The following is a 1,153,433-nucleotide window of genomic DNA, read 5'->3' on the forward strand; positions in this document are numbered from 1 at the left end:
GGCTGGGTCATTGAATATCTTCAAGGCTGAGTTAGACAGATTTTTGATCTAAAAGGGAGGCGAGGGTCATGGGGAGCCGGCAGATAAGAGGAGTTGAGGCCACGATCAGATCATTCATGATCTTATTGAATGGTGGAGCAGGCTCGAGGGGCTGAATGGCCTACTCCTACTCCTGCTCCTATTTCTTATGCTCTTATGTTCTAACATGATGTTGCGAGTTAGTACAAGGAAAACATCTTTGTTGTCACGCAAGCTCAGACTGCACTCATGCACGTTCCACTTGCTGCAGTTAAGGCTCAGACTGCTGCCAGCATAACTGTGGATACCAGTGTTCAAAGGGACTTGCAGGGTGTCACAGCAGTGCAGCAATCTGTCCTCCAACACATTGCTAGGATTGCTGAGGCGCCATCCCAGGTGTGGAGCTGTGACACTGTAGAGCACGAATCTGATGTCCTCAAAGGATGACAGCAATCGCCCTCCCACCCCTGCCACTCCAACATTGCCCTTGGTGCTGCCTGTCAGTCAGCCAGCCCGCCCAGACCTCTCTTGCCCATGTCGAGATGGTGCAGTCCGAAGCTGTGCCTTCTAGAGCTGTTCGAGATCATTCTGCAAGGCCATCTGCAGTCTCCCCCACTGAAAGTCAGCAGCCTTTCACCAGCCATGCTGCAGCCACTGGGGTAGCTCTGTGTAGAACGTCTAGGACAAGCAAAGGCATATGGAAGACAGGCAGTGGATGAATGTACAAGACTAATTAGTTTGCATGCAGTATGGTGATGTTTGATTTATAAATTTGGATTGGAATGTTCGTTTTGTGGTTTTTATTTTATTTTTTATTTTGGCATTGTGGCCAAGGGATGCTGTTATGGTCAGGAACAGAGTGAAGGTAAGGTGAGGAAGTGTTGGTGAATGGGGAATTGGTATCGCAGTCGGATGAGTTGATCACGGACAACAGGGCCTGAAAAGAGCTGTCTTGGTTAGCTCCTGCCTTCCATCTCCTCCTCCACTTCTCCCTCCTCCACTTCCTCTCCCTCCTCTTCCTCCTCCTCGTCAGCTGGCCACCTTATAGCTGGTGACAAGGGCTGTGCCCTTATCATGGTGCAGTTTGCAGCAGAAACCATGAATTGGTGCATGCTCCAGTGACTACTGCAGGGCTTCTTCAGAGTGGTTCAGGTAGAGAAAGCATTGCTAAAACACCCCAATGGCCTACTCAATCACAATTCGTGAGGCAGTGCATTTTTCATTATATGCATGCTGCCCACGTGTATGTGGGTTGCATATTGAAGTCATGAGCCATGTAGTCAGCAGATATCCCATGTCACCCAGTTGCCACCCTTTGGTTTGTCATGATGGCTGGCACAATGGACTGCCATAGAATGAAGGCATCATGACTGCTGCCAGGATATTGGGCATTGTCCTGCATGGTTTGTTGTGTGTTGTCGCTGGATGTTGAGGGAGTGGAATCCTTCTGGTTGCCGGACAACTCAGAGATGACATGCGGTGCTCGCAAAACGACGTACATGCAGTCAATGGCACCCTGCACCATGGTGGAGACTGCAATGCACATGAAGTTGACCACTTGCTCCGCATGCTTTTCTGTGGTAGGAGTAAATGAAATGTATTCAGTTCTCTTGGAATACAAAGCCTTAGTGACGTACCTTGTGCAACAGTGGACAGCAAAATGGGGGATGTTGCAAATATCACCTGCTGCACCTTGGAAGGAGCCAGAAGCACAAAAGTTCACGGCCACAGCTAACTGCAACTGTCATCTATCCTTGCCCTGCTCTGAGGCTGCAGTTGTGGCTGCAGCAGGTGGCAGATTTCACTGAGGACCTTCTTAATGAATCGGAGGCATCTGACACATTGTCCCTCACTGACATTCAGATAAATGAATTGCTCCCTGAGCATCGCTGAGAGCCCTTCTCCTCCTGCTGCTTGTCTCTCCTCCAGCAGCTTCTCTGGCTCTGTGCCACCTCTGCTTATTCTTCCTGTCCTGCTGTATTCCAAGGGGAATGCAAATGACTGCCCCCATGCTGGGAGCAAGTGATTTGTGCAGAATCCTTGAAGTTAGGATAAAATCCTTCAGTACATGCCACACCGCCACCACCACTTCAGCGACTTTAAACAACTCTGGAAACCAGAAAACACTTCCATGATCACAGCAAAAGCTAGTAGCTTTCAGTAACTAACCTGAAAGTAATTGCGGTTCCTTCTTGCTGCTGAACACATGCTCAGCTGTGTGAGGTTAAGAATGGGCATTAGCTGGAGTGTTAAACTCCACAGTTACAGCGCTGACAGACATCACAAGCTAGCTACTCTGCATGCGTCTGGCGGATCTTCCCCGTGAACGTGCTGACGCCTTCAGCAAAATTCCATCCAGTATGACCAGCATCAGGAATGTGCGCGTGCCCCGCAGACACCATTTGGCAGACAAAACGGCAACCATAGCAGTGAAAAAAATGGGCATGATGCAACCAAATTTGGCAGCCCGGGTATTTGCGTCTGTAATTTAATTTGATTATTTTTAACCCACATGAAGGTAGTTTAGCAAGTGATATTTTCTGTCATGTGAGACTGATGACATAGTGGAAATCTACTGCGATCAGGATTAATTGCTAGAGTTAGGCTACATTTTCTAGCAAGGCAGACAATGAGAAATTCCACATCATGAGATGCAATTCATTGACAGAATTTGCCATCAGATAATTTGATTTAAAAAATGAACTTTGAATAACACAACCTGCAGCAATTGGTTTACCTTTAATATGGTATTGAGTGTTTTTCCCCTTTTCGTTTCAAGTAACTTTTCCTAATCAAGAGCTCATGGTGGCTTAGAGAGGTTACTGAGCTTGGTTTTATGAGGAAACTTAATTAACATCAGCAAGTAGATTCACTGTTCCGGTTATTTTATTATTTCATATCCGTATATTTATTCTGCTCAGTTCACTCATACTGTCTTGCTCAATAACACATCCCAATTCTCCTGATATAATCAGCACTCAGCACACAGATAAAGAGTATTCAGAAATCTAATGAAATAGGCATGTAAAAATAAAATAATCATATTTTTTTGACAATATGATGTTTAAAGGGGATACTGAGGGCGAGACTCCTTTGAAAGAGCATTTGTTGGGAGTTATTATCAGCAGAAGAGACAATTAATGTAGTGAGTTCACTGGTAACAATCTACAAATGTGTTCGACAACTTGAAAAAAACAACAGAAAGTGCACAACGTTTCTCATCTGCCAGGATCGGCATGTTTGATATAGGCTGTTTCTGCAGCTGTGCACTTCCACCCAACTGCACTCTGACCCTGTTACCTGGGCAACAGATTGTGCAGGGACAGACGTGTTTAGGCTCAATATTGTATCTGTCACTGTACCTGATTTGGGAATGTTATTAGATTGGCAGGACTGAATGAACTTCTGATGAGCTTCTTTTAATACAGTATTTTTTTTAAAGAAAAGTAGCTTTCTTATGGTATGAAGGTATCTGCTAGTTTTACATTAAATAAGACTAAAAATTGTTTCATATAAAAGTACTTTGCTACACCACAGTGCAAATCCAGTCTCAGCAATTATACCAGATTTGTAATTTGCATCTGAGGCTGGCAGGCATCCAATGGGTACCTGTTCTATGTGGACATTTTTCCCAGTGGGAGTAAGAATGCATTTAAATTCTTGATGCTGTATTTTTGACTGTCTAATATGCTGACAGGAAATAAAAAGGCTGTTTGGTGGCCTGGCGTCCTAGAGGTTGATAAAGCAATGCATTTTTCAATTCTAATGTCCTGCTTTAGTGTTTTGGTTGGAGATACTGCAGACTTTAAAAGAACAGAAAGGATATATATATAATGGCCCAGATTTTGCAGTTAGTGGCGAAGAAACTGCGCCTAAAAGAAAGCTTCTCACCAAGATCTAGCGACCTCAGTGGCGTGATTTTCCCCTTTTCCGGCAGCAGTTGAAATCTGGTGCCAAGTCAACGGGATCTCAAGGCTTCCAGCAAGCAGGGTAAACAGCCAATCACGTTGAAGTATGTACACAAACAGCAAGCTAGGAAGCTAAATATAGCTTTTTCGTTCGCTTTTAATTTGAATTTTCAGATAGCAAAACAAATGATTCTGATTGGATTAAAATAGAAGCTAAAACGAAGGTAAACAAACCTTAAACAAATTATCAGTTTAAAAATATGTGGAATCTTTTACCAGAATGGAGAAAGTTGGTATTCCACAAATATAAAATTAGCTTTTTACAGAATTGTTACAGTGCAGAAGGAGGCCATTCGGCCCATTGTTTCTGCAACGTCTCTCCGAATGAGCTAGTCACCGAATGCCATTCCCCACCTTCTCCCTGTAACCCTGCACATTCCTCCTTTTCAGATAACATTCTAATTCCCTTTCGAATGCCTCGATTGAACCTGCTTCCATTTAGGCCCAATGAAGGTGTTTAGCAGTAATTATGAAGTTAGTCACCATTAAAAATCCAGTTACACCTCATTCAACAAGATGTAACTTTTTCCAGGGTTTTCACAACGAGAATAACAGCATAAAAGAGGACGTTCTTAATTCATAGGTTTCCCAATTGATTGCAATCTGGGCAGGATTTTAACAGCGTACCCTCTGGAGAAGCGTAGAATCACTGACAGTATCTTCTGGATTTTCGCATTTAACTACAAAGTGGGGATTCCAGAAGTTGCTGTCAGTTTCAGAGGAGTAATGATAGAGAATGCTGAAGTTTTGCTGTTACTACCACCACAAATTCCAGGCCTTTTGTATAATGTTTCTTCATATACTAGTAGTGGTCTCCTTGTGTCGATGTTGCCTCTGGTGAGACTGGTCAGCCATTAATTTTAGGTTTTGATCAGCTTAGACCTGTATTGGTGTTGCTGCTGGTGGCTCATCAAACCCAGTTAAGATTTACGAGTCCTTCTACAGATATCAGAGCATTACCTGATGTGAAAACATGGTCTGTTTTCCTAGACCTCTCATTGGATCTTGCTTTGACAATTCTGATCTTTTTGAGTTGTTGTATTTCCCATTCTGTCCTTAAATGTGACTTCCCAGCAAGCAAGCTGAACTCCGCAATGTTTGAGGTTGTGCTTCAAGTTTTCTTTGAAGCATTTTCTTGGCTATCCAGGGAGTTTCTTTCCCTCTTCCAGCTCTGACAACAGCAAAGTTTTGGAGTGGAGGGTGCGTGGGGTGAGGAGAGAGGGGCTGTGGTCTGACATTGTCATCGCATGCCTGATATTATCCGATTGTTCTTTATCAGCAGAGCCGGTTGCCCAGTTCCTGCACTGGCATTTTATGTGGAATTTTCCTCGCGTTTTAAGCATGTATTAGACCATTTAAATTTGTAGAATAGGCATGTCTGCTTGAAGCATGGTAAACATTGGTACAAGCCTGCAGTTTGGTAGCATGTATGTCAGCTTGGCTCAAGTGGTAGCACTGGCCCCTTTGAGTCAGAGGTGGTGAGTTTAAATCCTGCATCAAGATTTGAGGTTATAACCTAAGCACCATTCCAGTATATTGTGAGGCAGAGTTGCACTGTTGGAGGCATTGTCCTTTGAATGAGCAGCTAAACACCCGATAAAAGTGGATGATAAAGATCCTATGTATTGTTCAAAGAAGGACTCTTCTATTGGCTTATCCTGTAGGCTGCTATTTATGGGTGAAAGCTTTCATTAACATCATTATTTTTATGGATTGCTCCTTAAATGACATATGCAAATTAATCAATGGAACAGCTGACCATCATAGACAATTGAAGGTTTTTGATGATTGTGCACAGTAATATAATATTCACTTGAATGTGAAGACTAAAGACAAGCTGGGATTGACCAAAGAATCAATAGAGCTGCTTCACCTCCATTCTGAGCACATTAGTGGTAAGAGCTCAACTATATATGTGGGGAATATAAAAAAAATGATTTTGTTTGTTTTAAAATTTTGATTACTCTCCATTTCTACATTTCAGACTTTAGGTACAAGTGGGTTCTATCATTCTACTTGAGTCCTATTCCATTGTGGCACAGTGGCGCAGTGGTTAGCACCGCAGCCTCACAGCTCCAGGGACCCGGGTTCGATTCCGGGTACTGCCTGTGTGGAGTTTGCAAGTTCTCCCTGTGTCTGCGTGGGTTTTCTCCGGGTGCCCCGGTTTCCTCCCACAAGCCTAAAGACTTGCAGGTTGATAGGTAAATTGGCCATTATAAATTGTCACTAGTATAGGTAGGTGGTAGGGAAATATAGGGACAGGTGGGGATGTTTGGTAGGAATATGGGATTAATGTAGGATTAGTATAAATGGGTGGTTGATGTTCGGCACAGACTCGGTGGGCCGAAGGGCCTGTTTCAGTGCTGTATCTCTAATCTAATCTAATCTAATTGTGTATACAAACGAGCTGATCCAGGAAACTGTGATGTAGATACCACTCCTGACCGCCAGCGATCACAAATATCTTTGGCTTAAATGCGGCGCAGTTCCTGGAAATTCGCCGCACGCCACCACGCACCCTCCCCCCACAACCAATGTACAGTATGAAATATGAAATTCTATTCTATGCAGTAATGACTATTAACTCCTTTTATGCAGCTTGTTTTTTAGCTATTGCCAAGTATAATGAAACCACGATACCCTAACCCTAACCCTAACGAGTGTAAATTAGCTCTGGATTACCACTACTACCATAATTCTGCTATATTTAGATGCCTTGCTGGAGGAGTACTGAGTTTATTGTTAACATTATGGAACTGAAGCAATGTGAATGGCTTTTTTATTTCATTCAGTGCCAAAGAAAGCATCAGTGTAAATGAAAAGATGAAGGAGAATTGCTGGTCCAGATCTAATCTAAGGTTTCTAACAGGTGTCAAAAATCGATGGAGAATTATAATAGCAATTATCTGTAGAAGTCACAGTCCTATTCACTGAGCGAGTCATCCTTCTTCCCCCTTTACAGAAACTTAGCTAAACCTTTTGTCAGTCAAGAGTGTTATATAGTATAATATGCAAATTCTATCCAATGCACTACACAACAATATCATATATAATTACTCCATCTAATTACTATTTCCTGTTTTACACTGTCTTGCCTTTTATTTTCAACCTTGGTAATGTCCTGGACTATGACTCTTTGGACTTTCATCATTGCCTTTTAATTTAAAGCAACAAGCTTAAGTTTAACTCAAGCTCCGATTTGAAGTCATGAGTGCAGTGTGGGGGTAGGAACAAGCAACAAGCTTGTACTGCGTCCCAGAGTGAGGGCTAGGTCATTTTTACATCTCTATTGCCACCTTAGCTGAGATAAGCCTACTCAGACCAGATCGAAACTGGGGACTCTGAAGATATATTTCAAAGTTTTTACTTGAAACAAATGACAAGGATATTTGAAAGTGTTAAATGTCTCTTTGTATTTATTAGTGTTTTTTTTAACTGTGACTGTACCTCTTACTCTAGTCTGCTCCAGAGCAACATGTCATAGAGACTCTAATCAACAGGGATCTTATTGATTGCAAACAGGCCTCTCACAATGGGGAAGGTTTATTTTGGTTTGAAATTGTTGCGCATTTCTTTGAAGTTTAGCTTGGTGGCATTTGACTTTGAAAGTAATTTATTAATCTTCAAACACTTCTCATCTGCTTTCTTCTGCCTTTTTTTCATGTTTCGGTGGCCATAATTCTGAGTCTATGCAGCACACATCTCTATCCAGGTACTGAGGCCTTTTTGATGAGGAAATAACAAGTGAAAGGATGGAAAGAAATCAAAGCCAGAAACCAACCCAAACAACTTAAAGCAAGTTCTAGTGATTTATATTGGAGAACAGTTCTTCAGTAACAGCTTCCAGCCACGCTACTGTAAAAAAACACCCTTTTAATATAAAAGCAGGATGCTTTCTTTGGCAGTCAGATTAATTTTAAAACAACTGTACATGCACAACTGTTATTTATCTCATAGCAATCATAATATGACAGAGTTCAATGTAGTGTTTGAAAGGGAGAAACACAAAACAGCTACTAAGATTCTAGATTTAGGTAAGGCTGACTTCAATGGGATCAAACAGAGACTGTCCACAGTAAACTGGGCAAATCTGTTAATGGGTAAAATAACAGAAGGTTAGTGGGAGGTATTCAAAAAAGAATTTAATGTGATACAGAACCAGTTTATATTAAAGCCTGGCTACCCTACATGAACCCGACCAAACCTGACTACATGTGTCGGGTTCGGGTCAGGTCGGGTCTGTATTCTGTGTCCAGCAATCGGGCTTGGGTCGGGTTGAGCTGGACTATACGGTTTTGTTTCGTATTGTTTTTGTTTTAATCTATTTTTTTCTGTTTCAATAATATGTTTGCTATTTTCGGGTCGGATCGGGCATGAAAAAAAATTAAAGGACTTGGGCCGGGGTCAGGTTCGGGTTGGCTGTTGTCGTGTCGGGTTTTAATCTTATACCTGAGCCAGGCTTTAGTTTATATCCCAAAAGGGCCAGAGCTCTACTTGCCAAAAAGTCAACCATGGAAAACTACAGGGGCAAGAGACAACATAAAACTAAAAGCATACAAATGTGCAAAAAAAAGCACAGTTTCTGGCAAATAGGAAAGATACGAAACACAGCAAAGGGTGACAAAGCAGACAGTAAGAGCTGCAAAAAGGAAGTATGAAAAGAAACTTGCAAAGGATATCAAAATCAAGACAAAATTTTTTACAATTAGATTAGGAAAAAGAGGGTGGTCAGAAGCAATGTGGGCCCCTTGAAAACTGATAACGGTGATGTTGTCATTGAAAATAAGAAAATTGCGAACATGCGGAATAATTACTTCGCATCAATATTTACAGTATAGCAAGAGGTCAGCATACTAGACATTCAAAGGAAACTATTATTGGATCTGGGACAGGGTCTCTACAAAATTAACATAAGCAAGATAACAGTAATGGAGAAAATAATGGCACTAAAGAGCGACAAATCCCCAGGACCAGATGTTTTCCATCCCAGGATTTTAAAAGAAGTGTTGTGTGGCTCTACCACTGTGCTAAATGGGATCGATTTAGAACAAATCTAGCAACTCAAAACTGGGCATCCATGAGGCGCTGTGGGCCATCAGCAGCAGCAGAATTATATTCAGCCACAATCTGTAAGCTCATGGCCTGGCATATCCCCCACTCTATCATTACCAACAAGCCGGGGGACCAACTCTGATTCAATGAAGAGTGCAGGAGGGCATGACAGGAACAGCACCAGGGATACCTAAAAATGAGATGTCAGCCTGGCAAAGCTACAACACAGGACTACTTGCATGCCAAACAGCGGAAGCAGCATGTGACAGACAGGGCGAAGTGATCCCACAACCAACGGATCAGATCTAATCTCTGCAGTCCTGCCACATCCAGTCATGAATGGTGGTGGACAATTAAACAACTAGATTAAATTAATTAAACAACTAACAGGAGGAGGAGGCTCCATGGATATCCCCATCCTCAACGATGGGGGAGCCCAACACATCAGTGCAAAAGACCAGGCTGAAGCATTTGCATCCATCTTCAGCCAGAAGTGCCGAGTGGATGATATGTCTCGGCCTCCTCCTGAGGTTCCCAGCATCATAGATGCCAGTCTTCAGCCAAACCGATTCACTCCATGTTATATCAAGAAATGGCTGAAGGCACTGGATACTGCAAAGGCTATGGGCCCTGACAACACTCTGGCAATAGTACTGAAGACTTGTGCTCCAGAACTAGCCACTTTCCTAGCCAAGCTGTTCCAGTACAGCTACAACACTAGAATCTACCTGGCAATGTGGAAAATTGCCCAAGTACGTCATGTACACAAAAAGCAGCATAAATCCAACCCAACCAATTACTGCCCTATCAGTCTACTCTCAATCATCAGCAAATTGATGGAAGGGGTCATCGACACTGCTATCAAGCAGCAATTGCACAGCAATAACCTGCTCAATAACGCTCAGTTTGGGTTCCGCCAGGGCACTTAACTCCTGACCTCATTACAGCCTTTGTCCAAACATGGACAAAAAAGCTGAACTCCAGAGTTCAGGTGAGAGTGATTGCTATTGACATCGAGGCACCATTGACCGAGTATGGCATCAAGGAGTCCTAGCAAAACTGGAGTCAATGGGAATTAGGGGGGAAACTCTTTGCTGGCTGGAGTCATACCTAGCTCAAAGGATGATGGATGTGGTTGTTGGAGATCAATCATCTCAGTCTAAGGAGATCACTGCAGGAGTTCCTCAGGGTAGTGTCCAAGGTCCAAGCATCTTCAGCTGCTTCATCAATGGCCTTCCATCCATCATAAGGTCAGAGTGTGGATGTTTGCTGATGATTGCACAATGTTCAGCACCATTCTTGACTCCTCAGATAATAAAGTTCACGCCACATAAGTGCCAGACAATGACCATCTCCAACAAAAGAGAATCTAACCATCTCCCCTTGATGTTCAATGGCATTACCATTGCTGAATCTCCCACGATCAACATCCTGGGGGTTACCTTTGACCAGAAACTGAACTGGACCAGCTACATAAATGGCATAGTGACAAGAGCAGGTCACAGGCTGGGAATTGTGTGGTGAGTAACTCACCTCCTGATTGTCCCATGCCTGTTCACCATCTACAAGGCACAAGTCAGGAGTGTGATGGAATACTCTCCACTTGCCTGGATGTGTGCAGCTTCAACAACACTCAAGAAGCTCGACACCATTCAGGACAAAGCAGCCCGCTTGATTGGCACCCCACCCACCGCCTTCAACATTCACTCCCTTCACCACCGACGCACAGTGGCAGCAGTGTGTACCATCTACAAGATGAACTGCAGCAACTCACCAAGACTCCTTCAACAGCACCTTCCAAGCCCGTGACCTCTACCACCTGGAAGGACAAGGGCAGCAGATACATGGGAACACCACCACCTGCAAGTTCCCCTCCAGGCCACTCACCATCCTGACTTGGAACTATATCGCCATTCCTTCACTGTCGCCTGGCCAAAATCCTGGAACTCCCTTCCTAACAGCACCATGGGTGTACCTACACCCCAAGGACTGCTGAGATTCAAGAAGGCAGCTCACCACCATCTTCTCAATGGTAATTAAGGATTGGCAATAAACGCTGGCCTAGCCAGCGACACCCACATTCCATGAACAAATAAAAAAAAGGTGGGAACATTGCAGATGCCCTAACTGTAATCTCCCAAAGTTCTCATGATTTGGGAAACATTCACTTAGATTGCAAAATCGTGCATGTGACTTTGCGATTGGAGAAAGGTGAAAGAGAGAAACTAGGGAATTATAGACCTGCTAGCCTAACATCTGTTGTTGTGAAATTGCTGGAGTCTAAACACAAGGATAGGGTAACTGAACACCTTGAAAATTTTCAGCTGATCAGAGAGAGCCAGCATGGATTTGTAAAGAGTAGGTCATGCCTGACAAATCAGACTGAATTTTTGAAGAGGTGACTAAAGTAGTGGGTAGGGGAATGTCTATGGATATTATTTATATGGACTTCCAGAGGCATTTGTTAAAGTCCCTAATAAGTGTATTAGCTAAAGTTGAAGCTCATGGAATTGAAGGCAAATGAGCAAAACTGTGGCAAATGGATTTTAATGTAGGCAAATGTGAGGTCATCCACTTTGAACTTAAAACAGAAAGAACAGGGTACTTTCTAAATGGTGAAAAGCCAGAAACAGTGGAGATCGAAAGAGACTTGGCAGTGCAGGTACATAGATCATTAAAATGCCATGAACAGTGTTATGGCATGACTGAGCAGGTCGAAGCCCCCAATCAAAATATATCATTCTGACTGCGGTGGGAGCAATGCACTACAATTCAGTCCCGCTGCCCCACAGGACGCATAACATATATCTTTAAGCTTTCCAAATCAAAGAAAGCAGCAGCCGAATTAATCCATCTAGTAACCCCTGAATGAGGTATACGGCATGCTTGCCTTCATCGGTCGGGGCATAGAGTATAAAAATTGGCAAGTCATGTTGCAGCTGTACAGAACCTTAATTAGACCACACTTAGAATATTGCGTGCAATTCTGGTCACTACACTACCAGAAGGATGTGGAGGCTTTGGAGAGGGTACAGAGGAGGTTTACCCGGATGTTGCCTGGTCCGGAGGGCATTAGCTATGAGGAGAGGTTGGAAAAACACGGATTGTTTTCACTGGAACGACGGAGGTGGAGGGGCGACATGATAGAGGTTTACAAAGTTATGAGCGGCATGGACAGAGTGGATAGTCAGAAGCTTTTTCCCAGGGTGGAAGAGTCAGTTACTAGGGGACATAGGTTTAAGGTGCGAGGGGCAAAGTTTAGAGGGGATGTGCGAGGCAAGTTTTTTACACAGAGGGTGGTGAGTGCCTGAAACTTGCTGCCAGGGGAGGTGGTGGAAGCAGATACGATAGCGAAGTTTAAGAGACATCTTGACAAATACATGAACAGGAAGGGAATAGAGGGATATTGGCCCCGGAAGTGCTGAAGGTTTTAATTTAGGCAGGCATCAAGATCGGCGCAGGCTTGGAGGGCCGAATGGCCTGTTCCTGTGCTGTACTGTTCTTTGTTCTTTGAGGTGAACCAAACCAGGTATCTTTAGATATCAACAAATTAACTGCTTATTAAAAAAACTAACATCTTAAACACTACTAAGATAAACCAATATCTAAGGACCTTATAACTTATTTAAAAATCTAACTCCCACATTCGCAAACATATACCTGAACTATCAGAAGTTTGGTGTTTAATTAGCTGCCTGAAAAAAAATAGAATAACAATAAAGTCTTTGCAGACATACGGTCCTGATGAAGTGGAATCTTCGAATGTGGAACAGTCCGAGGTTCCTTGAAGTCTTCTAAGGCCTGATGAATCCGACGATAGGAGTTCAGCAATTATAATTCAGCAGTTGAAGCATCAAACTCTTCTTTTTTCCAGTGATGAATACGTGGATCAACAAATAGCTTTTTGTTAAGAAATAATTAATCTGGCTTGACTTTTCAGAATTCTGCGAGAGAATAATAAATAGGGTTTAAATAGACCGAGAGAGAGCTCTCCTCTTTCCTTCATGTGCCAGACCAATCTGTGTCCCAACTGTCTCTGAACAAACAGTTTTCAAAGTCAAACGGCAACATTGTATGTCCTGTTGTCCCTCTCTGTATGGTTGTATCCAGGCAATCAAGATGCACCTTCACTTGGTAACTTCTGAACTGACTGCCTTAAGGAAGTACTGAGCTCTTACAGCCTTGAAGGCACACTACTTATTTCCCAAGGATAAAAAAAAACGGGATCGTGACAACAGACACAGAAAATAATTTTTAAAAATCGTGGATTGCTGGTCTTTATACCTCGAGGAATACAAGGGGGTAGACGCCATGTTTCAGCTATACAAAGCCCTGGTTAGACCACACATGGAGTACTGTGAGCAGGTCTAGGCATCACACCTTAGGGAGGATATATTGGTCTTGGAGGGATTGCAGAATGATACCTGGATTCCAAGGGTTAAGTTACGAGGAGAGATTAAAGAAAACTAGGGTGGCATTCCCTAAAACTGAGAATATTAAGGGGTTATTTGATCAAAGTTTTCAATATATTAAGGGGAACAGATAGGGTAGATTGGGAGAAACTATTTCTGCTAGAGGAGGAGTCTAAGAATAGGGGGCATAGTCAATAAATTAAAGCCAAAATTTTCAGGATTGAAATTAGGAAACACATCTTCAGGCAAAAGGTTTTAAGGATTTGAATTCTTCAAATGGCAGTTGGTGCTAGATCAGTTATTAATTTTAGAAATAGATTTTTGTTAGCTAAAGGTATTAAGGGATATGGGGCAGTGGTGGGTATATGGAGTTAGGTGGAAGATCAGCCATGATCTCATTGAATGGCAGAACAGGCTCGAGTGGCTATGAACCACTCCTGTTCCTATGTTCCCATGTTCCATTAAACCTGAACATTCCATTATTCCATCCAACCATTTTTTTTTGCCTTCTTTATTATCATCAGTTTTTTCCAGTCTGTTTGATCACAAAATCTCTGAAAACCCAGCCCTGTGAATAAATGATCCAATAAGGATCTGTGAGGGGCAACTACCAGCTTCATAAAATATAAACAACTGTACATGTATATTTAACTGCATTTCTCCCGCAATTGTCTTTTTTGTTATCACTTTCCTCTTGATTTCTTGCAGAAATGTAAATCTATGTTGGTTTGAATAGACGAATGGAGCAAATTTCAAAAACACAAAAATAGAAATATGCTAATGTTTTTTGGGAGGTACAAGTTCCACCATAGGCACCATAAATTAAGAGCACATTAATTTTTCATTTTTGCCCAGTATTGTAGAAATCATTCTAGTTTGCACAGATTTCCCTGTAGGGAATATTTTTTTCAAAGGTCTTTCGTTAGTTGCATATTTATAAGGGAAATGCAATTAACCTAGAGGAAGAGTGGAATAGTACAATTTCCTGTACCCTTTACCACTATTTGTGTGCTGTAAATGGGTATTTGAAAGTTAAATTTCAGAACTTGGAGGGGTATTCCAAAGTAAACATAACATAGGGTAGACACACTTTGGGGCCTAAATTTCTTAGCAACTCAAACCAGGCCTGATTATGGCAGCGTGCAACAATGGTGCGCTGAAAGCAAGAGGATCTCAGGCATCACCCGAATAAATTGGGTGATGTGCAGACGAGATGAGGCATCTTGATGCAGCTCAACTGTTGGAGGCTTACAAATTTCAGCCTGCACTGAGGCCTAGAGTTAAGTCTGGAGAATGGGGGGAAGTGATTGGAAAATTGGGAAGGGGGTGAGGGTGATTACATAGCATCTGCAGTTGTTTTGTGGAGCCAGGAGATGCACTTGAGCACCTTTTTTGAGCTGCCGCAAGACCTAAAATGCCAGTCAGAACTTGCACATCGTAACTGCCAACTAGGGCAAATGAGCCCAGACCTGAAATGAGTGCAGGAACCTGAATTCAATAATGAATGAGCCCAGTGCTTACTTCAGGTAGTGAACAAAGCCACCTAAAAAGAAATACTGGCTAATTTAGCAGAGATCCAAACCTCTTTGCAGATCAACCTGCTAAATTGGTTATCATTGTGCCTGTTTTAGGCCCATAAATTTAGAAACGTTTCTCTCTAAATTCTGTGGGATGCATTTGATAATAGATGCAGATGTAAGATTCCAATATGCAGTTTTGAAATAATCTCTTGTTAGTTTAGATGCTTCCCTTCCCCGCACACTCCCCCGAAGACCTGCACTTCTTCCTCAGTTACAGTTTCAGGGCTGTTGATTACCCACCAGCAGCTTGCCTAAGTGGGAATTATTCATGTGCTGGGCAGTATCGGTAGGCTGTTGAACCACACACAACATCACAGTCATGCCGAATCCTGCCCTCACTCAACATTGGCATGGAGTTATGCAGGCCCCCACTTGCCAAGAATGAGACACATTAATTTCGCCACAACAACATTGATTTTTAAACTGTGACTGGAGTAAAGAAAGAACTTGTTTCTTAAAGAAAAACACCAGACCCTTGACTGGAAAGATACTTGCATAGTAACAGACAGTACTTGGAAAGGACGAAGGGGTCACTCCCTGCTCCAATTTAATCCACGGTGGACTTTTGATTACCAGACGTTGAAGGTGGAGAAGCTAGCATTCCAGGTTAACCTTTAAGATGGCCGAATACGCAAACAGGCGTGGTCAGACCAGTTTAGTCACATGACTAACTGGCTGTTGGAGTTTTTGAATTTGAACTTGCCACAGAGTTTTAAAACTCAGAAAGCTGTTTGTTCCTGGACTGGAAAAGACCTCTCTCATGTCTGCTCTCATCTCGTTCTCACCACCTTCTGAATCCATTGAAGACATATGAACTCCAAGAGAGAAAAGTCTGCAACAGTGAACAAGGTTTAAGAAAAATACTGGGCCCCAGTGAAAAGCAAAATCTACCTACAAGCAAGGACTACAGTGAGCTTGAAGCACAGGAACAAAAACCCCTCTTCAGAGATTGCCTCAAACCGCTCCATTTTATTTTTTCTTCTGTTATTTTCTGTCTCTATTTGCATGTGCATATCGTGTATGCATGCTAGCGTGGTGTGCGACATGTATCCATAGGGGTTAACCGAATTAGAGTAAGTTTTAACAAATTTCACTTTTCTTCTTTAAACCTAAGAAGGCCTGTTTGTGCTCATTTCTTTGCCTTATAATTGGAAAGTGGTGAACAAGGATTCACCAAGGGGAGCTCAAAACACGGTGTGTTTAAAAAATTAAACCCTGTTACAATAAGACCAGGTGAAGGTTGAGAAAGACCCCTAGACACCTTTCTTACCTGGTCGTAACAATGGTCACTTTGTTACGAGTGAGGTGGGAGGAGTGCACTGTTTATTCCAGTTCCACTTTTCCACGGGTCACAACATATATTAAAACTTTTTTCCCACTTACCGAAATGTTCAGTCATAGACTCTATTTTTATCCCAGAATAAAACACACCAACCAGATTTCTTTAATAAACAACAAAATGATCAGAATATTATAAAACAAGTCTTAACCAGTAATGAAATAAAGCATAAACACACAGATTGAAATATTAAAGGTCCCTATTTACCTTAGCCCTTCACACTCATACACCGGTTAACTGGAAAAATAAAGGGATTTTTATTTTTAGAGCTCTATTACAGACAAAAACACTTGGGCTGAATACTTGCTCATTCTTAAAGAAACAGCAGATGAGATACATTGTGTTCCAAAACTGGCATACAGTTTGGCCTCTGAGTGCATGTAGACGGGTGACTGGGAACTTTTAAAACAGTTCTTTTCAGACGGCTTTGAGAATTAATTTAGCAGGCTTATCTTCAAAGACAGGAGACATGATGAGTTGACACAGTGGACTTCTCAGGGTATTTTAGAGATGTGCTGGAAAGATGAGCTGGGTTGTGGTCTTCTCTCCTTCCTTGGGAATTCACTTCTCTCCTTGGAAGTTCTCTTCTTTCTTTGGAAGTTTTCTCCCTTTTTATACAGTTCAACCCCAACTCAAAACAATTCAGAAGTGTAACTGACAACAGGAGGTCAACCTTTTGACCTCCATCAATCTTGACCTGTCACTTCTTTTTAAACAACTTCTCCAGCTGTCCAAAGTTCTCTGTTGTTTATTGAGTTAGAAGTCAGGTGGTTTCCCAGAAAGGCTTGTTGTTGTTATTGCTGGTAGTCAGGCGGTTTCCCAGAAAGGCTTGTTTTCCTCACAAGACTTCTTAGTGTCCCTTTTAAAAAACATTTCCAGGGTCTGTTTTTCAAAGTCAAGTGGCCTTTACATGACCCCTTTGAAAACCCCGAAGTTTAACATTTCTTCAATCTTTCATAAATGAATCCTCAAAAAATATTTAACAAAACACAGAGGCACTTTCATAACAACGTGCAAGGCCAGGGAGTGGGGGGGGGGGGGGGTGCAGCTGGGGGGTGTCACTGTATAATAATTAGGAGTGGGAAATCTGTTGCATTTTCATTTCCATAACCAGTCAATTGTAACAACTTTAATGCTGGCTCGTCTATGATCAGTTAACACCCTACAAACTGGGACCTTCTTAAACTCTTTAGTTAAACAAGGTGAGCCACTGGGGGAGCCAATGTATACTTCTGCATGGTAATTCAGTTTTAGCCTTACGTCATTAAGCCTTACGATATTACATAGTATCGTTAATGCACTTTATGTATGCAGATCATTGCAGTTGAGATGTGGGCACCCCCTAGCTGCAACAAGTAAGGGAACACTTTCTATTAAATTGTGGCTGCTGGGTTGGCTTTACCATCAACTCCACTGAAACCAACCATTACAATAAGCCACACAAACTTGATATATTTACAAACATGCAGTAAAAGACCAGCCATTCCATCAAGCTTGCACCACACTCTTGATGCCTGCAGCATTATGACCAGGCATTTCCTAACCATTCATAGCTATGCCATCTCCTGAGCTAAGCAAAAAAAAGCAAAAAAAGCCAGGGCCAATAAGGAGGGGGGAAAAAAACTTGAAAACTCAACTTTAGCTGCTAGGATTGGTTGCCCGATTTTCTTTTCCTGACTTACAGTGGCAATGTGGTACTGTGAGGGAAGATGTCTGGCTGGAAATTTCCTGGCCTTCCTGTTAAATTCAAAATTACGTTTTGTTTCAACTACTGTGTGGTAGTCCCCTTGTGTACCTTCCCTAACTGAGAACATGTTTTTGAGGCGTAGGCCCAGCTATCTGCCAATATTGTTGTCTAACAGACGACAAGGTGTGATTCATGAGCTGTCCAGCATGATTTACTCTCCGATCCTTCCTCTCTTCCTAAGGGGAAGCACTTGACCCTGATGCTATGTCATAACTCTGATGGCACACCTAAGATTGAAAAACTCACCATATGAAGAGTCACCATTGTGACCTTGATTCCTGTATAGGCGTTCCAACATGCCAACGTGCTACCAATCTGAAGCTTTTCTTTTTGTTAACAAGTTTTTTTTGCTGTCTGGGATAGGACGTGTCCTTGATAAATGTGTTGCACCAAGTTTATGGGGTGTCAGCTGGTTTCCAGGTCTGGCATTTGTTCTTCCAATCTGATTAGCACAGATACATGGGAAGACTTATTCAATTTTGTTTCTCTGTCCATGATACACAGGAGATCAGGACATAAAGAAACAGCAGCCATATCTGGGTATATAGATACACTGCAGATACTGGAAATCTGAAATAAAAACAAGAAATGCTGGAAATATTTAGCAGGTCTGGCAGCATCTGTGTAGAGAGAAGCAGAGTTAACATTTCAGGTCAGTGACCCTTCACCAGAACTGGTAAATATTAGAAATGTAATAGGTTTTAAGCAAATAAAGCGGGGGTGGGGCAAGAGATAACCAAAGAGAAGGTGTTGATAGGACAAGGTCACAGAGAATAACTGACCAGAAGGTCATGGAGCAAAGGCAAATGGTATGTTAATGGTGTGGTGAAAGACAAAACGTTAATGCAGAGAGAGTGTTAATTGACAGAAAAATGAACAGCCTGGCCCTAAGCACAAACATGAAAAAAGGTGGGTAGGCACGATAAAAACAAACTAAACTAAAATAAACAAATAAAAATAAAAAATAAAAAATAACTAAAAATAAAAATAAAAAGGGGGGCCCATCATGCTCTGAAACTATTGAACTCAATGTTCAGTCCGGCAGGCTGTAGCATGCCTAAGCAGTAAATGAAATGCTATTCCTCAAGCTTACGTTGATCTTCACTGGAACACTGCAGCAATCTCAGGACAGAGATGTGGGCATGAGAGCAGGAGGCATGAGTTGAAATGGCTAGCAACCGGAAGCTCGGGGTCGTGCTTTTGGACTGAGCAGAGGTGTTCTGCAAAGCGGTCATCCAATCTACGTTTAGTCTCCCCAATGTAGGGGAGACCACATTGTGAGCAGCGAATACAGTATATTACATTGAAAGAAGTACAAGTAAATTGCTGCTTCACCTGAAAGGAGTGTTTGGGGTCTTGGATAGTGAGGAGATAGGAGGTAAATGGGCAGGTATTACACCTCCTTTGATTGCATGGGAAGGTGCCGTGGAAAGGGGACAAGGTTGTGGGGGTAATGGAGGAGTGGACTAGGGTGTCACGGAGGGAATGATCCCTTTGGAATGCTGACAGAGGAGGGGAGGGGAAGATGCGTTTGGTAGTGGCATCACGCTGGAGGTGGCAGAAATGGTGGAGGATGATCCTTTGGATATGGAGGCTGGTGGGGTGGAAAGTGAGGACAAGGGGAACCCTGTCGCAGTTTCGGGAGAGAGGGAAGGGGTGAGAGTAGAGGTGCGGGAAATGGGCCGGATGGGGGGGGGGCGAATTCTAGGTTGAGGAAAAAGGAAGACAAATCAGAAGTGCTGTCGTGGAAGGTTGCAACATCAGAGAAGATGTGTCGGAGACAGAGAAACTGGGAGAATGGAATGGAGTCCTTACAGGAGGCAGGGTGTGAAGAATTGTAGTCGAGGTGGCTGTGGGAGTTGGTGGGCTTATAATGTATATTAGTCAACAGCCTATCCCCAAAGATGGAGACAGAGAAGTCGAGGAAGGTAAGGGAAGTGTCGGAGATGGACCATGTAAAGGTGAGAGAAGGGTGGAAATTAGAAGCAAAGTTGACAAAGTTTTCGTGTTCGGTGTGGGAGCAGGAAACGGCACCGATACAGTCATCAATGTACCGGAAAAAGAGTTGGAGGAGGGGGCCTGAGTAGGACTGGAACAAAGAACGTTCGACATTTCCCACAAAAAGACAGGCATAACTGGGACCCATGCGGGTACCCATAGCAACACCTTTTACTTGAAGGAAGTGAGTGGAGTTGAAGGAGAAGTTGTTCAATGTGACAACAAGTTCAGCCAGGTGGAGGGTGGTAGTGGTGGATGGGGACTGGTTGGGCCACTGCTCAAGGAAAAAGCGGACAGCCCTCAGACCGTCCTGGTGGGGGACCTCTACACCTCCATCCCCCACTCTCAAGGCCCCAAACGCTCCTTTCAGGTGAAGCAGTGATTTACTTGCACTTCTTTCAATTTAGTATACTGTATCCACTGCTCACACCGTGGTCTCCTCTACATTGGGGAGACCAAACGCAGATTGGGTGAGCGCTTTGCAAAACACCTCCGCTCAGTCCGAAAGTATAACCGCAAGCTTCCAGTTGCTGGCCATTTCAACACATGCCCCACATCTCTGTCCTGGGATTGCTGCAGTGTTCCAGTGAACATCAACGCAAGCTCATTTACCGATTAGGCACGCTACAGCCTGCCAGACTGAACATCGAGCTCAATAATATCAAAGCATGATGGGCCCCCCCTTTTATTTTTATTTTTAGTTACTTTTTGTTTTTTGTTTTTATTTTATTTGTTTATTTTATTTTAGTTTGTTTAGTTTGTTTCTACTGTGCCTACCCACAGTTTTTTTTTCATGTTTGTGCTTGGGGCCAGGCTGTTCATTTTTCTGTCAATTAACACCCTCGCTGCACTAACGCTTTGTCTTTCACCACACCATTAACATACCATTTGCCTTTACTCCATGACCTTCTGGTCAGTTACTCTCTGTGACCTTGTCCTATCAGCACCGTCTCTTTTTTTATCTCTTGCTCCACCCCCACTTTATTTGCTTAAAACCTATTACATTTCTAATATTTGCCAGTTCTGATGAAGGGTCACTGACCTGAAATGTTAACTCTGCTTCTCTCTCCACAGATGCTGCCAGACCAGCTGAGTATTTCCAGCATTTCTTGTTTTTATTTCTGGGTATTTACAAATAGGAAAGACTGTATCAGAACTAATGAGGACTAATCAAAAATGCTTATCTCCAGATCCATCAAAATTGGAGAAATGCTAGAGACCTTTATAATGCAAAAGGGTGCTACAAATCACAAACTGATCTAAACATTTGGACTTGTGTTTATTTCTGGGAGTAAGGTATGTCAAAATAGATGACATTTTTAAACCGAAGTGAGTGCAACTTGACAGGCGTGTGAAGAATTTGTCTCCTGCAGATTTGCAGGTAAGTGGAATTGACAGTTTCTTGATTGTTACAAGAGAGCTGGGATATGTAAAAGCCCTGCATATGTAATGTGTAGAATTGCTTTTTATAATTTTTCTATGAAAGCTGATCTGGGTCAGCAAAGCAAAATAATATGCAGATGTGCCACAGACACAACAGTTGCCAAGCACACAGAGCAACCTGTATTTAAAAAAAAAGGATATTCCTTGTTATTCAAAGTTATCATTGTGAATTTAAAAGCTGTCATTTCTAATTGAAATTCACATTGCATTGAACTATAACTTAGCCCGTATGCCATGGATTAAACTGATGTCAGAGACTTGCTGAGATCTCTAGTTCTTCATCCAGCTATCATTATTCCGTTATCACAGAGCTATCACCATGCCATCTGCTCCAATATCTGAAGCTGTCAGAGATTTTTCTAAAGGTTAGGTCTGGTCCGTTGACCATCGACTGTTGCTGTGGCATGTGAAGTGCAGCTAAACCTTCTGATAGGGCACATGACTAATTTACCAGAACATATTTTAGTTGCATCCCGAATATAATCCCACATAATCAAAATGACCAGATTTGCAATGATTCTGCCTCAGTTTATTTAGTTATTCATTCTGTAATTAAGTCTGAATTAAGGCAACACTAAACACATTGTCTCTCGAGATAAGGAGGCCCAAAAGAAAGAAAGCTATTTGTTGCTAATACTGTAGAATGAGGTGTCATTCTGTGTGCTCAAGGGGATATTGCCTTTAAATTAAGCTTATCACAAGCGTTCCATTGCGTGGAGTGTATTATTTTTAAATAGGGTGTCTCAACATCAGTACTTTTCAAATGAAACTGTTACAAGAACTAATGATGACATTTATCACACCTTTGGGTCTACAGATCATTCCTATAGATTTTTTTAGATTAGAGATACAGCACTGAAACAGGCCCTTCGGCCCACCGAGTCTGTGCCGAACATCAACCACCCATTTATACTAATCCTACACTAATCCCATATTCCTACCAAACATCCCCACCTGTCCCTACATTTCCCTACCACCTACCTATACTAGTGACAATTTATAATGGCCAATTTACCTATCAACCTGCAAGTCTTTTGGCTTGTGGGAGGAAACCGGAGCACCCGGAGAAAACCCACGCAGACACAGGGAGGACTTGCAAACTCCACACGGGCAGTACCCGGAATCGAACCCGGGTCCCTGGAGCTGTGAGGCTGCGGTGCTAACCACTGCGCCACTATGGAGAACTTTTCTTCAAGCAATGAATGCTGATATCACAGGCAGACGTGTAAGGGAAGTGTTATTGATCAAACGATGTGAGGGACTTGAACTAATCAGTATAGTTAAAATGAAATGGCTGCTGATGTGTTCATGATTGTATTTATACTGATGAGGTTCAGCTTCATTATACTGTCAGACCCAGTAGCTCCGCCTGGCCAGTTCCCCTAATTATATCAACTGGGCTCACTTTGCAAATAAAACAATTTCAAATCTCAACAGAAATAAACAGTCAGAGCATAAAAGTGATCCTATTTTTTGGGGAATTACTTGGTAAAGATGTACTGATGGTGAGCATCCCTCTTTAAGAGCTACTATTGCTCAAAGTTTAGAGGATTGTGGAAGAGTTTTATGAGTTTTATAAGGACTGCACAGTGTGTCCTATAGTTATAGTTCAGAACCTGCTGCCACCAGTTGCAGGTTCTTCCGGGTTGTGTGAAATTACCTCTGATTCCTTGGGAAGTTTATTATTTTTTCTTTCCTGTTGTTGAAGTGTCATCTGATTTTACTTACCCATGTGCTAGAGGTTTCTAATGATGATAAACTTCTGTTTGTTCTTATTGTTCAACTTCCTGAATTCCTAATATGGTTATTTGTAATACTTGATGTACAGATAATTTTTTCAAAATAAAATCAATGAAACAAAAGTATTTTCATGCAAGTAAAAGTTTCTAATTCTCTATTATCTTTACAAGATTTATTTCAGTGTTGTCGTGGGACCTTGCTGTGGGTAAATTGGCTGCTGCATTTCCGACATTATAATTTCAAAAATACTTCATTGGCTGTAAAGAACTTTGGGACGTTCTGAGATCGTGAAATGTGCTATATAAATGCAAGTTCTTTCAGTGCATTGTGTAAGTCAAACTTATACCTTTAGTATACAAAAATAAAAATTGCCCCATCAGAAAATATTAAACCAATGTTATGACTATCCTTATTTAATTAGTATCCATCCATCTCAATTAATCTATGCATATAAAAACTAAGCTGATCATGGTATCATGCAGTTCTTAATTACACACCAAAGAAATGAGTTTATGGAGATACTAGGGCTTAAGCATTACTGGGCTATAGAACACATCATTATGGTTGTCATGGCTATCATAATAAGGGATATAAGAAGATGTGTGAAAGAAGCTGCTCTGTGTTTTAGACCTATATCCTGGTATCAGGCTATTGTTGCTGATGATTTGAAAGAGATTTAACTGAACTGTTTTAAGGTAGTGAAATAATATGGTCTACAATGCACTAATTTTACCAAATAAAGTCTCACTAAATTAGTGGCATCATTATGATAACAGTACTGAATCAGGTAATTTCACAAGACCTGTCTGGCAGAACTCCTTTGGTACTTTTTTGTGATATAGGAGAAGGTTACAAGTTAACTTTCTTCTTCACTTAGAGTTGGGTGGGGAGAAAAATTTTAAAATAACAGTTATTTATATTTGAAAGACTTTAAAATTAAAAAAAAGCATTTAATTTGTCCCACTTGGCTGTATTTCTGTCAAGTTATAATATGACTAAAATTACAGTTTTGCACCTTGCCGGTGTTGGCCTGGGGAAGCTATTCCAATGCAGCTGGACTGCAGGGAAATGTGCTGGGGGCCTGAGCCCTGGCCCCTGCTGCCCATTACACGGTGGTAAATACAGGTCATTCGGTGAGGTGGTGGTAGGCCTCACCGCCTGCAGTCTTTCTCATTCTCTCCCATATTATGCTAATCATGGAGGAGACTCCAACCCAAGATGTCTCAACCCTGCCCCACCATCATACATGAACCAAAAACTCACACCAACAGCCAATGCTGCACAAATGTGACATTTCCATTTCTCATACCAGCTATCCTTGTGGCCGAGGTGAGATGGTCAATTTCATGTTAATTGGTGTGGCATATATCAGCTGTTTTGAATTGTGAGGTTGCACCCACTAGAGACTGGAATGAGAATGCTGAAACTGATTGCCTTTAGCATCCTCAGAGCCAAATGAGAAGGCACTTGCAGCTTGCTGTGCCAGTCTGGCTTGCACTGGAATCCATCTGGCCCTCAAGACTCATGATCTGTACCATGAGTAATAAAGCTTTTTGAGTGAAAAAAACTGATATTTCAATGATCTTGACAGGAAAGGAAGGCTTAGGCCAGCTGGGGGGTGCGTGTGGGATGGGTGAGCAGGGGTCAGCTGGATTGGAGGGGGGCAGGGTTTCTATCGGAAAACATGTATGTTCCAGATTTAACTCCAAAGCAGGTGTATTTGTTTTCCGCAGGTTCCCCCACCCCTGGAAATCAGCCTGATTGACAGGTTTGCCTCCCAGTTGGATAGGAACACTCTGCAGCAGGCCGCAGAAGCAGTTAGGGAACCCACAGCTGCTACTGTGGTATGGGGAGATCTGCTCCCTGACCTCAGGGGAAGATCCATTCTCCAACCCCGGGCAATTGGCGTGTCAGTTCTCAGGGTGGTCCAATCCCCAACTCCAGGAGGATCCAAACCCAAGCAGTGTCTAAACCCCAATCTTGGGAGAGCCTTTGTATGGGAGAGGGGTCTGATATGGAGGAAAATTGGGGGACCAGTGGAAAGTACTCCTGCACATCCTGGCTCACAAGTAAAGGCATTATCTTCTCCCTGAAGCTGCCCTCACCGCCCTTCAACTGCTGGGTTTCTCAAGGCCTGGAAAACCTAGGTGGCAAGGGTTAAATCTGAGGCTGTCAGCCTCACTAAAATATTTGATTTGACAACAAACCTCCAGGTTGATTGCCCATCCCTTGACTTGCCTCCATTAAACCCAGAAGTGGACAGGTTGGAAGCAGGTTGCAGTCTGGTTTGATATTTTTAAAGTCATAACATCTCACTTGACTCCAACCCAGACAATTTTGACCATTAATATTCAGTCCAATGTTTCAGAGGGAACATACATTTCTCTTTTGAATATCACAATGCTACTTTGATGTTAACACAGTTTCCTATTTGCAAGATTATGATTTATGAGGTCATCCTTAGTAAAATATAAATAAGATCAATTTTATAACTTCTAGGGAGATCAGGACTTCGAACTGGCAATGCGGAGTCCTGAAGCTTTGTTACTTTGAAAATCTGGTGTTTATCACAGCCTCTACAAATTTACCACACCAAATTCATAAAGAACTTTGATTCATTGGAATTACAATTAATTGGAAACTGTGAATAGAAAATGCAAAGAAGATTAGAGTGAAACAGCCTCTACCCACCCATTATTAAGAGTGCGAAGCATCCCTTGTTTCTCAAATTTTTATAAAATATTATTCTTCCTTTCTATCAGCATCTGTACAATGCTCATTTCAAATTATTTTTCATGATTTCGGACAAAGCCACTTTCACAAGGAAAAACGTTTTTCACAAAGAATATTTATTAGATATAGAACAGCGAAGTACAGCATATGTAGGAGATCATAACAACAGAAAGAAAGAATCTGCTTAAAATCGATTGCTGTAAAACATTTACTTTTTTGTCAGCAACTGAGTTATCTTATCTTCCCAGTGTTAGAAAACAATGCTTTTTTGTTATCAAAATTCAAAATTCATATTTACTTTGGCTGAAATAAAATTACGCAATGAAGAAGATAATGAAATGTTGCAAAAGTGTATAAATGTGACACAGAGCGTGCTAATCTCACTTTTAAACATTTCGATGTGACATACATTCAATGAATTTCTTTGGACAAGTGTTTTTTATTAGTTCATGTGACGTCAGCATCACTGAAAAGGCCAACAGTTATTGCCCATCTCTCACTGCCACCTTCTCAAACCACTGAAGTCCACGTGGTGTAGGTATTCCCACAGTGTTTCATTTTCTGATGAACACGTGCAGGGATATCCTGGGGCTGGAATGATTGGCTCCCAACAACCACAACAATCTTCCTTTGTGCTAGGTCTGATTCGAGCCAGTGAAAGAGTTTTCCCCCGATTCCCAGCGATTTCAATTTTACTAGGGTTCCTTGACACTCGGTCAAATGCTGCCTTGATGTCAAGGGCAGTTACTCTCACCTCACCTCTGAAAGTCAACTCTTTTGTCCATATTGGACCGAGGCTGTAATGAGGTCTGGAGCCAAGTGGTCCTGGTAGACCCCAAACTGAGCATCAGTGAGCAGATTATTACTGAGTAAGTGTCGCTTGATAACACCTTCCATCAGTTTGCTGTAGATTAAGAGTAGACTGATGGGGTGGTAGGTAATTGGCTGGTTTGAATTTATCTCAGTTTTTGTGGGCAGGACATACCTGGGCAATTTTCACTTTGTTGGGTAGATGCCAGTGTTGTACTGGAACAACTTGGTTAGAGGCACAGCTATTTCTTGAGCACTATTCTTCAGCTGTATAGCCGGGATATTGTCGGGGCCTTACTCCTTTTCTGCAGCCAGAGTTCAGCCATTTCCTGATATAACATGAAGCAAGTAGAATTGGCTGAAAACATCCATCTGTAATGGCGGGGATCTCAGGAGGAGGCTGAGATGGATCATCCGCTTGGCATGCTGGCTGAAGATGGTTGCAAATTCTTCAGCCTTTTCTTTCACACTGACGTGCTGGGCTCCACCTTTATTTTGGATGAGGATGCTCATGGAGCCTCCTCCTCCTGCCAGTTGTTTAATTGTCCACCATCATTCACAACTGGATGTGGCAGGACTGCAGAACTTTGATCTGATCTGTTGGTTGTGGAGCCTGTTAAAAGAAGGCAATTCAGGCATCCCATGTTTTAAAGTCAGCATCTTGTAGCCTTTTCTTTTCTGGAGTCATATTGTTGTTTGTTGGCACTGCAATGAATGACTGGCACAAGAATCAATGGATCTCTCCCTGGATATTTCAACAGTTGTGAAAATTTTGTTTAAAAAATCCACCAATATTTATTGAACAATCTATCACAAAACCATATTCAGTAATCAAGAATTGAGGGAAGAATATCAGAATGAGTTTTTAAGTTTGTGATTTCTTATACAGTTTTAATTGTAACTCAACTGCTCCATGATGTATATGGCTACATAACGTAAGTGTTTTTAGTTTGCTATGATTGAATTGTCTTTGAATATGTTAGGCAGGCAGTGTTTGTTTTATATGCCTCTGCATAGTCTGATATATTATCTGTTACAACTACTAACTCTCATTGGAAGCATCCTCACATTGACAAGTCAATTTGGCAATCTTCCATTGGATTTAAGTAATAAAATAGGTTCCGCTAAGTGTTCCTTACTGCCACTGTTTCAAATTATTGTTTGCAATTTATGTTGTGAACAAGCCTCCCTACACTCTGTTTGTGTACTATTGTGATTTCATCCAAATGCTGGTTATGTTTAAAAAGATTTAGATTGACTTGGACGGATGATGTACGAATGTGGGGATAAATTGGATAGTCCCAGAAAACAGATGCAGGGATCACAATGCAATGTTACCCCACAACTGCTCAATGTAACGCAGGCAGCACACTATCTTGAGTGATTGCTGGGCTGAATTTAGTGGAGCTGGCGGGGGTCCTGATGCTGGGCTGCAAGAGTGAGGGAACAAAAGTGAGGGAACTCCATCTCGGCCTTTTGGAGCCCTGCCAGTGCAATTCGACAGCACTCAGGTAATTAACTGCCCAGCGCTGGGGTGCCCATCCCTTTAAGGACAGGGATCCCGCCTCCCACAGCTGCTGGCCAATCAGAGGGCTGGAAGCTCAGGACTATTGGCAGCGTCACCGGGAACAATGGCCACTGCCGATACTATACAAGGCATGGGACCAGGTCCTTTGCTGGAGCCCCGGACCCCAGGGGAGTGTCGAGGGGTCACCAGACCAGTCCGGCAGGCCCCGCCAATGTGGGACGGGGGGTTCATTGAGAGTGGGGGGGGGGGGGGGGTATTCACGGAGGGGCGGCCTTTGCTGCTGGGGGCTCTCCATGGGCCATAGATTGCCCATGGAGGAGGCACCCCCCCAACCACGCAGGGAGGCTACATTGTTTTACTGGGAACCCCCCCTGCAAGGCAGAGGCACCCCCCGCCTGTGGTAGAATTCCAGCGGCAGCGGGAAGAGCCCCTTAAGTGGCGAGTGATTGGCCACTTAAGGGCAACGATTGGCGACTAGGTGGGAAGGCTGTCTTCGGCCTTTCCCGCCCCTGACTTAATTGCAGAGCGATGGGAACGTGAAAGGCCCTCCCCCACATCTTCTGTCGCTATTCTATGGGGCCCCCACTTCCCTGCCTGTCTCCCAGGGGCCCATTAAATTCTGCATGCTGCATGGAGTGTACGCTAACTGCACTATTCATTGGCTGAACACATCAGCAGGAGGCACAAAATCATACCTTGCTAGCACCAGTTAAAGCTAACCTGCACCTCTTAAAGGAGAGATGCATTGTGGCTGGAGCAGAGGCTGGCAGTCGTGCAGGACATGAATTTGACCTGGAAACAGTGAAGAATGACACGACATGGAAGAAAGTGGGCTCCAAGGTTTTTGGATGCTGTAGTGGATGTCTTGGAGGGGGTGGAAAGTAGGAGAGATGTCCAGTATCTGCACGGGGCCAGGAGGCCCTCCAGCCACAAGTTCAAAATGCAGCACGAGCAGATAGCCAACTAAACAACCATGATAACCATATTAGCCAAACAGATTGCATGATACTCACTGATACACTTCCCTCCCTCTTGCAGAACAAGGTGGCACACAATTTGAGACAGCAGGAGGCACGCCTGTGTGTCCTAACCCGGGGAAGGGATGGTGTTGGCCATTATTGGGACACCTACTGCTGAGGCCGTGGCCGCAACCATTGAAGATGACAATACACTCATACCTAATCCACCTTTTGTCATCCCACTTCCCTCTTACCCCCACTCTCTTCTGATTTACAAGCTGTAGATGTTGTAAGCATGCACCTCTTACATTCCTCCACTCCCCACACCACAACTTAACCTTTGTACCTTTTTTCTTTCAGTTAATCAGGAGGTACAAGCTGGCCAGGCAGTGGAGGAACAGCAAGAAGAAAGGGATGATGAAGATATAGCATTGCCGATTTATTACACACTCACAGCCACCAGCTCACATACTGACACTGTGTGTATCTTATATTAAAGGCAAGATTTGCACATGGTGAGACACTGGGCACAAGTGGGCTGCAGCAAGGGCTGGAGGCAAGGATAGTAATGGTGCCAGTTCACCAGAGGGCATGGTCGCACACAAGTTCTGCTGCAGAGACTCATATCAGGACTTTGATGGGGCAGCCCACAGAAGAACGCTGATGGGTATGTGCACAGAAAGGCTTGGTGCATTGGCAGGCCTGCCAGTAAGCTTACTGTCACTGTCAAGGAGCATGGAGGGTTCCAGCACCAACTTGGCACAGGGCTTTAATGCAGAGCTTGGAGCCCATCCTTTCCAGCATGGTAGCAGTTGCTCCATGGAGCAAAGACCTGCTGTTCTCTTTCAGGATGACAGCTTTTGTCCTCCCACCCCACTACTCCGCCAGTATCCTTGCTGAGCCCAGTAAGCCCAGACTGCTGCTACCCACATTGAGATGGTACAATCCACAGTTGGGCCTTCTCGGCCCAGAGCTGCTCGATGTTGTCCTTCAAAGCCATCTGCAGTGTCCTTCACTGAAAGTCAGCAGCTTTTCATCAGCTATACTGCAGTCATTGGGGTAGCATTGTGTAAGAGCACTAGGATGGGAAAGACACATAGAAGACAGTGCACAAGGATGATTGGTTGCCTCCTGTATGTAATATGGCAGGAATTCATTTATAAATTTGGTTTGGAATGTTTATTTTGTGGTGGCTTTTATTTTTGCATTGTGGCGAAGAGGATGCTGTAGTGGTCAGTGACAGAGGGGGAAGTTAAGGTATGGCATTGTTGGTGAAGGGGGAATTGCAGTTGCAGTTGCTCGTATCACACTTGGATGGGGTCTTCACGCACAGCTGGGCAAACAAGGGCTGCCTAGGTTGTCTCTTCTTTCTCCTCCTCCATATGTTCCTATTCCTCAGCTGCTTGCCGTAGAGCTGCTGGCAAGGCATGACCCATCATGATGATGAGGTTGTGCAGCATGCAGCAGTTTGCAATGATTCTTGACACCCACTCTGCTGAGTACTGCTGGGCTCCTCCAGAGCCGTCCAGGCAGTGGAAGCATTGTTTCAGCATGCCAATGGTCTGCTCTATCACGTTTCATGTGACCACATGGCTTTCAATGTATGCATGTTTCGCACATGAGTTGCACACCAGCGTCATCAGCCATGTGGTCAGCGGATAGCCCTTGTCGTCCAGTAGCCACCCTTGGGTTTGTCATGGTGGCTCAAATGCAGCTGACATAGCAGACTGCTACAAAATGAAGGCATTGTGACTGCTGCATGATTCGCTCCCTATAGTCACATACCAGCTGGGCATTGAGTGAGCAGAATCGCTTTTGCTTCCAGTATATGGTAGAGTTGACATGTGGTGCCTGGCAAATGATGCGTGTACAGTCAATGACATCCTGCACCAAGCCATGTACTTGTCTCATCTGCTGGTCTCTGGTAAGAGAGAATGAAATGTAGTTAGTGCTCTTTGAAAGAGAGCCTCTGTGACATTCCTTATGCAACAGTGGATAGCAAACTGCGAGATATTGCAAGTATATCCAGCTCCAACCCAGAAGGAGCCAAATGCATAAAAGTTCATCACCATGGTCACCTTCACAGCCACTGGCAATGCTCTCCTAACCCTGCTGTGAGGCTGCAGTTGTGTCTATAGCAGGTGGCAGATTTCAGTGAGGACGTCCTTACTGAATACTTGGGCGGATATGGTATCCTGATGACAGCCCTCTCCCCTCTTTCCCCTTCCAGTAGCTTGTCCTGCTTTGCCTGGCCTCTGTTCATTCTCCAAGTAACTCTTTATTCCAAGGGGAATGCCATACACGTTTGGGAGCAAAAGGTTTATGCAGAAGCCTTGAAGTCAGCAAAAAGTTCTTCCACGCTTGCCACACCACTCTCTGTAGTCTTTTCCAATTTGAAACAACTCTAGTAAGCACCAAACACTTGTAGATTCATAGCAACAGCCAGAAGAAATCAACCAGCAGCTAACCTGTAAGTAGTCAATGGTCCCTTTAAATGATACTGGTGGAGGGTCCCTGTTGCTGTTGAACATGTATTCAGCTGTGTGAGATTAAGAGAGGGCATTAGCTGGAGCATTGAGCACCAAAATGGCACCACCGGCATCAAATCAGCATTGACTTCATGATCTGCCTGCTCTGTATACTTCTGGTGGACGTTCATTGAGCACACACTAACACCCTCACCAATATGGCATCCAATGCAATTGGCCCCACAAGTGTGCATATGCACCACGGACATCATTTTGGAGTTCTAGTGCCCAAAAAATGGGCGCTAACAAGCCCAATTTCTTGCCTTGTGTCTTTACATACCCTCTGATAGCACAGTAACACTACAACATGGTGCAAATAGGATGATTTTTTATGCAGTGTGTGTTGCCATATTTTATAATGGAATATAATGCTGGCACTATTTGCTATTTGAATATACTCTGTTACCACAGTGCAGTGTGTGTACATGTAATTTATTTGTGGTTGTATCTTTTGCAACTGAAATGGTAATTTGAAGGCTTTTTTTCCCTTCCATTTTCTTTACTCCTCTCCTGAAGAAGCTGACGCAAGATGGGGCACGGCTCTAGAGAGACACGCATTCCTCCCAAATGACCATTTTTTGTGTGTGAGTTTGGATAATGATTACCAGCCACTCAATTATAGTGGTGATCACAACCAGCATCCACTTTCCAGCAGGGGTACTTGGCTGATTGTTTTTCACTTCCTCCCTAGTCCAGTGACTCTGGAGCTAACTGTAAAACCAGTGTTGTCCCAGCTAGTTTAAATTTTAATTTAGAGGATAAAGGCAGTAATCAGAACAGTGTTAATAAAATCCTTGCAGACTGGAAAGGTGTTTTTTTAATAATATACCTAGAGCATAATTTATCGCAAGATTACTGAAAGTTCCTTCATCACAGAGCGCGCACGGATAAAAAGTGTATTCCTCCAGGATTGATAGATGGTCAATTTTTTTCTTATGGATTGGTTCAAGTTTATTGCTTCCAGCATGTTGGAGCTTTTAAGCAAATGTGCTAAGACCTGAGCAAGATGTTGAAAGAGGATTAGGAGTGTCAGGCTGCCAGGGGTTTTGCTTTACCCATGCCATTGAGGGTACCAGCAGCATTCACCTAGAGTGCCACTGGCACATTTCAAAGCACAGCTACAGCCACTACAGGCATCAGTTATCCCTCAATGCTAAAGTAAGAATAGGATGCTTCATTACTTTCAACTCCTGAAGAGCAACCAAAGACAAATTGGAACATTTGTCGCAATGCTGGTTGTCCAACATTTAGGGAGCTACTGTTTCCACCAATATGCCCCTTCTGGGCACTGGAAATGTTGTAACTTGATAAAGAGCATGAGCTTTTGCTTGAAAATGTGAATAGGTCGAGCCCTTCTATGTAGACATCAAACGCAAAGAACTAAATATATGAGTTGGAGTTTTCTTCATTCTTAATTAACAAAGAAAGAGTTACAGCTCACAAACAGGAGATAGCTTCTGGAATGGTTCAGTGTTCTTCAGTCTTTTGTGAAGACACTGTCATAACTCCAGATACGGTGTAATGAATGGAAGGTGAAATGAAGGAGACAAACCTGTTTTCATAGCAAAGCGTTTTGAATGTTTCCCCTATTAACGGAGCCTATCGGGTTCTGTGAACCTTCACAAATTGTATCTACACTCTTACTTTGTAGGTGCATAAAGTCATGTTCAAGATGGATTGATATCAATGCAGCTGGGCTGACAGCTACTTCAGAGAGGAGTCCATCACTGCTGAAATCTCAGCTATTGGGCAGGTTGCCATAATGGTTGAGTGGTGTTTCTGCAATTGGACAGCTGCTCCTTGGCACAGATGTAACCCCAAAAGCAAGACAAAAAGAGACAGCATCCCATGTATTGTGGACAGTTGTTACATTTCCAATATTTGAATAACATATTTCGATTAATGTTAACAAGCTAACACTAAAGCAAACTGCTGGAGATGCTGGAAACCTGAAATAAAAACAGAAAATTCTGGAAGTACTCAGCAGATCAGGCAGTATCTACAGAGAGAGAAACAGAGTTAACGTTTCAGGTTGACGACAGTGCATTCGAACTGGAAAAAATTTGAAAATTCACAAGTTTTGAACAAGTACAGAGGCAGGGAAAGGGGGAGGGGAGGAGAGGAAATAAGACAATGGCCAGAATCTTACCAGATCCCAGGTTTTCCCACCTCCCGGATCGAAAATGGGTCTTAAGCCCACGCGGACGGATGGCAAGACCCACAGCGGGATTTTATGGGCGGTGGCCAATTAAGAGGCCTCCTCTGGAAGTGCCGTTGAATTGAGCATGGCAGCCCACCTCTCAGAGCTGCCGGTGTAATCAGAGGGCTGGCAGCTTAGCAGCCTCAGCAGTGCTGCTGATAGAGGTGGCCGCTGCTGAAACTGCAGGGAGAGGAAGAGGGTGCCTCCATGTTGAGGTGCCCTTGAAGGCCAGGTAATTTTTTTTACTGTGCCGTGGGCCATGGAGCGGCCATTAAGGAAGGCCTCCCCCACCCCAGGAACCTGCTGGAAGGCAGCCACATTTTACCTGGTGGTCTACCCACATGGTGGGGGCCCATCCTGATGCCAGTAAAATGCCGGTGGGGTGGATGGTGGCCGGTAATTGGCCATTTAATTGGTTTAATTGGCCACTTCCAGTATGCAGGCAGCTGTGCCATTGATGTTCCCACCATTGAGAATATCCTGTGGCTCCCCTCCCTTTCATCACCATTTTACAAGGCCTCCTGCCTCCCCACCCATCTCCAGAGGGCTAGTAAAATTCAGCCCAATAGAGTGGAAGACAGGAGAGATTAAATGGCAAAAAGAATGATGGTGCAGGGCAAAAGGGTTTGGTAATGATCCACATGGTTGTAAAGTGCCTAATCAATAGGTGAGGTGCTGTGCCTCGAGCTTTCATTGAATTCATTGGAACAGTTTAAGACAGAGAGGTTAGAGTGGGAGTGGGAAGGAGAATTCAAATGGTAAGTAAGCTCAGGATCATGCATGCAGACTGAACAGAGGTGTTCAACAAAGTGATCACCCAGTCTGCATTTGATCTTTCCAATGCAGACGAGTCCGCATCGTGAATAGCAGGGGCTCTGGACGGTGGGAAGGAAGCTGGCGAAAGGGTCGATGTTGCATCTCCTGTGCTTGCATGGGAAGGTGCCCTGGGAGGGGAATGGATGTTTTGGGTAATGGAAGAGTGGACTAGGATGTTGCTGAAGGAATGGTTCCTTCGAAATGCTGAAAGGGGAGGGAAGGGGCAGAAGTGGTTGGCGGTGGCATCATGCTGCAAGTGGCTTAAATGGCTGAAGGTGATCTGTTGAATGTGAAGGTTGTTGGGTTGGGAGGTGAGGACAAGGGGAGTCCTATACTGGTTCTGGTAGGAAATGGAATGGGTAAGAGTAGAAATGCAGGAAATGGGATGGTGGAGACCCTGTCTACCAGTCTGGAGGGGAATACTTGATTGAGGAGAAAGGAAGACATATCGGAACACTAATGTGGAAGGTGGCATCGTCAGAACAGATATGTTGGGGACGGAGAAACTGGGAAATTGGCATGGAGTCCTTATAGGAAGTGGGGTGGGAGGAAGTGTAAACAAGGTAGTTGTCTGTTGCTACATGGTAACTCCACATGCACTTCTGAGTTTCTGCAGATATATGTAGTTTTGATTGTGATACAATTATTGACCAGACTTAAGCTGACTTAATTTGAATGAGATGGTCCAGACATAGTCCAAAATTCGCATTTTTAACATCCTCCTCTTTGAGACGTTGACCTCATGGTTAGACAAATGCTTCTTTCTCGGCTTTATCTCTCACTCCTAGTTACCATTCTTTTTGTTGAATTTTGATGATTTTCAGTTCTAATGCTTTGCTTAAGACTTAATTTGCCTACAGATTGTGTATAGAAGATAATGCCAAAATGTGACCTTTGGATTGCTTGTCTCCAGCTATCATTCAGACCACTCAAGTATCGGAGTTCCGAAGAAGGGTCACTGACCCGAAACTTTAAGTCTGCTTCTCTTTCCACAGATGCTGCCAGACCTGCTGAGTGGTTCCAGCATTTCTTGTTTTTATTTCAGATCTCCAGCATCCGCAGTATTTTGCTTTTATATCACTCAAGTATCAGCTTGGCTCTGTGATAGTGTTCTTTCCACTGAGTTAGAAGATTTTTAGGCTAAAGTTAAGCTCCCGGACTTGTTGCGTTGTCAAAGGTGTTGTGTTTCAGAAGAGATGTTAAACTATGCAGATGGATGTAAATGATCCCATGGCACATTTTGAAGAAGAGCAGGGGATTCTGCCGATGTCCTGGTCATCATTCATCCCTGAACCAACGCCATCAAAAGAGATTAACTGCTCATTCATCTCACTGCTGGGTGTGGGACCTTGCTGTACTGGTATGTTTGCCTATAAAGCCAGTGGCGACATTTCAAAAAGTAGTTAATTGGTTGTGAAGCACTTTTGGATGTCCTGAGGATGTGAAAGGTGATATGTAAATACAAATATTTCTTTCCACCTTAATGTTGTTTGGAGGTAGGCACTGGGGATACAACAAAGACTTTTGACTTCTCAAATTTGAACTATATTAGAATTTCATTGGCTCGGATTTTGTGCTGGTAATGACGGCAAAACTGTCAGAATTCACTGTCATTACTCCTCTAAAACTGACAGCAACATCTGGAGTCCACACATGCGCAATTAATGTGGAAATCCAGAAGCTGCTGTCAGTGATTCTACACTTCTCCAGAAGATGTACTTTTGTGCCCCCACCCCCCGCCCCCGAAAACAATCATTTAGAAATCATTGAACTGACAAGAACTTTCACTCTTAGGCTTTGACTCTTGCTGTAAAAACCCTGAAAAAAGTGAGGTCTTGTTGAATGAGGTGTATCATGTTTTTTAACTGTGTATTAAGTTAATAATTACTGCAAAATACCCTCACTGGCCCTGAGACAGTAATTTTATATTTGTCCAATGTCAAATTTCTCCATTAGGATAAGAAATCCCACATAGTTTTAAAACATTAATCTATAGGGGAGATGGTGGCGTAGTAGAAATATCACTGAACTAGTAATCTAGAGGCCCATGCTAATGCCCTGGGGACATGGGTTCAAATCCCACCGTGGCAACTGGTGGAATTTAAATTCAATTAATTAATAAAAATCGAAATTGAAAGCTATTCTCAGTAATGGTGCGAAGAAACTAGCATCAATTGTCATGAAAACCCATCTGGTTCACGAATGTCCTTTAGGGAAGGAAACCTGTCATCCTTACCCAATCTGGCCTATATGTGACTCCAGACCCACAGAAATGTGGTTGACTCTTAACTGCCCTCTGAAATGGCCTAGTAAGCCACTCAGTTGTCAAGGGCAATTTGTGATGGGCAACAAATGTTGGCCCTGCGAGTGACACCCACATCCCATGAAAGAATAAAAAAAAATTCTTTCAGAATTTTGTTTATGATGTTTAGCTTCAACCTTAATCCCATGTATATGTCCCAATCATTTAATTTTCTATCTGTAAAATTTAAAAATTAAAAGTGAAGGGATTCAATGGTTTTTACTTCCCGGTTTACTGTCTGTGAAAATACTTCAATGTGTTTGGCTGCTTACTCTATTTGGTGACAACACTCCTGCTGGACACTAGGAGAACCCCCTGACTTGGTGCCAGATTCAAACTGACATCAGTGAAGGGGAAATCCGTGCCACAGAGATTACTAGCTCTTTGAAGGTAGCTTTCTTCGAGGTCAGTGGCATGCTCTGTGCCACTGACCATAAAATCCAGCCATTAAGTCTGCGAACACAAAGTAGGTAACTAATCTTTTATAATGGGTGCCTGTGATCAATTTTAAGATAGTCTTCTAACTAAACCAGGGTTCCTAATTATGTCATCGAACATGGAAGCATCTATTAGTTTTTAAGATTTTGAACTCTGAAATTAGATTCAAAGGCTTCAAATCACTGTTACTTTTATTTTAAATGCAAAGTTTTTGGTTGGCTTTATTCAATTTTCAGAATGATTTTCCATTTCGCTCATGGCTCATGGTGCAGATGTTTGTGCTGGTCCTCTCCATATTATTGATGTGTGATACCATGCATGCTAAAGGAGTAGTAATCATCATTGCTTATTAATTCATTCAATGAGAAGTAATTTGTCATTTGTCAAGATCTAATATGGTCAGCATATATATTCATGTCACTTTTTTTCAGTTATTTGCCTCTTTTACAAAGAAACTGTACTGATTATTTTTGGCACTTAGTCTCAGCACTTAAATTTAAATTTTTCATTACATTTTACAGCTTTCCAAGTTATACTGTGCAGTTCTCAGTTTGGCTGCTCTTACCCTGGATGCACTGTCATTCGTGATCAGGTGCAGCGATTGATAAAATAGCAAGACTATCACATCTATGATAAGCATTGCTATTTAACAGTTAGCCGTGCATGGTTCAGTAGTAGTGCTCTTGCCTCTTAGATTAGCTCAAGTCCCACTCCAGACCGCAAAATCTAGGCTGACACGCCAGTATTGAGGGAATACTGCAGTATCAGAAGTGCCATCTTTTGGATGAGACGATAAACCTAGGCCTTGTCTGTCCTCTCAGGTGGACATAAAAGATCCAGTGACACTATTACGGAGAAGAGCCGGGGATTGCTCAATGGTGTCCTGGCCAATATTTATCCCTCAACCAACATCACGAATAAATGTCATCTAGTTATTATCTCATTGCTGTTTGTGGGACTTCGCTGTGCACAAATTGCTTGCTGAATTTCCTACATTACAACAGTGGCTACACTTCAAAAGTACTTCATTGGCAGTAAAGTGCTTTGGGGCAACCTAATGTTGTGAATGGTGGTATATAAATGCAAGTCTTCCTTTCTGGAAATGGGGTCGGTCTGCAGGGGGCAGAAATATGCAACTGCAGTTGTTTGGCTGGCAGGGACCCAAAATGATGGGCCTATTGGAGATACACAGCTTTTATAAAAAATTATTTATTCTCTGTTCGCACCGTACATGTCAACTGGGGATGGTGGGCATGGCACATGATAAACCCTTTGGTGAGTAAGCAACTATCTGAAAAATTTTCAGGGTAAATTCTTCCGAGATGCCTGGAGCTGGAACAGATGCTGGATTGGCCTGGGTCTTATGAAGCTGCTCACTAATGCCATCTGTATCTGATATCAGCTGAACATCTCCCTAATGATCTTGGAGATCTAAAATGACAGATCTCTACAGAGCTGGGGAAATAAGTATTGCATCTAAAATAGCTCTCACAGAGACAGTTTATTTTACTTTGCTGGAAAAAAGATCATTTCATTTTAAAAGTGCCCTCTGCTTTAAGCAATGTTCTTATTTTAGAAGTATGTTTTAAAGAGTGATTACGATAGAATCCGTTGTTATCAATTCCACTATTAACTGTTCCATCCTACCAGGCTGACTTCTTTTAAATTAGGTGCTACTAGTAATCAATGTTATGCTAATCATTGCTATATTCCAGAAAGCCAGGTGGCGAAGGATCCAACTGGATGTCACGGAATCTGCAGTCTGCAGGACTCATGGGGGAGCATGTGCAAGCTGTTGTCTGAACAGATGACTTGTTGAATGTTATGAACATACAAATTAGGAGCAGGAGTAGGCCACTTGGCCCCTCGAGCCCATTTCACTATTTAATAAGATCATCCTGATCTGATTGTGACCTCAACTCCACATTCCCATCTACCCCCAATAACCTCCCCCCCCTTGCATATCAAGAATCTATCTACCTCTGCCTTAAAAATATTCAAAGACTCTGCTTCCACTGCCTTTTGAGGAAGAGAGTTCCAAAGACTCACGACCCTCTGAGAGAAAAAATTTCTCCTCATCTCTGTTTTAAATGGGCAACTCCTTATTTTTAAACAGTGACCCCTAGCTCTAGATTCTCCCACAAGGGGAATCATCCTTTCCACATCCCATGAATGAATAAAAAAAAGCCTAGTCTGTCCAACCTTTCCTCATAAGTCAACCTGCCCATTCCAGGTATTAGCCTAGTAAACCTTCTCTGAATTGCTTCCAACGCATTTACATCCTTCCTTAAATAAGGAGAGCAATACTGTACACAGTGCTCCAGATGTGATCTCACCAATGCCTGTATAACTGAAGCATAACCTCCCTACTTCTGTATTCAATTCCCCTTGCAATAAACGATAACATTCTATTAGCTTTCCTAATTACTTGCTGAACCTGCATATTAACCTTTTGCAATTCATGCACTAGGACACCCAGATCCCTCTGCATCTCAGAGCTCTGCAATCTCTCACTATTTAGATAATATGCTTCTTTTTTATTCTTTCTGCCAAAATGGACAATTTCACATTTTCCCACATTATACTCCATTTGCCAGCTCTTTGCCCACTCACTTAACCTATCTATATCCCTATCCTTCACAACTTACTTTCCTACTTATCTTTGTATCATCAGCAAATTTAGCAACCATACCTTCGATCCCTTCATCCCAGTCATTTATATAAATTGTAAAAAGTTGAGGCCCCAGCGCTGATCCCTGTAGCACACCATTCGTTACATCTTGCCAACCAGAAAATTACCCATTTATGCCTACTCTCTTTTTCATGTTAGCTAGTCAATCTTTTATCCATGCCAATATGTTATCCCCTACAACATGAGCTTTTATTTTCTGCAATAATCTTTGATGTGGCACCTTATCAAATGCCTTCTGGAGATCTAGAGTCAGACCATCCACCAGTTCTCCTTTATCCACAGCACATGTTACTTCTTCAAAGAACTCCAATAAATTGGTTAAACATGATTTCCCTTTCACAAAACCATGTTGACTCTGCTGATTACCATTAATTTTTCTAAGTGCCCTGCTATAATGCCTTCAATAATAGCTTCTAACATTTCCCTAAGACAAATGTTAAGCTAACTGGCCTGTAGTTTCCTGCTTTCTGTCTCCCTCCCTTTTTGAATAAAGGGGTTACATTCATTATTTTCCAATCTAATGGAACCTTCCCCGAATCTAGGGAATTTTGGAAAATTAAAACCAACGCATCAACTATCTCACTAGCCACATCAATTATGACCCTAGGATAAAGTCCACCAGGATCCAGGGACTTGTCAGCCCGCAGCTTCAACAATTTTCTCAGTACCACTTCACTGGTGATTGTAATTTTCTTGAGTGCCTCCCTCCCTTCCATTTCCTGATTTACAGCTATTTCTGGGATGTTATTTGTATCCTCGAGAGTGAAGACCACTACAAAAAACCTGCTCAATTCATCTGCTATCTCCTTATTTTTCCTTATTAATTCCCCAGACACATTTTATATATAGGAATAACACTCACTTTGTTAACTCTTTCCTTTTTAAAATATCTATAGAAACTCTTACTATCTGATTTTATATTTCTATCTAGCTTTCTCTTGTACTCTATTTTTCCCCTCCTTATCAATCTTTTAGTCACTCTTTGCTGTTCTTTATATTCTGTCCAATTTTCTGATCTGCCACCCATCTTTGCGCAATTATCGACTTTTCATTAAGTTTGATACCATCTTTAACTTTTTTTAGTTAACTACGGATAGTGGGTCCTCCCTTTGGAATTTTTCTTTTTCTTTGGAATGTATCTATGCAGTGCATCATGAAACATCCCCTTAAATGTCTGCCACTGCATCTCTATTGACCTGTCCCTTAACCTAATTTTTCAGTTCACTAGCTATCCCTGCTTTCATGGCCTCATAATTGCCCTTATTTAAGTTTAAAATGCTAGTCTTGGGCCCATTCTTCTTCCCCTCAAACTGAATGTAAAATGTAATCATATTATGATCGCTGCTACCTAGGGATGCCTTCACTATGAGGCCATCAATTAATACTATCTCGTTGCACAATATAAGGTCTAGTATAGCCTGCTCTCTGATTGGCTCCAGAATGTGCCGTTCTAAAAAAACTATCCCCAAAACATTCTATGAACTCCTCATCTAGGCTACCTTTGCCCATCTGATTTTTCCAGTCTATATGTAGATTAAACACCCCCATGATTATCGCCATACCTTTCTGACAAGCTCCCATTATTTTGTATTTTATACTCTGTCCTACCATGTGGTTACTGTTAGGGTGCCTGTACACCATTCCCATAAGTGACTTCTTGCCTTTATCATTTCTTTTCTCTACAAAAACTGCTTCTACATCCTGGTTTCCTGACTTAGGTCATCCCTTTCTAATGTGCTAATACCATCATTGATTAACAGAGCCACCCCTCCACCTTTTTCTAGCTTCGTGCCCTTTCTAAATGTCGTGTACCTTTCAATATTCAGGTCCCAATCAACGTCATCCTGCAGCCGTGTCTCTGTAATGGCTATTAGATCTTATTTATTTCTATCTGTGTTATCAGTTCATCAGTTTTGTTATGACTGCTACGTGCATTCAAATACAGAGCTTTGTCCTTTTATTATTTCTGTTTGGTGCACTGACCCTGTCTTGTTTCACTTTTTGAGATGGACTGTGAGGTACTGGGACAGGCTGTGAGGAACTTGGACTGACTGTCTTAACAGAAACTGAAACAAAAACTTCAGATTTCTGGGGAAACTGAAACTGGTTGGAACCAGATAAAAATAACACAGAGACATCAGAGCTCAGATAGCAGGAGGGTGCACTGCTGGCATGTTGAGGAAAGTGAAGGCTGCATCCAGGTGCTGTTTCTCTTACTGAGAGTAATTGATTAACCAGACCCGGCCATACAGTGCATAGGGTTGTCACTGAAGGGCTGGGATAAAGGTAGTTCTGGTAGATCCACACCTTCATGCCTGTTGTGAGCAGATCTGAGAAGGTTCTGGAGAAGTGTGCCATTTTGGGTGAAGCCGGTACCCGTAGAGTTCGGGATTGAAGGGGAACCACTGTCAGATGAGAATCGGTGGCTGCATCTTGGAAGAAAGGAGCTGGAGATCTACCTGAAGAAGTTCAGAGCTTTGAAGAACTTTGTGGCTGTAATTGGTGTCATATATACTGAGTGGACTGCCCAGTAAATCCGTGAGATCTATCTTTGTTGTATCGGATAGTTACTATGCAATTTGTAATACGTATGATTTGTCTGTTAATTCCTGCTTAATTTATATTGATTTTGGTTTGATTGTGAAAGTAAAAGTTATAAAAGTGAAATCTTGACTTTTTTTAATATTTGGAGTCATCCAGCAAAATTGGTTCTTTTGGTTAACATAGAAACATAGAAAATAGGAGCAGGAATAGGCCATTCGGCTCTTCGAGCCTGCTCCGCCATTCATCATGATCATGGCTGATCATCCAACTCGGTAGCCTGTTCCCGCTTTCACCCCATACCCTTTGATCCCTTTAAACCCAAGATCTATATCTAACTCCTTCTTGAAAACATACAATGTTTTGGCCTAAACTGCTTTCTGTGCTAGCAAATTCCACAGGCTCACCACTCTCTGGGTGAAGAAATTTCTCCTCATCTCAGTCCTGAAACGTTTACTCCGTATCCTTAGACTATGACCCCTGGTTCTGGACTCCCCCACCATCGGGAACATCCTTCCTGCATCTACCCTGTCAAATCCTGTTAGGATTTTATAGCTTTCTATGAGATCCCCCCTCGCTCTTCTGAACTCCAGCAAATATAATCCTAACTGACTCAATCTCTCCTCATACGTCAGTCCCACCATCCCAGGAATCAGTCTGGTAAACCTTCGCTGCACTCCCTCTATAGCAAGAGCATCCTTCCTCAGATAAGGAGACCAAAACTGCACACAATATTCCAGGTATGGCCTCACCAAGGCCCTATATAATTGCAGCAAGACATTCCTGCTCCTATACTCGAATCCTCTCGCTATGAAGGCCAACATACCATTTGCCTTTTTTACTGCCTGTTGCACCTGCATGCTTACCTTCAGCGACTGGTATACGAGAACACCCAGGTCTCGCTGCATATTCCCCTCTCTCAGTTTATAGCCGTTCAGTTAATAATCTGCCTTCTGTTTTTGCTACCAAAGTGGATAACCTCACATTTATCCACATTATACTGCATCTGCCATGCATTAGCCCACTCACTCGACTTGTCCAAATCACCTGAAGCCTCTCTGCATCCTCCTCACAAGTCACCCTCCCACCCAGTTTTGTGTCATCTGCAAATTTGGAGATATTATATTTAATTCCCTCATCTAAATCATTAATGTATATTGTGACTAGCTGGGGTCCTAGCACTGATCCCTGCGGTACCCCACTAGTCACTGCCTGCCATTCGAAAAAAGACCCATTTATCCCTAATCTTTGTTTCCTGTCCACCAACCAATTTTCTATCCATCTCAATACACTACCCCCAATCCCATGCGCTTTAATTGTACACGCTAATCTCTTATGTGGGACTTTGTCAAAAGCCTTCTGAACGTCCAAATAAACCACATCCACTGGCTCCCCTTCATCAACCCTACTAGTGACATCCTCAAAGAATTCTAGTAGAATTCTAGTAGTGGTTTGTTGATCTCCACGGGAAGCATAACATTGAGCCAATCTTTACACACTTTTATAAGCATTTATTTACAAGAGATACACATTTTAAACATGCACCTCCTAACCCAACAACCACAGTTTCAGTCTGCTCCGGTACATAGGAGCACCAGTGAATCCCCACTTAATTCCCACTATCTGTTTACAATTAAATACAATTAACCATCACGACTAAAATTAACCAAATTGCTCAATAAAATAAACTATCCATTTCAAGGAAAAATATAAATTATTTTTCCATTTTTAATGTACTCGTGCTAGTCACTTCTAAGGACGGTACAGTGGCACAGTGGTTAGCACCGCAGCCTCACAGCTCCAGCGACCCGGGTCAATTCTGGGTACTGCCTGTGTGGAGTTTGCAAGTTCTCCCTGTGTCTGTGTGGCTTTCCTCCGGGTGCTCCGGTTTCCTCCCACAAGCCAAAAGACTTGCAGGTTGGTAGGTAAATTGGCCGTTATAAATTGCCCCTAGTATAGGTAGGTGGTCGGGAAATATAGGGACAGGTGGGGATGTGGTAGGAATATGGGATTAGTGTAAGATTAGTATAAATGGGTGGTTGATGGTCGGCGCAGACTTGGTGGGCCGAAGGGCCTGTTTCAGTGCTGTATCTCTAAACTAAACTAAATTATTAAGAACTGGTACACATCTCATCAGATTGGTAATATAGTACTCCATTTTCCAGAATCAGCCTATTTATTTGGATTTGGCTGGGTGCAGGAATGTGGAACTGGAAACTTGTGTATAGGTGAAATTTAAAGGGATGTAGCTAATTAAAGGGAAGTGGCAAAACAGGAAGACAAAACATAAAAAAGTGTGAAATATGAGCAGGTGTAGGCCCTAATGCCCATCGAACCTGCTCTACCATTCAATAAGATCATGACTGAACTTTTACATTAACTGGAACTTCCCATCCTATCCCCATATCCCTTGATTCCCTTAGTGCCCAAAATCTATCTCTGTCTTGAATATACTTATCAACTGAGCATCCACAGCACTCTGGTGTACAGAATTCCAAAGATTCAGTCCTAAATGGCTGACCCCTTATCCTGAAACTATATCCCCTAGTTCTAGATCCTCCAGCCAGGGGAAACAACCTCACAGCATCAAACCTGTCAAGCCCTCTAAGGACTTTATGCATTGCAATGCAGTCACTTCCCATTCTTTTAATTTCCAGAGAATAGAGGCCCTCTCTGCTCAATCTCTCCTCATAGGACAACCCTCTCATCCCAGGAATCAATTCAGTGAACCTTTGTTGCACACTCTCTAAGGTAAGTATATCCTTCCTTAGGTAAGGAGACCTAAACTATACACATTACTCTAGGTGTGGTCTCACCAAAGCCCTATATAATTGCAGACTTCCTTACTCTTATAATCCAACCCCCTTGCAGTAAAGGCTAACTACCATTTGCCTTCCTAATTTCTTGCTGTACTTGCACATTAACCTTCTGTAATTCAGGTACAAGAACCCCTAAATTATTCTGATTACCAACAATTGCTAGTCTCTCACCTTCTAAAAATATTCTGTTTTTCCGTTCATCCTACCAAAGGGGATAATTTCACATTTCCCCACATTAACTCCATCTGCCACCTTCTTGCTCAATCAATTAACCGCTCTACAGCCTCTTTGCATTGTCCTCACAGCTTATGTTCCCACCTAGCTTTGTATCACCAGCAAACTTGAAGACATTACATTCAGTCCCCTCATCTAAGTCATTGATATAGATTGTAAATAGCTCTGGGCCAAGCACTGATCCTTGTGGTACTCCACTAGTCACACCCTGCTATCCTGAAAATGATCCATTTATTCCTACTCTCTTTTTTCTCCATTAACCAATTGTCAATCACTGCTAATATGTTAACCTCAATCCCATAAACCCTAATCTCGTGTAACAACCTATTGTGTAGCACCTTATCAAATGCCTTTTGAAAATCCAAATATACAAAACGCTGGTTCTCCCTTATCTACTCTGCTAGTTACACCCTCAAAAAACTCTAATAAATTTGACACACATGGTTTCTAGCTAATTCTGGAAGATCACAAGCAATGCATCCATTATCTCTGCAGCCCAGTCTTTTAAAATCCTAGGATGTAGGCCATCAGCTCCGAGGGATTTGTTGTTTTTATTTTCATTAATTTTTCCAGTACTTTTTCTTTACTAATATTAATTACTTTAAGTTCCTCACTCTCACTAGACCCTTGGTTCCCCACAATTTCCAAAATTATTTGTGTCTTCTATTGGAAAGACAGCTATGAAATACTTGTTTAATATCTCTGCTATTTCCTTACTCCCCATAACAATTTCTCCTGTCTTTGCATCTAAGGATCCCACATTTACTTTTGCTAATCTCCTCCTTTTTACACACTTGTAAAAGATCTACAATCTGCTTTTACATTTCTTACTGGTTTACTCTCAGAGTATACTTCCTCTCTCTTTATCAATTTCTTGGTTATGTTTTGATGATTTTTAAAACTGTCCCTATCCTCAAGTTTACGACTCTTTTTAGCAGCATTGCAAGCCTTTTTTTGTCCCTAACTATCCTTAACTTCTCTAGTTAGTCATGGTTGTACCACTTTTCCAGTGGAATTTTTTACTCCTCAAGGGAATGTATATTCATTGAAAATTATTAATTAATTCCTTAACTGTTTGCCAGTGCTTATCTACCATCATGTCTTTTATCTAATTTCCTAATTCCAAGCCCTTGCAGCTTTTGGAAATACTTAAAAGACTGTAGTGAGAGAGGGCTAAGATGTGTCTGGAAGAGAAAACTCAACATACAAGAAACACAACTCAGAAATGGCCTGACAATTGTCCACTCAGTCTTTGTATTGAGCTCTTAAAATGTATTTCCCTATAAGCTCAGTGTCTAGCAACCCTGGGCACTTATATAGGGAAATAACAAAGATTTTTTTTTGTTTGTGGGTGTTGCTGACTAGGCCAACATCTGTTGCCCATTCCTAATTGCCCTTGAACTGCGTGGTTTGCTAGGCCATTTCAAAGGGCATTTTAAGAGTCAACCACATTGCGTGGGTCTGGAGTCACTTGCAGGCCAAACTAGGTAAGGATGGTAGATTTCCTTTTCTGAGTGAACCAGATGTGTTTTTATAACAACTGACAATGGTTTCATGATTATCATTAGACTAGCTTTCAATTCCAGATTTATTAATTGAATTCACCATCTGCTGTGGTGGGTTTTGAACCCGTATCCTAGTCTAATAACATTACCACTACGCCACTGCTCCCCCCCACTTCCCCTGCACAATGAATGCTGGAATGTCATTAAATTAGGTGCACATCTAAATAACATTACCCGACCTTAATTTAAATATCACGATGAGGGTCTCACCTGTTTCAGGTGGAAATTTCAGTTAAATGCAGACATAAAAGGAGTCCAAACTCAGCAGCAATCTGGCAGAGCAAATATCTGCTGAATTTTCCATTCCATTACAGACCACAAAGCATTTAACATGGGGTGTAGAGGAGACTAATATCAGCGCCATTGACTCCCATTTCATTTCAAATGCTTTCAAACTTGTCTGTACGCAAGAAACTCTTCCAAATACTGGCATACACTCAGGGGTGAGGGGGGGGGGGTGGGGTGCGGTGGGGGTGGGGCCAAAGTAGGGTGGGTGCTTGGGGAGAAGGAAAGTATGACAGAGTGGCCTGCCATCATTTCCAAAATACAGTAACAACTACACAAAGTAAAACTGTGGTACCATTTCAGAAAAATTGTTTTATTTCATATATAGCCAAAGAAATAATGCACTGGTGAGTCAAGATATACAGAAAAATACAATAATCTGATGAGCTGGTGTACCTCCAGAGTAAAGGCCGGCTATCCGACGGGACCCGAAGATGTGTCGGGTTCAGGTCGTGCGGGTCGCAGGTCCGGGACCGGCATTTGGGCTTGGGCCCAGTCGGGCTGGGTCGGACATGCTCTATCATCACCTCCGGTAAGTGGCTCCAATGTTAAGATGGTTTTGTTGACAGTTATTTTAAGCTTGTGCAGACAAGCAATAAAGTGAAAAACGGAAGGTAGGTTAACTGATGGTCGTGTCGGGTCAGGTCGGGTGTGGGAAAAAATGAAAGGACTCGGACGGGTCAGGCTCAGGGTCGGGTGTGGTTCTGTCGGGCTTGGGTCGGATTTCATTTGCAGACCCGAGCCGGCCTTTACTCCAGAGATCTCCTCACAGATTATCAACAAGCTAGGGATCTCTATTTGAAAACCTGTGGTTTAAGCAAAGTAAGCTTGGAGAGTGACAAATGTGACACTCCTATTCAAGAAAGAGTGTAAGGACAGGCCGAGTAACTAGAGACCAGTTAGTATAACATCAGTGGTGGGTAACGTTTTAGAAGCAATAAACAGGGAAAAAAATCAACATGTACTTGGAGAGGTTTGAGTTAATTAAGGATAACCAATAAGGATTTGTAAAAGGCAGATCATGCTTGACTAATTGAATTTTTTGATGAAGCAACAGAGATGGTTGATGAAGGGAATGCAGTGAATATTGTCTATATGGATTTTAAGAAAGCGTTTGATAAAGTACCACGTAAATGGCTGGTTAACAAAATTGAGGCTCATGGAAGAGGAGGGTCATTGTCCAATTGGATAAAACATTGGCTTAAGGACAGAAAACAGCAAGTCATGGTAAATGGTTATTTTTCAGACTGGAGGATGGAATACAGTGGTGTTCCCCAAGGGTCAGTGCTAGGACCACTGCTTTTTTTGCTATATATAAATGACTTGGAACATGGAATACAGTGTGGAATTTTAAAATTTGCCGATGATACCAAACTTGGAGGAATGGCGAACAGTGAGGATGATACAAATTGCCTGCAACAGGACATAGATAAGCTAGCAGAATGGGCAGATGGAATTTAATATAGAAAAGTGTGAGGTGATGCATTCTGGCAGAAGGGATAAGGTAAGGCAATATATACTTAATGGCGCAGTTGTAAAGAGTGTGCAGAAATAGAGGAACCTGGGGGGGGGGGGCATGTACATCGATCTTTGAAGGTAGCAGGACATATTGAGAGAGTGGTTAGCAAAGCATATGGGATCTTGGACTTCATAAACAGAGGCACTGAGTACAAAAGCAGGGAAGTTATGCTGGACCATTATAAAGCTCTGGTTAGGCCCCAACTAGAGTAATGTGTCCAGTTCGGGTCACCACACTTTAGGAAGGATGTGAGGGTCCTTGAGAGAGTGGAGAGGAGAGTTACCAGAATGGTTCCGGGGATGGGGATTTTAGCTGCAAGGTTAGGATGAAAAATCTGGGGTTGTTCTCCTTGGAGCAAAGGAGATTGAGGGAGATTTGTTAGAGGTATACAAGATTATGACAGTCTTAGATAAGGTAGACAAGGAAAAACTGTTCCCATTAGCTGATGCTACCAGAACCAAAGCCAGAGATTGAAGGCTTTCGGCAAGAGATGCAGAGAGAATGTGAGGATGAACATTTTTACATAGCGAGTGGTAATGACCTGGAACTCGCTGCCCATGAGGATGGTGGATGTGGAGGCAATCAATAATTTTAATAGGAAATTGGATGGGCATTTGAAGGAAATAAACTTGCAGGACTACAGGAATCGAGTTTTAGTTTTTTAGTTTTAGAGATACAGCACTGAAACAGGCCCTTCGGCCCACCGAGTCTGTGCCGACCATCAACCACCCATTTATACTAATCTTACACTAATTCCATATTCCTACCTGTCCCCACATTTCCCTACCACCTACCTATACTAGGGGCAATTTATAATGGCCAATTAACCTTTCAACCAGCAAGTCTTTGGCATGTGGGAGGAAACCGGAGCACCCGGAGGAAACCCACGCAGACACAGGGAGAACTTGCAAACTCCACACAGGCAGTACCCAGAATTGAACCCGGGTCGCTGGAGCTGTGAGGCTGTGGTGCTAACCACTGCGCCACTGTGCGGGAAGTGGGACTGATTTGATTGCTCTGAGGACAGCTGGCACGGACTCGATCTTTAAAGCATTTTAAACTCAAAAAAGCGAAATGATGGAGGTATTTCTAGTCAACTTTCTATGTATTTTCTTGGATATAAAAAAAAGGGAAGGTCTGTACTGTTTCCTCTGTGCCATAAATAACTCTATGACTCTAAGCCATTTGAAACTAAACTGGTGAATTCAATTATAGTAAACATGACTGTGTTAATTATTACTTATACCAAAAGTCCAAGTGCTGTTATGATATAGAGTCAATTATGATAGGCAAGCAGTGGCCAAAGGGAATTGGAATTTATTTATTTCCATGTGCAAAGATTTTATAAAATGTATCTTTGGCTGCAGCATGCTTAAAATAAAACAGTTTCATGGGGTTCCCTGAAGTCACAGGCAGTCAGAGTCTCTAACTGTCAGATAACTGCTCAGTCTTGTAAACCCTGCCTACAGAAACATGATGATGTGGGCGAGCTCCTTTTTAATAGTGCCAGAAAAGCCAATGTTTCCGTATATTCAGGCAGGGATGCCTTTCTAAGATAGGCACTGTGCACTTCTCAGAAATCCATATATAAAGTAGGGTGGGATGTTAAATGAGGTGAAATGATCCATTGTACTTTCCACTAGAATATAGAATTCTGCAAATTACAAAAAAAGATATAACTAATACTTCCCCGAAAATAGGAGACATCCGTGTGACATCTCTCCAAAACCTCTTTAATGCAGCAAAGTATATTTCAACATTATCCCAATATGTAGTTTACCATTGAATCCTACAGGATTAAAAAAAAAATTTTCCCCACATAATCAAGCCCCTTTCAAAACGTATCTGTATTTATATATTTCTTGTTGGTAACAACCTCATATTGCCTGCAGGAACTTTACTTCTATACATGTCTTTGAATGCTATTTGTTTGCACTACACAGTCATCTAATCATACAGGGCTGAATTTCAGCATACAAAATCATGTGGATTAGGTTCCGGTCAGATGATAAAATTTTTAATATCTATGCCCCAACCCGCCTCCAACATGCCCACTTCTGGATTTTAATTGCGAGGGACAGGGGCTGGCAGCCAACATGCTCCCATAATTTAAATAATTTAATGAGGCTTGTAGTCTCTGATTTAACCTGCTCTGCAGATTGTACAGCGGCCAGCTGGGTTTCCAAGGCCCAGGCAGTTGAAATGAGGCAAGAAGAGCTTCAGGGAGAAGGTGAGTGCCTTCACAGCACTGCTTGTGTGCCAGGAGGAGCAAGACTGCTTCCATCCCCCCAGTACCCCACCACCAGCTGCCAGCTCCGTTGGCATCAGACCCTCCCTCCATACAAAGACCCTGGGTTTGGGGGACCAACCTCTCCACAGGATTGTGAATTGGACCCACTATGTGGGATCGGACAGCTCTGGGGGTCAGGGATTGAATTACTGCCTCAGATTTGACTTCTCTCCTGGGATCTGGGATCGGACAGACCCCAGGATTGGAAACCCACCACCCCCCTCGCCAAACCCCCTCACCCTGGGATTGGACAGCACCCCCGAGATGGGGAATCGGACCTACTGGGTCCTGCAGCCTACTTCATAGATTTCCCCACCCAATTTGAAGCTAAGCCTGTCAAGCTCCCCCGACATCAGACACCCCACCCCTTCCCTTCCAGGGAGGGAAGCTTTCAGGGCCAAAAGATGCATGCAGTAGCCCGTCCAAAACTCCATTCCCCCGTCTACGTAACCTTCCCCTGTTCATATCGAAGCCATAGTTTGCTTTTGTAGGCAACTTTTACAATATCACCAGAAGTGTCTCTCCCAAATCAACAGGGAACTCAGAACACTGGAAATGACTCGACACTTTCTTCCCTGATCCTACTCTGCCAAATTGACCTTCTCCTTTTGCTGACAATATAGTTTAGAAACCAACCAGCTGGGATTTGCCACGAAAAGTTTGCAAAAGACTCTTCATCACCTACTTTTTGAAAATACAATTGGTTGCATATTAAGACTCCGCCACCAAAGTAGGAAGCGCATGTAAAAAAAATGCGGCCCGCACGAACAGGGTCCACATCACAGAGCTGTTGTGATTTCAAACGCAGCGGCTCATTTTCATGGCCGTGGCACCCGCCTCTCGCAATGACGTGGAGCGGGCGGGCGGGCGAGCCGTCCCCGGCCACGGCATCCGGTGCCAATGCGCAGATGCCGGCGCCATTTTTAAAGAGCTTACAGCCCTCAATGTACATTTTAAAATGAAAGGGCCTGGTAATGTCAAGTTTCATAAAGCTGAATAAAATAACCTAACCATGCACTCTCCCAGCCCCCCAATGGCATATTGCAACATTCCTGTCCTTTTCCTCTCCAGAATACAGATATTGAAAATTTTCCTCCCGCCTGACAAAGTTCAGCACCTTTAGGAGCATAGGAACATAGCAGCAGGAGTAGGCCATTCAGCCCACTGAGCCTGCTCCGCCATTCAACACGATCATGGCTGATCATCCACTTCAATGCCTTTTTCTCACATGATCCTCATATCCCCTTTTGTCATTTGTATTTAGAAATCTGTCAATCTCTGCTTTAAACATACTCGATGACTGAGCTTCCACAGCCCTCTGGGGTAGAGAATTCCAAAGATTCACAACCCTCTGAGTAAAGAAATTTCTCCTCATCTCTGTCCTAAGTGGCTTCCCCCTTATTTTGAAATTGTGTCCCCTGGTTCTAGAATCCCCAACCAGGGGAAACATCTTACCTGCATCTACCCTGTCTATCCCTTTGAAGTATTTTGTAGATTTCAATGAGATCACTTCTCATTCTTCAAAACTTGAGAGAATACAGGTCCAGTTTCCCCAATCTCTCTTCATAGGACAGTCCCGCCATCCCGGAAACAAGTCTGGTGAACTTTCATTGCACTCCCTCTATGGCAATAATATCCTTCCTAAGGTAAGGGGACCAAAACTGCACACAGTACTCCGGGTGCGGTCTAACCAAGGTTCTATGCAATTGAAGCAAGACTTCACTACTCCTGTACTCAAATCCTCTTGCGATAAAGGCTAATATCATTAGCCTTCTAAATTGCTTGTTGCACCCGCCTGTTAGCTTTCAGTGACTTATTGACAAGGACACCCAGGTTCCTTTGTACATCTGCACTTTCTAATCTCTTACCATTAAAGAAATACTCTTCACATCTGTTCCTCCTACCAAAGTGGATAACCTCACATTTTTCCATTGTATTCCATCTGCCACATTCCTGCCCGCTCACTAAGTCCGTGTGTGTCAAGCCTGTGTCCTCAGTACCTTGCTCTATGGCAGCGAGGCCTGGACAACGTATGTCAGCCAAGAGCGACATCTCAATTCATTCTATCTTCGCTGCCTCCGGAGAATCCTTGGCATCAGGTGGCAGGACCGTATCTCCAACACAGAAGTCCTCGAGGCAGCCAACATCCCCAGCATATACACCCTACTGAGTCAGCGGTGCTTGAGATGGCTTGGCCATGTGAGCCACATGGAAGATGGCAGGATTCCCAAGGACACATTGTACAGCGAGCTCGCCACTGGCATCAGACCCACCGGCCGTCCATGTCTCCGCTTTAAAGACGTCTGCAAACGCGACATGAAGTCCTGTGACATTGATCACAAGTCGTGGGAGTCAGTTGCCAGCGATCGCCAGAGCTGGCGGGCAGCCATAAAAGCGGGGCTAAAGTGTGGCAAGTCGAAGAGACTTAGCAGTTGGCAGGAAAAAAGACAGAAGCGCAAGGGGAGAACCAATTGTGTAACAGCCCCGACAAACAATTTCTTCTGCAGCACCTGTGGAAGAGTCTGTCACTCTAATATTGGCCTTTATAGCCACTCCAGGAGCTGCTCCACAAACCACTGACCACCTCCAGGCGCTTACCCATTGTCTCTCGAGACAAGGCCAAAGAAGATATTCCATCTGCCATATTCTTGCCCACTCACTAAGTCTGTCCAAATCCCCTTGAAGCCGCTTTGCATCTTCCTCACAACACACATTCCCACCTAGTTTTGTGTCATCCGCGAACTTGGGAATACTACATTTGGGCCCCACATCCAAATCATTGATATATATTGTGAACAGCTGGGGCCCAAGCACTGATCCCTGTAGTACCCCACTAGTCACAGCCTGCCAACGTGAGAATGACCAGTTTATTCCTACTGTCTGCTTTCTGCCTGTTAACCAATCCTTAATCAATGCCAGTATATTACCTCCAGTCCCATGTGCTTTAATTTCGCTAACCAACCTCCTGTGGGGGACTTTATCAAAAGCTTTTTGAAAATCCAAGTATACCACGTCCATTGACTCCCATTTATCAACTCTGTTAGTAACATCCTCAAACAATTCCAACAGGTTTGTCAAACATGATTTCCTGTTCATAAATCCATGTTGACAATGTCCAATCAGAGTATTATTATCCAAGTGTCCATTTATCACATCCTTTAGAATAGATTCTAGCATTTTCACAACGACTGATGTAAGGCTAACAGGTCTGTAATTCCCTGTTTTCTCTCTCCCTCCGTTCTTAAATAGTGGGGTGACATTTGTGGCCTTCCAATCTGCAGGAACCGCTCCAGAATTTATATAATTTTGGAAGATGATCACCAATGCATCCATTATATCCATAGCTACCTCTTGCAACACTCTGGGATGTAGAATATCAGGTCCTGGGGATTTATCAACCTTCAGCCCCATTAATTTCTCCAATACAACCTTCTTACTAATACTAATTTCCTTCAAGTCCTCATTCCCCCTAATCCCTTGGATCTCTAATTCTGGGAGAGTTCTTGTATCTTCCTCAGTGAAGACAGACACAAAGTAATCATTTAGCTTCTCTGCCATTTCTCTATTCTCCATTATAAATTCTCCTGACTCTGCCTGTAATGGACGCATATTAGCTAAACATTTCCTTTTTACATACCTATAGAAGCTTTTACAGTCCATTTTTATATTTTTTGCTAGCTTACATTCCTATGCTATTCTCCCTTTCTTTATCAGTTTCTTGGCCCTCCTTTGCTGTATTCTAAAATCTTCCCAATCTTCAGGTTTACTACTATTTCTGGCAACTTTATAGGCCTTTTCATTTAATCTTATACAATCCTTAACTTCCTTTGTTATCCACAGTTGACTGCCTTTACTTTTGGGGTTTTTGTGCCTTGAAGGAATGTATAGTTGTTGTAAACTATGTAATATTTCTTTAAAGACTATCCATTGCCTATGTACTGTCAGACCTTTTAATGTATTTTCCCAAACAACCTCAGCCAATTTGCCCCTCATACCTTTGTTCAAATTTAACACCCTGGTTTCAGATTGAACTTTCAACAGAATGTAAAATTCTATCATATTATGGTCAATCATCCCTAAAGGTTCTTTTACAACAAGATTATTAATTAGCCCTTTCTCATTACATAATATTAGATCTAAAATAGCCTGTTCTCTCGTCAGTTCCTCAACATACTGCTCTAGAAAACCATCCCTATCACACTCCAGAAACTCCTCCTCCACAGCATTCGTGCTCATTAGGTTTACCCAGTCTATATGCAGATTGAAATCACCCATGATTACTGTACGTTCCATGCTACATACTTCTCTAATCTTCTGATTAATGTCCTCTACCCTTTCCCATCACACCCACCGACCAATCCACAGTGTTGTAACCCTCCTTCCCCCTCCCCCCCCCGTAGAGAGAAAAGAGGCTCCTTCCCCCCTCCCCACAGGTGTCGTGCCTCATTACCCCGAACGGGGGGATACGAAGGGATGGCATTGTCGGCCGCCCGAATGAAGATCGGTACGGCAATAAAGGAGGTGACGGGACCTTCATGAATTCAGGTATGTAAATTTATTTCCATATGGAAATCGTGGTCCCATCACTGAGCGGTGGGACGGCCACGACGAGGCCTCGCCACCACCAAGATCGGTATGGGGCCTGCTGCAGTTCAGGTTGGTGGCGGGCCTCCGCCGTACTGATCTTCATTGCCCTCCTGCCACTGTTCCCGACAGCGGGTTGGCTTTAAAATCCAGCCCAATATATTATACACCAGATGGTCCTCATCAGTTATATATAGTTTATGTTACTAACTCAAGTATCCAATACTCTAAGTGTGTTGCTTTCTAAGCTTTCCGATACTGGCAGATATCCTCAAATTTTCTGATTTTCAATTTTTTTTAAATTTATTTATTCACGGGATGTGAGCATCACTGGCAAGGCCAGCATTTATTTCCCCTTCCTAGTTGCCCTAGGAAAATAGTAGTAAGCTATCTCCTTGAATTGCTTCAGTCCAAGTGATGAAGGTGCTCCCACCGTGGTGTTAGGTCGGGAGCTCCAGGATTTTGACCCAGTTACAATGCAGGAATGGTGATATATGTCCAAGTCAGGACATATATCAGTGAATTGGAGGGGTACTTGGAGGTGGTGGGGTTCCCATGCATCTGCTGCCCTTGTCCTTCTAGATTGTAGAGGTCGCAGATTTAGAAGCCTTGTTGACTTTCTGCAGTGCATCTTATAGATGGTACCTACTGCTGCCACTGTGCAGCAGTAGTGGAGGGAGTGAATGTTTAAGATGGTGGATGAGGTACCAGTCAAGTGGGCTGCTTTGTCCTGGATGTCTTGAGTTTCTTAAGTGAGCTTGGAGATGCACTCATCCAGGCAAGTGCAGAGTATTCCATCACACTTGTGCCTTGTAGATGGTGGAAAAGCTTTGGGAAGTCAGGAAGTGTGTTACTTACTGCAGAATACCTGGCCTCTAATCAGCTCTTGTAGCCACGGTATTTATGTAGCTGTTTCAGTTAAGTTTTTGGTCAATGATAATCCCCAGGATGTTAATAGTGGGGGATTCAGCAATGGTAATTTTGTTGAATATTAAGGGGACGTGGTTAGAATCTCTTTTGTTAGAGATGGTCATTGCTTGGCACTTGTGTGGCATGAATGTTACTTGCCACTTAACAGTCCAAGCCTGAATGTTGTCCTGGTTTTGTGACATGCAGCATAGAATGCATTGTTATCTGATGAATTCGAATAGTGTGGAACATTGTGCAATCATCAACGAACATCCCTATTTCTGGAGGGAAGGTCATTGATGAAGCAGCTGAAGATGGTAGGGCCTAGGACACTACCCTGAGGAATTCTTGCAGTGATGTCCTGGGCTGAGATTTTTGGCTTCCAACAACCACAACCATCTTCCTTTGTGCTAGATATGACTCCAGCCAGTGGAGAGTTTTCCCCAATCCCCATTGTTTTACTAGAGCTCCTTAATGCCACACTTGATCAAATGCTACCTTGGTGCCAAGGGCAGTCACTCTCACCCTACTTCTGGAATTCAACTGATTTGACCATACTTGGACCAAGGCTGCAATGAGAGCTGGAACTTAGTAGTCCTGGCAGATCCTAAGCTGAGCATCAGTGAGCAGATTATCGACTAGTAGGTGCTGTTTGATAGCACCGTCGACGACACCATCCATCACTTTGCTGATGACAGATTATGCTAGTGGAGCGGTAATTGGTAGAATTGGATTTGACCTGCATTTTGTAGACAGGACGCAACTGGTCAAGGTGCCATTGTTTTAGCTGTACTGGAGCAGCTTGGCTAGAGGTATGGCTAGTTCTGGAGTTATTCAGAACTACAACTGGATGTTGTCAGGGACCATAGTCTTTGCCATATGCATTGCACTCAGCCATTTCTTGATGTCGTATGAAGTGAATCGAATTGGCTGAAGACTGTCGTCTGTGATGGTGAGGACCTCAGGAGGAGGTTGAGATGGATCATCCAGGTGTCACGTTTGGTTGGAGATGGTTGCAAATGCTTCAGCCTCGTCTTTTGCACTCATGGGGAGACGGTGATGTAGTGGTGTTGTCACTGGGCTACCGACCCAGAGTATTGTTCTGGGGACGTGGGTTCGAATCCCACTGTGGTAAAATTTGAATTTAATTAATAAATCTGGAATTGAAAGCTAGCCCAGTGGTAATCATAAAACCATTATTGATTGTTGCAAAAAGCCATCTGGTCCACTAATGCCCTTTAGGGAAGGAAATCTGCTGTCCTTACCTGGTCCAGACCCCTAGCAATGTGATTGACTCTTAAATGCTCTCTGAAATGGCCTAGAAAGCCACTCAGTTGTATTGAACTGCTACTCATGTCCTGGGCTGCTCTATTGTTGAAGATGGGGATGTTCATGGAGCCTCCTCCTACAAGTAGTTGTTTAATTGTACACCACCATTCACAACTGGATGTGGCAAGACTACAGAGCTCAGATTTGATCTGTTGGTTGTGGAATCGCTTAGCTCTGTCTATAGCATGCTGCTTCCGCTGTTTGGCATGTATGATGTTCTGTGTTGTAACTTCACCAAGTTGGCATCTCATTTTAAGGTATGCCTGGTGCTGCTCCCACACTCCTCATTGAGCTAGGGTTGGTCTCCTGGCTTGATGATAATGGTAGAGTGAGGGATATGCTCAGCCATGAGGCTACACATTGTGGCGGAAGGCTCACAGATATTCTCCTTTCCAGCTTATGTGATCACACAATAGGGGAATATTTCCTGAAAAGCACAGTTTTTGGGTTGGCCTTGTTAATAGCTCAGAATGGAGTTGAAGATACATTTGTTATAGAAGTTGTTATGACCAGGTGAGAAAGGCATCTAAGGATCCCTTTCAGCCTTCACCTGATCTTACTGTGACAGGATTTCATTTTTTAAACACACCGTACTTTGAGCTCAACCTGGTGAATCCTTGTTCACTGCTTTCCAATTATAAGGCAAAGACAGAAACGAGCAGAAGAAAAATAAAGGGAAAAAGTATGAGGCAGTCTCTGAAGGGGGTTTGTTACTGTACTTTGAGCTTGCTGTAGAGTCCTTGATTGTAGGTAGTCTTGCTTTCCGTTGGGACCCAGTATTCTTCTTAAACCTTGTTCACTGTAGGAGACTTGACTCTCTTGGGGTTCATATGTCTTCAGTGGTTCTTCAGTTTCGTGAGAAAGAGATGGAAGCAGACAGGAGAGAGATGTTGCCAATCCAGGAGTCAGGAGCTTTCTGAGTTCAAATTCTCTGTGGCAAGTTCAAATTCAAAAAAACTCCAACAGCCAGTTAGTCATGTGACTAGACTGGTCTGACCACGTCTGTTTGTGTATTCGGCCATCTTAGCAGTTAACCTGGAATACTAGCCTCTCCACATTCAATGTCTGGTAATCAAAAGTCCATTGTGGATTAAATTGGAGCAGGGAGTGGCCCCTTAGTCCTTTCCAAGCACTGTCTGTTACTATGCAATTATATTTCCAGTCAGGGGCTTGGCAATCCCTTATAATAGGCCTTCTTTTCTTCCCAGCAACAATTTTAAAATTTGATGTCCATGTGGCAAAATATCTGTGCCCCATTCTTAGCAGGTGGGGGCTTGCATGACAAAGTATTATGGCACAAGCTCATATTCTATTATGGCACAAGCTCATATTCTATTACCTCACTTGGGATTGTAATTAGGTTAAATCTATATGCAAGAAAAACAGTATTTAAATTATTGGTGGAATACATTAAATTATGCTCACCCTAGATGCTCGAGTTATTAGATTGTTCGATTCTTAAATATCCTTTTGGCATGACATCAGTTTATTAGCCTAAAGGGTTGAAGTGATTGGAAAATGTTTTTTGGGTATATCAACCTGGAAAATGCTCTCCTGTTTATCACATTATGCATTTGAGGGCACCTTTATCCTGATCCTTATTTGGGCTTTTTTTCATTGGATTAGCAATTTTTCATTGGGCTTGGAGCTGTTTCAGGCACTACTCCTGAGGAAAGAAAATCTTCTATTCTAACTAAAAGGTTAATTGGAGGAGCAGGTACATCTTATAAGTAATGCCAGAATGTGGGCCCTGGAGGTTGTCTGTCATTTTAGTCTGTGATTGAGAAATGCTGCCAGACAGGAAACTGGCTGATATCAGTATGCGGATCACCTAGGAATACTTACTGAGTTACTGGAAATGCAATATGGTATTACAATAGTGATAATGAATCCTTGGAAATGATTTTCTACAACCACTATTGGCTCAAGCAATTGCATATTCAGCCCATTACCTAGTTCTATTTAAAGAAAACACCAACAATAACAATAGTCCATTGGCATAATTAATCTAAAACATTCACATTTAACAGTATGGATGAATTGTTATAACTGTCAAAGATGCAACATAACTTTCCACAGTCTGTTTGTATTTGAAAGGTCTAAATCAGAAGCTCCCCTCCCTCTTCATCTGCAATGTACATCAGATGTGCAACATCAAGTGACTCCAGGCTTTGATCAATCCAGCTATTTAATTTGCATACCAGCTTTGGGATGTTGCTGAATTAGGATATATTTAGGAACATGAAACAAGAGTAGGTCATTCAACCCCTCGAATCTGTTCTATCATTAAATAAGACCATGGCTGCACTCCATCCACCTGCCCCAGCTTCCTATCCCTTTATACCCTCAGCCAGCAAAAATCTATCAACCTCAGATTTAAAATAATTAATTGAGCTAGCATCCACTGCTTTTTGTGGGAGAGAGTTCCGCACTTCTACTGTCCTTTGTGTGAAGACATGTTTCCTGACTTCCTTCCTGAATGGTTTGGCTCTGATTTTAAGGTTATATCCCCTTGTTTTAGACTCCACCAGTGGAAAAAGTTTCTCTCTATCTGTAGTATAAGGACACATCAGGGTTAATGTTGGAAACAGTGAGAGCAATCCCTCCCACTGTCAGGGTAATGATGTAACAGTCACATGGGACCAGGCTTGGGGAAGAAGAGGTAGCAACACAAAGGATGCTAGCTAAGGAGGTTTAAGGAGAGTGTAAATAGTAATGTGTATATATAATAGAGTTGTTAGTTGACCTACTATAGACACCTAGACTTTATCTACAATGCCCTAGATATGCTACAACACACAACACTACCTATCTACCTTAAATATTCCTTTCAAAATCCTAAAAATCTCAATCAAATCACTCTTTAAACTCTACATTCCAGGCAATACAAGCCTAGTTTTTATAATCTCTCCTCATAATCTAACGGTTGGATTATATTCTGATGAATCTGCACTGCATTCCTTCCAAGGCCAATTTTACGTTTCTAAGATGCGGTGTCCAGAACTCTACACAGTACTCCAGATGTGGTCTAACCAGGGTTTTGTAAGCTGTAGCAAAACTTCCTCTCCTTTAAATTCTAGTCTTCTAGTTATAAAGGCTAACATCCCATTCACCTTTTAATTATTTTTGTACCTGACCTGTAAGTGAGAGAGGGACATATTGAGGTTGTCACCTTCAACAAACAGTTCGTGAGTAATCCTGGGCTTGGATAATCTCAGTCATGGGCTTATCCTTAGCTGTTCTATTTATAGGAGATACACGTTTGCTGGAAAGAACTAAATCTATTTTTCTTTTCCTTCCCTGAGCGGGAGTGCAATGTGAGCTTAATCACTCCAATGAAAATCAACAAAACTCACCCAGGGAGAGTAGTCAGACTCAAATGTCATTTCAGGCTGGTATTCAAGACCTTGTGATCTAGTTATCTCGAGTGCCCAGGGTTGCTCCATTATTCTCTTTTCTCTTTCCTCCTTAATGCATTATCTCTTTAACACTCTGCCCAACAATTTTCCAAAAAGCCTTTCATTTCTCATAGCATGCAATAATATCCTATTCAGCCTCTTCGTATCAACTGATATAAATTGTAATGTCTAGTTTTAAATGAAATAAAATTTCACAATTATAATTTTCCTGAAAATTCAAAGCTTTTTTCTCTCCTCCTTAATGGAAACCTCTTCTTGTCTCGATATTCCACAGTAAATTATAACCAAATTAAGACTGAAAAATAACATTGAGGTTATTTTGTGAGGTGTCTTATGAATATACAACATAATTTGCAATTAGAACCATCACTGCATCACTTTTTTGACATCTGTGTAATGTATGTATTGTGTATTTATCCTGCCTATATTGTTTTTCTACAGCCCACGATTTTCTCCGATGTCAGCTGCTAATTGGCTGGAGGGCAGGTTTTTGGCATCCAATTAGCGGCGTTGGGTACGGGATGGAGGCAGGATTTGTAAAATTCAGGCCCAATTTAAAGGCATGAGTGCAGTCACTACTGTGGCAACCATTTTGTAGCAGCATGCAATCTCCAGGAAGAGCGGCAGAGACCTGGCACCTGGGGAAGGGCTGCCCCACACATCACTGATGCAGCCCTTGAGGTGCTGTTGGAGTCTGTGAGAGGGAGGAGGGAGGTCCTATTTCCAGAGAGTGGCAGGAGCAGGCCACCCAGCCAGACAAAGCAGGCCTGGCTGGAGGTCACAGAGTGTGAGCAGCAGAAGTGTCATGTGGAGGAACTGGGTGCAGTGCCACAAGAGGTTTATTGACCCTCATTGCTCTGGCGAGGCAAGTGCAACACAAGACCCTGTTGACAGGCCTTCAGATCTGCAGCCACCAGCAGCCACACCAGCTGGGCAGCCTAAGGCCGCATGGTGCTCCTTAACATGGGAGAAATGTGCCCAGGGTACTTGCTGACCCCTCAGCAATGCTCAGAGCCCTAGTGTTATTGAGGACCTGGCAACATTGATACATGCTGCTTCTTATGTAAATGGGCCACTGGCATTGGTCAAAGACCAGCATTACCTTATCTCTCTCTGTTTTGTCCTGGCAGCAAAAGAGGGCACATAATGTGTGGGACAGGGCTTGCACAGGAGGAGGAGTGCCCCAGCTCGCCATCCTCACTGCTATGGAGGAAACAGTGATGGAAATCGCCAGGGTGACCCAGCTGGAACATCTGGGCGATGGAAAGATGGGAATAACTGGAAGAGGGGGTGAAAAGATATCAAGATCTGTAAATGAAGGGGGTGGAGTGCACGCTTCCTCTTTTGACAGCGTATCAAAGATTCAGCTGTACTGGAAAGCCTCAGCACTGCAGAGGCTACTGCTGTCACAGGCTAGTTTTCATGATTGCCTTCTTGTGTCTCCCACAGGGTCAGTCGTGAAGGGTGAGTGCCAAAGTACAGTCGCATGACCAAGGCATCTCAAGCTTCCAAGACAGCATAGCCAACACCATCACAACATACAAGTCTAGATATACTCACAGCGATGCGTCCTCGTAAGCAGTTAGAAAGGGTGGTACTGGGTGAAGCGCACGGCACTAGTGAGTAGGAGGGGGTGAAAGATGCAGAGGCAGCTGTGGGCAGTCCCCCTCAGAGAATGGAAGACAGACACATGTTCAGCTGGCTGCAGATGCAGGGCCTCAGGAGTCACAAGAAAGGAGGCTCTACCTTGACCCACATGTCAGAGTTTGCTGTGGTCATGGGCTGAGAATGAAGGAGTCCATCCAGCTCATGGCTCAGGACTTTGAACGCATGAGCTCCTGCGTTGAGAAAGTGTCCATCCTCATAGAGAACCATATGCGGCAGCGCTCTTGAGCAGATACAGGAGCAACACACTGACATGCATGTATGTGGCACTCTGTAGTGGTGCTGATAGTGCGAAGATGCATGGAGTGGATGGCAGTTGCGCCCCAGCTAGTGGTCCCCACCAGCGATCCAGAATACCATCCAAGGGCTGCAGCAGTCACCAAGGAGGATGAAAGTGCCACCCCTCATGGGCTGCCATCATCATCATCGACCTCCTTGCCTCCTCTGTCTGAGGGACCATCTATGCAGCAGGGCCCTGTGATGGAGGCTCCTCCTGCATTGATGCCGGTGCAGCAGCCTCTGGAGGTCCCCAGCTGGAACCTCCATGATGGGGACAACTGCCATGGGCATCTGAGCTGCAAGCAGGCACAAGAGAGCAGGCTGCCTCCACCCCATCACAGAGGGAGCACTGCGTAAAAGTGGCTGAGAGCAGAGGTCACCGCAGCAGCTGAGTGGTTCACTGGGGTTTATTTCACTTGTGAATGTACACTTTGTTACTTTTTGCTAACAATGTAAATCTTGACATGTGACTCCAGACCTGCAAGCTTCCATTCTTTGATGGCAAAACTCGAAAAGAGGAATGAAGTGCTGAAGAGGAGCAATGGTCTTTGAAAGGGACGTTGAGACTGCTGGACAGATGAGCATCATTCATTGGTGGTAATGGTGGATCAATTCAAGGCTGTGTCTTCAATGGAAGTGTTCTCACAGGCAACTCAAAGTGAGTTCCAGAGCATGCAGTCCTGCTAGGTTTGAAGTGCTGAGGTGAAATGTGCCTAAATCAGATGCTCCCTGATGAGATCTTCGAGTCTGACGCCAGGCCCGGCCCGGCCACCTCTTTGCATAGTCTGAGTATCTCTCTGCTCTGCATCGTACTCTTCCTCCTCTTCATCCTCTTCCACCTCCTGCTCCTCCTCTTCTTCCAATGGTTTGTGTCCTTCCAGGTCCACTCCTGCTGGATAGCCATGTTATGGAGAGTGTAGCAGAACACCACAATGTGTGAGACCCGTGCAGGATTGTACTGCAGGGCGCCACCCAACTGTTTCAGGCACCGGAACCACATTTTCAGAATCCCAATGGCCTGCTCGATTGTGGTCCTTGTGAGCAGGTGGCTTTGGTTGTAATGCTTCTGTGGTACCATCTTGTCTCCTAAAGGGATGAGTAGCCATCACTTTAAGGGATATCTCTTGTCCCCTAGAATTCATCCACAAAGTTTGGGTGATGGCATGAAGAACTGCAGCACCCTAGATTGCTGATGGATGAAGACATCGTGGCAGCTAACAGGATAGTGAATGCATGCATGCAGGAAGCTCTTGTTGTGGTCACAGACCAGTTGAACATTGAGGGAGTGGAAGCCTTTCCTACTGAGGAATCTCATTGGCCGCTCACTCAGTGCCTTCATGGCCATTGCAATCAATGATGCCCTGCACCTGTGAGAATCCAGCGATGGAGGTGAATCCCACTGCCCTTTGTGCTTGCAAGGCCCCATCTGTTTGAAATTGTATGTACTGCCCTGGTCTCACAACTAGGGCATCAGTTACCTGCGAGATATAATGGTGTGCTACCACTTACGTGATCCACTGCTGATCCTTGGAAGGAGCCAGAGGCAAAGAACTTCAAGGCCACAGTGACTTCGACGGCACAATCTTTGAGGGCACAAATCTCAGAGACCAGCTGCCTAGATAGGCGCAACCCATCATCGACTTCAATGTGTCAGCTCTGCCATCAGCCGACTGAGGAAGAGGGCATTCGAGGACCAGGACCTCAAACCTGGGACGAAGGTCATAGTGTACAGGGCAGCAGTGATCCCTGTGCTCCTATACGCTTCAGAGACTTGGACAATCTACAGCAGGCAATTCAAGGCATTGGAGAAATACCGCCAATGCTGTCTCCACAAAATCCTTCACATTTGTTGGCAGGATGGGGGAGTCTAATGTCAGCATCCTCTCTCAAGCCAACATTCCCAGCATAGTCCAGGTGCAAAACCAGCTTTGCTGGGCGGGCCACATCATTCGCATGCCTGACACAAGGTTCCTGAAGCAACTACTCTACTCTGAGCTGCGCTGGGGCAAAAGGCTCCCAGGAGGACAGAAGAATCATTTTAGGGACATTCTCAAAGCATCCCTGAAGAAATCCAACATATCCGCCAACTCGTAGGAGTCCCTGTCCCTCGACCGCTCAAAATGGGGAAGGTGCTGAGCACCTCCTAAGATTTCAATGGGAGCACGAGGAGTCCAAGTCCAGGCAGTGGAAGGAATACACAGCACCCCCAAAGTAACTCACCTATCCAACTCTTCACACATCACCTGCCCCACAGGTGGTAGAATCTGCAGTTCATGCATTGGATTTGTTAGCCATGTTAGAATTCACTGAACCCGGGTGGAAGCAACTCATCCTTGGTCCCGAGAGACTGCCTAAGAAGAAGAAGGTTCTCCAACATATCCATGTAGTTACTTCTTTGGCGATACACGCAATGCTGTACGTATTTCCTCCGTTGCCTTCCTACCCCTTGTTCCTCTCCTCTGCCCTCCTCATGCCCGAGGCTCTGCATCTGCTGCTGGGGATGTTGATCCTCATCGCTAAAAAAAAGGTCACAAAATAAAGGATGCAAGATTAGATATTAATGTTGGTGAATTGTTTTAGGCTCCAAATTTCAACAAGGATTCTACCGATCTCCTGTTGTAATTTTGTCAGGAGAGTGACAGATCCTCCAAGAAAACAGGGCACACAGAGTTATGTGAGGTCTTACTTCTAACTTATACTTGACAGAGCTTGGGGGTTAATTTTGATATGGAGCGTCAATAGGGTAGAGGTGGGCAAAGCATGAACCGTGCCCAAAGGAAGTAGCATCACGGGCTGGTGCCATTTTCATGGTCCTCATCTGAATTAAACCAACAAGCTATGTTAAAGTTAAACCAAACTAAACATAAACGTAGGATGCCTTAAAAATTTCAAATAAAGTTTCTTGCAGTTAGGATATGTTCCATTTTCTGCCTGCTGCATTCAGCTCCTAAAGGTGCGAAACAATCTTAAAACGGCATTTCCGGTCCCTCTCGCAAAGAAAATCTTAACTTCTTAATTTACCGGTCAAACAAGTCATCAGCTCTGCAGCCTGACCTGTGTGTGACCCCACCTTTCACTTCAGATCTTGCAGTCCTCAAGTAACAAGCACCAACACCTGATTTTTCTGCAGGGATTCTCCTGATCTTGGCCAAACATCCAAGAAATGGCATAAGTGGCTAAACATCACCATTTACACTATTTTTCCAGGGTTTCCATTGAAGATATGGTAGTAGATCAAGAGAATCTTTTCCCCTGACACTTTAGCAGCAGAATAATGCAATGTACAGTATGTGGCGTAATGTTTCTGTCCTTATAACTATGCCTCATCTGTCCTACTGTGAGCAGCAAGGCAGCAAGCCCACAAGTATTACAAAAATTGAATTAATAAAACTATTTTTAAAAACTATACTAGGCTCACTGAAGTGAGAGGTATCAGTGCTAGGAAACGAAACATTTTTGCCACCCAGCACTCGATTCATGCTCCTTTTGAGAGCAACTCCCCACTGGCAGCACAAGATAGGAGAACTCACTCCAATGTTTTAACCTGTTTAAACCAGACAACAAAGCTGAAGCTAATAAATAACGTTGACATTTCTAAAAATATGTTGAATGGAAATTTGTGTTTATCGCAAAACATTTATTGTAAAAAATACTTATTGTTGAATGATAAAAATCATAGGCTCTACCAAAGGTCCAGGAGAATGATAAGTGTAAGCCAGGTGATAAACAAGGATGCTGAATCTCTATCAGGAGCTCAAGGACAGTTATGTGATGGGCAATGTGTCTCTCACTTTGCTTGGGCTGAATTTTATGCCCCCGGTGGGGTTCCCGACACCCCACCAAAAGGCAGGGAGTGCCCTCTAACACGATTCTACGGTACGGGCTCCGGGATCCCTGTCCCTTTAACGGTAAGGACCCTGCCTCCAAGAGCTGCTGGCCAATCACAGGGCCGGCATCTCAGCAGTATTGCCAGTGCCATCAGGAGCAGTGGTCACTGTCGGTACTACAGAGGCCTTGGACACAGGCCTAGCACTGGAAACACAGACCTCAGGTAAGTGAGGTGGGGTTGCCGGGGCCAGTCCAGAAGGCCCCGGCAATGGGGTGGGGGAGGGCGGGCATTTGGTACAGGGGGAGAGGGGTTCAGGGAGGTGGATGGTTTCCCAATGGGGGCCCTCCATGGACCACAGATTGCCTACAGAGGAGCCACCCCCTCCCCCCAAAGCCAGCAGGGAGGTTGACTCGTTTTACTGGGTGACCTTCCCATCTGGTGGAGGCCCCACCCCCGCCACTGTTTAAATCCCAGTGGTAGTAGTTAGAGGTCCTTATTCGGGTGTTAATAGGCCACTTAAGGGCCTCAAGGGCCTATCCTGCCCCATCTGCCCCACATCTCCCATCGCAGTTCTATAGACCACCCCACCTCTGAACCCATCTCCTGGGGGCCCATGAAATTTAACCCAAGCTGTTTCAAATGATCAACGGTCTTGTCAGAAAGAGCAAATCTGTTTTGTTTTCACAATCCAGGAGTGAAAGCAAATCAAACATCAGTTCTACTAATTTGCAGCTTTTCCCAAAGTCCCTGTGTTTCTTCCTCAAAGGTTATCCTTTGAAATGGGATATGATTTCATACCATATGTGATCTATAATGCTAAGTGTAAACCTAGTCCTACAATACTTCATGACTGTGGGTGTATGACCTGTAGTACTCTGTTGGGTATGTCTTCTCCGATGTCTGCATTGATTGGTCTGAACTCACCCTTTCCTCATGTGTAATTTCATATCAGCCATTTTTTCTTGCTATTTATGAGAGACCGCTTTTCCTTTCAGATCACAGCAGTTTTGTGTGACATTTCCTGTCAAGCATGACTGTATGACCTAAGGTGAGTGAGTCAGAGATGGTGGTTAGTCACTGCTATTAAGGGCATCAAACTCCTCAGAGAGCTGCCACTTTGTTTTTTTCTTCCTTTGCTTTGTTGAACCATCATCCATTAGGTTGATTTCCACGGCATCTATTTGAATAGAAGCCTTTAGATGTGAACAGATGGAGATTTTGCAAGTTCTTATGGGCACGAGTATGTGCTTTGTACATAATTATATATTCAAATTTACAGCATGTGCTTAATGAATGATAAACTTGCTGTTGCCTGCAAAATCTCCACAAACAGCAAGTCTGGCAAAATAATGGTACACAACAAAGATTTTGTTGCATTTTCAGGCTTATATTTTAAAATCTACCTGACAGTTTAGATATTAATATCCTTTATTCCTGTTTGCAGAAGGTTCAGTTTAGTTTCACAAGTGAAAATTTAAATCTGGCTCCATTTAAACAATGGCAGCAATTAATGTTCAGTAAATAACTAGGCAAATGCTTATCAATCATTAGTGGCGCAGTGGTTAGCACCGCAGCCTCACAGCTCCAGCAACCCGGGTTCAGTTCTGGATACTGCCTGTGCGGAGTTTGCAAGTTCTCCCTGTGTCTGCGTGGGTTTCCGCCGGGTGCTCCGGTTTCCTCCCACAGCCAAAGACTTACAAGTTGATAGGTAAATTGGCCATTGTAAATTGCCCCTAGTGTAGGTAGGTGGTAGGAGAATGGTGGGGATGTGGTAGAGAAAATGGGGTTAATGTAGGATTAGTATAAATGGGTGGTTGTTGGTCAGCACAGACTCGGTGGGCTGAAGGGCCTGTTTCAGTACTGTATCTCTAATAAATAAATTAGACGCCACATTCTTCAATTTACATGTTTTTTTCCAAATGTATTCTCACCAGGAATATCATCAGTAAGACAAATGTGGCAGCAATGTGATGGCATACAAATCAAAACCGATGATACGGTTGCTGTATAAGGTGTCAGTCAGTTCTTACTGGAGTATTACATGTACAGTTTTGCTTATGGTATTATTCTTTGGAAAGCTCAGTGGTGAGCAAGACAGAAGGGCCAAGAAATTGGTTTTGTGTTGGAAATTGGCTTGAAGTGGGTGCCTGGAACCCAAGCCTAATGATGTCAGCCTGAGTCTTGATCCAAACTAAGCCTCAGACCTTGGGCCTTATTCACATCACACCAGCCAGCTGTGACAATCAATTGGGTGCCCCAGTGCACTTCATGGTTTGGAGAATTCATGCATATCCAGTGCTGAGTTGGGCCAGCAGAAATGTCCTGACGAGGGAGGCGAACAGGAGGGGGAAAGCCCGAGTTGGCAGGGGATCGCTGCATTGATGTAGAGCCAGGCAAAGCACTCCTGCTCTTTCTGACACTACAGTATCTTAACTAAATAAAATTTACCCATCTTTCTGACAGTGGCCTCCTGTGGTCCATTTAAGGACTGCTTGTTGGGCCACTGTAGACCCAGAAAAGCTATGCTGCAAATGTTCAGTCCAGTTTATGCCACATTTGGCAGCAAGGTCTAAAAGAGGTGATAGGTTTCTGATTGGAACATTCATGATGCATATAAAAATGTTTTAGGTGGACGCTCCAGACATTTAGAAGTTCCCGGCTGCATTTGGCAACTGATACACTTCCAGCGGAGATCAGGCACAGAAAATTATGCTAGGAAATTGGTCTCCCAACTCTAATCGTTCACTTAAAAAATAGAGTCTTGGCCAATATTTATCCCTCAATGAAAACCTAATACAGAATATTTGGTCATTATCGCATTGCTGTCAGTGGGATCTAGCTGTGCACAAATTGCCTGCTGTGTTTCCTATATTGCAAGAGTGACCACACTTCAAAAGTACTTCATTGGTTATAGTGTTTCTGGACAACCTGAGTTTGTGAAAGGCACGATAAAAATGCGAGTTCTTTTTCTTGTAATCTTAACACAATGTAATTATGCAAAACCCAGCTAATGCTGAGGTACACTTGAGTTACTATTGAGCTCATGATGATTTGGATTCATATTATTAACAGTTGGTGTGTGATGTGGAGGGAAATTTGCAAGTAGTAGTGTTCCTATGGGTTTTCTGCCCTCATCCTTATAGGCGGCAGAGGTCATGGGTTTGGGAGGTGGTATCGAAGAAACCTTGGTGAGTTGCTGCAGTGTATATTGTAGATGGTACACACTGTAGCCACGTTGCGCCAGTGAGAGGGGAGTGGATGTTTATGGTAGTAGATGGGGTGCCAATCAAGTGGACTGCTTTGCCTGGATAGTGTTGAGCTTGTTATAGCTCCAGGCAGGAGGAGAGTATTGAATCATACTCCAGTCTTGTGTCTTGTAAGTGGTGGACGGGCTTTGAGGAGTCAGCAGGTGAGTCACTGCCAAAGAATACTCAGCCTCTGACCTGCTCATGTAGCAGATGAAAGGTTATTGACCTGAAACTTTAACTCTGCTCTCTCTCCTCAGCTGCCTGACCTACTGAGTATTTCCAGCATTTTCTGTTCTAATTTCACACTTCCAGCATCTGCAGTATTTTGCTTTTGTATTTATGTGGCTGGTCCAGTTAAGTTTTGAGTCTGATTTTTCCCTGATCGCCAATAGCAATACTCCCCAATACCTAATTTTGTGATGGTATCAATTGTATTGTTTTTTTGTTCTCTGGAGGTGGTCAGTGCTTGAAAAGGTTACATTTATTACCCACCCATAATTACCCTGAGTATATTATAGTAAGCCACATTCTTGAACTTCTGCAGTCCTTGTGGTGATGATGTCCCCACAATGGTGTTGGACAGGGAGTTCTAGGATATTGACCCAGCATTGATGAAGGAATAGTGGACAATATAGGTCGAAGTCAGGATAGCATTTGACTTGGAAGTTAATGTGGAGGGAATGATATTCCCTTGACATTACTGCTGTTGTCTTTCTCTGTGGTAAAGAATGCAGGAGAGGAGGTGCTATTGAAGTACCTTTGGTGAGTTGCTGCAGTGCATCCCATAGATAGTACATATTGCAACCACAGTGCCTGAAGGATGGATATGTGTTATTGTAGGTCAATAAGCAGTGTTAGTTAATGCATCTTGATGTCCAACTTCAACTTTGATGCTGCTGGGAAGTAGGAGTTAATTACACTTCACTAAGTGTTATACAGCACTCCTGTTGTGATTGATTTGGCTTGGCTAGCAATCAATATAACTTTGACTGGGTTTGTGGGACATTCCAAAGACAATCAAGGTAATTTAAAATCCTTAGACATGAATAGTAGATTGCAAAAGCAAAATACTGCAGGTGCTGGAAATCTGAAACAAAAAGGTATCTCCGACATTTTCTGTCAGTGGTAGATTTAAGCAGGTTTTTCAATCTACATTTTAGGGAAGGGGGAGAGAGTCATCTGAAATCCTTAAATCAATTAGATTGCATATTTGAATTTTGGATACAGCATTTCTTGCACATTGTGTGGAGCTTAGAATTCTTAAGTAGATTCTTATGTAGAAGGTGTGTGCTGTGTATGGAAGTATCTTCTGTTGGCTGGTGTTCAGTGAAACACGAGGCAGTCAGTTCGTACTAAACAGAGTTGCCAATTGGCACTCACCATCTCTCCTTGCTCTTTTCCACCACTGGAATTGACAAACATTATGCACAGTGCTTAACCAGTGACCCATGATGAACTTGAAAATTCAGAGTTAGAAATTGCTGATCTGTTCTTACTAATTAGACTTGGTAGCCGAACTCTACGATAGCCTAAAGTGCAGCTTTCAATTGACTTGCGGAAGGCAGAATTCTCTCCATTGCATTGAGGTTTCCAATGTCTCATTCTATTTTTCGACTCTGTACAATCATGGAAAAGGGCATTTATTGGAACTATTTCTGGCATTTGGACATTGATTGGGTAGATGCAATCCATGTATAAAGGGAACATCAGGACCAAAACTGGGATTTGGAGAAGGGGCAGGAAAATGAGACTCTAATTATATTAAAATACTTGGGTGGGGTGGGGCGGGGGCACAGCCTGGGTGGGGGATGGTATGGGTGCATCTCCCTCAATCCTCAGTGATTGCGTCATTGGGTAAAATGCATCATTGTATAAGAGGATTAGAGAAATTCCCTATAGAACTGTTGAAATCTTCAGGAGTTTGCAAGTTCCTTAATGTAAAAAAAATTAATGCTTCACATACTGTTGTTGGCTAAATCATAAAGCTCTGCTGTGCAACCTGCTAAGGTGTCTTTGGAGGCCAGAAGTAGATAAATCAAAAAATATTATGATTCCTTATAACTATTACATTACGTTTAAGAAGTTCCTGAAATAAATCGTTCTAGTAAATCTTCATAGGAGTTTCAAATCTTCATAGGATATTTCGGCCAACTATTGGCTTTGTTTCTTCAATTTCTTCAATATGTTTGTAAAGTGTATTATTACTTCATTCCACTCACAGATCTTTCAGCAGAAATGTTGTTGTTCATTCTCATTTTCAGAGGAATTCACCCTGGTGTTTTTATTTGCTGCAGGGATTTGTGGTCATACTTTTGTTTCCTATGTGGATTTCCAATGACATCTTTTCCCTTGCAGGGAAAGCACACTGCGTTGGCACTTCCCAATGGGGATTTTTTCTGCCACTGTTTCATTCCTCACTGGAGATCAGCATGATACATACTCGCTTCTTGCAACAATTTGTCATGTGATTGTTGTCATAACACTGTCATTGGCATTCCAATTTTTTACATCAGCTGAACATGACAATTCTGTTTCTTGAAGCAATTCCGAAATATCACACAAAGGGTGCCCTGATTTACTGTGACATAATTGTTTCTTGCAGGGAGTGATAAATGTACTGTTGTTTTATACCACTGTAATTTGCTAAAGTATTCTGTTTGCTTGCTGGGAGTTAAAATAACTTAACTGTGATATTCTTCCTCCTTACAGTGAAGTGCTGCTATACTGTGTTTTCTCACTGCAAAAACACACTGTAATATTTGTGATGCTTGAATTGTGAACCTCTGTTTAGCTTGCAATTAATCTGCACAGGAATATGAGGGTCAAAAAAGTGCACACTAAAGAAAAGTAAGTTTTATTTTTGTACTTTTATATTTAGTCTTATCGAATGATGAACGGCATAATTTGGCTCTCGAGTAGTGAATTTCTTAATTGCCAAAATAATGCCTACCAGTAGTTTAAAAAGTATCTTCATAGTCACAATGGATGATTGAAGCTCTAATATTCAAGAATCTTGCAAGCTTTTTTTCCATGTGCAGTTCAGAACTTGATATCTATGGATGTTAAAGGCTGAAACAAATCTACTTTTAAAGCTATGGCAGCAATCAGTACTGTAAATAAATAAACATCTTTACAACAAGAAGATACTTAATATACACAGATTAGTGTATGTTGTTTGAATACTCTGGTTCCTGCTAACGTAGTCCAAGATGAACAATTAAAGTTCAGGATTAAATAATGACAGAGTTGTCTTTAATTGCCTTCATTGCAGCTTCAGAGAAGTGGAAGAAATTGACGAGCCTCTAGTGGGTTTATTAACTCCATTCTGCATTTCCTCTCTTAATGGCGTTCTTATTTAATTCTCTTCTTCTAAAATGATTAAATATTCTTGAAAAACATTACTTTGATGTCTTGTTGCCTCCAGTCTCCCAATTGGTGAAAAATGAAGCCTTTGAATATAAAGTAGCTGAATACTTTTCATCATTATTATTTTAGGGGACAGCCTTCAGTGAAATTATCATGACTATTTACGTAGATGAGAGATTCTAATGTGTATATTCTATTAGTCCAATACCATTTACTTTGTGGAGTGGATGTAGGTCAACTTTTAATGGTTAAAATGTCTGGGAAGTTTATACAGCAATGTTCCACTAATGAATTACAACTTAAGGCAATTTACGTAGTTAAGGTATCTAGGTTACCTGATCAAACACAAGAATATAAATTGAAACGTTCTAAGATTGGCAGAGCCCTAAGATTAATTAGCTTAACTCTCACATGCTACTTTGAGCATAATTTATATAAAATCATTTGACCTGTCATGGCTGCAGCAAGTATCCATGTTCTTGCCATCCCTCTAGTATGTATTTCTGGTCTCCATATCATAAAAAGGATATAGAGGCACTGGAGAAGGTGCAAAAAAGATTTACAAGGAAAATGCCAGTACTGAGATATGTCACGCACACTGGAAGTACAATGATACAACAATCATGGACTTACTCTCAAGCGTTTTGAAAAATGGACTTTGTCTTTAAAAAAAAATCTTTATTTTAAAAAGTGAACAATACTCCAAAATGGTCACTGAAGAAAAAGGGGATTGTCCTTTTGCATATTCAAACAGCCTGACAAAGGCAAAGGACAAATCTTCAAAGCTAAAAGATGTCAATGGAACCCATCCTACACCTATCCTAAAACATTCCAGATTTGAATGTCTTCTTCTGAAACAAAGGAAGTGTGAAGTAGCCATATCCTGGGCCATTGTGTGATCACCATGGGGAACAGATGAGAACCACTCCTACCAGGAGGTGAGAGGTGACACAGTTTTACCTTAAAAAAGAGAGCCAGAGAGACAGAGAGAGACCCACCCAGGATAGAAGCAACTTGTAACAGCTGGTGTTCCAGCAAACTAGAAAGCACATGCCCTGCTGAAAATATCTGACATCTATATTATACAGCAGTGAGAACTAGAAGTAACCCATCGTCTTCAACAGAACCTTCAATCAAGTGAAAAATCTACAATCATCTCATGCCTGCATCCATTTAGAACTTGATTCACGAGAGAATTCAACAGGTTTATCATAAACTTTCCCCCCACTGAAAATGCCTTCCTTTTTCCCTTCTCTTTCTGCCTCCTCATGTGTTGTATGTGTGTGAGTGAATGTGTGAGTGGATGCAGTTGCGACAACTTCGGGATAAGGCGTATTAATCAATAAACAATTTACTTTCTGTTTTTAAAACCTACAAGAAAACCTGTCGCTGTCTGGTTATTTGAAAAATAAAACACCAAGGGGCTAAATTCTAATACAAATACACTTGCTGCGATTAGGTGGGGAGTTGAACAGTGGGAATCACCCATGGCACACCATGTGGCCATAACAGAGGTTAAACAGGGTTCTCTTCTCTAGAAAAAAGAAGACTAAGGGGAGACCTGATAGAGATCTTCAAGATTCTGAAAGGGTTTAATAGGGTAGATGTAGAGCAGATGCTTCTACTTCTGGGGGAGATCAGAACTAGAATCATAGAATGGTTACAGCACAGATGGAGGCCATCTGGCCCATCATATCCATGCCAGCTCTCTGCAACAGCAATTAAGCTAGTCCCACCCTGCCAACCTTTCCCCATAGCCCTGCAAATTTTTTCTCTTCAGGTGCTTATCCAATTCCCTTTTGAAAGTCCCAATTGTATCTGCCTCACCACGCTCTCAAGCAGTGCATTCCAGATTGTAACCACTAGCTGCATAAAAAAGTTTTTCCTTGTGTCGCCGTTGGTTCTTTTGCCAACCACCTTAAACCGGTGTCCTCTGGTTCTCGACCCTTCCACCAACAGGAAGTTTCTCTCTACCTACTCTGTCCAGACCCCTCATGATTTTGAACACCTCTATCAAATCTCCTCTCAACCTTCTCTTCTCTAAGGAGAACAGCCCCAGCTTCTCCAATCTATCCACGTAACTGAAGTCCCTCATCCCTTGAAACATTCTTGTAAATCTTTTCTGCACCCTCTCTAATTCTTTCACATCCTTCCATAGTGAAGAGGAGGCGGTTGGGACCAGGAAACTGAAAATTGTCAAAATGACGTAGGGCATCAGAAGAGTCCCCACCTCAATGAATTTCGCGCTCGGCATGACGTTGAGCTCTTCTTCCGTCGCCTCCGCCTCCGGGCTCACCTCTTTGACCAGGAGTCCTCCCCCCGCCCAGCAGACCCATTTACCCGCCTCCAGCATTCTCCCTCTACCTGGACCCCTCTCCCTGGCCTCTTACCCGCTCTTGATCTCTTCATTGAAAACTGTCGGTGAGATATTGGTCATCTCAATTTCTCTGCCCCCCTCACTCACTCTAACCTGTCCCCCTCTGAACTTGAGGCACTCCGTTCTCTCAGGTCTAACCCCGACATGGTCATCAAACCGGCAGACAAGGGTGGTGTTGTTGTTGTATGGCGTACCGACCTCTATCTTGCAGAAGCTCAACGCCAACTCACAGACACTTCTTCCTACCTCCCTCTGGACCATGACCCCACCACCGAACATCAAGCCACTGTCCAAAGTACTGTCACTGACCTCATCTACTCTGGAGATCTTCCCTCCACAGCTTCCAACCTCATAGTCCCGCAACCACGGACAGCCCGCTTTTACCTCCTTCCCAAAATCCACAAACAGGACTGTCCTGGCAGACCCATTGTGTCAGCCTGCTCCTGCCCCACTGAACTTATTTCTTCCTATCTTGACTCTATCTTTTCTCCTCTGGTCCAGTCTTTTCCCACCTACATCCGTGACTCTTCTGATGCCCTACGTCATTTTGACAATTTTCAGTTTTCTGGTCCCAACTGCCTCCTCTTCACTATGGATGTCCATCGCTCTACACCTCCGTCCCCCACCAGGACGGTTTGAGGGCTCTCTGCTTCTTCCTTGAACAGAGGCCCAACCAGTCCCCAACCACCACCACCCTCCTCCACCTGGCTGAACTTGTTCTCACATTGAACAACTTCTCCTTCAACTCCACTCATTTCCTTCAAGTAAAAGGTGTTGCTATGGGTACCCGCATGGGTCCTAGTTATGCCTGTCTTTTTGTGGGATATGTCGAGCATTCTTTGTTCCAGTCCTACTCAGGCCCCCTCCCCCAACTCTTTTTCCGGTACATTGGGGCGGCGCAGTGGTTAGCACCGCAGCCTCACAGCTCCAGCGACCCGGGTTCAATTCTGGGTACTGCCTGTGTGGAGTTTGCAAGTTCTCCCTGTGTCTGCGTGGGTTTCCTCCGGGTGCTCCGGTTTCCTCCCACATGCCAAAGACTTGCAGGTTGATAGGTTAATTGGCCATTATAAATTGCCCCTAGTATAGGTAGGTGGTAGGGAAATATAGGGACAGGTGGGGATGTGGTAGGAATATGGAATTAGTGTAGGATTAGTATAAGTGGGTGGTTGATGGTCGGCACAGACTCGGTGGGCCGAAGGGCCTGTTTCAGTGCTGTATCTCTAAACTAAAACTAAATTGATGACTGTATCGGTGCCGTTTCCTGCTCCTGCCCCGAACTGGAAAACTTTATCAAATTTGCTTCCAATTTTCACCCTTCTCTCACCTTTACATGGTCCATCTCTGACACTTCCCTTCCCTTCCTTGACTTCTCTGTCTCCATCTCTGGGGATAGGTTGTCTACTAATATCCATTATAAGCCCACCGACTCCCACAGCTACCTTGACTACACTTCTTCACACCCTACCTCCTGTAAGGACTCCATTCCATTCTCCCAGTTTCTTCGTCTCCGACGCATCTGCTCTGATGATGCTACCTTCCATGACGGTGCTTCTGATATGACTTCCTTTTTCCTCAACCAAGGATTCCCCCCCACTGTTGTTGACAGGGCTCTCAACTGTGTCCAGCCCATTTCCCGCACCTCTACTCTCACTCATTCCCCTCCCTCCCAGAACCGTGACAGGGTTCCCCTTGTCCTCACTTTCCACCCATCAGCCTCCATATCCAAAGGATCATCCTCCACCATTTCCGCCACCTCCAGCGTGATGCCACTACCAAACGCATCTTCCCCTCCCTTCCCCTGTCAGCATTCCGAAGGGATAGTTCCCTCCACGACACCCTGGTCCACTCCTCCATTACCCCCACCACCTCGTCCCCTTCCCATGGCACCTTCCCCTGCAATCGCAGGAGGTGTAATACCTGCCCACTTTCCTCCTCTCTCCTCACTATCCCAGGCCCCAAACACTCCTTTCAGGTGAAGCAGCGATTTACTTGTAATTCTTTCAATGTAGTATACTGTATTCGCTGCTCACAATGTGGTCTCCTCTACATTGGGGAGACCAAACGCAGACTGGGTGACCACTTTGCGGAACACCTCCGCTCAGTCCGCAAGCAGGACCCTGAGCTTCCGGTTGCTTGCCATTTCAACACTCCCCTCTGCTCTCATGTTCACATCTCTATCCTGGGCTTGCTGCAGTGTTCCAGTGAACATCAACGCAAGCTCGAGGAACAGCATCTCATTTACCGATTAGGCACAGTACAGCCTGCCGGACTGAACATTGAGTTCAATAATTTCAGAGCATGACGGGCCCCCCATTTTACTTTTATTTTCAGTTATTTTTTCTTTTTAACATTTTTTACAATTTTTTTTGTATGTTTATTATATTTCATCTTAGTTTGTTCAGTTTGCTTACCCATTGTTTTTTTCATGTTTGTACTTGCTGCTGTTCAATCTTCAGTCCATTAACACCCTATCTGTACTAATGCTTTGTCTTTCAACACACCATTAACATATTGTTTGCCTTTGCTCCATGACCTTTTGGTCAGCTATGTGGCCTTGTCCAATCTACACCTTCTCCTTTGTTATCTCTTGCCCCACCCCCACCTCACTTGCTTATAACCTTAGACATTTCTAATATTTGTAGTTCCGAAGAAGGGTCACTAACCCAAAATGTTAACTCTGCTTCTCTTTCCACAGATGCTGCCAGACCTGCTGAGTATTTCCAGCATTTCTTGTTTTTATTTCAGGTTTCCAGCATCCGCAGTATTTTGCTTTTATACAAGTATAGAAATGGTTTGTAAATGAAAAAATTGAGTATTTGTTTATATGAACCATTCTCCAGAAGCAACATTGATTCTGTGTTCAATCTGCTGGTGCAGTACTATGAGTAGGATCTGGATTTTGAATGAAGGGAGCATTCAGCCATAATCTATGTGGGCAAAGTTGGATAGCCCCTGAAAATCGGCGCAGCGATCATGATGCATAATTAATTCACGCCCATTCCTTGCGATGCAGCCAGCACATAAACTTCATGCTGCCTGCAAATTAACAGGATTGTAGCGTCCAGCCAGCGCCAGACACCCTGTTGAGTGTCTGCATGTCTCAGTGGCAATTCCAAGTTCATGCAAGGCTACCATCACTTAAAGCTAACCTGCCTGCACCTCTTAATGGGGAGGTACATTCTGGCTGCAGTAGGTGCTGGAAGTAGCTATGGAAGTGTCTTTAAGAAAGACGAAGACTGAATAATGGCGCAATAGGGTAGCGAGTGAACTGCAAGGTTGTCCGACTGCAGCACTAGAGGCCTTGGTACAGGAGATGGACAAGGCAATAGAGGTCTTCCACCATAGGTGACCAGGAGGCCCTCCAGACAGATAGTTTTTTAGGCAGTGGGAGTAGATAGCCATCACGTTCAATGTCAGGAGTTTAGCCCCGAGGACCTGGGTGCAGTGCTGCAAGAAGTTCAATTACCTCACATGAGTGGTCAAGGTGAGTGAATGCATTTTCAAATGCCATATTTCTTACAAATGAACCATTAGCCTCACACACTGCTCAATTCACTAAACCCCTTCACTCACATACCAATAATCTCTAGCAAGCATTACTCAAACCTCACATTCATAGCTTCATCTCAGCCTCACATACTTCACACTGCTGCAAGCCTCACACCCATATCTCACACCTTGTACACATTGCCAGCTACTCAACCATGACAGACACATCAGCCAACACGGCTTTGCGCATAGTTTGGAGCCCATACTTTTCAGTATGGAAGTGTTGCTCAACTCCATCACCACACTTATGGACCCAACCATGATACAGCATCTGATGGCCAACGTCTCAGCTTCCATTGCAACTCAAGCAGCAGCTACACAACATTTGGGTGCTTAAAGTGAAAGCTCAGACTGAAGTCATGCAAGTTCAGCTGGATGCTATACAAGCCCGGAATGCTGTGATAATAGTTCCAGATGCCAATGTGCAAAGGAGCTTGGAGAGTCTCACAGCAGTCCAGCAATCTGTAAGGATTGCTGAGTTGTTGCCTGGGGGAGTGGCAGTGGTTCTGTGGAGAGTGAACCTGCTGTCCTCATTCAGGGTGACAGCATTCATCATCCAACCACAGTCATTCTGCCTGTCAGCTAGCCAGCCCAAACTGCTACTGCCCATGCCGAGATGGTGCAGTCCAAACCCAGGCCTTCTAGGCCCAGAGCTTTGCGAGTTCATCCTGTAAGGTCATCTGCAGTCTCCTCCACTGAAGATCAGCAGCCTTCCACCAGCCGTGCTGCAGCCACTGGGATAGCACTGCATACGCGCAGTAGGACAGGCAAAGGCACACAGAAGACAGGCACTACAGGAATGCACAAGGGAGATTAATTGACTTTTGTATGGTATATTGGATGGTTTGATTTATAAAGTTGGTTTGGAATGTTTGTTTTGTGGTGGCTTTTATTTCAGCATTGTGGCCATGAGGACACTGTGATAGTCTGTAACAGAGGAAAGGTTAGAAGTTGAATTTTGTGGTGCTGACAGGGGTCCCGGCATTGGGCCTAGAATGCGAGGGGAACTCCACCTCGGCCCTTTGGAGGACACCCCTCCAACCACCCTGGCTCCATTTGATGGGGCTCGAGGAATTAACTGCCCAGCGCCTTGGTTAATCTTGGATCCCACCTCCCTGAGTTGCCAGCCAATCAGAGGGCTGACAGCTCAGTCGTATCAGCAGCGCCACCGGGAGCGGTTGCCACTGCCAGTACTATGAGGCCCAGGACCAGGCCTATTTCCTGAGCCCGGCACCCCAATTATGTGTGGAGGGGCCAGTCCGGCGAGGGGGGAGGGAGTGGGGGGGATTATGGTTGTTGAGGGCAGGGAGGCTGTTCACACAGTGGCGGCCTTTGGTGCTGGGGGCCCTCTGTGTGCCGCACGTTACCCCCTAACTCAAGCCCTCAGGGTGGCCACCTTGTTTTACTGGGCGACCTCCCCATGTGCCAGAGGAACACCCCCCCCACCCCCCCACCGCCCCTGCCGCTGATAGAATAGCAGAGGTGGCCTCTGGATGGGAAGGCCATATTCAGCCTTTCCTGCCACCAACAAAGTCACATGGTGACAGCCACTCTAACCGCCACTTTTATGGGCCAACCCGTCTCCGTTCCCATCCCTAGGGGCTTCATAAAATTCCGGCCAAGGTGTGGGACTGTTGGTGAATGGGGAATTGTGTTTGTGTTGACTGGTACCGCAGTCGGTTGAGGTGATCACGGCCAGCCTGGCAGGAAAGGGGATGTGTTTATTGTCTCCTTTCTCCCTCCTCCTACTCCACCTCAGCTGCTAGCCATATACCTGGTGGCAACAGCTGTGCCCTCATGCTGGAGAGGTTGTGCAGGATGCAGTAGAACATGACAAATAACGGCACATGCTCTGCCGAGTGCTGCAGGACTCCTGCAGGGTGGTCCAGACAGTGGAAGCGTTGTTCTCATCAATGACATTTTGTTTGGCAGCATGGGCTCTCATCATATCCATGCTGCCCACATACAATCATAGAATAGTTACTGTCTGCTGTTATTCATTTCCATTGAAGTCAGTTTCCATATGTAAACTGATAATACCCAGTTCTACCCCTCCTCTACCACTCGTGACCTTACTCTGTCTCTAAATGTTTTCTTTTATCTGGTCTTGTGTTACGACCGACTGCTCCTGTCAAAGCCCCCAATCAAAATATATGATTCTGATTGTGGTGGGAGAAACGCACTGGTAACTCAATCCCGTTGCTCCACAGATCGTCTAACATATCATTTAAAACTTTCCAAATTAAAGAAAGACCCAGCCAAATGTTACCGTCTTTTAACCCCCCAAAAGAGGCTAACCAAACCAGGTGTCTTTAAATCAACAAATTAACTCTTTAATTAGAAGAACTAAATTCTTAAACACTGTGACGATATAAACAACATTTAAGATAAGAAAAATTAGAGTCCTTGCAAATTTGCAGTCCAATGTTGCTTGAAATCCTCACAGAATGTTGCTTGAAGTCCTCACAGAATGTTGCTTGAAGTCGTCACAGCCATCTGATGGGGAAAAAGGTTCTTCTATGTAGAACAGTCCATAGTCTAACTGTAGCAGTAGGTGATGCTTCCTTCCTCGACGATGAATTTCAACAATTAACAACTTGCAAACACTTTCGATAGAATCAATCTGACTTTAGAGTTTTTGAGGGATAAAAGATTGTCACAGCCTAACTTCCCTTCCTTTAGTTTAAATTATCAGAGATCTCCATTTTGGCTTGACCTCTTTTTTAGAATGGCAAAACAGAGATCTCTGGTAATTTAAACTGAAGGAAGGGAAGTTAGACTGTGACAATCTTTTATCCCTCAAAAACTCTAAAATCAGATTGATTCTATTGAAAGTGTTTGCAAGTTGTTAATTGTTGAAATTCGCTGGAGAAGGAAAGCATCACCTACTGTTGGAGGTAGACTATGGACAGTTCTACTGTGGAAGAACCTTTTTTTCCTGCATCGGATGGCTGTGAGGACTTCAAGCAACATTCTATGAGGACTTCAAGCAACACTGGACTGTAAATTTGCAAGGACTCTAATTCTTTCTATTTTAAATGTTGTTTATATCTTCATAGTGTTTAAGAATTTAGTTCTTCTAATTAAAGAGTTAGTTTTATGATTTAAAGACACCTGGTTTGGTTAGCCTCATTCGGGGGTTTAATAGACAGTACAATTTAGCTGGGTCTTTCTTTAATTTGGAAAGTTTTAAGTGATATGTTAGGCGATCTGTGGAGTGAAGGGATCGGATTAACAGTGCGTTTCTCCCACCATGATCAGAATCGTATATTTTGATTGGGGGCTTTGACAGGAGCGGTCGGTCATAACATGGGGCTGAGATGATTGGTTTGCAACAACCACAAGCATCTTCCTTTGTACTAGGTATGACACCAACCTTAGGAGAATTTTCCTCCTGATTGCCATTGACTTCAGTTTTGCGAGGGCTCCTTGATGTCACTCTTGGTCAAATGCTGCCTTGCTGTAAAATTGTCTCACTGCTTGTCTGATATCCAGTACTGGATGAGCAGAAATTACCCAGAATTAAATATTGGAAATTTTCTTTGGTCCACGTCCCAAATTCTGTTCCTTCACCACCAAATCTATCCCTCTCCCTTGCAACTGTCTGAGGCTGAACCAGACTCTTTGCAACCTTGATGTTTTTTGACCCCTAGATGGACTTCCTACCTCACATCTGGACCATCACTAAGACCACCTATTTCCACCTCCATAACATCGCCCGACTTTGACATTGCCTCAGCTCACCTGCTACTGAAGCTGTCATCCATGCCTTTGTTACCTCTAGAACTGACTCCTGTAATGCTACTTGAAAAACTATCCAATAATGCCAAATTGTGTTACTGAGCAGTAAACATATAAGGAATTGCAGCATCTCCACCCAATTTTCAGCTCTGCTTCTATAGATGATGCATTAAGGCAGCCACTAATGGATGATGAAATTTATCAATACATTGGGTTAGGTAGGAGTGTAACCGTGAGACCTGAAACATGGAGAAAAATGGAGTGGTCAATGTGTCAAAGCCAAAGAAGAGGCTAAGGATGGACAGTGGATCACAGTGACAGTAACACAAGGGTCCTGAAAGCTGGGGATGGTTGTCCCAGTCTCGTAATTAAATTTGATTGGGAGATTAGTTGAACCCTGAAAGAAAAAAGTAACAGCTGGAAATTTGATCCATTCTACTGGGGGTTGGGGGGTGGAGATCCACCATCTTTCTGCCAGAGTTATGGAATTCCAGGGCTAAAGTGACTTTAACCAGGCCAGTCTTAGTGCTGTGGGATGGCCAGCAACTGGATTAAAGTGACTAAAACAGGGAGTAGAGTGAGTGTATTCAGGACCTTGCACAGAATGGGCTAATAACAACTACAAATGCTGGAAATCTGAAATAAAAATGCTCAACAGGTAATCAGCATTTGAAAGATAGTGCAATGTTTCACGTGGGAGTACTGAAGGCCGGTTGTATTGATCAAGTATTTTATATTGTAATTTAAGGAAATAGAAATTGCAGATTTATTGGAATAAGATATAGAGCGAGTAGAGTCTGATGTGCTATTATTGCTTTTTGAAATGTGCATGACAGTCTTCACTTACACACAAGACACAATACGATTTTGACTCTCTAATGTTTGTGAACAGGTTGTGTTGTCTGTTTTCCTCAGTCTGCCATCTGGCATGTTACTGTAATGTGAAAGCTATTTAATCAATATGTCCTTCACAATGTAAGCAAAAAGGTTTTCTATGCGAGCAGGAGCCTGAGTAAAGGACAGTGAAGCATCAACCTGATGAGACATTCCCCAAAAGCAGGCTTACCTTATTTTGTTTGCAAGTTGAGAGTAATATAATAATTCATTCCTTTCTCTTGTGGTAGGATTTAAGTGCCAGCTTGTCTCAGTCGGTAATGCACTCAGCACTGAATCAGAACATTGTGTGATGGAACCCCATACTGGGGCTTGAGCACATAATGCAAGTTTAGGACTGAAGGAGTGCTGAATTCTCTGAGGTATCATTATTTGGCTGAAATGTTAAATCAAGGGCCTGTCCACCTGTTTCAGTGGTTAAAATGGATGTTAGGTGTTCCAGGACACTATTCAAAGAGACAGACAAGATTACATAGTACCTCGACATCTAGGCATCACCTTCTCAAGGGCAAGTAGGGATGGGCAACAAATACTGGTCTTGCCACTGCGCTCACAACTCCTGAAAGAATTTTAAAAATGAATAGATCCATATTCCTCCCGCTACAAAAAAATAGATTGGTCACTCATTGCATTGCATTTGTGGGATCTTGCTATGATCAAAATGGTTGTCGCATTTATGTACAAGGCAACAATCACTGAATTTTAAAGTGATTCATTGTGTGAAGCACTATGAGAAGTTTCTGAGAAAAGTAGCAAGGGTTGATATAAAATCAATCCTTTCTCTAAATAGGAAATTAAGTTAATAGCTTGTTAATGGAATGTGTCAGTATTTCTGTCTGGTTACAGTTACAATAGGGAATGGAGACACCTGGGCTTTTGCCAAAGCTACTCTTGAGCTGCATAATAGGCTTAATAGCTGGAGTGTCTGGTCCTCTGATTTTCCCTCCTGCCCAGGGTAAAGCACAAGACTCTGCTTGATGACCTTCCTTAGTGGCCCAGCTAAGATCAGAACCTCATCATGGAGGAAATTGTAGTGGCAAGCCTGAGTCCTACCAATCTGTGGCACTCTACCTTGCAACACTAACACAATGGGCCAGATTATCTTGGAGACCTGTGCCATTATAATAGCACAACTATGTCGTTACGACCCTCAAACGCCAGAACAGAAAGAGGAAATTATGCAGTAAGCAACTTATAGCTTCGCTTAAAGTGTTCCATGGCTTGCTGTGGACTATTGTGACATTATCCCATTTTTATAACAGTTAGAAACTAATTTGCACAGCTTTGTGCATCCCCCCCATCCGCTATTGAAAACGCTGTCTAGAGTCATAGAGTCATTACAGCACAGAAGGAGGCCATTCAGCCCATTGAGTCCTTGTTGGCTCCCTGTAGAGCAATCAATTCAGTCCCATTTCCCCAGTCTATCCCCATCGCCCTGCAAGTTTATTTCCCTCAAGTGCCTATCCAATTTCCTTTTGATATCATCGATCATTTCCACTTCCACCAGCCTTATAGACAGCGAGTTCCAGGTCATTACCACTTGCTGCGTAAAAATGTTCTTCCTCACATCCCTCTTGCATCTCTGACCAAAACTTTAAATCTGTATCCCCTAGTCCTTGTACCTTCAGTTAATGGGAATATCTATCTTTGTCTATCTTATTTAAACTTGTCATAATCTTGTATACCTCTATGAATTCTCCCCTCAATCTCCATTGCTTCAACATAACCTTGTAACTAAAATCCTTATCCCTGGAACCATTCTGATAAATCTCCTCCGCACCCTCTCAAGGACCTTCACAATCTTCCTAAAGTGGTGACCAGAAATGGACATAATACTCTAGTTGTGGCTTTATCAGAGCTTTATAAAGGTTCTCCAATTTTGTAAATACGTCTATTTATGAAAATCAAGATCCCATATGCTTTGCTAACTACTCTCTCAATATACCCTGCCACCTTCAAAGATCTATGCATGTGAACCCCCAGATCTCTTTATCCCTGCACACTCTTTAGAACTGTGCTACTTAGTCTATATTTCCTCTTCCTCTCCCTTCTGCCAAAATGCATCATGTCACACTTTTCTGTATTAAATTCCACCTGTCACTTGTCTGTCCTTTCTGGAAGCCTATCTATGTCCTGTTGCAGATGATTAGTATCATCTTCACTGTTTGCCGCACCTCCAAGTTTGATATCATTGGCAAATTTTGAATTCTGTACTCCAATATTTAAGTCATTTATATATATCATATATGTCCTAACATTGAACATTGGGGAAATCCACCGTCTACCAGCGTCCAGTCTGAAAAACAACCATCTACCATGACTTGCTGTTTTCTGTCCTCAAGCCAATTTTTATCCAAGTTGACACTGATCTTTCTATTTCATGAGCCTCAATTTTGTTAACCAGCCTTTCTTAAAATCCATATAGACAACATCCACTGCATTCCCTTCATCAACCTTCTCTGTTACTTCATCAAAAACTTCAATTATATTAGTCAAGCATGATCTGCCTTTTACAAATCCATGCTGGCTATCTTTAACTAACTGTAATCTCTCCAAATACCTGTTGATTTTTTCCCCCTGACTATTGTTTCTAAAAGCTTACCCACCACTGCTGTTAAACTGACCAGCTTGTAGTTACTAAGAATGTTGTTACACCCTTTCTTGATTACGAGTGTCACATTTGCCATTCTCCAATCCTCTGGCACCTCCCCCACATCTAGGGAAGATTGGAAGATTGCAGCAAGCCCTTCTGCTATCTCCACCCTGACTGCATTTAGAACCTGAGATGCAAGCCATCCAGACCAGGTGATTTATCCACTCTAAGCATAGCCATCCTTTTCAGTACATCCTTCCTATCAATTTTCACCTCATCCATTACCTCTATGATCTCCTCTTCGACTGAAATTTTGTCAGCATCCAGCCTTGCCCTGCAGCTCGAAGCATATATCCCCCTCTTTGTCCCTAATAGGACCGACCCTGCCTCTTACTACCAACTTACTATTTGCATGCCAGTAGAAGATTTTTGGGTTCCCTTATATGTTAACTTCCATTCTATTCTCATATTCTACATTTGCCAGTCTTATTTTCCTCTCTGATTCCCCTCTCAACATATTGTATTTGGCCTGGTTCTCACTTGAAGAATTCACCTGACATGTACCATACACCCTCTTTTTTGTTTCATCATATTCTCTATCTCCCTCATTATCCAAGGAGCCCTGGCTTTAGTAAGATCTACTTTAGATTGTTCCTTGCTCTTCTCCATTACCAGTCTAAACCTTATGCTATGATGACCAGTCTTACCCAAGTGTTCCCCCACAGACACTTGGTCCACTTGGCCCATCTCATTCCCAGCATCAGATCCAGAAATGTCTTCTTCCTAGGTGGGCGAAGAACATACTGGTCAAGGAAGTTCTCCTGAACACATTTCAGAAATTCATGTCCTCCTTACCCTTTACTCTAAAATTATCTCAATCCATACTTGGGCAATTTAAAGTCCCCCAATATCATCACTCTATAGTTCTTGCACATCTCTGTGATTTCCCTGCTGATTTGCTCCTGTATCTCTCTCTCTCACTATTTGGAGGCCAATAGAATACCCCCAGTAGCGTGATCATACCCTTTTTGTTTCTCAATTCTAACCAAATGGATTCTGTCCTTGCCCCCTCCAAGGACATCATCTCTTTCTAACACTACAATGTCTTCAGTACTGCTACCCCACCTCGCTTTTTCCCTTTCCTATCTTTTCTGAACACTTTGCATCCTTAAATATTAAGCTTCACCATTATTAAGCCACTTTTCTGTTATTGCCACTACATCATATTCCTACACAGCTATTTGTGCTTGTAGCTCACCAACCTTATTCACCACACTTTGTGCATTTACACACATGCACTGTAAACTGGTCTTTGTATTCCTTGAAGTCCTTCTTAGTCTGCTCTTATCTAATGGGTGGCACAGTGGCGCAGTGGTATGGGTGGCACAGTGGCGCAGTGGTTAACACTGCAGTCTCACAGCTCCAGCGACCCGGGTTCAATTCTGGGTACTGCCTGTGTGGAGTTTGCAAGTTCTCCCTGTGTCTGCGTGGGTTTTCTCCGGGTGCTCCAGTTTCCTCCCACAGCCAAAAAAGACTTGCAGGTTGGTAGGTAAATTGGCCATTATAAATTGTCCCTAGTATAGGTAGGTGGTAGGGAAATATAGGGACAGGTGGGGATGTGGTAGGAATATGGGATTAATGTAGGATTAGTATAAATGGGTGGTTGATGGTCGGCACAGACTCGGTGGGCCAAAGGGCCTGTTTCAGTGCTGTAATTCTAAATTTAAAAAAAATAAAAAAAGTATTGTACTATTTCCTCCTCTAGTACTATCCAACACTCTCACTCCTTTATGAACCTTATTTCTTTTTTCTACTCCTATATGCTAGTGCCTATCTCCCTGCCAATTTAGTTTAAATTCACCCCAACCACACTAGTGAACCTCTCCATGAGGATAATGGTCCAAGACCTGTTGAGGTGCAACCCATCCCTTTTGAATAGATGCTTCCTCCCCAGAACTGGTCCCAATGCCCCAAAAATCTGAAACCCTCCATCCTGCAGCATTCCTCAAGCCATGCACTGATCCTCCTTTCTTCTGATTTCAACACTCACCAGCGTGAGGCACTGGGAGTAATCCAGTGATTACTACCTCGAGATCATACTGTTTACCTTCCTCCCTAGTTCCTGATAGTCTGACCATAGGACCTCAATAGTTGCCCTCTCAAGTCATTGGTACCACAACTTCTGGCTCACTCCATTCTCCCTGCAGAATATTCTGCACCCTCTCCATGATGTCCTTTACCCTGGCACCAGGGAGGCAACACACAATGCAGGACTCACGATGACAGTTATAGAAACACCTGTTTGCCACCCTAACTATGAAATCTCCTAAAATGACTGCATTTCAACTCTTTGCTTTTCCCTCCTGTGAAATCCGCTGCCCATTTATGCCATGGTCTAGACTGTGCTCCTTCAAGGTGTCATCACTCCCAGCAGTCTCCAACGCTGAGTATTGGTTTGAGAGAAAGACGCACTCTGAAGACTCCTGTGCTTCCTGCCTCTTCCTAGTCTTCCAGATGGCCACTACATCTACTATCCTGAAGTCTCTCTGCCTGTTAGGTGGCCACTTCCTGGCGTGTACAACCTAAGAAACTCTCAGCCTCTCTGATGCTTCTTATGGACTGCAGCTGCCGCTCAAGCTTGGAAATCCTATGATCCGAAATTCCCGCATGGTGCAGGAATTTCAAACAACAGGTCTCAGCTGCCCATACATGATCTAAATAAATGACGATTTTGCAGGATTCTTGCCATTTTTCTCGCTGTTAACACTTAAACTTAAAAATAATGGCATTTTTTTGCAACGGCGACAGGGAGAGCGAGGTGGCAGCTGGGTAAGTGAGTTTACAACTTATATAAACTTACCTTTTTGTTTTGGCAGTTTCTTTTTGCAGCAGCGACAGGGAGAGCGAGGTGGCAGCTGGGTAAGTAAGTCCTATATATTTGGGCAGCGGCTGAACCCGAGACACTACACCTGTAGTGTCTCCCACCCGCCCTCCTCCTCTAACCAAAAAAAAAGGACTTGGTGGTGTGCAGATAAGGTAAGGCTTTTTCTATTTTTTTTTCGTGTGATTGGTAAAAACTTTTCATTCCTTTTTCATTTATGTAAGTTAAGACTAAGTTAAGCTTAAGATTAAAAATGGCAGGAGGTCTCAGACCCGTGTTATGCTCCTCTTGCTCAATGTGGGAGCTCAGGGACACGGCTGATGTCCCTGACTCCTTCACGTGCTGGAAGTGTGTCCAGCTGCAGCTCTTGTTAGACCGCATGACGGCTCTGGAGCTGCGGATGGACTCACTTTGGAGCATCCGCGATGCTGAGGAGGTCATGGATAGCACATTTAGCGAATTGGTCACACCGCAGATTAGGATTGCTGAGGGAGAAAGGGAATGGGTGACCAAAAGGCAGAGAAAGAGCAGGAAGGCAGTGCAGGTGTCCCCTGCGGTCATCTGCCTCCAAAACAGGTATACCGTTTTGGATACTGTTGAGGGAGATGGCTCACCAGGTGAAGGCAGCAGTAGCCAGGTTCATGGCACCGTGGCTGGCTCTGCTGTTCGGAAGGGCAGGAAAAAGAGTGGAAGGGTTATAGTCATAGGGGATTCGATTGTAAGGGGAGTAGATAGGCGGTTCTGTGGTCGAAAACGAGACTCCCGAATGGTATGTTGCCTCCCAGGTGCACGGGTCAGGGATGTCTCAGATCGGCTGCAGAACATTCTGAAAGGGGAGGGTGAACAGCCAGTTGTCGTTGTGCACATAGGCACCAATGATATAGGTAAAAAGCGGGATGAGGTCCTACAAGCAGAATTTAGGGAGTTAGGAGCCAAGTTAAAAAGTAGGACCTCAGAGGTAGTAATCTCAGGATTTCTACCAGTGCCACGTGATAGTCAGAGTAGAAATGAAAGAATAGTCAGGATGAATGCGTGGCTTGAGAGATGGTGCAGGAGGGAGGGGTTCAGAATTTTGGGACATTGGGACCAGTTCTGGGGGAGGTGAGACTATTACAAATTGGACGGTCTACACCTGGGCCGGACTGGAACCAATGTCCTTGGGGGTGCGTTTGCTAACGCTGTTGGGGAGGGTTTAAACTAATGTGGCAGGGGGATGGGAACCAAATGAGGAGGTCAGTGGACAGTAAGGAGGTAGTAACTAAAGCCTGTAAGGAACTAGATAATGAAGTCAGCGTGACTAAGGGAAAGAGTAGACAGGGAGCAGATGATGAACGCAAAGGGACTGGTGGTCTGAGGTGCATTTGTTTTAATGCAAGAAGTGTAGTAGGTAAGGCAGATGAACTTAAGGCTTGGATTAGTACCTGGGAGTATGATGTTATTTCTATTACTGAGACTTGGTTGAGGGAAGGGCATGATTGGCAACTAAATATCCCAGGATATCAATGCTTCAGGCGGGATAGAGAGGGAGGTAAAAGGGGTGGAGGAGTTGCATTACTGGTCAAAGAGGATATCACAGCTCTGCTGAAGGAGGGCACTATGGAGGACTCGAGCAGTGAGGCAATATGGGCAGAACTCAGAAATAGGAAGGGTGCGGTAACAATGTTTGGGCTGTACTACAGGCCTCCCAACAGTGAGCGTGAGATAGAGGTACAAATATGTAAACAGATTATGGAAAGATGTAGGAGCAACAGGGTGGTGGTGATAGGAGATTTTAATTTTCCCAACATTGACTGGGATTCACTTAGTGTTAGAGGTTTAGATGGAGCAGAATTTGTAAGGAGCATCCAGGAGGGTTTTCGAGAGCAGTTTGTAAATTGTCCAACTCGGGAAGGGGCCATACTGGACCTGGTGTTGGGGAATGAGCCCGGCCAGGTGGTTGAAGTTTCAGTAGGGGACTACTTTGGGAATAGTGATCACAATTCCGTAAGTTTTAGAATACTCATGGACAAAGACGAGAGTGGTCCCAAAGGAAGAGTGCTAAATTGGGGGAAGGCCAACTATACCAAAATTCGGCAGGAGCTAGGGAATGTAGATTGGGAGCAGCTGTTTGAAGGTAAATCCACATTTGATATGTGGGAGGCTTTTAAACAGAGGTTGATTAGCGTGCAGGAGAGACATGTTCCTGTGAAAATGAGGGATAGAAATGGCAAGATTAGGGAACCATGGATGACAGGTGAAATTGTGAAACTAGCTAAGAGGAAAAAGGAAGCATACATAAGGTCTAGGAGGCTGAAGAAAGACGAAGCTTTGAAAGAATATCGGGAATGTAGGACCAATCTGAAATGAGGAATTAAGAGGGCTAAAAGGGGTCATGAAATATCTTTAGCAAACAGGGTGAAGGAAAATCCCAAAGCCTTTTATTCATATATAAGGAGCAAGAGGGTAACTAGAGAAAGGATTGGCCCGCTCAAGGATAAAGGAGGAAAGTTATGCGTGGAGTCAGAGAAAATGGGTGAGATTCTAAACGAGTACTTTGCATCGGTATTCACCGAGGAGAGGGACATGACGGATGTTGAGGTTAGGGACGGATGTTTGATTACTCTAGGTCAAGTCGGCATAAGGAGGGAGGAAGTGTTGGGTATTCTAAAAGGCATTAAGGTGGACAAGTCCCCAGGTCCGGATGGGATCTATCCCAGGTTACTGAGGGAAGCGAGAGAGGAAATAGCTGGGGCCTTAACAGATATCTTTGCAGCATCCTTAAACACGGGTGAGGTTCCGGAGGACTGGAGAATTGCTAATGTTGTCCCCTTTTTTAAGAAGGGTAGCAGGGATAATCCAGGTAATTATAGACCGGTGAACCTGACGTCAGTGGTAGGCAAGCTGCTGGAGAAGATACTGAGGGATAGGATCTATTCCCATTTGGAAGAAAATGGGCTTATCAGTGATAGGCAACATGGTTTTGTGCAGGGAAGGTCATGTCTTACAAACTTAACAGAATTCTTTGAGGAAGTGACAAAGTTGATTGATGAGGGAAGGGCTGTAGATGTCATATACATGGACTTCAGTAAGGCGTTTGATAAGGTTCCCCATGGTAGGCTGATGGAGAAAGTGAAGTCGCATGGGGTCCAAGGTGTACTAGCTAGATGGATAAAGAACTGGCTGGGCAACAGGAGACAGAGAGTAGCAGTGGAAGGGAGTTTCTCAAAATGGAGATGTGTAACCAGTGGTGTTCCACAGGGATCCATGCTGGGACCACTGTTGTTTGTGATATACATAAATGATTTGGAGGAAAGTATAGGTGGTCTGATTAGCAAGTTTGCAGACGACACTAAGATTGGTGGAGTAGCAGATAGTGAAGGGGACTGTCAAAGAATACAGCAGAATTTAGATAGATTGGAGAGTTGGGCAGAGAAATGGCAGATGGAGTTCAATCAGGGCAAATGCGAGGTGATGCATTTTGGAAGATCCAATTCAAGAGTGAACTATACAGTAAATGGAAAAGTCCTGGGGAAAATTGATGTACAGAGAGATTTGGGTGTTCAGGTCCATTGTTCCCTGAAGGTGGCAACGCAGATCAATAGAGTGGTCAAGAAGGCATACGGCATGCTTTCCTTCATCGGACGGGGTATTGAGTACAAGGGTTGGCAGGTCATGTTACAGTTGTATAAGACTTTGGTTCGGCCACATTTGGAATACTGCGTGCAGTTCTGGTCGCCACATTACCAAAAGGATGTAGATGCTTTGGAGAGGGTGCAGAGGAGGTTCACCAGGATGTTGCCTGGTATGGAGGGTGCTAGCTATGAAGAGAGGTTGAGTAGATTAGGATTATTTTCATTAGAAAGACGGAGGTTGAGGGGAGACCTGATTGAGGTGTACAAAATCATGAGAGGTATGGACAGGGTGGATAGCAAGAAGCTTTTTCCCAGAGTGGGGGATTCAATTACTAGGGGTCACGAGTTCAAAGTGAGAGGGGAAAAGTTTAGGGGGGATATGCGTGGAAAGTTCTTTACGCAGAGGGTGGTGGGTGCCTGGAACGCGTTGCCAGCGGAGGTGGTAGACGCGGGCACGATAGCGTCTTTTAAGATGTATCTAGACAGATACATGAATGGGCAGGAAGCAAAGAGATACAGACCCTTAGAAAATAGGCGACATGTTTAGATAGAGGATCTGGATCGGCGCAGGCTTGGAGGGCCGAAGGGCCTGTTCCTGTGCTGTAATTTTCTTTGTTCTTGATGACCAGGCAGCTTTGTGTTCCATTACCCATAGAGATCGATTTTTAAAAAAATCACTCGAACAATTAATCCTTGTTGAGGCCAGGGAACAGGCTCAGCTCACCGGTGGAATCTCTGTGCTCAAATTCAAGATGTGCTTTAAATGGAAGCAGGCCAACCGTTTCCACCTTGAGGAAATTGGCCTGTTGGCTGTCGCGCTTTGGATAAGTGCCATAGTTAAACTTTGCATTAAAAGATGATTTTAGAACTTACAATTGCCACCAAGTGAATGTACTCGTTGTTACGACTGAAACGGGAGGAGTGCACCATCTTTCTCTAGTTCCACTTCTCCACAGGTCACAACATATATTTACATGTTTACCCAGTTAGCAATACGGCCAATTATATACTCTTATTTTTATTTCAGAATAAAATCCACCAACCAGGTTTCTTTAATAAACAACAAAATTATCAATGTATTATAAAACAAGACGTATTCAGTAAAGATGCAAAGCATTAACGCACAGATTAAAATATAAAAGTTCCTTTCTAACTTAGCCCAACACACACACACACTGGTTAAAGAAAAAATAAAGAAGTTTTCTCTGCCGAGATCTCTTTACAAAAAAGACAAAAAAAAACTTTGGCCAAATACTTGTTAATTCTTGAAGGAAAAGGAGAGGATATGGAATTATATCAGTTGTCCCTTTATTCTGGCATCCCAAATATGCATAGGTGGCTGTCAATGGGATCTTTTGGAGCAGTTCTCTTCAGGTGACATTAAGGATTAGTCTGGCAAGCTTTCCAGGAGAAATGCAGCATCAGAGCTTTCAGCTATCACTCTGGATTTTCAGGGTTTCTCAGAGAGGTGAAGAAAGGCTAAACTGGTGTCTTCTCTCTTAGCAGGCTGACACCCAACTGACTCAAAACAATATCCAAACGGAAAGCAACTCTTGACCACCATAAATGTTGACATGTCACTTCTCTGTAAACAACTCCCCCTCGTCACCAAGGCTCTTGCTGTTTACTTAGCTGAAGACATGTGACTTCCAGTAAGTGTGTTTCTAAACCAAGCCCCAAAGTCCCTCAAGTGACCTTTTTTAAAAAAAAATTCCAGCATCTATGTAATCTCTTCAGTCCTCCAAAGGAATCCATTGCCACACTTTTAAAACATGAGTCCTCACAAAATATTAAAAAATGGAAGTACTTTCATAACATTGTACATCCAGTACATTGTGCAGCATTTGCATTACATTATCTTATCAATAAGCTTCAACTTGAATTCCATTGATGTCCCCGGATCAGTCAGGGCCGATTCAGCTTCAGTAGAGCTGGTTTCCATTGAAAATATTGGCTGTTGATATGGCATTTGTTAAAACCAGAGGTTCATTATGAGCATGGTTCAACAGAGTGAAGTATACTGTCTAGCACTGCAAAATTAAAACCTGAACCAGTAATCCTTAAATTTGGCCTTCTGCCTTCTTTCTGCTGCCACAAGGAATGAGCGCTGAAGAGAGATTACTGGCACTGCTGCCTTTACTGTTACAGTGATTGTTCTCAGCGGCTCATTGGCAGATGCATACTGTTCCTTTTTCTTATACCTTTTCAAGTAGTTTCACATCATTAAATCATCATTTATAAATTGCTCATGTATTTTTGCTTTTTATAATTAATTTGTGTTGTATTGCCAATTAGGGTCCATGTAAAATGCAATCCTCAGGCACTGCTGAGTACAAATTGGCATCCCTTTCTGTTGAATTGTTGAACATAATGATCGACAGCATCGTTATAGACACATTCATTTAAGTTTCCCTCAATGCAGGAACATTTGTGACTCTGACTCTGTATTAATTCAAGTTTTTTTCCCTCAGTATTCAGTTTAAGAACAGTCCGTTGTAACATATGGAGTTTCTATCAAGTCCGTGAATGGAACAGGCCCACATGTTGGTGTGCAATTACTTTTCATGTCAGATGTGGCTCAGTGGATGGTGCTCTCACCTTTGAGTTAGACGGATATAGGTTCAAGTCCCACTCTAAGACTTGAACGCAGTAATCAAGCTGATGCTCCACTGCAGTACTGAGGGAGTGTGGCACTCTTGGAGGTGATGTCTTTTGATGCCCCGTCTGCCCTCTCTGGTGGGTGTAAAAGATACCGTGGCACTATTTTGAAGAAGAGCAGGGTAGTTATCACTGGTATAAAAGAAAATTACTGCAGATGCTGGAAATCCGAAATAAAAATGGGCGGCGCAGTGGTTAGCACCGCAGCCTCACAGCTCCAGCGACCCGGGTTCAATTCTGGGTACTGCCTGTGTGGAGTTTGCAAGTTCTCCCTGTGTCTGCGTGGGTTTTCGCCGGGTACTCCGGTTTCCTCCCACCAAGACTTGCTGGTTGATAGGTAAATTGGCCATTATAAATTGCCCCTAGTATAGGTAGGTGGTAGGGGAATAGAGGGACAGGTGGGGATGTGGTAGGAATATGGGATTAGTGTAGGATTAGTATAAATGGGTGGTTGACGGTCGGCACAGACTCGGTGGGCCGAAGGGCCTGTTTCAGTGCTGTATCTCTAAATAAATAAATAAAAACAGAAAGTGCTGGAAATACTCAGCAGGTCTGGTAGCATCTGTGGAGAGAGAAGCAGAGTTAACGTTTCAGGTCTGTGACCTTTCATCAGTTCTGAAACATTAACTCTGTTTCTCTCTCCACAGATGCTGCCAGACCTGCTGAGTATTTCCAGTACTTTCTGTTTTTATTTTATATTAGTTATCACCGGTGTCCTGGACAATAATTATCACTCAATCAACATCACAGAAACAGATTATCTGGTTGTTATCACATTGCTGTTTGAGGAACCTTGCTGTCCACAAATTTAGCTGCCGCGTTTTCTACATTACAAGTGGGTACACTTCAAAAGTACTACAAGTAAAGCATTTTGGGATGCCCGGATGTTGTGAAAGGCGCTATATAAATGCAAGTCTTCCTTTCTTTCTTTTCTCTTGTCTCACCTTGGATATTTGTGAATGAGTATATTTGACTGACAATTTGATTACTAAACCCTGTAAAGTTATTAAAGTTTACTAATATTGCAATACCAGTTGCTCAGATTGATAAGGCAAACAATCTCATGACTGTTTTCCCAAAACATATACCTGAACAGTACAATTTCTACAGATTGTGATGTAATTTGAAAACACTGTAATTTTGATATTTATTGGCAAGTGAACTGTAGGTTAAAAGCCAATTACTTTTCAAACTTTATTTGAAGGGCAATTGATAAGGTGGTTAGCATTACTTTGATTTTTTAAAACAAGTAAATAGGGTTATTTTGACACAAACAACCCACCTTTATGAACATGTCAAACAAAACAAAATTAAGGATGGTATACTTAAATTATGAAATATGGAACCAATTCTGAATTTCTTAAATCCTTTTGTTTATTTCTATATTCTTTTAAAGCGACCTATTTGTGTTTTCTTACTGGCATAGTGTCAAATAAACCAAAATCCAACAAAAATACATGGGCAAACACTTCTGTAAAGCACACACGGGGGAGGCGGTGGCGTACTGGTATTGTCACTGGACTAGTAACCCAGAGACCCATGTATTGCTCTGGGGACATGGGTTCGAATCCCACCACAGCAGAAGGTGGAATTTGAATTCAATTAATAAGTCTGGAATTAAAAGCTAGTCTAATGATGGCCATGAAACCATTGTCGATTGTTGTAAAAACCCATCTGGTTCACTAATGTCCTTTAGGGAAGGAAATCTGCTGTCCTTACCTGGTCTGGCCTACATGTGACTCCAGATCCAAAGCAATGTGGTTGACTCTTACAATCAATTTGTATTGGTAGGGCTGCAAAAATGAATGACATCTTGATTGACCCAATATTGTTGTTTTGTTTCAGTAGCTTCTAACAAAGGCTTAATATGCTCATATTTTTTGAGTTTTACTTTGAAGGCCTTATGATGGCTGAGTCACAGACATTCATAAATGTAAATCTTATAATTACTTGTAGCAAGCACTAGGACACAGTTGTGCTGTGCAGCAACACAAAGGGATGTCTACCAAAATGTGTTTTGAAAGATGTGCGGGCAGTAGGTGTTAGGAACTCATTTAATGTCCCAAAAATTATGCCACGAAACAATAGTGTGCCAGAAACAGTTACTTATTAAATGTTCTAGTAAAAATGTACTATACACAAGTAGTAATAAATAAACAAATGCAAACCAAAAACAAATGAAAAAGAAATTGACACCATGAGCTGGCTAATTGGGTATCGTGATGCATGATGTGAGCATTACTAATGCGCAATCCAATTATTACAGGAACCTGTGGTATGATTTGCAATGGCTAAATGGGATATGTTGGAAATAAATGAATATCTGCAATTTAATAATCTGTTTCCGTATGAATGACATTTGCAAATTGTGTTCCTACAAACTACATAACACTTATCCAGAGGGATAATGTTTTTTCAATGAAGTAGAGGTCTATAGAGAAGCAATGATAATAGTGGATGTATGAAGGATCTTGCATGGCTACTGATGCAACGTTCAATCTAATATACATTCAGCCAACCCCTGAGACATTTTGAGGAAGTGGCATCCCAATTGGACTGTGGAAGCTTGGTTCAGTACTAGAACTCTCAACTCTGAATCAGTCATAAATTCAAGCCTCACTGCAGTGACTTGAGCACAAATCTAGGTTGATACTTCAGTAACCTACTGAAGAAATGAAGAAGGGTCCGAAGAAGGGTCACTGACCCGAAACGTTAACTCTGCTTCTCTTTCCACAGATGCTGCCAGACCTGATGAGTGGTTCCAGCATCTCTTGTTTTTATTTGAGGAAATGATGCATTATCAGATTTTTTGATGTAACATAAGGCACCATCTACCTGTTGAATTGACAGAAAATATCCAATGATACTATTTGAAGAAAGAGCAGGGGAGTTCTCCAGGTGTCCTAGCCACTATTCATCCATCAACCAAAATTACCAAGGAAAGATATATTAATTGCTGTTTCTTGGAGGAAACCATGTTGTATGCAAGATAGGCTGAATTTAATGAGCCCGCCGCCAATCCCAGTGGTGGGCCTGGTATAGGGCACTGTTCCCATTCATCACATGGGTGCCCGCCCCACCACGATCACACAGCGGGTGGCCATTTTGCATAGAGGGGGCGTCGGTTCCCCCCACCCCCCCCAATCATGTAGTGGGTGAACGAGACGAGTCGTTGATTACGGCCTCAGATGACTCCAGAGCAGGTGCTGGCACCATATTTAAAGGCCTCCCTGCCCTGCATTCACTCCTGTCCTGGATACGTTGTCAACTTGGTGCAGCCTACAACCTTGTTCGCCTGGTTCCTGAATTCCCCATCCCCCGAGGAGGGCAGTAGATGATGTCTGAGGAAAGACACAGGGTGGCCCCACGGCAAAATCTCCTCCAGGCTCTAAGGGAAAGGTAGGAGGTTCTCTTCCCCAACATTGGTAAGAAGAGGTCCTCCTGCCCGACTAAGCAAGCCTGGGTGGAAATCGCAGAGGAGGCTAGCAGCCATGGGGTCACCCAGTGCAACTCATCAATGCAGGAAGAAGGTCAGTGAGCTCCTGCGTTCTGCTAAGATGAGTGCTCCACACCAATTGCCTTTCTGAGCATTGCATGTGCGTGACATGGGAGGGGAGCATCGCTGCGGCATCGGATAAGTGGCTAGGGTTCTGTCTCTTCCTGCCAGATGCATGGCTGTTTCTCGGCCACAGACCATCTTCCTTCCTAGCTCACCCCACTTTCCTCCCCTGACAGCAATTGTCAGCATGAGAGAAATCAGATTCGCCATTAAGGGACGAGGGGCTGAAATGAGCTGAATTGTCATGTTGATCTCTGTGACATTCTCGATCATCTCCATCCTTTCTCTTGCAGGACAAGAGGGCCCATCTAGGAGGGAGATGGGCTGGACAGGTGGAGGACCCCCAGATCTACGTCCACTCACCCCTGCCAGTGAAGAGGCTTTGGAGCTGGGGGGCACCCAGGGCAGCCGCTCAATTGCAGATGGGAAGTTTGGAGTTCCTGTGCAAGAGAGTGATGATTGCCTCCTGTTGGCATTCACATTAATGTTGGAGACCCACATAACGCTTGGTTGGCATCAGGAGATCCGCACTGGCTAACCGGTCTCAGGGATAGGCAGCCACAGGGGAACAGTCATCTACCACTGTGGAGGAGGACCACTCAAAGGTTGGACCATTCCATGACTCTCTTGCACCTTCCACCAGTGCAGATACTTTCACCTTGGTGGGTACACACTCGACTTTATAATCAGGGTCACAAGCTGGTGACAGCACCACACACGTGGCTGAGCAGCTGGCTGAGGCTGAGACAGCCGAGGCTTCCAACTGTCAGAGGGTTGTGGGTGTCCAGGCCCATGCTGAGCCCCAGGCTGATGACAAGCCTCTGGTGTCAACAGCACAGGGCATGCTGGAGTTGCAGAGAGGGATAGGGCAAAATCTGGCAGCGATACCAAAGGTCATGCACAACCATTAGTGGATAATGGAGGAGTCCATCCATGCCATGATGGCTGCCATGACTCAGGTCTATAAGAACTAGGAGCAGGAGTAGGCAATTCAGCCCCTCGAGCCTGCTCTGCCATTCAATATGATCATGGCTGATCTCACCACGGCCTCAACTCCACTTTCCTGCCCGTTCTCCATAATCTTTCAACCTTTTACTAATTAAAAATCTGTCTATCTCCTCCTTAAATTTACTCAATGTCCCGGCATCCACCGCACTCTGGGGTAGTGAATTCCACAGACTCACGACCCTTTGAGAGAAGTAATTTCTCCTCATCTCTGTTTTAAATCTGCTACTCCTTATCCTAAAACTATGACCTCTTGTTCTAGATTGGCCCACCAGAGGAAACGTCCTCTCTATGTCTACTTTGTCAATCCCCTTAATCATTAAGGTTGGCGACCCTCATGGAGAGTCAGATCCCACAGATGCACACAGACCTGCACACCATCACCTTGGCCATGAACTCAATGCAGCAGTGGCATGGTGAGAGAAAGAACAGGAGCCCGGAGGATTCTGCAGCTCCTAGTCCTTCTCTAGTGAGCAGGGAGGCTCAAGAGAACCTTCAAAGGGAGGAGAGGCTTCCAGCCACATCTGGGGGCTCCCCTCAGGGCACTCTGAACGTGGCCTCCAGCTCCTCAGCCCCTCCACCAGTGAATTCAGCTCCAGCAGCTGCAACATCTGAGGAGAGTCCTGCACCAGTTCAGGACACCCCCAGGCAGCCAGGGCCTTCCAGGCATCAGGCAGACAGAGGATGCCCTCCGAAGTCATCACAGGCCAAGGGACAGCCTTATCAGCAGCCTGCCTCCAACCCAGCTGCTGTCGCCCGAATCACATCACATAGAAGCACACGCAAACATATTAAGAATAGCCACACTTTGGGTTTCATGGGTGTACGATATACGTTTTGTGTTAAATAATTAAAAGATCCTTTGTTCAAATCATTAGGCTTCATTGTCTGAAAGCTATGTGCCATTATGCCTTAATTGTGAGATGCTGACCTCCCCCTTTCCCCCTTACTGCAATGCCAATGTGACCACAGCCTTCATTAATATGCCAATGTGATGAGAGCTCTTGTTAACATATGGTCTCCCATGGGTAGTAGCGTGCATTATGTCTGCTCGCAAGACAGAGACCACAATTGGCAAGGAAGCGACAGAGTTCAGGCATTAAGGTGAGCCTTTGTTTCACTATCAGGAAGGCTGCAAATGAGTCATTATGAGGTTGGCTCTTGCCTCCTTTGCACCTTGTTCTACCCGTTTAGCCTCCTGCCTTGGCACCTGACGATGTGCCAATTCTGTTGGCACAGTCACTGATGGACCTCAGAGTCCAACCTTGATGATGGCTCACCCTCTGTTCCAGCAGTGTGAGCAAACAGACCCATCACACAGCAGTTTGGCAAACCTATACTGACACCTCCCCCCCCAACAACACCCCACCCCCCACCCCAATCCCACAGTTAGGCCCCTTGCAGAGCCCCCGGTACACCAAACCCCCTTGCAGAGTGCACAGCAACCCCAGACCCATTTGCAGAGCATGCAGCAATGAGCTCCCACAATAGCCTCCACACCCCCATCTTCCCCTATGCAGCAATGCTCCAGGCTGCCTACCTGTTGCATCAATGTGCCCTCAAACACATGTAAATATGCATTTCAGCAAAGGTTCCCGTCATGTTGCGGTGACAATGCCACCTTTGTGCTTTCCCACCACTGACAAAATCCAGAACCAATGTCATGACGCCGGATTTCCAGGTGGACGGCTGTGTAGCAATTCTCCATCCCCCCGATGCCACCATATCCGTTCTCAACAGCCACACAAATTCTGCCTGTTGGCTTACATGTTTGCCGACATAACATGGACTACACTTCAGAATAACTTTGGGATGTCCTAGGGCATAATGCTAGTTCCTTCCTTCCTAATAACAGAGGGTTGACCAATGAAGGAAGACTGGAATAAGTTGAGCTCTTCAGCCTTGTAAGGAAGCAACTGAAAGATAATCTTATAGCAGCATATAAGCTAATATATGGTATAGAAAATGTCAATCTGGAGGATCACTTCAAGATACAAGGTTAAGAGGGTACAAGTTCAAAGTGGTAAAAGGAAAATTTTGCGCTGAGTTCTTCTTGATGGAAAGAGCGATTAATATTTGGAATTGACTTTGAGATAGGGTAATGGAGGCTATAACCTTGGAATAATTGAAGAAACAGTGCATGCTGTGAGGAGACTTCAGATTTTTCTGGATGGATGAGGTATGATCAGTTAAATGGGTTTCTTTGTGCAAGCTGATTATGATGTCTAAATGTGAAAAAGGAATCTTCCTTCAGTTTTATTGAAAAGTAAACTAATCGTTTCCTGGCTAGATAGCCATTTAAAATTTGCTTGTACGGCATGAATTCCATCTTCCCAAAGCAGGATATAGGTTCACTGCTCACAGATCTGCCAGTGTCACTCCTTAACAATGATAATCATTCATTTTGGTTTATAAATGTAAGCTGTTTTGATGACTGCCAATCCAGAAAATAAATGTATTTTCAAAGCTTTGAGTGAATTTGCAATCTCTATCACCTTTGTTGATGATAAATGTCACTCTTTACACTTCCTTCATGTTGTCAGCTGTCTATTGATATAGAAGTACTTTTGTTTGCGTACCAAATCTAAGATTGCATGTAAATTAGTTATTTTGTTGTGACTGGATCTGTACCTGTATCTATTAAAAATGCTGACCTAGATTCTGTCTGAGAAAAATGTATCGAATATAAGAAATTGCCAATTTTCATTTCTTTGGAGAGCTTGCAAGGGAACTAGAATTGTTTTTTGAATGGGTTCCTATAAAAACCCAGCAAGCTGATGGCTAACTCTCAGGGGGCTGAGAGCTGTTTGTTTGTGTGTTTCAATTTTCTATTGAATGTGCCCTCCTCTTCTGTTTCAGTGAGGATTCTGTGTAGATTGATATTCTTTTAGATACAATTTATCCACTTTTCTTTGTTTCTACAATTACTGGAAGATTCAGGGTTGATGCTGCGAGAGATTTTGTAAGATCATTGGTGGCTTTCCCATTGCTTTGGAAAGTTGGAGGATTAGAGAAAAGCGTGAAAATTGATTAGTTAGATAAACATATTGGGCAAATACTGAAATGGAAATTTCAGCCAAAATGTGTAAATTAAATAGGACTGGTTACTTAATGGCATGGGTTTGGTGAAAGAAATTTACATTAAATAAAAATAGTGGTAATTTGATGGTATTGGTTTTGGGATAGTTAGTGCATTAAGCAGGCATGAATTTATTAATCAAATAAATCTAGCTGCTATTTATTTGAAGATAATTGCTATAAATGGTTTGAATTAAATAAAATTTAAAAACAAAATACTGTCTGAACATATAAAGCCTGAACATTACTTAATTAAATAAATGGACCAGCGGTTTAACCAAAAAGAAATGCATTAAAACGTATTAATGAAATATATACAAGGAACAAACAGAATATGGTTGGGCAAGATATATTAATGAAACAAAATGAGCAAATATTATCAAATTAGTTATGAAGGTGCCAGGGTTAGCCAGGAATATTTAAGTATCTTTTCTTTTAAATATAATCACATCTGCAACTAAAATCAGTTTTTTAGTTCCTTGTTACTACAAGGTGGGTGCAGGACTGGAGGAGGAGGGGTAACAGCAAATTAGCTGTTGTCCATGTTGGCTTTTCTCTGTTAATATTACCTTTGGCTTCTTAATATTGTTGTCTGGTGCCTAACATTCCCCTTTGTTCTCATTCATAGTTGTAATATCTCCCCAGGGCTGCAGCTCACAATCATGCAACCCACTGGTCATTAATATCCCTCTCTGCTCGTCCAATATCTCCTTTATAGTGATTCCAAGGACCTGAATATGCCCCTCTGGTGTTTTGTTGCTCTTAATTTCCCCATAGTCTTGAATGTACAGTATTTCTGTTTCTGCTTACTCCCTATTATGTAACCCTTTCTCTATTGATGGTCTTCCTAAACTCTATGACTTATCCCTCAAATTTTACCCTAATTTGTATAATATGCCCTCTGATCCATAGTATCATTATCTATGAGCACCTGCCTACCTAATATAAGAATGTGTCCCTCTTGTGATCCTTTGCCCCATTAATATTCCCTTGTGGGCTTGCAATATCTCCCTCTACTCCTTGCTCCCTAACATCTCTCTCCTGTACTCAGTAACATCCTCTTCATTATCAGTCCCAAACTTCTCAGTCAGAGGTCAAGGATTGAAGTCCCACTCCAAAGACTTGAACCAATAATCCCGACTACTGCTTCCAGTGCAGTTTTGAGGGAGTGCTGCACTAAGGGAGGTGCCACTTTTTGGATGACATGCTAAACTGTATGTTCTCTCAGGTGGACGTAAATGATCCAATGGCACTATTCAAAGAAGAGCAGAGGAGATCTTCCCAGTACCTTGGTCAATATTCGTCCCTCAACCACATCACTAAAACAGATTATTTGATCATTATCACATTGTTTTTTGTGTGGCTACTTTCCTTGTTCATGTGAAATTTAAAGCACATAGGAAGAATCAACAATATTTTTATATGTGTAATGTTATTTTTATTTTTACTTTTGTGAAATGTCATTGTTCATAACAGAAAGCATAATAGTAGGTATATAGTAAAGAAATATGATCACTTTTTAAGTTTTCTACCAATAGTGATTAAAATCCTAAAACACCAACTATCATCACAGGATCCTATCATCATAGGATTATAGAATCATAGAATGATTACAGCACAGAAGGAGGCCGTTTGGACCGTTGTGTCCTTGCCAGTTCTCTGCAAGAGCAACTCAGCTACTCCCCCGCCTTTTCCCCATAGCCCTGCAAATTTCTTCTCTTTAGATAATTTTCCACTTCACTTTTGAAAACCATGATTGAATCTGCTTCCATCACACTCAGGCAGTGCACTCCCGATCCGAACCACTCGCTGCGTAAAAAAGTTTTTCCTCATGTCGCTGCTGCTTCATTTGCCATTCACTTTAAGTCGGAGTCCTCTGGTTCTGGATCCTTCCACCAATGGGAACAGTTTCTCCCTATCTGCTCTGTCCAGACCCCTCATGATTTTGAACATTTCTATCAAATCTCCTCTCAACCTTCTCTTCTCTAAGGAGAACAGCCCCAACCTCTGCAATCTGTTCTTGTAATTGAAGTCCCTCATCCCTGGAACCATTTTCATAAATCTTTTCTGCACCCTTGCTAATGCCTTCACATCCTTCCATAGTGTGGTGCCCAGAACTGAACTCAATACTGCAGAAGAGGCAGAATCAGTGTTTTATAAAGGTTCACCAAAACTTCCTCAGTCTATTTTATAAAGACCAGGTTCCAATATGCCTTTTTAACCACTTTTTCAACCTGCCCTGCACCTTCAATGACTTGTGCACATATACCTCCAGGTCTCTGTTCCTGCACTCCCTTTAAAATTGTACCCCATATTTTCTATTGCCTCTCCTCATTCTTTCTACCAAAATGTATCATTTCACTCTTCTCTGCATTAAGTTTCATCTGCCATGTGTCTGCCCATTCCACCAGCTTGTCTATGTCCTTTTGAAGTCTATCACTATCCTCCTCATAGTTCGCAATACCTCTAAGTTTTGTGTCTTCTACAAATTTTGCAATTGTGCCCTGCACACACAAGTCTAGGTCATTAATATAGATCAAGAAAAGTAGTAGTTCTAATACCGACCTCTGGGGAATCCTATTATAGACCTTTCACCAATCCGTCAAACAACTGTTCACCACTACTCTCTGTTTCCTGTCACTCATCCAACGTTGTATCCATGCTGCCACTGTCCCTTTTATTCCATGGGCTTCAACTTTGCTGACAAGACTGTTATGTGACACTGTATCAACCACCTTTTGAAGGTCCGTGTACACCACATCAACTGTGTAACCCTCATCGACCCTCTTTGTTACCTCATCAAAAAACTCAATCAAATTAGTCAAACATGATTTGCTTTTAAAAAATCCATGCGGGCTTTCTTTAATTAATCCATATTTGTCCAAGTGACTGTTAATTTTTTCTCAGTTTATCGTTTCTAAAAGCTTTCCCACCACCGAGGTTAAAGTGACTGACCTATAGTTGCTGGGATTATCCTTACACCCTTTTTTGAACAAGGTGTACATTTTCAATTCTCCAGTCGTCTGGCACTACCCTATGGGCTGAATTTTGTTCTGCCCTTGCAGGCAGGCACGCAGGTGGGAGGGAGCAAACAAAATGGCAGCGGGTGCCATTCCCAATGTTGCCCGGCCCCCCCTTTCATTTTGGCTGGGAGGAGAAGACTGGAGAGAGCCTTCCCGCCAAGGCCAATTGAGGCCCATTGGCCATTTAAGGGCCTCTTTCCGTACCTCAATTTTGATGAGGATGGAGGGGCCTGCTGCTGGGGTTCCTCCTATGGGGACAATCCCAGCTGTGATTGATGACCCCCCCACTGTGAAGACACCTCCCCCACCCTCACCAACATCCCCCCACCTCATTACTGGGGCCTGCTTGAATGGCCCCAGAGACCTCAACCTCATTTACCTCTCCTGGGGTCTTCCTCACTCTTCTCCTCTCTTCGTTACTGCAGGGCCTCCTGCATTACGGCAGTGACCACTGCTCCCAGTGGCGCTGCCAGTCCTGCAGAGCTGCCAGCCTTCCGATTGGCCGACAGCTCTGGAGGCAAGAGCTCATCCCTTAAAGGGACAGCCTCCACAACGGTGGGCAGTTAATTGGCTGCCCACCATTAAATAGCTACAGGGGTCCGACGGTAGGCCAAAACAGGTTCTCCCCACCACCACCCCCTGCCCTCCACCCCTACATCATCTGGCCCACCACAGGGACCTTCATCATCAGAATAAAATGTCACCCAATTGGAAGGTTATGCCAGTGCTTCCGCAATTTCTGCTCTTACGCCCCTTAGTAACCTCAGATGCATCTCATCCGGGCCTGCTAACTTATCAAATTTAATTACAGCCGGCCTTTCTAATACCTCCTCTTTATCAATTTTTAGTCCATTCAGTGTCTCAACTACCTCGTCTGAGCTGATGTGTTCCTGTGGGGAATGTTAGACCTTGATCTGTATCTTCCCTTCCCAGTCTAGGTGTAAGCAACAGTACAACCAAAGTCCTTTCCACTTTCACATTCTTGTCACATTCTTGCCTGTCATATTATGGAAATAAAAATCCTGCCACTCCATCGCCCTTTCATATTCCCTTCCTTATTCAAGACCTCCATACATCCACGGGCTTTCACGTCACAAAATGAGTGGCTGGGGGTGAAACTGATCTTGGGCATTAGCCCAAACTGGCCAATAGTGAATCAGCCGCCCATTTTAAACCCTGCCCAATTTTTCTTCCATTGGATTCAATAGAAAAATCAATCAAGCGGGTGTAAAATGGGCGGCCAATTCCCTATTGCTCTTTTTAAACTATCATCCAAGATCAGTTTTGCTTCTGCTGTGTCAAGCCACAGCACACATTCTACAAAATCAGAATATTATCTATTCTCCTCTATGCATTCAGCTTACTTATTTCATTGCAGCAGCTTTTTCGGGAGCAGCGAGTGAGCAGCTGGGAAGCAGCTTTTTCGGGAGCAGCGAGTGAGCAGCTGGGAAGCAGCTTTTTCGGGAGCAGCGAGTGAGCAGCTGGGAAGGTCAGTTTGAAAGTAAATTTAATTTCCTTTTGTTTTTCGGTGGAGGCCAGGGGGCTGCTGGGTAAGTAAAACACTATATATTTGGGCGGTTTCTGAACCCGAGACACCACACTTGTCGTGTCTCCCACCCGCCCTCCTCCTCTAACCAAAAAAAAAAGAACTCGGTGGGGTGTTTATAAGGTAAGGCTTTTTCGATTTCTCTGGTTTATTGTGATTGGTAAAAACTTTTCGTTCCTTTTTCATTTAACTAAGTTAAGCTTAAGATTGAAAATGGCAGGAGATCTCAGACCCGTGTCATGCTCCTCTTGCTCAATGTGGGAACTCAGGGACACGGCTGATGTCCCTGACTCCTTCACGTGCAGGAAGTGTGTCCAACTGCAGCTCTTGTTAGACCGCATGACGGCTCTCGAGCTGCGGATGGACTCACTTTGGAGCATGCGCGATGCTGAGGAGGTCGTGGATAGCACGTTTAGCGAATTGGTCACACCGCAGATTAGGATTGCTGAGGGAGAAAGGGAATGGGTGACCAAAAGGCAGAGAAAGAGCAGGAAGGCAGCGCAGGAGTCCCCTGCGGTCATCTCCCTCCAAAACAAGTATACCGTTTTGGATACTGTTGGGGGAGATGGCTCACCAGGGGAAGGCAGCAGTAGCCAGGTCCATGGCACCGTGGCTGGCTCTGCTGTTCAGAAGGGCGGGAAAAAGAGTGGAAGGGCTATAGTCGTAGGGGATTCGATTGTAAGGGGAGTAGATAGGCGGTTCTGTGGTCGAAAACGAGGCTCCCGAATGGTATGTTGCCTCCCAGGTGCACGGGTCAGGGATGTCTCAGATCGGCTGCAGAACATTCTAAAGGGGGAGGGTGAACAGCCAGTTGTCATTGTGCACATAGGCACTAATGATATAGGTAAAAAACGGGATGAGGTCCTACAAGCAGAGTTTAGGGAGTTAGGAGCCAAGTTAAAAAGTAGGACCTCAGAGGTAGTAATCTCAGGATTACTACCAGTGCCACGTGATAGTCAGAGTAAAAATGAAAGAATAGTCAGGATGAATGCGTGGCTTGAGAGATGGTGCAGGAGGGAGGGGTTCAGATTTTTGGGACATTGGGACCGGTTCTGGGGGAGGTGGGACTATTACAAATTGGACGGTCTACACCTGGGCCGGACTGGAACCAATGTCCTTGGAGGTGCGTTTGCTAACGCTGTTGGGGAGGGTTTAAACTAATGTGGCAGGGGGATGGGAACCAATTGAGGTCAGTTGACAGTAAGGAGGTAGTAACAAAAGCCTGTAAGGAACTAGATAATGAAGTCAGTGTGACTAAGGGGAAGAGCAGGCAGGGAGAAGATGATGAATATAAAGGGACTGGTGGTCTGAGGTGCATTTGTTTTAATGCAAGAAGTGTAGTAGGTAAGGCAGATGAACTTAGGGCTTGGATTAGTACCTGGGAGTATGATGTTATTGCTATTACTGAGACTTGGTTGAGGGAAGGGCATGATTGGCAACTAAATATCCCAGGATATCGATGCTTCAGGCGGGATAGAGAGGGAGGTAAAAGGGGTGGAGGAGTTGCATTACTGGTCAAAGAGGATATCACAGCTGTGCTGAAGGAGGGCACTATGGAGGACTCGAGCAGTGAGGCAATATGGACAGAACTCAGAAATAGGAAGGGTGCGGTAACAATGTTGGGGCTGTACTACAGGCCTCCCAACAGCGAGCGTGAGATAGAGGTACAAATATGTAAACAGATTATGGAAAGATGTAGGAGCAACAGGGTGGTGGTGATAGGAGATTTTAATTTTCCCAACATTGACTGGGATTCGCTTAGTGTTAGAGGTCCAGATGGAGCAGAATTTGTAAGGAGCATCCAGGAAGGTTTTCTAGAGCAGTATGTAAATAGTCCAACTCGGGAAGGGGCCATACTGGACCTGGTGTTGGGGAATGAGCCCGGCCAGGTTGTTGAAGTTTCAGTAGGGGACTACTTTGGGAATAGTGATCACAATTCCGTAAGCTTTAAAATACTCATGGACAAAGACGAGAGTGGTCCTAAAGGAAGAGTGCTAAATTGGGGGAAGGCCAACTATACCAAAATTCGGCAGGAGCTGGGAAATGTAGATTGGGAGCAGCTGTTTGAAGGTAAATCCACATGTGATATGTGGGAGGCTTTTAAAGAGAGGTTGATTAGCGTTCAGGAGAGACATGTTCCTGTGAAAATGAGGGATAGAAATGGCAAGATTAGGGAACCATGGATGACAGGTGAAATTGTGAGACTAGCTAAGAGGAAAAAGGAAGCATACATAAGGTGTAGGCGGCTGATGAAAGACGAAGCTTTGAAAGAATATCGGGAATGTAGGACCAATCTGAAACGAGGAATTAAGAGGGCTAAAAGGGGTCATGAAATATCTTTAGCAAACAGGGTTAAGGAAAATCCCAAAGCCTTTTATTCATATATAAGGAGAAAGAGGGTAACTAGAGAAAGGATTGGCCCACTAAAGGACAAAGGAGGAATGTTATGCTTGGACTCAGAGAAAACGGGTGAGATTCTAAACGAGTACTTTGCATCGGTATTCACCGAGGAGAGGGACATGACGGATGTTGAGGTTAGGAACAGATGTTTGATTACTCTAGGTCAAGTCGGCATAAGGAGGGAGGAAGTGTTGGGTATTCTAAAGGGCATTAAGGTGGACAAGTCCCCAGGTCCGGATGGGATTTATCCCAGGTTACTGAGGGAAGCGAGAGAGGAAATAGCTGGGGCCTTAACAGATATCTTTGCAGCATCCTTAAACACGGGTGAGGTCCCGGAGGACTGGAGAATTGCTAATGTTGTCCCCTTGTTTAAGAAGGGTAGCAGGGATAATCCAGGTAATTATAGACCGGTGAGCCTGACGTCAGTGGTAGGGAAGCTGCTGGAGAAGATACTGAGGGATAGGATCTATTCCCATTTGGAAGAAAATGGGCTCATCAGTGATAGGCAACATGGTTTTGTGCAGGGAAGGTCATGTCTTACCAACTTAATAGAATTCTTTGAGGAAGTGACAAAGTTGATTGATGAGGGAAGGGCTGTCGATGTCATATACATGGACTTCAGTAAGGCGTTTGATAAGGTTCCCCATGGCAGGCTGATGGAGAAAGTGAAGGCGCTTGGGGTCCAAGGTGTACTAGCTAGATGGATAAAGAACTGGCTGGGCAACAGGAGACAGAGAGTAGCAGTAGAGGGGAGTTTCTCAAAATGGAGACGTGTGACCAGTGGTGTTCCACAGGGATCCGTGCTGGGACCACTGTTGTTTGTGATATACATTAATGATTTGGAGGAAAGTATAGGTGGACTGATTAGCAAGTTTGCAGACGACACTAAGATTGGTGGAGTAGCAGATAGTGAAGGGGACTGTCAGAGAATACAGCAGAATATAGATAGATTAGAGAGTTGGGCAGAGAAATGGCAGATGGAGTTCAATCAGGGCAAATGCGAGGTGATGCATTTTGGAAGATCCAATTCAAGAGTGAACTATACAGTAAATGGACAAGTCCTGGGGAAAATTGATGTCCAGAGAGATTTGGGTGTTCAGGTCCACTGTTCCCTGAAGGTGGCAACGCAGGTAAATAGAGTGGTCAAGAAGGCATACGGCATGCTTTCCTTCATCGGACGGGGCATTGAGTACAACAGTTGGCAGGTCATGTTACAGTTGTATAGGACTTTGGTTCGGCCACATTTGGAATACTGCGTACAGTTCTGGTCGCCACATTATCAAAAGGATGTGGATGCTTTGGAGAGGGTGCAGAGGAGGTTCACCAGGATGTTGCCTGGTATGGAGGGCGCTAGCTATGAAGAGAGGTTGAGTAGATTAGGATTATTTTCATTAGAAAGACGGAGGTTGAGGGGGGACCTGATTGAGGTGTACAAAATCATGAGAGGTATAGACAGGGTGGACAGCAAGAGGCTTTTTCCCAGAGTGGGGGTTTCAATTACTAGAGGACACGAGTTCAAAGTGAAAGGGGAAATGTTTAGGGGGGATATGCGTGGAAAGTTCTTTACGCAGAGGGTGGTGGGCACCTGGAACGCGTTGCCAGCGGAGGTGGTAGACGCGGGCACGATGGAGTCTTTTAAGATGTATCTAGACAGATACATGAATGGGCAGGAAGAAAAGAGATACAGAACCTAAGAAAATAGGCGACATGTTTAGAGAGAGGATCTGGATCGGCGCAGGCTTGGAGGGCCGAAGGGCCTGTTCCTGTGCTGAAATTATCTTTGTTCTTTGTTCTTTTGTTCTATTTCCAGTAATTGCTGTATAAATCCATCATGAACTCATCCATGCATTTTGCCTACTTTGTCCATCATAACCCTGAGGGATCCCTTTGGCTGAGACTCCTCAGTGGATGGATTCTTCGTAAACCAGGCTGGGACCAGTGTCCTGTTGAATCGAAAACTAGGGTGATAGATGGGGCTTTAAACTAGTAAACATGATGAAGGATTAAGGTAAGGTTAAATCTATAAGTCTGAGGAGAAAAGTCAAGGCTGTACTGCAGAGATGCAGTTTGAGTAAAATCAGGAAGGGACAGAGACTTCAACAAGGGTAGAACATTATCAGCAAAGGCCACATGAAGAAAAAAGAAGTAAAATGTTAAAATATGAATGCAGAAAAGCATTTGTAGCAAGATGGATGAATCAGTGGCACAAATAGAAATGAATGGGTTTGATCTAATTACAAAAACATGGGGCAGATTTGGGTGGCCAAATGGGGGTGGGAACTGAGGCCTGCAGGTGCGTAATTTCCCGATGCCAGCCGTCGTGCCAGTTTCTTGACGCCATTCTGGCAGTCAGCGATTTTTGTGACGGGGGAAGATGCCAACCCGCCCGATTCTGAGGAATGACCAATTAAATCTGTTAACGAGCTTGTTGTCAGCTCGGTAAGGGCTAGTCTGCAATTTTTGTGGAAGGCACAGGATCCACACTGGATCTGGAACAGGCCAAGTTAAAGGAAACAGCAATGCAGTGGGGGATCAATCATGGCCCCGCCATTCAATGGGATGGGCTCATAAAAGGGTTCATAGCTGAGGTGTGGGAGGGGGATTCATCCATTGTCATCAGGTGAGCAAAGTTAGCAGAGAAAGTAGTCTGTGCACGCTCAGTCAGTTGAGGGGTTCATGACCCTCCAGGGATCGTGGGGTCTTAAGAGTGGGATACAGTAAGCATTGTGAGTGCAAGCAAGGCAACAGCTGGACATGAGAGCCCAGTTATGAGGAAGCAGAGGAGAGGAATGAGGGACAGGAAGGCAACGAAACCCAGACCCCCAGCATCGAGTGTACTGGCAAAGAAGATACGTGGAAATGTCAGAGAATCAGTGCCCCAGGAGACTGCGCCTCTCTAGGCAGATGGTCACTGAGGTCTGTGCCCTTGTTGAGGAAGACCTCAGACCTCACAGCACTGCTCGTCATGCCCTGGCAGTAGCCATCAAAGTCCCTGTGGCCTTGAACTTCTTTGCCTCTGGCTCCTTCCAAGGATCAGCAATGGACTGTGGTGGCGTTTCATAAGCGGCAGCACACCACTGCATCTCCCACGATACTGATGCCCTATTTGTGAAAGCAGGGCAGTACATACAATTTCAAACAGATGGGGCCTCGTAGGCAGTGGGATTCACCTCCACCGCTGGATTCCACCAGCTGCAGGGCATCATCGATTGCATCCATGTGGCCATCAAGATGCCAAGTGAGCAGCCAGTGAGATTCCTCAACAGGAAGGGCTTCCACTCCCTAAACGTTCAGCTGGTCTGCAACCACAACAAGTGCTTTATGCATGTATGCATTCGCTATCCTGGCAGCTGCCATGACACCTCCAGCCTCCAGAAGTTCAGGGTGCCGCTGCTCTTCATGTTACCACCAAAACTTCGTGGATGGCTTCTAGAGACAAGGGATGGCTACTCACACCTTTACGAGACTCCGAGATGGAGGCACAGAGGTGCTACAACCGAAGCTATCTGCTCACAAAGACTGAGCAGGCCATCGGGCTTCTGAAGATGCGGTTCCGGTGTGTGGACCAGTCAGGTGGCACCCAATAATCCACTCCTGCAAGGGTCTAACACATTGTGGTGGTCTGCACTCTCTATAACATGACCCTCCAGAGGGGAATGGGCCGTGAAGATGGTGAAGCGTTAGATCGACACAGTTCACCAGAGGAGGAGGAAGATGCAGAGCAGAATGGTGTCAATACTGTGCAGGGAGGTGGCCCAGGTCATTTCAGAAGTCAAAGCTCTCATCAGGATGGCGTGGATGCCAAGGCACATCTGATCCAGGCATGGTTCACCTCAGCGCTACTCATCCAGGAGGACTGCATGCTCTGATGCTCACTTTGCTGTCTGTGTGGGAGAACGCATTCATTAAACACTCAACTTTGAATAGTTCTATTCTTGACAATGCATGGTACACATCTCTCCAGTGGTCTCAGTTTTACCTTCCACTTGTATGTTTTGATAAAGCTTTTTTCTTTTGTCTGACAACAGTCTAGTGGCTCTTTAGAAGAAATCTCACTTCTGCTTTTCTTCTCTGGTATTGCAATGTTCATGTACAAAGTGATATAGTGTCCTAGTGCATGATTCGCAAAAGGTTAGTATGCAGGTACAGCAAGTAATTAGGAAAGCTAATAGAATGTTATTGTTTATTGTGAAGGGAATTGAATACAAAAGTAGAGAGGTTATGCTTCAGTTATACAGGGCTTTGGTGAGACCACATCTGAAGTATTGTGTACAGTATCGGTCTCCTTATTTGAGGAAGGATGTAAATGCATTGGAAGCAGTTCAGAGACGGTTTACTAGACAAATACCTGGAATGGGTGGGCTGTCTTACAAGGAAAGATTGGACAGGCTAGGCTAGTATCTGCTGGAGTCTAGAAGAGTAAGAGGTGACTTGATTGAAACATATAAGATCCTGAGGAGTCTTGACAGGGTAGGTCTGAAAGGGATGTTTCCTCTTGTGGGAGAATCTAGAACAAGGGGTCACTGTTTAAAAATAAGGGGTCGCCCGTTTAAGACAGAGATGAGGAGAATTTTTTTCTCTCAGAGGATCGTGAGTCTTTGGAATTCTCTTCCTCAAAAGGCAGTGGAAGCCGAGTCTTTGAATATTTTTAAGGCAGAGGTAGATAGATTCTTGATAAGCAAGGGGGTGAAAGGTTATTGGGGTCGAGGGGAATGTGAAGTTGAGGTTACAATAAGATCTGCCGTGACATGTTGAATGGGTGAGCAGGCTTGACGGGCCAAGTGGCCTACTCCTGCTCCTAATTTGTATTTTTGTATGATCACTTCTTTAAGCCTTTCTATCACAGGAACATATTATAACACAGTCATCATCATGGGGGAGTACTAAAATGGTAACTAAAAATTACAGCAGGTAATGAAGATTTAGTAAAAAAAACTTAGTCGTTTCGAAAGTCATTTGCATTCCACCTGTATATTCTGAGCCTGTACAGAAAAGAAAACAGAATAATTGTGTTGAAAGAAAGATCGAGTATGACTATGGGGATTCATTTTCAATGTGATTGAAGTGATTTAATTAAAACAATTATTGTTAAACTCTCCTAGAGGCTAAGTGGGTAAATCACTTCATGGTGTAGAACTGAGGAAGAAGGTCCTAGGTTCAATCCCTGATCTGTTTGAGTTAAGTAATATCAGCCAAAATGCTACAGCAGCTTTATTATCCCTGGTGCAGGGAAGGAAAAAATAGGCTTTATCCCTGCTCTGTACTGAATTAGCTGATCTTAGCTGGAGTCCATCCAACTCTCAACACTTCAATCTTTCACAGAAGAACTTAACACTGACTGTCGGGGGTAAACCCGCTTTGTGGATTGGTGCCTAATGTACAGCTCACCCCAATGTTATGCACTCTGCCCCATTGTTATACACTCTGCCCCATTGTTAAACATCCTGGCCCAATGTTATACACCTGCCCCATTATTATACACTCTACCCCATTGTTATATACCCTGCCCCAATGTTATACACCTGCCTCATTATTATACACTCTACCCCATTGTTATATACCCTGCCCCAATGCTATACACCTGCCTCATTATTATACACTCTACCCCATTGTTATATACCCTGCCCCAATGTTATACACCTGCCTCATTATTATACACTCTACCCCATTGTTATATACCCTGCCCCAATGTTATACACCTGCCGCATTGTTATACACTCTGCACGATTGTTATACACTCTACCTAATCGTTATACACCCGTCCCATTGTCACACACCCCACCACATTGTTATATACCCCATCTGATAGTTATACACACCGCCCCAATGTTATATATCCCACCGCATTTATATACACTCTGCCCCAATGTTATATACCCACCCCACTGTTATATACCCCACCCCATGGTTATATACCCTACCCCATAATTATATAGCCCACCCCAGGGTTATATAGCCTGCTCCATTGTTGTACACCCACCTCATAATTATATACCCCACCCACTGTTATACACTCCGCCCCATTGTTATACAGCCTGGTCCATTGTTATACACTGACTCCACTGTTATGTACCTGCCCCCTCGTTATACAGCTGCCCCACTTTTATACACCCACCCCATTGTTATACACCCCACCGCATTACCATACAACAAGCCCTGTTGTTATACACCCCGCTCCCCCCATTGTTACAACTCCCCCCCACCCCCCACCACTTGTCCTTTCTATGAAAGCCCATCCATAAAGCCATGGTACCTCTTGGTAAAATTTAACATTTACCCCACTGTCTTCTCCACTATGTCTGCCAGATCATCTGGGCAATCTTTCCTCTGTCTCCCCTCAGTTCACCTTGGCACTCTTCTCTCCTTTAAATCCATTTAAAGCAGTACTCTTCCTCTGCTCTCTTGGTCAAATCTGGCACTCTTGCCAGAAATGGATTTTCCAATCTGTGTTTGCTTCTCGCAACCAGGCTAGCAGTGAACAGTTTCCGAAAATATATCCCCTTTTGACATATCCCCTCTTCACTGAACTGTACAAAACATCTCCAGAACACATTCTTAATATAAGGTTTTCTGATATAGTAGAACCTCTGATGAAAGTGTATTATTGATGGCTCCCTTACTTACCAAGTCACCTTGCAAAACAATTTTGAAGATGGCTATGGTGAACCATTTGAAAGTAAATAAGAAGCCTTACTTTCACTTTTGACCAGTATCTATATTTCTTCTTTTACTTAGGGATGAATTTGCATGAGTTGGTTATTCATTTGGCCAGAGATGGAATATAAGCAAAAATTGGATGAATTGCCAAAAGTTCCTTCTTACATTGCTCAAGTTTGCCCCCTATCAACCTAATCAATGAATAGCACAGTCAAGATCTCTGGAAATGTCTCCAAACTAGAAAGCCTTGTAGCTGTCCAGAGAATGCATTAGTAAAGCGTAGTTTAAAAAATGGATCCATATCTCAGAAGATCGTGAATGAGTAAAGTTGGAACTGGATGCTGTCATGGTGTACACAGTTCAGTCATTTCTTTCTCTCTGATATCTTTAGGGCAAAATGTAAAGAAATGGTTTACCCCACTCACAAGTTCTCCACCTGTCTTCCACCAAGCCATCACAGAATTATCGCTAGTGTTCTCCAAACTCCCCACCTCCCCCATTTCGCACAACTTTGCTGATTTATGTGTGCCTGAATTTGTGGACTTCACACATGTGCCAACACCAACAAATTGCACAATGCCAGCTTGTCATGTTTGACTTGTGCGCAGATTGTACAGATTTATATAGGCACAATAACATTTCAGGGAAAAACTACAGAATGTTGTTTTGAGGCCTGTCACTGGACATGCTGATGGGGCTGTAGAAACATTTATGTTTGGTATTTATGCTCAAGTGTTTCAAGAGGTTAAGAATAATGTTATCGCACAACTATTACAAACTAAGTAGAAGTAGTTGGTACATTTCTTCAAGCCAATGATAACCAGCATTTTTGCAGATTCTAAATGAAATCTTGAATAATTCTGATTACCATTTCCATTTTAGCCTTTTATGGTCAGGGACTCTACCCTGTTAATGCAGATTTGAATTGATTTTGAATATTGGATACACCTTGCATTGTCCTTAATAGTACATTAACACCTTGATGTTGTCCCTGTTTGTTGCATTTTTCAATACAAGATACATTCTTTATTTCTTTGAACAGCACAGAAGTAAATGGATGCTGTTGACTGTTTCTGTTATTTTAGAGGATATTATGGACCCTTTCTGTCCATTTATACCCACACCTCTTTTGCCAGCAGTGACTTTCTGGGGTAAAGTCTGAAAACCCCTCTCATATCTCAGCAGAATTTCCATTTTCTATCTGTGAGAAAGTGTATGTCAGCAAACAGTTCCACTATAGGGGACATATTGCTAAGCCTCATCCAAATATTCTAGTAAGGGTCACTGGATAACTATTAGGAAAGGGAACTGTGGCTAATTTTTTTTATCTCTCCTCTCTTTGACAAGACCAATTGCAATGGTCCACCTACTGCTCTGGCTGAGCTGATCTAATTTAGTACAGAGCAGCAATTGAACCCATGACAGAGCTCAATATCCCACCATACTTAGCTTTCAGGAAAATGTTTGGACCATTATGGGCGGCACAGTGGCGCAGTGGTTAGCACCACAGCCTCACAGCTCCAGCGACCTGGGTTCAATACTGGGTACTGCCTGTGTGGAGTTTGCAAGTTCTCCCTGTGACTGCGTGGGTTTTCGTTGGGTGCTCTGGTTTCTTCCCACAGCCAAAAGACTTGCAGGTTGATAGATAAATTGGCCATTATAAATTGCCCCTAGTATAGGTAGGGGAATTGAGGGAAGGTGGGGATGTGGTAGGAATATGGGATTAATTTAGGATTAGTATGAATGGGTGGTTGATGGTTGGCACAGACTCGGTGGGCCGAAAGGCCTGTTTCAGTGCTGTATGTCTAAATAAAATAAAATTATGAAAGCTACAATCATATTAATTCATCTAAGAAGGAATTCCAGAACATGTCTGAAGTGATTTCATTTAGAATCTGCAAAAATGCTGGTTATTATTGGCTTGTCCAAATACTCTGTTTCTGTCTGAACATTTAACTACTGTAATTAACTGATCTCTTTCTGAAATTCTCATTAGATATGGCAGGGGTTTGTTAATATGCTATTTTTTAAAACTGTTTTTGTTGTGAGATGACCTTAAAAGGCTGTAGGTGAAGTTTACCAGCGGAAGTGATGTTGTTGCGGGTGTACCCTGACAGAGTAAGATATGTGTAGATGTGGCTCCTGTAGTAACTGTGTATATATCTGTTCTAGTTTAAGTTATAATAAAAACCCACATATTCTTTGGATATTACTTGGAGCCCTGTGAATCTTACAATAGTTTACATACCAAAGGAACAAATAATATTACAGTTTTATGGCAGACATAACTGACAGGAGAGGTGTCTGTATTGCATTTTATTTAATTTTAATTTGATCACACAGCAATTAACTATTTTCCTGAAAAGAAAGTCATTTTGCATAGGAGTATAATTATGTGAAATTATTATCACAGTTTCATTGACAAAAACACAGCTCAGAAGAAAAATGTTGACGGATAATCCATTGAAAATTTAGTTACAACTAAATCTACTGGAGAAAATACAGCTGTTTAATTAACATATTACCCTGATGTGCTAATTTATTGCAGACAAGCAATTGATTCGGGTTCTGGTATGCATAACTCAGTACCTCACATAGTTAATACATAGTTGTACTTGTTGCATCTTCTGTCAATAAGGTAATTTTAATTGGATAAGAACAATACATGTGCATTAAGGTAAACACTTTAAGGTGCGAAAAGATTCAATTGTGTCCATTAAATATGTAACTATGTATTTCCTGTAGTATGCGAAGGAGGAAGTTGGTACTGCATCCATTAGTACGGTGAGTAATCTAGACACTTGTAATTTGCATAAATTAATGTCGGAAGCTATCTAAAATCAGGCAGAAAACAACCTACAATCAGTTATTCTGTTTAAATTGTGATTGCTGATTATACACATTCAGGCAAAGACCGAGTAAATGACCCAACAGACAACAGACATAACAGTGAAAGTACCAGGCAGGTAGTGCATGGACAGTGATTGATTTTAATATTTAAAAGTTGAATATGACAAAATTATTAACATTTCACATACTGAAGAGTCTTTTCCATTCTCAAAATATGCCCTAACTTTTGGTATTTGCAAAAATGTTTTTTTGTGTAGTGTCACCTGTTTTATCATCATCCTCTTTAAATCTCTCCATGGCCTCAACCCTCCCTATCTCTATGATCTTCTCCTGTTCTCTGTCCCTGTGTGCACCCTCTAGTTCTCCAGCATCTATTGGTCCTTTGGCCATATTACCCACACCAATTGCAATACCCTCTTTCAGCATCACTTGTCATCTTCTTCCCTACTTGTTATATATTGGGAGGAATATTTGTAAAGAGAGACAGACACCAAGATGGGCAGATCACATATTTCATGACATCACACACTGGACATGCTTCTATCATAGGAATACATTACACTGCTTCACTCTTTTTAACAAAAAATAAACTATTTACAGGTACACTAGCCATGCAACTTCAAAAACAAACAAATCTTTGTGAATATGCACACTTGACAATATATTAATGGACACTTTTTCTTAAAATGATATCTATAATTCAAGTCTAACAACTGGTTTACAAAGTCTTCCTGATCTTCTCACAAGTTTTGTTGTAGAGTCAGGTTTTGGACTGTCTGGTTTCAGTTCAGGACTTACAGAAGATTTTGTTTCTTTTTGTGAAACTGGTACTTCAGACCTGAAGTCTGAACTGGATCACACGCTGGCGAAAGCACGCTATCAAGTGGATCATGCTCAAGTTTTGGATCATCCTCACTGGGATCATGTGATCTACGCTACGTGAACACTTTTCACTTTTCCACCAGTTTTAATGAAGAATGTCTTAGTACTACAAACTTCTACAACATTTCCCACATCCCACTTGTGTGACTTGTGAGGGGGTCTCAGAACAGTGTTCATTTCTCCTGAAATGACATTCTCTGTTGTTTGTGTCAAACTGAACTTTCTGACTGAACTGTTTTCATTCAACTTTAGCAGTCAAATTTGGTACACTAAACTCAAGCATGTTCTTAATCTTCACTTCATTAAGAGCTCAGCAGGTGTATACCCTATATTTGAGTGTGGAGTTGTTCTATACTTCAGCAGAAAATTAGCTGATCTCTGTTTCATGCTGCAACTTAAACATCCATGCAGCGCTTGCTTCTTGAGAGCTTCCTGGACTATTCTCACAGATCTTTCTGCTGCTCCATTTGACGACGGATGATAGGGAAAAGTGAGGGTGTGTTTTGAAATTAAGGACCATTATCTGAGACAAGCTTCTCCGGTAAGACATGACAAGCAAAAATAGACTGCAACTCGTCTATTGTCCTTTCAGCATTGGTGTTTTGACCCATATGCTTTACTTCGATCCACTTAGAGTGACTGTCAAGAAGCACCAAGAAATGTCATTTTCCTTTTCGCAAAAGTGTACATGCACTCTTTGAAAAGGATGAGTTGCCCATGATCTTGGTTGTTAAGGAGTTTTTGGTGGTTTATTCCTGCCGTTTTGACAAATTAATACATTTGCTAACCAATGATTCTAGATCACCATCTTCTTTCTTCTTTGGCCTCCTTGTCTCTAGAGACAATGGGTAAGCGCCTGGAGGCGGTCAGTGGTTTGTGAAGCAGCGCCTGGAGTGGCTATAAAGGCCAATTCTAGAGTGACAGACTCTTCCACAGGTGCTGCAGAAAAATTGGTTGTCGGGGCTGATAAACAGTTGGCTCTCTCCTTGCGCTTCTGTCTTTTTTCCTGCCAACTGCTAAGTCTCTTCGACTCGCCACGCTTTAGCCCCGCCTTTATGGTTGTCCGCCAGCTCTAGCGAACGCTGGCAACTGACTCCCACGATTTGTGATCAATGTCACAGGACTTCATGTCACGTTTGCAGACGTCTTTAAAGCGGAGACAAGGACGGCCGGTGGGTCTGATACGAGCTCGCTGTACAATGTGTCCTTGGGGATCCTGCCATCTTCCATGCGGCTCACATGGCCAAGCCATCTCAGGCACCACTGGCTTAGTAGGGTGTATATGCTGGGGATGTTGGCCGCCTCGAGGACTTCTGTGTTGGAGATACGGCCCTGCCACCTGATGCCAAGGATTCTCCGGAGGCAGCGAAGGTGGAATGAATTGAGACGTCGCTCTTGGCTGACGTACGTTGTCCAGGCCTCGCTGCCATAGAGCAAGGTACTGAGGACACAGGCCTGATACACTTGGACTTTTGTGTTCCGTGTCAGTGCGCCATTTTCCCACACTCTCTTGGCCAGTCTGGACATAGCAGAGGAAGCCTTTCCCATGCGCTTGTTGAATTCTGCATCGAGAGACAGGTTACTGGTGATAGTTGAGCCTAGGAAGGTGAACTCTTGAACCACTTCCAGACTGTGGTCGCCGATATTTATTTCTGACGTCCTGTCCCATGATGTTCGTTTTCTTGAGGTTGATGGTTAAGCCAAATTCGGTGCAGGCAGCTGCAATCCTGTCGATGAGTCTCTGCACTCTTTGTGTGTGAGATGTTAATGCAGCATCGTCAGCAAAGAGGAGTTCCCTGATGAGGACTTTCCGTACTTTGGTCTTCGCTCTTAGACGGGCAAGGTTGACCAACCTGCCACCTGATCTTGTGTGGAGGAAAATTCCTTCTTTTGAAGACTTGAATGCATGTGAGAGCAGCAGGGAGAAGAAGATCCCAAACAGTGTAGGTGCGAGAACACAGCCCTGTTTCATGCCACTCAGGATAGGAAAGGGGTCTGATGAGGCGCCGCTATGCTGAAATTGTGCCTTTCATATTGTCATGGAATGAGGTGATGATACTTAGTTTTGGTGGGCATCCAATCTTTTCTCGTCGTCTGAAGAGATCACGTCTGCTGACGAGGTCAAAGGCTCTGGTGAGATCAATGAAAGCAACGTAGCGGGGCATCTGTTGTTCACGGCATTTCTCCTGTAGCTGACGAAGGGAGAACAGCATGTCAATGGTGGATCTCTCTGCTCGAAAGCCACACTGTGCCTCAGGGTAGACATGCTCAGCCAGCTTCTAGAGCCTGTTTAAAGCGACTCGAGCGAAGACTTTCCCCACTATGCTGAGCAGGGAGATTCCACGGTAGTTGTTGCAGTCACCGCGGTCACCCTTGTTCTTATAGAGGGTGATGATATTGGCATTGCGCATGTCCTGTGGTACTGCTCCCTCGTCGCAGCACAGGCAAAGCAGTTCGTACAGTGCTGAAAGTATAGAAGGCTTGGCACTCTTGATGATTTCAGGGGTAATGCCGTCCTACCCAGGGGCTTTTCCGCTGGCTAGAGAATCAATGGCATCACTGTGTTCCGATTTTGTTGGCTGTGTGTCCAGCTCATCCATGACTGGCAGAGACTGGGCTGCATTGGGGGCGGTCTCAGTGACAACATTTTCCCTGGAGTACAGTTCCAGGTAGTGCTCCACCCAGCGGTCCATTTGCTTGTGTTGGTCAGTGATTGTGTCCCCTGATTTAGATTTGAGGGGGGCAATCTTCTTGATGGTTGGCCCAAAAGCTCTCTTAATGCCATCATACATTCCTCTGATGTTTCTGGTGTCTGAGGCCAGCTGAATATGACTGCATAGGTGTTGCCAGTAGTCATTTGCGCAGCGCCTGGCTGTTCTTTGTGCAGCGCTTCTGGCTGCTTTAAGTGCTACGGATGTTAACTCGCTGGGGGCTTTCTTGTAGTTCAGCAGTGCAATGCACTTAGCGGCTATGACAGGTTCCAGCTCTTCAATGTGAGATTGAAACCAGTCTGCATTCCGCTTCACATGTTTGCCATATGTGGTCACTGCTGAGTCATAGATGGAGTCTCTGATGTGGGCCCACTTGGTCTCTGCATCCCCTGTGGGAGTGTTTTGAAGGGCTTTTTCAAGTGAATTTAGAAACTTACGTAACAGCTGTGGATGAGAAATTCTGCTGGTGTTGATGCGCGGGCGGCCCTTCTGCTTGGAGTGATGCAGCTTCTTTGGTTTGAGGCTAACCTTGCTGCACACCAGGGAGTGGTCGGTGTCACAGTCCACACTGTGGAAGCTGCTTGTGATTTGAACGCTGTTTAAAGAGGCTCGCCTTGTGACGATGAGGTCCAGCTGGTGCCAACGACGTGATCTTGGGTGCCTCCAAAAAACCTGGTGACAGGGTTTAGTATGAAAGAATGAGTTGGTGATGCAGAGGTTATGATAGGTACACAACTCAAACAGTCTCTGTCCATTCTCATTCATCCTACCAATGCCATAGCACCCAAGGCAGGAGGGCCATGAGTCATGGTTGGCCCCAACCCTGGCATTAAAGTCCCCCAGCAGGAACAGGTGTTCGGTGTCGGGGATGCTACGAATGATATTATGGAGTGTCTCGTAGAACTGGTCTTTAGCTTCAGGTGGGGAGCAGAGTGTTGGAGCATAGATGCTGAGTAGGTGTACTGGACCAGAGGCAGTGAACAGTCGGATGGACAGTATGCCTTCTGAGCCATTTGAGAGTGGCTCCATCATGCTGAGCAAATAATTTCTGATGGCGAGGCCCACTCCATGCTGTCTTGGTTCCTCAGGATCCCTACCCTGCCAGAAGAGGGTGTAGTCTTGCTCTCTTAGAGATCCACTCGCAGGGAGGCGTGTCTCCTGAAGTGCTGCAATGTCCACATTGAGTCTACTGAGCTCGTTGTTAATGATGGCGGTCTTCCGAGAATCATTGATTTGTGTAAGGTCTTCCGACAAGCCAGGACACATAGTTCTGACATTCCAGCTTGCAAAACGTCGTGCTCTGCACTCCTTTGGACCCCACCAGGAAGGCCGAGAGGGGGGTTTTGATGCTTGGGCAACTCACAACCTCCATACATCCGCCCAGGCATGCGCCATGGAGAGGTCACTCCATAGTCACCTCACAGCGACCAAATCAATATGGAAGGCAGCAGTTACGGGTTATAAGTCCAGCTCAATTGGCGTGGAGATTGGGCGCCACGGGTTGCCTTTGTCGGTGGGAGAGGTCATCGCATCTCACTGGACAGCTACCGCCCGCCTCAAACCAGGCAGCCCCCGGTCAGTAAGGTTCTGTCCCGCCACAGTCCACCTGCTTCAATGGCTGCTTGGAGCTCAGGGTCATTGCCCGACAAGTGGACTGTAACACCGCACCAAACAGCATGACCAAAAAAGATCACCATCTAGACCAGGTCAATAAACAAATCTTCTGGCTACAGATTTCATGCTGACTATAAACATGTGTTCAGTGTGATGTTCTGACTGAATCTTGCCTCTTAAAGAACTAGGTATTACTACTCTGTGACCCCACTTAATGCATCCCTGTTCACATGACAACTCGTTACGTCAATTGTGGAACGGTTTCAGTTCATCACCTTTACACTGGTCAAACTCTGTCCAATCAATCAAAGTCTGTTCATAGACTCTGTTTAAAACTAGGTCTTTCTGAGTTTCAGCTGCAGTTTCAATTGCAGTGATTGGAAAGTCCTCATTCCAGCTCCTGTTGTGAAGATTGCACCTTCACAGCCTACTTTTGAGTCTTCATGCGGCAAACGCGACAGTGTGCCAGCTATAGCATTCTCCTTTGAACAACGATATTCAATGTTGTAGTCATACTGTGAGAGCAGGTACAGTCCACCACTGTATCCTTGATGCTGCCATCCTTAGTAATGCAGACTTTGGACCCAGAATCCCTGCTTTGGGTTTATGACCTGTAACTAGAGTAAAGTTTCTACCCAACAAAAACTGCTGAAACATTTTGATATCAAAGATGATTCCAAGCGCTTCCTTTCTATCTGTTCATAGTTAAGTTCACTCTTGGTCAGGGTACATGACGTGAATGCTATGGGTTTCTCTTGCCTATCATCCATGACATGACTGACCACTGCTCCAACTCCATAGTTTGAAGCATCGCACGCTAGCTTCAGGTTATGATTTGTGCCATTATGAATGAGTATTGCATCACTGGTTAAGCTTCCTGTACATGCATCAAAAACATTGTTGTGCTTTAGAACATTCCCATTTCACATCTTTCTTCAACAACTCATGTAGTGGAGCTCACACCGTTGCAAGCTCAAGCAAAAATCATGAGTAGTATTGGACCATGCTGTAAGATTAGATAAAATAGGGGTGGGAACAGACATGGCAGCACGAAGCTTGTTGTGAATTGGCTTTATTGAGATAAAGGTAAGGACAAGTTTATTAAGTTTTCAGATAAACCATAGTCACAAATTCAGGTAGTGATTAACAGTCTAACACAGATTATACTACCCGCATTAGAGACTGGACGGCAAAGCACTTGACTAGTTTCTTTTGCAGCTTTGGGGTCCTCAAGCTTTTTTGATGTCTGTCTCTCTCTCTCATAGTTTCTCTTGTTGTTTGAAGATTTTCGCAGTGATACAGGGACGTAGGCAAGGCTTCTTTTATCCTGGCTTCTTTCCAATTAACTCTCCCTTTCCCCAATCAGTGAATCGTCTTGTATTAAAGGTTGCCTTTCTTAACCAATCCAGGATAATTCTTTGGCTGTTGCTAACCTTTTGGATTTATGAGGGCAATATCCCTTTGTGTAGATTGCTTTATCTCAATGTTTTTACATTTCGTGGTCCATTATCTCATTACAAGACAAATCTACATTTTATTCTCACAGAAGCTGTTTTCACTGTCTGCTCTCAAGGTCTTACCATTTTACAGCAAGTAGGCATTTTAAAACTTGACAATCTCCCAGAATCCCTTGACCATGACATCTTGTTTATACTGTGACCTATTTTCTAAGTTTTCCCACTTTACAATACTACAAAGAATGGTTCTAATAAAGCTAAATGTTAGTTAATTATAATAACTTAGTTGTTAGTTTATAATAGCTAAATTTTAATAATTAGTATTCTGGTTAGTAACATTTTAGTAACTTAATAATCTTACAAAAATCTAAGCTCAGACACATCTTTTGGCTTTGGGCCATTGACTATTGCCACAATCTTCTCTTTCAATGGCTGAATTCCTTTTTCATTGATTTTCAGCCAAGGGACACTACCTCGGATTGCACAAAAGCACACTTGTTCCTTTTCAACTTCACATTGTGATCATTGAGCCTTTTTAACATTTCATCCAACACTTGAAGATTCTATTCCTCTGTTGCAGTCACGATCAACATATCCTAATTACACAAGCAATGTGGCTCTCCTTGCAAAATCATATTCATTGTAGCTTGGAAGATTTTTGGAGAAAACTTTACACCACAGGGCAACTTCATATAGGAGTATAATCACATGTGTGTTTATCGTGACTCTCTCGATCCACATTGGAACAAATCCAACGTCGTGAATGGCTTGGATCCCGCTAACAAATCTTGAGAAATCAGTAGTGGATACTGCTCGACATCCATTGCCTGGTTGATTGTGACATCGTAGTCCCTACATAGTCTTATGGCTTTTGTCTGACTTGGACACTGCTACAATTGGGTTGCTCAATCACTGTGATCAATTTTCACTGGCACACCATTCCTCTCTAGTTTTTATAGTTTCTCTTCAAACTGGGTTTTGAGAGCATGAGGAACTTACCTAGCCTTGCAATATACTGATGTTGCATCAGGCCTAATTCAAAGGAGTGCTTTCACACCGATTAAACATTCATAGCTATCCTCGAAAATGTTCCTGTAACTCTTCAATAGCTGATCAAGCTTCGTGGTTGTCTCAACTTGGAAAATATGCTTCCAGTCTAACTTCAGCTTGCAAAGTCAGTCTTTGCCCATTAACATTGGTTTGTTGACATATCTCGCTACAACAATGGGCAGCTTGAGGGACATTGCAATCCATTTGTTTGCACATTTCTAACACCTGACCAGAGTAGGTTTTCAACCGAACTGTGGTCTCAGTTAAGAGGTACATCACTAAATTTGCTCTCTTATGTGTCTCTAATCATAATGGAGAAAGCTGCAGCTGTATCGATGAACATGGTGATGTACTGTTGATTTACCAATACCTTTGTACAAAAGTCTCTGTCATTTGAGTGATTGCTAGTGACATAAATGCTGTATAACCCTAACTCCTCTTCGCTTAAGTACTATGGATTCACTTCAAGATTGTGAATTCCACCCTTGTTATGTTCCTGCTTTCCATTGCTAATAGAAAGGGTTCTCTTTCCTGCTTTGGCCTTCAATTAGCAAGCAGTTGCAATATGGCCTATCTTTTGGCAATTAAAGCATTTGGCATTTCTGTACTGACATGCCTGTGCTGTGTCGTTGCCATTACAGTGATAACAGGCCATTAAACTTTTATCAACAGCACTATTCTGATCAGGACTCCCCGCTTTAGACTTGGCAGAAGCCTTCTGACAGTGGACAGAAGCTGTCCTAGTCACTTGCATAGGATGAAATTTCCAAGCGTTCTTTGATGCATCTCTATAGAAAGAACAATCTAACGCACTAGTTCAAACATAAGATTTTGTGTGTTTAGTAACTTAGTAACTTCAACTAGTTTCTTTCCTCCACAAATCCACACACAAATCTGTCTCATCGGCGGCACAGTGGCGCAGTGGTTAGCACCGCAGCCTCACAGCTCCAGCGACCCGGGTTCAATTCTGGGTACTGCCTGTGTGGAGTTTGCAAGTTCTCCCTGTGACTGCGTGGGTTTCCTCCGGGTGCTCCGGTTTCCTCCCACATGCCAAAGGACTTGCAGGTTGATAGGTAAATTGGCCATTATAAATTGCTCCTAGTATAGGTAGGTGGTAGGGGAATATAGGGACAGATGGGGATGTGGTAGGAATATGGGATTAGTGTAGGATTAGTATAAATGGGTGGTTGATGGTCGGCACAGACCCAGTGGGCCGAAGGGCCTGTTTCAGTGCTGTATCTCTAACTAAAAAAAAATGCATGACCTAAGAATGTACCAAAATTTCAATGTAATGCTCAATTGTACATTGCCAGAATGTGGTCACCAACTGTTTCGCTACTTCTCTGTGTCTTTCCACTATCTCTATTGGCTTAGGATTAAAATGTTCCTCCAAATTGGTGATAATTATTTTGAATGGCACATCTTTTCCCTTGTCGGGGGCAAGAAGGTTTGTTAGCACAGCATAAGATTTCGGGCCAATCTCCATTAGCAAAATTGCTTTCTTGCGCTCAAGAATTGCCTTATTCTGAGTCTGGGCCTCTTCACTTTCACCCTCAAGTTCTAATATATTATTAGCTCTGAAGAACATGTCCATTCTCTCAACCTATGAACTGAATGGTTCTCAAGCTCTATCATACATTCCTACTCTTCCGATGTATCCTGTAGGCACAGCCATTTTGTCCCATTTTCAAATGTAACAGTGACCCAGTGGACACTTTACTGTGGCTGTCCACAGAAGCTAAGTCAGCCTAATCAGAACAAACACAACTAAGCCAGTGGAGTAGAGGTATGCAAAGGACACCCGACGCGAGCCCGAATTCCGGACCCGACACATGTCATCGGGACTCGTCGGGGTCGGGTCGGGTGGCAGGCCTTTACATCAGTACATGGGTACCTGCTACCTGACCTGACCCCGATGGGATCCGATGGCATGTCTTGGGTTCAAGTCGGGTCGGGTCAGGCTTCCGGGTCCAGCATTGGGACTTGGGTCGGGTTTCCTTTGCACACCTCTACAGTGGAGTCAGTCATTGAATCCAATAGACACTAGGACCCTGTAGAATCTATTCAACTGAGTGCAGCCACACATTTTCAGAAACAATGATGTTCAACATAATCTAGTTGAAAATCTTCACCATCCAAGCAGGTAGGTTGCTGGGAGCTATCTTATTTTGTTCATCATGGTCTCTACAGCTGCTTGCTGCAAATTATTCTGCACTTTAATCCCATTCTTGTTGTCAAATTCTGTTATATATTGGGAGGAGACAAACACCAACATGGTCAGATCACATGTTTAATGATGTCATCACACACTGGGCATGCTCATAACTTAGGAATACATTACATTGCTCTAAACAATCTTTTTGCTCAACTGTGCTTTTGTCCTCTCCTTCCCTTCTTCCCTTTAGCCCTCTACTAAGCCCATTCCCCTTTGGCTCTTTCTAGCCCTCTTCTGCTCCCCCCTGTTAATGTCCCCTCACTATCGCTGTTTTATTATGTAGTTGAGGATAAGATGATTGTGAATGTAATCATCACAAATAGTACAATGGCCCAAATTTTATGGTCAGTGGTGGCTATGGCTGCTGACCTCGAAGAAAGCTGCCTTAAAAGATCTATCAATCTCTGTGACGTGGGTTTTCCCTGTTCCCGATATTAATTTTATTCCAGTGTTAGCGACAGGGGATCTCCGGCATCCAGCAGCACTAATGTCATCAAGCAGCATAAGCAGCCAATCACATTGAAGAATGCTCACAGACAGCAAACCAAGAAGTAAAAAGCACTGAATATCTTTCATTTTTTATTCATTTTACAGAGAGTGAAATAAAGATTGGGTCTTACACATTGGATTGAGGTAGAAGCTGAAATATGATAAAACAGACTTGTAAAAAAATAATTTTTATTGTTTTATAAATCTATGAATTTTTTTATCATGATGGAGAAATTTGGCACAATTACACCATAAGTTTTTCAGGACAGAGAAGTTACTCAGCAGTAATTATTATGCCATTAAAAACCCAGTTACACCTCATTCAACCAGTTACAACTTTTTCAAGGGTTTTTACAGCGAGACTAACAGCGTAAAACGTGGAAGTTCATGTCAAATCAAGTGTTTTCTAAGATTTCCATCTGCAGGGTCTTCGACAGTGTAGCCTGTGGAGGAGCAAGGAATCAATAGCAACTTCTGGATTTGCACACTTAGCTGCGCATGTGTGAATGCCAAAAGTTGCTGTCAGTTTCACTGCTGTAATGACAGTGATCGTTGACAGCTTCGCCATTATTACAACAGCAAAAGCTTTTCCCAGTTCTGGTAAAAGGTCACCGACCTGAAAAGCTAACTTTTTTTCTCTCCACAGATACTGTCTGACCTGCTGAATATTTCCAGCATTTTCTGTTTTTATTACAACTGCAAAACCTGGGTCATTAATTTCTTTAGGAATAATAACATTACATTAATGGTGCTTGACTTAACATAGCATAACTCAGTTCTGAATTACAATATTGCAGCCTCAGCTGAATTCCATTGATTACAATATGTCAGCAATGTTCTGCTTAAACAATTACGTTACGTGCTTTGCAAAGCTATCCTTTTCAGTGTATATAGGAAAACATGGGTGGACCTTCAAGAGGCCCTGTGCCATGGCTGGACCTCACATGCATTGTGAATACTTTGCTGTGATTTTCCATCCATTGACATTAAAAAATTACCAGCTGCTTACAAGACCCAGCCGCTGACATTGAGTCTTAGAAAGCTCAGTCCTATGTCTTGTACAATGTTCATGCAAAACATGCATTAGCACCAAGTTTTTATCTTTTTATCTCTGTACATTATTTGAGAGTTTTCCAAGACCAATAAGGTCTCATCAAAGGCCTTATTGGCAAAATAGTTATGAAGAAATTATCCCTCCAGTGTTAAGTTAGGTACCATCTTTTCTTACGATCCAATGTAGCCATCCACCATAAGCTGTTATGCAATTAAACTTGAGACTGATTGCAAGCTATATGTGATCGTAATCATATTTAGCCTGACTTTATTGTAATAAGATCATGTCTATTGCATTTTGCCCTGATGGAACAAATCATCATAATATTGTACCACATGAAATATTCAATACCTGAAAGAAGAAAGGATTGCCTAGTAAGGAAAATGGTCCACTAGAATAAAGAAAAACGAAAAGGGAGAGAAAAGGGGCAGAGAGGGGAGAATGTATGCTGGGAAGGGCAACATTTTGGAGTAGATAATGTAAGAGGGGGGAGAGTGAGCCACTGCGCACAGTGGCGCAGTGGTTAGCACCGCAGCCTCACAGCTCCAGTGACCTGGGTTCAATTCTGGGTACTGCCTGTGTGGAGTTTGCAAGTTCTCCCTGTGTCTGCGTGGGTTTCCTCCGGGTGCTACGGTTTCCTCCCACAGCCAAAAGACTTGCAGGTTGATAGGTAAATTGGCCATTATAAATTGCCCCTAGTATAGGTAGGTGGTAGGGGAATATAGGGACAGGTGAGGATGTGGTAGGAATATGGGATTAGTGTAGGATTAGTATAAATGGGTGGTTAATGGTCGGCACAGACTCAGTGGGCCGAAGGGCTTGTTTCAGTGCTGTATCTAAAAATCTAAATCTAAATCTTTCTCACTATATGCATTTTGTTGCCCTAAATAGGTCTTGCAGCGCTAAAATTACTCTCTTCCTGACTCTCAGAGGCTCTGTCAGATAAAGCTCCAATTTTCCAAGTCCAATGCAAAAAACTTGGGCTGTCTATGTGGCAGGCTTGTCTGCAACAGTAGCTCAGGGAGAGAGCTGTGCTGAATTTTTTTGGATAATCCTTAAGTAATGTGATGTTTTGACTATGGAAAGGTAAGTATTGGAATGCTTGACAAGGTTAGCCATTCATAGCAGAACCACACAGGCCCTCTTTATCCCCCTGCTCTTTGTTCCAGTAATTAAGCTCTAACCATCCAGTGTGAGACAACCTGGATATTAAAGGATTAAATGTTAAAAGTCAAAATATCCCTATAAACTGATGTAAATAATTTAGTGATCTTGCCTCCCGAGCTTTGGCAAACAATCTGTGAGTTTTGGTAATTCTTGAAATATAAGATCAATAAAGAGTAATGATGATCAGAGAATTCATTAGTGTTTCTTCAGTTTTTGATTGTCTGGCTGACAATTATTAGCTCTGATTTAGACATTCCAATCAAAGATAGGGCTGAATTTTACCGGCCCCTCAACGCCGCGGGCTTTCGGTGGGGGCAGTTGGGGCTGCAGGGGCAGCCCTCCATGGGGCACAGGGTGCCTGTTCAGGAGCTCACCCACCCAGCCCGCAGAAAGGCCACGAGGTTGTACCTGGCAGCGTTCTGGAGGTCTGAGCTGGCAGTCTGCTGTGGGTAAAATACCAGCAACGGCGGGAGGAGGCCCTTAAGTGGCAGTTAATTGGCCACTAAAGGGCCTTGATTGGTTTGGGATGGGTAGGACATTTCCTGCCGCCGCTGCCCCGTGTAAAATTGCAGCAGGGTCAGGAGGCATCGGGAACGCCCGCCCCCCCCCCCACCCCACCCCCGCTTCTGGCTCAATTTTACGGCCCCGCCCTGCCACCAGCCCGCTCCTGTGGGGAGCCGTAAAATTCCGGCCAATATGTAAAAATAAATTCTAAATTCCAAACTGAAATCAGAAAGATTCAGAACAAAAAGATAATTATGCAAAGAACAAACTCAAAACTCTTTCCTGCCAATGGAAAAGAAACAGAATAAAATATATGTTAAATTCGTTCATCCTGATGGCTACTCTAAATGATTGAGTAGATGTCACATTTCAAGTGATTACAGCACTTGGCTGTTAGCTAATTCTTTTATCAGATATCTATTCCCTATCCCAGTGTAGAACCCTCTCTGTCATATTTTATAACCTGGCTACTGCATCAAATTTTAAAAAAATATAGGAGGAAAAATTAGATTGGGCCAGAAAACAGGTGGGGCAATCACAATGCGCCATTAACCTTTGCCCATTTGTAGTGATGAAGGCAGCATGCAAACTTGATGCTGTCTGCTAATTTAAATGATACCACCTGCAGCCCAGTGCTAAGCATGCTACTGAGTGGCTGCAGGCCTCAGCAGGGGGCTCAAGTTCATGTGTGGCCTGCACTACTTAAAAGCAGCCTGCACCTTTTAAAGGCAAGATGCATTCTGGCTGCAGCAGCTGTTTGAACTATTTGTGGAAAAGTCTCTGAGCAGAAAGAAGAATGGAAATGGTGCAACAGACCAGAGAGCGTGCTCCAAGGTACTCCGATGCAACACTGGAGGCCTTGGTGCAGGAAGTGGACAGGAGGAGAGAGGTCATCCTACCTCAAGGAGCCAAAAGGCCACCCAGACAGTCACTAATAGGGCAGTCGGAGCAGGTAGCCATTGCAGTCACTGCAAGCAGTCTAGCCCTGAAGATCTCATACAGTTCAGGGCGAAGTTCAATGACCTCACATGAGTAGTGAAGGTCAATGAATACCTCTTCAAATGCCATATCCTTACAAATGAACTACTAACTTCACACAGTGTTCAATTCACCCCACCCCCTTTACTCACCAAGCATAATTCAGATCTCACATTCATAGCACCTAACACTGCTGCAAGCTTCACACCCATATCTTTCATCTTGCACACACTGCCAGCTATTCAACTCTGACAGGCATATCATCCAAACACATTGGACCAAATTCACTGACACCCTTCTCTCTCTCTTGCAGGACAAAGTGGCACACATCCTGAAGCAGCAGAAGCTAACCAGTGGGGGCAGGGATGGCTGCACGACCTCATCCCCAATGGAGAAGATGGTGCTCACCACCACTGGTGCGGCCATGACAGAGGCTGTGGCCAAAAGCGTGGCTGAATCCATAGAAGATGATGCTGTGTTCCTATCTAAGCCTCTTTCTCACATCTCACTTCCCCCCTCATCCCTCATCTCTGTTGAGTTACAACCTGCAGATGGTGTAAGCAATCACTTCTTGCTTTCCCTCCCTTTCTTCATCCCAACAAGAACTTCCACCTGGTCAAGCCTTGGTGCGAGAGTGTGAAGCGAAAGAGGAGCAGGACAGTGATGAAGAAGAAACAATGTCAATGGATCTCACATTTGCAGCCACCAGCTCAGATACTGGCACTGCACGAACTTTAGAGTGTAGCATAAAAGTGGCATCTGCACGTGATGAGTCACCGAGCACAAGTGACCCGCAGCCAGGACAGGGGGAAAGGACAGCGCAGGTGCCCGCTTCCCGGAGGGTGAGGTTGCACAAAAGTTCTGCTGCCGGGAACATAGATGAGACCTTCGATGGGGCAGGGTACAGACAAAGGCTGATGGGTATGCACACAGAAATATTTGATGCATTGGCAGGCCTGCCAGAAAGCCTAATGTCTCTGTCAAGGAACATGGAGGAGTCCAGTTCTAACTTGGCACAGGTTTTTGTGTAGGGCTTGTAGCCCATTCTGTCCACGGTGGAAGTGGTGGCCAATTCCATGAGAACACTTGCGGACCCTGATGGCCCATGTCTCAGCTTCCATTGCCGCTCAAGCAGAAGTCACTCTGCTGCAGTGAAAGCTCAGCGTGAGGTCATGGAATCTCAGCTTGTTGTCATGCAAACCCAGCTTGGTTCTATGCAGGCTCAAATTGCTGCCTTCATGGCTATGGATATCAGTGCTCATAGGGGCCTGCAGGGTCTCCAGCAATCTGTGCTCCATGGGAGTGACAGTGACTCCATGGAGCACAGACCTGCTGTCCTCTCTCAGGATGACAGCAGTCTTGCTTCCATGACTGCCGCTCTGCCTGTGCCTCTGCTGTTGTCTGTCAGCCAGCCAGCCCAGACTACTGCCACCCACACCAAGGTGATGCAGTCCAAAGCTGGACCTTCCAGGGAAAGGTCATCTGCAGGTTGTCCCACTGAAAGTCAGCAGCCTTCCATTAGCTATAGCTCAGCCACTGAGATGACACTGTGTAGGAGTATTAGGCCAGGCAAAGGCAGATGCAAGACTGGCATTAAGGGAACTCAGAAGGGCGATTCATTGGCTTTTGTATAGAATACTGGATGGTTCATTTGATAAAGTTGGTTTGGAATGGTTGTTTTGTGGTGGTCAAGCGAATGCTGTGATGGACTGTAACCGTGGGTTGGTACATTGTGGCACTGTTGTATAATGGGCATTTGGGGTTGTGTTTAGTGCAACTGTAGTTGAATGAGGTGATCACAGACAGTCCAGCCAGAAAGGGGATCTGTTGGTTGCCTCCTCCCTTCCTCCTCCCTCTGCTCCTGAGCTGCTCACTGTATCCTTGGTGGCAAGGGCTGTGCCCTCATGATGGTCAGTTTGTGGAGGATGCAGCAGACCATTACAAATAGGTGCACGTGTTCTGGCAAATACTGCAGGTTCCTCCTGAGTAATCCAGGCAGTGGATCCATTGCTCGTGCACCCCAATGGTCTGCTGTCTGATGTTTCATGTGGCAGCATGACTCTCATTATATGCAAGCTTGGCCACTTGTGGTTGAGCTGTGGAAAGGAGTCATGAGCCAAGTGTTAAGCGGATAGCACTTGTCACCCAGCAGCCTCCCTCTGGTTTGACGTGGTGGCTCAGATACTGAGGAAGCAGCGGACTGGTGCAGAATGAAAGCATTATGACTGCTACCAGGATAGCAGGCATTCACGAACATGATACGCTGAGCATGGTCACACATTAATTGCGTATTCAGCGAATGGTAACCTTTGCAGTTGCGGTACATCTCAGCAGTGAGATGTGGCGTCTGCAATGCCACACGCATGCAGTCGATGGCACCCTGCACCATTGGAAGTCCACTACCCTGACAAAGCCACATGCACGCTGCATCTGCTTCTCTCTGTTCATAAAGAGCATCTGTCACTTCTCTGATGATGCAGTGAACTGCGGACTGGGAGATGGTGGATATGTCACCTGCTCCAGCTTGGAAAGATCCCATGCAAGGAAATTCAAGGGAATAGTCTCCTACACAGTCACTTGCAGTGCCATCTTTGCCCTGCTCTGTGGCTGCAGGTCTGCCTGCAAGAGGTGGCAGAGCTCTGTGAGTATCTCCTTCATAAAATGCAGATGATGCACACACTGCTCCTGGCTTAGGCTGAGGTTAGAGAAAGCTCCCAGAAGACCCTAGGTGGATAAGGCCTTCTGCTGAGAGCCCCTTTCCACCCTTCCTCCTCCTCCACTCTCTGTGAGCAACCTGTCCTCTGCTGTGCTGCCTCTGCCCAATCTTTCTCTCGTGCTGCAACCCAAGGGGGATGGTAACGATAGCACTCATGACTGATCCCTTTAAATAACGCTGATGGAGGTTCCTTCCTGCTGCTGAACACAGGTTCAGCTGTGCATGTTTGAGAGAGGGTGTTAGCTGGAGCAGTGAGGTCGAAAGTGGCAGCATTGGTGTCAAATCAGCAGTACACATTGACTGACATCGTGATCTGTCTCCTCTACTTACTTCCAGCGCACGCTCCTAATGCCCGCAATAATGCCCGCATCGAGATGCCGTTTGCCTTGAGCTGCACTGGTAGTGTGCTTGCGTGGTGCACCACAATTTTGCAATCAAAACGGCACTTGTAGTGCCAAAACTACAGGCACTACAGAGCACAATCTTTTGTCCACATTCTTAATAATGTTTAATGATCCACAGAAAGCTGTTTTTGATGAAGCAGTCTGAATTCAGGTAACATTTGTTTTATTTAACATGCTGCTGCTGATTATTATTTTATTGAATATCATCACCGATATTTTTTCTTGACAACTTCAGGCACTAACACAATCGCATAGTGTTCTGCAATTTAATGCTCAATTTAAAGCTAAAGTGGCAGAGGTTCAAATATCTTCTAGATCAGATTGTGACTAAAATATCAAACATGAACATGGGTTACCATCCATGTATTAGAAAGAACATTTGTTGAAAGTGTTGCTTCTGGTGTGTCCTGTTCAGTATCTGCCAAAATGAGAAATTGGATTAGATTCATTCCCTTTTTCTATGTCTTATACTCTCATTTCTTCGACAAATTAATATTGCCTTATGGTGTCCTATTTAACCCAGGACTGAGCTTCCAATCCCATATCGTCTCCATCACAATGCCACCTACTTCCACTGTTGTAGCATCACCCACCCCTGCCTCTACCTCAGTCCATTTCTGAAACAGTCACGCACGCCTTCATCACCTCATGACTTGTCTATTTCAATGATCTCCTAGGGTCAACCTCCCATCTTCCATCCCCCGTAAACTTCAGTTCATCCAAAACTCTGCTGCCTGTATCTTATCCTGCACCAAGTACCTTTCACCCATCATTCTTGTACTCGCTGAACTACATTGGCTTCTGCCGCTGCACCCCCCCTCCAGTGCCTGAAAGTTAAAATTGTCATCCTCATGTTTAAAACCCTTCCTCACTTTGCCATTCCTATCACTGTAACTTTCTGCAGCCTTAAACCCATCCATAAACTCTCTGTTGCTTTGACTTTGTCTTCTTATGCAATCCTCAGCTGCCAATTTACTCCCACCATTGGCATCGATGTCACCAGCTGCACTGGAACCATGCTTTGTAACTCCCTCCCCAAGCCCCTCTATTTCTCTAGCTCCTTCTCTTCCTTTAAGACCCTTTTTAACAGCCACCTCTTTTAGTCAATCCTCCTAAAATATTCCTCTTTGGCACCCTGTCCAAGGCAAGCATATCCTTCTTCAGGTAAGGAGACCAAAATGCTACACAGTACTCCAGGCATGGTGTCACCAAAGTCATGTACAATTGCAGCAAGACTGCCTTATTCTTGTACTCTAAAGCCCTTGCAATAATTGCTAACAGACCATTCGAGAAACTTTTAAATGTTGGTGTCCAAGAAACACAGAAAGTTAACATGCAGGTACAGCAAACAATTAAGAAGGGAAATGGTCTGTTAGCCTTTATTGCAAGGGGTTTAGAGTACAAGAGTAAGGAAGTCTTGCTGCAATTGTACACTGCTTTGGTGAGACCGCACCTGGAGTACTGTGTAGTTTTGGTCTCTTTACCTGAGGAAGGATACTTGCCTTAGACGTTGCAACAAAGGCTCACTGAATTGATTCCTGGGATGAGCCAGTTGTCTTTGAGGAGAGATTGAGCAGAATAGACCTATACTCTCTGGATTTTTGAAGAATGAAAGGTGATCCCATTGAAACATATAAAATTCTGAGAAGGCTTGATAGGGTGGATGCTGAGAGGCTGTTTCCACTGGCTGGAGGGTCTAGAACTAGGGACATAGTCTCAGAATAAATTGACAGCCATTTCGGACTGAGATGAGGAGAAATTTCTTCATACAAAGAATTGTGAATTTTAGTGATTCCCTATCCCAGAGGGCTGTGGATGCCCCGTCATTGAGTATATTCAAGACTAAGATCGATAGTTTTGGATTCTAAGGGAATCAAGGGATACAGCAATGGGGTAGGAAAGAGGAGTTGAGGTCAAAGAACAGATCTTACTGAATGGCAGAGCAGGTTCAAGTGGCCGAATGGCCTACTCCTGCTCCTATTTCTTATGTTCTTATTTATCAATGTTTTGGAAATTGCTTTTCCCATTTTTGCTCATTATGCTCAGACCTCATCCCTAACATTGTTTTACGCCATCCCTATAGGAAGAAGAAAGACTTGCATTGACGTAAACCAATGGGGGGGCTTTGTGCAAGGTGTAGTTGGTTCTTTTACAGAACTGCTTTGTATCAATGGGACTGTGGAAGGGGGAGGGCACAGGAAGAATGGCCATTGCATGTGCTTCTAACACCAATCCACTGGTGCATTCTAAGTCAACCTTACATTAATAAGGATATCCCTGGCATCCCAAGCCGCAACCTGAACAACTGTCCTCATCACCTTCCTCCGCTTAGTCTTCCTCTTCCTCAGGATCATCTGCGCTCTACACCTTGTTCCTCCTGCTGGTCCAAATCTCGCTGCTGCGCTATATTATACAGAGCACGCATAACAGAACCATTCTAGACACGCTGGCTGATGCACACTCAATGACGCCTTCAGATGTGTCCTGGTACCTGATGCACATTTTCAACATGCTGATGGCCTTTTCGATCACACATCTGGTGGCCAGATGGCATTAGTTGTAACATTGTTGGTCTTTCTTGGTTGGGTTTCTGACGAGTGTAATCAGTCAAATTTAAAGTGGGGTATCCCTTGGTCTCCTAGCATTCACCCCTTTAGTCTGCTTGCTGGTCCTAAGGTGCCAAGGAGCTTGCACTGCTGCAGGATGGAAGCATCATGGGCAACATCCAGGAATCTTGTGCACACCTGCAAAAATGTCCTTGTAATTTCACGCTGCTTGCACACAGATGGAGTGGAAGCCCTTGAGGTTCATGAATATTCCTGGTTAATCTGGAGGGTGTGAATTGCCACATGTGTGCAGGGATGACAGGAAGATACCCTGCACATGTGGGAAGCCACACAGAGTTTCAATCCAGAACATCTGCTCATTCTGATTGGCATTATTGCAGGCAAAGTTCAATAACTGTCGGCTCTGGCAAACAACCCAGCAGTTACGTTTTAAGCCATCTACCTGACTTACATATCGAAGTTTGCGGGCTGCCAACTGGAAGATCTTGGATATATTTCCAGCAGAACCCTCGGAGGATCCAGAGGCAAAAAGTTAAGGGTGGTGGTGACTTTGACAGGCATTGGCAATGCATGAGCACCAGGTCCAGCTGGAGGCAGGTCATCTTTCAGGAGGCTGCAGATGTCTGACACCGCCTGACGTGGGGCAAACCGAGCTTCCTAAAGCACTGCTATTCCAACATCTCAAGGAAACTCAGCCTCTGCCTGTACACCCTGTGTCATGGGTAGTGCTTCGTCTGAGTTGCACTTCTTCTCTGCTGCTCCGCCTGTAGGTCTCTCAACTGCAGGTTGCTGCTGCTGCTGGTCATATTACTGCTCCTCTGAAGTTCAATCTAACAGCCAAGGCACCACCCAGCCTGTTGTCATTCAAGAAACATCCAAAGTGTAGAAAGCAAACCCTCAGCAAAAGTACTGTGAACAAACCCTGTCCCACTAACAGGGAATTAAACAGCTGTGAATACTGAGTATTTATTGCAGTTTTTGCTTGAGTTTTAATCAGCCTCTCTCAACTGCTGTTGTGTTCCCATCTTGCTTTTACAAGCGAGTTTCAGGAAGCCCAGGAAACCTTTGGATGCGATGTTAACTTTAAAAGTGCATTGAAATATCACTCCAATTGAGTGATTGCCATATGTTAAAGTCTAACCAGTCTAACGCACTCAAGTGAAACACAGAAGTCAGCAGATTGGAGCTGACTTCCCAATACACACATATTTTTGCCTCTATTAACCCACTCCTCCATCTATGCACAAACTCACACATTCCTCCAGGTTAAGATCACCCCACTCCCGCATAATATCATTATTCATTTGCAGTGTGATGTGAAGAAACTGCAAATATTGTGTATACATGTGGATTAAAGTCAATTTTGCATAAATGTTTGTCATAAATTAATTGTGTGTTGCAACAGCACTGCTTCAATAATCAAATGTTATCATTGGGTACCATGGCATAGTGGTTATGTTAGTGGAGTAGTAATCCAGAGGCCCAGACTACTGATCTGGAGGCATTAGTTCACATTACAATAACTGGGGAATTTAAATTCAATTAATTAAATAAATCTGGAATTATTTAAAAAAATGCTTGTATCAGTAATGGTGACCATGGTTGTCATAATAACCCACCTATTTCACTGATGTCCTTTAGAGAAGGAAACTTTCAGTCCTTACCCAGTCTGGTCTATGTGTGACTCCAGACCCACCACAATGTGGTTGAATCTAAACTACCTCTGAAGTAAAACAAAAACAAGAAATGCTGGATTCACTCAGCAGGTCTGGCAGCATCTGTGGAAAGAGAAGCAGAGTTAACGTTTCGGGTCAGTGACCCTTCTTCGGAACTGACAAATATTAGAAAAGTCACAGATTATAAACAAGTGAGGTGGGGGTTGGGCAAGAGATAACAAAGGAGAAGGTGCAGATTGGACCAGGCCACATAGCTGACCAAAAGGTCACGGAGCAAAGGCAAACAATATGTTAATGGTGTGTTGAAAGACAAAGCATTAGTACAGATTAGGTGTGAATATACTGAATATTGAACATCAGCAAGTGCAAACCTGAAGAAAAACAACCTGAAAAAAACAGTGGGTGAGCAAACTGAACAAACTAAGATGAACTGAAATAAATACAAAAAAAGATTGTAAAAAATGTAAAAAGGAATGCCAAAAAAAAAAAGGAAGAAAAAATAACTAAAAATGACTAAAAATGAAAGTAAAGTGGGGGGCTGTCATGCTCTGAAATTATTGAACTCAATGTTCAGACCGGCAGGCTGTAGTGTGCCTAATCGGTAGATGAGATGCTGTTCCTCGAGCTTGCGTTGATGTTCACTGGAACACTGCAGCAATCCCAGGACAGAGATGTGAGCATGAGAGCAGGGGGGAGTGTTGAAATGGCAAGCAACCGGAAGCTCAGGGTCCTGCTTGCGGACTGTGAATCCAGCATTTCTTGTTTTTGTTTCAGATTTCCAGCATCCGCAGTATTTTGCTTTTACCTCTGAAGTAGCCTAGCAAGCCACTTGTAGTGGTTCAAGAAGGCAGCTCACCACCACTTTCTCAAGGGTAATTGGGGATGGGCAATAAATGCTGGCCTGGTTAGTGATGTCTACATCCTGTGAATGAATTTAAAAAACAGTTAAGGCTCATAAACAATGAAAACAATTGTCTTTCCACTCATTGTTTTGGATTCAGGAAATAAGAACAATGTATTTCATCTGTCAGATGGCAATGTGCTTTTACATTGTACCTGAATATATCTTATATCTACAATCATTGTCTCAGTTTCTAGTTTAAAGGAGGGCTTGTGAAAAATTAACTACATAATCCTTCTATTACAATATATTGTCTTGAAAAATTGAACCTCTGTAATAACCTGTTGCATGACGACTAAATATTTCCACACAAAAAAAAACTGCTGTCAATATACTGCGTCTGTTTTTCTAAGCTAGTTTCAAGCAGCAGAAGAGTGGGTGTCTCGAGTCTTATCTCATTCTGTTGATCCTGCTCCCTGGGGCATGCTTGTCAGTAGTGGATTATCTTAAGTTGTTCTCAGCACAGACCTGTCAGTGTTCTGTCACACGGCCATAAGCCAAACTGTGCTATTCAAGCTGCTGGAAAAGCAATATTTCTGCAAACATCCATTACAAAGGCCCAGTTTTCCACATAAAATGCAGTGATTTTTATTTCTTTGGTGGGAAGAATATTCAAATGAACCCCTGGTTTGCTGCAAGTTATTTTTGTTTTCCCTCTTTCTGCGCTCCTGACAATGTGTCATATTGTTCAGAACAATTGGCCATTCCACACCAACAAAATAGGATTTGCAAATATAATGTTTTGCATCATATTGTGTGTACAGTACCTTTCTGCAAAGGATCTCTCCGACTTTCACATTTTTATGATTGAGCGCAGTGTGTTCTGCTGCAGGGTACAGTAAACAAAATGTTTCAAGCCTGTCTGTCTTGAGAATGCAGCTCGCTGCATTTCCAGAATGAACTGAAGGGATAAAAGCGTGGTGGCACAGAAGATTAATGTACTAACAATCTGTGCTGTTGAGTTTTAGGGTATGACAGTGTGACAGTAATTGAAGACAGAAATCGGAGGGTAGGCTGCTCTTACGTAACTGTGGTTAAAGAGCAGCACCTGCTGAAAGGAGGTGAAAATAATTATTCAATTTCAAACTAGTCGTTTAAAAATGCAAAGCTGAGATTGCATTACTTGCAGGAGTAGCGTTACACCACCAACTGAAATGCTTGTCTGAGGCAATGCTTTTGACATTTAGGTTTAAGCCCAAAGAAGCTGGATGATGATTTCTTCCTATGGCTACATTCATAAATAAGCTGCATTGACAGAAATTTCATGATGCAAACACTACTGCAGCAAACTTCATTGATTCATCCCATACAAACGTGGTTGCAACCATCCACATTTAAATCATCCTTTTGGAAACAATAACTGACACTAGCAGGGAAATAAATGAAGCAGGGGAAAGGGACGCGTTCGTAGTTATTGTTGGCAGCACCACTGCTCGTAGCAAATATAAATGCTGCTCTATTATATAGGCCTACAATGTAGTATTCCCATTGCTGATGTAAATGGACCTTCTCCAGCCATTTGATAAAGTCCACTTGCTAATACTTACCATTAACTAATGTGCACCTGCTTTCTGCAGTTATTGCTGTAAGAATCTGCACCTTACAGTCACCTCAATTCGGGTAATGCTTTATAACTTAGACTGATACTCAAATTCAAGGCTTCACACACATTGTGTACATGGTAGCTTCTTCAAATATAGCTTACCAGCAATTTAAGTCTTAAATTGTAAATTAAAAGTTATTTAGCTCCAAAGGTGCTGAAGAACGGGTTTGCATTGAATACTGAGATGAAAATTTTCCCATATAAATTTCTAGCATGATTGACCACATAGTTTCTTAATCTTGTGTGAGGCTTGAAAAGTGCAGACAAATATCGACCAGGCAGTAATGAATCATTCTCAAACCTCCTTGGAGCAAAGTACTGAGCCTGGGATTCTTGATATTTTCCACATTTGATCTAATCTAAAATTGTATCAGCAAAAAGGTTATTTATTAATACAAATGATCAAATTGTCAAGAAACCCCGATATGCCAAATGAGAAATATTAATTTCATTGGTTGGAAACTTACTTTAGACTTTCAATGGAGAAAATCTTGCAGTTAACGTTTAAAAAAACTGGCAGCCAAGGTGGCCACCGCAATTTGCATCTGAAACACCATTTCATATTCAAAAGATCCACCAGAGGTTTGAGCAGCATGGACCCAGGACAATGGCTTGTGCTAAGTGATTGAATTACCTAAAATGGCTTCATTAACATAGTAGTCAAGGCAATCCTAACACCTTGATTTTGAAAGAGCAAAACTCCTCCAAGTGTAAATTGGAATCCTGGAACATGTGGAGCCAATTCCTTATCATAAATTTCATTAGAAGGTTCCAGAAAACCTGAAGCAGGACTGTCTGTCCATCTCAGGGGAATGCTTCCATTGGCAGAAGGGTCGAGAAACTGCTTCCATTGGCAGAAGGGTCGAGAAACGATTTTCCCTTGGACAAAGAGACAAGCAGTATCTCAGACTGTGCAGCAGGAAAAAGCTGCATGCCTCCTTTTCTCCCTCTCTCCTCAGATAACACAAGTTTGAAAACCATCTGCGACTGTGGACCCTCCAAGCTGACTGCTACAGCCAGAGACCAGGGGAAGAGGGCCACCTACCAGTCTGCCTTCAAGAAAACCTGAGCAAAGCAGGCCGACCACAAAGTGCACTTTGACCAGCCGAGGACTTTAAGAATACAACTTTAGCTGGAAGACTACCGGATCATCCACTTCACAGACTGTGTATATTTGAGTTCCATTTGTTAGTTGGACTCTAATCCAACCACCAAATCTGTTTTTCCCTCTGTAATCTATTTGTGTGTGTGTAATTCTCGTGTGTATGCATACATAACTGTGTAGCGTACTTTTATTATTTTTAAATCGGGGTTAAATTGCTAAGTATAATAAACTTACCTCTTTCTTGTTGAAACTCAAGAAAACCTGTCCGATTGGTTCTTTCACGATCACAGTAAAGGAAAAAGGTAAAATACTCAAAGAGGTGTTAAGCACAACCACAGTTAAAAAGGAATAAACCCTGTTGCAGTCAAATGAGAGGAAGGGCAAGAGGGAAGCCTGAGACCACCCCCCCCCCCCCCCCCTCCTCATATGGCCATAACAAAATTGAGGGGTTTTCATGTATTTGGTTAAAAAACATGTAGGATCCTAGGCTTTATAAATAGAAGCATAGAGTTCAAAAGCAAGGAAGTTATGATAAACCTTTATAACACTTTGGTTCGGCCTCAACCAGAGTATTGTGCCAAATTCTGGGCACGGTACTTTAGGAAGGATGTGAAGGCATTAGAGAAGGTGCAGCAAAGATTTACGAGAATGGTTCCAGGGGTGAGGAACTTAAGTTACCTGTATAGATCAGAGAAGCTCAAATTGTTCTGCTTAGAAAAGAGAAGATTGAGAGGAGATTTGATAGAGATGTTCAAAGTCATGAGGGGTCTCAACAGAGTAGGCAGAGAGAAACTGCTTCCATTGGCAGAGGGTTGAGAAACGATTTAAGGTTGTTGGCAAAAGAACCAACATGAGGAAAAACATTTTTATGCAACAAGTGGTTAGAATCTGGACTGCACTACCTGAGAATGTGGTGGAGGCGGATACAATTGGGGCCTTCAAAATTGAATGAAAGGAATTGGATAGGCACGTGAAGAGAAAAAATTTGCAGGGCTACAGGGAAAGGACAGGGGAGTGGAACTAGCTGAGTTGCAGAGAGCCGTTATGGATATGACAGGCCTCTTGGCCCCCGTCTGTGCTATAACCATTCTATGATTTTATTTGTAAATTAATAATAACCAACTTATAATCAGAAAATAACTTGTGCATCTGTATGTAACATTTAATGAAACATCAGCGTGATAAGATTACTTGCTGAAAAGGTAATAGATTTTTATGTGAATTATGTATTTTCTGAGTTCAGGGTATACATTCAAATAGCAATATTTATAAAATTTGCATAATGTAGTGTAGTATGAATATTAATGTAGGACTTCTTGTAAGACCAGTAAAATGTATGTCTTCTGCTTCACACTTGGACGGATTTTCTGATCCTTGTGCTGAAGTGGCAACACTGGATTAGAGCACAGCAAGCTTTGTGCTTATTGAAATCCTTATACAATTTCCTTAGATAGTTAAATATTCACAGCAAGTTCCTGGCCTGATTGGGAGTGAGGAAATAATGTCCCACATCAGCGGCGTAGGTATGGATGAGGCTGATTCATCTGAGGATATGATGTTCTGTTCCACATGTACACTGATGACACCCAGCTCTACCTCAACAGGCCCTTTCTCGACCCCTCCACTCCCTCTGCGTTGTCACGCTGCTTGTTCAACATCCAGTCCTGGATGAGCAAGCAATTTCCTAACAGTTAAACATTGGGCAGACCAAAGCCATCGTCTACAGGCCCTGCCACAAATACCATTCCCTAGCCATCAATTCCATCCCCCAATTGTCTGGCCTGTAATTAAACACAAACTATACAAAATATTACAGAATTAGTTTAGGCAAAGAGCAACATAACAAATAAACAGAATCTTCAAATGCAGTGCAGTGTCAGCCAGAATTTAAGTCAACATTAAGAGCTTTGAGGCAAACATAATAAATTGGTGAAAAAACTATAATACATTGTCTGGTTGAACATATATTGCTTATGGCACTCTCTCACTAGTAGATAAAACACGTATCTCAACAATAAACCTGCTCTGTGCTATAATATGCTTTTGGTATGGTTCCAAAATACATTGTAGAAAACAGTTACAGCAGTCATTTTAAAGAAATATGATTGTCAAGCTGTATGTTGTAGTCTTCTGTGCTGCCTTTTTATGTCATGCAGCTAAAACTATGAATCCTATATGATGGATAGCCAGATTGGTTTACAGCATCTAGAAGCTCAGCCTCAGCTCATTCAACCTCTAGGGTGTTAGAGTCCTTGCTGCTTTCTTTCTATTAACAGATGTGGGGTGCAAAAGTGGGATTGGTAGTGCTCATTGTTGGGTGCTATGGGGCACCATTTTGGGAATCAGAATGATATCCAATGCGCGTCAGCACACACTCCTGCCGCAAATCAGATGCCAGCTTGGTAAACAAGAGGAGTTCTTTACCCATGTCTGAAGCAGGCGTTGGTTCATCTGCATATGCAAATAAGGGGCCTAATGCTGTCTTCTGGTCCCTGCTGAAGCTTGGGTTTGCCCTGAGGCAGCTAGTGTTGATTGTCTCTAGAAAAGACACTAACACCATGTAAGTTAAAAAAAGGAAGTACTTACCATAATCGCAGCTGCTGCCAGGTTCCCAGACTGATTCATTCATGCCTTTGTTACCTCTAGACTTGACTATTCCAATGCTATGCTGGTTGCTCTCCCACATTCTACTCTCCATAAATTTGAGGTCATCCAAAACTCTGCTGCCCATGTCTCCTATCACGTTCTCCTATCACCCCTGTGCTCGCTGACCTACATTGGCTCCCGGTCAAGCAACATCTTGATTTTAAAATTTTCATCCTTGTTTTCAAATCCCTCCAATGCCTCGCCCCTCCAGCTGCACAACACTCTGAGATATCTAATTCTGGCCTCTTGTGCATTCCTGATTTTAATCGCTCCACCACTGATGGCCATGCCTTCAGTTGCCTGGGCCCCAAGCGCTGGAATACCGTTCCTACACCTCTTCACCTCGCTTTCCTCTTTTAAGACACTACTTAAAACCTACCTTTTGGTCATCTGACCTAATATCTACTTTTGTGGCTTGGTGTCATACTTTCCTTCATAATGCTCCTGTGAAGCACTGTGGGATGTTTCATTGTTGTTGCTGTTGATATTCAGGACCCCTCACTCGATCACTCCCTGGGTCTCCAGACAGCACTCCTACCCCGACAACAGTACTCCTGGGGTTTGTGGATCTTCCAACCCATCCCTCACTGAACCCCAATCATTGACTCTGAGGTTCACCAGTTCCTCCTCTAGATCCCCACAATCCTGTGCAACTTCCTATCACAACCTATGTTGTGGTATCTACCTTGTAATAAGAGCCAAGGCATGAACTACACAGCTCCTCGGACCCCCCACTTTAATACTGTGCAGGGAAGAGGCCAAAAATAGGTGCACCCAAATTTCTAGACCCTGGGGTTTTCAGCTAACAAAGGTATTTCTTATGGTTCAGGACTAAAGTACCCAGTAGGATTAGATAATTATTAACATCAAATGACACATTCAAAAAGGTATCAAAACTGTATTCTTGCTGTAATAACTCAACAATAACAAAACACTCTGTTTTTACATTGAGCCTATACTGTACTTTGACCATGTCACTGCAGTGTTTGGATCCAAACTGTTGACAGGTTGATGAGGACTAAGATGATCAAAATAAAAAGAAAGACTATTCATCACATCTAGCTTTCTTCACCAGTTAAGTCTGCATATGTCCCAACGTGGGATGGGGCCCGGATAATACCTGCAAGAGAGGCCCGTCACAGGCCTCGACGTCGGGAAGGTCGTGCCCCATATTATCGGCAGCGGCAAGGCCTCGTGGCACGCCCCCCCCCCACCCGCCACCCCACCCCCCACACCCCTCGGCCAGACCTGCTGAGTATTTGCAACATTTCTTGTTTTTTTTGTTCCAGCTACATGTTTCTCTAATCTTAATATTTCATTTTATACTATTGTCAGGTGGTTTGAAGACAACTCCCTGCAGAGTCTTGTATCCTTTGCTGTTCCTCTGTTCTACCCAGACTGTTTCCACTGCCTATCCACCCTCATTGAAATCCTTCCTTTCCACTTCTGTAATGTATCCTTTATCAATGTTACTATTCCTCTCCATGAGCCAGCTATTGATGAAGGCCAGCATGCATTTGATCGATTGCCACAATTGATGCTCATTGCAGGTAGCCACTCTTCCCATAGACAAGACAATGCAAAGGCCTACGACACCATAACACCCACAATTGAGATGAACTCCTCTAATCTCTCTGCAAGCTTGCAGAGTGCAGCTGGAAAACCTTCCAGTATATCGCACCAGCTGAACAGAGCTTGGAAAGTTCCTCAAAAGGCGGTGGAAGCAGAGTCTTTGAATATTTTTAAGGTAGAGGCAGAGAGATCTTGATAAGCAAGGGGGTAGAAGGTTGCGGGGGTAGGTTGAAATATAGAGTAATCAGTTCAGCCTTGAACTTACTGAATGGCGGAGCAGGCTCAAAGGGGCTAGTGGCCTACTCCTGCTCCTAATTCGTATGTTCGTATGTAAAGTCCTGCAGCCTCCGACACAGACTGTCCACTGCTGTCCCACCATCTCTTTCTCACGTGATAGAACATAGAAAAAGTACAGCACAGAAGGAGGCCATTCAGCCCATCGTGTCCACACCGGCTGAAAAAAACAGTCACCTAAACTAATCCCACTTTCCAGCACCTGATCCATAGTCCTGCAGGTTACAGGACTTCAGGTACATGTCCAGGCACCTTTTAAATGAGTTGAGGGTTTCTGCTTCCACCACCATTCCTGGCAGCGAATTCCAGACACCCACCACCCTCTGGGTGAAAACGTTTCCCCTCATGTCCCCTCTAATCTTTCTACCAATTTCCTTAAATCTGTGTCCCCTGGTTAACTGACCTCCCTGCCAGGGGAAACAGGTCCTTCCTGTCCTAGCCATCTAGGCCCCTCATAATTTTGTATGCCTAAATCAAGCCACCCCTCAGCCTCCTCAGTTCCAGGGAAAACAACCCTAGCCTATTCAATCTTTCTTCAAAGCTGCAACCTTCAAGCCCTGGCAACATTCTTGTAAATCTCCTCTGTACTCTCTCCAGAGCAATTGTGTCCTTTCTATAATGCGGTGACCAGAACTGCACGCAATACTCCAGCTATGGCCTAACCAACATTTTATACAGTTCCAGCATCACATCCCTACTTTTGTACTCTATACCTCAGCCGAAAATGGAAAGCAATCCATATGCCTTTTTTCACCATGCTATCCACTTGTCCTGCCACCTTCAGGGACCTGTGGACATGCACTCCAAGGTCTCGCACTTCTTCTACCCCTCTCAATATCCTCCTGTTTATTGTGTATCCCTTCGCTTTATTTGCCCTCCCCAAATGCAATACCTCACACTTGTCTGGATTGAATTCCATTTGCCACTTTTCCACCCACTCAACCAAACCATTGATATCATTCTGGAGTCTAAGGCTTTCCTCCTCACTATTAACTACAAGGCCAATTTTTGTGTCATCAGCAAATTTTCCAATTATGCCTTCCACATTTAAGTCCAAATCATGAATATATACCACAAACAGCAAGGGATTCAACACTGAGCCCTGTGAAACGCCACTGGAAACAGCTTTCCATTCGCAAAAACATCTCTTGACTACTACCCTTTGTTTCCTGCCCCTGAGCCAATTCTGGATCCAACCTGCCACCTTCCTTTGTATCCCATGGGCTTTCATTTTACTGACCAGTCTGACATGTGGGACCTTGTCAAATGCCTTACTAAAATCCATGTAAACCACATCCACTGCACTACCCTGATCAATCCTCCTTGTTACTTCCTAAAAAATCTCAATGAAGTTAGTAAGACATGACCTTCCCCTAACAAATCCATGATGTGAGAGTCACCAGGTGAAAACCCAACCATCTGCCTTTCCAGTCCTACTGAAGTGTGGGTATCTGAGCTGGTGCACGGTCTGCATGAGCTCCATGATGGTGCATGTTTAGAGTGAGTGATCTGCTCTGAGGAGTCATCATTATCCTGCATCACCTTCTGTGGGATGCTTGAAGACCCTGTGGGAGATTAAAATCACGTATTAGATCTGTCAAGGAAAGAATGTTTGACGTGTACATGATCATATTTCACTCACTGCTGAATTCAAGTCAAACATGAGTGTGTGCGGTATGCCATGTGGTTGTCTGATATTTAATTCTGTCACCAGGTAGCTGGGAGGTCCACATCTCCCTATCTCTGATGGACAGGCACGCTGAGATTCTGCTAACCTCCAGCACCTACCCCTCTGTAGATGTTAATAGCAAGATTGCTGGAGGGGCACCTCCAGTACTCCCCATGGTGTTCTGTGCTCACTTCTCCTGCAAGGAGGGCAAGAGACCTATGAGTGAGTGTAATGGAATGTGTTGAATGGATGGATGGAGAGCATTTGTTGAGGGTGACTGAGGGAGAGGTGTGACATTGCAGAAGGTTGAGGATGAGTTATCAGTGATGGATGGACAAATGGGAATGTGAGGAAGTGCATAGATAGAGAGGGATGGATGTACCTGCAAGTTAAGGTAGCATCAGGAGTGATGTGCTGGAGTAGGCTGGAGAAGGCAGAGTGAGGGGTGATGCACACATCAGGATGTTGGGAATATGTCACTGCACTCACCTTTCCTGCCCTGCTTAGGTCATAAAACTGCTTTCAGCACTGAAACCACAAGCTTGGCACCATATTCCTGCTGCTGACCTCATGGAAAATCTCCAGCCTTCTATGTTTCACCTACCGATTTCTTCCTCCCATCAGTAGTGCACAGTATCTCTTTGCGGACCCCCAGTATCACATACAGGGAGATGTCACTAAAATGAAGCACAGCCTTAGGGCACCTGGACTCTATTCTGCCAATTCTTTCTATTGTGTTCTCAACTCCAAACTCCAACAAATTGCATATTTGGAGTGTGCCTTTAAATACTGGAGTTCAAATCACCTCAGGCGGTCCACCATCCCACCCTCTGATGCTAATTTGTCAGGAAACCTGGAAATAATATGGTAATGCAGATGCTGGGTTAAAAAGCCCAACTGACAGATGCACTGCACTTACTTCCAGGTTCTGAGATGTATAGAAGCAATTGGTTAGAGGTTTGTTCTTAGGTTGCTCAGTGCTATGAGTCGCGAGGCCTAATACTACTTTGCAAAGTGCTTCCATTAACACATAACTTTTTTGGAAAATGTCACAGCTCCTTGTGTGCTATTACTAGCTATTTTATTTAAATGGGAATTCAATTATTTCTTGCGAAAATGCTTCTCCACCTCTCTTAAAAAATTATAAACTTGGTTTCTCCTGAATTCTCTATTCGATTTATTAGCCCCTATCTTACATTTATGGTCCCTAATTCTGATTTTACCCATGTAGAAAAATATTCTCTATGTCTACCATGTTGAACCCTTTCATAATTTTAAAGATCTCTATCAGGTCACCTCTTAGTCTTCTCTTTTCTAGAGAAAAATGTCCCAGCCTGTTCAATCTTTCCTGATAGGTATAATCTCTCAGCTCTGGTATCATCCTAGTAAATTTTTTTCTGCACCTTTTCTAGTGCCTCTATATCCTTGCATTTATATAGCACCTTTCATGATGTTAGGACATTGCAAAGTGCTTTTCATCCAATAAAGTACTTTTTGAGGTCTACTTCCTGTAACAATGTAGGAAACGTAGCAGCCAATTCACACACAGCAATGTCCCACAAACAGCAATGAGACAAATGACTGGATAATCTATTTTAATGATGTTAGTTGAGGGATAATTGTTGGCCAGGATACCAGGGAGAACTGTCCTCCGCTTCTTTGAATAATGCCATGGGATCTTTTACTTCCATCTGAAAGTGCAGATGGGGCCTCAGTTTAACATCTCCTCTGAAAGACAGTTTCTCAATACTGCAATGGACAGTCAGTGAGTCCCTGCTGGTCTGTTTTCTTTTAAGAAATGCCCTGTGTGATCCTGTTTGAACCCCTCACTTGCTGAATTTAGCAATACAAAAATATAACTTAAAAATGCAGTACAGACAAAAGGTGCACCCTACACCAATGACCCACTAAGCTGCATGGGTGAGCAGCCATGCCACAGCCTGAAAGGTACTGCACAGGCTGTGCTCTGTGGTAAACAATGTGTGCATGAAGCCGAGCAAAACAATTAGAGAGCAAGCACTGAAAAAAAAATGGATCATGACAGCAACTAAACTTTAAATGAAACTTTGCCCTTGACCAGCTGAGTGCATGGTAGGTGCTATTTTTTGTGGTCGTGTGACTCAATAAAGGAACAATTAGTTAATTTTGTGGATCTTCATATACCAATCTTCAGGGGTCATACACTTCCCAGACACTGTGACGGATAAAAAGCAAACACAACCCTTTTGAGTCACACATATCTCCACTGCTGCTTTCATAGTGTTACTGGATGAAGGCAACATGAGGTCACACAGGTATATTAGGAATGAAAATACAAAGGTAGTTCTACATTAAATGTTACCTTTCCTATACCAGGATAGGTGTGCACAAACTGACTGCCATTTCACAATGTTCCCTTCCTGACAACCACATCAGTTAATGAATCTGTTATATTCCCCCTTCGATTCACAACATTCTTTCAGCAATCCGAAACTTGCAAAAAAGCACAGAAAATGAAAGGCTCACATAAATGATTTGAGAAAAATGTGCAACTTACAGACAACAAGGCAAACAATGTAGGATAAATGTCTCCCCCTAAAAGTAAAGATAAAATAAGGCTAGAAATTTCCATGGAAGATTATTAATGATGAACGTTTAAAACATTCACATGATACTCTTCGATTCATTAATTTAATGGGTCCATTGAACCATATATTTAAATAGCTGATCATCACCATTAAACACACAGAAGAATGTCGTAGCAAATTTCATTCACTAATGTTACCAACAACCTAATCTGTAGTGTTTTAAAATACAACGCAAAACAACACATGATTGAGAACATTTGGCAACAGATTGTATTTGTGAGTAAATTACTAAAATGCAGAATTTTTGAATAGGATAAGGTATCTATCTCTTTAAGACTGGTAGCAAAACTACAGACGGAACCACTCACTGGCTGGAATTCGCAAATGTCGGTGCCGAACTCGCTTCCGCCCAGCCTGGGGATCTGTCCCATATTTTACAGATCCCCAGGCTTTAATTGGCATGAGGTGGGACTTTCACCCACTTGAGGGAGGAGGTCCCGCCTCAGTGAGCTGCTGGCCAATCAGCGGGCCGGCAGCTCTTAGCCCCAACGGTGACTACTGCTGGGACTGTAGCCCAGCCGACCGAGGAGGATACCAAGGAGCCAGGACTGAAGGTAGGTTTGGGCTGCCTCACCATGGGAATCGGTTGTGCCCTGGTGAGGCTAGGGTGGTCGTTTGGGGGGAGGGGGGGGCGTCTTGGATCCAGGGGTTGGGTTGGGAGCCGGGGCGGCCCTCAATCGGGCACCCTGTGCCCGATTGTCAGGCCCCCCCCGCCCCCCCGCCCCCCCGCGGGGTGTGCAAAGGCCGGCAGCTACAGCTGGGCGGCCTTTCACATCCCCGGCACACCCGCTTGCCATGGGTAAAATACCCGTGGAGGCGGGCGAGGACCCTTAAGTGGCCCTTAAGTGGCCGTTAATTGGCCATTGAAGGGTCTTGATTGGCCTCAGGTGGGCTGGCTGCTTCTCACCCCCCACCCCCCGCTGGACCTCTGTAAACTTGGTCAGAGGCGGAATTGGGGCGGTTAGGCCTCCTGGAGCCTGCTGCTCAATTTTACGCCGCCCCCATGCCACCATCCGACCCACTGGGGAGGCGTAAAATTCCGGCCACTGTGTTTCTTTCCTCATTTCCCCTTCCCCGTCCCAGTAATAAAGGCTTAGATATCTTCAGTGTGTATACGACAGGTACTGAATGGATAAAGCACTTTTAAGGCTCCCCTGATGTCTAAAAGCAGCATGTAGTTAATCCATCAGACCAGAAGATTCCAGGTTTGACTCCTGATTTGTACTGAAGGAGCTGATTTCAACACGATGACTTTAGGGACGCTGCAGTTGGTTTCAGCACCCCTGATTTGAAAGGAAAAAAATCAGCCAAGTTTTCCATTTCCATTGACTCCTGTTGAAAAGTGTTTGTCTGCATGTATATTTCAGGTAAGGTTAGCATATGGCTTGGCTGTTATGCCCTCCATCTCATGGATAATAGCTTGCCAGTACTAATTGTCCAGGCTCACACATGAAGAATGACCACTTGGAGGAAGTGCTAGAGGGTGGTCATATTCAATCAAGGGTCATAACTTCAGATGAAAAAGGACATGTTAAGCATTCAACCACTAATCATCTCCAACTATAATTCCTTGCCTTTTTTCATCCTTGTAGTGCAGAATCATTCAATTTAGAGTCATAGAGTGATACAGCACTGAAACAGGCCCTTCGGCCCACCAAGTCTGTGCTGACCATTAGCCACCCATTTATACTAATCCTACATTAATCCCATATTCCTTACCACATCCCCACCACCTACCTACACTAGGGGCAATTTACAATGGCCAATTTACCTATCAACCTGCTGTCTTTGGCTGTGGGAGAAAACCAGAGCACCCAACAGAAACCCACACAGTCACAGGGAGAACTTGCAAACTCCACACAGGCAGTACCCAGAACTGAACCCAGGTCACTGGAGTGGTGAGGCTGTGGTGCTAACCACTGCGCCACTGTGCCACCCTGTCTACTTTCATATTTTCCTATTATGCTTATTCTATAGAAATAGTGGTCTTACCATTATATGCGTTTTAGAAAGTCTGATATTTTCTTCTTCCCTTAAGTTTCCTTAGGTCAGACACAGCTGGATTGCAAGGCAGATAACCTGCTTCTAGGGTACAGTATTTATTAATAATGTCAACAGTAATTTCTAAATATACAGGCTTTAATGATGTTGTATGTAAAGTATGACACAGTTTGAACTGGTAGGCCTGAACTATAGCACCTGCCCTTAAATATTATGGCACAGCTGTGAACACAGTGTCCATGGATGGGAGGTTTACATTTCATTGAGTCCTGCCTCGTCTCTTCTAAGTTGGAATCATAAATTACTGATATTAGTTGCAAGCAGAGGAAAGCAAAATGAACAATAAATATATTTGTTTTAATTCCAAATGCTCCTGTCTGGTTTTGTACTGACTATAATTTCAGCAATTTGGTTTGTTTTTGGATCTATTACCAAATGCACAACATTTGTCATTCGAGCAATACCAGATTGTAAAGTAACACTTCTCATTTTTTAATCAGATTTATAAGTACCACAAGTAAGTAGATAGGAATGTATTTTATATCATAGATTTCATAATTAAGTTAGTGAACCATTCTTTTTTAACTCCACACTGATTAGCACAATAGGATACATTTTATGAATTTGCACTCCCTGCACAAGCTTCATGCATAGGGACTGCGATTCGATAATTTGAGTGTGCGGGTCAGGAAGCATTACAGGAAAAAGGTCCAAATTGCCAATATGTCCTCCCAGCAGGGAGTTTCATAGGCTAGAAGTGAGTAAAGCCTACCCTAATAATTCAGTCTCTGGGTTTTGCTGATATAACTAAACTGCTCAAGTTTGATTATTTGCTATTTGATGTGATATAAACTGCTTGATTGAATTGCTATCTCATAACTCAATACCAGCCATTAGTGATAACAGAAAAATCAGTAATCTGCCCATGTGTTGAGGGATATTTTTCTCATTTACTTCTATTTGTTTACAGGATGTGGGCGTTGCTGGCAAGGCCCATCCCTTGTTGCCTTGGGAAGGTGAGAAACACTGCGGCCATGGTGCACCTGTATTAGAAGGAGTAAATGTTTAAGGTGGTTGATTGGGTGCTGCATGCGGGCATGGACTGCTTTATTATCTGAGGAGTTGTGAATGGAGATGAACACTGTGCAATCTTCAGCAAACATTCCCATTTCTGATCTTATGTTGGAGGGAGGTCTTTGATGAAGTAGCTGAAGGTGGTTGTGTCTAGGACGCCGCCCTAAGGAACTCCTGCAGTGATGTCAGATGATTGGCCTCCAACAACCACAATCATCTTTCTGTGTGCTAGGTATGACTCCAGCCAGTGGAATGTGTTCCCCTAATTCCCATTAACTTCAATTTTATCAGAGTTCCTTGATACCACACTCAGTCAAATGCATCCTTGTTGTCCAGGGCAGTCACTCTCACCGCACCTCTGAAATTCAGTTATGTCCATGTTTGGACCAAGGCTGTAATGAGGTCTGGAGCTCAGTGTTCCTGATGGAACCCAAAGTGAGCAGGTTAGCATGTTATTGGTAAGTGCCACTTGATAGCACTGTCAACGATACCTTCCATCAGTTTGCTGATGATTGAGAGTAGGCTGATTGGATAGTAATTGGCTGTATTGGATTTATGCTGATTTTTGTGGGCAGGACATACCTGGGCAATTTTCCACTTTGACTGGTGGGTACCTGTGCTATAGCTGTACTGGAACAGCTTGGCCAGAGGTGTGGCTAGTTCTGGAGTACATGTCTTCAACACTGCAGCCAGTTTGTTGCTGGTGTACATGGAATTTACTGTATCCGGTGTACATAGAATTTACTGTATCCGGTGTACATAGAATTTACTGTATCCGGTGCACTCAGCTATTTCTTGATATCATGTGGAGTAAATCAAATTGCATTTATATAGTGCCTTTCATGACATCATGATGTCCCAAAGTGCTTTACAGCCAGGCACTTTTGAAATGTAGTCACTGTTGTAATGTAGGAAATGTGGCAGCCAATTTGTGGACCATCAGCTCCTATGAAAAGCAATGAAATAAATGGCCAAATCATCTGTTCTAGATGTTGGTTGAGAGATAAATGTTAGCCAGTACACTGGGTGAACTCCCCTGCCCTTCTTCAAATTGTGCCATGGGAACTTTTACATCCATCTGAGAAGGCAGATGGGGCCTTAGTTTGGTGTCTCATCTGAAAGATGGCACCCAGAACAATATAGCATCCTTCAGCACTGCACTGAACTGCCAGCTTAGAATATGTGCTCAAATCTCTGGAATGGGATTTGAACCCACAACTTTCTGAGGCGAGGGTACTACCACAGAGCCAAAGCTGATACTGAAAGATACAAGGTTAATTTTTGGTCCACGCACAGACGAAGAGGGCAGTAGGTGGAACATGTTTGGCATCTTCCAGACCTCATGAGAACTTGGGATCTGCTTCATTTTAATTAACAAACTCCCTTAATGGGCCTAGCACTGGAAGCTCACCAGAGGGAGGGCTGCTAACAAGGATTGGTGAGAAAATGTTAAGGGATGTAGCCATTTAAAGGTAAATGACCACCCAAATGTCACAGGCAAACTCAAGTGACCAGCACAATTAGGGTGGAGGCAGGAATTGGAGTCTGCGGACATGTGACAGACAACTCCCTGTTTGATGGCCTGGTAAATGAAGGTGCTGCTGCATGAGGGAGGTAGACCGCGTTTGCCACTCCAAGCAATCCTCTTCAAGGGTGAGAAATACAGCGCATCTCCCAGGAGTGGAAGCATTGGCTGGCCACTTGTAACCTTGTATGCCACAGGCAGTTTCAATCATATGGTGTAGGCTGGAAGCAGGTGTCTTTGCAGCAGAAACTGGCATCCTGCTGACATGAAATCTTTGGAGCAACTACCCCATGATCACTGCCAGGGCCGACAGATAAGGTTGATGGCTGCATGGCAAGAGCATCCAGTCTGGCAGCTGCCTTCTTTCATCCAGTAGCAATAATTGCATGAAATATTGTAAGTGGGGGGCTTCCAATGCATCCAACACTTGGCAAAAAGTGATTTGCCAAATGGCATTGCATGTGGTGCAGCTTGATGCCATGGTGCCCCTTTAGATAATTGTGACATGGTTGGAGACGCATCACAGATGCCATCTTCTTTAAGAATGATCTTGCTCTGGAGCTCTTCGAGACAGCTTTTACAGTCAGTTTCTCAGTGGCACTGGTAACAATGGGTGGAATTTAATTGGAAGGGGGGAAATCCTGACATCAGGTCCATATGCAGGTCCCAAGGCCGAATGGGTGGGCAGCGGGACAACATTGGCAACTTTCCTGGAGGCAGCCTCTTAATTGGCTGCTGCCAGGCCTGCTGTCCGATTAATGATTGTGGCCAAGCTGTTGATGCAGCCGACACAATCAGAGGAACCCCAGCAGCACCACCGGGAGATGTAGGTGCTGTTGAGGCAGGCAGACTGGAGAACATTTGAAGGTGCCCCCAAGGAAGTCATTTGAGTTGAAAAAATTAGCCAAAGGTGGTAGGCCATGCCGATCAGAGGGAAGACCCCTTCAGATGTGTCTTTGGGGCTGTGGGCACAGCCTTTCCTGCCCAAGGCCAAGGCGTGGAGCCTCGGGCTCCGACGCCCCCCCCCCTGCCCCCGCACCCCTCATGACTTGGCTGGGAGGCTGCCTCCATGCAGCTGGCGGCCTCCCCACATGGCGGGAGGCTTCTCCGCTGCAGGCAAAATGCCAGCAGCCCAAGAAAATAGGCCTTAATTGGGCCGTTAGTTATTCAGATTGGCCACTCACCTCCAGTCAGCGGTCAGCCGAGTCGCTGCCATTCCCGACACGGCCCACCCGCATTTTACCAGCCCACCCACCTCCCAGCCTGTCACCTCGGGGCCAGTAAAATCCCAACCAATCAATTTGCCACAGACCATAAGTATTCCCAAAATGATCCACTTCTGAAAATGCCAGGAATATTACTCGAAAAGAAACATTAACTTCATACACAGCAAAATAAATCACTTCTTAAATTTATGTAGGAAACGTTAGCTAAACAATAAGAAAGATTGGAAAAAAATATTGTTCCCTTCTGTCACAGGAGTGTTGTTGGCCAGGATTCCTCCCCCCAAAAAAGGACCTTGTTAGCATGCAGGGTGCATACTTAATTAGAACCCAGCAATAAATAAAGAACGCAGCAGAAAACCTGGCAGGACAACTTCCACAGCTGGTGGAAAATCGTCCTAATATTTAAAATACTATCTAACACCATTTTACAACATTTGTTTAAGATGTAAATGTCTTTCCTTATTCTTTCATGCCCAAAATCTCCTGGGACAAAATTTAATGGCAGGGCTTCGTATGACAAATATATACTTCTGGAACTGGAGCAGAGAGAGGTCAGTGTGACTGATTCACAGCCCTATCAATTTTCCATTCATTAGGAATAACAAGATAGAAAATTGCATGGGCTGTAAATTTGGCACGCATCCTATTTCTTATGTGCGCCTGAGATGTGAAGCTCTTTGCCAAGGCTGCTAAATCGTAAATAGTGGGGTGGGGTTTGGGGGGGAGCAGGTGAAAGGGAAGGGGAGTAATCATGCCAAGTGGCAGTGGTGGCCAAAGGAGGTAATGTCAGTGATCTGGTGGATGAAATTTGGGGTGTTTGTTGGTGATAGTTAGGCAGCAGTGCTGGCACACCTCCAGCTTGTAATGTGCATCCACCGTATCAGGAGACCATTTAGCCGTGAAAAACAGGACGACTTTCTAGGGAATTTTTCTGCCCTTTACTTGCTGAGGTGGATAGTGTTGTTGCTGAAGCTGTTGTTTGCAGCACTGCCCAAGAATATTGTTTGCATTGACCAGTCTCCAGTGACGGGCGAATGATTTGCAATAGCTCAGTCTGGTTGGCAGACTCCATTGGCAAAGACCATGACCAGCATCAAAGTGCTCATAAATATTCCCCTTTGGTCCTGGCACAAACTTCAGTTCTTCTCAGTGACATAACAGAAACCTAATCCCAAACAGCACTTTTAGCTTAGAATTTTTATTTTACTGATAAAACATTTGCTATTAGTAAATATTTTTCTTGGTTGTCACAATGTACTCTAGATATTCTAGTTCTTTAGGATCTGGGTGAAAACTATAACCCCATAATCTTTTTTTCTCTCACACATACGCACACACAATTTATTATCAGAACCTAGAAATATCTATTTAATCAAGGCCCTCAAGAAACTTCCAACACAATCCCCAGGCCCCAGATAAAATGGTAACATTTTTCATCAGCCAAACTCACTACTTGTGCACTGTTTTTAGTCCCACTGGCTCAGCACAGGAGCATTTAATTGGCCACATTGTCACATGGCAACAATTTTGAGCTTGACTTACAGGTGACAGGCCCACTGGCCCCTTTAATCTGCAGAAATTGCAATCTGGATGCCTTAAATTGATCAACAGTCAGTTAACAACTTCAGTTTTTCTGTTGTCAATGCCAGTCTGTATCTCAGAAACAGGTGTAAAAACTTGCAACTTTCCCCCCAACGACAAACATGGCAGTCTCAGGGGGTTACTGAATAGTTACATCATGTTTCAATTTTATAAAATTCCTCCCAGAAACAACTTTCAAAAATAAAACATGAAAACTTGAAATAATAATATCCGCCAATTTGATTTTAAAACCTGAAAACATTCACAAACATCCAAGAGGATTTGTTTAAAAAATATTTACTTGCTGATATTTAGTTCAGATAGGATTATTCAAAAGCAGAAAACCATCGTTAATATTTTCCATTTGCCCAGTATAAAGAGCCCAGGTTTTGTGGTAGGATTAATGGTGAGGCTCTCAATGCTCTCCCTTACTATGAATAAATCAAACAGTAACGTACAGCATCAGCACAAGTGCAGTTAATCCCAGAAATCAGGAAGTTGCTGTCCAATTTGCCTTCCTCCTCCGAGGTTTTGCTACCTGACCAAGAGACTCATCGTTGAAACACATGAAGGGCATAAAGTTGTGGTATTTACACACTAACTACCCACTAAACACACCAGAAAATATTAGGGCTTATCCATTTAAGTATAATTTAATTTTTAACAGGCTGCTATGTCCTAATTAATACCAAACAACCTCTCTGGCCCTGATAATTTGCTTTTACAAATGTGGAGTATCATTCCTTTTAATTATTGTTGGAGATCTTTTTTAATTAAAATAAAACTTTTTTACTTTCTCTCTATTTTATCTCTCTCTCTCTCAATACCATTTTTCTTTCTCTCTATTTTGCTTTCTGTACATGACTTTTCTAAGAATTATATACACTAACTTATATTTCCTGGTTTCGACTCTGGTATGCCTCAGCAAGGTTTCTTCAATCTGATTAGTTGGAGAGACACACTGCTCATACAGGTCCCATATCCTCTGTAGACGGTGCTGTGCTGTTTTGGCCTCTCAATGACTATAAGTTACCATGCAAAATATCACAAGATGTCTGTGTGTAACTGAACGTAATGAATGGTGAGTAATGTTCCTTTGTCATTGGCTGCAAAATTGGGGCCATTAATATGTTTTGTCAATAAATTGAATAGATGTTCTTGGTAATTTAGGATGGATGAATTAATCTTACATTAAGTAGCAACCATTTATTCCAGGTTAATTTCAAATACATATATGTAACTATCTGACTTAAGACATAATTCATCAATTATTTATCATGATTTGGGAGTATTGTAATTAGTTTTACCTAATATCATTAGTTTATAGCTCTCAGGTTTAATTTATTCCACAATTGTCTTTCTCTATAACAGTTACTGTTCACAATTAACAGACAAACTGGCCTGGCTGTGCTACTTTAAAAAAAAAAACTTTTCTTAAATCACTTTACCACTATGAGCAAGTCTGTCTAACTGCCAGCTCTACAGAAGGAATTAATAGCAGCATTGTGCAAATCCCTTAATTCAGTGATTTAAAACTTTGATTTATTTTTCTCCTAAATATTTTTACCCTCAACGTGTGTGTCTGGTAAGCATGCAAAGAATTTCAATCTGGTTAGAAGGTACAGAATCAGATTCATTCCACAACATATTTTTCCATGTGCATGTTTTTTAGGACTTCACTTTCTCACAAAATAGACACATAAAACAGGCTCATTGCAAAGGGCAATTCAAAACAATTTTGCAGTTTTTGGGTACTGCAAATTAGTAATTAATTAGTGCCAAAGCAGCAAGAATGAAATGTGAGTATTATCGTAGACATTTTTGCATTAAGCCATGCTTATTATCACTGAGGAAACAACCTTTTTCATTGTTGCAATAAATTCTAATAGACTGAGAGATTGTGCAAAAGGTGTTGGTACATGGGGATTGGGGTTACATTTTTGTCTATCTGCAAGGAAAGAAACTTCCTTTTCCCATATCTTGATAGCCAAAGGCAGACTATTTGACTCTCAGGATTTCACCAGAAGCAAGCAAATTCCGACATCAGGACCGAAAGTGAATGAGGTGGCCTCGTGGGTGGACAGTGGAGTTATGAATGCGATATTCTCAGGGCCAATCAATTAGTGGCTGGCAGGCGGGGTTACTGGCCAGTTAGGTGGCGCGGGAGGCTGGGATGTTCCAGCTTAGGCAATGCCGGCGCCATCTTTACAAGGCAGCCAATAGTACTTCTATATGCAGCAGCCCCAGAGGGAAGAGTGAGGGAGCCCTGGTGACTGCATAAATTGATGACTTGGCCAAAGGAAGATCAAGGGTTGTGCCACGATTCAATGATGCCTCCCTGGAGATACTACTGCAGGCTGTAAGGGCATGGAGGGAAGACCTGTTTCATTTGAATGGCAGGTGGAGACTGGCTTACCAACCAAGCAGGCCTGGATGGAAATAGCAGAGGCGGTCAGCAGCCTTGGGATTGGCCCCCATACCTGGCAGCAGTGGTGAATGAGGGTCAATGACCTGATGCATTCTGGCAAGGTGAGCAGAGCACATAATAAGCTTGCAGCCTAAAATGTGATAGAAGATGTGTATAAAACTGGAGAAAGGGTTGCCCACCCAGTCAATGGAGATGCCCAGCCATCAGCATTGGCTGTCAGCTGGACGTTAGTCTCTCTGTGCAGGACATCAGGATGTTGATGATGGGGGATTCAGCAATGATAATGCTGTTGAATGTCAAGGGAAGATGTTCATATTCTCTCTTATTGGAGATGGTAATTGTCTGACACTTGTATGGCACTTATCAGCCCAAGCCTGAATGTTGCCCAGGTCTTGCTGCATGCGAGCACAGACTGCGTCAGTATCTGAGGAGTTGCAAATGGGCAAATGGTACTGAACACTGTGCCGTCATCAGCAAACATCCCCACTTCTCATGTTACATTGGAGGAAAGGTCCATGATGAAGCAGCTGAAGATGGTCAGGCCTATTGGACACTACCCTGAGGAACTCCTGCAATAATGTCCTGGGGCTGAGATGTTTGGCCTCCAACAACCACAACCATCTTCTTTGTGCTTGCTAGGTATGACTCCGACCAGTGGAGAGTTTTCCCCCAATTCCCATTGACTTCAATTTTGCTAGGGCTCCTTGATGACACACTCGGTCACATGCTGCCTTGATGTCAAGGTCAATTACTCTCACCTCACCTTTGGAATTCAGCTCCTTTGTCCATACTTGGACCAAAGCTGTAATGAGGTCAGGAGCCGAGTGGCCCTGGTGGAACCCAAACTGAGCCATGGATGTGACAGGACTGCACAGCTTAAATCTGATCCGTTGGTTGTGGGATCGCTTAGCCCTGTCTATGGCATGCTGCTTCCGCTGTTTGGCATGCAAGTAGTTCTGCAGGCTGACACCTCATTTTTAAGTATACCTGGTGCTGCTCCTGGCATGCCCTCCTGCACTCTTTGTTGAACCAGGGTTGATCCCCCAACTTGATGGTAATGATAGAGTGGGGGATATGCAGGGCCATGAGGTTACAGATTGTGGTTGAATACAATCCTGTTGCTGCTGATAGCCCCCAGCACTCATGGATGCCCAGTTTGGAGTTGCTAGATCTGTTCTAAGTCTATCCCATTTAGCCCGGAGGAGTGCCATACAACACGTTGGAGGGTGTCCTCAGTGTGAAGATGGCACTTCGTCTCCACAGGACTGTGTGGTGGTCAATCCTACCAACACTTTCATGGACAGATGCATCCATAACAGGTAGACTGGTGAGAACAAGATCTAGCAGGTTTTTCCTCCTGTTGGTTCCCTCACACCTGCCGCTGGCCCAGTCTGGTAGAGATGTCCTTCAGGACTTGGTCAGCTTGGTCACTAGTGGTGCTACTGAGTCACTGTTAGTGATGGGCATTGAAGTCCTCCACCCAGAGTACATAATGTGCCCTTGCCACCCTCAGTGCTTCTTCCAAGTGGTGTTCAACATGGAGGAGTACTGATTCATTAGCTGAGGGAGGGCAGTAGGTGGTAATCAGGAAATTTTCTTCTCCATGTTTCACCTGATGCCATGAGAATTCAAAGTCAATGTTGAGGACTCCCAGGGCTACTTCCTTCTAACTGTAAACCACAGTGCCACCATCCCCAGTGCCAATGGGACAGAACATCCCCAGGAATGTTGATGGAGAAGTCTGGGACATTGGCTGTAAGGTATGATTTGGTGAGTATGACTACATCAGGCTGTTGCTTGACCAGTCTGTGGGACAGGTTTCCCAATTTTGGCGCAAGTCCCCAGATGTTAGTTTGGACAACTTTGCAGGGTCGGTCTTTGTTGTTTCCAGTGCATAGGTTAATTTCAGGAGGTTTGTCCCATTTTATTCTTATTTGATTGACTTTTCTTTAGCAGTTTGATACAACTGAGTGGCTTGCTAAGGCATTTCAGAGGGCAGTTAAGAGTCAATCACAATGGTGTGGGTCTGGAGTCACATTTCGGCCAGACCAAGTAAGGATGCAGTTTTCTTGCCCTGAAGGACATTAGTAAATCAGATGGATTTTTGTGACAATTTCATGACCATTATTCATGAGACAAACATTTTATTCCAGATTAATTAATTAATTAAACTTAATTTCCTCCAGCTGCCGTTATGGGACTTGAACTCATGTCTCTGGGCCATTAGTTTGGGCCTCTGGATCACTAGTCCAGTAACACTATTACTATGCTGCCATCGGCTCATTGGAATTATGCCACCCTACGCCAAGGTATAATGAATCAGAAATGACAGAACATATATATTATAAATAAAATTCTGCACAAACTGCTGACAACTGTGGGATTTATTTTGATCCATTGCTTGTCAACGAAGTAGCTTATAGGGAATCCAGGCTGACTATTTATTTATGGGAATGTTATGATAGAAAAAATTATGTCTACCTTGCAATTCAAGCCAAACAGATTTGAAGAGTGAAGGTATATGAAGGAATGGTAGAGAAATGCAGTTGAGGTACAGCTTATGACACGATCTGATTGAATTCCCAGGACATCATTGCAGGAGTTCCTCAGGGTAGGGTCCAAGGCCCAACCATCTTCAGCTGTTTCATCAATGACCTGCCCTCCGTCATAAGGTCAGAAGTGGGGATATTCGCTGATGATTGCACAATCTTCAGCACCATTCGTGACTCCTCAGATAATGAAGCAGCCCGGGTCCATATGCAGCAAGACCTGGACAACATCCAGGGTTGGCCGATAAGTGGGGAGTAATATTCGTGCCACACAATATGCCAGGCAATGACCATCTAAAAAAAGAGAGAATCTAACCATCTCCCCTTGATGTTCAATGGCATTACCATCACTGAATGCCCCACATCTTGGGGGTTACAACTGACCAGAAACTCAACTGGACCAGCCAGATAAATGCTGTGGCTACAAGAGCAGGTCAGAGGCTGGGAATTCTGTGGCGAGTAACTGACCTCCTGACTCCCCAAAGCCTGTCCACTATCTACCTGGCACTAGTCAGGAGTGTGATGGAATACTCTCCACTTGCCTGGATGGGTGCAGCTCCAACAAAACTCAAGAAGCTCGACACCATCCAGGACAAAGCAGCCCACTTGATTGGCACCCCATCCACCACCTTCAACATTCACTCCCTTCACCATCGATTCACAGTGATAGCAGTGTCTACCATCTACAAAATGCACTGCAGCAACTCACCAAGGCTCCTTCAACAGCACCTTCCAAACCCACAACCTCTACCACCTAAAAGGACAAGGGCAGCAGATGCATTGGAACCCCACTACCTACAAGTTCTCCTCCAATTCACACACCATCCTGACTTGGAACTATATCGCCGTATAAAATCCTGGAACTCCCTTCCTAATAGCACTGTGGGTGTACCTACAGCCCAAAGACTGCAGTGGTTCAAGAAGGAAGCTCACCACCAGCTTCTCAAGGGCAATTAGGGATGGGCAATAAATGCTGGCCTAGCCAGCAACGCCCACATCCCATGAACAAATCAAAATAAAATCTGATTGAATGCCTAAACAGGCTCAAGGGGCTGAATGGCCCACTCCTGTTCGTCTGTTCCTATGTTTCATCCATCAATTTCATAAAACGAAATAAATCAAATTGGGTAGAAGGAAACAAGTGCTAGAAATTACTAAAATAAAAGCAAAAAGCTGTGGATGCTGGAAATCCGAAATAAAAACAGAGAGTGCTGGAAATACTCAGCAGGTCTGGCAGCATCACTAACTGTTCTGATGAAGGGTCACCGACCCGAAACGTTAACTTTGCTTCTCTCTCCACAGATGCTGCCAGACCTGCTCAGTACTTCCAGCACTTTCTGTTTTCATTTTATGCTAGAAATGACTGTTGGTGATGTTATATGCTTACCATGCACAAAGGCCTTTTTAAGATAAGTATTCTTTCACCATTTTGTGCAATTTCTGAAGGCTCAGTTTCAGAAATGAATCAAATACAGTATTATTGGCTGTTGGGAAGAATTTTGGCAGAAGCTGATGCTGTATGTATTACATTGCGGACTTCTACAATGTCATTTTTCAATTTCTAGAAAGATATATACTAACAGATGTAATCTGCAGTGCAGTTCGATCACAGAACTAGTCATATCATTCTGTTTGCCCCTGTTTATAAAGATTGGTTCAGACAATAAAACTTTTCTAATAAGGATGGAAAAAAATAACTAATTTGAAACTATTCACGCAATTAATTCCACCTTTATGACAATAAATATGAGCTTGCCCTTAGGGTATTTAACAGCATTTAAATCTTTTAGTTCAAACATCTACATCAACAATAACAACTTATATTTATATAGCGCCTTGAACATAACAAAATGCTCCAAAGCACTGCACAGGTGTGTTATAAATTAAAATATGGCACCGAGCCACACAAGGAGATTATTAGATCAAATGACCAAAAGTCTAGCCAAAGTGATATGTTTTCAGGAGTGGCTGAAAGGAGGAAAGCGAGGTGGAGAGGTGTAGGGAGGGTTCCAGAGCTCAAGGCCCAGACAACTGAAGGCATGGCCACCGATGGTGGAGCAATTAAAATTGGAGACGCTCAGGGAAGAATTAGAGGAGCGCAGATATCTCGGAGGTTTGTGGGGCTGGAGGAGATTACAGAGATAAAGAGGATCGAGGCCATGGAGGGATTTGAAAACAAGGATGAGAATTTTAAGATCAAGATGTTGCTTCACCGGGAGCCCATGTAGGTCTGAGAGCACAGAGGTGATAGGCGAATAGGACCTGATGCAAGTTAGGACACAATAGCAGAGTTTTGGATGATCCCAAGTTTTCGGAGGGTAGAATATGGGAGACCAGCCAGAAATATGTTGGAATAGTCACGTCTAGATGTAACAAAGGCAACGATGAGGGTTTCAGCAGCAGATGAGCTGAGCCAAGGGAAAGAGTCAGGCGATGTTTCAAAGGTGGAAATAGGTGGTCTTAGTGATGGTGCGAATATGAGGTCGGAAGCTATCTCGGGTCAAATGTGACACCAAGCTTGTGAATAAACTGGTTTAATCTCAGACAATTGCCAGGGAGAGGGATGGAGTTGTTAACTAGGAAACAGAGTTTGGAGCGGGGACCAAAAACAATGGTTTCAGTCTTCTCAATATTTAATTGGAGGACATTTCTGCTCATCCAGTCCTGGATGTTGGATAAGCGGTCTGATATATTTAGCAACAGAGGACAAATCAAGAGAGCTGGTGGTGAGGTAGAGCTGGGTGTCGTCAGCATACATGTGAAAATTAGCACTGTGCTTTCAGATGATGTCACCAAGGAACAGCATTGAGATGAGAAATAGGAGGGGGCCAAGGATAGATCCTTGGGGGACACCAAAGGTAATGGTGCTGGAGCAGGAAGAGAAGCCATTGCAAGTTATACTCTGGACATGATAAGACAGATAAGAATAAAACCAGTTGAGAGAAATCCCACCCAGCTGGACAACAGTGGAGAGGTGTTGGAGAAGAATGGTGTAGTCAACCATTCTTCTACAGAAGGTCAAGAAGGAAAAGGAGAGAAGGTTAACCTTTGTTACAGTGACATATGATGTCATTTGTGACTTTGATAAGAGTCATTTCGATACTGTGGCAATGCGGAAACCTGATTGGAAGGATTCAAACCTAGAGTTCTGAGAGAGATAGGATTAGATTTTGGAGGTGACAACATATTCAAGGACTTTGGAGAGGAAAGGAGGTTGGAGATGGGATCGAAGTTTGCAAGGACAGTTGGGGGGGTCAAGGGCTGCTTTTTTGAGGAGAGGGGTGATGACAGCAGATTTGAAAGAAAGAGGGACAACACCTGAAGAGAGAGAACCATTCACAACATTGGTTAACGTAGGGACCAGGAGGGGAAGTTGGATGATCAGCAGTTTAATGGGAATAGGTCAAGGGAGCAGGAGGTGGGTCTCATGGATAAGACACATTGTCAAAATAAAAACTGCCTCTTGTGTCTGAAGAGAAGCTTGACTGCAGGTTTTGTAGTTATGGATGGGAACAATACAGCTCCAACTGTTTTCTTGGAGTCAGAGAAGATTCCATTTGGAGCCAAAATCGGTGCCACAACTTTACTCTTCTCTTCATAAACTCAGAGTAGATTTTAATTCTTTTGATCAATCTTATTAGAAAAGAGGTAATTTTTAAAAATTCCTTCTTGGAATATGGGTGTTGCTGGAAAAGGCTGGAATTTATTGTCCATACCTGGTTGGTCTGAGAAGGTGGTGGGCTTAATGCAATTGGGAGACTTGCTTGGGCTCTTCAGAGGGCAGTGAAGAATCAATCACATTGAATTGGAGTTACCTACAGGCAAGACTGGTTAAGGATGGCAGTTTCCTTCCTTAAAGGACATTAGTGAACTAGTTAGGTTTTTATAACAATCCAATAGCTTCAGTCTACTTAATAAAGGCAAAATACCGCAGATGCTGGAAAACTGAAATAAAAACAGAAAGTGCTGGAAATACACAGCAGGTCAGGCAGCATCTGTGGAGAGAGAAGCAGATGAAAGGTCACAGACCTGAAACATTAACTCTGTATTTCTCTCCACAGATGCTGCCTAGTTTCAGGTTACTGTTTACTAATAGCAACATTTGAAAAAAAAACCTGAATTCAAAATCTCAAACTGCCATGGTGGAATTGGAACTCAGCTACTCTGGTAGCTAAGTCTCTGAATTAATAGTCCAATATGTACAGTATGTCATGGAACTGTATTTTTTTCTCCTCTGTTTGAGACAGTGGGCCTTTAAGACTCTGTTAAAAACAGTGTACCTTTAAGACAGAGAGAGAAGCTTTTGGATTTGTGAGGCACAGTGTGCCAACTGCATTTTGTTACCTAGGTGACAGCAGGAGAGAGAGGTCACATAGAGTAATGTTTCAACTTAATTGTGTAGAAAAAACAGCAAAAAACATTTTTTGAGAGACACCAGCGATGCGTGCTACTAAAGAAATGAGCTATCTATTTCTCAGCAGAAATTCTACAAGGTGCTACAGGCTAAGTTAATTGCCTCATGAGGAAAAAAACCCTTTGAAGAGACCAATTGTATTGCTGGAGGTTGCAAAATTCCTTTTTTTAAACTTCCAATCTAAGAGTGTTTGCTTCAAGATTGACTCTCTCTTGATTGATTGTGTTTGCTGGAATTCACAGTAAAGTTTTGACTGAGAGACTGTTGGTTTTAAAATTCAAGTAGACCTATTGCTGTGCTCATCATTGGAAGAACTGTTTGACGCCTGCTGCAGCCGAATGCCAATCTACTAAGAGACTGTTTCAATAAAATTCACATAGAGACTTCGAGTGGCATCTAATTATTTTTACACTAGGATACCTCACCCATCAGGAACGTAACCCACAAAGACTCATAACCCAGTTACTTATTTATTCTTAAGGAACAGCTAATTTTTAAAACATCACTTTTTAAAAGAAACCGATTAACTGTGATTTTTGAGTGTATGTGTGTGAATGGGGGAGTTAGGTTAAAATAAGAAGTTATAAGGTCTTTAGACATAGGTTTATCTTAACAAAGTGATTGATGACAACGCTACGTCATCAGAATGCGCCGCGGTGCGCACATGCGCACACGGTCTCGGGCCCTCTGCGCATGCGCTGCGGTCCGGATTGCCAGGACCAGTTTGCGCATGCGCAGACGACGTCATCGCGTAACGTCATCTTCCTCGGGGAACACGCCAGGTTGGTCTTTGCGCATGTGCAAACTCTTATCTTAATAGTGTTTAAGATTTAATTTTTAATAAATAGTTAATTTGTTGTTGTCTAATGATACCTGGTTTGGTCTGTTTTATTCTGGGGGTTCCTAAAGGGTTTAATTTGGCTATTTTCCGGTTGGGTGGGAAAACTTTAATAATATGCTGTAACTTGTCGTGTGATGGGATTGGATTGACAGTGCCTTACTCCCGCCTCAGTTGTAACAAGTAGCATATTGGCAGATCGAATATAGCTCTGGCACAAGGACTATATGTTGGCTACAATATACTACATACTTTACAAACCTGCACGGAACTCCAGTCTTGCTCACGTTTTTCACCCTCATTTTGTTACCAATCTTCTCCAGTCCTTCTGTGCTGAAGATAAGAACTCTTTCATAGGAAACATTTCTTCCAAGTGTGTTAGTCGCACTCTGGTACCCCACCCCAAGTGCCCATTTTCCACATATGAGGACTAGATAGCAAGGTCCTGAAATTGAGTTGTGCTAGATTTGCGCTGATGAAGCTTCAGCTACTCCCTCCAATGCTATGCAGAGCTGAATTCTCCAGAATTTTGTAGGTCTGTTCATTTGCATATTCATTGGAGGCACCATTGGTGCAAATCCCGGGTAAAACAGTATTAATGTGCTGTAGGGCCAGGGTTGGAAATTAGAGAGAAGCCTCCAAAAAGCCAATTCTTGCTGAAGATTACAGCAGCAGATGGGAGAGCAGCAGGTGAATAGGAAAATGTTTGGATCACTCAGCTCACTGTCAGTTAGCTGCACTATATGATTCATCAGTGATTTTGTCCCACTTTTCAAGAATGTCTAACACTGCAGGATCTGGTGCTGGCAGCGACAGGAGGGACAAAGCATGACAAGGAGGAACAGAAGAAGAGATCACAGTTTATGTCACCACGACCTCAAAATCCTCCTGGATGAGATTGAATAAAGAAGAAGCAGACTGCCATGTACCCATGGCAGGAACCCACAGAAGAAAGTGCCATGTAGAGGGAGGTGGCACTGGTATTGAATGCCAATTCTCTCACCTTCAGAACTATAGGTTATTGGCAATGGCCTGACCAGACACTGGACCACCCTCTCTCTTTCGACACCCTGGGTACTGTCCACTCTTCTTCCTCTAAAATTAACACTGCCCAACTGACACCTCATACCACACTCTAGTTAAGGCTGGAATTAACTCAGGATCTTACATCTCCCCTAACAAAATTATGAAACCCCATCCTCCAAATTAATACGTTGATACTTCCACCCCTCTTATGTCAGCTATCCAATGCCACCTTGAAAACAATCCTTTAGCATTCATCTAATTCACCCAAACTTCTTACAGGATAAGTTTACACACAATGACAAAGGTAGGGCACCAGAGTGGTCGGACACACCTGACATCAAGAAACTTATCCCCACGAAGAACAGACCATGGAGCTAACACAAGGTCAGGAACATAGTGCCAGCACAAGGTTAATGCCTGTACAGGTATACAATTGCCACAATATCTGTGTAACGCACCATACAGGTCACAAGCTTTCACTCCCTTCTCTGCCTTCTTAATCCCAAGGCAGCAGTGCTCACCCTTGCTTAGCGTGTAAATTCCTTTCCTGCAGATATACCATAGCAATGGGAGGAGGGTGGGGAGGAGCAGACAATAAGGAAACAGGAGAAGATAATAACGAAAAAGAGGAGAAAGAAAAGGATGAGAGATAGGACTTCTTCCTCATGGAAAACAAAGGCAAGAAGGGTGGTGGATGAAGAAGGAAAGGACATTGAGGAGAAGTCCACTTCGGAGTTCTGCATCTACATCCTGCCCCATCTTCCTGTGCCTGAACCCCATTGACCTCATGATCTGTGTCATTTTCTTTCTGCACCAGTTCAGATATTTTTAGCCAGGGGCATTAATGTTAGTCAGGATGTGGCTACAGGTCATTCACAGAGCAAAAGGGAACCAGAGGAGTGGGAAGTGAGTGAAAATGTCCCAACAACCCAATGGAAGCTGATGAGGGAAGGCTGCCTATGGCTTCAGACTCTGCAGATTCACTGGAATCTGCAAGAGACTCCTACCTAAGAGGCAGTCAAGGACTAGTCAATATATCCAACTACACAGAAGCACAGACTGCTACCTTGATGACAATAAGGGAGAGAAGAGATAGAACCCTGCATAGCGGCTCCCAGAGGACAGGATGCAGGCTTCTGTCTCTCAGGCCTTTCAGAATCTGTAGCTACCGTTAGATCAGCCAGCCCACTCATCAGTGAATGCACAGATCCGGGGACCAGCGGAGTGGCAATGGTTAGAATCAAGTAGTGCGAGGCTGCTGTCACTCAGGATAGCGGGCCTCTCCTGGAAGAGTTTTCTGGGCCCCGCCGCCACAACCCCCGATGCCGGAGGACTCATAAAATTCAGCTCGATATGTCCTTTATACTATGTTATACACTAGCCTGATTCAATCTGGGTACTATGTTCCCATCACCCTTTTTGTTGTTTGATGACTCTTTTTTCCACCCTTTCACAGACTTTCCCTTTTGTTCTTTCCTCCCCTCAAACCTGCATCTTCTGTCCCTGCCTACTTATTTAAAAACATTTTTTATTCTATCATGGGCTGTGGGTGTCGCTGGCAAGACCAGCATTTGTTGCTCATCCCTAATTGCACTTGACAACTGAGTGGCTTGCTAGGCTATTTCAGAGGACATCACTGCAGGAGTTCCTCAGGGTAGTGTCCTGTGCCCAACCATCTTCATCTGCTTCATCATTGACCTTTCTTCAATCATAAGGTCAGAAGTGGGGATGTTCGCTGATGATTGCACAACGTTCAGCACCATTTGTGACTCCTCAGATACTGAAGCAGTCCGTGTAGAAATGCAGCAAGACCTGGACAATATCCAGGCTTGGGCTGATAAGTGGCAAGTAACATTTGCACCACACAAGTGCCAGGCAATGACCACCTCCAACAAGAGGGAATCTAACCATCTCCCCTTGACATTCAACGGCATTACCATCGCTGAATCCCCCACTATCAACATCCTAAGGGCTACCATTGACCAGAAACTGAACTGGAGTAACCATATAAATACCATGGCTACAAGAGCAGGTCAGAGGCTAGGAATCCTGAGCGAGTAACTCACCTCCTGACTCCCCAAAGCCTGTCCACCATCTACAAGGCACATGTCAGGAGTGTGATGGAATACTCTCCACTTGCCTGGATGGGTGCAGCTCCAACAACACTCAAGAAGGTCGACACCATCCAGGACAAAGCAGCCCGCTTGATTGGCACCCCATCTACAAACATTCAGTCCCTCCACCACCGACGCACAGTAGCAGCAGTGTGTACCATCTACAAGATGCACTGCAGCAATGCACCAAGGCTCCTTAGACAGCACCTTCCAAACCCGCGGCTTCTACCAACTAGAAGGACAAGCGCATCAAATACACGGGAACACCACCACCTGCAAGTTCCCCTCCAAGTCACACACCATCCTGACTTGGAACTGTATCGGCGTTCCTTCACTGTCACTGGGTCAAAATCCTGGAACTCTCTTCCTAACAGCACTGTGGGTCTACCTACCCCAAATGGACTGCAGCGGTTCAAGAAGGCAGCTCACCACCACTTTCTCAAGGGCAATTAGGGATGGGCAATAAATGCTGTCCTGGCCAGCGATGCCCACATCCCATGAATGAATAAAAGAAAAAAAAATTAAGAGTCACATGTAGCCAGTCCAGGTAAGGACAGCAGATTTCCTTCCCTAAAAGACATTAGTGAACCAATGGGTTTTTACGACAATCAACAATGTTTTCATGGTCATCATTACTGAGGCTAGCTTTTTAATTCCAGATTTATCAATTGAATTTAAATTCAATTTTGTTGAAAAAAGAGTCATCAAACAACAAATTCAGCTATCATGATGGCATTTGAACCCATGTCCCCAGAGTATTAGACTGGGTCTCTAGATTGCTAGTCCAGTGACATTACACGATGCCACCTCCTCCCCTGTTGCATCACTTCTTCCAGTTCTGAGAAAGGTCATCGATCTGAAACAATGGCCCAGATTTTGTGTTCAGCAGTGAAGGAAGGGCACTCTCCATCCACCTTGCTGAGAACAGCCCACATAGGCCGGGATCTTACGGGCCCCCGGAGGCGGGATCAGATAAGGGGGGTGGTGGCAGCACAGAGTATTGTGACAGGCGGTGGGGGTGGACAGCAGGTTGGAGGGCCCGTCACCTCCCCGTTGCCCAGTGATCTTCCTGGGGGCGGGATAGGCCGACGACGGCCTTCTTGCCCAGAGGCCAATTCAGGGCCTGTTCCCACTGCTGCTGGGATCTTACCAGCGGCAGGGGAGGGGGGCCTCTGCTGCACAGGGAGGATGCCTTGTAAAACGAGGTGCCCTGCCTATAGGCTTGGGGTGTTCCTCCTCTGTGGGAAAGTTGCGGCCCATGGAAGACCCCCACTGGAACAACTTTACTCCTTAGACCCCCCCCCCCCACTCCTCCTGACCTGAATGACCACCGCCCACCCCCCCTTGCCGGGGCATTCCAGATTGACTCCGGTTGCCCCGCCTCACCTACCTCTGTTCCAGGGTTCCACCACTGGGCCTGGATCTGAGGCCTCTGTAGTACTGGCAGTGGCCACCGCTCCCAGAGGCGCTGCCGATACTGCTGAGCTGCCGGCCCTCTGATTGACCAGCAGCTCTTGGAGGCAAGATCCCTGTCCTTTTAAAGTATTTAAAGGGACAGTGATGCCAATCCTAAAACTTTGAATCAAAAAGACCGGAGGATCGCTCTGCGGGGGGCACAAAAAAGCGCTCTCCTTGCTGCTGTTGCCCTATTGCCATGCCTGTCTTCTGTTTGTTTATGCCCTACTTTGACTTCTGGCTGCGTCTTTGGAGCCAGATTTCTTGCATACGTGGGTCCAGTGTCCTTTTGCATCGCACGCCTTTCACAGGTCTTGAAATGAAGAACAATGTCGCGGTGAGTGGGACAAACCACACTTACCACACAGCTTACATGCTCTTTTCAACCTGGTTATCATGCCATTACTGTTGGCGATACCTAGTGTTTGCAGATGCTGCTGTCCAGCTAAAATGGCTTTGCATTTCCTGCCATCTTCTAGCAGTGCATCAATGCGGTGAACTTTCTTTTTCCCCAAGAAGTCTTTCTGAAACGCTTCAATGGGTGACGAGACAATTACCAGCTCCATTAGTCACACTGACATCTCAGTTTCTGAGAAATCACATTCATTGCCCTTACTATGGCTACCGATAAACTGGTCTATTACTTCCTGTGGCTGTTGCCTGTAGAACATCAATTCCAGGCGGTGAATTCTAAAATTCATTCTTAATCAGAGCTGATCTTCTAGCACTTTCCATATGTTTGTGGGATCTTTCTGGTCCTCGTAAGATAAGCCAGAGATATTGATTCTGTGCAACCCCTCATTTCCAACTGTTATCAATATTTTCACAGCCTGTTTCTCTGGTTCTATGATTACTTGGTCTGTGAAGCATAACTGCATTCTTGGTTAAAAATGTTGGAAGGCGGATAGGATATCCATGGCCTTCCAGTTCATGCTGGGAAATTTGATATCAATCTTCCTGCTGTTCTTTTGCTTACAATTTGCTTTAAGTCTTGTTCTATGACTGTACTGTTTCTCCTTTAAGAAACTCCCTGTTATTTAGACTAGCTGCTTGGATTGAGAGAGGCAGGTGTTTGACAGTGCTTTGTGTTTACCTTGCTTGCAACATTCAAGCTTGTCTGTTAACACAGCTGTTCAATAAGCAGTTCAATTGCTTTTTTTAGAGTTTTTTTGCAGCACTTAAGCTTATCTGTTTACTCAGCTGTTCAATAAACAGTTCAATTTTTTTTACTAGTGTTTGTTTATGTTCTTCATGCTGTGGCTGTGTGAATGGAAACTTTTCTTCACAATCATGTGGTTTAGTGAGTTTTTAAAAAACTGTGGTTGTGTGAATGGAAGCTCTTCAGTGATTCCAGTTTTCCCGCACTTTTTGCAATTGGACACCTCCTTTAATGGCGCCGGCCTCAATAAGCCTGGGAGAGGAGTCGGATCTGCCCCCTTTTCTTTACAGAGTCTTTAGAAAAAAAATGAATCTTTTAAGCACTTCAAAGCTTGTGTTTTTAAACCAGTATCCCTCGAACGTCGGCACAACGACTCACCCAATTTACTTGCAGCCCGTCGTTCTATGCGCTGTCTTCTACAGCTGGAGATAAGTTCTGTTTTCTGTCCATTGTTTGGGCCAATATTTCTCTTGAACTTCCTCTCTAGTGGTTGTAGGAATGGTCATTTTCAGAGTTGTTTTACCCATGATCTTCAACTTAGACTTTGCCTTCTCACCACAGCTGCCACCATATAATGAGTTCTTTATGTTGTCTGATGCAACATAAATGAGATGCGTGGAGTCAGTTGGTTGAAGATCTATAACAGGTATATTACAGCTAAACTATTATATATAGTACAGAGCAAACTATTTACAGAACCTTCCTCTAGGTGTTACAGTTGCAGAATGACTCTGGCTTGTACACATGACTGCATTCTGGTACTTGGCGTATTAGCATACTAAGATCTTAAAGGGACATCATTCTTAAAGGCAATCACACAACACACCAGACCTAACCTGTTATGGTGACTTTAGTGGGGAAAGACTAGGCACATACCATAACTTCAGCCATGGCATTGATTTCAGTGCCGAGTCTATCAGCGAGGACTGTAACAGCACACCCTGTGAAGAAGCAGGGTACCTCTCACAGCAACTTCTGAAATTCCATGTTTAAATGTGCATTTGTGTATGCTAGAAGTTGCTGTCCTATTTACTCCATAATGAACTGAGTGTTGTTAGCCTGTTTTTAACGCGAAATCCAGGTCATTATCTCCATTTCCCCCTTCCTAAGATGCTACCTGACCTGCTGAGTATTTCCAGCATTTTTTGTTTTTATTTCAGATTTCCCACAGCCACAGTTCACTCCCAATCTGGCACTTTAGCCTAGCACACACACAAAACTATAAGGAAATCAGTGAAAACAGGTCTAACTAGAACCATCTCTTAAACTCCATTTGACAACAAGGCAGTTCAGATCTAAAAATGATGTGATGCAAGAGCTGTTGCTCCCAGCTGTTTGTTCTTTATTCTACAACATGGAGGAAGTGATAGATGGAGATTAACAAATGATGCATCTACAGGCAGTAGATAGCGTATGTTGCATATCAATTTTATCATTTCTCAGCTAAACACCCATGGAAATATTTCACATCAATCTGCTCAGGTAGTACTTTATTAACAAGGCGTAAGGTATCCACTGTAATGCCAGTAGCTCATGTACTGTGCTATCATTAAATATATCAATGTACACACAGGTGCTCCTATAATTGTTGTTTCTTGCGGAGGCTGGAATTTTTGACTGGATTACGAATGTCTGTACTAACGAATACAACACCCCTGCTCAGGTATGGGACAACCGGATGGACAGTCATTCTGTTTGCTCTGTACACTTCTCCCAACAAGATGCTTTCATCCAAATCTCAGAAGTCCATCCCTCTCCACTGCACTAGTTGAAATTCTCTATTTGCCACACTAGGTACACTTTGGATTTCTCATACTGACCCCAAACCAAACTGAGTTAGATTGTGGACAGTTTTATAATGCTCTCAAACCTGATAGGGATTGGCTTCAAGCTGCCAACACTCACTTTATTAAGAACTCTCCCAGTTGGGGTAAGAGACAGAGACAGAGAGATAAATTTTTGTTTTCAGCACATGGGTGGCAATCTGGCGGAGTGGAGTGCCGGTGGGTTATAGAACCCATCCAATTTTCATTCCATTGGGTAGTTCCCAGCTACCTTTATGCTCTCCATCACTCTCATGGGAATTCATGTCAGCTAAGCGCTGGTATTACTGTCACTGAGGGCCTTAAGAGGCCCTGGTACCTAAACAGGGGAAGGTAATCCATCCCAGAGCGGTTGATTATCTTCCCCAAGAGGTCCACTTGCTCTGTTGGGAGTGGGAGATGCCAAAAGCAGGATTTAATTTGGCCCTTTGCCAAGCCTCCTCTCTGCTTTTAGAACAGCTGTGACATTCTGGGGTTTAAGCTGTTCCCACTCCAGCCTCAAAAATGTCCCCTCTCTGGTATTTGGTGCGAGGTCTACAGCATGGGATAGGTAGATAGGATTCCATTTTGCCATATTTATGCCGATGGTGTAGCCCGCCAGGAATTTCGGAATCTGTATGTCCTTGGGTGAATAAAGTATTGGTGAATCCAGTGTCTGGTGTTGATGGACAGATTTAGTAACTGATTGTGCTCAATCCATTGGCACGTTTAGACATGCTATGAGATATTGGGGTAAAGCTTGATCTATTTTCGCCTGACAGGAGAATCCAATTTAGGACTGTCTTCCTCTCCAGCAGTGGCCTTCGGGTATGTTTCAGGAGGGGGTTGAAGCAGGCGATTGGGAAGAGGAGGGTGCTGATTGTGATGCCTACAAAGTCGAGGGAACACTCCAGCTCCTCCTGGCTCCGCAGGAAGGATATTTTTTTCAAGTTATCGACCTCGGGAATTTGCGCTGATCATCGAGAACTAATTTCTCCAAGGAGCTCTCAATAGGTATTAAACCCCTAATTGACATTTTGAAGGTGCCAAACAACTGTTTTAGGCTTCCACATGAGAAACCTAAAATAGGGCTTTCACAAGTTTAGCAGATTGGGCACTAGCCATTCTACTGCTAAACTGATACGCATGGCAGATGATTTATGCTTGCTAAATGGCTGCAAATGCATATCAATCTCTACGCCATATTATAGTAATCTTAAATAGGGAAAAACCGAATGCTGAATTGTTAGCACACAATTGTAAATATTAGCACTTTAAACATTTAATACACAGAGCATCAGGTATTCAGAGCATGGGTTTAGAGCTTCAGCAACACAGACTGATTAAAAAGATCTGCTCCCTGGGGTTAATCTCCATGCAATGCACAAATTTCACATTCCACAAGTCTAGCAGTATCAAAGGCTCTCATGCTGCCTTCACCACGAATGAGACCCATATTCATTCTGCTGATTCCTGGAAGTGAGTTTCATCCAGTTATTTTCAAGCCTGATGTAAAATTGGCAATACCAGCTGATCTTCGGTCTTTCATTTTACATTCAGCATCTAACTGTATGTAACTTCTGGGAGCTGTGGACTTCGTCCAACAAAGCTTCGAGTGCTGGATTCAGAGCTCTGCAAAGCCGACTGATGAAGTAGCTGAGAGCAGTTGAGTTAATCCCCATGTATTTCACACTTTGCACGCCAATCAACATTGAAGATTTATAGATTCTGCAAAGGCAGTTAATTAAGGAGCTGAAATCAATGGAATTAATTCCATGCATTTCACGCTTTGTAGATTTCACTTGCTTGTGCAAGGTGTGATATGCATGGGGATTGACAAACTGTAAATTGATGGGCATTCCAATATTGACACTACTTGGATTTGGAACATCAGGCATTTATTCCAATAAATTCTGGTGCACTTGGGGCTCTGAGCATATCTGACACTGCTTGTGTTCATTTGCACTGCGGTTAATAAGGAGTTATCACATAGTAGTGTCATGCAGCTCTTTCTTCCTGTCTTGGTCTCCTAGCTATCAACAAAGTATTGTCTATTTAGCAAACGGAAGCAAAGGTCTGCCTTTATCAGACTGGGTCACACTAGTGCCCAGCTCCTTTGAGCTGCCTGTATTCAGCAGGTAATATGCAATGGTTGGCAGCAATATGCGTTTATTGCTGCCAACATTAAATATCTATCCGACTATCTATATATAGTAAATCTCATGTGGTATTGCTCATGGTACTTTAAAAAGTTCAAAAACATGTTCCAAATATTGAGAAATTATGCTAACTGCAGCAGGACTCAGGAGAGGTTGAGAGGTGTCAGGAACTGAGAGATGTCAGGAGTAAACCCCAAACCTTTGGGAGTGGGACAAAGGAGCTGCTACAATGTCATTGCTGGTTGGAGGACTGTGTCATAGCAGCTCATCATTGATAAAGTTGTAGGGGAATTCCCAATACAAATGTTGACTTGAAATGTTGAGAACATTTGACCTAAAAGTGGTTCTCAAAAGCTATGACAATAAGAAGTTATGTTTTTTGAAACAAGAAATGTATGCGTCAAGATCACACACATGTATATTACACTCTTCAGAGTGGTCTTCAAGATTATGAAGGGTTATGATAAGGTAGGTAGTGATAGAATACTTCCAGTGGTTTGTCCTATTCCTATGCCCTATTCCCATACCCTTTTAATCTTGTCTTTATCAAATATTTGTGAACTGCCCTTTTAAAATTTACTATGAATTCTCCTTCTATAATTTTTTCCAATAGGCAATTCCATGAGCTAACAACACTATATATTTTTTAAAATTCTCCTAACTCTCTCCCTTTTTTGTTATAGATGGTCTTAAATTTACACCCACCTGTTATTGACTTATCATTTATCTTATCAAAATCCTTCATAATATTGATCATGATCCATTCTCCTCTTAAACTTCACTGCTGTAATGAAAAATGCCCCAATTTCCCTAGTCCACAGTTTGAAAGTAATTCTAGACACAAATCCACTTATCACCTAGTTAAGACACTCCAGTTGTCTCAAAAGACTCTTCACAGAACAGTAGACAGTTGTGTTAACTAATCCCATAACTGAGCTACCAATACTCTTAACAAATTTGCAATCAAAATGTACTAGCACACAAAAATGCAATGGTCTGGAGTTTCCACTCGATTGTGCTGGTTCCCTCAGCGCAATTCGTGCTGAAATAGGCATAACCGACGCAAAAGAGTCATGGACTTATTTGCCATTAGGCCAACTCTAATTTCTGCGATGTTTTGTACCCACAAAATTGACATGTGCCAGGGTGAATTAATCACCATTGGAAGTTTCCTCTAATTGCACTTATTTGCAGGCCTTCAGGGAGGCTTTAAAATTAAGCTGGTTCTTTTACGCACAAGGACACAAAAGCTATTTTTTAAAGTTTTTAAAAACTAACTAACGTAACCTAATATAACTAGAAAATTTCAGTAATTTAAAATTGGTTACTCAGAGCTCATGGGTTGACTGATAAAAACACTTGCTTTTTGTGATAAATCTATTTTCAACTATTTTATTCAAACTGCACCAAGTTGCAATTTTAAATATATGAATGATTTTTTTTAAATTACCTTTTAGCACACTGCCCAATTGGGCTGGTTCACAGAATCACAGAATCACAGAATAATACAGTGCAGAAGAGGCCCTTTGGGCCATCGAGTCTGCACTGATACATTAAAACACCTGTCCTGTCTACCTAATCCTATTTTCCAGCACTTGGCCCATAGCCTTGAATGTTATGACGTGTCAAGTGCTCATCCAGGTACTTTTAAAAGGATGTGAGGCAACCTGCCTCTATCACCCTCCCAGGCAGGGCATTCCAGATCGTCACCACCCTCTGGGTAAAAAAGTTCTTCCTCAAATCCCCCTTAAACCTCCCGCCCCTCACCTTAAACTTATGACCCCTCGTAACTGACCCTTCACTAAGGGGAACAGCTGCTCCCTATCCACCCTGTCCATGCCCCTCATAATCTTGTACACCTCGATCAGGTCACCTCTCAGTCTTCTCTGCTCCGGTGAAAACAACCCAAGCCTAGCCAACCTCTCTTCATAGCTTAAATGTTCCATCCCAGGCAACATCCTGGTGAATCGCCTCTGCACCCCCTCCAATGCAATCACATCCTTCCTATAATGTGGCGACCAGAATTGCACACAGTACTCCAGCTGTGGCCTTACCAAAGTTCTGTACAACTCCAACATGACCTCCCTGCTTTTGTAATGGCAGATTTGGTTCATGGCAGATTTTTTAAAATATTCTTTCACAGAATGTGGGTATCATTGGCTAGGCCAACGTTTATTGCCCATCCCTCATTGCCCTTGAGAAGGTGGTGCTGAGCCACCTTCTTGAACTGCTTCCATCCATAGGGTGTAGATACCCCCACAGTGCTGTTAGGAAGGAAGTTCCAGGATTTTGACCCAGCGACAGTGAAGGAGTGGTGATATAGTTCCAAGTCAGGATGGTGTGTGACTTCGAAGGGAACTTGCAGGTGGTGGTTTTCCCATGCATCTACTAGACCTTTCTCTAGCGGTTTTGGACAACTGAGTGGCTTGCTGGGCCACTTCAGAGGGCAGCAGATTGTTACGACAATCGACAATGGTTTCATTGTCACCATTACTGAGACTAGGATTTTTAAATTCCAGATTTACGAATTGAATTTAAATTCCTCCAGCTCCCATAGTGGGATTTGAACACATGTCCCCAAAGCCATTAACCTCTGCCTCTGGATTACTAGTCCAATGACATCACTACGCCACTGCCTCCCCTCCAAAGATATGCAAATGAGTTTGTGCAGAAAATCAAGCAAAAATACTTCACAAAACGAGTGGAATTGTGGGCACAATTTACACCGGAATCAGCAACTGTGCCCAAAGCAGAATCTTCACTGTCTCTGTAAAAGGTTCCTCCACAATAGCAAAACCAACCATCCATAAGGAATTGGATTCTGCTCCAATTCGACAGTAAAATAAATTTAAAGTGACCAGTCATACAACATCTAGGGATATTAAAAATGTAGAAACTTTATGATTTGAAATATGACAGAATTCCCCATCCATCACAGTTATTTGTAATAATTTCCCCTTTGAACTAATAGTTGAACTGAGCTCTTTGTGTGCAATGAATAAATCAAAATGTGTAGCATTTAATTTGTCTTCATTATGCAGCTTTTCTTTAGGGATTAAGACTAGCATATAAATACTGTGTATAAAATTGAAGCATGTATTGTTACAGACACTGTGTGTCCTTCGTCCACACATGCTGTATTGAAAAACTATTCACAAAAAACCTTCAGTATCTTTAAACAAATATTAGCCAGAAGGCATGACTGACGCCAAAGTTACAATTGCTACTAGTTTTCATTCTATGCTTTAATTTCTGGGAAGAAATGATGGGTGAAAAATTTAACCAAATTTGCCCAAAATAAGCAGCAAGTCAGCAAAATGATTACACTGCATGCCAGAAAGTGCCTGCCCAAGGCCCAAGCCAAATTCATCAGTGGGCCTCATTTGAATGGAAGCAGCGAGCTGTGGGTGCCAAACATCCCACCAAGCTGGCCCTAACGGGCTGGGGAGGAAGGAGAGGTAAAGCTCCATGGGCAAGTTTGAGCCAGTAGCTCCTGCTCTTTTGGCTCCACAAAAGAATATTACCTTGAAAAGGTTTTGTGGACATTCTGGAGGGAAAAATCATTCAGCTGAGACTAATACGTGAACGAACATAAAAATAACCGCTCCATTTTTGTATATGATGAAGAGATGTCCACTTGTAAATGTGGAAAAGACAAAGGATTTAAGTAAGTTATTTTCTGGAATTTTGTTTGATTAATCTTTGGGGAGGGGCAAGGGGAAACATGGTAGAATCTTTTCCTAGGAGATTAAGCAGAGGCTACGTGTAAGATTTGTGGAACATGAAAGCTTGATAAGCCACTGTTTCATACACTCTGACTTGTTCACTAATCTCTGCAATGAAAGTACTGATAATCAATTGGAGCTCTAAGAATAAAGAATCCCATATGACTGAAATAAGTCATTTATGGGAGACATGTAAAGCTGTAAATATTTTCATTTCAATAGTGGGGACCAGACTCAATACCAGCTCAGACTCATAGGAGGAACATATCATCTACCTAATGGATGTTTAAGCATCCATGAAATTAGTTTGTCTGTTTCAATGGACATGAATCCATAACATAGCTGGCAACTAATAGGACAATATCACACAAATATGGCATTAAAAAGCCTTGTCCATAAAATGGTCATATCCTCTTGACTGAGTGGAGAATGCTCTTTTTAATTAGGATTAGAAACTTATTAAATGAGCTCTACATTGTGTCTAACTTTAGCCATCTCTGATGCTCAATTCAAAAGTAAAAAAAAGGTTCCGTTTTCAGACCTATTGTCCCACACCATGACGAGCAACAAATTCACAAAAACAAGAAATGCAAACTTTACTAATTACAGCCTACAAAAGTGAGGTTATTTGTACTTTGGGTAATTATCATGATAATGATATCATTATGCATTAAATGATTAATCTCCTGATAAGCCTTAGAATAGATATTCTGCAAATCCATTAATATAGTGCAATTGTAGGTAAACATAATGACTTGACATTTCCTAGTGTAAACTTATGACATATAAATTTACTTTCTCCACTTACTATATCACTTTGGAAAAACTCAATTGTCTTGTTTCTTTTAGTAAAATAATAACCCTAATAGAACTTTTCCAGACGAGCAACAATAGGAATTTGGGCCACAACATTCTTTTCCAAGCAACTCCCTCTTGCATTCTCATCACGACAGTTTTATAACCTGTAGATTCTAAATTTCATTGGTGATTCACAAGATGGCCTTGTAAATTGGTGGGCTGATTGGGCAGAACAGCTTGAACAGACTCAATTTATCATTTGATTCTGCAGTTTGCATTGAATTACTGAAAATCCCAAGGTTGAATGCTCCATGGCAAACAGGTCTAAGTGACAAAATGTAAATGAGACAGGAGCAATAATTTATCAAGAAACACTCTTGTAATACGATTTCTACTGGTATAACTAAGTATACTCATCCTATGGCCATTTCAATTTAACAAGGCAATATTTAAGATAATAAATGATGGTGTTGAACAGAACATACAAAGTTACTATCACGTTCTTGCAGTTATAATTTGATATTGGAGATCAATCATTCCAATTAGTTTCAAAAGCTATACTTCAGGCTTGTGAATGTCTGGTCTACAGCCTTTATCCATTGCTATCCCTCAGAGTTCTGACCTTGGCCTACTTCTTTATATACTATACATAAATGATCTTCCTAATGTTTGTTTCATAGCCTTAGTCTTTTTGCATAGTTGCTAAAGATCGCTTCAATGCCATGCCTTTATCAGTTCAGTCTAGCATTTTCTCAAGTTTCTCAGTCATTGGCTCATTACCAACTTACATTTAACTGGAATAACTCACAAACTACAATTTGAAATAAAAGTTTTTTTCTGATTTAGGAGGGTTTCATGCTTGATGCATATCGTCCATAAAACATTTTTGAGTACTACTTGAAAATAATTCCCTGGATAATTTTGCAGGCATGGAAAAGCTTCAGAAAATCATTCAAAAAACGCTTGATTTTTCACTTACAGTTAAAGCAATGTTTAAATCACTGAACTTCAATTATCATCCTTAATTGGATAGTTTCGCTATAATTGCATTTTCTCATTTTTAAATTTTGATTGAATTTTGCATAAGAACGTAGGAAATAGGAAGAGTAGGCCATTTGGCTCTTCGAGCCTGCTCTGTCATTCAATAAGATCATGGCCGATCTTCTACCTCAGCTCCACCTTCCCACACTATTCCCATATCCCTTAATTCCCTTAGTACCCAAAAATCTATCCACCTCCATCTTGAATATACTCAACGACTAGCCCTCTGCAGCTCTCTGGGGTAGAGAATTCCAAACAACACTGAATGAAGAAATTTCTTCTCATCTCAGTCCTAAATGGCCAACCACTTATTCTGAGACTGTGGCCCCTTGCTCTAGATTCCCCAGCCAAGGGAAACATTTTTTCAGTATTTTTTCAATCCCTTAACAATTTGATATGTTTCATTTAGAGATGAAAACTTAAGAGTGTCTTAAGAGTGATGTCCCTTTAAGAACTCAGTGTGCTAATGAGCTAACTACCAGGGTGTAGTCATGTGACTACAAACCAGCGTCCCTCTGTAACTGTAGCACCCAGATGAAGGTTCTATAAATCGTTTGCTCTGTACTGTACATAATAGTTCAGCTGTTGATAAACCTGTTAGAGATCGTCAGCATAACTGGACTCCAAGCATCTCACTTCTGTTGCATTAGACAACATAAAGAGCTCATTACATGGTGGCAGTTGTGGTGAAAAGACAAAGTCTAAAGTTGAAGACCACAGGTAAAACAGCTTTGAAAACGATCTTTCCTACAGCCAAAAGAGAGAAAGTTCAAAAGAAATACTGGCCCAAACAGTGGAAAGAACAAAAAACTTACCTCCAGCTGTAAAAAAAAACACAGAACGACAGGCTGGAAGTAAATTCCTGCGATCGGGTGAGTCATTATGCTGACAGTAGAGGGATGCTGGTTTAAAAAAAAAGCTTTGAAGTGCTTAAAAATTGATTTTTTTTCCAGAGGCTCCATAAAAAACAAAATGGAGAAGACCTGATTCATCTCCGAGGCTGATCGAGGTCAGCGCCATTGCAGGAGGCGTCTGATAGCAAAAAAGTGCGGGAAGCCCCTGATCACTGCAAATTCTCCATTCACGCAAAAATCAATAAACCACTCAAGCATGAAGAAGAGTTTACATTCACTCAGCCACAGCTAAAGACCCATTAAACCACTCGAGCATGAAGAACATGAGCAAACTCGAGCAAAAATAAGTAATTGAACTACCTATTGAACAGCTGCGTAAACAGACAACTTAAGTGCTACAAACAAGGTAAACAGATACCACTACCAAACACCTGTTCCTCTTCATCAAAGTTAGTCTCAATAACAGGGAATTTCTTAAAGGAGAAACAGCAGATAGTGAAAGTTAAATATAGAGCAGAAAGCAAAAGAACAGCAGAAAGATGGATATCAAATTTTCCAGCCTGAACTGGAAGGCCATTGATATCCTATCCAAGTTCAAAGTTTTAAAACAAAGAATGAAGTTATGCTTCACAGACCAAGTGATTGTAGAATCAGAGAAGAAGTCTGCAAAAATACTAATAGCAGTTGGAAATGAGAGGTTATGCAGAATCAATACCTCTAGCTTATCTGAAGAGGATCAGAAAGATCCCGCAAAGATATGGAAAGTGCTAGAGGATCAGCTCCAATTTGGAGTGAATTTTAGAATTCACCACCTGGAATTGATGTCTTACAGGACATCAGTAAATGCCACAGTAAGGGCAACAAATGTGACTTCTCAGAAACTGAGCTGTCAAAGTGACTAATGGAGCTGGAAATGGTCTCAACGCCTATTGAAGGATTTCAGAAAGACCTCTTGGGGAAAAAGAAAGGTCATAGCATCGATACGCTGCTAGAAGATGGCAGGAAATACAAAGCCATGCAGCTGGACAGCAGCACCTGCAAGCACTAGGTGCAGACAACAGTATTGGCGTGATAACCAGGTTGAAAAGAGCAAGCAAGCTGTGTGGTAAGTGTGGTTTGTCCCACTCACCGCGAGGTTGTCCTGCATTTCAAAACCTGTGCAAGGTGTGTGGTACAAAAGGACACTGGGCCCACCTATGCAAGAAATCTGGCTCCAAAGATGCAGGCAGAAATCACTGAAGGACACAAACAAACAGAAGACAGGCACAGCAACAGGGCAGCAGCAGTAAGGCAAGCTGCAGAGACCTGCGTAAATGCAAGACAACACACAAAGTCAACAGTGAAACAGACCTGAGACAACATTCAGACAGAAGTGATTCTCAGACAGAAGAGGAGCAGGTGTTTCATATTGTGACCCTGACACATTGTGTTGATGAAGTCAAACAACTGGAAGCTTTTGCTACTATTAACATCATGTGCCCAAAGAAAGTTGGCAAATACACACTCAGGGTTAAGATTGACACTGCAGCTAGTGCAAATATCCTACCAGTTTGAATTCTGAAGGAGATGTACTGAAGTCTTTCGAAATTAATGATTCAACCGACAACTGCAAAGTTATCTGCATATAATTGGTCACCTATCCCTTGCAGTGGCACACTGACAATGCAATGCAGCTATGGCAAGTTGGCATGGAAATCACAAATATTTTACCTGGTAGACACGAGCGGACCAGCAGTGGCAGGACTACCAATGTGTAAGGACCTCAACATCGTAACTATCCACAAGATCACCAAGGTGCCTATTACAGCAGAAGAGACCAAGGGTGCCTGCATTGAGTCAGTCCAGGGCTCGCAACAAATACACCCAGACAGGTTCAACGCCATTGGAAACTTGGAGAGTATCAGCCCCTTCTCAAAAACACCACACCAAGGGGATGAAGGTCCAGATTCAACTGGTGAAAGTTTTTTGTCAATAGGCATTGTTTCTTTGCGCTCCAGCAACTCAGAAGAAGAGATTGATGTTGCAATCACTGAGAAGCAAAGGCTGGCAGTGGGGAGCATTCCCAAAGGGAAATCTCCAAGGACCAGAACATGCTCACAGACTCTGGCCAACATCAAACGGTGCAGTCTGGAAACCCAGCAACAGCACCACAATGCCACACCCTCACTTCTATTCTCTAGAGAACCGCCAGCACCGCAATGAGCCAGAATGGACAGGAACCTCCATGAGGCCAATATTCCTCCCCCAACAAGTCCTCAACCTTGAGCCCCAGACCTTCAGACATGGAGGATGAGGAGAGGTGAAGGACACACAATATTCTGAAGGGGCAGAGGAAGAATGAGTTGAAGCATTTTTGGCTCTTTGAGATGAGGTGCCGGAACTTTCCAAGAAAGACAAGGCCTCAAAAATGGTCATCTTGAGAAAAGCAACAGAGTATATTAGCAGGTGAAGGCAGAGCAACAGAGACTGAATGCAGAGGGGGGAAAACTACAGAAAAAAACAGCAACAGATGAGACACAAATTCCCCGAGCAAGAGTTGTCAAAGCACCAAAACGATATATGGATTCCTAAGTTTCTGTACTTTTAAATTTCATAATCGATATCCCCTACAACTAATTTTGATGTTATCTAATTTTATGTGTTTTTTACTTGTGGCATACCAGACTTACCTTTGGAAAAAAGGAGATGTTGGTGTGATCGCCTTAAGAGTGATGTCCCTTTAAGAACGCAGTATGCTAATGAGCGAAGTACCAGGATGTAGTCATGTGACCACAAGCTAGAGTCACTCTGCAGCTGTAACACACAGATGATGGTTCTGTAAATAGTTTGCTTTGTACTGTACGTAATAGTTTAGCTGTTAATGAATCTGTTAGAAATCTTCAGCATAACTGGACTCCACATATCTCACTTATATTGCATAAGAGAACAAAAAGAACTTATTACAAAAATCTGCTGTCAATTCAGGAAATCTCTGGGAAATTCCTCTCTTGTCCCTTAAGGCAGTAAAGCAAAGCTTGAGTATTATTCTAGCCCTTGATGCCAGTGATTCTGCTGTAATTTTCTGATGACTCTATAATGACAAGTAATGAGGCAGCGGCCACAGTCCTGGCCCTTTTATCTTTAAACCTACTAATCATTCTGTCATAATTAAACTTCAAAAATCATAGAAGAAAATGCATCAGGGAGGGGGAAAGTTACCTGGGCACTTTGGGCTGAATTTTACCAGCCCCTCAATGTTGGGAGTCGTGGCAGGGGGGCCCGTAAAATACTTGCAGGAGCGGCCCGCCACAGCCCCTGACGCCGAGAAGGCTCCACCGCATTTTACTGGCGGCAGCGAGGCCTCAGTGTGGCCCCCCGCCACTCGGCGGCGGGGCCTTCATTTAAATATTAAAATCAATGAAAAAACATGCAAATCAACTTACATTGTCCCGGCGACCGTTCCACGTCGATACTATGGCCGCCGGCTGCAACTCGCTCCATTCAGAGTTCCGAGGCATGACACTGGTGGGGAGGGGGGAGGAGTGAAAATTTCAGGCCGCGAGGGTTGGGGGGGAGTGGAAAAAACCTTTTTGATTGGTGGGGGGATGGTGGGAAGGGATCAAAGTATAAAGTCGTGAAAAGTTGGGATCTAACAGTAAAATAACTGAACTAAAGGTTCTGTATCTGAATGCCCGCAGCATTCACAATAAAGCAGATGAATTGTCAGCTCAAATTGAAATTCATATGTATGACTTGATAGCCATTGCAGAGATGTGACTACAAGGAAACCAAAGCTGGGACCTGAATATCCAAAGGTATGTGACATTCAGGAAGGACAGGAAGCTGGCAAAAGGTGGTGGGGTAGCTCTGCTAATTATAGAGAGTGTTAGTACTATAGTGTGAAATGACCTTAGTTTTAAAGATCAAGATGTAGAATCAGTTTGGGTGGAACCAAGAAACAGTTATGGGCAGAAAACATTGGTGGGAGTTGTTTATAGGCTGCCAAACAGCAGTGTTAATTTAAATCACAGTATAAATCAAGAAATTAGAGGTGCATGTAACAAGGGTAATACAGTAATCGTGGGGGGTTTCAATCTACATATAGAATAGGTAAACTTTATTAGTACTAATGTTGTGGAGGACAAATTCTTGGAATGTATTCGAGATGGTTTTCTAGAGCAGTACGTTGAGCAGCCAAATAGGAAATGGGCTATTTTAGATCTAGTATTGTGCAATGAAAAAGGGCTAATTAATAATCTTGTAAAGGAGCCTTTAGGAAAGAGTGACCATAATATGACAGAATTTTACATTAAGTTTGAAAGTGATGTAGTTCAATCAGAAACTAATGTCTTAAAACTAACCAAAGGAATCTATGAAGGTATGAGGGGAAAATTTGGCTATGGTAAATTGGGAAACTACATTAAAAGTTATGACGGTAGACAAGCAATGGCTAACATCTGAGGCACTAATACAGTTTACAACAAAAATATATTCTTTTAATGCACAAAAACCCAGCAAGGAAAGTGTTGCAACCGTGGCTAATGAAAGAAATCAAGAATTGTATTAGAGCAAAGGAAGAGGCGTATAAAGTTGCTAAAAAACAGGTAAGCCTGAGGATTGGGAGCATTTTAGAATTCTACAAAGGAGGATCAAGAAAAAGATTAAGAAAGGGGAAATAGAATATGAGAGTAATCTAGCAAGAAGCATAAAAACAGACTAAAATTTTCTATCGGTATGTAAAAAGGAAAGGATTAGCAAAAACAAATGTGGGTCCATTACAAGCGGAATCAAGAGAATTTATAATTGGGAATAAGGAAATGGCAGAAAAACTAAACAAATACTTCATGTCTGTCTTCACGGAGGAAAATACTAAACACCTCCCAGAAATAATGGAGAATCAAGGGACTAGTGTAAATGAGGAACTGCAAGATATTAATATTAGTTTAAAAAAGTACTAGAGAAATTAATAATATTTAAAGTAAATAAATTCCCTGGACCTGATGATCTACATTCCAGGGTGTTGAAAGAGGTGGCTGTAGAAATAGTAGATTGATGGTCATCTTTCAAAATTCTATAGACTCTGGAAAGCTTCCTGCAGGAAGCTTCCTTAAAAAAGGAGGGAAAGAGAAAATGGGGAACTACAGACCTCAAATCTAACATCAGTCGTAGAGAACATGCTAGAATCTATAATACAGGATGTGATAACAGGGCACATAGAAAATAATGGTAGCATTGGGCAGAGTCAACATCAATTTATGAAAGGAAAATCATGTTTATCAAACCTGTTGGAGTTTTTTGAGGATGTGACTTGCAGAATAGATAAGGGAGAACTGGTGGATGTGGTATATTTAGATTTTCAGAAGGCTTTTGATAAGGTTCCGCACAAGAGGTTAGTAAACAAATTAGAGCACATGGGATTGGGGGGAATATACTGGCATGGATTGAGAACTGGTTAACGAACAAAAAACAGTGTAGGAATAAATGGGTCATTTTCAGGTTGGCAGGCTGTGACTAGTGGGGTACCACAAGGATCAGTGCTTGGGCCTCAGCTATTCACAATCTATATTAATGATTTGGATGTGAGAATTAAATGCAATATTTCCAAGTTTGCAGATGACACAAAACTAGGTGGAAATGTGAGTTGTGAGGAGGATGCAAAGATGCTTCAAGGGGATTTGGAGCGGCTAAGCAAGTGGGCAAAAATTTGGCAGATGGAATACAATATGAAGAAATGTGAGGTTATCCACTTTGGCAGAAAAAAACTGAAATATAGAGTATTTCTTAAATGGTGAGAGGCTGGGAAGTGTTGAACTTCAAAGAGACTTGGGTGTCCTTGTTCATGAGTCACTGAAAGTTAACATGCAGGTACAACAAGCAATTAAGAAGGCAAGTGGTATGTTGGCCTTTATTACAAGGGGATTTGAGTATAGGAGTAACAATGTCTTACTGCAATTATATAGAGCTTTGGTGAGACCATCATGTTTTGGTCTCCTTACCAAAGGAAAGATATACTTGCCCTAGAGGGAGTGCAACAAAGATTCACAAAACTAATTTCTGGGATGGTGAGATTGCCCAAGAGGAAAGATTAAATGGAAGGGGCCTTTATTCTCTGGAGTTTCAAAGATTGAGAGGTGATCTCATTCAAACATACAAAGCTCAACAGAATAGATGTAGGAAGGATGTTTCCCTTGGCCGGGGAGTCTAGAACCAGGGATACAGTTTCAGAATAGGACAGGCCATTTAGAACTGAGAAGAGGAGAGTGGTGAATCCTTGGAATTCTCTGCCCCAGAGGACTGTGGAGGCTTAGTTGTTGTGTATGTTCAAGGCTGAGATCGACAGATTTCTACATATTAAAAACATCAAGGAATATGAAAACATCATGGGCAGCACAGTGGCGCAGTGGTTAGCACTGCAGCCTCACAGCTCCAGCAACCCGGGTTCGATTCTGGGTACTGCCTGTGCGGAGTTTGCAAGTTCTCCCTGTGACCGCGTGGGTTTTCGCCGGGTACTCCGGTTTCCTCCCACAGCCAAAGATTTGCAGGTTGATAGGTAAATTGGCCGTTATAAATTGGCCCTAGTATTGGTAGGGGAATTCTGGGGATGTGGTAGGAATATGGGATTAATGTAGGATTAGTATAAATGGGTGGTTGATGGTCAGCACAGACTCGGTGGGCCGAAGGGCCTGTTTCAGTGCTGTATCTCTAAATAAAAAAAATAAATATGACGATAGTACAGGAAAATAGTGCCGAAGTAGAAGATCAGCCATGATCTCATTGAATGGTAGAGCAGGCTCAAAGCCTGAATGGCCTACTCCTGCTCCTATTTCTTATGTTTAGTTTAGTTTAGAGATACAGCACTGAAACAGGCCCTTCGGCCCACCGAGTCTGTGCCGACCATCAACCACCCATTTATACTAATCCTACACTAATTCCATATTCTTACCACATCCCTACCTGTCCCTATATTTCCCTACCACCTACCTATACTAGGGGCAATTGCTAATGGCCAATTTACCTATCAACCTGCAAGTCTTTGGCATGTTCTTAAGAAATCATAGAAATTTACAGCAGGGAAAGAGGCCATTCGGCCCATTGTGTCCGTACCAGCTGAAAATTAGTCATCCAGCTTAATCCCACTTGCCAGCTTTTCCAGATTTCGGTGTGTAGCCTTGTAGGTTACAGTACTTCACGTGCATATCCAAGTATTTTTAAAATGTTATAGGGGTTTCTGCCTTTACCACCCTTTCAGGCAGTGAGTTCAAGACCCCACCACCCTCTGGATGAAAAAGTTTCCCCTCGATTCCCCTCTAAACCGCCTACCTCTTACCCTAAATCTATGCCTCCTGGTTATGGATCCCTCAACCAAAGGGAATAGGGCCTTCCTACCCATACCATCTGGACCCCTCATATTTTTATAGACTTATTAGGTCTCTCCTCAGCCTCCTCTGTTCCAAAGAAAACAGCCCTAGACTATCCAATCTTTCCTCATAACTAAAATTCTCCAGTCCAGGCAACATCCTCGTAAATCTCCTCTGTACCCTTTCTAGTGCAATAATATCTTTCCTATAGTGCGGTGACCAGAACGGCACGCAATACTCCAGCTGTCGCCGAACCAGTATTTTATACAGTTCCAGCATAACCACTCAACTGTTATATTCTATGCCTCGGCTAATAAAGCAAGTATCAGGTTTGCTAACTATTAATACCTTTATGCAAAACCATTACAGTCCTATTATATGCACTCTCATATAACAAGCTGCACTTTCTAAACTCAAAAATTCTTAGATAAAATACTGGACTGTTTCAAGAATTGACATGTAATAAATGGGCCTATATGTATAATACATTAACAAAGAAAACTTGCACGGACAATCCCATGATTTAAAATTGACTAAAGTGCTGGTCTTGGCGTCAGATTAATGCTTCAGCTCTTGTTCAAGCTGGCTGCCACTATAACTGTCACCAGAGCAGTGTTGACAGCTCTAAACAACAGGAGCTGTCTGCACTGCTTTTCACAGCTTCTCTTCCCTGAATTCCAGCAAGACTTGACTCAAGTGAAAGAAGTAACTCTGCATTTGCTGGACTATTTGTCCCTGGATGTTTCCCTCTGTCTTATGGACAAAGGGAATCTATACATAGCAATAGTGTATGATGATACAGTGAAATGCAGGACACATTAGCATAGAATGCCTGCCGTCTCTGTTCGGACATGGTACAAAGAACTATATTATTTTTGTTGACTGCATTTTCATCAACACAGAAGAAGATTCCATCAGCATCAGCAGCTTTTCAGTGCTAGTCCTAAGCGACATTATTGTGTGATTTTGGAGGACTATTTGACTGTAAGGGTTATCACAGCTGTGCCTGAACCAAATTGTGCCCTCACCTAACATTTCAGTGCTGTATCTCTAATCATACACATTTATAATTCAATCAGGGGTAATTATCAGGAATGGAAAGCCTCTCCAATATTTCTCTCTCTAACTCAAAGACACCAAGACCAATTTATAATGCCTCTGCCACAGCCCCAGTTGTAATCAGCTAAAAGTAGATTATCAGTTGAATTTGGGACCTTCTTGGTCTGCAAGGCTCATCTACTCATTGGCTAAACAGGCTGAACCATTAAAAGAAAGATTTTGTAAAAGGCCTTTGGATGAGAAATCTGTTATGCTCTAAGTTGAATGGGGAAATAGTATGAATGGACAGGGCCCTACCGAAATAACATGCATCGGAGGCCACAACAGTCTTTATGAAACTCTCGTTTTATGAGGTATACATAGAACCATAGAACTGTACAGCACAGAAGAGACCATTCAGCCCATAGAATCTGCACCAATTCTTTCAAACAGCAATCCAGTTACTCCCACTCTCCTCTTCTTCCCCATAGCCCTGCATTATTCACTTTCAAATGTTTGTTCAATTCCTTTTTGAAGGCTACTATTGAATCTGTATCCACCACACTATCAGGCAGTGAATTCAGGATCCTAACCACTTGTTGTGTTAAAAAGGTTTTTCCTCATGTCATCTTTGATTTTTTTTGACAATCACCTTCAATCTGTGCCCTCTCGTTATCAACCCTTCAGTTATTGGAAACAGTTTCTCTTTATTTACTCTTTCTAAACCCCTCATGATTTTAAATACAATACTATCGTTTTATTTACAATTTACAACAACACCAACTTACTGATTCTTATGTTCTTATCTTTACAGCACAGTGCCATCACATACCTGCAAAAGTGGGGAAGCCCACAGTTCAGACTAAAGATAAATAATTGCTGGAGGACCAACTTCAATAGAGTGAGAACAATTCTGGCCCAAGTAAGTTGGAAGAAGGTTGGCAGGCAAAACTGCAATTGAACGATGGGCTGCCTTTAAAGAGGAGATAGTTCAGGTATAGTCAAGGTACATTGCCACAAGGGGGAAGGTAAGGCAAACAAAGCCAGAGCTCCCAGGATGACAAAAGAGATAGAGAGTAAGATGAAACACAAAAAGGGTGCATATGACAGATGTCAGGTGGATAATACAATTGAGAACCAGGCTGAATATAGAAGGTTCAGAGGTGAAGTGAAAAACCAAGGAAGAGAAACATGGAGACAGTATGAGAAGAGACTTGTGGTGAACATAAAAGGGAATCTAAAAGTCTCTTACAGACAAATAAATAGTAAAATGATGGTAAAAGGAGGAGTGATTGTACTCTGCAGGGCCTCCTGCAGTACTGGTTGTGGCCACTGCTTCCTTAGGCACTTCCAATTGGCGGGCAGCTCTGGAGGTGGGAGTTGTTCCTTAAAGGGACAGCATCCCTGAATGCAGGCACTTAATCGCCTGCCCGCCATGAAATACCACCGGGTGTCCAACAGAGGGCCAACCTGCTGCCGATCCCCCGTTTCCAGAATAAAATTCGGCCCGACAAGTCGCCAGGACTGGATAGGATGCATCCAAGAATACCTAGGAACATAAGGGTAGAAATTGCGGAGGCACTGGCCATAATTTTCCAATCCTTCTTAGATACAGGTGTGGTGTCAGAGGAATGGAGAATTGCAAATTTTACATCCTTATTCAAAAAAGGGTGCAAACTCAAGCCTAGCAACTACAGGCCAGTCAGTTTAACTTCGATGGTGGGAAAGCTTTTAGAAATGATAATCTGGGACAAAATTAATAGTCACATGGACAAATGTGGATTAGTTGAGGAAAGTCAGCATGGATTTGTTGAGGGCAAATTCTGTTTAACTAACTTGCTTGAGTTTTATGAGGTAACAGAGAGGGTTGATGAGTGTAATGCAGTTGATGTGGTGTACATGGACTTCCAAAAGGCATCTGATAAAGTGCCACATAACAGGCTTGTCAGCAAAGTTATAGCCCATGGAATAAAAGGGATAGTAGCAGCTTGGATACAAAATTGGTTACGTTACAGGAGTAGTTGTGTTTTGTTGTAGTAGTTGTGAAAGTTTGTTTTTCGGACTGGGGGAAGGTATATTGTGGTGTTCCCCAGGGCTCAGTGTTAAGACCCCTGCTTTTCTTGATATATAGTAATGACCTAGACTTGGGTGTACAGGGCACAATTTCAAAATTTGCAGAGGATGCATAACTTTGAAGTATTATGAACTGTGAGGAGGATAGCGATAAACTTAAAGAGGACGTAGACAAGTTGGTGGAATGGGCAGACAAGTAGCAGATGAAATTTCATGTGGAAAAGTGTGAAGTGATTCATTTTGGTAGGAAGAACAAGGAGAGGCAATATAAATTAAAGGGTACAATTCTAAAGGGGCTGCAGGAGCGGCAGGACCTGGAGGTATAAGTGCACAAATCATTGAAGGTTGCAGGGCAGGTTGAGAAAGCGGTTAATAAAGCATATGGAATCCTGGGCTTCATAAATAGGGGCATAAAGTACAAGGACAAGGAAGTTATGATAAACCTGTATAAAATATTGGTTTGGCCTCAACTGGAGTATATGCCCAGTTCTGGGCACCACACTTTAGGAAGGATGTTAAGAGATTAGAGAGGGTGCAGAAAAGATGCACAAGATTGGTTCCAGGGATGAGGAACTTCAGTTACGTGGATAGGTTGGAGAAGCTGGGCTGCTGTACTTTGAGAAAAGAAGATTAAGAGGAGATTTGATAGAGATGTTCAAAATCATGAGGGGTCTGGATAGAGTAGATAGGGAGAAACTGTTCCCATTAGCAGGGATCCAGAACCAAAGGAAACCAATTTAAGGTGGTTGGCATAAGAGGCAACGGTGACATGAGGAAAAACTTTTTTATGCAGCAAGTGGTTAGGATCTGGAATGCACAGCCTGAAAGTGTGGTGGAAGCAGATTCAATCGAGGCCTTCAAAAGGGAACTAGATAATTATCTGAAGAGAAAAGAGTTTGCAGGGCTACGGGGAAAAGGCAGAGGAGTGGGAGTAGCTGAATGGGTCTTGTAGAGAGCGAGCACAGACACGACGGGCTGAATGGCCTCCTTCTGTGCTGTAACCATGCTATGATTCTTTGATAGCTGAGTGGATTTCCTAAGTTGGATTTGCACACTTGCGTAGAAACAGAAAGGTTTCATTAAGTATTTGGTGTATAGATGCCTCAGAATTTATCAGCAACTCATAGCCTAGGTTGGGGCCAGAACTAACATGTGAGACAGTGCACCAGAAAACAACATTGTCTGCTCCTATTAGAGTCAGTGGTATTATATAATTGGAGTCAGGAGAATTGCATTGAAGTCAATGTATTGGAGTCAGAGTACAAGGATGAGTGCTATAGTTATAATGCTGTACATTAAAGAAAGCTAGTTATCTTTTTATTACAATGTTAGTAACATTCTATGACTCCTTCCTAATTTTTCAATTATTATTTTCATTATTTCTCTTTTTTTTATTAAAGTTTCTAGGACCATGTAGCTCTTCCTGATAATAATTTGAAATTATCCAGAAACAGATGAAATGTCAATTTGATTAAATTGGCTGTTATACCAGATAGATGGAGCCTGGTTTCAGATAGACAGGATGATGCAGTGGCAGAAACCACCTTCCATCATTTAGATCCAAAATGTTTTGAGATTTCCTTCCCTTCACATTATGATCATGCTTAGGACTCAATTAATTTGAATTCAATCTCTATTAACAATTGCTCTTCTTGTATAAATTAACCAGTGCCTTTTTATTTACTGAAATAGCTAGGCTGGCTCTTTATCTATTCCTTGCAAGTAAACAGTTCAGCTTGACACTCACATTACCTACACACAGATAATCCAATTTGACAGAGAGCCTAATAGACAGTCAATGTATCTTTCTTGTTGACATGATATCAATTAGCACTTTGAGGGTGGTCCAATTTTCTTGCTCCTTTAGTTGGAAACAAACAGTTGTCTGAGTTCGATTGATCGACCTTTTAATTGTCTGAAAGAACCCATTGATTTATTGGGTACAGCTGAAAGTTAATGAGGACCAACTAGAAAAATAGAAATTGAACCCAGTGCAGCTCCAACACCTGTTTCCAGAGCTGTGTGTTGTTGAAATGTCATTCTTTTCGAAAGTTTTGCTTACTTACCCTCAAGCAGTAATTGTGAACCTTTCATTAAGAGCACTATGAAGGTGCTACTTTATCTTTGGTGTAAAGATGGGGAACTCTTTTTACCACATACTAAACATCATCAGACATTAGCCGATATGGAGCACTGCTACCTCTTATTCAAATCCAATAAAATATGTGTACTGCTGAGAGGCAGGATGCAAGATCACACAGCATTTTTCCTGCACAGTGGATATTTGATCCCCGCCATCATGACAACATCACACAGAGATCAAATTCTTCCCCACTAGAAGAGATGCAGTATTACAGCCTGAACCAACATGGCTCCCTCTTACATATCTTGTATTAGCTGACTACTGAACAACAAAGATAGATTCTGTTAGTGTGAATTTGGAACTAAGCAATGACCGAAACAAAAAAGAATTTTTAAAGATGGAAAGAATTGTAATGTACGGGTTATCAATTTCACTGTCACGTTCTATCTGATTTTTCATTCTGGAGGTGATTGACCAGTGTGCTCCATACTATCCAACCTTAGCCAGGTGATTGTACCAGGCCTTGAAGGCACACCTCCTCATTCCATCATACCATCTAACCACAATTTGTTTTTGCATGTCTCAATCTATTACGTCAACAGTTCCAGACAGTAACATCTTCAGTAATCTTCCCTGACTGCTGAATTATGCACCCACAGTCTATCATTTTGCTCAATAGCCTCATCATTTCTCTTGTACTATCTCAAGGACCCTCTCATTAGTCATTCTTGTCCGACACAATTTCAGCATTTGTCAGGAGCACCCGCATTCAAATGCCTTTATTCTAATTATTTCAGCATTCAGGGTCCAATTTTCACATCCATATAATATGAATTCCATGCACAGCTTCCAACAAGCATCGGTAGAGAGCTGTCAGGATGAGAAATCCTAGCAGGTTTTTCTCCTCCCCATCACTGGGGTCTTGAGGCCAATTGTAGCATCCTATTGCTGTCCTTCAGCTGAGAACAGTGAAATTAGCACCAATACAACACTGAACCTGAGATCTTCTATTCTGTGTGGTTCAATTTTAAGGAATACCAGGTTTACAGCTTGCTTTTGCATTTGTCGAAACATGATGGACGAATAAGCGTACATGATAATATATTTTGCTCAATGCATGTGATACTTAAGAATTCTATTTCTCAGCATCAATCTGATTACTTTGACCATCTGACGTTATTAGGTGATACAAGTATAAAATTTATCTACTTGCCCTATTTTCATTGTTAGCACCGGGTGAGGAAGGCACCCTTCTCTCACCTTTACTGGTTTGGCTGTAACAGGGTTTAACTTTTAAAAACACAGTGCTTTTAGCTTCTCCTCAGCGAATCCTTGCTCACTGCTCTCTAATTGTAATTGTAAAGGAACCAATCTGACAGGCTTTCTCAGGTTTAAAAAAGAAAAGTGTAAGTTTATTAACTTTAAAACTCTAACTCAGTTAAAACTACTAAAAATACACGGTGCAACCATGTTAGCATGCATACACAATAAACACACACACAAATAGATACAGAGGAGGAGAAAGAATTAAAGGGGGAAGGTCTGAAGTAGCTTATGGAATTCAGGTACTGTTTTTGGTTTTGCTGTGAAATCTTTGATCGAAATTAACTCTTACAGTTCTCGTTGTTGCCCATTGCACACTTTCAAACTTGGTTTGCTGGTACCAGTAGGCTGCAGGGGTCTTCTGTCTTGAGGCTTAAGTTACTTCCTGGAACTTTACATGAGAGAGAGCGAGACAGAGAGAGAGAGAGAGACCTTGCTTCTCTTTGGTCTTCAAAATTGCAGTCTGCCTCAAAACCATACTGTGATGCACAATTCAATCAATTCCCAGGTTGGTTAGTCAGCAGGTTAGTCATGTGACTAGCTCTTTGTTTGAAACAGCATCGCCTGCAAAGATTGTTAATTCTTCAAAGCTTACTAGACACACTCAGTGGGCGGGGGGGAGGAGGCGGGAGGGGGGGTTGTGGAGTGCTGGCTCTTACAAGAGACAATGACTCTCAATGTCTTTTGATCATCACTATTGACAAAACCCATCTAGTTAATTGAATCAGGGAACACTGAAAGTATTTAAAGAAGAGGTAGATAGATTTTTGAAATATCTAGGAGTTGAGGGCTATGAGGAGCTGGCACAAAAGAGGAGTTGATGTCTGGAGCAGATCAGCAATGATATTATTGAATGGCGGGGCAGGTTTGAGGGACCAAAAGGCCGACTCCTGCTCCTATTTCTTATGTTCTTATGTTCACAGGACATATAGCCATGCACCAGCATAAATACTCGCACTTTCATGGGTCCAGTTAAAGAGTTAGTTGGGTTTTCACCTGGTTATTCACAATTCACAAATAAGCACAAGTAGATGCTAGTGGCAGGGACAGCTGTGGAGAGTCTGTGTCAGGGACCACGAACGTCTCCAAGCTCTGCTCAGCTGCACACAGATGCTAAACTCCGGGCCATCATTGAGAAGAAGGATAGAGATACAAGAGCAACTTTGCGAGGTACTGACAGATGTACTACATACACTCTCCATAGCAGCAGAGAGGACGAAGGAGTCCAACTTGAGCAGTAGTGGACAGGTAACACAGGTAATGGTGATAATGCCTGTCATGGATAGGGTAGCCGCATCCATGGAGCTTCAAACACAGGTCTCAAATGAGTCTGTGCAGGCCATGAATGCAGCCATCAGGAGATGTCCCCCACCTTACACAGAATGATAGAGGTAGAGGTAAAGAATTCTAGACATTCACTACCGTCTGAGAGAAGAAATTCTTTCGCATCTCAGTTTTAAATGTGTGTCCCCTTATTCTGTTACTAGGTCCCTTAGTTCAAGATTCCCCCACTAGTCGAAACATCTTCTCAACATCCACACTGTCAAGCCCCCTCAGAATCTTGTATGTATCAATAAGATCACCCCTCATTCTTCTAAACTCTAATGAATAAAGGCCTAACCTGTTTAGCCGTTATTGATAAATCAACGCTTATCCCAGGAATCAGCCTAGTGTATCTCTTTTGAACTGCCTCCAATGCCAGTATATCGTTTCTTAAATGCGGGGACCAAAACTGTCCGCAGTACTCCAAGTGCAGCCTCACCAACACCCTGTACAGTTGTAACAAGACTTCCCTATTTTTAAACACCAACCCCCAAGCAATAAAGGCCAAAATTCCTTTGCTTTCTTAATTACTTGCTGCACCTGCATGCTAACTTTTTGTGTTTCATGCACAAGAACAGCCAGATCCCTCTGTGCTGCACTTTTTTGGAATCTCTCTCCATTTAAATAATAGTCTGCCTTTTGATTCTTCCTACCAAAGTGCATGACCTCACATTTTCCTACATTAAACTCCATCTGCCAAGTTTTTGCCCACTCTCTCAACCTATTTATATCCACTTGCAGATTCCTTATGTCCTCATCACAACATGCTCTCACACCTATTTTTGTATTGTCAGCAAATTTGGATATATTACACTCTGCCCCCTCCTCCAAGTCATTAATATAGATAGTAAATAATTGAGGCCCTAGGACTGATCCTTGTGGCACTCCACTAGTTACGTCTTTCCAACCAGAAAAAGGCCCATTAATCCCGACTCTCTGTCTTCTGTGAGTTAACCAATCCTCAATCCATGCTAATACATTACCCCCAATACCGTGAGCTCCTATCTTAAGCAATTATCTTTTATGTGCACCTTATCGAATGCCTTCTGTAAATCTAAATACACTACATCTACCGGTTCCCCTTTATCAACTCTGCTTGTTATATCCTCAAAGAACTCTAGCAAATTTGTCAAACATGATTTTCTTTTCACAAAACCATGTTGACTCTGTTTGATTGCGTTAAGCTTTTCTAAATGTCCTGCTATTTCTTCCGTAATAATGGACTCTAGCATTTTCCCAACGACCGATGTTAGGCTGACTGGCCTATAGTTTCCCGCTTTTTGTCTCCCTCCCTTCTTGAACAGGGGCGTCACATTAGCGGTTTTCCAATCCGCTGGGACCCTCCCAGAATCCAGTGAGTTCTGGAATATTTCGACTAATGCCTCCAATATCTGTGCAGCCACTTCCTTTAAAACCCTTGGATGCAGGCCATTAGGTCCTCACGACTAGTCTGCCTTTTTCCCATTAATTTGTCAAATACTTTGTCCCTCGTGATAGAGGCTGTTATGAGATCTTTCCTCCCATTAGCTCCTTGCTTATCTGATATCTGTGGGATGTTTATAGTGCCCTCCACCATGAAGCCCGATGCAAAATATTGGTTTAAATTATCTGCCATTTCCCTGTTCCCCGTTATCAATTCTCCAGTCGCATCCTCCAAGGGCCCCACGCTCACTTCAGCTGCTCTCTTTTTATATACCCGTAGAAGCTCTTGCTGTTTGTTTTTATATTTCTTGCCAATTTACATTCATAATCAATTTTCTCCCTCTTTATTAGCTTTTTAGTCATTCGCTGCTGGTTCCTAAAAAATTCCCAATCCTTTGGCCTACCACTAGGTTTTGCTGCTTTGTATGCCTTACTTTTTGATTGGATACTCTCCTTGACTGCCTTTGTTAACCACAGGTTGTTCATCCCTCTCATCGGGTCCTTTTTGACTGGGATAAATTTTTGCTGAACGTTATGAAATATCTGCTTAAATGTCTGCCACTGCTCATCCACTGACCTTTCCCTTAGTCTATTTTCCCAGCCCGCTTTCTTCATACCTCCGTAATTGTCCTTGTTTAAGTTGAGGACACTGGTTTGAGACCTGAGTTGCTCGCTCTCAAACCGAATTTGAAATTCTACCATGTTGTGATCGCTACCTCCTAGAGGATCCTTAACTACGATATCTCTTATTAATCCTACCTCATTACACATTACTAGATCTAAAATAGCTTGTTCCCTGGTAGGTTCTGCAATGTAATGCTCTAAGTAACAATCCCCGATGCACTCTATAAATTCATCTTCCATGTTACCTCTGCCAATCTGATTTGTCCAGTCAATATGCAGATTAAAATCACCCATGACAATTGTAGCAGCCTTCTTACACGCCTCCATTATTTCCCAATTTATACTTTATCCTATAGTAAGGCAACTGTTCGGGGTCTATAGACAATTCCCACCTGTGACTTCTTCCCCTTGCTATTCCTTATTTCCACCCAAACTGATTCCACATCACGATCTATTACACCTATATCACTACTCATCACCGCACTGGTACCTTCCTTTATTAACAAAGCTACCCCATCTCCTTTTCCTTTTTGCCTATTTTTCCAGAACGTTGAATACCCTTGAATGTTGAGTTCCCAGTCTTGGTCACCCTGCAACCACGCCTCTGTAATAACTATCAAGTCATATTCATTTATTTCTATGCCATCAACTTACCTATCTTGTTACAAGTGCTGCGTGCATTCAGATAAAGAGCCTTAAGTTTTGACTTTTTACCATTATTACTCATTCCGGTTCTAATTTCTGCTGCACTCTTCTGCTTATATTTTCTGCCCCTTCCTGTCACACTTTGATTATCGTTTCCCTCTTCACAACCCTGCACCTCTGCTCTCTCAATTCTTTTTGATTTTTTAAACTTCCCTTCAATTGAACCCCTCCCCCACTAATTAGTTTAAAGTCCTATCTACAACCCTAGCTATACGATTCACCAGGACACTGGTCCCAGCATGGTTAAGCCCATCCCAATGGAGCAGCTCTCTCCTTCCCCAGTGCCAGTGCCCCATGAATTGGAAGCCATTTCTCCCACACCAATCTTTGAGCCATGCGTTTACCTCTCTAATCTTATTTACTCTATGTCAATTTGCACATGGCTCAGGTAATAATCTGGAGGTTATTACCTTTGAGGTTCTGCTTTTTAATTTAGCCCCGAGCTGCTCATAGTCCCTCAGCTGAACCTCTTTCCTAGTCCTACCTATGTCATTGGTACCTACATGGACTATGACAACTGGATCCTTCCCCTCCCACTCCAAGTTCCTCTCCAGCCCAGAAGAGATGTCCTTAACCTTGGCACCAGGTAGGCAACACAGCCTTCAGGACTACCTGTCTTTGCTACAGAGAACAGTATCTATTCCCCTTACTATGCTATCCCCTATTACAACTACATTTCTCTTTTCTCCCCCCACTTGAATGGCACTCTGAACCACGGTGCTGTGGTCAGCTCACTCATCCCCCCTGCAGCCTGCACCCTCGTCCACACCGGGAGCACGAACCTCGTACCTATTGGATAAGGATAAGGGCACTGGCTGCAGCTCCTCCAAAGCTAAATTCTGGATCCCCATACCTGCCTCACTCGCATTCACACCCTCTTGTTCCTGACCATGGTCCAAATTTGATGTAATTAATCTAAGGGGTGTGACTGTCTCCTGAAGCACAGTGTCCAGGTAACTCTCCCCCTCCCTGATATGTCACAGTGTCCACAACTCGGACTCCAGCTCTTCAACTCTGAGCCGAAGGTCCTCAAGCAGCCAACACTTGCTGCAGATGTGGCCACTGTGGATCACACTGGCATCCACCAGCTCCCACATACTACAGCTGCAACACAGCGCCTGCCCAGCCATCTGTATGCTATTTAATTAATTCATTTGGATGTTCGATACTTGGATGTTTGATGCTGCGTTTGATTTAAATTAAGTTAAATTAAAAGTACATGTTTAAACAATCAATTGAATTAATACTTCTAGTCCTGCACAGTGTTTATACTCTTATTATAACACTTATTGTTACACTACCATGATTGAAAAATTTTTAATTACCCAGCTCCTAATGTGAACCAATATCCTCCCTGCTGGTCCCTCTCGCTCTATATATATATTATGATAAATTATAAAATCTGCCTTAGTTTTTAGTTTTTATACTAATGAATTGATCAAGTCTTATTTTATATTTGATTAACTTAGATTAAATTAAAAGCTTACTGGTATACTCACCCTGGCCTGCTTTCTGTTTCCCCGTGCTCTCTGTTCACGTTTCGATTTTTGATTTGCCTCCAAACCTCCCACTCCTCTCCCACTGCTTCTCTCCGAATCTCCGAGGTTCTGGCATCCGCTGAGGAATCATCCTCCTGCATCTCCAACAACTCATGCTCTATATGAAGGGCCTGGAAGACAAAAGAAAGATGTGAATTAGTTGTGGCAAAGTAGCAAACTTGACAATCACTATGCTCAGGCTTCTCATTTTTCAGTTATTGATGAAATAAAGTCAACATACGTGTGCCAGAGATAATTGTAATTTGGTCAAAAGTTATCTGCGAGCTTCCTATCCTTCCATCTCCAATTCAAAGAGGCATGGTGTGCCTTTTATTTCCATGGCCATGTCCTCTGCATCAGTAAGTTGCACAACTTATGGTGGGAAACTTACAGTCCTGTCACTCCACCTTGCTTTTAGTGCTCTCTTCTCCTACAAGGGTGAAAGAACAGACCTGTGAGTGATTGAGGGTCATGTAGTCACCCTATGGATGCAATTCATTCAGTGAGGGTGACTATCAGACAGATGCATCATATTGCATTAGGATTGGAGTCAATAGCAGTGGTGGATGTATAAATGGGGAAGTGAGGAAATGCATAGAAAGTGAAGAATGGGTGGTACTGAAACATAAGTGGGTGTGAGGAGTGATGTGATGGGATTAGAGAATGGAGCGGTGTTAAACAAATGAATTTATCTTTCCTTAACTTGTTTTTTTCCTGCGCTGAATTCAATACTGGGCACAATGCTCCTGCTGCTGACCTCCTCAGCCACCTCCAACAACACCTTCTTGGTGACAGCTGAAGGTTTCTTCCTTACATTGCTGGGGAAAATGAGGTCCCTCTTGCTCCTCACTGCACCCAGTAATAATTGTAGTGTAGTTTCATTGAATCAGGGTGACACCCTTGCTCTCTGTTCATTCGTTCGCAATCCCTTTTAGCTCCTCCAAATTCCATTGCTGCATGGGCCCTTTAAATAGTGGACATCAGATCACATCATACCCATTGTGCAGCTTGGAGTGGCAAAAATTGGAAGGAAAGATTTTTAATGACTAAATCAAGTTGAAATTGGAGAATCCAACCCACTAACTTTACTTCCAGGTTTCGCAAATGCAATTTCTCCACCCCATCTCTTGACATTTAATGGCATTATGATCACTGAATCCCCCACTATCAACATCCTGGGGGTTACCATTGACCAGAAACTGCACTGGAGTAGCCATATAAATACCGTGGCTACAAGAGCAGGTCAGAGACTAGGAGTTCTGCGGCAAGTAACTCACCTCCTGACTCCCCAAAGCCTGATCACCATCTACAAGGCACAAGTCAGGGGTGTGATGCGATTTTCTCCACTTGCCTGGATGGGTGCAGCTCCAACAACTCAAGAAGCTCGACATCATCCAGGACAAAGCAGCCCACTTGATTGGCATCCCGTCCCCAAACATTCACTCCCTCCAACATATCCTCACAACATTTAAGAAGTATTTAGATGAGCACTTGAAACACCATAGCATACAAGGCTACGGGCCAAGTGCTGGAAAATGGGATTAGAATAGATAGGTGCTTGATGGCCAGCACAAGCATGATGGGCTGAAGGGCCTGTTTCTGCGCTGTATAACTCTATCACTATGAATCCACCACCGACGCACAGTGGCAGCAGTGTGTACCATCTACAAGATGTACGGCAGCAATGCACCAAGGGTCCTTAGCCAGCACCTTCCAAACCTGCGACCTCTACTACCTAGAAGGACGGGGCAGCTGATGCATGGGAACACCACCACCTGCAAGTTCCCCTACAAGCCACGCACCATCCTGACTTGGAACTATATCGTCGTTCCGTCACTGTCGCTGGGTCAAAATCCTGGAACTCCTTTCCTACCCCACATGGACTGCAGCGGTTCAAGAAGGCAGCTCACCACACCTTCTTATGGGCAATTAGGGATTGGCAATAAATGCTGGCCTGGCCAGCGATGCCCACATCCCATGAAACGAATAAAAAAAAAATCCCACCTCACCTTATTTGCAACCTGCCTTCACATTAATATCGGGGCCAATATGGACAAACATCAGAATCAGTGTTTCAACATACCAGTTGTACGTTCTACCATAATTTGGGTAGAGGCAAGAGCTTTATAATATCTGCATCCATGTCTGTTCAAGGAGTCATTGCCCAAGACTACAGTTGGTATCCTTGGTTCCCTAGCAGCCCACTGTTCAATCTGCCTACTCCGTCAAATAATAGTTGCACGGTGGACTTACACAAAATGACGCTACCATGACTGCTCCCAGAGCATCTTATGTTTATTTGTATTATTCTGTTTCTGTGGTCCAACACAAGCTGCACGTTAATGGTGTGAAAAGTTTTTCAGTCCTGTATGCTGCGAGAATTTTACTGGGGATCCTGATGGCCACATGTGTACTATTAATGTGACCCTGCACTTTTGGAAAGCCTGCTATCTGCTCAATGTGCTGCAGCTGATGTTGTTGCCTCCTTTCCATGGGGGATGTGATGAAAGTGCTTCTCCGAGAAAACAAAGCTTTTTTCACTTGTCTTAGGCATCAGTGGACTGAAGATTGGCTGCTGCAGCAAATGTCACTTGTGGGTGGGATGGATTCAGTCATGTAACAATTTAATAGGGTAGTAATATTCACAGCCATGGACAGGGTTGTCCCTGTGGTAGAAGTTGTGTGCAGGTCAGACTCAAAATTAATCTCTCCTGAAATGTACTTGGGGAAGGCAGGTCTCTTCAGACAATCTTGAGTGTTTCCAGGTCGGAGGTCTTGGCTCTTGGGATGGGGCAGAGTGGATAACAGATGCTAAGGTGCAATCATACCTGCTTTTGTTCCCTCTGCACAAAGCCTCCTATCTCATCCAAATCCAGCACTGCCACTGGAATGCAATACAGTTCCTATGCTGAGTACTGCTTGCTGTCAATGAAGCAGCTGCTGTCAAAAACAGTTAGGTGGAGAACAAAATAAAACCACAAAGCTTTACCATAATATTAAAGTCAATCACACTTTTAAATGAAGAGCAGGAAATCCCAGTGACAGCTGCTTCAAATGTTGAGAAACATTTAAGGAGTCAGCAGATTGTTGATTTCAACATGGGACCAATTTTAAATTAATTGATGTAATGACGCTGGTGCTAGCTCTGTGCAAAACCTTCAGATATTGGGTAATTTTCCAGCTCACTGAATTTGGCATCCCAGGAATCAGGCATTTGGGCCTCATTTCCTAATTCAACACAGTTTGCTCCCGGAGTGAGTGGATATGTTATCTGACTGCATGATCATTGAGTCAGCTCTTATAAGCACAAATAGAACTGTGTTTCTGGGCTTTTAAACCAAGATTACCCAGCCATTGCTAGAGTTGCTCTGGTTGCAATTGGATCATTAGAGTGGAACCAAGCAAGGGTCCTCCCATGGAACAGGAGGGCACCGGAGAAGGATTGTGTGCTCAATTGTGTCTAATGCTGCAGAGAGATCAAGAAGGTCAAGGAGAAATAATGCAACATGATCACAGTCACAAAGAATGTTGGTTGTGACCTTAGTTAAGGCCACTTTGGGATTCAAATAGGGAGTTGTGGGAGTGGTGGATATATTTCTGGGAGGTCTAATTGTGACTTCTGTGGCCTGGCTAAATGGATCGCCTGTATAAAATGTAAGTCAGATTGAGTTAAAAGAGCTCCTTTGATTAACTGGTGAGATTTACTCACCGTGGAGGCACATTAAGCAGTTTAGTACATTTGGAGAGAAAGTGCTCAGCACCGAATGTTGCAGACTGGCACATTCCAAGGTCCAGGACTACGTGCTGAGGGACGCACTAAAGCTTGGGGCAGCCGCAGCAAAGGCTCAATGGGGAAAGACCACAGTGTAAGGTTCCCCCACCAAGCTGGACTGAGGGGCTGGATCCATGGGAAACCCCTCGAACTGTATCGTTAATATTCTGAATTGTTGTAAATGTAAAACTGTAATTGACATGACAATTGTGAAACGGAAGGGTTGGGAAGAAACTCATGACAGGATTGAAGGAAACTGATCTCCCTTGCAATGTTTGTATTTTTTGGTGCTGTTTGGAAACTGTTTGGCAATGTAATTTTTACAGATTTTTATGAATAAAGTATATTTTGGAAAAAAAAAATTGTCACAGAGGGCTGGATTTTGTTGTGCTGGTGGGGCTCCTGGTGCTGGGCCGAAAGGTGGGGAGAATCCTGTCTTGGCCATTTGGAGACCCCCCCCCCAGCACGATTCTATGTTGCCTGGGCAATTATCAGCCCGGCACCAGGATCCCCATCCCTTTAAAGAGGGGGATCCAGCCTTCAAGAGCTGCTGGACAATCAGGGCCAGCAGCTCAGTAGTAGCAGAAGCACCATTGAGAGTGGTGGCCACTGCCAGTACTGCAGGGGCTTTGGACCCAAGACCAGCACTGGAGCCCCGGACCTCAAGTAACTGGCCCCGGCAACGGTGGGGGAGAGTGGGCATTGAGTGCAAGGACAGTGAGTCTGGGGAGGTGGAGGTTTTTCCCTGTGGGTGGGCTCTGTTGGCCACAGCTTGCCCACGGAGGAGCTTCGCCTCCCCCACCCCCCAAGCCCACGAGAGGCCACCTTGTTTTACTGGGTGACCTCCCATGGTGGAGGCCCCCCCCCCATTCCCCCACTGCTGGTTAAATCCAAGCAGTGGCAAGAAGAGGCCCTTAAGTGGCCGGTACTGGCCACTTAAGGGACTAAAGTTTTTTTTAATTTCCAAAATATACTTTATTCATAAAAATCTGCAAAAATTACATTGCCAAACAATTTCAAACAGCACCAAAAAATACAAACATTGCAAGGGAGATCAGTTTCCTTCTATACTATCATGAGTTTCTTCACAACCCTTCCCTTTCACTATTGTCATGCCAATTACAGTTTTACATTTACAGCAAATGAAAATATCAACGATACAGTTCGAGGGGTTTCCCATGGATCCAGCCCCTCAGTTCAGCTTGGTGGGGGTCCTTACACTGTGGTCTTTCCCCATTGAGCCTTTGCTGCAGCTGCCCCAAGCTTTAATGCGTCCCTCAGCACGTAGTCCTGGACCTTGGAATGTGCCAGTCTGCAACATTTGGTGGTGGACAACTCTTTGCACTGGAAGGCCAGCAGGTTTCGGGCAGACCAAAGGGCATCTTTCACCGAATTGATAGTCCTCCAGCAGCAGTTGAGGTTTGTCTCGGTGTGCGTCCCTGGGAACAGCCCGTAGAGCACAGACTCCTGTGTTACAGAGCTGCTTGGGATGAACCTCGACAAAAACCACTGCATCTCTTTCCACACCTGCTTTGCAAAGACACATTCCAGGAGGAGGTGGGCGACCGTCTCTTCCCCACCACAGCCAACGCGGGGGCACTGTGCGGAGGGGGCGAGACTTCGGGTGTGCATGAAGGATCTGACGGGGAGGGCCCTTCTCACCACCAGCCAAGCTACGTCTTGGTGGCCTCTGGGTGGGAAGGCTTCGGTCTATCTCTGCAAATTGCTTTGCAAAGGGGAGACGACGGGCCCTCCGCGCCCCCACCTCTTCTCTGTGCCAATGCCATTTTTTTCTTGTGTGTCCATTTGTAATGGGAGCAAGGGACCATACATGGTCAAAGGAGCTGAAAAACTGTCTGCTTATTGCAGTGTGTGGTCCATCTTTTTAGCACTATTGTTTTGATCGGGGATTATTTACATATGTTCTTTTTATTAATGTTTTTGCAAAATAATTGAAAGCAACTTTTTAACATTTCTTCAAGTAAACTTGTTTTAAAAGTGTGCTAAATATGGTATTCCATGGTTGAGGCAATACAAAAGTAAAGGTGGCATGTCAGGGAGATACATGGTCCAAACAGAAACCACCCCCCCACCCTACTCCACCCCACCTGTTCCCATTATTTTGTCAGTCATCAAACATGGGATCTGTAACACTGGCACTCTGTCATTTGCCTACTGCTCTACTTTATGCCTCCAAGTTGGATTTTCTATCCATTCATTCCAGTCTCTTCTTCCCTCTGTAGACATAACGTAAGCATAAAAAATTTCCAAATCCTTTTGGAACCTTCAAAAATGCTCCAACAATATTTTATCCCAGTATTTGGCCACTTCCCTTAAGTGAGCACATCCCTTTAATTTGGAGCTGCAGTTCTTTCAGGTCAGCATGCTCAGAATATACTTCCCACAGTCCATTGTTACAGTGCAGTGTTTCTCTAAATATTTTCTCCTCTATGAATTTAATCAGTGCCTTCTACCGCTCACTGGATTATTGCCTCATTTTCGGCAATCAAATTGAATCAACATGAAACGTGCTGCTAAAACCCTCAGCAAATACCTTTGTTACCTCTAAATGTCATTATTCTAACGCACTCCTGGCTGGCCTTCCATGTTCTACTCTCTGTAAACTTGAAGTCACCCATAACTCTGCTGTCATCTCCTAACTTGCATCAAGTTCCATTCACCCATCGCCCCTGAGCTTGCTGACCTACATTGGCTCCTGGTTAAGCAACACCTCGATTTTTAAAATTTTCACTCTTGTTTTCAAGTCCCTCCATGGCCTTGCCCCTGCCTATCTTTGTAATTTCTTCCAGCCCCACAACCTTCTGAAATATCTGTGCTCATCTAATTGTGGTCCTTTGAGCATCCCCGATTTCAATCACTCCACCAAGAGTGTTTGTGCCTTTGGCTCCCAAGCCCCTAAGTTCTGGAATTCTCTTCCTAAACCTCTCCACCTCTCCTTCCTCCTTTTAAGATGCTCCTTAACACCTACCTCTTTAACAGAGCTTTTGGTTATCTGCCCTAATATCTCCTTATGTGGCTGGGTGTCAAATTTTGTTTCATAATGCTCCTGTGAAGCGCCTTGGGGCGTTTTATTATGTTAATGGTGCTATAAATACAAGTTATTGTTGGTATTAAATAACACTGAACGCTGAGTAGCAGCATTCTATAAAACAGGGTCCCAAACTCATACCAGAAGATGTATAACAATGGAATAAACAGAATTGTGTAACAGGAGTGATATATTCTACATACAACTCACTCATATTTATGGTACTTATGAATTATGGACGTTCTATGGCTGTGAAATAACTGCTATAATTCAGTCACTTGTGAGATATCCTCTTTCGCTCTCAGAAACGCTTTAAAATACCTGCTAGCTGCAATTCCATTGAGAATAGCTATTGGAAAATAACATTTTTATGATCAGATAAGAAAGACCCAGGGGCCTCGAAATCACATAAAAGAAATCAATCGTGCAGAGCACATTAACTTTACACAGTTTGCACTTCCACAGACATGGTCTGAAGCATTCCGATATCTATTCCATATAATTGCTCTTGGTGCTGCATAACCCTACTACTACAGATAAGTGCAAAATAAAAATTGCAGCATAGGTAATAGCCATATAGAATTAAAATATTATTTCCTAGGAACTCTACAGAGAATAGCACATTACACAATGTGTAGTTATTGTAAAGAAAAGGTTTTGCCCATGTGCGTGAAACAAGAATTTAAGAAGTATTGTAACTGACTGGAGTTGATTTGGTGAAAGCGTCATATTTGATGAATGAAAGAAAGCTTAGATAAACAGACTATACCGAGCAAATGTTTCTGTATTCCACATTGCAGTGCAATTGTCACTGGAAAGATCCGTCCTTAACAAAAGAAACAACAAGGTTGCAGGCCTACAAAAATAAGCTCTTAAAATGTTAAACTTCATAAAGAATTCAAGTTTGATATATTTGTGAAAACTACCAAGTATCCAATTTTTGGCTACTGGTAAGAGAAGAAAATAGCTGAAAGGTTGAATGACATAATGGAAAGAAAGGTGGCATCAACTTAGAATGTTTTTCATTCAGTGATTTTCTTTGCTCCTCTCCTAAAGGCAGTGACGTGGTGGACTGTGGTTTCACTGGCTACAGTACCTCATCGAAATGGCCATACCTCATGTGCAAAGCAAGACTATGAGCATTATTTGAATTTAGGAACCATGATTGTCAAGTCCAGACTTGTCCTCTTCCAACACCCACACATTCAAACCTTCTAACAGTGTTCGCCAGCCACTAGCACTGTGTCCACTTTGACAGAGTATGCATCTACAGAGTACTTAACACGGGAATTTGGTGAGTGAGGGAATTCCTCGCAGTGGAGGGAAGAGGTGCTGTTCTGGTCTTTTAAAAGAACAAGGAGTGGTCCAGGAGAGAGAGCAAGCTGAAATCTAGAGGCATTATTTGCGTGAGCAGTTAGGTGATTGATTGGTGAGTTTTACAGTCTTTTTTCTCTAAACTAGGACAGCATTTTAAACCAGGACTGGGGACATATGCATTAAATTTATAGCTTGACATAGCTACAAATAATATTCATTGAGTGACATTTCAACACTTGAAACCCTAATTAGTTAAATAAAAGACAATAGAGATGGCAGGGCAGGTGATGTGTTGCAGCTGTAACATGTGGGAGCTGGTGGACACCAGTGTGATCCATGACAGCCACATCTGCAGTAAGTGTCTGCAGCTTGAGGAACTTTGGCTTCGAGTTGATGAGCTGGATTCCGAGCTTCGGACACTGTGATGTATCAGGGAGACAGAAAGCTAGCTGGACACTTTATTCCAGGAGGCAGGCACACCCCTTAGGTTTACTTCAGATTTGGACCATGGTCGGGGACGGGAGGATGTGACTATGAGTGAAGCAGGTATGGGGATCCAGAAGATAACAATGGCAGAGCATCAGCCCTTAAACTTGTCCAACAGGTTTGAGGTTCTTGCAGCCAGTGTGGACGAGAGCAGGAACCAGAGACGATGAGCAAACTGACCACAGCACCATGGGAGCCATTCATGTTAGGGGAGTAAAAAGGAATGGAGTAGGAGTAGGGGACAGTATAGTTAGAGGGATAGATACTGTTCTGTGCAGCCAAGAGCATGCATCCCAAAAGCTGTGTTGCCTGCCAGGGTTAAGGACATTTCCTCAGGGCTGGAGAGGAACTTGGAGTGGGAGGGGAAGAATCCAGTTGTTATGGTCCACATAGGTACCAAGGACATAGGTAGGACTAAATGAGAGGTTCTGCTAAGGGAGTGCGAGCAGCTAAGGACTAAATTACAAAGCAAAACCACAAAGGTAATAATCTCTGGATTACTACCTGAGCCATGAGAAAATTGGCATAGGATAAATAAGATCAGAGAGTTGAATGTGTGGCTTAAAGATTGGTGTGAGAGAAATGGGCTTCGATTCATGGGGCATTGACACCAGGACTAGGGAAAGTGAGAGCTGTTCCATTGGGACGGGCTTCACTTGAACTGAGCTAGGACCAGTATCCTGGCGAATCGAATATCTAGGGCTGTAGAGAGGGTTTTAAATGAAATAGTGGAGGTGGGAGGGTTCAGGTGAGGGGAAATTTAGAAAGTTTAAGAGGCAATAGTGCAGGGTAGCAATATGGGTAATGATAACCAGATGGAATGTCATTGGGAAAATGTGAGATTTTACACTTTGGTAGGAAGAATAGAAAAGCAAAATATAATTTGAATGGAAAGAGATTATAGAATGCTGCAGTACAGAGGGATCTGGGTATCCTCATACATGAATCACAAAAAGTTAGCATGCAGTCACAGCATGCTAGGAAGGCAAATGGAATGTTGGCCTTTATTGCAAGGGGGATGGAGTATAAATGTAGGGAAGTCTTACTACAACTGTACAGGGCGTTGGTGAGAGCATACCTAGAGTACTGCATATAGTTTTGGTCTCCTTATTTAAGGAAGGATAAAGTTGCATTGGAGGCAGATCAGCAAAGGTTCACTAGGTTGATGCCTAAGATGAAAGGGTTCTCTTATGAGGAAGGTTGGGCAGGTTGGGCCTATAACCATTGGAGTTTAGAGGAATGAGAGGTGATCTTATTGAAACATATAAGATTTTGCGGGGGTTTGACAGGGTAGATGCTGAGATGATGTTTCCCCTTGTGGGGAAATGTAGAATTAGGGAGCACAGTTTCAGAATTTGGGGTTTTGGATTTAAGATGGAAATGAGGAGGAATTTCTTCTCTCAGAGGGTCATTAACCTTTGGAATTCTGTACCCCAGATAGCAGTGGAAGCTGGGTCTTTGAATGTATTCAAGGCTGAGTTGGACAGATTTTTGATCTACAAGGGAGTCAAGAGTTATGGGGGGCTGGCATGTAAGTGGAGTTAAGGCCACAATCAAATTAGCCATGATCTAACTGAATAGCGGAGCAGGCCTGAGGGGCCAAATGGCCTACTCCTGCTCCTACTTCTTATGTTCTTTTGTTCTTATCAGTTCGGTATATTGGCAAAGCACCACTGATGCCAACTCTAGTTTATCACTGAGCACTGCCATTAACTCAACATAGCTCAGTTATCAAACCTTGACCTTTCTCAGTATCGTCATCCACCTCTTTCATATAGTGCACTAACGTATGGGGAAACAATGTCAGAATATCTACATGAGAACACTTGAAAGGAGAAAGGGCCACTTTCACCATTAAGACCATACCTTCCTCAGATTATGTACAATCCTTTATAATCTATCCAAACTATAAAATCTCAAGAGGAAGTGTTTTATAAACTTGTCCCCTGCCCTCAAAAGGTAAATCAAGTAAAACTTTATACATAAAGCGAAATACTGTGGATGCTAGAACCCTGAAACAAAAACAGATGTTGCTGGAAACACTCAGCAGGTCAGGCAGCATCTGTGGAGAATGAAAAAATAGTTTTTTGCTGAGTTTTTCCAACATCTTCAATTTTTGTTCAAACTATTTTACATAATCATAACACAAATACGCTTTATTATGACAACTAGGCCACTGATATTCCTTGGCGTATAACTTCCATGGCTTAACAGCAGAAGAACCCTCATCTTTTGCAGTGTTAATTAAAGTTATCTGTAGTCATTATTCTAATCTTCAATATCACTCCTAATCAGATATTCACCTAGTTCTTTGCTAAAGCTGTTAATTAACACCACATTAACGGCTTTGTCTGGGCATCTATTTTATATATTCAACATTTTTGACAACAAGTCTTTATATCCTCGCATCTTACTTGGATCTTGCTAATTGTTCGTCACTTTAATTCTATGCTCACAGTCACACTTAAATAAAGTGCGTGCTTCATTCTTCTCCATATATATGCATTCTTTTTGCAACATTCTATTTTTTACTTCCATTGAAAACATGTCTGTGGGTACTTGGTGCCTTAAGTCTTATAGAATCATCCCAGTTGCCCATCCTTGAACTGTTTCCAGTGCAAAAGTGTTCAAAAAGCACATAAATTATTCTAAAGCTAGCATTGCACACCATGAATCAAGATCACATCTAGTTTCCAGATGAAATAGGGCTAGAAGGCAAGGGATAATTACCTGAGTATTTATTTTTAAAAAGAGTGGTAATTAGATCCAGGTGACTATGCCCATTAACCTAAAAAATAGGTATAATGGAAACTGCACTAAGTTATAAATTGGAAGAATATCTGTGGAGCAACAACTTAATAAGAAACAGGATGGCATGGATTTAGAATGAGAAGATTCTTCCTGACAACTCTCCTTGATTTCTTTGAGGATTCTCCTAGCTTCTATCTCCTCCTCCACATCCCAATCATCCTCCTCACCAAAGCATAGGAACATTGGAATTGAAGGAAATCCAGTATTTTCCTCAAATTAACTTAGCTTTTTAAATTCAGTGCAGAATTTAGAAACCCCATTAATGCCTTAGTTTTCAAGAGGATCAGTTATTGGCAGTCACTTCTAGGCTTTACTTCCTTACAGGATTACTAATAAGTGTGAACAAAGCCTCCCAATGTATTCTCATTTTTGGGACTTCATCCTGCTCTCAACACCATCACCATTATATAGTTGATGTTTCCCATGCGCAGGAACTTGGCAGAAAATGGCCAGATTGCTTGCCTTTATTTTTTATTTATTTATTTATTTAGAGATACAGCACTGAAACAGGCCCTTCGGCCCACCAAGTCTGTGCCGAACATCAACCACCCATTTATACTAATCCTACACTAATTCCATATTACTACCACATCCCCACCTGTCCCTATATTTCCCTACCACCTACCTATACTAGGGGAAATTTATAATGGCCAATTTACCTATCAACCTACAAGTCTTTGGCATGTGGGAGGAAACCGGAGCACCCGGAGGAAACCCACGCAGACACAGGGAGAACTTGCAAACTCCACACAGGCAGTACCCAGAATTGAACCCAGGTCGCTAGAGCTGTGAGGCTGCAGTGCTAACCACTGCGCCACTGTGCCGCCCATTTACATGCAGTCACATGGGCTTAGGGTAGGGAGAGGTGGTCACAGCGCGAAGCGATAAAAATTCTGATAGCCATATTTGTGGTAGACTTTGTGGTAAGCTGTAAGAGACAAATGGTGAATTAAAATTAATATTGGTAAGTGTAACATTTTTCAGAGTAGTCAAAAATGTTCATCGCAGATATTCAATAAGTGGAATCAGTTGGCAAAGGGCACTTTGAAAGGGGCCTAATTTAAATGGACAAAAGACGAGGTAGAATAGACTTATGATGCACTGATCAGCCATTCTGCACGTGAAGAGCCCAATCATGGAATTTTAAATTAGTGAAAGATATCAGAAATAACTTCTTTACTCAAGTGGTGATAGATATTTGGAATAATTGGTCAGACAAGGTAGTAGAGGCAAAAGTGTTAGTGATGTTCATGGTGTAGTTGGAGGTGTCAGCTTCAAAGGGCTTTTGGCCTTTTCTTGTTTGTAAACTTTCTTATGTTCCTAATGCAAGGGCAAGCAAAAAGACAATAGAAATAATAGGTCTCAGTTCTAAAGTATTTAATGTTGGCCTTAATATTAATAAAATAAGCAAGTCAGAACTCATTTGTCACATAACAGAGAGAATTAAAATATGTTGATTATAATGCAATTGTTAAAATACCAATAACATCTTATTGCAGAAATTAGAAAACTACATTGAAACACAATCTTAGAAGCTTTCATCTGCCCAGAAAACATCACTTTGTAACTTGTCAAGAAAACATGCTATGCTGAATGAGGTTTTTTAATTCATTGGTTGGAAACCTACATTAAACTTTTAAAAAGGAAGGCCAGAATCTTATATTTAACTTTTTAAAAACTGGCAGCTAAGATGGCCACCACAATTTGCATTGAAATACATCACATTCCAGGACATCAAATTGAAGACGCATGTTAACAAGGCTCCCATCCAGGACAATGGCTTGGATAGCTGAGTAGATTATCCACTATCACCCTGGTTAGCAGGACATTCAAAGCCATCTTGGAGCATTCATTTATGGAGACGTACCTCCAGGGTTTAAACATCGACACAATACAACCTGAGAGAGACTTGGGCTTTAGACTTTGGACCTCATCAAAAAAAGGTACTGAGAGAACCATGTGACAGTCTCCCCAGTCTGTGTAAAACTTGGAGTTTTTGTTACACACAACAGACAAGCTTTTGAGAGCCAACTTGTGTAAGACCCTGGTGAGGCTGTGTCTCTCTCCCTCTCTCTCTCTCCAGATATCATTGCAAGTTTCCAAACCTGTCTGAATCCAAGTATACCATTTCTACAGACAGAAATCCCAGGGGATAAAGCCACCTACATCTCTGTCTCCAAGAAAACCCTGAACCAAGTTGACCAGCTACAAGTGCACTTCTACCAGCCAGAGACTTCGGAACCACAAATTCAGCCAGAAGGCAATTGAATTACCAGACCACACAGACTAAATATTATTTTTACTTGTTCTGGACTCTAATCCAAACCAAACTATTCTTCATCACTCTGTAACCTATTTGTGTGTGTGCGATTCTCGTGTGAGTGTGAGAAAGTTGGAGTGTAGTTTTTTACTTAGATCAGGTTTAGATAGTAAGTAAAATAAACTAACCTCTTTCTTGTTTAAACTCATGAAAACCTGTTCTTTTAAGATCATAGCACATAAAGGGTTAAATACTCACTGAATTGATAAACACGTCCACTGTTTAAAAAGGAATAAAGCCTGTTGCAGTCAAACAAGGAGAGGGACAAGAGGGAGCCTTTCAACTGCTCCTCACCTGATTGTAACAAACTCTAAACATTATGAAGGCTGACTCACCTCTAATAATTGCCTGAGATCCAATTTCAAACGAAAGACATTTATTGGTGTAATGAATGCTATAGGTGATATGTGATCTTTGAAAGTAGCAGAACCTCAGAGAGTATGACTTTGACTGATTGGCCCATGACAGCTTGGCCCAGTGCCGAGTGGAAAGCTGAGACTGCTGTCAGAAAGAAGTATCATCATGATCTCTGGATTATGCATCATGGCCACATAAAGTTCTAAAACTTCAAGTGAAATATGAAGTGTGTTTTCAAGACTGAGTGCAAAGAATACAAATTGTTTAGTTTATATAATTAAGCAAAAAACAAAAAAGGTTTGTAAAAATATTGAAAATTAGATTTACAGATGCAGATACCAAGTTGCCAGGCATTAATGAAACAGGATTTTTATAAAATGATCTGCGGGATTTTGTAATATTTACTTAAAGATGTGTTATTCCACATCCATTGTAAACTAGTTAAATTTATTAACCAAAAAATAAGTTCTTTTTAAACGGTGTTGGCAGATTCTAGTTGCTAGATATTCAATATTTTGTAATAAAAACAGAAAATGCTAGAAATGCACAGCAGATCTGTCAGTGTCTAAAAAAAGACCGGCAATGTTTCAGATGTAGACGTTCCATCAGAACTGGAAACTTGGAGATAAACAAGCTCCTTTTATAGGACTGACACAGTGAAGACAAATGGGAGGGACTCTTGTCAGAAAGAGGCAATTAATGGATTTAATCACCTTCAAACAGGTTTTATTGGCTTTTGTTTCCCTGTCTAGCACATTTTGTTTGTTGTGAACAAGTATTATTTTTCTGGTTTTAGTGAATGCTGAAGACTTTTTAAAATTAGCAATATTTTGACATTTTTCAATAAATCTGATATTCTGAAAATCATTTTTGAATTCGTGTAAGCATGCTGAGTAACTGATTCCAATTAACAGAATAAGAATAAATTAATCACAAAAAGAATCCTGGCAATGATGATTTCATGCAAACTGGTCCATTATAATTCCTTCCTGATGAGTTAAATATTTTACATGAGGTGAAAATTACAGTTAAAATCCCACAGCATGGCATTAAATTTAATCTAACTTTTAAAATTGAGAGCCAAGAATCATACAACTGAGACTTTAAGTGAGGGTGGTAAATATATAATCAAATAAGTGCTAGGCCCTAACTGAGTGTCTATTTAAAAATTAATTGAATATATTTTACCTTATACTAGGTTTTACAAAAACAATCTCCATCTTCACTGAGATTAAAGATGTTTTCGGAATATTACCTTTTTTATATCTTTCACAACTTATTTTATTTGCTTTCATATCTAAAAGTGTTAACAGTGATCACTTGTGAAGCGGACACTCCCTTGCTGACACTTGGTCTGGTGTGAACCAGTTTCTTTAAAAATGCTTTCATTTTCATACCCTTACACATATTCTGGACAAGCCCTCAAGTTAAGTTTCTGAAAGGTAATTCTTAAAAGATAAAAGGGACAGTCGCTCCTGACCTGAATGCCAGTACACTATAAAGATAAATTGGATCAGTACTTTACAAGTCAAGTGATGTAAAGGATGAAGTGTCAAGTGTAACTCTAGTTGCCTGCAGTTCTGTATCCTGATGACAGCAGTAACTGCAGTTCACCTCCCCATCAATATTTTTTGCTTTATTCTTTTTTCTGAAGCAGACTTCAACTAATTATAAAACAAGGCTCCATATAATAAATGTTATAAAACAAGAGCTATTAACAAAACTAAGGGGTGCAGATTACATAAAACACAAAACCAAACTACATTTTTAATATTACATACAACAGACGCAAATTTATTAATATAAGTAGATTCATGTTCCACCAGTAACTTCCCAGTTTTGGAGCTGCCTGTGATAACTGATCAGTCATACCAGCAAGCATATATTAAAAATATTTATAATGTATTCAACTTCACATCACATGACTAACAGCTTATTGACTTTCAGTGAAACATCATTGTTTTTGCTTTCTTTTTGGGCTTGGCGTTTCATTTACACCTCTGTGAAGTGTCTTGGAACATTTTTTGTGCTAAAGATGCCATATAAATGCAAGTTGCTGCTGCTGTTAACTGAGGGGTTCTCACTGCCTCAGCCTGTTTACCAATCAATATGAAGATTAGAAGTTAGTCAGGAGGCCACCCAGATTCAGAAGTATCTGATGATTTCCAGGAGGACGAAAGGTAAATAGGTTCTCTCTCAGACTCTAAAGTGAGATGTCTAATTCAATTGATCAACCCTTGCTTTTATGAGCTTGTAAATAAAGCCAGTTAATTCCTTGCCTGTGCATTAGGTGACCACGAAAGCAACAGAGCTCTACCAATAGTGAATTTATCGGATGGTTCAAAGCTCACCTCTCTTGTTGACATTACGTCAGAGTTTTGTCACTTATATTTTAAAGTTTATAAATGGCAGAATGTATCTATCCTTTTGCAATTAGGGAACAACCTACTGGCCTGCATATTTCTTGTTTGGATGAGAACTGGGATTTTTCCATCACCTTCAAAGAGGTTATTCAAACTATTGAGTGTTTGCATTCTGGAAAAGCTGCAGTCCAGATGGCAGTCTGGCTGACTTCTAAAAATAGCTTCCTCCAAAATGATACTTCCTTCACTCAGTGTATTTCCAGGTTTTCAAGTTTTTGCAAGTTCTATTTCCAAGTTTTGTGTTATCCACAAATTATGAAATTGTACCCTGTACGCACAAGCCTTGGTCATTAATATATATCAAGAAAAGCAGGAGTCCCAGTAACAATCCCTGGGAACCTCACCTTCCTTCAGTCCGAAAAATAACTGTTCGCCACTACTCTTGGTTTCCTGTCACTCAGCCGACATTGTATGCACGTTGCCACTGACCCTTTTATTCCATGGGCTTCAACTTTGCTGGTGAGCCATTCTAACCCATGGTCCCTTTAATTAGAAATCCTTCCTTTGATAGAATGGATGCATCATCCCGCCCACCTTCCCTGATTAGCTGGGGAACCCAGAGATGGGATGAAAATGCCGTGACACAGTTAATGACCCTTGGCCAAGCCTGTTCCAGGTGTCAACATATTCCCAACCTGCTACTGGTCCCACTGTTTGGCCAGCGATTAAGTTGGGAAAATTCTGCCTCTTTTCTGAGCTGTGAGAGCAATAAATTGAAGATGACATAGACAGGCTGGTGGAGTGGGCAGACAAATGGCAGAAGAAATTTAATGCAGAAAAGTGCAAAGTGATTCATTTTGGTAGGAAGAAAGAGGAGAGGCAATATACATTAAAGGGTACAGTTCTAAAGGGGGTGCAGGAGCAAAGGGACCTGGAGGTATATGTGCACAAATCAGTGAAGGTTGCAGGGCAGGTTGAGAAAGTGGTTAATAAAGTATACGGGATCCTGGGATTTAAAAATAGGGGCATCAAGTATAAAAACAAGGACGTTATGATAAACCTGTATAAAACACTAGTTCTGCCTCAACTGGAGTATTGGGTCCAGTTCTGGGCACCACACTTTAGGAAGGATGTGAAGGCATTAGAGACGGTGCAGAAAAGATTCACGAGAATGGTTCCAGGGACGAGGAACTTCAGTTAAGTGGATAAGTTGGAGAACCTGGGGCTGTTCTCCTTGGAGAAGAGAAGATTAAGAGGAGATTTGGTAGAGTGTTCAAAATCATGAGGCGTCAGGACAGAGTAGATACAGAGAAACTGTTCCGATTGGCAGAAGGATCCAGGACCAGAGGACACCGATTTAAGGTGACTGGCAAAAGAATCAGAGGTGACATGGGGAAAAACTATTTTAGGCAGCGACTGGTTAGGATCTGGAATGCTCTGCCTGAAGGTGTATTGGAGGCAGATTCAATCGAGGCCTTCAAAAGAGAATTGGATAATTCGGTGAATAGAAAAAGTTTCCAGGCCTATGGGGAAAAGTCAGGGAGTGGGACTAGGTGAGCTGCTCTTACAGGGAGCCGGCACGGACACGGCCGGCTGAATGGCCTCCTTCCATGCTGTAGATATTCTATGATTTTGATTCTTTTTCTGAAGTTGGCATTGAAATTAGTTGAAACAATGTCAGTACCAAAATATGGAATCATTGGATAGAGAATGGTGTTACGACCAGGTGAGAAAGCGGTTTAGGGGTTCCCTCTCAGCCTTTGCCTGGTTTAACCATAACAGCGTTTAATTTTTAAAAACACTGTGTTTTCGCTCCCCCCTCAGTGAATCCTTGTTCACTGCTTTCCAATTGTAAAGCAAAGAAATTAATTAGATAGGTTTTCTTAGATTTAAACAAGAAAGGTGGTAGTTTATTAAGCTTAAACTCTAATCTGGTTAATGACTATGAATACGTGACGCTCCCACGCTAGCATGCATATGTGATAAACACACATGCAGATAGAGCCAGAAAAAGTAGAAAGAATAAATAGGAAAAGTTTGAGGCAATAGCTGGGTTGTAATTACAGTCCTTTGAGTTTGATGTGGGGTCTTTGGTTGCCGGTAAGTCTTGCCATTCGTTGGAGCGCAGTGCATGCATTAACTTGTTTCAATATAGGAGTCATTTCTCTCTTGAGGTTTAAGCAACTTCAGTGGGTCCGGAGGTTCGTGAGAAAGCAAGACAGAGCCAGCCAGGAGAGAGGCTCTCTTGTTCCAGGTTCAGTTGCAATCTGTCTTCAAACTGTCCTGTGAGCACAAGTCAAAACTCCAAGATGGCCAACAGGTTAGTCATGTGACTAACGCCTTATTTGGGGAAAAATGCTTCTGTGGTTTGTAGATTTCAAAGTTCTCAGTAGGGGTGTGCAGTACTATCTCTTACACCAACAAGATGTGGATCACTATTGTCCAGACCAATCTCTGTTAATTGAATCAGTGAGCAGTTCTTTTGTCTCTCTAAGCACTGTGTCTTAGTATGCAAATGTTCTCCAGCCAAATGCCTGGTGATTTCTTAAAACAGTCATTTCTTCACTCCAGCAATAGTTTAAAATTATTGTTCATATGACGAAATTAATATGCCTCATTCTTGGCAGGTGGGGGTCTTCATGACACCTCCACACCCAGCGGAATTAAATGCGATTTTTTTTTAAAAGAACATTTCATTAAAAGCGACGAGAGAGAAGATAAGTACAGGAAAACACACATGTATCTCTCTCATTCATTCAGAAATCCTAACAGTTGTTACAGCCTGTCTTTTCTTGGTAAAAGTGCTGCTCTAAACGGCCCTTTTTGGCATCCTAATAAACATGTGGTTTTTGGGGAAGTTTTTCAATTTGCACATTTCTATGACTGCCTAGGATGTCTTTGTTCTTGTTGAGGTCTGCAGTGGGAGGGTTAGATTTAACAAAGTGATTGATGACAACGCTACGTCATCAGGATGCGCCGCGGTGCGCACATGACGTCATCGCGCGTAACGTCATCTTCCTCGGGGAACACGCCAGGTTGGCCTCTGCGCATGCGCAAACTGGTCCTGGCAATCCGGACCGCAGCGCATGCACAGATGGCCGGAGCCCGTGTGCGTCAATCTTCCGAAAGCTTCGGCGCGAGTTTTTGAAAATGGAAGGAGAGGTTTCGTCGGGCATTTTATCTCGATTATTTTGGACATTTGCTTCATTTTTATTAGACAGAGGAGATTGTTCCAAGGTAAGTTGCTCTGAAAATATTTACATTGTCTGGGGCACCGCACCCAATTTCATCTTCCTGCCATGCGGACTTCATTTGGAAATTGATTTTGGAAATTCAGCTTTAGTTGTCTCTCCCATTTTCCTGCCAGTTTCTCTTACTCATTCACCTTTCTATTTTAGTGCGAATTTATCTTTCTAATACCATTTCAACAACTACCTGAGACAACTGTTGAAAATTACCAGCACTTCCAAATCTTTCCAGTTTAAAATAAAGATAATTTGCAGCCTATTTTGTACTAACATTTAGCATACTTGAATCATGACTATTACCAGTTGTTCTTCATTCTATCCTCATTCCAGTTTGTCCTGTAGAAAAGCTTGCTTACATTCCCTTTCCGATTTTGTTGAAGGATCTCCACTCGAAATGTGACTAATTGGTTTAGGTGCCAGTGGATCACCTGCATATTTCCAGAAGATTCTGTCTTTATTTCAGATTTTCAATACTTGCACCTTTACCTTTTTGTTTCTGAGGACATTGTTGGATCAGAGGAAAGGTGAAAGTTAACAATTCAAAAATAAATTGAAAAAAACTATCCAATATATAAGCGAGACTAGCTTCAGCAGAGCAATGAACCCAATGATACATTTAGCACACATCATCCTGCAGGCAGACCAGCAAGGCCTGCATTATCCTGCTGCATTGGAAGCTTAGACAATAACCAGCCCAAGCCATCACCAGCAACGCAGAGTAGAACTTATACCACACAACATGCAAGTAGGAATTGCATGGAGAGTGATAAATGAGGTCTTGATACCAAACTGTTTACAATCCTTTCTTTGTGTTGAAGTAGGAAGCTAGACGCAATAAGATTAAAGTTATGAAATAAGTGCTTTTACTACTGCAACTCCGTAAATGGTATACTTTTCAATATTCCTGAAGTTACAGAGATCTACCAATCAATACAAACTTTCTTTCTGTAGATGGAATATAACTGTGTGAAAATTTTGTTTCATGGTTATCAATTATACATAAAGAAGTTGACATGAAGCTAGACTTAAAGTTGTAATGTAAGATATGGGCCAGACTTTTTCCCTCGTCGGACGGGTGCCGTCCACCGACAGAAAAGTCGGTGGTGAACCCACCTCCACCAGGCCTGGGGATCCGGACCATATTTTGCGGTCCCCAGACCCTTTAATTGGTCTGAGGCAGGACTTCCACTTCAATGAGGCAGGAAGTCCCGCCTAATGGAGCTGTCAGCCAATCAGCAGCTCTTAATCCCAGCAGCGCCACCGGGAGTGGTGGCCGCTACAGGGACTGCAATCCAGCTGAAGATGTCGGGGTGCCCAGAGAACAGGTAAGATTTTGAGGCCTCGTCAGGGGCAATCAGTTGGGCCCTGGAGAGGCAAGGGTGGTCGATTGGGGGTATGGGGTCGTGTTGGGCATTGAGGGTGATTGGGGCTTCGGGGGCAGCCCTCCATCGGGCAAAGGGTGACTGTTCAGAAGGAACCCCCCTACCATCCCAGGCCATCGGAAAGCCGCCTACTTTTAACAGGCCTGGGTCGCCCACTAGCCAAGGGTAAAATCCCCCTGGCAGCGGGTGAGGGCCCTTAAGTGGCCGTTAACTGGCGGTGGAGGTGGCAGCGGGTCCGGAAAGCCCCCCCCCGAGCCTCCTGCTCCATTTTACGCCAACCCCCCCGTCCGCCACCATCCCGCTCTTTGGGGGGGGGGGGGGCCTAAAATTCCAGCCATGGAACTAAAGATCTGGTGAAAACGTTATCCTACTCTTAATCTTGGTTAACTTATTAAATTTCAATCACTTTGCAACTCTGATATGAGACTTCAGTCACCATTTCAACCCTAACTAGACACATTTATGTCAAATAACAAGCAGATATCATAGCCGCTAAGCGCATTGCACTTTTGAACTACAAGAAAGCCCCCAGCGATTTAACATCCGCAGCACTTAAAGCAGCCAGAAGTACTGCACAAAGAACAGCTAGGCGTTGCGCAAACGACTACTGGCAACACCTATGCAGTCATATTCAGCTGGCCTCAGACACCGGAAACATCAGAGGAATGTATGATGGCATGAAGAGAGCTCTTGGGCCAACCATCAAGAAGATCACCCCCCTCAAATCTAAATCGGGGGACATAATCACTGACCAACGCAAACAGATGGACCGCTGGGTTGAGCACTACCTAGAACTGTACTCCAGGGAGAATGCTGTCACTGAGACTGCCCTCAATGCAGCCCAGCCTCTACCAGTCATGGATGAGCTGGACATACAGCCAACCAAATCGGAACTCAGTGATGCCATTGATTCCCTAGCCAGCGGAAAAGCCCCTGGGAAGGACAGCATTACCCCTGAAATAATCAAGAGTGCCAAGCCTGCTATACTCTCAGCACTACATGAACTGCTATGCCTGTGCTGGGACGAGGGAGCAGTACCCCAGGACATGCGCGATGCCAACATCATCACCCTCTATAAAAACAAAGGTGACCGCGGTGACTGCAACAACTACCGTGGAATCTCCCTGCTCAGCATAGTGGGGAAAGTCTTTGCTCGAGTCGCTCTGAACAGGCTCCAGAAGCTGGCCGAGCGCGTCTACCCTGAGGCACAGTGTGGCTTTCGTGCAGAGAGATCGACTATTGACATGCTGTTCTCCCTTCGTCAGATACAGGAGAAATGCCGTGAACAACAGATGCCCCTCTACATTGCTTTCATTGATCTCACCAAAGCCTTTGACCTCGTCAGCAGACGTGGTCTCTTCAGACTACTAGAAAAGATCGGATGTCCACCAAAGCTACTAAGTATCATCACCTCATTCCATGACAATATGAAAGGCACAATTCAACATGGTGGCTCCTCATCAGAGCCCTTTCCTATCCTGAGTGGTGTGAAACAGGGCTGTGTTCTCGCACCCACACTTTTTGGGATTTTCTTCTCCCTGCTGCTTTCACATGCGTTCAAATCCTCTGAAGAAGGAATTTTCCTCCACACAAGATCAGGGGGCAGGTTGTTCAACCTTGCCCGTCTAAGAGCGAAGTCCAAAGTACGGAAAGTCCTCATCAGAGAACTCCTCTTTGCTGACGATGCTGCTTTAACATCTCACACTGAAGAATGCCTGCAGAGTCTCATCGACAGGTTTGCGTCTGCCTGCAATGAATTTGGCCTAACCATCAGCCTCAAGAAAACGAACATCATGGGGCAGGATGTCAGAAATGCTCCATCCATCAATATTGGCGACCACGCTCTGGAAGTGGTTCAAGAGTTCACCTACCTAGGCTCAACTATCACCAGTAACCTGTCTCTAGATGCAGAAATCAACAAGCGCATGGGTAAGGCTTCCACTGCTATGTTCAGACTGGCCAAGAGAGTGTGGGAAAATGGCGCACTGACACGGAACACAAAAGTCCGAGTGTATCAGGCCTGTGTCCTCAGTACCTTGCTCTACGGCAGCGAGGCCTGGACAACGTATGCCAGCCAAGAGCGACGTCTCAATTCATTCCATCTTCGCTGCCTTCGGAGAATACTTGGCATCAGGTGGCAGGACTATATCTCCAACACAGAAGTCCTTGAAGCGGCCAACATCCCCAGCTTATACACACTACTGAGTCAGCGGCGCTTGAGATGGCTTGGCCATGTGAGCCGCATGGAAGATGGCAGGATCCCCAAAGACACATTGTACAGCGAGCTCGCCACTGGTATCAGACCCACCGGCCGTCCATGTCTCCGTTATAAAGACGTCTGCAAACGCGACATGAAATCGTGTGACATTGATCACAAGTCGTGGGAGTCAGTTGCCAGCATTCGCCAGAGCTGGCGGGCAGCCATAAAGACAGGGCTAAATTGTGGCGAGTCGAAGAGACTTAGTAGTTGGCAGGAAAAAAGACAGAGGCGCAAGGGGAGAGCCAACTGTGCAACAGCCCCAACAAACAAATTTCTCTGCAGCACCTGTGGAAGAGCCTGTCACTCCAGAATTGGCCTTTATAGCCACTCCAGGCGCTGCTTCACAAACCACTGACCACCTCCAGGCGCGTATCCATTGTCTCTCGAGATAAGGAGGCCCAAAAGAAAATTCATGATAATATCTATTTTTAACATTTTAATATTGGTTCAATGACATGTACGGCAACCATTTTATTGTAAATTTACAAAAATGCATTTAAATGGAATGGAAAAAATTCTTACATTTTGAAAAAAAATGCATTCATTAAAAACAGTAACTGTGAAGACTTTTACAGCACTGTAGTAAGGACAGTAGGTGGGGGTTGTAAATTGGGTGCACTAAAAAATGGAATTAATTTTCTTAAGAAAATAATATTCTCAAAGTAAAATCAAGAGTGTAAAACTAAATGTGATTTATTTTTTCACTATCATTACTTTTCTTGAATTCAGATGCTACTATTTTTAGATTCACTCGAAGAATTTTGTAAATAAATGCAGACTTGTCAATTTTGTAAATACATGTCTTGAAGTATGATGCATGATATTCTGAAATAAATTATTTCAGTCACTCATGAGGCTACTGAAAGTCTGGATAGAATGCACCGTACAATTTTACAGAAATCATTTCATCGATGCCACAAAAACCACACATTGTACTATCGTACAATGAATTCCATATTTACATCTTCTGCAATCACACTATTTTCTTGAAACGCTTTCAGACTTTTCCTGTAGTATGTGCAGATAGGACATCATAAAGTAGGAATGCTTGTTCTCCCAATCTCTAGCTCCTTTTATTGTTACAAAAATTGGCTATAAGAAAAATCAAGATTTTTTAAATCATGTCCTTCAGATACATATAAAGATGACTTAAATCATCTACTCATGAGAAAATGGTCCTAGAGTCAATGAAAGCTTCGCAAAGTTTCAGGTACAATTGCTCTCAAAATAACATTTCCGAAAAGAAATTGTTTCAGAGAATCTTCCTTCAGTGACAATACACTGTGCAAGGCTGACATCGAATTTGCCCAATTTCTGGAGAACACCTTTCATTGTAGAGCACTGTAAACTGAATCTGTAATACAGCAATAAGTAAGCTATTTTGCCAATGTGACTTTGATCATAGTTACAAATTTATAAATAGGCAATTCTCAGCAATTTAAATACACTTTTGGGGCATATTTATCTTTCTACAGTTCAGATTAAATAACATTTTGGGACTCAACCTCTTAGAAAGCTTGGAGTTCAAATTGCAGAGCACAAGTATTTCCATATGCATTGTACACCAAAAGAATTAGACCTTTGAACATACAAAAGATCATTAGCTTGCTAAATGCTCAACCCTTCTTTCATACAAGAGCCAGTAAAAAATGGCAAGAAATCAGCTTTAAGTAAAAAGGTACTAAAGTTGAACATTTCCTCATTCGGAGCCTTCATGAAATTAACTAAAAATGCATCTGAATATTTTGGTTTTGGTTCAGAAATGCTACGGCAGTCTTCAAACAGTTACAAAACTGTCTCATTAATAAGGGATCATTTAAAAATAGCTTTGTTATCAATCAACTACCACATCTCAGTAGATTATCAAAGCACATTACATATGTCACCAAAAACCCACTTTAAAGTTGGCTTTGATAGGAAGCATCTGATCCAATGCTGTCTTCTGAATTAGCTAGTAAAATTTCTGCAATTGTCATGCCTGGCTTGAGACAGCAACAAATGCAAATAACATTTCATATATATGCAGGATGGTTTGCATGCTGTATTCTTCTGATTTGATGCACCCAACAGAGTATGATTGAGATTAAGACTTCAGCTGCAGCATATTGGCTGTGTTGCTCATAAATGTTTTTATATTTCATCTGCATAGCATAACACCCTCCAAACTCTACAGTAAAGTGATGGAAGGTGTCATTAACAGTGCCATCAAGCGGCACTTGCTTAGCAATAACCTGCTCAGTGACGCTCAATTTGGGCCACTCCCCTCCTGACCTCATCACAGCCTTGGCTTCATGGACAAAAGAGCTGAAATCAAGAGGAGAGGTGAGAGTGACTGCCCTTGACATCAAGGCAGCATTTGACCGAGTATGGCATCAAGGAGCCCTAGCAAAACTGAGGGTAATGGGAATCAGGGGGAAAACCTCCGCTGGCTGGAGTTATACCTAAAGCAAAGGAAGATGGTTGTGGTTGTTGGAGGTCAATCATCTGAGCTCCAGGATATCACTGCAGGAGTTCCTCAGTCCTAGGCCCAACCATCTTCAGCTGCTTCATCAATGACCTTCCTTCAATCATAAGGTCAGAGGTGGGGATGTTCGCTGATGATTGCACAATGTTCAGCACCATTCGTGACTCCTCAGATACTGAAGCAGTCCATGTTGAAATGCAGCAAGACCTGGACAATATCCAGGCTTGGGCTGATAAGTGGCAAGTAACATTCGTGCCACACAAGTGCCAGGCAATGACCATCTTCAACAAGAGAGAATCTAACCATCTCCCCTTAACATTCAATGGCATTACCATCGCTGAATCCCCCACTAGGGGCTATCATTGACCAGAAACTGAACTGGAGTAGCCATATAAATACTATGGCTACAAGAGCAGGTCAGAGGCTAGGAATCCTGAGGTGAGTAACTCACCTACTGACTCCCCAAAGCCTGTCCACCATTTACAAGGCACAAGTCAGGAGTGTGATGGAATACTCTCCACTTGCCTGGATGGGTGCAGCTCCAACAACACTCAAGAAGGTCGACACCATCCAGGACAAAGCAGCCCACTTGATTGGCACCCCATCTACAAACATTCACTCCCTCCACCACCGACGCACAGTAGCAGCAGTGTGTACCATCTACAAGATGCACTGCAGCAATGCACCACGGCTCCTTGGACAGCACCTTCCAAACCCGCAACTTCTATCAACTAGAAGGACAAGGGCAGCAAATACATGGGAACACCACCACCTACAAGTTCCCCTCCAAGTCACCCACCATCTTGACTTGGAACTATATCGCCGTTCCTTCACTGTCGCTGGGTCAAAAACCTGGAACTTCCTAACAGCACTGTGGGTCTACCTACCCCAAATGGACTGCAGAGGTTCAAGAAGGCAGCTCACCACCACCTTCTCAAGGGCAATTAGGGATGGGCAATAAATTCTGGCATAGCCAGTGACGCCCACATCCCATGAATGAATAAAAAAAAAGTGCAAATCAGCAGCAGATAAAAACAAGATCAGCATGCACATATAACATTTCAGTTATTTGTACACAACTGGTAATAATAGTGATGTCATACGGATGATATTAAGTGAATCAAATAAATACAGTGGAATTTATAACGCATATTTCGGGAAGACAGTAAACCATAATCTCTTTTTGGTCATTGCAAGTTTGTTTCCCCATGCATTAGTTTCATGCCCAAATGATCTTTCACATCTGAATCAGTGACTCCTGGGCAGACATAAGGCAACGAGATGTGTAGCATTAAACTACAATTCTTCAAAGAAGGCCACTCGGGATTTAGTATTTTGTAGATTAAGCTGTATGGAAGTAAAAATGCAATTAGAATTTAAAAAATGTAAAATGTGTACATTACACATAATAGTGGAATGATGCATTTTTACTAATAACCCATATTCACAGCCATCAATATCATGAACCAAATGCAAATTGGGTAACCGCTTTGTGGAACACCTCCACTCAGTCCACAAGCATGACCCCAAGCTTCCGGTTGCTTGCCGTTTTAATTCACCACCCTGCTGTCACTCCCCACATTTCAGTCCTTGGCTTGCTGCAGTGTTCCAGTGAAGCTCAACACAAGCTCAATAAACAGCACCTTATCTTCTGATTAGGCACTCTGGGCTCAACACTGAGTTCATCAACTTCAGAGCATGACTGCCATTTTAATTTTTTTTTTTACCATGTACCAGTCTTAAACCAGGCTTTCAGGTTTTTGCTTTTGGACAGAGCTGTTTATTATTCTGCCATTAACATTCTCTCTGGACTAATGCCTTGTCTTTAACTACGGCTATTACTACTCCCTTTGCCTTTTATTCCATGAATCGTTGTCATTTAATCTCTCCTGTCCTCCACCCTATTACAGGCCTTCCCTTTCGTTCTCCACCCACCCCACACCCTTTCACTTGCTCAAAGTCTATTACATTTCTAACCTTTGCCAGTTCTGATGAAAGGTCACAGACCTCAAACGTTGGCCTGAATTTTATAAACTCGCCACCATTCTTGAAAGAAGGCGCAGCGCACGTGCGACTGGTCTGCCACTGAGCCCTCGAAATGTTTCATGCGGGGGCTCATTTAAATGGATGGGGTGGAACGGCTGTCCCCAATGACGTAGAGGGGGTGGCCGCTCCATCCCTGACAATGGCATCCGGCACCAGCACGCAGGCGCAAACGCCATTTTTAAAGGGCTTCAAGCCCTGACTGCTAGCTTAAATTTATAAAGAGAACAGCACTTTTAATTTAAATAAAAACAGTCAAATAAATATCAAAGCCCCTCTTCCACCCCCACAATGATCAAACAAGATATTTATTTCCCTCTATCCCCCGAAAAACCATTTTTGCAGGTCCCAACCTTTCACTCCCAAACATTATAATCTTTGCCCTTCAACCCCTTCCCACCATCCCCTCAGCCAATGGAAACAGTTTTCCCCCCTCCCCTGCCCTGAAAATTTCTCTCCTCCCCACTCCCTACCAGTGTCACACCACGGATCTTCGAATGGAGATCCGAAGGCGTGGGAGTTCCGGACGGCAGTTGGAATATCGGCATGGGACACCATCGCCTGCAGGTAAGTCAGTATTCTTTAACTGTAATATCATTTGCATATTCAGATGAAGGCTCCACTGCCAAGTGGCAGGGGGCTGCACCAAAGCATCGCTGCCGCCGGTAAAATGCGGTGGGGCCTTCCCAGCGTCAGGGGTCGTGGCAGGCCTCTCCTGGAAGAATTTTCCAGGCCCCCCACCTTGACCCCCGATGTTGGACGGCTGGTAAAATTCAGCCCGTTAACTCTGTTTCTCTCTCCACAGATGCTGCCAGACCTGCTGTGTATTTCCAGCACTTTCTGTTTTTATTTCAGATTTCCAGCATCTGCAGTATTTTGCTTTTCTGGACTTTGTTTTGTTCCTCTCCATTTTTAGTTTTTAAATCCCTCTTCGTCAGTCCTCCCACGCCGTACATCACTGTAATTCGATAGGCCAAACAGGTCATAGGCATTTGTCAAAGTAGCTCTGTAACTTTCTGCTGAGAACTGTGTGATAGTCATTGAAATTTCCTGAGGAAACATCTCCTGACATCCTTCTGACTGAGGTTAGAAACTTACTATGTAGAGAATTGCAGTTTTGAGCCCATGTCATCCCATTGCATTCAACTATACATCACTGAGTCATATATTTCAAAAAGATGTAGTTGGAAGCTACTATTTATAAATGGGAGAGGATTACTTCCTTTCAGTACCTGGCTATGTATTTCCAAATTCAGACATTTAGACAGGGAATTGTGTATACTTAAAATCTACATTTCTGATCAAATTTTTCCATTGTAAATACCCGTGTTCACATTTGTATTAAAAACTACTCATGTCAGGTACTTCATAGTATCTTCCTCTCCCTCCCCTTTCCCTTGTGGAGGGGTTACAGTGCCCCGATCAACAGGAAGGCATAAGTGGTATTGTGACATAAGCAATTCACATTTTAAATGTGAACCCATCAGGTAAAATGACTTACAACATGACAGGATAAATTAGGCAATATAATAAGACAATCTTTCGATACCTTACTGCCAGGCCTGTGAAATATACCGGAGCTAATAAATATAAATGAACATAAATACGAATTGGATTAATACCAAACAGAAGACTGGCCCTCTTTGAGATACTGTATTTTCTTTCAAAGTCTATTTGGAGTTGTCATGATATATTTCATTTGCATAAATGAAGTATTATGAGTCCAATTACGCAAGTACCTTGCCAGTGATTGTTTTTATCAGGCTGCAAAAATTGAAAAGCTGAACTATTTTCAATCTGCATTGCATGCTACATCAAGCTTCATGTGGCTCTGCTAGGATTGTTTTATACCTTCCACCAAGTGCATCAACTGTTTCATGGTTTTTAGATTTTCAAACCATAAACATTTCTGCAGAAAAGCCCATTCAATGTGACCTTATGTTCTAAGGAGGTTCTTATGTCAATAAGCATAATTTTGCAGCAGCACGTTAGTCATTTAACATGGAGCTGACTGCGTCAATTACAAGGCTAGTTAATTGAAATCAACTTTCTGTCAGAAGGAAAGCACAGGAAATTATTCCCAAGTGATATGTTAATCAATAAAGTATTGTCTTAAAAATGGAGCAATCAAAGGACTAAGTACAATGACTTTTTCTTTATTGCAGATAGGAAACCAATTTCTGTTGTAGGATCCATGATGACCTAATAATTCTAGCTATGTATGTCAGTTTTCCATTGATTTATTCTGAAATAGTGTTAGTCAAAGAGATCATTATCCATTCGCATGCTACTCAGGGTTCGCTACTGTGTCTTCATATGGATTTTTAAGTTTTCAGTTGTGACCCTGTGGTTGGAATATTCCCCACCAACATAATACAATTGCACAAAGATTTGCTATATTGCATATTTTCACTCCAGAATTTTCATTAGCAAAGAAACAAAAAAGTGAAAAGAAGCTGAAAATAAAGGTAATTTCTTTCAAATTAATGTGCTATACATGTTAGGTTTTTTAGAAAACATACTTGGACATAGACGAATTAAAAATAAATGTGTTTTGCATTTCTTGATTGACAAAGCGGGATTATTAGAATATATAATACAACTCAGCACATCCCACGTGAGTACATCAAACACCATGACAGTGGCAAAGACAATGGCAGACCACCCGGGTGGGCCGCATGTCGCGGAACCACCGCAATATTCAGTGCAGAGGCTCATTGAAATAGCCAGGGCGGACCACCCACCCCGATGACGTGGAGGGAGCGGGCTGTCCGTCCCCGGCAATGGCGTCTGCTGCCTTTACGCAAGCGCATCGCCATTTTTAAAGGGGTTCGAGCACTACATTTCAATTTAAATATTTAAAGAGAGATTGAAGGAAAAAAAATTAAAAACCATTTATTTCGCCCCTCTTCCATCCTCTGCAATAATCATATGATTAATTACTTGCCTCTTTCCCCCCCCAAAACACTTACCTTGTCCAGCTGACCTTCACCCCCCCCCCAACAAAGTGCATAAACTTTACACTATAACCTTTCCCACCATTCCTTACACCAATAATATGACTTTGACCCCACTCCCCCCGCCATCCCCCACATTGAGAAACTTACCTGCTCCCCCTCCCCACCAGTGTTCCACCTCAGTTCCCCGGATGAGGATCCAAAGGAGCAGGAGTGCCGGCCACTGGCACGAAGATCACTCCGGGATAGACGGCGGGAGCGGGTAGGTAACTAATTTGTTTATTTTAATGAATTTAAATATTTAAATTGGGCTCCCGTCGCAGAGCAGCAGGGGGGCTGCCATGAGGCCTCTCCACCGCCGGTAATATTGGGCCGGGCCTTCCCGGCATTGAGGTCCATGGCGGGCCTCTCCCGGAGGCATTTTCTGGCCCATCCCCACCCTCCCGCCACAACTCCCGATGTTGGAGGGTGTGTAAAATTCAGCCCCATGTTGGTAAATTGCACATTGAAACAAAGCAGGCTATCCAGGGGACTATCAATCTTTTCTGCGACTGAAATGCAACATTACCTGAAACAGTTCCTTTCATCATAGTGGCTTGATACTAACTTTAGATCTCTCATTCCATTTAATGCTATATAAATAAAATTATTCAAACCTCTGTAAAAATGTTCAGGATCATTACATTCCCTTTACAGAGTTTTTTGTAAGGGGCAAATCAGGTCCTACACAGGTCCTACACAGGTGCTACACAGCCTTCTAATAGGGTCGAAAATAGGGTCAGAGATGAGTGTACAAGCTTCTAACAGGAAATGTAGCAGACACTATTTTGGTAAAGGGGACCTAACAACCACCGGCAGCAGGCACAGAAGGCACATTATGATGTCAATAAGTGTGCAACACTACATTTCAGCCTGTAGCCTGTCCTAACCTCTCACAGCTGAACACTGCACTGAAAAAAATGAAGGACCCCCATCAGTGCTATTTAAAGGGATAATGAAGTACTTCCAGATTATTTGCTGGATTATTTCTTCTGTCTGCTGGGGCAATTGTACACAATTTTGGAGCTTTCCTGTACTTGGTTAAAGTTTGAATTTAAAAGCTTCAGTTGAAACAAGTTGCTTCCAAACATGAGTGGCCTGGTAGGACTTCCTCTGGGAACTGAGCATGGCTGAGAGAACAAAGAGAGGTCATGCAGAGCAGGAGAAGATGCAAGAAGAGGGAAATAGAGGGGTGGGGGGGGGTGCAGGTGGCGGTGGAGAAGTGCTCCCAGCAGGTAGCTGTATCAGCTAAGTCTTTAGGGAACAATTGTTTTACCTTAACCTCAGCAAGGACCAATTCTTGACATATGTTCACTTCACAAAAGAGGTCATACTGAATACTGCCAACTTCTACTACCTTTCGCATGGGGGGGGGGAGGGGGCCACATTACAATTTTTGCCTTACATGGGGGTGGGGTGCGGTCCTCCCCCTCTCTCTCTGCCCCCCTCTCTCTCTCTCTGTTCCCCTCTCCATCTCTCTCAATCCCCCCTTTCCCTTTCTCTGTCTCTCTGTCCTCGTCTCTCTCTGCCCCCTCTCTCTCACTCCGTCCCCCTTTCCCTCTCTCACTCTCTCTGCCCCCCTTTCTCTCTCTCTCTCTCTCTCTCGCTGACAGTTACAGAGAGCAGGAACACTCAGCAGATGGTTGATCAGATTTTTTAAAAAATCTCAAGTCATTTTCACAGCTGACAGATCCTGACATCGGCAGCAGCAGTTTCTGAACTTCAGGCAGATTCAGGGTTTTCCAACAGCCTTTTAAAAAACTCTAAATCTGTTCAAAGTTCAGAAACTGCTGTTCCCGATGTAAGGATCTGTCAGCTGTGAAACTGACTTTGATCTTTTTTAAAAGCCGGTCTGACAATGCGGAATTTCTCTTCTCCAGTCACGGACCCCTGGGGAAGATGAAGAACGGCCCCGGGCACAGTTTACACTCACGGGCCGGATGGAAACCTTTGGTGGGCTGTATGTTGGTCAACCCTGTTTTACATGGATTGCAGGCTTTGGTGCAGAGTGCCATTGACTGCATACAAATTGCCTTGTGTGTGGTTCATGTGAACTCGGCCATTTTCATGAACTGAAAGGGATTCCATTCCCTCAATGTGCAGCTGGTGTGAGGAGTCCGCAGAAGGCCTTGGAGGGTGACCTCAAGCAGCCAAATAGCCCAGCTTCAGATTGCACATTCTCAGTCTGGGCTGCAGAAGTCTGGACTGGCCAGCTGACAGGCAACAGCAAGGGTAGTGGTGGACTGGAAGGGGTGGGAACAGGAACTTTGTCATCCTGAGAGAAGAATGCAGCTTTGTGCTGCATGGAGTCACTGCCACTCTGCTGTGACACCCTGGAAGCCCCTTTGAACAGTGGTAGCCTGAGCTTCCACTGCGACACTCAGACCTATGGTGGAGCTGTTTTGTTACAATGGAAGTTGTGACATCATGGTGGGTTTCACAAGTGTGTTGATGGAGGGGACCACCTGATCCATGTTAGAAACAATGGGCTCCAGGGTCTGTGCAAAGCCCTGTGCCAAGTTATCATCATAGAGATACAGCACTGAAACAGGCCCTTTGACCCACCGAGTCTGTGCTGACCAACAACCACCCATTTATACTAATCCTACATTAATCCCATATTCCCTACAACGTCCCCACCATTCTCCTACCTACAATAGGGGCAATTTACAATGGCCAATTTACCTATCAACCTGCAAGTCTTTGGCTGTGGGAGGAAACCGGAGCACGCGGCAGAAACCCAAGCGGTCACAGGGAGAACTTGCAAACTCTGCACAGGCAGTACCCAGAATCGATGGTCGCTGGAGCTGTGAGGTTGCGGTGCTAACCACGGCGCCACTGTGCTGCCCTGGTGCTGGACTCCTCCATCCTTCTTGGCATTGAAAGCAAGCTTTCTGGCAGGATTTCCAGTGCACAAAGCAATTGGTTATGTACATCAATCAGCCTTCTTCTGTAGTAAAACAGATGAAGATACAACCTTCCCCTAAGGTGAGCTGGCACCTGTGCTATCCTTTGTCCACCACCCGCACCCACCGCGCCGCCCCCCCCACCACTGCCCTAGTGCCTGCACACTTATACCAGGCGTCTCACTAAGTGCTGATGCCTCCTCTATCCTAGTGTCTGAGCTGCTAGCTGTGAGCGCAAGATCGATTGTCGGTATCTCTTCATCTTCACTCTCATCTTCCTCTTCCTTCACTAACTGGGGAGATTGCAGTTCTCAGTACCTGAAATGAAAAAGGGACTGGGGTTGGGTTGTGGTTAGGGGAGTGAAGAAAATAAGAAGTGCATGATTATACTATCAGCAGCTTCTGAGTCTGAAGAGATTTTGGGAGGAGCAAAAGAAGATGAGGTGTGCAAATACCTCTTCATCAATCTCTTCAGCCCTCCCAGTGGCCACAGCCTCAGTGATCCTTCTTCCCATGATAGCCGCACTGTCTTCTCCATGGGGGTTAAAACATGCAGACGTGCTTGTCCTTCTCCATTTCTTTATTGCTGCCTCTTGTCATGATAGAATAGCTGCCAGTGTGTGCAAGCTGATTTGTGGATGGGAGGCTTGCAACAGTGCTAAATGTCTGAGGGTGAGATAAAACATATCAATTGAAAGGTTGAGTACTGATTGATAGAGATTGTTGGTAGGTGGTGATGCGGGTGTAGAGAACTGAGCAGTGAATGAGGCTAGTGGTGCAGTGGTACGATATGGCATTTGAAGAAGAACTCAGTCACCTTGACAACTCGTGTCAGATTATTAAACTTCTTCCTCCACTACATCCATGAAGCAAAACCCATGGCATTTATCTCCACTGCTATTTGTTCACGCTGTTTCCCAAGCATATGTCTCAAGGACCACCTACACCCTTGCGGATACAGGACATCTCTCATTCTTTCCATCTCTTCCACCAAAACCTCCAGTGCATTGTCTGAAAACCTTGGTGCTTGCTGTCCTGCATGTTCAGTCATTGCCCAGATCACAGCCCAGATCGATTCTTGAAAAAAAATCTCCCAATGCTTCTTACAGCCACAATGTACCTCCCTTTAAAAGGTGCAGGCTGGCTTTAAGGAGTGCTAACCACATGTGATATCAGCCCTTTGCTGACATGTGCAGCCAATGAACAGTGTGCACACTGTTGGCTGCATGCAGCAATCATTTAAAAGAGCAGTCAGCACAAATTTAACGTGCCAGGTTAATCATGTACTGCAATCTTCAGGGATTAGTCAATTCCCCCCCACTATCTTTACCATTTGCTGCACATGCTTCTTACCAGTTAGTGGTTCAAAGTTGTCTACTCTCCCAGGATTCTTCTGTACTACAGTTGTCAATACTGCACAATATAAATCCAAGAACTGATCAGTGAATGCTTTTCAGTCTGTACAGCTGTCTAGAGTTATCCATTGCACTTGCTACTTTTCACTGCAGTAACTGGCTTTCCAAATCAATACGACACAAAAACATGGCACTATACAGGTGTCCATAATTGTTCAATAGGTCTATTCAAAACAGGACAAAAAGCTTTCATGTCTTCCTTTGCCCTGTGGAAATAAAGTCACTTGGTTTACTTGCAACAGAAAGCCTATGTGAAATGTATTGCCAAACTCTCTTTACTGCAAGATCGATTTGTTTTACTTGGATATGTAGTTTCATGAGGAACAAGTAGAGACTGAACCAGATATAGGAACCCAGCCAGTTTCTGTGTAACAGTGTAAGTGCTCATTTTAATCCTAAATAGATTTTCCTAATTTATATCTACAGTGACCAATTCTTGTTTTCACACAACTTCTTTTAATTAGCTACATTTAGTCACTTGTAATAATCCTGAAGGACTGGACTGTGAGAAGTTGAATTGTCTGGGAAGGAGAGAGGGAAATTAGGTATAAATGGCAAAACCCAGAAGGTTCTGTGGATGGACAGAGAGTGAAAGACAGAGAGAGACAGACAGACAGAGAGTGAAAAAGAGAGGCATTTCATCTTGAGATGAGAATGAGTGAAGGAGAAACAGAGATCGCTATATGCTTTCCGAATAAGCAGTAAAATGAGGTCGTTTGCAAGAACATTTGATGTGTTTCCCCAGCAAGAGATGAAAGAGCTCCAGAATGTCATGATGAACCCACAGCAGGAAATACCATAGCATACAAGGCTACGAACCAAGTGCTGGAAAATGGGATTAGAATAGTTAGGTGCTTGATGGCCAGCACAAACACGATGGGCCGAAGGGCCTGTTTCTGTGCTGTATAACTCTATGACTCTATGACCTCCCCTCCTACTTCTCTAATTCAGGGGCTGTCAGCTGTAGGCCTCTCCATCAAGGAACATTTCCTTCTTATAGGGGTTCAATGGTCTGACATTGCCTGATCCATCCTCTGTTGCCTGTCTGAATCACATATTATTGGCTGTATTCCTCTGAAACAAAAATATTGTAAAATAGCTGTTTTTCGGATACAGTGGAACCCAGATGTGAACAAGCAAAGCATGCAGATATGCTGACAGATGCTCATGTTAAAGTAGAAAATCCAAGATTTTCCATTCAAGGATGTGCATTTAAGTGAGGTTGTGAGTGAAGGCCCATTTTCAGGTGCAGGATGGGAGTGTATAGGTGCCAATGGACAATGCTGAACAGCAAGGAACCAGTGTGGCATGCCCAGCAAAGACATATTTAAGATAGGAACTTTATTCAATGTGGAATCTTTGTAATTGACTGCCAGGGACTGCTGATGGGTGAGGGATGGAGTGTGGTGCACTAAGTAGCACGACAGGTTGGTGGTGTAGTGGATGAGAGGCTGGTGGTGTAGTGGATGAGAGACTGGTGGTGTAGTGGATAGGAGTTGGTCTTTGAATATCACTGCCCTTGATTACCTGCCTGAGGTCATTGCACTTCTTCCGGAACTGCTTCCAGATCCTCGGGGCCAGACTCTGGGCAGGCAGTTAGCAGCAACTCTTTTTCACTGAGTGCAGCTCCCCATTAAGAAGCGGAATACCTTTAAGAGGAGCAGGCTGACTGCACCATGCGATATCAGTGCATGATGTTCGGCCCCTTGCAGAGCAGGCAGCCAGTAACATGGGTCCCACTTGGGCCAACACTACAATCCTGTAAACGAGGAGGCAGCACCATGTCTGCATACTGCCTGCCTCAATGGAAATGAGCAAATGGCGAATTGCAACCCCAATGCCTGACAAGGGGCTTTAATGAATTTTTAGCAAAAGTGGATTAAGCTATGGCAAATTCTAACCACTGACTATCCTTTACAATACTGCAATACAATTAGTGAACATTAATAGGAGTATTTGTGCTTGGCTCCATGGAAAATACACTAAAATAATTACAGGTTACTATTCACTGACTGATCTCTGCAAAGATCTGAACTTAAATGCTATATATAAAATAAGATTCAGCATGACTTATTGATAATTCATAACTAATTCACTGCTTGTAAGGACTGTTTGGTGTTCTTAATGATTACTGCATGACCAATTCATCAAGCTCAATGTCATGTAAGCTGGTCCTCCTACATTGGTGGTCTAAAGATTGTGCATTTGACAGAATTCATGTTTGAACAGTTTTACCATTTCTACAATAAAATTAACTTGGCAGAATTGTGCTTCAGGCTTTAACAATAGCGATTAAAGCGATTGAGAACTATTTGGGAAGGAATGCTTATTTAAAATATAGAATCCGAATCCTTCCATTATTTGATAATGTATATCAATACTGAATATTTAATTTGTTCTGGTGAAAGAAATCTTATCTATTAGCAATTTGAAGTGTGGAAGTTAAATGTCTGAAAATTATGGGAGTATTTCAGTATAAAAATGCAAAATGCAGCCAGTATTAAAATTTTAGCTTGTTCAGTGAATAATGTGAATGAAGACAACTTTGTGACTGCAGAGACTATCGGCCAAGAAGCCAGTCAGACGGCCATCTGCTTTGCTAATCTTCTACTCCATGGTGATAGCAACATGTCAAAACAATTAGAAGATGCCCTTCTGTTCACATTCAATATTCAGGGCACATGGGAAACCTTTCCACTGAATTTGTTTTAAATCTTCAAACTAATAGTGTTTAAATGATTGTTTTGGGTACTATTAAAGCCTCACTCTGAGTTTTCAAAAGGCTTATTTATGGATGCGGGCAATATTATTTTAACTCATTCAAGACATAGCGCCACTGTATGGTGTACTGCAAGCTTACAAAGGATACACTGTAAAGGTTACACTGGCAAAGAAAAAAAATTGTGTCTTCAGTGGTCTAAGGTTTAAGGCCAAAATCATCTCATTAGACCTTTTCAGAGTGTCGTACTTGTTGCCTGTTTCCATGTTCTCATTATGTTTGACATCCGGAGGCGTTTCCCACTCTTCTAGCTTTAGTGCTTCAATCTCGGTCTTCAGTTCATTCAACTGTTCCTGGAGATGTTTACTCTTCTCCATGTATTCAACCCTGTAAAAATGTTTTGAAAGGAGAAGTCAGTACCCAATGATAAGGTACCTTTATAAAGTAGCAATTCTACAGTAACACTTACACTAACAGCTGCAAGCAACAAATTCAATATATAATAACTATGTGATGATGCAACGGAAACAAAAGCAATCGCATATTGTAGCAACAGTATAACCTAGCAACTTGAAAAAAAAGCCTTGGGATTTGTAGCCATGGAGTGATACTGAGCTTTTCTCATATTAACATCCTGAAGTCTCAGTGAACAGTTTCAAGAAGTTTTATGACTGGAATATCTTGTAAAATGCTGGTCGACCTTAAAAGCAGTAACCTCTGGAGGTGTCAAAACTGCTGTGGAGTATATTGGTGTAAAAATGATGTTTTTTGGTTAGCATATAATAGCTTGATATTAATGATATGCGTAACATAATGACTGATAAAGATTTCAATATGTGTAAGCACTATTTCTTGTGAATGGAGGAATCTTGGTATTTCTGCCTTTTCCACTATGTATCCTGTCAATACTGTAGGAAAGAGTGGTATAACTTAGTTTTTAAATTAAGACAATTTAACATATTTCAATCTGTTGAAAGTTAAAACACGGAAGGCAATTGAAACTGGTTTCTTACATCATCAGAAAACTGCTGTGAAATCAGATATTGAATCATAAAATCATAGAAATAAAAAGTAAATCTGTAACTGCTGAAAATCTAAAATCCAAAGTGTTCCACCCAAAAGATTAACCTATTTTTGTTTTTTTTTCCTACAGTGCTGATAGCCCTGCTGTGCAATTGCAACATCCACTGTTTTGCATCACAAGATAATGTTATATTTTGAGCACCAGTAAAGTTTGAGAGAAGGAGGGATGCAGAATGAATTTCCCACTCCACTCAATTCCCAATCTTGGCCACTATGTTACGGGAAGGTGAAAAGATGGAGGGGTGGGGGTAAGAATTGAATGGAAAGGTATTTTCTGTCTGTGCAAACTAGGGACACAACTCATCCACCCATTCTTTTCTGTTGAAGGAGGTGAGTAGCTCAGCAAGACATAAGGAAAGAAACGACAAGCAAAGGGATTTCACACTGTTACGGGGAAAGCTATTGCATGCCTGCGACAGGAAAGCTGACAGAGATAAATATTACCAACAGTATCTGGAGAAGAGGTCAAGTGATTCAATACTTAGCCCTCTAAGGGGATTCGCAAAATCACAACTTTAATCACATTTGGAGCTTAAATGACATGATGGGGAGTATTAAACTAATCTCTGTTCTTGTAATAATTTTCAATAAAATCACTTACATTATTGTAAAATGAATTATTTTTTAAACACAATTATGCTGTTACCTTTTGTATAAGCCAAATGTAACAATGGAACATTCCATTTATTTTACTCATGAATTAAAAGGATGCAGACCCCTGACTTGTGAAATCAAATACATATTTTACTGTTCTCCACAGTGTATGTTACTTGTTTCACCCTTGTTCCAATTTATTCTATGGTTTAAATGTTTGCACATTCACAGTCAGACTTTATATATTGTGAATGGTACATTTCCAATTTTGCACATTCATATGAGAATTAAACCTTTCACAAGTTAGTTCTGATTAGATTAGATTAGAGATACAGCACTGAAACAGGCCCTTCGGCCCACCGAGTCTGTGCCGACCATCAACCACCCATTTATACTAATCCTACACTAATCCCATATTCCTACCAAACATCCCCACCTGTCCCTATATTTCCCTACCACCTACCTATACTAGTGACAATTTATAATGGCCAATTTACCTACCAACCTGCAAGTCTTTTGGCTTGTGGGATGAAACCGGAGCACCCGGAGAAAACCCACGCAGACACAGGGAGAACTTGCAAACTCCACACAGGCAGTACCCAGAATCGAACCCGGGTCCCTGGAGCTGTGAGGCTGCGGTGCTAACCACTGCGCCACTGTGCCGCCCTCATTTGGCAGAAGCTCTCAGAATGGCTCTCAGTTCACATTGTAAAAATATCCTTGCTGATTTTTGCAGGTAGACAATTAATAATCTTCCTTTTGTGTGTATTCTTATTTGAAATGCATCTATTTCATTCTCAGAAGATTATGTGGTCCTAAAATGGCAGTGTTCAAACAAAAAAAAGGATAGTGATGTAATCAATAATACAATATAATACCGGCACTACAAAACTAAGCATCATGCAGTCATCAGCATTGACAGATGTTCAAAATAAGAAAATTGTTTCCCACATTTATATAGGGATACAAACAAGTAACTGTTGAAGTCTAGCTATATTGATTAGGGTGTCTCTACAACTGAATGCTTTTTTGAATGGGTATAGGAAGAACAAAAGACGTTTATGAGAAATTGGAGCTAAGACTAATTCCCTACTTATCTCAATTTAGAAAACAATAGGCTCTTTTCTGAACAGCTGATTAGATCATCAGTGATCATATTGCAAATTAATCCAAACTATGAATAATTCTGTACACCAGCAATTTTCAACTTGTTTTACCTTTCCTGTATTTCAGATTCAATAAAATGTAGTTACTAGGCAGCCAAGTTGAAAATAATTTTCTATATGATTTAGATATATCTCACTAACCAGTGTTAAAATATTGATCAAAATTCAGAAATAAAACAAGGACACCGTTGATCCAGATCGAATGAACCCCGGCATTTCTGACATTTGCCCAGTCTGGGGACTTCAGTTAATGAATAGGATTTTTCCAACTTGCATCCTTCTGAAGTGGAATCAGAATGAACCTCTAACCTGAAGCATAAAATCCAAATGCTTTGGGCTACATGTCTATCTTAGAGGCTCAACCAAGATAAATGGTTTAAAATGTGGTATTCGTTTGGAATTCTGTGGAAGAGGAGGATTATTAGAGAATGCTAAAAAAATCTCCACAATAGTACTGCCGTGAAATAATGCTGAAATCTCGGAGAGCCAGACAAATGTATTACCTAAATTGCTAACTAGCCATACAGCTTCACTTACTTCTACAAGCTGTAAACACACACATGTACAGAAGATAGTACACATATAAGCTAATGTTAAAAAATTAATATTTGAAATCATTTGTGTTGTCAAACATATTTGGCACAGATTGTACTGTATATCTTTGGAGAATGCTCATTTTTTTGAAAGCCAGCGTGGATTTTCAGCACAGAACACTATTACATTCAAAGACATGGATATTAAAGTCTTTGATTTCTGGGTCAGATTTTAATCCATCCTATCATGGAGCAAATAACAACACAATATATCAAGGCAAAATGAAAGCAGAAGCCAATTGAAATGGCACAGGTTTATTTGTGGTAACAGAAGGATCTTTCAGGATTCAGATGTGTCGAACTTTCTTCACTAGTCGGATGCATACGGTTTTCACAGAATATAACAAAATGATGTTTGTGCCTTTTGTGTTGAGTTTATGGAGGACTCAGAGGGGGATAAATTAGGTCATGTGGTGCCGCGCATTTGGCATTACGCAGACTTGCAAATGGGGCCTGAGATGTGTGCGCACACTTCCAACAGGATGACTGGCAGCATGCAGGGCAGCAAGATGATGAGTGAATGAGTGCAACTCTGATTTGAAACCACAGCTGTCATTTTCCAATTCCTCACTCCAGCCAGTACCCTTATCTTAACCTCAAATAGCTGAACGCTACATTAAACAGAATGAAGGAACTCTGCCAGCACTATTTAAAAAGGATCATTAAATATTTAAAAGGATCATGAATTACTTACAGATTAGTTGCTGGATTATTTCTTCTTGCTGCTGGTGCAATTGCACATGTTTCTGGAGCTTTCTTATACTTGGTTAAAGTTTGACTATTCTATGTCCGGCTGGTATTGCAGTACTTTTATCCTCATAAAATATTGTGCTGCAAGAAGTTGCTTCCAGACGTGGGTTGGCCAGTGGGGTTTCTTCTGGGAATTGAGCATGGCTGGGAGAATGAAGAGAGGCCACGCGGAGCACAAGCTGCTGGAAGATGGAGGAGGAAGCAAAGTTCAAGAGGAAGCACAGGAAGAAAAGAAGGAAGGGAAGCTAAAACATGTCAACCCTTCTGTCCAGGTTCTACCTAATAAGATTTTTCATGAGTGATACCAGTAGGCTCAACTATACCTCTCCATTCATCAAGAGTCCCATGCTCCTCACCCTTCCTGTATCAATGAGCATCACATCATCCTCTTTCTGACAAAACATAAATAAAAGCCACCAGTAAATGCAAATTCAAATCCGATTGTATTAATTCACCCATTAAATAAGGCATACAAAGTGAAGCTAATCACCCTTGTGAATTCCTTTAGTTTCTGTCTTCCATGTGCCTTTGTCTGTCCTAGGGTTCCTACACAGTGCTACCCCAGTGGCTGCAGTATGGGAGATGGAAGGCTGCTGACCTTCAATTGAGGAGATAGTAGATGATCTTGGAGAACAATCTCAAGCTCCTCTGGGCCTAGAAGGCCCAGCTGCAGACTGCACCATCTTGGCTTGAACTGCAGTGGTCTGGGCTGGCTGGCTGACAGGCAACAGCATGGGCACTGGCGGATTGGCAGGGATGGGAGCAGGAGTACTGTCATTTTTTTCAGAGGAAAGCAGGTTCCCTTCCCATGGACACACTGCCACTTTCCTGTGATGCACCTCGGCAATCCTGGTGACCTGTTGGAGAACAGATTGCAGGACTGCTGTGAAGCCCTGGAAGCCCCTTTGAACAACAGTACCCGCAGCCATGATGGCAGCAGTCTGAGCTTGCAAGGCAGCAGTCAGATCTCTGATCGAAGTTGTTTGTGCTGCAATGGAAGCTGTGGCTTCAGCCATAAGAAGCTGCATCCTGATGGGTTCCACAAGTATGCTTATGGAGGTGATCACCCATTCCATGTTTGCAAGGATGGACTGCATAAAGTCCTGTGCCAAGTGCAGCTGGATTCCTCCATGCTCCTTGACTTTGTGAGCAGGATTTCTGTCAGGATTTTCAGTGCACCATGCAACTGGTATTGTACACCCATCAGCCTTCTTTTGTAGCCTGGCCCATCAAAGTCCTTATCTGAACCTCCACAGCGAGTGTGCGATCTCACCGTCTGGCAAGCTGGCACTTGAGGTATCCTTAACCCTTGCCCTGGCTCTGGTGCAATTATACCTGGTGCCTCATCACGTGCAGGTGCAGCCTTTAAAGTATGTGCAATGTCACGATCTGAGCTGGTGGCTCTGAATGCAAAATTGAGTTATGGTGTCTCTTCATATTCACTATCTTTTTCCATTTCCACCTCTAACTGGGAAGATTCCCGTTCTTAGGTATCTGAAATGAAAAAGGGACAAGGATTGAGCTGTGGTGCGGAAAGAGGAGAAAGTAAGAAGTGTCTGCTTACACCATCTACAACTTATCATTCAAAGATGATTATGGGATAAGGACAAAGTGCGAAGAGAGAAGGAACATTAGGTTATGCAGATACCTTCACCATCGATCCCTCTAGCGTCACCAGTGACCACGACCTCAGCAATGCTCCTACCCATGAGAGCCAGCAATGTCTCTTTCACTGAGATTAAAACATGCAGGTGCATTGGTCTTCCCCCAGTTCATTACTGCTCCCTCCTCTTTTGTGCCACATTTTCCTGCAAGAAAGAGGGAAGTGTGTCAGTGAGTGTCCTCCAATATGTTTGGGTGATGTGGCTGTTATGGTTGAATAGCTGCCAGTGTGAGTTGTGGGTGTGAGGCTCTCAAAGGTGCTACATGTGTGAGGGTGTGGTACACAGTATCAATTGAGTACTGATTGATGGTCATTATTGTAGGTAGGTGCTGTGAGTGTAGAGAATTGAGCAGTGAATGAGGCTAGTGGTACAGTTGATAGGATATACCAATTGAAGATTAAACTCACTCACCTTGACAACTCCTGTTAAATCATTAAACTTCTTCAGGCACAACATCCATATTCTTGGAATCATACTCTTGGCAATGACCACCACTGCTACTTCTTCCCATTGTCTCCTGTGGAGACAGGGATGATTCTCCTTCTCTCCACATCTTGCACCAATGCCTCCAGTGATTTGTTAGAAAGCATTGGTGCACACTCAATTGCAGGTTGATCCATCTTGACCAAATATTTCAAAATCAGATAACTTCCTGACACCACTTCCAGCAGCCACAATGTACCTCCCATTTAAAAGGTGCAGGCTACTTTTAAGTAGTGCTAGCCATTCATGATATCGGTCCCCTGATACTGCATACAGCCATCACTTTCTCCATGCCCTTGATTATCCCTTTTGATTCTAAATGAAATAGCAAATATAAGTGTTCCTTGGTGGTCTAGTGATTAGGATTAGGTACTCTCACTGCCACAGCCTGGGTTCAATTCCTGGTTAGGGAAATGTATTTTCAGGATGTTTTAGATGGGCTGGTATGATGGACAGAGCAGTGACAAATGGAATTTAATCCTGAGAAGTGTGAGGTGATGCATTTTGGGAGGACTAACAAGGCAAGGGAATATACAATGGGTGGTAGGACCCTAGGAAGTACAGAGGGACCTTGGTGTACTTGTCCATAGATCAATGAAGGGAGCAGCACAGGTAGATAAGGTGATTAGGAAGGCATATGGGATACTTGCCTTTATTAGCCGAGGCATAGAATATAAGAGCAGGGGGGTTATAATGGAACTGGATAAAATGCTAGTTAGGCCACAGCTGGAGTACTGTGTACAGTTCTGGTCACCACACTGTAGGAAGGATGTGATTGCACTGGAGAGGGTGCAGAGGTGATTCACCAGGATGTTGCCTGGGCTGGAGCATTTCAGCTTTGAAGAGAGACTGGATAGGCTAGGGTTGTTTTCCTTAGAGCAGAGAAGGCTGAGGGGACACCTGATAGAGGTATACAAAATTATGCGGGGCTTAGATAGGAAGAAACTTTTTCCCTTAGCGGAGGTGTCAGTAACCAGGGGGCATAGAATTAAGATAAGGGGCAGGAGGTTGAGAGGGGATTTGAGAAAGATTTTTTTCACCCAGAGGGTGGTTGTAATCTGGAATGTACTGCCGGAAGGGGTGGTAGAGGAAGGAACCCTCACAACATTTAAGAATTATTTAGATAAGCACTTGAAACACCATGGCATACAAGGCTATGGGCCAAGTGCTGGAAAATGGGATTAGAGTTAGGTGCTTGATGGCTGGCACGGACACGATGGGCCGAAGGGCCTGTTTCTGTGCTGTATAACTCTATGACAATAGGAGCACAGACTGATACTTGATTATTAGCTAAAACATTGAATTATTTGCCTCAGAATGTGTGCAATAGTGTTTACTTTTAATAAGCAGAGGGGGAGTATTGCCATTTTCCTTTTGGAAGGTGGCAGATTACCGGTGCCCAAAGGTGTTGCTCATGATTCCAATGCCAAATCCCCAAATTAAGGAGAAATATAATGAGACAAGAGAGGCATAGCATTCTTGTTTGGCATTTTGCAAATGAGAATTTGATCACAATAACTTTAGAGGCTGGAAATATTTTCTTTCCGCTTCAGCCTATGCAATACGGAAACAGTCTGTAATGTCAGAGGTCATCAACCTGCCAGAAGACCACAATGACCGTGGAGGTAAGGAAACAAAACTAAATGGGCAGAGTGATGGAGCTTACATGGCCATCATAATTACTTCCTTGTAATGGTCACTGGACACTATTACCAATATTACACAAAACAATTAACAGACTGAGAACGTTAGTATGCATGTGCATGGTCTTTTTGTGTACCTGCTGGGGACAAATCTCACTTTTGGGCATAGTATGACAACACATTTTAATCTCTTATTTAATCTTTGTAGTTACCTCATACATACATGGAAAATGTTGCACATAAACTCATACAATACAACATTCACTCAAAATATGCTGACGCACTAACTCATGTCAACATCCAAGCAAATTAAAAGATTACAATTTCATAAACCTGCACTGGGAAAGGGATATAATAGCTTTAATATCTACCAGGAAAAAATAAATAAAGGAATAATTTTTCTAGTCCTTGCAGTAATAACATATGCTAATTCATAAAACTGTGTTGCTGTTCTGAAAGTTTTTATACAGCTTGTTATATGTGCTGGCAGATAATTGGGACACATTTTAATAGTAGTTCCAATTAATGGCTAAGAGTGGGGCTAAATGAATACTGTTATCTGCTATAAGTAGTCATAGATTTCAACGTTTCCAAAGGTTAGCTATGTTAGGAACAGGGAATCACAGGGCTAAATTTCCCTCCCACTGCCAGGCTTGTGGCGAAGCAGGACTTCTGCCTGCCCAGGGGAATCTACTGCTAACCAGGTAAAGTTTTCTGCTCTGACCATCAATATTTATGCAGCACAGAATGTCAGCAGTAAATCCACAGCCTACTGGTTTACTGCAACCAGGAAGGAGAGATATTGAGTGGTGCTAAAATGCTGCAGTTGATTAAAGGAGTTCAGATTTTTGACATTGCACAGAATAGTTAGTAACGAGTGAGAAGAATCCTCAATTGGTAGATGAAGTCAGTAACAGGAAGGGCTCTCAGATTTACTTATGCTTTGGGGGATGTCCGAGCAGAAACAGGTCCAGAAGTGCAGGTTTCCTGGAGACTGAAGGCAGGAAGATCCATCAGAGGGTAGACCAAACTTCATGGAAGGAAGTGGAAGAGGCAGAGTGTGCACTCTCCATCACCTCACAAGCTGTCAAATGCTGCAGGAAGCAGTTTAAGGACCTCACAAGGTTGGACAAGTGAAGACACTTCTGCCCTGCACCTGAGGCGTGACATACATGCTTACCTTTGATGGCCTTTTGATCTCCTTGGATGATAGGAAACAATAACAAAGCATGTTAATTCCAAGCCACTGTGAGAATTCATGTTACCTGCCACAATTGGTTCGTTCATCTTAAAGGAGATTTAAGTGCAGAGTGCACTTGCAACCATGATAACATTCATGCTATCCAAGCTATTATTTGGGTAATAAATGTTCTTACCAGTCACATTCCTTTAACGCTGCATTTTCTCTTATTGCAAAGGAAAGGAACTGCTACTGGAAAGGAGTACCAATTGTGAAAATATTACATCCACATGAAGAAGCTCATAAAAAAACAAACAGGAGCAGCTGTATGAAATGGGGAAGTAGGAGGTGAGGTGCCTAGATTAGGTTAGTAAAGGCCAGGCAAGGGGTAGCACAGGTCATTTCAGATTTACATGGAGTATCAAAGTACAGCAGCAGCCATGCACTCAGTCACTATTTCTTGAAGGAGTCGCATAAGTGTTTACACAGCTAAATAAGCTTCTTTATTTTTGAAAACCTAGGATTTTTGAAGAAGTGGTCTGCCATTCTCTTGAACAGCCAGGACTTATCAAGAACCACAACTCTTGGTCCTTCATCTCCATCTCCATCATGGTATATCTGCCAATGCGCCAGCCTAGAGGCACTCACTGAGGACAACGCAGTTAGTGAGTCAAAGGGTTTTCACAGGGTGAAGTGTTGAGCACTATGCTTTAAGGAGCTGTGAATGTAAGAGGGTGAGAATGTTGTTCCTTCATGGATGGTGGAGAAATGATCACCTTGGCTGAGAAGCTCAGTCTTCAAAAAAAGGAATGATTCAGGAGCATAAATCTCATGGAGACAATGGAGACTGTTTTGAACATATGTATGTTCGATTGATTCCCTTGCCAAACAAGAATCTATCTACCCCCGCCTTAATATTATTCAATGACACTGCCTCCACCAGCTTCTGAGGCAGAGAGTTCCAAAGTCACACAATCCTCAGAGAAAAAATTCTCCTCATCTCTGTCCTAAAAGTGCGACCCCTAATTTTAAAACAGTGCCCCCTAGTTTTGGACTCGTCCACAAGAGGAAAAATCCTTTCCACATCCACCTTGTCAAGACCATTCAGGATCTTATATACTTCAATCAAGTCTCCCCTCACTCTTCTAAACTCCAGTGAAAACAAGCCCTGTCTACCCAACCTTTTGTCATAACACAACCTGCTCATTCCAGGTATCAATCTAGTAATCCTCCTCTGAACCGCCTCCAACGCATTCACATCTTCCTTCATAAGGAGACCAAAACTGCACACAGTATTCGAGATGTGGTCTCACCAATGCCCTGTATAACTGAAGCATAACATCCTTACTTTTATTTTCAATTCCTCTTGTAATAAAGGATAGCATTCCATTAGCCTTCTTTATTACTTGCTGTACCTGTATACTAACTTTTTGTGTCTCATGCACTAGGACACCTAGATCCCTCTACACCTCGGAGTTCTGCAGTCGTTCTTCATTTAAGTAATACTCTGCTTTTTTATTCTTCCTGCCAAAGTGAACAACTTCACATTTTCCCACATTATACTCCATCTGCCAGATTATTGCCCACTCACTCAACCTATCTATATCGGTCTGCAAGCTCCTTATGTCCTCTTAACATACTTTCCTACCTATCTTTGTGTCATCTGCAAATTTAGCTACCATGCCATCACTCCCCTCATCTAAATCATTGATATAAATTGTAAAAGGTTGAGGCCCCAGCACAGACTCCTGTAGGACTCCGCTCGTCACATCCTGCCAATCAGAAAAGGACCCATTTATGCATACTCTCTGTTTTCTGCCAGCCAGCCAATGTTCTATCCATGCTAATATGTTACCCACTACACCATGAGCTCCTAATTTGCGCAATAGCCTGTTATATGGCACCTTGTCAAATGCATTCTGGAAATCCAAGTACAGTACGTCAACGGGCTCCCCTTTATCCACGCCACATAGTACTCCTTCAAAGAACTCCAACAAATTGGCTAAACATGATCTCCCTTTCACAAAGCCATGCTGACTATTCCCGATTACCTTGAATTTTTCTAAGTTCCCAGCTATAGCCTCCTTAATAATCGATTCTAACACCTTCCCCATGGCCTGGCCTCTAGTTACCTGTTTTCTGTCTCCCCCCCATTCTTGAATAGAGGGGTTATATTTGCAACTTTCCAGTCTGATGGAACCTTTCCAGAATCTCGCAAATTTTGAAAATTTAACACCAACGCATCTACTACCTCATTAGCCACCTCTTTTAAGACACTAGGATGAAGCCCATCATGACCCAGGGACTTGTCAGCCCGCAGCCCCATCATTTTGGTCAGTACCGTTTGCCTGGCGATTGTAATTTCACCAAGTTCCTCTCTTCCTTCCACCTCCTGATTTACAGCTATTACTGGAATGTTTTTGTATCCTCTATAGTGAAGACAGAAGCAAAATATTTGTTCATTTCATCCGCCATTTCCTTATTATCTACTATTAACTCCCCATTCTCACTGTCTAGAGGACCAACACTCACATTACTTACTCTTTTCCTTTTTAAATACCTGTAGAAACTCTTGCTATCCTTTTTTACATTTCTAGCTAGCTTCCTCTCATACTCTAATTTCTTTCTCCTGATTAACCTTTTAGTCATTCTCTGCTGTTCTTTATATTCTGACCAATCATCTGACCTGCCACTTATCTTTGCGCAATTATATGCCTTTTCCTTAAGTTTGATGCATTCTTTAACTTCTTTAGTTAACCACAGATGGTGGGTCCTCCCCTTAGAAATTTTCTTTATAGCAGGAATATACTTATCCTGAGTATTCTGAAATATCCCCTCGAATGTCTGCCACTGCTTCTCTATTGATCTATTTCCTAGTCCAGTCACCCAGTTCACTTCAGCTTGCTCAGCTTTCATGCCCACATAGTTGCCGTTATTTAAGTTTAAAATACTAGTCTTAGGTCCACTCCTCTCTTTTTCAAACTGGATGCAAAATTCAATCATATTGTGGTCGCTGCTATCTAGAGATGCCTTTACTCTGAGGTCATTAATTAATCTTTTCACATTACACAATACCAAGTCTAATACAACCTGCTCTCTGGTTGGTTCCAGAATGTGCTGCTCCAAGAAACTAACTCGAAAGCATTCTATGAACCCCTCATCCAGGCTACTATTGCCAATCTGATTTTTCCAGTTTATACGTGGATTAAAATCACCCATGATTATTGCCATCCCTTTATCACAAGCACCCAATATTTCTTCTTGTATACTTCGTCCTACATTATGGTTACTGTTAGGGGGCCTGTAGACCACTCCCACTAGTGACTTCTTTCACCTACTATTCCTCATCTCCACCCAAACCAATTCTACATCCTGATCTCCTGAACCAAGGTCAACTCTAACTATTACACCAATGCCATCCTTGACTAAGAATGCTAGCTTCTTATTCTTCTTCTCAAATATCTCTCAATATTCAGGACCAAATTTTGTTTTACTCATTCATGGGATGTGGGCTTCACTGGCAAGGCCAGCATTTATTCCCCATCCCTAATTGCCCTTGAGAAGGTGGTGGTGAGCTGCCTTCTTGAACTGCGGCAGTCCATGTGGGATAGGTAATTTCACAATGCTGTTAGGAAGGGAGTTCCAGGATTTTAACCCAGTGACAGTGAAGCAATGGTGATATAGTTCCAAGTCAGTATGGTGTGCGGCTTGGAGGGGAACTTGCAGGTGCTGGTGTTCCCGTGCAGTTGATGCCCTTGTCCTTTGAGGTGATAGAGGTCACGGATTTGGAAGGTGCTGTCGAAGGAGCCTTGGTGCATTGCTGCAGTGCATCTTGTAGGTGGTGCACACTGTTGCCACAGTGCTTCAGTGGTGGAGGGAGTGAATGTTTGTGGATGGGGTGCCAATCAAGTGGGCTGCTCTGTCCTGGATGGTGACGAGCTACTTGAGTGTTGTTGGAGCTGCACCCATCCAGGCAAGTGGAGAGTAATCCATCATGCTCCTGATTTGTGCCTTGTCGATGATGGATAGGCTTTGGGGAGTCAGGAGGTGAGTTACTCGCCTCAGGATTCCTAGCCTCTGATCTGCTCTTGTAGCCACAGTATTTATATGGCTACTCCAGTTCAGTTTCTGCTCTGGTAACCCCCAGGATGCTGATAATGGGGGATTAGCAATCATAATGCCATTGAATGTCAAGGGGAGATCCTTGTCACCCTGCAGCCACGTCTCTGTAATGGCTATCAGATCATATTTATTTGCTTCAATGTGCGCTATCAGTTCGTCTACTTTGTTATGAATGCTACATGCACTCAGATACAGAGCCTTTAGTTTTGTCTTTTTGTTATCTTTGTAACATCTAGTCTTGACTGTTGGTGTGTTATTAGGTTTTTTCTCTCTGTCTCTTCCTGCCATTCTCTGACCTTTATTTCCCATCGTGCTATTCTGCTCTCCTGCCTTGACTCTACCCCTTGATTTTCTACATCCATTCAAGCTTGATCCCTCACTCACCTTGATTAGTTTAAAGCCCTCTCTACTTCCCTAGTTATACGGTTTGCTAGAACACTGGTCCCAGCATGGTTCAGGTGCAGATCGCCCCAACGGTACAGCCGCCACTTTCGGCAGTACTGGTGCCAGTGCCCCATGAATCGAAACCCACGTCTCCCACACCAGTCTTTGAGCCACATATTCATTTCACTAATCTTATGTGCCCTCTACCAATTGGCACATGGCTCAGGTAATAATCAAGGGATTATTATCCTTGAGGTTCTGCTCTTCAATTTGGTGCCTAGCTCCTCATACTGTCCAAGGTCCTAGTCCTAACTATGTCGTTGGTACTTACATGGACCACGACCACTGGATCCTCCCCCTCCACTCCAAGTTCCTGTCCAGCCCTGAACTGATGTCCCAAACCCTGGCCCTGGGTAGGCAACACAGCCTTCTGGACTCACGCTCTTGGCTGCACAGAACAGTGTCAATCCCCCTCACTATATTATCCCCTACTATCACTACATTCCTTTGTGCTCCCCCAACTTGAATGGCTTCCTGTACCATAGTGCAATGGCCAGTCTGCTCATCCACCTTGCACACCTCGTTTTCATCCACAGAGGTTGAAAGCACCTCAAACCTGTTTGACAATTGCAAAGTCTGAGGCTCCTCCACTACAGTCTGCTTGGTTCCTTTACCTGCCTCGCTCACTGTCACATCCTCCTGTCCCTCACGGCTGACCAAAACAGATGACCCTGTACTAAGTGGTGTGACCGACTTCTGGAACAAAATGTCCAGGTATTTCTCCCCCTCCCTTATGTTGTGCAGTGTTTACAGTTTGGCTTCCAGATCAACGATCCTGATCTGGAATTCCTCTAGCTCCTTACACTTTCTGAAGATGTGTTTGCCCTGGATTGCCTTGGCATCCAAAAGCTCCCACATACCACAGCTGCAACATAACACCTGTCCTGCCATTGTTACTTATGCTATTAGTTAATTTACTTTAATTATGTAATCACTTTCTTAATTAACTCTCACTGTCTCCCAATATAAGCTTAACTAGTATTACCAAATAAAAATCTTACAATTTCTAAAATTACCTGAGTTTTGAAAGATAAAAGATAAAACATCAACAACGAATCATCTACCTTGGAGTTAAAGGAAGAAGATTCACCAGCTGCTGGAGGCTAAAAAAGATCGGAAAAGGAGTCCCTCTTTCCCCCTCTGCACCATGTTCCCACATGCACCAATGTATACGGTCGAAAGAAGAACAGATAAAGAAGAAATATTTTATTCTGTATACGGTTGAAGTGATACTGAAATAAGGAGAATTCACTGCAAGCATCTGCAACACGGTGCAGGAGGTTTCTCAAGACATGCAGGACACTCTGTAGAGAGTGACAGTCAAGCAGACCTTTGGAGCAAAAAGGTACCAGGAAGAACTTCTAAGTATACTAGTGACTTCCAGAATGGTACCTATCATTGCTCAGATAGATGCTTTGATGATCAATCTGAACAAACTTTCATAGGGATTCCAAGACTTTACTGGGATTATTTCTAATGACAATGACTAATAGCATCAAACACTGTGCTATGGACAAGGGCTGCAAGGAGTGATAACTGATGTTGATGTTTTTCATGATAGTGACAATGTCCCTAAACCTTTAAGGTCTCCTCCAAAGCCATCCTCGAGGGAGCTTCAAGACTTCGGCCTAGCTCCGCTTGACAATGCAACAGAATGACAAATGGAAGCAAGTCACTCAGAACACCAGCTTCGCCAACAGGAGAGTCACCTTAACAAAGAAGACAGCTGCCAGAAAGGGCAGACATGGTGGTAAGAAATAGCTGCAGATAGAATGCAGGAAAGTATTGGAACCCGTTGTTGAATTTTAATGCCTGTTGTGGAAAGTAAAAATTATTTGACCTTATGGACATCAGAGTTTATTTCTGGGGATGTTTACGACTTAGTGAACTTGGATGATGACATTCAACTTCTATGAATGCAAGGTACAGAGACCTCTGAAAATGGATCTATTTTTCAGGTACTTGTGGATGCATGAGTAGGGAAGAAGAACAGATAAAGAAGAAATATTTTATTCTGTTTCTCAACTTGCATTTAGTGAAGGCACTCAGCTATAGGTTGCTTCCTTCTTAATGACTCTTGCTCCACTTCTTTTCCTTGCTTCACCTTTCTCCTTATGTGGGTAAAGACAGCCTTTCCCTCTTCTGAATCAGCATTATCTGTTTCAGATTCAGAAAATACTGGTTCTTTCTGCGTAGTGGTTTTATGCAGAATGCAGTCATCAAGTAACATTGGTTCTGGGAACTCTTGCTGGGTTGTATTGCAGAGCATCACTAGATTTATTCAGGCACCTAAACTGAGACCTCCAAATGGCTATGGCCTGCTCTATTCAAACCTTGCCCAGTCTGTGAATGCCTTATTGGAGTGAAAAGCCAAGACTAAAGAGATATCCTTGATCACCACAATAAAACGATCATGACAACTTTCTAGGCAGCAGGCATAGCATGCAGGATAAGGTGGCATCACACACTTTCTGGATGATTACTGAATTAAAACATTTCCTATCAATTAAATTGAGGGGATTGCCAATGTCACATGAATTACCCTTGCATCTGTGGGAACCCTGCCTAACTAAAGAACTGGACTGCTCACTCTCTGTTTTATAGGTCTGTAAATCTTGTGGAATAGGTAGCTATGTATGGGAAACAAATGGTTTCTGTGATTCCTCACTATAAGATCTTCCAAACTAGTGTCTCCCATTTATTCTTAAAACATAGGAATCATTGGGAAATCAATTTATCCCATCGAAAAGGAAAATGCTTTATCTCGTGTGTATTTGAAATGGTTGGAGAAGTCTTCTGAGAAGCTCCAGAGCAGCAAACAGCAAAAATCAATGTCCAGAAAAAGTTACATAAAGCTTTAGATATCAGAACCAAGGTAGCCTTCTCAATGCTACATCAACAACTTTTATTTACATAGCACCTTTAAGGTGGTAGATATGTCCCAATGCGTTTCACATGGGCAGATCCAACTCATGATGTGCTGCCACTACTGCCTCTAAACCAGCTTGGCGGTCTCAGAGGTTAGGTTTGGGACACTAACTGGGAAAAGTGCTGTAGCGATCAGTTAAAAGCAGTGGGGTGAGGTCAGAGTGAGCAGTACTGCAGAATGGTGGTTTTAGTTCAATAAAAGTTTGCTGGCCATTTTTTGAAGTGTAAAGTGGTAAGCTCTATCACCCACTTTACTTTGCATACAAGTAAACAGAAATCACAATAAACAGAAAGCAGGCCATGGAACCCAACCAATCTAAAGTGGTGTTTATCCTTCGCACAAGCATATGCCAAACCTGGTCCCATATCTCTTTATCTTCCTTTCCTCCCGTAACCAGCTAATACATTTTAAATGTAGACATGGCCTCTGCTTCAATCACTAACTCCAGATGTGCAGTCAGCAGCTTCCCATCCTTCATATAAAAATGGCTCTGCTGCTGTCTATCCTAAGTCTCTTACAGTTTCCCGTTTTTACTGTCCCAGCAATACCCAGAAATACATGGTAAAAGGAAGGAAAATCCAGCTATTAAAGTTTTATTGTTACATTTCACTCTAATTCATAGAATAATCTTGAAACAATCAAACATAAAGGTGAGAGGGTTCCTATTTTGGTTCTAAGCCGAAAACATTTCCCACAAGGATTGATTATGCCTCCATGTACATATGATTTGAATTTCTCTCGTGAGCCATCAAAATATTATACCAAGCATGTATTACTTCATCCTGAGTTTTTGTGATTATTATCTAGAGAAATAAGTTCAGAAGTAATTGGCTAAAGTACAGCCATAAATCTTCATCAATGCCTCCTCACTCACTGGAATAACCTTCAATCAGTCACCTTAGAGAGCAACCGTATTGAAGACATCACAAGACTTAAACACTTTTATTTCTGTTTTAATGCTTTGGTCTTCATCAAGGTGAAGTATTAAAGTACACTATTCTGCTTTTGGCATCCATTTTCATTAAGAGTATTCCTCTCTTTACTCTGGCCCAACAAAATCACCATAACCCCAGTCTCAGAAAAGCACCACTACTGCAGCAATGTGACATGCTCATTTCTCATGCAAACTCTCCTTATGGATAGTCTCAGGGAAATTGCCAACAACTGTCAAATGAATTTTATGCTGCAAGACAGGCACTGGAAATGAAAGGACAGTTTGCTAATCCACTGAGATATTGAGGCCCCTAGCTTTAAGTACTTTAAACAGAAACAGTAATCAAAATTTAATTTACATTCATTTAATAAAGCACTAATTTAGCTTTCTCATAAACAAATTAACTCGAGCCAGCACATTTGTTAGAGAAGATTTTGCATCTCCAATTTCTGCTTAGTTTAATGTTTTCATTATATGCAATATATGACAGATCATATACTGATCATAAGATCATAAGAACTAGCAGCAGGAGTAGGCCATCCGGCCCCTCGAGCCTGCTCCGCCATTCAATAAGATCATGGCTGATCTTTTCGTGGACTCAGATCCACTTACCCGCGCTCTCACCGTATCCCTTAATTCCTTTATTGTTCAAAAAGATATCTACCTTAGCTTTAAAAACATTTACTGAAGAAGCGTCAACTACTTCACTGGGCAAGGAATTCCATAGATTAACAACCCTCTGGGTGAAGAAGTTCCTTCTCAATTCAGTCCTAAATCTGCTCCCTCTAATCTTGAGGCTATGCCCTCTTGTCCTAGCTTCACCTGTCAGTGGAAACATCCTCTCTACTTGTATCTTACCTATTCCCTTCATAATTTTATATGTTTCTATAAGATCCCCCCTCAATCTTCTGAATTCCAATGAATATAATCCCAATCTACTCAGACTCTCCTCATAAGCCAACCCCCTCAACTCCAGAATCAACCTAGTGAACCTCCTCGGCACCCCCTCCAGTGCCAGTACATCCTTTCTCAAATAAGGAGACCAAAACTGCACACAGTACTCCAGGTGCGGCCTCACCAGTACCTTATACAGCTGCAACATAACCTCTCTGCTTTTAAACTCAATCCCTTTAGCAATGAAGGACAAAATTCCATTTGCCTTCCTAATTACTTGCTGTACCTGCAGACCAACCTTCTGTGATTCATGCACAAGGACACCCAGGTCCCTCTGCATAGCAGCATGCTGCAACTTTTTACCATTCAAGTAATAATCCTTTTTACTGTTACTCCTACCAAAATGAATGACTTCACATTTATTAACATTGATCAGATGATAGAGAATTGGGAAGAATGGGAAGAACAAGTATACTCTTGGTATGAAAATGGGATTAGAGAGTCAGTTAGGAAGAAGATATTAAACTATAATTTTGCATAAAAATTCAGATAAAAACTTTATTGAAAATTTCTATACAGGAAGATAAAGTCTACAAAATATATACTGGATCCTTCTCTAAAGGATGCACTTAACATGGGGTCACTCAAACAGTTGCTGATCTAGCATTCTCTCTTCTGCGAGTTGGAAAAGCAAGCCAAAGTAAGCCAAGGAAAAGACACTGCACTCGAAATTTCAGAAGTTCGCAACCCACATAATTCAGACCCCATTCTAACATAAAACAGTTATAGAACCTGTCATCATCTCCTCACCAATTGACCAATACCTCAATGGCCACATTTTACTGTCAGAAAACAGCTGGAATGTCTATCTGATGTGTTTTGTAATCCATATGTGTGTAACAATTTAGACACATACTTGAATCTTGTAAAGGCTAATAAAAAACTAACAAAAAACAAAAAGAAATTGCTGCTTTCATTGTTGTATTTTTACACAGGCAACTTCATGTTCCATTTAACTCCACAGGATAAATTCAGTCGATTTTACAGAACTGATAGCTCAGTTACACAAGGACATAAGAAACAGGAGCAGGAGTCGACCACACAGCCTGTGGAGCCTGCCCTGCCATTCAATATGATCATGGCTGATCTTGAGCTTCAACTCCACATTCCCGCCTGCTCCTCATATCCCTTGAATGGTGATAGACTGGGAAAGGGGAGGGGCAACGAGACCTGGGTGTCCTTGTACACCAGTCGCTGAAAGCAAGCATTCAGATGCAGCAAGCAATTAGGAAGGCAAATGGTATGTTGGCCTTCATTTGCAAGAGGATTTGAGTACAGGAGCAAGGATGTCTTACTGCAGTTATACAGGGCCTTGGTGAGACCACATCTGGAGTATTGTGTGCAGTTTTGGTCTCCTTATCTGCGGAAGGATGTTCTTGCCATGGAGGGAGTGCAAAGAAGATTTACTAGGCTGATTCCTGAGATGGCAGGATTGATGTATGAGGAAAGATTGAGTCAACTAGGCCTATATTCACTAGAGTTTAGAAGAATGAGAGGGGATCTCATAGAAACGTATAAAAGTCGAACAGGACTAGACAGGCTAGATGCAAGGAGGATGTTCCCAATGGCTGGGGAGTCCAGAACCAGGGGTTACAGTCTCAGGATAGGGGGTACGCCATTTAGAACCAAGATGAGGAGAAATTTCTTCACTCAGAGGGTGGTGAACCTGTGGAATTCTCTACCGCAGAAGGCAGTGGAGGCCAAATCATTAAATACATTCAAGAAGGAGATAAATATATTTCTTAATGCCAAAGGGATCGAGGGATATGGGGAGAAAGCGGGAACAGGGTACTGAATTAGACGATCTTTTTCGAATGGCGGAGCAGGCCCAAAGGGCCGAATGGCCTACTCCTGCTCCTATTTTCTATGTTTCTATGATTCCCTGAAACCCAAAAATCTGTCTATCCCAGCCTTAAATATATCCAACAATGGAGCCTCCACTATGCTCTGGAGTAGAGAATTCCAAAGATTCGCAACCCTTTGAGTGAAGAAATTTTTCGTCATCTCAGTCGTAAATGCTCAGCCCCTTATCTTGAGAGTGTGCCCCAGCGTTTTAGACTCCCAAGCCAGCAGAAACCACCTCTCAGTGTCTACTCTGTCAAATCCCTTCAGGATCTTGTAAGTTTCAATGAGATTATCTCTCATTCTTCTAAACTCCAGAGAGTATAGGCCCAATTTACTTAGCCTCTCATCATAGGACAACCCTCTCATCCCAGGGATGAGTGAACCTCAGTGAATACAATGAACCTTTGCTCTACTGTTTCTAATGCAAGTATATCATTCCTTAAATATGGAGACCAAAACTGCACACAGTATTCCAGGTGTGGTCTCACCAAAGCCCTGTACAATTGTAGCAACACCTCTTTATTCTTGTACTCCAATCCCCTTGCAATAAAAGCCAACATGCCATTTGCCTTCCTAATTGCTTGCTGTACCTGCATGCTAACTTGGTATACATTGTGCGAGCACACCCAAGTCTCTCTGAACATCAACATTTATGAGTTTCACGCCTTTTAAAAAAAAATTCTGCTCTTCTATTCTTACGACCAAAGTGAATAACCTCACACTTCCCCACATTATACTCCATCTGCCACCTTGTTATCCACTCACTTAACCTGTCTAAATCTCTTTGCAGCCTCTCTGTCCTCCTCCCAACTTGCATTTCCACCTACCTTTGTATCATCAGCAAACTTAGATACATTACTCTTTGTAAATAGCTGAGGCTAACTTTTGATAAAAATCGAAAGATTATTTAGAATAAAAAATCTTCATGAGCAAAGACATTTACTGTAAGTAGTTACATAGAACATAGAACAGTACAGCACAGTACAGGCCCTTTGGCCCACGATGTTGTGCCGAACCTTTAACCTACTCTAAGATCTAAGTAACGACCTACCCTTCATTCTACTATCATCCATGTACCTATCCAAGAGTCGCTTAAATGCCCCTAAAGTATCTGCTTCTACTACCACCGCTGGCAGCGCATTCCACGCACCCACCACTCTCTGTGTAAAGAACCTACCTCCGACATCTCCCCGAAACCTTCCTCCAATCACCCTAAAATTATGCCCCCTGGTGATAGTCTTTTCCACCCTGGGAAAAAGTCTCTGACTATCCATTCTATCTATGCCTCTCATCATCTTGTACCCCTCTATCAAGTCACCTCTCATCCTTCTTCGCTCCAATGAGAAAAGCCCTAGCTCCCTCAATCTTTCTTCGTAGGACATGCCCTCCAGTCCAGGCAGCATCCTGGTAAATCTCCTCTGCACCCTCTCTAAAGCTTCCACATCTTTCCTATAATGAGGCGACCAGAACTGAACACAATATTCCAAGTGTAGTCGAACCAGGGCCTTATGGGGCAGGATGTCAGAAATGCTCCATCCATCAATATTGGCGACCACACTCTGGAAGTGGTTCAAGAGTTCACCTACCTAGGCTCAACTATCACCAGTAACCTGTCTCTAGATGCAGAAATCAACAAGCGCATGGGAAAGGCTTCCACTGCTATGTCCAGACTGGACAAGAGAGTGTGGGAAAATGGCGCACTGACACGGAACACAAAAGTCCGAGTGTATCAGGCCTGTGTCCTCAGTACCTTGCTCTATGGCAGCGAGGCCTGGACAACGTATGTCAGCCAAGAGCGACGTCACAATTCATTCCAACTTCGCTGCCTCCGGAGAATACTTGGCATCAGGTGGCAGGACCGTATCTCCAACACAGAAGTCCTCGAGGCGGCCAACATCCCCAGCTTGTACACACTACTGAGTCAGCGGCGCTTGAGATGGCTTGGCCATGTGAGCCACATGGAAGATGGCAGGATCCCCAAAGACACTTTGTACAGCGAGCTCGCCACTGGTGTCAGACCCACCGGCCGTCCATGTCTCCGCTATAAAGACGTCTGCAAACACGACATGAAATCCTGTGACATTGATCACAAGTCGTGGGAGTCAGTTGCCAGCGTTCGCCAGAGCTGGCGGGCAGCCATAAAGACGGGGCTAAAATGTGGCGAGTCAAAGAGACTTAGTAGTTGGCAGGAAAAAAGACAGAGGCGCAAGGGGAGAGCCAACTGTGCAACAGCCCCAACAAACAAATTTCTCTGCAGCACCTGTGGAAGAGCCTGTCACTCTAGAATTGGCCTTTATAGCCATTCCAGGCGCTGCTTCACAAACCACTGACCACCTCCAGGCGCGTATCCATTGTCTCTCGAGATAAGGAGGCCCAAAAGAAAAAGAAAGGTCGAACCAGGGCCTTATAGAGCTGCAGCATAACCTTGCGGCTCTTAAACTCAATCCCCTTGTTAATGAAAGCCAACACACCATACGCCTTCTTAACAACCCAATCAACTTGGGTGGCAACTTTGAGCGATCTATGGACATGGACCCCAAGATCCCTCTGTTCCTCCACACTACCAAGAATCCTGTCTTTAAGCCTGTATTCTGCATTCAAATTCGACCTTCCAAAATGAATCACTTCACACTTTTCCAGGTTGAACTCCATCTGCCACTTCTCAGCCCAGCTCTGCATCCTGTCAATGTCCCGTTGCAACCTACAACAGCCTTCCACACGATCCACAACTCCAGCAACCTTCGTGTCATCAGCAAACATGCTAACCCAGCCTTCCACTTCCTCATCCAAGTCATTTATAAAAATCACAAAGAGCAGACGTCCCAGAACAGATCCTTGTGGAACACCACTGGTCACCGAGCTCCATGCTGAATACTTTCCATCTACTACCACCCTCTGTCTTTTATGGGCCAGCCAATTTTGTATCCAGACAGCCAACTTTCCCTGTATCCCATGCCTCCTTACTTTCTGAATGAGCCTTCCATAGGGAACCTTATCAAACGCCTTGCTAAAATCCATATACACCACATCCACTGCTCTTCCTTCATCAATGTGTTTTGTCACATCTTCAAAGAATTCAATAAGGCTTGTGAGGCATGACCTGCCCCTCACAAAGCCATGCTGACTGTCTCTAACCAAACCATGCTTTTCCAAATAATCATAAATCCTGTCTCTCAGAATCCTCTCCAATAATTTGCCCACTACCAACGTAAGACTGACTGGTCTATAATTCCCAGGGTTATCCCTATTACCTTTCTTGAACAAGGGAACAACATTTGCCACCCTCCAATCATCCGGTACTACTCCAGTGGACAGTGAAGACGCAAAGATCATCGCCAAAGGCGCGGCAATCTCTTCCCTCGCTTCCCGTAATATCCTTGGGTATATCCCGTCTGGCCCCGGGGACTTATCTGTCCTCATATCATTCAAAATTTCCAGCACATCCTCCCTCTTAACCTCAACCTGTTCAAGCATATCAGCCTGTTCCACGCTGTCCTCACAAACGACCAGGTTCCTCTCACTAGTGAATACTGAAGCAAAGTATTCATTTAGGACCTCCCCTACCTCCTCCGACTCCAGGCACAAGTTCCCTTCACTATCCCTGATCGGCCCTACCCTCACTCTGGCCATCCTCTTGTTCCTCACATAAGTGTAGAACGCCTTGGGATTTTCCTTAATCCTACCCGCCAAGACTTTTTCATGTCCCCTTCTAGCTCTCCTAAGTCCATTCTTCAGTTCCTTCCTGGCTACCTTGTAACCCTCTAGAGCCCTGTCTGATCCTTGCTTCCTCAACCTTAAGTAAGCTTCCTTCTTCCTCTTGACTAGCTGTTCCACATCTCTTGTCATCCAAGGTTCCTTCACCCGACCATCCCTTCCCTGCCTCATCGGGACAAACCTATCCAGCAGTCGCAGCAAGTGCTCCCTAAACAACCTCCACATTTCTGTCATGCATTTCCCTGAGAACATCTGTTCCCAATTTATGCGCCCCAGTTCCTGCCTAATAACATTGTAATTCCCCCTCCCCCAATTAAATATTTTCCCATCCCGTCTGCTCCTGTCCCTCTCCATGACTATAGTATACATTGCGTGCAGAGTACAGAAACTGGCTATTCAGCCCAAATAGTCTATGCTGGCGTTTATGCTCCACACAAGCCTCCTCCCACCTTACTCCATCTAGCCCGATCAGCATATCCTTCGATTTCTTCCTCTCTTATGTGTTTATCTAGCTTGCCCTTAAACGTGTCTGTGTTATTTGCCTCAACAGCTACTCGTGGCAGCATGTTTCACAATTCTTCTATTCTTTGGGTAAAGAAGTTTCTCCTGAATTCCATATTGGATTTATTAGTGACTATCTTATATTTATGACTTCTAGTTTTGCACTCCACTACAAGGGGGAAACATTTTTTTTATGTTTACCCTATCAAACCCTTTCATTATCTTAATGCCCTGAGCCTTTTCTTCTCTAGAGGAAAGAGCCCCAAGCACATTCAGCCTATCCTTTCTGGTGAATCTTTGTTACTGTTTCTCCAATATTCTTTTTATAATATGAGACCAAAGGCCAGATTTTCAAACCCCGCAGACAGCAGGAAGGGCAGCAAGCACAATTTGAAGATCACGTTCTCAGAGGTTGGCACTGGGTCCCGCTGCCTCCGGAACGTGATGCTATTTTTAAACTTCAGACGGCAGGGAGAGATCAGGTTGGGTGCCTCCACCCAATTAATTGCCTGTTGAGCCCAATGAAGAGCTCATTAGCAGGTTTGTCAGGAGCAGGGAGCTATTTTTAAATTCTGGGAATGGGGAAAACACCATGGGTGAAACACAACAGCATGATGAAGATGTAAGCATTGCAGAGGGACATGAGGGCTATGGGAAGAGCTGGCTGATTAAATTAAAGCAGAGGCAGCAAATACAGCTTAGCTGCCTCAGATGTGTCTTAGTGCTGATATTGTTGAAGCTGGAAGAGTTAAATGTTACATTGAAGAGTGCCATCAAATTGGATAGGGAAGTGAGCCCGTTGGAATCATAGTGGCAGTTAGGGTTGGCACGGGAAGGCCTGGTGAGCATTCAAAACCCAGCTGACAAAGGTTAAATGGGAACAGGCAACTCTTACATTGGACAGAGCAGCCAGGATGAGCTGCGGCTGATGAAACCTCCTGGACAGCAGGAGGCCAGAGGAGAGCAGCAGGGGACTGCAAGGGGAGGAAGGTGCTATCCAAGACATCGGGTCTACTGCCCAACAGTCAGCTACCTGCAAATGACAAAGTGCCAGTGATGTAGGAGGCATGTGCTTATCCAGGCAGATGGCCTTGGACCTGTGTGCTGTGATCCACAATGACCTGAGGCCTCACAGCCCCCACTGCAGCCCCTACCTGCAGCCGTCAAGGTCTGCATTGCCCTGAACTTCTATGCAGCCCGTCCGTTCCAGGGATCAGCTGTGGACCTCGGTGACATCTCACAGTCAGCATCATATTAGGCCATCAGGCAGGTCACAGATGCCCTTTTCAGAGGACAGGGACTACACTCATTTTGACACAGATGGGCTTGTGTTGGCACAGAGGACACTAGGGTTGAATGCCATCGATGGATTCCTTCAGGTGCAGGGCATCATCGATTGTATCCATGTGAATATCAAGGAATCCAGCGAACGGCCAGTGAGATCCATCAACAGGAAGGGCTTCTACTTCCTGAACATCCAACTGGTCTGTGACCACAACAAGAGTTTCCTCTGAGTATTTCCAGAATTTCTTGTTTTTATTTAAGAGTTTCCTCCATGTGTGTGCTCGCTTTCCTGGCAGCTGCCATGACTCCTTCATCCTCCACTAGTCCAGGATTCCTTGGTCCTTCACTCCATCCCCCAAAGTGCATAGCTGAATCCAAGGGGACAAGGGAAAATCCCTTGAAGAGATGGCTACAGACCTCTGTACAGGAGCCCCAGACAGAGGCACAGAGGTGAAACAACCAATACCACCTGCTCAGCAGGCCAACCATTGAGTAGGCCATTGGGTTTCGGAGGATGTGAATCTGGTGCCTGGATCGGTCAGGTGGCACACTCCAATACCCTCCTGCAATGATCAATTGAATTCAGGAAAAATATATTTTGCTAAAAAAAGAACAGTCTCGGTCATTGTGGTGATTTGCTGCGTTCTCCATAACATGTCTTTCCAGAGAGGTGTGGACTTTGAGGACAGTGAGGCCCTGGAAGGAGACAGCTCATCGGGGGAGAAGGAGGTAAGAGAGGAGGAGGAAGAGAGGCGGAGGGGGGATGACACGGGAAGGCCTGGTGAGCGTTCAAGGCCCAGCTAACGGAGGTCAGCTGGGAACAGGCGAATCTGACATTGGACAGAGCAGCCAGGTGAGCTGCGGCAGATGTACCCTCCTTGGCAGCAGGTGATCAGGGGAGCCCAGCAGGGGGCTGCAAGGGGAGGAAGGCACTACCCAAGATGCTGGGTGCACAGCCCAAGAGTCAGTTACCTGCAAATCATAGAACAATTATCTCCACCTTTCTATCTTAAATGCCTTTATATCTTCTTTGATCTTTGCTTCTAAAGTCATGTTCACCTTGTAGGTTTCCCTGGTAAATACTGTGGCAAAGTAACTATTCAATATTTCTGCCATTTTTCTGTGAGTTATTACCTGTGAGTTTGTCTTGTGCATCCATAAGTTGCCCTACCCCATCTTTATTTTCTTTTGTTATTTATGTATCTGTAGAATGTTTTACTATTACTTTATGCATTCCTCGATAATTTAATTTCGTATCTCCACTTTGCTCTCCTAATTGTTTTTTTTTAGTTTTTTCCCAATCTCTTCATATTCCCTTTTGTCATCCTCTCCTTTATTGTGTGCGTTTAGTCTATGCCTTTTTCTTTAGATTCAATTTTACCCTTATTTCTTTATTCATCCATTTTTTTTTATTCTTTCATAGGATGTGGGCATCACTGGTAAGGCCAGCATATGGTGTCCATTCTTAATTGCTTTTGACAACTGAGTGACTTGCTAGGCCATTTCAGAGGGCAGTTAAAAGTCAACCACATTGCTGTTGGTCTGGAGTCACATGTAGGCCAGACCAGGTAAGGATGACAGAGATCCGTCCCAAAAGGAAGTTAGTGAGCCAAATGGGTTTTTACGACAATCGATGATAGTTTCATGGCACCATTACAAAGACTAGCTTTCAATTCCTGATTTTTTTTACATTAATTAATTGAATTTAAATTCTGGCAGCTGCCATGGTGGGAATTGAGCCCATGTCCCCAGGGCATTAGCCAAGGCCTCTAGATTACTAGTTCAGTGACATTACCATTATGCCACTATCTCATACATGGTGAGTCTGTTCTTTTTTAGCAAAATATATTTTTCCTGAATTCAATTGATCATTGCTTTAAATATTTTCCACTGCTGTTCTATCCCTTTGTCCTTTTTTTCCTTTTTTCCCTCATCCTCTCAAAATTAGCTTTCTTTCCAATCTATTACTGAAGTCTTTCTTAATTATGCCTAGCTGAAACATTATTTAAATCTTATTCCGTTATGATTACAATTGCCTAGATATTCTCTTATGCTTACTTATCTGCTCGTGTTCATTTCCAGTTCTGGATCCGCTCTTGTTGGGTTTCTCACATTCAAGGTAAGGAAGAGTCCTGAACTCACTGTCAAAACTCCATTCCCTTTCCCCCTTTTTCCACCTCTTCTTGCCAATTTATTTGAGAATATTTGAAACCTCCCATGTTTATTATTTTATATCTTTCACAGATTTGCCTACATATCTTTTCCTTCATTTCCCTTCCACTATTAGGTAGTCCATAGATTACCCCCAGTAATCCCATTGATTCCTTCTTATCCTTTGTCACAATCCATTAGGATTCCATTAGGGTTAGGGTTAGGGTTAGGGTTAGGGTTAGGGTTAGGGTCAATCTTAATGTTGGTTATGAACCTTTTTCTACTGCCATATGTTATCTCTAATTAGTTCAGCTACCTGACAATCTTCTTCCCTATCCTTTCTCAATACATTATATCCTGCAATATTTAATTGCCAGTCTTGTTCTTTATGTAGCCATGTTTCAATTATATCCCAATGACATCTGGCTCCTTACTACAAATTATTGCTTCTAGTTCCCATTTTGGATACTTTGCACATTGCTGTACAGACAATTTGATTTGTTAAAAATAAAGTGAAGGGAATAAAAACAGTCATTTTATAATTATGTTTTGTAACTATATTAGTTAAATATAATTTGCAAGGCTACGGGAAAAGGCTGGGGGACTGAGACAAGCTGAATTGCTCTTGCAGAGGGCTGGCGCACTGGGCTGAATGGCCTTCTTCTGTGTTGTAACTATTCTATGATTCTATTCTATAACTCTATCTGTTCCCTGACTATCTGTGTTACCCTTCTCCTTTACCTTGGTCTGTGCTTTTACTCTCATTTTCTATTTCTTTTATCTTCAGGCTTATATTATTTTCATGGATCCCTCCCTCATCTTACTAGTTTGAAGTCCTATCCACAGTTCTATTTATCCTTTCCACTAGGACACTGGTTCCATTCTGGTTCAAGTGGAATCCATCCCAGCAGTACAGCTCCTTCTGTCCCAGTACTGGTGACAGTGTCCCATAAAATGGAACCCTTCCGTCCCACATCAACCTTTCCGCCATGCTGTTCTGTCTATCCCTACGCCAGGCAGCATATGGCTCAGGTAGTAATCTTGAGATTACCACCTGTGAAGTCCTTTTTTAAAAACATTTACTTACTAACTTCTTATATTCCTTTGCAGGGCCTCTTCCTTTTTCTTCCCTATGTCATTGGTCCCAACATGGACCACAACAACTATCCAGAAATTCCTCCCACTCCTTAATGTGTCAGAGTCTCTCTAACTCACATTCCAGCTCAATCACTCTGAGCTGGAGTTACTTAAGGCAGACATTTCCTGCAGATGTGGGAAAACGTGATAGTCTTGCTGTCCACAAACTCCCTGATACTGCAGTCCTGCGACATCACCTGTGCTGCCAGCTCCAATCTATTTATTTAATTAGCTGCAACTTATATCTAGAACTAATAGAATCACTTCAGATCTAGTATTAATTAGCTGACAGATTGGTTGGATTGATAATTATTTAGTAATTAATTATTCTGATTATTTATGTATAGCAGATACTTATTTAATGCAAATTGGATCTGTTTAGTATCGGTTTCCTCCACTTCGTTTATTTAGTCCCCTTAGATCTATTTAGGCTATTTAGCTTCTTAGGTCTATCTGTTTACCTAAAGGATATTATGCTCTTAATACTCACGATAAATTAATCGTGTGGCTGTAATCCCTCCATCCCTCACTCTGTGATGACTATGGTGTCACTTTTTGAACGTTTCCCTGTTTGGTATTAGCTGCTGCATTTCCGTCTCCGCTGCTTTTAAACTGTTTGGGCTCAAGATTTCTACTTTTTTTAAGTTATACTATGAATAGGCATATGCTATTCAGCCCCTCAGGCCAGTTCGGCCATTCATTCAGACCAAGGCTAATCAGTACCTCAACTCCATTTATCCAGCTTTGATTCATATACCTCAATATCGTTACCTGACAAAAATCTGTCTCGGTCTTCAAAATTTAAATTGGCACAACATTCGCAGCCTTTTTGGTGGGGGGAAAGAGTTCCAGATTTACATCATCCATTGTGTGAAAAAACAGATAGGTATGATTTTGGATTTTACTTATCTAATACACACATTTAGCAAAATATATTTGAAGGGCTGATTAGCGAAGTCCAGGATGTATGCATTTCTGTGTGAAGTGTTCTAAACAATGTACTTTTCTGGCCTTAGCCAAGAGGTACGCTTTGGAGTAAAGCTACTGCCCATATTTTAGTCAGTTTTCCAACTATGAAAGAGCTACCTTCATTTTTTTTTAAACACCATTTTCTTGTTTAAATCTAATATCTAATGCATTCAATATAGTGCAATTTAAAGAATTTGTGCCAACATCTATTCATGAAAAGGCAAAACTCTCTTCTCTTTTTCTATCTCCACCGTAAGTCGTTTCATGTCAGTGTCTTTTAAATCAAAAATGAAGCTTTTAGTCCCAAAGTTAAGACTTGGGATTTCTATTGGCAAGGAATTTGTGCTTGAACTCAAAGGCTGCAAATTAATTATAAATAAAAATGTAGTTAAACATGAATAAAATCATTTTTATTCTGTTCTGTACTTCAGTAAATCACAATGTTTTATGGTGTAATACATTTACAGAGCTTATGAAACAGGTGGTATTTGTTTAATAAGACAAGAATCAACTTATTGAAGCTGATGGAATTCAGTATTGGTAGAGTTCTGCTCTTGTTGCACTGCAGTAACATTTAAAAGCAGTATCTAATGAGAGAATGTTGTGTTCCAACAGCACCGAGTTATCCAAAGTCTCCACACACTGTCCTAAAATCAAGGAAAAGTAGAGCTGCACTCATTGTAGTTTGAATGCCACTGAAATTCTAATTGCTACTTTTTTAATGTGAATTTTGTAAGGTTCAGAGGACTGCTGGGAACTTTGAAATTTAAAATTAAAGCTTAACAAGTTGTCTTCCTACAATTTGCAGTTATACTACAACTAAGGTGAAGTTCCAATGGCAAAAAGCAAAGACCTGCATTTATATAGTGCCTATCGCCACCTGAAGATGTCTTGAAGCGCTTTACAGCCAATGAAGTCTTTTTGAAGTGCAGTCACTGTTGTAATGTAGAAAATGCAGCAGTTAATTTGTGTACCTATAATTACAGGGAATATTCAGCACAGAAACAGGCCATTCGACCCAACCAGTCCATGCTGCAATTTGGGCTCCACTCAAGCTTCCCTTCTGCTTCATTTGCTTATCTAGCTTCTGCTTAAATGCATCCAAATTATTCACGTCAACCACTCCATGTCAGCGAATTTCACATTCTCACCATTTTCTGGATAAAGGAGTTTCTTCTGAATTCCCTATTTGATTTCTTGGTGACTATCTTATATTAATTGACTGTAGTTTTGCTCTTCCCCACAAGTGGAAACACTCTCTGTGTTTACTCTGTCAAAATCTTTCATAATTTTAAAGGCCATTATTAGGTCACCCCTCAGCCTTCTCTTTTGAAAAGAAGAGACCCAGCCTGTTCATCCTTTCCTGATAGGTATAACCTCACAGTTCTGGTTCCATCCTTGTAAATCTTTTCTCACCCTATCCAGTGTCTCTATATCCTTTTTCTAATATAGCGACTGGAACTGTACACAGTACTCCCAAGTGTTATCTAACCAAGGTTTGATACAAGTTTAGCATGATTTCTCTACTTTTCGATTCTATCCCTCTAGATAAATACCCTCATGCTTGGTTTCTTTTGTTATGGCTAGTGACTTGTATCACAACTTTCAGTGACTTGTGTATTTGTACACCTGAATCACTTTGCTCCTTTACCATTTTAGATTCTTAGTTTGTAAGTAATATATGACCTCCTTACTTTTCTTACCAAAATGTAATACCTCACACTTATCTATGCTGAAATCCATTTGCTAATTAAACACCCATTCTGCAAGTTTACTCGTCTTCTTAATAACATGGTCCAACAAAAGCCAATGGGATTATGACTAGATAATCTGTTTTTAGTGATGTTGGTTAAGAAATAAATATGAACAGGACACTGGGAAAAACTTCCCTACTCTTCTTCGAAATAGTGCCATAGGATCTTTTACTTCCACCTGAAAAAGAAAGAGATTTAATGTCTCATCCAAAATATGGCACCTCTGACAATGCTGCATGCTCTCAGTACTACGCTGGAGTGTCAGCCCAGATTTTGTCTCTGGAGTTGAATCTACAACCTTCTGGCTCAAAGACAAGACACTGATTTGATTTTAGTTACACTGCCAGTTTTGTGGCAATGCAAAATACAATTAGCCAAAAGGAGTTAAAAGTTGTACGTCAATAAATTAAATTGTAAAGAGAGTACTGTGTATGAAGACTTGCTGGTGATCTCAGTAAGTTTTTGGTTGGCTTTTCGTTCAGACTCTTGTTCGTCCTGCAAATTCTGTTTCAATTGTTCAGTATCTTTTGCTCTGTATCGAAAGCAAAACAAAAGGCTTGAGATAAGCTATTCTTCAAATGTAATGCATCTTGATTTTAAGCATGCAATGGTATACCATATTGAGTATAAATTAACTAAAAATGGGAAAATATTAGAAGTAATAATAAAAGCAAAATACTGCGGATGCTGGAAATCTGAAATGAAAACAAGAAATGCTGGAAATACTCAGCAGGTCTGGCAGCAACTGTGGAGAGAGAAGCAGAGTTAGCATTTCGGGTCAGTGACCCTTCTTCAGAACTGGCAAATATTAGAAATGTCAAAGGTTATAAGCAAGTAAAGCGGGGGCGGGGCAAGAGATAACAAAGGAGAAGGTGTAGATTGGACAAGGCCACAAAATAGCTGACCAGAAGGTCATGAAGCAAAGGCAAACAATATGTTAATGGTGTGTTGAAAGACAAAGCATTAGTACAGATAGGGTGTTAACAGACTGAAAATTGAACAGCAGAAAGTATAGACATGAAAAAAACTGGGTAAGCAAACTGAACAAACTAAGATTAAATAAAATATACATACAAAAAAATGTAAAAAATGTAAAAAAGAAAAAGAAAAAAAAGAAAAATAACTAAAAATGAAAGTTAAATGGGGGGCCCATCATGCTCTGAAATTATTGAACTCAATGTTCAGTCCGGCAGGCTGTACTGCGCCTAATCGGTAAATGAGATGCTTGCGTTGATGTTCACTGGAACACTGCAACAATCCCAGGACAGGGATGTGAGCATGAGAGCAGGGGGGTGTGTCGGAAGCTCAGGGTCCTGCTTGTGGATGAGTGGAGGTGTTCCGCAAAGCGGTCATCCAGTCTGCGATTGGTCTCCCCAATGTAGAGGAGACCACACTGTGAGCAGCGAATACAGTATACTACATTGAAAGAAGTGCAAGTAAATCGCTGCTTCACCTGAAAGGAGTGTTTGGGGCCTGGGATAGTGAGGAGAGAGGAGGTAAATGGGCAGGTATTACACCTCCTGCGATTGCAGGGGAAGGTGCCATGGGAAGGGGACGAGGTGGTGGGGGTAATGGAGGAGTGGTCCAGGGTGTCGTGGAGGGAACGACCCCTTCGGAATGCTGACAGGGGAAGGGAGGGGAAGATACGTTTGGTAGTGGCATCACGCTGGAGGTGGCGGAAATGGCGGAGGATGGTCCTTTGGATATGGAGGCTGATGGGGTGGAAAGTGAGGACAAGGGGAACCCTGTCACGGTTCTGGGAGGGAGGGGAAGGGGTGAGGGTAGAGGTGCAGGAAATGGGTCGGACACGGTTGAGGGCCCTGTCAACCATAGTGGGGGGGATTCCTCAGTTGAGGAAAAAGGAAGACATATCAGAAGCGCTGTCATGGAAGGTAGCATCATCAGAGCAGATGCGTCGGAGATGGAGAAACTGGGAGAATGGAATGTAGTCCTTACAGGAGGCAGGGTGTGAAGAAGTGTAGTCAAGGTAGCTGTGGGAGTCGTTGGGCTAATAATGGATATTAGTAGACAACCTATCCCCAAAGATGGAGACAGAGAAGTCAAGGAAGGGAAGGGAAGTGTCAGAGATGGACCATGTAAAGGTGAGAAAAGGGTGGAAATTAGAAGCAAAGTTGATAAAGTTTTCCAGTTCGGGGCGGGAGCAGGAAACGGCACCGATACAGTCATCAATGTACCGGAAAAAGAGTTCGGGGAGTGGGCCTGAGTAGGACTGGAACAAAGAATGCTTGACATATCCCACAAAAAGACAGGCATATCTAGGACCCATGCGGGTACCCATAGCAACACCTTTTACTTGAAGGAAGTGAGTGGAGTTGAAGACAAGTTCACCCAGGCGGAGGAGGGTGGTGGTGGATGGGGACTGGTTGGGCTTCTGTTCAAGGAAGAAGCGGAGAGTCCTCAAACCGTCCTGGTGGGGGATGGAGGTGTAGAGCGTTTGGACGTCCATAGTGAAGAGGAGGCGGTTGGGGCCAGGAAACTGGAAATGGTCAAAATGACGTAGGGCGTCAGAAGAGTCACGGATGTAGGTGGGAAGAGACTGGACCAGCGGAGAAAAGATAGAGTCAAGATAGGAAGGAATAAGTTCAGTGGGGCAGGAGCAGGCTGACACAATGGGTCTGCCGGGACAGTCCTGTTTGTGGATTTTGGGAAGGAGGTAGAAGCGGGCTGTCTGGGGTTGTGGGACTATGAGATTGGAAGCTGTAGAGGGAAGATCTCCAGAGGAGATGAGGTCAGTGACAGTCCTGTGGACAGTAGCTTGATGTTTGGTGGTGGGGTCATGGTCCAGAGGAAAGTAGGAAGAAGTGTCTGAGAGTTGGCGCTGAGCCTCTGCAAAATATTATAAGTATTTGAAGGCAAGGTAAATATAAAAAGTATTTCATTAGCAATATTACATAATAATAACATAGCAGATATGCAAACCCAGATATATGCATTTTCATGGGCGGTGCAGTGGTTAGCACCGCAGCCTCACAGCTCCAGGGACCCGGGTTCGATTCTGGGTACTGCCTGTGCGGAGTTTGCAAGTTCTCCCCGTGTCTGCGTGGGTTTTCGCCGGGTGCTCCGGTTTCCTCCCACATTAAAGACTTGCAGGTAATAGGTAAATTGGTCGTTGTAAATTGTCCCTAGTGTAGGTAGGTGGTAGGGAATGTGGGATTACTGTAGGGTTAGTATAAATGGGTGGTTGTTGGTCGGCACAGACTCGGTGGGCCGAAGGGCCTGTTTCAGTGCTGTATCTCTAAATAAATAAATAAAATTAAAAATAAAATAAATAAATAAAAGTGCATCATCAGTACAACTTTACAGGTCTGGGGCTCAATTTCACCGGCCCCTCAACGGCGCAGGTCGCGACACGGGGGCCGGTAAATTGCATAATACCGGCGGCGGTGGGACCTTGGTGCAGCCCCCCATCGCATGGCGACGGCAGGACAATTATCATATGGTAAAGAGTACTTACCTTTGCTGATCATGCAGCCCGCCACCTCTCCACTGCCACTTCCGGATTTTTCGCTGAACAGGCGGCTGTCACGTGCCGTCCCGTTCACGATTCGAAAAGCCAGCGGGTCCTCAGAGGCAGAAGTTGTCACCAGCGAAGGTAAGTTCTGTTATTCAGGGGTCTCACTCTGCATTACAGAAGGGAGGAGGGAGGGGGATACTCAGGGGTCTAACGCTGCTTTCATAAAGGGAGGAGGGAGGGGGGTATTACAGGGTCTCACTCTGCATTCTTAAAGGGAGGAGGGAGGGGGGTATTACAGGGTCTCACTCTGCATTCTTAAAGGGAGGAGGGAGAGGAGGATACGCAGGGGTCTCACTCTGCAATCTTAAAGGGAGGAGGGAGAGGAGGATACGCAGGGGTCTCACTCTGCAATCTTAAAGGGAGGAGGGAGAGGAGGATACACAGGGGTCTCACTCTGCATTCTTAAAGGGAGGAGGGAGGGGATCATTACAGGGTTCTCACTCTGAATTCTTAAATGGAGGAGGGAGGGGGGTATTACAGGGTCTCACTCTGCATTCTCAAAGGGAGAAGGAATACACACGGGGTCTCACTCTGCATTCTTAAAGGGAGAAGGAATACACAGGGGGTCTCACTCTGCATTCTCAAAGGGAGAAGGAATACACAGGGGGTCTCACTCTGCATTCTTAAAGGGAGAAGGAATACACAGGGGGTCTCACTCTGCATTCTCAAAGGGAGAAGGAATACACAGGGGGTCTCACTCTGCATTCTTAAAGGGAGGGGGTCTGGGATTACTGGTGGGAAAGCTCTGCTGGCATGAAGGGAGGTATCGTGTACCATCCCTTCGTTACCAGTGTACGCTCTGTGTTTGTGAGCGGGCAATGGCACACTAGGCATCCTGTGTGTGGGGAGGGTGCCAGAAAGGGCAGGAGCATTAAGGTTGTATGGATGGTGGGGGAAATCAAGGATCTTGATGTGGTCATGTTGTGCCACTCTGAGTGTTGGTCAAGATGGGCAATGCCACGACATGCTACATAGTTGATCCAGGAAAGCAGCTGATGTACCCATCAACACCAATCCCTGCCCTGTTAGGAACCTTCAAATACATGAAGGTATCAAGTTTATGTATCACATGGAAATAGGTATGGCTCATCCTACATTGTGTGATCCTCTGCTCGTGAGGATCGGTATGCGACAGAGACAATATCAACGGGCAGGTATGATCCACATAGAGGTCCCTTGTCATGAGCTGCAGTCCCCAAGGTGAGCTCGCCATTACGTTTGCCGTGCATCTACAGGCCCCACATGACATGCCACCGGATGTCAAAGCACCAGTGTCAGAGGAGATTGCGCATATAGAAAGGGTGTTGACATGTCTCTATACCCTGCTCAAGGATGACCTGCAGTCCATGGGCTCTGATGGGCATGTCATGCCTTTGTTCCTCAGAGTGACAGCGGTTCTCAAGCCTAATGCCTCTGCAGCTTTTTAGGGGCCCACCAGAGACCTTTGTGGGGTCACACTGTCAGCAGTGCACCGCTGCATCAGGGAGGTTACTAATGCCTTGAGCCTGAGAGCCAGTGAGGATGTCCGCTTCAGGACTGACTCTCAGCCAGGCCCAGAGGGCCATTGGTTCTGGCACCATTGCCGGAGAACCATAGGTTGTAATGTTCATTGACTGAACTCAAGTGGCCATCAGGCCTACTGCCAGGCTACCACCTGCAGAGGTCACTATTAAAGGAGCCCTCTCAATCTAGGTGAAGGTGGCATGTGAACACCACAGATGCTTGTAGCAAATGTGTGACCACTTCTCAGGCAGCTGTCATGACACCTGGGGGTCTTGCGCCAGTTCCAGCTGCCACCACTGTTCACTGAACTGGTTCAGATGGAGGGGTGACTTCTTGGAGATAAGGGCTATCCTTTGCAGACATGGCTCCCAACATCAGTGAGAGACCCCACCATTGCTGCAGAGGAGAGATAGAACGCCAGCCACTGAGCTACATGAGCCACCACTGAGCAGGAGATCAGCATGCTGAAAGAGCACCTCCAATGCCTGTATGGATAGAATGATGCCCTGTACTACAGGCCGAAAAGGCCAACTCCTTTCTTTGTTGCTCTGCACAACTACGCACCCAATAGGGACCAGGCCTGGCCTTATGAGGACTATGAGGACGCTGAGGATCTCAACATGTAAGACCCATGGGAGGGCAGATGGCACCCAGGCTCTGCACGCAGGGCTAGCAGTGAGCTAGGGATGTACGGAAGTGGCTTATCAGACAAAGGCTCTCTGCTCCATAGGAACCGACATGAGCTCTGCAAGCCACACATCACCCTCGCTCACCTGCTGTGCACCACTCCACATCTGCAGCATCCCTGTGTAAACCATTAGAGACAGCAGCTGACTGAACCAATGTCCATGTCACTGCATCCATGGAGACGCTCATGAGTAATGGTGGCATGGCAATGATGTTATTGCATATGTCGGCTTTTCTGAAGGGCCAACGGTGCAAAGGGATGTAACATTGATGCTACATACTGGCACACATCATTCACACAGAGAAAAAGACACACACGTTGGTGAGGAACATTTAGTGAAAGACGTATTTACATTGCTGTAACACCCGTGCATTCCCATTTGTTTCAGTGTGTTCTCTGTAAACCTCTGTAATACCTTTTATGGTTTATTTAAGTCTCATGTCCTGGAATGTGCAAATGTACAATTATTCACCCAGGTGCGGCACGCCTACAAGAAGGAATGTTACACTTGAGTGGGAGAAGAGGATCTCAACTTCACAGGACACTGGGACACAGCAGGGTAAGTATGTGGTGGCAAAGCGGAAAGTGCTGGCATCACTCAGCAGGTCAGGCAGCATCTTGGAGAGAGAAGCAGAGTTAACTTTCAGGTCTGTGAATTTGGACAAGTTAACTCTGCTTCTCTCTCCACAGATGCTGCCTGACCTGCTAGGTTTCTGCAGCACTTTCTGCTTTGCTGCCAGATTGACAGCAGCCCCACTCTTCAGCAGTCAGGTAAGTATTTCTTTGACAGCTGTCAGGAAGCAGGTGCTGGGGTGCTGTCAAAGACTCTCTCACTGCGCCGAATGTCCCACCTCTCCCCACGTAATATGGAGGGGGTGGGGGGCACACAGCCTCTATGGAAATGAACCCTCGCGATTAATATTGCGGGGGCTCGGCGGCGGCCGGCGAATGCAGGCACACCATTGAGTTCAAAGGGCACTGCCGCAGAGCACGGTGCCCCCAATAAAATTCACCTCCTCGTGTGTAAAGATATCCTCACAGCTCACATGAACCTTCAACTAGTAGGATGAGCAGTCTAATCTTCAAACTTCTTCACAACAAATTTCAAATCCAACGTATGATTGGCTAAAAGAAAATCATTTTGGAGAAAAACAAGACAGACAATTACGCTAGTATTTTCAGGAAGGTGGGGATGGCGTGAGTGAGGCCAAAAATGGGCAAAGACTGAGGACGCTGAGATCCTGCCAACCTGCGTATCTCACCTAGCGGCTGGCCAAATGGGCAGCCTGGCCGAGTGATGGGAGGGAACATCAGTGGCACAAGGCCGCAGACTTGGAGACAGTTCCCAACAACTGTGAGGTTGGAGAGGCTCATGGTCAGGAGAAGGGAGGTCAACAATACGAAGGGTGGAGGCCAGGAATCGTGCGGGGTGGGGGAGGGATTGGTGAAGAGGGTGAAAAGAGGCCAGCGATCGAGACGGGAGGGTGGTAAGATAGGCAATCGGGAGGGGAGGGGTGACGAGGCCGTCAAACGGGAGGGTGAGAGGCATAATGTTTCCTTGAGAGATCTGTGGCAGAGCATGCCTGTTCCTCCTAGCCCACAAGGAGTGCTGAAGAAGCACTTACCTTGTGCAGCCAGAAACTCCCACCTCCCTTTCATTGCAGAGTTTTTTGACCCTGGGAAAATTGTTCAGGAATAGTGCATTTTAACTCTGCCTCCCAATTGCAATGTGGGTGAGCAATTTAAATATGTTAATGAGTGCCCTGCCTCTTCATGGGGACACTCAGATGCCACAATATCCGCCGCTGTACCCATCCACCCCACCGGCCCTCTCCTGCCTGCAGTGGGGAAGTTCATAGCAAAACCAATGTCTTTATTTTGGATATCAGCTAACAAATGCATCCCACTATGGAAGGAGGTTTTGAGACTCAAACCCACAAATAAGAAGTTGCTGATATAGTCACAAGGCAATCAGAAAATATTTATATCAGGTTTTTTCTCCTTAAGTGCATCTCTAATTTCCTAAAGGGCTGAAAAACACACTGCAGCTTTATTCATAACTACTGAAATCTCCATCAATTCACAAGACTAGGCTCTTGCCAACAGAGTGAGATATAAGGACTAACAGTTTCTTCCCTTTATGGGATGAACACCTCTAGCATCACAAGTGAAACAAATCAACTAGTTTGATGAACAGGGCAAGAATATTGGCCCCTGTTCAGGATGAATCTGCAGTTAAAGACTGACAGTCAACAATGTGTACTGTTGCTGAACACATTTCTGCCATTATATAATGACTGAAATGTTTACCGTCTCTCAGATTCTTTGGCCATTTTAGGCACCAACACTTCTGCCTCCAGCACTTTCTTCTCCATCAGTCTTTTTTCTTCCTCTGTTCTTAAAGCTGCAACTTTTAATCTGTGCATCTCTTGTTCATCCCCTGCTCCCTCCTGGGCCAATAATTTCACCTCCTCTGCTGCAATCTGGGATTTTCCTGCCAGTACGTCTGCAGTCTCTTCAAATCTCAGCTAATGACAGACAAATCCTCAGATTTAACTACTTACTCAGAATTCAAAATATCCAAGGCTTTTATCGACATTGGTGTCACTTTACAAGGCATCTTTAGGAATACTAATAATTTTGATTACCAAAGCCTCATTTGCCAACTTTGCCTCGTCCTGAAGCTCTAATAATCGGTGCTCCAGTTCATCCCCTGCTTTCTGCATCCTCCTTCAGCTGTTTCTCTTGTGCAAGGCTTTGACTTCCCATATACCAAATGGTAAGGAAAAGCAGTGCTTAATGCATCTGTCTATCAAGATCCATAATGGGCAGGTTAAGTAAAACCATATCCTTATTATTCAGAGAGGAAAAGAAAAAATATGTTGTGTTAATTCTTTTTAATTATTTGAGGCTTGGTTAAAATATGTTTAATCATATAGGTTTCCGTTCAGCTACAAACAACAACTTCAACAACAACTTGGACTTATATAGTACCTATGACATAATAAAACATCCCAAAGTTCTTTACAGGAGTTTTATAAAGCAACATTTGACAGAAAACCAAATAAAGCGATATTAGAGCAGATGACCCAAAGCTCAGTCAAAGAGTTTTAAGGAGCGTCTTTAAAAGAGGAAAGAGCAGTTGAGAGGTGGAGAGGTTTAGAGAGGGAATTCCAGAGCTTAGGGCCTAAGCAGAAGAAGGCATGACTACCAGTGGTGGAGCAATTAAAATCAGGGATGCTCAAGAGGCCAGAATTAGATGAGCATAGGTGTCTCGGTGGGTTGTGGGCGAGAGGAGATTCCAGAGATAGGGAGGGGCAAAACCACGGAGGGATTTGGAAACAAAGATGAGAATTTTAAAATCGAGGCGTTACTTAAACGGAAGCCAATGTAGGTCAGTGAGTACAGGGGTGATGAGAGAATTTGATGCGAGTTACAGGCATCAGAGTTTTGGATGACCTCAAGTTTACGGACAATAGAACGTGGGAGGCCTGCCAGGAATGCATTGGAATAGTCAAGTCTAGAGTAACATGGACATGGATGAGGGTCTGCAGGGGCACAGTCAGGCAATGTTACAGAGGTGGAAATGGCCAGTCTTAGTGCTGGCGCGATATGTAGTCAGAAGCTCAAATATGACACCAATGTTCTGAGCAGTCTGGTTCAACCTCAGACAGTGGCCAGAGAAGGGGATGGAGTCAGTCGCTAGGGAAGAGAGTTTTTAGTAGGGTCTGAAGACAATGATTTCAGTCTTCCCAATATTTAATTGTAGGAAATTTCTGCTTACAAAGTACTAGATGTCAAACAAGCAGTCTGACAATTTAGAGATTACTTCAAAAGAACGCTTCTATAATTTCTTAAATGTAATATTGATGTAATGAAGCCTTGACTTAACCGTTGCACAATGACCAAATAATCTACAGAGACTAAAACCGTCATTTTAAATTATTTTATACATTGCAAGTGCATATTTTATAGTCAAACATTTAAATCATTAAAGATTTGTGCTTTCACTGCGAAAACTTAACGATTTGGCATATTTTTACTCTTCATCTCTTCTGTTCAGTGTCAAAATTAACTTAAACTGCAATTTATCCATTAACAGCATTTGATTACAAAAAACTATTTTGTTAATTGATTTTAAAAGCTTAGTCTGTGATTTCTACTGCACTCACTAAATGAAGGTTTACAAAAGGCTTCAGAAGCAATCTGCAACTTGAGTTCTACCTGTCCTCCCCTCATCTTAGAATTGATTAAATCACCAAACATGGATTGTACACAATGTAGATCCAAGAAAAATTTAAGTAATGTAAGCATAATTCATCGCCAAAGAATAGACATCAAAATTGTCAGCGACAATCTCCACAATATCATACAACAATCTGGTCATTGAATTATTCCAGTTCCTGACAGGAATAAGAGTGAGTAAATAACAGTTATTACCATGAACAACTATTAAAGGACCCTCCAGATCACTGCTAGTCCCAGCACTAACCCCTGGCCCAAAGGTCTCAACCTCTGATCTCTCTCCTCCCCTGACCCTTAGATCCCCAAACTCCAGATTCACCGGAATAAAAAACAGGCCTGAAATGTAAACTGTGTTACTCTCTCCACAGATGCTGCCAGACCCCCTGAGTATTTCCAGCATTTTCTGTTTTTATTTCAGATTTCCAGCATACATAGTATTTTGTTTTTGTCCAGGCTCATTGGCTTTGACCCCTAATCATCCCTCCTCCTGGCCCCAATTTCACAAGACATTGCTTACTGATGCAAACCCCAGCCCTGGCCATCAGTTGTTGTCCCCTTCTGCAGGACCCACAACCTGCATGCACTCCCCATGCAATCGCCACCCCCCCCAACCACCTCACCTCCGGAGCCATTATTCACCTGTGAATCAATGAGGCACTAGCAGCGGCTCAATCTTCCACCACTCACCTTCTTGGGGCTGGATTTTGTGAAGGAGGCAGGTGTCCCGGCGCCGGGCCGAAAGGTCGGGGGCAACCCCGCCTCTGCATTTTTCAGGACCCTGGAGCGATCCTCCGGTCTTTGGCCGTCAACGTTGAAGGAGGCGGGATCCCTGTCCCTTTAAGCACTTAATAGGGGCAGGGATCCTGTCCCCAAGAGCTGCTGGCCAATCATAGAACCGACAGCTCAACAGTATCGGTAGCGCCACTGGGAGCAGTGGCCGCTGCCAGTACTGTAGAAGCCTCAGACCCAGGCCCAGCGTTGGAACCCCGGACCTGAGGTAGGTGAGGCAGGGTTGCCGAGGACAATCCAGAAGGCCCTGGTGGGGGGGGGGGGGGGTGGGGGTTGGGCGTTCATTCCAGGGTATGGTGGTCCTGGGGCGACAGGAGTCCTCCGTGGGCCATGAACTGTCCATGAAGGAGGGACCCCCCCCCCACCACCAACCCACAGGGAGGGCACCTCATTTTCCACGGTGCCCTCCTCGCGTGGCAGAGGACCCACCCAGCCACTGGTAAGATCCCAGTGGCAGTGGGACGAGGCCTTCATTGGCTGTCAATAGACCACTTAAAGGCCTCAATTGGCCTCTGGGCAGGAAGGCCGATGTTGGCCTATCTCACCCCAAGAAGATTGGGTCTGGCAATCCCAGTGTCGGGTTCCGTGACGGCCACTGCCATGCCGATTCTCCGCCCCCCTCCCCATCCCCACACCGACATGGAACCCGCCGTTGGGAGGACAACAAGACCCAGCCCTTGGTCTCTGCTCGCGGTGCCATTCCAATGCAAATGAAGGAAGGAAGGCAACAACAGGACTGCATAAAGGGAAGTCTTTATTGGTGAACCTACAAGTGGCAGTACGGATCAAAGGAAACGTGAGTACATTAAGGGCATCACGAGCTTCCCTTGCACGTCTCTCCTGTTGTCCCCTGGAGTCCTTCATCTGGCTTGGCCAGCTTCCTCCTCCACATCCTCATCGTCTGAGGAGGCGTCATGCTCCTCTCTACCTTCAATGTTCAACACCTCCCTCTTTTCTAGCACCAGGTTGTGCAGTGCACAGCAGACCACCACGATACATGAGACCCTCACTGGAGCTTACTGAAGGGCTTCACTGGGCTGATCTAGGCACCTAAATCTCATCTTGAATAGACCACTGGCCTGCTCAATAGTTGCTCATGTTGTCCCATGGCAGATGTTGAACCTCTCCTCTGCATCTGTGTGTGGGCTCCTCACAGACATTAGTAGCCGTGTCCTCAGTGGGTAGCCCTTGTCTCCAAGGATCGATCCCTGAAGGTGCAAAGGAGGCCGGAATAGCTCTGCCACCTGGCCTCAAAATGTAAGCATTGTGGCAACTTCCCGGGAAGCGTGCACAGACCTGCAGGATCCATTTACACTGGTCACAGACAAGTTGTACAATGAGGGAGTGGAAGCCCTCCCTGTTGATGAAGACCGTTGGTTGGTGTGCAGGAACCTTGGCCACATGCGTGCAGTCGATGACAACCTGCACCTAGAGCAATCCGGCAATGGCCCTGAAACAGATGGACCTCTTAGTTTGAGAGTTGGGATCCATGCGGAAGCGCACATAGTTGCCTGCCCTTCTGAAAAGGGCACTGGTGACCACTTTGATACACTGTTGGCCCGTGACTGTGAGATCCCACATGCTCTCAGTGGACCCCTGGAATGATTCAGAGGCATAGAAGGTCAGTGCCACAGTGACCTTCAGTGTCACTGGCATTGGATTTTCACCAAGTCCCCCGGGGCACAGCTCGTCCTGCATCATAGTGCATAGGTCAGTGACGGCCTCCCCGGAGAGATGGAGTCTTCATTGTTACTGCCTCTCAGACATCTGTAGGTAGTTAAGCCTCAACTGGTAGACCCGCTCTGGACGGTAGCTCCTTCTGCATGGGGGAGGCTTCTGGATTTCCCCTCTGCACCCTTCTCCACCATCTGGAGGTCAATGCTGACCCTCCTGTCGGCTCACAGGACGTTGCGGTACTTCTGCCAGTACCTGGACCTCCCTCCTACTCTGCAGCGCCTCCTCCTCAATGGGGTCTCCAAAGCTTGGATGAATGAGACCCATGATAGGTGACCTCTCCCTGTGTTCAAGGTCTTCACTCCCCTTCCTTCCCTCCACTTGTTATTTCTGATGAGGTGGCACTTGCCCATTGCCCACCTTGGTATGGCACCCCCAAAATGCTGGCACCTTTGCTACACTCCTCAAACAATGCCCGATGCCCGCCCTGGCAGTTGGTGCTGCCTCTCCTGATGGCCTCCCCTTATAGCCAACAAAGAGGTCTCGCCTCTATGTTGCCTCCGTCAACCAGGCAAGGCTCTGAAGCCCCTCAATTCCCGGGTACCGTAAATAAAATTTAAAAGTAAAATTAAAATCACTGCCAATAGACCTCTTAACTACCTTAATTGCCTGCCGGCCGCGTCAGTGTCGGCTCTCCACCCTCCATGTGTGCCACAATCCATAAAATCGGGATGGGACATCACGAAGTCAGATGATGTCTTCCGTCCTGATTTAATATCCTCCCCACCTCCGTTCCCATACCCAAAGCCCGCATAAATTTCTTCCCCTGGTCTTTCATAACCTATATCTCTGAGGAACCAATCTCCTTCTCTATCAAAGAACTGTATGCTTGATTACCTAAGAATGATACAAGAAAGCATATGGCATGCTTGCCTCCATTGGTCCCAAGAAGGCATACGGCATGCTTGCCTTCATCGGTCGGGGCATAGAGTATAAAAATTGGCAAGTCATGCTGCAGCTGTACAGAACCTTAGTTAGGCCACACTCAGAATATTGCGTGCAATTCTGGTCGCCACACTACCAGAAGGACATGGAGGCTTTGGAGAAGGTACAGAAGAGGTTTACCAGGATGTTGCCTGGTCTGGAGGGTATTAGCTATGAGGAGAGGTTGGATAAACTTGGATTGTTTTCACTGGAACGACGGAGGTGGAGGGGCGACATGATAGAGGTTTACAAAGTTATGAGTGGCATGGACAGAGTGGATAGTCAGAAGCTTTTTCCTAGGGTGGAAGGGACATAGGTTTAAGGTGTGAGGGGCAAAGTTTAGAGGGGATGTGTGAGGACAGTTCTTTACACAGAGGGTGGTGAGTGCCTGGAACTTGCTGCCAGGAGAGGTGGTGGAAGCAGGTACGATAATGACATTTAAGAGGCATCTTGACAAATACATGAATAGGATGGGAATAGAGGGATACGGTCCCCGGAAGTGCAGAAGGTTTTAGTTTAGGCAGGCATCAAGATCGGCGCAGGCTTGGAGGGCCGATTGGCCTGTTCCTGTGCTGTACTGTTCTTTGTTCTTTGATACTTCATGCATATTTTTCAAGAAGCAGGCATTCACATACATCATTTTTTGACTATTCTGTTCATACTATTTGCACATCAATGAAATAATAGTCCTTTCTATTTAGGTTGTTAAGCGATAAGCTTCCTATGCCACTATTGGTCCCAGGTCATCTTCTCCTCCCGCTAAACTAAGATATTTCCAATGTTTTCAATGGCTGAAGGGTTGATAATGAGAGGACACAGATTTAAGGTGACTGGCAAAAGTACCAGAGGCAACATGCGGAAAAACCTTTTTACACAATGAGTGCTTAAGGTTTGGAATGGGTGGTGGATACAAATTCAATAGTAGCCTTCAAAAAGGAATTGGATAAATATTTGAAGGAGATAAAATTGCATGGATAGAGGGTAAGAGCAGGAGAGTGGGACTAACTGAAAGAGCCTGCACAGACTCAGTGGGCCAAATAGCCTCCTATTGTGCCGTACGATTCTTACATGATTCTACGTGGCAGCAGCCAATGCGCCATGGTGTACACTAAAAAAGCACCAAAAACAAAGCTCCTGAATGTCCTATGACGAAAAGTATAGCTAGCAAACAAAATATTGCAGCCACAATAAAATGCCAGAATAATTTAGGAATGATTGGTGTCCTCAAGGAACGAAGGGAAGTGATTTAGTAACCTTGGACAGCCTGGTGAAATGGGCAGACACCTGGCAGATGAAATTTAATGCCAAGAAGTGTGAAATGATGAGAAATATGATGAGAGGCAGTGTAACTCAATGGTACAATTCTAAAGGTGATGCAGGAACAGAGAGGCCTGAGGGTTCACATACACAAATCTTTGAAAGTGGCAGGATAAGCTGATAAAGCTGTTAAAAAAAAAATCTGTGGCTTTGTAAATAGAAGCATAGAATACAAAAGCAAAAAGATATGTTAAAACTTTATAAATCATTGATTAGACCTCAGCTAGAGTATTCTGTCCAATTCTAGACACCACAATTTAGAAAGGGTGTCAAGGTCTTGGAGAGGGTACAGAGGAGATTTACTGGAATGGTATCAGGGATGAGGGATTTCAGTTATCTGGGGAGAATAAGGAAGTTGTGATAGTTCTCCTTAGAGCAGAGAAAGTTATGGGGAGATTTAACAGAGGTGTTCAAATTATGAGGTGTTTTGATAGACTAGATATTTCCACTGGCAGCGGGGTCAGTAACCAGAGGACACAGATTTAAAATAATTGGCAAAAGAAACCAAGGGGGGCGGATGAGGAGAATTTCTATTGCGTGGGGAGCTGTGATGATCTGAAATACACTGCCTGAGAGGCTGGTGAAAGCAGATGCAATAGTAACTTTCAAAGGAAATCGGATCTTTACTTAAAAAGGTAACATTTGCAGGGCTATGAGGAAAGAGCAGGGGAGTGAGACCAATTTGTAGCTCAGAGAGCTGACGTATGCTCAATGGGTGAAATGGCCTCCTTCTAAACTGTATGATTCGAAATGGTGATAGCTGTTTGAATGTGAATAATGATGAAAATACAGCACTGCAGAACAACACAAGAGTCTCACACACGACCTGTTAGACTCAATGATGTAAGAGCAATTGTGCATTGGGTAATAAATTATGAGGACCTGGGATACTGTGGAAGGCCATGGAACTAAGAAACATCTGCAACTAAGATAGAAAAATGAATCAATATTTTTAGACCTTGCCCCAACTTACTCAATTAAAAAATAGGCTCAAACTACTCTCCCCTGCCTCCTCCACCCTTACCTACAACAGCATGCGAGAAGGTCATGTACTTTGTCATTAAGACTGCGACTGTCCATTCAACTGCCTCTGCCGCTTCCCTCCCTTCCCCCAGCCACCAGGCCAAACATCCCCTAAGTTTCCCCCCTACCCTAGCCCTGAACTCGCATCTATCTCCAGTTTCTCTCCTATCCCTCCCATGCCCTCCCTGAGTTTATCTTGCCCACGAGACCCACCTCTTGCTCCCTCAACCCTATTCCCACCAAACTGCTGAGCACTCAACCTCCTTTCCTGGACTCCATGTTAGTTGATATTGTTAACAGTTCTCTCACCTCAAATAGTGTGGCCCTCCTCTTCAAATCTCCCGCCAACACCCCTCTCCTAAAAATAAAACACCCTTGAGCCCTCTGTCTTTGTAAACTACCTCCCCACCTCTGACTTCCTTTTCTAATGTCCCTGAATAAGTTGTCGCCTCAAAAATCCAAGCCCATTTTTACCACAACTCCATGTTTGAATTCCTCCAATCAGGTTTGCGGCCCTGCAACAATACTGGAAAGGCTCTTATCAAAGTCACAAACAGACTTTCTTATGACTGTTCTACATGAGGCTGCCAACTTTCTGTCTTCAGAACATAGGAACAAAGGAGAAGGAGTAGGCCATTCAGTCCATCGAGCCTGCCCTGCCATTCAATACGATCATGGCTGATCATTCACTTCAATGCCTTTTTCCCACACTATTCTCATATCCCCTTATGTCATTTGTATTTAGAAATCTGTCAATCTCTGCTTTAAACTTACTCAATGACTGAGCTTCCACAGCCTACTGGGGTAGAGAATTCCAAAGATTCACAACTCCCTGAGTAAAGAAATTTCTCCTCATCTCTGTCCTAAGTGGCTTCCCCCTTATTTTGAAATTGAGTCCCCTGGTTCTAGACTCCCCAACCAGGGGAACATCTTAGCTACATCTACCTTGTCTACCCCTTTAAGTATTTTGTAGGTTTCAATGAGATCACCTCTCATTCTTCAAAACTCTAGACAATACAGGCCCAGTTTCCCCAATCTCTCTTCATAGGACAGTCCTGTCATCCCAGGAACAAGTCTGGTGAACCTTCATTGCACTCCCTCTATGGCAATAATATCCTTCCTAAGGTAAGGGGACCAAAACTGCACACAGTACTCCAAGTGCGGTCTAAACAAGGTTGTATATAATTGAAGCAAGACTTCACTACTCCTGTGCTCAAATCCTTTTGCGATAAAGGCTAACATACCATTAGCCTTCCTGATTGCTTGCTGCACCTACATGTTAGCTTTCAGTGACTTATTGACAAGGACACCCAGGTCCCTTTGTACATCTGCACTTGCTAATCTCTTACCATTTAAGAAATACTCTGCACATCTATTCCTCCTACCAAAGTGGATAATCTCACATTTTTCCACAGTATATTCTATCTGTCACATTCTTGCCCACTCACAAAGTCTATCCAAATCCCCTTGAAGCCGCTTTGCATATTCCTCACAACACACATTCCCACCTAGTTTTGTGTCATCTGCAAACTTGGAAATACTACGTTTGGTCCCCACATCCAAATCATTGATATATATTGTGAACAGCTGGGGCCCAAGCACTGATCCTTGTGGTACCCGACTAGTCACAGCCTGCCAATGCGAGAATGACCCATTTATTCCTACTCTCTGCCTTTCTGCCTGTTGATCAATCCTTAATCCATGCCAGTATATTACCTCCTATCCCATGTGCTTTAATTTTGCTAACCAACCTCCTGTGGGGGACTTTATCAAAAGTCTTCCAAAATTCCAAGTATACTACGTCCATCAACTCTCCTTTATCAATTCTGTCAGTAACATCCTCAAAAAACTACAACAGGTTCGTCAAACATGATTTCCCATTCATAAATCCATGTTGACTATGCCCAATCAGATCATAATTATCCAAGTGTCCATTTATCACATCCTTTATAATAGAGTCTAGCATTTTCCCAATGACTGATGTAAGGCTAACAGGTCTGTAATTCCCTGTTTTCTCTCTCCCTTCCTTCTTAAATAGTGGGGTGACATTTGCGACCTTCCAATCTGCAGGAACTGCTCCAGAATCTATAGAATTTTGGAAGACGATCACCAATGCATCCACTATCTCGATAGCTACCTCTTTCAACACTCTGGGATGTAGAATATCAGGTCCTGGGGATTTATCAACCTTCAGCCCCCTTAATTTCTCCAATGCAACCTTCTTACTAATACTAATTTCCTTCAATTTCTCATTCTTATGCCAAAATCATGGTGTGAGGGTCCATATTTGCTCGCAACTAGTTTAAGAATTTCACATTGGGCTCCTGCAGCCAGCAACAAAAGCAGACATTCGTCTGATCAGCTTGCAGTGACTTTGAATTCTGATCCCACTAGTTAAAGAAAAATTGCAATACCAAATAGCTTTGACAAAAAAATTTTCAACTCCAGTTGCATGAAACATTGTAAATAAATTGTATTATTATACACATATCAGGCTGATGTTGAGCAACTCAAACCAAGCCTGACAGGTCACAGAAGACAGATCAGATTACACCTATGCTGCAGAAATTGCAATCCAGGCCAAACTGAAAATCCACCTTCCAAAGAGCTCTCGTTTTTTTCTCAATCAGACTTTTAATATTACACATTGCTACTTTTTTAATCCAGTCTAATTTATTGCCTACCTGTTTCCTAACCTTCTCTTCCCTTGCCTGGGTTTTCATTTGTTGGACCTCCAAAGAGTCCACTCTTCGCCTTTGCATGAACAAGTCATGCGGCTGAATTTTACCCTGGTCGGACGGGAGCTGTCCACCGACCGAAAAGTTGGTGGCGATCCTGCCTCTGCCTGGCCTGGGGAACCAGTCCCGATTTTATGGTCGCCAGGCCCCTCATAGGTCCATCTCATTGAGGCAGGAAGTCCCGCCTAATGGAGCTGTCAGCCAATCAGCAGGCTGGCAGCTCTTAGCCCCCAGCAGCACCACCGGGGGCGCTGGCCATTGCTCAGACTGCAACCCAGCTTTGCAAAGAAGAGGAATGATCTCACTGGGGGTGATCGGTCCGGCCCCGGCAAGGTAAAGGTGGTCGGTTGTGGGGGGAGGGGGAAAATCAAGGGGCGTTCTGGATCTTGGGGGTGGTTGGGGCATCGGGGGTAGCCCTCCATTGGGCACAGGGTGCCTGACCAGGAGGGCCCCCCAGCCCCAGGTCATCAGAGAGCCGCCTGCTTTTGTCAGGCAGCTTTTGTCAGGCCTGGACCACCCAACCAGCCAAGGGTACAATCCCCGTGGTGGCGGGAAAAGGCCCTTAAGTGGCCGTCAATTGGCCACTTAAGGGCCTTGATTGGCCTGGGGTGGGTGGGCCATTTCCCGCCGTCACCACCTCAATAAAAACGGCGGCGGAGGCGGGAGTGGATCGGGAAGGGCCGCCCGAGCCTCCCACTCCATTTTATGCACCCCCCACCACCCGTAACCAGGGAGGACGTAAAATTCCGGCCATGGCTTCCAATACAAAGATGCAAAACCTAAAGTATGTGAGGAATATTATTTTAAATCAGTATCTGAAAGTTACAGACAATTCTGGAAATACTCAGCAGTTCAGCCAGCATCTGTGAAGAGATAAACAAAGTTAACATTTTAGACCGATGACCTTTCATCTAAACATATGAAAGGTCATCAACCTGAAGCTTTCTCTCTCCACAGATGCTGCCTGACCTGCTGAGTATTTCCAGCACTTTTGTTTTTTATTTCAGATATCCAGCATCTTGAGTATTTTGCTTTTGTCTGAATGTTTACCTCTGATTGAGAAAATTATCAAATCTTTATCATTCTAAAATCTCTAGTTGTTGCTCCATAAGCATTTTTCAGCATCAGCTGTGATTCAGCATTGATAAATAATATATAATATAAAAATGTTGACATGATACCTTTTCTACCCATTACTCAAGCATTTCCCAAAACAATAAGTGCTGCCAATTGTCAAAATACTAAAATCTAAATAACAGATCTTTGAAAATTGAACAATTAGAGGAATAATTACTTGCCATTGTTGACCTCGTCAGCAGACGTGGTCTCTTCAGAATACTAGAAAAGATTGGATGTCCACCAAAGCTACTAAGTATCATCACCTCATTCCACGACAATATGAAAGGCACAATTCAACATAACGGCATCTCATCAGACCCCTTTCCTATCCTGAGTGGCGTGAAACAGGGCTGTGCTCTCGCACCCACACTTTTTGGGATTTTTTTCTCCCTGCTGCTCTCACATGCGTTCAAGTCTTCAGAAGAAGGAATTGTCCTCCACACAAGATCAGGTGGCAGGTTGTTCAACCTTGCCTGTCTAAGAGCGAAGTCCAAAGTACGGAAAGTCCTCATCAGGGAACTCCTCTTTGCTGACGATGCTGCTTTAACATCTCACAGTGAAGAGTGTCTGCAGAGTCTCATCGACAGGTTTGCGGCTGCCTGCAATGAATTTGGCCTAACCATCAGCCTCAAGAAAACGAACATCATGGGACAGGACGTCAGAAATGCTCCATCCATCAATATTGGCGACCACGCTCTGGAAGCGGTTCAAGAGTTCACCTACCTAGGCTCAACTATCACCAGTAACCTGTCTCTAGATGCAGAAATCAACAAGCGCATGGGAAAGGCTTCCACTGCTATGTCCAGACTGGCCAAGAGAGTGTGGGAAAATGGCGCACTGACACGGAACACAAAAGTCCGAGTGTATCAAGCCTGTGTCCTCAGTACCTTGCTCTATGGCAGCGAGGCCTGGACAACGTATGTCAGCCAAGAGCGACGTCTCAATTCATTCCATCTTCGCTGCCTCCGGAGAATACTTGGCATCAGGTGGCAGGACCGTATCTCCAACACAGAAGTCCTCGAGGCAGCCAACATCCCCAGCTTATACACACTACTGAGTCAGCGGCGCTGGAGATGGCTTGGCCATGTGAGCCGCATGGAAGATGGCAGGATCCCCAAAGACACATTGTACAGCAAGCTCGCCATTGGTATCAGACCCACCGGCCGTCCATGTCTCCGCTTTAAAGACGTCTGCAAACGCGACATAAAGTCCTGTGACATTGATCACAAGTCGTGGGAGTCAGTTGCCCGTGTTCGCCAGAGCTGGCGGGCAGCCATAAAGGTGGGGCTGAAGTGTGGCGAGTCGAAGAGACTTAGCAGTTGGCAGGAAAAAAGACAGAAGCGCAAGGGGAGAGCCAACTGTGTAACAGCCCCGACAAACAAATTTTTCTGCAGCACCTGTGGAAGAGCCTGTCACTCTAGAATTGGCCTCTATAGCCACTCCAGGCGCTGCTCCACACACCACTGACCACCTCCAGGCGCTTACCCATTGTCTCTCAAGATAAGGAGGCCAAATTGCTTTTCCATTATGAAAAGTTTTCCACACATATAGAAATGAAATTACTCAAACAATGTATAACCTCTCCTGTATATATTAAACCCAGGACCAAGAGGCAGTTCTTACTGCATGTGAAGCAAATTCCTCCCAAAAAGGGAAATTAGATAAAGTTTGCCACAATTGTGGAAGCAGACAACCCAGCCAGAAGCTAATATCTGTTTGCTGAGATCGGGGGCTGAATTTTAAGAGCCCTCCAATGTCAGGGGTTATGGCGGGGGGGCGGGGGGGACCTGGAAAATTATTCCGGGAGAGTTCCACCTCGACCCCTGACACCAAGAAGGTCCCGCCGCATTTTACCGCTCGGCAACAGGGCCTTCATTTTAATATTAAAATTAATTTAAGACATGTAAATAAACCTACCGGGTCCAAACGGCCATCCCATGCCAAGATTCCGACCACTAGCCGGAACTCCGGTGCCTTCAGAATTCCGTTTGGAGTTCCAAGGCAAGACACTGGTGGGGATGAGGAAGAAGTGAAATTATCAGGGTGGGGATGGGCGGAAGCAGGAAAAACACTTTTTATTGGCTGTGGGGAATTTGGGAAGGGTTTGAAGTGCAAATGTGACGGGGTTGGGTGGGGGCAAGTTTGGGTTGGGAATAAAGTTAATTTTCGTGATATAGGCCAATAAAAAAAACATTGCGGGGGGGTGGTGGGGGAAGGGCCTCCAGCTTTTAATTTTTTTTAAAGATAATGCACAGAAATATAACTTTAAAAATGAAATTTTTTCCTAAGGGCTTGAAGCCCTTTAAAAATGGAACCAGCGTCTGCGGGGTGATGTCCGCCGCCGTTGCCGTGGACGGAGTGACCACCCCCTCTATGTCATTGGGGGCAGCCATTTCTTCCCCCTCCATTTAAATGAGCCCCCGCTCGAAATATCGCGGGGACTCAGTAGCACGCAAGTCGTGCATGCGCCCCGCCTTCTTTTTAAGCTTGCCACTGAGGTCTTCCATAATTATATGAACAAGAATATTGTGAAAAGCATATCTAGGCTGACACGCTGATTTTCCTCCGAGAAATATTCAGTATTGGAACATTTTCATTTTACAATATTGTAGAAAAAAACTACAGTATGTTCAACTGCAATAAAAGGCAAGCAAAAAGTTCAAAAGTTTTATTTTTAATAAATGCTGTTTGATATAAAATTCACACAAAATATTGAAGTGACACTGTATTGATCTTAAATAGATACATTTTATAATTGATTTGCGTTATACTGTTGGTTGCCTAAGATTAAATTTAAGGCCTAAACAGTTTGAAAATAATATTTTAGCTTGTTTCTTAGAACATTATTGGATTTTCAAAGAACACCTGTTTTCAAGGGCTGTTTGAAATAGGCTCAGTTTTCATCTACCCGCAGATAGAATCCATTTGATGAAACACCAAAGCCATATAGTAAGCAATTTGAGTAAAAGCAGCCCAGAGAAATAAATCACAGAGATTTCAATTCTCACCTAATACTGCACATCATTATAATATCAACAGATATTGGATTACTGGCTATCTTACTTACCAACTTATTGACTCATCATTTTGAAGAATTAGACTTGAAAACATCAGTCTTTCTGTCTAAAGGTTTGATAGCAAACTGGAAAAGAACATATTCATTTAAATGAATGAGGAAATTCTCCTTCAATTGAAGTTGCAAAAAGAGGCCTTTGTGAATTATTATATATAATTATAATTATATTATCAATCACTTAATTAATAGTCTGCCACAACTGCTCACTATTCCAGGATCCAGAAAGCACATTGACTACGCCCAGCTCTACCTCACTCTTCCCCTGTTGCTGAACTATCAGACTGCTTATCTGACATATGGTACTGGATGAACAGAAATTTCCACCAATTAAATATTGGGAAGACTGAAGTCATCATTTTCGGTCCCCCCCCCCTTCAAATTCCCTACCCTAGCTACTGACTCCATTCCTCTCCCTGGCAACAGTCCAAGATTAAACAGTCTGTTCGCAACTTTGGTGTCACATTTGACCCACATTTCACTAAAGCCACCTATTTCCGCCTCCGTAACATTGCCTGATTTTGCTCTTGTCTCAGCCCATCTGCTGCTGAAACCTTCATTCATGCCTTCATTACCTCTAGACTTGACTACTCCAATGCATGCCTGGCTGGTCTCCCATATTCCAAGCCCCGTAAACTTGAGGTCGTCCAAAACCCTGCTGCCTGTGTCTTAAATCACGCCAAGTCCCATTCACCTATCACCCCTGTGCTTGCTGAGCTACATTTGCTCCCGGTCAAGCAACATCTTGATCTTAAAGTTCTCTTCCTTGTTTTCAAATCCCTCCATGGCCTCGCCCCTCCCTCTCTCTGTAATCTCCTCCAGTCCCAGAAACCTCTGAGATATCTGCATTCCTCTAATTCTGGCCTCTTAAGCACCCTGATTTTAGTCGTTCCACCATTGGTGCCGTGTCTTCGGTTGCTTAGGCCCTAAGCTCTGGAATACCCTCCCAACACCTTTTCACCCCTCTACCTTGCTTTCCTCCTTTAAGACACTCCTTAAAAACCTACCTCTTCAACCAAACTTTTTGTCATGTGATCCAATATCACCTTATGTGGCTCAGTGTCATATTTTGTTTTATAATGTTCCTGTGAAGCAGCTTGGAACGTTTTATTACATTAAAGGCTCTATATAAATATAGATTCTTGTTGTTGATCATCCTGTAAAATCAAAATAATCCCTGGTTTCTGTTCTTTACTGCAAACCATCTTCTTAAATAACTCTAGCCATCCTCACCTCCAACAGCAAGTGTGAGGAGCTCATGGATTTCTTTACACTAAAGATTAGGACCATCTGATCAGTTGCCTCTGCCACTTCCCTCCCTTCTGCTTGTCCACTGAGCCAAACCTCCTCTAGATATCCTCCTGCCCTTGCTCTGAACTCACATTGTTCTCTAGTTTCTCTACTATCTATCCTCATGCCCTCTCTGAGCTCATCTTGTTCACCTCCTTCACTCTCGACCCTATCCCCACTAAACTGCTGATGACTCAACTGCCCTTCCTGGCTCACATGTTAATTGATATTGTTGACAGTTCTCTCTCCTCTAAGACCTCTCCACAGTCATCCTGCTGGGTGGGACTTCACTTGCTTGATTCCATTCTTAACTATCTAATCTTACCCAGAGAATCAGCTGCAATCGCTTCCTTTCCCACTCGTGTGCCATTATGTCTGGTGTCCCTCAAGGATCTATCTTTGGCCCACTCCTATTTTCCATCTACATGTTGCCCCTTGGCAACATCATCTGAAAACACAGCATTACTTTTCACATGTACGTTGACAACATCCAGCTCTACCTCACCACCACCTCTCTTGACCCCTTCACTGTCTCTAAATTGGCAGGCTGCATGTCTGACATCCAGTACTGGAGAACAGAAACTTCTTCCAATTAAATATTGGAAAAAATGAAGCCAACATCTTCAGTCCTCATCACAAACTCTATTCCCTAGCCATCTACTCCACCCCTCTCTCTGGTAACTATTTCAGACTGAACTAGACTATTCACAACATTGATGTCATATTTGATCCTGAGATGAGCTTCCGACCACATATCCACACCACCACTAAGACTGTCTATTTCCACCTCTGTAACACCCCCCCCCCCACCCCGATTCTGCCCCTGCCTCAGCTCATCTGCTGCTGAAACCCGCATCCATGCTTTTGTTACCTCTGGACTTGCCTATTCTGACGCAGGCCTCCCAGATTCTACTATCCGTAAACTTGAGCTCATCCAAAACTTTGCTGCCCATGGCCTAACTCACACCAAGTCCCATTCACCCATCACCCCTGGGCTCACTGACCTAGACTGGCACCAGGTTAAGCAAAGTCCCGATTTTAAAATTCTCATCCTAGCTTTCAAATTCCTGCACAACCTCACCCCTTCCTTTCTCTGTAATCTCCTCCAGCCTCACAACTCTTTGAGACATCTGCACTCATCTAATTCTGGTCTTTTGAGCATCCCCAATTTTAACCTTTCCACCATTTAGTGGCCATACCTTCAGCTGCCAACACCCCAAAGCTTTGGAATTCTCTCCCCAAACCTCTCCACCTCTTTATTTCTCTTTCCTCATTTAAAGATGCTCTTTAAAACCTTCCCTCTTTGACCAAGCTTTTGGTCATCTGCCCTATTATCTCCTTATGTGGCTAGGTGCCGAATTTTGCTTTATAATGATCCTGTGAAGTGTCTTGGGACATTTTGTTACATTAAAGGCACTATAGGAACAAATCGTTGTTGTTTCATATTTGCCAATTCAATAGGGCTTGTGAAATTGCCTGTAGTTGATTTTCACTAAATACTTTAGGCACTTCAGAGGTAAAGAGATGGCCATGATGGTGTCTTAAGCTGAAACGCCAGTTCATCTCACATTTAGCGCAAGATGCCATTTGGTAAAGCAGTTAAAGTCAGCATTATTAACAGCCCCCAGAGGATTGTTAAGAGGCTGATTGACAATTAGATTGCCTACCAGTGCTCATTAAAGAGGCTGCATGCCATTTCGGTGAATAATGTTTCATTTAACAACCACTTCTAACAGTGACCAGCTGAATAGGAGTAAATACCTAAAAACAGTGAGTGCTGTGCGACTCTACATCTTATAGGATGCACCTGGAGAAATGGTGTGCTTGGTCACTAAAGGGTCCCCCTTGGTCTGCAAGAGAACAGAAACCAAGACTTGAGGCCAGGCGGAGCTGCACAAGAGAGTGACAGGAGGGCAAGGTAGACTGCTTCCTCCTTGCCGATCAAGTTCATCCTTCCACCTCTCGACTTCCTCCACCAGGACCTCCAGAACCTATGTGGCCCTCTCACTCAATCCCTGAACCATCCTGAAACCCGTTCAGCACCTGTTTTCACTTTTTCACCCCCCCAACCCCTGACTTTATAATAGCAAATGAGATATTGGGCTGAAATTTATAGTCCCGCCGCCGAGACTGGCAGCGGACAAAAACAATGGCGGCCCGTCCGCGCAGGTCGTACGTCACAGAGCTGCCGCGATATTAAGAGCAGCGGCTTATTTAAAGAGCCGTGTCGGATTGCCCACCCCGATGATGTGGAGGAGGCAGGAGGTCTGACCCCGGCAATGGCATTAGCTGCCTTTACGCAGGTGCTTACACCATTTTTAAAGGGATCCAAGTCTGATTGTTAAATGTAAATATTTAAAGACGAATTGATTTTTAAAAATTAAATAAATTTATCTTGCCCCTCTCCCACCCTCCCCCCCCCAATAACCATAGAATTAATTACTTTCCCTCTCAACCCCCTCAGAGCACTTAGCTTGTCCACCTGACTTTCCTCCCCCAAAGTGCATAAACTTTACACTATAACCCTTCCCATCATCCCCTACACCAATGACATGGCTTTGACCCCGCTCCCCCTCCGCACTGAAACACTTACCTGCTCTCCCCCCTTCACCACCAGTGTTCCAGCTAGGTTCCCCGGATGGGATCCGAAGGCGCGGGAGTGCCGGCCGTACACTAGGACAGATGGCGGGAGCGTGAGGTCATTAATTTGTTTATTTAAATGTAATTTAAATATTTAAATTGGGCTCCTGTTGCCGAGCGGTGGTGGGGTGGGGGCAGGAGTGCCAAGAGGCCTCGCCACCACCGGCAGTATCAGGCCAGGCCTTCCCAGCGTCGAGGTCCGTGGTGGGCCTCTCTCGGAGCAATTTTCCGGCCCCCCCCGCCCCACCATGACCCCTGAGGCCGGGAGTGGAGGGGGGGGTCTGTAAAATTCAGCCCCTTCTGTCTGGTTGCTGTTTAGTGATGGGAAATTCCAACCAAACAAAAAACACATAAAACTATAAAAGCAAAAGGTGCACTACACTTCCATTCAAAAAAAATCCCCCACAAAAAATAAACACATGTAGTATATATGTCAAAGTCTAGTACCTGACCATCATACCCCAGGCATCACATTCTTTTTTTTAAAAAAAGCCAATTATTGACTTGCAACCTGAAATTTATAAGCAATTTACTGACCTATAATTCACCTGACAAAGTCATAAGCACCTAGAATTACCTGGATCCTTGAATACTTGAACAATGACATTAAATAGATAGGCCAGTTAGCAGCTAAATATCACAACAGCACTCTTGACCCTTGACTACCTAGAATGCTGGAAGATCTGCTAGTCGCTCAGAAAATATAATGGTAATTCAGGACGTCAAAAGAATTTTCCATTTTCCCCCTATTTTAATTATCTCCTGTGTAATATTACTTGTTCCTTTGATATGTGAACTATTGTAAGACTCACAGAACTCCAAGCAATAGCCAAAGAAAGCGTGGATTTTTATTATATTTTAACTGGAACATATATATATATATATATATTATATAATATAATATAGTCCAGAGTGTCTGCAGCCACGGCATGCGGTAAGTCCATTGAGGTGAAGAAGGAGCTGCGGGACCCGAGAGAAGTCCTGTGAAAAGGTGCCCCGAACACCCAAAACATCCACGAACGGCCCCCCCGGCCGCAACTTCAAAGCGCCCGCGGGAGATGGCTCGGAGAGCATCTGCAGCGCACTGTCGGCAATGCTGCATGCCTTTATTTAAACCACTGCAAAAAAAAAACCCTTAGCAAATGTAATCACCTCTAAGTCTGCCAAATGATGCTTCACCTCCCGAAGGACGTGGATGAGCTTTCCGGACGTCGATGGTGGGCACTGAGGAAATGGCTTATTACCTGCACCAGATTCCACCCCCCCTCCCCCCACCTTTACCCCCCTTCCACCCCCCCCCCACCCCCGTCCCCTTCCCTGCTCCACCCTCTCAGCTCACCCCCTCACAACCCCGTCCCAGCCCGCCCCCCCCTCGCACCATCTTCACCCCGCACCCCCTTCCCCTGCACCCCCCCCCACCCCCTCCCTCTACCCCTCCCCCTTGCATCCCCTCCTCCCACCGGCACCATCCTACACCTGTGTAGGGGCCCCAACAACCCCACTGCCTTGTGGGCGTCTCGGGAGAGACCAAGGCTAAGGGAGTAAACCCTAACAGAAAATCCGGAGCGGAACCCCGTAGGCGGTCATGTGTCACCTTTGGCATGTTTCCGGCAGTTCCTGCAGCCATACTGGTGCCAAACGTCGTGTCCTGCACTCCTTTGGACCCCACCAGAAAGGCCGAGAGGGGGGTTTTGACGACTGGGCAACTCTCAACCTCCATAAATTTGCCCAGGCATGCGCCATGGAGAGGTCACTCCATAGTTGCCTCACAGCGACTAAAACAACACGGAAGGCAGCAGTTACGGGTTATAAGTCCAGATAAATTGGCGTAGAAACTGGGCGCCACGGGTTGCCTTTGTCGGTGGGAGAGGTCATTGCACCTCACTGGACAGCTACCGCCCGCCTCAAACCGGGCAGCCCCCGGTCAATAAGGTTCTGTCCCGCCACAGTCTGCCTGCTTCAATGGGTGCTTGGAGCTCAGGGTCATTGCCCGAAAGGTGGACTGATACACCGCACCAAACAACATGAAAAAAGGAAAGAAGGTACCAGCCCTTCGCTTTGCAAGCTGGAACGTCAGAACTATGTGTCCTGGCCTGTCGGAAGACCTTACACAAATCAACGATTCTCGGAAGACCGCCATCATTAACAACGAGCTCAGTAGATTCAATGTGGACATTGCAGCACTTCAGGAGACTCGCCTCCCCGCGAGTGGCTCTCTAGCAGAGCAAGACTACACCTTCTTCTGGCAGGGCAGGGATCCTGAAGAACCAAGACAGCATGGAGTGGGCTTCGCCATCAGAAACTCCTTGCTCAGCATGATAGAGCCTCCCTCAAATGGCTCGGAACGCATACTGTCCATCCGACTGCTCACCACCTCTGGTCCAGTACACCTACTCAGCATCTATGCTCCAACACTCTGCTCCGCACCTGAAGCTAAAGACCAGTTCTATGAACAACTCCATAACATCATTAGCAGCATCCCCAACACCGAACACCTATTCCTGCTGGGGGACTTTAATGCCAGGGTTGGGGCCGACCATGACTCATGGCCCTCCTGCCTTGGGCGCTATGGCGTTGGAAGGATGAATGAGAACGGGCAGAGACTGCTTGAGTTGTGTACCTATCATAACCTCTGCATCACCAACTCGTTCTTTCACACTAAACCCTGTCACCAGGTTTCATGGAGGCACCCAAGATCACGTCATTGGCACCAGCTAGACCTCATTGTCACAAGGCGAGCCGCCTTAAACAGTGTTCAAATCACACGCAGCTTCCACAGTGCGGACTGCGACACCGACCACTCCCTGGTGTGCAGCAAGGTTAGACTCAGACCAAAGAAGTTGCATCATTCCAAGCAGAAGGGCCACCCGCGCATCAACACGAGCAGAATTTCTCACCCACAGCTGTTACAAAAATTTCTAAATTCACTTGTAACAGCCCTTCAAAACACTCCCACAGGGGATGCTGAGACCAAGTGGGCCCACATCAGAGACGCCATCTATGAGTCAGCTTTGACCACCTACGGCAAAAGTGCGAAGAGAAATGCAGACTGGTTTCAATCTCATAATGAAGAGCTGGAACCTGTCATAGCCGCTAAGCGCATTGCACTTTTGAACTACAAGAAAGCCCCCAGCGATTTAACATCCGCAGCACTTAAAGCAGCCAGAAGTACTGCACAAAGAACAGCTAGGCGTTGCGCAAACGACTACTGGCAACACCTATGCAGTCATATTCAGCTGGCCTCAGACACCGGAAACATCAGAGGAATGTATGATGGCATGAAGAGAGCTCTTGGGCCAACCATCAAGAAGATCACCCCCCTCAAATCTAAATCGGGGGACATAATCACTGACCAACGCAAACAGATGGACCGCTGGGTTGAGCACTACCTAGAACTGTACTCCAGGGAGAATGCTGTCACTGAGACTGCCCTCAATGCAGCCCAGCCTCTACCAGTCATGGATGAGCTGGACATACAGCCAACCAAATCGGAACTCAGTGATGCCATTGATTCTCTAGCCAATGGAAAAGCCCCTGGGAAGGACAGCATTACCCCTGAAATAATCAAGAGTGCCAAGCCTGCTATACTCTCAGCACTACATGAACTGCTATGCCTGTGCTGGGACGAGGGAGCAGTACCCCAGGACATGCGCGATGCCAACATCATCACCCTCTATAAAAACAAAGGTGACCGCGGTGACTGCAACAACTACCGTGGAATCTCCCTGCTCAGCATAGTGGGGAAAGTCTTTGCTCGAGTCGCTCTGAACAGGCTCCAGAAGCTGGCCGAGCGCGTCTACCCTGAGGCACAGTGTGGCTTTCGTGCAGAGAGATCGACTATTGACATGCTGTTCTCCCTTCGTCAGATACAGGAGAAATGCCGTGAACAACAGATGCCCCTCGACATTGCTTTCATTGATCTCACCAAAGCCTTTGACCTCGTCAGCAGACGTGGTCTCTTCAGACTACTAGAAAAGATCGGATGTCCACCAAAGCTACTAAGTATCATCACCTCATTCCATGACAATATGAAAGGCACAATTCAACATGGTGGCTCCTCATCAGAGCCCTTTCCTATCCTGAGTGGTGTGAAACAGGGCTGTGTTCTCGCACCCACACTTTTTGGGATTTTCTTCTCCCTGCTGCTTTCACATGCGTTCAAATCCTCTGAAGAAGGAATTTTCCTCCACACAAGATCAGGGGGCAGGTTGTTCAACCTTGCCCGTCTAAGAGCGAAGTCCAAAGTACGGAAAGTCCTCATCAGAGAACTCCTCTTTGCTGACGATGCTGCTTTAACATCTCACACTGAAGAATGCCTGCAGAGTCTCATCGACAGGTTTGCGTCTGCCTGCAATGAATTTGGCCTAACCATCAGCCTCAAGAAAACGAACATCATGGGGCAGGATGTCAGAAATGCTCCATCCATCAATATTGGCGACCACGCTCTGGAAGTGGTTCAAGAGTTCACCTACCTAGGCTCAACTATCACCAGTAACCTGTCTCTAGATGCAGAAATCAACAAGCGCATGGGTAAGGCTTCCACTGCTATGTCCAGACTGGCCAAGAGAGTGTGGGAACATGGCGCACTGACACGGAACACAAAAGTCCGAGTGTATCAGGCCTGTGTCCTCAGTACCTTGCTCTACGGCAGCGAGGCCTGGACAACGTATGCCAGCCAAGAGCGACGTCTCAATTCATTCCATCTTCGCTGCCTTCGGAGAATACTTGGCATCAGGTGGCAGGACTATATCTCCAACACAGAAGTCCTTGAAGCGGCCAACACCCCCAGCTTATACACACTACTGAGTCAGCGGCGCTTGAGATGGCTTGGCCATGTGAGCCGCATGGAAGATGGCAGGATCCCCAAAGACACATTGTACAGCGAGCTCGCCACTGGTATCAGACCCACCGGCCGTCCATGTCTCCGTTATAAAGACGTCTGCAAACGCGACATGAAATCGTGTGACATTGATCACAAGTCGTGGGAGTCAGTTGCCAGCATTCGCCAGAGCTGGCGGGCAGCCATAAAGACAGGGCTAAATTGTGGCGAGTCGAAGAGACTTAGTAGTTGGCAGGAAAAAAGACAGAGGCGCAAGGGGAGAGCCAACTGTGCAACAGCCCCAACAAACAAATTTCTCTGCAGCACCTGTGGAAGAGCCTGTCACTCCAGAATTGGCCTTTATAGCCACTCCAGGCGCTGCTTCACAAACCACTGACCACCTCCAGGCGTGTATCCATTGTCTCTCGAGATAAGGAGGCCCAAAAGAAAGAAATATAATATACACACACACAGAGTTACTGCATGAGCTACATCTAAACACATCTCACTCTGTCGGACTACATCCACAACTCCCTGGTCATGTGTGATATAACATTACTTCATCTGGTGACCTTCACTTACAGATTCTTAAGGTGGTCCTTCCCCTAACATTTTAGGGATTTCAACAACAACTATAGTTCTTTCTGGTATGGAAATGTTTCCCTAACCACTCCTGTCTTTACTTGTCCTCTTATTCCTATCCTATGCTTCATTCTCTTAATTGCCACAGCCGTGCATTCACTCCCTTTCCAGAGCTCTTGTTCTTTACTTAATCCCTCTTTTGTGATTATTTTAAGATTTTTTCTACTGCATATCAGTGCAATTTTCTCAAGCCATAATTAACTACTTAATGCCCTTCAACACTTTTGGCACTTGTGTGATATACACGTTAAAGATTTTTCCAAGAATATAATTGTTTAGTATTCCTTGGTGTTAGATTTTTCCCATTACTGACATCCTTGGAACCATCAGCGATGAGCTCCAATGTGCAGGGAACAAGTGGAGGTCACAGAACAAAGAAAATACTCTTAACAGGACTGAAAAGAGACAGCGAGAGAAGAGGAAGAAAACAATTGGTAGATATGAAAAAGGCAGAATTTTAAAAAAAGATTTAAAAAGCATTCAAATAATCAGTAATGATGAGGAGGAAAAAGTGAGAAATACAGTACCAACAAAGTAGGAAGCAGACACATTAAGAAGTATTTATTTTGCCCCTCCAATGAGATTTCATGACTCAAATTGTGGGTTAATGATGGCTTGCTATCTCTGACTATTGCGCACTTGATGGACTAGATAGTATTTTCTAATTCTTCTTTTATCTTTTAAATTTAGAGACACAGCACTGAAACAGGCCCTTCGGCCCACCAAGTCTGTGCCGACCATCAACCACCCATTTTATACTACTCCTACATTAATCCCACATTCCCTATCACATCCCCACAATTCTCCTACCACCTACCTACTCTAGGGGCAATTTACAATGGCTAATTTACCTATCAACCTGCAAGTCTTTGGCTGTGGGAGGAAACCAGAGCACCCGGCTGAAACCCACACGGTCACAGGGAGAACTTGCAAACTCCACACAGGCAGTACCCAGAATCAAATGTAGGTCGCTGGAGCTGTGAGGCTGTGGTGCTAACCACTGCGCCACTATGTACAAGTGTAAATATAGAGAAGCTATGTTATGTGGGCTTCACTCAATGGGAGGGTATAATGGAGAATTGTGTAGTGTCCAGCCTCAGGAGGTTGGAAGAACAGCCTTGCACCACTTGTAGCATTCTATTTCACACTACTTGGGCTTGGCACTATGTAGTGCTGTGTGTCTGTTGTGAATGTCCATTAATTTCTATTTTCGTAATTCTCTCATTTTTCTTCTCCTCATTGTTTACGGGCGATGTCTTCTTGTTTACGATGCCAGGAACCAATTTGCCAGCATCTGAGTCAGAGTCACAGTGCTGCCTCAGAGAAGGAACAGCAATTCTGGAAACTCAAAGTGCGGTATGTAAAAATCAGAAATTGCATTCCAGACCCCAGCCTATCCACAAGCCCTGTCATGGAAGACATACAAGTGATATTAAAAAATTCATCATGTCCCAAAACAAAGCAACAACTTGCCTCTTTATCACTATAGGAAATATTATGAACTTCATTCCATGGAAAAGATATTTTAGGTGTCAGTTTGATCTCAGGATCATAAATATGAAGGCCAACGGCATCAACTCCAAGCAGCAAAGCTGTTCCCTTCTTGTTCTAAAAATGGAAAAGATAACAATTGCACAAGTACAGCATGGAAATACAATTGACTAAAACTAACAATAACTATAACTGTACAAAGGAAATAGAATGAAGATTTTCTCCCAGAACTTTTCCAAGTGGCATTATATTACTGAATCTTAGCCACTATTGCAGGAGTTACTTTTCCAAATATAGCATATTATCTATGAATTGATTGCATTTGTTATCTACTTAATATATACCAATTCTCTTTAAATACTACCATACCATAAAAGTAACACTGAATAACTCCACTTACTGATATATATCAATTAATTCCAGTTCCCCTATGATACTTGTGCTTTCTATTTACAGATTATACATAGATTTTATTTTACATAAGTTTAAACTTCTTATTTAACTATTAACTCGGATTAGTAAAACAGCACCATAAAAACACAAACATAACTTTTATTTTCAGTTATCATGACACATAATTTTCACGGAGAGCTAGTAGACTGGGAGGTTTACATTCTCTGCCATGATATATGCGGTCACATTTTTAAAATATTTCTCTACTGCACAGACTTCAACTCAGAAGAGATGATTGTGGTGGGAGAGGTATAGTGAGGGCGCTAGGCTCCCATTCTTATTTCCTACCAGCACTGTTTGCCATTGCTTTTTTCACTTTATGGCATAGCACTGAAATAATAATAAATTAAATATTCATCAGGTGGCACGTAGCAATGTAAGTAAAATATCAACTTTAATCCATAATGTTAAGAATTACAATTATACTGGAATAAAATCTTGTCCATTACCAAGTCAAAGGATATTAAGATTTGTGCTCCTTAATGATAAGACTAGCAACTATTTTTCATTCATTACTAATACACATAGAATCTACTGTCCACTTTATTCAGGATAACAAACATTTCAAGGAAACTCCTCGAATTAGCACAAAAGAATCATCAATTTCATCATTTTGGCCAGAATTGTATTCACGTGGCAGCGCGTTTGAACTCGGCAGGGTGCCCACATTCAGCCGCCGCCGAGCCCCCGCGATATTACGCGCGGGTTTCATTAGCATCACTGCGATGCGCCGCCCCTCCCACACACATTATGTGGGGGAGGCGGGATATCCTGCGCAGTAAGGAACCTTTTGACAGCTGTGCAGCAGGTGCTGGGTCCCTATTTAAAGTGCCCCAGCACCTGTTTCCTGACAGCTGTCAAAGAAATACTTGCCTCACTGTTGAAGAGTGGGGTTACAGCCTGACATGCTGAGTTTCCCCAGCACTTTCTGCTTTGCTACCACATACTTACCCTGCTATGTCCCAGCGGCCTGTGAAGTTGCAATCCTCTTCTTCCACTCAAGTGTTACATTGCTTCTTGTAAGGCGTGCGGCATCTGGGTGAATAAACAATTTCTCATATTCCAGGACGTGAGACTTAAATGTACCATAAAAGGCAAATACACAACAGAAATAAATTGAAGAATACTGACATAGTATGGGCTTCTGATCATCTGACTGTGAAAAGCCGCAGACTAATAAGCATTTGGAATCTGTATTAATTTCTCTGCTAACTGTTATGTGAAAAGCCATGTAACTGCAATTAAATGATCTTTGTAAGAAAACAGGAAAATATGTTCATTTTCTAGCTGCATTGCCAACAAGAAATATTACACCGGTAACTATGATAGCTGCTGCAGAAGCAAAGTGTTCATGAACATATGTTGATGTGTAATAATTAAGAAACCATGACAACAGTACAGATTTCCTCACTAGTCCTGCATTGATTTTCAAATATGTGCAAGACAAACCTTGCAGCCAGAAGTTAAAGCAGTTACACGGTGGAGTCACCTTTGCATATAAAGGACAACACCAAAAGTCGAGATGGCAGAGGGGTACTCTAGGGTGGCCCCACAGTTCAGCGAAGCTTCTCTGGTCACTCTCCTCCAGGCTGTGTGGGCAAAGCGAGAGGTCCTTTTCACCAGCAATGGTAAAAAGAGGCCCTCCCGCCTAACAAGGTAGCCTGGCTGGAGATGGCAGAGGGGGTGAGTAGCCATGGGGCCATTTCAATGCCGGAAGGGGATGAACGATCACTCTCCCAGCCAGCCGGGGCCCTCTAGGCCTCATGCGCAGAGGGTACGACTGCCAAAGTCATCCACAGCCAAAGGGCCTTTGTCATGAAGACCCCACCTGCCAAGAATGAGGCTTATTAATTTTGTCATATGAACATTAATTTTAAACTGTTGCTGCAGTGAAGAAATAATGTGTTTTACAAGACAGCACCAGACACTTGGCAGGAAGGACATTTGCATACTAAGAGATAGTGCGTGGAGAGACAAAGAACTACTCCCTGGTCCAATTAACCCAAATTGATTTTGATCACCAGACATTGAAGGTGCAAGGAAGCTCACATTCCAGAGTCTGCTGAGATGAATGAATCCACAAACACAGAAGTGGTTAAACCAGCTGGTCACATGACTAACTAGCTGGTCCAGGCTTTCTGAATTAGACACAGGGCAGTTTGAAGACACAGACTGCAGAGTATAACTGAACCTGGAACAATACAGCCTCTCTCCTGGCTGGCTCTCTTTCGCTTTCTCACAAGTCTCCAGACCCACTGAAGACATGTAAATCTCAAGAGGGAAAAGACTTCTACCTCAAAACAAATTAAAGCGTGCACTGGGCCCCAACGAACAGCAAGACTTACCGGCAACCAAAGACTGAACATTAAACTCAAAGGACTGTAACTATAATCCAGATACAGCCTCAAACTTTTCCCCTTTATTCCTTCTACCTTTCTGTCTCTATCTGCATGTGTGTTTATCGTGTATGCATGCTAATATAGTCGCGTCACTCGTAGTCATTAACTGAATTAGAGTTTAAGATTAAAAAACTTGCACTTTTCTTGTTTAAATCTAAGAAAATATGTCTGATTTCTTTGCTTTACGGTGAACAAGGATTCACTGAGGGGGAGCTAAAACACGGTATTATAAAAAATTAAACCCTGTTACAGTTAAACCAGGCAAAGGCTGAGAGGGAACCCTTAGACCCTTTTCTCACCTGGTCGTAACAGCCACCATATCAGCAGCCTTCCTACAGTCAGGCTGCTAGCGCAGAAGGGGCACCATGTAGGAGCATCTGCAAGCATTTCCAAAAAGCATCGTGGCAGAAAGGCCGAAACCAAAATTGTCTTCACTCACATATGCGTTGCTTTTACTGTGTGAATGAAGTGTGCCAGCATGTACCAATCGTGGCTCCTCCCATTACATCATTGGCCTTTCAGAACTGCCAATGTATGGAATAACATCATTGCCATTCCGCTATCACTCATGTGCATCTCTACGGATGCAGTAATATGGACAATGGCTCACTCTGCTGCCAGTAATGGTGGACCCAAAGATGTTGCAGATGCGGACTGCTGCACAACAGGTGAATGAAGGTGCTGTGTGATGTGCTGAGCTCATGGTGGTTCCGATGGCATGGAGAACCTATGATCAAAGAGGCGCTGCCGCGCATCCCTAGATCACTGTTCACCCGGCATGCGGTGCCCAGATGCTCTCTGTCCTCCCATGTGCCTTTCCTGCTGTAAGTCTTCAGCATCCTCATCGTCCTAGGATGAGTCCTGCTCATGTCTCTCCTCATCATGAAAGGCCTCCCCCTATTCAGTGTGTAGATGTGCAGAGCACTGCAGACCACAATGATGCGACCTACTCTTTCCGGCTCATACTGCAGGGCACCACACAATCTATCCAGGCAACAGAATCGCATTTTCAGCATGCCGATTGCCTGCTCAATGGGGGCTCTTCTGGCTCTGTGACTGGCGTTGTATCTCTCTTCTGCAGCAGTGCTGGGGTGTCTCACTGGTGTCAGGAGCCATATATGCAAGGGGTATCCCTTGTCTCCAAGAAGACACCACTCCATCTGAGACATTTCAATGACCAGCAACGGCATCTGGGACTGGGGTGCAGGATAAAGGCATCATGGTAGCTGCCTGGAAAGCGGGCACAGATCTGCATGAATCGTTTCCAGTGATCACATACGAGCTGCACATTGATTGAGTGGAAGCCCTTACGCTTTGCATATTCAGCTGATCACCCGGCAGGAGCCTTAATGGCCACTGCTTGTGCTTGTGGCTGTTCAGTTTTCAGTCCATTAACACCCTCTCTGTACTAACGCTTTGTCTTTCAGCACACTATTAACATATCGTTTGCCTTTGCTCCATGACCTTCTGGTCAGTTATTCTGTGACCTTGTCCTATCTACACCTTCTCTTTTGTTATCTCTTGCCCCACCCCCGCTTTACTTGCTTAAAATCTTTTACATTTCTTATATTTGCCAGTTCTGAACAAGGGTCACTGACCTGAAACGTTAACTCAGCTTCTCTCTGCACAGATGCTGCCAGACCTGCTGAGTATTTCCAACACTTTCTGTTTTTATTTCAGATTTCCAGCATCTGCAGTATTTTGCTTGTATTTTAGGGCAGAGATTGCTGTTGAGTGGTACATCAGGTGCTTTCATGCAGCAGCTATGTGGCATGGCATGGCATTGCCTGTCTTAGCTCCCACTAAGAGTGGCACCGCATGACCACATAAAGATTGTACAAGCTGCATCGATTGGCGCACAAAACATATAAGCTTCACACGCCTACCATCTCTGGCACTCTCCCCACATGCCCGTGGCCCGCAAAGTGACAGCGGCTCTCAATTTTTACGCCTCTGCATCATTTCAGGGGCCTACTGGAGCCCTTTGTGGGGTCGCACAATCAGCAGTGCACCGCTACATCAAGGAGGTCACCGATGCCCTGTTCCGGAGGGCTGGTGACTATATCCACTTCATGACGGACCCTGAAAGCCAAGCCCAGAGGGCCACCGGTATCAGTTCCATTGCGGGATTCCCACAGGTACAAGAGGTTATAGATTGCACCCATGTGGCCATCAAAGCTCCCGCCAGGTGACCAGCTGAATATGTAAACTGTAAAGGTTTGCACTCAATCAATGTGCAGCTCGTATGTGATCACCGGAAATGATTCAAGCAAATCTATTCCCCTTTGTAGGGTCACACAGTCAGCAGTGCACCGCTGCACCAGGGAGAGCATCAATTCTATGCCCTGTTCTGGAGGGCTGGTGACTATATCCGCTTCATGACGGACCCTGAAAGCAAGGCCCAGTGGGCCACCAGTTTCAGCTCCACTGCAGGATTCCCACAGATGCAAGGGGTCATAGATTGCACCCATGTGGCCATTATGGCTCCTGCCGGGTGATCAGCTGAATATGCAAAGCGTAAGGGCTTCCACTCAGTCAATGTGCAGCTCATATGTGATCACTGGAAACGATTCATGCAGATCTGTGACCGCTTTCCAGGCAGCTACCATGACGCCTTTATCCTGCGCCAGTCACAGTTGCTATTGCTGTTCACTGAAATGTCTCAGATGGAGTGGTGTCTTCTTGGAGACAAGGGCTACCCCTTGCAGACATGGCTCCTGACACCAGTGAGATGCGCCAGCACTGCTGCAGAAGAGAGATACAAAGGCCACCATTGAGCAGGCAATCGGCATGCTGAAAATGTGATTCCGCTGCCTGCATAGATCGGGTGGTGTCCTGCAGTATGAGCTGGAAAGAGTAGCTCGTATGGTTGAGGTCTGCTGTGCTCTGCACAACTACACACTGAAGGGGGGAGGCCTTGTAGGATGAGGAGAGACATGAGCAGGACTCATCCTCGGACGATGAGGATGCTGAGGACTTACAGCAGGAAAGGCACATGGGAGTACAGAGAGCAACCAGGCATCGCATGCAGGGCGAGCAGTGAGCTAGGGATGCGCGGCAGCACCTCATTGATCAAAGGTTCTCCACACCATCGGAACCATCATTGGCTCTGCACACCACACAGCACCTTCATTCACCTGTTGTGCAGCAGTCCACATCTGGCAGTTCTGAAAGGGCAATGATGTAGTGAGGAGGCATGATCGGTACATGCCGGCACACTTCATTCACACAATAAAATCAATGTACATGTTAGTGAAGACGATTTTGTTTTCGGCCTTTCTACATTGTTGTGTCCATCATTTGTGTCATGATGCTTTTTGGAAATGTTTGCAGATGCTCCTATGCGGTGCCACTTCTGTACTAGCAGCCTAACTGGGGAAAGCTGCCGATACGATGGCCCTTTGGCTGTGGATCACTTTGGCAGTCGTACACTGTGTGCACGAGACCGAGAGGACCCCGGCTGGCTGGGAAAGTGATCGTTCATCCCCTTCCGGCATTGGAATGGCCCCATGGCTACTCACCTCCTCTGCCATCTCCAGCCAGGCTGCCTTGTTCAGGCGGGAGGGGCTCTTCTTACCATTGCTGGTGAAAAGGACCTCCTGCCTTGCCCACACAGCCTGGAGGAGAGTGACCAGTGAAGCTTCTCTGAACTGTGGGGCCATCCTAGAGTACCCCTCTGCTATCGTCAACTTTTGGTGTTGTCCTTTATATGCAAAGGTGACTCCATTGTGTAACTGCTCTAACTTCTGGCTGCAAGGTTTTTCTTGCACATGTTTGAAAACCAATGCAGGACTAGTGAGGAAATCTGAGCTGTTGTCATGGTTTTTCAGCTGTTACACTTCAACGCATGTTCACAAACACTTTGCTTCTGCAGCAGCTGATCATAATTACTGGTGTAATATTTCTAGTTGGCAATGCAGCTAGAAAATGAACATATTTTCCTGTTTTCTTACAAAGATCATTTAATTTCAGTTACATGGCTTTTCACCTAACAGTTAGCAGAGAAATTAATACAGATTCCAAATGCATATTAGTCTGCGGCTTTTCACAGTCCGATAATTAGAAGCCCATAGTATGTAAATATTCTTCAATTATAGGACGGCACAGTAGTGCAGTGGTTAGCACCACAGCCTCACAGCTCCAGGGACCTGGGTTTGATTGTGGGTACTGCCTGTGCAGAGTTTGCAAGTTCTCCCTGTGACCGTGTGGGTTTTTTCCGGGTGCTCCGGTTTCCTCCCACAGCCAAAGACTTGCAGGTGATAGGTAAATTGGCCATTGTAAATTGCCCCTAGTGTAGGTAGGTGGTAGGGAATATGGTTCTATTTCTGTTGTGTATTTGCCTTTTATGGTACATGTAAGTCTCACATCCAGGAATGTGCAAAATTAAGATTATTCACCCAGGTTCAGCATGCCTACAAGAAACAATGTATCACTTGAGTGGAAGAAGAGGATCGCAACTTCACAGGACACTAGGACACAGCAGGGTAAGTATGTGGCAGCATAGTGGAAAGTGCTGGAGAAACCCAGCAGGTCAGGCAGCATCTGTGGAGAGAGAAGCAGAGTTAACTTTCAGGTCTGTGAACTTCAGGCAAAACCCAGACTGCTGTTGAACGTTTCTTGCATTTTTTGCAGAACTGCACTAGTAGAAGGTAGGATTACATTTCCATGAGAGGTAAAGGAAAGAACTTAATGCTCCATAAATAAAGAACAGTTGACTGGGTTGGGTGGAAGTCTTTTATAGAGTAATGAATAGAACAGGCTTAATAGCTTGAATGATCTTTTCCTGCTTCTTAGATCTACCTGCTTATGGTCTGTGAACACACAGATGCTTCTGCTTTGGTGTGAAGATAACTAGCTGCAGCTTATTTCCCATTTTGTTTTTATCCCCATTGCTTTTCCTTACAGAGCACTCTTCCAGAGAGGGGCTGAAGGAAAATAAAGGGAAAACCGTTTGAATAGTGAATTCCTCTGTGATTTGTCAATATTACACTCTGCTGTAAGAGAAACGAGCTGGATAAGATCAGACTTTTCCTCCCTTGCTGAGCTAGAATATTTTGCTTTTAAGTGCTTTTTTGGTAGTTCAACCAAGAACATAAGAAATAGGGCAGAAGTAAACCATTCGGCCCTTTGAGCCTTCTCCACCATGCAATGATATCATGGCTGATTATCTACCTCAACTCCACCTTCCCCACATCCCCTAATCCCCTTAGTATCCAAAAATCTATCAATCACTGTCTTAAATAGATTCAACGATTGAACAGCCAGAACTCTCTGGGGTAGAAAATTCCAAAGATCTACAACATTTTTCCGTGAAGAAATTTCTCCTCATCTCAGTCGTAAATGGCCACCCTTTATTCTGAGACTGTGTCCCCTGGTTCTAGATTCCCCAGCCAGGGGAAACATCCTCCCTGCATCTATCCTATCAATCCCCTTAAGCATTTTATGTTTCAATCAGATTACCTCTCAATCTTCTCAAATTCTAGGAATATATACTCCTCAATCCCTCCTCCCAGAACAATCCCCTCATCCTAGGAATCAGACTAGTAGAGCTTTGTTGCACTCCCTCCACGGCAAATATATCCTTCCTCAGGTAAGGAGACCAAAATTGATCACAAGCTGACAAGAATCATCCAACTGAAACAACTAACATTTTACATACTGTGTCAGGAACCAAACTTGTCATCCGGCCAGAAGTTAACCGTTTAACTTTTACATTACCGTGAAACCCACTACTATAAAAGTATTTGCAAGAAATCACAGCTTGCTTCACTCTACTTTGCAAGTTAATTTGTACTCACCTCCATTGATTCCTCCTGCACAATACTATATCCCAAATGTGAGTGCAAGCAGACAACAGCTCGACATCTGGCAATGGTGCTTTGGAATAGATACTGATAGCCACTGGGAGTGGTAATGATGGCCGGGGTGATATTGTTGATGATAGGGGGTCGGGGGGAGGCAAGGTAACAGGGATAATCAGGGGAGCAGCAGCCAGCTGTGGCCCACTTTCTTTGAATGGAAGGTTGGGGACAGCTCCCTCATCCTCCCGGTTCCACATTCAGGTAAATATATTTTAAAATCTTAATCTTGTGAGTTGCGACCTAACAGGCTGCCCCTTTGAGCCACCTGTAAAGCTACAAATAGATTTGATTTATCAGAGTGGTGCCAGCTGCAGCAGGGCAAATGAATCTTGTATTGGGGGCCTTAGACTGACATTAAGTCCTTATTTCCATATGCAAAGAATTAACATCTGTTTCAGGCAATGATACTGCAAGCCGATTGTTTTGGCCTTTACCAATATGGCAGCAAGTGCAGTTCTGGCTTTGGAGGTTTGGGAGGCCATTTCGTGTCTGAACATATATCTAAGCCAACGTTTATTTTGATGTGTCTATGCCATATCTAATTCTAAGCATTAAGTCCTCATTTACAACAACGATAACATATTTATGTAGCACCTTTGGCGTAATGAAACATCCCAAAGTGCTTCACAGGAGTAATATAAAACAAAATATGACACCAAGCCATGAAATATTAGGTCAGTTGACCAAAAGCTTGCTCAAAGAGGTAGGTTTTCAGGAGTGTCTGAAAGGAGAAAAGCGAGATGAAGAGGCGGAGTGGTTAGGGTCTAGGCAACCGAAGGCATGGTCACCAATGATGCAGAAAATAGAATCAGGGATGCTCAAGAAGTTAGAATTAGATGAGTGCAGATTCCTCAATGGGTTGTGGAGCTAGAGGAGATTAAGGAGATAGAGAGGGGTGAGGCCATAGAGAGATTTAAAAGCAAGGACGATAATTTCAAAATCAAAACGATGCTTTACCAGGAGCCAATGTAGGTCAACGAGCACAGGGGTGATAGGTGAACGGGACTTGATGCAAGTTAGCACACAGGCAGCAGGGTTTTGGATGACCTCAAGTTTACGGAGGGTTAAATATGGGAGACCAACCAGGAGTGCATTGGAATAGTCAAGTCTAAAGGTAACAAAGGTATGAATGAGGGTTTCAACAGCAGATGAGCTGAGATACGGACGAAGTCAGGCGATGTTACGGAGGTGGAACGAGGCGGTCTTAATGATGGCGCAAGTATGTGGGAGCACATTTAATAGTAAAATACCATCCAGTCATTACAGATGTCTTTGAAATAATAAGGAGTTAACATTTCAAAACAATTTAGGTAGCATATGTCCTCTAGTCTGAAAGTGCCTGCTACATACTTGATTTGTTAAGTTACCATGTAATTGTCAAATCAACACAGTCTTTCAGATGTTAAAGTGTGTGTGTGTGCAAGAACTGAATTACCACACTGATGAAAGGTCAGAGACCTGAAACGTTAACTCTGTTTCTCTTTCCACAGATGCTGCCAGACCTGTTGAGTATTTCCAGTATTTTGTGTTTTTATTTTAGATTTCCAGAATCCACAGTATTTTGCTTTGGTTTTAATTAACATATTAATTGCTACAAATAGGAAAGCGTTAAATCCAAATATTATATGCTGTGCAACTGGGAGAAATTGATTCAGCTTTATCATTTCCACAAAAATTCTTGCTGTTATATAGAATTTTCTTTGGAATTTTTATGTAGTAACTCTAAAGAACACATTATTTAGAGTTATGGGGTAATTTTTTTCTTGTACAAATGTATTTTGCAGTGTGTTAAATCATTTCATGCACACACACTTGGACATCTGAAAGATTGTGTTGATTAACAATTACATTGCAATATAATAAATTAAGTATGTGGCAGACGCTTTTACACTTAGAGGACATGTCCTATCTAAATTGTTTTATTTCCAGCTTGAAATGTTGAAATATTATTTCAAAGACATCTGGCATCATTGGACAGTATTTTACAATTAAATGAGCTCCCTCTGTTGAATAATGTGTGCTGGAGCTAATTTGAACTCGATGTATAAGCCTGGATTTTAGTTCATTTCAAAGAGACTTGGCCATATTAAAATTATCTAAATTTGAAGAACTTGAGTGCCATTCTGCTGTGGTTATAAGCCCAAGGTTTAGTGAGGGTTGGCACTTAAATGGCCTCATTACATTGAAGAAGGGTTTCAGGAGTTTGGGTGAGGCAAAATAATTGTTATTTCGACGATCTCACACTACAGGATTGTTACCTCCTGTCACTCCAGTAACCAGCAACACTTGGCAGTCATGAAGGAGCCATGATCCTCCTGGAGGTTGCGCATGCAAATATGCAGACTGTAAGTGGGCGATGAGGAGGTTGAAGAGGGGGAATATAACATGACTGGAGAGGAAATTAAATTATAAATGTGCATTTCATTTTTAGAACATTTGAGTTGCTGCAGAGATGACAAGATAAATTTTGAAACAATAAGGAAAATATTATAAAAAGACTTACTCTGATAGAAAAATAGCTTACACCATACATTTCAAGATGTTGTGCTATCTTCAGGTATTCCATTTCTGCTTCATCCCTGGACAAAACGTATCATACACTTACATCGCAAAACTAAGCAAACACATCTGTAACTAAACACAGCATGAGGCAATTTTATACCTGAATTGCTGATCTACAATACAATTTCCAAGATGCGTCAAAACTTCTCAAGCAAGTCAAGATGAGTTTTCAGTTGTCTGCAATCATTGTAGAATGATTTTTGTAATGATGCATGCCTCTCTTCCCTCACCCCTCCTCACAATCAGCTTCATCCTCACTTCTAAATTGATCTCACAATAATCTGTAAGCAGTATGAAGCAATCACTCAATGACAGTAGCTGTTTTCAGTTATTTCTAATCCAAAACACTATAATGCCACTAGGATCGGTACATAGCTGCAGCTCTGTAAATTGTATTCACCTAACTGGTTACCACAGCTTTGTGCTATGCATCGGAAACACCAATGAAAATATATTGTATAATATATATATATGTATGTTAGGGATTTACTACTTTATGAATTTGTAAAAAGTATAGGGAACTATGGAAGATTTTGATTCAATAACCACCTCTAACACCAACTCGCAAACATATAGAGTAGTGGAACAGCAAATGCTTTCTACAAGAAAGAATGAAAAAGGAAGTGGAATAAAAATAGAAAATGCAGATAACACTCAGCAGGGTCTGTGGAAAGAAAAACAGAGTTAATATTTCAGGTCAATGAAATTTCAAGAAGTGAATGAAAATGAAGTAGATTTGGGAGAAATTAAATTAGAAAAGAAGTTTAAAAAACAAAATAAAAGTCCTGCATTGTACATGAGGCAAGGTCGAAAAGGGATCATAAATTATTCACCTTAAAAGGGATTCATCCAAAGTTACATCATCGGATTATAGGAAATAGGAGCAGGAGTAGGCCATTTGGCCTGTCGAGCCTGCTCCGCCATTCAAACATTCTGGTGAATACAACTAAATAGTTAGCTCATTCAGTGTGCTAACACGGGCGCAGTGAGCCAAATAGCTGTTTGTATTGTAAAATTCTGAGATCCCATGCTCGAAAGTGTTACAGGATGTGAGTAATGGTGTGTACTATGCCTAAGACGTTTAAAATGTTTTATAGATAATTGTTCAAAGTGGTGAATTTTTCTGTAATTCTCTGTATAAAAAGGATTATAGATCTAGAATCACAAATTCAATATATTTTCAGTCATTAATTAAAATGGAAGTATGGTGAACTAATGTTAAGAAATATAAATTATATTCAATTTTCTCATAAATCTTTTTGATTTACCAATAGCCAAATTATATGTTGGTATTTCAAATACAGCAATAAATGGACTTTTAAAAAGTGCAAGTGATCTTAAATGTACCAAACAATAGCAGCTTTCAGCATATTCTCTGACCAGCAGTGCTGTTTACCATACTGCCACTTTTCTGATATCTTTATTTTATTCCCTGACACTGCTTCAATTTTCCCCTCTCTGGAGCACTGCAAACCTATGAAAAGTCCAATTTGGCCGGCTGCCTTAAGACTGTGGCAGATTCAGACCCAAGCGCCTACACTATTCTTCCCAAGGGCACTGTTTCCATCATTGCTATCATACAAAAATACAGCCAATATCACAAACCATTAACAGCTCCTACACAATGGCTCGTGCTCAAAAAACATCTATACACCCAATATTTAAATGGACTTTTCCCCCCCAGATCATTAATTCTGGTAATTACTTGATGCACCAACATATTTGAAAATGCACTCTTTTGTCTAAATCTTTAGCATTTGCATTAGTTTGCATTAGTTGAGTGGTGCGGAGCAGCATATCAGATATTATTGGGCCAGATTTTGCAGAAAACAAATGGCACCCGAATAACACACAATGTTATTAATGCGCAAATCAACTAGCAACTTGAAGTGAGGAAGACATAACCCGTAAATTGTAAATTGACACAAGCTGCTGGCCTATTTGCGCACATCCATTGTTAGCTTCGCAAAAACAGCATCTCATGCATAACCTCCCCATGATTTTCATGAAGCTGCTACATTTTTACATTAATTATGCATTAAAGTTGCCACAGAAATAAGTCGTTAAAAGGCTACTAGCAAGACATGATAATTGTTAAATGCTCCTAATTAACCTCTCTTGCCCAGAAAATAAACAATTATAAGCATGGATCCCATTTCTCAGGCTGTGAATTGTTTTAGGAGAGTTTAAAAATTCAAATTTAAAATGCTTATTTTTGTGTCTCTTTTTCTTCTCTCTCTTAATCCAATCTCTCTATTTCTCTTTCTGAATGTGATTTGGTATTGAGTTCACTCATACTAATGTACCCTCCTTCCCAATCCTTCCTCTGTTTATTTCTCATTCCTTAAATCTCATAGGTTAAGGAGATACACTGCTTGTCTTGTTGTTCACCAAGATCCCAGGTCCCCCGATGCCTTTGCTGCACCATTATCAGCTCACACTCCCAGCAACTTTATGGGAAAACATTCTAAAACCTGAACATGCATGAACAAGTCTAACTAACAGCAACTACCTGTATTTATATAGCATCTTTTAACATAGTAAACATCACAGGAACATTATCAAACAAAATGTGCCACCGAGCCGCATGAGGAGATATTAGGGAAGATGATCAAATGCTTAGTCATAGAGATGGGTTTTAAGGAGCATCTTAAAGGAGGAAAGAGAGGTGGAGAGATTTAGGGAGAGAATTCCAGAACTTAGGGTCTTGGCATCTGAAAGGCGACCACAGTGGAGGAGTTATTAAAATCAAGGATGCTCAAAAGGCCAGAATTGGAGGAGATATCTGGAAGGGTTGTGGGGCTAGTGCAGATTACAGAGATAAGGAAGGGCGAGGCCAGGGGGGATTTAAAAATAAGAATGAGAAATTTAAAATTAAGATGTTGCTTAACCAGGAGCCAAGGTCAGCAAGCACAAGGATGATGGGTAAACAGAACTTGCTGCTAGTTAGGACAGGGGCAGCAGAGTTTTAGAAGATCTCAAGTTTACAGAGGCTAGAACGTGGGAGGCCAGCCAGGAGTGCATTGCAACAGTCAAGACTGGAGATAGCAAAGGCATGGATGAGGGTTACAGCAGCAGATGAGCAAAAACGGTCTTAGTGATGGTGCAAATATGTCGTCGGTAGCTTATCTCAGGGTCAAATATGACACCAAAGTTATACGTGGTCTGGATCATCCACAGACAGTTGCCAGGGAGAAGTTTGGAGTGGGTGGCTAGCGAACAGGGAACAGCAGGGATGCCATGACTGAAAACAATGGCTTCAATTTTTCCAATATTTAGTTGGAGGAAATTTCTACTCATCCAGTATTGAATGTCAAACAAGCAATCTGACAACTTAGAGACAGTGAAGAGATTGAGAGAGGTGGTGATGAGGTACAGCTGGGAGTCATCAGCATATATGTGAAAACTGACACTGTGTTTTCAGATCATGTCGCCGAGGGGCAGCATGTAGTTGAGAAATAGGAGAGGATAGGGAGGGTGAAATTGGGACAGTAGTTTGAACATGCATGAAAATAGGCCATGTCATTAGATGCCCCATGCCAGCAAAATTTGGACTAATAGTTAGAATTACTTATGTCAAATGATTCTATTTTAGATTTTTTCATGCCCCTAGATGTTCAGTTAACTTACAGTGAGAAAAAAAAATCACAATAGTGTGTCTGGTCCATCAAAATATATGTATACTAATAAAAGGCACAAATAGGAATCATTAACAAAAATATGTAAAGAAATTAATTTGACCATAAAAACTGATCAGAGCCAATAATAACAGAACAGTAAGTTTGCTGGATAGTGAAGATGTGCATGCTGTATAATCGCAAAGGGTTAAATCTGTTCAAAGTGCATTACATGTTGCTGCTTCAATAGAAAATGCAGGCAAGATTTCTAGCTTTAGCCTTTTTGTGGAGCTGTTTGTCAAAACATCAGTCCCATCTAAAATGTAATTTCTCCAACTCAGTACTGGTTGACATATATTTGGATTATGCAACCTGAAATGATAAGGTCAATAAGAATCTCTGTCTATGTTACAATGATTGTTACCAACATGGTGTAGTACCCATCAGCATTTTTACTTTACCTGTGTAATGAAGCAAAGTGTGGGGGAGAGGGGAATTACATATTGCTTTTGCATAATTATCTTGCTGTGACTGACAAGATAAGAAGGTACACTAATTATACTTAACTTAGATATCATCTCTTGTAATTACCCGTACTTCTATAATTTTCTTTTTTGTACAACAATGCATAGCTGAAGGCAACTTCATTCAAGATAGAGGTTGCACAATCTTAACTTTGCTGGTGTTGTACGTAGAAAGTCTTGAGAAATTGCATCAATATAGAATGGGCAAATCACAGAGTTCCCATAATCTAAGACCAGCAACTCTGATTCACCAAGCCATGGCTAACTGTATATGAGAATTTATCTGTAAAAGCAACAAAATTTCAGGCAATGATATTCTCTTGAAGTAAATGCTGTGGGCACAAGTGTGCAAACCGTTTCTATCCATATGGAACACTGAGTATAGTTGTAGCAGGGATAGGCACCAACATGTTACACCACAGACATTTGACAAAATTATTGACTGAGCCACAGACATGGGGAAAATTAATCTGAACATAAAGTGTATAGCCAACCGAATGCCATCAAAACACAATCCGATTTAAAATGCATTTGTCCCTATAAATAAAGTAGCTATGCATACAAATGTCAATGGAGAGCAGCACAACTGTATCAGCTAGCTAGCAAACTAAACAGTATGCAATGCCAATGCAAATTGCTTTTGTTGTCAGAATAGACCTTCAGTTCATCACAGTGTTCCCTGAAATCTAAGTATTGAAATTTCAGCACTCAGCAATAAAGTTCTTGGTTTACTGTTTTTACAATCAATGCTAATCTTTTAAGTTTTATAAAACTTTTATAAACCATGTTTTAAATTTGGTGTGATGATAACTTTAGGAACCTGACAGAAACCAGTAATAATAACTTCTATAGTTTTTAAAACTTCTACCTTATCATAAAACTCAAATCAGTTTCCATCCTAGTGGATAGGAATGTGCACCCACCTATGTTAACCACATCACTGTAGCTGAGGCATCTGTCAAATTTTGAGGAGGTGGGACAAAAAAGGAAAAGGGGGGCAAAGTCTTTGAATCAGCATAATTAACTTGCAGATGCACAAGATTGGGATTTAATTTTCAATTTCATAATTTTAATTGCATTATTAGAACATCAAACCATGGCATGTTTTACTGACTTATACAAATTGTATAAGAGTTTTTAAACAAATATTTTTCTCTGAAATGCTCTTCCTTTCTGAAGGCACGGATTCTCTTTAGTAGAGTACAGTTCCATGGGAAACGGTTACTCTTCAGCATGTGTTTCAAAAATGCAACATTCATAAAACCACCACCTTCTGCATTGTTCAGTATCCATTGAAGGGAGTTCAATATTGCTGAGAGTGCAGTTGCAGGACTTCAATGCATGCACCAGTACTGAGAAGAATTAGCTAAGCAATTATAGCAAGTGGTGTAGTCAAGGGACACCACTCAGAAAATAAACACCACTCTCTTTACCTGCTCGCCCCTCAGCCTCAGCCTCTCTTCCCTCTCCCTCTCCCCTGCAGCAGCCATTTCCACCCATGCACTCACTCCCTGAGCTGCCCAAAATCAGTAGGGGCGGCCAATCCCAGCATGCCTGCACCACGAACCGCCAATTAGCACTCACCCCGAATGGGCAGCCCTCTGTCAGTCACACAGGATTGGCGGGCCGTGGGTCATATGTTGAACAACCCTGACCTAACCCGATGCCCTGATGATCCCAATCCTTTCTTACTTTCGTTCCTGGTAATTTAAATGGCTTGTTCCAAGCCTTTAAACTTGCCGCTAGGTTATTTTAAAATACAAATTTGAAGGCTTGAAGCAAGTCATTTAAAATTAACACGGACCGCAAAATCTTTACCACAGACACTGGTGTCCGTGTACCAGCATGTTATACAGCACCAAAACAGGCCCTTCGGCCCACTGAGTCCACACTGACCATCAACCATCCATTTATACTAATCCTACATTAATCCCATTTTCCCTCTCACATCCCCACAATTCTCCTACCACCTACCTACATTAGGGGCAATTTTACAATGGCCAATTTACCTATCAACCCACAAGTCTTTGGCATGTGGGAGGAAACCAACACGGTCACAGGGAGAACTTGCAAACTCCGCACAAGCAGTACGCAGAACCGAACCCGTGTCCTTGGAGCTGTGTGGTTGTGGTGCTAACCACTGCACCACTGTTGCTAACCCCTGAGTTATAGCACCTGTTGTGTTCTTGGTACAATCATGAAGATCTGGCCTCAACAATTCTTGAAATGTTTCTCCAGTCATAATCCTATTAAGGGCTGAAGCTGGGGCAGAATTCTCCAATTCTGAAAAGGTTATAGTACAGTGCATAATGATTATGTTACTAGATTAGTAATCCAGATGCCAGAGAATATGAGTTCAAATCCCATCATGATTGCTTGAAAATTTAAATGCAGTTTTTTTTTTAAATCTGTAAGATAAAAAATGGTATCTGTAGAAGTGACCATGATGCTGTTGGATTGTCTTAAAATCAACTGATTCACTAATATCCTTTAGAGAAGGAAACCTCCCTATCTAGCCTATATGTGATTCCTGTTGCACACTAGTGTTGTTGACTGTGAAGTGGCCTCGCAAGCCATTCAGTTCTGTGTATCAGGGCAACTAGGATGGCCAATAAATGCTGGCCTTGTCAGTAACCTGAATAAAAATGAATAGAAAACATGGATCACGGTACAGAGGATTATACCATTATAGTAGCTGTTTGTCTTTTGATGAACATAGAACATAGAACATTACAGCGCAGTACAGGCCCTTCGGCCCTCGATGTTGCGCCGACCTGTGAAACCATCTGACCTACACTATTATAGAACATAGAACATTACAGCGCAGTACAGGCCAGCGGAGTTAATCATTCTTTACAAGATGGTGTGAACAGTAAAGAAAACATCACTTCTCATGATATCTACCAGGTCATTGATGAAGATCAGCCAAGGGATTTTTTTTCTCTGAAGGCTCCTTGTGTAGGCATTCCAAAAGGTTTATGGTAATTTGCCATAGCCAAACTGTGACAACAATGATCAGTTCTGTTGTTTTGGCTTTGCAGAGGTTTCTTTAATTCATTAATTAAGATAGATGCTTCCCCTGGCTGGAGAGACTAGAACTAGGGATCATTGTCTTATGATAAGCAGTTGGCATTTAGGGCTGAGATTAGGAGAACTTTCTTCACTCACACGGTTGTGAATCTTTGGAATTCTCTACCTGAGAGAGATATAAATGCTCAGTCATTGAGTATATTAAGATTGGGATCAACAGAAATTTGGACACGAAGGGAATATGGGGACAGGGCATGAAAAGAATTGAGGTAGATCATCAATGATCTTAATGAAAGGTGGAGTAGGCTCTAAGGGCCGTATGGCCTTCTCCTGCTCCTAATTTTTTTTAATTATTCGTTCGTGGGATGCAAGCATCACTGGCAAGACCAGCATTTGTTGCCCATCCCTAATTGCCCTTGATAAGGTAGTGGTGTGATGCTTTCTTGAACTGCTGCAGTCCATGTGATATAGGTACACTCACAATGCTGTTAGGGCAAGAGTTCCAGGATTTTAACCCAGCAACAGTGAAGGAGGGGCAATATAGTTCCAAGTCAGGATGCTGTGTGACTTGGTGGGGAACTTGCTGGTGATGGTGTTCCCATGTGACTGCTGCCCTTGTCCTTCTAGGTGGTAGAGATTGTGGGTTTGTCAGGTGCTGTCCAAGGAACCTTGGCAAGTTGCTGCAGTGCATCTTTAGATCATATACATTGCTGCCAGTGTGCCTGAGGGAAGGTGGTGGATGGGTGCTAAATATACAGACTGCTTCTCCTGGATGTGTCTAGCTGCTTGATTGTTGTTGGAATTGCACTCATGCAGGCAAGTGGGGAGTATTCTATCACACTCCCGATTTGTGCCTTGTAGATGGTGGACAGGCTTGGGGGAGTCAGGAAATGAGTTATTCACTGAAGAATTTCCAGCATCTGACCTGCTGTTGTAGCCACGGCATTTATAAGCATTTATATGGCTGGTGCAGTTAAGTTTCTGATCAATGGGAACCCCCAGGATATTGATGGTGGGGAATTCAGCAATGGTAATGCCATTGAACGCCAGGGGGGGATGTTTGGATTTTCTTTTGTTTGAGATTGTCATTGCCTGGCAATTGTGTGGAGTGAGTGTTACATGCCACTTCACAAGCCTGAATGTTGTCCAGGTCTTGTTGCATTTCTACACTGACTGCTTCAGTATCTGAGGAGTTGTGAATGGTATTGAACATTGTGCAATCATCAGTGAACATCCCCACTTCTGATCTTATGATGGAAGGAAGGTCATTGATGAAGCAGCTGAAGATGGTTGGGCCTAGAACACTACCCTGAGGAATTCCTGTAGCAATGTCCTGAGGCTGAGATGATTGGCCTCCAACAACCACAACTATCTTCCTTTGTGCTAGGTATAATTCCAACCAGTGAAGAGTTTTCCCTTTGATTCCCATAAACTGCAATTTTGCCAAGGGTCTTTGATGCCATAGTCAGTCAAATGCTACCTTGGTGTCAAGGGCAGTCACTCTCACCTCATCTCTGGAATTCAGCTCTTTTGTTCATGTTTTGACCAAGCTGAAATGAGGTCTGGAGCCGAGTGGTCCTGGCGGAACCCAAACTGACCATCAGCATTACCATTGCTGAATTCCCCACCATCAACATCCTGGGAGTTACCATTGACCAGAAACTGAACTGGGCTAGCCATATAAATGCTCATAAATGCTGTGGCTACAAGAGCAGGTCAGAAGCTCGAGATTCTGCGGTGAGTAACTCACTCATTTATTGCTAAGTAAGTGCCGCTCGATAACACTGTTGACGATACCTTCCATCACTTTGCTGATGATTGAGAGTAGACTGATGGGGTGGTAATCGGCCGGATTGGATTTGTCCTGCTTTTTGTGTACAGGACATACCTGGACAAGTCTCCACAGTGTTGGGTTGATGCAGTATTGTGGATGTACTGTAACAGCTTGATTAGAGGTGCAGATTGTTCTGGAGCACAAGTCGTCAGTACTACAGCCGGATGTTGTCAGGGTCCATAGCCTTTGTTGTATCCAATGTGTTCAGCCTTTTCTTGATATCATAAGGAGCGAATTGGTTTGGCTGAAAACTGGCATCTGTGATGCTGGCGACCTCAGGAAGAGGCCAAGATGGATCATCCACTTGACATTTCTGGCTAAAGATGACTGCAAACGCAATTGTCTTGTCCTGTCTTGTCTTTTGCACTCACATTTTTGGCGCCACCATCACTGAGGATGGGGATGTTCGTGATCCTCCTCAGGTTGACACATCAATTTTAGGTATGCCTGGTGCTGCTCCTGGCATGTTCTCCTCCATTCCTCATTGAACCAGGGTTAGACCCATGACTTGATGATAATGGTAGAGTGAGGAATATGCCGGGCCATGAGGTTACAATTCTGCTGTGGCTGTTAGCCTACACCTCAGTTTTGACATCTGTTCTCAACCCTGGTGGTAGTGCCACACAACATGATGGAGGGTGTCCTCAGTGTGAAGACAGGACTTTGAATCCACAAGGACTGTGCGGTGGTCACTGCTACCAATACTGTCATGGACAGATGCATCTGCGACAGGTAGGTTGGTGAGGATGAGTGTGGTAGGTTTTTCCCTCATGCTGCATCTTTCACCACCTATCACAGGCCCAGTCTGGCAGAAACTTCCTTCAGGACTTGGCAGCTCGGTCAGTCGTGATGCTACCAAGCCACTCTTGATATTGGACAGTGAAGTCCCCTGCCCAGAGTACATTCTGTGCCCTTGCCACCCTCAGTGCTTCATCTAAGTGGTGTTCAACATGGAGGAGTACTGACTCATCAGCTGAGGGAGGGCGGTAGGTGGTAATCAGCAGGAGGTTTCCTTGCTCTTGTTTGACCTGATGCCAGGAGACTTCATGGGACCCAGAGTCAATGTTGAGGAGTTCCAGAGCCACTCCCTCCTGACTGTATACCACTGTGCCACCACCTCTTTTGCATCCTGCCAGTGGGGAAGGACATGCCCAGAGATAGTCATGGAGGATTCTGGGATATTGGCTGTAAGGTATGATTCGGTGAGTATGACTATTTCAGGCTGTTTCTTGACTAGTCTATGGGACAGCTCTCCCAATTTTGGCACAAGTCCCCAGCTGTTAGTGAGAAGGATTTGCAGGGTCGACTGGACTGGGTGTGCCTTTGTCATTTCCAATGTCTAGTTCAATACCAGTTGATCTGTCCAGTTTTTTTCGGAATTGACTCTTGTTTAGTGGTTTGAGAAAACTGATTAGCTTGCTAGGCCATTTCAGTGGACATTTAAGAGTCAACCACATTGCTGTGGGTCTGGAGTCACATATAGGCCAGATCGGGTAAGGACAGCAGATTTCCTTCCCTGAGGGACATTAGTGAACCAGATGGATTTTTACAACAATCCAGTCGTTTCATTATCATTCAGAAATTAGCTTTTTATTCCAGATGTATTAATTAATTGAATTTAAATTCCCAACTGCCGTGGTGGGATTTAAAATCATGTCTGCGGAGCATTAACCTGGACATCTAGATTACTCTCCAGTGACATTCCTGCAATGCTACCATCCTACTTCTTAACTAGTCACCAGGAGTTTATAGCTAGCTGATCAGAATCTACCCAAGTTCAGCATAATACAAATAGGAACATAGGAACAAGAGTAGGTCATTCAGCCCCTCAAGCTTGCTCTGATCTGTACCTAAGTTTAATTTATCTGCCTGTGCTCAATAACCCTTGAGAACAATACCTAACTAAAATCTATCAATCTCAGTCTTGAAAGTTTTCGTAGACTCAGCATTTACAGTTAAAGATCTTTATTATCCTTTAGGTGAAGATGTCTACCTCTAATTTTAAGATTATGCCCATTTGTTCAAGAGTCCCCCAGCAGAGGAAATAAATTCTCTTTATCTATCCTATTGAATGCTTTTATCATTTTAATCTTGGATCCAAAGTGGATGATCTCACACTTCCCCACAATGACTTGGATGAGATGTTAAACTGAGGCCCCATCTGCCCTCTCGATAGATGTAAAAGATCCCATGGCACTATTTTGAAGAAGAACGGGGGAGTTATCGCCGGTGTCCTGGTCAAAATTTATCCTTCAATCAACATCACAAAACATATTAGCTGGTCATTATTATACTGCTGTTTGTAGGAGGTGGCTGTTCACAAAGTGGCTGCCAAGTTTCCTACATTACAACAATGACTACACTTCAAAAGTACTTAATTGGCCGTAAAGCATTTTGAGACATCCGGTGGTCATCAAAGATGCTATATACTGGTAACTGCAAGTCTTTCTCTTTTTTAATGAAGGATTAAAGGGGGTGAAATTGGTCTATGCCAGCTGCACATAATTGGCTCATCGTGAATCATCAGCCAGTGTTGCCCATTCTCTTAATCTGTTTATGTCTCTTTCTAACTTCCTGCTCCCATCTACACTATATTATGCACCTCCCAATTGAGTGTCATCTGAAAACTTTGATAAACAGCTCTCTGAAGGTTAAATTTGGTCTATGCCAGCTGCGCGAAATGGGCTTATAGCAAAACGTAGCAGCCAATTTTTCAACGCGACTGATCTTTCCACTGAAGTTTCAGTGCTGTATCTCTAATCTAATCTAAAAAAAAAGAACCATAGTTCAAACTTGTTTTGGAGACTTGTTTCCTAGTTCCACTGCCGCTTTTCATTGGTTTGAAATTAATAATCTTGGCAATATTTTCCAAGTCAATGGAAAATAGAACTGGTGGGGTTGAAAAATTAGCTGATTATTCGTGATGAGCCAATTACATGCAGCTGACATAGACCAACTTCACCCCCTCTAATCCTTCATTAAAAAAAAGATTTGCATTTACCAGTACATAGCATCTTTCATGACCACCGGATGTCTCAAAACGATTTACAGACAATTAAGTACTTTTGAAGTGTAGTCACTGTTGTAATGTAGGAAATTTGGCAGCCAATTTGCGCACATCAAACTCCTACAAACAGCAGTATAATAATGACCAGATAATCTGTTTTGTGATGTTGATTGCGGGATAAATTCTGGCCAGGACACCGGCAATAACTCCCCTGCTTTTCTTCAAAATAGTGTCATTGGATCTTTTACGTCCACCGGAGAGGGCAGACAGGGCCTCAGTTTAACATCTCATCCAAGTCATTGATAAATATGGTGAAAGATTGAGACCTGGGAACACCACTTATCACATCCTGCCATTCAGTGTATGTGCCCTTTATCTCTGTTACCTCCCTCCCAAATAATTTCCAACCCATGTCGTAAAGCTGCCTCCAATTGCTTGCCTTTTCAATTTTGTTAATAATCTCATCAAATGCCTTCTGGAATTCCATCTAGAAATCATTCATAGGCATTCCCTTATCCACAATGTTAGTGACCTCAAAACATTCAACTAGATTAGTCATGCATGATATAACCTTTACAAATTCATGATGACTCTCTCTGATCTGCTCAAATTTGTTTAAGTACTCAGCCGCTCTGCATGTTCGTTCAAGTGCATTCGAGCCAGTTCTTTTTAAATGTGGTCAACAGTTAGTTGAATCCAGGAAGTGCTGGTTACGCGGGGATATTTAAGGAGCTAAATCTGCTTGAATTAAAGACTGTTTGGAACTTCCAAGAGATACAGTGCAGACCAGCACAGCTCCCAAATTGATAAGAAATACAAGAAGGATATAAATGGTGTAATTAAAAGTTATTTACAAAAGAACAGCTCAGCATTTAGATCGAAATGTATTATTTGAGTTACCAGAGAGAATTTCTGCTGTCAATATATTAATGACCTTTTGTTAAATACAAGGGGACTGATATTGTGATAGTCTCGCATTAATAGAAGATAGGAAAGAGATCCTATGGAGGCATAGGATAATTCCAGTAGTTAAAATAATTAACAGAAATAATCTACTGTTTGTTATTCTGGGCAGGTTACTGAAAACTTATTTATCTATAATCTCTAGTGAAAATACTCTTAAAAGCAAAGGGAATTAGGACTTGCCTATATAAGAGTAATCTGAGATACGGGAGCAGAAAAATCTGGATAGGAAAGATGGAAGAGATCCAAAAATATAATAGCAACATTACTGTCATGAGAACACTGCATGTCCAATTCAACAATTTGTAATGCTCCTGAGGAACTGGGCTGTGGGAAGGTGGCTCCTCCCATGCCTAGCAGCATAGGAACAGGAGTGGACCATTCTGTCCATGAGCCTGTTCCACCATTCAATTAGCTCATGGTTGACATTGTGGTAACATCATCTGACTCCAACCCTGCCTCAATCCATCTGCCACTGATACCCTCATCAATGCCATTGTTACTACTAGACTTGACTATTCAAACGTATTCCTGGCCACCCTCCCATCTTTCAACTTCCATAAACTTAAGCACATCCCATTTTGCTGCCCATATCCCAACTTGCACAAAGTCCTATTCACCCATCACCCTTGCGCTCGCTGACCTACATTGGCTCCCATTTAAGCATCCTTGTGTTCACATCCCTCCATGGGCTTGTCCATCCCTATCTCTGTAATCTCCTCTAGTCCTACAAGCTTTCAAGATCACTGTGCTCCTCCATTACTAGCCTCTTGTGCATCACCATTTTAATCGCTCCATCACTGGCAGCCATACCTTCAGCTGCCAAAACCCTAAGTTCTGGGATTCTCTCCTTAAACCTCATTACCATCTTCATCTCAGATTTTGTGGTCAGTGGTGAAACAACCACACTCACCACTCATCTCGAAGAAAGCTGCCCACAAAGATCAAGTGATCTCTATGGCATGGATTTCCCCTTTCCCAACATCAGAATGAATCACCAAGTCAAGGGAATCTGCAGGCGTCCAACAACAGCGATGTCGTCAAGTAGGGCAAGCAGCCAATCATGATGAAGTATTCTCACAGACAGCAAATCAGAAAACAAGAACTGAATTTCCCACTTTAAGATTAACATTTTGCATAGAGTGAAATAAATAATTGGAACATACATATGTTATTAAGGTAGAAGCTGAAATATCATAAACACATTTGTTTAAAAAATTGAAGTTTTTATCATAATGGAGAAATTTGACATTCCACAAATATAAAATTAGTTTCTCTTTTATGTACAGTGAGGCTGTTTTTTTTAATTTATTCATTCACGGGACGTGGACATCACTGGCTAGGCCAGCATTTATCGCCCATCCCTAATTGCCCTTGAGAAGGTGTTGGTGAGCTGCCTTCTTGAACCGCTGCAGTCCATGTGGGGTAGGTACACCCACATTGCTGTTAGGAAGGGAGTTCCAGGATTTTGACCGAGCAACAGTGAAGAAACGGCAATATAGCTGCAAGTCAGGATGGTATGTGGCTTGGAGGGGAACTTGCAGGCGCTGGTGTTCCCATGCATCTGCTGCTCTTGTCCTTCTAGGTGGTAGAGGTCGTGGGTTTGGAAGGTGCTGACTAAGGAGCCTTAGTGTGTTGCTGCAGTGCATCTTGTAGATGGCACACACTTCTGCCACTGTGCGTCGGTGGTGGAGGGAGTGAATGTTTGTGGATGGGGTGCCAATCAAGTGGGCCATTTTGTCCTGGATGGTGTCAAGCTTCTTGAGGGTTGTAGGAGCTGTACCCATCCAGGCAAGTGGACAGTATTCTGTCACACTCCTGACTTGTTCCTTGTAGATGGTGGACAGGCTTTGGGGGGTCAGGAGGTGAGTTACTCACTGCAGGATTGCTAGCCTCTGACCAGCTGTTGTAGCCGTGGTATTTATATGGCTATCCCAGTTCAGTTTCTGTTCAGTAGTTATTCTGAATTTAGTATGCTATTAAAAACCCAGTAACACCTCATTCAAAAAGGTAATTTCTTCAAGTGTTTGAAAATAAGATTAATAGTGTAAAAGGAAAAGTTCTCGTCAGTTCACTGATTTCTAATTTATTGCCGTCTGGGGCAGTATTTCAGCAATGCATCCTGTGGGGAAGCATAGAATCACTGACAGTAACTTCTGGATTTCTATATTTAACTGCGCATGTGTGGGCTCCAGACCTTGCTGTCAGTTTGAAAGGAGTAATGACAGCAAACCAGGACAGATTCACCGTTATTACTACTGCAAAATCCAAACCATCATGTCTTTCTCCCTTTAAGATACCCCTGAAAACGTACCTCTTTCATCTGCCCTAATATCCTCCTATGTAGCTCGGTGTCAAATTTTGCTTGATAATTCTCCTGTGAAGCACTTTGCTACACTTTACTACATTAAAGGTGCTACATAAATGCAAGTCGTTGTTGATCTGTTTCTTAACTCTATTTACCAACTTTGGTTCCATAGCCCTCAATATCCATACCTAACAAAATTCTACCCATCTCAGCTTTTAAATTTTCAATACACCTTGCCTCAACAGCTTTGTGGGCAGGAGTGTTTCACATTCCATCTCACCTTTGCGTGAAGAAGTGTTTCCTATCGTCGTCCATGAACAGTCTTGGTGTAATGTTAAGACAATGCTCCCTTGTTCTGGTCTCTCCACCCAGCACCCCCAACATCACCCCCAGAGGAAATAATTTCTTGCAATCTATAAATTGTTTAATCAGATTAAATACTTCAACTAGAACACCGCTTTATCTTCTATACTCATGAAAATATAAGCCTAGTCTATGCAAACAGTCCTCATAATTTAACCCAAGGAACAGGATAGAAAAATTAAGTATTCTAAGTAGTCCTCTGTGCTATTGTACAAGGGGAGTCAAGGCCATGTGGCCATGTGCAGTATTCAAGATTGAGTGGGATTAGAGGGTAGCTGGAATAACTAAACCTAGGCGGGCAAAGGGGCAGATGAGAGGATGAAGAGAGAAACAAAAGGGGTATGAAAGAGGATGGACAGAAGGTGGGGAAGGAAAGGAAGGGAGTGAGTGAAGGAAGGATGGAAGATGAAAATGGGAATAAAAGGAGTGGGTGAAAAGGAAGGTGGGGGGGATGGGGACAGGGGTTACAAGGCAGGGAATCTACCTCAGCATGGAGGGATGGAGTGACAAACTGCAGGGGTTGGGTTGGAGTGAATTGTTCTTCCTTTCTTCCCAGCCCTAAATCTCTTCTCATGGGTAAGCTTAGCCCATTTTGTGTCCTGGCAGATTTCAAGGACCCAGTTGTGTGAATCGCCAATGCTAAATGCATTTACCAGCGGCCGGGGATTAGAATCAAACTTATGATACACACAGAAGCAAGTATATGTTAGGCATGTTACACACTACTAGGAATCAAGTGTTGGAGGTGGCAATTTGCGTAAAATCAAGAGGGGCTCTCAATTTGTCCAAAGAGGATGGCCAGATGGAACTCCTTGTATGGGTCCTGACCAGGAGCCTAATAGATGGATTAGAGTGTGCTGGCAGAGTTTTAAGTTCAACATAACCATTTATTCAATACTGCCACATAATCGATTATTAAGTACCATATGCTAATGCATATGCTTTCTCTCAGGATGACACAGCTCCACTGTTGAGTTTGAACCTTAGACTTTTAACATAATTAAGACAATTGCAGTGCCATCTGTAAGTGGGAACAGGTCCTGCAATTGAGTCTTTACAATTTAAGATAAAAGTAAAACATTGCGGATGCTGGAAATTAAAAATGGGTTTTCCCATCGACAAAGCCCGACATTGAAATTTTCAATGTATTTTGAGATGCTTTGTTGCAGCCCATTCTTCGTGTCTAATATATAAATGTTAAGGCAAAACTCTGACAGTTCTGTGAAGGGGAGGAAAGAGAACTGCAACAGGCAAACTGCTAACGGTTGCTGACTTATATAATTGCTGTTTATTATTATTAACTACACTGGGTTCTGAATACATATATAACCAAATTTGGAGTTTAGTGCAGAAGAAATTGAAAACCTTATTAATGCCTAAACAAAAACTGTCCATTTCAACAAAAAGAGATCCCAGCAACTTTCCATTGCCAAATTGTGTCGAGTCAAGCAATCTTTTGACTCAAAGAAGCAGCAGTCAGAAATTAGTCTTCTTGCTGGAATCAAGGAGTCATGGAAAGAAAGAAAATAATCCTGTAAAAAAATGATTTTTTATATTTATTATGTTCAAACAGTTCAAACAGGGAGGGGGGGCGACACAGTGGCGCAGTGGTTAGCACCGCAGCCTCACAGCTCCAGGGACCCAGGTTCGATTCCGGGTACTGCCTGTGTGGAGTTTGCAAGTTCTCCCTGTGTCTGCGTGGGTTTTCTCCAGGTGCTCCGGTTTCCTCCCACAAGCCAAAAGACTTGCAGGTTGATAGGTAAATTGGCCATTATAAATTGTCACTAGTATAGGTAGGTGGTAGGGAAATATAGGGACAAGTGGGGATATTTGTTGGGAATATGGGATTAGTGTAGGATTAGTATAAAATGGGTGGTTGATGTTCGGCACAGACTCGGTGGGCCAAAGGGCCTGTTTCAGTGCTGTATCTCTAAAAAAAATGTCTTCAGTATATGGCTTTTACACATTTAATACAGCAAATGGAAATTTTCCATGTTTAGAGAAGAACAAATTCCTGTTAAATTTATAAAATTTTCTTTATGAAACAGAGGATTAGTGTTTATTGAAAATATATGCCAATGCAGGACTTAACACCAAAAAATGACAACTGGCTAGTCAGACATTATAACATTTAATTTTGATATTTCTGGTACAAAGTTTCTAGATTAAGGGGAATGAGTGCAGTTACAGCCCATTGTCGTATGTTTTTGAACAAGTCTGGGGCTGAGGAACCTAGAATCATAGAATGGTTACATTAGAGAAGGAGGCCATTTGGCCCATCGTGTCCTTGCTGGCTCTCTGCAAGAGCAACTCAGCGAGCCCCTACCTTTTCCCCATAGCTCTGCAACTTTTTTCTCTTCAGATAAATATCCGATACACTTTTGAAAGCCATGATTGAATCTGCCTCCACCACACTCTCAGGCAGTGCATTCCAGATCCTATTCCTCATGTTGTCTTTGGTTCTTTTACCAATCACCTTAAATCGGTGTCCTCTGGTTCTCGACCCTTCTGTCAATGGGAACTGTTTTTCCCTATTTGCTCTGTCCAGACCCCTCATGATTTTGAAAACCGCTATCAAATCTCCTCTCAGCCTTCTCTTCTCTAAGGAGAACAGGCCCAACTTCTCTAATCTATCCACATAATTGAAATCCCTCATTCCTGGAACCATGCTCGTAAATCTTTTCTGCACCCTCTCCACTGCCTTCACATCCTTCCTATAGTTCCAAGTCAGGATGGTGTGTGACTTGGAGGGGAATTTGCAGGTGGTGGCGTTCCCATGCATTTGCTGCTCTTGTCCTTCTAGTTGGTAGAGGTCACTACACCTTTGGCAGCATCTTCTTCCTTAGTAAAGACAGATGCAGATTTAGTACCTCAGCCATGCCCTCTGTCTCCATGCATAAACCCCCTTTTTGGTCCCTAATCGGCCACACTCTTCTTTTGCCACCCTTTACTATTTATATGCCTATAGAAGACTTTTGGATTCCCCTTTATGTGAGCTGCCAATCTCTGTTCATGCTCTCTTTTTGCTTCTCTTATTTCTTTTTCACTTCCCCTCTGAAAATTCTACATTCTCACTTGTATTGTCAATCTGATATCTGTCATAGGCACCCTTTTTTTGCTTCATCTTATTCTCTATCTCTTTCATATGAACATACGAATTAGGAGCAGGAATAGGCCACTCGGCCCTTCGAGCCTGCTCCGCCATGCAATAAGTTCATGGCTGAACTGATTACTCCACATTTCCACCTATCTCCGATAACCTTCCTTTCCTTGCTTTTCAAGAATCTATCTACCTCTGCCTTAAAAATATTCAAAGACTCTGCTTCCACCGCCTTTTGAGGAAGAGAATTCCAAAGACTCACAACCCTCTGAGACAAAAAATTTCTCCTCATCTCTGTCTTAAATGGGCGATCCCTTATTTTTTAACGGTGACCTTTAGTTCGAGATTCTCCCACAAGGGGAAACATCCTTTCCACATCCACCCTGTCAAGACCCCTCAGGATCTTATACGTTTCAATCAAGTCGCCTCTTACTTTTCTAAATTCCAGCGGACACAAGCCTAGCCTGTCCAATCTTTCCTCGTAAGACAGCCCGCCCATTCCAGGTATTAGTCTAGTAAACCTTCTCTGCACTGACCCCAATGCATATACATCCTTTCTTAAATAAAGAGACCAGTACACAGTACTCCAGATGTGGTCTCACCATTGCCCTGGATAGCTGAAGCATAACCTCCCTACTTTTGTATTCATTCCCCTTGCGATAAATGATAACATTCTATTAGCTTTCCTAATTACGTGCTGTACCTGCATACTAACTTGTGCGATTCACTAGGATACCCAGATCTCTCTGTGTCTCAGAGCTGTGCAATCTCTCATCATTTAGGTAATATGCTTATTTTTTATTCTTCTTGACAAAGTGGACAATTTCACACTTTCCCACATTATACTCCATTTGCCAGGTCTTTGTCCACTCACTTATTTATATCGCTTTGTAGCCTCCTCAGGTCCTCTTCACAACTTACTTTCCTACCTATCTTTGTGTCATTAGCAAATTTAGCAACCGTACTTTCGGTCCCTTCATCTAAGTCATTTATATAAATTGTAAAAAGTTGAGGCCCCAGCACAGATCCCTGTGGCACACCACTCATTACATCTTGCCAACCAGAAAATGACCCATTTATGCCTACTCTCTGTTTCCTGTTAGCTAGCCAATCTTCCATCCATGCCAATATGTTACCCCCTATATCATGAGCTTTTATTTTCTGCAATAACCTATGATGTGGCACCTTATCAAATGCCTTCTGGAAATCTAAGTACAATACATCCACCTTTATCCACAGCACATGTAATTCCCTCAAAGAACTCCAATAAATTGGTTAAACATGATTTCCCTTTCACAAAATCATGTTGACTCTGCCTGATTACCTTGAATTTTTCTAAATGCCCTGCTATCACATCTTTAATAATAGCTTCTAACAGTTTCCCTAAGACAGATGTTAAACTAACTGGCCTGTAGTTTACTGCTTTCAGTCTCCCTTTTTGAATAAAGGAGTTACATTCGCTATTTTCCAATCTAATGGAACCTTTCCCAAATCTGGGGAATTTTGGAAAATTAAAACTAATGCATCAACTATCTCACTAGCCACTTCTTTAACACCCTAGGATGAAGTCCATCAGGACCAGGGGACTTGTCAGCCCGCAGCTCCAGCAATTTATTCAGTACCACTTCCCTGGTGATTGTAATTTTCTTGAGTTCCTCCCTCCCTTCCATTTCCTGACTTACAGCTAATACTGGGATGTTACTTGTATCCTCCATAGTGAAGACCGATGCAAAATATCTGTTCAATTCATCTGCCAAAATCCTTATTATCCATTATTAATTCCCCAGACTCACTTTCTATAGGACCAACTGTGTTAACTCTTTTCTTTTTTAAATATCTATAGAAACTCTTATTATCTGTCTTTATGTTTCTTTGTTTCTTTTCTAGTCATTCTTTGCTGTTTTTTATCTTCTGTCCAATCTTTTGACCTGCCTCCCATCTTTGCGCAATTATAGGCTTTTTCTTTAAGTTTGATACTATGTTTAACTGTTTTAGTTAACCATGGATGGCGGGTTCCAACATTGGTATTTTTCTTTCTCTTTGAAATATATCTATTCTGTGTATTCTGAAATATCCCCTTCAATGTCAGCCACTGTATCTCTACTGACCTATCCCTTAACCTGATTTGCCAGTTCACTTTAGCTAGCTCTGCTTTCATGCCCTCATAATTGCCCTTATTTAAGTTTAAAATACTAGTCTTGGACCCACTTTTCTCTCCCTCAAACTGAATGTAAAATTCAAACATATTATGATCGCTGCTACCTAGGGAATTCATCCATGGAGTCATCCTACCTTTTCCCCTCGTGGGAATGTACCGCGACAGTACCCAAACTATCTTCTCTTTAAAGGCAGCTCATTGTTCCATTACAGTTTTGTCTGCCAATTTTTGATTCCAATTTACCTGGGCTATATCCGTACTCACCCCATTGAAACTGGCTCTCTCCCAATTAATTATATTTACTCTGGATTGCTCCTTGTCCTTTTCCACAGCTGACCTAAACCTTATGATACTATGTTCACTGTCCCCTAAATGTTCCCCTACTGACAGTTGATCCATTTCATTCCCCAGAACCAGATCTAGCAATGCCTCCTTCCTCAGTGGACTGCGAACATACTGCTGTAAAAAATTATCCTGAACACACTTTACAAACTCTTCCCCCTCTCTGCCCTTTGTACTATTACAATCCCAGTATATATTAGGATAATTATAGTCCCCCATTATAAATATCGTTTTTGCACCTCTCTGTAATTTCCTTGCAAATTTGTTCCTCTATATTTTTACGACTTGTTGGTGGCCTATAGAATACATCCAGTAATGTAACGGCACCTCTATTGTTTCTTAGCTCTAACCAAGTAGATTCTGTCCTTTACCCCTCTGGAACATCCTCACTCTACAGCACTGTAATGTTCTCCTTAATCAATACTGCCATCTTTCCTCTTTTTTCCCTTCCCTATCTTGCCTTGTATCCATGAATATTTAGTACCCTGTCCTGCCTTTTTTGGAGCAAGGTCTCCGTCATTGCCACAACACCATATTCATACTTGGCTATCAGCGCACTGACCTTATTTACCACATTCTATGTGTTTACATATATGCACCATAAATTTAATTCAGGCATTATTGCATTCCCTCTTACTCTGACCCCACCTCTTACCTTACCATTTATTACTCTAGTGTTATCTGTCTTTCCCAATTCTTTATACACCTTATTTTTCCTCTCTAATGTTACCTCCTGGTTCCCATCCACCTACCAAGTTGGTTTAAACCCTCCCCAAAAATACTAGTAAATCACCCCACAAGGACATTGAACCTGAGCACAAATGGCTCATTCTTTGCAATGCGGAAATTAATAAACACATGCATGTTGAAGGTGAAATAGGAGAAAAAAAAGAGGAGGAAATCAGAGGAGGCAGTTTTGTCAGTGAAAAGATGAGCCTGGGGTTATTCTTTCCCTTCAGGATAATCCTGGAATAGTGGGAAATTTGGATGAGGTGGTATCTTTAGGCGATTGACCAAGATCTGGCAAAGGACAACCAGACAGGTTTTTTTATCAGGCACACTCCAGCCTGCAATACTCAGACCTAAAGGAAAGGAGATGGAAATTATATCAAAGAACGTGATGGATTGGGAGACAGTGGGAGACTGGGAAGGGATGAGTCGATCAAAGGCAGATGCAAGGAAGTAGCAAAGCATCTTGAGTACAACAGCTGTGTTAAGCCAGGTTGAGGTCCAGTATTGAGAGAGTTTGGACAGGGAGCTGGGGGATAGTTTGTCCCAGGGATAGAGGGTAATGGTGCAGAAGTTAGAAGCAGGTAGGATAGCGTGATTGTTCAGCCCAAAAATGAGGGGTGGTGAGGGCAGCAGTCAAAGTCCAGATTTGGCTGAATTGGTACAGCACAGCCATGACCACTTCCTCCACTGCTGTGCTGCTGTTCACGTTAGACGCAAAACGGAAATGCGATCAGGAATTTAAAACATCAGTGAGTAAGTTATTTGTAGTCAATTTTGGCCAAGTCCAGACATAAAAAATTTGCCAACCTCAGTAATGGCAGAGAGGAGGGCCACGATCCCTCTGACCCTCAGTGGCTTTACTCATGATGATAGAATTACACACGGACTCTGGATGAAGCAGGTTTGATGGGCTAAGCTGTCTTTTCTTGACCAAGAAATTTAGCTGTACTAAAGAATAAGCATACATTTTATCCCCACAGAATAACCTTTTATGCCCTTTGTATCACATAATTTTCTGGCTTCGTAAACAACTCTCTCAAGAGCCTGCAGTGGAACTCAAATCAGCTGAATCACAGTGTCAAGGATGGCTCATCCTTAGTCCTTCTGGAGAAGCACCTTACCTCCAATGGCACCTCCAACAGCCCAACTGAGATCAGAAACCCACTACTTGAAGAAATATGGCAAATAACCTACACCCTACCACTTTATCATGCAATGCATTATGCTGCAACAAAGATCCATTTAATGTTGGGTATTGAGACATATAGGGTTAGTGAAGCAGGACGTTGCTAGCAAAATGGTTTAAACTATAAATTTTCAGCATGAGGTATGCAATTACGCTGTTAGATTTGTTTGCAAATAAATTTCTGCATTTCTTTTTGTAATAAACCAATCAAAATGCAATTCTGCAAAAGACAGGAGAAATGCCAATTGAATTTTGCCTCTGCTGTGAGTCTGTTTCAACTATATATCCGAGAAATTGAATCCAAATAAAAGCATGCCTGTTTCCACAAGCAGCCACCTTTTTAAATAAATAGTTCAGTTGTCTCCCTCCCCCTGTATAATTCTGCATGAAAAGTTTTTAATAAGGTATTAAGAAGCAAAAACCTGAAGCGATGTCCACTGTTTCTGTGAGTTCATTTTAGGATGTGATCATTATTCAGTGATATATAGATGAACAAGAACTCCATTACTGCTTTCTGCTATCCCACACCATCTACTTTTCATAAAAATGAAAGCACAGAGGATTGTATGGACCCTAAGAGAAAGCAGAAGAGGAAGAAAGAGTAGACAGACAATAAAATATAATGACAATAAAGGAAGGCTCATGTTTAATAAAGCAAAATAGTAAATGAGGAGGGAAGAGATGAACTAAGCAAGATTGTTTATAAATACATTGATTAATGTTAATCATCCCTTTACATATGTTACTCAAAACACTGTAATTTTCCCAAGTATGAGCATTCCTAAGCAAACACAGTAATTTATTATTACAATAATAAATTGACAAAAGAACAATTGCTCAGTGGAATTTTAGAACAATGCCTATAAGATTTGAAAAACTTCTCTTAAAAGACTATAGGTGAGAAATCCATGTCTGTAGTGCAGGCCTGGTGCTGTTCTGATGGGGCCGCTGCGCTGCCGGCCATTGCCTATGTGCCTTGCGCCGGTATCCGCAGCATGTGCCACAAGGCTGTGAATCTGTGCTATCCTGACGTCACACACCCCACCAGCTGATGCGAAACCAGGATACTAAATTGGTCCCAGGCAACAGATTTGTCAATCACTCAGAAAACAAGCACTAAGTTACAAGATGGGGCCTGCACGAGCTTTCCTTGAACAGCCAAGCACCCAAATTGCAGGTAATGTAATTTTTAAAAGCTTCTACTATTGTAAAATGTCTGGAAGTATTCAGGAGTGCTTTGGAGGTGTTGTGGTGAGTTCCTGGATTTACCAGACATTGTTGCTGCATCCTCACAGGGTTATCAGTCCATACAGAGGTTGCAACAGGTAGGGGGACAGCAGTGGTAGTGCCTCTGGGTCTGCAGCACGACAGAGAGATTGAGTAGAGGCAGTGGACAGAGCAAACTCGGTGCAATGCCCTCTGCCAACTTGGAGCTGGACTCCTCCATGCTCTTCGACAGTGACAGGAGATTGTAAGGCAGGCCACTTGTGCACCAGCATCTTGGTGCACCCATCAACTCTCCTGTATGCCACCCCATCAAGGTCCTTATCCAAGTCTTCTGCAACTGAACTCATCTGCGACTTTGCCCTCCGTGAGCTGGCAAAGAAATCATCCTTCCCCACCACACCCCAGCCTGGCTTCAGCCCACTCATGCCAGGATGACTCACCACGTGCTGATCCCTACTCTATCCTTGCCTCCAGTACGTGCACTGCCAGTGGCCGGAATTTTACGTTTAGGCAGTGGCCCCATGAACCGGCAAAAAATGTGGGGGAGAGCCAGCCTCCACTGGGCCTGGAAGCCATGCAGCAATTTTGTATGGCCCAGGCCCTTAATTGGCCTCGCTCGAGACTCCGACTCCTCTGAGGCAGTGGGTCCTGCCTTCAAGAGCTGCTGGCCAATTAGAGGGCCAGCAGCTCTTCAGTCCCAGCCGTGCCACAGGGAGCGGTTGCCATTGTTGGTACTGCACCTAGCAAGAAGAGGACAATGTACATCGCCTTTCAGGAAGGTAAATGGGGTTTGGGCCTCACCAAGGACAATCGACTGGGCCCCTGCAAGGGGGTGCGGGTCAGACTGTAGGGCAGGATGGGTAGTTTTAGCAGGGGTTACTGGGGATGCCCTCCAAGGGGTACACGGTGCGCAGTTAGGAGGTGTTGCCCCCCCCCCCCCCCCAGCTCACAAGGAGGCTGCCAAGTATTACTGGGCAGCTCCTCAGGTGCTGGTGCCCATCCGCTGCTGGTAAGATACCAGTGGTGGAGGGAGGAGGCCCAATTAATTGGCCACTTAAGGACCTCAATTGGCCTGGGGCTGATGGGTCGTTTGCCACCTCCCCCACTGCTGGTAAAATAGCAGAGGGGATTGCTAGGCGACTGGCATGGTGCCCCCAACCTCCCATTCAATTTTACAACACCCCCTCCACCACCATCACCACCAGCCCACTCTGGGGTGGGGGGGTGGGGGTGGGAGGTGGTGGTGGTGGGAAACATAAAATTCCGGCTAGTATCTGAGGTAGTGGCTGGGATTTCACGTTGGACAAACGTGAGCCGGCCACTGACTGAAAAGTCAGTGGCGAACCTGCTTCCGCCTCGGCTGGGGATCCGACGCACATTTTACGGGTCCCTGGGCTTTAATTGTTCCAAGGCGGGACTTCCATCCACTTGAGGGAGGAAGTCCCACCTCATTGAGCTGCCGGCAGTCCCAGCAGCGCCACTGGGAGCGGTGGCTATTGCTGGGACTGCAGCCCAGCTGAAGACATGGAGCTGGGAGTCCAGCTAAGTTTTGGTTGCCTCGCAGGTGGTAATCGGTCAGGCCCCGGCGAGGCAAGGGTGGTCGAGTGGGGGGCGTGTTGGGTGTTGGGAGTGGTTGGGGTAGCGGGGGCGGCCCTCCATCGGGCACCTTGTGCCGATGAACAGGGCCCACCCCCAGGGCGATCCCCAGCCACCTGGTATTTCCAGGCGGCTTTTCGGGGTCCTTGGCCGCCTGCTTGCCATGCGTAAAATCTGCATGGAGGCGGGCAAAGACCCTTAAGTGGCCATTAAGTGACCACTTAAGGGCCTTGATTGGCCTGGGGCGGGTGGCCCGTTTCACGCCCCCACCACCCTTTGTATAGTGGCGGCGTAGGTGGGATCGGGTCGGGATGGCCTCCTGGACCCTCCCACTCCATTTAACGCCACCCACCACCCCACCCCAACCCCGCCCGCTACCATCCCGCTCACTGGGATGGCGTTAAATTGCGGCCAGTGTGTCTGCCAGTGGCAGATCAGATGATGGGGCCTCTTCAATAGTGTTCTCTGCTGTTGTGTTCTCTCTTCCTCCTGGGGCTCCTTTGGCTGGCCAGGTGACAGTTCTTGGCTGTCTGAAAGCATAAATCAAAGGGGAAAGTTGGTGTGAGGGAAGGAGTTTCTTTTTTAATTAATTCACAGGTTGTGGGCATCACTGTCAAGGCTTGCATTTATTACCCATCCCTAATTTTCCTTAAGTGAGTGATTTGCTCCAACATTTCACAGTGCTGTGGGTCTGGATTCCACATAAAGGCCAAACTGCAGGTTTCCTTCCGTAAAGGTCATTACTGAACCAGTTGGGTTTTTACAATAATGCAGTAGTTAGATGCTTACCATTTTTGATACTAATTTTTTATTCCAGATTTATTTATTAACTGAATTTAAATTTCCCAGATGTCATTGTGGGATTTGAACTCCTGTCTCTGGACCATTGGTCCAGGCCTCTGGATTACTTGTCCAGTAACATAACAGCTACTATGGTCAGACCATCGTCAGCTTGCGCATCATGCTAGATGGCAGGATGAGGGTGTGATAGGAGTTGAGGAAGAGCGTAGCATCATCCTCAACGTTCTTGGTGACACTGGATGCCATGGGCTGTGTCGCAGCCTGCCCCACAATTTGAGAGCTATCTCCTCCATAGGGCTCAGGAGGTGCAGGCATCCTTGACCCCGCCAGCTCTGCTCTGCTCCAGTAATAATAAAGACAGAAAATATTGGAAATGCTCAGCAGGTCTTTCAGCAACCTGAAAAGTTAACTCTGTTTCTTTCTCCACAGATGCTGCCAGACCTGTTGAGCATTTCCAGCATTTTCTATTTTTATTTCAGATTTCCAGCATCCACAGCATTTTGCTTTTGTAAGAATGTCAGTGATTGTGTAGAGCTGTGTTTGGGTGATGTACATGTCATAACTGGAGGTATGTGGAGCCGACAAGAGGTGGGTGTGAGGCTGGCAGCATTGGTAGGTGTGTGAGGGTAATGTGGAGTAACTGGATGTTAGATGCTAATCACAAGTGCCAAGACGAGCTTGTGGGTGAGTGATGCATGTTTGGTACATTGAACAGTGTGGGAGGTTGGTGATATGATGGGGAAGAGGTGTCATGTGAAGATACATTCACTGGCCTTGACCACCCGCGTGAGGTCATTAAACTTCTTGTGGCACTGCTGCCAGGTCCTCGGGGCCAGACTTCCGGACTTGGCTTCCCATTCCCACTCTTTTCTGAGGGTGCTTCTTGAAGGTCTCCTGGCCCCCACAAAACCATGGCATCTCTCCTCCTGCCCATCTCCACTACTAATGCATCTAGGGCCACTTCAGTCATCTTCTCTCTCTCTGCCCCAGTGTTTCATTTTCCATGTTTTAAATTCCAGCATTATTTAGTCCAACTTCCTTTTAAGAGGGACAGATTGCCTTTAAGAAGACTGTACTGGCTGCGCGACGTGTTCTCAGCGCGATGCTGTTCAGCCCCTGCTCAGTGCAGAAACAGGCAATCAGCAGCTAAATGAGGTGAGAGCACCAAGTTTGCATGCTGCCCGCTTCTAACAGATCCGGCGTAGGCAGGTCGCAAATCGCAATCCCCTCACCCAAAAAAGGGCAAATGAATTGTTGGCACTGTATATTAGCATCCCTTGTCAATCACTGGAACAAGTTTATTTCACATAGCGCAACATGCCGCCCCAAATAATCAGCTGAATGGGGCAGCAAAGCAGATTTTCACAGGGATGGAAATGAATGTTAACATATTTTAATTTTAAACACAAAATCTATTCACGGTGACACAATTTCAATGTATCTAGCAAGAAATGCAATATAAATTCTGTGTCTCAGGGCCACGGCAGTTCATTTTTCAAATTACTACTTAAACCAATGGCTATAGATTTCTAGGGCTGTATGACAAATCTTGCTGGTGTAATTACATTTTAGAAGCCATTTCCATTACTGTGCTATGGTATTTTTAATACAGATGAAACAATAACTTCCATTCACGTGGAAAAAAGGAAACTACTTGAAATATTCACACAGACATATTAATCAATGTTACTGCTTGTCAGTATTTAAGCAGAAATTTCTTTCTCTTGCCATTCATACCAGAAGTGCAATACATTCATACCATACAGTCCTGTTTTTCCAAGGTTCCATTGATAGCAAGCAGCCTCACTGGTGGCATATGTGGGTTGGTTTTGTCACAGGAGACCCAACTTCAATGTCTCCACTTCTTGGCTGTTCTACAGATAACTTCAAGGACGGGGACAGCTCTTCACATAATTGTCAAAGTCACCAGAGCATCGAGCTTCCATATCACAAGATCTTTCCAAGCCCCTGCAGGGGATATCTGCCGGATAAGCTGGACTGAATCTCTGTACTGTATAAAGCAAAAGTTTGGCAGTGGAAACGTCAGTTTTCAGTGGAAAGGAGATACCAACTGGGAAGGCAACAGGCAGGTTTTCTAAGAGTCTTGGGAGTTGCAGAAGGAACCCATGTGGTTATTAGAATTCTGTTCACCACCCAAATACATGCACCATCAGGAAGGGATGCAATTTCATAAATATGGAATGGTCTCAGACCACTGAAATGAGATCCTTCATAGTAATGCCCATTATCCAAGCAGCAGCCAAGCTGTCACAATGCAGTCTAAAGTGCTTGCAGTTTTTTGGCTGTACCAAAAGGGTGAACTGGACCACCCTTTGCTGATGACTACAATTAGAAACACCGACACACAGGCAAATTCAATGAGATCCATGCCACTAGCTGAGTTACTGTCAAAGCATACTGTAGAAAGACTGAAGTAACAATTCCCTTGTGCTACTCTGGAATATAGGGCTAGAAATTCATCTCGGGCAATGGCACAAAATGGGCATTATTGATTGACTACAATGTATCGGGTTTTTTTTAACAACTCATAGAATCATATAGCACTGAAACAGGCCCTTTGGTCCACTGAGTCTGTGCCAACCAACAACCACCCATTTATACTAATCGTACATTAATCCCTTATTCCCTACCACATCCCTACAATTCTCCTACCACCTACCTACACTCGGGGCAATTTACAATGGCCAATTTACCTATCAACCTGCAAGTCTTTGACTGTGGAGGAAACTGGAGCACCCGACAGAAACCCACGCAGTCACAGGGAGAACTTGCAAACTCCACACAGGCAGTACCCAGAACTGAACCCAGGTTGCTGAAGCTGTGAGGCTGTGGTGTTAACCACTGCGCCACCCCAAGGTATCTCGTTCAGGCTGGAGGCAGGAAGGTGGGAGGGCCCATAAAATTGTGTGGAAGACGGGTGCCATTCCCGTCACCTTCCTGCCCCTGCTGCAATTTTATGAGCAGATGGGGAGGTGACAAATGGCCAGCCCGCCCGAGGCCAATTGAGGCCCTTAAGTGGCCAATTAATTGCCACTTAAGAGCCTTCCCCTGCCACCACTGGTATATTACCAGCAGCAGATGGGCACTTTGTCAGCGGTGGAGGCTGCCTAGTAATACCAGACGACCTCCTTGCGGGCCCGAGTGCGGGGGATAGGGGGGGGCCTTCCTGATTGGGAACCCTGTGCCCCACAGAGGGCCCCCCCAGCAGCTCCTGTCACACCCGCTAGTGCACCTCCCACTGCCCTCCTGATTGACCCCCACCCCCCTCACTGGGGCCCAGCTGTTTGTCCTTGGCGAGGCTCAAAACCCCACAACATTTTTGATGCCGGCATCAAAGATCCTCCTGAAGCTGGGTGCAGTCCCAGCAGTGGCCACTGCTCCAGGTGGTGCTGATGGGACTGAGGAGTTGCCGGCGCCCTGATTGGCTGGCAGCTCCTGGAGGCAGGACTTACTACCTCAGAGGGACGGAAATCCTGCCCAAGGCCAATTAAGGGCCTGGGCCACGTAAAATCTCTGCATGGCTCCCAGGTCTGGCGGAGGCGGCTCACCCCCACCTTTAAAGCGTCATTAGATTAGAAAGGCATCATCTTGTCTGTAGTAGCATTATGTATTTCGAATTCATCACAAAATTATTTCGACATCAAAATTAGTTTTGCTAGCTTCCTTAATGACTGATTAGGTAAATATCTTGTGAATCGCACAAATGATGAATATTCTAGATTTAGTTCTATGCCAAATCGGAACTCAGTGATGCCATTGATTCTCTAGCCAGCGGAAAAGCCCCTGGGAAGGACAGCATTACCCCTGAAATAATCAAGAGTGCCAAGCCTGCTATACTCTCAGCACTACATGAACTGCTATGCCTGTGCTGGGACGAGGGAGCAGTACCCCAGGACATGCGCGATGCCAATATCATCACCCTCTATAAAAACAAAGGTGACCGCGGTGACTGCAACAACTACCGTGGAATCTCCCTGCTCAGCATAGTGGGGAAAGTCTTTGCTCGAGTCGCTCTGAACAGGCTCCAGAAGCTGGCCGAGCGCGTCTACCCTGAGGCACAGTGTGGCTTTCGTGCAGAGAGATCGACCATTGACATGCTGTTCTCCCTTCGTCAGATACAGGAGAAATGCCGTGAACAACAGATGCCCCTCTACATTGCTTTCATTGATCTCACCAAAGCCTTTGACCTCGTCAGCAGACGTGGTCTCTTCAGACTACTAGAAAAGATCGGATGTCCACCAAAGCTACTAAGTATCATCACCTCATTCCATGACAATATGAAAGGCACAATTCAACATGGTGGCTCCTCATCAGAGCCCTTTCCTATCCTGAGTGGTGTGAAACAGGGCTGTGTTCTCGCACCCACACTTTTTGGGATTTTCTTCTCCCTGCTGCTTTCACATGCGTTCAAATTCTCTGAAGAAGGAATTTTCCTCCACACAAGATCAGGGGGCAGGTTGTTCAACCTTGCCCGTCTAAGAGCGAAGTCCAAAGTACGGAAAGTCCTCATCAGAGAACTCCTCTTTGCTGACGATGCTGCTTTAACATCTCACACTGAAGAGTGCCTGCAGAGTCTCATCGACAGGTTTGCGTCTGCCTGCAATGAATTTGGCCTAACCATCAGCCTCAAGAAAACGAACATCATGGGGCAGGACGTCAGAAATGCTCCATCCATCAATATTGGCGACCACGCTCTGGAAGTGGTTCAAGAGTTCACCTACCTAGGCTCAACTATCACCAGTAACCTGTCTCTAGATGCAGAAATCAACAAGCGCATGGGTAAGGCTTCCACTGCTATGTCCAGACTGGCCAAGAGAGTGTGGGAAAATGGCGCACTGACACGGAACACAAAAGTCCGAGTGTATCAGGCCTGTGTCCTCAGTACCTTGCTCTACGGCAGCGAGGCCTGGACAACGTATGCCAGCCAAGAGCGACGTCTCAATTCATTCCATCTTCGCTGCCTTCGGAGAATACTTGGCATCAGGTGGCAGGACTATATCTCCAACACAGAAGTCCTTGAAGCGGCCAACACCCCCAGCTTATACACACTACTGAGTCAGCGGCGCTTGAGATGGCTTGGCCATGTGAACCGCATGGAAGATGGCAGGATCCCCAAAGACACATTGTACAGCGAGCTCGCCACTGGTATCAGACCCACCGGCCGTCCATGTCTCCGCTATAAAGGCGTCTGCAAACGCGACATGAAATCGTGTGACATTGATCACAAGTCGTGGGAGTCAGTTGCCAGCATTCGCCAGAGCTGGCGGGCAGCCATAAAGACAGGGCTAAAATGTGGCGAGTCGAAGAGACTTAGTAGTTGGCAGGAAAAAAGACAGAGTCGCAAGGGGAGAGCCAACTGTGCAACAGCCCCGACAAACAAATTTCTCTGCAGCACCTGTGGAAGAGCCTGTCACTCCAGAATTGGCTTTTATAGCTACTCCAGGCGCTGCTCCACAAACCACTGACCACCTCCAGGCACATATCCATTGTCTCTCGAGATAAGGAGGCCCAAAAGAAAAAAAAAGAAAGAAGTTCTATGCTACTCCAGATGACAGTGACAACGTGGCCTTGGGATAGGTGAAAATCATTTTATTCTCTGCCATACATTGTACATTGGTTTATTTTGCAACTTATTACAATATATGATAACGATTAAAGGATGGATATGTTAAATACACCTAATAAAGAACTTGTACCATTTTTGTACAATAAAACATGCAGTGAAAGACATAAGTAAGGTAAAATACTAGCCTTCCATAAAAGAAAAACTCAATCAGGATTCTACCAATGCATAAAGAGCTGTGATTTATAAAACCACTGTAATTTTTGACTTGCACTATGATAGAATCACAAATATAACCTAGAAATTACTGATGGCAGAAAAATGCTGAATTCTTTCATAACACACTCCTTTCTCCACTATTTTATCAAAGTCTTTGGGCTGAATTTTCGGAGCCACCCTGAGTTGGGAACGGGGGTGGGAGTGTGGGGGCGCGAAAATACTAGCAAATCAATTTCAAGGCACCGATCCCATCGTCGGCAATACTCACCGGGCGGGTGGGGGGGTGGGGTGGTGCGTGGGGAGAGTAGGACAGGAATCACGCTCTCCTTCCAATTGAATCCAATTAAACTTGTTAAAAAGCTTGTTTAAAGGTTGTCAGAGGATGAAGTTCTAATTTTTAAATGGGCGGACAGCTTACCCATGCCTTCAGAAACTGACCAGCCGAAAGCAGCCCAGTCATGGCTTCCCAGGGCATCACCCCAGCCCCATAAGAGGGTCAATGAGGCAAATAGGGACTGGCACTTGTTAAGGGGTGCCCTTGGTGTTTCACTGGTAGCAGGCAGGGGGGCACTCAGCGCGCAGGCTTTGAATGGGGTCAACACACCCCTGGCATCGTGGGGGCAGAAGAGCAGGGGGCAAGGCTGCCAAAGACAGTTGGTTGGCCACCTGCTCAGAAGGAAGGCTCCAGCTGGAAATGGGGGCACGACTGTCAGATTTTGGGCCCAGTGACGTTGAGGAGCAACATCCTCCACAGGAAGGGTAGAACCCTGAGCATCAGGAGGGCACAGGAGAGGAAAGGTGGGCATGAAGGCAATGGAGGCCAAAGAATCAACACAGAATCGACCACCAAGGACGGAGTTATTTGGAGATGACCTAGAAACAGTGCTGCAAGAGACTGCGATTCTCCCGGCCGATGGTCACAGAAATCTGTGCCCTAGTTACCAAAGACCACACAGCACTGCTCACTATGCCCCGCCAGTAGCCATCAATGTCACTGTGGCCTTGAGCTTCTTCGCTTCTGGCTCCTTCCAAAGGTTAGCTGTGGATCTTCGTGACATCTGGAAAAGTGGCTGCACACCACTGCATCTCACTTGTCACTGATGCCCTCTCTGCCAGAGCTGGACAGCACATTCATTTAATGACAGACCTGGCCTCACAGGGGCAGTGGACATTGGGTTTCAACTCCATCGCTGGATTTTCACAGATGCAGGGCATCATCAACTGTACCCATATAACCATCAAGGCACCCAATGACCAGCCAATGAAATCCATCAACAGGATTACGAGTTCAATGACATTACCACTCTTCCAAACAGGACAATGAGACCCTGGAAGGAGACAGCTCATTGGGAGAGGAGCAGGAGCAAGAGCTAAGAGAGGAGAAAGGATTGTAGAGAGAGATAATGCTGAACAGAGAGGTGTCCTGCTGCATGACAGTGACCACCTCCTTCCATCCTCCAGCAAGAGGACCTCTCCCTTCTCTCTCACAGCCTCCAGTATTAGATCCAGATCAGCATTGATGAAGCAAAGGTCTGCCTTGCCCCAGGTGCCAGGCCTCCAGCTCCCTGGTGCCATCTCACTTCCCTCCGGTGCAGTGAAAGGCTTTGACACAAACAGCAGATCTCTCCCTCAGGCCTCAGTGATGGCTGCCGTGGGATACCTATATGAGTCCCACACTTCATCTGACCAGTCTCCGTTCCTGCCCCCACTGACTCTAAGGGGACAGGAAACCCATCTCCATACCAATTAACGGCTCACCCCAGTGAAAATCTGAACTTTAATGAGTTTCCCACCAGAGGCAGGTTACTGACCCAAAAACAGACCGACTCCTGTTCCCTGCCTCTGGCCAAACTTCAGCCCTTTAACTCATTTAAAATAAACAGGTTAATGTCTGGATTAAAACAGTGGATAGAGGAAGTATATTTAATTATTGCAGATTGCAGTGTATAAGTAGACCCAGTGTTTAAGACGACCCCATTTTTCTGGCCCCAAAAATCATGTTTTTGCGTATACTCTGTGTCGAAGTTGGCCCCCCTTTTCAGCCATAACATGTTATACTCACATTAGTAGTCAGTCTCAATTTTGCACCCGATAAATGCATGTTTTACTTACCTTATAACTGCAAGGGTTCAAGCAGGCGATACGGGCTGTGTTGCGAAGATGCGCGGGGGTTTAAGGCACGCCAACACAGAGCAGATCCCACGTGGCGAACGACGAAGAGAAATGGGTCCTCTAGTAAAACATATGACGTATGAAGCTGCTTTCAAGCTAAAAGTCGTAACATTTGCTAACTTGTCAAATAACTGTGCTGCAGTGAGGGATTTTGGTGTTAGTGAAAAACTGGTGCAAGATTGGAAGGAGCATTCCACCCTGAAGAGGATGCCAAAGACCAAATGTGCCATGAGAACAGGGACCAATCACTGGCCTGATTTTGAGAAGCAGGTATCGGAATGGGTCCTCAAAAATCGTCAGAATGGTTACATCGTCACCAGAAATGCAATGCGTATATACTGACTTAAGTGGGCCTAATCAAACCGAATCCAGCAAAGATTTCAGAGCAACAGCTAGTTGGCGTAGCCACTTTCTAGAATGAAAATGTCTAGTGTTGCAGCAGAAGACCAAAATTGCTCAGAGACGAGCAAAAGATCTCAATGCCAAAATTACCAGTTTCCTGTGATTCATCATCAAACAATGGCAAAAACGCTTTGATTGTGGTTAAAGGTATCTTTGTAGAATAAATTTATTTAATAAATTGTGCCACATTAATTTAATAATGAATTACAGGTGTTACATTTTCTTTTCACATTTCAAAATGGCAACCACCCACACCCACAATGGTGGATTACATTTTATACTCAGCATATAAGTCGACCCCCATTTTTGGAACGATATTTGGAGGCTTCAGAGGTTGACTTACGTGCCGCAATCTACGGTATATAAATAATTTTCCAATTATTTTCCAATACTTGTACAAAGAAGCCATGGTGAACACATATTTAATAAGGAATTAAGGACTGAGGATAAAGGCACAGCAAACTGGATAAAAGACTCCCAAAAAGTACATATACAAGATAGAAAACCACTTCCCAATTCTGCCTCCATAATGTCTTATATTTTATTTTAGAATGGTAATCAATGTTTCCACATAATAAATAAAGGACCAGGAATGCCAAATGATGGAAAAAACTTTATTTAAATGCACTTATCAATAACAAAGCAATACCTACACAGTAAAGGGAAATCATTAGTAGTTAACTTCAGTACTGATGGGTCCATATTTTGCAGTAAGAATAATCAAGAGACCATCAACATGTCCATTATTAAAGTGTAAACCAGATAGCAACTTTTGGCGTCCACAGATGCACAGTTAAACGCAGAAATAGGAAGGTGCAGTCCAAGTTGCCTGCTGCTCCAAAAGCTTTGCTACACTGGTACTTCACCAAGAGACTCAATATACACATACATGCAACAGCGTGAAATTGTGGTGCTTGTCCACTAAATACCCACTAACATCAACTAAACACTCCAGAAAAAGTTAGAGTTTGTCCAATTCAAGTGTAAATGAATCTTTAATGGCGTTGCAAGTCTTATGATGTAAATAATAGTTAACTGTTAATCAATAAAGCACTGGGAAAGTTGTTGCACTAAGGCGTACTTGTATGTTTCCATTCATGTTGGCGAAATGCAGGAGAATGGGAAGTGAGCGTTCGCAGAGCAATGGAGTGTGCTGCTGAAAGATGTGTTATGTGCAGACTCCGGAGCTTTCCTGCCCCTCCTTCTTCACCCCTGCGGCCCTGCTCTGCCCAGGGGTCTACCTCTGCTCCAGCAGATGTTGTTCCTGATCGCTGATTGGACCAAACTCGGAGAAGCTTGATCCCATTTCCTCTTGTGCCCTTCTTTGGTTGGCACTGGACCGTGGGTCTGCCTGAACCCACACCCCCCTCCACCACTCCCCCCACCCCTCAAGCTCTTATCAAGTGTGCAAAGATATGCAGGATATTTCTTATCACTGAGCGCAGCTGCTTGCCTGTGAACGAGGGCCATCTTTCAGGCTTCCTCCTTCAGTGCTGCCTCTTACTTCTGTCCCACTGTTCCAGATTGCTTCCCACTATGCCACCGCCTCCTCCTCCCTGCCATGGTTTTAATGGCGCATTGAACCCGCCGCTTAGAACCCAAATCCAAGTCTGGCCCTTAAAAGAGCTGCCAACAAGCTAGTTGATATGCTTAACTGGCCAATTACACAGGGTGGATGGGATGCCTCTTCCAGCTCCCGTCATACCATTCAAATTCTAAATGTAATAAAAGCAAAATACTGCAGATGCTGGAAATCTGAAATAAAAACAGAAAGTGCTGGAAATACTCAGCAAGTCTGGCAGATCTGTGGAGAGAGAAACAGATTTAACGTTTCAGGTCGGTGACCTTTCATCAGAAATGAAGGGCCACCGACTTAAAATATTAACTCTGTTTCTCTCTCCACAGAAGCTGCCAGACCTGCTGAGTATTTCCAGCAGTTTTTGTTTTTATTTCAAATTCTGAGTGTGCCAGTTTTGCATGGGGAAACCTGCACACCAACCTGAGGGCAGGTTTAAGTGACCACCTGCCCCCATCCCGCCCTCACTGATGATTTGAAATCCGCCTTGCATGTCTCCGTAGGGTTCTTCAATCTGAATAGTTGAAGAGACATACCATAGCTTGCTCTGTGCACATTGATCCCAGTTCCCCTGTAGAGGTCGCCATGCTGTTTTGGTTCCAATTACCACATACTGCAGTGTAAAAGCCCACAGGAAGTCTGTAGGCAAGTGTAAGTGCAATGAATTCATTTGCTACTAACAGCAAAATCCGGGCTACTATCCTTTCAGAAAAATAAGATGGTTTCAATTAGAACCATCAGTTAAAGTACCCCCACAAGGCCAAACTCTGAGATGAGTGCCACAGTATCACTGGCGGTCGTTCCAATAATGGAAATAGACAGGTTGTCAGATAACTCTGAGTAAGTTTGGCTAGCAAGATTCTGCATGAAGGGTGAAAATTCAGAGGAGTATAGTCAACAGATTGAGAAGAAATCTAAACTATTTGGCTACCTCCTTGTCAAAACGCATTATATGATGCATGGATAAAATATCCATATGCAACTTGTTATTCAGTCTGTGCAGTTTCAAACATATGTTCAATGTTTGGTGCCCTCAGTGCTGTATTAAAACGAAGTAAAGCCATTCAAGGGGTAACTACTGACCCCTGTAGTAAATGGTTTCCAGCTACAACAAGAAAGAATCCTGTCTTTTTTCAAAATAACCTGTTGAGTATATTCTAAATAAGATGTCATGCTCTTGTGGGCTGCTCTATGATCCTCAGATTTTGAATGAGATTGCACACTGTCACTGATGCCACCCTTTCTTCTTCCTTCTTGACTTCATCCTATTTCTCAGATATCATGATAGTTTCTTCACAGGAACCAGATATGGTTTAACTGTCTAATAATCTGTGTAGGTATGAAAAAATGATATATGAAAATGTAACTTCAGACATTAAAGCTTTTTATATATAAAGAGATTGCCATATACACCACTAATCTGCATGTGGTACATGCAGGAATATATAAAGGCAGCAAGAAGCATGTGCTTAAGATGATGCTTAATAGACTTTTGCCAAATATATCATATTAACTTACATTAGGTATAGTTTATACTTTAAAGAGTGAATTACATGATAACAATGTGTGTAAATAACTTACCTATATTCTGACGTAGTGGATGGACTCTGCTCCATGATCATGAGTTAGAAAAGTATGGTTATTTTTCTAACAGCTGTAAGGAAGACATTTACTTTTAGTGCACAGCCCTGCCTTTGCTGTTGTTTTGTTGATTTTTATTATGGATCAGCTTAACTCTGTCATCTTGTTGAATTTATTTCAGCCATTTCCGAGGGTCACCCTTTAATTGTTGGATTTTAGACAGGCATTTTGCTATCAATTGACTCTAAATACACTGCTTTTGTTTTTGAAAGAACAGGATTACTTTTTAATCCTTCTAATCCATTCTTTCACTAACATACATAGATTAATTGAATGTAACAGAACAGAAATTGATGATTCAAGTTTATGCCAGTGTTTTTCACAATGACCCAAATAATTAACTTCATTAACCGCACTCCCCCGTGCCTTTAACATTACTCTTTTTCAAAACAAACTTATGGTCTCTGCTTCTAAGCTGCTGACTTTTGAACGGAGTTCACTAACTGGCTTATGTTTTCTGCACATGTTGGTAGCCAGTTTCTACCATATATAGAAATTTATGTAGTGACATCAATTTAGGTCAACTGGTTACACAAAATTAAACCAATGAGCATGTGCTGGAATCTGCATTGAAAGTGGCTAAACTAGGATAATGACAATAGCATGTCATTATGGGTTGGGAAAAAGAGAGGGAAAAAAGAAACAAATCAGCACAAGATGCCTATGGTTACATCATATCCTGTGACCAGATGTTCATCCAGCGAGTTGTCTACATCTCAGTATACAGATGAATATAACTTGCATTATTACTATGACAGTATGTATTGTTACAACCAAGTGAGAAAGGTGTCTAGGGGTGTCTTTCAGCCTTCACCTGGTCTTACTGTAATAGGATTTTATTTTTAAACACACTGTGTTTTGAGCTCCCCCTTTGGTGAATCCTTATTCACTGCTTTCCGATTATAAGGCAAAGAAATGAACATAAACAGGCTTTCTTAGATTTAAAGAAAAGTGAAATTTATTAAATTAAAACTCTAATTTGGTTAACGCCGACGGATACACAACGCACTCACACTAGCATGCATACATGATACACACATGCAGATAGGGACAGAAAACAGCAGAAGAAAAAATAAACTGGAAAAGTTTGAGGCAATCGCTGAGGAGGAATTTTTGTTACTGTGCTTTGAGCTCGCTGTATGGTCTTGCTTTCCGTTGCGGCCCAGTATTCTTCTTAAATCTTGTTCACTGTAGGAGACTTTTCTCTCTTGGGGTTCATGTGACTTCAATGGATTCCAAAGCTGGTGAGAAAGAGATGAGAACAGAAAGGAGAGGCTCTTTTCAATCCAGGAGCCAAGAGCTTTCTCCCAGCTCAAACACTGTCTCTCCAACTTAAAACTCCCCAGGTTGGCCAGCAGTGTAGTCATGTGACCAACTGGTTTGACCGGGTCTGTTCTGTGTATTGTATGGGAGCAGGGAATAGCTCCTTTGTTCCAACACTGTCTGCTAATATGCAAAAATGTCTTTCCAGCCAGGGGCCTGGCAATTCCTTCTAACAGGCCTTCTCTTCTTCCCAGCAGCAATTTGAAATGTAATGCCCACATGGCGAAATTAATGTGCCTCAGTCTTGGCAGGTGGAGCCTGCATGACACATCCACACCCAGGGGAATTAAATGTGATTTGGAAAAAAAGGCGCATTTCAATAAAAGGGTTAAGAGAATATTTTTAAGATACAGAAAACTATGCATTCCTCTCATTCATTTCCATTCATTCATGAATCCTAAAACTTACTAAAACTGTCTTTTCTTGGTACCAGTGCTGCTTTAATTTCCCCCTTTTTGGCATCCCAGTAAACATGTGGTTCTTTGGGGAAATTTTTCTTCAGTTTGCCCATTGCCATGACTGCTTAGGGTCTTTGTTCCTGCTGAGATCATTTTTTTCAGGGGAGCCAGCAGTGGGCGGGTCTATCCTGAACTCTTTTTCAGTGCTTTGCTGAATCATGCAAAGGCTTTTGACTTCAAGGGATAGGTGACTCCCATTTGATCATGGCCTGATCCACTACACATTCAGGGAAATTGCAAAGGACTGTCTCCTGCCACTGCCCTAGTCTCTCTGACCTCCTGCAGTTTTTCTTTCACTACTGGGGGGGGCTACCAGCTTCACCCACACCAGATCACTATCTAGCAGTAGGTCAACCCCATCCACAGGCAAACTAGGGACAATCCCTACAGTCATCAATCCCGAAACTAGGTAAAACTCCAGGTGCACCCGGTGTACAGGTACAGGCATACACTGCCCTCCAATATCATTCATCACCATTTTGGTGTTCACTGCACACTCTGGGGGAAAGGTAAAAGGGATCTGGTGGCCCTTGTGGCCCTGAGAATTACTAATGGCTTGCTTGACCCACTCAAGGGGTATGGGGTTACTTTCCCTTCAAACACAAAACCTTGATAACCCTTAGGAATCCCATTAAATTGTCCCGCACTTGCAGCCGTAAGCTTCCTAGGTCTCACTCTTATTGCAGTTAAAGCCACAGCTTGCTCTGCTGTGCTTTCCATCAGGTTCCTGTCTTCACTGAGTGGGTGTGCACTGATTAACCCTACCGGTTTTCCCCTTAGTTTCCAGCAGTCAGCTTTTAAATGCCCTGCCTTATTACAATGGAAGCACACAGGTCTCCAGGTCTCACTCTTGCTCACAGCAAGTTCCTTTTTGGCTGCAGGAGTATCCCCAGTGTCTCCTGCTTTTCTTTCCCTCCCAGGACTGCCTGGGCAGATATCACCTTCCCACCCTTTGTCCCTTTCAGATTTGTGGTGGTGATTAGGAAAGGTTCTCCCCTGGGAAACTGACTTATAAATTAAAGCAAACTCATTGGCCAGAACGGCCGCTTGCTGGGCTCTCTGAACCTGCTGCCCCTCTACATGGGTCTTTATTGAGAGCGGGAGGGAGTTTTTAAATTCCTCTAACAGAACTACTTCCCTGAGATTCTCATAGCTGAACTATACTTTAAGAGTCCTCAGCCACTGGTCAAAAGCTAGCTGCTTACTTCTTTCAAACTCCAGATAAGTTTGATTAGCTTACTTTTTGAGGGTTCTAAACTTTTGCGATAGACTTCGGGTACTAATTCATATGCCCCAAGATAGCATTTTTGGTCAGTTCATAAGTTGATGAACTCTCATCTGCCAACAGGGAATAAACCTCATGGGCTTTTCCAGTTAGCTTGCTTTGCAGTAAAAGAGGCCAGGTCTCAGCTGGCCATTTTAGCTGCCTTGCCAGTTTCTCAAGAGACACAAAAAATGCCTCCACATCTTCCTCATTGAATTTTGGAATTAGTTGAGCGAGTTTTCGCAATTTTGTGCCCAGCCCTGAATTATGCTCCTCCATATTGGCCATGCTTTCACTGTGGTTACTCTGTCACCCCCTAGTTAACTCAAGCGGCTTCAGCTCTCTTTCTTCGGATTCTTTCTGGAATATTCTTTCTCTCTCTCTCTCCTCCCTCTCTCGTTCCTTCTCCTGTCTTTCTCTCTCTCTCTCGTTCCTTCTCTTGTCTTTGTTTTTCTTCACGTTCCATCTGGAAGGCTCTTTCTTTTTCCCTCTCTCTTTCCTCAAATTCAAGTTTCCTTTGTTCCAATTGTATCTTTGCTAACAATACCCTGTCGGATTCTGATTCTTACGTTGCTTCTGCTTCTTCAGATTCAAGGGAAAAATGGTTGGTCACTAGTCTTAGGAGTTCAGGCTTCCTAGCCTTGCACGTACAGTGATCCCACACTGCTCAGCCATTTTTCTCAACTCGTCCATAGACAGTGTTTTTAAACTTATCCCAAGTAACTTCACCCTGGCTTGGAGAACTACTCGCTTCAGTTGCCGGCATGTTAGCATTCAATCACACACGACCACAAGAAAACCTGTATTAATCTTGCTCTTTTTAGATTGGAAACAATTTGGCTTCCCACTTCCAATTTCTCTTGTCTGTGAGTCAATTCCGGATGCTAGCACCCAAATTTCTGTTACCACTAGGTGAGAATGTTGTCTAGGGGTCCCTCTCAGCCTTCACCTGGTCTTACAGTAACAGGGTTATTTTTAAACACACCGAGTTTCGAGCTCCCCCTTTGGTGAATCCTTATTCACTGCTTTCCGATTATAAGGCAAAGAAATGAACAGGCTTTCTTAGGTTTAAAGAAGAAAAGTGAAATTTATTAAACTAAAACTTTAATTCGGTTAACACCTATGGATACACAACGCGTCCACACTAGCATGCATATGCGATACACACATGCAGATAGGGAAAGAAAAGAGCAGAAGAAAAAATAAACTGGAAAAGTTTGAGGCAATCGCTGAGGAGGGCTTTTTGTTACTGTGCTTTGAGCTCGCTGTAGAGTCGTTCATTGAAGATAGGGTCTTGCTTTTCATTGGGGCCCAGTATTCTTCTTAAACCTTGTTCACTGTAGGAGACTTTTCTCTCTTGGGGTTCATGTGTCTTCAATGGATTCCAAAGTTGGTGAGAAAGAGATGAGAGCAGACAGGAGAGGCTCTTTTCAATCCAGAAACCAAGAGCTTTCTCCCAGTTCAAACACTTGTCTCTCCAACTTAAAACTCCCCAGGTTGGCCAGCAGGGTGGTAACGTGACTGACTGGTTTGACCGGGTCTGTTCTGTGTATTGTATGGGAGCAGGGGATAGCTCCTTTGTTTCAATACTGTCTACTAATATGCAAAAATGTCTTTCCAACTAGGGGCCTGGTAATTCCTTGTAACAGGCCTTCTCTTCCCAGCAGCAATTTGAAATTTTATGTCCATGTGGCAAAATTAATGTGCCTCATTCTTGGCAGGTGGGGGCCTGCATGACAGTATCAATACAAGATAAGGCAGAGGCTAAATCTTGTATTTAATAAGTAATAAAGCTGTTGAAAGGAGACTCTTGGATCTAGTAATTAACAAAACAAAGCAGAAGCCAAATTGTAAGACCTGGCAGGAGGTCATACACAGCACTCCTACGAATAAAGGCTCCCATACCAAATATCCAGTTATTTTCCCTTCCACGAGAAGAACAGGGGACTTGCTGTACCTTTGGTCTGCGTCTGAAGACAATTGGTGAGCTACCAGGTGTCTGAGAAGCAAAAACGTCGAATATGTTGGAGGATTCAATAAAGATTTGCGTCAACCTGGTTCCACTGTAACTGCCTGCAAGGTTCCTAAATGATTTTTGTTGTAGACCTGAAGGTAAAAATTACCAATATCCTAAGAAAAACCTACCAGATTAACTAGGGGATGTACAAACAGAAAGTGCTGGAAATACTCAGCTGGTCAGGCAGCATCTAATGAGAGAGAAGCAGAGTTAACGTTTCTGGTCTGTGACCTTTCATCAGAACCAACAGTTCTGAACATCAGTTCTGATGAAAGGTCACAGACCTGAAACGTTAACTCTGCTTCTCTCTCCACAGATGCTGCCTGACCTGCTGAGTATTTCCAGCACTTTCTGTTTTTATTTCAGATTTGCAGCATCTGCAGTATTTTGCTTTTAACTAGGGGATGTCATGGTTTGCTCAAGCTGTGAATGGTGGACTTACAACTGAGGCACAAGTCATTGTACAATGCATGTATTCTACAAAAATGGCTTATATTTTAGTAGGATTTTGGAGCTGGTACCAGGGGAAACTAGATCTGCCTCATTATCAAAAAGCAAGTAGTTCATTTTTGATTTTTAAACAGTTTAATTTGTATAATTAAGACAGTCTGTAAATTAGCCTAAGAAAAATATTAAATCATGCACTATAATTAAGTGATAAAGCAATTACCCAATATTTGCCGCCCACTTATTCTTAATGCCCAGAGACAAAAAATGCTGCAGGACATTTTTAAAAATATATCTGCTAATCTGGTTACTGGTAAAGCAAACCCTTTTTGATATCGGTTGCAGATAAAGATAGAATAGTTACACAGGATTCTCTTTAAATTGTTGACGCAGCGTAGCATACGAACATATACATACGAACATACGAATTAGGAGCAGAAGTTGGCCACTTGGCCTCTCTAGCCTGCTCCACTATTCAATAAGATCATGTCTGATCTGTTTGTGTTTCGAATTCCACACTCCCATCTACTCCCGATGACCCTTGATTCCCTTGCCTAACAAGAATCTATCTACCTCCGCCTTAAAAATATTCAATGACCTCACCTCCACCACCTTCTGAGGCAGAGAGTTCCAAAGTCACACAACCCACTGAGAGAAAAAATTTCTCCTCATCTCTGTCCTAAAAGGGTGGCCCCTAATTTTAAAACAGTGCCCCCTAGTTCTGGACTCACCCACAAGAGGAAACATCCTTTCCACATCCACCTTGTCTAGACTTATATACTTATATCTTATATACTTCGATCAAGTCTGCCCTCACTCTTCTAAACTCCAGTGAAAACAAACCTACTCTATCTAACCTTTCCCCATAAAACAACCTGCTCATTCCAAGTATCAATCTAGTAAACCTCCTCTGAACCACCGCCAATGCATTTACATCCTTCCTTAAATAAGACCAAAACTGTACACAGTATTCAAGATGTTGTCTCACCAGTGCCCTGTCTAACTGAAGCATAAGATCCTTACTTTTATTCTCAATTCCTTTCATAATAAAGGATAGCATTCCATTAGCCTTCTTTATTATAATATAAAATAAAAACAAGAAATGCTGGAAATACTCAGCAGGTCTGGCAGCATCTGTGGAGAGACAAGCAGAGTTAACGTTTCAGGTCAGTGACCCTTCTTCAGAACTAGCAAATATTAGAAATGTAAAAGGTTATAAGCAAGTAAAGCAGGGGTGGGGCAAGAGATAACAAAGGAGAAGGTGTAAATAGGACAAGGTCACAGAATAGCTGACTAGAAAATCGTGGAACAAAGGCAACCAATATGTTAATGGTGTGTTCTTTATTACCTACTGTACCTGCATACTAACTTTTGCACTAGAACACCTAGATCCCTCTGCACTTCGGAATTCTGCAGTCGTTCTTCGTTTTTGTATTTTTCCTGTCAAAGTGAACAACTTCACGTTTTGCCACATTATACTCCATCTGCCGGATTTTTGCCCACTCACTCAACCTATCTATATCTGTCTACAACCTCCTTATGTCCTCTTCACAACATATTTTCCTACCGATCTTTGTGTCATCTGTAACAGTTTTCTATAAATGGCTACACTCACAATCGAATGTTATTTTTTTTTCCACAAACTGCAAAATGTTATTCCCATCTTCATTTATGAGTTTATTGTAAATACTTCACTAGGATTATCCATTATTAATAAGATATGCAGAAGATTAGACACACAACAACAGTGTTTTTTTTCTGTATCTGGCTATCATCTCTACAAACATTAGCAAATACATGCAGCAAGGTCTCAATATCAAATCAAAAGTATTCAATTTATAGTATGTCACTGAGGCCAGCAGCCTTGCTTTGATTTAAATGAGTTTTGCTGGTGAAAAACAAATTTGGTTGTGGCAATTTCAGCCACTAGCACAAATCTGCTGTCTATGAACAAATTAGAATCTAACATTGCAATGAGGCAACAGAATGACTGAGGAGGCTCAATGCTGGATATATTATATTTTATATTATATTAGAGATACAGCACTGAAACAGGCCCTTCGACCCACCGAGTCTGTGCCGACCAACAACCACCAGCACAGCTGATTAAAATAATGAGGCAACAGTCTCCTTTTCCAGAGCAGAATCTATTCAATCAAAAAGTACAATCATGTGTACATTTTCTTTTAAGATAAACCATTTTAAAAATTACTTTGAGTGAATTTTTGGGGAAGAAGGAGGAGATTCTATCAACATGAAATTTAAGCATATGACAAATCAATCACTGAGCCATTCATAAATTTTGATTTAATTCAAATCAACTAACATTGTTATAATTTTTGCATGCAATTTATTTAGAATTTAGCTTATTGTACACACCCTAGTATTCTAGTAAAACAAAAGAGTGTTTTTATAAAAAGGAGAAAATAAAGATAGGTTCAAGACCAGCTGAAGTCAAAGCTCTCCTGAATCACGCCTCATGGTTGATTTAAAAAAGGACTGATCATCAAAGAAATTTACATAACTAAGCCACATCAAAGACGATGGATAAAATGTGCCAACCATTCCTGAGCTTTATTCAAAGTAACTATAGCCTTTGTTGTAAATTTACTCTCCGTACTCTTCCTTATTTTTCGAATAAAAGCATCTTCCACATACCACAGAAGTTAACCCACACTGCCGACAGGAGAATCAAAATGAACATACAACCTTTAAGAAATTTTTGATATAAATTACATCACTCCACTAGGTTAAAACTTTCCCTTCCTGCACTGTACAAAGCAACCTCCCCCCAACCTGATACATCAATTCTTTTCTAGAACAGTCATATGTGTAACATAATAAAGAACAATATGTGAATCTTTAACAAGCTGAACAGGAAGTTTAATGTGTGGATTCTTGAAATACCCTTCACACCTTTAGCAAACCAGTGTAAATTCCACAGCCCAGACAAAACTATATTCATCTGATATGGGCATGCTTTGAGTGATATCAGTGTTGACAGTTTCTGTACTAGACAGTACCAGGGGCTTTTCTACCATCAAAATTGACAACATAGCCACTTCGCAGAAAGCACTTAGCATAGACGATATTGAGCTGCAGAAGGTACAGAGCAGCACAATCAAAATTACACCCTTAACCTTACAGATGATCATAACTGTTGCTCTATTTCATAATACATGAACACCCAAAGAAACTTAATGATTGATGTCTTGTCTTGTCTTGCCAAGAGTTTTCATGGTTCGCCTTTGAAGAAACTCAAGAAACACGCATGCAAAGAACATGAATATCTAGTTGTGATCTCAAGGGAATATACCACAGGTTACACTAACATATAAATATTGAAAAGTACTGGTACACTCTTCTACAAAAGATGCTCAGACTGCTAACAGGAATGCCTGGTACCACTGTGCTCCATACAGTATCTAAGACAAGACCCTTCCTGTGAATTCAGATCTGCCTCAGGTAACGAGTTGATTTTAGTGGTGTTTGTCACTCCTTTAAGTGGTCTGGTTACGTCCCTTTTTTAAAAATGGAAGTTGACTACCACTGCCCTGCACCTGCTAGCAAAGAAATGGGATGCGGGAGTACAACAATGAAATTTGTTTCTGATCTGAACCATAATTCCCATGTCCTAGGCACATGTATTCTTTTAGTCACGCTGAAGACTAACAGAGTTAACACTAGGAGAAGCATTGTTTGACTAGGGTTCGAAAACTGCTTTTTTCCCTGGTAGACAAAATACACAGACCACCAATTATGACTGTACAGTCAATTCAACTTCTGTCTGCATACCATTACAAAAATAGAGAACATCCATACACTAGCCCACCTTTTTACCTAATGTAGGAAAATAGAATTACTCAGTTATCTCTCCTCCTGACAGCACAGAGATTATTTTGCAGTTCTTTTGCTGCCTTATTCCTTTCACACACTTGGCTGACTCGCAGGGTAGGGGGCAGAATTTGAACCCCAAGGATAGGTGGGTTGGGAGTAGTGGGTAGGTAAAAATATTTAAATCCCAAAATCAACCTTACAGCTTCCAAATTTAACAGAGGCAGGTCAGTGGAGAGATGGCAACCAACTCACTCGCAGAAGGTGGGTCGGTCACTGAAATCTTTTAAGGAAGTTGCGTGCCTCCCTTTTAACAGCAGTTTTATTTTTAATTAATGGAGGTTGGGATTCCCGAGCTCAGGAATCCTAGCAGATGAATCATGAGGTAATTGCCTTTATTGCACTTCTTATGGGCCAAGGAGTAGTTGCGTTTCCTCCAGGTTCAAAAAGTTTACTTGCGCATGATCAGATCCCCACAATCAGCCAACACCCACAATGTCTGATTCACCCCCATGAACCCTCAACCCCATTACTGAATGCCACCGCACCCTCCCCCCCCCCCCCATGATGTCTTGAGTCCCACCCCCCCCCTCGACAATGCCCGACTTATCTGATATCTGTTCCCCGGCTACTTTTCCACCTGACAGGCAACCAGCTGTTAATATGGCTTGTTGGTGGGTGGGAAATCTGTTGAGAAAATTTGAAAGATGTCCTGTAGTTAACTTCTGGGTTGACCGTCCGAAAATCCTCTCCCCATTCTCTTCCTGGCCCTGAGTAAATATCCAACACCTAGATGTAGCATAATTAAATATCCTGTTAGATATCTTCTGTCTTTATGTTGTTTAATCCTTGCCAAAATTATAAACATAAATGCTGATCACAGGAAGAAAGAGGATACAACAATATGCAAACTCAACAAACTGAGTAAGCAGAGGAAAGAACAGATACAGCAATCCACAGCAAACCTCTAAATGGGATGAAAAGTGAGTGTCAGGAGGATTCAGTTCTGGCCACATGGTATCAAAAGATCTTGAAAGATCTACAGCCATATTGATTCTCCCTGTTATCAACCTGGATTTCCTCTTGTAACATGCAGAGATTCTGAATGAGGAAAAATGTTCAAAATGCACTGCGCTATTAAATTTGTAAAAGTAGTACTACGATCTATTCAATATCTGTAGAAAAAAATAAATGTTTGGTGATCTCTTGTAGCAGCTCTTCTTCTGTAGTCTCAAGATAGAACTTGGCAAGAAAATAGAAAATGACTGGTTCTTCTTTAGAAACCACATGATCCAGGACCTACTAGATACCAGAGATTAGTTTTGGAAATTACCCCTTTCTTTTATCACAGAATCACAGAATTGTTACAGCACAGACAGAGGCCATTTGGCCCATCGTGTACTTGCTGGCTCTCTGAAGGATCAATTTACCTAGTGCAACTCCCCCGCCTTCTCCCTGTAGCCCTGCACATTCTTCCTTTTCAGATAACAATCCAATTCCCTCTTGAATGTCTCAATTGAGCCTGTCTCCACCACACTGTATTCCAGATCCCAACCACTCGCTGCTTGAAAAAGTGTTTCCTCATGTCCCCATTGCTTCTTTTGCCAATTACCTTAAATCAGTGCCTCTTGATCTCGATCCTTCCACCAATGGAAACAGTTTTTCCCTATCTACTCTATCCAGACCCCTCATGATTTTGAATACCTTTATCAAATCTCCTCTCAACTTTCTCTTCTACAAAGGAAACAGTCCAACTTCTCCAATCTAGCTAAGTAACTGAATTCCTCATCCCTGGAACCATTTTCTGGAATCTTTTCTGTACTCCCTCTAATGGCTTCACATCTTTCCTAAAGTGTGGCGCCCAGAATTGGATGCAATACTCCAGTTAAGTCCAAACCAGTGTTTTATACAAGTTTAACATAAATATCCATTGTAAAGATAAAAGTTATATTAAAACAAGAAAAACTTCAATACTTAAAATATTCACCTTTTTGTATATTACCTTTTTATCCATTTTCAATCATGTAATTGTGTCATTCACTGCATATTGCAAGCCAAAGAACCATGATTCTCTCAGTCCAGTTGTCCAGCAGACCAAATCAAAAAGCTCCTTACCTTTCCACTTTACCTAAAGTACATTGAAGAAAGTGCACATTTTAAAAATTCCACTAACATCTCATATCTTTCACTGACAACAGTAATTTCTAAAGCAATACACGCTTAAAGTTTGATCATAAAGATGAAAAATACATTATAATGTATTTAATATTGTTAAAATGTAAACACATTTATTAAAATTACCATTGAAGTCAAGAAGAGTTCCACAAAAATATTTTTAAAATATAGGAAAACCTGAGAAAGTAGAAATATTGAGCTTTGAACTTCTTCATAGGAATTATAGCAATATAGGTGAAGCCATTTACTTACAGTATGAAACAAAATAAAATTATATTTGGTGCACAATGTTTGACACTCTTCCCTTTCACTGATACCTAGGATTGAATCTACCACAGACTGATGAAATGAAAGTTTCCTGTCTGCTGGCTGTTACAGCCGAATATGAATTGAGTTTGGCCATGGGGTCACGGCACAAACTAGCAGTAATTGGCAACTTCACTTGAGAGAGTGTCCAGTGTGGGAAATGGAACATGACACACTAATACAGTAACTCCAACCTGTCACGAAAGTGGAGAACTTAGAATTCTAGTCTAGTACAGTTGTCGTCAGTTCAACCAGGATGTAACGGCACAGTGAAGCACTTGAAATTCCAGTATTATCCTCATTCTCTTCTTCATCTAAGCCCCACCCTTTCATTTGTCCAAGTTTGATGTAAAACATCTAGATGCCCAGATTATCTGCAAATACCTCAACATTAGATGCTTACGTTAGGACTGACAGATATTACTCATTCTAAATCAATGTTTGCAAAGTCTGTCAAAGTCTAAGCAATTTGTGTTGTGCTCAGTCTGAATGTATTGCTTCATCCCAATTCTAATCAAATCTGATTTCTAAAGTTACCACTTCAAAATGAAAGAATGTTCGTTAAAAATCATTAATTGGAGAACAATTTGCACAAGTGATATTTGCAGTGATATACTAGAATTCACATTATAGATTAAAAACTGTGCAAGATTGTAAGTTCAAACAAGGTACAGGAAATATTTGAAGAACAGGAGAGAGATGAGTAGTGGAGGGAAGTGGGGGGAGGGAGGAATGAAGGAGGGGGTCTCTGGTGTCTTCTGTCTCTGTTTGTTTCCAAATCCAATCATTCATACGGCTTATTATTTGACACATTTTGTGCATTAAGAACCATGATTTTAAACATAACTTGACAGCTCAGTCTCAGTTACTGTTAGGGAAGATATGCATAAACCCTGGACTTAACATTGCTCTTTATTGGGAATATGATCATGCAAGCTGAGAACTGCATGTGCAAAAAATAAAATCACATCTAAAGTATACTCAACACCTGCACTTTCAGATATAAGATACAGAAAGGAAATATTTAATGTCTATTTTATTGTCAATTGAGGCTGTCCCCTTAGATTAACTGTACCATAGAATATAAACCTGTCAAATTGTGCTCCACACAGATCATTCTTTTAAGCAAATGTAGTTTAAAAGTTAAAAATTAACATTAAAAAATTGTAGTGTTTCTTTATCATATTAAGTTGCTTGTAACAAAATACCACATTGTTTTCCCTTTCTTCCCTACTCCTCAAAGTTTCTTACACAATCAATGATATGCTTTTCTATCACACACTGGGCTGGATTTTGCTATCAGCGGCAAAGCAAGGGCGCTCACCAATAACCTTGAAGAAAGCTGCCCACAATGATCTAGCAATCTCTGTGGCATGGTTTTCTCAACAGTTAAATCAGGCACAAAGTCAAGGAGATGTCTTGGCGTGCACCAACAGTGATGCAGGTAAGCAGCAAATCACACTGAAGTATTCCCGCACAGCAAACCAGGAAGATATCAGCACTTAATATCTTTCACTTTTTAATTTACATTTTTAGCTAGCAAAGCATATGATTATGATTGGATTAAGATAGAAGTTAAGATAAAAATAGACTTTTTCTCTAAGAAAAAATATAATTCTTTTAAAAAAGTGGAAATTTTTATTATGGAGAAATTTGACATTCCACAAATACAAAATTGGTTTGTCAGGGCCATTAAAGGCGTTTAAAAAACAGGACCTCTAGGGTTGTAATCTCGGGATTACTCCCTGTGCCACGTGCCAGTGAGGCGAGGAATAGGAAGATAGTGCAGCTAAACACGTGGCTGAACAGCTGGTGTAGAAGGGAGGGTTTCAGATATCTGGACCATTGGGATCTCTTCAAGGACAGATGGGACCTGTACAAGAAGGACGGGTTGCATCTAAACTGGAGGGGCACTAATATCCTGGCTGCAAGGTTTGCTAGCGTCACTCGGGAGGGTTTAAACTAGTGTGGCAGGGGGGTGGGAACCAGAGCAGTAGGACAGCTAGTGAAATAAATGAGGACATAGTAAATAAGGCCAGTAGGACTAAGAGGAAGAGCAGGCAGGGAGATGTTGCTGAGCACAGCGGGACTGGTGGTCTGAAGTGCATTTGTTTCAATGCAAGAAGTATAACAGGTAAGGCAGATGAACTTAGAGCTTGGATTAGTACTTGGAAATATGATGCTGTTGCTATTACAGAGACTTGGTTGAGGGAAGGGCGGGATTGGCAGCTAAATGTTCCAGGATTTAGAAGCTTCAGGTGGGATAGAGGGGGATGTAAAAAGGGTGGGGGGGTTGCATTACTGGTTAAGGTGAATATCACAGCTGTACTGCGGGAGGACACCTCAGAGGGGTCATGCAGTGAGGCAATATGGGTGGAGCTCAGGAATAGGAAGGGTGCAGTCACGATGTTGGGGGTTTACTACAGGCCTCCCAACAGCCAGCGGGAGGTAGAGGAGCAGATATGGAGACAGATTTTGGAAAGATGTAAAGGTAACAGAGTTGTGGTGGTGGGTGATTTTAACTTCCCCTATATTGACTGGGACTCACTTAGTGCTAGGGGCTTGGATGGGGCAGAATTTGTGAGGAGAATCCAGGAGGGCTTCTTGAAACAGTATGTAGATAGTCCAACTAGGGATGGGGCCATTCTGGACCTGGTATTGGGGAATGAGCCTGGCCAGGTGGTCGAAGTTTCAGTGGGGGGGCATTTCAGGAACAGTGGCCATAATTCCATAAGCTTTAAGGTACTTGTGAATAAGGATAAGAGTAGTCCTCGGGTGAAGGTGCTAAATTGGGGGAAGGCTAATTATAACAATATTAGGCAGGAACTGAAGAATTTAGATTGGGGGTGGCTGTTTGAGGGTAAATCAACATCTGACATGTGGGAGTCTTTCAAACGTCAGTTGATTAGAATCCAGGACCAGCATGTTCCTGTGAGGAAGAAGGATAAGTTTGGCAAGTTTCGGGAAGCTTGGATAATACGGGATATTGTGAGCCTAGTCAAAAAGAAAAAGGAAGCATTCGTAAGGGCTGGAAGGCTAGGAACAGACGAAGCACTTGAGGAATATAAAGACAGTAGGAAGGAACTTAAGCAAGGAGTTAGGAGGGCTAAAAGGGGTCATGAAAAGTCATTGGCAAACAGGATTAAGGAAAATCCCAAGGCTTTTTATACGTATATAAAGAGCAAGAGGGTAACCAGGGAAAGGGTTGGCCCACTCAAGGACAGAGATGGGAATCTATGTGTGGAGCCAGAGGAAATGGGCGAGGTGCTAAATGAGTACTTTGCATCAGTATTCACCAAAGAGAAGGACTTGGTGGATGATGAACCTAGGGAAGGGAGTGCAGATAGTCTCAGTCATCTCATTATCAAAAAGGAGGAGGTGTTGGCTGTCTTGCAAAGCATTAAGGTAGATAAGTCCCCAGGGCCTGATGGGATCTACCCTAGAATACTGAGGGAGGCAAGGGAAGAAATTGCTGCGGCCTTGACAGAAATCTTTGCATCCTCATTGGCCACAGGTGAGGTCCCAGAGGACTGGAGAATAGCCAATGTTGTTCCTTTGCTTAAGAAGGGTAGCAAGGATAATCCAGGGAATTATAGGCCGGTGAGACTTACGTCAGTGGTAGGGAAACTATTAGAGAGGATTCTTCGGGACAGGATTTACTCCCATTTGGAAACAAACAAACTTATTAGCGAGAGACAGCGTGGTTTTGTGAAGGGGAGGTCGTGTCTTACTAATTTGATTGAGTTTTTTGAGGAAGTGACTAAGATGATTGATGAAGGAAGGGCAGTGGATGTTATCTATATGGACTTTAGTAAAGCCTTTGACAAGGTCCCTCATGGCAGACTGGTACAAAAGGTGAAGTCACACAGGATCAGAGGTGAACTGGCAAGATGGATACAGAACTGGCTCGGTCGTAGAAGACAGAGGGTAGCAGTGGAAGGGTGTTTTTCTGAATGGAGGGATGTGACTAGTAGTGTTCCACAGGGATCAGTGCTGGGACCTTTGCTATTTGTAGTGTATATAAATGATTTGGAGGAAAATGTACCTGGTCTAATTAGTAAGTTTGGGGACGACACAAAGGTTGGTGGAGTTGCGGATAATGATGAGGATTGTCAGAGGATACAGCAGGATATAGATCGGTTGGAGACTTGGGTGGAGAAATGGCAGATGGAGTTTAATCCGGACAAACGTGAGGTAATGCATTTTGGAAGATCTAATGCAGTTGGGAGATATACAGTAAATGGCAGAACCCTTAGGAGTATTGACAGGCAGAGAGATCTGGGCATACAGGTCCACAAGTCACTGAAATGGCAATGCAGGTGGATAAGGTAGTCAAGAAGGCATACGGCATGCTTGCCTTCATCGGTCGGGGCATAGAGTATAAAAATTGGCAAGTCATGTTGCAGCTGTACAGAACCTTAGTTAGGCCACACTTAGAATATTGCGTGCAATTCTGGTCGCCACACTACCAGAAGGACGTGGAGGCTTTGGAGAGGGTACAGAAGAGGTTTACCAGGATGTTGGCTGGTCTGGAGGGCATTAGCTATGAGGAGAGGTTGGATAAACTCGGATTGTTTTCATTGGAACGACGGAGGTGGGGAGGGGGGGCGGCGACATGATAGAGGTTTACAAAGTTATGAGCGGCATGGACAGAGTGGATAGTCAGAAGCTTTTTCCCAGGGTGGAAGAGTCAGTTACTAGGGGACATAGGTTTAAGGTGCGAGGGGCAAAGTTTAGAGGGGATGTGCGAGGCAAGTTCTTTACACAGAGGGTGGTGAGTGCCTGGAACTTGCTGCTGGGGGAGGTGGTGGAAGCAGATACGATAGCGACGTTTAAGAGACATCTTGACAAATACATGAATAGGAAGGGAATAGAGGGATATGGGCCCCGGAAGTGCAGAAGGTTTTAGTTTAGGCAGGCATCAAGATCGGCGCAGGCTTGGAGGGCCGAATGGCATGTTCCTGTGCTGTACTGTTCTTTGTTCTTAATACTAATTATGAAGTTAGTAGGCCATTAAAAATAAAGTGATATGTCATTAAACAAGGTGTAAGGTTTTCAAGGGTTTTTGAAATGAGACTAACAGCATAAGAGTGGAAGTTATTGTCATTTCCATTGATTGAACAGTGCACCCTCAGGAGAAGTGTGGAATAACTGAAAGCAACTTCCGGATTTCCACATTATTCTGCACATGTGCGGGCTCCAGAAGTTGCTGTCAGGTTCTGTGGAGCAATGACTTGAAGGTTGAGAGTTTTGCTGTCATTAGCACCACAAAATCCAGCCAATTGAGATTGATGCATTCTAAAACCAAATGTAGGACAAAAGGGAAAATAAAATTCAATTTTTTTCAACCGTTGCCCCTTATAGTAGTTTCACCAAATGCTCTTGTGCCTCACTAAGCAGCAGTATTTGGAAATATTTTAAGTATCTTCCAAATAAAGAGGCTAATACAAGGCCAAATCAAGGATTCAATGCACAAATTATAAGCTCTCTCTGAAGTATTGCAACAGTTCACCATCAATGCCAACGTCCATCCAAATCTGAATAATCCACAAAAACAAAACATATATAAAATAAAACAAGAAATGCTGGAAACACTCAGCAGGTCTGGCAGCATTTGTGGAGAGACAAGCAGAGTTAAAGTTTCAGGTCAGTGACCCTTCATCAGAAATAAAACATATGTTGTACTATTAGCTGAAATTGTGCACTGAAAAAGGCAAGAGGAGTTAATTCCAAAGTACATTTTGCTATAAAAGCCCTTATCTGCTTGATCTGGCCACTCCAGTCTCCATTTAGCTGCTGGGCTTCCGAAGCCCTGGGAAACATGGCTGGCCAGAATTAAATTTAAATCAGGCTTCCAACTGCACTGCTGGAGCCCAGTTCAAGTATAATAATGAGCTGCTCAACCTCTCGAAAGCAGGACACAAACACAGCATGCAACTTGCTGCTGTAAAAGTGGCAGCAGGTGCATACATGGCAGGTTAGGGTCACGTTTGAAGAAGTAACATTTGTTGTAGATAAAGGGGAAGTGGTGGATGCACTGTACTTAGATTTTCAGAAGGCATTTGATAAGGTGCCTCATCAATGGTTCTTGCAGAAAATAAAAGCTCATGATGTAGGGGATAACATATTGGCATGGATAGAAGATTGACTAGCTAACAGGAAACAGAGAGTAGGCATAAATGAGTCATTTACTGGTTGGCATGATGTAACGAGTGGTGTGCCACAGGTATCAGTGCTGGGACCTCAACTTTTTACAATTTATATTAATGACTTGGATGAAGGGACCAAAGTTGCTAAATTTGCTGATGACACAAAGATAGGTAGGAAAGTAAGTTGTGAAGAGGACATTTGGAGGCTACAAAGGGATATAGATAGGTTAAGTGAGTGGGCAAAGATCTGGCAAATGGAGTATAATGTGGGAAAGTGGGAAATTGCCCCTTTTGGCAGGAAGAATAAAAAAGAAGCATATTATCTAGATGGTGAGAGATTACAGAGCTCTGAGACGCAGAGGGATCTGGGTGTCCTAGTGCATGAATTGCGAAAGGTTAGTTTGCAGGTACAGCAAGTATGTCAGAAAGCTAACAGAATGTTATTGTTTATTGCGAGGGGAATTGAATACAAAAGTAGAGAGATTATACTTCAGTTATACAGGGCATTGGTGAGACCACATCTGGAATACTCTGTACAATATTCGTCTCCTTATTTAAGAAAGGATGTAAATGCGTTTGAAGCAGTAAAGAGAAGATTTACTTGACTAATACCTGGGATGGGCAGATTGTCTTATGAGGAAAGGTTGGATAGGCTTGTATCTGCTGGAGTTTAGAAGAGTAAGAGGTGACTTGATTGAAACATATAAGATCCTGAGGGGTCTTGACAGGGTGGATGTGGAAAGGATGTGGGAGAATCTAGAATCCCCTTGTGGGAGAATCTAGAACTAGGGGTCACTATTTAAAAATAAGGGGTAGCCCATTTAAGACAGAGATGAGGAGAAATGTTTTCTCTCAGAGGGTTGGGAGTCTTTGGAACTCTCTTCCTCAAAAGGTGGTGGAAGCAGAGTCTTTTAATATTTTTAAGGCAGAGGTAGATAGATTCTTGATATGCGGGGTGGGGGGGGGGGGGGGAAAGTTTATGGGGGGTAGGTGGAAATGTAGAGTTGAGGTTACAATCAGATCAGCCATGATCTTGTTGGAGGGGCCGAGGTGACCTACTCCTGCTCCTAATTCATATGTTTGTATACGTTTAGCGATTTTTAATTTTAACTCCCCACTACCACCATCACCCTCTATGCTCATCATGAGTGGACGGGGGGGGGGTGTGCGGTGGTGGGTACAGTGTTAATATATACCTTAATTAATTATTTAAGAACATACATTTCTTACTGTATCGGCATGTAGATACAAATTATTTCTGAACATAAGAAAATATATAGGAGGTAAACTAGAAATTAGAAAAGCCAGTGTTATTTATAACAGAACTATGGTCATTTGTAAATATGAATCTTTACATTCTTGTCACACACAACTGTAGTACTGAAAACTAGCAGTCAATATCTAATATTCTGAAGATGTTTTACATGCCCAATAGATGCTGCAAATAAATATTTTAGAACCGTTGAGGAAATCATGAAAACTCAATCAATTTTGTGTGCTCAGTGCATGACTATGCAAGCAAAGATAATTGAAGTATGAAAACTATTTTTTTTTCTGAAGGTTTGTCCATAACACATTTTAGATGTCTGAGAGCAAGAAATAATACACCAGTAATTAGGTAATTGGCTGACTACAGTGGTAGGGCTATCATCTCCAAGCCAGAAGGTCATGGGTTCAAGCTTATTTCCAGGACTTGAGCACAAATCTGGATTGATCTCTCTGGGAACAACAACAATTTACATTTATGTAGCACCTTTAACATTCCAAGGTGCTTCACATGGAGAGCTATGAACCAAAATTTGATACCAAGCTACATAAGGAGATATTAGAATGCTGGTTAGGCCACAGTTGAAATATTGCGTACAGTTCTGGTCACCACATTACAGAAAGGACATAATTGCTGTGGAGAGAGTACAGAGGAGATTTACAAGAATGTTGCCAGGGCTCACAAGTTGCAGCTATAAGGAAAGATTGGATAGGCTAGGGTTATTTTCCTTAGAACAAAGGAGGCTGAGGGGTGACTTAATATTTTTTTTGATTTATTTAGAGATACAGCACTGAAACAGGCCCTTTGGCCCACCAAGTCTGTGCCGACCATCAACCACCCATTTATACTAATCCTACACTAATCCCATATTCTTACTACGTCCCCATATTCCCCTACCACCTACCTATACTAGGGGCAATTTATAATGGCCAATTTACCTATCACCTGCAAGTCTTTGGATGTGGGAGGAAACCGGAGCACCCGGCGAAAACCCACACAGACACAGGGAGAACTTGCAAACTCCACACAGGCAGTACCCAGAATTGAACCCAGGTCGCTGGAGCTGTGAGGCTGCGGTGCTAACCACTGCGCCACTGTGCCGCCCAATAGAGATATACAAAATTATGAGGGGCCTAGATACAGTTGACAGGAAGGACCTGTTTCCCCTAGCAGAGAGGTCAATTACCACGGGGCACAGATTTAAGGTGATTGGTAGAAGGATTAGAGGGGACATGAGGAAAAACTTTTTCACCTAAGAGGATGGTGAATGTCTGGAATTCTCTGCCAGAAACGGTGGTGGAGGCAGAAACCGTCAATTCTTTCAAAAGGTATCTGGACATGCACCCGAAGTGCTGTAACCAGCAAGGCTATGGACCAGGTTCTGGAAGGTGGGATTAGATTGGGCGGCTAGTTTTTTCGACTGGCCTGGACACGACAGGGTGAATGGCCTCCTTCTGTACCATAATTTCTCTATGGTTCTAGAAAAGGTAGCCAAAAGCTTGGTCAAAGAGGTTGGTTTTAAGGAGTGTCTTAAAGGAGGAAAGCGAGGTAGAGATGGAGATTACTGAGTGTTGCATTATCTCATGGCATTCTAAGTGCAAACTTTTAAAAGAAACATTAAAAATTAGGCCCAGTCTGCCTTTTTAGGTGGATATAAAAGAGCACAAGGAACTATTTGAAGTACAGCAGGGGTATTCTCCCAGTGCTCTGGCTATCATTTAACACTCAACCAACTGCATTACAAACAGCTTAACCTATCTTCATGTCATTGCTATCAGAAGAACGCTTGATGTGTGCGAATGGAATACTGCATTTACCTATGTAACAAGTGACTACATTTCAAAAAATGACTGTGAAATGCTTTAGGATGTTCTGAACCAACAATTTAACCTGTTCAAAATTTCCAGATGGGCATTTGAATTGCTTTGTGCACACAGTTGCTTTAAATGTACAAATGATATTCTATACTATCTGGCAAATTGCGTCTGACAAACTGAATTGAGTTCTTTGATTAACTAATGAAGAGGGTTGGTGAAGGTTCATATGTATATGGACTTTCAAAAGGTATTTGATAAAGTGCCAATTAATAGACTTGTTCGCAAAATTGAAGGCCATGGGATTAAAGGGACAGTGGCTGCACAGATGTGAAGTTGACGAAGAGACAGAAAGCAGGGGGTATGGGTGAACAGTTGTTTAGCAGACTGGATGGTGGCCCCTGGGGCCAGTATTAGGGTCACTACTCTTTTTGATATATATTAATGACCTGGACTTAAGTATGGGGTTATAAAAGTTTTAAGATGACATACAAATGGGAAATGTAGTAAACAGTGAGGAAAATGGGTAGCAGACTTCAGGAGAACATAGACACACTGGTGAAATGGGCAGATACATTGCAGGTGAAATTTAATGCAGAGAGATGTGAAATGATGCATTTTGATAGCAAGAATGAGGAGCGGCAATATAAACTAAATGGTATAATTTTAAAGGGGGTGCAGAACCAGAGACACCTGGGGGTTCACAATGCACAAATCTTTGAAGGCAGCAGGACACTTTGATAAAACTATTAAAAAGCATGCAGGATCCATGGCATTATAAATATAATGGTACCTGGAATGAGAGACTTCTGTTATGTGGAAAGTCTAAAGAAGATAGGATTAAGGGGAGACTTGATATTGGTGTTCAAAATTATGAGGGATTTTGATGGAGCAAATAAGGAGGAACTATTTCCACTGGTAGGCTGGTTAGTAACCATAAAAAACAGAATTAGAATAATTAGCAAATAACTGGGGTGGGGGAAAGAGATCAGTAGATTTTTTTTTAATGTGATGAGTTATAATGATCTGAATGCACGGCTTGAAAGAGTGATGGATGCTGATTCAATAGTAACTTTCAAGAGGGAATTGGATATTTACTTGACAGGGAAAATTTTGGACGGGTGTGGGACATACGAGCATAGGAAATAGGAGCAGGTGTAGGCCATTTAGCCCTTCGAGCCTGCTCTGCCATTCAATGAGATCATGGCTGATCTTCTACTTCAACACCATTTTCCTGCCCTTATCCCTTGATGAGCCTCCACAGCCCTCTGGAGCAGAGAATTCCAAAGATTCACGACTCTCTGAGTGAAGAAATTCCTCTTCACCTCAATCCTAAATGGCCTACCCCTTATTCTGAGACTGTGGCCAGAATTTAACGGCCCCCCACAAGAACAGACTGGTAGCAGGGCAGGCCGTAAAATTGTGCGGTAGGCGGGGGATGCCGTTCCTGACCCTTCCTGCCCCGGCTGCAATTTTATGCAGAGCGGCGGCGACGAGAATCAGCCTGCCTGCCCCAGGCCAATCAAGGCCCGTAAGTGGCCAATTAACTGCCACTTAAGGGCCTCCTCCCGCCGCCGCTGGTATTTTACTAGCAGCGGCCAGGTGGCAAAGGTCCCCAGAACACCGCCAGGTAAAACCTGGCGGCTCTCTTGCAGGCTGGGGCCCTCCTGATCGGGCACCCTGTGCCCCACAGAGGGCCACCCCACCATGAACCAACTGCCCCCACTGCACCACACTCCCCCCCACCACCCCTCACCCCACTCCCAAACAAATCCCCTTGCCTTGACGGGGCCCGGGCGATTGTCCCTGGAGAGGCCCTAAAAACTTACCTTCTTGGCGGAACCATTGTCCCTCTTGCTGCCGTTGGCTGGGTGCAGTCTCAGCAGTGTCCACCGCTCCCAATGGCGCTGCTGGGAGCAAGAGATGTCGGCCCACTGACTGGCCAGCAGCTCCATTAGGCAGGACTTCCTGCCTCAAGGAGGTGAAAGTCCCACCCAAGGCCAATTAAGGGCCTGGGGAGGAAAAAATACTGGCATGGCTCCCCAGGCCTGACAGTGGAGTGCTCGCCCCCAAATTTTCAGCCAACATAAAATTCAGGTCTGTGTCCCCTGGTTCTAGACTCCCCAGCCAGAGGAAACATCCTTCCTGCATCTACCCTGTTGAGCTCTGCAAGAATGTTGTATGTTTGAATGAGATCACCTCTCATTCTTCTAAACGCCAGAGAATAAAGGCCCAGTCTATTTAATCTTTCCTCATAGGGCAATCTCTCCATCCCAGGAATTAGTTTGGTGAGCCTTCGTTGCCTCAGGTAAGGAGACCAAGAGTGCACACAATACTCCAGGTGCTGAATCACCAAGGATCTATGTAATTGCAGCAAGATATCTTTACTCCCATACTCAAATCCTCTTGTAATAAAGGCCAACACATTCTTAATTGCTTGCTGTACCTGCATGTTAGCTTTCAGCGACTCATGGACAAGGACACCCTTTGAAGTTCAACACTTCCCAGCTTCACACCATTTAAGAAATACTCCGTATTTCTGTTTTTCCTTGACATGATGAGCAGAATGGTCTCATTCTGTGGTGTATGATTCTATCTGGACAGTACATTATGAGCTCCTCCCAACCCCACCACTCCCAACCACCCCCAACCAGTTTGTCAGATAAGTCCCAGGAATATCTGGCACCAGATTTTTTAGTGCACCCGTGTTGAGATTTGACACTGAACCAAGGGTCATCCAAAATTTGCATTTCTTTTCAAATATAGCAGTACTCTTTTACTTACCCTTTCTGCCCATAAAAGCATACTATTGGAAAAAGAGCAATTTATATGAAAAAGTGCATCTGAAACATAAACCCCCTCAACTCTATAGTGCTTTGCATAATGTGAAAATCATGGATAAATTATGACCATCCCTGAGCAATAAAACATGTGTTTACAATTGAAGAGAGATTCATTTTGAATTATATGGTGGGACAAACATATTTTAATACTTCAATATGTTTTTCTGAATGTATATCTCCTCTGATATTATTGGCAAGATTAATCCATTTAAGATATGTGTGTTATCAGGCAAGGAGAATTTCAGATGAACAGTTTCATATGTGATTACCCCACAGAATAATTTCAGGGCAAAGTAACAGAATGTGCTTTCCCAATCTATAGATTAACATGCTAATTATTTTACATGCAGTATAACATTTACTTCGAAAGCAAATTGGAACCTTTCATTTAGAACAGGGCTGTCCAACGAACGACCCGCTGGCCAGCATTCAGCCCGCCAAAGGTTTCCAACCAGATCAGAGAGAGAGGGAGATGCAGAGAGAGGGGGAGGGACACAGACAGAGAGAGGGGTCAGAGAGAGAGAGAGAGGGGACATGGGGGGACGACATACGGGGGAGATGACACACCGGGAGGGGGGGGGGGGGGAATGACAGAGCAGGGGAAGAAACGACACAGGGTGGGTGGATGACACAGAGAGGTGAGGGAACAATACAGAAGGGGGGGATGACAGAGGGGGGTCAGCACAGAGAGGGAGGAACACAGAGAGGAGGGGGACACAGAGAGGAGGGGGACACGGGGGCGGCACAGAGGTGGGGAACACACAGAGGTGGGGAATACACAGGGGGGAACACACGGGGGAGAACACACAGAGGGGGGAGGCACAGAGTGGGGGGGCGACAGGGGGTGGAGGGCGACATGTGGTGGGGGGGGCGACACGGGGTGGGGGGGCGACAGAGGGTGGGGGGGCAACACAGGGGGCAGGGCAACATGGGAGTCGACACGGGGGGGTGCAACACGGGGGGTGCAACACAGGGGGAGGGCGACACCGGTGGGGGGGGGAACACGAAGCGGGGGACACGAAGGGGGGGACACGAACTGGGGGGACATGGGGGAGGGACACGGAGGGGGAGGGACATGGGGGGGAGGGTCACGGGGGGGACATGGGGGGGAGGGACACAAGGGGGGACACGGAGTGGGGGACACGGAGGGAGTGACACGGGGAGAGGGACACACAGAGGAGGGAAGAGAGACACAGAGAGAGAGAGAGAGGAGGCAGAGAGATCAAGAGCACTCCTAACAGATGGACATCTATCCAGAATACTCCACATCGCTACAACAAGTGTGCAGGCAGACATTGACTACTTGTGCAAACAAAATAAATGCCAGGTATCTCACTAAATCAATGTCCAAAATAGTGAAGAGAAAGTAAGTCAATAAATTAGTCTTCTTGGTTAAAGTTTCTTCACGAAAAATGCACATTTGTTGTTGTTTTGATTAATAGTAAGATAAATTTTTAATGCCATTACCTTTCCGAAATTGTCTCACCGGCCCCTACATAAGACAAAAATTGTAATGTGCCCCCCTCCCACATGAAAAGGTTGGACACCCCTGATTTAGAATAATTATCAAAAATGACTACAATTACTTCTGCATTTCAGATTTGGTCATCAATTCAAATGGTTGGTGATGTGTAGCATTTTTTCAACAGGCATTACAAATCAATTTACTTTACTACTGATTTTTGATATTAATTCTTACAATATTTGAAGCAAAAAGATTATTCATGTTGCAATCAGATTAGACATTAATATCATTACTTTAATCTGTGAAAATTATGTAACAGATGCTGTCATTTCAATATGCAATAAAATCTTATTTTTTTCCTAAGTTGCTGATGGTGTATGGATGAAAGCAGAAATGGTAATTTAAAAGATACTGCTGATTATAGCAAATCTTTTGATGTGGAAAGTAAAATGAAAATTTAAAATACAGGGTCTTACACTAGATACAAGTATTCCTACAGGTACAAGCAGGTTAATAATAAAGAATGTTTTAGTCTGAATGATAATTTTGTAATTTGAGATAACTTGTTGACATTATAGTTATCGTCTTACAATCAATGAAATTCCCAAACTAAATTACAACCTTATTACTCACTACATACATCTCAAATTTTCATTTCAATATATTTTCCTTAATAAAATGAAAACAGTGCTCCGTTAGTGCACCTCAGATGCACAATAACCACCTTAATTTTCAGGACAAGGGTCAGGGAGCAAGCTGTCAAACTGTTGACTGTAAATCCTGATTCTCTAATACAAATTCAAATTCTCTTTTTCTTATTTCATCTTTCAAATTGCATTAGATGCACATTTCCTTTCCAAGTTCTATCTTAGCTCTGTGAATTTGGTTTCCTACTCTCCACTACCTTCCTCCCCTTGCTTTAATACAGCTTTGGCTCCATTTTACCACTCTGTTCCCAGCTCAATCTGCTCTCTTCCAAGCTATGCAATCCTTTTCCTGGCCCTGTTCAACTCTGACTCAAGCTTTGCAATTCCTCTTTATCCACAAACGCATTCTATTATCTGTAGAAAGCAAAAAAAAACTGCAAATACTGGATATCTGAGTTGGACAGAAAATACTAGAAATGCACAAGTTGGATGCTGACAATAGATCTTGTTTTTTTTTCATCTTAACAGGCGATACTGATCCACTGTGCAATTTCAGCATGTTTACATTTTTGTATTTTATAATGTTGCTCATCTAAAACGTAATCTTTCGTTTTATCATTTTGGTCTGATATTTTCTGGTTTATTGCAGGTTTTCTTTAAATAAGAGTGGATGCCAGGAGCAATCTGCAAAGATTAAGGCTGGAATGGATAAGAAATGCAGATAATTAGATGAGCAGCAACACGTAACACAAATTACTGGAGAATCAGTAATGACCATCGTCCTGAAACAGGTTGGAAGACAGACAGATGAAATCCCCCCAGAAATACAAGCCACATTTTGAGATGTCGAAGTAGCATGGAGCAGATCTTCACCCTCAGGCTGGTATTTGAAAAGTACAGACAGTACAGGAAACATCCGTTCATATGCTATGTTGATTTTTTTTAAGCGTTTCATCAGTACCCAGTAAAATAAACTCTACTTACTGGAAAGCTTTTATAGGAATTGTTTAGGCTAGGTCAAGGTGAAAAGACAAAATAGTTCAAGATGAAGATGGGATGACAATGCGACACCACCCCCCCCCCCATATCTAAAATACCATAAAGGAAATGATAACTATCACACCTGCAGAGGGCTGGCAGCAGTAATTAAAATATCTGGGCTGCAGCTTAATAATCAAGGCTGCTATAATGATATTTATTTTATTGACAGTGCAAGAATGGTTACAAACCATCCCTTTCACAATAATCCATAAACATCCCAGCAAACTTTATAATATATAAAATTAAAACAGAAAACTGCTGGAATATTCAGCAGGTCTAGCAGCATCTATGGTGAGAAAAACAGACTTAACACTTCAGGTCAATGACTTTTCATCATGATGGATTTCCAGCATCTGCAATATTTTTCTCCAGCCATCTTTGCTATAATTTTAATAAAAATACCATCAGAGCTCCTAAACACAACTTTTAGGAGACAATGGCTATCTTCCTGCTCTTTCAGTAGCCACGTCTTCCAGCCTCTTCATAAAACATTTTCCTGTAATTTTTGTGAATCCTCTTTTCTGTACTGATTCTATAGTTAGAGCACCTCAAAGCAGAACACTGATCATTTCGGGTTATTATTCTCCTCCATCCTCATTCTTAATAATCCTGGGAATGAACCTCAGAGCATTCCTCCATTTTGATCAACCATTATCACTGACATCAAGTCTTATCCCGACCAGTCAGATTCTTAGTTCCCTTCAGGCCAAAAAGGCGAAGAGATCTTAAAATGTCCCAAAGCACCATCCACCAAACAGTACAATTCTATGTTGTTTTTTCCAATCTCCTTTAGGATATCTTTCTTCCTACTTGGAAATTTGTTCATGTTCTCTCCATCCCTAGTAGGGTGATCCAAAATATCCTTTGAATTAGCACTCTGTTGTCCTTACGTCAGTACTGTCTACAATTATGGAAGCTGCTAATTATCTCTCACATTGAAACTCCTGGCATAATCCATGATTACTGGTGTGGCTTTCAATCTGGCTATTCCACCTTGTCGTCTAATGCTGTGTAACTCTGGAACACTGCTCTTCAACAGTTTTGGTACCCATTGCCTTGGCTTTAGACAGGATCATGTATCAAGCATTGAGAAATAAGTTATCACATGGCCTCACAACAAAGCTACAATCATGTTCTCTAGTTTCCTCTCAAATTGCACATTTTTGTACTTGATTTGTTTTCCATTAGGTTCTGCAGGGGTTTCCATCCACACTCCTGCTGTTTCTTATTTGTTACAGTTACTTTATTACTGAATCATGGTGCCCTGGCAGGAAACATTTTTCACCCAAAGAACTAAGAAAGAAATTGAAGAGGTACAGGTCTACTTAAAATAGGCATCATGGCTGCTGAATATCCTGCTGCTCCAATTGATGAACTGCCAATCAATGCTGGGCTGCATTTTACAAGCTCGCCACCGATCTTGGCAGCGAGCCTCAAAGATGGCGGCCCACACACACAGGCTTTACTCTGCGAAGCCACCGCGATAATGCAGCGGCTCATTTACATGGTCAGGGCAGACCCTCCCCACCCCCCCCTTACCCTCCCCCGATGACGTGGAGGGGGGCGGGCAATCAGTCCCCGGCAATGACGTCTGGCACCACTGCGCAGGCGCCGATGCCATTTTTAAAGGGCTTTCAGCCCTTACATTTAACTTAAATTTTTAAAGGAATAGGCACTTTACATTTTATTTGAACATCCCCTCTCCCACGCACCCCCCAATATCAATTTACTTCATTCCTTGCCCTCTAACCCCCTCTAAATACTTACCTTGTGTATCTGACCTTCTCTCTCCCACAAAGTGCATTAACTTTTTCTTTCAACCCCTTCCCCCCACCCCCTCCACCGATCAGAATAGTTTTCCCCGCTGCACCCCACATTGAAATACTTACCTGTTCCCCCATTCCCACCAGTGTCCCACATTGGATTTACAAATAGAGATTGAAGGTGCCTGAGTGCCAGCTGCTGCAACCAATATGGCAACGGAATGGATGGCGGGAACGGGTAAGTATTTAATGCATTCATTTGCAATTTTTTGACTATGGTAATGTTGATTCCATCGCCGAGCGGTGGGGGGGCCACCACGAGGTCTCGCCGCCACCGGCAATGTGGGGCTGGGCCTTCCCGGTGGCGAGGCCTGTGGCGGGCCTCTCCCGGAGACATTTTCTGGGCCCACCACCCCCCCCCCACCCCGCCACAACCCCCGACATCGGGGTGCCGGTAAAATCCAGCCCTCTGTAAATGATCGAGCAGCTTGCCTATGCAATTCAAATGAGGCCCAACCATCAAAATGGTCTGGTCTTTCGCTGATGCTATCATATAATCCAGTATTCATGCTGCTGCCTCAGTGAGTTATTAATATCAAATAGTAAGATTTGGACAAAACAAATAATATAAAGTTTACAAGATGACGACCCCTATATGGTCTCAGTGGAGGCTTGTGTTCTAATTGTTATGTAGTATTTTACAAGCTAATTCTTAAAACTTTACTCCAGGGTGTAATGACTTTCAATGACTGCCATCTTGTGGTTATTGCTGATGATTTAGAGACACTAACTCCATCCCCTCCAAATTTTTACTAAAATTCTTATAATGGAACAGATGAAGATTTAGGACAGCAATTGCTATTTGAACAGACAATTTTTGGCTTATATGAAAATTCATAAAAGCTAGCTTGCAGATTAATTAGACCGTAAAAAAGCAAACAAAACACGAGGGTTAGAATAGAAAAGCAGAGCAGTTATGCTAAACTTGTGTCAAACCTTATTCAGACCATATTTGGAGTACTGTGTCCAGTTCTGGTCACCATATTATAAGATAGAGATGCACTGGAGAGGATGCAAAAAAGATCTACAAGGATGATACCAGAAATGTGGAGATAAACCTATAAGGATGGAATGAGCATGCTGGGTCTCTTTCCCCCTGAAAAGAGATGGCTAAGGGGTGGCCAATCAGAGGTTTATAAAGTTATGAAAGGTTTTGATTGAGTAGACACAGAGGACTGGGTTTAAAATGGCGGCCCGCAAGTACAGGCCACGCGCCGTCACACCACCACAATCTAGCATGCGGCGGCTCATTTAAATATGCAGGGTGGGCCAACCCCCCAATCACGTGGCGGGGGCAGCCTCAGCGACACCGTAATAGCATCAGCTGCCTCTGCACAGGCGCTGGCACCATTTTTAAAGGGCTGCCAGACCTGCACAGACACTGCAGATTTGAACCCTTTACTCCTCCCCCCACCACCACTGCACTGAAAATAACCGTCTGACCCGTCCTCCCCCTCAATACACTGAAAATAAATGGTCGCCCCATTTCCCCCCCCCCTCCCCAAACACTTAAATTGCCAAGTTGACCCCTCCACCACCACCACCCCCCCACAACTGCAGAAATTGCAGAGGTCACCCCTTCTCTCCACCACCCCCCCCACCCCCTACACTAGAAATGCAGAGTTGACCCCGTTCTCCCCCCACCAAATATACTAAAAATCCCAAGCTCCCCCCTTCCCCACCTAGGTCGTGCCAGCTTTCCCTAGACGGGAAAGTGAAGGCGCGTGAGTGCCGCTCGTCACACGGAAGATCCCGGACAGTCGGTAAGATCACGGGGAATTGTATATAAATGTATTCATGTCCTTTATTTAAATATTTAAAGTCAGGTCCCATCAGATATAATTCCTTCCATAAAAATTGGAATGCACTGGTACATAGTAATGTTAATTAGAATTTACAAGTTAGCCCAGTGCAATTTTGGACTGTATATTACAGAAAAGCAACCACACATGAATTTGACAAGCGGCTGATCTCAGACCTAAGAGAGTACTATGAAGGAGGCCGGGGGTGAAGAGACATTATTGTGAAGCAGTAAATCATATGGCTTTATAGTTCATTAATTTAGAGCACTGATTCCCATACACCTGGTTATAACAGTTTCTCGGAGTCATCATTTATCTGGTAGTGATCTAGAAAGCCAGACTAAGTCAACTGGAAGATGGACATTTTAAGCAGCACTTTGAAAACGAGGCCGTAGAATAGAAAACGCCACTGACACAGGGAGGAAAGCATGCAAGGAAACATTGAAAAGAACAACGCCTAAACATACAAGGGTGGATTTTGACATCACCTGATTTCTGTGATTGTATGAAAGTCTTGTATGTGATTCCTATTCTGCATAAATACAGCACAAAACTGTAAGCACACAAGAAATTACAAGCACTGAATCAAATCATAGTACCACCAGGACAAAGTGTTTTTTTTTAAATTAAACATGAACATTCTTCGTTGTGACTAAATCTGATTTCAATATTACTTGGTAAATATGCTATTGACGTCCTGCAAAGGCAGGTTAAAATAATGTTTCGATCCTCCAATGATTTAAAAGAAAGAAAAGTCATTCAGATGGAATGAATGCTGCCAAAGGCAAAGAGTTAAGAATTGGATCACTGGGCTGCCACTGATTTTGAAAGCAAGCCAGTCAACTGCATCAAGCACTAGTCCATTCTATTACAGTTACTATCCACAGAAATAAAATATCGACAGACATTTTGATAGAAAGCTCTGCCCTGTAATATTGCTCCCTTAATTTCACCCTCGGTGGCAAACATCAACAAACTGTATTACTAGACACATACATTAAATGAAGCACAGCATTTAGAATAATCAATAAAATATTAGAAGTTCTGATAAACTTTCAAACTTGAGCATGTTTTACAGATATTAAAATTCAGATCAATTTCAGAGCACTGATGTCAATTCAGCAACAATTGTTAATCACAGTAGTACCAAATCACAAGCAGTGGGCTGGATTTTAATAGCCTGCCGCCGCTGTCGGCAGTGGGCAGAAAAATGGCAGCCCGCATGTGCAGGCCGCACACCGCAGAGCCGCTGCGAGGATTAGCCAGGGTGGCCTGCCCCCCCGCAATCATGTGGAGGGGGCGGGCTGTCTAATGCAGCAATGGTGTCAGCTGTCTGTGTGCAGGTGCCAGTGCCCTTTTTAAAGGGCAGCCAGCCCTGCCAGCAAATTTAAATTATTAAAGATACACCCTCCAAAATGTATCGAATAAAATCCTATGCCCCTTTCCCACCCCCAATAAAAATTACATTAAGTATTTGCCCTTCCCCCCCTCAAAAAACACTTAACTTTGAAATCAAACCAACCCACCCCCCCAGACTGTACAAAGTTTAAAGTTCACCCCAACCCACTCACCATCCCCTACACTCATTACGTTTATTTGACCCTGTCCCCCACCACCCCTCACCGCACTAAAAATCTTAACTCTCCCTCCTCACCACTGCTTTCCTCAGACGGGGAATTGAAGGCACAGGAGTGCTGGCCGTCGCACTGAAGATCGTGGTAGGCCCGGAAGACTGGAGGTGAGTGTATTTAAATTTATTCATTTTATTGATGTACTTATTGAAATTCAGTTCCAATCACCCAGCGATGGGACAGCTGCCACAGAACCTGACTGCCGCCGGGAAGATTGGGCTGGGCCCTCCTGGCGTCGAGCTCCGTAGTGGGCCAGTTCCGAAACTATCTTCCGGACCGCAACCCCCCACCCTCCCCACTCCCCCACCACCACTCACCAGGGAGCCCGACGTCGGAGGCCCGGTAAAATCCAGCCCAGCGTCTTTGTTTGTTTCTTGCATTTAGCCTGTAAATTTATTAGAAAGATTTTTTTCACCCATGTTTAAAATCACAACAAATTTAAATCCACTATCACCCTCACCATAAAATTGAAAATAAATGTTTTCTTCCTTTTTCCTTCTCTCTCCTATTGAAAGGGACAGACACAGACTCGGTGGGCCGAAGGGCCTGTTTCAGTGCTGTATCTCGAAAGCGTTAATTCCATGTTGAGGTGCAGTTCCAATGTGGCCTGTTGCTTTCTTGTACTTTGCCCATGTGGCCACTTTTATTTGTGAAACTGAACCATTTGTTGCTGTTTTTTCAGCCGTGTGGGCATTACAGCTGACCCAATCTGCCTTATCTGATGTCCACACACCTGTAATATTCAGTAACCTGTGCTGGAAGTGATCAGGAACCAGAATGCTGGTTCCACTTCCTTTTCCCTAACCCAGGGATGCTAGACCATATGTAGTACTTCTGCTGCCATTTTGGCTAAGATCAGCTAAAATAAGCCTGGACATCCCACTTTATACAGCTTAGCTATTCACTGAGCCACCGGGAGTTCGAGGGATACATTTCAGTTTCCAAGTTATAGAAACATAGAAAATAGGAGCAGGAGTAGGCCATTCGGCCCTTCGAACCAGCTCCGCCATTCATTATGATCATGGCTGATCATCCAATTCAGTAACCTGTTCCCGCTTTCTCCCCATATCCTTTGATCCCTCTCGCCCCAAGAGCTATATCTATGTAATTCTAGTTCTCAGCAAAATTGTTGCTTCTTGAAATGTTAATGTTATTTTCTACACACTTACAAAGGTGTCATAAGCACATGTGCCCTCCAGCAATCAGTATGTGCTCTAAATGAAAAAGGAGTAAGTTTAAGAATTCAGAGCCTAGTTCTCTTAATCCACTGTGTCCAGCTATTTGGCAGGCAAAATTAGTGATACTACTGGCATGCTGTAAGTACTGATTATTCACAATATAAGCCTGATGATTTCCTGAATAATATGGTAGTCAACATTGCTCCTTACCACATATCAAAGACTATCTACTTTTATCTTGATGCATGAAAAACTTCTATTTTATGCAAAAGCAAAATACTTCTGATGCTGGAAATACTCAGCAGGTCAGGCAGCATCTGTAGAGACAGAAACAGAGTTAACTGGTTGGATTTTAAAGCCCCTCTGCCGTCAGGAACTTTGGCTGGGAGGCAATGAAGATGGGTATAGCGGAGACCCGCCACCGACCCCGATGGTGGCAGGCCCCGTACTGATCTCGGCGGCAGCGGCGATGCCTCATGGCAGCTACCCCATTGCTCGGCAACGTGATCACGATTTACATATGGAAATTAATTTACATACCTAATTTAATGAAGGTCCCGTCGCCTCCTTGATCGCTGCACTGATCTTCATTCGAGCGACCACAACAATGCCGTGCCTTTGAATCCCCGTTTGGGGAAATGAGGCGCGAAACCTGTGGGGTGGGAGAAGGAGGATTTCTTTCTCTGTGCAGGAGGGGGGAGCAGGGTTACGGATTGGTCAGGGCTGTGATAGGAAGGGGTAAAGGACAAAGGTGCCAAACTTTTTGGGAGGGAAAGGTCAAACTTTAAATATCTGTATTCCTGGGGGGAAAAGGGCAGGAATGTTGAGATATGCCATGGCGGGGGTGGCGGGAGAGTGCATGGTTAGTTTATTTTATTCAGTTTAATGAAACTTTAACTTAACTGGCACTTAAAATTTTAAATGTGCATTGAGGGCTGTAAGCCCTTTAAAAATGGTGCTGGCACCTGCGCATTGGCGCCGGACGCCGTTGCTGGTGCCGGCTCACCTGCCCGCTCCACGTCATCGTGGGGGGCAGTGCCATGGCCATGCAAATGAGCCGCCACGTTTGAAATCATGGCGGCTCCATGATGTGGTGCCCGTGCGTGCAGGCCGCATTTTTTTTTACATCCGCTGCCTACTTCGGCGGCGGAGTTTTTAAATGCAGCCCAATGTTTCAAATCTGTAACCATTCATCAGAACTTGGAAAAGTTAGAAATGCAATAGTTTTTAAGCAAGTGAAAGGGAGGAGGATGGGAAATAGAACAAAAGAAAAGGTCTGTGATAGGGCAGAAGACAGGAGAGACTAAATGCCAAAAGCTGGTGGTGCAAAGCCAATAATGAGACAAGTAAATAAACAAAATGTGTGTCTAGAGAGGTGTGAATGGCAGAATGATGAACAACTGCCCGCTGAAAGCAAAAAAGAGAGTGAAATAAAAGCCAGCTGAGAACAGGAAACAAAATTGGGGCAGAGGTTATGGTCTGAAATTGTTGAACTGAATGCTGAGTCCTGAGGCTGTAAAGTGCCTAATTGAAAGATGAGGTACTGTTTGTCAAGCTTGTGTTGTGCGTCATTGGAACACTGCAGGAGGCCAAGGACAGAGAGGTCAGTGTGGGAACAAGTCACAGAATTAAAATGGCAGGCAACCCGTAAGCTCAAGGTCATGCATGCAGACTGAATGGAGGTGTTCCACAAAGCTCTCCCAGGGTAGAGCAAACCACATTGTGAGCAGCAAATACACTATACTAAATTGAAAGAAGTACAGGTAAATTGTTGTTTCACCTGGAAGGAGTGTTTGTAGCCTTAGATGGTGAGAGGGGAGGAGGTAAAAGGGCAGGTATTGCATCTCCTGTGCCTGTATGAAAAGGTGTCATGGCCCAGTTCTGGTGAAAGGCCATCAACCTGAAACGTTATTTTTTGCAGCGGCGACAGGGAGAGCGAGGTGGCAGCTGGGTAAGTAAGTCCTATATATTTGGGCAGCGGCTGAACCCGAGACACTACACCTGTAAAAAAAGAAATAGAAAAAGCCTTACCTTATCTACACACCACCGAGTCCTTTTTTTTTGGTTAGAGGAGGAGGGCGGGTGGGAGACACTACACCTGTAGTGTCTCCCACCCGCCCTCCTCCTCGAACCAAAAAAAAGGACTCGGTGGTGTGTAGATAAGGTAAGGCCTTTTCTATTTCTTCTTTTTTTCTCGTGTGATTGGTAAAAACTTTTCTTTCCTTTTTCATTTATCTAAGTTAAGACTAAGTTAAGCTTAAGATTAAAAATGGCAGGAGATCTCAGACCCATGTTATGCTCCTCTTGCTCAAAGTGGGAGCTCAGGGACACGGCTGATGTCCCTGACTCCTTCACGTGCTGGAAGTGTGTCCAGCTGCAGCTCTTGTTAGACCGCATGACGGCTCTGGAGCTGCGGATGGACTCACTTTGGAGCATCCGCGATGCTGAGGAGGTCGTGGATAGCACGTTTAGCGAATTGGTCACACCACAGATTAGGATTGCTGAGGGAGAAAGGAAATGGGTGACCAAAAGGCAGAGAAAGAGCAGGAAGGCAGCGCAGGTGTCCCCTGCGGTCATCTCCCTCCAAAACAGGTATACCGTTTTGGATACTGCTGGGGGAGATGGCTCACCAGGAGAAGGCAGCAGTAGCCAGGTTCATGGCACCGTGGCTGGCTCTGCTGTTCCGAAGGGCGGGAAAAAGAGTGGAAGGGCTATAGTCATAGGGGATTCGATTGTAAGCGGAGTAGATAGGCAGTTCTGTGGTCGAAAACGAGACTCCCGAATGGTATGTTGCCTCCCAGATGCACAGGTCAGGGATGTCTCAGATCGGCTGCAGAACATTCTGAAAGGGGAGGGTGAACAGCCAGTTGTCGTTGTGCACATAGGCACCAATGATATAGGTAAAAAACGGGATGAGGTCCTACAAGCAGAATTTAGGGAGTTAGGAGCCAAGTTAAAAAGTAGGACCTCAGATGTAGTAATCTCAGGATTGCTACCAGTGCCACGTGCTAGTCAGAGTAGAAATGAAAGAATAGTCAGGATGACTGCGTGGCTTGAGAGATGGTGCAGGAGGGAGGGGTTCAGATTTTTGGGACATTGGGACCGGTTCTCGGGGAGGTGGGACTATTACAAATTGGACGGTCTACACCTGGGCCGGACTGGAACCAATGTCCTTGGGGGTGCTTTTGCTAACGCTGTTGGGGAGGGTTTAAACTAATGTTGCAGGGGGATGGGAACCAAATGAGGAGGTCAGTCGACAGTAAGGAGGTAGTAACTAAAGCCTGTAAGGAACTAGATAATGAAGTCAGCATGATGAAGGGGAAGAGTAGGCAGGGAGCAAATGATGAACGCAAAGGGACTGGTGGTCTGAGGTGCATTTGTTTTAATGCAAGTGTAGTAGGTAAGGCAGATGAACTTTGGGCTTGGATTAGTACCTGGGAGTATGATGTTATTGCTATTACTGAGACTTGGTTGAGGGAAGGGCATGATTGGCAACTAAATATCCCAGGATATCGATGCTTCAGGCGGGATAGAGAGGGAGGTAAAAGGGGTGGAGGAGTTGCATTACTGGTCAAAGAGGATATCACAGCTGTGCTGAAGGAGGGCACTATGGAGGACTCGAGCAGTGAGGCAATATGGGCAGAACTCAGAAATAGGAAGGGTGCGGTATCAATGTTGGGGCTGTACTACAGGCCTCCCAACAGCGAGCATGAGATAGAGGTACAAATATGTAAACAGATTATGGAAAGATGTAGGAGCAACAGGGTGGTGGTGATAGGAGATTTTAATTTTCCCAACATTGACTGGGATTCACTTAGTGTTAGAGGTCTAGATGGAGCAGAATTTGTAAGGAGCATCCAGGAGGGTTTTCCAAAGCAGTATGTAACTAGTCCAACTCGGGAAGGGACCATACTGGACCTGGTGTTGGGGAATGAGCCTGGCCAGGTGGTTGAAGTTTCAGTAGGGGACTATTTTGGGAATAGTGATCACAATTCCGTAAGTTTTAGAATACTCATGGACAAAGACGAGAGTGGTCCGAAAGGAAGAGTGCTAAATTGGGGGAAGGCCAACGATACAAAAATTCGGCAGGAGCTGGGGAATGTAGATTGGGAGCAGCTGTTTGAAGATAAATCCACATTTGATATGTGGGAGGCTTTTAAAGAGAGGTTGATTAGCGTGCAGGAGAGACATGTTCCTGTGAAAATGAGGGATAGAAATGGCAAGATTAGGGAACCATGGATGACAGGTGAAATTGTGAAACTAGCTAAGAGGAAAAAGGAAGCATACATAAGGTCTAGGCGGCTGAAGAAAGACGAAGCTTTGGAAGAATATCGGGAATGTAGGACCAATCTGAAACGAGGAATTAAGAGGGCTAAAAGGGGTCATGAAATATCTTTAGCAAACAGGGTTAAGGAAAATCCCAAAGCCTTTTATTCATATATAAGGAGCAAGAGGGTAACTAGAGAAAGGATTGGCCCACTCAAGGACAAAGGAGGAAAATTATGCATGGAGTCAGAGAAAATGGGTGAGATTCTAAACGAGCACTTTGCATCGGTATTCACCGAGGAGAGGGACATGACGGATGTTGAGGTTAGGGATAGATGTTTCATTACTCTCGGTCAAGTCAGCATAAGGAGGGAGGAAGTGTTGGGTATTCTAAAAGGCATTAAGGTGGACAAGTCCCCAGGTCCGGATGGGATCTATCCCAGGTTACTGAGGGAAGCGAGAGAGGAAATAGCTGGGGACTTAACAGATATCTTTGCAGCATCCTTAAACACGGGTGAGGTCCCGGAGGACTGGAGAATTGCTAATGTTGTCCCCTTGTTTAAGAAGGGTAGCAGGGATAATCCAGGTAATTATAGACCGGTGAGCCTGACGTCAGTGGTAGGGAAGCTGCTGGAGAAGATACTGAGGGATAGGATCTATTCCCATTTGGAAGAAAATGGGCTTATCAGTGATAGGCAACATGGTTTTGTGCAGGGAAGGTCATGTCTTACCAACTTAATAGAATTCTTTGAGGAAGTGACAAAGTTGATTGATGAGGGAAGGGCTGTAGATGTCATATACATGGACTTCAGTAAGGCGTTTGATAAGGTTCCCCATGGTAGGTTGATGGAGAAAGTGAAGTCGCATGGGGTCCAGGATGTACTAGCTAGATGGATAAAGAACTGGCTGGGCAACAGGAGACAGAGAGTAGCAGTGGAAGGGAGTTTTACAGAATGGAGACGTGTGACCAGTGGTGTTCCACAGGGATCCGTGCTGGGACCACTGTTGTTTGTGATATACATAAATGATTTGGAGGAAAGTATAGGTGGTCTGATTAGCAAGTTTGCAGACGACACTAAGATTGGTGGAGTAGCAGATAGTGAAGGGGACTGTCAGTGAATACAGCAGAATATAGATAGATTGGAGAGTTGGGCAGAGAAATGGCAGATGGAGTTCAATCCGGGCAAATGCGAGGTGATGCATTTTGGAAGATCCAATTCAAGAGTGAACTATACAATAAATGGAAAAGTCCTGTGGAAAATTGATGTCCAGAGAGATTTGGGTGTTCAGGTCCATTGTTCCCTGAAGGTGGCAACGCAGGTCAATAGAGTGGTCAAGAAGGCATATGGCATGCTTTCCTTCATCGGACGGGGTATTGAGTACAAGAGTTGGCAGGTCATGTTACAGTTATATAAGACTTTGGTTCGGCCACATTTGGAATACTGCGTGCAGTTCTGGTCGCCACATTACCAAAAGGATGTAGATGCTTTGGAGAGGGTGCAGAGGAGGTTCACCAGGATGTTGCCTGGTATGGAGGGCGCTAGCTATGAAGAGAGGTTGAGTAGATTAGGATTATTTTCATTAGAAAGACGGAGGTTGTGGGGGGACCTGATTGAGGTGTACAAAATCATGAGAGGTATAGACAGGGTGGATAGCAAGAAGCTTTTTGCCAGAATGGGGGATTCAATTACTAGGGGTCACGAGTTCAAAGTGAGAGGGGAAAAGTTTAGGGGGGATATGCGTGGAAAGTTCTTTACGCAGAGGGTGGTGGGTGCCTGGAACTCGTTGCCAGCGGAGGTGGTAGACGCGGGCACGATAGCGTCTTTTAAGATGTATCTAGACAGATACATGAATGGGCAGGAAGCAAAGAGATACAGACCCTTAGAAAATAGGCGACAGGTTTAGATAGAGGATCTGGATCGGCGCAGGCTTGGAGGGCCTGTTTCTGTGCTGTAATTTTCTTTGTTCTTTGTTATCTGTTTTTCTCTCCAAAGATGCTGCCTGACCTAATGAATATTTCCTGCATTTTCTGTTTTTATTTCAGATTACCAGCATCTGATGTATTTTGCTTTTGTATTAGTATTTAGTTCACAGCGACATCTCTTCCAGGAATGCCTAACTTGAAGAAGTTCTGCTCTTCCCTCCAACGGGATTTCCATTTGTCTCTCTTACCTTAATTACCTTCACTGTCTTTTGTTTCCCTTCTCGTGCTTGATCAGGTATCGACCAAAACCCGCTCTCACAACCTTCCTCAGCAGCCATCTCCGGCACTGACTTATTCCATATGGATTCCAACTGAAATTTCACCCTTCACGTTTCGGATCCACTCTCAATTACAGATATCTCCTAGACATTGAGCGTTTCTTGAAATGCTGTTCATGCTGCATCCTGAGATCCACACTCAATGTCATACGCTGCCACGTGCACACCTTTAATCTCTCTCTTCAGCAGCACTGACTCGCTACCTCAAAGCTGTCCTGGTCTGGATGGCTACTTGTCAGCCAGTTGTAGACATGACGGGCCCAATGGCCTTGTTCTGTGCTGTAAATTCCCATGATACTAATTTCTAATTGAATGGCTTGTTGGACCTCCAGAGGGAAAAGTGTTAATCACGCTGTCGTGAGACTGGAGTCGCATATAGGCCAGGCTGGGTAAGGGCACTAAGTTTCATTCATGTTACTGAACTAGTTGATATTTTTACAACAATCTGCCAACTTCAGTCACTTTTACTGAGATCAGCTTTTAATTTTTTTTTTTAAGTAATTCAACTTCTCAAACTGCCAGGATTTTAAACTCATATTCTCTGGATTATTAGTCTAGCCCTCTGGATTACTAGTCCAGTACATAACCACCACATTACCTTATCCCTACTGATATATAATGATGTTTTACTAAAATTCCATCCACAAAGTAGGTGGCGTGAATTCTTCAGCCTAAGTTTATGATAATTATATTTGATAATATGAGCCTTACTAACAAGTTAGATAATACACTTGTCAATTTAGCTTAGCTGGTTTCACTCTCACCCAGGTCAGCAGGTTATGGGTCTAAACTCCAAGCTGGTACTCCAATGATGATCTAGTCTGACACTTCAGTGTAGTACTTAGCAAGTGCTGCATTTCCAATGGTCCTGTCCACCTGTTTGACTGGTTAAAATGGACATAAAAATCCCATGGAGTATTTGAAGATCCTGGTGTCCTAATTAATATATATCCCTTAAAAGACAACCAAGAACAGATCAACTAATCAACCTCATTTGCAGCTTGTGGAACATGGCTGTGAACAGATTGACTGCTGTGTCTATTCTAACAAGGATGACCATCCTTTTAAAAGTAACTCAGTGCATGTGAAGTGTTGGGTGTGAAGCTCTTTGAGATGACTAGAAAAATGTGATAGGGCATCCGAGAAATACAGGTTCTTTTTTTTTCTTTCTTCCTCTGAGTGAAGGAATTCATTCTGAACTCTTTGATTTTTAATAGGCTTCTGTGTTATAAGTGTCAATTATACAGGTTTGTATGTTTTAACATTACTTATACACTGGTACATTTTAAGATAGGTTTAAATTTAAAATGACAACCCAAGATCAACCTCACTAAATTATTTTGGTTATTTAATTGGTCAGTTTCTGTCATGTATCAGTGTGGGCTTTATAACTTACAAAAAGTTGACTGCAGTGTTTTACCACATAACATCATTGATTGCACTTCAAAAAGTACTTCACTACATGTGAAATGTTTTGGAGGTGACAAGGCATTAATATATAAGTCCTTCTTTCCTTGCACTGTTCCCTGAAGGCTGGAGTGTATGCGACGTAATGCATAATCTGTATCTCTCAAGGCAACAAAGACTAACTGCTGTTAGGTCAACACTGTGTTCATACAAAATTAAGTTAATAGGCTGCTGTTGCTGCTAAATGAGTTCATACCAGGGATATGCACCAATGCATTGCACCATTCACAAAATTATTGACTCAGCCAAGGACCTGAGGGTGATTAATCTGTATATAAAGTATACAACCAATCTAATGTCATCAAGACACAGTCCAATTTAAAACACATTTCTCCCTATAAATAAAGTAGCGAAGCATACAAATATCAATGGAGAGCAGTACAACTGCATTAGCTAGCTAGCAAGCAAAACAGTATGCAATGTTAATGCCAATTACTTTTGCTGCTATAGGTTATTTTAAAACACAAGATTAAAGACTTGAAGCAGGAGTGCCCAACATTTTCATGTGGGGGGGCCACATTACAATTTTTGTCTTAAATAGGGAGCCGGTGTGAAAATTTTGGAAAGAGAAAGGAATTAAAAATTTATCTTACTATTAATCAAAACAACAACAAAGGTGCATTTTTGTGAAGAAGCTTTAAATGAGAAGACTAATTTATTGACTTACTTTCTGGTCACTATGTTGGACACTGATTTAGTGAGACACCTGGCATTTTTTTGATTGCTAAAGTAGTCAATGTTTGCCTGCACACTTGTTGTTGTAATGCGGAGTATTCTGGATAACGTCCATTGTCAGGAATGTTCTTGATCACTCTCTCGCCCACTTCTTTCTCTCTGTGTCTGTCTGTCTCTCTCATTGTGTCATCCCTCCCTCTCTGTGTTGCCCCGCTCGCTCTCTGCCCCCTTTCTCTCTCCCTGCACCCTCTCTCTTTCTCTGCCCCCTCTCTCCTCTCTCTGCCCCCTCTCTCCTCTCTCTCCTTTCGCTCTCTCTCCCCCTTCTCTCTGTTCTCTCTCTCTGCTCTCCCCTCTCGCTCCCTCTCTCTGTCCCTCCCTCACCCTCTCCCCCCCCTCTCTCTCTCTCCCCCTCTCTCTGTCCCCCCTTGCTCCCTCTCTCAGTCCCTCCCTCCCCCTCTCCCCCTCTCCCTCCCTCTCTCTCTCCCTTCCCTCCCTCTCTCCCTTCCCTCCCTCTCTATCTCTCTCTCTCCCTTCCCTCCCTCTCTATCTCTCTCTCTCCCTTCCCTCCCACTCTCTCCCCCTCCCTCCCTCTCTTTCTCATCCTCCTTCTCTCCCCCTCCTTCTCTCTCTCTCCCCCTCCCTCCCTCTCTCAGCCAATCCCTCTCTCTCTCACCTCCCCCCTCTCTGTTACCTTCCCTCCCTCCCTCGTCCCCTCCCTCCCTCTCTTCGCTCTCCCTGGGCACCACACCTTAGGATGGATATATTGGCCTTGGAGGGAGTGCAACGTAGGTTCACAAGAATGATATCTGGACTACAGGGGTTAAGTTACAAGGAGAGATTACACTAATTAGGCCTGTTTTCGCTAGAATTTAGACGGTTAAGGGGTGATCTGATCGAAGTCTTCAAGATATTAACAGGAAAAGACAGGCTAGATAAAGATAAACTATTTCCACTGGTTGGAGATTCTAAAACTAGGGGGCATAGTCTAAAAATTAGGGCCAGACCGTTCAGGAGAGATGTTAGGAAGCACTTCTTCATGCAAAAGGTGATAGAGGTTTGGAACTCTCTCCCACAAACAGCAGTTGAAGCTAGAACAGTTGTTAATTTTAAATCTGAGATAGATAGATTTTTGTTAAGCAAAGATATTAAGGGATATGGGCCAAAGGCAGGTATATAGAGTTAGGCCGCGGATCAGTCATGATCTCATTGAATGGTGGGACAGGCTCGAGGGGCTCTCTACCCCTCTCTCCCTCCCTCCCTCTCTTTCCCCCTCCTGCTCTCTCTCTCTCCCCCTCCCTCCCTCCCTCTCTCTCCCCCTCCCTCTCCTCCTCCCTCCCTCTCTTTCCCTCTCCCGCTCTCTCTCTCTCCCCCTCCCTCCCTCTCTCTCCCCCTCCCTCTCCTCCTCCCTCCCTCTCTCTCTCCCCCTCCCTCTCTCTCCCCCTCGCTCTCTTCCCCACCTCTCTCTCTCTCTCTCCCCCTCGCTCCCTCCCCCTCTCTTCCTCTCTCTCTCCCCCTCCCTCCCTCCCCCTCTCTCTCTCCCCCTCTCTCCCCCTCCCTCTCCTCCCTCCCCTCTCTCCCCCTCCCTCCTCCCTCTCCTCCCTCCCTCCCCTCCCATCCCTCCCTCTCTCTCTCCCCCTCCCTTCCCTCCCTCTCTCTCTCCCCCTCCCTCCCTCTCTCTCCCTCCCTCCCTTCCTTTCACTCTCCCCCTCTCCCTCCCCCTCCCCCTCCCTTCCTCTCTCTCCCTCTCTCTCTCCCTCCCTCCCTTCCTGTCTCTCTCCTCCTCCCTTCCTCTCTCTCTCCCCTCCCTCCCTCACCTCCCACCCCTCCCTCTCGCCCCTCCCTCCCCTCCCTCTCTCTCGCCCCTCCCCCCTCCCTCCCCTCCTCTCTCTCCTTCCTCCCTCCCTCTCCTCCCCCTCCCTCTCTCCCTCTCCTCCCCCTCTCCTCTCCCTTTCTCTCCCCCTCCCCCCTCCCTTCCTCTCTCTCCCCCTCCCTCCCTCTCCTCCCTCCCCCCTCGCACCCTCCCCTCCCTCTCCCCCTCTCTCCCCCTTCCCTCCCTCTCCTCCCCCTCTCTCTCTCTCCTCCCTCCCTCCCCTCCCTCTCTCCCCCCTCCCTTCTTAGAGAAGCGTGCATTCGACAAAATACATAGTCACAATTTCAAATACTGAAAATACAATTTAGATATGTTTAATAACTTTCTTTTGAGATTTATCCATTTTCATGTCTTTATTATGTTCCAAACCTTGGCTGGAATTCTCTCCCCGCACCCTGTCCCCCGCAGGAGTGGACTGGAGACGGGCCACGTCGTAAAATTGAGTGGGTGACGGGGGGGGAGGGGGGGGGTTCCGTTTCCATCGCCTTCCCACCCCCGCTGCAATTTTACGAGGGGTGGCAGTGGTGAGAAATGGCCTGCCCACCCCAGGCCAATTAAGTCTCTTAAGTGGCCAATTAAGAGCCTCCTCAGCGGGCAGTTCAGGAGCCCCAGCAGGCCGCTCAGTAAAACCTTGTGGCCTCCTTGCAGACTGGGGGGGAGACCCTCCTGATCGAGCACCTTGAGCCCAATGGAGGGCCCCCACAGCCCAGCTGCACGACATTCCTTCCCACCCCCACCCCACCAACCGAACCCCCTTGCCTCGCCAGAGCCCGGCCAATTGAACCTGGCGAGGCCCTACATACCCTTTTTCCAGAGCGGCGTCCTTCCTGCTTCTCTCCCTGGCTGCAGTGCCAACAGTGGCCACTGCTCCCAATGGCGCTGCTGGGATTGAGATGCCAGCTCACTAATTGGCCAGCAGCTCTTGGAGGCGGGACTTGCTGCCTCAGGGGGCAGAAGTTCTGCCCGTTGCAAATTAAGGGCCTGGGCCATGTAAAATCATAGCGTGGCTACTAGGCCCAGCGGAGGCGGGCTTGCCCCTGACCTTTTGGCCGGTGGGTTGGGCCTCCCCCCAACATAAAATTCCAGCCCTTACTTCTGGCATCAAATTTATAATTGCATGCTGCCTTAAGATTTTTAACGTGCCCCTTCCATGCAAAATTGGTGTTGCAGATCGGTCACTAATTATCGAAAGTGTTCAATTTTAATTTCCAGTGCCCATCTACAACACTAATTTTACGCCCAGGCACCAAATTGAAAATCTAAGCCATTGGCCATAATTTTAACAGTTAGAACAGCTCACAAAGGGGGAGCCCGGCAGCAGGTCAGAAACCCAAAAGGTGCTGGTGCAGGCTCTTCTGTATCTTTTTAACTCCCACTTCTGGGTTCCCTGACCAAACGGAACAGACAGGTGCGTTAACAAGTTAAAGGCTCTCTAATTAAAGGCACCCCAGCAGAGGTCAGAATGGGTCTATTGAAGAATTGTCAAGACAGAAAAAGCAAGTATAATGATGGAGACTTAATGTGGGAAGGCTTCTCCCTGGTTCTGAGGCACCCCTAGACGTTATTCTCTGGGTTGTATGGACCTACAGAGAAACACTCTTCCCAGCAGACAGAAAGAAGAGGCCAGCATCTGAAGCCAAGTAGGCGTTAACTCGAAGTGGCTCAGGATGTCAGCAGCATGATTGTGGTACCTTGCACCTAGATACAATGCCGAAAGAGGTTCGATGACCTCATCAGGGCAGGAAAGGTAAGTGGCATCCCATATTAGATTAGATTAGATTAGAGATACAGCACTGAAACAGGCCCTTCGGCCCACCGAGTCTGTGCCGACCATCAACCACCCATTTATACTAATCCTACACTAATCCCATATTCCTACCAAACATCCCCACCTGTCCCTATATTTCCCTACCACCTACCTATACTAGTGACAATTTATAATGGCCAATTTACCTACCAACCTGCAAGTCTTTTGGCTTGTGGGAGGAAACCGGAGCACCCGGAGAAAACCCACGCAGACACAGGGAGAACTTGCAAACTCCACACAGGCAGTACCCAGAATCGAACCCGGGTCCCTGGAGCTGTGAGGCTGCAGTGCTAACCACTGCGCCACTATGCCGCCCATATTAAAGTGCCAACCGCAACACTTTGATTTCCCGAGCATTCTTCTGCAGAGCACTCATGTCTCCATTGTCCAGTCTTCTCCATTGTTGCCTCCCATCTAGCAAGTGGCCATCAGCCTTGAGGAATATGGTATGACGAGAATAGATATCAAGTAATAGGTCTCGCTAAGATGTAAGTATTATTGACTCTGGAAATGCTTTGTGTTTGGAGTGGGTGGAGGGGGTTCAATGGGTTCAGCATTGGTGTGCTATATGGCTTCACAAACTCAGGTTAGCTGCATCATATGTGTACAAGTTGGTTGCATGCATCTCTGACAGCTAGGCAAGAGGCTGCAGGGACCCATGGCCACATCAGGCTTCTCCCCCTCCTGCAGCTCCAGTCCTCTCGGCAGTGCTATATTTTGCAAGGCACAGCAGACCACTACCATTCAGGACATCATTGCTGGTACATATTGAAGGGCACCCTCAAATTTGCCCAGGCACACGAATCGTATCTTCAGCAATGCAATGGCTTTTTGCTCACATGGCACAAGTTATACCTTTCCGGTTTATCATTTGTAGGGTTTCTCACAGATGTCAATCAGCCACATCCTTCGAGGGTAGCCCTCGCCTCCAAGGAGCCATCCGCTAACTCTGTTTGGTGGTACAAAAGTCTGTGGAACATGTGACTGGCGCAGAATGAAGGCACCATGGCAGCTTCCAGGATATTTTGCACAGACATGCATAAATGCCTTCTGGTGGTTACATAGTATAATGCAGCACAGAAAGAGGCCATTCGGCCCATCAAGTCTGCACTGGTTCTTCTGAAGAAGAATCCAGTTGATCCCACTCCCCTCTTCTTTCCCCATATCCCTGCAATTTGTTCTCCTTTAAATATTTATCCAATTCCCTTTTGAAAGCTGTTATTGAATCTGTATCCGCACTCGAACTGACAGTGCATTCCAAATTCTAACCATTCGTTGCAAAAAAAGAATTTTTCTCATGTTGCCTCTGGATCTTTTACCAATAACCTTAAATCTGTCCTCTTCAGTTCTCAAACTTTCAGCTACGGGAAACAGTTTCTCTTTATCTACTCTATTTAAACCCATCATGATTTTAAACACCTCTATCAAATCTCCTCTTCGTCTTCTCTGCTCTAAGGAGAACAAGCCCAGCTTCTCCAGTCTATCCACATAACTGTAATCCCTCATCCCTGGATATCAGACATAATTCAGGCATGCTTCCAATAATATTTCTTCACTCTCACTGTAAAAGACGGCTTTCATAATTGGCCCCCCAGGACTGAAACTTAGCATTATGTGCTTGATATACAATGAAAAATGTATCACGGGCAAACCATTCTTGCTTTTATTGTAAACTTGTCACTGCATAGTCTATAGGATTCCATTAATTCTCATGTCACTGCAGAAGACAATCTCATGGCCAGGTAGTAAGGGGTGTGGGTGGTTCCCACTGTTGTCATGCAGGCCCCCACCTGCCAAGAATGTGGCATATTAATTTTACCACATGGACATTAAATTTCAAATTTAATGCTGGGAGGAAGAGAAGGCCTATTACAAGGGCTGCCAGACTGGCTGGAAAGACATTTTTGCATATTGACAGATGGTACTTGAAAGGACAAAGGGGCTATTTCCTGCTCCAATTTAACCCACAATGGATCTTTGATCACCAGGTATTGTGTGTAAAGGAGACAGTCCAAGGTCCGCTAGGACAAGACAATCCACAAGGGTCAGGACTGATTAGGCCAGCTGGTCACATGACTAACTGGCTGTTGCAGGTTTTTTCTGAACTTGCCACAGAGAATTTGAACTCAGAAAGCTCTTTGCTTCTGGGCTGAGAAGACCTCTCTTCTGTCTGCTCCCATCTCGTTCTCCTGGAACTCCAAAATCCACTGAAGAGACATGAACCCCAAGAGAAAAAAGTCTCCTACGGTGAACAAGGTTTAAGAAGAATTCTGGGTCCCAACGAAAAGCCAGACTACCTACAATCAAAGACTCCACAGCGAGCTCGAAGCACAGTAACAAACCCCCTTCAGAGATTGCCCCAAACCTTTTCACTTTATTTTTCTTTTGCTCTTTTCTGTCCCTATTTGCATGTGTGTATCACGTGTACATGCTAGCATGGGCATGTCGTATATCTTTAGGCGTTAACCAAATTAGAGTTTAAGTTTAAGAAATTTCACTTTTCTTCTTTAAATCTAAGAAAGCTTGTTTGTGCTAATTTCTTTGCCTTATAATTGGAAAGTGGTGAACAAGGATTCATCAAGGGGCAGCTCAAAACATGGTGTGTTTAAAATTAAACCTTGTTAAAGTAAGACCAGGTGAAGGCTGAGAGGGACTCCTTGACCCCTTTCTTGCCTGGTTGTAGCACTCTTCACCTCCAACTGACCACAGCAAGCGTTTTTGTTACTAGGGTTTTAATCCCTTGTGTTTTATTTGCCAAATAAACAGACAGTGACAAGTTTTCTTATAGGTTTAAAACAGAAGGTTAACTATTTATTGAACACACTTCATTCCCAAAATGGTCACAACCACACCCATGCATGCATTCACTCGCGCGCAAGCACAAACACATGCATGGACATGCACGTACACGGATAGATAGAGCAGAAAAGGGTAAGTGGTTTGAAGTGAGGTAGGTGTTCAGGGTCCATGGTGAACCTGTTGAATCTTCTCAGAGGACAGTTTATCTTTTAAAGTTGCAGGGCTGGGTAGTTTGTAGATTTTCTGGTGGTTGAGACTTCAGTCTGGAGGCAGTGGTCACTTTCAGTCCTCCGCTGCATCAAGTTGAATGGTAGAATTTGCAGCAAGGCTGCTTCTTTGGTTTTTGATGAATCTCTCATAGCTCCTGGCTGGACAAGCTTTTTGTGATGTTGATGTGATCTCTCCTCCCTCTCTTTCCAGAAGCCTACATTTTAAGGTAAAAATCTTTCACATTTGCCTTTATGAGGAGACTTATGGCCAACACTGTGATGACCAACAATGGACCAGGATGTGGCTACTTCACACCTTCTTTGTTTCAGAAGAACCCATTCAATTCAGGAATGTCATACCAGCTGAATGATAATGGAGCGGAATCCATTTCAATTGAATAGTCCTGGATGATCTGACGGTGCCTTGATAGCCACATGTGTGGGAATCCAGCCATTGCAGAAAATCCAAAAGCCCTCTCATTCTAACTGGCCTCATCAATGGCCAAATGAATACAAATGGCTGCCCTGGCAAATATGGCATCAGTCACCTGGGGGATGCACTTGCATGCAGCAGATTGTGAAAACCTGCATATGTCACCAGCACATCCTTATAAGTTCCTGGAGGCAAAGAAATTCAGGGCTGTGGTGACCTTGGCAACCATTGGCAATGCGTGCCCACCTGACCCACTTGGAAGCAGGTCTTGTTCCAGGAGGCTGCAAATGTCAGCAATGACCTGCAGAGGAAGTCTGAGTCTCCTGAGGCACTACTGCTCAGTCATGACCAGACATCTGATCCTCTGTCTTATGCCCTGTGTTGGGGGTATTGCTTCCTTTGAACGAGAGCTCTGTGTTCATCCCCTCTGTCCTGCAGAGCGGCAGGTGGTCAAATGAGAAGCAAATGTTGCTGGTGCTGCTCCTCATCAGAGGTCCAAGGTACAGCTGCATAAGTTGCTCTCATGCTGCAGTGAAGGCTGACAGCAAGAAAGTGCATTTCAAAGTTAACAAAGTCAAAGATAGCATAAATCACCTCCAAAGCAGTGAAAGTACACTCTCTGAACAAATCCTGTGGGCAAAAGCCTTTCAGTAGATAAGGAAGCAACTGCCCAGGTTCACTTTTTAAAGGCTTTCCAGCCTATCAATTTCACAGCCCTGTTAATCCCCGCTATGCTCTCGCCTTGTTGACCCTAGCAAGTTTCAGACAGCTCAGGAAACCAATGTCCTAGCGGTTAAAGCCAGAAGGTAGGATTAAATCTTCATTCAATTACAACTTTACATATTATAATTGCCAACCTGCCTGCCTCACGGGGCTTTCCCATGTGCCTCCAAATAGGCACAGTTTAATTCAGAAAGTGAGCAGGATCATATCGGGTTTCCAACACATCAGCCTATTTTAATGTTATAATTCCCTGCATGCATCAATACCCTTCACCCTTAACAGGTTAATATTCTCCCCATTGTCTTTCAGAACAGCTCAGTCATTAGATACCAAAGATGAATCTGTAGTTCTTTTGATCATGTAGTGATCAATTTAAACCCTCTAAGAGACCATCTACAACTGTCACCATTTTCACAAGTGTGCAAGAGGTACTTTAGGTGGATAAGTTTATTACATTTTGTGCTTTATTCCCACCTTCACCATTCTGTACATATTTGTCCAGCACATTCCACCTCCCTCGGAACAATCTCTGCAACTGAGATGGACATCAAGCCTCAGCTCCATCAAGCCGACGAGGCGCAAAATGCCCACTGGCAAAGAGTGATCAAAGATTGGGCCACTGCTAGCATTGCAATTGAGCATGCAATATCACAATAAACAAATTTTATAAATTCTATTTTCAATATGTTATTTGCCAGAGAATGAGGAGTTAACCTCAAATTCAACATACTGACAGAACAGAACTGTGCATAATTTATATAGAATACCAGGACTATAATTTACTAAATACTCTGATAATTATGCTATTGCTTAAAAAGCCTTCAGCATTTTGCCACTTCAAGGCAAACATTAGATCTTTCAAAAAACAATTAACCACACACGATGAATGAATTATATCCAAGAGGTGTCAATCATGTAATTCCTCACAGTTCATCAATCCCAACTTCTCCTCCTGGCTCCTATGTTAGCTGATCTTGTGAATGGTTCCCTCTCCTCAAGGCTCCATCAAATCTGCTGTTATCACCCCTCTCCTCAAAAAGCACCTTTGACCCCTCCGTCCTTGCAAATTACCGCCCCATCTCCAACCTCCCTTTCCTCTCCAAAGACCTTGAACACATTGTCCCTTACAAGTCTGTGCCCATCTTTCTCAAAACTCCATGTCTGAACCCCTCCAATTGGGCTTCTGCCCCCAGTACTGAATCAGCCCTTATCAAAGTCACAAATGAAATTCTACAGTGACCATGGTAAACTATACCTCCTTGCCCTACCTGCAGCTTTCAACACGGCTGACCACACCATCCTCCTCCAACGCCTCTCTGCCATCCAATTGGGTGGGACTGCATTCTCCAGATTCCATTCTTATTTCTCCACAGAATCACCTACAATAGCTTCTCTTCCCACTCCCACACCATTACCTCTGGAGCTGCCCAAGGATCTATCCTTGGCTTCCTTCTATTTCTCATTATATGATGTGATGTCATTCGAAGACACATCAGGTTCCACACGTATGCTAATGACACTTAGCTCTATCTCACTACCACCTCTCTTGACCCCTACACTATCTCCAATTTGTCACACTGCTTGTCTGACATCCAGTACTAATTGAGCAGAAATTGCCTGCAACTAAATATTGTGATGACTGAAGCCATTGTCTTCGGTCCCCACCTTAAAATCTGTTCCCTGACAACAGTCTGAAGCTAAACCAGACTTTTCGCAATCTTGGTGTTGATTTTGACCATGAGATGAATTCCCAACCACATGTCCACTCCATCACCAAGACTGGCTCCTTCCACCTCCGTATCATCCGAATCTACCCCGCCTCAGCTCATTTGCTACTGAAACCCTCAGCAATGCCTTTGTTTCCTCTAGATTTGACCACTCCAAAGCTCTCCCAGCTGGCCTCCCATTTTCCACCCTCCTAAACTTGTGCTCATCCAAAAGTCTGCTGCCATATCTTAATTCGCATCAAGTCACCTTCGTGCATCACGCATATGCTTGCTGATCTACAACTGTCTCCTGATCCAGCAATGTTTCAATTTTAAAATTCTTATCCTTGTTTTCAAAGCTCTCCATACTCTAATCTCCTCCTGCCCTTCTAGGCTTAGAGATCTCTGTGCTCCTCCAATCCTGGCATCTTGCACATTCTGGCTTTTAATTGCTCCCCCATTGGCAGCCATGCCTTCAGTTCCTAAGCTCTGGAATTCCCTCCCTCAACCTCTCCATCTCTTACTACTCTTTCTCCTCCTTTAATAATACTCTTGTGAAGTGCCTTGGAATGTTCTTCTACATTAAAAGGCTCTATTATAAATGCAAGTTGCTGTTGCTTTCTGCAAGGTGTTGCAAAATTTGGTAAACATCAGTCAGCTTTAACTTGTCAAGATTTTATGCATTCTTTTTTTTTCTAAATACAGAACAAAAACATGCACAATTTTGCAATAAATGCTGTAGTAGATTTTCCTTCTGGACTGAACAGACCAATTTTAATGTGAAATATAAAATGAATTCTAAACTTAAAATCATCCTTTTTTATTTAAGTTTCTCATGGCAAGCCTGTCTCCTCCTCATGACCTCCTTTGGTCAAAAGGGCAAACCTAGAAACTCATCTTTCCAAAGGTGCTTGTGATCAGGTAACTAAAGCTCACAGAAAAGAAAAACAAAATTCAGTTTTTCCCTTCAAGTTTAACACTGCTACCATAAGGTGCACCAGCTAGTTGTTTGTCCAAGAACTAGTTATATAAACCAGATATGAGGCAGAAGTTATATTGCTTCAGTGATTTTAAGAAAAATAAGCTTGGGCCAGCCACCGCAAAGTCTCAATGAGGAAAGGCCACTGAGTCAGGCCATCCCGCTATAGTATATCGAGGGGCTGGAACCCATGTAGATCTCCTTGGGCTGTCTGTATCTAAATATGTTTTTGCTATGTAATGCAAATGTACATTGCATATAAAATGGAATGGCAAGAGTTGTGACGCAGCTCATGTTCTGTATCGAAAGAATCTGACCTCTATTGTATATTTCGAAATGTCAAATTTGAACTATTTTGAACTGTTTTGTAATTTTTTTTTTAATTTTATGAATAAAGTATATTTTTGGGGAAAGAATTAAGCAAATGACAAGACCTACTGTTCTAAAACAGGCTGTGGATTGTACTTTCCTTGGCCATGCTTGCAATTACGCATTCTGGTAAGCAAAATCTGCCTCACAAGTAATAATTAAAGTTAGAGAGCACAGATGAAAGTCACAGAAGATGAAAGTTGGAAAACATTAAAAAATACACCGTAGTAAGTTTATAAAGTATCTAGAAGATCCAACAGGCCCCCTGAGCAGCTCCTAACCCAACTTCACCTCATATTGGAGTCTTCTCAAATGTCTTTTACACTGGTTGGTTTTTGGGCGGCACAGTGGCGCAGTGGTTAACACCGCAGCCTCACAGCTCCAGCGACCCGGGTTCAATTCTGGGTACTGCCTGTGTGGAGTTTGCAAGTTCTCCCTGTGTCTACGTGGGTTTTTGCCGGGTGCTCCGGTTTCCTCCCACCACCAAAAGACTTGCAGGTTGACAGGTAAATTGGCCATTATAAAAATTGCCCCTAATATAGGTAGGTGGTAGGGGAATAGAGGTGGGGATGTGGTAGGAATATGGGATTAGTGTAGGATTAGTATAAATGGGTGATTGATGGTCGGCACAGACTCGGTGGGCCGAAGGGCCTGTTTCAGTGCTGTATCTCTAAATAAATAAAAATGCATACTACAGTCACATATGGATAAGATACCAGAGTTATGCTGTCAATTTTTCATTAATCTATAACCAAAACCACATTACAGCATCATCTTTAAAATTATGAAAGATTTTGATAATGGATACAATGTTTCCACTTAGAGGAAGAGCAAAACCAGAGGCCATCAATATCAGATAGCTAACAAGAAATCCAATAGGAAGTTCAGAAGCACTTCTTTACCCAAAGAGTGGTGAGAGTGTGGAACATGTTACCACAGAACTGCAGTGTTGTGTCCAGTTCTGGTTACCAGACATTAGGAAGGATGGAAGGCTCCTTGAGGGGGTGCAGAGGAGATTTACCAGAATGGTTCCAGGGACAGGGGATTTTAGTTACAAGATTAAGTTGGAAAAGCTGGGGTTGTTCTCCTTAGAGCAAAGGAGATTGAGGGGAGATTTAATAGAAGTGAACAAGATTATGACAGGCTTAGATAAATTAGACAAGGAAAAGCTGCTCCCATTTACTAATGGTACAAGGACCAGGGGACACAGATTGAAGGTTTTGGGTGAGAGATGCAGGAAGAATAAGAGAAAGAACTTTCTTATGCAGCGAGTGGTAATGACCGGGAAATCGCTGCCCTCCAGGATGGTGGAAGCAGAGACAATCGATGATTTCAAAAGGAAATTGGATGGCCACTTGAAGGAAATAAACTTGCAGGGCTACAGGGATCAAGCGGGGGAGTGGGACTGACTGGATTGCTCTGTGGAGAATCGGTATGGACCTGATGGGTCGAATGGCCTCCTTGTGTGCCGTATATGACTTTATGACTCTCTATGTCAGGGAGTGGTTGAAGTGAATAGTACAGATACATTGAAGGGGAAGTCAGACAGGCATATGAGGGAGAAGGGACTAGAAGGTTATGATGATAGATGAGGAAAGATGGGAGGAGGCTTGAGTGGAGCATAAAGGTTGGCATGGACTGCTTGGGTAGAATGGCCTATTTCTGTGCTGCATATCTTATGTAATCCTATGTAATAAAACTAATGGTATAACTGCACCATAAGGAACAGGTAGTCCTGGGACTTGAGCCGATGCCCAGCTGGCACAGATGTCATCACAGTTATTCCTACATTACTACAGATAAATCAGTTCATTTGAAACATACAAAACAAATTCTTGAGATTGTTGCATTATTTATCAAATATTTTCCAGTATTCACTTTTTCAAGGATACATTGAAATTGCTTGATTCAATTATTTAAATATCTGTAGAATGATACACCATTAAAAAAGCAGATTTGGGGGGGGGAAACGGTTTAGTATTAACTGCATTAGACGTTTTTGTTTGCTTCCCTTACAGTCTTTATGCAGGATATACCAATTTCATCCAAATGCAAGCTTACTTTCAAGTTTTTGGACCACACTAACTCAGCATCTTGCCAACATCATAAAATGAAGAATGGCATGTAAATAATAATCTACAGGTGAGGGAAAATGTATTCATGCCATAAAAATGGTATAATTATTTATACAATCAAGCACAAAGCTGTCTGTGTTTCACATGGAATTTATTTACCATTACGTCAAGGATGTTCAGAATAAATTCCATGGACCAAATGCACCCCTCAAGCCCTCACAATCCAACCAACGACCCTCAAGGAACTCTTCTATTTGTGCTTTGATTTCTTAAATCAATCGTTTACCTTGTTCTGAAAAAACTGTTCTTCACACTACTGCTGCGTTAACAGGCAAATCTTAAATCGGAACTTCAAGATCTGTCAGTAGCCACAGCTTTGAGGTAAATATTAATTAATGCGAACACTGATTTAAACTTTATAGTCCCATATTTTCTGGATCTCAATTACATCCAAATTTGTTACGGTTTCTGCAAGATCTTGCCAACGGGAACATATGCCCAAATTTCCTGTCGAGCTGATTTGCCTACATCCGAGCATAAAAACTGCCATAAAACAAGTGTAATTAGTGCTACCAATAGGTATAATTGCAAGCTGTCTTCTGCCATGGTACCTTAGTATGAGCCTCTGCTGCTCCAGTTCCATTATTATACAGAACAGCTGGCAAAGCCAATTGAGAAGGTTGTTCCAGCTACTTAATTCCTCTGAACACATGGAGGGTGGGGCAGCAATCGGAATACTTTTGGGTGCACGAAGATTCAAAGCACTTTGGTTAAGTGTAGCATAAGTCTCTGTAAGACCCAAAAAACTTGTCAACCTGATTCTTTCTTCAAGAAAGTAAGAGTACTTTGTTTAAATCCATCAACGTTCTGTAAAAAAAAAAGAGGATGTGTATTTCCTTGCAGTGAAGTAAACCTCCAAATTCCATACAGTTCAAATTGCATTGTATCTAATCAGCTCAGTCCAAAACACGCTATTTAAATTACAGAACACTAATGTTAACTGCTGTCCACCTGTTGCCCTTGAAACAAATCTGATAAAAAGCAGCATCACACACTCCAACTATATGTATTATAAGGTATAACACAAACTGAAGTGCGATCAATAGAGCAATAAACAACAAGAAAAAAACTGCAATGTTTGCAAAGATCTCTTAAAAATGTTACAAACCAGTACTGCCAGGTGCATGCCCTCCTCTTTCTCCTTCCCATCACTGCTTACGAATACCAGGAATCCAGCAGGGACCCAAACCTCATATTTCATCCTTTAGTTCTGTCAAACCTCATTACCCCTTCATAATTCTGCCAAATCCCACATTTTTCCTCCAAGGTGATGCCAGACATTCTCCCCAATGCTGCCAAATCCCAGCAGATCCACTGCGGTGCTGTTAAAACCCAGACCTTCACGGAGTGCTACAAAAACTCAAGATCCCTGAGGCCTATCAAAGGCAAGGACTATTTCAACTTTAGCCAAAATGCAATATCACTCTCACTGCAGCTAAACTCCATTCTCCTTACCTGGTACTACTAAAATATCAAGGTATGGAGTTTCTGCTAAATTGCGCTATTTTTTCCGGCGCAATTTGTCCAGAACCACTGCAAAGCATAGAATTTTAAGTGCAACTCAAGTTTCTGTGATCTTTAAAAACATTCCTCTATAAGCAGGCCCCTCCCAGAAAACGGTCCATGCACCCAGGTGAATTTTTTTTTATTCACTCAAGATGTGGGCGTCACTGGCAAGGCGAGCATTTATTTTCCATTCCTAATTGCCCTTGAGAAGGAGGTGGTGAGCCTTCTTGAACCACTGCAGTCTGTGCAGTGAAGGGACTCTCAGTGATGTTAAGTAGGGCATCCAGGATTTTGGCACCGATGATATATTTCCAAGTCAGGATGGTGTGTGACTTGGAGAGGAACTTGCAGCTGCTGATGTTCCCATGTGCTTGCTGCCCTTGTCCTTCCAGATGGTAGAGATTGCAGGTTTGGGAAGTGCTGTCGAAGAAGCCTTGGGGAATTGCTGTAGTGCATCTTGTAAATGCTACAAACTGCAGTCACGGTGCACCAGTAGTGAAGGGAGTGAATATTTAAGGTGATCGATGGGGTGCCAATCAAGCAGACTGCTTTGTCCAGGATGGCATTGTGTTTTGTGAATGTCCTTGGAGCTGCACTCATCCAGGCATGTGAAAAGGGATTCCATTACACTCCTGACTAGTGCTTTGTAGATGGCAGAAAGGTTTTGGGTAGTCAGGAGGTAAGTCACTTGCTGCAGAATACCTGGTCTCTGACCTGCTCTTGTAGCCACAGTATGTATATGGCTGGTCCAATTAAGTTTCCAGTCAATGGTGAGGGATTCAACAATGTTAATGCCATTGAACATCAAGAGCAGTTGGTTAGGTATTATAAAGGATGTGATAACTAGACACTTAGAAAATATGATTGGGCAGAGTCAACATGGATTTGACAAACCTGTTGGAGTTTTTTGAGGATATTACTTGTCGCATAGATAAAGGAGAACCAGTGGATATGGTGTATTTGGATTTTCAGAAGGCTTTTGATAAGGTCCCACACAGGTGGTTAGTAAATAAAATTAGAGCACATGGGATTGGGGGGTAATATACTGACATAGATTAAGCATTGGTTAACAGACAGAAAACAGAGAATGGGAATAAACGGGTCATTCTCAGGATGACAGACTGTTACTAGTGGGGTACCGCGAGGATCAGTGCTTGGGCCACAGCTGTTCACAATCTATATAACTGATTTATATGTGGGGATCAAATGTAATATTTCCAAATTTGCTGATGACAGAAAATTAGGTGGGAATGTAAGTTGTGAGGAGGATGCAAGGAGGCTTCAAGGGGAATATAATGGGAATAAGTGTGAAGTTATCCACACTGGCAGAAAAAAACAGAAAGACCGAGTATTTCTTAAATGGTAAGAGCTTGGGGAGTGTTGATGTCCAAAGGGACCTGGGTTTCCTTCTCCATTAAAGCTAGTATACAGGTGCAGCAAGCAATTAGGAAGGCCAATGATATGTTGGCCTTCATCACAAGACATTTTGAGTACAGGAGTAAAAATGTCTTGATGCAATTGTATAGAGCCTTGGTGAGACTGCACCTGGAGTATTGTGTACAGTTTTGGTCTCCTCATTTAAGGAAGGATATACTTGCCATAGAGGAAGTGCAACAGAAGTTCACCAGACTAATCCCTGGAATGGCGGGATTGTCTTATGAGGAGAGACTGAGGAAACTGGGCCTGTATTCTCTAGAGTTTTGAAGAATGAGAGGTGAACGCATTGAAACTTACAAAATTCTTACAGGACATGACAGAGTGACAGGGTGGATGTAGGAAGAATGGTTCCCCTGACTGGTGAGTCTAGAACCAGGGGACATAGTCTCAGAATAAGGGGTAGGCCATTTAAAACTGTGATGACGAGGAATTTCTTCACTCAGAGGGCAGTGAATCTTTGGAATTCTCTACCGCCGAGGGCTGTAGAAGCTCAATCATTGAGTATGTTCAAGACAGAAATCAGTATATTTCTGGATACTAATGACATCAAGGGTGGCACAGTGGCGCAGTGGTTAGCATCGCAGCCTCACAGCTCCAGTGACCTGGGTTCAATTCTGGGTACTGCCTGTGTGGAGTTTGCAAGTTCTCCCTGTGTCTGCATGGGTTTCCTCCGGGTGCTCTGGTTTCCTCCCACATGCCAAAGACTTGCAGGTTGGTAGGTTAATTGGCCATTATAAATTGCCCCTAGTGTAGGTAGGTGGTAGGGAAATATAGGGACAGGTGAGGATGTGGTAGGAATATGGAATTAGTGTAGGATTAGTATAAATGGGTGGTTGATGGTCGGCACAGACTCGGTGGGCCAAAGGGCCTGTTTCAGTGCTGTATCTCTTAAAAAAAAATATGGGGATAGTGCAGGAAAGTGGCATTGAGGTAGATGATCAGCCATGATTTAACTGAATGGCGGAGCAGGTTCGATGGGCTGAATGGCCTACTCCTGCTCCTATGTTCCTATTTTCTATGCAAGGTGGCTAAAAAGCACTATTCAGTTTATAAATTTAAACTGAAGACAAATCAATATATTTTTCAAGTTCTAATTAATATAATGCAATGGAGTTTCACAAAGCCTTCTGCAGAATGTTGTTCTATATTAAATTTTCATATTAGATAAATTCTGTTCCCACCCCAAAGAAGTCTCTTTTTCTCCTGAAGATTTCACTACTTTAGCTAAGGAGCACTTGCTTAAAAGATATAAAAGTATAGTCTCAATCTCTTAATTGCCATTTCTTGGCTGTTTTAGAAATCGGTTGAAGATTTTGTTACTTTCACATCATAATGCAAATTCTTAACAGTGGTCATTTCCCACAATACTGTTATACACACATGCTGTAAATTTCCTGTCATCACAGTTGAATGCAAGTATTCATAGCTTCCACTATGTGGCCAAGCCAACTAAGATCTGTTAAATTACAGTAGTTCATTGCAAAAATGCTGATATATATTGAACAGTAGATATCTACTGCAAAAATGTCAATTTTTCCTACATTTTACTCTCAGATATGTGTATTACCGTTTTGTTAAGGGAGGAACCAACTGCAAAAACAAAGGACAAAAGATCACCTAACTTTCCAAAAAGACTGACTTCAATCACTTAAAATGGATCAATATTCCCAACTTTTTGCAGCAATGTAGCCTGTTGGACGATGGTGCTGGTTCTCCCATTGGATCTGCCTCTCATTGTTCAGCAAACACGTTAATCCTGCTGTTTTACTACAGTCAAAAAATATAGACTAGAACAGGGGTCTGCAACATGCAGCTCTTTAACATTTCATTTGCAGCTCCCAACCTTTTCCAGTTGGATTGTATTATCATGAAAAAAGCCTAAAAAAGTTATGGCAAGATATGTTTTCATCGTGAGAATAAAAGACTAATCATTGTGCTGCACTTTACAGCTAAAAATTATTACTTTAACAAAAATCATCATCGTGCTCTAACTAAACCTGATATAGCTACACATGGTTATAGATAATGCCTTTGGTTTGAGGAACAGGTTTTATAGTTGTGATCATTATTGTTTATAATAAAGCTGAGACGATAAATTATTCTGAATGTGCTTTTAGAAGCTTTTCTTTAAGTCACTAGAATCAATATCTGAAAAAATATCTTAATTCTACACATCTTAAGTTAAAGTTTGTTTTAAAGATGACTTTACTGACAAAATTATAGCAAAAAAAATCCATTTATTACAAGATCTGTCATAAAAATACAAAGACAAAAAGCATTCTCAGTTTTATATGTGAATTTCTTATTTGGTATTCAAAATGGAAACATGCTGTTTTTCCATTAAATTAATGGTGCTTCACCATTTTTACATTTTCTTTTCAAACATGCTTATACATAATTCATTCAAGTTGACCCATAAAACCTGAACATGCATATACTGGGGATATGAAGAAAAAATTTTTTTTTAAATGAGGCAAATACACGGTTATTCCCAGTTAGGTCTATTTTAAATTAGATTTTTTTTCCATTGATACATAAATTCAATATGTTACTTATAAAAATGATGCATTCTACCAGAAAAACTTGGCACTTTGCCATTTATTTGGTTTAGAAATGCCGAATTTTCGTCTTGCGGCTCCCAATTGTTTTTATTTAAAAAGGCTCTTCTGGCAAAAAAAAAGGTTACTGATGCCTGCATTAGATGATATGGGATCCTGCTGAATGAATTGCACAGGAAGGTTGGAACTTCTCTCGGGTATGGTAATTATAAAACAAAACACACGGAAACAAATTCATGGGGAAGTACTTTATTATTATTATATACTTTTTTTTATAGGAAAGGTTTTCCCCAGGGTAATGTTGTCCTTTGAATTCTAACAAATTGTGGGGGCTCAAATGATGATAAACTACTCCAACTTTCTGCTCATACTTCTGAACTCCTTTTAACGTATTCTAAGCCGGCTAAAATTCTGTTTGTCGTGTCTTGATTACAAAACAGAGTTCTATATTTTTATCTTTCTCTAAAGAAAACCATTCAACATGGTTATAACAAGAGCGTGCTGACCTTCTGGAGGAGCAGACATGCTGTCAAAACAGAAGGTGACAACAAACACCGGCAACAAGTGAGTGCAAAGTACAGTTTACCTCGCAGCTAAACTGCACCTCATCTTCTATGGTAAGAATCCGAACGCTGAAGGTTTTCATCTGCTTCCTCTTCAAGGAACTGAGCATGTTAATGGGCATCAATCAGCAGCAGCGTTGATGGAGCCGTCCCGCTGGCGGTTGCTAGGGCAGTGAAGGGTTTCTATGGTGACTTTTAGTTTTCAATGAGATGGCTTTCCTTTGCCACCTTCGTGTTATTTGACTTTCCCCCTTCCTCAGCGCATAAGACGTTGCTCTCCCCGCCAATGATTCCTGATAAACTCCGAACTTTATCTCCCCTGAAAAATTACTATAAATAAGGCGGCAGGGACGCGGCCTTCAGTTTCCATTATCCATCGACAGAGTCCCCGGCTCCGGCCGCACTCCTACTTTATCGGTGCTGCTGTTAAAGTGTGCTTCAACAATATGGCAGCTGACAGGAGCGGGTTCACTCCAGAATCTCCTGCTCTTTTACCTCGTCTCTCCTCACTATCCAAGGCCCCAAACACTCTGTTCAGGTGAAGCAGCGATTTACTTGTACTTCTTTCAATTTAGTATACTGTATTCACTGCTCACAATGTGGTCTCTTTTACACTGGGGAGACCAGACGCAGACTGGGTGACCGCTTTGCAGAACACCTCTGCTCAGTCTGAAAGCATGACCCCGAGCTTCCGGTCGCTTGCCATTTCCGCACCCCCCCCCCCCCCCCCCAGCTCTTGTGCCAACATTTCTGTCTTCGGCCTGCTCCAGTGTTCTAGTGAACATCAACACAAGCTCGAGGAGCAGCACCTGATCTTTCAATTAGGCACTCTACAGCCTTGTGGACTGAACATTGAGTTCAATAACTTCAGAGCATGACTGGCCTTTTTTTAATATTTTATTTTTTAACCATGTGCCTGCTTTTCATGTAGTCAGAGCTGCTCATTATTCTGCTGTTAAGAATCTCTGGACTAATGCTTTGTCTTTCACCACAAGCTTTAACACATTCTTTGCCTTTGTCCCAGGACAGCTTTGTCATTTGATCACCCTTTGCCCTAATCACCACGTTCTCCTTTGTTTTCTTCCCCACCCCCCTCCATTTCACTTGTTTAAAACCTAATTCTTTTCCAACCTTTGCCAGTTCTGATGAAAGGTCACAGACCTGAAACGTTAACTTTGCTTCCCTCTCCACAGATGCTGCCAGACCTGCTGAGTATTTCCAGCACTTTTTGTTTTTATTTATAGCAAAGAAAGCATTATTTGGCGAGATGGTCAAAGATGGGTTTTAAAGAGGAGAGATAGTGGAAAGGCACAGAGGTTTAAGGAGGAAATTCCCAAGCATGGGATCGAGGCAGTTAAAGGTACAGTCACCAGTGGTAGGACAACAAAGAGGAGAAATGAACAAGGGGAACAGAATTCAGTGGTGTTGCAGGGCTGGAGGAGGTTAAGGATAGGGAGGAGCAAAGACATGAAATAAATATGAGTGATGAGAATTTAAAGTTTGAGGTTTTGGGGAAAAAAAGAGTCCATGTAGGATGCAGTCAGTGGTGTATTACTACGAATATTTGAATATGACAAATGAGAAAATACCTAGTGGTCCATCCAGCCTGTCTTATGTATCATGATACAAACACTGCTCACTCACTGGAGCCATGTAATCACCTAGGAGAGGCAAAAAGAATTCAATAATATTCATCTCAGAGCCCACCTTAGATGATTGAAACTAGTCTGGGATTACATTAACCCTCTTTAAATTACAGGACACTAACCTATTGTACGGGCCGACATCCTCTCCAACCAGAAACAGGTCCAGCTCTTGTTTGAAGGAATATAGCAAACTAGTATTTAACGTATGAGCCGACAAATGTTCCACAGCTCCACTATTCTCTGGCGAAAGAAGAACAACATCGCACCCAATTGTTGTTTTACATATCCGTATTACTGGGCAGAAGTTGTTCAATGTAAGAACAAGTTCAGCCAGGCAGAGGAGGATGGTGGTGGATGGGGACTGGTTGGGCCTCTGTTCAAGGAAGAAGCGGAGAGCCCTCAAACCGTCCCGGTGGGGGATGGAGGTGTGGAGAGATTGGACATCCGTAGCGAAGAGGAGGCGGTTAAGGCAAGGAAATTGTCAAAATAACTTAGGGCGTCCAAAGAGTCACAGTTGTAGGTGGAAAGAGACTGGACCAGGGGAGAAAAGATAGTCAAGATAGGAAGAAATAAGTTCAGCAGGCAGGAACAGGCTGAAACGATAGGTTGACCAGGACGGTCCTGTTTGTGGATTTTAGGAAGGAGGTAAAAGCGGACTGTTCGGGACATACTGTGTTTTGTTTATTCAAAATGAAAGTTACCTTTTCAGAAAACAGAAATTATGTTTGCTCCCTCTCATGGTTAGAAAACTATTGTTTTACATAATTTGGAAAAAGTACCATAAAGATTAATTAGTCATTGCAAAACAGATTCAACTAAAGGTAAGTAACTTTAAAAAACCTGGAGAGTGGAGGACTCTTTAACTATTAACACTTCACATCCAGTACAACATTGGCTAGATATAAAACAGAGAGCTTTACTCCAACCCCTTATTTCACCAGTATAAATGTTTCCATTTCTCTCAATATCAATCCTTGTGACTAGAACAATTTTCAATTTGTACTGAATTGTGCTTTAAGCCCTAGATTATACACTTGACTGAATGCAAATCCAAGTCTCAGATGTGAAAAAATACTGTGCTAGTCCATTGCCCTGCACAGCTTCAGATGGCTTATATTGTGCGCTTTTAGATGATAAAGGCTGCCACTTCAATTTGTATTCTAAGTTTATTGGTTCTTCTGTAAACATCAATTAAAATGTTTCATAGACACTGGTAAATACTGCATTGCAAGCAAAATATTTTGCTTAACACTGAGCTTTGTATAATTTGGGCAATAAACAGTTTAACTTCCGGATGACATGCTCCAATAATATTCACTGTCTATTCAATGTCCCTAGTCAAACAAACTGTAAATCTTTGATGAATTTCATTGGACACCATTGTCATGACTGGCTGATGAATTACAATAAGCTATTCATTTACCATTCTGATCAAAGTTTACTAAATCATAGGTATGAGTTCAGTGAATCACGTTGAATCTGACCCAGTGACTATCTTGGATAGGTTAGTTTTCTGACACAACCTATATCTTCTCGTGTCCTTTCAGATTTTGATTTCATACTCTGGAATTATTCCAAGGTGATTACTTTTAAAATAGGAAATTTGAATTAATGGCTAGGAAGAGTCAATTTGAACAGGGGCTGGATTTTCATTATCAAAGGGGGAAACAGAAACTGGTTCGGGCTTTGGGTCAGCAACCCACCTCCTGTGAGAAACTGATTCAGATTGCAATTTTCAAAAGGGTAAGCCCTTAAATGGTATGGAGACAGGTTTCCTGTCCACTTAGAACCAGTGGGATTGAAAATGGCAGTAGGTCAATTCAAGTGTCGGGCTCACGTAGACACATACAGCAGCCATCACTGCGGCTGCTGGTTATCCTGAGGGAGAGATCTGCCTTCCACAGAACCAGAGAGAAGTGAGATGTCACAGGGGAGTTGGAGGACTGGCACTAGGGACAGGCCTGGCCCTCACTTCATCGATGCCCACCTGTATCTAATGCTCTAATGCTGTCTCTGTTCAGTGTTATCTCACTCTGCCACTCTTCCTCCTCCTTTCTTACCTCCTGCTCCTCCCCCCAATGAGTTGTCTCTTTCCAGGGTCTCACTGTCCTCAAGGTCCACACTTCCTTGGAGGACCATGTTATGAAGAGCACAGAAGACCACCATAATGACCGAGACCCTTGCAGGAGGATATTGGAGGGTACCACCCAACTGATCCAGGAACCAGAATCACATCTTCAGAGACCCAATGGCCTGCTCAATGGTTGGCCTGCTAAACGGCTGGCATTGGTTATTTCGCCTCTTTGCCTCTGTCTGGGGCTCCCATAGAGAGTTCAGTAGCCATCTCTTCAAGGGATTTCCCTTGACCCCTTTGATTCATACACACACTTTGGGGGATGGAGTGATGTACCAAGGCAGCCCGAACTGGTGGATGATGAAGGAGTCATGGCAGCTGCCAGGAAAGCGAGCGCACACATAGAGGAAACGCTTGTTGTGGCCGTGGACCAGCTGGATGTTGAGAGAGTGGGAGCCCTTCCTGTTTATGGATCTCACTGGCTGGTCGCTGGGTGCCTTGATGGCCACATGGACGCAAGCGATGATGCCCTGCACTGGGGGAATCCAGTGATGGGGCTGAACCCACAGCCTTCTGTGCCTGCAGAGGCCCATCTGTGTCACAATGGATGTAGTCCCCTGCCCTCCTGAAATTGGCATCTGTGACCTGCCTGATGGCCTGATGAGCTGCCAACTGCGTGATGCCACCTAGATCCACAGCTGATCCCTGAATGACACGGTTGCATGGAAATTTAGAGTGATGGAAACCTTGATGAGTGCAGGTCAGGGACCTACATGGGAACCATGAGGCCTCAGGTTACTGTGGATCAGAGTACACAGATCTGAGAACATCTGCCTGGATAGAAGTAGCCTCCTACAGCACTGGAGCTCCGTCATTTTCAGGTGGCTGACTCTTGGGCTGTGCACCCAATATCTTGGGTAGCGTCTTTCAACCCTTGCAGCCCTCCACTGTGCTCTGACTGTGCTCATCCTGGCTGCTCTATCCAATGTCAGATTAGCCTGTTCCCATCTGATCTCCCTCAGCTCGGCTTTGTGCGTTCACCAGGCCTTCCCCTGCTGGCCTCAGGTGCCCAAGTGATGCCAACGGCCTCAAATCTCTCTCCAGATTCCTGCCACTCACCTCTGAGAAAAGCAAGTTTTACAGCTGCAGCAATGGCCACTCTGTGGAACGTTTGAAGCAGCTGCGCTTTACCTTTGACCTCTACAGTATTTTAATCAGCCCTTCTCTTAGCCCTCATGTCCACCCACCGACCCACCCCACCGGCTGTGTTCTCGTCTTGAACACTCTGTTGTGTTCCCCACATAGCTTCCTCCACATTCCCAGACTTTAAGAATTAAAAACTGCTGCTGACAAGCCTGTTAATGAGCACCTCAATGTGCTCAACAAGCAACTAGTTGGAGGTGTGCACCCATCACGTTCCCTCCCTCCCTGTGTACCTTTAAAAATGGTGTCGCATTTCAGGGACAGCAGGTCCCAGTGCCAACCTCCGAGAACGTGATCTTTAAATCATGCTCGCCTCCACACCCGCACTCCGTGGGCTTTGAAAATCAGGCCACAGAACTCACTTGGGAATGTGGGGTTTCAAATATTTCTTGCCTTCACTTTTTCTTTTTCTGGCTTGCTCACACCTTCATAAACCTTTTGGATTCCTTATGACTTTGCTGAACTGAATCATCTGGTGTTATTCTCTCTTCATCTTGGGACCCTTCATTACATTATGATTGAGAAAAAAATTAGGATCTAAAAGTTTAATAAATTGTATCCAATAAAGAATTTGAAATGGTTCTAATCCATACAGGTAAATTCAATACACTTACATTCACTATGTCTTTCATTATTCATAAATACCAGTTTAGAAGCTCAAAACTGCCTCACTTCTTCAGTATTGAACTTAAATAATGAGTATATAAAATTCTGAATAAGAACATAAGAACAGGAGTAGACCATGTATTCTAATCAATCAGATCTTGACTGGTTGTATAAGCCAATTTTTCTCCATAATATGTACCTGAAGATAAAAGCACTTTTTTTTTCCACAGGTCTGACTGACTACTTTTCTCAGGCCTGAATTTTCCAACACTACTATCTCTCTACTCCTCAACACCAGCAAATGATCTTAAAAATCCCCAAGCGGCGCAGTGCAGCATCTAATGGTGAAGGACAAATTCAATCCCAATCCCAGTCCCTGTTGGGATGCCAAAATTAAGACTTGAAAAGACCACTATAGTGCATCTGGCAGTCCCAAAGGTACTATTTGCCACTTCGCAATCTCCATCAGCCATTGAACAGCAATAAACTACTTCCCCACAAGGGGGGTAAATTGGAATCCAAATCAATATAAGCCATCGTCATGTTCTTCATACACCTGATAAAGGCTTTACCCTGATCTCATCTGCAGTACTCCAGCCTGGCTCATTAATGGTACTTGATTTTTTTTTCTGATTCACCTCCTGATAACCCTGCAAGTCAATGTTCTAACAGATAGAGTACCTCTGGTTGGACACGCGGCAGATATATACCCAGGATCTGTGTTCTTAATTAGCGATTTAATTGGCCAAACTGTAGCATCCATGGAGGTTCATAAGGCTTGACTCTTACCAATTTGTGCCTAATCTCTCGACTTAGGTACAAGGAGACAGTTTACACACCATATTGGCTATATAGAAATTCTACCAATGTGAATTTCTCTGAAGCCTGATGTAACACTTTAGGACTTTTATCTATTTGGCCTGGGAGGAATTTTGGTTTATTTTATATTATTACATTATTGAAGTACAGCCAGGTCCATCTTATAAAGGATTAACGCCTGCACTACACAAGCCATTTGGGCAAAGGTGGATATATGGAGTTAGGTCGCAGATCAACCTTGATCTTATTGAATGGTGAAACAGCCTCAAGGAGCTAAATGGTCTACTCCTGTTCCGATGTTCTTATGTTCCTAGAATGTTGCATAATATGGAATGCGAAATGGAAGTGCCACCAAATATTGTACTTTTACATTTTACATAAGCTTTGAGATGATGGGAAGTCATTGTCATGTCATGTGTTCCGTCTTTTTGGAAAGCAGATTGAAAAGCACTCAAGCGAGATCCAGTTAATTGTAAACCAACAAACTGATTTATGTTACACTGAATACCTGAATGATCAGAATTCATTTTTTCAGTGAGATCATCTATTTCCTACTGATCAATCAATGACTTCAATTGGAAATTGGATGGCCACTTGAAGGAAATACACTTTCAGGGCTATGGGGATCAAGGGGGGGAGTGAGACTGAATAGCTCCATGGAGAGCTGGCATGGACTCGATGGGCCAAATCACCTTCTTCTATGCCACACATGACTCTATGACTCCTCCAAACATAAAACAACAAAATATGCAATTCTTCCTCCATTGTAAGCTAAGTCCCCAAATCATCTACAAGTTAGCTGTCCCTAAACTGACTGACACAAAGATTTCAAGCACTATGAATTCACTCTACCATACTCAAGCCCATGGGCTGAATTTTGTGGAAGACGGTTAAGTCTGGCTACTGGGAACAAAGCTGGGAGCCGACCTCACTCCGGCAAGTGACAGGACCCTGGGTGGCATTTTGCCAGTGGCGGGGGCGTCCCGCTACCCACCCCTGCCCCTCCCCCCCCGAGCTGCCAGCACAATCAAAAGGCCAGCAGCTCACCATTGCCATCGTTAGTGGTGGCCACTTCTGAGGCTGCATCACAGTGGAGAGGGCACTTCAATGCTGAGGCACCCTCGAAGACTGGTGAGCATTTTTGGGGAAGCTAGGGCCAGGCAGGCAAGCTTCGGTGATCAGGTGTGGGGGGTTTGTTCTGGCATTGGTGCCTTGGGGTACAGGTGCCATGGATCGCACATCAGCCATCATGGATGGCCCACCACGCCCCCCAGGAACTCACTGGGAGGCTGGCAGGGTTTACTTGGTGCTCTCCCCATCCGGCGGCAGGCCCTCCCATTGGGGGAAAAATGCCTGCAGGGGCAGGAAGTGGTCCTTAATTGGTTCAATTGGCCACCCAGTGGGCGGCCCCGCCATTAAGGTTTCTGCCGTGGCAGTGAGATGATGTCGATGTCCACTCCTGACGCCTTCCCCCACCATATTGCCAGTCCTCCCACCTCCTATCCTGTCCTCAAAGCAGTGGGAAAATTTAGCCCCACATGTACGTTTCCGACCAACCCACACTCATTGCCAGAGGTAGCCTTTAACTATTCCAGAATGCCTTCTCTCACAGAGATAAAACAAAGATAACTTGAAGGATTTTGGAACTTTTGATCACATATCTTAAAGAAGACTAAAATAATGAACTTGGAATGAAACCCTCATTTCATTCTCAACTGTCAGCTTGACCAAGGTCAGGATGCATATTATCCAGGATGCTGAGAGAGAAACCCATATGTGTTAGCCAGATGGAATGGAGCCTTCATAAGAGTCTACCTAAGAAACAATGCAGAGATAAGGAAGCAAGTGCTGAAAACTGATTCTTTGATGTTTGAGAATAAGACAGATTTTGGAACGGAAACGATATAGAAAGGTTCATACTATAAGAGTTTTGAGGAAAACCATGGATGACATCAAAACAAGATGTCACAGGAAAGGAACCTTTATTTTCTTCCCCAGACAAAGAATCTGGTCAATGGTTTGCATTGCTGAGAAAAGAGACATGTTGTCGAAGCTTTTTGTCTTACACTCATCAGGACAGACACAAGAATGCTAAATTCCAAAGGGAGCAACAATTTATACTGCATGAGAAAACAGTGCTGATTGTTTGGCAAATCGACTCTGATTGGTCGATGTGTTGCCATGGAGAATGCACCAGGGAATTATTGTTTCCTACGCTTTTGTTTAATTCAAAAAAGGCACAAAGCCTGGACATGCTCCTTTTGCCTGCAGAGAGTAAGTCCCTGAATACAAATATATGTAGCTCCTAGCAAGCATAAGTGAACCACATTGCGATCCCAGCTGATAATCTTAAATTGGTTGTTAGTATAATTCTTAGCACACTTGGTGTTGTTCAGCAAGTGCTGTCCAATCACAGAATCACATCTAATGTTAGACATTATGTTCTCAGTTTTGCAAGTACAGGCTGGTTGAGTATGTTCAGTACTCTGCCTATTGCAAACATCCCTTTGGCTGTTCGTACTCAACTTCTGTGATTGGACGTATGTCATGATGGTGAGACAGTACTTGTCAAACATTGAAATCAAACTGTTAAGGTTCATTCCACACAATTAATCAGAATTAATCACAAAATCGCAGACTCTGAGCAGCTGATAGAAGTAAATGAATCACCTTGTACTTAAAGGTCTGCTTGGGTCTACAAATGAGACCCAACCTGAGCCCGACAGAACCCCATCCGATCCCGAGCCCGACCATCAGTTAACTTACCTTCCGTTTTTCACTTTGTTCTTTACCTGCACAAGCTTGAAATAACTGGAGCAAAACCACCTTTAAAGTCCAAAAAGTAAATTAACATTAAAGTCACTTACCTGAGGTGGTGATAGAGTGTGTCCGATCCGGCCCAGCCCGACCCAAGCCTGAATGCCGGACCCGGAAGTGTGATCCGAACCCGACAAATGTCGTCGGGTCCCGTCGGGTTCGGGTCAGGTAGCAGGCCTTTATTGTACCTCACATGCTCATGTGATGAGGGTCCTGAGGAACAGAATGTGGTAGATCAAGGGCTAGCTAGTGGTAATCTGAGTAATCATGACTGATGGAAATCACACCTGCCAAATGGAAACATTTTAATTTTGTTATATGGAATATTACTTGAACCTTTTTTACTGGACATTGCACATAAGTTGTTTTAAAAAACCAACAGAGCTAACCAGCTGAAAACATGGTTGCATATTGGCATTCCGAGAGACAGTTGCAAAGAGAGACAATGGGAGTGCTCTCTGATTCAATTAGCGAGATAGATTTTGTCAATAGTGATGATCAAAAGACTTTGAGAGCCATTGATTTTGTAAGAGACAAACCTCCACAGCCATCCACCGTCCCCACCTCCCCCCGCCCCACCTCTCACCCCAACGAGCGTCTGGAAGACTCTGACGTCCAAGAAGTTTCTATTTCAAACCAAGAGATGGTCACATGACTTACCTGCTGGCCAGCTGGGGAATGTTTGAATTTTGCCTCACATAAAGGTAACAGACTGCAAGAACAAAGGAGGAAGGTCTCCGTTCTCCCTGTCTCCCTCTCAAACAAAGTCTCAAGGACCCATGGTAGAAGCTTAAGCTTCAAGACAGAGCACCTCTTCAGTCTTCTAGTACCAAAGAAGAAAGTCGGAAATTGTGCACCAGCCCACAGCGTGAACTTCAAGACCTCAACTTTTATCAAGGACATTTCCACCCAGTAACTGAATTCCATTCATTGCCAACTCTACTTCAACATCTCCCCCCCACCACCCCCGCAATTCTTTCTTCCCCTGCTGTATCTATTTGTGTGTGTGTGTTTCTCTCGTATGCATGTTAGTGTACTTGCGTCGCAAATTTTAGTAATTTTTAACTGAGTTAGAGTGATAAGGCTAATAAACTTACCTTTTTCTTGTTTAAACCTAAGAAAACCTGTCTGATTGGTTCATTTGCAATTACAATTAGAGTGCAGTGAGCAAAGGACTCACTGAGGGTGGTAAGCTAAAATCACTGTATTTTAAAAGTTAAACCCTGTTACGGTCAAACCCGGAAAGGGACAAGAGGGGAGCTGAGATCCCTTCCTCACCAGGTCGTAACTGAAATTTGGGGGCTAGTGTCTGGATTGGACCCACAGACAAATTTTTTGATTTTATTTATTTTATTTAGAGATACAGCACTGAAACAGGCCCTTCGGCCCACTGAGTCTGTGCCGACCAACAACCACCCATTTATACTAACCCTACAATAATCCCATATTCCCTATCTACACTAGGGGCAATTTATAATGGCCAATTTACCTATCACCTGCAAGTCTTTGGCTGTGGGAGGAAACCGGAGCACCCGGCGAAAACCCACGCAGACACAGGGAGAACTTGCAAACTCCGCACAGGCAGTACCCAGAATCGAACCCGCGTTCCTGGAGCTGTGAGGCTGCAGTGCTAACCACTGCGTCACTGTGCCGCCCAAATGAGAAATTGGAAGTGGGAAATCAAATTGGTCTCAATCAAAAAGAGAAAAGACTTCAATACAGGTTTTCTTGTGGTTGTGTGTGCTAGAATACTAACTTGTCCATGACCAAGACATGTACACTCCCAAGCCAGGGTGAAGTAAGTTGGGATAAGTTAAAGGCACTGTCTATGGGAGGGTTGAGGAATATGGCTGAGCAGTGTGGGATCACTTTCCATGCCAAAGCTAGGAAATTGGAACTCCTAAGACTTGTGGTCAACCATTTTTGATTCTCTATAGAGAAAATCCTCCTGACATCCAACCTAGTTCTATCCTCACATATTGTATACTCATATCGCCTGACTCTCCCTGAGGTATCTAATTCAAATAGTGAAAAAAGGTCCTGCATTTATATAGTGCCTTTCACAACCATCAGATGTCCCAAAGTATTTTACAGCCAATTAGCCCTTTTGAAGTGTAGGGCAGGCTTTTAAGAGCCCATTGCCGATCTCGGCGGCGAGCTCAAAAAATGGCGGGCTGCACACGTGGGCCGCACACCAAAGAGCCGCCGCAATCTCAAGCATGGCAGCTTATTTAAATAGCTGGGGCAGCCCACCCCCCCCCCCCCCCCACAATCTCATGGAGGGGCAGGCTGTCCGTCTCCGGCAATGGCATCAGCTGCCTGTGTGCAGGCGCTGGCGCCATTTTTAAAGGGCAGCTAGCCCTGCTGCCCAATTTAAATGTTTAAAGCCCCAAAATTAAATAAATAAATTTCTAATGCCCCTTTCCCAGCCCCCACAATTACAATTACAATAACCATTTGCCCTATCCCCCTCCCCCAAAACACTTACCTTTAACATCTGAACTTCCTCCAAGACTGCACAAAGTTTAAGGTTCAACCCTTCCCACCTTCCCCTCACCAGGGGTCCTCAACCTTTTTACCAAAGGGCCATTAACAAACATGTACTCACCCTCCTGGGCCTGATGGAGGAATAATTCTCTGAAACCCTCAGTGTGATTTATGCGCTTGCTTCTCACTGACTAAGCGGCCAATGTCTGGGGTCATGTTGGAGACAGCAATGCACACTCCAGTGTGCAGATGATCATCAGATAGTCGTGATCTGAACCTTGATTGGCAATCCTCACCCGTGAAAATGTCTGTTCACAAATGTACTTGCTGCTGAACCTAGAAATAAAGCCCCGCACAATTTTTTCAGACATGAAAAATTGTCACTTGGGAGGTGCTTGTAGAATGCAATCAAATCACGTTCATTGTACTTGTTCTTGGAGATCAATGAGTTCTATTTGTACAGATTCTGGTGCTGAATCAACACTGACAGCAAACAGATTTTCAAAAATCATGTCGGTGGAAATCATGGAATCTCTCAGAAAACTGCTCTTGTAGCAATCTAACCTTTTTCACTGCCATGCCCCTTGGAAATTCCTTTCCCAAAGTTTGGCTCTGTTTGAGAGTTGCACAAGCTGGAAGATGATCAAGTTTGCCCTCAGCTAACTGCTTATTAAACAGCCGCAGCTTCATCTCGAACCCTTTCACATAGCTGTATAAATCGCAGATTACCTTCTCTTTGCCCAGCAATTTGATGTTGAGATCCTTTATGTGCTGAGTCAGATCGGTTAGAAAAGCGAGCTTCCATAGCCACTGGCTATCAAAACGTTCTTTCACAGACCTGCCTTTTTCAGTCATGAATGTGTCGATTTCAGTGCGCAGCTCCAAAAATTTTTTGAGCACTCTGCTGCGACTGAGCCACTGACTGTCATTGTGGTAGAGCACGTCGCTGTACAGTGCATCAGTTTCTTCCAAATAACATTGGAATTGTCTATGGTTGAGTGCACGAGAATGGATGAAATTTACCGTTGACACTACGACTTTCATAACCTCATCGCAGTCTAGTGCCTATCCACAAAGTGACTGTTGATGGATAATGCAGTGTAATCCGATTGGTTTTGCTATGCCCATTGATTCTAATGGCTGTTAATTCTACCCATCAACCCGGCATTTTTCTCCGTCATGTTCCTTGCCCTGTCAGTGGTAACACACTTCAGATTTTCCCACTTTAAATCCAGACGCTCAGGTGTTTTGCTGACGTTCATAAAAATGTCTGCCCCTGTAGTAGTGTCTTTCATACTATGCAGCCCTGCCAGTTCCTCAGTAATGTTGAACAATTCATCAATCCCACGAATGAATACAAGCAACTGAGAAAAAACATCAAAATTTTGGGCATAACCTTGTAATTGTGTCAACAGGTCGTCACCTAAGTCCTCTACTCTTCTAGTAACTGTGCTAGCTGACAGACACCACTTTGAAGAGATCTCGCTTTTCTGGGCATATTTCCTTGACTACTTGTAGCATGCACTGCTTGATAAACTCTCCCTCTGTAAAAGGCTTGCTGCCCACTGCTATTAGCTGAGACACTTGGTAGCTGGCTCTAACAGAGGCAACGTTTTCCTCAAATTTCTTTTTGAAGAGGGTTTGCTGGCCTGCGAGGGATTTTTTTCAACTGCTCAAATTTTTCCTTCCCGTATGTTCAGAGAACCCATCCTGGTGTTTTGACTCGTAATGCGTTCTATTGTTATATTCTTTGTAAACCGCAATGGTTTCTTGGCATATCAAGCAAATAATTTTATCTGTGTGAGGGACACAAAAATATTCATCTGACCACTTTTCATTAAATTTGCGACATTCTGTATCAATCTTTCGTTTCTTAGACATGATGGTTTCTGATGTGGTACTTGAAAAGGACGACAATAAAAATATTGAAGTCTGATGTAGAGTAGGAACTGTTGCAATGCATTCTGTTTAATAGGCCTATTCGCTACTTGCCTTTGATTGGTTGGCCTCAATAGTTGTGCACTTTACAGTTGAACCAATGAGAGTAGAGAAACATCAATGCGTCATGGGCTTGTGTTTTTTTCCGCTGTGCCTGGTCAGATTTATACCCATTTCTATAGGTCATGCTTATTAAATTGACCGGTGCGGTCAATTTCTTTTTAAGCATTTGTCGGGGGGCCGGTCAGAAAAATTAATTGGGCCGCATTTGGCCATACTTTGGGGACCCCTGCACTACACACACTACGTATATTTGACCTAGTTTCTCCCACCCTCCCCCGCACTGACAAACGTACCTCGTCTCCCCTCCCCATCAGTGTGGCACTGTGTTTCCCCGGACGGGGATCTGAAGACACAGGAGTGCCGGCTGCCGCACTGAAGATTGCAGCAGGCACTCAAGATTGGAGGTAAGTGTATGTAAGTTCATTAATGTTATTCATTTGCATATTTAAATTGTGATCCCGTTGTCCAGTGGTGGAGGGACCGCCATGGAACCTCACCGCCACCAGGAGGATCAAGCCGGGCCCTCCCGGTGTCGAGGTCCATGGTGGGCCTCATTCAGGCCTTGCCCCTCCCCACCCCTGCCACGGATCACAACATCGAGGGCTTGGTAAAATCCAGCTCACAGTCAATATTGTAGTGAAGAAGACATGGCAGCCAGTTTGCACACGTCAAGCTCCCACAAACAGCAATATAATAATGCGCAGATACCCTTTTTTTGTGATGTTGTTTGTGGGATAACTATTGGGCAGGACACCAGGGATAACTCCCTTGTTCTTCTTCAAAATAATGCCATGGGATCTTTCATGTCCACCTGAGATGACAGACGGGGTCTCGGTTTGTCGTCTCATCCGAAAGACAGTGCTGTATCTCTAAACTAAACTAAACTAAACTAAATAGTTTGGTGTTCAGTCTAAGACTCGTAAGTCTCTTTCCATATCATCTATAGCTACTTCAGCACCATTCATGGAGTATGCATTTTGCTTATTTTTCCATCCTCTGTGCAATACTTTCTGTTTGCATTCAATTGCATTCATCATTGATCTGTCCACATACACATTTTGTCTAACTCACTTTGTAATCTGAGCTGCTTCCTCCAATTCCATTGCCCCACTTGGTTTGGTAAATAAGCAAATGTAACCACTTTGCATTGAATTTATGAATCAAATCCATATGTAAATGGGAAACAGTAGCCCTAATACAGAGCCCTGGGGCACATCACTGCTACTTCCTTTCCAGCCTGACACCATTCCCCAATAAGTAATGATTGATTTCTACCTTTCAGCTAGTTTCCTATCTATTCCTAACATTTACCTTGGATCCCAATAGATTTTAGTTTGATTAATGGTCTTTCATGAGAAGGTTTATTGGAGGTCTATTGAAGGTTTACTGAGGGTCTATTGAGAAGGTCTATTAAAGTCTCAGTATGCTATGTTATAGAGCTTTTTACAGCTCACTTGGGATGTTACTTCCTCAAAGTCAAGGAGATTAGTCAGGCATGATCTTTGCCATCTAATTCCAAATTGGTTACCGTTAACCAGGTCATTATGATATAAATACTCAAGTTTACTCATGAAAGTTGTTTCCATTATTGAACACAGAATGGAGGTGAGAGGAATGGCTCTGTAGTTGCCTTTTTTGACTATAAGCACTAATACATTTTTGAATATGAGCACCACAGTGGCCTATTTCCAATGTACTGGTACCTCCCCAGTGTCCAGTGATTCCATCAAAATGGTACCAGTGCTTTACACATCTCCTCCGTAATCTCTTTCCACTGTATAGGATAAATAATATCCACCCTTGGTGATTTTTTTTGTTTTGGTCTCTTTTGTCCTGTCTAAGACTTCCATCAGATTTGTATAGAAGTAATTGCATTCACTTTGATTATCTGTTTTTAGGAGGTCATGATATTCATGTATTCCCTTATGACTATTTGGATAAAGTATTCATTCATACAACAATCTTGTGCCACTCATCAGACACTGGCTGACCAAAAAAATACTTCAGGATGAATTTTGCTGTAGCAGTGCATCTAATGGTGTCTGCCATTAGTTTGACTTGCTCTTGTATGTTTAGGTTATGAATTTTTTATATGGCAAATTGCTGAAAGTGTGAGCGCTAATGGCGAAATAAGGGAAACAGGACATCTGGAACCTAAGTGAGATCGGTGTATCTCAACAATCAGATATATGGACTGTAATGGTAACAGTGAAGAAAGTGTAAATTAGAGTGAGTGAATTCAATGTCAAATCAGGTACAACAAGCTAGCGAAATAGAGAGGAAAAGAAAGATTTGATTGAGATACAGAAAGGAATTGTTTTTTAAAACTGACATTTTTTTAAATCTCCAACAACAACGAGATTGTAACAGTTAGTTTTCAGTGCCAGAGAAGTTAATTGACACTAATTAACACTTACGTCATATAGGTACTTACACTTGAAATAACAAGACTTAACGTTCTACAGCTTACCTTCCGGGAGCGGAGCGGAGAGGAGTGGACCTGAGAGGAGAACACTGAGAAAGGAGCGGATAAATAGAGCCTGAGGATCGGGGCCTAGACACTTACCTTCCGGGAGCGGAGCAGAGTCCAGGCCCGCCGGAGGTTGGAAAAAAGTCAACTGTGACATCCCAGGAAAGCTACAAGGTGATTGGTTGGGTAAGTAGCAGCTGTAAGTGCATGGAAATAGCTTTAAAAAAGGGGAAAGTTTTTTTTGAAAAAAACCTCAAAACCTACCATATAAGTGATAAGGTTAGTACTACTAAAGTGTGTTTTTTTTAATTAGTGTAATTTATTATGGACTTTAGATTGTAATGGGTAGTGTTTGGAGTAGAACTAACATAATTAGTGGGCTGGATTTTACCTTAGGTGGATGGGAATTCACCACCGACGTGAAAGTCGGTGGCGAATCCGCTTCTGCCGAGCCCGGGGAACCGACCCGTATTTTACGGGTCCCCAGGCTTTTAATTGTCCCGAGGCGGGACTTCCACCCGCTTGAGGGAGGAGGGCCCGCCTCAGTGAGCTGTCGGTCAATCAGCGGGCCGGCCGCTCTTAGTCCCAGCAGTGCCACCAGACTGCAGCCCAGCTGTGCCATGGATCCAGGAGGAGGTAAGTAGGGGCATGCCTCACCAGGGGGATCGGTCCTTCCTTGGTGAGACTGGAGTGGTTGTTTGTGGGGACGGGGGCGTCTTGGGTCCCGGGGGTGGGTTGGGAGGCGAGGGCGGCCCTCAATCGGGCATCCTGTTCCCAACTACCATGGCCCCCATCTCCGGGGTGCGGAAAGGCTGGCAGCTATCGCTGGGCAGCCTTTCATGTCCCCAGCATGCCCGCTTGCCACGGGTAAAATACCCGTGGAGGCGGGCGAGGGCCCTTAAATGGTCGTTGTGGCCACTTAAGGCCTTGATTGGCCTCAGGTGGGCGGGCCATTTCCCACCCAGGTTCATGGCACCATGAGTGGCTCTGCGGCACAGGAGTGACAGGGCTATACTGGTAGGGGATTCAATTGTAAGGGGAACAGACAGGTGTTTCTGCGGCCACAAAAGAGACTCCAGGATGGTATGATGGCACAGTGGCACAGTGGTTAGCACTGCAGCCTCACAGCTCCAGGGACCCGGGTTCGATTCTGGGTACTGCCTGTGTGGAGTTTGCAAGTTCTCCCTGTGTCTGCGTGGGTTTTCTCCGGGTGCTCCGGCTTCCTCCCACAAGCCAAAAGACTTGCAGGTTGATAGGTAAATTGGCCATTATAAATTGTCACTAGTATAGGTAGGTGGTAGGGAAATATAGGGACAGGTGGGGATGTTTGGTAGGAATATGGGATTAGTGTAGGATTAGTATAAATGGGTGGTTGATGGTTGGCACAGACTCGGTGGGCCGAAGGGCCTGTTTCAGTGCTGTATCTCTGGTGCAAGGGTCAAGGATGTCTCTGAGCGGCTGCAGGGCATTCTGAGGGGGGAGGGCGAGCAGCCAGTTGTCGTGGTACATATCGGTACCAACGACATAGGTAATAAAAGGGATGAGGTTCTACAAGCTGAATATTGGGAGTTTGGAAGAAAATTAAAAAGTAGGACCTCAAAGGTAGTAATCTCAGGATTACTACCAGTTCCACGTGCTAGCGAGAGCAGAAATAGCAGGATATATCAGATGAATACTTGGCTGGAGAAATGGTGTAGGGGGGAGGGATTCAGATTCCTGGGATATGAGGACTGGTTCTGGGGAAGGTGGGACTAGTACAAGCTGGACGAGTTGTATCTGGGCAGAACTGGGACCAGCTTCCTCAGGGGGATGTTTGCTAATGCTGTCGGGGAGGGTTTAAACTAGAATGGCAGGGGGATGGGAATCTGAGCAGGGAGACAGAGGAGAGGGAAACAAGATAGAAATGAAAGACAGACAGGTAAGAAACAAAAGTGGAAGGCAGAGTAAACAAGGGTGAGAAACAAATGGGGCCGTAGTGCAAAATAAAGCTAAGATGACTAACAATGTTAAAAAGACAAGTCTAAAGGCATTGTGTCTTAATGTGCGGAGCATTCACAATAAGGTAGATGAATTAATAGTGCAAATAGATATAAACTGTTAAGATTTAGTAGCGATTATGGAGACATGATTGCAAGGTGACCAAGAATGGGAACCGAACATCCAGCAGTATTCAGTATTTAAGAAGGACAGGCAAAAAGGGAAAGGAGGAGGGATAGCGTTGTTAGTAAAGGAGGAAATCAATTCAATAGTGAGGAAGGATATTGGCTCGGAAAATCATGATGTGGAATCTGTGTGGGTGGAGCTAAGAAACACCAAGGGGCAGAAAACGTTGATGGGGGTTGTCTATAGGCCCCCAAACAGTAGTGGAGATGTAAGGGATGGCTTTAAATGCTAGCATGCATAGGTGATACACACATGCAGATAGAGACAGAAAAGAGCATAAGAAAATAAACTGGAAAGGTGACTCAACCGTGGCTTACAAAATAAATTAGGGACAGTATTAGATCCAAAGATGAGGTATATAAAATTGCCAGAAAAAGCAGCAACTCTGAGGATTGGGAGCAGTTTAGCAAAGGAGGACAAAGAAGTTGATTAAGCGGGTGGAAATAGAGTGAGGGTAAACTTGTGAGGAACATAAAAACTGACTGTAAAAGCTTCTATAAATATGTGAAGAGAAAAAAATTAGTGAAGACAAATGTAGGTCCCTTACAGTCAGAAACGGGGGAAATTATAACGGGGAACAAAGAAATGGCAGAACAATCAAACACATACTTTGGTTCTGTCTTCACAAAGGAGGACACAAATAACCTCCCAGAAAGGTTAGGGAACCAAGGGTCTAATGAGAGGGAGGAACTGAAGGAAATCAGTATTAGTAAAAAAATAGTGCTAGGGAAATTAATGGGGTTAAAGGCTGACAAATCCCCAGGGCCTGATAATCTACATCCCAGAGTACTAAAAGAAGTGGCCCTGGAAATAGTGGATGCATTGGTCATTTTCCAAAATTCTATAGACTCTGGAGCAGTTCCTACAGATTGGAGGGTGGCAAATGTAATCCCACTATTTAGAAAAGGAGAGAAAAAACAGGGAACTACAGACCAGTGAGCCTTATATCAGTAGTATGGAAAATGCTGGAGTCTATTATAAAGAATGTGATAGCAGAATACCTGGAAAGCATAAATGGGATTGGGCAAAGTCAGCATGAGTTTAGGAAAGGGAAATCATGTTTAACAAATCTACTGAAGTTTTTTGAGGATGTAGCTAGTTGAATAGATAAGGGAGAACCAGTGGATGTGGTGTATTTGGATTTTCAGAAAGCTTTTAATAAGGTCCCACATAAGAGGTTAGTGAGCAAAATTAAAGTTGGTTGACAGACAGGAAACAGAGAGTAGGAATAAACGGATCTCTTTCCAGGTGGCAGGCAGTGACTAGTGGGGTACCGCAGGGATCAGTGCTTGGGCCCCAGCTATCCAACTTGGGTGAGGGAACTAAATGTAACATTTCCAAGTTTGCAGATGACACAAAGCTGGGGGGGAAGTGAGCTCTGAGGAGGATGCAAAGAGGCTCCAGTGTGGTTTAGACAAGTTGGGTGAGTGGGCAAATGCATGGCAGATGCAGTATAACATGGATAAATGTGAGATTATTCACTTTGGTTGTAAAAACAGAAAGGCAAATTATTATCTGCATGGTGATAGATTGGGAAAAGGGGAGGCACAATGAGACCTGGGTGTCCTTATACACCAGTCGCTGAAAGCAAGCATTCAGGTGCAGCAAGCAATTAGGAAGGCGAATGGTGTGTTGGCCTTCATTGCAAGAGGATTTGAGTACAGGAGCAAGGATGTCTTACTGCAGTTATACAGGGCCTTGGTGAGACCACATCTGGAGTATTGTGTGCAGTTTTGGTCTCCTTATCTGAGGAAGGATGCTCTTGCCATGGAGGGAGTGCCATGGCACAAGTCCCCAGATGTTAGTAAGGAGGACTTTGCAGGGTCGACAGGGCTGGGTTTGACGTTGTCGTTTCCGGTGCCTAGGTCGATGCCGGGTGGTCTGTCATGTTTCATTCCTTTTTATTGACTTCGTAGCAGTTAGATACAACTGAGTGGCTTGCTAGGCCATTTCAGAGGGCATGTAAGAGTCAACCACATTGCTGTGGGTCTGGTGTCACATGTAGGCCAGACCAGGTAAGGACAGCAGATTTCCTTCCCTAAAGGACATTAGTGAACCAGATGGGTTTTTACAACAATCGACAATGGTTTCATAGCCATTAGACTAGCTTTTAATTCCAGATTTATTAATTGAATTCAAATTCCACCTTCTGTTGTGGTGGGATTTGAACCCATGTCCCCAGAGCAATACCCTGGGTCTCTGGGTTACTAGTCCAGTGACAATACCACTACGCCACCACCTCCCCTTTCTCTTCTCTTACCAAATACTTTAAGTCTGTGCCCTCTCGTTCTCGATTCTATCACGAGTGGGAACAGTTTTTCTCTGTCTACTCTGTCCAGACCACTCATGATTTTGAAGACCTCTATCAAATCACCTCTCAGCCTTCTCTTCTCCAACGAACAGTCCTAACTTCTCCAATCAATCTTCATAACTGAAATTCCTCATCCCTGGAACCATTCTCATGAGTCTTTTTTGTACTCTCTCCATAGCCCTCACGCCTTCCCTCAAGTGCGGTGGCCATAATTGGACGCAATACTCCAGCTGAGGCCGACTTAATGTCTTATACAAATTCAACATAACCTCCTTGAGTCAAGGCAATCATAATTGTTTTCTTCCCCTCCTTACATTAAAAAAGGTTCCTTGATGTATTTAAGAGTGGTAACCAGTGTATTTAAGAGTGGTAACCAGGTGTATTATTATTAATATGGCCACAATTGGGTTATCTAAAAAAAAATAAGCATTTTTAGTATGTGTCCAATCCATCACCTGTGAATAACCATTTTTAACAAACTGAAAATGATTTTGAAGAACTAACAGAATGATTTACTAGTTTCATTTGTGTACATTAGTCAGTTTCTTAGAAATTAAAAAATAATAAAAGCTTTAAGGGGCTTGCCAGTGCCTCTGCACCTAAAAAGAAACAGTTTAATTTGAAGATCCTCCTTGAAGGGCACAATTGGCATTAATTTGTTCTGAGGGCATGCATGATTTTGAGAGTGGGGCCATTTTCAATCAGGAAGTTTTTTAAACCTATGTTTAAAAAAAGTTGTGAAAACTCTATTTGTGCTCGGCATAACTTGCTTTTGAAATTCCTTGATTTTTTATGCTGATTTGGCTGTTTTCAGCAAATAGCATCTCAATAAAAACTCTATCCCGCATTAAAAAGGATACAATCCAGAAATTCCAGTTCTGAAGTGTTCTCGATTTGACATACTCATCAAACATCTCCTGTGTATGATGAAATCGTTGCCGTGTTATTGGGACACCAGTGGCAGGAAGCTGTTGTTGGCAGGTACTGAAATTCGGAATTTATAGTTACAAATTACTACCAATTATTCAGTCAAATAATTTGATGAGCACAACCAACTTCTAGAACAAAACAAAGTATAATACAATTTAACTACCCAATGACTCAGTAAGTTTATTCAATGAATAGCTGAGCCATACAAACCAGGAAAAGTCCCAGGCTCAATCTGCAGTCTATGCAGAGTTGGCTGATCCCAGTCAGGTGTAGGGGTGAAATACTAGGTGTTTTTTTTATATAGTGCTTATGTGAAGCGCCTTGGAATGTTTTATTACATTAAAGATGCTATATAAATATAAGTAGTTGTTGTTGGGTTATGAAAGAGCAAAATTAGCCTGCGTTCTGCTTCCTAATTATTATCCATGCCTCCTTTTAGAAGTGCATCTGTACACATCAGATGAAGACTGGGCTTGACTGCTGACACAGTCATTTAGATGCGGCACCAGAGGAGCCAACACATTCAGAAGTGGACAGGACAGAAAATGGAAACTATCAGTACACAGAACATGCATTGGGGGCAACAATGCTGGATTTCTTTTTTAAAAATCCAGCAAAACGTTTACCCACTTGATTGATGCATTCAGCTCCTCAATTTCTTCCCTGAGACGTTTTGCTTCATCCTGCAACTGTGTCTTTTTATTAGAATTAGAATTAGAACATTACAGCGCAGTACAGGCCCTTCGGCCCTCAATGTTGCGCCGACCTGTGAAACCATCTGACCTACATTATTCCATTTTCATCCATATGTCTATCCAATGACCACTTAAATGCCCTTAAAGTTGGCAAGTCTACTACTGCTGCAGGCAGGGCGTTCCACGCCCCTACTACTCTCTGAGTAAAGAAACTACCTCTCACATCTGTCATATATCTATCACCCCTCAACTTAAAGCTATGTCCCCTCGTGTTTGCCATCACCATCTGAGGAAAAAGACTCTCACTATCCACCCTATCTAACCCACTGATTATCTTATATGTCTCTATTAAGTCACCTCTCCTCCTCCTTCTCTCCAACGAAAACAACCTCAAGTCCCTCAGCCTTTCCTCGTAAGACCTTCCCTCCATACCAGGCAACATCCTAGTAAATCTCCTCTGCACCCTTTCCAAAGCTTCCACATCCTTCCTATAATGCGGTGACCAGAACTGCACGCAATACTCCAGGTGCAGTCTCACCAGAGTTTTGTACAGCTGCAGCATGACCTCGTGGCTCCGAAACTCGATCCCCCTACTAATAAAAGCTAACACACCATATGCCTTCTTAACAGCCCTATTAACCTGGGTAGCAACCTTCAGGGATTTATGTACCTGGACACCAAGATCTCTCTGTTCATCTACACTACCAAGAATCTTCCCATTAGCCCAGTACTCTGCATTCCTGTTACTCCTTCCAAAGTGAATCACCTCGCACTTTTCCGCATTAAACTCCATTTGCCATCTCTCAGCCCAGCTCTGCAGCATATCTACGTCCCTCTGTACCCTACAACATCCTTCGGCACTATCCACAGCTCCTCCAACCTTAGTGTCATCCGCAAATTTACTAACCCACCCTTCTACACCCTCTTCCAGGTCATTTATAAAAATGACAAACAGCAGTGGCCCCAAAACAGATCCTTACGGTACACCACTAGTAACTAAACTCCAGGATGAACATTTGCCATCAACCACCACCCTCTGTTTTCTTTCAGCTAGCCAATTTCTGATCCAAAGCTCTAAATCACCTTCAACCCCATACTTCCGTATTTTCTGCAATAGCCTACCGTGGGGAACCTTATCAAACGCCTTACTGAAATCCATATACACCACATCCACTGCTTTACCCTCATCCACCTGTTTGGTCACCTTCTCGAAAAACTCAATAAGGTTTGTGAGGCACGACCTGCCCGTCAAAAAACCGTGCTGACTATCGCTAATGAACTTATTCTTTTCAAGATGATTATAAATCCTGTCTCTTATAACCTTTTCTAACATTTTACCCACAACCGAAGTAAGGCTCACAGGTCTATAATTACCAGGGCTGTCTCTACTCCCCTTCTTGAACAAGGGGACAACATTTGCTATCCTCCAGTCTTCCGGCACTATTCCTGTCGACAATGACGACATAAAGATCAAGGACAAAGGCTCTACAATCTCCTCCCTGGCTTCCCAGAGAATCCTAGGATAAATCCCATCTGGCCCAGGGGACTTATCTATTTTCACACTTTCCAAAATTGATACCTCCTCCTTGTGAATCTCAATCCCATCTAGCCTAATAGCCTGAATCTCAGTATTCTCCTCGACAACATTTTCTTTCTCTACTGTAAATACTGACGCAAAATATTCATCTAACGCTTCCCCTATCTCCTCTGATTCCACACACAACTTCCCACTACTATCCTTGATTGGCCCTAATCTAACTCTAGTCATTCTTTTATTCCTGATATACCTATAGAAAGCCTTAGGGTTTTCCCTGATCCTATCCGCCAATGACTTCTCGTGTCCTCTCCTTGCTCTTCTTAGCTCTCCCTTTAGATCCTTCCTGGCTAGCTTGTAACTCTCAAGCGCCCTAACTGAGCCTTCACGTCTCATCCTAACATAAGCCTTCTTCTTCCTCTTGACAAGCGCTTCAACTTCTTTAGTAAACCACGGCTCCCTCGCTCGACAACTTCCTCCCTGCCTCTCAGGTACATACTTATCAAGGACACGCAGTAGCTGCTCCTTGAATAAGCTCCACATTTCAATTGTTCCCATCCCCTGCAGTTTCCTTCCCCATCCTACGTATCCTAAATCTTGCCTAATCACATCATAATTTCCTTTCCCCCAGCTATAATTTTTGCCCTGCGGTATATACCTGTCCCTGCCCATCGCTAAGGTAAACCTAACCGAATTGTGATCACTATCACCAAAGTGCTCACCTACATCTAAATCTAACACCTGGCCGAGTTCATTACCCAGTACCAAATCCAATGTGGCATCGCCCCTGGTTGGCCTGTCTACATACTGTGTCAGAAAACCCTCCTGCACACACTGGACAAAAACTGACCCATCTAAAGTACTCGAACTATAGTATTTCCAGTCGATATTTGGAAAGTTAAAGTCCCCCATAACAACTACCCTGTTATTCTCGCCCCTGTCCTCTCCTATTGTAGTTTTGCTATGTATTCCACAGTTTTCTGCAGTGTGGCTGCATTGCTAATCTACAGGAAGGATGAAAAGCATCTGGTTAAAATACAAGCTGGATTAATACCAATCCTGGGAACTGAGAATTTTTTTATCCCATCAGAATCTTTTTTCCCTCATTCTCCTCCTTCCCATTTCACTTTTCTCAGTTTAACACATTTCCTAGTTTTCCCCACTTACTTCGTTTCAACATCATTATCTTTATCCTGATATCAACTGATTTGCTCATTTGGCAACAGATTCTGTCCCATAATCACTGTAGTTATTTCCTTCTGTTTGCATACAGAGCAGATCAAACTCCGTGACTTCATGGGTTAGAAAGGACACTTACCGATTTGTGCACTTAGACCAATGAGGGTACGATATTTTTACACTATTCAGGAAGCAGCTTCCGAGATGTTTAAAGAGCCTGGAAGAGTTAGAACTGTGGGTAAACAAAAAAGCAGCAAGGAGTAGATGCTAATAGACCAGACCAGACCAGGAATAGCTAAGCAGTAAATGAGACAGAGTCTTAGGATGAGTGGGTAGGTAGACTTTTACTGCATAGCTGGGCTTAGATTTTCTTTTTTCATGCAACAGTTGGACTCCTAAAAATGAGGGGGAAGGAACTGGGATTTCTGCTGTGGAAAGGAGAAAAGGTGGGGGGGTAAGTTCACTGCCTAAAATTCTTTTGTGGGGACTCAATGAATTGCACCACATGGTTCTAACTCTCTGCTCCATAGAAGATTGGACACTTCTGCCATATTCCACAAACCTCTCCCATAATCCAAAAATCCCAAACTGGCAAAACTTTGCAGATTCTGTGTGATTGTAATAGTTACAATCCAGATCCAATTTAAATGGGTTACTGAGGCATAAATTGGCCTTCAAACCATCATGGCTCATCCACAAACAGGCACCCAGTGAAGAGCAATATGAAATTAGTCAACCACCCTACCGGTTTTACATTAGACTGGGATTTTAAAGTGGTCACTAGATTGTGAAAAGTGTCAAAACACATTTTGATGTTAAATCGCCTCTTCTGTTCTGCTGAAATGTGGGTCATTCTTCGACTCTGTAAAAAAAAACTACAACTATATTATAATACCCAATGGTCATTAGACCAAACTAGGGTTCCTACTACAGATCACCAGACTTACATACTTCACAAATATGGAGATTGTAGAACAGGATTGGGCTCACATTTAATATCTAACGTGGCAAGAAAAGGGGAGTAAAAAGGTTCCAGTAACAGAATACATCAATTTGAGAAGATAATACTATGGGGTAATAGGATAGAGATTCTCATCCTTTCAGATTCTAACTTTCGTGAATAATTCCAAAGTGTTTGCCTTCACTACCCAGAAATCATCTGGACATCTGTCCTGAACTTAACTCGTATAAGTTATTATGTACGTTTCCTTGCTCTACCATCACAATATAAATTTATAACCTGGATTATCTGACAAATAGTCAGGCAGACACAGAAAATGGGCAATCCCACTCTGCTAGACCACTGCCCACTTCGTGTCCGGTATATTTTTTGATGCATTGAATCACTAATTTGGGAGTTCTAGTTTTGTACACTATTTTTCACTGTTCAGGCATGCAAGACATCCAATGTAAAGTACACCTTTGTGAGGTGGGCATCCATGGTTTCGAGGCGACAGTAAGTAAATCACTAGGTCATGGAAAGAATACAGTAATAGTAAAAGAAAATGGATTTTTGCCATTTCTGAGTTTTTTACCTGTTTCTTTCTTTGTCCTGCTGGTACTTGAGGCTCTCATGAGCCAATGTACAAATTACTTTTTTTTTGCACCTACCATTAAACACACACCATGGATTTCTCAATGCAAATCCCCCTACCTGGTGCAATTAGCATGAAGACCCGCAGTGGCATGGACGCAGGCCCTAATTTCAAGAGATGTGCTGTTTTCACCTACCAGTGCCTGCACCTGCAGGCAGAGGTAAGAAACTGTAATTTGCTAGACGATTATTGCAAGCAGACGCTCCTCTTCCCAAAGGAAACTGGGGCAGCAGGGCCAACAGCATTCTTAAGACATGTCAAGACCCGATTAATCATAATATTGGATGCTTCTTCGGAAGCATCCAAATAAAGCACATCATTCTTTCAGCAGTAAGGCATAAAAGGCATTGTCAGGATAATCAAAAGCTAGTGTGCTAGTTTATTCACCAAGATGCCAAACATTTCCACAGATACATATCGGGCACATCAACCTGATAATGACAAGGAAGAACGATCTTCTCAGGGTCTGATTCTGTCGGAGTGGCAAATACAGATCTGTGTCATTTACTGCAAGGGCACTTGAAACCACTAGGCAGCATATGGCTAAACACATCCAGTGACCTTAACAGCTGCTATGGCTAAAACATGGTTCCATCTCCTTCACAGAATTGTTACAGTGCAGAAGGAGGCCATTCAGCCCATCATGTCCGCACTGGCTCTCCAAAAGAGCAGATCTCTCAGTTCCATTCCCCCGCCTTCTCCCCGTAACCTTGCACATTCTTCCTTTTCATATAACAGTCTTATTCCCTTTTGAATGCTTCAATTGAATCTGCCTCCACCACACTGTCAGGCAGCGCATTCCAGACCTTAACCACTCTGTGAAATTTTTTTTCCTCATGTCACTATTGCTGCTCTTACCAAATACTTTACATCTGTGCCCTTGTGTTCTCGATCCTTTCACAAGTGGGAACAGTTTCTCTCTATCTACTCTGTCCAGACTACTCATGATTTTGAATACTTCTATCAAATCACCACTCAGCCTTCTCTTCTCCAAGTAAAACAGTCCTAACTTCTCCAATCTATCTTCATAAATGAATTTTCTCATCCCTGGAACCAGTCTCATGAATCTTTTCTGTACTCTTTACAGTGCCCTCAGGTCGTTCCTAAAGTGCGGCGACCAGAACTGGACACAATACTCCAGCTGAGCTTATAGAGGTTCAACATAATTTCCTTGCTCTTGTACTCTATGCCCCTATTAATAAAGCCCAGGATACTGTATGCTTTATTAACTGCTCTCTCAACCTGTCCTTCAATGACTCATGCACATATACACCCAGGTCCCTCTGCTCCTGCACGCAGCTTTACAATTGTACCATTTATTTTATATTGTCTCTCCATGCTCTTCCTACCAAAATGAATCACTTCACATTTCTCTGCATTGAACTTCATCATTCCACCAACTTGTCTATGTCCTTTTGGAGTTCTACACTATCTTCCTCACAGTTCACAATGCTTCCAAGTTCTGAATCATCAGCAAACTTTGAAATTGTGCCAAATACACCAAGGTCTAGGTCATTAACATATATAGCAGGGAAAGCAAGGGGCCCAACACTGACCCCTGGGGAACTCTACTACAAACCTTCCTCCAGCCCAAAAAACATCCATTAACCATTACTCTGTTTCCTGTCACTCAGCCAATTCCATATCCATGTTGCTACTGCCCCCTTTATTCCATGAGCTACAAGTTTGCTCACAAGTCTGTTGTGTGGCACTGTATCAAACGCCTTTTGGAAGTCCATGTACACCACATCAACAGTATTGCCCTCATCAACCTGTTACCTCCTCAAAAAACTCCAGCAAGTTAGTTAAACATGATTTTCCCATACGAAATCCATGCTGGATTTCATTAATTAACCCGCATTTGTCCATGTGACTATTAATTCTGTCCAAAATTATTTTTTCTAGAAGTTTCCCCACCACCGAAGTTAAACTGACCAGCCTGTAGTTGCTTGGCTTTTCTTTACACCTTTTTTGAACAAGGGTGTAACATTTGCAATTCTCCAGTTCTCTGAAACCACCCTCGAGTCTAAGGAAGACTGAAAAATTACCATCAGTGCCTCAGCGATTTCCATCCTCACTTCCCTCAGTATCCTTGTATGCATCTCATTCGGTCCTGATGTTTTATCCACTTTATGTACAGACAGCCTATCTAATACTTCCTCTTTATCAATTTTAATTGCCTGGGTTGCATCTTCTTCCGTGGTTAAGACAGATACAAAATATTCATTTAATACCTCAGCTATGCCCTCTGTCTCCATGTGTAAATCCACCTGTTGGTCCCTAATCAGCCCCACTCCTCCTTTTACCACACTTATTCTATTTATATCTCTATAGAAATTTTTGGGATTTCCTTTAATACTAGCTGCCAGTCTCTTTTCACATGTTCTCTTTGCTTCTCCTATTTGCTTTTTCACTTCCCCTCTGGATCTTCTATATTCAGCCTGGTTCTCAATAGTATTTTCTACCTGATATCCATCATAAGCACACTTTTTCTTCTTTATCTTAATCTCTACCTCTTTTGTCATCCAGGGAGCTCTTGGATTTGTTTGCTCTACCTTTCCCCTTCGAGGGAACATACCTTGACTGTGCCTGAACTATCTCTTCTTTGAAGGTAGCCCATTGTTCAGCTACCGGTCTTCCTGCCAACTTTTGACTCCAATCTATTAGCCCCAGCTCCATTATTAACCCACTGAAGTTGGCTTTTCCCCAGTTAATAATTTATACTCTGGATTGTTCTTTGTCCTTTTTCTTAGTCAGCCTAAACCTTGTGATACAACAATCACTATCCCCGAAATGCTCTCCTACTGATACTTGATCCATTTGGCCCACCTCACAAGAACAAGGTCTAGCAGTGCCTCTTTTCTCGTTGGACTAGCAACATACTGTTCTCGAAAATTTTCCTGAAAACACTCTAGGAACTCTTGCCCCTCACTCCCCTTTACACCACTACTATTCCAGTCTGTGTTTGGATAATTAAAGTCCCCCATTATAACTACCCTATAATTTTTGCACCTCTCTGTAATTTCCTTACAAATTTGTTCCTCCACATCTTTCCCACTAGCTGGTGGCCTGTAGACAACACCGAGCAATGTAGCTGCAACATTTTTGTTCCTTAACTCTAGCCAAATTGATTCTGTTGTTGACTCCCCCCACCTCCGCCCCCCCACCAACCACCCCCCCCCCCCCCCCCCCCCACCGGCCAGGACATCCTTTTTCTTCAGCACTGCAATGCTCTCCTTAATCAACACCGCCACCCCAACCCCTTTTTTCCCTTTCCTATCTTTCCTGAACACCTTGTATCCAGGAATATTTAACACCAAGTCCTGCCCTTCTTTGAGCCAGGTCTCTATTATTGGTCTATAGTATTGGTGGCATGGAGCAGCATAGATGATCTCATCAGTAATCTCAGGCATTTTAACAGCTAAACAGGATGCCAGGGGCTGTCACGTGCTTGCAAATGCATGTCTTTATCTTGGATTTACTTCCCCTTCATTTTTGCCTATTTCTTTTTTGCTCCCTGTCTCATCAACTTTGGCAAAGGCTGATAATGGGTTAAAATGCCTTTTAAAGCTTTCAGAATTTGTTTTTCCCCATTTAAATTTCAGTTGTACTTTATTTTCTATTGCAGCCACCTGTCAGAATCTACGCCAAGTTCTGCTACTAAGGTGACCTGGGAAAATTAGAGGGAAACAGCACATGTCCATTTGAGTCTGTTGAGCACATGCTCAGTCTCTTCCTTTGGGGGTGGGTGGGGCTGCATGTGAGAGCAAAAGAGAGAGACAAAGCGGAGGGAGAAAAAAAATCAGTGAAGATCAGAAATTTGCTGTATTTCTGAATTGTTTACTTCTAATAATGTTCCAATTTGACAGAAAAAAGTTCTTAGAAAACCTTGGGTGGGTGCAAACAACTTCATTTCAATTAAGTAACATTTAACTTCCAATGCAAGTCTGCAAGTGATTTCCTGAACATGAGTTTTCCAAAGCAGAAATTGTAGGAAATGTGGCAGAGGCACCCCATTCATAAACGGAGGAAGAAAAGTAACAGTTGTCCTACATTGTTCCCATGCACCTCCTAGTAATTATATAACAGCTTCATACCAGGTTTGGAAGCAACTCTGTAGCCTTCCCCAAAACTGAGGTACATGTAAGTTTAGGAGGAGAGACTTTTGCTTGAGAGGTGAAACACAAAAAGCTACTTCAAAAATTAAGCAACAAGATTCAGAAAATTTGTTACCTTAAATGCCACAACTGGTTGATCTGGTTTAGGTTTTGTAGAATTGTTTATGGGAGACTTTGGGCTTGGGATTCTTTCTGAAGTTGCTGGAGATCCTTGACCTGAATTTGGTCGGTCCTGGCCTGAAGAAAAATAAAGCTAACTGTGTGTGTATGCTTTTAAATTATTTTGACAAAATTACTTACATTAACATATCGAGTACTTTGCCATTAAAAATATTTTGATCAGCCATCGTTCTAAGCGTTAGGATAAAAAATAAATTCAAGAAAGGGAACAGTTTATTTATTGATACAGCACTGAAACAGGCCCTTCGGCCCACCGAGTCTGTGCCGACCAAGAACCACCCATTTATACTAACCCTACAGTAATCCCATATTCCCTACCACCTACCTACACTAGGGGCAATTTACAATAGCCAATTTACCTATCACCTGCAAGTCTTTGGCAGTGGGAGGAAACCAGAGCACCCGGCGAAAACCCACGCAGTCACAGGGAAAACTTGCAAATTCCACACAGGCAGTACCCAGAATTGAACCCGGGTCCCTGGAGCTGTGAGGCTGCAGTGCTAACCACTGCGCCACCCTAACTAAGGCTCTATCAGTAACTTATGGTCAAATATAGCCAGTAAATGTAAACTTTTTAAAAGGCTTTTGGAGGACTCAGGACATTATACTGGAAGAGCATGTTTGGATTTATTTGCAGCAGCTTCTTGCAAACTGCAGAATTCCTTTAGAGGAAGAAAAGAACTTGCATTTATGTAGTACCTTAGGATGCCCCAAAACCCTTAAACAGCCCAAGTATTTTTTGAAGTGTAGTCACTGTGGTAAAGTAGGGAAACCTCAGCAGCCATCAGCTGCTCAGGAGGCTACCTCACTATAGGGATGGAAAAATGGGGATGGATTGCAGCCGTGCCTGATCTTGTCTTCAATCAAAATTCACAGTTGCGCCTCATCTGTAATGTGGAACAGGAACCTTGGCAATGCAGAGTACTGGGCTAATGGGAAGATTCTTGGTAGTGTAGATGAGCAGAGAGATCTTGGTGTCCAGGTACATAAATCCCTGAAAGTTGCTACCCAGGTTAATAGGGCTGTTAAGAAGGCATATGGTGTGTTAGCTTTTATTAGTAGGGGGATCGAGTTTCGGAGCCACGAGGTCATGATGCCGCTGTACAAAACTCTGGTGAGGCCGCACCTTGAGTATTGCGTGCAGTTCTGGTCACCGCATTATAGGAAGGATGTGGAAGCTTTGGAAAGGGTGCAGAGGAGATTTACTAGGATGTTGCCTGGTATGGAAGGAAGGTCTTACGAGGAAAGGCTGAGGGACTTGGGGTTGTTTTCGTTAGAGAGAAGGAGGAGGAGAGGTGACTTAATAGAGACATACAAGATAATCAGAGGGTTAGATAGGGTGGATAGTGAGAGTCTTTTTCCTCGGATGATGATGGCAAACACGAGGGGACATAGCTTTAAGTTGAGGGGTGAAAGATATAGGACAGATGTCAGAGGTAGTTTCTTTACGCAGAGAGTAGTAGGGGTGTGGAACGCCCTGCCTGCAACAGTAGTAGACTCGCCAACTTTAAGGGCATTTAAGTGGTCATTGGATAGACATATGGATGAAAATGGAATAATGTAGGTCAGATGGTCGGCGCAACATCGAGGGCCGAAGGGCCTGTACTGCGCTGTAATGTTCTAATTCTAATTCTAATTCCAAATGAGGGATTTCTGCCACCACTTCCCCCCAACATTGAGTAATTGTAGCACCCCCACTGAGATCTGCTAACTCAAGACCAAGATTCAAACTTGGAACTTCTTGATCTGTGATGTTAATCATTACACTTTCAATTGATATAGTCATTGAGTTATCAGGTGCTCACAATCAGTTTCGTTTAATATAGATGATAGACGAATATAGGAATGCATGGCTGGAAAAAAAGAGTGGTTCAACTGGCAGTCCCAGATGGCTCCCAAAAGTTCTTCTCCAGTCCTGAAAATTGCATAAGACAAATGACTATTGGAAAAAAAAACATGGAGACTGCGAAATTCTACTGGGGGTAAACACTCATCTGTGATGTTCAATATATAAATTGAAAATGAAATATTCCCTAAGATGTGTTGACTAACCAACAGTTTCTGTAAATCACTAATCTTTCTTCAAAATAAATCACAAATAACTGAAAAATTCAGACCCCAATTTAGCTTCAGGTGGTTGCTTACTTGTAGGCGTGGGTGAAGGTGCCTGTTTGTTTGAGGTTGGAGGTGTGAACTGTTCAGCTTTGGACTGCAACTGGACCGCACTCTGGACTGTATTTGAAGTGAACAACTGCGATATGTTTGACTTAGCAGGTTGTGAGGTTTGCCGTGATGTGCTCATCGCTCCTGGTTGTTGTGCTGGGCCAACTAAAATACTGCCATGAAAATCTGTCACACCTGTGGCCTACAACAAGATAAGCCATTAAAAAGATGTTAATTTTTAACATATATATTGAAGTTCAATAATATTCCCTGAAAATCTGACAACTTTAAACATCCCAAGTTAAAGCCAAACGTTCTGTAAAGCAGCTGTCTGATCAGTACCCATAAAGACCCGACAGGCAGATGCTAACAGTTAAAAATATCCTATTGCAATTTTTCAATAGTCCAGAAACATTTACAAGATACATACAAAATCCAAATACAACTACAAGGATTATATGATTAATAGCCATCAGTAAATCATGCACTACAATATGCACAAGGACTTCTTTCTGTTTTGACGTATAAACAGAGAAACTGACATGCCCCACATCAATTAGCACTTCTCTGTCCTTTGCGCTTGTTTTTAAACAAAAAAGAAAACCTCTCAAGAAGGTGCTTGTGCTATTAGGTGTGGGATAGAAACAGAAGGAAAGCGGGTAAAGGGCTTCATGTCAATCCACATCTGTTGAGTGAACAGAAGAGTTTGTGCATCTGGTGTCAGCCCTTCATTAGAAGGGTTCTAACAAAAAGGTCTATACTTAAAACTTCAATCCATCTGTTCATTCCACAGATGCCAACTGACCCAAAAGTGTCCAACATTTGTTTCAGATTTTCACCATCAGTAATTTTTGCTTTTGGTTTAAAGAGCTTTAAGTTTTTTTTATTAAACTGAAAAAATAAAGTATAAATAAAATAGATTAGACAGAAAAAGGGTTAAAATAAAAATGGGAGAAAGCAAAATGGTAGAGTGGGTGAACAGGAAAATGGGGACAAGACAATGGGGGTTCAAACATATTTATTCAAAAAAATAAATGTTTATTTTTGAAATTCAGGGTTAATATTCGACTAATAAAGTTAGTTCTGGCACTTCAGTAGTTTTATTACAGTATTACTACTCTTATTTTATCATGACATGTCAGCTGACAACTTACAAAACTGTCTAGCTCAGCAAGATAGTTACTTCTCTTACACTATAACACTTCAATATTAAAATAAATCCAAAAGATTTGAGAATTCTTGTTGTCCATAGGGACAAGGTAGGCTGGCATATTGGCTTAGCAGGCAAGAAACAGCAGCCGAGGAACAAAGAAACAGAAGTAGGCCATTCAGCAGCTTGAGTCTGTAATGCCATTCAATTAGATCATGGTTAGTCTGTATCTTAATTTCACTAACCCATCCTTGATCCATATGCCATGAAACCTTTAATGGATGCTCTCAATCTTAGTAAGGAAAAAGTTCATAAATTCCTCTTACTTGTCAGAGGTGAGGGCGGAGGGGGCATGGGAGAAGGATTTAAGGAAACGGTTCTTTGTGGAAGAAAAAAGCATGCTGGCGAAAAGAAAAATCCTGGCACAGTGGGTAATTCTGGCTAAGAGTGATTAGTTAGGAGTATGCACCAGCTATGGCTCAGCTGGTTGCATTCTTGCCTCTGAGTCACATGGTTGAGTTCAAGTCCCACTCCACGGCTTGAGCACAAAAATCAAGGCCGACACTCCAGTGCTGCACTGCTGGAGATGCCATCTTTTGGATGAGATGTTAAACCGAGGCTCCATCTGCCTGCATGGTGGGGGTGGGGAATGAAAAAGATTCCATGGCATGATTTCAAAGAACAGGGGAGTTATCCCTGGTGTTCTGACCAATATTTATCCCTCAATCCACATCGCAAAAACTGATTATCTGATCATTATCACATGGCTTTTTGTGGGAGCTTGCTGTGTGCAAATTGGCTGTCACATTTCATATAGTATAACTATGACTACACTTCAAAAGTACGTCATTGTAAAGGGCTTTGAGGCGTACGGTGGTTGTGAATAGCGCTATATAAATGCAAGTCTTTCTTTTTATGGAATTGCAGTTATAACTTAATGGGAAAGTTCTTCTTTCTTCCAAGGGTGAAAATGTAAGGAAGAGAGTTTGAAAGGGAATAAAGGTATGTGGATGGCAAAGGATATAAGAAAGCTAGCCAAGTCTGTGATAGAAACCATGGGAAGCTACAGGTAATGGCAAAATTAAGGGGGTGGCTGTGACTACTGGCTGGAAATTTTTCAGAGAGTGAGAAGTTTAGGAATGACAGCGAATTTGCAGGAAAGAGAATAAGGAAGCTGAGGTGGAGATTGAAATCACTGGGAATGGAGAGTTGTTGAGTGCAGAGGCTTCGGGAGAAAAGGAAGGAGAATATCTTGGGGAGAAACTGGGGATGGTAGACAACAAGGATTTTAAAGGATTTCATTTACAATAAATTAGAATATTTCTCTTCAGTTTCTAACACTTTTCAGTTTAGCAGTTTTTCTTCAACTAATATTCAAGAACAAGAGCACATTTTCAAAAGCTTTATTATAGCTAGGCTGTGTATGATTACACACTTCTTACAGTTTTGATAGTCCTTTATAAACCAGAACAAATATTGAACTTGGAGGTGGCGGGACCACAGGGAAAAACAGCCAAAGAGGAGAAACAAGAAAGCAAAAAAATAAAGAAAAATATGAGGATAGCAGACACAGATAAAACAGAAGCCATATTCTTCAACTATGTGCAACACCATGGATACCTGACTAATATTAAACCATATCTGCATGCACTTTGATTTTAACACCCGTTATTCTTTCTTGCTTCAGAAATGATACTATAACCTCTCAGCCTTGTACAACAAACATGGCTAAAAGTCAGACAATTTTCTCCAACTAACCACAAACAAGCCCACAGGAGATTCATGAGCAACATATAAAAATCCTTGACTTTACAATGTTACAATACCCCCAGTGATTTGAAACTAATGGGCAATTGTTACAAATTCAAATCTGCTGTAGATACCTTCACAGGTTCAGTGGCATCAGTCACTCCCAGTCTGAGCATCTTACTTTTATGGAAATTGATATATTGTCATATATTTACTTGCACAATAGCGTAACTTGGGTATGTGACACTATCATCTTTGTGATCTAGACAGGATAGCATGTATCTTTCGCTTAAGTGCTTTTTCAAGTGCTATTCACAATATATATTAGTGACTTGGGTGAGGGAACAAAATGCAACATTTCCAAGTTTGCAGACGACACAAAGCTGGGGGGGGAATGTGAGCTATGAGGAGGATGCAAAGAGGCTCCAATGCGATTTGGACAAGTTGGGTAAGTGGGAAAATGCATGGCAGATGCAGTATAACATGGATAAATGTGAGGTTATCCACTTTGGTTGTAAAAACAGAAAGGCAGATTATCTAAATCGTGATAGATTGGGAAAGGGGGAGGTGCAACGAGACCTGGTGTCCTTGTACACCAGTCACTGAAACCAAGCATTCAGGTGCAGCAAGCAGTTAGGAAGGTGAATGGTATGTTTGCCTTCATTGCGAGAGGATTTGAGTACAGGAGCAAGGATGTCTTACTGCAGTTATATAGGGCCTTGGTGAGACCACATCTGGAGTATTGTGTGCAGTTTTGGTCTCCTTATCTGAAGAAGGATGTTCTTGCCATGGAGGGAGTGCAAAGAAGATTTACTAGACTGATTCCTGGGATGGCAGGATTGACGTATGAGGAGAGATTGGGTCGACTTGGCCTATATTCATAAAGTTTAGAAGAATGAGAGAGGATCTCATAGAAACCTAGAAAATTCTAACAGGACTAGACAGGCTAGATGCAGGGAGGATGTTCCCGATGGCTGGGGAGTCCAGAACCAGGGGTCTCAGTCACAGGATACGGGTTATGCCATTTAGAACCGAGATGAGGAAAAGGTTCTTCGCTCAGAGGAACCTGTGGAATTCTCTACCTCAGAAGGCATTGGAGGCCAAATCATTAAATATATTCAAGAAGGAAATAGATATATCTCTTAATGCCAAAGGGATCAAGGGATATGGGGGAAAAGCAGGAACAGGGTACTGAATTAGACCATCAGCCATGAACTTTTTTGAATGGTTGAGCTGGGCCAAATGGCCTACTCCTGCTCCTATTTTCTATGTTTGTATGACAAGTTTAGTTCATATCAACCGCGCAAATACAGCAACTTGACGAGGCAGGCAATGACATGTCTCATTCATGAAGGTAATGGTGCAATGTTGCAACTTCTGGATATTCTGTTTAACCACACATCTGCCCCTGAGCTGAAATTGGGTGGACGAGTTACACAAAAATGGCGAACGTCCCTAGGCTCACTGTTACTTTGAGAGCAAAATCCGACGCCAAGAGGAATGATATCTATCTACATATATATATATATATATATATATGAGTGTGCGTATATAGATTTTAAAGTTCAGTCCTATATCTTATCAATGTTTAATTGTTCACAAATTGGAATATTGTGTTTGAAAAACATAAATTTCAGATGAAAGTGTTATTTCCAGAGATTTATTACATGAAGACTCCAAAGCACAATATTGTTACTATAATATTTCGACATTATTTCTAAAATACCAGATGATATATACTATATACAGATAGATAGGAACATGACCAGAGCATTTTCCATTTCCTGCCTATGTGCACTGATGTGGCGCTCACGTTCCCTGCTGAACGACGTTCACCGACAGGACTTTGGCAGACCTTGGAAGAAAAACACACAAACGCCGACCTTCCCAGCCAGAAAAACAAGAAGATGGCGGCGATGTGGCCTGCTCGGATGTGGAAATCGTCGGCATTGCTAACACGGAGTTCGGTGGCTGTGACTTTCAGCAGGTAATGTCGTACTTTCCTGCCGGCTGCTGTGTCCCTGTGCTGGCAATGTTATCTGGCCGCTGGCAGAGAACCTGCGAGAGAGGTCCCAGTACTGAAGCAGTTGATATTTCTGTTTATGGGATTATTATCGCGTGTTTAATGTGTCCCATTCAAAACAAAAACACGATTTTCCTTCAGAACCTTGTGAAATGCAACATTTAAAGTTTGTGCTTTGACACATGTTTATAATTCTAACAAAGTCAGTTATATTTACTCAATATTTTGTTCTTAGCTACAAATAAGAACTTACTTTAATGTGAGCCTAAAGTATTTGAATTCTACTCCCTCACTCTTTAACAAACGTTATGAAATGAGTAGAATTCCTGAGCTGTTTTGATTTTTGAACTAAATTTTAACCAAATTCCCTGTTTTGTAGCTGTTTTTTTTTAATTGTGATGAATTGACTGTGAAAAATTGCTCACTTTCCAAAGTAATTTGTTAAAAAAAAAAATCGTGTCTTCTAATTAAGTAATCTGATATTTACTGTCTGTAGCTCTGGGTGCATTCATACTGTAACTACATTGGTGTATGAGGTTTTGCTTCACACCAACACTAGTTATCGTGTAAATGCAGCCTCAATCCGATGTCATGGTTCAGCCTGGCACTGAAAGAAAATGGAATAAGATTTTATGGAGTAGTTAAGCAAACTATGCTTCCCTTTGGAGACAGTTTGGGCCTTGACCCTCAATTCAATTCAGTTTAGTGTTGATGGAAAACTGTTTTCGACTTCACACTGACATTATGTCAGCATGATGGTGAATGAATACATCAAGGACAGGTACTTTAACTCGGGTATCAGGTCCTGATCTGACACTTAATTACAGTCTAGCCAAGTAATGCAAGCGCTGGCTGCAGAATAACTCCAGTCCAGTGCAAAGCCACATTTTAAATGTCCTTAAGGGAATCCATCAACCTCTTGTAGTTATGATTCGGGCTTCTTTAGATGCTATTCCTTACGTCCAACTGCTTCCATTGGCAATGTAACTGAAACAAGGCCTTGTGTGAATAGTAATCTAGGATTGCATAGCCATTTATTATCTGGATAACACAGAGCATTTAATCCTATCCATTAATTCAGAGGATAATTAAAAAGGTCACATCAGACTCTCTCATGACAGACTAAACTGCCAAACGCTAAAGATGATTTACAGCCTGTAAATCTAGGTAATACATTAGCTTTGAACCAGTGCATGTGAAAGTTAAATAATCAAATTGGTCAGTTTGGCTCCTTTGAATTATATTCTTTTGCGGATATTTCAGACAATTGGTAGTTCAAATAATTACAATCTTGAAAGTGTGTGGACATTCCTGTCCACAGCGTCTGCTGCAATCAGCCTAAAAACATTACTAGCTATTGGATCCTCCAATCCAGACCTCCCACCTCCCTCACCACCCACAATTTCTCTCTCGTTCTACAATACACCTACCTACTGTCATAGGCTTCAGCCTTGTGAAGCAGGCTTCCCACCCAAAAGGCCGCCACCCTGTAAATCAGGCTGCCTGTGGTGAGATCTGACAGGAAAAACAATTAAAGGAGCCATGTAGTTAAATTCTTTTAAGTGGTTAAATGGTTTTCCAACCTCACAGCTGCATTCCCTTCCACCCCACCCCTAACACAGAATTCCCCTCCAGGATAAAAGTCCATGCCACAGTATCTCCTTCAAGACCAAGATGTTTTACTTACAGTTATCAGGTGGTTCAATTCCATATACACAAACAATAGTAATGGTTTACTGTCTGTGGTGTCTGACAAGAGCTGTCTCTGCTGAAGCTACTCTGATCAGATTATGTTGTGGCCTGTTGACATAATGTAATTGTTTTTAGTACTTGGATAACTTCAGACACATATCTATTAGTAATCAACATTATTAGCTTGGATGGCATTTTTTCTGATATGCATCAAACAAAGCTGCAAGAAGAGAGGGCAGTTTCCTAGCATGCCTCTGCTGAAAGCAATTTTGAGGGAGGTGCCTTAAAATAACTTGCTTTTGTTACGACCAGGTGAGAAAAGGGTCTGGGGTTCCCTCTCAGTCTTTACCTGGTCTTACCATAACAGGATTTAATTTTAAACACACTGTTCTTAGCTCCGCCTTGGTGAATCCATGTTCACTGCTTTCCAATTATAAGGCAAAGAAACCAGCACAAACAGGTTTTCTTAGGTTTAAAGAAGAAAGGTTGAAATTTATTAAACGTAAAGATTAGAATTAGAATATTACAGCGCAGTACAGGCCCTTCGGCCCTCGATGTTGCGCCGAGCTGTGAAACCATCTGACCTACACTATTCCATTTTCATCCATGTGTCTATCCAATGTCCACTTAAATGCCCTTAAAGTTGGCGAATCTACTACTGCTGCAGGCAGGGCATTCCACGCCCTTACTACTCTCTGAGTAAAGAAACTACCTCTCACATCTGTCCTATATCTATCACCCCTCAACTTGAAGCTATGTCCCCTCATGTTTGCCATCACCATCCGAGGAAAAAGACGCTCACTATCCACCCTATCTAACCCTCTGATTATCTTATATGTCTCTATTAAGTCACCTCTCCTCCTCCTTCTCTCCAACGAAAACAACCTCAAGTCCCTCAGCCTTTCCTCGTAAGACCTTCCCTCCATACCAGGCAACATCCTAGTAAATCTCCTCTGCACCCTTTCCATAGCTTCCACATCCTTTCTATAATGCGGTAACCAGAACTGCACGCAATACTCCAGGTGCGGTCTCACCAGAGTCTTGTGCAGCTGCAGCATGACCTCGTGGCTCCGAAACTCGACCCCCCTACTAATAAAAGCTAACACACCATATGCCTTCTTGACAGCCCTATTAACCTGGTTAGCAACCTTCAGGGATTTATGCACCTGGACACCAAGATCTCTCTGCTCATCTACACTAACAAGAATCTTCCCATTAGCCCAGTACTCTGCATTCCTGTTACCCCTTCCAAAGTGAATCACCTCACACTTTTCCGCATTAAACTCCATTTGCCATCTCTCAGCCCAGCTCTGCAGCCTATCTATGTCTCTCTGTACCCTACAACATCCTTCGGCACTATCCACAACTCCACCGACCTTAGTGTCATCTGCAAATTTACTAACCCACCCTTCTACACCCTCTTCCAGGTCATTTATAAAAATGACAAACAGCAATGGCCCCAAAACAGATCCTTACGGTACACCACTAGTAACTAAACTCCAGGATGAACATTTGCCATCAACCACCACCCTCTGTCTTCTTTCAGCTAGCCAATTTCTGATCCAAAGCTCTAAATCACCTTCAACCCCATACTTCCGTATTTTCTGCAATAGCCTACCGTGGGGAACCTTATCAAACGCCTTACTGAAATCCATATACACCACATCCACTGCTTTACCCTCATCCACCTGTTTGGTCACCTTCTCGAAAAACTCAATAAGGTTTGTGAGGCACGACCTACCCGTCACAAAACCGTGCTGACTATCGCAAATGAACTTATTCTTTTCAAGATGATTATAAATCCTGTCTCTTATAACCTTTTCCAACATTTTACCCACAACCGAAGTGAGGCTCACAGGTCTATAATTACCAGGGCTGTCTCTACTCCCCTTCTTGAACAAGGGGACAACATTTGCTATCCTCCAGTCTTCCGGCACTATTCCTGTCGACAATGACGACATAAAGATCAAGGACAAAGGCTCTGCAATCTCTTCCCTAGCTTCCCAGAGAATCCTAGGATAAATCCCATTTGGCCCAGGGGACTTATCTATTTTCACACTTTCCAAAATTGCTAACACCTCCTCCTTGTGAACCTCAATCCCATCTAGCCTCGTAGCCTGAATCTCAGTATTCTCAACAACATTTTCTTTCTCTACTGTAAATACTGACGCAAAATATTCATTTAACACTTCCCCTATCTCCTCTGATTCCACACACAACTTCCCACTACTATCCTTGATTGGCCCTAATCTAACTCTAGTCATTCTTTTATTCCTGATATACCTATAGAAAGCCTTAGGGTTTTCCCTGATCCGATCCACCAATGACTTCTCGTGTCCTCTCCTTGCTCTTCTTAGCTCTCCCTTTAGATCCTTCCTGGCTAGCTTGTAGCTCTCAAGCGCCCTAACTGAGCCTTCACGTCTCATCCTAACATAAGCCTTCTTCTTCCTCTTGACAAGCGCTTCAACTTCTTTAGTAAACCACGGCTCCCTCGCACGACAACTTCCTCCCTGCCTCACAGGTACATACTTATCAAGGACACGCAGTAGCTGCTCCTTGAATAAGCTCCACATTTCGATTGTTCCCATCCCCTGCAGTTTCCTTCCCCATCCTACGCATCCTAAATCTTGCCTAATCGCATCATAATTTCCTTTCCCCCAGTTATAATTCTTGCCCTGCGGTATATACCTGTCCCTGCCCATCGCTAAGGTAAACCTAACCGAATTGTGATCACTGTCACCAAAGTGCTCACCTACATCTAAATCTAACACCTGGCCGGGTTCATTTCCCAGTACCAAATCCAATGTGGCATCGCCCCTGGTTGGCCTGTCTACATACTGTGTCAGAAAACCCTCCTGCACACACTGGACAAAAACTGACCCATCTAAAGTACTCGAACTATAGTATTTCCAGTCGATATTTGGAAAGTTAAAGTCCCCCATAACAACTACCCTGTTACTCTCACCCCTGTCGAGAATCATCTTCGCTATCCTTTCCTCTACATCTCTGGAACTATTCGGAGGTCTATAAAAGACTCCCAACAGGGTAACCTCACCTCTCCTGTTTCTAACCTCAGCCCATACTACCTCAGTAGACGAGTCCTCAAACGTCCTTTCTGTCGCTGTAATACTCTCCTTGATTAACAATGCCACACCCCCCCCTCTTTTACCATCTTCTCTGTTCTTACTGAAACATCTAAATCCCGGAATCTGCAACATGCATTCCTGCCCCTGCTCTACCCATGTCTCCGAAATGGCCACTACATCGAGATCCCAGGTACCAACCCATGCTGCAAGCTCACCCACCTTATTCCGGATGCTCCTGGCGTTGAAATAGACACACTTTAAACCAGGTTCTTGCTTGCCAGTGCCCTCTTGCTTCCTTGTAACCATATCCCTGACCTCACTACTCTCAACATCCTGTACACTGGCACTACAATTTGGGTTCCCATTCCCCTGCTGAATTAGTTTAAACCCCCCCGAAGAGCACTAGCAAACCTCCCCCCCAGGATATTGGTACCCCTCTGGTTCAGGTGAAGACCATCCTGTTTGTAGAGGTCCCACCTACCCCAGAAAGAGCCCCAATTATCCAGGAAACCAAATCCCTCCCTCCTGCACCATCCCTGCAGCCACGTGTTCAACTCCTCTCTCTCCCTATTCCTCGCTTCGCTATCACGTGGCACGGGCAACAACCCAGAGATAACAACTCTGTTTGTTCTTGCTCTAAGCTTCCACCCTAGCTCCCTAAATTTCTGTCTTAAATCCCCATCTCTCTTCCTACCTATGTCGTTGGTGCCTATGTGGACCACGACTTGGGGCTGCTCCCCCTCCCCATTAAGGATCCCAAAAACACGATCCGAGACATCACGAACCCTGGCACCTGGGAGGCAACATACCAACCGTGAGTCTCTCTCGTTCCCACAGAACCTCCTATCTGTTCCCCTAACTATGGAGTCCCCAATGACTAATATTCTGCTCCTCTTCCCCCTTCCCTTCTGAGCAACAGGGACAGACTCTGTGCCAGATATCTGTACCCCATTGCTTACCCCCGGTAAGTCGTCCCCCGCAACAGTATCCAAAACGGTATACCTGTTGTTGAGGGAAACAGCCACAGGGGATCCCTGCACTGCCTGCTGGTTCCCTCTCCTTCCCCTGACGGTAACTCATCTACCTACTTCTTTTACCTGAGGTGTGACTACCTCCCCATAACTCCTCTCAATAACCTCCTCCGCCTCCCGAATGATCCGAAGTTCATCCAGCTCCAGCTCCAGTTCCCTAACGCGGTTCTCGAGGAGCTGGAGTTGGGTGCACTTCCCACAGATGCAGTCAGCAGGGACACTCTTGGCGACCCTTACCTCCCACATTCTGCAGGAGGAACATACAACTGCCTTAATCTCCATTCCCACTATTCCAAATTCCCAACAAATCTACTGAAAAACCAAAAAAAACAAAAAGTCAAAACTTGTTAGGTTAGCAATCCAACGGACAGAATTTCCTAAATAAAAAGCTTACCTTATCAACACACCAGAGTCCTTTTTTTATGGTTAGAGGAGGAGGGTGGGTGGGAGACACTACACGTGTAGTGTCTCGGGTACAGCCACCACACAAATATATACCTTTTTCCTTACCCAGCAGTCCCCTGGTCCTCCGAAAACAAAAGGGAATTCACTTTTAAACTTACGCTGAAATTGACTTCTCAGCTGTAAGCCCGTTCACGCACCTCCGTTGCTATCAACGCTGCAGTCACCGAAACTAAAAGAAAGAGATTCTAAACCACACAAATATATACCCTTTTCCTTACCCAGCAGTCCCCTGGTCCTCTGAAAACAAAAGGGAATTCACTTTTAAACTTACGCTGAAATTGACTTCTCAGCTGTAAGCCCGTTCACGCACCTCCGTTGCTATCAACGCTGCAGTCACCGAAACTAAACTCTAATTTGGTTAATGCCTACGATACATGATGCGCCCATGCTAGCATGCATACATGATACACACATGCAGATAGAGACAGAAAAGAGCAGAAGAAAATAAAGTGAAAAAGTTTGAGGCAATCTCTGAAGAGGGTTTATGTTGCAGTTCTTCGAGCTCACTGTAGAGTGCTTGATTGTAGGTGGATCTTGCTCTTTGCTGGGGGCCAGTATTCTTCTTAAACCTTGTTCCCGTGTCTTCAGTGGATTTGGAGTTCTGTGAGAAAGAGAGGGAGAGCCAGACAGGCGAGGTCTTCTTCAGTCCAGGAGCATACTGCAGTCTCTCTGTTCGAAATGCGTTGTACAATTCAGAAAAACCAGCCTGCCAAGCAGGCTAGTCATGTAACCAGCTGGTCTGACCACGTCTGTTTGTGAATTCGGCCATCCCAGCAGTCATCCTGAAATTTGAGCTCCCTCACCTTCAATGTCTGGTGCTCAAAGTCCATTATGGGTTAAATTGGATAAGGGAAGTAACCCCTTTGTCTCCACAAGCACTGTCTGTTAATATGCAAATATCTTTCCAGCCAAGGGCCTGGTGATTTTTTTTTTAAACAAGTCCTTTCTTCGCTTCAGCAACAGTTTTCAAATTAATGTTCATATGACAAAATTAATGTGCCTCAGTCTTGGCAGGTGGCGGGGGGGGGGGGTCTGCATGACACTTTTAAAGCTAAGAAATGCCATCCAAAGAGAGGAACCATTAACATTTTACAAAAATAGTTCACTGTTACCAAAATAACCTTTTTAAATTAGGATAAAAGAAATGCTTCTCTCTTAATTTCTCAACATTAAATTGTCAGGAGAACAGAGCACTGCACATATGTCAGTGCACATGCGAACAGCTGTTTGTCACTTGACCTCAGAGGTTGTCAGACTGAAATCAGTATATAGTATAATGAGTCTTCTAACTGTGTGTAACACTTAGATATTAGTCTTAGATTGGTAAATACAGTATAAATTGAGCATATCTTCCAATAGAATAATTTAACCTTTTTATTGCCTTTCATGGATTTTCAGATTGTGTTATGAAAACCTGATTGTAGGCAAATCTGTAGCAACTTTGTGCTGTATTGTTGGGGGATACAATGAGATGGTTGCTCTGCTGATTATGCTCTTTCTGTTCACTGATAAGATAAATTATTTTGCAAGGCTTAATTGCATGATGAGAATGCTCCTTTTAAATCACTTAAGATTAAATGCATCAAAATGGAGATTTTAATCCTTAACCAGTTTACCTAGTCATCTTGCAACTTATTTATTCATGTCCTTTGCTGTGATCACATTGCCGACTGTTGAAATTTCTGAAAAAATGTTGCAGAACCTGGCATACTTCAAGTTTTGCCATGGAAAATGTAGCAAGTTCCGAAAGTGGACACTATTTACTTTCTGTCATTAAATATTGCACAACATTCATTTGGCAATCAACTCCATAAAGACTGTAAGAATCTTGCTACACTGAACTTGCCTATCTTGTTCCTCCTAAGCTCCAGATACATTGCCCTACACGCTGCTTCTCCTCCCTTCATTCTCACATTGGTAAAATCCAGACTTATCCCACCATTTTCTGTTCTAACTCATTTTTCCTAGAATTTGAAAACTGTGAAATTCTTCATTTGTCTTAATCTAACAATCTAGACTTTTAAGGGATGATTTTGTGATCCCCACCAACTGTGAGGTTCCACACCAGGAGTATCACCTTAAATTGACCCCTTAAAACTAAAGCTTCCAGCTACCTGAACAGACAGTTTTGATTTGCCTAATCCTTTATCCCATTCATTTTTACTTTGCTGCATTAGGGGCATTGGCCCCTCAAGTAGACTTCTCAAAAATTAAAAAAGACTGGTAGGGTTGAGCATGCAATTCCTGCTTCAAAGCCAGTGTCATGGCAAATGTAAGCTGGTCACGGCATGTAAACATGGTAGGGGGAGGCATAGGGGAGCATGTATCTGTGTGATGTTGTACTTGCTGCCTCTCTCTGTTGGTACAACTCAAGTCTGGAAATCATCCTGTCACCCTGTAGCACTTGGACAGCATGCTTCTTGTCTGAAGTATTTTTCACTTCAGTGTGTACACTTCAGTGTCTATACACTGGCCTGTAGGAGAGAAGCAGCCAATAATTACACTCCTCTGTTTCTATATAAACGCACAACTTTTTTGTGCTTTCTGCAGGGAAAATTGCAACGGAGAGCAACAGGATAAAGGGTGGTTTCGATCATTTTTTGTCCACAAAGTAAATCAGAGGAAAGATGCTCACTCCAATCTTCTTTCCAAAAAGGAGACCAGCGGCTTGTTTAAAATGCAATGTAGGTGCAAACCATTCAATCCATATCTTTAATTACTATATCAAAAGTCAACTGATAGTTCAACTCATACGAAGTTTTTTATTTTTTATTTTTGTCTTAGTTCATAATGTGAAGCCAGAATGTCTGGATGCCTACAACAGTTTGTCGTAAGTTCCCTACCTGTCAAAAAATTACTTGATTTTATGTGGATGTGCCTTCTAATGCAGTATGATATGGCATTTTGTGTATTATTTTCTAAGATGAATTCCTCTAACCCAGTTGTTAGTTCTCTTATTTTGAATTAAATTTAGTTTATTTTTCAACAGAAAACCCAATCGCCTAGCACTGAAATACTTCCTACGTACTTAACTGGGTTAAATAAAATACCTCAGCAATAATGAAACGATAGATGCTTTATGCTTAGAGCTTGTTTAGGTCAGATTACAAATGACCATTAACCTGCTCCTGACGTTTGCACTTGTAAATCCATCTCCCTTATCCTGGTAGCAGAATCATGAATCCATTTTTTTGGGGGTCGTGGTTTTCTCAAGCTGAGGAGCTCGATTTAGTAGGGTAAAAGATTGCCAGTCTCCTAGAATCTGACATAAGCAAGTGTTAGTCTATAAATAAAACTACAAACTTTATCCAATTATTAGGACCCAATCTTGCCTGTCACTATGCCGCAGAAATCCTGTACACAGCACCGAATGGATGACACAAAACTTGGTGGGAATGTGTGCTGTGAGGAAGATGCAAAGTGGCTTCAAGGGGATTTGGAAAGACTTAGTGAGTGGGCAAGAACGTGGCAGATGGATATAATGTGGAAAAATGTGAGGTTATCCACTTTGGTAGGAGGAACAGATGTGCAGAGAATTCCTTATATGGTAAGAGATTAAAAAGTGTAGATGTACAAAGGGGCCTGAGTGTCCTTGTCAATAAGTCACTGAAAGCTAACATGCAGGTGCAGCAAGCAATTAAGAAGGCTAATAGAATGTTAGCCTTTATCACAAGAGGATTTGAGTACAGGAGTAGTGAAGTCCTGCTTCAATTGTATCGAACCTTGGTTAGACTGCATCTGGAGCAGTTTTGATTCCCTTACCTTAGGAAGGATATTATTGCAATAGAGGGAGTGCAACAAAGGTTCACCAGACTTATTCCCGGGATGGCAGGTCTGTCCAATGAAGAGAGATTGGGGAAACTGGGCCTGTATTCTCTAGAGTTTCAAAGAATGAGAGGTGATCTCATTGAAACCTACAAAATACTTAAAGGGATAGACAGGGTAGATGTAGCTAAGATGTTTCCCCTGCTTGGGGAGTCGAGAACCAGGGAACACAATTTCAAAATAAGGGGGAAGCCACTTAGTATAGAGATGAGGAGAAATTTCTTTACTCAGAGGGTTGGGCATCTTTGGAATTCTCTACCCCAGAGGGCTGTGGAAGCTCAGTCATTAAGTATGTTTAAAGCAGAGATTGACAGATTTCTAAATACAAATGACATAAAGTGATATGAGGATAGTGTTGGGAAAGGGCAATGAAGTGGAAGATCAGCCATGATCATATTGAATGGCTGAATGGCCTACTCCTGCTCCAATGTTCCTATTTCCTATGAACAGAAATAGGAGGTATGAGGTTTTATTAAATTTCAATAACGCTAACTAATGTATATTCATAAAATACGACAGATAAATAATTTCTTGGCTTGATTAAACATAGCGCAGCAGTAACTTGCCATTGTGTGCAAATAGTTCTGCATGTTGTTTAAATGTAGTATCCTGTGTTTTATCTACCCCTTATTTTATATGAATGCTTTCATTTGACTTCTAAATAATAAATTGTATTCCAATTTAAAGTAATCTTTTAATCCTTTCTAACTGCACTAACACCCTGCTGGATAACATTTATTCAGCTATCGTTATGTGTGCTCCCCCACCAAATATCTTAGTCATTTTGTATATGGTTGATCTTGGGCTGTGGATGATGCTCACAAGACCATAACTAATGCCCATCTTTGGTTGCTGTTCTTGAACCACTGCAATCCTTGTAGTGATGTTGATTCCAAAATCATGGGAGGTGGAGAACTCCAAGGACTTGGGCCATTGATGGTGAAGCAACAGTCTAAGATAATGCATGGGCTATTTTCTTTCTCTTTCTGCTTTTTTTTAAAGCAGCTGTTTTACAACTCAGCCACCTTCTAAACTATTCCATAGGACATTAAGAGTCACTGACATATTGTGAAACTGGTGAAGGGCATTAGTAAACCAGTTAGATTTTTCCGACACTCTGGATGATAGCCCACAAATTAGCAATTTTCACAACTTGCTGCACTGGGATTTACACAATCTGTGGGTTGCTAAGCTATTGTTCCAATAATTCCCAGTGACCGTTGCCTTTCCTAGCTGTGTTTGGTGTTGTGCAAATTTTGTCTAATTTCTTCTACTTGACTCATTCCAGTTGGTTCATACAGAACTAACGTACTGTCGTTTCCTCACAGCAACCAGCAGAGAAAAGAACATCGAGGTCTTTTCAAAGTCCAACAGTGCCTTGACTATGATTATTTTCAAAAATCTAAGCATACTTCTTTTATAATTCGTAAGCACGGTGCAATGAAAAAAAGGCATTATAGACTTGTCTGTTTACAGTTGTATAAGTTACTTCAATGTCAGCCCCTTGTGCTTCAGGCGATGCTTATTTCTGTCCAAGAAATGTTACCATCTGCCTTTCTGAATTTCAGTAACTTAACACATTATTTCACTCAAAAAATGTAGCACGATTTCTTAATAGTCATGTGCTCTGACCTTTGTGCCATAGACACCTAATCTTTCACATCCTGGCAAATTATTTATGAATAAACCTTTGCACTAAAAGCTTGTTAACATTCTTTGTGGTTTCATTTACTCTTCAAATATTAGTGACCACATTATTTTGTGCTGCCCATATTTCTACAAGTATCAGGATAATTGACGGTAAAATTAGAGCCCCACCATATTAATACATTTATTGAGGGATTGCATGCTTTTGGAACTAACTTCATTTTTCATATAATGTTAAAATGCCAGTAGGCTGTCTATATTGATATTTATCTCCACTGAAAGATCCATCTGATGTGCCTAGATATAGATTGTTTGCCTTTTGATGAAAAAGTTCTTTGTTAATGACCACAGAGAGCAAATATTGCAAAAGCTACACAATGATTCCGAATACCCGTGTGAGATCGTTGGGAGCTGGAATACCTTGTATGGTGAACAGGACCAAGCAGGTAAGCTTGCCGTTTAGCCTTGATTCAATTTGAACGCTATATTTAATGTTTCCTCACTTTCCCTCTTAACCTTTAATGGTTCCAACCATAGTCTTTTTTTCAGTTATCATCATTCTTGGCCTCACTAGGATAGATTTTCAACTTGCCACTCGAGTCTAAAATTGCCTTTGCGAGTCAGCCGCCTGTTACAGAAACTGTCCAGTTTTCATTTCAGTTGATATCAATGGAAATTAAAATCAGGTGGTTTCTATAATTGGCACTGATCCACACTGGTTTTACACCCAGGCGGCGAGTCAGAAAACTACCCGACTACTTCCTCTGAGGCTGAAGCTTCCCCCAAGTAAGTTTGGTCTTCTCTTTGATACCAAACGCTCCTTTTTCCTTCAACAATTCATTGGAGTTCAAGACTTGAAGACTGTTTCCATATCTGCTGTGCTAAGGCCTCTCTAACACTCCTGAAGAAAAACATGTCATGTTCTTGTTGGGTAAGTGTTCGCACTCTCAGTTCCAGCCATTAACCTTCCTTTGTCACAATATTTTTCCCTTTCTTTACCTTGTCAATACTATATGCTCATTGTTTCTCTAAACTTTCCTCTCTTCTTCTACCCAAGTTATAAATGGACATTCCTGCATACTCTTGCTTCTACTGTTCATGTCGTTGAAATAAAACCTCACTGCAGCATCTCCTCATTCAACTCATTCATTCTGCAGAACTGTGGAACTACTCGCCTCCATCCTTTCCTTCCTGCATCAATTTACAGCTCTTAAAACCAAAGCCAATCACTAATTCTTGATTTGCCTCAGCTATTTTATTCTTTCTAACCTTGGTGGTGCCCTGCAATCTGAGTGTGGGCTTTTCACTTTGGTTTCTTAGTTTGAAAATATGTTTGTTTTCATACAAACTCTTCAGTATGCTCAAGTTTACATGAGCCTGCTTTTCGTCTACTGACCAAAAGGGACTTTTAAAATTTCAGAAGTGCATACGTTGGCTGAGAGTCTACAGTGAATCACTAATTGCATGTGCAACATGTAGTCAGACAATAAGTTACCTGGTGCCAACTATGTACAATTAAATTGCACTGGCAAGATAAACCATAAAGGTTGCACTGTATTAAATAGAAACACAAAATGCTGGAAATACTTAACAGGTCCGGCAGCATTGGTGGGGAGAGAAACAGAGTCAGCGCTTTGAACTTTGGGTTAACTCTGTTTCTCTCTGCACAGATGCTGCCTGACCTGCTGAGTATTTCCAGCATTTTCTGTTTTTGTTTCAGATTTCCAGCATCGTAATATTTTGCCTTTTACATTTTTTAAAATTCATTCATGGGATGTGGCCGTAGCTGGCATTTACTCATCCCTAATTACCATTGAGCGGGTTGTGGTGAGCCACCTTCTTGAACTGCTGCAGTGCGTGTGGTGTAGATACACCCACGGTACTGTTTGGTAGGGAGTTCCAGGATTTTGACCCAGTGATGATGAAGGAACAGCAATATCTTTCCAAGTCAGGATGGTGTTTGACTTGGAGAGGAACTTCCAGGTGATGATGTTCCCATGCTTTTGCTGCTCTTGTCCTTCTAGGCGATAAAGGTCGCGGATTTGGAATGTGATGTCGAAGAAGCCTTGGCATACTGCTGCAGTAAATGTGGTCATTGCCTGACACTTGTGTGGCACAAATGTTGCTTGCCACTTATCATCCCAAGCCTGAATGTTGTCGAGGTCTTGCTGCATGCGGGAACAGACTGTTTCATTGTCTCAGGAGTTGCAAATGGGACTGAGCACTGTGCAATCAGAAGCAAACATCCCCACTTCTGACTTTATGATGGAAAGAAGGTATTGAAGAAGCGGCAGAAGATGCTTGGGCCTAGAATATTGCTGAGGAACTCTTGCAGCAATGTTGTGGGGCTAAGATGACAACAACCACAACCATCCTTCTTTGTGCAGGAGGAGGCGGAGGTGGATCATCCATGCTTGCATGGATGGTTGCAAACACTTCAGCATTATCTTTTGCATTCAAGTGCTGGGCTCCGGCATAATTTAGGATGGGGATGTTCATACAGTCTTCTCCTCCCATTAGTTATTTTATTGCCCACCTCCATTCATGACTGGTCTAGGCAGGACTGCAGGGCTTTGATCTGATCCATTGGTTGTTAAATTGCTTTTCTCTGTCTTTCACATGCTGCCTCCACTGTTTAACATGCTTATAGTCCTTTATTGCAGCTTCAGCAGGTTGGTATCTCATTTTTGGTATGCCTGGTGCTGCTCTTGGCATGCTGCCCTACACTCCTCGTTGGGCCCCTGGCATGATGATAATGGTAGAGTGAGGAATATGTCAGGCCACGAGGTTACAGATTTGTAGGGAAATACAGTTCCTTTCTTTTATTCTTTCAAGGGATGTGAGCATCGCTGGCAAGGCCAAAAGTTGTTGCGCATCCCTAATTCCCCTTGAGAAGATGGTGGTGAGCTGCGTTCTTGAACTGCTGTAGTCTATGTGGTGTAGGTACACTCAAAGTGCTGTTAGGGAAGAGGTTCCAGGTTTTTGATCCAGCAACAGTGAAGGAACAGTAATATAGTTCCAAGTCAGGATGGTGTGTGACTTAGAGATGGTGGTGTTCCCATGCGTCTGCTGCCTTTTAGGCGGTAGAGGTTGTGGGTTTGGATGGTGCTGTTTAAGGAGGCCTGGTGAGTTGCTGCATTGCGTCTTGTAGATGGTACACACTGCTGTCACTTTGCACTGGTGGTGGAGGGAGTGAATGTTTAAGGCAGTGGATGGGGTGCCGATCACGTGGGCTGCTTTGTCCTGGATGATATTGAGCTGCTTCAGTGTTCTTGGAGCTGCATTCATCCAGGCAAGTGGAGAATATTCCATCACACTCCTGACTTGTGCCTTGTAAATGGTGGACAGGCTTTAGGGAGTCAGGAGGTGAGTCATGCACTGCAGAATTCCCAGCCTTCGATTTGCTCTTGTAGCCACAATATTTGTGTGGCTGGTCCATTTAAGTTTCTGGTCAGTAGTAACCCCCAGGATGTTGCGGTGGAGGATTCAGCGATGGTTATGCTGTTGAACATTAAGGGAAGATGGCTAGATTCTCTCTTCACTTGGCACTTGTGTAGCATTAATGTTACTTGCCACTTGTCAGCCCAAGTCTGAATGTTGTCCAGGTCTTGCTGCATGCAGGCACGGACTGCTTCAGTATCTGAGGAGTCTTGAATGGAATTAAACTCTGTGCAATCGTCCGTGAACATCCCCACTTCTGACCTCATGATAGAGGGAAAGTCATTGATGAAGCAGTGATAACTCCAACCAGTGGAGAGTTTTCCCTTTGATACCCATTGACTTTAATTTTGCCAAGGCTCTTTGATGCCACACTCAGTCAAATGCTGCCTTGATGTCCAGGGCAGTCACTCTCACCTCACCCCAGGAATTCAGCTTTTTTGGTTATGTTTGGATCAGGGTGTAATAAGGTCTGTGACCGAGTGGCCTGACAGAACCCAAACTGAGCATCGCTGAGCAGGTTGTTGCTGAGTAGGTGCCCCTTGATAGCACTGTCACTGACACCTTCTAATGCTTTTCTGATGATTGAGAGCAGACTGCTAAGGCAGTAATTGGCTAGATTGGATTTGTCCAACCTTTTGTGGATAGCATATACCTGGACAAATTTTCACATTGTTGGGTAGATTTCTGTGCTGTAGCTGTATTGGTTCAGCTTGGCTAGAGGCACGGCGAGTTGTGGAGCAAGTCTTCAATATTACAGCTGGGATGTTATCGGGGCCCATAGCCTTTTCTGCATCCTGTGCCTTCAGCTGTTTCTCGGAGTGAATTGAGTTGTCTGAAGACTGGCATCTGTGATGCTGGGAACCTCGGGGAGAAGCCAAGATGGATCATTCACTTGGCACTTCTGGCTGAAGATGGTTGCAAATGCTTCAGCCTTTTCTTTTGAACTGACATGCTGCCCCTCCCCCCCACCCCGCCCCCATCATTGAGGATGGGGATGTTTGTGGAGCCTCCTCCTCTGGTTAGTTGTTCAGTTGTCCACTACCATTCATGACTGGATGTGGCAGGACTGCGGAGCTTTGATCTGATCCATTGGTTGTGGGATTGCTTAGCTCTGTCTATCGCATGCTGCTTCTGCTGTTTAGCATGCATGTAGTCCTGTGTTGTAGCTTCACCAGATTGACACCTCATCTTTAGGTACACCTGCTGCTGTTCCTGGCATGCTCTCCTGCACTCCTCATCGAACCATGGTTGGTTCTGGGCCATGATGTTGCAGATTGTGGTTGAATACAATTTCTGCTGCTGCTAATGGCCCACAGCACCTCATGGATACCCAGTTTTGAGCTGCCAAATTTGTTCTGAATCTATCCCATTTAGCATGACGGTAGTGCCACACAACATGGTGGAGGGTATCCTCAGTTTGAAGACAGGACTTTGTATCCACAGGACTATGCAGTGGTCCCTCCTACCAATACTGTCATGGACAGTTGCATCTGCAACAGGTAGATTGATAGGGGCGAGGTCAAGTAGATATTTCCCTCGTGTTGATTCTCTTATCACCAATCACAGGCCCAGTCAGGCAGATATGTCCTTCAGGATTCGGCCAGTTCATCAGTAGTGGTGCCACCGAGCCACTCTTGGTGATGGACATTGAAGTCCCCCACCCAGAGTATATTCTGTGTCTTTGCTACCCTCAATGCTTCTTCCAAATGGTGTTCAACATGGAGGAATACTGATTCATCAGCTGAGGGAGGGCAGTAGGTGGTAATCAGTAGGACGTTTCCTTGTCCATGCTTGACCTGATGCCATGAGACTTCAATGTTGAGGACTTCCAGGGCCACGCCCTCCTGACTGTACGCCACAGTGCTGCCACCTCTGGTGGGTCTGTCCTGCTGCTGGGACAGGACATAGCCAGGGATGGTGATGGAGGAGTCTGAGACACTGGCTGTAAGGTACGATTCGGTGAGTATGACTATGTCAAGCTCTTGCTTGACTAGTCTGTGGGACAGCTCTTCCAATTTTGGCACGTCCCCAGATGTTAGTGGGGATGACAAAGGGTATGTCTTTGTTGTTTCTGGTGCCTAAATTGATGCCAGGTGGTCCGTCCTGTTTTATTCTTTTGCTGTAGCGGGTTGATGCAACTGAATGGCTGAAAGGAAGTTAAGAGTCACCACATTGCTGTGGGTCTGCAATCACATGTAGGCCAGACTGGGTAAGGATGGCAGGTTTCCTTCCCTAAAGGTTCACATGAGTGAACCAGATGAGTTTTTCTGACAATCCAGTAGTTTCATGATCACCATTATGGTTACTAGCTCCTTTGTTCCAGTCTTATTTAATTAACTGAATTTAAATTCCCCAGCTGCCGTTGTGGGATTTGAACTCATGAATCCGGATCAGTAGTCCAGGCCTCTGGATTACTAGTCCAGTAACATAACCACTATGCTACTGTACCTCAGCAACGATTCATGATTGTGAAGGAAGTCCTTAAAATGCCCGTGGCATATAATTTATTACTGAATATTACCAGATTTCTTCTTTCATACTGTAACACCTTTTTTGTGTATACGGCAAATTTGTCATTTTTATTTTGCACAGTGCATTTGTGGCGGTTTTCTGGTGGTTATCCTGCTTTGACAGATGCTATGGAGAAGCTAAGACAGAATAAGGTAATAGATGAAAGCCAATCCCTCAGTCATCCAGCCTCAGACAATTAAGTTTAGTTTCATTTATGAAGTCAACATTAGTCTGTACACATCCTTGTATTTTTCTAATGGGTAGTATGTAAATGAGCAACTATGTGTTGGGTAGAAGAGTGGATTAAGACAAATGGGCTAATGCTGTTACTGTGTGCTTTCTATTACCATAAAGATATGCCAATGTAAAGGTTACAAATGACTGACACTTTTAAACAAATTTCAGACCGCCAGACATTACTGCTGGTTTGTCCTCCTCAACCTCATTGCATCAATTGATACAAGTGAACACTCCATCCTCCTCCATCATTTCACCTCCATGGCAGTACCGTAGCTTGGTTCCACACCTACCTGTTCCAATGCAGCATGTGCATCTCTTGCTGTGGCTTCTTCTACGATGACTTCTCCTCCTGAAAGTGCATGTACACCTGAGGTGTGGCCCCTTTTCTGCATCTGTATGCTGCCCATTTGTGACATCATCCTTAGGTACAGGGTCAGCTTTCATATGTATATTGACACTCCACTCTATCTCTTAAACACAACCCTTAATTCCACAGCCACCAGTGTTACATCCAACTGCTTTTCCAATATCAAGTCATGGATGATCTTACCACAACTCAATATTGACCAGATTGAAGCCATCATGTTCTCCCATTAAAAGCCCGCACCCTAGTCCTTTATTTCATCCCTCCTTCTGGCTGTTCATTCAAGCTTAACCCTCAGTGCCAGAAACTGAGCTCCAAACCCCATATAATAGCAATCAAGATCTGCTTATTTTTATCTCCATCATCATTATCATCATCATCATCATCCTGTTCAGCTCCTACTTCATCCATTGCCACTGAAATTCTCATCCATATATTCATCCCTGTTAGACTCGATCATTCTAATACTGTCCCAGTAAATCTTGGTCTCCCTGTATCCACTTGTCCTTCCCAACTTCCATTTGATCCCCAACACCCAATCCATGCCCTCATCTACAGGTCATTCATTCCGTGGCCTTATCCCTCATTTCTGGAACCTCCCTTTTTGCCAGCATAGTTCTATTGCTTTGCTGAATCATAGTCGTTTATGGCACACAGAAGGAGGCCATTCGGCCCATCAAGTCCATGCTGGTGCTCCACAGAGCTATCCAGTCAGCCCCACTCCCCTGCTCGATACCCATAGCCCTGTAAATTTATTTCCTTCAAGTGGCCATCTAATTTCCTTCTGAAGTCATTAATTGACTCCGCTACCACCACCCTGGTGGGCAGTGAGTTCCAGGTCATCATTATCTGCCGCGTAAAAAAAAAAGTTCTTTCTCATATTCTCCCTGCATTTCTTTCAATCTGTGTCTCCTAGTCCTTGTACCTTTAGTTAATGGAAACAGTTTTTCCGTGTCTAACTTATCCAACTCCGTCATAATCTTGATTGCCTCTATTAAATCTGCCCTCAATCTCCTTTGCTCTAGAGAGAACAACCCCAGCTTTTCCAACCTAACCTTGTAACTAAAATCCCTCATCCCTGGAACCGTTCTGGTAAATCTCCTCTGCACCCTCTCAAGGACCCGCACATCTTCTTAAAGTGTAGTGACAAGAACTAGTTGCAATACTCCAGTTGGGCCGAACCAGAGCTTTATAAAGGTTCAGCATAACTTCCCTGCTCTTTTACTCAATGCCTCTATTTATGAAGCCCAACATCCCATAAGCTTTGCTAACCACTCTCTCAATATGTCCTGCCACCTTCAAAGATCAATGCACATGCACCCCCCAGGTCCCTCTGTTCCTCCACACTCTTTAGACCTGTCATTAAGCATATATTGCCGCACCCTATTCAATCTGCCAAAATGCATCACCTCACACTTGTCAGTCTTAAATTCCATCTGCCACCTGTCTGCCCATTCTGCTAGCCTATCTATGTCCTGTTGCAGGTGGTTCATATCATCCTCACTGTTTATCACACCCCCAAGTTTGGTGTCATCGGCAAATTTCAAAACTCTACTTTTTTTATATATATAGCAAAAAAAGTAGTGGTCCTAGCACTTGCGGAACACCACTGTTTACCATCCTCCAGTCTGCAAAACAACCATTTACCACAATTCGCTGTCTTCTGTCCTGAAGCCAATTTTTTTATCTAGTTGGACACTGACCCTCCTATTCCATGAGCCTCAATTTTGTTAACCAGCCTTTTATGTTGTACCTTATCAAATGCTTTCTTAAAATCCACATAAGCAACATCCACCGCATTCCCTTCATCAACCTTCTCAGTTACTTCATCAAAAAATTAAATTAGATTAGTCAAGCACGATCTCCCTTTTACAAATCTGTGCTGGCTCTCCTTAATTAACTCGAACCTCTCCAAGTACCTGTTGATTTTTTCCCCTTGATTATTGTTTCTAAAACATTATCCACTATTGATAAACTACCTGGCCTGTAGCTGCTCGGAATCTCTTTACACCCTTTCTTGAGTAAGGGTGTCACATTTGCAACTCTCCAATCCTCCAACACCTCTCCCATATCCAGGGAAGATTGGAAGATTATGGAAAGCCCTTCCACTATTTCCATCCCCCCTTCCTTTAGCAATCTGGGATGCAAGCCATCCAGATCAGGTGACCTATCTGCCCTGAGCTTAGCCAGCCTTTTTAGTACCTCCCACCTCTCAATGTTTACTCTATCCATTGCATCCACTCTCTCCGTTTCTTCTGATATTTTGACCAATTCTACTTTCTTAGTGAACACTGAAACCAAGGTACTCATTAAGTATATTAGCCTTGCCCTGTGCCTGTAAGCATATATTGCCCTCTTTGTCCCTAATAAGCCCCACTCCACCTCTTACTACCCGCTTACTATTTACATACCGGTAGAAGATTTTCGGGTTCCCTTTTATGTTGACTGCCATTCTATTCTCTCTCTGCCAGTCTTATTTTCCTCTCCACTTCCCCTCTCAACGTATTGTATATGGCCTGGTTCTCACTTGGAGAATTCACCTGATATGCATCATGCACCCTCTTATTTTGTTTCATTGTAATTTCTATCTCCCTTATCATCCAAGGAACCCTGTTTTTGGTTCCCTTACCTTTCGCCCTTGTTGGAATGTACCTGAAGCATCTCTTCCTTAAAGATAACCCATTGTTCGGATACAGCTCTTCCTGTCAGTCTTTGGTTCCATATTACCTTGGCTAGATCCCTTCCCGTGGTGTTTTAATTAGCCCTCTTCCAATCTAGACATTCTACCTTGTATCGTTCATTGCTTTTCTGCATTACTAGTCTAAACCTTTATGATACGATGATCCCTCTTATCCAAGTGCTCCCCGACAGACACTTGCTCCACTTGGCCCACTACATTTCCCAGAATCAGCCATTCTGACCCCAACACCAGAATATTTTCTCCAGACCTCTCTGTCTTCTTGTCTCCTTCAAAATCCTCCTGAAAACCTACCCAACTGATCGTGCTTTCTGTCAGCTTCTCTAATTCTTCCACCAACACTGCACAATGTCTGGTTTTACATCTGTCAAGTGCTTTGCAATGTTTTACAAAGTTGAAAGTGTTACATAAATAAATGCAAGTTGCAGTTGTGTAAAAATACTGGTTTTCCTGTCAGTTTATTGGAAACTTTGAGACTCTTTCTTTCTAGTGTATTCCTAGATTGAGCATCTGATTATTAATGTTCAAGATGGTGACTTTGGATGATTGACTGTTTTCCATATGTTTCAGGAATATTTGGAATACCGAAAGGAGAGGAGCAAGATGTTGCTGTCTCGTAAGAATCAGTTACTCTTGGAATTCAGTTTCTGGAATGAGCCATTACCAAGACCGGGTCCTAATATTTATGAACTTAGGACATATTATTTAAAGGTAGAATTTAATGTACAGAATATTGTAGAAATCAGCGCTAGATTGAAAAGGCGGGGGAATGGATAGCTGTATCAGGGAACTGGCACAGATCCGATGGGCTGAATGGCTTCCTTCTGTGCTGTAAAATTCTGTAGCTCTGAATTTCCTCAGAGTGCCTGATCAGGGTTTCTGATGCACTTCCGGTGAAGATTATAGCAGTAGAACAGGAGCAACTCCCAGGAAATTCCCGACGTATTATTTTATACACCAGTTGAACATATGTAACTACGTGAGAAAAAAACAAGTGATCTTTCCACTAAAATTGCTCTGAAATTCTACTCCAGAGTACACATTGTGCTGCAACTTACATTTCATCAAATATAGTATTTCTTTAGAGCAGCGCCAGTAAACTGGAAATGTGAGCTGTGTGTGATATGTTAACTGTTTTTTGGTGGAAAATGCTTTGAGATAGGCTGCATCTTTGAATAGCATTCTCCATCACCATCTAATAACATGGAAACCTACATGTTAGTCTCTGCCAGTCTCACTCTCTATGAGAGTGACTTTGGGTGACTCGTTCCTTTTTTTCTCCCCTCTCTGTTAAGAAGCAGCAATCCTGCACTCGGTTCCACCCCATGGAAGATTTCAGCAGGTGGGGAATTGTGGAAACAAACTTCCTTCTGACTATTGTGTGATGGCACCAGCTCAAAAAAGTTGCAGGGTATCCCCAAGAACATTTTAGTGGCTGGTATGAAGGGGGGAGTTTTTGGTAACAGTGAATCACCAGATCATTTTGAAATTATAAATGGGAGGCAACATTATAGCGAGAGATATATGTGAAAAAAAATATTCTACTGCGGGCCTGCAACAGAGAGTTTCCATCCACTACTTCCATTCACAAGCACCTAACTAGTCACAGTGTGCCACTGGCACAGGCCTAGAAGCAGATCCTTACTGGTGTAGGGAGACTTGAAAGGAGAAAGAATAAAAATTTATATATTTTTTTTCTCCCAATGCACCATCTTAACCATGTACTCGACTTCTAAATGGAAGAAAACAGAAAATGCTTGTTACACTCAGCAGGTCAGGCAGCATTTGTGGAGAGAGCAACAGTTAATGGGCAGGATTTTCCCTCAGGCTTCAGGACCCCAACGTCAGGACCAGATGGGTGTCATGAACCCACATTTGCTGGAAGTCAGACTAGGGGAGCTATTTTCCTTGAGGTGGTTTCCTAAATGGCTGCCTCTGTACTCACTGTCCTTGCTGATCCCAATCAGAGGACCGGCAGCTGTAACGCCTTGGTAGCCCCACTGGGAGGCCCCCGCCGGGGTATAAATTTTAAACTATAAATTCAGAAAGGCCAAGCAGGCAGACCCGTCGGGGTGGAGGGAAACCCCTCCGGCGGCAGCGTTTGTGTCATGTGTGTAACCTGTGCTGCCGACAGACCCCTCTTCAGGGGATGGAGCCTGTGGCTCGAATGGCCACCCAGCCTGCCTCATGTGGGGGCAGGGGGGGGCGGCCACACCACTGTCGATGTAATGACAACAGGGCGGAAAAATGGCTCCTAATTGAGGCATTAATTATTTAAATTGGCTCCCCGCCTCTTCAGGCAGCCAATCTGCATCCCGGCCTGCCTCTGGGAAACTTCCCTGACCTGACACATCTCCCCACTATGTTCCTGACCCCCAACTCTCTCTTCCCCAACCCTGCCTCCTCCAAGCCCGCCACCCCTGGCCCAGGAAAATTAAGCCCAATGTTTTAGATCGATGATCTTTCATCAGAACTGGATAAAGGTAGAGATGGTAACAGACACCTGTCATTTTAATTCTCTACCCCAGTCTCGCTCAAATCTCTCTGTCCTTGGCCTCATACCCTGTTCCAATGAAGCTCAATGCAAATTTGCAGAGCAGCATCTCAACTTTCGATTAGGTACATTACAGCCTTCTAGACTCAAAATTGAGTTCAACAATTTTAGATCATAATCTCTGCCCCTATATTTTTTTGGATGGCGGCTGTTGGTGATAATTCTGCTATTCCCATCTACATCTGTTTTAGACCCATCTTTAGTTTCTTTTTTGTCTCATTACCTTCTCCTTTTGCCTTGCACCATCATCCCTTTAGTCATTTAATCTCTCCTGCCTTCCACTCGATCACATTGTTCTTTTCCTCTTCCCCCCCACTTCTTTTCCATGTCTCTGTACCTCTTTAAAATTTGTTACCATCTCTAACTTTTCCAGTTCTGGAGAAAGGTCATTGACCTGAAATGTTAACTGTTTCTCTCTGCACAGATGCTGTCTGACCTGCCAAGTGATTCCAGCATTTTCTGTTTTTACTTTAGAGTTCCAGCATCCACAGTATTTTGCATTTCCATTATTGTCCCACACGGAACCTCTGTATGGCATTTGTTTATTATCAGCGTCATATACGCAAAGCAGACCATTAGAAAGGTCAAAAATCAGTGTATTGATTGGGATTGTCATATTCTCAGCTGTAAGTTAAAGTGGGTTTGTTTCAATTTATTAGGATGGGGCAAATAGCTTTTACACCTTACTAGAACTCATTACATTATTTGCTTGAAGAAATTTATTTTATTCCAGCAATTATCAGTTGTACAGTGAATCTAATGTCATTTTTTTCCCCCCTTTGTAGCCTGGGACCATGATTGAATGGGGTAACAACTGGTAAGTAAGTGTTTACAGGTCTATTAAATTTTAATGGGTTGTAATTGTTGTTTGACATTGATCTGAGTAAGGGGAGGTGTGCGTGAAATTTGAGACATTCAACTGCAGCACCAACGACGTGTTCCAAACTAGTACTAATGTCAATCATGAGTGTAACCAAACTGTTAGGTGACATTGAAAAACTGAATATTTTCCTGTTCGTGTCACAAAATTGTTACAGCACAGAGGTGGCCATTTGGCCCATCATGTCTGCGCTGGCTCTCCAAAGGAGCAATTTACCTAGAGCCACTCACCAGCCTTCTCCCCATAGCCCTGCACATTCTTCCTTTTCAGATAACGATCCAATTCCCTCTTGAATTTCTCGATTGAACCTGCCTCCACTATACTCTCAGGCAATACATTCCAAATCCTAACCACTCGTTACTTGAAAAAGTGTTTCCTCATGTTGCCATTGCTTCTTTTGTCAGTTACATTAAATCAGTGCCCTCTTGTTCTCAATCCTTCCACCAATGCAATCAGTTTTTCCCTATCTATTCTGTCCAGACCCCTCCATAATTTTGAATACCTTTTATCAAATCTCCTTTCAACCTCTCTTCAAGGAAAACAACTTCTCCAGTCTATCCACACAACTGAAGTTCCTCATCCCTGGAACCATTCTCATGAATCTTTTCTGCAGTCTCTCTAATGCCTTCACATCTTTCTTAAAGTATGGCACCCAGAACTGGACACAATAATCCAGTTGAGGCCGAACCAGTGTTCAATACAAGTTTAACATAACTTTCTTGCTTTTGTTCTATATGCCCTTATTAATGAAGTCTAGGATGCTGTATGAACTGCTCTCTCAACCTGTCCTGCCACCTTCAATGATTTATGCACATATACACCCAGGTCCCTCTACTCCTGCATCTCTTTTAGAATTGTACCCTTTACTTTATATTGTGTCTCTACATTCTTTCTACCAAAATGAATCTCCTCTTCACTTCTTTCTATTAAATTTCATCTGTCACTTGTTCCCCCATTCCACCAACTTGTCTATGTCCTTTTGCAGTTCTTTGCTATCCTCCTCACAGTTCACAATGCTTCCAAGTTTTGTAACATCCAAAAATTTTGAAATTGTGCCCTGTACACCAAGGTTTAGGTCATTAATGTATATCAGGAAGAGCAGGAGTCCTAACTGGCCCCTGGGGAACTCCACTATAAACCTTCCTCCAGTCTGAAAAAACATCCATTAACCACTACTCTGTTCCAGTCACTCAGCCAAGTGCGTATCCATGCTGCTACCGTCTCTTTTATTCCATGAGCTATAACTTAGCTCACAAGTCTGTTGTGCAGCACTTTATCAAATGCCTTTTGGAAGTCCATGTACACCACATTAGCAGCGTTACCCTCATCAGCCTTCTCTGCTACCTCATCAAAAAACTCCAGCAAGTTAGTTAAAACGATTTGCCCTTAACAAATCCGTGCTGGCTTTCCTTAATTAACCTGCATTTGCCCAAGTGACCATTAAGTTTGTCCCGAATTATCGTTTCTGGAAGCTTCCCCACCACTGAGGTTAAACTGACCAGCCTGTAGTTGCTGGGCTTATCTTTACGCCCTTTTTTGAACAAGGTGTAACATTTGCAATTCTCTGGTCCTCTCACTTCCCTCAGTATCCTTGGATGCTCTCATCCAGTCCTGGTGCCTTATCAACTTTAAGTACAGACAGCCTGTCCAATGCCACCTCCTTATCAATTTTAAACCCTTCAAGGGTCTTAATTATCTCTTTTTCACTGTGACCTGTGCAACACCTTCCTTGGTAAAGACAGCTGCAAAGTATTCATTTAATGCTCAGCCACGCCCTCCTGCCTCCATGCATAAATCCCATTTTTGGTCCCCAATCAGTCGCAATCCTCCTTTTACCACCCTTTTACTATTTATATGCCTATAGAAGACTTTTGAATTCCCTTTTATGTTTTAACAGCTATTCTCTTATTTGCATTTTCTTATTGTTTTGGAAATGATAATCAGAGAAAATGTCAACGGACACTTAGAGAGGTTTGAGTTAATTATGGATAGCCAGCATGGATTTGTAAAAGGCAAATCATGCTTGACGAATCCAATTGAATTTTTTGATGAAGTAACAGAAAAGATTGATGAAGGGAATGCGGTGGATGTTGTTTAGATGGATTTTAAGAAAGCATTTGATAAAGTACCACATAAAAGGCTCAGTGTCCAATTGGATAAAACATTGGCTTAAGGACAGAAAACAGCGAGCCATAGTAAATGGTTGTTTTTCAGACTGGAGGATAGTAGACAGTGGTGTTCCCCAAGTGTCAGTGCTGGGACAACAGCTTTTTTTTGCTATATATATAAATGACTTGGATTCTGGAATACAGAGTAGAATCTCAAAACACAAGAGCAGAAGAAATAGGAGCAGGAGTAGACCACACAGCCCATCAAACCTTCTCCGCCATTCAAAAACAATCATGGCTGATCTTAGGATTCAACTCCACTTTGCCGCCTGCTCGCCATATCCCTTGATTCCCTGAGAGACCAAAAATCTGTCTATCCCAGCCTTAAATATATTCAACGATGGAGCATCCACAACCCTCTGGGGTAGAGAATTCCAAAGATTCACAACCCTTTGAGTGAAGTAATTTCTCCTCATCTCAGTCCTGAATGATCGACCCCTTATCCTGAGACTGTGTCCCCGTGTTTTAGATTCCCTGACCAGCGGATCTTTTAGTGTCTATTCTATCCAGCCCCTTCAATGAGATCACTTCTCATTCTTCTAAACTCCAGAGAATACAGGCCCAATTTACTTAACCTGTCATCATAGGACAACCCCCTCATCCCAGGGACCAATCTAGTGAACCTTCGCTGCACTGTTTCCAATGCAAGTATATCCTTTCTTAAATGTGGAGACCCAACCTGCACACAGTATTCCAGATGTGGTCCCACCAAAACCCTGTACATTTGTAGCAAGACTTCCTTATTCCTGTACTCTAATCCCCTTGAAATAAAGGCCAACATACCATTTGCCTTCCTAATTCCTTGCTGCACCTGCATGCTAACTTTCTGCATTCCTTGTACAAGCGCATCCAAGACTCTTTGAACATCGACACTTACAATTTGCACACCTTTTTAAAAATTATTCTGCATTTCTATTCTTATGACCAAAGTGCATAACTTCACACTTCCCTACATTATACTCCATCTGCCATTTTCTGCCCACTGGCTTAACCTGTCTCCATCTCTTTGCGGCCTCTCTGTGTCCTTGCCACAGCTTACCTTTCCACCTACCTTTTGTATCATCAGCAAACTTATATACATTACTCTCTGTCTCCTCATCTAGGTCATTAATATAGATTGTAAATAGCTGAGGCCCCAGCACTGATCCTTGCAGCACTCCAATATTTACCGCCTGTCAACTTGAAAATGCCCCGTTTATGCTGACTCATTGCTTCCTGTCTGTTAACCAATCGCCTATCCATGCTAATATATTACCAACTCCGTGAACCTTTATCTTGTCAATTAACCTTTTGTGTGGCACCTTATCGAATGCCTTTTGAAAATCCAGGTATGCTATATCTACTGGTTCCCCTTTATCTACCCTACTAGTTACATCCTCAAAAAACTATTATAAATTTGTCCAAGATTTGCATTTTGGCAGAAGGAAGAAGGAGAGGCAATGCATACTAATTGGCATAGTTCTAAAGAGTGGAGGAACAGAGGAATCTGGGGGTGCGTGTGCATCGATCTTTGAAGGTGGCATGACATATTGAGAGAGTGGTTAGTAAAGCATATATGGGATGTTGGAATTCATAAATGGAGTACAAAAGCAGGGAAGTTATGCTGAACCTTTATAAAGCTCTGGTTAGGCCCTAACTGGAGTATTACGTCCAGTTCTGGTCACTACACTTCCGGAAGGATGTGAGGGACCTTGAGAGGGAATGGTTCCAGGGTTGGAGGATTTTAGTTACAAGCTTAGGTTGCAAAAGCTGAGTTTGTTTTCCTTAGAACAAAGGAAAAGGAGGGGAGATTTAATAGGTGTACAAGATTATGACAGGCTTAGGTAAGTTATACAAGGAGAAACTGTTCCTATTAACTAATGGTACAAGGACCAGGGGACGCAGATTGATAGTTTTGGGCAAGAGATGCAGGGGGGAATATGAGGAAGCACTTTTTAATTAAGTGTGTGGTGATGACCTGGAACTCGCTGCCCACAAGTGTGGAATCAATGACCTCAAGAGGAAGTTAGATGGCCATTTGAAGGAAATAGACTCGCAGGGCTATGGGGATCGAGCGGAGCCGTGGGACTGACAGGAAAGCTCTGTGAAGAGCCAGCCTGGACTCAATGGGCTGAATGGCCTCCTTCTGTGCTGTAAATGACTCTGTGACTCCCCCTGTGAACCTACTATATTTAGCCTGGTTCTCGTATTATGAACCTGACATTTGTCGTAAGCACACTTTTTCTGCTTCTTCTTACTCTCTATCTCTTTCATCATCCAGGGTGCTCTGGATTTCTTTGCCCTACCTTTCCCCTTCGTGGGAATATACCTTGACTGTGCCAAAACTATCTCTTGTTTGAAGGCAGGCCATAGTTCAGTACCCTTTTGCCTTCCAACCTTAGATTTCAGTTTATCTTTGTCAGATCCATTCTCACCCCATTGAAGCTGGCTTTTCCCCAGTTAATTATTCTTACTCTGGATTGTTCCTGGCCCTTTTCCAAACCTAAACCTTATGATACGATGATCAGTGTCCCCTGAATGTTCCCCTACTGACACTTGATCCACTTGCCCACCTCATTCCCAGGAACCAGGTTGGGCAGTGCCACCTTTCTCATTGGACTGGAAACATACTGCTGTGGAAAATTTTCCTGAACATACTCTAGGAACTATTTCCCCTCACTGCCCTTTACTCTACTGCTATTCCAGTCTAGATTCGGATAATTAAAGTCCCCCATTATAACTACTCTATAATTTTTGCATCTCTCTGTAATTTCCTTTTTAAATTTATTCCTTTACATCTTTCCCACTAGTTGGTAGCCTATAGACTACACTGAGCAATGTAATTGCACCTTCTTTGTTCCTTAGCTCTAGCCATAGATTCTGTCCTTAACCCCTTTGGGACAGCTTCTTTCCAGCACTGCAATATTCCCATTCATCAATACTGCCACCCCTCCCCCTTTTCTTCCTTTCCTATCTTTCCTGAACACTTTGCATCCAAGAATATTTAATCCCCTACCCTGCCCGGCTTTAAGCCAGGTCTCTCTCATAGCCACAACATCATATTTCCACATGTCAATCTGTGCCTGTAACTCGCCAGTCTTATTTACCACACTCGCATATTCACATACATGCACAGTAACCCTAATTTATATTTTATTACTTTCTCACTTCCTCTGACCCCATCTAATAACTTACTATCCCCTACTTCAGTGCTATCTGTCTCTCCCAGTATTCTGTGAACCTTGGTATTCCTCTCTGATGTTACATCCTGGTTCCCACGCCCCTGCTAAGTTAGTTTAAACCCTCCCCAATAGCATTAGCAAATCGCCCTGCAAGAAAATCAGTCCCAGCTCTATTTAGGTGAAATCCATCGGGCATGTACAGGTCCCATCTTCCCCAGATCTGGTCCCAATGTCCCAGGAATCTACAGCCCTCCCCTCCTGCACCATCTTTCCAGCCACGCATTTATCTGCTTTATCCTCCTATTTCTGTACTCACTTGCGCGTGGTACTCAGCGTTATCTGGAAATTACTACTTTTGAGGTCCTGCTTGCTAATTTTCTACCTAGCTCCCTAAATTCTGACTGCAGGACCACATCCCTCTTTCTGCCTATGTCATTGGTACCAATGTGGGCCATGACTGCTGGCTGTTCACCTTCCCCCTTCAGGATGCTCTGCAGCCATTCAGTGACATCCTTGGCCCTGGCACCAGGGAGGCAACACAACATCCTGTATTCACGTTTGCGGCCATAGAAATGCCTGTCTATTCCCCTAACTATCGAATCTCTATTGCTATTGCTCTTCCAGTCTTCTTTGTGCCCCCTGTGCAGCTAAGCCCATTGTGGTGTCATGGACCTGGCTCTGGCTGCAGTCCCCAGATGAACCATCACTTTCCTCAGTATTCAGAACTGAATACCGGTTGGACAGTGAGATGCACTTAGGAGACTCCTGTATTATCTGCCTGTTTCTTCTTGACTGTCTGTTGGCCACCCATTTCCTCTCTCCCTGCATACTCTTAAGCTGTGGGGCGACCACATCTATAATCATGCTATCCACAAAGCTGTCAACCTCACAGATGCACCACCGTGATCCCAGCTGCTGCTCAAGCTCCGAAACCCAAAGCTCGAGCTGCTGCAACTGACGACATTTCCTGCACATATGGTTATCCAGGACACCTCAAGTGTCCTGGAGTTCCCACCTAGTTCAGGCTATGCAGTCTAGAGGTCAGAGCAACCCTGCCATTCCTATATCTAATAGATAATAAACATTAGTACTACTAATATACCTTACTATTACTTATAAACCTTACCACTTAAAAATAAAAGGGAAGACTCACCAGCTGCTAACTTCTCTTCAGTTGACGTCTCTTAAATATAGGGAACCTACCCCTTATTATCAAAAAAATTGAAATGTTTAATTTTCCAGGTCCTTAGACAAACTTCCTAACTTTGGAGAATGGTAAACAAAGCTACAATACTCACCTGCTAATCAATTCACAGCCTTCCCGTGATGTCAGTTAGATTTTGTTTTTGTTTCCTGTCTCGCTTCAGTGATCCCAGTCTGCTTCACAATGATCCCAGTGTAAAATCTCGTATAAAAATGGTTCGTAAACATGCAGTGATTTTTTTAAAAATTCATTCCTGGGATGTGGGCCAGGTCAGCATTTATTACCTATCCGAAATTTCCCTTGAGAAGGTGGCAGTGACCCGCAAACTTCAACTGCTGCAGTCGCTTTCAGTACGTTAGGTAGCTGTTAGGGAGGGAATTCCAGTATTTTGACCCAACGACAAAAAAGGAACGGCGATATAGTTCTAAGTCAGGATGGTGTGTGGCTTGGAAGGGAACTTGCAGGTGGTGTTCCCATTTCCCTTGCATCTGCTGCCCTTGTCCCTCTAGGTGGCAGAGGTCGTGGGTTTGGAAGGTGTTGTCGAAGGAGGATTGGTGAGTTGCTGCAGTGCATTTTGTAGATGGTACACACTGCTGCTACCATGTGCTGGTGGTGGAGGAAGTGAATGTTTGGTGGATGGGATGCCAATCAAGCAGGCTGCTTTATCCTGGATGGTGTTGAGCTTCTTGAATGTGGTTGGAGCTGCATCCATCCAGGCAAGTGGACAGTATTCCATCACACTCCTGACTTGTGCCCTGTAGATGCTGGACAGGCATTGGGGAGTCAGGAGGTGAGTCGCTTGCCACAGAATTCCCAGCCTCTGACCTGCTCTTGTAGACACAGTATGGTTCGTCCAGTTAAGTTTATGATCCAAGGTAACTATCAGGATGGTGAGGGATTCATTGATGGTAATGCCATTAAGGGGAGGTGATTCGCGCTCTCTATTGTTGGAGATGGTCATTGCCTAGCACTTGTGTGGCACGGATGTGACTTGCCACTTATCGACCCAAGTCTGAATGTTGTCCAGGTCTTGCTGCATGTGGGCACAAGTTGCGCCATTATCTGGGAAGTTGTGAATGGAACTGAACACTGCAATTATCAGTGAACATCCCCACTTCTGACCTCATGATGGAGGGAGGATCACTGATGAAGCAGCTGAAGATGGTTGGGCCTAGGACACTACCCTGAGGAACTCCTGCAGTGATGTCCTGGTGCTGAGTGATTGGCCTCCAAGAACCACAACCATCTTCCTTTGTGCTAGGTATGACTCCAACCAGTGGAGAGTTTTCCCCTGGTTCCTGTTAAGAACATAAGAAACAGGAGCAAGAGTAGACTATACAGCCTATCGAGCCTTCTCCAGAATTCAGTGTAATCATGGCTGATCTTGGGCTTCAACTGCACTTTGCCGCCCGTTCCCCACATTCCTTGATTCCCTGAGACACCAAAATTCTGTCTATCCCTGCCTTAAATATATTCAATGATGGAGCATCCACTGCCCTTTGGATAGAGAATTCCTAAGATTCACAGTTCATTGAGTGAAGAAATTTCTCCTCATCTAAGTCCTAAATGATCGTCGCCTTATCCTGAGACTATGCCCCCCATGTTTTAGGGGAAACAACCTCTCGGTGTCTACCTTGTCAAGCCCGTTCAGAATCTTACAAGTTTCAATGAGATCACCTCTCGCTCTTCTAAATTCCAGAGAATTTACTCAGCCTGTCATGATAGGATAACCCTCTCATCCCAGGGACCAATCTAGTGAACCTTCACTGTACTGCCTCCAATGGAGGTATGTCCTTAACTATGGAGACCAAAACTGCGCACACTACTCCAGGTGTGGTCTCACCAAAGCCTTATAACGTTGTAGCAAGACTTCTTTATTCTTGTACTCCAATCCTCTTGCAGTAAAGGCCACCATGCCATTGGCCTTCCTAATTGCTTGCTGTACCTGCATGCTAATTTTCTGTGTACCTTGTACGAGCACACTCTAGTCTCTCTGAACATCAACATGTACAAGTTTCACGCCATTTAAAAAAAATCCTGCTCTTCTATTCTTATGGCCAAGTGAATAACCTCACACTTCCCCACATTATACTCCATTTACCCCCTTGTTATCCACTCACTTAACCTGTCTATATCTCTTTGCAGCCTCTCTGTGTCCTCCTCACAGCTTGCATTCCCACCTACCTTTGTATCATCAGCTAACTTAGATACATTACTCTCTGTCTCTTCATCGAAGTCATTTATATAGATTGTAAATAGCTGAGGCTCCAGCAGTGATCCTTGTGGCATTCCACTAGTCCCAGACTGCCAACTTGAAAATGCGCCATTTATGCCTACTGTTTGTTTCCTGTCTGTTAACCAATACTTCATCCATGCTAGTATACTGCCACCAACTCCATTAGCCGTTATCTTGCCTATTTGTTTGACACCTTATTGAAATGCCTTTTGGAAATTCAGGTATACTACATCTACTGGTTCCCCTTTATCTATCCTACTAGTTACATCCTCAGAAAACTCTAATTAATTTGTCAAACATGATTTTCCTTTCGTAAAACCATGTTGACTTTGCCTGATTAGACTGTGCTTTTCCAAGTGAATTGTTAAGACTTCCTTTATAATTGATTCCAGCACTCCGACGACTGATGTCAAGCTAACTAGCCTGTAGTTCCCTGTTTTCTCTCTCCCACCTTTCTTGAATAGCGATGTTACATTTGCTACTTCAAATCTGCTGGGACTGTTCCAGAATCCATGGAATTTTGGAAAATCATACCCAGTGCAACCACCATCTCTGCGCTATCTCCTTTAGAACACTAGGATGCATACCATCAGATCCTGGGTATTTGTTGGATTTTAGTCCCTTAAGTTTCTTCAATACTTTTTTCTACTGATATTAATTACCTTAATTTCCTCACTCTTACTAGTCCTTAGATAACCATCTATTTCTGGAATGCAGCTTCTGTGTCTTCTACTGTGAAAACAGACACAAAATATTTGTTCAATGTCTCTCCATTTCCTCTTTCTCCGTTATAATTTCTCCTGTCTCTGCTTCTAAGGGACCAACGTTTACTTTAGCTACACTCTTCCGTTTCATTTACTTGTGAAAGCTCTTACAATCTGTTTTAATATTCCTAGATTGATTACTCGCGTATTCTATTTCTTCCCTTTTTATCAACTTTTTGGTGGCCCTTTGCTGTTTCCTAGAACACTCCTAATCTTCAGACTTGCTAGTACTCTTTGAAATGTTATAAGCCTCTTTTAATCTAATACTGTCCTTAACTCCATGAGTAAGCTATGGATGGATCTTTCTTGCTGAGTTTTTATTTGTCAATGGAATGTATTATTGTTGAACATTTTGAATCGTTTCTTTAAATGTTTCCCATTGTTTATTTACTGTGATACCTTTTAGTGTACTTGCCCAATCAACCTCCACCAGCTCACTCCTCATACCTATGCAATTGGCTTTGTTTTTAAAAAAAAATTCTTTCAAGGATTGTGGGCATCGCTAATTGCTCTTGACAACTCAATGGCTTGCTAAGCCATTTCAGAGGACAGTTAAGAGTCAACCACATTGCTGTGGGTCATCTGTCACATGTAGGCCAGGTAAGGATGGCAGATTTCCTTTCCTAAAGGACATTGATGAATCAGATGGGTTTTTACAACAATCAATGATAGTTTCATGGCACCATTGCTGAGACTAGCTTTCAATTTCAGATTTTTATTAATTAATTGAATTTAAATTCCACCAGCTGCTGTGGTGGGATTTGAACCCACGTCCCCAGGCATTAGCCTGGACCTCAGGATTACTAGTCCAGTGAAATTACCACTGCACCGCTGTCTTACCTGTCTAAGTTTAAGATTCTTGATTTTGATTGGAGTATGTCACTTTCAAACTTACCATGGAAGTCAATTGTATTATGATCACTATTTCCCAGCAGATCTTTTACTATGAGATTACTAATTAAACCTGCCTCATTACACAATACTAAATCTAAAATAGCTTTACCCCAAGTTCGTTCCCCAATGTATTGCTCCCGGAAACTGTCACAAAAACACTCCACAAACATTGGCTTTAATTTTACTAGGGCTGCTTGATGCAACACTCGGTCAACTGCTGCCTTGGTGTCAAGGGCAGTCACTCTCATCTCACCCCAGGAATTCAGCTCTTTTGCTTGGATCAAGAGTGTAATGTGGTCTGGAGCCAGGTGGCCCCAGTGAAACCCAAACAGAGCAGCAAAGATCAGGGCATTAGTGAGTAAGTGCCGCTTGATAGAACAGTCGATGACCCCTTTCATCGTTTTGCTGATGATTGAGAGTAGACTGATGAGGCAGTAATTGGCCTGATTGGATTTGTTCTGTTTTTGTGGACACGTCATATCTGTGCAATTTTCCACATTGTTGGGTAAATGCCATTGTTGTACCTGTACTAGAATAGTATGGCTAGGAGAAGGCTAGTACTGCAGCACAAGTCTTCAGTGCTACAGCCGGGGTTTTGTCGGGACCCATAGCCTTTGCAGTATCTAGTGCCTTCAGTCATTTCTTGATATCACATGGAGTGAATTGAATTGGCTGAAGACTGGCATCTGTGATGCCGGGGACCTCAGCAGGAGGCCAAGCTGGATCATCCACTCAGCACTTCTGTCTGAAGATGATGACAAATGCTTCAGCCTTGTATTTTGCACTAATGTGCTGGGCTCCTCCATCATTGAGGATGGTGATATTTGTGGAGCCCCCTTCTCCCATTAGTTGTTTAACTGTCCACTACCACTTCTTCTTCTTTGGCCTCCTTGTCGCGAGAGACAATGGGTAAGCGCCTAGAGGTGGTCAGTGGTTTGTGGAGCAGCGCCTGAAGTGACTATAAAGGCCAATTCTAGAGTGACAGACTCTTCCACAGGCGCTGCAGATAAAATTGGTTGTTGGAGCTGTTACACAGTTAGCTCTCCCCTTGCGCTTCTATCGTTTTTCCTGCCAACTGCTAAGTCTCTTTGACTCGCCACTCTTTAGCCCCGCCTTTATGGCTGTCCACCAGTTCTGGCGATGTCACAGGACTTCATGTTGCGTTTGCAGACGTCTTTAAAGCGGAGACATGGACGGCCGGTGGGTCTGATATCAGTGACGAGCTCGCTGTACAATGCGTCCTTGGGGATCCTGCCATCTTCCTTGCGGCTCACATGACCAAGCCATCTCAAGCACCGCTGGCTCAGTAGGATGTATATGCTGGGGATGTTGGCCACCTTGAGGACTTCTGCGTTGGAGATACGGTCCTGCCTCCTGATGCCAAGGATTCTCCAGAGGCAACGAAGATGAAATGAGTTGAGATGTTGCTCTTGGCTGACATATGTTGTCCAGGCCTCGCTGCCATAGAGCAAGGTACTGAGGACACAGGCTTGAAACACTCAGACTTTTGTGTTCCGTGTCAGTGCGCCATTTTCCCACACCCTCTTGGCCACCACCATTCCTGGCTGAATGTGGCAGGACTGCAGTGCTTTGATCTGATCCATTGGTGTGGGATCATTTAGTTCTGTCTGAAGCATGCTGTTTAGCATGCATGTGGTCCTGTGTTGTAGCTTCACCAAGTTGGCACCTCATTTTTAGGTATGCTTGTTGCTGCTCCTGGCATCCTGGCATGCTCTCCTACACTCTTCATTGAACCAGGGTTAGACTCGTGACTTGATGGTAATGGTAGAGGGAGGGATATGTCAGGCTATGAGGTTGCAGAATGTGGTTGAGTAAAGTTCTGCCTCTGATGGCCCACAGCACTTCATGGATGCCCATTTTGACCTTCTAGATCTGTTCTGAATCTATTCAGTTTAGCACAGAGATATGTCACACAACTCAATAGAGGATGTCTTCGGTGTGAAGATGGAACTTCATCTCCACAAGGACTATGCGGTGGTCACTCCTACCAATACTGTCAATGACCGATGCATGTGTACCTGTAGATTGGCGAGGACAAGGTTAAGTAGGATTTTCCTTCGTGTTGGTGTTCGCGCCATTTGTTTCAGGCCCACTCTGGCAGATATGTCCTTCAGGGCTCAGTCAGTAGTGGTGCTACTTAGCCGCTCTTGGTGATGCACATTGAAGGTCCCCACCCAGAGTACATTCTGCGCCCTTGCAACCCTCAGTGCTTCTTTCAATTGGTGTTCAAAATGGGGGCGTAGTGATTTATCAGCTGAAGCATAGGACATGAGATGCCATGAGACTTCAAGGAGTCAATGTTGAGGGCATTCCTTCCTGACTGTATAATACTGTACTGCCTTTGGTGGGACAGGATATTGCCAGGGATGGTGATGGAGGAATCTGGAACATTGGCTGAAAGGTATGATTTTGTGAGTATGACGGTGTCGGGCCATTTCTTGACCAATTTGTGGGACAGCTCTCCCAACTTTGGCACAAGTCCCTGGATGTTAATGAAGAGGACTTTGCAGGGTCGACTGGTCAGGGTGCGCCTTTGTCATTTCTGGTGTTTTGGTCAATGCCAGGTGGTCCATCTGATTTTATTGCTATTAGAATTTTTCATTTTGGATACTAGTGAGGGTGATGGTTTCTCAGAGGAGTGCAATCAGAGCAAAGTTTGCGACACCACAGTCGACTCAGCTGCACAGGAGGGGAGGACGAAGAGTGGAAGAGCAGTAGTGATAGGGGATTCGTTAGTTAGGGGAACAGATAAGCATTTCTGCAGCAGTAAACGTGACTCCAGGATAGTGAGCTGCCTCCCTGGCGCAAGGGTCAAGGATGTCACAGAGCGGCTGCAGGACATTCTTCTGGGGGAGGGTGAACAGCCAGAGGTCGTGGTCCACATTGGCACCAATGACATAGGTAAGAAGGGGGATGAGGTCCTGAAAGCAGATTTTAGGGAGCTAGGAAGGAGATTAAAAAGCAGGACTTCAAAAGTAGTAATCCCAGGATTACTCCTAGTCCCAGGTGCAAGTGAGCATCTTCTTCTTCTTTGGCCTCCTTATCTCGAGAGACAATGGGTAAGTGCCTGGAGGCGGTCAGTGGTGTGTGGAGCAGCGCCTGGAGTGGCTATAAAGGCCAATTCTAGAGTGACAGGCTCAAGTGAGCATAGGAATAGGAGAATTGAGCGATCGACCACATGGCTGGAGAACTGGTATCAGGGGATGGGAACCTGAGAGGGAGCTCAGATTGGAGGGAATCCAGGGTTATCAGGTAGATGGGAGTGTGGAATTCGAAATACAAACAGATCAGCCATGATCTTATTGAATGGCGAAGCAAGCTCGAAGGGCTGAATGTCCTACTTCTGCTCCTAATTCGTATGTTCGTAAGGAAATGAAAGAGAAACAGCTGGTTTTATTGCAATGCCCATCCCCTCCCAAATCAGTAAATGAAATAAAGGACCTGGTATTCTATCTTCTCTAGTTGCCAAAGATGTAGAACAAATAATAGTCTGCCCATTCCAGAGCCTGTGCTGCATCAGAGTGGTAGTTTTAAACAGGCACACAGGCTTGCTTAGCACCAGACTCCTAGGTAAGCTGATTTATTGAGCAAATCAGAACATCAACTACTCCGGTGGCTTCCTTTAAACGGGCCTGTGAGTCCGCCTGAAATTCCAGATCATGCTGTGCAACAGCATATTCACTGTATCTAGACTCATTTGTCAGCTTTCCTGACAGATTCTGGAGTGGGAGGAGAGGGGTGAAAGGTAGCTAAGCAGCCGGAGCTGGATGAAGCTCTATCCAGGCCCCATAGCTGGGTAATGGAGTTGAGATGGGTCCTCGTGTTTTGTGGTGCAGCAGAGATTGAGCTGCACCCTAATACTGCAGTGAAAGACTGCTTTGGGAGTGTATTTTAGGTTCTCTGTGAAGCTTACGTTCTTGTTGGTGTTTGAGTGAGTCAGTGGCCAAAACTATGGAAACGAAAGCCACAAAAGCTCCAACCTGGCCTGCCTTTAATGACGTTAGTCCAGATCCATGTTAGTCACTAATGTAATAATCAGGTAAGTCACGGCCTTAGCAACAACCAATGAGGCTGTGAGAACATGGCATGAATAAAATTGTCACTTGATTACTACTGGCCAATGAGATTGTGTAAGTTTATCACTATTTGAATAGCCGTGTGATCAGTATTGCCCGATGAGATTTCCAGAAAGCGACACACAGTAATCTATTTTATCTTGATGAAAAGCAAAGTTCCAGTTCTTCCTTGATGATTTGCTCTACTTCAGAGTGAAATGTCCAGCCCATATCGAACTGAGGCTGTTTTGTTCTTAGTTGAGCTTCTGTGATGAGCAAACATTGTAGATGCCTTAACTATAATCTTCCAAAGTTCTCTCGATGCGGGAACTGTTTCTTTTGGGCAAGAAAATTGTGCATGTTACTCTGCTCTTGAAGAAAGATGTGAGAGGCAAACCAGGGAATTGTAGACCAGTTAGCCTAGCATCTGTTGTCAGGAAATTGCTTGCATCCATAATTAAGGATAAAGTGACTGAACATTTTGAAAACTTTCAGCTGATCAGAGACAGCCAGCATGGATTTGTAAAGGGTAGATCATGCCTGATGTACCTGACTGAATTTTTTGAAGAGCTGACTAATGTCTATGGATGTTATTTATATGGTCTTTCAGAAGGCATTTGATAAAGTCTCTCACAAGAGATTATCTAAAATTGGAGCTCATGGAATGGAAGGCAAATTATTGACCTGGTTTGCAAATTGCCTTAAAATCTAGAGGAATAGAATACAAGGGGTAGAGTCATGTTACAGCTATCCAAAACTTTGGCTAGATCACACCTGGAGTACGGTGAGCAGTTCTGGACACTACACCTTAGAAGGATATACTGGCCTTGGTAAAGTGTAGATTTACCAGAATGATACCTGGACTCCAAGGGTTAAATTATGAGGCGAGATTACACGAACTAAGGTTGTATTTCCTGGAAATTAGAAGGTTAATGGGTGATTTGATGAAAGTTTTCAAGATATTAAAGGGAACAGATAGGGTAGATGGAGAGAGAAACTATTTCTGCTGGTGGGGAGTCTAGAACTGGGGGCATAGTTCAAAAATTAGAGCCAGGCATTTCATGAGTGAAATTAGGAAACACTTCTACACACGAAGGGTGATAGAAGTTTAAAATTCTCTTCCGTAAATGGCAATGAATGCGAGATCAGTTGTTAATTTTAAATCTGAGATTGATAGATTTTTATCAACTAAAGGTATTAAGGGCTATTGGGCAAAGGCAGATATAGGAAGTTAGGTCACAAATCAGCCATGATTTCACTGAATGGTGGAACAGACTCATGGGGGAAAATGGTCTACTATTCTTATGTTGCTATGACCAGGGCATTCCAGCCTGAAACTGCCCAGTTGAGAAGTAGGGGTCTTGAATCATTGCTGCCTAACTAATGGCAGAACTTGTGCCCTTTCTCTTTCTGATTTTTTTTTTAATACAAGAAACTTGTCATTTATCAAAAGCTTTACCAATTCTTATTAAACATTGACTACTAGTTAATACAACCTTTGGAACAATTACATTCCTTTCCATTTTAAAACTGCTTGTACTTGTTGGGAAGCTTCAGTTCCTTTTTCTGCTAGCATCTTGTCAACTGCATACTTATGTGATCCTAGAAAAAGGTTTGTTTTACATTGCTGCCCTATTGCTGCATAGCCTTTTAGCGACATGAGGAAAAACTTTGTCACACAGCCAGTGGTTAAAGTCTGGAATGTACTGGCTGAGAGTGTGGTGGAGGCAGGTTCAATCGAGGCATTCAAAAGGGAATTAGGCTGTTATCTGAAAAGAAAGAATGTGCGGGGTTACGGGGAGTGGCACTAGATGAATTGCGCATTCAGAGAGCTGGTGCAGACATGATGGGCTGAATGGCCTCCTTCTGAGCTGTAACAATTCTGTGATTCTGTGAAATTATTTAACAACAATTTTCATTTAATGCAGAAAAATAATAAAGAGCTTCACAGAGGCATAATTAAAATATAAATGTTGAGCCAAAGAAATAGATATTAGGAGGGATGACCAAAATCAAAGGGGTGGTTAAAAATTGTGGGTTTTAATGAGGGTCTTAAAGGAGGAGAGGAAGTAGGAGAAGCCGAGGGGTTTAGGAAGGGAATTCCAGGTTATGAGGTCTATGTAGCTGAAGGCATGGCAACCGATAGTCAGCTGTAGAGCTGCAAAGAAGCCAGAATCAAAGGAATGCAGAGTCGGGGTGGGCTGGAGTAAGGAATTGTAGGGCTGGAGGAGGTTACAGAGATGGGGAGCGGTGACAGCCTGGAGGAACTTAAACATGAGGATGAAAATTTTAAATTCATGGTGTTGTGGCGCTGCAAGTTAGTGTAGGTCAATGAGGACACAGGTGATGGGTGAGCAAGACTTGATGCGAGATGTTATACGGGGAATGGAATTTTGGATACCCTGATGTTTATGGAGGGTGGAGTTTGGGATGTTGGCCAGAATAATTGAGTTTGGAGGTGACAAAAGCATGGTGAAGATTTCAGGATCAGATGAACTAAGGTAGAGGCAGAGACGAGCAACATTACGGAGTTAGAAGCAGGTGATCATTGACATGGTGAGGATATGGGGTTAGAAGCTCACCTCAGTGTTAAATAGGGTGCCAAAGTGGCAAAAAGTCTGGTTCAGCCTAAAATAATTGTTAGGCAGGGGTATGGAATAAGTGCATGCCAAAACAATGCCTTTGGTTGACTTAATGTTTATCCAGAGGAAATCCAAGACTGAAAGTTGGACAAGCAGCCTGACAACACAGAGGCAGTAGAGAGGGGGTGAAGTGCTCAGTGGCTTAAGTCTACATGTGGGAATGCTGCATTGTTGAAGGGGCAACCTTGGCATCCTATTTGATACTGAGATGAGCTTCTGACCGCATACCTGCTCCATCACCAAGATCGTCTACTTCCAGTTCTGTAACATTGCCCATCTCCACCACTGCCTCAGATCACCTGCTGCAGAAGCCTTCATTCCTACCTTGGTACTTCCAGACTCAGCTATTCCAGTACTCTCCTGGCCAGCTTCCCATCTTCATAAGCTTAAGCTCATCCAAAACTCTGCTGTCGTATCCTAATTCACACTAATTCCCATTCACCCATCACCCCTGTACTCCCAGTCCAATAATGCCTCGACTTTAAAATTCTTATCTTTGTTTTCAAATCCCTCCATGGTTTGGGTCCCTCCCTATCTTTGTAATCTCCTCCAACTCTCCATGATCTCTGTGCTACTCTAATTTTGACCTCTTGTGCATTTCTACAGTTTATCCGCTCCACCAATGGTGGCCATGGTGTCAACTGCCTAGGCCCCAAACTCTGAAAATCCTTCCCTAAACCTCTCTGCCTCTCTACCTCCCTCTCCTTTAAGACACTCCTTAAAACTTACCTCTTTGACCAAACTTCTGGTCGCCTGTCCTAACACCTCCTTATGTGGCACTGTCAAATTTTGTTTGATAATGCTCCTGTGAAGTGGTGTGCAACATTTTACTAAGTTAAAGACATGCTATGTAATGTAGTTGTTGTTTGAATGAGGTTCTAAATTGATCCACCTGTTCTGGGTCAGGTGACAGTAAAGGTATCTTGGCATTATTCAGGGAGAGCAAGAAACTCTCTCAGTGAGCTCTTCTTCCTTGCTGTACCTCTCATCACCTTCAAAACCTGCCTTAAAACCTATCTCTTAGACAGCATCTTTAGCTAGTCTCATAATCTCCCTCTGACTCTTGCTTGGGTCTGATTCCACCCTCACCTCCCCCACCCCTCCAATTGTAAAGCATTTGGGGACATCCATGCAACATTTGCCTGCATGTGTACAGCTCTAACACTGGAGAAGTTCAACACCATCCAGAACAAAGCAGCCCGCTGGATTGACACCCTTAAGCTCATCCAAAAGTCAGTTGCCCCTATCCTAATTCACACCAATTCTCATTCACCCATCACCCTTGTGCTCACTGACTTGGGTTGGCTCCCAGTCCAATTACGCCTCGACTTTAAACTTCTTATCCTTGTTTTCAAAACCCTCCATGGTTTGCTCCCTCCCTATCTTTGTAATCTCCTACAACCCTCCACGATCTCTGTGCTCCTCTAATTTTGGCCTCTTGTGCATCCCAGATTTTAATCGCTCCACCATACCGTAAGTATTCACTCCCTCCACTAACCACGCAGTGTGGCTGCAGTGTGCACCATCTACAAGATGTACTGTAGCAACTCACCAAGGTGCCTTCAACAGCACCTCCAAAATCTACGACCGCTACCATCTAGAAGGCCAAGGGCAGCAGATGCATGGAAACATCACCACCTGCAAATTCACCGCCAAGTCACACAGCATCCTGAACTGGAAATATATTGCTGTTCCTTCAGCATTGGATCAAAATGCAGGAACTCCCTAATAAACAGCACAGACTGCAGTGGTTCAAAAGGTGGCTTATGACCACCTTCTCAAGGGCAACTAGGGATGGACAATAAATGCTAGTCTTGCCAGTGATGCCCATATCCCACCAATGAATAATAAAGAAAAATTTCAAGTGCTATATAAAGTATAATTTGTTGAGCAGGAAGTTTTCTGATTCCTATTTTATCTTTCTCAACAAAATCACCAAAAACATTCACACAGTGATATCTGTGGCATCTTGGTGATTGTGTTTGCAGTAGTACTTTAAAGTTTATGTAAGCAAAGTAATTGTTTTACACTAAGCGTTTTGGGATGTTGGAGACGCAACCTCAAAGCTGTGGAACTCCTTACCTTTCATCAACAAACAACAGTCTGTTAAAACTAAAGTTTGATATTACCCAATCAGTGACTGCTGACTTACCTTGACTTCAGTTGTACTCCATTAAACCTTTGTGGTATCCTGCTTTGGCATTTCGCCAAGTCTCTCAATTCAAACAGTGTTGCTGAATAAAGTGACGTGCTGTCGAAGCGTTATGGCTTGCAGTCATCAGGACAGTCGTAAGAATGCCAAATTTCAACGGGAGCACCAATTTATGCTGCATGAGAAAAGGAGTGCTGATTCGTTGGCAAGTTGACTCAGATTGCTTGAGGCATTGCCATGGAGAATGCAGCAGGGAACTATTGCCCCCACACTTTTGTTTAATTCAAAAAAGGCACAATCCCTGGACATGTTCCTTTAGCCTGCAGAGGACCGGTCCCTGCAAATGAATATGTGTAACTTCTAGCAAGTGTAAGTGAACCACAGTGGCCTCGGCCAATCTGAGTCAACATGCCAACCAATCAGCACCCCTTTTCTCATGCAGTATAAATTGTTGCTCCCTTTGTAATTTGGCATTCTTGTATCTGTTCTGATGAGTGCGAGGTGTCCAGCTTCGACAGCGTGTCTCTTTTTTTCAGCAATACTCAGTCTTGTTCCATTCCAGTCTGCTTACTACAAGGAGACTGACACACGACACCCTGTCTCCATGCCATGAGAGTTAGGCACCTAGCTAATATGTACCTCAAGCGGCCTCACTGACAATTAGGCTGAAATAATGTTACACTGATGCTGTGGGCAATCACAATAATGTGCCAAGTATCATTTATGAAAGCCTTTACCACAAGCCATTCTTAAAAACTCTAACTACCAAAGAAAAATAAACCATCAGAAAAGGCCATTCAGCCCATCTCTCCCTGTCCATTTAATAACATAACTCTCGCATTTCAGCTTCTATTTTGAATCTCCCGAATGATTTTGCCTCTCCAGTGTCATGTCACATTAGTCCAGCATTTATCATTCTTTGAGTAAAAGTTTTATTTTAATATTTCTTTTGAATTTATTTTGTTTTCCCATTTAAATTTATGTTCATTGGCCTTCCTTTCCTAGCTTAGCTTGAAATTATATTCTCACTTTACCTTACTGATAACATTTAATATTTTATATGCATGGATGAGATTATCCCTTCTAGATGAGAAACATAGAAAGATTTACAACACGGAAGGAGACCATTTGGTCTATCGTGTCCTTGCCAGCTGAAAAAGAGCTGCCCAGCCTAATCCCACCTTCCAGCTTTTGGTCCATAGCTCTATAGGTTATGGCACCTCTAGTGCATATTCAAGTGTGTTTTAAATGTAATGAGGGTTTCTGCCTCTACCACCCTTTCAAGCAGTGAGTTCTAGACTCCCACCATGCTCTTGATGAAAAAAATTCTCCTCAACTCCTCTATAATCCCTCTAACAATTACTTTAAATCTATGCCTCTTGGCTATTGACAACTCTGCTAATAGAAATAGGTCTGTCCACTCTATCTAGGCCTCTCATAATTTTACACCTCAATTATTAGCACTGCGAGCTCACAGCTCCAGCGACCCGGGTTCAATTCTGGGTACTGCCTGTGTGGAGTTTGCAAGTTCTCCCTGTGTCTGCGTGGGTTTTCGCCGGGTACTCCTGTTTCCTCCCACCACCAAAGACTTGTAGGTTGACAGGTAAATTGGCCATTATAAATTGCCCCTAGTATAGGTAGGTGGTAGGGGAATATAGGGACAGGTGGGGATGTGGTAGGAATATGGAATTAGTGTAGGATTGGTATAAATGGGTGGGTGGTTGATGGTCGGCACAGACTCGGTGGGCCGAAGGGCCTGTTTCAGTGCTGTATCTCTAAATAAATAAATAAAAATAAATTAAATCTCCCTTCAGTCTCCTCTGTTCCAAAGAAAGCAACCTCAGCCTATCCAATCTTTCCTCAGAGCTAAAATTCTCCATTCCTGGTAACATCCTCATAAATCCCAAAAGTACCCTTTCTACTGCGGTCACATCCTTCCTGGAATGCAGTGACCAAAATTGTATGCAGTACTCTAGCTGCAGTCTAACTGGTGTTCTTCACAGTTCTAGCATAACCTCCCTGTTCTTATACTCTGGGCCTCAGGCAATAAAGGAAAGTATCCTGTACGCCTTCTTTATCAGCTTATCTAATTTTTCTGCTACCTTTAGGGATCTGTGGACATGCAGTACAAGGTCCCTCTGTTCCTCTACACCTCTCAGAATCCTACCATTCATTGTGTATTCCCTTGCCTTGTTTGTCCTCCCCAAATGCATTACTTCACACTTCTCCAGATTGAATTCCATTTGCCATTTTTCTGCCACCTGACCAGTCCATTGATACCTTCCTGCAGTGAACAGCTTTCTTCCTAACTATCAACCACATGTTCAATTTTCATATCATCTGCAAGCTTCTTAATCATGCCCTCTCCATTAAGTCTAAATCATTGATATATACCACGTACATCAAGGAACAAGTGCCGTGCCCTGTGGAACCCCACAGGAAACAGCCTTCCAGTCACAAAACACCCATAGACCATAACCCTTTGCTTCCTGCTACTAGCCAACTTTGGATCCAACTTGCCTCTTTCCCTTGGATACCATGAGGTTTTAATTTTGTTACCAGTCTGCATGTGGGACCTTGTCAAAAGCCTTTCTAAAATCCATGTAGACTGTTCAGCTTGAGCTTCTCTCATCTTTCATCATAGCTCATCCTCTATGTGGTTAGCATTACTCTTTGTCTGCACTCTTTCCAATATTTGTATTCTTTTTTGTGACAGGGTGCCCAGATTTGAATACTGCTGCAAATGTGGTTAGTGCATGTGTAGCATCCGCACAATCTCTGCAAACTTTGTTCTTTGGCTTTATATTCCAGCATTCATTAATTACTTTGCCACATTGTCCAGACATTGAAATTGATGAGTCTACCATCATTTGCAGTTCCTTTCTATGTCACTACTTGTTGCAATGGAGCAGCAATAAAGCATAGAATGAAATTATTGTAATGCATTGTAAATGAGGCATGATTCCAAATAATTAATAAATATAAAGTTTTCTTCACGTCAAGATTTGCCAATAATCAGTACTAGGCCAGGACAATAGACATTGCAACTTTAGTCTTGTTTGAAACATTTTAAAACTTTTGATTGTCCTAGGGCACGAGCCATTCGATTCCGCCAGGAAAACAATGAAGCTGTTGGTGGATTCTTTTCACTTGTAGGTGACCTGTATGTGGTGCATCACCTTTGGGGTAAGTTGAATGAAATTTTGTTTCCCGATAGTCTTTGTGAGTTTGGGATAGATTTTAAATTTGCCATCCAGGTGTAGAACTGGAGTTGTGGATCAGCCGAATCTGCGTCAATCCCCAATGAACATTTTACAGCTGGGCAGTAAATTGAAAAATCTACCCTTCCCTCTGATTGAATCAAATATTTAATTTATAGACATTCTGTCCAATATATTAATATGGCAGTAGTTAGCAAAATTGTTGAATTTAACTGTTTGGATTTTTTGAGATCTCAGACACTTGCATTTCTCACACGAACTGACTTAAGAGGTTAAGGATCACATGGTATGTCGACATGATTTGTTTAAACAAAAATCTCCTCATCTCCCCTCTGGTTCTTTTGCCAATTATCTTAAATCTGTGTCCTCTGGTTACCCACCGCTATTAGAAACAGTTTCTCCTTATTAAGGCCACCAAAACCTTTCAAATTTGATTAAATAATGAACAAAATACTTACTTTTTTTTCTATGTTGCCAATCAATTCTAGCTTACAAAGACCTTGCATCCAGGCAGGAAACACGGGATGCAGCCTGGCAAAAGCCCGGATGGGATGAGTGTGTCTATTATACAGGTAACCTAGAGCCTATTGATTAAGCACTAAGAACTCCTACAATAAAAATAAAAACAAAAAAAAATTGGAAATTTAATTGAAAAGACTGCAGATCTTTCTAATAAAGTGAAGGCGAAATAGTACAGAAAAAATGAATTAAGGATCTTATATTAAAAAAAACTAAAGCCTGCCTGCACCTTGTGAGTACCAATAAATATGCATCTTTAATCCAGAATCAGAAACAGGACATATTCTATATTTCTAGCCCTGTCAGTGCATCTTGTTATGATCATTGCATATTGTTGCCCTATTTAATCTGTTGCAATAGTTACAAAGAGAACAATCTAATATGTTTCTTGTAAGTAAGGTTGCCTTACAATTGATAGCTAATAATGGAGGGATAATTGTGGCACTTCTGTGGAATTTCTGTCCTATTGGTGCTTCATTCTATTGGAAGAATATATCAAGCAATGATGACAGCAGTTTTGCTCTAATCTGGTGTACAGTAATGCTTTTGGTAAAAGGACTCATCAGGGTTCCGCTAAACATGAGCCATGGTCCAGATTTTTGCCCTCAGTTATGTTTCATTACAGATACAACCTTTAAGTGACACTATAAATGGTTTCCTCTCCTCAGCCACTGTTCCTCGACTTTCAAAACTGCCATCAACACCACGCCACCTCAAAGACCTCCCCTCAACCCTCTGTTCTTACAAGCTACGATCCCAACTCCAAACTCCTATAACATGTTGTCACCTCCCAAATCTGTGACCACTTCTCCTGCAAATGTCTGTTGCATTCTCTGCAGTCAGGTTACTGCCCCACCCTCAGCACTGAAGTGAGCCCAAAGTCACGAATGATATTCTCTCTGACTGTGGTGCATTGTCCCTATTCATCCACTTTGCAGCCCTAGACACAGTTGATCACACTATCCTCCTCCAAAACTATTGGTCAGCTCATTGGAATTTCCTCAAATGCTTCTTGTAGCCAGAGCAGCTCTATAAATGGCTTCTTTTCTCACCCCTGAAAACTCACATTGGAAGTCTCTCTATATCATCCATGGCCCCTTCCTCTTCCTCATCTACATGCTGTCCATTGGTGACATCATCCAAGACATGGGGTCAGCCTCCACGTGTACATCTGTGACATCCAGCTTTACCTCTCCTGACATCTCCACTGTCCAACATTCAGTTTTACCTGAGCCATAATTTCCTCCATCTATAAATTGGGAAGACCAAAGTCTTAGTCTTTGGCCTCTCCCACAAAAATTCAAAGCCCTTCGCAGCAACTCTGTCGCTCCTCCTTGAGCCTAACTCAGACTGTTCAGAGCAGCATCTTATTCAAATCTGAAATGAGGTTCTGACCTCTTATCCTCCCATCCTTCACATTCCATAAACTTCATCTTGTCCAAAACGAAGTCTCACTTGCCCATCACCACCATCCTCGCTGATGTATATTGGCTCCCAATTCTCCCAAGCCTCAAATTTAACATTTTCATCCTTCGGTTTAAATTCTACCATGGCTTCACCTATGTAATCTTCCCCAGTGCCACGATTCTGCTCTTAAACTCTTCTTTCCTCCGAAATTAGTCCCTTGTGTATTTCCTGCTTTTGCCCCACCATTGGCAGCCTTACCTTCCACTGCCTAGGCCCTATGCTCTGGATTGTTTTCCTCAAACCTCTCCACCTGCATCTCCTTTAAGATCCTTAGACAAAACAACATATTTGTACAGCACCTTTAACGTATGAACATACAAATTAGGAGCAGGAGTAGGCCACTCAACCCCTCGAGCCTGCTCTACCATTCAACAAGATCATGGCTGAACTGACTGTAATCTCAACGACACATTCCCGCCTACCCTCAATAACCTTTTAACCCCTTGCTTATCACAAATCTATCCAGCTGTGCCTCAAAAATATTCAAGGACTCTGCTTCCACCGCCTTTTGAGGAAGAGAATTCCAAAGACTCTCAACCCTTTGAGAGAAAGAATTTCTCCTCATCTCTGTCTTAAATGGGCGATCCTTTATTTTTAAAATGACCCCTAGTTCTAGATTCTCCCACATCTAAAGGCGCTTCACAGGAGCATAATAAGACAAAAATTGAGACCAAGCCAAAGGAGGAGATATTAGGAGGGATGACTGAAAGCTTGTCAAAGAGTGAGGTTTTAATGAAGGCCTTAACAAAGGAGAGTTTTAAGGAAGGAATTTTGGAGCTTATGGCCGAGATGGCTGAAAGCCAATGGTGGTGTGAGGGAAATGGGAGAAGTATAGAAGCCCAGCGTTATAGGGCTGGAGGAGGTTACAGATGGCTGAAAGCATGGAGGAATATTGCCCAGGTATGTCCTGTACACAAAAAGCAGGACAAATCCAACCCGGCCAATTACCGCCCCATCAGTCTACTCTCAATCATCAGCAAAGTGATGGAAGGTGTCATCAACAGTGCCATCAAGCAGCACTTGCTGAATAATAACCTGCTCAGTGACACTCAGTTTGGGTTCCGCCAGTGCCACTCAGCTCCTGACCTCACTACAGCCTTGGTTCAAACATGGACAAAAGAGGTGACTGCCCTTGACATCAAGGAGCCCTAGCAAAACTGGAGTCAATGGGAATCAGGGTGAAAACTTTCCGTTGGTTGGAGTCATACCTCGCACAAAGGAAGATAGTTGTGGTTGTTGGAGGTCAATCATCTGAGCTCCAGGACATCACTGCAGGAGTTCCTCAGGGTAGTGTCCTAGGCCTAACCATCTTCAGCTGCTTCATCAATGACCTTCCTTCAGTCATTAGATCAGAAGTGAGGATGTTCACTGATGATTGCACAATGTTCAGCACCAGATACTGAAGCAGTCAGTGTAGAAATCCAGCAAGACCTGGACTATATCCAGGCTTTGGCTGATAAGTGGCAAGTAACATTCATGCCACACAAGTGCCAGGCAATGACCATCTCCAACAATAGAGAATCTAACCATCTCCCCTTGACATTCAATGGCATTGTCATTGCTGAATCCCCCACTATCAACATCCTGGGGGCTACCATTGACCAGAAACTGAACTGGAGTTGCCATATAAATACCATGCCTACAAGAGCAGCTCAGAGGCTAGGAATCCTGTGGCGAGTAACTCATCTCCTGACTCACCAAAGCCTGTTCACCATCTACAAGGCACAAGTCAGGAGTGTGATGGAATACTCTCCACTTGCCTGGATGGGTGCAGCTCCAACAACACTCCAGAAGCTTGACACCATCCAGGACAAAGCAGCCCGCTTGATTGGCACCCCATCCATTAACATTCACTCCTTCCACCACCGACGCACAGTGGCAGCAGTGTGTACCATCTACAAGATGCACTGCAGCAACGCACCAAGGCTCCTTAGTCAGCACCTTCCAAACCCGCGACTTCTACCAACTAGAAGGACAAGGGCAGCAAATGCATGGGAACACCACCACCTGCAAGTTCCCCTCCAAGCCCCACACCATCCTGACTTGGAACTATATTGCCATTCGTTCACTGTCGCTCAGTCAAAATCCTGGAACTCCCTTCCTAACAGCACTGTGGGTGTCCCTACCTCACATGGACTGCAGTGGTTCAAGAAGGCGGCTCAACACCACCTTCTCAAGGGCAGTTAGGGATGGTCAATAAATTGTGGCCTAGCCACCAACGCCCACATCCCATGAATGAATAATTAAAAAAAAAAAAGGATGAAAATTTTAAATTTCAGGCAGTGATGAATGGGGAGCCAATGTAGGCCAAAACCCATGCCTTTGACTAAGCTTTTGGTCACCCTCCTATTATCTCCTCCTTTGGCTTAGTATTAATCTTTTTCCATACACTTCTATATTAAAAGTCCTATATAAATGCAAGTTGTTGATATTATGATGTCTGAAATGTGTTGCAGTAATGAGCAAAACTGGACTCCAACTGCCTGTGATTTAAAACCTTAACCTAAGTTATACAAGAGTTTATTTCGTATAAAATGTATCCATTATATTGAATGACAAAGAATAAGTGATGCATTAACTTTATGTGGTGAAATAGTTAACTTTACTCTTGTGTCTCAATTCTTACAGTTCCCTTGATCCGTTACATGGAATCGAGGATTATGATTCCGCTGAAAATCTCCACTTTACAATGATGATCTCTTTGTTTTCTTGGATCTTGTATTCCAATTGGACAATAATCCTGCACAGATTAAATATGTCATCAGTGTTCTCAAATGTTAGCCTTCACCTAAAATGTAAGCCTTCCTCGTGGAAAGATTGGTGTTTACTAGATATATATAGTAGCAGATTGCACTTAAGCCAGCATTTACAGAATCACAGAATAGTCTGTCATTTGAGAATATCCCATTTCTGTTATTAGTAATTGTAATGCTGGATTAATTCCATTTTTCTAACATTCTAATGTGTCAATTTTGAGGTGTTTACATTGGCACAAAGACTACTGCTGAGTTGAAGCACATATTATTTTATTTTCTGTTAGCATTTTACTGTATGTGGCCATTTATCACATCCAAAGGGACTGTATTTAATGTACAGGATCACTGATGGTTTTTACATGTCTTTCTAGATTCTATTAAAGATTGACGGCAGGAAAGTGAATGCATTGCTCACTTGAAAGTTACTGAATGGTATTAAAATATTTAGAAATGTCCTAGTAATAATCCACGTGGGTAATTTTGGAATACAATGTACTTTGTTATGTGGTGTCAAGTATCTACAACAAATTACTCTCACACTTCCTCTAATTCCTTGAAATGTACCTTTTTTAGTGGATGTTTTATACAAAACCTTCTTCCCATTCGATAATATGGTTTGAGATGGTTCTAATAACTGATTTCGTGAGTTGCCATCAGAAAACTAGACCACTGAAAATTAAGGCCCACAAATTGGCTGATATTGAAAACAAAACTTGGTGCTGCAATAAGTCAGGATTTTTTTTTTTGAATTGAATTCCATTTGAAGCTGCTTATGTGACTGATGCTATACTCAATGCATATTTTATAATCTGATGAGAGATGATTTAATGCATCAGGTGTTGAGTGGATCTTAAATTATTTCATAATCTGTTTACAGCTGAAGTTTTGACAATGTGCTGTTAATTTCTTTTTGTGATCAATGTTTGTGATGTATTTTTAAAGAAAGTGTACAAATTTTAACTCTAAAACTAATTAAAATATACATTTTGCGGTATTTTGTAAGCTTGCAATTTTCCTACAGTAGTATTTAATGAAGAAATCGTTCTTATTTGGAGAAAATGGGCAGCTATTTTAAAATGCTCCCTTTGTTCAAAAATCATCTAACATTTTTACAAGCAAAATTTGCTTCACGTGGCAGTAGTTTAGTATGCTGGTAACTAAAGGGTCCAAATTTGGATCCCAGCCTCAGCTCATTTTTAAACCACACTATCTTCAGTGGACATTTCTATCCATTACATAGAATTTTAGAATACAGAAATAGGCCACTTGGCCCAACACGTCAATTCCAGTGTTTATGCTCCACTTGAACCTCCTCCCACCTTACTTCATCTCACTTTATCAACATAGCCTTCTATTCCTTTCTCCCTCTTGTGTTTATGCAGTTTCCCCTGAAATGCATCAATGCTATCCGACACAACCACATGCAGTAGTGAGTTCCACATCTCCCCACTCTCTGAGTAAAGTTTCTCCTGAATTCCTTACTGGATTTGTTAGTGATTATTGTATATTTATGACCCCTAGTTTTGGACTTACCCCCCCCCCCCCCCGCCCCCACACTCACCACAAGTGGAAATATCTTCTCTACATCTACCCTATTGAACCCTTTCATAATTCTGAAGATCTCTATCACGTCACCTCTTCGTCTTCTCTTTTCTGGAGACCGAACCCGTTCAGTCTTTCTTGATAGTTGTGGTGAATCACTTTAAGTTAGCTAAATGCTAATTAGCTTTACAAGTGGGTGGTCCATTTGTTTAGTTTAGTTTAGAGATACAGCACTGAAACAGGCCCTTCGGCCCACCGAGTCTGTGCCGACCATCAACCACCCATTTTATACTAATCCTACACTAATTCCATATTCCTACCACATCCCCACCTGTCCCTATATTTCCCGACCACCTACCTACACTAGGGGCAATTCATAATGGCCAATTTACCTATCAACCTGCAAGTCTTTGGCATGTGGGAGGAAACCGGATCACCCGGAGGAAACCCATGCAGACACAGGGAGAACTTGCAAACTCCACACAGGCAGTACCCAGAATTGAACCCGGGTCACTGGAGCTGTGAGGCTGTGGTGTTAACCACTGCGCCACTGTGCCGCCCCTGTGTTTTTCTTCCTTTCAAAATAATTTTATGCTCATCAAGGTGAGGAACATTAGCTCAGGAGAATGGAACACTTTTTCTATTTCAGACTCCTAGTGCCACCATCAAACATTTCTGGATCAGGCATCGTACAATCAAATGCAGAGTAAAACTCGACTTCTGAGTCACAGCCCCAACCTCTCAAGAGCATCTTCCACTTGTAACACTGATATTTTTCCATTTCCAATTTTTCTGTCAATGCTGCTTTTTTGCCAATTTTTCACTTTCCTTTTTTGATTGCACTCTCCCTTACTGGGTATGAGGACTGGCAGCTGTCTCGTATTTTACCTTAACCAAGTATGGAGGGCATCATAATTGCACTGACTTCTGTCCAGACTTGATATTAACAAATGGACATTTTTAGCAAGAGTCACCAGATTGGTGTCGGGTGTGAGAAATCAGACAGATAATTATCCCTCATTGGTCCAGAGATACTGAAACCAATTCTTGTACCCCAGTTACTGCCTGGTTGAGATCAACTACTCAGCACAGACTGGGCATTAAAACCTGTGACTTCCTGGTTTCTGTTACTTAGACATTGAAAGCAATATTGTTTTCCTATGTGCACATACCACACATACCTGACATAATCTTGATCGTCCAGATATTTCTAACCTTCACTTTCTGTTAAAATGACCAACTTTCTCTCCTTCCTTCCTCTGTTAATCGTGTTGACTCCCTGCTGGGGTAACCATCGGCTCATGACTCTGGTGCGCAACCCACCTGGGCAGTATACATATAATGAGAGTCATGCTGTCACACGAAGGGCTGGATTCTATCAAGCCCTTGTGCTGGGGGGAAGCCAGAAGATGGATCCGGCAGAGGCCTGCCCCGGAGGCCGACGCCAGGAGGACCCAGCCCGATCCTCCTGACGGCGGCGAGGTGCTGGGCGACGGGGCCGGGATTTAAATTAATGAGAAGAATAAATTTAAATCCACTTACCTTGAATCTTCAGGGCCTGCCACGATCGTTGGCGTGGCAGCCGGCACTCCTGCACCTTCAATTCCTGTCTGGGGAAAGGCGGCGAAGTACTGGTGGGGAGGGGGGAGGAGCTCAGATTTACAAGGGAAGTGTTTTTGGGGGGGGGGGAAGGGCAAATAGTTAATGTAATGGTTATTGGGGGTTGGGAAAGGGGTGTTAGAAGTTTGCTTCATAATTTTGGGGGGCTGTATTGCAAAAGCTGTCATACTGAGAGAGGAAAGCAGGTATGTGCCCCACAGAGCTACTGTCACTCCTCTGAGCTTGCACTGCAGAAATCCTAGCAATGTGCAGAGCACAAATTGCTGGACTGCTGTGAGACCCTACAAGCTCCTTTGAATCCTGGTATCTGCAGCCGTGATGGCAGCAGTCTGAGCTTGTGTGGCAGCAAGTGAGCTTGCATAGCAACAGGCAGAGATTGCATCACTTCAGTCTGAGCTTCCAGTGCAGCATTCAGATGTCGGGTGGCTTCTGCTTGTGCTGCAATGGAAACTAAGACATCGACCACCAGATACTGGATAATGTTTCGGTCCATAAGTGTGGCAGTGGAGTTCACCACCACTTCCACACTGGAAAGGATGGGCTCCAAGCTCTACACAAAGTTCTGTGCCAACTTGATGCCTGACTCCTCCCTGCTCCTTGACAGTGAGGTAGGCCTACCAATGCAGCAAGCATTTCTGTGTGCATATCCATGAGCCTTGTTCTGTACGCTGCCCCATCAAAGTTCTCATCTGAGCCCTCTGCAACAGAACTCATGTGTGACCTCGCCCTTTGGTGGGCTGGCACCTGCCCTACCCTTTCCCCTGCCCTGGCTGCAGGTCACTCATGCCCGGTGTCTCATCATGTGCAGATCCTACCTCTAAGCTATCCACTGAGGTACACGCAGTATCAGTATTTGAGCTGATGGCTGCACGTGTGAGACTGAGTGACGATACTTCTTCATCATCAGCCTCTTCCACTTCTTGTTTCTACATCACTGTATGGCCAGGTTGCAGTTCTTGGGTATCTGAAAGGCACAAGGATAGGGTTGCGGTTAAGAAATGGGGTGGGGTGGTGATGGAAAGCAAGAGGTGCAATACTTAGACTATCTCCAGGTTGTATATCAGAAAAGATGGTGGGATTCAGGAGAGGTGGCATGAGGGAAGGAGGATCATGTATGAGGATAACGTCATCTTTGGTGGTTTCAACCCCACCCTCTGGCCTCAGTCACGGCCACTCCAATGATGGCAAGCACTGTCTCCTCCATTGGGGTGGGGACATGCAGCCGTGCCTGTCTCCTGCCTAGTTGCTGCTGCCAGTGGTTCTGTGGCACCTTGTCCTGCGAGAGAGATGGAAGTGTGTTAGTATGGTCCACAGTGCTTTGCAGAATGTACCTGGCAAGGTTGAATAGCTGACACTGCGGCAAGCTGTGAGATATGGGTGTGAGGCTTGTAGCAATGCAAAGTTTGTGAGGTCATAGAGTCATTAGGGCTCAGAAGGAGGCCATTCAACCCATTAGTCCGTGCCAGCTCTCTGTAGACCAATCCAGTCCCCCACTCTATCCCCGTAGCCCTGCAAGTTTATTTCCCTTAAGTGCCCATCCAATTTCCTTTTCATATCATCGATTGTCTGCTTTCACCACCCTCGTAGGCAGCAAGTTCCGGGTCATTACCAATCACTGTGTAAAAAACAATTCCTCCTCACATCGTCTGCATCTTTTGCTGAAAACCTTAAATCTGTGTCCCCCAGTCCTTGTAGCATCAACTAATGGAAACAGTTCTTCCTTGTCTAAGCCTGTCATAATCCTGTCCAGCTCGATCAAATCTGCCCTCAATCTCCTTTGCTCCAAGGAGAACAACCCCAGCTTCTCCAACCTATCTTTGTAGCTAAAATCCCTCATACTCAGAACCATTCTGCTAAATCTCCTCTGCACCCTCAAGGACCCTCACATTCTTCCTAAAGTGTGGTGACCAGAACCAGACAGAATACTCTAGTTGTGGCCTAATGAGAGCTTTGAAAGGTGCTGTGCAAATGACTACTGGCAGCACAGTCATATTCAGTCGTATGCAGTCGTATTCAGCTGGCCTCCGACACCAGAAACATCAGAGGAATGTATGATGGCATTAAGAGAGCTTCTGGGCCAACCATCAAGAAGATCGTCCCCCTCAAATCTAAATCAGGGGAAACAATCACTGACCAATGCAAGCAAATGGACCGCTGGGTGGAGCACTACCAAGAACTGGACTCCAGGGAAAATGTTGTTACTGAGACCGCCCTCAATGCAGCCCAGTCTCTGCCAGTCATGGATGAGCTGGACGAACAGCCAACAAAATCGGAACTCAGTGCTGCCATTGATTCTCTAGCCATTGTAAAAACCCCTGGGAAGGACGGCATTACCCCTGAAATAATCAAGAGGGCCAAGCCTGCTATACTCTCAGCACTCCATGAACTGCTTTGCCTGTGCTGGAATGAGGGAGCAGTACCACAGGACATGCGTGATGCCAATATTATCACTCTCTGTAAGAACAAGGGTGACCACAGTGACTGCAGCAACTACCGTGGAATCTCCCTGCTCAGCATAGTGGGGAAAGTCTTCGCTCGAGTCATTTTAAACAGACTCCAGAAGCTGGCTGAGCGTGTCTGCCCTGAGGCACAGTGCGGCGTTCGAGCAGAGAGATGCACCATTGACATGCTGTTCTCCCTTCGCCAGCTGCAGGAGAAATGCTGCAAACAACAGATGCCCCTCTACGTTGCTTTCATAGATCACACATAAGCCTTTGACCTTGTCAGCAGACGTGGTCTCTTCAGACTACTAGAAAGGATCGGATGTCCACCAAAGCTACTAAGCATCATCACCTCATTCCATGACAATATGAAAAGCACGATTCAGCATAGCGGTGCCTCATCAGACCCCTTTCCTATCCTGAGTGGCGTGAAACAGGGCTGTGTTCTCGCACCTACACTGTTTGGGATCTTCTTCTCCCTTCTGCGCTCACATGCGTTCAAGTCTTCAGAAGAAGGAATTTTCCTCTACATAAGATCAGGTGGCAGGTTGTTCAACCTTGCCCATCTTAGAGTGAAGACCAGAGTACGGAAAGTCTTCATCAGGGAACTCCTCTTTGCTGACGATGCTGCATTAACATCTCACACTGAAGAGTGTCTGTAAAAACTCATCGACAGGTTTGCGGCTGCCTGCAACAAATTTGGCCTAACCATCAGCCTCAAGAAAACAAACATCATGGGACAGGATGTCAGAAATGCTCCATCCATCAATATCGGCGACCACGCTCTGGAAGTGGTTCAAGAGTTCACCTACCTAGGCTCAACTATCACCAGTAACAGAAATCAACAAGCACATGGGAAAGGCGTCCACTGCTATGTCCAGACTGGCTAAGAGAGTGTGGGAAAATGGTGCACTGACACGGAACACAAAAGTCCGAGTGTTTCAAGCCTGTGTCCTCAGTACCTTGCTCTACAGCAGCGAGGCCTGGACAACGTATGTTAGCCAAGAGCGACGTCTTAACTCATTCCACCTTCGCTGCCTCCGGAGAATCCTTGGGATCAGGTGGCAGGACTGTATCTCCAACACAGAAGGTCTCGAGGCGGCCAACATCCCCAGCATTTATACTGAGCCAGCGGCACTTGAGATGGCTTGGCCATGTGAGCTGCATGGAAGATGGCAGGATCCCCAAGGACGCACTGTACAGCGAGCTCGTCACTGGTATCAGACCCACCGGCCGTCCATGCCTCCGCTTTAAAGATGTCTGCAAATGCGACATGAAGTCCTGTGACATTGATCACAAGTTGTGGGAGTCAGTTGCCAGTGATCGCCAGAGCTGGCGGACAGCCATAAAGGCGGGACTAAAGAGTGGCGAGTCGAAGAGACTTAGCAGCTGGCAGGAAAAAAGAAAGAAGCGCAAGGAGAGAGCCAACTGTGTAACAGCCCCAACAAAATTTTATCTGCAGCGCCAGTGGAAGAGTCTGTCACTCTAGAATTGGCCTTTGTAGCCACTCCAAGCGCTGCTCCAAAAACCACTGACCACCTCTAGGCGCTTACCCATTGTCTCTCGAGACAAGGAGGCCAAAGAGAGATAAAGTTTCAGATTAACCTCCTTGCTCTGAAGCTATGAATGTGCAGTATGTGTTGTGGTTGATAAATATTGGTGGTAGGTAAATGATGGGGTGTGGTGCATTGAGCAGTGTGTGAGGCTAGTAGTTCAGTTGGTGGCATATGGCATAGAACATAGAACATAGAACAGTACAGCACAGTACAGGCCCTTCGGCCCACGATGTTGTGCCGAACCTTTAACCTACTCTAGGATCAAACTACCTACTACTATCATCCATGTACCTTTCCAAGAGTCGCTTAAATGTCCCTAATGTATCTGCTTCTACTACCACCGCTGGCAGCGCATTCCACGCACCCACCACTCTCTGTGTAAAGAACCTACCTCTGACATCTCCCCGAAACCTTCCTCCAATCACCTTAAAATTATGCCCCCTGGTGATAGCCCTTTCCACCCTGGGAAAAAGTCTCTGGCTATCCACTCTATCTATGCCTCTCATCATCTTGTACCCCTCTATCAAGTCACCTCTCATCCTTCTTCGCTCCAATGGGAAAAGCCCTAGCTCCCTCAACCTTTCTTCGTAAGACATCTGAAGAATTATTCACTGAATTGGACCACTCGTATGAGGTCATTAAATTTCTCACAGCACTAAATGCAGGTCCTTGGGACTACATGGCTTGTGTTGGCCCCAATGGCAGTCTGCTCCCAATGTCTTCACAGTGTTCATTTGGAGGGCCACCTGGCCCCCAGTGGATAGAGGATCTCTCTCCTCCCGTCCACCTCCTGCACCAAGGCCTCCAATGCTTTGTCAGAGAATCTTGGAAACTGATCTCTGTCATGTTGTGCCATTCTTTTGTCTTTCCCAGGTCAAACTCACTTTTACAATAACTTCTCGCACCTGCTGCAGTCAGAACCCGCCTCCCCTTTAAGAGGTGCAGACTAGCTTTAAGTAGTGCAGCCAAGCTTGAACTCATGCTAACCTCTCATGATTTTTCAGGTATGCAGACACTCAACACCACACATAGCGCTGGCTGTACTCTACAATCATGTCAGTGCACAGGCAGCACAAAGTTTGTGTGCATTGGACAGAACAGGCGCGGGTTAATTGTGCATTGAGATTCCCATTCCTGTTTTCAGGGCTATTGAATTTTGCCCCCAAAATGTTTTATTTTTACGTAGATCCCTTTTTTCAATTTATTTCTGGCCTTATGATATGGTGTTAAGGCAGTCAATTAATTTTCATCTTGTGAAGAAAGCACAGGAATGAGGGTGGAAGTGGTCGGGGGTGGGGGGGCTGGATTGGGAGTGCCCATGTACAGTAGGTTAGCACAGTGCTTTCCACCTCTAGCACCTGGGTTTGATTTTAACCCATATTGATCTAGACTGAACTAGGGAGTTTGATGTCTGACCCTGAGGCCTAATGAAAGATTTTTTTCCTCTCCACTGGCTGACTGGGTCCTATCTTAGGGCAACCTCAACCTAGTTCAGAATGGACATGTTCCCACAGCACAAAATATGTGCTAAACTAGCACTAACTGCCAATTCCACTCAGAGGGATCACAAAATCACTAAAAATAAACATGCTTTTATTAGTATGGAAAACTAAAAATGAATGTCATGGTGGCTGATTTTTTTCCCCAAAAGTAAACTTTATTCATAAAATTTGTAAAAGTACATTACATAAAGTACAATACAGATCAGTTTCTTTCAATAGAGTACATGAGGTGCCTCACTACACTTGCCATTACAGGTTATATTTACAATGTACATTTACATTTCATGTCAAACATTCTCTCGTGCATGCAGCCCGAGGAGTTTTACACGGGTTCCAGACCCTCGGTATACTATTGTGGGAGGACCTTACACAGTAGCCCTTCCCCATTAAGCCTTTGCAGCGGCTGCCCAAGTTTTAGTGCATCCCTCAGCATGTAGTCTTGGACCTTGGAATGTGCCAACAGCTCTACACTGGAAAACCAGCAAGTTTCGAGCAGATGAAAGTGTATCTTTCATCGAGTCGATGATCCTCCAGCTGGTAGCTGATGCACGTCTAAAGCTGGGTCAAGAAATATTGCTGGTGTGAGTGAACTTTCCTTTTAACTGTAGTCAAACTGATCCAGGAGTGCTTTATGGTGAGACTTGATTCCAAAGGTAGAACTGTTCCATTGCCATTGCTAAAACCTCTCATCTTGAGTAGAAAAATTAACAAGAGGGAAGAAATGGAAAATAAATCAGACCTGAAGCCACAGTTTTGGACTTGGCAAGAGAAAGCAATCTTACTTGACTGGACCAATGGCCTTTTCACATTACCCATTTCTATAAAAGAACAGAAAATGCTGGAAACATTCATCAGATCAGGCAACATGTATGGAGAGAGAGACAGAGTTAATGTTTCAGGTCAATGACCTTTCATCAGAACTGGAAGATGTTAGACCAGTGGTTCTGAAACTGGGCTCTGTAAAGAATTTCTAGGCAATCCATGCAACAATGTGAATGGGAGCCCTTGCTGTGATGGTGCGGGTCGGGTGCGTGCTGCTGGGCATTATTTTAATTTCCTTCATCCGCTTGAGTGGCGCAGCCAAGAGCTCACACACTAGGGAATTTGATGTAGACCCAGGGGTACTCACACAGTGAGACACTGGTAAGCAATCATGGAGCAAGCACTGGGCTGAGGAAGCTCAGGAAACAGACACGTAACTGTATTTGTGGGGCCTTGGACTGACTGAGAATTCTGAGAGGAGACCAGAAACACCAGGAATGGATTCACAGGGTTGGGGCTGCTGAACGGTAGAGAGGAGCTGCCAAGTCAGCCTTGACCAGTGGTCTGGAATGACAATCAAGTTGAGCTTCATTCACTGAGTACAGAAGCTGGGCCTGTGTCTTGACGCAATGGCAGAAATCCCACACACCAGGCACCATGTTAGTGATATTCCAGCACAGTCTGGTGAACAGCAGAGAGGGAGGAAAAAAACCTGAAACACTCAGTAACTGTGCAGTGAGTAGGCAGGTAGTGGAACGTTACACCTGAGTACAGCGCCAGTCTTCCTAACAGAAGCCACCAAGCCTAATCCAACTCCAGGAAGAGCAGGGAGGTGCCCTCCAGTGAAGTATTCAACAGGCATATTGCTGAACTTGTCGGATTTCCTTTCAGCTGAAGGAAAGATAAGAGTTTTTACATCATCAATCACATCAATGTTCACTATATCGGACAGCCCTGGCATGTCCCTTTAACAGGACACTGATGAACTTTGTATTCTTAAATGTAAATAGGCAAGGAGTTTATAGTATTATCATTTACATAGGAGTGGGGAGGGGGCATGGTTACTAATCCATTTGAAAAGGGGTCTTTCAACTAAATAAGTGTGAGAACCACTTAGACTTCCTCCAGCATCTCGCAATCTGATAAAATGTCAGCCATCTGAAACAGTAGCTTCAGGGTGGCAGGCTTGAAGGCAGAGGGGCCAGAAAACAGGGGGGGGAGTCACTTCGGGACAGCCCCTCAGTACATTCCAGCCGCCGGGGAAGTTCCCAGGGGCGGGCTGGGAAGCGGGCAACCAATTTGCATAGTTAAGGCACCAATTAGGGACAATTTTGCAGCCTCTCCACCATTTGGCTGGTGGCAGAGCAGCTCCCCGCCATGTGCAGAGGTTGCTAGCTCAAAGGAGGTGGCGTCCAGCAGCAGGTCAGGGGGGGGGGCATCGGACCCAGAGGTTCCATGCCTCACAAAAGGCTGCAATCATGGCCTACACCGAGGCAGTGGAGGGGCTTGCCCTCCACTCCAATTCACCTACCAGACTATATAATTATAGATGTGCAGGCCAGCGAATGCGCCTCCATGTTGAGGCGCCCTCACAGACCCCGACCTGCCTCAACAGTGCCCGCTTCATCCGGTGGCACTACTGAGGCTCTAGAGCTGGTAGCCCTTTGATTGAGCCAGCAGCATCAAGATCCTGCACGTAGTCCTATTAAGGATGGTGAGTTCGGAGGCCGCCTCCTAGAAGATTGCGATGCTGGCTGCTGGCAAAAGTGGGCTTGGGACCCCCATTTGGTCCTGATGTCGGGGGGTGGGGGGGGGGGGGGGGAGTTTCCCGAAGCCTGTGGGAAGATTCTGTTCATTAACTCTGGTTCTCTCCCCACATATGCTGTCTGATCCTGGAGTATTTCCAGCATTTTCTTGTTTTTATTTCAAATTTCCAGTACCCGCAGTATTTTGCTATCATGCCCCTGTTTCCTTCTATATCATTTTCTGAGCTTGGTCAGATCTGCACTGCTCAGCCATCCTTTACATTCGAAATTGGGTCACACGCAGGGTGGAGGGCGCTTCAGGTCCCAATCCAGGCAGCATCAACGTTCCTTCCTTTCGGTGACATGTTCAGTTCACCTGAAATTGCAAAGTTTTGTCATGTCCGCTTGAGAACGAAGTTAACCTGGTTGACAGTCTTGCTGCGAATTTATCTGGCGGAGGATTGCTTGGGTTCACTTCATTTGGCTACGCAATGCATGAGTCTGAGTCTTGAACTGTAAGCAGCACTTTACTTGTTGACCGCATAGTTGCATTAGGCGATACCTTTGTCCACGAGAGAGCGTTTCGGAAGTGGGTCATGTTGCCCAAGTAACGAGGCTTCCCATCCCTATGGTTACCTGGTCAAGGGCGAAACAGACACAACATTCCCGGTGTTCTGATGTCCGCCTCTGTCGCAATTGTTTCAAATTTTAGCAAACTCCATAAAACGTTGTAAGAAATGGACAAATCTTTCGGAAACTATTTCGATGCCATATTCGAAGACAAACTGGTGTAAGTCAAACGTGAACTAGTTCTTTTCGTCTTGCATAATACTTTGCAAAATTTGCTGCTTTGGAGCAATGGTGTTAAGGAATTTCTATATGATTAACATTAACAATAGCTCGGGATAGAATACTGCGTCACTTTGGATTTGCAAACAGAGTTTTTTAAGGTTCACCAGGAATGTATTTAATGGCATAATAATTCCAGTGCTGTCTTACTGCTAATACAATGCTGTTAGAATGGACACGTTATTTGCAGTAACTGTGAGTGAAATGGAAGTGAAACTTGTAGATGCATATTCAAGAATAAGAAAGTAAAGGACTTTAGTTATGTCGGGAGAAGCTGGGATGTTCTCTTTAGAGCAGAGAAGGTTAAGGGGAGATTTAATAAGAGTTATTCAAACCATTAAGGATTTTGATAAAGTAATGTGAAACTGTTTCTGGTGGCAGAAGGGACAGCAACCAAAGGGCACAGATTTAAGGTACTTTGCAGAAGAATCAGAGATGTGATGAAGAGAATTGTTTTACACAGCGAGTTGTTACAATCTGGAATGCACTGCCTGAAAGGGTGGCGCAAGCAGATAAAATAAAAGCTTTCAAGGAGAAACATCCTTTCAGCAGCCAGTCCCCTCAGGATCTTATATGTTTCAACAAAATCACCTCTCATTCATCTACTTCAATGGATACAGACCCAACCTGTCCAACCTTTCTTCACAAGATAACGCTCTCATCCCAGGTAACAGCCAAGTGAACCTTCTCTGAACTGCCTCTAACATATTTGTATCCTTTCTTAAATAAGGAGACCAAAACAGTACACTGTACTCCAGATGTGGTCTCACCAATAGTCTTACATCCCTACTTTTATATTCTATTTCCCTTGCAATAAACAACAACATTCCATTTGCCTTCCTAATCACATGCTGTATCTGCATACCAACCTTTTGTGATTCATGTACCAGGACGCCAAGATCGCTCTGTATCTCAGAGTTCTCCTTATCTGAGGAAGGATGTTCTTGCTATGGAGGGAGTGCAGCGAAGGTTCACAAGACTGAATCCTGGGACGGCGGGACTGATGTATGAAGAGAGATTGGGTCGATTAGGGTTGTATTTGCTAGAGTTTAGAAGAATGAGAGGGGATCTCACAGAAACCTACAAAATTCTAACAGGATTGGACAGACTAGATGCAGGACGGATGTTCCCGAAGGCGGGGCAGTCCAGGACCAGGGGTTACAGTCTAAGGATAAGCCATTTAGGACTGAGATGAGGAGGGATTTCTTCACCCAGAGATTGGTGAACCTGTGGAATTCTCTACCACAGAAAGCAGTTGAGGCCAAATCATAAAATATATTCAAGAAAGATTTAGGTATAGTTCTTAGGGATAAAGGAATCAAAGGATACGGGGAAAAGCGGGAACAGGGTACTGAGTTTGGACAATCAGCCATGATCGTATTGAATGGCGGTGCAGGCTCAAAGGGCCGAATGGCCTATTTTCGATGTTTCTATGTTTCTGTAATCTCTCTCCATTTAAATAATATGCTGCTTTACTATTCTTCCTGCCAAAGTGGATAAGTTCACATTTTTCCACATTGTACTCCATTTGCCAAATTTTTGCCCATTTAGTTATCTATCTATATCCCTTTGCAGACTCCTTATGTCCTCTTCACAACTTACTTTCCTACCTATCTTTGTGTCATCAGCAAATTTAGCAATTGGTACTTTTTGGTAATTTTTAATAAAACTTGATATGTACAATTTATGATTTACTGCTCCTACAGTAGCCCAATAATTGCATTATAAATGTTTTGAATGTATACATCATTTACCCTTTGAAAAAAAAGTTTCCTGAAAATTAATAAATTGAATTCTGTTGGTCTTATTGTATTCACCGGTGCTTCTAATGTAATTTTTTGAAACTAATGATTTTAGCAGTAAGATGTGAACATCAAGGTGGCAGTACCAACCACTCATTTCTTAGCCAATAATTGTGAAATTCTTCCAAAGGGATTGTGTTGGCAACTCTGTCTTCACAGTTAGGTGGCTATAATTAATATATATAGAAAAGTTTGATCATGAGCCTGTGAGTCCACAAAATCCGAAAGTGCCTTTACCTGTTTGAGATAACATTTTGTTTTTATGTTATCAATGGGTGTATCTCATTATATAAGGACATAACATAAGAACATAAGAAATAGGAGCAGGAGGAGGCCATTTAGCCCTTCGAGTCTTCTCTGCCATTCAGTGAGATCATGGCTGATCTTCTACTTCAACACCATTTTCCTGCACTATCACATATCCCTTGATGCTTTTAATATGTAGAAATCTATCAATCTCAGTCTTGAACATACTCAACAATTGAGCCTCCACAGCCCTCTGGGGCAGAGAATTCCAAAATTCACCACCCTTTGAATGAAGAAATCCCTCCTCATCTCAGTCCTAAATGGCTTGCCCTTATTCCAGACTTCCCAGCTAGGGGAAACATCCTTCCTGCATCTACCCTGTCGAGCCCTGTAAGAATTTTGTATGTTTGAATGAGATCACCTCCCATTCTTCTAAACTCTAGAGAATAAAGGCCCAGTCTCTTTAATCTTTCCTCATAGGGCAATCCCTCCATCCCAGGAATTAGTTTTGTTGCACTCCCTCTATGGCAAGTATATCTTTCCTCAGGTAAGGAGCCCGAAACGGCACACAATACTCCAGGTGCAGTCTCACCATTGCAGTAAGACACCTTTACTCCTACACTCAAATCCTCTTGTAATAAAGGCCAACATTCCATTTGCCTTCTTAATTGCTTGCTATACCTGCATGTTAGCTTTCAGTGACTCATGAACAAGGACACTCAAGTCTCTTTGAAGTTCAACACTTCCCAGCCTCTCACCATTTAAGAAATACTCCGTATGTCTGTTTTTCCTATCGAAGTGGGTCACCTCACATTTCTCTGCACTGTATTCCATCTGCCAAATCCATCTGCCAAATTTTTGCCCACTCGCTTAGCCTCTCCAAATCCTCTTGAAGAGTCTTTGCATCCTCCTCACAACTCACACTTCCACCTAGTTTTGTGTCATCTGCAAACTTGGAAATATTACATTTAATCCCCACATCCAAATCATTGATCCAGATAATGAATAGCTGGGGCCCAAGCACTGATCCTTGCGCTACCCCGCTAGTCACAGCCGGCCAACCTGAAAAAGACCCATTTATTCCTACTGTCTGTTTTCTGTCCGTTAACGAGTTCTTAATCCATGCCAGTATATTCCCCCCCAATCCCATGTGCTCTAACTTTGTTTACTATCCTCTTGTGTGGGACTTTATTGAAAGCTCTCTGAAATTCTAAATATACCACATCCATGGGTTCCCCCTTATCTATTCTGCTTGTTACATCCTCAAAAAACTCCAACAGGTTTGTTAAACATGATTTCTCTTTCATAAATCTATGTTGACTCTGCCCAATCCTACCATTATTTTCTAAATGTCCTGTTATCACATCTTTTATTATAGGTTCTAGCATTTTCCCTATGACTGATGTTAGACTAAGAGGTTTTTAGTTCCCCATTTTTTCTCTCCCTCCTTTCTTAACTAGTGGGGTTACAATTGTCACCTTCCAGTCTGCAGGACCCATTCCGAGTCTTTAGAATTTTGGAAGCTGACCACCAATGCATCTACTATCTCTACAGCCACCTCTTTCAACACTCTGGGATGTAGATCATCAGGTCCAGGGCATTTATCTATTTTAAGTCCCATTAATTTCTCTAGTAATTTTTTAAACTAATATTAATATCTTGCAGTTCCTCATTTAAACTAGTCCCTTGATTCTCTGTTATTTCTGGGAGTTTTTAGTATTTTTTGCCATGAAGACAGACACGAAGTGTTTGTTTAGTTTCTCTGCCATTTCCTTATTCCACATTATAAATTCTCCTGGCTCCATTTGTAATGGACACACATTTGTTTTTTGGTAATCTTTTCCTTTTAACATACTTTTACAGTCCGTTTTTATGTTTCTCGCTAGTTTACTCTCATATTCTATTTTCCCTTTCTTAATCTTTTTCTTGGTCCTCCTTTGCAGAATTCTGAAATGCCCCCAATCCTCAGGCTTACCATTTTTTAAGGCAACTTTAAACGCTTCTTTCTTTGATCTAATACAATCCTTGATTTCTTTCGTTAGCCATGGTTGGAACACATTCTTTGCTGAATTTTTGTGCAATGAAGGAATGTATTTTTGTTGTAAACTATGTATTAGTTCTTTAAATGTTAGCCATTGCCTGTCTACTGTCATACTTTTTAACGTAGTTTCCCAATCCACCACAGCCAATTTGCCCTTCATAACTTCATAGTTTCCTTTGATTAGATTTAAGACCCTAATTTCTGATTGAACTACATCACTTTCAAACTGAATGTAAAATTCTATCACATTATGTTCATTCTTTCCTAAAGGCTCCTTTACAACAAGATTATTAATTAGCCCTTTATTATTGCACAGTTCTAGATCTAAACTAACCCGTTCCTTAGTTGGTTCCTCAACATACTGCTCTAGAAAACCATTTCACATACATTCCAAGAATTTGTCCTCCACAACCTTAGTACTAATAAAGTTTACCCAGTCTATATGTAGATTGAAACCCCTCCCATGATTACTGTATTACCCTTGTTACAAGCACCTCTAATTTCCTGATTTATACTTTATCACTGCTGTTTGGTGGCCTATACTCCCACCAATGTTTTCTGCCCCTTGCTGTTTCCTAGTTCCACCCAAACTGATGCTACATCTTGATCTCTAGAACTAAGGTAATCTCTCACTACAATATTAATGCCCTCTTTAATTAATGGAGCTACCCCACCACCTTTACCCAGCTTCCTGTCCTTCCTGAATGTCATGTGCCCTTGGATATTTAGGTCCCAGCTTTGGTTTCCTTGTAGCCACGACTCTATAATGGCTGTCAGGACATACATATGAATTTCTATTTGAGCTGACAATTCATCTGTTTTATTTAGAATGCTGCGGGCATTCAGATACAGAGCCCTTAATTCAGTTTTTTTTACTGTATTTATAAACTCTGGCCCTATTTGCTGGCACACTCTTAATTTTGCAATCACTGTCCCTTCATGCCATACTCTGATCATTACCTTTATTGCTACCTTGATCTATTGCCTTGTCATTTCCCTTTTAATTTACTCAATCTCCCCCTACATGATCCTTTCCCTCCTCTATTTAGTTTAAAGCCATCTCTGCTTCCCTCATTATATGACTCGCTAGAACACTAGGCCCAGCACAGTTCAAGTGAAGTCCGTCCCAACGGTACAGCCCCAGTTTCCCCAGTACTGGTGCCAGTGCCCCACGAGCTGGAGCCCACTTCTCCCACACCAGTGTTTGAGCCACACATTCATCTCTCTAATCTAATTTGCCCTATGTCAATTTGCACACAGCTCAGAGATTAATACCTTTGAGGTTCTGCTTTTTAATTTAGCACCTAGCTCTTCATCCTCCCTATGCAGAACCTCTTTCCTATTCTATCTATGCCATTGGTACCTACATGGACCACGACAACTGGATCCTCCCCCTCCCACTGCAAGTTCCTCTCCAGCCCTGAGCAGATGTTCCAAACCCCGGCACCAGGCCGGCAACACAGCCTTCTGGATTCTTGCTCTCAGCTGCAGAGTACAGTGTCCATCCCCCTAACTATACTGTCCCCTACTACCACTGCATTCCTTTTAACTCCCCCCATTGGAATGGCTACCTGTACCATCCTGCCATGGTCAGTCTGCTCATCCACACTACAGCCCTTGCTCTTGTCCAAGCTGCAAGAACCTCAAACTTGTTGCTCAATTGCAAGGGCTGAGGCTCCTCCACTCCCATCTTCTCAATCCCCTTACCTGCCTGACTCGCAGTCACACCCTCCAGTCCCTGACCATTGGCCAAATCAGATGGCCCTATCCTAAGGGGTGTGACTGCCTTCTGGAACAAAGTGTCCAGGTAACTTTCCCTCTCTCTGATGCATCGCAGTGTCTGTAGCTTGGCCTGACTCTGAGCCGAAGCTCCTCGAGCCGCAGACACTGCAGACATGTTTGCCGTGGATCATACTGGCGTCCATCAGTTTCCACATACTGCAGCCACAACACATTACCTGTCCTGCCATCTTTATAATGTGTTAATTAATTTATTTTTCTTAATTTATAATTAATAACCTCATTACTACTGAGCCCCACTTCTAGTAAGCATTACTACGGCTGGTAAACCTTACTACAACTAATAAAACCTGACTAATAAATCACCTGAGTCTCAGAAGATTCTTATGGTTACTATTCTCATAAATGTTATACTAATCCCAATTAAAATTCCTTAGTTTAGACAAGAGAAAAGGAGATAATGTTCACCAACCAATCACTAACCTTCCATGCTGGAATGTCACATGTCAATTCCTCTTCCCCCTCCTCACCAAATTCCCACGTGAACCAAATTCCCACCTTCTCACTCTGACTACGTCTCACTCTGGTGAAGTCTCCACTCCACATGTCCGTCACTCCACTGTCTTGTGTGGTCATCAGTGGGTAATAATGAAAGCAATTTTCTCACAGGTCTCAACTTCTTACTGAGTTTTATTTTTGTGAGAATGCAGTAGAGTCAATCCTCTCAAGCAGAACTCACAGTCAGGTGAATGATTACTCGGAAAGAACAGCAACACAAAAGAGGGAATCTAATTGCCTAAAACATACAGGATGCACTTAATCAGTAACTCTCAGCCAATAATGTACCAACCTACAAAACCTCATGAAACAGGCCAATGTTCTTGTCTTCCTTAAAAAATTCTCAAAACTGTGCTTTTTTGTAGTTCTGGTTGATCTCCTGAAGTTTAAGGGATCGATATTTTTAAAGTCTGTTTTTAGCTGGCTAATCATGGTGAGAATTTCAGAACCAGGAAATAAAGTATTTTATTACTTGGGCAGTTAATGATTGACTCAAAGCACAGCCAGGTCAGTCCTACCACGGGTTAGATGCAGAATAAAGCCCCATTGATTTTTTTTTAAATTTCCAAAATATACTTTATTCATAAAAATCTGTAAAAATTACATTCCCAAACAGTTTAAAATACCATCAAGTCAAAAAATACAAACAGTGCAAAGGTGATCAGTTTCCTTCTATACAATTATGAGTTGCCTCACAACCCTTCCATTTCACACTTGTCCTGCCAGATACATTTTTACATTATACAGGAGACAGAAATTTTCCCGATACAGTTCGAGGGGTTTCCCATGGATCCAGCCCCTCAGTTCAGCTTGGTGGGGGGACCTTACACTGTGGTCTTTCCCCATTGAGCCTTTGCTGCGGCTGCCCCAAGCTTTAGTGCGTCCCTCAGCACGTAGTCCTGGACCTTGGAATGTGCCAGTCTGCAACATTCGGTGGTGGACAACTCTTTGCGCTGGAAGACCAGCAAGTTTTGGGCAGACCAAAGGGCGTCTTTCACCGAATTGATAGTCCTCCAGCAGCAGTTGATGTTTGTCTCGGTGTGCGTCCCTGGGAACAGCCCGTAGAGCACAGACTCAAGCCCCATTGATATTGTCTGAAAACTTGTCTTAGCCTTAGCCTCACAATAACACTTTGTACTGCATAGATGTGATCTTTTCATTTCTCACAGCAGTCAACTTTTTGGTCAATCTGAGCGAGTTCGTTAATTATATCAAAATAGTCGTTTAGTAGTACAGACTTGAATATTGTTGAAAATAGAGAAATGTTGTCCAAGCTTTTCGTCTTGCACTCATCAGGACAATCGCAAGAATAACCAATGTAAGGGAAAACAACAACTTATAGTGCATGAGAAGAGAGTGCTGATTGGTTGGCAAGTGAACTCTGATTGGTAGAGGCGTTGCCATGACGAATGCACCAGTTAACGGTGACTGACCATTAACTGATGAGCTTTGTTTAAAATTTAAACCAGGCAGCTTGACTCTGATTGGTCAAGGCATTGCCCTGAGGAATGAACCAGCGAATGGCTGTCACTTATTTAGTTCAGCTGAAACAGGTGCAATGTTTGTACATATTCTTTCTGTCTACAAAGAGCATGGTCCTGTGTAGTAATATGTAGGGTCCTGTGTAGGGTCCTGTAATATATGTAGCTTCCAGTACGTAGCTGCCAGCTCCAGTACACTGCAATCCCTACTGACAATATTAAATTGGTTGTCAACGTAATTCTTAGCAGTCTCTGGATTATTTAGAAAATGTTGTCCAATCGCAGAATTACATCTAATATTGGACACTGTGTTTTCAGTTTTGCAAGCATGGGCTGGTTGGGTACGGCCCGTACCTTGCCTGTTACGAAGGGACATGTTGTTTGATACAATCCGCCAGTCTTTGAAACGTACGGCCTATATACCTAGCATCACACTGGCATTGAAATTCATATATCACATTACTCATTTGTGTGATAGGCAGAACATCTTTTTGGCTTGACAGCAGCATCCTGTTAGTGGCAGACACCACACGTGTTGCTACTGCACAGTAGCAGCGTGAAACAGCTAGCTTTATCGGTTGCTCAAATTTAAGATTGTCAGTCGGGCTCACAGTGTGGTGCATTTGCACGTATTAGAATCATTGAGAGATACAGCACTGAAACAGGCCCTTCGGCCCACCTAGTCTGTGCCGACCATCAACCACCCATTTATACTAATCCTACATTAATCCCATATTTTATATCACAACCCCACCTTCCCTGAATTCTCCTACCACCTATCTACACTAGGGGAAATTTACAATGGCCAATTTACCTATCAACATGCAACTCTTTGGCTATGGGAAGAAACTGGAGCACCCGGCGGAAACCCACACAGTCACAGGGAGAACTTGCAAACTCCACACAGGCAATACCCAGAACCGAACCCGGGTCGCTGGAGCTGTGAGGCTGCAGTGCTAACCACTGTGCCACTGTGCCGCCCCTTGGGGTATTGGAAGCTACATATATTAATACACAGGGCCCTGTTCTTTGCAGACAGAAAGAATATCTACAAACATTGCGCCTGTTTCAGCTGAACTAAATAAGTGACAGCCATTCGCTGGTTCATTCCTCAAGGCTTGATCATTCAGAGTCAACCTGCCTGGTTTAAATCTTAAACAATGCTTGGCAGTTAACTGTCAGTCACCGTAAACTGGTGCATTCGCCATGGCAACGCCACTGCCACTCAGAGTTCACTTGCCAACCAATCAGCACTCTCTTCTCATGCACAATAAGTTGTTGTTTTCCCTTACATTGGTTATTCTTGCGGTTGTCCTGATGAGTGAAAGATGAAAAGCTTGGACAACATTTCTCTATTTTCAGCAATATATCAAAATATTGGCACTTTTGTGCTGGGGATCTGCATTTGTTGAGAGTACCCAAACTGATTTCACATAGGACCTATACAGATGGCAGAAAAAGAGATGAGACTTAGATCACAAGAGCTCAGACCATATTAAAACTCATAAATGAGGAACAGCCATGCCATCCTGGGAAGATTAATTTATCAAGATAAGCTCCCATTTCTTGAAATATTTTGAAAATAACTAGATTTAAACATGGTTAAGGTAGTGTACTTGGCACTTTCTTGACTATTTTCTATAGATTGGTATTGGAAAACTAGTTACATTTAATTCTGGATTTTTAAAAGCATTGTGTACTCCCAATAAAAAACGTAGCTAGACAAAATGTGGTTAATGTGCTAATTGGAAGTTGCTTCTCCACAAGACTAAGCAATAAGGCATACTATAGGTTTTCTGGGGATTTGGAAACACATCACTCACCATTATGTTGGAAAACCATTTGCTCTCTTCATCCATGAGAGGGGCAGAGCACAGACACCAAGAAAGGCAATCAACCTTTTGGGAAACAGGATGCTGTACAGGCAATCAAGCAGCAAAAGTCATAGAGTCATAGAGTTTTACAGCACAGAAACTGGCCCTTCGGCCCAACGCACCTGTGCTGACAATCAAGCACCCGTATAATCTAATTCCATTTTCCCGCACTTGGCCTGTAGCCTTGTATGCTATGACGTTTCAAGTGCTCATCTAAATACTTCTTAAATGTTGTGAGGGTTCTTGCCTCTACCACCCCTCCAGGCAGTATGTTCCAGATTCCAACCACCCTTTGGGTGAAATTCTTTTTCCTCAACTCCCTTCTAAACCGCCTGCCCCTTACCTTAACTCTATGCCCCCTGGTTACAGACCCATCCGCTAAAGGAAAAAATTCCTTCCTATCTCTTCTATCAATGCCCCTCATAATTTTGTATACCTCAATCAGGTCCCCCCTCAGCCTTCTCCGCTCCAAGGAAAACAACCCCAGCCTATCCAGTCTCTCTTCATAACTGAAATGCTCCAACCCACGCAACGTCCTGGTGAATCTCCTCTGTACCCACTTCAGTGCAATCACATCCTTCCTATAGTGTGGTGACCAGAACTGTACACAGTACTCCAGCTGTGGCCTAACCAGCATTTTATACAGCTCTAACATAACCTCCCTGCTCTTATATTCTATGCCTCGGCTAATAAAGGCAAGTATCCCATATGCCTTCCTAACCACCTTATCTACCTGTGCTGCTGCCTTCAGTGACAAGCCCCCCAAGGTTCCGCTGACCCTCTGTACTCCCTAGGGTCCTACCATCCATTGTATATTCTCTTGCCTTGTTAGTCCTACCAAAGTGCATCACCTCACACTTCTCAGGATTAAACTCCATCTGCCACTGCTCCGCTCATTTTACCAGCCCATCTATATCTCCCTGTAATCTAAGGCTTTCCTCCTCACTATTTATGACACCATCAATTTTCGTGTCGTCTGCGAACTTACTGATCATACCTACTATACTCACATCTAAATCATTAATGTACACTGCAAACAGCAAGCGTCCCAGCACCGATCCCAGTGGTACCCCACTGGTCACAGTCCTCCATTTGCAAAAACAACCCTCGACCATCACCCTGTGCCTCCTGCCACTAAGCCAATTTTGGATCCAATTTGCCAAATTACCCTGGATCCCATGGGCTCTTACCTTCTTAACCAATCTCCCATGCGGGACCTTATCAAAAGCCATACTGAAGTACATGTAGACCACCTCAACTGCTTTACCTTCATCTGCACATCTAGTCACCTCCTCAAAAAGTTCAATCAAATTTGTTAGACACGATCTCCCCCTGACAAAGCCATGCTGACTATCCCTGATTAATCCCTGCCTCTCCAAGTGGAGATTAATCCTGTCTCTCAGAAATTTTTCCAATAATTTCCCTACCACTGACGTTAGACTCATAGGCCTATAATTACCTGGTTTATCTCTGCTACCCTTCTTGAATAATGGTACCACATTTGCTGTCCTCCAATCCTCTGGTACTGTGGCCAGAGAGGATTTGAAAATTTGTGTCAGAGCCCCCTGCTATCTCCTCCCTTGCCTCACTGCGAAGATATTTAATCCATGGGTTGTTGGACAGAATACAGAGGGCTGTTCTGTTTCACTTGAGCTGATTCCTCACTGAATTGGATAGCATTGCCTGCTCTTTATTTCGTATCATTACATGAATATAGGTTTTACCAATTGAACTAAATGGCAGTTCATATTGCTGTGTACATTTCACCTTATTGTGGAATATAGCAGCTCATGGTTTGAACCAAACGTCACCTCATCTGTTGTTTATTCTGTCTGACTTGTGAGAGATTGAAGAAAAATTCTGTGCAAAAGACCTGAGAATCTGATCCAGATTGCAATGGGGATAGTATTGTTAAATCACCAGGTTACTGTATTGTATAAATATGGTACAGTGACTGATGCCACTGAACTCTTGAAAGTATCAATAACACACCTGAATTTATGATTATGCTGTAAACCCAACGGTCATTTGGTCAGTGTTTAATACAACACTGGCATGATGTTGAGTCTGTCTGTTCTGTCGCTGACCAATGCGTTGAATTGTAATGGTATGATTGCTGCCAAGCTGGAGTATGTGGCAGCAAAGGCAAACGTTTACCATTCATACTTCCCCTTTACAAATTAAAAATAAAAGCAGAGTCCTTATTTTTAAATCTGCTGTTTGGAAGTTACTTTATCTGTGTGTTAGCAACAGGATCCCAGTATTAATGATTTTGCTTGGAAATCCAGGTCCTTTTGGTTAAAAAAAATAATTTTTTAAATATCATGGAACTTGCCATATATATTAACTAAAGGACTTTGTATTAACGGGTCAATTCATAAAGACTTGGTATAACCCAACAGTTAATCTTGGAGCAAAGGAGTTGAGGGGGGATTTGATAGAGGTGTACAAGATTATAACAGGCTTGGATAAGGTAGACAAAGAAAAGCTGTTCCCATTAGCAGATGGTACAAGGACACAGACGTAAGAGTTTGGGCAAATACAGGGGAGATGTGAGGAAGAACTTTTTTACACAGCGATTGGTAATTGTTGTGTTTGATTGCTCAGTGATTGATTGCTCTGTGCTGTAAGACTGCTCACTATGCTGTCAGTCAACCCTGAGGGGGTGTGGTTCCAAAAAGTGAAACTAAGGCAGACCTGGGCAGAATAAAAGCCTACACACACAGTAATTGTGAGTCTGGTTTCTTCATGCTTGTGGTATGAAACATAACAATAATGAGCTGGAACTCGCTGCTGAGGAGCAGGGACAGGCACCAACATGTTGCACCATGGATATTTGATAAAATGATTGACTCTGTATATAAAGTGTATAGCCAACTGCCATCAAAACACAGTCTGATTTAAAATGCATTTCTCCCTATTTAGAAATACCTGGTATTGTTTTTGCTTGCACAAATTGTCAATGTCTGCCCGCACACTTGATTAGCAATGCAGAGAATCCGGATAGATATCCATTTGTCAGGAGTGATCTTCATCTCTTTCTCTCCCCTCTTGCTCCTTCTCTCTCTCTTTCTCTGTCAATCCCTATTCCTATTAATACAATAAGTTAAATCAAACCTTCCATTGACTGTTTTGAAAATTTACTTCATGTTGTGTATAATACTGTGATGTTAAGCTGAGAATGAAAAGAGTAATGATATATATGAAATTTAAGTTGAAGTTTCTGTTTTTCCTTCAAAGCAAAATGCCAGAGCGGGAAGCGATCTCTATAACTAGTGCCACTTCATTATTGGAGAAAAGACGAGAATTGGCCGAGGTGGAAGCAGCTCTTGCTAATCAAAAGGAGGTAAAAGAAACTGACTGGGCAAATGTTAAATCTGTTTTTATAAATCAGAAGGGAATATACAGATATATGATATTAAATATCTCCTTTTTCAATTGGCTTTTCCCCCCAAAAGAACCAACATTCTACTATATATTGAAGCAGTTTATGAATTAGCAAATGCTGTTGAACACATATAGTCATTAGTCCAGATCATTGGTTTTGCAATCTGTATTCTATCATACTTTATTATAGCTTATTTCACTTAGCAACGATGCCATTTACACTGTTACAGTTGTCTCACAATCAGTACTCCATTTAGAAAATAAACCTTTGAACAGTTAGAGTTTATGATTAATCTTAACCCTTAGAAAACTAACGTCATTCTGACAGGAGATTATCCAGCAGCTATCTGACCAATTAAGTATTTATCACCTTGGGTGGTTAATTGTTCAATAAATTATCAATCTTTTAAATGGTTATCTCTTCAATTCTGACACTATTAGTGATTTTCTTATTTTAAAATCATGTTCTTTTATTTAATGATGCAGAATTTCAATCCTCTCTGTAGTATATGTTTCTCTCATTGTGTGACCTAGAATACAACACCATTCATCACAAGTTGAAGAGACTAGTGTTTAGAAATTGGAGTTAAAACAACATAGTTATAAATGAACACATTTCAAGGATTGTAGTTATAGATTTATAGATGTCTCACAAGCAGTTAAGCAATTGTCTTGGATATTGCTGAAAATCAGAGTTCATTTCCCAACCAATCAGCACTCTCTTCTCATACAGTATAAAGTTGTTGTTTTTCCTTACATTGGTATTCTTTCAGATTGTCCTGATAAGCGCAAGACAAAAAGCTTCAACAACGTGTCTCTATTTTCAGCAATACTCAAGTTCTATACTACCAAACGACTAATTGTCTTGGAATGAAATGGCAACCATAAGGGGAAATATAGCAACTGTGGTCTCTGGAAAAGGAATGGCAGTATAATGACAGACCCATGTGTTGTGACAGGACCCATTAAGTACCAAGAATGTGGTTCAATTAGGATCTTCTTGTTTTTAAACTTTGAATATTTTTCCCCCTTTCTCCAAAATCATCCTTTCTTAAGGAAAGTAGCTCAAGGTCCCTCGATCACCCACATTTCTTTCTCGATATTGTTTGTTAAAGAATGGAGGACATATTTATATATCTTAGCATGTCTCTCAGAAATATCAAAGCACTTCACATATAACAAAAGACTTTGAACTGTACTGATTGCTGTTATGTAAGCAAATGTGGCAGGCATTTTGCATATCAGGGGATAACCAGTTAATCTGTTTTAGTAGGGTTGGTTGAGAGAGAAATGTTGGCCAGAAAACCCTGCACAAGAACTCCCTGTTCTTTTAGAAATAGTGGCATGAGATCTTTAGCATCCACCAAAACTAATGGAACAGGCAGGTGTCACCTTGGTTTAATGCTTCATCTAAAAGGGCAGCCACTGTAATATTGCTTCATTCTTCACTACAGTGGAGCATAGTTTCTAAGCATAGGCCCTGGATTGGAGAACCCAGGACCTTCATGCCCACAAGCAAAAGTACTGCCAAGTGAGATAAGTTGCCAAATAAAGACTGGGGACAACATAAAGACCAGAGATAGATATCTTATTCTAAGCATGGTCCAAAACTAATTTTCAATATAGAATTACTAAAACCTCCTTGGTTTGGGTGCTTTTTGTTATACATCCTATAATATAGTTGTCTCATTGTGCACCTGTCCTCCCTTAACAGTCTGCTTAAAACCTGCCTCTAAGACCAAGCTTTTAGTTACCCCTCCTAATACTTCCTTCCTTGGCTTGGTGTCAATGTTTGTCTGATCATGTTCCTGTGAAGTGCCTTGGAACATTTTCCTACATTAAATGTGTTATATAAATGCAAGTTGTTGTAACAGATTCAGTGATTAGTTGCTATGTTGTGCCTACTATGTGTCCCATTCAACATTCTTTAAAGTTTGTCCTTTATTTTGTAACCGTATTTACTGTTTTTGGCACCGACGTACAGTATATTACACATATTGCACATGCTGTTATGTGAGGCAAGGGAGGCGATAGCAGGGGCTCTGACACAAATTTTCAAATCCTCTCTGGCCACAGTACCAGAGGATTGGAGGACAGCAAATGTGGTACCATTATTCAAGAAGGGTAGCAGGGATAAAGCAGGTAATTATAGGCCTGTGAGTCTAACATCAGTGGTAGGGAAATTACTGGAAAAAATTCTGAGAGACAGGATTAATCTCCACTTGGAGAGGCAGGGATTAATCAGGGATAGTCAGCATGGCTTTGTCAGGGGGAGATTGTGTCTAACAAATTTGATAGAATTTTTCGAGGAGGTGACTAGATGTGAAGATCAGGGTAAAGCAATTGAGGTGGTCTACATGTACTTCAGTAAGGCTTTTGATAAGATCCCGCATGGGAAATTGCTTAAGAAGGTAAGAGCCCATGGGATCCAGGGTAATTTGGCAGATTGGATCCTAAATTGGCTTAGTGGCAGGAGGCAGAGGGTGATGGTCAAGGGTTGTTTTTGTGAATGGAGGACTGTGACCAATGGGGTACCGCAGGGATCGGTGCTGGGACCCTTACTGTTTGTAGTGTACATTAATGATTTAGACGTGAATATAGGAGGTATGATCAGTAAGTACGCAGATGACATGAAAATTAGTGGTGTCGTAAATAGTGAGGACGAATGCCTTAGACTACAGGACAATATAGATGGGCTGGTAAGATGGGCGGAGTAGTGGCAGATGGAATTTAATCCTGAGAAGTGTGAGGTGATGCACTTTGGTAGGACTAACAAGGCAAGGGAATATACAATGGATGGTAGGACCCTAGGGAGTACAGAGGGTCAGAGGGACCTTGGGATGCTTGTCCATAGATCACTGAAGGCAGCAGCACAGGTAGATAAGGTGGTTAGGAGGACATATGGGATACTTGCCTTTATTAGCCGAGGCATAGAATATAAGAGCTGGGAGGTTATGTTAGAGCTGTATAAAATGCTGGTTAGGCCACAGCTGGAGTACTGTGTACAGTTCTGGTCACCACACTATAGGAAGGATGTGATTGCACTGAAGAGGGTACAGAGGAGATTCACTAGGATGTTGCCTGGGCTGGAACATTTCAGTTATGAAGAGAGACTGGATAGGCTGGGGTTGTTTTCCTTGGAGCGGAGAAAGCTGAAGGGGGGACCTGGTTGAGGTATATAAAATTATGAGAGCATTGATAGGATAGATAGGAAGGAATTTTTTCCTTTAGCGAATGGGTCAGTAAAAGGGGGCATAGATTTAAGGTAAGGGGCAGGAGGTTTAGAGGGGACTTGAGGAAAAAACTTTTAACCCAGAGGGTGGTTGGAATCTGGAACACACTGCCTGAAGGGGTGGTAGAGGCAGGAACCCTCATAACATTTAAGAAATATTTAAATGAGCACTTGAAAAGCCATAGCATACAAGGCTACGTGCCATGTGCGGGAAAATGGGATTAGATTGGACGGGTGCTTGATGGTCAGCACAGGTGCATTGGGCCGAAGAGCCTGTTTCTGTGCTGTGAAACTCTATGACTCTATATTTATATTGAATTTCATCTCACAATCAAACATCAGTGTTCTGTTTCACTGCCTGTTACCATCCAATACAATTTTGTGTGATCAGCAAAGTCTACAGATGCTGTTTTGGTGAGGCTATGGTGCACTGAATTGCAGTATCAACTCATAGTGCCCTGGAATGATGGCCAACAGCCATCTGTGATCTGTCACACCAGTGAGTTACCAAATCTAGCCACATGGACATAGGCAAATGCTTAGCAGAAATCAGGCATTTCCCCATGAGTGGGAGGGAAAATTGGAGGGAAACTGTTCAGTGAACACATTTCATACCTTCTAGCAACTGTGGAGCAGGTTGCTCTCTACTGTAGTTGGTTTATAGCCCATAGACAGGGGAGATAATAGCTTGAAAAAAAGAGGGGTTTGTAACTTGAGAGTTCATAAAACTTCCTCTAATCACTGTAATTGCCAAATGTCATGTGATCCCAGCAACTTAACTAGTCAGTCCTTCATATAGTAAGATCTGGTTATCTGTAAGAAACTTCTGCATATATTTTTTTTAAAATCGTATTTCTCCCTTGGTAGGAATTCCAGGTAAAAATCAAAATGTTGCAGCAGAGAAGAGAGGAACTAAACAAAAAGGAAGAAGAGCTGAAACTCTCAGTTTTGAAATTTGATAAATTCTTGCAGGTAAACATGCAACATGGACTGGCCAGACCATTTGGTTATATGAGCTGGTTTTGAAAATCAAATGGCAAAAATCTTTGAATTTCGTGATGATTCTTATTCTGTAACTCTTCTTACTTATTCAGGCGTAACTCTTGGAGCATGGAGCTGGCCTGCTGTCAGTATCTCGATAAATAGATCAGAAATTAAGTGATGTCAAAAGTAGCAGTAACATTTCTATATTCACATGTGTTGCAATCAAAGGGAGGTAGAGAAGGAGATGCTGCAGATACTGGTCCTATCCAACAGTCATGATGTATTCTATACCTGTGAGGTTAAAGGTTAAGGGTGCAAGGAGGATGGCCAGAATGCTACAATGGAGCAGGAGGCAGTCTGAAGGTGTTGGGGGTGTTGGGGGGGGGGGGTGCGGGGCGGGGGAGGAGCAGAATAGAAAGGTTTTAGTCAGAGGGGATTTGATAATTAGGAGGATTGACAGCATCCTTTGCAGTCATGACAGAGTCCAGGAGGGTGTGTTGCCTATTTTGTGCAAGGGTAAAGGATATCTCGCAGCAACTGGAAAGGAACTTGCAAAAGGAGGGGGAGACGATCCAGTTATCATGGGTCCAAGTCGGGACCAATAACATAGGAAAGAACAAAGAGGAGGTACTACTTAGGGAGTATGAAAAGCTAGGAAACAAATTACAAAGCAGGACCCCACGGGTGATAATCTCTGTATTACTACCCAAGCTCCATGCTGATTGGCAGAGGAATAAGTAGATCAGGAAGGTGAGTTTGTGGCTGCAAATGCAGTGTGGGAAGGAAGGGTTCCATCTGGGGATACTAGAACCAGTACTGGGACAGGAAGGAGCTGTACTGTTGGGATGGGCTTCACCTGAACAGGAATGGGACAGTGTTCTAACGGGAAGGATAAAGAGGGCTCTGGATAAGACTTTAAACCAGAAAGACGGGGGTGAAATCTAGTGCAAATAATATAAACCTGAAGGTAAGGTAAATCGGTGATGAGAGTAAAGGTCAGAACAATGTAAGGAATAAGGGTAACATAAACAATCAAGGAAGAGGTACCATAATAGAACATAATTTTAAAACGACTGTTAAAAATCAAGTGAGAAGAATGATCAATAAAAACAATTAAATTGCCTGGACAGCAATGTGCACAGCACTCAAAACAAAATGGAAGAACTAGAGGCAGGAATTCATAGCAAGGAGCTGGATGTAGTAGGAATAGCTGAAAGATGGCTACGTAATAAAACAGGCCAGCAATTAAATATTGCAGGGTACAAATTTTTATTTAATTCATACATGGGATGTGGGCATGGTTGGCTAGGCCAGCATTTATTACCCATCCCTAATTGCCCTTGAGAAGGTGGTGAACCGCTGCAGTCCATGTTGGGTAGTTACACCCACAGTGCTATTAGGAAGGGAGTTCCATGATTTTGATCCAGCGACAGTAAAGGCACGGTGATATAGTTCCAAGTCAGGATAGTGTGTGGCTTGGAGGGGAACTTGCAGGTGGTGGTGTTCCCATGCATCTGCTGCCCTTGCCCTTCTAGGTGGTAGAGGGCATGGGTTTGGAAGGTGCGGTCTAAGGAGCCTTGGTCCATTTCTGCAGTGCATCTTATAGATGGTACACACTGCTGCCGCTGTGCATTGGTGGTGGAGGGAGTAAATGTCTGTGGATGGGGTGCCAATCAAGCAGGCTGCTTTGTCCTGTATGGTGTCGAGCTTCTTAAGTGTTGTTGGAGCTGCACCCATCCAGGCAAGTGGAGAGTATTCCATCACACTCCTGACTTGTGCCTTGTAGGTGGTGAACAGGCTTTGGGGAGTTAGGAGGTGAGTTACTCGCCACAGGATTCCTAGCTTCTGACCTGCTCTTGTAGCCATGGTATTTATATGGCGACTCCAGTTCAGTTTCTGGTCAATGGTCACCCCAGGATGTTGATAGTGGAGGATTCAGCAATCGTAATGCCATTGAACGTCAAGAGGAGATGGTTAGATTCTCTCTTGTTGGAGATGGTCATTGCCTGGCACTTGTGTGGTGTGGAAGTTACTTGCCGAGGTCTTGCTGCATTTCTACACAGACTGCTTCAGTATCTGAGGAATTGCGAGTGGTGCTGAACATTGTGCAATCATCAATGAAAATACCCACTTCTGACCTTAAGATTGAAGGAAGGTCATTGATGAAGCAGCTGAAGATGGTTAGGCCTAGGACACTACCCTGAGGAACTCCTGCAGTGATGTCCTGGAGCTGAGATGATTGACCTCAAACAACCAGAACCATCTTCCTTTGCGCTAGGTATGACTCCAATCAGCGGAGAGTTTTCTCCCTGATTCCCATTGACTTCAGTTTTGCTAGCACTCCTTGTTGCCATATTCAGTCAAATGCTGCCTTGATATCAAGGGCAGTCACTCTCACCTCACTTCTTGATGAATTAATGATTGAGAAAGACATAATTAAGACAAAGACTAAAGTAAGTGATTAGAAAAAAGCTAATGTTAAGGGAATGAAAATGAAATTAGGGATGATAAAGTAGAAAGAAATTGACAAATAAAGAGAAAACTATAGGAAATACTTAAAAAGCTGATCTATCGAGTTTAAGAAAAATGTATTCCACTAAAGAAATTGGAAGTCTATGACTAAAAAAATTGGAACTAACCAATAATGAAACACCATGGATGAAGAGATAAGGGCACATTGAAACACAGGAAAAAGGCATATGCTAAGTACATAGATAATAAAGCAAAGGATGACAAAATATGGAGATAGAACATAGAACAGTACAGCATAGTACAGGCCCTTCGGCCCATGATGTTGTGCCGAACCTTTAACCTACTCTAAGATCAAACTAACTACCTACCCTTCATTCTACTATCATCCATGTACCTATCCAAGAGTCGCTTAAATGCCCCTAATGTATCTGCTTCCACTACCACCATTGGCGGCGCATTCCACGCACCCACCACTCTCTGTGTAAAGAACCTACCTCTGACATCTCCCCGAAACCTTCCTCCAATCACCTTAAAATTATGCCCCCTGGTGATAGCCCTTTCCACCCTGGGAAAAAGTCTCTGACTATCCACTCTATCTATGCCTCTCATCATCTTGTACCCCTCTATCAAGTCACCTCTCATCCTTCTTCGCTCCAATGGGAAAAGCCCTAGCTCCCTCAATCTTTCTTCGTAGGACATGCCCTCCAGTCCAGGCAGCATCCTGGTAAATCTCCTCTGCACCCTCTCTACAGCTTCCACATCCTTCCTATAATGAGGCGACCAGAACTGAACACAATATTCCAAGTGTGGTCAAACCAGGGCCTTATAGAGCTGCAGCATAACCTCGCGGCTCTTAAACTCAATCCCCCTGTTAATGAAAGCCAACACACCATACGCCTTCTTAACAACCCTATCAACTTGGGTGGCAACTTTGAGCGATCTATGGACATGGACCCCAAGATCCCTCTGTTCCTCCACACTACCAAGAATCCTGTCTTTAAGCCTGTATTCCGCATTCAAATTCGACCTTCCAAAATGAATCACTTCACACCTTTCCAGGTTGAACTCCATCTGCCACTTCTCAGCCCAGCTCTGCATCCTGTCAATGTCCCGTTGCAACCTACAACAGCCTTCCACACGATCCACAACTGCAGCAACCTTCGTGTCATCGGCAAACTTGCTAACCCAGCCTTCCACTTCCTCATCCAAGTCATTTATAAAAATCACAAAGAGCAGACGTCCCAGAACAGATCCTTGTGGAACACCACTGGTCACCGAGCTCCATGCTGAATACTTTCCATCTACTACCACCCTCTGACTTCTATGGGCCAGCCAATTTTGTATCCAGACAGCCAACTTTCCCTGAATCCCATGCCTCCTTATTTTCTGAATGAGCCTACCATGGGGAACCTTATCAAACACCTTGCTAAAATCCATATACACCACATCCACTGCTCTTCCTTCATCAATGTGTTTTGTCACATCTTCAAAGAATTCAATAAGGCTTGTGAGGCATGACCTGCCCCTCACAAAGCCATGCTGACTGTCTCTAATCAAACCATGCTTTTCCAAATAATCATAAATCCTGTCTCTCAGAATCCTCTCCAATAATTTACCCACTACCGACGTAAGACTGACTGGTCTATGATTCCCAGGGTTATCCCTATTCCCTTTCTTGAACAAGGGAACAACATTTTCCACCCTCCAATCATCCGGTACTACTCCAGTAGACAGTGAAGACGCAAAGATCATCGCCAAAGGTGCAGCAATCTCTTCCCTCGCTTCCCGTAATATCCTTGGGTATATCCCGTCTGGCCCCGGGGACGTATCTGTCCTCATATCATTCAAAATTTCCAGCACATCCTCCCTCTTAATCTCAACCTGTTCGAGCATATCAGCCTGTTCCACGCTATTCTCACAAACGACCAGGTCCCTCTCACTAGTGAATACTGAAGCAAAGTATTCATTTAGGACCTCCCCTACCTCCTTCGACTCCAGGCACAAGTTCCCTCCACTATCCCTGATCGGCCCTACCCTCACTCTGGCCATCCTCTTGTTCCTCACATAAGTGTAGAACGCCTTGGGATTTTCCTTAATCCTACCCGCCAAGACTTTTTCATGTCCCCTTCTAGCTCTGCTAAGTCCATTCTTCAGTTCCTTCCTGGCTACCTTGTAACCCTCTAGAGCCCTGTCTGATCCTTGCTTCCTCAACCTTAAGTAAGCTTCCTTCTTCCTCTTGACTAGCTGTTCCACATCTCTTGTCATCCAAGGTTCCTTCACCCGACCATCCCTTCCCTGCCTCATCGGGACAAACCTATCCAGCAGTCGCAGCAAGTGCTCCCTAAACAACCTCCACATTTCTGTCGTGCATTTCCCTGAGAACATCTGTTTCCAATTTATGCTCCCCAGTTCCTGCCTAATAGCATTGTAATTCCCCCTCCCCCAATTAAATATTTTCCCATCCCGTCTGCTCCTGTCCCTCTCCATGACTATAGTAAAGGTCAGGGAGTTGTGATCACTATCACCGAAATGCTCTCCCACCGAGAGATCTGCCACCTGGCCTGGTTCGTTGCCAAGCACCAAGTCCAACATAGTCTCCCCTCTAGTCGGCCTATCTACATATTGAGTCAGGAAACCTTCCTGGACACACCTGACAAAAACTGCTCCATCCAAACTATTTGCACTAAGGAGGTTCCAATCAATATTAGGGAAGTTGAAGTCACCCATGACAACAACCCTGTTACTTCTGCACCTTTCCAAAATCTGCCTCCCAATCTGTTCCTCCATGTCTCTGTTGCTATTGGGGGGTCTTTAGAAAACTCCCAACAAAGTGACTGCTCCTTTCCTGTTTCTGACTTCCACCCATAATGACTCAGTAAACAAACCCTCCTCGACGACCTCCCTTTCTGCAGCTGTGATACTATCCCTGATTAACAATGCCACTCCCCCACCTCTTTTACCTCCCTCCCTATTCCTTTTGAAACATCTAAACCCCGGAACATCCAACATCCATTCCTGCCCCTGTGATATCCACGTCTCCGTAATGGCCACAACATCGTAGCTCCAAGTACTGATCCATGCTCTAAGTTCATCACCCTTATTCCTGACACTTCTTGTGTTAAAATAGACACACTTCAACCCATCATACTGGCTGCAACTTTGCCCTGTCAACTGTCTAACCTTCCTCACAGACTATCTGCCTGTTCATCAGCTACCCCATCCACTGATCCGTGGCTCCGGTTCCCATCCCCCTGCCAAACTAGTTTAAACCCTCCCGAAGAGCTCTAGCAAACCTCCCGCCCAGGATATTGGTGCCCCTTCAGTTCAGATGCAACCCGTCCTTCTTGTACAGGTCCCACCTTCCCCAGAAGGTATGTATCCCAATGATCCACATATCTGAATCCCTCCCTCCTACACCAGTTCTGTAGCCACGTGTTCAGCTGCACTCGCTCCCTGTTTCTAGCCTCACTAGCACGTGGCACCGGTAACAATCCTGAGATTACTACTCTGCTCGTCCTGCCTTTCAGCTTCCAACCTAACTCCCTATATTCGCTTTTCAGGTCCTCATCCCTTTTCCTAGCTATGTCATTGGTACCGATCTATACCACGACCTCTGGCTGCTCCCCCTCCCCCTTAAGAATCCTGTGGACTTGATCCGAGACATCCCTGACCCTGGCACCCGGGAGGCAACATACCATCCGGGAATCTCGTTCGCGACCACAGAATCTCCTGTCTGTTCCTCTAACCATTGAATCTCCTATCACTATCGCTCTCCTATTCTTCCCCCTTCCCTTCTGAGCCACTGAGCCAGGCTCAGTGCCAGAGACCTGGCCAATGTGGCTTTCCTCTGGTAGGTCGTCCCCCCCAACCGTATCCAAAACGGTATACGTATTATTGAGGGGAACGGCCACAGGGGATCCCTGCACTGTGCGCCTATTCCCTTTCCCTCCCCTGACGGGGAAAGAAGTTAAAAAAAACAATTAGGAAGGCAAAGATAAACTACAAAATTAAATTGTCAAGGAACATAAAAAGAAGTTGCAAAGTATTCTACAGACATATATCTGAGGACCATTTAAGGATAAGTGAAATGGTAACAATGAAATGTCAGAAATATTGAATAATTACTTTGCCCAGTATTTGACAGGGAGACTAACAAGGTGGATAACAACCTAGCAAGGGAGATAGAACAAGTCCAGGGAACTATCGACCAGTTAGCTAACCATTGGTGGTAGGAAAGATAATGGAGTCTTTACTCAATGATGTAATAGAAAAACAGCTGGAAAACAAAAATATTAAGAATAGTCCGTACAGATTTCAAAAAGGAAGGTCATGCTTAGTCATCCTTATTAAATTCTTTGACAAAGTAATGGAAAAGGAAAATAAGGGTAATGCAATATATTTGGATTTTCAAAAGGCCTTCCATAAGGTACCACATAGTACACTTTTGACTAAGCTCAGATCATGTGGAGTTTGGGACAGTTAGCAGAATGGATAGTAAGCTGGCTACAAATCTGAAAGCAGAGAGTAGGGGCTAAGGTAGTTAGACTAGTGGAAGGTAGAAAGTGGGAAAGTGGTGTTCCACATGGATCAATACTAGGACGACTTTTGTTCAACATTTACACAGATGATTTGGACTCTGTAATCAGGAGTACAATTTCAAAATATACAGAAGAACTGAATTGAAAAGTAGGGAAGTTATGTCAAACTTGTATGGATCCTTTGTTGGACCATATTTTGAGTACTGTGCACAGTTCAGGTCTACATATTACAAAAAGGATATAGAAGCAAATAATATCTCAAGGATAATACCAGAACTGAGAGGCTATCACCATCAGGAAAGACTGAACAGACTGGGGTTCTCTTCTCTAAATAAGTGAAATCTGAGGAATTACCTAATAGTTGTTAAAATTATGAAGGGTAGACATAGAGAAGATGTTTCCAATTGAGGGAGAATTCAAAACTAACGGTCATGAATATTAGATAGTCACTAATAAATCAAATAAGAAATTCAGGAGAAACTTCTTTACTCAGAGAGTGGTTAGAATATGGAACTTGCTACCACAAGGAGTAGTTGAGGTGAATAGCATTGAAGCTAAGTGTATGAGGGAGAAAGGAATAAAAGATTATGTTGATAGGATTTGATGAAATAGGGTGGGAAGAGGCCCATTTAGAGCATAAACAAAGGTATAGACCAGTTGGGCTGAATGGCCTGTCTCTGTGCTCTGAATTCTGTGTGATTCTATGTACTACAAGACTGAAAAGTAGAACTAAAGTAGGACTATTCAGTAGTGGCCTCCGTTCTTCTGCGGTTCACTTGAGCTTTTAAGCAGCTTAGGCTTTTGGTCTTCTAAGTGCTATTGAGTCCATCCCTAGTGCTCTAAGATTTGTTAAAGCGAGGGAGCATGGTTATTTTAAGATGCCAGCAGGTTTGCTTCTTTAAGGGGGAGGGAATCTGTTACTATAGTTATTTCAGAGGGGATCAGAAGGTCCACCGTGTACTATTGTTTCCAGCAATACTTCCAGTTTTGGGGATTGTGTGGAGAAAGACATGACTGCCGATCTTGGTATTCCCCCTTTTTACATCTTTATTTTGGGGCCATTAAGGTTAACCTGTCATACAGGGTTTCCAGAGGTCAATGCCAAAGGTTTTGAGTTGATTGATTTCAAAGACCATGTACAACATACTTTTGGTCAAACATGCAAGATATTTCTGAGCCAAGGATCTGGCTGTACAGTTGTGAACCTGGTACTCCAAAGTTGCATGTGGTGATTTTGATTTTGGAAGGGATGTGTCGCTCTGTTTAAATAGTGATTGTGAACGTGCAGTTAGGCCATCACTGGGATAGGGAAGCAATATCATTTGCTCATCTTAATTAAAGGAATAATTTAGGATGAAACCCAGATAAGGGCCACCAATCCTGGACCATTCATTAGGCCTGAAGTAGAAATGTAATTTAAGGAGGAGATTAGATTAGATTAGAGATACAGCACTGAAACAGGCCCTTCGGCCCACCGAGTCTGTGCCGAACATCAACCACCCATTTATACTAATCCTACCAAACATCCCCACCTGTCCCTATATTTCCCTACCACCTATCTATACTAGTGACAATTTATAATGGCCAATTTACCTATCAACCTGCAAGTCTTTTGGCTTGTGGGAGGAAACCGGAGCACCCGGAGAAAACCCACGCAGACACAGGGAGAACTTGCAAACTCCACACAGGCAGTACCCAGAATCGAACCCGGGTCCCTGGAGCTGTGAGGCTGCGGTGCGAACCACTGCGCCACTGTGCAAAATAAACATTTATAGATGTGGCAGAAATTTGTGCAATAACGTCTGTTACTTTTCCTCTTCTCCCTCCTAAGGAAAATGATGCCAAGCGAATTAGAGCAAAGAGCAAAGTAACTACTGAAACGGAACTAGTCAAACAGAAAGCGAATGATATTGTTAGATTAAATTCAGAACTGAGCGCTCTTATCAGAAAGAGAGAAAAACTGAAGAAGAAAGTGGACTCATACACCATTTATCCAAAATTCTTGGAGAAAGTAATCAAAATGTCAAAGGAGGTAACTGAAGAGAATGTATTGCTTTAAACACCGTTTACATAAATGCTTGTATGATACAAGTAGACCAATTTGGCAGGGAACTTAACTGACACAAGAATAGCTTGCACTTTCATAGCATATCTAATGAATTAAAACATCTCAAAGTGCCTCACAGAGGCAAAAATAACCAGATACCAAATAGTGCTGGGATTAGGTGATGACGGAAGGCAATGTCAAAGCAGTAGGCTTTGGGAATTGGTGGAGAGAGATAATAAATGGAGACTATTCCGGAATATGGGCTAAACTGGCTGAATGGTCCTCAGCCAAAGTTGGAACAGGAACAGAGAGGGATGCAAAGGAGGTCAGAGTTGGAAAATCAGTGAGTGTGTGGTGGAATATTGGTCTGACGGAGATAGGGAGGAGCAAGATCTTGGAAAAAGTAGTAGATGATGGCAAGGATTTTGAAGTCAATGGGCTGGATTTTAAGAGCCTGCCGCCGATCTCAGTGGTGAGCTCAAAAACATGGTGGCCTGCCCATGTGGGCCGCACGCCGAAGAGCCGCCGCAATCTCCCGCGCGGCGGCTCATTTAAATAGTCGGGGTGGCCACCCCCCTCCCAATCACGTGGAGGGGGCGGGTTGTCCATCCCCAGCAATGGCATCAGCTACCTGTGCGCAGGCACTGGCGCCATTTTTAAAGGGCAGCCAGTCCTGCTGGCTGATTAAAATTTTTTAAGAAGTATGCCCCCAAAAAATATACAATAAATTTCTAATGTCCCTTTCCCACCCCCAGTAACTTTTACATTAATTATTTGCCCTTCCCCCCACAAAACACTTTATAACTGTGATCTTCCCTCCCCACCGAAGACTGCACAAAGTTTAGAGTTCACCCCTTCTCACCATCCCCTACACCCACTGCGTTTATTTGACCCCATCTCCACCCGCCTGCCCACAGAAAATCTTAACTCCTCCCCCTCCCCTCCAGTGTCACATCGCCTTTCCCCGGAAGGGGAATTGAAGGTGTGGGAGTGCCGGCCACCGTGCCAAAGATCGTGGCGGGCCCGAATGATTGAAGTTAAGTCTATTTAAATGTATTCATTTTATTAATTTAAATATTTAAATTCAGGTCCCATTGTTCCAACGGCAGGGGAGTCACCACTGAGCCTGGTCACCACTGGGAGGATCGGGCCGGGCCCTCCTGGCGTTGTGGTCCGTGGCGGGCCTCTTTTGGACCCATCTTCAGGCCCTCCCTGCCATGGATCGCAATGCTGGGGGGACAACAAGATCCAGCCCAATGAGTTAGTGAATGTGGAAACTTTGAAGGTTAGCAAGAATGGGGTGATAAAGGAGTGGGACCCAGTAAGGGACAGGATGCAAGCAGCAAAGTCTTGTATGAGTTGCACTCTGTGAAGAGTGGCACATGGAAGGCCAACAAATAGAATAGAGCATGGAGTCAGCATGTCTGAAAGTGATAAAGTATATATAAGCATTTCAGCCTCAATGGTGGGGCAGAGATGAGTAATGTTACAGAAGTAGAAATAAGCAGTCTTGGTGCTGGTGAGAAGTTGATAGAACCTTCTTTTTAAGATGAATACAAGTTTCATTAAATGTCACATTTGTTTTTTCTCAAACTGTTTGTAACTGAACAAACTGTTTCTGATTTTCGATGTTGCTTTTTAAGTTTCAGGATATCAGAATGGTGAACACACGTTTTGAGACTTTGTTTATTACGCATGACCTTCTATTCGGAAAATACCAGGCAGATCAAGAACTCATGAAGACAGCTAAATCCAATCTAAATAAATTCATAAAAGAAAAGAACAAAGATATTATGACATACCATAATACCCTGGCTGCACTAACAAGTCGGTTGGAAGCAGCCAAGGCTAAAACTATAAAAGGGGTAGGTATTTACTAGGAATTAAGTAAGTCAATAAGAGCTGATTCCCCCGATCTCAGCCAACTGAAATGCTAATGTTGGATACCCTCCAACTAACTCTTAAGATTAAATATAAAAATCCACAGTGAGCAGTTGCATTTATAAAATTCGTGCATTTAATTTTTCTTCATACTCTGGTACAAAATAATTATTGAGGAAGACAGTGGAGTAGTGGTAATGTCACTGGACTAGTTACCCAGAGACCCAGGCTTGATGTCCTGGGTACACAGGTTCAAAACCCACCATGGCAGCTGGTGAAATTTAAATTCAATTAACCAAAAATCTGGAATTAAAAGCTAGTCTCAGTCATGGAAACTGTCATCAATTGTTATAAAAACCCAACTGGTTCACTAATGTACTTTAGGGAAGGAAATCTGTTGTCCTTACCTGGTCTGGCCTACATGTGACTCCAGACCCACAGCAATGTGGTTGACTCTTAAGTGTCCTCTGAAATAGCCTAGCAAGCCACTCAGTTCAAGGGCTGTTAGAGATGGGCAACAAATGCTGGCCTGTCAGCGATGCCCACATCCTGTGAAAGAATAAAAAGAAAATTGCAACATATTGCTGTTTTTGTCTGACTGTTGCACAGATTCCAGAAGCTGTGTATATCAGAATTGTCAGCTTAAAGATACATTTCATTTTAGATCATATGTATATATAAAGACCCAGGAAAGAAATCTTTCAAGTTTGTTCCAAAAGGCACTGGTTAACTGAGATAACAGATCAGCTTCAACTTCACCATGAAGCCCCAATTGTAAACTACAGTCAGGCAGTAATATATGCTGGTTTGACAAAAGTAGAAAATTCTACCTTAGCTGATACAAAGTAAACTTTACAAGTTATTGCTTTATTTTATCCTGTTGACCAAGATGCATTGGGCACGAAATTCATTTGCCCTGATTTTCTGGGCACGAGGGCTGCAATTTGTGGCATGTCCGCACTCGATCTGATCGAGCTGGGTAAGACACAAAATTGATCCACCCACCTCATCTGAATGATTCTGAAGCTAGTTGCTGTGCCTCAAACACTGCTTTCTCCTTCTCAATGCTGCCGAGAACTCTGCACACAGCAGGAGGTGGTGGCAGCATTGCTGCAAACCACGTGGTACAGGAAGCGTGCCCTTTCTTAAAAGCAGGCTGTCTCTTAAAGGGAAGCTGCAGAAAATGATTACTGCAATGGAAAATCTTGCAAACTGAACACCAGGAGCAGGCAGAGGAATCCAGACCAAAGGATGCGGCACTAGAGGCATTGGTGGTGCAGGTGGGCAGGAGGAGAGATACCATGGTCCTGCTAGGAGTCCAGAAGACCCTCAAGTACCAAGCTCAGAATGGATTGGAGGCAAGTGGCCAGGAAGGTCCACGCCCAGAGTCTGAAACCGAGTTCCCAATGTCAGTGAATACATCTTCACAAGTTGGATCCAAAATTGGCTCAGTGAAAGGAAACCAAGGGTAGTGGTCGACAGATGTTTTTGTCAATGGAAGGCAGTTTCCAGTGGCATTCCACAGGGCTCAGTGTTGGGTCCCTTGCTGTGTGTATTTGGACTTAAATTTGGGAGGCATGATTGGGAAATTTGCAGATGACACAAAAATTGGCCGTGTAGTTGATAGTGAAGAGGATAGCTGTAGACTCCAGAATGATAGCAATGGTTTGTTTGAGCGGGTGGAAAAGTGGCAAATGGAATTCAATCCGGAGAAATGTGAGGTAATGCATTTGGGGAGGGCAAACAAAGCAAGGGAATACACAATAAACAGGAGGATATTGAGAGGGGTAGAAGAAGTGAGAGACCTTGGAGTGCATGTCCACAGGTCCCTGAAGGTGGCAGGACAGGTAGATAGAGTAGTGAAGAAGGCATATGGAATGCTTTCCTTTATGGGCTGAGGTATAGAATACAAAAGCAGGGACGTAATGCTGGAACTGTGTAGAACGCTGGAATATTGTGTACAGTTCTGGTCACCGCATTGCAGGAAAGACATAATTGCTCTGGAGAGAGTACAGAGGAGATTTACAAGAATGTTGCCAGGGCTTGAAAGTTGCAGCTATGAGAAAGGATCGGTTAGGATTGTTTTCCTTAGCACAGAGGAGGCTGAGGGGTGATGTAATTGAGGTTTACAAAATTGTGAGGGGCCTGGATAGAATAGACAGGAAGGACCTGTTTCCTCTAGCAGAGAGGTCAATTACCAGGGGGCACAGATATAAGGTGATCGGTAGAAGGATTAGAGGGGCCATGAGGAAAAACCTTTTCACCCAGAGGGTGGTGGGTGTTTGGAATTCACTGCCCGGATCGGTGGTGGAGGCAGAAACCCTTAACTCATTTAAAAGGTACCTGGACATGTACCTGAAGTGCTGTAACCTGCAAGGCTACTGACCAGGTGCTGGAAGGTGGGATTAGATTGGGCGGCTAGTTTTTTCAGCTGTCGCAGACACGATGGGCTGAGTGACCTCCTTCTGTGCTGTAATTTTTCTATGGTTCTACATGACATCTCCTACCCAACACACCACCAACCTCTTATGCTGCTCAATGCACCACACCCCCATCACTTATCCAGCAGGGCTCCCTGATACTCAACTCACGTCTAACATTCAGGTACTCTATCTCACCCTCACACACCTACCAATGCTGCCAGACCCACACCCACCTCTTGCTACCTCCAGCTATTCCATGGTGGCAGGCACGTCATCCAAACACAGCACTACACGACCACTGACATTCTGCCCATCTCTTGCAAGACAAGGTGGCACACAATAGAAGGAAGCAGAGCAGATACAGCAGGGGACAAGGACTCCTACATCTCCTGAGTGCTGCAGAGGTGATGGTTCTCTGCATCATGGCGCCATCGGCGACGGAACCTGCAGCATCTAATGTTGCTGAGAAGATTGAGGATGATAGCATCTTCCTGCCTTATGCCCCTTCTGAACTCCCAGCTCACCGTCATCCTGCTTTCTTGCATGATGAGCAAGCTGCTGATTGATGGGTGTGACCGTGGACCTCTTGCTTTCCACTCCATTCCCCCCTTCCCTCACAACAACCTTCTCCTTCTGAGTTGCTGCTTTCAGACACTGAAGGACAGCTGCCTGCCCAGCTACAGCAGCCCAAGGAGGAGGAAAGAGAGCAACAGCACAGCACTAATAAAGAGGTCCTGTCACTTGAACTGACACTTGCAGCCACCAGCTCAGACACTGGCACTGCAGATCGATGAAGACGTGGTTGTGGTTCAGCGCGTTCCTCTTATTGATGATCGACATCATGTTCGCTAATCAGAAAAGGAAATGTATCTGTGTAGTCATGATCTTCGAAATCTCCAGGTCTGCTCCCAATCAGGCATCTCACGTTCCACTTGGTGTTGTCATCCAAGAGATAAGTGTTGGGACTGAGCATCCGCTTAATCTGCTTAGGCCACGATATAGTTAACGTGAATTTGTGGTTGCAATTTGAATGTTTGATGCGATCCCAATCTCTGTCTATAAATCATAGTTTCCTTGCGCATGTTTGTCATGTCGCTTCGCGATTCTTCTGCTTTTGCTCTGACATTTCCATTGGATGGCAATGACGGGTGAAGAATGGTCAGCGGCATGCGAATGTTGCGACCAATCATAGCTTTGGCCAGTGTCTTTCCGGTCAAAGTGTGGGGTGGATCGATATTTGCCAAGTAGGATATGAGTGGGTTGTTCAAACGTTTTCCCTTCCGACATGCTAGCTCTCAAACTGTCCTGGATCACCCTGTTGAAACGTTCAACAATACCATTTGATTGCGGGTTGTATTGCGATGTCAGATGGTCGTGAATTCCTTAGCTTGCGAGGAATGTTGTGAACTGACTGGAAACAAACTGTGCTTCAGTGTCTGTAGTGACAGTCTCTAGCAAACCCCACTTTGTAAACAACTTGTCTAGAATGTCCATGACCGAAGTGGTGGTTATGGAATTTGTCGTAGAGATTTCCGGTCACTTGCGATGTAGATCATGAAGAGCAAGCAAAAAACATTGATTGCTAGGGGCTGCATGCACTTCTCCAAAAATACCTACTTGGGGTTGTTGCCATGGTTTTGTTGGCATGGGGTCAGTTGTAGAGGTGTGGGACACGGTTGAACAGATATTTTCCTGAGTGTGCATGCTACGCAGTTTCTGATGAACTTTTCTATGCGGTGATTTATTGCTGGCCACCGGACTGCTTCACAGGATTGTTGTTTCATCTTAATGACACCTGGATGTCCTTCATGGGAAAGATGCAACACCCGATGCTGTTGCGCTTTCAGGATAACCGCTCGAGGTCCACTTGCGATACAGTTGTCATCAAATAACGAGAGCTCATTGAGTACTAGAAACATGGAAACATTGAAAATAGGAGCAGGAGTAAGCTATCAGGCTCTTCAAGCCTGCACCACCATTCTATATGATCATGGCTGATCATCCAAACTCAGTACCCTGTTCCCACTTTCTCCCCATATCCCTTGATTCCTTTAGCCCTCTTCTTCTTCTTTGGCCTCCTTGTCTCGGGAGACAATGGGTAAGCGCCTGGAGGTGGTCAGTGGTTTGTGGAGCAGCGCCTGGAGTGGCTATAAAGGCCAATTCTAGAGTGACAGACTCTTCCACAGGTGCTGCAGAAAAAATTGGTTGTCGGGGCTGTTACACATTTGGCTCTCCCCTTATGCTTCTGTCTTTTTTCCTGCCAACTGCTAAGTCTCTTCGACTCGTCACACTTTAGCCCCGCCTTTATGGCTGCCCGCCAGCTCTGGCGATCACTGGCAACTGACTCCCACGACTTGTGATCAATGTCACAGGACTTCATGTCGCGTTTGCAGACATCTTTAAAGCGGAGACATGGACGGCCGGTAGGTCTGATGCCAGTGGCGAGCTCGCTGTACAATATGTCCTTGGGGATCCTGCCATCTTCCATGCGGTTCATATGGCCAAGCCATCTCAAGCGCTGCTGACTCAGTAGTGTGCATAAGCTGGGGATGTTGGCCACCTCGAGGACTTCTGTGTTGGAGATACGGTCCTGCCACCTGATGCCAAGGATTCTCCGGAGACAGCGAAGATGGAATGAATTGAGACGTCGCTCTTGGCTGACGTACGTTGTCCAGGCCTCGCTGCCGTAGAGCAAGGTACTTTAGTCCTAAGAACTATATTTATAGAAACGTAGAAAATAGGAGCAGTATGGGACCAGTTCTTCCTCTATTTCGCGAGGCTAGTCAGTTTTTAGGTACTGGTTTACTTTCTGCCCCCATCTCTGCCTTTAGCTTCTCTCACATCACAAGATTCGCAGTCGCATGCAAAATCACCGCGACTACCTCGGCTTCGATGGTACAAGTTGCTTCACTATCGCTAACACTGTCCGTGATAGTAGTGTAGCTAAGCATGTCAGCTACTCGATTGCATGAACCTGTGAGGGACTTGACCCTAAAGTTGTACTGAAGAAGACAATCAGACCATCAGTAATTGCGTAGAGGTCGATGACCAGATCCAGAAGTGGCTAACAATGTAGTTGGCACTTGGTGATCCGTGCGGAGGGTGAACCTCCTACCATAGAGATACAAGTGCACAAGCATAGATGCAGGTTAGTACTTCCCGCTCTCCAGTGGAGTATTTGCGTTCAGCTTCCAACAGCAGGCGTGGTGTGTACGCGATCAGTCATTTGCTTTCAGCAATGTAGTGTGAGAGTGCAGCTTCTATCGCATTTCCTGATCCGTCTGTTGTGACATATGTTTCTGCATGTGGGTTAAAATACGTAAGGACTGGTGGAGATGCTACCTTCGCCTTTAATGTGTCAAATACTGTTTGCTATGTGATTGTCCATTCCTATTGTGTATCTCTGTGCAATGCTTTCAAAGAGGCTCTGCGATCCTCACGTACTGGGGCACAAATTGGTGATAGAAGTTGGTATTGCCAAGGAACGACGCCAACTCTTTCGCGTTAGATGGGGTCGGAAGTCCATGAATGACTTCGACTTATGTAGGCCTTACTCCAGCTGCTGTCACTTTGTATCCAAGAAAGTCAATCTCTAATGCCGTGAATGTGCATTTGTCCTTGCTGAGCGTCAAATTGCGTAGTGCAAGTCGAGCTAGCATTGTGGATAACCACTGATCATATTCTGCTTTGTCCTTTCCATGGGTGATGACATTGTCGAGAAGGTTGAGCATCTCTTTGACCTCTGACAAGACTGAAGAGACAATATTCTGGAATGCGCTAGGTGCTGAATTTAGTCCATAGGGCACTGTGTAATTCTGAAACACACTGCTGTGTGTATAATGAAGGCTGTAAGATGTCAGCTTTGCTCCGCTAGTGGTATCTGAAGATAGCTCTGGTGCATGTCATACTTCGTGAAGTCTGTGGATTATGAAATTATGCTGATAGTTTTGGGATTATAGGAAGCGGGGTCTTGTCCAGAATAATTGCTTTGTTCACTGACTTCAGGTCAACGCATTGAATAAGTTCTCCATTTTTGCATTGTGCAATGACTATGTTCAATATCCATGGGGATGAATTGATGCACTCAACGATACCATCTGCTTCCAGTCGTTACAGCTCCTGTGACACTTTGGCGCAGATTGCGAATGCAACCGTTTCAAATTTTGTGAAACAGACGGAATTGACTTGTCAATGCAAGGAGCGTGACAGTACCCCTTAATCTCCTTAATCTCCCCAAATCTGGTGAATAAGGAAGGATACTGTTGTGCGTAGTCTGTATCATCAATGACATTAATGTGTGCTCCAGTGGGGTCTGCATGATTGAAGTCAAGCTTATCGAACAGGTCTACCCCCATAAGGCTTCTGCTCATCAACTTGTACAGGTTGACATTTTTGTAGCACACTGGAACCATGATCTTTCCAAAGACTGGGGTAATTGAGTCATCTTAAGCTTGAAGGGTGTCTGTCGCAGGAGTGAGAAAAAGTTGTGAAAAATAACGACGGTAGAGATCTTCACTCAATATGGATACTTCTGCACTCACATCAATGAGGAGCGACACTGAAATGCCCATGATTGCGACTGTGCAATCCTTGAACATAGGAGCAGAAGGAGGCTATTGAGCCCATTGAGCCTGCTTCGCCATTCAATACGATCATGGTTGATCATCCACTTCAATGCCTTTTTTCCACACTATCCTCAAATCCCCTTATGTCATTTGTATTTAGAAATCTAATCAATCTCTGCTTTAAACATACTCAATGACTGAGCTTCCACAGCCCTCTGGGGTAGAGAATTCCAAAGATTCACAACCCTCTGAGCAAAGAAATTTCTCCTCATCTCTGTCCTAAGTGGCTTCCCCCTCATTTTGAAATTATGTCCCCTGGTTCTAGACTCCCCAACCAGGGGAAACAACTTACCTGCATCTACCCTGTCTATTCCTTTAAGTATTTTGTAGGTTTCAATGAGATCACCTCTCATTCTTCGTAACTCTAGAGAAATCAGGCCCAGTTTCCACAATCTCTCTTCATAGGACAGTCCCGCCATCCCAGGAACAAGTCTGGTGACTTATTGACAAGGACAACCAGGTCCCTTTGTATATCTACACTTTCTAATCTCTTACCATTTCAGAAATACTCTGCACATCAATTCCTCCTACCAAAGTGGCTAACCTCACATTTTTCCACATTATATTCCATCTGCCATGTTCTTGCCCACTCACTAAGTCTTTCCAAATCCCCTTGAAGCCACTTTGCATCTTCCTCACAACACACATTCCCACCTAGTTTTGTGAAATCCGCGAACTTGGAAATACTACATTTGGTCCCCACATCCAAATTATTGATATATATTGTGAACAGCTGGGCCCAAGCACTGATCCCTGCGGTACCCCACTCGTCACAGCCTGCCAACACGAGAATGACCTGTTTATTCCTACTCTCTGTTTTCTATCTGTTAGCCAATCCTTAATCCATGCCAGTATATTACCTCTTATACCATGTGCTTTAATTTTGCTAACCAACCTCCTGTGGGGCACTTTATCAAAGGTTTTTCAAAAACCAAGTATACCATGTCCATTGACTCCCCTTTATCAATTCTGTCAGTAACATCCTCAAAAAACTCCAACAGGTTCATCAAACATGATTTCCCATTCATAAATCCATGTTGACTATGCCCAATCAGATCATTATTATCCAAGTATCCATTTATCACATCCTTTAGAATAGATTGTGGCATTTTCCCAACAACTAATTTAAGGCTAACAGGTCTGTAATTCCCTGTTTTCTCTGTTCCTCCCTTCTTAAATAGTGGGGTGACAGTTGCAACCTTCCAATCTGCAGGAACCACTCCAGAATCTATAGAATTTTGGAAGATGATCACCAATGCATCCATTATCTCCATAGCTACCTCTTTTAACACGCTGGGATGTAGAATATCAGGTCCTGGGGACTTATCAACCTTCATCCCCATTAATTTCTCCAATACAACCTTCTTACTAATACTAATTTCCTTCACTTGCTCATTCCCCCTAATCCCTTGGATCTCTAATTCTGGGAGAGTTCTTGTATCTTCCTCAGTGAAGGCAGACACAAAGTATTCATTTAGCTTCTCTGCCATTTCTCTATTCCCCATTATAAATTCTCCTGACTCTGCCTGTAATGGACCCACATTTGTCTTAGCCAAATGTTTCCTTTTTAACATACCTATAGAAGCTTTTACAGTCCGTTTTTATATTTTTTGCTAGCTGACATTCATATTCTATTCTCCCTTTCTTTATCAGTTTCTTCGTCCTCCTTTGCTGTATTCGAAAATGCTTCCAATCCTCAGATTTACTATTATTTCTGGCAATATTATAGGCCTTTTCTTTTAATCTTATACAATCCTTAACTTCCTTTGTTATCCGTGGTTGACTGTCTTTACTTTTCGGTTTTTTTGCGCCTTGAAGGAATGTATAGTTTCTGTAAACTATGTAATATTTCTTTAAAAACTATCCATTGCCTAGGTACTGTCATACCTTTTAATGTATTTTCCCAATGCACCTCAGCCAATTTGCCCCTCATATCTTCATAACTTCCTTTGTTCAAATTTAACACCCTGGCTTCAGATTGAACTACCTCACTTTCAAACATAATGTAAAATTCTATCATATTATGGTTAATCATCCCTAAAGGTTCTCTTACAAGAAGATTACTAATTAGCCCTTTCTCATTTCATAATATTAGATCTAAAATAGCCTGTTCTCTAGTCGGTTCCTCAACTTATTACTCAAGGAAACCATCCCTAACACACTCCAGAAACTCGTCCTCCACAGCATTGGTGCACTTGAAGTTACCACCGTACCTGGAACCGTGAGCTTTACTGTTCACGATAGTATACACGTGCCATCTTTTGCTCTCAGGAATAGATTCCTGCACCTGAGGAACTGACAAAGCCTTCTTCGACAACTTGCATACCTTTGTGAAATGACTCATCTTTGACTATGAGTTGCACTTTTTCCCTCGTGCCGGACATGGTGTTTTGAAACCATTGTACTCCTACAATTTGGGTGCATTTTTGAGGGTTCCTGACTGTGATAGAGCAAGTGTTGATGAGCCTGCTGAGGTCTCTTTGTCTGTAACTCTTGCACTTGAGCTGATTGGGCAAGCTGTGTCTGTGACTCTGAGCCTGAGGGTATATTTTTGTGTAACGTCTTTGAATCTAACATGGCAGATTGGATTTGGACAGCCAAGATTGTGATCTTTTCCAAAGTCAAACCATCATCCTCCATGAGTAGGCATTCCGTAATACATGGGATTGATGTTTTTTCAATTAGTTGGTCATGAATTAGTTCATTAGTTAGTGTGGCAAATTTGCACATAGAAGCCAACTGACACAATGCTGCCACATGTTGTTTATGGGCTCACCATTTCCCTGGCATCTCTGGCAGAATGTGTGTTATCCAATCATCACATTTTTCTTTGGACCAAAGTATTTCTCGCGAGCACTTACTGCCTTATCGAATGTAGACGTGCAGTCCATTAGCTGCTTGAATATACACTGGTCCTCTGCTCTGAGGCAGTGCATGAGTGTCACCTTCTTGCAGGTTGCTGCTCCATTCATACCATCCATACCTGTAACAAGCAAGTAAGTTTCAAACCCAGAAATCCATCTGCCCCACAATGGGAGAATCTCCCGGTGATGACAGAAAAGGTGTTGCGGTCAGTAAATTTAAGTTACCTGCCATCTTTATCACCAGATGTTATGTTTCGTACCTTCAAGCATGAAGAAACTAGACTCTGAATTTGTGTGTGTGTAGGCTTTTATTCAGATTGCTGTCCGGATCAGTCCTAGTTTCACTTTTGGAACCACATCCCCTCAGGGTTGACTGACAATATAGTGAGCAGTCTCACAAACACAGCACAAAGCAATCAATTACAGAGCAATCAAACAGAACAGGTGGTAAGTGCAGTATTGTGTAAAATACCTGCAAACGATTGTTTCATACAGATGTATTGCAAAAGGCTATGTAATCAAGTTTTTGTATTGGTATTTACACATCAGCTACAAAACAAAGAGAAATTATAAACACATTGCTTTATGGTGTGTTTATTTTATAGAATATTGCTGACTTGGTTCAGGGTGGCTAAAAGATGAATTAAATATCACGGGGCTTTAAAAAGAGTTGGAGTGAAGTTCCATCTGGTAATAAATATTAAGCATGCTGACGTTTTTGCTAAATTTTATGAGATGAGGAATTTCACACCTAGAGTGACTTAATTCAGGATAGAAGTAATTATAGGATGCAGATTATTGGGGGTGTAAAATACAAATTTGTAATTCTCCAAAGAAAGCAAGAGAAAATCAATGGGTGAATCCTTCTGGGCTTTTCTTAAATACCTTATAGTATCCAAATGTTTATATAATGTAACTGAAGTAAAACTTTTTATAGGGAAAGGAAAGTCTACTTTATTGCTCAAACCCCTTTGCAGTAGGACACAATATCCACACAAGTATACATTTTTAAAATAGGGTACTTAGGAATGAAATCAGGAAGCACTTTTTATACAAAGACTAGTGAGATCATGGAACTCTTTCACCCAAAAGGTTTTGGATGCTGGGTCAATTGCAATTTTCTAAGGCTGAGATCGCTAGGTTTTTGTTGGGTAGTGCTGTCATGGAATATGGAGCAAAGGCAGGTAAATGGAGCTTGAAGCATATCAGCCATGATCTAATTGAATAGGCTTAAGGGGCTGAATGGCTTACTTTTGTTGCTACGTTTCTATGTAACCATAGAATAAAGATAAAGATTGCTGTTATAAACTACACACTATGGCCTGAATTTTGTGGTAGAAATAATGGTGATTCTGTCAGTGCTCATTGTTATTAAGGAGAAAATCGAACAGCACACATGCAGTTAAATGTGGAAATCAGGAGGTTGCTGCAGAGATGCCCTGCTCCTCCAGAAGCTTCGCTATGCTAGTACCCTCACCAAGAGACTCAGCATTCACATATATGGAACGGCATGAAGTTGCTGTACTTGCCCACTAGATACCCACTAAACATGGCAGAAAAAGTTAAGGTTTGTCCGTTCACGTGTAAATGAAATTTTAACGGCATATTAAGTCTTTAATTACTGCCAAACAATCTCTCTGGTACTGAAATTTTACTTTTACTGTTGTGGAGTCTTATTCCCTCAGATTTTAATTATTGTTGGAGATTTTAAAAAAATAATTTCTTTTTACTTTTTCTTCCTGTTTTACTTTTCTCTCTCTTAATCCCATCTTTTTTTCCCACTCTTTTTTTGTTTCCTGTACATGATTTTACATTGAATTCAATATTCTAACTGACACTTATTGGTTTAAACTCTGCGTGGCTCAGTAAGAATTATTCAATCTGATTGGTTAAGGAGACCCAGGTTCAGGTTCTCCTGTAGAAGGGGCCGCACTATTTTGGCTCTCTCTAATTACATGTAAAAGCCCACATAAAGTTTGTGGGCAAGGCCAATTTTACTAAACTGAGGAGTGATTTAGTGAAAGTGGACTGGAAACAGCTACTTGAAAGTAAATTAGTGTCAGAGCAGTAGGAGGCATTCAAAGGGGAGATTTAAGGGGTTAAAGTAAACATGTTCCCACAAAGAAAAAGGGTGAGACGGCCAAATCTAGAGCCCCATGGATGTCAAGGAGCTTACAGGGTAAGGTAAGGCAGAAAAGGAAAGCATATGTCCAACTCCGAGAACTCAATACTACAGAAAGCCGAGAGGAGTATAGAAAGTGGAGGGGTGAAATCAAAAAGGAAATTAGGAAAGCAAAGAGAGGGCATGAAAGAATATTGGCAAGCAAAATCAAGTGAACCCAAAGATGTTTTATCAATACATTAAGAGTAAGAGGATAACTTAGGAGAGAGTAGGGCCCATAAAAGACCAAAAAGGTAACCTGTGTGTAGGGGCTGAAGGTGTTTGTATGTTTCTTACTGAGTACTTTGGGTATGTCTTCACAAAGGAAGGGGACAATGCAGTTAAGGAGGAGGAGTGTGAAGTATTGGATCTGATAAACATAGGGAGAGAGGAATTATTAATGGGATTAGCATCCTTGAAAGTTAATAAATCACCAGGGCCAGATGAAATGTACCTTAGGCTTTTAAAAGAAGCAAGCGATGAAATAGCAGAAGGTCTGACCATCATTTTCTAGTCCTCACTACAGGTGTGGTGCTAGAAGATTGGAGAACTGTAAACGTTGTATCTCTGTTTAAAAAGGGAGTGAGGGATTGACAGAATAATTACAGGCCAATCAGCCTAACTTCAGTAGTGGGCAAATTATTTGAATCTATTCTGAGAGACAGGATAAACTGTCACCTAGAAAGCCACAGGTTAATCAAAGATAGTCAGCACGGATTTGTTAAGGGAAAATCTTGTATGACCAACTTGATTGAATTTGTTGAAGAAGTAACAAGGAAGATAGATGAGGGTAGTGCAGTTGATGTGGTCTACATGGATTTTAGCAAGGCTTTTGACAAGGTCCCACATGGCAGACTGGTTAAAAAATTAAAATTAGGTGGGATCCAGGGAAATGCAGCAAGGTGGATACAAAATTGGCTCAGTGACAGGTAACAAAGGGTAATTGTTGACTGCTGTTTTAGCATCTGGAGGGCTGTTTCCAGTGGCATTCCGCAGGGCTCAGTACTGGGTCCCCTGCTTTTTGTGGTGTATATTAACGATTTGGACGTAAATGTAGGGGGCATGATCAAGAAGTTTGCAGACGACACAAAGATTGGCCGTGTGGTAGATAGCAAGGAGGATGGCTGCAGGAAGATATTGATGGTTTGGTCAGATGGGCAGAACAGTGGCAAATGGAATTCAGCCTGGAGAAGTGTGAGGTGATGCATTTAGGGAAGTCAAACAAGGCAAAGGAGTACATGATTAATGGGAAAATATTGAGAAGTGTAGAGGATGTGAGGGACCTTGAAGTGAATGTCCACAGATCCCTGAAGGTAGCAGGACAGGTCGATAAGGTGGTTAAGAAGGCATATGGAATCCTTTCCTTTATTAGCCAAGGTAGAGAATATAAGAGCAGGGAGGTTATGCTGGAACTGTATAACTCATTGGTTAGGCCACAACTTGAGTACTGTGTGCAGTTCTAGTCACCTCACTAGAGAGGGTACAGAGAATGTTATGAGGATGTTGCCAGGACTGGAAAAATGCAGCTATGAGGAAAGATTGGATAGGCTGGAGTTGTTCTCCTTGGAACAGAGAAGGCTGAGAGAAGATCTGATTGAAATGTAAAAAATTTTGAGGGGCCTGGATCGAGTGGAGGTGATGGGTCTATTCACTTTAGCAGAGAGGTCAGTGACTAGGGGGCATAGATTTAAAGTGATTGGTAGAAAAATTAGAGGGGAGATGAGGAAACACTTTTTCACCCAGAGGGTGCTGAGGGTCTGGAACTCACTGCCTGAAAGGGTAGTTGAGGCAGAAACCCTCGACTCATTCAAAAGGAGTCTGGATATGCACCTCAAGTGCCGTAATCTGCAGGGCTAAGGATCAAATGCTGGAAGGTCGGATTAGAATAGGTGGATCACTTTTCGGATGGCACAGACACAATGGGCCAAGTGGCCTCTTTCTGTGCCTTAAACTTTCTATGATTCTAAGTTTAAGTGTAACGAATGGCAAGTGATGTTTATTGGCAGCCATCCACACAATCTGGGCAATATTATTTCGAAGGTATTTTGCCAGAATAAAATTTCAAGTGATCAAGAACTTATTTTTATTGAATATCATAAATTAACTTGCACAGTGATCTGAACAGAAATATTGTAATTCTATCTTTATCTAATTTTATAGGAATCCATATGGGTACATATTCAAAATACAGCAGCCAAAAGGACTCTTGTCTTGGGTATGACAAAGATGGCAATTTTTAACCTTTACATGCATGTAAGAAAAGCAGACATGCAATTTGGCACCTTATCAGAGGACACAGATATGCAGCTTCAGGCGGTAAGTTGTGCTAGTTATATATGAATCATATTTGTTCCTAATCTATGTTCAAACTTTTTCCTATGTTTTTACAGAGGTGATGGGACAGTTATAGTATATTTTTTCCCAGTTTTCTAATTTCCTGAAGTGCTGACCTATGCTTGGGTGCAGTTCCACCATTGGTGACAATCCTCTGGTACCTTGCTTAAATCAGCATTCGTCATGTAGGAGTCTGGTGAGCATTAGCAGCCTATATTTACCTTGAGGAGAATCACAGCTAAACCCAATAATATCATCACCAAATAATCACTTAGCAACTGTTGCCACTGGATAGTGGTCAAGAATGGAAACGCTTGGATGATTTCCTCTCTCTCACAGAAACCAATTCTGAAACTCCTACTGCCAATCTATCTGAAATCCATTCAGGACAGAGAATCAAACAGAGGACTTTTATATCTGGATTACTTTACAACCTGATCCATTGAAGGAATTGGCAGATATTCTGTTTTTTTATCCTACGGATAAGCTATACTGGTAACATAAGTTTGCAGTATGTACGTGGATTGGCGGACAAGCAGGCTGAACCATAAAACAGAAGTGCACTGGTGATTTCCCACAAAACAAACTCTTCATCTTGCCTGGGTCATTTGGGCAGCTGTCCAAGCCAAAGTCAAAAAGCATGCCGTCCTTAACGTCTTCAGACACTTTTATTTCATTTTTGAGGCCATGATTCCTGAGACCAAGGATCCTCGACTGAAATGGACAAATTTTTGTTAGATAAGGTTATCAAGGGGTATGGAGTAGAGGCGGGTTAATGGAGTTAAAGTACGCATCAGTCATGATCTAATTGAATGGCAGAGTAGGCTCAAGAGGCTCAATGGCCTACTCTTGTTCCATTGATCCTTTTCTCCTTTTCCTGTTCCCTGGGTAATTTCGTGCCATGAACCATTTGCAAATTGGTGCTTTCATTCAGGGTTGCATTAACATTGGTCTGAAACCAACTTCCAGAGAGCAGTCCTAGGTAGCTTTCCCTCAGGATTTTATTCCTTCCTTTCCTGAGGCACAGTGGTTAGCACCGCAGCCTCACAGCTCCAGCGACCCGGGTTCAATTCTGGGTACTGCCTGTGTGGAGTTTGCAAGTTCTCCCTGTGTCTGCGTGGGTTTCCTCCGGGTGCTCCGGTTTCCTCCCACATGCCAAAGACTTGCAGGGTGATAGGTTAATTGGCCATTATTAACTGCCCCTAGTATAGGTAGGTGGTAGGGAAATATAGGGACAGGTGGGGATGTGGTAGGAATATGGAATTAGGGTAGGATTAGTATAAATGGGTGGTTGATGGTACGCACAGACTCGGTGGGCCGAACGCCCTGTTTCAGTGCTGTATCTCTAAAACTAAAAAGGGGAGGAGATAGGATAAATGAGTGCCAGAGACACTTTGGGCAGGATTTTCCCATCGGCTTTGGGACCTGGACATTGGAACAAAATGGGGGTCCTGAACCTCACTGGGAGCCAGACTAGGGGAACTATTTTCCTGGGTGCAGCCTCTTAATTGACTCTGCGCTCACCATCCTATTAAGGACAGTAGGCGGGCTCCCGATGCTGCAGGCCTAATTAGAGGGAGATGGGCGCTGCTGAGGCAGGTAAGAGACCTTGAGGGCTCCTCAAAATACAATAGAGGAAAGGCTGTAGGCCCCTCAGATTGGAGAGGAAACCTCTCCGATGGCTTGTTGGGGCCGCGGGGATGGCCTTTCCTGCATGCGGCCCCCTCTTTGGTAGATGGAACCTCTGGTTCCAATGGTCCCCTCGACTGCTGCAGGGAACCTGCTAAATGGTCCCTAATTGGGGTCTTAATTACTTAAATTGTTTGCAGGGGTTCTCCAGTCGTCTGCCATAACGTTAGTGCAAAATCCACAGGAATCCTGGAGAAACTCTGTTTATTCCATTTGTCCAGGATTCCCTTGCAAATTCTATCAAAGTTACAAGGGAGAACCCTTGTGGAAATTAAACCCATATAGCTGTAACTAATTTTATGGATTAAAAAATGAGGCTATATTTTGGAGATTATAAATTGTAAAACTCAAATCACCCACCGAATGTTTGTTCCAGAATGAAAGTAAATGCTCTTTCTTGAAAAGGCGACACTATTTAGCATAACAAAGAATAAGGAACACTGCATGTGTATCCATTTATCTCAATATTGGAATCAATAGCCAGCCCTCACAAGTTTACTGACATGGGTCATTGCATAGTGACCAAAAATGGGAACTCTGACTTATTTTTTCCCCTCCATTCATAGCCCGGGGCACTAATGCTAATTGAAGGTCACTTCCGCTTGGATGAAAACAGCTGATTCAGCACAGACCAGGGGTTGAAGGGATCAGCATAGTGAATGTATGTACTGTATGATTCAGGAATAGATGTGACAGAGGCTTTTAATTAGAGATCGCCAGGAGCTGACAAACTGGTTAAAATCAGGGCAGGGATGTCCAACTTTTTGGAACAGTGGGACTGGATTACAGGCCGGCTCGGGTACAAAACTGAAACCCGACCCAGGCCCGACTCGACCACAGCCAACCCGAACCAGAGTCCTTTAATTTTTTTCGTGCCTGACCCAACCCGACACGGATATTGTTCATCCGTTCCGGCATCAGGCTATCCCTGCAGATGGAGTTGTGGGGAATCATGGGTGAGCCTAATCCCATGAGTTCCCGGAGGCAGCACTGTCCAGCCCGACCCGAGCCCAAATGCTGGACTTGGAATATAGACCCGACCTGAACCTGACACATAGTCAGATCTAGTTGGATTTGGGTCGGGTAGCCAGGCTTTAGACTGGATCCATATGTTACAAGCATTGAGTAAACGCCACCTATGCTAAAAATCCATGTCAGCCATGCGCTAATAATCTAGCTCTTATTTAGAATTAAATAGATTCTTCACTTATCCTTTTTCTCTTCCTGGATGCTCCATCATTTCTTTGCTCTCTGCTGCTGTTTCGATTGCACTGGCTGCCCAATTTTCAGTATCCTGTTCCGACCTTTTTAAATTTCCTAGACACAAGAGCTGCTTACTGATGGGTCAATTTGAAACAATGATGTTGCAGTATTTTTTAACCAATCAGAAGAAACTACACCCCCAGAACATAAGGAGTGATAAGGCCAAGTTAATTTTTTTTTTCCAAAATTCATATTTAGATCTACAGTTCTGAATAACAGCTGTATATTTACACAATTAGCAGCCAGGATTCTCATCCATCAGCATCTAATGTGCTGTGCTAGAATATGTGTTTGTCAGAAATGTATTGGATGTGGGTATGAGCAGAGGGAAAGGCAATAACAGATTAATAGTCACTAGACCTAATGTGTAGACATTTCAGATGAATAGATGATATTTAGAAATGTAATTATATGTGGACTTGACCAGTTCTGTCATTTTTCTAATTTTGAGTTGTCCGTTAAAACCATTTTAAAATGAATGAAAGACACTGATTATTTTTGCAATTCTCTTGCAGGTTCAACAATACATCCTGGAATTGAGGGATATTATATTTGACCTCAAGAAAAATGAGTTTAGTTAGCTGACCTTCAATTGTACCAATATTATAATGATGCAAGTTACCTTTTATGGTCATTGCTTAGTATCGAAATAATGCAAAATTAATGAATAAGTTTTACATTTGTCCTATTACGATAATAAATGTATCCATGTGTATTTATATGGCATAGAGGTACAAGTCAAAATATTATGTTGAATATACTCTGAAGTTCACATCTACCTGTATCAACCATGCAGAAATACCTTAAGGGACTTCCTGAGCTCAATTGATTCTGCAAAGTTTGCAGAATAGAAGGAATACCATAATCATGTATATAGATGTGCTAGGTACTCATCAGAAAACAAGGCAAAACTTGTTAGATCTGGAAATTAGGGGTCTGACCCAGGCACCTTGAAACCAGTCAAGAATATGGCCAGTATTATGTACTGACATTTGAGTCTTCATTTACCATGAGTATGAAGCCTCAAAGTGGAAAATATTGGCTTAGTTTTATAAGTTGGATTCATACATGTGTTGTATAGGAGGGACTGTTGCATTAGTATAACTCAGCTAAAAGCAACTTTGATTGTTTCGTCTTACCTGCTCACTGTATGTAAGTGGCCTACAACACCAACTACTAAATCATTAATTGGTTGGACAGAGGTTCATGTAGGCTGCATTTTCCCAAATAGTGAATTCTGATTTTCTCTCAGTTCAGCACAGGGAAATGGTGATTGGAGCAAACTACCTGACAACCACAGTACAGAAAGTACAGTACAGAAAGACAAAACAGTACAGTTCACCTGACCTGCTTGTGGTTCTCCTCAAAGCTAGTTACACATTCTTAATATAAAAACAGAAAATGCTGGAAATACTCAGCGGGTCTGGCAGCATCTGCGAAGAGAGAAACAGAGTTACTGGGGGGACTTTTGATGCGCTCCTCCACGTCGGATTTGGAGGTGGGGAGAGCATATAATCGAGTCCCCGTTTCCCCCCGCCCCAATCAGCCTCCTGCCATCACCCAAATTAAGTCCAGGGTGGGAAGGCCTGTGAGTGGCCTTACTACCCTGCCACCAATTGAGGCCCTTAAGTGGGCAGTTAGTGCCAAATTAAGGGCCTCATCCCAATGCTGTTGGAATTAGCCCAGTGGTGGGCAGGCCTGGTGCCGCCGCTCAGAACACGCCAAGCAAACCCATGTGGGAGTGCTGTCACTTCATCACTGATGGCAAAATCCAGGCGAATATATTATACACAAATTTTAATGTCATTTGTTCTACATGAATCTAAAAGGTAGCTTGATGTTTACTAGCTAATACAATTTGTACACCTGTTAAAGTCCCAGGTAACTACTTTCTGAATGCTGTATAGGAATGAATATGCTTTATGTCACACAATGATGATAGCTGGACATGCTGAAAGTATCATACAAACTGCCTAAAAATAAACTTTAAAAGCCACAAAAATAAAATTGTATATTTTTAATAAAGAAAACAATATCAATACTGTAATCTAATTCCAAGTTTAATGTTGGATTAATTCTTTGGAAATAAACTGAATCCTGTTATACATAATTTTTAATGTTATTTCCATATATAGGTAACTTTACCTTCTGCAAATATTTGAAAATATCAGTGTTACATTAATGTGTGTTCTATTCTGTAGTAGTTTGCATATATAACCATCACTGCAAAGCAATTCATGTCTGTGAAGCACTTTGTGACATTTTAAACATAGTAAGGCACTAGGTATTGCAAGTCTTTCTTTCCACATCCCTCACTTTCAATCTACACAAAAAATCATTTAAAAAAAAGACTACTTTATTGAAAATGGACTGCTACAATTGACAGTTATTAAACTCAACAGGAAGAGTGAGCTAAACCATCAGTGACGATTTTAGTACTTACTGTGCATGTGTTCATTTTACTTGTACTAAATATTACAGATACAGTTGAGGAGTTTCTTTAAGCTGGTTTTTAAGTTCTTAAGAGTGTGGTTGTTACTGGGCATTTATTGCCTATCACTGAGGCCAGTTAAAAGTTCTACCTGGACCCCTCACCCTGGCCTCTTACCCGCTCTTGATCTCTTCATTGAAAACTGTCGGCGAGACATTGGTCGTCTCAATTTCTCTGCCCCCCTCACTCACTCTAACCTGTCCCCCTCTGAACTTGAGGCACTCCGTTCTCTCAGGTCCAACCCCGACATGGTCATCAAACCTGCAGACAAGGGTGGTGCTGTTGTTGTATGGCGTACCGACCTCTACCTTGCAGAAGCTCAACGCCAACTCACAGACACCTCTTCCTACCTCCCTCTGGACCATGACCCCACCACCGAACATCAAGCCACCGTCCAAAGGACTGTCACTGACCTCATCTCCTCTGGAGATCTTCCCTCTACAGCTTCCAACCTCATAGTCCCGCAACCCCGGACAGCCCGCTTCTACCTCCTTCCCAAAATCCACAAACAGGACTGTCCCGGCAGACCCATTGTGTCAGCCTGCTCCTGCCCAACTGAACTTATTTCTTCCTATCTAGACTCTCTCTTTTCTCCGCTGGTCCAGTCTCTTCCCACCTACATCCGTGACTCTTCTGACGCCCTACGTCATTTTGACAATTTCCAGTTTCCTGGTCCCAACCGCCTCCTCTTCACTATGGACGTCCAATCGCTCTACACCTCCATCCCCCACCAGGATGGTTTGAGGGCTCTCCGCTTCTTCCTGGAACAGAGGCCCAACCAGTCCCCATCCACCAACACCCTCCTCCGCCTGGCTGAACTTGTTCTCACATTGAACAACTTCTCCTTCAACTCCATGCATTTCCTTCAAGTAAAAGGTGTCGCTATGGGTACCCGCATGGGTCCTAGTTATGCCTGTCTTTTTGTGGGATATGTCGAGCATTCTTTGTTCCAGTCCTACTCAGGCCCCCTCCCCCAACTCTTTTTCCGGTACATTGATGACTGTATCGGTGCCGTTTCCTGCTCCCGCCCTGAACTAGAAAACTTTATCAACTTTGCTTCCAATTTCCACCCTTCTCTCACCTTTACATGGTCCATCTCTGACACTTCCCTTCCCTTCCTCGACTTCTCTGTCTCCATCTCTGGGGATAGGTTGTCTACCAATATCCATTATAAGCCCACTGACTCCCACAGCTACCTCGACTACACTTCTTCACACCCTACCTCCTGTAAGGACTCCATTCCATTCTCCCAGTTTCTCCGTCTCCGACGCATCTGCTCTGATGATGCTACCTTCCATGACGGTGCTTCTGATATGACCTCCTTTTTCCTCAACCGAGGATTTCCCCCCACTGTGGTTGACAGGGCCCTCAACCGTGTCCGACCCATTCCCCGCACCTCTACCCTCACCCCTTCCCCTCCCTCCCAGAACCGTGACAGGGTTCCCCTTGTCCTCACTTTTCATCCCACCAGCCTCCATATCCAAAGGATCATCCTCCGCCATTTTCGCCACCTCCAGCGTGATGCCACTACCAGTCGCATCTTCCCCTCCCTTCCCCTGTCAGCATTCCGAAGGGATCGTTCCCTCCGCGACACCCTGGTCCACTCCTCCATTACCCCCACCACCTCGTCCCCGTCCCAGGGCACCTTCCCTTGCAATCGCAGGAGGTGTAATACCTGCCCCTTTACCTCCTCTCTCCTCACTATCCCAGGCCCCAAACACTCCTTTCAGGTGAAGCAGCGATTTACTTGTACTTCTTTCAATGTAGTATACTGTATTCGCTGCTCACAGTGTGGTCTCCTCTACATTGGGGAGACCAAGCGCAGACTGGGTGACCGCTTTGCGGAACATCTCCGCTCAGTCCGCAAGCAGGACCCTGAGCTTCCGGTTGCTTGCCATTTCAACACTCCCCCCTGCTCTCATGCTCACATCTCTGTCCTGGGATTGCTGCAGTGTTCCAGTGAACATCAACGCAAGCTCGAGGAACAGCATCTCATCTACCGATTAGGCACATTACAGCCTGCCGGTCTGAACATTGAGTTCAATAATTTCAGAGCATGACAGCCCCCCACTTTACTTTCATTTTTAGTTATTTTTTCTTCCCTTTTTTTTGGCATTCCTTTTTACATTTTTTACAATCTTTTTTTGTATTTATTTCAGTTCATCTTAGTTTGTTCAGTTTGCTCACCCACTGTTTTTTTCAGGTTGTTTTTCTTCAGGTTTGTACTTGCTGATGTTCAATATTCAGTATATTCACACCTAATCTGTACTAATGCTTTGTCTTTCAACACACCATTAACATATTGTTTGCCTTTGCTCCATGACCTTTTGGTCAGCTATGTGGCCTGGTCCAATCTGCACCTTCTCCTTTGTTATCTCTTGCCCAACCCCCACCTCACTTGTTTATAATCTGTGACTTTTCTAATATTTGTCAGTTCCGAAGAAGGGTCACTGACCCGAAACGTTAACTCTGCTTCTCTTTCCACAGATGCTGCCAGACCTGCTGAGTGAATCCAGCATTTCTTGTTTTTGTTTCAGATTTCCAGCATCCGCAGTATTTTGCTTTTATAAAAGTTAACCACATTATTTGACTTTAGTCCCACTTCTCTCGGCCAGACCTTGCAAGGATGCCAGGTTTCCTTCCTTAAAAAGAACATTAGTGAACCAGTTGGGTGTTTAATGATATCTTCATGGCTACTTCAACTGATTAAAGAAAAACTGAATTCCATTTCTCAAACTGACATGATGAGATTTGCATTATTAATCAAGGCCTTGATTAAGAGGCCTGGAACATAACCACCACACAACTTCATCTATTCTTAGCCCCATTAGCAACATTCATTGTTTATCTTGACTTATAAAAACTCTAATATAAAATCAAAAAGTGCTGGAAATACTCAGCAGGTTAGCAGCATCTGTGGAGAAAGAAGCAAAGTTAACGTTTCAGGTCAGTGAACCTTTCATCAGAACTCAAAGAAAGCCACTGACCTGAAACGTTAACTTTGCTTCTCTCTCCACCGATGCTGCCAGACCTGCGGAGTATTTCCAGCACTTTTTGGTTTTATTTCAGATTTCCAGCATCTGCAGTATTTTGCTTTCATTATAAAAACTCTAAAATTGTTAACCTATTTCTAAAAATCATGAAGGGAAAAGTATTTTAAAGTACGAACAGGAGCTGCATGTTCATGAAAGAACTGATACAATTTGTCTCAAGTTGTCCTCTGTGTGCTCCAAAAAAAGTTATTTTTTTAGCTGATTACTTGAAGTGGAGAGAGAATAGTATACTATGACCCAAGTTAGATTACAAAGTATCTAGCTAACATCAAATTATGATAAACTAACACTACAGCAGCACATATATCCAGTTTATGTAACTGTAAAACTCAACATCTACAAATTGTGCAGTCGGGGTAACACAAGAACTTAAGAAATAGGAGCAGTAGGCCATTTGGCTCCTTGAGCCTTCTCCGCCATTCTGTTAGATCATGGCTGATCTGATTGTGACCTTAACTCCACTTTCTTGCCTGCCTCCCATTGCCCTTGACTCCCTTGTACATCAAAAATCTAAGCCTTGAATATATTCAATGACCCAACCTCCACTGCTTTCTGGGGGAGAGAATTCCAAAGATTAACGACCCTCTGAGAGAAGAAATTCCTCCTCATCTCCATCTTAAAAGGGAGATCCCTTATTTTGAAACTGTGCCCCCTAGTTCTAGATTCTCCCACAAGGGAAAACATCCTTTCAGTATCTACCCTGTCAAGCTCCCTCAGAATCTTATGTTTCAATATCATCTCTCATTCTTCTGAACTCTAGTAGGTATAGGCCCAACCTTTCCTCATAAGACAACCCTTTCATCCATGGAAGCAGCTAAATAAACCTTCTCTGAACTGCTTCCAATGCAAGCATATGCCTCCTTAAGGAGACCAAAACTGTACACAGGAGTCTAGGTGCAGTACAACCAATGCCCTGTACAGTTAGGGTTGTAGCAAGACATCCTTACTTTTATACTCTATCCCTCTTGCAATAAATGCCAACATTCCATTTGCCTTCCTACTTACTTGCTGTACCTACATGCTAATCTTTTGTGATTCCCAGATCCCCCAGTACTGCTGCAGTCTCTCCCCATGTAAATAATATTCTGCTTTTTTAAACATTCTTCCTGCCTAAGTGGACAACCTTGCATTTTTCCACATTATACCCCATGTGCCAAATTTTTGCCCACTCACTTAATCCATCTACATTGCTTTGCAGACACTTTGTGTCCTCCTCACAACTTGCTTTCCTACCTATCTTTGTATCGTCTGCAAATTTGGCTACAATACTCAGTCCCTCAATTCAAGTCATAAATATAGATCATAAATAGTTGAGGCCCCAGCACTCCAATAATTACAGTTTGCTAATCTGAAAATGCCCCATTTATCCTGACAGTTTCCTGTTAGCATGGATAAAGGATGGGCCAGCTAATATATTAACCCCAACACTATGAGCACCTTTTAAGTGGCACCTTATCAAATGCCTTTTGGCAATCCAAATACACTACATCTACTGATTCCCTTTTATCCACCCTGGTGGTTACATCCTCAAAGAACTCTAATAAATTTGTCAACATGATTTCCCTTTCATAAAACCATGCTGACTCTGCCTGATTGCATTATGATTTTCTAAATGTCCTGCTACTACTTCTTTAATAATGGATTCTAGCATTTTCACACTGACAGATGTTGGACTAACTGGCCTATAGTTTCCTGCTTGCTGTTGCCTCCCCCCCTCCCTTTTTCTTCATTAGAGGCGTTACATTTGCGGTTTTCCAATCCACTGGGATGTTTCCAGAATCTAGGGAATTTTGGAAGATTACAACCATAGCATCCACTATCTCTGCAGCCACTTCTTTTAAGATCCTAGGATGCAGGCCATCAGTTCCAGGGGACTTATCCACCTTTGAAGTGCCACTGAAGTTGTAGTTAGAATGTTGGATTACAGTGGAGGGAGCTGTATCATACCAGTACTTCCAGAAGTTTGCTCATGCTTGGTAACTATTCAGAAGAGATTTAAAACTAATTTCTAACTAATTCAAAAGAAAATCTTGATATTGCAATAACTGTAACTTTGAATTGAATAGACCCTCTTCCACCCCCAAACAGTGACACCACGCTAAAAAAAGGCAACAATCAGAGAAAATTTAGTTCAAGAGGAGATAACATTGAAGGCACAAGATGAAAGCCAAATTGGCCCATTTCACTATTTAAATCATCTAAAGAAAATTAACATAAATCATACAAGGAAAAAAGCCATGCACATGCAAGTGATCAGATTGAACGCCATTAAACTTTTTGGATGGTAACTAAGTTACTTGTACCACATCAGTTACCTGGAAAGCCACATGTATAATTTCTCTGTTGATTATATATTTGGATACAGTTCATAATAACAAAAGATGCCACCCACAGAAATTTTCAATTCTGTTTCTTCACTGTGCCAGGATACTTCAATTTCATCACTATTTTGCTCGGTTACAGAATTTCAGTAAAATATTTACACAATACACAGCAGCAATTTATTTTTCAGGGTGTAGTTTATGATAGCATCCTGAATGCTCATTATCTGAACCATAGCATTTTAGTTTAACACAGTGACAAAATGGCTTAAAATAAAAAAAATCCATCTTTTACAGTGGGCTGATACGGTACAGACAGAAAGTACATATTTTAGAAATACTCAAAATACCAAATAAAACTATTGTGCCGAGCTAGGTACCCCTTTTTATTAATAAATGTGCATAGTCAGTCTTCAGACCACAATGTTAATCTGGAATATTTCAATGATGGCAGTGGCCTTCAGGGTAGTTTTCTACAAAACAAGTTTCATTATAAACACAGTCTTTATGTTGCAGCTTATACAATCCTATGAAAGTCAATGGGCTGGATTTTATGCACCTGCGCGGCGGGCAAAAAAAAACGGTGACGCGGCACCATGCCACTGTGATCTTCCTTGTGGAGGCCCACGATAATGTGCCGGTTGGGTCGCCCACCCCCCCCACCCCCCTCGCCAATCAGGTGGAGGGGGCGGGCTCTGACACCGGCAATGGCGTTAGCTGCCTGTGTGCAGACGCTGGCGCCATTTTTAAAGAACAGCCAGCCTTGCTGGCTAATGTACATTATAAAAATTTTTACCCCACACTGTACCAATCAAAAATCTATAGCCCCTTTCCCATCCCTCCCAATAACAATTAAATTCACCCCTTCCCACCATCCCCTACACAAGTACTGTAAATCTGACCCTGTCTCTCCCCCCAACCCAGAACTAAAAATCAAAAGCTCCCACCTTCCCCACCACTGCGGTGCCTGCTTTCCCCAGATGGGAAAGTGAAGGCGCGTGAGTGCTGGCTGCCGTTCAGAAGATTGTGGCCTGACGCTAAGATTGGAGTGCATTTTATTTAAATCTATTCATGTGCTTAATTTGAATATTTTAATCTGGGCCCCGTCACTCAACGGCCGGGGTGGGGGCCAAGCAGCCATGCAGCCGCCAGAAAGATCGGGCCCAGTCCTCCAACTTCAGGCTCCACGGCAGACTACTGCCAGAACTATCTTCCAGCGCCCCGCCATGGAGCCCGCGTCAGGAGCTCAGTAAAATCCCAGGCAGTATGTTCAACCAGCTTTAAGGCATCGTTACATTCCTTTTCCCCCGAATAAATTTTTATTTGATTGCCTTCCTTGTTACTAACGCAAGTAAGCATCAGCCAGCAGCACATCATTATTGTAAATGGCAATAAAATCACATAGTCCGGTTCTGTAGGTGATTTTTTTAGTATTGTGGATTACATTTTTTTCCGCATTTTCCCTTTGCCTCTACCAAACGCCATGCTCTTCATTTCTCTTACACGTTGATGATTCTTAAGCTTGAGTTTCTTCATTCCTCCCCGTTGCAGGAACTGATTTTTTTCTTTTTTCTTTCTATTTTTCAGAATTTCAGCTTTGGTCTTCAGCTCTGAGCACACTCCATGCTGTTGCCCTTGTTTTCTTGGGAAGGAACTAGAGTTTCCTCTTCCACCTGTAATGTTATACATGTTGATTATTCTTTATCATAGTACAATCAGAACATTACATTATAGAAACTGGCAATTTGACTCATCATGTTTGCGCTGGTATTTTTTTCTAGGAGCCACCTACTCTACCCATACTCTTCAATATAGCATTCCTTTGGAGAAATGTGGCATGACACCTGTGGGAAAGGGGGGAGACTTTTTTTCTCTGTATGGGAGGGGCGAAGTGGGGTTAAAACGCTGTGGATTGGTTGGGGTTGGGGGGGGGGGGGGTGATGGAAATGGGTAAAGGACAAAAGGTGACCAACTTTTGGTGGGGGGGCAGCGGGGAGTCAAAATTTTTATTATAGGAATTCTGGGGGGGGGGGGGTGGGGAAAGGGCAGGAATGTTTTAAAATGCCATTGGGGGGGGGGGGTGGAGGGGGAATGAATTTAATGGTAATTTAATTCCATTTTTTCATAATTGAACTGACTTGGCCCTTTAATGTTTAAATCTCCATTGAGGGCTGTAAGCCCTTTAAAAATGCCGGCAACAGCTCGCCTGTCCCCTTCATGTCATCGCAGAGGGGTGGGTGCCGTGGCCATGCAAATGAGCTGCCGCAATTGAAATCGCAGCGGCTTCGTGACGTGACGCACGTGTGCATGGGCTGCATTTTTTTTTTTACATCCGCCGCCTACTTCAGTGGCGAACTCTTAAAATGCAGCCCTGTCTCTCCATAACAGTAACTCCTCATCCCTGCTAGGATATGAAGGTCTGCAGCCTTTCACAACAGTCATCATAATTTGCCATACTTACAATTTGGTGTCCTCAGCAAATCTCAGTATTGCTCCCTCAAATCCTACATCAAATTTATTTCTGTATATGGAAAGAACAGGTCCAATAGGATCCAAATCCAGATTCTTGCACGTATGCAAGAACTTCCCAACACATCCAAGTGGAACAAATCTTTCCAGTCCAACTAATTTCCTTTTGCCCTGCAACCATCCCTTGATTCACAAGGTCACAGTTTTAATTATTTTTCTGTAAGCCTCTTATATGATAGCTTATCGCATGAAAATGCATGCAAACCACACAAATTAGATTTCCATCAAAAAAGATTGGTGCATTACAGACACACCAATTTTCGAATTCCTAAAAACTAATTTTTGTTCCACTTATAAACTTCTGATTGGAAATTAGATCCAAGGGTAAAAAAATATCATCTGTTCTGAATTTTGATGTTATATCACCACTTTAAATAGGCTGGTCTTCCGTTTTCTGGAGGTCCAGTGATATATGAAAATGCTGCGTTCTCTTTCCTACAGCATCCGTCATTCAGCATCCCACAGCCCTCATATCTGGCATTGTGTGCGACTCACCACCACCCCAGCTCTCCTGCCCTGCACATCCCACTTCACTCTAATCTACTTGCTGCAGTATTCTCTTTAACCCTATTCTGCTCTACTGCCTGTTTTCTGTTGTGCTTTGCTCCAAACATCTCCCTGCCATGTGCCCTTCTCCAGCTCAAAATGCAACATAATAAACATCACAACTACACCCTAGTCCATCCATGAGAAGTACTAAGGGAGATCAGCTACTAAATGATCATTTGGTAAATGATATTTACCAAACCAAAATATATCATGCATGACATGGCAGAAATATGACATGTTATTGCTGAAAATGCAAACTTCATAAATATTATTTACTTAATTCTTTAAAGATGTGCTTAAGATGTACAGAACTTTGTTTTTCAATAGTCCTTCCCAAACCTTTTCTTAGTTATTTACGTAGTTATAGGAATTTGAGAGAGTAAATAACAGATTAGGCAATCCATCTGGCTGGTACAAAAAGTCTCTCAGATCATCTACTCTATTAAATATCTATCTAATTGTCCCTCAAATTTTAACACACTATCTGCCTCACTGTTTTCCTGGGCAGTCCATTCCACACACGCATTGCATATTATGTAAAGTATTAGGGACAGATGGTTTAGGAGCAGGAGTAGGCCATTCAGCCCTTGCAGCCTGCTCCACCACTTGATATCATGGCTGATCTGGTTGTGGTCTCAACTCCACTTTCCTCTCTGCCCCCATAACCCTCGACTCCCTTGTCTATCAAAAATCTATCTAACTCAGTCTTGAATAAATTCAAATGACCAAGCCTTCACTGCTTTCTGGGGGAACAGAATTCCACAGAATAACTACCCTCAGATAAATAATTTCTCCTCATCTCCGTCTTAAAAGGGAGACCTCTTATTCCTAAACTGTGTCCCCTAGTTCTAGTCTCCCCCACAAGAGGAAACATCCTCCCAGTATCCACTCTATCAAGTCCCCTCAGGATCCTTTATGTTTCAATAAAATCACCTTTCATTTTTTGAGCCTCCACTGGGCATAGGCCAAACCTCTTCTACCTTTCTTTATAAGATAAGCCCTTCATCCCCAGAATTAGTCGAGTAACCTTCTCTGTACTGCATCTAACACAATTATATCCTTTTTCAAATAAGGAGACCAACACTGTACACTAACATTTTGTGATTCATGTACCAGGACACCCAGGTTCCTCTGTACAACTGAGTTCTGCAATCTCTCACCATTAAAATGGTATGCAGCTTTTCTATTCGTCCTGCCAAAATGAACAAAGTCAAATTTTCTCACATTTTTCCCCATTCACTTAACCTATCTATAATCACTTTGTAGACTCCTTACCTCCTCTTAACAACCTACTTTCCTTCCTATCTTGTCCTCATCGGCAAATTTAGCTACCATACACTTGGTCCCTTCATCCAAGTCATTTATATAGATTGTAAATAGTTGAGGCCCCAGCACCGATCCCTGTGGCACTCCACTTGTTACAGTTTGCCAACCTGCAAAATACCCATTTATCCCTACTCCTCTGCTTCCTATTAGCTAACCAGTCCTTTATCCATGCTAATATGTTACCTCCTACACCATGAGCTCTTATTTTGTGTAGCAGCCTTAGATGTGGCACCTTATCAAATGCCTTTTGGAAATCCAAGTACACCACATCTACAGGTTCCTCTTTAGCTAGCTTGCTTGTTACTTCCTCAAAGAACTCTAATAAATTAAAACTATTTCCCTTTCACAAAACCATGTTGACTCTGTCTGATCCCATTATGATTTCCTCAGTATCCTGCTATAACCTCCTTAATAATGCATTCTAGCCATTTCCCTATGACAGATGGTAGGCTAACTGGCCTATAGTTTCCTGCTTTCTGTCTCCCTCCTTTCTTGAACAAAGGTGTTACATTTTCTATTTTCCAATCATCTGGGACCCTTCCAGAATATAAGGAATTTTGGAAGATTATAACCAAAGCCTTTACTATCTCTGCACTCACTTCTTTTAAGACCCTTGAATGCAGGCCATCTGGTCCTGGGGACCGGTCAACCTTTGGGTCTAATAGTTTTCCCAGCACCTTTTCCCTTGAGATGGTGATTGTTTTAAGTTCCTCTCTCTCTTTCGCCTCTTGATTTTCAAGTATCTTTGGGAAGTTTTCTCAATCTTCTAGTGAAAATAGACATAAAAAACCTGTTCAACGCTTCCACCATTTCCTCGTTTTCCCATTATCACTTCCCCAGACACTCTCTCTGTGCACCTGCCCTCCTGAGTCTATGTCCCCATTTCTAGAATTTGTGACTATCTTAAATTGAACCTCAATTTAGCATATCTATTTCCTTCCGATATCATTTCTAGTTAAAAATTTTAATATATTTCACAAGATTATAAAACAAATGCTCAAGGGCAGCACTACAACAAGTGAAAAGATATACAATTTTAACAAAATGTTGAACTGCAGCAATACTTTGAACCTAAGTACTACCATAGACTTTCCTTACTCTTAATGGACTATAACAAATTTTGCACCAATAAACATTCAGTAGCACAGTTCTTGGTCTAATACAAGGATGTTTGAAACAAAAAAATTGCATTGAAAATATATTTACTAACATTTAGTTTTTAACCAATACTTTGGCACATAAAGATAACAAACGTTAATTGGACTGTTCATTGGAATATTGTGAATGGCAGCTAGTTTATTAAAAAAAAAGTCCCTTTATAAAAAGTAGCCTTACCTCGGCTACCTTTCTTATGCCTGTGATTCCTTTGCTCTTTTCCACTTTCATCATCGGACATTCTTTCATCAACCTTGTACTTTTTCTTCCATTCCTCATAGCTATATATTGCTGGTCATGGAAATTGAGATATTTTGGATGGTTATTTTTGTTTTTACCATTTTACGCTCAAATCTTGAATATGTACTGGCTAAAAATGAGTGAAATTTTAAACAAAAAAAAGTCATGCTGCTCAGTTGGGTATAAATCATTTCTGAAGCGCTCAGGCAACATTTGTTTGAATTCAAGATTATAGAAAAGTTCTTTTGACGTAAGTTACAGCACTTGTAAAATTTCTACATTTTCTCCCTTAACTACCTTTTAAAAGTTACCAGTTGTTTTTCAACAGTTATACTACTACCATAGGTGACTGTGAAAGGGGACAGTGGTACATTTAATTAGTGGTCAAAATATATATTCATCTGAATCACAGAATGATAAAGAACAGGAAATGGCCATTTGGTCCATCCTGCCAGTATCTGCTCTTTGGTAGACCTATCCAATTAATCCCACTCCCCTAGTCTTTCTCCATAAGCCATGTAATTTCTTTCCCCTTCAAACATCTATACAATTCTTTTATGGAGTGTTACTATTGACTCTGCTTCCACCATCCTTTCAGGCAGTGCATTCCAGATCACAACAATTTGCTGTGTAAAAACATCTTTCCTCATGTCGCCTCTGGTTCTTTTGTCAATTATCTTAAATTTGTGCCCTCTGGTTATTGACCCTTCTGCCAGTGAAAACAGTTTCTCCTTATTTGCTCTATCAAAACTCAAGATTTTGAACACAAATTTCCTTAACATTCCTGCTTTAAGGAGAACAACCCAGTTTTTCTAGCCTCTGAACAGAACTAAATACCCTCATCTCTGGTTCCATTCTAGTATATCTCTTTTGCACCCTCTCCCAGACCTTGACATCCTTCCTAAAATGTAATGGCCAAGATTGAACACAATACTCCAGCTGAGGCCCAACCAGTGTTTTATATAAAGGTTTGAGCATAACTTCCTTGTTTTTGTACTCCATTCCTCTTTTAATAAAATCCTGGATCCCATATGCTTTTCTAACAGTCTCTCAACTTGTCCTGCCATCTTCAAAGATTTGTATACATACCCCCTGTATTTTTTTGAATTTGCTTTGATCTAGAATTTCTGTTCTCTATGACAAGTTATATTTAGGCTATTTTCAGCCTCCTTGAGTCCAAAGTACTAAATTGTCATGTACTTGTGGGGATTGGTTCAGATGTACCCATCTGAATGATGTGCCAATGGTCTTGATTCCTAACACCAGGTAATGTGATGATACCCTCACATAGCAAATTTCAAATTTAAGCCCAATTCTTTAGAAGAAAAAAGGGACTATGAAACATAGCCTGTAGATTTCTCTTATATAAGGGATGGGGGATGGAGAAGGAAGGAGCTAAGGATGTCTGCCTTCATTACAACAGCAGACCTCTGGATGCAGACCATTTGCCTATCCTTCTGACTGAGGAATTGCACATGGTGTTAAAAGGTGGGAATATAAACCAAAGCACATAGAGACTGATAGGGAGGCTGTTCAGCCCATCTTAGTTCCTCCGTCCATTGACAACCCTCCCCACATCATAACATCCAATTGGTTCTAAAATCATTCCAGGGTTTTTGCCTCCACTATGTAGTTTGGAAGCCAATTCCATGTATTGATCGTTGTTTGTAAAGAAAAACATCTTGATATAAGTAAGTTTGCTATTACTTTTCTGAGACCATTTCCCCATGTCCTGTTCTTGCAATTTAGTTGAAAGCAATTTTCCAGATGTATCTTTTGTATACATATACAAAATCACTTCTCTGATTTCAAAGCCAAAAAGCCCAAGTTTCGCCTGTCTTTTTTAAAAAAATAACTCAACCTTTGACACCGGGATCAACCTTGTGTCTCTCTGTACACAGCCTCCAGTGCTTGCAAGTCTCCTTTATATCTACTTGATCAGAAGTGGACACTGTATTCAAGCTGTGGTCTCACAATGGAACAGATGTAGGCTACCCAGCCCTTCAGTTCCATCAATTAGATCATGGGTGATCTGTACTTCTATTCCTTATACCTTCCTTTGTTCCATATCCCTTGACACCCTTGCCCAATAAAGATCTATCAATCTCAGTCCTGAAATTTTTAATTGATCCAGCATTCACAACCTTTCGAGTAGCAAGTTCCATATTTCCATTAGCCTTTGTGTGAAAAGTGCTTCCTGATTTCATGGCTTGGCCTTACTCTAATTTTAATATACCCCCATGTTCTGGATTCCTCACCAGAGGAAGTAGTTCCTCAGTACCTACCCTAATCAATTACTTTTTTATGTTAAATACCTAGATTAGATCACCCCTCAACTTTTTAAAATCATGGAAATACAAGCCAAGCTCTTGCAACCTGCCCTCAATTAAAACATTTTAGCTCTGGTATCATTCTGGTGAATTTCCACAGTATTCCTTCTAAGGCCAGTGCATCTTTCCTGAGGTTTGGTGCCCTAAACTAATACTGACCAAAGCTCTGTACAACTAATGTATCATTTCCTGATCAGAGTACTATACAATTTCACTTCTCCTAAATGAGGAGCTCAAAACAATGCGATACAATTTGATCTACTTCAGATTTAGGTTAAAACAAGCTCCAACAAAAATGTAATAGTGAGCGAAATGAAGCCCAATAAAAAGGATACATGTTTTTTTTGTATGAAGCATTGATGTATCTTCCACTTTCAGTCTTTATTTTCTTATTTTCCTTGCCATTGTTCCTGACAAATCGCTTCTTTTTACGGTCCCTACAAAAAAATTTCAAGAAATATTCGTGAATTGAATTCCTAGTCTTCTTGAGATTAGCACCTACAGCACATTAAAAAAAACTCTATTTAGAAATTCATCAGAGTATTGACAGCTTCAATCTAGGCAAGTAAAAGGAAAGAACAGTTGGCCTAAACTGGTGTTGAAACTGCCATTAGACAACAGTTCAGGCTACAGCATTACTATTATTAATTTTGTTTCAAAGGCTGTTTGGAATAAGACATTTCTCATTTACAACTTCTTTTCAAAAAAATTATTTGGTAGAATAAAAAAAAATCAAGGTGACCAAAGACCTAATAAGTGCAATGGGAAAGGTGATGGGGAATTTTCTAATGTTTTGCAGTACATGAATTTTTAATGGATCAGAATTGCTTTCAACAAGTTTGTGAATATCTCAACTATGCAAGTTAGATTGTCTGTAAAGGGGGAAACAAAGTGGGGCATTTACCATAAATTAAAAATTAAAGAAATCAATTCAAAATGGGACTAAAGGTTGCATTTTCCCCCCACCCATAATTAAGCATTCTCCTCTTCTTATTGGCAGATAACATTAAAAAAATGACATGCACACATTTGTGAGGACAAGAATACTTGAGAATGTAAGATAGATGCAAATCAGGGATCATTTATAGGTAATTTATCTAAAATGTGGGCTTCCCGAGGCCCCGCATGCCACTGTAGTGGTCTCAAATCAGTAGCCTGTCGTAAAGATCTGCCCTATATCTCAGATTAATTTGAGATTACTGGCTTGTACATTGTATATTCCTAGCAACTTTTGGCAGTTTGGCAAAAGAAGATTCTACTCACATTATGTGCAAGTGATTAAATTCTGTCTATTCAAGATCTATTTTGAACAATGCCCAGTAGCAGGCATCAAATAAATTCACTAGCAGTTATGGCATGAAAGTACATTATAAACAATTCTTACCATTTCAGCATTTGTTTCTTCTTTTGCATATCTTCTGCTTCATCTGCCATCAAGTCCAACACAGCTCCAGATGCCTCCTGCTCAAAGGTGGTACCCTCCCCACTTAAACTTAATCTAGGTTCAAATGAAATAAAAACATGGGTTAAAAAAATTCCTGTATAACTTCAATGAACTATACAATTGAAAACATTGGTTTGACAAGCAGAGTAGTAAAGAAGGGATATTGCTACTGTGGATTCCATTTCCAGACAAGTAGCCACTACACACATTTTCAGATTTAACGATCACACAGGATCATTTAACTATGGACACCAACTATACCCTTGCACTCTCTGAAATATTAGATACAGTGTACAACATAGAAACAAGCAATTTGGCCTAACTAGTCTATTCTGTCACTTATACTCCACATGAGCCTCCTTTCACCTTACTTCTTCTAACCCTATCAGCATAACCTTCTGTTCTTTTCTCCTTCAGGTGCTTGTCTAGCTTCCCCTTAAATACATCTATGTTACTTGTCTCAACTACTCCTTCTGGTAGCATGTTCCACAATCTTACCACTCCTTGGGTAAAGAAGATTCTCCTGACTTCCTTATTGGATTTAATAGTGACTATCTTATATTTATAACCTCTAGTTGTGGACTCTCCCACAAATGAAAATATTTTCTTTATGTCTATCCTGACAAATCCTTTCATTATCTTAAAGAGCTCTACTGGGACACTCCTCAGTCTTCTCTAGAGAAAACAGCCTCAGCCTATTCAGCCTTTCCTGATCAGATCTGGTATCACCCTTGTAAATCTATTTTGCACCTTCTAGATCCTTTTTATAATATGTAGACTATAAATATACACAGGACTCCATGTGGTCGAACCAAGGTCTGACATAAGTTTAACCAACCTTGCTACTTTTCAATTCTGTCCCTCTAGAAATATACCCCAGTGCTCAATTTACTTTTTTTTTAAACTGGCCTCATCAACCTACGTGGCTCCTTTTAGAGATTTGTGCATATGTACCCCTAGATCCTTTTGATCCTCTATCCTGTTCAGACTCTTATTATCTGAGTAGTACGTTGCCTCTGTGTTCTTCATACAAAAATGCACCATTTCACACTTATCTATATTGAAATGTATTTGCCAATTGCATACCCATTCTGCAAGTTCAATAATACTGTACAAAATAGATGTAAAGAAGTTTTTTTCTTCACAAATGAACTGTTTCCTTCATTTCATTTTAGTCACAATGGGAGAGATATCTACAGATATTTATTATTGGTTGTCTAACCAATAAGCATTCCATTAGATTAGGAAGGAGACCACCTGTCCAATTTTTTGCCTCTAACAGATGAGTAAGCTCAATCCCCGATGAAACATGAGGTGCAACTGTTTATGTACACCTTCAAATCAAAATAAGTTTCTGATTGTGCAAGACTACTGCACTGCAAACACGGAATCATAGTCAAACACGACCTATCAAGTTAATACAGAGGAGGAATAAATAAATATAACCATATTTATGGGCCATTTAAACCCATGCCACAATGCGGTTCATTCACTATTGCATGGTAAACTAACTGGCATAGATATTTCAGCATGGTGTGGCACTGGCACTTCACTGATCCCCCTTTCCAGTCATTAACAGTGTCTTACCAGTGCTTTATTATTTTATCACCTCTAAATAATGAGAAAGACCCTTTGAAAGGGAATGTAAGGCAGAATCAAGGAATACAGTTGGAAAAATGTGCTGAAAATGCTGTAGCAAAATAGTGGGCAAATAAAACAGAAAAGTGCATAGAAAGCCTAAAACATGGAAAAATATAAAATATTAGAAAGATACAAACAAAGGAAAACCAGGAAAAATTGTTTTAAATTCTCTGGGCTACACAACCAAAGCAAACAAAACTAATTTTCACCACACTTCTGTAGAAATGTGCTGCCACTTGCTCAATACTTTCAGGCTATGATGTGGTTGAGATTGGGTATCGAATTGTGTGGATCAATGCCAAACATTTCATGACACTATACAATGGACTCTAACAAATGACCTCAAAAAAAATCACAGAATCATAGAATATAGCCTAGAAGGAGGCCATTTGACCCATCCTGTTTTTTGAAAGTTATCCAATCATTTTCATTCCTGTGCTCTTGCCACATAGCCCTGCATACATTTTCCCCTTCAAGAATTTATCTAATTTGTTTTGCAAGTTACTACTGAATCTGCTTCCACTTAAATTTCTGACAAATTCCAGTTTCTAACATCATCTATCCAATTGTTCCACTAGTCATCCAAAAGCTTAACTTATTCCAAATGACTATTACCACTGTTTTTGTTAGCAGCAACAGGATTGGATACCTATGAAACACAGTAAGCAGGCAATTGATTAAAAACAGCAGTCTATTCCAGCTAAGAAAAGTTCCCAGGATTGTAGGTTAAAGAGTCTCTAAGTGGTTACCCTCTTTCAGAATTGAAGTCTTTTGGTCGGTAGGGGATATAAAATTCCTCATCCCTTCCACACTCTTTCTTCTTTTTGGAAAAATGATCAGTGGATTGTTTATTCTTCCTCTTTCTCCCCATAACTTCAGAGAACACAGTCTGTCAATATAAAATACAACATAAATTAACAATGACAATGAAAAATAAAATATTGGGGGGGCGGGGTTGGGAAGAGAAAAAACAGTTTAGGAGGGGTAAATTTAAAAGACAAAACACATATTACATCACAGAAAAAAGATGCATTAAGTAACGCATGTCATCTTTCATACAACTGCCAACCCTATTTTGGAACTGGCACACTTTGGGCTGAATTTTATAAGCCCGCCGCCAATATTGGTGGCGGGTGAAAAAAATGGCGGACCGCCCGTGCAGGCCACATGCCAAAGAGCTGCCACGATTCCAATCATGTTGGGGGGGGGGGGGGGGGGAGGAGAGAGGGGCGGGCTGTCAATCCCCGGCAATGGCGTCAGCTGCCTGTGTGCAGGCGCTGACACCATTTTTAAAGGGCTGTCAGCCCTACAGGGATATTTAAAGTGATATTGAATTGAAATAAATAAATATATTTCTTTTGCCCCTCTCCCAACACCCCCAATGTCAATTTAATTATTGTTCTTCCCCCCCGCCCCCACAAAACACTTACCTTCACAATCTTACCTTCCTCTGCCAAACTACACAAACTTTAAACTATAACCCTTACCACTAGCCCCTACACCCATGGGGCTGAATTTACGCCGCCCCAGCGGGTCAGATGGTGGTGTGGAGGTGGCGTAAAATTGAGCTGGAGGCTCCGGGAGGCCTACCCATCCTGCTTCCGCCCCTGGCCAGGTTTACGGCGTCGGGCAGGGGGTGGGAAACGGCCTGCCCACCCGAGGTCAATTAAGGCCCTTAAGTAGCTACTTAACGGCAGGTCGGTGCATGGCAATCGGGCACAGGGTGCACGATTGAGGGCTGCCCCCGCCTCCCAACCCACTCCCGGGACCCAGGACGCACCCCCCGCAAACGACCATCCCAGCCTCACCAAGGAATGACCGATCCCCCCCCCGGTGAGGCATGCCCCTACTTACCTTCCCTCCTGGATCCATGGCTTCGGCTGGGCTGCAGTCCCAGCAGTGGCCACCGCTCCCACTGATTAGCCGGCAGCTCACTGAGGCAGTGCCTCCTCCCTCAAGTGGGTGGAAGTCCAGCCACGGGACAATTAAAACCCGGGGACCCTTAAAATGCAGGACGGATCCCTAGGCTAGGCGGAAGTGGGTTTGCCACCAACTTTTGCATCGGTGGCGAATTCCCGACCGCCTAAGGTAAAACCCAGCCCATGATGTTCATTTGCGACATGTTATTCATAGAGCCAACCAAAGCAGGAAGGCTCCAGATTCAATCCCTGGTCTGTCCTGAGTTAGCTGATCTAAATAGGGTGGCAGTTGGGGCACAATTGGCTGTAACATCTAAAATTAACGTGGATTTTTTTTTTTTTTTTTAAACTGCTGTCACCACCAATACTCCCTACTAAAAGACATACATCAAATGAGGACAGAAATCAAGCTAGGCTGTGATGGCCCCCATTGAAAATAAGCCTATTACCAGCTGTTGTCTATCTCATAAACCGGAGATAAGTAACGTCTAAGTTCATTCCATCTGAAAGAAATAACTATTTAACCTCAATGTTATCTTCATCAGACTCCTGACCGGCAGGGACATCTGCTTCCATTGGGCTCGGTACGTTCTTGGGTGCAGCTGCTTGCTTTTCTTGCTTTAACCTTTGAAACTTCTTTATAACCTGTCTCTGCTTATTTCGTGTCACCCTCATAATCTCACTTGCGGTGGTTTTGTTTGTAGAATTAACTTCAAAAATGGTCTGCAAAATATAGAAAGAAACTGTAGCACATGCCTTAAAACAGATGAGATGGATTAAAAACATTTATGCACAAAGGAAAGGATTTACTCACAGATTTTGCTTTATAGTTTTTGATACTGTTTATAATCTTTAGTCTTTGAAGTTCTGTATCTTCTATGTTAATACCTTAAAAACAGGAAAACATACAAGCTTCTAATTTTATTAGATCAAAATTTCATTGTGGCACATCTACCTAAAACACTACTATGGGCGATATTCTTTAAAAAAAAAAATACTTTACTGAAAAAAATAAAAGTTACAACCCTGTCCTTCAGGAAGCTGTCTGTTGTGGGTAGTTCTCAAACACTGGAGCCAAAGGCTAAAGTGAATTTGTTTAGCAGGGATAGTCAATCGTTTTTCTTTTTAAGCATGGGTTGATGTCCAAGGATATAAGTCCCAAAAATTGTTTTGTAATTTTTGATCTTCTACTGCTTCATGTTTGCAGCAATATTCTGAAACCTACTCCTTGCTGTACATTTTTTTTTTAAAAAAGGTTGCAAACTTACAAAGAACAAGTATTTTGTGACTATAGTAGTCCCTCAATATGACTATATCACCATAGTGACCAGCTTTGTTTAACTCACCAAATAACGGATGAATGCCCAGTGTCGAAAAATCCAAATCTCTAACTCTTTTTACAGATTCTGGAGAAGGATTTGGCCTTGACTTCAGATACTGCACGTAAGCATTCTCCGACACTCTTTTCAGATTCTGAAGATCTTGTGAAGCTTTATGGTCTGCTATAAGTAGTGATTCCTCATCATCTATCGTATTCTGGGGTACCCTGCCATATATTCCATTTGTACCTGAATATGCAAAAAGATTTAAAAATTTAGTCGATGGCAGAATGAGACACAATGTTTAGTAACAATTCACAGTAAAACCTGCTGCAATGGGGTCATAAAAGTTCCATCCCTTCAATCATTGCTTAGCTAACAATGTCTTGGTACACTTGTGCCCCAGGAAGCTAATGGTTAGTCAATGCTAAGTGTTAATTGTAATGTTTAGACTTAAAAAAGATAGAACTTTTATGAAGTTGGAATATTTGATTCAGTCTAGCTTCAGGTTCAAATGTAGGTGATATTAAGTTTATACCACAAGTTCTGGACTGTATTTGAGAGGAGAATGCTGCAGTGCCAACATCTTACACATGGCTTAATACTGTACAGAAGACATAGTTGAATTTTCTACCGAAATCAGATTAGCCAAATCAGTACTTGAAAGACTAGATATGTATTTTATAAAGTAAGCCTAAATAAAATTGATGACTGCAATTTTTTCAATTGCAGTTTGCAATAAAAGTAGAATAAATAATTTCTGAAAGTCTAAATTTTACTTTCTCTAAAAGCCATGAACAACCTGGTGGATTCACTAGACTTAGAAATTAAATGCATTATGCATTATTAAAAATAAGCAAAACAAACTTTACTAGATATCCAAAACACAGAATTACCTTCAGAATTCTCATCTTGGCTTGCAAATTTGAGGGGTCGTCCAAGGAACAAATGTAAATCATAAACAAATGGAATTTCATCCTGGGCTACCAGTGAGTAGGCGGTGCCACTTCTGCCAGCTCTGGCTACTCGACCTGATTCACAATTAACAATTTTATATGTCAGCTGTTACTTTATAAACGACATTGCTTGTTATCTTAAGGACATGTTCTAATAAATAGAAAAATTAGCACACAATAATTTAAATCTACAAAATCTATGTACATAAAAGCCTACGTGTTTATCAGTTAATATTGACACTACAATAAACTTCCAAATGCTGCACACTTCAAAATGAAAAACCTCTTAAGAGTTCAAACTACAACTTAACAAGGTATGTACAGATCATAAATGTTCCACTTCCACCACAATTATACATACTGTATCGATTTTTCCCCTCGGTAGCTGGCAAACATATCTGTGAGTATAGCATGCATTGTTTATGGTAAACTGATACAAAATATGGATTTTAAATATTCACAATATTCTTTTGAATCACTTCAGTCATTTGTTTTAGAAAGGTTATATAGGGCAGGCATTTGCAGAACACAATCACTACTTAAAAACTTACAAAGCTTTAAACCCAAAGAAAATTTGAAACATCCTAGGCAAGACTACTTGATATTCGATAAAGTCCAAGTTCTCTCCAGATTTATCAGCATAAAAAAAGATTATGTTCATGAAAAGGACAGGAAGAGACCAATGGTCCATCAAGTCAATAACCAGCTCACACACCATTAAACCCAACTGCGCCCTCCCTTCAGTCTGGCATTTCAAGTTAATTCTCAGTTTTGAAAATCTTTAACTTTCTTACCAACTCTATGCAAGAAAAGCTTGGCTTTGGATGGAAAGTTGTAGTTTATGACATTGTCTAACATGGGAATATCAATACCACGAGCTGCGACATCAGTGACAATCATCACCATACATTTTCTGTGAACAAATTTTCCAATGTTGATTTTTCTTGCTGTTTGGTCTAGAGCACTGTAGCTGTGTGAACAGTCAATACCCTGTTTGGTGATCAGCTGGTAGAAACAAAAGTAATAAGTGCAAGCACATGCAGTCTTAGGATAATGCTTTCCTACAAAAAAAAACTATTACATGCTGGAAATAAGTGATCAATGACAAACGTATCTTTTAAAGTACAGTAAGGCTTCATAAAGCCTAATCTTTACATAGTAAAAATGTTCTATACATGATTATAATAAAAGCAAAATACTGCGGATGCTGGAAATCTGAAACAAAAACAAGGAATGCTGGAACCACTCAGCAGGTCTGGCAGCATCTGTGGAAAGAGAAGCAGAGTTAACGTTTCGGGTCAGTGACCCTTCTTCGGAACAGAAGGGTTCCAAAACCCTTCCGAAACGTTCCGAAGAAGGGTCACTGACCCGAAACGTTAACTCTGCTTCTCTTTCCACAGATGCTGCCAGACCTGTTGAGTGGTTCTAGCATTTCTTGTTTTTGTTTCTATACATGATTGTTCTGGGAGCAAGTGCTGATGGGTGAAACTATGCTTTTACCATCATCTTACAGTAAACATAATAATAAAGCTGAAGTTAAGTTGCTACTTCTGTTTCAATGTAAATCAACTTCAGGTATACACCTGCATAAAAGTTACAGTATAATTTAGATGCAAGGTCCCAATCTGATTCCCAAACACACTAAAGCCAACCAAGGACAGCAACATCCAGGAGGCCACCTCACAGCGCTTGGGCGTTGCATTAATCCAATGCGGATACTTTTTAAAAAATGCTCATAACCTAGTGGACCCCTGGACAATTTATATACTTCGTATGGAGTCTTTTTAATGTAATGATGAAGGGGCATAGTTTGAATTGTAGCCAGGAACAAGCCTGACATAACTCTGACCTGGTCAGCTTTACTTCATACTCTGTTGCTATCGCCTTAGACTTGTATATAGTACTACTGCAGCCTAAAACGCAAGATTGGTGGATCACTGACCAATTGCAATTCTCAATGGTTAGTCAACTACAATCACAAAATATTATCAAGTATTATTTACCCTCTGATGCAGAGTTCAATTTTGCAGACTATGGGTGTGGCTTTAATAAGACAACAGATCTTGGATCGGAGAGCACACAAATTTTTGAAAATATATTGATAACTGGCACCAAGGAAACAGACTAAACAACTCTAACGAGTAACTGTACCCTTATGCTTGAAGCGTTTTAAGTCACAGAATGGTGTCAGATATTAATTGCATCCTTTATACAATCAACATCACAATTTCCCCAACTGTTGACTCAGACCTATTCTGGGAGGTGCACAGAGGAAAGGATTGCAATTATTTTTTACTCTCCCAGGATTTATCTGCCAGACAGATTGCCATTTTGAAATTTAACATGGTCTTAGTAGTCAAAGGCTCTGGTAAAGGAACTTCAGATGCTGTCAAGTTAGGCTGAATGCAGATCCTTGAGAAATGAAAAGATGGCTTTCATTCTTTTGGCTAGGGCTGGCATTTAGTTTGAACAGTATTTGCGTACCTTCACATTTAATACAAACCTCTTTTAAGTATTCCACATGATGTTTGGTAGCAGCAAAAATGACTGTCTGTTCTTGAGGTTTTATGATATTTCTCAGCAAGTGAAGCAGAACAGCTGCCTTATCATCAGCCCGTACGTGGAAAAATGCCAACTGTAAAATACCAGATATAATATTTTAGTGCAGATGTTTGTGTTTTAACTGTGTTATGTTCAAAAAGACACAAAGTCCTGGTCCTTAAAACCACATACAATACTAGACAGCCAGATTTGTTAATTCTTAATCACATTGATCAACATCATTTGAAGCAGTCTGATCAACCAACAAATTATACCATTTACCGTCACTTTTTAATCATCTTCCATAACTGATCAAACACTTTCACCAGTGCAAATTCCATATAGATCTGAACAAACCACCTCTATTATAGTATAAATCTACCTGTAACAATCTCTTCAATCTAAACATTTCCTCTTTACAAGACAGTTAATTTATTTTAAGTGATTCCAAATGGGTAAGAACTATTATTTTACCATTAGTGCTGTAATAAACTGAAGTCAGCTTTTGCACAAATGAATGGTGAAATATAGATGTACTTACTACAACTGTCCACAACATAAAGATACACCAGCATGCAAGTTTAATCTTCGAAATACAATACCCTGCACGGTTATTACTTTGAAAGGTTAAGTGCACAATCTTTATAATTTTGTATTTGTACATGACATACCATTATAAAAAGATTCTTACCTGTAACTGATCATTCAGTTTCGTGTCCACATCTAGTCGGATTAGAACTGGTTCTGTTAAACCTGGAACATGCATTTAAAAAAAAATTAAATAGCTTTTTAAAACTTACAAACAAAAAACAGACTATCACTACAAAATTTGATTTTAAGCTTTAAAAATATTATAGTTCTCCCTAACAAGAGAATACCAGATAAAGGCTACACATTTTTGAGCAGACAGCTTAAAGGAAAGTGCAGGCATATATTTAAGGTTCCATGTGCGTACTGTATAATGTTTAATATAGTAAAAACAGGAATGCATCACATTAAAATTTACTACATTTAGGGCTTTTAATGGGAGACACAACTGTATTAATTTTCTCCCCCAATTTCAGGTACAAAATCTTACATTGTACAGAACTCAAATGTTAAGCAAAATTATCAAACAACTTTTTCCACATGTACAAGACCCCAAACTCATTGAAATATAATGCAAAGTATCACATTTATTCCACATTATAAATATATAGCCTCAGACGGCTCTCGGTCGAGCAGATGTTTGAGTCCATAAATAGTCCTACCACCACTATACCGTCTTGCAATTGAATTGTTTGGGCATTTTCTGGGAAACACAGGGACCATCTATTTGGCAGCCATAATGTTAAAAACACAGAAGCATGATCCCATAATTTCAGTTAAGCATTTCAGCACTTGCTTGTTCAACAATAACTTTACGATGTATCTGTTCTATTGAGCAGACAAAAATATAGACAAACATTTCAATTCTTAACTAGTCTGTGACAACTGTTTTTGAAAATGGGGTTTCCCCATAGGATTTGATTTTTCATTAAAATATTTGCAGATCAGTAGCCTGAAAATAGAAATTTATTTAAAAATAAGGATTTACGTTACAATGATGGGTAAAGCACTTTGTAGGTACCAGCAAATTAGCTTTCAAAAGGATGAGACAGTGCGGCACCTAATATAACTCTGGAAAGAACACATGCCCTGCAACTTTGGGTCAAATGTTTAACCCAAACATTCCCTTCATGCAGGGTCTACATTTCAGTTCGTAAGCTCTCTATGGAGGTGGAACAAAACTAACAGTTTAAACTAAAACTCTATAGTTGCATTTAGATTTTAACCAACACTTGATTTGAAAGGCGTTCACAGAATCACAGAATTGTTGCAGCACAGAAGGAGGCCATTCAGATCGTCTTGTCTGCACCGGCTCTACAAATGAGCGATTCACTTAGTGCCATTCCCCCTGCACATTCTTTCTTTCTTTTCAGATAACAGTCTAATTCCCTTTTGAATGCCCTGATTGAACCTGCCTCCACGACACACTCAGGTAGTGCATTCCATATCCTAATCACTCGCTGCGTGAAAAAGTTTTTCCTCATTTTTTTTCTGCTTCTTTTGCCAATCACTTTGTCCTCTCATTCTTGATCGTTTAACGAGTGGGAACAATTTTTCCCTATCCATTCTATCCAGATCCCTCATGATTTTGAATACCTCTGTCAAATCATCTCTCAGCCTTCTCTTCTCTAAGGAAAATAGTCCTAACTTTGCCAATCTATCTACATACCTGAAGCCCCTCATCTTTGGAACCATTCTCATGAATCTCTTCTGTACTCTCTCCAATGCCTTATCATCGTTCCTACAGTGCAGAACCCAGAACTGGACGCAATCGTCTGGCTGAGGCCGAACTAGTGTCTTACACAAGTTCAACAGAACCTTCTTGCTCATGTGCTCTATGCTCCCAATAATAAAGCCTAGGACACTGTATGCTTCATTAACTGCTTTCTCAACCTGTTCTGCCACCTTCAATAACTTATGCACATATACCCTCAGGTCCCTCTGCACCTGCACCTCCTTTAGAGTTGTACTTTTTATGTTATATTGTCTCTCCATGTTCTTCCTACCAAAATGTATCACTTCACATTTCTCCGCATTGAACTTCATCTGCCACATGTCCGCCCATTTCACTAACTTGTCTGCCCATTCCACCAACTTGTTTATGTCCTTTTGAAGTTCTACATGATCCTCCTCACAGTTCACAATTGTTCCAAGTTTCGTATCATCTGCAAGTTTTGAAATTGTGCCCTGTACACCAAGGTTTAGGTCATTAATATGCATCAGGAAGAGCAAGGGTCCCAACACTGACCCCTGGCGAGTTCCACTACGAACAGTCATCCAGCACGATTAACCACTACTCTCCTGTTTCCTGTCAGTCAGCCAATTTTGTATCCATGCTGTTACTGTCCCTTTTATTCCATGAGCTATAATTTTGCTCACAAGTCTGTTGTGTAGCACTGTATCGAATGCCTTTTGGAAGTCCATGTACACCACATCAACAGCATTGCCCTCATCAACCCTCTCTGTTTCCTCTTCAAAAAGCACAAGATTAGTTGAACATGATTTTCCCTTAATGAATCCATGCTGGCTTTCCTCAATTAACCCGCAATTGTCCATGTGACTATTAATTGTTGTTTCTAGAAGTTTCCACAGGACCGAAGTTAAACTGACTGGCCTACAGTTGCTGGGCTTATCTTTACATCCTTTTTTGAACAAGGGTGTAACATTTGCAATTCTCTAGTCCTCTGGCACCATCAGAGTTTAAGGAAGACTGGAAAATTATGGCCAATGCCTCTGCAGTTTCCACTCTCACTTCCCTCAGTATCCTAGGATGCATCTCATCTGGCCCTGGCATTTTATCAACTTTAAGTATAGACAGCCTATCTAATACCTCCTTCCTTATCAATTTTAAATCCTTCTAGTGTATTAATTTCCACTGTGGCCTGGGTAGCATTTTCTTCAGATGCAAAGTATTCATTTAATACTTCAGCTATTTCCCCTGCCTCCGTGCGTAAATCACCCTTTTGGTCTCTGATCAGTCATACTCCACCTTTTACCACCCTTTCACTTTTTAAAAATTTTTTGTTCATGGGATGTGGGCGTCACTGGCTAGGACAGCATTTATTGCCCATCCCTTATTGCCCTCGAGAAGGTGGTGGTGAGCTGCCTTCTTGAACTGCTGTAGTTCATGTGAGGTAGCTACACCATACGAACATACGAATTAGGAGCAGGAGTAGGCCATTCGACCCCGCGAGCCTGCTCTGCCATTCAATAAGTTCATGGCTGAACTGATTACTCCAAATTTCCACCTACCCCCAATAACCTTCCACCCCCTTGTTCATCAAGAATCCATCTAGCTCTGCCTTAAAAATATTCAAAGACTCTGCTTCCACTGCCTTTTGAGGAAGAGAATTCCAAAGACATGACCCTCTGAGAGAAAACATTTCTCCTCATCTCTGTCTTAAATGGGCGACCCCTTATTTTTAAACAGTGACCCCTAGTTCTAGATTCTCCCACAAGGGGAAACATCCTTCCCACATCCACCCTGTCAAGACCCCTCAGGATCTTATATGTTTCAATCAAGTCGCCTCTCACTTTTCTAAATTCCAGCGGATACAAGCCTAGCCTGTCCAGTCTTTCCTCGTAAGACAGGCCACCCATTCTAGGTATTAGTCTAGTAAACCTTGTCTATACTGTCTCCAAAGCATTTACATCCTTCCTTAAATAAGGAGACCAGTACTGTACACAGTACTCCAGATGTGGTCTCACCAATGCCCTGTATTGTTGAAGCATAACCTCCCTACTTTTGTATTGAATTCCCCTTGTGATAAACAACATTCTATTAGCTTTCCAAATTATGTGCTGTACCTGCATACTAACCTTTTGCGATTCATGCACTAGAACACCCAGATCCCTCTACATCTCAGAGCTCTGCAATCTCTCACCATTTAGATAATATGCTTCTTCCTGCCAAAGTGGACAATTTCCCACATTATACTCCATTTGCCAGGTCTTTGCCCACTCACTTAACCTATCTATATCCCTTTGTAGCCTCTTGTCCTCTTCACAAGTTACTTTCCTACCTATCTTTGTGTCATCAGCAAATTTAGCAACCAACTAACAAACAGTGCGGTTAGGATTTATATGCCTATAGGAGGACTTTGGTATTCCCTTTTATGTTAGCTGCCAGACTCTTTTCACACTCTCTTTGCTTCTCTTATTTGCTTTTTCACTTCCCCTCTGAACCTTCTATATTCAGCCTGGTTCTCCATTGTTCTTTATCACAAAATTGAAAAAAAGGCCTGTGATTAATTTTTTCCCTCTTCTAACCTTCTCATGACAATTTTCTCTCTTCTGTTACTGAAGCCTCTTTACGGAGGCATAGTTACATAGGCACCAGCCACACTAATACCTCACTCAGTGCCCATTCTTCATGTATCAATCTAGATATTGTCAGCAAAGGGAATTGCCTCTGAACCCGACTTACTTTCATTGAACAGCCAGACATACGTATTTCAAGCAGGGAGTGCTGGATAGTAATCCAATCCCTAACCAAGAGGTACAAAAAACAAGTGTAGCATCATCTACCACCACCACAACCGAAGTCAGCTAACAGCACAAATTGGGGATTGAACCTGGAATCTTCCTGTTCTTTGTCCAAGTTATCCACTGCCTTATCCAGCTGAGCCAGAGGTTAATTTGCAATCAACAAGTTTTTTTTTCTTAAAACAAAGCCCTATTTTATCCATAAAATTTTAGGTATAACTAACATAGAGAACATTAACAGGTAGTTCCTGCAAAATTCTGACCTAAATGATTGCAGTTTTAAAGCAAGGCTATTAAAATCTTTACCAGCACGTGCAAACTCCACCAGTTGCTTCGGCAGTGTGGCTGAGAACAGCAAGGTTTGTCTGGAATCTGGTAACCTTTGGATAATCTCTTGCAAGTGTTCTGCAAATCCCATCTCGAACAATCTGGCATAAGAAATTTTTACAGCAGATTTCAGTGGTGTATCATCAGCAAACAGTTCTATTCTCTACATCCTCTCTGCTGTCCTTGTAGGATATTTTACCAGAAAAAACAAGCTGACTATTGACATATTTACAAATAGTGTCATTCACCAATGATTGCACATGGAGCAGCATCAGAGGACAGTCATTGCAATCAAATTAATCTTAGTGTGGCAGTACTTTTATATACAATACAGTTCTCACTTCCTTAATTCACAATTATGCTTCAGTGATCAGTACAATCTATAATTAACCATAAATGTAGACAATTACTTTTCTCCAGTGTGCCAGTAAGACAGGATTGGAGTTCTTTGTATGCTCTTCTTTTTGCTGTTCCAGAATAAGTTCTACTTGTTTAGTAATAATGACTCATTCTTATTAGACTGAAAGAAGCTCAACATCATCCAGGCCAAAAGAGCCCACTTGGTCAGCAGTGCATCCACTAACTTAAAAAACCAATCCCTCCGCCGCTAGCATACAATGTCTACAAAGTGTATTATCTGCAGGCTGCACGGCAACAAATCATCAAGGATGCATCAGAAGCACCTCTCACACCCGCAAACTCCACCACCTAGGAGGACATGGACAGCAGACGCACAGGAACACAATTACCTCCAAGTCACACATCAACCTGACCTGGACATATATTGCCTTTGCATTATTGTCGCTGGGCCAAAATCATTGAAATCCCTAACAGCGGTAGGAGAGTACCTTCATGACATGGACTGTAGTGGCTCAAAGCCCACCAACAGCTTATCTAGGGGAACTAGGGATGGTAATAAATCATTTTAGACAGTCCCTTAGGATCCAGAATGACTTGCTTCCACTCCGGTTCTGTGCAGTTTAATATGGCCAACAAGTCCAATGTGCGATCTGCAAAATCCACCACATGTGGGGCAGGTGGCGTTTGAAGGAGCAGGTAAATGAGTTACTTGGGGGACTGTGCGCTCCTTCTGCTGCCTGGACTTGGCCCCCATATGCTCCGAAAGTCTTGAGGTGCTCGGTGTCCTCCCAAATGTTCCTTCTCCATTTTGGGCGGTTGCGAACCAAGGATCCCCATGAATCGGTAGGGATGTTGGATTTCTTCAGAGATGCTTTGAGAATATCCCAAGATGTCTCTTGCTGCGACGATGTTTTGAATACAGCAGTTGCTTTGGAGCATGGTATCAGGCATGCAAACATGACCTGCCCAGCGAAGCTGGTTTTGGGTGATAAGCTTCAATGTTGGGAACACTGGCTTGGGAGACGATGTTAACATTAGACCACCTACCCTGCCAACAAATTTGAAGGGTTTTGCAGAGACCGCATTGGTGGTATTTCTCCACTGCCTTGGAGGTGCCTGCTGTACATTGCTCATGTCTCTGAAGCATATAGGAGCATGGGGATCACTGCTGCCCAGTAAACCATACTGCACGCTGAAGCTTGATGACCGATGCTGGAGTGACCTTGATTTTGGCGTGGAGGTGACAAAAGTTGAATAATTTCCTGCCCATCTTATAAATTATCTCCAGTCCTTTGGGGAGTTTGCTGGAGGTGAGACGCAGAATTGTGGCAAGAAAGGTGGAGACAAAGGTTGGTGCGATGAAACAGCCTTGTTTGATGCCAGTTTCTACCAAGATAGGATCTGTGGTGGGTCAAAGAACAATACAGCACAGGAACAGGCCATTCGGCCCTCCAAGCCTGCGCCGATCTTGATGCCTGCCTAAACTAAAACCTTCTGCACTTCCGGGGTCTATATCCCTCTATTCCCATCCTATTCATGTATTTGTCAAGATGCCTCTTAAACGTCTCTATGGTACCTGCTTCCACCACCTCCCCTGGCAACAAGTTCCAGGCACTCACCACCCTCTGTGTAAAGAACTTGCCTCGCACATCCCCTCTAAACTTTGCCCCTCTCACCTTAAACCTATGTCCCCTAGTAACTGACTCTTCCACCCTGGGAAAAAGCTTCTGACTATCCATTCTGTCCATGCCGCTTATAACTTTGTAAACCTCTATCATGTTGCCCCTCCACCTCCGTCGTTCCAGTGAAAACAATCCGAGTTTATCCAACCTCTCCTCATAGCTAATGCCCTCCAGACCAGGCAACATCCTGGTAAACCTCTTCTGTACCCTCTCCAAAGCCTCCACGTCCTTCTGGTAGTCCTGTTAGTAAGGATCACGGCTTGCATGTCATCATGTAGTAAGCGAAGGGTGGTGACAAATTTCTGAGGGCAGCAAAAATTTAAGGAGGACTCTCCATAAACCCTTGCGATTGACGGAGTCAAAGGCTTTCGTGAGGTTGAAAAAGGTCACGTACAGTGGTTGGTGCTGCTCTCCGCATTTTTCCTGGATTTGCAGCACAGTGAAGAACATATCTGAAGTGCCACTCAATGGGCAAAATCCACATTGTGACTCTGGGAGGAGCTCTTCGGCCACTGGCAAGAGGTGGTTGAGGAGGATCCTTGCAATGATCTTCCCTGAGGCAGACAGCAGGGAGATTCCCCTGTGATTACTGTGGTCAGACTTGCCTCTTTTCTTGAAGATGGTCACAATTACGATCAAAATCGTGGCATTAAATACTGGTCTTTCCAGTGACATCCATAACCAGACGATTGATTCAAAAATTCACTAAATGTGATCATAGCAATTTCAAAATGCACATCTTTCTACTGAAAGCATTAGCTAATTACAAGCAAGATAACAACTCTGCCCTAAAAATCAAAAACAGGTTAAAACACGTGGCAATATAAAAATTGTACTGAATACCATTGTATCTCCCGGAAATAAATTCCATTACGACAAGCATCAGACAAAAGGCCATTCATTTGTCCAGTTACGACCAGGTGAGAAAGGTGTCTAGGGGTCTTTTACTGCCTTCATCTGGTATTATTGTTACAGGGTTTGATTTTTAAACACAGTGTTTTGAGCTCCTCCTTGGTGAGTTCTTGTTCACTGCTTTCCAATTATAAGGCAAAGAAATGAGCACACCAGGTTTTCTTAGGTTTAAATAATAAAAGTGAAATTTATTAAAATCTAATTTGGTTAACACCTACATATATACAACATGCCCACTCTAGCACACACACGTGATACACACATGCAAATAGGGACAGAAAAGAGAAGAAAAATAGAGAAGTTTGAGGCAGCCTCTGAAGGGGGTTTCTTGTTACTGTTTGTGTTTCCAGCTCGCCGTAGAGTCTTTGATTGTAGACAGCTCTTACTTTTCGTTGGAGCCCAGTATTCTTCTTAAACCTTGTTCATGTAGGAGACTTTTCTCTCTTGGAGTTCACATGTTTTCAATGGGTCTTCTGTTCCGTGAGAAAGATATGGGAGCAGACAGGAGCGAGGTCATAGAGATATACAGGACAGAAACAGGCCCTTCGGACCACCAAGTCTGTGCCGACCAACAACCGCCCATTTATACGAATCCTACATTAATCCCATATTCCCTACCACAACCCCACCTTCCCTCAATTCTCCTACCACCTACCTACACTAGGGACAATTTACCATGGCCAATTTACCTATCAACCTGCTAGTCTTTGGCTGTGGGAGGAAACCGGAGCACCCGGCGGAAACCCACACGGTCACCAGGAGAACTTGCAAACTCCGCACTGACAGTACCCAGAACTGAACCCAGGTCGCTGGAGCCGTGAGGCTGTGGTGCTAACCACTGCGCCGCCCTGAGGCGTTCTCAGTCCAGGAGCAAACAGCTTTCTGAGTTTCCTTCACTCAGCAAATTCAAATTGCCCAACAGTTAGTCTGTCATGTGACCAAACTGGTCTGACCACTTCTTCTGTGTATTGGGGAAGCAAGGACTGGGTCCCTTGTTCCAACACTGTCTGCTAGCATGCAAATGTCTTTCCTGTCAGGGGCCTGGCAATTCCTTGTGATAGGCCCTCTTTTCTTCCCAACCACAATTTTAAGTTTTAATGTTCATGTGGCGAAATAACGCATGCCTCAGTCTTGGCAGGTGAGGGCCCGCAGGACAGTCTTCTCTTACCACATTAGCAAATGCAATTAAGTTTACAAAGAACAGTTTTAAACCACCAACACTATGAAGAGTTAAAAGACATTAAACGGGAGGGTAATTTAGGAGACATTTTATATTTTAACTTTCACAGAACATTTCAGAAAAAATGTGTTATGATTCAGGAAAGCAGTACTAGCTTAAAACCGAAGCAGGAGGGAGACTAAAATGGTCTATGTGCATTTGGAGAAGGTCACCTAAGATGTCAAGATGTATAATATGTTTTTTTTGATCACCTGCTGACAATCCAAGTGCAATCTGTTGCGCTTATATTTTTAGTATGGGGAGAATTGATTGCTGCCAAGGAAGTCCGAGTTAGCTGATCTGGACTGTCAATTTTCTTTCTTTTCAAAACTTCTTATATACAAGCAAAACGTGCATAATCTTTCATAAGCTTTCTTATAATGGAAATTCATTTTTAAAAATAGAAATATAATAAAGAAACCTCAAAAATAAAGCCATTTGTAATAGATTAAATGATCATCCTTCAGACTTTTGGGTTGTGGTTCATAAAAGTAGACAAATTATCCAATCTGAAAACTACATCATAAACCCTTGCCTTAAAACTGTACCTCTATACTAAATTCAGATGATCTGCTTTCTATCAATCTTGGCTTAGTGCATGCTCACTTCTGGGTTCAGAGCCCCACTTGACTCCAAAATGTCGAGACTGACACTTCAGTGCAGTACTGAGGGAGTGCTGCACTGTTGAACGTGCTGCCTTTCAGAAGAAAGGTTAAATCAAGGAGAAGTCTGCTTTAGCAGGTGAGCACAAAATGACTTTACAGCGTCATTTGAAGAAAAGCAGGAGCGTTCTCCCAGAGTCATAAACTACATTTATCTCACAACCAACATCTATAACATGATCTGATCATTTATCACATTGCTGTTTGTGGGACCTTGCAGTGTGTAAAGTGGCTACAGTGGCTCCTACAATCGAATAGTGACTACACTTAAAAAATACTTCAGTGATTTTAATGGCTTTAAGACGTCCTGATAGCATTATATACAAGTACAAATTCTCTTTCTCCATTAAAACTCAAAAATATGCATACTATCAAAAACTAGCAATATAATTCAGCAATAATAACAAGAGGAGAAAATGGTTGATCAATTTTACCTGTCTGCTTCATCAAAGACCACATACTCAACATTGTGTAGCTTCAGGTTCATTTCCACAACTACATGCATTAAACGACCGGGTGTGCCAATTATTCTGCAAATTGAAAAAACAGAACATAAAGGGTGGAATTTTGTGTTGCCGGGGGTCTTGTCATGAGAGGAAACAGATGCTGAGATCCCTGCATTGGCTCTTGTACGCAAGGCCCACCGAATTTAGTGCCAGACACTAACTGGACAGCGCCGGGCCTTCAGTGCGATTTAGGACCCTGAAGCCAGAAGTCCCAGCCTTGCAGAGCTACTGGCCATCCGAGGCCGACAGCTGCAGCGCCACCACAGAGCAGTTGGTTGCAGCTGTAGCTGCAGCCAGACATCGTAGAGCGGCGTTGAAACCAGACTCAAGGTAGGTAAGAGCAGGAGGGGTATTGCGGGGGATGGGTGGTCGGCAGCAAGGGCAGGGGGGTGGCCCTCAGCTGGCCACCCCTCTTCCGATGCCGGTTCCTTCGTTCAGGCACTAAGTACCTTTGAACAAGGGGACCCATCACCCCCACCCAAGCCAGGAAGTAGCCCGTACGGCTTTTCGTGCCGTTCTTCCCATGCGGTGATAGGGCCGCATCCGCACGAGTAATTGTGGCTGCGATGGGAAGAGGCCCTCAATTAGGCTTACATTACCCAGGTAAGGGCCTCAATTGGCTACGGGGTGGGAAGGTCGTTCACAGGTCTTCCTGCCCTGGACTAAATTTCGGCAGAGGCACCCAATTTTGTGCTCTCCCCATCTCCAAACCCACGCGGGAGAGCGCATAAAATTCCACCCAAGCTGTGCAGGTTATAAATCTACATAAAATCAGTACCGAGGTGTGTAAACATTTAAGGTACTCATTAATTCAACTGTTGCATATGTTATATTCACTGGCAATTGCTTGAATACTTAAATGACCAAACTGCTCAGCCAAAGTCCTAGAGACAATTAGTTTACCATTGGTTGGATGTAAACGATCTCATGCGCTGTTTTGAAGAGCAGGAAATTATCTCCAGTATTATTTATCCCTCAAATCAACATCACAAAAACAGATTATCTGGTCATTATCATATAGCTGCTTGTGAGAGTTTGCTGTGGGAAAGTTAGCTGCCGTGTTTCCTACATTGCAACAATAACTACACTTCAAAAAAACTTAATTGGCTATAAAGCACTATGGGACCACTGGTAGTTGTGAAAAGCACTATAAAAATGCAAGTCTTTCTTTTAACAAGTGATATGCTATGAGTTTATCAAAAAATAAATGTAGTTATCTCCTAAACAACACTACATTTAAGAGACTTCAGCAGGTAACCCGACTTTTGTAGTGGTTTATTTTTGTCAGCCACAAGAATAGAAATGATTTAGAAAACCTGAAGCAAAGACCAGAAAGACATCATTTGAATGATTCAATTTTAAGATATTTTTCTGTAATTTTGTTTATTTGTAAATTAGCCCTAATTTTCAGTTTGCCCTGACCGAATTACTTTTTGTTGCTAAAGTTGACCTGCCCCAATGCCCTCTAGATCCACTGATCAGGAGGGACAAAAGACCACCATGCGCGATTATCCTCTCTGTATAGAAAAAGCACAGTCTCTGCTCAGCTAAAAATCAGGAACTGAGCGCAAGAGTTAGGCCTATGCTCATCCTTTCGTGCACAGCTTTGAGCACTCAAAGATCAATTCCATTAGTGAGCCCCGTAGCTTTTTTCTCCCCAGGTACACTGGGGGACATTACTGATTCATCATTTCTACTGTGGCATTCTCTTACATCAATAAATGTAAAATTACCTGAGCTCAATTATTTGCTTAATTCTTTATGGGAGATAATTCTAAAAGTCATAGAATTCGATAAATTTGTTTTCCAAAAGGAATCTCAGGGAGCTGAAAACCTTTCCTCCTTAATAATACACAAAGCGAAGCAATATTACATCACGAGATACATTTGACACTGAAAGATTTGAACAAATAAAATTAAACTAATTCAAGGAATTATCTTCGAGTGATTAGTCATCATCAAACAGCATTTTAAAAAAAAGTTAACTTACACGTCAGGGTTTTCATGAAGTGCTTCAAATTGATCCTCCATTCTAAAAAAATAAAGTACCAGATATCCGATGACATTTTTGGCTTTGCTTAGTTCAATTAAATTACACCATCAAAACTACAGATTAACACCCAAAAAGGAACTCACTTGTCTCCGCCCAAGATTAAAGCTGTTTTGAAGCCAGCAAATTTTCCAAGCTGCAAATTCAGATAGCAAAAATTATATGCAATACAGATTTTTATTTTGAAAATGTATGGTATATTTATTCAACTTAGGCATAAAGGATAGTCAAATAGGAGGCTCTATAACCGGTATTAAATAAATAGTCCAAAATAAAACAATCTGAAATATGTAATACACAAATCTGGACCACAATTCTTATTTTTGACAATATTTGTGTATTATTTATACAAAGAGTGTAATCTTTTCTTAAATATAAGCAGGATAAAAGATAAAACATCATACTAATTGGAATCAATATGCGTGTGAAGATGAAGAAAATATTCTCTGGATTTATCAATTAAAATTAGCATTAAAAAGTAGCTGCACACACTATCAAGGTAAACTGTACTGAAGTAAGGAAATATCAAATAGCACCATTCTCTGTATCAGTAATGTAACCCTAGTTGTGTGTTGTCCAGTTCATTTTATAATTAGGGCTACACCAAGTCACAGTCAAATTTTACAAATTTCATGGTCACAGCATTTTAAGAATCATGAATTTCACAATTTCACATATTTAAATTGTAAATTTCAGTGTCGCAACAAACCATGAAAATTATCTAATTAAAACAAAAAAAAAGCAAATAAAAACAAAAAATGCTGGAAATACTCAGCAGATCTGGCAGCATCTGTGGAGGGAGAAGCATAGTTAACGTTTCAGGTCAGTGACCCTTCATCAGAACTGTTCTGATGAAGGGTCACTGACCTGAAACGTTAACTCTGCTTCTCTTTCCAGAGATGCTGCCAGACCTGCTGAGTATTGCCAGCAATTTTTGTTTTTATTTCATATTTCCAGCATCTGCTGTATCTTGCATTTATTTAAAAAAAGACAAAAGGAGGTTTCTGGTTTCAAATGGCATTTATTGTATACTCAAAATCTATTGTAAAAAGTGGACAGTAAATAGGTGACTGAAGGCAGTGGTTGAATGTGAGCATGGAGCAACCTGCAACTGTCGCTTTTAAATTATAATATACCAAACTGTAATTGCGAGTGAAAGTAAGCAATTTTCTGTGAAGCTGTTGGAATGTTTGAGAACTGTGATAAGATGCTATATAAATACTAATAGTGTTTTCTTTCCTTGATGAATTATGTTTCCTACAACAGTGATTACCCTCAAAAAAGTAGTTTATTGGCTGTAAAGCACTTTGAGATGTTCAGTGGTTGTGAAAAGCGCTATATAAATCCAAATTTTTGTTAATGCGATTTATAAGTTTGAGAAGCTTGTATTTTGATTTTTTTTTTTTAAAATACCATCTTAGATATGCTTTTCCTTACGTTTACTTCTTGCTGGCTTGCCTGACATGAAGGAGCTGGACAGAGGATAATCATGTCCATGCAAAAAGACACACTACAGTCGCCCCAATGTGCTCACATTTTACCCACCATTTACATAAGTTTGAGTAATATACATTTTTTACAGTTTAAGTTCTGCTGGAATAGTAAGAATTTATAAATTATTTAGAAAAAAGCACTAAAGACACCTGCTGTCTTCTACTGTAGCAATATGAATGCAACAAACAATTAGGAACTGAATAAGTGATAGATTCCATGCTTGCTATATTTTATTAATCTAAATCTATATATCTCAGTATATAAATTGAAAGGAAGCATTTTACCTCTTTTGTGAACTTCATGGTTTGTAATGCCAGTTCTCTAGTTGGAGTCAGGATTAAAGCTCTAGCTCCTGTCTGGGCATTATGCACCTTCAGCTGTTCAAACAATGGAATAAGAAATGCCGCAGTCTTACCGCTACCAGTCCTAGCCATAGCAACGACATCCTTGCCATCCAATATCACCGGGATTGTCTAAAACAGGGAACAGATCATCACCTCAAAAGAAGTTTCTGAAGCGAGTCCTCAAGCTAACACTTTCCAATAGTGATAATTAATGGATCCTTTTCTAAAATATAGCAAGTTTATCTACCCCCTTAAAAATTCTACTGTCAAAATGATATTGCTTTTTTTTCTCAAATTTGACAGTTCTTGCCCCACAGGATGAGCTACTAATCACAGCTGGGCAGTCAGTGCAGATAAAAACAAAGCTCTGGTTCTGAAGGTCACAGACCTGAAATGTTAACTCTGTTTCTCTCTCCACAGATGCTGCCAGACCTGTTGAGTATTTTGAGCACTTTGTTTTTATTTCAGATTTCCAGCATCCGCAGTATTTTGTTTTTATTTCAGTCAGTGAAGATGCTGTGTGGAGAGGTAATTCCCTACAAAGATTATTTAAAATGTACTGAAATTAATAGAAGAGTAGGTCAAGGCTGTTGTTGCACACCTATTTGTGCCTAGCTCAAGATCAGCATAAGTCTGAGAGTAGACTGGTTGCTTGTCATCTCTGCTGAGGGAAAAGAAGTGTCCATGGAAAGAAAAATTTAAAACTACGTTCATCTGATTGACAGCTGAGATGTGACTGAGATTGCAGTTAAAAATATAAACCTGGCATGTGTTGCAACTGTTTACAGATTTAAAAATTTCAAAAAGTTTCAAATATTAACTACACATATCTTCTATTGAGAATACCTCTAAATATGGAATATATACTTTATATATCTAAAAACATTAAATGTAGTTATCATCTAGTAATTTTTTAATGGCAACCTTTTATTTTTGCAGCTAACGATGAATATTTGGTGCAGTATAAAATATTTTCTTTCATTCATGGTAGTGTTTCTTGAGTGTGCTAATTTAGAACAGAAAAAAAATCAGTGTAGCAATGACTTTAATATTAGCACTACTATAAGTTACCTTTCTCTGAATTGGTGTTGGTACTTTGTATCCTTTCTTAATTATGCCTTTAAAAACAGGAAAGCTTAAACCTGTAGAAAAACAAAAGTTATCAATTTTGTGATAACCATTTTGCACAAATATTAAAAACCAACATATCATTTCTGCATAATATCTGTTCAGCATTGGTAGGTAGTTGTGGCGTGTTGTCTGCACATTCTGCTACTAGAACATCTCTGCAATGACTATCACCATGATGGCATGAGACTAACCAGTGAGCCCGATGTGAATGTCTAAAGCACCTAGAAACAAGGTAAATAGTTTAACATGGCTCATTTTGAAATGTACAAAATCAAGTGCTTTATTCCAAAAGGCAAATGGAAGGATTTGCAAAGAAATCAGGTTATGAAAATTAAACCCATCATCCTACCACATCTTTTGATTCAAATTCTTAGGATATATGCAATTCTTGTCTTCAAGACATTGGGCTGGATTTTACGTCAGGCAGACAGGAGCTGGTTACCGGCATAAAGGTCGGTGGTGAACCCGCTTCCGCCCAACCCAGGGTTGGGTCCCCGGGCTTTAATTGTTCCGAGGCAGGACTTCCACCCACTGGAGGGAGGAAGTCCCGCCTCATTGAACTGCCTGCCAATCATTGGGCCGGCAGCTCTTAGTCTCAGCAGTGCCGCTGGGAGCGGTGGCCACTACTGGGACTGCAGCCCAGTCGAGGACATGAAGCCAGAACTGAAGGTAAGCTTGGGTTTGCCTTGCTGTTGGAATCGGTCGCGACCCGGCGAGACCTCATGGTGCGCTGAGAGGCTGCCAGGTATCACTGGGTGGCCTTTCACATCTACTGGACACCTGCTTGCCATGGGTAAAATACTCATGGAGGCGGGCAAAGGCCACTTCAGGGCCTTGATTGGCCTGGGGCTGTTTCTCGCCCCCTGCGGCCCATGTAAAGTAGGGCGGAGTTGGGAGCAGGCCGGGAAGGCCCCCTGGAGCCCCCGCTCAATTTTACGCCACCCCCCACCATCTGGCTCGCTGGGGTGGTGTAAAATTCTGGCCATTACTTCTGTTGTCACATCTTTGCTTCAATAAATACCTACGGTTACAAAGTAGAAACTATCAATGTAGAATTATCATTCTGTAGATACACACATCTCTCAGTGGTGGCTCTGCAGCACTTCAAATGTACATTCCTCTATACTCCTCAATTTATACAGTATTTGCCAAACTACCCTATTTCTCTGCTTCCCAAATTGCTACAAATGTTGCTTTTTATCACTAATAATATTAAATGAAAGTATTACATAAATTTAAGAACAGAATGTACATCTTTAAAACAGACTGAATTACATTTTTGCACCTTAGTCTAAATATTCTTCATCCTCTAAACCCGTTTAATTTACACTTGCTCTTGACTCACGGTTTACATTTGCAACAGTACAGCTAGTAACGGTTTTGTTTTTGCTTTCGCTTTCAATCCAAAAACTGTTCTATGTTGCATATAATTTTAAAGTAGATGAATATACACGTGTCTATGACTTGAAACCAAGGAGATAGAACACACAAGAAAATTCTGGATAAATCAGCATCTTATAATAAAGAAGTTTTAATATTTAATATTTGTTAGGAGAAATACCATTTTATGCTCTTGCTAATAGCATATTCAGGTTGATGGAGAAGTTGTTGATGAGATGAAGCCCCCACTGTGACAACTCAACTCTACTTTTAAAAAATGTTGTAGAGCACAGTTCTACATAAACTGAGCACAGCACACTATCTAAAACAGGGGTGTCCAACCTTTTTGCGTGAGGGGCTGCATTATAATTTTTGTTCTACATGGGGGCCGGTGAGCAAATTTCGGAAAGAAATTAGAAATTTATTTTACTATTAAGCAAAACAAAAAAAAATGCGCACTTTTGTGAAGAAGCTTTAAACAAGACGACTAATTTATTAATTTACTTTCTCGGTCACTATGTGGAACACCAATTTAGTGAGATACCTGGCACTGCTTTTGTTTGCAGAGGTAGACAACGTCCGCCCGCAAGCTTGATGTAGTAATGCGGAGAATTCCGGATAGATGTCCATCTGTCAGAAGTGATCTTGATCATGCTCTCGCTCCCTCTAGCCCTGTGTGTGTGTGTGTGTGTGTGTGTGTGTGTGTCTCCCCTTCTGTGCATGCCCCTGTCCCTCCCTCTGTGTGTATGTGCATCTCTCTATCGGCATGCAACTCTCTCCCTGTGTATGTGTCTCTGTGCCTCTCTCTCTCTCTCTGCCCGTGTCTGTCTGTCTCTCTCTCCCCGAGCTGAATTTTACCAACCCACCGATGTCAGGGGTCGTGGCAGGGGAGGGCCCGGAATATTCTTCCAGGAGAGGCCTGCCACGACCCCCGACGCCAGGTATGTCCTGCCCCGTTATACTGGAGGCAGCGGTGGGACCTGGGTGCGGCTCCTCTGCCGCTTGGCGGCGGCACACCCCAATTACATATGTAAAGTGCTACCTACCTTTCCTGATTATGCATCCTGCTGTCTCACTCCACAGTTCCGCACTTTTCGTTGAACGGGCGGCTATCATGTGCCATCCCTCTCTCTTCCGCCCCCCCTCCCCCAAATGTGTCTCTCTCTCTCTTTTCCCCCCCATGTCTCTCTGTATCTCTTTCTCTGTGTGTCATTGTCTCTCTGTGGGGTTCAAGTACGGGAGAAAGTAATTAAGTCTGAATCAGGGTTAATGTGCATGTATGTGAATGCATGGAGTGTGGTTAATAAGACTAGTAAGGTATATTTGCAGATTGCCATGTGGAAATATGATGTTGTGGCTGTAACAGAGACCTGGTTCAAAGGAGGGCAGGACTGGGTACAAGGTGTTCAGGAAAGATAGGAAGGGTGAAAAAGAGGGCAGGGTGGCAGTATTGATTAAGGAGAGCATGGCAGTGCTGGGGAAAAAAAAGATGTCCCATCGGGGTCGAGGCCATAATAAATTTGGCTAGAGCTAAGGAACAAAAAAGGTGCGGTTACATTGCTCGGTGTTGTCTGTAGGCCACCAGCTAGTGGGAAGGACATGAAGGAACAAATTTGCAAAGAAAGTGTCTCAAACAATCAAAAAAATTCAGGTAGCTGAAATTGTTGGGCATACCCATGGACTGAAAGCCTCCTGACTTCTTCTTCTTTTTATTCTGTTGCCGGACCATCTCTCTGGTGTCTGGTTCCACGTCAGATGGGCAATCGGCTGAAGGAAAGCTTGGCAAATATCTGGTGCTGTGCTGTGAAAGTAATTAAAACCAGATTGATTTCTGGATAATTTTTGAATATAAACAAATATCTTTACCTGTGATACCAATGAGCTAAAAGAAAAATTTTTGGACAGGGAGCTATTTCTGAAATAACTTCATTTACAACTAATTAAATCCTGACAAAATCCATTTCTGGTATACTTTCAAACCAAAAGCAAACTCTTCAGTGCAAATCCTCTCAAGTGATTATGCTAGCCCAGGCATTGCTTACTTTACCTGACAAATCTCTGTAGGGCACTGAAGCAATGAAAATTACCTAAAAGGTCCTAAGTGACATTAGTTTTGACTAGATGGTAACAGATGACTTGTGATCGAATTATGTCACCGCAGTGCAATCCGTTTCAAGAATCTAGTCCTGCAGATAGATTTTAACAAGTAAGCTCACAGTAAGTATAAATCTACAGTGATTCATATTGGGAGTCAGTTCATTAACTAGGATAAATAGCCACTGACTCAGTGGAATTATAAAACCAGCTACCCTTAAGACTTTGATTCACAGGCTTTAAAAAAGGCAAGAAAGCCCCCATATAGAAACAGGGGTTAAAAGTCCTTTCTCAAAAATGCTAAATGTTAGTGCAAAGTAGCTTAGATTTTAACAAGAAATGCTGGAAATACTTAGCAGGTCTGGCGGTATCTGTGGAGAGAGAAGCAGAGTTAGCGTTTCAGGTCAGTGACCCTTCATCAGAACTGGCAAATATTAGAAGTGTAATAGGTTTTAAGCAAACAAAGCAGGGGTGGGGCAAGAGATAACAAAAGAGGTGATGATAGGATAGGGTCACAGAGAATAACTGACCAGAAGGTCATGGAGCAAAGGCAAATGGTATGTTCATGGTGTGGTGAAAGATAAAGCGTTAGTACAGAGAGGGTGTTAATTGACAGAAAAATGAACAGCCCTAGCCCCAAGCACAATCATGAAAAACAGTAGGTAGGCACAGTAGAAACAAACAAAAATAAAACAAATATTAAGGAAAAAATAACTAAAAATAAAAATAAAACAGGGGGGGCCGTCATGCTCTGAAATTATTGAACTCAATGTTCAGTCCGACAGGCTGCAGCATGCCTTATCGGTAAATGAAGTGCTGTTCCTCGAGCTTGCGTTGATGTTCACTGGAACGCTGCAGCAATTCCAGGACAGAGAAGTGGGCATGAGAGCAGGGGGTGGTGTTGAAATGACCATCAACTGGAAGCTCGGGGTCATGCTTTCAGACTGAGTGCAGGGAAAAAGAATAGAATATGTTGATAGGGTCAGATGAAGTTAGGCGAGAGGAGGCTCATGTGGAGCAAGAATATCAGTATGGACTATCAAAGAACTGTTACAATGCAGAAGGAATCCATTTGGCCCATCATGTCTGCACTGGCTCTTCGAATAATCAATTCACCTAATGCCATTCCCTTGCCTTCTCCCAGTCACCCAGCACATTCTTCCTTTTCAGTTAACAGTCTAATTCCCTTTTGAATGCCTCGATTGAACCTGCCTCCACCATACTCCCTGGGCAGTCAGCTCCCGAGGGAGCTCCAAAGCAAGTGTACGCAAGTCAGCCCTGATCGACCGTGAGCTACACAAGTTTGCTGTCGACATTGCTGCTCTACAAGAAACCATATTAGCCGACACTGGCTCTACTTGAGGGGATAATTACATCTTTAACTGGAATGGAAAGATTGAAGATCGCTGTGAACATGGTGTAGGCTTCGCAGCTAGAAACCGGCTGACAGTCAATTGAACCACCAGTACCAACCTCAGAGCGCCTCATCCCCTCCTGCGGTTATCGTCCGATGGAGGCACAGTCAACATCATATGCGTCAACATACCAACTCTGAATGCCAGTATCTCCGATAAAGGCATTTCCATCACTCCCTCGGTGACGTTCTGAGGAACATCCCAAATGATGAGAGGCTATTCATCCTGGGTGACTTCATGTTGGGGCAGACAGTGATTCATGGCCAATGTGCCTCAGTCATCATGGGGTGGGGATGATCAACAATAATGGACAACGCCTTCTTGAGTTTTGTGCCCTGAATGAACCCTGCATCACCAACACCTTCTTCCATGGCAGACATCACCACAAGGTATCAAGGCAGCACCAACTAGACCTAGTCATCACGAGGAGGCGCGATCTTCCCAGTGTTCTTCACACCCGCACCTACCATAGTACAGATTATGACACCGACCACTCTCATCGGCAGCAGAGTGAAGGTGCACCACCGAAAGCTCACAGCTCCAAACGTGATGGCCTGCCACGCATCAACATCCTTCACATAAGCAATGATGCCAAATACCAGCACTTCGCACTGTCGCTAGAACACTTGCTACCCAACAAAGCCTTAATTGGAAGCATCGATGCTGGCATCAAAGAGCTTAATGACGTCCAAGCTTCAATCACCTACGAAGCAGCAGAAGCATCATTTGGTAAAGGCGGAACCCGCAACAAGGGCTGGTTTGAGACCTACTCTGATGAGATGCTATGTCATTGATGCAAAAAACAAAGCCTACATGATGCACAACATAAGACGCTGCATGACCTGAAGGTAGCCAAGACAGCCGTGCAATGAAGAGGGAAATATTGTGCAAACAAACTCTGGATCATCTTATGTCAAGAAATCCATATAGACAAAGGAAACCTATGAACTACGTAGGAAGGGATCATGAGGGTACTTGGCCCTGCCATCACCGAAGTTGCTCCCCTGAAGTTGGCAGATTGTGAAGTACTCACCAACTGAAGTAAACAGATGTCCCACTGGGCTAAACACTACTGTGAGCTGTACCCGTGAGTCAGGCATCTCCCAGCCTGCACTCGTCGCTCTCCCGCAATTTCATGTTATGGATGAGTTAGATATAGAACCCTCATTACTGGAGCTCGAGAAGGCCATAGACCACATAGCAAACAAAAGGGCATCCGGCAAAGGCGGAATCCCAGCCAAACTGCTCAAGCATGGAAAGTCCCATCTATTGCCACACTTTTATCATCTACTTCGCTGTTGGAAAGTAGGCTCTGTTCCACAGGAGAAGCGCGATGTCAAATCATCACACTATACAAAAACAAAGGCAACATAGGAGACTGCAACAACTACTCCTTAGCGTCATGGGGAAGGTCTTTGCTAGGGTCATGCTTAAAAGACTCCATTTACTTGCAGACCGAGTGTACCCGGAAGCACAGTGTGGGTTCCATGCCGGAGATCTTCTGTGGATATGATCTTCTCCATATGCCAGCTGCAAGGAAAGAGTAGGGAAGAGTATACCCCTTTCCCTTACTTTCACAGATCTCACTAAAGCATTCCAAGTGAGTTGGAAAAAATCTAACAGAGGCGGCTTCGGTGGATCAGACAGGTCCACAGGATGGAAAACAGTCACATACCCAAGGACATTCTGTATGGTGAAGTGGCCGAGGCCAGACAACCAGTGGGGCGCCCAAACCTCCACTTCGAGGATGCTTGCATGCAATACATGAAGACCTTAAATGTTGACTATCGCACCTGGGAGTCACTAAAACAGCGACACATTTGTGGACTGGTGTGCACTACCACAATGACCTGTTGTTACAGCAGCTTAGCAACCACTGCCAATGTCAAAAACAACAACTCACAGTGCCACTTGGAAGCTTCACGTGCAATACTTGTGGCAGAACCTGCCTCACAAGGATTGGCCTTCACAGCCATCAGCAAAAGTCCACCAAGAGAAGACACTCCACCTAAATGGATTGTTTGCTGCATGTCCATCATCTTTCACTGATGGAAGCATGCCAACCAACCACCACATTCTCAGGCAGTGCATTCTAGATCCTAACCGCTCGCTGCGTGAAGTTGTTTTTCCTCATGTCACTTTTGCCAATCACTTTAAATCTGTGACCTCTTGTTCTCGAGCCTTTAACAAGTGGGAACAGTTTTCCCCTTTTCCACTCTGTCCAGACAACTCATGATTTTGAATACCTCTATCAAATCTCCTCTCAGCCTTCTATTCTCCAAGGAAAACAGTCCCAACTTCTCCAATCTGTCTTGATACCTGAAGCTCCTCATCCCTGGAACCATTTGCATGAATCTTTTCTGTTTTCTTTTGGGCCTCCTTATCTCGAGAGACAATGGATACGCGCCTGGAGGTGGTCAGTGGTTTGTGAAGCAGCGCCTGGAGTGGCTATAAAGGCCAATTCTGGAGTGACAGGCTCTTCCACAGGTGCTGCAGAGAAATTTGTTTGTTGGGGCTGTTTTCTGTACTCTCTCCAATACCTTCACATCATTCGTAAAGTGCTGCACCTAAAACTGGACGCAATACTCCAGCTGAGGCTGAACTGGGGTCTTATACAAGCTCAACATAATGTCCTTACTCTTGTACTCTAGGTCCCTATTAATAAAGCCGAGGATACTGTACGCTTTATTAATCGCTCTCAACCTGTCCTGTCACCTTCAATAACTTATGTTCATATACCTCCAGGTCCCTCTGTTCTTGCACCCTCTTTCAAGTTGTACCCGTTACATTACATTATCTTTCCATATTCATCCTACCAAAATGAATGACATCACATTTCTCCGCATTGAACTTCATCTGCCACTTGTCCAACCATTCCACCAACTTGCTTATGTCCTTTTGAAGTTCTACATGATCCACCTCACAATTCACAATTGTTCCAAGTTTTTTTATCATCTGCAAGTTTTGAAATTGTGCCCTGTACACCAAGGTTTAGGTCATTAATATGTATGAAGAAGAGCAAAGGACCCAACACTGACCCCTGGGGAACTCCACTACAAACCTTCCTCTAGCCCAAAGAACATCTATTAACCACTACTCTCCTGTTTCTTGTCACTAAGTCAATTTTGTATCCATGTTGTTACTGTCCCTTTTATTCTATGAGCTATAATTTTGCTCACAAGTCTGTTGTGCGGCTCTGTATCAAATGCCTTTTGGAAGTCCATGTACACCACATCAACAGCATTGCCCTCATCAACCCTCTCTGTTACCTCTTCAAAAAACTCCAGCAAGTTTGTTAAACATAATTTTCCCTCAACGAATCGGTGCCGGCTTTTAATTGACCCGCATTTGTCTATGTGACTATTTATTTGGTCCCGAATTATTGTTTCTAGAAGTTTCCCCACCACCAAGGTTAAACTGACCGGCCTGTAGTTGCTGGGCTTATCTTTACATCCTTTTTGGAACAAGGGTGAAACATTTGCAATTCTCCAGTCCTCTGGCATCATCCCTGAGTCTAAGACTGGAAAATTATGGCCAGTGCCTCCACAATTTCCACTTTCACTTCCCTCAGTATCCTTAGATGCATCTCATCCAGCCTTGGTGCTTTACCAACTTTAAGTACAGACAGCATATCTAATACCTCCCTTCTTATCAATTTTAAATCCTTCAAGTGTTCTTGTGACCTGCTCTTTCACTGTGGCCTGGGTAGCATCTTCTTCCTGGGTAAAGACAGATGCAAAGTATTCACTTAATACCTCAGCTATTCCCCCGCCTCCATGCATAAATCCCCCTTTTGGTCCCTAATCGACCCTACTCGACTTTTTTACTATTTATATGGCAAAAGACGACTTTGGATCCCTGTTATGTTAGCTGCCAGTCTCTTTCCTTATTCTCTCTTTGCTTCTCTTATTTGCCTTTTCATTTACTCTCTGAACCTTTGATATTCAGCCAGGTTCTCCATTGTATTATCTACCTGACATCTGTGATAAGCACATTTTTTCTTCTTCATTTCTATCTCTTTTGTTATCCAGGGAGCTCTAGATTTGTTTGTCCTACCTTTCCCCTTCAAGTGTGCCTGAACTCTATTCTGAGGTAGTCCATTGTTCAGCTACTGTTTTTCCTTCCAATCTTTGGCCCAGAGCCATTCTTACCCCTCTGAAGTTGGCTTCCCCCCAGTTAATTATTCTTACGCTAGATTGTTCTTTGTCCTTTTCCATAACCAACCTAAAGCTTATGATACAATCAACACTGTCTCCTAAATGTTCTCCTGCTGATATCTGATCTACTTGGCCTACCTCATTGCCAAGAACCAGGTCTCGCAGTGCCTCCCCACTCATTGGGCTGGAAGCAGTGCCTCCCCTCTCGTTGGGGACTAGTTGAACTGAATGGCTTGTTTCTGTGCTGTACATTCCATGTAATTATTTTAACTACTTTCTTTGAAGCTCTTAAGTGCAACTTTTTGAATATACATCATATGTTAGCATTTTGCAGTCATTGGAGATGGGAAAGATCAGAGCACCAATAACCCCTTTTTAAGAAATAAACTAAAATATTTGCGATCAACAGAAATGCAGGCAGCAAACAGTCACCAATTGGGAACGTTGCCCTTTACTATCCATGTGGCTTGCCAACCCTGCCAATGCTCATTTTCCCCATATCTTCCTGTATATCCAACTGCTGGTTAGCTGTGACCAGTTTTCTAGGCTGCCAACTATAGCGTACAATTTCTTTCACTGCCCCCAAGATGCACTGGAACAGGAACATTGAAAGGAATCCAACTTCTTAAAGCTCAACGTAAGCTGAAGGATCAGCCCTTCATCTTTTGATTAGACACTTTACAGCCTTCCGGACTCACCAATGATTTCAACAATTTCAGATTGTAACTTCTGACACCCTTTTTTCCAGACAGCAACTGTTGCTGATGGATCTATTACCATTCACACCTCCACTAGAATCTTATGTCTTTACTTGTCCCATTACATCTTCTTTTGTCTTGCATCATCACCCCTCCTGTCATTTAATCTCTCCTGTTTTTCACCCCATCACAGGCCTTCCCTTTTCTTCTTTCCCTGCCTCTGTATTTGCTTAGAATCTGTCACATCTCCAATTTTTTTCAGTTCTGACGGCAGGTCATCAACCTGAAATATTAAATGTTTCTCTTTCCACAGATTCTGCTTGACCTGCTGAGAATTTCCAGCATTTTCTGTTTTTATTTCAGATTTCCATCATCCGCAGTATTTATCTTTATCCGAGCTATCGCCCCCACCAACTCGATACCAGCAGAAACCCATCACTCGGGCCCGCTGCTCCCCAGTCACCAACCTTGCCCACACCGTCATCCTCCTCGGTTAAAGGAGCCAACTGGAACTCCCCGCCGTCACTCTCTACGTCCACGTCCCGGTGGTGGGGCTGAGAGTGGGCTCGGGGCTTCCTGCGTCTGTTTGGCCGCTTCTTCTTTTGCGCCATAGCTCCTCACAAAATTCAAACCAAGCAACAGCCTAAATCGACCAAATACACGCGCCGCTCACGCGAACAGAGCAGCCGCCATGTCTCCCGGCAACGTCACAGGTCAATGGCCGCACCCACTCGCTGTTACTAACAGGGGGATAGGAGGACAGACTTTCAAATTCTTTTGGAACAACACTCAAAAATATGTCTATTTCCTAATTTCTCTAAACTGACAATGACTGATATACAAAGTACCTTTTAACAGTTCATGATTTTTTCTGTCTATTATCTGACTGTTGTGTAATGTAATGATTCCCCCCCCGGCTGTGGGTCGATCCTGACTCTGGTGTTCGCTGCCGCGCAACGGGTGGCGCGTGACGGGGATGAGCGCCAGGACTGTGCAGGTGAGTCAGCGCATCAGTAACTTACCTGGACAGATAGTACCCGGACTTTACTGTGATCAGGGTATGCAAAAGCGGCGGTGCGAATATTGCTCGGGTGTGACCTCACTCAGCAATCTGTTCAGTGACCCCGGCAACTTCCGTGGAAGTCTTTTTTTTAAAGAAAAATCAGTGCTGACGTTTCGGTCGGTGGAAGGCTCCCCGTTCAGCAAGCGTTAAATTCTGGCCTTTGCCATTTTTCACTGAATTAGCAAGTGTCAGAACTGAAATGAGCATTTCACCTTGTTCCACGCCTCTCATTTAAAATCCTCCTTCTTCACCACCCACCCAAGTACCAGAAACATTTTCTCACCAAGATAGTGTTATGAAAGCCGGATATTGTAACATGATTGTATTTTTTAAACTATGTCTTTGGAAAGTTTAAAGTGGAGTCTGAGAAGTCAGGTGCTTAAGGACAAGACAGAAATCTTGGTTGACAGGACAACAGAGAACACAGATCAAAAAGTTTTTTGAAAAACAGAGATTGCTGGGGTAACACCTGAAGCACAATGTGTTTTGTCCACCCAAACTTTCAGATTGTAAAAAAGGAGGCAGTGATTCTGAGGATGCAAATATGTATGGCAGTTGTTAATACCTGGAAACAATGGAAGGCCAGATGGCTCTGTGAAACCAGACTTCTGGAGTTTACATATTTGAAAAGGGCAATGAGCTGTGGACTCCTGTTTCCAGATAAATTTATCAGATTTTCCGAAGGCAGACAGGCTACACAGAAGACCAGTGGTGGCAGCCTTAGAGCAGGTTGTAAGATAGGAAGACAACAAGCAGTGACAGCCTCAAGGGGGAGAGAGGAAATATCTGCTCTTAGAAAATATTGATACAGTGAAAGGCTATGAAAACTTGAACCTCTTTTGAAAGTAGAGGTTTGCGGAGAAGTAAAAGCCCAACAAGATCTCCAGGAGGCATCTTATTCACGGGCATCCATTTCGAAAGTGCTCGGAGAAGTGAGCAAAGAGGACATTGATTTTGAGAAAGGTTTCGCAGATACAACCCATTGCAACGGGGAACAGCTTGGGACTTTTAACCGCAAAGATTTCACCATCAAAGAGGACTGTGTGACGTATAAATGTGTGAGGTTTTCAAGTGTTTTAATAAGTAAATACCTTTCTTTGTGATTTGGAGTATCAGCTACTGACAAAGTACTATTTAGTTAATGGGGATTTCTTTTCGTTTAGTTTTTAAAACATGAAATCTTGTGTAATTCTTTAAGATGGTCGGGGGGGGGTGGTTTCATATCTCGTATTTTTAATGTTAAGAGTCTCATTGAGATTGTATCAATACCATCAATGGTTTCTTCCCTCAGTCTCTGCACCAAGTGACTTCTCATCCTCGGTGACTTCAACCTCCATCTCAATTCATCATGCTCCCTCTCGTCTGAGTTTACTTCCCTCCTATCCTCCCTTAATCTCTCCCTCTATATATTTATTTAGAGATACAGCACTGAAACAGGCCCTTCGGCCCACCGAGTCTATGCCGACCAACAACCACCCATTTATACTAACCCTACAGTAATTCCCTACCACCTACCTACATTAGGGGCAATTTACAATGGCCAATTTACCTATCAACCTGCAAGTCTTTGGCTGTGGGAGGAAACCGGAGCACTCGGCGAAAACCCACGCGGTCACAGGGAGAACTTGCAAACTCCGCACAGGCAGTACCCAGAATTGAACCCGGGTCGCTGGAGCTGTGTGAGTGCGGTGCTAACCACTGCGCCACTGTGCCGCCCCTAAATATAAACTCATTACAACCACCTGATTGACCTTACAGGGCCTCGCTACTTCCAATGTTCCAGTTGCAAATAAGGGCCATTTCTGATCACTTCCTTTTACTGCTCACCACCCACAACCCCTTTTCCCCTCCCAATCCTACTTCATTTTGAGTCCACCCTGGAAAAAACTCTCTCTCAATTCACTTACAACAGCAGTTAACAGTTAATGGCGCAGTTAGCGGTTCTCCCAGGTACTGTTGCCTCTCCCTCAAATCTGTTATCATCCCCTTTCTTCAGAAAAACAGCCATTAACTATATCCAACCATGTCCAATCAGCAACCTCCCTTTTTGCTCAAGCCCTTGACATGTTGTCGCCTCCTGGAACTCCACATTTGAATCGCTCCAATCAGGTTTCCATCCCTGCACAGTTTCATGATGGCTCTTGTCAAAGTCACAAATGATATTCTCTGTGACTGTGACAAGGGTAAACTATCTCTCCTCACCCTTGTTGACTTGGTGGTGTTGGGCTAGGGCACCAGGAAAACTCCCCTGCTCCTCTTTGAATAGTGTACAAATAGATCTTTTACGTCCAAATGAGCAGGCAGACAGGTCTTCTGTTTAATAGAAGCTGAAAGATGGCACTTCAGACAATGCAATATACCCTCAGAACTGCTTTCATTATATAAATGCCACTGCACTGTTCTAAATTTACTGACAAAAGATTGTAAACAATTGTTGGCTGTAATCAAATTTTATTTTAACAAGTGCTCAAGAAAAATATGCATTATGGAGTTTAGGTTAGGCTGAACAATAATAGATCCGATAGATGAAGAGACATTACCTGCAACTGACAGATATACAGTTGCATGGTCCAGGCGGGACACAAATGCGAGTAAAAGGCAAACTGCAAGCAGCCTTTCAGCATAAAGGAAGACAACTGGTAGAGACCTTATACATCTTACACAAGCAAGGATTTTCTTTACTGAACAGGAATGCATGCTTGGAACTGCAGTTGATTGAGAAAGTAACTGACGTCAAGCAAACAAAGGTAAAAATTCATTCCAATCATCAGCTGATGCACTAATGAGGGCAACCGTAGATCCTGCATCACAGGAAGACGTGAATTTCATATGTAACATAGAGTCATATTCCCAACACACAGCACAAAGTTGGCCAGCAAGGACATAGAAGTTACGAGAAATACAAGCACAGAAGAATGATGACGAGTGCAGTCACATTAGACAATATTGTACACATGGGTGGCCACAAGAAAGTCCAAGAGGGAGAAGACGTTCCATGAGTATAGGAAATAATTTACCATAATTGATAATAACTAATAGTTAATTTATTAGTTTACAATGACAGAATTGTTATTCCCACTTCAATGAGATCCGATATCTTGGATCGATTATAGCAAGGCCATTTGGGTATAACCAAGTGCAAAACAAGGGCACAATTTTCAGTATGGTGGCCTGTGATATCTAAGGATATCGTGACCATGATCAACAACTGTCAGACATGCGTGATACAGAGGTCAGAACAGCACAAACCACTGTTGACTACCCAATTTTCAACTAGATCTTGGCAAAGGCTAGGCATAGGTTTATTCATGTTTGGTGGGAAGTCATATATTATCATTATCAACTACTTTTCCAGGTGGATAGAAGTCCAATGATTACATTGTACAACAACCAAGGTAGTTACCAAAATCCTTCCGGATATTTTCGCGACACATGGGATTCCGGATGAAATATCAGACAGCTGACCACATTTCGCGAACAAATGTTTTACCCAGTTTGCCGTGTAGATGGGCTTTCAGGATCCTATGAGCTCACTGAGGTATCCACAGTCCAATGGCGGGGCAGATGAGATGTGAGAACCACAAAATCTTTACTTAAGAAAAATGAAGATCTTCCTATCTCACTCCTAGTTTATCGTTCAATGCCATTGCTGTGCGGATTATCACCAGCAGAATTACTAATTGGAAGGAAGTTAAGAACACAGCTTCCAGTATTGCCTCAACAATTAATGCCAGGATTGAAGACTCAAGACCACAAGAAAGTTCGAGAAAGAGAAAGCTCCTACAGAAGGAAAACAAACCCAGAATTACAATAGGAGATTTCGAGCGAAAAGTTTACCCAAATTAAACGATGGTCAAAAAGTTTGATACATGACCTGGAACGAGAAGGCACAGTAATCTATAAACATGATGACTCTCAATGATCATATGTTATATGAATGAATGAAGGGAACATATGAAGAAATCGGAGGAGTTTCATTCCTATTCCGCTAAAGCAACAGCCAGTAATCCATCTGCAATTTCCAGATGAAGATGAACAAATCCAAACTGAATGGAATACTACAACCTGTAGAAATGAAAAACCAAGTCAGTAATCCAGACTTCCTCCAATGACTACTGATCATCCCAGACAGATTACAACCAGATCGGGGAGAGTTGACAAACCTCTGATGAGACTGAATCTGTAAAGTCAGAGATTTGGGTGGGTGGGGGGAGGGGGAAGAGTAGTAGAGAAGTCACGTATGTATATATTGGAAAAATGTTGGATAAAGACTTGGGGGTGGGGGGGGGTGGAGATGTAGTATACGGATGGAAAGGGTTAATACTGAAGACAGTGAGAGAGACCCTTCCCACTGTACAAGCGATGATGTAACAGTCACATGAGATGGGCTTGAGAAGAGGAAGGTATAGCAGCACAAACAATGCTAGCTTAGATGGCTTGCAGAGAGTGTATATAGTAACTTAATAATAAAGAGTTGTTAGTTAAGCTTTACCGGAGTCTAAGACATTCTCTAGTATGCCCTACAATGTTACCAATACAAATACAATTAAACCCAACAGGCCTTGCATAGAATTTTACTCATATTTGATACCTAAAGTGACGAGAAATAATCTTACTACTGAAAACAATTTTAAAATTTAGAATTCTCCCTCTTGTCAATTAAGCAATATTAAATACTAGAGCTATGGGTTAGCAAATGAAGTTGTTTTCGAGAAACAATCCATTGTAATTGTCTCAAATCACTGCTCTATTAGTTCTGTTATTAACAATAAAAGAAAACTAACAGGAGTTTTCAGTTACCTTTATGGAAATACTAGGAAAAGCAGTCTTTGGTCAGACATGCTATTTAAATTATTAGTCATGTATTATATTTGGCATGTATGCCACGCTCTTCTTTGGGTATCACTAACATACCTCTAGGTGGTGCCTTGATAGGTTTTTTCCACTATAAAACTGCCAGTCACACAGCCATACCTGCAACTGCGCACTTCTACCACTAGATAGAGCTCCAAAAGCTGAAGTTACTCAGTTATCTAGAAATGTTGAGATCACATTGTTTGACATCTTGGTTTGCAGCAAGAAATGTCTTTTTCTTATATATATGGTTGACACTTGAAACGTGAAACATTCAAAACTTATATAATGACAGGAAGTCACGACCAAATGAAGACTTAAGATCAAGCAGGATTAGAGGGATGGGGGAATAATTGCACCCAAATGGTGAAAAGGTGATAGGGGGGGGGGGGGGGGGGGTAGATTGGCAGAGATGTGGATAGGGAGAAGGGGAAGGATGGGAACAAGGAGGAGGAAGTACATGAGAAGAGGTTCAGTAGGAGGAGGGAGTGGACGATATTTGATTGATTAGTGGTGGGGGAGAGGATACTGTTTCCCAGGCCAAACTGCTGCATGGTAGGCTGGGGGAAGAATCTGAGAGCAGATTGAGTTAGCAACTGTTTCTCTGTTCAATGAGGGTGATAAAGTGAGCCTGTTTTTCCCTTGTTCCGTGGGAAAAGTGTCGAAAGTCTGAGCAATGCTCAATGGTGGGAGAAAGGGTTTCCAGAGCTCATGCACTGCTCAGGGGTGGGGTGAGGGTGTACATGGGTAGTATGGAAAAGGGCTTTGGAAGTCCTCATGAAGGCCATGGTGATACTTAGTTTTGGGGGTGTGGTTGTTGGCTAAATTGGTGAATTGGAGTTAGACTCTATTGCTGATCAGTGGAGGAGGCTCTCACACGCGTTCAAGTCTTCAGAAGAAGGAATTTTCCTCCACACAAGATCAGGTGGCAGGTTGTTCAACCTTGCCCGCCTAAGAGCGATGACCAAAGTACGGAAAGTCCTCATCAGGGAACTCCTCTTTGCTGACGATGCTGCATTAACATCTCACACTGAAGAGTGTCTGCAGAGTCTCATCGACAGGTTTGCGGCTGCCTGCAATGAATTTGGCCTAACCATCAGCCTCAAGAAAACGAACATCATAGGACAGGACGTCAGAAATGCTCCATCCATCAATATCGGCGACCACGCTCTGGAAGTGGTTCAAGAGTTCACCTACCTAGGCTCAACTATCACCAGTAACCTGTCTCTCGATTCAGAAATCAACAAGCGCATGGGAAAGGCTTCCACTGCTATGTCCAGACTGGACAAGAGAGTGTGGGAAAATGGCACACTGACACGGAACACAAAAGTCCGAGTGTATCAAGCCTGTGTCCTCAGTACCTTGCTCTATGGCAGCGAGGCCTGGACAACGTATGTCAGCCAAGAGCGACGTCTCAATTCATTCCATCTTCGCTGCCTCCGGAGAATACTTGGCATCAGGTGGCAGGACCGTATCTCCAACACGGAAGTCCTCGAGGCGGCCAACATCCCTAGCTTATACACACTACTGAGTCAGCGGCGCTTGAGATGGCTTGGCCATGTGAGCCGCATGAAAGATGGCAGGATCCCCAAGGACACATTGTACAGCGAGCTCGCCACTGGTATCAGAACTACTGGCCGTCCATGTCTCCGCTTTAAAGACATCTCCAAATGCGACTTGAAGTCCTGTAACATTGATCACAAGTCGTGGGAGTCAGTTGCCAGCGATCGCCAGAGCTGGCGGGCAGCCATAAAGGTGGGGCTAAAGTGTGGCGAGTCGAAGAGACTTAGCAGTTGGCAGGATAAAAGACATAAGCGCAAGGGGAGAGCCAACTGTGTAACAGTCCCTGCAGCACCTGTGGAAGAATCTGTCACTCTAGTATTGGCCTTTATAGCCACTCCAGGCGCTGCTCCACAAACCACTGACCATCTCCAGGCGCTTACCCATTGTCTCCCGAGACAAGGAGGCCAAAGAAGAAGGAAGAGGTTTGCAAAGTTAGAATATAGGAGCAGGAGTAGGCCATTTGGCCCCTCGAGCCTGCTCCGCCATTCAACTAGATCATGGCTGATCTACTTCAATGCCATTTTCCTACACTATCCCCTATCCCTTGATATATTTTAATATCTAGAAATCTATTGATCTCTATCTTAAATATATTCAATGACTGAGCTTCCACAGCCTTCTGGGGTAGAGTATTCCACAAATTCACCACCCTCTGAGTGAAGAAATTCCTCCTCATCTCAGTTTTAAATGGCCTACCTCTTATTCTGAAACTGTGTCATCTAGTACAGATCCCTCCCACCACACCCCCCGCCCCCCACCAGCCAGGGGAAACATCCTGCATCAAGCTTATCGAGCCCTGTAAAAATGTTGTATGCTTCAATGAGATTAAAGGATATTAGTAAACCGGATGTGTTTTTACAGTAATTGATAGTTTCATGGCCCCATTACTATGACTAGCGTTCTTGAATTTATTAATTAAATTTTAAATCTACCAACTGCCGTGGTGGGATTTGAACCCATGTCCCCAGGGCATTCGCCTGGGGCCTCTAATTACTCATTCAGTGACATTACCACTATGCCACCATGTCCCCTATAGATATGTATGTGGGGAGGTGGTAGGAGTAGCTGAGGTAATGTCTAAAGGGGAGGGCTTAGGAGGGATAAAGTAATGCTCAGTAGGAGGGGTGATCAGGTCCTGTTCAAAATGTTGCTGGGGTTTTAAGGCTCATGGTACTGGTTATTGAAGGAGACACTGAGGACCATGTGGTTTTTAGTTTGGGGACACAGGGTGGTGGGATATGCTGGAAGCAGTCTGGCTAGAAATTGCGGGAAGTGCGGAATGATTGACAAGTGTGTGTAATCGAGCTGGAAAGAGCACCTCATTTTCTCTTTCTGCCAGAGGACAAGATCTCGGGAGAGATTTGTGGACTAGGAATGATCCCTTCGGCTCCCAGGTCTCAGACTATCATAGTTCCTTACTGAGGAAGATCCTTTTTTTATTCATTCATGGGATGTGGGTGTCGCAGGCCAGGCCAGCATTTATTGCCCATCCCTAATTGCCCTTGAACTGAGTGGCTTGCTAGGCCATTTCGAGGGCATGTAAGAGTCAACCACATTGCTGTGGATCTGGAGTCACATGTAGGCCAGACCAGGTAAGGACAGCAGATTTCCTTCCCTAAAGGACATTAGTGAACCAGATGGGTTTTTACAACAATCGACAATGGTTTCATGGCCATCATTAGACTAGCTTTAAATTCCAGATTTATTAATTGAATTCAAATTCATTTTCTTAAGCTGATTTTGTTTTTGTATTTGATTCTTCAGACATCTCGCATGCCCGTTTGGATTCCTTCCTCCAAGAACAGTTGTCTTTAGGTGTTTCACTTCAGTAGTGTTGGGAAATGCTCCTGCATTTTTAGTTTAAAAGCACATCAAAGAAATGAGATTATTGTACATTATTTAACAAACGAGGTGGGAGGAGTGCACTGTCTTTTCCCACTTCTCCACAGGTCACAACATATATTTTAAAATGTTTACCCGGTTACCGATACGGTTAATCATGTACTCCACTCTTCATTGCATGATAAAGTACACCAATCAGGTTTCTTTAATAAACAACCAAATTATCAGTTTATTATAAAAGCAAGACTTATCCAGTAACAAAGCAAAGCATTAACACACATTGAAATATGAAAGTTCCTTTTTTAAATCCCCCACATAAACTCACACACACACACTGGAAAAAAAAGACATTCTTCAGAGCTCTGGTACAAAAAAAAAGACAAAAAAAGAATAGCCAAATACTTACTCATTCTTGAAGAGAAAAAAAAGACTTGGAAAGATGTCAGTTGTCCCTTTTGGTCTGGCGCCTAGTACACATAGATGGGTCACTGTGATCTTTTCTGGAGCAGTTCTTTTCTGGCGGCATCAATAATTTGGCAGGTTTTTTCCTGCTTCTCAGGAGGGCGGCACAGTGGCGCAGTGGTTAGCACCGCAGCCTCACAGCTCCAGGGACCCGGGTTCGATTCCGGGTACTGCCTGTGTGGAGTTTGCAAGTTCTCCCTGTGTCTGCGTGGGTTTTCTCCGGGTGCTCCGGTTTCCTCCCACAAGCCAAAAGACTTGCAGGTTGATAGGTAAATTGGCCATTATAAATTGTCACCAGTATAGGTAGGTGGTAGGGAAATATAGGGATAGGTGGGGATGTTTGTTGGGAATATGGGATTAGTGTAGGATTAGTATAAATGGGTGGTTGATATTCGGCACAGACTCGGTGGGCCGAAGGGCCTGTTTCAGTGCTGTATCTCTAATCTCAATCTAAACAATAATGTTATTGATGTTTCCATTGATACCATAGTGTTTTCTTTGTGGAGGGGTGATTAGCTGGGATTTTGTAAGTGTATTTTTTGAGCTGCCATGTTGTGTTACATGGCACCCCAGTTGTTTTCAACCTGTCATGTAATATTATGCTGACAGCATCATCCATCAGTACAGTACCTTTGAACTGCTGAGACTATTCACTGTTTTTATTATTAGTTAAAGATTGGTACACAAGGAATGTTTCACTGATTTCTATATTAAAAGCAGCCGAGGCTTCCCCAATGGCTTACTGAGGTTAGCCGGTGAATCTCTGGGCCACAAGAATAAATAAGCTCCTAGGTTTGTTTGCTGAATTAGCTGATCAGCGTGCGTATTGTTACAAGAACTATAATTTGTAATTATTATATATCTTAACAATTTTCAGAGCATCATAAGGTATTGATGTATGGAATTACTGAAAATATAGTATATCAGAAAAATTCTCTTCCTTTTTCTTGTCTTTAGACTGACTTCACTATACTTGAAAAGACCAGAGTGGCCAAACCAACAAGTCAGAATCCATCTCGAGGAGTAGGCATGTCAGCTGATTTAGCAGTCACTGGTGTTCAACCTAGTCGTGTAAGTCATAAGGGATACAGTCATTATAGAGTTAGAGCAAAGACTTCCTATGTGGATGAAACCTTATTTGGCCATTCTGATGGGCTTCAGAGTTCAGTGGCTGAATTTGAACCACCATGGGGTTCTACATCTCAAACTGGTTCTCGACAACCATTATTGTGGAGTCCAAGTTCACAAATGAGGCCGAGTACAAATGGAGAAATTGGTCCAGTTCCAACCCCTGCTAAGTGTGGTGGCATGCCAGTAAAAAAGAACAAATACAGGTAATGACAGGCAAAGTATGAAGTCTAGTGAAATATCGAGGTGCCTTAATGACAACTGACGTGAGAATGATAAATGAAGTGTTGGGCTGAATAGAGTGGGAAGAGAAAGCAGGTGATGCAGGCAGTAAACCCAACTCAACGCTTTCTGGATCGGGTTTTATTCCAGATCATATAACAGAATTGTGGAATTTTGCACACGGGTCATCTTGGTCCGTCAAGTCTGCAGTAGTATTTTCCACCACAAGTCACTAGTCAAATCCCTGTTCTGCTTGTACCCCATAAGGTTTTAAAAAATTCAAGCAACTATCTAATTTTTTTTTATAAAGGGCTTTATGGACTCTGGTTGAACAGCAGTTTGTGGCAGAGAATTCCACATTCTGGTTACTCTGTGTAAATAAATTTCTTCTAACCTCCTCTTTAATTCATATGAATTAGGAGCAGGAGTAGGCCACTCGGCCCTTAGAGCCTGCTCCACCATTCAATAAGTTCATGGCTGAACTGATAACTCCACATTTCCACGTACCCTTGATAACCTTCCCCCCTTTGCTTATCAAGAATCTATCTGCCTCTGCCTTAAAATTATTCAAAGTCTCTGCTTCCACCGCCTTTTGAGGAAGAGAATTCCAAAGATGACCCTCTGAGAGAAAAAATTTCTCCTCATCTGTCTTAAATGGGCGACCCCTTATTTTTAAACAGTGACTCCTAGTTCTAGATTCTCCCACAAGGGGGAAACATCCTTTTCACATCCACCCTGTCAAGACGTCTCAGGATCTTATATGTTTCAATCAAGTCACCTCTTACTCTCTAAATTCCAGCGGATGCAAGTCTAGCCTGTCCAATCTTTCCTTGTAAGACAGCCCTCTCATTCCAGGTATTAGTCTAGTAAACCTTGTCTGTACTGCCTCCAATGCATTTACATCCTTCCTTAAATAAGGAAACCAATACTGTACACAGTACTCCAGATGTGGTCTCACCAATGCCCTGTATTGTTGAAGCATAACCTCCCTACTTTTGTATTCAATTCCTCTCGCGATAAACGATAACATTCTATTAGCTTTCCTAATTACATGCTGTACCTGCGTACTAACCTTTTGCGATTCATGCACTAGGACACCCAGATTCCTCTACATCTCAGAGCTCTTCAATCTCCCACCATTTAGATAATCTTTTTTATTCTTCCTGCCAAATTGGACAGTTTCACATTTTCCCACATTATACTCCATTTGCCAGGTCTTTACCCACTCACTTAACTTATCTATATCCCTTGTAGCCCCCTTCTGTCCTCTTCACAAGTTACTTTCCTACCTATCTTTGTGTCATCAGAGAATTTAGCAACCATAACTTCGGTCCTTTCATCTAAGTCATTTATATAAATTGTAAAAAGTTGTGGTCCCAGCCCAGATCCCTGTGACACACCACTCATTACATCTTGCCAGAAAATGTTTCCTGTTAGCTAGCCAATCTTCTAACAATGCCAATATGTTACCCCCTACATCATGAGCTTTTATTTTCTGCAATAACCTTTGATATGGCACCTTATCAAATGCCTTTTGGAAATCTAAGTAGAATACATCCACCGGTTCCCCTTTATCCACAGCACATGTAACTCCCTCAAAGAACTCCAATAAATTGGTTAAACATGATTTCCCTTTCACAAAACCATGTTGACTCTGCCAGATTACCTTGAATTTTTCTAAATGCCCTGCTATAACATCTTTAATAATAGCTTCTAACATTTTCCCTAAGTTAGATGTTAAGCTAACTGGCCTGTCGTTTTCTGCTTTCAGTCTCCCTCCCTTTTTGAATAAAGGAGTTACATTCGCTATTTTCCAATCTAATGGAACATTCCCTGAATCTAGAGAAGTTTGGAAAATTAAAACTAATTCTTTTTGTGATTTTAAGGTGCCCTTAGGTACCTTGTTATGGACCAGTGGAAAAATAGGTTATTTACCTTATCATAATCTTGACAACCCCTATCAAGTGGCCCATCAAATTTTTTAAGCTCTAGTGAAAAAAAAATAGTTTCCAGTCTCACTTATAACTATCCATGTTGCAATTTTCCTTTCCTTTTATATATTTCCGATAATGGGTTCCCCAAAATTATACACAATGCTCCCAACTATGGCCTAATTAATATCTTTGTAAAGTTCAAAATTATCTCCCTTATTTGAATTCTGTGTCTTTAGATACAAAACCTACTTAACCTATTTGCATTTATCTTTAGTAACATGTATATCTACAAATGTTTACAGCATTTAAAATCTTATCAATTAACATGTATTTCTGTTCATTATTCTTATTTCCAAAGTGTATTACTTCACATGTTACCAAGTTGAACTACACTCACCACCTATCTGTCCTCCTGCAATCTTTCACAATCTTTTTTACATTTAGCCATACACACAATTTGGTGTTTCAAACACATTATGACATCCGTGCCTGTTCAAAGAAAAATGGAAATTGTACTTTGGTTTATCCACGGATTAAAGAAAAGAGACAATAGGTTATATGTTTAAGATGATTTGGTCTCTAATTTTCTTCTGATTCAGCAAATCTTGGTAGTATCCTTTCATCTTGGTCCATATAGTTCTGAGTTAGGTTCCATTATGTCAAGGAGATAGAGGGCTGGCAGTCATCATATAGACCTCAAGCTTTTTGGAAGTCTTTTATTGCATGTTCTGTAATTTAACCTGGTAGAATCATAGAATAATATAGCACAGCAGGCCATTCAGCTCATTGTGTCTGTACTGACTGATTAAGTGAGCTATCCAATTAGTCCCATTCCCCTGCTCTTGCCCCATAGGCCAGCAAATGTTTCCTTTTCAAATACTTATCCAATACCTTTCTGAAAGTTATTCTTGAATCTGTTTCCACCATCCTTTCAGGAAGTACATTCCAGATCATATATATTCCTCATGTCACCTCTGGTTCTTTTGTCAATTACCTTAAATCTGTGTCTTTTGGTTACTGATCTTTTGTCAGTGGAGACAGTTTTTCTTTATTTACTCTATCAAACCCTTCATGATTTTGAACACCTCTATCAAATCTCCCCTTAACCTTCTCTGTTGTAAGGAGAACAACCTCAGCTTTTCCCTTCTTTGCACATTACTGATGTCTTTCATCCCTGATACTATTCTACTAAGCCTGCCCTGTACCAGAGTTTTCCATTTGTTAGTGAATGAAGATTGTCTTGTGCTTTGCACAGAACCCTAATCTATTATTCACAACTTTAAAAAAAATCCTGTGAGGTTTCCCCAAGTGTTTTGTTATCATCTGATACAACACAAATTTGAGTTTGTTACTCAAGGAATGACACTGGCCTAATTTTGTGGCTTTTTCTTCCTACTCATTGAAACTTAACTTGAGAAGGCATGGGTGCAAGTCACCTCTCAGCAAGGGAATTGTACATAAGGAAAGAAAAAGCTAAGAAATTAAAGCTTATCTGAATTGTAGCCGGACTCTACAGCAATATATAGTGTTTTCTTTACAAATTAGTTTCAGTTTGTTTTGTTGAGAAATAACTTGCTAGGGGAGAAATTGGACTCTGTAGCGTCCATGTTATAGGCACTAATTGGGGTCCTAAAGGTCGAAATTCATGTCCTAGGTGTTCACTCACACTTTCAATGGGAAGAGTGCCAGATGCCATCCTGGTATAGTAAGTATGTGCATATAAGCTAATGACAGCCAGCAGCATGCAAAGCAGGTAGATTATGGCGTCAATCAGTGTGCAATACTAATTTGACGCCAGCACTGCCATTTCGAATACCATGCTCTCTAACCTCCCACAGCTGAACATATGTTTAAAGGCATGAAGGATTCTCCCACCAGCACTAATTATACAGTCATACAGTCATTTATGGCACAGAAGGAGGCCATTCGGCCCATCGAGTCTATGCTCGCTCTCCCTAGAGCAATCCAATCAATCCCATTCCCCCCATTCTACCCATAGTCCTGCAAGTTTATTTCCTTCACGTGCCCATCCAGTTTTCTTTTGAAATCATTGTCCCTGCTTCCACCACCCTTATAGGCAGCAAGTTCCAGGTCATTACAACTTGCTGCATAAAAAACGTTCCTCCTCACATTCCCCCTGCATCTCTTACGCAAAACCTTAAATCTGTGTCCTCTAGTCCTTGTAGCATCAGCTAATGGAAACAGTTCTTCCTTGTCTAAGCCTGTCATAATCTTGTACACCTCGATCAAATCTCCCCTCAATCTCCTTTGCTCTGAGGAGAACAAGGGCGGCACAGTGGCGCAGGGTGGTGCAGTGGTTAGCACCGCAGCCTCACAGCTCCAGCGACCTGGGTTCAATTCCGGGTACTGCCTGTGTGGAGTTTGCAAGTTCTCCCTGTGTCTGCGTGGGTTTCCTCCAGGTGCTCCGGTTTCCTCCCGCAGCCAAAAGACTTGCAGGTTGATAGGTAAATTGGCCATTATAAATTGCCCCTAGTATAGGTAGGTGGTAGGGGAATATAGGGACAAGTGAGGATGTGGTAGGAATATGGGATTAGTGTAGGATTAGTATAAATGGGTGGTTAATGGTCGGCACAGACTCGGTGGGCCGAAGGGCCTGTTTCAGTGCTGTATCTCTAAATCAAAAAAAAAATCAAAATCAACCCCAGCTTCTCCAACCTAACCTTGTAGCTAAAATCCCTCATCCCCAGAACCATTCTGGTAAATTCCCTCTGCAACCTATCAAGGACCCTCACATCCTTCCTAAAATGTGGTGACCAAGACTGGATGCAATACTCTAGCTTGTGGCCTAACCAGAGCTTTATAAAGGTTCAGCACAACTTCCCTGCTTTTGTACTCAATACCTCTATTTACGAAGCCCAAGATCCTATTTGCTTTGCTAACCATTCTTTCAGTATGTCCTGCCACCTTCAAAAACCTATGCATATGCAACCCAGGTCCCTGTGTTCCTGCACGCTTTAGAAATGTGTCGTTAAGTCTATATTGCCTTGCCCTATCCCTTCAGGCAAAATGCATCACCTCACATATCTCTATATTAGATTCCATTTGCTACTTGTCTGCCCATTCTGCTAGCCTATCTATGTCCTATTGCAATTGATTGGTATCATCCTCACTGTCAGCCACACCTCCAAGTTTGGCATCATTGGCAAATTTTGAAATTCTACTCTATTCCAATATCGAAGTCATTTATATATGGCAAAAAAAGCAATTAATTAAAGGGATCATGCACTACTTACAGGTTAGTTGCTGGATTATTTCTTCTGGCTGCTGGTGCAATTCTTCATGATTTTCGTGCTTTTCCGTACTTGCTAAAGTTTCAGTAGTCTACAGGGAGTGGTCTGGCTGGTGCTGAACTACTATTTTGGTGGTTTAAAGGCTTGTTTTGAAACAAGATGCTTCCAGATATGAGAGGCCTGGTAGGCCTCCCTCTTGGAATTGAGTCTGACTGGGAGAATGAAGTAAGGTGACACACAGCAGGACAAGTTGCTAGAAGAGGGAGGAGGAGGGATGAGAAGGGTTCTCAGCAGCAGGCCATATCCGCCCAGGATCTTTAGGAAGCAATTCTCTTATCTGAAATTTAGAGAGGACCAATGTATGAGATGTCTTCACTTCACTAAAGACGTTGTGACAGAAGTGTGCCCAACTGCTGTAGCCTCAACTCCAACCTCAAAACTGGAAAGGACTGCATTGCCTATGGCTGCCAAGGTGACCGTGGCTCTTGACTTTTATGCATCTGGTTCCTTCCAGGCAGCTGTTGGAGATATAAGCAACATTTCTCAGTTTGCATTACACTACTGTATAAGGGAGGTCACTTAGGCTGTCTATACAAAGAGAGACAGCTTTCATCTCATTCCTGCTTGACAGAGACAATGGTGCAAGTGACATTGACTGCACGTACATTATTTTGTGGCATCTCATGTGAATGCTGTGATTTTCCTGAACCAAAAAGGATTTCACTCCCAGCTGATGTGTGTCCACAGGCAGCGAATCATGCAGGTGAATGTCCATTATCCTGGCAGTGGTCATGATTCCTTTATTCTGCAACAGCCCTCTGTGCCAGCTGTATTTGACCCACCACGGCAAATCAAAGGCTGGCTACTGGGCAACAAGTGTTATCCACTGATGACATGGCTTATGACTCCGGTCCAGAACCCATGCACACACACACAGCTGGCTTACAGTGAGAGCCATGCTGCCACAAGAAACACAATAGAGAACACGATTGGTGCCCTTAAGCAATGCCTCTGGTGCCTGGACCACTCTGGAGGAGGCCTGCAGTTATTCTGCTGATTGGGTATCAAGTTGTGTGATAGTATGCTGCATGCTAAATATAATATTTCCAAGTTTGCTGATGACACAAAACTAGGTGGGAATGTGAGTTGTGAGGAGGATGCAAAGAGGCTCCAAGGGGATTTAGACAAGCTAAGTGAGCGGGCAAGAACATGGCAGATGGAATGTGATGCAGAAAAATGTAAAGTTATTCACTTTGGTAGGAAAAACAGAAATGTAGAGTATTTCTTAAATGGTGAGAGATTGGGGAGTGTTGGTGTCCAAAGGGACCTGGGTGCCCTTGTTCAAAAGTCACTGAAAGCTAACATGCGGGTGCAGCAAGCAATTAGGAAGGCAAATGGTATGTTGGCCTTTTTGCAAGAGGTTTTAAGTACAGGAGTAAAGAAGTCTTTCTGCAATTGTATAGAGCCATGGTGAGACTGCACCTGGAGTATTGTGTCCAGTTTTGGTCTCTGTACCTAAGGAAGGATATACTTGCCATGGAGGGAGTGCAATGAAGGTTCACCAGACTGATTCCTAGGATGGCGGGAAGTCCTATGAGGAGAGATTGACGAGACTGGGCCTAAATTCTCTAGAGTTTAGAAGAATGAGAGGTAATCTCATTGAGGCATACAAAATTCTTACAGGGCTCGACAGGGTAGATGCAGGAAGGATGTTTCCCCTGGCTGGGGGTCTAGAACCAGGGAACACAGTCTCAGAGTAAGAGGTAGGCCATAAAGGTCTGCGATGAGAAATTTCTTCACACAGAGGGTGGTAAATCTATGGAATACTCTACTCTAGAGGGCTGTGACGGCTCAGTCATTGAGTATGTTCAAGACAGAGATCAATTGATTTTAAAAAAAATTCATTCATGGGATGTGGGCATCGCTGACTAGGACAGCATTTATCGCCCATCTCTAATTTCCCTTGAGAAGATGGTGGTGAGCCGCCTTCTTGAACAGCTGCAGTCCATGTGGGGTAGGTACACCCACAGTGCTGTTAGGAAGGGAGTTCCAGGATTTTGACCCAACGACAGTGAAGGAATGGCAATATAGTTCCATCAGGATGGTGTGTGGCTTGGAGGGGAACTTGCAGGTGGTTCCCATGCAACTGCTGTCCTTGTCCTTCTAGGTGGTAGAGATTGCGGGTTTGGAAGCTGCTACCTGAGTAGCCTTCGTGCATTGCTGCAGTGCATCTTGTAGATGGTATACACTGCTGCCACTGTGCGTCACTGGTGGAGGGAGTGAATGTTTGTAGATGGTGTGCCAATCAAGCAGGCTGCTTTGTCCTGGATGATGTCAAGCTTCTTGAGTATTATTGGAGCTGCACCCATTCAGGCAAGTGGAGAGAATTCATTCACACTCCTAACTTGTGCCTTGTAGATGGTGGTCAGGCTTTGGGAGTCAGGAGGTGAGCTACTCGCTGCAGGATTCCTAGCCTCTGACCTGCTGTTGTACCACGGTATTTATATGCCTCCGCCAGTTCAGTTTCTGGTCAATGGTAGCCCCCGAGATGTTGATAGTGGGAGATTCAGCGATTGTAATGCCATTGAATGTCAAGGGGAGATGGTTAGTTTCTCTCTTGTTTGAGATAGTAATTGCCTGGCATTTGTGTGGCGTGAATGTTACTTGCTACTTATCAGCCCAAGCCTGGATATTGTCCAGGTCTTCAGCATTTCTACACAGACTGCTTCAGTATCTGAGGAGTCACGAATGGTGCTGAATATTGTGCGATCATCAGCAAATATCCCCACTTCTGTCCTTACGATTGAAGGAAGGTTATTGATGAAGCAGCTGAAGATGGTTGGGCCTAGGACACTACCCTGAGGAACTCCTGCAGTGATGTCCTGCAGCTGAGATGATTGACATCCAACAACCACAACCATCTTCCTTTGTGCTGGGTATGACTCCAACCAGCAGAGAGTTTTCCCCCGATTCCCATTTACTCCAGCATTGCTAGGGCTCCTTGATGTCAAGGGCAGTCACTCTCACCTCACCTCTTGAGTTCAGCTCTTTTGTCCATGTTTGAACCAAGGCTGTAATGAGGTGAGGAGCTGAGTGGTCTTGGCGGAACCCAAACGGAGTGTCACTGAGCAGGTTATTGCTAAGCAAGTGCCGCTCGATAGCACTGTCAATGACACCTTCCATCACTTTACTGATGATCGAGAGTATACTGATGGGGTGGTAATTGGCCGGGTTGGACTTGTCCTGCTTTCTGTGTACAGGACATACCTGGGCAATTCTCCACATTGCCGGGTAGATGTCAGTGTTGTAGCTGTGCTGGAACAGCTTGGCAAGGGGCGTGGCAAGTTCTGGAGCACAGTACTATTGCCGGAATGTTCTCAGGGCCCATAGCCTTTGCAGTATCCAGTGCCTTCAGTCGTTTCTTGATATCAGGCAGAGTGAATTGAATTGGCTGATGACTGGCATCTGTAATGGAGGAGGCCGAGATGGATCATCCACTCGGCACTTCTGGCTGAAGATTGTTGCAAATGCTTCAGCCTTATCTTTTTCACTGATGTGCTGGGCTCCCCCATCATTGGGGCTGGGAATATTTGTGGAGCCACCTCCTCCTGTTAATTGTTTAATTGTCCACCACTATTCATGACTGGATGTGACAGGACTGCAGAGCTTAGATCTGATCCGTTGGTTATGGGATCGCTTAGCTCTCTCTATCGCATAGCTCTCTCTATCGCATACTGCTTACACTGTTTAGCATGCAAGTAGTTCTGAGTTGTAGCTTCACCAGGTTGACACCTCATTTTGAGGTATGCCTGGTGCTGTTCCCGGCATGCACTCCTGCACTCTTCATTGAACCAGGGTTCATCCCCTGGCTTGATGGTAATGGTAGAGTGGGGGATATGCCAGACCATGAGGTTACAGATTGTGGTTGAGTACAATTCTGCTGCTGCTGATGGCCCACAGCGCCTCATGGATGCCCAGTTTTGAGTTGCTAGATCTGTTCAAAGTCGATCCCATTTAGCACAGTGGTAGTGCCACACAACACGATGGAGGGTATCCTCAATGTTAAGAGAGGACTTCGTCTCCACAAGGTGGTCACTCATACCAATACTGTAATGGACAGATGCATCTGCGACAGGCAGATTGTTGAGGACGAGGTCAGTTTGTTTTTCGCTCTTGTTGGTTCTCTCACTACCTGCCGCAGACCCAGTCTAGCAGCTATGTTCTTTAGGACTCGGCTGGCTCGGTGAGTAATGGTGCTACCGAGCCACTCGGTGATGGACATTGAAGTCTCCCACCGAGAGTACATTCTGTGCCCTTGCCACCCTCAGTGCTTCCTCCAAGTATGAGGATTTCTAGATATTAAAGCTAACAAGGGATATGGGGACAGTGCGGAAAAATGGGGTTGAAGTAGGAGATCAGCCGTGATCTAGTTGAATGGCGGAGCAGGCTCGAGGGGCTGAATGGCCTAATCCTGCTCCTATTTCCTATGTCCCTATGCTACACAACCTGGTCATAATGAGGGATCAGCCCTTGCCACCAACTATCAGGTGAGAAGCTGGGGAGCAAGAACATGAAGTAGAGGTGGAGGAATTTCAACAGGACATGGAGGAAAAGGAACGGAAGATGCAACATAGTCAAACCCTTTCTGCCCTAGCTCTTTGTGATCAAATTATTCATGGCAATACCAGTAAATTCAACTACAACTACCCATTCACAAACTCTACTTTTCTATCACTAATCATCACATCATCCTCTTACCGACAGAAAATGCACATTCCAATCCAAATTTATGTATTAAATCATGACACAATGCTACAAAAAATAAACTAATCACCATTGTGATGCCCCTCCCCATGATGGCCAGCACTGTCTCTTCCATAGGTGTTAAAATATGCAGGCGGGCTTGTCCTCCTCCAATTCTTTGCTTTTACTTCTTGTTTTGCACCACCTGCAAGAAAGAGGGAACTGTGTCAATGTCATCCAATATATTTGTGGTGTGGCTATCATGATTGAATAACTGCCTCTGTGTGCAAGCTGAGAGCTGTGGATGTGAGGCTTGCAGCAGTGCTATGTGTGAGAGTTTGAGGTAGAGCATATGAATAGTAGGGTTGAGTTCTGAGATTGTTGGTAGGTAGGTTATGGTGAATTAAGCAGTGCATGAGACTATTGTGGAGTTAATAGGATATGCCGTTTGAAGATGAAGTCACTCACCTTGGCGACTCGTGTGAGATCATTAAATTTCTTCCTACACTGTATCCATGTTCAATGAACAACACTCTTGGCATTGAGATCTTCCGCTGTTTCTTCTCAATGCCTCCTGAGCATGTGTCTGGAAGGCCTCCTGCCCTCTGGACTGGATATAGGATGTCTCGCCTTTCCACCTTTTCAACCAAGGCCTCCAGTGCATTGGCTGAAATCCTTGATGCTTGCTCTCTCACATGTTCAGCCATTACTAAGTGTATCACATCACTGATTCAGTTCTGGAAAAAGCTTCCATCACCGTTACCACAGTGCACCTCCCCTTTAAGAGGTGCAGGCTACCTTTAAGTTGCGCTAAATACTTGTGATATCAGGCCCCTTATTGTATGTAGTCAATGAACAACATGGGTAATGTTGACATTCAATTAAAATTTAACATGCACCACCACCCATATCCAAGTTCTCGTCCAGTATCTTTACTTCTTCAGAATTTGTACGTGTAAAAGCATAGAACAACCTTTTGTAAAAACATATAGTCAAGTCATTTGTACCAAATTTATTTTATCAAATGTTCTTTGGATTAGAAAATATAAAAACCAAGTCCAAGTAGTTTTTTCACATTCTATGATGATTCCTGCATCATGTAATGAATTCCAGTTTAAAGAGATGCCTTCAATGATTATTCAGAAAGATAGTGATACACTAGAAGGCACTAATGAATTAGTAATTCTTTGTTCAAATTATGTAGCCATGATTAGTTTTCAATTTAAATCTGGTTATTTTCAGTCATAGTACCGATAGCTTGTAATATCTTGAGGCCAGTTACGTCGAACAGTCTTGCGAAGTTATGTGTTTCATTAGTTCAGCATCTGTGTTCTTAATCATCTTAGAAAATTTTTGGATGACCTGAAGGAACAATTTCCAGAAACATTCTGTTTAATCCAAAAGAGTGAAGTTTATCCTGCATCATGTGAAGAAAGCCATCTTGGAATATTGGCTAAGAAATTTCCTTATTATTAGAAAATTCAGATGTACAATAGTACAATCCATCTCAATAATTAGACCACAGGCAAAACTAGTGCAGCCGGAATGTAGTTTAAAAAAAATTGTAATTGACGTCTCGTACATTTATTGAATATTGTATTCTCTTTATTTTCTTCTTTAACCAAGGTTAAAAAGCTGTATGCCCAGTTACTGTGATGAGTCTCTTTTTGGCCCAAAGCAAGAGGACCCAGGTTGGGAGGCACCATGGACTGCAAAAGAAGATAAAATAAAGACTCGTCCACTCCTGTGGACTCCTTCAGTACATAAAATTAGCTCAAATGCACTTTGTTCTAGTAGCACCCAGTTCTCATCTGCCAAAAGAAATCCAGTGAAACCACATTATCCAACCACAAGAGAATCCTCTGCTGACTTTATTGCTGAATACAGAGGTAAAACAGATTACTGGAAGAGACCAAATAGTGATAACGACTCTGCTAAAGACACCCCTATTCGAGAACGAACACAGTCTTTAACTAGGATGCGCATCACCAGAAAAAGAATTGTGAAAGCAGATTCCACACAGAATACTACTAGAAATACAGAACAGTTGCAGTGTAGACAAATGTCAGCTTTTACTGTACTCTCAGGACCACAGTACTGCAATAGACAGAGACCAGGTAGTCTGTCAGATTATGTTTCATGTGGCCAACCCAAGGCAGCAGGTTCCATCAAGTTAAATCCACCCTGGAAATACTAAAGCTGACATTTTATGGGATTGGTATAAAGGAGAATGAGGTATTTCTAAAGCCACTTTGGGGTAGGAAGGTAGCTAGATTTTCAGATTTCTAAGGACCATGAAACAATTGTGTCTTTTCTGTGTGTCAAAAAGCCTACTAATTATGAATATTTTTCAAAAATCATGTTCATTTCAGTGATTGGGCAAAACTGTGGCAAATGAAGTTCAGTTTGAGGAAGTGGGAGGTTATCCACTTTGGATCCAGGAAAGACAAATCGGAACATTTTCTTAAAAACTGGGAACTATGGAAGGTAATGAGATTTATGCTTCCAGGTCACAAATCATTAAAAGATAGTGGACAGGTAGAAAAATGAACAAAAAGGCTGATGGAATGCTGGCCTTTATCTTAAGGGATGCAAAGGGGAGGACATTATATTGAGCCTTGGTCATATGGCATCTGGAGTACTTCTGTCAGTTCTGGGCCCTGAATTGAAATTGAAATTTTCAAGGCTGAAACTGAGATTTTTGTTGGGGAGGAATGTCAACCTCTGTGGAACAGAGGCAGGTAAACAGAGTTGGGATGCAGATTAGCTGTGATCTGATTGAATGGCGAAATGGGCTCAAGGAGCTGAATAGCCTACTCCTATTCCTAATACATTGGTAGTTTTTAGCAGAATATTTTCATGATTGTTGTTTCACTGCAAATGGAAGTGAAGGATTCACAGACTCTAGTTGCAATACACAGTAACAGTGATGCAATGCGTTGCCTATTAAAACTCCACTCTTGTCCTTTCCCTTTCACCAGATCACTAGGATGTAATAATCTATTGGCACTAATGCACATTTAGAGGCACAATTAAGGTCCCCATGTCAATCTACTAATAGTCTTGATGAAAGTTGCAGCAAGCCTATGATAGAAAACATCAACGGTGAATTGAAGGTTTGCGCTTTAATTAGCTTTTGGTCCCCTCGTCGTTATAACAGTGTCTGTTCGCACAAAACAAAACATAGGGCATCCAAAGGGCAGAATGAGCAAAGTAATGTTAAGATAACAAAGCTTTCAGAAAGGATATGTACAAGTGGAACTGTCTTCAAGAGCAAATAATACTGTTTTTCCCCTCTATGAGGTATAATCGGGAGATGACGGGTTGTGATCAATGCTGCCCATCCTTGATGTCATTGGAATAGAGCTTCATGATGTTGTAGAACATGAACTGGTACAACTGCCTTTTGCCAAGTTAGCACAGGTTAAATTTTTATCTACCTATACCAGTACTCCACAGTCTCTAGGAGTTTCCTCGGATAATAATGCCCAATTTAACTTCCTCTAAAGTGAAGTTAACTTTTTTTCTTCCCACCCTGGGGTAAGTGTCGGCTTTTGTTTGATATACATCATTCTCTGCAACAATGCAGAAAATGTTTTATAAAATTTATACATGGTTTACTGCAGTGTTCCTGTTTGAAGCGAATATTTGATTCAGCTTGACTCTGGTGCTTCTACCTCGGCGTAAGAAGGTGATGGGTTCAAGCCCTATTACAGGATTAATACAGGAAGACATTGAACCAAGGTGCCATCTGCCTGCTCAGGTGGATATAAAGGATCTTGGGTGTTCTGGCTGACATTTATCTCATAGCTGTTTGTGGAGCCTTGCTGTGTGCATATTGCCTGTCATATTTGCCTGTAATTCATTGGCTATAAAGCACTTGGGATGTCCTGACGATGTGAAAGATGCCATATAAATGCAAATTCTATCTTTTTCTTTCTTTCATGGTAAATGGTAACTTAATAATTTTACAAGTTTCCGGCACAGAAACTGACTTATTTTTAAAAACCATATCCAAGGGTTTGTAAGCTACTTATATGTTTCATAATTGAACCTACATTGAAATTGGTACATCAATTATTAAACTGAGTTTTTTTGCTATTTACCTTTTTTATTGAATATGATTCTAATAATGCACTTGTGCCAAGTAATTTAAAAATTATACAGTGTAAATCATGTTCAAGTTATTGGCAGAAATATATGTTCAAGCAAATTTTTATTTAAACTAAATAAATTGAGTCAGTTTGTGGATTTTTTTAATCTTTTGTGCATCATTCTATTAGTAAATGAATTATTGCATGTTTTCAGACCAAAGATTAGGTGCATATACGGAGTGGGACACTTTATAAAATCTTCAAATATATTAGCAAATCTCCTGCAGCATAATTCGCAGGCTGAGGATGCCACACCACAACATCGTATGGGTGTGGGTCCCTATTGAGATTGGGGTGGTTTCATTACAAAAAAGGGAGAAAATTTTAACATTTAAGCCTGGGAGCAAAGAACAGGTAGGTGAAGAGTGGGACACGGGCTTTTTCAATCAAGTTTGAGACTTGCGGAGGTCTGGTCTTCTACGTGAGCGTGCTGTGAACAGAGTTGCAGGTAATCTCCATTGTATTTTTCGCAGCTTTTCTTAATCAATTCACTTCAGAATTCACAATACTGTTGAAAAAACTTTTATGGTGTAACAACTCTCTTGGAAAATATTTTTTGCCACAATGTTATTGGGTAGAAGTCTTCTTCGTAGAATATAATTTGAGGAAAATGGTTTTCTCTAATGTGGTAGTGAATAATGGAAAGTAAGAAACAACCATTTGGGAGAAAAAGACACCATTTGATCAATGACTGAGGTAAGTGTTCGACTTATGTGTGTATGTGTACATCTAACACACAAGAAAAGTTAAACATAGTTTAATTTTTGGAGGTTACAGGATATGTTATTTAAGTGCATACAGTAATCGTTATAAGAGAAATATTACAAAAAAAACTTGGGAGGATGCATGCTTTTTTTCCCCACACCTTTCTGTCGCTCATTCTGCTCTTGAATCTCCCCCTTGCCTTCATTTTTTCCTTTTGCCTTTCCCCTTTTTCTTTTTCTTCAATGCTTTCATCAATTGGCGCACTTTGTAACCTTTCCAGAAAGCCTGGATTGTGACAGCTGCTTTTCCCATGAGGTATGCTTGAAGCTCTTTGGCCTTTTTTTGCTCTGCCTTAGTCTGTCTTTCTTCCACAATCTGAATATATTCCGGTTCAAGTGTGCTAATCTTTTGTTCCAGCTCAAAGAGCAGAACCGTTTCATTTTTGTGTATTTTGAGGAGGTGTTCATATTCATCCTGGTAAAACACACATTTTTAATCCATTTTAGTAATTCATTGGTATTAACACTGTGTGGAGTACTTAATGATTATAGGAACTACCAAACAAATCTGCTGCTTTGGTGCCAGTGTTTTTTTAAAATTCATTCATGGGATGTGGGCATCATTGGCTATGCCAGCATTTATTGCCAATCCCTAATTGCCCTTGAGAAGGTGGTGGTGAGCTGCCTTCTTGAACCGCTGCAGTCCATGTGAGGTAGGTACACCCACAGTGCTGTTAGGAAGGGAGTTCCAGGATTTTGACCCAGCGACAGTGAAGGAATGGCGATATAGTTCCAAGTCAGGATAGTGTGTGACTTGGATGGGAAATTGCAGGTGGTGATGTTCCCATGTATCTGCTGCTCTTCTCCTTCGAGGGGGTAGAGGTCGCGGGTTTGGAAGGTGTTGACTAAGGAGCCTTGGTGCGTTGCTGCAGTGCATTTTGTAGATGGTACACACTGCTGCCACTGTGCGTCGGTGGTGGAGGGTGTGGATGGGGTGCCAATCAAGCGGGCTGCTTTGTTCTGGATGGTGTTGAGCTTCTTGAGTGTTGTTGAAGCTGCACCCATCCAGGCAAGTGGAGAGTATTCCATTCACACTCCTGACTTGTGCCTTGTAGATGGTGGACAGGCTTTGGGGAGTCAGGAGGTGAGTTCTCGCCTCAGGATTCCTAGCCTCTGACCTGCTCTTTTAGCTACGGTATTTATATGGCTACTCCAGATCAGTTTCTGGTCAATGGTAGCCCCTAGGATGTTGATAGTGGGGGATTCAGCAATGGTAATGCCATTGAACGTCAAGGGGAGATGGTTAGATTCTCTCTTGTTGGAGATGGTCATTGCCTGGCACTTGTGTGGCACGAATGTTACTTGGCACTTATCAGCCCAAGCCTGGATATTGTCCAGGTCTTGCTGCACTTCTACACAGACTGCTTCAGTATTTGAGGAGTCTCGAATGGTGCTGAACATTGTGCAATCATCAGCGAACATCCCCACTTCTGACCTTATGATTGAAGGAAGGTCATTGATGAAGCAGCTGAAGACGGTTGGGCCTAGGACACTACCCTGAGGAACTCCTGCAGCGATGTCCTGGAGCTCAGATGATTGACCTCCAACAACCACAACCATCTTCCTTTGCGCTAGGTATGACTAACGAGCAGAGAGTTTTCCCCCTGATTCCCATTGACCTCAGTTTTGCTAGGGCTCCTTGATGCCATACTCGGTCAAATGCTGCCTTGATGTCAAGGGCAGCCACTCTCACCTCACCTCACCTCTTGAGTTCAGCTCTTTTGTCCATGTTTGAACCAAGGCTGTAATGAGGTCAGGTGCTGAGTGGCCCTGTCGGAACCCAAACTGGGCATCACTGAGCAGGTTATTGCTAAGCAAGTGCTGCTTGATGGCACTGTTGATGACACCTTCCATCACTTTGCTTATGATTGAGAGTAGACTGATGGGGCGGTAATTTGCCGGGTTGGACTTGTCCTGCTTTTTGTGTACAGGACAGACCTGGGCAATTTTCCACATTGCTGGGTAGATGCCAGTGTTGTAGCTGTACTGGAACAGCTTGGCTAGGGGTGCGGCAAGTTCTGGAGCACAGGTCTTCAGTATTATTGCCGGAATATTGTCAGGACCCATTGCCTTTGCAGTCTCCAGTCGTTCCTTGATATCATGCGGAGTGAATCGAATTGGCTGAAGACTGGCATTTGTGATGCTGGGGACTTCAGGAGAGAGCCGAGATGGATCATCAACTTGGCACTTCCGGCTGAAGATTGTTGCAAATGCTTCTGCCTTATCTTTCGCACTGATGTGCTGGGCTCCCCCATCATTGAGGATGGGGATATTTGTGGAGCCACCTCCTCCAATTAGTTGTTTAATTGTCCACCACCATTCACTGCTGTATGTGACAGGACTGCAGAGCTTAGATTTGATCCATTGGTTATGGGATCACTTAGCTCTGTCTATTGCATGCTGCTTATGCAGTTTGGCATGCAAGTGGTCCTGGGTTGTAGCTTCAACAGGTTGACACCTCATTTTGAGGTATGCCTGGTGCTGCGTCTGGCATGCCCTCCTGCACTCTTCATTGAACCAGGGTTGGTCTCCTGGCTTGACGGTAATGGTAGAGTGGGGGATATGCTGGGCCATGAGGTTACAGATTGTGGTTGAGTGCAATTCTGCTGCTGCTGATGGCCCACAGCGCCTCATAATGCCCAGTTTTGCATTGCTAGATCTGTTCGAAATCTATCCCATTTAGCACAGTGATAGTGCCACACAACACGATGGACGGTATCCTCAATGTGAAGGTGGGACTTCGTCTCCACAAGGACTGTGCGGTGGTCACTCTTACCAATACAGTCATGGACAGATGCATCTGTGGCAGGCAGATTGGTGAGGACAAGGTCAAGTATGTTTTTCCCTCGTGTTGGTTCCCCCAGCACCTGCTGCAGACCCAGTCTGGCAGCAATGTCCTTTAGGCCTCGGCCAGTTCGGTCAGTAGTGGTGCTACCGAGCCACTCTTGGTGATGGACATTGAAGTCCCCACCCATAGTACATTTTGTGCCCTCAGTGCTTCCTCCAAGTGGTGTTCAACGTGGAGGAGGACTGACTCATCAGCTGAGGGAGAGCGGTAGGTGGTAATCAGTAGGAGCTTACCTTGCCCATGTTTGACCTGATGCCATGAGACCTCATGGGATCCAGAGTCGATATTGAGGACTCCCAGGGCAACTCCCTCCCTACTGTAGACCACTGTCCCACCACCTCTGCTGGGTCTGTCCTGCCGGTTGTACAGAACATACCCAGGGATAGTGATTGCAGTGTTACCTGTAAAAATATTAATCAACTATTAATTAGACTTCTATTATAACCTCTATTACCTATGTCTTATTCTGTCAAAAGTTGCATTCTTCCTACAAGTCATTGAAGAACACTAACTTCATAGTTATTGTACAAAGAGAAAAGAGAACATCCCTTCGGGATCTCTCATTATCCTTTGCAATAAAATGTACCTGCTTTTCTTGTAGGTCAGCATCATACTTCTGGATCCAGTTTTCGATCTCTGTTTCAATTTTGTATTTTCGCTAAAATAAGTCATAAAGATGTAATGTCAAACTCAGACAACAAAAAAATAATCCAGATAACTAGAAAATTAACTGTTACATTAAATTCTGAAATTGATTATTGCTAAGCTGCTAATAGCGTTCACTAATATTGAATAACAATAGTTTTCTGAATTGGCTGGAACATGTCCCACAGTAATGCAAAATGAAAAGTGGTATTTTACTGATCTTAAATGTATTATCAGTTTTGATTCTCATAAATAATGTTGGAACAGTAGTGGTAGTCACAGCGGTTCTTTATTTGAGGTCTCTACGTCCTTTTCCTTCTTTAAGATGCTCCTTAAAACCTTGATCTTTAACCAAGTTTTTGGACATCTGCCCTTAAACCTCATTATGTGGCTTGGTGTCACATTTTGGTTTATGATGTTCCTGTGAAGCGTCTTTATTACTTTAAAAGGCACTACATAAATACAAGTTGTTATTATAGTCGTGGTGGCAGCAATGGAATTACTGCAAGCATCTATTTTATTTATTTATTTAAAGATACAGCACTTAAACAGGCCCTTCGGCCCACCGAGTCTGTGCCGACCATCAACCACCCATTTATACTAATCCTACATTAATCCCATTACCCTCTTACATCCCCACCTTCCCTCAATTCCCCTACCAATACTAGGGGCAATTTATAATGGCCAATTTACCTATCAACCTGCAAGTCTTTGGCTGTGGGAGGAAACCGGAGCACCCGGCGAAAACCCACGCGGTCACAGGGAGAACTTGCAAACTCCTCACAGACAGTACCCAGAATCGAACCCGGGTCGCTGGAGCTGTGAGGCTGCGGTGCTAACCACTGCGCAGCTTTCTTAAGCTTATTGTGACCACTAATTTTTGGAATTTGCATAGACAAGAAATTGAATGCATGGCAATTGCAATAGTGAAGAGTTACAGAAAGGAAAAGAGAAAATAGTGTCAGGCAAACCCCCCACCTGCCAAGACTATAGCACACATGATTTTGCCACATTATAACTTAAAATTGCAAGTCCTTGAATGAAAAGACAGTTGTATAGTAACTAGCATAGTTGGAACAAGGGACAACGGACCATGCCCTGACCCATTCAACCAACAATGGACTTCTAATTTCCAGATGTTGCAGGTGGTGGGAGCTAGCATTCCAGATTGACTGCTAAAGTAGCAGAATCCACAAACACAAAAGTGGTCAGACCAGCTTTAGTCACATGACTAGCTGGCTGTTGAGATTTGAACTTCCAACAAGGGATTTGAACTCAAAGCTCCTGGCTCCTGGTTTGAGCAGACTTCTCACCCGCCTGCTCATCTCTCAGAGAACTGAATTTTGTGAAAACACGTGAACCTCAAAGAGAGAAAAGTCTCCTACGTGAACAAGGTTTAAAAATACTGGGCCCCAACAAAAAGCAAGGCCACCTTCAATCAAGTCAGCTCGAAGCACGGTAAACAAGAAACTCTTCTGAAATTGCCTCAAACCCTTCTCTACTTTCCTCTCCTCTTTTCTGTCCCTATTTGCATGTGTGTATCGCATGTGCATGTTAGCGTGGGTGCCTTGTATATCCGTAGGTGTTAACCATATTAGCATTTAAGTTTAAGATTTAATACATTTCATTTTTTTTTCTTTAAACCTAAGATAAACCAGGTGTGCTCATTTCTTTGCCTTATAATTGGAAAGCTGTGAACAAAAGTTCACAAAGGGAAATCTCAAAACACAGTGTATTTAAAATTAAACCCTGTTTCAATAAGACCAGGTGAAGATAGTAACAGACCTCTAGACACCTTTCTCACCTGGATGTAACAATAGCATAAATTTATTATAAGAATGCAAGTGTAGGAATATTAAAAATAAAGAACTTGCAGAGATAAAATGAATGGTAGTCTAACTCACTTTGCTTTGCTACCTATGTCAGCTGGGAGTTGAGCAGGAATGGTGTGTGTCCTGAACTTTACACAGCTGGTGATCTGCAGGTTTGTTGGGTTTTTGCTAAGGTATAGAGTATTAATATTATTTGATAACTGATTTAATATTGAATTCTTTACAAAGGGTTTGAGTACTCTGTTTTATTCTAACCACAAATAATTTTTATCTATAGTTCTGGCATGTTGTATTTTTATTTTAGATTTCCAGGTTTGGAAGTTTTTCTATTTTTATTCAAGCTTTGCAGATATTAATAGGTATTTGGCAATCAAATTATATTTACATAGTGCCTTTAATGTGAGAAAAAGTCCCAAGACACTTCACAGGAGCATTATAAAATAATATGACACTGAGTAACATAAGATGATATTAGGTCAAATAACCAAAAGCTTGGTCAAAGAGGTAAGTTTTAAAGGAGTGTTTTAAAAGGAGGTAAGTGAGGTAGATAGATATAGGAAGGGTATTCCAAAACTTGGGGTCTAGACTGAAGGCACGGCTACCAATGGTGGAGAAATTAAAGTCAGGGATTCACAAGAGGCCAGAACTAGATTATCATAGATATCTTGGAGGGTTGTGGGGCTGGAGGAGATTAGAGAGATAGGGAGGGGCGAGGCCTTGAAGACAAGGTTGAGAATTTTAAAATCAAGACATTGCTTCACCGGGAGCCAATGTAAGTCAGCGAGCGCAGCAGTGATAGGGGAACAGGAATTGGTGCGAGTTAAGCAGCAGAGTTTTGGATGACTTCAGGTTGACAGTAGAATGTGGGAGGCCAGCCAGGAGTGCATTGGAATAGCCAAGTCTGGAGGTAATAAAGGCAAGAATGAGGGTTTCAGCAAATGAGCTGAGATCGAGGTCAAGTAGGCAATGTTACAGAGATGTAAATAGACAGTCTTAGTGATGACACAAATATGAGGTCAGTAGCTCATCTCGGGGTCAAATGTGACACCAAGGTTACGAACAGACTGGCTTAGTCTCAGACTGCTGCGAGGGAGGAATGGAGTCAGCAGCCTCACAGGAGAGAGGAGGGGTCAGCAATGTGTCCATACACGGAAACCAGTGTCCATGGTAAAAAAATTTTGAGGTTTGTGGTTTCCATCCAGCCCGCCAATCCTCTGTGACGGACAGTGGTCTGCCCGTGGCTCAGCTTTGATTGATGGCTGTCATATTAAAGTGTACATCAGGCGGAGGCAGGATCCGCGTTCAGCGGACGGCGCCCGCCTGCGATTGCTCGATGTCTTAGACTGACAGTAGGCTGCCTGGTTGGGATGAGTGCTGATTGGTGGTTCACGGCACACTGGGATCGGCCACTGTTTTTGCACGGTTCAGGAAGTGAGAGGGAATGGCTGCTACAGGGGAGACGGAGAGAGAGACTGAGGGGTAAGCGGGAAGTGGGCCAGGACACAGAGGTGCGGAGGGAGCACGTTGAGAGTCAGGCACCCCATTACACAAGCACCGACCCAGGGAGTTGGCAGAAGTGGATGGACACAGAGATAGAGATCACGATCATTTGTGACAAATGGGAATCTATCCAAATTCTCCACGTCGCTACATCAAGTGTGTGGGCAGACATTGACTACTTGTGCAAGCAAAAACAAAGCCAAGTATCTCTCTAAATAGGGGGAAATGTGTTTTAAAATCGGGCTGTGTTTTGATGGCATTAGGTTGGCTATACACTTTATATGCAGATTAATTGCCCCATGTCCGTGGCTGAGTGAATAATTTTGTCAAATGTCCATGCTGCAACATGTTGGTGCCTATCCGTGATACAGGGTAGAGAGCATCACAACTGAAATAAAAGCAAAATACTGCGGATGCTGGAAATCTGAAATAAAAACAAGAAATGCTGGAACCACTCAGCAGGTCTGGCAGCATCTGTGGAAAGAGAAGCAGAGTTAACGTTTCAGGTCAGTGACCCGAAACGTTAACTCTGCTTCTCTTTCCACATATGCTGCCAGACCTGCTGAGTGGTTCAGGCATTTCTTGTTTTTATTGCATCACAGCTGAGCCTGATTGCTGTATTCACCTATCATCTTCAGGCATGCACTTCCAGCAGGTGTCACTAGATCGCAATCAGGAGCAGGGATGTTAGCCAATTTTTCATTTCCTAAAACTGGGTGATAGGACTAGTTAGCTGAAATCTGTTAGCACAGCACAATTTGGAGTTTAAACTTTCCAAGTCTGTATCTGGCACAGTGCTCAGCAACTCAAACCTATCATGGGAGAGTCTTCTTCTTTGACCTCCTTGTCTCGAGAGACAATGGGTAAGTGCCGAGAAGTGGTCAGTGGTTTGTGGAGCAGCGCCTGGAGTGGCTATAAAGGCCAATTCTAGAGTGACAGACTCTTCCACAGGCGCTGCAGATAAAATTGGTTGTCGGGGCTGTTACACAGTTGGCTCTCTCCTTGCACTTGTGTCTTTTTTTCCTGCCAACTGCTAAGTCTCTTCGACTCGCCATTCTTTAGCCCCACCTTTATGGCTGTCTGCCACCTCTGGCGATCGCTGGCAACCGACTCCCATGACTTGTGGTCAATGTCACAGGACTTCATGTCGCGTTTGCAGATATCTTTAAAGCAGAGACATGGACGGCCGGTGGGCCTGATACCAGTGACTATCTCACTGTACAATGCATCCTTGGGGATCCTGCCATCTTTCGTGCGGCTCACATGGCCAAGCCATCTCAAGCGCCGCTGGCTCAGTAGGGTGTATATGCTGGGGATGTTGGCCGCCTCGAGGACTTCTGCATTGGAGATACGGTCCTACCACCTGATGCCAAGGATTCTTCGGAGGCAGCGAAGATGGAATGAGTTGAGACGTCGCTCTTGGCAGACATACGTCGTCCAGATATAAATAATATAGAGTAAGATATGACAGAGCAGGTTGTGTGTCTGGACTGCAGTATGTAGGAGCTTGTGGCGGAAAGACTATTCAGAATGAACAAATCTGCAGTTGAATCTCAAGCTCAGAGGCTTGGAGCTGGAGTGCGACTTGGAGATACTCTGATACACAAGGTAGGGGGAGCAACATCTGCACAATTTGCTTCAGACTTTGGTCACACCTTATAGAGAACAGGGCTTCTGTGACTGATAGTGTAGAGTAAGGGGAACTAAGCCAAGATAGAGAACAAGGTTCCGCAGAAACTGATCCTATTCAACAGCTTCGAGGAGGAGCAGAGGAAGTATACTGTGGTAGTTGTTGGGGAAACAGATATCATCCTGTGTAAGTAGGATCAAGAGTTCCACATGGTATCTTGTGTTCTGGTGCCAGGGTGAGGGACATCTTGAATCAGCTTTGAAAGGATATTGGAGAGAGGAGGGCGGATCTTGCTGTTGTGATCCATGTTGGGACCAACAAGGTAGGGAAGAGTAGGCAACAGATCCTGTTTGGAGAGTACCAGAAACTAGGAGCTAAATGAAAGAACAGGAACACAAAAATTTGAATCTATATTTTTATTACCCTAGGCATGAGCAAATTGGCATAGGGATAAGCAAATTAGGGAGCTGTAAAAGGTAGTATGAATATAGTTCAAAAATAAACAAAAAGGGAAAAGAGTAGAGTAACAGTCAGAAATTGTGCTTTAAGCATTCCAGATAAAGGGAAAATAAAAGATGTGAAATGATTAAACCAGGAAAAAGTAGTAAGAAACATGCAAGTAAAACAGAGCTGAAAGTGTGTTAGGGTGTGTGGCCCATAGAAGTGTTCTTTATACAAATACACCAAGTAGAAAGGAACAAATTGAAGGAATTGTGGGCACAAATTCAACTTGGAGAGTATGATATGGTGGCCATTACTGAGACACGGCAGCAAGAGAGTCAGTACTGGAACCCGAATACACCAGGTTCTAACGTCTACAGGAAAAGGTAGGGAAAATGGTAGAGGGGAAGGAGTAGCTTTAGTGATTAAGGATGATATCACTTCAATGATTAGAGGATATTACAAGAGTTCAATCAGACAGTGGAGATTTTATGGGTAGAATTAAGAAATAGAAAATGATTTCAGACTGTTGTTGAACTTGGGTATAGGCCCCCAGTAGCAGCTGTGAATTAAGATTGTTATATCTTGTCTAATCTCTGCATTTATGCAAAGGCAGAGTGATTTTAACTTTTATATAGATTGGAACAAGCAGATGAGCATACGTCAGAAAGGTAGTGAAGTTCTCCAGTGTGCCTGGGATAGTTCTCTGCAACAAGGGGCTGAATTTTATTGAGGGGAGAGAGCCCACCGCCGGAACCGAAAGCTGGGGGTGATCCCTCTTCAGCCAGCAGTGGGACCCAGGGAGGTATACTGCCGCGGGCACCAAATTACGTGGCCACTGCTCAGGTCGCTGTCCAATTAAGGATGGCAACCCACCCCCAAAAGCTGCCAGCCCAACAAAAGGGTCGGCAGCCCAGCAGCCTCAGCCATGCAAGCGCTGGCAGTAGCCATTGCTGAGGCTGCAGCTGCAGGAAAAGGGCACCTCAATGGCCAGGCACCCTTGAAGAAAGGTAAGTGGGGTTGGGGGATGGATTGGATGGGGGCCGGGGGAGGTCGCTGAGCGCCAGTGGCATCATTGCTGCTGGAAGGGTGCCCCTCTTTGGGCCATGGAGTGCCCATAAAGGAAGGCGCTACCCACCCTCCCCAGCACCCGCTTGGAGGTCATGTTGCACTGGGCCGTTTGCCCAAGCATTTTGATGCAGAGCTCGATACAGACATTGGGAAAGCAGCTACCACCTTGGCCGACTCCCGAAACGCACATGGGAGAACAAGAAGCTGACCCAGAGGACCCAAGCTGATTGATTATGAGGCCTGTGTTCTCAGCACCTTGCTGTATGGCTGTGAAACATGGGCAACTTAACAGCTACCAGGAAAAGGTCAATAATTTCAATCTTCGCTGTCTGCAGCACATTATGGGTATATCCTGGCAGAACAAAATCACTAAAGCGGTAGTCCTCTCAAAAGGCAGAGCTCCCGTGTAGTTGCACTAATCAAACAAAGGTGGCATGGGTGGATTGGACACATCCGCAAGGCTCTTTTGTATGGTGAGGTAGCCGAGGCCAGTCGACCAGTGGGGCTCCCAAAGCTCTGAATCAAGGATCCTTGCAAGCATGACATGAAGGCCCTAAATGCTGACTATCGCACCTGGGAGTCACTGGTTGGTGAAAGAGGGAAATGGCGACACATCCTGTGGACTGGCGTACACTACCATGCTGACCACTGGCTACAGCAGCTTGGCAACAGACACCAATGCTGAAAACAACAATTCAGTGTCACTTGGCAGCTTCACATGGGGCACTTGTGGCCGAACCTGCCTTTCAAGAATTGGCCTTCAGAGCCATCAGCAAAAGGTGCACCAAGAGAAGAAGATACCCCACCTAAATGGATTGTTTGCTGTGTGTCCAGCTTTTGTAGATGGAACCTCCCCATTCCGATGCAGGTAAAATGCCCACTGAGATGGGAAGTGGCCCTTAATCCTTAATTGACCATCTAATTGGCCTCCTAGCAGGTGGCCAATCCATCAACTTTCTCACCACTGGCAAAATGGCATGGCGGCAGGAAGACACAGCACCCCTCCATCCCAACGTCTTCCGGCACCATTTTGCCAGCCTTCCCACCTCCCAGTCCATTGGCAAAGGGCCTGGAAAATTCGACCAATATGTCCTAGAACCAAGAAGGCAGGCCATATTAGATATAGTAATGAGCTAGATTTATGGCCTAATGGTGCATGAACATTTATCTAATGACCATCATAATATGACCAAGTTCAACATAGTATCTGTTTTGCGTTTCTCCCTTTCAAACACCAAGATTCTAGATTTAGGTGAGGCCAACTTCAATGGGATGCGACAGAAAGTGTTCACAGTAAATTGAACGTCTATTAATGGGTAAAATGACAGACAAGTATTCAAAAAAGACTTTAATACGATACAGGACCAGTTTATAGTGCTAAGGGGCAAAAGCTGTACTTACAAAAAAAAAAGCAGCTATGGATGACTAAAGAGGTAAGAAATAACATAAAACTGAAAGAAAAAGCACGCAAAAATGCAAAAGCAGCACAGATCTTGGCAAATAGGAAAGATACAAAGAATAGCAAAGGATGACAAACCATAAGAGCTCCAAAAAGAGAGAGTATAAAAAGAAACTTGCATGGGAAATCAAAATCAACATAAAAATTTCTTACCATTATAGGTCAGGAGAAATGTGGGCCCCTTAAACTGAATGGTGATATTGTCAATGAAAATAAGGAAATGGCAGACATACTGTAATTATTTTGCATCAGTACTTGCAGTAGAGGAAGACATCAGCTGATCAGAGATTCAGCATGGATTTGGAAAGGATAAAACAGGTTGTATTTTTGAAGATGTGACTCTTTAAAAAATTCATTCATGGGATGTGAGCATCACTGGCAAGGCCAACATTTGTTACCCATCCCTGATTACCGAGAAAATGGCGGTGAGCCGCCTTCTTGAACTGCTGCAGTCCATTCGGTGTAGGTACACCCACAGTGTTGTTAATGAGGGAGTTCCGGGATTTTGACCTGGCGACAGCAAAAGTACAGTAATATAGTTCCAAGTCAGGATGGTATGTGTCTTGAAGGAGAACTTGCAGGTGGTGGTGTTCCCATGTATCTGCTGCCTTTGTTCTTCTAGCGGGTAGAGGGCGTGAGTTTGGAAAGTGCCGTCAAAGGAGGGTTGGCGAGTTGCTGCAGTGCATCTTGTAGATGATGCAGACTGCTGGAGGGTGAATATTTAAGGTAATGGATGGGGTGCCGATCAAGGGGGCTGCTTTGTCCTGGATAGTATTAGGCTTCTTGAGTGTTGTTGGAGTTGCACTCACCCAGGCAAATGGAGAGTATTCCATCAAACTCCTGACTTGTGTCTTGTGGATGGGGACTCAGGAGTTACTTGCCACAGAATTCCCAGCCTCTGACAACTTACCTTCAGGAGCAGAGAGCAATTGGACCTCTTCCAGCACGCCGGAGTTTTGAAAAAAAAAAGCCAACAGTGACGTCGCAGGAGAGCTGCAAGGTGATTGGTTGGTGAGTCACTGCTGTTAGGGAATAGCTCTAAATAGCTGGGTAAGTATCTCAGGTAAGAAAAGTTTAAAGTAGTTTTTTTTTTTTAAGTGAGTTCTATAGTAATGAGGACCAGGGAAGAAGGGCCCTAGGGTAACTGATATTATTGGACATTAAGATTTTCCAGAAGGTTTAATTTAATTTAAAGTGTTAAGTCATGGCAGGAGAGCTCAAAGCCCTGGTGTGCTCCTCATGCTCCATGTCGAAAGCCAGGAACATTTCCAGTGCCCAGGACCAGCATGTGTGCAGGAAATGTATCCAGCTGCAGCTCCTGGAAGCCCAGGTTTCGGAGCTGGAGCGGCAGCTGGGAACACTGTGGAGCATCCACGAGGCGGAGAGTATCGTGGATAGCACGTGTAGAGAGGTGGTCACGCTGCAGTCTCAGACCCCACAGGCAGGAGGGGAATGGGTGACCACCAGGCAGAGCAAGTGGACGAGGCAGGCAGTTCACAAATCTCCTGTGCTATTCCCCTGCAAAACAGGTATACTGCTTTGGATACTGTTGGGGGGAATGGCCTCTCAGGAGAAAGCAGCAACAGCCCAATTCGTTGTACCACAGTTCGCTCTGCTGAACAGGGGAAGAGTAAAAAGTGTGGGAATGCAATAGTTATAGGGGATTCAATTGTAAGGGGAATAGATAGGTGTTTCTGTGGCCGCAAAAGATGGTACGTTGCCTCCCTGGTGCTAGGGTCAAGGATGTCTCAGAGCAGTTACAGGACATTCTGAAGGGGAGTGTGAACAGCCAGTGGTCGTGGTACACATTGGTACAAACGACATAGATAAATAAAAAAGTATGAGCTCCTAAAAGCAGACTATAGGGAGCTAGGAAGTAAGTTGAAAAGTAGGACCTCAAAAAGGTAGTGATCTCAGGATATATCGGATGAATATGTGGCTGAAGAGATGGTGTGAGGGGGAGGGTTTTAGTTTCCCGGGACAGGTGGGACCAGTACAAACTGGATGGGTTACACCTGGGCAGGACTGGGACTGATGTCCTAGGGGGAGTATTTAAGCTAAAATGGCAGGGGGATGGGAACCTTTGCAAGGAGTCAGAGGAGGGGGGAATCAAAGACCAGAACAAAAGACAGGGGAATAAGAAAAGTGATAGGCAGAGAAATCAAAGGCCAGAATCAAACAGGGCCACAGTGAAAAATAGTGGGAAGGGGACAAGTAATTTTAAAAAGACAAGCCTGAAGGCTTGGTGCCTTAACACACGGAGCATTCGCAATAAATTGGATGAATTAATCACGCAAATAGATGTAAACGGGTATGATAAGGTCGGGATTATGGAGACATGGCTGCAAGGTGACCAGGGATATTCAGAATTTAGGAAGGACAGACAAAAAGCAAAAGGCAGTGGAGTTGCATTGCTGGTTAAAGAGGAAATTAACGCAATAGTGAGGGAAGAAAGTAGCTCTGACGATGTGGAATCTGTATGGGTAGAGCTGAGAAACACTAAAGGGCAAAAAACATCAGTGGGGGTTGTATATAGACCCCCAAACTGTAGTGGTGATGTTGGGAATGGCATTAAACAGGAAATTGGAGATGCATGCGATAAAGGAACATCTGTAATTATGGATGACTTTAATCTGCATATAGATTGGGCAAATCAAATTAATCACAATACCGTAGAGGAGGAATTCTTGGAGTGTATACGGGATGGTTTTCTGGACCAATATGTTGAGGAACCAACTAGAGATCAGGCCATCCTAGACTGGGTATTGTGTAATGAGAGGGGAATAACTGAATCTAGTGGTGCGAAACCCCTTGGGGACAAACAACCTTAATATGATAGAATTCTTCATCAAGATGGAGAATGACGTAGTTGATTCTGAGACTAGGGTCCTGAATCTTAGTAAAGGAAACTACGAAGGTATGAAGCGCGAGTTGGCCATGACGGATTGGGAAATTTTACTTAAAGGGTTGACAGTGGATAGACAATGACAAACATTTAAAGAGCGCATGGATGAACTACAACAATTGTTTATCCCTGTCTGGCGCAAAAGTGAAACAGGAAAGGTAGCCAAACCATGGCTTACAAGGGAAATTAGAGATAGCATTAGATCCAAGGAAGAAGCATATAAATTTGCCAGGAGAAACAGACCTAAGGATTGGGAGCAGTTTAGAATTCAGCAAAGGATTGATTAAGAAGGGGAAAATAGAGTACGAGAGAAAGCTTGCGGGGAACATAAAAACTGACCTGTAGAAGTTTCTATAGGTATGTGAAGAGAAAAAGATTGGTGAAGACAAATGTAGGTCCCTTACAGTCAGAAACAGGGGAATTTATTATGGGGAACAAAGAAATGGCTGACCAACTAAATGCATACTTTGGTTCTGTCTTCACAAAAGGAGGACACAAATATCACACCAGAAATGTTGGGGAACACGGGGCTTAGTGAGAGCGAGGAACTGAAGGAAATCAGCATTAGTACAGAAATGGTATTGGGGAAATTGATGGGATTGAAGGCAGATAAATCCCCAGGGCCAGATGGCATGCATCCCAGAGAACTGAAGGAAGTGGCCCTAGAAATAGTGAATGCATTGGTGGTTATCTTCCAAGATTCTATAGACTCTGGAACAGTTCCTGCAGATTGGAGAGTAGCTAATGTAATCCCACTATTTAAAAAGGGAGGTAGAGAGAAAGCAGGGAATTATAGACCAGTCAGCCTGATGTCGGTAGTGGGGAAAATTCTAGAGTCCATTATCAAAGATTTTATAGCAGAGCACTTAGAGAACAGTGGTAGAATTGGGCAGAGTCAGCATGGATTTACGAAAGGGAAATCATACTTGACAAATCTACTAGAACTCTTCGAGGATATAACTAGTAGAGTTGATGAGGGGGAGCCAGTGGTTATGGTTTATATGGATTTTCAGAAGGCTTTTGACAAAGTCCCACATAGATTAGCATGTAAAATTAAAGCGAATGGGATTGGGGGTAGTTTATTGCGATGGAAAGAAAATTGGTTGGCAGACAGGAAACAGAGTAGCGATAAATGGGTCTTTTTCCAAATGGCAGGCAGTGACTAGTGATTGCAGGGATCAGTGCTGCGACCCCAGCTATTCACAATATACATTAATTATTTAGATAAGGGAACTAAACGTAATATCTCCAAATTTGCTGACGACACCAAACTGGGTGGGAGGGCGAGTTGTGAGGAGGATGCAGAGGGGCTTCAGGGCGATTTGGACAAGTTGAGTGAGTGGGCTAATGCATGGCAGATGCAGTATAATGTGGATAAGTTTGAGGTTATCCACTTTGGTAGGAAAAACAGGAAGGCAGATTATTGGAACGGCTATAAACAGAGAGGGGAATATGTAGCAAGACCTGGGTGTTCTCGTACATGCAGGTGCAACAGGCGATAAAAAATGCAAATGGAATGTTGGCCTTCACAGTGAGAGGATAGAGTACAGGAGCAAGGATGTCTTGCTGCAGTTATACAGGGCCTTGGTGAGGCCACACCTGGAATATTGTGTGCAGTTTTGGTCTCCTTATCTGAGGAAGGATGTTCTTGCTATAGAGGGAGTGCAGCGAAGGTTTACCGGAATGATTCCTGGGATGGCGGGACTGACATATGAGGAGAGATCGAGTCGGTTAGGATTATATTTGCTGGAGTTCAGAAGAGGTTGGGGGGGATCTCAGAAACCTATGAAGTCCTGTTAGAAATTTGACAGGGTAGATGCAGGAAGGATGTTCCCAGTGATGGGTGAGACCAGAACCAGGAGTCATAGTCTAAGGATACGGGGTAAACCTCTCAGGACTGAGATGAGGAGAAATTTCTTCACCCAGAGAGAGAGAGTGGTGAGCCTGTGGAATTCACTACCACAGAAAGCAGTTGAGGCCAAAACATTGCTTGTTTTCAAGAAGGAGTTAGATATAGCTCTTGGGTCTAAAGGGATCAAAGGGTATGGGCGAAAGCAGGAACAGGTTACTGAGCTGGATGATCAGCCATGATCATAATGAATGGCGGAGCAGACTTGAAGGGCTGAATGGCCTACTCCTGCTCCTATTTTCTATGTTTCTATGACAAGCTCTTGTAGCCACAGTATTTATATGGCTGGTCCAGTTAGGTTTCTGGTCAATGGGAATCCCCAGGACATTGATGGTAATGCCGTTAAACACCAAGGGAGATGGTTAGATTCTCTCTTGTTGGAGATGGTGGTTATCTGGTACTTGCATGGCATGAATGTTACTGGCCATTTATCAGCCCAAGCCTGAAAGTTGTCCTGGTCTTGCTGCATACAAACATGGCCTGCTTCAGTATCAGAGAAGTTGAAAATTTTACTGAACACTGTGCAATCAGCGAACATCCCCACTCTGACCTTATGTTGGAGGGAAGGTCATTGATGAAGTAACTGACGATGGTTGGGCCTAGGACACTAAATTAGCAGACAGGGGAATGTCAATGGACGGTATTTATGTGGACTTCCAGAAGTCATTAGATAAAGTTCCTGTTAAGAGACTGTTAGCTAAAGTTGAATCCCATAGAAAATGAAGGCAAATTATTGACCTAGTTGGGAAATTGGCTGACAGGCAGGAAACAAAGAGTAGATAATGTGCAGGCACTCGAATTGGCGGGATATGACTAGTGGTGTCCTGCATCACTCTGTTGGCACCTCAACTATTCACCATATTTAGTAACAACTTAGGGATGGGATAGAAAGCCACATGTCCAAATTTGTCAATGAAACATAGATGGGCAACAATGTAAGCAGTGTAGATGGAAGCATTCCAAAGAGATATTTATAGATTAAGGAAATTGGCAAAACTGGAAAATGGATTTCAATGTCGGCAAATGAGGTCATCCACTTTGGACCAATAAAAGGGATAGAAAGGGTGCTTTCTAAATGGTGAAACGCTAGAAACAGTGGAGGTCTAAAGAGACTTGGGAGTCCAGGTACTTAGATTAAGATGCCATGGACAGGTACAGAAAATAATCAGTAATGCTTATGGAATGCTGGCCTTTATATCTACAGGACTAGAATACAAGGGGTTAGAAGTCATACTTCAGCTATATAAAGCCCTGGTTATACCACACTTGGAGTAATGTGAGCCTCCAAGGGTTAACTTATAAGGAGAGATTACACAAACTAGGGTTGTTTCCCTGGAATTTAGAAGATTAACAGATGATTTAATCAAAGTTTAAGATATAAAAGGGGAACAGATAGGGTAGATAGAAACGAGCTATTTCTGCTGCTTGGGGAGTCTAGGACTGGAGGGCATAGTCTATAAATTAGAGCCGGATCATTTAGGAGTAAAATTAGGAAACACTTGCACACACAAAGAGTTGTGAAAGTTTAGAACTCTCTTCCGTAAACAATTGATATATCACTCAGATTTACAGTCCTAACTAAAGGTAGTAAGGGAATTGGAGCAAAGGCAAGTATTTGAAGTTAAGTCGCAGATCAGTCATGATCTCATTGAATGGTGGAACAGACTTGAGGGGCTAACTGGCCTACTCCTGTTCTTATGTTTGTATTTTTGTTTAAAACTCATAAGCTACACCTGGTCATCAGAAATAATTATGTATTCCTACAAAAAGCGCAATTTACATTGTGTGGTTGTATTAGATAATGGCCGTTATTGGAGCTTGGCACTATACCTTTCTTAAAGCTGCCTCAGATGCTCTGTGTTCTGTTATCATGTTGTTCAACTGAGTTCGGAGCTGAGATATTTCTTCCTGGTATTTGGCAATTCTCCCTTCTGAATCTTTCTGATCAGCTAGCTGTTGTTTTTCTGCATCTTGTTTAACCTGACGAATGTAATCTTCCGAGAACAAGTCAAGTTGAAGCAGGTTGTTTTTCAGCTTTCTAATTATCTCGTTCTTCTTCAACATCTGGTCATACAAGTTAAAGTATACAAGAGGTGAAAGATACACTTACTTAAAATGCATTTTTATTGTACTAAAATAGGATTTTTAAAAACACAGCTGATTAAATATACCAATGAATATAATGTTCTATCCCTTGGCATTATGGACAGGCTAACCAGATAAACTAACAGTTAGTCCTCTAATTTGTGTCTCGCACTGAATTAGTCACCTGTTCGCCTAGCTACAGTGCTTGCAAATACAAATTTAATTGCAGCTTTAGGCCTGGAAGATAGATTCCACTGCCCTTTTATCTTAAAGCCCTAGTTTAAATCTTGCTCCGACTGCTGAAGTGAAAGTGCTCTGTAAAATAGCCAATATTCTAAATGGATTGGAATTAGAAAGTTTTGTTTTTCCCTGAATTCATTCCGGTTACTTCTTTCCTAAAGGTGACCACTTATATTCCATAGATGGTGGTATCCCTTTGCTAGATTGCCCAAGTGGCTGTTCTTTGGAGAGAAGAGGGAACATCCCAGCCAAAATCACATTGTCTTCACCCCATGCCCATATACCTCTAATTCTAGCAGTATCCACGCCCTGGGCAGGGGTGCTAAAGTTAGTTGCAGCAAGCATTCTCTTTGGCTGACATTGGCTAACACACTGCAACCCAGAGATCAATTCTGAAAAATTATGTTTTGTATGGTTCAGTGCTGCACAATGGGATTATTTAACTATTGATCCATTAGGGATACAAATTTAAGTTGCTAACAGCAACTTGCACGTATAGTCCTTTTTAAATGTAGAAAGATGTCTGCAGGTACTTCAGAAGCATAATGGAATAAAAATGGACACCAACCCAAAAGAGATAGCTAAGGGTGGGTAATGAAAAGCTTAGTCAAAGAGGTGGGTTTTAAGGGAAGTTTTACAGGAGGAGGGGGAAATGGAGGGAATGCAATAGCATACACCCTGGGCAGCTAAAGGCACAGCCACCAATGTTGGCAAGGGGAGGGAAGATGCTCAAGAGGCATGAGGGTTTGGGATCGGAGAGTTGTACTGCTGGAGCAGATTCAAGCTCTGGAGTGGCGTGCTAATAGAGATTAAACATTGGGTGAGATTATCTCATCTACCAGTCAATGTGAATTCACTCCCCAGGATTGCCTGTAATTGATTAATTGACAGCCTTACTTATGCCATAAAGTTGACTTGTGTAATACAAGGACAGGAGAAGGTAAGTTGAGGTTAAAGTACATCGTTGGTTCAATTTCTAAAGTATGCTTTATTTAGCAAATAACCTATGCTATATATGAGATAGTTGCATCTGAGGCTGAGATTATGCAAAAAGTAAAAATGCTCAATTAGATAATTCAATAGGCACAATAAGCAAAAAAAATTGCAATTGAAATAACAGTTCTTGCTCAAACTGTTCATATTAAATCAGAGGTTAACTCTTGCTTAATAGAGTGGTGCCAGGTATTTGGGGAGAATGGGAATTCACCAGTAATTAGTGGGTGAGTAGCACAGATAGTGTGTTACCAAACTTAAATTTAACCTCGTTTTCTTAATTCAAAACTTTATGTAAATACTGCAAGTCAGTGCATTAGCTGTAAGGGTTAAGTGTTACTTATTGTGGCTGGCAGTTGACTGATCAGTTATAACTAGTGTGTATTTTTAAAAGATATATATTAGAGGACTATCTACTAAATGGGTGAATGTGAAACAGTGGCTTACTGCATAGAGTGACTATAGGAATCGGGTGCAGAGGGGAAGGAGGTGTTAAGTCATTTAAACCAAGGGACAACAGTAAATCTATAAAAATCAGGGTAATTAATTAAATTTAAGGGGATAAAATTAAAATTAACTAAGTGGGGATACCAACATTAAAGGGATTTGAATTGCATAAAAATATCTGGTACAGTCAAATAATAAATGGGACTAAAGGGGATACTAAATATAGCATAGAGTTTTAAACAAAATGATGGGACAGATAAGAGCCATTTCCTGCAATTCCTGTGCCATGTAGGAACTCCAGTGCAGTTCATGTGTCCTTAGTAACCACATGTGCAGGAAATTCTTCCAGCTGCTAGAACTCAAGCTCAGGGTTTCAGAAGGTGGTCACTGTACAGTTACAGATAAGTCCAAGAGAAAAGTAAGTGGGTGGCCAATCTGCAGGATAGGAAGAGGCAGGCTGTAGAGGTATCCACTGGAAGTGTGGTGCTCTCAAACCAGTTTTCAGTGGGGAATACTAGTGAAAGCAATGACACCTCAAGGGAGTGCAGTCTAGAGCACATCCATCACAACATGGAGCAAATGACTGCACAGGTGGGCACAGTGAAGTGTAGAAATGTAGTGGTCATAGGGGATTTGATAGAAGCATTGACAGGTGCTTCTGCAACTGCTGATGAGTCTTGTATGGTGTGTTGCCTCCTGCTGCCAGAGAATAGATCAGAGGGTGCAGAACATTTTACAGGGGAAGGGAAGCAGCCAGAAGTCATGGTCCATGTTGGAATGAATGATGTCGGTAGGAAAAGGATTGAGGCCCTACAGACAGAGTTTCAGGAATTAGGGAGGAAGTTAAAGAGCAGGACCTTAAAGACAGTAATCTCTGGATCATTCCGTGCCATGAGCTAGTGAATATATGAGCAGAAATATAAAAGACAGGTTAACACCTGGCTGAAGAAATAGCGCAGATTCCTGAAGTGGTAAGGACCTGTACAAGATGGACGGGTTGCACTTCAATGCAGCTGGGACCAATGTCCTCGCAGGGAGGTTAACTAGTGCTGCAAAGGAGGGTTTAAACTAATTTGGAAGGGGAGGGTCACCAGGATGAAGCATTAGAGAGGAGTTGCAAGGTGCACAGAGGATTGGGAGAGATGAACAGCATAATAAACAGTTCAGAAATAGGAGGGAAATGTGAGGCAAGCAAAGATGGGTTAAGAGTGCATGTATGCAAGTGCTGGGGGCATGGTAAAAATGATTGGTGACTTACAGGTACAAGTAGCCAAATGGGAGTATGATATAGAGGCAAGAACAGAGGGAGGAATGCGCTATGGGGTAAAAGCAGGGGAGTGGGAGTAGAGGCCTGCTACCCGACCCGAACCCGACGGGATCTGACAACATGTCGGGTTCGGGTCAGGTTGGGCCGGACACACGGCAAGTGATCTGCTGCTAAGTATTGAAATTTTTTTTTTTAAATTACCGGAGCTGGGAGTCCGGGATGAAATGGAGTCTGCGCAGTGAGCGAGTGATATCACAATGACGTCATCACACATGCGCTGCAGCTTCGTGGCGATTCCAAGTCCGAAGGCGAGTAAAGGGATGGTCGGGTTGGGTTCGGGTCGGGCTCTTTTACCCCTGACCTGAGCAGGCCTCTAAGTGGGAGTAATTGGATAGCTCTTCCAAAGAGCTGGCATAGGCACGATGAGCTGAATGGCCTCCTTCTGTGCTGTATCATTCTATGAATTGTGCACCTGCTAAAATTGTAATAAATACAGTTAACAGATGACAAAATTAATAAAGCTCTGAACGATGGTGAGATAACTAGAAGTAAAACAGACAACTGCAGCAGGGCACTGAAGCAAAGTGTTTTACTTAATCACAAATCTGTTACATTCTGAATTATGCTCTGTAGGGCTGCTTGTGGTAACATTATTAATGATTTTGGGGGGTGGGGCGGGTGGGGTGGGGAGGAAGGAATGGGGGTTGGAAACAAAATTCTGCTATCTCCATAGATTGTGGATTTGAGTGTAAGCTATTAATGTCAGAAAAATGGTCTGGTTGATTGTCCAGAGGGTTTCTAGATTAACATAACAATGGAAACTGATTTTTTTTAAAAAATTGTTGTAGTCTGTATATTTGTGATTATGATATGCCTATCAAGTGTTAGGTTTTCTTCTTGCAGGGGTTCTTTGAATAAAGAAATCATTCGTATTTGAAAAAGAATACTAGTATCCTGTTTGGGATAACATTAAAACTTAATTTGTGGATTTTTAAAATTGGTTGTACTCAAATGTTAAAAACAGTTACTGTTGTTCGTGGTGGTGAGTTAGGTGCAGCTATCAAACACACAGGAATTAACTATACAATACAGCAACCCAGTTTATTATTTGCTGAACCATTGCTTAAATGCTATTGGTGTACAGAAATGTTGCTCTATCAAACTGCTCCCACAGGATGTTGATCTACTGTGTTCATGAGAAACTAGCTACTGACTGTGTTACTGAACAGTCAATAAGTAAATCAAAAGTAGTTTATGGCAAACTAATATGGCTGAAACCATTGTGAAATTAAAAATGAGGCATCAGGGTGTATATAAGCTGAATTTTGTCTAAATTACGTATTCTGAATTAAAATACAAGTTTATAAGGTTGAATAATAAGCAATTTGCATGACTATAATGAAATCAGAAATGCATGTACAACAAATAGTCACAGTTTGGGGTTCAGTGACTGTTTTTTCTATGAAAAAGATTTGGACCATAAAGGATTGTGTGTTTTGTGCAGAAGCTTCTGAATCATAGTTGCCCAGATGGCCCATGTTGAGTGGGCTATCCAAAAGGCAGAAGAAAGGTGATGTTAATCATGGAAATGTTTGTGCAGAAAAACACCTTTGGCCACAAGTCCATCAGGCAGTGGCCCACACTTAATGCCCTGCGGGGGAAAAAAAAAAAGAGATGGTGGATCCTGTCTGATGGCTGTAACGATTCTATGATACTTTCTATAAAGTAGACTGTCAAAAGTCATTTGGCAGAATGCCTCATTGCCAGAACTTTCGAACAAGCACCAAGACGTAGCTTGGCTAGTGGTGAGAAGAGCTCTCCACATCAGATCTTTTATGCACACCCGCAATCTCAGTGCCACCGCATGCTGTCCTTGAGGTGGCTACGGTAGGGAAAAGACTGTCACCTACCTCTTTCTGGAATGTGCCTTTGCAAAGAAGGTGTGGAAAGAGATGCAGTGGTTCATCCTGAGTAGCTTCATAATACAGAACTCTGTTCTACGGGCTGTTCCCAGGGACAAACAACTGCTGCTGGAGGACCAGTAGACGATGCTCTTTGATCTGCCCGAAACTTATTAGTATTCCAACACAAAGAGCTGTCTATGCCTTAGTGTTGCACACTGGAACATTCCAATGTCCATTACTCTTTATACTCTGCTTCCTCTAGGTATGCCCCCTCCCCAGTTAACAACTTGCATCTTTCATCAGGAAAGACGGCAAGTGTCTTCAGTACCTGCCAACTCCAAAGTTTCAGATGTGCCCTGCTTACCATTCTACGCCATTATAACTGTTGTGTAACCATAATAAAATATAGTACAGATTATATGAAAGCTGACACTTCAACTTGTGCACATAATGCAGTATGTGGTGATGGACACATTAAGCTGGGGCAGTTGTTGTAAAGGCTCAATGGGGAAAGGCCACTGTCTAAGGCCCTCCTGCCACAGGACACAAAAGGCTAAAGCCTGTGTAAAACCCCTCGGGCTGTATGCACTAGAGAATGTTTGTCATGAAAAGTAAATATGACCAGTAATTTTAAAAAAAGTGTAGTGAGGCACCTCATGTACTGTATCGAAAGAAACTGGTCCTAATTGCATTTTATATAAAAAGGTCAAATTTGAATTGTTAGGTCATCTACTTTTACAAATGTTATGAATAAAGTATATTTTTTTTGGATAAAAAGTCATTTTAACAGAAGAACAAAAGAACAAAGAAAATTACAGCACAGGAACAGGCCCTTTGGCCCTCCAAGCCTGCGCCGATCCAGATCCTCTATCTAAACCTGTCGCCGATTTTCTAAGGGTCTGTATCTCTTTGCTTCCTGCCCATTCATGTATCTGTCTAGATACATCTTAAAAGACGCTATCGTGCCCGTGTCTACCACCTCCGCTGGCAACGCGTTCCAGGCTCCCACCACCCTCTGCATAAAGAACTTTCCACGCATATCCCCCCTAAACTTTTCCCCTCTCACTTTGAACTTGTGACCCCTAGTAATTGAATCCCCCACTCTGGGAAAAAGCTTCTTGCTATCCACCCTGTCTATACCTCTCATGATTTTGTACACCTCAATCAGGTCCCCCCTCAACCTCTGTCTTTCTAATGAAAATAATCCTAATCTACTCAACCTCTCTTCATAGCTAGCACCCTCCATACCAGGCAACATCCTGGTGAACCTCCTCTGCACCCTCTCCAAAGCATCCACATCCTTTTGGTAATGTGGCAACCAGAACTGCACGCAGTATTCCAAATGCGGCCGAACCAAAGTCTTATACAACTGTAAGATGACCTGCCAACTCTTACCCTGTCCGATGAAGGAAAGCATGCCATATGCCTTCTTGACCACTCTATTGACCTGCGTTGCCACCTTCAGGGAACAATGGACCTGAACACCCAAATCTCTCTGTACATCAATTTTCCCCAGGACTTTTCCATTTATTGTATAGTTCACTCTTGAATTGGATCTTCCAAAATGCATTTGCCCTGATTGAACTCCATCTGCCATTTCTCTGCCCAACTCTCCAATCTATCTATATTCTGCTGTATTCTCTGACAGTCCCCTTCACTATCTGCTACTCCACCAATCATAGTGTCATCTGCAAACTTGATCAGACCACCTATACTTTCCTCCAAATCATTAATGTATATCACAAACAACAGTGGTCCCAGCACGGATCCCTGTGGACCACCACTGGTCACACGTCTCCATTTTGAGAAACTCCCTTCCACTGCTACTCTCTGTCTCCTGTTGCCCAGCCAGTTCTTTATCCATCTAGCTAGTACACCTTGGATCCCATGCGCCTTCACTTTCTCCATCAGCCTGCCATGGGGAACCTTATCAAACGCCTTACTGAAGTCCATGTATATGACATCGACAGCCCTTCCCTCATCAATCAACTTTGTCACTTCCTCAAAGAATTCTATTAAGTTGGTAAGACATGACCTTCCCTGCACAAAACCATGTTGCCTATCACTGATAAGCCCATTTTCTTCCAAATGGGAATAGATCCTATCCCTCAGTATCTTCTCCAGCAGCTTCCCTACCACTGACGTCAGGCTCACCGGTCTATAATTACCTGGATTATCCCTGCTACCCTTCTTAAACAAGGGGACATCATTAGCAATTCTCCAGTCCTCCGGGACCTCACCCGTGTTTAAGGATGCTGCAAAGATATCTGTTAAGGCCCCAGCTATTTCCTCTCTCGCTTCCCTCAGTAACCTGGGATAGATCCCATCCGGACCTGGGGACTTGTCCACCTTAATGCCTTTTAGAATACCCAACACTTCCTCCCTCCTTATGCCGACTTGACCTAGAGTAATCAAACATCTATCCGTAACCTCAACATCCGTCATGTCCCTCTCCTCGGTGAATACCGATGCAAAGTGCTCGTTTAGAATCTCACCCATTTTCTCTGACTCCATGCATAATTTTCCTCCTTTGTCCTTGAGTGGGCCAATCCTTTCTCTAGTTACCCTCTTGCTCCTTATAGATGAATAAAAGGCTTTGGGATTTTCCTTAACCCTGTTTGCTAAAGATATTTCATGACCCCTTTTAGCCCTCTTAATTCCTAGTTTCAGATTGGTCCTACATTCCCGACATTCTTCCAAAGCTTCGTCATTCTTCAGCTGCCTAGACCTTATGTATGCTTTCTTTTTCCTCTTAGCTAGTTTCACAATTTCACCTGTCATCCATGGTTCCCTAATCTTGCCATTTCTATCCCTCATTTTCACAGGAACATGTCTCTCCTGCACGCTAATCAACCTCTCTTTAAAAGCCTCCCACATATCCAATGTGGATTTATCTTCAAAAAGCTGCTCCCAATCTACATTCCCCAGCTCCTGCCGAATTTTGGTATAGTTGGCCTTCCCCCAATTTAGCACTCATCCTTTGGGACCACTCTCGTCTTTGTCCATGAGTATTCTAAAACTTACGGAATTGTGATCACTATTCCCAAAGTAGTCCCCTACTGAAACTTCAACCACCTACCTGGGCTCATTCCCCAACACCAGGTCCAGTATGGCCCCTTCCCGAGTTAGACTATTTACATACTGCTCTAGAAAACCCTCCTGGATGCTCCTTACAAATTCTGCTCATCTAGACCTCTAACACTAAGTGAATCCCAGTCAATGTTGGGAAAATTAAAATCTCCTACCACTACCACCCTGTTGCTCCTACATCTTTCCATAATCTGTTTACATATTTGTACCTCTATCTCACGCTCGCTGTTGGGAGGCCTGTAGTACAGCCCCAACATTGTTACCGCACCCTTCCTATTTCTGAGTTCTGCCCATATTGCCTCACTGCTCGAGTCCTCCATAGTGCCCTCCTTCAGCACAGCTGTGATATCCTCTTTGACCAGTAATTCAACTCCTCCACCCCTTTCACCTCCCTCTCTATCCCGCCTGAAGCATCGATATCCTGGGATATTTAGTTGCCAATCGTGCCCTTCCCTCAACCAAGTCTCAGTAATAGCAATATCATACTTCCAGGTACTAATCCAAGCCTTAAGTTCATCTGCCTTACCTACTACACTTATTGCATTAAAACAAATGCATCTCAGACCACCAGTCCCTTTGCGTTCATCATCTGCTCACTGCCTACTCTTCCCCTTCGTCATGCTGACTTCATTATCTAGTTCCTTACAGGCTTTAGTTACTACCTCCTTACTGTCGACTGACCTTCTCATTTGGTTTCCATCCCCCTGCCACATTAGTTTAAACCCTCCCCAACAGCGTTAGCAAAAGCACCCCCAAGGACATTGGTTCCAGTCCAGCCCAGGTGTAGACCGTCCAATTTGTAATAGTCCCACCTCCCCGAGAACCGGTCCCAATGTCCCAAAAATCTGAACCCCTCCCTCCTGCACCATTTCTCAAGCCACGCATTCATCCTGACTATTCTTTCATTTCTACTCTGACTAGCACATGGCAAAGGTAGCAATCCTGAGATTACTACCTCTGAGGTCCTACTTTTTAAACTTGGCTCCTAACTCCCTAAATTCTGCTTGTTGGACCGCATCCCGTTTTTTACCTATATCATTGGTGCCTATGTGCACAACGACAACTGGCTGTTCACCCTCCCCCTTCAGAATGTTCTGCAGCCGATCTGAGACATCCCTGACCCGTGCACCTGGGAGGCAACATACCATTCGGGAGTCTCGTTTTCGACCACAGAACCACCTATCTACTCCCCTTACAAATCGAATTCCCTATGACTATAGCCCTTCCACTCTTTTTCCCGCCCTTCCGAACAGCAGAGCCAGCCACGGTGCCATGAACCTGGCTACTGCTGCCTTCCCCTGGTGAGCCATCTCCCTCAACAGTATCCAAAACGGTATACCTGTTTTGGAGGGAGATGACTGCAGGGGACACCTGCGCGGCCTTCCTGCTCTTTCTCTGCCTTTTGGTCACCCATTTCCTTTCTCCCTCAGCAATCCTAATCTGCGGTTTGACCAATTCGCTAAACGTGCTATCCACGACCTCCTCAGCATTGCAGATGCTCCAAAGTGAGTCCATCCGCAGTTCCAGAGCCGTCATGCGGTCTAACAAGAGCTGCAGCTGGACACTTCCAGCACGTGAAGGAGTCAGGGACATCAGCTGTGTCCCTGAGCTCCCACATTGAGCAAGAGGAGCATAACACAGGTCTGAGATCTTCTGCCATTTTTAATCTTAAGCTTAACTTAGTCTTAACTTAGATAAATGAAAAAGGAAAGAAAAATTTTTGGAAACTTCCATAAAATAAACAGGCACTGAGACCACTTAAGGAAGTGACTGACATCACTGTACTTGAGCAGGTATATGTGGTAATCCTATACTTATAAAACAAACCAAATGTTTATACATTACTCTTTATACTCTGCTTCCTCTAGACATGCCCCCCTCCCCAATTAACAACTTGCATCTTTCATCAGGAAAGTCCGCAAGTGGCTGCAGTACCTACCGACTCCAAAGTTTCAGATGTGCCCTGCTTATCATTCTATGCCATCATAACTGTTGTGTAACAATAAAATACAGTACAGATTATATGAAAGCTGACCTTCAACTTGTGCACATAATGCAGTATGTGAAACATCTCTACTTATCTTTTATACATATACAGGAATCTGCAGCTAAAATCTTAACTATAAAAAAAGGTGCCAGATGTTAGCGTATTATTGGCTTTTATCGTGTATTCTACACACCAAGCCTGGCCCCAGATAGTGATATTAAAACTGGTTTTAAAATCTGGTGTTTAACTTTAGGCTTACATTTATGCACCCTAAACTTAGAGGTATGAATTATAGTATGTTACAACTTATGGCATTTGTTGCCAAGGTACCACAAGACAAATATATGTAAGGGTTTACCTCATTTTCTTTATCTTGGATGGCTGCTGCCAGTTCTGCCTCCAAAGTGTCAATAATTTTTGTGTTTTGCTGGTCTCGCATTATGATGTTTTGCACATACTCAAATTTTTCTTTTTCCTCAGTGGGGGCTATCAGAAGTCTCTCAAACACAAAGTCTCTCAGTTCCATTAGCGCCAGAGTGAGATCTACACAGATGTGTCTTCGGGCTCGACATTCTGTTTGGATTATTTGACGTGCTGATGGATTCCCCTGAAAGAGCCGAAGGATGTTTTTAACTGAGCTACAAAAGGCCTGCTGAAGGATTTTAAAATCTTGCTTTTTCTCTCTGAATTTTACTTGGTGTATTAAAAGCTGACTTTCTTCTTCAGGAGATTCTTCCTCGGGCAGTTTGTCAGCAGCAAAATCCAGATGTTGCTCTAGTCTGCTATGCTCCCTTAGAGCACATGTCAACTCTAAACCAATAGCAACACTGAACCTGTTGAGGTTGGCAACTATATGGGGAAGCAAAGTGACTATTTCTATTTTCTCAATAGTCTTTTCAACTACAGAAATAATCCGTTCTGCTTCAATCGATGCAAGCTTTTTTCTAACTGGTTCCAAGATTTGCAGTGCATCCACTTTGGGTGCCATCTTTTGCATGGATACACCATAATCAATTGTGGTTTTACTGATAGTCTGCATATTTCTGGCTTCTAACTGATGATCCTGGATCAGGGCTTCACTTGCCATTTTTCACTTCAGTTGATTTTCCTCGAGATCTTTAAATCTGCAGTGGGCTCTACTGCTGAAAAATATAACGATGTATTTTCTAATGTCTGTAGTAAGTTTCTTTTCAAAATCTTTCCTTAGCACTATAGATGGGTACAGCACAGAGGGAGATCATTCAACCATGGTGTTTATACTATTAGTCAAAAGCTAAACATAGTACTCTGTTCTTTTCTCATATTTCTATATCTATTAAGAAATACACATTATTTAAATGAGAGTTTAACAATTTTAGACATTAAACACTAATGCAGGTGCATTAAATGGATGCTGGACTAGAACCACTGGGAGTAGATGTACAGGCTGGTGTTTCAAGTAGGGATCCCTATCGGAACATTGCCAATGGGATGGTCTGCAGCCCTGGCATCCACTGGCCTTTCTTCAACCTCTCTATAATCGAGGCTGGCCAGACCCAGCACCTGCACTATTTTGTTTCGACTTACTTTATGACAACCTTCCAAATTTGACTTGATTTTTCCCCTCATGACCTCATCTTTTTGCAGATAAAGAAAGACCTGCATTTATATAGTGTCTATCATGACCACAAGATTCCCAAAGCGTTTCACGGTAGTCGGTGCTTTTGAAGTGTAGCCACTGTTGTATGTAGGAAACAAACAGTAATGTGATAAATATACAGAATATACAGCAAAGAAACAGGCCATTCAGCCCAACCAGTCCATGCTAGTTTATGCTTCCTTTGAGCCTCCTCCCATCCTTCCTCATCTAACTTTAACTCTATCAAGATAACTGTCTACTTCTTGCTCCTTCATATGCTTATCTATCCTCCCTATAAGTGCATCTGTACTATTAGCCTCAAAAAGTTCCACATTCTCACCACTTTGGGTAAAGAAGTTTCTTCTGAATTCCCCCATTTGATTTTTTGGCTCTTATATTGATGTTCTAATTGATGTTCTAGTTTTAATTCTCCCCACAACTGGAAACAGTTTCTGTAATAAAAGCAAAAATACTGCAGATGCTGGAAATCTGAAATAACAGAAATGAATAGATATACTCAGTAGGTAAGGCAGCATCTGTGGAGAGAGAAGCAGAGTTAATGTTTCAGATCTGTGACCTTTCATCAGAACAGTCCATTGCAGTTTCTGTATCTAAACATTTCAGAATTTAAAGATCACTATTAGGTGACCCTCAGCCTAGGAAGAGAGATCCAGCCAGTTCATCCTTTCCTGAGGTGTATAACCTTGCAGTTCTGATATCATCCTTGTAAATTTTTTATGGACCCTCTCCACACCTCTGCGTCTATTTCCTTTTTATAATGTGGCATCTGGTATGGTACACAACAAGTGTGGTCCAACCAAGGTTCGATACAAGTTTAACATAGCTGCTCTAACTTTTCAAATCTGGAAATAAACCCTTGTGCTTGGTATCCTTTTATGGCCTTATTGATGGGTGCCACAATTTTTTAGTGACTTGTTCCTCTACCCCATTTAGATTTTTATTTTCTAAGTGATATACAACCTCCTTATTCTCTTATTGGACTATAATACCTCATCCTTAACTATGATGAAATTCATTTGCCAATTATATGCTCACTCTTCAAGTTTCTTAATGTCTAATGTGTTGCAGTCCTCCTCAGTATTGACTACCCCTCCCAACTTGGTGTCATCTGCAAATTTAGAAATTGTCTTTTTGATTCCAAAATAAAATCGTTAGAAAAAATTCTGTTCACAATTTATATTATGCAATTTCGGTTGAGGGATAAACATCAGCCAGCGAAAACTGCCTTTGCTCTTCTTTGAAATAGTGCCATGGGATCTTACATATACCTGAGCAAGTAGATGGAGCCTCAGTTTAGTACTGCATCCAAAACATAGCACATCTGACAGTGCAACACTCCCTCAATACTGCCTAAGAGAGGGAATTTAGATTATGAGCTCAAGTCTCGAGTCAATCTTTAACCCACAACCTTTTGACATTAAGGCTAGAGTGCGACAACTAAGCCACAAATAAATTGGGGTACTAGCAGGGGATAGACTAGAACTGTTACATGACTACTAAAAATTTTAAGTAAGAAGCATGTCAGAAAGAAGATATTCAATGAAGTAAATGTGGACAACATATTACATAAAATGATATTGATCTGCTAAGAGTTGTATAGTAAGAATCCAATATTTGAGGGAGAGAGAGTCATTAAATATACTTTCACAACAGAAGTAACTTACAATAAAAGTACGTTATAGCGAATCAGAGTTTAAAAATAGGTTAGTATATAAAAGGAATTTTTTATAGATTTGCGTTTTATTTATTTATTTTTATTTAGAGATACAGCACTGAAACAGGCCCTTCAGCCCACAGAGTCTGTGCCGACCATCAACCTCCCATTTTATACTAATCCTACCACATCCCCACATTCCCCTACCACCTACCTATACTAGGGGCAATTTATAATGGCCAATTTACCCATCAACCTGCAAGTCTTTACTGACTTTCCCCTTTCACTTTCCATAAACTTGAGCTCATCCAAAACTGCTGCTCATGTCCTAACTTGCACCAAGTCCTGTTCATCCGTTACCCCTATGCTAACTGACGTACATTGGCGCCTGGGCTGGGAATGCCTCAATTTAAAAATTGTGTGTGTTATCCCTCAGTATGATGTGACATCCCCCACCCTACAACCCTCTGGAGATCTCTATATTCCTCCTCAATGATGGGGGAGCCTAGCACATCAGTGCAAAAGAAAAAAGGTTGAAGCATTTGCATACATCTTCATCCAGAAGTGCTGAGAGGATGATCCATCTCAGCCTCCTCCTGAGGTCCTCAGCATCACAGATGCCAGTCTTCAGCCAATCCAATTCACTGCACATGATAAAGAAATGGCTGAAGGCACTGGATACTGCAAAGGATTATGGGCCCTGACCACATTCCAGCAATAGTACTGAAGACTTGTACTCCAGAAGCAGCCATGCCCCTAGCCAAGCTGTTCCAGTACAGCTACAACAGTGACATCTACCGGGCAATGTAGAAAATTGCCCAAGTATGTCCTGTACACAAGAAGCAGGACAAATCCAACCCAGCCAATTACCACCGTATCAGTCTACTCTCAATCAGCAAAGTGATAGAAGGGGTCATTGACAGTGCTATCAAACGGCACTTGCTCAGCAATAACTTGCTCATTGATGCTCAGTTTGGTTCCACCAGGGCCACTCAGCTCCCAACCTCATTACAGTCTTTGTCCAAAAATGGACAAAAGAACTGAACTCCAGAGGTGAGGTGAGTGACTGCCCTTGACATCAAGGCAGCCTTTGACCGAGTAGGGCATCAAGGAGCCCTAGAAAAACTGGAATCAATGGGAATCAGGGAGAAAACTCTCCACTGATTGGAGTCATACCTAGCACAAAAGGAAGATGGTTGTGGTTGCTGGAGGTCAATCATCTCATTCCAGGGACATCTTTGCAGGAGTTCTTCAGGTTAGTGTCCTAGGCTCAACCATCTTCAGCTGCTTCATCAAATGACCTTCCTTCAATCATAAGGTCTGAAGTGGGGATGTTCGCAGATGAGTCCACAATGTTCAGCACCATTTGGGACTCCTCAGATACTGAAGCAGCCCAGGTTCTGATGCAGCAAGACCTGGACAACATCCAGGCTTGGGCTGATAAGTGGTAAGTAACATTTGCACCACAAAGTGCCAGGCAATGACCATCTCCAACAAGAGAGAATCTATCCATCTTCCCTTAATGTTCAATGGCATTACCATCACTGAATCCCCAACTCACCTCCTGTTTCCCCTATGCCTATCCACCATCTACAAGGCACAAGTCAGGTGTGTGATGGAATACTCTCCACTTGCCTAGATGGGTGCAGTTCCAACAACAATTAACAAGCTCGATACCATCCAGGACAAAGCAGCCCACTTGACTGGCACCCCATCCAGCACGTTCAACGTTCACTCCCTTCACTACTGACGCACAGTGGCAGCAGTGTGTACCATCTACAAGATGCACTGCATTAGCTCACCAAGGCTCCTTCAACAGCACCTTCTAAACCCATGATCTCTACCACCTAGAAGGACTAGGGCAGCAGATGCATGGGAACACCATCACCTGCAAGTTCCTCTCCAAGCCACATACCATCCTGACTTGGAACTGTATTGCCATTCCTTCATTGTTGCTGAGTCAAAATCCTGGAACTCCCTTCCTAACAGCGCTATTGGTGTACCCAAGCCCCAAGGACTGCTGTGATTCAAAAAAGGCAGCTCACCACCACCTTCAAGGGCAATTAGGGATGGGCAATAAATGCTGGCCTTGCGAGTGATGCCCACATCCCACAAATGAACGAATAAAAAAAAAATTCTTGTCACTTGCACATTCCTGGTTTTCATCGCTTCACCAATTGTGGCCTTCAGCTGCTTAGGCCCTAAGCAATGAAATTTCCTCCATAAACCTCTGTGCCTCAAGAACAAAGAACAGTACAGTACAGGAACAGGCCATTCGGCCCTCCAACGCTGCGCCGATCTTGATGCCTGCCTAAACTCAAACCTTCTGCACTTCCGGGGTCCGTATCTCTCTATTCCCATCCTATTCATGTATTTGTCAAGATGCCTCTTAAACGTCGCTATCATACCTGCTTCCACCACCTCCCCCGGCAACAAGTTCCAGACACTCACCACCCTCTGTGTAAAGAACTTACCTCGCACATCCCCTCTAAACTTTGCCCCTCTCACCTTAAACCTATGTCCCCTAGTAACTGACTCTTCCACCCTAGGAAAAAGCTTCTGACTATCCACTCTGTCCATGCCACTCATAACTTTGTAAACCTCTATCATGTCGCCCCTCCACCTCCGTCGTTCCAGTGAAAACAATCCGAGTTTATCCAACCTCTCCTCATAGCTAATGCCCTCCAGACCAGCCAACATCCTGGTAAACCTCCTCTGTACCCTCTCCAAAGCCTCCACGTCCTTCTGGTAGCGTGGCAACCAGAATTGCACACAATATTCTAAGTATGGCCTAACTGAAGTTCTGTGCAGCTGCAACATGACTTGCCAATTTTTATACTCTATGCCCCGACCGATGAAGGCAAGCATGCCGTATGCCTTCTTGACTACCTTATCCACCTGCGTTGCCACTTTCAGTGACCTGTGGACCTGTACACCCAGATCTCTCTGCCTGTCAATACTCCTAAGGGTTCTGCCATTTACTGTATACTTCCCACCTGCATTAGACCTTCCAAAATGCATTACCTCACATTTGTCCGGATTAAACTCCATCTGCCATTTCTCCGCCCAAGTCTCCAACCAATCTATATCCTGCTGTATCCTCTGACAATCCTCATCATTATCCGCAACTCCACCAACCTTTGTGTCGTCCGCAAACTTACTAATCAGACCAGCTACATTTTCCTCCAAATCATTTATATATACTACAAATAGCAAAGGTCCCAGCACTGATCCCTGCGGAACACCACTAGTCACATCCCTCCATTCAGAAAAGCACCCTTCCACTGTTACCCTCTGTCTATGACAGAGCATGGTAGACGCAGGCACGATAGCGTCTTTTAAAGATGTATCTAGACAGATACATGAATGGGCAGGAAGCAAAGAGATACAGACCCTTAGAAAATAGGCGACAGGTTTAGATAGAGGATCTGGATCGGCGCAGGCTTGGAGGGCTGAAGGGCCTGTTCCTGTGCTGTAATTTTCTTTGTTCTTTGAGCCTGTTCTGGATCCATCTTGCCAGCTCCCCTCTGATCCCGTGTGACTTCACCTTTTGTACCAGTCTGCCATGAGGGACCTTGTCAAAGGCTTTACTGAAGTCCATATAGATAACATCCACTGCCCTTCCTTCAATCATCTTCGTCACTTCCTCAAAAAACTCAAATTAGAGAGACACGACCTCCCCTTCACAAAACCATGCTGCCTCTTGCTAATAAGTCCATTTGTTTCTAAATGGGAGTAAATCCTGTCCCGAAGAATCCTCTCTAATAATTTCCCTACCACTGACGTAAGGCTCACCGGCCTATAATTTCCTCTCTCTCTCTCTTTTAATTTTGCTCTTAAAACCTACCTATTTGTTCCACACTGGTCTTAAAATCTCCTTATGTGGCTCAGTGTCAAATCCTGTCTGATAATGCTCCGGTTAAATGCCTCGAAATATTTTGCTACATTCTTTTTTCTTCTTCTTTGGCCTCCTTGTCTCGAGAGACAATGGGTAAGCGCCTAGAGGTGGTCAGTGGTTTGCGAAGCAGCACCTGGAGTGGCTTTAAAGGCCAATTCTAGTGACACTCTTCAACAAGCGCTGCAGATAAAATTGGTTGTTGGGGCTGTTACACAGTTGACTCTCCTTGCGCTTCTGTCCTTTTTCCTGCCAACTGCTAAGTCTCTTCGACTCGCCACCCTTTAGCCCCACCTGTATGGCGGTCCACCAGCTCTGGCGATCACTGGCAACTGACTCCCGTGACTTGTGATCAATGTCACAAGACTTCATGTCGCGTTTGCAGAGGTCTTTAAAGCGGAGCCATGGACGGCCGGTGGGTCTGATACCAGTGACGAGCTCGCTGTACAATGTGTCCTTGGGGATCCTGCCATCTTCCATGCGGCTCACCTGGCCAAGCCATCTCAAGTGCTGCTGGCTCAGTAGGGTGTATATGCTGGGGATGTTGGCCACCTCGAGGACTTCTGCGTTGGAGATACGGTCCTGCCACCTGATGCCAAGGATTCTCCGGAGGCAGCGAAGATAGACACAGGCTTGAAATACTCGGAATTTTGTGTTCCATGTCACTGCGCCATTTTCCCACACTTTTATCCAGTCTGGACACAGCATCGAACGCCTTTCCCATGCACTTATTGATTTCTGCATCGAGAGACAGGATACTGGTGATAGTTGAGCCTAGGTAGGTGAACTCTTGAACCACTTCCAGAGCGTGGTCTGCGATATTGATGATTGGAGCATTTCTGACGTCCTGTCCCATGATGTTCGTTTTCTTGAGGCGGATAGTTAAGCCAAATTCGTTGCAGGCAGCCGCAATCCTGTCGATGAGTCTCTGCAGACACTCATCTGTCTGGGATGTTAATGCAGCATCGTCAGCAAAGAGGAGTTCCCTGATGAGGACTTTCCGTACTTTGGTCTTCGCTCTAAGACAGGCAAGGTTGAACAACCTACCATCTGATCTTGTGTGGAAGAAAATTCCTTCTTCTGAAGACTTGAATGCATGTGAGAGCAGCAGGGAGAAGATCCCAAACAGTGTAGGTGCGAGAACAGAGCCCTGTTTCAAGCCACTCAGGATAGGAAAGGGGTCTGATGAGGCACCACTATACTGAATTGTGTCTTTTATATGGTCATGGAATTCATATTGCTACATTAAAGGAATTATTTAAATACAAGTTGTTTGCGCTGAGATTAAACAGAAAAGGCAATATCCATTCGTTTACTTCCACACGAAGGTTCACTTGTATTTGTATTGGTAGTCAAGATAAAGAATGCATTATTTGCCTTGTGATCACAGTCTATGTGCAGAATCCTGTCAAGATAGAGAATCATTTAAATCAGGAATTAGACAAAGTTTTTTTTAATACCAAAGACTGACATTTAGTATTAATTTCCAGATCAAAACCACGCATTGTAGTCAGTAATCACTTTCTAACCTGTAACTATCTAAGAAAAAGAATAACTTGTGCTTTGCATGGTTACCTGGAAATGAGCAGTCGGTCTCAGCCCCAGTACCAGGTCAAGATGCAATTAATATAGCAGGCGTCGATCAATCATGATCAGTGCCTTGCAATATAATGGGTTGGTTTGACTCAAATTATGGACTCGGGCAAGGAGGACCCATTGTTCCAAGGTCAAGGATATAACTTTGGATAATAAAAGCAAAATACTGCAGATGCTGGAAATGTGAAATAAAAACAAGAAATGCTGGAAATACTCAGCAGGTCTGGCAGCATCTGTGGAGAGAGAAGCAGAATTAACGTTTCAGGTCAGTGACCTTTCATCAGAACATATATAACTTTAGAGTCGACTGGTACCTAATGCTACGATACTCAGCTCTCCCTCAAACAGGATGCTCACTGGGCGACAATTAATCTATTCTCGTAATTAGCATCCGCTGACACCTTGACTTCAGCCGCTTGGGACCACAAGTAGTCCCTCCGCTTCCCGATGTAAGATGGACAGCTGCAGCTCGCTTCAATGGGATGGCAAATCACATCATAAAACCCCCGTTTCTGCTCTCCACCGCCGACTGCACATCCCTGGCGGTGGATCCCTACCCCTCAGCAGCGAACAAGCGCACTCACCCACCTTCGCCCTTCTATTTGTTAGCGTCAGTTATTCCGTTGCTAAGATACACGCGACCTTTTCCCTCTGACCGCGTGACCCCGGGCTTTTCAGACGGACGTCGGAGTCGGAGGAACGAGACAATCGGCGGGGGCGGAGCTACAGCGAACCTGTTGGACGCCACTCTTTGATTGACGTCCCTATTGGAGCGCGCTTGCCATTCCGACCGTCCCTCTGGACCAATCAGCGGCCAGTGGCGAGGCAGGCATCCGCCCCCGACCCCCGCGTGAAGCTGGGTTGATCGGCGGCGAGAGTTTGTTGTGCGGGGACGGACAGGGTGATGGCGGTGGCATTGCCTGTTGACGATGACGTCCCTTTAATCTTGACAGACGACAACACAGGGATCAGCGCCGACTCAGACAGAGACGAAATTCCCAACGAAAGTAGGCATTATGATCGGTTACACTTTTAAAGGGACGTAACTTTCTTGGCCTCGGTGATTGTTATGTTAGTTTGCATCTTGTATTTCCGTTTCATTGAATTAAGTTGTGTGAAATGCTGCTCAGTGTAATGTCTGTGGTTCTCCCCCCTCCACCCCACTCACAATTGGCGATAACTCACTGGAATCTGCTTTAGCGCACCGGCAGCTACGGGTTTAATGTCAAACAGCAAATAAAAACAGAACATTCTGGTAACACCTATCAGCATCTGTGGAAGAAGGGTTAACGTTTCAGGTTGACGACCTTTCGTCAGAACTGATTGCAGAGCGGGGTTGCAGGTCTAGAGGCGATACACAATGAAAATAACTCAGTAGTCGTTACCATACTTTACCGTAGAATCAGAGAAAGATTATAGGACAGAAGGAGGCCATTTGGTCCATCATGCCTGTGCTGGCTCTTCGAAAGAACTATCCAATTAGTCCCTTTCCCCATAAGCCTAGAAAATTTGCCCTTTCAAGTATTTATCCAGTTGTCATTTCCAAGTTATTATTGAATCGGTTTCCACCATCCTTGCAGGCAGTGCCTTGATCATAATTCACTAAAAAAAAAATCTTATTTTTTCTCGTTCTTTTGCCATTATGGCAGTGTTTGATTTTCACATTGTTATTGTCTTCAATGCAGAGTTTATTAATAAGCTATAATCATCATTTTACAGCTGTTTCAGCAAATAGGGATTTGTATTGATTTTTTGGGGGATTTGACTAGTTTGGGAGCAATTCGTCCCGCCTATTTAAGCATAGGGGCAAACTTATTGTGGCACATTGATCTTTTAATGTTTATTTGCCACCTCCATACTTTCACCTATATAAAACTAATTGCTATCAATTATTAACTATCCTGTCACTTAAAGACATAGCATTTTTTTTCTGAAGGAAATATTCTACCCCTTGAGTATACGCCTGGTAGACGTGTGCATTGAATACTACGAGACTCTTGAAAGTGAACAGTCTATGGGCTGAAAAATCACCTGAAAGAAAGACATGTATACCATAGAAGTAGGCTATTTGGGCCAACTTGTTTGTGCTAGCTCTTTGCTAAAGCAGTCCAAAACTATTGCTACTGGCCCACAGTCTTCTCATAACCTTATAGCTTTCCCTTTGCTTTAAATATTTGATTTTTTTGTAAAAGTTGCAATAGTCTCTGCCACAGCCACTCCCTATGTTAAAACATTTCATGTTCCAGTAAACCTTCACAAAGAAATTCATACCAAAATCCGTCCTAGTAATTTTTAAATTGTCAATTCATCCCTGGAAAACCTGGCCGATTAAATCCTTCATAATTTTAAAAACCTCAGCTTCACTAGAAATGTTGTTTCTCGACTCCCTTCATAACTGTAGTTTACATCGCTAGCATTAGCCTGATGAATCTACTGAATTTCAGTGGCTTTAATATCCTTTCAATAACGACTCCTATGTTTGCACTGAGTACTCCAATGATGACAATGTTTTTGTATAAATTCATAATCTTCGTACTCTTCCCTCATTTATAAAAGCCAAAGTTCAAGTGCCCATTTTTAATGGCTTTATCTACTTGCATTCATAGGGACATATGAATTAGGAGCAGAAGTAGGCCATTCAGCCTCTCTAGCCTGCTCCATCATTCAATAAGATCGTGGCTGATCTGTTTGTCTCTCGAATTCCACATTCCCATCTACCCCCAATAATTTTAGATTCTTGTTAGGCAAGGGAATCAATCTACCTCTGCCTTAAAAATATTCAATGACCTCACCTCCACCACCTTCTGAGGCAGAGAGTTACAACATTACACAACCTTTAGAAAAAAAATTCTCATCTGACTGAAAAAGGTGACCCCTAATTTTAAAACAGTGCCCCTAGTTCTGGACTCACCCACAAGAAGCATCCTGTCCACATCCACCTTGTCAAGACTGTTCAGGATCTAATAAAACTTCAGTCAAGTTTCACCTCACTCTTCTAAACTCCAGTGAAAACAAGCCCAGTCTGTCCAACCTTTCCTCATAAGACAACCCGCTCATTCCAGGTATCAATCTAGTAAACCTCCTCTGAACCACCTCCAATGCATTTGCATCCTTCCTTAAATAAGGAGACCAAAACTGCACACAGTATTCGAGATGTGGTCTCACCAATGCCCTGCATAACTGAAGCATAACATCCTTACTTTTATTTTCAATTCCTCTCATAATAAAGGATAGCATTCTATTAGCCTTTTTTATTACTTGCTGTACCTGCATGCTAACGTTTTGTGACTCATGCACTAGGACACCTAGATCCCTCTGCACCTCAGAATTCTGCTGTCATTCTCCATTTAAGCAATACTCTGCTTTTTTATTCTTCCTGCCAAAGTGAACAACTTCACATTTTCCCACTTTATACTCCATCTGCCAGATTTTTGCCCACTCGCTCAACCTATCAGTCTGCAACCTCCTTATGTCCTCTTGACAACATACTTTCCTACCCATCTTTGGGTCATCTGCAAATTTAGCTACCATGCCATTGCTCCCCTCATCCAAGTTGTTGATATTCTAGCCTGCTCCATCATTCAATAAGATCGTGGCTGATCTGTTTGTCTCGAAGTAGGAGTTCTTCAGGGTAGTGTCCTAGGCCCAACAATCTTCAGCTGCTTCAGTGACCTTCCTAAGGTCAGAAGTGGGGATGTTCGCTGATGATTGTACAATGTTCAGCACCATTCGTGACTCCTCAGATACTGAAGCAGTCCGTGTAGCAATGCAGCAAGACCTGGACAATATCCAGGCTTGGGCTGATAAGTGGCAAGTAACATTCGTGCCACACAAGTGCCAGGCAATGACCATCTCCAACAAGAGAGAATCTAACCATTTCCCCTTGACGTTCAATGGCATTACCATTACTGAATCCCCCACTGTCAACATCCTAGGGGCTACCCATTGACCAGAAACTGAACTGGAGTAGCCATATAAATACCGTGGCTACAAGAGCAGGTCAGAGGCTAGGAATCCTGAGGCAAGTAACTCACCTCCTGACTCCCTAAAGCCTGTCCACCATCTGCAAGGCACAAGTCAGGTGTGTGATGGAATACTCCCCACTTTCCTGGATGGGTGCAGTTCCAACACTCGAGAAGCTCGACACCATCCAGGACAAAGCAGCCTGCTTGATTGTTTGTAGCTGGGGTGCCATTCAGTCCCTCCACCACAGTGGCAGCAGTGTGTACCATCTACAAGATGCACTGCAGCAATGCACTAAGGCTCCTTAAACAGCACCTTCCAAACCCGCGACCTCTACCAACTAGAAGGACAAGGACAGCAAATGCATGGGAACACTACCACCTGCAAGTTCCCCTCCAAGTCACACACCATCCTGACTTGGAACTATATTGCTGTTCCTTCACTGTCGCTGGGTCAAAATCCTGAAACTCCCTTCCTAACATTGTGGGTGTAACTACCCCAAATGGACTGCAGTGGTTCAAGAAGGCAGCTCACCACCACCTTATCAAGGGCAATTAGGGATGGGCAATAAATGCTGGCCTAGCCAGCAACGCCCACATCCCATGAACGAATAAAAGAAAAAAAATTATGAATTGTAAAAAGTTGAGGCCCCAGCATAGACCCCTGTGGGATTCCACTCGTCACACCCTGACGATCAGAAAAGGACCCATTTATGCATACTCTGCTTTCTGCCAGCCAATCTTCGATCCATGCTAATGTTTTACCCCGTACACCATGAGCTCCGACTTTGCTCAATAACCTGTCATGTGGTACCTTGTCAAATGCCTTTTGGAAATCCAAGTACAGCAGGTCAACGGGCTCCCTTTTATCCACGGCACATGTTACTCCTTCAAGAAACTCCAATAAATTGGTTAAACATGATTTTTCCCCTTCACAAAATCATGGAGTATTCCAGGTTATCTTGAGTCTTTCGAAGTACCCAGCTATCGCCTCCTTAATGATTGATTGTAAAATCTTCCCCACAACAGATGTCAAGCTAACTGGTCTATAGTTACTTGTTTTCTGCCTCCACCACCGCCCCCAAAATTCTTGAATAGAGGGGTTATATTTGCTACTTTCCAGTATCGAGCAAATTTTGAAAAATTAACACCAATGCATTTACTACCTCATTAGCCAACTCTTTTAAGACCCTAGGATGAAGCCCATCACGACCCGGGGACTTATCAGCCTGCAGCTCTATCAGTTTGCCCAGTACCACTTCCCTGGTGATTGTAATTTCACCAAGGTCCTCTCTTCCTTCCACCTCCTGATTTACAGCTAATGCTGGAATGTTTTTTGTATCCTCTATAGAAAAACAAGTAAAATATTTGTTCATTTCATCTGCCATTTCCTTATTATCTATTAACTCCCCATTCTTGCTCTCAAGAGCAAGAACACTCACTTTACTTACTCCTTTCCTTTTTAAATACCTGTAGAAACTCTTGCTTTATGATTTTTACATTTCTAGCTAGCTTCCTCTCGTATTCCAATTTCTTTCTCCTGATTAACCCTTTAGACATTCTTTGCCATTCTTTATATTCTGACCAGTCATCTGACCTGCCACTCATCTTTGCACAATTATATGCTTTTTCCTTAAGCTTTCCTTAACTTCTTTAGTCAACCACGGATGGTGGGTCCTCCCCTTAGAATGTTTCTTTATAGTAGGAATATACTTATCCTGACTATTCTGAAATATCCCCTTGAATGTCTGTCACTGCTTCCCTATTGATTTATCTCCTAGCCTAGTAACCCAGTTCACTCAGTTAGCTCAGCTTTCATGCCCAGATAGTTGCCCTTAAGTTTAAAATACTAGTCTTAGACCCACTCTTCTTTCAAACTGGATATAAAATTCAATCATATTGTGGTCGCTGCAACTTAGAGGTGCCAGAGGTCATTAATTAATCCTGTCATATTGCACAATACTAAGTTGAGTGTAACCTGCTCTCTGGTTGGTTTCAGAACATACTGCTCGAAGAAACTCTCTCGAAAGCATTCTTTGAACTCCTCATCCAGGCTATTGCCAATCTGATTTATCCAGTTTACATGTAGATTAAAATCACCTATGATTATTGCCTCATGCCCCACGAACCGAAGCCCCTTATCACAAGCACCCAATATTTCTTCTTGCAGACTTCGTCCTATGTTGTGGTTACTCTTCGGGTGCCTGTCGACCACTCCGAGTGACTTCTTTCCCTACTATTGCTCATCTGCACCCAAACCAATTCTACATCCTGATCTCCTGAACCAAGGTCATCTCCAACTATTGCACCAATGCCATCCTTGATTAAGAGTGCCACCCCTCCACCTTTACCTAGCTTCCTATCCTTCTTGAATGTCCTATACCCCTCAATATTCAGGACCCAATCCTTGTCATCCTGCAGCCACATCTCTGTAATGGCGATCAGATCATATTTATTTTCTTCAGTGTGTGCTATCAGTTTGTCTACTTTGTTATGAATGTTACAGATACAGAGCCTTTAGTTTTGTCTGTTATCTTTGGAACATCTAGTCTTGACTGTTGGTGTGTTATTAGGTTTTTTTTCCCCCCCCCTCGCTGTCCTTTCCTGCCATTCTCTGCCCTTCATAATCCAGATTACTATTCTGCTCTCCTGCCTTGACTGTACCGCTTGGGTTGCTACATCTACTTAGGCTTGATCCCTCACCCCCCTTATTTAGTTTCAAGCCTTCTCTACTTCCCTAGTTATACGGTTTGCTAGAACACTGGTCCCAGCACTGTACAGGTGCAGACCGCCCCAACGGTACAGCCCCACTTTCCCCAGTACTGGTGCCAGTGCCCCACGAACCAAAACCCACTTCTCCCACAGTCTTTGAGCCATGTATTTATTTCACTAATCTTATGTACCCTCTGCCAGTTAGCACGTGGCTGAGGTAATAATCCAGAGATTATTACCCTTGAGGTTCTGCTCTTCAATTTGGTGCCTAGCTCCTCATACTGTCTAAGCAGAACCTCTTTTCTACTCCTACCTATGTCATTGGTACCTACATGAACCATGATAATTGGATCCTCCCTCTCCAAGTTCCTGTCCATCCCTGAGCAGATGTCCTGGACCCTGGCACCAGAGCCTTCTGGACTCACGTTCTCCACTGCACAGAACAGTATCAATTCCCCCTCGCTATATTATCCCCTACTAACACTACATTCCTTTTTGCTCCCTTCACTTGAATGGCTTCTTGTACCACAGTGCCATGGCTAGTCTGCTCATCTACCTTGCAGACCTCACTTTCGTTCATACAGGTTGAGAGCACCTCAAGCCTGTTTGACAATTGCAAAGTGTGAGGCTCCTCCACTGCTGTCTGCTCAGTCCCTTTACCTGCCTCACTCACAGTCACCTGCTCCTGTCCTTCACTCCTGACCAAAACAGATGACCCTGTTCTAAGAGTCTTGACCATCTTCCAGAACAAAGTGTCCAGGTATTTCTCCCCCTCCCTTATGTTGTGCTGGGTTTGCAGTTCGGCTTCCAGATCAATAATCCTGATCCGGAATTCCTCTATCCGCTTAGTGGCAGGAGGCATAGGGTGATGGTCGAGGGCTGTTTTTGCAATTGGAAGCCTGTGACTAGTGGTGTACTGCAGGGATTGGTGCTGGGACCCTTGCTCTATGTAATGTATATTAATGATTTAGACATGAATATAGGAGGTATGATCAGTAAGTTCACTGATGACATGAAAATTGGTGGTGTCGTAAATAATGAGAAGAAGGAGAGCCTTAGATTACAGGACGATATAGATGGGCTGGTAAGATGGGTAGAGCAGTGGCAAATGGAATTTAACCCTGAGAAGTGAGTTGATGCATTTTGGGAGGACTAACAAGGAAAGGGAATATACAATGGATGGTAGGACCCTCGGGAGTACAGGGGGTCAGAGGGATCTTGGTCTACTTGTCCATAGATCACTAAAGGCAGCAGCACAGGTAGATAAGGTGGTTAGGAAGGCATACGGGATACTTGCCTCTAAGAGCAGGGAGGTCATGAGTTTGCTGTACAAAATGCTAGTTAGGCCACAGCTGGAGTACTGTGTACAGTTCTGGTCGCCACACTATAGAAAGGACGTGTTTGCACTGGAGAGGGTGTAGAGGAGATTCACCAGGATGTTGCCTGGGCTGGAACATTTCAGCTATGAAGAGAGACTGGATAGGCTGGGGTTATTTTCCTTGGAGCAGAGAAGGCAAAGGGGGGACATGATTGAGGTGTACAAAATTACAAGGGGCACAGATAGGGTAGATAGGAAGAAACTTTTTCCCTTAGCAGAAGTGTCAATAACTGGGGGCATAGATTTAAGGTAAGGGGCAGGAGATTTAGAGGGATTTAAGGAAAAACTTTTTCACTCAGAGGGTGGTTGGAATCTGGAAGGGGTGGTAGAGGCAGGAACCCTCACAACATTTTAGTAGTATTTAGATGAGCACTTGAAACACCATAGTATACTAGGCTACGGGCCAAGTGCTGGAAAATGGGATTAGAATAGATAGAGTTGATGGCCAGCACGGACACGGTAGGCCACAGTGCCTCTTTCTGTGCTGTAACTCTATGACTATGACTTTCTGCAGACATGTTTGTTCTGGACCACCCAGGCATCCAAAAGCTCCCACTTACCACCTATCCTGCCATTGTTACTTGTGCTGTTAGTTAATTTACTTTAATCGTAGAGAGATACAGCACCAAAACAGGCCCTTCGACCTACCGAGTCCACGCCGACCATCAACCACCTATTTATACTAATCCTACATTAATCCCATTTTTCTGTCTCACATCCCCACCTTCCCTCAATTCTCCTACCACCTACCTACACTAGGGGCAATTTTTACAATGGTCAATTTACTTATCAACCCACAGGTCTTTGGCACGTGGGAGGAAACCCACACGCAATCACAGGGAGGACTTACAAACTCCACACAGGCACTACCCAGAATTGAACCTGGGTTGCTGGAGCTGTGAGGCTGCAGTGCTCACCACTGTGCTGCCCTTTCTTAATTAACTCTCACGCTTTCCAAATCTACAAAACTTAACTAGTATTAGTAAATAAAACCTTACAATTCATAAAATTACCTGAGGTTTGAAAGATAGACAATAAAAAACTTACCAACCAATCACCTACCTTGGAGTCCAAAGAATAATCACCAACTGCTGAAGGCTTTAAAAAAAAGAAAGGAACCCCTTTCTTTCCCCTCTGCACCAAATTCCCAGCTTCAGTCTGGCAATGTCTCACTCAGACAAAAAATCTCCTCTCACTGCATTGAGCTAAGAACTGGTCTGCTTTACATAGAGATTCGGATGATTCAGTGGCTCAGCTTCTGGTACAATAATTAGCACCTATTAAACCTAACTACTTTCAACTGATTGACATAACTGCAATTGCTGGCTGCTTCTTGTTTAACAAGGCTATTTACCTAACCAGGAGATTTCATAGCCTGACTCTTAATCTAAAATTTCAGCTTGACAAAAACTTCCCAGAACTTACCACATGCACCAAATTTCCTGCTTCACTCAGGCAAATGTGTCCTTTCATTGCGTCCCCTCACTCCCAGTTATGCTTTCAACAACAATAATTTATATTTATATTGCTAACCAGTCTCTTCATGAGCGACAGCAACTTACATTTCCATACTATTAACATTGAAGGACATCACAAGAAGCTTCACAGAAGCATAACTAGACACAAATTGGCACCGAACCAAAGGAAGAAATATTAGGAGAGGTGACCAAAGGCTTGGTCAAAGAGGTGGGTTATAAGGAGGATCGTCAAGTAGGAGAGAAAGGTGGAGAGATGAAGAGATTTTAGAATGCAATACCAGTGAGTAGGGCCTAGACAGTGGAAGGCACAGTTGCCAATACTGGGGCAAAGGGATTTCAGAATGCAGTTGGAGAGACATATAGTTCTTGAAGGACTGGAGGATGTTAGAGAGATAAGGATAAGATGAAAGGATTTGAACATGAGGATAAGAATTTTAAATTAGAGGTATTTGAGGGACCAGGAGCCAATATAGTTCAGTGTGCATAGGGGCGAAGCATGCGTGGGACTTGGCACAGGTTAGGATATGGCTAGCCTTAACTCTTTTACAATCCTTCTCACTAAATTTCCTACTTTTGTATCACCAGCAATTTTGAGACTTTGTTCCTTGCACCCAAGTCTAAATCACCTATATGTACTGAAAACAAAAGTAGATCCAACAGACTCCTGGGGTAAACCACTTCCAAACTTTCTACTGTCCAAGCAGCAGCCATTTAACCACAACTCTATTTGTTGTCTGTCAACCACTTTCTCTCTATGCTGTTGCATTTCGTCTTACACCATACACCTGAATCTTTCTAACAAGCCTCGTGAAACACTGGAAATTGCATTTATCCAAAATCCAAGGCATCCCCTTTATCTATCCAGTCAATCACCTCTTTGAAAATCTCTGTTAAATTGTCAAAGATGACTTGTCTTTTACTCTTTTTAAAAATTCTTAGTAGTTTTATCTCAAATTATGGATTCAAACTTTTTATACAGATAATGTTAGCCTCCTGCTTCTTGTCTGTAGTTGTCCTCTCCTTTCTTGAGCAAAGCCATTCTTCAGTCCCACAACAATTTGTAATTTAAGGTGGTTTGAAAAATGCTGGTTTGAGCCTCTGTTAATCCTTTTTGGACTTCTCGCAACATTCTAGGATGTATGTCATTTGAGCCTGGTGACTTAAGCACGTTGAGGTTTGCTATTCTTTTCAGTTCCATTTTCCTCTGTAGTATATCTAATTTCTCAATTCCATCATTATTTGTAAAAGGAAATGTGCAATATATTTATTTAATGGCCGACAATTTGCTGGAGTGGGGCATCTCACACAGGCCCAGTTAGTTGGACATTTTCCCCTCACCTTTCAGCTTGAAAGAATTGTGCTGCAAATTGTTGGAAGTGTGAGCTGTTAAAGATATGGTGAAGGCAACAGGGCACCTGGGACACTGGTGAACGATGGGACCACCAGTATTTCCTTAAGCAATAAGATTTAAGGAGTGAGAAAGAAACAGGAATAATAAAGAAAATAAGGTGAATGAGTCAAATTGGGTACAGAAGGAGAAATAGTGATAGCAAGGAAAAGTAACAAAGAAAAATAATATTTAAACTTTTAAAAAAATCTTTAGGAACAATTTACTACCTGCAAGATTGAGACTCCACAGTTTCAGCTGTTTCCTTCCTACACTGGAGAGGTTGCAATGCAGGAACATAAATCTAGTCATTAAAAAGGTACTTGCACTGTTAATCACCAGCCCTAACTTTCTGCATCAAATTCAACTGGCACTTAATGTGCAAATATGACAATCTTGGTCGAATTCCCACTTTCATAAGGCTAATCTCACAGATTAATTCTTCAAGCTAGAACCAGGCTAAATACAATAAGTTGAGGGGGGAAGTGAAGAGGCAAATACGACTGGCAGAGAGAGAATATATGAGAATAAAATAGCAGTTGCCATAAAAGGGAACCCAAAAATCTTCTACCAGCATGTAAATAGGTAGTAAGAGGTGGGTTCGGCCCTATTAGGGACAAAGAGCTTAGAGGTGCAGAGCAAGGCTAAATTACTTGATGAATACTTTGTATCAGTGTTTACTAAGGAAAAGGATGCTGACAAAATATCAGTAGAAGCAGAGATGATTGAGTTAATGGATGAAGTGAAAATTGATAGGCATAGCCAGCCTTTCCAGTACATCCTGCCTAAGAGTGGCAAAGTCGCCGAGTCCGGATGGCTTGCATCCCAGGTTGCTGAAAGAAGTGGGGTTGGAAATAGCAGAAAGGCTTGCCATAATCTTCCCCAGATATGGGGGAGTTGCCAGAGGATTGGGGTGTGGTAAATGTGACACCCTTATTCAAGAAAGGGTGTAAGGACAGTCCTAGTAACTACAGGCTGGTCAGTTGAACATCAGTGTTGGGTAAGGTTTCTGAAACAATAATCGGGGGAAATAAATCAGCAGGCACTTAGAGAGGCTTGAATTAATTATGGACAGCCAGCACATATTTGTAAAAGGCAGAGCATGCTTAACTAGGGGTTGTTCTCCTTAGAGAAAATGAGATCGAGGGGAGGTTTGATAGAGGTGTGCAAGATTATGCCTACCTTATCTGAAGTTGTCAGAGAAAAGCTGTTCCCATTAGCTGATGGTACAAGGACTAGGGGACACAGATTTAAGGTTTTGGGCAAGAGATGCAGGGAGGAGGCGAAGAAGAACTTTTTTTTAATGCAGCAAGTGTTAAAGACCTGGAACTCGCCTATGAGGGTGGTGCAAGCAGAGACAATCAATTATTTCAAGAGGAAACTGAATGTGCACTTGAGGGAAATAAACTTACACTGCTACTTAGGGAGCCGGCATGAATTTGATGCGCCGAATGGCCTCCTTCTGTGCCGTTGATAACTTTGACTCTAATAGTCCAGAAACCTGTGAGGATTCACAACTCATGGGGTACCTCTGTGACCATAAGTTGCTCGACAACTTCTTTCTTTTTTCTTTTGGGCCTCCTTATCTCGAGAGACAATGGATACACTTACATATTAACAAACAGTGTATGCATTAAATATGCTGTATTTTGGCAACAAGTTCCACCAAAATCTCCAATGTACCTTCATCCTCCACAATTAGATTGCTGTCTTCGTCCATGAGCTGGAGGCACCTGTTGCCTATGAAACAATAAGGGTCAGTGGGGAAGGCAGGAATTGACCAGGAAAAATCATTTTAAATTGCTATCCCTGTGCTTGGGTGTTAGACTAAGGAATTGATTGGATTAGGGGATTCAGTTTTTTTAAGTATAAAGTAAAACTTTTTATTTAGAACTGTTTGGATTAGCATGCTGTGCTTTCAGTCAACCTTGATGCAGTTCTGCTGAGTGTTGGCCTCTGCAGAAAACTGATCTCAAAATACCACTGAATTTGCAAAGAGAAAAAAAATGGTTGAATAAGAAAATACTGGAAGTGCAGGTAGTTCGATTAGCATCTAAAAGAAATATAGCTTATGGTCTTGAGTATGATGCAGCAAACTAAATTAGCAGTCTCATTTGGAGACTGTACTATGGTAGTTTAGAAAATGGAAGTATATTTTTGGAAAAAAATTTCATTTGTAAAATTTGTAAAATAAATTACAACCCAATTCAAATTGGACATTTCATAAAGAACATCAGTTTCTTTCAATACAGTACATGAGGTGCCTCACTACCCTCGCCATTTCAAGTTCTTTTGACAATGTACATTTGCATTACACACACCAAAAAACATTCTCGGTGCATACAGCCCAAGGGGATTTACACAGGTTCCAGCCCCTCTGTATACCATGGCGGGAGGGCCTTACACAGTGGCCTTTCCTCATTGAGCCCTTGTGGCAGCTACCCCAAGCTTTAGTACATCCTTCACTAATCCCCTGCCAGTGCAACACTCGGTCATCGACAGCTCTTTGCACTGGCAGACCAACAGGTTTTGGGCAGGCCAAAGTACGTCTTTCACTGAGTTGATGGTCCTCCAGCAGTAGTTGATGTGTATCTCGGTGTGCATCCCTGGGAGCAGCCCGTAGAAAATACTCTTCTGAAATTGGGCATCTAGCCATGTTATGCCTTACCAGCTTTATGCTGACTGTGTGGTGTATTTTAACCCCCAATGGTGGAAACTCTGCTGGGGTCAGTAAGTAGAGCAGGAGACATAGCAGTGGTTTCCCAGGCTGATCTGGGCAAGTACAATTTTAAATTCCAGGTAGCAAGGGCATTCCCCCAAAGTCAGCAGCTTCCCTCAATAAATATTCAGATCAAGCTCAGATGACATCATTGAGCTTTGAATCAAAATTAACCTGAATCGTGAGTATAGGGGCAGTGATGGTTTCCCTGCCAGGCCAAACCTGCCGAGAGCTAGATCTAGTGCACCACCTGCTACAGGCTGTTCCTGCCTACTCTTAAAATCGACCTCTGTTATGTGCAAAGTGAGATTGTGTTTCACTCTTAGTTTTAGTTTAGTTTAGAGATACAGCACTGAAACAGGCCCTTCGGCCCACCGAGTCTGTGCCGACCATCAACCACCCATTTATACTAATCCTACACCAATTCCATATTCCTACCACATCCTCACCTGTCCCTATATTCCCCTACCACCTACCTATACTAGGAGCAATTGCTACTGGCCAATTTACCTATCAACCTACAAGTCTTTGGCATGTGGGAGGAAACCGGAGTACCCGGAGGAAACCCACGCAGACACAGGGAGAACTTGCAAACTCCACACAGGCAGTACCCTTCCTCTATTCCTCATCTAGGTCAGGTACTATGACAGAAGCAATTGTCAATGCTATGCCTTGAAAATTGGGCCAAATATTTATTTATTTAGAGATATAGCACTGAAACAGGCCCTTCGGCCCACCAAGTCTGTGCCGACCAAGAACCACCCATTTATACTAACCCTACAGTAAGCCCATATTCCCTACCACCTACCTACACTAGGGGCAATTTACAATGGCCAATTTACCTATCACCTGCAAGTCTTTGGTGGTGGGAGGAAACCAGAGCACCCGGCGAAAACCCACGCGGTCACAGGGAGAACTTGCAAACTCCGCACAGGCAGTACCCAGAATTGAACCCGGGTCCCTGGAGCTGTGAGGCTGCGGTGCTAACCACTGCGCCGCCTAAATAATTGCAGATGTGTGGGAAGGCATTGCTACAGATTGCTCCATCTGTGTTTCAAGATAGTGAGCCAACAGAGATCTGGGAATGGCTGAAGTAAATAGTTTCTTTATTAAGGGTATTAATATTTTAGCATTTTATGTTAATAGTATCATAATATTTGCTAATCTGTTGGCATTGATGTGAAGCAATGGCATAATTTTCTTTTCATCAGTTCATGGGCTTGTTTCAGTTATGGCAAGCTGTAATTTATCAATGTGTTTTAGAACAGTGTTTATGGACATGACTTGTAATGTACATTGCAAATTTCACAAACATCAAATTGCCATTTCAGTAAATTTATATCTTCAACCAATTTGAGGAGTAATTTCCTTACATAAAAATTCCTCTTGAAAAAAATGTAATTTTCAAAATCATACCTGGGAAACCTCCAAAGTCCTTGAACATGTCGCCTCCCAAATCCATGCACTTCTTTCCCAGAAATTCATGCTTGAATCCTTCCAATCAGGTTTCCTCCACTGCCACAGTCCTGAAACAGCTCGTATCAAAGTCACAAATGGCATCCTATGTGACTGTGACAAAGGTAAACTTTCCTCCTTGTTCTTCTTAACCTTTCTGCAGCGTTTGACATGGTTGACCACACCATTCTCCAACATCTCTCTACCATCGTCCAGCTAGGTGGGACTGCACTCGCCTGGCTTCATTCTTATCTAATTGTAGCCAGAGTACCACCTGCATCGGCTTCTCTTCCTGCTTCTGTATCGAGTCCCCCAAGGATCTATCCTTGGCTCCCTCCCATTTCTCATCTACATGCTGTCCCTAGGCAACTTTATCCAAAAACATAGGCTCAGTTTTCACATGCACGTTGGCAACACCCCATTGTACCTCACCTCTTTTGACTCTGCCACAGTCTCAATTATCAGACTGCTTATCAGGCACAAACACTGGATGTGCCTTCAGCTGCCTGGGCCCTAAGCTCTGGAATTCCTTCCCTAAATCTCTCTGCCTTTCTACCTCTTTTACCTTCTTTAAGACACTCCTTAAAATCTACCTCTTTGACCAAGCTTTTTGACATCTGCCCTAATATCTCCTTATGTGGCTCAGTGTCAAATTTTACTTTATACCGGTATAACTTAGGGATATTTTATTCCAGTGTGATGTAATACAAGTTATTGTTGAATTTGTATTATGTCTCTACACAGAAAAATGTCATAGCCAACAAGGAGATTGCAGTGTATAATTTTGTACTCATTAGATTTTCAAAGAAAATGACAGACACCCAAATATTTAGGATCTGCAACCAAGATGTGTTTTACCACATCCTCCCAAAACACAGATTTGATCCTACACGTGGTAGCGAATCTTTATGTCAACCCACCAGGGAAAGGGATGCGATGCATAGTCACAGCTCCTTGTCATAGCTCAGTTCCAAGATGGCATGGGAAGCAAATGCACCACCCTCCCTGGCCCCCTCCCAAAACTGCACCAGGTTTTACTGTTGAGTATTCCATGTGACTGTTTTAAAAGGGCATTATTATCAGCACTAACCTGGTCAAGTTTCATTCGGTTATCAGAATTTACTGCGCTTTTTATTTACTAACATGGTTGTTCATCTTTACTCCTCCCTCAGATGCAGGTGTTGTTCAACAGTACAAAGCCTGCATGTGGTTAACCTCCTCCCAAGCTCTGGCAGTACCAGTGGTGAGACCGCATCTGGAATACTGTATACAGTTTTGGTCTCCACATTTAGGAATGGATGTACTGGCATTGGAGGCAGGGCAGAGAAGGTTCACTAGATTGGTCCCTGGGATGAGAGGGTTGTCCTATGATGAGAGGCTAAATAAATTGTGCCTGTATTCTCTGGAGTATAGAAGAATGAGAGGTGATCTCATTGAAACATGCAAGATTCTAAAGGGGCTAGTTAGGGTAGACACAGATAATTTCTGCTAGTCGAGGAATCTAAAACATGGGGGCACATTCTTAGGATAAGGGGCCAGTCATGTAGGGCTGAGATGAGGAGAAATTTCTTCAAAGGATTGTGAATCTTTGGAATTCTCTACCCCAGAGGGGTGTGGATACTCCATTGTTGAATACATTTAAGGCTGGGATATACAGATTTTTGGGGTCTCGGGGTCTCAGGGAATCAAGGGGTATGGCGAGCGGGTGGGAAAGTGGAGTTGAATCCTAAAGTCAGCCATGATCATTTTGAATGGCGGAGCAGGCTTAATGGGCCATATGGTCGACTGCTGCGCCTATTTCTTCTGTTCATGTACCACACTGGAAATGGCCAGTGTGACTGTGCATACAACAATGGCCTGGTGACTGTTTTTTTTCTTATTCCATATCTTTCACCCTCCTCCCAGTTGACTCAAAATATTAAAAAATGGCAATCCGGTGATCAACAGCTAGACTAATGGCCTGCTACCTGACCCGAACCCCATGGGACCCGACGACATGTGTCAGGTTCGGATCAGGTCGGGTTGCACTTCAGGGGCCGGGTCGGACACGCTCTATCACGGTTAAGTGGCTCCAATGTTAATTTCAGTTTTGGACTAGAAAGGTGGTTTTGTTACTGTTATTTTAAGCTTGTGCAGATCAGCAACAAAATGAAAAACAGAAAGTAAGTTAACTGATGGTCGGGTCGGGTCGGGTCAGGCACAGTAAAAAATGGAAGGACTCGGGCCGGGTCAGGCTCGGGTCAGACGTGGTTCTGTCGGGCTCGTTTTTGCAGACCCAAGCAGGCCTTTAAGCTAGACAATTATAGCTAGTCAAAATAACTGGAGTCAGAATTCTATTACAAACATATGTTGTTGGGGAGTAACTGATCAATGACATTGTTCCAGTTTAGGTGGTTAATTAGGTGTATGGGCATTTACTAATCTATGTCCTTCTCGTGGATCTGTGATAAATAACTTTTTTTTAAAAACGCAAACTATGTTTTGCAGCTAACAATCTTCAGTTAACCAAAAATGTGCGTTTCAGTCTGTAATCATGCTATGAGCTATGCACTTAATGCTTATTGTGCAATTTCCTTTGTGCTCAACAAAAACCCTGCAGCAAACTTTTCATCATTCTGACTTTGAAGTGTGCATGCTAGATCATATGCCTGGAGTGTATAGATACTGCAATTTGATAATAAATTATACCATGGCAACAGATCATTCAGTCCAACCTGGAATGCAGGCTTCTTTTTCTTTCCTTCAATCATCTATCTATTCTGAAATGTTGATATGTTCTCTGCCTCTATTAGTACCTCTGGAACTCTGCTAGTGCATTCCACTGCCTCGCAAACCTTTGTAAAAGTTTCTTCTTTCTGCCCTAAATCTCTTGCATTTTATCTTATATCTAGACACCTCAACCACTGAATTGTTTTTCTTTCTGCTCTGGCCCACCCCTTCATTATTTAACACACTATCAAATCAACCATTAATTTCTTCACTTACAACAACATTTTTCAAGTTTGTTATCCCCATTATATTGCCTCACACCAGGCAGCATCCTAATGAATCTGAGCTGTACCTTCTATATTGCCTCAACATCCTTCCTGTAGCAGTCTAAAACCGCATATAGTAGTCCAGCTATGGTGTTACTCTGGTGTAATATAGATTCCCCATTACATCTCTACTTTTATAGTCTAAAGCTCTTGCCATAAACCAAGTATTAAATTAGCATTTTCTTAAGGCCTTCTTTCAATATCTTGTGAACTAGAACCCCCAAATTCCTCTCTGCCCTTCCACGTCACCTCGCTTTACTTAGTTCAAATTCATTTAACAAAATGACCACCTCAAATTTACTGACATTGGATTCCATTCTCCACCTTTTTATTTCATCTTATCAACATCCCCATGCAGTTTATTTTGGTCATCAGAATTATTTACCATGTCTCCTATTTTAGTAATGATTATTTGTATCAGTGTATCTTTTTGTCTTCTTGCTTCTACAGATTTTGTTTCAATTTTGTCTGTTGGCCTCTTGGATCTTTAACTTTTATGACTGGAACTTTAATTCTTTTTTTCCTTCTGCAGGTATATCAGATAACTTTTTTCCCCTGGGGTAACTTAATTTTATTATGTAAATATATACAGAACAGTGAAATCACTGTGCCAGTTGAGTACAAAACCTGAGACTTGGGCATTGTAATCTGAACCCCATGTTTTACGGCATTAAAAAATTTCATTTCTTCCTTTTCATTTTCTGCAAATATTCACAATTCCAGTAAATGTTTGCTATTTTTTTTAAAGGATAGAATTAGCCTTGCATTGTATACAAATATGATCTTACTGATTTTATAATGTTGTACTTTTGCTTTTCAATTTGACTTCATGAATTCTACCTGATGAACCTCAAAAGCTTGTGGGCAGTAATGTTTCCTGTACTAAATGGCTAAACAAAATATAATCAGTATACTGCAACAGATTTGAATATTATTTCTATGGTGTGACTAACCATAACTCATGATTTTCCTGTTTGAATTGTGTGGTTTGCTTTGCTGTTGGAACAGTCCAGATATAGTTAAACAACTGAATATTCTCTACGTAAGTAAAAGCTAATCCACATGCCGTGAAGAATGACAAACATTTATCTAATTCTCTCCCTCCCCATCCTGTATTCCTAGGAATGCTTGCTATCTTATAAACAAGGACACACTGATGTTGTAAATTATATTGATTACAATGTTGTTACTTAGCAATACAAGGGCGAGGTCAAAACAGCTGCAAGCTAAACTCAATCAGCTAAAAAATATTGTGGGAACAAGACAATTGTATATTATAAAATAATATACATGCCTAAGGTATTGTAACATGCCCGAAAAAGCACCTCAAAGACACCTATACATGTTTAATAATACCATACATTGTTTCCTTCAAATACCTTTATCTTCCTCTTATTCTTTTCCCTCCTAACCTCCTCCTTAAATCTTCTTCTTATTCTATCTCCATTTCTTCCCTGGCTGATAGATTGAGCAAGCAGTCAATCTGTCACTTAATATCAGGCCACTGTCACACCACATCCCTTATGCACAAAAAAACACTTGAAACAAAAGTAATAACAGAACAACAGAAAGCCACATAATTTTTTTGTGCCTTTCATGGGATGTGGGTGTCGCTGGCCAGGCCAACATTTATTGCCCATCCCTAATTACCCTTGAGAAGGTGGTGGTGAGCTGCCTTCTTGAACCGCTGCAGTCCATGTGGGGTAGGGACACCCACAGTGTTATTAGGAAGAGAGTTCCAGGACTTTGACCCAGCGACAGTGAAGGAACAGCGATATAGTTCCAAGTCAGGAGGTGTGTGGCTTGGAGGGGCGCTTGCAGGTGTTGGTGTTCCCACACAACTACTGCTCTTCTCTTTCTAGGTGGTGGAGGTCGCGGGTTTGGAAGTTGCTGCCTGAGTAGCCTTGGTGCATTGCTGCAATGCATCTTGTAGATGGTACACACTGCTGCCACTGTGTGTCGGTGATGGAGGTAGTGAATGTTAGTGGATGGTGTGCGAAGGAGCGGCCTGCTTTGTCCTGGATGGTGTCGAGCTTCTTGAGTGTTGTTGGAGCTGAACCCATCCAGGCAAGTGGAGAATATTCCATCACACTCCTGACTTCTGCCTTGCAGATGGTGGACAGGCTTTGGGGAATCAAGAGGTGAGTTACTTGCTCAGAGGATTCCTAGCCTCTGACCTGCTCTTGTAGCCACGGTATTTATATGGCTACTTCAGTTCAGTTTTTGGTCAATGGTAACCCCCAGGATGTTGATAGTGGGGAATTCAGTGATCGTAATGCCGTTGAATGTCAAGGGGAGATGGTTAGATTCTCTCTTGTTGGAGATGGCCATTGCCTGGCACTTGTGTGGCGCGAATGTTACTTGCCACTTATCAGCCTAAGCCTGGATATTGTCCAGCTCTTGCTGCATTTCTGCATGAACTGCTTCAGTATCTGAGGCATCGCGAATGGTGCTAAACATTGTGCAATTATCAGCGAACATCCCCACTTCTGACCTTATGATTGAATGAAGGTCATTGATAGAACAGCTGAAGATGGTTGGGCCTTGGACACTACCCTGAGGAACTCCTGCAGTGATGTCCTGGAGCTCAGTTGATTGACCTCCAACAACCATGACCATTTTCCTTTGCCCTACGTAGGAATCCAACCAGCGGAGAGTTTTCCCCCAATTTACATTGACTCCAGTTTTGATAGGCTCCATACTCGGTCAAATGCTGCCTTGATGTCAAGGGCAGTCACTCTCACCTCACCTCTTGAGTTCAGCTCTTTTGTGCATGTTTGAACCAAGGCTGTAATGAGGTCAGGAGCTAAGTGGCCCTGGTGGAACCCAAACTGAGCATCACTGAGCAGGTTATTGCTAAACAAGTGCTGCTTGACTGCACTGTCAGTGACACCTTCCATCACTTTACTGATCGAGAGTGGACTCACGGGGCGGTAATTGGCCGGGATTGGACTTGTCCTGCTTTTTGTGTACAGGACATACCTGGGCAATTTTCCATATCGCTGGGTAGATATTAGTGTTGTATCTGTACTGGAACAGCTTGGCTAGGGGCGCGGCACGTTCTGGAGTACAGGTCTTCAGTACTATTGCGGGAATGTTGTTAGGGCCCATAGCTTTTGCAGTATCCAGTGCCTTCAGTCGTTTCTTGATATCACGCAGAGTGAATCAAATTGGCTGAAGGCTGGGGACTCCAGAAGGAGGCCGAGATGGATCACCCACTCGGCACTTCTGGCTGAAGATTGTTGCAAATGCTTCAGCCTTATCTTTTGCACTGATGTGTTGGGCACCCTCCTCATTGAGGATTGGAATATTTGTGGAGCCACCTCTTCCTGTTAGTTGTTTAATTGCCCACCACCATTCACGACTGGATGTGACCGGACTGCAGAGCTTAGATCTGATCCGTTAGTTGTGGGATCGCTTAGCTCTGTCTACTGCATGCTGCTGACGCTGTTTGGCATGCAGGTAGTCTTAGGTTGTAGCCTCATCGGGTTGACACATCGTTCTGAGGTATGCCTGGTGCTGTGCCTGGCAGCCCCTCCTGCACTCTTCATTGAACCAGGGTTGATTCCCCGGCTTGATGGTAATGGTAGAGTGGGGAATATGCCGGGCCTTGAGGTTATAGATTGTGGTTGAGTACAATTCTGCTGCTGATGATGGTCCATAGAACCCACTGGTTTTTTTCATGTTTGCACTTGCTGCTGTTCAGACCGTTAACACCTTTCCTGTTCTAATGCTTTGTCTTTCAACACACCATTAACATATTGTTTGCCTTTGCTCCATGACCTTTTGGTCAGCTCTGTGGCCTTGTCCAATCTACACCTTTTCCTTTGTTATCTCTTGCCCCACCCCCACCTCACTTGCTTATAATCTGTGACATTTTTAATATTTGTCAGTTCCGAAGAAGGGTCACTGACCCGAAACGTTAACTCTGCTTCTCTTTCCACAGATGCTGCCAGACCTGCTAAGTGGTTCCAGCATTTCTTATTTTTATATCATAGAACCTCATGGATGCCCAGTTTTGCATTGCTAGATCTGTTTGAAATCTATCCCATTTAGCACAGTGGTAATGCCATACAACATGATGGAGGGTATCCTCAATGTGAAGAAGGGACCTCGTCTCCACAAGGACTGTGCGGTGGAAACTTCTACCAATACTGTCAAGGACAGATGCATCTGCGGCAGGCAGATTGGTTAGCATGAGGTCATGTATGTTTTTCGCTCTTGTTGGTTCCCTCACCACCTGCCGCAGACTCAGTCCAGCAGCTATGTCCTTTGTGTTGTGTGAATAAAGGAAACATGAGGAAAAATGGAAGGAGAAACAGAGTTAATGTTTCAGATCTGATGAAAGGTCATGTACCTGAAACGTTAACTCTGTTTCTCTCTCCACAGATGCTGTGTATTTCCAGTATTTTCTGTTTTTATTTCAGACTTCCAGCATCTGCAGCATTTTACTTGAGGAAATATGGATTCATTTCAAAAGATTGCAATTTGCTGATCAACAGGAGAAACTCCTCCTCCTCCCCCCGCCACCCCCCAGGAAATTATTGTTTTATATACCTTCTTCTTCTTTGGCCTCCTTGTCTCAAGAGACAATGGGTAAGCGCCTGGAAGTGTTCAGTGGTTTGTGAAGCAGCGCCTGGGGTGGCTATAAAAGGCAATTCTAGAGTGACAGACTCTTCCACAGGTGCTGCAGATAAAATTGTTTGTCGGGGCTGTTACACAGTTGGCTCTCTCCTTGCGCTTCTGTCTTTTTTCCTGCCAACTGCTAAGTCTCTTTGACTCGCCACACTTTAGCCCCGCCTTTCTGGCTGCCCGCCAGCTCTGGCGATCGCTGGCAACTGACTCCCACAACTTGTGATCAACGTCACAGGACTTCATGTCCTGTTTAAAGCGGAGACATGGACTGCCGGTGGATCTGATACCAGTGACAAGCTCGCTGTACAATGTGTCCTTGGGGATCCTGCCATCTTCCATACAGCTCACATAGCCAAGCCATCTCAAGCGCCGCTGGCTCAGTAGGGTGTATATGCTGGGGACGTTGGCCGCCTCGAGGACTTCTGTGTTGGAGATACAGTCCTGCCACCTGATGCCAAGGATTCTCCGGAGGCAGCGAAGATGGAATGAATTGAGACGTCGCTCTTGGCTGACATACGTTGTCCAGGCCTCGCTGCCATAGAGCAAGGTACTGAGGATACAGGCTTGATACACTCGGACTTTTGTGTTCCGTGTCAGTGTGCCATTTTCCCACACTCTCTTGGCCAGTCTGGACATAGCAGTGGAAGCCTTTCCCATGCGCTTGTTGATTTCTGCATCGAGAGACAGGTTTCTGGTGATAGTTGAGCCTAGGTAGGTGAACTCTTGAACCACTTCCAGAGCATGGTCGCCGATATTGATGGATGGAGCATTTCTGACGTCCTGTCCCATGATGTACGTTTTCTTGAGGCTGATGGTTCGGCCAAATTCGATGCAGGCAGCCGCAATCCTGTCGATGAGTCTCTGCAGACACTCTTCAGTGTGAGATGTTAATGCAGCATCGTCAGCAAAGAGGAGTTCCCTGATGGGGACTTTCCGTACTTTGGTCTTCGCTCTTAAACGGGCATGGTTGAACAACCTGCCACCTGATCTTGTGTGGAGGAAAATTCCTTCTTCTGAAGACTTGAACGCATGTGAGAGCAGCAGGGAGAAGAAGATCCCGAACAGTGTAGGTGCGAGAACACAGCCCTGTTTCACGCCACTCAGGATAGGAAAGGGGTCTGATGAGGCGCCGCTATGCTGATTTGTGCCTTTCATATTGTCATGGAATGAGGTGATGATACTTAGTAGCTTTGGTGGACATCTGATCTTTTCTAGTAGATTAGAGAGGCCACGTCTGCTGACGAGGTCAAAGGCTTTGGTGAGATCAATGAAAGCAACGCAGAGGGGCATCTGTTGTTCGCGGCATTTCTCCTGTATCTGGCGAAGGGAGAACAGCATGTCAATGGTGGATCTCTCTGCTCGAAAGCCACACTGTGCCTTAGGGTAGACATGCTCAACCAGCTTCTGGAGCCTGTTTAAAGCGACTCGAGCGAAGACTTTCCCCACTATGCTGAGCAGGGAGATTCCACGGTAGTTGTTGCAGTCACCACAGTCATCCTTATTCTTATAGAAGGTGATGATATTGGCATCGCGCATGTGCTGTGGCACTGCTCCTTCGTCCCAGCACAGGCAAAGCAGTTCGTAGAATGCTGAAAGTATAGCAGGCTTGGCACTCTTGATTATTTCGGGGTAATGCCGTCCTTCCCAGGGGATTTTCCGCTGGCTCGAGAATCAATGGCATCACTGAGTTCCAATTTTGTTAGCTGTATGTCCAGCTCATCCATGACTGGCAGAGACTGGGCTGCATTGAGGGCGGTCTCAGTGACAACATTTTCCCTGGAGTACAGTTCTAGGTAGTGCTCCGCCCAGCGGTCCATTTGCTTGTGTTGGTCAGTGATTGTGTCCCCTGATTTAGACTTGAGGGGGGGCGATCTTCCTGATGGTTAGCCCAAAAGCTCTCTTAATGCCATCATACATTCCTCTGATGTTTCCGGTGTCGGAGGCCAGCTGAATATGACTGCATAGGTGTTGCCAGTAGTCATTTGTGCAGCGCCTGGCTGTTCTTTGTCCAGCGCGTCTGGCTGCTTTAAGTGCTACGGATGTTAACTCGCTGGTGGCTTTCTTGTAGTTCAACAGTGCAATGCGCTTAGCGCCTATGACAGGTTCCAGCTCTTCAAAGTGAGATTGAAACCAGTCTGCATTCTGCTTCACACGTTTGCCATAGGTTGTCATTGCTGAGTCATAGATGGCATCTCTGATGTGGGCCCACTTGGTCTGTGCATCCTCTGTAGGAGTGTTTTGAAGGGCTTTTTCAAGTGAATTTAGAAACTTATGTAACAGCTGTGGATAAGAAATTCTTTTTTTTTATTCATTCATGGGATGTGGGCTTCACTGGCCAGGTCAGCATTTATTGCCCATCCCTAATTGCCCTTGAGAAGGTGGTGGTGAGCTGCCTTCTTGAACTGTTGCAGTCCATTTGGGGTAGGTATACCCACAGTGCTGTTAGGAAGGGAGTTCCAGGATTTTGAACCAGCGACAGTGAAGGAACGGCGATACAGTTCCAAGTCAGGATGGTGTGTGACTTGGAGGGGGAACTTGCAGGTGATGGTGTTCCCATGTATTTGCTGCCCTTGTCCTTCTAGTTGGTAGAGGTCGCAGGTTTGGAAGGTGCTGTCTAAGGAGCCTTGGTGCATTGCTGCAGTGCATCTTGTAGATGGTACACACTGCTGCTACTGTGCGTTGGTGGTGGAGGGAGTGAATGTTTGTAGATGGGGTGCCAATCAAGCGGGCTGCTTTGTCCTGGATGGTGTCGAGCTTTTTGAGTGTTGTTGGAGCTGCACCCATCCAGGCAAGTGGAGAATATTCCATCACACTCCTGACTTGTGCCTTGTAGATGTTGGACAGGCTTTGGGGAGTCAGGAGGTGAGTTCGCGCCTCAGGATTCCTAGCCTCTGACCTGCTCTTGTAGCCACGGTATTTATATGGCTACTCCAGTTCAGTTTCTGGTCAATGGTTGCCCCGAGGATGTTGATAGTGGGGGATCCAGCGATCGTAATGCCATTGAATGTCAAGGGGAGATGGTTAGATTCTCTCTTGTTGGAGATGGTCATTGCCTGGCACTTGTGTTCTGCTAATGTTGATGCGTGGGCGGCCCTTCTGCTTGGAGTGATGCAACTTCTTTGGTTTGAATCTAACTTTGCTGCACACCAGGGAGAGATCAGTGTCGCAGTCCGCACTGTGGAAGCTGCATGTGATTTGAATGCTGTTTAAAGAGGCTTGTCTTGTGACGATGAGGTCCAGCTGGTGCAAACGAAGTGATCTTGGGTGCCTCCAAGAAACCTGGTGACAGGGTTTAGTATGAAAGAACGAGTTGGTGATGCAGAGGTTGTGATAGGTACACAACTCATTCATCCTTCCAATGCCATAGCGCCCAAGACAGGAGGGCCATGAGTCATGGTCGGCCCCAACCCTGGCATTAATGTCCCCCAGCAGGAACAGATGTTTGGTATTGGGGATGCTACTAATGATATTATGGAGTTCCTTGTAGAACTGGTCTTTAACTTCAGGTGAGTAGCAGAGTGTTGGAGCATAGATGCTGAGTAGGTGTACTGGACCAGAGGTGGCGAGCAGTCGGATGGACAGTATGCGTTCCGAGCCATTTGAAGGTGGCTCTATCATGCTGAGCAAGGAGTTTCTGATGGCGAAGCCCACTCCATGCTGTCTTGGTACTTCAAGATCCCTACCCAGCCAGAAGAAGGTGTAGCCTTGCTCTCTTAGAGATCTGCTCTCAGAGAGGTGTGGCTCCTGAAGTGCTGCAATGTCCACATTGAGTCTACTGAGCTCGTTGTTAATGATGGTGTGCTTCTGAGAATCGTTGATTTGTGTAAGGTCTTCCGACAGGCCAGGACACATAGTTCTGACGTTGCAGCTTGCAAAACGAAGGGCTGGTACCTTCTTTCCTTTTTTTGTTGTGCTGTTTGGTGCGGTGTTACAGTCCACTTGTCGGGCAATGACCCTGAGCTCCAAGCACCCATTGAAGCAGGTGGACTGTGGCGGGACAGAACCTTACTGACCGGGGGCTGCCCGGTTTGAGGCGGGCTGTAGCTGTCCAGTGAGATGCGATGACCTCTCCCACCGACAAAGGCAACCCGTGGCGCCCAATCTCTATGCCAATTGAGCTGGACTTATAATCCGTAACTGCTGCCTTCCATGTTGTTTTGGTCGCTGTGAGGCGACTATGGAGTGACCTCTCTGTGGCGCCTGCCTGGGCGGATGTATGGAGGTCGTGAGTTGCCCTAGCGTCAAAACCCCCCTCTCGGCCTTTCTGGTGGGGTCCAAAGGAGTGCAGAGCACGACATTTGGCAGTGGTATGCCTGCAGGAACTGCCGGAAACATGCCAAAGGTGACACATGACCGCCTTCAGGGTTCCGCTCCAGATTTTCTGTTAGGGTTTACTCCCTTAGGCTTGGTCTCTCCCGAGACACCCACAAGGCAGTGGGGTTGTTAGGGCCCCTGCTCAGGGATAGGTGGATGCGGTGGGAGGAGGTGGAGGGAAGGGGGTGCGGTGGGGGGGGTAGGGGATGCGAGGGGGAGGGAGTGGGAAGGGGTGGAGGGAAGGGGGTGCGAGGGGGAGCTGGGAAGGGGGTGCAAGGGGGAAGGGGGTGCGAGGGGGGTGAGCTAGGAGCGGGGTGCGAGGGGGGAGCTGGGAAGGGGGAGCGGGGGGTGTGGAGGAAGGGGGTGCAGGTAATAAAACATTTCATCAGCTCCCACCATTGCCCTCTAGTGATCTGAATGCTGGTGGGGTACCTTCATTAATTGGTTAGTAGTAATGCACTTAAGAAAGGACCTCATCAGGGAAATCGGACTCTCGGTGAACCTGTTCGCTTCCATCTGCATCGTCTTCGTCAACAAGTGGATTGCGACCCTGGCGAGCAGGCCAGCCCACAGCCTGCACGGCCTCCTCGATATCAGCGTCCCCCAGTGTACAGCATGGAAGGAGACCTTGCCTTTTATATATATCGGAATAAATAAATGTTTCTTTCTAATTTGAGCACAGTAATTATTTCTGACCATTGTGGTTTTTCTTTCTTTAATGTCGACCAGTTAGAGCTGCAGAGACTCTCTAGATTCTTTCAGTGTCATTATATTTGGCTGCTGGATGTGTGCCACCACACCCAAGAGAGTACTTTGCACAATAGGGTACTTCACCTAGTAACCCAACTAAGAACAGACTAAATTCACTCCTAACTCCTTTTGTCTGAATGGACGGTCAAACATATTCTTAATGTGAGCTGTCCTTTTCAGAAGGCAGGGTTATTAAAATGGGTGACAAAGCTTGGTTAAAGAGGTAGATTCTAAAAAGTGGCTTAAAGAAGTAGAGAGGCGATTAGGTTTAGGGAGGGAACTTCAGAGTTTAGGGTCTTGACAGCTTAAGAAACGGCCAACAATAGAATCATAGAAAGTTTAAGGCACAGAAAGAGGCCACTTGGCCCATCGTGTCTGCGCCAGATGAAAAACGATCCACCCATTCTAATCCTACCTGCCAGCATTTGGTCCATAGCCCTGCAGATTACAGCACTTGAGGTGTATATCCGGACTCCTTTTGAATGAGTTGAGGGTTTCTGCCTCAACTGCCCTTTCAGGCAGTGAGTTCCAGACCCCCACCACCCTCTCGGTGAAAACATTTTTCCTCATTTGCCCGCTAATGTTTCTACCAATCACATTAAATCTGTGCCCCCTAGTCACTGACCTCTCTGCTAAAATGAATAGGCCCATCACCTCCACTCGATCCAGGCCCCTCAAAATTTTGTACATTTCGATCAGATCTCCCCTCAGCCTTCTCTGTTCCAAGGAGAATAACTCCAGCCTATCCAATCTTTCCTCATAGCTGCATTTTTCCAGTCCTGGCAACATCCTCGTAAATCTCCTCTGTACCCTCTCTAGTGCAATTACATCCTTTCTGTAATGAGGTGACTCGAACTGCACACAGTACTCAAGTTGTGGCCTAACCAATGAGTTATACAGTTCCCGAATAACCTCCCTGCTCTTATATTCTCTACCTTGGCTAATAAAGGAAAGGATTCCATATGCCTTCTTAACCACCTTATCGACCTGTCCTGCTACCTTCAGGGATCTGTGGACATTCACTCCAAGGTCCCTCACATCCTCTACACCTCAGTATTTTCCCATTAATTGTGTATTCCTTTGCCTTGTTTGACCTCCCCAAATGCATCACCTCACACTTCTCTGGGTTGAATTCCATTTGCCACTTTTCTGCCCATCTGACCAAACCATCAATATCTTCCTGCAGCTATCCTCCTTGCTGTCTACCACATGGCCAATCTTTGTGTCGTCTGCAAACTTCTTGATCATGCCCCCTACATTTACGTCCAAATCGTTAATATACACCACAAAAAGCAGGGGACCCAGTACTGAGCCCTGCGGAATGCCACTGGAAACAGCCCTCCAGATGCTAAAACAGCAGTCAACAATTACCCTTTGTTACCTGCCACTGAGCCAATTTTGTATCCACCTTGCTGCATTTCCCTGGATCCCATGTAATTTTAATTTTTTTAACCAGTCTGCCATGTGGGACCTTGTCAAAAGCCTTGCTAAAATCCATGTAGACCACATCAACTGCATTACCCTCATCTATCTTCCTTGTTACTTCTTCAAAAATTCAATCAAGTCGGTCATACAAGATTTTCTCTTAACAAATCCATGCTGACTATCCTTGATTAACCTGTGGCTTTCGAGGTGACAGTTTATCCTGTCTCTCAGAATAGATTCAAATAATTTGCCCACTACTGAGGTTAGACTGACTGGCCTGTAATTATTCGGTCTATCCATTGCTCCCTTTTTAAACAGAGGTACAACGTTAGCAGTTCAATGGTGGGGAGTAGGAAGCGAGAGTTGCACAAGAAGCCAGACTTGGAGCAACGCAGAGTTGCTGGGCTGGATGAGGTAACAAAGATAGAGAACAGTGAGGCCATGGAGGGATTTAAGGATATAAATACAAAGATGAGAATTTCAAAATCGAGGCAATAGAGTCAGTGTAGGTCAACAGGCACTGGGTGATACTGAATGGGACTTGGTTCAAGCTGTGATACAGTCAGCAGTTTTGGAGGAGTTCAAATTTATGCAGGGTGAAAAATGGGAGGCTGGCTCGGAGAGAATTAGAATAGTCGAGTCTGGAGGTAACGAAAGGCACAGATGAGGGATTCATCAGCAGATCGGCATGTACAGGGACAGAGACAGAGACAGGCAATGTTATGGAGTTGGAAGTGAACTTTCTTTGTGATGGATAGGTTTGAGGTTGGAGGCTCAGCTCAATGTCCAATTAGGCACAAAGATCTTGAACAGACTGGTTCAGCCAAAGACTGTACCCAGGGAACATAGGAACAGGATTAGCCATTTAGCCCCTCAAGCCTGTTTCACCATTCAACAAGATCATGGCTGATCTACAACATAACTTCTTATACTTACCTTTGCCCATATCCTTTAATATCTTTGGTTAACAAAAATTTTCAATCTGAGGTTGGTAGATTAACAATTGATCTAGCATCAGTTGCCATTTGCGGAAGAGAGGTCCAAACTTCTACCACCCTTTGTGTGTACTAGTCATAGCCATAGAAATACAGCACTGAAATAGGCCCTTGGGCCCACCGAGTCGGCTGTGGTGTTTTCCAATTTCAGTCCTGAAAGGTCTGGCTCAAATTATTAGACTATGTCTTCTAGTCCTAGACTCCCCCAACCAGCACATAGTTTAGAGTCCTTTTGACTGCTTCCCCCCCACCCAACCACTATTTATCATTCCTGTTAGGAACCTGGTTCCAGCCTGGTTCAGATGGAGCTTCTCCCAACGGTACAGTTCCGTCCTGTCCCAAATCTGGTGCCAATGTCTCATGAAACAGAACATCTCTTTTCCCACACCACTCCTTCAGTCACATTCATCTCCCTCATCTGCTTATCTCTACACCAGTTTGCACATGGCTTGGATAATAATTCAGAGATTATAACCCTTCAGGTCCTGTTCTCCTAGTTCTGGTACTCTCCAAACAAAATCTTGTGTCTACTGTTCCCTGTGCTGTTGGTCCCAGCATGGATTAGAACAATTGGGTTCACTCCCTCCCCACAATGTTCTCTTTAAGCCAGTTCAAGATATTCCTCACCCTGATGCTAGGTAGGCAGCCTACTACATGAGACTCTTGAACCTATTTTCAAAAGGATGCTAGTTGTCCAAAATAGTAAAATATTTTACAGCCACATCAATAAAAAAAGGAAGGCTGGGATAGACAGGATATTACCACAGGTAACAATAGAGAGATGGCAGAAATATTATTTCACTTCAGTATTTACCAGGGAGATAGAACAGGTAGACATAACATTGAATGATGAGATGAGTAATGAGACAAGTGTATTTAAAATTTAAAAAATAATGTATTTAATAAACTAATCAAACTCAAAGAGGATATTTTAAAAGAATCTAGGGAAGAGATAGCAGAGGGATTACTACATATATTTAATAAACTGTTTAGAAAAAGGTTTAGTGCTAGAGGACTAGCTGATAGCGAACACAATTCCTATATTTAAAAAGGGGAGACAGAACATGCCCAGGGTATTAAATATAATATTATTATTGCTTAACATCGGTGGTAGGAAAATTAATGGGATTCCAACTAAAGGAGAGAATAGAAGAACATCTGGAAAGAAAATAATAATGAATAGTTAACATGGATTTCAAAAGGGAAAAATCTTGTTTGATCAACCTTATTGAATTTTTTGTAGAGGTAACAGAGAGTAGACAATGGTAATGTAGTAGTTGTAATTTATTGTATTTTCAAAAGGCCTTCAATAGGGTGCCTCATAATAGACTAATGAATAAGGTCAGAGAATGCAGAGTCAGAGGACAAGTAGCAGAATGGATTGCTTGCTGGCTTCAAGACAGAAAGTAGCGCTGGGAGTAAAGGGTAGTTATTCAGACTGGCAGAAGGTGGGATGTGGTGTTCCACAAGGATCAGTGCTGGGACCACTGCTGGTTCACAATTTACATTAATGGTTTGGACTTGGGACTCAAAAGCACAATTTCTAAATTGTGGTCGACATCAAACGGCCGGGTGGTGGGGCAGGGGGAGTGGAATAGTCACTGCTAGGAACTGCAACAAATTGCAGGAGGAAATTAATCATTAATTAAGAGTGGGCAAATAATTGACAAATGAAGTTCAACAGAGATAAATGTGAAGTAGTACATTTTGGTAGGAAGAATAGGGAAGTTATAAGTCTAGGTGGGGTAGAGGAACAAAGGAATCAAAGTTCAAATACACCAATCACTAAAAGTTGCACTATCGGTTAGAAAGGCCATAAAAATGCAAACCAAGCACTGGGCTTTATTTCTAGAGCGATAGAATTAAAAAGTAGGGAAGTTATGCGAAACCTGTATCGAACCTTTGTTAGACCACACAGAGTACTGTGTGCAGTCTGGTCACCATATTATAAAAAGGATAGAGAGGCACTGGAGATGGTGCAGAGAAAATTTACAAGGATGACACCAGAAATGCATGGATACACATGTCAGTAAAAGATGATGATTCAAACACCATAGCTAAGCGACGTGCACAGAACAAAAAAAGCATTAGATGAAGAAAGGGAGAAGAGAGAGTATGAGTATTATTCTCGTGGGAAATTTGCCAGGGATATTGATGACTATGTGCGTTAGTTACAGCATTAGTGGTCCATTGCTTTGTCAAATGTTCAAAGTGTAATTTGTCAATACAGTGCCTGCCTAAAAGACGTAGTAAGAGGAAATAAAGATTTCTACTTGCGAAAAAAAATGAACTGGAAGGGTTTCTTTTTTTTCTCTTGATAAAAGTTTGAGGGTGAGGTCCTAAGAGAGGTCTTTAAAATTATGAAAGATTTTGAAAGAATGGATACAGAGAGAGTGTTTCCACTTGTGGGGAAGAGCATAACTAGAGACCATCAATACAAGATAATCACCAAGAAATCCAATAGGGAATTCAGAAGGAACTTCTGTACCCAAAGAGTGGTGCAAATGTGGAATTGGCAGGGATTTGTTGAAGTGAATAGCATAGATGCATTTAAGGGGACGTTAGACAAACATATGAAGGAGAAGAGAATAGAGAGTTATGATGATTGATTTAGATGAGGAAAAATGGCAGGCAGCTCAAGTGAAGCATAAATACCTACATGGACCAGTTGGGCCGAAAGGCCTGTTTCTGTGCTATATATCCTATACAGTCCTTATTGAATCCTCATCAACATTACACTCCCCTGCACCCTAAAGGCCTGCTAGGGTATGCATTTGAAAGCCGACCCAGGCCCAACCTGACTACATCCAACCCGAACCCGACCCGTGCCCAAGTCCTTTGATTTTTTTCCCGCACCTGACCCGACCCGACCCGACCCAACTACCGGAATTAAGTTAGTTATATCAAAGAGGTTGTGCTCTAGCTTGTCCAAATGTTGTGATCCTCCGTTCCGGAAGCAGGCTATTCCTGCAGAATTGTTCAGATGGAAGCAGACGAGTGTGGAGTATGGATGCTCGTTTCTCGCCTTGATGTCCTGGCTGTTCGAATTTTGAAGCTTACTTCCCTTTCCCTCTTTGCGCAAAAGGCAGCACTGTGTCCGACCTGACCTGACCCAAGCCCAAATGCCGGACCCAGAAGAGAGACCCGACTCAACCTGAACCTAACATATGTCTTCGGGTCTGGTCGGGTTCGGGTCAGGTAGCCATACTCTGCTGCACCCCACCCCAACCAACCTTCCACATTTACGATGCCATGGCCTATATTCTGGCTATCCCTCTGATTAGTCTTTATTCTTATCTTCACAGGTAGCAAGTAAATTATACCTGTTGAATAGAATCAGTTTTTGCAGATACTTATTCTCTGTCTCATCTGGGTTCCACTTATTCTGCACACAGTAACCTTATTCTGAACCTCGGGTCACAGTAACCTTATTCTGAACGTGCACCTCTACAGTCTGAAGCAAACTGTTTGGATGCTGTTCCCCCTCTCTTATATGTCAGAGTGTCTCCAACTTGTACTTCAGCTCAATAACTCTGAGCCGGAGAGATTTAAGACAGAGACCTCTACTGCAGATGGTTTCACTTGGGACAGCCCATAAAGTCCCACATACTGCAGTCCAGATACAGAACCTACTCTGTCATATCTTAGTCTAGATTATTTATATCTACCTTTTAGTTTGTTGCAAGTTTTTTTCTTTTACTACACACAACTTACACTAAGCACTAAAACACTAAAAAATTTTACATACTTACTGTCTCAAGCTTACACAAACCACTACAAGTATTGGAAGGAAAAAGCAACATCATCTTTCCTGTCTGCACCAAATTCCAACTTTTACATTCTTTTTAGATAGCACTCCTTTTGCAGCCAATCTGACTGGGCTGGATTTTACATTGGGCGGACGGGAGCTGGCCACCGACATAAAAGTCAGTGGTGAACCCACTTCCGCCCGGCCTGGGAATCCGTCCCACATTTTACGGGTCCCTGGGCTTTAATTGTTTCGAGGCGGGACTTACAACCGCTTGAGGGAGGAAGTCCCGCCTCATTAAGCTGCTGGCCCCTCTTAGTCCCAGCAGCGCCACTGGGAGAGGTGGCCACTGCTGGGACTGCAGCCCAGCCGAGGACATGGAGCCAGGACTACAGGTAAGTTAGCGTTGCCTTGCCGTGGTGATCGGTGGCACCCCGACGAGGCAAGGGTGGTCGTGTGGGGGGAGGGGGGTGTCTCGGGTCCTGGGGATGGTTTGGGGAAGTGGGGGTGGCCCTCAATCAGGCACCTTGTGCCTGTTTGTCAGGGCCCACCCCCAGGGCGCTGAGAGGCCGCCAACTTTCACTGGGTGATCTTTCATGTCTCCCGGTCGCCTGCTTGCCACTGGTAAAATCCCCGTGGAGACGGGCAAAGACCCTTAAGTTTCTACCCCTCCCGGACCACGTAAAGTGGGGCAGAGGCGAGAGTGGGTCGGGAAGGCCTCCCGGAGCCTCTTGCTCAATTTTACACCACCTCCCCCCGCCACCATCCGGCTCACTGGGGTGGCGTAAAAGTCCGGCCACTATTTACTTCTAGAAACCTTTTGAGCCACACCCATGTTACAAGTGTTCACTCAGCTTCCTGCTGGTAATTAGCACCTATTTGAGCAATGGCATACAGCTGATTGACAGTTAACTGCCTCTGACTGGCACTTTCTGTTAACTAGCTTGCAGTTTCTTTTACAGTTTTTAACGTTCTAATTTAAAGTCAAAATGTTCAACTAAGTTTGAGATATCATCATCAGTACCTACCAGAGAAATCCCACTGTCACCAAATTCACAGCTTTTACACTGCACACCTTTTATGACCACTCATTAAGGAGGGGGATAGAATCTGTGGCTAGCGAACTGAATTTGTGTATACCAAAATTATTAGTGCCATTTATATTTGTTAAACCTCAAAACTTTGCCGGATAAAATGTGTCCTATGTTGGGTCGTTAAATAAAGAATATTTGGTGCAAATTATTTTGTTTTAATTTGCATGTATGTGGTGGTCATAACTCACAATTTCTCTGCTCATGGTTTGGTCAGTGTTGCTAATGGAAGTAAATATCCAAACATACATGGAACCATGTATAAACCCTCTGAATAAATTAATTACAGATTCCAGTCAATCCTTTTGATATGTTCCTTTTTTTTTCTCCTTTCAACATTGTTCATATTATGTCTTTAAGTCGACACTATAAGGTGTTTGTCAGTGAATGCATTATGCTTGTTGCAACACACATTCAGCTTTGAGTAGCATTTAAACTGCCAAATGAGTCATAAATTCTGACAGATTAAATTATTTCTGAATGGAAGGTGGCTGCCCCAAAGTTGGAGTGCTTATGGAAAAGCAGTTTGAGTACCTGAGATCATTTTATCAAAGAGTATCCTGTACTTTCTCTACTTTGTAGTGAACTTGAGATGGACTGTAATTTTGTAGATTGCTTTCATTGCAGCTTAAAGTCTTCAGGTGTTGTTCATCTTTCTTCAGAAATCGCTCTTTATTTGTGTATAAATCTACCATTGCCTCATAAAATGTATCTGCAACCATCAAAGAAATTTTTACTTACTAAAACAATCATTCCTCCATTGTGTGCAGTTGATTCATGTTTTATTTACTTTCATGTAAATTTTGTGCTGGTCACATCAAGAATTCCAGTGTCAGGTATAACATGGGTTGATACAGAGAAACAGCTTCCGGTTCTTAATCTCAACCCAGAAAGCACTTTTCTGCTTCCAAAACACAAGCCAAACTGTTGCTTTCCTCAGTGAAATTGAAAATTGGTGTCAGTTTTGGCCCTTACCTCATAGGAACTGGATTAAAAGTGTTCAGACTTATTTTGCGTACGAACCTTACTGCTGATTGAGATGGCTTTTGTTCTGTCAGTTTGAGCTGGGTTTTAACAGGTTCCGGAGGTGAAAGGCCATATAATTACCTACAGAAACCCAGTTCCTCATTCTATTAATTTATGTTTTAATACACTATATAGTAAATGGGCAGAACTCTTCCAGGTAAGTTCAATATGGAGAGTGCAAAGTAGTGAGCTACATTGTCAAATCAGTAAATTCTGACTATGAGGCATCAGGTTGAACATTATAGTGCTCTGGTCAAACCACATCTGCTGTGTTGCATTTGGTTCTAGCTAGCAAGACACAAGACATTTCAAAGCCCCTGAAGAAATGCAGAGAAACTCTGTGAGGCTTATTCCTAGTATAAGAGCATTGAGTTATGAGGACAACTTAGAAAAACTGAGGATTGTAAGCTTTCAAAGTGAATGAGAGGGAACCTTGTAGAAGTTTTAAAAATACTAAATAGAAGAGAAAAGGAAAATCTAGAGCACAATTTTAAGTTAAATCCAGACTGCAGGACAAGGGATAGGTTTCATTATAAACTGGTGACAGGCATGTTCTGGACTGCTGAAGCATTTTGCATGCCAAGAGTGATCAGTACCTGTGGTAAGGGACCATAGCTCTAAGGAAGGAAACAGTAAACAGCCTCTGTCAAATGTGAAGGGTGCATTCAACAAAAACTTCACTGAGGAGTTACTAAAGGCCTGCACCCTTTATATGACAGTACGTTTTTCTAGATGGCTATTCTTTACAAAGTATGGTAATCTGGCCTGGGTGCTATAAATGGAAGGAAAGTTGGTGCTTATGAACTGTGTTGGCCTTATTAAAATGAGACAAGAAAGAGCACTTTTTCCAAATGGGACATTGCCTTCAGAATTCCTGTTGGCCCAAGGGGCCTTGGCTTCATATCAAGTGAGGGAAATCTTCAATAATATACCTGTTTTCTTTTACTTTCTTAAAGGTTTCCTTGACTTTTGCCTAGAAGGGGCAATATTCCATGCCTGTCATTTGCAGTTGTATGTCAGTGTAGACTGCAGTCCCACAAACATTTGTATGATTTTTCTGTAGAAATAATGGAGATGGCTAACAGTGTTCACCATTATTAAAGTGTAAATTTGACAGCAAATTCCAGAAACTACACATGCTCAGTCAAATGTGGAAATCAGGAAGTTGCCATGCTCCTCCAGAAGCTGCATTATATCAGTACCTCCAAGAGACTTGGCATTGATATACATGAAGTTGCTGTACATACATGATAAATACCCATTAAACCTGCCAGAAAAAGTTAGGCCTTGTTCATTCCAGTGTAATTACATTTTTAAACAGTGTGATAATCTTAATAACTGCCAAACAACCTCTCTGGCACTGAAAATTAACTTTTACAAGTTTAGAGTTTCATTGCTTCAGATTTTAATTATTGGAGATTTAACTTTTTTTACTTTTGCTTTCTGTCTCTTTTATTTATATGATCCCATCTTTCTTTCCCTCTCTGTATTTCACTTTCTGTACTTAACCAACACTTCCTGTTTCAGTTTCTACTCTGTTTGTTAACAATTCTTCAATCTGATTGGTTAACGAAATGCACAGTTACTTGGCCAGTTTACACAGGTCCCAGATCCCCTGTAGATGGCACACGCTAATTTGGCTCTTTAATCACAGTACGCTACAGTACAAAATCTCCTTAAGAGTCTGTGGGCAAGTGCAATGAATGGCTGGCGGCATTCGTTTGCTGCTGAGAGCAAAGTCCTGTCCAGTGTCTCTGAGTTGTAATTTCCCTTTTTTTTTGATGAATGGCATTTGGCTCTGTGGTAGGGCTGAAGGAAAGAACAATGGTAGTGTGGCTGGTGAAAGCAGAAAAGGATATCTTCCAAATGGGGAAAAAATACGTCAGATATAATCAGCAACAATTGTAACAATAAATAGAAAAATATCAAAGTACCAATTTTGGCAGAGGAGTGTGACGGATGTCAAGAACAGGCAAGAACTGTAGATGGCCGTTGGGAGTGGTTTTAGGACTTTTTTGTCTTTTGCAGTGAGGAAGTCATGTGGTTCTGGTACAAGTAACTTCAAAGGGTACACATCTTGAGATGCATTTTCTCAAATCAGTAACAGAAGGGCTATTGTTTGAGCATGTATGTTGCCAAGGATTTGGTTAAAGGTACATCGCATCTACAATGCATGCTTGACTGTTTGCTACTTTCTGGCTGATAATGCCTCAAATGCAACAGCTCTCCAATTACCAACTTTTGGTTTCTGAGCTACTAATTTGTTGGCCCCAAAGCAGTTTAAGAAACTGAAAGTCTGCTGTGGTACCTGTCTATAGATACCGAGGATGAGCAGGTTTTTTCTGAAAGAGAAAATTTGAAGTTTGCGCAGTTCAGTCATATTACGTTTCAGGTCACTTCAGATGTACACTTTGCAGTTTTCTTACAGTAGGAATTCCTGGTGGGTTGTACTATAAATGAATGCTTAAAATCAGGAATCAATGAGGGAAGCAGAACTGCCTTTTTACTAGCCAGAAAAAAAAACCCTAATGAATTTCTATAGCAGCAGGCCTGTAATGTGTACTTCAGCTTTTGATTTACAAATAACAAACAAGTGAAGGCTGCTAAGTTAAAATACAAAAACACTCTTTATAGTCTTCACTGTTACACCGCTGGACACATATTTCTATTTCCTGATTGCAATACTGATGTACCTCCTGTGTTTTCACTTGATTAACCCATACCCAATGAATAAACTGAAGTGTTTACCTCACAGAAGAAGCATTTTGTAGGTTAATGGCATGCATAAAATATTTACTGTTTTGTTACGTAACCATCTCAGCTCCTTTCATGTTGAATATGCTGTTCTGGAATCCATTTATACTTTGAACAGTGCAGCTGAAGTTATATGATTCAGCACGTAGCACTGATCTTTTCACATTGTTAAGACTACTGTGGTGCAGCTAGCAGTATGAGTGGTTTTAACCATTCAACAGTTTGAAGGAGGTTTCACTCAAGTAGACAAATTAACCACATGTACAGATCAATGAACAAGAAAAGTATTTTGCTGTTTAGTGTAATCACATGACTCGTGTATGCTCATTGTGGAATCAGGGTTGTAATCGTAAGTTTTGATACTTGTTAAAAAAAGAAGTATAAGGCACCTTGTTTTCACTTCTGCAATAATGCAACATGCAGATATAACTTGTTCCTGCTCCACTGAATTTAGTGACAGTCCTTTGCAAAGGTCTTCATTCTTTGGAGAATTTGAAACAAATGGTATGTTTTATGTTTATGTTTGTCCTAGTCACAATTAGATAGATTTAACTTTTTTATTTCGCTTTTAGTTAAGTGTTGCATGGGCTAATGCAAGGAATACTGACTGAGGATAGAGCATTCTGCAATCTTGTAAATTTTTATAAATCTTGCCTTATAAAATCTTGTAAAAATCTTGTTTTTGTACTATTACTTGAAAGGAAAAATATCTATTTTTTCAAGCCTGGTAAAGTATTAAATGAGTTTTTTTTTTATAAATTTGTGATTGGTGCAATAAATGGTACTGATTAAACTGAGGGAGAAGAAAACTTAAGTGGAGATTAAATTATGTCTGCTACTAATTCAAATTAATTTTTACACTGAAATGTGAAGTATCCAGTAATTCCAACACAGCAGAGTGAGAATTTAGTGAAAACAAAACAAAATCAGAAAATTTGAGTTAAGCACCATTGAATTAAGAGGAGTTAACTATATTTTGGATTATAAATATAAATTCAATCTAGCTTTGTAATATACTGTATGAACATCTGAAACTGACAAAAATCTGGTGTAGGAACCAATCAACTTGGTACAGTTCTGCACAGCTGATAAACGTGAATATTCTTGAGATAAGACTCACGAGAAAGCATTATTTAGTGTCTCGTAAAGGTTAACGTCTCACTGAAGTATTATTAATGACCCTATCATCATGAAAAAGGCCAGAGACAGAAACAAGATAAACAGACGGTTGACCATGTGTAACGATATCAAAGACGCACAGGCATAAGAAAAAGATAAATGAATATTCTCCCCCTCCCTAGGAAGGTTAATTTGTTTTGTTTTCTAGGACACAGATGGGAATTAAGAAGAGAAATTCAATGTTGTAAAAAGATCTGGAAGCTTCATGGGAAGAAGTCAGTTTAAAAGATAGTTAGTATCAAAAGAGTCTAGAGCCTAGGTTATGGTTATACATAGAAACAGGACCAGGCCATTCAGCCCCTTCAACTTATTCAGTTAGATCATGGCTGATCTATACCTCAGCGCCGTGACTGCCTTTTCTCCGTATCCCTTGATATCCTTATCTGACAAAAATGTATCGATCTCCGTCTTGAAAATTTTAATTCATTTATATCCCATACTCCCATGGCAGCTGAGAAATTTAAATTCAATTAATGAAATGAAAGCTGGATTTTTTTTTAAAAAGGTACTATCAATAATGGTGGGCATGAAACCACAGGATTGTCGAGAAAAAACCATCTGGTTCACTAACGTCCTTAGGGAAGGAAATCTGCTGTCCTTACCCAGTCTGGCCTATATGTGACTGCAGACCCACAGCAATGTGGTTGACTCTTTTAACTGCCCTCTGAAATGGCCCAGAAAGCCACTCGGTTGCATTCAAGAAGGTGTCTCACCACCACCACCACCTGAGGATAATTAGGGATGGGAAACAAATGCTGGTCTTACCAGCAATGCCCATATCCCATGAATTTTTTTTTTTTAAAACACAGCCTTTTGGGGACGAGGGTTCCAGATTTTTGCTACCGTTTTTTATGAAAAAAATGCTTCCTGATTTCACTTCATAACTGGGTTGGCTTGAAATTGAAGATATGCCCTCTTGTTTTAGATTTCCCCGCCAGAAGAAATAGTTTGGTTGCATCTCCCTATCAGATTCCTTTATCAATTTAAACACCTTGTTTAGATCACCTCTCAATTTCCTAAATTCAAGGGAATGCAAGCCACGGTTATGCAACCAGCTGTCTTAACTCAAGCTTTTAAGCCCTGGTATCATTCTGGTGAATTTGTGCTGTTCCCACTCCAAGACCAGTAAATCTTTCCTGAGAAGTGGTACCCAAAACTAAATACAGTACTCCTGATGGCGCTTAACCAACTGTATAAGTAAAGCATAATTTATAAGGGCCAACATTCCCCCTATTACTCTGTCCCTGATGATAGACACCTTGTATTTCTGAAACCTGTACAAAACAATTATATGATTTTTGTTGTTACGACCAGGTGAGAAAGGTGTCTAGGGGTCCCTCTCAGCCTTCACCTGGTCTTACCATAACAGGGTTTAATTTTAAACACAGCATGTGTTTAGCTCCCCCTTGGTGAATCCTTGTTCACCACTTTCCAATTATAAGGCAAAGAAACCAGCACAAACAGGTTTTCTTAGGTTTAAAAAACAGAAATGTGTGAACCATACAAAATAAGGAACCTCATGTAAAACCCAGGTTAGGTACATTTACTTATGAGAGTAACAACAAACCTCTTATAGACACTTTTTAGATGCAGCTAAGTTCCACTTGCATATTATATTTAACCTCACAGTGGAAACTTTCCTCAAAGTTTCCTGACAGTGACTCAGTAAGTGCACCAGATGGCTTGGCATTGACCCATACAGGCCAGGAATCTTGCAGGTTTGATGCTTTGCCAATACAGAGTTAGCCGATTTCAACCAGGGCAGCAATGAGGATGTTGACTGTTGACCTCAGTATCCATAGACTGGGATGGGATGAGAGACACAAAGAGCAATTAATCAGGGTTCCTGCACCTAACCCCTGTCCAATAATCACACTGGAGAGTGCACATCTGTGGAAACTGAAGACAGGGATTAATTTAGCAGTGTTCTTCCCCTCCCCTCCCTCAATCCCCAGTAAATAGTATGCTTGTGCTCTCTGTCCAGATCCCCACATGAAGAGAAGCTGCTGCTACATCTGGAACTGTGTTCCATTATGGATCTCCACTTTTAGGATACGAAAATTGGAGAAGGAATCCATGGTCCAGCAAATGCATTGTGAGCCTCTGTACTCCCTAGGGTCCTACCATCCATTGTATATTCCATTGCCTTGTTAGACCTCCCAAAGTGCATCACCTCACACCTCAGGATTAAACTCCATTTGCCACTGCTCCGCCCATCTTACCAGCCCATCTATATTATCCTGTAGTCTTAGGCTTTCCTCCTCACTATTTACAACACATGGCGGGCGGGCAGCGATAAAGGCGGGGCTAAAGTGTGGCGAGTCGAAGAGACTTAGCAATTGGCAGGAAAAAAGACAGAGGCGCAAGGGGAGAGCCAACTGTGTAACAGCCCCGACAAACAAATTTTTCTGCAGCACCTGTGGAAGAGCCTGTCACTCTAGAATTGGCCTTTATAGCCACTCCAGGCGCTGCTCCACACACCACTGACCACCTCCAGGCACTTACCCATTGTCTCTCGAGATAAGGAGGCCAAAGAAGAAGAAGAGAAGATTTACAACACAACCAATTTTCGTGTCATCTGCAAACTTACTGATCATACCTCCTATATTCATGTCTAAATCATTAATGTACACTGCAAACAGTAAGGGTCCCAGCACCGATCCCTGCGGAACCCCACTGGTCACAGGCCTCCATTCACAAAAACAACCCACTACCATCACCCTCTACCTCCTTCCACTAAGCCAATTTTGGATCCAATTTGCCAAATCACCCTGGATCCCATGGGCTTTTTCTTTCTTAACCCATCTCCCATGCGGGATCTTATCAAAAGCCTTACTGAAGTACATGTGGACAACATCAACTGCTTTACCCCGATCTACACTTCTCGTCACCTCCTCGAAAAATTCAATCAAATTTGTTAGACACGATCTCCCCCTGACAAGGCCATGCTGACTATCCCTGATTAATTCCTGCCTCTCCAAGTGGAGATTAATCCTGTCTCTCAGAATTTTTTCCAATAATTTCCCTACCATTGATGTTAGACTCACCGGCCTCTAATTACCTGGTTTATCCCTGCTACCCTTCTTGAATAATGGTACCACATTTGCTGTCCTCCAATCTTCTGGTACCTCTCCTGTGGCCAGAGAGGATCTGAAAATTTGTGTCAGAGCCCCCGCTATCTCCTCCCTTGCCTCACATAGCAGCCTGGGATACATCTCATTTGGGCCTGGGGATTTATCCACTTTTAAGCCCACTAATACAGTTAAAACTTCCTCCTTTTCAATGCTAATTTGATCGTATATCACAATCACCCTCCCTGATCACTACACCTACATCGTCCCTCCCGATAGTGAACACAGATGAAAAGTAATTGTTCAAAACCTCACCTATGTCCTCCGGCTGTTTTCAGCACTCTGAATCTGCCATACGCCTCCTTTTTTTTTCTTATCCAATCCTCTATATCCCTTGACATCCAGGGTTCCCTTGACCTGTTGGTTCTACTCTTCACCTTTACAGGAACATCCATTTTGATGTATGTGTTTCTAATAAGTTTGGTTGTACTATTTTAGGAAAGATTTTGCCAGTTGTGTTGCATGCTGTAGGTAAAAAGGATGGGGAGACTAACTATTATTTCTTGGGTCACTCGTAGAGTGAGTACCTGCTCAAGTAGCACAATTTGTTTTATCTTTCTTCTTCAGTTTTCTTCCCTCCTCTCTCCTTAGTGCATTAACATGTAGTTGAGGGATGGTTCCACAGGCATTTGTCGTCCTCTGATGTCTTGCCAAAATGGCCTTTACACCTGGGTGGTCCTGACAGTGTGTCAGCCAATGCTTTGACTGAAAGGAACCATTGAACCTAATCCTGACCTCCTCTGCAGTCCATTTGTGCATTTGCAGTGGAAGTTATTGAATAGTGATCAGAAGCAGGAGTCTCGTCTTGGAGTCCATAGTACCACAGTCCTTGCTGAGATCAGCACCAAACAAGGGATTAGTCAGTCCTAGGGCCTTGCTGTTCAGTATAGCTCAGCTATTTACTGGATAAGCTCACTGACAGAATTTTTAATAACAACCTCTCAACCATGAATTAAAATTAGCTCCCATCAGATGTTCAGTACACTGTAACCCTCAGATAGTCTTTCTGGCCTTGCTATATAATGTTTTCCTAATGGAATAACAAAACTACTTGCAATAATTTTGTCTGACCTTGATGAGAAATACAGACAAGAGGCAGCCTTGTCACAGTGGGAGGTTCTCGCTCCACAAATGCCAATGCCAGCTTGGATCATCGCCAACTTAAAGCTCAATGGCACAATATGATGGCCCAGAAAATGATCCTGCTAAGTTGAAACAGTGCTGTAACATTTTGAACTTTAAAAAGAAAGTATTCTTGATCTAATTAAAATGCCACAACTTTTGGTGGGATGTGGAAATGTTCTTTTGCAACACTCTTGAATTGCAATTTCTTTACTTGGTAAATATTTTTATTATATTCCATTCACAAAAATGCTGTACACTTTTTGGGCTGCATTTTACATGTCACAGAGCCACCGTAATATTCAGTGCGGCCGCTTATTTAAATAGCCAGGGCGCACCGCCCACCCTGATGACGTGGAGGGGATGTGCTGTCCATCCCCGACAATGGCGTCAGGAACCATTGTGCAGGTGCCGACACCATTTTTAAAGGGTTTCGAGCTATTCCATTTAATTTAAATATTTAAAGAAATAGTCATTTTAAATTGATTCAAAAAATTAAATAAATGTTTCTAGCCCCTCTCCCACCGCCCCCCCAATAGTCATACAATTCATTCCTTGCCCTCTTCCCCCCCTCACAAAATACTTACCTTGTGCACCTGACCTTCCCCCCCTCCCCACCTACTACAGTTCATAGACTGTGAACTTTACCTCTTCCCACCATCCCCTATACCAATTGGATGAGTTTGACCCTGCTCGCCACCCCCCCCCCCACCACACTGAAACACTTACATCCTCCCCCTTCCCACCAGTGTACCACATTGGATCCCTGGATGGAATTCTGAAGGTGCGGGAGTGCTGGCCACTGGCAGCAATATCCCTCCGGGATGGATGACGGGAGCAGGTAAGTTCCTCCTCTGCAACCTTTTGACCAAGGCAATCACACCTTCCTCCTCCAATGCCTGTCTTTCATTGTCCTGCCCTCCTCACTTAGTTCCATTCTTGCCTATCCAATAGTTGCTTACATTTGGAGTCCCAAAGATCTTCCTTGCCCCCACCACCATCCTCCCCACCTCCACAATCTTCATGATCTACATGCTGACTCTTAATAACATTATCTGAAGATATGGAGTGGGTTCCACATGTACGCTAAAGCACTCAACTCTGTCTCTCCACCACCTATCTTGAACATTCCTCTGCACTCATTGCGAGCTACAAATATCTAAAGTTAAATATGGGAAAACTGAAGAGATTAAGCAGGCTTCACCCCACGGGCTTCAGGACCACACTGTCTACTCAAGTGGTGGTCAGAAGCCCGCACAGTGTGGGGAAGAATCATTCATCTGTGATTTTCTCTGAATTGGCCAATTAGTGGCTAGTGGGCAGGCTTGCCATCAAACTAAGGATGGCGAGCAGGCTCTCGATGCTGGAGGGCCAATAGGGTGCCTGCAGCTGCAGCGAAAGGCAGGCAGGTAGGGAGGGCCTTTAAGCCTGCCTGAAGGGCTGGCTGCCTCCCCAACCCATCCCACCCCCACCCCTGGCCTGCTGTCAGGAGGCTGCCTCCAGGCAGTTAGGCTGTTCCCCAAGGCCTCTGGGGACCTGGAGTCTGACTGAAAAATTCCATTCAGCCTCCGACAATAGGCTTTAACAGGTCTTTAATTTATGAATTGCTTACCTGCCATGTGTGGGTGGGTAGCCCTGCAGCCCCGCCTCTGGAAAAATGGCCATGGGGCCGGATGGTGCAGGAAAACCAGCACACGGCTGGCAGCGCGAAATTCTTTGCTTACCTGCCTCTTTACCCACCCCAGTTGGGGCCTAAAAGTTCTGTTTATTGTCTTCAACCCCCATCAAAAATCTTGCATCCTTGCCACCAATTTCATCTACCTCCATGGCCATTATCTCGGTTAAACCCAGACTGTTTGTAACCTCTGTATTCTATTTGTTGAGCTGAGCTTCCCATCTTTGTAACATCACCGTCTCCGCCCATCCATGCATTTTTCACCTCCAGACTCTGCTTCCTGTATTCTATTCTGCACCGCCCAATATCTGCTATCCTATCCCTGTGCTCGCTGCCATACATTGATCCCTGGTCCCCAAAACCTCGAATTTAAAATTCTCATCTCCGTGTTTAAATCTCTCATGACCTCAACCCTCCCCTTATTTGCAACCTCTCCAGACCTACAACACTCTAATTACTCCACGCTCCTCCAACTCTGACCACGTGGGCTTCCTGAAATCCTTCTGTTCCACCATTGATAGCCATGCCATCGTCCATCTAGACCTCACACTCAGTTTATTTGATGGGCAGTGCCTGGCACATCTGTGATGACAGTTTGCTAATTTGATATTTTAAAACTTTATTGTAACATTCTTGTAGTGAGTGTACCGAGTATAACAATTTTTTGATCCAACTGATAGAAGGTACCTGGAGTAAGGTGTAAGGTTCTCTCTTTACGGTGACTGGGGGTGGTGTGGTAGGATATGATACACATTCACTCACCCTTCTCATGAACCACAGGCTATCCAATTTGTTTTAAACAATGAACTTTTGAAGGAAGATTCTTGGGCACATTTCGGGTAAGTTCTAGGGGATGGAAAATTGGGAGATTCAATTGAAATATCTGAGGAGTCAAATTGTGTTGATTTTGCATTTGGTGAAAGCATTGATGTATTTGATACCACTTATTATTCAAACACTGTTCTTTGTGCAAAAAATGAAGATTCACTAAATTTGAGAGAAAAGGTTTTAGAAAAGCTGTTAGGTGAATTTAGAAGAATACATCAGTGTCAACTCTATAGTCGAAAAAGATGATAACAGTGTATTCCGAGGCCTGTTTTTACACATGGACAGCTTTATGTAGCTTTTTCCAGAGTGGGAAGTTTTGACTCTGTTATAAATCTTTGGTGAAAGAATAACTAGAGATCCTCTGTTTTAACGAAGTCTTCTTTGGCCTCCTTATCTTGAGAGACAATGGATAAGCGCCTGGAGGTGGACAGTGGTGTGTGGAGCAGCACCTGGAGTGGCTATAAAGGCCAATTCTATAGGGACAGGCTCTTCCACAGGTGCTGCAGAAAAATTTGTTTGTCGGGGCTGTTACACAGTTGGCTCTCCCCTTGCGCTTCTGTCTTTTTTCCTGCCAACTGCTAAGTCTCTTCGACTTGCCACACTTTAGCCCCGCCTTTATGGCTGCCCGCCAGCTCTGGCGAACGCTGGCAACTGACTCCCATGACTTGTGATGAATGTCACAGGACTTCATGTCGCGTTTGCAGATGTCTTTAAAGCGGAGACATGGTCGGTCGGTGGGTCTGATACCAGCGGCGAGCTCGCTGTACAATGTGTCTTTGGGGATCCTGCCCCATCTTCCATGCGGCTCACATGGCCAAGCCATCTCAAGCGCCGCTGACTCAATAGTGTGTATAAGCTGGGGGTGTTGGCCGCCTCGAGGACTTCTGTGTTGGAGATACGGTCCTGCCACCTGATGCCAAGTATTCTCCGGAGGCAGCGAAGATGGAATGAATTGAGACATCGCTCTTGGCTTACATACGTTGTCCAGGGCTCGCTGCATTAGAGCAAGGTACTGAGGACACAGGCTTGATACACTCGGACTTTTGTGTTCCGTGTCAGTGCGCCATTTTCCCACACTCTCTTGGCCAGTCTGGACATAGCAGTGGAAGCCTTTCCCATGCGCTTGTTGATTTCTGCATCGAGAGACAGGTTACTGGTGATAGTTGAGCCTAGGTAGGTGAACTCTTGAACCACTTCCAGAGCTTGGTCGCCAATATTGATGGATGGAGCATTTCTGACGTCCTGTCCCATGATGTTCGTTTTCTTGAGGCTGATGGTTAGGCCAAATTCGTTGCAGGCAGCCGCAAACCTGTCGATGAGACTCTGCAGACACTCTTCAGTGTGAGATGTTAAAGCAGCATCGTCAGCAAAGAGGTGTTCCCTGATGAGGACTTTCCGTACTTTGGTCTTCGCTCTTAGACGGGCAAGGTTGAACAACCTGCCACCTGATCTTGTGTGGAGGAAAATTCCTTCTTCTGAAGACTTGAACGCACGTAAGAGCAGCAGGGAGAAGAAAATCCCAAAAAGTGTGGGTGCGAGAACACAGCCCTGTTTCACGCCACTCAGGATAGGAAAGGGGTCTGATGAGGCACTGCTATGTTGAATTGTGCCTTTCATATTGTCATGGAAAGAGGTGATGATACTTAGTAGCTTTGGTGGACATCCAATCTTATCTAGTAGTCTGAAGAGACCACGTCAGCTGACGAGGTCAAAGGCTTTGGTGAGATCAATGAAAGCAATGTAGAGGGGCATCTGTTGTTCATGGTATTTCTCCTGTATCTGACGAAGGGAGAACAGCATGTCAATGGTCGATCTCTCTGCACGAAAGCCACACTGTGCCTCAGGGTAGATGCGCTCGGCCAGCTTCTGGAGCCTGTTTAAAGCGACTTGAGCAAAGACTTTCCCCACTATGCTGAGCAGGGAGATTACACTGTAGTTGTTGCAGTCACCGTGGTCACCTTTGTTTTTATAGAAGGTGATGATATTGGCATCGCGCATGTCTTGAGGTACTGCTCCCTCGTCCCAGCACAGGCAAAGCAGTTCATGTAGTGCTGAGAGTATAGCAGGCTTGGCACCCTTGATTATTTCAGGGGTAATGCTGTCCTTTGTACTGTTGCAATAAAGATATTGATTTGACCGCATATGTTTTTTGGGTCTCTGCTAGCAACGGAGGGGTGGCATGGGAAGGATGGAATGGCTTGGGATGGGAATGGCATAGGAGGGAGGGGATGGCATCAGAGGAGTGGCATGTGAAGGATGGGATGGCATGGGAGGGAGGGGATGGCATCAGCGTGGTAGCATGGGAAGGATGGAATGACATGGGAGGGAGGAGATGGCATGAGAGGGATGATATGAGTGGAATGGATGAAATGATGGAATTGGAGAAGGAAACTAATTTGATTGAAAATGTTTTGTGGGTCTCTTTGAGTATAAGAATCAAGTTCTATTAAGTTGTATCATTATGCAGATGCTAATGCTCTCTGAGTAGTGAGTCCTTGTTGTTTGAAATGCTCATTGTTATTTCATCAATGAAACACGTTTTCCCAGTTTTTTCTCTTTCTTCTTCCCCATCCCCAATGTTAAGAAGGCACCTACATTATATTTGGTGTCGATCAGCTGGTTCTAGCTCTTGTAAGACAGAGTGATGGCGTTCCCCTTTTGTAATGCATAATGAATGAAATTCAAGTCACATTTACAAGGATAATGCCTGACCTGCTTGGCCTGTTGCTATTTGAACCATCCACTTTCTGTCCCCTTGATAGATGGAGGAGGATATGACATTATCAACACTGAAGTAGTTGCAACACCAGATATTCGAGACTACAGAGTGAGCTATGGTTCTTTGAAACAAGTCTGGGAGATGAACTATCAGGAAGCAGCCATCTACCTGCAGGTATGGAGTCTTTTAATGACAATTGATCATGCTCATATTAAGCTATAAAGAATGAAATACTCAATCGGTATGAAGTATGTATAGGGAAGGGAACTTTTTTAGTTGGCAGTGGTATTGTTGTCTGTTGTGAAATTGACATAACTTTTATCATAAAAGCAAAAATGTTGAGCTCTAATTACAAATAATCCTGGTAATGATGATCTTGCATCTGTTCTGTTCTTGCTGGATTACTTACCTTGACATCCGTGCCATGGGGGTACTAGGTTTTCTGAGGTATGTTAGTTGCAGGCACTGTGCGGCTTTTTTAAATTGCAGGACTATGGAAATTAAAATGCCCTTATAAAATACAATTAATATATAATAAATTGAATGGTAGATTTGGGAGTGTTATCAAATTGAGCACAAGTGACATCTGATTCTTGTACTCCAATTGAAACATTGGGCTGAATTTTATGAGTGTGCCGCGCACTGCGGCAGCGTGCTGTGAAGTTGGCGGCCTTCCGACATGGAAGTGGCGCCGCACAGCCCCCGTGATATTACGCACAGGGGCTCATTTAAATGTCTATGTCATTGGGGGAGGCCGCCACATCCCTGGCAACGGCATGGGGTGCTACTGTGTAGGCACCGGTGCCATTTTTAAAGGACTTCATGCCCTTCGGGATATATTAACATATTTAAAGGTGTTGATATGATTTAAAAAATTAAGAAACATTTAATTTAACATTGAATCCTCTCTCCCACCCCCCACTGAGTCCTCAACACATAAATTGACCTATCCCCCCCAAATATACACTTTTTGAAATTCCTAACTTTTCCCCCTGAACTTCAGTATATGTGACCCTCAACTCCTTCCCACCATTCCCACAACCAATAGGAATAGTTTTCCCTGCTCCCCAGCCCTGATAATTTTATTCCTCCCCCCTCCCTACCAGTATCTTGCCTCAACTCCAACGAAGTTCCAAAGGCGCACGAGTTGCAACCGATTGGCCGTAAAATCGGCGTGGGTCGGTCGCTGTCGGCAGGTAAGTTAATTTGCTTGTTAACTATCCTCATTTTAATATTTTAATGAAGGCCCCGTGGCGGTGGGGTGGGGGGCCGCACCGAGGCCTCGCTGCCGCCGCAAATATCCAGCGGGGCCTTCTCAGCATCATGTGTCGTGGCAGGCCTCTCCCACAAGCATTCTACGGGACCCCCGCCACGACCCACGGTGCCGAGGGGCTGTTAAAATTCATCCCATTTTTCGACTTCTCTTAATTGTTTTGCCCCTACCTCCTTCCTTGTTCTTTTCCGATTTTACCATTGAAGTTTGTAACTTTTACACAGTGGAACAAGTTTTTTTTCTGATATTATTTCAATCGTATGAATAGAAGAGGGGATTTTATAAAATTGTAATGTTTTGATTTTTTTTACTTCAATGTTTGCCTTTTGTTTGTTGAAAATAATGCACCTTGGTAGGTTCTGGTATCTTCATTAAACTGTTGTTATAGTGGGTTAGGCACTGTTGTATTGCCCCTGGCTCCCAGTGCAAGGGTCTCTCACAGCCAGTGGCAACTCCAGAGTAAAATTGATGTACTTTATTGGGTAGTGGTGGCTGGCCTTATAAATTCAGCCAGTTTAACTTGGGCTTGCTGCTGGCTTTGTGAGATCTGTGTTCACTGCAATGTAGAAGCAGTAGAGCTGTGTTAATGCTGCCTGTTGTAACATGCTGAAAAGGTTTGGTTGATTTGCAAAGTCAAGGATCTAAACTTGAGAGCATATTTCAACTTTGAATATGTAAATGGAGTTCATCACCCCTGTAGTTTGGTTTAGTTCAGTAGAGTTGATGTTAAATATCTCCTTTTTAAAATTGTTTTAATATACTGTACTCGTCAGTGCTGAATGGAATTTAAGAATTTTCTTTAGGTTGTGATGGTAACATTTCTGAACACTCCAAGGGCAATTAAAACACAATCAGATGCAGAGTAAGGCTTCCATAATTCTTCCCTAACAATGTGCATTAACTTGAGAATTCCCTGTCGTACAGTCCGAGAGTTCTATTTTATACAGGAATCAACCTTTCGGCTCGTTAGGTGAGATTCAGCCATTAGTTCTGAATTATAGGCAGTTTTTATGCTGCAAACCTATGCCTACTAGAAGCCAGTTGGTGACTTTCCAAGCGCACTTCATTTGGAACCCTTACAAGTATGGAGAATGAGGCTTTGATCTTGGGGCTAAATTCAAACTCAAATCCCAGAGGTAAAAGGATTTTGCCAACCCACACTACCAGAGCAGTTTGTTTCTCCTTCTTTGTTTCTTTTTAACAAAACTGTGAAGTTTTAGTTCACACATTTTCAAAAACAAATAAACAAATAAAAAGCTCTGCAGTTTAATATAACTGACCTTGTATTGTAATCGAACATAAGATAGTAGCACAACAGCATTGATTTAATGTATTCCTGGTGTTGCTGAAATGGACAGGAAAGCCTTTGGCTCAGGAAGTTCTGGTTACAGCCATGCTAAATGTAGTACAAAAAGGCTGCAACTAAGTATGAGATCACTTATTTCTTTTTACCAGAGAGTACTGATTAAATCATAATGTACAGATGATGACCCCAATCACAATTTACAAAAAAGAATGCATTGCATTACAGCTTGTAAAGTAATTGTGCACATCTTCAATAGAGCTGGCAAATGTTTGGCAGTGTTCCATGTAGATTTTAATTTTAATAATGTGTTTTTGTAAGTCATGATTGAAATGATCCAGTCTAAAATCTTGTGTGCTAAACTAGTGTTATCCAGTTTTAATTCATTCAATGGAAATCCTTAAATGTTTTATTGCATTGGCTAGTTCTGTTCAATGTTTTTTTCTTTTACTTTTTTTTGAACAAAACTACTTGCTGTAACAAAGTATTACTCATTATTAACAGTCAGTATATTGCTCTGTATAGAATGACTTGCAGTGCCATTAACCTTTCACTTTGATTTCAGTTATTGATTTTAAGTTGGCAGATTTGTAACAAGATGATGTGCTCATATGTAAAATGTTGAATATAATACACGACACTGTGCAAAAGGTGCAAAGATTATATTGGCAAATGTTAGAAAAATCTATAAATCCTTTTTTAAAAACTGCTTGTGAAAATCAGGCTTCCTGTATAAGATTACAATATATAGTGCAGAGCCCAGAATATGAAGATTCCAAAGGTGCTCGGTATTTGTTGTACAATCATTATTTTTGAAATTAAGCCCCTTACTCTAACAGTGGCTAAGTAACAATATTAAAACAAAAGCTTTGCAATGTCTTTAAGGGTCAAAATGATTAAATTAGTTAATTTAACCCTTTCTTTACAAGTCTTGTTCATCGGGTTTTCATAGTAAAAAATAAGTTGTAACATGCTGTTTACAGGCTGAGGTCTTGAAGGACAAATTTATTTCTCCTCTTGTGCTGCAGGTGGGGAGTGTCACAACTTTTATAGCACCTGGTAATCCTACTAAGATAAGGAGTTACTTAGTCTCTTGCACCCTCAGCAGTAAGAATGTTAAATTGTTTACAGTTTTCTTTTTACTTTGTCACTTTCAGGAGGGAGAAAATAATGACAAGTTCTTCACACATCCAAAAGATCAGAAAGCCCTTGCAGCCTACCTCTTTGTGCACAATCACATATTTTATGTGATGGAGCTAATTTCTGGACTGCTGTTGTTGATACTCTCGCTATGCGAGGCTCCAGCTGTTCCCTCACTCCGACTCGACATTTATGTATGTTTTGTCTTCAATTCTTGTGAGATAATACCTGTTCCTTTTTAGCTTATAATATTTTTCTTCCAAGTATTTGTTGATATATTATGCCTGAATTGCTTGTTCAGGATTGAAGTCTGTGCTGTGCTAGTTAATATGATTCTGTTAATTGATGTGAACAAATTTGGCTTTATATAAAACAATGGACTGTATTGTTACATAATGCATGAGTCCATATCTCTATATGCTGCACCTTTTAAACCTGCTAGGTAATAGGGAATGATGAGAACATGACCTTGTTGTGAAATGAAATGTGATCAGTATAGCAATTGGATTTTTTTAGCACAAAAAGGATGTCACTGAATATGAAACATTCTTGAGTGTCACATGCAGGAAGATATTTCTTTATATTTTATATCAAGGAGGAAAAAAATAGAAATCATACAGAAGGGGAAAAGAGGAAACCAATGAGATTAGGGGAGGAAACTGAAGGAATAGGCAAGAGAAAAGTTTTGAGGAGGTTTTTGAAAGCTGGAGAGCAGTGGTAAGACTGGGATATATTGGGAGGGAGTCCCAGAAGGTAGTGACTGAATGAGAAGCTAGCAGTTTGTAGAACTGAAAGACTGCGGAACAAGGAGTAACTTGTCAGCGTGTTTTTAAGATAAAGACCATTTTGATTACTTTTTGTAATTGTGCACTGGCATTTAGTGATTGTGTGCAGGGACACCTAAATCCCCTTGCTCCTCCACAGTGTCTAGTCTCTGCTTTAAGAGAATATTCAGATTGTCTTTCTTAGATGTAAAGTGGATGACTTCACACTTTCCCAAATTGAATTCCATCTGCCATAGTTTTGCTTACTCACTTATGTCTGTTTATGTCCTTTGCAACATTCTGCTCCCATCAACGCAATTTACTGTGCCTCCTAACTTCATGTAATCTAAAAACTTTAATATACAACTCTGTATTCCTTCATCCAAGTTGATATATATGATGAAAAGCTGAGTCCCAGTACAGATCCCTGGAGAACAGCACTTCTCACATCCCCCCAATTGGAAAATGTTCCATTTAGCCCTCTGCTCTGTCCCCTTCTTCCCAACCATTATCAACCCATACGAACAATGATAGACAGGTAAAGATTCTCTGATCCATTCAACCTGTTCCACTCAATTGAGATACCTTCTGTGTTACAATATATACACTCTCCACCCCATCTGAAATCATGTAATCTCCTGGGGGCGAGGATAAAAAACAGATTGAAAAAAAACAAGCCAATTTGGGTGAAACATATCTGGAAAATTCCTCTCCAGCCTATCTAGGTGATCGAAGTTAGTTCAGGAGCTAACTCTGGCTCTGAATTCCCTGAAGTACCTACCTTTTGTAAGAGATAATGCCCCAACCCCAGAAACAGGTCCAGCTCTCGCTTGAAGGAATCCAGTGAGTCAGCGTCTATTGCATGGGACAGCCTCCGGTTCCAGATTATTTGGGAAAAATACTACTTCCTGAGGTCTAACAAGATCTGGGCTCACAGGACTTAAAGTTGTGACCCCTGGCCCTTCCAAGCCTATTTTATTGGAGCAACCTGTCAATTGGAACACAATCCATTCCCTTAATCTCTTATAAACTTCAATCAGATCACCCCTAAGTCCATGCTCCTCTGAAATGTAGAGACCCAATTCTTTCACGATAACTATGATGCCTTATACTGGAAATTAGTCTAGAAGCCCTCCTCTTGCGCCCTTTCCAAAATCTTCACGTCACTCACCATGTGAGGATACCAAACTGGACACAGTATTCCAAGTGAGACCTGACCAAGGTCTTCTACAAGGATAAAATAGCATGCCTCGTTTTGTACACAATTATTCTATGTATTTGCCCCAACACCCTCTCTGCTCTAGCTCTCACTTCACAGCATTGCTCATGTATCTTTAGAGATGTATCCTCTAGAATACCAATTCCAAAGGGTGGTGCAGGAGCAGTGGGTCCTGGGGGATATATGTGCACAAATATTGAAGGTTGCAGTAATATAAAAGCAAAATACTGTAGATGCTGGAAATACTCAGCAGGTCTAGCAGCATCTGTGGAGAGAGAAGCAAAGTTAATGTTTCAGGTCTGTGACCTAGGTTAGAAAAGAATTGGGTTTTAAGCAAGTGAAGGAGAGGGGGTGGGGGAGAGAACAAAGGGGAAGGTGTTTGATAGGACAGAGGGCAGGAGAGATTAAATAACAAAATTGTCCTGGGACAAAGGCAAAGAGTATGTTAATGCTTGTGGTGAAAGACAAAGCATTAGTCCAGAGCGAGTGTTAATAGCAGAATAATGAGCAGCTCTGATTACATGGTGTAAAAATAAAATATTTTTAAAAAGGCCAGTCATGCTCTGGCGTTATTGAATTCAATGTTCAGTACGCAAGGCTGTAGAGTGTCTAATCGAAAGATCAGGTGTTGCTCCTCGAGCTTGTGTTAATGTTTACTGGAACACTGGAGCTGGCCAAAGACAGAAATGCTGGCATGAGAACGGGTGAGGTGGGGGGAGTGGGGGGTGGCGGTGCAGGGAGGAGTGTTGAAACGGCAAGCAGCCGGAAGCTCAGGGTCATGCTTGTGGACTGAGCGGAAGTGTTCCACAAAGCGGTCACCCAATCTGCGTTTGGTCTCCTCAATGTAGAGGAGACCGCATTGTGAGCAGCGAATACAATATACTAAATTGAAAGAAGTACAAGTAACTCGCTGCTTCACCTGATAGGAGAGTTTGGGGCCTTGAGTAGTGAGGAGAAAGGAGGCAAATGGGCAGGTATTACACCTCCTGCAATTGCATGGAAAGGTGTCGGGGTAATGGAGGAGTGGACCAGGCTGTCGCGGAGGGAATGATCCCTTTGGAACGCTGACAGGGAGGTGAGGGGAAGATGCTTTTGGTGGTGGCATCACGCTGGAGATGGCGGAAATGGCAGAGGATGATCCTCTGGATGTGGAGGCTCATTGGGTGGAAAGTGAGGGCAAGGGGAACCCTGTTGTGGTTCTGGGAGGGTGGGGAAGTGGTGAGGGCAGAAGTGCGGGAAATGGGCCGGACACAGTTGAAGGCCCTGTCAACCACAGTGGGGGGGGAAAAGAAGTCATATCAGAAGCGCTGTTGTGGAAGGTAGCATCAACAGAGCAGATGCATTGGAGACGGAGAAACTGGAAGAATGGAATGGAGTCCTTACAGGAGGGAGGCTATGAGGAAGTGTAGTCGAAGTAGCTGTGGGAGTTGGTGAGCTTTTTATGAATATTAGTGGACAGCCTATCCCCAGAGTTAATGCCCATCACGTACATACAAGTAAGCACAATTAATATACAATTAACACTCACCATCATTACTGTGTAAAACTGACAACAGCTTCTGGTGTCTGCACATGCACAGTTAAACATGGAAATCTGGAAGTTGCCTTCAGTAATACCCTGCTCCTCCACAGCGTGTGCGGTTGCAGTCTTCGCAGATGCAATCAGCACAGAATTAGTGATTTAATGTGAAATTTAACTTTTTATACTAGATAAGTCATGTTGCCCCATGTTCAGTCTTTGTAACACAGCTTCTTTGATGGTGGCATTGATAGGAAATTGCAGTCTGTATTTTGGAATGTCTATGCTTACCATATTGGGAGCTTCTGCATAAGAGCCTGGCTTCTGCTGGTGTTTTGTGTGGAACATTGTGTTCAGAATGGAAACTTGCTGTGAGAGGAAATGGGAGTCCAGTTTCATGTCCTGTAACACTAAGACACCAATCTACAGAATCATGAGAATGTCTAATACCTATCCACCTTGAAATGTCTTTTTTTTATCAAGAAGTTGCTACTTGATTATATATATATATGAAACTGATGTTTGTTTAACTCTTTAGCAGTCTGTTTTGTTTAAAATATTTTATTTTAAACTTGTTTAGGTGCATGCCACATTGGAATTGTTTGCACTTCTCACAGTGGTGTTTGAACTTGGTATGAAGATGAGGTGGTTGGGCTTTCAGACCTTTATTAGGCACAAAAGAACTATGCTGAAAGTAAGTGTTTTTATTTAATATATTGATAGTTTATGAGATATAAAGGCAACATAAGAAAATGAAATGAGCAGGAGTAGATCATCAGCCCTTTGAGCATGCTCCACCAGTTAATAAGATCACAGCTGATTTACATCTACTCCACCTTTCCCCAAGATCCCCATATCCTTTGACTTCCTTAATATCCAAAAATCTGCTGATCCCTGTCTTGAATATAATCAATGACTGAACATCCACAGCTCTCTGGGGTGGAGAATTCCAATGATTCATAACCTGTTGAGTGAAGAAATTTCTCCGCATCTGTGCTTTAAGAGAATGTTCTGATCCGTCTTCTTTAGATCTAAAGTGGATGACCTCCTAAATTGAACTCCATCTGCAAAAGTCCTAAATGTCCAACCCCTTATTGTGAGATTGTGACCCCTAGTTCTAGACTCCCCAGCCAAGGGAAAAATCCTTCCAGCATCTACCCTGCCAAGCCTCTGAAGAATTTTGTATGTTTCAGTGAGATCATCTCTCATTCTTCTAAACTCTCGGGAATAAATGCCTAGTCTACTCAATCTATCCTCATTGGACAATCTCCTCATCCCTGGAATCAGTCTAGTGAACCTTCATTTACTCCCTTTCAGGCAAGTACATCCTTTCTTGGATAAGGATACCAAGCTTGTTCACACTACTCCAGATTTAGTCTCACCAAGGCCCTATATAATTGCAGTTAGACTTCTCCAATCCCTTTTTAGTAAACATGGAAAGATTTATAGCACAGGTGGAGGCCATTCAGCCTATTATGTCCATGGTGGCTAAAAAAGAGCTATCCAGTATAATCCCACCTTCCAGCCCTTTGTCCACACACCTGTCGGCTAAGGCACCTCAAGTGCATATCCAAGTGTTTTTTAAATGCAGTGAGGGTTTATACTACCCTTTCAGGCAGTGAGTTTCAGACTCTACCACCCTCCGGGTTAAAACATTCCTCCTCAACGCCCCTCTAATCCTTCCACCAATTACTTTAAATGTATGCCCCCGGTTATTGACCCCTCTTCCAAGGGAAAAAGTTTCTTCCTAGCCACTCTACCTAGGCCCCTCATAATTTTATACACTTCAATTAAATCTCCCCTTAGCCCTTCTATTCCAAAGAAAACAAAACCAGTCTATCCCGTCTTTTATCTAAAATTCTCCATTCCTGAGCACATCCTTGTAAATCTCTTCTGTATTCTTTTTTGTGTTATCTCATCCTTCCTGTAATGCGGTGACCAGAACTGTACACAGTACTCGAGCTGCATTCTTAACTAGTGTTTTATACACTTCTAGCATTATCTCCCTACTCATACACTCTAGGTCTTGGTCATTAAAGAACAGTATTCCGTGTGCGTTCTTGACCACGTTATTTATCTGTCCTGCCACCTTCAGGGATCTGTAGACATACACTCCAAGGTGTCTCCATTCCTCTACAATTTTCAGAATCCTGCCATTTAGTGAGTATAGCCTTGCCTTGTTTGTCCTCACATTATGAGGTAAATGCATTACCTCACATTTTTCTGGATTGAATTCCATTTACCACTTTTCTGCTCACTTGACCAGTACATTGACCTCGTCCTGCAGTCAATAGCTTTCTTCCTCACAATCAACTAAATGGCCAAATTTCATATCATCTGCAAATTTCTTAATCATCTGCAAATTTCTTAATCATGCCTGCTGCATTTCAATCTAAATTATTGGCATATACCACAAACAGTAAGGGACCCAGTATTGATCCCTGCAGAACTCCACTGGAAACAGCTTATCAGTCACAAAAGCATCCGTCAAACATAACCCTTTGCTTTCTGCCATTGAGCTAATTTTGGATCCAACATGCCACTTTCCCTGGGATCCCATGAGCTTTACATTTACTAATCAGTCTATCATGTACAACCTTGTCAAAAGCCTTGTTGAAATCAATATGGACTACATCAAACGTGCTACCCTCATTTACCTTCCTTGTTACCTCCTCACAAAATTCCATCATGTTAGTCAGACTGTCCTTGATTAGTCTGTGCCTCTCGAAATGACGATTTATACCATCTCTCAGATTTTTTTTCTATAATTTACCCACCACTGAGGCTAGGTTGACGAGCTTGTAATTACTTGGGCTATCCCTTCCACCATTTTTAACAGTACAGCGTTAGCAGTCCTCCAGCACCGTGCTTGTAGCCAGAGAGGTTTGGAAAATGATGGCCAGAGCCTCCCCTATTTCTTCCTTTGCTACCATTTTCAGCGTGGAATGCATTTCTGCATTTTATCTGAGTGTGGTGATCTATCCACTTTCAAGGATGCTAAACACCTTAATATTTGCTCACTCACTCACTTAATATGTTTATCCCATCCAATATTTCAGATTCTTTGGGCTGAATTTTATGAGTCCTGTAAGGACGGGAACAGAGGTGGGGAGCCCACAAAATTGTGAGGGAAGGCAGGGAGCCCTTTGCCTTGCCTTGCCTGCACCCAGAGGGCAGTAAAGGCCCTCAACTGGCCAATTAGTGGCCACTTAAGGGCCTCTTCCTGCCACAATGGGATTTCACGAACGTCAGAGGGACACGCTGCTGAGTGGAGAAAGTGCCAGGTGAGACCTGGCAGCCTCCAAGCGGGCTTGGGGGCGGGGTCCTTCTGGGGGCAATCGATGGCCTATGGAGGATCTCCCTGGCAGCGATGGCCAGTCCCATTGCAAGACTTCCCCCCCACCCCGCCCTCACCAACACCTCTACCCTCACACACTTGCCAGGGTCAGTCAGGCAGGCCCCAGCGACCCCGACCACACTAAGATACGTCACAGGCTCTCCGATATCTTCTGAAATGTGGGCCTCCTGCAGTACCGGCAGTGGCCACCGCTGCTGGTGGCACTTCTGGTACTGCAGAGCTGCCGGTCCTCCAATTGGTCAGCAGCTCTGGAGACAGGCGCTCGTCCCTTAAAGGGATGGCATCCCAACTGCAGGCAGTTAATTAGCTGCCTGCTGTGAATTCCACTGGGGTCCAAAACAGGGCCGAGGGAGGCTATCACTCTACCTTCCAGCCTGCCGCTTGATCCCCACCGCCAGGATAAAATTCAGTCCCTCCTCCTTAACTACAATGCCTGCTTCACCCACTCTTTTGTGAAAACATATGCAAAGTATTCATTAAGAACCATGCCCATGTCTTGTGTCTCCACACACAAAATTACATTTTAGCCTCAATTGCCCTTACTCTTTCCTGAGTTATCCTTTTGGTCTTTATGTATTTATAAAATATAGCAATTAACGTACTATTTGCTTTCCTAATTGCTTGTTGTACATGCATTTTAACTTTCTGTGATTTGTGTACAAGGATACCCAGGTCCCTCTGAATACCAACATTTTCCAGTTGCTCACCATTTAAAATATATTCCTTCCTATTTTGCATACCAGAGTGGATAACATCACATTTTTTCACACTGTGTTCCATCTGCAATATTCTTGCCCCACTCACTTAACTTGTCTAGGTCCCTTTGCAGTTTCTTTGCATCCTCCTCATAGCTTACTTTTTCACTTTGTATCGTCAGCCAGCTTGAAAACATAGCACTTGGTCCCTCATCTGAATCGTTGATATAGATTGTAAATAGCTGAGGCCCACACACTGATCCTTGTGGTACCCCACTAGTTACAGCCTGCCAACCCAAAAATGATCTGTTAATTTCTACTCTCTCTTTTCTGTTAACAGACAGAAGCTAATATCTTATCCACAATTCCATGAACCCTAATTTTGTGTATTAAACCTCTTCTGGGGGACATTATTGAATGCTTTTTGAAAATCCAAATACCATACATTCGCTAGGTCCCCCTTATCTACTGTGCTTGTTACATCTCAAAAAACTCTTAATAGAGTTGTCAAACACAATTTCAGTTTTGTAAATCCGTGTTGACTCTGCCCAATCAGGTTATGATTTTCTAAGTGCCCTGTTAGCACATCCTTAATAATAGATTCTTGCATTTTCCCAACTACTGATGTCAGGCTAACTGGCTTATAGTTCCCTGTTTTCTTGTTCCCTCCTTTCTTGAATAGTGGGGTTATGATTGCTACCTTCCAATCTATGGGGACTGTTCTAAGGAATTCTGGATCATAGGAACATAGGAGCAAGATTAGGCCATTCAGCCCATTGAGCCTGCCCTGTCATTCAATATGATCATGGCTGAACATCTAATTCAGTGTCTTTTTCCCACACTATCCTCATATTCCCTTATGTCATTTGTATTTGGAAATCTGTCAATCTCTGCTTTAAACATACTCGATGACTGAGCTTCCACAGCCCTCTGGGGTAGAGAATTCCAAAGATTCACAACCCTCTGAGTAAAGAAATTTCTCCTCATCTCTGTCCTAAGTGGCTCCACCTTATTTTTAAATTGTGTCCCCTGGTTCTAGACTCCCCACCCAGGGGAAACGTCTTAGCTGCATCTACCCTGTCAAAACCAATGCATCGACTATTGCTGTAGCCATTTTTTTTCAACCCTCAGTTGTAGGCTATTAGGCCCATGGTAGTTTCGGCTTTTCTCCTGTATTATTTCTTTAATACCAGTTTCTTTAAATTCCTCATTCTCACTGGACTCTTGCTTCTCCACTATTTTTGGAATTTTTTTTGTGTCTTTTACTGAGAAGACAGATACATAGTATTCATTTAATGTCTCTGCCATCACTTTATTTCTCCCGTCTCCATCTCTAATGGGTCCACGTTTACTTTCATTAATCTCTTCCTTTTTACATACCTACAGAAACCTTTACAATCTGTTTTATGTCTCTTGCTAGTTTACTCTCATTCTGTTTCCTCTTTTATCAATTTCTTGATCATCCTTTGCTGAATTCTAAAATCCTCCAAATCTTAAGGCTTACTACTCTTTTTGGAAACATTATTACTCTCTTACTTTTAATCTAATACTATCTTTAATTTATCTTGTTAGCCACGGTTCGGACCACTTTTCCCATGGGGTTTTTATTCCTTGAAGGACTATATATTCATTGCAAATTATGAATTAATTCTTTAAATTTAAATTACTTATCTACCATCATATCTTTAATGTAGTTTCCTAATCTACCTTAGCCAACTCGCCCCTCATACCTAAGTATGCTTTGTTCAGATTAAAGACCCTAGTTTTGGATTTAACTAAATCGTGCTCCAACTCAATATAAAATTCTATCATATTATAATCACCTTTCCCTAGAGGCTGCTTTGCTACAAAGTTTAATTAACCCTGACTGATTGCACAATATAAGATCTAATTATCCTGTTCCCTAGTTGGCTGCTTGACATACTGATCTAGAAAACTATCTTGAATGGATTCTGTGAACTTGTCTTCCTCACTATTAGTGCAAATCTGGTTTGCCCAGTTAATATGGGGATTACTGTATGACCCTAGTTGCATGCACCTCTGATTTCCTGATTTATACTTTGCTCTACACAACAACCGCTGTTAGGGAGCCTGTAATCTCCCACCTGAGTTTTCTGTCCCTTGTTTCTTAGCTCCATCCAAACTGATTCCAAATCTTGATTTTCCAGGCCAAGATCCTTCCACTCTACTGTCTTTATCTCATCCTTTATTATCAAGGCTACATTTCTATTTTGCCCATCTTTTCTAAAAGTCAAGTATCTTGAAAGATTTAATTCCTAACCTTGGTCATTCTGCAACCACATCTCCATAATGGCTATTAGTTCAAACCCATTTATTTCTTTCTGCGCTATTAATTAATCTATTTTGCAGCGAATGCTTTGCACATTCAGAAAAATTGCCTTTTAGCTTCAACTTTTTCCTATTTTTCTCTGATTTTACCTTAGTTGCAGTGAGCTATAACCTTTGTTAAGCTCACTGTCCCTTCCTGACTCGCTCTGCTTATTTTTTTACCTAAATCGCTACTCTGCCCTACAGCCTTGATATTTCTCTTACTACTTTTGAATTAACACTTTCCTGAATCATCCCATTCCCCCTTGATCAGTTTAAAGTCTTATCTACCACCCTAGTTATTCGATTCGCCAGGACAGGTTCCAGCCCAGATTAAGTGAAGCCCATCCTAACCGACCAGCTGTGTTTTTCACCAGTACTGGTGCCAGTGCTCCAGGAATCAAAACTCCTGTTTCCTGCCTCCCATATCACTTTTTCAGCCATGCATTTAAGCTTATAATCTGTTTGTCCCAATGCAAATTTGCACACGGCTCAGATAACAATCCATAGATTATTATCTGTGAGACTTTGCATTTTAATTTTAACCCTAGCTCTTCAAACTGTCTCTCAGCAGACCCTCATTTCTAGTTCTTCCTATATTATTGGTTCCTACATGGACCACGATAACTGGAACACCCCCCTCCCACTCAAAGTTCTTCTCCAGCCCAGGGGAGATGTCCTTAACCCTGGCACCGGCAGGCGAATCAACTTTTGGAACTCACAGTCGTGGCTGCAGAAAGCAGTATCTGTCCCCTGACTATACCGTCCCCTACCACCTTTTCAATTTCCCCACTTGAATGGCCTTCTACACCATGGTGCCAAAGTCAGTTTGCTCATCCACCCTGCAGCCTTTGCCCACATCCATACAGGCAGAAGAACCTCATACCTGTTGGATAAATGCAAAGGTCGAGGCTCCTTGGAACAAATTTATTTGTCACTTGGACAAATTTGGATTAATTGAGGAAAGCCAGCACTGATTTGTTAAAGGCAAATCGTGTTTAACTAACCTGCTTGAGTTTTTTGATGAGGTAACAGAGAGGGTTGATGAGGGTAATGTGGTGTACATGGACTTCCAAAAGACAATTAATAAGGTGCCACATACCTGTATTGTCAGCAAAGTTAGAGTCCATGGAATAAAAGGGACAGTAGCCGTGTGGATACAGAATTTGCTGAGTGACAGGAAACAGAATAGTTGTGAACGGTTGTTTTTCGGACTGGAGGAAAGTATATAGTGAGTTTCCCCAGGGTTGCGTTGGGACCCTGCTTTTCTTGATAAATATTAATGATCTAAACTTGGGCGTACAGGGCACAGTTTCAAAATTTGCAAATTATGCAAAACTTGGAAGTATTGTGAACTGTGAGGAGGATAGTGATAAACTTCAAGAGGACATAGATTTGCTGGTGGAATGGGTAGACAAGTGGCAGATGAAATTTAATGCAGAAAAGTCTGAAGTGATTCATTTTGGTAGGAAGAATGAGGAGATTAAAATATAAAATTATGTAATGTAAAATAAATGGTAGTATTCTAAATGGGGTGCAGGAGCAGAGGAACGTTGCAGGACAGGTTGAGAAAGTGGTTAATAACGTGTGTGGGATACTGGGATTTATAAAGTACAAGAACAAGGAAGCTATGATAAACCTGTATAAACACACTGGTTTGGCCTCAACTGGAGTATTGTGTCCAGTTCTGGGCACCACACTTTCGGAAGGATGTTAAGGCACCAGAGACGGTGCAGAAAAGATTCACGAGAATGGTTCCAGGGATGAGGAACTTCTGTTATATGGATAGGTTGGAGAAACTGGGTCTGTTCTTCTTGGAGAAGAGAAGATTAAGAGGAGTTCAAAATCATGAGGGCTCTGGACAGAGTAGATGGGGAGAAACTGTTCCCGTTGGCCAAATGATTCAGAACCAGAGGACACAGATTTAAGTTGATTGGCAAAAGAAGCAACAGCCAGTGATTAGGATCTAATGCACTGCCTGAAGTATGGTGGACCCAGATTCACTTGAGGCCTACAAAAGAGAACTGGATAATTATCTGAAGAGAAAAAAATTGCAGGGCTATGGGGAAAAGGCGGGTGAGTGGGACGAGGTGAGTTGCTCTTGCAAAGAGCCAGCACAGACATACATGATGGACCGAATAGCCTTTTCTGTGCTGTATCCATTCTTTTTTATTTTATTTTATTTATTTTTATTTTATTTAGAGATACAGCACTGAAACAGGCCCTTTGGCCCACCGAGTCTGTGCCGACCATCAACCACCCATTTATACTAATCCTACACTAATTCCATATTCCTACCACATCCCCACCTGTCCCTATATTTCCCTACCACCTACCTATACTAGGGGCAATTTATAGTGGCCAATTTACCTAACATCCTGCAAGTCTTTGGCATGTGGGAGGAAACCGGAGCACCCGGAGGAAACCCACGGAGACACAGGGAGAACTTGCAAACTCCACACAGGCAGTACATAAATTGAACCCGGGTCGCTGGAGTTGTGAGGCTGCGGTGCTAACCACTGCGCCGCCCTATGATTCTATGACTACACAAGAGGTTCCCTTACCTCCCTGACTCGATATCACACTACCTGTCCCTGACCACGAACCACACCTGGACCACTACCTAGCCTAAGGATGTGACTGCCTCCTGGATCAGTGTCCAGGTAAGTCTCCTCCTCCCTGATGCTTTGGACATCAGCTTAATTACTCTGAGCTGAAGTTCCATGAGTTGCAGACACATAGCACAGATGTAGTTGTCCAGTCCCACAGTGCTTTCCGCAAACTCCCACGTGCTGCAATTGTGGTACACAACCTGCATTGCCATCTTTAATGTAGTTAACCAAATACCATATGCCCTTTTAATTTTTTTCATCAGTGAATAAAATACAGCTTTGTCTGATGATTTGTTTGGGTAGATTTTCCATAACCTCTGACAATCCTAAGAAACTCAGTTTTATGTTTGGATGGAATCTTGTTACCTTAATGATGAATGAATGAGTTGAGGTATTGGAGTATATTACTGCCACTTAAATGATTAATTTTTTTAATGGGGGTTTGCTGAATGGGAACACAAGGATAAAGAGAGCAAATTATTCTCCACTCGCGTTCTCATTAAGAAGCTTTCAGTTTTTTGCAATGCTTGTTGAAGTTAGCCAGAATTCAGTTATTCAGCATTGCTAATGGCCCAATATCACTAATAATTTGATTTTTACATGTATACACCACCCCACCTCATTAGAAGATTTTTAGTTAAGCACTGTGGGCCAGAAATTGCCGCAATGGCAGGTTTGGCAGCAAGCAACATTAATTGGACATTTAGGCTCACCATTGACAACTCAGTATATTTGCAGCACAAATTTCTGGAACTGCCAATCCAATAAAGGTGTAACAATGTCAATGTTGTGTCTGGGACCTCATGAACATCCTGCCCAATGACTTATCTCCCTGATCAATGAAAGAAAATAATAGAGTAAGAAACAGAATGAAGGATAGAGACAGCAATAGAGTGAATTAGAGTCAAATGCAATATAGACACAGGAAAGAAGAGAGGAAGTAAGAGGATTGAAATAGAGAGAAAAAGATACAGAAAGGAAAAGTAAGAACAATATTAAAATGAACAAGCAGAAGGGGAGGAACCCAATTGTGTTTGGGAATTCTATTATTTTTGAGCTGTTAATCAGTAAATGGCAGGGTAAGTGTTCCAAATGTAGAAACATTCTTGACCCAAGTATAGAACTTGTGGCCCTGTCCATAATGATCAAGAACAGTGGAACACCCAGTGGATATGCCATTGCACTGTTAACATAGGAATCACTAGATGAGAAAAGACCGAGGTCCATCTAATTCGCCGTCTACCATTCTGGTAGTTGCATGATACAAGGATAATAAAGTTATTAACTAATCTTAGCAACCAATCTCTATCAATTAGTCTGCAACATACCTAGAAATAATGTGAAAAACCCCAGTGCTGGAGAGCTTTGCGAGCCATAAGTCAAAAGTCATTTCTTCCCCCACAAGCATGCTACGCTTACCTCATGCTAGGTCTCAATTGATTCATGTGCTGTTTCCTAAAATGTCATGTTCTGAAATAAATCCATCACATTTGTATTTGAATAAGTGACCCTTTTCTGAGTGTTGAAACAACTTTTGAACTTTTAAAAATTATTGCTTTCCAATATTGAAAGGAGTGTGGATGGCATGACTGGCACAAAAAGACTGCCAAGACAGATGGAATGGGAAATCTCACTACCCGCTGGAGTGAAACTCCACAGCTCCACTAATTCCTTCATGGGCCTTCAAGATTGAGTGTTATGTGTCATTACCAGGATCCTCTATCAGCCCAAAAGGGGGAATAATTCATACTAATGACATAGAGCAAAGAATAAAGAACAAAGAACAGTACAGCACAGGAACAGGCCATTCGGCCCTCCAAGCCTGCGCCGATCTTGATGCCTGCCTAAACTAAAACCTTCTGCACTTCCGGGGTCCGTATCCCTCTATTCCCATCCTATTCATGTATTTGTCAAGATGCCTCTTAAACGTCTCAATGGTACCTGCTTCCACCACCTCCCCCAGCAACAAGTTCCAGGCACTCACCACCCTCTGTGTAAAGAACTTGCCTCGCACATCCCCTCTAAACTTTGCCCCTCTCACCTTAAACCTATGTCCCCTAATAACTGACTCTTCCACCCTGCGAAAAAGCTTCTGACTATCCACTCTGTCCATGCCGCTCATAACTTTGTAAACCTCTATCATGTCGCCCCTCCCCCTCCGTCGTTCCAGTGAAAACAATCCGAGTTTATCCAACCTCTCCTCATAGCTAATGCCCTCCAGACCAGGCAACATTCTGGTAAACCTCTTCTGTACCCTCTCCAAAGCCTCCATGTCCTTCTGGCAGTGTGGCGACCAGAATTGCACGCAATATTCTAAGAGCTCTATCAATTTCATGATCAGCATTATGTTCAATGGGGAGCCTCACAGCGAGAACAAGCATTTATCGGCTTCGGCGACGCTAACAGTGTAACAGTGGAGAGGTACAAATCGCCCAGCAGTTTGCGGAGGATTAGAACTCACGGCATATCTCTTTACTTTGCAAATTGATGTATTTTTTTTTAATAAATTAGTTAATGGCATGCAACGTTAATATATCATTCTAATTGTGCAACTGCCTAGTAATTTCTGGCCCTATGGCCCTGAATTTCTACTAGGCTACTCCAGTTTCCTACCATTACTTCAGCAAGAGATTGATCGAACTTTCAAAGAAATTCAGGGCCTATCTGTTACAGCTTTCACATTTTACCTTTTTTAAAAAAGTAGATTCTAGATGTATACGTCGTCGTGCATATCAATATACTCGAGCTGTACCTTGGGGAATGGAGTATATTTTGTTAAGACATTTATTTCACCTTTATAAGTAATTATTCATTCAATACTTTTAACACGCTAAACCCCAGGCAATCTCTTTTTTTTTTGAGAAGTTTAACCTTGTTCCTTTTCTGGTACTTTTGCAGAGTGCAGTTTTGTTTGTACAGTTTATAGAAGTCATCGTGGTATTAATCAGACAGACCTCGCATGTCCGGGTAACTCGAGCTTTGCGGCCAATCTTTCTGGTAGACTGCAGATATTGTGGTGCGGTGAGAAGGTAAATTTACAGCAATTAGTGTCAATTCTTTGTCAAGAATTCCATAAATACTAGGTATGTCAAAAATGCATGAATCAGCAAATTGATGCTGAGCTCCAGCATGAACCTGGAATGCATATCTTTAAGTGGCACTTCCAGCACACGTTTCCTAATCAGGGTTTTACATCAACCATGTTCTAGCACTTCCTAAAAATTCTCACTGAGCAGAGTTCTGTTTGTTTTGAATAATTGGTTTTAATTAAATGTAATCACTTGATTTCATGTGGAGATAATTATTTTCAATATTTGGGAAACACCAATGGCACCAAAACCTCTATCCTTTCAGTTACCGAAACTTAGTAAAACGAGTGAACAGCTTTGATCTAGTGTGAACCCTAATTGTTGTGACCAAATTACATCGTACATCTGTCAATTATAAAGTATTTTTTAAGTTTACAAAAGCCAAAACTGTTTTTTGTCCACTGACTTGAATGCTGGAGTAATAAACTTTTATATAAAAATGGTGGCTGATTTCATTGGGTATTACTTCAGGTTAATACTTGAAATAATTGGGTTGAAAATCTAGAAGCTATATCGCTTTGCTAAGTTAATGTTGGGGAAATGCTTGGCGGAGGCAGAAGGGGGAAATTTTAAACAAAGAATAAATTCTTGCAAATTTATGAAATTCCTATTGCATCATCCTCTCTATAAAAATAAACAGTTTGCATGGTTCCATATATTTTGAACAAAGACAATGTAAGGCCAAATTGAAACTTATTAACTAGTTGACCCCTCCTATGGTTCTTAACAAAATCCTCATTTGGAACTAATACTTATCTACTAGAAGGTGTGAAAAGTTAGTTCTAACTAATTTTTATTTTCTGATTTCCCAGAAATTTGCGTCAGATCTTCCAGTCTCTTCCTCCCTTTATTGACATTTTATCGTTACTACTTTTCTTCATGGTCATTTTTGCCATTTTGGGTAAGCTCTTACCTGCCTAGTTTATGATTTATCTTTACTCTGCATTGTCCCTATCTAAATAGTTCTATATATATATTAAACTCACATGTTAGAGTTAATCATTTGAAGCATTGGGAGTAATTGATCCATCTGATTTTGTTTTGATATTTTAGAGCTAGAAAAATATTAAGCACGGATCGTGAAATAATTAAACAACCAATATATGTAAAGAAGCTAATTGTTAATAGAGGAAGTATTATTGAGAAGCTGGAGGCATTTTGTAAATGAGGCTGAGTGACACCTACTTTGGGCTGAATCTTAACTCGCAAAATGAGTGGGTCAGGTGAGATTTTAAAACTTTAAAAATCTCAAACCCAAGTCCAACTGCCTAGTATGAGGGAAAACCCAAACTTACAGGCTTCCTGATAGAAACTCTGTTCTCTGCCTATGCAGCCTGATTCTGCCAAGATTCAGGCCAAAGTGTGATTAGAATGTTCAATAGCTGTTCGGGTAGATGCAGACAATATACTATAGGGGGAATTATACACTGTCCCCTGCATTGGGTTTGGAGGTGGGGAGAGCATGTAATCGGACGGGATGGTGGTAGATAGTGCCCAAACGAGGGACCCGGCATTGGGAAGTGGTGGGGGGGGGGCCTGCTGAGAGCCGCTTCCCTGTCCTTGATGCCGAACCCTTCCCCTGCGATTCCCACACCGTGAAGTCCCTCCCGCTGAGATTTACCTGTGGCCTGGGTTCAGGGTCTCAAGTGAGTGCATTATCGGCAGCAGCCACCACCTCCTTGGTGGCACTGCTCAGTGAAAGAGCTGCTGGCCTCTGGCCAACATCTCTCAGCAGGCGGGACTTCCGCCACCATTGTCCTTGATCCCGGGAAGGCCCGCTGAAGTCCACTTAAGTGCCTAATTGGCACTTGATCCAGTGGCCTTCCCCAGAGGAGACGACGTGGGACTCTCACCGACGCTCGAGACCCATGTCGCCCAGATAAAATCACGGCCTATGTGTGAAATGGAGGGTGAAGTGTGAGGAAGGGGTATGAAATCTATTTATGCTTATATCAGGGACCAATACATTATGATAACACCTGTTTTAAAGTCTGTTGTATGCTGGAAGGGATCAGTAGTGGTCCATCTACTGCAAATAAAATGGTACTATTTCATTGATGCTTCCTGCTCAGGTGAAACTGCTCCAGGATGCAGTGGGTTGCCTTGGTAACATACCTTATTGGGGTGGCTTTTAGTGAAAGTGGAAACTCCAAATGGTTGGTTTCTATGAAGGGAAATGAGTCAGGAATCATGAGAAGATATTTCCAGTTGTAAAAAAAATATAAATAGTATCTAAGGCTTTCCTTTACCAAGTATATTAGTCAACTTTTCCTTCTTTGAAGAGGGCAGATGTGTAGAGATTTAAGGAAAAGTTGTTTGCAGCCTCAGCAGTGGCATGGGGCTTGCAAAATTTATCCAATAGTGTACATTAGACTGATCACTGATATTGGTGATTGCGATTTACAGGATGGTGATTTTGTCTAAATGGATAGCTGCATGCATGTAAATAAAGTCATCAAGTTAAAGTGAAGCAGTGGGCACCAGTTAAGATCTGGAATCAAATCAAAAAGACGGCTTAATGTGAATGAGGAGATCGTTGTCAAGAATGGACAAAATGTGACTGTGGTCCTAGCAATGATATAAGGGCATACATTCAGATCTTATATTCATTTTTTATTCATTCAAGGGATGTGGGTGTCGCTGGCTAGGACAACATTTATTGCCCATCCCTAATGCCCTTGAAAAGGTGGTGGTGAGCTGCCTTCTTGAACTGCTGCAGTCCATGTGGTATAGGTACACCCACAGTACTGTTAGGAAAGGAGTTCCAGGATTTTGACCCAGAGACAGTGAAGGAACGATGATATTGTTCCAAGTCAGGATGATGTGTGGCTTGGAGGGGAACTTGCTGATGGTGGTGCTCCCATTCATCTGCTGCCCTTGTCCTTCGAGGCAGTAGAGGTCATTGGTTTGGAAGGTACTGTCTAAGGAGCCTTGGTGTATTACTGCAGTGCATCTTGTAGATGGTACACACTGCTGCCACTGTGCATCAGTGGGGGAGGGAGTGAATGTTTGTAGATGGGGTGCCAGTCAAGCAGGCTGCTTTGCCCTGGAAGGTGTCGAGCCTCTTGAGTGTTGTTGGAGCTGCACCCATCCAGGCAAGTGGAGAGTATTCCATCACACTCCTGACTTGTGCCTTGTAGATGGTGGACAGGCTTTGGGGAGTCAGGAGGTGAGTTACTCACTGCAGAATTCCTAGCCTCTGACCTGCTCTTGTAGCCACGGTATTTATATGGCTACTCCAGTTCAGTTTCTGGTCAATACGAACCCCCAGAATGTTGATAGTGGGGGATTCAGCAATTATAATGCTACCGAATGTCAAGGGGGATGATTAGATTCTCTCTTGTTTGAGATGGTCATTGCCTGGCACTTATCAGCCCAAGCCTGAATATTTTTCCAGGTCTTGCTGCATTTCTACAGGGACTGCTTCAGTATCTGAGGAGTCATGAATGGTGCAGAACTTTGTGCAATCATCAGCGAACATCCCCACTTCTGACCTTCTGATCAAAGGAAGGTCATTAATGAAGCAGCTGAAGATGGTTGGGCCTCGGACACCACCCTGAGGAACTCCTGCAGTGATGCCCTGGAGCTGAGATGATTGACCTCCAACAACCACAACCATCTTCCTTTGCTCTAGGTATGACTCCAAACAACAGAGAGTTTTCTCCCTGATTCCCATTGACTCCAGTTTTGCTAGGGCTCCTTGATGCCATACTCGATGTCAAGGCAGCAAATTAAACAATACAAGAAGTCCAGATGGGGCAAAGTACACTTGCGCCAATGCACTGGACCAGAGCATGGATTAATAGCTGTGATTATTAACATGTGGTCCAAACATTCGATAAGGCCTATTAACAGGTATGCCGATCATGATGCGTGAGTAACAGTCCCTGTTGAAAGTGGCTGCACACTCAGCAGAGGGCCCACGTTTGTGTGAAACTAGCCTTATTAAAGCCAGCCTCGAGCTCTTAAAGGGATATGCATTCTGGCTGCAGCAGCTCATTCAACTGGCTGAAAAACACATTAACAGCAGATCAGAAAGAGGGTTTCTAGTTTCTCAGATGCACCACCAGAGGTTGAAAGGAGGAGAGAGGTGATCTTTCAGCAGAGGGCCAGGAGGCTCTCCAGATTTGCACTGCAAAGGGAGTGGGAGCAGATAGCCATGGAGGTCAACGCCAGGAGTCTCGCCCTGAGGATTTGGATACAGTGCCGCAAGAAGTTCAGAAAGAAAATCTTAGATTTATGTAGCGCCTTTCATGACCACCGGATGTCCCAAAGGGCTTTACAGCCAATTAAGTACTTTTGAAATGCTGTCACTGTTGTAATGTAGGAAAGGTGGCAACCAATTTGCACACGACAAGCTCCCACAAACATCTATGTGATAATGACCAGATAATCTGTTCTTGTGATGTTAATTAAAGGATAAAAATTGGGCAGGACACTGGGGACAACCCTCCTGCTCTTCCACAAAATAGTGCCATAGGATCTTTTATTTCCACCTGAGAAGACAGATGTAGCCTTGGTTTAGCATCTCATCTGGAAGATGGCACCTCCTACACTGCAGCACTCCCTCAGCATCACACTGGACTGTCAGCTTTGCTTTTTGTGCTCAAGTCCTGCAGTGGGGCTTGAACTGACAACCTTCTGACTCAGAGGCAAGAATGCTACCAACTGAGCCACAGCTGATGAGTGGTCAAGGTCAGTGAATGCATCTTCAAATGCCATATCCTACCAGCTGCACCCGACTCAATGCATGAAACCCCCATCACTCACCTATGAACAACCTGTGGCAATCCTGAAATCATGCCTAAGATTCTTATGCGCCACCTCGCCTTCTCACACTCACTGCTACAAGCTTCCACATAATGCTGGTTATTCAGCTATAACAGGCACATCACCCATTGCCATACACTCACTGACGCTTTTCCTCTCTCTTGTGGACACAGTGACCATAACAGGAGGCAGCAGCAATGAACCAGCGAGAGAAAGGCACGGCTACATCTCCTCACCCCCTTGGAGGAAACAGTGATTGGTATTATTGAGGTGACGATCACGGAGACCATGGCAACTGGCATCACTGAGGCTATCCAAGATGACAATAAGTTTCTGCCTTATACACCTTCTCAAATCTCACCACCCTCATGGCACAATCTAGGTGGTGTAACCATACACCTTTTGCTTTCCACCCACCCCGCCATTTCTTATCCAAACCCTCCCCTTATGCATTTATGCTTTCAGATACTCAGGAACTGTGGCCTGGCCAGCCAGTGGTGGCTGAAGATGAAGGCCCAGAGGAAAAGCAAACCTCTGAGTAAGAAGCTTGATTTGACACTTGTAGCCACCAGCTCAGATACTGGCACTGCGCAAACCTTAGAGGGTAATATCGAGGCAGGATCTGCATGTGGTGAGTCATTGGGCACGAATGGGTGCAGCCAGGTCATGGGAAAAGAATAGTGTATGTTCATGCTCCCTAGAGGCCAAGGTTGCAGATGAGTTTTGCTGTAAAGGACTAAGATGGGGACTTTGATGGGGTGGCATACAAGAAAAGGCTGATTGGCATGCACACAGATATGCTCGGTGCATTGTTCGGCCTTTCAGAGAGCCACCTGCCACTGTCAAGTGGCATGGAGGAGTCACAGGGCTTCGCGCAGAGCTTGGAGCCCATCTTTCCCAATGTGGCAGTGGTGGCCAACTTCATGAGACCACTTGCGGAAACAGCCGTAATGCGGCATCCGAAGACCAATGTCTTAGCTTTCATTGCAGCACAGGCGAAAGCCACGCAAAGCGGAGTGCTGCAGTGAAAAGCTCCAACTGAGGTCATGAGATCTCTGCTTGTTACCATGCATGCCCAACTTGGTGCCAGGCAGGTACAGACTGCTGCCATCATGACTTCAGGTGCCAGTGATCAAAGGGCCAGGCCGGGTCTTGCAGCCGTCCACCAATCGGTGATTCCCCGGGGAGTGGCAGTGGGTCCGTGGTGCATGACCCTGCCGTCCTATCTCAGGATAACCGCATTTGTGCTCTCACCACTGCCACTCCACCAGTGCCTTTGCTGTTGCCTGTCAGCCAGCTAGCCCAGACGCTGCAGTCCATGCCGAGGTAGTGCAGTGCGAAACTGGACCCTCAAGGTCAAGGGTGTCCTGTAAGGCCATCTGCAGTCTCCTCCATTGAAAGTGATCAGCCTTCCACCAGGCTTGCTCCAGTTACAGGGGTAGCACTGGTCAGAGCACTTGGTCAGACAAAGGCAAGACGAGCATTATTGGAATGCACAAGGGTGAATAGTTGAGTATTGTTACTTGGATTATTGGAAATGCTGTTGGATGGAATTGGAATGGAATGGTCTGTGGTGTTTTTATTTTAGCGTTGTGGCCAAGAGGACGGTGTGATTGTCCGTAACTGTGGGATGGTAAGGTAGAAAAATGTTGAACATTTGGAGATTTATTCGGAGAACTGGAGTCTGAAGAGACGCTCATAAATGGCCTCTCTGGACCGTGAAAGTGCCAGCTGCCTCTTCCCTGCCTCCTCTTCCTCCAGAGGTGGTTGTCAAAGCCCTGGTCGGAAAGGTTGCACCGTCATGATGACCAGTTGTGGAGGCTGCAGCCACGAATTGGGAGACGTGCTCCGGCAAGTACTGGAGGGCACCTCCCAAGCATTACAGGCAGCAGAGCCATTGCTTTAGGACATTGATGATCTGCTCCGTGACGTTCCTAGTTGCAGCATGGTTGTCATTGTAGGATCACTGGCCACATGTGGTGGAGTTGCGGAGGGGTGTCATTAACCACGTGTATAGTGGATAACCGTTGGCACCGACAGCCAACCTCTGGTTCGACATGGTGGCTCAAAGATAGCTGGAACTGTGGACTAGCTCAGGATGAGAGCATGACTACCACTAGGTTAGCAGGCATTCACCAACATGATTGGGTGTGACCGCACACCAATTGCACTTTGAGTGAGTGATACCTCTTGCAGTTTTGGTACATCGACCCATTGACAAGGCCACGTGGGTGCAGTCATTGATTCCCTACACCATTGGGAAGCCTGCCATCCTGGCAAAGCCACCTGCATGCTCCTCCTGCTTCTCTCTGCTGAGAGAGAAGGCAATGAGGTCCCCTCTCCTGGGATATAGGGCCTCTTGTACTTCCCGAATACAGCTGTGGACGGTGAATTGTTGGCAGTACTCTAGCCTGGAAGGGTCAGCTGATATGGAAATTGAGGGCCATGGTCATCTTGACGGCCACTGACAGTGCTAATTTCACCCTGCTCTGGCAACAGTCCAGATACGAAAGGTGGCACAGTTCTATGACAACCTCCTTGCTGAAGCAGAGCAGGCGAACAACCCTGTTCCTGGCTGAGGTGCAGATAGGAGAACTGGTCTCTTAAGACCCCAGATGGGTACAGCCTCCTTCTAAGAGCCCTTCTCTTCCACTGTCTGCAAGAAGCTTGTCAACTTGTCTTCTTTGCTGCCTCTACTGCATCTCCCTCTGATGCTGGAGCCCGGTGGGAGCTGCAACTATAGCCCCAATACTGGGAGCAAGTGGTGTTTTCAGAGGCCTTTCAAAAGCACCCAACTTCTTCCAAAACTCCAGCAACACACTCTTCTGACTTACAGAACTCTGTCAACTCCACCAACACAGTACATCCACTAACTCTGCAGCTGCTAGTAGGTAGCGAAAAGCACCTCACCTGAAAGTTGAATGGTGAAGTCTTTAAGTAGTGCTGGTGTGTGTGGGGGCGTGGAGGGGTCCCTTGTTCTGCTGAATGCTTGTTCTGCTGTGCGTGTTTACAAGAGTGCAATAATGGGAACGGTGAGATTGAAAATGGCCAATCAGACATCAGATCAACGTTATACACTTACTGATGTCACTATCTGCATACTTCCAGTGCATGCACAGGACACTCGAGCTATTGCTCTCCATGACATGGCAATTGGCATAGGCCACGCTGGCTGCTGTAATGGCAGAACTACCGGCACTATGGAGCCCAATTTTGCAGTTTGTGAGGTGTCAGTTCCAGATGGGTGGGGTAAAGAGGACACCAGGTAACACAGATTGGAGGGTGAACCTACCTGTGCCACTTGTGTGTTGCAAATGGTCAGTTCTAGAACCGTTACTTTGAAATCTAGGTACAGCTGCAATTAGAATCCAGAAAACTGGGAAAGACCTGGAATTGGGAAAGTATTACACGTATGAAGTTTAAAATGGGCTTACTTGTCTGAGGATGTAACTAAAGCTGCAGTTACACCATCTTCTAGTACGTGACACCATTTTTTTGTTATTTTTGTTTAGGGTTTTATTTGTTTTCTGCCAATCCATTGGATCCAGTAAGTAATCACAATCTTTAATTAAAAATGTTTGTTGGTTATGTCTGTCTACTATCAAATTCTTCTGTTTGAATACACTGTGAATATAGTGAATATTCTAATAGAATGCACATTGATGCTACATTGTATATAGTTCCTAGTTAGTTTTCAGTATTGTAGGGGTCTTCATCTTCTACTGTGCACATTGGCAGATGTACGTCTCTGTGACAATGCGCTTTGGGATGTGAGTATTAGATGGGTGCTGGGCAGATAGTGAAGCACACTGGCTTAGAGAAGGGTGGTCTTCCAGATCCCCCACAATACTCTCCTTGTGGTGCCCTGTAAATGAGCTCCGTGAACACACAGGGAGGCTCGAGTGGAGCATAAATGCCGGCATGGACTGGTTAGGCCAAATGGTCTGTTTCTATGCTGTATATCCTAGAGAATCCTATGTATAGTTATTAGGCAGCAGTTTTAAATAATTATGTGTAAAGTTTTGCTTGATTCACTGTAATTTGAGGTCTATTGTTTCAAATAAGTATGATTCAGGAACACTTAACCCCTTCAGCCTGTTCCACCATTCAATCAGATCATGGCTGACCTGACTCCATATCCCCTAATAAGCTTACGAACGTCAGAATAAAACAAATAGGATCAGGAGTAGACCCCTCGAGCTAGCTCGTGATTTACACTGATCATGGTTGATCTTCTGCCTCAACTCCATTTTGCTGCCAGCTCCCCAGATCCCTTGATTCCCTGAGAGACCAAAAATCTGCCTTAAATATACTCAACGACGGAGCATCTACGACTCTCTGGGGTAGAGAATTCCAAAGATTCATAACCCTTTGATTGAAGAAGTTTTTCCTCATCTCAGTCTTAAATGAGTATAGGCCCAATTTACTCAGCCTCTCTTCATAGGACAACCCTCTCATCCCAGGAACCAGTCGAGTGAAACTTGGCTATACCGCCTCCAATGTAAGTATATCCATCCTAAAATATGGAGAATAAAACAGCACACAGTACTCCAGGCGTGATCTCACCAAAGCCCTGTCTAATTGTAGTAAGACTTCCTTATTCTTGTACTCCAAACCCCTTGCAATAAAGGCCAACTTACCATTTGATTTCCTAATTGCTTGCTGTACCTGCATGCTGACTTTCTGTGTACCTTGTCCGAGTACACCCAAGTCTCTTTGAACATCAACATTTAAAAATTTCACACCTTTTTAAAAATATTCTGCCTTTCTGTTCTTACTACCGAAGTGAATAACCTCATACTTCCCCACATTATACTTCATCTGCCACCTTGTTGTCTGTTCACTTAACCTGGTTATATCTCTGCAACCTCTTTGTGTTCTCCTCACAGCTTACATTCCCACCTAGCTTTGTATTGTTAGGTTAACACAAAGCTATCAATCTCAAATTTAAAATTAACAAATGGCCTAGTGTCAACTGCTATTTGCAGAAGAGATTTCCAAACTTCTTCTACCCTTTGTATGTCGTAGTATTTCCTAACTTCACTACTGAAAGGCCTGGCTCTATCTTTTAGGCTATGTCCCCTTAGTCATAAACTTCCTGACCACCGGAAATAGTTTCTCTCTATCTACCCTACCAGTTCCCAATAATATCTTGAAAGCTTCAATCAATCATCCCTCAACCTCCTAAATTCCAGGGAATACTGTTACGGCCAGGGGGGAGATGGTGTGGACGATTTCTACTTTTCATCTCTCAACTAACTGTAGACAGTGTTTTTTTTTAAAATACTGTTTTAGTCCCTGAGTGTTTTAGATTTAAAATAAACTGACAGGTTTTCTCGTAGGATTAAAAGATAGATAAATTATTTATTAAACAGTACCCAAAACAATTTGCAACCTCACCCACTCACACATGCACCCAAAAGGAGATAGAGATTAGAGGATGGCATGCATTTAAGTCTGATTGTTGTTAAAGAAAAAGAGTTCACTTTGAAACCTCCGTGGTTTTCTGGGAGGAATTTTTTTAACAGTGGTGCAGGCCTGCTGTTCCTTTTCTTGATTCACTGAAGCATTGCAGACTCCTCTGGTTAAGACTCAGTCAAAGTCAGTGGCAAGAATCCTGTTGCAATTTCTCAGGTGGGGAGTTTTCAGGGTCACCTTGCAGCCTCTGCTTTAGTTGTTTAAAAATATTACAGGCAGGGTCTTCTTCTTAGCTGGAATGGATCTGTCAGCTTCCTGGCTGGCTGGATTTCTGTGTCTGTCTTTCAGAGAGCTCTTTTTTTTTAAAAAAACCTTATAAGGCTTGGTTTTGGTCAGGTGACCATAGAATTTCTCCCTTGCTATGTGCATACAATGTTTTTGAACATGTGGCCATTGTTATGCAATGCAGTTTGAATATGGCTTATCTTGATAAAGTGGTGTTATGCCTCACCTATTATCTTTGCTTTGAATCTGGAGTCTCCCTTTCTGCGAAGGCCTTTGTCAACTCAATTCTTGAAGATAGGAGCCATTTAGCTTTGAATGGGCTGTTTAGCATTTTAATGTGCCTTCCGCAGGACTAGTCCAGACATGATGATGGGTTTAGTCTCCAACAGTCACTGTGTATATATACTGTACAGGAGAGGTCACATGACCTCTTACTCCATCTTGTCTGCAGCAAAAGTGTGTCCCTTTTTTGGAGTTAAGTTCATCAGTTCATTTTTACATTTCATAATTGCTGCAGTTCACTTTAGTTCAGACCTGTTCCTTGCGTGAGCTTGCAATACAGCCATAGTTAGTGTAATCTCACCTTGTAATTTAACTCTTAGAGTCCAGCTATCATTCTGGTAAATCTACATTACATTCTCTCCAAAGCCAATATATCCTTCCTCAGGTGTATGTTTAGTTTAGTTTAGTTTAGAGATACAGCACTGAAACAGGCCCTTCGGCCCACCGAGTCTGTGCCGACCATCAACCACCCATTTATACTAATCCTACACTAATCCCATATTCCTACCACATCCCCACCTGTCCCTATATTTCCCTACCACCTACCTATACTAGGGACAATTTTATAATGGCCAATTTACCTACCAACCTGCCCAGAACTGAACACAGTACTCCAGGTGTAGTATAACTAGGGCATTGTATAACTGTAGCATGACTTCTACCCCCTTGTGTTCTATTCCTCTAGTTATAAAGGCCAGCATTCCATTAACCTTTTTGATTACCTTCTGCGCCTATCCATGACATTTTAACAATCTATGTTTCTGGAACCTTAAGTCTCTTTGGACCTCCACTGTTTATAGCTTTTCACCATTTAGAAAATACTTTGATCTGTATTTTTAAGATCCAATGTGGATGACCTTATGTTTGCCTATATTGAAATCTATTTGCCACAGTTTTGCCCATTCACCTAATCTATTATTATCCCTTTGTAATGTTATGCTTCTGTCTACACTACTTACAGTGCCACCTATCTTTGTGTCATCAGCAAACTTGGGGATGTGGCTCTATCCCATCATCTGCGTCATAATAAATACATATATTGAATAGTTGAGGCCTCAACATAGATCCCTGTGAGACATCACTAGTCACATCCTGCTGTTTAGAGTATCTGTCCATTATCCCTACTCTTTGTCTCCTGCCACTCAGCCAATTTCCTAACCAGGTCATAATTTGCCTTCAATTCCATGAGCTTCAGCAGAACTGACTCTTAAGAGGGGCTTTATCGAATGCCTTTTGGAAGTTCATATAAATGACATCCGTAGGTGTCCACTACTTTAATCACTTCATCAAAAAATTCAATCACATTTGTCAGGCATGACTTACTCTTTACAAATCCATGTTGATTCTCTCTGATCGGCTGAAAATCTTCAAGATGTTCAGTCACTCTATCCTTCATTGTAGACTCTACTAATTTCCCAATTTCTTAATTAGCCAAAATTTTAAGAAAAATACAGTTCAAAAAGGTGTTGCCCAGATTTTGAGGTCAGCGGCGAAGCAGCAGCACCACTGCCACTGACCATGCTGAGCAATGCAAAATTACTTAGTTCGTTGGCTGCAGAGAGAATTTCAGCTTCTTGCTGTGGTGTGGTCCACCAACCAGAGGATCAGGGAGGCCTTGCAGCAAGGTGCATTCCCAGTGAAGCCATGCCCCTAATGGCTGAGACATACCCATTGAGGTCAGTTGAATGAGGTCCCACTTCATATAGAAGAGGGGCTACTCAAACAATTCCAGACATAGTTTTATTATGCACAAGGTGATGAAAAAATCCAACATATTTTTCAATGATTACTTTATATATATTAAGGATAAAGGAATGTCTGAAAGTAGGTTAGTATTTTTACCGTGATCTCTTTGGTGCTGTGTTGATACAGAGCAATGGGGTAGACCTGTTCAGTTCAACATAAACTGCCATTTAACCATTCTCTCTAAAATAAAAACCAGGATTTAAAATCAAGTTGTATTTACATCAGATGCCTTCGATTTGTGCACAGGAGTTTAACTCACCTTTCTCCAAATGCACTGAAGTGTGACCTCATTTTTTTTTTGCTAAACTTTCAATTAAAACAATTTGTATATTTAAAATTTTGTACAGATTATGCTAGAATAATGCCAGGTTAAAGGGGCCCCACAATAACAGAGAACAAGGGGGTTTTCATTTATTATTAACACTTTATTAAATAAATAAAATCACATTACAATGATTATTTTAAAAATAAATCACAAAAGCTTAACCATCAAGTAATGATACTGCAATTATCACATTTTCTTGTATAATTCTAAAATACGACAATTATCTAGTTTTTAGTAATTAATATGAATTTAATAATGAATTTCTTTTCAGCCATTCATGTTGATTCCCTTGAAACGAGATTGTTAAACAGGAGGCTAAACTTGTTCCCACTTATGCTTTTCTGTGGTTATGAAAGAGGCTGTAATTATCCTAAGTGTTGACATGCCTTTTATTAAATTTCTAAATGCTTATTATCAGTACTGCAATCTAGGGTAAAGTTGTATGCGTGTTAGGCTATAGTTATAACCAGGATGAATTAACCCTCGCTTGCAGTCTCAGTCATTGATTCTGATCCCCAAATATAGTGAGTGACTGCATTCAACTCTTTTTCTGTTCCCTAAAGCTGTTAATGTTACTCTAAAATAAATCTCTGAATACCACTACTGTGCCCAGGTCTAAAGGCCTACTCGGGCCTGCAAATGAAACCCGACCCGAGCCCAACAGAACCACATCAGACCCGAGCCCAACCCGGCTCGAGTCCTCTCACTTTTTCCCACACCCGACCTGGCTCGGCCACTGGAATAAAGTTGATTATATTAAAGAGGTTGTGCTCTACCTTGGATGGAATTGCTCACTGCAGACTAGTGCGGAGTGTTTCCTGCCTTGACATCCTGGCTGTCACTGTGTCCGACCCGGCCTGACCTGACCCGAGCCCGAATACTGGACCCGGAAGAGCGACCTGACCGGACACATGTCGTCGGGTCCTTTCGGGTTCGGGTTGGGTAGCCAGGCTCTAACCGGTACCGTCTTCCTGCCAGCAGCAGCTCTTGAAGGTCTAACAATCGTTCAAGATTAGAGCTCAGTGTTTGAGACTTCGGTACTTACAGTAATTTACTTCTGGTATGAATGAAATCAAAATCATTTAAAAGTTGCCTCTGAATGTTAAACAGAAGCTGTACTTTCCTTGCATATAATTTAATGGTGTTTACAAATGCAGATGCGCTCCCAAGTAGGCTCTGATCCCGCTGACACCGGCTCTAAATAAATCAACGTTAAATCCAGCGCTGGTTGTGGCCAATCAGCCCAAATTGATGAAATACGAGTCCCTGCAGTTTTACAAGGCGGCCCAGCGGATTGTCATTGGAGGCTCTTCCAGACCCCATTGAGGCGCACTACAACTTTCGGTTTTCAGTGCAAGTGTGACCTCCGGAAGTTGTGGTGCAGTTCCAACTCGTAATAGTGTCAAACATATATTAGGACCACAAAATCCATGCCATGACGTTTTTAGTTTGATAGTAAGTGATTATAAGAGTTCAATTTTTCTGACTGTGCTGTCTTATTTTCTCCTGCAGTATTTTAGCACTCCAGAAGACAGCCTTGTCAGTTTGTTTGTTCTACTAACTACAGCTAAGTGAGTCTGCAAAACATTTCAATTGAACTTACAACAGAATAACAATACCTGCCCTTTGCAACAGTAGTCATTCCCAGGGGGAAGGGCTTTAAAGAGCAAAATGAGTTTTATTACCTTTTTTATTACCAGGTGCTAGAATAAGTTACATTCATGTCGCATGTGGAAAAATTCCAAACCACTGGAACCTATGATAATAGCAGGCTGTTGGTTAATGTAGGATGGTGGCATAGTATGTTGAGGTACCAATAGGGAAGTAGGATGTAGATGTCTGTCTGATTTTTAACCTGGTCATTTATTACTGTCAAGCTGAGGCAGAGGCATTTCACAGAGAGGAAATAATATCACTATGATCCATGTTTTGCTTAAGAAAATTGCAATGCCTGTTTGGTTCATTGGATAAATGCATTGCATGCTATGGTACTGAGCTAAACAAACTGGGTAGGCCCCAGGTTCGATCCCTGATTTGTGCAAATTAAGCTGACCTCAGCTGGGAAGGCAGAGGGAATGCTGCAGTTAAATCCAGAAGGGAAACCTCAGGTGGGATTTTCTTTTTCTCGAAACCTTTGATGGAAATTTTGTGTTGGGGGAGGATAGAAACAGACTTAGCTGTGATGTCCTTAGCAGTCAGATAGTCCAGAATCTTACATCAAAAATAGCCTCTTGGTGTGTCCTAGAGAGCTCTTGTATTAAACCCTAACATGAGTCACTGACTGCAGGAGATGAGGGAAGAAAAAAGGATAAGGTTGGGGTGGGGGTGGTAAATTGAAGCAGTTGCCTTTTATCTTTTCTAAAAAAGGATAATTCTATAGTTTTCCAGATGTGATGATGCCAGCCTATTCCAAAAATCCTTGGTCTTGTGTATTCTTCATTGTGTACTTATCTATTGAGCTCTACTTCATCATGAATCTGGTATGTTTTTGAATAACATTAATCAAGAACTGAGAATATATATTCATCCATTTTAAGATCTGTAGCTTAATGAACTGTGAATTTATCTTGTTTACTTTACTGAGGTTATTTTTATCTTGTATTTTGTTCTCAATTTTCCAGCTACTTGCTGTGGTGTTTGATACATTTAATGACGTAGAAAAGAAGAAGTTCAAATCACTCCTTTTGCACAAACGATTAGCAATAGAACATGCCTTCCGTCTTCTGGTCAGCAAACGGGTGAGGTGTTCCACAAATACTTGTCTACTTTCAAAATGCAGTCTAAGATTTTAGATGATTGAGCCTATTATTTAATATTTCATTTATTGTACAAAGTTTTAGCATAAATCTGTGAACATGTGGTGGAGATCTTGCAAGTAATGACCTAACTGGTTTGTCATTGAACCTAAACCACATATAACTCCCGTCTGGCTTTAAGTAAGGACCACAAAACCTTAGACCTTTGTTAAGGAGGAACTGTATATTCAGGCTTAGCGTTGCAAGCTAAAACTCATGCAAAACATGCACAAGAATGTTTAAATATAGGGGTAATCAATTAAAATTCAGTTTATTGAAATATGTGTCAGTATGTCTTCCATGGACTAACTATTGGAGTGTTAGAGTACAAATATGCAGAGCTTTATCACATCTCTCAAAAATGTATAAAGAATTACAATGAAGTACAGTGCACTTGTAGTGTAGGTTTTCTTAAGCAAGTGGTATTTTCTGTTTAAAAAAAGTATCTGTAATGATAATCAGTACACTATATCTAAATCCTGCAGTGTGCTTTACTCATGCTAAAAATAATGGATGTATCACTGAATTTTCTATGTCTGATGAGATTCTCATTGAAACAATTAAAATTGAGTCCTATAGGAACCCTTGTAGTATAGGTGGTTTTTCAGCAAAATCCTTCCACCTAGATCACCTGAACAAGAGACTATTCTGAGTGCTTCAAATGCTTTCCACTACTATACAATAATACACGACCAGTTTACAGACTGCTGCCTACCTGTTATGCTCAACAACTTTCACTTCAACTTCTGTTTATTGAGACTGATTAAGTGCTGAGCGTAGATGTAAAATATCATCATTAAATGGAGAGGCAAAAGATTAGTGCAAGTACTTGTGAGCTTTAGTTTGCCTGTTAAGTAAATAATAAGATTTTTTTAAATTTGAAAGTAAAACTTTTCGTCTTGATAGGACATCAATATTACAGGGTGTCTTCTATAACCTGAATAAGTAAGCTCTTATATGTAGACTTTGAGAGCAGGTTTTGTTTAAAATAAGCATGTTTCTCCTGTCCTGAAGACATAAATTTCTTCCTGGGGTACAATTCCATGATTGGGCGCCCTCCATTACTTAATTTAAGTGCCTGTTATTTATATGTGAGCTTTGACCATGTCCATATAGTTGTGCATAAAACAGGAGTTTCTCGAGAGCAATCAGAAGCTGATTTTTTTTTCATATCAACCAAGAGAAACTGAGGCCGTTTGTAGGTGTTCAGTACTGTCCCCACTGAGAATTCATTCAGCATCTAGATCAGGATTTAACTTGGGGCTTTTATGATCTGTGTGACCTAACTCCTTACAGAGAAGCTTAATGTACAATCAATGTTACACAGACGTCTAACAGTCTAATGTATCTTTATGCGGTAATTCTTTATTACAGAGGCCTAATGGCACTTCCTTCAAGCAATTTGAGGGCTTAATGCGATTCTACTCTCCAAGAATGAGTGCTAGAAATAAATATCTCATCTTCAAAGCACTGAAGAAAAGCAATACTGAGTTACTGGGGTAAGGATTTTCAGGCATTATACCCTAATTATCAACTCTTTTTGAAAATATTTTCCTCTCTTAAATTAATACTTTTATGACGAGGTGAGAAGTAGTCTAGGGGTTCCCTCTCAGCCTTTGCCTGGTTTAACCGTAATAGGGTTTAATTTTTAGAAAAACACTGTGTTTTAGCTCTCTCTTAGTGAATCCTTGTTCACCGCTTTCCAATTGTAAGGCAAAGGAATCAATTCAGATAGGTTTTCTTAGATTTTGAAGGTAGATGTTTATTAATCTTAAACTCTAATCCGGTTACCGACTACGAATGTGCAACACGACCATGCAAGCATGCATTCGCGATAAACACACACGCGGAGACAGAAAAGTAGAAAAGAATAAAGGGGAAAAGTTTGAGGCAATAGCTGGGTTTCTATTTTACTGTCCTTTGAGGTTGCTGTGAAGTCTTTGGTTGCCGGTCAGACTTGCAATTCGTTGGGGCCCAGGGCACGCTTCAACTTGTTTCGAGGTTGGAGTCTTTTCTCTCCTGAGGTTTACGTGTCTTCCATGGGTCCGGTGGCTTGGGAGAAAGTGAGAGAGAGAGGCTTCCTTGCTCCAGCTTCAAGTTCAAACAGCCTTCTGAACTCAAACTGTCCTGTGGCTAGTTCAGAAAAATCCTGAACCAGCCAGTTAGTCATGTGACCAGCTGGTTTAACCAGTCCTGGCTCTGTAGGTTGTATCATCTTAACAGGGCCTGTTAAGGTGCTTTCTTACACCTTCAATGTCTGATGATCAAAGTCCATTGTGGATTAAGGGGAATAGTCCTTTGTCTCCACAAGTACTGTTTGTTAGTATGCAAATATCCTTCCAGCCAAGTGTCTGGTGATTTTTTTTAACAAGTCCTTTCTTCACTCCAGTAACAGTTTAAAATCAATGTTCATCTGATAAAATTAATATGCCTTGTTCTTGGCACGTGGGGGTCTGCATGACAATACCTTTAGTATGCAGTATGCCTGCTGAGGTTATGAGTGTGTGAATAATCTATGTATTTAAAATAAATATCTATCCCACAGAATAGAAGATTTTTACAACTTCTATGAAGTTACTGGATTAAAATGGAAAGTAAGTAATGTGTAAATTTTACAATTTGCTTTCTGTCTCACTATAAACTGAACACCAGCCTGTTTGTTGGTAAATGCTGAGCTGCTGGACAGGAATTCAGTTTTCTTACTCTATACCATGATTTATGCTCGGAACTACATCACGGCGATACAAATTTGGTGCGAAACTCCAATATACAATAAATGATACTAAACTTCTGGTGGACCGCTGTCTCAGTGTTTTCCCAAAATGGACTATGGTCTAATCAACAGTATGTGCAAGATAAACTATATTCAAGGTATCAGGAAGATCTTACTGAAGATATGTGCTATTACTTTATTGCCTCATTTTGGAAATAAAGTAAAGCATAAAAGTGCCTTACACAATTCAACAGAAAAACTGTAAGATGATTTAATTTTATAGATTTTCTCAATATACTCCCCAATGCTTTGGTTGAACGGGAGTGTAAGTCAGAGCTATAGCTTATCATAGTTGCACCAGTTCTTGACCCATACTCTTTTATGTCCAACTCCCCATGGTGAACATATCCTAATAGGTCATCCTTTGTATTAAATCATTTATGTAACATCTTAGCACCGACTATACTGTTGAACAATGTAAAACCAACATGTGCTGCAATTGATTTCATTTAGATATTGCTTTTTCCACCCCCTAGGCAAAAAGAAGTGGAGACTACTGGTTTTATGACCTTCCACATACTCCATTTCTTATTTTTAAAGGTACTGTTACTGTGGATTACCTATTGAAATAACCAGATTCTTGCAGCGCAAGCTATAAATCTGTTTTAGAAAATCAAAATTATCACAGTGACTTTTCAGGGTGTTCAATTAATCTAATTCCAGATTTACTTTTAACTGTTTTTATTGAATGAATTTATATCTATTGTGTGCATTGTAATTTTAATGAGTTTCAAAGCTTAGATTGATCTCATGGCTCAGGTAATATCTGCTAATCGGTTTAGTTTTATGGCTAATGATGTCATCTGAGCCCCAAGAAAAATTCAAAATTTGTATTTTTTTGCTTCTTGAAAAAACATAGGCGTCGCTGGCAAGATTGGCATTTATTGGCCATCCCTTGTTGTTCTGAGATGGTGGTGGTGAGCGCTCTGTTTAACTGCTGCAGTCCATATGTCGAAGCTACTCCCACAATGTTGATAGGCAAGGACTTCCAGAATTTTGATCCAGCAGTGATGAAGGAAATGCAATGTATGTGCAAATCAGGATGGTGTGTGACTTAGATGGGATCTTGGAGGTGATGGTATTGCCATGCATCTACTGTCCTTGGTATCCCACAATTTAATTTTAGTGTCATAATTTCTAGTATAATTTGAATAGTTTCAACTTCAGACCCAAGTACAAATACCGTTTTATTATATGGAGCTTTGAGGGCTGGAACTTGATGTCTGGATGATTTCCGGGTCCCGACCCCGCGCCACAACTGCATCACTCACGCGACACTGTTTTGAAATGTACATGTCCTAATTGGGCTGGCAGTGAGCTCAATGCCCAATTAGTGGCGCTCAGCATAACCAGGAGGCAGGGGATGCCTGCAGAGTTCGAGCGGCAAAGGCAGATGGCAGCCATGATGGGGCCTGCTGCTGCCTTGCATAAGAGAGCAAGCTGCACCTTGGAGGGTCAGCAGCCTCACTGAGCACAAAAGTGGCCAATGGAAGGTAATGCACATGATCCAGCGCAAAATCCCCCAGCTCCTGAAATTTTTCAGCCTCAGAAGAAAAGTTACCTCTGCCTGCATTGAACCCAGCAGCTGTGCCGAACATGCACCCACTGATGGGTTTGCCAATTTTTACTTCAGAAATTGCTCCTCAAAGAGCTTAATGGGCTGTTAATTGGAGGCAAGCACGTTCCCTGTTTCCCCACCCTTCCTTTGAAAATTGTGTCGTATTCTGGAGGTGGCAGGATCCAATGTTGCCGTCTGGAAATGCAATTTTCAATTTGAGCCCACACACCTTCTGACCTAGAAAAAAAGACATCGAAAAATTATGGCACGGAAGGAGGCCATTCAGTCGGTCATGTCCGTGCCGGCCAAAAAACTAGCATCAATATAATATATATTAAAATATAACTGGCAATTGAAAACCCTGGTCTGAAATTTTGAATAAAGAGGTTGTAACCTACTGTGAATTATAAATCCTCTAATTATTTTTTACTTTTGTAGGAATTAATATCCTTGTGAAGTCCAGAGCATTCCAATATGCCATGTGTGAGTAGATGTATTTCCTAGTCAATTTGTCATACTTAATCCATGCTGGAAAATTTGTAATAAAAAAAGTTCAGCTTTATTAATTAGAGTTGCAACAAAGCCTTGGTGTGGTAACATGAGTGCAGTTACTCAGTATGTATTGGCTGGATTCTATGGAGGCCTCGACTTCGGGATCCATGGCGGGGTGGGGTGGGGGGTGCATGAAGATGGCCATGGACCTCGATGCCGGCATTGCCCGGCCCAATATTGCTGGTGGTGGCGAGGCCTCATGGCAGCCCCTGCCGCTCAGCGACGGACCGCCATTTCAATAAATTAAATCACCTGAATAAATAACTCACCCGTCACCTCCTGAAGTCCCGCCGCAATCTTCACCTTGGCAGCTGGCACTGTCACACCTTCGGATCCCTGTCCGGTGAAATGAGGCACAACACTGGTGGGGAGGACGTACGATTCTCAGTGTGGGAGTTGGGGGACGGGGTCAAATGAATGTCATAGGTGTAGGGGATAGTGGGATGGGTTATAATTTAAAGTTTGTGCAGTTTTGGGGGGCGCGGGGAAGGTCAGATTGTGAAGGTAAGTGTTTTGGGGGGGTGGGGGGGAAGAGCAAATAATTAATTTAAGGCTGTGTTTGCTGACAACACAACCACTAGGTAGCGCAGTACTTGCACATGTGCAAATGCAGGCTCTTCAACTGGAACATCAGTGTCTGTGACGTTCAGGCAGCTGCCAGGATTAAAAATGGCACTGCTCAATTTATCACAGGAAATGCTTATGGCTAGATCGTTCCAGCAAACTAACTTTATATTAAAGTTGGGTGGAAGCCTGGTAATATGCTATCTAGTTATAGGATACTAACTGTAATCCTCAGATCCATTTAATATTCCAGTAATCCTATTAAATACAAAAGGAATTTTATTATTGAATTTCCACTGGAAGATAGTGAATTGTCTCCCCAATCGAAAATCGGGTAGTCAATTCGTTATTGTGATTTGTTTATATGACTGACCAGGACTGATTTTACCCGAACGCAGCTACTAACTCCCACCCCACTACCAGCTGTCCCCCCTCGGCAACTTGCTTTCTCCCCCTCCTCCCAATGGCCGCTTCACCGCACCCTCCCCCCCCACCCCACCCCCATCAGCCGCTCGCTCCAGACCATGCTGCTCCCCCACACTCCCCTGGCCAATTGTTTCCCGCTTGTGCCTCCCCGTTCTCCAGTCTGTTGCTTGTTCCCCCCGACAGCCGTTAGGTCTAGGCCACGCCACGTCCCTCCTCTCAGCCACTCACTGCCACGTTTGATCAGTCTCCACACGCCGCCCGAAGAAGCAAGGCGGGCTGCAAGGAGTGACATAGGACCGAGTGGACGAGGGGAGGGAAATGGCGCAGCCTGGAGCTAGCGGCTGGCGGGGGCAGGGAGTGAGCAACAGACCGGAGAGCAGGGTGGTGCAAGCGGGGAACATTTGTCCAGGGGAGTGGGGCGGGGGGTGGCGCAGTGAGGTCTGGAGCGAGTGGCTGAGAGGAGGAAGCCTGGAGTGAGTTGCCAAGGGGGAGGAGCAGCTCGTGGGGCGGGAGCGAGTGACAAGGATCGAGCTCCAGCCTCAAAGTCTCCCATTCAGCCATTTCCTCCAGTCGAGTGAGGGGCTGGATACCCGATGACGCTTTATGATGCATGCATGACAATGGACCAGGTGCAGATACGCAATGACGTCATCCCGCGCGTGCGCCGCTTAGTCCTGGCAAGATGTAGCTGCACATCTTGATGCACTCTGATGACATCAGCGGGCCGTGCGCTGTCAGGAATCACTTCAATTTAATTGATATTGGGGGGGGTGGGAGAGGAGAAAAAGAAATGTATTTATTTTAATTCAATTTCACTTTAAATATTTAAATGTCCCAGTAGGGCTGGCACCCCTTTAAAAATGGCGTCCGTGCCTGCAAAGTGATCGGGGCTCGGCCCGCCCAGGCTGTTTAAATGAGCCGCTGTGCTTGGAATTGCAGTGGCTCTTTGGCGTGTGGCCCACACGGACGTTTCACTGCTTACAGAATTCAGCCCCATGAAAATATTTGTCCCCACATAAATTGTGAGATTTTCATGCCCTTAATATTTTCTTTATTTTTCATTGTAATTTTTATCGGTTTCATAATGACTGTCAGAACAAATGGAAAAAGAAACTTTTCTATATAAAACCGACCACATGAACACGTCTCTTGTTATTTGATTAAGTGAATTGGCTTCGTACTGATCAAAATCTAATTACTCGTGGCTGAAATGTACTTGTTTTCTGGTTGTGCAATCTGTTAGCTGTATTTGTACAAAAATAATCTACATACTATTAAACAATGTTTTTCAGTAAGCAATAATTTTATGAACATTGAATCCGGGCCTTTTAAACTCCCTGACTACTACCTTTAGAGCGAAACTTTGAACTTTGGTCACTACATTGGATCGGAATTTGCAATAGTAATGATGGTGAAACTTCCAGCAACTTTTGGAGTCCACAAATGTGCAGTTAAGAAACTGCTGTCAGTGATTCTTCCCTTCACGGCAGGGTTGTCAAACCTTTTCGGGTGGAGGGCCGCATTACGATTTTTGCTTGGCCCGGGCGGCCGGTGGGCAAATTTCGAAAGGAAAAGGCAATAAAAATTTATCTTACTAATAAAAACAACGACAAAGGGAAATGGGAAATTTCCCATCTCCAGCCACGGACCCCTGGGGAGGATGAGGAACGGCTCTGGGTACAGTTTGCATCCGCAGGCCATCTAAAAACCTTTGACGGGCCGGATTCTGGCTCGTGGGAGGTATGTTGGATAACGGTGCTTTAGGGTACACCATTGTAGGCCCCCAGACTACAATCAAGTAGAAATAGCTGAACTGACAAGAGCGTCCCCTTTTACACTATTAATTTCATTGTAAAAACACTTGAAAAAGTTCCAGCTTGTTGTATGAAGTGTAACTGGGTTTTTAATGGCAGATTAAGTTCATAAATATTGCTGATAAACCTCTCTGACCCTGGAAAGCTAATTTTATATTTGTGGAATGTCAAATTTTTCCATTTCTGATTTTTTTTAAGTCACATTTTTAATTTCTTTAAAGTTTATGATATTTCAGTTTCTACCTTAATCTCATGTGTATATTCCAATCATTTATTTCACTCTATGTAAAATGATATTTAAAAAGTGAAAGCCAATCAGTGCATTTTGCTTCCTGGTTCCCTGTCCGTGAGAATACTTCAGTGTGATTGGCTGTTTACCCTGCTTGATGACATCATTGTTGGTAGATGCCTGGAGATCCCATAGACTTGGTGCCAGATGACATTGGGAAGGGGGAAATCCACGCCACAGAGATTCCTAGATCTTTGTGAGCAGCTTTCCAGGGTCAGCGTCAAGTGCCATTGCTTTGCTGCTGACAGAGAAATCTGGGTAGATTTTTTGTAATCCTTAAATCATTAATCAGAATCTCACCAATAATAAAGGTTGAATACCTCTGCCTACTCTTTAACTTCATCCCAATTTTAAGAAAACTTAAGACACCTGAGTTGAGCTAAAATATAAGGTGCCTATTAGTGAATTGGGGAGAGCTGTAAGGATGCAGGAAGACCATCAATAATGACTATTAATCCGGGGGAATCTATATAATGTTGTGGCATCATTTTAGCAAATATCTATTAGATATATTTGTAGATTGAAACTGATAAAATCTCCCAAGTAACCAGTGTTCTGCTTTCATATTAATGGTTACAAAAAGGAAACAGATGTCTTCTGTCTTTTCAGCTGCAATTGGATTCCATTTTAAGTATCAGATTTCAAATATCGACAAAAAAACTTTCCAAAGCAGTAGTAATCTACTCTTATGGTATTAATTAAATTACATTAAATCTGCTTTATTAAGATATATCATTTTAGTGGTGACCCAAGTTTCTTAAAGTAATTAATTAATCCTTACTTACAAGGCATTAGCTTTGGTTCTGTCCTCAATGGTAAAATGGCTTTTGAAAGGGTGTTTCTGTAGCGATTGGAAGGTTTGATTTTGAGAGTATAAAACAGTAAATCCATATTACACAATTAAATTTCTCTACCTAGAAGAATATGACAGGACTTTGCCTTGACTATGTCATTTGTATGCATTGTTGAACAGACTATAATAATGTTAGTAGGGGGAAATGCAAATCATAAAATTTCAATGTATGGAAGTAATGTATTATTGCACTGTATACACGGGGCTGAATTTTTAGGCCCTGATGGGGTGAGCATGGAAGCTGGTGGGCACATAAATTCACACCACCAGCCAGTGTGCTGGCTTACTAGTTCCATCCCGCCCCCGGGCCATTTGCCCGGAGGTGGGATGGGGGAGGGGGCCAGTTGACCTCAATAAAGGCCTATTGTCAAATGGTCGACTGGAATTTTCCAGATGGCCTCCAGGTCTTCGGAGGCATGGGGAACAGTGTCTCTCCCTGGAGGCAGCTTCCCGGAGGCAGACTGGGGGGGCCAGCATTTCAGGCAGACTTGGAGATCATCCCCACCTGCCTGGCTTCAGCTCCAGCCACAGGCCACCTTGTCACAATGGTGGCCCAGTTGCTGAGGCCATTTTTAAATTTAAAGCTATAAAATTTGGAGAGATAGGGTGCCTGTAGATTGGAGTGCCCTCTTCCTCACTTACCTGAAAAGGCAGCCTGCTGCTACTTCAGTGCTGGAGGGCCTCCTATTGTTCCTTCCAGGTTTGAGAGCCCACCAGCTGTCCTTAATTGGATGGTGCGCCTGTTCTCTGGCCACTAACTAGCCAATTCAGGGAAAACCACAGTGCGGGCTTCTGACCCCATTTGACCATGACCAGCCCATGGGGAAAATTCTGCCCATACTGTTGCCAGTGGGGTGTTCTTTCTTTTGGGCCTCCTTATCTCGAGAGACAATGGATACGCGCCTGGAGGTGGTCAGTGGTTTGTGAAGCAGCGCCTGGAGTGGCTATAAAGGCCAATTCTGGAGTGACAGGCTCTTCCACAGGTGCTGCAGAGAAATTTGTTTGTTGGGGCTGTTGCACAGTTGGCTCTCCCCTTGCGCCTCTGTCTTTTTTCCTGCCAACTACTAAGTCTCTTCGACTCGCCACAATTTAGCCCTGTCTTTATGGCTGCCCGCCAGCTCTGGCGAATGCTGGCAACTGACTCCCACGACTTGTGATCAATGTCACACGATTTCATGTCGCGTTTGCAGACGTCTTTATAACGGAGACATGGACGGCCGGTGGGTCTGATACCAGTGGCGAGCTCGCTGTACAATGTGTCTTTGGGGATCCTGCCATCTTCCATGCGGCTCACATGGCCAAGCCATCTCAAGCGCCGCTGACTCAGTAGTGTGTATAAGCTGGGGATGTTGGCCGCTTCAAGGACTTCTGTGTTGGAGATATAGTCCTGCCACCTGATGCCAAGTATTCTCCGAAGGCAGCGAAGATGGAATGAATTGAGACGTCGCTCTTGGCTGGCATACGTTGTCCAGGCCTCGCTGCCGTAGAGCAAGGTACTGAGGACACAGGGTGTATTGCCTGTTAAAATATACACACAATTTTGGTTAGCCATTTTTCTATAAAGTTAACTTTAACCTGTTAAAACATGGCAAAAGAACCAGAGGGAAGATGAAGAGAAATTGTTTCATGCATCAAGTTAACAAAATAAAACTTACTTATGAGTAAATTATAGGCTTTACCGAATTTCTGAGTTTCATTGTAGACTTGCAATTCTATATGCAACTTCTGAAATAAAGTATAAATGTTGGAGCCTGTGAACCAGTATTTGATATACATCTATCTTTCTGTTTCAGATGTTGTCATTGCTGTAAATGGAATTTGGATACTGGCTGACACGCTCATGATCAAAGGTATCAAAACGACTTTACAAACCGATTTTTGTAATACCGGTGGATCGTTTTAGTCAGAACTGTTTAATGAATGTGCTTTGTATAATTAGATTATATTTAACTATATGCCACACATGTCAACGGGAAATAATATGAAATTGATCAGAATATCCAAACAAGCCGGACATTAATATTTTCTGTGTCTGTTTTCTCTGCCAGTTTTCCTCCTTCCCTTCATTTTCCTAACTCATTGCCTCCAAGGTTCCACTGTTGTCAGGTGCCCTCTAGTACCTTGCTTAAGTGGCTATTCTTCATGTGCGTGCCTTGAAAGCAAATGTTGCAAGGCAATTTGAGTAGAGAGTAGCATGGGAGAGGCATCGCAGAATTCACACCACTGTATTATCAGCAAGTCCCACTGGGCAATGATTAGGAGTGGGAACCCTGGCTGACTTTTGCCTCCCTAATTCAGTTGTCTTGGAATGATAGCACTTCACTGCTCAGCTGAGATGATCTTATTCAGCACAGACTAGGGAGTCAAATCAGGTCCTTTTCTGGCCTTTCAGGTTCACTGGATAAACTCTGCCATGAGAAGAGCAAGTTGAATATTAATTTTTGTTGTTAGAGATATTGAGGTTGATTTTTAACTTGCCAACTGGGCATTAAACTTCAAGACAGATTTCAGTGGAAATGCAAATTGTGTGGTTTTTGTAATGGGCAGCTGAGTGGCTACACCAATTTTACATCCAGGAGGTAAATTGAAAATCTAACTCAACCATTCTTTCCAAAACTGCAGATTTCTTGCATGATACAATTGTTCATCTATCACCGTTTATATGTAACCCTGGGTTTGAAATTTTACTTTTTATTTTGTTTTCTTTGGGGTGATTGCATTATCCCTGCTGTAGATGGTGCCTTTTTCCTTAGGATTGTGCCCTGGAGTTACATTGTATTTCTCACAAGTAAGTGGCCTTTCTTTTATTATTGAATTATCTTCCAACTTCTGATAGCTTTTTTGTTGTGCTTTTTACATTCCTTCTATTGCATATGACCATATTATAGACTGGGATTTTTCCCTCAGCGGGCGGGAGCCGTCCACTAACTGAAAAGTCGGTGGCAAACCTGCTTCCGCCTGGCCTAGAGATCTGACCCGCATTTTGCGGTTCCCCGGCCTTTAATTGTTCTGAGGTGGGACTTCTACCTGCTTGAGGCAGGAAGTCCTGCCCAGTGGAGCTGCTGGCCAATCAGTGGGCCGGCAGCTCTTAGTCCCAGCAGCACCACCAGGAGCAGTGGCCATTGCTGGGAATGCAGCCAGCTTCAAGAAGAAGCTGTCAGGGAGCCCTGGAACCACGGCAGGTTTTTGTTGCCTCGCCGGAGGTGATCGATCAAGCCCCGGCGAGGCAAAGGTGGTCGATTGTGGGGACGGGGGTGGTGGTGGCGTGTTGGGGGTGGTTGGGGCAGCGGAGGTGGCCCTCCGTCGGGCACAGGGTGCCTGATCATGAGGGCACACCGGCTCCCCCTACCGGCGTCAGGGAGCCACCTGCTTTTGTCAGTAAGGAGACCAGTATTGTACACAGTACTCCAGATGTGGTCTCACCAATGCCCTGTATAGCTGAAGCATAACCTCCCTATGTTTGTATTCAATTCCCCTCGCAATAAAAGTTAACATTCTATTAGTCTTCCTAATTACGTGCTGTACCTACATACTAACCTTTTGTGATTCATGCACTCGGACACCCAGATCCCTCTGCATCTCAGGGCTCTGCAATCTCTCACCATGTAGATAATATGCATTTTTATTCTTCCTGCCAAAGTGGACAATTTCACACTTTCCCACATTAAACTCCATTTGCCAGGTCTTTGCCCACTATCTACCCCACATGGACTGCAGTAGTTCAAGTAGTTCCACCACCTTCTCAAGGGCAATTAGGGATAGATAATAAATGCTGGCCTAGCCAGTGTCGCCCACATCCCAGGAACGAATAAAAAAATAAATCTTCCTTCAATCTCCTTTGCTCCAAGGAGAACAACCCCAGCTTCTTCCAGCTAACCTCGTAGTTAAAATTCCTCATCCCTGGAACCATTCTGGTAAATCTCCTCTGCATCCTCTCAAGAACCCTCAAATCCTTCCTAAAGTGTGATGACCAGAACTAGTTGCAACACTCCAGTTGGGGCCTAACCAGAGCTTTATGAATGTTCAGCAGAACTTTTATCTTATTGGAAGGAAAGATTTGACAGAAAACGTAGGAGAGGGGAGCAGAGGAGAAAATGGATGACAGATATAATGGACTGGAGACAGTTGACCTATGCGGAATCTGTAAGGGCAGCACAGGACAGACAGAGGTGGGGAATCATGGTAGTCAACCTTCTGGGAAGAAGATGACACCAACAAACGATCGAATAATTTCCCTGCTTTTGTACTCAATGGGCTGAATTTTTATTTCCAAGACGGTACGGCGCGCGATGTGCGCTGCAGAGCCACCATGATATTTCGTGTGACGGCTCATTATCATGGAGGGGGCAGACCGCCCGCCCCTGGTGATGTAATGGGGGCAGGCGCTTCATCCCCGGCAACGGCGACTGGTGCCAACGCGCAGGCGCCATTTTTAAAGGGCTTCAGGCCCTTCCGTTACATTTTACTGTTTGAAGTGACAGGTCGGTAAAAGAATTAAAATAACAAGCTATTCCAGTCTCCACCAACCCCTCCATGACTAATTAGTTTATTATTTGTCCTCTTCCCTCCATAAGAAGTAAATTTTTGCTCATGGCCTTACCCCCTGAACTTTAACCTTCAACCCCTCCCCACCATCCCTCAACCAATCGCATTCGTTCTTGCTGTTACCCCCTCTTCTCCCCCACCCCTCCCCCCCAGCTCTGAAACCTTCAGTCCTCCCCATTCTCTACCCGTGTTTTGCCTCGGATCTCCAAACAGAGATCCAAAGGCATGGGACTTCCGGTAACCAGCCAGAATATCGACATGGGACGGCTGTCGCGATGAGGTAATAATTATTAATTTATTAGCATTGATTTAAATATGTAAATGAGGCTTTTGGCCAAGCAACAGGGGGGCCACCTGACGCCTCGCCACTGCTGGTAAAATGGGGCGTGGCCTTCATGGCATCAGAGCCCGTGGTGGGCCTCTCCCAGAGGTATTTTCCACCCCCACCACCCCCGACATTGGGGGGGTTGGTAAAATTCAGCCCAATACCTCTATTTATAAAGCCCAAGATCCCATATGCTTTGCTAACTACTCTCTCAATATATCCTGCCACCTTTAAAGATTTATGCACATGAGTCCCCAGGTCCCTGCACACTCTTTAGAACTGTCCCAGTAAGTCTGCATTGCCTCCTCTTATCCCTTCTGCCAAAATGCATAACCTCATACTTTTGTGTATTAAATTCTATCTGCCACTTGTCTGCCCATTCTGCTAGCCTGTCTATGTCCTGTTGCAGTCGATTGGTTTCATCCTCACTGTCTGCCACATCTCCAATGTGGTACCATCTGAAAATGTTGAAATGTTACTCTGTATTCCAATATCCAAGTCATGTATAGATATTTTTAAAAAAAGCTGTGGTCCTAGCACTGACCCTTGGGGAACACCATTGTCCACCCTCCTCCAGTCTGAAAAACAATAATTTACCACGACTCACTATCCTCTGTCCTTAAGCCAATTTTTTAATTATTCTTTTTTGCTCCATAGGAATAAAATTCTTACTTTAATGCTTGGCCATCACACCATTCTGCAAGTGCAAGATGGACTGGAAGGCAACCCCTGCTTTTAAGGAATTTTCTTGGGAGTGATTTTCTTTATTTGGTCCTACTGTTATAGAACAGCTGCAATTAGGAGATGGAGGCTGCATTTTAAGTGCACTATTAACACTGGTTGATGTTACTTTTGTTCTATTAGTCTTTTGGAATTGAGCGCAAGTTTTATTTCAGGTTCTTCAGATCTATTGGGCTGAATTTTATCAGCTCCTCGACCCCATGGCTCACGGCAGTGAGGTCCGTAAAATGCTAGCGGGAGCAGCCCGCCTCGACCCATGAGGCTGAAAAGTCCCCGCCAGATATTAGTGGCAGAGGCGAGGCCTCGGTGCAGCCTCCCCACCACCACGTGGCGGGGCCTTCATTACAATATTAAAATGAGAATATTTAATATTCAAATGAACTTAGCTGCCAACGGCAGCCGTCTCATGCCGATTTTATGGCTAACCGGAAGTGAACCACACACCTTCAGAACTCTGTTGGAGTTCCGAGGCGAGATACTGGTGGGGAGGAGGGAGGAACAAAATTATCAGGGCAGTGGGGGGAGTGGAGAAAACACTTATTATTGGTTGCAGGGATGATGGGAAGGGGTTGAGGGTCAAAGGGAACAAAGTTCGGGCAGAGAAAGTTCGGGATATCAATAAAAGTTTTTCCTGGGGAAAGAGGGTAATTTATTATTGGATTACCCATTGGGGGATGGAAGATGGGATTTAAAGTTGAATTTAAATTTTATTTTTATTTCCCAGAGACCAGGACCTTTAAAAATTTAAATGTCACTGAAGGGCTTGAAGCCCTTTAAAAATGGCACCTGCGCCTGTACGGTGGTGCCGGACACCGTTGCCGAGGACGCAGCGGCTGCCCCCTCTACATCATCGGGGTGGCCACTCCGCCCCTCCATTTAAATGAGCCCCCGTGTGTAATATTGCGGGGGCTCTGCGGTGGCACTTCCGTGTCGGAAGGCCGCTGCTTTCACAGCATGCCTCCACGGAGCGTGGTGCGCTGATAAAATTCAGCCCATTTTTTTTTGTTGTACCATTTATAAGTTAAGATACCATTACTTTTTTTAATGTGTCTCCGTGACAATGGTCAGGGAGTGGAGATGATTTACTGCCCAGTATCTGTGTGAGTGATACATGTGTACCCGGTCTTTCCACACAAAACTTTACCCATGTATCAGTTCTGTGGTAAAGTGGGAGAAAGGTATTTCACCATAAAGATAGTTCTTTTCTCCCTCCCCCTTCATAACATTTTAACCTCCCTTGAAGTTTGCTCCATGTCCTGATTGAGAATAATTTCCCTCAGAAGTCTAAGGATAGGTCATTGTAATTGATCAAAATGGTTGTGGATCTGGGTCATGTACAATAATGGAGGCTTAACATTTTTGCCGATTTGTGTGAAAATGGGATTGCGATATTGGCATGTTTTAAATGCTTTGTATTCTTAGAACTGTTCACACCTCCGCAGCGGAATTAAGCATTGGTGTTGTGCTTACATGGTATATGAGGAAAAACACCATACTTGCACCTGTGGAAATGCATAAATGAAAATTGAGGTTTTGACCACTTGTGGAGGTTGCAAAGCAGCAATAAGTTCTCCATAGCAATAGTAAGGATTTTTTTGATCCTCGTTAGAACAATTGGAGATTGAAAAACCATTATCTGAATTTGTTAAACAAATCTGCTAAAAGACAGTAATGTCATTTGATATTTTGAGTACAAGTGCATACAAAGTTAAAACTGTGGTATTTCCTGTTAGATCAGTGCCAAAAAGAAAAATTTACAAATGGCTATTGTAAAGTTCACTTTGATTTAATAATCTCTTTTTATACTTCAAATCATCCAACCTTAGCATTGCAATGAATATTTACTCATGCAGCAACGGTACATTTATGTTTTGTGTAGTTTACGGGGTAGAAATGTTACTGAAAATCACTGGGCTGGGACCATCTGAATACTTCACATCTGGCTGGAATCTGTGAGTATGGAACAAATACTAAATGGCGTGCAAAACCAATAATTTGTAATCTTGTTTCTCATGGCACGACCTTTTCTTAAGGACATCTGGAAAAATGGTGTAAACAGGATTAACTTGTATAAACATGATTTTTTAAATTAAAATTTTGTGTGCAATGTACACTCAAACAGTTGGTAAATTACATACTTTATTCAAAGCAATGCAATGACAGATTTGCTGCAACTATGCAGTTTGATCTCTCAGGATTATTAAGCTGCTGTGTGTCTTGGGACAATGTGGCAAATTTGAGTGAATGTAGTTACAGAGGATGGATCTCTTTATTTTGCTTGTTGTATCATACTTAGCTCCTGCATGAAGCTAGTACCACCACCCTCACCATTGTTTGATTAGAAGTCCAAACCTTTCAAAATGTGCAGCTATAAATTCTGTGAACATTTGAATTGCTGCTAACTATTACTATTTTCAGTTCCTCCAACCATTTGAGGAATTTAGCAGCAAGGGTTTCAAAGAGTAGTCTTGAAGAATGACAAAAGGCATTCAGCTAAACTGTATCCATCCAGCCATCCAGTCCAGTATTCAAGTGCATTTTAAATGTTCTATTGGTTTGAATCTATGACTTTCCCTGCAGAATATTCCAAATATTTATCATGTTTGAGGAAAGAAGCTTTTATAATATATCTGATTTAAAATTGCTTTTTATTAATTTGAATTTATGACCCACTAGCCTGATTTAATTTGAAGTAATATTTTGGGTTTATCATATCTATTCCAATTAATGCTTTATACATCTCAATTGCCACTATAAATCCTACCAGGCCAAATGTATATGGGGAGATGGGTGGATGTGCTTCAAATGTTGGTAACTTTGGTCATTGACATACAGCTTAATACCACATGGCATGCTGTATTGAGAGCTCTCTTTGATGATTTTAATGTCATGTCACTAATGTATGTTTAACTCTGCAGTAACTGCTTACTGCTAGTAAAACAAGAACGCCAGTTGTTAGGGTGTTGGTCCAGGTTTTTGGTGCTTTTTTTGTGCTGTTATAAAACCCTATAACATTTCTTTAAATGTGGCTTGAAAGCAGACTTTATGTATATTTCTTGAAAGTTATTATAAAGTTTGTTGGGTGGCACTGTGATGGGAAGCAAGTTTATTTATGTCCTTCTTCTTACCTCACTCTTCTGAGCTTCTAATCTAAGCAAGAATGTATCTGTCATCTTGGGCATATATTGCCAGGTTGCCAGTGCGTCTCCTACTAACTGATTCAAGAATTGTATTGACCTGAAGCAAAGTTGACTGGCTGTATTGTCAACTGAAGGAGGTGTATATCCTGGTGAACCAAGCATGGGGGAAGGAGAGAGTTTCGGGACTTGATCATTTACACTTTGCTTAATTGTTAATACCCTAAATCTCAATTTTGTTGCCTGTTGCTACACACCAGCAGAAGTTTCATGGCTATCAGCATTTTTGGAAATGTGATCCAGGGTGGTAAACATGTCTTCTTTTGTTTTGTCTCTACCTGATTTGGAATGCCTTGCCTCCCTGAGGCAGTTTATGCAGCTTGTCAAGGACAAACAAAATGTTTCTGAGCAAGTTAAGCACAGTTGCAGTAATGGGCAGTCCTTGGGACTCGTTACTTTCAAGTGCCACTACTGCTTGGGTCACTTCGTATTGTCAATGCTAAATGGTTTTGATGGTTCAGCGGTTGATAATTTACTCTTTTCTGTTGGGTAACATTAAAAACATCAGGCATCTTTTCATTGTGCTTTAGCCTCAATTGATTTTGTTGCAATGTTGACTAATTTTAGGTTTTTTTCTATGTAATAATTATTCAGTTCTACCCTCTACCACCTTGCTCGGCCCCTCTACTGCTTCTGTGTACTCAGACTGCTTGTCCACCATTCAATCCTGAATGATCTGCATTTTCTTCGGTTGATAAACACTGGAAAGACTGAAACCATCGTCTTCTGCCTCCACCACAACCTCCATACCCTTACCACTATTTCCATTCCCCTTCCTAGACATTGGCCAGAATTTTACCCTTGGCGGATGGGAGCCGTTCACCGACCAAAAAGTCGGTGGCGATCTCGCCTGTGCCTGGCCTGGGCATCCAGACTGCATTTTGCAGTCCCCAGGCCCTTAATTGGTCTGAGGCGGAACTTACAGCTTACTGAGCGGTGGCCACTGCTGTGACTGCAACCCAGTTGAAGACAGAAGATGTCGAGGAGCCCTGGAGAACATTTAGGTTTTTGGGGCCTCGCCGGGGAAATCGGTCGGGCCCCAGCAATGCAAGGGTGGTCGATTGGGGGGGGGTGGGATGGGGGGTGCTTGTTGGGCATTGGGGGTGGTTGGGGCATTGGGGGCACCCCTCCATCAGGCACAGGGTGCCTGATCAGGAGGGCCCCCCTCCCCCGCACTCCACCCCAGGCCGTCAGAAAACTGCCTACTTTTAAAAGGTGGCTTTTCTCGGGCCTTGGCCACCCGCCAGCCAAGGGTAGCGGGCCACTTAAGGGCTTCAGTTGGCCGTTACTCACCACCACCGCCCTGCAAAAAATAGCGGCAGAGATGGGAGCAGGTCGGGAAGAAACCCCCAAGCCTCCCACTCCATTTTACGCACCCCGCCCCCACCCGCGACCATCCTGCTCTTTGGGGGGGGCTTAAAATTCCAGCCATTGTTTCTGATGGATACAGACTGTTTGCAACCTCAACATCCTATTTGACCCAAAGTTTAACTTTCAATCTCATATCCTTCCTTCACAAAGACCACCTACTTCCATCTCTGTAATATCACCTGCCACTGCCTCATTTTAGCTAATCTGCTGCTGAAACCATTTTCATCTCTAGATTCGAGTATTCAAATGCTGTCCTAGCTAGCCTCTTGTCCTTCACCCTTCAGCTCATTCAAAATTTTGCTCTCTGTATCCATCCTATGCCAAGACCCACTTTCCCATCAGCTGTGCTTACTGATCTACATTAGTTCTTGGTCCTTCAGTGACTCAGATTTAAATTTCTCATTCTCTCTGTATTTCTCATCCCTATCTCTGTAATTACTGCAGCCTTACAACTCTCCAAGAACTCTTAGGTTTCTGCAACTCTGAGCTCTTATGCAAACCCCACTCCCTTTTTCCCCAATCATTGGCAGCCATGCCTTCAACTGTCTAGACCCTATGCTCTGGAATTATTTTCCTAAACCTCTCCACCTCTGCATCCCTCTCAGAGCCTCCTTAAAACCCACCTCTGACTAAACTTTTGGGCATCCCTCCTAATATCTCTTCCTTTGATTTGGCATTGATATTTGTATGATTACACTTCTGTGAAGCACCTTAGGATGTTTTTCTATGTTAAAGGCACCATATAAATACAGGCTATTGTTCTGGAAAGCTTTTACATTTTCAAGGCTAAAAGTAAATGTACAATAAATATATAAATGCTGTGGCGATTTTTGAAGATGAAAATCAAACTTCAATAGATTTGGCACAAAGATAATTCTGCCACCTCTTTGACTCTCTACCTCTCTTTCTTCCTTTAAGACACTCCTTAAAACCTATGTCTTTGAATAAGTTTTTTTTCATCTGCCCTATTAACTCCTTATGTGGCTTAATGTCTAATTTTGCTTTATTTAGCTCCTGTGAAGCTCCTTGGGATGGTTTATTATGTTAAAGGCACTATATAAATATAAGTTGTTTTGTAGAATATTTAGGTTTGCGAGTTGCAACGTGAGTGATGATGATGAGCATACCTGCTGGAAAAGGACTCTGCTATGGTGTACCAGTGTGAGACACATACATACATTCTGGTTCAAAATATCACCCCCTTTTCAAAAAATCTACATTCTGTTGCTGCAAATTTCCATCATCTGTCCTGCCTGGTCCCTTTTTTGGCATATACACCAAGGCAAAGACATATTTTCCTATTGGACACAGTCAAAAGTTTAGAAGAAACATTCAAAAGCTTTTTAATCTATTTCCTTACAAAAACATAAGTTGCATTAATAGTTTTAGAATATATAATTGTTACATATTTATGACTATTATAATTGAAGAGGACCCCAGAAAATTGAAATTTTGCTAAAAGTATCTGGTTCAAATTTGCTTTTGTAATATTTACTGCACTATAAGGTGTGTGTGTGCGCATGCGTGCATATTTTATATTTAAAATATAGCCTGGTGGTCTGTGCTATTACTTACACTGCAAACAACATGAAATACTTTCATATTTTAGGTTTGATTTCCTGGTCACTGTATTTGCATTTGTTGGAATAGTCGTCTTAGCTTTTGATATGGAACCATTCTACTTCATTGTCATCCTGAGACCACTTCAGCTGCTAAGGTTAGTAACCAATTCGTTGCCTGTATTTATCTCTTTCAGATAGGCAATTCTACTTTCCTAATTTACAAAGTGCTGTTTTTTAAATTTACCTTGATCGTGAGAAAATGTACTTGGCTTTTGATTCTGAGATTTATGCCTTTAATACATTTTTTTATTATGACCTTGTTTTTGGATTCTTGTCTGAGAAAATAGACATGCATTTGCAGTTGAAACTAGGAACAATATTTACACAACCAGACAAAATACACCAAAAAGTTCTAATTTCATTCATATTTCTATTCAATAGATGTGCTAAACTGTTACTTTGAAAGTTGTTTTATTCAAAAATGAGTCAAGTAGTATACAAGTTTTGCATTCCCTTCTTTGAATTACTAGGGGTAGATTTTCAACTTACTGCCTGGGGTTATGGAAACAGTCCAATATTCATTTTCACAATTGAAATGAAGATCGAGCGGCTTCTAGAATATATGGCTGATCCACAAAGCCAATTTTACACCTGGGTGGCAGAATGATAATCTATCCCTTTGGGTTGAAATTGTAATATAAGGTCATATCCACTTAATACAAGAAGGACAATTTTATTTTGTAGTATTGCTTTGAGCTATTAGGAGTCTAAGTTGCTGAATGATCTTAACTCCAATTTCCAGATTATTTAAGATTAAACGGAGATACAGGGATGTTCTGGACACAATGTTTGAACTACTTCCCAGAATGGCCAGGTATAGTCCATGAATTTATACAATTTTCAATTTTTAAAACAGTTCTTTTTTTCTATAAACTGTAATTTTTTTTTCCCCTGCCTTCCAGTTTAGGGTTGACGCTCATGATTTTCTACTACTCGTTCGCAATTGTGGGAATGGAGTTTTTTGGTGATGTTCTCTATCCTAACTGTTGCAAGTAAGTGTATCCACGGTGTTAAGAAATATTTAACTGTAACCTATATAGATTTTCACTGCAACACAAGAACTTGACCACAGAGTATCGCAACTCTTCAACTCCTCTCCCCCGCACAGAAATGTATATTCCATGAAAGTAACTAAGACTTAGAAAAGCTTGTGCTTTTTTTCAGCAGAATGATTCCTATCTGTGCCTTTGGAACACTAAGTAACAGATTTGGAGTTTTGGCTATACTTAAATTTTTTCTAATTCAACACATTCTGAATTTGTAAATTGCATACAATCAGCACACTCCATTAATTTGTTACAGCCTTTCTGTCAGATCTGTTGCATGTCCCTGCTGTTTACCATTCTGCCCAGCTTTCTGATTTTGGTGCTGTACCCCCTTTTGTTGTCCTAGTGAAAAAAAGCACTGGGATTTTTTTTAGCAGATGAACTATCTCAGCTTTCATAGCAAAATGAAAGTCCTCTTGCCACTAAAGATAATAGTACTGTTACATTCCTGCTATATGATAGTGGTATTGCACAACCTCTTGATTAAAGTTTATTCTCGGGATGAGGGCATTGCAGGCAAGGTTGGCATTCATTGCCAATTCCAAGTTTCCCTGAAGGTGCTGGTGGGCCACCTTCTTGAACCACTGCAGTCTGTGTGGTGAAGGTGCTCCCACAATTCTGTTAGATAATCTTTTTAGGGCTTTGATACAATTGAGTAGCGTTCATTCTGTTATGATGTGTTATTGTGGAAACAACCAGTGCTCAGTCTCAGTACCAGTTGGACAGCTGAGTAGATTGTGATATGTAGCATAAAGTGAGGTGAGTTGAGCACATGGAAGGGAAGTCAGATCTAGGCATGGAGCAGGCAAGGGCAAATCGGAGTCATTGGCAGAAGCAACATAATTTGAGTAGACACTGTTTTACATTTTAATTTTTCCAATTTCAGTCATTTAAACATGGCCTGTGGTTAAAACAACATTTAGAGATGCATATATGATAATCCTGTAAAATGCAATTACCTGGATTTATTGGCGGTACAGTGCAGCTCATTTATAGGAAACTGACTTGTTTGTCCATTTTTCCCAATGCCTGTTGTGAACACACAAATCAGATTTTGTTTACCATAACCTAAAGTGATTAGGATTGTCTTCAGTGTTTAATTAAATATTGTACAGCTCATATTCTCCCCAGATCTTTCCTGGCAGGCAAACTCAAATCCTTTTGTGTTGCTTTCTCCCTGTCTCACTCAATTCGTGTATACATTGAAACACTTTTACATTGAGCTCTGCACCTCAGTACCCCCGACAAGGAGAACTACCAAAGGGCTAAATCTATGTGGGGATTCTAGGGGTCTGAAAGGTTATCAGATTTTTGAATTCATAAGTTTTTGAGCACATTGATCCAGATTTTGTTATGAATGGCGATGGAATGGCTTTTGCCATTCACTTCGTGTACAGTTGCTGACAGATTTGTCGCAGGCTTGTCAGTGGAGACTTTTTGTTATTGGGCGTCTACTCCAATGTGGCACACTCTCCGGGAGATCTGTGACATCCGTGGGCAGGGCAAGCATCAAGAAGGCACTTCTACCAATCAGATTGAAGAATTCACACTGAGACTGTAAAACAGGAAGTAACAGACAGGAACTATAAATTACATTTAAAATCATTGTGCAAGAAGCAAAATAAAGATTGGGGCATACACATGGGATTAGGGGGAGGCATAAAAGAGAAAAACAGAAAAAACTATAAATAACGTTTCTTTTTAAAAAGAAATCTACGACAGATTTCCATGTTTAACTGCAGATGCTGTCAGTTTTACCCTCTAGTAACAGAAAGTGCTGACAGCCTTGTCGTTATAAATACAGCAAAATCCCTGTCATTTTTCTGTTGCAGTAATTTTTAAGGAGAGGCTTTCTGCAATTAAAGCGCTATTTTTCTTTTAAGTAGCTGACTCTGTCTGTCATAAATTAGGAATAAGGGTTTCCAGGTCAGTATTTGCAGGGGTACCCCAAGCAAGATTTGATAACCATCATCCTAAAAAAGCAAGAAATAATGTACAAAACCACTCCAGTACTCACTCTCAGTGATTCTTTACCTCTGCATTAGTGATATCCAAATTCTTCCTGTAATTAAAAAAAAAACTTACAATATATCAAAGCCACAAAAACGCTGGTTGTGCACAAGATTTATCCAGAACCAATAATCCTGTCTGAAAATACCAAGGAAAAATATATGCACATTACCATGTTTTGACTGGGTGGATGCAGCTTACTCAGTTTATTACACTGTTTAGAGAAACCATGCCTATAATAAGTGGAGTTTAATGTATTGGCAATTACAGTTGTCCATCTTGATTCAGTGGTGCACACTTGCTTCTAAGTCATAGAATTGTGGGTTCTAGCCCCACCTCAGAAACTTAAACCTATCATCTAGGCCGATACTTCAGTGCAGTGCTGATAGAGTGCTGTGGAATTGGAGATGCTACCTTTCAAACGAGATGTTAAAGTGAGATATCATCTGCCTTCTGATTCTCAGTACCCATTTGATGAATAGAAAGGGAATTCTCCTAGTATCATGGCCAACATTTATGCCTCAACCAAATTGACTAAAACAGATTATCTAATCATTTAGCTCATTGCTGTTCGTGTGCAAATTGCCTGCTGAGTTTCCCAACATTACAGTAATGTTACTTCAAAGGTACTTCATTTACTGTGAAGCAGTCAATAATTAGACAAGAAAGGTCATGCATTTAGGCATGTAAAGGCTGAGAAACATTGAAATTAAGCTCTGTTGAAATGCCCATATATAAAAAATATACTCTCATTGAGTTCATAAAGATATGCCACTATTACATCATCTACTTTGATACTTTGGTCAAACATCCAAGGCACTATTGTGAACTAGAAGCACCATCTAGTGGATAAGTGAAGAATTACTGCTGTCCCAAAACATTTTTACAGCCAATTAAGTGCTTTCATTCCTTACATGTATTCTTCTAGAAAATCTAGGAGTTTGCCTGATGGATTAATAGGCAATTGCTTATTGTGCCATACAGAACAAAAGGTTTCAGATTTGTTTCCCAGCCTGTGCTGAACTAGCTGACCTCAGTTAGGGCAGATATTTGGGCACTGCAATTGACTTCAGTGCCCCTCGTCAAAAGAAGTAAAATATCAGGCAAGGTTTTCATTGCTGCTTGACACATAATGACTGATGCTGGAAAGTGTGAATATGCAGGTGTAGGGTGAAGACAGCTTGGCTGCAATAAGTTCCAATGTTCAACCATCTGCAGAAACTCACCATCTATTGATATAAGTGGAGAATGATCCCTTAGAAATCAGACCCCAGCAAGAGCCTTTTTAAGAGAGGAAAGAAAAGAATTGGAGCTATGAGGAAATTCTAGCAGGATACCTGTTCATGTAAAAAAATGATGTCAAATATCTCAAAATACCCATCAAAATATTGGTTTTATTAATATTTGAATAAAGTTACTTCTATTAGCAGAAAGAGTTTTTTTTTCAGGTGGTTTGAGGGAGAAGTACATTGTAGAATACACTTGAGAACTTGGTCCAGATTTTGCAGTTGTAATGATGGAAAAAACTGTCATTGTACTCTATTACAACTGTGAAACTGACAGCAACTTCTGACGTTTGCACATGTGCATTTAAATGCAGTAATCCAGAATTTGCTGTTAGTGTTTGCCTGTTCCTCCACAGGGTGTACAGTTGAAGTCCCTGCAGATGGCAATCTTTAGAAATCACAGAAGTGACGAGGACTTCCCTTTTTACACTGTAATATCACTTTTAACACACTCCAAGAAAGTTAGGTGTATCTGGGATTTAATGGCATACTAAGTCATAACTACTGCTGAATGACCTCTTTGGCCCTGGAAAACTAATTGTATATTTGTGTAATGTCAAAATGTTTCATTATGATTAATTACATAGTTTTTTAATACAATATATTTGTAAAAGTTTGATATTTCAGCTTTTAATGTGTATGTCCCAATCTTTATTTTGGTCTCTGTAAAACTGATAAAAATGAAGGATAATCAGTGCATTTTGCGTTCTCGTTTACTGTCTGTGAGGATTCTTTAATCTCAATGGCTGCTTACCCTGCTTGATGACATTACTGTTGCTGGACGCCTAAAGATCGCCTTAGCTTCGCAACAGATTCAAATTAACCTTGGGAAAGGGGTAATCCATGCCACAGAGATTGCTAAATCTTTATGGGCAGCTTTCTTCAAAGTCAGCAGCGAGCACAGTCACTTCATTGCTGACCACAAAATCTGGGCCTTTATTTCCATTCAGAAAGGAAATTATTATACTCTGCCTCAGTTTGCCTGCCAGCGTAGGCTATCCCACACTGCAGGAACGTATGGAGACGAGCTGTTAAGTAGGGAAGGAAAACCTGCATTTAAAATAAAATAACTCATTAACATTATTGTTTTAGTGGTAGGAAAACTACTCCATTTGCTTTTCTTGATAAACAAAAATGTAGCTGAGCAGAAATAGATAGGAATGGTTCATATCGACAGGATACCATTGAATGTTACTCCTACATTAGATGAAATGCGATCAACTTAACAGTTTAAGTCATACAATAATACCATAGTAATTTTTGGAGTCTTTTAGTTGATACTCAAGTCACTTTGCCTCTATGACCCTCGAGAATATGACCCAGTTCTTTGTCTACAGTAATAGCATGGTCGCAGATTTTTATCGCTGGGAAAATCGGACCATTGGTGACAGAACTGTGATACAAGGGTACTACTCTCTCAATAACTTCAATAACATCCTTAACAGTTTTGGTGAGTAAAGATTAGTTGTTGCTTTATTTAGGACAGCATGCAATAAAAACTCAGAAAATAATCACATCTTTTTCCCTTTTTTAACAGTAACTTTGTTTGAGTTGACTGTTGTAAACAATTGGTATATAACCATGGTGAGTTTTCTTGAGATTAAGCATCTTTCCCAAAGATTCCACTGAATTACTCCATTAAATGTAAACGTTTAAATGTAAATGTAAAGAGAAATTAGCTGTAGCTCTCTCTTCACAGGAAGGAGTGGTATCTCAGACTACACACTGGAGTCGCATTTACTTTATGACTTTCTATATTGTAACTATGGTAAGTAAAGGTGCCTGTAGTTGTTTTGTTCTTCCTCAATACTACAGTATTTATAATTTATAACTTTAAAATTGTTCACTAATGAACAATAGTAAAAATGTGACATTTTTCAATTCATAAAGGGTTTTTGAGGTTAAGGAAAACTATCAGTCGCAGTAAAAACAGAAAATGATGGAAAGACTCAGCAGGTCTGGTAGCATCTGTGGAGAGAAAAACAGAGTTAACGGACTGAATTTTACACCGCCCCAGCGGGTCGGATGGGTGGCATGGGGGCAGCGCAAAATTGAGCAGGAGGCTCCGGGAGGCCTACCCGCCCCGCTCCCGCTTCTGGTCAACTTTACGGCGGTCAGGCGGTGGGGGGGGGGGGGTGCGGTGGGGGTGTGGAATGGTCAGCCCACCTGAGGCTGCCTCCATGGGTATTTTATCCATGGCAAGCAGGCATGTTGGGGACGTGAAAGGCCACCCAGTGATAGCTGCCGTCTTTCCACGAGCCGGGGGGAGAGGGGGGCCATGGCAGTCGGGCACAGGGTGCCCGATTGTGGGCCGCCTCACCTCCCAACCCACCCCTGGGAACCAAGATACCCCCCTCCCCCCAAACAACCAGGGAGATTGGTCGTGCCCTGGTGAGGCATGCCCAACACTCCCTCCTGGCTCCATGTCGTCGGCTAGGCTGCAGTCCTAGCAGTGGCCATCGCTGCTGGGACTAAGAGCTACCAGCCCGCTGATTGGCCGGCAGCTCACTGAGGCAGGACTTCTTCCCTCAAGCGGGTGGAAGTCCTGTCTCAGGATAATTAAAGCCCGGGGACCCAGTGGCATCAGTGGCGAATTCCCATCTGCCTAAGGTAAAATCCAGCCCAACATTTCAGGTCTGTGACCTTTCCTCAGAACTGGGAAAAATTAAAAATGTAATAGGTTTTGAGTATTGGAAAGGGGAACTGAGAAGAAGAACAAAAGGGAAGGTCTTTATTAGGCTGGAGGGCAGGAGAGATTAAATGGCAAAAGGTTTCATGGTACAAGACCAAAGGAAGTGGTAATGGGGAAGTAAAGAAACAAAAGATGTTTGTCGAGGAGGTGTGAACAGTATGATCCTGAACAACTGCTGGCCAAACACAAAGTAAAGGAAATAAGAGAGAAGACAACCAAACAAGCAAAGAAACACAAAACAAAATGGGGGCAGAGGTTATGATCAAAAATTGTTGAATTCATTGTTGAGTCCAGAAGTTTGTAAGGTGCCAGTTGAAAGATGAGGTGCTGTTCCTCAAGCTTGCGTTGAGCTTCATTGGAACACTCAGCAGCTAAGGACAAAAAGGTTAGAGTGGGAGAAAAGTGGAGAAATAAAATGACAAGGCAACTGGAAACTCAGGATCACACTTGCATACTGAATGGAGGTGTTTCACAAAGTGGTCACCCAGTTTTCTTTTGGTGTCCCCAGTATAGAGAAGACCGCATTGTTAGCGGCGAATACAGTATAGTAAATTGAAAGAAGTACAAGTGAATCGCTGCTTCACCTGGAAGGAGTGTTTGGGGCCTTGGATGGTGAGAAAAGAGGAGGTATAAGGGCAGGTGTTGCATCTAATTTACACTGGGGAAACCAAAAGCAGTATGGGTGACTGCATGGCAAAACAGCTCTGTTCAGTCTGCAAGTATGACCCTACTCTTCCAGTCATCTGTCATTTTAATTCTCTGCCTTGCTCCCACTCTGATCTTTCTGTCCTTGGCCTGCTGCAGTGTTCCATTGAAGCAAAATGCAAGCCTAGGGAACAGCATCTTTCAACTGGGCACTTTACAGCCTTCCGGACTCAACATTGAGTTCATAACCTCTGCCCCCATTTTGTTTTGTGTTTCTTTGCTTGTTTTGTTGTTTTCTCTCATTTCTCTCTCATTTACTTTGCATTCAGACGGCAGCTATTCAGGATCCTGCTGTTCACACCTCCTCTAGACACTTCTTTTGTTTCTTTACTTCCCCATTACCACTTCCTAAGACTTTCCGCCATGGGCGGCACAGTGGCGCAGTGGTTAGCACCGCAGCCTCACAGCTCCAGCGACCCGGGTTCGATTCTGGGTACTGCCTGTGCGGAGTTTGCAAGTTCTCCCTGTGACCGCGTGGGTTTTCGCCGGGTACTCCGGTTTCCTCCCACAGCCAAAGACTTGCAGGTTGGTAGGTAAATTGGCCATTATAAATTGCCCCTAGTATAGGTAGGTGGTAGGGGAATTGTGGAAAGGTGGGGATGTGAGAGGGTAATGGGATTAATGTAAGATTAGTATAAATGGGTGGTTGATGGTCGGCACAGATTCAGTGGGCCGAAGGGCCTGTTTCAGTGCTGTATCTCTAAATAAAAATAAATAAACCTGTTGACATTTAATCGCTACTGCCCTCCACCCTATCACAGCCCTTCTCTCTCGTTATTCCACCCACCCTCCTCCTTTTCAAAACCATTACATTTCTAAGTTTTCCCAGTTCTGATGAAAGGTCACAGACCTGAAATGTTAATTCTGTTTCTCTCTCCACAGATACTACCAAACCTGCTGAGTGTTTCCATCATTTTCTGTTTTTATTTCAGAATTTCTGCATTCACAGAATTTTGCTTTTGTATCAAGTCTTATAGCACTCTTCATGAGTAGAATTGCACTTCTTTTCTTTTTTAAAGTATTTTTTTCTCTGCTTTTCAAAAGTCTGGATGACAAATTTCTACAGTCAACGACCATGTGCCTCTGATTCAGTTAGGCTGAGCCATAATACATAAGTCAGTGTTTCCATTCAACCCACTGTCAAGGAGATCGGATCCCTTGCTTGTTCCTGGTGGAAACTGGGCAATCAGTAACTTCGATTATTAGTGCAAATGAATGTCTGGGAAGATACAGCTTATAGCACTTGAAATAAAGCCTTTTGAAACCCACAAATACCTCTATTCAAGAAGGGAGGAAGACAGAAAGCAGGAAATTGTAGGCCAGTTAGCCTAACATCTGTCATAGGGAAAATGCTTGAATCCATTATTAAGGAGGTAATAGCAGGACATGTAGAAAATCATAATACAATCAGGCAGAGCCAACGTGGTTTTGTGAAAGGGAAATTGTGTTTGACTAATTTATTAGAGTTCTTTGTTAAAGTACCTAGCAAGGTGGATAATGGGGAACCAGTAAATATGGTATATTTGGATTTCCAAAAAGCATTCGATAAGGTGCCACATAAAAGTTACTACACAAGATGGTGTTGGAGGTAACATAGTAGCATGAATAGAGAATTGGTTAGCTAACAGGAAGTAGAGAGTCAGGATAAATGGGTTGTTTTTAGGTTGGCAAACTGTAACTAGTTGAATGCCACAGGGATCAGTGCTGGGGCCTCAACTATTTACAATCTGTATTAAGGATTTGGGTGAAGGAACCAAGTGTATGGTAGCTAAATTTGCTGATGACACAAAGATAGGTAGGAAAGCAAGATGTGAAGAGGACACATGGATTGAGAATTGGTTAACAGACATAAAACAGAGTAGGAATAAACGGGACAGTCTCAGGTTGGTTGGCTGTGACTATTGGGGTACTGCAAGGATCAGTGCTTGGGGCCCAGCTATTCACAATCTATATCAATGATTTGGATATGGGGACCAAATGTAATATTTCTAGGTTTGCTGATTACACAAAACTAGGTGGGAGTTGTGAGGAGGATGCAAAGAAGCTCCAAGAAGATTTGGATAGGCTAAGTGAGTGAACAAGAACATGGCAGATGGAATATAATGTGGAAAAATGTGAAGGTATCCACTTTGGTAGGAAAAATAGAAATGCAGTGTATTTCTTAAATGGTGAGAGATTGGAAGTGTTGATGTCCAAAGGGACCTTGATGTCCTTGTTCATAAGTCACTGAAAGCTAACACGCAGGTGCAGCAAGCAACTATGAAGGCAAATGGTATAATGGCCTTTATTGTAAGAGGATTTGAGTACAGGAGTAAAGTCTTGCTGCAATTGTACAGAATCTTGGTGAGACCGCACCCGGAGTATTGTGTACACTTTCGGTCTCCTTACCTGAGGAAGAAGTTGCCGTGGAAGGAATGCAACGAAGGTTCACCAGACTGATTCCTGGGATGGCGGGATTGTCCTATGAGGAGAGATTGAGGACACTGGGCCTGTATTCTCTAGAGTTTAGAAGAATGAGAGTTGATCTCATTGAAGCATACAAAATTCTTAAAGGACTCGACAGGGTTGATGCAGGAAGGATGTTTCTCCTGACTGGGGACTATTGAACCAGGGAACACAGTCTCAGAATAAGAGATAAGCCATTTAGGACTGAGATAAGGAGAAATTTCTTTACTCAGAGGGTGGTGAATCTTTGGATTCTCTACTCCAGAGGGCTGTGGAGTCTCAGTCATTATGTTGAAGACAGAGATCGATAGATTTCTAGATATTAAAGATATCAAGGGATTTGAGGATAGTGTGGGAAAATAGGGTTGAGGTGGAAGATCAGCCATGATCTAGTTGAATGGCAGTGCAGGCTTGAGGGGCCAAATGGCCTACTACTGCTCCTATTTCCTATTTTCCTATGACAAAGGGATTTAGATAGGGTAAGCGAATGGGCAAAAATTTGGCAGATGGAGTACAATGTGGGAAAATGTGAGCGTGTCCACTTTGGCAGAAGAAGAGAAAAGCAGAATATTATTTAAATGGAGAGAGACTACAGAACTCTGTGGCGCAGAGGAATCTTGGAGGGTTGCGGGGTGGGGTGAGTCCTGGTACATGAACCACAAAAAGCTAGCATGCAGGTATTGCAAGTGATTGAGAAAGCAAATGGAATGTTGGCCCTTATTGCAAGGGGAATGGAGAATCAAAGTAGAGAAGTGTTGCTGCAGCTGTACAGGGCCTTAGTGAGACCGCATCTGGAATACTGTGTACAGTTTTAGTTTCCTTATTTAAGGAAGGATATAATTGCATTGGAAGCAATTCAACGAAGGTTCACTCGGCTGATTCTTGGGAAGAAAGGGTTGTCTTATAAGGAAAGGTTGAGCAGGTTGGGCATATACTCATTGGCATTTAGAAGAATGAGAGGTGATCTTATTGAAACATATAAGATTCTGAGGGGATGGTTCCCCTCATGCGAGAGTCTAGAACTGGGGGCATGTTTTAAAAATAAGGGGTCTCCCATTTAAGATGAATATGAGGAGGAATTTCTTCTCTCAGAGTGTCGTTAATCTGTGGAATTCTCTTCCCCAGAGAACAGTGGAAACTGGGTCGCTGAATATATTCAAGGCTGAGTTAGACATATTTTTGATCTACAAGGGAGTCAAGGGTTATGGGGGGCAGACAGGAAAGTGGAGATAAGGTCACAGTCAGATCAGCCATGATCTTATTGAATGGTGGTGCAGGCTTGAGGGCCCGAATGGTGTACTCCTGCTCCTATTTCTTATCTTATAAAACTCAAGTCCAAATGGTGATGGTTCTTATAGTCTATTTAGAGGGCCTCACCTACTGAGAGGAGCTTCAGTAGGGGTTAAATATTTGATTATTAGTACCAAAGGTTGACATATTACTCTTTTATCTTCCTCCACCTCCCACAGAACTACCAGCAATTAATGTACACATTGCAGGTAGAAGGAAACATCCTACAGCACCAATAGGCTACAGGAGTTGTTTATTACTAGGCCATATGTACTCCACTATCCCTTTGGACTGTATAAATTTAAATATATTAACACATTAGCCTTTGTCTGTGTTACTCCAACCACAGATGGTAGCTACTCACTAAATGGAGAATAATGGGCCAAAATCCTGGAACTCCTTTCCGAACAGTACTGTTGGATGTACCTACACCACATGGCCTGCAGTGGTTCAAGAAGGCAGCTCACCACCATCTTCTCCTGGACAATTAGGGATGGCAATAAATGCTGGCCTAGCCAGCAAAGCCCACGTCCTGTGAAAGAATTTTTAAAAATTAGTGTAATGTTTAATATGATGGCAGATGGATACCAAGAGACATTTTAGCTATTGGTATATGGGTTTGACATCTTTTTTCAATGGACAAGCATATCTCAATTTGAAGTGTTTCATTTGGGTAAATATTGAACCATGTTTCGTTCAGAATTCCTTCTTAACTTCTGCCATTTTTTAAAGTGTAGTGTTTTTGCAAATTTCAGCATTAATTTCAATGTTGATTGGTTTATAAATTCTTCATTTATATTCCCAACTTTACACATAACAGTCTATTGGTGCTGGTCTATCTGTCCTTCCAGTGATAATGTGGATGTGGCATGCATAAGAGACTTACAACAAAGTTCAGGGCATGCGAGGACAGGGTCCAGATAGCAGAACGGATTAAAGGATGACTACACTTCAGAAAATGGAGGTTAGGAATTAACAGAAGTTTCTTAGACTAGCAGAAAGTGGGAAATGATGCCCCACACGGATCCATGTCAGGATCACTGTTGTTCACCACATAAATCAATGATTTTCATGCAGATATCAGGAGTTTTGGGATGGAATTTTACAGCAGAGTGAAGACCCCGCCCACCGGCCAAAAAGACAGGGGCGAGCCCACCTCCGTCGGGCCTGAAAGCCACGCTGTAATTTTACATGGCTCAGGCCCTTAATTGGCCCTGAGTGGGACTTCTGCCTCTCTGAAGCAGGGAGTCCCGCCTCTTAAGAGCTGCCAGCCAATCAGCAGCCTGGCAGCTCCTCAGTCCCAGCAGCGCCACCAGGAACGGTGGCCACTGCTGGGACTACACCCAGCCAGAAGAGGACCGTGGACGTCCGCCATCATAAAGATGAGTGCGGCTTTGGGCCTCGCCAGGGACAATCAGCTGGGCCCTGGTGAGGTGAGTGGGGGTCGTTCAGGAGGACGGGGGAGGTGCTTCAACAGGGACAGCTTGTGTTGCTGGGGGGGGGCCTTCTGTGGGGCACAGTTTTTACATTTAATTTCTTAGCTTCCAAGGAATAAGTAGTTTCCTTATTCTTCTTACCAAAATGAACCACCTCACACTCGCTGTATTGAATTTCCTTTTCTATTGCTGTTTATCTGGTTTTACTGGGTGGTGTCCACAGGTGTTGAAGTCAAGTAAGTAAAATACCAGGAGTAGCGGGAGGAGGCTCTTAAGTGGCAATTAATTGGCACTTAAAGGCCTCAGTTGGCCTGGGGTGGGCGGGCTGTTTGTCAACTCACCCACCGCTCATAAAATTACAGTGAGAGCGGGAAGGCAATGGGAACGGCACCCGCCACCTCCCACACAATGTTATGCCCCACCCATGCCACACCACCCCTACCCCGCCTCAACCTCCAGCCCACTCCTGGGGGGGGTGTAAAAATTTGCAGGTGATGCCAAATTGGGGTTTATATTAATTGGAGGACTGCATCAAATTACGGGAAGGCATAAAACAGGCTTTTAAAGTGGATGGATAAACAACAAATAGAAAAGGAAATTCAATATAGCAAGTGTGAGATTGTTCATTTTGGTAGGAAGAATAAGGAGACCACTTATTCCTGGGAAGGCAAGAAATTAAATGTGGTAGAGTTGCAAAAGGATCTGGGACTACAGGTACTTAAGTTGCTAAAACAAGATAAGGGCATCTTTTTCTTCTTCTTCATTGGCCTCCTTGTCTCGAGAGACAATGGATAAGCGCCTGGAGGTGGTCAGTGGTTTGTGAAGCAGCGCCTGGAGTGGCTATAAAGGCCAATTCTAGAGTGGCAGACTCTTCCACAGGTGCTGCAGATAAAATTGGTTGACTGGGCTGTTTCGCAGTTGGCTCTCTCCTTACGCTTCTGACTTTTTTCCTGCCAACTGCTGTCTCTTCGACTCGTCACGCTTTAGCCCCGCCTTTATGGTTGCCCGCCAGCTCTGGCGATCGCTGGCAACTGACTCCCACGACTTGTGATCAATGTCACAGGACTTCATGTCGCGTTTGCAGACATCTTTAAAGCGGAGACAAGGACGGCCGGTGGGTTTAATACCAGTGACGAGCTCGCTGTACAATGTGTCCTTGGGGATCCTGCCACCTTCCATGCGGCTCACATGGCCAAGCCATCTCAGGCACCGCTGGCTGAGTAGGGTGTATATGCTGGGGATGTTGGCCGCCTCGAGGACTTCTGTGTTGGAGATACGGTCCTGCCACCTGATGCCAAGGATTCTCCGGAGGCAGCGAAGCTGAAATGAATTGAGATGTCGCTCTTGGCTGACGTACGTTGTCCAGGCCTCGCTGCCGTAGAGCAAGGTACTGAGGACACAGGCTTGATACACTCGGACTTTTGTGTTCCGTGTCAGTGCGCCATTTTCCCACACTCTCTTGGCCAGTCTGGACATAGCAGTGGAAGACTTTCCCATGCGCTTGTTGATTTCTGCATCGAGAGACAGGTTACTGGTGATAGTTGAGCCTAGGTAGTGAACTCTTGAACCACTTCCAGAGTCTGGTTGCCGATATTGATGGATGGGGCATTTGTGACGTCCTGTCCCATGATGTTCGTTTTCTTGAGGCTGATGGTTAGGCCAAATTCGGTGCAGGCAGCCGCAAACCTGTCGATGAGTCTCTGCAGACACTCTTCAGTGTGAGATGTTAATGCAGCATCGTCAGCAAAGAGGTGTTCCCTGATGAGGACTTTCCGTACTTTAGTCTTCGCTCTTAGGCGGGCAAGGTTGAACAACCTGCCACCTGATCTTGTAAGGGCATACAGGGTGCGAAATTCGTAGGTGTAGTGCTGCTGGAGCTGGCATTGTATAAGCCTTGCTTCTTCCTGGGGGTGTGCAGTGGGGATACTATCACATACTATCCTGATGTCACACAGCCCTACCAGCTGATGAAACACCAGACTTCCTAATTTGGACCATGCAGGTCCATTGAACAAATTCACACATCTCTCTACAAAGATCAAGCATTAAGCTGAAAGGTGGGCCCTGCATCAATGCCATTTAAAGGGCCAGGCACCCAAATTGCTGTTAAGGTAATCTTCATATCCTGTTGCAAAGCGTCTAAAATTACTGTGGAGTGTTCCTGGAGGTGTTGTGGTGAGTTCTTAGATTTGGCAGTGAGTGTTTCTGCATCCTTACAGGCATGGCAGAGGATTGGGTGACCTGCTCACAAAAAGGTTGCATCAGGTATGAGGCTTGCAGTTGCAGTGCCTGTGGGTCTGCAGGAATACAGGAAGATGGAGCAGAGGCTGCAGAGAGGATAGGCTCTTTGCAATGTCCTCTGCCAAGTTGGAGCCAGACTCCCCCATGCTGCTCGACAGTGACAGAAGGCTGTCTGGCAAGCCAACCAATGCACCCAGCATCTCAGTGTGCATGCCTACCAACACTGTCCTGTATGCTGCCCCACTATGGCCTTCATCTGAGTCCCCTGTAGTAGAACTCATCTGCGACCTCACCCTTCGGTGAGCTGCTAAACAAACCATCCTATACCCCTGACCTGGCTGCAGCCCAGTTATGCCCACTGGCTCACCACATGCTGATCCTAACTGTATACTTGTCTCCAAGGTATGCGCAGTGCCAGTATCTAAAGTGGTCACTGTGAGTAACATAGAGTCAATTATGGCACAGAAGGAGCCCATTCAGCTCATCAACTCAATGCCAACTCGCCACGCAACTATGCTGCCAGTCCCACTCCCCTGCTTGATCCCAGTAGCCTTGCAAGCCTATTTCCCTCAGGTGGCCAGCCAACTTCCTCTTGAAGTCATTGATCGTCTCTGCTTCCACCACGCTTGTGGGCAGTGAGTTCCAGGTCATTACCACCTGCTGTGTAAAAAAAAAAGTGCTTCCTCATATTAACCTGCATCTTTTGCCCAAAACTTTCAATCTTAATCCCTAGTCCTTGTACCATTTGTTAATGGGAACAGTTTTTCCTTGTCTAACTTATCTAAGCCTGTCATAATCTTGTATTAAATCTCCTTTCAGTCTCCTTTGTTCTAAGGATGACAAACCCAGCTTTTGCAACCTAACCTTGTGACTAAAATCCTCTATCCTTGGAATTGTTCTGGAAATCTCCTCTGCACCCTCTCAAGGGCCCTCACATTCTTCCTGAAGTATGGTAACCAGAACTGGATGCAATACTCCAGTTGGGGCCTAATCAGAGCTTTATAAAGATTCAGCATAACTTCCCTGCTTTAGTACTCAGTGCCTTTATTTATGAATCCCAAGCTCCCATATGCTTTACTAACCACTCAATATGACCTGCCACCTTCAAAGATCAATACATATGCACTGCCAAGTCCCTCTGTTCCTCCACACATTTTAGAACTGTGCCATTAAGTATATATTGTCTCTCCCTAATCCTTCTACCAAAATGCATCACCTCACATTTGTCAGTATTAAATTCCATCTTCACTTCTCTGCCCATTCTGCTAGCCTATATATGTCCTGTTACAGGCGATTCTTATCATCCTTACTCTTTGTCACACTTCCAAGCTTGGTGTTGTCAGCAAATTTTGAGATTCTACTCTGTATTCCAAGATCCAAGTCATTTTAGAGATTTTAGAGATACAGCACTGAAACAGGCCCTTCGGCCCACCGAGTCTGTGCCGACCATCAACCACCCATTCATACTAATCCTACACTAATCCCATATTCCTACCACATCCCCACCTGTCCCCATATATTTCCCTACCACCTACCTATACTAGGGGCAATTTATAATGGCCAATTAACCTATCAACCTGCAAGTCTTTGGCATGTGGGAGGAAACCGGAGCACCCGGAGGAAACCCACGCAGACACAGGGAGAACTTGCAAACTCCGCACAGGCAGTACCCAGAATCGAACCCGGGTCCCTGGAGCTGTGAGGCTGCGGTGCTAACCACTGCGCCACTGTGCCGCCCCATATCAAAAAAAGGATGGTCCCAGCACTGACCTTTGGGGAACACCACTGTTTACCATTCTCCAGTCAGAAAAGCAACCGTTTACTACGTCTCGCTGTTTTCTGTCCGTAAAGCCAATTTTTTATCCAGTTGGACACTGACCCTCCTATTCCATGCGCTTCAGTTTTGTTAACCAGCCTTTCATGTGGTACCTTATCAAATGTTTTCTTAAAATCCATATAAACAACATACACCACATTCCCTTATCAACTTTCTCTGTTACTTTAGTCCATTTTTAAGCCACATTTCCATTATTGTCACTACATCATATTCCCATACTGCTATTTGTGCTTGTAGATCACCAGCCTTATTCACTACACTTAGTGCCTTTACACACATGTATTGTAATACTTTCTTTGCATTCCTCATAGTCCTTCTCCGTCCACTCCCATCTAATACGGAACTACTCCCTTCGCTAGTACTGCCTAATACACTCTCTCTGACCTCACCTAATACTTTGCTATTTTCTGCTCTAGTGCTATCTGTCTCTTTCAACTCTCTCTGTACATTGGTATTCCTCTCTTATATTAACATCCTGGTTTCCACAGCTCTGCCAAGTTAGTTTAAACCCTCCCCAATAGCACTAGCAAATGGCCCCACAAGGAAATTTGTCCCAGCTCTGTTCAGGTGCAACCCATCTGGCCTGTATAGGTCCCATCTTCTCCAGAACTGGCCCCAGTGCCCCAGGAATCTAAAGCCCTCCCTCCTGCACCATCTTTCCAACCACGCATTCTCCTATTTCTATACTCACTGGCGTGTGATACTGGGAGTAATCTGAGATCACTGCATTTGAGGTCCTGCTTGTTCATTTCTTGCCTAGCGCACTAAACTCTTTCTTAAACTCCCTCTTCCTACCTATTTTGTTGGTAACAATGTGGACCACGGCTTCTGGCTATTCACCCTCCACCTGCCCCCCCCCCCTTCAATGTGCTCTTAGCCACTCAGTGACATCCTTGACCCTAGCACAAGGGAGGCAACACACCATCCTGGATTCACCTCTGTGGCCATAGAAACGCTTGTCTGTTCCCCTGACTATCGAATCTCCTTTCACAATCGCTCTCCCAGTCTTCCTTGTAACTGCCTGTATAGCTGAACCACCTGTGGTTCCATGGCCTTGACTCTGGCCCCAGATAAACCATCACCTTCCTCCTTATTCAGAACTGAATACCAGTTGGAGAATGAGATGCATTCAGGGATCTCCTGCACTACCTGCCTGTTTCTTCTTGACTGTCTGGCGGTCACCCATTCCCTCTCTGCCTGTATACTCATAAGCTGCAGGGTGACCACATCCAGAAACATGCTATCCTCAAAACTTTCAACCTCACGGATGTACCGCAGTAACTGGTGCTGCTCAAGTTCAGATCAAGTGACGGAGCCTCTTCAGTGCTTTGCAGTTGCTCTCTCTCCTCTTCCTGGGGCTGCTGTGGCTGGGTAGGTGGTAGTTCTTGAGTGTCTGAAAGCAGAAAATCAGAAAGGGAAGGTTGGAGGTGAGCGCAGAGTAGGGTGGGAATCAAAAGGTCCATGGCGACACCATCTGCAGCTTGCTCATCATGTCAGATAGCAGATGAGTGTGAGCTGGGAGTTATAAAGGAACATAAGGCAGAAAGATGCTGTCATCCTCAATGTTCTCAGCAACATCGGATGCTCTGTCGCAGTTGGCCCCTTGATGCTGAGAACCATTTCCTGTGTAGGGCTCAAGAAATGCGGGGCACCCTTGCTCCCGCCAGTTCAGCTCTGCTTCCTTCTATTGTATGCTGCTCTTGACCTGCAAGAAAGAGGGAAGAATGTCACCGATTGTGTTGTACTGTGTCTGGATGATATGCCTGCCATGGCTGAGTAGCTGAAGGTATGTGGAGGCAGCAAGAGGTGAATGTGAGGCTGGCAGCATTGGTAGATGTGTGAGGGTGAGGTAGAGCGTCTGGATGTTAGGCATTAGCCCTGAGTGCTAGGGACTGCTGCTTGGTGAGTGATGGGTGTGTGGTGTATTGAGCGGTGTGAGAGGCTGGTGGAACAGTGGGTAGGAGATGTCATGTGAAGGTGTATTCACTGACCTTGACCACTCGCATGAGGTCATTGGATTTCTTGTGGCACTGCTGCCAGGTCCTTGGGTCGAGACTCTGGGAATTGAACTCCCTGGCCATCTGCTTCCACTCCCTTCTGAAGGTGTTCCTTGAGGGCCTCCTGGCCCCATGTGGAGCCATGGTATATCTCCAATTATCAGGGAAGATTGAGCAGGCTGGGGCTCTCTTTGGAAAAGAGCTTAAGAGGAGAATTGATAGAGGTATTTATAACTTTCAAAGGGTTCAATCAAGATAGATGTGGAGAATCCATTTCCACAGATTGCAGAACAAGGACGTATAACTATAAGAATGACCAGTAACAGATTAAATTAAGAATTTTGAGCAAGTTCTTTACACAGAGAGTACTGAGAATGTGGAACTCGCTGCCACATGGAGTGGTTGAAGATAGTTTAAATGCATTAAAAGGAAAAGCTGACACATACACGTGGGAAAAGGGATTAGAGAGATATGGGGCAGGGGAGAAAAAAGTGATTAGAGTTGAAGGAGGGTCATATGGCCACCAGCATAGGCAAGTTGAACTGTGGTCAGCTTTTGTGCTCTAGATACTATGGAATTTCTATGTAACTCAAATTTCAATGTCTTAAGTAATAACTTTTTTATTCTATCAGTTGCATTGAACTATTTTAACTCATCGATTTTTAACTAAACCATATAAAGGATATATTTTTCATTGTTCTCAAATTTTGGAAAAAGGTATTTGCATAAAGTAGTAAAGACTACACAGTGAGGCCTCCATTATCTACGCTTCAGTTGTCCGTTTTCCCTATCATATGAAAGCATGGACCTCTTGCAACAAGATCAGCTGTTCTACATTTTGCAGCCACCATAACTCCAGTCACCAGACTAACTACAGATCCAAGAAAGGCAGCCAAAAGTGCCAAAAACTACCACCCAGCCACAGTGGTGAGCACTAAAGGCAGCATGTGCTCACCTCCAGTGTTCAAAGTGAGCAGCCTCCATAGCCCTGACCTGTACGTATTGGTGGGGAAATTGTTTTTTTTTTTACAGGTTCTCTGGCAGGTCCTGCAGGTAGAAGTCAGGGGCGGGAATGTGCAGGAGCTGTATGCCACCAGAGTAGCTGATTAATGACAGCTGTGGCCATACCTGTTGATCATGCTGGCAGATGTACTGAGGCTGAATGATGTTGGGAGAGCACTGAGGCAGGTAGGTGGGGAGAGGCAGAGCAATTAGCAGTATAGTAATTTGGGGACCCTTGATTATGTTCTAGTTTCTACATGCCATGAGTCCTCACCATTGTGGTAGATAACAGAGAGTTCATTTCATACTTGTCTGTTTTTTCATTAGAATTAGAAAAAAAATGAATCATTGGAAATACTGCCCATTCTTGGGTATACCACAATTTATATGGTTAAATAGCTAGGAGAAAAGAGAGAAGAAAAATAATCTTGTAAAAAATATGTTAATCCCAAAGGGAGGAACAGTGCTATGAGGAAATAATTATCATTATTTTGTAGATCTGCTTTTGCCTTCTGCTTTTAATTGTGCTTAGCAATGTGCCACTTCTATTTTTAAAAAATCTCTGCTGCTTTAAATCCTATTTTTATTTGTGTAAATTTTATTTAGAAACATTTAATTTTATCGGAATTTAAGTTCTGATCAAGTTTAAACCACACATGACTGCCCTTAGATGTTGATTAGTGATAACTTATAATGTAACCCACTTAACATATTGGTGGTGCGATTAACCCAAGCCCATTCCGTCCAATGCAGGCAGCATGCAAACATCATTGCTACCTGCTGATTACCATGATTGAAGTGTGCAGCCAGCACTAAAAGCGCTGTTGAGTGGCTGCACGCCTCAGCAGAGAATTCAAATTCATGGGAGGCTAGCACCACTTAAAGCTAGCCTGTACCTCTTAGAAGTGGAAGTGGTTGGGGAATTGTGTCCAGGCAGGAAGAACACTGAAAAATGGTGCAACAGGGCAGAGAGCATGCTCCAGTGTTCTCTGTTGCAGCACTGGAGGCCTTGGAGCAGGAGGTGACAGGTCATGCATCCACAAGGGACCAGGAGGCCCACCAGACAAACACTGCAAACGCTTTGGGAGCAGATATCTGTCGCAGCCAATACCAGCAGTGTAGCCCCGAGAACTTGGTTGCAGTACCGCAAGAAGTTGAATGACCTCACACAAGTGGTCAGTGTATCTTCAAATGCCACGTCCTTACAACAAACCACCAGCCTCACACACTGCTCAATTTACCAACTCCATTTTGCTCACATACCAACAACCTCCATCCGTCACGATTCATACCTTACATTCATAGGTTCACCTCACCCTCACACACTTAGCACGGCTGCAAGCCTCACATCAAGCCTCACACCAGTTATTCAACCAATACAGGAACATCATCGAAATAGATTGCACCACACTTACTGGCACACTTCTCTGTCTCTTGCAGGACGAGGTGGTGGACAACAGCAGGCAGCAGCACCTAACCGGCGGGGGCAGGCACTGCTGCATGTCCACCCTGCTGGAGGAGATGGTTACGACCGAGGTCATGGCTAACAGTGGGGCTGAAACCATAGAAGATGATGTTATGCTCATACCTAAGTCCCTTCACATCCTACTACCCCCTCACCCCACAGCCTCATCTGATTTACAAGCTGCAGATGGTCTAAGGATGCACCTCTTGTCTTCCCTCACCCACCTCGCCACAACCCTAACCTTATGCCTTTGTCCTTTTAGATGCCTAACAACTACAAACTGGTTAACCAGTGTGCAGGAGGAAGAACTGGAAGAGGAAGAGGACCTATGATGAAGAAACATCATCACTTGATCACACACTTGCAGCCACAAGCTCAGATACTGACACTGCACATACTTTAGAAGGCAGCTTAGAGGCAGGCTGTACATATGGTGAGACACCAGGTATGAGTTGCCTGCAGGCAGGGCAGTGGGAAAGGGAGGGTGAGGTGGCACACAGGTTCTGCTGCAGACAGCTCAGGTGAGGACTTCGTTGGAGCAGCACACAGAAAAAGGCTGATGGCTATAGACACAGAAATGCTTGGTGCATCGGCACACTTGCCAGAAAGCCTGTGGTCATTGTCAAGGAGCATGGAGGAGTCTGGCACCAACCTTGTACACAGCTTTGTGCAGAGCTTGGAGCTCATTCTTTCCAGCATAAAAATGGTGGCTAACTCTGTACATACATACAAAGCAACACTAGTGGAACCCAACCATGATGCAGGGTCTGATGCTCGATGTCGCAGCTTCCATTGCAGCACAAGTAGAAGCCACCCAATGGCTGAGTGCTGCTGTGAAAGGTCCGACTGAAGTCACACAGGCTCAGCTTGTTGCCACTCAAGCTCAGACGACTGCCATTATGGCTGTGGATACCAGTGTGTAAAGGGGCTTGCAGTATCTCACAGCAGTGCAGCAATCTGTCCTCCAACACATTGCTAGGATTGCTGAGTCACCGCCCCAGTGGAGTGGTAGTTGCTCTGTGGAGAACAAATGTGCTAGCCTTTCTCAGCATAAGAACATTTATCCTCCCATCACTGCCACTCCACCTGTATCCTTGCCAGACAGCCAGCCAGCTGCCGCCCATGCCAAGCTGGTGCAGTCCAAAGCAGGGCCTTCTAGGGCCAGAGCTGCTCAAGATCATCCTGCAAGGCTATCTACCGTTTCCCTACTGAAAATCAGCAGCCTTCCGGCAGCCATGCTGCAGCTTCTGTGGTAGCACTGCATAAGAGCACTAGGACAGGCAAAGACTAATGGAATGCACAAGGGTGATTAGTTGGCTTTTGCATGAAATATTGTATACTTTGATTTATAAAGGTGTTTTTTAACAATTATTTTCATGGGATGTGGGCATCGCAAGGCCAGCATTTGTTGCCCATCCCTAATTGCCCTTGATAACTGAGCGGCTTGCTAGACCATTTCAGAGGGTAGATAAGAGTCAGCCACATTGCTGTAGGTCTGAAGTCACATGTAAGTAGGGATGGCAGATTTCCTTCCGTAAACCATATGGGTTTTTACAACAATCAATGATAGTTTCATGGCACCATTACTGAGACTAGCTTTCAATTCCAGATTTTTATGAATTAATTGAATTTAAATTCCACCTGTTGTCGTGGGATTTGAACCTGTATCCCAGGGCATTAGCTTGGGCCCCTGAATTAGTAGTTCAGTGATATTACCACTACACCACCACCTCCCCTTGGTTTGGAATGTTTGTTTTGTGGTGGCTTTTATTTCAGCATTGTAGCCAAGAGGTCATTGTGATAGTCTACAACAGAGGGAAAGTAAGTGTGGGACTGTTGTTGAATGGAGAATTGGCGTTGCATGCACTGGTACCGCAGTCAAATGAGTCGATCACAGTAGGTCAACACAGTCGGAAACAGGGATTTGTTGGTAGCCGCCTCCCTGCCTCTTCCTCCTCCTCCTCCTCAGCCGCTCTCCATATACCTGGTGACGAGGACTGTGCCTTGATGATATGAAGGTTGTGCAGGGTGCAACAACCACGACATATTGTGACACTAGCTCTGGCGAATACTGCAGGTCTCCTGCAGAGCGGTCCAGGTAGTGGAAGCATTGCTTAAGTACCGCAATGGACTGCTTATCCCTTGTGGCAGCATAGCTCACATTATAGGCATGCTCCCCACATATGAATGGACTGCTCACCAGAGTCATGTGTCAGGGAGCCAGCAGATAGCTCTTGTCGCCCAGTATTCAGCCTCTGATATGTCATGGTGGCTCAAATGTTGATACGGTGGACTTATGTAGAATGAGGGCATCATGACTACATCCAGGATAGCAATGACCTGCATGATAGCAAAATATGGTTGCACACCAGCTAAACATTGAGGGAGTGAAACCCTTTCCAGTTGCTGTACATCTCTGCTGTGCAGGTACTGCATGTAAATTCAATGTGTGTGTGGTCAATGGCACCCTACACTATGGGGAAGCCTGATAGCCCAGCAAAGCCACGTGTTCAGTCCTCCTCCTCCACCTTTTAAATAGCGCTGGTGGGTGCTTCCTGCTGCTGAACGCATGTTCAGCAATAAGAAAAGAGGGTACTAGCAGGAGCATTGAGGTCAAAAATGGCATCAAATCAGTGTTACACACTGACTGATGTCATAATCTGCCTACTCTGCATTATTTCCAATACACGCTTCCAAGTGTCCCTGCTATCAGCCTGCTGTGATGATTTCTAAATGATTCTAAAACTGAGTTTATTTTTCATAATAATCAGTTGTAACTTCTCAGATTTTTTTTCTTATTTAGGTTGTACTTACTATCATTGTTGCCTTTATTTTGGATGCATTTCTATTCCGCATGAACTACAGTAGAAAAAATAAAGATGAGGAAGGTATGTCATCTATATGAATTTCCATTACTGATACTTTATTTTTGCTGTTTTGTCTTTTATCTTAATGTTACTTGTGTTCAGTTTTTGTTTTGTACTTAAATGTGATCAGTTAATACCAAAGATTGGTATAGTGGGTCATGCTCTAATTTTATGCTTTTTGCAACAAGATTTTGTATGTACTTTGCATTCTGATCTTTTGTCTACAACAGATGAAAATGGAATTGTTTTTGAGACTGAGGTGGACAAAGAGGAAATTGATAGACTTCTTGAGTTCAACAGACAGAACGGGTCCCCATCTTCTGAGATTTCCGGACTTTTTAAACTGTCATCTCGAATGGCAAACAATGATGTACGTATTTATGCAAAATCCAGTTTCCCTTTCTTGCATTCATCATTCCTCTTTTGTTTGAATGTTAAGTATTTGTCATTATTCCTTAATAATTATTAAATGTAGGTAATATTGCGATTTCTAAATCTACATCTGTCCTACATATCCAGGATGACTAAAGGAATATATAGGCAGCAACAGACATTTTTATTTTGTGGATTGGTGGAGTGGGGATGTTTTTTATTTTGATATTATCTCATGTCCTGTGAATGTAAGCAAGTCAAATAGCCTGAAAAGAACTGTGTTCCTTTCCAACTGTGTATTGCTGGGTTTGCCTTTTTTTATTTGTGTAGTATCATATTTCATGGAATGTTAACTTTGAAATAATTAAGAAATATGTCAAGACCCTTGCCATCCATGAACTTATTGAAGATGATTGCATCGACATCATGGCCTTAATAAAAACCTGGCTGAGGGGTGATGACTCCTTTCCCCTTAATGAAGCCTCCCCACCTGGCTACATCTTCCACTACTTGCCCTGCCAAGACTGGCGCGGTGGTGGTGTGGCGCTTATCACCAGATCACACCTTGGCCTGACCCCCTACTCCTCTGGCACTTTCTCCTCTTTTGAGCATCTCACCTTGTTCCACCCCTCTCGCCTCTCATTCAAAATCATTGTTTCTACCACCCTCCCAAGTACATTTAAAATTCTCTTGCTGAGCTTCTTGTTACAACCAAGGCAGGAGGAGTGCACTGTTAATTCAGTCCCACTTCTGCACAGGCCACAGCATATTTCTTAAATTTTCCCACTTACTGAAACAATCAGATATGATATTTTCCCTAGAAAAGAACACACTAACCAGGTTTTTTTACTGAACAGCAAAATTGACAGCTTAATATAGAATAAATAAAATGAAGTAAAACATAAACACACAGATCATTTTTTTAAATTCCAATATTAAATTTTAAAAGTTCCCTTTTTTTATCTTAGCAGCTTAACGCACGCACACATATATGTGTACTGGTTACAATTAACAAGGGATTTTTGGATCAGAGCTCTGTTACAGCCAAAAAGCATTTGGGTTAACTACTTGCTCATTTTTGAAGGAAACAGCAGATGAGATATGTTGTTCCAAACTGGCATACACTCTAACTTTGACTTTCTATTCATCACAACATTTCTGCAGCTTCTGATTTGCTCAACCACACCCACACCTCCACCTATGATGCCCTAGTCCACAATAAAATCCTTCCTTCTCCCACCCTGGCCAGTCCCCCAGTATGGCCCTCATGTCCACTTCCTTATGTCCAAGGGATGCAGACTTGACAGGATATGGGAGACATCTGGTTTATCCATACACTGCCAAATCTGGCTGGACCAGATAAAATACTTTCGGGTCCTGCTCTTGTCTGCTAAAATGGCTCACTGTTCTAGTATCATCCTAGAATGCAAAGATAACCCCAGCTTCTTTTCTCTACTGCATACCGCATTCTTAAACTTCTCTCCCTTGTTCCTTCCATTGTCATCTCCTACAATAAGTGCAAGGAGCTCACGGATTTCTTTGTCACTAAGATGGAGACCTTCCAATTAGCTTCCTCTGCCAGGTTCCTTCCTCCAATAGACCACCTGGCCAAATTCCTCTAATGCTTCCCCCCTGCCCTAGCCCTGAACTCACATCTTTCTCTAGTTTCTCTCCTATCTCTCCCCATGTCCTCTCTGAGCTTATCTTGGCGATGTGAGCCACCTCCTGCTCTCTCGATCCTGTTTGCAATAAACTGCTGAGCACCCAACTTCCCTCCTGATCCTATGTTAGCTGATAGTGTTAACAGTTATCTCTCTTCAAGTGTTGTCCCTGTCTCCTTTTAAATCTGCCGTCATCACCTCTCTCCTCAATAAAACAATACTTGACCCCACTGTCCTTTCAAACTACTGTCCCATCTCCAACCTCCCTTTCCTGACCAATGTCCTTGAATGTGTGGTTGCCTCTCAAATCCATTTCCACCTTTCCCAGAACTCCATGTTGAATCCCTCCAATCAGATTTCTGCGCCTGCCACATTACTGAAACAGCTCTATCAAAGTCACAAATGGGGGTGAATTTTACAGACACCCTGATGTCCGGGATCATGGCGGGGTGGGGGGGCAGGAAAATGCCTCCAGGAGAGGCCCACCATGGGCCTCGACACCGGGGAGGCCCGGCCCCATATTGACGGCAACGGCAAGGCCTTATGGTGGCTACCCCGCAACCCCCTCCACCGGCGCTCGGTAGTGGGAGCTACATCTGAATATGTTAATTAATTTAAATTAACGAATAAATGACTTACCCGCTCCCGCCATCTGCTCCGGTGTGATATTGTTGCTGGTGGCTGGCACTCCCGCATCTTTGAATCACTGTCTGGGGATCTGAGGTAGAACACTGGTGGGGAGGGGGGAGCAGGTACGTTTTTCAGTGCAGGAGGGGCGGGAGTGGTGTCAAAGTAATTTAATTGGTCTCGGGGGTGGTGGGAAGGGGTAAAGTTTAAAGTTTATGAACTTTGGGGGACTGAAGGTCAGAAGCACAAGGTAAGTGTTTTGGGTGGGGGAAAGGGCTAGTAATGAATTTTATGGTCATCGTGGGGGTGGGAGAGGTTTGGGATAACTTTATTTAACGTTTTAAAGACACTTTCCTTTAAATATTTAATTAAATGAAAAGGCTCGAAGCCCTTTAAAAATGGCGTCAGTGCCTGTTTAAAGGCTGCTGACACCATTGCCGGGGACAGACTGTCGCCCCATCCATATCAGCGGGGGGCGGATGCGGTCTGCCTCATTTAAATGAGCTGCCACATTTTAATATCGCAGCGGCTCCGCGACATCTGGTCCGCGTGGGCAGACTGCCATAGTTTATGTCCGCTGTCTAAAATGCAGCCCATGACATCTTATGTGACTGTGACAAAGGTAAACTTTTCCTTCTCGGCCTGTCTGTCAACCTTTGAAATGGTTGAGCACACCATCCTTCTCCAACACCTCTCCACTGTCATCCAGCTGCATGGGACTGCTCTCACCTGGTTCCATTCTTATCTGTCTAATCGTAGCCGGACCACCACTTGCAATGGCTTCTCTTCCAGCTCCCACACTGTTACCTCTGGTGTCCCGCAAGGATATATCCTTTCTCCCCTCCTGTTTCTCATCTATATGCTGCCCCTCGGTGACATCATCCATAAGCACAGCATTATTTTTCACATGTATGCTGATGACACCCAGCTCTGCCTCACCACCACCTTTTTTGATCCCTCCACTGTTGCTAAGCTATCAGATGACCTATCTGCCATTCAGTACTGGAGGAACAGAAATTTCATCCAGTTAAATATTGGGAAGACTGAAGCCATTGTTTTTGGTCCCCGCTCCAAATTCCATTCCAATGCTACCGATTTCCTCCCTCATTCTGGAAACAGTCTGAGATCAAACCAGTCTGTTCCCAACCTTGGGACGGGATCTCTCTTAGATCGTGAAGGCAGGAAAGGGACCAGGCAGTCTCTTAACCCGCCCCCAGGTTTGGCGTGCTGGTTTCCCAACGTGAAACCGGCATGCTCAGAGTTCAAATGATCACATCGGGAGCGGGATGTGGCAAGCCAACCGCTTTATGTAGATGGCCACTTAAGGCCATTCTTTAAAGAGCTTGTCAGCTCGTTGAAGGGCCAGTTTTATGTTTTGCTTCTAAGGTGCAGGTTCAACGCACCGTCCATACCGGGACATGGAGGAGGAGGCAGTGACACAGCAGGGAGCAATCTGGAATGCCAGGACAGAAGCGAGAGGTAGAATTGAAGAGGGAAGGCTCATAAAAAGCTCTCATTCACTGGCACCCAGTTGTGCTCACTGTACTGTTGACGAGGGAATTTTGGGGGTCTGGGTTGGTGTTCCATGGAGAGGGATGGGGGGTGGGGGGGTGGTGGAGGCGGGGGAGGAACGGTCCATCTGCTGATGGGTCTCACAGACTCATGCCAGGGCTGGGGAAAGAGGTCAGGAGACTCCACATTCTACTGCCAACAAAGAAAGGGCATTAGAGGAAATGGGATCAAACTTCTCTGAACTTGCTCCAACCAGCAATGAGGAGCAGCATCTGCTGGAGCACAGGCAGATCCCTGGGCAACAGGGGTGAAGGGATCAGGACAGAAAGGCTGGAAGGCTCCAGACTGTCTACCTTACACAATCTTCACCAGTACACTCCATCACTCTGCTAACCCTCACTTCCCATTCTCTTGTGTCTCGCCAACATGAAATGAAAACACACAAGTCAGCCTTAGTGCAACAACTTTCCCAGTGCTTCGACACTTAATATTTCACTATTATTTACTTCAGAAACACTCAAGTGACCCACGAAGTGACATTACCGATGCAGTGGCCTGCGCTCATGGCCACTCCTATGAGGTGCTCCCCCTATGGCTCAGGATGAGGGGACTACCTGCTGATGCCTAACTGGGCCTGAGATACCCATGGCAGTCAGCCTTGGCATGGAGGTGCCTAGGAGGCACCTCCAAAGGTTGCTGCACGATCAGTGATGCGGGGCCAGCCTCTGTCACAGGGCGTGACTCCACAAATGCTTTGCCTGTCGGAGATGCTATGGAGGGCAGATGAGGAAGACGGTGCCCCGTGAAGGGTGGGCCCCTTAACATCATTTGTCGCATCCTCGGCCCTCTCATGGTCCCCTTGATCGCTGGCGGGGACCACTAGCTGAGGTGCAGCTGGCATTCACTATGCTTCATTGTGCCACTGACTGGTCAATGCTACAGACTGCAGTATGCATTCCATGCATGTCAGTGCGCTGTTCCTGCATCCACTTTGAGTGCTGCCACACATGACTCTCCATGCGGTTGACCATTCTTTCAACAGAGGAGCTCATGTGCTCAAAGCACTGAGATATTGTGAAACACATGAGATGAATGGACTCCTCCATTCTCATCCTATGACTCTTCAGTGCTTCAGGTAACTCTGACATGTGGGCACACATCTCATGCTGGTTCTCACATAGAGCTGCCTGTTTCGTGACTCCCTAGGCTCTGCATCTCCACCCTGCTGAGCAGGGCTGGCCCTATCCTCCATCCTCTGTCTCCCCTGAATCCTTCAGCTCTGGTGTGTGGTGCGCTTCACTCTATGCCACCCTCTCTAATAATAACCCACCAAGTGCAAGAATCTACGCTGGTGGAGGGTGTGCAGGAAATGTGTGATGCCGCAGGTTCTGAAGTGTCATCCTCTTCTGAATCCTCGGGAAGTTGTTGTCTTTGAACTCCTGCCCCTCCGCGGCTGGCCCTGTGGGAGACATAACAGAAGATGGTTATGAGCAATCAGGACAGTCAACAGATGTTCACACTGCTAAAAACAATGAAACAGCTTATGCATTCACAGCTCGTTGCACGGGGTGTATTGACATACATCCCCTAAACATGGAGATGTTGAGATGTTTTCACCCTGTCGACAGTGTACTGTCATTTCTCTGTCCCCAGTGTCTCTGTGACTTAATGCTCTGGCCAGGTCAAGGGCCAGCTCCTCAAAGTGCAACAACGACACTATCTGTGGCAGTCCACCATCCAGGCGTCCCCTCTCATTTTCCTTGGTGTTCAATCCCTTTGGCCCGCGAGGTGAATAAAGATGTAGTTAGGACAATGCCTTTCTCCCTCACCAGTCACTGCTTTTCAGTTGCATACGCTACTGCAGTCTGCACTCCAGCCTCCTGTCCAGCTGCACCAGGGTTCTGACCTATGCTTATCGATCATCAATGCTACTGAGCACACATCTCTCCCATGGTCAGGCAATCTCTATGCGCCCTCAGTATGCGCCTCTCTTTTGCACTATGGTGACTGCTGACCAGGAGGCATGCAATCTGGGTCCATCTTTTGACTCACCTGTCCAGACCTGAGAAGGTCATTGAAATATTTCCAGTATTGCACCCATTTCCTCCTCACCACTCCTCTGCTGCTGACTTTGTTAGCCACCCACAGCCGAGCCCTGTTGGTGAGCCTTGCAGGCTTTCTGTTCCCACTGGCAGGAAACAGGATGTTTCTTCTCTCAGTCACCGCCGCCAGCAACACCTCCAGTGAGGCGTTTGAAAACGGTGGGCTGCCTGGCACAGGGAGCCTCCTTTCTCAATGCCCTTTGCTTTTCACTTTCATCCTTGTCTTGGGTGAATAGCAACCTCAGCAGTCATAGAGTTATACAGCACAGAAACAGGCCCTTCGGCCCATCGTGTCCATGCCAGCCATCAAGGACCTATCTATTCTAATCCCATTTTCCAGCACTTGGACCATAGTCTTGTATGCTATGGTGTTTCAAGTGCTCATCTAAATACTTCTTAAATGTTGTGAGGGTTCCTGCCTCTACCACCCCCCTTCAGGCAGTCTGTTCCAGATTCCAACCACCCTCTGGTTGAAAAAACTTTTCCTCAAAACCCCTCTAAACCTCCTGCCCCTTACTTTAAATCTATGCCTCCTGGTTATTGACCCCTCCGCTAAGGGAAAAAGTTTCTTCCTGTCTACCCTAGCTATGCCCTTCAGAATTTGTATACCTCAATCAGGTCACCCCTCAGCCTTCTCTGCTCTAAGGAAAACAACCCTAGCCTATTCAGTCTCTCTTTATAACTGAAATGTTCCATCTCAGGCAGCATCCTGATGAATCTCCTCTGCACCCTCTTCAGTGCAATCATATCCTTCCTATAGTGTGGCGACCAGAACTGTACACAGTATTCCAGCTGTGGCCTAACTAGTGTTTTATACAGTTCCATCATAACCTCCCTGCTCTTATATTCTATGCCTCGGCTAATAAAGGCAAGTATCCCATATGCTTTCCTAATCACCTTATTTACCTGTGCTGTTGCCTTCAGTGATCTATGGACATGTGCACAAATGTCCCTTTGTACTTCCTAGGGTCCTACCATCCATTGTATATTCCGTTGCCTTGTTAGTCCTCCCAAAATGCATCACCTCACACTTTTCAGGATTAAATTCCATTTGCCACTGCTCTGCCCATCTTACTTGCCCATCTATATCGTCCTGTAATCTAAGGCTTTCCTCCTCAGTATTTACGACACCACCAATTTTCGTGTCATCTGCGAACTTACTGATCATACCTCCTATATTCACGTCTAAATCATTAATGTACAGTACAAACAGCAAGGGTCCCAGCACCGATCCCTGCGGTACCCCACTGGTCACAGGCTTGCAATCGCAAAAGCAACCCTTGATCATCACCCTCTGCCTCCTGCCACTAAGCCAATTTTGGATCCAATTTGCCAAGTTGCCCTGGATCCCATGGGCTCTTACCTTCTTGACCGATCTCCCATACGGGACCTTATCAAAAGTCGTTTTGAAGTCCATATAGACTACATCAACTGCTTTACCCTCATCTACACACCTAGTCACCTTGAAAAATTTAATCAAATTTGTTAGACATGATCTCCCCTGACAAAGCTATGCTGACTATCCTTGATTAATCCCTGCCACTCCAAGTGGAGATTAATCCTGCCTCTCAGAATTTTTTCCAATAGTTTCCCTACCACTGATGTTAGACTCACTGGCCTGTAACTATCTGGTTTATCCCTGCTATCCTTGAATAATGGTACCACATTCGCTGTCCCCCAGTCCTCTGGCACCTCCCCTGTGGCCAAAGAGGATTTGAAAATTTGTGTCAGAGCTCCTGCTATCTCCTCCCTTGCCTCACGTAACAGCCTGGGTTACATCTCATCTGGGCCTGGGGATTTGTCCACTCTTAAGCCGCTAAAACTGCTAATACCTCCTCCCTTTCAATGCTAATTTGTTCAAGTATATCACAGTCCCCCTCCCTGATCTCTACACTTACATCATCCTTCTCCATAGTGAACACAGATGAAAAATAATCATTTAAAACCTCACCTACGTCCTTCGGCTCCACACACACATTGCCACTTCAATCCCTAATGGGCCCTACTCTTTGCTTAGTTATCCTTTTGCCCTTAATATACTTATAAAACGCCTTAGGATTTTCCTTCATCTTGCCCGCCAGGGTTTTTTCATGCCCCCTCTTTGCTCTCCTTTATTACTTTTTTAAGTACACTTTCTATACTCCTCTAGGGCCTCCGCTGTTTTCAGCCCCCTGAACCTGCCATAAGCATCCTTTTTTTTCTTATCCAATCCTCTATATCCCTTGACATCCAGGGTTCCCTGGACTTGTTGATCCTACCCTTCACCTTTACGGGAACATGTTGGCCCTGAACTCTCACTATTTCCTTTTTGAATGACTCCCATTGGTCTGATGTAGACTTTCCTACAAGTTGCTGCTCCCAGTCCACTTTGGCCAGATCCTGTTTTATCATATTGAAATCAGCCTTCCCCCAATTTAGTACCTTTATTTCCGGTCCATCTTTGTTCTTTTTCTTAACTACCTTAAATCTTACAGAGTTATGGTCACTATCCCCGAAATGTTCTCCCACTGACACTTCTACCACTTAACCGGCTTCATTCCCTAAGATTAGGTCCTGTACCGCCACTTCTCTTGTAGGATTTTCTACGTGCTGGCTTAAAAAGCTCTCCTGGATGCACTTTAAGGATTCCGCCCCTTTAAGTCTTTTGCACGAAGCCTAGCCCAGGTAATATTGGGGAAGTTGAAATCCCCTACTATTATTACCCTATTATTTTTACACCTCTCTGCGATTTGCCTACATATTTGCTTCTCTATCTCTCCTTAACTGATTGGAGGCCTGTAGTACACTCCCAGCAAAGTGATTGCCCCTTTTTTAAGTTCTACCCATATGGCCTCATTTGAGGAATCTTCTAAGATATCATCCTTCCTTACTGCAGTAATTGACCCCTTGATCAATAGTGCAAAGCCACCTCCTCTTTTACACCCCTCCCCCTATCACGCCTGAAGATTCTAAACCCTGAATATTGAGCTGCCAGTCCTGCCCTTGCCTCAACCATGTCTCTGAGCAATAATATCATATTCCCATGTGTTAATCAACGCCCTCAATTCATCTACCTTACTTGTAAGACTCCTTGCTTTAAAATAGATGCAACCCAGCCTTGCATTATTCGTTTGTGACTTAACAGGTCTATATTTGTCTGCCATCCAGACTGACTTAGTTTCTCTTCTATATTTGGCTGTGCATCACCCCTTACTGTACCTCCACTCTGTACCCCATCCCCCTGCCAAATTAGTTTAACCCCCCCAACAACACTAGCAAACCTCCCTGTAAGGATGTTGGGCCTGTTCCGGTTCAGGTGCAACCCGTCTGACTTGTACAGGTCCCACCTTCGCCAGAAACAGACCCAGAGATCCAGGAAACTAAAGCCCTCCCTCCTGCACCATCTCTTAAGCCTCGCATTCATCTACTCTATCCTCCTATTCCTATACTCACTGGCATGTGGCACTGGGAGTAATCCAGAGATTACAGCCTTTGAGATCCTGTTTTTTAATCTGCTATCTAGCTCCCTAAATTCTTGTTGCAGGACCTCATCCCTCTTTCTACCTATGTTGTTGGTACCAATGTGAACCACGACCTCTGACTGTTCACCCTGCCCCTTCAGAATGTCCTGCAGCCACTCCTCGACATCCTTGATCTGAGCACCAGGGAGGCAACATACCATCCTGGAGTCACGTTTGTGGCCACAGAAACGCCTATCTGTACCCCTTATGATAGAATCTCCTATCACTATAGCTCTCCCACTCTTTTTCCTCCCCTCCTGTCCAGATGAACCATCCGTGATGCCACAGACATGGCTCTTGCTGCATTCCCCCAAGAAGCTATCTCCCCCAACAGTATCCAGAGCAGAAAATCTGTTAGGAGGGAGATGGACCCGGGGGACTCCTGCACTACCTGCCTAGTTCTTCTACTCTGCCTGGCGGTCACCCATTCCCTTTCTGCCTCAGCAGTCTTTACCTGCGGTATGACCACCTCCCTGTACGTGCTATCCACAATGATTTCAGCCTCGCAGATGCTCCACAGTGTCCCCAGCCACTGCTCCAGATCCGAAATGCGGATTTTGAGTAGCTGCAGCTGGAGACACTTCCTGCACACATGTTGATCTTAGACACTGGAAGTGTCCCTGACTTCCTAGATTGCACAGGAGGAGCACCCCAGGCTGCCAAGCTGCACTGCCATGACTTACCTTTAATTTACTCCCTTAAATTGCTCAAAAATTAGAGATTATTTACACTAACAACCTTGATTCCCTAAAAAAACGATACTTACTATAAATTTTTAAAAAACTGTAGACTTTATCTTTTCGTTTAGATCGGGCCCGCCGCTGTCTATACCCTGCCCTCTTCCCGCCACTGCTAATTGGGAGGCAAATGCGACTCTAAGTCAATTACCTCTTTTGCATTTCATAATTGCAACACGTACACATTGCACACAAGGTCAGGACCGAGAAATGACAGACATCAGAGTCCCGAAATAAAAACAAGAAATGCCGGAACCACTCAGCAGGTCTGGCAGCATCTGTGGAAAGAGAAGCAGAGTTAACGTTTCGGGTCAGTGACCCTTCTTCCGAACTTTGGTTTTTGTTTTTATTTCAGATTTCCAGCATCCGCAGTATTTTGCTTTTATTATCAGAGTCCCGACCCTGGAATGTAAATCCTACCCTTGGTATCACACTTTACCCCGAGATGAGCTTCTGACCTTATATTTGCACCATCACTAAGACTGTCTATTTCTACCTGAGTAACATCGCCTGACTTCACCCCTGTCTCAGCTCATCTGCTGCTGAAACCTTCATTCATGCCTTTGTTACCTCTAGACTTGACTATTCCAATGCACTCCTGGCTGGTCTCCCACTTTCTACCCTCCGTAAACTTGAGGCCATCCAAAACTCTGCTGCCTGTGTCTTAACACACACCAAGTTCTGTTCACCAGTTACCCCTGTGCTTGTTGACCTACATTAGCTCCCAGTCAAGCAAAGTCTTGATTTCAAAATTCTCATCCTTATTTTCACATCGCTCCATGGCCTCGCCCCACTCTACCCTATCTCTGTAACCTCATCCAGCCCACCAACCCTCCAAGATATCTGCATTCCTCTAATTTTGGCCTCTTGAGCATCCCCAGTTTTAATCGCTCCACCATTGGTGGCGACGCCTTCAGTTGCTTAGGACCCAACCTCTGGAAAGTCCTCCCTACACCTCTCTGCCTCTTCACCTTGCTTTCCTCCTTTAAGGCGCTCCTTAAAACCTATCTCTTTGGCCAATCTTTTGGTCATCTGACCTAATGTCCCCTTGTCTGGCTCGGTGTCATACTTCCTTTTATAATGCTCCCGTGAAGCACCCTGGGATATTTTATTGCATTAAAGGCTCGACATAAATACAAGTTGTTATCTCAAATTGAATACAAAATTTGACAAGTTACATGTTTACCACCAGGTAGCTGTTTTAACACATGTATGACATTCACTTTGACAGATGATGTAATCATGACATGCTTTCATGATCATCTATTAACATAAATTATTTTTAACTCCTGCAATGTCTTAACGAGTTTATTTAGAAAGCACTGAGCCATGCAGACTCAGAGAGTCTTGAATCCAATCTTTAGTTGCTGCTGACTTACCCGGTTATAGCATCGGCATTACAAAATGTCATGGGGATAGAAGAATCAAGACAAGGTTCCTGCATGTGAGCATTATGTAGTGGTCTCTGCTGCAAGTGCACAGTGGACATTGGGTGAGGCAAGATGCATCATAACTGTGATACCCTTTTCCCTCATGGTTGAATAGCTTGCTGTCAAGGCTAACTCATGAACAATGGTCATCTTGGGCGAGGCAATGGAAGGTGGCAAGCATTCTTGGAAGTGTATCCTTGCAAGGTGTACAAACCTTCAGTAGAGGAGGAAGGAAAGGAAGGGGAGAAAATTGTGGGGGAAAATTAAAATGTTTTAGCAGTGTATAAATGTTTTATTTTTAACTCCCCAGCCTTAATAGTTGGATGTTTGCTTGTTTCCCTTACAAAATGTTCTTAGAATGACTTGGGTCAGGTCATACAGTACAGAGTTTGCGAAGAAGAAGACCTGAACAGCCCAAAGAGCCTTTTCTCACCCCATTCTTAACATTCTTATGACATTGGTTTGAATCTGTAGCAGTCCATATGGTGAGCCCCTGATTTAAGCCATTCCCCAAGAAAAGGGGCAGTTTGAAAGCTTTTCACCTTTGCTGTTCTTACATACGACTTAATGCACCCCTCGAAGTGGTAATTATGGTAGCTGATCTAGAAGCAAGTTGCCGGCTTCTACTTTTTGCTGGGAATGTTGTATGGCATTGGATGTACCGAAAAGGAAGGAGAAAGGGAAGATAATCACCAGGACCATTGATGAGTATACCTGTTAACTATTAACTGTTTCATATTGAGGGGAATTTTAAACCCCAAAAATTGTTGAGTTTGAGTTAGGTGGAGTGTGAAAATTAAAAAATCTGAAACCTGACCCCCAACCTGCCCACTTCTGATTTTGAAGGGGGCGGGTAATGCAGGAAGTGGGTTGGTCATTTAAACATTATAATAAGGCTGCATACCTCAGAATTAGCCATTATTTTCAATGTAACCCAGACTGGCCTAGTTTCCCAGACCTCGAGCCAATTGTTGACTAAGGGAAGCCAAGTACTTCTGCATCCAGAGGTAAGTGCCTTTCCACTAACATGCTGGATCCAGTTGACCTGCTTCATCCACCCTGCTGATCTAACACATCCCTACTCCTGAAGCCTCATTTCTTCTATCACCCATCCTTCCGATCAACCCCACCTCGCCATTCCACTTCCCCCGCCCCTCCTGCCACCCCCCATCCAAGGCTCCTGATTGTCCCCTGCCCACCTGCTTCCCAAGGCTTCCAATCTCCAACACCTACTTTTCTAATCCCATTGCCCCTCCACCCTGAGGCCTCCACTACCAACCCCTTCTAATCTCCCCAAGTGGCCTCTGCTCTCCTCAAACCTGAGGCCTTTCCAATCGCTTCCACAACCGAGTTTCCCGATCTCTTTTCCCCCGGCCCCACCAAGGTCTCCGATACATCCATTCCTTCCTTTTTGCTCCCTGGCTGTGACCTAGTGTCGAAAGCCTCCGCCCGGCCTGACAGCCAGCCAGCTTGCCCCTCAACATGCCTTCCTGTGATCAGGAAACGGAGGCAGAAAATGTTAACAAATTCGTTTCATTAGAATCGGTAGGATCTGAGGGAAATCCATTCTTGCGTGTTTTCCAACCTCAAAACAGCCCCTCCCTCCTCCCAGTCCGCTTCCTCCCCACCTCTGAGCTAATATCGGGGTCTATGTGTTTCGTGTCTGAAGTAACGTCTTTTTCAAGAGGACATTTAGGACTGTCTTAATCTTTATAAAATGAAACTATTTCTTGTTTTATTACAGCAGCTTAAAATGGTTTTTATTGGTAGAAGATTAAGAACTAAAAGTGATCTGAGCATTAAAATGTATGAAGAGGAGATTCAGGTATGACAATCTTTACAATGATGTGCACTATGTTATGTTTACCAAATGGACAAACCCATTTAGATAATTTGACTTGCTGAAAATAGAGACATGTTGTCGAAGCTTTTCGTCCTGCACTCATCAGGACAATACGCAAGAATAACCAATGTAAGGGAAAACAACAACTTATACTGCATGAGAAGAGAGTGCTGATTGGTCGGCAAGTGAACTCTGATGGGCAGAGGCGCCGCCATGGGTAATGCACCAGTCTACGGTGACTGACGGTTAACTGCCAAGCTTTGTTTGAAATTTAAACCAGGCAGTTTAACTCTGATTGGTCAAGGCATTGCCCTGAGGAATGAACCAGCGAATGGCTGTCATCCATTTTGTTCAGCTGAAACAGGCGCAATGTGTGTACATGTTCTTTCTGTCTGCAAAGAACAGGGCCCTGTTATTAATATATGTAGCATCCGGTTTTTTTCATGGGAAAATGCGTACACTGCGAACCCTACTGACAATTTTAAATTGATTGTCAGCATAATTCTTAGCACACTGCGGATTATTTAGCAAGTGTTGTCCAATTGTGGAATCACATCTAATGTTGGACACTGTGTTTTGAGTTTTGCAAGCACGGGCTGGTTGGGTACGGATTTTATCTTGCCCGTTGCCAATAGAAGACACATGTTGTTTGATACGATCCGCCAGTCTTTGGGACATACGACCTATATACCTGTCCAGATCAGAAATTACCAGCTACGATACAAATAAAGTAAAGGCGATTTTGGTGGGTTCAATTCTTAGAATTTGTTTATGGCATGTGAGTTGCAGCTCAATTTGTTCTCATGAAAGATGCAATGTGTTAAAGGGCATGAATTATTAATTATGCTGCACATCTAAATGCATTGTCAAAAAAATTGAACTTACCATGTCAGTTAGATGCTGATACAATTTTTGCCAGCTCCTGTCTCTCACAATGTACAGCAATAAAATTGTCTCCATTTCCAACAGGAATGGTTTGAAGAGCATGCCCGGGTAAACCAAATGCAGCATGATCAACCACTGGAATGTATCTTGAACTCCAGCACTCACCAGCCTTCTGCAAAATTACGACAGCGAGCTCAGACTGTAACTTAGAAATGTAACCTACTTATCCACTATGCAATAATTATTCAGTGTTACTTTATATTTTGTGATTTGCACATATGCACTTGGGGAGGTTTTGCCAGTTGTAAGAGCACTGTGTTGGCAGAATCCTGGCAAGGGCTAGAATAGTGAGGGATAGTGGCCATATTATTGAGAAATCCTTATCTGATCACTTTTATCTGTGGTAAGTTACATGTGACATAGTAACTCTTTTAAATGTGTCAGCAAAATATGTAACAGTTACTTTAGGTTTCTTTCAGTTTTAGCTTCTGTCCAGTACTTTCATTTGATACTTGGCCTTAACAAGCAAGTGCTCTCTCGATAGCTAATCTCAGTACTTTAGTATAAGACCTATCCAATCAGCACTTTGTTTATTTGTAGCAAGTCAGTTCTCGTTATCTATGAGTCTATTCATATGATGTAATATTCTTGTAAGAATCACTCTCTCCGGCTTGTCAAAATCTAATTTCCAAGGCCACTTCTATTCATAAGCCATAGTGTTAAATGCAGGGAGACAGGTGAAAGTATTATTGGAATTTTAGCCTAACAGTATAGAAATGTAGTGATTTCAGATACTGTTGCCACTACACTTGGGAAATTAGACTAAAAGTTCAATTCCTTTTTTTTGGAAGCTTAGCTTGATGCTAAATTCATTTTTGACTACTGTACATATGTACAAAATCCATGCTCTGTGAGCACATTATACATGATGTGTCTTCAGCTTACAATGCTTCTCTCATTGGAGCAGATTGTGTTATTTGCTGAAATCTGTGTATGTTTCAGGCAGTGCAAAAGTTAATATCTGTTTCTTGTTCACAGAAGTTTTACATTAGATGGTCGTGTGTCCCCTGTTCCCCCCCCCCCCCCCACCAAATTATAGTTTGCTAAAACCAGGAGTAATGCTTTTTATTTAAATCACTTTTTATGTTTAATATATTTTTGTGTGCTAGTGAAACTGAAGGAAATAGCTCCACTGAAGTACTTTATTTTGGGGACAGGGTGCATTTCCAGTTATCTAAAGTGAAGTGAGAGATAAAATGGTAAATTTGTGTTGGTTACTTCGCGTTTGAGTGCAGTGACACAAGGCATTTCACACGAGTAATGTAAACCTTTTGCACATTTGTTTTAATAAAACTGAAACTATACAGCATGAGCAAATACTCCATAAGCCAACTTAGAGGCAGGTGAGGGGCAACTCCAGGCTAGAGTTGTATAATACCAATGTGGAAGTGGATAACCCTCGGGTTATCAAATGGCTAGGGTAGGACATATGACATTGCAGATTGTGCTTTGTCTGTGCAATGACTGGGCTTAATGTAATTCCTCATTCTTTGTTTGCGAACTTGGGTTCAATGCAATAACATGAAGTGGTTTTGTGTTAGTGCTGATGCTCTGCCTATTTTATGGCAGTAGGTGTATTAGCTATAAAATTGAAGATTTGGTTGTTGCAAAATTATAGGGAATCCAATAGAGAATAAAGAAGAATAACTGAACTCAATCGAATGTACATGGAAACGATCAACAAGGAGAATTGTGTGTGATAAGGATCAAGAAAATATTAAATTTAGCTAGTTGGTGCGAAATATAGATACTAAGCCATTACTCTGAATCAGGTTTACCCACCAGAATACAAACTAAATGAAACATGGCATGTTAATTTTAAAGTTGCAAAAACAAGCAGCATTCAATAGCACAGAGAGCTTAGAACACTGCTTTCATCTCTGGATTTTTTGTTTCAAATCCATTAGCCAATCTATTAACTTAATCCTTTTAAGATGTTTTAGATGAGAGCTTTCTAGTGAAAGATAATTAACAATAATGTAAAATAAATCAGAATTGCAGAGTTTTTAAAAAAGTTTTTAAATATCATGTAATAGCTACACTTGGACAAATGCATCTGCTGCCCATCCCAATTACTCTCCTGCCATACATTAACAAAGGCAAATTGTTAAGGAGGATTGCCGTCTTCCAAGAATAACATACATAGTTCAGGCATGAACATTTATGTTTTGAAGTATTTATTTTATTAATACATCTTTTAAATGTATCTCATCTCACTCTCATTTGAAGAGGACTGGATTTTTATACATATCAAGGAAAATCCTATCTTGACCTGTGCAAGTTGTTAATTTAGTCAAGTATTTAAAGTTTTGACAGAAATCATATCCTCTTTATATCCTTGATTAACTAAAGCAGTTAATGTTGCACATTTCAAAAAAGACTTAGCATTTCCACTCTTGAGAGACAGTCCTTCCCATGCCCTTAAGATCAGACCCACCATCGTATTTGCATTTTCTGGTCTGTAGAGTTAGCCCTGTTAACTAAGAAGTATTTTGCTATATCTTTCTAGTACGTGAAGTATTTTGATTTTTAACATTGCTCGGTTTGTGTGTACTAATATTAACCAGTTAAATACTGATGTCATGGTTTTAATGGTGCCAATTTTTGCACATGAAGCAATTCTCTTTTGAGATGGGGGAGTTGATTGCTTTGTTTGCAGTTATAATTTTTTTAAACAATTGCCACTACACAGGCAATTCCAAAATCAAAATAACTTTACCAAGCGTCACCATGCTTAAATATGTTCATAAAATCATAATTTGTTTTAAAACATGGCTTAAGTATATTGTGTTTAACCTTTGCACTGTGGAATATTTCCCAGAACGTACTATTTTATCTGGATCAAATAGCAATAATTTGCTTTAAGATACATGTGTTGAATAGTAAAACACATTACTTTAATATTACAAGTTATTGTTCTTCGTGCAAGAGTAATGTGAGGGAATCGCTTTCAACGTAGTGTTTCAATAGCTATGGTCAAAATTGCATCTGGCTTTGAGTAATTCATCTGTTTTTATGCATTATTTAAATATAGTAGATCATCTGTTTTGACTATCCATTAGGTTAGGTAAGATATAGTAAAACAGAGGGATTGAATGTACTAATCGTATGCATATAAAGCAGTTTGTAGCATAGTTTATTTTTGTAAAGTACAGCTTCTCTTGTCTACATAGCTATCCAAGGTAGATTACAAACCAAGTCATATATGAGTTACCACCTCATGAGTGGGTCATGGTTAATTATATTCTGTATTCTAAACATATTAACAGTTGTAGAGGGATCAGGGAATTGTACCCAGTTGTAGTGGCAAAAGAAGAATCTGGTTTGAATTATCTTTTTTTAATTATCTTTATCATCTTAGCTCTGCATATACCTACTCTTTCTCTGGGTACAGTTCAGTCCTGAGCTATGTATTGTAAAACCCATAATGAACAACTGAGCTTGCTTCTGTGTTTCATTCTCACTTTGGGCTTAATTTTCCATCTAATACTGCAGCAATTGGAGTGTTTTCACCAATGTAGACAGATATTGCCTCAATGGCAGTAGCAATACCAGACTATTTGTGGAGTAATTTTGGAGTTCTTCTTCACCAGCCTTCCAAAAATTTACCAAAAGTTAGTATTGAATCATAGAGTTATACAGCACAGAAACAGGCCCATCGTGTCCGTGCCGGCCATCAAGCACCTATCTATTCTAATCCCATTTTCCAGCGCTTGGCCCATAGCCTTGTATGCTATGGTGTTTCAAGTGTTCATCTAAATACTTGTTAAATGTTGAGGGTTCCTGCCTCTACCACCCCTTCAGACAGTGTGTTCCAGATTCCAACCACCCTCTGGGTGAAAAGGTTTTCCCTCAAATCCCCTCTAATCCTCCTGCCCCTTACCTTTAAATCTATGCCCCCTGGTTATTGACCCCTCCGCTAAGGGAAAAAGTTTCTTCCTATCTACCCTATCTATGCCCCTTATAATTTTATATACCTCAATCAGTTCCCCACCCCCTCAGCCTTCTCTGCTCTAAGGAAAACAACGCTAGCCTATCCAGTCTCTCTTCATAGCTGAAATGCTCCAGCCCAGGCAGCATCAGGTGAATCTCCTCTGCACTGTCTCCAGTGCAGTCATATCCTTCCTATAGTGTGGCAACCAGTACTGGACACTGTACTTCAGCTGTGGCCTAACTAGTGTTTTATATAGCTCCATCATAACCTCCCTGCTGTTATGTTCTGTACCTCGGCTAATAAAGGCAAGTATCCCGTATGCCTTCCTATCCATCTTATCTACCTGTGCTGCTGCCTTCAGTGATCTATGGATAAGTACACCAAGGTCCTTCTGACCCTCTGTACTTCCTAGGGTCCTACCACCCATTGTATATTCCATTGCTTTGTTAGTCCTCCCAAAATGCATCACCTCACAATTTTCAGGATTAAATTCCATTTGCCACTGCTCTGCCCATCTTACCAGCCCATCTATATCGTCCTGTAATCTAAGGCTTTCCTCCTCAGTGTTTACGACACCACCAATTTTCATGTCATCTGCGAACTTACTGATCATACCTCCTATATTCACATCTAAATTATTAATGTACAGTACAAACAGCAAGGGTCCCAGCACCGAGCCCTGCAGTACACCACTGGTCACAGGCTTCCAATCGCAAAAGCAACCCTCGACCATCATCCTCTGCCTCCTGCCACTAAGCCAATTTTAGATCCAATTTACCAAATTGCCCTGGATCCCATAGGCGCTTACCTTTTTAACCAATTTCCCATGCGGGACTTTATCAAAAGCCTTACTGAAGTCCATGTAGACTACATCAACTGCTTTACCCTCATCTACACATCTAGTCACTTCCTCGAAAAATTCAATCAAGTTTGTTAGACATGATCTCCCCCTGACAAAGCTATGCTGACTATCCTTGATTAATCTCTGCCTCTCCAAGTGGAGATTAATCCTGTCCCTCAGACGTTTTTCCAATAGTTTCCCTACCACTGGTATTAGACTCACTGGCCTGTAATTACTTAGTTTATCCCTGCTATCCTTCTTGAATAATGGTACCACATTCACTGTCCTTCAGTCCTCTGGCACCTCTCCAGTGGCCAGAGATGATTTGAAAATTTGTGTCAGAGCCCCTTCTATCTCCTCCCTTGCCTCACATAACAGCCTGGGATATAGTTGAATGCTCAACTGTTCGCAACCGTGTTATTATATTTGACACCAAAATGAGCTTCTGACCACATATCTGCACCATCCAAGACGGCCTATTTCCAGCTCTCAAAACATTGCCTGACTCGGTTTCTGCCTCAGCTCATCTGCTGCTGTAACCTTCATCCATGCTTTTGTTACCTCTAAACTTGACTATTCCAATGCGCTTCTGGCTGGCCTCCTATGTTTTTACCCTATGTAAACTTGAGGTCATCTAAAACTTTGCATCCCATGTCCTAACTCATACCAAGTCCTGTTTACCCATCACCCCTGTGCTTGCTAACCTACTTTGGTTCCTGATTAAGCAACGCCTTAATTTTAAAATTCTCCTTGTTTTCAAATCCCTTCATGGCCTTCCCCTCCCTATCTCTGTAATCTGATCCAGCCCCAAAACCTTCCAAGCTATCTGCACTGCTCTAATGCTGGCCTCTTGAGCATCTGTGCCCTTCTGCTGCGAAGGTCCTAAGCTCTGGAATTCCCTCCCTAAACCTCTCCACCTCTCTTTCCTCCTTTAAGATGCTCCTTAAAACTTGCCTCTTTAACCAAGGTTTTGGTCATCTCTAATATCTCCTTATGTGGCTCAGTGTCAAATTTTGCTTTATAGCGCTCCTGTGAAGTACCTTAGGATGTATTGTTTCATTAAAGGTGCTATATAAATACAAGTTATTGTTGCATTGAAAAGGTTCAAAAATTGTACTCTAGCGCTCTTTGACCCAACCAGATCTCAGTATTAATGTGTAACTCTGCAGCTGGCATCCATTGGGCATCAAAATGGACACCACAGCCATAAATTTCTGCTGCTGGTATAAATGTAAAAGTGCCAGCCAGCACTAAGATTAAAATATCCCATTATTACTCAAGCACACTTTGTGCATGCATTTGTAATAACACTCAAGTGGAAAAATCTGCCCAGTGGATAGGTGCTGCTGAAGGTTCTGTTCCTAGTAAGCACACAAAATATGTTTCTGAAAAAAAGGTATTTAATTCATACTGAACATTATTAAAAACATGCCTTTTAACATTACCTTTGGTTTTATTTCAGAATTCTAAAGGTGAGAATATTTAAGATGGTATGCTGCCTATTTTTTTCCATTTATTTATACTTCTATCCTCACTTTTTGGAATACTGAATATACTGTATTTTGCTGCAATGTTATAAAAACTTTGTAATTTATTTTGCAAAGTAATTGGAAATAAAATGCTTCAAAAACTTTCTTTAAAATCTGTATCCTGATTTCCTTTTTTTCCTGCTTGCATCACTTTGTGAGAAATCTGTTTGGTTTTATCAGGCCTTCAACACTGTTTCACATCTTAGTTTAAGAGTTGGAGTCACTGCTAGACGTTTTCCGACAGGATGGGAGTGTGCTCCATCCAGCTTAGAAAGTAACTGAATCATGAGCTATACACACAGTACTGGAAGTAGGTCCCACATCTGGCTTCATCTACTGTACTGTTACTTGTGTTGGGCAGCTAAGTATGATGTACATTAAATAATGCCACCTCATGCTGACCTCACCACATACTACATTGGATGTGGCTATGTCTGTCTTTGTGGACCAAAATCACATGCAACACTCCAGAACTCCTACCTGCTGGTGCTGCTATTGTATGACAGCACTATGCACTTGAGTGGGAGAAAATGTGGGGAGCAGTGCTTGGTGATGAAAGAAATTGGGGAGGGGAAGAAAAGATGAGAACTGTGCTTTGGAAAGGGAAAGAAGGGAGATGCCAGAACCATGTTGGCAGTGGAAGTAGAGGGAGAGATAAGCCGAGAATAGCATTAGGGGAAATCTGTAAAGTGTTTTGAAGAACCTGCATAGCATCAACCTGTTTAAAAACCCAAATGTTTTAATTTTTTCTTATAAAAACATTATGAAGCATAAAAAATTGAAGAAGAATGCACCATTTGTGTTTTAGAAATACAACATTTTCTATGGGAACACACATTAAGACCTTTAGAGAAATGCAACACTAATTGGGAAGGCAGCTTTAGAAGGACTGTGACAATTGTAAATTTGCTCCTTACATTCCTGACTGCAAGGTTCCCATAGGCCTGGACTTGAATCCCCTAGACATTTTTTTTTTAAATTAAAAATTTTATAACATTTCTTTCTGAATTAAATTCTGATACTGCTGGGGAAAAAAGGTTTAAAATACATAAAGAAAACAAAATAGTTTGCAATAAAATGGAGTAAGGGTTTGCATTTATTCTAGATTTCAAACTACTGAAAAACATAGCAAGTGCTGTAAAAAATTTAAATTTACTGAAGGGCCAACAAGTTCTCAGATTCTTCCTCTTCCCCCAAAAATAACGTGTTTTGAATGTATGCGCTTTCAGGCTTTTGTGTATTTAAAGTGAAGGAAGGTTGTGTATACCTACAGTTAATGTTATAAGTCACACTGCGCTTTGTTTTATTACTGCTTTCACATCTCGTAGACTTTTATTCAGGGTATTTTTTTGAATGGTCAATTTTTTAAACTAGTCTTCCAGGTTGGTGCGTATGCAGACATTGGCCAGTGTTTGCAGTGAAACGGATGAGTATGTTCCTGTGCAAGTTTGCTCGGAGGTGTCAAGGAAACTGGACTGCTGATTGCACGTGGCAAATCATTCTGGTATATCTTCTTACCAAAGTCAATCTGTAGACCAGTGGGGGGAGGTGGGGAAAGAAAGGTGGAGGGGAAGAGCAGGGAGGAGATGGGTGGTTGATGGTCGGCACAGACTCGGTGGGCTGAAGGGCCTGTTTCAGTGCTGTATCTCTAAACTAAACTAAACAAGAAGCAAATTTAGGGTACATTGTGCCAGCTCCACATACTTGATGGGTTCAGGGAGGTGTTGTAGCCCAAATAGAAATTAGGTTGTCTGCTGGAGAACAGTTTGTTCACAGTGTGCAAGTAATAAAGGTGTTAAAAAAAAATATCGAATGAAGTTAGAATTTTTTGTCAACCTCAGTTTATGCTAAAGACACACCCGGTTTTCATTCTACCTCATCTGCCTTCAGTTGGTGTAAAAAAAAAAATCCCAAAGATTTACTGAAAAGCAGAGGAGTTCTGATATTGTGGCCAACATTTATCCCTCAACTACCACCACAAACTGTTTAATTGGTAATTTCTTCCACTGTTGTGGGACTTGGAAGCAGTGTACAAATTGGGTGGAATTCAATGGGTGCCCGGGAGATTGGGCGACCCATAGAATAGCAATGGAAAGCAGGGGCAGAGGACTTGGTGCCTTCCCAGTGCACAGCAATTGAGTTGGCAGCAGGGAAGGCCAAAGAATACTTTCCTGGCCAGAGGTCAGTTGAGGCCCTTAAGTGACCAATCACTAGCCACGGGAATGAAACCAACTGTGGGGGCCTCCACAACGCAGCTATGTCAGCCAGTAAAACAAGTCCTTAAAAAAGGGACAAGGACCCCGGTGACTGGCAGTTAAGTGTTCAAGCGCTTTTGAATTGTGCCTGGGGACTCCAAAAAGGTCAAAACAGGGTTCCCTTCGCCTTTTCAGGCTGGCACGAGGACCATTGGCTCAACTAAATTCAGCCAATTGGCTTGCTACATTACAACAGGGACTACATTTTGAAAGTACTTCATTGATTGTGAAAAGTGCTATGTAGCTGCAAGTTCAATCTTTATGGTGAAAGGCACAAAAATTCAATTGCCCCTAGATATAAGTGCCATCAGTCTAACCTATGAAAAGATAAAAGCACAACATTTCAGGAGCAGGCCCAATTTATGGATTTGATCCTTTTAAGATGTATACTGCCTCAGTAACTTTTATTCACATCTTAGATTGATTTTTGTTTTGGGAAGCTATAAAGCTATACTTCAAACTGCCAGAATGAGATTCTCTGGTCACCAACATATTTTTGACCCCCCCCCCCACCCCAGAGTCAGGGATACATACAATTGATCAGATGGTTTCCCCCATGAGTCCCTGCTATGCAATTTTGATGGAGGAGGCAGCAGAGAATGTAGGAAAGAGAAACAGCATGAAAATGAGAACAAACCCATTGCTACCCACCTCCAATTGAGTTTGTAACCTCTAGATCTTGAGCAACTGGCAGAGGAGCTATGCAATCACTAACTTTGCTTCACTAAGAAAGCCCTGGATGAATTAAGTCATCTTCTGCGTGATGCCCTACAGTCGAAATCAAGTGCCTGGATAGCTATGCCCGTGGCTATTAAAGCCACTGGTTCTCAACTTGTACATCACATACTCCTTCTAGGTTGTAACTGGGACCTTTAACATAAACCAGGGTCCAGGATTGCAATACAAACAGGTCTCCAATACTATTGCCAGGAGAGCTAGGGAATTCCTGCATTATACAAACGACTCAACAGTAATAGGAGGTACTCAGTTTTACTATGCTAGTTTCACAAAAACATTCAGGTCAGAGGATATTCGATGTTGCACTACAGACATCTACTCTGAACCTATTCAACTAGAAATTGCCAGAACCTTGATGCAGCAAGAGGGATTTACACCTGCTGCAATCAGGAGCCTAATCTAACAAAATGCCAAGAATCCATTAATTTAGATATCAATGGGAGAAGGATGGAGTGCTCCTAAACAGGGGATGGGCTGTAGATATGCTGAGAGATGGAAAATTTGAGAAGGGGGCAGAGGAAGCAGCTTTCATATTTAAAGGGCTATATCCAATTCAAGGGCCAAGAAAGCTTTTGCAAGACTGAATAAAATGGTTGCTACGGAAGCAGTAGCAGACCCCTTAAAGAATTTTAACCAGAGTCTAAGAACACTAGTTTTCACTTTGCTAAACCTGGCTCCCACATCAATTGTCACTATAGGCAAGGAGGTGCATAAAAAAATTAAGTATATTTGGCAGATGGCCCCAGCTAGATGGACAAACACTTTCTAAATGTGATTCCATAAGAGTGGTTGGACTGTTTTATTAAAATACCTTCCAAAAATAGCTATATTTACTGCTTCAAGTCGTGGAATTCAAATGGAAACCCATCAGTTTTTAAGCAGTACAAATTGATGGACAAATGTTTGCCTCAAACATGAATTCAGCATTGCCTTTGAATGGGTGAGGAAAGCATGATGTAAATAGTGTACACACACACACACACACACAGTGGAAACAGGTGGTTAGACTCTGCCCTCAAGTCAAGCTTTTAAAATGGAGAAGGCAAATAATGCAGGCTAAACTTGTGGCATACAAAAAAGGTGTCCAAATTATGCTGTGGAATGTCAAGAAATGCAACAGACATTTTTAACCATGGGCAAGAACGAGGATCAAGGTTCAAAATGCATTGCAAGCATCAGGCTACTTCACCCCCCTCCCCGTCACTCAGCAACCAAGAGTAGGAGTGAGGGAGAAAACAAAAGTCCCTCATGTGAATCTGGATTGAGTACTTTGCAACTTAGTCTGTGATACTGTTCATCAGCAAAATCACAAGCAGCTCTACCAAAAAGGTTCACCAGAATAAAGGCAGTAAAGCTGTATGCACCAAAACTTGCACTATTAAAAACCAGATTGGAGAAAGATGCACATATCAAAGTAGCACCATAATTGGGGTTCCAGTTACTAATGATGTCAGTCAATCAGTCCATCGACCAACTAGATCGATCAATGGGGATCAAAAATAATCTAAGTCTCCAAACACAAAGCAAATGTTCAAGAAAAAATATCGAGAGAGAGAAAAAAAATCAGCAAGAAGCTTACTTGTGCTGAACTACATGGTTCCAACTGGTTAAACTCTAGCAAAATCTTTTACCTACTTGGATCTTGAGGACCATGGCTTAACAGCCTTTGCCAAAGCTCTCTGGACTTTAACAGATGGGGCATGTTTCCTGGTTAGGAAATAAACACCATGCAGATTTTGCAGTACTATGGTTGAAGACTCTTGTGCATGGTGTCAGAGACCTAGTTATTCCAGGTCCTATTGTGAACAGACATTTATTAGCAAATACATTTTAAAAAAAGTTCTTAAAATATTAAAATCGATCCAGATCAGGTTTTCTAATGGCCAGGCTATAGCCCAGCATGGACAAATTTCAGGCAGGTTTTGGTATATGGAAGCAAGATACATCAACAGCATCTTCAATCTGAACTAGGAGGGAGAAATTATTTTTATTGTAAATATCCACATTTTGTACTTGAGCTGTTGGCATCTCATTTAAATAGGATGTTTGAGAATGCAGAAACTAACCAATTGTACCAGGCAAAAGTATGTAGTTCCACACCACTGTATAAATGTGAAGACCTTACATCTGCAGCTTGATAAAGTGCATGTCTTTGGAGATCTAGGTCCTAAATGTCAAGACTTTTTGAATTAGAAATATTGCCATTTCCATAATGCAAGTGAACAAGCACCAAAAGCAACTTCTGAAAGTTAAAATTTATTTCATAAAAAGTTGTACAATAGCAAATCATGAAATACAAAATTCAGTTCTGGAATCAAGTATGGTCCCCTAATGCTGTATAAACACAATAGGGCAAATTTTAAAGCAAGTATTTCCCTTTATTAAATCAGTTAATCTATCAGTCAGATGAGGTAATCTTAAGAGGGAAAATATCTCAGTAACAATACTGTAAAGTGCCCACTTATCCATACAATAGTACTAAATTCAAGTAAATTAAGTTCAGATCAGTGGCAGGTCCTGTTTGATTTCAGTTAAGAGGGAGGGGGGCAATCCTCACCCCACTTGAAATTATATCCAACATAGATGGGGCCACCATGAAGACATGGAGTGGTTGAATTTGGAGGTGGTGGGGGAAAGAAATTAAAATAAAAAGGATTTTTAAGCCATGAAACAAAGAAATGTTTACATCACCAGGTTTCATATATTCCACCACCTTCCAGCCATTAATGTTAAGGAACCAGTCAAGCAGTAGCACAGACTTCAGAAAGGCAGATTGTTAATACTTTTAACCCCTTCTTCCTACTCCCACCCTCAGATGTGGACATTACAAAATATTTTTTTAAAAAGTGAATTTACTTGAATTCAAGAGTTTAACAACTGATATCTTTGGTGCAACTTAAAACTAATGTGCATGTTGTGTTTTACCAAATTCAAACAAAGATTCACATATGACAGCAGAACCATAGTCTAAACAAGAATCTATTTGTATACAAAATGTGAGAACAGTTTGTTCACATCAGCCTGTACAAAAATGCTATGTTTTAAACATGTATAATGTCAGCTTCAGTTAATAGTGCTATTATAACAAATACTATGTAATAAGAGACCAGAATAATGCCATATGATTGACCGAGTTTAAAACGTTGAACTGGGATAAATATAAATGACATAACCAGACTTAAGCCTAGTGATCCAACTAGAACCCAATCCAGGAGGCCATCTCGCTTGATCTGGGGAAAAATAAAAAACGTTAGTAAATCTAGCTTAAGTACAATTATATTGAAGACTTACTGTATTATGCATTTTGAAAAGAAATTTGACAATGAATTTGATCAAAATACTAGCCAGGTTTAAATGTACAATTCACATGCAACATTAGTTTTGAGTATTTCAAATATAAATATAAAATGTGAAACAGGATTCTAGGCTGCTGTTTACCAATTGGAGGATAAATTGGGTCAAAGGTCATTTTTTTTTTTTTGCAAAGGAGAACTCCACTAGCAGATGTGATGACTTCACATGCAGATCATATATGCTTCTGAAATACTGCTGAAAAGAGTTTCACTACAACAATGAGTAAGCCACGCCCAAGGGCAATTTGAAGCACCCCAAAAAAAAAAGAGCATTTCAAGCCCCAAAAATCTATGACTGTAGGCTGTTTAAAGACAGCCCAGGTTCAAACACCAAAAGACAGACAACTGATTTTTTTTTTTTAAAAAGGCACATCCAAAAATCCTATAATTTACACAGCAACTAGTTTCCAATAAGTCACTGAAAGCCAACATGCAGGTACAGCAAGCAACTGGGAAAGCACATGGTGTGTTGGCCTTTATTGCAAGAGGATGAGTACAGGAGTAAAGAATTGTTGCTGCAATTATAGAACCTAGAGAGCACACCTGGAATATTGTGTACAGATTTGGACTCTTTACTCAAGGAAGGATATACTTGCCAAAGCAGGGAGTGCAAAGGTGGTTCACCAGACCAATCCCTGGGATGGTGGGTTTGTCTTGGGGAGGAGAGATTGAGGAAACTGGGCCTATATTCTCTCTGGTTCAGAAAAGTGAGAGGTGCTCTCATTTGAGGCATACAAAATTCTTACAGGGCTCGACAGGCTAAATGCAGGAAGGAAGTTGCCCCTGGCTGGGGATCTGGAACTAGGGAACAGAGACTCAGAATAAGAGGTAGGCCATTTAGGACTGAGGAGGAAGAGGAATTTCTACAGAGGGTGGTAAGTTTTGAAATTCTCTACCCCAGAGTAGAGGCTCAGCCATTGAGTATATTAAAGACCAAGATCAACAGATTTCTCACTATTAAAATACATCAAGGGATATGGGGATAGTGCAGAAAAATGGCATTGAGGTCGATGATCAGTCATGATCTAGTTAAATGGGGCGGGGGTGGGAAAAAAAAAGGAGAAACAGGCTAGAGGGGCAGAATAGCCTACTATGGCTCCCATGTTCGGAATAAATATCAGACTAAAAATGAATGTCGTTCATTTAGTGGGAATGCAAAAAAGTCAGGATACTGTGCATCCATAGTTCAGGAAACACTTTGAACAATCTGAATACACACCAACTCCACTAATTCAGCATGGGATTAGAAGTGGAGCAAACATTAAACAACCTGTGACCTTCCTGGTTGTATAACAAGCTTTTTGTATTTCATCTTTCTTGAAACACTAGCCTTCAAGTCATTCACAATCCTCTAATGCCTCTACTGTTCCCTTCCATGTGGCCCTTCTTACTGGAAGTAACTGTAACCAGAGCATCTCAAGCAATGGCTTCTCTTCCTGCATCATTACCTCCAGTCACCCAGCTCCTCCAGCATTCCATCCTTGGCCTCTCCTCTTACAAGATCTGGAGTCATGGGACCAACATGTACATTTAACACCAAGCTCTACCATCTATTCTGTCACACTGCTTGTCCAAAGTCCAGCCTTGACACAGTTTAACTTTCTTCCAGATAAGTATTACAAATGAAGCAGTAGTCTTTGGACTCAACCACAAACTTCTGGCTATTGGTTCCATCCTCCCTCCCTGTTCAATTACCTACATTGGTTCCTGGTCCATTCTACTGAGCTGACCTTCCAACTTTATATCCTCTGTCATGAGGAACCAGCACTTCCATCCTTCAAAAGTACTTCATAGCCTGTAAAGTACTGGAATGTCCTGAAGTTTGTCTTTATTCTGTTTTACTAGTACTGAAATCCTTATGCATCTTTGTCACTTCTAGATTTGACTACTCTAGTGGTGTCCTGGCCTGCATCCCATCCTCCACTTCTAAACTTCAGATCTAGAACTTTGCTATCTGGATCCTATGCCATACCAAGTCTCATTTGCTCTTCACCCTGGTTCAATTACCTACATTGCTTTCTCAAATCTAAAATTCTCGGTTTAAAAATTCCATTGCTTCACCACTCCTCACCTCAAGCTTGTTCAAATTTATTGTGCATCTTCTCCCTCCTAGCAGTAGTAGCTGTGCCTTCAAGTTGCATAGGTCCACTTTGGAATTTCCACTCTTCCCCCCCCACCGATAAAAAATTACATCTCCATGTTCTCAAAATACATCTTAACTCTGTTGTCAATGCGGAGTTTTTTTTTTACACAAAGGACTATGGAGCTTATAATCCAGCGAAGCCCCAGTCACACTGTACACATCACAAACTCCAACAGTAAATGCTTTGCATTTTCAAAAAATATTGAACTTTACTCTTCGAGGGAAGTGTACAAATGATACAAAATAGATTCAGGCGAAAGATAGAATTGGCACATACCTCCAGAACATTATTATTGTAGGGCATCTGAAGTAAGGAGCTTAGGCCAATACCAAACAGCATATCTAGAGAAGGAGTTAAGGAAGCACACAACTTGCAATAGCCATTAGAATTTACATTTTAAATATACAGAAAAAAAAAAGTGTTAAAACAAATGCAAAGGATACTAAATATTATTCCACCAAAGCACGCAGCAATAGCCATACGTGGGTACCCCTGTCGGGCTATTGAGATGTCAGAGAATAAATCTGAAAGTTCAATAGAAATTTTATTCACATTTAAAAGCCTTCCTGCAACCAAAATCTCAAAATATAAAACACAAGAAATAGAAGGAGGAGACCATTCAGCCCACACCACCATTCAATGAGATCATGGCTGACCTATTTCAACACCACTATCCCCAAATCCCTTAAAGTTTTTAAATACGTAGAAATCTATTAAGCTCAGTCTTGAAAACACTCAGCGAAATGAGCCTTCATGGCCCTCTGGGGCCAAGAATTCCAAAGGTTCACCACCCTGAGTGAGGATATTCCTCATCAGTCCTAAATGGCCAGCCCCTTATTCGGAGACCATGCCCCCTGGTTTTAGACTCCCCAACCAGGGGAAACATCCTTCCTGCATCTATCCTGTTGAGCCCTGTAAGAATTTTGTATGTTTGAATGAGATCACCCCTCATTCTTCTAAACTCCAGAGAATGATTACATTGTATATCTTCTTCTTTGGCCTCCTTGTCTCGAGAGACAATGGGTAAGCGCCTGGAGGTGGTCAGTGGTTTGTGAAGTAGCACCTGGAGTGGCTATAAAGGCCAATTCTAAAGTGACAGACTCTTCCACAGGTGCTGGAAATAAAATTGGTTGTCAGGGCTGTTACAGTTGGCGCTCCCCTTGCGCTTCTGTCTTTTTTCCTGCCAACTGCTAAGATTTAGAATTAGAGATACAGCACTGAAACAGGCCCTTCGGCCCACCGAGACCATGCTGACCATTAACCACCCATTTATACTAATCCTACACTAATCCCATATTCCTACCACATCCTCATCTGTCCCTATATTACTCTACCACCTACCTATACTAGGGGCAATTTATAATGGCCAATTTACCTACCAACCTGCAAGTCTTTTGGCTGTGGGAGGAAACCGGAGCACCCGGAGGAAACCCACACAGACACAGAGAACGTGCAAACTCCACACAGGCAGTACCCAGAATTGAACCCGGGTCGCTGGAGCGGTGAGGCTGCGGTGCTAACCACTGCGCCATCTCTTAGACATTGTATATAGGTTTCTATAAACTTAACATTTGTGCATGGTGTTCCCAAAACAGCCACTGCACTATAAAGCAGGTTAGAGGGGAGAAAAATAGCAGTAAGAGAAGAGAGAAAAAAAACCACCTTAAAAAAAAAAAAATTCAATTTAATCCTGGTCATGCCCATTGTTCCAACCTTCATTGCAAAAAAGCCAAAGTCTTAAACTGGGTGTGAAAAATTTATATGCCTTCAGATAAATTAAAAATCATGGTCTTAATTTAAAAAAAAAAAAATTTATTAAGGCTTTTCATTTGCTTTACATGGTCTAGAAATACATACTTATAAAGCAGAGCCAAGGAAAGAAAGTTTAAAAAAACCAACCACTAAATGTCAGGTTGTTTGAGTGGTAGCAACACTCCCATCAGGCAGAGGTCAGGGAGATCACATCCCATTGCAATGCAGTACCGAGTGCTGCCAGAGCTGCTGACTTTCAGACACTGGAGGCCCAGTCTGCCTATTCAGGTCAATGAAAATCTAACATGCATTTATACAATAAGACATCGGAGATCATGGAAAACAAAAGCGCTTTACTGCCAAGTACATACACTTTTTTTTTTTATAAAAGTACATGATAAAATCTAGCCAATATGCACGAAGCAAGGTGCCAAAAACCACAATGAGACATGACCAGTGAATCAGTCGGTCAAGGTATAAATGTTGGACTGTACACCAAGAGGAACAGGTTTGTTCTTCAAGTAGTGCCACAATCTTTCACATCCACCTGGAAGGCCAAACAAGGCCTTGGATTAAGTCCCAATCAGCAAGACAGTACTTTTAACAATGCAGCACTCCCTTGGTATTGCACTGAGGTATTAGCCTAGATTATGTGCTCAAGTCAGACCCAGGAGATTGTGCTACCAGTAAAGCAAGGCTAAAAATCTTGATCCCCAAGCCCATTGGAATAATTTGAAATGCAAAGAGTTCTTCCTATATTGCAACCAATATTTCTTCAACTACCATCATGATCTAGTCACCTCATTTATTGTTTTTTTGCAAATTAAGTGCCATATGTGAGGACATGAAAAGTGGTATATACAAATACATTTTCTTCACTTGGTCACAAGATTTGTTAGGTATTAGATTAGGTCAGTGAGCTGCAGTTAGTCAGCAACAGTCAAAGATTAGACTGCCTCAATCTTTCAAAGACCATTATTCTGGCGTTATATTCAGGTCCAGTTCATCACAAAATATTTTAAACACTAAAAAGTTAGTTGCCATTTCCCTTCCCAAAAAGGAAAAGTTAGCTCAGTTATAGGTTATATTTTGAGCATTACATTTGCTTTCCAGTACACTTAGAAAAACTAGTTCATTTATCACATTATATAAAAGTTTATGGCACTGAAGGAGGCCATTCGGTCCAATGTCTGTGCTGGCACTTAAGCCATCCAAACCTAATCCCACTGGCCTGCTTTCTCCCCTCCCCCCACCACTTCAAAACGTTTATTCATTCATTCACTTTTTTTAAAAAATGCAAAAGGTCTGTCTCAACTATTTGCTGTAGCAAAGTATTCCATACTGAACACTTACTCAGCTTACTATTTTAAATTGACTATGCTATTACAACTTCCCCAGCCAGAGGAAATATCATACCTCCAATGCTGTTTCCCCAGGCTAGTAACGTCAATCCCAGAACAGTATTACTCAGGTTAAAAATGATTCCAAAGGTACGCAAGAGATTCACAACTTCAGTGGCTACAGTGTTAATCAGTACGATACTGAAGAAAAACCCAATAAAAGAAAACACCTGAAAGAAAACAGAATTACATGAAATTTATACCATATCTTGCAAGTACTGTATGTCAAGTTTTATAGCTGTGCTGTATGACAAACTTAAAAATTAAGCAGGACTCAATGACAAACGGTTTTTGTTTTTAAAAAAAGGGCTAGTAAATGTTGGGATTCAGAGAATGGAGTTTCTTGTCCACAGAACAAGGTTAATATGGGAGGTACAGAAAGCAATCAGTAAGGTAAAAGGTATGTTAGCCTTTATTGTAAGGGAGTTGAGTGTTAGGCACAAGTCTTGCTGCAATTAGAGAGCTTTGACGAGATCACATCTGTAGTATTGTGTACAGTTTTGGTCATCTTACTCAAGGAAAGATATACTTGCCTCAGAGGAGGTGCAACTTGATTTGGAGTGTGATAATCTCTCCAACGGAGAGCCTGGAGTGCAATAGGCCTCTGTTCCCTGGAGTTAAGAATGAGAAGTGAAGTGATCTCACTGAAATGTATAAATTCCTGGGAGGGCTTGACAGTAGATCCCCTGGCTGGAGAGTCTGAATTTGGGGTCAGCCATTTAGGATTGAAGAGAGAAATTTCTACACTCAAGGCTGTGAATTTTTGGAATTCTGGTGTGGATACTCAGCCGATGAGCATATTCAAGACTGAGACACTGATTCCCTTGGTGCCCAAAAATTGATGGGCTAGGGTGGGGGGAAAAAAATGGAGTTGATGATCTTATTGAATGGTGGAGCAGACTAGAGGGCTACATTACTTAATCCTGATTAATTTCTAGAGTGCATTTGTGTCTGAAGGTTGATCACTTTTGCTTTTTTTGCAAAGTAAACCAAAATGGTGACAAAATAAATTTAAAATGCAAAAATTCAGGTGTCAAAGCTCAATTGGGAAGGACAGATGGTCAGCACTTGATCTAGACTAAGCCAAGTCAACTAAATTGAAGAATTTTCAGGAGCCCTCCAGTACAATTCATCTAAAAGGCTGAAATTCTTCAAAGATTAAAAGCAAATGGGGAGGTGGTGGCAGAGTGGACTTGTAATCCAGAGCCCAGGCCAATATTCTAGGGACATGGGTTCGAATTCTAGCATGGCAGATGGTGAAATTGGAATTCAATTCATAAACCTGGAATTAAAAGCTAGTCTAATTGTGACCATGAAACCAGTCAATTGTTGTAAAATCCCATCTGGTTCACGAGTGTCCTTTAGGGAAGGAAATCTGCCGTCTTTACCTGGTCTCACCTACATAAGACTCCAAACCCACAGCAATGTGGGTGACTCTTAATGCCCTCTGAAATGGCCTAGCAAGCCACTCAGTTCAAAGGCAATTAGGGATAAACAAATGCTGGCCTAGCCAGTGACGCCCACATCCCACAAAAACGAAAAACACAAGAACTGATTAGATAAGCCACATTCAATTGAATATATGAAAAGCTATATTCAGTTTCCAGCAGATTAAAAAAAACTAAGACAGATAAATAGATAACCAAGAGAAAAACTAGAAAAAAAATTCAGGAGGATTATTCTAGAAACAAAGCAATTAGTACAAGAGAAGTCAAGAAATCAAGAGCTTAATGTAGATGGAAGTCTAACAGTATTGCAATAATCCAGTAAAGAGAATAATATGCTCAGAGCCAAGAATAAATACAATTTTATATTGGCACAATGGATAGCAAAAGGCTAAAAATATGGTGTACTCCAAACTATTATGCCAAACTGAGCTATAAATACAAGGTTATACTGTAATGGTAAAACTGTTGCATCATAAAAGTAAAATCTAGCCAACATAATTGAAAATAAAAGGGGATTGTAGAAATATAATGCATAAATATGGGCATATCAGGATTTTCTACTTAATTGTCCAAGGGTTATTAGTTAGGATAGGAAGGTTAAACATTGTGTCATTCAAGAACAAGTTTGTAGAATCAGAATGGTAGAGCACAGCACAAGAGGCCATTCAGCCCAAAGTCTGTGCTGTCTCTTACAATGATCAATCTAGTAACTCCCACTCCCCATTCTTCTGCATATTCCTTTTCTCCAAGTATTTATCGAATAATCTTTTGAAATTGAATATTTCCAACACTATTGGACAGTGCATTCCAAATCTTAACTTTTCCAAAAAAAATTCACGTTGCCTCTGGTTTTTGTGTTGAGGCTTCTGGTTATTGAGCCTTCAGCCACTGGAAACAGAGTCTCTTAAGAAAAAGGGTCGAGAGTGAGAGAAAACACATGTCAAATCTCCTCAGCCTTTTCTGCTCCAAGGGGAAACACCTCCAGCCTATCCATGTACATAATCCCTCAGCCCTGGAAGCATGCTAATAACTTTCTCCAGTATCCTCTCCAGCACCTTCACATCCTTCCTAAAGTGCGATGCCAAGAATTGGAAGCAATACTCCAGCTGGGGCCAAACTAGTGTTAAAAGACTTGGTACAGTTTCTTAGACTTTTATACTGTATGTTATAAAGCCCAGGATCCCATATGCTTTATTAAACCTATCCTGCCACCTTCAGAGATTTGTACACAAACGCACCCATGTCTGTTCTTGCATCCTTTAAAAAAAAATTGTACCATTTGGTCTTGCATCGTTTCTTATTCTTCCTACTAAAAAGGCATCACCTCACTTTTTGCTTCGAATTCATCTGCCATGCATCTTCCCATTTCACCAGCCTATGACCTCTTGAAGTCTATTACTATCTTCTTCACTGTTTACTACACATCGGAGTTGAATCATCTGCAAATTGAAACTGTACCCTGTACGCTCAAGTCCAGGTTCTCATGCGGAGGAAAATCACTGTATACTTCCCTCCAGCCTGAAAAAGGTTGGCTGGCATCCTTACATCTACAAAAATTGGACACTGCAAACAATCCATTTATGTGGGGTGTCTTCTTTGGTCCACTTCTGCTGACGGCTGTGAAGGCCAACACTTGAGAAGCAGGTTCTGCCACAAGTGACAGTTGTATTTGACATTGGCAGCTCTTGCCAAGCTGTAGTAACTGGTCATCATTGTAGTTCACATCAGTCACAATTTCCTTTTCGCCAGCTAGTGACTCCCAGGTGCAATAGTCAGCATTTAGGGCCTTCATGTCACACTTGCAGGCATCCTTGAAGCGGAGCTTTGGGCGCCCCACTGGTCACCTGGCCCCAGCTACCTCACCATACAGATGGCCCATGGGTACATGACAGTCTTCCATCCTGCAGATGTGTCCAATCCAAAGACACCTCAGTTTGATTAGTGCCAACATGCTTGGGAGCTCTGCCTTTGAGGACTGCCACATTTGCGATTTTGCCCTGCCAGGATAAGCCCATAATGTGCCACAGACAAAGATGGAAATTGAGCTTCTTTTCCTGGTAGCTGCAAGTTGCCAGTGTTTCACAGCCATACAGCAAAATGCCAAGAACACAGACCTTATAAACCATCATCTTAGTGCGTGTCAGCAGATCTATTGTGGATATGATCTTCCCCATACACCAGCTACAAGAAAAGTATAGAAGACAGAGTATACCCCTTTACTTTACTTTTGCAGATCTCACTAAGGCATTCGAAACCATCAGCAAAGCAGGGCTCTACAAGATTTTGGGAAATATTGGCTGTCCAGAGCTCCTCAGTCTCATCTGCTCGGTCCATGATAACATGCCCTGCACTGTACAGTTTGATGGCTCCACCTCCAACAGTTTCAGAGTGAAGAATGGAGTGAAACAGGGTTGTGTCCTAGCTGCCCCCACTCCATTTGGCATCATCTTCTCCATGGTCCCAACTTTTGCTTTCCCTGAAGATATGGAAGGAGTCTACTTGCACACTAGGTCTGATGGCAAGCTCTACAATCTATAAAGGCTAAAACCAAAAGACAAAAACAGTCTTCAGAGAACTCCTCTATGCTGGTGCTGTGCTAGCAGCTCACAGAAACGCAACTACAAGACTCATGGACTGCCTCTCCCATAACATGTTCTCCAGCCTGAAAAACAGCCAGCCATTTACAAGTCTTTCCTATCCCATAGCAAACCTGCTACTCTGGCCCTTTTTATCACATGGGCTTCAAGCTCGCTAATAAACCTATTGCGGTATTTAACAGCTTTTGAAACTCCATATTCATATCATCTGCACTGTCCTCATCCAACTTGTTACCTCAGCAAAAAAAAAAAAAATTCAAGTTAGTCAAATATAATTTGTCCGTAAATTTGCACTACTCCTATTAGGCTATACTTGTCCAAGCAGCTGTTAATTTTCTCCCACCCAAGTTCTGCCATACCTCTGGTGAGAGTAGCAGAACCTATCAGAAAATGGCAAAGATCTGGTTGTGTCAGAACCAGTTAAATGCTGTACTAGAGTGGAATGGGATAAGATAGGATGATAAATTGCAAGGGGTCTCTTTGGAAGCCAAATAGTCTCCCTCATACATACTTATCTGTTGGATGTTGTCATGCACGCCCCCACCTGCCAAGAATGAGGCACATATTATTTCACCACATGAACATTAAAACTTAAAATTGTTGCTGGGAAGCGGGCCCATCACAAGGGATTGCCAGACCCCTTGCTGGAAAGACCTTTTTTTGCATACTAGCAGACAGCATTGGAACAAAGGAACCAGTCCCGACTTCCCCAATACACAGAAGACATGGTCAGATGACTAACTGGCTGTTGGAGTTTTTTTGAATTTGAACGCCAGAGTTTTAAAAACTCAAAACAGTTTGCTCCTGGACTGGAAAAGACCTCTCATGGCTGGCTTGCTGCTGCCTCTGTCTGCTCATCTTTCTCACCAGCGTTGAAATCCACTGAAGACACAGGAACCCCAAGAGAGAAAAGTCTCCTACAGTGAACAAGGTTTAAGAATACTGGGCCCCAACAAAAAGCAATAGTTACCTACAAAGGACTACAGTGAGCTTGAAGCACAGTAACAGGAAACTGTTCTGATATTGCCTCAAATTTCTCTACTTTATTTTTCTTCTGCTCTTTTATGTCTATTTGCATGTGCATATCACATATGCATGCTAGTGTGGGGCACAGCATGTATCCATAAGCATTAACTAAATTAGAGTTGAAGTTCAAGTTTTAATGAATTTCACTTTCTTCTTTAAACCCAAGGAAGCCTGTTTATGCTCATTTCTTTGCCTTATAATTGGAAAATGGCGAAGGGTTCACCAAGAGGGAACACAAAACAGTGTTTAAAAATCTAAACCCTGTTACAGCAAGACCAGGTGAAGGCTAAAAGGGACCCCTAAACACCTTTCTCAGCTGGTCGTAACAATGTTTACAACCGAAATTGTGATTTACATCCAAGGACTGAAGTCCAAGACACACAGTTGACCCACTAAGTGAACAATACAACTCACTTCTCATTCAAAAAAATGCTTTCTTCAAAAGGCTGGCTTTTAAAAAAAAAGTCTGTTAATGGCTTACACAGTGATACTTTGGTGGTTCCTCATTTTTTGTGGTGAAGAAAATCAGCACTGCTAAAATTACTGAAATCAGCAGAACAAGGGCCCAGACAGGAAACTGGCCGTTGATGAGCAGTAAGCCATCTGACAAGAAAAAACAAAAAATACTTGATAAGGCACATAAGACACAACAGATTAAAAAGCTGAAAATCAATACTGCAGTTTTGTAATAGATATTCAAGATCAGTACAGCACATAGCGTTTAGTCTCCCCAGTGCAGACCAGACTGGGTGACCACTTTGCAGAACACCTCCGTTCAATCTGCAAGCGTGACTGAGCTTCCTGTTGCTGATCATTTTAATTCTCCACCTTGCTGCCACTGTGATCTCGGTCCTTGGCTTGCTAATGTTCCAATGAGATTCGACAAGCTTGAGGAAAGCACCTCATCTTTCAACTAGCCACTTTACAGCATTCTGCACTCAGTTCAATAATTTTAGATCATAACATCTGCAACCATTTTTTCCCTCTTCACCACCACACCTTCCCCCCCCTCCCCCCCCAGTGTGTTCGGAAGGCTGCTATCCTGCCATTTACAGCTCATCCAGTCACACATTTGTTTCTTCACTTGTCCCATTACTACCTGCATCGACTTTGTACTATGAAACCTCATCATTTAATCTCTCCTGCCCTCCACCCCATCACAGACCTTCTCTTTTGTTCTTCCACTTGCTCAAAATTTAATTTCCAAGTTTTGCCAGTTCTGAAGAAAAGGTCATAGACCTGAAACGTTAACAGTTTTTCCCTCCACAGATACTGCCTGACTTGAGTATTTCCAACATTTTTCATTTTTGTTTGAGATTTCCAGCATCCACAGTAGTTTGCTTTTATATTAAATTTTTAATGCAGGGAGTTTCCACATGGGATAAAAGGAAGAGTAAAAAAAAAACTACATCCAACGGCCCAAGTTTAAGGCCAGGGCATTTTAATTCCTGGGCCTCATCTACAGGTCATTGGTCGACTGCTGTCCGAAATGGGTGAAAGAGAGGCAGCTGGCCAACAAGACAGTAAAATTTGGTCATCTGGAGGTCACTGGGCCAGCATCAAAAGGAGGCTTGGCAGCAAGCTCACAAGTAAGTGATGTCCAGGGCAGGGGAAGCAGAGACTTTCCTCATGGGGTGCAAAAGGCAAAATGCAATTGGGGTCCTCTTGACACAAACTGCATAAAATAGTGAAGCCCCCAGTTGTTTTAGGCAGTTGCTTATCCGCTTGAACAAACCTGGCAATGTCAGGAAGGGCAAGCAACTCCCTCATTTTTAATGAATGTAACTTCTGGGTAGCATAGGGTTAAAAACATTTTAAGAAGCAAATCTAAAAACGAGAACTATTTAGTAACTTGGAAGTTTTAAACATGAAAATGGGTGACCTTATGCCAAAATAGCCTTTGTTTGAATTAATGTCAATAAAAAAATCTTACAATAGCCACATTTAAATGCAAAAGTGCAGGCCAGTGAGCCAGTAACAATTTGTAGACAGTTCAAAGGGCGTTTCCAGTTACGGTCTTCCTGGTCTGAATCCACCACAGGTATACAGATTAGAAGTAAAAACTCAATTGGCAGCTGGAAGAGAAGAAAGTTAAATTGATCATTTAGATAAATGAAGAAATTTGCTGGGATTTTTGCATTTGCTGAACCAGGCAGATTGCCAAGTTAAGAAACTAAACCACACCAATAGCCTAAGGGAAGGGAAAAAGGAAGCGGCAAGAATGGAAAAAAACCCTCAAGACTATGTTGAAACAAGCCACTCCAGCAACAAAAAAAAAAATCAGTGCTGGAAAAAGTGGCAATTTGGGTGCAGATGACTAACTGGCATGTTGGAAGATTCTTCACTTTATGCACGAGTGTGGAGTTGGAAGGAAAGGGGGAGGGAAAAACAAGCAGACAGTTCCTATTGTGGCAATTGAACATGCCACTAGTCTTTCAAAGTGAATTAATTGTTTAAGCAGGGCACACAAAACTACAGCCATTTACTTGGAAGCTTGAATATTCCACAAATAAAATCTGTTAAATCCAGAATGTTTTTCCCTCCCTCTTGGGAGGGGAAAAAACAACTACCAAGACAACACAAGTCAATATCTCCCTAGGAAAGCTTAATATATTGTAATTTAAGAACTCATGGTGGATGCCAGTCTTAAGAAATTAGGTAATTATATACCTATGCAGTTAGCAATAATGCAGAAATGGAAGACAAAATTAAGATTATGCTTCAAAGGGGCGATTTTACTGCCACATCAAAAGCTATGAACAACCCCACCTCCCCAATAAATACTTCTTGGGGCAGTCCAAAAGTCAAACCTGCTGACCAATGAGCATAAAAAGAAAATACATGAAGTCAGAATCACCTTCAGACATTTGATGATCTTCCAGGGCAAACGTTTTCTCCTCCATTTTTGAGAGTCAATGGGGTTAAGAGAGTCCAACAAAATGGATTTTGTAGATTTGGATTCTTCAGTTCCAATTAAAGATTGATACTCGCTTGCTAAGAAAAATATATAAATTTGTCAACACTTCAAAAGAATGACCAACTGCACCATTTGAGGGGCATGCTTTCAAAACTGTTGAAATACGTTGAGCAGAGTAAAAATTTAAGCACAACTAAGTCACAAGTTATGATCAGTGAGAAACTGTTCTAAGCATGCACCAGTTTAAGTGTTTCAGAATTAGTACAACATTAACGAAATTACTTTACTTACTTTGAGAAACTATATAGATTATCTACTTGAAAGCAAATACAATTGCCCTACCAGAAGGGCAGTTTTCCAAAACTGTAGAGTACTTTTACATACGCATCCTTATGAAAATAGACTACTTTATTCAGCTTGGTAGAATAAAAATATGCTTACAGTCTTCATGTATAGGTGTCCTGATATAGGATGGATTTGCATCCTCAGTGTCACAAACTGAAAAATATATAGTTATATTATCACTTGCAACATTAGATTATGCCTTTTTCCTCTCTTGTGCAGCAAGATTTGGATTGTCTTAGTTTGCTGCAGCTTCACAATATTTGCCATTAGAGAAGCAGAACTTATATTTTGATGTTTCAGAATAGGTGTTTTGAAAAAGCTGATATAATTACCTCTAAAACAAGGCACCAGCAGCCAAGTCAGTAAGCAGAGTTCTATGTGCCTGAACTTTGCCTTTCCAGTTTAGCATGGTACTATGAGAAATTAGAATCCACCAGACCACTTCAATTTGTCCATTTCACTTCCTACAGCAGTGGCCTACTCCTGCGCCTAATTCGTATGTTCATATAAAACGAAAGTTACCTACACAATTAGCTGCATAAATAGTTCAATGTACTTACTTTCAGATTCACTGGTATAAAGGGAAGCTTGGGCCTGGTTTTTGCCCTTTTTGTAAATTATACTGCTTATGATCACTGTAAATACATAGACTGCATACAGAGCCAAGTAACCTATGGAAATCAAGTATAAAACAGGATTAATTTCACTACTATACACAATTAAGTCTACATTGAATTACTGCAAGTGATTCATTTTGAATTGAATGAGTAAAGCTGCCAGAAGCTAAAATTGACCACTTGCAGAGTAATCTCCCTCACCAAGTGCTTGTCCCAAGTCAATGCTCCCAAAATAGAGGACAAGAAAAGTCCAGAAGACTGCGGCCATGTAGAATATCACATCTCGAAGGAAGGGTCTTGATGCCACGATAAATGGTCTTGCAAGGGCAACACCTCCAGCAACAACAGTGGTCACGAATATACCAGCACCTGCAAAGTTGAGGAAGTGAAAAAAAAGGATTGGTTTGCAGAACGTAAGTATTGAGGGAAATTAAATTTGATCACTCAGGATCTGGAAAAAAATGTTTTACCATCTTCAAGCGCTTAATTGCAGCTGATCGGCAACTAAAATCACAGGCAAGAGGGCAGATCTAGACATTTATAGAATTAGTCAGAGGCTATGCCACTGAAACTGCTCCCTCACCAACTAGTTTTATCTTATTTTTGGATAATGGAACAAATTCTTAAGTTAGGCTTGAGATGCCAATAATGCATCCTGCTTCTGTGCTGTAAAATTCTACATAAACATGGGAGAGAATTCAATTTTACTGGACAGCCAAGATAGTTTCATGCAGGGCACAGAAAACACAGGCAAAGGGTCATCACAAACAAAAAGCAGATGATGCAAATACTGCTCAGTTTTTAAACAAAATACCAGTTGAATCTGCAACTGCTATTTTCAAGTCTAGAATAGCAAATGGGAGAGTCCAGCAACACAGTAAAGCTGTTTACACACAAGTGTGATAGCACAAGGGCTCAGCTACACTGTCACATGTGGAACTGGCTCATTTACAAAAATGAGAAGTCAACTCAGCCACTCATACCACCACATAGTAGGTGGGTTACCAAGCACTGGCTTAAAAAACCATTAAGTCTTCAAATGGTAGGGTAAGGCAAAATATATTTTAAAAATACAGCCAAAGAAGTCAGAATGAAAAAAAACAAAAAAAAAAACAACTTACCAAACAAAGCTCCAATTGCCAGGTTTGCTGTTCTAGGATCAGAAAAGGCAACTATTGCACTGAATATGTCAGGAGCTCCATTACCAAGGGCAAGGAAAGTTACACCATGAATAAAATCCATCAAAGAAAACAATTACAGTCGTCAAAACATTGGCAAACAAAGCCTCAATTACCCAGAGATAACAACCATCACCGGAAAATGAAAGGTCTTGGGTGCAAACAATTTATAGAACTGAAAACTAGGAAACATCTCAGCATCTTGGGGGATAGTAGCATAGTGGTAATGTTACTGGACTATTAATCCAGAGGCTGGGATTAATGCTCCAGAGACAAGTTCAAATCCTACCATGGCAGCTGGTAGAATTTAAATTAATGAGACTAGCTTTTTATTCCAGATTTATTAGTGATCACAAAACTACTGGATTGTTGGAGACTTCTGGTTTACGAATGTTCTTCGGGAGGGAAAAAAAAATGACATCCTCACCCAGTCTGGCCTATAATTGACTCCAGACCCACACTGATGCGGTTAACTTGGAAATGGTTTAGTAAGCCACTCAGTTGCAGGCAGCTCACCACCACCTTCTCAAGGGCAAATTAGGAATGGGCAATAAATGTTGACCTTGCAGGCAATGTCCACAACCCATGAATGAATTAAAAAATTGCAAAGTATGAAGTGTTCATAAACCTGGCGCAAGTAATCTTGTTAATTGTAACAAATTTCATTCAAGGAGACCAAGCACTAAAGAATAGTCAGACAAGTTGAAAGGTCACTATCTAAAATGGAACAAACTGTCAAAATGCAGGTAAACAGCAAACTAGCTAGTCTTATTTTCAGAGTTGTGCATAGACCCATCGCTAAAAGAAAACAAAGTACAAGAATTTTCATTACAGTATGAATGCAATTAGATTACATTGGAAACGCCAAGCTCAAAAAGTAAATTTATCCAGCCACATGTCTTGTTGCCTACCTTGAGCTAGTCACCAGAGGAGAAGCACGAGTTAATTTACATTTCTTTCTTACTGCTTTATACATTGACTTGGTTGCAAAAAGGGTGTACTTCAAACAGTGGGCAGTCAGGGTGTTAGCTTATACAATTAAAATGTTGCAGTAAATTCTACAATTGTTAGATGGGTGGCCAGATGTCCTTCCTTCGAATATTCAAATCAGAGAAGTTAGTCTTAAAAACCAAGACACTTCACTAATTAGATCAAGAACAAGCAGTCATATTTCAGTGTGGGTTAAAAAAGTCCATTAACCTTCAAATCAATGCATTCGTTGCCTTAAGTGCCTGATTTACAGAATAGTAAATTTGAACACCAAGGTTCCTTAGACAACACCTTCCAAACCTGCTACCTCTACCAACTAGAAGGACAAGGGCAGCAAATACATGGGAACACCACCACCTGCAAGTTCCCCTCCAAGTCACACACCATCCTGACTTGGAACTATATCACCATTCCTTCACTGTCGCTGGGTCAAAATCTTGGAACTCCCTTCCTAACAGCACTGTGGGTGTACCTACCCTACATGGACTGCAGCAGTTCAAGAAGGCAGCTCACCACCTTCTCAAGGGCAATTAGGGATAGACAATAAATGCTGGCCTAGCAAGTGATGCCCATATCCCATGAATGAATTAAAAAAAAAATTCTTGATACATTTGGCACATGGTTTAATGAGGAAAAATTGTTAAATATGTATTAGAGACCATTTAATGTAGCCTTAGATGATTTAAAAAGCAGCCCAGGATAAATGAAGCAGAATAATGAAAGTTGACTATTGAAAACAAATTAGAACATAGTCCATAGTGTAGCTGTGTTCTAACACAAACAGACATCACCAGGTGATGGCAGTGACTATGGTGTGAAGCAAGCAATGCTGCAAATGGAGAAAAATAGACAAAATTAAAATGGTGGACGGGATGTGGTTTGGAGCTGAATGCAAGGTCTGCAGGACAGAGGATTATCCTAAGCAAGGAGCCTGAAGCAGGATAGACTCAGCTATAATGCCATTTTTGATCCTGGACAAAAATCTCGATTTCACCCTTGCCATTGAGGAGTTGGAGAAAATTCTAGCTTAGCCACAATTGATGTCAAGAAAATAGCACAGTAGAACTAGATGGTATTGGCATATAGGAAACCAGTCTTATAGATGACATCTACACACTGCCCCTCAGGTGACAAGGAATAGAAGGGAAGAAAACAAATCCAGCACAGCCTTGCAGCAGCACCTTCAAGACGATAAGCCAATTTCTAAACATCATATTGGATAGAAGTTAGCGTTATTAAGCCTTATACAAAAATCATACAATTCTCATGGTTATGTTCAAAGGCAATCTTCAGAAAAATGAATTCCTAAATGCTCAGTGTGATAGCTGGAGAAATGGAACACTAAAGTGTGTCCACTTGATTGCTGAATGAGGGATGTTGTTGGGCCACGGAAAAAAAAAAGTGACTTTTAAAAAAATTCTTCATTCATGGGATGTGGGCATCACTGACAAGGCCAGCATCCCTTATATTCTTGAACTGAGTGGCTTGCTAGGCCATTTGATGGCAGTTAAGAGTCAACCACATTGCTGCGGCTGGTGTCACAAGTAAACCAGAGCAGGCAAGAATAGCAGATTTCCTTCCCTTAAAAAGATATTTAGTGAACAAGATGAGTTTTTAAAAATGACAAAAAAAAACGACAGAGTTTCATGGTACTATTACTGAAACTAGCTTTCAATTCCAGATTAACGGAATTTAAATTCCACCAGCTGCTGCGGTGGGATTCAAACCCATGTTCAGAGCAATAGCCTGGACCTCTGCATTATTAGTTGTGACTACCAATATGTCACCCTATCTCCATAAACTAGAGCATATCCAACTCTTACAACAGTTACTCGATTTGACTATATATAACCTTCATGAATACGATAAATTGCATTGTGTAATACTGGAAGCAAAGTGAACATGAAAATCTATTGGAAGAGACCTATTTCATGGTCTAAAAATCAGACTGAATTTGCAGTTAGTATAAAAGGACAGATAATGTCCAACTTTCATTTTGGCCTTGTGGGCACACAACCAGTGTTATTTTTGCAAGATTAATCATTAATTTTTAAAACTATAGAAGCAATATTTGCTATTCTGAATAATGGCATGTGTTACAGTACTTCCAACTTTTCTGAACCACAATTGCAAAGTGCAAGTATTTGATTTTTTTGTATTACAAATATATTTTGTTGAATTTTGCACAAGTAAAAATGTAGAAGTTTGCCAAAAAAAGCAAATTACTTTGGTAATAGTAACAATGTTAACTGCTAGAACACGTGGGTTAATACCCATTTTAATATGGCATGAATTCACATGTAAAATAGTGTACAAAGCTTTCACCTAATCAAACAGTAATTTCTAAGCTTTATGTCCAAGTACTTACAGGTGATTAAGAACAAAAAAGGATACTGCCACATTGTGAGATAACTTTAAGCTTGCAGAGATGGCAGTCAGATTAGGACAAAAACTAAGATTAAAGAATAAGCATTTAATAAGTCAATATCTGTAGCGTATTCAGAAAGTATTAAGATCAGAAGCCACTAAACATAAGCATTAGAACCCACAATCTGTTAGAGCTATTTCAACAATGTACAATTAGGTAATTTTTCCTTCAAGTCAATGAACCAGTAACTATAGAGCATAAATTTAAGAGCTCCTTAAAAAAAAAGGGGTCAGAAGATTTTCTTCCAATGCAGGAAGTTGTTAAAATAGCAATTGAAAAGAAGAATGCATAATAGTTTAAAAAGGGAAGTGCCTAAACACTGAAATCAAAATTTAATGAAGGTATAGAGGAAGGGCAAGTGATTGTAGCAATAGCCAGCACAAACATTACAGATCAAATAGCTTTCAGTTGTGAAAACCCAGTCCTAGCAACCCCAGGTCTGACGAATGTGCACTATATACCTGGTTTATAAAAACTAGGGAAGTGGATGGGACAAGAGGCAGTGTTAGAAGTTACAAAAGGGGTGCACAAAAAGCTGAAATGATAAGTATACTTACAATTCTTCAGCAGTTGTCCCAAGGAATAGGAATAGATAGAATAACCATATAGCCTGTTAATAAAACAAACATTGTCAATACTACAATGCTTCACTTTTCTATGATTTGGTCTTAGAAACAGACTCACCATTTAAAAATTATACAATATGACAAGTCAAACATTTCAGAAGTCCAAATCATTGCCCCCAGACAGAAATTTAAAAAAATAGTTATTCAAGGGATGTGGGCATCGATGGCTAGGACAGCATTTATTGCCCATGCCCAATGCACTGGAGGTGGTGGTGAGTTGCCTTCATGAACTGCTGCAGTCCTTGGGGTGTAGGTACACCTACTGTACCATTAGGAAGGGAGTTCCAGGATTTTGACAGTGAAGGAATGGCAATATAGTTCTAAGTCAGGATGGTGTGTAGCTTGGAGGAGAACTTACAGGTGGTGGTCACATGCATCTGCTGCCCTTGTCCTTCTAGGTGATAGAGGTCGCAAGTTTGGAAGGTGCTGTCGGAAGAGCCTTGGTGGGTTGCTAGTGTATCTTGTATATGTACATACTGCTGCCGCTGTGTCAGTAGTGGAGGGAGTGAAATGTTTGTAGATGAGATTCCAATCAAGCAGGCTGCTTTGTCCTGGATGGTGTCAAGCTTCGTGTTGTTGGAGCTGCACCCATCCAAGCTAGTGGAGAGTATTCCACCACACTACTGACTTGTGCCTTGTAGATGGACAGGCATTGGGGAGACAGGAAGAGAGGAGTTGCTTGCTGCAGAATTCCCAGCTTCTGACCTGCTCTTTTAGCCACAGCATTTATGTGGCTGTGGCATGGTGACCCCCAGGATGTTGACTGTGGGGGATTCAGCAATGGTAGTGCCATTGAATGTCATCAAGGGGAGATAGTTAGATTCTCAGATGATCATTGCCTGGCAGTTGTATGCCATGAATGTTACTTGCCACTTATCAGCCCAAGCCTGGATATTGTCCAGGTCTTGCTGCATCTAGACATGGGCTGCTTCAGTATCTGAAAAGTCATGAATGGCACTAATTGCACAATGTTCAGTGAACATCCCCACTTCTGACATGATTGAAGGAAAGTCATTGATGAAGCAGCTGAAGATGGTTGAGCCCAGGACAACTACCCTGAGGAACTCCTGCAGTGATGTCCTGAAGCAGAGATGATTGACCAACTTCATGTTAGGTATGACTCCAGCTAGTGGAGAGTTTTCCACGCCACCCCTGCAGATTCCTATTGACTTCAGTTTTGCTAGGGCTCCTTGAGACCATACTCAACAAATGCTGTCTGGATGTCAAGGACACTTACTCACCTCTGGAGTTCTGCTCCTTTGTCCAGGTTTGGACAAAGCAGAAAGGAGGGCAGGAGCCCAGGTGGAACCCAAACAGAGCGTCAGTGAGCAGGTTATTGCTGAGTAAGTGCCACTTGATAGCAATGTCGACAGCCCCTCCCATCACGCTGATGAGAGTATACTGATAGGCCATATCCAACCTGCCCACTTACCGTCCTACTTTTTGTGGACTGGATATACTTGGGCAAATGCCAGTGTTGTAGCTGTACTGGATCAGCTTGGCTAGGGTCACAGCTAGTTCTGGAGCACAAGTCTTCAGTACTATTGCCAGAATGTTGTCAGGGCCCATAAGCTTTGCAGTATCCAGTGCCTTCAGCCATTTCTTCATGTAGAGTGAATCAGGTTGGCTGAAGACTGGCACGTGATGCTGGGGACCTCAGGAGGAGGCAGAGATGGATCATCCACTCAACACTTCTGGTTGAAGATAGATGCAAATGCTTCAGCCTTGTCTTTTGCACTGATGTGCTGGGCTTCCTAGTGGAGAATGGGGATATTTGTGGAGCCTCCTCCCGTCAGTTGTTTAATTTGTCCACCATTCACGACTGGATGTGGCAGGACTGCAGAGCTTAGATCTGATCTGTTGGTTTTGATAGCAGAAGCAGCACTAAGCTGTTTAGCATATAATTAGTCCTGTGTTGTAGTTTCAATAGGCTGACTTTTTTTTTTAAATATATAAAAGGTATGCCTGGTGCTGCTCCTGGCATGCCCTCCTGCACTCTTCATTGAGCCAGGGTTGGTCCCGTGGCTTGATGGTAATGGCAAAGTGGGGATATCCCAGGCCATGAGGTTACAGATAGTGATTGAATACAATTCTGCTGCTGATGGCCCACAGTGCCTCATGAATGCCCAGTTTGGAGTTGCTAGATTGGTTTGAAATCTAGTCCATTTAGTAGTGGTAGTGCCACACACTATGGTGGGTACCCTCGGATGACAGGACTGTCTCCACAAAGACTGTGCAGTGGTCACTCTTACCAATACTCTCATGGACAGATACATCTGTGACAGGTAGATGGAGAGGATGGGGTCAAGTAGGTTTTCCCCTCACTACCTGCTGCACACCCAGTCTAGCAGCTATGCCCTTTAGGACTTGCCCAGCTTAGTCAATGGTGGTGCTACTGAGCCACTCTTGGGTGATGGACATTGTAGTAGAGTACATTTTGCGTCCTTGCTACCCTCAGTGCTTCTTCCAATTGGCATTCAGAGAGAAGTGCTGATTTGTCAGCTGTTTGGGGGGTTCTGGAGTCAATGCTGGAGGACTTCCAGGGCAACTCTGACTGTATACCACTGCTGGGACAAGTCAGGCCATACCCAGGGATGGTGATATCTGGGCCATTGTCTGCAAGGTATGATTCAGTCAGTATGACTATGCAAGGCTGTTGTTGGCTAGTCAGTGGGACAGCTCTCCCAACTTTGGCACAAGCCCCCAGATGATAGCAAGGAGAACTTTGCAGGGCCTGCTGTTAGTTTCCAGGGTCTAGGTTGGTGCTGGGTGGTCCAGCTGGTTTCATTTCTCTTGGACTTTGTAGCAGTTTGGTACAACAGAATGGCTTGCTAGGACATGTCAGAGTCAAGCACATTGCTGTGGGTCTGGAGTCACAAGTAGGCCAGACCAAAAATTCCTTCTTGGAAAAAGGATACTAACCAGAAGGGTTTTTAAAACAATTGCAATGGTTTCTTGGTCACTATTAAACCAGCCTTTTAATTCCAGATTTATTAATTGAATTCAAACTGAATACTACAAACAGTTTCTTGCATTTTGTCACTTCATTCTTCCAGCCACATGACCCTCTTGTTAATGTTAGGCAAGTACAAGTGGTTTGGGTTTAACTTTTTCCAATATAGGCTCGAGAAAAAAAAAAAGCATTAGGGACCATTTTTCCTCTCCGATGCATTAGGGCTAACTCAATGCAGCAAAAGATAGGAATTGTGCATACAGTTACTTAAAACCCAAGTGTTTGATATATCCTTGGGATGATTTTGAAAGCATGTCTGGAAGAAGTCATTTGTGAAGGGCCAATCCACATAACTATTGGTATTTCAACTAGTCGTCAGTTATAACGAAACATCACTGTGGAATATTTTAGTCACATTAACTAGTGAGGATAAATGCACTGACTTTTTCCCTGAACTTCCATTGTGCAAATTGTGCTTTAAGACGAACATGGTCATAAGTATGGTCACCATGGCTGCCAGCCAATGCTATTATTAAGAGATGGAAATAGTCAAGAATAATCCAATACTTCTCCTCCCCACTTCCTGGTAAACATATATAGACCAGCATCAATAATGACCATCTTTAAAAGTCTACAAGGGCAGAGGAAAGAGGTAGCAGAAGGCAAACATTAATGTCAGTTGGTCAGTCACTGTTGGATTAAAAACTGAATTCTGGAAACATACATCTGTTGTGATCAGAAGTACTACCCCTTCATCAGGGCTGAAAAAAGGCATATTAATACAAAAAAAAAGAAAACAAAATAAATGGTCAACTATTGGACTGAAGCATTAAGACACTAAAAGAAATAAAAGCGTAACTACCAAGGAAGAAGTGGGAACTTAATAGAAATATTGGAGGGGCAGGATTTAAAGAGAGAAAAGGAAGTTTGTAAAAATGAACATTACAACTAGAGTGTTACATTTAGACCAGATAATTGTAGGGTGCCTTTGGAGAAAGGCAAAAATAGGGAGAGATTTTCAAATTGCAAATTAAAAGCTGGCATTGCCGATTGGCCACCCATTATAGAAACTGCTCAATTGTCATTGAAAATCGAAAGCAAAAAAAAAAAAACAATTTTCAAATTCTTCACCTCACCAAAACATCCTTGGTAGGATCAGCACTGATCATGCATTAACTGCAGCCAGCCCTCCTAGAAAAAAAAACTGGAGTAGCTCATAACCTCTTTCTGGTTTCTTACTTCCCCCAGCACCTCTACTCCAACTTCAGCCTCCTATTAGGTCAAACTAGGAAGATGGATTTGCAAGCTTTGCGAAAATCCACATTCCACTGACAATCAGCAGCAGCCATCTCTTACAAGTTCTTAAAAAAAAAAAGGGTGATGAAATTATGCAAACTTGTATAGTTAAAGTACTATCTACAGAACATGCTGGCACTCAGTTTATGGTGTGCTGGAAAATCCTTGTACACAGCTCAGGCAACAGATAGGTGGCACCTCCATAAAAAGCAATCTAAATGCATTGTTTTGTTCAAATTGCACAGAAAAGGTAGTTTTCTTCTAATGGAGGATTCTCAATCTAAAAATTCCAGTGGTTGCTTCCAATCCCAACATATGGGGTATATTTCCTAGCCTCCACTCAAGTTTTTCCTGTGAGCCTTAAATAATCTGGTATGTTATAGAGTCAGTCATTTATGGCACAGAATGAGGCCATTCAGCCCCAGAACCCATGCCAGCTCACTACAAAGCTATGCGGTCAGTCCCACTCCCTAGCTCGATCCCTGTAGCTCAAAGTCTATTTCTCTCAGGTGGCCATCCAACTTCCTCTTCAAGAGATTGATCGTTGCAGTTCCCACTACAAGGGTGGTGGGTGAGTTCCAGGTCATTAACACCCGCTGGTGTACAAAAAGTGTATGTTTGGGAATCCACTTCTGAAAGTGGTGAATCAAAATCTAACTATCCAATATACTTTTAAAAAAGAAAAATTCTCCTTGCCTTCTAGGAGAAAGCTATAGTTGCAGTAACTCATTCGATTTACATCAGAATCACAGCATTCTTTAAGCTACCTGGCAGTCTTTCTGCTCTAGCTAAAATGCAGACAATAACCACATTGCTAAATGATGAGCTACAAATTCTCATGCAGGACAAGGCCACCTGCAAGATAGAAGGCCTAGCAAGGTAATGAGTGCATGTTGCAACCTTGGGTGAGATGGTCAATGTTAAAATACAAGAATTACATAATAAGGAATTCTCATTTGAAGACTTGTATGACAACTAAAACTAAAAAGAGAGATCCCCATTAACCAAATAGTGCTTTCCAAGTAGCTGATACCCCAAAATTACAAAGAAAAAAGGTACCTTACTTATTAAAATACTTGAAAACTTCACATTTGTAGGTTAGTCCTTTTTTGATGGCAAAATCCAGTGATTAAAAGTCCTAAACTCCTCAGAGTAGCAATGAGTTGGATCTCCCAGACCTTTTCAAAAATCAATGTCCTCTTTGTTCACTTCCCAGAGCATTTCCGACCTGGACGGCAGTAAATAAAGCGAATCCTGGTCATTTTGCTGGTCTACTCTGCAAGCTTCAACAGGGTTCAAGTTTTTCTAGCCTTTTACAGCATCAGACTTCGAGAACAGGTGTCCCCTCTTGGCTGCAACCGCTGGTGGTCTTCCTTAAAACCTGCTGTCAGGCTGCAACTGCTGGGCTCCGTTCTTACAGCTTGCCTTGAGGCTGCAACCAGGTTTTTTTTTCTTCCAGCCAGTCTGCCTTCAGAAAATCTGCTAAATTTATCTGGACTCAGCCAATAGCTTCCTGTCCTGTTCCAATATGCAAAGTCCAGAAGGCTGGTTTCAGAGCCACCTGGGCCTTCCGTTGTTCCTAGGTATTAATAGCTTCTTGGCACATTTGCATTTTCAGAATCAATGACTTCTCGTTTTACGACCAAAAAGTCTTGAGGGAGAAACCCATTGTTCCTCAGGGATAACACCTGCAGTCTCTTTCGCCCCTCACTCTACCCACCCCCCCCACAAAGAAACAAAGCCTTTGATCAGTCTGGACTTTTAGCACAGTGGATGAGGTGTCCCAATTTTCAAAACAATGTTACAAAAATCAGCACTCAAGTGCAACTCTGGTTCAAAAAAAAAATTAATAGTTATCATCTTGGGATTCTCAGAGGCCAAAGCGCAAGATCATAAGCAACCAAGTGTCCGGGTATAAAGTACTAATTTAGTTTGATAGCAAGAGATCAGAACCACAAGACTGAAGTTAGCTTATTTTCAATTGCTTATTGTTTGGTGTAGATATATATGGTTCTTAAATGAAAGAGGAAGTGACAACTAGCGTTGCCTTAATTCAGCAAGACGATAGATGTAATGTTTACTTAATGCAATTAAAATAGCTTAAAAAAAAACTTACATGCAACACAATGGCCAATGGCAGCAGATCGTGACGAAACCCACAGATGGCCCCCTGGAGGTAGTCAATAAAGCCACTGTCAATTTTGCAGTCTTCAGTAGTTTTTACAAATGAACACCACTGTGACCCATTGAGCTGTACTACATTGTGACACTAGGAAATAGAGCAAAGGAAATAGTTAGTTGATTCAGCAGCATTCTGTTTACAATGTAAACAAATCCTATCCCTTCCATTTACTTGCACTTTACACCAATCCATCTGGTTTCTTGACTAGTGTCATAAAGCAATTAGATTAGATATTTGCTTTAAAACTAAATATGGAGTGGCAAAAAAGTAGTTGGTGTGGATTTCCTTGCCAAAATCTTTAACATTAAATCTTTGCAGTTTGTACAAAGAACAATGGGTGAAATTCAACTTAAATGGAGAAATTTAACTATCAGGCATTTTTATTCAGATCAGCCACTATTAAAAAAAAAGTCAGCTACATTTCAGTTATCACCTCTGATAGAAACTATTATAGTTCATATAGCTTTTGGAGGAGAGCCAATTTATAAAAAAAAAAGGACAGCTGACCCAGTCTTAGTAATCAGACCCTGTACAAGAACTTCATTCTAACCGGACTTTAGGACATAACCACTGACAGTGAAGATAATTTACAATAATCACAGTAGTGGTTGACAGTTCTGCCAGGAAGAAGCATGTTAACCTACTTGCCAATGTAACAATGGAGGTGTGCACATACAGAATGAATATGCTACAACACATCCCAACTTGAAGTGGTGACGGATACCCTCCCTCACCGAACAGTTTTCCATTTCCTAACCATTTCCTCCAATTTCTCTACCCCTCCATTCCCCACCAGGACAGCTGGAGGGCTCCATTTCTTCCCCATCCTCCTCCACCTGGCTGAACTGGTGCTCACATGGAGCAACTTCTGTAACTCTACCCACCTCCCCCAAATATAAAAAAGGTTTGCTAGGGGCACCAGCATCCCAGCTTGATGGGATATGTAGAACATTCCTTGTTCCAGCCCTACTCAGAACCCACTCCCTCACCTTTTTCCCCAGTACATTAATGAATATATTGGTGCAGTTTCCTGCTCACCTTGAACTGGAAAATTTCAAACACTGCTTCCAACTTCCACCAGATTGTCAGTCTCTAATGCTTCCCTTCGGTCTCCATTTTTGGGACTATGCTATGAACGAATATTCACTTTAGGCCCACTAACTCCCACAGCTTCCCCTGCTATACATCCTGCAATGACTCCATCTCATCCTCCTAGTTTCTCCTTCTCCCCATTACAATCGGTTCTGATGATGAAGCCTTCCATAGCAGTGCTCCCAATAGGTCTTCCTTTCTCCCCCTCAAAATATTCTCCCACTGTGTCGGGCAGGGTCCGTCCAATTTCCCACACTTCTGTTCTCACCCCTTTCCCCTCCCACCCAGAATGATGATAGTGTCCCCCTTGTCTTCACCTTCCACCCTCCATATTCAATGGATCATTCTACACTAATGCCGCCACATCCAGTGTGATGCCACAAACACATCTGCCCTTCCAGCATTCCAAAGGGACCATTCCCTTCCCGATACCCTGGTCCACTACTCAATTAGCCCCTCCCATAGCACCTTTCCATGCAAGTGCAGGAAATGCAACACCTGCCCTTTCACCTTCTCACCATCCAAGGGAAGGATTACATCTCAGGACCAATCCTTCAATGTAGTAGAGAAGTCCCTTGGTGATGGCACTAGCTGAGCAAACCAGCTGCAATGCAATCATCTGCAGGCCAACTCTGAAAAGACAGACCAATTCTTTCCATCTTGGGAATAGAGATGCAAAGCAGGAAATGAACATACATTGGTAGGGGAGAACACTGGCACACAACTTTAAGCCAGTATACCGTGGAGTAGTGTTAGATTACATCCTAAAGCTTCAAAAAGATCATGTCAAAGTAAATGGCAAAGGTGGTAGAAACATCTCAAAAAAGAACCTGGCTAACTGACCAGACACTGTTACAAACAACTGCCTTTGCCTTGTGCTACTCAACAGTTGAATATACCTGCCCAATCTGGGAGCACTTCATAAGCCAAGAAGTTGGCTCCTGTCCTCAACACAACTTGCAGGGTTTTACTGACTGCCTGAAAACTTACCAACATGGATGATCTATACCAGCTTACTAGTATTGCTCCACTGGTCATAGAATGGACAAAAGACCAGTGACCCTAGTCATCCTCTCATCTAGAGACAGCCAGCAATGTGCATTTCTTTCAATTTAGTGTACTGTATTTGCTGCCCAGTGCAGTCTGCTCCACATTGAGATGACCAAATGCAGACTGGGTAACCACTTTACAGGATACCCCCGTTCAGTCTGCAAAAGGCGACTGGAAGTTGATCATAACATGCAGAATTAAAATGTATGATCACACTGACTTATCAGCCTCCTGATGTGTTCCAAAGAAGCTCAAATGTAAACTTGTGGAACAGCAACTCATGTTTTGATTAGACACTTTACAACCTTCCAGAATCAGAATTCAACAATTTCAGACCGTAGCCTCTGCTAACTTTTCCCTCTCCCCACAAGTTTGCAGGTTTTAAATTTTACTTGCATTTTTCCCCCCACCCCACTTGCTTTCAGACAGAAGCTATGCAGACCTCCTCTAGGCACATCTTTCATTTCTTTACTTGTCCCATTACCACTCCCTTGCTCCACCAACTTGTCATTTAATCACTCCTATATTCCACCCTATCACAGACTTCTCTTTTGCTCTCCCATCCTCTCCCCTTTCACTTGCTTAAATCTTTTAAATGTCTAATTTTCTCAGTTCTGATCAAATGGAATCGACCCAAAATGTCAACTATTTTTGCTCTCCAGAAATACCAAGTGACCAGAGTATTTTTAGAATTGTCCGTTTCGATTACAGATCAATTAATACGCATTGATTTAGGTTAAAATGCAAAGATTAACTTCCTCAGGTCAAGGGGCGTTAAGTTTTAATAAAAGTATTTTCCCCAAAGACACAGACAAGGCAGTTTATTAAATTACCGTCAAATTAAAAGAATACTTGTAGGTGTTCTGGGGGTTGAAGTTTATGCTAAAATGTGCCAGTCTTGGCTCAGTGACCGCATTCTCAAATTTATGGGTTCAAGTTCCACTTCAAAGACTTAGACACATAATCCAGGCCAATGCTTCAGTGCAGTCAGCTTAGGCAGTCCCTCAGGAACCGGGGATGACTTTTTTTCCCCCTCCATTCCAGGATTGAGAGTCATTAGGTGACTGACTAGTCCAATTCTAGATTCACACTCTACCATGGGTGGGGAAAGTGGCGTTTGGGGAGGCGAGTGAATGGGATGCTTGAATTTCCGAGCAATCCTGCCACTGTTTGCACTCAGTCACTGCCTGGGCAGGTTGACATTGTTCGAACTGGTTGGCACCTTTGCAAATGCTTTTTCTCCTTTCAGCAGTAGCGAGAGAGCCAGAGGAAATCAGTGGAGGTATCACATTTTTTCAGGGAGGAGAAAAAGAAATTCAGTGCAGCACTGAGGTGATACACTGTTGGAAGTGCCTTCTTTCAGAGGAGACATTAAATCAAGGCCCATTTTCCCTCTTGGATGGGCATTAAAAAGCAACACTATTTGAAGAGTAGGGTGGTCTCCCTTGTGCCTTAGCCAATAATTATCCCTTAACCAGCAGAAAAAAAATTTCTGGTCATTGTCACTACTTGTAGGAGCTAGCCGTCTTGCTTCCTGTTTTACAACAGTGACCATATTCCATTGTCCCAAGGTACTTCACAGCCATTTTGATGAAAGATGTAAGAACACAAGAATGCAAGAAATAGGAGCAGGAGTAGTCCATTCTGCCCCTCAAGCCTGCCCCACCATTCAAGAAGATCACAGCTGATCTGCCCTAGACTTCAACTCCTCTTTCGTACCAGCTCCTCATACTTTTGAAATATCGGAGAGTTGAGGGTTATCTACCTCCTCTTTAAATACTTTGTGACCTAGCCTTCACAACTCTCTGGGGAATGCAAATTCCAGAAATTCACTACCCTTTAAGAAATTCTTTCACATCTCAGTTTTAAATATGAGTGTTCCCTCATTCTGTAATTATACCCCCGAGTTAGACTCCCCCACTAGTGGAAACATCTTCAAGATCTACCCTGTCAAGTCCCCTCAGAATCTTGTACGTTTCAATAAGATCACCCCTCATACTTCTAAACTCTAATGAATAAAGGTCTAACCTGTTTAGCCTTTCTTGATAGGTCAACCCCTTCATCCCAGGAATCAGCCTAGTGAATCTCTTGAGCTGCCTCCAATGCTAGTATATCCACTCTTCAATACAGGGACCAAAACTGTACACATACTCCAGGTGCAACCTCACCAACACCCTGTACAGTTGTAACAAGACTTCTCTATTTTTAAACTCTAACCCTCTAGCAATAAAGGCCAACATTCTATTTGCCTTCTTAATTACTTGCTGTACCTGCATGCTAACTGTTTCATGCACAAGAACACCCAGATCCCTCTGTGCTGCACTTTTTGAAATCCCTCTCCATTTACACAATAGTCTGCCTTTAGATTCTTCCTACCAAAGTGCATGACCTCACACTTTCCTACATTAAACTCCGTCTGCCAAGTTTTTGCCCACACTCAACCTATCGATTCCTTATATACTCATCACATGCCCTCCCGCCTATTTTTGTGGTCAGCAAATTTGGATATATTACACTCTGCCCCCAAGTCATTAATATAGAGACAATAAATAATTGAGGCCGTAGGGACTGATCCTTGTGGCACTCCACTAGTTACGTCTTTCCAACCAGAAAAAGGCCCATTAATCCTGACTGTCTTCTGAGATAGAACCAATCTTCAATCCATGCTAATACATTACCCCTAATACCATGAGCAATAATCTTTTATGTGGCACCTTATCGAATGCCTTCTGGAAATCTAAATACACTACATCTACCAGTTCCCCTTTATCAACTCTGCTTGTTATATCCTCAAAGAACTCTAGCAAATCTGTCAAACATTATTTCCCTTTCACAAAACAATATTGGCTGATATAAAAGCAAAACCTTTGGTATTTAGCACAGACCTGATTCCCTTACCTAGGGAAGAGTAGCTTTTTTGTTTATACATCACATCATACATCAGAAAAAAAGTTAGATCCATAGCAGAAGTTAAAAGCACAGAAATTTAAAAAAAAATTTAACCAAAGTTAGCTTGATTAATTAATTTCTTAAAGTATTGTTTATCCAACACCCCAAAAGTACACATTGTTTCAAATGGGTGCAGGGAATTAAAACAGTCATCTGTTTAAAATAAGTGCAGCACATAACAAGCCTGCTGGACTGAACATAGAGTTCAATAATTTCAGAGCATGACAGGCCCCCATTTTTATGTTCAGATATTTTTTCTTTATTTGGTTAGTTTACTTCTATTGTGCCTACCCACTTATTTTTAAACATTTGTGCTGGGAGTGCTTTGTGCTTTACAGTCTATTCACACCCTCTCTGTACTAACGCTTTGTCTTTCAGCACACCATTAACATACCATTTGCCTTTATTCCATAACCTTTTGGTCAGTTATTCTCTGCGATCCTCTGGCCTATCAAAACCTTCTCTTGTTATTTCTTGCCCCACTCCCACTTGCTTAAAAGCTTTTATATTTCTAATATCTGCCAGTTCTGATGAAGGGTCACATACCTGAAACATTAACGGGAGCATTTCTTGTTTTTTTTTTCCAGACTTCCAGCATCTAAAGTATTTTACTATTACATAACTTTTGAATCTGGGTTCAAAATCAGCATAGGAAAAAATTAAAATGTCTTACTGCAGAAGTCCTACCACAAGACTTAACAGCACAAAGGCAGTGGATGTGTTGCAAGAGATAGAGTTAGAGCTGGGTATTTCATCAGTAATCATTTGGAAACAGATCCCATTTATTCCAATCATATTACCAAGGGGCAGCATGTCCACAGTCAAAGATTGATTATTGGGGGGGGGGGGGGGGGGGGCGGGGGGTGGGTGGTGGTGTGCAGGTCCATAGACAGTGATGTCAGCTTGGGAAGGCAATCCCTGAATGGCCTTTTGGCTTTGGCCAAAATTGGAATCAAGAGAAAGCAGTCTCCCTGAATTTGGCAGTGGGCAAGAGTTGGTGGCACAGGACAGTGTCATCCATCATAAACATTGTAGTGGGGGAGAAAAAAAATACACCAGTCACAAAGGAAGGCATTTGCGATTTTGATTATAACCATTTCAGTGGTGAGGCACTGGCAGAAACCTGATTGAAGTAGTTCAGAGGAGATACGTGAAGCACCAAGCAACTTAAGAAATAAATCCCATTTCTTACAAGTTCATCGAAAATGATAATCACAAAAAAGGTGGAAAAACTTGTAATTTCATAGAATACTATTGAATCAAAAAACAATTGTTTCAGGTCACGATATGTATCGGATGTGAAACTACATTATAAAAACAAAGTACCTCCACAGTATTATCGCTCCCTCCTTCAAACAGGAGATTAAATGAACTTCCATTAAGAACACCACTTTTAGAAGAGCAAGGGTCACTTTTTCCTTCAACACTCCCAAAGATATGTGACTCAGCCGCCGTCTGTGACTCAGCTACAATACACGTAATAGTCCAGAGCAAAAGAGAATAACTCACAGCCGCATCCCCAGCTATCATGACTATAGCTCGGTATCTAGAGAAGAAATAGAGAAGGGTCAATGTACTTTAAACTTTATTACTGCTCGGTGTTTACTAACTTAAAAAAAAAGTTAGAAAGTCGGTCAAGAAAACTGGTTATCGTAGCAGAACCCAACTTCTGGAAAAAAAAGTTTACATTAGTACGTATTAACTAGTTTCTGAAAAACAAAATTGGTCCCAGCTGAGAATAAGGGGAGAAAATGCAACCCACAGATCTGTTATGCCCCAAACGTGTGTACCAGGAAATAAATACAAAAAAAAATGCGTCGAGAAAAAACAACTCAAGTGTTTACGCCATCGACATATTTCAAAGCCAATACCCCCTTCACCCAGCTTTCAAAATACATAATATAACCCTTGCTGAAAAGCGCTTACTTCAGCTAACAGCCCAATAGACTTGTACAACCCCTACTACCAGCTCATGTCCAAACTATATCATTACTACGCTCCCTCCCCTATTTAAAGAAGTTCTGCTCCAATTAACACAACTAGATCAGGGGCAGACTGGCTCAATCTCCCCTCATCTGTGTGTCCACGTTAAACATGAAAACATCTCCCACTGAAGCAGACACAGTAAAGTGTCGCTTTATTAACTACAGTTATTGTCATTGCAACAGACCCACATTTAAAGACGGTCATGTCACTTTAATCATCAGTTCATTGGATTTTTCAATTAACTTTTGCGCTACAAAAACATACGATTAAAACGTCGCATTATATCAGCTAATGCAACGCACCGAGTGACTGCATGTTGATTTAGATACACAGGGTGACTGGCTGCTCCGCACTGGTTTGGGTACACAGGGTGACTGGCTGCTCCGCACTGGTTTGGGTACACAGGGTGACTGGCTGCTCCGCACTGGTTTGGGTACACAGGGTGACTGGCTGCTCCACACCGACTGGCTGCTCCGCACTGGTTTGGGTACACAGGGTGACTGGCTGCACACTGGTTTGGGTACACAGGGTGACTGGCTGCTCCACACCGACTGGCTGCTCCGCACTGGTTTGGGTACACAGGGTGACTGGCTGCACACTGGTTTGGGTACACAGGGAGACTGGCTGCACACTGGTTTAGGTACACAGGGTGACTGGCTGCACACTGGTTTGGGTACACAGGGTGACTGGCTGCTCCACACCGACTGGCTGCTCCGCACTGGTTTGGGTACACAGGGTGACTGGCTGCTCCACACCGACTGGCTGCTCCGCACTGGTTTGGGTACACAGGGTGACTGGCTGCACACTGGTTTGGGTACACAGGGTGACTGGCTGCTCCACACCGACTGGCTGCTCCGCACTGGTTTGGGTACACAGGGTGACTGGCTGCACACTGGTTTGGGTACACAGGGTGACTGGCTGCACACTGGTTTGGGTACACAGGGTGACTGGCTGCTCCACACCGACTGGCTGCTCCGCACTGGTTTGGGTACACAGGGTGACTGGCTGCACACTGGTTTGGGTACACAGGGTGACTGGCTGCACACTGGTTTGGGTACACAGGGTGACTGGCTGCGCCGCACTGGTTTGGATACACAGGGTGACTGGCTGCACACTGGTTTGGGTACACAGGCTGCTCACTCCATGCCTGGATGACTGTCTCTGTCTCTCTGCAGTCGCTCAGCTGGAGCGCCGATCATGTGATCGCGGCGGGAGACATGGCGACGGCCCCGGCCCCGAGCGTCTTCCGGAGCCCGGCTCCCGCCCTCAGCCTCCTCCTCCTCCTCCTGCCGCTACTGGAGGTGGTGAGCGGCGCGGCCACCCCGGAGCTGCACCGCTCGGTGCTGTTGGATGAACACAGCGGGCGGCTCAAGGTGGTGCCGGGGCTGCGGAGCGATGGGATTGCGTGGGCGAACTTCACAGACAGGATCAAAACAACCGGGTGGGTGACCGGGCCCTGGGGGAGAGGAGGGGAGAGAGAACCGGGGCCCTGAGGAGGTGGGAGGGGAGAGAACCGGGGCCCTGAGGAGGTGGGAGGGGAGAGAACCGGGGCCCTGAGGAGGTGGGAGGGGAGAGAACCGGGGCCCTGAGGAGGTGGGAGGGGAGAGAACCGGGGCCCTGAGGAGGTGGGAGGGGAGAGAACCGGGGCCTTGAGGAGGTGGGAGGGGAGAGAACCGGGGCCTTGAGGAGGGAAGGGGGGTGGGGAGAGAACCGGGGCCCTGAGGAGGTGGGAGGGGAGAGAACCGGGGCCTTGAGGTGGGAGGGGAGAGAACCGGGGCCTTGAGGAGGGAAGGGGGGTGGGGAGAGGACCGGGGCCTTGTGGAGGTGGGAGGGGAGAGAACGGGAGGGGCGGCACAGTGGCGCAGTGGTTAGCACCGCATCCTCACAGCTCCAGGGACCCAGGTTCGATTCTGGGTACTGCCTGTGTGGAGTTTGCAAGTTCTCCCTGTGTCTGCGTGGGTTTTCTCCGGGTGCTCCGGTTTCCTCCCACAAGCCAAAAGATTTGCAGGTTGGTAGGTAAATTGACCATTATAAATTGTCACTAGTATAGGTAGGTGGTAGGGAAATATAGGGACAGGTGGGGATGTTTGGTAGGAATATGGGATTAGTGTAGGATTAGTATAAATGGGTGGTTGATGGTCGGCACAGACTCGGTGGGCCGAAGGGCCTGTTTCAGTGCTGTATCTCTAATCTAATCTAATCTAAAACCGGGGCCTTGAGGATGGGGGGGATGGGGTGGGGAGAGAACCGGGGCCTTGAGGATGGGGGGGATGGGGTGGGGAGAGAACCGGGGCCTTGTGGAGGTGGGAGGGGAGAGAACGGGAGGGGCGGCACAGTGGCGCAGTGGTTAGCGCCGCATCCTCACAGCTCCAGGGACCCAGGTTCGATTCTGGGTACTGCCTGTGTGGAGTTTGCAAGTTCTCCCTGTGTCTGCGTGGGTTTTCTCTAATCTAATCTAATCTAAAACCGGGGCCTTGAGGATGGGGGGGGGGGGATGGGATGGGGGGGGGGGGTGGGGAGAGAACCGGGGCCTTGAGGAGGATTGGGGGCGGGGGGGGGGGGGGGGAGAGAACCGGGGCCTTGAGGATGGGGGGGGTGGGAAGAGAACCGGGGCCTTGTGGAGGTGGGAGGGGAGAACCGGGGCCTTGTGGACGGGGGAAGGGGAGAGAACCGGGGCCTTGTGGAGGTGGGAGGGGAGAGAACCGGGGTCTTGAGGAGGGGGGAAGGGGTGTGAGGAGGGGGGAAGGGGGGTGGGGAGAAAACCGGGGCCTTGAGGAGGATGGGGGGGGGTGGGTAGAGAACCGGGGCCTTGAGGAGGATGGGCGGGTGGGGAGAACCGGGGCCTTGAGGAGGATGGGCGGGTGGGGAGAACCGGGGCCTTGAGGAGGATGGGGGGGGGGGGGGGTGGGGAGAGAACCGGGGCCTTGAGGAGGATGGGGGGGGGTGGGGGTGGGGAGAGAACCGGGGCCTTGAGGAGGAGGGGGGGAGGGTGGGGAGAGAACCGGGGCCTTGAGGAGGAGGGTGGGGAGAGAACCGGGGCCTTGAGGAGGAGGAGATGGGTGAGGGGGGGGGGGAAGAGAAGGGAGGGGTGGGGGGGGGAGTGAAGGGAGTGGGGCCGTGGGGGGGGAGGAGGGAGGGGGAGAGAAGCAGGGTCCTGACAGAGAGGGGGGGTGTTAGAGAGAACCGGAGGAGGAGGAAGGAGGAATGGGTGGAGAGAACCGGGGCCCTGGGGGAGAGGGGTGGGGGGAGAAGGGAGGGGAGGGGAAGGGAACCGGGGCCCTGGGGGAGGGGAGGGGAGGAGAAGGGAAGGGGGCCCTGGGGGAGAGGAGAGGTGGGGGGTGAGAGAAGCGGGGCGCTGAGGGAGAGGAAGGGGGGGGGGCGGTGAGAACAGGGGCCCTGAGGGAGAGGGGGGCGGTGAGAGAACCGGGGCCCTGAGGAAGAGGAGGAGGAGGGGGGATGGAAGAACTGGGGCCCTGAGGGAGGGGGGGCAGGGGGCGACAGTTACTCTGAGGGGATGGGGGGAAACCGGTGCCCTTATCTGGTGGTGGCGGGTGGGGGTGGTTTGTAAATTAGGGCCCTGGGGCGGAGTGAAGGGGGAAACGGGGGGGGGGGGGGGGGGCGGAGTGAAGGGGGAAATGGGGGGGGGGCGGGGGGGGTTGCTGTGGTTCTGAGGGTGAGGGGTGGAACTGGGGCCCAGAGGGGTTTGCGGATGGGAGTACCTGGCCGGAGGGGATTGGGGCCCTTAAGGTGGAGAGACCTGAGCCCTGAGGAGTGGTGGGTATTGCTCAGCTTGTCCCAGTAGTGTACTGAATCACTCTGAGGACAGAAATTGTGTATTTTTTGCATTGGTATTTTGCCTTTTATTATTTACAAATTGGCTGCAGCTTTCTTAGAAATGTCGTCAATTGGGAAGCGCCTCAAAGAGGCGGCGCGTTGCCTTTAACCAACATTGAGCTATCCCAGTGTTCTTTCAGCAGTTTAATAACCTTTCGGCTCTAGCACCATTTACTTTATCTCCAACTGACAACCTGGTCACCAGACTGAACGTGAAATTTTTTTAAGGTATCTTATCCATGTGGAAATGTGATGTTCACCATATGGGGTTGAAAGATGTTTTTTCTAACAACCCTCTGATACTTGACCCAAGAGGCCATTCTTCATGTGTGTGCCTGGTGAGAGTTAACACTATGTAACTGAGGGTAAGGGTCAAATGAACTGTGGTTGACCTGATAATGTTCTTGCCCAACGTTTGCATGGTGCACATTTTCCACTGGGTTGAAGAGATCGTGATCAATCTCAGGAATCCTAACCGGTTCCCTCATAGCCGTGGGTACTGAGCAATCTTAGTTAAGCCCCTCTCTCCCACCTGGTGCCATCAGCACCCTCCAGATGAACATCTAATTCCCTTGATGCCCAGGATTATCTTAAATCTATGCCTTTCCTAGCTTTCATGGTATATTATGTGTTTCATTTAACCATCGAGGCATTTGCTATATTTGACATAGCTCAGTTGGTAACGTCCTGGCCCTGAGTTTGAAAGTTGTAGATTTCAATCCCAAGTAAAGGTGTTTGATGTCAGCCATGGCTTAGTGCTCATAATCTTGCCTCAGAGTCAGAAGTTTGTGGGTTCCAGTCCCACTCCAGAGATCTCGGTGCAGAATCTAGGCTGACACTTGTGGGCATAAAAGAGCTCCCACAGCACGATTCAAACAAGAACACGGGAGATCTTTCGGCCATCCTTGCCGATATTTATCCCTCAACTGCAATCACAAAAAAACACAGATAATCTAATCGTTATTTCATTGCTTTTTGTGAAATGTTGCTTTATACAAACTGGCTGCCTCATTTCCCTCCATTACAACAGTGACTACACCCCAAAAGTACTTCATGTTATGAAAGACACAAGATAAATGCAATTGCTCCACTCATTGATTACAGTGTTCTACTGTGGGAGTGCTACGTTGTCAGTTCCAGTGGTTCAGGTGGATGTTAATGTTTCTATGATACTATTTGAAGAGGTGCAAAGTAATTCTCCTAGTAAACCGTCCTCTGTTTACATTCAGCTTTCTAATAGCATTGGTTTATTTATTCTTAATGCTGTTCGTCAGATGTTGCTGATGCCGAATGGCTGCTGGTTTGCTAACACTACTTCAAAAGTAATCTACTGTGAAGTACTTTGACATGCTTTGGCATGATGCATGCATTCTTTTGTTTAAACCTAGGTGCTACATGTATTTCACAGGTGGGTTAGAATTTGCCACAGAGGAAGTTGAAAGGAATATGGTAGTTTTAGTTGTCCTCAAATGTCCACATTTTGTGTGAGATAGCAACAATAATTTGCATTTATATAGCAGCTTTAACATAGTAAAATGTCCCAAGGCACTTCACAAGCATTAATCAAATAAAATTTGACCCCGCCCCACATAATTTATTGGGTCAGGTAACCAAAAGCTTGGTTGAATAGGTAGGTTTTAAAGAGCGTCTTAAAGGAGGAGAGAGAGCTAGAGTGGGTTAGAAGGAAATTACAGAACTTAGCGCCTAGGCAGCTGAAGGCATGGCAGCCAGTGGTGGGGCAATTAAAATCAGGGATATGCAAGAGGCCAGAATTGGAGCAGTGCAGAGTTCTCAGAGGACCGTAGGACTGAAGGAGGCCATGGAGATAGAGAGGGATGAGACCATGGAGGAGCTTGAAAACAAGGATGAGAATTTTAAAATCAAGGCATTGCTGGACTGGGAGCCCGTGTTGGTCAGCAAGCACAGGAGTGATGGGTGAGCGGGTCTTGGTGCGAGGTAGGATATGGGTACCAGAGGTTTGGATGAGCTTAAGTTTATGGAGGGTGGAAAATAGGCTGACCAGGAAAGCACTGAAACAGTCAGGTCAAGAGGTAACAAAGGTAACAAACAGAGGGTTTCAGCAGCAGATGAGCTGAGGCAGGGTCAGAGACAGATGATGCTATGGAGGTGGAGGTCGGCAGTTTTGGTGATAGGGCAGACATTTGCAGCCAGGATGCTGCGTCCAGTTCGGGTCACCACATTTTAGGAAATATGTGAAGGTCCCTAAGAGGGCGCAGAGGAGATTTACCAGAATGGTTCCAGAGATGAGGGAATTTAGCTACAAGGTTAGGATGAAGAAGCTGTGGTTGTTCTCCTTGGAGCAAGCAGGTTGAGGGGAGATCTGATAGAGGTGTACAAGATTATGACTGGCTTAGAAAACGTGGACAAAAGCTGTTCCCATTAGCTGATGGTACAAGAACTAGGGGACATGGATTTAAGGTTTTGGGCAAGAGATATGGGAGGGATGTGAGGAAGAACTACTTTTTTACACAATGATGGGTCATGACCTGGAACATGCTGCCTATGAGCTGGAAGTGGAGACGATCAGCCATTTAAAAAGGAAATTGGATGGGTACTTGGAAATAAACTTGCAAGGATACAGGGATAGAGTGGTGGAACAGGACTGACTGGATTGCTCTACAGAGAGCTGGCATGGACTCGATGGGCTGAATGGCCGCCTACTGTGCTATTATGACTTTTATGGTTTCCAGTTGCCATATCAACGGAGTTTGAATTCCTAGAAGACATGCTAATGCTTGGAGCAGACAGAACTGGACTATTGTGTGCCTTTCTAATTCCCATGCCATGTGGAACATCCAGCTTCGAGGCAGTTCTGAAGGAAGCAATGAGGCTGATGTATGGCGTTGAAGGATAAGCTATGACGAGCATCAATGAGCTAGGGCTATGTAACTTGGAAATATCTCAGTCTTGTAGATATGCAAGATACTTAATGAGGTAGAAAAAGTAAACTCAGAACAGTACATTCAGAGACAAGAGGGCAGTGGAACAGAGTTGAGAAGGGAGATCTTAGGAATGATGCCAGGAAATATTTGTTTACACAATGTTAGTAGTTAGAAGGTTGAGACCAGGGCACTGATTATTTAAAAAATACAGCTGAATGCTATAAAAGCTTTAGTATTTCAGAAGAATGAGTGAAACACCTGTTATCTGAAGTACCAAAATGTCTCCTGGGGGGGGTGGGGCACCACTTTTTATATCCATTAAGTCTAAAAATCATTATTTGGTACTATTTGCTTTTTCCTGGCTTTTAACCAACTATGCTTGCTGGCTTTGATACTGAGTGTTTTAATTTTACCAACAAATATCTAATGTGGCACCTTAACAAAACCCTTATGCAGGGCTTCCATTTCATTTCCTTTGATAGAGAATTGCTGTAGAACCAAAGGTAGGCAACATGCGGTATATTTATATTGTGCATTAAAATGAGGAGAATTTTTTTTTTTCTATTAGTGCTTCCTGATGAAAAAAGGAGTTTGTACTCATGATTATTAGTTTTGAACAGTGAATTACAGTACAACTCCTTTGTGGGCTGAAGACCAGTATTGTGCACTAGAGTTACTGAAAGTAGTTTTTTTGTTTGTGGGATGTGGGTGTCGCTGGCAAGTCTGGCATTTATTGCCCTTGAGACGGTGGTGGTGAGCCACCTCTTAAGCTGCTGCAGTCTGTGTGCTGTAGGTACACCCACGGTGCTGTTAGGTAGTGAGTTCCAGGATTTCAACACAGTGACTGTGAAGGAATGGCAGTATATTTCCAGGTCAGGAAGGTTTGATAGATCGTTGACATTGAGGAATGTTAGCTATTTTAGTGACACGACTCACTTGTGAATGCGATATGATATCAGGCCTTCATGTTAGTTCCACCTTGAAAAGTACGCTGTGTCTATTCATTTATAGGCAGAGAGATCTGGGTGTACAGGTCCACAGGTCACTGAAAGTTGCAACGCAGGTGGATAAGGTAGTCAAGAAGGCATACGGCATGCTTGCCTTCATCGGTCGGGGCATAGAGTATAAAAATTGGCAAGTCATGTTGCAGCTGTACAGAACCTTAGTTAGGCCACACTTAGAATATTGCGTGCAATTCTGGTCGCCACACTATCAGAAGGACGTGGAGGCTTTGGAGAGGGTACAGAGGAGGTTTACCAGGATGTTGCCTGGTCTGGAGGGCATTAGCTATGAGGAGAGGTTGGAAAAACTCAGATTGTTTTCACTGGAACGACGGAGGTGGAGGGGCGACATGATAGAGGTTTACAAAGTTATGAGTGGCATGGACAGAGTGGATAGTCAGAAGCTTTTTCCCAGGGTGGAAGAGTCAGTTACTAGGGGGACATAGGTTTAAGGTGTGAGGGGCAAAGTTTAGAGAGGATGTGCGAGGCAAGTTCTTTACACAGAGGGTGGTGAGTGCCTGGAACTGCTGCCAGGGGAGGCGGTGGAAGCAGATACGATAGCAACGTTTAAGAGACATCTTGACAAATATATGAATAGGAAGGGAATAGAGGGCCCCGGAAGTGCAGAAGGTGTTAGTTTAGGCAGGCATCAAGATCGGCGCAGGCTTGGAGGGCCGAATGTCCTGTCGCTGTGCTGTACTGTTCTTTGTTCTTATGTTTTAAGTATAAAGAATTTAAATTTTGTTCATTCGTTCTTGGGAATTGAGTGTTGCTGGCAAGGCCAGCAGTTATTGCCCATCCCGATTTGCCCTTGAGTAGGTAATGATGAGCTGCCTACACATGAGTGGCTTGCTAGGCCGTTGCAGAGGGCAGTTAAAAGTCAACCACATTGGTATGATTCTGGGGTCACATGTAGGCCAGACCAGGTATAGATAGCAGATTTCCTCCCCTGAAGGACATTAATGAACAAGATGGCTTTCTACGACAATTCAGTAGCTTCATGATCATTATTAATGAGACCAGCATTTTGTTCCAGATTTATTAATTGAATTTAAATTCCTCCAGCTGCCATGGTGAGATTTGAACTTGTATCTCCGGAGCATGAGCCTGGGCCTCTGGATTACTAGCCCAGCAACATTACCACAATGCTACCGTCCCCAAATAAAATAGTAAATGTCAAATGAGTACATTTTAAAAGGGAGACTGACGTTATTTCTTCTTCACTTGATCTGGTGATTTCAAAATTATACTTCAGTGTTGTTATGTCATGGGTGGAGAGCTCAAACCTGATTGTAGATTTTCATTTTGGGTCTTTATGGTCTAGAAAATTGGTATGTGCAATATTTATTTTCAGTGAAGGAATGTTTATTTAAATTACAATGTGAACTTACAGCTGCAGGATCTTGATCAAACATATTTAGAGCATTATCATAGAATCTTACACCTTAGAAGGAGACTGTTCAGCCCATCATGCTGGTGCTAGCTCTTTCAAGGATATAGGAGATGAAACTTTCTGTCTGCCTTTTCGAACAGTGGTTAAAGTCTATAGTGGGAAGACAGCGGGATTGATATTCTGGAAGAATGAGATCTAATTACCCAAAGGTCATAATTCATGTAAACTTCTGTCCCTTTAATTAATTTAGTTCTGATCATAATGCAACTTAAATCACTGCAATTTTTCTTAGAGAATGCTGAGGTTTTAACTTTGTCCAGTGTTTTTATGAGTGCTAATTCTAATCCTAAATTGCTTTTAAATCCTAATTAATTTCCAATTTTTGTGCCCTTTGTAGCTGGTCCTACCTTGACCTCACTACAAATGGAACATACAATGACAGTATACAGGCTTATGCTGCAGGAGTGGTGGAGGCTGCAGTCACAAAATCGGTAAATTTTACTTGTTACTTTTCTCTGAGATTGATTCTTCGTCACTGGCGATGAGGAAGGGAGTTTTTAAAAATCTGTTTGGGTTCAATGTGTTTTTTTCTGGTTAACAAGCAAGTTTAATGGCCAAGGATTGATTAATAGGCCAATGTATTTGAAATAGCAGAAGTGATATAGTACTGTGTGGTCTTATTTCTGCACATTAAGAATGCAAAATAAAGATTTTAATTCACATTACAATTTGTTTATCCCAAGAAACACTCTGAAATGAGAAGTTTTGCACCATTTTCATAAAAATATGTGTTTTTGAAAGCTGATATTTAGTGTGTAGAAAGCCTTCATCTTTCCATACAGACGCAAGTCAACAATTAGTGTGCACAGTTGAAAACTAGGTGACCAACTGTAATCAAATCATTAATTCATTTACTCCCTCAAACCTTTTCCCCCACAACCACATCACATCCCATCCCACTTTCTTTTCTGAAAGTCATTGGCCTTGCTTAGGTGTGATTCCATTGCGCCTTGAATTAATATCTCATCTAAAAGACAGCACCTCTGACAATGCAACACATTCTCAGTATTGCATTGGTTATGTGCTCAAATCATAATGGGACTGGAGCGCAGAACCTTCTCAGCATTGTGAGAGCACCACCAATTATTCAGTTTATGATAAAGGAGATGTGGAATCATTATAACCTGAAACCTTAGTCTTGTTTTAGCTATTAAGAAACAGACTTCCCGGTTTGATTCTCAGTAGCTTCTGATTTGCTAATTTCAGCCTAGATGGTGGTAGCGGCACTTCAGTTGATCTAAATGTGACATTGGTGTGAGGACAGGATCCAGTTCAATTGTCATATGACAGTCAAATACTCAGCTGACATTACTGTTGAGACTTGTATGTGAACTGTGAATGATGCCCCATTGCACAGTATCCCAGCAAGAAGTTAATCCCTTCAGGAGAGGACAAAATTGGCATGAAAAGAAAACATTTGCATTTTTAATAGGAAAGTGACTCCAGTTTAAACATCTGCTTAAAAACTAAAGCTTTTTGGATTAACTTCAACATTTTAATTCCCCTCCCCTTCTTCTGTATCTATTCTTTCATTTCAGTTTGGCAGTGTATGGGCATACCCAAATTATATTTTTTGAACTACCATAGTAGACTGCTTCTACAAGTAGACTTCCCTCCAATGGTAAAAACTTCTATGTGAGATAATTTAAATGTATTATTACTCACTGGGTCAATTGTCAGAGTGCTCTGGGAAATGTGCAAAATCTGTGTTTCCCAAATCTTTCTGGGAATGCCGCTTGGTTGTGATGCTTCAGAATGCACATACTCAACAGGATTTGAACCTCAGTTGTATAGGTGGAAGGTGAATGTGCCATTTTAGCTTCAACACCAGATACCTGTTTATAAATTCAGTTGCTGATATAAAAATGTCAGTATTGGGGTTTGGCTGATAAAATGTTGATAGTTTAAAGACAGTGATCCTGAAGTAGTACAGTTGGGCTAGATTATAGGCTCCTTCGACAGCACCTTCCAAACCGCAACCTCTACCACGTAGAAGAACAAGGGCAGCAGGAGCATGGGAACACCACCACCTGAGTGTTCCCCTCCAACTCACACATCATCCTGACTTGGAAATGTATCACCATTCCTTCACTGTCACTGGGACAAAATCCAGGAAAACTCTCCATAACAGCATTGTGGGTGTACCTACACCACATGGACTGCAGTAGTTCAAGAAGGTAGTTCACCACCACCACCTTCTCAAGGATGATTAAGAATGGGCAATAATTGCTGGCCTTGCCAGTGATGCCCACATCCTGTTAACGAATATTTAAATAAAAATGCAATTACCTTCTCTCATCAAAAAAATAGTGCAGGCATCTCTTATTTCCTGAGACTTGCTATATTCTATTCTGCTCCTGGGTATCTGCCCTAACACAAACTTTATGCCCTGCACAAAAAAAAAAATGCAGGTATAATGTTATGATATTTCATGCAATTTAGTTGGAAAGGTTTTAGATATAATTAATATTCTTGATCTGTGAAGTGCATCACACTGTCCTCATGGCTAAAATGGAAATATCCTGGCTTGCTCACTAAGTATTAACCTTCTTGTAACCAAATGAAACATGGGTATATTAACAACAACTTGCATTTATATAGTGCCTTTAACATAGTAAAACGTCCCAAGCAGTCAACTGTTTCTTTTTTGCCTCTGACGCAGGTTCAAGTACATTTTCCATTACAACTGCTTTTTTTAAATTGCTTAATTTAAAGGAGGGCTGCACCACAGTATTAACAGTATGATTTCAGTGAAATGTAACATTGGATTTCTGGCAGTTTCTTACAATATCTATTAGAACTGCGGCAACATCATGGGTTTCAGCAATAGATTTTATCCTTCTATACTTAAGTATGCAGACTGTAATTTGCATGGTACAGTGCGATGGTGATGTAAGACTGCTTACTGGTTTAATCATGACAGTGGGAGCAGTTTGAGGTGTTGAATTAAGAGCAGCTCAGATTTTTTTCCTGTCACATTTTAATCTTTGGTTTTAATGTTTTTCAAGTATATTTATATGCATTGGATGAACACGATATCTCACTACTGTGGTCCCTTCAAATATCAGACTGCCTACTGTGAGAAGCTTAAAAATTATATTGAGACCAATCTGGCGTGGATAGAAGATCAGCTGGCCAGCTATGGGGATGAAGCATACTGGCATCAGGTAAGATTCAGTGCGAGCACTAAAGGGCATTATAAGTCATCAAAATTAAACGCAATTGGCCAGTACATTCTTTTAATATAATAAATACATATATCTACAGTAAACCTCTGCAAAACTACATGTTTGTAGAGAATCCATTGCTGTTCATTTTGCTAATTGCTGTTGTGGACTGGATGTTTAAACAGTGTGGGACAACAATTGTGTGATGCAGTGTTACACCTGCTGACTGCTGAATGACAATTCAGTACCAATGCACTGGTCACAGTTGCAATCAAATTTATCAGTTGACTAATTTATTTGTTCATACTTTCTTGGAAATGTAGAAGCTCTTCCTCAAATGGCAATTGATGCTAGATCAATTGTAAATTTTAAATTTGAGATTGATAGATTTTTGTCACTCAAAGATATTGAGGGATATGGGGCAAAGGTGGGTATATGAAGATAGGTTGCAGATCAGCCATGACCGCATTGAATGGCAGAACAGGCTAGATGGTCGTCTCGTGCTCCCAAGGTAACATCTCGTTGGCAGAAATGGCAGAATATGATCTGTTGAATGTGGAGGCCGGTGAGGTAGAAGGTGAGGGCAAGTGGAACCCTATCGTGATTCTGGGAGGGGGGCAAAGAGGTAAGAACAGGAGTGTGGGAAATGTGAGACACACTGTAAAGAGCCTTGTCAACCATGGTGGAGGAAAAGGGATGATGTATCATGAGCGCTGATGTAGAAGGTGGTATGGTCAGAAGAGATGCGACATAGACGGCGAAACTGGGAAAATGGAATAGTCCTTACAGAAAGCCATGTGGAAGGAAGTCTAATCGGGGTAGCTGTGGAAGTCAGTGGGTTTCTAGTAGATATTGCTTCCATTTTTTTCAGATAGCAAGTACTTGTAATGGTTCTGATGGCATTTACAGCTCCTCCATCTTTTTTTCTTGTCTACTAAAGGGCATTAAAAGCCTTCAAAATTAAACACAATTCGCCAGTGCATTTAAAAAAAAAATACAGTAAACCTCTGCAAAAATGCACAGTTGCAGAGAATCCATTGCTGTTTGTTTTGCTAATTGCCACCCCCTAGTGCCCTGCACCATCATTCCTTTTGTCATTTAATCACTGCTGCCTTCCACCCTGTCACAGACATTCCCTTTTGTCTTTCCTCCCTTTTGCTGCCAGAACTTGCTTAAAACCTGTTGTATTCTAACTTTTTCAAATTCTGGCGAAAAGTCAGCAACCTGAAACATTGTTTCTCTCTCCATGTATGCCACCTGACCTCCTAAATATTTCCCACATTTTCTGTTTTTGCTTTTGAGTTCTTGCCAGATGCTTTTTGTGCATTTCTGAAAACTCAGCTCCAATTGACAAGCATTCTTGCACCCTGTGTTGGTGTATTGTGCCCTGGATGAACACATGTTTGTCAGAGGATTTAAACTTGGGATTTATGCTACACCGATTTCAATTCTGAGAATGATTAGTAATTAGTTAAGCCAGCATCTTTCATAGCTGGTTAAATTAGCAACCAAGTTTATCCACTGAGTAAAAACAAGAAATGCTGGAACTACTCAGCAGGTCTGGCAGCATCTGTGGAAAGAGAAGCAGAGTTAACATTGCGGGTCAGTGACCCTTCTTCGAAGAAGGTCAGTGACCCGAAACGTTAACTCTGCTCCTCTTTCCATGGATGCTGCCAGACCTGCTGAGTGGTTCCAGCATTTCTTGTTTTTATTTCAGATTTACAGCATCCGCTGTATTTTGCTTTTATCCACTGAGTCTTTTGCTGTCACAGAAATGTAAATGTCAAAATTGGATGAAACAGTTTTGTCCCAGTTCATGAAAAAGTTAAACAGATGAACTTTTTCTTGAATTCCCTTAAATATTCTTTCATTGGAGGTAATGGTTAGTTAACTCTCTTTAGTAGCGTAGCACTATCCTTGGTCCCTACCAGTTGTAATTGTGTGTAGAATTACATAGGTGTTCCTACCTATGGAGCTCATGCTTGCGTCCTTGTAGCTGCATCAAAATTGAAACTAACTGGAATATCAAATATCTGAAACTGGTACTTCTCACATTCTCTGAAATGTAGCCTAGCCTTTTAAGAAGCCAATTATTTGCATGGTGGACTCGAGCTAAATGAAGCATGGACTACACTTATTTTGTTCCTTATTTTGTACTGTCTGAGGAGCAATTAGAGTTTTGGCTCTACTACAGCTTTTGTGAACCAGGTTGACACTTGCACACTCAAGAAAGCATGGCCAGCTTAAGATTTTGTACAGAACGTATTAAGCCCACATGCATCTTGGCTATTGGTACCCCCTCCCCACTGTTCCTAACATACGTTCGAGCACCTGCAGTGAAGCTGACTGCCTCTGATTTTCTGGGCTTGCCTATGGGTTCAATTCTGTTAGACTATGCTTGCTGGAACATTCAAATCCATTATGGGAATCTCAGTAATTCTGGATCCCCTTGGATTTGTTTGTTAGGACCCCTTCATCCTCTTGCGAGATGATTGATTACATACGAACATATGAATTAGGAGCAGGAGTAGGCCACTCAGCCCTTCGAGCCTGCTCCGCCATTCAATAAATTCATGGTTGAACTGATTACTCCACATTTCCACCTACCCCCGATAACCTTCCACCCCCTTGCTTATCAAGAATCTATCTACCGCTGCCTTAAAAATATTCAAAGACTCTGCTTTCACTTTCCTTTTGAGGAAGAGAATTCCAAAGACTTGTGACCCTCTGAGAGAAAACATTTTTCCTCATCTCTGTTTTAAATGGGCGATCCCTTATTTTGAAACAGTGACCCCTAGTTCTAGATTCTCCCACAAGAGGGAAACATCCTTTCCACGTCCACCCTGTAAGACCTCTCAGGATCTTGTATGTTTGAATCAAGTCGCCTCTTACTGTTCTAAATTCCAGCAGATACAAGCCTAGCCTGTCCAGTCTTTCCTCGTAAGACAGCCTATCTATTCCAGGTATTAGTCTAGTAAACCTTCTGTGCTGCCTCCAATGTATTTACATCCTTCCTTAAATAAGGAAACCAGTACTGTACACAGTACTCCAGATGTGGTCTCACCAATGCCCCGTATTGCTGAAGCATAACCTCCCTACTTTTGTATTCAATTCCCCTCGCGATAAACCATAACATTCTATTAGCTTTCCTAATTATGTGATGTACCTGCATACTAACCTTTTGCGATTCATGCACTAGGACACCCAGATCCCTCTGCATCTCAGAGCTCTGCAGTCTCTTACCATTTAGATAATATGTTTCTTTTTTTATTCTTCCTGCCAAAGTGGACAATTTCCCACATTATACCCCATTTGCCAGGTCTTCGCCCACTCACTTAACCTATCTATATCCCTTTGTAGCCTCCTTATGTCCTCTTCACAAGTTACTTTCCTACCTATCTTTGTGTCATCGAAAAATTTAGCAACCACACCTTCGGTCCCTTCATCTAAGTCATTTATATAAATTGTAAAAAGTTGAGGCCGCAGATCCCTGTGGTACACCACTCGTTACGTCTTGCCAACCAGAAAATGACCCCTTTATGCCTACTCTGTTTCCTGTTAGCTAGCTAATCTTCTATCCAAGCCAATATGTTACCCCACCTACACCATGAGCTTTTATTTTCTGCAATAACCTTTGATGTGGCAACTTATCAAAAGCCTTCTGGAGATCTAAGTAGAATACGAATACGTCCACCGGTTCCCCTTTATCCATAGCTCATGTAACCCTCAAAGAACTCCAATAAGTTGGTTAACATGATTTCCCTTTCACAAAACCATGTTGACTCTGCTTGATAACCTTGAATTTTTCTAAATGCCCTTTAATAGCTCCTAACATTTTCCCTAAGACAAATGTTAAGCTATCTGGCCTGTAGTTTCCTGCTTTCTGTCTCCATCCCTTTTTGAATAAAGGAGTTAAGTTTGCTATTTTCCAATCTAATGGAACCTTCCCCGAATCTGGGGAATTTTGGAAAATTAAAACTAACGCATCAACTATCTCACTAGCCCCTTCTTTTAACACCCTAGGATGAAGTCCATCAGGACTCGGGGACTTGTCAGCCCGCAGCTTCAACAATTTGTTCGGTACCACTTCCCTGGTGATTGTAATTTTCTTGAGTTCCTCCCTTCCAGTTCCTGACTTACAGCTAATACTGGGATGTTACTTGTATCCTCAATAGTGAAGAAAGTTGCAAAATATCTGTTCAATTCATCTGCCATCTCCTTTATTAACCATTATTAATTCCTCAGATTCACTTTCTATAGAATCAACGCTCACTTTGTTAACTCTTTTTTTCTTTTTTAAATATCTATAGAAACTTACTATCTATCTTTATATTTCTAGCTAGCTTTCTCTCGTACTGTAATTTTACCTTCCTTATCAATCTTTTAGTCATTCTTTGCTGATTTTTATATTCTGTAAATGTACTGCAAAACTGTATGTGGTGATAGTTGGCACTGACATCACAGGCTGCCCTGATTCCAGGCAACGTGGAAAGTGATTCTCTGTGAAAGAACTCATGCTTACCTCCTTATTTAGAGTGGACAGTTTTTTGAAAAAATCATTGTCGGCACCATCTTAATCTGGGATGAACAGTTTGTGTACTTTACATTTTTGAAAATCTCAGTGATTTCTGCCTTTGTGAGTGTACTTTGCCAGAAGAATAATTTAAGCAGATGCATGAGCTTGATCAAGGAACATCTATTTTAGTTAGACCAAGCTTAAAGATTTTTTTAAAATCACATATTGAAGTTGATTGTTGTAAAATTTACACAATTGCACAAAGTCAAGAATGACAGGTGGCTTAATGGCTGCATATTTAATGTATTGGAGTGTTGTCCAGCAAACCAGAGTTCAAATTCCATTTAAGCCTAAGAATTGCCTTTAAACTTCCCTTTCTTGGGCTCAATTCTCTGGAAGGAGAGAAGCTGAGGTACCAGTTAAATGTAACAATTAGTGGGTTGACTAAGTTTTGGAATTCATTGCTTCTGGAGATATCAGCAAGCCTAATAATTTTTCCTTTGAGTGATGTTGCAGGGATGGGCTGGAATATTGAAACAGGAAGTTATGTTCGAGATTCAAGTAGAGATTATTTTCCAAGGTAAGGTTAAAAAAAAGCCTAAGAATGTATCAGACTTTCAATATTAATATCTATGTTCTAAATTTATCAGGTGAGATTGGTATTACTGCAGCTGCAGGGACTGGAGGACAGCTATAATAACCATATTTTATTTCCTCTTGGGAAGTTCCACATTCGTCCTTTTGGATTCATGTAAGTAGTTTTCCTGTTGTGTAGCACAGATTACATTCCAGACACGCTTTTTGAGTTAGAGAGGAAATCTAATTTTACTAAAATGTTTATTGTTAAGTTGCTTCCATTACCCTCCCCTGTCCCAAATAAATATATGTTACTTAGAGTTATAATCAACATTGCAGCTTCAAGAAACTTCAAGCATGAGGTTGCTAGATTTTTGTTAGATAATGGTTTCAAGGGCAGGTAAATGGTGTTGATGCACAGATCAGCTATGATCTAATTGAATGGTGGAATAGGCTAAATGGCCACCTGCTGTTCCTATATTTGCATTTTCATATATCTGAGGAAATAAATCTTTTGAAAACCTTTTTCTATATTGTGCTCCTATTTGAAGAGCAAAACTTACTTAATTCAAAATGTTCTTTCAAAATAAGAACGAACTCCCATTTATACAACACCTTTTCATATACTTGAGCTACCCCAAAATGCTTCACACCCAGTGAATTACTTTTGATGTGCAGTCACTAATTTTACGTAGGCAAATATGGCAACCAATTGCATACAGCAAAGTACAACAAATGAAGGAATGACCCGATTAATCTATTTTTAGTGGTGCTGGCTGAGAGAAAAATGTTTACCATATCATCAGGAGAACTCCCTGCTCTTCCTGAAATAGTGCACTATGATCTTTTATATCTGGTTTAACATCTCACCTGAAGGATGGTGCCTCTGACAAAGCAACACTGCCGTATCAGCCTGGATTATGTGCTCAAGTCCTGAGAGCACATGAACCCACAACTTTTTCACTTGGAAGTAAAAGTACCACCAACTGAATCAAGTTATCGAAATATACAGTTAATGTTTCCAGTGAGTATAGTTTTTAATGTGAGCTGATTTTTGTCCTATCCCCAACATAGCAGCCTTTCTTAACTGTCAGTTTAGTCAGGGACAAAAACTGGATGGCTCAATGAATTACTCTATTGTTACCTTGTAGTTCTGTGTTTGAAACCAGGCCAGTTTTTTGGGGGGGATGTGGGCGTCACTGGCTATGTCAGCATTTATTGCCCATCCTTAATTGCCCTCGAGAAGGTGGTGGTGAGCTGCCTTCTTGAACGGCTGCAGTCCATGTGATGCAGGTACACCCACAATGCTGTTAGGAAGGGAGTTCCAGGATTTTGACCCAGCAACAGTGAAGGAACGACGATATAGTTCCAAGTCAGGATGGTGTGTGACTTGGACGGGAGCTTGCAGGTGGTGATGTTCCCATGCATCTGCTGCTCTTGTCCTTCGAGGTGGTAGAGGTCGTGGGTTTGGAAGGTGCTGTCTAAGGAACCTTGGTGCATTGCTGCAGTGCATCTTGTAGATGGTACACACTGCTGCTACTGTGTGTCGGTGGTGGAGGGAGTGAATGTTTGTGGATGGTGCGCCAGTCACGCGGGCTGCTTTGTTCTGGATGGTGTCGAGCTTCTTGAGTGTTGTTGGAGCTGCACCCATCCAGGCAAGTGAAGAGTATTCCATCACACTCCTGACTTGTGCCTTGCCGATGGTGGACAGGCTTTGGGGAGTCAGGAGGTGAGTTACTTGCCGCAGGATTCCTAGCCTCTGACCTGCTGTTGTAGCCACAGTATTTATATGGTTACTCCAGTTCAGTTTCTGGTCAATGGTAGCCCCTAGGATGTTGATAGTGGGGGATTCAGCGATGGTAAGATACTCTCTTGTTGGAGATGGTCATTGCCCGGCACTTGTGTGGCGCAAATGTTACTTGCCACTTATCAGCCCAAGCCTGGATATTGTCCAGGTCTTGCTGCATTTCTACACGGATGCTTCAGTATTTGAGGAGTCGCGAATGGTGCTGAACATTGTGCAATCATCAGCGAACATGCCCACTTCTGACCTTATGATTGAAGGAAGGTCATTGATGAAGCAGCTGAAGATGGTTGGGTCTAGGACTCTACCTTGAGGAACTCCTGCAGTGATGTCCTGGAGCTCAGATAATTGCCCTCCAACAACCACAGCCATCTTCCTTTGCGCTAGATATGACCAGCAGAGAGTTTTCCCCCTGATTCCCATTGACTCCAGTTTTGCTCGGACTCTTTGATGCCATACTCGGTCAAATGCTGCCTTGATGTCAAGGGCAGTCACACTCACCTCACCTCTTGAGTTTAGCTCTTTTGTCTATGTTTGAACCAAGGCTGTAATGAGGTCAGGCACTGAGTGGCCCTGGCGGAACCCAAACTGAGCATCACTGAGCAGGTTATTGCTTAGCAAGTGCTGCTTTTGATGGCACTGTTGATGACACCTTCCATCACTTTACTGATGATTGAGAGTAGACTGATGGGGCGGTAATTGGCCGGGTTAGATTTGTCCTGCTTTTTGTGAACAGGACATACCTGGGCAATTTTCCACATTGCCAGGTAGATGCCAGTGTTGTAGCTATACTGGAACAGCTTGGCTAGGGGTGCGGCAAGCTCTGGAGCACAGATCTTCAGTACTATTGCCGGAATATTGTCACGACCCATAACCTTTGCAGTATCCAGTGTCTACAGTCGTTTCTTGATATCACGTGGAGTGAATCGAATTGGCTGAAGTCTGGCATCTGTGATGCTGGGGACTTCAGGAGGGGGCCAAGATGGATCATCTACTCGGCACTTCTGGCTGAAGATTGTTGCAAATGCTTCAGCCTTATCTTTCGCACTGATGTGCTGGGCTCCCCCATCATTGAGGATGGGGATATTTGTGGAGTCACCTCCTCCAGTTAGTTGTTTAATTGTCCCCCACAATTCACAGCTGGATGTGGCAGGACTGCAGAGCTTAGATCTGATCCGTTGGTTATGGGATCGCTTAGCCCTGTCTGTTGCATGCTGCTTATGCAGTTTGGCATGCAAGTAGTCCTGGGTTGTAGCTTCACCAGGTTGACACCTCATTTTGATGTATGCCTGGTGCTGCTCCTGGCATGCCCTCCTGTACTCTTCGTTGAACCAGGGTTGGTCTCCTGGCTTGATGGTAATGGTAGAGTGGGGGATATGCCGGGCCATGAGGTTACAAATTGTGGTTGAGTACAATTCTGCTGCTGCTGATGGCCCACAGCGCCTCATAGATGCCCAGTTTTGCATTGCTAGATCTGTTCGAAATCTATACCACTTAACACGGTGATAGTGCCACTTAACACGGTGATAGTGCCACACAACACGATGGATGGTATCCTCAATGTGAAGGCGGGACTTCGTCTCCACAAGGACTGTGCAGTGGTCACTCCTACCAATACTGTCATGGACAGAAGTATCTGCGGCAGGCAGATTGGTGAGGACAAGGTCAAGTATGTTTTTCCCTCGTGTTCGTTACCCCACCACCGCCACAGACCCAGTCTAGCAGCTATGTCCTTTAGGACTCGGCCAGCTCGGTCAGTAGTGGTGCTACCAAGCCACTTTTGGTGATGACATTGAAGTCCCCCACCCAGAGTACATTTTGTGCCCTTGCCACCCTCAGTGCTTCCTCCAAGTGGTGTTCAACATGGAGGAGTACTGACTCATCAGCTGAGGGAGGGTGGTAGGTGGCAATCAGTAGGAGGTTACCTTGCCCATGTTTGACGTGATGCCATGAGACTTCATGGGGTCTAGAGTCGATGTTGAGGACTCCCAGGGCAACTCCCTCCCTACTGTAGACCACTGTCCCGCCACCTCTGCTCGGTCTGTCCTGCCGGTGGGACAGAACATACCAGGAATAGTGATTGCAGTGTCTGGGACATTGTCTGTAAGGTATGATTCCGTGAGTATGACTATGTCAGGCTGTTGCTTGACTAGTCTGTGGGACAGCTCTCCCAACTTTGGCACAAGCCCCCAGATGTTAGTAAGGAGGACTTTGCAGGGTCGACAGGGCTGGGTTTGCCGTTGTTGTTTCCGGTGCCTAGGTCGATGCCGGGTGGTCCATCTGGGTTCATTCCTTTTTATTGTCTTTAGTTGCTTTAGTATTGTTTTACTTAGACTAGAATAATAAATTTTAACACATTATTGGGTAACCTGAACTGTTGAAATATTTAGCTAGTTGCCCAATCTGTGCTACAATGAGTTGAGATTGCCTGTTGTGATAAATAGGTGGAGAGAATACATAAAGGGCAGAAAAACATGTGGAACGGAAACTAGAGGCTTTATCATGAAATGGGACCTGCTCCTCACCAAGTGTTGTAAACCAAAGCCCTCTTTACTCATTTGCTCTAGATTGCAGAAGCAGTTACTCAGCTGAGACTCTTATTTTTGTTCTATTAACCTTGTGACCTATTTCATCATGTACAATACTTGTGTTCTTAATAAGTCCACCTATTATTTGAATATTACTGTCATCAATCGCTCAAAAACACACGATAAAGCCCTTTCCATTCTTTCCTCAAGGTAATTATAGACGATGAAGGCCATTTAGAAATAGGCTAAAATCCCACCATTGCAGAATTTAATTGTTTTTTAAATGATTCTTTGCCATCACTACTGTATCTGAAACATAGGAACAAGAGGAAGACATTTCACCCCTTGAGCCTTTTCTGCCATTCAGTACGATCATGGCTGATTTATGACCTCACTCCGTATACCCACCTTTGCCCCATTGCTCTACAGAGAGCTGACATGGACTTGATAGGCCATCTGGCCTCCTCCTTTGCCATAATGACTCTATGAAACAGGTTGCCGCCTCGTGAACACTGATTTGTTGTACTCATTCAAAAGAGACTTTTGTGATACACTCGGAGTGTATCAAGCCTGTGTCCTCAGTACCTTGCTCTATGGCAGCGAGGCCTGGACAACGTATGTCAGCCAAGAGCGACGTCTCAATTCATTCCATCTTCGCTGCCTCCGGAGAATACTTGGCATCAGGTGGCAGGACCGTATCTCCAACACAGAAGTCCTCGAGGCGGCCGACATCCCCAGCTTATACACACTACTGAATCAGCAGCGCTTGAGATGGCCTGGCCATGTGAGCCGCATGGAAGATGGCAGGATCCCCAAAGACACATTGTACAGCGAGCTCGCCACTGGTATCAGACCCACCGGCCGTCCATGTCTCCGCTTTAAAGACGTCTGCAAACGCGACATGAAGTCCTGTGACATTGATCACAAGTCGTGGGAGTCAGTTGCCAGCGTTCGCCAGAGCTGGCGAGCAGCCATAAAGGCGGGGCTAAAGTGTGGCGAGTCGAAGAGACTTAGTAGTTGGCAGGAAAAAAGACAGAAGCGCAAGGGGAGAGCCAACTGTGTAACAGCCCCGACAAACAAATTTTTCTGCAGCACCTGTGGAAGAGCCTGTCACTCTAGAATTGGCCTTTATAGCCACTCCAGGCACTGCTCCACACACCACTGACTACCTCCAGGCGCTTACCCATTGTCTCTCGAGATAAGGAGGCCAAAGAGATTCAAAAGAGAGCTGGGCCTGTTTCTGGTTGGGGTGGCAATCACTTCAAACAAAAGCTAGGTATCCTGTAATATAAATCGATATCTATGTGATTTCCTGGACTAGTTTCAATTGCCTAAATGAGTCTGACAGGAATTTTCCAGATTCCACCCCCCCCCAATAATAGGCATGAGTTTTTATCTTTCTTCGTCTCTTCAGGAAACTATATGCTCTGGGTGGGTAGGGAGTATCTATCATGATGCATATAAGGCATCTCAACCATATGAAACAAGCTAGATGAACCAATTAATTTTGGGTGGGTAGGGAGTGTCTATCATGATGCATATAAGGCATCTCAACCTTATGAAACAGGCTAGCTGAACCAGTTAATTGTTTCCTGTCCGTCTTTTTATGTATCAGCTTGTGTCAAGAAACCCTTGCTGTTTTTGTACTAAATTTTTCTTTTGCTAATTTGCACCTGTGTTCCATTGACCTACTCACTTAATTTAAAATAATTTTACTGATTTACATTTTCCATATGAGTTGCTAACTTGTATACCTTCCTGTGTAAGACCAGCTCTTGGAGACTGCAAAGCCCAGGTTTCTTCAGCCATTTCTCATAACTCACACCTGTAAGACTAGGAGTCAACCTTATGGCTCTTAAGTGCACTGCCTGTAATGCTAGAGTGACCCTGTTTCCCACCCCCACCACCCCCCCCCTCCCCCGTCCACAACAATTTAGTCTTTTTGAGCAAAACTAGCCACAGAACTCAAGTTTGACCATTACGTCCTCTGACTTGTACGCTATAGTTTTCATCACATAGATCAGCATTCTATTACTTTTGATTGCTCTTCTGCATTGTTTGGACATGTTGAGTGCTGAGTCACGAAGGTTTCTTTCGACTTCTTCTTTAACTATTTTCAATTACCATTATTTCAATGCCGTTCATAGAGTGTGTGTCACCTATATTTCTTTCCTATGTGCAGAACTTTACTTTTGTCCACGTTAAATTATCTGTCATTGTTCTGTTCAACTTGTGTAATTTTTGCCTTCACTCCTCTGCTTCACTGCTATTCCTAATGTAGTGGTAGCCATGTCTGAATGTAAGTCATTGATGTAATTTAGAAACAGTAGTAGTCCCAGCACTGATCCCCAGGAATTCCACTCAGTCCTTCCCGCTTCCCGTAACTGTAGCAAGTAAAAGAAATGCTGCAACTAACTTTATCTTTTTATATCGTGAAGGAATAGCATAGTTGTTTTTGGTGACTTGGTTATGATGGTGTCTGTTTTGGTCTGGTTTTTTTGGTGTGTGCCCTTACTAGATGCTGCAATTTTTGAGGTACTTTGATGTAATGTTTCCCCCAAGTTTTAACTTAATTTAGGTCCTTCTGTTTTGTAGTTTATTTTTATTCTTAGCCGAAACTTCTCTCTAGAAGAAAGTGATAGTAGCCTGGGAAACCTGGTGAAATGTGTGGTGATTAAAAGTAATCTTGTGGCAAAAGTGCACCGTGCTGGTTTTATCACATTGTCGTCATGTGCATGACCATAGCAGAACAAAATAAATTTCTCCTATTTACTTAAATTACATTACAGTCTCTTTCAGATGGTTGGTGACTTGGAGGATCTTGAAAATGTTTTCAATAAAACGGACTCTTCAAAGGCTTTTGGTTCTGGGTCATGTTCTGCACTCATCAAACTGTTACCAGGCAACAAAGATCTTCTGGTGGCTCATGACACCTGGACCAACTATCAAACAATGCTGCGAATCATCAAGAAATACAAATTGTCCTTTAAATCCTCCCCAGGCGGTATGCATGCAAGTTTGGCCTTATGTAAAATTTTCTAACTTTTGCAGATACAAGCTTTCATTTCTCAATGTGCAGCCTCCCAAAACCTTAACTTAAAGCACACAAAAATAGCAGAGAATAAATCATAAATTCCATAATATATATTGGGCTGGATTTTGTGTTGGAAGTGAGTCTCCTGGCGCCGGGCTGAAATGGCAGGGGAAAATCCACCAACCCCACCTCAGCCTTTTCATGACTCCCACGGCACCCTTCCCCCCCCCACCAACGCCCCCAGCCCCAGAGCGATCCTCCATTGTTTTTTCGTCTAAGTGCCCCATGCCGGGAACACCGTCCCTTTAAGACTGGGAACCTGCCTCCAAAAGCTGCCGGCCAATCACCGGGCCAGCAGCTGAACAGTATCGGCAGCGCCAGCGGGAGCAGAGGTCTTGGTTCCAGCCCCAGCGCTGGAGTCTGGACCCAAGGTAAGTGAGGTGGGGTTGCCATGGCCAGTCCAGAAGGCCCCAGCGAGGGAGGTTGGGGAGGGGGGGTGTGGTCAGTAAGCCCAGGTTGTGGGTAGGGGTCCTGGGAAATGTGTTGTTTCCCAGCCAGAGCCCTCCGTAGGCCTCCGATTGCCCATGGAGGAGCCCACTTCCCCGGTTTTACAAAGCGCCCTCCCCGCATGGCGGAGGCAGCCCCTTGTTGCTGGTGGCGGCAGGTAGAGGCCCTTAAATGGTCGTTAATGGGCCACTTGAGGGCCTCAATTGGCCTCTGGGTGGGAAGGCCTTCGCCGGCCTATCCTGCCCCGGCAAGATTGCTTGACAACGGGCTGTCCGCCCCCCACCTCCCGTCGTGATTCTATGTGCCCACACCCCTGCCTCCGACCCATAAAATCCAGCCCGTTGTTTTAAGGTGGTTTAGGTTTGCATTGAAAAGTACAATAGATGAGAGTAGGCAGAAGTTATAGAATGCCATTATTTGGTGGACTTGGCTCAACAGTAAAATAATGCAAGGTTGCTTGCTTTGTAAGCTGCTTTTATACTTTTGCCGGATCTCAAGAGAACACAAAAAGTATTGCCACCACAGCGGCAGCAAGCAGTGCCAGCAATTCCTCACCATATGCCTTTTAACATTTGGAACTGGTGTTCAGTTCAGTCCGTACTTCTTGATTAAAGGTCTCCCTTCTCTGCTGGTTATAAGGTTTTAGGTGGTATCAATCATGGTTTCAGTAGTTGCTGATCCTGAGCATAAAAATGTTCATAATTTAATGTATTAATGATTGATCTCATTCAGGGAAATCCTAAGGATGGCTGGTGTGAGAAATGAAAAAAAATCTTTATTGAGCAGGTGATGCTCTTTTGAAGTTGAATTTGACGCCAGGCAGTGGTGGTCCAGATTTTGCTACTTTTTTTAAAAACTGGTTACAATCTGTGAATAAAACACCTCCACTTCCAATTTCCACATGGATTTGCCACTTTGTGAATTGGTAATTGGTTTGCAGTTTGTTGTTGGTGAGAAGAGAGGGCTTGATGCTATTACTGTCAGCATACAATACAAAATCCTGCCATTGAAACTTCCAGCAATCATTAAATGCAACAGAACTTATAGGCTTATCAACACCCTAATGAGCAACTTGCCTCTATCTTGGTGACGAGACAAGCTGAACACAGACTCTCAACAATGGTCTGCCACAAGCACCAAATTTTTCAGTGGATGTGCCCTGCACCAAATACTGGAATTTTGTCTCTACCAATGACATGGCATGGCTGGTGCAGGCATTAGCACTAGAGGAAGCAAGTAGGACACTTACAAGCAACCTGGACCTACCAGAATGCTACTTCTGGACCTGGCACCCACACCCCAATCCAGAGAAGGCAGTTGTGTCAGCATTCCATCTGAACAATAATGCAGCTGGGAGAGAACTCATAGTTTCCTTCTGTAGAAGACGACTTTCCTATGACCCCAACCCAAAGTACCTGAGTGTCACCCTGGACAGCATTCTCACCTACCAGCCTCATCTCATCAACACTGGCCAAAAAGTAAAACCAGGGTGAACCTGGTCAGGAAGGTTCACTGAAACATCATAGAGAAGCACAGCCAAAACACTTCACACTGCAACAGTGACCCAAGTCTACTCTGCTGCAGATACTGCTCTGCCTCATGATCCTGTAGCCGCTACACAAAGATCATGCAGCTACATACTACCATGAGGATGGTGTCGGGGATGCTTAAGTCCACTCTAACTGAGTGGCACCCAGTGCTGTTTCACCTTGCCCCTTCTACCATTTGCCACAACACCATCGTGTTCTGAAATGGAAAAAGTCATGAGCAACTCTGACCTTCCCATTCATGTAGACTGGAAAAACCCACTTCGAAAGTGCTTAAAATCATGCTGGCCATTCTGGGAAACAGCAGCTAATATTCATACAGCTGATGTCAACCATCTATCCAAACAGAATCCTGCGATGCATGTAGCATAAAGAACCAACACCTCATCACTGACCTCCCTCAAAGACGGTGGACAGTGCTTAACTGAATCTGTACAGGGCATGTATGATGTGACCACCTGCTCCATAGGTTGATGCTGAGGGATGACCCAAAGTGCAATTTTTGTCAGTCCCAGACCATGGAACACATCAAATCAACCTGCCCATTAAGATCTGTATGGGAGACACCTCATTTCTCCACTTGGCATCTCTGGAGGCCATTGAATGGATAGCCGTGCTAGACATCCCATTATAAGCTTCTGCCGTCCTACAAAAGTAGTAGTTGGTAGTAAGAACAAGAAATGCTGGAATCACTCAGCAGGTCTGGCAGCATCTGTGGAAAGAGAAGCAGAGTTAACGTTTAGGGTCAGTGACCCTTCTTCGGAACTGACCAATATTAAAAATGTCACAGGTTATAAGCAAGTGAGGTGGGGGTGGGGCAAGAGATAATAAAGGACAAGGTGCAGATTGGACCAGGCCACATAGCTGACCAAAAGGTCATGGAGCAAAGGCAAACAATATGTTAATGGTGTGTTGAAAGACAAAGCATTAGTGCAGAATAGGTATTAACAGACTGAATATTGAACAGCAGCAAGTGCAAACATGAAAAAAAACAGTGAGTAAGCAAACTGAACAAACTAAAATGAAATGAAATAAATGCAAAAAAAAGGTTGTAAAAAACGTAAAAAAGAAAAAACAACTAAAAATGAAAGTAAAATGGGGGGCTGTCATGCTCTGAAATTATTGAACTCAATGTTCAGTCTGGCAGGCTGTAGTGTGCCTACAGTTGTTAGTACTGTTTTCCTGAAGTGGAAGGATGTTCTGTGCCGCAGCGCGCAACCCATATGCATAAAATTATTCAAAAAGTTACCTTCAATAAATGCTTCAGCTGAGACATTCCAAAATATGAATATTGAAGTAGGAATGCTTAAAATCTGTATGCATTTGTACCTGTTTGCTCACTGGCACATATGTAAACATGAAAGTTGCTTTCTTAAAGTAGAAGATTAGAGTTATGAGGTTCTGGAAATTGCACAGTATTGAAGCTACCCCTACTAAAATCTGCTTTTTCAATCCTGTTGGTTTCTTTGGTTAGTTGACGTCACCATACCAGGAGAGAAGCAGGCATTTTCATCTTATCCTGGGGCTCTATTTTCCGGTGATGATTTCTATATCATGAACAGTGGATTGGTGAGCAATTTCTTGCTGTGTATTTTAAAATCTCCTGTTATTTTTTCAGCGTTAGTTCTTAAATGAGCCTTAAATATATACACACACCAGCAAATTATCCATGGCATTACTCATGGTAAGTCAGAGGGTGGCACATCTTGATGATATGTGCTTGCTAAGCCTGACATTAACCACCCCTCTAATTTCTAAAAGAGCCTGAGATGCCCCACCTCCCCTCTCTCATATCTTGTTACTGCTCACCCCTATGTCTGTTTGCTTGTCTCCGTTCCCTCACCATATGTGTTTTTTTCCTTTCTTTCTTCCCCATCATGCCTGTGAATCTCCGCAGAGGAAACAGTAACATTGCTGAATTGTGTAAACATTCATAAGATCATTCATCAGAGTTGGAATCGAGCATGCACACATTCCACTGCTGGTTATAAACACAAATTATGTTTATATAGTGCCTTTTAATGCAGTAAAATGCCCCAAGACACTTCACCAGAGCATAACCAGACAAAAATTGGCACAGAGCCAAAGAAGGAGATATTAGGACAGGAGATTAAAAGCTTGATCAAGGAGGTATGTTTAGATTAGATTAGATTAGAGATACAACACAGAAACAGGCCCTTCGGCCCACCGAGTCTGTGCCGAACATCAACCTCCCACTTTTACTAATCCTACACTAATCCCATATTCCCAACAAACATCCCCACCTGTCCCTATATTTCCCTACCACCTACCTATACTAGTGACAATTTATAATGGCCAATTTACCTATCAACCTGCAAGTCTTTTGGCTTGTGGGAGGAAACCGGAGCACCCGGAGAAAACCCACGCAGACACAGGGAGAACTTGCAAACTCCACACAGACAGTACCCGGCATGTTTTAAGGCATATCTGAAAAGCAGTGGATGAGAGGTGTAGGAAGGGAATTCCAAAGTTTAGGACCTCAACAGCTGAAGGCATGGCTGCCCCTGGAGGAATAAAGGAAGTGAGGGATGCATAAGAGGCAGGAGTTGGAAGAATGCAGAGCTGGATGGAGTCGTACGAATGGGGAGGGCTAAGGCCATGAGGGATTTGAACACAAGGGCGAGAATTGGTGATAAAGGGAGTTGGTGGATAAGGATCCATTGTAGGTCAGCAAGCACAGGTGATGGGAGGTGGAAGTAAGCTGTCTCTGTGAGGAAGCGGCTGTAGGAATGGAGGGTTGTCAGCTCAGGGTCAAATAGGTCAGCAACTTTGCAAAAAGTCTGGTTCAGCCTGAGATAGTGGCTTGATTAGGGGGAGTGGTCAGGTTGGAATCAATAGCTAGCGCAAGGATTTTGTACTGAGGGCTGAAGGCACTAGCCTCATAGTTTAGTGATATAGCACTGAAACAGGCCCTTCGGCCCACCGAGTCTGTGCCGACCATCAACCACCCATTTATACTAATCCTACACTAATTCCATATTCCTACCACATCCCCACCTGTCCCTATATTTCCCTACCACCTACCTATACTAGGGACAATTGCTAATGGACAATTTACCTATCAACCTGCAAGTCTTTGGCATGTGGGAGGAAACCGAAGCACCCGGAGGAAACCCACGCAGACACAGGGAGAACTTGAAAACTCCACACAGGCAATAACCAGAATTGAACCCGGGTCGCTGGAGCTGTGAGGCTGCGGTGCTAACCACTGCGCCACTGTGCCGCCCTTTGTTTATTGTAGAAAATGTTGGCTCATTCAGGGCTTGATGTTGGGCAAGCAGTCTGACATCTGAGGCAATAGAGGGGTTGAGAGTTAATGGTGAGGTGAAGCGAGGTGTTGTTAGCATACATGTCGAGCCTGACATCATGGGCTGGATTTTTGTTATGGAGGCGGGAAACAGGAACCAGGTCTGGATCTGGGTCAGCAACCCTCCTCCAGTGGGAAACTTTCAGATCGTAATTTTCAAGTGGGTGAGCCCTTAATTGTTATGAGTTGGGTTTCCTGTCCACTTGGAGCCAGATGGAGATGATCAGATCAAGTGCGGACTCATGTAGACTCACACGGTAGCCATCACTGACATTGCTTGTTGTCCTGAAGGAGATATCATCTGCTTTTCACAGCACTAAAGGGAAGCAAGATGTTGCAGGGAAACTGGAGGGCTGGCACTAGGGACAGGGCAGACCCTCGCTTCATTGATGCCATCCTGGATCTAATGCTGGAGGCTGTGAGGGAGAGGGGGGAGGCCCTCTCCTCAATGGGTGACAGGAGGAGGCCACCTCGTCGTGCAGCAGGATCACCTATCTATTCAGTGTCATCTCCTTCTGCCTCCTTCTCTCTTCCCTCCCCCAATGCGCTGACTCATTCCAGGGCCTCGGTGTCCTCAAGGTCCACACTCTATGGAAGGACATGTCCTGGAAAGCGCAGCAAACCACCACAATGATGAAAGCCATTACAGGAGGGTATTGGAGGGAACCACCTGAACGGTCCAGGCACCAAAATCCAAGGCAGTCTGGACTGGCAGAGGGTGAAGGAGTCACGGCAGCTGCCAGGAAAGGGAGCATGCATATGGGGGAAGCTCTGGTTGTGACCACAGACTAAATGGACATTAAGGGAGAGGAAGCCCTTCCTGTTCATGAATCTCACTGGCTGGTCACTGGGTGCCTTGCTGGTCACATCAATGGCGCCCTGCACCTGGGGGAATCCAGCGATGGAGGTGAAACCCAATGCCCTCTTTGCCTGCTCAGGTCCATCTATGTCAGAGTGGATGTAGTCCCCCACCTTCCGGAATGTGGCATCCGTGACCTGCTTGATGGCCTGTTGAGCTGCCAACTGTGAGATGTCACCTAGGTCCGCAGCTGATCCCTGGAACGACCTGGTTGCATAGAAACTCGGTGATGTTGACCTTGATGGCTGCAGTTAAGGGACTGCATGGGGGACATGAGGCCTCAGGTCATTGTGAATCAGATCACAAAGGTCCAAGAGCATCTGCCTGAATTGGCACAGCATCCTACAGCACTGGTGCTCTGTCATTTGTAGGTAACTGACTCTTGGACAGTGCACCTGATGTCAAGGACAGTGCCGCCTTCCCCTTGCAGACCTCACTGTGCTCCTTTTGCTGCCTCCTGCCCAGAAGGTTACATCCTGATTGCTCTATCCAATGTCAGAGAAGTCTGTTCCCATCTGAACACCCTCATTTGGGGTTCATTCACCAGGCCTTCCCCTGCTAACCCTAGGTGCCCATGTGATGCCAGTTGCCTTGTGTCCTTCTCTGGATTCTTGCCACTCACCACTAAGAAAAGCAAGTCTCACAGCTCCAACAATGGCTACTCGGTGACACTTTTGAAGCTGCTGAGCTTAATTTTATGCATCAGCATTATTTTAATCACCTCTTCCCATAGCCCTCATGGTCCCCAGTAGTGTTCATATCTTGTACACCCTGCTGTGTTCCCCACATGGCATTCTCCGCATTCTCTACCTTTAAAAATCCCAAACTGCTGCTAACAAGCCTGTTAATGAGCTCCATAATAAGCTCAGCAGGCAATTAATTGGAGGTGTGCAGGGTTGCCATTCTGTCTCCTGGCATCCCTTTTAAAAATGGCTTTGCGCCGTGGAGGTGGCAGGACCTGGTGCTGACCTCAGAGAACTTGGTCTTCAAATTGCACCCGCACTCAGTGGGCTTTAAAAATCCAGCCCCATGTCTTTGGATGCTGTTGCCGAGGGACAGCATTTAGGTGAGTAATAAGAGGGTCCAGAATAGATCCTTGAGGAATGCTAGCAATGATGATGTGGGGGCAGGAAATGAAAGCATTGCAGGAGATTCTCTGGCTACTGGTTAGGTCAAAGTGGAATCGAGCAAGGGTCATCCCATTCAGTTGAACAATGGGGGAGAGGTGCCTGGGAATTGTGTTTTTCATCAGAGGCAGATGCCTACGCAGGCAGCTGCAAACTTTTGTTTATAGTTGGATTTTTTTCATTATTCCTGCAAACATGGGGAGTTGGGCTTGGTAATTTTTAAGTGCAGGTGGGGGGAAGAGTTTGGGATACTCAGCACACTTGGGGTTGTGTTGCTATTAGTGGAAGTTGTCGGATCCAGGTTGTGATTTTTTTGTTATTTATTCGATATGAGCGTTGCTGACAAGGCCAGCATTTGTTGCCCATCCCTAATTGCCCTTGCAACGATGGTGGTGAGCTGCCTTCTTGAACTGCTGCAGTCCATCTGGTATAGGTACACCCACAGTGCTGTTTGGAAGGGAGTTCCAGGATTTTGATCCAGCGTCAGTGAAGCAGCAGCGATTATAGTTCCAAGTCAGGATGGTATGTGGCTTGGAGGGGAACTTGCAGGTGGTGGTGTTCCGTGCATCTGCTGCCCTTGTCCTTCTAGGTGGTAGAGGTCGCAGGTTTGGAAGGTGCTGTTGAAGGAGGTTTGGCGAGTTGAAAATATTGAATGTGAAAACATCCTATTAGGGGTCAATGGAAGGGGGGGGGGTGGGGTATGAAGAATTCTCATAGTGGCTGACTCTTAAAAGAATGTGATTTAGTGCAACCTTTGGTAAAAATGTGAGTGGAGAGAAAGGTGTCTGATAATATGAATAATGGGGAGAAAATAATAAAGAAGAAAACATGATATACTCGATCACATCGATGACTGAAACAATTTTATTATAAAAGTACTGAAAGGTGAAAATGATGCATTATTAAACAATATATTGTTTTCATTTTTTCCTGTCAGGTTGCTCTAGAAACCACAATAAGTAATAATAACGCACAATTGTGGAAGTTTGTGCTGCCCGTTGGTTCTGTGATGGAGTGGTTAAGGAATATAGTAGCTAATCGACTGGCTAAGAGTGGTGCAGAATGGGCTCGAATTTTTAAGAATTTCAACAGTGGCACGTAAGTTCTGTTAATCTCCAATGCTTTGTCTTGTGTGGCATTTTTTCAATTCACTTATGGGATGTGGGTGGGCTGGTACGGCCAGCATTTATTGCGCATCCTGAATTGCTCTTGAGAAGGTGGTAGTGAGCTCCCTTCTTGAACTGCAGTAATCCTTGTGATGTACGGCCATTGCTATTGGGGAAGAAGTTCCAGGATTTTGACCCAACAACAGTGAAGAAATCGAGATATATTTGCAAGTCAGGGTGGTGTGTGCGACTTGGAGGGGTACTTGCAACTGGTGGTGTGCCCATGCGACTGTTGCACTTCTTGGTGGTAGATGTCCTGGGTTTGTAAGGTGCTGTTGAAGGAGCAGCTAGGCAAGTGGAGAGTATTCCATCACACTTCTGACCTGTACCTAGTAGATGGTGGACAGGCTTTGGGAGTCGGGAGGTGAGTTACTCACCACAGAATTCCGAGCCTCTGACCTGCTCTTATCGCCACAGTATTTATAATGGCTGATCCAGTTAAATTTCTGTCAGTGGTAACCCCCAGGATGTTGATGGTAGAGGATTTACGATGGTAAAAAGAAAGACTTGCATTTATGTAGTGCCTTTCATGACAACTGGATGTCTCAAAGCGCTTTACAGCCAATGAGGTACTTTCGAAGTGTAGTCACTATTGTAATGTAGGAAACACAGCAGCCCCAATTTGCGCACAGCAAATACCCACAAACCGCAATATGATAATGACCAGATAATCTGTTTGTGATGTTGGTTGAGGAATAAATTCCCTTACTCTTCTTCGAAATACTGCCATCCTCCCGAGCATGCAAATGAGGCCTCAGTTTAACGCCTCATCTGAAAGATGGCGCCTCTGACAATGCAGTACTCCCTCAGTACTGCACTGAAGTGTTCGCCTTGATTTTTGTGCTCCAGCCATGGAGTGGGACTTGAACCTGGAAACTTGTGATTAAGAGGTGAGAATGCTACCAACTGAGCCATGGCTGTCGCATGCTGTTGAATGTCATGGGGATATCGTAAAATTTTCTCTTGTTGGAGATGGGCATCACCTGACACTTGTGTGGTCTGAATTTTCTTCCTATTTATCAGCCCAAGCCTGAATGTTGTCCAGGTCTCGATGCATACAAACGCAGACTGCTTCATTATCTGAAGAATTGAGACTGGAACTGAACATCAACGAGCATCCCCACTTCTGACATTATGGAGGAACGGTCATTGATGAAGCAGCTGAAAATGGTTGGGACTAGGACACTGTGTCCTGTGTAAATCCTGCAGTGATGTCCTGGGGCTGAGATGATTGGCCTCCATCAACCAGAACCACCTTCCTTTGTGCTAGTTATGATTCTAGCCAGTGGAGAATGTTCTGCTAATTCCCATTGACTTAAATTTTACTCAGGCTCGTTGATGCCATACTTGGTCAAATGCGCTGTGATGCCAAAGGTGGTTGCGTTCACCCCTGGAATTCAACTCTTTTGTCCATTTTTGTATACTACAAGCTGTTTTTAAAGAGTTATACACCATTCTCCCAACTTATTCTGGAATCCAAAAATAGCGATTCATAACCTTTGTAATTATGTGGATATTTTTCTATGCTGTCCCTATGCTACAGGGAGAGAGCACAGACTGTATAATGCAAAAATATACTTTACCTATCTGGACTTGTAAAGTGACCTCTTGAGTAAGTTGATCGGTTTCCACATGTCAGATCAGAAAAATAAATCAGTTGCATTAGAGGATGAGTTTTATGGACCGTCTATTTTTATTTGCAGTGAAGACAAAGTTGATGTGTGAATAACTTCTTAAATTAATTCAGGTATAAGATTATTTTAGGTTGTGAGTGACGTAGCTGAGCATGAGGAGCAATAACACCTTGAGAATTTATAATGGCAAGAATCAATCTTTTAAAGGTCCCATTTTATCTTTTTCAGTGTTGGTTTTTCACTTAACATTGAAAATCTAACTTCCGCTTGAAGATTAACTCTTCATTGTGCATATAAATACAAGTGCTAAGTTAGAATGTTTTTTTTTGCAGGAATAGATCTCAAATCAGTGTCCACAGTATTATTAGCATTAGAAGTTTTAGATTTTTGCCACATTTCACTGGTGAGTTAATTGGTTAAGACTCCAAGGCCAGGATTTTATCTTGGCGACAGGGGTCTTGACCGCTGGCTAAAGCGCAGCGAGAGCCTTGCGTTTCCTCCTCTGGGGAAGGCCTACCAAGTTAAGTGCCAATTAGGCTCTTAAGTGGACAACAGCGGGCCTTCCTCCAGGATTAAGGACCCCAGTGTCAGAAGAGCCCTGCTGAGAGCTGCCTGCCAATCAGAGGCTAGCAGCTGCCAGCCAATCAGAGGCTAGCAGCTCTTTAACTGAGCAGCCCCACTCCAGAGGTGGTGGTTGCTGCCAGTACTGGACTCACTGGAGGCCCTGAAATCAGTACATCCACTATAGGCTAACACTGTGTGTAAAATCATCTTTATTTTTATATAGCGCAGAAACTAGATATCCAAGAAAATGCAAATTGAGTAGTCGGGGCATTACTGACTTGTAACCAATAAAATCGAATTTAATTCTCAGAAAATTGAAATCACAACACTTGGATTCTGCAAAACATTCGCAGTTCCGATTGACACCTTAACTCTAAGGAAGGCAAAGCTTGAGAAATGTTCATTCAATTTGAATTCCTTCCTCTCCAAAATATATTGCTAACTTAATAAAACATATTTGTAAACATATAGGGTGGATTTTCCTGCTTCTGTACCTGGGGCTTTTGGGGGCAAGGAGCATATGCCCATCAGGAAGTCTGCCTGATTTTCTGCCCGTTTAAGTTGTTGGACAGGAAAGTGATCAGACCTGGTTTGGTGTGTGCGCTCCTCCTTACCGGATTTTTTTTTTTCTCCCCCCCCCCCCCCCCCCCCCCTGTAGTCCTTGTGCCCAAGTGCGTCTAGAAACCCAGGACCGGTGCAGGAATATCTGCCCCATAATTTTTAATATAGTTTAGTTTAGAGATACAGCACTGAAACAGGCCCTTCAGCCCACCGAGTCTGTGCCGACCATCAACCACCATCCTACACTAATCCCATATTCCTACCACATCCCCACCTGTCCCTATATATTTCCCTACCACCTACCTATACTAGGGGCAATTTATAATGGCCAATTTACCTATCAACCTGCAAGTCTTTGGCATGTGGGAGGAAACCGGAGCACCCGGAGGAAACCCACGCAGACACAGGGAGAACTTGCAAACTCCACGCAGGCAGTACCCAGAATTGAACCTGGGTTGCTAGAGCTGTGAGGCTGCGGTGCTAACCACTGTGCCGCCCCATTTTTAGGACAATCCTAAATGGTGGGGCCAGCGGTCAAGAGAAACTACCACAATGCACCAATAAGCATCTGACATAACCTGTAATAAAGTAAAACAAACTTTTTACAAAATTATTTAACAACCTAATATAACAGAGGCCCAAAGTGCATGCATATTCTTTTTATATGCAAGTCACCTGGTACGGATCCAATAATCCTAGTTTGCTGGTGCAGGAGGACTGGAGAGTTGGCAAATCATGCTTAAATAACTTGATTGAACTCTTTAAGATAACGGAATGGGTTGATCAAGGTATTGAAGTAGATTTTGCATGAAGTTTCGGAAGACATTTGACCAAGTGCCACACAAGAGGCTTGTTCAGAAGATGGAAACCCATGGAGTTAAAGTGAAAGAGGCAGTATGGTTATACAATTGGCTAAGTGACAGGAAGCAGAGGGTGGCAGTGGATGAATGAATGTTTTTTGGATCTATTACTCTTTGTTTTTCATAAAAGGCCTAGACTTGGATGTAGGAAACAACATTATAGAGTTTGCAGATGCTGTGAAACTTGGCATACTTCAAGATTACATAGGATGGTGAAATGGGCAGAAGCAGATAGAATTCAATGCAGAGAAGTGACGCACTTTGGGAGGACTAATATGGAAATGCTATATACTATGAATGGCACGATTTTGAAATGTGAAGAGCAGAGAGACCTCAGCATCCATATACACAAATCCTTAAAAGGTAGCAGGGCAAGTTGATAAGGTGGTCAACAAAACATGTGTTTTGGGTTTATAATTAGAGGAATAAAATATAAAAGCAGAACTTTATAAGTAACTTGTTAGGTCTCAGCTGGAGACCTGTTAACAATTCTGGGCACCGCACTTAAGGAAAGATATTTAAAGACCTTAGAAATGGTACAGAGGAGGTTTACCAGATTGTTACCAGGTATGAGGGACTTCAATTATGAGGAGAGATTGGAAAAGTTAGGACTATTCTCTTTGGAACACAGCAGATTAAGAGGTGACTTAATAGACGTTTTCAAGATGATGAGGGGTTTTGTTAGAGAAAAACTATTGCTTCTGTTGTGTAGGTCAACAACCGGAGGTCATACATTTAAAATCATTGGGGAAAGATCTGGATGAGAGATGAGGAGATACGTTTTCGCTGAGTTATTGGGATCTGAAACGCTCTACCTGAAAAGGTGGTGGAAGCTGATTCCATAAATAATTTTAAAAGGGAGTTGGACAGGTACTTGAGGATGAGGAACTTGCAGGGTTTGTGGGACTAAGCACAACAGCTCTTTCAAAGAGCCAGCACAGGCATAACGGGCCAAATAATGGCCGCCTGTACTGTAAGTTTCTCTGATTTTATATGGACAGATTTCCTATTTATAGGCTTGAAATGCTCTCCAATTTTGGTAGGATAACCATAACTTGGATCTTTCTTCCTTGGTGCATGTTTCTGTCTTTGTCTTCCCTGCCACTTTAACATTCACTCCATCTGCTTTAATGGATCCTCAAATAATGTACTGTATATTGCAGATTGTTAATGATGAAACATTAAGATATTTATAGTGTTTACATTTTCTTTTATAGATACAATAATGAATGGATGATTGTGGACTATAATTACTTTACACCAGGCCAATTTGATACCAGAGAGAACTTGCTAACAATTCTGGAACAAATACCGTAAGTTTGATTGAGATCCTCTTGATTCATTGTTTTCCTTTTCTGGAATAATCTGTGAAGAATTCTGCTCTTACAATGTGAGATTTCTGCATTGATTATATTTACATTTATTTACAAAACAATTGTAAATAAATATAAAATGCTTATTATATTTTGAAGTCTTTTGACTTTTTGCTTAGGCTGTCTGTATAGCTAGAATAAATGCAGTTTGTTGATTGTATTCTGCAGATTGCTATTGTGCATGTTTTGCTGTTGTATTTCATAATTTTTCATGTGACTTCCTTCTGTACAATTGCAGTGGACAAATAGTTACTGCTGATAAAACAGATGAGCTGATGCAGAGGGGTTACTGGGCCAGTTACAACGTACCGTAAGTGTGGGTTTTGATGGACTCTGCTTAACATTGACTCCATAAGCTAATGTTTGTAGCTTTTGTTCCCGTGTCTCAATAACTCAAATTTGAACTATTCCCTTCAAGTTCCATAGCCTAACAGCATTCCTATATGTACTCCCCAGAAACCCAAACATACTCTTACATTGTTCCTTTCCATTTGGATTTTGTATTCGGTTATCATACTTACACCCCTCCCCTGCCAAGACATCTCTAATGCAAGGACATATTTTTAGTGAACCCAATCAACAGATCACGTTCAGTTCTTTCACAAACCATATGAGCTATCATGGACACTCTCCACCAATTTGGCCTTGAGGAAAAGTAATAAATAAACAATCCCGCAAATATTTGAGCAAATCTTCAGAATATTTATCTATTTGCACATTTCCACCTGTCCTACTATCCATCACAAATATTGCAATTATTTCTCCTGTCCTGTGGCATATTTCATTATCTCCATCTTTACCATTGTTGTAATCATTTCTACCCCAGCCCCTGCAACACGAGTAGTATTGCATCCTGTGCAGTTTTTGATTATCTCAACCTATACTATTGCTAGAACAACAGTCCCTTTCTAAATTGGACTTTCACCATTTTACTGGAGTTAATAATAGTATCTCAGGTGCCAACCTTGGCTCAGAGTCAGTAATTCATGAGTTCAAGCCTCACTCCAGAGATATGAGTGTATAATCTAGGCTACCTCAATGCAATTGAGGAAGTGCAGTCGTAAAGGGTACGAAATAACTACAAATTCTTTTTTTTTCTGCTCACTCTTGCTCCTTCCCCTCTCCCCTCCTCACACTTTGTCTCTTTCTCTCCCATTTATTCACCTTTGACGTCTTCAAAGGACAGAAAACAGTGCTTATGCTAGGTCCTAAGTGATGCTAATTAGCTCAGTTTTACCTCATCCCACTCCACCCTGTCCTATGTTACCAGAATTGAGATAACCATGAATGAGAGTAACATTTTGTCTCTTGTCAGCAAAAGGTTTTATTTTTTTCCACATCTCTGAAGAATTGGTTATTCAATTTTCATTCATTGCTAAAATCACTGACGACAAATTACAACCACAGTAGTACTTTCTGATTTCCTTGTAGTTGATTGAATGAGCCATAATATAAAAATGCATATATTAAGGTACGAGCAGATTGGGTATAACTGGGTGAGATTTCCCATCACTAATTTTGTTGCAACAATTATTTGTTGTATTAAAATAAATCTGGTTATATTTACATTGACGTTTTACATCTCAGGAATTTCTCAATGTCTTGTGGGATGTTTAACTCAGATTTTTTGTGAGAAAATTTGGTGCAATGTGTTGGAGCATCATTACAGAGTGCCAAAGTAGTAGCTTGCAGAAACAAGTTCCTCGCTACCCTGAGTTTGCAGTCTTGCTCCGATTGATTTGAGCATCCCCTTAGTGGAGAACATTCCCCTCCCTAGAGAAAGAGAAATTCTGAAGTAGTACTGTCCTGGCCCTTGCTCATGTTGCTCTGGTCAGTTCAGAACAGCAATGGCAGAGATATGTGACGCTGCTGCCCCTCTCAGCTATAATGCTAAGTGACCTGGGAAGACCCAGAAGGGAGAAAAATGGGGAAAAGATGTATAAGTTAATATTTATGTAATAATGAAGTCAAAACCATTATATATTTTGATGAATTAACTATGACTCATTAAACTTTTCACTTCTGTAGATATTTTGAAGAGATCTTTAATGCCAATGGTAGACGAGCCCTGGTTGAGGAATTTGGAGACTGGTTCAGTTATAACAAGACTCCCCGAGCTCTGATATTCCATCGAAATCAGTCTTTGGTTACAGACATGGATTCAATGATTAAATTAATGAGGTATGTAGAGCTTCATCAGCCAAGATAACTGCTCTACATTGCATTGATCTTTTAAGCTAGTAAACACAGTTCACCCAAAATTTCTGCTGTAATTGCCGGTACATTACAGTAACATAAAGGACTTGGGTAAACCTGATTTTAGCTCCTGGATGCTGGTTCATTTGCTTGAAATTGCTGAATACTAAATAGCATAATTAGTACTATTTAGTGCATTTTTAAGATATTAAGCAGGTTTGACCCACCTGAAATACTGGATTTAATTTCTATATTGAGACTAACTCTTTAAAGACATTTTTTAGAATACTAATGCCCTTGGTTTAAAATCAGCTTTTATATATCAATCTAATTTTTCTCGCACTTCAGAATGTATCCACGATATTATACATTTTACAGTGAAAATATGTCTTTCTGTATATAAAGTTCACAAGGTTTCAAAACATTTTTCTGTTCATTTCTGTTAGTCAGCATGCTCACTGTGTTTGTGTTTGCATGCATTAATATAATCAGATAGTAAACTTAACATTTAGATGAAAATTACTTAATTTAACAGAGTTCCATTTTGAAGCAGAACTTTTTGTATTCAGTCAGTTTCTGTTCTCATCAATTTAAAAAAAATTATTAGTCACTCGTTTGGGCGTTTGTGTTTTGAGTCCTATGCTACTGCAGTGGTAATAGTAAACATCTTGATCCATTTTAATGACCACAAAGAGCACTGTAACATTTTTGTTTTGCATCCTTCCTAATGTAGAAAGAAAGGGCATTTAGAAAAGTGATGCTTGCAAATTGTTGAAGCATTTACAATGATTTCACTCATCTGACTGCCTTGCTAAGTGGTGGGATTTACTGAAGTGAGGTGTAGCCATAAAACTAGACTAATTTCTAGATGCCTTTGATTTTTTTTTAACTCCCAACTTGTACGATATCAACTTCAAAACTGCATCACCTTAATAATGAACCATAATTACATGTTATAATTCGAAAGATTTTATTATTGACTTCATGTCACTAAGATTGAGTGCAACACCTTTCTCTTCTGGTTCAAAAATAAAACAATGTTAATAGACAGAAATGTAGATTTAATCACAACATTTCATAGAAGGAAAAAATAATGGACTGGATTTTTGCTGCAGCGTGGGAAACTGAAGTCGGGGCCATTTCCGAGTCCCAAAACCGCCCTCCCCGGGGTAACAGTGGTCCCCTAGTTTCACAAGGGTGACCCCTTGATTGCTATGGAGACAGGTTTGGCATCTGATTAACAGCCATGGGGGCAGGGCAGGAACGGAGGTGGGCAACCAAAGTGCGGGCCCAATTTAAACTGACTATGGCAGCCATCACTATGGCTGCTGTTTCACTGCAGTGACTGCAGAGTGAAAAATCACAGAAGAATTGAATTCCACAATATCTCAGCAGAGTCAGAGACCTGGAACCCGGGACAAGGCAGCCCCTCAATTTTCAGATGCAGACCTGAAGGTCATGCTGGAGGCCAAGAGGAAGGAAGTCCTCTTCTTGGGGGGTGGCAGGAGCAGACCATAGTCCCAGACAAAGAAGGTGTGGATAGACATTGCTGCCACAGTCAGCGGAAGAAGTGTGGTGAGAAGAGCTTGGATCCAGTGTTGGAAAAGGTTCAATGATCTGATACGTTCTGGCAAAGTGAGTGCTATCCCCAACCCTCAGGGCCTCTGGGTATTCTACCTCCAACAGACACAAGTTGAGGAGCCTCAGAGCGCATTCTGCTCCTGAATGTGGGTGGGGTGTGTGCACAGGCCACTTACTGAGCCTTCAGTATGGCCTAGAGCCATGGTGGTGCTGAGGACCTGTAACTACTCACACATGCACCTTCTAATGAATAGGACCAGCTGCCATTCGCCATAAGAGGACAGTAGTGCCTTATCTCACTCTGTCTTATCCTTGCAGGAGAAACGGGCACATAATGCCCGAGAGAGGGCCCAAATGGGTGGAAGTGTCCCCAACCTTCACATTATCACACCCATGGAGGAGGGAGCGATGGAAATAGCCAGGATCGCAGTTGGCATGGCAAGATGGGCACTCATTGTGGAGATGGTGATTAGAGAGGGCAATACGTTCTTTAAGGGGGTGCATTGCATTCTATCCCATCTGACAGCATGCTGAACATTGAGTTGCATTGGGAAGCCTCAGCACTGTGGAGGCTTCTGTTCTTCAAGGCTAACTCTTATATCCTCCTCTTTTGTATCCCACAGGTTTTTTTAGATTAGAGATACAGCCCTTCGGCCCACCGAGTCTGTGCCGAACATCAACCACCCATTTATACTAATCCTACACTAATCCCATATTCCTACCAAACATCCCCACCTGTCCCTATATTTCCCTACCACCTACCTATACTAGTGACAATTTATAATGGCCAATTTACCTATCAACCTGCAAGTCTTTTGGTTTGTGGGAGGAAACCGGAGCACCCGGAGAAAACCCACGCAGACACAGGGAGAACTTGCAAACTCCACACAGGCAGTACCCGGAATCGAACCCGGGTCCCTGGAGCTGTGAGGCTGCGGTGCTAACCACTGCGCCACTGTGCCGCAGTGTAGACCTCAATCCAAGGACACCCTCACCTTCGCCATCACCAGCCCAAGAGGAGCCATTAAGCTCTGAAGAAGCACTGTCACCCCTTACAAGTGCACCATCACCAACGCAGATGCACTCACCTCGGGTCTCTTATGTGGTTAGATAGGGTGGCACTGGTTGAGCATGGCACTCATGCAGGAGGGGGTGCCAGAGGCACCTGTGAGCAGTTCCCCTTGGAGGAGGAGGACGGACACAACCCTGCTCAGCAGGGCACAGATGCAGGGCCGCAGGTGTCATTGGAAAGGAGACTATACCTAGACCAGCAGCAGATGTGCTCCCACATGCCAGAGTTCACTGATACAGTGCGGAGTCATGGGCAGAGGATGGAGTCCATCCAGCTCATGTATGCGACAATGGTTTGGGGCTTTGAGCACATGAGCTCCTCCATTGAGAGAGTGACCAGCTCTCATGTAGAGCAATATGTGGCAGCACTTGAAATGGATGCAGGAACAGTGCACTGACATACACAGCATGCTTGCCACACTATGTAGCCTGGACTGGTCAGTGGCACTTGTGATGCAGAGATGTTTAGAGGGGATGCTAGTTTCACCCCAGCTGGTGTTCCCCTCCAGCCATCCGGAGTACCAGCAAGGACTGAGGATGTCACTGAGGAGGATGAGGGTGCTAACCTCACGGGGCAGCAGCATCATATTAGGCCTGCTTGGCCCCTCTGACAGAGGGAGTATCTGTACAGCAGGGCCCAGTGACGGAGGCTGCCCCTGCAATGATTCAAGTGCAGCAGCCTCTGGGGATGCTCCCCACGGGCACCTCCATGACAAGGATGACTGCCACGTACCTCTCAACTGCAAGCTGAGACAAGGGAGCAAGGTACCCCCACCATCTCCAAGGCCACAGGGGGCACACTGCATAGAGGTGGCCACGTGCAGAAGCTACCGCATTGTGCAGAACACTGAGTAGGCCACTGGGATCACTGGCACCATATAAACAATGACTCTTGAAGCCACACGTGTGAGACTCCTTTTATTGTTGCTGGGACAAGAAAAGAGACAAGAAATGGGGAAGGAGGGTTCCTCAGTGGTGAGGACAAAACCTCTGGGCAGATGTTGATCCTTCATGGTTTAGTTTACATGGTTCCAGTCTGCGTCCTGAATGGAGGCATTAGCATAGGCACCTCAGAGTGAGTTCCATACCATGCCATTCATCCTGGATCAGAGAGGCTCAGTTGAAATGTTCCTGAATCAGAAGATCCCTGACATTCATGGCATCTTGTGAGACTTTTGTACCGTGCTTAGGCATCTCTCTGTGCAACCAGAGCACCTTGGTGCTCTGCATCCTCTTTTCCACCTTCTCCTCTTCCATGTCCTTCTCCTTCAATCACTTGTCTCCTTCCAGGGCCTCACCATCCTCAATGTCCTCACCTCTCTGGAGGGCCATGATGGAGAGTGCAGCAGACCAGCACAAAGAGCGAGACCCTTGCAGGAGGATATTGCAAGGTGCTACCAGGCACTGGAACTGCATCTTCAGAAGCCTGATGACCTGCTCAGTGGTGGTCTTGGTGAGGAGATGGCTTTGGTTGTATCGCCTCTGTCTGGTCTCTGATAGAGGGATGAATAGCCATCTCTTCAGGGATATTACTTGTCGTCTAGAATCGATTGGCTGACTTTAGGGGTTGAAGTGAAGAGCTGCCCGAAGATTTTTTTTTATATTCGTTTATGGTGATGTGGGCGTCACTGGCCAGGCCAGCATTTATTGCCCATCCCTAATTGCACATGAAAAGGTGATGATGAACTGCCTTCTTGAACCGCTGCAGTCTGTGTGGGGTAGGTACACCCACAGAGCTGTTTGGAAGGGAGTTCCAGGATTTTGACCCAGCGACAGTGAAGGAATGGGGATGTAGTTCCAAGTCAGGAGACTGTGTGGCTTGGAGGGGAACTCGCAGGTGGTGGTGTTCCCATGCAACTGCTGCCCTTGTCCTTCTAGGTGGTAGAGGTCATGGGTTTGGAAGGTGCTGTCTAAGGAGCTTTGGTGCGTTGCTGCAGTGCATCTTGTAGATGGTACACACTGCTGCCATTATGCGTCGCTGGTGGAGGGAGTGAATGTTTGTGGTTGGGGTGCCAATCAAGCAGGCTGCTTTGTCCTGGATGGTGTCGAGCTTCTTGACTGTTGTTGGAGCTGCACCCATCCAGGCAAGTGGAGAGTATTCCATCGCACTCCTAATTTGTGCCTTGCAGATGGTGGACCGGCTTTGGGGAGTCAGGAGGTGAGTTACTCGCCGCAGGATTCCTAGCCTCTGACCTGCTCTTGTAGCCACAGTATTTATATGGCTACTCCAGTTCAGTTTCTGGTCAATGCTAATCCCCAGGATGTTGATGGTGGGGGATTCAGCAGTTATCATGCCATTGAATGTCAAGGGGAGATGGTTAGATTCTCTCTTGTTGGAGATGGTCCTTGTGTGGCACGAATGTTACTTGCCACTTATCAGCCCAAGCCTGGATATTGTCCAGGTCTTGCTGCATTTCTACACGGACTGCTTCAGTATCTGAGGAGTTGCTATTGGTGCTGAACATTGTGCAAATATCAGCAAACATCCCCACTTCTGACCTTATAGAACATAGAACAGCACAGTACAGGCCCTTCGGCCCACAATGTTGTGCCGAATCTTTAACCTACTCTAAGATCAAACTAACTACCTACCCTTCATTCTACTATCATCCATGTACCTATCCAAGAGTCGCTTAAATGTCCCTAATGTATCTGCTTCTACTACCATCATTGGCAGCGCATTCCACGCACCCACCACTCTCTGTGTAAAGAACCTACCTCTGACATCTCCCCGAAACCTTCCTCCAATCACCTTAAAATTATGCCCCCTGGTGATAGCCCTTTCCACCCTGGGAAAAAGTCTCTGGCTATCCACTCTATCTATGCCTCTCATCATCTTGTACCCCTCTATCAAGTCACCTCTCATCCTTCTTCGCTCCAATGAGAAAAGCCCTAGCTCCCTCAATCTTTCTTCGTAGGACATGCCCTCCAGTCCAGGCAGCATCCTGGTAAATCTCCTCTGCACCCTCTCTACAGCTTCCACATCCTTCCTATAATGAGGCGACCAGAACTGAACACAATATTCCAAGTGTGGTCGAACCAGGGCCTTATAGAGCTGCAGCATAACCTCGCGGCTCTTAAACTCAATCCCCCTGTTAATGAAAGCCAACACACCATACACCTTCTTAACAAACCTATCAACTTGGGTGGCAACTTTGAGCGATCTATGGACATGGACCCCAAGATCCCTCTGTTCCTCCACACTACCAAGAATCCTGTCTTTGAGCCTGTATTCTGCATTCAAATTCGACCTTCCAAAATGAATCACTTCACACTTTTCCAGGTTGAACTCCATCTGCCACTTCTCAGCCCAGCTCTGCATTCTGTCAATGTCCCGTTGCAACCTACAACAGCCTTCCACACTATCCACAACTCCAGCAACCTTCGTGTCATCGGCAAACTTGCTAACCCAGCCTTCCACTTCCTCATCCAAGTCATTTATAAAAATCACAAAGAGCAGAGGTCCCAGAACAGATCCCTGCGGAACACCACTGGTCACCGAGCTCCATGCTGAATACTTTCCATCTACTACCACCCTCTGTCTTCTATGGGCCAGCCAATTCTGTATCCAGACAGCCAACTTTCCCTGAATCCCATGCCTCCTCACTTTCTGAATGAGCCTACCATGGGGAACCTTATCAAACGCCTTGCTAAAATCCATATACACCACATCCACTGCTCTTCCTTCATCAATGTGTTTTGTCACATCTTCAAAGAATTCAATAAGGCTTGTGAGGCATGACCTGCCCCTCACAAAGCCATGCTGACTGTCTCTAATCAAACCATGCTTTTCCAAATAATCATAAATGCTGTCTCTCAGAATCCTCTCCAATAATTTTCCCACTACCGACGTAAGACTGACTGGTCTATAATTCCCAGGGTTATCCCTATTCCCTTTCTTGAACAAGGGAACAACATTTGCTATCCTCCAATCATCCGGTACTACTCCAGTGGACAGTGAGGACGCAAAGATCATCACCAAAGGCGCAGCAATCTCTTCCCTCGCTTCCTGTAATATCCTTGGGTATATCCCGTCTGGCCCCGGGGACTTATCTGTCCTCATATCATTCAAAATTTCCAGCACATCCTCCCTCTTAACCTCAACCTGTTCGAGCATATCAGCCTGTTCCACGCTGTCCTCACAAACGACCAGGTCCCTCTCACTCGTGAATACTGAAGCAAAGTATTCATTTAGGACCTCCCCTACCTCCTCCGACTCCAGGCACAAGTTCCCTCCACTATCCCTGATCGGCCCTACCCTCACTCTGGCCATCCTCTTGTTCCTCACAAGTGTAGAACGCCTTGGGATTTTCCTTAATCCTACCCGCCAAGACTTTTTCATGTCCCCTTCTAGCTCTCCTAAGTCCATTCTTCAGTTCCTTCCTGGCTCCCTTGTAATCCTCTAGAGCCCTGTCTGATCCTTGCTTCCTCAACCTTAAGTAAGCTTCCTCCTTCTTCTTGACTAGCTGTTCCACATCTCTTGTCATCCAAGGTTCCTTCACCCTACCATGTCTTCCTTGCCTCATCGGGACAAACCTATCCAGCAGTCGCAGCAAGTGCTCCCTAAACAACCTCCACATTTCTGTTGTGCATTTCCCTGAGAACATCTGTTCCCAGTTTATGCTCCCCAGTTCCTGCCTAATAGCATTGTAATTCCCCTTCCCCCAATTAAATATTTTCCCATCCCGTCTGCTCCTGTCCCTCTCCATGACTATAGTAAAGGTCAGGGAGTTGTGATCACGATCACCGAAATGCTCTCCCACCGAGAGATCTGCCACCTGGCCTGGTTCGTTGCCAAGCACCAAGTCCAACATAGCCTCCCCTCTAGTCGGCCTTATGATTGAAAGAAGGTCATTGATGAAGCAGCTGAAGATGATTGGGCCTAGGACTCTGAGGAATTCCTGCAGTAACGTCCTGAGCCTGAGATGATTGGCCTCCAACAACCACAACCAACTTCCTTTGCTCTAGGTATGACTCCATCCAGCGGAGAGTTTCCCCCCAGATTCCCATTAACTCCAGTTTTGCTAGGGCTCCTTGATGCCATACTCGGTCAAATGCTGCCTTCATGCCCAGGGCAGTCACTCTCGCCTCTGAAGATGATGTGTTAAGCTTCCTTGACTGAGCTTTAATAATTGTCGAGGAAACTGATGGACAGGAAGATTCAAAGAAGCTACTTCTGACTCTTTTCTTCCAGGCTCTTGTGTTTCTCTATTTTCACATCAAGATTTATGGAGATTCTCTTACTATGTACTGTACTCCTGTTACAACCAGTGAAGAACTTTTCCTGATCCAAATACAGTATTCTACATACTCTACCTTCTCCCTGCATCTTCACTGTGCTAAAAGCCACGCTAAGCATCCCTTTTCCAACTTTTATAGGATCTCAAAACTTTAGCACTCTGCCTCCTTCACCCTTTGCTTTTTTTAATCTACAAGACTTTTAAACACAAAGTTAATCGTCTAATTACTGTTTCTTGGTTTCATCTGGTCTTCTCCCCTAATCTTATGAAGAAATTTTTAAAAACTTGCATTTATATAATGCCTTTTACAACCACTGGATGTCCCAAAGTGCTTTACAGTCAATGAAGTAACTTTTGAAGTGTAGTTACTGCTGTAATGTAGGAATTGTGCTGGTGCCTTGCACGTTGCATCTTTGATCTTTATTTGGGTTTCTCAGCTTAAAACAAAATTCAGTTAACAGCTGAAACCTTAATTTGCAGTCTCCAGTTGGAAGACCTGCTTAGGTCTTTCAAACTCTAATGATTTTATGGAATGTATTGCACTACTAACTTAGATATAGAGTAATACATTTAAATATAGTTATGATCTTTTGCTCATCTTTTCATTTTTCAAGAGAATTTATTACAATATTTTTTACTTATCAGGTATAATAACTTTATGAATGACCCTCTGTCTGAATGTCAGCTGTGTAATCCTAAAAGCAATGGTGAGAATGCAATCTCTGCTAGATCTGACCTCAATCCAGCCAATGGAACATACCCATTTTCAGCATTAGGTCTGCGTTCACATGGAGGTACAGACATGAAGGTAAGATGTTCTGAGATAGTATTGGGTGGGGAAGGGGGAGAACAGCAAATGTTGGAAACACAACAGTATCTTAAAGGGAAAAGATCAATTAAAATTTTGGATGGGACCTTTCGTAAGAACAGGAGGAATTCTGACATACTGACGGGTTCCACTTGAAACTTTCATCTGTCGTTTTTTTTTAAATTCAGGTACTGACTGACATCCTGTGCAATTCCTTTATCTCTACAGAAAGAAATTTTAATTTAGAGCCAAGATAGTTTAATTCCTTTCAGTTTACTGTTGTCTTTTGGTAATTTTTTCACTTTCCCATTCTTCTTTCCCTCCACGCACCAGATAAAATACTTGGGCTTACAATCTAATGGTGTCTGATATCTTGTGTAACTGCTGAATAACACCTGAAAACTTAGATAAGGCATCCTAATATTAACTTCTTTCCTAAAATCGATATTGGTATAATTCACAAAGGAGCTCTTGTTAAGAAAAAAAAAAGTTTTAACAATTAACCAAGCAATGGAGGAAGTCCTGAAAAAATAACCTGTCAGTAATTATATTGTTACCTCCTTAAACGGCGCCACCTCTGCCAGTATGTTTGCCCACCACACAGTGATGTGCAGTACAAGCTTGACCCATTTGGTAGCATTCTTACCTCCTGGGTCAGAAAGTTATGGGTTTGAATCCCACACCAGACCTGAATGTATAATTGAACCTGACAGTGGGATACTAAAATTATTACATTGTCTGAAGTCCTTTCCTTTATATACCGTTCCATTTGCTTGCCCGGGAAGGCACTAAAGATCCCATGGCACTATTCAAAGATTCTATGGCACTATCCAACACGGCAATGAAATTCCATGGTTAAATTCCTCTTTCAACTAAGGTAATCCTGGTCCACTCCTCCATTACCCCCACCACCTCGTCCCCTTCCCACAGCACCTTCCCCTGCAATTGCAGGAGGTGTAATACCTGCCCATTTACCTCTCTCCTCACTATCCAAGGCCCCAAACACTCCTTTCAGGTGAAGCAGCGATTTAATTGTACTTCTTTCAATTTGATATACTGTATTCGCTGCTCACAATGTGATCTCTACATTAGGGAGACCAAACCCAGATTGGGTGACCTCTTTGCAGAACACCTCTACTCAGTCTGAAAGCATGACCCCGAGCTTCCGGTTGCTGGCCATTTCAACACACCCCCCTGCTCTCATGCTCACATCTCTGTCTTGGGATTGCTACGGTGTTCCAGTGAACATCAACGCAAGCTCGAGGAACAGCATCTCATTTACTGATGAGGCCGCTACAGCCTGCCGGACTAAACATTGAGTTCAATAATTTCAGAATATAACAGGCCCCCCTTATTTTTAGTTATTCTTTTCTATTTTTTATTTGTTTTATTTTAGTTTGTTTCTACTGTGCCTACCCACTTTTTTCATGTTTGTGTTTGGGGCCAGGCTGTTCACTTTTCTGTCAATTAACACCCTCTCTGCACTAACGCTTTCTTTCAACATGCAATTAACATACCGTTTGCCTTTGCTTCATGACCTTCTGGTCAGTTATTCTCTCTGACCTTGTTCTATCAGCACCTTCTCTTTGGTTACCTCTTGCCCCACCCCCGTTTTACTTGCTTAAAACCTATAACATTTCTAATATTTGCCAGTTCTGTTGAAAGGTCATTGACCTGAAACGTTAACTCTGCTTCAATCTCCACAGATGCTGTCAGACCTGCTGAGTATTTCCAGCATTTCTTGTTTTTATTTCAGATTTCCAGCATCTGCAGTATTTTGCTTTTATGTTATTATAAACCAATTTAACTGGTTGTTTTTGTCACTCCTTTTTTTGATATTGTAGTTTACCTAACAACAATCACTGCACATCAAAAGTAATTGTCTGAAATACAAGTATTATTTACATAACAGTGTGTATATTCCACAAACATGCTTTCGTTTCTTTTAAAGATAACCATATCTATAAGCAGTTCTTCTCTATGGGCCTAGTATCATAACCAAGGTGGCTCTCTAAAGCTAAGGTTAACTAATTTGATGATCTGTGGCTTGTCTTAATGCCTAGGTCACCTCGTTTGAGTTACACAAGACCTACCAGATGATTGCAGTGAGTGGCCCGACATGGGATGAAGTTCCAGCATTTCAGTGGAGCAAATCCCCTTTCAGCAACCTTGTGCACATGGGACATCCTGACCTGTGGAAGTTTCGACCAGTAATGGTGCAGTGGAAATGAGAACCTAAGAACACTTACCAGATTAAAAGAAAAAGTATTTTAAATCTAATTAAGCTATTTATGTTTATCATCTGCCTTACTTAATATATTCTTGTTAACTTGTATGAAGCTGAATTTTGAAATGAGAGGGTAATTATAAATGTCTGACTGAGCACCATATGTGGTGTACATTTTGCAAAATAATCACTAACTTTTCCCAAAGTTTCATTTTGAAGGCAATCTGGCATCAACATTGTTGTGTATTTGATGTACCTGGTGTTCCACTTTAACATGATGAAAGCAAAAATACGCACAAAGCTTACGGCAGGATTTCTTAGCTAATGTATTTTTACAGCTAATAATCTGCTGAGTAAAGGGATTTTTAAAGCTTTTAATGTTTTGTAATAACTTAATGAACAAGAGAAAATTTCACTCAATAGGGCTACTCTTTTTCAATCAGAGTTACCTGTTGGCCTTGCAGCTGTGCATACTCTTGACCAAGACAAATCATGCGGGCAGACACAGCTGGCTGAATGCAGGGTGAGCTGCCAAAACCAGCTTCTCAGTCGTCTTTGGCTAACAGTCAAACCAAATAAAAATCCCATTTAAGGTCAGTTGTAATACAGATACCATAACATTGGGCACATGTTACACCTTCCTGTGACTTGTCCACCTGTATCAGTTGCCTGTCAGCAGACCACCCATCAGGACACTTTACAATTGCAACCAGGTTGCCAGACTTTATGCCATGCTGCATGATTGCTGTTAACCTGGTTGGAACAGTATTTGAAACTTAAGCTTTTTTATGTTTCTTAAATTCTACATATCTGATGCTAATACAGAAAATTGTACATTACTTTTGAACACAAAGGATGCTGATTTACTCTTGAGTACAGAGAATGTTGTCTGTACTGAGTTATAATGTTTGAATAAAGTCAGCAGAATATGATATATGTGCATCAGACCTTAGTGGCCTGATTTAATACTGGGAAATATCAATGTAACTTTGCCAGCTCTTTCCATTGCGCAGGTCTGTTACCTAGCCATTGGTGTCCAAAATATTTAGCAATTCCTTGTGTTAGGAAAAACTGGGAGATGCGGTGTTATGTTGAGTTAGAATACACAGTCCTTTCATCCCTGCAGCCTTGATTCGAGTTCATCTCAAGCTGATGGACTATCTGCCCTCTGGCGGCTTAATCCTGAGATTAGGTAGTTTTTCAGCAGAACTTAGTGGGCGCTGATAACACAGTAATTACAGCATGACCACTTTATACAGGCCATTCTTATTACAAATGTGGTCATGGGAATTTATAATGGAACTCCATATATAAAAAGGTATTTGGAAAAGTGCTGCTTTCTTAGCGTTAAGTAATGTATTAAGATGACCTTACAAACAAAGAAAAAATTAAGCAAAGGGCTATGCACCAGCTGGTAATTCGTACATGGAAAGAATAAAAGCAGCTCGAATCCTCGATCAGTGGAGTCCATCTGCAGTAGTGTCTTGTGTCTATCAGTGAAATCAGTTGGAATTAAGTGAGATTAAAATGATAACCCATTTTTCTCAGTTCTCTGGGAAAGTTGTTAACGGCACCCTATTTAATATATATGTCAAATGCCTGTCAAACCTACCTACGTAATGCAAATCTTATTAATGTGAACAATGTAGACAAGAGATATTGCTCAAAATATGTTCTAATGGGGTTTGATAGTTTATACTTTGATAAGTTATGTGGCAAGTCAACATCAGTAACATTTAGTCAACATCAGTCTGCATTTTGTTTGAAGCTGGTTTAGATTCAAGTGAAATAGTTGTGGGGTTAAGAGAATCTAATCTCGGGAACTAATGGACTGTGACAGATACTCAGCAGCCAGTAACTTGCCTGCAACACTCTGAACTCTAGGTTCAGTAAGCATCAACGGAGCAGTATATTCAAGTTCAAGCTGGATAATTCATCTGTCAATGCACAGGTTTATGTTGCAGCCAGTGTGGCATTTAAGAAACACATTGCACCAGTGCCAGCGTATTCAAAAGAGACTACGTCCAGCACTCTAAATGGACCGATAAACAAGAGTGCTTTGCTTTTTTTTACCTACTTGGTGCTGTGGATTAGCAATTAGATATTCAGTGGAACTTAAACTTTGCACTGTCCAAATTGTTTTCCAGAATTTTCTTCAAGTCTTGTTTGAGATATATGAATTTCTTTTGGGATTTGTATTATCTATTTGTATTGTTCCTTTGCTGAGTATTGCAGGACCATATGTGTAAGATCAAAATATCTGGATAGTTAGTTATTGAGCAATTGCCAATATCCATCTGAATATGCTTTGTTATAGGACAACAGGTTTTTTTTTTTTGCCTTTTCATCTTTTACTGTGCAATTAATTTTCTACTTCAGGAAATAAATGTCAGTCAAGAGAGGGAAAGGGCAGCTTTACGAAGTCTCATTAATGTTCTTAAAGGAGCATTTTCAATGATTGCCCTATTTGATCATCTGAGTTTCATGTTGGATGATTTTATTCAAAGAATCGAGAATATAGGAACAGGAGTAGGCCATTCGGCCCTTTGAGCCTGCTTCCGCCTTTTGACAAGATCATGGCTGATCTGATTGTGGTCTCAACTCCACTTTCCTCTCTGGCCCCCATAACCCATGACTCCCTTGTCTATCAAAAACCTGTCTAACTTGGTCTTGAATAAATGCAAATGAGCCAGCCTTCACTGCTTTCTAGGAAAGAGAATTCCACAGAATAATGACCCTCTTAAAGAAATAATTTCTCTTCATCTGCCTTAAAAGGGAGACCTCTTATTTTTAAACTGTGTTCCCTAGTTCCTGTCTCCCCTATAAGAGGAAGCATCTTCACGGTATCCACCCTATTAAGTCCCCTCAGAATCTTATGTTTCAATAAGATCACCTCTCCTTCTTCTAAACTCCAATAGGTAAAGGCCCAACCTGATCAACCTCTCTTCATAAGATAGGTCCTTCCAGCCAGGAATGAGTCGAGTAAACCTTCTCTGAACTGCTTCCAATGCATTTATATCCTTTTTTCCAAATCAGGAGACCAAAACTGTACACAGTGCTCCAGATGTGGTCTCACCAAGGCCCTGTACACCTGCAGTAAAACTTCCCTACTTTTATATTCCATTCCCCTTGCAATAAGTGCTAACATTCCATTTGCCTTCCTAATCACTTGCTGTACCTGCATACTAACTTTTTGTGATTCATGTACCAGGACATCCAGATCCGTCTGTACCACCAAGTTCTGCAATCTCCATTTAAATTGTAAATTGCTTTTCTATTCTTCCTGCCAAAGTGGACAAGTTCCTACATTATACTCCATCTTCCAAATTTTTGCCCATTCACTTAACCCTATATGCTTTTGTAGACTCTTTACCTCCTCTTGACAACTTACTTTCCTATCTAGGTGTCATTGGCAAACTTAACTACCATCATACATTGAGTCCCTTCATCCAATCATTGATATAAATTGTAAATAGTTGAGGCCCCAGCACTGATCCCTGTGGCACTCCACTGGTTACCGCTTGCCAACCTGAAAAGACCCATTTTTCCCTTCTCTCTGCTTCCAGTTAGCTAATCAGTCCTTTATCCATGCTAATATGTTACCCCCTACACCATGAGCTGTTACTTTGTGTAGGAACCTTTGATGTGGTACCTTAGCAAATGCCTTTTGGAAATCCAAGTACACCACATCTACAGGTTGCCCTTTATCCACCTTGCTTGTTACTTCCTCAAAGAACTCTAATAAATTAGTTAAACACGGTTTCCCTTTCACAAAACCATGTTGACTCTGCCTGCTCCCATTATGATTTTCTAAGTATCCTGCTATAACCTCCTTAATAATGGATTCTAGCCATTTCCCTATGACAGATGTTAGGTTAACTGGCCTATAGTTTCCTGCTTTCTGTCTCTCTCCCTTTCTTGAATAAAGGTGTTACATTTGCAATTTTCCAATCTGCTGGGACCCTACCAGAATCTAAGGAATTGTGGAAGATTATAACCAATGCCTCTACTATCTGTGCAGCCACTTCTTTTACGACCCTGGGATGCAAGCTATCAGGTCCTGGGAGCTTGTCAGCCTTTAGGTCTAATAGTTTTTCCAGTACCTTTTCCCTTGTGAAGGTGATTGTTTTAAGTTCCTCCCTCCCTTTCGCCTCTTGATTTTCAAGTATCTTTGGGAAGTTTCTAAGTCTTCTATAGTGAAGATAGACACAAAATAGCAGTTCATCGCTTCTGCCATTTCATTGTTTTCTGTTGTTCCAGGACAACATTATCTGTACAGTAAGGCTGCTTACCTTGCAGGATCAACTTTGCCATTGTTCAGCTAATGCTGTACTTCCAAGTGGGTTGGAGCTTTTCAAAATATCTGGGTTTCAAGTCTTTTTTTTAACTTCTTTGATGTAGACAACACCAGCAAAGCAATATTTATTGGCCTGAGGGCATTATGGCAGTCACCTAGTTTGGAACTGGAGACATGTAGACTAGACTGGTTAGGGGTGGTATCCCCCTTCTGAAAGGACATTAATGAACCACTTGTGTTGTTATGACAATCTGGCAGCTTTCATGAACATTTTATCTTGTGCCAGCCCACAAATGACCAGAGTTGGTGAATTCAGTTCCACAAATTGCCACTGGTGCTTTTGATTCCAGGACGCATGGATTGTTGGTCCTGAACCATAACTGTACCCTCATTAGCCTGAACATAATTCACTCACTGGCCATAGATTAATATTCATATAGTAATCAGAAGGAACAACCTAAATCATTTCATTATTTTAATTCAGATGCTCTTTTTAAAAAGCGAATGTTCTTTGTGTACAAGCCAATAGCAACTAACTCTCCGGAAGATTGTTTTACACTGTCAGAGCTAGTTTGCTAAACTATTTGATTGTGAGGGAAGGATGCCATTACAGCAGAGCTCAGTATGGTCCATACATGCATGCTCTGCAACAGGAGTCTTGCTAGTGGTCAACAGTGGGAGCCCCATTGGACTTTTTTTTTTCTCTTTCCCTTGCCCATTATAATTGTGCTATTACCAATGGTCATGTCGGGAACTGTGATATAAAGCAGTTAATTCACAGTCTGGGTGAGCTGCTGGTGCCTGTTGTGCTGCTACAGGCAACTCGCCTTGCTGACAACTGCCTGAAGATCAGGTTCTGGGGGCGGAAGCTGATCGCCACCTAATGATGGACCTCAGGAGTGCTGTGGACTCGGGAGAAACTCTACTGCTCCTCCTGGTTCCACATCAAGCCAAAAAAATCTACCTTTTTCAATAGCAGTCGCTTACTAGACCTCATCCACACTTGGAAAAGCTCATGCCTAGCAGCCCAATTTCCTTAAGGGATCTAAAAGCAAGCATTAGAAGTGGCAGCTGTGGCTCAGTTGGTAGCACTCTTGCTTCCAAGTTATAAGGTTCTGGGTTCAAGTCCCATTCCAGGGTTTGAGCTCAGAAATCAAGGCTTGATACTCTAGTGTAGTACTGAGGAAATGCTGCAATGTCAGAGAGTCATTGCGGTAAAGAAGGAGGCCATTTGGCCCATCAAGTCCATGTCCGCTCTCTGTGGAGCAATCCAGTCAGTCCCATTCCCCCACTCTATCCCCATAGCCTTGCAAGTTTATTTCCCTCAATTGTCCATCCAATTGCCTTTTGAAATCAATTGTCTCCGCTTCCACCACCCTTATAGGTAGTGACTTCCAGGTCATTACCACTTGCTGCATTAAAAAAAGGTTTCTCCTCACATCTGCTTAGTTCTATGACCATCAGTAATCGGAACATCTTTTCTTTGTCTACCTTATCCAAAACAGTCATAATCTTGTACGCCTCTCTTAAATCTTCCCTCAACCTCTTTTGCTCTAAGAAGAACAACCCCAGCTTCTCCAACCTAACCTTGTAATTAAATCCCCCATCCCTAGAACCATTCTGGTTAATCGCCTCTGCACCCTCTCAAGGACCCTCGCATCCTTCCTAAAGGGTGGCAATACGCTAGTTGTGACCTAACCAGAGCTTTGTAAAGGTTCAGCACGACCTGAAATAAAAACAGAAAATACTGGAAATACTCAGCAGGTCTGGCAGCTTCTGTGGAGAAACAGAGTTAATGTTTCAGGTCGATGACTCTTCATGAGAACTGGAGGGATATCGAACATGACGGTGCCATCTTTCAGATGAGATGTTAAACTGAGGCCCTGTCTGCTTTCTGGAGTGGATGTAAAAGATCCTATGGCACTATTTTGAAGAAAAGCGGGGGAGTTAACCCTGGTGTCCTGGTCAATGTTTATCCCTCAACCAACATCCCAAAAATAGATTATCTGGTCATTATTAAATTGCTGTTTGTGGGAATTAGCTGTGTGCTTACTGGCTGCTGCATTTCCTGCATTGCAACAGTGACTACAGTTTAAAAAGTACTTCATTGGCTGTAAAGTGCTTTGAGACATCCGGTGGTCATGAAAGGTGTTATGTAAATACAAGTCTTCTATCCTCATTACAGAATGTAAGGAGCCTAAATGTCTATTTTAAGCAGCTGCCCTGGACCCCTGAAAAATGGGCCAACTCAATATTGGTTCGGACATTTTTCAGGAATTGTTGGGGTGAAGTACATTAGTCTCCCATATTGTGCCTGTTGAATGTCTGTAAAATGGAAACAATGAGGACCAATTTCTACCCCCCATTTCTCTTATGGAGTAGCCTCTTGCTGAGATAGCCAATGTGATGTCTCCTAATTCCTCATCTTAGCCGCTATTGTAAAGCCCACAAGGAGCCCTTTAAAAGGATGGTGTATCTTAATTTGGCATTTTCTGCTGATTGAATCATATTAATCATCTGCAAAATGTAAAATATACACGTTGAATAAAAATGAAGATGGGGTGGCGATATGCAGTACATGGCCATCATATTCAATTGGAGCAGGTTAAAGACACTGGCAGCAAGTCTACCCTTCAAACTGGCTTTGTTTCCCAGGGAAAAATATGATTTTCTCTCATCTTGCTGCATCTCTTGGTCAGTATGGTGGTCATTACTGTCTGTGTTGAGGCAGTGCTGCATAACCCTTCCACATTTAATTATGCAATCTTTTCAAGCTGTCCATAGTCTTTTTCAATCAAGAAACATCACTTTTAATAGCTTAGTAATTGTTAATTGAATTCAAGCATGGACCTTTTTTATATCTGAAATTAAAACAGTGCTAGAAATACACAGCAGGTCCAGCAGCATCTGACGCAGGTTCTGTATCTGAAATGTTAACCTTTTCACTCTTCAGAACCTTAGAGAAAGGAACATTGAAGCTTTCTGTCTCCTCGGCTTTCTCTGCCTTTTATGCTGTCATTTTCATGTCCATATAAAGTCGTTTCAGTTATACATTGAGGCAAAATTGGCCATGTAACAGGTGTCTGCTCCCAGTAGCCTTCCAGAATACACTAAAGTAGAGCAGTGCATAGCCCCTTCCATCAACCTGTCACTCACTGCTTAGTCTTGTCACTGTGCAGAGTATAAGTCCAGTGCAGTATGAAGTGTGGGTCTGAAAAGTGATCTAATGGATTTCTGAGATAATTCATAAAATTTGTAGTGAATGCTTCTAGAGTTGAGAATGTGGATAACCTACCTCCCTCTCTCCTCCATGTATCTAGCATGTAAAAATAAGATGCACAAGGTGTAAGGGTCTATGTAAAAACAACTCAAATTTATACAGTGGCTTTAAAGTTGCAAGGCACTTCACGGGAGTTATCAGGCAAAATTCAACATCGAGCCACTTGAGATATTAGGACAAGTCAAAAGGTAGGTTTTAAAGAGTCAATTAAAGGAGGAAAGAGAGGTAGATAGATTTAGAGAGGTAATTCCAGAGCCTAGGGTTCAGACAGCTGACCGCATCGCTGTCAATAGTGGGGCAATTAGTGTAACTAACTATGCATGTGTAAAGTGTATTCCTGCTGGGCAAAGTCTGATTCATGTTCAACGTATCTACGAATCTTTTCACTCAGATGCAGTTTAAATCAAACCAGCTGCATGAAGAAGGAACAGCTACTCCTAGGTGAATGGATTATTCAGTGTACAGTGATCTCCAAATTTGATCAGTAAAGGAAAAACTTTAATCTTCAAATTATCGTAATTCTGAAGAAAAACAATTTTTGGAGACCTATTGATAAATTTGCATAACATACTGTGACTGATGCCTCTGTACCTCTATCATTTCCCTCCATCTGATTTTTCAACTTTGTCAGATAACTGTTTTGCTGATAATTAACTTCTCTATTCAGTGTAATCTTCCACATTGCATATGCACTGGGGATGCTGCAATGTGTGTGAAAAGTTTGTAAAAAATTGACCTTTTTCTCATGAGGTAGTCTGTTGAAATTCAAATACAAACTTCCTGTGATGAAACAATTCATAAACACTTTTTATTTTATTATAGCACAGGTATACTTTTCTCATCTCCCCTGTCCCCTTCTCATGAAGAAAACAGATCATAAAGGAGCCGGAGAGTTCCCAGGTTCAATCTCCAATCTGCACTGTATTACCCTGTGTGGCTGGGCAACACTTAAGGCATTACCATTAGGCTAAGCACCTCTAACTTCGGAGAAGATAAGCGTGGATTCCCTCTCCTGATCCTCAACCACTTACACTTAGTGGCAAATATACATGTGCGGGTGAAGACAGATTTGTGTTCAGTCACTTCCCACCTTCACTGTTGAATGGCCACTTAGGTGAGATGGTCATGAAACCATACTGCAACACAAGTCAGTGACTTTAGAAAATTGCAATACAAATATGAATTAAGGACAGTCACCTTAGTTCATCCAGAAAGACTTATTTGCAGCATCTAATTTTATTTAAATAATGTGAGGGTTTTTACTCCCATTCCTTTACATAGGAACATGGGAGCAGGAATAGGACATATAATACAATATATGTAATACAATAGGACATCAAGCCTGCTCTGCATTCAATATGACCATAGCTGATCATCCACTTCAATGCCTTTTCCCCACACTACCCCATATCCCTTGATGTCATTGGTGTTTAGAAATCCGTTAATCTCTACTTTAAACATACTCAATGACTGAGCTTCTACAGCCCTCTTGGGTAGAGAATTCCAAAGATTCACAACCCTCTGAGTAAAGTGGCTTTCCTCTTATTTTGAAATTGGGTCCCCTGGTTCTAGACTCCCCAACCAGGGGAAACATCTTACCTGCATCTACCCTGTCTATCCCTTTTAGTATTTTGTAGGTTTCAATGAGATCACCTCTCATTCTTCGAAACTCTAGAGAATACAAGCCCAGTTTCCCCAATCTCTCTTCATAGGACAGTCCCGCCATCTGGGAACAAGTCTGGTGAACCTTCATTGCACTCCCTCTATGGCAATAATATCCTTCCTAAGGTAAGGGGACCAAAACTGCATGCAGTACTCCAGGTGCGGTCTAACCAAGGCTCTATACAATTGAAGCAAGACTTTACTATTCCTGTACTCAAATCATCTTGTGATAAAGGCTAACATATCATTAGCCTTTCTAATTGCTTGAATGTTAGCTTTCAGTGACGTATTGATGAGGACACCCAGGTCCCTTTGTACATCTACACTTTCTAATCTCTTACCATTTAAGAAATACTCTGCACATCTATTCCTCCCAGCAAAGTGTATAACCTCACATTTTTCCACATTATATTCCATCTTCCATGTTCTTGCCCACTCAATACATCTGTCCAAATCCCCTTGAAGCCACTTTGCATCTTCCTCACAACACACATTCCCACCTAGTTTTGTGTCATCCGCGTATGTGGAAATATTATATTTGGTCCCCACATCCAAATCATTGATATATATTGTGAACAGCTGGGGCCCAAGCATTGATCCTTGCAGTGCCCCACTAGTCACAGCCTGCCAACGCGAGAATGACCTGTTTATTCCTACTCTCTGTTTTCTGCCTGTTAACCAATCCTTAATCTATGCCAATATATTACCTTTTCTACCATGTACTTTAATTTTGCTAACCAACCTCCTGTGGGGACTTTATCAAAAGCTTTCTGAAAATCCATGTATACCACATCCACTGACTCCCCTTTATCAATTCTGTTTGTAACATCTCAAAAAACTACAATAGGTTAGTCAAACATGATTTCCCATTCATAAACCCATGTTGACTATGCCCGATCAGATCATTATTATCCAAGTGTCCATTTGTCATATCCTTTAGAATAGACTCTAGCATTTTCCCTACTACTGATGTAAGGCTAACAGGTCTGTCGCTCCCTGTTTTCTCTCTCCCTCCCTTCTTAAATAAGGGGGTGACATTTGCTACCTTCCAATCTACAGGAACCATTCCAGAATCTATATAATTTTGGAAGATGATCACCAATGCATCCACTATCTCCATAGCTACCTCTTTCAACACTCTGGGATGAAAGATCAGGCCCTGGGGACTTAGCAACCTTCAGTTCCATTAACTTCTCCAATATAACCTTCTTATTAATACTAATTTCCTTCAATTCCTCACTCTGCCAAGTCCCTTGGCTCTCTAATTCTGGGAGATTTCTTGTTTCTTCCTCAGTGAAGACAGATACAAAGTAACCATTTAGCTTCTCTGCCATTTCTCTATTTCCCATTATAAATTCTCCTGACTCTGTCTTAATTAGCCCTTTCTCATTACATAATACTAGATCTAAAATAGCCTGTTCTCTAGTTGGTTCCTCAACATACTGCTCTAGAAAACCATCTCTAACACACTCCAGAAACCTTACCTGGAAATACATTCCATGTGTTGATTCCTCGAATGTGAAGAACGTCCTGACATCATAAATATACTTTTTAACTAGGTTAAACTTGTGTTCCTTGTCCTACTGTTGCTGTTTAGTTTTAAGTAATTTTCTGGATCTAACTTTAACATACTAATCGCTATCTTGTTCCCCTCCATAAGATCACCTCTCAATTTCCTTTCAAGACTGTAAAGCTTAAGTTCCTCCTTTTTTCCCCTTATATATTAGGCACAACACTTGCTCCTTGGTCCTCCTTTGCTGCATTCTAAAATCCTCCCAATCTGGGCATAACTCCTCAAACTAGTATGTACTGCAACCTTCAGCAATTTCTTACTCATTCAGAGTTCACTCTTGAGCTTAACTGGTAGTCTTTCATGTCGGATTTTGTGAAATGCTTTTTATAAGTTTAGGTACACCACGTCGCAGAGCTTTGCACATCCATTTGGAATGCTGCTCCCCGAAAAAAGTCAGATTGTTCAGGCAGATCTTCCCCTTCTGAATTCTGGTGAATGCTGTTCACTGGATTATTATTGCCATCAAGAAATGAGGGCGAAAATCGGGAGGGATAAAATCGGGACGTGCAAGTCAAAAATTTCCTATCAAACCTACAAAATGGAAATCGGTTCTTTCTCTGTTGGAACCAAACGTGTATACAAAAAAAATCTCTGCTACTAATTTCAAAATTGTTTAATGAATGTGCATTTTGATCAAACTTGTGATCTCAGTGATTTCAATACTTCAAATCAGTTTCAGAACAATCTTTGTGGAAAACCTTCCCTAAAAAGGTTTTGAATGGATGCAAAAATGCCTTGATATTTCGGTAGACTTGCAAATGCCAACATACGCAAAGCTGCCAAGGTCAGGCCATGACCAATGAGAAGAATTTATGAGAAAAAACATAGTGAGACTTAAAATCCACTGAAATAAATAGTGTTATCTGTTTGCTCTTACTAAAAAGACAAGATTAAAAAGTGAGACTTTATAAATCTATTTAAAATTGTAGTGCTCTGTTCATCATGTATAATGAGGTTCATCAAATTGCACTACATTTTGCTACCAAAAAACAAGTCCCGATTCAAATGAATGAGACTTGACAGCTCACCAGATTGTGCCTATTTTTACAGTAAACAAAGAAAGTTTGAAAACATCACCATGGAATGCTAGCCTCACTTAAAATAAGCATTTGACCCAGAAGAGTAAGGCTGTGGCTTTAAACTTAGCAAATGTAATGAATAATCTCATTGAGAACCCCTGGAGATCAGTCTCCCATGGTTTTTCCATCTTGTCATACTCATAAATGTAAATATATATTAAAGATTTTAGTTTAGTTGTACGGAAGTCTCCAGAGGCAACAGGACTGAGCTTGGACACAATCTCGTCAGGGAATACTTAAATTTAGGAGATTGAAAAATGTCCAATGTGGGGCTGTGTGCTCTGGGATAAACTGCTGGAAGGAGTTAAAAGTGGTGCTCAGGGAATAGGCTGTTGTTTCAACAATCCCCATGAAATGCAATACTACTAAACCACAGGAATTTACAGGGTGGGAACTTGAAGGTTATGTGAAAGAGGAAAAGAGGTGGAGATCTTACTGTGAATTCCAAAAGACAACAAATTTTCTCCCACACAGTGTAAAGGACACAACAGCATATCCTTTGACTCTCAATGATATTTCATTACCTAATAGGCCGTTAATACAGATTCAGTAGTAGCCTTCAAAAGGGAATTGACTAAATACTTGAAGCAGAAAAAAAAATTGCAGAGATACAGAGAGAGTGGGGGAATGGGACTAACTGGATCGCTCTTGCAAAAAGTCGATGCAGACTCAATGGGCCGAATAATCTCCCTTTGTGTTGTACAATTCCAGAGTTCTAGCACTTTCTATTCAGTAGCTTTTCTTTAAATAATTTTGAAAAGCCTTAGTGAGATAACATTTATACAAATTTTTAAACAGTAAAGCAGTGAGTGGATGAGGTGAAAATAAATGCCCCTGTTCTGATCATGCATCATTTGTGAGCTTTGAATGTGTTTTATAAACTTTAGAAAGTGGATTAGGCTAAAAGAAAGAGGGAGCTATTTAACATTAATTCAATTTTCAGAACTAAAGTTGATTTCAAGAGGACATAGGCTGGTGGAATGGGTGAACGTGGCAGATGAAATTTAATGCAGAGAAGTGCAAAGTGATACATTTTAGTAGGAAGAATGAGGAGAGACAATATAAGCTAAAGGGTACAATTATAAAGGTGGGCAGGAACAGAGAGATCTAGGGCTAATATGTGCACAAATCATTGAAGGTGGCAAGACAGGTTGAGAAAGTGTTTAAAAAAGCATGCAGGATCTTGGGCTTTATAAATGAAGGCATAGAGTACAAAAGCAAGGTTTTTATGATGAACCTTTATAAAACACAGGTTTGGACACAACTGTCCAATTTTGGGCACCACACTTTAGGAAGGATGTGAAGGCCTTAGAGGGGGTGCAGAAGAGATTTACTAGAATATTTCCAGGGATGAGGAACTTCAGTTACATGGTGGATTGGAGAAGCTTGAGTCATTCTCCTTATAGCAGGGAAGATTGAGAGGAGATTTAATAGGTGCACAAAATCATGAAGGGTCTAGACAGAGTAGATATTGAGAAACTGTTCCCATTACTGGAACAGCTGAAAACCAGAGGACACAGATTTAAGGTGATTGACAAAAGAAACAAAGGCCATATGAGGAAATACTTTTTTTATGCAGCAAGTGGTTATGATCTGGAATGCACTGCCTGAAATGGTGTGGAGGTAGATTCAATCGAAGCTTTCAAAGGAAATTTGGTAAGTAGATAAAGGGAAAATAATTTCAAGGCTGTGTGGAAAGGGTGGTGAGTGGGACTAGCTGGAATGCCTACATCCTGCGGTTCTAAAAGAGGTAGCTGCAGAAATAGTGGATGCACTGATTATGATTTTCCAAAATTCCCTAGATTCTAGACAGTCCCAGCAAATTGGAAGTTATCAAATGGGTAACACTGCTATTCAAGAAAGGAAGTCAGGAGAAAACGGGGAACTATTGGCCAGTTAGCCTGACATCAGTTGTCAGGAAATTGTTGGAACCTATTTGTAAAGAAATGCAATTAGAAAATCATTATATGATTGGACAGAGTCAATATGATTTTACAAAAAGGAAATTGTGTTTGACAAATTTATTATAATTTTTTAGGATGTAATTAAGTAGGCTAGATAAAGAGGAGCCAGTGGATGTAATGCACTTGGATTTCCAAAAGGCATTCAATAAAGTGACATGCAAAAGGTCAATATGCAAGAAAAGGGCTCATGGATTTGGGGGTAATATATCAGCATGGATGGGAGATTGGTTAACAGACAGGAAGCAGAGAGTAGGAATAAATGGGCCGTTTTCAAGTTGACAGGTTGTAATGAGTAGACTGTCACAAGGTTAAGTGCTGAGTCCTCAGCTATTTACAATTTGTATGAATGACTTAGACAAAGAGACCGAGAGTAATGTATCCAAGTTTGTTGATGATACAAAGCTAGGTGGAAACTGTGAGGAGGACACAAACAGGCTGGAAAGAGATATAGTATAAAAACAAAGTGTTGGAAATACTCAGCAGATCTGGCAGCATCTGTGGAGAGAGAAACACAGTTAACATTTCAGGTCTGTGACCTTTCATCAAAACCAGGTTCTGATGAAAGGTCACAGACCTGAAACGTTAACTCTGTTTTTCTCTCCACAGATGCTGCCAGACCTTTTGAGTACTTTCAGCACTTTCTGTTTTTATTTCAGATTTCCAGCATCCACAGTATTTTGCTTTTATTTGTGTAAAGAGATATAGTCAGTTAAGTGAATGAGAAACAAGGTGGCAATTGATGTATAATGTGGGGAAGTGTGAGGTTATTCACTTTGGTAATAAGAATAGAAAAGTATAATTTTTTTTTAAAGTGTGAAACTTTTAAATGTTAATGTTCAGAGAAACTTGGGTGTGCATGTACAGAAAGCTAGCATGCAGATACAGCAAGCATTTAGGAAGGCAAATGGCATGTTGGACTTTATTGCAAAGGGATTGGAATACAAGCTCAAAGAAGTCTTGCTACAATTGTACAGACACACCTGGAGTACTGTATGCAGTTTTGGTCTCCATTTCTAAGGAAGGATATATTTGCCTCGGAGACAGTACAGTGAATGTTCACTGGATCAGTTCCTGTGGAGAGAGGGCTGTCCCATGATGAGAGGCAAAATAAATTGGGCCTATATGCTCTGGAATGCAGACGAATAAGAGGTGATTTCATTGAAACATACAAGCTTCTGAACCGGCTTGAGAAGGTTGACATTGAAAGTTTGTATCCCCTGGCCGAGGAATCGAGAACACAGCCTCAAGATAAGGGATCAATTATTTAGGACGGAGATGAGGAGAAATTTCTTCACTCAAAGGATTGTGAATCTTTGGAATTCTCTATCCCAGAGGGGTGTGGATGATCCCTGTTGAGTAGATTCAAGATAGATAGATTTTTGATCTCTCAGGGTATCAAGGGATGTGGGGAGAAGGTGGGAAAGTGGAGTTGAGCAGGAAAATCAGCCATAATCGTATTGAATGGTGGAGGAATATTATAGTCTACTCCTGCTCCTATTTCTTGCAGAGCTGGCATAGGTTTGACATGCCAAATGGTCCTCTTCTGTGCTGTTACCATTCCATGAAGCCAACTAATGATCTGTTACCTCTATTAAATAAAAGCAGCAACCTTGAGAACAAGGGACTTAAAAGGAGCAGCAGCAGAGAACAGCAGCTGATACCAGACAAACAGAGGGAAGTGTTCTCATAGTTACTATAGAGTGAGGAATAGCAGGAGCCAAGGAATCAGAGCTATGTGTGTAATTTTTCGTTTATCTAAGGTAAGCTTTTTATTTAAAAAGTTCAGTCCGTCGGATTGCTAAGCGAACAAGTTTTGACTTTTTTTTTTCGTTTGGTTTTTCAGTAGATTTATTGGGAATCTAGAATAGTGGGAATGGAGGTAAAGGCAGTTGTATGTTCCTCCTGCAGAATGTGGGAGGTAGGGGTCGCCAAGAGTGTCCCTGCTGACTGTATCTGCGGGAAGTGCACCCAACTCCAGCTCCTCGCAGACCGCGTTAGGGAACTGGAGCTGGAGCTGGATGAACTTCGGATCATTCGGGAGGCGGAGGGGATTATTGACAGGAGTTATAGGGAGGCAGTCACACCTCAGGTAAAAGAAGTAGGTAGATGGGTTACCGTCAGGGGAAGGAAAGGGAACCAGCAGGCAGTGCAGGGATCCCCTGTGGCCGTTTCCCTCAACAACAGGTATACCGTTTTGGATACTGTTGGGGGGGACGACTTACCAGGGGTAAGCAATGGGGTGCAGGTCTCTGGCACAGAGTCTGTCCCTGTTGCTCAGAAGGGAAAAGGGAAGAGGAGCAGAGCATTAGTCATTGGGGACTCCATAGTTAGGGGAACAGATAGGAGGTTCTGTGGGAACGAGAGAGACTCACGGTTGGTGTGTTGCCTCCCAGGTGCCAGGGTACGTGATGTCTCCGATCGTGTTTTTGGGATCCTTAAGGGGGAGGGGGAGCACCCCCAAGTCGTGGTCCACATAGGCACCAACGACATAGGTAGGAAGAGAGATGGGGATTTAAGGCAGAAATTCAGGGAGCTAGGGTGGAAGCTTAGAGCGAGAACAACCAGAGTTGTTATCTCTGGGTTGTTGCCTGTGCCACGTGCTAGCGAAGAGAGGAATAGGGAGAGAGAGGAGTTGAACACGTGGCTGCAGGGATGGTGTAGGAGGGAGGGTTTTGGTTTCCTGGATAATTGGGGCTCTTTCTGGGGTAGGTGGGACCTCTACAAACAGGATGGTCTTCACCTGAACCAGAGGGGTACCAATATCCTGGGGGGGAGATTTGTTAGTGCTCTTCGGGGGGGTTTAAACTAAATCAGCAGGGGAATGGGAACCTAAATTGTAGTTCCAGTGTACAGGCTGTTGAGAGTAGTGAGGTAGGGGATAAGGTTACAGGGACGCAAGAGGGCACTGGCAAGCAAGAACTTGGTTTAAAGTGTGTCTACTTCAACGCCAGGAGCATCCGGAATAAGGTGGGTGAGCTTGCAGCATGGGTTGGTACCTGGGATCCTGATGTTGTGGCCATTTCGGAGACATGGGTAGAGCAGGGGCAGGAATGGATGTTGCAGGTTCCGGGATTTAGATGTTTCAGAAAGAACAGAGAAGAGGGTAAAAGAGGGGGGGGGGTGGCATTGTTAATCAAGGAAAGTATTGCAGCGGCAGAAAGGACGTTTGAGGACTCGTCTACTGAGGTAGTATGGGCCGAGGTTAGAAACAGGAGAGGAGAGGTCACCCTGTTGGGAGTTTTCTATAGACCTCCGAATAGTTCCAGAGATGTAGAGGAAAGGATAGCGAAGATGATTCTCGACAGGAGCGAGAGTAACAGGGTAGTGGTTATGGGGGACTTTAACTTTCCAAATATTGACTGGAAATACTATCGTTCGAGTACTTTAGATGGGTCTGTTTTTGTCCAGTGTGTGCAGGAGGGTTTTCTGACACAGTATGTGGACAGGCCAACCAGGGGCGATGCCACATTGGATTTGGTACTGGGTAATGAACCCGGCCAGGTGTTCGATTTAGATGTAGGTGAGCACTTTGGCGATAGTGATCACAATTCGGTTAGGTTTACCTTAGCGATGGGCAGGGACAGGTATATACCGCAGGGCAAGAATTATAGCTGGGGGAAAGGAAATTATGACGCGATTAGGCAAGATTTAGGATGTGTAGGATGGGGAAGGAAACTGCAGGGGATGGGCACAAACGAAATGTGGAGCTTATTCAAGGAGCAGCTAATGCGTGTCCTTGATAAGTATGTACCTGTCAGGCAGGGAGGAAGTTGTCGAGCGAGGGAGCCGTGGTTTACTCAAGAAGTTGAAGCGCTTGTCAAGAGGAAGAGGGCGGCTTATGTTAGGATGAGACGTGAAGGCTCAGTTAGGGCGCTTGAGAGTTACAAGCTCGCCAGGAAGGATCTAAAGGGAGGGCTAAGAAGAGCAAGGAGAGGACACGAGAAGTCATTGGCGGATAGGATCAAAGAAAACCCTAAGGCTTTCTACAGGTATATCAGGAATAAAAGAATGATAAGAGTTAGAACAGGGCCAATCAAGGATAGTAGTGGGAAGTTGTGTGTGGAATCAGAGGAGATAGGGGAAGCGTTAAATGAATATTTTTCGTCCGTATTTACAGTAGAGAAAGAAAATGTTGCCGAGGAGATTACTGAGATACAGCCTACTAGGCTAGATGGGATTGAGATTCACAAGGAGGAGGTGTTAGCAATTTTGGAAAGAGTGAAAATAGATAAGTCCCCTGGGCCAGATGGGATTTATCCTAGGATTCTCTGGGAAGCCAGGGAGGAGATTGCAGAGCCGTTGTTGTTGATCTTTAAGTCGTCATTGTCGACAGGAGTAGTGCCGGAGGACTGGAGGATAGCAAATGTTGTCCCCTTGTTCAAGAAGGGGAGTAGAGACAGCCCTGGTAATTATAGACCTGTGAGCCTTACTTCGGTTGTGGGTAAAATGTTGGAAAAGGTTATAAGAGACAGGATTTATAATTATCTTGAAAAGAATAAGTTCATTTGCGATAGTCAGCACGGTTTTGTGAAAGGTAGGTCGTGCCTCACAAACCTTATTGAGTTTTTCGAGAAGGTGACCAAACAGGTGGATGAGGGTAAAGCCGTGGATGTGGTGTATATGGATTTCAGTAAGGCGTTTGATAAGGTTCCCCACGGTAGGCTATTGCAGAAAATACGGAAGTATGGGGTTGAAGGTGATTTAGAGCTTTGGATCAGAAATTGGCTAGCTGAAAGAAGACAGAGGGTGGTGGTTGATGGCAAATGTTCATCCTGGAGTTTAGTTACTAGTGGTGTACCGCAAGGTTCTGTTTTGGGGCCACTGCTGTTTGTCATTTTTATAAACGACCTGGATGAGGGTGTAGAAGGGTGGGTTAGTAAATTTGCGGATGACACGAAGGTCGGTGGAGTTGTGGATAGTGTCGAAGGGTGTTGTAGGGTACAGAGGGACATAGATAGGCTGCAGAGCTGGGCTGAGAGATGGCAAATGGAGTTTAATGCGGAGAAGTGTGAGGTGATTCACTTTGGAAGGAGCAACAGCAATGCAGAGTACTGGGCTAATGGGAAGATTCTTGGTAGTGTAGATGAGCAGAGAGATCTTGGTATCCAGGTACATAAATCCCTGAAAGTTGCTACCCAGGTTAATAGGGCTGTTAAGAAGGCATATGGTGTGTTAGCCTTTATTAGTAGGGGGATCGAGTTTCAGAGCCACGGGGTCATGATGCAGCTGTACAAAACTCTGGTGAGGCCGCACCTGGAGTATTGCGTGCAGTTCTGGTCACCGCATTATAGGAAGGATGTCGAAGCTTTGGAAAGGGTGCAGAGGAGATTTACTAGGATGTTGCCTGGTATGGAAGGAAGGTCTTACGAGGAAAGGCTGAGGGACTTGGGGTTGTTTTCGTTAGAGAGAAGGAGGAGGAGAGGTGACTTAATAGAGACATACAAGATAATCAGAGGGTTAGATAGGGTGGATAGTGAGAGTCTTTTTCCTCGGATGATGATGGCAAACACGAGGGGACATAGCTTTAAGTTGAGGGGTGAAAGATATAGGACAGATGTCAGAGGTAGTTTCTTTACGCAGAGAGTAGTAGGGGCGTGGAACGCCCTGCCTGCAACAGTAGTAGACTCGCCAACTTTAAGGGCATTTAAGTGGTCATTGGATAGACATATGGATGTAAATGGAATAGTGTAGGTCAGATGATCGGCGCAACATCGAGGGCCAAAGGGCCTGTACTGCGCTGTAATATTCTAATTCTAAATTCTAATTCTAAGTATAAAGAACATAGTATCCTTTAGGTAAACAAATAGATCTAAAATGTAAGCAAAGGGTGAGGCTGAACACTGTGCAGTAGAAAAATTGCAAAGTGATGTCATCGCACAAGGAGTGGTGGTGGTAAGTTATAGGTAAATATTCAATTTAATCCATCTATTAGCTAAACCAAATCAGGTAATTAGCTAAACAAAATGAAAAATATGTGGCCAAAGGAGAAAACTAGAAACATTTATCCACATGCAGTTTTTGAAAATTGCGAGCCTTTTCCATCACAGACAGTTTAGTCACTGTCAACCTTGTTTTGTGATCAATTAGTACCACTGAAGTAGCATTAAGTGGGTACTCCTCTCAATTTATTCTTACCCCATTCGCCCCAAATGTAAAATCTCATACGATAATGAATTATTTAATAAGATCTGACTACCCTCAAATGAGAATGAGAGAATTCCATTATAGTAACAGAATTCAATTATCAAGCAAACTGGGAATCTAATGTTGTCTAGGTTGATTAATTAAATAAGCAAAACAGGTTTGGATAAGGATGGCAGTGCAGTTGGTGTGCCGTAAGTGCAGCATGTATGAGTTTATGGACAGCATCACGATACTGGACAATCACATCTGCAGCAAGTGTCTGCACCTCGAGGAACTTCAGTTCAGAGTTGTTGAGTTGGAGTCTGAGGTGCAGACATTGGGGATATCAGGGAAGAGGAGAGTTACCTGGACACTTGGATTCAGGAGGCAGTTTTATGTGAGATAGTGGTCCAGGTCTGGCTTGTGATCAGGGAGAGGAGGGCCTAACTGCGAGTCAGGCAGGTAAGGGGACCCCATGTGCAGTGCTGGACGAACCTCAACCTGTGCATTTATCCAACAGGTATGAGGTTCTTGCTGCCTGTGTGGATGAGGGCAAAGTCTGTAAGGTGGATGAGCAAACTGACCACAACACCCTGGTACAAGAGGTCATTCAAGTGGGTGGATTAACAAGGGAAGTTGTAGTGGTAGGGGACAGTATAGTCAAGGGGATAGATAACGTTCTCTGCAGCCGTAACTGGGAGTTCTGCATATTGCCTGTCAGGTACCAGGGATAATGACACCTCCTCATTGCCGGAGCAGAACTTGGAGTGGCAATGGGAAGATCCGGTTGTCGTGATCCACGTAGGAATCAACAACATAGGTAGAACTAGGAATGAGATTCTGCTGAGGGAGTTTGAGGTAATACTCTCAAATGGGCACAGCATCAAACAGTTGAATGCATGACTCAAAGAGTGATATGGAAGACAAGGGTTTTGATTCATGGGTCACTGGGACCAGTACTGGGGAAAGAGGGAGCTGATCCATTGAGACAGTCTTCATTTTAACAAGGCTAGGCCCAGTGCCCTGGCAAATTGAATAATCAGGGCTGTATATGGGGCTCTGAACTAAAAAAAAGGGGTGGAGGGGAGGGTTCAAGTGAGGGGAAGTTTGTAAATCAAAAGAGAAAAGTCAACGCCCTAGAGTGTGACAGTGAGGGACAGTATTTAAATGTAATAGTGCATCAGTGAATAGGGTCAAATCAGGGAAAAATGATAAAAAGTTGAAACTAATGGCTCTTTATCGGAATACACGAAGCTTTAATAACAGGATAGATGAATTAATGGAACAAATAAAGATAAATGGCTTCAACTTAATTGCCATTATAGAGGCGTAGTTTCATGTTGAATAAGTTTGGGAACTAAATATTCCAGGGATTTGATGTTTCAAAAAGACAGAAAAAATTGAAATGAAGGGTGATAGTCCTGACAATAAAGGATGGCATAAGAACTATAGTGAGGAAGGATCTTGGCTTGGAAAATCAGGAAGTAGAATCAGTATGGGTGGAGATAAGAAATAACAAGGGGCAGAAAAGGCTGGTGGGAGTAGTTTATAGGCCCCATAACAGCAGCTATACTGTTGGACAGAGTATTAATCAAAAATAAGAGGAGCTTGTAACAAAGGCAATACAATAATCAAAAAAATAAGAGGAGCTTGTAACAAAGGCAATACAATAATCATGGGGGATTTTACTCTTCATATAGACTGGACAAATCAAATTGGAGGATGATTTCATGGAATGCATTTGAGATAGTTTCCTAGAACCAACCAGGGAGAAGGCTATTTTGGATCATTTCTTATGTAATTAGACAGTTAATTAGTGATCTGATAGAAAGGGATCCTCTGGGGAAGAGTGATCATAATATGATAGCATGTCACATTGAGTTTGAGAGTGACATACTTAAGTCCATAACTAGAGTCTTAAATAAAGCCAATTAAAAAGATACGAGGGGCGAGTCGGTGGATTGCATAGTTAGATCAAAATTAATTGTTAGATAAGCAATGGCAAACATTTCAAGAAATATTATTGCAACCTCAGTAGAGACCATTAATTTTAAAACAAAAGATGTGAATGCCCCAGACCGATTAAAGAATTACACAATAAGATTTCACATTTTAAGACTTTTACTATAATTTTACGGCCAGGTGAGGAGGGGTCACAGGCTTCTCTCTTGCCCTTCCTCTTATTTGACCGCAACAGGGTTTATTCCTTTTTTAAACAGTGGATGTGCTTATCACCTCGGTGAGTGTTTTACCTTTTACCTTTAATGTGGTTCTGAATGAAACAATCGATCAGGTTTTCTTGAGTTTATACAAGAAAGAGGTGAGTTTATTCATTACGACCAAGGCGGGAATGATGCACTGTCAATTCAGTCCCAATACTCCACAGGTGCAGCATATTATTAAAGTTTTCCCACCTACCAGAAATTAGCCAAATTAAACACTTTATTAACCCCCAGAATAAAACAGACCAAACCAGGTATCTTTAAATAACAACAATTAACTATTTATTAATAAACTAAATCTTAAACACCATTGAGAAAAAATTATGTCTAAAGATCTTATAACTTCTTAGTTATCCTAACCCCCATGCATACACACATACATTCAAAAACAAACGGTTAACCAGTTTTTAAAAGTGGTGTTTTCTTTTTAAAAGAGCTGTTTCTTAGGAATAAATAACTAGCTGGGTTGTAAGTCCTGGTGAGTTACGTTCCTGATTGGTGAGGTGTCCAAGAGTTGAATTGTCAGATACGACTCAAAGTCTCCAGGTGAATTTTATGAACAGTCTTTACTGGATAGGTGTTCAAAGCACTTCGGCTGCAGCTGGCATCACACAGCTCTTTTAACAAGGAGTATAACAACAGGTCTATTTGGATTCTAAAATTGGTAGTTTTTTCAGTAGAAACTTTACTGAGAATTCCAGGAAACACAAAAAGATGACAGAGAGTCACTCTTGAAGCAGAGACTTCTTAGAGTTTGGAAGTAGAAAGGAATTTACTACCTCCAACAATGCAAATGTCCTTTTTCCAGTGTTTTTCTCTCCTGAGGTAATACAGAGACTGAAGATAAATCTAAATTTTGTCTGCTAAGAGAGACAAAATTCTTCCTTCAGTGTACAGCACGCTTTGTTGATCTCCAGTTCAAACCGGTTATAGCCAGTTTTCACTCATAGTCAAAAGTTACAGTACACCATGTGACCTCCTCTCTTTCCTGCTGTTGCTTAGGAAACGTGTGCAGCTTGCACACAGAATATAAAAGATTCTCTCAATCTTAAAGGCACACTGTTTTTAAACAGTCTTAAAGGCACACTGTTTTTAAGCAGAGTCTTAAATTCACACTGTTTTTAAACAGAGGGGGAGAAAACTACTTCCATAATATATTATACTTGACAATCTAAACCTTATCTAAAAATACTAAAAAAAGCGACACATTCATGCACACATTCACATGAAAATCAGACACACAAATAGATTAGAGTGAGAAGTAGATTTTGTGGTTGGATTAGAGATCAGAATAAATAAAAATTAAATACACAGACTGTGAGCTTGGATGATTCTGTGGTCTTCCGGCTGAAGTTGTATTCTTGAAATTTTTGGCTAGTCAAAGTGCACTTTGTGGCCGGCCCGCTGGGCTCTGGTTTTTCTTGGAGGCAGACGTGTGGGTAGCTCTCTTCTCCTAGTCTCTGTCTGCAGCAATCTGTAGGCTTGGCGAGTTCACAGTCACAGATGGTTTTCAGACTAGTGGTGTTATCTGGAAAGAGAGGCACACAGCCTTTCTGCTGCTGCACAGTCTGAGTTACTGAGTTTCCAGCCGATGAATTAATATTCCTTATTTGGCATATCCTTTCTCTTGACAATAACAACTAAGATAAATATCAACATTAACTAAACAGTACTCAGTAGATAGTTAATAAATTACAGAGGAAAGTATTTCCCATTAACTTATTTACACACTTGAAAATTCCACACCACATTTTTACGTTACAGTGTTCTCAGTGAAAAGGAATCCTTGCAGTTAAACGTTCTTCCAGTTGCAATGGTTTGGATCTCCCAGTGTCTTCCTCAAAGCCAATATCCTCTTTTCTCACTTCTTCCAAGCACATTTAACTGGGCTTCCATTAATAAGGCAATCTCTGGTGACCCCGTTGGTCTTTGCTTCTCTGCAAACCTTGAGCCTTCAAACTGGGTTTGCTAGTGCTGTTGGGGATGGTTTCAGCTAGATTGCCAAGGGAATGGGAATCTGAGGGCAGTTTCAGATAGGACAAATTCAGAGCAGGGAATGGGAGGCAGAAAATTAGTGAGAGACTCTGAAAGACAGAAGAAGCAAAGGTTAATAAGTGTGCAGCACAGGAATTTGGCAATGTTAAAAGGTATTTATTTAAATGCAAGGAGTAGAGCAAATAAAGCCAATGAGCTGAGGGCACAGATAAACACATGGCAGCATGATATCATTGCTATAATGGAAACTTGGCTTAAAGAGAGGCAAAATGGCAGCTTAACATCCCTGGATATAGAGGTTTCAGGTAGGCTAGAGAGGGGATAAAAAAGGAGTGGGTGTAGTATTATTGGTTGAATAATCAATTACAGCTGCGAGGAGGGGTGATATGCTAAATGAATCATCAAATGAGGCCATATGGGTTGATCGCAGAAATAAAAAAGGGACAGCCACACTACTAGGAGTGTACTATAGACCCCCAAATAGTGGGACGGAAATAGAAAAACAAATATGTAGGCAAATTTCTGAGTGCACAAACAATAGAGCAATAATAGTTGGGGACTTCAACTACCCTAACATCAACTGGGATACAAACAGTGTGAAGGGCACAGAGGGCACAAAATTCTTGAACTGCATTCAAGAGAACTTTTTAGCCAGCACATAACAATCCCAACGAGAGGGTGCACAATTCTAGATTAGTCTTAGGAAATGAAGCTGGGCAAGTGGATAAAGTAGCAGTAGGTGACCATTTTGGAGATAGTGACCATAATACAGTTAGATTTAGCATTATGATGGAAAAGGACAAAGATAGAACAGGAGTAAAAGTTCTAAATAGCGTGAAGGCAAATTTTATGAAGTTGAGAGGGGATCTGATGAAATTGGACTAGATACAGCTACTTGAAGGAAAATCAGTGGCAAATCAGTGGGAGGCATTCAAAAGCGAGATTCTACAGGCACAGAGTAGGTTTGTCCCCACAAATCTAGAGCTCCCTGGTTATTTAGAAGCATATGGTAAGATAAAGCAGAAAAAGAAAGTGAATGACAGTCACAAAAACTTAGTATTTTAGAAAACCTAGAGGAGTATAGAAAGTGCAGGGGTGAAGTAAAAAATGAAATTAGGAAAGCAAAGAGAGGACATGAAAAGATATTGGCAGGTAAAATCAAGGAAAACCCAAAGATGTTTTATCAGTACATTAAGGGCAAGAGGCTAACTAAGCAAAGGGTAGGGCTTATTAGAGATGTACAACGTAACTTATATGTCAATGCAGAAGATGTGGGTAGAGTTCTTAATGAGTACTTTGTCTCTGTCTTCACTAAGGAGAGGGATTGTAGTTAAAGAGGAGGAGTGTGAAATATTAGATAAGCGTAATGACAGAGAAGGTACTAGAGGATCTGACATCCTTGCAAGTGGATAAATCACCAGGGATGGATGGATTGTATCCCAGGCTGTTAAAGGAAGCCAGGGAGGAAATAACAGATGCTCTGAGGATCATCTTCAAATCCTCACTAGATACAGACAAGGTATCAGAGGATTGGAGGTCTGCGAACATTGTGCCATTGTTTAAAAAGAGTGCGGGGGACAGGCTAAATAATTATAGGCTGGTCAGTCTGACCTCGGTAGTGGGCAAATTATTAGAATCAATTCTGAGAGATAGGATAAACTGTCACTTAGATAGGCATGGATTAATCAGGGATAGTCAGCAGGGATTTGTTCAGGGAAGGTTGTGTCTAACTAACTTAATTGAATTTTTTGTGGAACTAACAAGGAGGATTGATGAGGGTAGTGCAGTAGATGTTGTCTACATGGATTTTAGTAAGGCATTTGACAAGGTCCCACATGGCAGAGTGGTCAGAAAAGTAAAAGCCCATGGGATACAGGGGAATGTGGCGAGTTGGATCCAAAATTGGCTCAGTGACAGGAAACAAAGGGTAATGGTCAACAGATGTTTTTGTGAATGGAAGGTGGTTTCCAGTGGCGTTCCACAGGGCTCAGGGTTGGGTCCCTTGCTGTTTGTGGTATATATTCATGATTTGGACTGAAATGTGAGAGGCATGATTGGGAAATTTGCAGATGACGCAAAAATTGGCCGTGTAGTTGATAAGAGGACAGCTGCAAACTCCAGAATGATATCAATGCTTTGGTTGAGTGGGCAGAAAGTGGCAAATGGAATTTAATCTGGAGAAGTGTGAAGTAATGCTTTTGGGGAGGGCAATCAAAGCATGGAAATACACAATAAACTGGAGGATAATGAGAGGGGTAGAAGAAGTGAGAGACCTTACAGTGCATATCCACAGGTCCCTGAAGATGGTAGGACACATAGATAGAGTGGTGAAGAAGGCATATGGAATGCTTTCCTTTACTGGCCGAGGTATAGAATACAAAAGCAGGCATGTAATGCTGGACCGCCGCTTAGGCCACAGCTGGAGTATTGTGTACAGTTCTGGTCACCACATTACAGGAAGGACATAATTGCTCCGGAGAAAGTACAGAGGAAATTTACAAGAATGTTGCCAGGGCTTGAAAATTGCCGCTATCAGGAAAGATTGGATAGGCTAGGGTTATCTTCCTTAGAGCAGGGGAGGCTGAGGGGTGACTTAATTGAGGTTTACAAAATTATGAGGGGCCTGGATAGAGTAGAGAGGAAGGACCTGTTTTCCCTAGCAGAGAGGTCAATTACCAGGGGACACAGATTCAGCGGCAGGAGCAGGCCCTTAAGTGGAAGTTAATTGGCCACTTAAGGGCCTTGATTGGCCTGTGGCGGGGTGGGAGGGGGGTGGGGAGAGTTGGCGAGGGCTGTTTCTCGTTGCCGCCACCCTGCATAAAATTGCAGCGGGGGCGGGAGGGGGTTGGGAATGGCATTGTGTCCAATTCTGGGCAAGGTGTAAAGGCTTTAGAGAGGGTGGTTCCGGGGATGAGGGACTTTAGTTATGAAGATAGATTGGAAAAGCTGGGGTTGTTCTTGAAGAAGAGAAGATTGAGAGGAGATTTGATAGAAGTGTTCAAAATCATGAGGGGTCTAGACAGAGTAGATAAAACATTGGTGGAAGGGTCAAGAATCAGAGGTCACTGATTTAAGGTGAATGGCCAAAGAACCAACGATGACTGAAGGAAAAACCATTTTACGCAGCAAGTGGTTAGGATCTGGAATGCACTATGTGAGAGTGTGGTGGAGGCATAATTGTGGCTTTCAAAAGGAAATTGGATAATTATCTGAAAAAATTTGCAGGGCTACGGGGAAAGAGCGGGGAGTGGGACTAGCTGAGTTCCTCTTGCAGGGAGCTGGCATGGGCTTGATGGGCTGAATGGCCTGCTTCTGTGCTGTAACCATGCTATGCTATGAATTAAGATGATTTGTAGAAGGATTAGAGGGGACATGAGGAAAAACTTTTTCACCCAGAGGGTGATGGGTGTCTGGAATTCACTGCCCAGATCGGTGATGGCAGAAACCCTCAACTCATTTAAAAGGTACCTGGACCTGCACCTGAAGTGCTGTAACTTGCAAGGCTACGGACCAGGTTCTGGAAGGTGGGATTAGATTGGGCAGCTAGTTTTTTCAGCCGGCGCAGACAGGATGGGATGAATGGCCTCTTTCTGTGCCATAACTTTTCTACGGTTCTAAATCTTACAGCCATTTGCTGTATTTGTGTTCGGAGAGCAGCTCTTTCTTTCTCCCTCTCCTTAGGCTGCGCACCTCTGCTGATGTTCATTTCTTCCTTTCAGCCTCCAGAGCTAAGAAAGCTTCTCAAATTTATCCGGATAAAAAGTTAATAGTCATTTGCCTTTTACAATTCTCAGAAACCATAAGTTAACCATAACAAACCACCTGGACCTTTCTTTGTTTCCAGGTGTTAAAAATTACAACTCAAATTTGCATTTTAGAGCTGCTGGCTCCCTGTTTACAATCTGTGAGTCTGGGAGAGTGAAACCCATTATCCTTTAGGTGTCACAATCTTGCACCCTGCTTTCAAAAGGGTCTTTGATTTGGCTTCCTGTTCTCATGGTAACCAAGATCTCTGGCTTGTCTCTGGACAGAGTTTATACCACATTAAAGATCACAACTTTTAAAACATAACCATAGTACAAAGTCCAGAGTTCATAACAATATTTCATAATTCACAACAAATATACATTGTAATGGAACAGGCTCACAGTGTTAAATGGCCTACTCCTGTTCCTATGTTCATTGAGAAACAGAAACCCCATGAAAAAAGTGAATCATTCATGGCTAACCAAAGACATTAAGGAACATAATAGATTAAAAGAAGAGGCTTATAATGTTGCCAAGAAGAGTAGTAAGCCTGAGGCTTGCAAAAGTTTTAGAAACCATCAAAAATAACCACAAAACTGATAAAAGGTGAAAATCGGATGAAAGTAAACTGGCAAGAAATATAAAAACAGATTGTAAAAGCTTCTACACGTATGTAAAAAGAGAGTAGCAAAAATAAACCTAGGTCACTTAAAGGCTGAAATGGGAGAAATTATAATGAGAAATAAGGAAATGGCAGAGATATTTGTCATGAAAACATGCTATGCTGAATGATGATTTTGAATTCACCGGTTGGAAACCTAAATTAAACTTTTAAAAGGAAGGCTGAAATCCTAAATTTAACTTTTAAAAAGACCGCAGTTCAGATGGCCACTGCCATTTGCATTGAAATACCTCACATTTCAAGGTATCGAGGGGGAGACACCTATCTGAATAGCCCTCATCCAGAACAATGGCTTGAGCAATTGAATGAATTATCTGCTATTGCCTTTGTTAGCAAGACATTCAAAGCTATCTTGGAACATTAACACTAGTGGAGAGGAACCTCCAGGGGGTAATCATTGAAACAATAGGACCTGAGAGAGACTTCAATTCTTAGACTTGGATCTCATTAAAGTGAAAAAGAGAATACACTGAGACAATCATGTGACAGGCTGTCCCTCTGTGTGAAAACTTGGAGTTTCTTTTGGACACAGCAGACAAGCTTTGAGTGATAATCAGTGCAGTACCCCAGTGGGGCTCTCTCTCTCTCCAGGTAATACTATAAGTTTCAAACCCTGTCTGCGACTGCAAAACATCCAAGTCTATCACTGCTGCAAACAGAGGCTCCAGGGAGAAAGCTATCTACATCACTGTCTCCAAGAATACCCTGAACCAGGTGGCCACCTCTACCAGCCAGGAACTTCAGGACCACAAATTCATCTGGTGGACAACTGAATTACCAGATGCCACAGACTGTATATTATTTTATTCGTTCTGGACTCTAATCCAACCAATTTATCCTTCATCACTCTGTAACCTATTTGTGTGTGTGTGTGTGTGTGTGTGAAAGTTGGAGTGCAGTTTATTATTTTTACTGAGATCAGGTTTTTATTTTAAGTGTGTGTCAATTGTTTAATTATATGCAGGTGGAGGGTGTTAATTGGAGTCTTACTTGAGCACTTATAAGCAAAGACTTACTGACAGTGGTGGAGGTTTTTGAGTGAGGAGCTACATGTTTGTAATCCTTTTATGCTGTATAATAAATGTGAAACTGAGTAAAGATAGGCTCCAGCATCATCCTTCCACAACAAGCTTTCTGGAATTTAACACCCTCCAGGTCCCTCTATTCCTGCACACTCTTTAGAACTGTGCCATTAAGTATATATTGCCTCTCCCTATTCCTTCTGCCAAAATGTATTACCTCACACTTGTCAGTATTAAATTTCATCTGCCACCTCTCTGCCCATCCTGCTAGCCTATCTATATGCTGTTCTAGGTGGTTCATATCATCCTCACTGTTTGCCGCACCTCCAAGTTTGGTGTCCTCAGCAAATTTTGAGATTCTACTCTGTATTCCAAGATCCAAGTAATATATATATAGCAAAAAAAGCAGTGGTCCCAGCACTGACTCTTGGGGAACACCACTGTCCACCTTCCTCCAGTCTGAAAAGCAACCATTAGCTACAACTCACTGTTTTCTGTTCTTAAGCAAATGTTTTTATCCAATTGGACAGTGTATCTCATTGAAACATATAAGATTCTGAGGGGACGTGACGGTAGATACTGAGAGCCGGTTTCCACTGGCTGAGATCAGGAAAAATTTCTTCACTTAGAGGGTTTTGAATCTTTGGAATTCTCTATTCCAGAGCATTGTGAATGTTTAGTGATTGAGTATATTCAAGGCAGAGATTGATAGTTGCTTGGAATCTAAGGGAATCAAGGGATGTAGAGATCAGGAGGGAAGATGGAAATGAGGTTGACAGCCATGATGTTACTGAATGGTGGAGCAGGTTCGAAGGCGATATGGCCTACTCTTCCTATTTCTTGTTCTTGATAGGTAGAAAAGGTAAGTGCTAATTCTTTACACCTATGAAAGAGAAAGGCACACATAAGGAGAAAGGTAGACAGACATCATCTTCATTATAATTTCAGTTTATGTAAATAAGTTCAATTTTGAAAGCAAAAAAACTGAAGAAACAGTTACAAAGGGGGGGGGGGGGGGAGGGGCAGAAGGAAAATAGGTTGTAGTGAGGGTGCCTCTGGAATCTTGCCAAACATCTTTGGGGGGAGTGAATGGGAGCAGACAAAGGTGGGGGGGGGGGGGGGGGGGGGGGGGGGGGGGAAGGATACAAGGATTCGAGGGTAGTTAAAAGTGGAACAGTTAGGGATAGTCATGGGAGAAAAGGGGTGGCAGTAAGGGGAATGGGTAATGGGAAGGTGAAGAGTTGGGTTGCAATGGTTACAAGGTGGTAAAAAACATGAGAGATGTAAAAAGAGTCAGGGAAAGAAAAGAGAAAGGAGACAGAAGGAGGAAAAGGGAGAGAAAAAGCAACGACAACAGCAACTGAGAAGAACAATACCATGTTCTCCAATTTTCCATGTTCAATTCCATGGAAAATTGACAAGGAACAAAATCAAATCAGCTAGCTGCAAACTGTAAGCTGTGAAGTAATGGTTTAGACTAATTACTTGTTTTAAAATTTCTTTAATTACTTTGCAGCAGGCCTGCTCATCCTTTTGCCAAAAGTTTCTTTTATTTAATAATTGATTTTAAGAAAGTCTGCTTTTCGATGCGTAAGACTGAATTTATTTAATTTATTTGGAAGGTGCCTACGAGCTTACTTTAGGAGAAGCCCATTGTTTTAAAATTATCCGCCCGTTGTAGTAAATTGGCTGCTGGCCTGTGAGCTGTCAGTTTGTTTACTTAGTTTATTGTTCCCAGGATGCCCACTGGCTAGCCAAAGGCTCATTTTCTTTAACTAATTAATTTTGAGAGTCCTTTTTTTTTTAGGTCTTGGTTGCTAATTGCAGACCTGTCACAAGCTATATTTTATTAATTAATTTGGTGAATGCTATCCTGTTCAGATTGAAGTCTATTTTCCGCTTCCTTGCTGATCATGCCATTCTTCTCCCCAACTCCCTCTTGGCTGCTTCAGCCTTTCTATCTTTCAGCTCCTCTGTGTTCAATCCTCCTTGTTTCCATTTATTTCTAACTGGTTTCCTTTCATTTTTCATGTTTATTTATGTTTGGCTCCTTATTTCCATTGATGCATTCATTTCCGCCTGCTTCAGTCCTGCCTCCCAAATTCCTCCACATCCACCTAGGTCCTCCTCTCTCCAACCCTCCATATCGATTTCTCCATCCAACTCAACTCTTCTCCATATATATTTATATCTACTAACATTACCTGTCTCCTATTCTACACTCTGCCTTCAGTAACAATCCCCACTCTCCAATGCCATACTGATACCCCCTGCAACCTGCTGTCTCCCCAATACCCACTGCCCATCACTGAACTGTTCCATTTACCAAAACTACACATTGACCCCACAAATCTCCAAATCTCAGGTGTTGTCTTTTGGATAATGTTAAACCAAGGCCCCATCTGTCCCCCGGTAGGCACCATGTGTCCCAAGGCACTATTCTAAAAACAGCAGGAGAAATCGCCTGATATTCTGGTGAACATTTACCAATCAATCAACACCACCAGAACAGCTTTATCTAGTCGTTTATCTCATGGAGTTGTAGGACCTTGTTCTGCTCAAATTGGCAGCTCTATTTGTCTACTTTACAACAGTGACTATGCTTCATTGACTGTGAAGGGGTTAGGAAAGTTCATGAAAGGCTTTATGTAAATTGCTCCCTGATGTCAACTAGCCAACATCTAAACTTCGTATTCCCCTTAACTTCCAGTGCTTGCTACCCACTCCCTGAACTACTCATGATGCAATAACTACCACCCTTCAGCTATGTGCTAACTACTTGTTCCGCAATTACTCACTTGCTACAAACAACAACAATCATTGGTGATGGTGGTGGACTGGGGAGGAGAGAGAGAGGCGGAGAGATTTAGGGAGGGAATTCCAGAGCTTAGGGCTTAGGCAGCTGAAGGCATGGTCACCAATGGTAGCGTAAAGAAAACTGGGAATGGGAAGAGAAGCCATTATTGGAGCTGCTCTTGCTATGATTGTGAAGATAATCATGGAACTAAGTCAGCGCGAAACCATGGAGATGGCCAACAGAAGAGAGATGGTGGAGGATGGTGTGACTGACTGTGCTAAAAGCTACAGAGAGGATAAGAGAGAATGTCATTTGTGATTTTGGTTAAGCAATTTAATGCTGCAGCCCTGATTGGCGTGCTTCAAACAGGGAGTTGTAGCAGAAAGATCTGGCAGACAATACACATTGAAGAACTTGAGAAGAAAAGAATGTTGGAGGTGGGGTAGTAGATAGCAAGGCTAGAGGGGTCAAGGGTGTTTTTTTGAGGCAGAGCTGATGATGGTGGTTTAGAAAGGGAGGAAGAGGGGATCTGAGGATAAGAAAACTTTTGCAACACCATCTAGCATGGAAATCAGGAAAGGAAGTTCGGTGGTCAGGCATTTAGTGGGAATGAGGTTGGGCTCAATGGATAATACAAACTTGTTGAGGGTTATAGAGTCATAGAGTCGTACAGCATAGAAACAGGCCCTTCGGCCCACTGCGTCCATGCCGACCATAATGCCCATCCATACTAATCCCACCTGCCTGCATTAATTCCATATCCCTCTATGCCTTGCTCATTCAAGTACCTGTCCAGATGCCTCTTAAATGTCGCTACTGTTCCCGCCTCCACCATCTCCTCAGGCAGCTCATTCCAGATACCCACTATTCTTTGTGTGAAAAATTTACCTCTTTGATCCCCTTTAAACCTCCTCCCTCTCACCTTAAATCTATGCCCTCTAGTTTTAGTCACCCCTACCATGGGAAACAGACTCTGGTTATCTACCCTATCTATGCCTCTCATAATTTTATATACCGCTATCATGTCCCCCCTCAGCCTCCTTCGCTCCATGGAAAACAGATCAAGCCTATACAATCTCTCTTTATAACTCAAGCCCTCCAAACCAGGCAACATCCTTGTGAATAAAAGCAAAATACTGCGGATGCTGGAAATCTGAAACAAAAACAAGAAATGCTGGATTCACTCAGCAGGTCTGGCAGCATCTGTGGAAAGAGAAGCAGAGTTAACGTTTCGGGTCAGTGACCCTTCCGAAGAAGGGTCACTGACCCGAAACGTTAACTCTGCTTCTCTTTCCACAGATGCTGCCAGACCTGCTGAGTGAATCCAACATCCTTGTGAATCTTTCCTGCACCCTCTCTAGCTTAATCACATCTTTCCTGTAGCGCGGTGACCAGAACTGCACACAGTACTCCAAATGCGGCCTAATCAACGTTATGTACAACTGTAACATGACGTCCCAACTCCTGTACTCAATGCCGTGGCCAATGAAAGCAAGCATGCCATACGCCTTCTTCACCACCCTGTCTACCTGTGTTGCCACTTTCAGGGAACTATGTATTTGCACCCCAAGGTCTCTCTGCTCAAGAACACGCCCCAGGGCCCTGCCATTCACTGCCCCGGTTTAACTTCCCAAAATGCATCACTTCATACTTGTCTGTGTTAAATTTCATTTGCCACTCCCTTGCCCACTTTCCCAGTTGATCTATATCCTGTTGTAATCTTAGACAACCTTCTTCACTGTCCACTATACCACCAATTTTGGTGTCAACTGCAAAGGCTGGGCAAGGTAATGGACAAAAACCAGAGGGATGGGGGTTCAGAGTGGAAAGAGGATAGGAGAGGTTTGACTTAGTGGGCAATAAGCAGAGGGAAGCAGCAGAGGCAGCTGAATGGACGGTTGCTATCATTATGACAAAGAGATCCATTCGGCTTCTTGTTAGTGGTGTGGCTGAAAGCAGGAGAAAGGGGCTTAAAAAGATGATCAACAGAAGAAAAAGGGAACATGTGGTTTTCTTTGTACTTTAGGCGTTTTGGGCAGTTTTGCCAGAGAAAAACAAACCCAGTCGAACTTGAAGTGGTTGAGCCAGTTTGGTGATGGATGGATAAGCATCAAGTTTGCACCCCTTGGACAAATTCTTACTACTCATGTTGCTCACCCTGATTACTCATTTCCCCAATCTCTTTAAATACTCAAAACCCTATCAATATGCAGTACTCTATCTCAACAGCTTTCCTCACTCCAAATATTCACAATTTTTCTCAAACCACTCACTGCCCGGTAGTACACCTTATGTTCTTAGTTCCATAAACTACTCCCACACCACTGATATCAAGGCCTTGGAGAGAGTGCAGAAATACTGGAATGGTTCCAGGGATGAGGGACTTCAGTTCGGTGGAGAGACTGGAGAAGCTAGGATTGTCCTCTTTAGTGCAGTGAAGGTTAAAAGGAAATTTGATAGAGCTGTTCAAAATCATGAATGGTTTTGATAGAGTAAGGAGAAACTTTCCAGCCCAGAAGGGTCAGTAATCTGAGGATGCAAACTCTATCTAATTCAGCCTTAAAAATATTCAATGACCCTGCCTCCACTGCACTGAGAGAAAAAAGATTCTCCTCATCTCCATCTTAAAGGGGACACCCCTTATTTTTAAACTGTGTCCCCTAGTTCTAGTCTCTCCCACAAGGGGAAACATCCTTTCAGCATCCACCCTGTCAAGTCCCCTCAGGATCTGATATGTTTCAATAAGATCACCTCTCATTCTTCTAAACGCTAATGGATACAGGCCCAACCTGTTCAACCTTTCCTCATAAGATAACCCCTTCATCCCTGGAATCAGTCAAGTGAAACTTCTCTGAACTGCTTCTACTTCAATTACATCCTTTCTTAAGTAAGGAGATCAAAATTGTACGCAGTACTTCAGATGAGATCTCACCAACCCCTGTACAATTGTACCAAAACCTCCCTACTTTTACACTCGATTCTCCTTGCAACAAACGACAACATTCCATTTGCCTTCCTAATCACTTGCTGTATCTGCATACTAACATTTTGTGATTCATGTACCAGGACACCCAGATCCCTCTGTACTGCAGAGTCCAGCAATATCTCTCCAGTTAAGTAATATACTGCTTTTCTATTCATCCTGTCAAAGTGGACAAGTTCATATTTTCCCACATTATACTTCATCTGCCAAATTTGTGTCCACTCATTTAAACGTTGCAGACTCCTTATGTCTTCTTCACAACTTACTCTTCTACCTATCTTTGTGTCATCAGCAAATTTAGCGACCATATATTCTGTCCCTTCATCCAAGTCTTTGAAACAGATTGTAAATAGTTGAGGCCCCAGCACTGATCCCTGTAGCACCCCACCAGTTACAGCTTGCCAACTGGAAAATGACCCATTTATCCCTGCTCTCTGCTTCCAGTTAGCTAACCAGTCCTTCATCCATGCTAATATGTTACCCCCTACACCATGAGCTCTTATTTTGTGTAGTAACCTTTGATGTGGCACCTTATCAAATGCCTTTTGGAAATCCAAGTACACCACATCTACAAGCTCTCCTTTATCCATGTTGCTTGTTACTTCCTCAAAAAACTCAAATAAATTAGTCAAACATGCTCCCCCCTTCACAAAACCATGTTGACTCTGCCTGATTGCATTACGATTTTTGAAGTGCCCTGCTATAACCTCCTTAATAACGATTCTAGCATTTTCCCTATGACAGATGCTAGGCTAACTGGCCTGTAGTTTCCTGCTTTCTGTCTCCCTCCTCATTTGAATACAGGAGTTACATTTGCTATCTTCCAATCTGATGGGACCTTTGCAGAATCTAGGGAATTCTATGCATCTACTATCTCAGCAGCCACTTAGCCATTTCTTTTCAGACCCTAGGATGCAGGGCATCAGGTCCTGGGGACTTGTCAGCCTTTAGTTCTAAGAGTTTTCTCAGTACCCTTTCCCTGATGATTGTAATTGTTTTAAGTTCCTCCCTCCCTTTCACCTCAAGATTTCAACTATTTCTGGGATGTTATTTATGTCTTCTACAGTGAAGACAGACACAAAATATCTGTTCAATGCTTCCTTCATTTCCCATTAATAATTCCCCAGCCTCACCCTCTAAGGGATCAATGCTCACTTTAGTTACCCTTTTCCTTTTTAAATACCTGTAAAAACTCTTACTATCTGTTTTTATATTTTTAGCTAGCTTTCTCATATTCTAATTTCTCCCTTTTTTTTTGTCATTCTTTGCTGGTTTTTAAATTGTGTCCAATTTCCGGACCTACCCATAATCTTCGCAGAATTGTACCCTTTTTCTTTCAATCTGATACAACCTTTAACTTCCATAGTTCATCACGGATGGTGCATCCGTCTCCTAGAGTCTTTCTTTCTCGCTGGAATGTATCTTTGCTGAGTGTTATGAAATACCGCCTTAAATGTCTGCCACTGCACCTCTACTGTCCTACCCTTTAACTTAATTTCCCAGTTCACTTTAACCAGCTCTGCCTTCATACCCTTGTAATTGCCTTTATTTAAATTTAGAAGACAGGTCTTAGACCGACTCTTCTCACACTCAAACTGAAAGTGAAATTCAATCATGTTATGATCTGAACTGCAGTGATATGTGGCCTTATCTTACTGAATGCTACAGGCAGGCAGCAAAGCAGTATATTGAAGCATAATATATTGTCATGCAGGCCCCCACCTGCCAAGACTGAGTACACATTATTTCGCCACATGAACATTAAAACTTAAAATTGTGGCTGGGAAAAGAGGGCCGATCATGAGGAATTGCCAAGCCCCTGACTGGAAGGACATTTGCATGCTAGCAGACAGTGTTGGAACAAGGGACCTAGTCCTTTCTTCCCCAATACACAGAAGAAGTGGTCAGACCAGTTTGGTCACATGACTAGTTGACTGTTGGAGTTTTTTGAATTTGAACTTACTGAGAGAAGAAACTCAGAAAGCTGTTTGCTCCTGGACTGGAAAGACCCTTCTCCTGTCTGCTCCCATCTCTTTCTCACAGAACTGAAAACCATTGAAGACACATAAACATCAAGAGAGAAAAGTCTCCTACAGTGAACAAGATTTAAGAAGAATACTGGGCCCCAACGAAAAGCAAGACTACCTACAATCAAGGCCGACAGTGAGTTTAAAGCACAGTAAAAAAAAACCCTCTTCAGAGATTGCCACAAACCTCTCCATTTTATTTTTCTTCTGCTCTTTTCTGTCCCTATTTGAATGTGCATATGGCGCGTGCATGCTCACGTGAGTACGTCGTATATCCGCAGGCGTTAACCGAATTAGAGTTTAAGTTTTAATAAATTTCACTTTTCTTCTTTAAACCTAATAAAACCTGGTGTGCTCATTTCTTTGCCTTATAATTGGAAAGCGGTGAACCAAGGGGGAGCTCAAAACACAGTGTGTTTCAAAATTAAACCCTGTTACAATAAGACCAGGTGAAGACAGCAAAAGACCCCTAGACAGCTTTCTCACCTGGTCATAACAATATGTAACTGTGAGGGGATAAATAGTAAGATTTGGAATTTTTGAATTAGAACATAAATGCATACTGTTACGAGTGCTTCCATTTTTTTCATTTTAAAACTGAAAAGGAGTCCATGGATTTTTTTTTTTACAAGGGTCACTGAGAGGTCTGGGCTGTAAACAGTTCCTGGAAGGCACCTGTTTTCAAATACTTACCCAGCAGGGGTTGTTTTTGACTTGGAGAAGATGTTTACAAAGAAGTGACAGGTGAAGATTTATAGAGGTCAGGAGGCATGTCCCTTGTAGACGAGATGAGTTGTCACAGTGGACTTGTCAAGGTCTTTTAGAAAGGTGCTGGAAAGCTGTGATGGGTTATGTTCTTCATTCCTTCCTTGGGAATTCTCTTCTCTCCTTGGAAGTTCTCTCCTTGGAAATTCTCTCTCTTTTAATTTCTTCTCTTCTCCTTGGAAGTTCTCTTCTCCAACTCCAAACAATTCAAAAGTGAAACTAGAAACAGAAAGTCCACCTCCTGACCTGTCACTTCTCCAGTTACCAGGGTTTCACTTCTCTTTTTAACGAGTCATGTGACAACCAGTAAATTTTGTTGTCAAACAAATCCTTTCCGTGTTCTCTTGATGACCCTCTTGAAAAAACTGGCCCAACATTTCTTAAGTTTGACTATGAATTCCTCAAAAAATATATTTAACAAAAACAGAAGCATTTTCATAACATTGCAGATGCTTTATCTAGAATCTAACTTTGCTTTGAGTTATCTGAGTGAAAAGACGGTACAAAGCAGAAATATATTAGCAATAGGTAAAGAGTGAATGAGTATGAGTGTGAAAATGCGTTTTAAAATATTTTCATCTTCTATTTTTTCCACACTTTGTAATAAAACACATTTTAAAAATGACATTTCATTCCTCAAAGGGTAGAGGTGTTACGGGTGCTTCCATTTTTTGGGAACATTTTGAAGATTAGTGGTTTAAAATTGAAAAGGAGTTCATGGATGTTTTTTTTTACAAGAGTCACTGAGAGATCTGGACTGTAAACTGTTACTGGAAGGCACCTGTTTTCAAATTATTACCCAGCAGGGGTTGTTTTTGACTTGGGGAAGATGTTTACAGAGAAGTGACAGGTCAAGATTTATAGAGGTCAGGAGGCTTGTCTCTTGTGACATTATTTATGGTTTCACTTTGGACAGTGAGTTGGGATTATGGACAATGGCTTGAAAAGACAGTTGGAGAAAACTTGCCAAGGGAGCAAAACACCCAGCTCAGCCTGTTCCAGCTCTTTGGAAAAGCCTGCCAGTTTTCCATCTCATGAGAAGCTAAGAAGCAACTGTAAGAAACTGCCTGAAACCCCTATTACTGCATTGTCCGTGGAAAGCCTGCCCAAACTGATCTTCGTCACCTGTCAAGAACTGTTCTAGGAAGATCTCAGTGACAGCTATTTGAGACACCAACCCAAAAAGGACTTCTGACATCTTTTCATATCTTCTCTTTTTTTCTTCAAGAATTAGCAAGTATTTTTGCCAACATATTCTTTTTTTTGTACTAGAGCTCCAAAGAGTAAATCTCCTTATTTTTTCAGTTAACTGGTGTTTGTGTGTGTGTGCGCGCCAGAAGCTAAGGTAAAAAGGGAACTTTTATATTTCAATCTGAGTGTTTTTTGCTTTGCTACGTTACTGGCTAAGGCTTGTTTTATAATAAACTGATAATTTCATGGTTTATTAAAGAAATCTTGTTGGTGTGTTTTATTCTAGGATAAAAATAGAGTCAATGATTGACCATATCGGTAAGTGGGAAACAATTTAAATATATGTTATGACCTGCGGAGAAGTGGAACTAGAATAAAGAGTGCACTCCTCCCGCCTCGGTTGTAACAATACCTCTGCCCCTGAAATGACAAGGCTGACAGCAGTCTAGAATCGTGCCAAATGTCACTAATCATAATTAGGAATTTGGAAAAGGTATAGAGGAGGTCAATTAAACTGGTATTGTGGGGGTGGGGATTGGTGTGTGGTGTGGCTGGCTAGACCTATGATGAGTGACTATGGATTCTGAATATTTACACAGGAGAAGAGATCTCAGGAAAGAGCTGATTGAAAATATCAAGATTGTGGGATTATCTTGAATCTGAACTGTAATAACATATTTGGGATGTCAAACTTTGTACTCAAGGGTACAGCTATTACTGCAGAAGATTTAAGCTTAAGCTTAACTACTTCACACTGAAGGAGATGGTCAGGAGAAGATTGCTCAGGGATACTGTATTAGAGTATTAACAAATTTAAGAAGGGAGCATAGTACTTTTGAAACTTTGGCAGTGGCTAATGGGAGGGTCTTCCATGTTCTAATATTGCTGAGTTAGACATTTATTCTCCTCTATAAATGCAGTTTTTTGATATTTATAACTTAAGAATAAACCACTGACTTGGGTTTGCAAACAGATGATCCTAAATGTTACACCAGGAACCCTGGAGCAGACCTGCCAATTATGCGTCTGGTTTATTTGCAGAGACAATCACAGTATTTTCTGATGGAGCAACTTCTTTTCGTGTCAATTGTGAAAAAAAATTGTATTCATTTCGATGGGTTTACATTCTGGCCCGCTGGTTTTTTTCTCACCTCACCCCCAATGCTGTTCCATTTCTGGGAACATGATGTGGGAAGGAGACCCTGACCAGGGCTGGAGGTGTTTGAATTTCCCGCGCTGTGCGGGGCCAGAAGCGGAAGTCGCCTCGGCGTCTGCCGGATGTAAACAAAAAGGATGGCGGAGCTGAAAGCTTTGGGGAACGGCGAGGTTGAGAGGGGCGGTTTAACCACGCTGCCTGAGGAGGTGCTGGAGCAGATATTCTGTTGCCCTTCGTTAAATCATGTGGATGTGGTGAGCGTCTGTCTGGTGTGTAAGAAGCTGCAGGAAGTGTGTCAGGGCCGGAGCGCCGTGTGGAAACACAAGTTCAGGCAGAGGTAGGCACGGCCTGTGTGAGCAGAGAACTGGTGCCGAAAACCAACCTTAAACATCGGCAAAGCGCCGATGTTTTTAAAAGTTTTTTTTAATGTGGCCAGTTGAATATCGCTGTCAAAATAAACAATTTGTATTTGTCGTGAAGTTGCAATTAAAGGTCTGCTCACGTCGGGAAAAAAACCCGACCCGGACCACAGCGAACCCGACCCGCGTCCCTCCGATTTTGCCCCGAGCCCGACCAACGCCCTTACTTACCTTACTCCTGGGAACCTCCAGAAAACGGCATGCGCGATTACGTCATAGTTACGCCACTCGCTCACTGCGCAGACTCTGTTCCATCCCCGACTCCCAGATCGGTTGTTTCTCAATTTCAATACGACCAGCAGACCACATACCCTGCGTATCCGTCCCGTCCCGAGGCCGAAAGCAGGACCCGACCCGAACCCGACACGTCGTCGGGTCAGGTGGGGTAGCAGGCCTTTCACTGCAATCCCTGTCAAAAATCAGAACTAACTCCAGACTAGTTGCCACATCTGGCTGGAGGTATTCCTGGAGGTTTGACCATGTAATATATGTCCATGCGCGTGATGTCGACAAATATTATTACCTCAATCTTTGCTTGTGCGAGAAGTTGAAAGAACCAAACGGTCACCTGAAGGTGGGAGGGGATTCATAGGGATAAAACGTAAGTGGGAGGAACTTTGTAGTAACTAATAAATCAAAGATTATTGAGGGAAGTGAGAGTTATATTTGTGATGCACTGGCCATAATTTTCCAGTATTCCTTAGATCCAGGGGTGGTGCCAGAGGACTGGAGAATTGCAAATGTTACACACCCTTGTTCAAAAAAGGGTATAAAGATAAGACCAGCAACTATAGGCCAGTCAGTTTAACCTCGGTGGTGGGGAAACTTATAGAAATGACAATTTGAGACAAAATTAGTAGTCACTTGGGAAAATTTGGGTTATTTAGGGAAAGCCAGCATGGATTTGTGAAGGGCAAATTGTGTTTAAGTTGCTGGAATTTTTTGATAAGGTGACAGAGGAGGTTGATCAGGGCAATGCTGTTGATGTGGTGTTTATGGACTTCCAAAAAGCATTTGATAAAGTATCGCACAACAGACTTGTGAGCATCATTATAGCTCACAGAATAAAAGGGACAGTCGCAACATGATTACAAAATTGGTTGAGTGACAGGAAATAGAGAGTAGTGGTTAGTGGGACAGGAGGAAGGTTTGTAGTGGAGTTCCCCAAGGGTCAGTGTTAGGACTCTTACTGTCCCTAATATATATTAATAACCTAGACCTTGGTGCACAGGGCACAATTTCAAAATTTGTGAATGTTACAATACTTGGAGACATTGTGAATTGTGGGGAGGATGGTGTAGAACTTCAAAAGGACATTTGCTCCATGACCTTCTGATCAGCTATTCTCTGTGACCCTGTCCTAGCAACACCTTGCCTTTGTTATCTCTTGCCCCACCGCTGCTTTATTTTCTTAAAACCTATGACATTTCTAACCTTTGCCAGTTCTGATGAAGGGTCATTGACCCGAAACGTTAACTCTGCTTCTCTCTCCACAGATGCTGTCGGACCTGCTGAATATTTCCAGCATTTCTTGTTTTTGTTTCAAAAGGACATTGGCGGAATGGGCGGACAAGTGGCAGATGAAGTTTAATGCAGAGAAGTGTGAAGTGATTCATTTTGGTAGGAAGAATGCAGAGAAACGATAGAAAGGTTGCAATTCTAAAGGGGGTGAAGGAACAGAGGGATCTGGGTGTATATGTACATAAATCATTGAAGGTTGAGAACGCGGTTAATAGTGCATACAGCATCCTTCATTAATAGGGGCAGAGAGTACAAAAGCAAGGAAGTTTTGTTAAACTTGTATAGAACACTGGTTTGGCCTCAACTGGAGCATTGTACCCAGTTCTGGGCGCCACACTTTAGGAAAGATGCGAAGGCATTGGAGAGTGTGCAGAAAAGGTTCATGAGGCACCAGTTACCTGATTGATTTGGAGAAGTTGGGACTGTTTTCCTTGGAAGAGAGAAGGTTGAGAGGAGATTTGATCGAGGTATTCAAAATCGTGAGGGGTCTGGACAAGGTAGATAAGGAAAAACTGATCCCATTAGTGCGAGAACAACAGGGCATAGATTTAAGGTAATTGGCAAAAGAGCAATAGCAACATGAGGAAAAACTCTTTCACACAGTGAGTTGTTAGGATCTGGAATGCACTGCCTGAGTGTGGTGGAGGCAGGTTCAATCCAGGCATTCAAGAGGGAATTGGATTGTTATCTGAAAAGGAATCACAGAATTGTTAGTGCAGAAGGAGGCCATTTGGCCCATCATATCCGCACCAGCTCTCCGAAAGAGCAGTTCCCTCAGTTCTATTCCCTGCCTTCTCCCTGTAACCCTACACATTCTTCCTTTTCAATAACTGTCTCATTCCCTCTTGAGTGCCTGGATTGAACCTTCTTCCACCACATTCTCAGGCAGCGCATTCCAGACCTTAACCACTCGCTGCGTGAAAAAGCTTTTCCTCATGTCAATATTGCTGTTTTGTTTAAAAGAATGTGCAGGGCTACGGGGAGAAGGCTGGGGAATGGCTTGAGGTAAATTGCTCTTTGAGAGCTGGCGCAGACACGACGGGTCCAATGGCCACCTTCTGTGCTGTAACAATTCTGAGAGTCTGTTTCTGATTCTGAAATTACACCAATGACTAATAGTGGCACTCAGATTCTCCAAATAACCAATAGCTCACTGATATTACTACAATTTACATACGAATTATATAGCCCTGATATCCTACCTGTAACTAGGAGTAATGTTATAACCCACTGATATTCACCTTGTTACTAGAGGCAGAATCCCCTTCCACTGCTCAAGATGTGGTCTGTCTCCTCAGTCAATGGCACTTTTAGCGGTCCCCATCTTTCTCCCTTTCTCTTTGCACTTTGGTTTGAACTCAGATCCTGTGTAAAGGTGACAACTCTGAACTGGAGCTTTAGTCAGAGCCAGTGTGTACTTGGACTTCACACTTCATAACTGGCCAGCATAGACTGATCTGAACTAACCAAGAGATTGCACAAAGGTTAGTGGGCTTTATATTTGGAGTACTGCTCACAAGATACATCGTCCTAAACTCAGCTCCGTACCAAAATTTTGTAGGGTTTCTTAACACTTTACTATTTTAGGGTACCCAGCGATAAGGATCAACTGAGGCGTAAATTTTTCTAAATAGCTGGTTTTATTGACAGAACACAACAGTTTTACAGATAGTGATGCTTACAACCTTCAGTAGTGAAACTCAGTATGGTCAAAATCTTCTGCTTCAAGCAACTGAGGTGTTAATTCTTTGTTGACATCAGCTTTGAAGTTCTTTGTCTCTTTCTGGGCTATCTCTTTGAACTTACTAAAGTGGCTGGTGTTACATCTTTCTCGCTGGCAAAACAAATTGCCAGTAGTTTTTTTGCACTTTCCCAATGGTTCAAACAGGCTGCTGTCTTTGTCATGGCTTCCTTATCTCTTGTCCTTCAAAAGTACATCCAATCTTGCCTGGTCTTGTAGCTTTACTAAGGGTAACACAGCAGTTAGTAAGTGATAATACCTTGCAAAATTAGTCACATTTCCCAGCTTGCTTTCGTGACAGTCAAGTTCAATGTTTCATTCTTTTGTTACTTTTAACCAAATTCTGCTCTCCTGGTTTCTAATCCATCCTTTTAGTTTTCCTTAACTGGTACTAAAAGTCCATATTGAAAAGTCTAAAATTCTTCAATTTCTTAACCACTCTCTGGGCTCAGTCTCAATGAAGAGTTTTCATAGAATTTTAGAAATTACAGCATAGGAGGAGGCCATTTGACACCTGGTGGTTGGCACTCCTGTACCCCATTCCCTCAGGTCCTTTATTTTCCTTATTTTCAAATACTGATTCTATTCCCTTTTAAATTATGTTCTAGTCCCTGCTTGAATAGCTATGTGTGGTGAAGCATTCCATGGTATAATGGCTCTTAGTTTAATAACCTTCCTTCTCCCTTTCACCTTGGTTCTGCCAGTGACAGTCTTCAGTGCCCACCACTGTGTTCCTCATTTGTCCACCAGTGAAAACAATTTTTGACTTTATCCACAGTAAGGACACAAGGTTTCATTCACCAAGCTGCTGCTTCCAGCTCTGTAGAATATATTTGGCTTCATGTCACCCCATTCCATAGCCTCCCCCTCGCTTGAGCCCTCATCGTTTTTTTATTCATACATGGGATGTGGGCATCACTGGCCAGGCCAGCATTTATTGCCCATTCCTAATTACCCTTGAGAAGGTGGTGCTGAGCTGCCTTCTTGAACCGCTGCAGTCCATGTGAGGTAGGTACACCTACAGTGCTGTTGGGAAGGGAGTTCCAGAACTTTGACCCAGTGACATTGAAGGAACGGCAATATAATTCCAAGTCAGGATGGTGTGTGACTTGGAGGGGAACTTGCAGGTGGTGGTGTTCCCATGAATTTGCTGCCCTTGTCCTTCTAGTTGGTAGAGGTCTCTGGTTTGGAAGGTGCTGTCTAAGGAGCCTTGTTGCGTTGCTGCAGTGCATCTTGTAGATGGTACACACTGCTGCCACTGTGCGTCGATGGTGGAGGGAGTGGATGGGGTGCCAACCAAGCGGGCTGCTTTGTCCTGGATGGTGTCGAGCTTCTTGAGTGTTGGAGCTGCACCCATCCAAGCAAGTGGAGAGTATTCCATCACACTCCTGACTTGCACCTTGTAGATGGTGGACAGGTTTTGGGGAGTCAGGAGGTGAGTTACTCGCCACAGGATTCCTAGCCTCTTGTAGCCACGGTATTTATATGGCTACTCTAGTTCCATTTCCGGTCAATGGTAACTTCTAGGATGTTGATAGTCGGGGATTCAGCGATCGTAATGCCATTGAATGTCAAGGGGAGATGGTTAGATTCGCTCTTGTTGGAGATGGTCATTGCCTGGCACTTAAGTGGCAAGTAACATGCATGCCACACATCAGCCTAAGCCTGGATATAGTCCAGGTCTTGCTGCATTTCCTGACCCCCAATTCCTCAGTTTACATCTCTCTCCTCGACCCCAGGCTTCCTGTGTTCCCTCAATCCTCTGTTTCCCCTCCCAACCCCCTTCCATTCCCCTGTCTCCTTCACTTCTCTGAACCCCATCCTGACCCCATTCCTGTTTCCCTTTCCCTTGGCCCTCTATCTTTCAAACCTTAGTCCACTGTCACTCTCTTTCCCACTGTCCCCCAAGTCTGTTTTGCCTCTTTGTTCCTTCTCACTCTTTCTCCCCCTCCCCCCTCCCCCCCCCCCCCCCGCTACCTCCAGATTACCTGTAAGTGGGAGCAGACTTTCTGCAGTAGTGGCAAGTGATACTGAGTTTGGGGGCCAGGGGAAGTAGGAAATTTCAAGAGCCATGTTCCCTCAGGCCACTGGCAGCAGTTTACAAGAGATTCATGAGGGCAACCTTCCTTTCAACATTTCTGCTATAATGGCTTTGTAGATATGAAACCATTGCCAGATGTGCTGAATGAAGTAAATATATTATTCCATTACTCACCCCTGCCACCCACTTGTGAGGAGAGTTTGCATCCAAATATAGACATAATCATTTCTCCATATATTTTAAAAAAAAAACAGTCCACAGTTTAGTGAGGCATTTGGCAAGGTCCCACATGGCATACTAGTCAGTAAAATGAAAGCCCATGGGATACAAGGGAAGGTGACAGGTTGGATCTAGAATTGGCTCAGGGACAGGAAACAAAGTGTAGTAGTCGATGGATGTTTTTGTGAATGGAAAGCTCCACAGGGCTCAGTGTTGGGGCCCCTTACTGTTTTTGTGGTATGTATTAATGATTTGGACTTAAATGTTTGAGGCATGATTGGGAAATTTACTGTTGACACAAAGGTTGGCTGTGTAATTAATAGTGGATAGCTGTAGACTCCAGATGATCTCAATGGTTTGGCTGAGTGGGCAGAAAAGTGGCAAATGGAATTCAATTCAGAGAAGTGTGAGGTCTTGTATTTAGGGAGGGCAAATAAAGCAAGGGAATACACAATAAATGAGAGGGTAGAAGAAGTGAGAGACCCTGGAGTGGATGTCCTCAGGTTCCTGAAGGTGGCAGGACAGGTGGATAGAGTGGTTAAGAAGGCATATGGAATGCTTTCCTTTATCAACCAAGTTATAGAGTACAAAAGCAGGGATGGAATGCTGGAACTGTATAAAATGCTGGTTAGGCCACAGCTGGAGTTTTGTGTAAAGTTCTGGTCACTACAATACAGAAAGGACATAATTGCTCTGGAAAAAGTGCAGAGGAGATTTACAAGAATGTTGCCAGGGCTTGAAGGTTGCAGCTATGAAGAAAGATTGGATAGGCTAGGGTTGTTTTCCCTGGAACTGAGAAGGCTGAGGGGTGACTTGATTGAGGTATACAAAATTATGAAGGGCCTAGATAGAGTAGATAGGAAGGGCCTGTTTCTCCAGACGGGGAGGTCAGTTACCAGGGGACACAGATTTAAGGTAGAAGGATTAGAGGGGACCATGAGGAGAAACTTTTCCACCCAGAGGGTGATGGGTGTCTGGAATTCACTGCCAGGAATGGTGGCGGAGGCAGAAACCCTCAATTCTTTTAAAAGGTGCCTAGACGTGGACCTGAAGTGCTGCAGCCTACGGGGCTATGGACAAGGTGCTGGAAGGTGGGATTAGTTTGGGCGACTAGTTTTTTTTCGGCTGGCGCTGACACGGTGGGCTGAATGTCCTCCTGTGCCATACTTTTTCTATGGTTCTACAAACGCATGTGAACTTTTGAAATAACTCCCCATTCATTGTAACTCCTAGCCTCCCTGTTCTACCTTGTTTGTCCACAGTTGAAGCAGGGAGCCACACGACATGTTGATTTCTCAACATTATATCACCAGGATTTCTTAGATAATGCTTTAGTTGTGATGTGGGCACTTGTAACAAAGTGTCAATACTTTTGAAAGTATTTTGACTGAGAAAGAGAATCTTGGGTGTGGTTAAGTATATAATTGGGATATTTGGTAAAGTTCACATGAAAGCCAGAATGAAAATCGGCAGTAACGTCACTGCTGGAAGGTGGAACATATTTTTGTCTCCATTATTCTCAATGGTCACATGTCAACCCAAACCACACATTCCTCCACAATTGTAAGCCCTTGCCATTCTGGTCCAACTGCCTGAATGCCAGCTGCAGAAAACCATACCCATTGGAGCAGTGTACATTCCCATTTCTCAGCAACCATCCTTGTAACCTCTCTGAGTAAGATTACCAAGATGCTGTCATTAGTAGTGAATTGTTGATAGTTTTATGCTGTGGACTAGTACTCACTAGGAACTGAGACTGTTCCAACTCACTTCATTTATGATTCTCACTGATGTCGAATAGAGGCTACTGAGTCTGGGGTCAAACACAAGGCTCAAAGGTGAAAGGATAGTGTTTCAAACCTTTAGTCACACATTGTTGTGGTTCTTATTGTGGTTTACCTCCTAAGAATGGCTTCCATAAATCATATGCCTGTGTTGGTGTTGTTTAGATAACAGACTAAGTTCTTGCACACCTCCTGAAGCTGGTTACACTAAAGCATTGGCAGGGTCTCAGGAGTGTGTTGGGTAAAGACCAAGAAAGTAGGAAGGGAAGAATATTCTTAAGTGGTAACATGAATTATCAAAAAGAAATCAGCAGTGGCTGGATACTCACACTTGTATTATGGTTCCTAAACATGTGTACCATTACCACAATAGCTTCAAAATAAATGTCTGTCTAATACAAAAGCAAAATACTGCAGATACTGGAAATCTGAAATAAAAGCAGTAAATGCTTGAAATACTCAGCAGGTCAGGCAGCATCTGTGGACAGGGAAACTTAATGTTTCAGGTCGATGACCTTTCAGCAGGTACAGCAAGCAATTAGGACAGCAAATGTCCTGTCAGCCTTTATTGCAAGGGGATTAGAGTATAAGAATAAAGAAGTCTTGCTACAATTGTACAGGGCTTTGGTGAGACCACACCTAGAGTGCTGTGCGCAGTTTTGGTCTCTATATCTAAGGAAGGATATACATGCCTTGGAGGAGGTACAGTGAAGGTTTATTAGATCGGTTCCTGGGATGAGAAACTGAATAAATTGGGCTGCTACTCTTTGGAGTTTAGAAGACTGAGAGGTGATCTCGTTGAAACATGTAAGATTCTGTAGGGGCTGGATAGGGTAGACATTGAGAGGTTGTTTCCCCTGGCTGGGGAATCTAGAGTGGGGGGGAATGGTGGGGGGAGACTGTCTCAAGATAATGGGTCAATTATTTAGGTCTAAGATGAGGAGAAATGTCTTCACTTAGAGGATTGTAAATCTTGGAATTCTTCACCCAGAGGGTTGTGGATGCTTCATTGTTGAGTGCATTCAAGGCTGGGATTGATAGATGTTTGATCTCTCAGGGATTTGGGGATTGGGCAGTAAAGTGGAGTTGGAGCAGAAGATAGGCCATGATCATATAGAATGGTGGAGCAGGCTCGAGGGGCCGTATGGTCTGCTGCCCCTGTTTCTCGTGTATCTAGTTCTTATGTTCTTAGAACATTCCCGAGGAAAGGTCATCAGCCTGAAACATTAATTTTGTTTTCCCCTCCCTCCCCCTCCCCCCCCCTCCCTCCATAGATGCTGCCTGGCCTGCCGAGTATTCCCGGCATTCACTGTTTTATGTCTGTCTAGTCAGCTGTGGCTCAACGGTTGCACTCTGACCTCTGGGTCAGAGCACTGGAGGTTCATGTTCCATTCCAGAAACATGAGCACCTCATTGAGGGTGATACTTCAGTCCAGTACTGGGGGAATAATAAACTGTCAGAGGTGAATGTTTGTAGATGATGTGCCAATCAAGCGGGCTGCTTTGTCCTGGATGGTGTCGAGCTTCTTGAGTGTTGTTGGAGCTGCATCCATCGAGGCAAGTGGAGAGTATTCCATCACACTCCTGACTTGCACCTTGTAGATGGTGGACAGGTTTTGAGGAGTCAGGAGGTGAGTTACTCGCCACAGGATTCCTAGCCTCTGACCTGCTCTTGTAGCCACGGTATTTATATGGTACTCCAGTTCAGTTTCTGGTCAATGGTAGCCCCTAGGATGTTGATAGTGGGGGATTCAGTGATGGTAATACTGTTGAATGTCAAGGGGAGATGGTTAGATTCTCTCTTGTTGGAGATGGTCATTGCCTGGCACTTGTGTGGCGCGAATGTTACTTGCCACTTCTCAGCCCAAGCCTGGATATTGTCCAAGTCTTGCTGCATTTCTACACAGACTGCTTCAGTATCTGAGGAGTCACGAATGGTGCTGAACATTGTGCAATCATCAGCGAACATCCCCACTTCTGACCTTCTGATTGAAGGAAGGTCATTGATGAAGCAGCTAAAGATGGTTGGGCCCGGGACACTACCCTGAGGAACTCCTGCAGTGATGTCCTGGAGCTCAGATGATTGACCTCCAACAACCACAACCATCTTCCTTTGCGCTAGGTATGACTCCAGCCAGCGGAGGGTTTTCCCCCTGATTCCCATTGACCTCTGTTTTGCTAGGGCTCCTTGATGCCATACTCGGTCAAATGGTGCCTTGATGTCAAGGGCAGTCACTCTCACCTCACCTCTTGAGTTCAGCTCTTTTGTCCATGTTTGAACCAAGGCTGTAATGAGGTCAGGAGCTGAGTGGCCCTGGCAGAACCCAAACTGAGTGTCACTGAGTAGGTTATTGCTAAGCAAGTGCCGCTTGATGGCACTGTTGATGACTCCTTCCATCACTTTACTGATGATTGAGAGTAGACTGATGGGGTGGTAATTGGCCGCGTTGGACTTCTCCTGCTTTTTGTGTATAGGACATACCTGGGGAATTTTCCACATTGCAGGGTAGATGCCAGTGTTGTAGCTGTACTGGAACAGCTTGGCGAGGGGCGCGGCATGTTCTGGAGCACAGGTCTTCAGTACTATTCCCGGAATATTGTCAGGGCCCATAGCTTTTGCAGAATCCAGTGCCTTCAGTCGTTTCTTGATATCCCGCGGAGTAAATCGAATTGGCTGAAGTCTGGCATCTGTGATGCTGGGGACTTCAGGAGGAGGCCGAGATGGATCATCAACTCGGCACTTGTTGCAAATGCTTCAGCCTTATCTTTCGCACTGATGTGTTGGGCTCCCCCATCATTGAGAATGGGGATATTTGTGGATCCACCTCCTCCAGTTAGTTGTTTAATTATCCACCACCATTCTTGGCTGGATGAGGCAGGACTGCAGAGCTTTGATCTGATCCGTTGGTTATGGGATCGCTTAGCTCTGTCTATCGCATGCTGCTTACGCAGTTTGGCACGCAGATAGTCCTGTGTTGTAGCTTCACCAGGTTGACACCTCATTTTGAGGTATGCCTGGTGTTGCTCCTGGCATGCCCTCCTGCACTCTTCATTGAACCAGGGTTGGTCTCCTGGCTTGATGGTAATGGTAGAGTGGGGGTTATGCCGGGCCATGAGGTTACAGATTGTGGTTGAGTACAATTCTGCTGCTGCTGATGGCCCACAGCGCCTCATAAATGCCCAGTTTTGCATTGCTAGATCTGTTCGAAATCTATCCCATTTAGCACGGTGATAGTGCCACACAACGCCACGGACGGTATCCTCAATGTGAAGGCGGGACTTCGTCTCCACAAGGACTCTGCGGTGGTCACTCCTACCAATACAGTCATGGACAGAAGCATCTGCAGCAGGCAGATTGGTGAGGACGAAGTCAAGTCTGTTTTTCCCTCGTGTTGGTTCCCCCACCACCTGCTGCAGGCCCAGTCTAGCAGCTATGTCCTTTAGGGATCTGTCAGTAGTGGTGTTACCGAGCCACTCTTGGTGATGGACATTGAAGTCCCCCACCCAGAGTACATTTTGTGCCCTTGCCACCCTCAGTGCTCATTACAACAATGACTAAGTTCACAAGCACTTAATTGGCTGTAAAGTGTTTTATGACGCCCCCACATAAGTGCATGTTCTTTTTGTCTGTCTGCCTGTCTATTGACCTATCAGATCTATTCGATCGATCGATCTGATCTGTCCATGGACAGGCAGACAGACAAAAATTGTGAGGTTTAATGCAATGGAGTCATGGAGCATGAAGCTGATCTTGCTTTCTCAGTCAGTGCTGCTGAAAGGAGTTATTAGTGGAGGCTAGTGCAGTTGTAGTTGTGTGGGAACATGCCTGCCTGCTTTCAAATTCAGGATATCTGGGTTGGAAATCAGATGATATTTGGTCTCCTGGAGAGAGTCTTTGTCTTCAAAAAAAGGAAGTTTTGAATAATATCTGCATGCTTTTATATTTGTAGATGGCCCACACTGATAAAATACTACAGTACTACAAGAAGTCATGACTGGTGGGAAGAATACCGAACACGACATACTATTGGCTGGCAAGTGCGGAAAATCGTGGACAACTTTTCAAAGCGATTCTTTACAAAAGAGGTTAGAATTGAAACAATAAATGGATGTGTTTTCTCCATTGGTGCATTGATATCTGAATCATGTGTGTTACACTAGCACCCCGTATTGATGTGTGAAAGGTTATGCCCCACACACAGGAGGAGCCCATTCCAGGTATCTGTAGAGCAATCCGGTCAGTCGCATTCCCCTGCTCTATCCGAGTAGCCCTGCACGTTTATTTCCCTCAAGTGCTTGTTAAATTTCCTTTTGAAATCATTGATCGTTTCTGCTTCTGCCAGCCTGTGGGCAGCATTCTAGGTCATTGCCACTTGGTGTAAAAAAAAAAGTTCTTCCTCAGATCCCCTTTGTATCCCTGCCCAAAACCTTAAATCTGTGTCCCCCTCATCCTTGTACCATCAGCTAATGGCTTTTCCTTGTTTACCTTATCTAAACATGTCATAATCTTGTGTGCCTGTATCAGATCTCCCCTGAACCTCCTTGGAAATAGATTGGTGTTGAATATAGTATCATTGCATGCTCCATCATTTCCTTTACATGTCAACATGCCGTTGAGGTGACTAAATGTTGATGATTGCTGCCATTGTCCATATATCTCCTGAGCTGGAATACCTGCTGATGAATTTCTTTGTTGATGGTGACCAGTGACACCTCAGCTAAACTGTTGCTTTAGCTCTTGGGAAGCATTTTCCCAATACAATTCTTTCTGCATAACCTATGCTGATTGTCCAAATTCCCAGGATAACTATTTTACATAGATTGTACAGAGTCTGAGAAATTTTGAATATACATTGAAATCTTGGCAGATATCAGTCACTTCTTTGTTTTGACATCACGTGTAATCTTAATTTCTTTGAGCAAAAGCTTAATGGTATAAGCTTTCTGGTGTAACTAGGAAACATTTTCACAAGCCTGAAGCCTCTCTATCCTCGATTATGTAGCTTTTATGAGACATTTGTGTGTTGCATAATGATGCATCTGTTAAGTGTGATCTAAATTAGATTGTCACAGACTCACTAAACGTGTACAAAACAGAATGAAAATAATTAGATACATTACTTTTGTACACTGATGTAAATATATTCTCCCTCTGGTGTTGAGACCACTTTGAATTATAAATAAGTTGGTTTTATACAAAAAAAGTTATGGTTATTTACACAGAAAATAGACAATCTGTAATAATATAAATTAGCACCAATATTTATTTGGAGGATAAATCCTGCAACTTAAATGTGTCTTGTGTGCATTCTTTCAGCTTGTGCTGCCAATAACTGAATCTTCTCCATTAGAGTAATGTGTTGTAGCTCTGCGTGGAGTTACTGAACAGAATAATCAATTGACTAATGACTTTTAATTTGTGATCTCAAATAGTCGAACAACTTAAAAATGTACAATTGCCAGCAGGTGGCACTCATGTGACATTGTTTGTAACAGAGCTTTCCATTGACAGGTTCCTGTTGATGGCTTTAAAGACATTGAGGCTCTAGGTGGTCCATTCCATTTTATTGAAGATGAATTGTTGTCAATTCTAAACCTGGATAGGAGGTAAGTAAATGGTAGCAGAATATAAAAATCAGGATGAAACAAATAAGTCAGTCTATCAATAAAAGCAAAATACTGCGGATGCTGGAAATCTGAAATAAAAACAAGAAATGCTGGAACCACTCAGCAGGTCTGGCAGCATCTGTGGAAAGAGAAGCAGAGTTAACATTTCAGGTCAGTGACCCTTCTTTGGAACACCGAAGAAGGGTCACTGACCCGAAACGTTAACTCTGCTTCTCTTTCCACAGATGCTGCCAGACCTGCTGAGTGGTTCCAGCATTTCTTGTTTTAAAAGCAGTCTATCAAGCTGAGTTTCTTTTTCCAATTTAAAAGATTGTAATTAAATTAATGGTGAGGCAAATGTTGGATAATTGGAGATTCACTTTTTACTGTAGGAAATACCTGACTTGGAAATATTATTCTCGGAAAATCCTGTGCTTTCTTCGTCAGCAGGACATCATGGAAAAATTGAAGAAGTTTCTCTCAACTCCATCAGAACAGCAACAATTAATAGAAGGTAAATGAATTAATTATACTTTTTTCCAAAAACGCTTATTTAGTAAGATGGTATAAATAACCACATTCCATGTTGGGTAACAATATTTTCAACTAAAGTTTGTGTAGCTTTGCTTTCTTACTCAAGTTAACTATTAGAAAGACAGACATATAAAAATTAAGATGTGCAGCTCTTACAAAATAGAAATGGATAATTTTCATGTGAACATATCTTTTAAGTTGTCACTCCTAATGCATCATTTGCTAGCGAAGGGGCAGACAGGAAACCCACTTTCGGGTCTCGCTCAGTGCCACTTTTTTGCAAACCTTGGGATAGCTCAAGATTAGCCAAAGGTGACTCCATTCCTTTCCTGCATCATCCTCTCACTCGAATGAATTTGGGGAAATCGCCAAGTAGAAATTACGGGTGAGGGTGTTTTTGCTCCCACAATGTTACAATATTGAATTTAAAGTGCTAGTGCACTACACGATGACATTTCCCACAAAAAAAACTGTTGTCAGGATTATGTACTTGCAATGATATAATTATATATACTGTAAAATGCATAATTAGTGTAAGCGTAGAGTTTGATTTATTCTTTACAGGTGTTGTGCTGATAGACCAATACTGCAACCCTTTAGCAGACTCCTCCCTGGAAAATGTCTTATTACAGCTGAATTATATTACAGAAGAGGTGAAAAAAGTGTTGCGTTTAACAAATTTTTCTCATCCAAGTGTCACTGCAGAAAGAGGTAAATAATTTTAGCTATGCAGCTTGTTTCTCCAATGGATCAGCATTGTACTTTTATTTCTTATTGCAATAAGGAATCTCATTTCTTTGGACCTAACCTCTGCCCTCAAAAGTACAGTGAAATCCAATGCCAGCAATTCAAGAGTTTAGTAACTTGCAACTGGGGACCCAACTTTGCGTCTTGATTGACATTTGAACTTGTGCATTCCAGAGTGGTTCCTTTGAAACAACTGGGGCCAAGACTTTACACATTATTAAAGCTGCTTTTGAGGCATGAGACCCTGGAAAACCACACTACTGACTATTGATGCTTTGTGTTGGTGTGTCACAGAGCAACTTAGTAGGGAGCAAGGTTTAATTTACAGGTCATTCAGGTAATCAAATTGGTTGTTTTAGAGGGGGAAGCTAAACTAGATTCTGAAAAATAGATTTTCTTCTGTGAAATGGGCAGTACTTAGTGTTTCCTTCTCCTTTTGTGTAAACATGTATTGTAATATAGATGGGAAATTGATCTAAAATGCTTAGTTTTTCCAGATTGTTCTACCTAATATAGCCGGCCAAATTGTAGCATTACTTTTTTTTTTGGTGATTCTTATTTCAGATGGTGAAATGTTTATTGATTTAGAACTTCAGCAACAGGTTCTGGACGCTATGAACTGTGTCATATACAAGCAACTGAAATTTAAAGGAAATGAAGATGATTATTACAACCCTATGAATTCCTATATACACCAGGTATGAGACTTTCAAGATAATGTTCTGTCTAGTTATGAACTGCATATTTAAAAGTCCTTATTTCCATGTTATTTGTATTTAGGTGCTTAGACAAAAAAAAGGAATTCCCATCACTCTTTGCGTGATATATTCAACATTAGGCAAGAATCTGGGTGTACAACTGGAGCCGGTCAGCTTTCCCAGTCACTTTCTCTTAAGATGGTGCCAAAAACTTGAAGGGTAATAATGTCTTGTGTATCTTTTTGAATGAATCAATTTCATTTTAATGTAGCCGAAATTAACATTCCTTGCCAGAACTCTGTTCCTCCCACTCTGGCCTCATATGCACCCCCAATCAATTGCAGGTCATGTCTTCAACCTTTTAAGCCTCATGATCTGGAATTCCCTCCCTAAAGCTCTCTACCTCTCCACTTCTCTCTCCTTTTACAAGCTTCCTTAAAAAGCCAACTTTCAGCCAAGCTTTTGGTTACCCCTACTAATATCTCCTCCTTTGGCTCACATTCCATTTTTGTCTGATTACACTTCTGTGAAGAGCCTAGGGATGCTTTTCTGTATGTTGATATTCTGTACCTGATTTCAAGGTGGTGATGTTATGGATGTGATAATTGATCTGGCACAGCATGATATCTGGAAAGGTTTACACATGTAGTGTACAACACTACATACTGTCCAAATACCATAATTTGCAACGATCACTTCAGAGGCAGTGAAAAAATGCTGGTTTCTGAACAGATCTGAATGATTAAAGTATGTGCTGCAACAGATCACTGACTGGTAAACATATTTATGATTTCATGACATAGAACATAAAAAGCAAATCTTTCCTGCAAATATCTTAAAAGGTAATTTCATCCTTATTACAAAAAAGGTTATGACACATTGGTTAAAGATATTGTCATGCAGACCCCCACCTGCCAAGAATGAGGCATATTAATTTTGTCAGATGAATATTGATTTTAAACTGTTACTGGAGTGAAGAAATGACTTGTTTGAAGGTCACCAGACACTGGGCTGGAAGGACATTTGCATACTAAGAGACGCTACTTGTGGCTATTCCCTGTTCCACTTAACCCAAATGGATTTTGATCACCAGACATTGAAGGTGTAAGGAAGCGCATTCCGGGCCCAGCTAAGATGATACAATCCACCCTGTGTGATGCACACATGCAAATAGAGACAGAAAAGAGCAGAAGAAAAATAAAGTGGATAGGTTTGAGGCAATATCTGAAGAGTTGTTGTTACGGTTCTTAGAGCTCATTGTAGAGTCCTTGATTGTTGGTAGGTCTTGCTTTTCGTTGGGGCCCAGTATTCTTCTTAAACCTTGTTCACTGTAGGAGACTTTTCTGTCTTGGGGTTCATGTGTCGTCAGTCGGTTTTTGGAGTTCCGTGAGAAAGATATGGGAGAGCAGATAGGAGAGGCTGTGGTGAGCCAGCCAGGAGAGGTCTTTTCAATCCAGGAGCTTTTTCCAGATGGCTTTCTCCCAAACTCTCAGTTCAAGCTCGTACAATTCAGAGAAACAAACTCAGACTGCCAAGCAGTTTAGTCATGTGACTAACTGGTTTGACCACGTCTGTTTGTGGATTGTATTGGAGCAGGGGATGGCACCTTTGTTCCCAGACACTGTCTGTTGATATGCAAAATGTCTTTCTAGCCAGGGGCCTGGCAACCCCTTGTCACAGGCCTTCTCTTCTTCCCAGCAACAGTTTGAAATTTCAGTGTCCATGTGGCAAAATTAATGTGCCTCATTCTTGGCAGGTGGGAGGCCTGCATGACAAAAGAAAAGACTCCTACATCGGAACAAGTTGAAGCATAAACTGGGCCCCAACGAATTGCAAGACTTGTCGGCAACTCAAGACTCCACATTGAACTTGAAGGACTGTAACTGCCAGATATTGCCTCAAACTGTTCCCCTTTATTCCTTCTAATTTTTCTGTCTTTATCTGTATGTGTGTTTATCTCGTATTCATGCTAACGTTGTTGCGTTGCATATTCGTAGTTGTTAACCAGATTAGAGTTTAAGATTAATAAACTTCTACCTTTCTCCTTTAAATCTAAAGAAACCTGTTTGATTTCTTTGCCTTACAATTGGAGCAGTGAACAAAGGATTCACCTAAGGGGGAGCTAAAAATACAGTTTTAAAATTGCACCTGTTACGGTTAAACCAGGCAAAGGCTGAGGGCGCCCCTAGACCCCTTCCCACCTGGTCATAACAATATGTTTGATTAACTTGGGGAATTTGAACATCTTGCACATTTTAAATTGTGGCATGAATAAATGTTTTTCATAAATAATCAGCCATGCTGAGCACATTCTCATTACAGATTTGTTCATGTTTGGCTCTTGTGAGGTATTTAGAAATATACGATTTTTTAAAAAACTTTTCCAAGTATGTATGTTTTATAGTTTGTTACAATAGGTGAGGACTGCTCTTCCAGAAAATCAGTCAGTTATTTTGGAATTTGCCTATTTGATTAATTTTTCCATTATTAGTTGTTTGCCATTGTATGAAATTTCATTGCTTTTTGTGTGATGTTTGTAATTAAATCCTTTATTTTTCACAGGAGTACTGATATTTTGGACTATGTCTACATTGATGCCTTTGATAATGGAAAACCATGTACTGTAAAGGAATGTGAGCATCTGATTGGCCAGCAAGTTGCAACTAATTTTTACAGTTCTGTTACCACTAAGGATGTGCTGTTCCGCATGGTAACAAATCTGTTCCACCTGGGAAAGAGGTAAGAGATGGAAGGGTGTATCCTGAGTCTGTAGTTGATATTGGTTTGAAGTAATAGTTCCATGTAATTGGATGCCACTCATTCAAAGCCAAATTTGCTCTGCATATATGCAGTTACCTATGCTGGAGACCAAGTAGAAGTCAGATGGCATGTCTCTGCTGTTATGCTTTCTCGTGATTCTAGTTTCCCAGCAGAAATAATACTGGCAGTTGTTTTGGAGAAAGGGGACTGCCCATTCTGATTCCTCGGGTACAGGAGTTGTACAGGGCTGAGCTGATTATTTGGTAGAAAATCACTTGGTCGGAAAGAGAGTGGATGTGGCATCAAAAACCAAATTAAGCTAAAGGCATACTGTTGTGCATAATATATGTATATTTTAAATTTGAACATTAGATAACTGATTTGAACTGCCAAATACTGCAGGTATTCTAAAGATTTGACAGTTTGTAAGATATGACAAACTCCCAAATAAGCTTGTTAAATGCTTGGGGAAGTCTTAAACATGACTGGCTGTATCTGTTTAGCTTCAAAGAAATTTAAGCAATGCAAAACTATTTCAGCCTTCATCTTATGGAACCATCCTATTGCCACCATAGGAAATGTTATGTCCAATTTCTTTAGCAGTACAGTAACTTTCTTTGGCAATTGTTATTGGTAACAATCTCGCCTTTGAATCAGAAGCTTGAGGATGCAAACCCTACTCCAGGATTGAGTGGATAATCTGGACTGGCATTTTACTTCACTACACAGGGAGTACTGCATTTTCAGAAGCACTGATTAACTCTCTCACTCATAGCTGACGTAGAGCAACAACTATAATTTTACGTTCAGGTGGTTAAGCCAGATATTACATCAGGAGTAGTGGAGTGTATTGCTGTGAAGCCTCCATTGTATTTGTGACTTGGGCATTGATTCGTTATATGTTCCATGGTCTGTTCTGAGTGACCGCAGTCGTACACTGTAGAGTTTTTAATTTTGCATTTGTGCATCAAGTATCATCTGCATCTGCAATGGTTTGTGCGGATGCGGTTTCGGGTCACCCATGAGCTTTGTGGAAGATTGAAGCCAGGAATCTACTGCATCAGGTCTTTCACAAGGTCTTTATAACTTCTTGTGAACTCCATTTGACTTTCCAAGCTTTGTCTTGGTTGATGTTGCATTGTCGAAGGTTAAGCACATAGATACAAAAGGGCTTGCGGGACCTCAAGCGTGTTGGAGTACGTTATTGAGGTTCCAGTGGAAGGGGCGACGTTTGTTTTCCTCTATTTGCTGGATTTCCAGGAGTGTTGTGGCATCATGATGAATATATGGGAGAGTGATGTGTGACAGCACAGGCAGCCATGGTGTTGGGGTTGACTTGAGCCTTCGTGATAAACTGCATTACAGTGTTCAGTTGGACATAGACAAGTCAAGTGTGACTACTTCTGATCCATATCGGGCTACAGAGTATACAAGGGCCATCACTGATATCCAAAGCACTGATGCCGATGCTCCCCAGCTTGTGTTTGCCAGCTTCAGGACCAAGTTGATCCTTGTCTTCGTCTTGGCGGCTACTTTCTTCAGGTGCTTGTGAAAGGTTAGTGTGTGGTTCAGCTTCACTCCGAGATAGGTGGGAATGTGGTCATGTTGCACAGTATTGCAGCAGAATGTCACTTTCAGGATACACTTAGAGTTTTGGTTAATAAGAGAGAGTGCAGTGACTTGTTTTGTGAAGGCTTGGTTTGAGCTTCTGTTTTTGAAAATATTCTTCAATGGTGTTGAGTCCAGCTTGAACGTGAACCTAAATGCTGTTGAAGGTGGCTACTTGCGTTACCAGGGCAAGATTGTCTGCATATGTAAATTTATGTGCCTTTGTTGGCAGAATGTTGCTTGGGTAAACATTGAAGAGTGTCGGCACGAGCACTGAACCTTGTGGCAGTTTGTTATTGAGGAACTAGGGAAAGCTGACTTTGTCAGCCAAATGGGCACATAGCTGCCTATTGCTCAGCATCGTCCAGAGCAAGTGCAGAGTTTTGAGGCAGGGTTGATCCTTGCGAGCTTCAGCCTTAGTCCTTTAATCCATGCTGTAGGCTGAGGACAGATCCACAAAGGTCTTGGATTTCTTCTGGAATCTGGCCTTGATCAAAACTTGATCACAGCAACTTCAATTGGGCTGGAATCCTGCTTGTACTTTGGGGGTTATGATCTTTAGGTTGCCCGACTGGTTGTACTGCCAGGGCAGGTGATTGTTTGTTTGATTTTGTCCAACAGGCTTGGGTATATTCTTTCTGGAATCCCCGGGAAATGCCTTTTCTGGTGGCGCAGGGATTTAGATTAGCACTTTTATGACTGCTACCCTGTATCAGGTTGGCTTTGGCCAGATTTGACCGATGCCGGGGATTCCGAGCCATCGTGGGCCTGTGTTGACTTTTGGAGAAATTGGGGAGTACTTTGCAGGATGTCTGAAGTGTGCTCCCACCTTGGTCTTTAATAACAATAGTGAGGTCTAGATGGAATCGCATTGCCAGCGAACAGAGTGGAAAGTTGCTTGCTGTTAGGGATCAAAGACTAGTTGCAGATAATTCATGGATATGCATTCTGTGAGGTCTGTCAAATGAGGCATTAAAATGAATGAAAGTAAAAGATCCCATGGCAATATCTGAAAAAGACCAGCAAGTTCTTCTGGTATTATGGCCAACATTTCTGCCTGACCCAGCACCACCAAAACAACAGATTTACTGGGCATTCATTTACTATTTGCTGGGACCTTATTGTGTGTAATTTGGCTGCCATGCTTGTCAGCACAACAACAATGACTACATTTCAGGATGTATGTAACTGACTATGATGTAATTTGGGATATAGAGTATCTGAAAGGTCCTATACAAGTGCTGTTGCTATCTAGGACAAATTGTAAAGTGGAACATTTCATTGTAAAACTTAAAAGAAACACTTTTTATAGGGAAATGGTTCTTTACACATTGCCTAAAATAATTTTGTTGTTGTTTACAGAGAGGGCAGTGACCAGTCTTATCAATTACTACGAAATGCTCTTGATTTGTATCTCACTTTGGCTCCTGATGATGTTCAATACCTGATGCTTCAGGCCAGGCTTTACTTTCACTTGGGGATCAATCCAGAAAAGGTAATTGGTGAAACTGGGAGTCTCTGTTACTAGTTAGACTCACAGATGGTTTCTCGTGGATGTGTGGAATGCTTGATAATGTTATTCAGTGGGTAGTTATGTAGTATAATTGGAAGGAAACCCATATTAGCTTTGTATTCTCTGCCAATAACAGTTTGGAAAGTAAGTCACAATTGACAGATGCAAATAGAAATGGAAATTGAATTGAACATCAATTTTCATGTTGACATGTTTCTGGTCAAGATATGGAAAACTACAGAACACATCTGATTCTGAATGTCTGTCTGCCCTCAACCATTGAGTACAAATTATTCTCCACAGCCAAGACCAAGTTAATATAACTGTGGAGAAATGCAGTTAGGTACTTTAACATGAGGAATATACAGTTAATTGTATAGAATTGGATGTTTAATTGTATTCAGGTGGTGGGCATTAACAGGGGATTCACTTGTGCTCCAATATACAGGAGCAAACTGAAACTGTTCGTTGGGTTTGGAGGTGCATGTTTGTAATATGTGTTTCTGTAAATAAAAGCTTAAGTGTGTAAACATTAAGCTCCTGTTCTATTCTTCTTGTCCTGGCTATCTGGATTAAAACATACACATCCATAGAAATGCAGCTCTTTGGAAAGTCAATATCCCACCTTGTATGCAAGATGTGATTCTCCACATGTTGAATTTCTGTGTCAACATACTGTTTGGCAGAGACATTGAATGAAGCAAGGTGCTTCCCCATGGCTAGTGGAGAGCCAGTGTGTTCTCCTACATCTCATAACTAATGCCTGCCAAGTGACTCCGTGAGGTCTGAAAGATCTCCAGAACTCATCAGTCAGAGAAGGCGTGAAGCGTGGTGAGGTGGGGGAATGAAATACATTTTTTTTAAAAAATACATTGTCTCCACTACAGTAAGTGCTTTTGTTAGAGATGTGGTTCAGTAGCATGTAGAGCAGAGGATTCCATGTGAGTATTCTAAACTATGACCAGGAAGATGCCATGATCACTCCCTAGCCAGGACAACGGTTAGGGCACTACAATTGGACTTTGCTTCTTTGGCTAGGAAGGGAAGGGAAAAATCGGCAATGGCTTCTGCTTCTGCTTGGTATCTGTGACTTGCTGTATGGAAATGCTGGGTGAGAATGATGTGATAGGCTATTGAACGATGGGGTCTATTATCAGCACCTGTGAAGCATACCTCATCAGAAATAAGGAGAGGAGTAGGGATGAAAGTCAGAAACAACAAAAATAGAAGCGCTGTGAAAGAGAAAATAGCAGCTTATAACTAGCTGAATGCCCAAATGGACAACTACTTAAGTGAGAGAAAAGTGAGCATGTACTAGAACATTTAAAAAAGAATACGTTTCTGCAAATTAACATGGAAAATGGATTTGAATAATTTTGTGATAGTGAGGTATTTTGTCAATGCTGCTGAAGTACAAGTCCCTTAGCACCCCTGTGGAGGGTAAAGATTATTGATCTTTTCCTGCTACATGCTTACGTTTAGATGTTGAAGTCTGTTTGCAGTGCTACTATTATACTTTAATTTTATGGATCTCAGTTTACATTTATAAATAAGGAATTGGATCTCTACTTAAAAGGAAAATGTGCAGGCCTATGGAGAAAGCCCCACTCCCCTGCACTAATTAGTAGATCTTTCAGAGCGCTAGTAGAGGTGCAGTGGGCCGAATGGCCGCCTTCTATGCTGTATATGCAAGTAAGTGGGGTCATTCTGTAAAATCTAACAAACAAATTTTCTCCCTTGACTTTCTCCATTAATTACCTAGTCTTGGAGCTGTAAGCAAAGCTTCTGCAAAAAAAATGGATAGCTGAGTAATAAAATAGTCAACTAGAAATAGTGAAATCTAAATTATGGTCACCTTTGGGGTCTGGAGTGAGCTTTCCTTCTTTTACAGGTGTCTTACTTTCAAAATGGTCATTATATATACTGTAAAAATTTCCCAATCTTGAACCAACAGAGATTATGATCACCAAATCAGCTGCAACAATGTTGAGACCACCCACCGCAGCCCCCCGCTTCGTCTCTCAACACCATAGGAAGAACATAGGAAGATAGGAAGAGGAGTAGGCCATTCAGCCCCTCGAGCCCGTCCCGCCATTCAGTGAGATCATAGCTGATCCGCGGCTTAACTCCATGTACCTGCCTTTGGCCCATATCCCTTAATATCTTTGCTTAACAAAAATCTATCTATCTCAGATTAAAAATTAACAACTGTTTTGTCTTCAACTGCTGTTTGTGGGAGGGAGTTCCAAACCTCTACCACCTTTTGCATGAAGAAGTGCTTCCTAACATCTCTCCTGAACGGACTGGTCCTAATTTTTAGACTATGCCCCCCCCCCCCTCCAAGTTTTAGAATCTCCAACCAGTGGAAATAGTTTATCTTTATCTAGCATGTCTTTTCCTGTTAATATCTTGAAGACTTCAATCAGATCACCCCTTAACCTTCTAAATTCTAGGGAAAACAGGTCTAATTTGTGTAATCTCTCCTCGTAACTTAACCCCTGTAGTCCAGGTATCATTCTTTTAAACCCACGTTGCACTCCCTCCAAGGCCAGTATATCCTTCCTAAGGTGCGGTGCCCAGAACTGCTCACAGTACTCCAAGTGGGGTCTAACCAGGGTTTTGTACAGCTGCAGCATAACCACTGTGTCTTTATACTCCAATCCTCTAGATATAAAGGCTAGCATTCCATTAGCCTTTTTGATTATTTTCTGCACTTGCTCGTGGCATTTTAAAGATCTATGCACCTGAACGCCCAAGTCTCTTTGGACATCCACTGTACTTAACCTCTTTCCATTTAGAAAGTACCCTGCTCTATCCTTTTTGGTCCAAAATGGATAACCTCCTACTTGTCTGCGTTGAAATCCATCTGCCACAGTTTTGTCCACTCGCCTAGTCTGTCAATATCTCTTTGCAATTTTATGCTATCATCTAGACTGTCTACAATGCCGCCTAACTTTGAATCATCAGCAAATTTGGATATATGACTTACTATTGCCATCATCCAAGTTGTTAATGAATAATGTGAATAATTGAGGCCCCAACACCGATCCCTGCGGGACACCACTAGTTACATCCTGCCAATCGGAGTACTTGCCCATTATCCCTACTCTCTGTCGCCTACCACTCAACCAACATTCTAACCATGTCAATAATTTGCCCTCAACTCCATGGGCTTCTACCTTAGTTAACAGTCTCTTATGTGGGACTTTATCAAATGCCTTCTGGAAGTCCATATAAATAACATCCATAGACACTCCCCTGTCCACTACCTTAGTCACCTCTTCAAAAAATTCTATGAGATTTGTCAGGCATGACCTTCCCGTCATGAATCTACGCTGGCTGTCCCTGATTAACTGAAATTTTTCGAGGTGTTCAGTCACCCTATCCTTGATTATAGCCTCCAGCAACTTCCCCACCACAGATGTCAGGCTAACTGGTCTGTAACTTCTTTGGTCCTGGTGTTTTCTCACTCTTTAGTTCCATTAATTTCCTTGTTACTTATCATTTACTTACATTAATTGTATTAAGTCCCTGTCCCCTATCGACTGTTAGTTTTTTTGGGACTTCCGACAAGCTTTCCTCCTTTTCAACTGTAAATACTGAGGCAAAGTAATTGTTCAACATGTCTGCTGGTGTTCAGCTCTGTTCACTTAACAGTTTTGCAGTCTAAATTCCCATTTTGTTTCAAACTGCTATCACTTGGAGCAGAGCGTAACTTCAGTAATGAACTGTGCTTTTCAGTTCTACCTACCAGCAGTAGGACTAAAAGAAAAAGGTGGAAATGTGGTGACAGGTTGAAGCGTCCAAAGGCAAGTCTTAGAACAGATTGAGAACATTTGGGAGGGAAAACAATGGGTCGCATTATGGTTAGGAGTGAAACTACAGTTTTCTGGTTCAGCAGTGATTTTTGTAGGAAGACTGACTGATAGCTGGGACTCTAAGGCCTGTCTATCACTTTGTAGAGCAGCAAGGAGACCTGGGTCAGCCATCCGTCATCGCTCCCGAAAGCTAAAGCTCCTCAAAGAAGTAAATCCTATTAGAAGCCAAGGGAAAGAAACCAGTAGCAGGGTCAGAGAGAGGAGCTGCTGCTGGAAGAGTGCATGGCCCAGCGCTGGGACAGGATAGGACAGCACCTCTCAGTTAGCTTGTGCTTGCCTTGCTTAGAGAGGCTGGTGAGGTTAGTGTGTACAAGTCAGCATGTGGTGCCAATAGGATTCAAAAGAAACTGCCTTTGTCAAATGGGGAGTTCTTAACCCAGCATCTACAGTGGCAGAGAAATTTCTCTATCACTAGGATAGATCCATGCATGGATTCAGTCCCAGAGATAGAACAGTTCTCCACTGCTGTGAATGCTGGGTCAAGTGCTCCCTTTTTTCATAAAAGCCATTTCTTTCACAAAAAGTGTTGACCTTTGTGCACTGACTTTCTGAAAGTGACAGACTCGAGAATTTGGGGCAGAAAGGAAGCCAGCTACAAGGACGGTGTCAGTGGTCACGACTGTGAATGTTCCAGACAGAGCAGCTTTGCAGCAGGCTGTATCCATGTTTAAGCTGAAAAAGGACTTTGTGCGTTGAAGGTATCTGTTGTTTGGAATTTGAGAGTTCCCTTGGTTTCAGAATGCCTTTTGTATATTTTAGCATGCAAGTTATTTGAATCTGTCAAATAAGTGTCTTTTTTTGCAGGTGTCTTAGTTTTGGGAGTGTCTTTGTGTAGGTGTCACTGTAGTTTTGTAGTTGTTTGTATCCATAAACTCATTCAGTTCCATTGCTTTCTTTTTCATAGGTGTTGGATATTCTTCAGCACATACAGGCTGTGGATCCCTTGCAGCATGGTGTGGTGGGACACTTAGTCCAGCTAACGCTGGAGCAGATTGCACGCAAGAACCAAACAACTGCAGTTCAAGTAAAACGCCATACAGATGAGAAGCACAGAAAAATAGAGTATTCAGTGGGGCTCGTTATGAAACACAAAAGGTAACTTTGATTCATTGCATCCTTTGTGTTACAGATATCTCCAGGTTACCTCTTAAATCCAGTTAGTCTGAAGTTATTAATATCAGATAAAGGAATATTTTTTCAATGCTGGTAAAGCAAACATTGCCACCAACAAAACCGATTTGTGCAAGAAAAGAAAGGTCAGTAAAAGTTTGCGAGAAAGTAAATTTTCCAACTAAGTTGTTAACATAAGTTGTTTCTAGTTAATATAATTATCTCTAGTTACATGTTGTAAAGGTAAGATGCATAATTTTTTTTACTTAAAGATATTAATGAATGTGAAATCTGGTTTATGCTGACTATGCTTCTTTCCTTCTTGTATTTTGCCATGATATACAGGCAGAATAATAAGCTATTCATCACTCATCATATCATATATTAATGAATATCCTAATATTTTATCCTGATGTGAGGTAAGTATTTTTATACCCCTGGAATCTTTCCTAATTTGCTCACACATGCATCACACACGCTATACAACATCAGTTTGTCCATTAGTCATTTATATAATTTGAATTGATTGTCTCTGTTGTGAAAACAGCCATTTTTTTACTCCCTATTGTGACCTTAACTTCAGGAAGTATTTTGTGTTATTAAATTACAGTTAAAGCTAATCACAGTCTGATCCCTATTGTGAAAATGCTGTGGAACTGTAATTATTCGTGCTCCCATTATTGCTAAAATGTTGTGAATTTTTTGTTCTTTAGCCTCCCATTATTCCTCCCCCATGATCCCAGCTGAAGGGGCTGCCACAGACATGGGAGAGCTGGCCAAAAACTCGTTCCCCAATGTCAATCACAGCCTTCTTCCAGCTACAAAAGTAAGTATTCTCCTTCAGAAATCCATTTGGTAGCTCACTGAGATCAGTGCTATAAAGTTTGCAGTGAGGTTGACTACCTTTAGGGCACATCTCTGTAGCTCGGGTTGATGGTTAGCAACAGATATCATGTATTTGATCAAGTGCTTTTGCATCTGTTGGGCCCAGTGGCTCAATTGTGATTGGATGTGTGGGGAGCTCTAAACTGATAGATCAGATATGCAAAAAAAGCTTATCGATCTGCTGATCTGTATGCAAGGCACAGAGTATCTCATTAGAAGAAAAGGGTTGAAAATATTTTAATATAGTCTGTAGGTGTTACACAGGTATTTTAATCTTTGCACAGCACTTCAGTATTTGAAAAAAATAAGTTCTTAAATATTTAAAGAGGACTGAGGTAGGTGGATTGGGAATGACTAGCAGTCCAAATTCAGAGCAGCAGTGTAATTTGGGGATTCATACAGAGCTGTGAGGCTGCAGAATTCACTTTCAAGGTCAATGGCTGAGGCAGAAATTATATCTGTGTTCTAGATTAGATTGAATAGGTGAATGAAGGAAAAGGAATATTGGTACAGGGTAGGCGAATGTGATTAAAACTATTTGTCCTTGTGGAGCCTAAAATGCTGACAGATTAGTTGGGCTAAGTGATCTGTTTCTGTGTATTTCTGTGATTCCTGATTATCCATCAGTTTCCTTTACTCACCAGAGGTGGCACCTCCCATCATGCTGGAGAGTCAACATTTTATTCTAGTTTTAACTTCTTTAGAGTGTAAACTACTCACTTTTTCTTCTGAAATCTAGTTATCGTCATTATCTTCATTTTTTTTTTTTTTGGATTAATATTTTACAGCAATATAATAGTTGATCGTTGTTGCTCGGGATCTGCTAAGATGGAATTGTGTATGACATTCCTTTATGTTCACTACCCAGTTACTAAATGAGCATGTTCTGAGGTCAGCTGGAGGCTGAATGTTGAAGGAAGTTTCTGTAGATTGGCAGATATTTATAAATATCCAGTAATTGCTCTTGGGAAGAAGTCAAGTAATCAAAGTCATGGAAGCCAACAGGAAATGACTGGCTTTCTTTCAAAAAAAATACTGTTGATACTTTGAAGTTCACAAAAGAAGAGGATGAATTTAATGTTGCAGAATAGGAGGGGGGGGGGGCGGAGTAGAGATGTTGGTTCGGGTAAAAATAGATGGAAAGGAGGTGCTACATAGGTTGGCATCACCTCAAAGTTAGGTAGTGACTTGGTCCAGATGGAATGCATCCTAGGTTGCTGAGGGAAGCTTGGATAGAGTGTTCTGAAAGTGCCTCTGTTTTGCTAAATATATTTTTTAAGGAGTCATTTTTGAAAGATTGAAGAAATGTTAAACTTTGGGGTTTTCAAAGGGGATCATGTAAAGGCCGCTTGACTTTGGAAAAACAGTCTCTGGAAATGTTTTTTTAAAAGGGACACTGAAAGGTCTTGTGAAGAAAACAAGCCTTTCCAGGAAACCACCTGACTTCCAGCTCAAACAACAGAGAACTTTGGACACCTGGAGAAATTGTTTACAAAGAAGTGACCGGTCCTGTTGTTTGTTTGGCTTTTGAATTGTCTTGAGTAGGGGTTGAACTGTATAAAACGGGAGAGAACTTCCAAGGAAGGAGAGAAGACCACAACCCAGCTCAGCTTTCCAGAACCTCTCTTTTTTTAAAAAAAAAACCCTGAGAAGTCCACAGTGTCAACTCATCTCGTCTCCTGTCTTTGAAGAAAAGCCTGCTAAATTTATTCTGAACGCCAGCTGAAAAGAGCTGTTCTAAAAGATCCCAGTGACCCGTCTACGTGTACTCGGAGGCCAGACAGTATGCCAGTTTTGGAACACCAGGTATCTCATCTGCTGTTTCTTCAACAATGAGCAAGAACTCAGCCTAAGTATTTTGTCTGTAATAGAGCTCTTAAAAAATACCTTTTATTTTTCTGGTTAACCAGTGTATATGTGAGTGTGAGGGGCTAAGGTAAAAATGGAACTTTAATATTTCAATCTGCGTGCTTATGTCTTAATTCATTACTGGTAGACTTGTTTTGTAATAAACTGATAATTTTGTTGGTTATTAATGAAACCTGGTTAGTGTGTTTTATTCTGGGGAAAAATTGAGTTGTTACAACCAGGTGAGCAATGTCTAGGGGTCTTTTGCTATCTTTACCTGATCGTCTTGTAACAGGGTTTAATTTTTAAGCACACTGTGTTTTGAGTTCCCCTTTGTGTGAATCCTTGTTCACAGTTTCCAATTATAAGACAAAGAACTGAGCACAAACATGCTTTCTTTGGTTTAAAGCAGAAAGATGAAATTTATTAAACCTTAAACTTAAACTCATACAGTTCACGCTTATGGATATACGACACGCTCACGCTAGCATGCACATGCGATATAAACATGCAAAATAGGGACAGAAAAGAGCAGAAGAAAAGATAAATAGAACAGTTTGAGGTAGTATGTTTCTTGGGCTTGCTGTAGTCCTTGATTGAAGAAAAATAGTCTTGTGTTTCATTGGGGCCCAGTAATGATCTTAAAACTTTGTTCATGTGGCAAATCTCTCTCTCTCTCTTTGAGTTTCATGTGTTTTCACAAGATTCAGTTCCGTGGGAAGAGATGAACGGGTAGAAAGGAGAGGCTGTAATTCTTGCTTCCGTTCCAGGAGAGCTGTTTACCCCACGAGCACACTGCTTTGTCTAAGTTCAAGTCCCTTTGATGGGAGTTCAAATTCCAAAAAAAATTCCCAAGTTGCCCTGCAGGTTAGTCCTGTGACTAGTTCCTTATATGGAACAGTCAGTTCACATCCTTGGTTGGAGGTTCAAATTTCTCTGCAGCAGCCTGTTAGCCATGTGACTAAAACTGGTCTGACCACTTCTGTGTATTGGAGAAGCAACTGCTGGACCTCTGTCGTTTCAACATTGTCTGTTACCATGGAAATGTCTTTCCGGTCAGGGCTTGCAATTTTAAGTTTTAATGTTCATATGGTGAAATAATGTGTGCCTCAGTCTTGGCAGGTGGGGTTTGTGTGATTGACCATATCGGTAAGTGGGAAAATTTAAATATGTATTGTGACCCGTGGGGAAGTGCAACTAGAATAAACAGTGCACGCCTCCCGCCTCAGTCATAACAAGAGATAATAGAAGCTTTGACCACAACCTTTCAATCCTTGGATATTGGAGTTGTGCCAGTGGACCGGAAAATTGCAAATGCTACAGCCCTGTTCAAAAAAAAAAAAAAAAATCAGAGCGGTATAATCCTGGTAACTGGAGATATCAGTCTGGAGAGACGGTGGCATAGTAGTAATGTCACTGAAATAGTAGGGCATTAGGGATGGACAACAAATGCTATCCTTACCAGTTACACCCACATCCCATGGAAGAATTTTTTTTTAAAAAGCTGTCTAATGTCAGTGGTAGGAAAGCTACTAGAAACCATTGTTAAGGACAAAACTGAGTCTTATTTGGAGAAGCATGGGGTAACCAGGGCCAGACAGCATGGATTTGTTAAAGGCAAATCATGCCTGACAAACCTGATTGAGTTATTTGGTGAAGTAACAAAGGTTTATGAAGGTACTGGAGTAGATGTATATGTGGACTTTCAAAAGGTACTTGATAAAGTGCCAGATAATAGACGTATTTAGAAAGTAGAAGCCCTATTAAAGTATGAAAGGAATGGTGGCAACTTGGGCATATAATGGACTAAAGAATAGGAGGCAGAAAGCAGCAGTGAACAGATGTTGTTCTGACCAGCGAGAAGTATGCAGTGACGATCCCCCCCAGGGATTGGTATTCGGATCGTTACTTTTCTTGTTATATATTAATGACCTGGACTTGGGCATACAGGGCAGATGATACAAAATTCAAATATGGTAAACAGTGAGAAGGACAGTAACAGATTTCAGGAGGGCATACACATGACCGATCCAATTTAATGTGGACGTGTGTGAAATAATGAATTTTGTGAGAAATAATATGGAGAGGCAATATAATTGAAATGGTTCTATTTTAAGATGGGGGGTGGGGGGGGTACAAGAGCAGAGTGATCACGAGCTGCATATTTACAAATTGTTGAAGATGGCAGGGCAGGTTGATGAGGTGGAGAAGAAAGTGTATGGATACTTGGCTTTGAAAATAATGGCATTTCATACAAAAATAAAGTCAAGCTAAACCTTTACACATCTCTGGTTAGGCATTAGCTGGTCTCTTGTGTCCAATTCTGGGCACCACACTTTGGGAAGGATGTCAAGGACTTAGAAAGGATACAGAGAATGTTTACTAGGATGATGTTAGGGATGAGGGAAATCAGTTATGTGGAGAGATTGGAGAAGCTGGGATTGTTCTCCTTCAGAAAAGAGGGGAGATTTAATAGAGGTGTTCAAAATTATGAAGGGATTTATAGAGCAAATAAAGAGAAACTTTCATCTGGTAAGTGTGTTGGTAACCAGAGGTCATAGATTAAAGGTAATTGGCAAAAGAACTAGAAGGGAAATTTCTTCACACAGAGGGTTGTTAAGATCTGGAATGCACTCCTTGAAAAGGTGATTGAATTAGATTCCATATGAACTTTCAAAAGGCAGTTAGACATGTACAAAGAACAGCACAGGAACAGGCCATTCGGCCCTCCAAGCCTGCGCCGATCTTGATGCCTGCCTAAACTAAAACCTGCATTTCCGGGGACCATATCCCTCTATTCCCATCCTATTGTACTTGAAGAGAACTAATTTGCAGGGTTATGGGAAAAAGCTGGGGTGTGGGACTAAGTTGGACAGCTCTTTCAAAGAGCCAGCATAGGCATGATGGACCAAATGGTCTCCTTCTGTGCTATAAGATTCTATGAAGTGTGATGCCTGAAGTATAATTGATGCATGCTTAAGTACTCATCTTCCTATCGAGCTGTAGATTTGTTTTCATTCCACTTACGAATTTAATATCTAAAAAGATAATCGTATTTTGTCATTTTGCTCACTACCACTCGTGTGAAGCGACTTGGGATGTTTTGCTATGTTAAAGGCGCTATAGAAATGCAGGTGACTGTTGTATGCGTTAAGGGATTATTGCTAAAAGTTTATTCATGGGTCTTTGGGTTAAGATACCTTCTCTGAAAGAATGAAGAGGTTGTTTCCTTTTAAAAAATCTCTTAAAGGTACAAGTATCTGGATTCTACCAATTGCTGTTTTCCTTTATAATTTCATATTTTTCAATGTTTGTAGCACAATTGAATATTTTGGTGATTGTGAAGAAATATTAAGCATTAAATCAGTGAGCTCAATATATAATTATATACAGGAACAGAAGTCAAAGTGGATTTGCCCAGAAGAAGCTATAATGTTCAGTGCTATCTTGTATAATTTTGGCCTGTGACATCAGCTGATATTTATTCTAGAACTTGCAAGCCAGACTTTTTTCCCTCCATTTTCATTGACTGCTTGATAACTGAAAGTGCGTTGACAGTTCACTGATATGCCATTTGCCTGGGCACGAATGCCATAATATATAGATTTATTCTGCAGGGATATATAATTTGAGACCCATGGGCCAATCCAGGTCATCTCTGCTGCAGAACACTGCACCTCAAGAGTATAAAATAAAGCTAATGCATTAATCAATACTCTGCTGAATTCATGTACTGTTGCAATTAACAGTAATAGATTTAATCATAACTGGCAGCTGACTGTAGTTAATAGTATATATCTTAATCAGTATTTATTTAATTAAATTAATCATTAAATGAAGTAAAAACATGACGTACAACAGTTGCAGCGTCACAATTCCCAAATTAAACCTGCCAGCATAAAATATATAACAGCAAAATTGTAGCAAGCCGAGCAGCTGGTCTATTACAATGCATAAATCATCAATGAGTACTCTAGCTGACTACCAGTGCATTTAGGAACAGGAGACGCTCAGCAGTAGGAACGAGCTGCAAATCTCAAGAAACTGATCAGAAGTCCTATTATAAAGTACCAATTGAGATCAGATGTGAATGCAACATACTGGACTATTACAGTCCACTTTCACAGCAGTACAAAAGTATACAAAATTATTTATTCAGTCACGCTTGCGGACTGAATGGAGGTGTTTTGCAAAGCAGTCACCCAGTCTGCATTTGGTCGTCTCAATGTAGCGGAGACCACATCGTGAGCATCAAATACAGTATATTAAATTGAAAGTAGTGCAAGTAAATCATGGTTTCACCTAGAAGGAGCATTTGGGGCGTTAGACATTGAGAAAGGTGAATGTAAATGAGCAGGTGTTACATCTCCTGTACTTGCATGGAAAGATGCTATAGGAGAGTGAAGGGGTATTATGGGTGAATCAAGTGTGGACCATGGTATTGTGGAGGGAATGGTCCCTCCAGAATGCTGAAAGGAGGAGAGGAGGGGCAGATATATTTGGTGGTGGCATCACGCTGTAGGTGGTTGAAGATGAGGCAGAGGAAGCGAGGCTGAGAGAGAACAGTGCCGGAGACCCATGGTTAAAAGTAGCGAGGGGGAGTCAGTGGGAGTTTGAGAAAAAGAGGGAAAAAAACTCAAGGTGTGATGTCACAGGAAAGCAGATAAGAAGTGGATGTTTGGTGAATATTTATTTCTTCCCCTCTTTAAACTGGGGCATTTGTTCAAACTAGGAGCTGGGAAATAAAAAATTTCAATTGGGGTAAGTAATAACAATAAATGAGTTAATAAGATTATTAGCACAGAGCAGGTCTAGAGGCATTAATTAAAATCAATAGTTTAAACAAGGCACTGACTCGGTTCTAAAATAGGGAATAGAGGTTTTTTTTTTAAGGTGGTGGATGGGTAGTTGAGACCTGTTACTCCTGTGGCATGTGGGAACTTCAGGACACTTCATGTGCCTTGGGGGAGGAGTCTCCAGCTGCTTGAGCTCAGGGTTTCTGATCTTGAGGGGCAGCTGGAATCACTGTGGAGCATCAGGGAGGATGAGAGTTTTCTGGATTGTACGTTCCTGGAGATGGTCACCCCACAGGCATTGAGAGTTCAGGATAGTAGATGGGTGGGCATCTGGAAGACTAGGAAGAGGCAGAAAGTACAGTAGTCTTCAGGGTATGTGCCACTCTCAAACTGGTACTCAGCATTGGAAATTGCTGAGAGTGATGATGCCTTGAAGGAGTGCAGTCTAGACCATGGCACCAATGGGCAAGGGACTGTACAGGAGGGAAAAGCAAAGAGTAGAAATGCAGTTGTTATAGGAGATACCATAATTAGGGGAACAGTGGCATTTCTGTAACCATCATCGTCAATGATGTGTTGCCTCCATGGTGCCACAGTAAAGGACATCAGTGAGAGTGTGCAGGATATTCTGCAGGGAGAAGGGAGTGAACCAGAAGTTGGTGCATGTCGGTACCAACGACATGGCAAGGACAGGATTTGAGATCCGACTGTCAGATTTTCAGGAGCTAGGGAGGAAGTTAAGGAGTAGGACCTCAAAGGTCACTAATCTGTGGATTACTGCTAGTGCCATGTGCGAGTAGAAATAGGAGTATGGGAAGGATCAGTGTGTGGCTTGAGGCATGACAGAGGAGAGAGGGCTTCAGATTCTTGGGTCATTGGGATAAGTTTTGGGACAAGAGGCACCTATTCAAAAGGGATGGGTTGCAACAGGACTGGAGCCAATGTCTTTGTGGGAGATTCACTAATGTGGTTGGGGAAGGGTTTAAATTAAATTGGTAGGGTGATGGGCACCAGCATATAGAAGTAGAAAAGAGGAATAAGGTGCATAATGGAATGAGGGCGTTGGTTAGTATAGGGATGGAAGTAATTACTATATTAAGTAGGAGCTGACTAAGAAAGACTACGAGGAATACAAAGACTGATTTAGAGTGCATGTATGTAAACGGACAAAGTGTGGTGAATAAGGTTGGTGAGCTACAGCATAAATAGCCGTTTGGGAATATGATGTAGTGGCAATAACGGAAACATGGTTTAAAAATGGTGGGAACTTGGCACTTAATTCAAGGATACAATGTGTTCAGAAAAGATGGAGAAGGAAAAAAGGGAGGTGAGGTGGCAATACTAATTAAGGAAGACATTGTAGTGCTGGAAAGAGAGGATGTCCTTGAGGGGGTAAGGACAGAATCCATTTGGTTAGAGTTGAGAAGCAAAAAGGGTATGATGACATTATAGGGAGTATTCAATAGGCCTTCAAATAGTGAGAGAGATAGATGAGCAAATCTGCAGGGAAATCACAGTGATGTGCAAGAACTGTAGAGTGGTGATATTGGGGTCTTTAATTACCCAAATATCAATTGGGATAATGTTATAGTAAGAGGTAAGGAGGGGTAGGGATTTCTGAAATGTGTTCAGCAGAACTTCCATGACCAGTATGTTCACGATTCAACTAGGAAGGAGGCAATGCTGGGGAATGAGGTGGGCCACATGTCTGTGGGGAGAACACTTGATTATTAGGCTAGAAATGGAGAAGATCAAGGAACAGTCTAAAGTAGAATTTCTAAATTGTAAGAGGAATAATTTCAATGGGATGAGAGGGGGTCTAGCCAGTGTAAAGTAGAACCAAAGACCTATAGGAAAAACAGTAACTCAGCTGTTCGTGATCTTTAAGGATGAGATGTTTCAGATATAGGCTAGATACATTTCAACAAGGGAAAAAGTTGGGGAACTAAAACCAGGGCTCCTTTGATGACAAGGGAGATAGAGAATATAATGAAACAAAAAACGAGGCTGTATGATCGAGAACCAGGCCAAAAACCAATATGCTGAGAGGAGCAGTGAAGAGGGAAAATAAGACTGGTAAAGTGAGAATAGAATGACAGTTAATATAAAGGGAAACCAAAAAATCATCATCTGGCATGTAAATAGTAAGCGGGTCGTAAGAGGCGGATTGTGGCCAATTGGGGACAAAGAGGGTGATATTTGCTTCAAGGCTAGACTACTTAAGTACTTTCTATTGGTGTTACTAAGGAAGAAGATGCTGACAAAATATCAGTAGAAACCGAGTTGGTAGAGGTAATGGATGGGGTGAAACTTGATAGGATGGACTGTAAAGGCTGGCTTTGTTTAGAGTAATTAAGTTGTCTGGTCCGGATGGCTTGCTTCCAAGGTGGCTAAGGGAAGTGGGAGTGGAGATAGCGGAAGGGCTTGCCATAATCGTCTAATTTTTCCTAGATATGGGGGAGGTGCCAGAGGATTGGAGAGGGGAACATGTGATGCCCTTATTCAAGAAAGGATGTAAGGACATTCCTAGTAACCCTAGGCTGATTAGTTTAACATCAGTGATGGGTAAGGTTCTAGAAACAATAATGAGGGGCAAAAATCAACAGGCACTTGGAGAGATTTGAGTTAATTAAGAGCCAGCACGGATTTGTAAAGGGCAGATTGTCCTTGACTAATCTAATTAATTTTTTTTTGATGAAGGGAATGCAGTGGATGTTGTCTATATGGATGTTAAAACATTTCACAAAGTATCGCATAAAAGTCCACTTAATGAAATTTGAGGCTCATGGAATCGGAGGGTCATTTGTAAAAAAAATTGGTTTAAGGACAGAAAACGGCGAGTTGTGGTAAATAGTTTTTTTTTCAGACTGAAGGATGGTAGACCATGGTGTTCCCCACGGCTCAGTGCTAGGTCCATTGTGCTTTTTTTTGGATATATACAAATGACTTGGAAATTGGAATAGAAAAACATTTCAAAATTTGCTGATACCAAACCTGGAGGTGTGGCGAACTGCGCAGATGATGCATATCAACTGCAACAGGACATAGATAGGCTAGCAGAATAGGCATTCTAAGTGGCAGATGGAATTTAGTACAGAAAAGTGTGAGGTGATACATTTTGTCAGAAGGGATAAGGAGAGGACTTGATGGTAAAGTTCTAAAGAGTGTGTAAGGGCAGAAGTACCTTGGGGTTCATGTGTTCAGATCCTTGTAGGTGGCAGGACATACTGACAGAGTAGTTAGAATAGCACATGGGTCCTTGGGCTTCATAAATAGAGACGTTGAATAGTAAAACAGGGAAGTTATGCTGAATCTTTTTATAAAGCTCTGGTTAGATCACAACTTGAGTATTGTGTCCACTCTGATCACCACGCTTTAGGAAGGATGTGAAGGTTCTTGAGAGGGTGCAGAAGAAATTTACCAGAATGGTTCCAGGGATCTGGGATTTTGGCTAAACGGTTGGGTTGGAGAAGCTGGGGTTGTTAGCTTGGAGCAAAGGAGTTTGAAGGGAGATTTGATAGAGGTGTAGAAGATTGTGACAGGCTTTGATGAGGTAGACAACGAAAAGTTGTTCTCATTAGCTGATGTACAAGGAATAGGGGACGCAGCTTTAAGGTTTCGGGCAAGAGATGCAGGGGGATATGAGGAAGAACTTTTTTATGCAGCGTGTGGCGATGACCTGGAACCCGCTACTTACAAGTGTGGTGGAATTTGAGACGATTTTTTGAAAATTTATTCTTTCACGTCGCTGGCTACGCCAGCATTTGCCCATCCCCAGTTGCCCTTGAGAAGGTGATGGTGAGCTGCCTTCTTGATCCCCTACAGTCCATGTGTAGGTACACCCACAGTGCTGTTAGGAAGGGGGTTCCAGAATTTTGACCCAGCGACAGTGAAGGAACGGCAATATAATTCCAAGTCGGGATGGTGTGTGCTTGGAGGGAACATGCAGGTGGTGGTGTTCCCATGCGTCTGCTGCCCTTGTCCTTCTAGGTGGTAGAGGTCGTGAGTTTGGAAGGTGCTGTCGAAGGAGCTTTTGTGAGTTGCTGCAATGCATCTTGTAGATGGTACACACTGCTGCCACTTTGCGTCGGTGATGGATGGGGTGCCAATCAAGCGGGCTGCTTTGTCCTGTATGGTGTCGAGCTTCTTGAATGTTGTTGGAGCTGCACTCATCCAGGCAAATGGAGAGTATTCCATCACACTCCTGACTTGAGCCTTGCAGATGGTGGACAAGCTTTGGGGAGTCAGGAGGTGAGTTCCACAGAATTCGCAGCCTCTGACCTGCTCTTGTTGCCACAGTATTTATGTGGCTAGTCCAGTTCAGTTTCTGGTCAATGGTAACCCCCAGTATGTTGATGGTGGGGGATTCAGCGATGGTAATGCCATTGAATGTCAAGAGGAGATGGTTGGAGATGGTCATTGCCTGGCACTTAAATGGCAAGTTATATTCGTGTCACACATCAGCCCAAGCCTGAATGTTCTCAAGGTTTTGTTACATATGGACATGGATTGCTTCAGTATCTGAGGAGTTGCATTGCGCAATCCTCAGCGAACATCCCCACTTCTGACCTTATGATGGAGGGAAGGTCATTGAATAAGCAGCTGAAGATGTTTGGGCCTAGGACATTTTCCTGAGGAACTCCTGCAGTGATGTCCTGGGCTTGAGATGATTGACCTCCAATGACCACAGCCATCTTTCTTTGTACTAGGTATGACTCCAGCCAGAGGAGAGTTTTCCCCCTGGTTCCCATTGACTCCAGTTTTGCTCGGCCTCCTTTGTGCTACACTCGGCCAAATGCTGCCTTGATGTCAAGGGGAGTTACTCTCACCTCCCCTCTTGTCAGCTCTTTTTTTTGTCCATGTTTGAACCAAGGCTGTAAAGTGGTCAGGAGCTGAGTGGCCCTGGTGGAACCCAAACTGAGCGTCAGCGAGCAGGTTATTGCTGAGTAAGTGCAGTTTGATAGCACTGTCAACGACACCTTCCATCACTTTTCTGAAGATCAAGAGTAGACTGATGGGGTGGTAATTGGCCGGGTTGAATTTGTCCTGCTTTTTGTCTTCAGGACATACCTGGGCACTTTTCCACATTGCAGGTAGATGCCAGTGTTGTAGCTGTACTGAAACAGCTTGGCTAGGGGCACAGCCAGTTCCAGAGCAATGTGTTCAGTACTATTGCCAGAATGTTGTCAGGGCCCATAGCCTTTGCAGTATCCAGTGCCTTCAGCGGTTTCTTGATATCATGTGGAGTGAATCGAATTGGCTGAAACTGGCATCTGTGATGCTGGGGACCTCAGGATGGATCATCCACTCGGCACTTCTGGCTGAAGATGGTTGCAAATGCTTCAGCCTTGTCTTGTGCACTGAAGTGCTGGGCTCTCCCATCATTGAGGATGGGGATATTTGTGGAGCCTCCTCTTCCTGTTAGTTGTTTAACTGTCCATCACCATTTACGACTGGACGCGGCAGGACTGCAGAGCTTTGATCTGATGCGTTGGTTGTGGGATCGCTTGAATGATTGATTTCAGAAGGAAATTGTCCAGACACTTGAGGGAAATAAACTTGCAGGGCTGCGTAAATAGAGCGGGGAAATGGGAATGACTGGATTGCTCTACTGGCATAAACTCAATGGGCTGAATAGCATCCTGTGCCGTTATGATATGATCAATTGAATACGGAGGCTGGTGGGGTGGAACATGAGGGAAAGGGGAGCCCTTTTGTTGTTCTGGGAGGGAAGGGATGAGAGCAGAAGTGCGTGAAATAGAATGGATGTGGTCAAGAGCACAATCAACCATGATGGGGGTTATCCTCAGTTGAAGAAAAGGATGACATCGGAAGTGCTAATATGGAAGGTTGCATCGCCGAACAGATGAAATCGAGATGGTGTGAAACTCGAAGAATGGAGTAGACTCCTTACAGGAAGCAAGGTGTGAGGAAGTGTAGTCAAAGTAGCTGTGAACATAAGAAATAGGAACAGGAGTAGACCATCTGGCCTGTCGAGCCTGCTGCACCATTCAATATGATCATGGCTGAGAGGGAGTCAGTGGGCTTATAGTGAATATTGGTTGATTGTCTGTCCCCAGAATTGGAGATAGGGAAGGGAAGAATCAGAGATAGACCATGTGAAGGCAAGAGAAGGGTAGAAATTGGAAAGAAAGTTAATGAAATTTTCCAGTTCAGGTGCAGAGCAGGAAACTGCATTCGTAGTCATCGGTATACTGGAGAAAGAGGTGAGGGAGGGAGCTCAATCGTCCAGAATAAATGTTCCATGTATCCCACAAAAAGGCAGGCATAGCTAGGTCCCATGTGTGTACCCATAGCAATGCCTTTTATTTGGAGGAAGTAAGTGGAATTGAAGGAGAAGTTGTTCAGCCAGGCGGATGGGGACTGATTCACCCTTCATCCAAGGAAGAAGCGGAGAGCTCTCAGACTGCCCTGGTGGGGATAATCTTAGCTGTGATTTTGCAGCTTTAATTCCAATAAAAACATCTAAACTCTTGACAAACTGGAAGTCTTAATATCCACACACACATCTTGAAGGTCTACCAAGCAACAAACCTGACTTTTTCATCTAAAAGTCCTGTTGCATATCTGACCGTAAGGAAAGGTGATTTTTCAACTAAACATCAGGAAGACTAAAGCCATTGGCTTTACCCCCGTCACTAACTCCATATAATTGCCACTCCACCCCACCTCTGGCTAAACTAGTTGTTTGCAACCTCTGCATCCTGTACAACCTGAGCTGTGTTTCTCGATAGAAAAAAAGTCACTTACCTTCATAACATGACTCGCTTCCACTTTTCCCCAAACATGTACATTTTCAGTAGGAATTGCTTGTTAGCAAATAGGAATTGAAATAGAACCATAGAAAAGTTATGGCACAAAAGGAGGCCATTCAGCCCATCATGTCTGCACCAGCTGAAAAAACTAGCCGTCCAATCTAATCCCACCTTCCTGCACCTAGTCCGTAGCCTTGCAGGTTACAGCATTTCAGGTGCATGTCCAGGTAACGTTTTTTTTTAAAATTTGAGGATTTCTGTCTCCACCACCGATCTGGGCAGTGAATTCCAAACATCCATCACCCTCTGGGTGAAAAAGTTATTCCTCATGTCCCCCCTAATCCTTCTATCTGTGTCCCCTGGTAATTGACCTCTCCGCTAGGGGAAACGGGTCCTTCCTGTCTAACGTATCTAGGCCCCTCATAATTTTGTACACCTCAATTAAGTTGCCCCTCAGCCTCCTCTGTTCGAAGGAAAACAACCCTAGCCTATCCAATTTTTCTTCATAGCTGCAACTTTCAAGCCCTGGCAACATTCATGTAAATCTCCTCTGTACTCTCTCCACAGCAATGAACTTCCTGTAATGTGGTGACCAGAACTTTACGCAATATTCCAGCTGTGGCCTAAGCAGCGTTTTTTACAGTTACATCATTACATCCCTGTTTTTGTACTCTATACTTCAGCCAATAAAGGAAAGCATTCCATAAGCCGCCTTCACCACTCTATCTACCTGTCCTGCCACCTTCAGGGACCTGTGGCTAATTTTTCTCTACTTAATACATTGAGGCCAGTTGTACCATCCCTACCACTGCCTTAGCTGAAATTAGCTAACTCAGCGTAGACAGGGGATCCAATCTAGGACCTTCTGCTTCTATGTGACTTGACTTACTGTCAGCCATTGGAGGAGCTGCTGCTACTTGACACAATGTTTATCCTAGTGCCAGAAATAATTTTGTCCAGAATTTTCTATTTTCTAAAGGTTAAAATTTGAAGCTCACTTTAATTATGTAGGTAGAATTTTGAAATGTAAAATAGAGAAATTGTTTATATATTAGTCATGAATAGTTCGACAATCTGTACTATATGTTCTTGTAACACAGCACAGTCTGCCTGTAACTATTTCTATCACAGCATTTTAATGGACCAGATTTTGCTTGATTGGGGGCATCTAGTGGCATTAGACTTAGAACTGCATGTTTAGTTTTTAAAAATTGTTACGCACAAGGTTGCTGGAAGTGTGAGCTGATGGTGCAGCAAGGACAACAGGGCAGCTAGGTGAACAACAGGGCAAACCGTCTATCTCTTTAACCAATGAGATGAAAGGATTGAGAAATAAGCGGGAGAGTGAATTAGAATAGGTGAATTCATAGGAACCTAAGAACAAGAGTAGGCCATTTAGTCCCCTTGAGCCTGTTCCGTTATTCAATGAGATCGTGCACAAAGAGAGAAATAAAAAGAGGGAAAGGAAGATTGAATTCAGAGAGAAAAAAGAGATAGGAAAAATAAGAAAAAAGTCAAAAATGTAAAATTTGACTTTAAGATCTAAAATAATTCAGAACCTGAAAGAATGAGACTCTACTTATAGTGTGCTTTTTGGGCAAGAGGAGTTGATTGGCAACCATTAACAATTACCACATTGTACAGAGTACTTACTTTGATTACTAAATGCAATTTTTTGTAGTGAGCTTAACACATTAAATGTGCACATGCAGCAACTTCCTGTAAATGATGGTGAGGTAAAGGATGAGATACAGTTTTTGCAAGTTAATGGCGGAGCAGCGCAAATTGGCCAGCAACTTGTGGCAATCCTCAGTTCACGGAGTACCTCTTCTCACCAAAGGTTGCTAGCTGATTTGTGCATCAGTACCAGTTTGCGACGTTCAGCTGCCATTAGTTTTTCAGCAAAATCTGGCAAGCTTGGCACATAGAATGGAAGGAACCAAATAGATTACATTATAATTAAGCTAGAGGTAAAGGCATTTTATAAAAGTTAGTTGGATTGGTATTTTCTATAGCATAGGTGGCAAGAAGGCTGCAATTCAAAAAAAAGGGTTTTGATAACCCAAGTATGTCATTGAAGCAATCAGTAAGAGCAGCTAAATATTGCATTACAGACTGTAATCCACTTGGGGTTCCCATCAGATTAAAAAATGAAACTAACAATCACTGCGGTAAGCTGTAAATGTGAGTCTTTTGGGTTATTTTTATATGTTGAAGCCATCATTATATGTTTGCATTTAACAATGTGGGAACTGTTAATGGACTGTGAGATGCAGAATATTTGGCGCTGATTAAATCTACACAGGAAAACAGATGATCAACATTCAATTATAAGACGAGAACCGAATTGTTCTTTTGACAGAAACTGGTGTCTCCTTTCTTTGTCAATATGCATGAAAGTATTCAATAACCTGTTTTTAGTTGGTCTAATCCAATACTTTAAAAAAAAAAAAATCCTATCTTAAATTTGAATGCAAAGGTTGCTTACTCTAAAGCAAAAAGAATTTGTAAAATTACTGGATATCTGTTATACCTTTTGTAGGTTGCCAGGAAAAAATTGTGTTTGCTTTATAGGTTTAAAGTGGTTTATAGAACTGGCATGCTCTTGACAGCTGCCTGTCCTTAATATGATAACGAATTGAGTGGGAAGTTTCCTGGACAAGTAACCCTGGGTTGACCACACTGCATACTCACCATCTTTAATAGTAGCTTTATTCAAACAGTTTAGTAGATCTTATTCGTGAGTAGTCTGGAATGCAGATTATAGTTTCTGATGTTCATTGTGATCCCAAAGTAGCCTGAATGTGTCATAACAGGCTTCTCGACCTTTTTTCTTCAGAGCACCCCCGACCCCCATGTTATAAAAATTCCACGGATCCCTGTAACACTAGTATTTTTTCTATATAAAAATGATCTTGACATAACTCCAACTCACCATGTTGCTGCTGCTGTTCTCTTGACAAAATATGCGGGTTCCCATGCCCATCCCACTCCCTATTTTTCTCTTCATATGAGCTTCAATCCCCTGTCCCTCACTCTCCCTCCTTTCCCCTCAACCCCTGACTCCCTCTCCTCCTGTTCCTGGCACATCAGCTGATCCTGGTTGTCTGCTTGATTGTCAGTCAAACAGCATTTCCTCCATCTCCAATACTTTTATAACAAATAAAAGTATGCAATGAAAATGGGAAAAAAAATTGAGACCCGTATGATTTCGCGCCCGCCCCGGTCCAAATTGCTCACAGCAGTATTTTATTCCTGGCAACTCCAACACAATCCTAGAAGATTGAAATCCTAGCTGAGGCCAACATTGGGTATGAATTATCAGGTCTGCCTATGATGCCTTCTTGGTAGAGCAAGATTGCTAACACTCAAGTTATAAACTCACAGGTGAGTAATGAATGAGGTTAGACATCAAAGGGTAGCCGGTATCCTTGTAACTATACTACGGTGTGCCTCAACCCTTTGAAGTCAGGAGAGAAAATGGGGGTACAAATTACAGTTTCCCAATGTTGACATACTCTGTTCTTTCATAAAGACAGCGACTCATTGTTTGACCCCAGCAGCTACTTTCCTCCTTGCAGCTGCCACCTATTTTCTTGCCCTTCATGTGATTCGCACTTGCAACCACACTAACAAAAACAGGACAAAAAATTCAAACCTGAAATGGAACCAACGTACCCACACACTAAACTACCGTTGGCTGATTTCAGAAGTCGCAGGATACTTGAACTGAATGGGTCATATTTGCCACTGGTGACATGTGGCAGTGACAGGAATTGGGGAGCAGGGTTGAAAATAGAAGAGCAACAGCCTCAGTTAGCTAAGGGGAGGGGAAAGCAACAGCTCATGGTGCGTAGCATTAGGACAAATGTGAGGGACGAATTATGCAGTGGGACCTGTGAGAGGAGGGCGGGGTGAGGGGAGGAGATTTGCACTCAACAGCCAATGACCACTGCGCCTCTCCCTTCGTAGTGAGCGGGGGCCTGGTCTCAATGGCAGCTGCCACAGTCGTCATAGACAATCGGGAGGGGGAAAACAGAGGTCCCGGTTGGGGGTCAGAACTGCCAGTTTCCTCATCTGGGTCCCATCTTTTTCCTGATGGTGTATTTTTCTTCTTTAAATCCTGGAGGTCATTTATGGCAGAACCCATGAACCCTTCTCATGGATCCCTGGTTGAGAACCCATGTGTCATAGAATCATAGAATGTTACCACACAGAAACAGGCCATTTAGGTAATCATGCCTGTGCTGGCTTTTTGGTGGAGCAAACCAATTAGTCCTACTCCCCTGTTTTTTTTTGCACCAATAACCCTATAAATTTTTTCTCCAAGTATTTATCCAATTCCCTTTTGAAAGTTTTATTATTGAATCTCCTTTAACCAGCCTTTCAGGCAGTGCATTCCAAATCACAACTCATTGTGTAAAAATTATTTTTCTCATGCCAGATTTGATTCTTTTGCCAGTCACCTTAAATCTGTGACCTCTGGTTACTAACCCTTCTACCACTGGAAACAGTTTCACTATCAAAACCAGACATGATTTTTGACATTTCTATTGAATCTACTCTTGCCCTTCTTTGCTCTAAAGAGAACAATCCCAGCTTCTGCAGTCTCTCCACGTAACTGAAGTCCCCCATTCCTGGTACCATTCTAATACATCTCTTCTGCACCCTCTCTAAGGCCTTGACATCTTTCTCCGAGTGTAGTTCCCAGAACTGGACACTGCACCAGCGGAGGCCTAACCAGTATTGTATAAAGGTTTAGCATAACTTCCTTGCTTTTGTACTCTATTCCCCTATTAATAAAGCCCAGAATTTCATGTGTTTTTTTTAAACAGCCTTCTTAATTTGTCCTGCCACCTCAAAGCCTTGTGTACATATACATCCAGGTCTCTTTGTTCCTACATGCCCTTCTAAAATTGTACCATTATGTTTATGTTGCCTCTCCGGATTCTTCCTACCAAAGGGCATCATTTCACACTTCTTTGTATGAAATTCCATTTGCCATATATTTTGCCCATTTCACTGGTCGGTCTGTCCTCCTGAAATCTGTAACCTTTCTTTTATTATTTACTACATTTGAGTTTTGTGTCGTTTACAAACTTTGAAATTATACTCTGTATCCCACACCTGGGTCGTTAATATATATCAAAAAGAGCACAGGTCCTAATACTGACCTCTGGGCGATGACAGTGTACTACTTTCAGTCTGAAAAACAACCATTCACTACTATTCTCTGCTTTCAATCCCTTTGCCAATTTTTATCCATGCTGCCACTGTCTCTTTAATTCCATGAGCTTTAATATTGCTCACAAATTTATTACGTGGTACTTTATCAAATGTCTTTTGAAAGTCCTTGTACACATCAACCACACTACCCTTATCAACCGTCTCCGTTAATTCACCGTGTTGGAATATAGGAGCAGGAGTAGGCCATTCAGTCCATCGAGCCTGCTCCACCATTCAGTCAGATCATGGCTAATTCATCTGCCTCAACGCCACTTTCCCGTGTTATTCCCATATCCCTTGATGTCATTAGTATCTAGATATCTATCTCTTTCTGTCTTGAACATGCTCAATGATAGAGCTTCCACAGCCCGTTGGGGCACCACCCACTGAGTGAAGAAATTCCTCCTCATCTCAGTCTTAAATGGCCTATCCCTTATTCTGAGACTGTCCCCTGGCTCACCAGTCAGAGGAAACATCCTATCTCTATCCACCTTGTCATGCCCTGAAAGAATTTTGAAAGTTTCAATGAGATCACCTCTCAACCTTCGAAATGCTAGAGAATACTAGCCCTGTTTCCTCAATCTGTCCTCAGAAGACAGTCCTGCCATACCAGGGATTAGTCTGGTGAATCTCTGTTGCACTCCCTCCATGGTAAGTATATCTTTCCTTAGATGAGGAGACCAAAACATAATACTCTAGGTGTGGTCTCAGCAAGGCTCTATACAATTGCAGCAAGACTTCTTTACTCTCTACTCAAAACTCCTTGCGATGAAGGCCAATATACCATTTGCCTTCCTAATTGCTGGCTGCACTTGCATGCTAGCTTTCAGTGACTCATGAACAAGGACACCTTGGGATATCAACACTTCCCAACCTCTCTCCATTTAAGAAATGCTCTTATCTTTGTTTTTCTACCAAAGTGGATAACTTCACACTTCTTCACATTATTTCCATCTGCCATGTTCTTTCCCACTTACTTAGCCTGTTCATGTCCCCTTGAAGCCTCCTTGCATCCTCCTCACAACTTACATTTCCACCTTTTTTAGTGTCATCAGCAAATTTGGAAATATTACATTTGGTCCCCGCATCTAAATCATTTATATAGATTGTGAACAGCTGTGGCCCCAGCACTGATCCTTGCGGTACCCCACTAATAACAGCCTGTCATCCTGAGAATGACCCATTAATTCCTACTCTGTTTTCTGACTCTTAACCAATTCGCAATCCATACCAGTATATTACCCCCAATTGCATGTGCTGTAATTTTATTTACTAACCTCCTGTGTGGAACCTTATCAAAAGCCTTCTGGAAAATCGAAATGCACCACATCCATTGGTTCTCCTTTATCTATGCTACAAGTAACATCCTCAAAGAACTCCAACAGGTTTGTCAAACATGATTTCCCTTTCATAAATCCATGTTGACTGTTAGGAGAGCTATATAATAGACAGCTGATCAGATATCACCCGTTTTACAGCTGCCTAATACACAGCTGTCCCCACTTTAATTTCCATTGATTTGAATCAACGTTTTACACTATTGCCCACAGGCAAAATCAGCCCCCAAATCTCAACAAAAACAATTGGGAACATCAGAAATCTTCAGGCTCTGAACCCTGCCAAGAAGATATTTCAGAAGCAAAGTTAATCGAATTGCTCTAAATATTACCTCAATGTTTTCAGCTGCCATTTACTTCTCTGGGTAACTAAAATATCTAAAGCTCAATATTAATCTTCTAACGAAAACATGGCATTCAATATTTCAGAACATCATTGTTAAATTTACTTGGACAAGTGTATTTTCTGTGTTAAAAGCCTTTGTGCATGTGTGACCTATTCTCCACAGCTGGTTGAACTCAATCCTTACACCACACATATGTGACCTGTACCGGAACAATCCATGCTTATGTGATTGAGGCATATCTGGTTTGTCTTGCTTATGAGTCAGTTATTTTCTATACGCAGATCGCATTTGTTTGGCCTGTGTTCATATGGTCTACAAATAGACGATTAAGTCTGTGATCTGCAACTGCTAGTTAGCTGCAGTAGTTTGATCATTTTTAAGCAACCTTGTACCCCAGTGATGCAGACATGTGTAATAGGGACCTATTTTATTTATTATACCAATAGGTCATCTTATAGTTGCACTTCTGTTTTGCATATTTTTATTCAGATTCAAAATAATCTGGTTTTTAATTTAAGCCCTGATGCATGATTTATAAGTTTTTAATTTTCTTGAATGCAGTTTAATTCTTCCACTGCACTGCAATAACTCAGTTTGCGAAGCTAGTTTTCTGGTGTAGACTTATTTCAGATGAACCAAATGGGATGCACAAGTCTACGTTTCTTAATTGTGTTTTTAGATGGGTATCTGTTAATAAAACCTCTATCCTCAGTACCACCTTACTTTATAACTAGCTGGTCTGTGGCGTTGGTCATAGACAAAAATATAAATTATCTCCGTCATCTGTAACGATCTTTGATTCTTTCTCCTAATTCTTTCTATCATTCTATTTTGCTTCTACAGTGTGTGTGTCTGTAGCTGTCTTATACTTCCCCTTGTCATCTGTTGTCCATTTGTGTCTTCTATTTCACTTTTCTATATATGGAATCATAGAATGGTTAGAGAAGTGCATCTCACACCTGATTGGTTAATTTATACAATTTGTATCTTTATCTTTTAAATCCCAGGACGTGCGGCAAGACAGTAATTAATGCATGCCTAGATTCCTAGATTCTCAATGGCCATGAATCAAAAATGATAGTTTAAAGGTTTATTCATCTATGGATTTTTTTTGTTTAGGTATGCTTATGACTGTGTGATATATGGATGGGATTCCAAGTGTATGATGGGGTTGGATTGGATGAGAACTATGGGAGTTCATAATCTACCACATGGGCCTGACCAGCCATTCTACAATGTTCTTGTCCAGGATGGTTCATGCAGATATGCTGCACAAGGTAAGTAAATACTCTGATCTATAATGTGCCTATATAACGATAATGCAGGAAAAGATTAATGGTCACTTGGACAAATGTGGATTAATTAAGGATAGCCAGCACAGATTTATTAAAGACAAATCATGTTTAACTTGAGTTTTTTAATGAGGTAACAGAGGGGGTTGATGAGGGTCATGCGGTTGATGAGGTGTATATGGATTCCGAAAGGCATTTGATAAAGTGCCACATAACAGGCTTTTCAGCAAAGTCAAAGCCCATGGAATAAAAGGGACAGTATGAAGTTGGCTCAGTGATAGGAAAACGAGAATAGTGGTGTTTTTCAGACCGAATAAAGGTATACAGTGGGTTGCTACTGTTACGGCCGAAGCGGGAGTAATGCACTGTCAATTCAGTCCCATTACTCCTCAGGTCGCAGCATATTATTAAAGTTTCCCACCTACCAGAAATTAGCCAAATTAAACGCTTTTTAGTAACCCTCAGAATAAAATGCACCAAACCAGATATCTTTAAACAACAACAAATTAGCTATTTATTAATAAAATAAATCTTAAACCATATTGAGATAAATCTAGGTCTAAAGACCTTGTAACTACTTCTTCCTCCTCCCTCATGCACGCACACATACATTCAAAAACCCAGTGGTTAACCAGTTTAAAAATGATGTTTAAAATTAGAGCTGTTGCTTGGGAATAAAATAAGTAGCTGGGTTGTAAGTCCTGGTGAGTTATGTTCCTGGTTGGTGAGCTGTCCTAGAGTCAAATAGTCAGATGCTACTCAAAGTTTCCAGGCGAATTTGACGAACAATTTATAATGGATAGGCCTTCAAAGTACTTCAGCTGCAGCAAGCGTCACACAGATCTTTCAACAAGGAATATAGCAACAGGTCTATCTGGATTTTTAAATTGACATTATATCAGTAGAGACTTTACTGAGAATTCTAGAACTTCCAGAAACACAAAAAGGCAACAGAAAGTCACTCCTGAGGTAGAGAATTCTTAGAGATTGGAAGTAAAAAGGAATTTGCTATCTCCAACAATGTAAAGATTCCATTTCAGGGGTTTTTCCCCCTTCAGATCAATGTAGATTTTCTGCTGAGAGACAAAATCCTTCCTTCCTTCAAGGAGCATGTTTCGCTGGACTGCCAGTTCTAGCCAGTCTTTACACACAGACAACTGATGCAATGCAGCAGGTGGCCTCTCCTCTCCTGCTGTTGCCTAGGAAACAGGCTTGCTGCTTGCTCACCCTGTTCCCAGAGAATATAAAAGTTTCTCTCCATCTTAAAGATACACAGCCCCCTTTACTTTTTACAGGAGAAAATAAACACTTCTAGACACTACTAGGACCACTGCTTTTCTTGATCTTCACTAATTTCCTAGACTTGGTTGTGCAGAGCACAATTATAAAATTTGCAGGTGACACCAAACTTGGAGGATAGTGATCAACTTCAAGAGGATATAAACAGGCTGGTGGAATGGATGGACACATGGCAGATGAAATTTAATACAGAGAAGTGTGAAGTGATTCATTTTGGTAGGAAGAACGCGGAGAGGCGATGTAAAATAAAGGGGGCAATTCTAAAGGGGGTGCAGGAGCAGAGGGTGTATATGTGCATAGATCATTGAAGGTGGCAGGAAAGGTTGAGAGAGTGGTTCATAGAGCATACAGCATCCTAGACTGCATTAATAGGGGTACAGAGTACAAAAGCAAGGAAATTATGTTCAACTTTTATAGAACACTAGTTTGGCTTAAATTGGAATATTGTATCCAATGCTGGACACCGTGCTTAAGGAAGAATGTGAAAGTATTGGGGGGAGAGAGAGGGTGCAGAAAACATTTACGCGAATGGTTCCAGGGATGAGGGACTTCTGTTACTTGGATAGATTGGAGAAGCTGAATCTCTTCTCCTTGGAAAAGAGAAGGTCGAGAGGAGATTTGATAGGGATCTGGACAGAGTAGTTAGAGAGAAACTGTTCCCATTGGCGTAAGGGTCAAGAACCAGAGGACACCGATGTAGGTGAATGGCAGAAGAACCAAAGGCGACATGAGGAAAACCTTTTTTTACGCAGTGTGTATTTGGGATCTGGAATGCATGGCTTGAGAGTGTGGTGGAGGCAGATTCAATCATGGCTTTCAAAAGGGAATTCCATAATTATCTGAAGAAAATTTTTTTTACAGGGTTACAGGGAAAGGGCAGGCTGGTGGGACTAGCTGAGTTGTTCTTGCAGAGAGCTATCACAGATATGAAGGGGTGAATGGCCTCTCTGTGGTGCAACCATTCTATGATTCTATGTGTAATTTGTAGAGTAATTTATTACCATTGATAACTTGGTGCTGATATTGGATGATGCAGCAAGCTGATGTTCTCAATAAATTGTACCGGAGAGTTGTAGAAAGCTGATACATGCTAGGGATTCCCCTGAAGGCAAATTCTCGGTCAGAGCTATGGCATAGGGAGGGATGTTGAGCACAGGCAAGTAGGGAAGGCCAGTTGTCGGCTGAATTATACTGAGCTTCTCATTGCTTACTGAGTTTAAGATTGATTGAATCCTAACCTTACGATGAGGAATTATTTCTGGATAAAAGTTGTTAATTGACCTTCGATTTGCTGCATTACAGTATCAGGTTGAAAGATAAGGGGCAGAATTTTTCAGCCCTGCCTTGGAGGTGGGGTGAGGGGGTGGGAAATAGCAGGAACATGGGGTTGGGGAATAGTGTGGAGCTGTGTCGGGACTGCTCTCTAACGCATTCCCACCACTGCGGAAGGCAGGGAGACAGATCGGCTGCCTGCAGAATGGAGGTGGGCAGCCAATTAGCATTTTTAACGCCCCAATTAGGGGCGATTAAATGGTCTGCCAGCATTTTGCCGGCAGTGGAGCCGCCTCCCACTGTGTGTGGAGGCCACAAGCTCCTTTATCTATCCGGTGGGGCTGCCTGCTTGGCCCTTCTGAATTTTTATTTTAAACTTACCCCTCTGAGGGCACCTCCATGTTGAGGCACCCTCTTGATCGCCTACCTGGAAGATTCAGCCCACAGTAGCAAGCTTTGTTAGTTGGCGTGTCCAAAGTAAAGAAAAACACTATTTTGTGCATGAAATGAAACATATTTTAAAATAGCTCAGTTGCTGTAGCATTAAATCTTGAAATAAACTGTTAAATGTTTTTCAAAAGATTAAATAAAGCTTAAAAACTATGTGTGCCTTATGTTCATAACCGTGCTAAACTGTATTCTTAGTGGTATGATATATTTTATTTATTCCTCATTGTTTGTTTGCTGTTCCTTTTGGGTGCCATCTAAACCTTGAATAGGTTGCCAAGCAGATGATCTAATTCCAAACCTTCGACAGTGTCCCTCCACAACTACCTGCTGTGAAAGGGCAAAAAAAACCTTTTGAATGTCACTTCATGACACTCTTGCACAACACCAGACAACACACATTGGAGTGTGATCACCATTTACAATCACTAGCTTGTGTTCTTGCCCTAGCCCAGTTCAGTGTAGTGTTTTCTGAGATACTGCTTGAGGGGCTCAAGAATTTTGCCAGGACCATCTATATTCGATACCACACAGCCACCGATATCTTCAATCTTTGTTGGCTGCGTGCTCAACCAAAAAGTCATGCAGATAACCATTCATTACAAACTGTTTGCTGATGACTGTGTGTCACGTGCCCACACTCTCGGGCACATCCTTTTATTATCTGACTGCATTGCTCAGGCAGCATAATATTTTGGCCCTCACAATCAATTTCAAAGAAACTGAAGTGGTAGTCCAGCCCATACCTGGCCATCCAGTTGCATATCTTGTGGTTACAATCTGTAACTTAATATTTAAAATTCTGTTACCATGGCAGCATTCTCTCTCACAAAGCTACAATTGACCACGAGTTCACATTTAGATTTACAGCATGGTTGGGGAAGTTAGATCCATGACCAATTTTTCCCCATCTTTTGTTTACAGCAATACCCAACTCCTTAGCTGATCTTTGACTTAAGCTTTAGTTAATCTACCCATGCAGAAGTAAGAATGCTACTAGTTCTGGATATTTCGTATATATAAATATATATAATCTGTAATTACATGTTGTTTTAAATTTGTGTCCTGATTTAATGTTGCAGAAAACCTGATTTTTAATCCATCACCAATGGAAATAGGCCATCAAGAAGTTGGTCGCTACTTTTCAGAATTTTCTGGCACACACTATGTTGCAAATGAGGAGCTGCAGATCCAGTACCCAGATGACATGATGCTGACATCACAACTTGTGGAGAAGGTATATAGCCATTCCTGAGTCATTTTTCAGGAACGAATGAAGCGTTGCAGTGAGCATGTATTTAATGAACAGAATACACCAAGTGAGTCTCATCAGTACAGGCTTGGAAAAATGCTGCAAGTATCTCAGGGCATCTTTTGCACCGTATATAAATTATCACTGAAAGCAGACATTTTGTCGAAGCTTTTTGTCTTGCACTCATCAGGACAAATGGCAAGATTACCAATGTAAGGGAAAGCAACAGATTTATACTGTATGAGAAGAGCGTGTTGATTGGTTGGTTGGCAATTGGACTCTGGTAGAGGCATTGCCATGGAGAATTCACCAGTTTATGGTGACTGAGAGTTAACTGCCAAGCTTCGTTTAGAATTTAAACCAGACTGGACTCTGGTCAAGGCATTGCTTGGAGGAATGAACCAGCGAAAGGCTGTCACTTATTTTGTTTAGCTGAAACAGGCGCAATGTTCTTTCTGTCTGCAAAGAACAGGGCACTGTGTATTAATATATGTAGCTTCCAGTACGCATAAATGCGCCACACTGCGAGCCCGACTGACAATCTTAAATTGGTTGTTAGCGTAATTCTTCGCACACTGAGGATTATTTAGCAAATGTCCAATCGTGGAATCACATCTAATGTTGGACACTGTTTTGAGTTTTTCAAGCAGGGGCTGATTGGGTATGGACTGTACCTTGCCTGTTGCAAACAATCCACCAGTCTTTGGGACGTATGGCCGATATACCTAGTATCGCACTGGCATTGAAATTCATATTTCACATTACTCATTTGCGTGATAGGCAGAACATCTTTTTGGCTTGATGGCAACATCCTTTTAGTGGCGAACACCACATGCGTTGCTACTGCAGAGTAGCAGCGTGAAACAGCTAGCTTCACCTGTTGCTCAAATAAACTGGTGCATTCTCCATGGCATCGCCTCTACCAACCAGAGTCCACTTGCCAACCAATCAGCATTCTCCTCTATTACAGTATAAATTTGTTGCTTTCCCTTACATTGATATTCTTGTGATTTGTCCTGATGAGTGCAAGATGAAAAGCTTCGACAAAATGTCTCTGTTTTCAGCACCTTACGAGTTTGGGGAACCCACATATACATAAATATATATAATGATGAAAAAGATACAGAAAATATATCTCATTTGGTAATGCCCATTACTGAGGCATTTGATTTACTGTTGATGATTTGCAGTGTCCCATTGTATAAGTCATAATACAAAACTGTGTTCCATTAATGAACACATCTGTATAAAATATTGTATGACAATAAAATGAGCTTCCTGGAGATGTTATTTTGTCAGTCTATTTTCATATACTTCTCACATAAATTGTGTGTTAAACATTGCAAGGAATGTCTTTTTCATAGAATGAAAGCTCTGTTTTTCTGGTGTAAAAGAATTCTGCTGGCAACCCACCATGTCAGCTGTCCCAACCAGATAAACCACCTCAAATCATATCTGATGGGTCTGTCTCTGGATAGAGAGTGTTGATTAGAAACTGTCAAACTATCAACCAGAGGAAATTTTTGAGACACAAAAGCTTTGCTTAGTAGTGAATGATAACTATCAGTGCAGAGCTCAGTTGAGCTTGTGCCCCAGTGTTGTGAAAGTGTTATTTTGGAGATTAGGATGGCATGATATCCTTTTCTTTGTTAGCATATTTTCCATTAAAAAAAAATACAGACTTTGAGGTTCACAAACTAGTTAACACAAATTGGTGCTCTGCTAGTATTTCTCAGTAATGATTTAACATTAGCATCCTTTATCCAGAGTGATTCTAAAAGGGGAGTAATGCTTTACCTGAAGCCATAAGTCAAACTGGTAGATGTTCATGTCTAGCTGATCTGGAGGGTGTTCTGGGCACAGGCTGAAGTGCAACTTTTCTACATGTGCGTATAGTGCATTTTGCATAAAGTTCAAATATGTTAATTACAGGCCACTGGAAGTTTACATAATGTAAGAAATAGTAACAGGAGTACACCATATGGGCCCTCGGGTTGGGTATTATGTGTATCCCGTAGTTCTGCTAGATATTAAATTTTCCGAATGACTTCAATTTGTGGAAGACAACCAAAAGGTACTGCATTTAATATTTAAAATCATCAATTTAAACCTGTTGCAACAGATGTCAGTAGCAATTGTTTTGCACTGTTTACTGTAGAAATTATTTTATAAAAGCTTAGATTCTGGTATTTAGTATATTCAAGTAGACTTGAGATCAACTGTTTCAGATAGTGTACTGATGCCAAATTGAACGATGTACGTTGTGCCAGGCTTTTTGCCCATTTTTGTGCGGTTAGTGGACCGAAAATGTAACTCAATACTGTCTTAGTTATTCAAAAGAAACTTTAATAATGTGCGTATATATAAAGAAGCCATTATGTATTCTGAAAGAATATTTCTGTATGCCAGTGCTGGAACTTTAAAATTAATATAATAAAACATACAAAATGTAAGATACAAGTACAGCTACCACAATAATGTGAAAAACAATCTGATAAGGGGCGTTGCAGTGCAGTAGTGACATAATGTAGGTAGAATGTGGGTTCGTAGAACAGTGCTTCTGAAATGATCTCTGGGACAGCTGCTCATTAGAAGTTAGGCATTTTCCCACAGAAAGGAATGGAAAGTCAGAAGGCTAATTCTTCTTTATCTCCCAACCCTAAGAATCAGTACCAGGGTAGAAATGCTGAGGCCTTCAGGGGTTAGTTGCCTGTTTCTCGGGCTGGAAGGTAGGGTAATTCCATAGAGAAAGAGAAAAATAAATAAAATGGTTCATAAGAAAGAACACAGTGGTGCAGCTGAATGATAAAGATGATCAGAACTTAAAGTATTGGGGAGAGAATAGTTCAGGTTTAGCTTTTAGATAGAGCAGGAACTGAAATTGATGGCAAAGGAAGGACTGAGCAAAACATTACAGTTTTGTACCATAAGCAATGAGTAGGTTTAATATGCATCTTAGTAACTTGGCTGGCTCAATTGAGATTGCTTTCAAACCTTAGTTTCAGTCACACGGAACTGGTTTCTCAGTAATGCTGAGACTTGTATGGTTGAAAGGAAGGGTTCTTTTTTTAAATGAATATAATTACCTATTCAGCTTATTGTTTGGTTATTGGAATGCCCATTGTTGCATTTCAATAGAACATAATTGATGCTTTAGGTAATGCAATTGTCAACTCGTCTGCATGTTTCAACTCCATAGTAAACTAAACAGCAGATTTTCAATAATATTGGAAAATTGAACAGTTGGGAGGATGGGGAGAGTCAATAAAATGTCTGATAGGACCAAAAAGCATTTTTACCTTCAGGGGAGAGAGAAAGAGAGGAGTGTACAAACCATAAAATAAATCATGTGAACTTAAGGCTGGATACATCCAATTAGAACCACAGAAACATGTCAAAGTTGATGTGATAGTTTGTGTAGCATCTAGTGCACCATTTACTGAGGCAGAAGGAAGAAAGCTATACTCTCAAAAAAAAACAGGTGTTAAATTGTAGCACTGATAATTCAGGAAGGAACTACACCAGTTCTAGATTCTGAAACTTAGAAAACTTAGTATTCGACAAGGATTAAAAAAAAGTTATGAAAATGAGCACAGCTACTTTAAGTAGAATCGTGCTTGTATTCAATCCATTCAATATTGTCTTAAATCATTTGTTTGTTTCATGGCTTTAATGGCTTTCTCTGTTTAGATTCTTCTCTATCTCGATTTGAGTGTTTACTATTTACAAATGGCAGTAGTGTCCATATTTAGAAAACGCACATGCATTTTGGATTCTATCTTGATATCCTGCATTATCTGAAAAAGAAAAGAAACTACTATTCAACAATTCACGTACAGTACTTTTCAACATTTACAAATAAAGATTTCATATGACATTTAAAAATGTAATTTGACCTCATTTAGACAGATTTAGACATAATTAGCTTTTGTTTTTTTATTGATAATGAATTACTAAGAGCTCTAGAAACCGATGCATCATATTATTGGAAAGCAGAACCTCAATCAAATATGGTCATGAAGCTGTTTCCAGTAATAGTGGATTACTGTCAATCACTGGTTACATCATAAATCACACCTGAAAATGTTTCTTTTAATTGCAAACAAAAAAACAGTGCATGTTAAATTAATTTCATACAGATGCTAAATCATTATCAATCCTCAGGCTTGAAGCTAAAGATTTCGACCTGAGACTTTTATTTTCCAGTCAATGGCACTTGACTATAGGGAGAGAAGATAGAAGGTAGAAAACATAGACAGTAATCAAAGAAGAGAAGGAAATGAAAAGCAAAGGGCACATTTCAGTTCTAGTTAGCCAGCTGTAACTAACAGAATGCTCAAAGCTTTAGTTTTGGCAACCCTGTTCAAAATATTTATAAATAGTTTTGTCAAATTACTAAAAGACTACTTTTGCAAAAGTTGAAAGAGATGCACTAATGGATTTCAAGGTAGTATTCAATGCATTAGATGATTTTCTAAATCATGAGAGCAAAGCTTCTGTGCTGTGTTCAATGTGTAACACAGTTATTGCCTTAAATTCATATGTAAGTATCTTATTCTTGAGAATTTATGCCAGTTAATGGAATTAAAATTTAAAATGGCTGCAGCATTCTGTTTCCTTGATGTGGAAGTTGTTCAGTTTTTTTTTGAAGATTAAAGCAGTAATCCTTAATGGGAGGTGAAGGATATTGATGATTTTACAACCGTGAATCTGAAGGTATATTAGTTCATTTGGCAGGACTGCAGAATTAACTTTCTCCACAGTCGATTATACGAAGGCTCACTTCAGGTATACACTACAATTGGGTAGATGCAATAACCATATTTGTAGCTCTTATGAAAACTGTACTGTGATCAATCTCAATTATCAATATAAACCATTGGATCTCCCACAGTGCTACACATGAGTCAGAGGTTACACTGCTTCAAGGGAGGAAGCTGGGGTATGGACGTGGGTAGCGCTGACCATTTCCACTGCAAGAATTCATGCCCAAAGATAGTGACGCAAATTCCATTTTCTGGCGAGGAAAAGAATTAGCATTTTCCTTATTGTTGGCAGTTAAATCAGTAAAAGGTACTGTGTAAATAAATCTTTACATTAACAATCCTCTTCACATTCTCCGTATAAACAAAAAAAGCTGCTGCAACAATTTGGAATACATTTGGGAAAAAAAATAAGGATTCTACATTTCATCTGTGTCTCTTAAGACAGCTTTATAATGATGCCGCAAAACATGTAGGCCTGGAGTTTGCGTTTGAATTTTGTGTTTGAATTTGTGTTTGTTTTTCTCAGTGCAATTTCCCCCAATATCAGCGTAACCAGCACAAAAGTTCTTCGAATTTTAGGAGCAAATTGCGTTCAGCACAAATAGAGTTTCTGTGATCTTTTGTGCTAGCTTAAACTATTGGGCTGGAAGCAATCCCCTCCCACAAGACTAGTCAGGCCTCGAGGGTGAATTAATCACCGGCAGGAATTTCCACTAATGGCTTATTTGCAGGCATTTAGGGAGGATGCAAAAATTAAGCTAGAACTTTTAGGTGCAAGGACAAAGATATTGAAATTTTTTTTTAGGTCTACTAAGAAAGTGACTACTGTTCCTCAATCTAACTAGAAAGTAGTTTTGAAAGAAAGTGCTGAAAATGCTCAGCAAGTCTGGCAGCATCTGTGGAGAGAGAAACAGCGTTTCAGGTCTGTGAAATGTTAACTCTGTTTCCCTCTCCACAGATGCTGCCAGACCTGCTGAGTATTTCCAGCACCTTTTCTTTTTATTCTAGTATTTTACTCCATCCACAGTATTTTGTTTTTATTTCTATATTTTTGTCATTTTCAGGAATTTAAAATTGGGTTACTCACAGGTGTTGGATTGATTGATTTTTTAAAAAATACTTATTTTTTGCAATAAACCCATTTTCAGCTGTATTAAACATTACCAAGTTACCACTCTTAAATATATCAAGGAATATTTTTAAAGCAAAATTTTTTTGTAAAATTACCTATTAAAACACTGCCCGATTGCACTGGTTCATAACAGATTTTGCATTTGGCAACGTGCAACTGAGTTTGAGTGGAAATGCGGGGTGGGGGGAGGGGTGGAAACATTTTTCAAAAAGGGCCCTATTGCACCCAAAGTGGAAACTCTAACCTTGCAATTTTTATGCTTTAATTATGTAAGGAACCTCATTTTGTGCTCTTTCTATTTGAATTTGTGTTGTCGAAGAGTAGCAGAGGTTTAATTAGTGCAGTTCCTGCTTGTATAGCAGATTTTTGTCACTTCTCATAGTTACGGAATTCTGATACTGTTTGGTTCCGATTCCATATTTCATAATCAACAAGGGTGAGGGGCAGTGTCTACAGATCTACCATTTTAAAAGTAATAAGTCTTCCATTTAGCATATCTGTCATGCATGTAAAGTCTCAAATGAGGACCTGGTTGTTCATGTGCATAAAAAAGCAACAGATACAATTGAAAAATTGTAAACAAAAGCAACAAAAAAAAAACCCCAGCAATGGTTTACTGCTTTCTGGTCACCTTGATGATTTGGCCTTTCCCAAAATGTAGGATCTGGGCATTTATGAACAAGTGCCAAGCGAAAGATAAACTCCCCTCAGCAATTAGCATCTAATGACCTCCGGATATGCTAGTGACCTACAGGTACCTGCCAATCTAAAGTATTGGAAAAGTCCAGGCTGGAGGTGATTAAAGTGTGAGCAAAATCTTCGGGGTGAAAGACTTATTTCAGCAGTGTTCCAGAGGTGAAAATAAGAAGATTTGATTACAGGTTTGGTGCTTAGTTATGCATGATAAAGGACACCAGGATTGTGCACTGCCAGTTTTAGATAGTCCACAATTTAATTTTTCTCCTATCTTGCAACGACCTTTTGTGTGAATGGAGCATTTTGTCTTGCCAATGTTAAGTTGGAGGTAGTGGTAGCAATGAAGTTGAGAGTGTTCGCACAGAGGAAGAACTGGATGTTAGCAAGCTGACCAGGTCTACAGATGATGTCACTAAGGATCAACATGTAAACCAGGAATAGGAGAGGATCAAGGTTAGAATTCTGGGGGCCTCGCATGGAGACTGTACAGGGTAGAAGGAGAATCCAGTAAGCTGTATAATGGCATTGTGGCAGGTAGGAGTAAAGCCAACTGAGGACTGTGGAGTAGAGGGTAATGATGACAGATGAAGTGGTTGTCCATTTCTGTGGAGAGATTAAGGAGAATATGGAGAAGTAGATTGGCATGGTCATAACCGTAAAGGATGTCAATGGAGATTTTGACTGAGGCAGTCTTGGAGCTGTAACCAAACTAATGGATTCAAACAGGGAATGATTCCCCATCAAGAGTACACTTTGTCTTTAAGGGAAAGGCTATGTTAATCACAACTCTATTTTAGCAAAAGACTGCTTTTTCTCAAGACTGCTCTTGCGTGCACATTAGGTAAGGGCTATGAGGATGTAAACACTCCATTGGTTATTATACTGTACATGGTTTAAAACTCCAGTTATTATAAAATGGTAACATCTAACTTACTGTGAGCATCATGGATTATTAAGCATATTTATTTATTAAATGTGTACTAGTTATACCTTTGCTTCATGTCCTAATACAGGCTCTTAGTGAACTATTGTTTACTGATATCTGAACTGCATAACAGTGGCGCAGTGGTTAGCACCGCAGCCTCACAGCTCCAGCAACCCGGGTTCAGTTCTGGGTACTGCCTGTGCGGAGTTTGCAAGTTCTCCCTGTGTCTGCGTGGGTTTCTGCCGGGTGCTCCGGTTTCCTCCCACCTCCAAAGACTTGCAGGTTGATAGGTAAATTGGCCATTATAAATTGCTCCTCGTGTAGGTAGGTGGTAGGAGAATGGTGGGGATGTGGTTGAGAATATGGGATTAATGTAGGATTAGTATAAATGGGTGGTTGTTGGTCAGCACAGACTCGGTGGGCCGAAGGGCCTGTTTCAGTGCTGTATCTCTAAATAACCCGCTGTATCTCTAAATAACCCAATGAACTTGGTGGGCAAAGTTGTCTATCACTGCTGAATTTTGGGGTCCTCCAACAAGTTTACTTGCCAGCATCACACACTTACAGGTTTTCTCGTGATTGTTACGTCAAAATATGATCAGGTTATACCTGTGATATGACCATCTCCATCTTCACAGTTTAGGTTTTTTATTGGCTACTTCTCCATCAAAAGTATTTCTCTAAAAATTTCAAGATGGATGGTTGCAGAAGGAAAGAAAAAGCTAAATGAAATAGTTTAAATGTAAAGAATAAATGATTAAAGTAGGTAGGAATAAAAGTAAAATTGAAATTAAAAGTACAAAAAAACAAAAAAGTGACCCTGTTTTAAAAAAAAAAATTTTCAGTAGTTTAGAATGAATACAATAACAAAAGCACACCTGATATTTGAGAACCTAAGTATTGCAACAAGATGTATATTTAGCATCAGTGTGTGAGCTGAAAACTAGCAAAACTGGTTGGCTGATCAGTTACTCAGAATTGGCCAGCAGTCATTTATAGATACCATGCAATACCTGGTTAGTATTGCATAAGGCCTGCTTTCACCTCAATGTTTGGTATTCATTTCATTTGTTTTTAAGGAAAACAAATACAGACCTTAAAGAAGTCATTAAAGGTTATTCCCTCATAGAGCTCATCAGGTTCCTGGAGAAAATAAATAAAAATTAAACAAATTATTAACATGAAACATTATGCTACAAATGAGTATAAAGTTGAGTGTATTTCCTGAGTTCATAGCTAAGACTTTCTTCAGAAAGTGTAAATGAATACCTTTAAATTCATGCCAATTGCAATCTAAAATTACATGGCATACCAGTATTTGGTAAATTTACATTGTGCCATCTTTAAAATTAATTCTGGGGGTGTGTGTTCCTGAGAAGTTGTTCTGAGAAGATAGTGGTGAGCTGCTGCTTTGAACCATTGCTGCCTGTGATGAAGGTGCTCCTATAATGTTTTTAGGTAAGGAGTGCCAGGATTTTGACTCGGGCTGAGGTTGCGGGCTTGGGAGGTGCTGCCGAAGAAGCTTTGGCGAGTTGCTGCAGTACACGCCGCAGCCGCAGTACACGCCGCAGCCACGGTACACCAGTGATGGAGAGGATGGATGTTTAGGGTTTTTTTCAAAAACATATTTTATTCATAAAAATCTGTTTTTAAAAAAAAAAATTAAAAAACAGTTCCAAATTAATATTCCAGAAAGTGTAAAAGAAATCCGCTTCCTTCAAGACAGAACGTGAGTTACCTCACAACCCTTCCATTCCATTTTGCCTGCAATGTACACTTGCATTACACACCAAAACCATATTTTGGTGCATACAGCCCAAGGGGTTTTACATAGGTTCCAGCCCCTCGGTCACTATGGCAGGAGGACCTTACACTGTGTCCTTTCCCCATTGAGCCTTTGCGGCATCTGCCCTAAGCTTTAGTGCGTCCCTCAGCAGGTAGACCTGGACCTTGGAATGTGCCAGTCTGCAACACTTTAGGTTAGTTTTTTTTCAACAATTTATTCAAAATTCTGTAAACAAATAATTACAAAACAGTTCAAAACAGCACCAAGTTGACATTTCAGAAAGTGCAGTTGATGTTTATCTCGATGTGCGTCCCTGGTAACAGCCTGTAGAGCTGCTTGAGATGAACCTTGACAAGAAAACTACTGCATCTCTTTCCACGCCTGCTTTCCAAAGGCACATTCCAGAAGGAGATGGGAAACAATCTCTTCCCCACCACAGCCACCTCGAGGGCAGTGTGCAGAGGTGGAGAGAGTCTGGGCCTGCAGGAAGGATCTGATGGGGAGGGCCCTTCTCACCGCCAGCCAAGCTACATCTTGGTGTTTGAAAGTTCTGGACAACTTTAGGTTTTTTTAAAAAATGTACTTTCTTCAAAAATCTGTAAACAAATACGTTATAAAACAGTACCAAGTTGACACTTCAGAAAGTGCAAAGTAAATCTGTTTTCTTCAATACAGGAGTGAGTTGCCTCACAACCCTTCCATTCCGTTTTACATGCCATGTACATTTTACAGAAAACCCATATCTGGTGTATATAGCCTGAGGGGTTTCCCCATTGGTCCAGCCCCTCAGTTCACTATGGCGGGAGGACCTTACATAGTGATCTTTCCCCATTGAGCCTTTGTGGCGGCTGCCCCAAGGTTTAGTGCATCCCTCAACACGTAGTCCTGGACCTTGGAATGTGCCAGTCTGCAACACTCGGTCATGGACAACTCTTTGCACTGGAAGACCAGCAAGTTTCGGGCAGACCAAAGAGCATCTTTCACTGAATTGCTGGTCCTCCAGCAGCAGTTGATGTTTATCTCGGTGTGTGTCCCTGAAACAGCCGTAGAGCACAGACTCCTATGTTACAGAGCTGCTTAGGATGAACCTCGACAAAAACCACTGCATCTCTTTCCACGCCTGCTTTGCAAAGGCACATTCCAGAAGGAGGTGGGCAACAGTCTCTTCCCCACCACAGCTACCTCGGGGACAGTATGCAGAGGTGGTGAGATTCTGGGTGTGCAGGAAGGATCTGACAGGGAGGGCCCTTCTCACCACCGGCCAAGCTATGTCTTGGTGCTTTGAAAGTTCTGGTGATGAGGCATTCAGCCAAATGACTTTGGCAGTCTGCTCGCATCCGACTGGATCCACCAGCTCCTTTTCCCGTAGGGCCTTGACATTCCGTGCAGACCACTGCCTGATTGATTGGTAGTCAAAGGTGTTTTTCTGCACAAACTTTTTCACGAAGGATAGGTGGTACGGCACGGTCCAACTGGATGGAGCGTTCCGCGGCAATGTGACCAGACCCATCCTTTGCAACACTGGGGACAGATAGAACTCAGCACATAGTGACACTTGGTGTTTGCGTACTAAGACTCTACTCACAGCTTGATGCAGCTGCACATGAAGGTGGTCATCAGGATGAGGGCAATATTGGGTACGTTTTTCCTGTCTTTGTCCAGAGGTTTGAACATTGTGTCCCTCCAGACCCGGTCCATTTTGAATCTCCCGATAAAAGTGGAAAATGGCTCGGGTGACCAAAGGAGTGGGGTATGGGCCAGACCTGCGCCACATACAGCCACAACATGATTGCCTTGCACCTGCTGACCAGGTTCTTACCCACAATGGAGAGAAAACACTGCTCCCACATGCTCAGTTTATGGTGTACCATGGCTAATCACTCCTTCCATGTTAGTGTTGAGCTTGTTGAGTGTTGTTGGAGCTGTACTTGTGTCTTGTAAGTGGTGGTGAGGCTTTGGGAGGTCATAAAGTGAACCAGTCTGACCTCTGGTAGCCATAGCAAACCAGATTTTTGTCTCACCAGAGCCTATAAAGTATGTTAACTTTTAATTACTAGCCTCCAGAATAAGAGTTTTCCAACTTTCTTTGCTGTCCTTTATCCACATAAATGGTGTTTTTTGTTGTCAAGTCCCTTTCGTATACATTAAAGTCAGCATTTCCAGTTGTTCCTTTAAAAAATTCAGACAATCATGAAGCTATTTTATTCACATGACTTCCTCCCACCCTCTAAATACACAGCCTGTTTATCACATAATCTCAATTTTGTTTCTCCTACCTAAAGCAAGTCAGTTTGTTGTAAAGATGCTTGCAAACATGAGTTCTGAAGAAGGGTCACTGACCCAAAACTTTAACTCCGCTTCTCTCTCCACAGATGCTGCCAGACCTGCTGAGTATTTCCAGCATTTCTTGTTTTTATTTCAGATTTCCAGCATCCGCAGTATTTTGCTTTTATTTATGCTTTAGATCATTGTTGTTTTTATATTTACAGTGTAAACTCTGCAAATATTGTGGAAAATGATTTGAATTAACATTTCTGGCAAACTTGTCAATTTTTGGTTTCAAGCTGGAACAGTTTCTGTGACTGCTCAATCAAATATTTAAGATTTAATTGAGTGACAGAGAGTCCTTCGGGTCAATTAGTCAGTGGACTGAATTATACAAGCCCTCTGCTGACATCGGCGGCCGATGAAAAAAATGGCAGCCCGTCAAAGAGCCGCTGCAATTCCAAGTACAGCGGCTCATTTAAATAGCTGGGGCTACCCACCCCCACCTCCCCCGAACACGTGGAGGGGGCGGGCTATCTGTCCCTGGCAATGGCGTCAGTTACCTGTGCACCATCATCCAAATATTCATTTTTAAAGGCCTGTCAGCCCGACCAGTTATTTTAAATATTTAAAGTTAAATGGCATTAAAAAAAACTCTATTTTGCTTCTCTTCACCACCCCCCCCAACAATAAAAATTTAATTATTTGCCCTTTCCCCATGTCAAAACACTTACCTTTACCCCCTCCTCCACCAACTGCACAAACTCTAAACTAGGACCCTTTCCACCATCCCCTACATCCATGATGTTAATTTGACTCCATTCTCCACCCCCCACCACACAGAGAAACTTACCTCCTTTCCCGCCCACCGCCCCACCACCAGTGTTGCACTTCGTTTACCCGGACGGGGATCCGAATGCACGGCAGTGCCGGCCACTGGGGTGAAGATCGCGGTGGGACTTCAGGAGGCGACGGGAGAGTAACTAATGCAGGTATTTTAATTTCTTTAAATACTTAAATTGCAGTCCCGTCATGAGCAGGGGCCGGGTAATTACGAGGCCTCGCCGCCGCTGGCAATATCGAACCGGGCCCTGCTGGCACGAGGTCCGTGGCGGGCCTCCTCTGGGACCATCTTCAGGTTCCCTCCCCACCACGGATCCTGCATCGAGGGTTCTATAGAATCCAGCCCAGTGTCTTCCTTGCCTCGACCTGCTGCATGTTACTAACACTAATTTGTAATTACAGTTTCCAGGGCTATACGTAGCCTCATAGAAATGCCCAATGACCTTGTTCATCTTTTTGCTGAACTGCATAGGTTCTGCACCTTCCAATTCACTGGCACAAAAGTTTCCATCAATACCTCTCATAAGCAGTACTGTGAAAATGAAAAATACTTTTACCACCCAAATAGGTCTTCCTCGAAAAGGCACCATCATCCAAATATTTGGGTCTACAGGGAACTTTGAAGTCAAAAGAAAAATAAGGTGGTAGAGTCTGATGAAAAAGATTACATGGCATGTGGAAGCATGCAGCCCCTGAGTGAATGGATTGACTGATGCTACACAAAGTAAGTGGAGTTCCTGGTACTGAAAATCCACAGAATTCAATCTGCCAGGATTCTAAACTATTGCTGCTAATTGCCCTAACTGCAGTGGCACTACAGATAGCATTGGTCCTTCCAAATTACCCTTGGAAAAGCTGGGGCTGTTTTTGTTAGAATGGGAAAGATTATGGGGGACAGGGGAATTTTGATAGAAGTGTATAAAAAGAAAAACTTGCATTTATATAGCACCTTTCACATCTGCGGCACATCCCAAAGTGCTTTCAGCCAATGACGTATTTTGAAGTGTAGTCACTGTCGCAATGTGTACAATTATGAAAGAATTGGACACCTTAGATAGAAACAAACTCTTCAGTGATTGAAGAGTCTTTGTTACATCGCGCTGTCAGTTTCACAGCTCAGCTACCGAAGCAGGAACGCGCGTCCCAACATTGGACAGATTCGGGGTTTTCTGGCAGGCTTTTAAAAAGTATCGGAAAACCCCGAATTTGTCAAAGTTGGGAAGCACGTTCCTGTTTCAGTAGCTGAGCCGTGAAACTGATAGTGTGATATTTTTAAAAAGGCCACTCAGCATGAAGACGACAATGGGAAATTTCCCAGCTCCAGTCATGGAGCCCTGGGGAGGATGAGGAACGGCTCTGGGTACAGTTTGTATCCGCAGGCCGGATGGAAACCTTTGGCGGGCTGGATTCTGGTCTGCGGGCTATGTTGGACAACCCTGGTCTATAATGAGGGAAACATAGAGACAACATTAAACGTAAGAGATTTAGGACAGTGAGGAGGAATATTTTTTATTGGAGGATTGTGAGGTTGTGGAATACACTACTGAATTTAGCGATTGAAGCACTGACCATGTCAACTTTTAAGAACAGCTTAGACAGGTGGTTGAAAGAAAGGGGGATAAAGAGACATGGGAATTGGGTGACCACATGTGACTACTGCTAGTGCACAGGGTGTTGCTGGCAAGGCCAGCATATATTGCTCATTCCTATTTGCCCTTGAGAAGGTAGTGGTGAACTGCATTCTTGAACCACTGCAGTCCATGTGATGAAGTTACACCCACAGTGCTGTTTGGGAGGGATTTTGACCCATCCATAGTGAAGGAATGGCGATATAGTTCCAAATCAGGCTAGTGTGTGACTTAGAGGTGGTAGTGTTCCCATTCGTTTGCTGCCCTTATTTTTCTAGGTGCCACAGGTCGCTGGTTTGGAAGGTGCTTTTGAAGGAGTCTTGGGCGAGTTGCTGTATTGCATCTGGTAGATGGTATACACTGCTGTCACTGTGTGTCGGTGGTAAAGGGAGTGAATGTTGAAGGTTATGGCTGGGGTGCCGATCAAGTGGGCTGCTTTGTCCTGGATAGTATCGAGCTTCTCGAGTGTTGATGGAGTTGCACTCAGCCAGGCAAGTGGGGAGTATTCCATCACAAGCCTGACTTGTGTCTTGTAGATGGTGGGTAGGCTTTGCAAGTCAGGAGATGAGTTATGCACCACAGAAGTCCCATCCTCTGGCCTGCTCTGTAGCCACAGTATTTATATGACTGGTCTAGTTAAGTTTCAGGTCAATGGTTATCTCCACCACCATCACCACGCCCACCCAGCCAGAAGTTGATGGTGGAGGGTTCAGCATCAAGAGGAGATGGCTAGATTCTCTCTTATTGGAGACATCATTGCCTGGCACTTGTGTGGCACAAATGTTACTTGCCATATATCAGCTCATGCCTGAATGTTGTCCAGGTCTTGCTGCATGTGGGCACAAACTGCTTCAGAATCTGAAGAGTTCTGAATGATGCTGAGCACTGTGCAATCATCCCCACTTCTGGCCTTATGATGGAGGGATGAAGCAGTTGAAGATGATTGGGCCTAGGACCACCCCGAGGAACTCCAGCAGTGATGTCCTGGGGCTGAGATGATTGACCATTTCCCCCTGATTTCCATCAACTTCAATTTTGCTAAGGCTCCTTGATGCCACACTCAGTCAAATGCTGCCTTGATGTCAAGGGTAGTTACTCTCATCTCACCCTCTGAAATTCAGCTCTTTTGTTCATGTTTGGACCAAGGTTAAGTAGAGTGGGAGGAGGCTTAAAGTGGAGCATAAACCAACTGGACCGAACAGCCTGCTTCCTTGTCATTTACATAGAGTTGCGTAGAACTTACGTCACAAAAAGAGGACCTTTCAGCTCAGCTGGTGTTTGCTCCACTTTGAGCCTCCTCCCACCCTACTTGGGCATCTTGCAAGAAAGTAGTTGTAGTGAGATAGTTTTTTTCCCCTTTGGGTACAACTGGCTATTCCAGAGCAACTTGCATCGGATTTGAAAAGTGTTTTTTCCCTTTGTGTTTCTGCTCAAACTCGGCAAATTGTTGCACATACAATCTGCCATGAACCAGTGTCAACCAGACAATGTTTTAAAATGCAGTTTAAAAAAAAAATTCCTTCAAAAAATATTCCTTGATACATTTGGAGTGTTAACACAGTAAAATTTGATCAATACAGCTGAAAAGTGGTTTATAACAAAAAAAAAGTATTTAAAATCAGTGTGAATCCGTCACTTGTGAGTGACTTGATTGTAAATTACTGATGATGACTTAAAAGAAATGTGCAAGTATTTTCTAGTTAGGTTGGGGTACAGCAGTCAGTTCCTTAGTAAACTTTATTAAAAAATTAAAAACCTTTCAATTTGTGTCCTTGTGCCTGAAAGGTACAGCTTAAATTTTGAAGCCTCCTCAAAGGCCGACAAATGATGAAAGTAGTAGAAACTCCCAATGATCATGGATAGTTTTGTGGGCAGGACCAGCTTCTAGCACAAAAGATCAGGGAAATTTGGGATGAATGCAACTTGCATTTTAAAATTCTGCAATCTTTTCCTACAGTTATGCCGATATCAGCAGGGGAATTCTGCTGAAAATAAACACAATCTAGCAGGAACTCTCTGCCAATCTTTTTTTTAAAGAAAACAAATTGCTTGCCCCCACACATCTTGTGACCCTGGTCCAACGATGGAAAATGAGCTGCCATGAGACGCAAACCCAGAATTATTACCAATCAACCCCACAGGTCATGAATACTGATATTCACTTTGTATTCTGCAACAAAGAACACTGCATACTCTGCATTCAGTTGTATGAACCAAAAGATTAGGCTAGAAAGACTCCACATCAGGTTTTTGAAATCCTTTTTAGCGAGGGATTAAGTGGAACAGGGGAGATTTTTGAGTAGAAAACACCCCTTGCTCCTCTATATACCTCAACAACCACTTGATCAAGGTAGTAGGCATGCAGAAAGATTTTGAAATCTTGATCATGATTTCCTTAGTGTCTTCAAATGAACTAATATATAAAACTTTCACTGGTTTTGGGTGTGTCATTTTTGAGTAATGTGGAAAAGCTCATGTGAACCTGGTCTTTGTTGAGAAACTGCACACGTGGCACAATTGCACCCACAAAGGAATTCACACCAGAGCCTGCCAAATTAGGGAAGCCCAAAACTCCTAACTGTTCTTCCAAACAGACATAAAACATAACAATACTACTCCCTGCCTAGGAGATCCAGAAAAATGCATATCTCAATTGCTTCTGCTCAATATTCCTAATGCCAGAGCCCTGGTAAAGATCACTGGCATTGTACTGTGCTGTATGCATTTGTTCTGCTTTCACAGGTACAAGAAAAGCAAGAAAAACAAGGTATAAATATATCTTCTTAAACCACACCTTTGGTGCTGCACGGAGCATAGATTGGACAATTAAAATGTATTATTTTTTGCCTCCATTTACCAGGCAAAACAATTCTAGGAATTGTCAGTGCTCCACAATGTGGCACCTGCTTTTGGGCTTGTTTCAAGGCAGTTTACCTTGAAAATATCTATAAAAGCTTTGTATTTACAGTGGCACATGCTTATGTTGCAAATCGATGTCAGATTTTACTTGATTGAATATATCAATCTCCTCTGAAAACTATTTAAAATTATACAGTGATACATTGCATTGGTAAACTGCTGCATAACTCCTTTAAAGGGTTGCACGTGATATATTCACTATTTTGTTAATCATATACGATATACCAGGTATCGTCAGCCATCATGTTTAAATGAATGCTAAGGTTATATAAAATTCCAGACAGGTCAAACCTATGTTTCTGCAACATCTCTATATCTGGCCAGTCATTCAAATTACTTAACAATCACGCATTTTTATTAGTTAAATGACAACTCTTTGTAAAATCCAAGTAAGGGGATGTTGCTGGACCCCTAATGTATTATAACATGAAGTGCTAGGATTCGTGTTCACTCTTGGTAATCCCTTTGTGTCATCTCTCAGCACACACCAAGCACTTTCCAAGATGGAGAGAGAGATAAACGCAGAGGGCAAGTCTCTATCCAATTTGCAAGAGAAGATAGACCCAGAAAAGGCTAAGAAGAAAATGCTTTAAAAATAATGCTGGCATTTTCCATTTCTGTGTTGGCCAGCCTGCAAATATTTTAATGGAGGGGAACTTGCCGGCCAGAAGCGAAAAATTATAGCCAATGAGTCTCCCCATTACAAAACAAACAAAAACATGAAAACATAAAAAGCTTTTAACACCATAGGTGGCAGGAAAAAATAAATATTATCTTCTTTAGCAATGGGGAACTTTGCCTTCAAAAGGGCTGACTTCCAACTGTTTGAGGTCATGCAGTCCTGAGTGTGGGAACCCCTGTTGTTAAAATTGCATAGGCCTTTGGTATTAAACCATTCATAATTCCTCTTTAACACCAGGACAGAAAATGAACAATGAAAGAAACTCTGGTTCAGTTCTGCTGGTGGTGAACTACCTGTTCTCTCAGCAAGAAGAAGAAATACTGCTAACTGCTATGCTTGAATCACTGAGTGACTGTCATGTGACAAGCCCCTCCCCATCTGTGGTTTTTAAGCTGGTGTTTTTCTCTGCAGCAGTGGAGAAGCAACTCGACTTTGACATGAGCAGATCCTAAGTGGGGGTTCTTCTCTCTCTCTCTCTCTCTCTCTCTCTCTCTCTCCATTCCAGCTTGAAAGCTTTCAAATCCTGCTTGTTGATAGACCACCTTTGCATACCCCGGCTACAATCGGAAACCCCATTGGAGGAAATCATCCGCGTCGCTATCTCCAAGAGACTCACCAAGCCAGTCATCTACCTCTTCAAACTAAAAGCCTCAGGACCACTGAATTCAGATAGAAGCTAGCCGAATCACCAATCTCCACAGACTGTATACCTTTTTGTTATGTACTCTAACTCAACCAATCAACGTTTCCCCACTCTGTAACCTATTGGTGTGTGTATAAACCTCTAGTGTGCATATGAGAGTGAAAGTTGGCATGTTGTTTGTTATTTTCTTAGTTCTGTTTACATACAATAAAGTTAACCTTTTTCTTAACTCAAAAAAACCTGTCTGATTGGTTCTAGTTATGATCAAAGCAAGTAAGCAATCAAACACCTACTGAATTGGCCAGTACATTCACTTTAAGAAAGAATTAAACCTGTTGTGGGTCAAACAGTCCCTCAACGACTCCTCACTTGACCGTAACAATGTTCAAAGATATTCTGCATTTTAAGCTCTAAATTCATGTCAGCTCTCAGCAATGTAGAATCGTTAGCAGTGCACACACATACGTATATTCTTCACTCAGAGATCCTAAATACCCTCCATAAGTAGAATACATGCCTGGACCATGTAGTTTGATAAACCTGTTCAGTCTTGACTGCTGACCACGATAACAGCCTCGCAGGTTTGTCACAGAAAAGTCACACTTGTATCCTCTTGTCTCTACTTGTGATCTACAAAGCTTATATATATGAAGAGAATAGTGTGGATGGAAAAGGAATCAAATATTACAATAGCATCTTATATCTGTATGAATATGAATCTAAAAAGTCACAAACCAGTTGTCCTACACAGATGTTTGCAGCCTCCAACATTGCAGCATCTGCAATTGATGAGGAAGTCTTTTCTGTGTTTGATGTCCTGGATAACAGTTCATCTATAATCTGAATAAGAAGTAGACAATGCAGATTTAAAATTATGTGACAGAGAATAATGAAAACAGAATGATGAGGTAGAGCACAGTATGTTAACTGAGGTCTCCCAAATCTTGAGAATCAAATTAGTTGTTTCAAAATGATGTTTGAACCCAAAGTCTGAATTGCAGCCTTTAACTCACTCACTCTGATCACCTTTGATTATATAGTGTTGAGTGATTTATTTTAAAAGTTTATTTTTATTTACAATTTGACAGTTGCATTCTGAATGACAGTGTCAAGATATAATGTGCACTTATATAGAGATTCATGTCCACAGGACATGAAAGCCACTAAAGTACGTTTGAAGTACAGTCACTGTTGTAAAGTAGGGAAACACAGCAGCAATTGCAATTTCTAATTCAGAGGTATGTGTGCAACCACTGAGCCAGAAGCAATGTCATAGTAATATGTGTAATGGTACTACTGCCAATTGTGATATAGGGGCTGAAGGTACACAACATCAAGTAGGAAGATGAGCGGTATTAAAAATGGATTCATTAGTAGATTGTCATGCTCTGTGAATTATTTGTGGTGGTTTATTTTTTACTTCCAATACTTTGGAATTTTCTAACTCCACCATTGGCATCATCAACATTTCTTATTGATGCCTCGCTGCCACCTTTCTGGTTGGTACCTCTTTCTTCTGGCATAAGCCTTTTGTTGTTGTTCTCCCTTTCTGTTCATTCTTCTCATTGTCACCACCTTACCATTTTCTGATGTTTCAGCATCATTATTCTTACTTACAGCCTTTCCCTCTGGTTATCATCACACTTCCTCCCAACCTGTCCTCGTTAATGACACTCTTACTTCGACTCCCTTGATTGTTGCCTTTCTTCTTTTTACTTAGACTCCTAACATGTCCCCCTCATCAGCACCCTTTACCCTTCCATATTGTTTCTCTCATTCTCCATCATTGGATCTCACCAGCTCGGTCAATAACTATTAGAATTTTCCCTTCCAGCTGCTTCCTTAATATCCTCATCTCTCCTTTCTGGCTTTTCCCTCTTATGTTGCCTCTGTCTCTGCTAGCCTGTCCATTTTGTTGTCTCCACTTCCCCTGACCTGTCCTCCTTGCTGCTGCCTCTATTTCCCCTGACCTGTCCTCTTTGTTGTTGCCTCTATTTCCCCTGACCTGTCCTCCTTGCTGTTGCCTCTATTTCCCCTGACCTGTCCTCTTTGTTGTTGCCTCTATTTCCCCTGACCTGTCCTCCTTGCTGTTGCCTCTATTTCCCCTGGCCTGTCCTCCTTGCTGTTGCCTCTATTTCCCTGGCCTGTCCTCCTTGTTGCCTCTATTTCCCCTGGCTTGTCCTCCTTGATGTTGCCTCTATTTACCCTGACCTGTCCTCCTTGTTGTTGCCTCTATTTCCCCTGGCCTGTCCTCCTTGCTGTTGCCTCTATTTCCCTGGCCTGTCCTCCTTGTTGCCTCTATTTCCCCTGACCTGTCCTCCTTGCTGTTGCCTCTATTTCCCCTGACCTGTCCTCCTTGCTGTTGCCTCCATTTACCCTGACCTGTCCTCCTTGCTGTTGCCTCTATTTACCCTGACCTGTCCTCCTTGTTGTTGCCCCTGTTTCCCCTGACTTGTCCTCCTTGCTGTTGCTTCTATTTGCCCTGACCTATGCTCCTTGTTGTTGCCTCCATTTCCCCTGACCTTTCCTCCTTTCTGTTGCCTCTATTTCCCTTGACCTGTCCTCCTTGCTGTTGCTTCTATTTGCCCTGACCTGTGCTCCTTGTTGTTGCCTCTATTTCCCCTGACCTGTCCTCCTTGCTGTTTCCTCTATTTCCCCGGATCTGTCCTCCTTTCAGTTGCCTCTATTTCCCCTGACCTGTCCTCCTTGCTGTTTCCTCTATTTCCCCTGACCTGCCCTCCTTGTTGTTGCCTCTATTTCCCCTGACCTGTCCTCCTTGCTGTTGCCTCTATTTCCCCTGACCTGTCCTCCTTGCTGTTGCCTCTATTTACCCTGACCTGTCCTCCTTGCTGTTTCCTCTATTTCCCCTGACCTGTCCTCCTTTCAGTTGCCTCTATTTCCCCTGACCTGTCCTCCTTGCTGTTTCCTCTATTTCCCCTGACCTGTCCTCTTAGTTGTTGCCTTTATTTCCCCTGACCTGTCCTCCTTGTTGTTGCCTCTAGTTCGCCTGACCTGTCCTCCTTGTTGTTGCCTCTATTTACCCTGACCTTTCCTCCTTTTTTTTGCCTCTATTTCCCCTGACCTGCCCTCCTTGTTGCTGCCTCTATTTCCCCAGACCTGCCCTCTTTGCTGTTGCCTCTATTTCCCCTGACCTGTCCTCTTTGCTGTTGCCTCTATTTCCCTTGACCTGTCCTCCTTGCTGTTGTCTCTATTTCCCCTGGCTGCCCTCCTTGCTGTTGCCTCTATTTTCCCTGACCTGCCCTCCTTGTTGTTACCTCTATTTCCCCTGCCTTCCCTCCTTGCTGTTGCATCTATTTCCTCTGACCTGTCCTCCTTGCTGTTGCCTCTAGTTACCCTGACCTACCCTCTTTGTTGTTGCCTCTATTTCCCCTGACCTGTCCTCCTTGCTGTTGCCTCTATTTACCCTGACCTGTCCTCCTTGCTGTTGCCTCTATTTACCCTGACCTGTCCTCTTTGTTGTTGCCTCTATTTCCCCTGACCTGTCCTCCTTGCTGTTGCCTCTATTTACCCTGACCTTTCCTCCTTATTGTTGCCTCGAGTTCCCCTGACCTGTCCTCCTTGTTGTTGACTCTAGTTCCCCTGACCTGTCCTCCTTTCAGTTGCTTCTATTTGCCCTGACCTGTGCTCCTTGTTGTTGCCCCTGTTTCCCCTGACTTGTCCTCCTTGCTGTTGCTTCTATTTGCCCTGACCTGTGCTCCTTGTTGTTGCCTCCATTTCCCCTGACCTTTCCTCCTTTCTGTTGCCTCTATTTCCCCTGACCTGTCCTCCTTGCTGTTGCCTCTATTTCCCCTGACCTGTCCTCCTTGCTGTTGCTTCTATTTGCCCTGACCTGTGCTCCTTGTTGTTGCCTCTATTTCCCCTGACCTGTCCTCCTTGCTGTTTCCTCTATTTCCCCGGATCTGTCCACCTTTCAGTTGCCTCTATTTCCCCTGACCTGTCCTCCTTGCTGTTTCCTCTATTTCCCCTGACCTGCCCTCCTTGTTGTTGCCTCTATTTCCCCTGACCTGTCCTCCTTGCTGTTGCCTCTATTTCCCCTGACCTGTCCTCCTTGCTGTTGCCTCTATTTACCCTGACCTGTCCTCCTTGCTGTTTCCTCTATTTCCCCTGACCTGTCCTCCTTTCAGTTGCCTCTATTTCCCCTGACCTGTCCTCCTTGCTGTTTCCTCTATTTCCCCTGACCTGTCCTCCTTGCTGTTGCCTCTATTTACCCTGACCTGTCCTCTTTGTTGTTGCCTCTATTTCCCCTGACCTGTCCTCCTTGTTGTTGCCCCTATTTAGCCTGACCTTTCCTCCTTTTTGTTGCCTCTATTTCCCCTGACCTGCCCTCCTTGTTGCTGCCTCTATTTACCCTGACCTGTCCTCCTTATTGTTGCCTCTATTTCCCTTGACCTGTCCTCCTTGCTGTTGTCTCTCTTTCCCCTGACCTGTCCTCTTTGTTGTTGCCTCTATTTCCCCTGACCTGCCCTCCTTGTTGTTGCCTCTATTTCCCCTGACCTGTTCTCCTTGCTGTTGCCTCTATTTCCCCTGACCTGTCCTCCTTGCTGTTGCCTCTATTTCCCCTGGCCTGTCCTCTTTGTTGTTGCCTCCATTTCCCCTGCCTGCCCTCCTTGCTGTTGCCTCTATTTCCCCTGACCTGTCCTCCTTGCTGTTGCCTCTAGTTACCCTGACCTGTCCTCCTTGCTGTTGCCTCTATTTACACTCACCTGCCCTCTTTGTTGTTGCCTCTATTTCCCCTGAGCTGCCCTCCTTGTTGTTGCCTCTATTTCCCCTGACCTGTCCTCGTTGCTGTTGCCTCTATTTCCCCTGACCTGTGCTCCTTGTTGTTGCCTCTATTTCCCCTGACCTGTCCTCCTTGTTGTTGCCTCTATTTCCCCTGACCTGTCCTCCTTGCTGTTGCCTCTATTTCCCCTGACCTGTCCTCCTTGCTGTTGCCTCTATTTCCCCTGACCTGTCCTCCTTGCTGTTGCCTCTATTTCCCCTGACCTGTCCTCCTTGCTGTTGCTTCTATTTGCCCTGACCTGTGCTCCTTGTTGTTGCCTCTATTTCCCCTGACCTGTCCTCCTTGCTGTTTCCTCTATTTCCCCTGACCTGTCCTCCTTTCAGTTGCCTCTATTTCCCCTGACCTGTCCTCCTTGCTGTTTCCTCTATTTCCCCTGACCTGCCCTCCTTGTTGTTGCCTCTATTTCCCCTGACCTGTCCTCCTTGCTGTTGCCTCTATTTCCCCTGACCTGTCCTCCTTGCTGTTGCCTCTATTTACCCTGACCTGTCCTCCTTGCTCTTGTTGCTATCCCTTCTGATTGGCACCACCTGCTCTCTTACTGGCTATTATCATATCTTACTGAACTTTATTTTCAGTTGTTTACTCCAGCATGCTGCTTGGTAACCATTACACTCACTGATTAAAAACCCATTCTGTAAGATGTTAAATTCCTCTGACTTAGCTCACTTCTTCACCTTTATTCCAAGAGAGAGTAATAATTTGACATAAAGTAATTATTATCTTGCACCAATGGGTTAAATCACTATGATGTGCTGTATAAATAAGATACAAGACAGGTCTTTGCAGTTTCCAAATAATAAACTATTAGAGTTCATTTGCATAACTGACTCACATTTTGTCCTTAGCAGTTAGGTGCCCATCCCTTCAGGCATTCTATATTACATATAATTGGTACAAGTTATATGGCATCAAATGCCATAACACTAGCCTTTAATAACTTGGAATTTAAACTGTGAATCTAAATGATACCTCTCTTAATTCTTCCAAGCTGATTTTTCCATCTCCATTAGTGTCATACATGTGAAATAAAACTAGAAGAAATACAAGATAGTTTAAATTAGTGCAGAAGAGTTTTACATTATAGAGCACTAAGTGCCCCAACAATGTGTACAGAAAATGTATTAGTTACATAGCCATATTAATTTACACACATCACCACAAAATGTAATGAAGCAATTAATGATATGAAATTGGAAATACTTTCGGACTGCTCCTGGTCTGATATAACTGAGCAGCTGATAAACAGAGGATTTAAAGCATAATTCTTTGCTTCTGACAATAATTTCACTGTACAGATACAATGTTAAATGCAGTAAAATCAATTCACTTTTTGTTATAAAATATTGGTACACATTATAACAGCTACAATGAGGGTGTTAAATGGATTCCGATTCTATAAAAGGTACAGCAATCCTCTGCCTCTGTCTCAAGTGCAGCTCCTAGTTGGTTGACAATGTATTGTCATTGGTGGTGTCAAAAGAATGTTAAAAGACTGGATCATCCTATGCTAAAGGGGAAATGCAGAGATCACACAAGAAGGGTAAAATTGAGGAGATGGTAGACTTCTCAATTTAAACCTGGTTGCGCTATTTATGCGATCTTCGTCCTCTCTGGTGTAACGCAGTACACCATTTGACTTTCCCCATGGTGAATTCATGCACAAAATGGTTCAATGCCAGATACAAACAACAATATTTTCTCATTGGTTAAGCTGCAGCATTTCTTCATTAATGATATACAATCCAACACACCCTTGCATCATTTTTGTGCAGTGGTGCATGAAGGGGGAAGGGAAAATTCAGGATGGGGGTCTTGAAACACCAACAGCTAGGATTCCAGCCAGGAAAATTGTCTCCTGGAGTTGTGATGTTGTCTAACAGCCAACTGTGATGGGCACAAGCAAACTTCTAATGAGAACTTATAAATTTCTTCACATAATGTTGCAGCATTTTCACAATATTATGTTAAAAATGTCCATGTGATCGAGAGTCTGAATGTAATACACGTCTACTTTCTAATCCAAAGTATTAGGGACGCTCTGAGAGTTAACTAACATCTCAGTAATAACAAGTGACCAAGATAGCATTATCTGGGATAAACCAATAGTGTAAATAAACAAAACCTCAGGTATTCAACAGTAAAAGCCAATGAAGAAAGAGATTAAACTGATAGCCTGGAGATTGCCGCTGAAAAAACTTAAGTTGTGGATAAATAGAATAACTTTCGGGCCATATTAAAGAAGACCTGCACTAATGTAATGTCTTTCAGAACATAGGATGTCTCAAAGTGCTTGACAGCCAATAAATACAACTGAAATGTAGCCACGGTTGGAATGTATTATGTATTAATGTGCATGTGCGATTAGTATGCACCAAAATTTAGTAGATGTGAATTAATGAATTTGGATTCAAAACTGCATAAAACAATATAAAGTGAAATAAGAAAGAAATAATTTGTATTTATATATCACCTTTCACAACATCAGAATGTCCCAAAGCACTTCACTTACTTTCAAATCTTGGTCATTATAGTAATGTCGAGAAATGCAGCAGCTAATTTGTGCTCATCAATATCGCACAAATAGCGATCAGATAAATGATCAGATAATCTGTTTTACTGATGTTGGCTGTGGGATAAATATTGACCACTGAACATCATGTACACAGCTATTAAAAGGTCAATGGATAAGGTCCTGCACGAGAGATTGCTAGCTAAAATTAGAGATATCTGAAATTGGAAATAGCTTTGAAAACTAGTTGGGAGGTAGATCATTGAGAGCTGGGCTGAAAGAAGCATCCTCAGCTTGGTGACGTGTGGCGCCCTTCGGGGATTGGTGCAGATGCCCGTTTTTCATGACATCCATTTATGCTGTATTGCGACGGAGTGCACTTTCTATCCTCAATACCTTTACTTCTTGTGTCACAATTCTTGAGTAATGCTTTCAAGTCAACATTTAATATGTAAAAAAATGTATGTAAATATTATGCCTGTCACATGATAGTTTCAGACCCGTCAGGAGGTGGCATTGTGGAATAAGTCACCCAGATTCATCCACCATTTTGTTTTTCACTTGCTTTTACTCATTTATCAAGTGTTCAACGTCTGATTTTGAGTTGTTCACCTGGAAAATCAGACATTTAGGATCTCCTTGCTCATTTGTGGCTTCCCATCCACCCACAATTTGAAATCACCTGATTCATAGCCTTAGACTGTGATCTTCTTATCTCCAACCTGTCTTGTCTGTTTCAGTAATACCATGACTGACATTGCGTTTAGTCCTCGAGTCTGCCTACCAGCTTGACCTGATTCCAACTGCCAGACTGCCATTGTAATTGCCTCCCAACCATTTCCCATTCAGATACTCCTTAGTCTAGTGGTCAGCTCTTGAGCCTATCACTTTGGGTCTTGAGCCCTCTACCTCCACATCATGGCATCAACGCCTCCACCTCTGAGTTCACAACCTATTGTTCACTGAACTTCCATTACCCCACTCCATATTTACATGCATACATAATTGTTAAAAAGAAAGAATTATTATGAACACTTAATCTCATTATACTATGCACGTACATAATGTTACCTGTTTAACAAATTATGAGCCACCTTTTAGCTCAAATACCAAAGGCATATAATTTCACATAAGTGCAGGTGGCAACAAAATCTGTGACTGGGGGCCATTGGTTTAAAGTGATTATACTATGTGACTATAGTATTAACTCATTTAGTGTCTTAGAAAACTAATAATAAAAACAGCTAGCATTTATATAGGTACTTTATAGTGTGAGGGAAAATCCAGGAAATGTGAATATAGTAGAAAGTTACAAAAGTGCATAATGAGATTAAATGAATGTGCAGAAGAAATCAGCTGCAGTTGAAAGCAACAAAGTGTGAGCTAGTATACTATTGGTGTAAAAATGGTATAATTTAAATGATGAAGTGTTAGAAGGTTAGATGAACAGAAGGATTAAGGGTCCAGTATATAAATAATTAAACTTAAGCTCAGTGATGCAAAAAAGCCTACCCGCTACTGTTGAGCTTTGGACATGGTCTCTCTCCTTGTTAAATAAAAATTGTAGCTGCTACCCTGCACACTTTGGTTTCAGGACTTCAGCTATGTAAACATTTTAAAAATGCAGCCCTGTTTTACCCACTGTACTACAATATCTTTTAATTAAAAAATGTGGCACTAGTTTCCATTTCTGGAAGGGGACAGAGAGGTTGGGGGCCAGAGATGGAGAGATAGAGTAACAGAGAGGGTTATTTCAGAATTGGGTCCTGAATATTGAGGGGTATATGACATTTAAGAAGAACAGGAAGCTAGGTAAAGGTGGAGGGGTAGCACTGTTAATCAAGGATGGCACTGGTGCAATAGTTAGAGATGACCTTGGTTCAGGAGATCAGGATGTAGAATTGGTTTGGGTGGAAAAGAGGAATAGTAGGGGAAAGAAGTCACTAGTGGGAGTGGGCTACAGGCCTCCGAACAGTAATCACAATGTAGGACCAAGTATACAAGAAGAAATATTAGGTGCTTGTGATAAAGGGACGGCAATAATCATAGGTGATTTTAATCCACGTATAAACTGGAAAAATCAGATTGGCAATAGTAGCCTGGATGAGGAGTTCATAGAATGCTTTTGAGATAGTTTCTTAGAGCAGCACATTCTGGAACCAACATAAAGCAGGTTTATATTAGACTTGGTATTGTGTAATATGACAGGATTAATTAATGGCCTCAGAGTAAAGGCACCTCTAGGTAGCAATGACCAAAACATGATTGAATTTTGCATCCAGTTTGAAAAAGAGAGGAGTGGGTCTAAGACTAGTATTTTAAACTTAAATAAGGGCAACGATGTGGGCATGAAAGCTGAGCTAGCTGAAGTGAACTGGGTTACTAGGCTAGAGGATAGATCAATAGAGAAGCAGTGGCAGACATTTGAGGGGATATTTCAGAATACTCAGAATAAGTATATTCCTATTATAAAGAAACATACATGGTTAAATAAAGAAGTTAAGGAATGCATCAAACTTAAGGAAAAAGCATATAATTGTGCAAAGATGAGTGGCAGGTCAGATGAATGGTCAGAATATAAAGAACAGCAAAAAATGATTAAAAGGTTAATCAGGAGAAAGAAATTAGAGTATGAGAGAAAGCTAGCTAGAGATCTAAAAACAGATAGCAAGAGTTTCTACAGGTATTTATAAAGGAAAAGAGTAAGTAAAGAGAGTGTGGGTCCTCTAGAGAGTGAGAATGGGGAGTTAATAGTAGATAATAATGAAACGGTGGATGAAATGAACAAATATTTTGCTTCTGTCTTCACTATAGAGGACACAAAAACATTCCAGTAATAGCTGTAAATCAGGAGTTGGAAGGAAGAGAGGAACTTGGTGAAATTACAATCACCAGGGAAGTGGTACTGGGCAAACTGATAGAGCTGCAGGCTGATAAGTCCCCGGGTCGTGATGGGCTTCATCCTAGGGTCTTAAAAGAGGTGGCTAATGAGGTAGTAGATGCATTGGTGTTAAATTTTCAAAATTCGCTAGATTCTGGAAAGCTTCCATCAGACTGGAAAGTAGCAAATATAACCCCTCTATTCAAGAAGGTGGGGGGGGGGGGGGGGGTGGCGGGGGAGGAAACAGTGGGGGAGACAGGAAACAGGTAACTATAGGCCAGTTAACTTGACGTCTATCATGAGGAAGGTGTTAGAATTGATCGTTAAGGAGGCTATAGCTGGGCACTTAGAGAAACTCAAGGTAATCGGGAATAGTCAGCATGATTTTGTGAAAGGGAAATCATGTTTAACCAATTTATTGGAGTTCTTTGAAGGAGCAACATGTGCTATGGATAAAGGGGAGCCCATTGACATACTGTACTTAGATTTCCAGAAGGCATTTGACAAGGTGCCACATAAAAGGTTATTGCACAAAGTAGGAGCTCATGGTGCAGTGGGTAAAACATTAGCATGGATAGAAGATTGGCTGTCTGGCAGAAAACAGAGAGTATGCATAAATGGGTCCTTTTCTGATTGGCAGGTTGTGACAAGTGGAGTCCTGCAGGGGTCTGTGCTGGGGCCTCAACATTTTACAATTTATATCAATTACTTAGATGAGGGGAGCGATGGCATGGTAGCTAAATTTGCAGATGATACAAAGATAGGTCGGAAAGTATGTTGTAAAGAGGACGTAAGGAGGGGGCAGACCGATATAGGTTGAGTGAGTGGGCAAAAATCTGGCAGATGGAGTATAATGTGGGAAAGTGTGAAGTTGTTCACTTTAGTAGGAAGAATAAAAAAGCAGAGTATTGCTTAAACGGAGAACAACTGCAGAATTCTGAGGGATCATGACTCATGATGCATGAGTTACAAAAAATTAATATGCAGGTACAGCAAGTAATAAAGAAGGTTAATGGAATGCTATCTTTTATTACAAGAGGAATTGAAAATAAAAGTAAGGATGTTATGCTTCAGTTATACAGGGCATTGGTGAGAGCACATCTCGAATACAGTGTGTAGTTTTGGTCTCCTTATTTAAGGAAGTATGTAAATGCATTGGAGGCGGTTTAGAGGACATTTACTAGATTGATACCTGGAATGAGCAGGTTGTCTTATGAGGAAAGGTTGGACAGACTGGGCTTGTTTTCACTGGAGTTTAGAAGAGTGAGGGGAGACTTGATTGAAGTACATAAGACCCTGAACGGTCTTGACAAGGTGGATGTGAAAAGGATGTTTCCTCTTGCGGGTCAGTCCAGATTAGGGGGCACTGTTTTAAAATTAGGGTTGCCCTTTTAGGACAGAGATGAGGAGAATTTTTTTCTCTCAGAGAGTTGTGTGACTTTGGAACACTCTGCCTCAGAAGGTGGTGGAGGTAGGGTCATTGAATATTTTTAAGGCAGAGGTAGATAGATTCTTGTTAGCTAAGGGAATCAAAGGTTATTGGGGGCAGATGGGAGTGTGGAATTCGAGACAGAAACAGATCAGACATGATCTTATTGAATGGCTGAGCAGGCTGGAGGGGCCGAATGGCCTACTGCTGCTCCTAATTTGTATGTTCATATATTCCAGTAATTTGCTTGCATTGTACGCTGAATGGAAGTAAACTTGGTGCTGCGGAAAAGCAGAGGCGATGTAGGGGTACAGATTCACAGAACGTTAAAGGCAGCAGATCAAGTTGATAAGACTGTTCTAAAAAAATCTAATGGAATTCTAATACAAAAGCAAAATATTGCAGATGTTGGAAATCTGAAATAAAAATAGGAAATGCTGGAAATAATCAACAGTCAGGCAGTATCTGTGGAGAGAGAAACAGACTTAACGTTCCAGGTTTCTTTCTCCACAGATGCTGCCTGATCTGCTGGATAATGGAATTTTAGGTTTTATCCCAAGAGGTATAGAATATAAAAGCCAACATATATTACTGAGCCAGTGTAAAATCTTAAGACCTCAGTTAGAATACTCTGTGCACTATACGAAGGATATTGAGACTTTAGAGAGGGTACAATGCAGATTCACAAGCATACTGTCTCATATAAGAAAATACAAATATGTAAGACTTGAAACATTATGGGACGATATGATAGAAGTATTTAAAATTATGAAAGGATAGGACAGCATAGATAGAAGCTGGCTGTTTCCAGTAGTTGAGGGGTCAAGACCCAGGGCCCATAGATACTATATTAAATGTTTGAAATTTAGAACAAAGAGCAGGTGAAACTTCTTCACTCAGAGAGTTGTGAAGCAGTGGCATTCACTTCCAGGATTAGTGATTGAGGCAGAAATGATGTCAACATTCAAGGTTAGGTTAGAGATTGGATGAAGGAAAATGAGTTGAAGGAATATGAAACAGGGTGGGTAAATGTGATTAGAACTAAGTGCTTGCTTGGAAAGTGAACACTGACACACTGCTTGAGCAAAATGACCTATTTTCATTGTAACTTCTATGTGTTTCCTCTACTCTCCCCCACCCGCCCCCCTACATCCCCCCCCCCCCCACCCCAAAGGCCCATTTATATGCCTTTTTTCTCTCTTTGAAGCCTCATTTCTCCAGCCCCACTCACAGCTATATAAAAAATGCAGTTCATTACTCGCCATTCTTCAGCCTTAGCTAATGTTAGCCTTAGCACCTACACTGTTTGGGATCTTCTTCTCACTGCTGCTCTCAGATGCGTTCAAGTCTTCAGAAGAAGGAATTTTCCTCCACACAAGATCAGATGGCAGGTTGTTCAACCTTGCCCATCTTAGAGCGAAGACCAAAGTACGGAAAGTCCTCATCAGGGAACTCCTCTTTGCTGACGATGCTGCATTAACATCCCACACTGAAGAGTGTCTGCAGAGTCTCAACGACAGGTTTGCGGCTGCCTGCAACGAATTTGGCTTAACCATCAGCCTCAACAAAACGAACATCATGGGACAGGACGTCAGAAATGCTCCATCCATCAATATCGACGACAGTGCTCTGGAAGTGGTTCAAGAGTTTACCTACCTAGGCTCAACTATCACCAACAACCTGTCTCTCGATGCAGAAATCAACAAGTGCATGGGAAAGGCGTCCGCTGCTATGTCCAGACCGGCCAAGAGGGTGTGGGAAAATGGCGCAATAACATGGAACACAAAAGTCCGAGTGTTTCAAGCCTGTGTCCTCCGTACTTTGCTCTACGGCAGTGAGGCCTGGACAACGTATGTCAGTCAAGAGCGATGTCTCAAGTCATTTCATCTTCGCTGTTTCCAGAGAATCCTTGGCATCAGGTGGCAGGACCATATCTCCAACGCAGGTATCCTCGAGGCGGCCAACATCCCCAGCATATACACCCTACTGAGCCAGCGGCGCTTGAGATGGCTTGGCCATGTGAGCCGCACAGAAGATGGCAGGATCCCCAAGAACGCATTGCACAGTGAGCTCGTCACTGGTATCAGACCCACTGGCTGTCCATGTCTCCACTTTAAAGACGTCTGCAACACGACATGAAGTCTTGTGACATTGACCACAAGTCGTGGGAGTCAGTTGCCAGTGATCGCCGGAGCTGGCGACAGCCATAAAGGCGGGGCTTAAGAGAGGCAAGTCAAAGAGACTTAGCAGTTGGCAGGAAAAAAGACAGAAGTGCAAGGAGAGAGCCACCTGTGTAACAGCCCCGACAACCAATTTTATCTGCAGCGCCTGTGGAAGAGTCTGTCATTCGAGAATTGGCCTTTGTAGCCACTCCAGGTGTTGCTTCTCAAACCACTGACCACCTCTAGGCGTTTACCCATTGTCTCTCGAGACAAGGAGGCCAAAGAAGAATTCTTCAGCCTTAACTGATGCACTGTAGCCAGCTATCTTTATATACCTTCTTGCATCAATGTGCACTGTCTGTCCACAGAACCTTACTTCCTGTTGTCATGTTTTGTCACACTTTGCCAATATCCACATTTATGATGGAACGTTTGCCAGTATTATCTTTTCCTCACAAATCACTCAAGGTGAGCTGACGAAAGGTCACTGATCTGAAACGTTAACTCCGTTTCTCTTTTCACAGAGGCTGCCAGACCTGCTGAGTAGTTCCTGCATTTTATGTTTTTTTATTTCAGATTTCCAGCATCTGCAGTACTTTGCTCTTGTAAATTTACCAGTTGTTCAGTTTTCAGGAGAACAAGATGAAGTGAATTCACTTGATAAATTCCAAATCAACAGGATAAAGAGAGGACACTGAATTTAAACAGCCCAACTGTATAAGTGTTGACTTCATTCAAGTTCATGAGTTGTTTAAATGTGGTATCACAGTGGGTTCCATGGCTGTTCTGGTTGTGCAAGATGCAAATAAATTCAGTATTTTTCATTCTTAAACATCTTGAAAATTAATGGAGCAGTTGCCTCGAGTTTCTGCTGATTTCTTCGGCACAGTGGGCGTAACTGGCCCAAAAGATTGCGTTTTTTTCAAGTGCAAATGCATTCAGCGCAAACCAGGAGCCAGCCCCGGCCCACAAAACTGGCTGTGACCCAGGGTGAAATAATCACCATTGAGAGTTTCCATGATATGTGTCATTTGCCACCTTCGAGGAGGCTGTAAAAAGTTCTTTTGGATGCAAGGACACTAATAGGTATGTTTTAAAAGCTGTGAATGTCAATTTCCTCATTGACCTAAAAACTGACTACTGTACCCCAATAGATGGTTCTGTATATTTCTTAGAAATCATTTAAATTCAGCTTACTCACAGTTGGTGGATTGACACGATAATTAAGAATGCTTATTTGTTGTGATAAACACATTTTCAGCTGTATTAATCAAACTGCACCTAGTTTCCACTCTTAAGGTATCAAGGAATATTTTTTAAAGTAAAATTTATTTGAAAAAGAGCTACATTTTTAAATGCTGCACCTTTGTGCCAGTCTGTGGCACAGATCTTGCATTTGGCAATATGCAAATAAAGTTTAAGCAGAAACTTGAGAAAAAATACTTCTCTAAACAGGTTCAATTTACACCTGGATTTCCACTTGTGCTCAAAGCAGAAATTCTACCCCAGAGTGTTTACTGCTATTGAAGTCTAACCACCTCCCCTTGACATTCAAAACCTGTTACCAAAACCTGCACCATTATCATCCTGGGTGTTATCATTGACCAGTAACTCAATAGGACCAGCCACATAAATGCTATGGCTATGACATCAGGTCAGAGACTGGATATTCTGCTCACCTTCTGACTCGCCAAAGACTCTCCTCAAGCTATGGAGTGTGATGGAAAGCTCTCCACTTGCCTGAATGGATGCAGCTGCAACAACACTCAAGAAGTTCAGCACCATCCAGGACCAAGCAATCTGTTTGATTAGTAGCTCATCCACCACCTTAAACATCCACTCGCTCCACTGTACATTGTGGTTGTAGTGTTTACCATCTACAAAATGCACTTCAGAAACTCAGCAAGACTTCTTTGAAAGCATCTTCCCAAATAGGTGACCTCTACTACCTAGAAGGATAGGGGCATCAGGTGCATCAGACCTCCAAGTTCGCCTCCAAGTCACCACCATCCTAATTTGGACATATATGGCCATTACTTCTTCCTCATTGAACTCAATACCTAGCAGCGCTGTGGGAGTCCCTTCATTAAATGGACTGCAGTGGTTCAAGAAGGCAGACCAACACCATCTTCCCAAGGGCAACTAGGGATGGGCAATAAATGCCAGCAACGCCCATATCCCAAGAATTAAAAAAAGAAAATATTGACACAAGCTATTGTGCAGAATAAAGCATCTGTCTGTCATATAGGTTGATTTCTAAGCTGGTTATGGCTCTTGCGCGATGAGTATATTAGAGAACCTGTAGAGAAGGGAGGACCTCAAACTATTTTCAAACTTTTTTTCAATTGTTTCACATGTTTGTGGTTGTGTGTTTCTACCTTTCTATATTAACAGAATATAGCAGCAGTGGCACACCTGATATGCATTATACACCAAATAACAAGTAAATTCAGTCCCAGAAACAGTAATATTACACTAAGGTTTTCATTCTGTTCCTGAAGCCACATCTATTGTATGAATCATTTCTCTTTATTGTGTTCCATTGTACTAAGTAATGTTTGCTGCCTTTCCGAAAGTGCTTAAGAAAGATAAAAACAAAGAAAGTATAGTACTCCAGTAAAAGTAATAAGTTTGTGAAATCGTCGTCCTTGTCATAAGTTATTATGTAACTTACTTTGACTTTGCCACTATCAACGTTGGATGTCTCTCTATATAGGTAATATATATAATGGAATTTCTATATAGGTTTAGCTTCTCAAATAGGAATTTGCTAACTGTTTGAATGTGCTGCTGGGACACTGTCCTAGTTCTTAAAATCATGAAAGCAATCCATGGACAGATTTTTTTTTATACATTCATGGGATGTGGGCGTCACTGGCCAGGCCAGCATTTATTACCCATCCCGAATTGCCCTTGAGAAGGTGGTGGTGAACTGCCTTCTTGAACTGCTGCAGTCCATGTGAGGTAGGTACACCAACTGTTAGGAAGGGAGTTCCAGGATTTTGACCCAGCGTCAGTGAAGGAACGGCGATATAGTTCCAAGTCAGGATGGTGTGTGACTTGGAGGGGAACTTGCAGGTGGTGGTGTTCCCATGTATTTGCTGCCCTTGTCCTTCCAGTTGGTAGAGGTTGCGGGTTTGGAAGGTGCTGTCTAAGGAGCCTTGGTGCATTGCTGCAGTGCATCTTGTAGATGGTACACACTGCTGCCACTGTGTGTCGGTGGTGGAGGGAGTGAATGTTTGTAGATGGGGTGCCAATCAAGCGGGCTGCTTTGTCCTGGATGGTGTCGAGCTTCTTGAGTGTTGTTGGAGCTGCACCCATCGAGGCAAGTGGAGAGTATTCCATCACACTCCTGACTTGTGCCTTGTAGATGGTGGACAGGCTTTGGAGAGTCAGGAGGTGAGTTACTCGCCTCAGGATTCCTAGCCTCTGACCTGCTCTTGTAGCCATGGTATTTATATGGCTACTCCAGTTCAGCTTCTGGTCAATGGTAGCCCCTAGGATGTTGATAGTGGGGGATTCAGCGATGGTAATGCCGTTGAATGTCAAGGGGAGATGGTTAGATTCTCTCTTGTTGGAGATGGTCATTGCCTGGCACTTGTGTGGCACGAATGTTACTTGCCACTTATCAGCCCAAGCCTGGATATAGTCCAGGTCTTGCTGCATTTCTACACGGACTGCTTCAGTATCTGAGGAGTCATGAATGGTGCTGAACATTGTGCAATCATCAGCGAACATCCCCACTTCTGACCTTATGATTGAAGGAAGCAGCTGAAGATGGTTGGGCCTAGGACACTACCCTGAGGAACTCCTGCAGTGATGTCCTGGAGCTCAGATGATTGACCTCCAACAACCACAACCATCTTCCTTTTGCTAGGTATGACTCCAGCCAGCAGAGGGTTTTCCCCCTCATTCCCATTGATCTCAGTTTTCCTAGGGCTCCTTGATGCCATACTCGGTCAAATGCTGCCTTGATGTCAAGGGCAGTCACTCTCACCTCACCTCTTGAATTCAGCTCTTTTGTCCATGTTTGAACCAAGGTTGTAATGAGGTCAGGAGCTGAGTGGCCCTGGCAGAACCCAAACTGAGCGTCACTGAGCAGGTTATTGCTAAGCAAGTTCCGCTTGATGGCACTGTTGATGATACCTTCCATCACTTTACTGATGATTGAGAGCAGGCTGATGGGGCGGTTATTGGCCGGGTTGGACTTGTCCTGCTTTTTGTGTACAGGGCATACCTGGGGAATTTTCCACGTTGCAGGGTAGATGCCAGTGTTGTAGCTGTACTGGAACAGCTTGGCTAGGGGTGCGGCAAGTTCTGGAGCACAGATCTTCAGTACCATTGCCGGAATATTGTTAGGGCCCATAGCTTTTGCAGTATCCAGTGCCTTCAGTCGTTTTTTGATATCACGCGGAGTGAATCGAATTGGCTGAAGTCTGGCATCTGTGATGCTGGGGACTTCAGGAGGAGCTGAGTTGGATCATCAACTCGGCACTTCTGGCTGAAGATTGTTGCAAATGCTTCAGCCTATCTTACGCACTGATGTGCTGGGCTCCCCCATCATTGAGGATGGGGATATTTGTGGAGCCACCTCCTCCAATTAGTTGTTTAATTGTCCACTACCATTCACGGCTGGATGTGGCAGGACTGCAGAGCTTAGATCTGATCCGTTGGTTATGGGATCGCTTAGCTCTGTCTATCGCATGCTGCTTACGCAGTTTGGCACGCAGATAGACCTGTGTTGTAGCTGCACCAGGTTGACACCTCATTTTGAGGTATGCCTGGTGCTGCTCCTGGCATGCCCTCCTGCACTCTTCGTTGCACCAGGGTTGGTCTCCTGGCTTGATGGTAATGGTGGAGTGGGGGATATGCCGGGTCATGAGGTTACAGACTGTGGTTGAGTACAATTCTGCTGCTGCTGGTAGCCCACAGCACCTCATGGATGCCCAGTTTTGCATTGCTAGATCTGTTCGAAATCTATCCCATTTAGCACGGTGATAGTGCCACACGACACGACGGACGGTATCCTCAATGTGAAGGCGGGACTTTGTCTCCACAAGGACTCTGCGGTGGTCACTCCTACCAATACAGTCATGGACAGAAGCATCTGCAGCAGGCAGATTGGTGAGGACGAGGTCAAGTATGTTTTTCCCTCGTGTTGGTTCCCCACACCACCTGCCACAGACTCAGTCTAGCAGCTATGTCCTTTAGGACTCGGCCAGCTCAGTCAGTAGTCCAAGCCACTCTTGGTGATGGACATTGAAGTCCCACACCCAGAGTACATTTTGTGCCCTTGCCACCCTCAGTGTTTCCTCAAAGTGGTGTTGAACATGGAGGAGTACTGAGTCATCAGCTGAGGGAGGGCGGTAGGTGGCAATCAGTAGGAGGTTACCTTGCCCATATTTGACCTGATGCCATGAGACTTCATGGGGTCCAGAGTCGATGTTGAGGACTCCCAGGGCAACTCCCTCCCTACTGTATACCACTGTGCCACCACCTCTGGTGGGTCTGTCCTGCCGGTGGGACAAGACAGACCCAAGGATGGTGATGGTAGTGTCAGGGACATTGTCTGTAAGGTATGATTTCGTGAGTATGACTATGTCAGGCTGTTGCTTGACTAGTCTGTGGGACAGCTCTCCCAACTTTAGCACAAGCCCCCAGATGTTAGTAAGGAGGACTTTGCAGGGTCGACAGAGCTGGGTTTGCCATTGTCATTTCCGGTGCCTATGTCGATCCGGTTTCATTCCTTTTTATTGACTTCGTAGCGGTTAGGTACAACTGAGTGGCTTGCTAGGCCATTTCAGAGGGCATGTAAGAGTCAACCACATTGCTGTGGGTCTGGAGTCACATGTAGGCCAGACCAGGTAAGGACAGCAGATTTCCTTCCCTAAAGGACATTCGTGAACCAGATGGGTTTTTCCAACAATCGACAATGGTTTTATGGCCATCATTAGTCTAGCTCTTGATTCCATATTTATTAATTAAATTCAAATTCCACCTTCTGCTGTGGTGGGATTCAAACCCATGTCCCCAGAGAAATACCCTGGGTCTCTGAGTTACTAGTCCAGTGATAATACCAGTACGCCACCGCCTACCCTTATTGAACCAGATGAAGAAAACTAGCAAACATGACGATAAGTTAAGGAAAGCTAAATATAAGTTTAGCAAGTAAATCTTTTCCACTTATGTTAATTTAAAGAATAGACTGCCACCAACAGTTCAGTCAAGGATATCTCCATTTCTTTTTGAATGTTTCAACTGTTGGTGCCAGTCTGTTCTTTAATATTCAGATGAATGTCCTCCTTGGTCTAAAGTTCTACATCTCCTTGTAGGCAGTTCTGAGTGGAGATGGGGGCAGTGAGGTGAGGGCCACACTGGCACTGTTGGTACATATTTCACAGAGGTGAAAGAATGAGGCAAAAAAACAGAGAGTCTTTCCCTCAACTAAAATAAATAACTTAAAAAAAGAATTACAGAGGAACGTTACTGCTTTTTTCTATATGGCGATAATATTTTTACTGAGGAGTACAACATTAAATTTAGAATAAGCAGAATGTCATGTTTTCAGTATAGGAACAGAGGAATTTTTGGCAGATGGAGGATCCAGTGGCCCAACAAGCCCATTCCTTTTTGATAAATCACCTACTTTCCTTTCAGCCATATCGGCACAGTGGCGCAGTGGTATGGGAGGCACAGTGGCGCAGTGGTTAGCACCGCAGCCTCACAGCTCCAGCGACCCGGGTTCAATTCTGCGTACTGCCTGTGTGGAGTTTGCAAGTTCTCCCTGTGTCTGCGTGGGTTTCCTCTGGGTGCTCTGGTTTCCTCCCACATGCCAAAGACTTGCTGGTTGATAGGTTAATTGGCCATTATAAATTGCCCCAAGTATAGGTAGGTGGTAGGGAAATATAGGGACAGGTGGGGATATGGTAGGAATATGGAATTAGTGTAGGATTAGTATAAATGGGTGGTTGATGGTCGGCACAGACTTGGTGGGCCGAACGGCCTGTTTCAGTGCTGTATCTCTAAACTAAACTAAACTAAGCCATATCGTCAATCCCTTCTCTCTTCAGAAATGCACCTAATTGAGGAACATACATCACAAAATATTTTTAAAAATACATTGATGCATAAAAGAAAATGTATCTCCGGGTATAATGAGGTATGGTGAGTAAATAACTTCTTAATAGTTCTGAAACTGGGTAAAGCAGAAAAAAGGTCAACAACACTCCACTCTGGAGTCTGGAAGATGGGATGGATGGCTGTATTGTTCACTTGTCCTCTCTATATTTTACATTTTGAATGTGTGGCATGTTTCATAAGCACAAGTTACTGTTATCTCCATGTTGACAGCTCTGCGTCACTAAATTGAAATGCCACTGATTACAACAGGCAACAAGCAGCTCAAGGCGACTGCAGATTTCCATGTTAGTTCAATGAGGCAACATTTGCTTCTAGTTCCTATTCTTTTGGGCCTCCTTATCTCGAGAGACAATGGATACGCGCCTGGAGGTGGTCAGTGGTTTGTGAAGCAGCGCCTGGAGTGGCTATAAAGGCCAATTCTGGAGTGACAGGCTCTTCCACAGGTGCTGCAGAGAAATTTGTTTGTTGGGGCTGTTGCACAGTTGGCTCTCCCCTTGCGCCTCTGTCTTTTTTCCTGCCAACTACTAAGTCTCTTCGACTCGCCACAATTTAGCCCTGTCTTTATGGCTGCCCGCCAGCTCTGGCGAATGCTGGCAACTGACTCCCACGACTTGTGATCAATGTCACACGATTTCATGTCACGTTTGCAGACGTCTTTATAACGGAGACATGGACGGCCGGTGGGTCTGATACCAGTGGCGAGCTCGCTGTACAATGTGTCTTTGGGGATCCTGCCATCTTCCATGCGGCTCACATGGCCGAGTGTATCAGGCCTGTGTCCTCAGTACCTTGCTCTACGGCAGCGAGGCCTGGACAACGTATGCCAGCCAAGAGCGACGTCTCAATTCATTCCATCTAGTTCCTATAGTTGTATATTTATTACATTGCTTAATTCATTATTTACTAGTGCACAAATAGCATAATTATTACTAGTGCCTTACATTGCAGTTTTTCAGTTTTGTAGTATTCCAAGTCCTCTTTTGTGTGGTTGTCATCCATATGTTGGAAAAATGATAAAGTGGTCAGGAAGTTTTCAAATGTGATTTCATCAACTGTTCCATTCGATTGTAACCCCAGGTTTCTAGCACAATACACATAGAAATTAGGATGAAATTTTTATATCACAAGAATTGAAATACTTTTAATACTTTGATCTTATGCTGCTGGAGTTGAGTGATTTTTGTTCTAGGAAATGGAACACTTTCCCACTTTAAGCACCCATTATTCCCAGATCAGGTACAGCAGATTGTAGGCCCCCTTTGCCCAACTCTATCAAGAGACTTCAATCCCAACCTAGAAAAATACTTCCTGCTCCATGCTGTGGTATTTCCATTTTGCACTCCAGCCATACTTGTGATCTCTCTAAGATTCCTAGTTTGAGGACAGTTTTGTACTATATGTCCACATTTACTCAGAAGCAGCAGGATTGCTCAGATGCACCCACTAGAGTGAGGAGACTTCCATTCCATTGGTCTGAATTGCAGTTGTAACCAGATTTCACAGATGAAAGCAAAGTGGACTAACCCATCAACAGCCAGTTTTTTTTTATTATGCAATCAATCAGAGATGTGATATTTATAAATAGTTTAATTTGAAAAAGCTGAACTGAAGACTTACCTCCTATCAAAAAATGCATTGACAATTCTTGACTTAATAGGATTACACTCCAGATCCGGTATGTTATCAAAGCAATCTTTGCTGTAAAATAAAATGATGAGTATTTTATGTAGACAAGCAAATACTCCAACATGGGGAAAAAATTGCTCTAAATGTTGTCATGAAATCACAATATCTAGAACAATACTAATACCGCATTGTAGCCTTCCCATCAGTTAGGTGCAAGAACCTTTTATGGAGGATTTCAATTTGCTCTGAAGTAACTGAGAGGAAAGAAATTCCAAGTGTGAGATTTTACATCCATTAAAGAGAACATCCTATCCTAAACTCTTCATATTGTTTCAGACACTGCATGAGATTTTCTGTATCAGTGCTCATTGTGCATACTGGGAGTACAACCACAGCATACATTAAAATTAATCTATTATTTTACATAGGTTAATATCGCCATTAAAATAACTAAGAGAGCAATTTAAAATGAATGTGTTAAAATGTTCATAAAATGACATTTCACTGCATAACTTTAGGAGCCTTAGTTCATGTAAAATCAAATAAAAGCTGGGTGATTTCCATTCCTGTATTTTTTACACACTTTTATAACCTGCCAGCAGACTGAAACCTAATGATGTTGATAACACCCTCATATTTATCTAAAGGTGGATGAAGGTGACAAATTATATATTCCTGAAGTTTAATTACAGGGAGGATTTTTTGTCTTTTTAAAGTGATGGTTGTTTGTTGGGGGCGGATTGCTTTGGATTTAAATGAAAGGTGAGGTTAAACAACTATGGAGCAACTTTGATGTGCTATCAATTGGAATAGATAATGAAACCTAAAATTGGCTATATTTTGAAGGATTTTCAGGCAATGTAAATTACATTTTATTATTCCCTTAAAAATTGACAAAGAAGACATAAGTCAGAAAAAGTTTGTTGAGTCTAGAAAGAGGAAGTACTGTATAGTGGCGTTATCATTTGATTACTATCTAATGCTGGCGGCGGGAACTCCTTTTAATCGGTTTCGGGTTTCACTGACTTAACAGACACAGTAAGTTTTGAGTGTAGAAGCTGTTGGTCTTGATGCTGCCGCTCACTGTAATTATGTGTGCTCTACTCGTTCCACGTTGGGTAGGATTGTCCCCAAGGCTTACGATTTGCTTGTTGAAATACAGTAAACAGAAAAGTAGCACTTGAATTATATACACTATCTGCCTTGTGAATTTTGTAAATTTATTGTAATACTACGAGGAATTAATCGAATGCAGCAAATGTGCTACAGTTACATCGTACAACACGTTTGATAAACACATCATTTAGAGTCACGTTGAATGGAAGCAGCTAAATACCAGGAACTGCTATGGTTGTGTGATTTTATCCAGTGACTGACTGAGCCATACAGACCAGGGGGGTTTTAGGTTTGATCCCTAGTTTGTGCTCAGCCATTTGATGTCACCCAGGCAGTAGCTGAGGTACAATAAACCTCAGCATTCCTCAGTTCGAGAGCAGTAAATCAGCCAGATGTCCCGATCCCTACCGCGCAGGAGGGCGAATGTGTGAGGACCTGGCAATGTGAGCTCGGCTGTGAAGCCCCCCACGGTCGGTTAGCCGGTCACTACACACTGGCGAGACTCGCGTGTCAATAACTGCCAACTGGCTGACATACCACAGAACACCTCGCACGTTTGAAATTACTGTCCAGAAAGGAGACAGAAACGGTGGAGGCAAGGGAATTAAATACTGTCAAAATATATTTGAGTGCAACAAATATATTAATTATCAGCCCTTGAGAGTAGACACTGCGATTAAAGGGAACTGGAAACGTAGAGTTGCCCAATGTTTTTCATCCTTTCCGTATTAGGAAATATACTTGGAACCAGCCTCTTATTGCGTGACCTTCACGAGCCTCCTGCATTATTCGACATTTTCACTTTTAAATGTAACTAATTAACAATTCAGTTGTGAACAAGCGCCTGTACTCACAGCCGGTTGTGTTCACAAGATTGCGAATTTCCCAGGCGGGCAGTGAAGGTGAAGATCCCATCACTTCTTCCTTGACTTCAGCAGATACACAGCTTTCAAAACTCGCAAGTTCTGGTGAGAAAACTGACCAGTAATAGCAAAGCTAGCTTCGCGTTTTTTAAATCAGTTCTAGCTCTGATCTGAGACGGTAGCAATGATGTTCTTTCGCGATAGTGATGTGGAACCCAACTGCAGTCACTTTGGAATAGGTAAGTGTTGTTTTCGATACTTCCCTATCGTTCCTGTGAAGGATTCTTCTGGGTCCTACTGCTCAAGCGTTCTTAAAAGCAATGCCTTCACACTTCCTGCCCCTGTTTTGATTATATTTAAATATTCTGTTTCACTGCGGTGACTTCAAAATAATCCATAAGGAGAAACAGAGGTGTGTGCTCCTTTTTTTATCTTTAACTTACTATATTGAACATAAAAACTGCTAATTCGACATCCGATTTGACCCTGAGTTGAGCTTCTGACCACATTATCCTATCCATCACCAAGAGCACTTACTTCCACCTCCGTAATATCAGTCAATTTAAGGTCATCAGTGGGGCTCGCAGTGTGGCGTATTTGCTCGAACTGGAAGTTACATATATTAATACACAGGGCCCTGTTCTTTGCAGACAGAAAGAACATGTACAAACATTGCACTTGTTTCAGCTAAACAAAGTAAGTGACAGCCATTCACTGTTCATTCCTCAAGACAATGTCTTGACCAATCAGAGTTAAGCAGCCTGGTTTAAATTTCAAACAAAGCTTGGCAGTTAACTGTCAGTCGCTGTAAACTGGTGCATTACCAATTGCAATGCCTCAACCAATCAGAGTTCACTTGCGAACCAATCAGCACTCTCTTCTCATACAGTATAAAGTTGTTGTTTTCCCTTACATTGTATTCTTGTGGATTGTCCTGATGAGTGCAAGATGAAAAGCTTCAACAACATGTCTCTATTTTCAGCAATACTCAAGTTCTGCACTAGCAAATGACTAGTTACAACTTGCTTGCAGTTAAATTATATACTTTCCTCTTCATGGGTTTACATTTTCAGTTAATCGATTTCTTTGATTTATATCCACCCAGTAATGTATGGGAGATTAATTGGTTTATATATTGAAGGTGTTTGCATAGAATGGTGGAAAATATTTTTAAATAGATTGACTTTTCAGATGCGTTTGCAGTATAACTAGAGTCTCTGTGAAATACTTTTACTTCATACCATCAGTTTATAGTATGCATGCAGCCTGAATGTTAAATCAGAGTCTGACCTGATGGGTGGGAGACTCCTGTGAAATGGAGTCTTGCTCCACTTTGCTTGGGAGTGAATTTGAGCCTGAACTCCTAGTTTACACTACACAAGTGTGGGTGCAAAACTAAAGGTCTTCTCACTGATGCTAAACTTGCAGTGGAATTCTTTTGGGCCTCCTTATCTCGAGAGACAATGGATACGCGCCTGGAGGTGGTCAGTGGTTTGTGAAGCAGCGCCTGGAGTGGCTATAAAGGCCAATTCTGGAGTGACAGGCTCTTCCACAGGTGCTGCAGAGAAATTTGTTTGTTGGGGCTGTTGCACAGTTGGCTCTCCCCTTGCGCCTCTGTCTTTTTTCCTGCCAACTACTAAGTCTCTTCGACTCGCCACAATTTAGCCCTGTCTTTATGGCTGCCCGCCAGCTCTGGCGAATGCTGGCAACTGACTCCCACGACTTGTGATCAATGTCACACGATTTCATGTCACGTTTGCAGACGTCTTTATAACGGAGACATGGACGGCCGGTGGGTCTGATACCAGTGGCGAGCTCGCTGTACAATGTGTCTTTGGGGATCCTGCCATCTTCCATGCGGCTCACATGGCCAAGCCATCTCAAGCGCCGCTGACTCAGTAGTGTGTATAAGCTGGGGGTGTTGGCCGCTTCAAGGACTTCTGTGTTGGAGATATAGTCCTGCCACCTGATGCCAAGTATTCTCCGAAGGCAGCGAAGATGGAATGAATTGAGACGTCGCTCTTGGCTGGCATACGTTGTCCAGGCCTCGCTGCCGTAGAGCAAGGTACTGAGGACACAGGCCTGATACACTCGGACTTTTGTGTTCCGTGTCAGTGCGCCATTTTCCCACACTCTCTTGGCCAGTCTGGACATAGCAGTGGAAGCCTTACCCATGCGCTTGTTGATTTCTGCATCTAGAGACAGGTTACTGGTGATAGTTGAGCCTAGGTAGGTGAACTCTTGAACCACTTCCAGAGCGTGGTCGCCAATATTGATGGATGGAGCATTTCTGACATCCTGCCCCATGATGTTCGTTTTCTTGAGGCTGATGGTTAGGCCAAATTCATTGCAGGCAGACGCAAACCTGTCGATGAGACTCTGCAGGCATTCTTCAGTGTGAGATGTTAAAGCAGCATCGTCAGCAAAGAGGAGTTCTCTGATGAGGACTTTCCGTACTTTGGACTTCGCTCTTAGACGGGCAAGGTTGAACAACCTGCCCCCTGATCTTGTGTGGAGGAAAATTCCTTCTTCAGAGGATTTGAACGCATGTGAAAGCAGCAGGGAGAAGAAAATCCCAAAAAGTGTGGGTGCGAGAACACAGCCCTGTTTCACACCACTCAGGATAGGAAAGGGCTCTGATGAGGAGCCACCATGTTGAATTGTGCCTTTCATATTGTCATGGAATGAGGTGATGATACTTAGTAGCTTTGGTGGACATCCGATCTTTTCTAGTAGTCTGAAGAGACCACGTCTGCTGACGAGGTCAAAGGCTTTGGTGAGATCAATGAAAGCAATGTAGAGGGGCATCTGTTGTTCACGGCATTTCTCCTGTATCTGACGAAGGGAGAACAGCATGTCAATAGTCGATCTCTCTGCACGAAAGCCACACTGTGCCTCAGGGTAGACGCGCTCGGCCAGCTTCTGGAGCCTGTTCAGAGCGACTCGAGCAAAGACTTTCCCCACTATGCTGAGCAGGGAGATTCCACGGTAGTTGTTGCAGTCACCGCGGTCACCTTTGTTTTTATAGAGGGTGATGATGTTGGCATCGCACATGTCCTGGGGTACTGCTCCCTCGTCCCAGCACAGGCATAGCAGTTCATGTAGTGCTGAGAGTATAGCAGGCTTGGCACTCTTGATTATTTCAGGGGTAATGCTGTCCTTCCCAGGGGCTTTTCCGCTGGCTAGGGAAAGAAGGTACCAGCCCTTCGCTTTGCAAGCTGGAACGTCAGAACTATGTGTCCTGGCCTGTCGGAAGACCTTACACAAATCAACGATTCTCGGAAGACCGCCATCATTAACAACGAGCTCAGTAGATTCAATGTGGACATTGCAGCACTTCAGGAGACTCGCCTCCCCGCGAGTGGCTCTCTAGCAGAGCAAGACTACACCTTCTTCTGGCAGGGCAGGGATCCTGAAGAACCAAGACAGCATGGAGTGGGCTTCGCCATCAGAAACTCCTTGCTCAGCATGATAGAGCCTCCCTCAAATGGCTCGGAACGCATACTGTCCATCCGACTGCTCACCACCTCTGGTCCAGTACACCTACTCAGCATCTATGCTCCAACACTCTGCTCCGCACCTGAAGCTAAAGACCAGTTCTATGAACAACTCCATAACATCATTAGCAGCATCCCCAACACCGAACACCTATTCCTGCTGGGGGACTTTAATGCCAGGGTTGGGGCCGACCATGACTCATGGCCCTCCTGCCTTGGGCGCTATGGCGTTGGAAGGATGAATGAGAACGGGCAGAGACTGCTTGAGTTGTGTACCTATCATAACCTCTGCATCACCAACTCGTTCTTTCACCCTAAACCCTGTCACCAGGTTTCATGGAGGCACCCAAGATCACGTCGTTGGCACCAGCTAGACCTCATTGTCACAAGGCGAGCCGCCTTAAACAGTGTTCAAATCACACGCAGCTTCCACAGTGCGGACTGCGACACCGACCACTCCCTGGTGTGCAGCAAGGTTAGACTCAGACCAAAGAAGTTGCATCATTCCAAGCAGAAGGGCCACCCGCGCATCAACACGAGCAGAATTTCTCACCCACAGCTGTTACAAAAATTTCTAAATTCACTTGTAACAGCCCTTCAAAACACTCCCACAGGGGATGCTGAGACCAAGTGGGCCCACATCAGAGACGCCATCTATGAGTCAGCTTTGACCACCTACGGCAAAAGTGCGAAGAGAAATGCAGACTGGTTTCAATCTCATAATGAAGAGCTGGAACCTGTCATAGCCGCTAAGCGCATTGCACTTTTGAACTACAAGAAAGCCCCCAGCGATTTAACATCCGCAGCACTTAAAGCAGCCAGAAGTACTGCACAAAGAACAGCTAGGCGTTGCGCAAACGACTACTGGCAACACCTATGCAGTCATATTCAGCTGGCCTCAGACACCGGAAACATCAGAGGAATGTATGATGGCATGAAGAGAGCTCTTGGGCCAACCATCAAGAAGATCACCCCCCTCAAATCTAAATCGGGGGACATAATCACTGACCAACGCAAACAGATGGACCGCTGGGTTGAGCACTACCTAGAACTGTACTCCAGGGAGAATGCTGTCACTGAGACTGCCCTCAATGCAGCCCAGCCTCTACCAGTCATGGATGAGCTGGACATACAGCCAACCAAATCGGAACTCAGTGATGCAGTGGAATGGACCCATAGAAAAAACGTGTACCTTGAGCAAGCTAGCTAAACTGGAGAATGCAATGCTGCAGCAGTGCATGATATCATAGCGCAGGAAACACAGGTTTGTTTTATCCCCAATCCCCACTACTTCAAATTCCAAAGTGGAGGAAGGAAATGTCAGAGAAACATTTGTTCCCAGTCGATCGCATTTAGTTATTATTATCTCTATGACTTGCTCATAGGAGGCCTGGGAGTAGGTTGCCTAACTGCCTTCTCTGTAATCAGTTGGTCTTATGTCAAGAAGGAAATACTTGCCCTTGAGGAAGTGCAATGAAAGTTCAGTGGACTGGTTCCTGGGTTAAGGAATTGTCCTATGAGGAGAGATTGAGCAGACTAGGCCTATATTCCCAAAGGTTTAGATGAATGAGAGGTGATCTAATTGAAACATAAAATTCTTAAGGGGCTAGGTAAATGCTGAGATAATATTTCCCCTGGCTGGGGAATCGAGAATATGGGGTCACAGTCTCAGAATAAGGAGAATAAACATATATTTAGGACTTGGCTAAAGATAAATTTCTTCAGTCAAATGGTTATGAATCTTTAGAATTCTCCACCCCAGAGCCCTTGAGAATATCAAGACTGATGTTGATAGATTTTTGGGTACTTAGGGAATTAAGGGATATGGGGATAGTGTGGGAAGGTGGAGTTGAGGTAGAAGATCAGCCACAACCTTATTGAATGGTGCAGCAAGCTGGAAGGGCCCATCTGGCCTATTCCAGTTCCTATTTCTTATATTCTTATGTATGCGACCAGGGAAGAGCAGTTGCAGGGTATGGATTGGGGTAAATAATAGTGATCTGTACCCTCAAAATAAAGACAGAAATTTTTTTCGTTGAATCAAATATTCCTCAGCAAGACTGCAGTTCTGCCTACTTATTACTCATCTCTCAAGTAAATTATTTCCCTTGCAGCCTGGAACGCCCTTCCTAAATCCTTTGATATTATTACATTTCTCACAATTTTCATAAACTTCCACAACGTTTCTGCTTGGTGACCATCCAGTGCCTACTTGTGGAGTCCCTTGGTGTGTTTTGTTATGTTAAAGGCAGTATACAAGTGCAAGTTGTTGTTGTTGCAATTGCTGCAGTACAGGTTGAAGAACAATAGATGAGGTAAGACTTTTAGTTAACACAGAACAAAGCCAACACCCTGATGTGCCAATATATTTTAATGTGCTTTGTATGCATATCAATTGGGTTCACATGCAAAGTTCGCACATAAATTAATATAATTCAAACACAAATGTATCTTGCTTTAGAGTCACTTTATTACGGATGTAACCACCACAAGTAACACAAAACTAGGTATTCAACTTTGATCCCTTTGAATGTCATTGTGAGAAAAACCTTTGGGCATTTGTATTGTGTGTGAAATCAAACAGAACTCAGAAGTGACAATACGCAGTGATGATTTTGCCCCTTCCCTGATGGTGTGAAATGTATTTTACTGCAATAATATATAGTCAACAAGTTTTTGGCAACAACCAAAATTACTGTGCCTTCAGCAAATTCAAGACCTTTTGTTTAGAAACTTAACATGTGATCAGATTACAACTCAACTACAGGAGGATATTTGTTTAAAAGTTAACCAATATGCAGAATATCAGACAGGATGAGTGTTGGGTCACTTCTCTTTTCACAGATGCTGCCAGACCAGCTGAATGGTTCCAGCATTTCTTGTTTTTATTTCAGTGTTCAGGGGTTTTATCTTCACACGCCACTTCGATCTGTATCTTGGAGTCTTATCAGCTGCCTACAAAACTTAAATTCTTATTCCGCTTAAACTTTTAACCCTCCTTCTGTGAAACCAGTTCACTAACCACAATGACACAGTTGATTTGCGAATTCATTATGTGAAGAATTATAGGCACAATGCTTCGATTTTTATTACGCTGTTTCACTGTGTAATCCCCAAATGATACATTTTCTAATATGCATTAAAATATTTTGCCTGATGGCATAAAAACTCTTTTACAATGAAATTATGTAACCCATAGAAAAAAGTAACGAAAACGATTTAGAATTAATAGTGGCATCTCATAAAAATTCTGCCGATTATATCCGGTGTGTGATAAATAGGCGGAACTGTTTTGCTCAATCAGGAAGAAAGCTGTGTCCAGTTCTATTGTCTAACATACTGAAAAACGCAAGAGGATGTATTCTGGAAAAAAGCTTTACTTAATATAGTTCAAGTATGTTTGCAGGGACGATTTGATGTGATTTCTAATCTGCAGTGCACTTTATCAACTATATTTTCAACTTGTATGGCTATAAAAGGCAAACTACAGTATACAATATCACCCAGAATTATTTGAAGGCTATACAATTGTTATATATATATATATATATAATGTTCGCATTCCCAAGTAAAGTTTGTGATGAAATTGCCATTGTGCCATCTCTTATAAAAATTCTGCCAATTATACCCGGGCTCTTGTCAGTTTGAGCCATCCACTGTCAAGTCCACTTTTAGAATTCATAAATGCAACTCAATTGAAAAGCAAAAGCAAAATACTGTAGATGATGGAAATCTGAAATAAAACCAAAAAAGTGCTGGAAATACTCAGCAGGCCTGGCAGCATCTGTGGAGAGAGAAGCAGAGTTAACGTTTCAGGATGAAAGGTCGCTGACCTGAAACATTAACTTTGCTTCTCTCTCCACAGATGCTGCCAGATGGAAGATAGTGTTAACTCTCAAATTATTCACCATCTTGAAAGTTCAGGCATAATCTGTTATATTCATGGTGATCAATTATTCTCCTAAATCACCATCGGTACTGTAGATAACGGGTTTTGATGGGCTGCTGAAATTTCTCTTCCAGCTCTTCAAAGACACAGTCTTCCATGTCATTCCAATGTCTAAGCAAAGCTACCATTTTTAGCTTTAGTAATTCCACTCCTAATCCCTCTTCATCTATTGCTGTTGTTGGCCTCAATGGGGAGAAATTTCTACTTTGTCGGTCGCAGAAAACTGCCAGTAATGGATTGTACATTATACATTAATTCCCATTATACACCCTGTCAGATTTTATTTTCAGTGAAGTCAATAGAAAGGAACTTCTGGGGTGGAAGTTTATGACAAGTGGCCAATCTGCTATCAGCAGTTTCCACTTCAGCTGAAGTTGAAAATCCCTCCCGCTCCACTATGTCTTCTCATCTGAAGTGGAATTCTTAATTGCTATTGTTCCCTCCACAGAAAGTGATTTTCTTTTTCACCCCAGCTTGCTTTTTTTTTAACTTCAGAAACTCTTCCAAGACTCAAGTACTGCTCCTGTGTCTGGAGACTCTTCTGATATCTCTCTGGGACTTCTGGACTTGATCTACCAGGTACAAGATAAAGCTTGCTCTCTGATTGATAAACGCTCCCTCTTTCATCTTCACAATCCAATCTCTATATCATTATAACTTTTCTTCTGTCTATCTATTTTCTCAATACTACTATGATCATTGCTCCACTGAAATTTATTCTCTTGGTCTTCCTTAGCTGCAAGATGCCACTTGTCCTCCTTTAATCCTACTATGTTGAAATCAAGGCTTATATACTGACTCATGCTCGAATTTAATCTTGCCCAGCGCCTCAAAACCCAGCAAATCCTTAACTCTCTGTCTTTCCTCCCTCCTGCAATCTTCAGGATCTAAAAATCCAGTGTTGACGCCACTATACTCCACTTGGTTTCAAACCCAAACAATATGAGACTGACTTCTCTCGAAGACTATCTGCCAACCCCTCCAAAATCACATTGAGAGTCAACTTTGGAGGGAAACTGCAACTTTAGCTGGAACTACTTTGCAATCGTACTAAAGTTGCAGTATAAGTGCATTTTAGGTTTCTCAATAAAAAAAATCCATAACATACATGTATGATTAAAAGATTAAAAGGGAACCCAAAAGTCTTTTAAAACATATAACTAGTAAAAGGGTAGTCAAAGGAAGGATGTTGCTGATTAGAGATAACAAAGGAGATCTTCTTGTGGTGGTAGACAGCATAGCTGAGTATTAAATGAGTAATTTAAATCAGTATTCACTAAAGAAGAGGATGCTGCCAGTGTCACATTAAAAGAGGAGATAGAAGAGAAATTAGATAGGATAAAAATAAAGAGGAGGTTAATAGATTGACAGTGCTCAAAGTAGAAAAGTCACCTGGTCCAATTGGGATGCATCCTAGGTTGCTGAGAGAAGTGAGGGTAGAAATAGCAGAGGCTCTGGCCACGATTTTCCAATTCTGCTTAGATTTGGGAGCAACACCAGAGGACTGGAGGATTGCAAATACTACAACCCTATTCTAAAAAGGGGGAGGGATAAACCTGGCAACTAGCAGCCAGCTGAATGTCTGTGGTGGGAAAACTTTTAGAGACAATAATCAGAGACAAAATTAACTGTCACTTGGAAAAATATGGGTTAGTAAATGACAGTCAGCCTGGATTTATCGAAGGCAAATCATGTTTGACTAACTTGATTGAGTTCTTTGATGAAGCAATGGAAAGGGTTGATAAAAATACTGCAGTTGATGTTGTGTATTTAGACTTTCAAAAGGTATTTGATAAAGTAGCACATAATAGACTTGTTAGCAAAATGGTAGTCCATTTAAACGGGCAGTGACTCCATTAGTATGAAATTGGCTAAGAGACAGAAGCAGAGTAGTGGTGAACAATTGTCTATCAGACTGGATGGAGTACGTGGTATCCCCCAGGGGTCAGTATTAGGACCATTTCTCTTTTTGATATATATTAATGACCTGGATTTGGGTACACAGGACATAATTTCAAAGTTTGCAGATGACACAAAACTCGGAAATGTAATGAACAGTGAGGAAGATAGCAACAGACTTCAGGAGGACAGAGACAGACTAATAAAATGGGCAGGTACATGGCAGATGCAACTTAATGTAGAGAAGTGATCGGAAGATTGAAGAGAGGCAATATAAACTAAATGGTACAATTTTAAAGGGGGTGGTGCATAGGTCAGATTTGGGGGTGTATGTACACAATTCTTTGAAGATGGCATTTCAAGCTAAGAAAGTTATTAAAAAAAGTATATGGGATCCTTGGCTTTATAGAAAGGCATAGAGTACAATGACAAGAAAATTATGCTAAACCTTAATAAATCTCTGATTAGAGCTCAGCTGGAGGGTTGTATCTAATTCTGGGCACCATACTTTAGGAAGAATGTCAAAGATTTAGGGAGGGTGCAAAGGAGATTTATTGGACTTGTATCAGCGACATGGGACTTCAGTTACATGGAGAGACAAGAGAAGCTGGGATTGTTCTCCTTAGAGCCAAGAAGGTTAAGGGGAGATTTAATAGAGGTGTTCAAAATCATGAAGTATTTTCAAAGAGGAAATAAGGAGAACTGTTTCCAGTGGCAGAAGGGTTGGTAACCATAGCACAGAGATTTAATGTAATTGGTAAATGAACCAGAGGCAAGATGAGAAGAAATATATTAATGTAATGAGGATGATCTGGAATGCATTATCTGAAAAAGTGGTGGAAGCAGATTCAATAATAACTTTCAAAAGGGAATTGGATAAATATTTGAAGGGGAGAAGTTTGCAGTGCTCTGGGGAAAGGGCAGGGAATGGGACTAATTGGATAATTCTTCTGAAGAACTGGCAGATGCACAGAATCACAGAATAATACAGCGCAGAAGAGGCCCTTCAGCCCATCGAGTCTGCACCGATGCATTAAAGACACCTGACCTGTCTACCTAATCCCATTTGCCAGCACTTGGCCCATAGCCTTGAATGTTATGACGTGCCAAGTGCTCATCCTGGTACTTTTTAAAGGATGTGAGGCAACCCGCCTCTACCACCCTCCCAGGCAGTGCACAATGGACTGAATTCCCTCCTTTGGTGGTGTATTATTCTATGATTCTATAACTTGCTATCATTCGATTGGTCTTTCTCACATGCCACACCAGTGATGCTTTGCTCACTGTCCCCAGTGCTCCTGGCATTCAATCACCCACTTGGTGTATCCTGTACCATTCACTTATCTGACCCATTTGCTTTAATGTTTTCATTTAAAGATGTAATAAATATAAAATATGGCAAAAGTGATATACACTGTGGAAATCAGTGTGAAACACCCACAAATTATGGGTAGCAGAATGCAGACTGGTTTCAATCTCACTCTGAAGAGATGGAACCAATTATAGCTGCCAAGCTCACTGCACTGCTGAGCTATAAGAAAGCCCCCAGCGAGTTAATATCCTTATCACTTAAAGCAGCCAGAAGAACCGTGCAAAGAACAGCCAGGTGCTGTGCAAACAACTACTGGCAACACCTATGCAGTCGTATTCAGCTGGCCTCTGACATCGGAAATATCAGAGGAATGTATGACGGCATTAAGAGAGCTTTTGGGCCAACCATCAAGAAGATTGCCCCCTCAAGTCTAAATCAGGGGCAACGATCACTGACCAACTCAAGCAAATGGACCGCTGGAGGGAGCACTACTTAGAACTGTACTCCAGGGAAAATGATGGCACTGATACCACCCTCAATGCAGCCCAGTCTCTGCTAGTCATGGATGAGCTGGACGAACAGCCAACAAAATCGGAACTCAGTAATGCCATCGATTCTCTAGCCAGCGGGAAAGCCCCTGGAAAGGACGGCATTGCCCCTGAAATCATCAAGAGTGCCAAGCCTGCTATACTCTCAGCACTCCATGAACTGGTTTGCCTGTGCTAGGATGAGGGAGCAGGACCACAGGACATGCGCGATGCCAATATCATCACCCTCTATAAGAACAAGGGTGACCGCGGTGACTGCAACAACTACAGTGGAATCTCCCTGCTCAGCATAGTGGGGAAAGTCTTTGCTCGAGTCATTTTAAGCAGACTCCAGAAGCTGGCTGAGCATGTCTACCCTGAGGCACAGTGCGCTTTCGAGCAGAGTGATCCACCATTGACCTGCTGTTCTCCCTTCGCCAGCTACAGGAGAAATGCCATGAACAACAGATGCCCCTCTACGTTGCCTTCATAAATCTCACCAAAGCGTGGTCTCTTCAGACTACTAGCAAAGATCGGATGTCCACCAAAGCTATTAAGTATCATCATCTCATTCCATGACAATAAGAAAGGCACAATTCAGCATAGCAGAGCCTCATCAGACCCCTTTCCTATCCTGAGTGGCGTGAAACAGGGCTGTGTTCTTGCACCTGCACTGTTTGGGATCTTCTTCTCACTGCTGCTCTCTCACGCGTTTAAGTCTTCAGAAGAAGGAATTTTCTTCCACACAAGATCAGATGGCAGGTTGTTCAACCTTGCCCGTCTCAGAGTGAAGACCAAAGTACGGAAAGTCCTCATCAGGGAACTCCTCTTTGCTGACGATTCTGCATTAACATCCCACACTGAAGAGTGTCTGCAGAGACTCATCGACAGGCTTGCAGCTGCCTGCAACAAATTTGGACTAACCAGCAGTTTCGAGAAAATGAACATCATGGGACAGGACGTCAGAAATGCTCCATCCATCAATTTCGGTGACCACACTCTAGAGGTGGTTTAAGAGTTCACCGACCTGAGCTCAACCATCGCCAGCAACCTGTCTCTCGATGCAGAAATCAACAAGCGCATGGGAAAGGCGTCCGCTGCTATGTCCAGACTGGCCAAGAGGGTGGGGGAAAATGGAGCACTGACATGGAACACAAAAGTCCGAGTGTTTCAAGCCTATGTCCTCAATACCTTGCTCTATGGCAGTGAGGCCTGGACAACGTATGTCAGCCAAGAGCGACGTCTCAACGCATTCCATCTTCGCTGTTTCCTGAGAATCCTTGGCATCAGGTGGCAGGACTGTATCTCCAATGCAGAAGTCCTCGAGGCAGCCAACATCCCCAGAATATACGCCCTACTGAGCTAGCGGTGCTCGAGATGGCTTGGCCATGTGAGCCGCATGGAAGATGGCAGGATCCCCAAGGACGTATTGTACAGCGAGCTCGTCACTGGTATCAGACCCACTGGCTGTTCCTGTCTCCACTTTAAAATATGTTTGTAAATGCGACATTGACCACAAGTCATGGGAGCCAGTTGCCAGCGATTGCCAGAGCTGGCCGACAGCTATAAAGGCGGGGCTGAAGAGAGGCAAGTCAAAGAGACTCAGCAGTTGGCAGGAAAAGATACAGAAATGTAAGGAGAGAGCCAACTGTGTAACAGCCCCAACAACCAACTTCACCGGCAGTGCCTGTGGAAGAATCTGTCACTCTAGAATTGGCCTTTATAGCCACTCCAGGCGCTGCTCCACAAACTACTGACCACCTCTAGGCGCTTACCCATTGTCTCTCAAGACAAGGAGGCCAAAAAGGAAAGGACAGTATGAATGACATGCGATGACATTCCTTTTGTACATTGAAACAACCTCAGTAAGACATTTCCAATTGTACAATATCTTATGTATTTGTTACAAAAGAATTAATTTATTTCCTTGCCAATGTTTCTCTCCTCTGCTCCTAAAGGTATTGACTCTCAGCTGCCATTTAGCACTACAGATGCCAGTTCCCTTCCGGTCCCTCAACCAAATGTCCATTATTCATATGCGAGTTTTAGCAGTACATGCTGTCAGGCTCCACTATCACAGAGGGCACTGCAGGCAGGGGACGGCAACCTGTCCGTACACCGACACCAGTGTCTGTGGTTACAATTTTGAGGTCCGTGGCAAGTACTTTCAGGGATGAGAAATTTCCCATTGACGACTTCTTTCCAGATCTGACTGACTTTAAAAAAATTCACAGCCATCAGTTTCACAGCTGACAGGTGCTGGGAGCAGGATCAGTGGCTTCCAAACTCAGGACAAGTTCAAGGTTTTCCAAGAGCTTTTTAAAAAAAATACCAGAACCTGCTGGAAAAAGAGGGAGGGAGAGGGGGAAGGGAGGGAGGGGAGAGGGGGAAGGGAGGGAGGAGAGGGAGGGGAGAGGTGGGTGAGAGGGAGGGACGGGAGAGGGGAGAGTGAGAGAAGGAGAAGGGGAGGCGAGAGGGAGAGAGTGGGGGGAGAGAGTGAGAGTGGGGGATAGAGAGAGAAGAGAGAGAGAGAGAGAGGGGGGAGAGAGAGAGAGAGAGAGGGGGGAGAGTGAGAGGGGGGAGAGTGAGGGGGGGAGAGTGAGAGGGGGGAGAGTGAGAGGGGGTAGAGTGAGGGGGGTAGAGTGAGGGGGGTAGAGTGAGAGGGGAAGAGTGAGAGGGGAAGAGTGAGAGGGAGGAGAGTGAGAGGGAGGAGAGTGAGAGGGAGGAGAGTGAGAGAGAGGGGAGGGGGAGAGAGAGATGGGGGAGAGGGGGACGGGGGAGAGGGGGACAGGCGGAAAGGGGGATGGGGGGGAGAGAGGGACGGGGGAGAGAGGGACGGGGGAGAGAGGGACGGGGGAGAGAGGGACGGGGGGAGAAAGGGACGGGGGGGAGAAAGGGACGGGGGAGAGAGGGACGGGGGGAGAGAGGGACGGGGGGAGAGGGGACGGGGGGAGAGGGGACGGGGAGAGGGGTCGGGGTGAGAGAGAGGGGGGAGAGAGAAAGAGGGGAGAGCGAGAGAGAGAGGGGGAGAAAGGGGGGAGAGAGGGGGAACAGGGAGAGGGGGACGGGGGAGAGTGAGGGGAAGAGTGAGGGGGAGAGACGGGGAAGAGTGAGGGGGAGTGAGAAGGGGAAAGAGAGAGGGGGAAGAGAGAGAGGGGGACAGGGTGAGGGGGATGGGGAGAGGGGGACGGGGGGAGAGAGGGACGGGGGAGAGGGGAAGAGAGAAGGGGGAGAGGGGAAGAGAGAAGGGGGAGAGGGGAAGGGAGAGGGGGAGAGGGGAAGGGAGAGGGGGGAGAGTGAGAGAAGGAGAAGGGGAGGCAAGAGGGAGAGGGGCAGGGAGAGAGTGGGGGGAGAGAGTGAGAGTGGGGGGATAGAGAGAGAGGGGGGAGAGAGAGAGGGGGGAGAGTGAGAGGGGGGAGAGTGAGAGAGGGGAGAGCGAGAGAGAGAAAGAGAGGGGAGAGAGAGAGGGGGAGAAAGGGGGGGAGAGAGGGGGAATGGGGAGAGGGGGAAGGGGGACGGGGGAGAGTGAGGGGGAGAGGCGGGGAAGAGCGAGGGGGAGTGAGAAGCGGAAAGAGAGAGGGGGAAGAGAGAGAGGGGGACAGGGTGAGTGGGACGGGGGGAGAGAGGGACGGGGGAGAGGGGAAGAGAGAAGGGGGAGAGGGGAGGGGAGAGGGAAAGGGAGAGGGGGGAGAGGAGAGAGAGAGGGGAGGGGGGGAGAGAGAGGGGGGAGAGAGAGGGGGAGAGAGAGAGGGGGAGAGAGAGGGGGGAGGGAGAGAGAGGTGGGAGGGGGCAGAGAGGGGGGTGAGAGAGAGGGGGAGAGAGGGGCAGGGGAAAGAGCGAGAGAGGCAGAGAGAGTGGGGACAGAGAGAGAGAGAAAGGGACAGAGGGACAGAGGGATGGTGAGAGGGAGTGGGGGGGAGGGGGGTGAGGGGGTGTATACAGAGAGAGAGGGACAGAAAGAGAGAGAGTGGGGCAGAGAGAGAGAGGGAGGGGACAGAGAAAGAGAATGAGAAAGACAGGCAAAGGAAGATGGTTGCGGTCATTGGATGTCAATCATCTCAGCTCCAGGACATCACTTTGGGATGGGGGGATAGAGAGAGGGAGAAAAAGAGGGAAGAGAGAGACAGAGAGGGGCAGAGAGAGAGAGCGGGTGGGGGGATGGCGAGAGAAAGAGGGGGTCAATGGAGAGAGAGGGAGCTCGCATCTGACTGAGATTAGGTAACTGAGCACAGACCAGGGATTAAAACCTTGGAGGGACCTTTTTGATCTGTAATCTCCAGCTGCTTGCTTGGGAAACACGACATTTGAATTTTACACATGCTGTGGGAAATGTCACACTCTGCTGATTATTAAAAGATGATCATATGGGATATGAGATGAACTGAGCTAAACTCTAAGTAATAAGAAGTGGGCAATTGAAATTTCTTCCTACCTCAATATGATCCAATTTGAATGATTTTAAGCGAGGTTAACGTGTCACCTTAAAAAGCAGTTTTGTTCTTTGCAGCTGTTATCATTTATGTGCCTTACTGTTGTTATACATTTCCCTACTATAATAGTGGATGGAAAATAATTAACTATTGTGACATGAGTCATAGCAACAAAAACACAGTTTAAAAATATCACCTATCAGTCCTTTTCAATATAAAATGGCAATTAGTTGATTTTGCCCTTTATGTTGGGATTACATTCAATTAAATTGGACTGATTTATCTACATAGAGTTTAACTTTCTACACTGTGTTATAATTGTCTCAACAAGCACAGGTGGGCGGAGAGAGATCATATGCAGTCAGTGAAAGGCATTAATCACAAGATCAATATAAATGAGGAAGGCCATTCTGCCCATTGTTGCTCATTCATCCAGAAACAAAACTAATTTTCCCTTCTCCATTCATTACAGAGATACAGTATCATAAGTGGTTATATTACAGGACTGGGCTAATAATCCGGAGCATTAGAGTTCAATTCATGGCTGTTTGAGAATTTGAATTGAAGTTTTAAAAAAATGCTGGACGTAAAAAAATCCGGCAGCAAAAGTGACCATGGAACGATAGGAATGTCAAAAAAACCTAACAACTGCATTTGTATAGTGCCTTTAATGTAGCAGAATGCCCCAAAGTGCTTTACAGGAGAGTTATCAGATGAAATTTTATGCTGAGCCGCAGAAGGAAATATTAAGGTGGGACCAAAATTTTGATGGAAGAGGTTTTAAGGAGGAAGGAGAGGTTTAGGGAAAAAATTCCAGAGTTTTGAGCTGAGAAAGCTGAAGATACAGCCAGAGGGATGGAGCATCTTTTTGAATGGGAGGGAGCAGGGGAGTGTGAAGGGCGTAGAATGACTATTGAGGTAACTTTTAGGGGATATGATGGTCTGGTTGAATATGGATAAACCCAAATCTCACTCATTTTCCCCATTTTTTTCAATATAAAATCTATCAATTGTTGAGTAAGAAAGTGTTTAGTGTTAGCCTGAATGTACCATTTTCAAAAATTAAATATTTTCCAAGGGGATCAAGGCCTTGTCTCTCCTAGTTTGCATCAGTGCATTTGGAAGAATTGTGCACAATTTTAAATTTGCTGCCTACAGTCCTGCCAATGTTCACACATAAATAATGCTCACTATGGTGTAAGGTACCAGAGAACAAATGTTTCCCATGAAACTCTGCCATCACAGTCACTGTCTTTAGGAGAGGAGGGGGAAATTGGCAATTAAAAATAGAAATTAATTCCAAAGGTAGATCAACTCTTAGCTGAAAGCATACAGGCAGCTGTTTGCAAAAAGCTCTGGGTGTGCCCTCTTCTGTAGTGAGCTGGAAGTGACAGTCCCTGCTGAAGCACAGACAGTGTTGACATTTTCTGTAGATCTCCAGTTTCGGAGCATTTTTGTTCATTGAGAAACTGGGGCATTACTGTTACAAATGGTGAAAGAAAGAACTTGAATTTACATAGTGACTTTTATAACCTCAAGAAGTCCCAAAGCATCTTACAGCCAATAAAGTACTTTGAAGTGTTGTAAGGAAATATGGCAGCCACTTTCTGCACAGCAAGGTCCCACAAACAGGTAAAGACCAGATAATATGTTTCTTAATGTTGTTGGATGAGGAATAAATATTGGCCAGGACACTGGGGAGAACTCCACTGCTCTTCTTCGAATAGTGCTATGGGGTCTTTTACTTCCATCCGAGAGGGTTGTGGTTTAATGTTTCATCTAAAAGACAGCACACCCAACAGTGCAGAATTCCCTCAGTACTACATTGAAGCGTCAACCTAAATTTTGGGCTCAAGAATCCAGAGTGGGACTTGTATAAAATCTTGGTTCGAGCACACTTGGAGTTCTGGTTTCCATTTTATAAAGGGAAATAGAGGCATCGGAGAAGGTGTTTTTTTTTATTAGAATGATACCAGAACTGAGCGGTTATACCTATTAGGAAACATCTGAACAAGCTAAACCTCTTTTCTCTACATTAAAGATTGAGGAGCTACTTAATAGAAGTCTTTAAAATTATCACAGAATTGTTACAGCGCAGTGGGAGGCCATTCAGTCTATTGTATCTGCCCAGCTCTCTGAATGAGCGGGTTTCTATAGGATAGGCATAGAGGGGATGTTTTCGCTTGCTGGCACGACCAGTACTATGGGCCATATTTAAGACAATCACTAATAAATCCATTAGGGAATTCAGCAGAAACTTATTTACCCAGAAAGTGTATAGAATGTGGAACTCACTACCACAAGGAGTTGTCGAGGTGAACAGTATAAATGCATAAGGGGAGCTAGATAAACACATGAGAGAGAAAGGAATAGAAAGATATGCTGATGGAGAGGGTGGGAGGAAGCTTGTGTGGAACATAAACGCAGGCATAGATCTGTTGGGATGAATGGCCTGTTTCTGTGCTGGAAATATATTGGCCTGTATCTTCTTGAAATAAATCTGACAGAAACTTCTGGCGTCCGCATGTGCACAGAGGTTTCTGTCACAGATTCCCTGCTCCTCCACAGGATGTGCTGTTGCAGTTCTCAAGGCTAGACTTGGCATTGAAATCCCTGTATTGCTGTGAACGTTGGGTACTTACCCTCTAGTTCTGCAATAGGTACCTTAAAATGTTAGGGCTAGTGCATTCAAGAGTAAATTAATCTTTCATGGCATAATAAGTGGTAATAACTGATGAACAACCTCTCTGGTCCTGAAAAATAATTTTACAAGTGTGGAGTCTCATTCAGAAAAAAATTTATGTGTATAAAAATTATTTTAAGTTTTCTGTTTGTCTTTTTTAACACTCTGCCTTAATCCTATCTATATTTCCTAATCTTTATGTTATTTCTCTACTTAATTTATATCTAATTTATATTTCCTGCTTTATACTTCCAAGTTTTGACGCTGCGTATCTCAGCAAGGATCCTGCAATCTGATGGGCTGAAGAGCTTCGTTGTAACTTGCTCAGTTCACAGATGCCACAGAGACCCTGTAGAGGGCGTGGCGCAGCAACAAATGCCTGATGAGTGCAGGTCTCCACTCTGTCAATCAAATCTTTGTGGGTAGTTGTCAGTGAGGTGAACAGCGTGCTCTGCTCCTTTGCTGCTGACCACAAAATCTGGGACTACATGACGATGTACTGCTGCCAATTACTACTTCCATCTGTCAACCTGTGTCGAGGCTAAGAGGTGACATTGTACAAACCATCCGCCAGGTGGCGATCTCTGGCAGTACTTTCTGAAATAGGACAGTTTTAAGCCAGATACCAGATGATCATGAAATTGAATAGGTTGTGTTTCACAACTGTGAAAAACAAGGTGGGTGAATATCACAGTCAACCCCTGCGCGCACGAGCAAGGGATCCTTTGGATCTAACTGCACAACACTGAAAACAGACGGCATCAAACTTCACTTAATCTACAGTTGATCCATCGTAATTTAGACGTTAAAGACTTACAGAACTGCATTTACAGAACTGTCCTGATGCAGCAGAGAATGTATAGTGAATTTGGAGGATGGATCAGAGAATTAATTGCAAATGTAAAGGGAGAATGATGACATGCAGTAAAATGACCAGCCTGGTGACAGGAGCAATGTTGAAGGCAGATTTGATGTGGTGTGGAAACAAACCACAAAATTACGAACTTTAGTACAGAGACACACAACTAGCTTGAGACAGACTTCGTATCAGACAGCAACCACAGAAGCTCTGTAAATTGGGACTTACCATTCTCGCACCAAAGTCAAAGACTGAAACTAAAACATGAACGTGTTGATCAATCGGCAGCAGCAAGACGTTAAAAATGTCAATAAACTGAAAGTTGTTCTTGAACAGTGATGACCAATAAGCTCATTTGGAATAGAGAAACATCAATCTGACAGCTTTAGTGAGGCAGAAATGGACAGCTGGTAAGCTGCTAAGTAGCGAAAGACAGGGGTTTCAAATAGAGGACCATAACCTTATCTCCCCCTTTCTGTATGGTAGGAGCTGTGAGATGGGCGTGTGGCTGTTCCTGGGAGTTAAAGGGAATCGTTTTGCAGCTGGGTTGGTGACTGCTGGCGAGTGCTCTGTACACTTCCTGTCAGCCTGACCTTAGGCTGCTGGATTCTGAAGCACTTTACTAGTTTTTCCAGTTTCCATTTCGAGCTGCCTTATCTACCCCAAAACATTGGCTGTTCAAATGTTTCCCCCTTCCTTCCCTTTGTTTTGTTCTTTTTTAAATGTTGTCCATCTCTAGTATTTCCCCCAGTTCTAATCAATACTCCAAACATTAACCTGTCTCTTCTCCCCACAGATGCTGACTGACCAGCTGTATATTGCCAACATTTTCTGTTTTTGGTTAAAATTTGGTTAAAACATCAGAAAATGCAAGAAAGACTCAGCATCTAAGGAAATAGACCTATACACACCATCACAAACATTTCTTGTGAAGAAACTTTATAATAACGGAACCTATTTCAATCCTTTCTACGATAGCGAATAGGACAGGGTCGTGTCTGACTGAGTGGAGTTTGAGAAGTGAATGTGAACGCTCTTCGCCCTCTGTGGGGACAACACCGTCATCGCACTGACTCTCACGCACATCCAGAAAGATCAATCGGTGTTCCAGTTGACATTAAAACCAGTCGCTTTGTACGATGTGTTTATGTTGAATCGTAGGAAAAACTTTGGGACGAAGCAACCTGATTTATTGGAACTGCTAATTTGGTAAGATTTACCAGATTAAACAATTCACTTCTTAACATAGCCCTAATATTTTCAGTGAAAGGCGCGAAAACATTTGCAAACTGTTGCCTGAAGTGGAGTATCTGTAATTGCTAACAATCGTTATTAATTACAGTGACGTTGCCGAGCCTCCAGTAATTTTTTTATATAGGAAAAACGAACGTTAACACTGTACTGCTTTTACTCTAAAAATCGTAGCTGGAGCAAAGTACATCAAATAGGCAATAAGTAAAAATATGAATGTATAATTACAGCAAAGCAAAAAATATACTAACATGGATCTGTGGATATGGAATTCACAGTAATGTACATCGTTCCTGTACATCCATAACGAAGGACATTAACGATAAGGCACTAGCCTAATTGTAATACAATTAGAATCAGGTGTCCTTGAAAACTCAGTGTTGTGTTCTGTGATTTGACTTTAAGGACATGTAGAACATGATAGAGAACGAATATCTTTGATTAGCCTCTTGGGGACTAATGTGATCTGTGAACCGAAATAACAAGGTCACAATTATCAACAAGATTATGAATTGTCTTTTAATGCAGATTTTATGAGTGTGAAATTGTGCAACTAGAAAGATGTTTTCGTTCTTATAGAGGTTGTTTCTATACAACTGTTTTCACTTAAGATATATAGAAAGGCTGATTCATGTACTGTGGATGAAGTTTCTCTCTATTAACCTGTTTATAGTAGGAAATAGGAACTAAATCAACGCATGATTCGACCAATATTTACCATTTTAAGTGTGCATTTGAACTGCAACTTTTGCATGATAGCAAGATTTTGGCATTAAGCTAAGAGTGGCAGTATAACTTAAAAGACTACCGAGTGCACTAAGTGTCTAATCTCAGCTGAAACTTTGCTGTCGTGCAAGAGTAGCCGTCTTTCTGATAACAGATTAAACTCGCGCCCCATCTGCCTGTTCAGATGGATGTAAAAGATCATATGGCACTATTTGAACAATAGCAGAGGAGTTCCCTTGGTGTCCTGGCTAACATTTATCACTCAACCTACACCACCAGAAACAGGTTAAACAATTATTTATTTCATGGCTATTTGTGGGACCTTGCTATGCACAACGTGGCTGCAATGTTTTTTTTTACACAAACGTGTCTATACTTAAAGTAATTCATTGTGACGCACTCTGGGATGTTCTGAAGACAAGAAATGCATAATATAAACGTAAATATTTTTCATTTTTTCTATTAGAATTTAACAATGACTGCTTCGTTCTAAACCTGATACCAAGATTAATATTTTATGTGAAGTGATATGATTTTATTTATTCTATGGGTAAAGACATAACTTTTGGAAATAAAGTTCTAGGAATTCACAGGTTAGTATGGTTCCTCTCATTTGCAAGAGATACGCCAGCATATGGAGGATTCAATGTCAGAGGAATTCTGTTTTAGAAAGACATTAATTTCTCCTTGAAGTAATTTCACTAGGTGACAATGCAGAACCTGCTGTACCTTAACTCAGTCTGGAAACTGGGAATCCCAGCTAGACTGCTTACCCTTGTAACCACTTTATGAATTACAATTGAACAATTAAGGAAGAAGCATTAATGTAGTTGGTAATGTTACCACATCTCCAATCATAGCTAGAGAAATGGTTTACAAAGCTTGGCCATAAACTTTACTAATGAAGTAGAAAGCTCATTATGATCAACTTTCCACAGACAGGCTCTGAAATTTGGTCCACTCTTATAAAACGTCGACCTATTGGGTTTGGTTATTAATGGCACTTGGACATTTGTGATTGGAATTAAATGTGTGATTACTAATTTAATGGCCTATATTTAATATTTTTGATTTAGATGCTGGATCAAACACTAAAATATTCTGTGAAACAGGTTTAGAACATTTACTGGGCTTTGGACAATCTAACTTATTTGATAATTTGTTGTTTTATTTCATTTCCCCCCCACACCCAGCCAATATGCTTCAAAGATAATTAAAGGCAATTCAGTTCCTGAGCTAGCTTTGGTGCATCTACCCACCAATAGTCAACTAGGTGCTGACATAGACATTCCATAACCATGTGTTGGTTTGCAAAATAAATGCCAGTTGCCTTGTTTTCATTCCCATCTCCAATGGAATAACAACATGCTGGAATGAATGGGTTACGTAGGCAAAGAGGAGTCAATTAAGGATACTGAACCTTAAAGAAAGAATATGCATTAATATAGTGCCTTTCAAGCTGTCAAGGCACTTTTCAACCAACAAAGTACTTTTGAATTGTAGTCAGTGTTATAATGTCAGGAAACACCACAGCCAATTAATGAACAGCAAGGTCCCCAATCAGCAATGTGATAAATTACCAGATAACCTGTTTTTGATATTGAGTGATGGATGATGTTGGCCAGGACACCAGAAGAACTCTATTTCTCTTCTTTGAATTGTACCCCATGGGTTTTTTAAACATCATCTTGAGAGGCAGATTGGTTTAATAGCCTATTTTTAAAAAACACTTCTGACAGTGATTCACTCCCTTAGTGACACTTAGTACTTTACTGAAGGATTATATGCTGAAGGATTATATGCTGAAATCTCTGCCTGGTGCTTGAACCTACCACCTTCTGACTCATAAGTGAGTCAAGGCTGATACCTTAAAAAAAAAAATTATTAGGAACATTAAGCCCAACAAGAGTGTCACTTTCTGAGAATTCAACCCCATTTATACATCTTCCCTCTCTTTCTGGAAATGGGTCTAATTTTCTCTCAAACTCATTCATACTATCCATTTTAATGGTCTTAGAGTCATAGAGAGATACAGCACTGAAACAGGCCCTTTGGCCCACCAAGTCTGTGCCAGCCAACAATCACCCATTTATACTAATCCTACACTAATCCCATGTTCCCTACCACATCCCCACCATTCTCCTACCACCTACCTACACTAAGGGCAATTTACAATGGCCAATTTATTTATCAACCTGCAAGTCTTTGGCTGTGGGAGGAAACCAGAGCACCCGGCAGAAACCCACAGGGAGAACTTGCAAACTCCGCACAGGCAGTACCCAGAACCGAACCTGGGTCGCTGGAGCTGTGAGGCTGCGGTGCTAACCACAGCGCCACTGTGGTTAGCACTGCAGCCTCACAGCTCCAGCCTTCTTAGATAACTTTAGAACACTTTAGGGGAAAATGTCCAGATGACTTCTCTTTTTGCTCCTAACTTCCAAATTTTAATATTTGTTACTTCTGGTATCTGAAATTCAAGGACAAGCAAAAGCTGGGCCTCTATTGATGGAGGTGTAGAATTACAGGAAACAAGTTGCAAGTCCTGACATAAAAGTATATAATTTGGAGGGGTAGCACTGAAAGCACAAGCGATAAAATACCTCATCTATATTATAATGAAACATGCTATAGCTCTCCAGGCTCAGACAACCAGTACTTAAAGCACATATAAATTGCTGAACTCACACAGAATAAATATAGACATACTAATCATCATGCTTGCTAAGTTTGGATTGATTATCAGCATGAAGTATGAGAAAATCTTATTAATTTTTGTGTTGGCCACTGAAAGGCCCAGTGGGTAATGTTTTATTCTGCTTGTGGTGCCACCAAATAACATTAGCAACATGATGTGCTGTGTTAGCTATGCACACTTAAAAGCATCAATTCTGCCTCAGTAATGATGGCACTGACTTTCTATGCTCTCCTGCCTAGGTGGGGGAAGGGAATTATTTTTTGCAGCATGACATACAAGGTTGTTGATAACCATCATGCTATGATAACAGAAATACTTGGATACTACCCAACTAATACCTGTTTGATTGAATGTCCTTTGCCACAATATAACTTTGTCAAGGGGAATTGGGTTTTTCATCAAAATTACCTTACATCACGCTGCAGGTTATGTCAGAACTGTTGCTTTCCTGTCTCTTTTTTGTTGTGTAAGGTAACGGAAGTACTTTACTGTCTTCTGCCTAAATCAGAAGCATTCTGTCTCCTTTCAGGGAGGGTCGCAATTTAGAAGTGAAGGAACCAACCATAAGGGTATTATGCTGTCAGTAGGAGGGGGAATGAGTCACTTTGTGGGGTCGTTAAAGGCATTTCTGATTGCTTGGAAACCAAAACAGTTAACCACCTGAAGATATCACACAGCACCCATTACTGCAGGTGGGGAGAAGAAACTGTCCCCCCATCAGTCTCAGAGGCGAAAAAATGACAGCTATTTATGTGATGCCGTGCAGAAGGCTCCACTTGCAGGAAGTGCATTGTGAGTCAATAGTGTGGATGTGCAGCCCTTGATTCTTCATGGATGGAAATCCATGTATATCTGCAAATTTCCACAATGCACTCCCTGTTAGTGCAGCTTCCTGCTGGGAGTACAAGACCATAGAATTGGCTGCAGTGTGTTTTCATGAAGTGTCATATAGGACGCTGGGATAACAGATCCTGATCCAAGTGACATAAGGTGAGTTCATTTACAGCGCCATATATTATAAATCAGTGACGGTGAAATTGAAATCGAATTTGGAAGTGCAGAACAAACCCAGATTTATATCTAGACCAATCAGGATTTGTACGAGAAGTAGAATGTTAACCAGACAAGCTACTTAAGCTGGGAATTATTTGGTCATGTCACACATTTTGTTTCATAGCCAAGCTAATAATTCTTGGCAGATGGAATTGAAAGTGGAAATATGCCAGAGCAGCTAATCACTTGGTTATTATTACTTCCAACAAATAAGCCAAGAGATTGTTGTTGGATCACTATTAAAAAGTTAACTCAGCATTATTTAAGAATTTTGGGAGTTACAAGGCAAGCCCATTAACTTCTGATATTGCTGGTTTTGGGTATTATAATAGTCAAATAGCAGGCTGACCAAAGGAGGAGCATTACTAATAACAAGGGCCAGCAGCTGTCAGCAGTGCTTAACTCCCCACAATGGTGCAAGGTGCATTGTTACTGCACAATATTCCCGTGCAATGGAGGCTCCAAGGTTGAGAAAATGTAGGGTTGAGGATCAGGTGCTGGAAGTGCTTCTATAGGGAGTGGGAGAAAGAGGCAAGTAACGTTTGGTAGAATTGGCCACTGGATGTAGTTGAAATGGCTGACTGGAGTGAATGCTATCTCAAGAATCCAGTGGATCTAGTGTGATATCAGGAAGAAGTCTGACCTGAAGAAATCAGCTAAGGTAAGTTAAAAGTACTGTTATGAATGTCAAGCACTTGCTACCAGTAGGCATGTTAAAAACTTTAAATCTTTTTCTGATAAACCAAGAGATTGCCGGTGTATGACTGGTGAGAGAGAACCAGGGCACTAAATGCTAATCATACAAACAATGACAGATGGGAAAAGAGCCTCTGGTCCATCCAATAGTCTCTGCCCCAAATAAAAACTATTTCTGATCTCCTGGGAGAGGTGCGAAACCAGATAAAAACCCAGGTCAAAATGGGGGGGGGGGGGGGGTGGGGGGAAATCTACAACATTCCTTTCCGACCCATCTGGGTGATCAAAACTAGTTCAGGAGATCACTCTGGCTCTGAATTCCTGGTAATTCCTACCTTTTTATGAAAAGTGACTTCTGCCCCAGGCAAAAATAGGTCCAGCTCTTGCTTGAAGGAATTCAATGAATCAGTGTCTGCCACATGAACTGGCAGCCTGGTCCATGATTCCCTGAGAAAAGAACCACTTCCTGATATCTAACCTGGATCTGGCCTTGTACAACTAAAGATTGTGACCCCTGGTCCTCCCTAAACTATTTAATTGGAATAGATTGTCATCTTGAACACAATCAATCCCCTCCATTATTTTATAAACCTCAATCAGATCATCCTAAGTCTACACTTCTCTAAAGTGGAGAGTCCCAGCTCTTTTAGCCTACCTTGATAACCAGGAAACATAAACATCCATCTGCACGAATGAAATGCAATGAAGAAATGCCTGGTTCAAACTTTGACAAAGATGTGCACAATCCTGTGTCCATGCTGCATTTTCATTTAATATCAGACAGGATGAGACTGAAGATGAGCAGCTGTTGACACTTATATTTATCTCTAGACTACCTTAGACAACTTACTGACAAGAGAGCACATATTGAACATGAGCAGACATGAACCAGAGGTGAACTCAAAGTACAAGCCCTTGTGCCATTTAAGGAGGCTTAACCAGACATAACTGGGTTTGTGTCATCAAAGCAATTGGAGAAGGTGAAGCTTGTAGTCAGAGGCCTCCCCAAGTAAATGGCTATTACCATAATATTCACATTATGTACTCAGTCAAGCACATGTACTTATCTTGAGTGACATCACACATAGCATATTGCAATGAAAGGTCTGCTTTCAGGTTTTCTTTTTGTTCATTCATGGGATGTGGGCATCACTGGCTAGGACAGCATTTATTGACCATCCCTAATTGCCCTTGAGAGGATGGTGGTGATCCGCCTTCTTGAACCTCTGCAGTACATATAGGGTAAGTACACCCACAGTGCTGTTAGGAAGGGAGTTCCAGGATTTTGACCCAGCAACAGAGAAGGAACGGCAATATAGTTCCAAGTCAGGATGGTGTGTGGCTTGGAGGGGAACTTACAGGTGGTGGTGTTCCCATGCAATTGCTGTCCTTCTCCTTTTAGGGGGTAGAGGTCACGGGTTTGGAAGGTGCTGTCTAAGGAGCCTTGATGCGTTGCTGCAGTGCATCTTGGAGATGATACACACTGCTGCCACTGTGCGTCGGTGGGGGAGGGAGTGAATGTTTGTGGATGGAGTGCCAATCAAGCGGGCTGCTTTGTCCTGGATGGTGTCTAGCTTCTTGAGTGTTGTTGGAGCTGCACCCATCCAGGCAAGTGGAGAGTATTCCATCACACTCCTGACTTGTGCCTTGTAGATGGTTGTCATGAAGACCCCCACCTGCTCACTGATTCAATTAACGGAAATTGGTCTGGGCAATGGTAATCCACATCTTGTTGGTGTAAAAGACAGCACTACACTACCCCCCCTCCCCCCCCACCACCCACCCCCATTGAGAACTTTGAAATCCACAATGCGCAGGAGTGGTTGTTTCCAAATAAAAGATTAGTCACATGAGTAACCTGCTGGCCAACTTGTAGTTTTAAATTGTGCTCACAGGACAGTTTGAAGACAGACTGCAGATTGCAACTGAACATGGAACAAGAGAGCCTCTCTCCTGGCTGGCTCTCTCTCGCTTTCTAACAAACCTCCGGATCCACTGAAGTTGTTTAAACCTCGGGAGAGACAACACTTCTACGTCGAAACAAGTTAAAGTGTGCACTGGGCCCCAACGAGCAGCAAGACTTACTGGCAACAAAAGACTCCACGTCGAACTCAAAGGACTGTAAATACACCCAGCTATTGCCTCAAACTTTTCCCCTTTATTCTTTCTATTTTTTCTGCCTTTCTGCGTGTGTGTTTATTGTGTATGCATGCTAGCGTGGTCGCGGCGCGTATTCATAGCCATTACCCAAATTAAAGTTCAAGATTAATACACTTCCACCTTTCTTGTTTAAATCTAAGAAAACATGTCTAATTGATTTCTTTGCCTTGCAATTGGAAAGTGGTGAACAAAGATTCACTGAGGGGGAGCTAAAACACGGTGTTTTTCAAATTAAACCCTGTTACGGTTAAACCAGGCAAAGGCTGAGAGGGAACCCCTAGACCCCTTTCTCACCTGGTCGTAACAATGGTGGACAGGCTTTGGGGAGTCAGGAGGTGAGTTACTCACCGCAGAATTCCTAGCCTCTGACCTACTCTTGTAGCCACGGTATTTATATGGTTACTCCAGTTCAGTTTCTGGTCAATGGTAACCCCCAGGGTGTTGATAGTGGGGGATTGAGCCACTAATGCCATTGAATGTCAAGGGGAGATGATTAGATTCTCTCTTGTTGGAGATGGTCATTGCCTGGCACTTGTGTGGCATGAATGTTACTTGCCACTTATGAGCCCGAACCTGGATATTGTCCAAGTCTTGCTGCATTTCTACACAGACTGCTTCAGTATCTGAGGAGTCACGAATTGTGCTGAACATTGTGCAATCATCAGCGAGCATCCCCACTTCTGACCTTCTGATGGAGGGAAGATCATTGATGAAGCAGCGGAAGATGGTTGGGCCTAGGACACTACCCTGAGGAACTCCTTCAATGATATCCTGGTGCTGAGATGATTGACCTTCGACAACCACAAGCATCTTCCTTTGCGCTAGGTATGACTCCAACCAGCGGAGAGTATTCTCCCTGATTCCCATTGACTCCAGTTTTGCTAGGGCTCCTTGATGCCACACGCAGTCAAATACTGCCTTGATGTCAAGGGCAGTCACCTCACCTCTGGAGTTCAGCTCTTTTGTCCATGTTTGAACCAAGGCTGTAATGAGGTCAGGAGCTGAGTGGCCCTGGCGGAACCCAAACTGAGCATCACTGAGCAGTTTATTGCTAAGCAAGTGCTGCTTGATGGCACTGTCGATGACACCTTCCATCACTTTACTGATGATTGAGAGTCGACTGATGGGGTTGTAATTGGCCGGGTTACACTTGTCCTGCTTTTTGTGTACAGGACATACCTGGGCAATTTTCCACATTGCTGGGTAGATGCCAGTGTTGTAGCTGTACTGGAACAGCTTGGCCAGGGTATGGCAAGTTCTGGAGAACAGGGCTTCAGTACTATTGCCAAATATTGTCAGGGCCCATAGCCTTTGCAGTAACCAGTGCATTCAGTCGTTTCTTGATATCACACGGAGTGAATTGAATTGGCTGAATTCTGGTATCTGTGATGCTGGGGACTTCAGGTGGAGGCCGAGATGGATCATTGTTGCAAATGCTTCAGCCTTATCTTCTGCACTGATGTGCTGGGCTCCCCCATCTTTGAGAGGGTAGAAAGGTTTAGCCTCCCACCTAAAAGACAGCATCTACAGCATGCAACAGTCCCTCAGTACTGCACTGAAGTGTTAGTTTAGATTATTTCCTCAAGGAAAGAGTAACAGCTTGGCTACTGTCCCTCCCTTCTGTGTTTTTGGAAAACTGTTGTGCTCTGAACACTAAAACTACGTTTATCAGGATTAGAAAAATAATTCTCTTAGAAAATATTGGTAGCAAATAAATAGAACTGCGATAATGAAGCATCAGTGGCACAGTGGTTAGCACCGCAGCCTCACAGCTCCAGCGACCCGGGTTCAATTCTGGGTACTGCCTGTGTGGAGTTTGCAAGTTCTCCCTGTGACTGCGTGGGTTTTCGCCGGGTGCTCCGGTTTCCTCCCACAGCCAAAGACTTGCAGGTTGATAGGTAAATTGGCCATTATAAATTGCCCATAGTATAGGTAGGTGGAAGGGGAATATAGGGAAGGTGGGGATGTGGTAGGAGTATGGGATTAGTGTAGGATTAGTATAAATGGGTGGTTGATGGTCGGTACAGACTCGGTGGGCCGAAGGGCCTGTTTCAGTGCTGTATCTCTAAATAAATAAATCAGAGCCACATAGAGAGGAGTGTTATTTCGATTTTTTCATAGGAATAGGGAGTACAATACAGCAGCTGCTTGCCTAAATCCTCAAACCCTGGGCATGAATAATTTTTACAAGCTACAATAATATAATTGAATTTAGAAAATGTAAAGCTTTCACACAGTTTTGCAACCTTGTTTTGGGAACATATGCATGTGGATGAACAAACAAGAGCATTGTAGTCTATCTGGCTGGTTCCAAAGTTTGAAAAATACCATTCACTACTGCATTAATATGCCACAATTTTGAGAATAGTGCATTTTGGCAACAACTTATTGGAGAATGATCTACAAATACAGCCAATGAACTAGAATATCCAACTTAGTATCCCATAATGCCACAAGTTTGCCAACAAATGCCAGAGGAAATCTTGACACAGAAAATGTGCTTGTGAAATGTTTGCCATACATAATTTGCAGTTGATGTTTCTGATATTGTACTAAGTCGACCTTGGCTTATTTTCAAATTATTTCAAGGGCATCTCTTACACTGCCTGCTCTTATTTATGGTGGCTGGAACACAGACAGAAATAGAATGCAACTGAATTATATTCTAAGGTAGAGAGGTTTATGTTAGTATCAACTCTTGACTTCCAGATTCATTAGTATTAGGAATCTTCCACTTTATTATGACTCATTATTTGGATACAAGAAAGAAAATATTTCCAGAATGTAAAGCATGAGGAATATCTATTTTTGGATTAGCAGATAGACACATGATTTAGAATACCTGACCTTGGTTTTTAGATGCCAATTATTCACTCTATGTCTTCTAGAGATTCAAAGGTAAAGTTCCCAGGCCTTTGCCAATGGTGCTTGGTAATGATATTTAAAAACAGCATGACTGGGTCTCAGTTACTTTCCTTTGATACCTCTGACTTTACTTGCCCTTATCCTAGCCTTTACTGATTATCTGTTCTTAACAGTTGAGCTGAGATTAAGATCTCATGCAGGAAATACCCTGGCACTTCATTCAACCCCAAGTTTGGCACCAATAATTGCCGACTGGAATTAATTGCTTCTAAGTTGGATATCCCATCAAATCAGAGACTAATGTTTTCCTGTGCAGCCAATAATTCAGTCACAGAAAAAAATGATTTTCATAGCTTTACAGCATTATATAAAATAATGAGTTATAACAAGAATAAATGATTATACAAACCCAGCATCACAGTATAGGCATTGTGCCCACTATGTGGGATCATTATATTTGTTTGTACAGATGTTATAACTAACTGTTTGATACACTGTATTCTAGATTTCAATGTTATGCACCAGGTATACTGATACCAAGACACTTACTGATGAAACATTGAACACGGTAACACCTTAGGCTGCCAAATCCAGTACAAGATGACACATGGCAATTTGCTTCCAGAAGGAGAATGAAATCTGAGATGAGAAGAAGTTTTTCTTCCAAAGTTTGACCCATACAAATTCTCAGTGTCCAGCAAATAGGTGAACACCGCCCAAAGGGATAATGTTCTGAATGTGTGCATTGACGGAGAGCCTACTGGTGACATGCATTTGAAAAACTGACCCAATATTGGTACCATTGCTCAAAAACAAAAAGCTTGTGATCCCTTACAAAGTTCTGCGGATGTGCAAGTAAAACTTCAGGAACATTGTTGATATCTTAAAGCATACCTGAAAGCTTTTATTAAAACTAGAACTGGCAGCAGCACAGACCCATGACTATTTTGAACTTTACCTCCTACTGTCAGACCAACTCCAAGGTTGTACTGCCAAACACATTGAGCTTATTCATATGTTTGATTTATGATGTAAAGGTGCATCACGATATGAACATGTATGATGCACTGGCCTGGTTCATCATGATCCCAGGCCTGCAACTCCAGTTCTTTTTGATTAGAAGAATTAAGTCACCAAATTGGGGGAATAGTTAATACTGAGGAAGAGTGTGAGGAAATACAAAATGCGAATAAACCTGCAGAATAGGACAGAATGAGTGTGTAAAAGGCAAATGATTTTCAATGTAGATAAGTTTGAGGTGGTGCATTATAGTAGGAGGAATAATGAGGCTACACATTCCTTGGAAAATAAGAGTCTGGATGGAGTAAAGGAGCAAAGGTACACGTTCATAAACCATTAATAGCAGCAATGCAAGTTAACAAGGCTGTAAAAATGCAAACAAAACACAGTTTCATTTCTAGATGAACAGAATTATAAACAGGGAAGTTATGCTACACTTGTATGGAAGAGTGGTTGTGCCACACTTAGAGTACTGTGTACAGTTCAAGTCTTCATATTACAAAAAGGATATAGCGGCATTGAAGAAGATTCACAAGAATGATACTAGAACTGAGAGGTTATAACTGTTTGGAAAGACTGAACAGGCTCAGGCTCTTCTCTCTAGAAAATAGAAGGCTGAAGGTTTTGATAGGGTTGATATAGAGAAAATATTTCCAATCCCAAAACTAAGGGCCATAAATATGAGATAGTCACTAATAAATACAATAAAGAAGTCAAGAGAAACTTCTTTGCCAAGGAAGGGTGAAAGGAATAGAAGGATATGCAGATAAGGTTAGATGAAGTAGGGTGGGAGGAGACTCGTGGAACATAAAGACTGGCACAGACCAGTTGGGCAGAATGGCCTGTTTCTGTGCTGTAAATTCTATGTAATTTAGAAGTGACAGGCAATGTTTTTCAACAGCTGATTCTCAGTCGGAGGCTCAAAGATGGATAATGTCAATAGTACAAGTTCCACAATAAACACCGGAGAGGGTTAAAAAGAATCAGCAGTACTGGCAACAAATATTTCAAAAATAGCAAAACCTAAAAAGATAAATATAATATAGCCCAGAAAAAGAGATAAAGGGAGAATAATAGTTTGCAACAATATTGACAGATCACAATAAATAAGTCAAACTGATATCAAAAACTGTGAAATGAGACTAAACTACAAAACAATGCTAGCTATCTTCAATAAATATCAAATGCTTCTTTCATAGAATTGTTATAGCTTAGGATGATGATATTCGGCCCATCAAGACCATGCCAGCTCTCTGCAAGAGCAATCCAGCTAATCTCACTCCCCTGCCCTTTCCCTGCAACCCTGCAATTATTTTTTCTTCATGTACTTATCCAATTCCCTTTTGAAAGCCAGGATTGGATCTGGCTCCACCACCCTTTCAGGCAGTTCATGCCAAATCCTAACCATTTGCTGTGTAAAAATGTTTTTTCTCATGTCGCCTTTGGTTCTTTTGCCAATCACCTTTAAATCTGTATTCTCTGGTTCGAGGTCTTTCCACCACTGGGAACAGTTTCTCTCTATCTACTCTGTCTAGACTCCTCATATTTTTGGATATTATTCTGGAGTAATGGGCTACATACATTCACATATTTTGTATTAAGTTGATGCAGATTTGCATAAACACATGTATGTTGTATGTGTTATGCAGGAAACAGCCGGACATTTCAGAGTCAGCATTGCTCTCATTCAGTAACTGCACCATAAATTTTTGCCAGCCACTTGCATAACTAGTTCAAACCACTCTTTTGTAACATCAGATAAAGGGCAGGAAAGCTTGGTATCACCCTAGGAAAATGCCAATCTTCTATTTGCGAGGAACAGTTGCGCACGTAACCAGCAGTTAATGCTTGAAAAAAGGTTTTCAAATTCATTGACTAGGCAAAGAATTATTGGTGTTGGTGGAATTACAGAATATATTGTACAATGGTAGATAATGGTAAGTAGCTTTTCCCCGTTTACCTTATTAAACTCCCAGAGAACTTTGATCACAAGTCAGAACTCCCCTTAATCTTTATTAGCCCAGTTTTTTTTTTAAATCACTGGGATCGACTTTATCCCTAGCCGGGTGGACATGGGACAAGTGGCAGGCAGTGCGATTGTGGCAGCTGCCCACAGTGCTTGGTGAGAGGACTGGCACTCTGGTGTGGGTTCCTGGTGAGCTGCGAGCACTCACTGGCAGTATCCCGGCTGTAACTTTGCCCTGAAATGTCCCCAGACCGGGTGAGGGGACAGCCCATCGCTGGCTGCTGCGGGAACAGCTCTGCACTGGCTGCTGTGGGAACAGCTCTGCACTGGCTGCCGCCGTTGCTGGGGGAACAGTTCTGCACTGGCTGCTGCGGGAACAGCTCTGCACTGGCTGCCGCCGTTGCTGGGGGAACAGCCCTGCACTGGCTGCTGCGGGAACAGCTCTGCACTGGCTGCCGCCGTTGCTGCGGGAACAGCCCTGCACTGGCTGCTGTGGGAACAGCTCTGCGCTGGCTGCTGCGGGAACAGCTCTGCACTGGCTGCAGCCATTGCTGCTGGAACAGTCCTGCACTGGCTGCTGCGGGAACAGCTCTGCACTGGCTGCCGCCGTTGCTGGGGGAACAGCCCTGCACTGGCTGCTGCGGGAGCAGCTCTGCACTGGCTGCCGCCGTTGCTGGGGGAACAGCTCTGCACTGGCTGCCACCGTTGCTGGGGGAACAGCTCTGCACTGGCTGCTGCGGGAACAGCTCTGCACTGGCTGCCGCCGTTGCTGGGGGAACAGCTCTGCACTGGCTGCTGCGGGAACAGCTCTGCACTGGCTGCCACCGTTGCTGGGGGAACAGCCCTGCACTGGCTGCTGCGGGAACAGCTCTGCACTGGCTGCCGCCGTTGCTGGGGGAACAGCTCTGCACTGGCTGCCACCGTTGCTGCTGGAACAGCCCTGCACTGGCTGCCGCCGTTGCTGGGGGAACAGCCCTGCACTGGCTGCTGCGGGAACAGCTCTGCACTGGCTGCCACCGTTGCTGCTGGAACAGCTCTGCACTGGCTGCTGGGGGAACAGCTCTGCACTGGCTGCCGCCGTTGCTGGGGGAACAGCTCTGCACTGGCTGCCGCCGTTGCTGGGGGAACAGCCCTGCACTGGCTGCTGCTGCTGGAGGTGGGCGGGTTACTGAGGGACTGCAGAGATGTGGACTTTGTTGCAGCCTCGCTCGTTAACTCAGGCAGACTTTAACCTAGGCTCGGTCTAATTTCTCACCATTCCAGATTTCTCTCCTCAGACTTCGGGAAGTTAGAAGTGGATAAATCTCCAAAATACAGGTAAACATTTTTACTGGAACCATGGAATTTACTTTCACACTGGAGGAAAACAAATACGAAACCTACTGTCGAACTACAGAAGACGAATCACAAGTAAGCAGTTTACTGATTGCGTGGTGTCAGAAACAAGGGGGAAGGTTTGTGGATTTCGCGAAATTCCAGTAAGCAGCCCCTGGGAAGAGTTTGAAATGGAGTCACTCGGATGTTGAGTCCAGGCCAGCAGAGAGAGTGCTGACAGTCTCATATTGTCCACGTCTGCCCAATTATGCTAATAATTCTGATCGAGCACAAACATCGCGTGTGCAGCAGGATGTGGGATAGACGCCCGATTCTCCAGTCTATCAACAAAAACCTATTCAAAAAGAAAAAGCTTTAATCTGGACATAAACCTCAGCCAAAGTTTGCATTATCAGTGCGTGCTTCTGTTGTGTGAGTACGGGCAGATGAATGTGGTGTATCACACCAGTACCCTCAGTGTGTGCACCCCTCAATGCCTGCAACTGACTTGGAAATCACTTGGGGTGGCGAAAAAGCAAGAAATCCGAGTGTGGAATAATTCCGGTCTCTGTGATCACTTCGTACTTCAAGATAACAATAGTACGTGCAGCATAACTGCAGCTCAGGGGTGTATTTTCCACCAAGTCATCTGTGTTTAAATCTGAGAGTCAACATCTGCCTAAAAACAGTGCAGAGAAATGTGATACTAATATGCTGTGTTCATATGCAAACTTTGTTGCTTGCAAGATCTACCTTCAAGCCCAAAACGATTTGAAGAGATTTTTAAAAAAGTTATTGTTGTATTAATTGGGTTAATTTTATTCTCCCTCTCATTTTTCTCAAGTTTCTCTCTCGCCTAGTCACACACTGCAGCCTGGGTAAGAGGGTGGGAAGGTGACCTACTCTCAGGTAATGTTACTCAATAACTGAAAGTGTATTTGAGCAATTCAGAGTGCCATATAATTTGTGTTCTTTTGAAAACTCCTTAAAAGCCCTTTGTGTGGTGCCTCTTACTAGCAACACGAGATTGCAAACTTCGTGTATAGTCACAAAGCCATGTCTTACCAATGCAGGGAGGAGAAAATAATAACACTATGGATTTTTGCCTCTATGTTATCATATCGTGGGCTTAAGTCCCAATCCAGAGGCCTAAGCACAAAATTTAGGGCAGCCCTCCAGCGCAGTACTGAGGGAATGCTGCACTGGCAGAGGTGCCGTCTTTCAGATGAGAAGCTAAACCCTTTCTGCCCTCTCAGGTGGATGTAAAAGATCCCACAACACTTTCAAATAAGGGCAGGGGTGTTCTTCACGGTGTTCGGATCAATATTTATCCTTCAACCAACATCTAAAACAGATTATCTTGTCATTATCGCATTGCTGCTTGTGGGATCTTGCTGTCTGCAAATTGGCTGCCACATTTGCTACATTGCAAATGTCGTCATTGACACTTCAAAAGTAGTTAATTGGCTAATACTATAGTGATGTATTTAGGGAATGTTGCACTGTTGGAGGGATTGTATTTTGTTTAAGATTTTTATTAAGATCTCATCTGTCTTGTGAGATGGAGGTAAAAGATGGTATAGCACTATTTCAAGAATGTGTCCTGGGCAATAGACTTGCAGGTTGATAGGTAAATTGGCCATTAGCAATTGCCCCTAGTATAGGTAGGTGGTAGGGAAATATAGGGACAGGTGGGGATGTGGTAGGAATATGGAATTAGTGTAGGATTAGTATAAATGGGTGGTTGATGGTCGGCACAGACTCGGTGGGCCGAAGGGCCTGTTTCAGTGCTGTATCTCTAAACTAAATAGTCCTTCCTCAGTGTCAGCTGTGGCTTAGTTGGTAGTCTCCTCGCCTCTGAGTCAGAAGATTGTGGGTTTAGGTCCCGCTCCAGGACTTGAGTACAAAAAATCAAATCTAACATTCCAATGCTCAACTGAGGGAGTGCTGCATTGTTGGAGGTGTCGTCTTTTGGATGAGACGTTGAACCCTCTCAAGTGGGTTAAAGATCCCATGGCACTATTTTGAAAAAGAGCAGGGGAGTTATCCCCGGTGTCCTGGTCAATAGTTATCCCTCAATCAACATCACAGAAATAGATTATCCCCCACATTGCTGTTTATGGGAGCTTGCTTTGTGCAAATTGGTTGCTGCATTTCCTAAATTACACAGCACCTGCACTTCAAAAGTACTTCACCCTGTCATCCTGAAAGACATTATATAAATGCAAGTCTTCTTAATGAACACCACCAAAAGCTGATTATATAGGCTGCTAAACTGGAAATCATATTTGTGTTATTTTTAAATGATTTCAAAGTGACTAAATGACTTTTACACTGTCTGAAAGATATGTTGTGGAAGAAATAATAGGACGTAATTTGATGGCTCTCGATATGTGTGTTGTAATTTCCATTGTCCACTCACTCCACTGCAGCATGATAGTGATGGAGGCAGAGGGATATTGCATGTTCTTTTATTAATAATATACACTCTACTGTCAAATATAATTAGCAAATTGATGAAACATCCACTCTTCACTTCAACTTTTATCCTTGTATCTAATGTGAAGTTAAATTATATACGTGGCCTAGATGAGCACAAGGAAACTCTCAGTACTATCTCTTTGCTCTTTGTACTTAACCAATCACCCATCCTCCCTGTGCAGCTACTTTCTTTGAAATGTCTGTAATAATTTGTAATTATGTTGTCTATCACAATTTCATTTATCTCATTGTTCATTTATTTGTTCTTAATTGTTTATTCGGCCTTTTTTGGAGAATTGAATGTTTCACCACAGTTGAATTGTCTTTCCTCGTATGGAGTACATGCACTATAGCCCATGCAGAGCCATGAGACTGTGCACAATCCAATTCTTGTGCTAGAGTTTGGGGAGGAATATGCAAATCTTTCTCTTACCCTCCCAGCTGAAAGAAGATATGTAAAACAGGGCTAAGATTGAATTAGAGAAGTGGAAGAATTAAAAAAAACAAATTGGGTACAATTTTTTAAAAAAAGGTCAAACTGATTCACTGATTTTAATCTTTAATTGATAGACAATGGCAAAGTCTGATCAAAAAAAGTTTCATATCTGCACACCACTTCATGAAAGTCTGCCGCTCTCCAAGGTGGCAGGGACAACAGTCTACATCAAACTTGACAATGTACAGCCAACTGGCTCCTATAAGATAAGAGGAATAGGGCATTTCTGTCAAAAGGTAAGCAGTAAGAAAATATGCAAATTCATTTTTGCTTTATATTAAAGGTACTTGGAATTTATATTCATGTCTGACATGCAAAAATAACAAAGCCTGTACATCACTTTTTCAGGCTGCAGAGGAAGGCTGCAAACATTTTGTATGCTCTTCAGGTAAGTAATAACTTACTGGTGAGTACTTTACTCTGTGTGATTGAACTGAGGCCTGTTAACATGATCAAGACTAAATTGAGTACATTCTGATTTAAGAATGTTTTTAAATGTGTTGCGTAGATGTTGTTGATTAGTGGAATTCAAACTGAATGCTGATGAGCGTGTTTAATGTTGGTGCAGGTTTAGTGGCTCTAGCTTTGCTTGGATTCAGCCTGAGAGAAAGGGAAGCCTAAAACAAAAGCAATTCACCAATTCCACAGTATACTACATCACATGTAAAATGTAATCATATACTCCAACCAGACACTAGTTGAAATCCTCATTTACCCAAGTTCGCACTGTAAATGTGGCTTTGTGGGGGGAGGGGTCATGGGACATTGAAATGGAGTAAATTAATCCAGAATCCAATTTACAATAGAATGCTGAAGTGGCATTTATGGTTAATCTACATTGATTATCACTATGTATAAAGCAAATAAATGTGGGAGTGGGAAAATCGAGATGGAGAAAAATTCCTCATGGTGTAAACTTGAGATCATCCAAAACCCTGGAGCCCTGTCCTAACTCGCAGCAAGTCCTGTTCAACCATTGCCCCTCTGCTCGCTGACCTACATTGACTCCAGGTTAAGCATCGCCTCAATTTTAAAATTCTCATCCTTGTTTTCAAATCCCTTCATGGTCTCGCCCCTCCCTATCTCTGTAATCTCTTCCAGCCCCACAGCCTTCCAAGATATCAGTGCTCTTCTAATTCTGGCCTTTTGAGCATCCCTGATTTGAATTGCTCCACCATTGGTAGCTGTACCTTCAGCTGTCTTGGCCCTAAGCTCTGGAATTCCCTCCCTAAACCTCTCTGCCTCTCTACTTCTCTTTCCTCCTTTAAGATGCCCCATTAAACCTACCTCTTTCTGCCATCAGCGTCCTCTTATGTGACTGTGTCAAATCTTGCTCTATAACACTTCTATGAGGTGTCTTGGGATATTTTATTACATTAAAGGTGCTATATAAATACAAGTTATTGTTGGCCCAATAATGCATTCAACTTTTAATCTAAAATCAGTTCAGCCAGTGTAAATGAAAAAGTGAAAATTCATGTGACTGGATACTCCTCTGATCACTAGAACAATGTTTTAGTACTTGTGACCTGGTGTTGCCGTGTAGCAGATGCACTGGGGGAATGAAATCTTCTCCCTTCAGTGCAGTTCAGTGGACTAGTGGAAACAACAAGATGCTTGAAGAAAATTGATCCCATTTGTTTGTTGCAGGATTACAAGTGTAAATAAATTTCAAGTCTCTGCATTCTGGCCCTTTGAAACCCTGCATAATGGGGTTACTGTTGAAATTTTACTCCTGGGGGAAAATGCAAAATCAACATCAACAACAATACATCCAGAAAGCAAGATTGCTATGAATTAAGAAATAGTATGTGGCTCTCTGCATCTCCTTAATTCTGAATTTTAACACAACTATAGAAATACACAGGCTTTCCCTGACGGCTTACTTGTTAAGAGCTCCATGCTGCATGATATTGAGTCATGCAGACAAGAAAGGTCTTGAGTTCAATTGCTGCCATTGTATATCAGCAGGATATTTAACCATGGGGAACATTACAGGTGATCTCATTCCTATTGTTACTCAACAGCCATGCACTTTCCAACAGAAATTACTTGACTGTAAGTTGTAGTGAAAACGCATATTTTTTTCTGTCCTCCCTAAATGGTGATGGTGAGACAAATTAGGTGTTGAGAGACTGTTTCTTCTGGCTGGAGAGTCTAGAACACAGGGTCATGGTCTTAGGATAAGGGATTAGAAATAAGATGAGGAAACATTTCTTCACTTGGAGGGTTGTGAATCTTTGGAATTTTCTACTCCAGAGGGCTGTGGATGCTCAGTCATTGAGTATATTCAAGGCTAAGATTGATAGATTTTTGGGTACTAAGGGAATCAAGGGATCTGAGGATAGGGTGGGAAAGTAGAGTTGATATAGATCAGCCATGCACAGAGAGCAGGCTCTATGGCCTAGTGCTGCTCCTATTTCTTATGTTCAACACTCCACCACTGCTTCACTTTTATCACAAAGATTACAAAGAAAAGTACGGGTGAAGGAGACCATCTGCTCACATAAGAACATAAGAAATAGCAGCAGGAGAAGGCCATATGGCCCCTTGAGCCTTCTCTGCAATTCAATTAAATCATTGCTCACCTTCGACCTCAACTCCATTTTCTCTCCCTATCCCCATATCCCTTACTTTCCTTAGAGTTCAAAATTGATTGATCAATCTCAGCCTAGAATATACTCAATGACTGAGCATACACAGCCCTCTGGGGTAGAGAATTCCAAAGATTCACAACCCTCTGAGTGAAGAAATTTCTCCTCCTCTTAGTCCTAACTGACCAAAGTCCTGAGAAAATGCCCCCTAGTTCTAGACTCTCCGGCCAGGAGAAACAGCCTCTCAACATGTACCTGATCAAGCCCTCTCAGAACCTTACATGTTTCAATGAGGTCACCTCTCATTCTTCTAAACTCCAGAGAGTATAGAGCCGCTCTACTCAATCTCTCCTCATAGGTCAGCCCTCTCATCCCAAGAATCAATCTAGTGAACCTTCATTGTCCCCCACTCCTAAGGCAATTATATTCTTCCTTCAGTACAGAGACGAAAACTGTGCTGTGTGTGTCTCACCAAGAACCTGTAGATTTGCAGCAAGACGTCCTTACTCTTGTACTCCAACTCCCTTATAGCTGGGCTATAACATATATAATATAATACAATAAGAAGTGAACTGTAGACATTGGGATGGCAGTTGCCTGCATGTTAACATTCTGCATTTTATGTGCAAGGGCACCCAAATCCCTCTGAACATTTAAAAGAAATATTTTGTTTCTCTATTCTTCCTGCCAAAGTGAAGAATCTCAAGTTTGCCCACATTGTACTTCATCTGCCACCTTCTTGCCCACTTGCTTAACCAGTCAGTATCCCTTTGCAGACTGTGTCCTCCGCACAACTTACTTTGCCACCTAGCTCTTACTTTAAGAAAACCATAGGTTCCTCTCTGACTTTGTTCAGTGCCTGCTAATTTGAACTAAATTTTATTTTATTTAGTGGCTAATATCGTGATTTTCGGTCTGTACAGCCGAGTTATCACCGCGAGACCCAAAATCCAATGTCATTAGTTATGACTGCCTGATCAACACATGAGTGACATGAGTAGTAGAAAGTTTTGCTCTGATTCTAGGAATTTGGTGCAACAATGCAGATGCATGAATGCTTCACTATTTTTACAGAATGGAATAACCTTTGATAGTTTAATGAACAAGAAAATGGGATAGGGTGCAAAGTTCATGCCAGCTACAAGGAAATTGGCTGATGATTTTAAGAGATGGTGACAATTTTCTTTCCTCTCCTGAAGGCACTGGCTCTTGCTGGGCTATGATATGTATATTATATATAGTAGAAGGGAACAGTCGCCATCTTTTTGAAACTTTGTTCTTGGGATGTGAGTGCTGTTGGTGCTGCATTTATCACCTAGCCTTAGTTGCCCTGAACAGGTGGGCTGCCACTTTGAACTGCTGCAGCCCCCATGGGAATGCTGCTCCCACAATTCTGTTGGATAGGGAATTCCAGTGACATTGAAGGAACGGTGGCAACATATGTCCAAGTCAGGATGGTGTGTGACTAGGAGGGAAGCTTGAAGGTTATACGTTGCTGCTCCTGCCTTTCTTGCTGGTGGAGGTTGTGTTGGAGTAATTTTGACATCCCTGCTGCCAGCCTAGCTAACCAAGTGTAGACTGGGGGGTTGAAACCTGGTCTGTATGATTCAGTTTCACACTGGACAAGTGCATTTAGCAGCTAAGCCATCAGGGAACCAAATCATTTTATTCCCAAAATAATCACATCCTACTGATCTGTTGAGCACCAAAAAATATAATTCATAGTGAAAAGCTATTTTGAACTCCATGCAGGAAAAGCCAAAATGTGCCGACTTAGTGAAACTCATCAGTTGCCAATATTGTTCTAATAACTAAAATAAAAGCCAAGTGCTGTAGATGCTGGAAATCTGAAATAAAAACAAGAAATGCTGGAAATACTGTTTTTATTTGTTCTAATAACTGTAGATTTTTTGACCTTACAGGAGGGAATGCTGGCCTGGCTGCTGCCTTTGCTGCTCAGAAGCTGCAGATTCCTGCCACTATTCTGGTTCCCAGTAGCACCCCAGTGTTCATCATTCAGAAACTGAAAGAACACGGAGCCTTTGTGGAAGTGGTCGGCAAGGTAGGTCCTAGCCAGAACATTTTGTGAGGCTGCATCCTTTGTGTGGAGCCTTTTTGGTGGCAGTCATTGGGTGGGTGGTGAGGGAACAATGAGGTTGTTTTAAAACGAATCTGATTTTCAGATCTTTGGACAAGATGTTTTATTTTAATTCCATTTTTGCCAATGTCACAAAATCAGGGCCAGTGTGTAAAGATTGTATATGGTAGGCTACTGCTGTGTCAGGTGTGGTTCAGGTTGGAGAACTCTAGTCTCTAACTCTGAAGGTTGTGGGTTCAAGTCCCAGTCCAGGACTTGATCACAAAAATCAAGCTTGATGCCCCAGTGCAGTACTGAGGGTGTCAGTGTTTTTCAGATGAGATATTGAACCAAGGCCCTCTTATGTGGATGTAAAAGATCCCATGGTGCTATTTTGAAGATGAGGAAGGGAGTTCTCCTCTGTGTTCTGGCCAATATTTATCCCTTAATCAACATCATAAAAACATCACAACTGCAAAAGTAATTCATTGGCTGTAAAGCACTTTGGGGTATCCTGAGGTTGTAAAAGGCTTTATATAAGTGTAAGACTTTCTTTGTCTATGTATAGATCTTGTAATTTCAAACAACTTGAGTCCTAGAAGCCAGAAACATTCAGCTTCATGCATAAGTAAAAGGATGTGTGCAGAGTCTAATACTAAAATTGCAGTTGGTTATGTTGTGTCAATTTGGGAGCAAACTTGTTGAGGAAGATCATATGCCCCACCTTTTGATGTGCATTAAAAATATTTGGCTGAGTAATGGTAGATTGTGTGTTTTATGAAAATATCTCCAAGTGTGGCCCTGTACCATTGTTTTCATGGTAATAAGAGCACTTCCAAATATCTGAATGCAAAAGTAACTTACTGAAGGATGAATGAAATGAATGTGTAATTTGATAATTCTCTGCAGACATTGGAACAGACAGTGTTGTTTTTCTTGTTCCGTACATTGCTTTTGGTAGTTTAGCTTAACAGCTGTGCCAGCAGTCTGAGGCATTTCAAAAGCACTCTAAAGTTAGTGGCTTGAAACAGCCAGCTCAGATTCAATGAGTCTGCTGTTAAATCTGCTGAGACCTGCTGTTAGCCACAATTCCAATTCAGACGATGCTCAGCATTGGTTCACAGGAGCCCAGCCCACTGTATTCATTGGGTTTTGCTGTCTTTGCCTATCCATTTGGTTAGCTTTGAATTTTCTGGCTCATTGAACTGAATGAACCTTACATGCCACTCAAAGTTTTGCTTGATTGAGGCAGATATTAACAATATACAGTTCTGTTCCCAAGATGATATACCAGGGAAATGTTATGCGAATGGGAATTGCTACAGCAGAATAAAAATGAATGTAAAGGTGACATTTGGGTAGAAATGGACGTGGGGAAAGTGTTGACAAGAAGAAAAAGGCTTGCAAGAAAACAAATGAGAACATATTGACTGTCACTCTTTCATTTACTTCGGTTTATTTTTAGTAAAGTCTGCGAGGACTCAGTACTGAGTCATCTCTGTCCATCTGTTTGTCACTGTATTTGAAATAGGTTCAAATAACTTGCCTACTTAGTAAAGAATTGGCTTAAAGCTTGTCTCGGTGGGGAATGCAAAATCCCTGTCTGTCTTGATTTTGGCTGTTCTCTGTCATTGTTAACACAGTAGTTGTAGGAGCAGTAAGTAGAGGCTATTTTGTGACATCCCAGTTCTGTCTGGGTTAATAAGCAGATCTATAGGTCACCAGGATAGACCTGATTGAGAGAAGGGAGTGAGAACGAGGGGAAGAAGGGACCATCACCTGGAGCAAACCTGTTTAATCTGGTTACATTTTTCAAGTATTTATCTCCAAACCTGAAACTGTAATATAGACAGTTTCTGTGTACTTACACTGTCACAAACATTATGAATATAATTGAGAGCATTAAGACAGCTAAACAGGTGGCAAAATATGAAAAAAATTGAATTGCACGTAAACGTGGATTTTGTGAGTCCTTATGTGGCAAGGTAGACACCCCGAGTGTACATAGTAAAATCTTCGGTCTGCTGCTCATGGTTTTCTAGTGTATGTTTGCTATGTGAAAGGATCAGAAAATCCACCCTAAGTTATTATTTTTAGTTTTATAAAGTTAAACACCTTCAGGAAAACATCAACACATTCACATTCTGGCATCCAAAATACAAAGATGTTAATGGTCAAACAATATTTGTTTTGAAGCGCTTCTTTGCTCCTGGTACTACATAACTTTGCAAGCCACAACTTTGACTTTGTCATTCCTGGTTGCTAAACTGTTCCTGATGGATTGGGAAGGCCCGTGGAGTATGAAATTCCATTCGTGGCCTGAATGCAGGTAGCGAATGGTTACCTTGCTGCAATAGCTCTGTTGCTTTTGCAATTGACAAGCCTTTCAACCTTGCTGCCCCCCCTCGACCTGATACTCAGGGCCACTGGAGGCGGCTACTCCACCTTATTTAATCACCAGTACTGTCACTGACTTTGGCAGAAGCGCTGTGAAGTAAATACTTTGATGGTTTAAGATGAATGAAGTTTCAAGTTCAAGGTCAAGTTTTAACCCTTTCATTGTTACTCCTTCTAGTCCCTGTGTGCAAACCATCTGTGATTTCTCTCCATGCTGCAGATGTGTCATCGCTTTGAATGTTGAGACCAATATAACAGGGAGCTTATTTGCATACCAATGCACGTAATTTCCATGACAACTAATCTTATTTACATAAAGAATGTCTCATTTATTTGCAAACTGGCACATTTTGTTGCAAGTGAATTATATCCAAAGTAATAACAGCATTAAAGCACATAATACATCATGAACTAAATCTAACTTACATTCCAAGTAGGATATCATTTTTTGAGTGTTTAACACTGTTAGAAGCAATCATTTTAGTTACACATCATTTACAATCATGATTATTATCTGTGGCAACTTCTACATGATAAATATTTGGCGAGGAGATGGAAAGCAGTGGGAACAAAGCTAACCTGTTTGAGCTCTGTTTATCTGTGCTAAAATTAGTGTTTAGACAACAACGCAGAATCCACTTGTCTCAGCCACAGTCACTGAGCCAGTTAGCTGTTTTCTGCATAATTATAACAGCTGAAGAGGTCGCAGAGCAATTGATTATTTGGCCATGCGCAAATGGAATCTGCCCATGTCTGCCAGTGTTTCTGAGGCACTGGTCTCAATTTGGACTGCACATCTCAGGGAGAGAACAAAGTTTATTTGGCTTGTTGAGTGAGGATAATTCTGCCAGTCAGGATTTGCAACCAAGACCTGCTCCTGAAAAAACTGAATAACTGGCACCTTTAACATACTGCCAACCAATGTCTATGTACTGACACTGTTTACATTTTGTTTCCCCCACTTATTTTAAAGGTGTTTCCCTCTGCTGCTTTACAGTTGCACGAGTATTGGCAGCTCTTTGTGACCTTGCCCAAGCAGACACTTACTATACATGAGTCTGGCAAGTGAGTATCAGCACTTTCCTCCCATGGGGGCAACATAGCTGAACCTGATTTCATTCTCACTCAATATCCTCACATGCACACCTGAGAACCTAGTAAAATCTGTAGTGAGGAAAAACCCTTTTGGCTAGCAATCCCACTCGATTCGCAGTTCGTGTTGTGACATTATTATGGTGATCAGCTGTTTTCCTTTAAAATGCCAGGAAAGGAGAACTCTGGCTAAATTAAAGCAAATTGACTCCAAAGTGCGTCATTTACTGTTGGCTTTTAAGAAGCTGTGTATAGTGTCCATCCCTTTCACTACAGTTTTTGAAGGAGAAAAGGTTAACTCATGTCCAGCCACTGCTTGTTTGACTAATAAGGAATTTTGAAGGTCTGGGGAGATATACCTGAACCAGTTTAGATTCAGAACTAAAGAGGAGTTTGGCTGTCGTGATTAATGTTTTTATCAAAAGGATCAGTTAATGGACTGATGTTTACTAAAAGTTCATTTTGGCCTAGAATTGATACAATGATGGCGGACTGGGTACTGCAGTAAGTAGGCACACACAACTTTTCATTTCTGGGACCTTGGGCTCATGTCAGGATAAACTGGTGAGACAAAAGTCTCTGCTAATTCTAAAGGGCCTAAATAAAATGAGTTTGGATAACACACCTGAAGTCCATGTGAGCAGAGGTCAACAACATAAAAATGCCTGTAATTTGGCAATCTCACTGTGAGCTTATAATGTAGCTTTGTGCGAAAAAAAAAACTTGATGCTGGAGCAATAAGGGAAACTCTTGTGAATTAGGATTAGGGTAGGATGGAACAGAAGGATTTCTGTCAAAGTGGAAATGATGTTTAAAAAAATTGAATTTCCTACAGCTGCAAAAAAGAATTTAAACAAATCTTCAATACAAATTAATAAAAGGAAACTTGACTTCACAACTACAGTTGGCCCATATCAACTTAAGTTTGGTGTTGGGATTGAACATGTCGTTAGGGCAGCTGTACATCCATAATTCCTCAATCTCAGATGGAAAGTCATGGGACGTGAGAATGAGAAGTTTCTCGATGGTGAATAAGTCAATATAAATATTCGTGTGCTCCCACATGCCCATTACAGAGTAGAATTGGCAGATGAATGGGAGCAGATCTCATCTCCTTTTGGCCAGGGAATGGTTGGTAGAAAGGGCTGATTTTCACTATCAGCAGAGAGTGCCAGTGAAGTGTGCCTGCATATTCTTGATGTGGTGAGGGTGAATTCAAAACAGTTCAAATTTCACATTTTGGAAAGTACATTAGAGATCAGATTTCTTCAATACAGAAAACATGAAGTGCCTCACAGTTCTTGACATTCCATTTAACTGTAATGTACATTGGCATTACATAGTAAAAAACATTTTGGTGCATACGGGCCGAGAGGTTTTACACAGGTTCCAGCCCCTCGGTTCATTATGGCGGGTGGACCTTACATAGTGGCCTTTCCCCATTGAGCCTTTGCAGTGGCTGCCCCAGTGCATCCCTCAGCATGTAGTCCTGGACCTTGGGATGTGCCAGTCTGCAACAAACCAGCAAGTTTCTGGCAGACCAAAGAACATCTTTCACCAAATTGATGGTCCTCCAGCAGCAGTTGATGTTTATCTCAGTGTGCGTCCCTGGGAACGGCCCATTGAGCACAGACTCCTGAGTTACAGAGTTGCTTGGGATGAACTTCGACAAAAACCACTGCAACTCTTTGTACACCGGCTTTGCAAAGGCACATTCCAGAAGGAGGTGGGCAACAGTCTCTTCCCCACCACAGCCACCTCGAGGGCATTGTGCGGAGGGGGTGAGATTCCGGGCATGAAGGAAGGATCTGATGGGGAGGGCCTTTCTCACCACCAGCCAAGCTATGTCTTGGTGCTTGTTTGAAAGTTCAGGTGATGAGGCATTCTGCCAAATGACTTTGGTGGTCTGCTCGGGAAACCATCCAACAGGATCCACCATCTCCTTTTCCTGTAAGGCCTTGAGGACATTCCATGCAGACCACTGCCTGATGGATTGGTAGTCAAAGGTGTTTTTCTGCACAAACGTTTCCACGAAGGATAGGTGGTACAGCACGGTCCAACTGAATGGAGGGTTCCGCGGCAATGTGACCAGACCCATCCTTCGCAACACCAGGGACAGATAGAACCACAGCATGTAGTGACACTTGGTGTTTGTGTACTGGGTTTCTACGCACAGCTTGATACAGCTGCACACAAAGGTGGTCATCAGGATGAGGGTGACATTGGGTATGTTTTTTCCCCCCTTTATCTAGAGCTTTGAACATCGTGTTCCTGTGGACGCGGTCCATTTTCAATCTCCAGATAAAGCTGAAGATGGCTCGAGTGACTGCCACGGCGCAGGAGTGGGGTATGGGACAGACCTGCGCCACGTACAGTAACGACATGAGCACTTGCACCTGATAACCAGGTTCTTACCTGCAATGGAGCGAGAATGCTGCTCCCACTTGTTCAGTTTATGTTTTATCATAGCTATACGCTCCTTCCAGTTTTTGGCGCATGCCCTGGCCCCTCCGAACTATATCCCCAGCACCTTCAGGTAGTTTGACCTGACGGTGAAGGGAACTGAGGATCGGTCGGCCCTGTTCCCAAAAAACATGGCCTCGCTCTTGCCACTATTTACTTTGGCTCCCGAGGGCAGATTGAACTGTCGCAGATGCTCATCAATCTGCGAATGGACAGCAGATCTGAGCAGAAGACGGCGACGTCGTCCATGTACAGGGAGGCTTTTACCCGAGTGCTTCCGCTGCCTGGGATTGTCACTCCTCTTATGCTCGCATCCTTCCTAATGGACTCAGCAAAAGGTTCGATACAGCAAACAAACAAGACCGGGGAGAGAGGACAGGCCTGCCTGACTCCAGATTCGATTGGGAAACTTTCAGATTCCCACCCATTGATTGAGACTGCACTACTGATGTTTGTGTAGAGCAGTTTGATCCAATTGCAGATTCCCTTCCCAAATCCCATTTTGGATAGCACATCCATCATGTAGGTGTACGATATCCTGTCAAAGGCCTTCTCTTGGTTCAAGCTGATGAGGGAGGTGTCCACCCTCCTGTCCCGTACATAGGTGATCGTATCCCTGAGTAGCACGAGACTATCAGAGATCTTCCTGCTGGGTACAATACAGGTCTAATCGGGGTGAATCACCAACTCCAGAACAGACTTGACCTGACTGGCGATGACTTTGGACAGAATCTTGTAGTCTACATTAAGCAGTGAGATGGGCTGCCAATTTCTGATTTCTGCCCTCTCCCCCTTCCGCTTGTAGATGAGGGTAATGATGCCTTTGCTCATGGATTCTGACACGCAGCCGGCCAGAAGCATACTCTCGTATACTTCCAGCAGGTCTGGGCCAATCCTGTCCCACAGAGCTGAATACAACTCAACCGGTAAGCCGTCGCTTACGGGAGTTTTACTCATCTTGAAGGACCTGACGGCCTTTGTCAGCTCGTCCAGAGCTGGCTGTTTGTCCAGACTCTCTCGTGTACTGTTATCTGAGACCTCTGTGATAGATGATCGGACGGGCTGGGAGGCCGTGCTGTCTGTGGGCTTCACGTCGTACAGCCGAGCATAAGAGGATTTGCTGATCCTTTGTATGTCAGACTGCGAAGACGTTACTGAGCCGTCCTCTTCCTTCAGGCTGTTGGATCACAGAGCTTTCTCTGTGTACCTGTTGGAAGAAGTAATGCAAGCACGTCTCATCCTGCTTAATGGAGCCGACTCTGGACCGGAAGATGATCTTGGAGGCCTCCGTGGCAAAGAGCGATGCCTGCTGGCTCTTCACCTCTTGGAGATCCTCCTTGACCTCAACCCCAATCGACTGCAGCTAGAGTAGATTCTGCATTCTTTTCTGGAGTCGGGACATTTCTGTCTCTCTCTCGCCCTCTGAACACCTTTGAGGATGAAGAACCTCTTGATGCTCTCCTTGATCACTTCCCACCAGTGCACTGGAGACTCAAAGAGGGGTTTCATGGTTCTCCAACCTTTGTAATCCCTTTTGAGCTCCTCGATATTCTCTGGGGTCAGCAGTGTTATATTCAGCTTCCATGTCCCCCTGCCAACCCGCTGGTCATCCTGTAAGTGACTGTCAGCCAATAGGAGGCAAAGGTCAGAGAAGAACACTGGCTTGACGTTGGTGGATCTGACCGTGAAAGCATGCTACACAAACAGGAAGTCAATCCTGGAATGGACAGACCCATCCAGTCTTGACCAGGTGTATCTATGCTGCTGTTTGTCTGCAGGGTTGCTGAAGACATTGTGCAGCTTGGCGTCTTTTACTGTTTCCATCTGGAGTCTAGACGTAGTGTCCGGTCTGCTGTCATCACTGCTGGATCGTCCAGCTGCACCGATGATGCAGTTGAAGTCACCGCCTAGAATGACCAGCCTGGACGTCGCCAGCAGCAGTGGGAGCTGCTGGGGGATGGTCATCCATTCGTTGTATTGGACCAGGGCATACAGATTGATTAACCGGAGCGGAGCATTGTTGTACATTACATCTACTACGAGGAGGCGACCGCCCACCACCTCCTTAACTTCAGAGATGGTGAAGTTGCCTCCTCGCAGCAGAATACCCAGGCCAGAGGAACGGGAATCATTTCCCCCTGACCAGATCGATGGCCCATGGGACCACCACCTTGACCATTGCCTGTAAGTGCTGAGGTGTGGTATCGCACACTCCTGCTGAAATAGCAGGTCAGCCTTGACATTGGCCAGGTAACTTAAGGTCGAAACACATTGTGTAGCGGACTTAAGTCTTTACACGCGAATAGAGGCAATTTTTTAAACCATTTAAAAGATTTTAGATTTATACATCCAAAAGTGTACACAAGTTTCAGCTCCTGGTTGTGCTGCTCCATACCTGTGGTGAGTTTAAACTGTTCCACAGTCCTTGGGCTGAGAAAAGAATCCTGCTCTGTAACAGGAGCGTTGTACCATTTGAGTGACGACAGGGGGGCGCGGGGGGGTGGTGGTGTGCAGTGGTGGCGTCGTGAACTCGGGAAAGGTTTCCTAGTGCTGAGGTGGAGTTTTAGTTTCGTTTTGCTCCTCGTCGAGGCTGTTGCTACGCTCGGTTTCCCGGAGCTGGGAGGCGCTGGTTGTATCACTGCTCTTAGATTCCCGGAGCTGGGGGCCACTCGTTACCTCTGACAGTGCAAGCACTCCTTCAGTACTGCACTGGAGTGAGATTTCAATCCACAACCATCTGACTGAGGTGAACTCAGGCTTCCACCTTAAACTCTTCATGCAACACAATCATTAAAAACATGTAAAGTGCACAAATATTGTTTCCAGGAATAGGCATGGGGAATATTTGTGCTTTCAGTTGCACCTGATGAACTTGTTGGGGGTGACAATCTATTACACTATTATTAATTTCCTTGTGGGTGTTGATTGGTCAGAGAAAAAAGTTGGTTCTGACAACCTTCACTGTGCCTTTCAACTTCTCTCATTGATTCATATGGACAACTTCCCATCCCAGTGAAAAAAGCTGAGCTTTTTTCTTGAGATGCTGACAGTAAGTTGATAAGTTGACTGTTTGGTTAAAAAGCTGATGGTCGGTGTCTATGATGACAGAATGATAGATGTCACTATAGTTCAAAAGTAATTCAATGTGTGAAATGCTTTGAGCCTTTTCAATGTGATAATTGACCTTTTTGGCATGTGCTGACAATGGGTAAGAAAGTTCAAAATGCACTTTCAGCTGCTGATCACTGTTGCAGAAGAGATTTTATTTCATTAGTTGGCTTTATGTTGTTAGCTACAATACGAAGCTGTTTTTAAATCTATGAACCTAAAAGCAGTGAAAGTACACAAAGGTAATCTCTGTGAAAGGTGAAAGCGTTGGCATGTTTTCCAAACTCTAAGCCCTTCCTATGAGGGGTAATTAAATTTTCATTCAAGGACCTAGTGACACTGGTGGAAAATCACACCTTATGCTAAAAATAACCTACTGTTTGCACTTCATTGGAAAAAGACCATAGCCCTGATTTTGTGGTACTGGTAAAATCTGTGCCAGGAATGGCTATCTGGTAATGCAAAGCTAGCCAAAAGTACATTGAATGCATTGTGCATAATTTGACAGGGTCAGGCTATTTGAATAATTAGTAATAGCTAAGTTGTGAAAGGTGCTATATAAATGCAAGTTCTTTCTATACTGCTTTCTTATTGTGACATAACAAAAATGTTATTACATGAATGTTATAAAGCAAGCAAATAATTCAGGACAATAAATGTTCAACAGTGAGTTACAAAAGGCTACTTGAATTAGCAACAATGATGACTGATATTGTGTCTTTACTGTTAACGAAAGAAACAAATATGGATGTCATGTGCTGTGTGAAGCTAAGAAACCCTGAGATTTAATTTATGTCTTAAACATGGCACCAGATGCTCGGTGTTCTATTAATGTGTACTCTACTTTTTTTTTTACCCTGGACAGTATGGCTGGATTTTAAGAGCCCGCTGTTGCTCTCGGCAGTGAGCTCAAAACGCCTTAGGGCCGCTGCGATCTCCCGCGCGGAGGCTCAATTAAATGGTCGGGGCAACCCGCTCCCCCCAGTCATGTGGAGGGGGTGGGCTGTCCAATGCCAACATCTCCCCCCACTCCGCACTGGAAATCTTAACTCCTCCCCCCTCCCCACCAGTGTCACGTGGCTGTCCTCAGACGGGGAATTGAAGGCGCGGGAGTGCCAGCCACCGAACTGAGGATCGCGGCGGGTCCGGAAATTCAAGGTAAGTTCATTTAAATTTGTTCATCTCATTAATTTAAATATTGAAATTGAGGTCCCGTCGCCCAATGGCGGGAGGGCCGCCACGTAGCTTTGCCGCCACCGGGAGGATCGGGCTGGGCCCTCCTGGTGTCGAGTTCCGTGACGGGCCTCTGCTGCAACCATCTTCCAACCCCTGCCATGGAACCCAACATCGTGGGCTTGGTAAAATCCAGCCCACTATGTGTGGGCAGGTTGTTCAACTGGTGATCAACCTGACAACACACATTGCAGCAGGCATCATTGGATAGTAATAGTAAGTGAAAACTATCAAAACATCTTGAAGCACTTCAACCAAGTGCATTGAATATCCTCATCACTGGCAAGAGCCCTAGCTGCGTTTTTTTAACTCCTCTTGCTTAGCCCGAGGACACTGAAGCCAACTATGGCACTTGGGTTGTGATCAAGGGATTGAACATCGGATGTTTCGAAGTGCCACACCAAATATTGACTGGAAATACTATAGTTCGAGTACTTTAGATGGGTCGGTTTTTGTCCAGTGTGTGCAGGAGGGTTTTCTGACAAAGTATGTGGACAGGCCAACCAGGGGCGATGCCACATTGGATTTGGTACTGGGTAATGAACCCGGCCAGGTGTTAGATTTAGATGTAGGTGAGCACTTTGGCGATAGTGATCACAATTCAGTTAGGTTTACCTTAGCGATGGGCAGGGACAGGTATATACCGCAGGGCAAGAATTATAGCTGGGGGAAAGGAAATTATGACGCGATTAGGCAAGATTTAAGATGTGTAGGATGGGGAAGGAAACTGCAGGGGATGGGCACAAACGAAATGTGGAGCTTATTCAAGGAGCAGCTAATGCGTGTCCTTGATAAGTATGTACCTGTCAGGCAGGGAGGAAGTTGTCGAGCGAGGGAGCCGTGGTTTACTCAAGAAGTTGAAGCGCTTGTCAAGAGGAAGAGGGCGGCTTATGTTAGGATGAGACGTGAAGGCTCAGTTAGGGCGCTTGAGAGTTACAAGCTAGCCAGGAAGGATCTAAAGGGAGGGCTAAGAAGAGCAAGGAGAGGACACGAGAAGTCATTGGCGGATAGGATCAAAGAAAACCCTAAGGCTTTCTATAGGTATATCAGGAATAAAAGAATGATAAGAGTTAGAACAGGGCCAATCAAGGATAGTAGTGGGAAGTTGTGTGCGGAATCAGAGGAGATAGGGGAAGCGTTAAATGAATATTTTTCGTCAGTATTTACAGCAGAGAAAGAAAATGTTGTCGAGGAGATTACTGAGATACAGCCTACTAGGCTAGATGGGATTGAGATTCACAAGGAGGAGGTGTTAGCAATTTTGGAAAGAGTGAAAATAGATAAGTCCCCTGGGCCAGATGGGATTTATCCTAGGATTCTCTGGGAAGCCAGGGAGGAGATTGCAGAGCCGTTGTTGTTGATCTTTATGTCGTCATTGTCGACAGGAGTAGTGCCGGAAGACTGGAGGATAGCAAATGTTGTCCCCTTGTTCAAGAAGGGGAGTAGAGACAGCCCTGGTAATTATAGATCTGTGAGCCTTACTTCGGTTGTGGGTAAAATGTTGGAAAAGGTTATAAGAGATAGGATTTATAATCAACTTGAAAAGAATAAGTTCATTAGCGATAGTCAGCACGGTTTTGTGAAAGGTAGGTCGTGCCTCACAAACCTTATTGAGTTTTTCGAGAAGGTGACCAAACAGGTGGATGAGGGTAAAGCCGTGGATGTGGTGTATATGGATTTCAGTAAGGCGTTTGATAAGGTTCCCCACGGTAGGCTATTGCAGAAAATACGGAAGTATGGGGTTGAAGGTGATTTAGAGCTTTGGATCAGAAATTGGCTAGCTGAAAGAAGACAGAGGGTGGTGGTTGATGGCAAATGTTCATCCTGGAGTTTAGTTACTAGTGGTGTACCGCAAGGTTCTGTTTTGGGGCCACTGCTGTTTGTCATTTTTATAAATGACCTGGATGAGAGTGTAGAAGGGTGGGTTAGTAAATTTGCGGATGACACAAAGGTCGGTGGAGTTGTGGATAGTGTCGAAGAGTGTTGTAGGGTACAGAGGGACATAGATAGGCTGCAGAGCTAGGCTGAGAGATGGCAAATGGAGTTTAATGCGGAGAAGTGTGAGGTGATTCACTTTGGAAGGAGTAACAGCAATGCAGAGTACTGGGCTAATGGGAAGATTCTTGGTAGCGTAGATGAGCAGAGAGATCTTGGTGTCCAGGTACATAAATCCCTGAAAGTTGCTACCCAGGTTAATAGGGCTGTTAAGAAGGCATATGGTGTGTTAGCTTTTATTAGTAGGGGGATCGAGTTTCGGAGCCACGAGGTCATGATGCAGCTGTACAAAACTCTGGTGAGGCCGCACCTTGAGTATTGCGTGCAGTTCTGGTCACCGCATTATAGGAAGGATGTGGAAGCTTTGGAAAGGGTGCAGAGGAGATTTACTAGGATGTTGCCTGGTATGGAGGGAAGGTCTTACGAGGAAAGGCTGAGGGACTCGGGGTTGTTTTCGTTAGAGAGAAGGAGGAGGAGAGGTGACTTAATAGAGACATACAAGATAATCAGAGGGTTAGATAGGGTGGATAGTGAGAGTCTTTTTCCTCGGATGATGATGGCAAACACGAGGGGACATAGCTTTAAGTTGAGGGGTGAAAGATATAGGACAGATGTCAGAGGTAGTTTCTTTACGCAGAGAGTAGTAGGGGCGTGGAACGCCCTGCCTGCAACAGTAGTAGACTCGCCAACTTTAAGGGCATTTAAGTGGTCATTGGATAGACATATGGATGAAAATGGAATAGTGTAGGTCAGATGGTCGGCGCAACATCGAGGGCCGAAGGGCCTGTACTGCGCTGTAATGTTCTAATTCTAATTCTAATGTAAAGCCACTGAACCACTGGGCAACTCTGCTGGTTTCCTTTTAATTTCCTTTATAACTTCAAATTTTCACTTTTGAAGAGCTTTTGATAAAAGAGTATCATCATATGCATAATCTCTTTCAATCTCAACTGGGCAGACGTTCTAATGCCATGTGTAAGTGTTTGCCTCTTTTTTTGAGATTCTTTGCTTAAGATTTCCTTTGACACAGTGGAACTGTGAGGTCCTAGCTGCTCGTTCTATCATGTTCAGTGGATGTTAGATCCGCCCAGGCAAAGAGCAAACATTGCTGCTGGTTTGACTAAAAGCTGTAATAATGGTTACAATTTGATTAAATAATACTCACAACTAATACATCTCGAAATGTTTTGCTAGGTTTGGGATGATGCTAATGAGCAAGCATTAAAACTATCTGAAAATGATGGCTGGGTGTATGTTTCTCCCTTCGACCATCCTTTGCTTTGGTAAGGATTCATCAAATAATCAGAAAATTCATTTCAGTTAATTGATAAGAAAGATGATGGAACAACCATGTCAAAATATTGATAGTTCAGCTCTTGATATTGTCCTCTTAAATGACCCAATAAGATCTAAATAATTCCAAAAAAAATTGAAGAATATGCACTTTCAGTTGAGAATATGATTTATTTTGACAGCATTTTTCTAATCATTAAATAAAAGAGAGATACATTTTTAAAATCAGTTTTAAACCCTTGTAACTAAGTGTTTTGAAAAAGTTCATGACTGAGTGTCAGAAATATATAGGTTACACACTGTAAGGAATCAGGTGCAGTGAGTGTCACGTAGCAAGGAATCTTTTATTGTGAGAAATACATGGTGTAAGCTGTAAGCCCATCTGAGTAACACTGGGAATTAATCTTGTGGCCCTCTTATGCAAAGCCTCAATATCCCCCATCCTGTGAAGAGCCCAAAACTGGACACTGTATTCTAGCTGAGACCTAAGCAAGGTCCTGTACAATCCGAATCTTATAAACTGTGTAACATGTATGGTCAAGAATCAATTATAGGGGTTGACACTGTCAGAATGTTATAAAGGGAGTGATGCACAGTTGGGAATCAGTTACAGGGAGTGGCAGAAGTCAAGAATTGGTTACAGAAAGTGATGGTCAGAGTTACAACAGAAGTGACACATCGTCAGGAATTGGCTATAGGAAGTGACGTGCGGTCAGGAATGAGCCACAAGGAGTGAAATGCAACCACAATCTTACACAGGGAATGACACTGTCTGTCATTATCATAAACGTTCCATTTTATTTTCACCCCATTTATATTGTGTGTGTGATTGACAGATTACACGTCAAGCCAGACAATAAAATATCAAATTGTGCCATAGCACTCATCCATAGGCCATTGTGTTTACCACTGTGCTTAGTCATATATGGATTAGCACAAAGAAAAAGAGGGTAATTTACCTATGCAAATTTAAACTGTTTAATATCTTATTTGAGACTTATTTGAATGGAACCAGTATGCTATCCTGTATAGTGTAAGTTCTGGATATGTCCTAGATGTAACAAGGGGACAGGCAATATTAGATTTAGTTATGAGTAATGAGCCAAATTTAATTAGTAGCCTAACTGTGCGTGAACATTTATCAAATAGTGATCACAACATGATTGAATTCAAGGTAGCGTTTAAAAGTGAAAAACACGAATCAGCTAGTAGAATTTTAGACTTGGGTAAGGCTGACTTTAACGGGATGAGACAGAGACTGTCCACGGTAAACTGGGAAGATCTGTTAATGGGTCAAACGACTGAAGAACAGTGGAGAATATTTAAAGAAACATTTAACGAAATGCAGAGCGAGTATATACCCCTGAGAGGAAAAAGCTCCACTTCACGGAAAAACAGCCATGGACAACTAAAGAGATTAGGGACAGCATAAAACTAAAAGAAGGGGTTTACAAAAATGCAAAACGCAGCACAGCACAGATCCGGCCGAATGGGATAGATACAAAGACCAGCAAAGGGTCACAAAGCAGCTTAGAAGAGCTACTAAAAGGAATTATGAAAGGAAACTTGCAAGGGACATCAAAATCAATAAGAAGAAATTTTATAGTTACATAAAGGGAAAGCGGGTGGTCAAGAGCAATGTAGGCCCAATAAAAGCTGAAAATGGAGATATTGTCATTGATAATGGGGAAATGGCAGATATGTTGAACAATTACTTTGCCTCAGTATTTACAGTTGAAAAGGAGGATAACTTGCCGGAAGTCCCGAAAAAATTAATAACCGATAGGGGACAGGGACATCAGTAAGCCCATCTAAGTAAAACATCAGTAACAAGGAAATTAATGGAACTAAAGAGTGAGAAATCCCCAGGACCTGACGGTTTCCATCCAAGGGTGTTAAAGGAAGTAGGGGAGCACATTGTAGATGCCCTAACCATATAGTCTTTCAGCTAAAATAAAAGCAAAATACTGCAGATGCTGGAAATCTGAAATAAAAACAAGAAATGCTGGAATCACTCAGCAGGTCTGGCAGCATCTGTGGAAAGAGAAGCAGAGTTAACGTTTCGGGTCAGTTCCGAAGAAACGTTAACTCTGCTTCTCTTTCCACAGATGCTGCCAGACCTGCTGAGTGGTTCTAGCATTTCTTGTTATTATTATAGTCTTTCAGCGTTCCCTAGATTCAGGAATGGTCCCTCTGGATTGGAACATTGCACATGTCACTCCACTTTTTAAGAAGGGTGAAAGGGGGAACCAAGGAAATTACAGACCAGTTAGCCTGACATCTGTGGTGGGGAAGTTGCTGGAGTCTATAATCAAGGATAGGGTGACTGAACACCTAGAAAAATTTCAGTTAATCAGGGACAGCCAGCATGGATTCATGACGGGAAGGTCATGCCTGACAAATCTCATTGAATTTTTTGAAGAGGTGACTAAGATAGTGGACAAGGGAATGTCTATGGATGTTATTTATATGGACTTTCAGAAGGCATTTGATAAAGTCCCACGTTAGAGGCTATTAACTAAGGTAGAAGCCCATGGAGTTGAGGGCAAATTATTGACATGGTTAGGAAGTTGGTTGAGTGGTAGGCGACAGAGAGTAGGGATAATGGGTAAGTACTCCGATTGGCAGGATGTAACTAGTCTGTGTTGGGGCCCAATTATTCACATTATTCATTAATGACTTGGATAATGGCATAGTAAGTCATATATCCAAATTTGCTGATGATACAAAGTTAGGCGGCATTGTAGACAGTCTAGATGATAGCATAAAATTGCAAGGAGATATTGACAGACTAGGTGAATGGGCAAAACTGTGGCAGGTGGATTTCAATGCGGGCAAGTGTGAGGTTATCCATTTTGGACCAAAAAAGGATAGAGCAGGGTACTTTCTAAATGGAAAGAGGTTAAGTACAGTGGATGTCCAAAGAGAATTGGGGGTTCAGGTGCATAGATCTTTAAAATGCCACGAGTAAGTGCAGAAAATAATCAAAAAGGCTAATGGAATGCTAGCCTCTATATCTAGAGGATTGGAGTATAAAGACACAGTGGTTATGCTGCAACTGTACAAAACCCTGGTTAGACCCCACTTGGAGTACTGTGAGCAGTTCTGGGCACCACACCTTAGGAATGATATATTGGCCTTGGAGGGAGTGCAATGTAGGCTTACAAGAATGATACCTGGACTACAGGGGTTAAGTTATGAAGAGAGATTACACAAATTAGGCATGCTTTCGTTAGAATTTAGAAGGTTAAGGGGTGATCTGATCGAAGTCTTCAAGATATTAACAGGAAAAGACAGGCTAGATAAAGATAAACTATTTCCACTGGTTGGAGATTCCAGAACTAGGGGGCATAGTCTAAAAATTAGGGCCAGACCGTTCAGGAGAGATGTTAGGAAGCACTTCTTCACACAAAGGGTGGTAGAGGTTTGGAACTCTCTCCCACAAACAGCAGTTGAAGCTAGAACAGTTGTTAATTTTAAATCTGAGATAGATAGATCTTTGTTAAGCAAAGATATTGGGGGATATGGGCCAAAGGCAGGTATATGGAGTTAGGCCGCGGATCAGCCATGATCTCATTGAATGGCGGGACAGGCTCGAGGGGCTGAGTGGCCTACTCCTGTTCCTATCTTCCTATGTTTCTATGGAAGAGAAGCTGTATTTCTGTACCAAACACTATCTGGTTATTTTAATGTAAGGAGAACTTTTGCCAGGGTGGGATGTGATTTTAGTACCAGATTACAACACTGCCCGTCCCCTCCACCTCTTGTTGTTTAAGTGCTGCTAGCGAATCAGGTATAGCCGTGGGCTACAAGTGCATTTTAAAGGGTTAAATGTCTCATCTTTGTAAGTAAGCTGCTAGGCACAAATAGCGCTCTTTAAGCACTTCAAAATAGCAATGTTAAAAAAAAATGGTGAATTTGTGTTTTGTCATATTGGACAATACTGATCCTGCAGGTTAGTTAATTCATGAATCTCTTGCTTGAAAGACAGAAACTTAAGACAAGAAAACACTTTTAACCCCATTTCGGTGTGCTTGGCTGCAAAATGACAGCTGCAGTTTTGAGCAAGGGATCTGCACATACTGGTTTCTACCAACGTTTCTCACAATATTTTTGTGCTGTGTAAGGTGCCCTGCTCCAACTCCTGCTGTTTGATATAATCAATCATCCACTTGACACGTCTTGGTCTCTAGTATTTGCTTACTCACCCAGTAAAGGCAAACACCATTGGTGATCGATGGTAGTACACAAACTGACTGCAGTCCATTAACTTCTCTTTCCATTCAGTGTTTGATCAATTACTACCATGGACTGTTCTGCTGTTGAATTGCAGGCATGTAGACTACTAAGTAAATATGACAAATTCAACCTAATTGAGATCCTCCTTTCTTAATTATTCTCATACCCAGCATGACAGCCACCTCACCTGATTTAATACTTGTTATTGCTGATCTTCTGTAGGAAACCTACTGGGTGGCACATCTGTGCATTTGGCACCAACACCTGTTATATTTCACAAGCAATATTTAACCATTTTACGCTCAACTTATAAATGCAGAGAAACTACAGCTAAAGACTTATTAGTGTTAATTCTAAAATGAAAAATTAGAGATCAATCAATAGCCCGTTGCAATTAGTAAGGTAGTTTTGAATTTAAAAATTTAAAAGAAAATTGTAAACTGTTACAACCGAGAAAGGAGGAGTGCACTGTCTTTTCTAGTTCCACTTCTCCACAGGTCACAACATATATTTTTTTAAGATGCTTACTCAGTTCCCGATGCAGTCAATCATATACTCTACTCTTTAACCCAGAATAAAGTACACCAACCAGGTTTCTTTAAAAAACAACAGAATTATCAGTTTATTATCAAACAAGATTTATCCAGTAACAAAGCAAAGAATTAATGCATAGATTGAAATATTAAAGTTCCCTTTTTAAATTCCGCACACGCAAACTCACACAAACACTGAAAAATATACAGAAATTCTCTCTGCAGAGGTCTGTTACAAAAAAAGACAAAAAAAGAATACTTTGGCCAAATACTTGCTAATTCTTGAAGAAAAAAGAGAAGATATGGAAAGATGTCAGTTGTCCCTTTTTTGCTCTGGCGTCCTAAATACGTGTAGACGGCTGTCACTGGAATCTTTCTAGAGCAGTTCTTTTCAGGTGATGTTGAGGATCAGTTTGGCAGGCTTTCCAGGAGAAATGCAATATCAGGAGTTTCTGGCAGACTTTTCAGGAGAAATGCAGCACCAGTTTCTCTATTTCTTACATTTGATTCTTAGGAAGTTCTCAAGGAGATGGAAGAGGGTGAGCTGATGGTGGTTGCTGTCTTGGCTGGTTTTCTCCAACTGTCTTCAAAACAGTTCACACCCCCACACACTGCCCAAAGTGAAACCAAAAACAGTATCTCAAAAGCCAAGCCTCCTGATCCCTATAAATCTTGACCTGTCACTTCTTTGTAAACATCTTCCCCAGCTCACCAAGGTTTCTGTTTTTTATTGCTTAAAGCACATGACTTTCAGCAAGGCTGTTTGAAACAACATCTCAGTGTCCTTTCAATGAACTGTCAACAATAAAGCGAAGTCCAGCTTCTATGAAATCTTCAGCCTTCCAATGAATCCATCCTCACAATTTAAATATAAGTCCTCAAAAACATATACTTAACAAAAAATATAGAAGTGTTTTGTAACAAAACTAAATTGAAAAGTTTTCAATTTTGAAATTCTGATATTCCTGGATTTTACCATCTCTTGCTGCAGATACATGCCAGTGACTTCATCTTTAAATCATGTGCTAGAAGGACAACTCTCATCCCTTCATATCAGACCTACACCAGAATATTATTTAGGTCAGAAATACTCTGGAGGAAGTAGATGGAGCAGTCAATTATGATACCATCCATTTAACTCTGGGTTATGGGTTTGGACCAAGCCAGATGGATAGGATAAAGTTATAAATGTTCTAAGTTATTTGAGTTAGATAGTCTCAACCCAGTTCCAATTAGCTGCATCAGAGAGACAGAACTTCAGAAAGCCGTTAAAAAGACTTAAAGGCATCTCAGCTGATTCGCAGTCTAAAGCTTAATGGCAAGGGGATTAAAAACTCACAGACAAAACTGAACAGGAGAAAATCCCATATGCAGGCATGAGTCTGCAGACAAGTGATGGAGCAGCCTGGCACTGGATCCATGCTTTATGACAGCTGAAGTGGAGGTGGTAATGTCTGAGGTGATTGAAAGGAGGGTCACATCATACCCTGTGCCACTATCCCTATTCCCACATTGTACCATGCCTAGAAGGATGGGGAGATGGCTTTGAAGCCACAGGTGACTAATCCTGTCATTGGTTATGGTGTATGTTAAATTGGACAACCAATATTAATAGTGATGTATTAGGACTATCTCTTACAAGTCATTCAAGAGAAAAGGGGTCAATTGAGCCAGCTGCTAATTCTCAATGTTATTAACAAATGTTATGGACTGCACAGTTTCAGATAATGCAACAGAAAGATGCAGTAGGTAGATCTGTTGACAACATTGGAAGCTGGGAACTGGAATCCTCTTAAATAAATCCTGAATCTACGTCCATAGGATTCAACTGACCTAAAACATATTTAAATGAATAAAATCCCGCTGCAGTTATAAGTACAGTGATTAAAATGATTACTGCTTTAAAAATTTGCTATTTTTATTTACAGTATCAGTTCTGCCAATTATAATCAATGGATCTGGGTTCAACTCTAACTCACACTAATGAATTTCTGTCCTTTAGTTCTTGCATTCGTGAAGCTAGACACTGGTCCTACTGTTCAAAACCATCCTTAATTGACACAATTGAAATCTAATTCAAGTGAGGCCACAGGATGAGTGGCGTGGGAAATAGAAAATGCCATATTAGGACACAAAGAATTATTCTGAGGTTAGGGTATATTGTTCTGATTTTATGAACCTTGGTAGTTTTGTGCAGTTTACAATCTTTTGTGTGCCATGCACCAGAATACTTACCATCAACATGCAAGGTGCTTCGTTCAGCCTTGCTACTTATAAACCTGTCACATCAAGTGAGCCAACAGCTTCACATAAAGAAGTCTAAAGAAATAGGGAGCATCACCCACTTTATAAAATATTCAGTGAAACAGAAACAATTGGAGGGTTCAAAACTTCCATCTGGGTATGTTTTGTGGTTTTAGATTTCTCACTGTAGAAGTGATCTAGAAATGAATGTTGATTCAAGAGTGAAGGGACTTGTGTTAATTTTATTTGTACAGTTATTTAATGCATTTCTGTGAAGCCATCTTTTACAGCAAAGACCTGATTACTCAAATCTTACCCAACTGGAGCTTTTCTATTTTATTGATAATCCCCTTCTATTCTTTTTCTTTACATGGTGAAAGTTGCTACCTGTGCTTGTTACAGTAGCTGCAGAAAATGTAGAATGCATATTGTGCAAGTAAATTGATGTCAAGATCCATGACATGAGAAAGAACACTCTTTGGACTTGAACACCTCACTTTAGGCTTATAGATCAGTTTCAGCTATACCAAGGAGCATGGGTAACAGTTACCACCATTGCAAACCTTTACCAGACAGATATACCCCTAATACGATCTTAAAATTTCATCCAGGAGCTGGCAGATCAATGTCAACAAAGTCAAATATTATGTAGTTGATAGATTTTGCTGCACCTTGAAGTGGTATTTCATTTAGTATAACTTGGTTAAAATCTTCTGTACACTTGGTGGAAAAAAATTCTAAGCACATTTATAAACCTTCCCCCAGTGTTAGCACTAATGGGCAGATTTCTTTCACCTTAGCATTTTCAGCACATGCCGGGAGCCCTGATCAACACATGATTTACCATCCATTAATTCTGAGTGCTTGTCAAAATGGAAAATCTCTCCTTAATTCTTTGTCAGTGACATTTCGGCTTTTCCCTTAGATTTCAATCTTCCTGGCTCAGTGTATGTACAAGGATTGGGAAATAACCAGCTGCTCAGCCTTGTAACTCTCTGGGCTGAATTTTCCCTCGAGCGGCGGGAAATAGGAGTTGGTACGGTTTCCGGGTCCCGAGCCTGCCCTTGGGGTGGGGGTGGGACACAGTCACTCTTTGGGATTTTCAAGGCAGTGCCCCCTTAATTGACATGGATATAGGTTCCCTGTCCAATTAAGTGCAGTGGGCAGGTTGAAAGAGTCCTTCCAGCTCGGGAGGAGCAGCAGGCTGCAGTGGATGGTAAGTAACTGAGAGAACGCTTCAACATGGAGGTGCCCTCTCATCCCCACCAACTTTTTAAAAAGTTAAAATAAAAAAACAGAAATAGTAACCACGGTGTGGGGGGTGGGGGTTTGAATTCCCTCCAGAGGGTGGCCTTTGGCTACACCCGCACCCAGGCAGGCAGGGAGGGCCTGTAGGCCTGGCTGGTGTGCCGGCCCACTGGCCTGCTTCTGGGTGCATGCCGCCAGGCAGTTAAACTGCCCTATGTTGCATTGGACAATGGGAGACTGACTGGAAAATCCCAGTCTGCCTCCTTTAACTGTGGTCAACAAGGCTGTTAATGAGGCTAATTGGCTGCCTGCCTCATGAGGTGAGCAGCCCTGAACCCGCCTCGGCAAAAATAACTAGGGCCGGGAACGGGGTCGGGAAATCGGCAAACTGGACAGCGCTGGTATTTTTGGGCCCCATCCACCTCTGTTCCCCACCTCAGCAGGGGCCGAAAATTGAGCCCTCTGTGACACCATTACATTACAGCACAAAGTCACGTTGTTTCTTTCAGAATTTGGAAGTCTGTTGGATGCCAGAGCTAAGGTCTTTTTTCTTTAAAATTAAATCCTAAGGGAAGGGCATGCCAGTGTTGTGAAGGAACTTTGGGAGTCACTGCAGCGCAAACCTGGGGCTATTATTCTATCGGTTGGAGGTGGCGGCCTTCTCTGTGGAGTGATAGAAGGGCTGAAGGAAGTGGGTTGGTTTGACGTACCTATAATTGCCATGGAAACGAAAGGTGCTGAAAGTCTGAATGCAGCAGTGAAGGCTGGGAAGTTAATCACACTCCCCGATATCACAAGGTATGGTGAAAATATTGATTCATAAAACTTCAGAAATCTATGTTTCAGTTTTTTGCTAAAGGTATAGAGATGTAATGGTAAACCCGCTGAATGTGTGGGGACCATGCTCAAGGGTATGTGGGTCAAAGAATTGGCTGCAGCGTTATAATGCTGATCCTTTGACTTGTATTCCCTTCGAGCACAGCTCCCTAGGGGCCTTATGGATTTGCTCTATAGTGATGCACAATTTAGACCTGAATACATAACCAGGTGATTCCCCAGAGGCCGAAACCCAGTGGGAGAATCACTGCCTGGCAGCTGGTAGCCGACCCACATTGGTGGAAACTTGTCCTACTTTTCAGAATTATTCTCCCGGCAGGGACGTCTTTATAGAGCCCAGTGGACTGATTGATGTTTCAGATCAATGAAAACATTACATCTCATGGGAACTCTTTAATCTCCTTATTTACAACCCAATTACGAGTTGTTTAACAGTTTGTACTATTAAATTGTGTTTATATTGTTCGACAGATAAACTCAGCATAGACTGCTTTGAAACTAAAAAAGATGGCTCCCAATCAATTTGTAGCTGTTCAGGTTGTTAGGAAGGTTTTGCAGATAAGTACTTCCCTGGGTAGCCTCCTTGCTTTTGATCCACTAACTGTTGAAATTAGTTTTATTATTTCCTGTATATTGCAGTTACATTAATTTTCACAAGCCTGGGTGATTTGGGTCAAAAGTGGTCCATAGTGCACAGGCCCTCAGAGACAGAAGCCAGTACTACAGCACTATCACAGTATCCTACTGTATCACTTTTACGAAAGGTACATGGGATAAAAAGACCACTTTTAACTGTATTGCTTATTTTAACAAAATGCTTGTAGAGATACATTAGGTGGCACCATGCGAGATATCTAGTCACTTAGCTAAAAGCAAGAAATTTTGTTTGGCTGAAGACTCATTATCCCCCTCTTGGGTAGTGACAGTATTTGTTGCAATTGTCACTTAACCTAGAATGATGTGCTAAGAGTATGGGGTAGATTTTCAACTTACTGTCTGGGCATAAAACCTCCATTGCAGATCACTGCTGTCATAGAAACCACCTGATTTTCATTTCTCATGATTGTTGTACGTTTGAGCAAAAAAGTACTTTTCACAATTAGGAAGGTTCACTGTTTTAGATCCCTCATCCTTAACCTGCATATGCTACAGGCAGTGCTTCTCTCCTGGTGCTGGCAGTTGAAGCAGCACAGGTATAGTAACGCTTTGTTAGTATATGCCCTTAGCTGTCCTAAGACTGTAAGAACTCAACCGACTGTGAGACTATGCTATCATTATGACTGACTGGACCGGAATGAAATCTTTTGTGATGAAGCTCAGTGTCCGTGATGTAGCCACTTACGTCACCTAGCTTGGTTAAAAGACAATTTATATCAACAATTTGACACCATTAGACATCAGTAATTCCTGAGCATCAATGAGAAAGCAAATGGGCATCTTATGGAGAGATTTAACAACTTCAAGTTAACCAATACTGAAGTGACATATTGTGACCAATTTTCTAGTGATATATGCCAGTAACCGTTGAGTTCTGAGTGTATTGCCACTCAGTGATGATGCAGGTTTTGAAAGAGACATTTATGCAATTTGCAGTTTCTATAACCTTCTTGCGACTTGAGTGACCTCCAATTTCTATAAGATGGAGTTAAAGAAAATGAATATTATTAACATTATTCAGCCGCGTAACGGCTAACGTAAAATAAGAATAGGAAATGCTGGACGTGGAAAAGGTTAACTTTCAGGTGGATACCCTTCACTAAAACCCATGAATTCTGATAAAACTGTGATTAAAGTCAATTTTTAGCCTTGGTATTTTTTTGAATATATAAATATATTTTGAAAACTTTAGTCCCTCAGTGTGCCACAGATTGAACACATTCAATTTGTGGGAGATGTAATCTGCTTATGCAAACTGTGATTAGGCCATGAGAAAAAAATATTGGAAAAAGCTTGAACCATAACAGTGGCATGCCCATCAGAACGCTAACCTGGATTTTATTTCCAATGCTGACTGTGTATTTCCAGCATTTTCTGTTTTCATTTCAGCTTTCCAGTGTTCAATTTTGCTGTCGATTATTGCTGATTATGGCCGTTAGATTGATTTGTTCAATTTTCTGTTGGAGATTCTGAGAAGAATGAAATTGTTTGTTTATTTGTTGTTAAAGTTCGAATCTCGGCTCATCAGGACTCATGTTTGTGTGTGTGTTTGTGTTTGCTCTGTGTGTATGTATCTTTATAACCCTATTATTTTACCCTACTATTGGCAGCTGTATCTTCAGCTGTCCAGGCCCTAAGCTCTGGAATGTCATTCATGAGCCTCTCAACTTCTCTCTTTTCCTTTAACACCCTCCTTAAAACCTACCACTTCAGTGAAGCTTTTGGTCACGCCTCTTAATATTTGTTCCTTTGGCTCAGCATCCATTTTTGTCTGTGCTGAAATGCCTTGAGACATTTTCCTACTTTAAAGAGACAGTATAAATGAAAGTTGTTGCATTATCTGTGTTATGTCTATGTATAGTAGTGTCTGCTTGTGTGTGTGTGTGTGGAGAATGAGCTGTTCTAACTTGCTGTTCTCTATATATTTAGTGTGGCTAAAACGCTGGGAGCTAAAAGGGTGTGTGAGAAAGCACTTCAGAATGCACAGGAGCACAATGTTCTCTCTGAGGTGATCAGTGACCACAAGGCTGTACAAGCTGTAGAGAGATTCCTAGGTGAGACTTTTTATTTTCACGTACACACATTGTTGAGAACCAGTGTTTTATTCCAAATACGCACAAAATTATTTAATATGTTTTGTTTTAATTTGGCAAAATAAGAATTCTGCTCTGTATGAATAATAGATTAAGATTTGAATTCTTTCCTTACGCATCCCATTTGGAGCAGAAACCTCCTGCCTTACATTCTGATTAAATAAAGGCATTGAACATAAAATTAAATCAGTTTCTCTTCCACGAGAACCTGGTGATTTGGTTCTGAGAGTTTCTCATTGCAATAATGAGAGTTGTTTTTTATACTGATGTGGGAATTTGGTGCAATTTTCTTTATGCAAAATTCTGTTAGTTACAAATATCAACTACCTTAAATTGATTTAGGTTCTTGCTTTTTTGGGGGAATGTTAAACTGAAAGAATATTTGACAGCCCATCTAAATTAGTAACTATGCCAGTTCTTGTACATCAGTTAAATTGTTAAACTATTTTCATGGTGTTTAATTGTAGATTTAGGGACACCCCAAAGTCTCCTGAGCTGTGTGCTGCTTTTCCGTGGTTAAAGTGCCAGTTCTTTGAATTTTTTCTGTCGCTATCCAACTAATGTATTCATTCCCGAAGGGCACGGTTAAGAAAACAAGTGTCCTTTTGTTCATTCTGACCTTGCTAATTAAAAGTTTTGAAAGAGTTGTAATATAATAACGTATTCCTGGCTGCACATCAAGAACCAGGGCTTTTCTCAGCCATACTCTTATCACCAATGAGGAGTAGGATCCCAAAATTAGGTTTCACCGTTCTGAAAAATACAGCTTTTCTTTTTAATGGTATATTTTAAGGAAGTGTTTCCTAACCTCCTTTCACCCCTAAGTCATTTCATTTAAGAAAAAGCTTTCAATAATCTTATCTCAAAGGCAGATGGCCATCTTTCTGATTTCAGCATGGTTCCATTGGTTAATTATAGGGAAACATTAATGAATAATACTTCTTATAATATCCATTGTGGGACTGTTAAACTTTAATGCTCAATGATGAGTGTAGCCTTTGATTCTGTTTTCTAAACAAAGAACACCCAAGATTTACTAATCTATCACTGCGAACATTGTTGGTTTCAAAGCAATGGGAGAAATCAGAGACAGGAGAAAGAAAGTAAAATGTATGAAAGAGAAAGGGATAGTGATAATGAGAGAGAGAGAGACACGCACAGGAAATTAGAGAGTATAAGGGGATGAGAAATAAAAGCATAATAGATAGGGAAAGGGAATGCATGAGAAAGATTAGGAGAGAAAGAAGAGAGATACAGAGGAAAGGAATAATGGGGATAATCAGTTATGAGAGAGGGTAAGAAGAAGGAGAGAGGAAATAACCAGGGCTATAAAGGAAAGAGAGAGAATTAGAGAATGCATTCCAGGTTTCAATTAAAATAAACAAAGCGTATCAAAAATCACATTGCATAATTTCATGTATAATATGCTTGTTAATTCGGAATATCAGTGAGAATACCAGTACACTTCTAGCTGTCTTGTCAGTGTATCTCTATTTGCATATTGAACTTGAATAAATTGGTCACCTCCAATGTAAATGCTGTTGTGTACACTTTGGATTCCAGTAGGGTTGTCACCTCTGCCAAGTCGAAAATCAAACAAGAGACATAATAGGGAGCAGTGGGTGGCAACACAGTTTGAATTTTAATACCTGTTTGCTGATGCTGCAAGTTATTTGAAAGGTTATGAAACTCTGAGCTCATGCCTCCATGCTGTGTGCCTACTCCACAGAACTAAGTGGAAGAAATAGATTTCTGGTTTAAAAATCACAGTTTTGGTGTTGGTTTATATTTTAGATATTTCAGAATGTTACTCAATAGCCAGAAGGTTCACATTAAATGCAATGCTGTCTTCTAGGCTCAGTCTCACACTCGGCCAAAGGCCTTAAATGATTATTAAATTAGAGCTTGTGACCTGATTGTGAACAATTGGCTCTTTTTGCAGATGATGAAAGGTTTTTGGTTGAACCAGCCTGTGGTGCATCACTAGCTGCTATTTACAGTGGAATAATCCAGCGACTGCAGAAGGAGGGACGGCTGGACCAGGACCTACAGTCAGTAGTAGTCATTGTCTGTGGCGGAAGCAGCATCACAATGGCACAGCTTAAAGAATACAAAATGCAACTGGAGGAAAGTTAAATTAAACAGTTTTTCTGAATGTGACACTTTTCTTGTAAACCATTTCTGTCTGCCAGACAGTAATCATGTGAAATCACATGACGGAATTGTTGGAGTGCTGGGTGCTTGGTGAATTGAATGCATGGCAAGGTTTCCATATTCTATTTTTTGTCCAGTCTCTTCTCACCTACATCTATGATGCTTTCAATACTCCCTGCCACTTTAACGATTACCACTTTCCTGGCCCTGACCATCTCCTTTACACCATGGACATCTAATCTCTCTACACCTCCATCCCCCACAAAGACGGTCTGAGGGCTCTCTGCTTCTTCCTTGTACAGAGACCCAAACAGACCCCATATACCAGCGTAACAAAGTCATATTGTTGGATCACATTGCATAATTTCATGTATAATATGGCTGAACTTGTTCTGATATTGAACAACTTCTCTTTTGACTTCACTCACTTCCTCCAAATAAATGGTGTTACTATGGATACCCATCAGTCCTAGCTGTGCCTGCCTTTTTGTGGGATATGTGAAAGATTATTTGTTCCAGTCCTACTCCCTCACCCCTTTTTCTGTTACATTGTTTTGGTGGCGTTTCCTGCTCTTATGCTGCTCTTTGCTTCCAATTTCCACTCTTCGCTCATCTTCACATGGTCCATCTCTGGCTCTTCCCATTCCTTCCTCAACTTCTCTGTTCTATTTCTAGGGATAGGCTATCAACCAATATCCACTGTAGGCCCTCTGACTCTCACAGCTACCTTGACTACACTTGCTCCCACCCCACTTCCTCTTGGAGCTCTGCTCCATTCTCCCAGTTTCTCTGTATCTGTTCTGATGATGACACCTTCCATACCAGTGCTTCCAATGTCTTCCTTTTCCCTCAACTGAAGATACCCATCCACCATGGTTAACTGGACTCTTGACTGTGTCTATTCCATTTCCAGCAATTCTGCTCTGCCCTTTCTCCCACCTTCAAAGCCCGCCCCCTCCCCAGCTCCGGAACCACGATAGGGTTACCCTTGTCCTCACCTTCCATCCCATCAGCCTTCATGTTCAACAGATAATCTTCACCAATTTCTGCCACCTCCAGTGTAATGTCACCACCAAATGTATCTTCCCCTCTCAACATTCCAATGGGACCATTTTCTCCTCGACATCCTGGTTCACTCCCAACCCCCCACATCCAAAGGCACATTCCTGTGCAAATGCAGGAGATGCTACACCTAGTCCTGTCCCTTCTCCCACTGTCCAAACCCCAAAAACTTCTTCCATGTGAAACAGTGATTTACTTGCACTTCTTTCAATTTAATATATTGTATTTGCAGCTCACGATGCAGGCTCCTCTACATTGTGGGGACCAAATGCAGATGGGTGACCGCATTGTGGAATACCTCTGTTCAGACTGCAATTGTGACCCCGAGCTTCTGATCACCTGCCATTGTAATTTTCCGTCCCATTTCTGCTCTGACCTCAATGTAAGCTTGGGGAACAGCATCTCACCTTTTGATTTAGGCACTTTACAGACTAATGGACTCAATGTTGAGTTCAACAATTTAACATTTGCCCCAGTTTTTTCAGATGACAGCTGTTGGTAATGATTCTGCTTTTCCCATTTACACCTCCTCTAGATCCCTCTTTTGTTTCTTGACACATCCCATTACCATCTCCTTTGGCTTTACACCATCATCCCTTTTGCCATTTAGTCTCTCCTGCCTTCCACAGATCTTCCCATTTGTTATTTTCTCCCTTCCCCCTTTTTCCTGCCTGTGCACTTGCCTAAAACCTGTTGCATTCTCTAACTTTTGCCAGTTCAGATGAAAGGTCATTGACCTGTAATGTTAATTCTGTCTCTTTCCACAGATACTGCTTGACCTGCTGATTGAGTATTTCCAGCATTTTCTGTTTTTATCCCATAACCTAATTGGGCTTTTACTGTATGATTCCTCTGTGCAGCTTTTAAATATTTCAAGTATTATAATTCTCAAACCCATGCTTGACAAAGTATAAATATACTGCAGTTTTACAATGACGTTGCTCTGATTTCTTTCCGATCAGTACCTGGCTCCTCTCTCTCACTGTGATTCTGTCTTGCATATTTCTCTTTTCCCCAACTGTGACTGGACCCAGACAACTATTTTGGGATGGACAGAATCAATGCATCCCTATTTCTTAAAGAAAATGAAACTAATCATATAAGGAAGACATTTTTGATTTGGCTCTACAACCTTTTGTGAATAAAATGAGTACTAACATGTACATATCTGAAATGTTGAATACAAAATGCCTCCCTTTAATTCCACCGCCCCTCCCACCCTTCCACCCTTTCTCTCAAGGAGTCCGCTGCTTCTGATCAATGCTTCATTAAGGCCTGGTCTCTCCTGTTTTTCCAGCCATAAAGTCATTGTTCAATGGCAGATTTGACTTTGCTGGCACTACTGTCACTATACCTAACAGTGAGAAGGAGTGTGATATTAGGATTATGGCTGCTTTAGAGCCTTTAATGGAGCAATTTGGATTGGATGAGGAAAGGTGGGGGTGGGTGGGTGGGTGTGGAAAGCAATCATAAAGTCATTGCACAGGTGAGTGAGAGTGTAAGATCAGAGGTGTTAATTGGGTAGAAAGGAAAGGAGAGGTGGTAGAGGAAAGGCATGGGAAGGGTCAGATTAAGGCTTCAACTAGCCAGTTGTCAATAAATAAATTTATGCAACCGTCTTATTGGGAAAAAACATTTAAAAAATTAACTGATAAAGGAATTATAATCACATTTCTCTGGGAAGATCCGATGATTTTGATTGCCCCCGATATTCCGGTTGACTCTATGGCTGGAAAAACAGGAGAGTCCAGGCCTTAATGGGCTGGTGTTGCACCCGGATCCATTGAGCATTGAAATTTGTTTGTAATCAAGATGAAGTAAATGGGAGCCAGTTGATTGCATTAGTGGCAATGATGGTATCTGCAAATGTTGTTTTCATATAGTAATGAAAAGTTTTTAAGTTCTGCTTTGTCTCTGCATTAGATGATGCAGTGGGTTCAATCCTTTCCTTCTAGTTTTGAGTCTAATCCAACTCAACCCAGGCAGATGAAAGTCTCTTCTTTCTGATCTGTGCAAAGAGAAATGAATGAGGGCACTTACTGTCAGAATGTTCCTGAAACAAAATTGATTGATAATGAACATTTTTTTTCTGTCTTTTGAAATCTATATCAAACAAAATGCTTTCTAATTTTCATTTAAAGAACAATAGCCTTCACAAGAAAATATGTTTGACCAGGTTATTTTGTTTTGGAAAGAAGAAACAGAAAAGATGTATCATTTTCATCACTGATATATATGCATGCGCACACATACCCCTACAATGATGCATTGGCTGTATTTATGTCATTGCTTCAAGCAGATGAAGGAAAAAAATTGCCAAATACATTTTCAGGAGAATTGTGTCCAAACTCCTACATTGGATTCAGATGAAATCTGTTTGAGGGAAATTTGATTTCAGATAAAGGGAAAAATTCATTGTCTTTTTGTTTGCTTAAACAAAGTTCTGAAGACATCTGGGAGGATTGCAGATAATATAATGTATCTTGAGTTAATGTACAGATCACTGTTGACATGTTACAACTGTGAAGCATATTGGGTTAAAGATGTATTGACTGATGTTATTCCAGCTCCTTCATCTGTCTGACACTTACTCCTCTGAGCCAGTTCCTGTTAATGATGTTCAGTACCTAATATCCCAGTTGCACTGAAATAAGTGGTCATTTCTCAGGAGTATTTCTAAAGGTTGTTTTGTACTAAGAGTGCTAACAATACCACACATGCAGTCAGTGATCCTCAAAAACATAAATCTGGTATCCACCAGAGACTTGACAGCATCAGAGACTCACGTTATTGTGACAAGCTGTTATCAAATTGCCACTTACCTTGTAATGACGAGAGTTTCTGATGAACAACGGCACCACCAAACAAAACAAGGGGAGAATAGTATGTGGAGGTCATGGGTCTGTGTTTGACCACCATCCTCCTGGAACAACATATTTAGTACAAGACTGCCCAAACAGAGCGTGGATTCTCAGCCCAGTTATATTGCCTTGTCACAGACCATCTTGAATTGGAGAAAGCAAATCTGCACACATGCAAACTGAAATGCATGTACAGATTTCTGTTTACCAGTCAGTAACTGCTGATGAAATTTCTAAAGTTACAAAAGAAATGATGGGACAGAGAGCTCTCTTCTGTCATTTGAAGCCTTCATTCAGTACAGCCAACTATATGCCAAATTGTTGAATCCTGTATTATTGGTAGAATTGTAACATAGTCAGTGTTCGTGTTCTATTAAAGAACACTAATGCTAAACATGCAGGCACAATTTGGGAAAATGTTAATGCCTGAAATATATTTTCACTGTTGACATGAATAGATTTTAATGTACAGAAGTTATTTTCAATTTCCTTTCTTTACATTCAGTTACAGTAACATCTCCAGCATGACTGATTGGGGGAGGCCATGGGAAGAAATTCAAAAAGATTACATAGAAATTGTAGGGGAGGCAATCTATGTGATGCACTTCAGCAATTAAAAAAAAAAGACCATACAGTAATTCTGTGACTTTATTATTCCCTAGGGCTGTAATTGCTGTAATGTGTGACAGTGGAAGTGGGTGGAGGACTAACAACGAATTGTTCTATTAATGAAATATTTCCTCAAATGTAAGGGGACATAAACCAACAAGGAGTGCATGGTGATTTTTTTAATGCTACTAAATTGCTAATATCCCATGTACTCTGTTAAGAGTACACCAGAGCAGTGTTAAACATTGTAATACTATTAATTATCAAAGTGAAATGTGTCATATTAATAGATAATTTACTACATCATTATTGTAATGATACAAAATACATTCCTTGAAGCATTTCCTGAATTATTAAATATAATTTACTTTGTGCTCCTGTTTTACTCTTTAAGCAATGCAGCTTGTAGTCAGGTTCTGTACGTACTTCAATTTTCATGGAATTGGTGTACTTATAAACCTTGCGATTTTTGATATGTTTTATGTTTGTTTCTGTACAGATACAAAAATACAGAACCAAACCATTACCCTGATAAACTAATGCAGCCACTAATAACTGAGTCTGTGTAAATTCCAAATAAATTAACATACAGACTATTTGTACCTGCTTTGCATTACTTTTTATTTGTATAATCTATTGATAAAATGTGTATCTTTTCTCCACGTGGCCTCCACTTTGTGCCTTTACTAGTTTACCTTCACCTGTGCAAGTGCTGAACAGGTTTAGAGTTCAAAGGGTTAATCCACAGTTGTTGAAAATATAACCGGTCAGCAAAGTTGGAGGGCCAAAATGTTATGGGTACTGCTCCACTGGTGGAAGAATGACAGAGTGGCGTTCCTGTTCATCTACATGCTAGGCTGCCACTCCTGCCCACACCGCCCGCCACCCCTCGCCCACCCAGTCCCAACCACTACCACCACCAAATTATGAGGCTGTTGCATTTCCCTATTCAGAGCAGAGCACCAGCACCTGCAAGGGAATGGGTTTCCCCTGGCCCTTCCAGACCTGCAATAAACAATATTTACCTGTCTTCAGCTAAAAAAGGGCTATTTTGCATCAAGACATGATCATTAATCATTTATGGGTTTGATCGCCCTAGTTTAGTTACAGTTTGGGAATCTTTCAAAAAATCAAAAGAGAAATGTGAAGTGATTCATTTTGTTAGGAAGAACATGGAGAGACAATATAAAAGATACAATTCTAAAGGGGATGCAGGAGCAGAGGGACCTGGATGTATATGTGTATAAGTCACATGATTTGATAGAGGTATTCAAAATCATGAGGGGTCTGGACAGATTAGACAGAGAGAAACTGTTCCCACTCATGAAAGGATCGATAACACGAGGGCACAGATTTAAAATATTTGGTAAGAGAAGCAAAAGTGACATGAGGAAAATCTTTTTTACATAGCGAGTGGGAAAGGTCTGAAATGCACTACCTGAGAGTCTGGTGGAGGCAGGTTCAATTGAAGCATTTAAAAGAGAATTAGACAGTTATATGAAAAAGAAGATTGTGCAGGGTTACGGGGAGAAGGCGAGGGAATTGCTCTTTCAGAGAGCCAGTGCTGACACGATGGGCCAAATGGCCTCCTTCTGCACTGTAACAATTCTGTGAATCTGTGATCTCCATTCCATTGAGGCCTTTTAAGGACATAAAGGGTGAAATTTCCAGGGGAGCCCGGGAACTCCCTCTATCAAATCCCTTGACATAGGAGGTGGGTGGGAAATCTACTCACAACACCTCCAAATAGAAAATGACTAGAACGAAAAAAAACAAGGCAGAATCCAGAAGCAATCTGGTTCCACTCTGTTTTCCAGTCCCCTGACCAGAGATTGGCGCCAGTTATGTGTTGACCCAAATGGAATTTCAGGCCCGTGACGTGTAAATAAAAAATGCTCAAAATTCTTGTCAGCTTGTTACCAAATTGCATTTTTAATCATAGTTCCTCATTATGAATCACATGATCAGATATTTTTGCAGCAGAGTTATTCCAGTGAAATGTTAACCAAACCCCTGCTATTATGATTCACACATTTCTTCACTAATGAAAAGTTTAAAAGCAAAAAACAAAGTTGGGAAAATTGAACTGACAGCCTTTTATAAAGTTTATAAAACAATAAGGGACTAGATGGTGTAGTTGGGTAGGGTAATTAGTTTTGGGAGTTAGATTTTTGACAGCCTCAAGATGGTTTAGTACATATAGACCTACAGCATGAAACCACTTTTAAATTGGCATTCTCAATTAGAGAAACCACAAGATGGCTGGTGTGGGAAATAAAGAAATGCAGCACTTGTGCAGCAGAGGCTGCTCTTCTGAGTTGGAGCTGAGCCAGATTGTTGGGGAGGAGAGAGGGAGCTTTACTTAATGCCTACATCTGATCTGGGGGCACTTGATAGTGACACTGGCTGCCCAAAAAAGATGCTCCATTCCCCACCGGTAGTCTTGACGAACGCAGAACAAATTCAAAGTGTGAGAGTTAGAATCGAGTGTGACGATGTCACAAATCAGATGACTGTAAACATCCTGAGCCTTCCTCCACGAGTTTGTGAAATTGTTTGAACTAACTTCCTGGCCAATAACTTCCCTACATGTGCCCCCCCCCCTTTTTCCCCAGGCTAATTGGGTCCACAAGATCCAGAGAAAGGCTAGATCTATATTTGACTTATCAGGTTGCCATTAATCAATAGCCCAACAACTATTCATTGGAAAATAAATTGGAAAGAAGATACAAATTTTCCATCTTTTGTTGATGTGCATTAATTCCACTGATTGTATGTAGTTTTACTGTTGACGTTTGAGGCAAATAAGCATATAAAAGATACTTTAAGAAATCAATAAGAACTCTTGTGATGCAGAGTGAAAATCTTATCAGTTACTATTAAATCTATTCTAATCCTAAACTGTTTCTGTGTCTCAGTATTTGTGTTTTCCTAAGAATGAGTGCTATTTCAAAGTACTGGTAGGTATATATCTCTAGTCATGCCATGAAAAATATGTTTCTGTATTATCGTACAGGATTAATTTCAAACACAATCCATATGGCCCATAGGGATTTTCAGTTTTGCATGTTGAGGGTAATTTTCACCACTGAAATGGTGATTTAAGGTAGCAAAAAGTAATTCTGGTTTCGATAACTTCCTGCAGAGTGACCAAGTGGATGTAAAGCTAATGATTGACCAGTGGATTATTGTAAGTGGCAAAACTGTGGATAATGGAAATAAAAGTCTTTTCCCTTATCACGGTGTGCTGCTCAGAAAATTCAATTAAATAGAAACCAACCATTTATCTCTGTTGGAGAATTAGCTTTCCATATCTGTGTTATGCCTATAAATGATACATTTGCCTCTTATGAAAGAAATAACTGAAATAAAAAAAAATCTGAATTTCAGTGCATAGTCTCCTGAAAAATTTTCAAGGCTTTAACGTAGTTACATACATCAATTTAAAATAAAGCTTCAGGCATAATGCAGAAGTCAAAAATGGCACACATTAGTGAGGAATGATGCACTCTAATTCTGAGGCACTGTTCCCCTGTTTACTGTCTATCATTTTGTTTTGTAACAGGGTTACCTTTTGAAAATAAGGGCATATGTTGAGTGAGGAGGATAGCATATGTTGAAGGAATGTTTTTGTCGAATCTCAGACATGGTGAAACCCTAGGCACTTTAAGCTCTGCTGATGCTGCACATGCTGTGATCAACTGGTATGAATAGCTTGGCTCACTATTGCAAGACCAGTATACATTTAGAATATACAGCCAAAGAGTCAAAAAAACAGTTGTTCTTTGTTCTGCTGTTTCCTACATATTGACAGATTGTGCACTCTGTATGCTTAGTGATGTGATTTTTTAAAATTTTATTTCCAAAATATAATTTATTCATAAAAATCTGTAAAAAGAAATACATGACAAAACAGTTCCAACCAACACCACATCAAAAAAATACAAACAGTGCAAAGGAGGTCAGTTTCCTTCAATACAGGAGTGAGTTGCCTCACAACCCTTGCATTTCATTTTTCATGCCATATACATTTTACAGCAAACAAAAATTTTCCCGATATAGTTCGAGGGGTTTTCCATGGATCCAGCCCCTCAGTTCAGCTTGGTGGGGGGACCTTACACAGTCGTCTTTCCCCATTGAGCCTTTGCTGCGGCTGCCCCACGCTTTAGTGTGTCCCTCAGCACGTAGTCCTGGACCTTGGAATGTGCCAGTCTGCAACACTTGGTCGTGGACAACTCTTTGCGCTGGAAGACCAGCAAGTTTTGGGCAGACCGAAGGGTGTCTTTCACCGAATTGATAGTCCTCCAGCAGCAGTTGATGTTGATCTCGGTGTACCTCCCTGGGAACAGCCTGTAGAGCACAGACTCCTGTGTTACAGAGCTGCTTGGGATGACGGCACAGTGGCGCAGTGGTTAGCACCGCAGCCTCACAGCTCCAGCGACCCGGGTTCAGTTCTGGGTACTGTCTGTGCGGAGTTTGCAAGTTCTCCCTGTGTCTGCGTGGGTTTCCGTCGGGTGCTCCGGTTTCCTCCCACCTCCAAAAGACTTGCAGGTTGATAGGTAAATTGGCCATTGTAAATTGCCCCTAGTGTAGGTAGGTGGTAGAGAATATGGGATTAATGTAGGATTAGTATAAATGGGTGGTTGATGGTCGGCACAGACTCGGTGGGCCGAAGGGCCTGTTTCAGTGCTGTATCTCGAAAAAAAAACTCTTTCCACACCTGTTTTGCAAAGACACATTCCAAAAGGAGGTGGGCAACCATCTCTACCCCACCACAGCCACCTCGAGGGCATTGTGCGGAGGGGGTGAGACTTCGGACGTGCAGGAAGGATCTGACGGGGAGGGCTCTTCTCACCACCAGCCAAGCTACATCTTGATGCTTGTTTGAAAGTTCTGATGATGAGGCATTCTGCCAAATGACTTTGGCGGTCTGCTCGGGGAACCATCTGACAGGATCCACCATCTCCTTTTCCCGTAAGGTCTTGAAGACATTCCGTGCAGACCACTGCCTGATGGATCAGTGGTCAAAGGTGTTTTTCCACAGAAACTGCTCCACGAAGGATAGGTGCTATGGCACAGTCCAACTGGATGGAGCGTTCCGCGGCAATGTGACCAGGCCCATCCTTCGCAACACCGGGGACAAATAGAACCTCAGCACGTAGTGACACTTGGAGTTTGCGTACTGGAGGTCTACATATAGCTTGATGCAGCCGCACACGAAGGTAGTCATCAGGATGAGGGCGATGTTGGGTACATTTTTCCTGCCCTTATCCAGAGGTTTGAACATCGTGTCCCTCCAGACCCGGTGATGTGATTATTTTGATTGCTGATCGCATCAGTAAACTATCCTCTGTAAAATGGAATAAAGTATATTGCATTCCCATGACCAGAATGCCCCTTTAAGGCAAACATTGCTTCGTATACATGCAATTAAGAGATAAAAACAAAATAACTAATGTACTATACAATGGATCAAAATAATGCAAAGTCCTCATAATAGCTATCAAGGGCTTTTGTGTGTGAAAATATTGTTATCCTCATCATAGGAACTACAACCATTTAAATGGCAAGTGCACAAACCTTAAGTACAGGATAACACATTTTGATTTGTTTTCTCATTCACACATGAAGTGCAGACAAAGCTTGTTCTTCCAAGAATTAGAATGAGAAACAGATGTTTGGTAATTACAGGTGTCTAGGCGATAACAGAGAGTGCACAGGTACAGTGCCCCAGCTGTCAGTATGAAAGAAGATTTTCTTTTCCCCCTTGAGTTTCAGTTCTTGAGCACAGCCCTGCGGAGGCAGCTTCTTCTGAGGTTTATCCAGCTTGTGCCATATGTTGCAGTGTTTATCCACCTGAACTTTTCAGGGGAGTAATCGCCTAATTTAACATTGTACAGAGAATTTTACAATTGGAGAAGATTTTAATGAATTAGTACATAATTACAATTTAATAAAGGCCCCTTAATCCTGAGTATAAATATTTCATATAACCAAGTATTGTTTGATTTTTCTATCAACCCCATCAAAAAAAGGCATCTTTGAATTTTCCAAATCATTTTGTTTAAATGGATCTGCGAGATTTAATTTCTGGGAATCGATTCAGTAAGTAATATTCAATACTATCACAAATTGAGTTGTTGTTCTTATTGTTGAATATTTATGTCTTCAGTACTATTAACAGCTCCATTTGGTATAGTGTTGCCCACATTTTAATTATTGAAGTTTGAGTTGTCATCTACTGAAACAATTATGCCACCTACAGGAAGAGTTCTGAAAGGCAGCTTCTAATTCAGTTCATAATGAAAATATGACCATGATTGAACTTGATTCTGAAACACTGGAAACTGTATTTTAGAAAGCTACAGAGCCTACTTGGCCATCACTATGAATGACTACCATACTAAATTAAACCCATTTTGTTTGGGATCAATGACAAAGGCACTATCAGTTAAAACAAATTGAGGGTCATATCCCTTCCTTATTACTAGAAAGTAGGAATAGGCCATTCAGTCCCTCAAGTGTGTTTAGCCATTTATTACAGCCATATCTGTTCTTAAGTTGCCCTGGATTTAAAGCTGCATCCATTTACTCCCTTTTAAATCATGGCCAGAATTTGTTGCTTCTGTGCTTCTCATCCTGTGATTTTTGACTCCTTAGATTGGGCAGAAAAATCACGGGCTGGTGAGCACAGAAGCTGCAACTCCGGCCTATAGCTCTGACTTAAAAAAAAAAAATCGTTCACGGGATGTGAGTGTCGCTGGCAAAGCCAGCATTTACTGCCCATCCCTGATTGCCCTTGAGAAGGTGGTGGTGAGCCACCGTCTCGAACCACTGCAGTCGTGTGGTGTAGGTTCCACCAACAGTGCTGTTAGGGAGGAGTTCCAGGATCCTTTTTTAAAAGTTCAAGTTTCAGTATCATTTCCAACAGCTTTATGCCATTAATGTGAGGTAAAGTTTTCCTTGAACTTTTTCAGTTCATTGGTACATGTTCTTCAGATCAATCCTTGTTTTGCTTTTACCTTAGCAAGAGATTCTGAACTTCCATTGTCTGCTTTTTGACTTTAAATACCTGATTCATGCCATTCTCAGTCTTTGTTCTGATAAGAACAATCTGCACTCCAGGTACTTGAGAAAATATATATACATAAATGTACATACACACACACCTATCCCTCCCCTCCCCCCCCCCCCCCCAGTGTCACTACTGCAGACCCATTCTACTGGGACATGATATGGCATTATATAAATGGAAGTTATTTCAAACTTCGTCCTCTACAGAACGGAAACTATACTTTTTTGGTAATCCGCAATTTGCAGCAGTGTGACACCCATGGTTTAACAATCACTATTCTGTTCACTGGATTATGCATAATTTTGTGCTATATTACTGCACTGACAGTTTGGCAGATATTAACCAAAGATCAGAGTTTTGTTTTTTAAAAAACTGTAATAGCTAAAATATTAATTAAAACAGATATACCAAATATTTGGCAAAAACTAAATTGGTACTGCTTAACAAAGGAAGAAAAGATCCATAATGGATAAATTGCAATTGAGAAAGAAGAATCTTTAAATTATAAAAAGAAAGTCTCTTTAGCCTTCAAAAACTGGTGAGACGAATTCAATCAGCTTTGTCACTTTTGATATCAGTATAATAATCCTCAAGCAGTAAGTTAAAATAAGCCTTGCATCTGATCTATCACCAGATGTTGCAAGAACACCAATTTTTTTTTTAGTATCCTGTTTTAACAACTTACTTCATTTGAAGTCAGGTTATCAGACCAACTTAATGATGTTACACATAAATATACAATTGACAAGGCTTCACATAAATATGCAAATATCTACATTATAGATGGAGAAGCTGGACAGAACTCAAATGATCCAATAAATGGATAAAAGAACATCTGTGTTTGCTGAAAGGTTGCGCCACTATTCTTAGCAATTTCTGATCAATTGATCTTTGACATGAGCTACTTTGAAACTGTCAGTCAAAAGACATTGTTTGATACTTTAATAAAAAAAGAAGTGAAGCACATTTATGATTCTTTCTGCACTCTTACACCCAACCTTGCCACTAAGTTATGAAATGACATTGATAGAGCCCTGGAAGTATGTTACTTGCTTGCCCTCTTGATTGAGAAATGATACAGAGTACGTAAGTATTTGGGAAGCATACCTTAAAGATGGGAGAGGAATGAATGACCAAATCTAACAAAATAAAAAATGTGAAAAAAATAAAGAGCAGCAGCGGACAGTAATTGGAAGCTGATAATATAATTCATTTTGGTACCGCAGGGTAGTTGAAGTTCCTTATTCTGAAATGCTCTAGTTATGCAGAGTAATATATCTAGACAATACACCGCAGCCCTTTGTCAGTTTTAATCCTCAAATGCGGTTTGCAAATCAGGTTAGAAAAGCCCATCTCACTATGGCCACTACTTCACTATGGGGCCACTTAATAAATAATAGAGTGAAAATAATCAGCCAAAAAGCAATTGTGGCATTTCCCTCTCTCATACTAGATCCTTGAAAGACTGAAATTACCTCCAGTATTGTTTCAATTAAGATAGTTTAGCTGAAAAATATATATGCTGAGTTTCCAAACTGTATAAATCAGTAAAATATCATGCATAAATCTATAACTCTATGAACATTAATTTTTCAAGTGCTTTAACAAACAAGGCTGACCACCTTATTTAATTTTTAAACAACACATCAAGACTGCTTCCTCTGTACATTGGCAGACATTACATTTATTGAGTGAATTAGCATAAAATTCCTAATTAATTAATATTGATGTTCAGCATAGTAATGACCGGACCAGCATGAATCATATCACAATTTTCAATTAGTAGCATCTGTATTAAAAATAAATTTCCACCTGCTGTGAGGATAATATTGGGGTCTCTAAAGGGCACATGAACTAGCAATCACATGTGCTCAACATGTATAAGTTTTATCTTTTCAGTTGAACCGCATAAATTAGGCCAAGAAGGAAAGACAATTAAGTTTAAGATGAAATTATATTACCACTTTTGCAGTGATGGGAAATAGTTTTCGGTGAATATCCGAGTGAAAATGGGTTCAGATTTTGTGAGAATGATGTGACGAAAGTCTTTCTGTGCTGGATATAAGGATTCCACAGTGAAAGGTATTTGGATGGCCTCAACCCAGTTCACAACACAGTACATAACTGAGTGAAAATTGAAATTAAAACAGCAAATTTAAATCATAAAAGTGTCTAGTCTGAGAAATTGCAAAATTCACACTGGCACTGGAAGGATGCTCTTCAGAGCCTGAAGCTAAGAAGCTTTTTTGTTGGGAGAGTAGAAGGAGCTTTACTTTTTTTGATTAATTCATGGGATATGGGTAAGGCCAACATTTATTGCCTATCCCTAATTGCCCTGGAAAAAGTGGCATCTTGAATACAACTGAGTACTCTAGACTTGACTATTCCAACGCACTCCCGTTTGGCTTCCCACATTCTACTCACCGTAAACTTGAGATCATCCAAAACTCTGCTGCCCATGTCTTACATTGCACCAAGTCCTGTTTCCCTATCAGCCCCATGTTCGCTGACCTACGCTGGCTCCCAATCACGCAACGTCTTGATTTTAAAATTCTCATCTTGTTTCAAAATCCCTCCATGGCCTGGCCCTCCATATCTCTGTAACCTCCTCCAGCCCCACAACTCTCCAATATATCTACGCTCTTCTAATTCTGGCCTCTTGTACATCCCTGATTTTAATTGCTCCATCATTGGCGGCCACGTCTTCAGTTGCCTAGGCCCCAAGCTCTGGAATACCCTCCCTGCATCCTTCCGCCTTTCCACCTCGCTTTCCTCCTTTAAGACACTCCTTAAAACCTACTTCTTTGACCAAGCTTTTGGTCATCTGACCTAATATCTCCTTTCATGGCTCGGTGTCATACTTTATTTTATAATGCTGCTGTGAAGCAGCTGGGGACGTTTTATTACACTAAAGGCACTATATAAATATAAGTTGTTGTTGATGAGTGGCTTGCTGGGGCACTTCAGAAGGCAGTTCAGAAGGCAGTTAAGAGTCAACCATGTTAGTATGGGCCTGGAGTCACATACAAGCCAGACAGGGTAAGAACAGCAGATTTCCTTCCCTAAAAGACATTAGTGAACCAATTGAGTTTTTACACCAAGCCAGTAGTTTCATGGTCACCATCAATGTTCTCGCTAAGCTGTGTGGATGCACGGCCACGCGACAATCTGACAGGTACCATGCAGGCCTTGCTCTGTGATCGATTGTGTGTATGTGCAGCTGCGCAAAACAATTTAAAAGGATTGTGCGCTGAAAAAAAGGGATGCACACAGCAACTAAATTTTAAACGGGGCATTGGTTACCAAAGCTTTTCATTCCTTTTTTTTATTAATTGAATTTAAATTCCCATCTGCCATGGTGGAATTTGAATTCTTATTTCGAGGTCATTAGTCCAGGTCTCTAGATTACTAGGCCAGTAACATAACCACCATGCTACCATATCCCTAAATGGGGTAATGCTTGATACTGACAGAGTATAAGAGCTCAAAACATCTGCCTTTGCTAGTACTGATATTAGTCCCCTTGAAGAAGAACTCACGAAAATATTAACTGAGAAATTTTATACTTAAATTAGTTGGCAAAGCTTGATGCACGTAGAGGTAATGCAATCTTGCACAAAAAGTTGAAAGCTAAAAATTACTGACACGAGTAGATGAACACTTAGCATCCTTTTATGATATTACTTTCTCTGCTATTTTAATGGTGGTATTTAATGCAGGATTAAGGACAGTTAGAATAGCCGACAAAAGAATGTAATTTGTATATGTTGAGTATTTATCTGTAAATAGCTCCAACAGCAATTTCAAAGCTCCAGCATCTACATTTTATTCCAAATGTTTGCTGACATCTGCCCCCTCCCTTTATTTACACATACCCTTTCTGCATTTGAATTTACTTGCAATTCCTCAGATTTGGGGATTAGAAGCAATCATTCAAAGCCCAGAATTCCATTCTCCATGAGCCCAAATCTGCCAGATTTGGATTAATAGAGCACCTGGGGGTGATTTGCCACATATTCTTCCACTTGTTGTGAAAAGCCAACCAGAATATTTTCATTATCGCTAAAAGAGCCATACACTTGCCAAAAAGCCTTGTCAAGGCTGCCATAAAAAGTCTTAATTAACATGAAAAGGTAGAATGATTCTATTTTATTTCTTTGAACTCCTGATCGGACTCCAGCAATTATTTCAGTCGACTAAAACCATTACCCAGGAGATGGCAGCAAAAATCTGCCTCTAAACAGCACTGAGTTCTTTATCATATATCAAAAGAGGATTTGTTTGTTCTCTTTACTGCCATGTACAGAAAGGCATTGTTGCAGACTTTGCCTACAAGAAAGAAAAATCATGAGACATTTCCCTATTCTGGAGTACTCAAAGGGATGCCATCCTTTCTGATTCTTAACATTATCAACAGGCAAATTTACAGATATTCTTTTAATTTTTACGATCATTGTTGATGTTTTTCTACCAAGTGTTGCATTAATTTTAGGGTTTAGTAACACAGTTCTGTCCCTTCTCACTTTACTGTGATTATGCGTTGCTCGTATAATTCTGTTACCTACTCCTGTTTTGCAACTATTAATGCAATTTTTATTCTATATATATATTACTGTTTTGTTGTTAATAACAGATAAGAGTTGATATTAAAGTACCTCAGATCATGAATGAGACAATATTCCAATCATCATTACAGTATTGCAAACCACCCAGAACACAGGCAGTTCATCTCAATTCTAACTGTTTCTTATAGCTGTTTCTCTACTTCTATTTTGAAATCACAAAAATGCATTTTTCAATCTTTTACAAATACAATACTATTTCATAATGCCTTTCCGTATATAACATAAATCATCTTATACGAGCCAAATAAACGAGCAAGAGTTGATCTAAGATGTATATCAGTGTGTTAATTACCTTAACCATGTGTTAAAATAGTTCTTGCCTGGTAATGCCCCTAATATATGTTCATTTATATCCAATCATTCATCTGTAACATTCTTCGCATTATTGATTACTAGTGAGTGAATCTTAATATATTATCACTACAGATGCCAAACTATGCCCTAGATATTAGCAGGCATACTGACAATTCAGTAAAAACATATTGTTGTCATATTTTGAGAGTCTTTCACATTTACAGTTACTTATCATTTAGGTCTAAAATATATCCAAATAACTTGAAAGCATCTGTAATTTTTCTATAGCTGTTTGGTAGAGAACTGCTGCTATGCTTCATTGGCTTCTTGTTTTGTTTAACTAGTTTGATTTAATGCCATCTAAGGGGAAGGTTTACAACTATCAGAGATCTAGTCATCAGTTTCAGTCATTCAAAATCAAAAGGACAATTTTACCAAAACTGATTATCAATATGTGGAGAATCTGAAAGATCAGTTGCTTTTATGCCATAGCATCTGTTAAACAACAAGTAGCTACCTTACCCTGACTATAGGTTGGAATGTTGGGGGGTGGGTGGTTGTGGGGGGTGGCAGCTAACAGGTGTGCTCAAAAAGTTGGTTTGCATTACTTCCTGGTTTTAAAATAACATTGGGCTAGGATTTTTTTTATTTTGCTATTTTCTTCCAGACATGATTGTATAAATAAAGTTGAAAATCCTAAAGTGGGTCACTGAGGTAAAGTTATAAACGGTGGAGAACAGTTTTTCCAGCATACCCCAAAATGGAAAGATGTAATTTAATTTTTTTAACCATTCTGAAATCATCTCACTGATACTGCTACTGTAAATGTCCTGTAATTAAAATTATTTCATCTAGTGGTGGTAATTTTAACTTTGGACAATGGTGTAAGATAAATGATATTGAATTGGCTGCCCTTTGACATCAGTGGAAAGGAAAATTTGGGCATGGTACATAATGGGCAGCTAAATCAATAGCACAACTTTACACCATCATCCAAAATTAAAATGATCACCACTGTGTTTACATACTTACAACATCAGAACAGTGAACCACTACAACATTTCATGTATGATACCAGCGCCTTAATTTCAAGCGAAGCACTGAGCCAACATTGGCATTGCTGTGAATAAATTTTCACTTTGCAGATGTTGGTGTGTGAACGAGGATTGACACAAATGGTTTCAAAGTGGATTACACTGAGCTGCTGAGGTCAAACCTTGTGCTCTCAGATTTGCAGCTTGGAGTTCCACACCCAAACTGCACATTCCAACTGTGACATAAATATGGTCTGGTGCAGTTTGAGTTCAGCAGTCCACAGCAGAATGAGGACACTAGGACTTACTTAGCAAGATTATTTTTTTGATTTTGCATTAAAATTCCAATTAGATATCCCTGCTAGGGATAATTTTTGAACTATTTTTCATTGTTGGCAAACCTTAGAAACTGTCATGTATGCATGCAATCTGTTCACCATCAGCCATATGCCAGGGTGTAATAATGTTAACAGGTTTCAGACTGATTCAAAACCCAGGGTTTTAGAATTGGGATTTAGAAGAGCCCATCTTTATTGACTCTTCAACTCAAAGAAAACTAGAGTGATTTACTCTTAGTTGGCTTGATGTAGCATAAATGCACCAACACAGTGATGGCCTGACCTCGATCTTAGTGTTAGTACCTTGGACACAACTAGATTTTTTAAAGCCACATAATTTCTTAGACCAGCAGGTTCCACTTGTCATGATGCCATTTCAGATTATTTGCAGGATGCTATTTTTGTGGGTGACTGATCTCATTGTGTCATGATGATATGGCATGTTAATAGTACAATATGTGTGTTGTGTTACAGATAACAAGGAAACAAAAACTTGCCTTTATGTAGCACCTTTCACATCTTCAGGGCAACATAAAGCACTTTACCACCAATGAAGTACTTTTGAAGTGTAGTCACTGTTGTAATGTAGAAAACATGGCAGCTAATTTGTGCACAGCAAGCTCCCACAAACAGCAATGACCAAATAATCTGTTTTTAGGTGTTGGTTAAAGCATAAAGACACAACTCCCTACTCTTCTTTGAAATAGTGTTATGAGATCTTTTATGTTCAGTTGAGAGGACAGATGAGGCATCAGTTTGACATTTCATCTGAAGGACAACACCTCCAACAGTGCAGCACTCCCATTGTAATGCACTGGAGTGTCTGCCTAGATTTTGTCCGCTCAAAACTTTGGAATGGGACTTGAACCCACAACCTCTGACTCAGAGGCAAGACTCAGTCATAGATGACACTTGGGAACTTGTGATTTCCCATATCAGGGTCAGGGTGGGAATGGGTGGGGTGTGGAATCTCAGCCATTCCATCAGGTTGAGCTTCTGGCCTCCAATAAGTCAATAATCTCAGTTTTTCTTAAACATCTACTAAACGCACAGCTCGAGGGATGTGAGAACATTAAGAGAGAACCAGAAAATATATTTTAAAATTCCATAGGTTACCCATGGGGAAGGACACTGCTTGGCGTCTAAAGATCAGAGGGTTTCCTAGGTTTGATTCCCACAAACTGCTGATGAGTTAGCTGATTTCAGTTGGGGAGATACAATTGGTGTCAGTGCCTTCCACAGCTGAATAGTCTGCGTATACACTCAGTTAAGGTACAGGAGGGACACGGTGCTTGAAGAATTTACCCCGAGCACTTATTTTGTCACCATCAAGTGGTAGGACGAGACAGTGCTAATCAATGTTTCTGTTACTGACAATTAATAGTATCCAAAAGGTAGTACTAGTAATATAGTAACAAGCATTTCCCGCGGTCCTCAGCTTTCCTCTCACAACCTATGATGCGGTAATCATTTTAAGCAGCTCAAAAAGCTGAGAATCTGAGTGCACCTGGCTAGGATTCAAACTCAGGATTTTCGTTATGGAGGTAGGAAACAGGAAGTGGGTCTGGTTTTGGGTCAGAAACCTGCCTCCCGGGTGAAACTGATTCAGATTGCAATTTTCAAAAGGGCAAGCCTCTAATTGGTATGGAAACGTGCTTCTCATCCTCTTAGAGCCAGTGGATCAGATCAAGTGTGGGGCTCAGGTAGACTCCTATGGCAGCCATCACTGAGGCTGCTTGTTGTCCTGAGGGAGAGATCTGCCTTCCACAGCACCAGGGGGGAGAGATGTCACAGGGGAGGTGGAGGCTCAGCACCAGGGGCAGAGCAGACCCTCACTTCATTGATGCCTGCCTGAATCTAATGCTGGAGGCCGTGAGGGAAGGGAGGAAGGTCCTCTTCCCAGAAGCTGGCAGGAGGAGGCAATCTCGTCATGCAGCAGGGGCATCTCTCTGTTCAGTGTTTTCCCCTCTGCCCCCTCCTCCTCTTCGCTTACCTCCTCCTGCTCCCTCGATGAGCTGTCTCCTTCCAGGGCCTCATTGTCCTCAAGGTCCACAACTCTCTGGAGGACCATGTAATGGAGAGTGCAGCAGACCACCACAATACCCGACCCTTGCAGGAGAGCTTTGGAGGGTGCCAACTGACTGTTCCAGGCACCAGACTCACATTTACAGAGACCCGATGACCTTCTCAATGGTAGGCCTGCTGAGCAGGTGGCATTTGTTGTTTCGCCTCTGTCTGGGGCTCTCGTAGAGGGTCAGCAGCCATCTCTTCAAGGGATTTCCCTTATGCCCTTGGATCCATCCATGCACTTTGGGGGATGAAGTACTGAGGCAGCCTGGACTGGCGGAGGATGAAGGAGACATGGCAGCTTCCAGGAAAGAAAGCACACACGTAGAGGAAACTCTTACTGTGTTTGTGGACTAGTTGACCAGTGAGGGAGTGGAAGATCTTCCTTTCTGTGGAGCTCACTGGCCGGCTGCTGGATATCTTGGTGGTCACTTGGGCACAAGTGATGATGCCTTGCACCTGGGGGAACCCATCTGTGTCAAAGTGAATGTAGTCCCCCACCCTCCTAAATATGATATCCGTAACCTGCCTGATGGCCTTTTAAGCTGCCGACTGCGAGATGCCACCTGGGTCCACAGCTGATCGCTGGAATGACCCTAAATAGAAATTTAGGTGACAGAGACCTTGATGGCTGCAGGCAGGGGACTGCCATGGGGGCCATGAGGCCTCGGGTCTTTGTGGATCAGAGTACACAGGTCTGAGACCATCTGCCTGGATAGGTGCATACTTCCTATGGCACTGGTGCCCTGTCATTTGAAGGTAGCTAACTCTTGGGCTGTGCACCCAATGTCTTGGGTAGCGCCTTCTTCCCCTTGCAGCACCCTGCTGTGATCCTCTGGCATCCTGCTGTCCAGGAGGTTTCATCTGCCGCAGCTTATCCTGGCTGCTCTGTCCAATGTCAGAGTAGCCTGTTCCCATCGGAACTCCCTCAGCTGGGCTTTGAGTTCACCAGGCCTTCCCCTGCCAACCCCAATTGTAATTGTAAGCATGTCCCTGACTTGTTCCCTCACTGCCCCTTTAAAAATGGCGTCATGTTCCGGAGACAGCAGGTCCCAGTGTTGACCTCTGTGAATGCCATATTCAAAATGCGATCACCTCTGTGCCCGCTCTTAGTGGGCTTTGAAATCCAGGTCTTCCGTTTCTCCTCACCCCGTACAGAACTCAACCAATGAAACATCCCGAAAATTGCCTTCAGAAGAGATGGGGAGGGGGGGCGGGGGGGAAGGAAAGATTTCTTTTTTAAATAACAGAGGGTTGAATTGCTTTTAGAATTAGATATTTCAAATGAATTACAAAATTTCAAAACTACCAACGGAATTTTTGATTATGAAAATCAACAGTAATCACAAAAATATAGGGTCTTGGAAAAAAGTTGTAACGCATGTCTGTTTGGTTTTGTGGTTAAAACTAGTTGAAATTTCAATATTTGTAAACAAAGATGCTTGCCATCTGCTCACATTGCAATTTTAGGGTTGGCTGTCAATCTTGAATGAAGATACACAGCAAGGATACCTCTACTCCATCAGTGTTTATGCGATTGTGCATGCCTGTATGTGTTTCCCACACATTGAAAGAGTAATAGTGTCTTTACCTTAGACTATGCCTGTATAGGCCCCTCATGCATCTACCTTCTCTATTTCAGGTATTTATTCTAACACATTTTGTGCAATAAAAATAAGTAAATCGCTAATTTCCTCAGCCCTTCTGCAGGTTTACACTTTTATTCGCTTATTTATTCAAACTCCGAATTATTATTTCCTAATTCCAGATTCTGCTAATGCATTCCTTTTATCTGAGTGGTTTGGATGGCCTGAAACATGGACATCTCTGTGGCCCTTGTCAGTGTTACAATGTGACTGGTCAACAGGAGGTTGCGTGGGACTGGCTGCATCTTTGAGATTGAGCAAAGAAGCACTCGATTAAGTGACTGGCTGAAAAATTAGAAAGCATAAGCAATAAGGGGAGAAGTGACTGTACGACAGCTGCGCTTGTGTTTTCAAACTTGAAATCCTTTGTTTGGCAGCTGGAATTCCTTCTGCTGAAAAAGTAACCTGGCAAAGTGAGTCTTCCCTGCACTTAAAATGTACAATGATCACCATAATTAACAACTGGTCACATTGGGCTATCTTTTGAGATAGGTTCTTGGTATTGTTTACATCCAGCTTCCCAG

The 1,153,433-nt window shown here is 42.9% G+C and overlaps 11 protein-coding genes, 1 long non-coding RNA gene and 1 pseudogene across 38 annotated transcripts; 7 read left to right on the forward strand and 6 right to left on the reverse strand.

Annotated features, from left to right (window-relative positions):
• Window positions 1-242,059: 242,059 nt before the first annotated feature.
• Window positions 242,060-322,420, reverse strand: LOC137382919 (merlin-like; annotated as a pseudogene).
• A 137,289-nt stretch (window positions 322,421-459,709) lies between these two features.
• LOC137382992 (protein NipSnap homolog 1-like) lies at window positions 459,710-512,620 on the forward strand. The gene is given in 11 exon segments (XM_068055577.1): window positions 459,710-459,722; window positions 459,725-459,896; window positions 468,757-468,890; window positions 468,991-469,036; window positions 472,030-472,124; window positions 477,712-477,782; window positions 481,503-481,643; window positions 484,272-484,303; window positions 506,755-506,849; window positions 507,373-507,456; window positions 511,499-512,620. Coding segments are annotated over 11 exon segments (948 nt in total). The 3' UTR covers window positions 511,564-512,620.
• Window positions 512,621-523,116: 10,496 nt separating this feature from the next.
• Window positions 523,117-571,400, forward strand: cfap73 (cilia and flagella associated protein 73). 3 transcript variants are annotated; one of them, XM_068055110.1, is made up of 7 exons: window positions 523,117-523,309; window positions 536,626-536,731; window positions 540,872-540,976; window positions 549,830-550,030; window positions 551,689-551,910; window positions 566,160-566,315; window positions 569,801-571,400. In XM_068055110.1, the coding sequence occupies exons 1-7, from the start codon at window positions 523,158-523,160 to the stop codon at window positions 569,864-569,866; spliced, it is 1,008 nt and encodes a 335-aa protein (XP_067911211.1). In that variant the 5' UTR covers window positions 523,117-523,157; the 3' UTR covers window positions 569,867-571,400. The 3 variants fall into 3 exon arrangements, with proteins under 3 accessions (XP_067911211.1, XP_067911212.1, XP_067911213.1); XM_068055111.1 differs by lacking the exon at window positions 523,117-523,309 and adding an exon at window positions 523,338-523,584; XM_068055112.1 differs by lacking the exon at window positions 523,117-523,309 and adding an exon at window positions 536,071-536,116.
• Window positions 571,401-576,954: 5,554 nt separating this feature from the next.
• On the reverse strand, window positions 576,955-621,305 carry ddx54 (DEAD (Asp-Glu-Ala-Asp) box polypeptide 54). The gene is made up of 20 exons (XM_068055113.1): window positions 621,071-621,305; window positions 613,914-614,040; window positions 610,800-610,870; window positions 609,669-609,857; window positions 607,977-608,026; window positions 607,831-607,872; window positions 605,769-605,864; window positions 600,479-600,600; window positions 595,791-595,852; window positions 595,062-595,193; window positions 593,353-593,563; window positions 592,499-592,633; window positions 591,630-591,851; window positions 591,098-591,171; window positions 590,809-591,006; window positions 589,114-589,253; window positions 586,664-586,777; window positions 585,615-585,716; window positions 582,890-582,990; window positions 576,955-578,823 (listed from the first exon to the last, which is right to left on the reverse strand). The coding sequence occupies exons 1-20, from the start codon at window positions 621,212-621,214 to the stop codon at window positions 578,591-578,593; spliced, it is 2,565 nt and encodes an 854-aa protein (XP_067911214.1). The 5' UTR covers window positions 621,215-621,305; the 3' UTR covers window positions 576,955-578,590.
• A 218-nt stretch (window positions 621,306-621,523) lies between these two features.
• LOC137382753 (RBPJ-interacting and tubulin-associated protein 1-like) lies at window positions 621,524-645,909 on the forward strand. 4 transcript variants are annotated; one of them, XM_068055124.1, is made up of 3 exons: window positions 621,524-621,600; window positions 631,345-631,721; window positions 643,292-645,909. In XM_068055124.1, the coding sequence occupies exons 1-3, from the start codon at window positions 621,580-621,582 to the stop codon at window positions 643,860-643,862; spliced, it is 969 nt and encodes a 322-aa protein (XP_067911225.1). In that variant the 5' UTR covers window positions 621,524-621,579; the 3' UTR covers window positions 643,863-645,909. The 4 variants fall into 4 exon arrangements, with proteins under 4 accessions (XP_067911225.1, XP_067911227.1, XP_067911226.1 ...); XM_068055126.1 differs by lacking the exon at window positions 621,524-621,600 and adding an exon at window positions 621,643-621,661; XM_068055125.1 differs by lacking the exon at window positions 621,524-621,600 and adding an exon at window positions 621,687-622,749.
• A 718-nt stretch (window positions 645,910-646,627) lies between these two features.
• iqcd (IQ motif containing D) lies at window positions 646,628-684,202 on the reverse strand. Its single transcript, XM_068055123.1, has 5 exons — window positions 683,935-684,202; window positions 675,195-675,978; window positions 664,654-664,887; window positions 650,018-650,089; window positions 646,628-646,998 (listed from the first exon to the last, which is right to left on the reverse strand). The coding sequence occupies exons 2-5, from the start codon at window positions 675,921-675,923 to the stop codon at window positions 646,726-646,728; spliced, it is 1,308 nt and encodes a 435-aa protein (XP_067911224.1). The 5' UTR covers window positions 675,924-675,978; window positions 683,935-684,202; the 3' UTR covers window positions 646,628-646,725.
• A 221-nt stretch (window positions 684,203-684,423) lies between these two features.
• On the forward strand, window positions 684,424-834,079 carry tpcn1 (two pore segment channel 1). Of its 3 annotated transcripts, none has more exons than XM_068055114.1 (27): window positions 684,424-684,627; window positions 733,182-733,312; window positions 736,872-737,048; window positions 740,937-741,050; window positions 752,248-752,378; window positions 753,251-753,339; window positions 760,721-760,755; window positions 766,777-766,835; window positions 767,645-767,744; window positions 767,886-768,002; window positions 769,434-769,558; window positions 770,605-770,653; window positions 771,309-771,372; window positions 772,829-772,873; window positions 778,682-778,738; window positions 779,623-779,676; window positions 784,379-784,451; window positions 788,677-788,784; window positions 789,432-789,503; window positions 789,592-789,681; window positions 794,369-794,481; window positions 794,569-794,615; window positions 794,731-794,799; window positions 812,945-813,029; window positions 813,239-813,378; window positions 826,694-826,774; window positions 827,762-834,079. In XM_068055114.1, the coding sequence occupies exons 1-27, from the start codon at window positions 684,525-684,527 to the stop codon at window positions 827,885-827,887; spliced, it is 2,454 nt and encodes an 817-aa protein (XP_067911215.1). In that variant the 5' UTR covers window positions 684,424-684,524; the 3' UTR covers window positions 827,888-834,079. The 3 variants fall into 3 exon arrangements, with proteins under 3 accessions (XP_067911215.1, XP_067911217.1, XP_067911218.1); XM_068055116.1 differs by having other exon boundaries at window positions 826,697-826,774; XM_068055117.1 differs by lacking the exon at window positions 684,424-684,627 and adding an exon at window positions 722,909-722,988.
• On the reverse strand, window positions 791,104-791,999 carry LOC137382993 (uncharacterized). Its single transcript, XR_010977318.1, has 3 exons — window positions 791,918-791,999; window positions 791,753-791,797; window positions 791,104-791,290 (listed from the first exon to the last, which is right to left on the reverse strand). It is a non-coding gene; the product is annotated as an uncharacterized lncRNA (long non-coding RNA).
• Window positions 834,080-839,274: 5,195 nt separating the features above from the next.
• slc8b1 (solute carrier family 8 member B1) lies at window positions 839,275-874,542 on the reverse strand. Of its 3 annotated transcripts, XM_068055119.1 has the most exons (17): window positions 874,476-874,491; window positions 873,666-874,439; window positions 872,704-872,923; window positions 866,221-866,373; window positions 859,787-859,839; window positions 859,195-859,253; window positions 855,755-855,859; window positions 854,835-855,002; window positions 854,577-854,687; window positions 854,113-854,169; window positions 853,612-853,748; window positions 852,688-852,829; window positions 851,236-851,357; window positions 845,700-845,853; window positions 842,975-843,055; window positions 842,808-842,872; window positions 839,275-840,264 (listed from the first exon to the last, which is right to left on the reverse strand). In XM_068055119.1, the coding sequence occupies exons 3-17, from the start codon at window positions 872,905-872,907 to the stop codon at window positions 840,076-840,078; spliced, it is 1,800 nt and encodes a 599-aa protein (XP_067911220.1). In that variant the 5' UTR covers window positions 872,908-872,923; window positions 873,666-874,439; window positions 874,476-874,491; the 3' UTR covers window positions 839,275-840,075. The 3 variants fall into 3 exon arrangements, with proteins under 3 accessions (XP_067911220.1, XP_067911219.1, XP_067911221.1); XM_068055118.1 differs by having other exon boundaries at window positions 873,666-874,542; XM_068055120.1 differs by lacking the exons at window positions 873,666-874,439; window positions 874,476-874,491 and adding an exon at window positions 873,304-873,407.
• plbd2 (phospholipase B domain containing 2) lies at window positions 874,429-926,286 on the forward strand. Of its 2 annotated transcripts, none has more exons than XM_068055121.1 (12): window positions 874,429-874,804; window positions 882,892-882,985; window positions 885,563-885,721; window positions 890,888-890,988; window positions 897,935-898,149; window positions 901,708-901,802; window positions 906,485-906,645; window positions 911,550-911,645; window positions 911,944-912,015; window positions 913,734-913,886; window positions 922,439-922,601; window positions 924,665-926,286. In XM_068055121.1, exons 1-12 carry the CDS (start codon window positions 874,515-874,517, stop codon window positions 924,830-924,832), a joined length of 1,767 nt encoding a protein of 588 aa, XP_067911222.1. In that variant the 5' UTR covers window positions 874,429-874,514; the 3' UTR covers window positions 924,833-926,286. The 2 variants fall into 2 exon arrangements, with proteins under 2 accessions (XP_067911222.1, XP_067911223.1); XM_068055122.1 differs by lacking the exon at window positions 874,429-874,804 and adding an exon at window positions 877,055-877,137.
• Window positions 926,287-965,510: 39,224 nt separating this feature from the next.
• On the forward strand, window positions 965,511-1,019,633 carry fbxo21 (F-box protein 21). Of its 5 annotated transcripts, none has more exons than XR_010977272.1 (12): window positions 965,511-965,730; window positions 977,069-977,204; window positions 978,631-978,725; window positions 979,118-979,239; window positions 979,824-979,970; window positions 980,571-980,704; window positions 980,787-980,923; window positions 983,267-983,443; window positions 986,435-986,567; window positions 991,368-991,558; window positions 992,287-992,399; window positions 993,850-994,459. XR_010977272.1 is itself a non-coding variant. In XM_068055128.1 (12 exons), the coding sequence occupies exons 1-12, from the start codon at window positions 965,531-965,533 to the stop codon at window positions 1,018,351-1,018,353; spliced, it is 1,803 nt and encodes a 600-aa protein (XP_067911229.1). In that variant the 5' UTR covers window positions 965,511-965,530; the 3' UTR covers window positions 1,018,354-1,019,633. The 5 variants fall into 5 exon arrangements, 4 of the variants coding, with proteins under 4 accessions (XP_067911229.1, XP_067911231.1, XP_067911232.1 ...); XM_068055128.1 differs by lacking the exons at window positions 992,287-992,399; window positions 993,850-994,459 and adding exons at window positions 1,013,908-1,014,065; window positions 1,018,181-1,019,633; XM_068055130.1 differs by lacking the exons at window positions 979,824-979,970; window positions 992,287-992,399; window positions 993,850-994,459 and adding exons at window positions 1,013,908-1,014,065; window positions 1,018,181-1,019,633.
• A 1,073-nt stretch (window positions 1,019,634-1,020,706) lies between these two features.
• tesca (tescalcin a) lies at window positions 1,020,707-1,061,454 on the reverse strand. 4 transcript variants are annotated; one of them, XM_068055146.1, is made up of 9 exons: window positions 1,061,154-1,061,454; window positions 1,059,368-1,059,437; window positions 1,059,175-1,059,255; window positions 1,058,499-1,058,638; window positions 1,042,406-1,042,467; window positions 1,037,383-1,037,475; window positions 1,037,153-1,037,273; window positions 1,026,965-1,027,012; window positions 1,022,096-1,022,147 (listed from the first exon to the last, which is right to left on the reverse strand). In XM_068055146.1, the coding sequence occupies exons 1-8, from the start codon at window positions 1,061,212-1,061,214 to the stop codon at window positions 1,027,005-1,027,007; spliced, it is 636 nt and encodes a 211-aa protein (XP_067911247.1). In that variant the 5' UTR covers window positions 1,061,215-1,061,454; the 3' UTR covers window positions 1,022,096-1,022,147; window positions 1,026,965-1,027,004. The 4 variants fall into 4 exon arrangements, with proteins under 4 accessions (XP_067911248.1, XP_067911246.1, XP_067911247.1 ...); XM_068055144.1 differs by having other exon boundaries at window positions 1,037,371-1,037,475; XM_068055147.1 differs by lacking the exon at window positions 1,037,153-1,037,273 and having other exon boundaries at window positions 1,020,707-1,022,147; window positions 1,061,154-1,061,451.
• On the forward strand, window positions 1,061,035-1,133,796 carry sdsl (serine dehydratase-like). Of its 10 annotated transcripts, XM_068055135.1 has the most exons (11): window positions 1,061,035-1,061,401; window positions 1,069,104-1,069,187; window positions 1,081,115-1,081,527; window positions 1,096,909-1,096,973; window positions 1,099,116-1,099,277; window positions 1,099,390-1,099,429; window positions 1,103,558-1,103,697; window positions 1,117,195-1,117,283; window positions 1,126,128-1,126,355; window positions 1,128,981-1,129,105; window positions 1,131,087-1,133,796. In XM_068055135.1, exons 5-11 carry the CDS (start codon window positions 1,099,119-1,099,121, stop codon window positions 1,131,278-1,131,280), a joined length of 975 nt encoding a protein of 324 aa, XP_067911236.1. In that variant the 5' UTR covers window positions 1,061,035-1,061,401; window positions 1,069,104-1,069,187; window positions 1,081,115-1,081,527; window positions 1,096,909-1,096,973; window positions 1,099,116-1,099,118; the 3' UTR covers window positions 1,131,281-1,133,796. The 10 variants fall into 10 exon arrangements, with proteins under 10 accessions (XP_067911236.1, XP_067911237.1, XP_067911238.1 ...); XM_068055136.1 differs by lacking the exon at window positions 1,096,909-1,096,973; XM_068055137.1 differs by lacking the exon at window positions 1,081,115-1,081,527.
• The last annotated feature ends 19,637 nt before the right edge of the window (window positions 1,133,797-1,153,433 follow it).

Source organism: Heterodontus francisci, chromosome 23 (genome assembly GCF_036365525.1).
Source record: "Heterodontus francisci isolate sHetFra1 chromosome 23, sHetFra1.hap1, whole genome shotgun sequence".
Taxonomy (NCBI): Eukaryota; Metazoa; Chordata; class Chondrichthyes; order Heterodontiformes; family Heterodontidae; genus Heterodontus; species Heterodontus francisci.

Coding starts and splice junctions, on each gene's coding strand:
- cfap73 (XM_068055110.1), top strand. CDS start 523,158: ATGTTCAGTTCACCTGAAATTGCAAAGTTTTGTCATGTCCGCTTGAGA. Junction 523,310..536,625: donor ATGAGTCTGAGTCTTGAACT/GTAAGCAGCACT, acceptor TTTCCTTCAAAG/CAAAATGCCAGAGCGGGAAG. Junction 551,911..566,159: donor AGGCTAAAACTATAAAAGGG/GTAGGTATTTAC, acceptor CTAATTTTATAG/GAATCCATATGGGTACATAT.
- ddx54 (XM_068055113.1), bottom strand. CDS start 621,214: ATGGCGCAAAAGAAGAAGCGGCCAAACAGACGCAGGAAGCCCCGAGCC. Junction 585,717..586,663: donor AAGAAACAAATGCTGAAATG/GTAAGAATTGTT, acceptor ATTTTTTTGTAG/GGACCGTAAAAAGAAGCGAT. Junction 582,991..585,614: donor GCTTCATACAAAAAAAACAT/GTATCCTTTTTA, acceptor AGCAATATATAG/CTATGAGGAATGGAAGAAAA.
- LOC137382753 (XM_068055124.1), top strand. CDS start 621,580: ATGAGCGCCAGGACTGTGCAG. Junction 621,601..631,344: donor TGAGCGCCAGGACTGTGCAG/GTGAGTCAGCGC, acceptor TCTTGTCTTTAG/ACTGACTTCACTATACTTGA. Junction 631,722..643,291: donor GTAAAAAAGAACAAATACAG/GTAATGACAGGC, acceptor TCTTTAACCAAG/GTTAAAAAGCTGTATGCCCA.
- iqcd (XM_068055123.1), bottom strand. CDS start 675,923: ATGGCAAGTGAAGCCCTGATCCAGGATCATCAGTTAGAAGCCAGAAAT. Junction 664,888..675,194: donor TCCAAGATAAAGAAAATGAG/GTAAACCCTTAC, acceptor TTGTATGACCAG/ATGTTGAAGAAGAACGAGAT. Junction 650,090..664,653: donor CTGAGGCAGCTTTAAGAAAG/GTATAGTGCCAA, acceptor GACTTATTTTAG/CGAAAATACAAAATTGAAAC.
- tpcn1 (XM_068055114.1), top strand. CDS start 684,525: ATGGCGGTGGCATTGCCTGTTGACGATGACGTCCCTTTAATCTTGACA. Junction 769,559..770,604: donor AGCAATACTGAGTTACTGGG/GTAAGGATTTTC, acceptor TCTATCCCACAG/AATAGAAGATTTTTACAACT. Junction 813,379..826,693: donor CTCGAATGGCAAACAATGAT/GTACGTATTTAT, acceptor GTTTTATTACAG/CAGCTTAAAATGGTTTTTAT.
- slc8b1 (XM_068055118.1), bottom strand. CDS start 872,907: ATGATAGCTGGGGATGCGGCTGTGAGTTATTCTCTTTTGCTCTGGACT. Junction 843,056..845,699: donor CTGGGGAAACAGCATTGGAG/GTATGATATTTC, acceptor TTGAACTTTCAG/ATTTATTCTCTGACATCTCA. Junction 842,873..842,974: donor CTTTGGTGGAATAATATTTA/GTATCCTTTGCA, acceptor CTCCTTCTCTAG/ATATGCTGTTTGGTATTGGC.
- plbd2 (XM_068055121.1), top strand. CDS start 874,515: ATGACTGTCTCTGTCTCTCTGCAGTCGCTCAGCTGGAGCGCCGATCAT. Junction 901,803..906,484: donor ATATCATGAACAGTGGATTG/GTGAGCAATTTC, acceptor TTTTCCTGTCAG/GTTGCTCTAGAAACCACAAT. Junction 913,887..922,438: donor TCAATGATTAAATTAATGAG/GTATGTAGAGCT, acceptor TTTACTTATCAG/GTATAATAACTTTATGAATG.
- fbxo21 (XM_068055128.1), top strand. CDS start 965,531: ATGGCGGAGCTGAAAGCTTTGGGGAACGGCGAGGTTGAGAGGGGCGGT. Junction 978,726..979,117: donor ATTCTAAACCTGGATAGGAG/GTAAGTAAATGG, acceptor TTTTTACTGTAG/GAAATACCTGACTTGGAAAT. Junction 979,971..980,570: donor AAGTGTCACTGCAGAAAGAG/GTAAATAATTTT, acceptor TTCTTATTTCAG/ATGGTGAAATGTTTATTGAT.
- tesca (XM_068055144.1), bottom strand. CDS start 1,061,214: ATGGGATCTTCACCTTCACTGCCCGCCTGGGAAATTCGCAATCTTGTG. Junction 1,042,468..1,058,498: donor CAAAACTGAAAAACTGCAAT/GTAAGGCACTAG, acceptor TATTTCTTCTAG/TTTTATTTCACATGTATGAC. Junction 1,037,274..1,037,370: donor ACATCTGTGTAGGACAACTG/GTTTGTGACTTT, acceptor CATATATATAAG/CTTTGTAGATCACAAGTAGA.
- sdsl (XM_068055133.1), top strand. CDS start 1,096,089: ATGGAATTTACTTTCACACTGGAGGAAAACAAATACGAAACCTACTGT. Junction 1,103,698..1,117,194: donor TTGTGGAAGTGGTCGGCAAG/GTAGGTCCTAGC, acceptor ATGTTTTGCTAG/GTTTGGGATGATGCTAATGA. Junction 1,126,356..1,128,980: donor ACACTCCCCGATATCACAAG/GTATGGTGAAAA, acceptor CTATATATTTAG/TGTGGCTAAAACGCTGGGAG.